The following is a 1,153,433-nucleotide window of genomic DNA, read 5'->3' on the forward strand; positions in this document are numbered from 1 at the left end:
GTTGGACACACAACTATTACATTAAAAAATGACTTGCCAGTGACCAAAGTAGGATAAAAAAGAATGCCATCACAATATCGCTCTGTCATGACCATCACTGTGAAGCAGAATTCACCAAGCATTAGATTGTTGCCACCCACTAATGCCATGGCTATCAGGGTGAATCAGGATTCAGACAATACACAGCTATGAAGCGGTCAGGGTTACGAGTGAACATCATCAGGTTTTCACAAGCCAATACATTCGTTTATCATTCCAGGAAGAAAATTACTGGTAAGAAACACCAAATGTACAAAATTGGAATGCCACTGTCTTCAACACTTGTGATTACATGCAGTTATCTACATGTGGTGTTTTACAGATAAGTTTGATGCTGAAATCTGCTTGTGACCATTCCCTGCGAGACCTCAAAGGAGAATTGTTGAAAGAAAATGAGGGTTTCTTTATCTCTTCCCACCCACAAGATGGCGCAATAACATTTTTATCACTGAAAATTCTCATCAAATTGGGAACTGAATTTCTTTCTGCTTTAGCTAAAACTGATTCAGACATTTAAACCGATAAGAACATTTTTATAAGATCCTTATATAACCCCAATGGAAACAGCAATCACTGGAGACATTATTAACCTAAGAGTGCATTTTTGCCCAATCTTCCATAGGCAGACTGGGCTATATGCAGACAGCTACTATCCATCTTCAGCATATGGGGTTGATGGTGACACAATCATTGAGACCTTTTTCAGCACAGGACTGAATGAAAGGTGACTTGCCGGGGATGGGGGAAGAAAACTAATCACACATGCATGAACCATTTATTTCACAATGGTGGAAAAAATGCAGTGCTATGTTTTGCAATGCTTCTGCACCTATTCAAATACATTTGTTGTTTTAGAGGCAAGCAAACACATGATATGTCATTTAGAAGGAATCACCTCAGCGAGAAAGATCAGATTATCTAACATCATATTCATCTTTCCACTGAGGAGCATACATGGGATTATACCATTTTATCCTCACAACAGCCCTGTGATGTAGGCTAGTTTACAAGCTTGATTGGGGTTTGAATTAAGGTTAATACATGGTACCAAAGAATCTTAGGATTCTCTGAAAGGAGCTCACCGAGCCTCTCCACTGTGGCTACACACACTGATGTACATATGTCCAAAGTACATGGGAAGGAGTTCTATGCACATGCCAACATATCCAAGCAGGGGCACTGATTGGACCAGGATCCTTCCTCATATGGAGAAGCTCTTTGTATTTATATTGATTGGCATGCAGAACTCCTTCTCATGTACTTTAAACAAGCAGACATCAGGAGATCATGGCTCAGGGGTGTGTGTGATGACAACTAGCTTCCTATACTTTCTCTCAATGTGTGGAGTAGGTTTGTAGGCTTCAGGGTTCCTCAAAATTCAGGTAAAATTCTGAAAACATCAAAAGAGGGGGGTTAATGCAGATCTCAGAGGGAGGGAATTAAAAAAAATGGGGCCACTATTGAAAAGTCACTGTCCCTAGTAGCTGCCAATCTGATCCTGGAGCTCACATATTGTATCAATTGACAGTCTTCAAAGGCTGTTACAGTAGTCCAGTCTGGATGCAATCTGCCAATGTATGCCTGAGGCATACCTGGTGTATTGCCCATAGCTGTGAAAAATATGGATACGCTGCCCTGAAAAACAGCTTGCCTGAAAAACACTGCCACAAGTGAGTGATATGTGCACTCTAGGAGATATTGTCACTTCACAAGTTCTGCTTGAACCATGTATGCATACTATAACACTCCCCATAACCCTCTGCAGTGTGCAGGGATCACATGGCAGACAGCTGGGGGGGGGTCCTTGACTGTGAAGTTAACATGGGAAGGTTACTTGAAAACAGAGAACTGGAAAACCACTGCAGTAAAAGCTTATATAGGAACATATAAGAAGAACCTTGCTGGATCAAAGCAAAGGGGCATCCTTGGCTTGCAGTAGCCAGTCAGATGCCTCTGGGAAGCCAGCCAGCAGGCCCTGAATTCAACAGCACTCTCCCCACTCGTGTTTCCCAGCAACTGCTATTCAGGGTCTGGCGCTAAAGTTAGTACATACATGTTTCGCAATGAAAAGGAAAGAGGTTGTGAAGCCTACTAAAATCCTCATGAACATTCTTCAGCGTTTTAGCGTGAATTTGTCCTAATAAACAAACTTTTTGTACGTAGCTTTTACTAATGCACACATTTTTGCAAGCAATTTCTCCTAATGTAATGCATTTGCCTGTTTTTTCACTGTGTTCATTGTTATGCACACTTTCCTCTGAAATATGGATTTTTGTAAGCATTGTTTGGTTGGAGAACTACAGATGCAAACTGAGTTGAATTTCTTCCTCATCTCCATCCCTAATGCAGAGGGAGGGGGGTTATATTCAAAGGAGAAAGCCAAGATTCATTTGTTTGGGTTCTGTTGAAGGCTCAGAAACCATATGAAGTTTAGAATCCTAGAGTTGTCGAGCATCTTTATCCAGTGGTTCCCAACCTTTGTGGTATGGTGACCCACAAGTCCGAGTTTACTTGGTATGGTGGTGACCATCAATTTATTGTCACATGAATTTGGGGCTGCTAGAATATGAATTTGGTTCCCAAATGTAAGACTCAAGCCTTTCCAGTGTTCAGTTATTAGTGTCAACACAGCATTATAATTTGCCAACAAAATAATATGCTGTAAGAAGTATTCATCATGCCAGTTGAGGATTGCCAGCCATAATTATTTGGGGTTTACTGATACAGCCTGTGACCCACTTGCACACACTTTGAGGTCCACTTGCAGGTCACAACCCACAGGTTGGGAAACACTGATATAATCCACATCAATGCAAGTAATCCAGAGCTAGAGAATCCCCAACAGATTATTGTCCAGACTGTGTTGGAAGAACACCAGCAATCCCCCCTCTAGATAACCAGTTCCATTGTCAAGCTATTGTTCCCATCAAAGTTCCTCCTGATGGTGAGCTGAAATCCACCCTCCTATAACTTAAGCCCATTCGATCTAGTTTAAGAACAATTAATTAGGTCAACAGTTTTCAATGGGGAGAATTCTCATTGGAAAAAAAGGTGGTGGTGGCGGTGAAACCACAAGGTTCTTGAAACACATTTCATTCCAGCCCTGGCATATTTTGGGACAAAATCCTTCCTCGGGGACACTAGACATATACAAATAACATGCCTAGGTAACGTGACAGTAAAGTCAAGAGTGTAATATCTTTTCATGACCATACCAACTCAGACCATTGGTCCATCTGTAGTACATACTGCCTGGCAATGTCTGTCTAAAGCTTTCCCAGTTGCACTAGGTGATGCCAGGGACTGAGCCTGGAGGGCCTTATTTGGACACCACGCCTGAGTTTCCTCACTTTGGCTATAGAAGCAAAGGCATCCAGAGGAGGATCTCCAACCAAGATCTCAGCTGCTGAAGAGGAAGTTCATAACAGAGGGATATAAGGATGAGAGTGACAGAAGTTAAAGGCAGTGGAGGTTAGTCTGTTAAGACAAACAGGGCACTGGCCCACCAACCAGTCAGTCCTCAACCAAACCCCACCTGCCTGTCTTCTTAATTACAACCAGACCCGGGGGGTGGGGATGGCCCTGGCTGTCACCTTCTTCCATCTTGGTCTCAAGTTTGACCTTGTAGAACTCATAAGGGATGATGAGGGGGACAAAACTAGAATTAGTTGGCTCTGCCTGTCATTGCCTCTGATTCCATCTGCTGTTTGAACTCCCTGCATTCCACACTACCAGTGTCAGTGGGCACCAGCTACCATTGCTTCCAGGTGCAGGATTTTAAGGGTTAACCACATAACATCTCTGAGGTGCTAGAGGTTCTGTGTAATGATTAATTCCATACCATTGCTTGCTAGTCAATATGTTTTTTTCATTTTGCTGCTACCCTGGTCCATATTCTGCTAATCCCAATGATGTCTACATGTGATAAACTGTCAAATGAATACATTTGCTAAAGTGCATGGTTATTTATGGAGCTTGGTTCAAAACTTAGCTGAGACAGCAAACTCATGTTACTGGAGGTTAATTCATTCTTAGGCTACAAGAGGTGAGAGACCAGTCAATTATCTCAGCATGACATGAAGACTTTATGTTTCCATTGATTCACAATCCGTAATATTTATATACGGATATTTATTTTATTTATTTTGAATATTGCCTAAACTTTCTGATGGGGGAAAAAGGCATTCTTTCTCAAACAGTGAGATGTACTCTCTCTCTCTCTCTCTCTCTCTCTCTCTCTCTCTCTCTCATGTGTGTGTGTGTGTGTGTGTGTGTGTGTGTGTGTGTGTGTGTGAGAGAGAGAGAGAGAGAGAGAGAGAGATCTTCCCTTTACCTAGTATCAAATGAGCCATCAATTTCCCCTCTCTGATTCTAATTAGCTAAGCTCTTCAGAGGCTTATGGAAAAACAGATGTTTGCTTGTTGATTGTCTTAATTATTTGTTTGACATATAGATTTTAAAAAAACATTGTTAACCTGATGGCATGAAAATATGCCCTCTACAAAAATATGCTTGGGCTTTGCCTTCCTTTCCATGTTAAGTAATGTTAGCATACTTACTAATATATTGTTGTAACTGATGCATGGCATTTTAAAAGCTTAGCAATGTGGAAAATCAACTTAGCAATATGGAAAACCAGCCCATCCTTAGATGTGACTGGCACGCTGGCAAAATCAGTGAGGCAAAATCGGCTCTCACACATGGACGTGATTTTCAAGACTGAGCAACCTGACACTCAGTTCTGTTCCATGCAAGCAGCAGGAATGGACAAGAATTGAAAAAAGGGTCACCTTCATCAGATTTCCCAATAGATAATCCTATAATATCTCAGGACATTTCAGTTCTACAAATCAGTTCACTGGGTAAAAAGCAATGCATAATTTATTCCCCTGATGTTTCACAAACTGCAAAGGAATTGTCCAGTAGTACCAACTCATCCTCAGTTGCTTCCCCCACCCCATAGCTGTACTACTGATAATTGTTGCTGCTGCTGCTGCTGCTGTTGTTGTTTGTTATTGTTGTTAATTAATTAATTAAATTTATATCCCCCATTACTCCCAGAAGGAGCCCTGGGCAGCAAACAAATGACAAAACACTAAAAACATCTATAAAACATAAAAACAAAACATCTTAAACAAAAAACATCTTTGTTTTACACATCTTTTTTAATGAATGAATTAACCCTACCCAAGCATTGGTAAAAAATAGATTGCAGATTCACCAGCAATTCTAAAAGAAGCAACAACATATGCCAGAGGTGAAAAACCTCAGGCCTGGCTGAAAGCCAAATGCATCCCTCCAGGCTGCTTTATCTGCCTGAGGAACTCTCCCCAGGCTACACCCCTCCCTGGCCCTGCTTCACACCCTCCTTGGCTGCTTTTTCCCTGGCTGGAATATGTCCTTCCTCTGAGAATGCTTCTAGCTTGCCTAGGTGGAGGACAGAGAGGGGTGTGTGAATGAATGTGCAAAACTAGCCTGCTGTACCAAGGTAAAATTTGCATTCATTGTTCCACCCACTTTTGCCTCTGGCCTTGTTCGGCATTGGTATGTGGCCCCCACAAGGTCACCCAAAAGGGAATGTGGCCCACAAACTGGCCTATGTCAACACATAACACTCCAAAGTAGAGGGGGCTGCACCCTTGGGAGAGAGATTGACTATTAAACCATTATGGAAATGGTAGCCCTGTGAGCAGAATAGGGGTCTCCTAACAACCCTCAGCACCTTTCACAACCCAGTCCTCAGGATGGTTTAGAGGGAGCCATGAGTGTTTAATGTGGTGTAATACTGCTTTAAATATACAGTGCAGCTAGGGACTTACTTTTCTTCTTCTCCACCCCTTCTTGTTTCACCTGTTTTTGCTTCCCTTTTGAGCTCAGTGGACTTGCAGGCCTCTGTCTTCATCTCTGTAGCCCCAATTTCAAGCCCATGATCTCCTGGGACCTCCCTATGATGCCTTCAGTTGGCACTATGGCCTGCAGCTGTTCTCTGTTGGCCTAGCAATGGCAGGACAGAGGGGAGATGATGGCGCCCCTGCTAGCAAGTAAACACAAATACTAGTTGCCATGATCAGCTTTAGCAAGGGCATTCCTTGTATTCTGCAATTCTCCTAGACTTGTTTTTTGGGCAAGCTCAGTTGTAGAGCACCTGCCTTGTATGTAGAAGGTTCCAAGTTCAATCCCCAACATCTCCGAGTAGGGCTGGGAGGCTAAGGAGGTGGTGTTTTTGTTTAGCAGTTGCCTGTTTTGGTATACTGTTACGATGCTCTTTTTGTCTTATTGGTGTCACAAAATAAAGCAAACATGCAGCAGCAACAGGAAGAAAAGACCTTTTTGGTTTGCAATTTCTTTTTCCTCCTCTGTACTCTTCTTTCTTCTTCCACTGAAAGTGTCTATAAAATTTTTAAAGGAAAGTAGGTTGCTAAAACGTACTTAATTTGCCATGATAGATTGAGTCCATGCTTCAGTGACTGTAATTGAATCTGTGACCTATTTCTTTAGTAAAGTAGAAAGAGTCTCTTGGGTTTTTGTCGCTACCATCTTTTAATGAAATTCAAAAAAGAAAGAGAGAGAGACTGTCAAAATGTCTACACTTTTCCCACTCATTGTTAATGTTATTGCTTTACAATTTGTTACTTTTTTAATTAATCTTAATAAATGTGTACACAGTGTACCTTAGCAGTTGGAGATGCCTATATATCAATTCAACGCTGACATGCTGTAATGGAAAATTAACAGGACCGAAAGGGCATGAAAAGTGGAGAATATCTCGACATGAATTGGTTCTACTCAAAGCATGCTTTATATCACCAATTTACAGGGGCCAGAATATTAACACCCACCACCACCACCACTGCCCTAGTTAAAGTTAGGGATTTGTCAGCATTTAAACCATAGCACCCATGACTATTTGGCCAAAGCTTTGTAACTTAGAAAGGCGGGGGTGAGGGGGACAGTATCCAGATTTTCAGTATTTTAAAAAATATTTTTATTACGTTTGCAATTTCATTAAAAAGAAAGACAGAAAGAAAACCCTGCCAGTTCACATTAACAGAACATTTAAACATCTTTACTTCCATTTTAGTTTAGACTTATAGAGTAATATATTTTATTTATTTATTATTTTATTTATACCCCTCCCTTCCTTCTAGCAGGAGCCCAAATGTCCATATGTATCCAGACTAGGGATAGAAAGATCTGCCAGATTCGATTCTCTCCATTTCTTATTTTCTTTCAGTCAAATTCAGGTCTCTGCATTTTCTGCAGCAATCTGCAATATTATTTAAAAAAAAATCCTCATGAAAATTCTCTAGCATTTTAGTGCAAATTTCTCCTTATAAACATATGTCTTTACCCAGTTCTGACTAATGTACACATTTCTACAAGCCATTTCTGATCATATAAGGCATTTTGCATGTTATTTTAATTCATATATTCATTTTCTATACACTTTTTCCACTAATATATGCATGTTTCTTAATGTTGCTTGGTTGGTGAACTGCATGGCAAAATTCAAATTAGGGCAAATTTTGAAGGATGGCTGTCTTTCAATTCACATATTTTTTTCAGAAAGTGCAACTTTGATAGATTTGATTTGAAGTGTGAACTGAATCAAAATTCTCACCCATTCTTAATCCTGACAATGCTGGTGTTTATAGAAGGTACTCTCAAATGTAGCAAGGGTGTTTAAGTCATCAAATCATTTCATGCAAGTTGGCAGATATTTGTCCTTCCAGGCTCAAGGTATAAGTCACTTGTTGACCATTAGTGCATATAAAGTCCATTCTTGTTTTCTTTTTTAAAAAATAGCAACATGATCATTATAACCTAAAATAATTTTCTGTAAAAATTGTAACACTGGATTGCACAAAATGATTATCCCCTTTCACATGCATGCACCAACAGTCTCCAGTGTTCATCCAACACTGGAGTAAATGAATGCCCATACATTTCAACTCCAGCCAACTTAGATAATGACACTATAGTTTCAGATGACTGTATGGTTTTTTTTAGTTTATGTTGTCGTTAGCTGCATTGAGAGTCTCAGCCCTCCTCAAGCATTACAATTAAGCATTCCAAAAACACATGATGGGCAGTTCCACATCCCCTCATCAATGTTCCCATTCCCTTCCAACTTGCAATGATGGAAAATCCATTGCATTTGCAGTGTTTGCAATTCTGTATGATTGTTCTTTATTACAATTATTTATATCCAATTCTTTCAGGATATAAATCCTAACAAGATGGCTTACAAGTAATATTCAATTACATATTTTAAAAATACAATAAAATATTAACATATTGAAAACACATCAGGATCCTTCCCAAATAGCAGTTGATTCTAGATCATCCAGTGGCACTGGAGGAGATAGTCCAGCTGCAGCAGGCCTGAAGTGGTCTTCTCCTGCCTCCTTTTCTCTCCCCTGGAACCTTCCCACAAAGCAGTTGATGGTAGATCATTCTGTGTGTGCGGTATTTTTTTTTTACCAAAGATTGGCAAATCTCTATCACCAATAGTTAACCGAGTTAAATTTCAGATTATTTCTCGGCATCCACTCCTGTATTGACATCAGACACTGTTTCAGGACTCCCACTGCCTCCACTGGGATATTCTGGCACTCCTAAATCTCAGTCCCAGTGATGAAGCATTAAACTTGGATGAAGATGGAGATGAGGTGGAAGAAGATCAACTCAATGAGTTCTATGAAGCATTCATTACAGAGATACCAGGATATGGTCTGAAGACAGATGAGACCACTCCACTTTGCTAAAGCCAAGCAGATCTGGGTCTGGTATAGGGATGGAATCCTCTCCTTTTTTACATTCCATTTTTAAGTGTTCCCTCCTGGTGGTCATTAATGATCTGATTTCTTTTTCTTCTGATACCTTTTCATATCTCTTTTTTTCTTTGCTTTACAGAGTTATCAATATTATAATCGCTATTTATTCACAAGACTCTACTGATATTAATCTTTATTCTGAACTCTGTAGTTATTGCCTGTTTACATTCCTTTTCAAGTGCTTTGCAGAGCAGATTAAGGCAGATAATCAAATCAATGTCTTCCCCCTGCTGCTGCTAACAATCAGTACCTCATTCCCCCTGCTGCTTTCTGTCTGTCAGTTACAATTAACACTTCATTGACATCAGTGAAAGGGAATACACATCTGAAGAGCTTACATAGAAAGTAGATCAATAAAAGTATCACTTGCACTAGTGATCATTATAAAGCAATTAAAAAAAAAAGAATTGGAAAAAAAGAAGAATGAACCGGAAACCAGGCACAGAGAGTTGCTACTTAAAATTCTCTCCGCAAAGATAGAGAGTATCAGAAATAATAATTAATCCAATGGCAAATCCGATTATTGCAGAAATGCAGCCCATTGCTAGTTGGAAAGTACCTAATGGGACACTGCCTGGGAACAACATGAACTCCTCTTTGGGTTCCATATTGGAAGAAAGTTGAGATATAAATGTAAGAAAATAAATAAATAAACAATCCATTCAAACTTCTTTGTGACAAAATTGGGAAATTCTGTGATATAAGATGACAGCAGGAGCAGCAACAACAACAACAACTCTCGTTTAAGACCAAAGTTCAGGCTCAAACTCATATTGGCTCAAGCTCTGCAAATCTGTGAAATTGTAAGCTAAGGTTGATGCCTTAATAGGCATGTTCCATGATCAGCAATGATGTTCACAAATTGACAGATTCACTCATTCGTATTGTGAGCTTGTGGGGAATCTAAGTAAAGTTGTGGCAAACTGAGTACACTGGGAAGATATCTCTAACACATCAATAAATCTATGCACCAATTATCTTTCTGAACTGGTTGTTTATGGACACAACTGAAACTGGCTATTTTTCTATTCCCTCAGCTGGAAACTTTGTTTGCATGTTGCTTTCTGATAATGTATTTTAATTGTATTTTGTCACCCATGCTTGTGAGCGGGAGCAATGTTATTGTTGTTGATGATGATGATTTTTATTAAATTTATATCCCACCCTTCCTCCCAAAGGAACCCAGTGTGGCAAACAACACACAATAAAATGATAAAAGCATCTTTAAAACATCTTAAAAACAATTCACAGATGCAGGCTGGGATAAAGATCCCTGCTTAAAAGGTTTGTTGGAAGAAGAAGGACTTCAGTAGACATCAAAAACACAACAGAGAGTGCCTATCTAATTTTTTGTTGTTGCGGTATTCCAAAGGGTAGGTGCCACTACACTAAATGCACAATTCCTATATTAATAGAGGGATTCTCTCCTAAACTCTCAAATCTAAGATGGTGTTACACTCAGCATAATATGAGTTTGGCAAATTTTCTCAGTTAAGTATATTCAGTGCATGAACTGGCTAGATTGATGGGCTATAATGGCTCAAAAGTGCCCATTATATCCTATTAGGGTACCCACATAAAAAGATTCCCTCAGCTCACTTTGCTATGCTTCAATGCCATTATGTTTTTAAATGACCCCCATCCCCAAACCTGTAGTTTAATAACTCCCTCACTGCTCATGTTTAATGGGATCTAATGTATTGTTATCAACCTGACCTTGTCAGTGGTCATTCCTAACACTGGAAATGAGAGTTTTGTTTGTTTTGTTTAGAAAAGGTCAGAGTAAAACAGCATAGGTCATCACCAACATTTACACATTTTAGTTAAAATTTTGGGAGTTTGTAATCTTATAAGGAATGGTTTCTTCCCTGCATTCATATTCTCAGACAAATGTGGGCAAAGGAGACAGAAATTAGATGCTTCATTACATGATGAGCAGATGCAATCATATAATTTGATGCTCATATTATCTTAATTTTTACCGGCAATCACAGTGACAATTTTGCACCAGAGATCAAATAAGGGTATGAAAAGATTACAAGTGGCTTTACCAAATGTGCTCTGGAAAGATCATGGAGAAAGTTCAACGCTAACACTTCTTGTCTCACAGGACGGCACCCTTACCCTGATACTGGATCTTGCAGTTTTTGATCTTGTTCAGGATCCAAAGAACCTTGTGAACCTATCTGAAATTTCACTTGATGAGGAAACATAGCTAGGGCCTGCCCTACCATTAGACAAAGTGAGATAGTCGCCTCAGATGACAGATGCTGGCAATGAGGAGCTGCAGTGAGGTGTTGGAGGTCAAAGGTGGCATCCCACATGGCCTGCCCTGGACTTCTTAAGCTAGTTGTCTGCCCTCATGTGGTGGAGGACAGTGTCTCACTCCTAGTTTTAGGGCTCCTGCTGGGAGAAAGGGTAGGAGTTAAAATTTAGAGTTAAAATAACCTTTACTGCTAGGCAAATTGACTTCCATGGATGGGATGAAGGAAGGGTGGTGGCATCTTATCCTTTGCCTCAGGCAGCAAAATGTCTCAGGCCCATGTGCAGTATATAGTTGGAGCAGAATTCTTGGTACTGTAAGCTTGCTGAGAGGTTTTAGGATACCCCTATTCCCCTCACAGAGCAACAGTTCCCAAAGTGGTTTAACAATCAATCCCTCTTCCCAGGGATTTCCCCTTTTTCCCTTTTTGTTGCTGTTGCTGATGTTCTTGTTGCCTAAAAGGCTGCTCACTGCTCAATCAGCAGCTACTTTAAAAACTGAACAAACCTACATCTTCCTGAGAATACAAATCCAGAGAATTTTGTATTATGTCAGGGACACAGTATCTATGTATCCAAACAGTTTTGGCTGCATGGCAATATAACAAAGCCAACTCAGAGGAAAGGGAATGTTCCCATCCTCACTCTGAATGGGCTAAACATCCCTCACATGCACACACTTTTGCAGAACATCTCTGAAATTCACCAAATGCGGTAATTTTCATAGCTGCCAAGGTTTGTCCTCAGGCAAAGCATCTGAGGAAATACAAGAACAGTCAAAAGAGTGTTGACAAGACTAATGACAATTTTAGGGGTGGGGAAGGGTTCAGCTTGATACTCTACACTAGCAAGTATTAATCTCCATTCCAGGAAACATCCAACTGAGACTGCAATTATTTCCTTCTATTTTGCATGAGCAATGCATACACATTCACACACACACACTGGAATCAGTAACTCTGAGCTTTCCAAGGGTAAGAAGGAAGGTCATTTTGACATGGGAGAATTCCCATTTGAAACCCCATTCAGAATGCAATATTCTCAAAGAGCAGACAAGTAAAGAATGGAGTTGAGGGGAATAATGTCACATTACATAATGATGCCTAAGCTCCACATGTAAAGAACACAGAAATGAAGTGCAGGAACGTGATTAGAATTCATTAGCTTCTCTGGCTTAAATATTTCCCCCCCTTTCATGAGTTTGCTAGTCAAGCTATACTCCAAATAAACGAGGACTTCAATGAAAGAGTGAAATATTCTCTATTGCAATGGTGAAGGGACCATTTGGCAGATGGTCAAAAGTCTAGGCAAAGACTCATAAAGCACCATGAGATGAATAGGGAGGGGGGAAAGGCCTTAAAGCATTGAAATGGAACAACACAGGTTGGGAAAGGACACTTACAATAGTTAATCTATTGAAGATTTTCATCACAGGCTACTTGTGACGGCTCTGAGAGATCCAATTCGCTCTGCATCATAATTTATGCAATCAATGCACAAAATGGTGCTAACTGTTTGTATTCAGAATTAGAAGCATGTTGCACCCACTCCTTGCACAGTTTTGTACTGATGCAAGTGGCTTGCAGAAGGTGGAAGACTTTTGACCAGTGGAGAGGAGATGCTTAGTGATGGCGAACACATAGATTTATAAATCCTCAAAGCCAGACTTTCCCAAATTGTTTAAATGGTAAAGAAATACACAACTTCTTTCCCCTAGCCTTAGAATCACAGAATCATAGAACAGTAGAGTTGGAAGGGTCCTATAAGGCGATAAAGTCCAACCCCCTGCTCAATGAAGGAATCCAAATTAAAGCATACTCAACAGGTGGCTGCTGCCTCTTGCATGCCTCCAGTATTGGAAAGCCGATCACCTCCCTAGGTCATTGGTTCCATAGTTGTACTGCTCTAACAGTTAGGAAGTTTTTCCTAATGTTCAGTCAAAATCTGGCTTCCTGTAACTTGAGCCCATCATTCCATGTCCTGCACTCTGGGATATCGAGAAGAGACCCTGGCCCTCCTCTGTGCTACAGCCTTTCAGTACTTGAAGAGTGCTATCATATCTCCCCTAAGTCTTCTCCTTTCAAAACTAAACATGTCCAGGTCTTTCAGCCTCTCCTGATAGGGCTTTGTTTCCTGTCTCCTAATCATCTTTGTTGCCCTCCTCTGAATCCTTTCCAGTTTGCCTGCATCCTTCTTAAAGTGAGGTGTCGAGAACTGGATACAGTACTTAAGATGAGGTCTAGCTAGTACCAAATAGAGGGGAACTAGTACTTCACATGATTTGGAAACTATACTTCTGTTAATGCAACCTAAAACAGCATTTGTCTTTTTTGCAGTCACATTGCACTCTTGGCTCGAATTCAGTTTGTGATCAACAACAATTCCAAGATCCTTCTCACATGACATATTGCTGAGACAAGGGTATTCCATCTTATAATTGTGCATTTGGTTTCTTCTTCCTAAGTGTAGAACTTTGCACTTATCCCTGTTAAATTCATTCTGTTGTTTTCAGCCCATTCCTCTAGCCTATCAAAATCACTTTGAATATTGTTTCTGTCCTCCAGGGTATTAGCTATCTCTCCCAATTTTGTATCATCTGCAAATTTGATAAGCATTCCCTGGACCTTCTCATCCAAGCCATTAATAAAAATGTAGAAGAGCACTGGGACCAGGACCGAGCCCTGTGTCACGCCGCTCATTACCTCCCCCCAGTTTGAGAAGAAACCATGATAAGCACTCTTTGAGTACTGTAGCCAACTGTGAATCCACCTGATAGTTGTTCCAGCCAGCACACATTGAACTAGCTTGCTAATCAGAATATCATGGGGCACTTTGTCAAAAGCTTTGCTGAAATCGAGATATATTATGTTCACAGCATTTCCACAGTCTATCGGGGAGGTTACCCAATCAAAAAATGAGATTAGTCTGGCAGGATTTGTTCTTGACAAATCCATGTGGCTTTTAGTCATCACTGCACGGTTTTCAAGCTGCTAACAGATTAACCACTTTATAATCTGCTCCAGAATTTTCCCAGGGATTGATGTCAGGCTAACTGGTCTGTAGTTCCCAGGTTCCTCCTTTTCGCCCTTTTTGAAAATAGGGACAACATTAGCCCTCCTCTAGTTATCCGGTACTTCATCCATCCTCCATGATTTCACAAAGATAATAGACCATGGTTCCAAGAGTTCTTCAGTCAATGCCTTCAGTAATCTAGGATGCAGTTCATCAAGTCCTGCAGATTTGAACTTGTTCAAAGTGATTAGGTATTCCTTGACCATTTGTCTATCAATCTCAAGCTGCAATCCTACCACTTCATGTTTCCCAGGAAGTTCATATAGCCTCCTTTAGAAGACTGAGCCAAAGTAGGAATTGAGCACTTCTGCCTTTTCTTTGCCATCTGTTATAATTTTGCCATCCTCATTCAGTAGCTGTACCATCATTTCATTTCTTTGACTTTTACTATGGATGTACCTGAAGAAAGCTTTTTTATTGCTTTTAGCATCCCTTGCCAACCTTAGCTCATTCCCGTCTTTAGCCTTCCTGATGCTATCCCTGCAATTCTGTGCTACCTGTCCATACTTTTCCTTTGTGGCCTGACTTTCCTTCCACTTTCTGTATGTGTCCTTTTTTATATATATATGCCATCTCTAAGCTTTTTGGCTTCTTCTGCTGTTTTAATTTGGATTCCTGCATTGAGCAGGGGGTTGGACTCAATGGCCTTATAGGCCCCTTGCTATGATTTCCCCCCTATGATTCTATGATTCCCCCTTTTTTCCTTGTTGGAATTGTTTGCCATTGTGCCTTTAGTATTTCCTTTTTTAGAAACTCCCACCCATCTTGGACTCCTTTTCTCATTAGGATTGCTTGCCATTGAAACGTACTGATCATTGTTCTGAGTTTATTAAAATCGGCTTTCCTGAAGTCCAGGGTACTCGTATGGCTACTCTAAGCTTTTGCTTTCCTTAAAATCAAGAACTCAAGTATAACATTGTCACTTTCCCCCAGAGTTCCTGTAATTGCCACATCATCCACCAACTCATCTCTGTTGGTTAGAATCAAGGCAAGGATAGCTGATCCTCTAGTTCCTTCCACCACCTTCTGTAGGAGAATGTTATCTCCAACACAAGTCAAAAATTCTTGGAAGGGTCATGTTTAGCAGAATTTGCCTCCCAACATATACCTGGGTAATTGAAGTCCCCCAGTACTACTACATCATGCCTTCTTGAAACATTGGCAGTTTGCTTTTGATTGCCTTTGATTGAGTGGTTGATAGTAGACTCCAACCCCCATGTTCTTTTTATTCCTTGCTCCAATAATTTTAATCCAGATATTCTCAGTGGGGCTACCAAACTCATCCTGTATTTCTGTGCAGGGATATGTATTTTTAACATATAGCATGACTCTGCCTCCCATTCTATTCCTTCTGTTCTTTTTGAACAAGTAATATCCTTCAATTGCTGTATTCCAGTAATGGGAGTCATCCCACCAAATTTCAGTTATACCTATCATGTCATATTTACTCTCCTGTATTAAGAGTTCAAGTTCATCCTGTTTGTTTCCCGTACTCTGGGCATTAATATACAGGCATCGAAGACCATGTGATTTACAGTTTGGCTTCACTCCTACATTTTTATGAAAACGATTTATTAGGCCTCATTAGAGCCATTCTCTCGTTCCTGTGCATAAGCCGTCATCATTAAGTCGGACAGATGGGCGACTAACAAATAAAATTTTATTATTATTATTATTATTATCAATCGTTACCTCCAAGTTACCTTTTTTAAAGATGTATATTTTTGATACCTTTGATACCTGAGGTGTATATTTTTAGGACCCATCCTATTTTTATATATATTTGTGATTGTAAGCTTTAAATTGTTTTTAAAGATGTATTGTAAACTGTTGTAACCTCCCCCCCCCGGGACCTCAGGATGAAGGATGGGAAGGATAAATTACAATTACAAAAAACAGCAGCAATAGCAATAGCAGCAGCAATCCCTGACAACCAGCTGTACTGGCTGGAGATGACAGAAGCTGGAGTCCAACAACTTCTGAAGGGCCACAGATTTCCCACCCCTGGGCTACATGTTCTGTTTTGGTCATAGAACCACTACATGGAAGGTTCAGGCTATGAAATCTGACTTTGTGGCTGTTTAAACCAAGTGCAGTTTCATTGGAATCCTTTGTGCTTGCAAAACTGCTTTCTTCTTTGAATTGCTGATGGGAGCACATGGTTGACAACATGTGACAGCACACTTAAAACATCTGCACTGGCTGCCCATCCACTACTGAGCCAGGTTCAAGGTCCTCGTATTAATTTACAAAGCCCTGAACAGCTTAGGTCCAGGGTATCTCATTGACCACCTGAACCCTTATATCCCAGCTCAATCACTGAGATCATCTGCAGGAGCTGCTCTGGTTGTCCCCTGAGTTGGCAAGGGTCATTTAACACTGACACACGAAATCAAGCCTTCAGTGTCAACAGTCCAGTTCTCTGGAATGCTCTGCCAAGAGAGATTCAGCAGGCACCTTCTGCTTTAACTTTTAAATGCCTGCTGAAAACCTTTCTGTTCCGCCAGGCTTATGCAGGCAATTAAGAAGCTGCCTTTTGCAACAGTTGACCTTTATTTTTATTGTATTTTTAATGTTTTTATTCTCTGGTTGTTGTTTTTGATATGTTGTAACCAGCTTTGATGTTTTTAACAAAACAGTGATATACAAATATTTTTTATAAATAAAATAAATAAATAAGTGAATGGGGACACCTCCCATGCACTGAAACATCAAATGTGCACAAAGAGAAGGGTTTAACAAAGAGGGCCCATAGCACAGTGGCAGAGTGCATGATCTGCATGCCAAGAGTTCTAGATTCAATCCACAGTTTCTCCAGTTATGGCTGAGAAACAGCCCTGTCTGAAACCCTAGAAAGCCTCTACCAGCCAATTCTGAGTTAGAAGATGCCACTTAGTATAATACAGCTTCATACGAAATGCCTGGGTGAAAGTAGCTGATTTCAATCTGCTTTACATCTCCAGGAATAATATTTATGTAGGGTCAGTGGATCTGGGAGCACTGGTAGTGCTAACAGATCTAGGAGGAATCCACCAGGAACCTTTACTTTTCTGGCTCTACTGAAATTTATAGCCATGGTAATTCCCATTCATTTCAACAGCATTTGCACAGAAGTCATATTACTCTCTGCCTATAGTGGCAATGGAACATTCCCCCCCCCTTGCATTTCATCAAGTACTTAATAAGTGGCCAATTTATATCAAGGGTTTATATTATGAAGTCCTACATAGACCTGATGTGCAAAGTTGGAATGTTTAAGAGCCAGGATCTCTTTGGGACTCTGTCAAATTGAGAAGACAATCAGATTATACCTGATGTGACTTCTTTCACAGTTAGCTTTAATACCAGTGCTTTTGTCTCCAGCAAAACTCAATAATGTGTTTTGCAAGAGCCACGAATATGGAGAGAAGCAGCTAAGTGAATTAAACAGGAAAGCAAGTTGCCTTCTCTTTTCAGGGTGGATTTGGGATGGACCACTCATAGGTGGAGATTTGCATGTTTGAAACAGCCCCTGTAGATCATTCAGCCTGGAGATTTCCAATCAGGTGTCTACTGTGAGCCAATACTAATGAGAACTACTGAAGAGGGGACAGGAAAGTTTTATCAGTGATGGCACAGTCACACATTAAAGCCATCATCTCTTGAAGTTGTAGCTGTCAAGAACATGCATGTGTGAGCCAGCCAAAATTCCAAAATGCAAAATCAAAGCTTTAAAAGTTTGTTTGCATGTGCCATTTCCCACCTGTAAGTTTGAACTCTAGGAGTATGATCGCAGCTTCTGGTTAGTTTGTCTCACATCCAGGAGTGTAGTTATCCAGAGTCATAGGGAGTCATAGATCCCTTACTCTTTTGGGAGCAGGGTCCCAGCCAGGTCTCTATGTGTGAGCCAATCAGTGTGAAAGGAGAGTGTGTTAGCCACTGAGAAAAGTCCTTGTACTTTCATACTGATTGGAGCCAATCAGAGTGAAAGAAGGTGAGATAGCCACTGAGAAGACTCTTCTCGCTAGCTAACACACAGCCTGTGTTTCACGCTGATTGGCTCCTAGGGATATCTACTGTAGTGGATTGCGGACTAGGAGACGACACAGAGTGCAAGGAAGATGACAGAATGTGGGAAATGAGCATGGTTGTGAGGGTGGTGTGACTATCATGAAAGGAGCCTGCACTTCTGAATTTGCCAGTACACTACTGCTCACACCTCATCCCTGTTTACACCCCTGCCCTCACAAATGATCCAAAATGTCCTTCCAAATAGTACATCCTATCAACGGGTTGATTTCCCCCACACACATTTCTTCCTTGCAATTCAGAGCCCAGAGCAGTTCACAGTGCAGTTAACATCATTTATTTATTTATTTATTAGATTTCTATACTGCCCGACTAGCATAGCTCTCTGGGCGGTGTATAACAGAAAATACAAATACATCTCATAAAATCCCATATTAAATACAACAAAAACATGTAAAAAGAAGAAACAATCTAAAATCAATTACACAAATTTTAAAATTTAAATTAAAATGCCATAGAAAATGGCCATCATCATCACAAAATGCTTCTGAGCATCATCAAAAACCTAAAATCAGAAATGGCTAAAACTGTAGCCTAGCGTTGAACAATTGTGGGTCTGTGGGCACTTCATTCCCAAAGGTCTGGTGAAAAAAGAAGTCCTTAACTGGCACCTAAAGGCCAACAATGAAGGGGGCAACTGTATCTCTCCAGGGAGGTTGTTCCATAATCCACTGAGAAGACCCTGTATCATGTAAATGCCCCACGAACCACACCCAGTGGCACTACCACAAGCATGGCATGGAACAGAAAGCATTGAGACTCAGGCCTGGTTTCGCCCCAGCAAGAAACCTTACAAGCCATGAGGGAGATATCACCATGCAGAAACAAGCTAGCTACTTTGTGTGTAAGCAAAGAAAAGTGGGGTTACACATTCTATAATAAAAGTGGGAGGAAAGAAAGGTAGGCCAGTAGAACACCAGGGTATTCTTTAGAGCAGAAACTGGGGACGTTTGGCCCTCCAGAAGTTGTTGAACTGCAGCTCCCATTATCCCTGGCCACTGGCCATGCTGGTGGGGACTGATAACAGATGGAGGCCAAGAAGACCTGGGGAGCCACAGGTCCCCCAACTCTGCTTTACAGAATAGCTGGGGGCCCATCAATCAATAAAAAGAAAGAGAGAAGAACAGTGAAAAAAGCAGATAAGAAAAAATATCAACTCATTTGCAATGTGGTGTTGGAGGAGAGCTTGATGGATACCATGGACCGTGAAAAAGACAAATAATTGGGTGTTAGAACAAATTAAAACAGAACCATCACCAGAAGCTAAAATGATGAAACTGCGGTTATCATATTTTGGACACATAATGAGAAGACATGATTGACTAGAGAAGACAATAATGCTGGGAAAAACAGAAGTGAGTAGAAAAAGAAGAAGGCCAAACAAGAGATGGATTGATTCCATAAAGGAAGCCATAGCCTGAACTTACAAGATCTGAACAGGGTGGTTCATAACGGATGCTATTGGAGGTCACTGATTCATAGGGTCGCCATAAATCGTAATCGACTTGAAGGCACATAACAATAACTACTTCCTCCCAAAGGCAGCCCAAGGTGGCAAATGTATGTAATGCATAATGCTACCGTGCTCTGGTAACTTCCAGATTGGATTATTGCAATGCATTCTACATGGGGCTGCCCTTGAAGACGACTCAGAAACTTCACCTGGTCCAAAATGCAGCAGCCAGATTACTGGCTATGTTTTCCTTTAGATCTCATATAACCCCTGTTTTAAAGCAGCTGCATTGGTTGCCAGTTCAAGGTGCTCACATTAGTGTTTAAAGCCCTAAATGACTTAGAGCCCAAATATCTGAAAGACCACCTCCTCCCCTACAGACCCTCTCAGGAGTTGAGATGAACAGAGGGGGCCCTTTTGATATTTCCACTGCCCTCAGAAGCTTGGGGTGGTGGCGGCCCAGGAGATGGCATGCTCTGTGGTGGCCCCTAATTTGTAGAAATCCCACCTAGTTGTGTCTGGTAACTTCACTGTACAGTTGCAGATGAATGTTGAAGACACACCTCTTTACCCTGGCGTTTGACACCTGAGAATATATATTTTAGGACCCACCCTATTTTGTGATTCTGGTTGTTTAAAATTATTTTTAATGCTGTATTTAGAATGGTTGCAACCTGCCCTGGGACCTTTGGGTGAACAGCAGGTAATAGATGATAATAAATTATAATTATATAACATGCAATGCAAATATGTACAATAGAAATACATACAATATAAAATGTAAAGGCTTTACATTAAGGGAAATGTGCCCAATTTACAGATACTATGTATGTTGATAAGCTTTGCAAACTCACACACAAAAAGGCCCCATCTGAAGGTGAGAATCCATACTTCCATAGTTAAAGGTTATAGGCTGTTTCATTTGACTTTGATAACAGATGATGAATGCAGCATATTCCTCATTAAAGAAAGCTTTCCATGGAAATAATCTATATCTGGGGCTGAGCATGCAGTAATGAGTGTATAGATTCATGCAGAAAGCTTGCAGTACAGCCCTTGGCACTTCTTTTTGATCACAAAATGACTATGTGCCTGCCCCTAGCTGGGTTATGTTGGAGATTGTGCTACCGACCAGGAAATGAACGTCATTCCATTCACACTTACATTTGGCTGCACAAAAAAGGTTGCATTTACTTAACAGCATGGCAAATAAAACATCTCAAAATGCCACCCTGCTTGCCACATAGGGTGGCCATGTGCTCTACTTTACAGAGGACGGTCCTCTATTTTGAAGGGCTATCACAACAGACAGCCCTCTGTTTGAAGGTGCCCTCTATTTGAGGACTGTCCTGTCTGGTTTACAGATAAGGAACCATAAAATGGGAGAGCAGGAGCCTTGATGTTGCCCATCAACAGTTAGTGAAACCTGGTCATCAGAATGAGCAGGCACTATGGATGGAATAATCTCTCCATTTTGGTTCTTTCAGTTTCTCATTTTTCCAATCTTAAATTCAGTCCTCCACATTTCTGCAGCAATTTGATCTTTTTTTTAAAGAAAATCCTCATGAAAATTCTCCAGTATTTTAGTGCAAATTTCTCCTAATAAACACATTTTTGTAGACAGTTTTGACTAATACAAACATTTTTGCAAGCAATTTCTCCTAATATAATGTATCTTGTGTAATATTTTCATGAACAGATTCATTTTTATGCTCACTTCCCCCCAAACACATGCATTTTTGTAAACATTAGTTGGAGAAATGCATCGTAAAATTTGGATGAGTGCAAATTTCAAAAGGATGGCTGTGTTTTGGCTCTCATATTGTTTCAGAAAGTTCAAATTTAAGAGATTCAGCTTAAAATGGGAACTGAATCAGATTTCTCCCACATCCATAGCAGGCACAAAAGTCACCCGGTGTCTTCCTCACTAAGGAGGAATGTATTGAATTTCTATTTAAAATAAAGTAATTATTTCTAAATCTGCATCTATACATATACATTGCCACACACAAACTGGCATCTTCTTTTGTCCTGTTTTTTTTGTTGTGTAAATCCTCTTTTTTGGCAATGCATAACCATCCACTAGAACAACAGTGGATTTGGTTTTCAGCAAGCAGCCTCAAAAGAAAGACATAGATTTAACAGGATTCCAAAAAGCATGTTTCCAGCAGCAACCAGCAAGATAAAATTGGTCAATTAGTATTGACTTTGCACAAGTGGTGTTGATTTTGCACAAGGAGTTTATTTCCTTCCTGCATTATATTAGAGAACATTGCTTGCAAAAATGCACATATCAGGTAAAATAGTATGCAAAAATGTGGATATTAGGAGAAATGAGAAGCAAAATGCTGATGAATTTAAGGACATAAGAGCCCTGCAGAATCAACCTGTGATTCCCAGCAACTGCTATTCAGGTACCTTATTGCCAGGGCCGGTACCTCCTTTCTGTTCCATCTACCTCTCTCCTGTCTTCTTCTGCTGCAACAGGGCTGCCAACAACCAATATGGTGGTGGAGGCTTCTCTAAGGGGTTGATGCCCCCACCACCATCTTGGTTGATGGCACGCATGCATGGTACGCTGCGTGCACGCACATGCCTGCCATTAGCCCCTTAAAGATACCTCCACCACCCTCTTAGTTGATGGCAGCTCTGTGCACACAGTGTGCACAGCAGCAGAAGACAGGAGAGAGGTAGGTGGAGGGAGCAAATGGGTAGGTGGCCTGGAAGCTCCAGCTCTGCGATCCACGGCAGGGACCCTGCCACGGATCATGGAAGGGGAGCGCTACTCTCCTGTTCTCTGGGCCACAGGGGCCCTCGGACAGGGCCACAAGGGCCCAACCAAATTTGCCTCTCTTACAGCCATCCAAGTTGGTCACCATCACTGCCTCTTGTGCGAGCAAATTCCATAGTTTAACTATGTGCTGTGTGAAGAAGGACTTTCTTTTGTCTGCCCTGAATTGTCCAACATTCTGCTTCATCGGATGTCCCTGAATTCTAGTGTTATGAGAGAGAAAAACGTTTCTCAACCCACTTTCTCCACATTATACAATCCTCTCCCTCTCCTTCTCCTATAGCCTAACACATGGGTTCTTAACCTGTGGTCCATGGATTCCTAAGGGGCCCGACAACAAAAGAAATTTCCAATGCAATAAAATAAATTGTATTTATTTATTTATGGGGATCCATAACTCTCATCAGATTCTCAAAGGGGTCTGCGACCCAAAAAGTGTTAACAACCACTGGCCTAACGGAATAACTACGTACTGATGTTATGACACTAAATTCCTGGTTTGAAAGAATATTGTTCTGTGATGGTCTGTGTATAGTCTGTGTACGTGTGTGAGCATTTGTGCATTTAAATGTGAAACATACCTTAAACGTGTATGCGATGAGGAGACGGGGGGGGGATCCATCTAGCTGGTGCAGTTGAGCTGAAATCCAGAAGCAACAGAGCTAAAGCAACGCACCACCAGACAGGTTCCTAGGGATGTGAATTCATTTTTTAAATTAATCGCCCCCCTTTATGTCATTTGTTTTAGTTATAAAAACAAATGGGAATTCAAACTAATAATGAATGGAAAATCCATTCTTTCTTGTTTGTTTTATGAATTTGATTAGTTTCTCATTTGTTCCTATTGAGATGGGGAGGGAGAATGAAACGTATTAGATCATGGCTGGGCAGACTTCAGGCTTGAGGGGTGTACTTGTTTTTACAAAAAACCTTGAGATCTACCAACAACAGCCGGGTACAAATGACATGCACTCAGAGTTAACTTGTTTTGAGTACTAGAATTGAGCTCACAGTTCTTCCACACACAAAAATCCACTCTTGGTTACTCACCATTACTTAGCAGTATAATGGGAGGAGCCTGCTGCTGCTGCTGCTGTTGCCATTGTTAGAAGTGTGGGATTCAGAAATCCTGGCCAAGCTACTTCAAATTACAATGAGATCTACTGATAGATTTCAATCTATTTTATGCAAAGGATGGGATTTGCCCCCTGCCACCAATCTACTTCGCCCCGCTAACCCCCGGGATTACAGAGAAGGAAGAGGCAGGAGAGAAGGAGCCTTCCCTGGGTGGAAGGACAGGGTGATGGCCACATAAAAAGCCTTCCACAACAGGGTCATACCATGGAGGAGGGAGAAGAACAGGAAGAGGTGGTGTCATGAAAAATGAAATGTACTGCCTTCACGTCGATCCCGACTTATGGGCGACCCTATGAATAGGGTTTTCATGGTAAGCAGTATTCAGCGGAGGTTTACCATTGCCTCCCTTTGAGGCTGAGAGGCAGTGACTGGCCTAAGGTCACCCAGTGAGCTTCATGGCTGTGTGGGGATTCAAACCCTGGTCTCCCAGGTAGTAGTCCAACATCTTAACCACTACACCACACTGGCTCTCACAGGAGGTGTCATACTGCAGGGTAATCAAAAGACTGCAGGCTGCAGTGGATGAATATCTGCTTAATTCTGACCTCCCGCAGTCAGAATTAAGCAGATTTTTCATCCACCCTTGCCTGAAGCCTGTCACTTGCCCTGTGGTATGACACCTTCTCTTCCTGTTCCTCCTCTGCGGTCTGGCCCTGATTTGTAGCTCAAACTCTACAGATCACAAAAATATTAGTAAATAAAATACACTGTTCTGATTTATTACTTACTAGCAACCTCATATCTGTCATTGCTCAGGAATGCTAACATACAAAAAAAATCAATCCAGTTTTGAAAGATACTTGATTAAAAATGCTATTTAATTTTATCTAAACATGGACAAAAGCCTGGTTCTTCATCTCAGGAACCATCATGCAAAATTTGTTTAAACTCAATGCAGTTTTGAAAGGTTCAATCTGCCATCTTGATTCCAAATAGCATCCACACATAAATGAAAATCTGGTCCTCAGGAACCATCATTGCAAAATTAGGCTACCACATTTCAAGAGGTGTCCAAATGTACAGAAAGCAGGCAAGCAAACAAATGAAGGTTCCAAAATATATTGTAGATTGGTATTTTACGGAATGTTTTATAGATGACTCCTCTGTTTATGTTTATGCATTTCTGAGTATTTTGGTTCTAATATTGAATTTAGATTTTACTTCTGTCTTAATATCGTAATGTGTTTTATATAAACTGCTTAGGGGGATTTCATATTAAGCAGTAAATAAATATAACTAATGAATAAATAAATAAGAAAGAATATAGAGTGACATTGATACATTGATAGACCCTTCCTCCTAAATATCTGAAATTTGTCAGGCCTTATTCTTTAGAGGGGTAGTAGAAACCTTGAAATAATATACCGAAAGCATGTAAACCACAAATGCTACAAGCAGAAGAAGCTGGAAACAGTGGGAGAAGCTTTTAGGATATGCACCTTTTCAAATTGCTTCTAAAACAGGGATTCTTTCCCAGTTTGCCTGATATTTGGCAAGTCTAATGCCTAAAAGAGTTGTAGATAGTTGGGAAAGTTTATGTCATTTGTATGGAAAACACCAAAGTTATACGCAGCGGAAGACTGATTGGGTTTCCCATTGAAATAAACAGGAAACAAAACTAAATGGAAACAAAACAAACAGATGAATTATGGAAAGAAAATGAAAAGCAAATTAATGAATAATGAAACTAACGAAACTAATAATAATAACAACAATAATAAATGGAGTAGCCATTTTCCCCCTTACAGACCCCTACAAGATTTCATCATGCCTGACAGCCCTCATTTTGACAAACTAAATATTGTGTGGGAGATCTGTGACAAGATGTCACTGGGGAAAAAAAATAGAAGTCATGGGAGAAGACTGAATTTAATCACACTCACTGTTCTAGGGGAGGAGGGAACTGACCCTCCCCCTACCATTTTGCCAATTCAAGTCATGTTCTTCCCCCCTCCCAGTAAAACAAAGCTTCCACAAGTATATTGCCAGATATTAAAATACTCCACAGATCACCAGTGGATGAGACAGCAACAAGTACTTCTGTGTTGCAGGCAGAGGCAGGCTGAACGGTAAAAGTCAGAAGATGAAAGTTAGGGTAAAATCACATTATACTCCATTGCTTCCAGCTGGGGGGGTGGTGTTTCCTTCATCATCATCACCTATACGTATTCTGCTTAAACAGCTACCCAATGGCTTCTTTCTAAGCTTGTGTATTTATTTTTCTTTCTTGTTGCTTTAATAAAAAAGAGAGTTTTTTATTCCAACAATGCCAGATAATTAAACACTTTTTAAAGGTTGCATATAATCCAGCTTGTGCCGATGGCATTTCTACACCCTTTTTCTTATTTAAAACCCAAAGCCAAGGTTCATGAATATTAAAAAAAAAACGTTAAAATGCCAAGATGTAGATTCTGTCCACACAATTTTCTTTCAAATCAGCCGCATATATTAGTTTTATAATATATATGTATATCAACGCAAATTTTGATGAAAAAGGGCTGTTTCTTTTATGCCCAATCAGATCCTATTGAAATTAAATGACTTCTAGTTACACATTGATGTGATAAAATATATTCCAAAAATGTACAGAATATTCAACAAATGTTTATATTAAAGCTAGCGGTGTTCAGGTGAAAGTGTGATCAGTGAAGCGAAGCCCCCGCAAGTACATTGCGGAATATTAAAACCTTCCACAGATCACAGGAAGACGAGATGGCAACAAGTACTTCTGTGCTGAAGGCAGAAGTGGGATGAAAGGTAGAGCTCAGATGAAAGGCATCAACAAAAGGAATGCACCCACAGGATGCAAATGAATGAATGAATTCAGTGTATTGTTTTGCCAGAGGGCCGTAACAAGCAAAGTACTATTGACATGGAAATCAGACTTGAAATATGCACCGAGGAGTCAGAAGGGCTTTACAGGACAGGAATCCCAGCTTGTTTAACATCAGCAGATCCCACTGGTTGTGGTACACACTGGTTTGCGCATTCAAAATTCCAAGCTGGCCATCTGTGATGGTGTTACATACAGAAGTGCTTTGATAGTTAACAAGACTTGGAGAATTCCTTGCTGGGAGAGGTAGCAGGCTGATAGAATGGGAAGCAGGAAGTAACATGAGAAAGAACTTCCTGGACTTAGATAGAAACCCCTTACAGAAGTCCAGCTTCTTTGTACTTTGAATGAGTATGCACAGGGCAGAGGGGGAGAACTGAGGGTCAAATGCAGCCCTCCAGACCTCTCTGTCTAGCCCTCAGAACTCTCCCCAGGCCATACCCCTCTTCCCAGACTACACCCATCGCTGCCCCTGCTTCACACACAAATGTTTTGCCTGGCTGGACTGTGGCCTTGACCTCTGATGATGCCTCTTGCTTGTCTGGACAGAAGATAGAGAGGGATGTGTGAGTATGTGTAGAAAGTAGCCTACTGTATAAAGGTACAAAATTTACATTCGTTACTCCTCCCACTTTTGCCTTTGCACTAGCATACGGCCCCCAGAAGGTTGCCAAAAAGGGAATGTGGCCCTTAGGCTGAAAAGGCTCCTGGGATTGTAGCACTGTAGGGACGGACTCCACCCTGACCAATTAAGCACATCTATTGTTACAATGTCTGTAGAGAAAGCCTGCATGCAAGACATTTTTTAAGCAAAGGTTGTGTGTCCAAATGGATACCCAGTCCTGGCTTTTGGACACCCAGTGGACCCAAATGGACACCTACAATTTAATCAATGAACCAAGGACATATATTCAGATTCAAAGCAACTGAAACTCTGACTAGAGGTATGAAAGTTTAGTGAAATTGAATAGAAAGAATAGAACATAGGGGCACCTTACACAATGATTCTTAAGGTTCTTTCAAACCACCAGGCTTTCTAAAATGCTTCTCAACAAAATCCCTCTCCCTGCACACTGTGTTGTCTGCATCTTTGTTCTTTTTCTTTCTTTCTTTCTTTCTTTCTTTCTTTCTTTCTTTCTTTCTTTCTTTCTTTCTTTCTTTCTTTCTTTCTTTCTTTGAAGAATTCTGCTCCAGCAGGACATGGATTATAAGCAGCAGTTTTTAAATTTTAATTTGCTTTTTAATTCATGTATTTACTTTTGGGTGGTCAGACTATTAAGAATTTTGCTAGACCAGTAATTTGTGTGCTAGTAACTTGCATATGCATGGTTGTATCCACTCCCTGCTTTTTTCTTTTCTTTTCTTTTTCATTTTGTTAGTTTGAACCACTTTCACCTCCGTCCAAATGTCAGGGCTTATACATAGTAGAGAGGCTTCCATGTACAAGCCATTTGAATGAAAAAAAAATGGGCTTACCCAGTAACAATTCCTTAAAAAGTGTCCTGCCTGTACAAATGCCCAGTGGGAACAAACCTACCTTATGGAGAAACTTTCCCTCTGCTGCCTCATCTGTAAAGGTAACCCTGCCCAAAAAAAATAAAATATGACACACACCCTCTGCAAATCACCAAATATACCCTCCATCATGGATTCATGGTCCCCCTCAAAGTGGGGGAAATATATTCAGACAGGCACAAGTATCTGTAACTGTAACCTCATCTGTAGAGGTGCCACATCTGCATGGATAACATTGACACACAGACACATTCTTTTGTTCAGCCTTCAAAGACTTTTGCTACTTTGGAGACTGTTTTTGCCTCAGCCCCTGAAAGTGACAAAACAAAATATTTGGGCTGAATACTTCAGTCCCACACCAGCTGATGGCAGCCGGCTCTGCACAAACAGCTGTACACACAAGGACTCAGTTCAAATATTCAGTTAATACCTGAAGCATGTTAATTGAAGATGCAGGTGAAATGCTTGAATGGGACTCTTGCTGGAGCCTAATCTTTGCCTGTTTTACCTAACAAAAAGACTTGAACAAAAGCTAAATCATAGTGCCATTATTCCCCTTCAAGGCTGAGAGCATAACAGGGCCCAGGCATGATTCACATATGATGTGACTCCTTCACTCATCATCACATCCTTCGATGGCCAATAGCAGATGAACACTGAAAAGTACTGATTTTGTGATGTTTTATTTATTGAAGTGTTATTTTTGTACCCCATCCTCCTTCCAATAGAACATAGAAGAAAATGGCACATAAATATCTACAGCTAAAAACATCAAAAGCCACCAAATCCTGTCTCAGATCAGCAGCAGTCGACTATATAAGAACTAATTACACTCAATGTGATCCAAAGGCTCCAGTAATACAAACATTTTCAATATACATGTAAAGATTTCTACAGTAGAGGCCAAATGAATATCCCTGTAGAAATGTATGATGTGCCTCTGAAGAGAATGCCCTGTCCAGAGAAGGTATGGGGAATGAATTTGGTTCAGTTTGCATGTAAAGTTGAATTTGATAATTTGTGGTTTCCAAAACAAAACGAGAACCAAAACACAGCTATCTTTAGAAATTCACACATCTGAATTTTGCAAAGCAACTCTCCAACCAAGCAATGTTTATAAAAATGCATATATTACAGGAAAATGTGCATTAAAATACACACCTTAGTGAAAATAACATAGAAAATGCTTTATATTGTGAGAAATTCCTTGCAAAGATATGCACATTCGTTAAAGCTGCATGCAAAAATATGTTTATTAGGGAAATCCACACTAAAAAGCTGAAGGATTTTCATGAGGATTTTTTTAAACACACACACACACTCACACACAAATTGCTGCAGAAATGTCAAGAAATGATTTAACATGGGAAAATTAGAAACTGAGAAATGCAAAATTGACAGCTCCTTCTATTCCTGGGTCACTGTCCTACTGATTTCTTCCAAGTCCTCTCTCTCTCTGTATATGTGTGTGTGTGTGTTAGGAATGTTAGTGAACAATATTTTTCTTTCCAAAATCTATCACTGAACCATATTTTCCCCCAATATTTTTGTTCTAATGCTCCGGCTAGTCCTGCCTCCATCTTCTTCTTGATGTCTACTTCCATCTGAATCTCTAAAATCTAATGACATATAAATGTGTCTTACATGCTACCAATTAATTTGAGTTCAGCAAGTTATGCAGGATTTATTCTGGCTGTCAGTAGTTAATATAAGAGCATAAGAAGAGGCCTGCTGGATCAGGCCAGTGGCCATGTGATCCAGCATCCTGTTCTCACAGTGGCCAACCAGTTGCCCATGGGAAGCCTGCAAGCAGGACCTGAGATCAAAGAGCACTCTCCCTTCCTGTGGTTTCCAGCAACTAGTATTCAGAAGCATACTGTCTCCGTCTATGGAGGCAGAGCATAGTCATCATGGCTAGTAGTCATTGATAGTCTTTTCCCCCATGAATTTATCTAATCCTCTTTTAAATCAATCCAAGTTGGTGGTTGTCACTGCCTCTTGTGGGAGTAAGTTCCATAGTTTAACTATGCACTGTGTGAAGTACTTTCTTTTGTCTGTCCTGAATCTTTCAATATTCAATTTCTCTCTGTGCACTTTCTCCATGCCATGCATAATTTTATGCACTTCTATTGTGTCATCTCTTACTCACCTTTTCTCTAAAAAACTCCAAATTCTGCAACCTTTCCCCATAGGGGAGTCGCTCCATCCCCTTGATTATTCTGCTTTTCCAGAGTCTCATCATTTTTCAGTCCAGCTATGTGAGAACCTTTAGCTGGATATACCAATGTCTGAAATTAGCACAGAGTTCATGCAAAACAGGTGCTCTACTACTGAGTTCTGGCAATTTCCTAAGTCTGGCGGGAGGGAGGACCTCTGCCTGTGGGACACACAAGGCTGGTTTCGCCAGGCTATGCCCACATATATGGTGTTGGTGGTGGGGACCAATTTCAGCCACCACTGAGCCGCTGATTGGTGGTTGGAGTCATCCCTTCTTGCCTCCCGATATTATTAATGCCTGTTTGGCCTCGTATTAATTTCTGAGCACAAGTGCTGGTGATAACCTTTAAGGCAGTGGAGGCTGGCCCATTAGGGTAAATGGGGCGCTGCCCCACTAGCCTCAGCCTGTCCTTAGCTGTTCTCCCCCTGCCTGCCTCCTTACTTACATCTAGTCCAGGGGTGGTGGCACTGCCTATCAGCTTCCTGCTCCATAGTCTCAGAGTTGCCCTTATAAAACTCAGCAGGGAGGAGGGTGGGGACAAAACTAGAATTGGCTGGCTCTGCCTCTTATTGGCTCTGGCCAATCCCAATGGGCATTAGTCACCACGGCTTAAAGTTCTATACAGCCTGAAGGCCTCTGAACCTTCGAGAGCACCTCCTCTCACATGTACTCCACTCTGTGACCTCAGATCTGCAGCAAAGCTGGTTGGAGGTAAACCTCTGCCACATCCTAACTCCTTCTACCACAGTGAATGGGGATTTAGGATCGCTCTGCCCATACGGTAAATCTGCTTAGGCTAAATTTTATTCTATGTCATTGAAGGTTTTTTATGCTGCATCATGTTTTATTGTGATGATGGCTGGATTTTTAATGTTTTATCTTCGTATTATCAGCCGCCCATGTGATTTTTTTTTCTTGTTATGGGATAGCCTATAAATGTCTTGGGATAAAATGACATTATGAATCACATTTTGTATCTTGCTTTCAGGGAAACATTTATAGTATCATCCCTATTCCTTATCACAACCTTGTGAAATGATATTTGATAGGGATGCTTGAGGGTTTCATTCAGTCCTCATTTTTAAGCGAACTAACCTGATTTACACTTCCCAGGGTAATATGTGGTTCAGAATTCAGTTATCCTTCAGATTTTGCACTTCTCTGAATTTTGCAATACAGTTCTCCACTCAGAAAATGTACCAAGTGTCATGTAAAAATGATAAGGATAAAATGCATTCAAAAATATGAAATTCAAGATAAAATGTCTACAAAAATAAGTAGTTCATGAAAAAATATTAATGCATTTTTAAAAAAAAATGTGGATTGAAGTGGAAAGAGTGCAGAATGCAATTATGAATAAACACATCTGAAACTGACACAGACGAGAGTTCTGACCCTAACATTAGACTAAACAATAGCTATTCACTTAGCCTTTTTTTTCATTCCTGGTCTAAGCTGAACACTGTTCATTGGAACATCCTGGGTCCCTGATCACATGAGCTGTGATCTATCCACTTGTGAACCATAGTTGCCATCCTTCTTTTTTAATCCCCTCCATTTTGTCCTCACAACCACCTTGCAAAATTGAGTTGTAATGAGAGGTAGCAATTCTCCACAGTGAGATGCACAAATGAGTGTGAATTTGAACCCGAGTCTCCCCATCAGTCTGTCATTGCTTACACAATACTGGCTTTCTGTTGCATATAGAATTTCAATGAAGTATTATCATTTCATTCTCCATGACACAATTCACATCAAGAAGTCTTTTCGCTGAATTCAAGATCAACAAATCTCAAATTAGCAAATCTCTTTTTCAGTTCCAGTTCATCTACAGTAAGGCATAACTACAATTCAAATGGCTTTTTCCATTTGCTCGCTCATCACCAGTTCCCACTACCAATGTGACTGGATATTTTCTACTAACATTGTGACTGGGTGTTTCCTAATTGATGCTTTCAGTTCTCCATAATTAACGGTGAGTTGAGTTCAAATATCACATATATTTATTTATTTATTTATTATCATTCTTTTTACCCTACCCTTTTTCCAAAACTGGAACTCACAGCAGCTTCCAGATAAAAGCACACATATAATTAAAAACATACAAAAGTCTAGATTAAAATCAAATTAAACAATTTACAGTATTAAAACCATTCATACATATAGTTAAAATAATTCAAACTCAGTTTATATGTCAATGACCTGAGAAAATATTCAAAGCTATCAGTATTTCTATTAAATAATCATATTCTGTGGTTCTTATTTTGGGTTTACATTTGCCTTAAAAATATTAGAATTTTAATATATTTTTTCTCCTCAAAAAGAAAAAATGAATAAGCCAGTCGAAAAGAAGCCTAATGGCTATTCATGCAACTATATAATTTCAGTCAGATTGTTTGGTGTACTGTAAATCAAATTAAGTACAAATATTAGTACTGGCAGTGCCTTCATAATTAGTTTTTAATTTTCATTGCATGAATATGTTATGAAGATATGTATTTATACACATGTGCGCTCTCTCTCTCTCTTTCTCTCTCTCTCTCTCTCTCCATGCACACACACACACACACAAACATATATTATGTAATATATAATAATGCAAGCCTATGGTGTGCATGCATGTGTGTAACCTGTATGCTTGTTCATGTGTGCATAAGATGTTCACATGTGCTCATTTGACCTTCAGAAGATTGGTCAGATACAAATATGGCTCCCAGGCTGAAAGAGGTTCCCTACCCTTGGCGTACATGTGGAGAGTATGCTGTTTTGCAGGCTCCCCAACAGTGTGTGAAGGAGGCGCGTTGCCCACTGCCACAATCAAGAAGCTGTAGCTGGTGCAAAATGTGATGGTGTGACACCACCAACATGTTACCCCACTGCTGAAATAATTGCTCTGGCTGCCCATTAGCTACTGGGCTAAGTTCAAGATGTTGATTTTGGTGTATAAAGCCCTATACAACTTGGGACCATGATATATGAATGATCATTTTACCCCTTATATATCCAGTCAATAACTGCACCCTGCAGGTGAGGGCCTCCTTGCAGATACCATCTTATCAGGAGGTCCATTCCACACAACATGAGAAATGGACCTTTAGTGTAGTGGCACCTACCCTCTGGAATTCCCTCCCCTTAAATATGGGGGGGGGAGTGGAAGCAAACAATAAATTTGAAAAGCTGTTCCACCTCTTCCCCTGGATGTAGCTAGCTGGCTTCACCATGGATTATTCCCTTCCCCACTTCCATAGGATTGTTCTGTTAGGCACATGAATGATATTGTTCAGATGTCCAGTCCATAACTTTTTAGGATGCCTAATGCTTTTAGCAGAGAATGGGTTAAAGAAATACCCCCCTTTAGTGGATTAAAGCTATATATATATGTGTATATGTATATATGTATGTATATGTATATGATCAGGTCTATTATCTAGATAGATGTATCTTTGTCAGCATCTGAAAGAATATCAATCCTGTGAGTTATAAGTGTTCAGAGGCTTTTTTTTTTTTTTTTACAAACATCATTCAGGCATTTTAAGACATATAACTACCATATAAGCAATGACCTTTAAGTATATCTTCTTTCCCATTATCTGCCTCCTGTGAAACAGAAGCCAGGTGGGCCTACAATCTTAGTAATATCTGCAAAGAAGCTATTTATTTTAGAATTATTTCTCCTGCGGTAATCCAAGCATAATTTTTATTAACAATAGCCAAAAAAATGAGATGATATGGTATTCAAAAGGCATAATAACAGGCTGTTCACCTCAGTTTCCTCTGACAAAGAATCTCATATACCATTTGTAATTTTTGCCAGAAAAAGAGAAGGGAGGGGGAGGATTTGAGAACATTTAATTCTTTATTAAACTTTTCCAATTAAATCCCTTATCGCCACTATCTCCTATGAGCAAAACTTTCATAGCAGCAGCAATGCCATTGAAGCCTCTGCAATCTTTAAAATAACTGTGGCAGTGTGATTAATTTACCCTTTATTTATATCTATATATCTAAGGGGCAAATGTCAGTGTCAGAATTATTATTTTCGGCAGATAATTTTATACAGGCTTTTCACTTCAGATGTCATCTCCATCATCCTTTATGAGCAGCTGCGATGTCTGAGTCAGGCTGTACTCAGTACTGCATTCCTTCCAGTGCAGTAAGGACCCATGAGAGAAACTAGAAGCTGCTGATGGAGAAGGGCCACCATCTGCAACCATAAGAGGCCCATGTGAAGAGCTATCTGGGTACCTGCTACTATGTGAATAGAAACATGGGTGGCTCGGAAGCCTCTATGGCCCCATCTGTATCACACCACTTTAAACAGTCCTGACTACCCCCAAAGCATCATCAATCATGTGCCATTTGCAGACTGTAAAAAACAACAGGGAATACCAACTGGTATTTGCTGGATTGATCTCCATTCCAGGTCCCGTCTGCACTCTACAGCTGCTTTCGCACGGCACTTTATCCCATTGTCCTGATGATTTCTTACCTGGTAATTTGTGCATTGTATTTCATCGTTCACATGACGTACAAGCTAGCTCTGGAATTCTAGTGGAATATAGTGCAAGTTTAGCACGAATTTTTGTGATAAATAATACCAGAAATAATCCGTTTGCAAGCTTGAGAACCTGGAAAATCACAGGATTTTTTTGCTAGCTGCAGCCGCTCATGTGACAGGCATCCCAGCATGCAGTGTGTTCCCGCCCTCTAGGTGCACTTTTCTTTTCTTTTTGCCTGATGAAAATCGTACCGGTATTCTGGCCTAGGTGCGGGAAGCAGCAGCATTTCCCACACACACCCCTGTGTCTACACACACACACAAAAGTCAGATGCTAAAGGGAGATAGGTTGCATGGTGATGGGATGAGATCTTAGACCTCCTACACAGTGGGGAACTACAGTGTGCTTGTGTACAATGGGTGAGGGATGAAAACAAGATGTTCATTGCAGCCATGTGAATGACAGCTGCATGACATGCCAGTATATTGGCTGAAAAAGCTAATGTTCCTTAACGCAATCGGCACTGCAGTGTGAAAGGAATTTTTGAAATCAGAAGCGCTACAATTTTAATCCATTAAACGAATGCAATAAGCCCCATGTCTGAAAGCAGCCTACATTTAAAGCACTCTTATAGCACTTTACACAGTCATGATTTTCCCCAAAGAATCCTGGGAAGGGTAGTTTGTAAAGGGTGCTGAGAGTTGTTAGGAGAATCCTTATTCTCCTCACAGAGCTACAATTCCCAGAGTTTCCTGGGAAGAGGGATTGATGGTTAAACTACTCTGGAAATTAAAGCTTTGTGGAGGGAACTGGGGTCTCCTAAGTACTCCAGGAACAACAGTTCCCAGGATTCTTTGAGGGAAGCCATGGCATGATACTGCTTAAAATGTAGAGTGCAGATGTGGCCAAGGTCAGGAAGCCTTTGTCCCAGTTTGGGGGCTGGATCGCCCCCCCCAAGCAAATCTCCCCCATTTTGGCAGGAGTGACAAAAGCAAAGCAAAGGGAACATAGCACTGGTTCCATCCTCCTGATGGGAATGAAAGCAGAATGATAAAAGCAGCCATATTTCAAAAGAACCTTTACAAAAGCTGTTATCTATATATGTGTTTTATCAATAACTTTATATATATAAAATAAATACTTATTTGGTTTACCAAAGGCCTGATCCTTGGCTGGGGGAATATACAGACCAGAAGGGAGGGCAAGGTAATTACCAAGGTGGCAGCTGATGAAGGCGGAAGCTGAAACGTTTTGTTAATATAATAAAAACCTCTGTTTGGTTAATCACAATTACGTTCATATATATATATATATATATATATATATATATATATATATATATATATATATATATATATATATATATATATATATAATTGTAGAAGGATTTTTTACAATCAAGCAATATATAAATGTTGTTAAATAAAAATAAAATAAATAGATGGATATCAGTAAATGATTACCTATAGATTTATCTATAGGTAATTGTAATACTTTAATCTCCTATGGGCTGCTTGCACCACTCTCACGGGGCCTGACTTCCTCTGCCTCTAGCAAATGTATGCCATATCTAGATTTTCTAACCATCTGTAAGTACGGAGGAACAGTTTTGTTGGCACATTTTAATATTTTTAACCTTCAAGATCCTAGATGACAGATTTGCTAAAGTTCCTTTTAAGGACAGGTGCTATCATTGCAATCATTAAGAGGTTGAAACAGTCAAGTGTTTTTCTACTACCAATTTTATCAGGGGGTCAGAGAATGCATAATGCATCCCCTTATGAGGTGCTTTCCTGGTCAGCTTTACTGAATAGGTGACAATAGATCTGAATGCTGTAATATCTCTTAGACCTGCTATGACTGTTAGTTCCTAACTTGTCACTAGGGATGTAAGGAGGCAGTGATTTCCCTCCTGCTCTGTGTGCATCTCAGTCAGTGCTGTTTCTGTTCTGCTACAGTTTGGCTTCTGCTAAAACCTATACTATTCTTCTCGTTATCTGCCATGACCAAAATTAATATAATTAATTATGTAATAACTTCAATAATTAATTTCAGTGTGTTTCAATGGAAGGGATTTTTTTTTAAAAAATGCAGAAAATAATGTAATTATTTATGTAACATCTGCAGACAAAAAACAACCCCGATAGCAAATACACACACACACACATATATATAATCTCCTTACACAGACACAAAGACTCACAATTAACAAAGATACTTGTTTCATGATAGGAAATGTAAGAATGCTGTTTACCATCCTATCTTTTCTTCTGGACAGGGCCAGCCCTACCATTAAGCAGGGAGACACAACTGCCTCAGGCAACAAATGCTAGGAAGTGGGGAGCAGAGCCAAGGTTTTGGCTAAGTGAGTTAAGTGTGCCAAACAGTCTACATTGGACACCCTAAACTAGCCTGCTGCCTTCAGCTGTGTATGAGGAGACTGCCAAAGTTCAAGTAAGACTCAACTGCCAATCCAGTCAGATTTGAGACATGGAATTTTGGGGTAGGGGGGACAAATTGTCCTTTGCCTTGGGTAGTAAAATGTCTTGGGCGGACCCTGCTTCTGTGCTGATCCAAATAGGACCTATGTGTGATGACTCTGATAAAATCTCTTGCTTGCCTGCATGGAGGACTGAGAGGAGTGTGGGAGTGGGTGTATTAGTTTAGCCTGCTGCAATGGGAGCCAGTTACTGGGATGTGGCAATGGCAAGGTCAGAATGATACAAACACTGGTGGAACCAATCCAGTGTTCCTGCTGGCTTATTTGAACCATGCTAACCTCACCATCATTGTGCCCCTCCCCCTCTCCATCTAGGTGCGCTGCAGTGACTCAGCCAGATGGAGTTGAGGTGAGTGGTGCAGCTCCATCACGCCAATCGCTGCTGTCTATACGCTAATGCTGGAAGTCTACAAGCCTGTACGTTCCTCTGCTTATAAACAAAAACTGATGTCTATTGCCCAAATAGAAAATAAAAAATGGGTGAAACCAATATCAGTTATTGCATTCTTGTTCTTGAATTCTTGTTATTGTTATTGAATTATTGTTCTTGTTCTTGAATACTGGTCACTGTTCAGCAATTCTTGAATTTTTGTTCTTGAATTCTTGTCATTATTATTGAATTCTTGACCTTGAATTCTTGTTCATGTTTTTGAATTCCTGTTCTTGAATTCTTGTTCTTGTTCTCAAATTCCTGTTCTTGAATTCTTGTTCTTGAATTTTTCTTCTTGACTTCTTGTTATTGTTCTTGAATGCTTGACCTTGAATTCTTGTTCATGTTCTTGAATTCCTGTTCTTGAATTCTTGTTCTTATTATTGTCCTTGATGATAAAATGCAGAAACTCCCAATATATAAAATGATTTGCTGGTAATTTCAGTCCAATGAGGTAGAGGAAAGAGAAAGATGCTCTACCAAGACTATTACAGTAAAACCATAGGCTTAAGCTCAGAGATGAAGTGCTCCCCCATCAAAGCCCAATGCTATCCATATGCTGAAGCCATCTAATAAGAGTGGCAAATACTGCGATCTATTAATATTCTTTGCTTATTCCACATATGGAACTATCATCAATAGGAACTTCATATCTGGGTCAAAGGCATTAGGCAGACTTAATTCTTTCCATGTTATACACTGATGCATTTGTTAAAATTATCTGTAACACAGAGAGAATTTGATAAGTGAAGCAGACCAGAGCCCAAACACAATGTGGTCTTTATGTTGCCTCTCTCATTATGGAGAAAGTTGGGGAAATGTAAAATTTCCCTTTGTTAAAGAGAAATAATGAGCATGAAGTGATACACTAACATTATCCAGATAGCAAAAAAGTGTATGTCTATCACAGTGACATTTGAAAGCAAAGAAAACAAGAAATGCTCCTTTTACAACATTTGACTATTAAAAATACATTTGCTATTTTTTAAAAAAAATAAAGCTTTCAAGAAACGTAATCTGGTTGACAGAGAACACACAACTAAGGTTCAAAATCTTGCTTCTGTACCTGAAGAATATGAGCAAATCCAAGAGTGTTCCTGAATAATTGTGGGAACGTAAACTTTTTGGGGGCGGACAGGGGAAGACTCAAGGATTATATTTCTCTTAAAGTAGTGTTCACTCCTTAAAGGAGTTTGTATTAGCAACCTTTGATGCACATGAGTTCCTGCATTACTCTCATTGAGGCCCTGGCTGCTTCCAGGGCCAGTGCCAGAGGGTGGCCAGGGCCTGACTTAGGACTTTAGTAGGGTTCCCTGTGACCCTGGTGGGAGGGTAGTGCTCCTGTTCCATTATCTGTGGTAGTGGTGGCTACAAAAATGCAGATATTCGGGGAAAGTGTGAATAAAAATGTAATATATTAATGGAAATAACATAGAAAAATGCATTATATTTGGGGAAATTGCTTGCAAAAATGTGTACGTTAGTCAAAACTGCATACAAAAAAATGTTTATTAGCATAAATGTACACTAAAACGCTGAAGAATTTTCATGAGGATTTTTTAAAAAAAGAATGCAAATAGCTGCAGAAAAAAGACTGGAAAAATGAGAAACAGAGAGAACAGAAATGGACAGATCTTTCCATCCTTGGTCACAAGAATAGGGTGGGTTCTAAAATATATATATATCTTGGGTGTCAAAGGCCAGGGTAAAGATGTAAAGGGGAGTGTGGAAGATGTAGTCCAGTCACATGCGGAAGGCACCATTTTGGTTAGCCTTGGCCTAACCCACTTCACAGGCCTACTGTGAGGATAAAACGGGGTTGAGGAAACATATATTGTGTTGAGCTTCTTGGAGGAAGGAGAAGATATAACTAAAAATGCTTGTATTAGTTTGAAATGCATCAATCTAGAAAGCTCCCTTCTATGGAAGAGGAGAATGCATAGAATGGATGAAGTGGAGAGTGAAAAGTTTTTTTCTTCTTCTCTCATAACGCAAAAACTGGGGGACATCCAATGAAGCTGAATGATTCAGGACAGACAAAAGAGAGGACTTCTTCACACAGAGCATAAACTATGGAATTTGCTCCCGTGAGAGGAATTGGTGGTCACCAACTTGGACGTCTTCCAAAGAGGATTAGATAAATTCATGGAGGATAAGTCTAGCAATGGCTACTAGCCATAATCTACCCCCACTGTCAGAGACAGTGTGCCTCTGAATGCTGACTGCCGGGAATCACAAGTGGGGAGGGTGCTGCTGCACTCAGGTCCTTCTTGCAGCCTTCCCGATAGAAGCATCTGGTCCGCCACTGTGAGAAGAGAAGGCTGGTCTAGAAAGGCCATTGGGCTTATCCAGCAGGGTTCTTCTTACATTCTTATGCTTGAATGTGGCCATAGTGGATACACATGTCTAGCAGGAGCTTGCACTGTGACCATGTCAGAATGCAGTCACTAAAGTTCCAGTTTGTTCCATTGGCGTGAATGGAATGCAACTGTGCTGTGGCCACATCTGGCACCAATCTGTGTGTTCTGTGGCATGGAGATCTGTTTGAGGACTGCTGACTGAAATCCAAATTATATCTTCCTATATTATATTTTGTAAGCGTCACGCTTACAAAAGGTGGAGCTTTGGCAATCCGGGGGAGGGCAGAAGAGCTTCAGTGACAGGTGGGGGCAGGGGAGCTCTGGTGACCCCTGGGGGGTGGAAAGCTCTGGTGACCCCTGGAGGGGCTGGGGGAACCCTGGAGACCCATGTGGTGGGCGGGGGGAGCTTCGGTGATGGTAGGGCAGTTGGCAAGCAAAACAAACGGGTGTGGCAGCCCCTAGTGTATATATATACATATAATCAAGTGTTAAACCATTTTTATTTCCCTCATCCTCAAAGAAGTATAAAATGGCATTTAAATATAATGTAATATAGTATAATATTTTTAGATAGTGTGTGTGTGTGTATGCACATATAATATTCAATATATTTGAATTTGCCATATCCTTCAGTACTGAGGGACCTTGAAATGACAAAATGTCAGCCTTTAACAAGTAACAACCTTTTTAATTTCAGCTTTTTTTTTTTTTTGGTAAATGGTTAGATGGGAATGATAAAGATATGGTGATGGGTTATCCATCACATGCAGCCTTCCACCCAGGGGTCATTGCACAGCCTTATAAACCCAGATATAAATCTTTCAAGGAAATACTTTCACAATTCTTTAGAGACATTTAAAGTTTGCTAGTGTTTATCCCAGAGTGGTTTTCCTGCTGTCAGCAGAAGCAAGGAGTGTTTATAATGCGGCTTGCATGAAGACACTTTTGTCACAGAGTTTATTTGGGCAAGATCCAAGGAGAATCACCTGGGGACTTTATTTTGTTGGCATTAGTTAGAGGACAAGGTGGAAGAATCAACAACTGGAGTTCACTAGCAACTGTCCAAAGAAGAAGAAGCATTTTGGAAATGGGGAAGCTCAAAATTAACAGCAAATGATGCATCCATCTTGCCAACCATGGGCATTTGTACTTTCTCCCTTTCCAAAGGATCACTCTAAGAAGTAGCCTTGAGGCTTGGAATTACAGTGCAGGAATGATCTATGCAGCAATGAAAATGTGATTATACAGGGAAATAAGGATGAAACCTCGAGAAGAGTATGTGAGGTTTGCACCAAACCTGCCCTCTGCTTTCAGAGGAAATAATCACATGACAAAAAGAAAGCATCAAGTGAAGTCACCTATGGTCTAGGAAAAGCAGAGGGAAAATTGAGATTGCACCACAAGCTACTCAACAGCAGAGAGAGTATCGTAATGCCAATGGCCCATAAGGACTGGCTGTGCAATGGAGCATAGTATTTCTATCAGAGGAGTTTAAAAGAATTGAGCATTGTCTTTATTAAGACAAAATGTGCGGTACCCGATGAGATACATGCTCAGAGAAGAAAGCAACGATTTCGTTTCTATCAGAGAAGTAAGGACCAAATCTTATGAGGGATATTTTTCCATCACCTCAAAAAGGATCCCTTATGGCTCGACATGGCAATAGCATGTTTGAACAAAGCTTGGTGCAGTATAACAAAATGTCTATCAAAAAAGCAGAGAAAAGTAAAATTGCATTAGGGAATACCCGTCAAGGGACCTGTTGTTACTTGCATGGCCAGACATAAGGGGAGGCAAAGCAGATCCTCTGCTCATGGAACATGCCAAGGGCTGATCCTGAAATATAGGTTGTCATTGTGCCTTCACGCGCATGCACACACACACGCACCCTTCCATCCTCTATCCAGGCAAGCAACAGGCATTAATCTCGGTGCAGGGGCACATTCCAGTGAACACTCAAGGAGGGTGTGGGGCAGGGAGGGAAAGGGGTGTGACCTGGGGAGGGGGCCATATCCTGTGTAAAGTCTTGAGGGCCAGCCAGAGAGGCCTGGGAGGCACTTTTGGCCCCTGGGTCTGAGATCCCCAACCTTGCTCTAGGTGGTCAATTTCATTGTTGAACTTCTCTTACCATCCAGATATTTCTCCTAATATGGCCCTGAAATCTACCCTCCTGTAAATGAAGCCAATTCAATCTACACCTGCCTTCTGGGGCAACTGAGAGCAAGCCTTGGGCATCTTCTGTGTGACACCCTTTAGTTAACAGAAGAGGGCTTTCATGCCCTCACAAAGTCTTCTGTTCTTCAAGTACAACCTGCCCATCTTCTTTTCCCATAGGACTTGTTTCTTTGATTTTTCCTGTCCTGCTGATCATCTGTGTTGCCCTCCTCTGAACTAGGGTGGCCAGGTGTCCTACTAATCCCTACGAATGTGAAGGGATGTCAGAGGACAATCCACTATTTGAAGAATGATTCCTCACATCAAAAACTCCCTGTCCACATCAAAAACTCCCTGTCCTTTTGGAGGAAAGACAGGGATATAAATTTAATAATGAAATAAATATAAATGTAAAATATGCACTGTTCCATAGTGGAGGTGAGGAGTAGGAAAGAATCCCAATGAATCCTTATCCCAGCCTGCGTCTGTACTGGAATTGTTTTTTTAAGATGTTTTTAAAATTGTGTTGTTGTTTTTACAATGTTTTTAGTGCTTTATCACTTGTTTGCCACTCCATGCTCCTTCTGGGAGGAAGGATGGGATAATATATTTCATAAATAAATCAATGAAATCATGCATAAGAACATGCTCAGGAGCCGACTGTGGCTTTCCATATCTCTCTATTTGCCCCTTGTGACCCTCTCAGGATATGATACCTCCTCACAAGCCACATCCCTCATCAGCCCGGTGGGAGAGAAAGTGGATTCAGTTCACGAAGTTATGTAATTTGCACTTCCCAAAACCATTCATAGCTTAAGGGTTCTCCTAGAACCATCTCTGTCACTTGAGGCTCAGGTTGCCTTGGTGGCATGGAGTGCCTTCTACCACCTTCGGTTGGTGGCCCAGCTATGCCCCTATCTGGACAGGGATAACCTGGCTTCAGTTCTCCATGCTCTGGTAACCTCCAAGTTAGATTACTGCAATGCATTCTATGTGGGGCTGCCTTTGAAGATGGTCCAGAAACTGCAGCTTGTGCAAAATGCAGTGGCCAGATTGGTAACAGGGACCAGACGGTTCAAACATATAAAACCAATTCTGGCCTGCTTGCATTGGCTGCCTGTATGTTTCCGAGCTTGATTCAAGGTGCTGGTTTTAACCTATAAAGCCTTACACCATACCTGACGGAACGCCTCTCCCAACAAGAACCCACCCGTACACTCCGCTCAACATCAAAGGCCCTCCTCCGGGTGCCTACTCTGAGGGAAGCTGGGAGGCTGGCAACAAGGGAGAGGGCCTTCTCAGTGGTGGCCCCCAAATTATGGAATGATCTCCCTGATGAGGTGCACCTGGCACCAACAATGTTATCTTTTCGGCACCAGGTCAAGACTTCCCTTTTCTCCCAGGCATTTTAGCATGTGTTTTTAATTTTTTTAAAAAATGTGTTTTTAAATTGTTTTTTGTGTTTTAAAATTTGTATATTTGTTTTTAATGTTTTTAACTGCTGTAAATGGCCCAGAGAGCTTTGGCTATGGGGCGGTATATAAATAAAAATGCAAACCAAAACATACAGCCATCCTTCAAAATTTGCATGTCTCTGAATTTTGTAATGCAGTGTTCCGGCCATATTGTGTATGGAAAAAAAATGAATAGAATGCACAGACATGGATATATTCGTGAGAATAACATGCAAAATGCATTATATTAGGGAAAACTGGTTTGCAACAATATGTATATTAGGGAGAACATTGAAAAATGTGTGTATTAGGAAAAATACATACGAAAAGGCTGTCAAATTTTCAAGAGGATTTTTTTAAAAAAATTACAAACTGATACAGAAATGCAGAGAACTGAACTTAACAATTGGAAAAATGAGAAACTGGAAGAAACTGAAATGGACATATTCACACATTCCTAGTCCTGCCCTGGGCCCTCCTCAATGATTTCCCCTGGTTAGAATGTATTCTTGAAATATGACAAGTCATCTTGCTTGCCTGTATGGTGAATGGTGTGTGCGTGTGTGTGTGTGTCTGTCTATACTTCTGGCTTTTGTATGGCTAGAAAGTAGCCTACTGTACAAAGGTAAGAGTCACATCCATTGCTCCACCCACTTTTGCTTCTGGTCCCACCCACCAATGGCATATAGTTGCCAAAAGGTTGCCCATAAAGGAATGCAGCTCTTGGGCTGAAAAGGGTCCTTTGCCTCTGCTGTACAGATTTCACTGGAATCTAAGGGAAGAATGTATGGATGCAACTTGCCTTTGCAACATTTGTAGACCCTTCAAATCCTAGAAAGCCTTGCATTTGAGAAAATTATCTTGAAAATAGATTGCTGTGCCTTCTTAGGTGCCCTCTTGGAGATATCAGGCATTCCTCAGGAGTAAGTAGTATTTGACAGTTAAATATATGACTTGCAGAATCTTTCGACTATGAAACCAAGGCCCTTACTTTATCAAAAACACAGCTATTGACTAGGGAGAAAAGGCCCCTAAGATACGAAATCTGCAGACCATGAAGGGAAATTGAATGATTTTCTAATGGAGTATATCTGATCGCTGCTGGCTTTCAGGTCCTCTCTTTAAAGTCTGCTCACTGGGGCATATATGACCACTCCGTCACAGACAGATTTGCTACTTCTTAGCTTTCAAGATGGCCATCCCTGCAAGTCCATAACAAAATTGATAGGACTTTAGTGGGTATACCTTCCTTTGCAATTCATGATGAACCTGAATTGGATTCAATTTCATGCCAGATTTGGCACTGTCAATGGAACACCAACTCAAAAATGTTTTCTTTTAAACATGCCCTGGTAATAATGTTGCCATTTGTAGCAAATATTCCAATGGTCCACAATGCAGATCAAGAGTACATATGTTTGATCTTAATGGCCAAGGGCCAGGATCCCAAAAGCCCTTTGTGAGAGTGGAAAGCATGGATTGGATTATTCATTCCCTGCCTCTACATTGCATTGTATGCCATGATGAAGATTTTGCTAACTCTTCAGAGTAGACTCTCGGGGAGTGGAACAAGAGACTGCAATGCAAAGAAGATTCAAAAACCATGATACATGCATGGAAAATCATATACAGCATTTTAGATGTTGGCCAAACTACTTGTGTTTGTTACATTTACAGTACATCCCATCTTTTCTCCCAAGAGCTCAGAGCGGCATACATTATCCTCTCCTCCTCATTTTATCCCCTGTGAGATAGTTCAGGGTGAGGCAATTTAGGCTGTGAGTTGGTAGCTGGCCCAAGTAGCTAGTATTAGCTACTGAGAAGAGTCTTCTCCATGGCTGGCTCACCTTCTTTCATTCTGATGGGCTCCAATCAGCAGGAAAGGACAAGGAAGCATGTCAGACTCTTCTCAGTGGCCAACATATCCACTTTCATGATGATTAGCTCATAGAATCCTGGAGCCATAGGTACCCTGCTGGGATCCTGCCTAAGACCCCCTGAGACCCTGGATGACTACACCCCTTCAAGGATTGCCATTGGGTGCTACATGTTGACTCCTACTATGCCATAACACCAAATATTATTTGCTGCTTCAGTTTCTTACACTAAAGCTAGGGATGTACTAGAATTCTACCCAATTCAGATTTGGTACCAACATGTCCATTAATTTGCTTATCCACTGTCATTGTGGGTTGGATTTTTATGTAATGATTTTCTGCAGCTATTTTCAGAAATGGATTTTAAAAAAAAATCTGCATCTAAAATATTGATATTAATATCAATGTTTTATTGATATTTCCTTTAATTGATTGATATTTCCTTTAAAAAATGTTGATATCAGTATTATTTTTCCCCGAAGGAAAAACCCTGCATCAGTAAAAGCAGCAGCTTGTGGACAAACTTAAATTGATACCAGCCTGTTAGGTTGACGGAAGCACTGGCCAACAGATCCCATCCGTAACTGGAGCTGTCTGTTACAGACGCTATATGCTCCAGAAGTCACTTTGATGATGGATAGAAAGCCAAGACCCCAACTTCAATTCTCTCAAGATAATTTTCTGGAAAATCTTAGTTATATTCAAGCATTCACCTGAAGACACAATGTTCAAATTAGGGACAGTGGCAATGGTCCACAAACAAGCTCCAGAACATCCCTGTGCATGCCGGCTCCAACTGCTCAGTTCCTGACCACCCTGTATCAGACGGGCAAGGTCTTACTCGTGTTTGCTTGAAGACAAGTAGAACCCTGCATGCAGGGATGAGTTCTCCACTTTTCTGTAGCAATTTGTGATTTCTTTTTTAAAAGATCCTCATGAAAATTTGTCAGCATTTTCATGCAAATTTCTCCTAATAAGCACATATTTATGCAGTTTTGACTAACATATACATTTTTGCAGGATTTTCCCCTAATATGTTTCTGTATGCTATTTTCACTAATGTGTTCATTTTAAGCACATTTACTCATATGTATTTTTATAAACATTGGGTGGTTGAAGTACTGTACTACAAAATTCAGATAACTGTGCTTTTGTTCACATACTGGTTTGAGAAGTGTGAATTAGGTAGTTTCTCTTTCAAATGTAAACAAAATCAGTTTTCCCCCATCCCTTGAGCTAAGTCATCCCCACAAGTATTTGATTCCTGAGAATGTCAAAAAGGCCCTGTGGTGTTGTGGCATGCCCTTTCCCCCATCAAACTTCTCATCTTTTGTAGGATTGACCCGTTAATCATAACTATACTCTCAAGCTGATTGCCCATCTCTTTTTACAAGGGCTAAGTGTCTGTCTCATCTCATTACAATTTTGGAAATTTCTAAAATTAGCATTTTTTTTTGTTTTTTTAAATGAAAATTCACTCTTCTTCGACAGAGATGCTCGATTTCTACAGATTAACCAAGTTAACATCCAAGCTTTTACTAGATATCAGAAAACTGTACAGCTGAAATAAAAATCAATAGTGAACCATACTGATTGCAAACATACCCTGAAAATAAAATGGTTTTCCACAGCAGATGTAATTTTTTTTTAAAAAAATCCCAGATATTCAACACATTCACTATTGATTATTTCAGCAACAGTTTCTGAAGGGCTAATGGAGACAACCTGTGCCAGTTCCAGTACACAAACTGATTATGTTGTCCTAGCAACAGCTAAATAAAAAAGGGGGAGGATCTCAGCAAGCCAAAGCTTTGGAAATACAGGAACTTGCTGAAAGAGATGAACTAAATGAAAGCCTTTTAAAAAAATGAACTCGATTCCATTCTCCTCCCCTTTCCAATTAGGTCAGTACTGGGTTGGGCTGCAGACTATGGGGTGGACAAGTTAATGAAAATAATGGATCACACAATTTGTCTGATATGACCAACAACATTTTGAGTGTGTGCTGTCATTGCTGCTATTAACTAATGTTTATAGTTAATGTCCATCAATTCCACAGTGTTTAATAGAACATGGCATTCCCCCCAGCAATCCTGTTAAGCTGTTCCCTCACCCCTCTACTTGCCTCCCAAGAATTGCTCCACAACTGTTGGGGCTAATCTAAGTGAGCAGCAGAAACCCAGGGCTCATCTACACAGTGGCTTACTGTGTGTTTGGTGCTACTCACATCTCCTTTAAATTTGCACGGTTCACATGACATTACTGGCAAACAGAAGCTGTCACACAGTTTCCCCCCTGTAAATCCATACTAACCCAACCCTCTGATAATACAAAAAGGGAAGAAAAAAATGTCTTCACTCTGTTTCTCTGGTGCTTGCAGATGCTTTGCTCTGATGCTTGTAGATAGGTGTGTCAATCGTTCCCCTCTTCACACCCACTATCTCCTTTTCCCTTCTGTCACTTTGTTTCCTGTAGGCTGACAAGCAACTTCCAGTTGCTCTCCTCCACTCTGCTGGCCTTTTTTATGTTGCTGCAAGCGGTGCTTTTACTTTCCTTTTCCCCTAACTTGTGCGCAAAAGCGTAACATTGCTCAAACAAAGATTTGTATTTCAGTTGTATCCTACCAACCATAGGCATGGAAAACACAGACATTTTCACTTCTGGGATTTTTTTAAATAACCTACTGCAGCTGGTAAAGCAGACTGATCATGCCCGGTCACCTAGCAACCAGAGGGAGTGGAAATGTATAATTAGAGGGTGGGGCCACAAGGAAACAGTGAGACTAATTCTTCCCAGAGGAATGCCTACTTGTGTGAATGGGAAAAAGCTATTAGAAGCTACTTTGAGCAGAAACTACAGATGGTGCAACTCTATTATGAAGATAAATGCAGACTATTTCTTACAAAGAAATGCTCCCATGCAGATGAGCCCCCAGTCTCAGGTCCTACTGTGACAGAATGTCAGGTTTGCCTACCACAAACAGTGTGGCTATGTGTTTGTCCTACCTTATAGACAACAGTCTTCTATTTGAAGGACCCTCTAGTCCAAGTCCAGTTTTAAAATAAAGATCCCTAAGAAGGGAGACCTGCAGGGGCCTTGAAACTGCCCATCATCACCTGAATAGCAGGCTGAGCAAGGACACAGGTCACCTGGTCACTGTTGTCCCCACTATGGTGAGGTGCATGGTATGGCTATTTAAATTACAGTCAATTTGCCTATATTTGCATCTAAATCTATACATTAGCATATGAAAAACAATGCAAATATGTGCCCACTTTTGTCTCTCTTTTTTGACAATACATTTTCCTCTTTTTGTGTTATTATTAGCAATGTGCAAGTGATTACCCTACCTATAAAGCACTTGCAGAGATTCCGAGTTTGATTCAGAAACATCCATACATGAAAGGGTATTGTACAAAAGCAGTTCTACACCAGACACTTTGATGTGGATCTGTATTCAAGCTGGCTTTACAATGTGACGGGAGGGGGGCAAACTGAACACTATTGCACCCATTTTCATAATGAAATATATTCTGCATGTGCAAAGGAACCTGTAGTTTCTTTTTGCCAGTTAGCATGGAATTCCTTTATTATCCACATGCACAAGGATCCTGTATGTACAGTTATTCATTTAGGGTTGTATTCAACCAACGTTTACTAAGAGTAGGGTCATTGAAATGAATGGACTTGACTTAGGTCCATTCATTTCAATGGCTCTAATATGAGCATGATTAACATTGGATAAAACCCAAAGAAACCCAGAGAGGATTTTCCTGTTTTCTCTGTAAATCTTCATTATATGCATGCCTATGTATTTTTCATTATTCCTTTGTGAGTTTCCACTTCAGTTCAAGTCTAGATTAACCACTATGCCCAGTACTCTACAGAGTAAGGCCTTGGCTGTAGTGTCATTCCAGCATGCTGCCTTACACTGCGCCTTGACATTTTCTACATTTTGCTTGATGGCCCTTATCAGTTTTAGGATGGAAATACTCACCCTACTGGAAAGAAACAACCAGGAAGGAGGATTGTGGGATGTTTGCATATGAATGGTACACTGTAGCTGATTTTTGTTTCATAAAAATTGTGAGTAGCAAAGGAGCAGTGATTCTGATCAGGACCATGGGGGGGGGCAAATGGTTAAAGCCCCCTTACTCCCTTGCCATGGCCCCAATCCAGCTGAAGGGGAGACTCTCCCAGTATCAACCATCTTGGGCCTTACAATTGGCAGGGGAGGCCCTGTTGCTGGTGCCACTGCTGGGTGCTGCCCATTTGGCACTGACTCATAACAGGGCCTTCTCAGTGGTGGTTCCCCATTTGTGGAAGGCCCTTCCTGGTGAGGTGCATCTGTCTCCCTTATTGTGAACTTTCTGAAGGAATTTAAAAACATTTTGATGGCTGAAGGATCCTGCTCCTGGCAACCTTGAAATTGCTACAGAGGTATGTGATTTTATATGTTCTTAATTGTTTTGACATGTTTTAAATATATGTTTATTTTATCTTTAATTGTATTGCTTTACCACTTTAGAGTTTGCTGCCCAGAGCTCCTTTGGGAGGAAGGGTGGGGTAGAAATAAATAAATGAAAATGAAATATTTGTTGAACAAAGATCAGCTATGCAAGACCAAGGATGATGTCAAACACTGCAACGAGTTTGATCCTTAATCAAATGCTACCATGTCTTTTCCACTTACCAGGCTGAACCTTCTGCCTCATGAAGAGTTTACTAGCCCCACTGGAGCCTGCCTTTGTTAACTATGCGTCTCTCTCCCTGCCCTTTACTTCCTAAATGATGCCTCATTTTTACAAGGTGGTCTTTGAGAAGCAAGTTTGCTGAGAAGCCTGCGCTACAGTGACATACTAGTTAATACTAAATGAACACAGAATGTTATCAGCATCAATGTGACATTCAGTTCGCTTTCAGATATGAATTCATTATGAGCAATGAAATTACATGGAATATCAGTATATCAACACCTAGGAGCCTGTCAGATTGATGGCCTTTGGAGACCTGCACTTGCCTGCTGTGATACTGAATAGCAATGATTGGTAGGCAAGGTGTTATATCGTGTGTGTGTGTGTGTGTATATATATATATGAGAAAGAGAGAGAGAGAGAGAGCTTTATTACCAATGCAAATTCTTTCCACCTTCTAGTCTTGCATTATTCAGCAAGGAAAAAATATTAAATTAAAATGGATTTATTTAAACACACACACAAAGTCATGGGCTAGATGCACTAAATTAGCAACTCTGGCACAACTTTTCTCTCCCCCCCATTTCCTTTTTGCCTTTTCCAACCACCCCCTCAAAAGACACCATTAAAATCAAGGCCTTGACTTGTGTATTCTTTCCACAGAATGGGTCAGGGTATGAATGGGTCAGGGTCAGAAGCCATTTTGCCAGAAAAACAAATCATGACTGACAAAATAAAATTTGTTAATACAATGGTTTGAGGCAGTTGACAGAATTTTTTTGTCAACAGATTAGATTAAGGGATTCATTTTTTTAAAAAAAGAAATTTGCAGATGGGATGGCTTTGATGTTTATGATGAAAAGTATTTTGTTGACAGAATGGATCAGAGTCAAGAGAGGGGGCAAATGCATTTTCTCAGCACAGGGGGTTTATCTCATTGACAAAATGCGTTTCATCCCCAGATGTTTTGGCTGAGCTGTCAAGTATTCTCCAGGCTTGACTTTAGCCAATCGCATTGTCATCAGCTCGAAAGCGCTCTTTCGTTAGTAGCTCTGAAGCAGCAGCTGAAGGCATTACAAGGGTGCAGTGATTGGTTCCCTCTGAATTGTTAGCTATGATAATGTTGTTAGTTTAATGCTCGTTAAGTGGCAATGGACCCAAACATGCCTCTGGAAGAAAGATTGATCCTCCTTCCCTGCTTTTCTCATTTTTAATCTTTTGCTACAAGTCTGGATTAAACAGTGTATGTGTAGGACAGCATGCATTACCAGCTGAGACTGTGTAAAGGACAAGATAGATCTGCCTGTGCATATAGCACAGTCAAATCACTCCATAAATAAAGGAAACAGGCATGAGCCTTCCTTTTCCTCTCCTCTCTCTTAAAGCCAATATGGTGTATTGGTTATGACTGGGGGGCAAGCAAATCCAGCTCATATAAAGGTTCCCACCCATGGGCTATAGGAACAGATTAGGATTCAGGAAACTGTTGGACCATTCACTTTTTACCTGTTTAGCCTACCTCACAGGGTTGTTGTGAGGGTTAAAATAAGTGGAGAGTACTCTGAATGCTACCTTGAGCTCCTTGGAAGAAAAGAAATATAGTATAATAAGTTAGTACACTGGACTCCTGTCGGGAGGAAGGGCGGGATGTGCTTTAAATGCATGGTGTGTCTGTGATCAGACAAAAACTGAAATGGACTTATTTGTCCATCCCAACCCAAGTGCCTCTGCAGGTACATCCGTATGCCCCCTTCTCAGATGTCCCACTGAGCACACCGCCATCAAGCAGCAGGATCAAGAGCTGCAATTCCATTTCATCCCTGCACTTCTTTACTCTTACAGCAAGTGAAAGTGAATAAGTGAAAGGATCCAAGCGTAGAAGAACCTTAACTAATATGGAGTCATTTGGTGGCGTAATACACATCACTTTTTTTCTTTTTTTTTAAAAAAAGGAACACTTTTCATCAGGGTACTAGGAGTGCTCTTGCATTTCAGCCCAAATGTTTAGTACAGTTTATTATGTTATGTTTTCTAAATAAAACTGTCAGCTTTATTGCTGCTTTCATTAAAGTGTTTCATTGTATTCACAGTGACTTCAGGGTAAAAAGAAAGATGACCGTGTACTGCGGATGGTCAACAAAACTTCTCCTTGTATAATACCTACATAAATCTGTTTATCTGAAATACTAACCTTGCACCATAATCTCAGTTCTTATTAACCTCTGGTGCTGCTCCAAGAAGATTCTGTTACTGTCAGAAAGTCATGACCTTTCCCTTACATGCTTGCTTATCATTTCCTTTGTACACATATTTCTTCTTACCTTCTTTGATCAGTCACATGGGTGGAGTTACTTCACACTGAAGAATCTATGTTGCATGCAGAGATCAAGAACAACAACAAAATATTATTTGCTCAGTCAAGCACAAAATCCATCTAGCTGAGTATTCTGTGTTCAGCTGTGGCCATCCAGATGCCTTCAGAACAGGCGCAAACAACCTTTTTAATATATACAGGACTGCTGACCCATAGAAAAGAAACAATCAGGGGCTGGAGCCAATGGTGGGCAGATTCGGAACTAAATGTGGCACTGTCTCAATTAGGGTTGCCTGGTTCAGGGTCTGAGACTTATCCTGTACCTTTAGGAGAAGAGAAAGTCAGCCAAGTGCAAGTGTTCTTGCAAGCCTGTAATGGGAAAAACCACAAGGTGGAATTCTCCCTTCCCCCTGCACAACTTTTAAAGATACAGAAGACCTCTTGGTTGACAGGCTCAGCCTCCAAAACCATGCACAACTGTATAGACCTCCATCACCACCACCACCACCACCATGCACACAGACACACACACAGAGAGACAACAGTGGTGGCTGGTGCCCATTGGGACTGGTAAGGTGGAAGGCAGGGAGCCTAAACAGTAAGTAGTTCCCGAGCCAACTAATTCTAATTTTGTCCCCCTCCGTGATGAGTTCTACAACGACAACACTGAGATTGAATAGGAGGAAACTGACAAGCAGGGCCATCCTTTGGACTGGTTGTTAAGTAAAAAGGCAGGCAAGTGGGGGCTAGCTGGGGGCAGACTGAGGCTGGTGGGGCAGTGCCTTCTTTGCCTGCGTGGACTACCCTCCACTGCATACACCCAATTGAGTAGCCTTTCCCCTCAAAGCTTAAAAGTCCCGAACTAGAGCTGTGTGCATGGCTTCTCGAAATTCTCCACCCTATTTATGTGTGTGTGTGTGGGGGGATTTTGCTACATTTCTCTAGGGAGAGGAGAAATTTCTCAACAGTTCCTCATGGGTAGGGTTCACCATTAGCAGCAGCTGTACTTTCTTTCCTTAGTTTCACTCCCCTGCATGGATGCAAGTGACAGCCGCCACAACTGTACCACCAGGCTGCCCACCACTTTGCATCTTCCACAGTGCCCCAGACTTAGGACCCTTTGGAGGAATTGTGGGAAGAAAATGACAGCTATCACCCTCACCCCCACCCACCCCCAAAATGGTGGAGGAATTTCAGAGAAAATTCTTCAAAGCGCTCTACCTTTTTTCTAGTCGGTAGGTAAAATGTACTTTCTAAAAATCCCGGTCTGCATCTGTTTTGGATTTGAAACTGTTTTTTATATACAAAATTGTTTATTAAATTTATATCCCACCCTTCCTCCCAGTAAGAGCCCAGGGTGGCAAACAAAAACACTAAACATACTTAAAAACAGACTTTAAAATATATTAAAACAAAACATCTTAACATGTTGAAATAAAACATCTTTAAAAACATCTTAAAAAGCAATTCCAGCACAGACGCAGACTGAGAGAAGGTCTGTACTTAAAAGGCTTGTTGAAAGAGGAAGATCTTCAGTAGATGTTGAAAAGATAACCAAGATGGTGCCTGTCTAATATTTAAGGGGAGGAAATTCCAAAGTGTTGGTACCACTACGCTAAAGGTCCATTTCCTATATTGTGCGGAATGGACCTCCTGACAAGATGGTGTCTGCAGGAAGCCCTCACCTGCAGAGTGCAGTGATCAGCTGGGTATATAAGGGATAAGACAGTCTTTCAGGTATCCTGGTCCCAAGCTGCATAGGGCTTTGTACAGCACCCACCACTGGGAAGATGCCCTCAGAAGATTCCCTGGAAGGGAATGTAGCCCTCCGGCTGGAAAATCTTCTCCACTCATACCCTAACTGCAGGCTTCACTCACTTGTTCTGTACTCTTGTGCTGCCTCTTGCCTCTCCCTCTGCCACCATCCCAAAGCAGAATCAGGCCCCTGTCCAGCTCCGGGCTCACCTTTTCCTGCTGGATAGTTCCTCATCCAGCTCATTACCTCCTGCCACTTCCCAGACTCCCTGCTCAATAATTTCACCAGCAGGCCAGAAGGTTATGGCCTTTCCCTCTGTCTGTCCACTGGGGTTAAATTTGGCATCCATGGCCAATCGCTGTGCTCGACCTAACCTTCTTTTCACAGCCTGAAACAGCAGCACCATGTTTTTAAAAGGCTTTGCTCCAAGAGACTCCCCTGAACAATGCTGTCAATACACAACGAAAACTGTTGATAATAAAGTTGGTGCACCTGCAATGTTTTAATTGGTCTGGGAGTCTTGCCATCATAACGGGAATAGTCTGGCTAGAAAAAACAGAAGTCTTCAAGCTGTGAAGTATCTCATTTTCTGATGGAAAATGTGATGCCAGACAAACCCAAGACTTCACTAATCAGAATGGGTTTGCTTACACACAGGTGAGAGCAGCACTAACTTTTCTGCACTAACTGCAGCTTCCAAACCAGAAGCAAAGGCAGTCTCATGTGGAGGTGGACTGCAATAATCCAGCCATTAAATTACCAATTAGTGAACAATAGTAGGCAGGCTATCTCTGTCCAGGAATGGCTGTACTAGCTGGAAAGCCAGCCAAAGCTGGTGAAAGACATTCTTTACCATGGATACCACATAGACTTCCTTGGGCCTATATGGTGCCTTTGGTGCATCTATCAAGAGCAACTTGCTAAATAAAAAGGCTAGTGCTCATCATTGTCCTCATTCAAAGGAAACACAAGCTAGCTGCTGTGTGTCCTAACAAACTCGCGCACATTACAGGTTATCATTTAAACCACAGGCTATTGTGCCTCTGTTTAATATTCCTTCTCCAGGCTATGTAATTGACTTAATCATTCAACAGGTTGCCATGTGGTTGTTTCTGTTTGGAAGGCCTGTGACAGCTGTTTGAAACCAATTGCTTTATTTGGAACACTTATCGGAAACTGCAAAAAATGTTATTTTCACTTCAGGAGATGAAAATTACAGATATTCACAATGTCCCTATTATTTGAAACACATCTGTATGCATTTTTTTCAATGTCAAGACAAGAAAGCTAAATAATTTCCATCTTGCCTTTCTTTGATCTACCATAGGGGTGAGTAAGCTGTGCCTCTCCAAATATTGTTGGACTCTGACTCCCATCATCCCCAGCTAATATGGCCTTGTAGTCCAGCAATGTCTGGAGAGGTATGGGTTCCCTATCCACACTATATCTATTTTCTACTCCTACGAATAGCAAATGAGGAGGAAAGGTTGACAAATACCAATGATTGTCATGCATAGTAGCTTTAACTCAACAGGAACATAGGAAGTTGCCTTATACCAAGTCAGACCATGGGTCCATTTAGCTCAGTATTGTCTACACTGTCTGGCAGGAGCTCTCCAACGTTTCAGACAGGGTTCTTTCCCAGCCCTGCCTGGAGATGCCAGGGACTGAACCTGCAATCTTTTGCATGCAAAACAGATGTACTACCACTGAGCTATAGCTGTTTCCCTAATCGATGGGCCTAAGTGTTCAAATCCTACCTAGAGATGTTGAGGTCTGAACCTGAAACCTTGTGCATGCAAATCATTTCCTCCACCACTGAATTATAGCTCCTCCCCACTTTGACCCTGCAACAGGAAGTTGTTAAAGAGCAAGAGCCTGTAAGCCATCATTGGCCACAACAATTAAGGATCACCAATTATAAGAAAAATAAATAGAAACATACAATTTGTTTTTCAGTCTCCCTCACACCCAGCCTTTCATCACTCATAACACCCATTACAATATATTTCACATATTAAATACACATACCTTATTTCTACATTTCTTGGGTTGATAAGCAGGAATCCTGTTTTTTAATTTTGCAGTGGGATCATTTCCTTTTACTTCTTAACATCACAGCACAGAGTTAAGCCTCATCTGTTAGTTGCTGACAGTAGGAATTGCTTTGTTATGTATTTCCATGCTTTTAAATTGTTCTGTACTTTCACCCACCATTCCATTATACTGCATTTCTCTTCCCCATTTTCTCCTTTGCTCTTCCCATGGCCAAGCAGGAAATTCCTTTTATAATAGCCAGGCCCAGCATCAGAAGTCAGTATAACTAGGCATCTGCAAAGACTCCTTTCCTGGCAGGGGTCCCACCCGCTCTTCCTCCTTGCAGCCGCTGCATGATCATTAATCCATGCTCTCCCACTGGTGATGCTATTCAGTTTGCCACACTTCCACATCAATTTGTGACTTAAAAAAAATCCTCCCCCAAATTTGTCGGCATTTTAGTGCATACTGTAGTTCTCCTAATATACACATTTTTCCTTGCTGGATAAACTGATCAGCCACCCAGTTTAGTTTATTTGGGTTTTGTATGCAAGTTTTCCTAATGTACACTTTTTTTTTTGCACACTATTTCCCCTAGTATGCATATTTTTGCATGCTGTTTTCAGGATGACATGAATTTCCCCCTGATTTTCCACTTATTTTCACATTATTTGATTGGAGAACTCCATTGCAAAATGTGGAGAAGTGTGAATTTTTAAAAGATAGATGTGTTTCAGCTCCCATATTGTTTCAGGAAGTGTGGTGTAGACAGGTTCATATGAGAATGGGAATGAAACACATTTCTCCCTGATTCCTAAAGGGGCCACTGTCTGTTGACGGCCCTCTCTGAGTATGAATGGAGGGACCAGAATGAGAAGATGGAGCAGCATCCATGACTTGCCTTGTACTCTCCCTCTGTGTGATTGTGCAGACTGAGCTCCCAGAAGGAAAGGACAAACCAATGGGCAGCAGTGACTAGAGATCTACAAAACGAACAGACTGCTACCAAAGTGAGCAAAGTTCCTAGTCAACATCTGCAAAAGGGATCCCCATCAACATCTCCTCCCCCCCATTTATGGGGCAATGGCGGCAGCCATCTTTTTTCTTATACAGTTAATTGTTGTTGGGTGCATCATCTCCTCCCATCGCAACCCCAGTGGCATTTGTGGTTCCACTTTCGGTGTGCAGCAGAAGTCCTTAAGGATGGAACGATCTGTCATTTTCGATTCTCTCAGATTCTCATTTTTCCAATCTTAAATTCAGTTTTCCACATTCCTGCAGCAGTCGGCATTTTTTTTTTAAATCCTCATGAATATTCTCCAGCATTTTAGTGTAAATTTCTCCTAACACATTTTTGTAGGCAGTTTTGACTTGTGTACGCATTTTTGCAAGCCAATTTCTTGTCACGCAATGCATTTCTGTATGTTATTTTCACTCATATATTCATTTTCATAGAATCATAGTAGAGTTGGAAGGGGCTTATAAGGCTATTGTGTCCAACCCCCTGCTCAACGCAGGAATCCAACTTAAATCATTTTTATGCACACCTTCCCCTAACATGTGCATTTCTGTAAACATTGGTTGGTGAACTGCATGGCAAAATTCAAAATATTGCAAATTTTGAAGGATGGATGCACTTCAGGTTCTCATAGTGCTTCAGAAGGTGCACATTTGAGAAATTTGGCTTGAAATGCAAACTGAATTTAATTTCTCACCTATCTTCAGCAGTGACAATGGCAAGGAGGAGAAGGTCCCAGAGAGAAAAGGAGCCCCTCTGAGCACATTAGAGAAATATAGGAATTTGCCTTATGCCAAGTCAGACCATCTAACATAGTATTCTCTATACTAAACCTCCAGATGTTACTCAGCTTCCACTCCCATCAGACCCAGCTAGCATGGCCAATAGCCAGGGATGATGGGAATTGTACCAATGGTATCTCATTCCAGACTTGAATGTGATTTTCTTTCATCACAAGAATCTTTTGTGAACCATTTTCATCACAAGAATCTTTTGTGAACCATTTTGAGAGGCTCTCAGGGCTATAAAGTACAATCTGCGTATTCTAAACAAATAAAATTTGTCCTTGGACCAAGCAGAAATGTTCTGGGATCATAGGAAGCTGCCTTATATAGAGTTAGACCATGGGTCCATCTAGCTCAGTACTGCCTGCACTGACTGGCAGAGGCTCTCCGGGGTTTCAGGCAGGGGTCTCTTCCAGCCCTACCTGGAGATGCTGATGATTGAACTTGGGACCTTCTGCATGCCAAGCAGATGCTCTACCACTGAGCTACAGCCCTTCCCCTAATTTTACTCCTTTCCCTGAAGACCCTGAGAAGGTCCTTTCCCTGAAGACCCTGAGAAGGAACCTGAGAAGCTCTGATGCTTCCAGCTAAACCATGAGACCAGGCAACCCTCCAGACTGCAGGCAGACGATGCCGATTTGAATGCCCCCTTTAAAAAGCAAACACACAGCTCCCTGCAATTAGGGGGCAGGGCACATCACAGGAAGAGGGTCCAATCAAGACTTTTCTCCAGTTGTGCCGGTTTTCTATTTGCAAGGATTTTCTAACATTAAGGGAGCACTTGTAAAATGATCAGAGCTTGGAAGATTACCTTTTAAAAGGAATAAAGTACAATTACTGTGGGGAAAAATGGAAATGGACTGCCTTCAAGTCAACCCCGACTTATGGCGACCCTATGAATAGGGTTTTCATGGTGAGTGGTATTCAGAGGTGGTTTACCATTGCCTTCCTCTGAGGCTGAGAGGCAGTGACTGGCCTAAGGTCACCCAGTGAGCTTCATGGCTGTGTGGGGATTTGAACCCTGGTCTCCCAGGTCATGGTCCAGCACCTTAATCACTGCACTTAAACTTATGCATATCAATGCAGGATAGTTATTAGTTGTGTTGATCCAGGTGTTGATACACCACATATATACATATATATACATATATCTATGCAAGCATCCTTACACACACACACACACACACACACACACACACACAGAGAGAGAGAGAGAGAGAGAGAGAGAGAGAGAGAGAGAGAGAGAGAGAGAGCAGGACATAGCACAATACCCCATATATTAGGACCATCTGGCAAAGTGTAGCATAATGGTTAGCATGTTGGACTTTGAATGAGTAGGCATGGGTTTACATCCCTGATTAGCCACGAAGTTCACTGGATGGCCTTGAACCAGTCACCGTCTGAGGTTAGTAGCTCACTGTGGTCTGTGGGAGAGTTTCTCGTTCAAGACTCAAAGATATCCGACACCTGCTCATTAGTAACTCAGAGCAGGGCTTTTAGTGGGGCTGCCCCTGTTCTGTGGAACAGCATTCCTGTTGAGATACAACCAGTGCCCACTATCTGCATTTTCCAGAAACAAATGACAAGAATTTTGTCCCAACAAGCCTTGCCAGCTGGCTGTATAGGCCTCTGTCACGGGTGTCTACTTGGTATTGCTTTTTATCTATTGCTACTTTCTACATTGCTGTTTTTTGCTGTTTTATTGCATTTTGTACATTGCTTTGAGATGTGTGTGAAAGGCAATCAGTCAATCAATCATATTTTATAGGGCTATTATGAGGATCAAGTATACCACCCTGAGTTCAATGGAGGAAGAACAGTCCATCAGTTATCCTGGTGCTCCAGCAGATGATGTCATCTCTCCTGCTTTGGAAAAAACAACAACCCAGAGCTGCCTTCCCCCATGTTCTCCCTCCACTACACCAGTGCTCCTCAATCGTGGCTCCCCAGATGTTGTTGGACAACCACTCTCACCATACCTGGCCATTGGCTGAGCTGTCTGAGGATGATGGGAGTTGTAATCCAGAAACCTCTGGGACATGGTTGAAGAGCATTGTTCTTGGTACATTCCATTATACCCACTCCCTGAGATTGCACCACTTCATTTGCCTGCATGGGTAGGCCATGTCTCAATTAAAAAGTGAGAAAAAGTGGGGTTCACAATGTACTGTACGAACAGGCTTTTTCATAAGGTCAATGGAGAGCCCCTGGAGCAAGAAAGCCTGGCATTCAAATCCAAGGATTTGGGAGTGGAAAAACACCGGCTCCTCTTGAGCAATCTGACTTTGTAATTGCTATTTCAGTTAGAAATCATTAAACAAGGAAAATAGCCATGCCATTGCAGAGAGATAAATATCTCTCTCAATAGAATACACAAACACATATAATGATGTACACCACCTTATCAGTCATTTGCCCTTCAGGAAGGTCAAACATACCCCAAACATCTACAATCTACTCTGCAATGATCTTACAGAAATTATCATTTGCAGTCGCAAACGTAGTCACATTATTTCTGACAAGTGTCAGTTTCCCCCCTGCAATATTACATTTTCTAATATTCAGTTTTCTGGCACTCTTCCCCCCCCCTTTTCCTCATGCCTATCTGTGTAGATTAGAAAGGTTCTTAACTGTTATCTGTAATAGATTTTGCCGGTAGCAAAATTCATGCAGGCATAATAGAGGAACAAAGTGTACTCCGATGAAATTGCAACCATAATTTCCAGCTGCCTGACATTTATTGCATATTGCTATTAGAATTCAAGTGCCTATTTGTTTTGTACTTTGCTTTTATTCTTGCATCACAAATGTATAATGGAAAAAAGATATTTTAAACGCCAAGTTAACTATCACTGATCAACATGAGGCGCCAAGCATAATCAATATTACTTAAACACACTCCTAGGCAATTAATTTTTAAAGGAATCAAATTGTTGCACCTCATCAAAATTTATAACAATACAATAAAGGATGCTACATTCTTTATTGTTTAATTAAAAGCAACATTTAGCAGTCGCACAGCTAAGTGCCAGCGCATTAGGACACAACATTTCCTGTTTATCAGCATGAGATATACAAACAGGACTTGCAGAACATTTTATATTACACGAGTTAATTAGACTTTATTAAATTTCATATGCTTATCAAATTATTGAGCATGATAACTTCAGAACCCCAGAGAAATATTCCTGTAATGCATCCAACTGTAAATGAGGCATCCTTAATGGATTCGGCATTTTCATTGAGCGCAAAATAAGTTTTCTGGAAAAGTCGTCTTGTGAAATAAATGGAAGAACCACACACTGTTGAGGAAGGGGGAGCCTAAGGATGCAGATAATTTAGAAAGCAGGGTGCCAAAAGTGAATAAAATAAATCAATACAGTACTTACTTGGAGAGGTGAAGTTGATCCGTCAAAACATTGGGGGTTCAAGTGTGTTGGAGAATTCTAATGGAAATGAGAGTTCTAATGGAAACAGAAACAGAAGTGGAAATTGCAACTCTTCACTTATTCATCCGATGTCTGGGGCCCCATCTGCACTATACATTTAAAGCAATATCATACCACTTTAAACAGCCATGGCTTCCCCCAAGGAATCCTGGTAACTGTAGTTTGTGAAGGGTTCTGAAACTTGTTAGGAGTCCCCTCATCCCCTCACAGAGCTATAACTCCCAGAATGCTTTAACAATCAATCCCTCTTCCCAGGGAACTGCATTTGTGCAGAGAGATTGGTTCATATTGGAGACTGTCTGCATGGTGATAGGAGGGAGAGAGCTATGTCAGCACCTCCCATGGCTAAACGCATGAAGCAAGACTAACCGAGACACTTGGGGCTGGCTGCCAAAGTGAAAATTCAAGGTTCTGGTTTGGGGGTACAAAGCCCTATGCAGCTTGGGATCAGGATACCTGAAAGACCGTCTTACCCCTTATATACCCAGCTGATCACTGTGGTCTGCAGGTGAGGACCTCCTGCAGGCACCATCTTATTAGGAGGTCCATTCTGCACAATATAGGAAGTGGACCTTTAAGTGTTGTGGCACTGATGCTTTGGAATTCCCTCCCCTTAAATATTAGATAGGCACCATCTCTTGAATTTAAAGATATGTATTTTAGAGTGTTTTTAGTGCTTAATTAAGTGTTTTTAGTGCTTAATTGCTTGTTTGCCAGCCTGAGCTCCTTCTGGGAGGAAGGGTGGGATATAAATTTAATAATAAATAAGTAAATAAATAAATAAATAAGTCTGAAAACAAGAGTCCAACTCAGGGGTAGAGAACCTCAGGCCTGGGGACTGAATCTGGCCCTCCAGGTCTCGCTGTCTGGCCCTCAAAACTCCTCCAGGCCACACCTGTTCCCTAATCCTGCTCCATACTCAAGTGCTTTTGCCTGGGTAAAGCCTCTTGTTGCCTGGGTGGAAGACAGAAGGATGTGTGCATGAGTACCTGTGTGTGTGTGTACAGAAACCTCTAAGATTTGTATGGCTGAAACATAGCAAAGAGTGACATCTGTTGCTCCACCCATTTTCTGTCTCTGGCCACACCCATCACTGTTATGCAACCCCCTCCCCCCAAAAAATTCACCCATGAGGAAATGCTGCCCTCTGGCTGAAAAAAGTTCCCCATTCCTGAGTTAACTACAGGTTAGCAAACACTGAAAGAATGGTGTTACATCAGCCCTAGGAATGGGCGAGAAATTTGATTCAGTTCACATTTCAAGACAAATCTATCAAATCGCACTTTCCAAAACGATATGAAAACTAAAACACAGCCATCCTTCAAAGTTTGCACTTACTTGAATTTTGCAATGCAGTTCGCTAGCCTAACTACTTTTACAAATAATGCATATCTTAGGGGAAATGAAAATAGCATACAAAAATGCATTATATGATAAAAAATGCTTGCAAAAATGTATACATTAGTCAAAACTGCCTACAAAAATGTGTTTATTCACCCTTAAATGCCGGAGAATTTTCATGAGGATTTTTTAAAAAAAAAAAAATCTCAGATTACTGCAGAAGGGTAGAGAACTGGATTAAGGTTGGGACAATGCGATGCAGAGAACTGAAATGGTCAAATCTTTCCATCCCTAATCAGCCCTTGGGGAAGCGGGAACCAATGAAGCAGATCTGGGCAACTCTTTCCTTCTTTTAAGACATGGTGTAAAACAGCCTGTCTGAACCCAGGCAATGATCAGGGATGTATAGCCCAAACATCTGCAGGACACCAAGCAGGGGAAGGCTAGTGTCAAAAAGATCCTCCTTTCTCCTGAGTCTACAGAGGAAGGGTCTTACCTCACTTTACTTCAAAGAGACCATAGAGCAGTAATACAGCATATGCATTGTATACAGAAGGTCCCAGGTGATTAAAAGATTCATGTAACACAGGGATGGGGAACCTTAGCCCCTCCAGATGTTGCTGAACTACAACTTCCATCAGCCCCAGCCAGCATGGCCAATGGCCTGGGATGATGGGAGCTGGAGTTCATCAGCATATGGTTCCCCGCATTTGATGTAGCAGGTGGTGAGAAAGGCCTCTGTCTGACGGTCCTGGGGCTGTTGCAGGCTGCAGAATAAGCCTCTGTTGCTGCTTCCACAAATCCCAGAATGAATAGATCCTGTCCTTCTCCTGACTTGTCTGCATGTACCCTAGAATATGGCATGGAAAGAGCAGTGGGGACCATTTAAAAATGGGTAATAGGCCAAGACAAAAATTGTGGTTCCCTGTACATACTTCACCACTTGATGGTGCAGTTAGCAAGTAACAGATACACATTTGTGAATGTTTTTTCAGTTATAGCAGAGAACAAGAAAGATCTGTGATGTCTTGTGAGCTGCTGGATTGTGGCCTGCTATGTTTTACGGATGCAACTGATTTGTACTTGTTCTCCAGGGGAGTATATCTAAGCTGAAAAGTAAATCCATTCTTCCATTATAAAGTGTTTAATATGTTAACCACACAAAATATGGAATGAGTGCATTATGAAAATGTGTAATTTATGTAATGCAATAATACACAATAAGTGCAACTGTTCAAATCTTAATTAAAAGACATTACATTTGATCTATATTATCTTGGATATGAAGAGAGTTGAGTTTATACACATGCAATCTTATCAGAAGAAACACATCTTGCAAGAACCCGCATTCAAATTTAATAACATTGTTACCCTCCCTTTTACTGTTGGATATAATTTACTCCCCTGCCCTGCTCCTTCCAACTGAAATGATGTGTGAAAGCAAAGGACTTTTATAGTTTGCCTTACAACTATCTGAACGGAGCATTCATGGCAAAAAGTTGAGTTCATTTTGATTGGGTTAGTCAAATCAAGCAAGGATTCAATAGTTCAAGGTAAAGTGGCCATCACAAAAATCAACACCTGGTCAGCTCCATGATAAATGCTTCAGAAACAGTCATGTGGCAAACACTGGCTGCAGGTTGGCTGTAAGGAGTTGACCTCCTTGGCATACATGAAGCCAGTGACTTTACGACCTGAGCAATGGACACAATAGCCCATAACTGTCAATTGAGATAAAATGGCCATCTTGTCATCACTGTCTTAAGCTCAAGTGTGGACCCTCTGTTTGAGTTTACCTCCGATGTTCGTGATCCTCCTAGTCTGTAACGTCAGGTGATACTGAAGGGTCAATTGGTTCCTGCTCCTAAGCAGACATTTAAAGGTGAACCTACCTAATTTGCACTTTCCAGAAGAATATGCAAATCACATCACAGCCATCCTTGAAATCACTCTTTTCTAAATTTTGCAGTGCAGTTTCCAGCCAAGTAATGTGCACAAAAATGCATATATTCATGAAACTAACATAGAGAAAAGCATTATATTATGAAAAAATGTTTTGCAGAAATGAGCATTTTAAGCAAAATGGACATGCAAAAATATTAGGAGAAATTCACACTAAAATGCTGATGAATTTTCATGAGGAACTTTTTTAAAAAGCGAAAAAATTGCACACTGATGTGGAAATGTGAAGAACTGAACTTGGGAGTGGAAAAATGAGAAACCGGGAAAAAACAAAATGGATAGATTTGCCCATCCCTACTCCTAAGTCCTGCTGACTTTCCTTAGTCTATGGAAAGGTGCTCAGTTCTTCCTCTACACCTGCAGACTTCTTGCTTCTAAGCTACCCTGTCTTTAAAACAAGCCTTGTTTGACAGCAAACTGGTTTCTGCGTGGCATCGAGCCTCTTGGGTCACAAGTTGTGCAGGGTGCCTTTAAGAGGAGCTAGTGGCCTTCCCCAGCTCAGTGCCCCTCAAATGTTTTAGACTAGAATTCCCATCAGCCCCACTCGCCGTGCAAATATTCAATACCAATATATTTGGAGGGTAGCAGGTTGCAGCAGGCAAAGCCACACAAATTTCCCCTGCCGTGTCATTTTCAAACATTTCTTTCTTTCTTTCTTTCTTTCTTTCTTTCTTTCTTTCTTTCTTTCTTTCTTTCTTTCTTTCTTTCTTTCTTTCTTTCTTTCTTTCTTTCTTTCAGAATACATAGTTACAGCAGAAATTGCTGAAAATGGTATTGGTTAGTACATTGCCTGTTATTGATTTTTTGTCTTGCTATCTCTGGGATTTATTTATGACTGCTTAAAGAAAACAATTCAAAGATGCTTAGAAGTAAATAAAATCAAAAGTTACCCCCCCCCCCAAAAATGGACCATTGAACATAAACATAGATTCAGAAGAACATTCAGAACCTGGGAAGGCAACCAAAATGTGAGGGTAATCAATGCAAAGGGAAGGGAGTAAAATGGTACTCCTGTGTATATGTCAATTATCCCCACATTTGGGGGCATTTGGGGCTATGCACACCCCTAGTCTTTTTCTCTTTAAGCTTTTTATACACATAGAAAGACCTCATCAGTTCTTTTTACGATTTGTGCAATGGCCTTGCTTTTTTCACGGAGAAACAAAATGTTCATAGAGAATAGACTTCATTAAATGTGGAAAATAGTTTCTCATATTTATTTTAGTGCTTGTTCAAATAAGTACACATCCAAAGTACAGGATAAACTGAAGACATTATTTTTTAAAAACACAAAACATCCATACTATTGCAAAGAGGATAAGAGGCACTAAACGTGTGGATTCTTAAAATACCTGAATTATTTCCAAACCAGTGGGGCATCTCTCAGCTCAATGCCTGCATTGTATAACAATAGACTCAGAAGCATGTGCTCAGTCATTGCACCTATCAGAGTTAGGAGTGGAGTCAGAGGGCAGAGAGAATGCTATATCAGCTCTCCACAACTGGAACTTCCTTCCCCTACAAGGGCTTTTTAAAATATCCAGATTGCAGTTAATCAACTGTTTGACAGTGGAGCAGATGGCTTTAGAAGGTGATGAACTCTCCTTTGTTCAAGGTTTCTAAGAAGAGGCTGGATGGCCACCTATCACGCTCTAGGAGTGGGTTTCTTCTACAAGCAGGGGATTAGACTAAATCAATGCTCTTTAACCTTGGGTCCCCAGATATAGTCGGACTACAACTCCCATCATCCCTGACTAGAGCCGGAAGGATCTGTCCATTTTGGTTCTCTTGGATTCTCATTTTTCCCCCAATCTTACATTCCGTTCTCCCACATTTGCAACAACTTGTGGATTTTTTTTATCCTTTTGAATGTTCATCAGCATTTTAGTGTGAATTTCTCCTAATAAACATGAATGAAACACTTTTTGCAGTGTTCCCTAATATAATGCATTTTTTTCAATGTCATTTTCACTAACCATTCTATGCACAATTTCTCCTAAAATATGCATTTTGTAAACATTGTTTGGTTGGAGAAATGCATCGCAAAATTTGGATAAGGGTACATTTCAAAGGATAGCTGTATTTTGGTTCACATATTGTTTTGTAAAGTGTGAATTTGATAGATTTAGCTTTAAATGCAAACTAAATTAAATTTCTCTGCCATTCCTGCCCCTGGCTACTGGCTACATTGGCTGGGGACATTGGGAGTTATAGTCCAACAACATCTGGGGACACATGGTTGAAGAACTGGACTTTGCATCTCTTCCAACTCTACAATTCTGTGATCTTGGCATTCAGGTCTATGTCAGGAGCCGTTCTTAATTCAAAATAATGCATCTTAGCCTCTCTTTCAGCTGAACTCCTTCAAGTCTCAAACTGAATACACATTAACCCACAAATAAACTATTTCTTCACACAGCATATATGTATGCAAGGTGGAGTTGCTGTTGATGTAGGAAGCAAAGTCATGTGCACAGCCAGTATAATTTTCTCTATAATGCTGCTATCCAACAACCAATTAGTGCAAAAGTCAAGATAGTTTCAATAGGTTTTACTTTTTAAAAAATTGCTCCTAATTAAAAAGAAGTTGATTCCCTCCACCTCATCCTTCTTCCAGTGACTGATGATGCACAGTTTTAAAATCAAGATATCTTTTTGGGAGGAAGCCTCAATTTGAAACAAAAAGATATGTTCCACTCTCACTTTTATATAAAGTTCATCGTAATCGTGCTGCTCAAGACTTCCCCTAATTAAATCTCACTGGAGGTTATTTCCAGTAACACACCTGGCCTGTTCTTTGTTGCTGGTGTTCATTAAAATGTGGTGTTTTCTGCTGCCTGATGGAATGAAAGGATATTCATCAGCTAAATTGTCATTAAGCATTATATCAGTATTTGTTGCATCTAGATTTCCCGAAAACCTCCAACAAAGGATGTTGAAAAGCTATTGAAGCCTAGTGGTTAATGAATTCTCTACACAGGGAGGAGAAGACAAGGTAGTGATCCTGTGGAGGTAGAACAGACTATACCAGTTCAGACTGCAGGAAGAGAGGATCATATTTCTCAAGGCTTTCCTATGTAAATACCTCCTGGCAAGTAGAACATTTGTAATAGGGCTTTTTTGCCTAATGCACTGCTTGTTTTACTTGAAAGGAGGCTTTAAAAAAACAGGGAAAAGCATGAAAAATAACATCCTCCAACTGTGGCTTGAAGTGGTACATTGCACTCAGCCACTTTATACTGCTGCATGTAACCTGGGTCTGCAGATGCCGCAGAACGAGGAAGGAAGTAGGTGGCAGAATGGAATGTACCACTTCAGACCACAGGAGGGGGACAGCACTTTTGAATGGTCCTCTCTGTAAAGAAACATGAATCTCTCACCTAAGGTCTGAAGTGTCACAATTCATTCTCCCATTTAAAGCTTCTACCACCTCATTTTGCTGCTCATGTGAAACAGGCCTTTGAGGCCAAGTGCTGAACCAGAAAATCCCTGTTTCAAACCTGTCTTTGGCCATGACCCTCACTAGCTGGTGCTAGAAAAGTCGCATTCTGTCAGTCTTCATTCTGTCCCATCTGCATTATGGGGATAATGACTGACTCTTCAGGCTGGTATACAGATTACTGAGATAATGTAACTGAAATGCTTGGAATAACCAAGAAATAATATATTGTTATGGGATTGCAGGATGAGATAGATTATTTCTTTGTGTCCAAGCCTGTTATGTTGTATCTGAAATGGGATATGGAAGCAAGAAACCTGCTCTACTGGTCAGGCTAGTTTCTTTTGTTAAACTAGCCTGTGGGATAATGGACTTATTGATGGCCAATCTACATCTCCAAAGGAACTATTTTCAGGGGAGAGGCCCTCCTACCCCCATCATCTGGTGGGAAGCCCTCCTTCTTGGAGCCAAGGAGAGGCTTGTTTGTTGTTTAGGCTAGGAGAAGAAGCTGGGAACTGGAGAGAGACAGAGAGGCTTGCTTGCTGTCTGGACCCCCAAAAGCTATGGGCAATGGGGAGCAAGATCTAATGGACTGCTAATGCTGTGAACCCCTCCATCTTAAGCTCAGGTTGGAATGTGTGTAAATGAAAACCATGTATCCTATAAGACATCACAGTCTCCTCTGACCTTCTCTCCAAGGAAACCAAACTCTGTGTAAGCACAGGAACCCCTGGAAGTCTTGCATCGCTCAGAGATTGGGGTGGCTCGCAACAATATAATTGCTAAGTATGTTCATTATTAATGAAAATCTCTATCTGTTAAGTAGCAATTTCCTCAGAATCCCGTTCCGTGCCCGGTACCTGCCGGGCAAAGGGGCGTGTTTGCGGCTGCTGCCGAAGCCAGGCCGCCATCAAGGGTGTGTCCGTGCGCACGTGGCGCGCCAGCGCGCCGTCGTGACGCACAGTAAGGAGGCGGGGCAGCTGAAGGCCATTTAAGGCCACTCCACCAGCCTCCCGCCCTCCTTTGAATTTTGGCGGCGGAGGCCTTGTGGCGGCGGCTGCTGCACGCCGCGGGGAGCCTTCCGGCCGCGGCGGGCCCTTTGGTGCGCCGGCCTAGCGGGGGCAGCGGCGGCAGCGGGACGCGAGGGGCCTTCGGGCCGCGGCGAGGCTCGGGAGGCCTTCCGGCCACGGCGAGGCCTTTGATGGGCCGGCCTCGCGGCTGCGACGAGACACATGGGGACTTCCAGCGGCGGCGAGGCACGGGAGGACTTTCAGCCGCGGTGAGGCCTCTGATGGGCCGGCCTTGCGGCTGCGACGAGACGCGTGAGGACTTTCAGCCGCAGCGGGGCACGGGTGGCTTTCCAGTTACAGTTTCAGTTTCAGTTACCCCTGAGGAAGAATCTTTAATTCAGAACATGTCAGGCCTAAACAAACTGCACTGCTATGGGGCCACCTTTGATGCTCTTCTGCTCTCTCCTGTTTCTTTCCTTCAAACTATCACCTTCTGATTCCATCATTTATCATAGAAATAATGTTTGGGATTAAGGGAAACACAACAACCTACTTCTAGTTAAATAGTACCCTAGACTTTCTATCATAAACCTGGAATATGTGGAGTAGGGGGAGAGACAATGTTTAAAATTTAATTCTATGCTGATAGTAAAAGAGAGATTGAAAAGGCCAAATATGTCTTGCAACCCAGGGCATGTGTGTCTGTGTTTTAAGTATGCAGAGAGAAATGTTTACTTTAGCTGAAGGTGAATCACAGTCAGCATTTTTATGGATTAAATATAATTTGAAAAGAACAGTAGGGGAAAAGGTTATTTTAAGGATTTTCTATTTAAACTAAACAAAATATTTATGCAGGCAGGCTTCTGTGCAGAACATAGAGGCAAGTATTCATGGAGAGCTCCTGTCTGTTTCTCTAAGCATAGTAATGCAGCAGGTAAAGGGATGATGCATAGACGAAGAGCTGTCTCTCTACTCTTCTATGTATTTAGGTCCAGTTCCACACTTTATGTGGCAATTGACATTGCCGCTTGCTCACTACATGTCTCTCACAATGCTGTAATGGGTGGCAAACCTCCAGTTAGGGCCAGGAGATACTTCTATTGGGGTCCCCTTCCCATTACAGAAAGCAAAATAGGAATAGACTCCTTTTCTTGATACTGAAGTGTATTTTTAGTTTAAACTAAATGTTACTTTTCAGTTACCAATTACCTAGAGAGGTAGTGGGCTATCTGACACTGGGGGCATTCCAGGGGCAGCTGGAGAGGGGATGCTTTTATTAAGGGATGTACTGAGAAGGCCATCCCACTTCCTCACTGTTTTGCAAACCAGGAAAGTTCAGAGAAGGGGTTAGTCAATTAGGGAGAACTTGAGATGAGAGGGCCCCCCAAAAAATTGCCTGCACTCCCACACCCTCCTGCTGCCTGTGGCCGCCACTTCTTTTGCAGAATAACCTAGGAAGATGCTCTGTCATAACGTAGCGGCCATTTGGATTGGAGCAATGCAATGTAATTACAAAGAGCAGAGGCTTTTTGATGAGGGTGGGGGGCAGCTGGAGACAGAAAGGAGGCTGCAGGAGCCAGTAGGGACCCCCAGTTAGTGCTGCAACCTCACCTCCAAAACTACTTCAACTCCAAATGCAAAGGGAACTCATCCCCCCCTTTTTTCACTGTCAAGCTTCTCCCCCCCCCAAATACGTTCTTCAAAACCCAGGTAAAAATATATGAACCTTTCCATCAGTTAAGTCCCATAAACCTCTGTCCTAAGACCCATTTAATCTGTGGTATTCTGAGTAAACACACATAGGATTCTGCTGTATGTGTGCAATCACATGCACCCTTCCGGGGAAGAAGTAACGATACACTCGGGGATTTTCTCATAAGTAAGTATGCATAGAATTGGTCCAATTCATATTTCTCTGAGTAAATTATTTAAACATAATGGAATTAATCACGTGCAGGCTGCACATTTGCTTGCATCTTCTCTTTAGCTAGTTTACAAACTGGTCTGTAGATAAGGTGCCCACCTTTTTTACAGGCCTCTAGTCCTGTGCTTTTAAGAGTCATTTGATCTGCAGACATTAGAAGATGACATTGCTTAACTCCATGCCATCTAATAACTGCTGAATACGAACCTGCTATTAAAGGCACAACAACAAGCCAGAAGGATATGTGGGGCCAGGGCCCCCCAAAGGAGTGGGAAGCAGCCCCCAGCAGAGGCTGCTTGAGAAAAGTGTCCCTTCCCAGCTACGCTCGAGGGCTATGGACCTTGCTTGCAGACTGCCCAGTTATGGGGAGACTCATTTTATGATGTGGTTTTTCTTTATTATGCGGTTTTCCGGATCCTATGGACGCACTGGTCCAGGGGACAATTGATGAAGACATACAGTTGGGCAGGGTTATTGGCCCCTTCCCATCATCCCCTACCTCTGCTCTCTCAGTGCCCCCCCGTATAGTGCCCAAAGTGGCAGTGGGCAAAGTCTACCTGATTCACCATCCGTCATACAAGTGGGGTCAGTCAGTGATGGCTTCATACCAGATAGTCTATGCACAGTGCACTACACTTCATTCAATATAGTGCGCACCTGTGGCAGAGATGCCTTATGGGCAAGTGTGGCAGCTAATCTGCCTGCGTTGCCAGCTGTTACACATGGTGGATTTTGAGCTGCTGAGTTTTGCTTTTTAGGTCAACTATGCAGCAGAGCATTACCTATGGGCTGCTGTATTCTTGCATGGAGCACTTCAGCCCCTTCTTGGAAGGGACAGCCAGGAGACGAGAGGCCCCAGAAGCGGTGGGGCACTATTTTCATGATGTCCAGTTCTCGGGTAGGGCAGACTTTGGGTGCATGTTAGCGCTTGATGGCACAGTTTATAGCGTAGCTATGAACTGGGGAGTTCTTTTGGCAGCTGGGGAAGTGGAGGATCCTGCCCCAGTGTTCACCTTCCAGGGTATTAAAATCGACTTTTGGACCCAGGGCTGCAGGCTGCCTGGGAAAAGCTTGAATTGTTGCAGATCAAGATCCTGAAGTTTTCAGGGGCTGGGAAAGTGTTTGCTTTCTGCCCTTCAGGTATTGGGGGCCTTCTGCGGTGGGGTTTATAGTGCCATAACAGGGATTTCACAGCCTTACCACAGGTTCAGGGTTTTGGCTGCCTTATGCGCCAACCTGCGGTGTGGCCCCCTCCGTTCCTGCAGTGCGTCAATGGTGTTTCAGTTAGAGGAAGGACCGACTCTGCTAGTCCCATACCGCATACTGGGAGATGGGGGAGGGGAGTCAGAGATGGTCAGGGCAGGAGGGGATTCCTGGGAGTTGGGGGATGGCAGGGGCTATGCAAAGTGTGGCCTATTCCTAGGAATCACGTCCTGGAATTCATCACAGATGGTAGGAGTAAAGCTTGTCTGCCAGTGTGTCGCAAGGTAGGCTTGCAGGGGGCCTTTAGGACCATTCACATGTCTTGGGATATGTCATGTGCTGGCCAGCTGGCCCATGCACACCCCCATACCCCTTATCCTCACCCTCCATGTTCACCTGACCCGCCAGGGATTGTTGATCAGGGAGGTGCCCTGTGACCATCATGCTTCAAAGCTCAGCGGTTACATGTAGCACCCCTCACACTTAATTTTGGAGCCTTCCGGATGGGGGGTGGGGGTGTTTGGGGCCAGGTCAGACTTCCCTTCGAGCCATCCTGGGGTCCAAGGTTTGTTTCCAGGCAGACCAGGGGTACAAGAGTCATTCCACATTATTTTACCCTCCCCTGGACTGGACACTTCCCCATGACGGCGACATAGTGTTTTTGGCCGGAAGCTATAGGCCTGGTTGCCTGATATTCAGGGGGAGCGATCTTCCCTCATAAAGTTTCGGTCTAGTGTCGCGATGCCTGGGAGCGGACCCATGGGGGTTTGAGGGCCATGCCCCTCCGGAATTGGGGTTGCCTACCTGGCAGTGGAATTGCCTACCTGGGACGGTCTATTTGGTTTTGTATATGCAGGTGCAGGCCGTTAGGAGGTGGAAGTAGGGGGCGCATGGAATACATTCACCCCAGGGGCGAGTCTGAAGGTCTGGGACCCAACTGTTCACGATTGTTTCTGTTTTTGGCAGGTTGCTGGACGGGGATGGAGCAGACGCGCAGTCTACTCTGCAGCCATGGCATGAGCTCATAGGCTGGCCTTGGGGCCGCAAACGCACATTGGTTCACAGCTGGGCCTCTGATGGTGGGCCATGGTTTGGTGACTGGGTCGACAGAGTATGCGCTGGAATGGTCTCCTACCCATGTCGTTCCAGCAGGTTCTGGGCAGAAGGTTACTGAAGGGCAAGACATGTGAGAACATGCAGTTGAGGCCACAATAGCCTCTGGTCGTCTGCTATGGTCAGACAGGAAGGGCAAGGCCCTCAGTGGCAGGCATGTGAGGACATGCAGCTGAGGCCTTGGTAGCCTCGGGTCGTCTGCTGTGGTCAGACATGGAGGGCAAGGCCCTCAGTGGCAGGCATGTGAGGACATGCAGTCGAGGCCTCGGTAGCCTTGGGTTGTCTGCTGTGGTCAGACATGGAGGGCAAGGCCCTCAGTGGCAGGCATGTGAGGACATGCAGTTGAGGCCACGGTAGCCTTGGGTCGTCTGCTGTGGTCAGACATGGAGGGCAAGGCCCTCAGTGGCAGGCATGTGAGGACATGCAGTCGAGGCCTCGGTAGCCTTGGGTTGTCTGCTGTGGTCGGACATGGAGGGCAAGGCACTCAGTGGCAGACATGCTTGGACATGCAGTTCGGGAGGCAACGATGCCATCCTCCTGATGGACCTGCAGAGGGGTCTGCATGAGATTCTTATCGGGTGTGGGGTAAAGGGAGACTAAGCAGAGGCTTGTCCCCCTTTTGTGGCAAAGAAGTGCGGGAAAAAGTTTAAAGGGAAAGGGCAGCTAGGTGACACCTTTAGGCACCTTTGGGGGCGATTGGCGGTCCGGGGGCCTGCAGCTCAGGGCTATACGGCCCGGGGGGCAGAACACGGGCCGCCTTTGGGGCCAACGTGCCTCATCCGCTCGGAGTTTCACGGCTCCGGGTGGCGGTGATGCGGGTTGGACCCCCTACACATCTTCTGGGTGTGGCCTGAGCTGGGGGTCTGGCACAGGGCAGCCCCGGGCTCAGGCAAGGTTTGGTCGCCCTATGGCTGCAAGCAGGCTTTGCCTGGATCATCAGAATGCTCCCGCACTTGATTTCCCCTCTGCAGGTTCATTATTCCAATTGATTCCGTTTAATAAAGTGGCCCATGATTTAACCCAATGAATGGTGTTTGTGTTTTATTTCGGCAATAGGCCGCAAAGGGTAGCTCAGAGCTCTGGCCATGGTGCTTTTGCTAGCTTTGTACTTGAAGGTTGTGAGGTCAAATCTAATAGGTGAAAGGTGAGCTGAGCTCTTGGGGAAAGGGATATAGCTCAGGGGTCAAGCACAGATTTTGCATGCAGGAAGAATTCTCACTAACTGCATTTGTATTTTTATTAGCAGTTGTGCTATATGGAAGAATTCTTCAGGTGACACGATTTTGAGCACAAGCAGTTTTTAATTCAGTTTTGCAGTATCTGGATTCAGTAGTATACTAGTGGTGTACTGTGCCTTTCAGACAACAGGATCATATGACCTGAAGAGCTACTGCTGCTGCTGTTGTTGTTGTTGTTACTGTTACTATATAATAATAATAATAATATGTGTGTGTGTATGCCTAATGGGATGGGAACTGTTGACCAGTTTGAAAGCATTCTGTTGACCTAACAAACATGATCAATTCAAGTTCATTCCCTGTCCACTAGCAACTGCTTTTACCGATCAATTTTTCCCCTCTCAAAAATATATTGATATTAATAGCAGTATTTTTAAAGGAAATATTGATAAAATTGTCATTCTTAATATTGATATTTTAAAGGCGGATCTTAAAAAAACCCCTCAGTTTTCAAAAATAGTCGCAGAAAATCACTCCATAAAAATCTGATCTGCAACCATAGAGAATAAGCAAATTAATTTAAAATTTGGTACCAAATCTGAATTGGATGGAATTCTTGCACATTCCTAGTGTATATATAACAATGAAACTGGAAAAAACCCTACAATGCAATATAATCCAAAATTACAGTACAAATTGTAGCAACTTGCTGGCTGCAGTGGAGCCATTGCACTAGCTAGCAGGCAGGTGGGTGGCTGTTGCTTATCTGGAGGCAGAGGAGCAAGGCACCTTTGCAGAAAAAAAGTTACGGCCATTTTGGTTTCGCAGTGTAAGTGAATGGGAGTACAAGGTTTAGATTTCTGGATCTAGGCCTGGATTGGGTCTGGATTGATCCAAACTGAATTGGGGCCAGATCCAGATAACTAGATTGGATTGGGGGTGGGCTTGCACAACCCTAGCTTGTACAAGCTGGCTGTACATCCAGGCATTACACAGGAACACAGGAAGCTGCCTTATACCGTCATAGCTCCATCTAGCTTGATACTGTCTACACCACCTGACAGCGGCTTTCCAGGGACATTCCCAGCCCTATCTGGAGATGCCAGGAATTGAACCTGGGACTCCTGCATGCAAGACAGATGCTCCATCACTGAGCTACAGCCCTTCCCCATTCTCTTCTCTCAGACACATGACTTTTCATTCATCACACAGTTAAATGGTAATAAATATGATCTAGCTAAAAATACCCCATTATTGTTGCTCCTGATATCCTCTGTTCCCAGCCATGAAATACTGAAGTAACTAAAAATTAGTGCAAGCAGCTGTTTTTTTCTCTTGCCTGGCTGTGGTATCACCCATGGGGATATTCCGTCATACAGAATGGGCTGAATTGTCTCTATGTCTCTATAATTGGAGGCTCAAAAGCAAAATGATTTTTCACAGTTCTTTTTTTTTTACAGTCTTTCTACACTTACCTGTAGCCATCAAGGAAGGGCATACATTAAATCCTATTATGCTCTTGCTAGCATTTGCTGATAGAAACAAGCCAGAAGGACCATGCTTCATGAGCAAATAATGTAGGAATTGATGGGCAATCATTATGGACTGGAAAGATTCTAGTATTTCTTCGAGCATCGTTGCAAGGGTGAGCCTTTAGCCACAGCCATCACAGACCAGGAAAGCAAGCACAAGAAAAAATCAATAGCAACATTATGTTTGGAAGATGGGAAGGAACCAAGATGAGAAAGAATTACATGAGGATGTTTTAAAAAACATATAATGCTTAATATTTGAGAATGTCAAAGTGGTGTACAGTGAATAATAAGCAACATTAAACAATGCAATAAAATAAACACAATCTTCACAGTGACCAAGAAGCAAATGCAACAGCCACTATCAATAGTCAAGAAATGCCTAGGCAGACAGGACAGTCTTTAGCATACTTTTCCTCACCTGCTTTTCATGCAGAGGCTTCCAGGTTCAGTCTCTGGCATCTCCGGGTAGGGCTGGGAGTGTCCCTTGTCCAAAACTCTAGAAAGTCACTGCCAGTCAGTGTAGACAATACTGAGTTAGATGGACCACTGGTCTGATTCCATATAAGGAAGTGTCTTATGTTTCTATATGTCAAAACAAGAAAGGACTACACTGAAGGGCCTACTTCAATTGGCTGCAAGATGAGTTTCAGGAACGTAGGCAGCTACCTCATATGGAGTCAGATCTTCGGTCCATCTAGCTCTGTACTGTCTACACTGACTGGCAGTGGCTTTCCTGGGTTTCAGGCAGGATTCTCCAAGCCTTACCTAGTGATGCCATTGGGGATTGAACCTGGTACCTTCTGCATGCAAGGCAGATGCTCTATGGGTGAGCTATCCCCCCTCCCCAGGAAAGTGCAACATTCCCAGGAGCAACCAACCAGCTACTTTGGCGGTGACTGGGGATGCATAGTAGGGATGGAAGAGAATTTTGTTTGGACCACATCTAATTTGGCTGGACTAATACATGGGTAGGATTGGGCTTATCTTTTGGATTTTGCACTTTTCCAGATTTTGCAACACATTTCTGACTAACACCATACCAAAATGTATAAAAACATAAATAAATGCATATTTGAGGATACAATATTTTGGGGGGAAAGTGGCCTCAAGATAAAATACAAAGAGAGAAATATTTATTTTGTTATCAAATATATACTTACTTAACTATGTCTTTAAATGCTTATTTTTGTTATAAAATGTGTATTGAAATTTGAAATTAAGTATTTTTTTTAAAAAAAACAGATTAATGAAGAAGCAGAATAGAATGCAGTTGTGAATGAGCACATGTGAAATTGGCATAGAGGAGAAATAGACTGATCCATGGATCCCTAACACACACATAACAAGGCTTTGACAAAAATTAAAATGGAAGAAAAGCCGTTCTTGTAGGGGAAGGGCTGGAGCTCCATGGTAGAGCATCTGCCTTGCATGCAGAAGGTCCCAGTTTCAGTCCCCAGCATCTCCATGTAGGACGGGGAGATTCTCGTCTGAAACTCTGGAGAGCCTCTGCCAGTCAGTTCAGCACTACGGACAGCTCCTTGAAAGTTTGGACTAAAACCCAATGCAGACTCCAATTTCTCACTGACAGGGAGCCATCAGCAACCACTGCGTGCTGCCCCTTGTCTGCCTTGCCTACCTTCAATCTCTCACTCTCTCTTTTCAAATTCTTTCTCAGATTCAACTCTTTCATGAAGCCCCCGGCTTAGAATTCTCTGTGGAATTCCCTCCCCTTAAATATTAGACAGGCGTCATCTCTGTTATCTTTTTGGTGCCTATTGAAGACCTTCCTCTTTCAACAAGCCTTTTAAGTAGAGACCTTATCCCAGTCTGTGTCTGTGTCAGAATTGCTTTTTAATATGTTTTTAAATCTTTTTTTAACATGTCTTGAAAGCTTTTAAAAATGTTTTTTCAAGATGTTTTGTTTTAATGTATTTTAAAGGCTGCTTTCACACTGCACTTTATTCCATTATTCTGATGATTTCTTACCTGGTAATTTGTGCATTACATTTGATCTTTCATATGACGCACAAGCTAGCTCCAGAATTCTAGTGGAATGTAGTGGAAGTTTAGCGCTAATTTCCATGATAAATGATACCAGAAATAATCTGCTAGCAAGGCTGGGAACCCGGAAGATTGCAGGAGTTTATTCCTAGCTGCAGCTGCTCATGTGACAGGCATCCCAGCATGCAGTGTGTTCCCGCCGTTTAGTGGTGCAGGTTTTTTGTGGGGTTTTTGCCTGATGAACGTTGTACTGGTATTCTGCATCGGTGCAGATAGCAGCAGCATTTCCCTCACATACCTCTGTCTTGATACAACTAAAACAATTTAAAAAGTCAGATCCTAAAGGGAGAGGGCTTTCATGGCGATGGGACGAGATGTCCGACACAGTGAGGAACAGTGTGCATGGGTGAGGGACGAAAACAAGCCGTGTGAAAGACAGTTGCGCAAAATGCCGGTATATCAGCTGAAAAAGCTGCTGTTCCTTAATGCAACAGGCACTGCACTGTGGAAGGGATTTTAGAAATTGGGACAGAAGTGCTACCTTTTTAATCCATTAAACTAACACAATCAGCCCCATGTGTGAAAGCAGCCGGAGTCTGTGTTTATGATGTTTTAAAGTGTTTTTAGTGCTTTTGTTTGCTGCCCTGGGCTCCTGCTGGCAGGAAGAGTGGGATATAAATCAAATAATAAATAAATAAATAAAAATAGAGCATGTGTAGTACAACTGTCGCCATCATCATTGCTGATCTTATCCATGGTCAGAGACAACATGCTTCTGAATATCACTTGATGGAAACCACAGGAGGGGAAAGTGTTGTTGCTCTCAGGTCCTGCTTGCAGGCATCCCAGAGGCATCTGTTTGGCCACTGTGAGAACAGGATGCTAGATAGGACCTTGGTCTGATCCAGCAAGCTCTTCTTATGTTTTGATTAAATTTACATCTTGCTCTTTCTCCCAGAAGAAGCCCAGAGCCCAGAAGAAAATCAGAAGCAATAAAACAATAAAAACATATTTAAAAAACAAAACATCTTGAAACAATCCCAATACAGATGTAGACAGGAATAAAGGTCTCTGCTTAAAAGTCTTGTTGAAAGAGGACGGTCTTCAGTAGGAGCCGAAAAGACAACAGAGACATTGGCTGTCTAATATTTGTTGTTGTTATGTGCCTTCAAGTCGATCACGACTTATGGCGACCCTATGAATCAGCAACCTCCAATAGCATCTCTCATGAACCACCCTGTTCGGATCTTGTAAGTTCAGGTCTGTGGCTTCCTTTATGGAATCAATCCATCTCTTGTTTGGTCTTCCTCTTTTTCTACTCCCTTCTGTTTTCCCCAGCATTATTGTCTTTTCTAGTGAATCAGGTCTTCTCATTATGTGTCCAAAGTATGATAACCTCAGTTTCATCATTTTATACTTAATATTTAATGGGAGGGCATTCCAAAAGATAAGTGCTACCACAATAAAGCTCCAATGCCTATATTGTGCAGAACGGACCTCCTGATAAGATGTCTGCAGGGTTTTGTGGTGTGTTTGTATTTTTGTGGGGTGTTGAATCTTATGTGTTTTTGTGTTGTAAACCTTATGTAGCCAGAATGATACCGTTCATGAACATCAGGTTCGAAGGAACCCCAAGGCTTGAAGAAATACAAAGCAAAATGGGAGGGCCCTCCAAACAGTCCAATGAGGAGTGAGGGTGCTCAGTTATCAATGAAATGCTGACTGCCCTTTTTTGGGGGTGGAGGTTGAGATGGGAAATCAGGTGGAGGGGAAATGGAATGGAGCAACCTGGAAAAGGGCATACATGGCTGACTGCCCCCTGAACAGGAGCATATTCCACATTACAACTCTCTGTGGCAGGAACCACTTGTGAAGGCTCTCTTTGAAATTATTATTATTTATTTATTATTATTTTATTTCATTTTTAAACTGCCCATAGCGAGTAGCTCTCTGGGCGGTGAACAAAACAAGATTAAAATACAATATTACAATAAAATTACAATAAAATCAGCAACAAGTTAAACGAAAATGTGATTGTTCCAGCCAGCAAGAGATGAACATACATGTGTGAACCAGACTATGAATCAGTGACGACTTTTTAAAGCCATGTAAACAAGTTACCATCAAAGCAGCTCACTAAGGAGGGGTTGTTTTGCCCACTGGAAAGGCAGCATGACAAATAATATATGCAATTTGCAACTTAATTGAGAAAGACAACATGAGGGCAATTTGACATTGGTGTGCCTATTTCTACAGCAATTAAACACATGGCTAAGCAGCTACTAGAGTTCTTTATATGCTTAATTTAAGGCTTAAAAGGCAGAAGACACCTTGTGACATTCAGGGAAGTGCTTCCATACAACAAGAAGCAGAGCAAAAGGATTTTAAGAAACAGAGTTTCTTAACCGAGGATTTGCCTGTAAGGTCTAACAGAAAAACAGGTGTGTCCTAAACTGAGACTTTGACATACTAGAATCCAATCTCTCTTACAGGTCGATCATACAGGCACAGTGAGGGCCACCAACTTGGATGGCTCAAAAAGTGGTTTAAACAATTTGTTGGAGAATCAGTGGCTACTAACCTCGAGGCACTGTCGGCTGGTGGCTCAATGTCAGTGGAGCACCTTGTATAGCTCATTGAGAGTTCATACTAAAACCCAGGGTGGATTCCACTGCCACAACTGCCCTGAAGGCAGTGTTCCACCTCCACTGTCAGAGGCAGTATGCTTCTGAATGGCAGTTGCTGGAAACCCCAGGAGGAGAGAGTGCTATTGCACTCAGGACCTTCTTGGAGGCTTTCTATAGATATCTGGGTTGGCCACTGTGAGAACAAAATGCTGGACTAGATAGGCGTTTGGCCTGATCCTTCAGGCTCTCCTTATGTTCTTATGTCTACAGCAGAGCTTGGAAAAGTTACTTCTTTGAACTACAACTCCCATCAGCCCAATCCAGTGGTCATGCTGGCTGGGGCTGATGGGAGTTGTAGTTTTAAAAAGTAACTTTTCCAAGCTCTGGTCTACACATAGTTGCTGCCTCACCAGCACCAGAAGCTGAAGATATTTTGCCATCTGTACAGTTGAACCACGTAAGGGGGAAGGCCCATAGCTCAGTAGTATGGCATCTGCGTTGAAAGCAGAAGGTCCCAGGTTCAATATTTGGGATCTCCAGGTAGGCTGGGAGAGACCCCTGCCTGAAACCCTTGCTGCCAGCCTGTGTCTACATTACTGGGCTAGATGGACCAACGGTTTCACTAAGTGTAAAATATCTTCCTATGTTCCTATCCAAGAAACAGCTTGAGGAAAATGTTGGTTGGTGTCTCAAGGAAAGTTAAGAAAATTCCCATAGCTTCTCGGGTGTCTTTCGCTTCGCTGTTCAGTGGCAAGCAAATTTCACCGACAGCAAAAATCAGTCTGAGTGTGGAGGGTTCCTTTCAGGTAAAACAACTCTGGGAATTTCAGGAGGAGGCAAAAGAGCTTCGATAAAATTTAATGCCATTTCTCAAGGCAGGAGATGGTTGCCCATATTGTCCTTTGGTTTGTTGCCTGGGCTGCTAGCCTGTGACTGGAGACCATAACGGGGGAACATTGGCAGGAGTCAGGTTCATGTCATGGCCTGTGATCGGCTTCCTCTTCTTCAGGGGATAAGATCGAGGACTCCCAGTCAGAAGGGGAATTGCATGCAGGGCCAAATCTAGAAGCTAGTCCACAAGAGGAGTCCATGGTACTGCTGCCCCTCTGGCTCAAGGATGTCACACTGCTGTCCTCTGACTCAGAGGATTCCATCACAGAAGCCACAGTACAACCAGAGTCTCCCCTGCTCCACTGGAGTAAAGACTGCTGAAGGGACACCTTTCAGCAAAGGCAGAGCTTACAACTTCTGCTCCGATATAAGGCTCACTTCAAGCCTGACTGTTGCTGAGGCAACACCAGAGCTCTGCTCAGCCCTGCACAAGGCCTGGCTTTAGATGAGGTCAGTGTGCTTATCATAACAGATGAGGCCCTCCCCTTTGAACTCTCAGAGGAGCTGTTTATGCCCATGTCTGCTGTGGTTCTGTTAGCGAGAAGAGCAGAAGTGAGCACCAGCATAAGAACACTGAGGGTTGAGGGAGAACTGCAAAAACATTGCACCCCAAAGGTCTCTCTATTGCCACTCTGAGCTAAAGCCAGAGAACTTTAGCAGATATAGTGTGTGTGCAGGGGAGTGAGGGATGACCTCACTATTGGGATGTGGTGTTGTGAGACTAGCTGTTATCATGTTTATGTTACATGTTTAGATTTTTTTTAACGTTGCTCTCTCCAAAAGCCATATAATGTCCAAATACCATTTTTAAGTACCCAGTTACTACAATACCAGTGCAATTCTCCACATTTTGTGATGTGGTTCTCCAACCACAGCATGTGTACAAAAATGCATACATGAGGGGAAAGTCAGCTGACAATGACTTTCAGAGCCATGGGGGCCAACACGGACAAAACCATGTCCCTCGTATCTGCCAGCTTCACTGGAATTTGTGATGGGCAAATGAGGGCCTCCATTGTGGATCTTAACATGCAAGCAAGCAGGCCCCTTGCATTCCTTAACCACATCTAGTATCCAGAGACCTTGATCATATCCACTGACAAAACAACCCTCAACAAATCCCCCTTTAAAGCCCTCTTAAAACAGTACTGCAAGTCCTCTAACAAAACACTGAAGTAGGAGCTTTTCATGAGGTGCTTACAAGCCTTGCTGAACCAAGACCCAGACTAGCTTCTGAATCTTCAGGGTGGGTGCTCACTGCGTGAATTCTCAACTAGATGCCAAGCATAGCTGGGTAGGGAGTGGGAAGAGGCACTTTCTTCATAGATGCATCTTTTCACAGTTCTAACATCTCTAGCTTTCAAGATAAACCTTTCGACTTTGCTTTGACATTAATTTCTGATAAATGCCGCAGGTTTACCTTGGCATTTAACAAAACAGCAGGAGACCATTACTCTGTGACAATGTTGTATTCCACTGATACTATCTCTTAATTGAAGATAATTTCTCGTCATCTGAAAAAGGGTTGGCAGCATTCCCCCATTTAAAGAAGACAACACACACACACATACACAACCAGTGGTGTATCCACAGTTGTAAGCTTTAATAAGATAGGGAATAAAATACCCAGAGCAGATGTAAATCAAATCTTTTCCATCAAGTTGCCAAAAACAAGACCATTGTTGCAGACATCGCAGTGTGAACCCCAGCTTTTAATTATTTATACAAACTACTTTCATTATAGGATGCTCAGCAGGATGGACGGGATTGCAGATGACATCAAAATAGACAGGGAAGAAGAAGGGTGGGAATGGAACAAAGCAAATCAGAGGAGCCAATGCAGTCATAGAAGGAAAGACAGAAATCATGTTGATTACTTTTGTAGGAAAGGGGGGGAAAGGGTGGGAGAGGGACATCCAATAATGGTAAGGCATCACTGAAAAAGGAAGAGGGGGGGAGAGAGAGAAGAAGAAGAAGAAGAAGAAGAAGAAGAAGAAGAAGAAGAAGAAGAAGAAGAAGAAGAAGAAGAAGAAGAAGAAGAAGAAGAAGAAGAAGAAGAAGAAGAAGAAGAAGAAGAAGAAGAAGAAGAAGAAGAAGAAGAAAGACTGACAATGCAGTTTTACCAACTGGTTGTAAAAGTGCGATTTAAAGACAGACAGACAGAGAGATAGGCAGGCAGACAGACATATACAAGACAAAGAGGTTAGATCCACAGCACACATTGAAAACACATTTTGTATCTCTTTAACCATCATGGCTTCCCCCACAGAATCCTGGGAACTGTAGTCTCCCCCTTACATAGCTAAATTCCTTCTGCTGGGAGGAAGGGCGGGATACAAATTTAATAATAATAATAATAATAATAATAATAATAATAATAATAATAATAATAATAATAATAATAATAATAATAATAATAATAATAAATTCCCAGCACCCTTAACACACTGCAGTTCCCAGGATACTTTGGGGGGAGTGATGTGCTTTAAATGTATGGTGTGGGTGTGACCAGAGAGAGAGAAAGAGAGAGAGAGAGAGAGAGAGAGAGACCGGTTCACTTAGAGCAGGGATGGGGAAACTGTGGCCCTCCAAATGTCATTGGACTCCATCTCCCATCAGCCCCATCCAGCATAGCCAATGGTCATTGATGCTGTGTGTTGTAGTCCTGGGCTCCTATTGGGAGGAAGGGAGGGATATAATTTTATTTAATAAATAGTCTAGCAACACCTGGAGGGCCACAGGCTCCCCATTTCTGATTTCGAAGAAATGGCAAATGCAAGGGCATATCTACACCACTGGCAATCTGATTTCACGGGCAATCCACTTCATCTAACTGAAAATTCTTATCCCATTCAATAAACTCCATTTCCCAAGTTTCTTTGAGGGACACCATGAGAGTGAAACCAATATAGGTTTGTAAAGTAGATGCACCCCAGGCTTCCCAGGTCTTAACCAAGTGAATGTGTCCATTCTAATACTGGTGCCTAATGGTTAAGATCTTCATCCGATGCCATGTTCTAAGTGCCTCCATCTTCAGTGGTGAAGTTATGGCTGCTTTTACAGTGGTTACCCTGAGTTTTGGAACTCTCCAAATTTGGGGGAAAGGCATGGCTTAGTGTTAGAGCACATGCTTTGCATGCCAAAGGTCCCAGCGTTGATCCCTGGCATCCATAGGTAGGGCATGTATGAAACTCTGGAAAGCCACTGCCAGTCAGTGTGGGCAACACTAAGCTAGACAGACCAATGGTCTGACTCAGCCCAAGGCAGCTTCCTATGTTCTTGCTTTCCAATATGATTCAACAGGTGCCTATTTGAGAAAAGTGTTTTGCTTGCTGGAACTTTTAGAGACCTTTGATTGGATTCTGCTATTCTGATGCCCCCTGGTCTTCTTTGCTCTGCTTTGTAATCTTACTGAAGCACTGGCTTATCAATATAAGCAATAACATTACTATTAAATTGGCAATTTTACCGATTTTTGTTTCTTATAATGTTTTCAATTACAGTTTTGTAAGCTGTTGTGGGGTTCACACTCACACATACCCCCTTCCATCCTCCATCCGGGCAAGTGAGAGGTATTATCACAGTTCAAAGACACTTGACAGCCCGGCAAAAACACTCAAGGTGGGTGTGAAGCACAGCTGGTGTGAACGCATGGCTTGGGAAAGTTATGAGGGCCAGACAGAGTGGCTTGGAGGGCCACAGCTGGCCACTGGGCCTGGTTAGGGTTGGGGGAGAAATTCAATTCATTTAAAGCTGAATCTATCAAGTTTGCACTTTCCAAAACAATATGAGAATAAAAATACACCATCCTTTGAAAGTTGCACTCATTCAAATTTTGCAATGCAGTCCCCCAACCAAATAGTGTTTTAAAAATGCATATATTAGGTGGGAATGTGCATTAAAATGTATATATTAGTGGAAATAAAGCATATTATTGTTAGGTCCAAACCCAACACGCAAGCCGCCCTGTCTACCCCAACTCGCTTATTACACCCGGGAAGAGTGCGGAGCTGAGTGCAAATGAACCCACTATCAGAGATCAAGTAACACGAGACAAAACCTTTGCAAAGGGGACCCAATACTTACAAGCCAAAGCAGGTCAGCATGGGAACCTCGTTTATTGGTGTTCAAGGGTTTATATAGGTTTACTCCGAAGTTTACAATATCGGGTTCACGTCATAAAATACAAAAGAAACAATTGCTAACTGTCATGGCTTTGGGGCATGTGTAAGGAGGTAAAAGGGGTACAGGGGGAAGGACAAAGTGGAAACATCAAGACTATCTCTTAGACTCTATGTCTGCATATTTCGCATGTCCTTGAGATAAGCACTATGCAGGAGCAGACAAAAGCAACTATTGAGGGGAGGCCCAGCTGCAACCGGGCGCCCCCTAAACCAAACATAGACATGGTATTATTCTGCTTACATATCAAAAGGAGTATTACAAGTCAAGGATATGAGGGGCATCGGAATAGCGTTTGACATTTCTATGCAAGGCACTTTAGTAGCAATAAGCAAGGCCATAAGCATAAATGTGATACAGTAATGCATAGTAGGGAAGTTTCCAGCTTAAACCGGCTTTTATTATGCGAGCCACTGGAATGTAGGTAAGGGTCAGGTCACCAGGAAATAAACCGACATTTATATCAAAAGTCAAAGAAAGGCCACTTTGGTTCTATTTCCCATAAAGCCCAAGCTGGTTCAGATATGACAAGTGAACTATAGTTTTACAAGCACTGGGGATTTCAATTTATCCCTAACATTATATTAGAAGAAATTGCTTGCAAAAATGTGTTCATTAGTCTAAACTGCAGACAAAACCATGTCTTATTAGGAGAAATCCTCACTAAACTGCTAAATAATTTTCATGAGGGTTTTTAAAAATAAGAAACTGCAAGTTACTGCAGAAATGTGGAGAACTAAAGTTAAGATTGGCAAAACAAGGAACTGAGAACCAAAACTGACCCATCCTTTCATCCCTGCCTTGCCTTCAAGCGGGGGTCTTCCTAATCTTGCTACCAGAAAAACCAGGGATTGAACCTGGGACCATCTGCATGCAAAGCATGTTCTCCATCACCGAGCTATGACCCTTGCTCTTCTTTTGTAAAAGTGGCACAAAGGTTTGTATCTGGCCTATCCAGGACTTCCTCAAAGCCAGACGCAAGTCCTGAATAAACAATGTAAAACCATGTTGCTACAAACTGCAAACATCTGAGCGACAACAAAGCTGCTGTTTCTGATCCTCCTTTCAAGGAAATCAAATGTCGATGCTTAAGCACATTGTGCTAGCACATTACAGAGCATCACCTGTCTCTTGTTTATCTCTAGATTAGCAGGAAAATGCCACTGCCAACCTAGAAGTGAATAGAACACAGACTTCGCACCTGCCACTTAAAAAAACAACAACAACTCTATAGGAGACTCTCTTGTTGATTTTGTAAGCGCCCAGGGGTGCAGTTAAATAACTGCATTGATGCAAACAATACCGGCGATGATTAAGAAGGCTTTTCACATGAAGATTCACTGGGGGGGGGAGGAGGGGAAGAAAAGAAGAGGGGGAAATGTTTTGCAGATGTCCTTACTAAGACTGCATCACTAAGAGCCACTCCAAATGCTTTGCTGGACCAAAACACCTTTATTCTTCCCCCACCCCCACCCACATGCGTTTGGCAAGAGGCCAGATTCACTCTTGGGTTGAAAAGAATTCTATAGCTGGAGGCTAAAGTAGAAAACTGCCATGATTTAAAAGAGAATTGGCTACAGTGGGGGATGATAATACACCATATCGTTAAAATGCAACTGGCATCTTGTGCTCCCTACAGCTCTTTCTCTCAAAAAAAGTGCTTACTCTTCAACTATTTACAGAGAAAAGATGCAGGAACAACTCAAAATCAAAAGACAGATGAGGCAAGGGGGGAGGAGAAAGAAATGGTTTAAAAATCAAGGCACTGCTGTCGTGGGGCTTCTCAATGGCATGTCATCCACAGTCAGGATCCAAGCAAGGCGTATGGAAATATCCACAACTCTAACCCCCGTCCTCATTTATCTCAATTAAAACATATACCAAATGAATTAATAATGAAGGTCAACCGACTCCAAAACCTCATTGAGACACGCAGATTAAACACACATTGAAACGTCTGTGGCCCGATAACGCTCCCATTTTCCATATCGTCAGCTATTTTTGACACTCAAAATGTTGCAGATTTAAAAACTTCCCAAGGTTTTCGATCACGGTCTTTCCGCAGAAGGGCACGCTTCAGAAGGAAGAATTAATGTAACTTAAAATTAAGTTTAAATAAGACATATTCGTTGCTGTTATTTTACTAACTCCACACATCATTCCCCTCCACATGAAGAGGGCATGGAGTGTTCGTTCCACGCATGTCAGGTTAGAGAGCAAAGGTGGTAAGTGATACGAATGTCAATGGATGGTTGTGTTTTGGTTTGCACATTGTTTTGTAAAGTGTGTACAGTGTGACCTGAATTGAATTTCTCCCCCATCCCTACTCGAGTCCCAGGAGAGCTATTGCCAGCCAGAGGAACCATTACTGGTGTGGATGGACAAACAGTATGAGCAGAACTGAGGGCCTCCAAGGCAGATCTCAACGTTCCAGCAGATTGGTATGGGGACAGAAATTCCTTACGGTATTCAGGTCCAACAGTGTTTAGGGTACTGATGGGGAACCTGTGGTCCTCTATATGTCACTGGGCTCCAGCCAGCATGGCCAATGTCCAGAGTGATAGGAATTGCAGTTCAGTGATATCTGGAGAACATCATGTTGCCTACCCCTGCTGTATACATTCAACCATACAGTGTCCTGCCATGGCGAAACAATATTTCATTCATTTAAACAATATTTCCATACCACGTAAGAATAGTTCTCAGAACAGTTCACAATAATCAAATTGGATTTATAGGTGGATGGCATTGCCCTCACAATGGCTGACCCTGTAAAGTATATCTTAGCATTGGGGAAGACACTTAATGAATAGCTTTAACCTGTCGGCATGAGAAATGTTTAGAATAGGGCTTCCCAAACTGTGATCCATGGACCACCAGTGGCCTATAAGCTTCATCCAGGTGGTTCACAGCATCTCACCATTTTTTGGTATTGGTATTTAGGATTTTTAATTGTATTTTTTACTGTTTCCTTTATTTCTCGTATTGTATTTTATTATATTACAGTTCAAATTCTGGAATGCAAATAAAATGCAAATAAAAAACAGAATGCACAAAAAAGCAAATAAAAACACAATCAAATCATATAGCATCTAGTACAGTGCATCAAAATTGCCACAACAGGCAGCGTAATCAGGAAGTGGTCAGCCTAGAGCATCAGCAATTTACAAGTGGCCTGATTGGGGGGGACAGTTAGGGAACTACTGAGGTAGGACAAGGAGGGGGAACTTGTGTCCCTCCAGATGCTGTTGGACTACAACTCCTATCATCCCTCACCATTGATCATGCTGGCAGGGGCTGATGGGAGTTGAACAACATATGGAGGGCCATAGGTTCTCTGATGTAACAGCAGTCAACCAGATTTTTATTGCTTGTAGCCAGTGGCCATTACATTGATGCAGAGACTCGCTTTCAAAGCAAAACAAACATAACTTCTTCAATTTTGTGTCTGTGCATAGAGGGATGGGTGCCTGATAAATCTTGCTGGATTGTATCATACACATCTCCACATAATATGTCTGAAACCACTTTTATCAGTAATAAAACAATCTTCATTTTACACCGACAGCTTAACTATGAACATATTGGATAGTATAACAGCACAGTTCCAAATCTGACATTGCAGATTGGAGATATAAAATGACTCACTTAGCTGTTGCTGCTGTTTTTTAAAAAAAAATGTCTAAAAACTCTAGGAAGTGAATTGGAAGGGAGATGCTCTATGCCATGGTAAGACATTGTCATTCAGAAATAGGAGCTGATCCCCATCATGCATATATCTTTCCTTAGAAGCAGAGTAAATAGAGAGAAAACTTAGCACTAGAACTTGTTTTGTCATAAGTTAGGCCCCATCTGCACTACATACTTCCAAGACTTCCCTGGGAAGAGGGGTTGATTGTTAAACCATTCTGGGAATTGTAGTGCTGTGAAGGGAACAGGATTCTCCTAACAATTCTCAGTACCCTTAACAAACTACAGTTCCCAGGATTCTTTGGGGGAGACCATGGCTGTTTAAAGTGGTATCATAGTGCTTTAAATGGCTAGTGCAAAGAGGCCCTTAACAAGGACAAAAACACCGATCCCAATCCAATTGTAGTCATGCTCTTTAACATTATTGTCATGAATCATAATGAAAATTGAATTTCTTATCCATCCTTTACCATCCAGAGTGGGTTGCTGCAGTAATATAAAAATACAGTATTAAAATCAGTTCAAAGTATTTATAGTCATAACAACAGAGTTTATTTATTGATAGATTGACTGATTTATATCCTGCCCTTCCTCCCAGAAGGAGCCCAGGGCAGCATAATAGATAATAAATATCTTCGGTGTCAAAGGCCGAGGTAAAGAGGCATGCCTTCAGCGTATGGTAGAAGTGATGCAGTGGTGCTAGTTGCACCTCTTTGGGGGAGGAAGTGCAACCGGATGGCTACCAGGACTTCCCATAGGGCCACACCCACACTTCCCAAACTTCACATCCATCACTGGCTTGGCTTTGCACCTCCTGTAGTATGATTTGTCCTGGCTGGAATGTGTCTTTGTACTCTTGCTTGCCTGGATGGAGGAGAGCGGATAGGTGTGTGAGAGTGTGCATGGAAACTAGCTGGACAGTGAAAAAAATGGACAAGAGAAAAATTAACTCATTTGAAATGCGGTGTTGGAGGAGAGCTTTGCACATACCATGGACTGCGAAAAAGACAAATAATTGGGTGTTAGAACAACTTAAACCAGAACTGTCACTAGAAGCTGAAATGATGAAAGTGAGGTTATCATACTTTGGACACATCATGAGAAGACATGATTCACTAGAAAAGACCATAACGCTGGGGGAAAACAGAAGAGAGTAGAAAAAGAGGAAGGCCAAACAAGGGATGGATTGATTCTATAAAGGGAGCCACAGCCTGAACTTACAAGGTCTGAACAGGGTGGTTCATAACAGATGCTATTGGAGGTCACTGATTCATAGGGTCGCCATAAGTCGCCATAGGGTCGCCTCTCCCACCTGAAATACGAGAGCCTCCGTCATAATTGGCATTCTCCTGGCTCTCGAAGAAATACCTTTAGACAAGTATTTCCTTGATCTTCTACATCTGAACTTCCCATTTTTATTTTTGATTGTTGTACTGTTTCCATGGGCTTCTTTTATTCTATTTTAATTTAAATTATTTATTGTAATGTTTTGATGGAATTATTTCATTGTGTATCTCTCTCTCTCTCTGTGTGTGTGTGTGTGTGTGTGTGTGTGTGATGGCTGAGAAATTTTCAGTTTGCATTTCAAGCTGAATCTATCAAATTTGCTCCTTCCATAACAATAGAACCAAAACACAGCCATTCTTTGAAATTCACACTTATTTGAATTTTGTAATGCAGTTTGCCAACTACCCAATGTTTACAAAAATGCATATCTTAAGAGGAAGCGTGCATAAAAAAAGAATAGAAATGAACAAAGAATGCTTTATATGACATGACATTTCTTGCAAAAATGTGTGCATTAGTCTAAACTGCAGACAAAAATGTCTTTATTAGGAGAAATTCACACAAAAATGCTGCAGCAAATTGCTGCAGAAATGTGGAGAACTGAATTTAAGATGGGGAAAATGAGAAATAATAATGCCAACATAGGGTGGTATTCAATGCTGGTCCTACTCACAGTAGATCCACTGGACTTAATAAATATGACTGAGGTTTATTAATTTCAATGGGTCAACTCAGAGCAGGACCTAGTTGACTACAACTCATTGGCTTCTAAGCTTATTAGATTAGAGCTGCCCAATATACCAGCTTTGCACACTTTGGCAACTATATATCCAAGAGAAAGTCAACACTGCTTTACATTATGCTTCCAAAGCATTTGAATGGCAAAATACTGAAGTGTTTGTCATGCCTTTCCACTTGTTACTTCTCTTCCAATTCACCTTTATTTTCAAAAACAGAAAAACAATAACAAAGGTGGCTGGGGAGAGGGAGGGAAGTAATGCTCTCTAACTCCTTGGTTTGAAAGATATTCTTTTCCCCGGCATTACAGGCAATCATCTGTGAAGGAAAAATGCAGCTACTTACAAAGACATTGAGGAGCACATTTTCTTCTCCCTGGGCAAGTTAAAATTCATCAGTCACAACCTAGAAGGCTCCTTATTCACGAGACAAACATGGTTCAGTAGACAAATAGGGCTTGTCATTTCTGCGGGAGTCCAGTCTGTATCCTTTGGAAATGCCATTTTCATCACCTTCGGTATGGGTTGCTTCCGTATCTTCACCACCTAAAGATATTTAATATATACAAAATGAACAGACTGCTACAGAAGTGAGCAAAATTCCCGGTCAACGTCTGCAAAGAGATATCCCGATCAATACATGCTCCCCCTCCCTTCATGGGCCAAAAGTGACAGCCATTTTCTTTCCTATACAGTTTGTGGTTGTTGGGCATGTCATTTCCTCCCATCATGACCCCAGTGGCATTTATGGTCCCACTTTCAGTGTGCAGCAGCAGTTGTTAGGGATGTCTGTTTTGTTTCTCTCCATTTGCCATTTTCCCAATCTTAAATTCAGCTCTTCACATTCCTGCAGCAATTTGTGATTTTTTTTAAAAAAAATCCTCGTGAAAATTCTTCACCATTTCAGTGTGAATTTCTCCTAATAAACCCATTTTTGCATGCAGTTTTGACTAATATACACATTTTTGCAAGCAATGTCTCATAATGCATTTTGTATGTTATTTTCATTCATATATCCATGTTTATGTGCCGTTTCCCTTAATATATGCATTTTTAAAAAACATTGCTTGATTAGTGAACTGCATTGCAAAATTTGGGTAAGTGTGAATTTCAAAGGATGGCTGTGTTTTGGTTATCATATTGTTTAGAAGAGTGCAAATTTGATAGATTCAGCTTTAAATGTGAACCAGATCAAATTTCTACCCCATCCCTAGCACCCATGCTTGCTAGATGCATGCTCCAAGCAGCTATTTGCTGTTTTTAAAAATGTGGGTGTGTGTATGTGTGTTATGTGCCTTCAAGTCAATCACGATTTATGGCGACCCTATGAATCAGCGATATCCAATAGCATCTGTTGTAAACCACCCTGTTCAGATCTTGTAAGTTCAGGTCTGTGACTTCCTTTATGGAATGGGGGGAGGGGTTTAAAAAGCAGCTCTCTTAGACCAACTCTCCAAATGTCTTGAGCAGATATTGCCTCCTAATATGGCTTAATACCAAAATAAACTTCTAAGCTTTGTAAATCAGAGCTGGCCAATATAATGTTGTGCCTTTTGGCCTTGAGAGAGAAACGTTTTTCTCCTTCTCTCATAACACTAGAACTCATGGACTTGCAATGAAACTGAATGTTGGAAGGGTTAAGGCAGACAAAAGAAAGTACTACTTCATATGGTACATAGTAAATAACATGGATTTGCTCTCACAGAAATTAGGGATAGCCACTAACTTGGATGGCTTTAAAAGAGGGTTAGATACATTCATGAATGTTAAGGCTATCAGTGACTAATAACCCTGATGGCTATAAGCTTCTGAAAACCAGTTGCTGGAAACCATAGGAGAAGAAAGTGCTCTTGCATTCAGGTCCTGCTTTTGGGCTTTCCATAGGCATCTGGCTGGCCACTGTGAGAACAGGATGCAGGACTAGATATGCCACTGGCCTGATCCAGTAGGGCTCTTGTTATGTTCTCATGGCAATCATTTGTGTTCAAGCATTCAAAAGAAAGCCAACACTGATTTACATTGTGCTTCCAAACCATTTGCATGGCAAAAATATTGACAGTGCAGTGCAGATCCTTCAAGTGAGTTTCATTTGTCAAGGGAGGTGCAGATCAGGTGAGTTCACCTAGAAATTTGGACCCAACAAATCCCCCATCCATCCCTAGCTGTTTATATGGTCTGTGTTGCTTATGCTGATTTATAGTAGTTAATTGTATGCCATCTGTGTTTTGTAGCCCACTGTGGGCTGATGAGAAGGTCAGGCTATGACTAGGGATATGCTAGAATTCTGCCCAATTCAGTTTTGGTACCAAATTCTCCATTAATTAACTTTATTGTTGCAGATCAGATTTTTATGTAGCAATTTTCCACTGCTATTTTAAAAACCTTTTTTTAAAAAAGCCTCAAAAACATCGATATTACAAACAACACATAATATTGATATTTCCTTTCAAAATTATTGATATTTCCTTTCAAAATTATTGATATTTCCTTTCAAAGTATCAATATCAATTTTTTTTGTAAAAGAAAAAATAGATTGGTAAAAGCACTGGCTAGCAGACAAAGAATGAATTCAAATTTATACTGACCTGCTAGGTTATTTATTAATTAATTATTTATTTTTATCCCGCCCTTCCTCCCAGTAGGAGCCCAGGGCGGCAAACAAAAGCACTAAAAACACTCTAAAATACCGTAAAAACTGACTTGAAAATATATTAAAACAAAACATCCTTTAAAACATATTAAAAAGCAATTCCAACACAGAAGCAGACTGGAATAAGGTCTCTACTTAAAGGTTTGTTGAAAGAAGAAGGTCTTCAGTAGGTGCCGAAAAGATAACAGAGATAGCAGGATGCTTCCATTGAATGCTTTTGACAGAATGCTTTTGAAGCGGCACCAGCCAACGGATCCCATCTCTAGGTATAAATATGCCTAATAAATAAGTAATTTATTAATGCATTATTGAGGATCTCCCCACTGCACTAAGCCTTCAGGCCAAAACAAAGGGCCAAGGAGATGAGATGCTATATCAAGGGGCCATACAGAGGCAATGGGCAATTGTTCCTTCCTGGCAGTCAACCTGGGAGGAAGAGAGGAAGATGCCATCAGTGCTCCGGCATGACATGCTTCTTAACCTGGAGTGGAGACTATTGTCCATGGAAGTAAAGGCCTATTTTAGGAGACAGAGGTGGTAGAAGAAATGGGTGTGGCTTAGAGCACTGACTATCAGAGTCACAAGGAGTGAGAGGACAAAGAAGAATAATCTTCTGGGCTTCTAACAGAGGGACATAGGAAGCTTCCTTCCTATGTCAGATCGCTGATCCATCTAATTCAGTATTGTATACACTGACTGGCAATGGCTCTTAACATTTCTCAGCACCCTTAACAAACTACAGTTCCTAAGATTGTTTGGGGGGATTCATGACTCTCTAAAGTGGTATAATATTGCTTTAAATGTATAGTGCAGATGGGATGTTAGGAAATTATGTGACTAAGAACCTGGATTTTGCCAGGCCAGCTAAAATTAGAGTGGCCATGTGTCCTACTTGAGAGACAACCATCCTCTCTTTGAAGGGTATCCAGCCCAAGTCCAGTTTAAATATAAAGAACTCTAAGAAGGGAGACCTCAGGGGATTTGATGTTGCCCATCATCAGTTAGTACCTGGACAGCAGAGTGAGCAGGCACTTGGGCACTTGGGCACAGTCTTCCCCAGTAGGATGGGATGTACTGTGTGTTTATTTCTACATTTGCATCTATACATAATAAAAAGAGTATTTAAATTTATGCAGATCAGTGTGCTCTTGCATCCTCTTTTTTATAATTGATGCATTTCCTCTTTTTTGGTAATGTTTAACAGGCCATCCTAGTAAAAATGGGCTCTGACATCTTTTTCCCTTCATTGTTGTAAGGAGAGAGTTCTGGAGATTTGTGTGTGTGTGTGTGTGTGTGTGTGTGTGTAATGCGGAATAGTTAATATAAGTCTTAGGAAGATTGACACGACACTTATCTAAATGAATACTGAGATTCCAAGATAAGAGTTGCTCTCCAGTTGATAGGAACTTCAGAAGCTCAGAGTAAAAAAAAAACCGACTTCATAAAAAAACCCAAATGCACACCTCACCTTTGCCAATAGATATTCTGTAAGGTAGTTTATAGTTCTGTGACAAGGGCATATCATTCAGACTTTTCCATTTCAGCGGTGGGGGGAGGAATACACACTAACTGATAAGCTAAGATGATTAATGTTCCAGAGGCTGCACAATATAAGTAAAAAATACCCTAGAGTTTTGGAACAGTAAAAAAAAAAAAAACTTTTTTGACTTCAGTGGAAACTCTTAACTTTTCCAAAGCTTCATTGTACTTATTTCCAATGCTATTAATCTCTGGGTTATTGAGATGCTCATCCTGCATGTTGCAGATGTCCAGACCTTCAGGACATTAAAAAAAACCCTTATTAAATAAAGCTTGCTTTATGCCCAAATTAAATATTAGCTAAACTGCATGATCGTCCTGAATTGTACACATGAAATAAGTTATTCCATCTCATAAAGGTAATGCTGAACCAAAAAAAAAAAAATTGTGAGAAGATGGAACGCTCTTTAAAAACATCCATAAACATTTGTGCCTTATAAAGCAGATGCTATGGACTTAATGAGGCAAAGTCCTATATGAGAAGCAATAAAAATATTATAAGTTGTGCATTTTATGTAAGCTGTTATTTTTGTAAATACTGGATAAAGGAGATAAAAAAATAGAATGATTAAAAATCATAAACAAGTCAGGAGATTTTAAAAGCATACACAAAAAGGTGGCTTTGAAGATCCCCATTCCAATCGATGTAGCACTAAGCATGGAATATGGGATGCTTTCCAAGTTTCTCTTCCCTGTTCCAAATATATGTGTAGCTGTATTTTGGGAAGTGCAGAAATGCAAAGAATGTCCCTGATGTGCCTTATGGAGAAGAGCGCAAATAAGAGGTGCGTTTGGAGGGCATGAATTTTCTCCAGGAAACAGGTGTGTTATTGCTAACTAGGGATGAGTGAGAAATTCTATTCAGTCCACATTTCAAGCTGAATCTATCAAATTCACACTTTCCAAAGCAATAGGAGAACCAAAACACAGTCATCCTTCAAAATTTGCACTTATTAAAATTTTGCAATGCAGTTCGCCAAACAATGTTTACAGAAATGCTTATGTTAGAGGTAAGTGCGCATAAAAAGGAATACATGAATGAAAGTAACACACAAAAATGCATTATATGATGAGAAATGGCTTGCAAAAGTGGGCATATGAGTGAAAGCTGCCTGCAAAATGTGTTTATTAGGAGAAATTCACACTAAAATGCTGGAGAATTTTCATGAGAATTTAGAAAAAAAAACACCTGAATTTAAGATTCAAAAAATGAGAAACAGAGAACCAAAACTGACAGATCTTTCCATCCCTATTGCTAACATATTGCTAACATATTGTATATGTTTAGGCATATAATGTATAAATAAATACAAGAATAATAATAGCAACAACATCCTGAAATGGTACAGTCCAGGAAAAGCTGTACCACTTTATTCTGATGATGTCTATAAACTAGCTGCCCATATACATCTCCGCATTCATTGGCTAACGCATCTGCTGCATTTCCCGTGGCCAGAAAAACACAAAGGCAGTTTCACACAATTTTATGTTTAATGTTGTGCAAACACTAGCTAGAAAATTACACAGAACTGGCATAACCGGGCACACCTGTTTCTGCGGGGCAAGCCTTGCAATGACTATTTTTCCAAGCCAATTCAGATCAAAAAGCAAAGGGTTTTATTGGTTTCCCCAGTTCTTTCCTAAGATGACAGCCAAGAACATTCTAAGGAAATAAAGGCAAGGCTAGAACGGAAGATAAAACGGTATTAACTACCTCCACACTGATAACATTCACTCCTTCCCCAACAATCTTCCTTTATATAATTTGTGGCAAGATGGAGGGAATCCAAAAACAGGAGCTGCTGGATTGGAATTCATTAGCAAATTTGAAAAGGTGTCATTTGGTTTCAACAAACCCTGGGAATGTGTAGCTGATGACAGAAAGCAGTTCTTCTTAAGGGCTTGCATCTAACTCAGTTATCCTCTGAGTAGACCCACTGGAATGCATGGAGCAAAGTTAGTCATGTCCATTCATTTCAGCTGTTTACTTGGAGCATGACTAATGCTGGATGTTTAGAACCCTAGGTGTGTAAAATGGAAATGGACTGCCTTCAAGGACTTACGGCAACCCTATGAATAGGGTTTTCATGCTCTTCTTAGGTTCTACATTTACATTTTTAAAAAAACAGATCTGCACTGATTTCTTTCAAAGTAAAAAAAGAATGAAAATGGAAATGGACTGCCTTCAAGTCGATCCCGCCTTATGGCGACCCTATGAACAGGGTTTTCATGGTAAGCAGTATTCAGAGGTGGTTTTACCATTGCCCTTCCTCTGAGGCTGACAGGCAGTGACTGGCCCAAGGTCACCCAGTGAGCTTCATGGCTGTGTGGGGATTCAAACCCTGGTCTCCCAGGTCATAGTCCAACACTCTAACCACTATGCCACACTGGCTCTCTAGGTGTTTAGAAATGGTACAAAAATGATGCATCATGGAGTGCTTCCCATTCTGGATTCTAACTATTGCATTTCCCTTTTGCCGCCCCGGTTTTCAAGCCCCCCCCCAATAGTCAGCCAGCATTCAATGACCATGAGCATGCTCAGTTCTAATTGGGATGTTTTGTGAGATTTTCCTCCATTCCCCCACTCCCCAAAGATATTTTGTACTCCTAAAAACTTTAGGGTTTCCCCAAGTATGCTGACATCCACATCTTGTCTTGGCGACATTAGGGATCCACAAGTTTGCTATTAACACATAGCAGGGATGGGGAACCAATGACCCTCCAGATGTTGCTGGACTACAACTCTCATCACAGGAACATAAGAAGCTCTCTTATGATGAGTCAGGCCATTGATCTATCTGGCCCAAGATGGCTGACTTACAATGGATCTCCAGGATTTCAGACAGGAGTCTTCCCAATCCCACCTGCAGATTGAACCAAGGACCTTCCGCATCCAGAACAGATGCTCCACCACTGAGCTACAGCCCTTTCACACAGGACCCCCAAGAAACACCAGAAGCTGCCTTATACGGAGACAGAATGTTTCTGACCATTGGCCATGCTGGCCAAGGATGATGGGAGTTGCAGTATAGCAACTTCTGGAAGGCCACAGGTTCCCTATCCCTAGTATATAGGATTACATTTATCCTATTCAAGGAATTCAGAGCAGACATCCATGTCTATATTCCTTTTATCCTCCTTCACAAGAGCCCTGTGTGGTAGGCTAGGTTGAGAAAGACCACAAGTCACTTGATGACTGGGGATTTGAACCCGACCTTCACCATTGCCCAATTTTATTTTATTTTAAAATAGGCCACCTTTCTGCCTCTTTCAAGATGGCTTACAAAATGCGTACAGCATTGGCTTACAACATCAGCATTACAAAGCATAGAAACAAGATACAAAACTACTACAGACCACCACTACCCATTAGTAAGTCAGCAATATAAAACATCATTTCACAGGACCAACAGTTAAAAAAAAAAACACCAAAATCATCCCAGCCAAGAAAAATATTGCTTATATTGAGACCCAGTGCCTGCAGGAGAAAGAAACCATCGCCCAAGGGAAGGAGAGGCTGCTGCTCTTGCTGCTGCTGTGCTGCTGCTGCTGCTGCTGCCGTGGGACCACCACCTCCACCACCCTTCCCAGAGAGACTTCTGCCTGGCAGGACCAGGCCCCAGGTACCCAGCCAGCCAGGACTGATTCTTACCACCTGTCCCTCTTTGGAGGGATACATAAGCTGGCTGGCTGAGGTGGCCTGGGAGATCCAGTGCCTGCAGGAAGAAGAAACCATCGCCCAAGGGAAGGAGAGGCTGCTGCTCTTGCTGCTCTTGCTGCTCTTGCTGCTCTTGCTGCTCTTGCTGCTCTTGCTGCTCTTGCTGCTCTTGCTGCTCTTGCTGCTCTTGCTGCTCTTGCTGCTCTTGCTGCTCTTGCTGCTCTTGCTGCTCTTGCTGCTCTTGCTGCTCTTGCTGCTCTTGCTGCTCTTGCTGCTCTTGCTGCTCTTGCTGCTCTTGCTGCTCTTGCTGCTCTTGCTGCTCTTGCTGCTCTTGCTGCTCTTGCTGCTCTTGCTGCTCTTGCTGCTCTTGCTGCTCTTGCTGCTCTTGCTGCTCTTGCTGCTCTTGCTGCTCTTGCTGCTCTTGCTGCTCTTGCTGCTGCTCTTGCTGCTCTTGCTGCTGCTCTTGCTGCTGCTCTTGCTGCTGCTCTTGCTGCTGCAGCTGCTGCTTTCTTTTCTTTTTCTTTTTCTTTTTTGTTGGTGTGTTGATGCAATTTGAGATGAATGGGTGCCTGATTATATGAATGTATGTCTGAGTGAGTGTGTATGTTTATATGCTGTATATATGGCTGTATATATGGCTGTTTTTATACGTTTAATTGTTGTATATTTTAGTTGTATTATGTGCTTCGGAGAGAGTTTTATCCATCAGGCGAGGAGACTTGAGGGGGCCCCAATTACCGTAGTGATGGGCAAAGGAAGGTATGGTGCTGTGAGAAGGACGTGCCAGGTAAGGGGAACGCGGTCCAGACATGTTGTGGCTGTGCCTTGTTTCGGTCCTTCCCACACCTGCAAGGTCGTTGGTAGTCCTATCAGCCAACTCTCAGATCTCCAGTTGCTGTTATTAAATGCCAGATTGGTATATAATAAAACCTCCCTCGTCCACGATTTGATTGTGGATGAGGCAGCCGATCTGGCATGTATAACCGAGACCTGGGTGGGTGAGCAGGGAGGAGTTGGTCTCTCTCAGCTCTGCCCACCGGGGTACTTGGTTCAGCATCATGGTAGATCTGAGGGTCAGGGAGGTGGGGTTGCTGTCGTCTATAAGAGTTCCATCTCACTCACCAAGCACCATGTTCATTCAGTTACTGGCCTGGAGTGTTTGCACCTTGTGTTGGGCCAGAGGGACAGGCTGGGAATCCTTTTGGTGTACCACCCACCTTGCTGCCCAATGGCTTCCCTAACTGAGCTGGCGGAAGTGGTCTCGGATATATTGTTGAGGTCCCCCAGACTAATAGTACTGGGGGATTTCAACATTCAGGCCGAGACCACTTTGTCTGGCGCGGCTCAGGACTTCATGGCTTCCATGACAGCCATGGGGCTATCTCAATATGTTAGTGGTCCAACACATGTATCGGGGCACACTCTAGACCTTGTTTTTGCTACTGAGCATGGGGAAAGTGATCTGGATGCGGGGAGTTTTACAACACTCCCTTTGTCATGGACAGACCACTGCTTGCTGAAGTTTAGACTTTCAGTAACCTCTTCCCTCTGCAAGGGTGGGAGACCTATTAAAATGGTCCGCCCCCAGAGACTAATGGATCCTGAAGGTTTTCAAAGGGCTCTGGGGGATTTTCCGGCTGATAGGACTGGCGCTCCTGCTGAAGCCCTGGTCGCTCTGTGGAATACGGAGATGACCCGGGCTGTAAACACGATCGCTCCTGCACGCCCTCTCCTGTGTAGAGCTCATACAGCTCCATGGTATACTCCGGAGCTGAGAGCGATGAAGCAAGATAGGAGGCGGCTTGAGCGGAAATGGAGATGAACTCCCGACGGATACAATTATGCGCTGGTTAGTGCTTCTCCTAAGCTCTATGTAGGAGCAGTGAAGGCAGCTAAAAAACATAATTTTGCTGCCACTATTAAATCATCTCTTTGCCGCCCAGCGGAGCTCTTTCGAGTTGTCCGGGGGCTTCTCCATTCAAACCCTCCGGACACGGTGGAATCATCGGAGGCCCGCTGTAATCAGTTTGCCGATCACTTCCAGAATAAGATCTCATGTATCCACCAGGACCTAGACTCTCAAGTTATAGCAGTAGATCCTAGTGAGATGTCCGGAGCACAGTCTTGTCCTGTTTTGTTGGATGAGCTTCAGTTGATTCAACTCGAGGACGTGGACAAGGTGCTTGGACAGGTACGTGCAACCACTTCGGTACTGGATCCTTGCCCCTCCTGGCTGATAAAAACTAGCAGGAATGGAACCGGTAGCTGGGCCAAGGAAGTGATAAATGCCTCTTTACGAGAGGGAGTGGTCCCGGGCTGTCTGAAAGAGGCAGTGGTGAGACCACTCCTGAAAAAGCCTTCCTTGGACCCAGACAATTTTAACAGCTACAGGCCAGTGGCGAATGTTCCATTCCTGGGCAAGGTCTTGGAATGGGTGGTTGCTGGCCAGCTCCAGGCGCTATTGGATGAAACTGATTATCTAGATCCATTTCAATCGGGTTTTAGGCCCGGTTTTGGCACTGAGACAGCCTTGGTCGCCCTGTACGATGACGTATGTCGGGAAAGAGACAGAGGGAGTGTAACTCTGTTGATTCTCCTTGATCTCTCAGCGGCTTTTGATACCATCGACCATGGTATCCTTCTGGAGAGGCTCGCGGAGTTGGGAGTTGGAGGTACTGCTTGGCAGTGGTTCCGCTCCTACTTGGCGGGTCGTCTCCAGAAGGTAGTGCTTGGGGAACATTGCTCGACACCGCGGGCTCTCCAATATGGGGTCCCGCAGGGGTCAGTTTTGTCCCCCCTGCTTTTTAATATCTACATGAAGCCGTTGGGAGAGGTCATCAGGAGTTTTGGAGTGCGTTGTCATCAGTATGCTGATGACACACAGCTCTACTTCTCCTTTTCATCTTCTTCAGGTGAGGCTGTCGATTTGCTGAGCCATTGCCTGGCCGCGACAATGGACTGGATGAGAGTTAACAAACTGAAGCTCAATCCAGACAAGACTGAGATGCTGTTGGTGGACGGGTTCTCTGATCGGATGGTGGATATATACCCTGTCCTGGACAGGGTTACACTCCCCCTAAAGGACCGGGTTCGTAGTCTGGGAGTCTTTTTAGACTCTTCCCTCTCACTTGAGGCTCAAGTAGCCTCGGTGGTTAGGAATGCGTTTTACCAACTTCGGTTGGTAGCCCAGCTACGTCCCTATTTGAGTAAAGAGGACCTTACATCAGTGGTACATGCTCTGGTAACCTCACGTTTGGATTACTGTAATGCGCTTTACGTAGGGCTACCTTTGAAGACAGTTCGGAAGCTACAACTAGTGCAAAATGCGGCGGCCAGATTGCTGACAAGGACCAAGCGGTCCGAGCATATAACACCTGTTCTGGCCAGCTTGCACTGGTTGCCAATATATTTCCGGGCTAGATTCAAAGTGTTGGTATTAACCTATAAAGCCTTATACGGTGCGGGACCACGATACCTTGCGGAACGCCTCTTCCGATATGAACCGGCCCGTGCACTACGTTCTGCTACGAAGGCCCTCCTCCGGGTTCCAACTCACAGGGAGGCCCGGAGGGTGATGACAAGATCTAGGGCCTTCTCAGTGGTGGCCCCCGAACTATGGAACAGGTCAAAACCTTCCTATTCTCTGAAGCATTTTAAGTTACACTGATTTACTTTTTAAAATGTTTATTGTATTGGATTGATGATTGTATTTTAGTATTATTTTGTTATTCATTGTATTTTTATGCTATTTTATGTTCACCGCCCAGAGAGCTATTGCTAGTCGGGCGGTATATAAATTTAATAAATAATAATAATAATAATATATGGACCACCTGGAACAGGTAGGTCTTCAAGGCCTTCTAGAATGACCCAAGTGTAGTCACCTTCCAGAGGTCAACTGGTAAAAAGTCCCAGGTCAACAAGGACGACACTGAAAACACTCTAACCACTACACCACACTGCCAGCTTGAATTATTCCTACCATTTGAACCTGCTTTTTAATCACTGATATTCAAAGCAGGTCATATATGGTAGACTGTGTATACACAGTCACAAATCCCAATAAAAAACAGTGGTCATCCAGTTGGATTTCTCTGCCCAGCAGCACTGCATCTTCATGTTTCCCCGAGCTTTGCTAAAAAGCACAAAGTGAGGCAGAAACAACCAATTGTTCTACCTAAGTTCCACCTGACCTTCTGTGCATAACTTTATCAGGATGTTTGCAAATCTCAGTTGGAGTGTCGTGTTTTATTAAAATACACATATATCTCAATGGCGGTATCTGCAATGCAAGCCTAGCTTTCTATTATCTGGCAATCTTGGAGATTTTTGGGGGGGGGCAGTTTTATAGCCTATTTTAGGCCAGTTTTACAGCCTGTTGCTTCTTCTTCTATAAGTGTACAGAAATGTGAGTATGTGTTGATCAGCTACAGAAGCTGTGTGTGTGGATGGTGTTCTATTTTAATCCACTATTTAGCAGTGATTACTATTTAAACATCCAACTTCATCCATATTTAAGTATTCCATGGCCAAACAGAAGGAGAGGAAGACTGATCAGTTTAAAGCACAGATGGGCAAACTCTGGCCCTCCAAATGCTGTTGGACTCCAACTCCCATCAGCCCACGTTAGCATGGTCATTAGTCAGAGATGATGGGAGTTTGAGTCCAATGACATCTGTGGGCTCCACGTTGGCTATCCCTGAGTTATGCCATAGCTATGGTTCCCTTCTTCAGGATTGCACTCATACCAGATCCAGGCTTCATCCCAAATGGTTTGTCTTCCTACTAGGGATGCAGGAATCTGTCAATTTTGGTTTTTCTCATTCTTCCAATCTTAGATTCAGTTCTCCATATTGCTGCAGCATACACATGGGGTCAAGCACATGAAAAGGGGGGCGGAGAGATGGTTCTAAATTACTCAAGCACATGGGACAATCAACACATTACAGATGAAGACAAGAAAACTCCCGCACCAATTTAACCAAGGGAATTCCCTCCCTTTATGTCAGCAAAAGGGAAACTGTGGTCCATCAGATGTTGTTGGACTCCCATCATTCCCAACCACTGGCTGTGCTGGCTGGAGTCCAACAATGTCTGCAGTAGGGCTGGTGGAGAAATGCGTAAGTTTGCATTTAAACCCAGCTTTATCAAATTTGCACTTTCTGAAACAATATGAGAACCGAAACACATATCCAAATTTTGTGATGCAGTTCTCCCAACAAATAATGTTTGTAAAAAAAAATGCATATATTAGGGGCAAATGTACATAAAAAGGAATATATTTGTAAAAACAACATACAAAAATGCATTATATTAGGAAAAATTGCTTGCAACATGTGTACATTAGTCAAAACTACATACAAAAATGTGTTTTGTAGGAGAAATTCACACTAAAATGCTGAAGAATTTTCATGAGGATTTTTTTGTTTCAAAAAATGCAAATCACTGCAGAAATGTAGAGAACCACATTTAAAATTGGAAAAAGAAGAAATTGAGAGAACAGAAATTGACAGATCCATCCATCCCTAATCTGAAGATCTACAGGCTCTCCATCCCTGCTGCATGACGTCTCAATACATCTACCTTGCTAGACTGAGATCTAGAAAGAAAGCTCTAGATGGTCCAATAAAATGACTCAGTATAAGGCAGCTTCCTATGTCTGTACATCCTCTGCCTGCATGAGAGGCCACCTGCGTTCTCTCATGAAGAAAGATGACAACTGAATGCAATAAATAAACAGAGAGGAAATAGACAGGGGTCAGGAGACAAGAAAAATAATTGTTTGCATGGAGGTCCATGGAAACACAGATGGGGACAAAAAGAGGATGCAAGCGACAAACCATCCATGCAGGGTGAGAATGAAGGTAGAAGGGCAGATGAAAGATTGGGACATGCCAGTTCCAAGGCTGATTAGCACTGAATGGAATGTGGAAGGAAGCTTCAGAATGAAAGTCCATGGGGCTGGTGCCTTGGCGAAAGGGATGAAGACACAGGCCCCATCTTCACTCTACAATTTAAGCAGCATCATACACTTTCAAAAGTCATGGCTTTCCCCAAAGAATCCTAGGAGCTGCAGCTTGTTAAGAGTACTGAGAATCATTACGAGACACATTCCCCTCACAGAGCTACAATTCTCAGAGTGGTTTAAAATTTAATCCCTCTTCCCAGGGAACTCTGGGAATTGCAGCTCTGTGAGGGAAACAGGGGGTCTCCTAATGACTGTCAGCACCCTCTACAAACTGCAGTTCCCAGGATGCTTTGGGGGGAAGCCATGACCGTTGAAACTGGTATGATACTGCTCTATCCAGACACATAACTGCTGGTGTATTTTAATCATTTTAGTCTGTTGCTATTTTAAGTGTTTTAAAATGTTTTAATCACTTGTTTTTAACTGTTTTAGCAACAATTTTAATGTTTTCTGTAAACTGCTTCAAAGTATTTTTACAATCAAGCGGCATATAAATTTTGTTAAATTAAATTAAATAAATAAAGGCATAGTGCAAATCAAATGCCCTCCCACACACACAGACACACATTTGCAACTAGTAAGAACTATATTAAAATCCCTTGGTGTACTGAAGATGCCGCACTAGCCAATGCCAGCTGGAATGTTGAAAATGAACAACACATCTTCCCCCCAAGGGAGAATTATACTCATGGAATGCTTTATGGCAAGTTTCAAGTGCGGCAAGGGGAAAAAATAAACCAAACCATGTTGTATAGCAAAACAAAATTAAGAAGTTCCCTGGAGTAATTAAGGAGCAACAGCAAACAGTAACCAAGTTAACAAAGCAAAGTAAAACAAAATTCCATTAATTGCATACTGAGGTGTCCAAAAGCTGCCTGCTACTTTTAGGAAGATGAAACAAGAAATTGCACAAAACAGCAACATCTTGCTACAAAAGCCAAGCATGAAAAAAAAAAAGCTCTTTCAGATTTCCATTGCAGATAGGGGTAGGTAGGAGAATAAGAAACAGAGCAAGATTCAAAATACTGGTCCTAAATATGTTCAAGATAAAATCACAAGAAAACTATATTTTGAGAGATGTTGTTGTGGTCACTTTAGTTGCTGCCACACTAACAGTTTAGACTGGAATTGCCAGCCTTTGTTCATTTGATTTCTACAGAAAAAAAACAGACACATTGTTGCCAGGCCCAGCCTCCAAGAGGTCTTCTGTATCTTTAAAAGTTGTGCAGGGGGAAGGGAGAATTTCACTTTGCAGTTTTTCCCATTACAGTGTTGCAAGAAAACCTGCACTTGGCTGAATTTCCTCTTCTCTTAAAGATACAGGATCAGGATCAGGCCCTGAGCCTGGCAACCCGACCCTCCGTATCCTCCATCTAGGTAAACAAGAGGCCTTGTGGGAGCTCAAGGACACACCCCAGCCAGGCCAAGACACTCAAGGAGGGTGCAAACAGTGACCAGAGGAAGACCAGCGGTGCAAACAGAAGTTTAAAGGCCAACATCAAGTCCCTGGTCCTGAGATTCCCCATCCCTGCGATAAAGCCAAGTTGCAGCCTGCAGGGCCCTCCAGAGGTTGGCCAATGGTCATGGATGATGTGGTCCAATGGCATCTGGAGGGCTGCAGGTCCCTCCCCCACTACAAAGCATTCTCTTTCACTGGCAAAAGAGGTTCCAAACTATTGCTTTTTTTACAGATTTGAGAAAAAACAAAACAGAAAACATCCAGTTCTTTTCTTGAGAGGCACACGTGAAATCTGCTTGCTCGATTCCGCTCCCGTTATAAAGACATATTTAACTAAAGATAAATTTAGCATCTGTTTTGGGAGCCTGGTCAAAAGCAAGGGGGAGAAACCAACTGCACCCTCCTTCTCTACCCCCATTACCATGGAAATCCCCCTTTTAAGCCTCATTACCATTTATATCATTTGTGATTTTGCATCACTGAAATGGAGAAATCCAACCATGGAGGGGAGGGAGAGACTCAAGGAATCTTCTCACGCATTGGAAGGGGGGAGGGAGGAGTCCCCACCTACCAGTAGCAGCTGGGATGAAAATGGCTAAAAGCAATAAAAATCCATTTTACCATTTAGTACAGTTTGTCAGACTTGAGAAATGGGAGTGAATTCCAAAGCCATCGGCAATCTGGCAGCAATCTGTGGTTATGCAGCTGATAGGGTGTGTGCTTCTCCCCCTCCCCCACATCTTCCTTCTTTATTTACAACCCTTTTGATAAGCCTTCAGCAAGTTACATAGGTTTGTCCTAGTTGTATCTTGTTTGACTGGATTAGAATACTCGATGACAGTTTGGATAAGTTTGAGGCAGATGGTTCTTGACATTTTTCCTGCCATCAGTTACAAACCAGAGCAAGGAAACTCTTTCATCCTTTGTGTATCGTTCACTTAGAAACCACTATAGTCGATCGTTAAACTTTCATTTTTCACAGGGCTGATTAAGGCATACTACAAGGCAGATGTTATTCAGCACTGGTTTCCCCCCCCTTCCTCTTCTTTTTTGCTTAACAATTTACATTTAGCACCAAAAGCTGGCTTTGTACTTCTTCCAGTGGATCAATTCACTTTTCTAAAGCACCAAGGTCAGCCTCTGAGCACCGCAACTCTGTCGAGCAACTAAATGTTTCATAAAGTTTGCTTTGTGCTTTCTTTGTTCTTGATAACAGGGACCTGTCCACCCTGTTTACAAGCTTGCAACTGCCAAAAGGAATACAAGCAGTTCTTGTTACTCTCCCATCACAATTAGATGAGAGATACTGTTGTTTAAGATTCAGCAATTTTTAACCAAAAAAGGGGGGAGAATGAATAGAACAGAAGAGGGGGGGAATTACAGTTTGGGCATACTGCACAGGAGGAGAAAGATGTTGTTTTCCATATCAACCTTCTGAACAGGCAAATAATTACAATCCCCATAAGCAGTTGGCCTTATTTATGAGAGATAATGCACTAGTACTGAATGCATAAAAATGTATGTTTTCTCTCTTCTAAGACCTGTAGCTGCAGAAGACTATATTTGTTGTTATCTAAATTGCACATTCCTCAAAAGAAACTGTGATGTAAACAATGTATGCACAAAAGCACAGCTGAGACATGGCAAAACTTGGTAAGAAATATATTTTAAAAAGCGGAATGGACCTTCCGTTTTGTTGTGCTTTTAAAAACTGCGCTGCTGTTTTCATGCAAATATCTAGAAAACGTTCTGCTTGGAAGGCACTTCTGCAGTTAAACGCCCATGTTCTCCATTTGTTTGTGCTCCAGCATCGCTCCTTCTAGTAGCAATCACAGTTGGAGAGTGCCGACGCCAGAACGGGGCCACTGAAAAACAAGAGGGAGGTATCGGCATGTTCAAGGGGAACCCTGAGGTTTACTGAAATACAACCCCCTCTTTAAAGAAAAAGAGAAAGAAAGGAAGCCAAGGGAGCTCCTCTCTCCAAACGCCAACTGAAGACTGGTAGGCTAAGTAGCCTGAAATGTTTTGTGCCCATTGGAAAAGAAAAATGGGGAAATGGTGAGCAGCATCTAATGCACTTGTTCCATTAGTGCAAGGATTTATGCTACAGCAATGGAACTTCCCCCTCCTCTGCCTCCCCCCATACCCAATGTTCTCCCCTAAACTGCTCCAGAGGGTTGGGGAAAACCCAGAACAGATGTAGGAGGTGTGGGTGTCCTGGCCAACCCCGCTGGATCCAGACCCAGACTCACTGGTGTGTTGCTCTCTGTTATGTTTAATGTTCCCCAAGACAGGGAACACTGCATGCGTGGTGTTTCCTGTTGTACAGGGGTGTCCTGGTCAACCCCTCTGGATACAGACTCAGACTCACTGGTGCGTTTTTCTCCATTATGTTGAATGCAGAATGTCAGCTGAAATTTCATAAATTTCATAATTTCATAAATCAGCTTGCAGGTTACACAGGATTCTGTGTCCCCACACAGCACTGCAAAGCATGACTACTCAAGCTAAGACGTTGCAGCAACTAAACATGCCCCCTCCAGACCCCTTAAGAAGGTTTACAGCGGCTCTTTCTATTTGTGTGAGGAAGGCGTCTCAGAGTTGAATTGTGCTAACAAGCTGGCGCTCCTATGAACTGGGTGATGAGTGGGTATGAACTGCACGCTTTTGTGGATCAGCCAGTGTGTCCTTGGTGACAGGGGTGGAGGCAGGTCAGGCAGGTCTTCTTCAGACACTGCCTCTGGTCCAGCCTCCAGTTCCCCCTCTCCTATTGGAGACAGCAGCAATGATGGGGGAAGGTGAAGGGGAGGAACAGAGTTGGCTCACTATCAGACAGAATTGGTTCTTCAAGAGTAACTTGGAGTGAGGGGGAGGTGCTGTCACTGTCTGAAGAGCCAAAGCCTACTCCTATTTCAGCTTCTTGTCGTTGCAACCCACTGGGTCCCTCTCCTGGGTCCCAGTTCTCCTCTTCCCCTTCTAGATCACTCCAGGAATGCTCTGCAGGACCCATGTCATTGGGAGTGGAAGGATAGGGGGATCTTTCAGTTGCAAAAGCGTGAATCCTTGCACTAATGGAATGAGTGACTTAGCACTACATTGGATTCAAGCCAGAATAGGGAAGGGGAAATGGAATGGAACCTTCGGCTTTTTAAACTTTATAGCAGGGGCTGCCAATGTGGTGTCCATGGGCACTTGTGTGCCCAACAGTACGTCCTATGGTGCCAATGAAAGGCGTCTGTAGATATCCTCTCAAAAAATCACAATGCATGAGAGATACTTTCCTGTTCCAGCTTAGCATCTGTTTACACTGGCTCAGCCTATATTCACCACTTAAAGCATGCCCATATTTTATTCCCAGAGTTCCCTGAGAAGAAGAATTGCTTTAGATGAGAGAGGGTGCACCTGTGTTAAAGCACTCTGGGAACTGTAGCTCTTTGGGGGGGGTAATAGAGATATCCTAACAACTCTCAGCACCCTTAACAAACTACAGTTCCCAGGATTCTTTGGAGGAAGCCATAACTGTTCAAAGTGGTATAAGAGTGTTTGAAATGTATGGTGCGGATGTGGCCTATATCATTTAATCCAGCTCTGTAGCACATATCTCCTCTAAGAAACAGCACTGGTGGCTGGTGCCCATTGGGACTGGTGGGGCGGAAGTCAGGGAACCCAACAATAGGTGGACCCAGAGCCCATGACAGGCAGAGCCAACAGATTCTAGTTTTTCCACATCCTCCTCCCTCCTGAGTTCTATAAGGGGCAACTCTGAGACTAAGCAGGAGGAAGGTGACAGCCAATCCCACCTGCTAGACTTGTAAGAAATGAAATAGGCAGGTAGAGGCTGGCTGAGGGCAGACTGAGCCTGGTGGGGTCCTAATGAACCAGCCTCCACTGAGAAAGACGAATCCTATGACAGACTTCCTGAACCTGAAAAGGGTTGATCTTTCATCAACAGCCAAGCACTACGTAGTATTGCCCTCATGCATTCCTATGCTGCTTCTTTCCCATGATGGCCACGTACCAATTATTCCCTTTATTCTTTCATCCATTACCCATAACTATATAGCAGTGGCTATTTAGATCCCACCACTGATGTGCATGGCACTTGAGAACAGGGTCTTCAGATGAAGGACCACATTCCTTTCTTGGCAGCCTTCTGGAGGCCACATGCCAGGAATAGGTGGAGCCAGAGGCAAAAGTGGGCAGAGGACCACATGTCAGCTTTACCTTTGTACAGTAGGGTCGCTTCTACATGCGCACTCACCTACCCAGGCAACCCAGGAGGTTTTATGAGAATACCAGAACATGCAAGGAGGGTATGAAATAGAAGTGGTGAGGGGCATGACCAGGGCAGAGGGGCTGCGGCCAGGGTTGCAGTGACAGGGGGAGGGTAAATGAGGGTATTGCCCTCTGTTTTGCCAGAGGCAAGAAAGTTTGGGATTTCAAAGGCCATGAAACACACATGTGGAGAAAATTCAGTGCTTTATTGAAGCAACGCTAGTGTTTCTAGGCAGGCAGGCAATAAACAGATAAAGCAGCTAATGAACACAGATTATCTCACATTCTCATTTCTGTAGTTGGAAGCCCCAGGTGACAACAACAGAGAGATCCCAGCTGGCCAATTGTTACACAGCACCTCACCAAACTCGGGTCTGTGTGGAGACTCTTTGAACAGGAGTTAGGGACCTTTATTTATACCCAAAAGCACTCCTGGACCTGGGTGCAGGTTTGCATCTGTGACTTTAACAAGATATACCTGTGGGGATGTGTGTGGTTTTTTTAATTTGGGTCTCACGCTTCTGCCTTTGTTTGTCCATTCTGTTGGTCAGTGTCCTTGCTTTGTAGCAGCCTGATTCATTGCAGCTGCCTCTGAAGGCCAGGTTCCCAGCACTTAGCAGTGTGTGTGAAAATATCCTCCTTAATGATCTGTTGGCATCCACTATCTATTTTTGCCAATTAAGAGCCTCTCTTACCTCATCTGTGTTGGATTTTGGTGGATCAGGGGTCTGGTGGGAATTTTTTTTCTTGTTGGCCACACTGATATCCCCCTCCTCTGTCGTACTCAGCCACCCTGTGTAGGTGGGGGTGCTATTAGTGCATTGAGTGTGTGTGTGCCTAGGCTTTTGGCCTAGACTGTGCAGCAGCCTAGCCTAGTCCAGGGCAGGACCTGAGAAAAAGCAGAGAGGTGAGTGAGCTGGCTCTCCAAGGCCCACGAAGCCTAATGAAACCGCACTAACTTAGCCCAGGCAATGGGGAGCTGGAAAATTGTGTGTGTGTACATGTCTGGGGGGGCATTTCTTTCTTAGTTTGTTAAAAAGGTTGAAAAAGATATCCTTTCAAGCTGGTTCCATTTCAGAGTGGTTTTGAAGGGTATAATGTGCCTAGAGCCTTAGTTGCAACAGTTTAAACCTCCACCTAACTGTGCAAATTCACCTTATATAACTTTTCTCATGCGAGCCTATTTCCTACCAAAATAGGGTGATTCACATTTGCTGGTAGAGCCATAAGAAGCAGTGTTAGCTGGCTGGCCCAGGGCTTTCTGTAGAACAGAGATTGTGTGCTTGTACAGTTAATTCAAGCACCTGTAGTTCAGAGAGACGTATAGTTCCTATGTGACATGCTGTCAAGCATCTCCTTATGAAAAGTGATGTTCATTGGTATTAATTTAATTTTTAATGTGAAACTTATTTTAATTGCTTTCCTGGCATGGCAAAGAAGACCAGGGTAGTTAGTTCTGGACAGTAGCTGCCTCAGCAGAACTGAACTCACAGTTCACACGCTTACTAAAATATTACACCTGTACAAGGAAGCCTTTCCAAACATGCACACTTTATATGCAGCAGGACTCACCTTTGGTGCATCTACATCCGTGTGTGAAAATTCATTCTCAGCTTTGACACATGCGCTGACACCATAAAGGTGTCCAGTGCTTCATCAGAGAAAAGCAAACTTAGTAATCTCGGCTTTTGAAAGTAACATATTTGAAGGAATTTCAACGATACAGTTCCTCTGCAAATTTGCAGAGAAATCAGGGCGCATTAGACTTTATTAACAGTATAGATCGTTATGGTCGGATGACTTGAACGATATACATTTACTTCCTAGTCACTGTTTTTTAGTTTACATAACTATTTTGCATGAGGAAAATATTGTATTTAAATTGATTAGCTTTTTTGTACACCTCATGTCATAGTTCCTAATTAAAATGCATAAATTGGGGTTTATTTTTGTCATTACCTATGAAAACATTTCCCCCAGAAAAAGTTTTTCTCTCTTTTATAGTCACCAGTGCCCCAACCCTTCTGCTCCCCCCATTTTTTGTCTCTGTCCCCCCATGAAAATTGTCTCGCTATACTCCTTGCTGTGGCTGAAGAGGGAGTGTGGCCTGGGGATAGTCCTAATGGCAAGATAGAGAAATGTGGAAGGTCTCATTTGGGCCCCAGACCTGAAGTTCCCCAGACCTGCTTTAGAGGAGGGATGGGGAAACTGTGTCAACTCCAGCCTCCATGGCCAATGCTCAATGATGATGGCAGTCATGGTCTATCTGGAGAGCCATATGTTTTCCATTCTTGCTTCAGAACATCAGCAAAGAGTGCCCCAAATGGGGAAAAGACCATCATCAAGAATTAATCAAAACATTATTACTGTCCAGACATATAGATCTTTTGTTTTCCAATGCAATGTTGGAAACGTATGAATGTTTTATTTCTCCCCCTTCCCCCAAAAGAAACCCCATGAGTCATGGAGTATAGGTGGAAGGCATCAAAAGGAGAAAGTGGTGTTATTTTAATTACTCCCACAGTAACTTGCACTGTAGAGCACATGAGATAATTGTCAACAAACTGCTACAAGTAAGCTAATACAGAGAACTAGGGTCAAGATAAAATTTTAAAAGATGAATAACAAGTATCCTGTGCAGCTGTTTGAGGAGATTTTAAACAAGGACAGGGAGAGAGAGAAAAAGCATGCCTTCATGAATTATTGGTATTCATAGAATCAGTGAATATTCAGACAGGGGGGCTTAAGTTTGTATCAGCTGCATCAGTATGAGTGGACTGTAAGGCAACATCCACACCATACAGTTAAAGTAAGGATGGAATTGGTTGGTGCTACTTTGAAAGCATTCCATTGACCTAACAGGCTGGCATCGATTCGAGTTCATTCTTTGTCTGCTGGCAGCTGCTTGTACCGAACAGTTTTTTCGCTTGCAAAAATATTGACATTACTATCATTTTTTTAAAAAAAAAAAGCCGTGAAAAGTCACTACATAAAAATGATAGAAAATAAGCGAATTAATGGAAAATTCACCATTTGAACTGGGCAGAATTCTAGCCCAGGGCCAGTTCTAAAGGGTGGCCAGGTTGGGCAAAGGCCCGAGGGCCCTGGAGCTACAGGAGCCCCTGAGGGACCCCTAGCTCCCCTTCCATGATCCGTGCCCCCCCACGCCCCCTGTCAGCTGGCTTTTTAGCATTGCCCTTAATGAAGATGGTGGCTGCAGCTTCCCTAAGGTACTGAAGCCACTGCTGCCATCTTAGTTGATGGCAGAGATGTGCGCGCGTAGCACACGTGTGCCATCAACAAAGATGTCGGTAGAGGCTTCATTCCCCTTAGGGAAACCGTGGCCACCATCTTCATTAAGGGCAATGGTAAAGACTAGACAGGTAGGGGGGCCATGGGGGAGCCACGGGCAAGCTGATGCCCAAGGGCCCCTGCATGCCTGGAGCCGGCCCTGTTCTAACCTATCCCTAATTACTCTTATTCCACTTTAAGAGTCCAAGCTTCCTTCCCACCCTCAAGTAAACTAAAGCTTCTCCCCACTTCCCAATAAAGCAAATATTGCACATTTCATTTAATCTACAATATTGAAAGGAGCTGCCAACCCTAGTGTATGTGACTTCAAGCTCCTAAATCTATTGCTTTCTCTGTAAGGTATTAGATATGTTTAGGGGGAAACAGATGCATCTGGGCAGGGTTTCTTTAAAATCTGAAAAGCCCTATCCTGATTTCTTTTTCCCCCAGGATTCTGATAAAAGCAGCTACAAAAATGAATATGCTGCACCACATTCTGTAAGTAAAACTGGATTCTGCAACCTGAATATATCTTGTGTCACTACTCCAAATGTGCATACTTTATTTCACCATTTTTGCTCTTCTGCTTACTTATGAGGAAGAGAAATATGCTAGCCAGAGCATAAACGTCTTGAAATCTGAATCCACAACCCTACAGATTTCTGAGAGATCAGCATGCATTGTCCACACAAACTCCAGCACATCTTCAGACAGATAAGGACTAGAAAGGTTTTTTAAAATAATAATAATAAAATTAAAGCTGAAGACAGAGGTTTTGTGGGGTATTTTATTTTTATTTGGGGGGCAAAACATTCTTATCTCCCTCTTGTCACGCTAGTTTATCAATTGAAAAGAAAAGTGTTGGCTAAAAACAAACAAAGCGTTTCATACGATCTTTTAAAAACTGTTATGGAAATTTACTGGCATGAGGACAAAATGTCCTTGCCTTTGGCGATGGCCTAAAGTCTGTTATTATTGTTACTTTGTTTGTTTGGGGCAAATAGCAGTAAAGACTTTTTCACTGATTGTTTTGTAGGGCATACACTATTGTCTCTTACTTGCAGAACCGTGTTTGCAAACAGCACTTAAGTTTTATGTGAATACCTGATACTTCCAGTAAGTTATATGGATGTCAACAGTGTGTGATTCCTTTTCTTCTCCATTCCCAACAACCCAAATCCAATTGAGATCTTTTAAAACAGGGTTGGGAAAACTGTAGCCTTCCAGATGTTGCTGGACTACAACTCCCACCATCCCTGACCATTGGCCCTGCTGCCTGAGGCTAATGCGAATTGAAGTCCAACAACATCTGGAGGACCACAGAGTCCAACCCCTGCTTTAGAGCTTCGTAGCGGCATTTGGTGGCTCCATGTCAGTGGGGCAGTGAAATCCAGTTCAAGTTTTAGTTTGAACTTTCAAGGAGGTGTGCTGCAGCTACTTTGGGCACTAAGGATCCCTTTGGGAGGAAGGGCAGGATATAAATTAAATTAAATAAATAGGTGCCCCGCCAGAAATTGACCAGGGATCTCGGCCATCAATTTTTTTTCTTTGCTGTGGGCCAACACCAACAAATAGGTGTTACCTGTGGCAAATGGGGATGAAACAGCTAAAAGCAAAAATGCACAACACAGACTCGGATGACTTTTTTGTACAATGGCGGTTTTGTTTGTTTGTTTGTTCAATATAGTTCCAAGGGTCCACTGGCAACACTTGGACAATTATGGGTTGATCTGTTAAGATGAATATAGTTAAGAACTTGAGAACATCAGAAGAGCCCTGCTGGATGAGGCCCATGGCCCATCTAGTCCAGCATTCTGTTCTCACAGTGGCCAACCAGATGCCTGTGGGAAGCGCACAAGCAGGACCTGAACAGAAGAGTACTCTCCCCTCCTGAAGTTTCCAGCCACTGGTATTCAGAAGCATACCGCATCCAACTGTGGAGTTTACCCTATGTCATATTTTGTGAAAATTCAAATAAATATGGAATTCATATTTACCTTCATTTAGGCAATGAAAATACTAGAAACTCAAGGATAGGAGAGGTGGGACAAATCAGGGGAAGGGTTTATTAATTTTAAAAAATTTTATGTACACGATTTAAAGGAAATCCAATAAAATGCTGCTGCTGCTGCTGCTGCTGCTGCTGCTGCTGCTGCTGCTGCTGCTGCTGCTGCTGCTACTGCTACTACTACTACTAATAATAATAATAATATAGTCCTCTAAATTCCTGGGACATTTTCATGTGCAACACAAAAGCCAAAAGAGAGTTGGCTTGACTGAGGCCTCTGACGTGAGTTTGTGACAGAGGTAAGATCTGAATGAGTGTCTTCCCAGTTGACACTTGTAGCACCTCTGCTATATGAGCTCTCACCACAAGGAACATCTATTATTTGGCTGTTTAAAAAAAAAACCCAAACACATACAACCCCTCCCCAGCATTCCTGCATAACCCAGAAGTGACTCATCTCGGCCTTAAATTGCATCCCACTTGACTCGCACACCCTTGTAATTTACACGACTGTTTTGACTTGAGCTGCTTGCACCCAAATAGACTGTTTGCGATGCACACTATCCATTATGCAGAGGCAGAGGTCAAACACAGAGCAATTCTATACCTCTGAACAGAAGCATTGTTCTTGGCAGTGACAGGGAAAGGGGGGGGTAAGCACAGCACCACATCCAAATTGCTGAAAGCTTTCTCATGGCAGAAGAAAAAGCTGTCAGATTAACAGCTGAATACAGAACGGTGGACCATCATATATCCCTCTCATTCAAGTAACATAAAACCCTGGAAAGGCGGTGGAGGGCAGGGAGGAGAAAGAGAAAGAGGTGAAGTTGGAACTGTGTCCAATTTTTTAAAAGCTGTAAAAGGCCTTGTCAATGTGGAACAAAGGAAACTAGCCATTTATATTGCTCCGGCAGTGCCACTTAAATAAAATTAAAAGGAAAGCTCCCTTTCTATATATGTATATGTATATATATATACACACACACACCTTTGAAAGCTTTCACAATAATCAGATTAAAGTGTTTTATCAATCTGTCTACAGATGATCCATCGATAGATAGAGATGTATTTGCAAATGATTGCAAATATCAGTCATCCATTTTCTGATCAGGGCAGCTAATTTGTAATGATCTTTTTTATTTGATCAAAGAAATAAAAATATGGTGTTGCATCGAATGGTGGAATTGCCTTGAGATAAGTGCTTCTGCTTACTCAACCTGGCTTTCATGGATCTCCTCTACCTTGGGGGACAAGGTCGTAGCTCCGTTCTTTGCATGCAGAAGGTCCCAGGTTCAATTTCCAGGTATAACTAGGAAAGCCCTCTGAAGAGCTGCTGCCAGACAGTGTAGACAATACTGAACTAGATGCATCAGTGGTCTCACTCAGTAATATAAGCTTTCTGTGTTCTTCCTATGTACTGCAGACTTCTGCACCATACTGTTCCAGAGGTTTCCCAATTCTTGGGAAAAGCTTTTCAGGGGCGCGTAAGTACCTGTGGCTAGGGATGGTTAAATAGATGTAGGGAGTCACCTTCCACAAAATAGTTGTCCTGATAGAGAGCAGCTCTCCAGGCTCTTTACCATCACCTACTGCTGGAGATAGAACACAGGACTTTCTGAATGCAGATCAAATGATCTACCACTGAGCTTGAGTCCCTCACCTTTGGGCTGTGAAAAGCGGGCTGAAACCTCAAGAGGTATAGTGTACTTCTGTGCACAGTAACAGAATTGTTAAGAGACATCTTCCTAATCTCTCCACATAGGCAAATTGTATAGAATGATTTACCAGGGACCCACACCTGAAAAATCAAGGTGATTGGAGAGGGGTTTTTGCCACTTATGACAACCAAAATGAAAAGTTTTCTTTTCAGGAATTGGAAGTGTTGAATACCATATATCTAATACAGAAGCAACACTTTTTTTTTAATTGCACCAGGTGATGCCATATTTGATGGTTGCCAGGAAGGAAGCAGATGGAGCCAATAAAAAGGCAGAACTGAAGTTTATTCCCATCATAATATGGCAATAAAAACACCATAACAGAATGAATTCACATTTGCAGGGGAAGCAGAGATTCAGCCTTAGAAGTCCTTGCCAAAGTTCTTCTGCCTTGAGCTTCTTGTTGTCTAACAGTTCACATCTCAACAACTCCCAAAACTTGTATTTTTTTAAAAAATTGTTACATTTAGACAAAGGTGGAGAGCTTCAGGCCCAGAGGCCAAATGAGGTCCTCCAGGCCTCTCTATGTGGCCCTCAGGTTTCTCCCTAGCCATGCTTTCTCCCCAGGCCTCTCCTCTCACTGGCCCTCCTCTGCACCACCTTGAGTTCTTCCCACTGCTGGAATATGTCCTTGAACTGTGCTAACATCCCTTGCTCGCTTTGATGGGAATGGAAAAGTGGGTGTGGGCGTACAGAAATGTCTGGCTTTTGTGTGGCTGAGTTATATCCTATTGTGCAAAGGCAAGAGTCACATCCATTGTTCTGAACACTTTTGCCTTTGGACCTGCCCACCAATGGTGTGTAGAGCCTGGAAGCTTCCTCTTGAAAAAGATGGTCCTCAGGCTATATATATATATATATATTCCCCACTCCTAAACTATCAAATTCATGAATATAAACAGCATTTTAGTAATGGATTGAAGAATAATGTTCTGATTCAGCTGTGAAGTCTGTTATGCCAGGATCTCTTGAACCCAGTACAGTATTAGTATCTAGGCTTCATGTGAGTGTGAGTTTAAGGATTGTGGCAATAGACCCCAGTCACATGACAGCCATTGGACCCCTATAGGTTCACATGTGCTTCCTTTCCCCCCAATCTCATTTGCAGCAGTCCCAGAAATATGAACTGAGATAAACATTTATCTTTTGCTTGATTTATTAGGAATACATTGTAAAACCTATTGATCCAATTATCAGTTCTCTAATAGGTCCAATTACCCTTTTTTACGCATGCACCCCACTTTCATTCATTTGCATGAGATCAACTGAATGTGCCAGTTGCCGTAATTTCCCCCATTTCCCTCTTTCTGGCTTGAATATTTTATCCTCAGCACCTGCAAAATGAGATCTCTTCTGTTTCCTCTGAGCTGCCAAACTCTTCCGTATCAAAAGCGCAGATATTATTCTTGACTGTATTACCCCCTCCCCTTCCACCTGCCAGTTTCATTAACACTACCACACCTGGGCAGGATAAAGAGTTGAATGAGATGGTGCATTCTATCTTCTATGGCTTTTCCTCTCCTGCTGTGGTGCTTTATCTCTCTGCCAGGTGAAGAATCTACACATGCTCCCAAGTCTGTAGAAAACTCATCACCTTTTGCTTATGTAAGAAAGAAAGGAGATGGAAGAAATCATCTCCACTATAGACAAGCCCTTTCAATGCATGAAGAGGTGCAGGATGAATCCCTTCCCCCCCTTTAGTAATCCAATGCAATGAAATCCACAGGCGTCTTACCCTTGCAAATGAAATAGTTTTTACAACACCTTGATTAGAGTATGCTAGGGCTACTGGGAGCCAGATGCAGTGGCTTCAGGGCATTAGTTGGCCATTTCTGCTTTAAGACGCTGAAGTCCTTGGATAGTAGTAGTTTCAGTAGTTCCATCTACACCAGTACAGCAGTATATTCTTTGGACAATACAGCAATATGCTTGTTTACTAAAAGAGACCCTGGAACATAGGCTGCAATGCTAACTGCCAAGGGTCAGAAGACTCTGCTGATAACTGAAAGAGCCATTTCTGGGGGTCCACATCTTCACCGGCAGCCAATCTCCGAGTTCAATTGTAGCTTTTTCTACTGCCATTAGCCATGGTTAAGCAATGACAAAGAAATCCCACCACCACCAGCAGCAGGAAATGATTGCAAGGGGCTTGCTGGGTTTGACCCTGTGCATGCTAGCACATTTCCAGTTCTATTACAACTTTGTTTGGATATTAACTCTCAACCACTTTGGGAGCCAATCTTTGCCAAAAACCAGGGTATGCAAATGTAACAAAAAAGATATTTAAATAAAAGAGAAGCAACTGACCTATCAGAGGAAAACCAAATGAACAAGCCAAGAGGTTCACATTATTGTTTAATCACCGACATAGATGGCTTGAAAAGGATGTGTGTTGATGGTCACCAGCTTAGTTGGTTTTAAAGGGGAATTAGACAAATCCATGGAGACTATCAATGGGTACTAATCATTTGAATAAATTGAAGTGAAATAGTCACAATGGCTATAAACTATCTCCAGGATCAGGATCAGCATGGCCTTTGAACACCAGTCATTGGGGAACAACAGGGGAAGAGGCCAATGCTGTAAGTCCTTCTTGTGGGCTTTCCATGGCATCTGGTTTATGGGAACAGAATGCTGAACTAGATGTGCCTTTGTTCTGATCCATCAGAGCTTATGTTCTTATAAACGAATTATCAAGCACTAGAGTGATCCCAATCTTTTGCTCACATGGTGAGCTTCTGAAGAAAAAATAATTTGACAGAAATCTAGGAGAATATCAGTAGTAAATAGATGAGGAAAACTTGCCTTTCAAGCAAAAATGAGTCAGCGGGAATGTACCTCCCAGGCACTGATGCGAATGACTCAGCACTTCTAGCTGTCAGAAAAGGAAAAGGTCAGAAACAAATGTGTATGCCTCCTACAACATTCAACACTTTTAGTCACGATGGAGGCATTTGTCCACCCTTGGAATGATGCTTTACAGCTCCCTGGTAAATCTGCCTCTTCCATGGCATTTGGAAAGGAACACAAACATATATGACAAGAGTGTTTACTCTGTTTTTGTCTATCATTTTGGTATGGATATGGAGATCAAGAAAGCAAAGGCATGATACCAGTAACTTATGGGACATCAGAGGAGTGTTCTGATCCCTCCCATGCAGTCAATAAATGTATGAAGAGGGAGCAGGATTTGGCTGCTGGAACGGCCCCCTCAGCGGTGATGCACCTGCCAGTCATGTCCCTGGCAACTGTGCATTCAATCTGAAAGGACGCCTACATGCTTACTGATGTATGTGCATAGACCTCCTACACATTTAGTGGCTACTCTAATTAGTCAGGGTCCCCTCTCATACTGAGCACAACTAAGTACAGGCCCACTTTCACCAGAATGCTGAATGCATGGCTGCCAGGGGTGTGGGTGGGGGGCATGGTCAAAGGGGATATGTGGCTAGGATGATCCCCCTCTCCACATCTTCCCTGAGCAGCACTGTTTCTATAAACAGTTCTACAGTTGCAGCTCTTTCATTTATGTTCTGATGAGAGTCAAGCAACTTCCCACCCTCTGTCACATCTACACATTTACACTCATGTCCAATTTAAAGAATAACACAGTAACACACCAGTGCTCCAGAAAAATCATGTTGTTCAAGCAAGGCTCAGCTGAAACAGAAAGTCCTTTTGCACTCCTTCCTATTCTGAGGATCCCATGAACAAGACAAAAAGAAGATCAGGCTCTGGTGTTCACCGATGCAAGATTTAGAGGATGCAATGGCCAGCCTGAGTGACTGGAATCAGTCCAGGGCCCGACGGTACTTTGTTACCACTTGCAGTTCAGTGGTTCACCACATGGAGGCAGCTGCACACAGATCCAGAAGATCTTGTCACAAGTAGAGGCCTATGAACTGTTATTGTTGCCAAAAAGAAGATCGAATATGGTAATTTATCTGTATGGATTCAAAGCTAGAATATACTTAAACAGAAATGCAATGCATCTTGCCATAGTGGGGAAGACTGTGACTCCCACGTGGCCTGTGTGCCTGTTCAATCTGCTGTCCAGGTGCTCACTGTTGATGGACAAGGCCCCTGTAGTTTTCCCTTCACAAAAGTCTTTATCTTTCATCCAGACTTGGACCAGATAGTCCTTCAAATAGGAGGTGCTTCCAAACAGAAGAATGTTCCCATTGGACTGCCTTCAAGTCGATCCCAACTTATGGTGACCCTATGAATAGGGTTTTCATGGTAAGCGGTATTCAGAGGGGGTTTACCATTGCCTCCCTTTGAGGCTAGTCCTCCCCACCTGGCTAGGACCTGCTCAGCTTGCCACAGCTGCACAAGCCAGCCCCTTCCTTGTCTGCAACTGCCAGCTGGGGGGCAACTGGGCTCCTTGGGACTATGCAGCTTGCCCACGGCTGGGCAAGTGGCATGGCACATAACCCCTGAGCCACTCACTGTGGGGGTGATCTTTAGCTGGCCCTTGACACCCAGGAGACACAAGCAGGGATTTGAACTCAGACTGTGGACTTCCAGCCAGGCTCTCCTCCTTACTCTGCTATAAAGTAAGCCTGTAAAATATATTGTACATATGTGTAGGTCATATTGTTAGAGGTATGTTGTGCACATTAAACCAGAACTTTCCCTCATAGCACTCAAGTTAGAATCAAAATAGTTTTTACAGAAATGAAACCCACCTCCTAGCCCAGTTTGAAGTCTTCTGTTGAGAAGAGGTCCTGATGAGAATATAAAGTAAAAGGGAGTTGGTCAGAACATAACAGTAAGCAAAAAAAGCAACCTCCAAACACAGCACTATAAAGGAACCATCTACGAAAGAAGTATTAAGGATTTTCTCTCCATTGTTCTTCTGAGCCCAATCCCCGAGCCAGAAACTTGGACCCAGCCTAGTTCACAGAATAAAAACAAGCAAGAGGTATTTTCATTTCTTTTAGAACTGCCTAATTTATTTTGAAGAGTAGGAATACTGTGCAGCAGAATTTGGGATGAATGTTAATTCTTCAAGATAGGATTTTCATCAAAGTATATAGTTAGGATTTGGTTAGGGATGTATATACACCAGCCACAATGGCACCTGGCTGATATGTAACACTTGTGAAGTTCTGCTCATGATTGAAGAGACAAATTAATCCCTGAGCAGAACATTGCTGTGGGAAAATGATCTAACTTGTGTCAAAGTCAAAGTCAAAGACTTGTGGCAAAAAACAGTTTGATGTGTTGAGGGCTATTTTTTGGAGGAGAAGCAATCTGCCTCCCAGGGGATTGTGGGGAAAATAAATATCTTTTGGCTGTTCTGGTATTTTATTTATTTATTTAAAAACGTGTATCTCACTTTTCACCATCTAGCTTTCAAAGCAGCCTTATAACTATCAAATATGCAACATATAAAACTTAAAACCTAGATTCAACCCCAAACTGTTAAAACCTCAGACATTTACACACACACAAATCAGAAAATTTAAAACTTCAGAGGAGCATTCATGATGCAAAGAAACTCAGCAGGGATGGTGCTTGTCTGACTTTAGCAGGAGGAAGTTCCACAGTGTTGAGCCCATAACACTAAAAGCATGACTTCCTGTTGACAAGAATCATGCTTCAGATCCATGAGGAGGGGACTTCTAATAGTGCTCCCCCAGGTAATCTCAGTGATTGACTTGGGACATACAAAATAAGGCAGTCACTAAGGCATTTTGGACTTAAGTCCAGCTAGATTCCCCTGTCAGCTAAAGGTTTTGGGCCTCAGCTGTGTTGCTTCCAAAAATAAACAGTTTGAGTTTTCTTCACCTGAAGCTGGTGACTGAAGATTGCCAGAGAACATTAGTAGGCCGAATGTCTCCAAAAATCTTGTCAGCATGCCACTGAAAAGCTATGTATTGTATCCAACTTAGTTCTACTCATGTCCATTACTTTCAATGGGTCTACTCTGAACAGGACTACGTGGGATACAACCTTATGTTTTTGCCCTGTGTATGTCTAAGAACATTCAACCCTGGGGCTACTTTGGCTGCAGAACCAAGACGGGCCTAATCAGTGCTGGCTGAGGTGTGTGTGTGTTCATGGGAGGGGGCTCCCTCAAGGAGCTCCCCCTCAATGATTATACCCCTCATTGCCATTATTGGTAGCTACTGCTGCTCCTCCACTTCATCGTTGTGACAACCTGCTTGATTGCTTGCCAGACAGAACCAATGAGCTGTCACCAGGTAGTGACAGCTACCACTCCTTTTCACAACCGTTGTTGTTTGCTTACTCATCCCCTCTGCACCTGAGGAAGACACAGGTGAATAAAGCAGTTTGCAATACTGAGGAGGAGGAGCAAGTCCAAAGGACTCTTTTCAGTGGGGCCCCCTACTGCGGTATGGGCCCTTGGAAGATGCCCAACCATTCCTACCCTTGACACCAATCTTGACAGCTACCATACTGCAGCTGCAATTCCAAAACAGGACATCAGATACTAAGCAAAGCACTGGGAAAGGCTATAAAGAATATGTGGCCTTTTAAGGTACTTGGATTCCAAGCCAAGTTCAGTTCCATTCAGTTTATTCCATGATTTGTCAACCAGGCTTTTTGCATGTACATCAAAAGAAAAACAAAGAATAAATTAAAAAACAATAATTAAAAAGAACAAACTCAATCAGTGAAATAAACATACTAAAAGACTCCAAAGTTATTTAACGTAATGGATTAATTAAGATGGCTCTAGGTATGAATACTCTCACCTGGGGGAATAAAAACTTTCCTGCTCTCTAAGACTCATTTAGTGTATTTAGCAGCCCAATATGTCACATAAATATCTGTGATTTTTAAGCCAATTCGGGCTGTATAGGGGAAAGAGGAGGAAGAAACTCCTAGGAGAAATATTTATTTCAGGCCTGGTGCATTTTGAAATAATCGGTCTTCAGGGGTATGTTTTGTAAGGCAAAATGCATAAACCATAGGGGCGTGCATCAGCCGTGTGTGTGGGACAAATAACAAGGTGAATTGGGGTGATTTGGGGCCTTTTTGACAGCTTCCTGTTGCTTTGTCATTCTGTTCCTGTACTTTTATGTACCATACAGCTCTGTGTGTATGTGTGTAAGTTAAAAGATTTATTAAAGTTTTTAAGAAATCCTCTGCTTTAACAAACAACAACAGCCAGAACTCATCAGAACTCAACAGGCAGTATTCTAGACAGCTTCATCTTGAAAGTTATATCACAGGGGTGTGCCTGTAAATTTCATCCACTTTGGCCAAAAGGGGGAAAAGATTTTTACGATTCCCCATTATAGTGAATGTTTGGATTTGTATAGAGTGGCTTGGAATTTAAAAAAAAAAAACAGCATACATACATATACAGGGTAGATCATGGAGCTTGTGCATACTCCAGGAACTCCTATTGTAACAAACCCTGATTCCCAACCTTCAGTGCTAATTGCGTTCCTGAATCACGTTAATCCCTCTTCTCAATCTCCCTCATTCACAAGTCTTCCTGAGTTAAATCTGATACCATCTCTAAACCAGGCACACACAATATGGCAGTTTTCCCAGTGCACGATGCCACATAGTGCATGACCTCAGCAAGCAGGAACAGCAAGCTAGAGTAGCATAAAATGGTAGTATGGAATAGGAGAGATACAATATAGGTTACAAGAAGGTAAAGAGTCACATAGATTTTAGAACAGAAAGGGGTAGGAAAGAGAGCATGTGCAGGCAAGTTTCTGTGCATATATGAGTATGCATGTGTAAACTTGGTCTCCTAATCAGGAACAATAGCCCTGCACAGAGAAGGAGGGGACAAAGACTTCATGAACAAGAGCAAACAACACAGTTATTAGATACCAAAGGATTAATATGAATTCTAGCCAAGCTGTGCTCTACTTGCACAAACCAAGTTGTCTAAAGATCACCATGGAAAATGGGATGGTAATGAATGTCTGCCCAATCTGCAGATTCCATCCGTCTTTGCCCCACCAATGCAGTCTATTTCTCTGTGACTTTTCTGTACTTTTCTGTGGAGTACTTCAACTATGCTTTTAAAGATGTTTTAAAATATTTTTAAAGATGTATTAGTTTAAAATGTTTTTCAGATGTTTTGTTTGTGTAAAGTATTTTTAGTGTTTTGCCCTTTGTTTGCCACTCTGGACTCCTTCTGGGAGGAAAGGCGGGATAGAAGATTGATTAATTAATTAATTAATATTTTTCCTCTCAGCTACACTATAGAAGACATTGCATAAGTCTTCCAAAGGTCACTATAGCTAATTGCCTGCCATGGTCCCATGTGGCTACCTTGAAATGGAATCCCAGCGTATTGAGTTTGAACCCTGATTAGTTATCCCCACAGTGGTTGCTTCTAGCATTGTGTTAGAGTACAGAAATGAAGAAAGAGAGAGAGAGATTTTTGAAGATGATACATGCAAAATGTTAGAAGGCAGCAGAAAAATATTATTTTGGGGGAAATTAAATACTCTTGCCTAGTTTTCTTTGGCTAATTACCATCCCTTCTTAGATGTTTAAGTAACTGCTCATTTAGATCAGTGAATGATTGCTCTGAGATTAGGGCATGGGGTAAATCTTTCTGCTGGGAATAATCTAGTTATGCTACTGTTTATTTGAAGCAGTGATAAACATAGAGATTCTGCCTTCGTATGTGCCAAGCAGAAAAGGACGAAAAGAATAATTAACAAAGTCTCACACTTTTGCCAATAAATTATTAACTTCAGCTGCAAATTCATTGCTTTCATTAATGACAAGACTTCAGGAAGAAAAAATAATCACATTCCATTTAAATAAGTCACACTGAACACCCTTCTTGTCTCTTTAAAGCTGTTTAATATTATTGCCATTTCATCCACTGGGAATGGCATTTTGCGTCCCATTATTTATCATTTACAGGAATTAATTATGCTTCTAATTAAGAGCATGCAAACAAATTATTGCTCAAAGAGTTATTTATTCAGTTGCAAGACATAAGCTTTTACACTGTGTACAGATGTACATAAAATGAGCCTTTTGTAATTTTTTTGGGGGGGGCATTTCCCTCCTCACTTTGTGCTTGCTATTCATTTATTTCCCCTGGATTCTAAGGTTCATTAAAATGTGGTTCCAAAATACATCTCAAACAGTTGGGAATTATTCATCTGGCAGTTATTCAATTATTTAATTAAAAATGCAATATAAACAACTTTATATGCGCTTTAAACTAGGATATGGTACAGAGAAAGCAAAATGTAACAAAAACCAAAATTAAACTTTAATTTGAATTAATTCACCAACTCACTCCATCCATGCGGGCAATCAGTGAATTTAACATCTGCAAATTGTGCCAAAATACAAAAAATGATCTTTAAAAAACCCAGAAAGTCTATATTGCAAACATCCTAAATGCAACCTTCTTCATATCATGATGGGCAGTATCCTTTCACTGAAGTCATCCAAGTTTTGGTTTTCCACACTATATCACAGACAACTTGACTTGTTCTTGGACAGTGAGTTCATGCTGTGCTTGCAAACAGCCATGGCCATACTGGTATCCTTGACATAGGCCAGCCTTTGGACCTCTGGATGTTGCTAAACTACAACTCCTATCATCTCTGGCCACTGGCCTTGCTTGCTGGGGCTGGTGGGAGTTGTAGTTCAGCAACATCTGGAGTAGGGTTGCCAGGTCTCTGGTTTTCACCTGGACACTCCAGATTTTGGGGGTTCTCTCTGAGTCTCCAGGTAAGTCACCCCAAATCCAGACTCTCAGATTTCATTTTTTTTAAAAAAGTCGGTTTCTAGGTGGTCTGGTTCAAGAGATATACACCAAAATGTCAGCCGCTGCCCCCAGCTCGGAGTTGGCTGCTCTAACCCCACCCTTTCAGGTATGTAGCCAATAGGTGAAGTCAGGGTTGTGATTACCAAGGGATTTGTTGACCTCCAGGCACTAGCTAGAACCCATTGCAAGTTCAGAAAACTGTTGCCTTTTTCTGTCTGAACTGAGTATAGCTTTCATCAGTAGCAAAAAAATCTCTTTCTCTATGTGTAGGATCTTGGTAGGCAATTGTTTACTGTAAACAATTTCAGTTATGATTATATTAAAAGTGTACATGCAGGTTTTTAAAAATTACTTGCAAAAATAGCATATTATACATTTTATCTTTCAAATAATTTTGAATAGAAATTTAAAAGAAGTGTACATGCACCTTATGATTACAATGTATTATACTTTTCTAATTATGAGCAGTCAAATAAATTTAAATCTTCTTGAGCAGTTGAAGAGGGCAATTTATTTGTCTACTTCATAGACTGCATTGAAAACCTTCTGAATTCTATACTCACTTTCTGGGAGTAAATCTGCAATGTTAATCCCACATACTGGGAGTAAACCCCATTGAATTCAATAAGACTTACTTTTGAGTAGACATGGTTAGGATTGTGCTCTGAATCAATGGGACTTTTAAGTGAACATAGCAAAGGATTGTGTCTGTGTTGTAAATCTTTCTCTCCCCTTCCATTCCTATTTTTAAAACAATTAGGCAGGGCTTATCTAGGTGTCACTGATTTTATTTTGTAGGAAACTGATACTGATTTTATGATTGTGAACTTAAATAAGCTGAGCCAGTTGCTCAACATTTAAATTCAAGGGAGAGGGATAAAATATATAGCACACGAGATGCTTGAACAGCCAAAGAAATGGCTGGTTAGTTCAAATTAGGAACAGGAAGCTGCCTTGTACAGAGACTGCATATACACACCATATTATTATAGAATAAATGGAGACTGAATACTTGTTTTTTTCTCTGTCTAGTCCACACACCATCTAGATCTACTGCATAATTCTTTACCCCTGAAAAGGGCTTCCTGACAAATGGGTTTCATTCTGAAAATAAAAGCTCGGGCAGATTGGCTCTGTATTACCCTGTGGTATGTCCATTTGAAAACAGATATAGGCAGTCCTGGCAATGTGTGTGCATGGAAATGGAAATGGATTGCCTTCAAGTCAATCTTGACTTATGGAGACCCTATGAATAGGGTTTTCATGGTAAGCAGTATTCAGAGAGGGTTTACCATTGCCTTCCTCTGAGGCTAGTCCTTCCCAGCTGGCTAGGGCCTGCTCAGCTTGCCACAGCTGCACAAGCCAGCCCCTTCCTTGTCCGCAACTACCAGCTTGGGGGGGGCAACAGCTGCACAGGTGTCAGGGCACGTAACCCCTGAGCCACTCACTGTGCAAGTGATCTTTAGCTGGCCCTTTATACCCAGGAGACACAAGTGGGGATTTGAACTCACAGACTCTGGACTCCCAGCCAGGCTCTCCTCCCCACTGTGCAAGGAGGGGCTGTATTTTCATCTGTCCAATTATTCTGTGGGTGGGCATATACCAAGATCACAATCACCACTCCCTTCCTCATTCACCTGGGGTATGTGCAGAGAGTAAAGGTGTCGATTCATACCCACCTTAGTGGATGGCAGGATCTAGAATCAAACTAGAATCAAACATGTAAGCAGCATGTTGAGGGTGAACATGAACAATTCTGGGTTGAGAAAAACTACATTTTTGTGCTACACTGGTTAGTGTGCACACAGTCTTGCTGTGAATTCAGTAATTCAGATTTGCATTGATTATTGAGATGGGGAAAGTTGTTTTACAGTGAGTCAGATTGCTGGTCCATCTGTCTCACATGTTATGTTCTAGCCCAATGCTAGAACTCACAGAGAAAGAGGGAAGGGAAGGCTGGTCAAAGGTTGCTAGACCACAGATAGCTAAAAGTGAGCAACCTGCTCCACCAAAGGTTGGAAACAGACTGAGGCCTTTTGTCCCTGTCTTCAGACTACCTCCTCCAGGCTCCACTCCCTTGAAAGAACTTCAGAGTCTTAAAGGGCCAACCCTATGGCCTGAAGAAGAGCACATCTCATCAAGCCACATTATCCATCCTGACTAATAAGGGTGGCTCTCTAGCATTTCAGGCAGGGAACATTTCCAGCCCTACTTGAAAATGCCAGGGATTGAACATGGGACCTTCAGCATGCAAAGCAGATACTCTACCACTGAGCTACAACCCTTCACCAAAAGAACATAGGAAGCTACTGAGATGCAGAATATTGGTGCATCTGACTCAGTATTTTCTACATTGACTGGCAGTGGTTCTCCAGGGTTTCAGGAAATGCCAGGGAATGAATCTGGGACTTCCTGCATGCAAAGTAGATGCTCTGTCCTGGCTCCCAAGCAGACTCAGGACTTGGAGACTGGGTTTTTCTGCACCAAGCTTTATTCCATTAGCTACCAGGCCAAGTTCAATGTTCTGGTTTTGGCGTAGAAATCCTATGCAGCTTGGGACCAGGATACCCGAAAGATCATCTTATCCCTTATATACCTAGTCAAACACTACACTCTGCAGCTGGAGGCTTCCTGTAGATACGATCTTATTAGGAAGTCTGTTCCACACAACATAGGAAGCAGACCTTTAATGTTGTGGCACTGACACTTTGGAAATTCCTCCCCTTAAATACTAGACAGGAGCCATCTCTGTTATCTTTTTGCTGCCTGGAGGCCATTGGACTCTGGCCACATTCACACCATACATAACAAGGATCTAGCATCTCAATCCAGGCGTACTAGACATTGGAAGCAATAGCAGACAAGTTGTCACAACAGCAAATACAAGCAGTGCTACTTCTCATTTCTTTAATCAGTGCTGACAATGCGCTCCCCCCAATCTTAGTAACTCCTTCTCCACTCTCCCAAACTTGCCAGGGATTGTCCTTGGGGGCCATAACATGCTCTACCACTGAGCTAGGGCCCTTCCCCAAATTGAAATTCTGTAGATTCTAGTGTTTAAAATAAGAACAAATCTGATATTTTAAACTGCTATTAGAAAACAAGCACAAAAGTGAATTCATCTCCCCTTCTCTAATAAAATAGATGAACTCTAGTTCATAGGCATACAGTAGAACCATAAAGAATGTGTGTGGGGGGGTTATATTGGCTCCATTCTGATTCCATAATTATCATGATCTGCTCTTATGATCCATCACTGCTAGAACAGCAGGAAAAACAGGAATAAATCATAGTTATTTATATTCTAGCAAATCATGAGAGAAAATATCACAAGGAGTTATAATTCACATCCACATCAGGCAATAATTACACATGCATTGCATTACATTTTTAGCATAGGTATAACAGGAGGGTAGTAATTCATTATCCAATGAGAGGAATCAAAACAAATGCTTGCAAATCTTTCTGCTCCCTGAATATTGACAATGCCATTTCAGTTCCTAGAATGAGCATGCCATGTAAAACTATCTGTATATTAACCTAATACATTTTGATACAACTTTGGCATAAAAGTCTCTTAGGAAAAGGCTTTTAAATTCATGAGCCTGTTAAAAATGCATCTGGCATGCTTGAAGAACATGCATTTATTCAGGTTCCTCTACTTTACTTTGGGTAATTTCAGCTTTAGTTTGATGGTGACATAGCATGGATGGGTTTTCTTCATTTTCAGAGACAATGAATCCAAGGGTTTATGTGATATAATGAGTAGCAGAAGGAGACTTGGGAGGGGAAGAGCTGGGTTCAAACTCCACTCAGCTGTGAAGACCACTGGAGCTCTCTCTCATAGGAATGGGAAAGAAATTTGTTTCAATTCTCATTTAAGGGTGAACTTTCCCAATTGACAATTTCCCAAACAATACGAGAACCAAAACACAGACATCCTTCAAAAATTCACACTTTTCTGAATTTTGCAGTACAGTTTGCCAGCCAAACAATATGTACAAAAATGTATGTATTAGGGTAAAATGTGCATAGCAATGCATGCCTTTGTGAAAAAACACATACAAAATGCATTATATTAGGAAAAAAACCTCTGCAAATTGTGTATATTAGGCAAACTGCACAGAAAAAATGGATACTAGGAGATATTTACACTATAAAATTCTGGTCAATTTTCAAGGGGACTTTTATTTTTTTAAAAAATCACAAACTGTTGAGGAAATGTGGAGAGCTGAGCTGAAGTTTGGAAAAAATGAGAAACAGATTTTCCGAAATTGACAGATTTGCCTATCTGTAACCTCTTGGATGAATTTCTCTTGCATGGCAGTACATTTGAATAAGCTGTATAAACATTGTGCTGAACTATCTGGAGGAAGATCAGGATTAAAGTGGAATAACTAAATATAGGAATAAGACAATAATATCTTTTTTTTTAAAAAAAGAAAGTTAGTGGGATCCATAAATGTGCACACTATCCTTGTGGTTGATATCCCACCCTTATATTCTGCAAAATTAATCTGGAACAGCTTTGCAGAACCTGATGCTGTCTAAATGTTTGGACTCCCAACTCCCATCAACACCAGCCAGCATGGGCAAAGATAAGGAATGATGAGAGTTGCAGTCCAGCAACATCAGGAGGTCACCATGTTGGGGAAGGTAGATCTGGAAGAACCACCAACATCTTGGTCATTTACAGTGAAAATAGTACCTTAGAATCTGCAACTCATTCATAAATTTATTCACAGAATTAACAAGGCACTCATTGAAAGGGCTAGTATGTGAAACGTATTCTGTGAAGTGATCCTAAATTTGTTCCCCAGATAAAGTTCCCTAGTTCAGTCTGGCTGGTGAGATGAAGTCAGTTTACTTCAGGCATGTGAAGGAAAGTCCAAGGTGGCTTGGGAAATTTCTCCACACTACATTAGGTCTCACCTCAGAAGTCCCAATGTGGTGATAGCACTGCCATGCTGCACCAGAAACCTTGGCCCACAGGAATGTTGTTCTAGTTCCAATGTTGTTCCTTTGAGAACTAGCTCAGAAACTGCCATTGTCAGATTCTGGATCTGTTCCAGAAATATTTCCTCCCCAATTGGAGCACAGGGTTGTGGCCCAGCTTTCAGTTTGCGTAGATGACCTTTTCCCCATCTATGTTCATATCCTAAGTGACCAATGCAAAAATAAATAAGATTTGCAATTTATTCTTGAGGGACTGGGATCTTATTTTTTTTTCTTTTTAAGAGTATCATCCTTTACTTGAATAAATTCCCATCAATCTTTGATCTGGCCCTGAATGTAGGCTTTGAGAAGCAACATCTTCCTTGCCCCCCTCTCCCTCCCCACTCTTTCATCTGATAAATAGCTCATTTTGCAACCAAGATCATATAATTTAGCATGTTGACAGGTGCATAAGCTACAGATGAGCTTTATATAAATATTAAACAGCCTTTCTAAGCTGAAAGCTCTGAAATGAAACAGTTTTCTGACTCTCTTAATAGCTATACTCAAAAGAGAAGGTTGCTAGTGAAGAAAAGAGGGAGATTTCTCTAGTGGCAGAAGCTCAGGGCAATTTGGTTAGATTGTATTTGGTCTACATGACTATCAGCTTTAGGTGCTATCAAACTACATCGAAGATGATGGGACTGTCACTGGTAGTGTTGTTTTCTTCTTTGTCCCTTCTGTTTTCCCTTCCTCTTTAACAACTCTTTCACTATCCTGAAGGAAAACATTTCTTGAAAATCTGCAAGGGTATCATAGAATGTGATCAAGGTTGATTGAATATCTAAGCAGGTTCAAGAAAAGGAGAAAACACAGTAAGACAAATGAAGACATTTCCTTCTTCCTTAGCTTTTCATTTTGTGCTGCTAACATTTGTCTTCTGAGGGTTTTTTTTATATCAATTCTTACCTCCCACCCCAAATTTCTCCTGGGTACCCACAACAGTTTTTACTAGATGAACTTTGTTCCTTAGAAGCACTTGGTTTGAATGCAACACTAAACCATAATTTAGCATTATGAGAATGAGCCTACTTCTTCCCAGGCTCATACACGCTCCCTCTCCCATCCTCTAGCGCAGCCACAAGGAGACATTTGCAAGGTTGCACTTCTGGTTTTGATCAGCCACAGCTTGCCATGTTGTATAATCCTGGACAATCTGTGGCTAATCTTAACAATGGTTACTAGAAACAAGCCAACTTTAAGCCATCATTTATAAAGCGGGCTTGTTTTCACTAACCACCATTAAGATTAATCGCAAATCAGGGTTTGGACAACACACTAAACTGTGGCTAATGTATAACAGAAGCAGCAGCTTCTAATCTCCTCCCAGCAGCCATGCCGGACAAAGGTACCTTCCAGATGACCTGGCATTCATTCTGATTTGTTTGCATAAAGTTTGCCAGGAGGTCAGATAACAGCAGCTATTTATGGAGTATTCATTCTGATTTGTTTGCAGGGAGGTTGTATGATATTGCATCTGAGAATTGTTATCTCACACTATCAGTGCATTTCTCTGCCACTTTCCCTATTGCAAAAAGTCCAGTGGGTGGAGGGAGTGGGTTTGTTGTGCAAGAGCACCTAATCGACATGAATTGCACACCCTGAATTTGGTGGTATTGAATCCCACCTGAAAATAATGGCAGTCTGGAAGTGCCCAAGGAAAAAGGATCATGTGAGCCTGGGGGATGCGAGGCTCATTCTCATAATGCTAAACCATGGTTTATCATTACATCAGTCAATGAATATAGCTGCAATCCTATGTAACCTTACTCAGGAGAAGCAGAGTGTAAAAATGCCTAGGACACGGCTGTAAAAAAAACCCACATCTTTTGTGTGCATTTCTTCATGGACACTGAATTTAGGCAGATTGCACAACTCAGAAAATCTTGCTGCAATTGCCACAAAAAATGCCACTGCACAACTCCAAAGAGTATCCTTTAAGTGCGGTGCGGCCGCATTTGGAATACTGTGTACAGTTCTGGTCGCCTCATCTCAAAAAGGATATTCTAGAGTTGGAAAAGGTTCAGAAGAGGGCAACCAGAATGATCAAGGGGATGGAGCGACTCCCTTACGAGGAAAGGTTGCAGCATTTGGGGCTTTTTAGCTTAGAGAAAAGGCGGGTCAGAGGAGACATGATAGAAGTGTATAAAATTATGCATGGCATTGAGAAAGTGGATAGAGAAAAGTTCTTCTCCCTCTCTCATAATACTAGAACTCGTGGACATTCAAAGAAGCTGAATGTTGGAAGATTCAGGACAGACAAAAGGAAGTACTTCTTTACTCAGCGCATAGTTAAACTATGGAATTTGCTCCCACAAGATGCTGGCCACCAGCTTGGACGGCTTTAAAAGAAGATTAGACAAATTCATGGAGGACAGGGCTATCAATGGCTACTAGCCATGATGGCTGTGCTCTGCCACCCTAGTCAGAGGCAGCATACTTCTGAAAACCAGTTGTCGGAAGCCTCAGGAGGGGAGAGTGTTCTTGCACTCGGGTCCTGCTTGTGGGCTTCCCCCAGGCACCTGGTTGGCCACTGTGAGAACAGGATGCTGGACTAGATGGGCCACTGGCCTGATCCAGCAGGCTCTTCTTATGTTCTTATGTTCTTATCCTTGTTGTTTTGCCTGGAAGCGCAATGGATTTTTAGAGAATGCTGCCCCTGTAGTCTTTTAGTTTAACTTCTTTTTAGTAGAGATGCTCTATTTATCTTGGGAGATAAGCACAGTATGAACATTGACCTTTGGAGAGGATTTTCTTTATATGTGATCATGTATTTGAGGGAGGGAAGGTTGGAATTATCTTTTTTGCTATTCCCAGGAATAACATAATAGCAGTTGTTTCCGTGTTATGAATATTGACACTAATGAAACAATCTTCCACATGCTGTTGGGCACTCGTTAACACTTTAAAAATCATTTTAAAGTCAAAATCTAACAATGATTTAATTCTAATGATATGCTACTTATCAAAATATCAATAGAAAGTAAAATTCAAAGCTCTTCTTAGAACACCAAGAACAGGACCCATTTTAGGACTGGCTTTGATGGCTATGGATATGATGTATTATGCCTTGTCCCATGAGATCAGACACAGGACAGTTTTACACAGTGCATATTTTCTTTTGCTATGATGCTCCCTGCTGAAGGGAAAACGCATCTTCTATTTTAAGTAAAAATGTACGAAAATCAAAATAAAGATCCATCCAGTTCAGTTCCGTGTTTTCCACACTGGTCAAACAGATGCTCCCAAGAAGCTCACAAGCAGAGCAGGGGGGGCATAATAGCATAAGAAGAGCCCTGCTGGGTCGGACCAAAGGCCCCTCTAGCCCAACATTCTGTTTTCACAGTGACCAACCAGATACCTGTGGGAAGCCCCCAAGCAGGACCTGAGCACTCTCCCCACCTGATCTGGCATTCAGAGGCCTCTGATACTGGGGGTAGCCATCATGGCTGGTAGCCATTAATAGCCTTATATTCCGCAAATTTGTCTGATCCCCTTTTACAACAGTCCAAGTTGGTGACTGTTGGTACATCTTGTGGTAGTGAATTCCAGACTGTTCTGTGTGAAGAAGTGTTCTAGTATTATGAGACAGGGAGAAACTTATTTCTATCCACTTGCTCTACTCCGTGCATGATTTTATGCACCTCTGTCACGTCCCTCTCTTACACATTCCTGCTGTTGCTCCACAGCACCTGATATTTCAAAAATAAATGTCACTGCCTTAACCGTATTCTGTCTAGCTGTGCCCTGTGTACTCTGACAGCCATCTCTCTGAGATCTCGGCTAGGAGTCTTTCTCAGTCTTGCTAGCTGGACCCCAATAAGAGTATTGGGGAGTGAATTCAGGACCTTCTGGTTGCAAACCATGTGTTCAGCCACTGATCTATAGGGTTGTATCCAATGCTAGTTCTGTTCAGAAATGAATAGGCATGACTTCCTTGGGCCAATCAATGGCCATACTACCCTGAACATGCCTGATCTTGTCTGATCTCGGAAGCTAAGCAGGGTCACGCCTGGTTTGTACTTGGATGAGAGACCGCCTGGGAACACAAGGAAGGCAATGGTAAACCACCTCTGAATACCTCTTACCATGAAAACCCTGTGGTTAAGGTGTTGGACTACGACCTGGGAGACTAGGGTTCAAATCCCCACACAGCCATGAAGCTCACTGGGTGACCTTGGGCCAGTCACTGCCTCTCAGCCTCAGGGGAAGGCAATGGTAAACCCCCTCTGAATACCGCTTACCATGAAAATCCTATTCATAGGGTTGCCATAAGTCGGGATCGACTTGAAGGCAGTTCATTTCATGTTCATATATATATATAAGATTTATAGGGTCGTCATAAGTCATAATTGACTTGAAGGCATATAACAACTTGGGCCAATTAATTTTAATGGGTCTACTCTGAGTAAACTTTAGACAGGGGGCATATCTATGTGTGCAGTATGTAGGCAACTATAGCCATTTTCAGTAACAGCCCTGGTTACTGTTCCAGAAACAGAGAGTATTTTCAAGACCCCTTGTTCATTTTGACTTGCATGATAAATGACACAGGTTCCCCTTTCACTCATGTGCTTATTATCTGCATGCAGGAAAATCTGTCAATTCAGTTCTAAAAAAAAATCCTCATGAAAATTCTCCAGCATTTTAGTGCATATTTCTCCTAATAAACACATTTTATAGATAGTTTTAACTAAATAAACAGATTTTGTTCAAAATGAACAGATTTTGAAAGCAATTTCTCATCGTATAATTCGTTTTTGTATGTTATTTTTGATCATATATCCCTTTTATATATCCTTTCCCAAAATATATGCATTTTTGTAAAATTCAAATAAGTGGGAATTTCAAAGGTTGATTAAGTTTCAGTTCTCTTATTGGAAAGTGCAAATTTGATAGATTCAGCTTGAAATGCAAACTGAATCAATTTTTCCCCATCCCTCATGCAGAGATACTTTAAAAAGCAGGACACTGGCCACATTCACATTCAGCTTAGATCCGGGGTATCTTAGGGACTGCCTATACCCTTATATGCCCACTTGATCACTGAGATCATCTGCAGGAGCAGCCTTGGCGAGGCTCATTTAACATCAACACGAAAGTGAGCCCTCAGTGTCATTGGCTCGGTTCTCTGGAATGCTCTGCTAACAGAGATTCAGCAGGCACCTTCTGCTTTAACTTTTAAATGCCTGCTGAAAACCTTTCTGTTCTGCCAGGCTTATGCAGGCAGTTAAGAAGATGTCCTTTCACAATAGTTGACCTTTGTTTTTATTGTATTTTGAATGTTTTTATTGTATGGTGGTTGTTTGTTTTGTTTTGAACTTCTTGTAAACCACTTTCATGTGTTTAACGAAATAGCAGTATACAAATATATTTATAAATAATCAACAGCTATGGCTTCCCCCAAAGAATCCTGGGAAGTGCAGTTTGAGAAGGGTGCTGAGAGTTGTTAGGAGACCCCTATTCCCCTCACAGAGCTGCAATTTCCATAGTGGTTTAGCAAAGATGGCTCTTCCAAGAAAAAACTGGGAGTTGGAGCTATGTGAGGAGAATCTCTTGTTTTGTAAATTTGGAATTCATTGATGAACCATAGGGATGTTTGGTGGGGACGGGATGTAGCTCAGAAATACAGTACATCCTTTGCATGTAACTGGCCCCAGAGTCAATCCTCAGCAACGTTGGGTAGGGCTGGGAAGGATCCCTATCTGGAGCTCTTGACAGGCCCTTTAAGTCAACGTAGACAACATTGAACTACATGGACCAATAATCTAACTTGTTATGGCTTCTTATGGTTGCAAGACTCTGGGTGGTATATAACAATATACTGGGTGGCAAATAAGAATAATAGATAATCTCAGGGGGACTGTTGCCTGTTGATGTATTTATTCAACACCATTAGTACCATATTATCTCCAGCTGCTGCTGTTTATTTCCTACTCTGTATAATATTGATATGTTTTGTCGTTTTATTGTTTTAATATTTTATAGTGCTGGTCATTGACCGTAATAATAAATGATTGGTTGGTTGGTTGGTTGGTTGGTTGGTTGGTTGGTTGGTTGGTTGGTTGGTTGGTTGGTTGGTTGGTTGGTTGGTTGGTTGGTTGGTTGGTTGGTTGGTTGATTGACTCCGGGTGGTATCCAACTAACTTTAACTCAGAAGTAAACCTGTTCAAATTAATCAACCTAAGGGAGTCAAGTCCATTAACTTCATATGGGTCTGCTCTGAGTAGAACTAGCTTTGGATACAACTCTCTGGAAATATTTGTAGGGTTTGCTTCTTAATGAACCCCCTCTCCCCCCATGAAAGCACTAGTAAAGTAACATAAATCTCCAAAACTAAAGATCAGACTTCAGGCCCTTCTGAATTTCACAGTCAGGTTTATCATGTGTGATTTTCATTCTGTTTCGTTCATCTCTGTTATAACATAAAATTTCATCAACTGTAAATGTCAAAACTTCTCTTTGTTATTTGCTAATGTCATAAAAAAGCCCAGATCGTTTGCTTTGTTAAAGGGCTTAGTGAGCTCTGACTATTCTTTATTTGTATTTTACTACCAGAAATGTATTTTTTTTAAAAAGGTAAAATGATAATAATACTATAAAAAAAACTGCAATGGGATTTAAACAACAGAAAGAAGTTTGCCATTATCATAAATGTGTGTGAAGTGCTTTGTGAATAATAAAATGGATCATGGATTCAGGATAATTCAAACTGAAATGTTATGTGTGGCATCAGAATCAGATTACATTACTGTAGTTCATTTGAAATGGTTTAAAGGCCGTCGGATGTATGAGTAAAGAATCTGTATTATAACTTAGAATAAATAGACTGCACCATTTGTTCATAATGTCAGTGCTAAACAAATCTATTATTACATTTCTTCATGTAGCATTATATTACTGCTACTATTAAAGAAGCTTCTGTGTGAAGATAAATTATGGCTTTAATTATAAACATTACCTGGGTATATATATTACTTGAGACTGAAACAATGTTTAAGTAACCTTAGGTTATTTTTTATGCCTGGACATTTTAATTAACTATGTTTAATTTGTAATGCTTCATATTGAAATATGTGTTCTGTGCATACAGGACAACTAGGGGCATTGCAATGGGGTGTTTGGAGTTGAGCTGGGCAAACCTGGATTCAGATGCTCACTCAGCTATGAAGCTTATATTTTAATGGGGAGGAGAGCTTGGCTGGAAGTCCAGAGTCTGTGAGTTCAAATCCCCGCTCGTGTCTCCTGGGTGTCAAGGGCCAGCTAAAGATCACTCCCACAGTGAGTGGCTCAGGGGTTAAGTGCCCCACCACCTGTGCAGCCGTGGGCAAACTGCACAGTCCCAAGGAGCCCAGTTGCCCCCCAGCTGGCAGTTGCGGACAAGGAAGGGGCTGGCTTGTGCAGCTGTGGCAAGCTGAGCAGGCCCTACCAGCTGGGGAGGACTAGCCTGAGAGGAAGGTAATGGTAAACCCCCTCTGAATACTGCTTACCATGAAAACCCTATTCATAGGGTCACCATAAGTTGGGATCGACTTGAAGGCAGTCCAATGGGAACATTCTTCTGTTTGGAAGCACCTCCTATTTGAAGGACTTGAAAGCAGTCCATTTCCATGTTTCCAGGTGGACAAAAGGAACTGCTTCTTTACACAAAAGCTATGTACACACAACATTTTATTGCTGAATCAGTGGAGACTACGTTCTGGAGTTTTTTTCTACCTAGTCGACATACAGTCTAGACCAGCCTTTCCCAACCAGTGTGCCTCCAGATGTTGTTGGACCACAACTCCCATCTTCCTGACCATTGGCAATGCTGGCTGAGGCTGGTGGGAGTTGTGGTCCAACATCTGGAGGCACACTGGTTGGGAAAGGCTGGTCTAGACCTACTGAAAAGCGCTTCTTGACAAACTGGTTTCATTCCAAAAATAAAAGCTCATTGCAGATTGATTCTGCCATTACCCCCAGTGTGTCCATTTGAAAAGAGGTGTAGGAGGTCCTGTTAATGGGAAGGATGCATCCACACTTGGCCAATGACATTTTGGGTCGGTGTATAAAAAAATCGCAAGGGGAGGATTTGCAAAGTAACCACACCTACCCATCTGGATTACAGAATCTACAGTGAATTTAGGCTGAAAGCAGCATGTTGTGGATGAGCACGAATGATTCCATATTGAGAAAAGCTACAGTTTTATGCTACATAACAGGCGTGTACATAGCCTAAAAAGTTTACTGCCATTACAGGTGGAAATGACTTCAAAAGAGGATTTGATGTTGCTAATCCTGATGTTTATATGCTACCTCCAGGATTGGAGTCAGTATACCTTATATCAAGTCAAACCATTGGTACAAGGATTGAAAAAGAGCTGTTTAAGCAAAATCCTGCCATCTGGTACTAAATTTTCTGTGATAGCAGAAATATCCAGAAATACATGCACTTCACTGGCTGAGGTATTACCGTAGTAATAGTCATAGCTGTTGCCAGAGCAGTAGCGGTAGCCTTAAAAGTCGCTGTGCTATATTAGTAGTAGTAGCAGTCGCTGCTCCTTACCTCAGAAAGATTATTTCCAACATGTTATCCCTGATGATAAAATGAACACTACAAGAACAGGGTAAGGTAAGAAAACATGTGCATTTATTTGACTCCACCTGGGAAAAGAAGCAAAATAAGAAGGTAACAGGTTCGTGTGGGTTTTTTTCCTTAAATGGCTCTTTTTCCAACCTTCTAGGTTTACCCATACATGAGAAAAGCAATCAAAACATGCAGAAATTAGACCTGCCAGTGCCAACTTAATGGAGTTTTACTTTGTCTACACCAGAAAGGCTGATAAAGCAGAAACAAAAAATCAGCCACGCATAACGTTTGTGGGGATACAACAAGAGGAAAGGGAGGGGGAAAGCGATTCCCAGGCCAAAGATGTGCACAAAAAACACCACTCACAGGAAGGTGAGGAAGCTCCCAAGGGCTGTGTCTGAAGACCAAGCTCATGGATGGTTCCTGAGCCACTTCTCAGTTAGGCAACCTTCCTTTATATTGGGGGGCAGAGAACCTTTATGCCTGAGGGGCCACATTCCCTCCTAGGCAACCTTCCAAGGACCATGAGCCTGTGGTGGGCGGAGCCAGAGACAAAGGTGGGTGAAGCACGAAGTATAAACATTCCCTTTCTCCAGTAGGCTCATTTCTACAGTCATTCATGCAGCTCTCTCCATCCAGACAAGCGAGAGGCATGATCAGAGTTTAAGGACACGTTCCAGCCAGGCAAATTCAGGGGTGTGTGAAGTAAAGGTAGTGAGGGAGAGTTCCAAGGGCCAGATAGAGAAGCCCCAGGCCTGAGGTCCCTAGGCCTGAATTTGGCCCCAGGCCTGAGGTCCCCTACCTCTGCTTTATATATGTTGTGTATGTGACATCAAACATAAGTCAGGCGGGCAAGGCTTGGCCAAAATAGCCTGGGAGGTCAAATGGGGAAGCCTGCAGGGCTGATGAGGCCTGCGAGGTGGAGATGCCCCACCTGTGATCTATGTAATAGAGAATATTAAACAATGCATGCATCCGTGACTTGTTTTGAATGTCCTATAAGCAGTGGTGGCTGGTGGCTCCATGCCAGTGGGGCAGTGGAATCCCCTCTGGGTTTTAGTCCATTGAAGCACCAAAACCTGGAGCAGATTCCACTACCCATTGACATTAGGCCACCAGCTGCCACTGACTAAGACTTCTTTAAAAAAAAAACTGGATCAGAGTAATGGAAACATTTGGCATTGTTAACAAGAGATTAAGGACTCTTTTACAATGCCTCTCTTTGTAAGAAGGTGTGCCCAGTTAGCAGATGTTATGGTTGATTTCTAATGGAGTAAGGCATTTAGGAGTGGCAGGGGGCTTAAAAAGTGAAGAGACACATGAAGGGAAAACCTCACTTAACTTTCACAAGGCATGCGCCACACCTGATTCTCTGGGCATTGCGTATATAATCCTAGTGACACACCACATTAATCAAGTCAGCTACAGTACCTTAGCTATCATTTAATTGACTGTGGTTGATGTCTTGCATATTTAATAATTAGATGATTGAAAAATTAATGATTTTAGTCACTAAGTTAAGAAAGACAAATATTAACAATGGTTACACCGTCAACTCAAATTAAATGAGATTAGTTTAATTGCTTGGATATTTTTTTAAGCTGCCAAGCTCTCAATTTGAAACAATTCTGTCTTTCATTTGCAATCTAAGAAATCTAAGCTTTCCTAAAGGTAAACCAATTATGCCCACCCCTCTGTTGCTAGCTTTCCCCCTTACGTCCTGAGCAACCATAGTCAGTATTTACTCAAAAGGTTGCAATTCATTTCTTCTTGACATTTCATAAAGCTTTTAAAATTCCACTCCCCCCTTGTTTCTTTTGGTAGCTTTAAATCAGTTTATCTTTCCCACAGTGCAAAGGTCATGATCTCACAGGGAACTTTGACCCCTCCCTCCTGCACAGATTTGACACAAAGACTTACTTACATGGCTTGAATGACTGTTAAGCCTAAAGGTAGCTGACAGTTACAGAGGATATGAAGCCAGTCAAATTAATTTGTACATAAGGGAGAAAAATGAGAGTAAAAGAAAGAAAAACAGAGAAGAATACAAACAGAGGTGCCTTGCAGCAGCAGCAGCAGCATCGTCGTCATCATCATCATCATCATCATTTCAATGCCTTTTTACTTCCAGGTTGAATTAGTCTCCTGATGCTGACTGGAGATATTATATCCAGGCATTGGAGACCAGGTCTGAGCCAGGAATCTGAGCCAGATCTGATGTTACAACAGGCTTGATGAGGGTCGAGGTCCCCTGGATTGGCTCCTAGGAGATCCACAGCTTTTTAGTGCATAGGGAGATACAGGAGTTCTGTAGCAGCATTAGACTCTATCTGGAGCTCTGTTCAACCACAGAATGGCTAGACATCCAATCCATAGCACATTTGGGATGATGGATCTGTCAGTTTCAGTTTCTCATTTTTCCAGTCTTCAGTTCATTCTCCACATTTCTGCATCAGTTTGCAATTTCTTTATTTTTAAAAAAGAAAAGTTCTGCATGAAAATTGGTTAGCATTGTACTGCAAATTTCTCCTAATATATATTTATATGTAATTTTACCAGATGTATTCATTTTTGCAAGCAACTTCTCCTAATATAGTTCATTTTATACTTCATTTTCACTAATATATGCATTTTTATGCACACTTTCCCCTCATTTTTCTACACATTATTTGGTTGGAGAACCGCATCACAATATTTGGGGAAGTGCAAATTTCAAAAGATAGCTGTGTTTCAGTTCACATACGTTTTCGGAAAGTGAGAATAAAATAGGTTCATATTAAAATGAGAATCAAACTGAATTTCTCTCCCATCCCTAAATCTGTGCATGTAAGACAGTTTGGCATCCATGCAAAAACAGAGAAACAAAGAAACAAACACCAGCACAAACACTAAACTTCTTGAAAGGCTGAATACAGATCAAATAATGATGTAGTTAAACAAGCTTCAAGACATTACAGAGACAGAGTTCATTACATGCAGAATTAGACACTCTTGGGAAGTATTTTTAAAATGATGGGATCTAATTAGTCTATTGTTTAATGAAGTAAATTGAAGGAGATGGATCATATAACCAGCCTGATTCACTGCATTGTCTAATGATTCAAAGTAAAGGGGGGGGGCTCTGTAATTTGACAGATTTGGTTTTTGATGCAGAGATCATAGTTCCACTGGTGCAGACAATTATCCCAAACCCACCTTCTATAGAATCCTACTCAACTTATTTTTTATTGGGGGGGAAATAAGTTGTCGCAGCTGGATGCAAAAACTCTTGTGTAGCCTAACTAAGGGAGAGGGGCTAGGATGGAGATCTCACCTTTATTGATTGATTGACTAATTAATTGATTACAGCATTTATATTCTATCCTTGTCATGTAAATACACTATTCAGGGTAACTTACAGTATATAAAAGTATAAAAGTATATACAGTATATTCAATTTCATAGAAGCAGTGAAAAACAGTTACAAAAGAGAAAGGGTCAACAGTTCTTGTATCGCCTTGTATTCAAGTTCCATGGACATAGATGGCGTAATGATAGGGTTATCCCCCTCATTGATTACTTTTAGACATTAGCTAACTGTACATCTCTTTGCACTGAAAGGTGGTGGGAGAATGTCAGTTTAGGTACATCTCAATGTCCACTCCCAAATTGGTGGTGTGATTGTTGCCATGTTTTTAAATATTTGGGTGGTGGCGGTTGTTTGTATCTCATCCTGTGAACAAATGGGATTATGGGTTTTTTAGAAATATAATAAATATAAATAAACAGATGATTGAAGAGAAGGAGGAGGAAAAGGGTGGACGATCCTGTGATCAGGTGAAAGTGAATTCAAATTGAGTGTAAGCACTGTGTCAACATTGCCTGAATATTTCATCAGGCATCCACAACAAAGACTTCAAAGCTGTCAAATACCATTGCTCAACACAGATCTTTATTATTATTATTAATTTGATTTATATCTCATTTCTCTCCTATGATGAATCTCAAGGTGGGGCACATACAGCTCCCAAACAGTCTCCCATCCAGATAGGAACCAGGCCCAGACCTGCTTAGCTTTATGCAAGGTTGCTATGTCATGGTCTTCAAGACCACATTGCTACTACAGTACAGCAGCCTTTCCTTACATGGTGTCCCCCAGATGTTTTGGACCAAAACTCCCATCAGACCCAGCTGCAATGGCATGATGAGAGTTGGGATCCAAAATGCCTAGGGGGCACAAGGGGAAGGTTGCAGTACAGCAACAAATCTGCCTGTGCCAGGTCAGACCATTGGTTCATCAAGCCCCATAGTGACTATTCTCTCTGGCAGTGGCTCTCAGAGTCTCAGGTGAAGCCTTTTGCCATCACTTGCTATCTGATTCTTTAAAGTTGAAATGCCAGAGACTGAACCTGTGTGCTATATGCAAAGTATGCGCTCTGCCTCTGGTCCCTCCCCAAACACCATCAAGAATTAAATACCATTGCATGTCAGCTATCACGTTCATTTAAACACTGAAAATCAAATATGTCAAGAATGAATGTCAGTTATTTGGTGAATATTCAACAATGCTGAGTATTTGCAAAATATTCAACACTGGGTGACAAGGCTTCTGAGGATTTTTTTTGGAGGAGCGAGGGGGAATCAAATTCATGCCAGATTTACTTCTGATGTCTATAGTGCACAGATATAAATGTTGGATATTCCCTTCCCAACACAGGTAAAAAATTTCTCAGCACCAGGATATATTATGGCAGATCTTCCCTCTATTTTCCTAAGGAAAGAATTGAATCTTTAAAGCAAATACGAGGAAAGATCTTCAATGGACAACTGTAAAGTTATGGTGTAATGCTGTCTCACAGATCACTATTATTTTACCTTGTATTTCAGGCAATGAAGCAAAATGGAGTGCTGATTTTATGAAAAAATTTCCATCCCCTAAAATCATATCCTTTTTGCCCTAGGAGGTGAACAAAAGGTTGCAAAAATGTTCAGGGTGTGGTCAGTAGGAGAAACCATGACCCCACAGTAGTCAAGTGCTATCACAGTTCCTATGTTGTGCCATCACTGAGGGCAAACCTAACCTTTATATTGCTCTCACTCTGAATGGGGGAGGAAGAGGGGGGTAGAAGGAAGATGTAGCCCCATTGCTGTCTTGCTGTGCTATGCAGGTGGACAATGAAACCATCGGCACAGTGTAGGAAGACAGGGAGTGTTGATCCAGTTTCCTCAGCAACAGGCAAAGTGTTTTGTCATCCACCTTCCCTTCAGAATGAGGGTAATGAGAGGGATTTGTTGGCCCTTAATGCCCAGCACGTAATCAAAACTGATTGGCTACATGGTATCATGATGTCATCATGCTGGCTGGCTGATCCCTGATTGGTTGGGATCACATCACCAGTCAGAAAAAGAAATATGCTTTTTTCTAGAATTACACTGAAGTGAGGGGCAGAGAGAGGCTTAGTAAAATACATTTGGAGGGAGGTAGAAAGTATTTTTGGCCCCCAAAGGTCTCTCTCTTTTTTCACACCAAACAATATTCAGCCCTCAAAATGCAGCACATCATCACTTTATTTCTTCAACAAAAATGGATAACATGTATTTCAGGAAAACATTTTGTCATTTATTATGTCATAAGCAAAAAAGAGTAAAATAAACTGTTTATTATCACGCATAAAATGCTTTTGATCAGCCAACTGAAAAACTAATTTCATTTTCTCATTACACTGCCTCAGGCATCCTTTAACGTCAATTTTTATTACAGACAAAGCTGGGGAAATTAAAATGATCAGCTACAGTGGAGGGAAAAACATTCATTTCAGAATTTCCAAAAAGTAAGAATAACAAGCAGCAAAGCCATCAGTCTTTGTAATTACAATTAATTTTGTAGCAATGGAAGGCTAGATCTTATGGGCTATGAAATGTTACACTTTTTTTACAAGCAGGAACTCTCTGGCATGTTGGTAAATGGAGTTGCACCTGGGCGGCATAAAACCAGCAAATGTTAGTGTCAGCACACACACACCCCACACACATTCAGTTCCACGCTCGTAAGAAGCAACTGTAGAATCTCTATTTTCCCCATAAGAATGCATAGAAAGAGAAAAATCTCTAGGGGAAAAACAGGGTCAGCATGGTTGGGCTCATACTGAAGGCCCATGTCCCACCAGGGGGCCTGCTTCTGATGGCTTGCAAGCATCTCCCCTATTATATGCATCACATGTGAATTTCGATGGAAAGCTGTATTTCAGTTTGTTCTTTATTTCAGGTATTGCAAATCAGATAGGTTTGCATTAAAATGCAAAACAAAGCAGATTCCCCATCCCCCAACTGGGACTTGTAAGAAACATACCCTATTTTTAAAGTATTTACTTTTTATTTAACAAAATGTATATACCTCTTACTTGACAGAGCCTCTGCGTGGAAGGCTTCTGCTGCTCCTGGATGCAGTCATAGTCACAGGTTCCATCTTGAACTGGGAGTTTCTGGTGTTGCTGTGGCTTCCGTGACTCTTTCCGGAGCTGGTACCTCTACCCATGGTATCCCCCATCAAATAGGGACAGTCCCTGGTAAATAGCAATAGTCGGGATGTAGATTGCGATCCATTTTATAACATTAAGAAGTTGCTATTTCTACAGTGGAGGCTGGTCCATTTGGGCGGATGGGGTACTGCCCCACCACCTTCAGCCAGCCCCCACGTGCTAGTCTCCTTACTTGCTAGAGGCTAACACTGCCGGTCAACTTCTTGCTCCTTAAGTCTCCGTATTGCCCTTGTGGAACTCAGCAGGGTGGAGGATGGGGAGATAATTGGCTCTGCCTCTCATTGGCTCTCGCACCATCTGCTGGGTGGGATCCTTCCCTTCTGCCCTACCAGTCCCAGTGAGCACCAGCCAGCGCTTCCTTTCCATCAGTGTGGCCATTTCCAGAGCACTACCACTCACATACTTCTTTGGCAATTTGATTTCAGTCCCCTTGTTCCCCTTATTTCCCACCGAGCTATACTCTAAAGGGGAACCCTAGTCGCTGTTATCTATCCATGTGTGCATTTTAAAGCAAAGCTGCCATTGGCTTTGATGGGTCTTAAGTATGTAAAATGATAGCAAAGTATGAACTATCATTCCGTTCTGTGGAAAAGGCTCTGGGGAGATGTACGAACAAATGAATGCAGTTTAATTGGCCAACAGATTGAATTGGCATCTTGACACAGAGGAATTTTTTTAAACAAAAATACCTGTGTGTAGAAGAGCATGACTGCTCTTTTGAAACTGCAGGTTCCTAACTGCCTGCCTATAATTTCACCCCATCAGCTATGTAATTCCAAGAAATCAGAACACTTGTTAAAATTCATTTTCACATTATGCTACATTTTCTTAGTAGATGGTAATATTTAGCATCCCATCTAGAGGAGGCTGACTCTGAGAGCCATGGGTTAGCCTTTGCGCATTTCAATGAGCCTCTGAGATTAGTTACTGGTACCTGACATACGGAAAATTTAACTCGGGCAAAGGTAGAAAGTCAGGCTCATAATATTAACAGGACATGCTGACCCAGATATTCCATATTTCAGACCAATCACAAAGGATGATGATGCAGATTCTCCCTATTCCCACCTGCCCTGAGGAAGCTGAAGCTGCAACAAAAAATTACAGTGTATTCTCACTTCCTTCCAGGTGTGCTCCTGTTCAGAGTTCCTTCTAGTCAGGCCAACCATGACCACTTCTAGGGTATTCTATTCCTCAGCACTTTTCCTCCCCTGCCCCACCTGGGGTGGAGAGGGGGAAGGCGTTGAATATTTATTTATTAAATACATTTCTATCCTGTCTCTTCCTCCAAGCAGCTCTAGGCAACATGCATGGTTCTTCGCTTCTCATTTATCTGCACAACAACTCTGTAAGGTAGATTAGACTGAGAGAGAGTAACTGGGACAAGGTCACCCAATCAGATTTATGGCTGAGTTAGATTTGACTCTCCCCAACTGTAACCAGACACACTAACCACTATACTGGTTCACACAGTGCATAGTTAAACTATGGAATTTATTCCTAAAAGAGACAGTGATGGGCACCAACTTGGATGGCTTTAAAAGAGGATTAGACAAAGTCATGGAGGAGAAGGCAATCAATGGCTACTAAGGCTGATGGCAATATTCTACCCCCACTGTTGGAAGCAGGATGCTTCTGAATGCCAGTTGCTAGAAAACCCAAGAGGGGAGAGTGTGCACTCAGGCCCTGCTTGTGGACCTCCCACAGGCATCTGGTTCGCCACTGTGAGAACACAATGCTGGACTAGATGGGCCATGGCCCTCATCCAGAAGGACTCATGTCATCTTCTTATGCCACTGTTTGCTGAATGGGGGCGTAATATGTCCTTTTCATAATATTGATTAAGCATTCATCATTATACATTATATTGTATTTTATTTTGTTTGTTCACCGCCCTGAGAGCTATTTCGCTAAGGGCGGTATATAAATTGAAATAATAAATAAATAAATAAATAAATTCAGCCTGGCACATCTGTTAAAGCATGACTAATTCTTAATTATTATTTTATTTGAGATGATGCATTACCACCAGTTCCTATGCAAATCTTTCATCTCTGGCAGATATCTTTCATCATGATAAGATTTCTTCTTTTGCTTTTTTAAACCACGAGCATCAGTGAATCTAAATCTATAACTATATCTAATCTATCGATCAAGTTTCCTTATCAGAGTATGAATCATATTACATAAAGGATTAGATATCAGTGGTGAATACACTAATAATAATAATAATAATAATAACAATAACAATAATAATAATAATAATAATAATAATAATATCAGCCCAGCTTTCTTATGCAGAACCATGTTACATTTGCATTTTGAATGGCATTTCAAATAGAACAGAGTGAAGTTAAAGCATATGGCAAACATTTCCCTTAACCAAAAGCAATATTCTCAAATACATCCCATCTCATTTTCATGCATATTCTCTAGGGATGGGCAAACCTTATATCACAGAGATAATTAATGCAAGCTTCCAACCATTCTGTCCCCTTGTAAAGGTGACAGCAATAGGTTACAGGGCAATAGAGTGAAATTAGATTTTAGCTGAACATATGTCTTGACCTTTTCCGTAAAGCCAATCTATTTACTTCATAATGCAGTTCATCTTGTACAAACCAATGTAACCAGAGACGGTGTAAAGGTTAAGACATCTGCGAATCTGAAACCGCCCTGTTCCTATTGCTAACATTGTTTCCTTTCTTTATGATGGAAAAACACAGAGGTTTTGAACATTAACAATGTGGAAAATAACATCTCAGGGATGAAGTCAGCCCTAGCTAGGAGAAAGCCATGAGTGGACTGGCACCGTGAAGATGTTTGAGAGTTCACCCCAAATCACTGGGATTATTTGCATGTCCAGTGGGAAAAGGCACTTGAAAAAGTTGTGGCCACAGTCCAGCTTTATGAGTGCTAATGTAGATGGCTCATGCATGTAACCAAGTGAGACAGCACTGTCTACTCACAAATCCAGGGTCAGATATTCAAGAGAATAAACCTGGAAGTCTGGTGAGGAACCTTGGGCAAGGACGGGCATCATCAGGCATCTGTTCAGGCCCAGGCAGTGACAGAGGCCCCACCCATGACTCTCCCATGGAGCATATCTCCAGCATCTACCCCTTAAAAATAAATCAGATAGCAGGGCTTCCTAAGAAACTGGAATGGAGACTTGCTGCCCATCAGAGTAGATCATACTGGTCTAGACAGACCAAAGAATAAGGGAGACTCATCTGATCCTTTCTTCTTTTCCATTTCTAAATTCATTTTCATTCGCCTTTGTGTTCCATTATGAGCTGGAATACAGCAGAATTGATGAACCATAAAAATAGCAATTGAGGTCAAAATGGTAGGATTTTTCTTTTAACGTGCACTCAGCCCAATGAAATTAATATCTTATGGGAATTATTATTTTCCATAATAGGGTAAGCAGTCTTGTGCAAGGAAGAAAAGAAAAGAAAGAGAGCAAGACCTCATTCTTGGTAAACCATCCGCTGCAAAAGCATTTTCAGCAAACCCCCACTCCACCCCAGATGCATGTATGTGACCACAATACTTCAATTATCTGCTTTGGTGGGGCTGTAGCTCAGTGGCAGAGTGTTTACTTTGTACATAGCAGCCCCCAGGTTAAGCCCCCTGGCATCTCCAGGTAGGGCTGGGAAACTCTAGAGAACTGCTACCAGTCAGAACCTGTGGCTGTCCAGATGTTGTTGAGACTCCAGCATCCATCAGTGAGCATGGCCAGTGGTCAGGGATGAAGGAAGCCGAAGTCCACATCTGGAGGGCCACAGATTCTCCACCCCTACTGAGCTAGGTGGATTGATGGTCTGGCTCAGTATAAAGCTGCTTCCTGTGCTTGCTCACCATGACCAATGGAAGGATAAAGAGCCAAATGCCAATACCCAGGTTCAGTTGTGGAAAGAAATAAAATATCAAAATAAGACAGAATGCTCCTTTTAGAATAACCTTTTTGTAAAGTTTGGATGGGAAGATGATTCTGTACCACACTCAAGTCACATGTCATTAATCAGAAATGACAGTCTTTATTCATGTATATTTGACTGAAGCTGCATAATTTTAGACTCTGCTGGGCCTGGATAAATGACCCTAAGTATGGTGCTTTTTCAAAATTGACAATGATTGATGATGGAGCAGGAAATTATGAACACAGAAACAGCCGATCAAAGTAAACATGAAAAATAGACAAGCCTTTTTAGTGTTGAAAAAGATTGCTCATTTTCACTTTTCAAATCTCTTTGCATCTCATTTTTTATCTCTGTCATTCTGCTCATCGTGTTTTAATTTCATTTCCCCCCCCCAAAAAAATGCCGCTGTATTGGTTACATTCTGCCTCGAGTACCCTCATCATAAACTTCAAGATTGCTGAACGCTCCATTCACATAAATGGAACTGATTTCATATTTGCCGGGGGGGGGGAGGGAAGATATCTCTTGAGTTTAGGTGAGGAAGGGGAAGTGCTCAAGCAAGAAACGATTATGTTGCATATATAAACAGTAATTCTCAAAGTTTCTGGAGCAGTGCATTTACCTACTAGGATAGTACAAGCGTTGTGCCAAAATACAAAATACATCACCCCACTTAATGGCCTTATTCATATTTAGAGATGAGGGAGAAATTCAGTTTGTGTTTAAAGGCAATCCTACCTAATTTGCACTTTCTGAAACAATATGTGAACTTGAACACAGCCGACCTACAAAATTCACACTTCTCTGAATTTTGCAATGTAGTTCTCCAGCCAAGTAATGTGTACAAATATGCACACAGTAGGGTAAGGTGCGCATACAAAATGCATATATCTGTGAAAACAGCATGCAACAATGCATTATATTAGCGAACATTGGTTTGCAAACGCATGCATTAGACAAAATTGCATACATGAAATGTGTATAGAAGAAGAACTTTGCACTAAAATGAGGATGAATTTTCATGAGAATTTTTTAAAAAATTGCCAACTGATGTGGAAATGTGGAGACCTGAATTTAAGATGGGAAAAATGTGAAGCTGGGAGAAATTGAACTTGACTTTTTAACTCATTCCTAATGGTAAGAGGTCAAAATTGTGATTGGTGGATATTTGGAGATATTGCTATTTTATATTGTTTTGGTTAATTTATTGTATTCATTGTACTTTTATTGTATGTTGCTATGACTGTGTTTCAGTTCATGTATTAATTTGGAAAGAGTGAATTAGGTAAGTTCGCCTTTCAGGGCAAACATTTTTTCCCCACCCCTACATGTAGCTTCCCCGTATTCCATCTCTCACTTGGAAGCCATGTTGACCCTCATCCCACCCTCCACAAATGCTCCTATAGCTCACCTAAAATGAAACCCATCAACTCCACAACTAATCACCCACAGGAAGTGCCTTCACTGTCATAACACCCTGAAGGGGATGACCCAAAGAAACAACCCTCCCTTTGGTTTCACCCCTTTGGAGCTGGCCTGCTAGCAGCAGCCTACTACCAATAATGGTCTCCAAATATATAGGATTCGCTCCCTGACAGGTGTGGCAGCTACAGATATGGGAAAGTGGTGGCTCTTCCTGGGCTAGTCTTGCTGTCCAAACCTTCTGGCTCCTCTAACAGTCTGCTGTTCTCCAGGCACACTAGAAAATGGCTGGGGAGGCTAAGTGATTGTGCTGCCTTCTGGAACGTTGCTGACATGTGGCCTAATCTGCATACCTAGCTGCTGATCTGAGCACTGATGCGGGAGGTGCAGAACACAAAGGTTTCCTCCAAATTATGAAGCAAACAAAATCCTCCCCCATCCCTAATTAGAAGTTTCAGAAACAGCAAAAAAGATGTATCTCTGAAGCCTCTGTTGCTCAGGTAGGACATGGGGTAGCTCCCACACACTAAGTTAAGGTTGCTTGTATGAGTAATCACCTCTGAGCCTCATAGGAGACCGTAAAACCAAGCCCTTAAATGTTCTACATTTAAACCACCTAGTTGACTAGCGGATAAATAAGGCTTTCAAAGACTAAGAATTACTATTGATTTTTTGACAAACCATTGTGAGCTTACTGTAATGGATGACCTAGGGCAGGAAAATGGAGCCATTACTGGGAGAGAATGAGGGGAAATATGCCTTAAGTCGCCCTTTCTGCCTTTCTACCCTAGTGCCAGGGGGAAAAGTCACCCACCCAAATTTTAACCGACAGGTTTGTTCAAAGCAAAATAAGTTAAGTAACTGTGAGGTTAATGGGAAAAATGCAGGTTGCATCTTTGGAATAAATAAAGGAATTTTCATCTCCATCCTTGCCCCCTCCTCCCAGCTCCTGCTAAAAGGAGCCAAATATGATGAATGGGTTCCCTTATCCCCTTCAGGGGGGGAACCAGTTATTATTATTATTATTATTATTATTATTATTATTATTATTATTATTTGATTTATATCCCACCCTTCCTCCCAGCAGGAGCCCAGGGTGGCAAACAAAAGCACCAAAACCACTAAAACATCATAAAAACAAACTTTAAAACACATTTTAAAAAGTTACTTTAAAAAGCTTTCAAAACATCTAAGATTAAAAACATTTTAAAAAGAAGGTTTAAGAACATATTTAAAAGCAGTTACAACACAGATTGGGCTAGGTCTCAACTCAAAAAGCTTGTTGAAAGAAGAGAGTCTTCAATAGATGTCAAAAAGATAACAGAGATAGCGCCTGTCTAATATTAATTAAGTAATCCTGATGCAGTGAGTCATGCAGATCACATATGCAAACAGTGCTCCCTTTAGGTATGAACATTGGCAGAGAAGGAAGAATCCAATGGCTAGTTGGCTGTTGCAAGTATCTGGAATGTCACACTGATCTGTCAGAATTAGGGATGGAAGGATCTGTCAGTTTCACTTATCTCCGTTCTTCATTTTTCCAATCATCCATTCGGTTCTCTACATTTCTGAAGCAATCTGTGATTATTTCTTTTTTCAAAAAAAAATCCTCATGAAAAGTCATCAGCATATTAGTGTGACTTTCTCATAATTTTTGAATGTTTTTCTATGCAGGTTTGAACAAAGTACACATTTTTTGCAAGCAATTTCACCTAATAGTATGCATGTTTGTTATTTTCACTAATATATTCATTTTATGCACACTTTCCCTGCTAATATATGCATGTCTGTAAACATTGTTTGGAGAACCACGTCACAAAATTTAGATATGTGCAAATTTCAAAGAATGACTGTGTTTTGGTTCACATATTGTTTGGGAAATGCAATTTTGATAGATTCATCTTTCTATGAAAACTGAATCAAACCTCTCCCCCATCCCTAGTCAGAATGATCTAGAATTAGCAGGGCTTTGTCTTTTGGGTAGGGAATGCTGGAAAGCCTCAGTTTGCACTCATGAAGTCTGGATGGACTGGACAGACATTGCTGCAAATGTAAGGCTACATGAACCCCCCACCTCCATTTTGCAGCCCCATCTGCCCTGAAATTAAGGAGGTACAGTTTGGTGACTTTCAGGGGGTGGATCAAAATTTACCAGAGGTCTTCAGCACTCCACTGAAAGCTACATTTTGACCTTTTGTGGAGATACCATTCCAGTTATGCTGAAAATAGCTGTTTTACTCCAATTTCGGGTTGATTGCCTCTGTTAATGAATGAAGCCTTTTCATGTAATTAAATTAACCAAAAATGCTTGGTTTGTAATCAGCAGCATCTGGTTTTCAACAAATATCCATTTTTGAACCCAGTGTCATCCCTAGGTCATGGAAAACACAAGGCTCCCAGTCCTATCAATGCCCTTCTGTTCAAGGGTAACTTTGAGAGATCATCCACCTGCTTGCTTGTTGAGATAAAGATAACTGTATTGTTTATCTAACCTTTGCCCCTCTAATTATCCTTCAGGCAGACCTAGCAAAAAAATCACACTGCCTGTCTTTGGGGTATGTTTGTACCCCAATGAGATTTCCAATGGAAGGATGGGGTAACTTTGACCCCAGAGATCTTTCTTTTTCCAAGTATGCTTGACAATACCAAAATACCTTGAGCTAGTCCCACCTTATGCAGATTCTGGGCTGAACCTTTCCCCATGCATATTGAGTGAATAACACAATTTGCCCCAGGGCTTTCTGCTGGGGTATATTTGGACCCCGCTGGCTTTTTTGTGTCCAGTAGGAAAACAGTAAATGGTAACTGGCTAAAATTTGGGGACACTGTATGGGTGACAGTTTGTGGCAAGGGGCAACCCTGTAGGTCTATTCATGTGTAAATTACACAATTAATAGTGCACCTGGGGTCCAAATGTACTGCAGAAGTCTGCATGAATGACAGAACCTGGTTTAAAGAAGGGCTTTGCCTGAGAATCCACTGCTAAAATCTAAAGCAGGGATTCTTCACTCCTTGGAGTCCCTGAGTGATCTAGAGTGGGGGTGGAGAATCTCAGGCCTGACGTGTGACTGTGGCCCTCCAGGTCTCTCTATCTGGCCCTCAGGGCTTTCCTCAGGCTACACCTTTTGCCAGCTCTGCACTGCACCCTTGACAAGTGCTTTTATCTGGATGGAATGTGTCCTTTTGATGTATTCATTCAAATGTTGAATATGCACCTCTTTACCCAGGCCTTTGACACCTGAGACATATATCATTAGGACCCACCCTATTTTGTGATTTTAGGATATTTTTAATTGTTTTTAATGCTATATTTTAAAATTGTTGTAACCACACAATTCTGAGACCTTTGGGTGAAGGGCAGGTAACTGATGATGATGATGATGATGATAATGATGATGACGATGATGATGACAATGATGATGATAACAACAGCAACAATAATACTGATACCAGCTTAAATTGGCTTTGGTAGCTCAATGCATAGTTTTCAGGACTGATAGCACATGGCTCCACTAGGCTGCCCCACTTACCAACCTAGCAGCCACATTCTACACTAGCTACAGCCTCCAGATCATCTTCAAAGGCAGCCCCACAGTACATTACAATAGTCCAAGCAGGAAGTCGCTACAGCATGGACAACTGAGGTCAAGATATCCTGGTCCAGGAACAGCTGTAGCTGGTGAACCAACCTAAACGGAACATAAGCATTCCTAGCCACAGAAGTCACTTGAGACTCCAGTGACAAATCCAGGAGTACTCCCATACTACAAAACCTATCCTTCAACCTCTCCCAGGACAGGTGGTACACCTAATTCCTGAACACAGGAACCACCCACCAGACTTCCATCTTAGCAGGATTCCAGCCCTTCACAACTTCTAGATATCAGTCCAACAACTTCACAGACTCTCCTGATTCAGATGGAATGGAGAGAGCTGTGTGTCATTAGCGTACTGATGGCACCATACTCCGAAATCCCCAGATGACAGATCCCAATGGTTTCATATAGATGGTAAATAGCATAGCAGATAGAATGGACCTTTGCAGGACCCGACAATTCCAAAATCATGAAGCTGAGCAACAATCTCATAGTACTACTTTCTGGTGATGACACCCAGGTAAGAGAATAACCATTGTAATGCAGTGCCTCCAACTTCCATTACTCTGAGTTGCTCCAGAAGGACACAATGTTCAATAGTGTCAACCAAGAGAACCAACAGGATCATACTCCCCCTGTCTCTCTCCCAACAGAGGTCATAAATAAAAGCAACAAGGCTGTTTCAGTGCCAAAACTGAGCCTGAAGCCAGATTGAAATGTATCTAGAACCTTGGTGTCCAACACAGTCGCCACTCGCCACATGTGGTGAAATGGTTATTGACTTGTGGTGAATTAGTGTTTTACTTCTACGACCTATTTTTTTAATAAAATTTTAAATAAAATTATTTTATACATGTACCAGTTCAAAAACATGTCCACCCTCCACCCTTAACAATTATGTCCTTGGGACCTATACACTTTTCTTACTCTGAAAAGTACATAAATGTTTTTCAATTTATGCAAGATCCATTTCACTTTGACATCTACAATTTTCAACTGTCTCAAGATCTTATGAGGCTTCTTTCTTTGGAGAGGCACCTTTTTGAGACTGTTGTGATTTTACTTCAAAACACTCAACACTTGAAAGATTATTCAGTTGATATGATGTGGACTCATATTTTAAATCAAAATGAGTTCACAGTTCTAAATACAGTTATTGCAAAACTCTTTTCAATTTTTGAAACATGGCTCTATGAACCAACTTTTACTGTGGTACAAATGGTGAAATCCAAATATTAGTGGCAGTTATTGGACAAAAATTTGCAGGCGGAGTTGCGATTCTCACTGATTTTATGCCAGATTTCTCACTAATTCTATCAATAAATAATTCAAAACATTATTGCATATTTTTCTACCCTTAAAACACTGATTTTTTTTGGTCATGTGGCAAAAATGTTAACTAATTTGCCACAATTTTGGCAAATATGAAATAGCTGTTGGACACTGATGGTCTAGATAATCTGATTGATAGCTGCATTCCGATCGGCATGTAAGTAGAACTGGTGGATCGCGTTGGATTACTCTAAACCTGATTGCTCTTTGGTCCTGACTCCCGCTGTGTTCAAGACTACTGCATCCCCCACACTTGACACCTGCCTTTGATACCACCAGCCTTCAAAATAGTAGAGTGGGGGAGGACTTCATATCTCCTTGCTTCACTTTAGAATGTGTCAATTGAGATTACTTCATATGGGAACCTAAACTGACCTGACACAGTGTAATTCAAGGTAACTTGATACAGAATAGCATTATATGATACAACATGTCAGCCATTCAAACACTTCCTTCTGTGAATGAAGCAAATGCTATCCAATTCAGCATGGAATAGATAACTTGTACCTTCTTCTGGCCAGGCTCCCTTTCATTCATACTGTCACATACACCCCTGTCTCTGAGCAGTGAGAGACTTCAGAGGTGCCAGCACATACCTTGGTTTTTGTTTCTTTGGAATGAAGGTCACTGGAAACTGTGATGCCTTTAAGATGTGCAGAACATTGGAACATCAGAAGCTGCCTTATACAAGTCAGACCATTGTTCCATCTAATTCAGTATTGTCTGCACTGACTGGCAGTAACTTTCCAAGGTTTCAGGCAGAAGTCTCTCCCAGCCTTATTGGGAGATTACAGGGATTGAATCTGGGACCTTCTGCATGCAAGACAAATTCTCTACCACTGAGCTACTGCCCTTTCCCTTAGAGTTTTATTTGCACATATATATACAAGCTGAGCATATGATGTAGGGGCTCATGGCATTGACCCTCCATCAGATCTTGCTCTGGCTTTAGGATTCCAAGGGAGTTTAGCACAGAAGGTGCCCTCTAGACGTTTTGGATTGCAACAGAAAGAGCAGCAGCTCTTAAGGGTGTCAGGCTGGAACCTTTTCCAGCCCTACCTTGGAGATGCCAGAGATTGAACCCAGGACCTTCTGCATGCAGAGCAGATGCACTACCAGTGAGCTATAGCCCTTCCCCATATGCATGGGTGAATCATTCTTTGAAAGCCCAGCACATGCACCTTTGATACAGCTGGGTTGGGTGGGACAAGGCAAAGCCAGGGAGGGAGGGAGGGAGGGAGGGAGGGAGGGAGGGAGGGAGGGAGGGAGGCGAAGGCTCTCTGTGTACAAGAAAAACAGATCTACTGATTGCTTATCCCAGTGAGCAAGTCTGAGCGGAAGCCATTAGATAGGCCAGGTGGTGTCTACTGTACCTCCCACTCCTCCCCCCAGCTTATTGGCTCAAGAAGGCTTCCTTGGCTGGTGTGGTGCAGCTTGGCTGCAGTTCACTCCTTTGGCCAGAGCTTAGTGAAGGTGGACTGTCTGAATTCACACCTGACACCCCTCAATTACCAGTACAAGACCTTCTGTGGTCTCATGTCTGAAGAACATTACAGCCACTTGCTCCCCATCCCATTATATTTATGTATGGTAAACAGGAGCCCTAGAAAAATACCCACCTCAAATTAAGCATGACCACACTAGCCTTTGACATGCAACTAAGCCAGCCTACCTCAATGTGGTGCCTTCTAGGAGTTTTGAACTGCAACTCTGTCAGCCCCAGCCAGCACAGCTGTAGCGGTAGTCCAAAGAATCTGAAGGGCCTCAAGTTGGGGAAGGCTGATCTAAGTTGTTAAAAAAGAAGAAGCTGAATCTTCATGTTCAACGCACCCTATTTAAGGGTACTTTACAACAGTACTTTAAAGTAATGAGGTTAATTTTAATTAATGCAACATTCCAGAAGATTTTCTGCAGAAGCACTTAGCTTGCAAAGGAATATCAAATGAATTGATCTTGATTCATTTCATTATAATAAACACCAAATGAATAGTAATCAGGGTGTTATCAACTTTATAGAGCAAGCTTGCCCAGTTTGCAACCTATCAAACAGAACACAGCCCACCGGCCACGTATAATAGCCACCAAGTCTTCAGTAAACTGCTATGCTTCCTTGCTTGTTTGCTGGAGAACACTCACTGGAAACCTAAATACTTGTACATGTCTGCATTTCCAAACCTGATTCATTTGTTCATTCTTTCATTACATTTTTACTCTGCTTTTCAATCAAGATTATCTCCCAAAGAAGCTTTCAGTTAAAATTCACAGAAAGGTACATTTTAGGGATACATGGAGGTGTCTTAATTATCATTGGCAGTTGATGACATGGTTCAGATTTCAATCTCTTCCCACTATTCAAGGGAGGAGAAAAATGGAGCTGCAGGTGGACAAGTGGATGGGCTAATGGCCAATCCAGAGCTCCCACCAATGTAATGGCACAGCTCTGACTTTGCGGCCACCCCAGCCTGGCCCCGGCCAGGTAAGCAGAAGTGATGCTGGTGTTTGAAGGACAGGTCCACCTGACCACACATGCTGCTACTGGTCTTCTGGCTCTTGCTCATTATTTAATGAATTAATTATAATAATGTCATCCCTATTGCACAACACAGCTGCGCTGGTTTCCAGTTAATATCCATGTACAATTCAAGGCATTTGTTATTACCTTCAAAGCTCTAAATGGCTTGGACTCAGAATACCTGGAGGACCTTCTCTGTAGCCATGCCTAAATTATGGAACTGAAGTCCATTTGACCTCTTCTGTCCTATCTGTCCACAACCTAGCCAAGACATTTCTGTTCTGATAGCAATTTGACCTGCCACTAAAACCTAACTGCTTATTCTTTTTTTTTTCTGTTGACCTAACAGGCTGGAATCGATTCGAGTTTGTTCTTTGCCTGCTAGCCACTGCTTTTACCGATCCATTTTTTCCCTCGCAACACTGATATTAATATCAGTATTGTTACAGGAAATAGCGATAAATGAAATGAAATATTGACCACATTATTGGTTTTAATATTGATATTTTAGAGGCGGATTTTTTTTTTAAACCATTTTCAAAAATAGCAGTAAATATCAGATCCACCACAATAGAGAATAAAGGAATTAATGGAAAATTTGGTACCAAATCCAAATTGGGTGGAATTCTAGCACATCCCTATATGTGAGTAAACACAACCTGCCATGATAGCCTGATGAGTCCTGAGGACCAGTTAGGGAGGTCTGGGGAGGCACATTCAACCTCAGGCCTGAGGTTCGTGACCACTGCTGGATGCTATTCCTCTTCACTACCCCAGGGTTGCAAAGGACTTGTGTCTAGCCCACATTGAGTATTTTCCCACCGCTCTCCATAGATTAATGGAGAAATTAGCAACATCTATACTCTCAGAGACCATTTAATTTTAATTAAAGGACATTTTAATAAAAGGGACAGGCTACCATTATTTTTTCCAGAGCTTTGTATCACAGCCAAATCCGAGAGCAAACACAATAAAATCGGCCGTGTGGTTGTTTACAACACACACACCCATTGTTAATAAGCGAGCTTCAAGTGTAACTGCAACTCTAACTCTATAAAATGTTTAATATAACAGCTGAAGCCCTCCAATTATACAATGGGAATTGTGCGTAATGATAAAAAAGGCCTTTTTAATGACACCGTGCAAGTCTCGGCTGCTGTATGCTATATAAACAACACCATCTGTGGAAAACAGAAGACATTCAGCTACTGTATGATGACAGATACTCTAAACTGGAATACACACACATTTACCCCTGTTTAAGACCTACATGGTAGTAACTATGATGATGTGAATCATTTACTCAGGTCAATTGATATTCCAACTTTATTGCTTGACTGAATGCAGGTCTAGTTTGGAGTCTTACTTATTGATAGAAAGCTGGAGGCCCTCATCCATAAATTCTCCAATGCCTTCATTTTTCCTCCACATCAAGCCTTCTTAATTTGCTCCTGTATATTCCATTCCACACCTTCCAAATGTGTTAACTGTGATTAAGCCCACGAGAAGTTGACAAAGGAGCACCGGCCCTTGTACTTACTTGCCATGAATGTCAGAGAGGCATTTCCAGAACCAGTTGCTACTCTTAAATTCTGTAGAAGTGCCATACCCTCTATGGAGGTCCCCTTGCTCAGTTTGAAGTCTAAAACAGTGAAAAAGAAAAGCAATAAAAAGGGGTGTGCGGGGAAAAGAGGAGAGAACTTGGAGCTCAAATGCTTTTTAGGGTCAGGCACTAAAACCTCTTTTGACAGCTATACAACTTGCGCTTGTTCTCCTCGAGAGAGTTGGAACTCAAGGGAGAAAGGAACAACGTGTGCATTTTGCTTTACTGTTAGAGAAGCACATTGCTCCACAGCAAAACAAAACAAAACCCCTCAGATAACACAGACACACAAATATCAACTGATTTTCAATGAAAACTTTACAAACGCCCGTGTATAAATACGTTTCCCCCCCTCCTCAATTTTGCATGAATTTGACTTCACAGCTAAGCCTGCGGCAAAAGGTTAATCAAACAGGAGCGCTGGTGTTACTTCTCAGTTATTGATTAGCAAATGCCAAATCACATTATCATTTGACTTGATGTGTTTCAGTCATGAATATTTCCTCAGATGTTATGTTCTCCCCTCAATTCCATTTCTTTACTTAGATCTTAATCTCGTGTCATTTACCAAGGGTTTGGTAACAATAATTTGAATACAAAATGTACACTATAAAATAAGAAACTCTACTAAAAATGTTATAAAAAGAAAGCTTTCTTAGCAACCAGGGGTGTAGTCGTCCAGGGTCTTGGGGAGGTCTTAGACTCTTTCCTTTTTTGGGAGCAGGGGCCCTATGTCTCCAGCATCCTGTGAGCCAATCAGCATGAAAGGGGAGTGTGTTAGCCACTGAGAAGAGTCTTCTAACATACTTCCTTGACCTTTCCTGCAGATTGGAACTAATATGAGTGAAAGAAGGTGAGTCAGACACTGAGAAGACTCTTCTCAGCAGCTAATACTCTCCTTTTTCATGCTTATTGGCTCCTAGGGATGTCTGTTGTAGGAAAAGGCATTAACAAAGATCTCATTCCCAACTCAGCAGCAAAAAAGGGGCAGGGGCATGACTGTGACTAACATGAAGGCACCCTGCACTTCTGAATTTGCCACCACACTATTGTTAGCAACTGAGGTCACATCTGCACTATACATTTTAAGCAGTATCATACCACTTTGAACAGTCATGGCTTCCCCCAAAGAATCCTGGAAACTGTAGTTTGTGAAGGGTGTTGAACATTGTTAGATCCTTGTTACCCTCACAAAGCTACAGTGCTGAGAGTTCCCTGGGAAGAGGGACTGACTGTTAAATCACTCTGAGAATTATAGCTCTGTAAGGGGAGTATGACACTTTTTTAACTGTGTAGTGTAGATGGAGCCTGAAAGGGAACCTAAATAAAAAGTCTACCTGTGTTTCCAGAACATTCCTAGACTTTCATGCCTGATGCTGATTTGCCATGGTGATGTCTTGCTTGAGGTCATCTAGACTCATTTCTAAGTGCCCTTTCCAACTGAAGATCTGGGCATGGCCATGAGAGAGAAGAAAGAGGCTTTTTCAGTGATGGCTCACCTGTTCTGGAATGATCTCCCTAGGAAAACCTACCTGACACCCATATTGCTGTTTTTTCAGTGCCAGATTAAGACACTGGTGATAATACTGTTCTCCCAGGCCTTTTAAGATCTAGTGTTGAGTCCCCGTGGTGTGGTTGGTTGTTTTAGTATATATACTCCTGGCAACCTCAAAATTATTAGCTAGTAGAGAATGTGTTTGTTTTACATGTTTTCATATGTTAATTTTTGAAAACAATGTTTTTAGCTCTTTAATTGTGTTTAATTGGAAAGCTGCGGCTATGAGGCGGTATATAAATACAATAAATAAATAAATAAATTATAATTATGATTGATGTTTTTGCTGCCCTGGGATCCCTTGGGATGACGAATAAGATTTTAATAATAATAATAATAATAATAATAATATGGTTTGTTTTAGTGCTGTGCTGTGTGATATTTGTATTGCTCTAGTTTTGTATGTTTGTATTTTTATGTGGGTCATATCCAAAGCTTGTTCTGATTTTATTGCAGCATTATTTTTATCTTTGCATTTTTTATTTTGTGCAATGCCTAGATAATTTATTTTGTGAGACACCTCATAAATATAATACTGAAATAAAAGGTTTCCAAAACGGGGAGAATCAGTCATGCTGTGTTTCTTTGTTCCAGATGTTTTAGGTGCAACCGGAACCCTGCATCACACCTAGTTCAGCAGCCCAATCCTTTCCTCCAGATACATTTCAGCTCGAGTGTGTATATTGACATTGCTGGGTTTGCTGTTGAGTTTGTTCCTGTTCTGAGCAAAGGAAGCCGCCTCATACTGAGTCAGACCATTGGTCCATCTAGCTGAGCATTGTCTACACTGACTGGCAGCGGCAGTCCAGGATTTCTGAGGCTACCTGGAGATGTCGGCAAATGAACCTGGGACCTTCTGTATGCAAAACAGATGCTCTACCACTGAGCTATGGCCCATGTGTGTGTGGTGAATTATTGTTTTTAGTTTGTTTATTTTTAAAAACAATCCCTTTATGAAACTGAGGTTATCATACTTTGGACACATCATAAGAAGACATCATTCACTAGAAAAGACAGTAAATGTAAATGTACTGCCTTCAAGTCGATTCCGACTTATGGCGATCCTATGACTAGGGTTTTCATGAGGCTGAGAGGCAGTGACTGGCCCAAGGTCACCCAGTGAGCTCCATGGCTATGTGGGGATTCGAATCCTGGTCTCCCAGGTCATAGTCCAACACCTTAACCACAGTAATGCTGGGGAAAACAGAAGGGAGTAGAAAAAGAGGAAGGCCAAACAAGAGATGGACTGAATCCATAAAGGAAGCCACAGACCTGAACTTACAAGATCTGAACAGGGTGGTTCATGACAGGTGCTCTTGGAGGCCACTGATTCAGAGGGTTGCCAGAAGTCGTAATCGACTTGAAGGCACATAACAACAACAACATTTTTTAAAAATTGCATTCTCTTTATTGCTTTTTTGCACACTGCTTTGATGGTCCTTGGTGGTAGAGGGGAGAAAGATGAATAATAATAATAATAATGATAATGATGATGATGATGATGATGGATGTAAAATGTGTTAAGAGACAGACTAAAATGGCATTTGCTTAAACTAACATTCTCTCATGTTGCTCCTGTCTCCTTAGTTAATTAATGGACAGTGTTACAGATTCACATGTCCCTGTGACAGGGGCGAAAATCCCTATAGCGTACCAGATGAGTACAGTGATAGATTACATGTGCATGGTGTGTCATATCCAATTAATTCAAATTGACTGTGCACTGCATTATGTTGTTAGTGCATGGAAGATCAATAAATATGGAGAAAATCCAACAAGGCTCCCTTCATTCCCCCTCTGATTTGAGTTGGTCTGAGACAGATCATACTTCTGTGATCTGCACTGCTGCTGTTGAAGGGGGCAGGTGGTGCATAGACACCATTCAAACTTGGCCTATTCAATCCAAGCTCCTCTGACTTGCCATTCATGCATCGCAAAACACCATCTGGTCCTCTTTTGCCTCCAGCAATCACAGCTGACCAAAAAACGATAATAACAGCTGTTGCAAAACAAAAGACAAACAAAGACGGGAGGGAAAAGGTTAGAATGAAGTCCAGGGCTGCAAAATACTCCATGAAGTGAAAAATGGGAAAGGGTGCTATTCATACATGTAAAAACAACAACACTATTGTGTGGAATCTCCCTGGTTAAACTTGAAATATTTAATCCATCTGTCTCAAAAAGGAGGGGAGCAGAGGACCCTTTCAGGCCACAATGGTCAGGTGATAATATATCATGAAAACTCTGCCCCATAAAGGTATTTAAAGCTTTTGTTCATAGTTGGAAACTAATGACCCTATTTCAGCTAAAAATTAAAACTCCTTATGTTCTTTCATCATATGTCAGCCTAGGTTAATGCGGAAGCAGAATGTAGTTAACTGGGGTGATAAACTGGGGTGATAAAGTGGAGAAATCTTGGGAAAAGGAGGAGGGAGAGAAGTACTTAGTAATGATTGGAGGGGAAACATGATTTAACAGGTGTTGGGGGAGAGAGAAAGAGAGAGAATTCACTTACCACACTATACCGTTCAAATGCAAGTTGTAGCTTAGTACACTTTAAGGCTATGTTACAATCTTTCTGTGGAGTTATAAACACCAGACTACAGCAAAATACACAGTTCAGAGTGAAACTTGTACACAGGACTGCATCTCCAATTAATTGGGATGTTTCTGATCTTGAGCAGGCAAAGAGGTAAAAGGTACAATCCTGCAGCCAGGCAAAGGCCTGTCGGTGGAATAACACCTACACCATCAGAAGGACCCCGGTTCACCCATGAAAAGTTCCAGCAATGCACAGATCTTGCCAGCAGTGTCATTCTGGGGTTGGGGGTGTTGGGGTGGCCATGGAGTCACAGGATCCTAAGCCCCTTTGTTTCCCTGGCACACTTTCAAAAAGGGTCCAACACTAGACCAGCCCTGGCAGTCTCCCCACATATGCACAAATCAAATGATAAATAAATAAATATGCACACAATTGGATTGCTCTGTTAATGAAATGTAAAAAATATCTACCTATATTTTTGTAAGTGGCATTCACAGGTAGCATGATGCTTATAGGGAGGCAGGCAAGGAAAAACCACGAGGCCTAGAGTGGTGTGTGGGCCAGAGTGGTGGCGGGCCCATGCAGCGAGGCCCAGTGGGGCAGCAGGCCTGAGCAGTGAGGCCTGGTGGGGGGCAAGGCCTGGAGGGACAGTGGGCATGCATGGCAAGGCTTGGAGCTTGGCCTCGCCAGGTGGATAGGAGGCCGGCCAGGGGAGACGAGTTCTGGTGCCCCCTGGGGTGGTGGTGGGGAGAAGGGGAAGGGGAGTTTTGGGATCCCCAGGTTGGGGGTGGGAAAATGGGAGGGGAGTTCTGGCAACACCTGAAGGGAAGAGGGGATTGCTGTGGTAAACCATGGGGGAGAGGGAGGCTTTGGTGACCCTGGGGAAGGGGGTTTGGCAAAAATAGGCAGAGTTGGTCAGTGAAGTAAGCAGTGGTGGAGCCCCTTGTTGGTATATGTTATATGTGCATGCATGCAGTGTTTGTATGTATGAGCTAAGTGAAGATATATGCAAGCTAAGATATCCAAGAAACCCTAAGATATTTGAAGAAAGAAGAGAGGGGAGATGGTTGATTGATTTAAAATATATAGATCCCCTTTGGTATTTACTTCTTTAAGTCCTATTCATGTTTACTTGGACATAACTCTCACTGTGTTCAGTGAGCCTAATTCCCACCTAAATGTGGTTAGGACTTCAGACTAAGTTCAGCTGCTTTAGTGATATTTCCCCTCCAGAACTGACCATCAACAGATCTTCAGATCTTCATTATGTGTCATAAAATCCAAGATTTATGAAATCCTGTAATGAGTAGACTTGCACCTGCTTCTTCCTCCAAACTATAGAAAACAGACTTCCTTTGGCATTAACCCTTATCACTTGTGACATGGTCCCAGAGATGCATCCTGGCTTTTCAGGAACCCAATTACAGGCCATATACACAATTACTGTCACTTATGAACACATAAGTGTCTTTGTTGAACACATTGATTAAGAGATTTACGAAGCTACAAAAAAGGTCTCAGATTGCTACATTAAGTTACTTGGAACTGACACATGGGTTAAAAAAATATTGGGCACAATCCCATAGGAGGTTCTTTCATGCAAACCCCATTAAAATGAATGGGAGCTGCACAACAGGAATAGCTATGGGTGGTGGACAGCACGATGAAAATGTCGACCCAGTGTGCGGCAGCTGTGAAAAAGGCAAATTCCATGCTAGCAATAATTAGGAAAGGTATTGAAAATAAAACAGCCGATATCATAATGCCGTTGTATAAATCTATGGTGCGGCCGCATTTGGAATACTGTGTACAGTTCTGGTCGCCTCATCTCAAAAAGGATATTCTAGAGTTGGAAAAGGTTCAGAAGAGGACAACCAGAATGATCAAGGGGATGGAGCGACTCCCTTATGAGGAAAGGTTGCAGCATTTGGGGCTTTTTAGTTTAGAGAAAAGGCGGGTCAGAGGAGACATGATAGAAGTGTATAAAATTATGCATGGCATTGAGAAAGTGGATAGAGAAAAGTTCTTCTCCCTCTCTCATAATACTAGAACTCGTGGACATTCAAAGAAGCTGAATGTTGGAAGATTCAGGACAGACAAAAGGAAGTACTTCTTTACTCAGCGCATAGTTAAACTATGGAATTTGCTCCCACAAGATGCAGTAATGGCCACCAGCTTGGACGGCTTTAAAAGAAGATTAGACAAATTCATGGAGGACAGGGCTATCAATGGCTACTAGCCATGATGGCTGTGCTCTGCCACCCTAGTCAGAGGCAGCATACTTCTGAAAACCAGTTGCCGGAAGCCTCAGGAGGGGAGAGTGTTCTTGCACTCGGGTCCTGCTTGTGGGCTTCCCCCAGGCCCCTGGTTGGCCACTGTGAGAACAGGATGCTGGACTAGATGGGCCACTGGCCTGATCCAGCAGGCTCTTCTTATGTTCTTATGGTGTTCAATGCTAGTCTTACTCAGAGTAGGCCCATTGAAATTAATGGACATGACTAACTTAGGTATGTTAATTTCAATAGGTTTACTCTGAGTAGGTTTTAGTTGAATACAACTCTGTGCTTCTATGCCACTCTTGTTCATTTCAGAGACATGCTTAACTTAATTGTTTTTGTTGTTCAGATTACATATTACCCTCCTCCAAATTTATTAGATAGCACTGTAAGATGAGGTCTATTGAAGTATTAGGTATAGTTGCATCCCAAGAATGTGGGGAGGGGGTGATCTGCTAGCCCTGTCCCAAAATATCTCTGTCCCTGTCATCCAGTGTCTGACCTTTGCCCATTTAGCATGAAGTTCTGAAGAGGGATTCTAAGCATGGTCACTGGCTGCCAATTAGCAAAGCTCAAGGTGCTGGTTTGGATATATAAATCCCAATACAGCTTGGGGCCAGAATTCCTGAAAAATCATCTCACCCCTTATATACCCAGTCGATCACTGCTCTGTACAGGTGGTGTCCTTCTGCAGATGCCATCTTATCAGGAGGTCCGTTCTGCACAACATAGCAAATGGAGCTTTAGTGTGGTGGCACCTACTCTTTGGAATTCCCTCCAGTCACCATCTCTGTTACCTTTTTGGTGCCTACTAAAGACCTTCCTCTTCCAACAAGCCTTTTAAGAAGAGATCTTCATCCCAGTCTGCATCTGTATTGGAATTGTTTTTAAGATGTTTTAAATATGTTTTTATTGTTTTATCATTTGTTGTTTGCTGCCCTGGGCCCCTTTTGGGAGGAAGGGCAGGACATAATTTTTAATTTAATCATCATCATCATCATCTGAGGATCCCGCTTGTTATCGGGAACCATGACCACTCAGGTTTCCTGACTGTGGCGAGGATTCTAAGAGTACTCTGCAGAACACTCATCAAATCTCCCTTCAGACATCCATGTTCTAAGTGTGGAAGTCAGGAATGGAGGGGACAGGGATACTGTGGTTGGAGGGTGGTGTACACGGTCCTTCTCCTCCTCCACATGCTCTTTGATTGTGAGCAGACCTAACACCTGAATAGGGCTGCTATTATGATCACTGACCCTTGTGAACCAATATTGATTCACAATTCAAAGACCTTCTTATTTTTAATTTTAATCCCCTTATGACACAGTACCAGTATATCTGAAGGACCACTTCCTTCCACATGAACCTGCCTGGATCGTGAGATCATCTTCAGAAACGTCTTTTTCTCTCATCACAAGGTGAGGTCAGGTGGATGATGACTGAAGCTAGGACCAATTCAATGGTGATGCCATATCTACTGAATTCTCTCTTCAGAGAGACTAGTGCTGAATTTGTTGGGTGAAGACCTATTTTAGTTTCCCAGGTCTTTTAGATGTACAGATAATTGTCTTTTACTAACTTGGGGCTTTAAATTTTTAAAAAAGATATATGTCACTGTTAATGTTCTGTTGTTTTGCTTTTTGACTGGCAGGAATGATTGTCTTGAATTATTGGTTTTAATAGTAATCTGCTCTGGAAACTCTTTCAGATTAAAAAGAGGGATACAAGTACCTGTAAATGAATAAATATTATAAAATATCATTGTTTTCCCTGTGCCCAAAAATCCAAGTGTGTATAAATTAAGCAGGCACTCTTGCTGTGTACATAGTAATAATTTTGAAAATGTGTTCAGACATAATGCTAAACCGTGGTTTAGTGATACAAGAATGAGCCTAGCTTTCCCCAGGCTTACTTGCAGTGTGCACCAATAAAGAGATTGGAAGCTTTATCTTCCATTTTAGAGTAGCCACAGTTTAGCATGCTGTCCAAACTCTAAACTGTGGTTCTTAACTATGGTTAGTGGAACCATAATTAAGATTAACCACAGTTAAACCATAATTAAGATTAACCACAGTTTGTCTGAGTTACAATATGCTAAACTGAAGTTAATCAAACACAGAAGCAAAACCTGAATTCTTCCTCACAGCCATGCCAGAAGAAGAAGGGGTGAGCATAGAAGATCCAAGCTTGCAGTGACTTGATCTTGTAATGTTAAACTATGGTTTATTACTACATTTAAATCACTCTTATGTGTTGGTTCCAGAACAAGTTAGTTGAACTTAGGTCCCATTGAAATCAGTGGGACAAATTAAGCATAATTTAAGTCTCATTGGTTTCAACAGGAACAAAATGCAACTGACTTAGGTTTCAATTATATATAGACTTACCTGGGAGTAAACCCTGTTGAAATCAGTGAGACTTTCATTTGAGTAGACATGCATAGGAGTGTGCTGTTTAGTCTGGCTTCAGCCCTACATAACTTTGAGTGGCAAATTCTTAATTACAAAATGCACACAGTACATATTTCCTTGGCTGTGGGCATCATCCATTAAGGAGGGGTAATTCAGTTCACATTTAAAGGCGAACTTACCTAATTTGTACTTTCCAAAACAATACACAAACTGAACCACAGCCATTCTTCGAAATGTGCACTTCTCTGTTTTTGTTTTTGTACTGAAGTTCTCCAGCCAAGTAATGTGTACAAAAATACATATATTGGGGCAAAGCATGCATATAAATGCATATATTGGTGAAAATAATATCCAAAAATGCATTATGTTAGGGAAAATGGCTCTCCGCTGTTGAGTATTCTAAGCAGAATTGCATGCAAAAATCTGGATGTTTGGAGAAATTCACACTGAAATGCTGATGAATTTTCATGAGGATCTTTTTTTAAAAAAGTCACAAACAAATGTGGAAATGTGAAGAACTGAATTTAAGACTGCAAAAATGAGAAATGGAGAGAAACTGAAACTGACATATTCAACCATCCCTTTTATCCGCCAAATATTTCTTCAAGCTCCATGGAAGAGAACAGTTTTGAATGGAAAACTGGGTGGATTTGTTACTCACTTTATTCTGGTTTCTGTATCTCCTGAATAGTGGCCATGGACACCACTTCCGTTCAGCCGCATTCTTTTTCAGATTAGGATTCTGCTCAGGCTCCTCGCTTGCTGTTTTTAATTTTCATTTTATCATAAGCAGTTTAAGATTGTTGCCAGTGGTAATTTGCAATTTTTATCAAGACCTCTTCATTATAGCTTCTGACAGGACAGATGCTGTAATTAATCATGCAAGACAACTGGGGATAGTGGTCAGACTACTCTCAGAGTGCAGGAGGGGGAGGGAGGGAGGGAAAAATGAGACTACAACAGAATCCTTGAGATCCTTTCCAACATGAATGTATAATGCCCGCTGGTGTGTTGGCAGCTAAGGAGCAGACCCTGAAGCAGTAGTGGGAAATGTTTGCTCTCGCTCTACCATGTGTTCAGTGGTGATATTTATTTGATTTGATTTATTATTTGATTTATATCCCACCCTTCCGCCCAGCAGGAGCCCAGGGCGGCAAACAGAAATGCTAAAAACACTTTAAAACATAATAAAAAGACCTTAAAATACATTAAAACAAAACAATGTTAAAACATGTTTAAAAAGCTTTAAAAACATCCATTGATATGTTAAAAGAAGTAAGCACGCTGCAACAACATCAGGCTAAGGCTATCAGTGGCTACTAGCCATGAAGGCTACGGTGTTCTTCCTCCACTCTTGGAGGCAGGATGCCTCTGAATGCCAGTTGCTGGGAATCGCGATTGGGGAGGGTGCTCTTGCACTCAGCTCCTGGTTGTGGACTTCCCATAGGCATCTGGTTGGCCACTGTGAGAGGAGGAGGCCTTTGGCCTGATCTAGCAGGGCTCTTCTTGTGTTGAATAAGAACCTAAGAAGAGCCCTGCTGGATCAGGCCAGTGGCCCATCTAGTCCAGCATCCTGTTCTCACAGTGGCCAACCAGATACCTGTGGGAAGTCCACAAGCAGGACCTGAGCGCAAGAGCACTCTCCCCTCCTGCAGTTTCCAGCGACTGCTATTCAGAAACACACTGCCTCCAACAGTGGAGGAACAGCATAGCCATCATGGCTAGTAGACAACAATAGTCTTATCCTCCATTTGTCTTATCCTCTTTTAAAGCCATCCAAATCACCATCGTCATCAGAATGAGATTAAGACTGCAGCTGGGAGGAGCTGTTGGTGGTGGTACCACAGAGTTTTGGAACCGCATTCCCAACACCAGCTAGATGCTCTAGCTGTGGATTTCCTGCTGTGAGCAGGGGGTTGGACTCGATGGCCTACAAGGCCCCTTCCAACTCTATGATTCTATGATTCTATGATCATCCTTATAGCTTCCCTGGATTGGGGTTGGGTCGGGACAGGTGGCAGCGTTGTCAGGGCTGCATGGAGACACCAGCAAAACCAATCTGGTGCTCCCAGCAGTGAGTCCGCACAACCCTGGACTCACTGCTACTCTGCCCAGCCATGTGCTGGTGCTGAGGGGTGGCTCTGAGATTCTGCCCCACTACATCAACTGCTATTGTTTGGGAGTAAGCCCTCTTGAACTCCATGAAATATGGAGCTAGTGGGATGCTGTGTGTTGGACTAGGATTGGGGAAATCCAGCAGTGGTGGCTGGTGCCCATTGGGACTGCTGGGCGTCAGGCTGAGCCCAACATTGGGTGGAGCCAGAGCCAATGAAAAGCAAAGACACCCTCTGACTGGTGTTAAGAGTAAGGAGGCAAGCAGGTGATGGCTGGCTTAGAGCAGACTGAGATTGGCGGGGCAGCATCCTACTCACCCTCATGAACCAGCCTCTACTGAAATCCAGGTCCCTATCCCAACTTTGCCATGGAAATGACCGGGGTGACTTTGGATCCATCATCATCTCTCCGCCCAACTCATGTCACAAGGTTGATGGAAGGATAGACTGCAAATAAACTGGTGGATGAGTGAATGAGCATGGTCTGGGTGGAGTTATTATCTGACAGACCACTGCAAGTTTCCAGAATAGCTGGAACCTGGAACCTGATGCATGGCACACAAAAGGAATTACTTCTTCAAACAGCTCACAATTAACTTATGGGATGTGATGCTGTGAGATGTGGGGAAAGCTGATAGCTTCAGTGCTTTTCAAAGAATTAGGCAATTTCATGGAGCAAAAGTCTGTTAGGTTGCCGTTCCATGCACATTTACCTGGGACTAAATGCAATTGAACTAAATGGGACTTACTTTGGAGCAGACACATATAGGATCACAGTATAAACAGCTACCAGCAGGAACATAGGAAGTTGCCTTACACTGAGTCAGACCATTGGTTTCTCTAGCTCATTATTTGTCCACATCAGGTGTAGGGAACCTTTGGCCTTCCAGATGTTGTTGAACTACAATTCCCATCACTCCTGGCCATTGGCCAACAGCAACACGGTTGTCCGTTTGCAGGTCCTTCCCAAATCTATAGCCACTTTGCATTTTCCCTTTGACAGCTAAATATTTGTTGGTTCTAGTAGGTGTAAATCTGGCTCCAAAATCACACACACACCCTGGAACCAGTAAGAAAGGTCACAAACTCAAAATTGTTACTGAAATTAATTCAATGGTTTATTGAAGCATGATGGTAATTAAAAGGGCTAGTCACAATGGATATATACCACTGAATACCAGGATAGCGCTGAATAACAGTTCAGGAACAGGGGATGATTACTGGCTTCATGCCTGCTTATGGATTTCCCTGAGGCATCTGGTTGGCCACTGTGGTGAAAACAAGGCTGGACTAGATGAATGTTTGAATTAAGCCAGCAAGGGGCTTATTTTTTTATTTTTAAAAATAATAATACGCACCTAAGGTTGTAATCCTCAACCCCATTTAACTTTATTCTATTTATTTATTGAACAAAATGTATATACCACTTGACCTCAAACTGGTTTATATCCAGTTAACATTGTATCTACCATTATGACCCCGTAAAGCTGGGGTGGGGCTTGTTTTCAAGTAGGCATGTATAGGATTATGCTAAGTTTCAGTTCGTCTGACTTAATGGATGCTGCATCCCTATAAAAAATACCCCTTTTGCCATGCATTCAAAACCAGGCCAAGAAATTCATATACTGGACCAATTTTACCATTTATGAAATTGTAATTATCAAGCAATCCAATGGTGAGAATTTGTTAGCTTGAGTCACTATGGGGCAAGTCATCCCAGATGACTTATGTATTTATTTTATTTATGAAATAGCATTTGCAAACTGCTTTATATCTTTCAAATCTCTTACCGGCTTTACCCACCCTGCTTCGGGCAAATGCTACAATATATGTGCCATGTTGGAGGTTATGAGAGGCTAGCAGTTTAAATGTACAAACTTCCTTTAACATTTAAAAAGTGTATGTAGCTTGTTGGTTGATAGCGAAGATCAGTTCCATCCAGACTTCACAACCGTGTATGGTTTGATGGAGTCACAGTGGAGGCTGGTGCATTAAGGCAAATAGGGGCACTGTCCCACCAACCTCAGCCTCTCTCAGCCAGCCCCCACCTACCTGCTGTCTTACAATTTATCAGGGGGTGGCTCTGCCTGTCGTTGTCTCTGGCTCCACCTACTGTTGGCGTCCTCTGCCTGTGGTGTAGCGGTTAAGGCAGCGTTTCCCAACTAGTGGGCCACCAGATGTTGTTGGACCACAATTCCCATCTTTCCTGACCATTGACAATGCTGGCTGAGGCTGATGGGAGTTGTGGTCCAACAACATCTGGTGGCCCACTAGCTGGGAAAGGCTGGGTTAAGGTGTTGGACTATGACCTGGGAGACCAAGGTTCGAATCCCCACATAGCCATGAAGCTCACTGGGTGACCCTGGGCCAGTCACTGCCTCTCAGCCTCATGAAAACCCTATTCATAGGGTTGCTATAAGTCGGAATCGACTTGAAGGCAGTACATTTCCACCCCACCAGTCCCAATGAGAACCAGGTACCACTGGATTCACCATCTTCATGGGAACACTCAGCCATGTTGCGACAGGAAACATGGTGTCTGGGAGGATTCTACCCTCAACGGCTTTACAGCTGGCTGGGCAGCCAGGCAGAAGCCACATATATAAGAAAGCGGGCCAGAGATTATACCTTAGAGCAGGAAAGAGAGGACAAAGCTGCTGCCATCATGTACCATTATTTAACAGCTTCAGCTTAAGAAGTTCAGGGGAAAAGGTGACACAAACCTGAGCCCTATGCAAAACCAAGAGACAGACAGGGAGGATCATGAATTTGCTACACACTTCTAGAGTCTTTCAGAAGAGTGGTGTCAAGGTATCAAGAACCCATCAGTATGCCATTTCACTTGCAACATTAACACTAAAGGGCAAATCAACTGCAGATCCCTTTCTTGGAGAAGCATCTCCAGTTCAAAACTTCCAGAGATATTCAAAGCTCCCACCATCATAGTATTACTGAATTCAACCACAAGGAGCTCCGTTTTTGTTTGTTTGGCTATTCCTCACTTTTTGCAAGGATAGTAACATTTATTTGTTGCTTCTTATACTGCAGTGTCTCGAAGCGACAGACGTAATAGCAGAAACAAGAAGGAATGGTGTAGGGTGTGGTGTAGGTGGTGTCTGTTGGTCAGCTTTCTAGGGTGCTTTTGGAAACATAAATAATGACGAAGAAGGCTTCTAAATTAAGTATTTTCTTTAAAAGTAAATATTCTGGCTGAATATTCCTTGACTTCCATTTCTAAGTACTCCTGGAAAGATTTCTGACCTTCTGGTGACCTACAGAAAATGTGAATACTGCACCCCTTTTTTCTGGAGCACATTCTAAACTCAGCAACAGCATCCTGGATGTATAACTGATCAGTTGACAAAGAAATCCCCTTTCTTTTACTCTCACACAGATACTGCAGTCTCACCCCCTCTGGAATCTCCGTATGTGCTAGTGCTCCAGTTCATGATTTGTGGTGGCTGCTCACTCAGTCATGCTCCTTCACTCCCAATATATTCTCATTGTTATTGACCCTTCACTTTCCTGGTTGTTCAGGCCCTTCCATGAAGCAGCAGTTCAGAGTTGGGACATTCTTATGTGCTGTAGGTGGCAAAACAGCTTAATAGAGACAACCTTTCCCCCAACCTGTTGCATTCAAGATATGGCTGGTCTATAACTCCCATCATCCCTGACCATTGGTCACGCTGGCTGGGGCTGATGGAAATTGGAAGGACAACAAATTAGGAAAGTGGTTTGCTGACAAACCAGCAGTGGTAAATGTCAGGATGGTGAAGGCAGGGCAGTGTTGAGCATCTGGCAAGCATTACTGCCACGGACTGAGAGGGAGAGGGGGCACGGTACAGAAAGCACAGCACAGTGCAGGCATGATGGCAGAGCCAATCCAGCACTCCTGCTGCTGCACCGCCACCACACTGTGCTGCCCGCATCTTGTCCCTCCCCCTCTTGGTCTGTGGCAGTGATGCATGCCATTTGGAAACCAGCTGTGCAAAGCTGTCCTGGCTTTGCCACCCCACTACTGCATAGATCAGAAGCCAGTTTTGCATAGCATAAACAGCTTCTGCCACATACAACTTTAGGCAGTGTTTCCTCCCACCCCCCACCGCAAGGTTGACAGCAGTAAAGCTTACACTGCAACAGTGGTACCTTTGAGCTCAGAAAAGGATCCTTGCTTTCACAAGGTATCAAGCTTGTTCTTGTCTTAAACTTGCCTGGCTTAAGCTGAACTTGCCATAGCGAGACCAGCCCTGGATGCCAGTGTAAAAGTCTGGGCCATGCAGCAGCTGCAAATCCCAGATCCCGAAGCAAGTTGGGATGAGCTGGTGTGATCCAGGGCAGGCAAAAGGGAAGGGCAGTTGGGCAACCAAATGTTTAATCAGGGCTTTAAACCCAAAATTGAAGGAGATAAGATGACACAGGCAGAGACTCTTCCCTGTCCTCCCCCACACCCGACTGTATGGGGTTTAAAAACCCGATTAAACTTATGGCTATGAAAGGCCCCCAATATGGTTCAGGGCCCAAATTGGACCAGTTCATTGCTAGTTGGATTGGGCCTGGTCCGAAGTGATGAATAGGGCTGTGGATTGGGGCATACACAGCCCTAGTAAATGTCATGGTAAGAGGTGGTGTTGTGGCATAGATAAGCAGGCATCTTGTTCAAGGTGTTTAGGATTGGCTGATTACAGCTTTGCAAAGCACCTGTGTAGGTGATTGGGTTGTTTTGCTTTTTTTTTTTACTGAAATGTGTTTATTCTATAGCAAGATAAAAGCATTTGTTTTATAGATAAGAAAAATACAAACAACTTAATTGCCGCTATCATAACTCATAAAAAGTATAAAACAGCATAAAAACACAGTAAGCAATGTTGCAGTTAAATCATTCATGTTACCAGTGTTTACATTAAAGCCTCATTTATGAAAACTTTACAACACATGATATGAAAAACTTACAACTTTTTAAAGAAAATATTTACACTGATTATTCAGATGTAGCAATCCTTTTAAATAGTCTACTGGTATTACAGCATAGATATTTTTTAAAAAACTCACATTTTCTCCTTCTTAACTTTTTTTTTGTAATAACAGTTTTATTTAAGTGCATTTGCTTTTTTTAAAAATACAGTGTATTAAATCTGAAAATTATCACCCAAACACAGAATAGAATATTCACATTTTTTAAAACTGTAATGAAAAGGGTAGTAATATACTTTATAACAAAGCATTGCAATGTTTAGAGAAATTATAGCTGTGATGACAAGATGGGCTCTGACATTTAAGAACTTTTTGCTTGCATTTTTTTCTTTCAGAATACATTTTAAAAAGAAAAAAGGAGCTTTGGCAAAAGTCTATGATTTTTACATTAATCTTTATACATATATATATATGACAGAGAAAAACACCGTCAACTACTCATGTCACACGAGTGTGATTGCATGAAATCCAATCAACATTTTACAGGTAGTTACAAATGTGCTGTAAGGTCTTCATGAGTTCAAATGAAGAAAAATCCCAACCAACTGATTTGAAGTGCATTAACTAATCAATTTTTATCTGAAGCTGTGAAAAGGCCTTTTTTTTTGTCTTAATGCCCAGGCATATCCAAGACTGATTCACATATAGTGGGTAAAGCTCAAAATAAATTAAAAAAAAAGAGCACAGCATTTAATAATAATAATAAAAAGGTTGGAAAAAAAGAGAAAAACAAATATTTTTATAGTCAGCTAAAAGAGTATACACAGCTACATTGTAGTTCTTTATTGCCTATCTAATAGACAGCTTAGAGACTCACTTTAACTGTTATGCATCCCTGCATAACTACCATCAGCAATGTACAGTTTCCAGCCATATACGGTTCACCTTTGCTTGATTCAAAGCAGCTTGTCAACATGCGTTTTCAGAAAATGCTGGCCTGTGATAATAGCTGAGTCTGTGTCTGGGTTTGTATTTGGGACTGGTGCTGTTGGGTGGCTGGCGGCGGGCTTCCGATGCTGGGGATCGGAGAGGTTATCTGCGAGGCCACCGGGGAATGTTGCTGTGGGGAAGGCTGCGACTGGTGCTGCTGCATGTGCTGCCGCTGCTGCATCTGCTGGAGCTGCATGTGCTGGAGCTGCTGCTGCATTTGCTGCTGGTTCAGCTGCTGCTGCAGGTGCTGCTGCTGCTGCAGGTGCTGCTGCATGTGGTGCTGGAAATGCTGCTGCTGCATTTGCTGTTGGATCTGTTGGTGCATGTGCTGCTGGTGGAGCTGCTGTTGCTGCATCTGCTGCTGCTGGAGCTGTTGCAGCTGCTGCAGCTGGTGCTGCTGGCTCTGCAAGGAAGGGCTGACTTGGGAGGACGCCGACGCTGACGCGCCCACCATGTTGCTCCCCATGGAGTTTATCAGCGAGGTGGAAATGTTTGTGGGCAGGTTGGGTGCAACAGTGACCGAGGCAACAATCTGATTCATGGGCAGCCTCATAGCTAAAGGCTTGGGGGCGATTGCCCTGGGGAGGGATTGCTGAAGAGTCTGGGGCGAAGTGGCCACGGCTGCGTGTTGGGAAAGAGGTGTGTTCAGGAGAAGGGAGGACGACAGATTTGTAGACGCCAGTGTCTGCTGGACGGAACGGATTGTTTGGGCTTCAGCCGACTCAGCGGCAGCCTGTGTTTAAGAAAGAGAGGGTCATAATGGTTGATACAAGGGGTTCTTTTATTTTTATTAATATTTACATTAATCACGTTTTCATTTCTCTTTCATCTGAGGAACTTGCAGTAGCATTCATCAAGTTTTCCCCATTTTAAGAACATTAGAAGAGTTGTGCTGCGTCAGACTAAAAGCACTTCTACTCCAGTGTTAAGTTCTTACACTGGCCAGCCAAATGCCGATGGGAAGCCAATAAGCAGAACACGAGTGCAACAGCACTCTCCCCGGTCATGGTCCCCAGCAACTAGGATTCAGGGGCACATTGTCTCTGATGCTAGAGGTAATACATAGCCTTCATGACTAGCAGCTACTGATACCCTTATCCTCCACGGATCTGTATAACCTCCTTTTAAAGCCCTCCACGTTGGCGGCCATCGCTATATATTTGAGAATTGGGCTGAAGGCAGTTTAGGCCAGCACCCTGCTGAAGCTAAACAGGGTCAGGTCTGGTCAGTGCCTGGATGGGAGACTGTCTGGGAACCATATGTAAGCCACCTTGAGTTTCTATCATGAAAAGAAAGGTGGGGCATAAATGTAATAAATAAATAAATAATACCATGAACCTTCATTTTCACTGGATGACCCCAGTATTTGTTATTATGACAGAAGAAAAAAGTTTCTATCTCCTTCATGCATAATTTTATAAACCTCTAATGTGCCCCCACCCCCATCCCTGTAACCATTACAAGAGCCTTCTCAAGACATTCAGGAGGGCTGAATGTTTTTAAGGCAGCAAGGAGAAACCTCTTGGCTACAATTCCATTTCCCTGAAAGCATTAATTGGTTGAGTGGAAGAGGCCTGAAATATCTGAACAAGGCTTAGTTCAGTGATTCCCAAACTTTTTTCCTTACAGAACACTTGAAAATCGCTGAGAGTCTTGGTGGACCACTTCATGAATGTTGGGCCTGCTTTCGTAATTGTAATTCCATAGAATTGAAATTGAAATACATTGTAACAGATAGAAGCAGCAATAAAAATACAATTAGGAATCAAAATGAACATTCAGTGCAATGCATATGCCAGCTCCCATCTTCAACCACAAATTCACAGACACACTTCAGACCACCTCAATGAAACTCGCAGGCCACTGGTGGTTGATGGACAACAGTTTAGGAGCCCCTAGCAGGGGATAGCTGATCAGGGATTTGAAACCCACATTTCCCCAAAGAAGAGACTAAGACAATCCACTACATCACACTGAGTCTCCCTGCATCAGGTTCTGATTCCTGCAGATACAAATGATGCCTGTAAAATAATAAATTCCCAATGGTCTCTTACTGCTCTGTTTATTATAAGAGCTTTTATGAGAGCTTTATCCAATAAATAATGCAGTATACACAGTACATTGATATTACATTGTCTCATAACACCTTCTATAATGCTACAATGCTTTATGCAAAGCCTATTTTTTGTTTTTTGCAAATGGATGGTAGTTTATAGTTTATAGAGTACCCCTGGGCATACAGTTCTTCACTGTCCCAAGATATGGTCTCAAAACACAGGAAGCCATCACCTTGCTGAAAATAAGCAGTCTGGGTCTGGTCAGTGCCTGGATGGTGACTGCCTGGGAGTTATAACAGCCTCGTCTCCACATACACAGACAGACACATTTACAGTTAGGAAAATGATGAGTCCTGCTGGATCAGACCAATGGCCCATCTAGTCCAGCACCCTGTTCTTACAGTGACAGATGCTTATGGGAAGCTCCCAACCAGGATGTGAGTGCAACTGCACTCTTATAATCCCCACCAACTGGTAGTCAAAGTCATGCTGCCTTCAAAGATCTTATAGCAGGCTATCTACTCTGACAAGCAGCAGTTCTTCAGTGTCTATAGTAAAAGCTTTTCTCATCACCTGCTACCTGATCTTTTTTTATCTGGAGCTACTAGAGATTGAATCAGGAACCTTTGGGATGCAAAGAAGGAGCTCTACCACTAAATTAAGACCCTTTTCCCTGAAACTTTTCTTCTTTCCACTGTCAGGGGTGGGAGTGCCATAGAGCAGCAAGGCTCTGTTAGCTGTCCTAGTTATGCAGAGAGTAAGGGTGCCTGATCCTTTTAAGTGGAGATGCTACTGCAAGAGCCTTTTCAGGACATTTGGAGGGAGAAGGCTGAATGTTTTTTTAAGGCAGCAAGAAGGACCGTATTGCCACAATCCCATTTCCCTGCAAACATTAATTGGTTGAGTAGAAGACTTCTCAAATATCTGAAGGAGGATTCGCCAATCAGGGATTTGAAGCTCACATTTCCCCAAGTAAGGCCCAAGACAATCCACTACCCACACTGAGTCTCCCTGCACCAGGTTCTGATTTCTGCAGATACAAATAAATCCTGCAAAAGGAATAAGCCCCAGATCTTCTGCATGCAAAGCCAGTGCTCTGCCACTAAGCTGTGGTCCCTCCCCAAAGACAGGGCTTTTAGAACTCTGATTTACTTTTAATAAGGTGACAAGAACCCACACTGAAAGCACTGCTCTTTCATGTGTAACTGAAGTCAGCATCAAGCTTACCTTGGAAACCAAACTGGCTCTGTAGGCAGCGAGTGCCTTAAGGTATTCTTTCTTGGCAGCTTCTGTTTTCCTTTTATATACCTATTAGAAGACATTGCAATTAACATCACCTTCACTGTATAAACTTCACACCATAAAGTAGCTCTTGCCTGAAGCGGGACGTTAGGGTTTCATAAAAAGAAGAAAGTCAAAAGGGACAATGCCAACTTGGACTCCGGAAAAAAAAAGACTCCCAATGTTATGCAACTCCCACCCCTCCTTTCTTTTAAAATGCTGAGACTAACCTGCTATTGTGAACATTTTCAGCATGAAACAGGAGGGAGTTGGTGCTGACTTTTTTAAAAAAAAGAAACGTCCTCTAAACTCATCCTCCTCCCTGTAACACTTACCACTTTCATTCCTGTTTGCATTCGCATCACCCATCAGGTGCTTCTTCAGTTCCATTTATTTTTTAAAAAATATATTTGCTTCCTTGAAACATATTAGCCAATTAGATCTGACTTTATGATGATGTTGCAGGGGATCAATTAAACCAATAAAGAGTAAGGGAACTGACCTTGCTCTGAATGAGCTTTGTTTGTTACGTGCTTTACAAATTAAGCAAATCAAATTTGTGAGATAGGGATGAGGCTGAAGCAGTAGTCAGTAGGACCAGCAACACAACTGCCAGAGAGAATGGGATTGATACTGATGCCTATGTGGTACTGGGAAGAGGCTGGTGGTGGTTGTTTTTCTTAAAAAAAAAAACCTTGGGTAGGGGGACAGAGTCCTGTTGAGGAGTGTGACTGCTGGGAGGGTTGTAGACACCTCCTCCTTTAGCTCCTCAAAACATGAGTTACAAGGAAGTAGATTTGTTTGTGAAATGTTCCCTCGTTTACCCCCACCTCACCCCGAGATATATTTAAGAATGTAAGAAGATCCTTTATACCACATTAGACCACTGGTCCATCTAGCTCACTGACTGGCAGTGGGTCAACAGGCTTTTAGACAGGAGTCTTTCACAGCTCTAACTAGAGATATCCAGGATCTGACCTAGGATCTTATGCACTTGCAGGCTTGCACTCCACCTCTGAGCTATGGCCTTCTCACTGAGGTAATATACTTGTTACTGATTGCTCTGCCATTCAGTGAGTGAGAACAGGGGATGCCTCTTTTAAGGTGGTGCCTGGCAACTGCATTTTGAGTAAGGACTTCTATTCAAAGCAATATTTTGTTGTACAGTAGTCTACTGCCTAATCAACTGAGAACCATTTCGGTCTATTGAAAGTGTTTTAAATTAACTGATCAATAGACATGGAAGGATCTGTCAATTTCAGTTCTCCCAGTTTCTCATGTTCCCAGTCTTACGCTCAGTTCCCCACATTTCTGCAGCAACTTTTTTCTTTAAAAAACTCTTCATGAGAATTATTCTGGGTTTTAGTGAAAATTTATCCTAAGAAATACATTTTTGCATGCAGTTTTGACTAATGTATACATTTGCGCAAGCTATTTCTCCTAATATAACGCATTTGTATGGTATTTTCACTAATATATTGATTTTTAATAGACACGTCCCCCCTATATATGCACTGTTTGGCTGGATAAAACTCATTACAACATCTGGGTAAGTGCGAATTTTGAAGGCTTGCTGTGTTTTAGTTCTCATATCATTTTGAAAAGTGCAAATCTAATAGATTTGGCTTTAAAAATGAACCGAATCAAATTTCTTCCCCATATCTACTAATCAGTTGATTAAAATATCACAACCCTACTGATCAGTTGATTAAAATAGCATAACCCTACTGATAGCTGATTAATGTATTCCAGCTCTACTATCACTGCAATCTGAGAATGAGGGGCTGATTTGAAGCCAGATCCTCAGATGGAATGAAAGGCAGCGTAGCTGTGCTCCTGTCCATGCTGCATTTCTAATTAATGAAATCAGAAGGATCAGCCCACTGGTGTTTAATTGCAGGGACTGCAATCTTTGGCACCGTTCCATGCATCACCCCCTTTCTCCCCCAAACTCCCCAAAGGCCCGTGGTTACCTGTTTTTGCTCTTCTCCTAGGCTATCCCACATAGATGCTACAATTTTTGAAACCTCTCCAAATGTAGCATTGGGGTTCTGCCCTTTAATTGCAGCTTGTGTGTCCCTGAAGAACAGGGCATATGCCGACACGGGCTTCTGTGGTTCATTGGGGTCTTTCTTTTTCTTCTTCTTCGGAGTCTTGGGCTTCTTGCCAGAATCTGGGGCAGCTCTCTTTTCTCCTGCAGTCTAATAAAGAGCAACAACAACAAAAATTTGTGTCTTGTTTCCACTGTGAGATATTAACTTATAAAAATAAACTGTATATACACACAGCTATTTATGCTCAGCATACTCTTTTTTTTGGAAGCAAAGAGAAGACACCATAGAGGAAGAAAAATGCTGTGGTCAGAAACTGAGTAGAAGGCATTTTGAACAACAACAACAACAATAACGAAATCATAAGACACAGAATATATTTCCAGTCATGAGGGCTAAAAACTTTCATTAAAAACTTGATTTATTTTTAAAGACATCCTTTAGAGCATGGGTTCTCAACAAGGGGGGAATTTTAGGGTTCCAGGGGGGGAATTGGGACCACTGTTCAGCAAAGTGTGATGTCCTGTAGATTATGTACAATCTGTAAAATTGTAGTTTGTTTTTAATTTAATCTGCGACATTCAATAAAGTTTATTGAATGTCACAGATTAAAATTGATTCTTGAACATGCAGCATTATTTTCATTTGCAAAATTAAATTATTATTTAAAGACCAGAAAGTGCTCCAAGAAATTCTGTTATAATATAAACTAAGAAATTTTTCTCTCACGAGAAACACCACCGTCACTCGCGAAACGTCAACACGCTATGAGAGACTATCTTGGGAAGGGGGGAATTATATTCTGAACAATGGTGAAAGGGGGGAATGGAGCAAAAAAGGTTGAGAACCACTGATTTAGAGGGATCACATTATCTGTGTTAGATGTGTGACTATGTGAAAGAGCTTGTACAGAATTTGAAATGTACAAGATAAAACAAGCTTGTGTATGCACATTATTATACAAAGTATTTGAGGCCATTATGTAAGGCTTATTTCTGACAAAGAGAACATAGTCCACTCCCATTTAAATGTGCAAAACCACATCCCAAGCTTGCAGTCCTCAAGCCACTTATTTAGAATGGCCTCGAAGAAGAAACATAGGGCACTGCTCTCCATTTTCAACAAAATTATTTGTGTTTGTTTGCTTCAACAGTGAAGGCCTATCAAGCGAACTTCACATTTGTTCATAAGCCACCTATTAGTCCTGCACACTGAACCTATTTCCTTCATTAGGTCTTCAACCTGTGTTGTCCTATAGCAAGGGTATCCAGCTTTAAAGATTTCCATAGTTCCATATGGAAGTCAATGGCATATGAGTTACAGAAATAAGATACTCATTGTGAAAGGAGGAGGAAACAATTCATCACTCTTCTTTCAGCCTTTTTCTAAAGGCTGCTTACTATGGCTTTGTTCCTTTCTTCCGGGTCACAGAACAATTAACAGAGTCATTCTTCAATCACTACTGAGCTTCAGTGAATCCCTCTGCAGCTGCCCTCCACAGCCTGTAGGCAGAGTTCTGGTAGAAATGGCATCTGATGGATCCATGCGATTAATTTCAGGCCTTCCACATGCTCAACTCCCATGGTCTTCATCAGGAATTCTGCATATATAACCCGCACAACCAATCTCTTTATTTAGCTTTCCATAACCTGCTCTATCCCCCAGGCTCAAGGCTAATAACTGTAAAGTATAAAAACAAATAAATGCACGTGTGCTATGTTAGATATAGATATTCCAGCCATCAGGCATCTGCGATTTGTTCACATCCTCAAAATAGATGGGCATTGTTCAGAGTGATAATCTCAGTTGGCTGTCTTTTCTTTGCATGCCTATTTAATCCCAGATGAAAATGAATTCGAGGGTTCACTCAAGACTTTCCTAAAGAGGTAAAGATCACTTTTTATAACATGGAAAGAATAGAATAGGTTCCTACACCTGCTTATAGATGGTGGGGGCAACTTCAACAGAGGCTTTAAAGGGTACCTACCTGGCACCCTCCCCCTCCCCCTCCCCCTCCCCTCCCCCCTTCTCCTCCTCTGAATCAAATTGGATCCTTCCCTCCCCAGCCCTGGGAGAAAGCAAGAGATCTCTTTAATGCGAAGCAAACACAGGCCTGTCAGTTTCACCCAAGCAAAGGCACAGGCTTATCCCATAGTAAAGCAAAGACACAGACTGGTCAGTTTCACCTTAAAGCAAAGGCACAGGGTTATCAGTTTATTGATAGCCAAGCCGATCAGTTTCACCTTTAAAAAAACCCTTCCTTAAAAGGACCTTCATTCCTGGAGGATTTGTTAACTGAGGTATTACTGTGTATATATACAGTAATTTATATATATATTAATTTGCAAGCAGGTGTGGCTGTCAGAATTTCTGCATCTACAAAAGTGAAAGTTCTCATAAAAAACCCTTATACTAGCCATTTCCTTTTTTAAAAAAGATGCTGAATAGCAGCAATGCATCTGTATGGTAATCAAATATCACAGAACTAGATAAAGATGTTCCTCTCATCCTTACAGAAGGTCCTCTTAAGAAACAAAACCTGACCTTTGCAGTCCTATTGCATGCAGGAAGCATCTTCTTCTAGTGCATGTCAAAACTTACCCTGTTTGAGTCCTCTGCATCTTCCTCATTTATAGAACTGGATGGAGAAGGGGTTGCAGATTTGCTTGCAGGAGGGGATGGGGAAGTGTGTGGCAAGTTGGCACCACCCAGATTCAACCCCAGTTGAGCACTTAGCTGGGATTGGTTAATAGTGGTCAGCTGGTTAGGAGATATAATTCCTGACCGAGCAGCATCTGTCATGTGGACAATGGATCTCATAATCAAAGAGTGATCTTGGCGATACTGAGGCACATCTGTGTGACTATGATCCTAAAAAAAACAAAAAACAAAGGGGGGGATATACTGTTAAAATACTAGAATCACCAAGTCAGCTAATATTGCAACTAGATGCACAAGGAACTACTTTTGTTCCTACACCCTACTGCAACTTAGCTTGTAACTAAACCTAAGCATGCACAACTGAAACCACCGAATATTGTTTTCCTGTTTACTCCTGCATCCCAGTTCACTCCCCATCATCTTATCATCTCTTGGCTCAAATTCTAGATTGTAGGCTCCTCAGGGCAGGGAGCTGTCCCATTGTATTCTGTAAAGCACCATGCACACTATTGGTGCAATATATATTATAAATAACAATCAAGACTAGTGTCAAAAGTCAGCATGGTTGGGCATGTAGGGGTTCCACTGACACAAGCCCTCTGGAGCTGCTCTCCGTCTTCATCACTGCAACCTGCTTGGTTGCAATGGCTGTTCTGTTCTGGCCCAGGAAACAGGAAGGGTGAGAAAGGAATCAATGCCACTGGCTGCTTGCTCATTAGTTCTCTGGCTAGCAAGCAAACAAGTGGAAGCTGAGCAGTGGTGGCTGGCGACAATAGCAATGCGGAGGCCGACTCACAAAGAGTCTAGCTCTGCAGAACTGGCAGTGAGAATCATAATAAATACCATAGACCAACTACCCTGTATGACAGATCCAGCAGAGAGGAAAAAAACAGTATCACAGCCTTCTCTAAAAGTGGCAATAAATGTTACATATGACTACTAGCAAGTATCCTATTTTCAGTCCCTGAAGTTAAAAATCCTGATACTTCGGTGGAGCTCTCTGGGTCAAAGAGAAGGTAGCCCAGAGTTCCCTTCAGCCCCAGCCAGCATGATGGGAGTTGTAGTTCAAAAAAGTAACTTTTCCAAGCTCTGGGATCAGGCTAGTGGCCCAGCATCCTGTTCTCACAGTGGCCAACCAGATGCCCATGGGAAGCCCTCAAACAGGACCTGAGTGCAAGAACTCTCTTCTCGCCTTCTAGTTTCAGCAACTGGTGTTCACAAGCATACCATCTCCATCTATGGAGGCAGAGCACAGCCATCATGGCTAGTAGGCATTGATAGCCTTTACATAAGCAAACAAAACCAAATGTCCATCTTGTTCAGTATCTTTTTCACAGTGGCCAACAAGATGCTTATGGGAGGTCTGCAGTACAGGCACAGCTTGAAGGCAATATTCAGTTCTGTCTCCAGACTTTGTAAGGCCCTTGGGCAAGGTGCCCTCAGTAGAGCCTCCTTTCTGTGGGTCCCCCCCTCCTTTCCAAAGCACTGCTGCCCACTTGCTTGCCCTTTTCCTCTGGGCCCAATCCAGAGGCAACCAGGCAGAGGGAGCCTACAAGGCAGGTGGACGGCATCGCTGCACCTCCTGTCATTTTTTTGCATGCTTGCAGATGCCATGTGAACACAGACAGCAACTGTTCTGAAGCAAGTGCTGATCTCAGGTCATGCGAAGCCTTGAGCAAGGCAAGGCACTGGCTGAATGTTTCAACAAGGATTTCCAAAATGTTTCTGCTTTTGGTGTTTGCTCTGGATTCTTTAAATGGTTTTTTTTGTACTGTTTTAAAAACTATTTTTAGTAGGATTTTTTTTTTTGTAAATCACGTTGAGACTAATGTTGGAAAGCAATTTATTATTATTATAAATGTAACAAAATGTATATACCACTTGATTGTAATAAAACCTCAAAATTATCAACAAACAGTTAAAAACAAGTAATTAAAACTTTTAAACGACAATTAAAGTTAACCCATCCTCCTCCTGGTTGAGTTCTACAAGGGCAAAGCTGTGACTAAGGAGGAGGAAGCTGACAGCCAGTGCCACCCCCTGGCCTGGTTGTAAGTGAGAAGAAATGCAAGTGGGGCAGGTAGCAGAGGGCAGACTGAGGTTGGAAGGGCAGTGCCCCATTTGGCCTAATGGTCCTTCACTGCCTCTAGGTGTTTCTGGCCTCCAAATCCCATCATTCCCAGCCATCACCTCTGCTGGCTCAGGCTGATAGGAGTTGGAGTCCAATGTCAACTGGGGGACCACAAGTTTTCCATCACTCTATTGCAAAAATGGGTGGGGATTTTTGTTACTAACTTTTATAGGTGCTTGTACATCTGCAGCAATGCATTTCGCCTGTGATACGATCAAAATCCTTGCTAGCCCAAAACCAAGGGCCACAGAAAAGAGATATATACAGATAAAAATGGAGACATATATAATACAGTGGGGAAAAAATGGTGGTTTATAATAATCACACAACTAAATTAATATTGTGGCACAGAAAAAAGCACGTAAGGCTTAATTTTGTCTTGAAAATTGTTATTACATAAATTAATAAACAGAGAAAAATTTTCAATAAATCCGTTAGCTTGTTTTCTTGAATAATGTCTAGAAAAATAAGTCAACTTAATTAACAATGCTTTAACCAATCTGTGATTGTGGGATTTTGTATAGATTTCCACCTCTCTCCTATGCAGGTTTTGCAGCAACTGTTTGTATTTCTCCTTCCAAACATCCAAAAATAAATTTATTTTGGTCCAGTGGGGTATTTTATCCTGTCACTTTTTGGATGTGATCTAAAACTATAACATGTTTAAGTTATATTCAAGTATTTCTTTTACTACATTTATTCCACTAAGTGCTCAGAGTCATTTACACGGAGTTCGCCCTCCCTGTTTTTAATCCTCACAACAACCCTGTGAGGCAAAATAAGCAATATATAAGGATTTGCACTAGGCCACCCAATGAACATCATAGGTAAGGATGGAACTAGATTTTTTTTGATACATGTGCCCTCTCATCCTCTGTGCTTTTCAACCAATAGGACAAAATGTATAAGATTATAGGATACAGCTTTATACCAAATCGGACCATTGGTCCATTCTAAGGCCTCATATACATTATACATTAAAAGCAGTATTATACCACATTGAACAATCATGGCTAACCCCCAAAGAATCTTGGGAAATGGCATTTGTGAAGGGTGCTGAGAGTTGTTAGGGGACACCCTATTACCCCCCAGAGCTACAATTCCCAGTGTCCCTGGAAAGGACTGATTGTTAAACCACTCTGTGTGAATAAAATGTGAATGAGATAACAGCAATTTCTTTGATTCCAACCTCATCAACTTTTTTGAACCAGCATGGGTTAGCTTTGAATGAACTAACCTTGTTTTCAGGGTCTGAGTTTGCAAGTTTCACTCTAAATGTCTGGGCAAATCTAATTAATTAATTCAAATTTATTGCTTAACACCGTAAGTAATCACAATATATAGAACAATAAAACAGAGGTGATTTGTATAATACAATGAAAGTGATGAGAAATAAAACAAAATTAAGCATAAATCAATTAAAAAACAGCTTAATTAAAGCTTAATTAAAACCTGGTAGGCAACTCTACAAATGGCATAAATTACCAAGTGCAGCTCAGCAAGTTATTAACCTAGGTTTACATTTTTCTCATAAGTTGCTATTTTTATTTTGTAGGTAACTATTGGCCATAATGAAACATATAGAAATAAAACTTAAGCTTCTTTACTAGTATATTTTAAATTTGTCTTGTAAAATTTGGCTTGTGCCTTGGCTGCTACCATTAAAAAAGTGCCTACTCTTCTCAGTAGAGAGCCAGTGTGGTGTAGTGGTTAAGGTGCTGGACTATGACCTGGGATACCAGGGTTTGAATCCCCACACAGCCATGAAGCTGACTGGGTGACCCTGGGCCAGCCACTGCCTCTCAGCCTCAGAGGAAGGCAATGGTAAGCCACCTCTGAATGCCTCTTACCATGAAAAACCTATTCATAGGGTCGCCATAAGTCGGGATCGACTTGAAGGCAGTACATTTACATTTACTCTTCTCAGTAATGCCCTTGTTAAAAAGCAGGAAATCTATCTTTTGGCACAATCTAAGAACAGAACACTACTCTGCTCAATTGGACTACCACAAACAAGCAACTATAAAGACACGTGAATCTAAAGCCAACAACAAAATGCCTCTTTGAACTCAATGCATGCATCTCCACATGTTTTCAGTGTTCTGAGAATGTTTCAGCTTCTACAGAAGGAACCAGCAATTGCTTTCCCTTGACCCTTTCAAGCGCACCTCTGAGTGGGGCAAACCAATATTTGGCTCTGAATAAAATTGCCTACAAGGTTCTCACCTCTTGAAATGTCAGCATGATATTTTGGGAATGGCTCACTATGTGCGCATATTTAAGGGTCAATGCCTTTTTCTTTGCCTTTTGTTTTTTAAAGTTCTACAATACTGAAGATTGAAATTACTGCATAATACATAGGTGGCAGAAATGAGGAACTAGAGCCACTAGCAGTTTTGGGGGGGTCTTTTTGGCACCAGGTGAAGACCTTTCTGTTCACCCAGGACGTTTAAATAAATTAGGTAACCTGGAGTTTCTGATTTTTAAATCGTAAATCAAAGAAATGTCAAAATCAAATCAAACAGGCTACTTTTTAGAACCAGAGCAATTTAGCTAGAGAATATGCACCACTGTTCAGAAAATCCCTGCAATGAAACTAATGCAAAACATCTTAGGAGATACACATCTTTTGGATTTAGCCTGTGTAGTCAAGACAGGCAAGTTGGGAGTCACCACAGGGTTTGCCATATCAGTGTAAGGGCTTCTGGAGAGAACTCTTGAGGAGGACATCAGCATTGTTTCTACCCTAGAGAAATGCTAAAATTCCATTATCTTCTGAAGACTGATTAGTACCAAACAGTATACGGTATTTAAGAGGCAGATAAATATGTAGAGGTTGCTACAATAGATACATGGTTTTAAGATGTATGGATCAGTTTGGCTATTTACAGAAAACAGATGTCACATATGTGTCTTTCATAGGGTGCTGTATGTCTAATTAAAGTCTTCCTGGACCATCAGTTTTGTGTGTTTAAATTACACCAAGTTTTGTGGCTCATTGTGCTCAGATGAATAATGCATATGACATTATCTGTAGCTTTTTCAGAACACTCCAATCCAGCAACTAAAATTCACTTAACAATAGCAAAAAGCTGAGAAAGCTGCAAATATTTGGTGGCATTCAGCAGCAGTCCTGCTCAGAGCAGACCAGTTAAAGTTAATGGTCATGACTAAGTTACAGTAGGTTCATTAATTTCAATGGATCTACTCTGAAGAGGACTTAGTTGAATACCGACTAATACTTCTTGCTTTTGTTTATCTGGGTGGTGAGTGAAGTGTCAGAGCTGACAGTGACACCAAGTGGGAATTCAGACCTCAAATCTTCTCAGCACTAAGGCACAGTGAAAGCAGTAGATGTTCAGCAAAGTCCTTAGAACAAAAAAAGAGTTGGCCTTTGACTGACCAATCAAATAATGTTTAATGGGACAAGTATTTTAAAAGCATTAATCTTATGAGAACAAAGGTACTGTAGTCACTAACAGGTTTGATATGTATCATGTTTTAAAAGTTCCTATTGTAAAACAATGATACTGACGTAAAACAAAAAGTATTTATATTATTACATTTTTATTCTGCCCTTCCCTGAAGCATCTTAGGGTGATATGCATAACTCTCATCCATTTTACTTACTCAACAACCCTATACAATAGGTTAGGCTGAGAGTGTATGACAGGTTCACCATTGTCAAATGACCTTCACAGCTAAGTGAGGATTTAAATCAGTCTCTCCCTGGTCCTAACCTCCAGATCTTGTTGGACTACACTTCCCATCATTATTGATCATTGGCCATGCTGCCTCCGGATGATGGGAGTTGCTATCTGACAATGTCTGGAGAGACCCAGATTCCCTCTCTCCCCACTAGGCAGCGGTCTTTGCTATGGATAACTGCTAATGTTCCTGTTTGGTGATGCCTTCAGTAATAGCAGGTTGCCAGTTGGAGTGCTACTAGCTTTGCTCCTGACCACTGCTGGCCTAGGGTGTCAAGCTGCCCATATTCCTGTTCTTACTAACAAATGGCACCATAATAAAATATTTTAAAAGGGAAGCTGCCATCTACACAGATGACACGTGGAATTCTTGGAATACGTGACCACAGTCCAACAATGTGAGTCCCTCCTTTCCTGGTCCATTTCCACCCAGCCTGGGAGGCGGGACCTTGACTGTCTTCACCTTAAACGACAGCTTCTGTTGCTCAGGATCCCTAAAGACCATCAGGGTGGGGTATTGTTTAGGAGTTGTTTTTGGGATCAAGATTTATATTTACATTTAAAGCTCTATTATGCTACTTTAAGCAGTCTTCTTCTTCTTGTTGTTGTTAATTATCTGTCCTCCATGCAGAGGTCCCAGGGCAGGTTACCACAATTTTAAAACACATAATTAAAATAGTTAAAAACAGCATAACAATATCACAGAAAATAGGGAGGGACCTAAAAATATACATCTCAGGTGTCAAAAGCCACAGTAAAGAGAATGTCTTCAGCGCTCATTCAAAGTTGTACAATGAAGTTGCCAGAGTTCTACAACTTAGGGGCTACCTCTCCTGGGCCACCCCCCCTAAACTTCTGAGGGTAGCAGAACTACCAAAAGGGTCCTCTCTGCTGATTTCAACACGCAAGAGTGTCTGTAGAGAAGGAGGCAGTCTTTCCCCAGAGTTCCCTGGGAAGAGGGACTGACTCTGGGAAGAGGGACTGACTCTGGGAAGAGGGACTGACTCTGGGAAGAGGGACTACTCTGAGAACTGGAACTCTGTGAGAAGAATAGGGGTTCTCCTAACAACTGTCAGCACCCTTAAAAAACTGCAGTTCCCAGGATTCCTTGGGGAAAGCCATGAGTATTTAAAGTGGTATAATACTGCTTTAAATGTATACTGTGGATGTGGCCACAGAAACACATTCTTGTTTCTGAAGGATACAGAGCCTGCCCATGCGACTCTTGAGCCGATGGTAGAAACCAGGTGTGGCTCTTTGAAAATTTGGTGAGTGAATCAAGGGGAATTATCAGAAGATGAATAGAGCAAATTCCTTATAAGCTTCAGATTAAACAATAGCAGTGTTGGTTTTAACCTTTAAAACCCTGTACGGTTTCGGCCCAGCTTACCTGAAAGAGCGCCTCCACTGCCACCAATTATGCCGCCCAACTAGATCAGCCACACAAGGCCTTCTCTCAATCCAACCAACCAAAACAGCTAGGTTGGTGGGTACTAGGGAGAGGGCCTTTTCTGTGGTGGCCCCCACTCTCTGGAACTCCCTCCCATGTGATCTTCGACATGCCCCTTCCCTAGATGGTTATTGGGTAAATCACCATGACTCTATCATTTATCGTATGTTGTTAATATAATTGCTTTTATATGTATTGATGACTGTCCAGTATTTTACCTATTGTTATTTATGTGATTACATCTGTTATTATTGTATTTTATCTCTTTTAATGTACGTCGCCTAGAGTGGCTAATTGCCAGATAGGCGACAAACAAATTAATTATTATTATTATTATTATTATTATTATTATAAATATAACTGATCAGTGTCTGATGATAAAATGCCACACTGAGTTGATAAGTGTCTCCTGAGGTGAGACTGCCATTCTTATAAATGATAAAATTATTGCATTCCATAATTAGTTGGGTTTCCCCCTCTTAATGATGACAATAAACATGTTCTTAACAACAACAAAGGCTGCTTTGAATAAAGAGTTCCAGATACTAAACACATTAATGAACCATGAAATAACTGTTTTATTTGCAATATAGTAAACAACATAGCTATAACATTGTAATCACAACCCCTCCCTTTCCCCCTACTCATATCAAGATCACGAAGTGGCTATTAAAAATAAATTGTTGGCGTTTCCTTGTAAATAAAATTAAATGCATGAAGTGCACAGTTTGTAAAGGAAAAAAAACCTGAACCCAAGCGTCTTTGCCAGTTTTGAAATAACTTATTGGAAATATTTTAATTCATCGCTTTACTGAAAGGTTAAAGTTTGGATGACAATAACTGTCTAGATTTAAAGTGTTATTTTAAACAAAATTCAAAACCATTGCTTCAACAGATTGAATGGGACTTGCTTCAAGGTAAGCATGTACAGTGATGAGGGGAGGAAATTTTTCCAATGCATTATTTTACTGTTCATTAGTAACAATGAATGGATGCCAACTGCAAATAAGCTTAGCAGTTTCAAAGGTTTTAGTGCTGCTTACAAATATAAGAAAATAAACATGCTAAGTAGAATAAGCTCTAGGGCATCAGAAAATTTTCCAATGTAAACTGAACATTTCCCCATACAAATTACCCTTTGTAATTAATATGAGCATTTTTTTTGGAGGGGGGGGAATCCAATCCATGTTTTCCTGAAAAACCCACATTACTGATTATGTATAAAATTTCAGCTGCTGAAATCCTACACATACCTGGGAATAAGCCTCACTGAACTTAGTGGGACGTATATCTGAGTAGGCATGGAGTGCACTGTTAAGTGACTGATAACAAGCTATCTTTTAAGCTTATATACTATATTTTATTAGCAACACAAGTCCCATGACATTGTGATAAATATGGTGACCAGGATCCAGGGAATCATGGAACTGTGAGTCCAAGGGAGCTTCAGACTTTTTTTTTAATCAGTTCCCCAATGAACATGGCAAACTTCTTTTAAAACCGAAGAGAGTTTCAAAAGGAGTTTAAGGGTTGTATCCAATGTTAGTTCTACTCAGAACAGACTCATGGAAATTAATGGATATGACTAATGTAGGCCCATTAATTTCACTGGGTCTACTTGAGCAGAACTAACACTTGGATACAACCCTTAGTTAAGAAAAAAGATATTTAAGAAGCTTTATGCATTCATCAGTGATTCTAGGGAGGTTTACCACTTCTTAAAACAATAAAAATTAGTAAGCAGTAAGATTAAAGCAGGAGACAACAGAATTCAGAATTTAACATACCAGCAAGAGCTAGGAGAAGAAATTGCCTGGTGCATAAAACATAACAATGTAGGCACTAGGCAAGCTTTCCTAGGGATAGAGTCCCATAACCAACAGTGTGCCACAGGTGAAAAAGTCATCTGCTTGGTCACCACCCACCTGATCTCTAATCAAGGAGAGCATCAACAGATGACTGGAGTGCACAGGCAGGTTGATACAGGACCAGGCTCTTATTGATAGGATGTAGGACAGAGTTGTTCAAAGTAGGGGGTGAGGAGTCAAAAAAATCCATTGGGCTAGTGCACAATCCCAGCCATATATTTTAAAAAGGGAAGGAGGGATTAAATATAATCTAAACAAGAATTTGCACACAAAGCAAAGTTCTGCTATATTTTTAATGCAAAAAAGATAATATTTTCATATAGGAGTAACTTTGCACACACGGAACAAAAATGATGCATTTACAGTTAATTCTATTTTTGTAAAACCCAAAGGATTTTTTTTCTTTTTAGAAAAATTAAAAGACAGAGAAAAATAAATGCAGGCTGAAAAGAGGCAATTATTTTACCGTCTGTTTCTTAGATATCAGAAAGGGAATTTCAAAATTCATCAAAGCTAACCTTCTGTTATGTACAACAGGCTAAGCTGAAAAGAATGTTAACAAGTTCAATTTTCATTCAATCAGCACCACTGCTCTCTGAAATGTTTCATTGCAGGAAAGAAATAAAAAATAATCTATATGGTAATTATTAGGATGAATCTCCCAGTAACTTTCAGCAACATGAAAGGTCAGTTCTATTCAAGATATTTTATCAGTCCCTTGCACATACTCCTGTCCTGTCATTTTAAATCTGAACAGCATTTTATTTTCCCATTTACAGCTACCTGCAGAATTAAGTACTTAAGCCAAATAAGGAGGGAAAAAAAGGAGAAAATGTTGAATGCTGGCAAAGGCTATAATAGCATAGAGATAAATCGTTCAGCTGCTCTCTCTCAAGCCTCTAGGGCTACAGATTTTTCTTCTCCTGATGCACTGTGGGTATTCAAAACTTGTTCAACATGATTTCATTTCATTTCAGGCAGTGCCTGAGAAAACTAAATTACAGAATCAATCATACAGAAGGTCAGAGTGAGACTTCATTACAAGTATTGCATGCTTGCATGAATATCTTTCATTTATGACTGACCCAATATGTCACAATAGCTGTCTAGTAAAAATAATCCACTTTCTGAAATTGATGTACTACTGATGTCAGTGCTACTCAGCAGGCTGGGTAGATTATAGAGAGATGTTTAAGGGGAGGGGGGAAAGAGAGAAAAAAAATAAAAAGAAGGAACCCTATAGAGCCCTGCAGCAGCTCTACAGAATTGCCACCCTTTGTAGATAAAATAATTTCTAAGGTGATCATCTAAACAATCAATTGTGCTCTAGTCTGTAATGACTTTTGATAGCATATAGCAATTGATTTCCATCTATTTATGTGTAGATGTATATACTTTCCCCCACATCGTGTTAAGTCCCAGGTGTTTTCTGAAGTCAAAGTAGAAGTCGTTCAATTTTTTCCTCCAGTAATTCATTTATGAATGTTGATTTTTTTGTATTAGCATATTATTAAAATGCAAATGCTAATCATACTACATTTCTTTTATCTCTCTTTTTTGTTTTACTTCCTCATTTCTGGGGGGGCAGGGGAAATCCTAATGTAATAGCACACATTTAAACTAAGATAAACGTCCCTTTGTATCCTGTCAATAATAATGAAGCTAATTATCAAAATGACAAATTGTCACTTTTTCTATAAACAAAAGCGGTAACAGGCTGGGTAGGAAATCCAAGCAAATCCAATCAAGAATTACTTTAAAAAAAAAAAAATAAACTAGTAGGAAGAATCCATCAAGAGTCTTTTTTAAAAAATAACTGTTGGGCTACATACACTGTAGTAATAAAATAGCTTGCTTGCACTTAAAATGGATTGCAGGATATAGCAAACCTAAGACAGAAATGGAATGTAAAGTATTATTTATTATTCCAGTGATCTTCCTGCAGCAAATCTAAGAGAAGCCTGCAAAAATACTGTTATATAGCTAGCCACCTCAGCACCCTGAGGGAAACATAGGAGAACCTTGACATAACCTATTTCTACCTGTGCCTCTGGCGATTTTGCATTCAAGTTTATAGGTGAACATGTCAGGTAGTGCTCAGAACAAAGCCAGAGACACATTGTATTAATCATAGCTCTGCCCAAGTACATTTCATTTCTTCTGTTTGTGCTTGAAAATTTCATGACATTTCTTCAAGGTGAAATTCTACTGGACATTTCAACAGGGTCGATCTATAAATCCAATTAAAATAGCTATCATTTGCAGCAAAGCTGTCTATAACATAGTAATGTTTCCAAAAGTGTCTGGGATTTCATTTGGTGTTTTAGGAGGGAAAAAATGTTATGTTATTCTAACGGTTTCAGTTTGGACAAAGTACTGCTTGCCTCTTTAAACATCTAGACCCCTGTCTATCATTACCAATTAACAACTTGTCAACAAAAATGCAATAAAATATGACAAGCTGAATGCTGTTTCGTACAGGCATTGTTCGAGAGTGTAGATGAATATCATAATTATTTTATGACTCCATATTTAGTTTTTCAGATACAGTAAGCCCAACTGACCATGAAATGAAACTTCATAGTTAAAATGCCTCTTTTATGTGTTTTTATTACTGTAATCATTTTTTTATGGCTCTAAAGGAAATAATCCACAAAATATACAATTTAAAGATGAATTCTATTATTAATAAATATTTATCCGTTTAATAAAGTGCTCATTTTCAGTAAATAAGACATTTATCACCCTGTTTTTGGAACTCAGATTGGATATTTAGAGTGCAACAATCTGAAAGAGACAACAGAACTAAATGGAAGAGAATTTAGGAAAGTTTTTCAGGTCAGCAGCCACTCACTATTATCCCTCAGCTTTTGCTACTTCCAAGATATTTAGGGATGCATCCAATTCTAGTCCTACTCAGAGCAGACCCATTGAAATTAATGTTCACAAGTAGCTAAATTCCATTAATTTCAGTGGGTCTACTCTGAGTAAAGCTTACTTGGAATCAACCCTCATACTTCACATTTTCTTTGCTTCCAGCTAATCTGGGGGCACAAAGAGATATTGAACACTAAGCATTACAAATCCTCCCCACAGAAAAAGCTAAGAGAATAAGAAATTAAAAGTTAGGATGTACCTTGCAGTAATGCTACCATATCTATTAAGATGTGAAGCAGGTGTCATCTTTGCAAATAAAAATGGCAGCATACAGCCAAATACACTGTGCCTTGCAAATGGATGGAATGTGGATCGAGCTGCATTGCTAACACACTGACCTGGTTTATACATAACACTAAGTCAAACCGTGCCTTAATGTGGAATGTACAGGTTCCCAGAGATGAGATCATGGCCACCAAGTTCCTCCCCTGGTCCTTTTCCTCCTGCACTAGCCCAAGGTTAAACCACTGTTTGGCTTAGAATGTCATCTGAACCTGGGATCATGGTTTGTGTTTCTCCGGATTCATGATTTGCCATTAGCTCATGACTCTGAATCTGAAGGCTGCAATTTCTGCCCTTTCCCCCCAATGCTGGAATATTCCAAGTATAAGGAAGTACAATGAAATAAATCAGGGATGGGGAACTTGTGACCCTCCAGGAGTTTTTACACTGCCAACTCCTATCATCCCTGACTGTTGGCCAAGTTCACTGGGACTGATGAGAGTCAGAGTCCAAAAATATCTGGAGGGCCATAGGATCTTCCCATCCCTGAAATAATGTGAATGTACATTAAGGTGCTTACTGAAAAATTCTAAAAATATACTACCATTAGACACTAGTAACCTGGTTGTGTGTCACGTCAACAGACATCCATAGACTGATTTTACAAGACACTAGAACATCAAATAAGGGTGCAGTATTGGGTGCAATGAGCACTGTGTGTTATTTTATTTATTTATTTATTTATTGAACTTGTATACCGCCCCATAGCCGAAGCTCTCTGGGCGGTTTACAGCAATCAAAAACATTAAAACAAATATACAATTCAAAACACATATTTCAAAAACAATTTAAAACACAATTTTATTTAAAACAATATAAAAACAATTTAAAACACATGCTAAAATGCCTGGGATAAGAGGAAAGTCTTGACCTGGTGCCGAAAAGATAACAGTGTCAGCAAAATCATTTCATAATTTGGGGGCCACCACTGAGAAGGCCCTCTCCCTTGTTGCCACCCTCCGAGCTTCCCCTGGAGTAGGCACCTGGAGGAGGGTCTTTGATCTTGAACGTAGTGTATGGGTGGGTTCGTATTGGGAGAGGCATTCCATCAGTTATTGTGGTCCCAAGCCATGCAAGGCTTTATAGGTCAAAACCAGCACCTTGAATCGAGCTCGGAAACATACAGGCAGCCAATGCAAGCAGGCCAGAATTGGTTTTATATGTTCGGACCGTCTGGTCCCTGTTACCAATCTGGCCGCTGCATTTTGCACAAGCTGCATTTTCCGAACTGTCTTCAAAGGCAGCCCCATGTAGAGTGCATTGCAGTAATCTAATTTGGAGGTTACCAGAGCATGGACAACTGAAGCCAGGTTATCCCTGTCCAGATAGGGACGTAGTTGGTAGAAGGCACTCCGTGCCACTGAGACTACCTGAGCCTCAAGTGACAGAGATGGTCAAGATACAAACCTGCTCCTTCAGGGGGAGTGCAACCCCATCCAGAACTGGTTGGACATGCACCATCTGGTCAGAAGAACCACCCACTAGCAGCCTCTCAGTCTTGTCTGGATTGAGCCTCAGTTTATTAGCCCTCATCCAGTCCATTGTCGCAGCCAGGCACCGGTTCAGCACACTGTTAACAGTTGGTAGTAATTTTCATTGGTTATTCAGTTGGTTATTGAAGGGGAGGGAGCATAGAAGTTTGACTCAGTTCACAATGCTGCATTTCTATGCCACAGTAAGATAATTAGGCTGTCAAAAAGCAGAAAGACAAAAATCCTACCATGTGCAACCCATTGCTTTGGATGACACCATCTTGTTCCACAAGGTTTCGAGATATTGTAATGGAAGGAAGATCCAAGCTCTGTGGTGGAAACTGGGGTGTGAACTCATTCCCTTGCGCAGCCAACTGATCGCTTAGACCTTGAAATGGCAACAGTATATCTGCCATCCCTAAGTTGGTGGGATCCAGTTCAGGTGGTGGCGTGATTGGTGGGATCTCGAACTCTTCATCTCCAAGACTTGGAGTGTGGAATGTTTGCTAAATGAAGGAAAGAAAGGGGGGGAAGAAACAACAGCAACTTTACAACCTAGAAGATTTGGCTCATGAGCAAACATATTTATTTAATTTTATTTTGGAAATCACAAGGGTATCAAGTTTCACATATGCCCAGCTTTTATGGATCCTTCAAATTAAAGATTTACATCTCATTATCATATGGCTTTAATGGTGTATCAGTATTAACTGTTTTTTTTAATACACACTTAATTAGCAACATCTGTCTTTGTTGGTGGTGTGAACATCAGCTACATTAGGTTGTGGTTTGGGATGGTTTTTGTTTTTGGCTGTATAACAAATTGCCATTTTATTGATATGTTACTAAAATAGCAGAACCAGCCTATGCATTATTCTGACGCTTCAATAAAATACTGGCAATTTTGGTAGTACACACACAACATTAACCTGGCAGTGAGTACTTCAAAAATTTTTAACAGCCCACAAATGTGAACTATTAGGATCCTGTTTCTAAGTTCCATCCGCAAGAGGAATGTGATAGACCCTTTTGATATGAAGGTGGTTCTTAAAGACCCAGGCATTTATACAGAATAAAATGACATTTTGTTTTGTTTGCAGCAAAGAGTATGTCAGTGAAAGACAGGTTTGTCCTGAAAAGCTCACATGGCTTGTCCCGTGAACATTTTATTTCTAGTTATCTTCTAGGTATCAGCATGTACTTTCAAAGTACTTTTAAAAAAAAATTAAGGCCAGTTGATACTGAAATGCTGCTTTTATCTGGCGTGCACACTCACACACGTTTTGCTATCATTTTCCTGCTAAACAATGAACATTCACTGAAGATCAGGGGTTCTTCTGAACATCCCTTTCATTTTCATTCATATTCCTGACTTTCTCCTAGATGCATCCTCCTTGCCAATGATGGGCCAGTTATCAGTGCCTTCCAGCATCCTACCTCCCCTTTGCCTAGTCAGTTAGGGTTCATAGATAGGACTGTGCTCTCTCTCGACAGTTGTGATTATTCTGGACAAGCAATGAGTCAAACCATTTGGCCAAGCAATATTTGCTTGTTTCACGGACTGAAGACTAGATTAACTGGTATGTCTGTATGAAATTCTAAGGCTTTGGTGAAGGGTTTTTGCTTTACCAGAATCAATCAATCAATCAATCAATCAATCAATCAATCAATAAGCCTCACCACCACTTTAGCCACTGGCTTGACTGCTCTAAACAGCCTGGGATCATATACCTGGGATCATTAGCCTCCTTGTATTTATAGCTAATGTGAACCTGAATATTCTTAGGATATTTATCCACTCTTTTTGTGGGGGACAGCTGTAGCAAACTAAAGAATCATGGTGCATTCTTAGTTCCTCTCTTGGGAAGATGTCACTGCAGAGAGACTGGTGAATCAATGGTGCATGGGGCCCTTTTACTCCAAGACGTATTCAATGGCAGAAATACCCAAAACAGTAGCTGATTTTTTTAAGGTACCCTTTGGGCCAGGGGTGGGGGATCCGTGAGCCTCCAGATGTTGCTGGACTACAACTCCCACCACCCCTGGCAGCCATTAGCCATGCTGGTTGGGGCTGATGGTAATTGGACTCCAACAACATCTAGAGGCCCACCCTTGCTTTAGCTCCTCTCATGGCACTAGTAGTTTGGGAACTGCTAAGCTGGCCACATTTTCATAAACAATTACCAGTTGCTCAGGGTCAACAGCAGGAGAAGGTTATCACCTTTATGTGCTGCTTGTGGGCTTCCCAGAAATGCCTGGTTGGCCACTGTGGGAAGCGGAATGCTGGAGTACCTTTGCTCTGATTCATACAGGCTCCCTTCCTATGTCCTCCTTAATTAACTTATGGAAATTAAGTCTTTGAAAACACAGGAAGAATAACCCAATCCAAAGACCACACTGTCACGTTCACGTGCTGTGAGAGGCATCAGAGCAGCCATGGTTAGTGAGGCAGTTTGCAAGGGGAAGCCAGCAGCAGCTGCTACATGACAACGGAGAGCAGAAAGCAATTCCTGCTATTACTTTTCAGTGCTGGGAGGTATAAGCAGCGGTAGAGGAGGAGGGTGCCCCAGCCAACACTACAGAAATGCATGTTTGCTGAGTGGATCGTTGTCTCTACTGGCATCAGCAACCTGTGTTCCTACTGATACAACTGTTCAGTGGAGCCATTCAGTTTCATAGAGTGGGCTGCGACACTGTGCCCTCCATTACTGCTGAAAGGTAAGGGTAGGAATTCTGCCCTCCCCATAGTCCCAGAGTGGCTGGTGGTGGTTCACGGGAAGTGCTATAGCTCAGTGGTAGAGCACCTGCTTTGCATGCAGAAGGTCCCAGGTTCAATCCCTGGCATCTCCAGGTAGGTTTTGGAAAGACTCCTGTAGGAAATCCTGGAGACCTGCTGCCAGTGTAGACAATACTGATCTAGATGGCCTAATGTTCTGATTTGGTATAATTCAGTAGAGGCCTATGCTCCTATGCCTATGAACCACCTTACTGGCTGCCGCTTCTGTTCCACTGTCCTACCCTGTAAACCCTGGAAAGCAAGGGTATGCTGCTGGGAAAATACGGAGAAAATCCTGAACATAAGAAAGGTTTTTTGGATTGCAGCCAGTGTGTTGTTTGTTGAGGCATGTAGGGATGGACAAATCTGTTGATTCCAGGATCTCCCAGTTCCTCATTTTTACAATCTGAAGTTCAGTTCTTGACATTTCTGTGTCAATTTTGTTTATATATAAAAATAAAGTCCTTATTAACATCAATCAGCATTTTAGTGTGATTTACTTCTAAGGTACACTTTTGCAAAGCAATTTTCCTTAATATAATGCATTTTTGTCTGTTATTTTCAGACAAAATAAGACTGGAGAACCACGTAGCAAACTTCAGAGAAATGTGAATTTTGAAGGATAGTCGTGTTTTGGTTTACATATTTCTTTGGAAAGTGTGAATTAGATACTTCTTCTCTACTCCTACAGGCATGCAATACTACTCTGAGATTTGTTTGCTTATATTAGCTCAACATTCTACTGCAAAAGTGGAGGGGTGGCGTACAGGGGGAAGTGGAGGAGGGAATCTTCCTTTATGTATTATTTACATTGTCTGAAAAAAATGACTTAATGCCAGTTAATTTAAAAATGGTATGTTCCATGGAATATTTCATTAAGTGCTGGAAATTGTCATCCTTCAAACTGTTAATGATGATATAAATTAATAACCGCTTGAGAGGAAATGGAAACTGAAACACACACGAAAAAAGAGGGGGGCTTTACTTGCATGTAAAACCTGTCAGCTGTCATTATTGGTCTCACACCAGAAATGATGAGGTAACAGACAGTCTGCAGAAGTAACACCGAGAGAGTCTTAAGAGACTCCAGCAGTCTCTTCTCAATGCACAGTGAGCACATGCACACGTGTACAGATATTGCAACTCAATTCCAGTTCCGAAAGCTTTGTCCTACTTTAGAGGTGCATTTATTGATGCTTTATAGAAAGAGGGGGCATTTTCATACTGGGGAGATTTGAAGTTCACTAGCACAAAAGGATGGATTGGCTATGGAAGGCGGATGGCTAATGAAGATAACCCTGTGGCTACATTTGCAGTTACGTTTGGCACTAATGTGGTCTAGTAACAGATGCAATGGTAATTTGCAACTCATTTGCTACCCCATTACTGCTTAATGAAATCTAACATATCACATTAACAATATGGATAAACACTCATTCCTGATATGTGGCATTTGGCTGTTTTCATTACCACAGTAATTAACACTTGAAATATTATTTCAATAAATATTTAAGGTGCTTCAGGAAACCTGGGTCACTGCCATCATGACACAGAAGCAAGTTAACAGAAAGGTGACATGTCAATTTCTTATCTTTGGTGGTCTTCTAATGCTAATTCTACAATAACTACTGCATGGCATTATACTAAAAGTAGAAGAATGGATTTTCAGATTTGAGATGTCCACACTCAAAATACTGATGTTCACTTAAAAGTAAGAGCTGTGTAATTGAATTTACTTATAGGACAGTAATTGCAAAGTTATATTCACACTACAGTGCAAATATTAGCATTCAATCTTATTCTGCTCCTTCAGTGTAATTAAACCAGTAGTACAAGCTTTAACCATGATATGGAAGAGGCAGTAGGATTAATTTTGAGAAGTGAATGTTCCATGTAAAAAAGAAAGGAATCCATAATGCTTCCAGACACATACAACAGAACTGTACAATATTTTTCATGCTAGTAATGTCTTCTTACAAGCATGTGGGGGTGACGGGGTGAAGTATCGTGTATGCCAATGTGGGTTGGTGAGGTTTTTTTGTAGTTAAAAAAAGAGAATTCAAAACATCAAACTGTATTTCATGTCATGAATGCTGAAAGTAATGTATGGATAAGTGGATACAATGAATGCAATCTAAATGGGGGAAAGCCTCGTGGTGAAGTAGTCTTATTCCAAATCACAGGGACTATTCACATTGTAAGAAGTGCCTGAATGGTGTGTAATTTGATGGTGGAGAAAGGTACCATTATGTCCAGAACTGTATAATGTTTTTAAGGGGTTATGTTACCAATCACAATTTTAAAAGCTATTAACTTTTCATACATTTCTCTCTTAGATTTCCTTTTTTGGGTGGGGGGGACTCTACCAACCCTCAACAAAAACTGTGTGTGTGGTTAAATACCATCTGCACTGAAATGTTCAAAACATTTGTTCCTTTTGATAAAAATGCAAATCTGGAGAGCTGTTGTATCAACATATAACAGCCAATGTCTGACACAGTGAATTATCACAGCTGGAATTAAATTGTCTTTGAACAGCTGCTGGCAGTAGAGCTTTCATCAATGTTTGATTCAAATGGAGGAATGAAATTCTACAGAATGAAACATCATGTTGTCATTACAGATGGGGGTTTGTGTTCATTATCACAACTAACACTGGAGCCGGTGCCAAGCAATCTTCCCTTATCTAAGCAGTCTTGTTGGAAAGAGAAAAAAAGGGAGAGAAACAGAAAGAGAGACAGAAGGCAGCCATTGTTTTAAAAGCCTGCTCATCAAAATGCTACATGGTATATATAGCCAGTTACGGCAACATTTTACCCCCAATATTTTTTCTCCCCTATATTTTGCCCCCTACTACACCTGGGAAGGGACACATGCATTGGGGAGAGGAAGAGAAGAGAGCTGGCTTTGATACAAAACAGTGAATACTGTCCACAGACACTTTTTGGTTTCTGCTGCCTACTACTCATTGCAACCTACATTCTCTACAATCTGCAAATCTCTATGTTAATGTAAAGGAGAAAAGGAGAACCAGGCACATCCATGGGGGAATGCCTCCATATGCTATTGTCCTCAACTGCAAAGAACATTTGTTTTGGCCCAAAAGCAGTGCAGCCTGGAACTGATGTCACTACCACGGCACTGATGTTCTTTAACTGGCTGCCGTGAGGGTGAGTGGGAGAGAAGGACTATAAAAACAACAGCAAGAACACAGTGGTTGGCACACCCTTCTCCTTACTACTCCCCCCCCCAAAATCCTTCCTAGCTAGAGGCCAAATTCATCACCTCTGTGATCTAGTCAGGCCCCATCAATTCAGATCTACTGCTTCTTCTTAAGCCTGCTGCTGAATGCTCTCAGCTGAATGTCTCTTTCCTATTTTCCCCAGGAAACAAATGATATCACCAACTGTGCTGCTTTTCCTTTGTTTTCCTAATAGTGTTAAGAACCCAAATTAAAAATAAAATGTTTGTATCCATGACCATAATTAGCACATTGGCTTCTAATGACTGCTACTCCGTTTGCTTTAAAGATGTACACCTACTGTGCCTTTCATTTGTTTCCTTCTGGTTACATTTTTTTTTTGTTCTTCTGTATATAAAAAAACCAGATTTGTTGCTATTGACATGCTATGTAAGCAACAGTCTTACGGACAAGTAAATTGACTGGTAATGGAGAGCTGTCAGGTTATTTTCTCTCTCATTAACGTCTTTATTTTGTGCTCCATAAAACACATACAAAAATCAGCACTTCGCCCGTCATCCACTGCAAGTCTGTAAAAATTATCAAAGCAAACAACAAGATTTGAGTGTAGATAGGATAAAGGGGGAGAGAGAAATCCAACACCTACCTCATTTGCAGCAAGAAATGCATTGTTTGCTTCAGCCATGTTCATGTAGTTATTATTGTTGCCAAACTGAAAGAAAAATAGAGGCACCTACATTTTAACACACACCACAATAAAATCAGTACGTTCTGAATGCATAGAATACTTTCAACACACAAATTATGTCTTAAAGCCTTTATAATAACCTTGGTAGTGGTGAGATGACCTCCCCCTCCAAAAATAGAAGTTACATTAACAAATTAAATACTGTTGTAGCTGGGTAAGTTATATACAGGGCCGGCTCCAGGAATGCCGAGGCCATTGGGCATCAGCTTGCCCTGGCCCCCGGTGTGTGTGTGCGCACATGCGTGCATGCGCACATCACGCACGCGCCCCCATGCCCCCACCTGCCTTTCTGCTGTCTTTTACCATTGCCCTTAATGAAGATGGCAGCCGTGTTTTTCCTAATGGGATGACGCCTCCGCTGCCATCTTTGTTGATGGCACACGTGCGTGTGGTACACGCGCGCATCTCTGCTATCAACTAAGATGGCGGCAGGGGCTTCAGTACCTTAGGGAAACCGCGGCTGCCATTTTCGTTAAGGGCAATGGTAAAAGACAGCAGAAAGGTAGGTGGGGGTAGGTGGGGGCCCGTGGATCGTGGAAGGGGAGCAGAGGGGCAGCTGAGGGGCCCCCTGTAGCTCCAGGGGCCATTGGGACAGTGCCCAACCTGGCCGCCCTTTAGAACCGGCCCTGGTTATATAATTGCATTGCCATTTCCCTGACACTTCTTGTCAGTGGCCACTGGTGGCTCCATTTCAGTGGGGCAAGTGGAATCCATTCTGGGTTTCAGTCCAAATCTCCAAGGAGCTGGTCAAGATGCTGATGAAGAACTGTCTTGCTAGATCAGATCAAAGGTCATCTTGTCCGGCACTTTGTTAATAACAGAGTCCAGCCAGATAACAATGATGGTGATGGATATATTTATATCCCACTATTCTATAGTCACACCCAGCGTGGTGTACAAAAATAAAACTAAATATCTATACTCAATTTAAACAGCACACAACAATGCAACAATAATGTAAGTTAAAAGAAACAACAGCTTAGAAACAGAGGCAATAGTATGGTCAGTCAATCAACCTTGCCAAAACAAATAGGTTTTTAACTTCTGTCTAAAAGAACTTAGAGGAAGCCAAATGCAACTCAGAAATACATTCCAGAGTCACAATGTCACTTCTGAAAAAGTCCTGTTTCTTGTTCTCACACATCAAATCCCACAAAACAGTACAGAGGGCCTCTGAAGCTGATTTCCAGACTTGGACAGGTTTTCATGGGGTTAAGGTAGTAATTGTGATTGACAGACCTATCTTCTACCCTTTCTGTCTCTTTCAAGAAGTTATATGTTTGGTGATGGGGTAGTGGAAGAGATCTTTATAGTGTTTCATCAGCTGGGGTGAGATAGTTTGGCATAGTGGTCAGAGTGCCTGAAACTGGGTCTTCCCCAACCACAGCAAACAATGCCTAAGCCATACTGGCTTATCACACCCTTTGTGGAAGATTTACCAGTTAAGCAACAGCAGCATAGTAACATAATGACATTTAATCTACCTCATAGGGTTGTTCTGATAAAACAGATGGGGAGAAAACTATGTATGCTACCCTGAGCTCCTTCAAGGAAGGATGGAATAAAAATGCATGAAATAAACAGGCTCCTCATCACAGTTCCTCATCACAACGGAACTGCTGCACCATTTGGCACTGTGTCCCACATTTGTGTACATCACTTGATGTCTCATCACCATGCAATTGTTCAACAGGCATGGATCCACTGAAAGGCACTATTTGGGTCAATACACAAATCCTGCCTCCAATGATGTATTCGCACATGGAAGCCACTTCTTGATTCTATAAACATCACATGACAAAAATGCATTAGCGAAAACAGGACAGATTGGTACTTTTTGAAGACTGGTGAACAACTGCCCAGGATTATCACTTCCCTTTCTGTGAAGGGATCTCATCTCTCTGTGAAGGAGCAACAGTCTCTATACTCTAGAAGACCTCTTCTTAAACTCCTGCCCTCTCCATCATGACAAATATAATCACTGCAAATAATGAAAAGTTTTCCTTCCAAAGCTCATAGGACTGAAGATAGGAGAGGCAAAACACACTCAGCCTCATTCAATAAATGTTTTGTGTGGGGAAGCTCAAGTTCCCAATTAGGAGCCAAATTGCAAGGTATAAAATCCTGGACTTTTGGGTGTATCCTTCCATATGTTCCAATGAAATATTGGCATTTCGCAAGCTTAGATTTCCAGGACCAGAACTTGCTAGTACATGACTCTCTTGCCAGATAAAACAATAACCCAGGAAGTTTCAAGCAAAGTCAAATAAACTATAATTCCAATTTCAAATCTGTATTTAAGAAGACTGATGAACTTTACTTGGCATTAATTGACAACTGAGGCTAAAAAAGATATGGGAGTTTAATATTAACATTTTAGCAATCATTAAAATGACTTGTTGACATAACTAGGTTAGGAACATAGAAAGTTGCCTTATACCAACACAGATCACTGGTCTGTCTTGCTCAGTATTGTTTACAAAGTCAGGCAGTGGCTCTCCAGACTTTTAGACAGAGGTCTTCCATGGCCCTACCTGGGGATGCTGGGGACTGAACCTGGTAGTGGTGGCTAGTGGCTGCACTTGGAGCTCCTTGAAAGTTTGGACTAAAACCCAGAGCGGATTCTACTGCCCCACTGACATGGAGACACCTGCCACCTCTGGAACCTGGGGCTTTTTTACATGCAAAGCATGTACTCTACCCCTGAGCTGCAGCCCATGCTCTTAACTGTTAAGTGATGAAAAGGCTATATCAGCATTTCTTCCTTTGTCTTGGCTGTGCAACTCAAATACACACTTTGCTTTGGTGAATCTTGTTTAACACATTTTGCCAAAGCCATGTTGAGATTTTTTAAAACAACAACAATTTTTCACCACTACAACAAAACTTTACAAAGGAATTCACAAGCAACTGAGTACTCTTTCATAGACTCTTAGTTGTGAAAATGAAGATGATTTACATGACCATAAATTTCGTGGAGGCATCAGGAAACTGCTATTCCTGCTGGCTCCCTGTCAATGTGCTGCTGCTGCCACCACCACATACTGGAGGATACTGTATGCCATGGTAGGAAACCTTTTTCAGCCCAAGGGCCACATTCCTTTCTGAGCAACCTTTCAAGGGCCACATGGTAGTGATGGATGGAGCAACAAATGCAAATATAACCTTTGTGAAAAATTGGAAATGGACTGCCTTCAAGTCGATCCCGACTTCTGGCAACCCTATGAATAGGGTTTTCATGGTAAGCGGTATTCAGAGGGGGTTTACCATTGCCTCCCTCTGAGGCAGTGACTGGCCCAAGGTCACACAGTGAGCTTCATGGCTGTGTGGGGATTCAAACCCTGCTCTCCCAGGTCGTAGTCCAGCACCCTAACCACTACACCACACTGGCTCTCTATAACCTTTGTAGAGTCAGCTAATTTCTACACACAAACATCCCTCTCTATTCTCCATCCAGAAAAGTAAGAGGCAGTATCAGAGTTCAATGACACATTGCATCTATGCAAAAACACTTGGGGTATAAAGCAGGGCCAGTGAGGGGTGTGGCATGCCATGGGGAAAAGGTGTGTGACCCGGGGAGAATTCTAAGGGCCCAATAGAAAGGCCTGGGGGGCCACATTTGTCCCCTGGACCTGAGGTTCCTCACCTCTGCTGTGTGCAATCCACTGCTTCATCTTGCACATGACCGCAGGGCCACTGGAGCAGTCTACACATCACAAGACCAATGACTATGTGAATTGCTCTTGATATTGTATATAGTGCCTGTCAAATCACTTAAGGAGGCATCTTAACTCTCCTGTTTCAGTGTTTTTCTAAGACGCACATAAGGATAGTGAGGACAAAGCTGTAGGGTGGTGCACACGTCTGTGCATAACAAAAGGCAGAAGAACCACAAACCTTTTTAGTATCACAGACTGCTTTCCCCACAGAGAATGCTCTATCTTGGGGGGGAAAACCAAACCATCCAACATTTGGAAAGCCTTTAAAATTGGATTTGTTGTGCTCAAATTTGTCTGTATATCCACAGGGAAATGTTATCATCAGACTTGTCTTGCAGTGGGAACAATGATTGTGTGAATCCACCCAAAACTCCTTCTGCCTCAGTGTCAAAGGGACAAAACACTGAACTAGTCAGTTCTCTCTCTCTCTCTCTCTCTCTCTCTCTCTCTCTCTCACACACACACACACACCATACGCTGCTCACAGTGATTCTCCTATGGTTGCAGCAACCCAAATTTATCACAGGGGTATCATTCACAAGAAGTTCAAAGTATGAGATTGGTATTTTGTGGTTTTATTTTAATTTTTTTAACAAAAAAAAGTTAATTGTACTTTTTTAAAGTATGACATTTTTGTAACCTGCCCTGGAATCATTTGATGAAGGTGGGTTTTAAGTACAAATAATAACTCAGCATAAACAAATAAATATGAAGCCCCTCCCCCTATCTACTTATCTAATGATCAATCCCATGATGGAGGTAGGGGGCTATTTGCATCTCCATTAGGACACTGGGCACAGCCCACCCCAGTCTATGCCTACTTTAATTTCTTACATTGGTGGAGCCTTGGGGGAGGGGAGGTAGAAGAATGTACCCAGGGGCAGATTAGTCCCCCAGATTGGGGGCTAGTTATTCCTGGTCTAGGGAGACAAGGACCTGGCAGCACTGAAGAGACAGATGTGTAACCATGCCACCCACCTTTATACTCCCACTGAGGAGCATCACAACCCCTGGTTTCCTGCGTCATCTGTTGACCACCCATGCACACCCTTGTGTACATCAAGATGAGTGAATACACTCACCAAAAAAATAGCATATTTCTCTACTTTTCCTATCCTGACCAGAGACCTCTTCAAGGAACAGGAGATTAAAATATTTGATACAGGATATTTGCCTTTGAGGGATCCAAGATAGAAAAGACCTGAAAGACTGCCTGTATAGACCTCAGATCACCAGGGGAAATCCTACTCATGGCACCAAACCCTACAGAGCATCATAGGATGGAGACCCAAAACAGGACTTTTCTGCAAATTCCCCCACTCCCCATACTGTGGAATGCCCTTCCCTCTGCTATATGTGAAGCAGCAACTATGAGTTGCTTCAGATGTCATATAAAGACTTCCCCTTTTTTTGCCCAGGCTTTCCCTGACTCATAAGATCACATTTTGCATTTGAATCCCCCGAATTCCTGTTTTATCTGTTTATATGATTTTATGTTGCTGTTGTATTGATTTTAGGCTATATATTTTAAAAAAGAGTTGTACATCGATCAGAGAGTATTAAAATATTCACCTGTTTATAAATGCTTTGAAAGAAAGAAATGGAGATTTTTGCACTCAAGTTATGTTAATCCTTATAACAAAAATAATTTAACCTAGGGATGGGCAACTTCTTCTTTTTTGCCTGAGGGTCACATGGGCAACCTTTGCAGGGTCACATGCCGGTGGTGGTGGTGGTAGCGGGACCAGGGGCAAAACACAGGTAGAACATTGTATGTAACTCTTTGTTTTTGCTTAGTAGGCTTTATTTCAGTCACACAAAAACCAGAGGTTACTATAAACGTGCATGTAACGCCATCTTCTATCCAGGCAAGCAAGAGGGATAAGACAGTTCAAGGACACATTCCAGACAGTTCAAGGACACATTCCAGCCAGGCAAAAGCACTCAAGAAGGGGGCAAGGCAGGGCAGAAAGGTGTAGCCTGGTGAGAGGGATGTGGCCTACGGAGAGTCCTGGGACAGATAGAGAGGGATGCATTTGGCCTCTGGGCCTGAGGGTTCCTCATCCCTGAGCTAACCAATGGCATTCAGCAGTGCATCAAATTATTCTTATTAGATGTACAGCAATTACTCCTATTACTCCTAAAAACAAATACTACTAGTGATTTTTAATTATCCCGGTCCTATTTTCGTGGTACACATGCAGACTCTGTCTACAAGCAAATGAAGCCTACCATAGCAAGTAACACCATTTGGTTCATGTAGACCATCAAAGTAGTCTGCTCTAACTGACTCTCTAAGATACTGGGTAGAGGTCTTTCCCCAAACTGCTAACTGATGTTGCTGGAGATTAAACCTTAGATCTTCCTCTACACAAAGTATGTACTCTACCACTGAGCTATGGCACACACACCCCACTCCTATTTTACAGATAAGAGGAAGAAACTGAATCTACTAGTGTACAAACAAAGAAGGGTGATGAGAGTTGTTAGGAGACCCCTATTCCCAACACAGAGCTAGAGTTCCCAGATCTTGGAAGAGACATCAATTGTCAACTGGAAATTTTAGCTCTGTGAGGGGAATAGGGGCCTCCTAACAACTCTCAGCACCCTTAACAAACAAAAATGGTTCTTTGGGGGAAGCCATGACTGTTTAAAGTGGAATAATAGCAGAATAAATGCATGGTGTGAATGTGGTTTTAGAGTTTCTGACTCCTTACTGCAAGCTACTTTGAGATTTCATATATGTTAAATGGTCTGTAAGTTGACTAAATAAACTAGGGAAAACTAAAACCAGCATTTGTTGCAAATGTCCAGTGTGTTTTGGGTTACATCTACAAAGACTTATATTTAACAAATAAATCTCATAAAAGGTATCAAATGTCACTGATATGTTTCACTTTTCAAAGCATCCATTCCACACATTCACAGTAATTTATTCAATCCCTCAAATCAAGATTTCATGGTGACTTTTTGCACAGTCTTATTACTCATTACTCATTCAGAAGCTGCAAAACTGACACGATAGACTTTTTCGTGTCACTGAACCGAGAACACAGTAGGATTTACATGAGAAACACTAATGGTTCTTAGAAGAGCTGTTCACTGAAACACTGGCTTTAAAAAAAACACTAAAAATGAATGAAATAAAAGATAGCTGAATTGGAAAAACCATGACCACAGCCTGTGTGCATGCTGAAATTTCACAGAAGTGCAGGAAAAAAAGGCAGAATGTAGCACTGGCAACAGAATACAGCTTCCCAAGAGCTGCTATATTTTTATTACTATCACAATCCCTTCAAAAAACATCCAAGTGCACTGCAGAACTATGCAATAGCACAAGCAGGTCAAACCACATGCTTTAGGGAATGGTTGGAACCCTGTGGCCTTCCAGATATTGTTGGATTCCAACTTCCAACAGCCTCAGCCAGCATGCCCAATGGTCAAGGATCGTGGGGGCTGTACTGGAGGGCAACAGGTTCTCCACACCTGCTTTAGGGGAAGATAACTGCACCAAGGATATGAACAGCAAGAGTGTGCCTCCAATATCCAGAGAGCTGGATGATGCAGAGGGCCACAAGAAATTAGACCAAGGGCCGCATGTAGCCGTCAAGTTGTAGATTTCCCACCCCAGATCTAATAAATCAGATTAAAATAAGAACTGGGTAAGAAATCATTCTCTGAACTGTTAGCACATGAATGTAATTACTGTAGAATCTACAGCTAATCAACTCTGAATTGTATCCATTAATTAGTCTTGGCCCTGGAGAAATGGGGGAGGGGGGAATCAGTAATAATGTTAACACTGAAAAGCACTGGTGCCCTGCCGAAATGTGGGTCTCTCAGCATGTGAAGCCTAGCAGGTAGCTCCAGTGGTCCAAGTAATTTTAAATGCTCTTGCCTGAAGTAGAGAGCAGGAATGACAAAGTGCTTATTGCTTATCTGTTGTATTTATACAAAGCTTATTATTAATGGCTTTTAAAGGTGTATCAGCTGGGAACAGCTATAAACCGTGCTAAGTAGAACAAAGGGTTCCATATTTTTCTCCTAGTAAAATATTTAATTTGTGGAAGACAGATGAAAAAAGCTTAGCACGAAATTGTTCTCATGCTGCAATCCACTATTTGCTGCTCTTGTTTGTACAACTCCCGTTTCATTTCTGCAGATTTCACATGGGGGAAGAACCCAATGGATTACAATTGTATTTTTGTCCACATATTTTGCCATCATTTAGCCAGACCACAGAACAAGTATTTGAGAACAGATAGGACAGAAAACCAAGAATGCATTCCCCTCCCACACCCTGACCTACATTGTTTAACTAATATATATCCTGTTAGATGAGCTAAACTAATACCCAATTGTTCAGAGCTTGGAAAAGTTACTTTTTTGAGCTGCAACTCCCATCAGCCCCAGCTAGCATGGCCAGTGGATTGGGCTGATGGGAGTTGTAGTTCAAAAAAGTAACTTTTCCAAGCTCTGCAATTGTTCATCGGGGCATTACTTTAAACAGATGAAACCTAACAATCCCTACAGTGATCTTCTGCTCCAAGACTTCAAAGCATTCAAAATCAGTAAATTATTTCAAGCTTATTAATAAGGTGACCAAATACAGGTTGCAGCCAAATAAAAACACAAACATTAATTGTACATGAGCCTAAAAACCTATCATAACAATAAAACATAAACAATATATTTATAACAATAAAACATAAACAGCAAACAAAATCTTAAATCTCAAGACTGGCCACTTGTCTACTTTGAATTTAGCTGTATTAAACAGTACACACCTGTCCATACTGGACAGTAGATGTTTGATCCTGGGGTCCTTCTGGGAGGAAGCGTGGGATATAAATGTAATAAATAAATAAATCTATACCACTAAGGGTAGGAACCACAACTAAAAGTTTCTCTAAGCATTTTTGCCTGGACGTGTCATACAATTTACAATATAATATATACTGTATGGCATCCTCTACCTGTGGGCTGACTCCCAAGGGTCAGTTTTGAAAGGGCAGTTGGTCTGTTTTGGAAGGTGATGATACCAGTGTCACAGTCAGTGCCCAAAGTGGGAGAAAAAAGGATGTAATAATAATAATAATAATAAACTTTATTTCTACCCCGCCCTTTTTCCAATAGGACTCAGAGCGGCTTACAACTAAAAACAACACCATTAAAACATACAGAGTATATTATTAAAAAAGAATTAAACTATGAGAAAAATTAAAACCATAAAATATAGGTTAAAACCAGCGGACAATTTAAAATAATAAAATCATATAATCTAATCACCAAACCTATGACACTTAATCCTGGTCTATCCCAAATGCCTGTTGAAATAAAACAGTCTTTACTTGTTGCCGGAAAGACGGCAAGGAGGGAGCTGATCGCACCTCACTCAGAAGGGAGTTCCACAGCCTAGGGGCGGCCACCGAAAAGGCCCTATGTAGGATGGCTTTGAAGGAAGTGTGGGGATGGGAGGAAGTGTGATTCTTAGGGCAGATTCCATTTTGTCTCTCTGAAAAGAAGCATGATGGTTATAGATCTGACCAAAACAAAGTGGGATGGCATCACCCCATACCGAGCACTGGTTACAGTGAGCAACTGATGTCAGGTTCCATAAACCAAACTGCTAATTTCAATCCATCACAAAGCTGTGAAGTTCTTTAGTATCAGGTGAACCACAGCATTTCCTCAACTCCCCCCATCCAACCCTGTCAAGCACTTCCAACATTTAGACTCTGCTGAGCCTTTGGGAGAGGAGATGCAAGATGTGAACTCAGCCATCATTCATTAAATACATTGTCAGTGGCTGTGCCAGCCATGTTTTCACAGCTGGGTTTGTAATCAACATCTTCCATAGGGGTGGGGAACCTTTTTCAGCCACTGTCTCCTGGTCAACCTTCTGAGGCCCACATGTTGGTGGTGGTATGGCAAGAGACAAAAGAAGGACTAGGAACAAATGCAAATTTCTACACACACACATTTCTATCTTTCATCCATACAAATAAGACACATTATCAGAGTTCAAGGACATAATCCAACCAGGGAAAAATACTTGGCATGTGAAGAAACACTAGTGAGAGGTGTGATCTGGAGAAAGGGGTGTGTGGCCTAGGGAGATTTCCAAGGGCCAGACAGAGAGGTCTGGAAGGCCACATTTGGCCCCAGGCCCTGAAATTTCCCACCCCTTGTCTACAGTGTTCCTCAATAGGTCCCTATTCTTTGTGCACACAAAGAAGTGTAATTACCATCTCTTACTGCCATCGCCAGAGGGTTTTACTTTTGGAGAGCTTTTTAAAAATATATATATATTTATTTATTTATTTATTTATTATTTGATTTATATCCCACCCTTCCTCCCAGCAGGAGCCCAGGGCAGCATTTTTTTTAATAATTAAAAATATTTTTTATTTTTTAAAGACATTTATATACTGCTTAATTATTCGCATTTCTAAGCAGCTGGCATCTGGGCTCCTTCTGGGAGGAAGGGCGGGATATAAATGTAATAAATAAATCGACAAATCTGCAAGGGAGATCTGGAGAGAGTTGATTTAAGTGGGAGCGCTAGCCTCAACATTTACAATCATCCCGTTATTGTTATTTTTCTTTGATCTGCCTTCATGAAGACCTTTTTCAGCCAATTCTCAGGTTAGTTATGCTTGGGCAGAGATGTGAAGGGCCAGAAAAACCCCCGAAAGAATTGGAGGGGGGGCTTTTTTTCCCGATTTTGTTTGGAAACATTGAAAAAAATGAAGAAAAATGGATTATGGAATGTTTTATTTTAGCATGATGAATAAAACGTTTCATTGAATCTTGGTCCCCCCCTTTTTTCCTCAGTTCTTTTTATGGGAATGGATGCTATATGTCTGCTTGACAATGTGGAGGACTGGCAGAGACATAAATAATTTTCTTTGCTATTAATGTTGATGGTTTCTTCTGGGGTTTTTTAAATTGTTTTTTGCCTGCTCCTCATAAACTGGTAAAACGAAAGAGTTTCCTTAACAGTTCAGGTGTTCTTATTTATTTTATTTATTTGTTAAACTTATATACCGCCCGACTAGCAAGCAGCTCTCTGGGCGGTGAACATAAAAACCATCTAAAATGAAATTACAACAGGATCTTGTAGATCCATTTGTTACAAAAAAAGTAAAAATTTTAAAAAGTAAATTCAATTTGTAATAATTGTTTGAATAAAATGTACTTTTAATATACCAAATGTGATAATTTTATGCCAAACCAACTTGTACATAATTAATTTGATGTTTCTGAAGTAACACAGTGAGTTTCAATCTTTAAAAAGTGCTAATATTGCATTTTTCCAAAAACTTCCATTTTTTTCTGGAAAAAAACAGAAAAAACTTTTTTCCTATGGGTTCAAAATTTCTGGAAATTTTACATCTTTATGCTTGGGTAGAAGTAGCCTGACATTCTGTTTTCTATCAGCAATGTAAACCAATGGCAAACTTCCAGTGATTTCTTTCCATAGAACTCAATGCCTCATATTTCCTTCTTTCTGTTACAGAGGATCCTTAGAGATGCTCCAATCCTGCAGCTTCTTTCTGATGTGAGTAGTCTAATGCACACATGGATTCCCTACACATCCAGCCTTCCTCGCACGCTCCAACAGAGGAGAATGTTCTACCCAGTCCTGCTTTCATAAATGTGCACAGCTGCTCTCTCCCACTGAAGTAAGAGAGCAACTCCATCTGTGTGAGTCAGAGTTCACACAGAGCTCTGTACCAGAGTTAAAAGAATCTCACTCAGTGCTGTATGTAACATACACATTCCTTGCTATTCATTATATTAGGTGTCAGCCCCACTGTATTGAAACAACGGGCTCATTACTGAAATATAACTTCCTTTGAAAAGGACAACAGACGGCAGGGGGTTATTTGTTAATCTATGTGGACCAGACAGCTCTAACTGTATAATCATGACTGAGAGGTGCAACATAACAGCTTGGGAAAGCGGAGAGAGAGAGAGGCACTGCATTAGCCATAACTATTCACATTGCATCTGATTAAAAGTATCCAAATTGGTATTTCAAGGATTAAGGCTGCAGGCTCCCACACTGGTTTCAGCAAGACTCCAAGAATGATTGAGCACTTTGCAAATAACTGTACATTATTAAATGGACAAAAAACAACAATGAAGGGTTATATATAGCACATTATCATTAAAACACAACCCTGGGCTCCTTTTGGGAGGAAGGGCAGGATATAAATTTAATAAACAAATAAATACATGTTTATATTATCTTTATTTTGTTGTTAAGTTACATATGCGGAATCATTTGTTGTATGTTGTACTATGCTGTGACCCATTCCACAACTTTAGAGGGAAGGGGAGGATATAAATTCAGAAAACAAATAAAATGGAGCCCTAATATGAAACATTTTATATATTTTGTGCAACCATTATTCACCGCTTTCTTTGTGCCTTTCCCCCTTTCTGTTCTTACAGCTCTTAGAAGGTAAAGCTATGGATAAGAACTAGTTGTTTTTTTATTAATATTGTTATAAGCATTGGGATGTTGATCTGGATGATGTCTATTGGTCCCCTCCAAGCCTGTGATTCTGTAGCTGTAAGGATAGGATTTGTAGTGGAACTGGTCAAACTAGTCCCTTTGTTAAGGTAATGGCCCTAGCAGGGCCTGTGAAGCACCCTATCTGCATGACTAAAGAGTTGGCCATGTTGCCATAGGAACCACTGGTTGGTGATGCTCTTTCAGGAAAGGGTAGGCCTCACTGCTCAACTGGTTGGAGGTCATTTTGTAGGTAGGCGAACAATAGCCCAGGAGCTAGCCTTTGCTAGGCTGGTCTGAAGCTGGAAAGACATAGACACATGACTTGCTCTCTGTGCTGAATCCCAAGCTATGGCTTTGGGAAACCTCATTGAAAACCTAATGGAATGGGGAAGCAGGATCTGTCAAGAGGGTTAATGCTGTGAAGCCTTCCATCTTATGCTTGTTGTATATATGTGTAAATGAAACCATGTAGTCTAAATACACCACAGTCTCCAGTAGCCTTCATTCCAAGGAAACCAAAACCTGGGTACGCACTGTAATCCCTGCAGTCTCTCACTGCTTGGAGATCAGCATATGTGCAACATTATTATATTCCTGCTTTATCAATTGTGTAAAATTGCAACCAGGATCAACTGCAGAATTTTTGGGATGGGGAAAGTTAGTTATTCTTTTTAAAATTCTATCTATATTTCATATTACCCCTTTCAAGTGTGTGTGTATATATGTGTGTGTGTGTATGTATGTATGTATATGAGAGATAATATATTTAAGAGAAAGTCATGTTCATAATATACTTCAGTCTCCATTCTGTGAAATTCAGTTCATAAGAGGTTGCACTATCCTTATGGGTAAAGAAAACATAATGATCCCAAAAGATGTAATTAAAGACCAGAACTAAATTGCTTTACAGGTTTAACTATGGTATCTTAGTAATTTCACAAGATAACATCTTTTCTGCATTTGTGTGGGTTTCATTATGTTGCTGGATGACTGATAAGGAAATGAATAAAGAATGCGTATTTTGGGGGGGGTCGTTAACTCACCATGTTCATAGCTTCTCTGACTGAATGAAATGCCAGATTAAATTAATGGATATGGCTAAGTCTAGTTTGCTGGTGGGGAGCCTCATGGAAAGTGGGGCAGCCTTGACAATAAACTGTAATTAAAAGATGAGAAGCTGAATGCTGCTTAAACAAGAATATCCCAAAGAATGACAAAGCACACTAACATTTTCCTCAACACCCCGAAAAAGCCAAGACTGAGTGAAAACAAAGGTCTTGGCCTTGTGCCTAAAGATGGATAGAGATGGCACCAGGAGTGTCTTGCTGGGGAGAGCATTCCACAGGCGGGGGCCACCACTGAAAAGGTCCTTTGTTGTGTTGCCACAAGAACCTTATTGCAGTAGGTTCAGATGGAAATGTATTAGTGTTGCATTATACTTCAGGAAAGGCAACTTCCACTTTTCTTCACAATACAGTGGCCCAGTTCTCATGAAATGCTAAACGAGTGTGCGGGTGCTCACAGCAAAAATCACAGCCACTTCACTTCTCATGCAGTCCTGCTGTTACCATGCTACTTGAACCCAAGCCATGGTTTGATTCCATGTTGCATCCAAACCAAGAATTGTGGCTAGTCTCCCCTAGGCAAAAGCCATGAGCAGCAAGCCAAAAATAAACCTTGGCTAAAGGTCATGGTTTGTCAGCAGCAAGACAAACTGCAAACCCAGATTCGAACATTACGCTAAGCCAAACTGTGGCTTACCTCCAAATAGCACACCAGCAGCAGGACCAAGAGCGGAGCACAGCAGCTGCAATATTTTCCTTTGAGTACCTACACGCTCATTCACATTTAGTCATGGTATGTGCAAACCAGGTCAGTATTTCACCAAAGGTTAAAGCTAGTACATCTGAGCAGCCAACCTCTTAAGTATGTGTAGTGGAGGCTAGTCCATTAGGGAAAATGGGGCACTGCCCCACCAACCTCAGTTTGCTATCAGCCAGCCTTCACCTGTCTACCTTCTTATTTACATTCAGTCCAGGGGAGCTTCCTCCTCATTAGTTTCAGTGTAGACCTTGTAGAATTCAACAGGAATGATGGTGACAAAACTAGAATTAGTTGGCTCCATCTGTCATTGGCTCTGGCTCCACCTACTTGCTGGGCTCCCTGCCTTCCACCTTACCAGCCCAAGTGGGCATCAGCATATGCCAGAGATGTTTATTACAGATGAACTTTTTCTTGTATAAGCAGCTATGCTAAGAGTTTCGGGATATGGGGAAAAAATACTTCAGGTACCTCTGGTCATAAACCAAGAGTGTCTTGAGCAAATGCAATGTCTAGCATTCTAAGGTTAAGTCATTCTCAGCAGGCTGCATAAGGAGGGGAAATGATGAGTAATCAGTTGCATGCAGACAAAGTGCTTGTCTTGATCTTTAAAGACCTAAATCAGTGGTGGGAAACCTTTTAGGGCCACATTTCCTCAAGAGTAATGAGTTGGGGGCAAGCTGCCTTGTGAAGACTGTCCTGAAATACAGAATAAAGGTATTTTAAATACAATAAATCGGGATGGAGATACTGCAGCCGTCCAGATGTTGCTGGAGTCCAACTTTCATCATCTTCAGCCGGCATGGCCAATGGTCAGGCCTGATGGGAGATTGAGTCCAACAACAACTGGACAGCTGCAGGTTCTCCATCCCTGAAATAACCGAAACAGATGTGTCATTCAGCTCATGGATGGGATCTCCAGTTTCACAGTACTTCTCAAAGATGCTATCATAAAAGTTGAATCTGACATAATGGCAGTACCTAGGTACTATATATTATTTACATGCCTAATATTTGAGGGGGCTCTTGTCACAGTACCCTCTGGTGGACTCTATCCTACACAAGGGTCTTATTATGAGGCCTGTTGTGTTTACCTTGTGATGGTGATGATGGACAGCAGCCGTGGTGCTCTGATGAGCACTGACATTTGAATTTTCCACAATATCCTGGGAGCACTGTTACATCTGGAGTGCTCTGGTGTATTGTGGGAAATTAAAATAGGAGTCTCTGAGCTATCCAATGCTCATAGGAGCAATGGAAAAAGGAAGACCAGAGCAGATGTTAGTGGTAGGCCAGCATACCTAGTAGCTACCTAAGGATGCTGGGTGCTGACTCTAGCCCTGCCTACTCTCTCTGCTCAATATTGTTAAAAAATATCAAGTTTAGACTGTAGTGTTTTAGAAATACAGGACAACGTCCTTTAATATGAACATTTACAGGTTCACCAATTGTCTTCGAAGCGTTCCTCCAATAAATGCATTAACTTCAAATTAGCTTTTGGAATATAACATGCACACACTTATGAAAAACATGCTAGATAAACAGATAGGAAGGCACTGAATCTAGCTTCTAAACATAATGACAGCATTTTATTCTAGGAATCCTAAGGAATGGTTTCATACCACTGTATCTGAGATTACTGTAATATTTTCTCATATGAATTTCAAGAAGTATATTATTATACTGCAATTGGACTATAAGTAGCTTTTCTTAGACTCATATCAAATTTCACTCACTTAAGTAAAAATTGTGAATTCTGATCTGAAACATTATTTGGCTCAACTGCATAGTCTCAAATTATACTGAGTGATAAATGTAAAAAATAATAATATAGAAAGGGTGAAGCAGATGTAGGTATTTTATTTTAATCACAGCGAAAGATTAGTCAAGACATTGTAAGGCTAAACACAGCAGATGAATGTACTTACATGTCTTACTTCTTCCGTACCTCTCCTCTGGAAGAGGATAGAATCTGAAGGGGCCTTTTAGAATATAACTGATATATAATGAACATTAAGGAAAACCTGATTTTTTATGTTCTGCCTTGGTCGCCAAGGCCTTTTGATGGGGCACTTCTGGTGGTTCCACATGCCCCTGAAGTTTGGTTGGCTTTTACCAGAGGCCAAGTCCTGTGCAACTCCTCACCCTTACTCTTTTTTAAACATCTTCAAAAAACTATTATTCAGACAAGACTTTCAAACCTGAGATGCTTTGCCAGCCAGCTTTTACTGATGTGTTTGACATTTTTAAATTGTTTTAACTGTGGTTTAAAGGTTGCATACTGCCTTGTGATATTTTATATGAAAGTGCAGCTTATAAATACAGTAATATCTCAGGTAACAAATCCTCCAGCAAAGAAGCTCCTTTTAATAAAGTCTTTTTTGGAGGTGGGGGAATGCACACACTCTGACATAGTCAGAATGTGGCTGTTTGTCCACTGGACTGCGGCTGCTACAGGCAGCTTTCTCACTAGTGGCTGGAATGGTGCTCCTTGACATATGGCACAAGCGCCTCCACAATAAACAGTGCTTTGGGTGCCCTGCAAGCACTGTTTACTGCAGATGTGTCTGCTCAAGTGTAGGGGAGGATGGCAGACAGAGAGAGACCAAGCACAGGGTGGTGGCTGCCCCTTGCCTACCTGCCTGCCTGCTCAAGTGTGCAGAGAGAACTCTGCTCAAAGCTTTAGACTACTATGGCAAGATGCTTCACGATAAAAGAAAAAAAGGCAAGCAGGCATCCCTGGATGCATTTTGGAATTAGCCTTCAAGTGGTCTGCATGCAAGGCTAACCTGACCTGATTGTTTCATTTCCAACATGTGCATTGTTAGTTTTGAATAAAAAGTTTGCTGAAATATGTTGAATTGCTTTGTGTGTGTGTGGTGTAGGAACCTATCCTTATTCTTTCCATGTTATATCTAACTCTGGTATCAAAGTTTCTGTTAAGGAAGTAATGTCCAGGAATGCGTGTACTTCGTTAATTGAGGTATTACTGTGTTTAAATAAAAAAAAAATGTCACAATGAAGAGCATTCCCTGAAGCTAACCAGGCGTAACGAATGAAGGTAGCTTGTTTGGTGAGGTGGTCTTCAAGAATGAGGAGGGAGAGATGGAAAATATGATGACACAGGAAAACAAGAGGAGGTGATGGCAGAGCCTTTAGGAATAAGAACACACCATATCTGGTATACCCCACTAAGGGCAAGAGAGAAGTTGGTTTCTGTGCCATTCAGTATTCAGGATCCTTGGGCAGAACACCATGATTTCATGAACTCGTTCAATGGAATATAAAAAGCAAAAGTAGCAATGTTGGTCTATAAGAAAAACAACTCATCTGAAATTTACCTTTCGGCAATATTGTTGTTTGGACCAACCAAAATGACACAAAAGTGTGGCAAGCTTATGTAAAAAGTGGTCTGATGGGTTGAGGGGGAAAGATATCAGCACATAGTTAAACTATGGAATTTGCTGCCACAAGATGTAGCGACGGCTGCTAACCCGGCTAGTTTTAAAACAGGGTTAGACAAGTTCATGGAGGACACAACAATCAATGCTAGCCATGATGGCTATGTTTTTTATGTACACTGCATAGAAAAGGAAATACCAGTTGCTGGGAATCACAAGTGGGGAGAGTGCTATTGCACTCCGACCTTCTTTGCAGGTTTCCGACAGCCCTTGTGAAATCAGGATGCTGGACTAGATGAACCTTTGGCCTGATTCAGCAGAGCTATTCTTAGGTTCTTAGAACAACAACAACAAAAAAACACTACTAAGCTGGTTGCCGTAGCCATGAAGTCAGCTTGTAGGCTCAGTTCCAATATGGAGATTTCAGGATGAATAACTCCTTCCCACATGATACAACGGAATACAGCTTTGAAGTTGGGTTTGAGTTGCCGGTAGAAAGTTTGGAACTGGAATACGAAATATTGGTTTAAAAAAAGCTTATTTCCAAGCAGTGGTATAGGAAGAACATTTCCTTTTGGAATATACCTTGATATACAAATGGATTCCACATTAACCTTTTTTAAAAAAAATAATAATCCTAGATTCCAAATTTAATTGTATAAGCTTACATGTAATGTGAAAGTGGCCTTCTCTAAATATCAGAATGTCTTTGAGGCCCCTCACAAAGCTATTTGGATAGAACAAGGTTGAAGCATATTTTTAAGTGGCAAAATTATTATTATGAAAAATGTGCAAGCAGCCTGTAAAAGGATTCAGGTCAGAGAACCAAAAGAAAAGACAAAAGAGCATAATACAATTTGCATTAATACAAAAGCATTAAAACACACTGATATTGACTGCCAGGTTCTATGGGCTCACAGCATCTTTTCTCTTTCCATCATAGTACTACAGTTGCCACGTATCAGAGGACAGAGGAATGTCACTAGAGAGCCTTTGAAGGTGCCCACTGTTTGAAGGGCTGTCCAATCCCAATCTGGTTTAAAGATTAAGTACCATAACAAGAGCAGAGGTTTTGACAATTAACAATTAGCACCTGGACTGCAGACTAACCAGCCATATGGGTCACCTGGTTACAGTGGGATGGACTGTATTTCTATTTGAATTATAGTAATTATGATAAGTTTGCTTTCTATATATGCATGCAAAAAAAATTGCAAATCTATACCCTCTGTTGTGGCAATGCATAAGTACCACCCTACATCAAACCAATAAAAGGCTTCAAGACATTCCGCTATGTTTCAGGTTTTGATCTGGAAACCTCACATTGGTGAAGTCATAAGCATAACTTCCTTCTCCGACAAAGTTGGGTTGCTGCTTTGCAAACCATTGCTAGCTTCCTTTTGGACAAACAAAGGTGGTTGCGGTAGCTGATGACAGCACTGGAATTCTTTTCACATGTGGTAACTGAAATTACGTGAGTGCACCCCAAGTTCTTCTGTACGACTAACACAGAAAGCAGAACAGTCATCTCTATGATGGATAGAGGCATTCTGGAAAGGGATAGAAAAGGCCCCAATTCTGCCCCAAATAGGCAGGTAAGTGGGTGAACATACTTCCAAACCACTATGACATGTGAAATTGCAAGTCAAGTGCAACAAGGTTGACTGTAGGATGTAACCAGCTTCCTTGATACTAAGCTTTGGGCAAGCATCAGGAAATGTGATTTGCTAAATTTGTGGTCACAGCATAACACTCGTAAGTAAGCAAACATTTGTGTGAAGATATTTCAGAGAGGTCCAGAAGCTTCAGCCATCACCAGAATTGCAAAGACGAAAAGCAAAGGGTTGAGAAAACAGGCAAAATTGTATGTAATGCTCACAATAGCAATGCCGACTGTCCATAAAAACTGCTTTTCTAAGTATGACTACCATCATGAACTTCTGTAGAATTTACAAAACATTATCTCTCAACATTAAGTAGTTTATTACAAAGGCAGTTCTAGTTGCTGCATGTGGAATGGGGATAAAGGAAGAAGAATGAAGGTCTTTCATAAAAGGATAATTAAGAGAGACTACAAAGTGAACGTAAGAAAACAATTCAAACAAATTCTTCAGAAACTTCAGTCAAACACCAACATTCAGTGGTTGAGTGCACGTTTTGCATGCAAAAAGTATGACATTTGATCCCTAGCCTCTTCAGGTAAGGTTGGAAAGGAATTCTGTCTGAAACCCAGGGACAGCCACTGCCAGCCAGTGTGAACAGTACTGAGCCAGATGGACCAACGTAAGCCAGCTTCCTATGTTCTAAAAGGACAAAGAAAATACAATTTGCAAGCCTAGTGCCAAATGCTTGTAAGAAGAATGACTAAATAGGCCCCTTACTATATGACCAAGGCAACTAAAATTATTCAGATGCTCATGGTGTTACATTCCAGTCTGTAGCTCTAATAGCTCATACTAGCTACAAGGGGAAAGAGAGATGACATCAATTATCCAGTCACCATGTGTTTAGCAGAAGGCAAGCATTGGCTCCACATGTGTATGGTCGCGGTTAGGAACCTGGTCATAAGAGATGAATATATATAGAGAGAGCCCTTCTCACTTTATACTGAATGCATGAAAGGCGAGGCAGCAAATGTGTGGAAGTCAGAGGCAGGGCTATAGTAGATGTGACCCTGTTCTCTGAGATCCAACTGGCAGGGTATAATTCAACAGCTGGCCTTGTCCCTCATAATAGCGAAGTCACTAGCAAGTGACATGCTTGCATAGAAGCACATACAGGATGAACAAAATAAAGTTGTTCCTCGCACAGTGCAAAGTTAAAACTATGGAATTTGCTCCCACAAGATGCAGTGATGGCCACCAACCTGGATGGCTTCATAAAAGATTAGACAAATTCATAGAGGATAAGGCTATCGATGGCTACTAGCTACAGCAATGACTATATTCTGCCTCCACTGTAGGAGGCAATGTGCCTCTGAATACCACTTGCTGGGAACTGCAGATGGGGATAAGGCTGTTGCACTCAAGTACTGCTGTCAAGTTTCCCACGGGCATCCGGTTGGCTACTCTGAGAACAGGATGCTGTGCTAGATGGACCTTTGGCCTGATCCAGCAGGAATCTTATATGTTCTTTCACCTTTTCTTGCTTGTCTTGAGGGAAGGACCAGATGCTTGCTGTAATTGTGTAATTCTCATCCAGCAAATCAGAAAAGCTAGTATATGTTGTTCTCTGGTCTGCAAAGCCACACATCTCAACCCCCCCCAAAAAAACCCCTGAATTAACTGGTTGTTTTACGTGGGGTGCTGGGTTGTGAAATGTATTACTTATTGGCCATCACAGCCAACTGGATGACTAAAATACAACAGGAAAACTAGAAGGACAGCTTCTATGTTCCTACATTCCAACTTTTTATGTTTGTTCTAGATGATGACTTTCAGTATTTATTAACTACTAAACTGTCTTACCAAGAATCTTATTTTACCCCACATGTATCTCCTCACTAATGTGAGGTTTGAGGGAAGGTGGGCTCTCTACAGCCATGAACCTTGGAAACCCAAGTCATAGCAATAACATTAAGAGACATTTCTCTACACCATTCCCCTTCTTCTTAGTGTCCCACTGTGAGCACTTTCCTTCTGAGCCTAGCTTGTAACAACAAAAACAGTAATTCAGATATTCTGCAACGGACTTATTTCTGTCAAGTTCTCTGCAATGGTATTTTACAGTAACATTTGGTACTCCAGAGCTATGAGCAGAGCTGACCTTCTAGTAAATCAGTACAGTAGTGTTTGAAGGCTAATTTTGTATACTAAAAAAAAGAGCTAGATATAAATATTAAACATAATGAGGTTCAGGTTACAGGAAGGAGGGGGATTATGATGTAGTTAGTGCCTCTTCGGTACAGTATTCAAACTAACTTCCCTCCAGTAGCATCAGCAGAAGTGGGGAAGGAATCTTGAAACTAAACAAGAACTCCTTTAGACATATTGTTGTGGGTGCCACTGCCTGTAAGGCTGTGCTTACACTGGAATGGGTAGCGTATGGTACATTACATTTACTTGGATTAATATTGGAACAATCAAGGAAAGAGCTGGTGAATGAAACGGGGGGGAGGTCTAAGGCCTTAGCTGGGGTGTCGTACATCTCCAGTGTCCTATGAGCCAATCTGCATGAAAGGGGAGTATGTTAGCCACTGAGAAGGATCTTCTAAGATGCTTCCTTCTCCTTTTCTGCTGATTGGAGCCAAACAGAGTAAAAGGAGGTCAGTCAGCCACTGAGAAGACTCTACTTAGTAGTTAATACACTCCCCCTTTCACGCTGATTGCCTCCTAGGGATGTTGTGGGAGAAGGTGCATGCAGGAAGGAGTGTGGAAAGGATGATGAGTAAGCAACTGAATCAGGAGGTGTGGCGTGACTATCATAAAGAGACCCTAATTTCTGAATTTGCCACTACAATACTGCATCTCAGACAGCTCTTTCCAAATACTGCAGTATTTAATAGGTTTTTTTTAAAAAAAAATCCCCATTACACATCTTTCAGAGACTAGCGCCAATTCCATCAAGAAAAATCTAGAAATTGTACCCAGTGAAGTTTATCTTGTTTGTGCAATGACTTCCACTTATATGTAATGAAACTCCTGCTCCCTCTGCTTCCCAAATATCTGTTCTGGAGCAGATTTGTGAGGGGTGACGGAGAAGAAAGGAAAAATCCACTGTGCAAGCAGAAGTCCTTGCATGAACAGGACAACTTCACTGGATACAACACCTACTAGGCAAGGGTACATCAAGTCCAAAGCTTTCCTCCCAAACATCTCAGCAAAGTTCTCTGGGTTCCTCCAGAGTCTCCATCCTTCAGACTGCAAAAAGGCTGAAGGAGTGTTGATGGAGATGGAACAATGACCAAATGGGCCAGATCTCAGCACATTAGTTCATTTGCCTTCCTATAGTGGGCCCTATTCATTTATTATATATTTTTCAAAAAATTATATTCTGCTTTGTCTTCCACAAGGGAGTTGTTCAAATGAGCTTACAAAAAAAACAAGCTTCAATAATCTAATCATTACACTCATTAAAACACAAATTAACAAATTAAACATGGAAGCAAAAAGCTAAAACGGAGAGAGAGCCATACCAATGCATTAAGCAGCAACAGTATCAAGAGCTTCTTTTAAAAGGAAAGTTTTCAATTGGCTGGTGGAACACACATAAAGATAGCCTAAACTCTTGGGGGAGGACTTTCCACATATGCGAACCATCACAGAAAAGTCCTCTTGTGTTATCAACCTTGCTTCAGCAGGAAATTACACTCACAAGCAAGACACAAACAGCCCCTCTTTAAAAAAACAAAAGATTTCCATGAAAGGAGATGGTCCTTTAAGTAGCATAATCCCAAACCAAGTGGAATGTAGAGTGTAGTATCAGGGTTCACATTCCCACCTCAGTCATGAAGCTCACTGGGTGACCTTGGGCCAGTCACTGTCTCTCAGCCTAATCTATAAAAAAAGGATAAAATTTATTTATTTATAAAAATGTTTATATACCACCTTCTTGCAAAACATCAGGGCAACATAAAAACATTTTTTTTTTAAATGGGGAGGGAAAGAGAAGAACCATGTTCAGCACTTTGAGCTTCCTGGAGGAAAGATGGGATCTAAATGTAATTTTCTTTTATTTTTTTAAATCAAGCACATTGAATTTTATTTTTTAATGGACTGGGGGGGGAGGGGATCACATGATCGCACTACCTTGCCCCTGTCAAGATTTTAGCAGCAGCATTCTGCCCCAACTGAAGTTTCCAAGCAGCTTTTAAGTGCAACCCTACAAAGACTTTGTTACAATAGCCCAATCAAGAACTAATGTATGTAGACAGCGCAGCAATTGTAAGTACTCAGATTGTCTTGACCCATTCCAGTTTGGGTTCAGGCCTGGTTATGGGACTGAATTGGCCTTGGTCGTCCTGATGGATGACCTTTATCGGGAGAAGGACAGGGGGAGTGCGACCCTATTACTCTTGATCTCTCAGTGGCTTTTGATACCATTGACCATGGTATCCTTCTGGGCCGACTTGGTGAGATGGGTATTGGAGGTACTGTTTTACAGTTGTTCTGATCCTATCTCCAAGATCTTTTTCAGAGAATATCATTGGGTGATTGTCTTTTGGGCCCCTGGCATTTGTGCCATGGGATGCCACAGGGTACCATCTTGTCCCCCATGCTGTTTAACATCTATATGAAGCTCTTGGGAGCGGTCATCAGGAGATTTGGGGTGAGGTGTCAGCAGCATGCTGACAATATGCAGCTCTATTTCTCTGAATCTCTAACATCTGAATAGGGAGGGGCTGTGGAAGCCCTGGATCGCTGCCTGGATTCAGCGGTGGGCTGGATGAGGGCCAATAAACTGAGTCGGAATCCTACCAAGACAGAGGCACTGTGGGTTTGTGGTTCCTGAGTTCAGATAATTGGACAGTTGCCTGCTTTGGATGGGGTTGTACTCCCTCTGAAAGAGCAGGTCCGTAGTCTGGGGGTGCTCCTGGATCCATCTTTGTTGCTAGAGGCCCAGGTGACCACAGTGGCTAGGAGTGCCTTTTACCAGCTTTGGCTGGTAAGACAGCTGCAGCCATTTCTGGACCAGGATAGCCTGACCACTGTTATCCATGCATTGGTAACCTCTAGGTTCAATTACTGTAGTGTGTTCTATGTTGGGCTGCTCTTGAGGTTGGTCCGGAAGTTGCAGCTGGTGCAAAATGTGGTGGTGAGACTGCTCACTGGGGCAGGGTATTGCCAATATGTCACTCCGGTGCTGAAAGAATTGCACTGGCTGCCCATTTGCTACTGCGCTAGGTTCAAGGTTCTAGTCTTGGTGCACAGAGCCCTATAGAGCTTGGGACCAGGATACCTGAAAGATCGTCTTATCTCTTATATACCCAGTCAATCACTGTGCTCTGCAGGTGAGGGCCTCCTGCAGATACCATCTTATCAGAAGGTCCATTCTGCACAACACAGGAAACGGACCTTTAGTGTGGCAACACCTACCCTATGTAATTCCCTCCCCTTAAATATTAGACAGGTGCCTTCTGTATTATCTTTTCGGTACCTATTGAAGACCTTCCTCTTTCAACAAGCCTTTTAACTTGAGACCTATCCCAATCTGCGTCTGTGTTGGAATTGCTTTTTAATAGGTTTTTAAACCTCCTTTTTAAAAAACAATATGTTTTTAACCTTTTTTTAAGATGTCTTGAAAGCTTTTTAAAAAATGCTTTTAAAGATATTTTGTTTAAATGTATTTTAAAGTCTGTTTTTATGATGTTTTAAAGTGTTTTTAGTGCTTTTGTTTGCCGCCCTGGGCTCCTGCTGGAAGGAAGGGTGGGACAGAAATCAAATAATAAATAAATAAATAAATAGAACCATGCCCAGGTCTGACCATACCAGAAACAGGCACAACTAGTGCACTAGACAGAGATGACACCTGAGTTTCTAATAAAAAGGTTTGCTCTACGAGTACTTCCAAGTTATGAACCTGATCTTTGAAGAGAGCATAAACTAGCCAGAACAGGTTAACACCTTGCCTCTGGGCCAATAGGCCTCTTCACCAATAATACCTGTGTCTCATCTGGATTTAGTTAGTTTATCTTCATTCAGCCCATCACTGACTCCAGATACTTTTAGAACTTTCATGGCCTCCTCAGGATATGACAGCAGGGAAATATAGAGCAGAATATCATTAGTGTACTGATGGAAGCCTATTCCTCATCTGCTGATTGCCTCTCAGTGGTAAATGCTGAATAGCACAAGGGACAAAATCAAACCATGTGGAACTTCCTATGCCAAAGGCTAAAGTTTCAATGTAAGTCCCGCAGCACCACCTTCTGAGACAAACCCACAACAAAAGACCAGGCCAAAGCAAATCAATTATCTCTCCCCCAGTCTGGTGTCTGTGTGTTTGTGTGTGTCAAAAATTTACAAAAATGTTCAGCAGAACTAACAAGGACATCTCCTTGTTTAGTTCCCAGTAAAGATCTCTAAGATAATCAAGGCCATTCCATCCCCTAAATCCAAACTGAAATGGGTCTGGATAATCAGTTACTTCCAGGAATTCTTGGAGTTGAGTGGCAAGGACGCATAAATTTTGTCAACAGCAGTATCTCCTTTTTTGTTGTTGTTGCTTAGGGTCTGTTTTTAGGAGAACAACACAACAGACAGGAGAAGAAAAGACAGAATGGATATATACAATAAAAAATAAAGCTGGTGTCTTAGAACCGATATGGGTCTTAGAACCAATACGGCTTTAGAGGAATAATATCCAAACTATTTTCTATTTTAGCTTCAGAGTCTGGTCAGTCTTATCTGAAAGCAGAGTTGATGAAAGAGACAGTGGGCCAGTAGAAAATGAATGGAGAGATGTGGAGAGCTGAAGAAAGAAGAACAGAGGGGCACCTGACACATTGTCACTGGGGTAGGTGTGTCCGGAAGACAAGACAACAAAATTTCACACAAAGTAGAAACACTGAGCTAATTCTTTTTCTAAAAGCTCATAGCAATAGAATTGGTGTGGTGGTTAGAATGCTGGACTGGGACATGGGAGACGAGGGTTCAAATCCCTAGCCAGCCATGAAGCTCACTCGGTAACTATGGGCCAGTCACTGTCTCTCAGCCTAACCATGTTTGTATGTCACCCTGAGCTCCTTGGACGGAAGGTGGAATAGAAATGTAATAATAAAATAAATAAATATTATGGTTTCCAGACTGAGTGCGTTTTGAGGGCCTGTGACAGTCTTTCACACAATCTGTAACATCCTTGCTTGCTTACTAGCTAGCATGCGCATGCACACACACACACACTGCCAGACAGATCTTATTATGGAGTACTTCAAGTGATCCTGTCAGAAGCAGGATTAGCTTGTAACAAGCAGAATTATGTATGTAAGAGTTTAAGTTTTTAAGAAAAGCATCTGGCTTATATCAAGTTGACACTTCCAGATAAGATACGGCAGCATAACAGGTTATACTTACAATAATAATTTTTGATTGGCATACCGTTTCTCCTAACTACTGTTTGGCTTCATTCCAGAGGAGGGTGCAGTGCACTATAAACTGTTATGAAAGACGTCTTTGTATTGTTCAATATTTACATAGTGTGTGCTTTATTTTGTAAATGTGAGAGCCATCAGACATGGGAAGCCTTATAAGCTGTTCAACTCTGAAAGATTTGTGCCACTATCCCCAGCTAAAAAATAAAATAAAAATGTTTTAATAGAGGCAGGTGGCAATTTTGTTCAGAAATGTTCACACTGTGACTAAATAAGCTCTTGGGGTTGAGAGAGAGAGAGTGATTGCTTTTGTGCACCTGCTCAAACAGATTTCTATCTCAGCTAGATTTGCATATTTCTGAATATTCTCTTTCAGACCCCAGCATTTTTGTGAGCAAAATCAATTTTCTGTGGGACAAAAAGTGAGATTTGGTCTAATGATTTTAAGCTTTTAAATAAACATGAACTGCACCAGCATGAAGAGGTTCCCCCTCCTTTCAAGAAAAGCCCCTCGTTGTTTGAAAATAAAAGATCTCCTTGCTTCCATGGATATCAATTGTCAGTGACACATTTTTAACATGCAAAGGAGAAAAGAGGAAACAATGAACAAGGCAAAGGCAACACAACCAAAAAAAGGGGGGGAAATACGAGAGTCCTAATTATATAGCCACAAACACAGATGGATACTAAATTTAATTATAGAGAAACATGATGTGCCAAACTCAATATTTATAGACACAAAGTATGAGAAACAACCAAGTATAATATCTAGCACAGTCACCACCATCTTTCTAGTCTTTCATGCAGCAACAGCAAAAGGTGTTTCTGGGGAAAAATAACTCTTCCTGCACCCAAGTAACTTCAGGGGGAAAAAAAACACATTTTCAGTAAAACCTTTAATACCGAAGCCAATAAAAGGTTCTTTTTTCCTCCTCAACCCTTTTTCCAGGCTCTGCTAATAAGTTACTGTTTGCACAACTGTAAGTACATTACCATCCAGTTGTTCAATCTATACAAATTTAAGAAACATGCATTGCCAAGGAATGACTCATCTATCAGTCTATTATATGCTACAGGACTGACTGTATTAAACAAATCACTCTCCCTACTGTTGAGGAATACAAGCTATATACAGAGCAGAGGTTATTGTCTAATTTAAATCTTGGCTTGCTTCCCAGTGCTGTACAAGAGTCCAAATTGTGGAAACATTGCTCTCTGCTACTGCCAGAAAGCCTGTAGAAAATGGTATTGGGTACTTTCCAGAAATATGTCTGCAAAATGCCAATCAACAAGTCACCAAAGATTAACAGTATGACTGTACCAAATTAATTTAAATTTTAGAAACATATGGCTAGAATGTTTGCATTGAACTTTAAAAAGCACATGCTTAAAACAAAGAGAGAGAGAGAAATAATGAATATGCTGTCTTAGGTGGATGATATAAAGTGGAAAAACATTAAGTCCATTGCTGAATTTTCCTCCAAAATCTGGGGTGGTGGTGGTATTGGCTGGCAAATTGTTAACTTGATGTATACACTTGAGCCAGTAACCGCCATTTTGGAAAGATGTAAGAACAGAATGCCCTTATCTTAAAAAAAGGGGGGTGGAATCAACTCAGCCATTATTAGTTTGGTTTCTTTCCACCAAATAACATGAACATTCTTAATCTGCATAATTGGGATATGAGGAAAAAAAAGAAAAGAAAAAATTATTTATGCTTGAATGGACAAATCCCAAATTGAGTGTGCATTTTAAACAAGCAAGCTCTTTTTTATTCCCCTCCTAATCTCTGAGTTTTGACGTGCTTTTCTGAAATATTATTAAATGAATGTTCTCTCACTGTCTTTTCTGCATAGATGATATATGGGAGAGGTTCATTGAAAGTATTCAGAGATAAAAATTTACACACTACCAGTAATATATGTTATACTACCTTGATGCTGCCTGCTCATTATTTTCACAAGAATCTAATATATATATATATATAATATATATATATATATGATCATGTCATGAAACATTTTTTTAAAAAGTCAATGACAAGCTTAGCAATATTGTGCATTAGTATGTGTCCTATTTCAACCGAAAAAAGGAGTCTGCTTCGAGTTTCTCTCCAGTGCTTTTGTATTATTACCTAGCTAATGGAAATACATCAAACAAATGTTCTACAAGAGCCATATATATTAAAGTTGACCTATCCATCTAGGAAAAAAGAGAACAATGCTGTTCACTTTTAGTCCAAATATGACACTGATAAATGGAGCCTTGGGGCTCCATCATACGGTTTTGCCAACCTGGACTATACGGCCAACGTGTGACTCTTATACGGGCAATTTTCTTCATTCATCTTCATTAGGCAGTCACTTCTCCCACTTCTGAACATCCTTGTCAAACTTTTTATATATTTTTATTTTTAGAAAAGTTGTGGGATCTTTTAAAATGAGCTCCAACAATCTCAGTTTCCTATTGGGAGATGATGCTTTAAAACTACAGGTAAAATTATGTTACTCTTTTGTGTGTTTGTGCGTGTTTTTTTTTTAAAAAAACCTTCTGTTTGGAATTTATTGTGACATTTTGCCATTTTATTGCATATATTTTAAATCTATATTGTAAGCTGTTTTATGGGCTTTTGAAACTCAAAAGCATATAAATCATAAAAGAATAAAAGATCTTGTATTTCTGCAGAAGAGTCATTATTAACTACATTATTCTCTACATTACCAAAACAAACAAACAAACAAAGCCCAGCAGTAATATATATTATATGGCACCAAAAACAGAGACATTTCTGGGGCCTATAGCAGAATTTTTAAAAAATGGTGGTAAAAAAATTGTTTTCTATTATTTATGTAGTACCATATTATGCTTAAGAACATAAGAAGAGTCTGCTGGATCAGGCCAATGGCCCACCTTGCCCACCATTGTGTTTTCACAGTGGTCAACCAGAGCACTCTTCCCTCCTACAGTTCCCAGCAATTGCCATTCAGAAACATATTGCCTCCAACAGTGGACATAACTGTGACAGTTTACACAGTTTAAGGGGCAGGTCCCTGACCCAAGAAACTTAGAAACTAAAATTTGAGACAGCAGATAAAAGGCAAAGAAAGGAAACAGGAAGAGCATGCAGTTGTTGTAGTTAAGGTATTGAACCTATTTGCCATATATTGGTTGTTACCAACTACATTAGAGTAGAGCCACTGAAATTAATTTTCCTAAGTTAGTCATGTCCATTAATTCCAATGGTTTTTCTTTAAGTATGACTAATACTGGATACAACCCAGTATTTTTAAATAAACTAATGCTGCAGTTTTAGCCCCATTAAATTCAATAGAACGTACTTTGGAGTAGGCATTATAGAATTCTCCTGAGTGAAAATTTGCTGCCCTTTTATGGTACCTCAAATCTATTGTACCTCCTGAGGGTGGCCCTCTCACTGTCCTTAGTGGTGGAGCTGCCCCTGCTCAGGACTAATGTTCAGACTAACACAGACTGCAGACAATATTCATAAGCCATTCATCCCTTTTGGCCCTGAAAAGGCATACAAATTAGTACGTACATGGCAAAACGAAAATGCCTTCTATTTTCCTTATTCAATCACTGTTTCTAGTGAGCTGGAACCAGCAGGTTTAGAATTCTTAATCGAATACAATGAGAGTTTCATTACATTAGGAGATTTATGTTATGTCCCCATTATTTCTCTTTTTCAATGCCCCAGTAATAATGGTGGATGATTTGATTATTCTGTATTAACTAAAATGAATACCAATTCAATATAAAATAGCTATTACATTTGAGGAGGAGGGGAGGCTGGGAACTACTAAAGGTTATTCATAGTGACCCCCAAGTACTAAGCTATTTATTTTATTTAATATATTTATATGCCACTTAATACTATGATCTAAATGGTTTACAAAGTAATGAATGTAACAAACATATATATTCAATGATATTGAAAAAAATTGACAATATAAACAATAAAAGCCCTCCATCTTGCCCATATCAAATATACAACACAGAGCCTACTAACAAATACACATCACACACAAATTCTGTCTTAAATCTACACAAATCATATAATACCCGCTACTCAACCATCATCTCTCATATTATTATTGTTTGTTGTTGTTATCATCAATCATCATCATCATCATCTGCCCTTTACCAGTAGGTCCCAGGACAGGTCACTACAATATAAAATACATTATTAAAAACAGATTAACACACTCTACTCCCATACCTCCTACACATCCAACAATACACACAAACAGACCATCCACCCAATCCAATATCTTCCTCTCAATCACCAAACACTCTTTCGACACTCCTAAAAATGTACTGCAAACACTTCACTGTCATAACTTTATAATTACCAACAGGAAACGTGGAGGGAAAGTCACTTAAAAACCAGACCAACTCTGATGCCAAAGATTTTTTTTTTTTTTTAAGAATAGATGCAGGGCCAGCACCACACCGTGGGCCCACCTCCCTCCTGTGTGTGCGCATGCATATACACATGCACTTAAACATGCCCAGTCATACCACCTCTCACATCAGCATGCATGCCTGCCATCACCCAAGATGGCGGCAAGGGCATGTTGATGCTCCTGCCGCCATCTTAGGTGATGGAAGGCATGGACGCTCACACATGAGGTGATGTAACCAGGAATATTTAAGCATACACCAGCTGCACATACATGCAGAAGTAATGTCAGCTGGGAGAGTGAAGTTCCTGCGCCACTGCCCGGTTGTGGCCTATATCCCAATGTTGACAGGGATCACAGAGTGGGAGCCTGACTTGGCAGCCTGCTGGTGCCAAGCCTAAGGATATGTTAACCTCCTGGTCAAGAGTGTCCTCTGAGCAGTTCACACCAAGTACAAGCAACATATAATACATAAAGATATTAAAACGTTAATTACAACATTACAAAATCAATGTGGCTTCCTACCTAAAAACTCTTGATAATCACATATGGACATCAAGTAGCTAAAACCCCAATCTTTAATTACATTTAACCTCACTGGGTGCATATACACACAAACATACCATCCACCCAATCACTCCAATATCTTCGTATCAATCACCAAACTATACACACAAACATATACACACAAATATTCATTATTTATCTTTCAAAATGTATAGTCCTGATAACGTACTGATTAAAAAATTAGATCAGTTTCTCTCTCAGAATCCGGTCCTATAACCACGATTCAAACACAGTACAATTAAAACAAAAAAGCAAAAATGTTGATCTTGGGTTGACTCATATATGACCCTCCCAATGAGAGGACATGTGCATTTGAGTCCCACTTTCCTAGTTGTGAAACTTTGTGGAAGGGAATAAATTCCCTTCCACCAGTCTCTGGTACGTGGTCACTAACGTGGCACCGGGAGTGCACATATGCTGACAAAGGCCTTCCCGGGCACCCACAGGCTCTCTTTGCCAACTTCCACTGAAATTAGTCTTGAACAAAACATTCAATCACAGCCAATCCAGTGTGTGGTTGTGGTGATGGTGGTGTGTGTACTGTCCACAACAGTTTCTCTGGTCTGCAAATGTGCCCATGGGCCCAAAATTGTTAGTGACCTCTAAGCTAGAGTAGACAGGATTGAAGAAGCTCAGGTGGCCTGCCTTACTCCTTTCCTCCAAGAAGTAAAAGTAAAGGTAAAGGTGTCCCCGCACTTATAGTGCGAGTCGTTTCCAATTCTTAGGGTGACATCTTGCGACATTTACTAGGCAGACCATATATATGGGGTGGGATTGCCAGTTCCTTCCCCGGCCTTTCTTTACCCCCCAGCATATGCCGGGTACTCATTTTACCGACCGTGGATGGATGGAAGGCTGAGTAGACCTCGACCCCTTTTACCGGAGATTCGACTTCCTCCTTTCATTGGAATCGAAGCTTCGGCTGCATTACTGCCACTTACCACTCTGCGCCACGTAGGACCTCCAAGAAGAGACTGATGCAAAACACAGACACAGCAGAGACTAGTCCATTGAGGCAAATAGAGTAATGCCTTACTAACTCATTATTTCCTAAGTCAGTCCCCACCTGCCTGCCTTCTTGCTTACAACCAGTTCAGGGGGTGGCACTGCCTGTCAGCTTCTTCCTCCTTAGTCTCATGCCATTATAGAACTCAGCAGGGAGGAGAACATTGGGGACAAAACTAGAATGAGTTGGCTTTGTCTTTGTCTATTATTGTCTTGCTGCCTTCCAGCCCACCAGTCCCAATGGGCACCAGCCACCACTGCACAGGCCCAAACACATCCTAGTTGGGGGACAGCACCACATTGCAACAACAAAGGAATTACAATTTTCACCCACAATAGCACTGTCAACAATTAAAGACTCCCCTCTAACTTTTGTTTTTGGACCAGTTGCCAGGAAAGCAAAGAACAAAGCTCTACACCTCAGGTGTAGTCAATGTGGACTCCAGTTCCCATCAGCCCCAGCCAGCATGGTTGATGGGAGTTGTAGTCCAAATAGGAGATGAAGACTAGGTTTATAGGCTAGTAACTGCTCATCATCAGAGTTCATACTCAAAACAACCCCTAGTATCCACTCTAGTGTTCGTAGGGACCTTGCTCGTATAGACCATTTGTCTGGTGACAGCAAGGTTTTAAACGGGGAGGGCAGGCAAGCAAAGGAATGCACTCTGTTGTGGCTGGATCTCCCTCCCCATCGTGGCACAAGACTCACATTGGCTGGGATGGCATCGCACCCATCATTCAATTTTAAATGAAAATACACAAGGTGGGTTGCAACACATATTTTTTAAAGCACACACAACTTGTCATCAATTGTTTTGGACAGGGCCGGCTCCAGGCATGCGGGCCCTTGGGCATCAGCTTGCCCTGGCCCCCTGGTGGGTGGGTGTGCACGCGTGTGCATATGTGCATATGTGCATGCACACAGCACCCCCACGCACCCCCCACGGCCCCCCCTACCTGGCCGCCCTTTAGAATCAGCCCTGGTTTTGGAGCAAGGTGCTATCAATATGCTGATGATACCCAGCTCTATTTCTCCATTACTTTTGAATCAGGAGAGGCTGTACAAGCCTTGGACTGGTGCCTGGATGCAGTGGGTTACTGGCTGAGGGTCAATAAACTGAGCTTTTATCCTGGAAAGGCAGCAGCCTTGTGGATGAGTGGTTCCCGTGTCCAGGTGATATGTCAATTATCTTTCCTGGATGGAATTGCACTCCCTCTGAAGGAGCAAGTAAGTAGTTTGGGGGTACTTCTTGAACTATCTTTGTCACTAGAGGCTCAAGTTAGTTCTGTGGTCAGGAGTGCTTTCTGCCAGCTTCAGCTGGTACGCCAACTGTGAGCGTTTCTGGACCATGATAGCCTGACCACAGAGGTCCATGCACTGGTAACCTCAAGATTACTATAACACACTTTATGTGGGGCTGGCCTCTGTGTTTCCCACTCTTGCCCTAAATGATATCATAGGCACTAAGCCATATAACTGGTGCGTACTCCCTATGGATAACTGAATTTTATGAAGGTGAACTGTTGATTCCAGCAAATGCCAACATTATCAGAAATGTTGCGAAGGCCAACTGTCCACTGAGATAAGCTTAATTCTCCCCCCAATTGTTTTCAGAACATCAATTCTTTCTGCTAGCTTCAGCTAGGACACCAACTGCGACCGCTCCCTGGACCGTGATAGCCTGACCACAGCGGTCCGTGCATTGGTAACCTCAAGGCTTGATTACTGTAACACACTGTATGTGGGGCTGCCCTTATATCTGGTCCAGAAGCTGCAACAACAGGAACAGATTACTGTCAATATGTCACCCTGCTGCTGAAAGAACTGCATTGATTGCCAATTTACTACCAGGCCAGGTTCAAAATACCTTAAGGACTGCCTGACTCCCTATATTCTGTCTCCATCACTGAGATCTTCATATGGGGCAAACTTAGTGGTTCCTCATGCCCCTGAGGTTCGGTTGGCCTCTACCAGGGACTGAGCCTTTGGTGTGGCAGGCCCTACCCTGTGGAACTCCCTGTCAATTGAAGTTCAGCAAGAACTGTCCTTTCTTTCAGGCATGTCCAGAAAACTGAACTTTGTAAACAGGCCTTTTAATATGAATTTTCTTTTCCAACCAATGCAGTATTTATAGATGCTTTTATTATTGTTTTTAATGATACTTTCATGTAATGCCTCCTTGATATACTTTTATGAAAAGTGAGGCTTATAAAAAATAATAAATAAATACACATGATCATTTGTATTCCTGCCTGATCACCTGCAGCTTCAGAGGAGTCACTATTAGAGGTTCTCCATCACTTAGACACACAGCTTGTATCCATCAGAAACCAGGCATTCGGTATTGTGGGCATGATTCTAAGGAAGTCCCTCCCAGCTGAGATTAGACTTAAACTTTATATGCCTTGCAGATTCTTTTTAAGCAGTCATTTTAAGGGCATTTTCTGTTTTTTATGATTAATTTTAAGTGATTTTATCCATGGTATGCTTTTTATCATTTTTATGTACACTGCTTAGAAGAGGGGTGGGGAAGCTTTTTCAGAATAAGGGTTGCATTTCCTTCTGGGCAACCTTCTGAGGGTCATGTGTCAGTGGAGGAGAAAGCCAAAGGCAAAAGTAGGCAGGCCAACCAGTGCTTTTTACCAGCAGCACTTATTTTTCTTGCTCCTTTTTTGTGCTGACACCCACGGCCCTATTATCAAGATATGAGTACTGGCATTTCATTTCAACATTGATGTAAATTTTGACTTTCTACAGTAGGTTTCCGCACACTCACAGACCCCTCTCTACCCTCAATATGGACAATCAAGGGCATTATCAGAATTCAAGGACACATTCCACCCAAGCAAAAACACTCAGGGTATGAAGCAAGGCCTGCAAGGGGTGTGGCCTGAGGAGAGTTCTGGGGGCCAGATAGAGAGAACTGGAGGGCCACATTTGGCCCCCAGGCTTGAGGTTCCCCACTCCTGGCTTAGAAACCCCAGTAATTAAGTAATATTTAAATACTTTCAATAAATAAATAAATGAGCATCAAAGACAGGAGAATAGCTGTTTTAAAAAACCACATCAAGTATAATTTCATTCTCTAATGGATTCATCATACATTTTCAGAAAAAAGAAATTATTCAGCAGGTGCTGGAAGGTCAGTAGGGGAGCAAGGCAAGCCTCCTTAGGTAGGCAGTTCCAGAGTCTAGACTGACAATCCTATTTCCCAAGTGACTGCAAATTAAAAATGACTATCTTGGAACTGAATTTATTTTTCAAGAGAGAACCAAGGCCAGAAGCTAACAGAAGCCTAGTATTTTGCTTCTCTCCCCACCCTTGAGAAGTACCTGTAAGTTTTTCTAGTTCCACAATTAAACATTTTATGTGCATTAGCATTTTCTCTATGCAAAAAACAACAACAAAATCCCAAAGCCATATTGGTGGAAAGAAAGAGAACCACCACACAGTTTGTCACAGTAACAAAGATTATTATGTTAATGTTTCCACTTGCCTATTACATTATGCATACTACGAATCCCTTCAAACTAAAATATAAAAACCAATCACCATCCTTTTCTTTTAAACATCCAAGGCTCAGTCGTGAATTCCTGGGATGACACTGCTGTAAGTTCCAATATTCAACTTTGTTGAATATTGGAAGACTCGGGATAAGTAAAACCAGGTCCACAGTGCACAGATTAACTATGACATTTGCTCCCACAAAAGGTAGCAATGGCCACCAAACTGGATGGCTTTAAAAGAGGATTAGACAAATTCCCAGAGGAGACTAGCCATTGTGGCTAGCAGCCATTGATATGTAACTACCTCCACTGTCAGAGGTGCCTCTGAATACCAGTTGCTGGGAACTGCAGGCGGGGAGAACAGTGTTGCACTTAGGTTCTGCTTGCAGGCTTCTCATAAGTATTGCCATGAGTCCCATGCAACAGTCTTGGGGCAAAGCAGACCAACAGGAGGAGATGGACTGGGACTTGGGGGAGGGCCCTAGTGACTTGCATTCAGAGACGGTTGTCAAAGACTTCAGTGCCGCTGACAGCGACAACTCCGCCACCATAGTTCCAATTACAACTGATGAGGCACTGCCTGATCAGGAAGCTGCCTCTTCTGCTTTCCTTCACCCCCCTTTCCTCAGTTACCCCACTGTCACCACCACACACCCCTCCTCCTGAGGAAGAGGACCTTGCTGAAGTGCCTCTGCCACTCTCGGCTCAGACACATAGGTTACTGTGCTGGCAGGCTCAAAGGGTTCCCATTGTCCCACTGAGGAGGAATGCTTGTGTGCACACATGCTCCCAACCTTGACACCTTTCCCATGCAAGTAGGAGGAGCCTGCCCACACTTACTTAAGGGTTGTAAGGAGGCGTGTCTAACTACTGTGACAACGTCTTAGCACTGTGTAGTCATGCCTAGTTATGCCCTGTAGAGATGCTGAATCCTGTGTAACCTGTAAGCTGAATCATGAAGCATTCAGAACTGAAATTTTTCATAAAACCTATTAAAGAAAAGCATACCTTCGCAGTCATGTCTGACTTCAATAGCTTGGGCAGGACAGGTATCTGGTTGGCCAATGTAAAAACAGAGTGCTGAGCAAGATGCGTCCTTGGCCTGATCTAGAAAGGCTCTTATCTTCTTACATGGCTGGATTCTACTGGGCTCCAATAACTTCTTTAAAAATTAACCATAGGGGTTGGATGAATTATGTGATTCTCTCCATGACATGCTTTATAGATTACAGCAAAACCTTTGATTGTGTAGATCATGAAAAAACTATGGAATGCTTTAAAAGAAATGGGGGTACCACAGAATCTGATTGTCCTGATGCGCAGCCTATACTCTGGACAAGAGGCTACTGTAAGGACAGAATATGGAGAAACCGATTGGTTCCCCATCGGAAAGGGTGTGAGACAGGGGTGTATTTTATCCCTCTATTTCAGCCTTTCCCAACCAGTGTGCCTCCAGATGTTGTTGGACCACAACTCCCATCAGCCTCAGCCAGCATTGCCAATGGTCAGGAAAGATGGGAGTTGTTGTCTAACAACATCTGGAGGCACACTGGTTGCTCTATTTGTTTAATCTATATGCAGAACATATCATACGGAAAGTGGGATTGGACCAAGATGAAGGAGGTGTAAAAACTGGAGGGAGAAATATCAATAATTTAAGATATGCAGACAATACCATACTACTAGCAGAAACCAGTAATGATTTGAAACAAATGCTGTTGAAAGGTAAAGAGGAAAGCACAAAAGCAGGACTACATATGAATGTCAAGAAGATTAAAGTAATGACAACAGAAGATTTATGTAACTTTAAAGTTAACAATGAGGACATTGAACTTGTCAAGGATTATTAATACCTCGGCACAGTCATTAACCAAAATGGAGCCAATAGTCAAGAAATTAGAAGAAGACTAGGTCTGGGGAGGGCAGCTATGAGAAAACTAAAAAAGGTCCTCAAATTCAAAGATGTATCACTGAACACTGAAGTCAGTATCATTCAGACCATGGTATTCATGATCTCTATGTGTGGGTGTAAAAGTTGGACAGTGAAAAAAGTGGGTAAGAGAAAAATCAATTCATTTGAAAAATCAACTCAGCTGAAATGTGGTGTTGGAGGAGAGCTTTGTGCATACAAAAAAGACAAATAATTGGGTGTTAGAACAAATTGAACCAGAACTATCACTAGAAGCTAAAATGATGAAACTGAGGTTATCATACTTTGAACACATAATGAGAAGACATGATTCACTAGAAAAGACAATAATGCTGGGGAATACAGAAGGGAGTAGAAAAAGAGGAAGACCAAACAAGAGATGGATTGAAAGGAAGCCACAGACCTGAACTTACAAGATCTGAACAGGGTAGTGTACAACAGATGCTATTGGAGGCTGCTGATTCATAGAGTCACCATAAGTCGTAATCAACTTGAAGACACATAACAACAAACTCCATGACAGTGTCACAAGCCCCCGACAGTACAGTGTTATATTGTTATTTGCATTAATTGTTTTTTGCAAAAGTGTCTCAAAGCGACATACAGAAAGAAACATTAAGAACAAGTATAAACCCAAGAGTAATAAACAATTTAAATGCTCAGCTATATGTATAAAAGGGCAGATCCAACTCAGCCCACCCCACTATAAAAAGATGAGCAGAAAAAAGAGACCACAAAAATACTTCACCCTCCAAATTAAGATCTAAAAGCCTTGGTGTTTTCGCCTGGCACCTAAAAAACAGATAGTTTTGGCCCCAAGCTAGCACATGACGGACATGGCTCTTTTCCTCAACTTGCTGGTCTCAGTCCTCTCCACAGATCTCACTGGGATCCTTTAATCTAGGGTTGCCAACCATCTTAAAAAATAACACACAAATATCCTTATTCTTTATTGCATAACAGGTCCTTACTTGCCCATTGGCTGAACAATTCAAATATTGGACAGCAATACATAGCTATGTTTACATTCAAGCAGGCAGGTGCATTTGAAACAAAATACAAAAGTCTTATAGATACACACATACACATGTCATTCTTGAAGAAGTATGTGTAAATATTTTGCATCCATGATTCTTGAAGACACTTTCAATTAAATTATTCCATGCCTGCGTAATTTGGTGTTGAAGCTTTTGAATGCCAGCATTTCTGGAAAGTACGCAGGTTCAAATTTTTTAATCTCTAGAGGAAGGTATCTCTTCACAATGCCACTCCTTCTGTCCTTGTTGTTCACATTAGAATAAGAATGGTTCAGTGAAGAAACCATCCTCAATTAATCATGATGGTTGTGATGGGTACAAAAGGAGAAACTAATCCTCTGATAATAATCTTAGACGAAGGATTGTTTGTTGTCTTGTGCCTCTGTCTATTTTCATTGGCAGCACCATACCTTTAGAACTTAATTGAATGCAAATATTCACGTGATTCAGTCTCTTCCTCTTTTAAAGAAATACCATGTAGCATATTAGATTTCTTATGCCTTCACCAATTAGTTGAGATACTTTATTTTAGTATCTCCATTTAGAATCTCCATTGGCTACAATCAGATATCACATGATTTGGATGACTGGAAAGGAGTCTTATTCTCAAGCACTTCCTGGCTTGATCAAACTATAGCTTGGCATTACATCAAAACCTGTAAACTTTGGTCTGTGTGAGCCCTCCAGAATTTCAAAACAGAATGAACTTTGCAATTCTAGTTTGGAGGACTTACTCACTTCAGATGTAAACATGAAGACTGGATTTGATCAAACAAGAAAGTCATATATTCATGAGCAGCAGAGGCCACGCCCAGTTTGGAAGTGCAGAAACATGACATCTGAATGCAGCCATAATCTTCCCTTAACTCCTTATTATTTACTTAAAAATGTAAGAAAAGCCCAGGTGGATCAGGTCAAAGGCCCATCTAGTCCAGCATCCTGTTCTTACTGTCCTGGCCAACCAGATGCCTACAGGAAGCCTGCAAAGAGGGATCCTAGTGCAACAGTGCTCTCTCCACTGGAACTTTCCAGCAAGTGATAAACAGAGGCAAACTACCTCCAACAGTAAGGAACATAGCCTTATCCTCCATGAATTTTTCTAAACCTGTTTTAAAGCCATCCAAGTGGATGGCCATCAATGCATCTTGTGATGCATTAAAAGTACTTTCCATGGTCCATCCTAAATCTTCCAATATTCAGCTTCATTGGCTGGCCCTTGGCACTAGAATTATGAGAAAAGAAGAAAAATCTTCTCTCTATCCTCTTTCTCTACACAGTGCATGACCATATACACCACTGTCATGTCCTCCTTTAGGAAAGGTGCTCTAGCTCCTTGAACATTTTAGTTGCTCTTTTCTGAATTATTTTCAAGCTCGTCAATATCCTTTCTGAGGTGAAGAACCAAAACGTCACACAGTATTCCAAGTGTGGTTGCAGCATGGATTTCTGTAATAGTATTATATTAGCAGGTTTTTTCCCAATCCCATTCCTAATTATCCCTCACATGGAATTTACCCTTTTCACTGCTACCATACACTGGGTTGACATAATCATCAAGCTATCTACTACAATCCTAAAGTCTTGTTCATGGTCAGTCACAATCAGTTCAGATTCCGTTACCATATCTGTCGAATTAGGGTTTTTGCCCCATTGTGCATCACTTGCATATGCTTGCTTACACTGAATCACATATGCCGTTTTACTGCACATTCATCCAGTTTTGAGATATCCTTTTAGAGCTCCTCATAGTTCCTTTTTATTTTAACCACCCTGAACAATTTGGTATCATTAGCAAGGACCTGTTCTCTTATCCTATGACTTCTAAGATTACTTAGGAGTTTTTGGTGAGCAACGTTATCAAAAGCTTTTTGAAAGTCTAAGCATACAATGTCAACTGGATCCCCTCTATCTATATGTTTGTTGACACTCTCAAAGTGCTCTAAAATATTAGTGAGATGGGACTTACCCTTGTGGAAGCCATGCTGGTTTTGCTTCAGCAAGACTTGTTCTTCTGTATGCTTGGTAATCCTGTATTTAATAATGCTTTTCATCAGTTTCCCCAGAACAGATGCTAATCTCGTGTGTCTATTTAGATTGTAAGAATGCAAGCAGGGTTTTGTTGCTTTTAATTTTACATCACATATAGGACATCATCTTGTTTTCTTGTTGATGGGGAGGGGCTGTAGTTCAGTGAAAGAGCATCTGCTTGGCAGGCAGAACATCCTAGATACAATCCCTGACATCTCTAGGTAGTCTGGGAAAGCCCCCTCTCTGAAATCCTGGAAAGCCACTGCCAATCAGTGAGCTAAATAGACCAATGGTCTTAGTAAAAGGCAGCTATCTTCCTATGTTCATACATGCAACTCCCGTAAACTTCTTTTCCCATCCTTAATTTTGTTTACTTTATTTACAGTGTCCTTCCAAAAGCAGTTTATTCACAGATACTCTATCACTTATAATGTAGTATTGTTTATCTCAGAACTCTGAGGCAAGGTTATCACAGCAGGTTAATGGATTTATGTTGGGAGAAGCCATGATTAGAATAGGGTTACCTGCAGTGACCTGTAGTCCACATTATACAGTGGAAAACATAACAGCCTGATTGTTATCAGCCATCAGAATGAATAGTAGGAGCTTTATTTACTCAGCACACTCAATTCAGATGTGTTTGCTGTACTGCATTCATGTTTCACATGTGAAAGCTCTGGATAAAATGCTCACTCAAAATTCAAAATGTCAAGACTGTGGGTTTTTTTTAAGTAGTATCAATTTCCTTAAACAAACAATGTTTCTATTGTTGGGAAATAACAGAAAAGTAAATGGATGTTGCAGAAGTTCCAGAAACATTTGCTTGTGAAGGTTATTTATATGAGATTCATGGGTGCTCTCAATATTACATGTATTTACAGTAGGGCCCCGCTTCCCGGTGCTTTGCTTCCCGGCGTTCTGCTAATGCGGCGGCTTTGATTACCCATTTTTAAAGCCGATTTTGCCCTTTTGTGGCATTTTGCGGCATTTTCACGCAACACGCCCCATTATATTCAAGGGGTTCTGCTTTATGGCAGGGGTCCGGAACAGAACCTGCCATATAAGCGGGGCCCACCTATATATTATTTTTCACCTTATACAAGCCAAATCTACATTATGTCGCATACATTAGTTCAGCTTGGCACTGCTTTATAAAAAAAGTTAAGCAACACGGTTGTCACACTATTAAAAAAATCTAACACAATCCTATGCATATCTATTTGCTCAAAGGTCAGCCGCACTGAATTCAGTGGGACTTACTCCCAAGCAGAGCTTGGAAAAGTTACTTTTTTTGAACTACATCTCCCATCAGCCCCAGCCAGCACCATGCTAGCTGGGGCTGATGGGAGTTGTAGTTCAAAAAAGTAACTTTTCCAAGCTCTGCTCCCAAGTAAGTGCAATTATAGGATTGCAGCTCTAACCATATGACTTTTAGTCCATATTTACTTTATTGAATTCACTAATAGACAAAAACTTTGCAGTTTAAGAATGTACCTATAGCCAACAGATATTTCTATCAAAATTTAAAAAGCAGGAAAATTGGGCAGCTATAGTGAATGCACCAGGGGAGCAGGAGACCTGACCTCCTCTCAGAGATATTGTACTGCCCTACAAATTTGTCAAAATGCAAACACAGTCTGGGTTGGTCTTTCACAGTCCAATCCACTTCCTGTGTAGCTTGGAAGAATTTGGTAGCATGTGCCTCTAAGCATATGGTGAGTGGTGAGAGTGGTGAGTTTCTCTGCTTTTTAATCCAGGAGGGATCCTGTGCAAGTTTGCTGAGAATAGATGCTTATTGAGTTCAGTGGGATTTAATCACCTGCAATCATACTTAGGATATGTGAAACTGACCACAGGGGATGGGATGGGGAGGGGGGATGGGAGCAGGCAGAGGGGAAAGAGGAGGGCAGGTTTGATCATTTGCATGTTTATTGAGTTCAATGGGATTTATTCCTGTGTAATCATGCTTAGGATAGGTAAAACTGACCAGAGAGAGGGAGGGAATGGGCAGGGGAGGAGGAAGAAGGAAGAGAAGAGGGGAGGAGGAAGGGAGAGGAGAGAGGAAGGAGAAGAAAGGCAGGTCTGATCATATGCATGCTTATTGAGTTCAGTGGGATTTACTCCTATGCAATTATGGTTAGGATAGGTAAAACTGACCATGGGGGAGGAGGACGGGTAGGGGAGATGAGAGGGAAGGAGAAAGCAAGGGGAGAGGGGAGCAGAAGGAGGGGGAGGGGGAAGGAGGGAATTGGAGGGAAGGGGCTAGGGAAGGGAGATAGTATTTATTCCCATGCAATCATGCTTAAGATAGGTAAAACTGACAATGGGGAGGAGGGGAAGAGGAAGGAGGAGACTGAAAGGGGAGGGGGAGGGAAGGGGCAAGAGGAAGGGGATAAGAGGGAGGAGAAGGGTGGGTGGGTTTGATAATTTGAGTTCAGTGGGATTTATTTCTGTGCAATCATGTTTAGGAAAGGTGAAACTGACCTGGGGGAGGAGGAGGGGGAGGAGAGGAGATTGGGATTGTGGGCACTGGGCAGAGGGGAAGCCCCTTTCCTTTCCAAAAGGAAAATATTGTGAACAGTATCATTGCTTTTCAGCATTTCTCCCACCTTTTTATTCTACAGCAGGCACATGTAGCCTCCCACCCAAATTTAAACCAAAGCTGTCCCTGGCCACAGCCACACCAGGCCTTTATTTCACTTTGGACAGGCATGGCTTCTCCCAAAGAATCCTGGGAAGTGTAGTTAATGAAGGCTGCTGAGAGTTGCTAGGAGACGCCCTATTCCTCTCACAGAGCTTCAGAGTGGCTGACTGTTAAACCAGTCTGGCCACTGTAGCTCTGTCAGGGAAATAGGAGTCTCCTCTCATCACCCTTCACAAACTACACTTCCCAGGATTCTCTGGGGGAAGCCATGACTGTCTAAAGTGAAATCAAACTCTGGTGTGGGTGTGGCCCCGATTAGCCAAGCCCAGCAGCTGGGAGGCTGGCTTTTAGAACACTGACAGTTGGTTCTTACTGAACATGCCTGACATTATCATTGAGTTCAAGGTGAAATTTCTTAAATTAATTAAAAATCAGCTTTAAATCAGTTTAAACTGTAGAAGATAAAGGTCAGAGTATGGGGCAAGGTCAGTAAAAGAATTACACATACTCAGTGAACATGGCTGATTTTTAATTAATTTCAACAAATTATGAGAACTCTGACAGAAAAAAGTCCAAAAGGTGTCTGGGGTTTTTTTCTTCTCTTTTTAGGCTTTGAACTCTCGATTCTCTCTGACTGTTTTGTATATTGCCATGAAAATTGAGAGGGTTGTTAAGGAAGTGTTTCTGAGTTCAGGAATATAACTTTTGTAAGGGTTTGTTTTGAAATGAGCTTATGGGAAGCATCAGACTGGCATGGGGGTATTTTCAATTTAACGTTGCGGAATGTGAAAAATCCACCCTGGCTATAGTATACAGCCACTCTCATGGCTGTAGAATAAACTTGCATTAATTTGTGTATAGGAGAAACAACAGTTTTGAATCAAGAAGCATATCTTATTGTTAATGAATATGGAAGTTGTTGCCAGTTCGTTTCCAGGACCAATTCAATGTGCTCATGCTAGAGTTTGAAGCCTTAAATGACTTAGACCCCAAATATCTGAGAGACAGCCTCCTTCCCTAACACCTGGTCTCTGGTGTTAAGATCAGCAGAGGGAGCCCTCTTGGTAGTTTCACTGCCCTCACAAGATGGTGGCCTGGGAGAGGGCATTCTCGTGGTGGTTCCTAGGTTGTGTAATTCTCTCCCCAAAGAGGTGTGGCTGACAACTTCATTATATCAGTTATGCCATATGCTGAAGAGGCACCTCTTTATCTTGTCCTTTGACATCTAAGATGTGTGTTTTCAGAACCCACTCCATTCCAGCAACTAATTTGTTTTAACTGTTTTTAATATTAAATTTTAAATTGGTGCAACCTGTCTTAAAATATTAATATTAATATCAAAAATAACAATATTAATTATATTTTGTTAATTGCTTTATACAAAAAGTCCCAAAACGACTTAATAGGATAACATACCAATTAGCTACTGGGCCCCATTCAAGGTCTTGTTAACATATAAAGGGCTGAACAACTTAGGACCAGGTCGCCTGCCCCTGTATGGACCTGTAAGATCACTTCAGTCATCTGAGGAAATCTTACTCATGGCACCACAGCCTGCAGAATACCATAAGGCTGTAACCCCAAAACAGGCATTTTCAGCTGTGACCCCTGTACTGTGGAATGCTCTTCCCTATGCCATCCGTGAAGCAGCAACATCTGTTGTTTCAGACTCCTTGTAAAGACTTATCTGTTTGCCAAAGCTTTTCCTGACCTATAAGATTAGATCCTGATTTATATGTATATGAATCCACTGAATTTCTGTTTCATTTGCTTTTGTACCGTTTTGTTGATTTTAGGCTGTATTTTTGTTTATTTTTATACTGTACAATGTGTACACCACTGGAGATTTTTAAAAATATGTGGTCTAAAAATGCTTTTAAACAAAAATAAATAAAAATACAAACAGATAAAATCAATTAAAAAACAGATTTTTTTTTTAAAAAGTGCAATACAAAATTCCTAAAATGCTCATCCAATAACACAGTAAGAAGAGCAAGTCCTACCCTGCCCCACTAAAAGCTGAACACCACAGCAGAGGCCAGCTTAACTACCAAAGGTTTAATTTAACAAAGGTCTGGATAAATAAGAATGTGTTACCTGGCACCTAAAAACTGACAATGATCGTGCTAGACGTTTCCCTGGTAGAGAACATTCGACAAATGTGGGGCCACCAATGAAAAAGCCTGCTCTTGTGTGGCCGCCCTCCGCACCTCCCTTGGATGAGGCTCACAGAAGGGCCTCTGATGAAGACAGCAGGGCCTGGGCTGGTTCATGTGGAGAGAGGCTAAGCTGTGCCATTACTCTTTTGGAAAAGGCACTCCTTCTTTGTTAGAGGCCTCTTTTAAGATAGTGCCTGCAGTCTTGATAATAGCTGTAGTAGCTGCAGTTTTTATAGGCATCTCAATTAAAAATATATTACATCTACTGCACAGTTAATCAGGGTAATCTTTTTTATTGATTAAAGATTTTGAAATTGATTTTCCTAACTGATCAAACATTGAAACCCTGTGGGGGGGAACTGTTTTCTTTCAATGGTAATTTTTGAACTTAATTTAAAAAATCTAAACATTTCCTCATTCTCAGTTTGAGGTGTCAATTATAAGCTACTTCCCAAGTTACTTTTTATAAGAGATTAAGTTAGCATACACCTGCCATAAAATTTTCAGACCACCGTGTCTGGCCTGCTTCCAAAAGTCAGCACATGTAATTTCGTCCTGACTTCTGGGGTACATTTTAATCCCAGGAAAACTTTTCATTGTGTAGTTTACACATAAGTAGACCTACAGGGATGTCCAATTTTAACTCAAATTTCAGCCAGTTACCACTTACTATCTTCCTTCTGGAAACAAAAGAACACTGGGGATCAAAAATACCCCAGCAAAAAGCCCTGGGGGCAAATTTCTGCCTTTTTTATTTTACACATGAGTAGACCTGTAGGGAGAGCCAGTGGGGTGTAGTGGTTAAGGGTTGGACTATGACCTGGGAGACCAGGGTTCGAATCCCCACATAGCCATGAAGCTCACTGGGTGACCTTGGGCCACTCACTGTCTCTCAGCCTCATGAAAACCCTATTCATAGGGTTGCTATAAGTCGGAATCGACTTGAAGGCAGTACATTTTTAGACCTATAGGATTGTCCTTCTAGAACATTGTCACAAACTGTCACCCATACAACATCCCCAAATTTTAGCCATCGTATGCTGGGGTCCAAAAATACCCCAGAAATTTTGTTGTTTACTCAATATGCATGGAAAAGGAGCCATCGTATGCTGCTCAGAAAAATCCTACCACCTCTGAATAAGTGTGTGTGGGAGGCGGTTGCTCAAGGTCTTTGGTATTGTCAAGCACACTTGCGCTGACAACACAAACAAAAAATGGTCCCTGGGGAACAAAGTTACCCCATCTCACTGGGGTACAAATAAAGTCAATGTAATTTGGGGGGGAAGGCAGTCTGGATGAAGATTTTAAAGCTCTAGAGGCCCAGAAAACACACACTTTCTCACCAAAAGGTAATCTAGTTATCATTTCTGTTTTAGAACATAATCCACAAGTAGATGACCACCTTCTATGGGGTGTGAAATTGTTTTCAGCCAGAAAGCTGCATTCTCTTCTGGGCAACCTTCCAGGAGTTGCAAGACACTGGTGAGCAGGGCCAGGCCAGAGGCAAAAGTCAGTGAAGCAACAAATGTAAATTTTACTTTTATACAGGAGGCTAGCTTCTACACAGACACAACACCACACACACCTGTCTTCCATCCAGGGAAGCAAAGATCATTATCGGACCAAGGAGACATCCCAGCCCGACAAAAACACTCAAGGAGGGTGCAAAGCAGAGTTGATGAGGAGTGTAACAAATTCCTTTTACTGTATTATCACTTGTTGATGTTAACAGTCACTTTCATAACCTTCTGGCATAAAGTCATGTTGGGCCCAATGTTCTGAGTGCAGGAGGCATGGTCTGTTTTTAATAATGTAAGTTATACTGTTACATGACCCATCCTGGGACTTACTGGTGAAGGGCAGATACTATTTATTAAATTTCTTAATAATGATGATGATGTGTGTCTCTCCCATGCCAATAATAGCCAATGTTGATAGAACTATTTAAGGAACTTGGTGGGGGGGGGAGGATGGATGTACCCTCACAATATGGTTTGGGTCACACCAAATGCTTGACACTGTCATGCGCCTAAGCCAAGCACTGGGCCAGATATGATTCTATCCATAGAGGATACTCCCCTAAAGGTTGTAGGGTATGATTTGTGGTGGCTCGGTGTTTATTCTTTGGTGCATACCTGCGATTTGCTATTCATATCTATATACATCGCCCATTCTTTGTATGGCGGTGCTGTATTTGACAGGGTCTTTCACCCATAATAAGCACTGGGTCAAATGCAATTCTATTTTGCCTCATAAAAAAAACTGAGAAGAGGCCTCATCCACCACAGGAGGCCTTTGAAGACCCCACAGGAGGTTGGTCTTCTGTGGCTGTGGTTGACACTATCTGCCCTGTAATAACACCAGCCTGATAATGGGTTGCTGTTTATACATACATGCATACATATATGCATAAATCTGGACATTACAACTCTTAGCATGTCCTTTCTTATTCTACTCTGGTTGTTGTCTCAAAAAATAATGTTTAGTGTGTATGTATCTTTCCATCTTTGTTGCAGTAAACCTGTTGAGTCTGCATTCCCAACTGAAACTCAGCTTGCATTGGTAAAACAGCATTTGCTAATATTTTCCCATACTCTTCCCTCCCTCTCCTGACCACCCATCTAACTTTAAACTGTAAGCTCCTCAGGATAGAGACCTGTGTTTTGCTTAGGTTACTCTTTACATCACAATGTACATTGATTGAACCATATAAATATAGTTCAAGAGGTTTGCATGCTGTTCCCCAGCCTCTGCTACAATATATGTAGATACATTTGTTTATGTGAATGTCACACACAGCTATTATCACCATCATTGGTTTGTGTTTCCTGCTCATTCCTTATCTGCACAGCTTCACTACAAAAAAGAACAACAAGCAAATAGGAATCTACTCCCCATCCCCAACACAGAGAGGCAACACACAAACAGAAACTATTTAAACGAAAAAGAAATAGCTTAACATTTCCTTAGAAAATAAAAATAATTAAAAATACTGCATTTGGAGAGCATAATATAATTAGGCTTCCATTTCAAGTATTTCAAGACACAGTTAACCTTGGACAACTGTGCAGAAACCTTTTAATTAGCATGTTATCTTTGGTGCAATTAATACCTTGTCACTCATATGTTATCTTCAAATTAAAAAAGTTTTACTATCTAAGCCGCATTAATTAACCAACCAGCTCTAAAAGAGCATCAAGAGAAATCAAGAGGAATACAGTTCCTGGCATTTTTTAATTTATTTATTGTACAGGGTGGGCCGACTTCAGGCCTGTGGAATCTACTTTTTTTTAAAAAAGAACTAGGGCTTCAGGATCCACAAACCAGGCTAGTACAAAAGACATGCACTTAGAATTAAGGATTTCTGAGTATCAGAAATGAATGGAACTCATAAATCCCTCCACATGTGCCCCTCCCAAAAAAACTGGTTACACCTTCCCCACAGCTTTCTTCATCTCAGCATTTAATTTAGAAGAGAAGAGTCATTTTGTTGCTGCTGTTGTTAATAACTGGGTGTTCTACCTCCATGGTCAGAGACAATATGCCCCTCAATAGCAGTTGCTGGGAATCACAAGAGGGAACAGTGCTGTTGTGCTCAGGTATTGCTTGCTGGATAGGTATCTGGTCGGCCACTGTGAAAAACAAAATGCTGTACTAGGTGGGCCATTGGCCTAATCTTCTCATGTTCTTAGAGATCCTTGCCAATCAGCTGCAAATCACCCAGATACCTTAATTTAAATTCTCTTCAGTTCTCTGAAGTTATTAACCCTATTTTACATAACGATATTATAGACAGAAACCAGTAGCTTCCCCTAAAAAATCACACAGAAAGTTCAGGCTGAGCTGAGAACTGAAGCAGGGAGTTGCACTGTAATATAGGGGTTTTCTTTGGAAGGGAGAAAATAGCTCTCCAGTAGAATGATTTGTAGTAAAATACAAACCAAACCAAATTTCTCCTCCCATCCCTAACTGGAAAAAAATATCCATGCTTCAGACTCTAGAGACTCACTGCCAGTGAGATGACACAATCCTGGGGCAGATGTCGTCAAGGACAACAACAATATTTAATCAAAAATTGGCATCAACTTCAGACCAGAAGATAAAATTTAATATTTCAGCACAGCAGGTAGCAATATAACAAGAGTATTCCACAGGTGGAGAGCCACAACTGAAAAGGTCCTGTCCCTTGTCATCACCCTCTGGATTTCTTTTACAGGGGGGGCTGGAGAAGGGCCTTACACGAAGATATAAGGTTCAAGCAACAGCAATGGATCCAGGAGAACCCCCAAGCTACGAACCCACTCCTTCAGAGGGAGTATGACCGTATCTAGAGCAGGGCTACTTTCACACCGCACTTTATTCCATTATCCTGATGGTCTCCTACTTGGTAATCAACACATTATATTCGATCTTTCATATGCCATACAAGCTAGTTCTGGAATATAGTGCAAGTCTGGCACAAATTTTAGTGATCAATAATACCAGAAATAACTTGTTTGCAAGCTTGGGAACCTGGAAATTCATGGGAGCTTTTCACTAGCTGCAGCCATTCAAGTGACAGGCATCCCAGCATGCAGGATGTTCCCGCCCTTTAGGTGGATGGGGGGGGGGGTTGCCTGACAAAAATTGTACCAGTATTCCAGCATAGGTGGGGGTAGCAGCAGCATTTCCCACACACACTCCTATATTTATACAACTCAAAAAAAAGTCAGATGCTAATCGGAGAAGGATTGCATGGCAACAGGATGAGATCTTAGACCTCCTACCCAGTGAGGAACTACAGTGTGCATGTGTATAATGGTGAGGGACGCAAACAAGGCACTGTTCATTGCAGCCATGTGAAAGACAGTTGCACAAAATGCTTGTACATTGGCTGAAAAAGCTACTGTTCCTTAATGGAACACGTACTGCAGTGTGAAAGGAATTTTAGATATCGGGACAGAAGCGCTACCATTTTAATCTGTTAAACTAACACAATAAGCCCCATGTCTGAAAGCAGCCCAGGCCGCACCCCACTTAACCGGTCAGAGGAACCACCCACCAATAGCATCTCAGTCTTGGCTTGATTAAGCTTTAGTTTATTGGTTCTCATCCAGTCTATTATTGCAAGCAAGCACTGATTCAGCACATCCACTGCCTCACCTGCAGAAGATGAAAAAGAGAAACAGAGCTGCATGTCATCAGCATACTGATGACAACACACGCCAAAACTCCGTATGTCACCATTCAACAGTTTTATGTAAATGTTAAACAACATGGGGGACAGAGCTAACTCTGTATGTCACCATTCAGCAGTTTAGTGTAAATGTTAAACAACACGGGGAACAGAGCCAACCCCTGTGAAACCCAATATGGGAAAACACACAGACCTGAGTAGTGCTCCCCAAGAACCATCTTCTGGAGCCATCCATCCAATTAGGAATGGAACCACTGCAATGTAGTGCCCCCAACACCCAACGAGACTGTCACCCCAAAAGGATACCATGGTTGATGGTATCGAAAGCCGCTGAAAGATTGATGAGGATCAACACAGTCACACTCCTCCTGTCTCTCTCCTCTTACAAGTCATTGTACAGGGTGACCAAGGCCATTTCCATACCAAATCCAGGCCTGAATCCCAATTGAAATGGATCTGGTAAATCTGTCTCCACCAAGAGTATCTGGATCTGGTTGGCAACCATCCTCTCAAGAACCTAGCCAAGAAAGGGGTCATTTGCCACTAATCTAAAATTATTAGGATCTTCTGGTCCAGGGAAGGTTTCTTCAGGAGTGGTCTTACTACCATCTTCTTCAGGCAGCATGAGACCACTCCTTCTTGGAGAGAAGCATTAAATACCTCCCTGATCCATTCAGCTGTCCCCTCCCTGCCAGATTTTATCAGCCATGAAGGGCAAGGGTCCAAGACGTAAGTGGTTGCAAGGACCTGACCAAGTATCTTGTTCATTTCCTCAGGTTACAGTTACAGAAACTCATACAACGACGTTGGACACACACCAGACACCTCACCTGGATTATTAGCATCAACTATCGAGTCCAAATCCCGATGGATAAGAGCAATTTTTTCCTCAAGATGTTTAACAAATGCATCACAGTGAGCTTTAGATGGCTCTACCACCTCCCTAGGGCCAATATGAATTGAGCCCTAAGCCACTCTAAAGAGTTGTGCTGGACGGCAAGCCAAGGACACAATGGAGGCAGAGAAATAAGTTTTCTTCACCACCTTCACTGTAACTGAGTAAGCTCAAACATGAGTACATACCATACTATTGATCGATTGCATTTGCTGAGAGTTTGTCTCCACCTGCACTCAAGCTGTCTCCTTATGACTCCCTAAACTATGGCTCTTCCTTATCAATTGATTAGTTTATCAGCTGGTGTGATGTTTGCATCACATGGCACAACATCCTTCACAAGCAGGTAAAGATTACGTTTGTTTAGCCTGCACTTGGGAGTTTTTCCAAATATCTGCACCAAAATATTTGTCTGTAGGAAATTGCAGAAATACTGGCTTCTCATTCACTATCTCAAACCACTTTGAAAGGATTACAATGTAAAAGAATATTTATTAATATACATTAAAGTATCCTCCAGTGTACAATGTAGATATAGAGAACAGACAATGTAATTTGCTTCACCTATTCAAACAATGGGATATAGGGGAAAATATTTCAGCATGCAGTCATCACCATATTTTTAGGAGACTAAGCCTAAATAATGAATTGCACTTCATTCTTGGTACAGTTCTTCAAGTGGAGAAAAATATATATACATACCACTATTTTACTCTATTCAGTTGTTTTTAAAAAGTAATTTTTGATACAATCTCCTCTTATTAACTACAAATTTCTGATTAGTAATCAGAGACTTTTTAATTTGATAGGTACGAATGTCAGCCAGGTGACAACATCACAAAGCAACTGAGACATATCAGTTTCTCTCAACTTCAAGCTTTGCTATTTGATCAATATAAAAGTATGAATAATATTGTGCATTCAGCTGTCCTGATCCAATTCAATAGATATTGAGGAAGAAACAATTGCTCAGTGGTAGAACATCTTTGCATACAGAAGGCTTCAGATTCAAACCCTGGCATCTCCAGGTAGGGATGGGAATGTCCCCAAGTCCAAAATCCTGGAGCAAATGTGACCACTCCGTGCGGACAATATTGAGCAAGTCTGTCACAGTATAAGGCAGCTTCTTCGGTTAGGGATCCTTGCAAAGCACCCTTCTCAGGGAGGAAAGGGAAGGGATTAGCTATGAAGATATATGACTGTTTTAAAATGCTTTATTTTTATTTTTATTGTATTATTTTTATAGTTTTCTCATTTCCTGCCTTGGGCTCCTTTGGAAGTAAGAGCAGAATAGAAATTTGACAAACAAAAATAAATAAATGTCCCAAACTAGGAAACTGATTTCCAGGCTTGGAAAAAGGCAGGTTCTAAAAATCAAGTTTTAAGATATTTGCTCATTCCAAATCTTGTTACCATAGTTTCCCAATTCAGATGTAACAGGAAACTATAGTTAACTGAAGACTTCAAGGGTTAATTGTAGTGTGCCAAAAAGGCAGGAGAAAAGGGGCTGTGTGCATGGGCACAACATTAATTCATATCATGGCTTATTAAGCCAGTATATGATTGTCCAAACCAGGCCATTGTCTTCCTCTATTGCTAGTAGGATGTAAGAAGACATTGTTTTCTGTTCTGCCCTGTTTTCATCGCATGCAACACAGGCTCCATGCTACTGAAGTTTGTCTTCCACCAAAAACCACATTATTCATCTCACTGTCTGCAGTGAAAAAATTATGTATGTAATTAATTACATAAGTTATATTGTCATTACTCTATTCCACCCCATTCGTTTCAGCGCAAAGGAAATGCAATGCAAATGGGGAAAAATAATCAGTTGTGTATTATTTGCAGACTGAAAGCAACAGCAGCAGTAGGGATGGGCAAGAATTTTGATTCAGTCTGCATTTCCATCAGAATTTATCAAATTTGCACTTTACAAAATATAACTGAAACACAGCCATCCTTGGAAATTCATATTTATTCAGTGATGCAGTTCACCAATCAATGTTTACAAAAATGCATATATTAGAGCATCTATTAGTGTGTATAAAAATGAACATATGAGTGAAAATAATAATGAGAAATGTGTGTTAGGAGAAATCTGCACTAAAATGTTGGAGAATTGTCATGAGGATTTAAAAATTGATGCAGAAATGAAGAGAACTGAATTTAAGATTGGAAACATGAGAAACTGAGAGAACTGAAAATGACCAATCTTTCCATCCCTAAACAACAGCAAATACTGATCATATTCGCTGGACTGATTTCTGTTCTGGACATGGGAAGAATAAGTGAACATCGGCAATTTCCACTCCTGGTTTCAGCAGAATTCTCCAACATCCCTAACTGTAGGATCCAGCTTTCTCCCTGTCTATGTTGGGGCAGCAACTGCCATTAAAGCTTTGCACTGAAAAAACATTGAAAGGGGATGAGGTTAACTGCTGTGTCTTTAATTAGCAAGCAGAACAGGACTGGAACAGGTTCTGTGGCCATTTACTGGACAGGGATGAGTTTCGGTGTGGGATAAGCACACTAATATTGCTTAAAAGTATCCACCTGTTGTAGCAGACATGGGCCACAAGCCAAAGAATCCATTTACCTTACATTCAAAGCGAACCTTCAATGCGGCCTGAAAAAGTGGTTAGTCTCAATTCACACTCTTACACATCACCAGCACTATTTCTGTACTAAGCTAAGTATTTTTAGAATAAAGAAGCAAACATCATATTTTTAAACTGTGAATACATTTTAAACATTCGCAGGTGTAAAAGGATGAAATTCATGATGGATGCAATATTCCTGTTCAGCATTAAGTAACTGAAGTTGACATCTTTACTTGATCTCTCATGTATTTACTTGATTCTCGATAATTACTACTATTTGGGCAAAAAACATTTTTTTAGAAAACAGACCAATTGCATTCAGTATGTATTTTATTTTTTTATTTCTTTATTAAAGTTATATCCCGCCCTTCCTCCCAGTAGGAGCCCTGCCAGACCTGAATAAATTTGATTCTTTTTAGATTTAATAAGGATCAGAATATATCAAAGCATAAATACCCAAGGGAGAAATAGATATTTTGCATAGTTATTAAGTGCCCATTCAGAGTTATGCAGTGTGATTGTATGTACACATGCCTGGGAATAAGTCCCATTGAACTCAATGGGCCTTATGTCAGAGTAGACATGAATAGCATCACCCCATGGTAAAATCCAGGATATCAGGTCCAAATTAAATAGCGGGGGGGGGGGGAGAGAGAGAGAGACCACTACATGTTAAATAACCACTGAAATTAGTACTTGATAAATATTGTTCATCATACTGATGCTTTAAAGAGGGAACATGGCAATGGTTAAAAGGTAAATGTTGCATTGGGGTAGCAAGAACAAAGGCAAGGCTAGAGCAGGCCTTTAAAAATCACTGTCCTTTAACAATATGTTAACCCAATCTATGAGCCACTGTAACATGCAAACTATAGGAGCTCTAAAGGCCCCAAAAGCAGTAACACTGAACCACAGCGCCCCCTGGCACAACATCTGTATGTCAGGTCCTTAACTGTAATCCTATACACACTTACTAAGGAGTAAGTCTCTTTCAACTCCATATGTTTTACTTAAAAGACGACATACATAAGATAGCTCTATTTAACACTCTGTTTAACAGACATAACCATTTCATTTTAATCTGATGAAGATCCACTGCTCTAGCTTGATCAGTATTTGCCCTGATCAAGCCTTACTTTGACCTGTCAGAAAGGATGTCAGAGAATCCCGACAAAAACAGAAAAGTAAATGGAAATTGCTTCAGTTTGTTTGTTCATCTGTAGCCAGGAATGGAAATCAGTCAAGCAAATAAATCAGTATTCTTTCACATTGTTGCTGCTGTTGTTTTTAAGTCCACAAATGATACACAATTAATGATGGGTGTTACACTGTTTCAACATTCCCTTTACAATGAAATGAATGTTAAATTACTAAATAGTTACATAAGTAACATAGCTTACATTAAACAGCAGGCTGCAAGATGAACAATGTAGTATTTGGCAGAAACCGAACTGCTGCGGAAAGGAAACAGCGCTGATAGTGACAAATACAGGTCAGAAAGGAAATCGCTGTCTTCTTACATCTTACAATTAGTCATGAATTTATTTATTTTATTTAAGTATTTTGTTTTTCCACAAGTGGGGATTGGCCAAGATAGAGCAAAGCAGAAAGGAGTAATGCTAGAAAGACAAAATTGTCCAGTGTGCAAGTTCAGTGCCCCTGCAGGTCTCCCATCTTAGGACTCTTTCTCTTTAAACCACACTTGAACCTGAAAGTACTTCAAACAGAGGACTGTCCTGTAACAAACCATTCAAATAAAGGGCTGTCCAACATAAAGTAGGACACATGGCCACTGAAATCACTGGTAAACCAGAGCCTTGTGATTCTGGGTCTAACCACTATTTCTCAAACATGTACATGTGTCATGTTAAAATGAAACAGGAAGTAAAGAGCCTAGGGCTGTAGCCAACTAAACTGCTCAGAGCAGACCCATTGAAATTAATGGACATATTTTACTCAACATCCATTGATTTCGATGGGCCTCTGAATGTGAGCAGCATTGGATACAAGCTATACACTCTTTTTAATTTTCATCTCAAGGATTATAGCCACATTTCTTCACATAAACAATATATTTTTCTTTGAGACGTTTGGTTTACTTCCTTCATTTTTCAGAATAATATAAAAACATCCGTAAGAATATATGGATATAAAGACATCCATGTGACAAGCCCTGCCAGATCAGGCCAAGCGCCCATCTAGTGCAGTATTCTGTCCTCAGAGTAGCCAACCAGATGCCTATAGGAAGCCCACATGCAGGACCTGTGTGCAACAGTACTGTCCCCACTTGAGATTCCTAGAGGCTGGCATTGAGCAGTATACTGTGTCTAGGAGTAGAAGTAAAACATAGCCATTGATAGCCTTATCTATAAACATGGAAGCTTACAACAAATTAGTAACACTTTTCATGCATTAAGAAGTGCCTTAAAAATGAATGTGCTCTAAATATAAGCCACCCTCTGAAATCATAACAGCAATGCCTGCAGTAACAACAAAGGTCTTTCTCATCACTTTAGCCATGAAGGTTATAGGGGGCCACTTTTTATTATAATATTTTATATATATTATATAATATATAAAAATATTGTTTTTGTATTATAATCTAAAAACACCTCTTCTGACATCAAACGTAAATATTACACACTAGTCATCATCATGGAATCCATTTGTGAAAATGTTTCATTATTATTTTAGTATTAACAACCTGATGTTAAAATGCATTGGAAGACTTAACTTAATTTGCTTGCTTTTCTGGGTTTGTCTGGCAACTCTAATATTAATTTCAACACAGCACTATGTGTTTCAGAAGAGAACACTCAGCTATATTACTTTTTTCTCACTTCATGAAATTTTCAGTATGGGAGGAGTGGGGGGGGAGTCCTTAGATCCCTATTTTGTAAACCAGACTGCCATTTATATTCAAGCCTGTGTTTTAATATACCATCAATATTTAACTACTTCATGAAATGAAGCGTGACTTTTATAGTGAAAATGTCAGTCTTCACAGTTCATTAAATTCATTTAAAGCATAGATGTCTGATTCCACCCCTACCGGAGAAATAAAAAACGAAACATAAATGTTTGAATTTAGTGTTTATTTTTTTCAATCTCAAAATTAACATTCAATATTTTACTGAGGATTTTGCAAATTTAAACTATTGTGTTTTCTCCCCCATTATCCCTAAGCTCAAAAGACGTCAGTGATATATGTAACTGTTTATCACAGTTGGATGTGACCAGTAGGAAGCTGCAAAGGATATTAAGATGTCGTATGCTATTATGAATCTGTAGAATTCTACATGTAGCATTAAAATTGCATTATTTGCAACTGTGGCATCTGGAGAAATAAACCATGGATGAGTTGAAACATGATAACTCCCATATTCCAACAGTGTTTATGAGTAGCATACTTCTTTTTCATTTAAAAAATAAAAGAAATGGTTAAGGATCTTTTGGCAACGAGGAGTTACAGTTTCTAACTTCAGAGAAGATGGTTATGAGATTCTAATGCTAGCATATTGCTCAGATGTGGCAACTGTGATTCCTACCCTTGGGATTTATAGATGCAAGGCAGAAAGCTAGCTACTTTCTTATCATTGCATGTGTTTCATTACCAAACCTTGTGGTACAACATGTGTCAGAGGCAGAGGTTCATTCTATAATGGCTTGTGCTATATTGCCATGTGAAGCATACTTCCCATTAAAGTTAGACAGGCTCCTACATATTTCATTAGATGCTAAAACCTTTCTCCCACCTCTAATTTTTGTGTGTGCAATCTTTCCCAGAGAGATGAGTTGATTTGCAAGATTTCTTTTTTAAGAATTGTTAAACAGATTTATTTATATTTGCTTGTTTTATTTTTATTGTATTATTGTTGTGTTTCCCTATTTTGTAATATATTGTGCCACCCTGGGCTCCTGCCAGGAGGAAGGGCAGGATATAAATAAAGTAATAAATAAATAAATAAAGCGTGGCTTATAAATATTCTCAGTAAAGAAAATAAGAGCCTTCTGTTGAATTTATTTTAAAAAGTGCTGACAAGCTTGCTCCCATGGAGTAGTCATGTGCCCTACTTTAAAGAGGGCAGCTATTTGAAGGGTTCTCCAGTCCAAGTTAAAACCTGGTTCACATATAACACTAAGCCGTGGTGTATTAACTTGTGGCTTATTAATCTGTGGCTTAGCAGAGATGGGGAGTCTATGGCCCTCCAGATGTTACTGAACTACAACTCCCATCATCCCTAAGCACTGAACATGCTTGCTGGAGCTGATGGGAGTTGTAGTTCAGCAGCATCTGGAGGGCCAAAGTTAACCCACACCTGATGGCTTAGCATTATGTGTGAATCCTGTCCGGCACCATAGCTATGGCTTATTTACTGCTAGCAAACCATGATCCGAAGCCATGGTTTGCTATTGACTTCTCTTCTTTCATTGAGGCATTTCCTCTTTGATGATGTGGAAATGGTCATCCTAACTGGAATTCAGTCCAGCAGTCACTTAATTCTACAGTTAATAGACAAACAACAACAGCAACAACAGACCACAGTTGAAAGCATTACAGATTCAGCTACTGTTGCTCTACACAAGTATAGATGTACATACTTTTTTTTAATTTAGGGAAAAGGCAAGAAACAAATGACTTGATAAAAGTGTATAAAAGTATGTATGGCACGGAGAAAGTGGATAGAGAAATATTTTTCTCCCTCTCTGATAACACTAGAACTCGTAGACATCCAATGAATCTGAATGTTGGAAGATTCAGGACAGACCTATGCTCTCTGTGAAGAAGTAAACTATAAAATTCACTCCCACAAGAGGCAGCAATAGCCATCAACTTGGATGGTTTTAAAAGAGGATTAGACAAATTCAGTGGAGGATAATGCTGTCAGTGGCTACTAACCATGATGGCTATGATTTGCCTCCACAGTTGGAGGCAGTATGCTTCTGAATACCAGTTGATAGAAAGCACAGGAGAGGAAAGTGCTCTTGCATGTTCTTCTTGCAAGCTTCCCATGAGCATTTGGTTGCCCACTGTTAGAACAGAATGCAAGGCTAGATGAGCCACTGGCCCAATCCAGCAGGACTCTTCATATGTTCTTATATGCAGTGTATGTATAGAATATAGAATAAAAGTATAAATACACATGCACACAAATTTAAAAATAGTTACTATTAATTTCAGTAAAAATACAATACATCTCAGGATTGGGAAGAATATGACCACATGAACTGTGTGCCCGCTTAGTCACCTTGGTCAATGGGTAACTACAAGACTCCTGCAAATCTCCCTCTCAATGGTCATTGTTCGTTAAACCAGATATGGCCCAGACAACCCTTCAAACAGAGCAAGGGTGAGGCAAGACCAAGGGGTCACATGTGGGGCCAGAAGCAAAAAGGTGATGGAGCAATGGATATGACTAACATCTATACAGAAGGCCACATTCCAACCATGCAAAGCACATCCACGCACTCCAATCCATCCTCCACCAAGGCAAGCAAGAGGCATCATTACAGTTCAAGGACATATTCCACCAGGGCAAAAGCACTCAAGGAGGACACAGAGCAGGGCTGATGAAGGGTGTGGCCTGGGGAGAGTCCCAGGGGTCAGCAGAGAGGCCTGGAGGGCCATATTTGGTCGCCAGGCCCAAAGTTTCCCACCCCTGAAATGAGGATGCTTACAGAACAAAGCACTTTATTTGAAAAGCAGGACACATAGCCAGTCTAATGCTATGCTGCAGTCACAATTACATCATGGGATATGCACTGACCAATTACTTAAATTCCCTACAATAATTTGACAACAGACCTATCTCTCACATGCAGTAAATGAGATGGTAGCTGTACCACTTCATTCTGTAATTGGGGGCTCAATTTATTGCTCCTCAATACAAATAATTCCCAACACACAGAAAGCAAATATGGGAATGAGCTATAGCTCAGTGGCAGAGCATCTGCTATGCATGCAGAAGGCACCTCCAGGTAGGGCTGGGAACGTCCCCTGCCTGACATAATGTTTTCTTGGAGAAGCATTCAAGCACCTGCAGACTAAGGTTATATAATTCAAGAAGCAGGTTTACATCCTCAGCTGCTTGTTGCAAGTATTAGGCAGTAATGGATTGCATTAGTGATGAGGGGCTGACCTCTCAACAGCTGAATCACTGCTGCTTACCAAGAGGGAGGGGGAGTACTGACCTCCCCATTGCCTCTCTCTCGCCCTCCCTATAAGCAGCAGTGACTTAGCTGTCTGGAGGTCAGGTGAGTACCACTGCCCCACCATACCATCCACTACTGGTAGAAGGTTGTTACCATTTATCACATTGGAATGTAGGAACTCTTTGCAGTTTTCACTCCTGACATTGTTTTTGGACATATATTTGAGTGAAAACTGACATTTTTGGACATATACTTGAGTGAAAACTGCAAAGAGATGCTACATCAATCACACTCTGAAACAAACCTTCAGTTACCACATTACATCATACTGGGGCACAAGGTAGGAAACTCTGCCAATGCTAACTTAAAAATTTGAAGTAGCGTTCCTATATATATATATACATCCAGAAAAGCCATAGCCCCAAATGAAGTAGAACCTTTGTGCCAAAGTAGAAATTTCCCATATCCAAATATTCCTAAAGTGTGCTCACAAGGACACTTGGCTGTAGGTAATCCTCCTGGAGGTTTCAGGAGTCATTTGTTGTTAGTTGCTGGAAGATTCTACAGTAATTCACTGATACTTTCTTCAGAATGCCAAAAAGTTGGGTGGCCAGATTTTTTAAAAAAAACAGGTCAGGGCTTCTGCACCTTTAAAAATTGTGTGGAAAAGGGAATTTCAACAGGTGTAGCTTATTATGCAAGTTAAACCTGGAGAATGTTCTTGTCCTCTTTTGCATCTGGCCACCGTATCTGAAAGACAGTGCAGACAATTCTGGATCACAGTGTGATGAAGTTTATCCCCTCCCCCAAGTTTGCATCTAGATTTGCAAGCAAGGATAATTGACTTTATGTTAACTTCATCAGTAAAGTATTTTTTGCACAGCCATTTCAGTGGGGATTAAAGCACTGCTGTTGATCATGTTTCTCCTTGTACTGGGGATCCTGACATAGAAAAAGGAGCTCTATCTAGCTATTTCTGCCTAGAGAATAAAAGCAATTACACTCTACCCCACAACTGTCTGTACAGCTGAAGTTCAAGCATTCCAAGGGAAATATCAGTGAAATGTTGCTGCTGAAACTAATATATAAAGGTTTAATCAGCTAATTGACCATGCAGTCCTAAACATGGCTTCTCAAAAGCAAGTCTCATAAGTGGATGGATGGGAGAGAACAGGCTGAGGCTAAATCCCGACAAGACCGAGGTATTGCTCGTGGGTGATAAGAGAAGGCTGGGAAACTTAGACTTGGTGCTTAATGGGGTGAAATTACCCCTGAAGGACCAGGTCCGCAGCCTGGGGGTCATTCTTGACTCCCAGTTGTCCATGGAGGCTCAGGTTTCAGCAGTGAGCCGGGCAGCTTGGTACCAATTACATCTGGTACAGAGGCTGCGACCCTACCTTCCTGTTCATCTGCTCCCACGAGTGATACATGCCCTGGTCTCCTCTCGTTTAAACTACTGTAACGCGCTCTACGTGGGGTTACCCTTGAAAACGGTCCGGAAATTGCAGCTGGTACAGAACGCGGCGGCTCGCTTGATAACGCAGAGCCGTCGCCGGGATCATATTACTCCAGTGTTGATAGATCTACACTGGTTACCAGTTGTTTACCGGGCCCAATTCAAGGTGTTGGTATTGACCTTTAAAACCCTATACGGTTTCAGCCCAGTTTATCTGAAGGAACGCCTCCAGTATCACCAATTATGCCGCCAAACAAGATCGGCCTCACAAGACCTTCTCTCGGTCCCACCGGTGAAAACAGCTAGGCTGGTGCGAACCAGAGAGAGGGCATTTTTGATTGTGGCCCCTGCCCTCTGGAACTTGCTTCCTTTTGACCTTCGACATGACTCCTCCCTGATGGCTTTTCGCCGAGCCTTAAAAACCTGGCTATTCAGGCAGGCCTCTGGGATTTCTGGGGCGGATTAGTTTTTATGGTATATTATAATAATAATAATAATAAATTTTATTTGTTAGTCACCTATCTGTCCGAATTGACGGACACTCTAGGCGACTTACACAATATAAAATAAAATACAATATACAATAAAATGCAATATACAATATAAAAACACAATCATCAATTACTCTAACATCAACCATCAATAATATATCAAAAAGCTAATCTACCCCAAAATTCTTGTAGGCCTGCCTGAATAGCCAGGTCTTTAAAGCTTGGCGGAAACCCATCAGGGAGGAGGCATGACAAGATCATAAGGGAGAGAGTTCCAGAGGGTGGGGGCCACAACCGAGAACGCCCTCTCCCTGGTCCACACCAGCCTAGCTGTTTTGACTGGCGGGACCGAGAGGAGGTCCTGTGTGGCTGATCTTGTGAGGCGGCCTACTTGGTGATACTGGAGACGGTCCTTCAGATAAACTGGGCCAAAACTGTATAGGGTTTTAAAGGTCAAAACCAACACCTTGAATTGGGCTCGGTAAACCACTGGTAGCCAGTGTAGGTCTATTAACACTGGGGTGATATGATCCCGGCGACGGCTATGCTTAATTAAGCGTGCCGCCGCATTTTGTACCAGCTGCAGTTTCCGAACCGTTTTCAAGGGTAACCCCACACAGAGCGCATTACAGTAGTCCAGACGAGAGGAGACCAGGGCATGTATCACCTGTGGGAGCAGATGTACAGGAAGGTAGGGTCACAGCCTCTGTATCAGATGTAATTGATACCAAGCCGCCCGGCTCACTGCCAAAACCTGAGCCTCAATGGACAGCTGGGAGTCGAGAATGACCCCCAGGCTGCGGACCTGGTCCTTCAGGGGTAATTTCACCCCATTAAGTACCAAGTCGATGTCTCCCAGCCTTCTTTTGTCACCCACTAGCAACACCTCAGTCTTATCTGGGTTCAGTTTCAGCCTGTTCTCGCCCATCCATCCACTCACGGACTCCAGGCACTTGGACATGGTCTGCACAGCCAACTCTGGTGAGGATTTAAAGGAGAGATAAAGCTGAGTGTCATCTGCATACTGATGGCACTGCAGCCCAAAACTCCTGATGATGGCTCCCAGCGGCTTCACATAGATGTTAAAAAGCATGGGGGAGAGGATAGAACCCTGTGGCACTCCACAATTAAGAGGCCAAGGGTCCGAAACCTCATCCTCCAATGCCACCCGTTGGTATCTGCCTGAGAGATAGGAATGGAACCACCGTAAAACAGTGCCTCCCACTCCCAATCCCTCTAGGCGGTTTAACAAGATACCGTGGTCAACGGTATCGAAAGCCGCTGAGAGGTCCAGGAGGACGAGGAAGGTATATTCTCCCCTATCCAACGCCCTCCTCATATCATCCACCAGAGCGACCAAGGCTGTTTCAGTTCCATGTCCAGTCCTGAACTGAATTGAAAGATGGTTTTAAATGAATTGATGTTGATGTTGTGAATTGTTGATTGTATATTGTTTTATTGTTTTATATTGTATTTTGTATTGTTGTACGTCGCCCAGAGTGTCCGTTAATTCGGACAGATGGGCGACTAACAAATAAAATTTTATTATTATTATTATTATTATTATTATTAATTCAATGATACTTACTCCCAGGTAAATGGGTACAGGACTGCAACCTAAATGGATTAAAGCTCATATAATAGCTGGCTAACATTTCTCTTAAATCACTTGACAGCCCTTTTTTCAATGGGTTGTATACAAGTAAGTTATGCTCTGATGAGACACATTCAATTAATAGACATGACAAACTTAAGTTCAGTTTCTCTGACCAGTCCAACACCTTGCATAAACAAGCCGAGGTAAGTAAAAGTTGAGGAACAGTAACATAAAGCACAATCATCTTTTCTTTTAGAAAAACCAACCAGCCAGGCACAAAGCATGCTCCAATCTGCTATACTATACAGATTTTTCTCATCTATTATATAGTGAAAAACAAATTGTCTAAGATGTGTCAGGTTTCAATCTAAATCTAGGAAATGAAGCACAGTGCTTGATGACAGTAATTAATTAATTAAAACATATCCAACCAGGTAGGGTTTCCTGCAAGAAAGCTAAAGCAGATGGGTTATACAATTACCACAACCAATCCAAATAAATTTTCATTTTTCCTAAATAAGCAAAAACTTCCACTAGAAACACATACATCAAAATACGCTTATTAGTAAATTGCACTCATAAGATAGTTAAGTTCCACTGAACTTAGCAGGACTATCTTCTTCATAGACACACTCTGATATCACTGCAGTTATATCATTTAAATAATTTGTTTCAGACTGAAAATAGTTTAAATTGAGAACACATATAGCTACAGAAAAAAGACAGGCTCTATTTCAGAACTGCCCTGAACAATAGTTACTACTTATAGCATCTCCAATACACCGCTTGAGTCAGCACCCACAATCTTGCAAGGAAAAAAAAAGGGGGAGGGATGCTGATCCTAAATATTTGCCCTAACTTGGCAACAGGATGGTTATAATCACCCTTACCATGCTGGTATAAGCTTACGTTTTCTGTGCCATAACTACCAATATGTACATTATGTACAAGTGCAGCAAGACTTGGGACTGAGTTATTACTCATACCAGCTTCTATTAAGACTGTAGTTCAATGTACACTTACCCAGGAGTAAGTCCCGCTGAACGCTTTGGGACTTTAGAGTAACCATACATAGAAGTGAACATCAGATCTATGCAATTCAATGCAAATATTATTGGCTAAAATTATTTCCAAATTATGGGTTTAGGTACCAGCCCAGACACAGTTAATTGGGACTAAGTAAAGCATGCATCACTGGTCAAATCCACAACTTACATTTAAAGAACATGGTTCCATCCAAAGAATCCTGGGAACTGTAGTTTACTCCTCACAGGGCTACAGTTCCCAGCCCCCTTAACAAATGACATCTCTCAGGATTCTGTGGATGAAGCTGTGTTTTAAATGTGATTTAAAAGTATGCTGTGCATGCAATTCCTGTCTTCTAAGGTGCCATCTGCTGGAGATGCAAGTTATCTCATGTGGATGGTATTCATTCAGATAACAGTGGACATAAATATTTCATAAACTTTTTGAAATTACTGGATATCACAGCCTTCATGACCCTAAGAATATATTGGTAAGTGCATCCCTAAATTCAAACTTCTCTGCCTACTAACAATGGAGCAGTAAATAGAGGCAGGTGGGCAGGGAGAGATTTTCAATCAGACTTATGGGCAGGCAGGTCAACATGGAAAGAGTTCCCCAATGACAGAAACATTAAAAACCAGTGGTGAACTGTAAAGGTTTTTGATTGGCTTTCCTTCTTATTCTCAATCAGCCAGATAAGAATGAGTCTTAATATAATAAATCAGTAAACATCCCTTACTGAAAAGGCTCCGTTAGGACAGGGATTCCCAAACTGTGGTCTGTGGACTACCAGTGATCCATGAGCTTCATTCAGGTGGTCCGGAGTATGTCAATACAAATGCAATTAAAAATCATACAGCATCTAGCACAGCATATTAAAATCGCTACAACAGCCATAAAAATCATTTAATAGTCTGCCAAGACTCCCAGCAATTTTCAAGCAGTCCATGGAGAAAAACAAAAAATCTGGGGACCACTGCACTAGGAAAAGTGTATCACTGATGAGGACCAAGCTTTCAGTCTCATGCTTAGGGATACTGTCAACATTGGTTTCTCTCTGTTTCTCATTTTTCCAATCTTCAGTTCTGTTCACATTTCCACATACGTTTGTGATTTTTGTAAAAAAAAAAAAAAAAAAGGTCCTCATTAGCGTTTAATGAATTTCTCCTAATATGCACATTTTTATATGCACTCACCATTGCAAAGCAATTTCCCCTAATTAAATGCATCTTAATAAATGCATTTTTAGGCACACTATGCCCTAGTGTGTGCATTTTTGTACGTATTACTTGACTGGAGAAATAAACTCAGAGAAGTGTGAATTTTGGATGGCTGTGTTTCAGTTCATATATTGCACTGGATCGAATTTCTACTTCATCCCAACTCATGCTCTTTTCCCAACAAAGTCAACCCATGCTATTCTGTCTTCGTGCTATACTGATCCACAACACTTTCTACAGTAGCATGGAAACTCCCAGGTTAGAAATCACCCCAGGGTGCCTGCACAGAAGCCTTTCCATTTAGCTACACCTCCAGAAGTTAACAACATGAACAAATAGTGGTGGTAGAGAAGCTGGCAGGAAATTGTCAACTGCTTCTCATTCCCCTCTCCCCACATGGCATCAGTTCCCTATAAAATGTGCAGGCTCCCAAAATACAAGCCAACCATTTTTATAAGTCATACACAGTAGCAAACAGTGAGGTGGGGCAGAGGCACTTACCAGACCTCCCAGTAGGTGAGTTGCTGCTACTTAGCAGGATGGGTGAGGCAGCAGGGAAGGAGGTAGAGGTGCAAATGCACCAGCAGGAGCACCTGATTGGCTGCGCTGATGCATGTGCACAACACCAACCTCATTGCTTCCCCTCCCAGCAAGCAGCAGTGACTCACTTGCTGGGAGGTCAGAATCATGGGTTAGGTGTTGAGCCCCCACCACACCACACCATCTGCTACTGATCAAATGGGTTTGACTTCCATGGCTTCTTCCCTTAAAACGAGGGCCACAGGGTGCCCATTCCTGCTTTCTCATGTCTCCTATCACTCAGCCCTGCCAACCCGCCAACCATTAGCCATCCATGGTGGCTCACCAGGGGCTTTATTTACTTTCTGCAATATGTTACCTGACTGGTACTGCAAAGACAGGGGATGAGAAGAGAATACTGAACACACAATTTATTTAAGAAAAGGGCATGCCTAAGGCCACTTAAGCTACAGTCCTTATCAGGTCTACTCAGAACTAAGTCCCACTGAATTCAATGGTTTTTATTCCCAGATAAGTGAGATTTGGATTGCAGCCTTTGTAAGGTCACATAGCAAAGGTAAGATCAGATCCAGATCCAGACACAGCATCATTGTTGTGCCTGTATAAGTTGTGCCTGTACCTTGTTCCGGTCCTCCTCACACCTGCAGGACTGTTGGTTGTCTTATCAGCCAGCTCTCGGATCTCCAAGTGCTGCTCCTAAACGCCAGGTCGGTACATAATAAGATCTCCCTCGTCCATGATCTAATTGTCGATGAGGGTGCCGACCTGGCATGTATAACCGAGACCTGGGTGGGTGATCAGGGAGGAGTCACTCTTTCCCAGCTTTGCCCACCTGGGTATACGGTTCAGCACTTTGGTAGATCCGAGGGTTGGGGAGGTGGGGTGGCTGTGGCCTATAGGAGTTCTCTCTCGCTCATCAGGCACCCTGTCCAGGTGACGACTGGTTTGGAATGCCTCCACCTTGTGCTGGGTCAAGGAGACAGACTGGGAATTTTGTTGGTGTACCGTCCACCCTGCTGCCCAACGGCTTCCCTAACTGAGCTGACAGAGGTAGTCTCGGAGGTATTGTTGAGGTCTCCCAGACTATTGGTACTGGGAGACTTCAACATTCATGCTGAGGCTGCTTTATCTGGGGCAGCTGAGGACTTCATGGCCTCCATGGCAACCATGGGGCTGTCTCAATTTGTTACGGCCCAACGCATGTGTCGGGGCATACTCTTGATTTGATCTTTGCCACTGGACATGGAGATGGTGATCTGGAGGTGGGGAGTTTTTTATCGACCCCATTGTCATGGACAGATCACCGCTTGCTGAAGTTTAGGCTTACAGCTACCCTTTCCCTCCGCAAGGGTGGAGGACCTATTAAGTTGGTCCGACCTCGGAGACTAATGGATCCTCAGGGTTTCCAAAGGGCTCTGGGGGATTTTCCGGCTGATAAGACTGGCGCTCCTGTCGAAGCCCTGGTCGAACTGTGGAACTCGGAAATGACCCGGGCCGTGGACACAATCACTCCTGCGCGTCCTATCCCATGCAGAGCTCATGCAGCCCCGTGGTATACCCCGGAGCTGAGAGCGATGAAGCAAGAGAGGAGAAGGCTTGAGTGCAGATGGAGGCATACTCCTGACGGATGCAATTACGCCTTGGTAAGTGCCTCTACTAAGTTGTATACAGAAGCGGTGAGGGCAGCGAAAAAGCGATACTTCGCTGCCACTATTAAAACATCTCTCAACCGTCCAGCGGAGCTCTTTAAAATTGTCTGAGGGCTTTTACACTCTAGTCCTCAGGACATTATAGAACCGTCGGAAACCCGCTGTAACGAGTTCGCTGGGCACTTCCAAGATAAAATCTCATGCATCCGCCGGGACTTAGACTCCAGTATTATGGCAGCTGAACCTAATGAGATATCCGGAGCACGGTCTTGTCTTCATTTATTGGATGAGTTTCAGTTGGTACAGCTCGAGGACGTTGACAAGGTGCTTGGACTAGTGCGTGCAACCACTTCTGTACTGGATCCTTGCCCCTCTTGGCTAGTGAAAGCTGGCAGGGTTGGAACAGCCGGCTGGGCCAGGGAAGTGATAAATGCCTCCTTGAGAGAGGGAGTGGTCCCTAGTCGCTTAAAAGAGTCGGTAGTGAGACCACTCCTGAAGAAACCTTCCCTGGACCCAGATAATTTGAACAACTATAGACCGGTAGCGAATGTCCCATTCCTGGGCAAGGTCTTAGAACGGGTGGTTGCCAGCCAGCTCCAGGTGCTCTTGGATGAAACTGATTATCTAGATCCATTTCAATCCAGTTTTAGGCCCGGTTTTGGCACAGAAACAGCCTTGGTCACCCTGTATGATGACCTATGTCGAGAGAGGGACAGAGGGAGTGTTACTCTGTTGATTCTCCTTGATCTCAGCTGCTTTTGATACCATCGACCATGGTATCCTTCTGGGGAGACTCACGGAGTTGGGAGTTGGTGGTACTGCCTGGCAGTGGCTCCGCTCCTACTTGGTGGACCGTCTACAGAAGGTAGGGCTTGGGGAACATTGTTCAATACCCTGGACTCTCCATTGTGGAGTCCCGCAGGGATCGGTTCTATCCCCTATGCTTTTTAACATCTACATGAAGCCGCTGGGTGCGGTCATCAGGAGCTTTGGAGTGCGTTGTCACCAGTATGCTGATGACACGCAACTCTATTTCTCCTTCTCATCTTCTTCAGGTGAGGCTGTTGATGTGCTGAACCATTGCCTGGCCGCGATAATGGACTGGATGAGAGCTAATAAACTGAGACTCAATCCTGACAAGACTGAGACGCTGTTGGTGAGTGCCTTCTCTGCCCAGATGGTGGATGTTCAACCTGTTCTAGATGGGGTTACACTCCCCCTGAAGGAACAGGTTCATAGCTTGGGGGTTCTTTTCGATCCATTCCTGTCTCTCGAGGCTCAGGTGGCCTCGGTGGCACGGAATGCGTTCTATCACCTTCGGTTGGTAGCCCAGCTACGTTCCTATCTGAAAGCGACGACCTCGCTTCAGTTGTGCATGCTCTGGTAACCTCTAGATTGGATTACTGCAATGCGCTCTATGTGGGGCTGCCTTTGAAGACAGTTCGGAAACTACAGCTAGTGCAAAACGCAGCAGCTAGACTGTTGACAAGGACCAGGCGGTCCGCACATATAACACCTGTTCTAGCTCGTTTGCACTGGCTACCTATTTGTTTCCGGGCTAAATTCAAAGTGCTAGTTTTGACTTATAAAGCCTTACACGGCGCGGGACCACAATACCTAGCGGAACGCCTCTCCCGATATGAACCTACCCGGTCACTACGTTCAACATCAAAGGCCCTCCTCCGAGTTCCAACCCAAAGAGAAGCTCGGAGGGTCGTTACAAGATCTAGGGCCTTTTCAGTGGCTGCCCCTGAATTATGGAACAGTCTCTCCGATGAGGTGCGCCTGGCGCCTACACTTCTATCCTTTCGGCACCAGGTTAAAACCTTTTTATTCTCCCAGGCATTTTAATCTATTATTTTAATCTATTTTTAGCTCTTATCGTATACCAGGTTGTTTAATTGTTTAATATGTATGTTTTTACTGTTTGTTGTGATTCTATAGTATTTTATTCCCTGTTGTGCACCGCCCTGAGAGCCTTTTGGCTGTGGGCAGTATAGAAATCGAATAAAATAAATAAATAAAATAAATCATTGGGCAACCATGGGTCCTGATACTTGTCCCAGATTGGGCCAATCCACCACACACCTGTTGCCCCAGCTTATCTTCGATCTAGTGGAGGCCACAGGAACATAGGAGGCAGACTTATACTGAATCAAACCACTGGTCCATCTAGCTCATTATTGTTTACACTGTCTGGCAGGGACTCTCCACCATTTCAGACTAGAATCGCTCCCAGGCCTATAATGGAGATTCTCGGTATTGAACCCAGGATCTTTTACATGCAAAGCAGATTCTCTACACCACTAAGCTATGGCAATCCCTCTAAATTTCCCTCTACATATGCTGGTGTACCGCATCCAGGCCTTCACAATGATATACTGAGACTACAGAACAATGAAGAAGAAAAGCCAGTACAGTAGTAATTACCCATGACTATACAAATAAGCTCAAGATATTTGTTGGGTAAATATCTTCCATGAGCAAAACCAGCCAAGCTATTATTTCGAAACAGGCGTTTCAGTGCCAAAGTCTATAGAAAGAAGGATTCCAGAAGACCAGAGTCAAATAAAAGTAACAATCTGTTGCACTGTACTCCAAGCAGGTATAACTTCAAAGCAGTGCCTGATTAAAATTTCCCTTAAGGAAAACACATTGACCTTGGCAACAGGTAATTGCCACGTGCAGTCTGGAAAGTGCAGTCCCAGGAATTCTATACAATGAGGTGTGTGCATGTATAAATTGGATCCAAAACATTAATCTTGTGGAATCATCTGCAGTACATGTATAGGGCATAGGGAACTTCTCAATAACAGCATTGCAGATAATGAATTCCCCGCATGCAGCAGTGAGATAACCAAATGGTCCGTTTTCATGACCAAACAAGACTTGTAATATGTGGGTTGCATCCAATGTAGCTCTAAATTAAAGCCACATAGCACCAAACTTGTTCTGTTGGCAAAATGCTTTGCACCAGTGGAACATTGTTGCACAAGAGAATACGTAAGAAGGCTGCTGGTTACTATGATGCACAATCCATTACACAATCTGTTGCATAGCGAGTTACCACTAGCACAACAGTCACAATGGATTCATCTGTTGTGCAACATTAAAACTCACTTGATCTCGTGCTGGTGGACAGAGAACATTGGATATATAGCCTTATTGAGTCAGGAAATCCATGCAGACTTGGAGGTTGGCAGCACTTTATCAGGCACCCAGAATCAGTCATCTAACCACATACCATACCAAAAGGCTTTCATCAATGGGGATATAGCAGTATGAATCCAACATCAGCAAAACTCACCTCAAAAGAACATGACAGCAATGTTTCACCACTGTACCCTTTAGGGTACCAGTGGCACAGATATTATTTAATGATGTACAACTGAGACCTGCAACAAAAAGTTGCAGCATGGAGTGCTGTTGATCATGATTCCAGCCACTTCATTCCATTCCCCTGTTCTCAGTTTTCAATGTTTTCCCCTCTACACTCAGTCAGTTTTCATGGGGCTGTTTTGGGTTTTTTTTAATTAAAAAAATGTTTTTTGTTGTTGTTCCCACCAAGGTTCCTCCAAGCCAGCTGACACCTCCATCTTGTGCGAGGGTGATGTCATCTTGGCTGCAGAAGAACCAGCACAATGCCTAAAACATCAGAAACAGAGGGAATAATATGAAGTAAAGTTGCCAATTTCCTGGAAAAAATATGGAAAAGCCCTTTTGCACCAGGTCTTCCTGGAAAACAAAGTCTCAATAAAAGATAAAGTGATTAACAAAACAGATATTAAATTCTTATAATAAAATGTTTCAGCTTCTGCTTTCTTCAGCTGTTCTGTGAATATGATTGTTTCACATCAGAGCAGCTGAAGAATGCAGAAGCCAAAATGTTTTATTATAAGACTTTCATATCTGTTTTGTCACTGTAATAAATATATGGTTTTAGTGACTAAGATCCAGAGCAAACCTCTCTGAAGGGCTCTTTGATGCTTTAAAAATCCTCTCGCGGGTGTGTGTGTGTGTATGTGTGTGTGTGTATGTGTGTGTGTGTGTGTGTGTGTGTGTGTGTGTGTGTGAGAGAGAGAGAGAGAGAGAGAGAGAGAGAGAGATCTCACTTTTACACAGATATGTTTTCACTCTGGCTAAATAAAAGAAAGCTTTAACCTGGTTCTAACCTTGCATGCTAGGCTACCATAAACAAAAATCTGTATGTAACAAAAGTTAACAAAAAAAAATCTTAAAGCGCTGGCTGCTCATCCAAACAGTGTAATAACTACAAAAATAAAATATCTATTCTGCATTTCACATATTCTGGCAAAATATATATTTCCCTGGATAGAGAATATCTTTGTGAAGGAATATTGTGCAAAGCAAACCTCAGAACTCAAGAGAATCTAAAACTCTTTGGTTATACTTCTCAAGTTCTCTTTAAAGTATTTCTGTTTCAGGAACTTGCCAAACCAATATCTGATTTTAAAGAACCACTTTTGATGTGGTGAAATCACACAAGTGACAATTCCCTACAATTTTGGCATGACAAAGCATTTCAGGACTCCAGTCCTAGCCTAAACAGCATGCAACGGTATTAAAATCATCAAGAGAACCCCCGAATAACAGTTGGCTGAGTACAAATAGTGGAGGGCTGCTGCTTGTAAACTTCCTTAATCCATTTGGATGGCCACTGTTGAAAACCCTAGCTCAGTGGAGGAGAACCTGTTCTGCATGCAGAAGGTCCCATATTCAGTTCCTTCCACCATCTCCAAAGGAGTCCAGGGAAAGCTCCTGTCTCACACATCAGAGAGCTTTTGCCAGTTACTGCAGACAGTACTAAACTAGATGAACCAATGGTTTGGTTCAGTGTAAGGTAGTTTCCTAACAAGACAGATCCCTTAGTCAACTCTTGCAAGGCCCTGCTTGTGTTCACTATCGTCAAAATCTACCATCTGAAAACAGCCTTTAAAGAACTCTGTATTTTCATCCTTGCTATATTCCCTAATGCCTGGAGCTCCTTCTCAAATCTAGGAATGGGATTCGTTGGCCGGTCCCAGTTCTAAAGCATTCAGTCAACCTAACAGGCTGGAATCATTTTGAGTTTGCTCTTTGTCCACAAGCCACTGCTTTTGTTGAAGTGGTTTTTTTTCCCCTCTTGGAACAAATACTGATATTACTATCAGTATTTTTAAAGAAAAGTATCAATTAAAGGAAAGATCAAACAAGTAAAGGAACATGGTAAAGTAAATATTGATAATTTATATATACATTATTGATATTAATATTGATATTTAGGTGCAGATTTAAAAAATGTTTCCAAACATAGCTGCGTAAAATCACTATGTAAAAATCCAATCCGCAACTATAGCAAATAAGCGAATTAATGGAAAATTCAGTACCAAATCTGAATTGGCTGGAATTCTAGCACATCCCTACTCAAAACACCATGATGCCACCTCACTATTATGCTTCTAACACCAGTTCAAAACCACCTCCATCCTCCCCCAAAATGAGGATTAAATCCTTAATTCCCATTAGCAGTTAAAACAAAGTCAAATGATATTTATCTGGATTTCCTTGCATGCAGCACTTGCTGCTCTTGCCACATATTCATCCTTTGTTATCTTAAGAACATAAGAAGAGCTTGTCAGATCAGGCCAAGGGCCCATCTAGTCCAACATTCTGTTCTCACAATGGCTAATCAAATTTATCACCATCATCATCAAAGATTTGTTAGTCGCTTGCTACTTAAAGATTTCCAAGCGACTTAGAACACTGTTAAAAACAAAAAACAATACATCATTACATGAAGGAAAAAAACAGCAACACCCACCCTCATACAGCCACAGAAAGTTCTGGCAGCATACAAACAACGAACAGTATCATCCTGGTCTTATCAAAAGCCTGGGGAAAAAATGTAAGTCTTTACCTGGTACCAAAAAGATGTCAGTGAAAGCACCAGGTAGACCTCACTGGGGAGCGCATTTCACAAATGGGGAGACACAACTGAAAAGGCCCTCTCCCTTGTCACTACCCTTTGAGCCTCCCACAGAAGGGGGACTTGAAGAAGGGCCTCAGAAGAAGATCTAAGGATCCAGATAGGTGCATCTTGGGAAAGGAATCCCCAAAGATATTGGAAAGCCTATGGGAAGCCCACAAGTAGGACCTGAGTACAATAGTTTCCAGCAACTGGGATTCAGAAGCATACTGCCCCTGAAAGTGGAAGTACTATCTTCCTATTTCTACCCCCAACTGACTTGTAAGCTCTTCAAACCACAAACCTGTATTTTACTGTTATTTCTCTTTAAAGTACAGTCTACACCAGGGATGAAGGACCTGGTACCTTCTAGCTGTAGTTTGACTCCAGCTCCCATTAGCCCCAGCCAGCATGGCTAACAGTCAGGGATGATGGAAGTTGCAGTCCAACAACACCTGGAAGGCCACAGGTTCCCCATCCCTGGTCTACAAAGATGGCATGATATAATAAAACCATGATGACTTCAACTGGGGTTTCCAACTACAGTTTTCTGAATTTTGAAAAAGATAAATGTAACTATGGTGGCCATTTACGTATCACCAGAAAAAGGGAAATGCATCACCCCCCTCAAGAAAGAACATATGCATACCATATGCATACTATATGTTAAATTATATGCACAGATGCAAATATATAAATAATGGGTGGTATCCGATGCCAGTGTTCCACTCACACAACAGAACTTCCCCCTTTGTCTCCTTCCCACAGCAGCACCCCTCTGCTCCAGAGGGTTGGTGATTTGGGATGCATGGTGGGAGAGGAGGAAGGGGAAGTCCCAAGGTGTGAGTGGAGTTCCACTCCTGCAACACTGGATACAACCCAATTAGAATAATTTAAATAGAAATACATCTCACCATGGTGAGGAAGATCAGGTGACCTGTGTGCCTACTCAGTTCACTTTCCAGGCACTCACTGTTGATATGCAGTTTCAAGGTCTCTGTTCTTGCTTCTGATGGTTATCTTTAAATCAGACATTGACCAGACAGCCATTCAATTACAGAGGACTGGTCAACCGTAAACGTCCTGGAGTCAGGAATTCACACTGACAGAAGATTACTTCATTGGGGTTTTTAGCATGACAATTCATTAATTTGCCACATTTAGCATGGATAAAGCTGCCTTGGGCTCCTTCTGGGAGGAAGGGCAGAATATAAATTTAATAAATAAAATAATAAAGCAGAGATAAAGCATATGATACAGTATATGATAAGCAAACAAAATGATTATTTTAAGGAGTATTTGCACACACACACACACACACACACACATATACCACAAACACCTAATATTTCAGACACAGGTATGCTTGAAACTGAATTATGGATTTTAGATGCTCATCTTGTCAGCCATTTTTAAAAGCAAAAAGAGCTCACCCCCTTAAAACATTCTTGTTCTCATAGCCCCCTTTAACTGAACAGGGTATTTGCCAAAGACATTATTTCAGGTTCCAGCTGCAAACTAGAGAAAGCTTCTAATTACATGCAACAATGCAAGAGAAAAATAGTAATTCTTGTATCATGGTAGAAAAAAAAAGTAACCACAAAGGATCTCATAAGAATCCATCTATGAAACTAGAATTGTGTTCATGTTGCATGGATGCTTTTGTTAAGCCATGTACAACATTTTGAAAAGGAGTACTGTATTGTCCGAAGTACTTAAGACCTTAATGAAATTCACATTAGCTAAAAAAAAACCTTGTCTGTTGGAGACTACCTTTATTAATAAACACACCATTACCACATATATAGCTCTATGAATAAACTTCATTAAGGGGATTTTAAAGTAATTTCAAATGAAGCTATTTATTTCAGCAAAGTGATTACTATACAATTGAGTAATTTAGAAACAGCTTAGTCTTGAAACACTTACAATTTTCAAAACAAACAGAACTGCCAGTCCCTTGAACCAGTTGTGGTTTTTTTGTTTTGGTTTGTTTTTGTTTGGTACGCTACTGAACACAAGGAAAAAAGAGATATATAAAACAAGCCTTGTGCATCATTGTACAGGGTGCTTAATTCACTGCACAGTTAGTATGCTTTGTTTTATTTACTGAACTAAATCCAGAATCTAGCAGAATTCCTCTCATGTGAACATCTATTATTCACAGATAACTCTGTTCACTACTAGGTTTACACTCCCCAGCCAGCATATTTCATAAAATTCTGTTATATGCACCTCTCTGTTTTACATGAGGTGTATATTTACAGTGCTGGTGTGAACAAAGGAGATCCAAGTTCAAATTCCCACTTGATCTTGGGCCAGCCACCATTTGTTGGTCTCCCTAGAAAAAGGTTGAGACTAAGCTCTATTCTTCCATCTATGGTATCTTTATGAGAGGGACAGAGAATTTGGTGTTCTTATGATTAAAGCAGAAAATGTCATTGCTGAAAATGTCATGTAAGCTAGACAGTTGCTTGCATAGAGTGACCTGGAGACAATTACTGGTTGGGTAGGTATATTTGATAACTAATGGTATGGAAAACGGATTTTTTTTAAAAAAAAAATATGCATTTGCTTCAGCACATACGAGTGATTTTCCCAACCAATGGGAGGGGGATAAGGGGATTCTCGGGGGTGAGTTTTTGCTATTGGTATAAATACTTAAATGAGTATATTCATGTCAAAAGTTCAAATACTTTTTGCTACAAAGAAAAAACTGGCTGTTTGACTTGTTTTGATAACATTATGGGAATTATTATGAGCTACAATTTAATCTTTAATTTATCTGAGCATGGGCATCTGAATTTTAGTTGCTGCCAATCTTAAATACCTATTGACCACCCTTCCCAACCATCTTGCCTGGTGTAGCACTGAATGTAATACTGCCACTTTAAGATCAATTGATGAAAAGCCTACAGTAACATAATAAGTTCACAATTCATTAAACTTAAGTTCTTTGTGCGGTTCAGGGTTAGCATTGGGGGAAAGCAGGACTATTGTGCCTTTAACAGTTGGCACACACAACAGGATAAGATTTTCCTAGTATCGCAATATAATTATGGGGAAAGCTTCACCTATTGACATTCTGTCTGTCAGACATCTTAATACTTGTGTGTACCCAGATTTATTTGGGGGGCCCTCAACCTCTCCTACAAAAAAGGAGATACAAGCAGCCCGTAGCTATGGTTTGAAGGCACATGAGGACATTATATTGCTGAAGCTAAGCAGGTCTGGGTCTGGTCAGTAACTGAATGGGAGACCACCCCAAAACCATTTGTATGCCGCTTTGGGTTCTATAATGAAAGAAAGGTGGGGTATAAAAGTAGTAAATAAATAAATATGGCACAAAGTATATCTGAATATTATGCAAATCTGTGCCTTTTTTTTTACAAGTGGAGCAGAGGGCTCTATCTATACATAGTGATCTCGGCCCAGAAAATGCTGTTTGAAGCTCTCTCTGGATGGAACTTTCATGTCACCTTACATACCACCAAATGCAGTAATGTTTAATTAAGGACATACATACATGAAACTAGGAATCACTGTGTAGCGATTTAGAGTGATGTGGATTCTCTGTATTTGTGACTCAAGGACGGAGAATTTTAAACAGGTTTCTAATTTTCAGTCACACCACCCCCTATGAAGGAGTAGCCAACATGATGCCCTCTAGATGCTGCTGGACTACAGTTCCCATCATCTCTGGCCATTGGCCATACTGGCTGCTGCTGATGGGAGTTGGAGTCCAAAAAAATATCTGGAGAGCACCAGACTGGCCACCCCTATCATATGGCATACAAAAGTAGCCTTGGTTATTAACAGCACCTCTTCATAAACATGCCCATTAGGGAGGACACCATATCTCAGTGCTGCTGTACATGTTTTGCATGCAAACGATCCTGGGATAAAATCACAGCTCTTGCAGTTAAAAGGCTCAGATATCGGATACTAGAAAATACCTCAGCCTGCAATCCTGGACAGCCACCGCTAATCAAAAGTAGACAATATTGGTCTATATGGAGCTATGGCCCATCTTAGTATAAAGCAGCTTCCATGTCTTTATTTATGAAAGCATTTATATACCACCATATAAAACTTCAGAGTGGTGTACGCCAACAATAAAATATAAAACACCATGAAAAACAGGAGAAAATATTTGTTAAAGTGATTGGCTAATAAAGAATTCAATAGAACCTCATCCTAATATGGGGGTGGTGGGCAAAGGATGCACCCGCAATATAGGGGTTCCCCTCAGCATTAAAAAAAAAAAGGCTTCCAGAGATGCCTTACAGGAAAATGCAAGGATGCCTGCAGAATCTCTGCTGGAAGAGTGTTCCACAGCATGAGAGTGGCAACATTCAACACCCAACTTCTCATTGAGGCCAGTTAGGCCTCTGACATGGGTGACAACTAACAGCACTCCTCTGGGTGATCTCAGTGACTGAACCGGGATATAAGGACTCACAAGGCCTTTAAGGTACCCTGGACCCAAGCTGTTCCTTAGTCAAACGGGCGAACTAACCATTTTAGCTAGATAACCAAAGATGAATGAAGAGGTCCCCACTGATACTCCATCCGAATTGTATTCAAGAAACTCAGCACAGTTTCCTCCTCACTTATGGACAATGCTGAATTTTGTTTTGCTTTACTTGACTATTTGTGGAAACCTGATCTCTTACCATGAACCCCCCACCTGAACCAGAACCCTCTTTCTACTGGAGGGCAGAATAGTTCTAGAGCACCTTCTTTGTTCATAATGGGCTATGGTGAGGTCCAACAGTGCCTCAGGTAAGCTGAGAATGGTCTTGAATTTGAAAGGATTCTGAGGCAAACCAACAGAATGTCTTTGGTGTAGAATTTCTTTGGATTAGCATCAATGGGAAAAGTCTATATTGCTTCAGATTTTGAAAACTGCTTTGGAAGGGGGTGCACCTGAAAAGTGATATATAAATGATGAAAATGAAATTAAATTAAAAAGGTTAACAAAGACACACAACATGTGAGGAAAAAGAAAAACTGTTCAAGTAATTTGACCCTCAAGAGATTTGCTAGATTCTTGGGAAATATATTTAAAAGACTGGCAGTCTTTATAATCCTATACATGTCTACTCAGTGATATATGATATCCCATTGAGGTAAGTGTTTGCAGGATTGGAGCTTAGAAGTTTCATTTATTTTAAGAAGTTTCTAACCCTCCTATAAGTTTGTAGACTTCTAGTTACCGAAAAGATAATGAAAAATGTGGTTGAACTGTGTGCCCCTAGCAATATTTCCTACTCTGTAGTCTGATCCATTTTTTGCAAATAGGTGATTCTTTCCAGTAATTGCCATGTTAAATAAATGACTCTGTTAATTGGTTAAGCTGTAGGCCTTAACATCAAAAGATACAAACAGCACATAACAGATTGTCAACTATATCAAAGTAACAGAAGCGGACTCAATTATATACACAAGATCATTCTGACAGCAACATAAGATTTTAATAACAATTATCCATAATCCTAACAACTGCAGCAAGCAGTATAACCATATGAGTAATTGTCAAATCCCTACTGCTTTTGAGTAGCAAGTAATAAGGAATTATGTTAAAAAGAAAGGCAAATGGTACTGTTTCAGATAAAGACGGAAGAGTAACAGAAGAGGCAACCTCTTTCATCAAGCCATCCTTAGGTACAAACATTCCCCAACGGGTAGGCAACACTTGTATGGTTTGTAAACATTCCAGAAAGCTGAACAATATGGCAGAAATGTTTAAATGTATCCAAACTGGTATAGGAATAACCGTGGAGGCAGCAGCAATCATTCTGGCAAAAGTGGCTGTATGTCCATATATAACACACACTGGCTGCATTCAGACATAGCATTTATTGTGTTAGTTTTACTGTTTATAAAGGTAGCACTTCAGTCCAGATTTCTAACATTTCTTTCATGCTGCAGTCCCAGTTGCATTATGGATCTATGGCTTTATGACTCATACACTGCCATGTTGTGCTAAATTTCATTCATACCAGTGGGCACGGTGACACACAACAATGAACATCATTGGATATGTTGCCACTCCCAAACCCTTTCTGCACATGCACACTTCTGTTTCCCCCTGAAAACGTCAGAAAAGAACTGTTTGCTGGTACTTTGCTAAAAAATTTCAAGACTTTACTCCTGTGATTTTCTGAGTTAATGGGGTTGCAAATGGATTTTTTTCTAGAAGGTACCCTACTTGTGGTTGTGGGACTCACTTGTGGGCTACCCACTTGTGGTTGTGGCACTCTGAGTAGGTTCCAGCATTAGGCAGAGTGAGCCATCTGCATCAGGCGGCAGATATCGGTGAGCATGAAATGGCAGCAAGGTGTTGGCAGAAACAGCTTGCCTACCATATGGCCTGTCCTGCAACTCTAAGCTAACCTCCTGCCTTAAGGTGAGGTGGAAGATATTTCATTGGATGGGGGTGTAAGATTCAAATGCCTACCTGGTAGGCTTCTGCATATGGAATTGGGGAATGGGAATGCCATCTTGTTCTTTGCCTCAAGCAGCAAGATGTCTTGGGCCAGCCTTGAAGATATTAATGTTTGGGCAGGTTGATATGGGAGAAGGTGGTCTATCCAGTATTTGAATCCCAAGGCCTCAAGGAGCTTTATAAGGTCAGAGTTTTCTCAACAGCGACACTAAGAACTGCCTACTGCATGATGAGGTTTATCCCATCCTTCAGTGCTGTCATTTCAAAACTATGCAACAAATAATAATAATAATAATTACTACTACTACTAGGTCAGTATCTTTCTCTAAGGTTTAATTTAATTTATTTATTTATTTAAAATGGCTCTGCTGTTCATTCTTTTATCCCACCGCCCCTTGTTGGATTTGTTTTTATATCCTGCTTTTATACTACATCAACAATAATAGTTATTATTAATGTTAATAATATATTGTGTTATTTCTTTCCAGCCCTTCACTAACACTAAAGTAAGTTACAACACTAAAATCAGTTACAACAATATTTATTTTAATTGATAATGTTTTTTAAAATAGATCAAAGACCATCTTATGGGTTTTTGAACCCCAAGGTGAGACTTTTAAATAACAAGTTACAGCTAGCAGAGACAGAAATGGTAATTTAGAGTCACCAGATGGGAACAGCAAAAGGGAGAAACTGAGCTATTAGTTAGGCATTTATTAATGCTTGCTGCTGCTGCTGGGGAGCCTAAAGATACAAGAGGAACACAGAGGTGTGGAACCTGAGCATATAAAGCAGAAAACTATAGACTGTAGAGAACTGGAAGGAGGCTGTGTACCTCAATGACAGACAAGTGATTCATAACAGTCCTACTAACCCTTTCCCTCTTTGCAACCATTACTCTGTTCCCACAATGCTTCCTGGTAGTTACCAGCTGTCCAGCTACAAGGTTTCTTAATAATGCAAATGGTGCATTGTTAATGCACTGATTATTTGCAGTATGAAAGAAATATGGTAGATTTAGCTGGGGAGCTTATCATTAGCTGCAGGGATGAAGGAATGGCAACAATGGCATTCCAAGCAAAGCCATTGAATAGCATCCTTGGTGCGTACAGGAAAGAAACAATGCTGCAACACATACCTCCAATAAAGTGAGGGCAGACTGCCATGGGCAATCCATTAGCAAGCAGGGTAGCATTTCGCAGGACCTCTTATGATATGTGAATTCCCCTATGAAGGTCAAGCTATTGTTTTGTTTTAAAGGGTGATAGCCAAGCAATGCTAGTTTGTATTGGCAAACTCTTTGTACTACTTTTCTTCATTATTGTTGCTGATGGTATTTGCTTAAAGAAAAGTGCAGGGAAATCATTTTCAACAGCAGGATGTATTGGTTTCTGCTACATTAATTGCTTTCTTAAAAAGGCTTCTCTGTATTTATTCAATACAGAGGAAGTTGCTTAACTTGATAAAAGGAAGAAGAAAAAACATTGTACACAGCACAATTTACTTACCATCACACCATTATGCAGCACAAGGGTTACTGAAAACTCCGAATTGCTGTCATCGGCATATATTTTTTATCCTTTTCATTATTTTAAAGAATAACCTTCACAACTAGGAAACCAAAAACAAACACTGAAATGCTACCATTGGCATGTAGTTTCCTTTTTCATTTCATTTCATTTCTTTAGAAGAAGAAGAAGAACCACCCTCACAGTTGGAAAGCCTTGGATAAGGATAAGGATAAACCTGACTGCTTTGCACTTTCTTTGTTTTTTGTTGTTTCAATCAAACTATTTCCTCATCCACACTTGTAGGTGTTCCCTTTTTTTGTACACAAATTCCCCCCACCTTCCTCCCATCCCAGCACAGGGAGTGTTGCTGACTGGCTCAGATCAGAAAAAGCAGAAAGGTGAGGGAGCCAATGGGAACCAACAGAAACAGGAGGAATGGAAGAAGGTAGAGTTAGAACTCCCCACACTGAGGCAACATAACCACGGGTCCCTCCTTAGATCACTTTTTCTCTCCTGTGTGCAGTATAGCTGGTATGAGAATCTGTGGATTAAGGGAAGGGACAATGTGGGAAGGCAATGATTAGACACAAATGTCACAACGAAGAGGGAGAATTAATGGAGACACAAGGGCTTACATTGCAGATTAAATGGAAGTATGGATGAGCCCAAAATCAGCCATCCACCTGCAAACATGACACTGGCAACAAGTCAAGAGAAGAAGCCCCTCTGGCCAAATCCAGAAGCTACACACACTCGCATTGTACACGCTGTAGGCAGAACTGTCTGCCTGGAGGAGCTGGAAGATTATGAGCAGCTCTGGAAGAAGAAAAAAAGAGCAGGCCATGCCTGAAAAAGCTGCTCAAAGCAACACGTATACAAAGAAGAGGAAAAGCTGATACATGAGCAACAGGAGCAGAGCCGGGGGGGGATTTTTAATGGGTTTCTGTTTCTAGCAAGTGTGGGTGTTGCTCTCTTTCTGAACAGGTAAGTAAGTAGTACAGAACAGAGGAGTAAATTGCGCTGGCTGCCAGTCTGCTACCAGGCCAAGTTCAAGGTGCTGGTACTAACATATAAGGCTCTACACAGCTCAAGCCAGGTTGCTTGAGAGACCACCTCACCTCTTATATACCCAATAAGTCACTGCAGTTTGTGGGAGAACTTCTCTTTCAAGTTCCAAAGATATCAGAAGGCTGCTCCACAGCATTCAGAGCAGGGCTTCCAGTGTGGCTGCTGCCCCTGTTCTGTAGAACAGCATTCCAGCTGAGATGCGACAGACACCCACTATCCCCACCTTCCAGAAACAATTGAACACACACACACACACACACACACACACACACACACACACACACACACAGGCCTTCCTCCTAGAAAGAGCCCAGGGCTCCAACAAGCTTTCTCAGCTGAATAAATAGGACTCTGCCATGGGTATCTACTACGTATTGTTTTTAAAATACATCTGCTGTTAATTTTTGTGCTGTTTTTAATTGGTTTTTAGCTGTTCTATTATATTGTGTGTGTTGCCTTGACACATATGTGGAAGGTGATTAAAACAGCACCAACAACAAATAAGTGCTTGTCCTTCTTACAAAAAAAGCTACTACAGAGCATGGGAGAACACACGCTTTGTCTCAAAATTGCCCAGATACAGTAAAGAACGCTCGCCTTCCAAAGAACAGCAAATAGGCACCTGAAGAGGTGAGTGCAGCAGTAAGAGAAAAACATACTACTCTATATTTTCAAAACACACATAAGATAGTGGCATGTGAATTGAGGCAGCTTAACAGATTGCTTAGAACTTTGGTGGCTGCTAAATATTTTCAGTAAAAGTCATGTAATTGACTCAATAACTCAGGGAGGGGGTGAAGGGTTGTTTACTTAAAAAGCTACTGAACTAAAGCCAAATGCCCAAAATTACTTCTCCATCAGCAGAACCATAAAAGGGCTCAAGATAGAAGCAGAATGTCGAACAGCTGGTATATTTCAATGCAGTGCAATTTATTTTATTTTTGCAACATTTTCATGTGGTAATTCTACTTCCCCCCTTCCAAAAAAAATGGTATTTGAAGTTAGAGGCCAAAATATTCCTTGCACAAGCTCGCCATCTCATTCTGCATATTAAAGCTAAGCTTGAATTGCACAGAAGGATTAGAAATTGAATTGCATCATAGGCCAACCCATGGTTTACAGTACACACACCAAAGAGAAAAGCATTTCCAGAGAGAACATTCCCCTCATCTTAACCTAGCGTGCACAGTGACTCTATGTTCTTACTGTATGTTTAAGCAAGGGATGAGAAACCTTGGGTTTCCAATATGCTGCATGAATTCAATTCCCATCAGCCCCAGTCAGCATGGCCAGTGATCAGGCATGATGGGCCTTGCCACCCAACATCATCTAGGGTCATAGGTCTCCATCCCTGGTCTAAGCAAATCCTAACATTATGTCTGGGGTGGGGATTACAAGCCACTGGGAAGCCACATTTTGCAACAACCCCATGATGGGTGTTAACAGGTAGATCAATCCACAATTTACAGTTCAGTGGCAAGTTTTTGTCTGCCACCTGCAGGGTTATACATACAACCATTTTTGACAAGGAAGCTATTTGGTGAAGATATCAACAATTATTTTTCTTCTCCCTATTACCACAGCTGTGAAACATCAGATGCGTAAGGAGCAAGCATCAACTATCAACCCATGTCCTCTAGAATTATCTAAGGTTAGTGAATTTGTAGTAACATAAGAACATCTGAATGTTGCTCATGACATGAAAGTAATGCCTACATTGGTTAGCCAATGTTGCTCATAGGTCTTAACATCTCCAAGTTCTACCAAATCCTACTTTGGAATCAGCTGCCTAGCACAAGGCTAATCTTTCTCTGCAGGACTAGAAAAATAAACCAATGTCATTCAGAAGGGGCCATGACATTTGTGCTTGGCAAGTTCTGCTATGATATCAGAGAAGAGACACTGTTGCTTCCTCATGACATTCACAACCATGGACCACTGTTTATTCATTCATTCAATTTGTATCCCTTCCTCCCAGAAGGATCCCAGAGTGGCAAACAACAAAACACTAAAAACATCTATAAAACATTTTAAAATGCAAATCCAACACAGACACAGACTGGGATAAGGTCTCTACTTAAAAGGCTTGTTGAAACAGGAAGGTCTTCAATAGAATAATATTTAAGGGGAGGGAATTCCAAAGGGTAGGTGTCACAACACTAAAGACCCAATTCCTATATTGTGCGGAACAGACCTCCTGACGAGAGCGCAGTGATCGACTACGTATACAAGAGGTACAACAATCTTTCAGATATCCTGGTCCCAAGCTGTATAGGGCTTTATACACCACAATATCAGCATGATATAGAAAGCACTGAAAGGACAACTGCAAACCACTAGCTTATCACATAGAATAAGAGAAACTAAGGTTTGAGCCTGTAACCTGGAAACATGACTACTTACACAGCATGGGAAAACTTGGGTTCAATTCTCTCCTCAGCCATGAAGCTTCCTAGTTGACCTTGGGCTAAGCATAGTCTCTCTCTGTCTAATCTACCTAACAAGGTTGTCTTGATGATAAAATCGTTGGGGACGGGCATGCACTTCACCCGAAACACCTTGGCAGAAGGGCACAATAGAAACATAATGAATAATTAAAAAACAAAATCTGAGACTGGTTCCAGAGAGAAACATCTTATGTCTCTACTTGCTTAGAAACTTTAAAACCAGAAACACATTGTGGACAATCATCAGGGAGAGAGGACATTGAGGTGCCTTGGTCCTTGAAACAACTTCAGAAGCAACTTAAGAAAATAATCCATGAAATTCCAAACCAAATCCTGCACTCTGGGAAGGGCTGTAGCTCGGTGGTAGAAGGTCCCAGGTTCAATCCTATGCATGTAGAAGGTCCCAGGTTCAGTTCCCTTAATCTTCAGGAACGGCTGGGAGAGATTTCCTGTATGAAACCCTGAAGAGCCATTGCCAGTCAATGTAGACAATATAGAGCAAGATGGACCAATGGTCTGGCAGCTTCTTAGGTTCCACTCAAGAGTCATTCAGGTCAAGGCATAGGTCTCGCATGGAAGAAAAGAGGTATAGTCACAGCTCTGATTAAGTTAAGAGTCTTTATCCGGCACAGTACCTAATGGACAAGTGAGGGGTCTTCTTCAGTTACTTCTAATTCTCCTTTCTCTATAGAAGAACCTTCTCCTTTAATCGCAGTGTCAGGGCCAGCCCTCAAGTAGGAGTCTGGGAATTGTGTATTATTACACACTGCAGGAAATGTTGTTTGGCTCCCTCTAGTGTATGCAAAAGATGATTGCACAGCTGTAGAGAAATGTCATCTGGAACTGACCTGTTTATTGAGCATCCATCCTGATTTGCAGGGAGATTAGTTGACATAGTCTATTTCATGAGCATACACTCTGATTTGTTTGCAGAGAGGCTGGATGATGGTGTGCCAAGTGTTACCCGATACTTTCAAATGCATTTCCCCATCACTTCCCTTATCATAGAAAGTCGGATCTTTTGGGAAACACAAGAGCTCCAAACCAGTTTTAATGGTGCAACCTGGATTTGCCAGTATGTGATTGAATCCCGCCCCAAAACAGTGACTGTTTGGAAGCACCCAGGTTCTACTCTCTTTGTATAGCTTCCTCAAGAAGTGTAGCCACCTTCTCTGAAGACTTTAGGGAGAGATCTGGAACAATGCTTTGGTCCCTTTATTGCCCAGGGTGTGGCTGGAAGATCCTCCCTTGGGTTCTCCTCAATCCTTTTCCTGTAAGGCTTTCTAGTGCCAGGGCAGCCCTGTTCCTGTTTCCTGGTGGGAAAAGGATTGGCATTCAGGTCCAGTCCTTCCTGGAAGCTGAAGATCCCTGACATGAACCATGTGGGGAGCTCCTCCACTTTCCCCAAGGTTATACAAGGCTGTGGATTCTACTCTCAATTAGGTATAAGTGGCTGCAGCTGAGATTTCCCACACCACCTATGGCTGTCCTGTGTGCAGAGCCTCTCACCAGCATTCCAGCATAGCTTCCCCCAAAACCAGCTGAGATATGGCCTCATCAGCTCCTGGTTAGGTCAAACACAGGCACCTTAAAGGGGCAAGCAGTTTATTTATTTTTATTTATTATTTGATTTATATCCCACCCTTCCTCCCACCTGGAGCCCAGGCAGCAGTTCTGAATCAACTTGGAATGCAGCAATCCTTAGCAGAACCTGGCACACACAAATGCATATTTAGCACTCTTTAGAAAGCCTCGCATGACTTCTGCATGCGTACATGGTAATCAATGCAACATCTTTATTGTCTCTGAATCTTTGCTGTGCAACGGTTCACTCATGTGGACTCATTGTGATTATGCTGTCCTCCAGTTTCTCTTCCATATCTGCTTTACGAAAACAGTTCAATCATCATTGTTGTCTGTCTTTTACTCTCTTGGGATATAAATCAGGCAGCTGCTTTTCCACCTGAGTCTAATCTTGTAAGGAGATTCCTTTGTAAGGGGCAATGATCCACTTCCCATGACCCCACTGCTTTTTGCCATCATGCCCCTGATCATTTCAGGGGTGCCACATCCCCAAAAGCCTACATGTCTTTGCTTCATATTCTGAGGTATGTACCCCTGCTCTAAACAGTAAAATAGACAAAATTAAAACATAGCATGCAACAATTCAATAAAACCAATCCAGCAATAGTACAACCATAAAATCCAACATAGACAGACATGTGAAACCCCTTCTTGACCTCAGACAGATTAAGTGCTGATGATTATGAAATATTCAAAACAGTGATAACTCCTGTGAAACTGATTAGTATAGGGTCTTAGCCAGTAGAAATATGTATTTGCTACTGACTGTTGACATGATGCTTATCAACTATTTACTATGAGAGTTAGATGAATCCTTCCAGAAGGCCCTCACTTACACTTGGCCAGCGAGAAAGACTCTTTAGTATACACTGATTTGTCCAGTGCAACTCTCTCAATAAATTAGCTGTATTAGTCCAGCAGAACAAGCTGGGTTCACTGGTGATTAATTACAGATTAGTGTTGCAATGTCTTGACAACACTCCCTATGGAAGCACACTTGGAAATGGAGTGCAAAAATCAGGGGAGAGGGATATAATCTTCAGGCACATGGAGCCTTATAGTTCCCCCACTAGCTATAGACACTAGTTAAAATAGCCATTCCATAATAAAGAACTTTCACTGATGTGCAAGGGATTTGTGTCAGTGATTGGTACTAACTGCTCCTCCTGCCCTGTCCCAATCTAATTTGGGAAGAAGAGCTACTGCTTTAAGGTTTCCCTGTGCAAGGTTTTAGGACAGAAGTTAGAGATCTCTTGCTCCATCCCTCTTTTGATGCCAGTGTCGGGGTAATAACTCAGTTTACAAATTCTCATATTCAGAAGCAAAACACACACGGTTGCATTCTCACCTGTGGAACAGATAGTTAGTTTCAAGTTGAAGGGGGCCTAGATGGTAAGTTTTTTTTTCTCAAAGGGACCCCCAAGTTCAAAAAGGTGGAGAAACACTGCACTAGCTACCAATGAACCAGTTGAGGTTGAGCCATCAGGGAGTCCTCAACCAGCTTTCACCTGCCTGCCTTTTTACTCACAACCATCAAGGGGGCAGGGAACTATGCCTGTCAGCTTCATATTCCTTACTCTCAGTGTTGTACTTGCAGAATTCAGCAGGGAGGAAGATGGGGGGCAAAACTAAAATTCATTGGCTCTGCCTGCCATTGGCTCAGGCTCTACCTATGATTGGCCTGTCTGCCTTCTGTCCCACCAGTCCCAGTGGGCACCAGGCATTTGAACCTGGAAATAGTGAGCTGCAATGGATACTTATCAGAACATGCGTAAGACCAGGCACCAGGCCAGAAAGCCAACTCATATCAGCTTCACAAGAGCAAAAAAAACAAAATGGCAACAGTGCACAAAGAAAGTACAGCTGCTAACAAGCAATCTGAGAAAAGTATTTTCTTCATATAGGACATCAAGTTAGTCTTTTAAAAAAAGAGATATTTCATCAGGGTAAGGGACAACTGATTGGTCGATAAAGACTTTTCTATGCAAGCATATTTGAAGAAGTTAACAAGAAGTCCAAGTTTAAAGCAACAGAAACAAAAGCAAGCATACCACCATGACAAAAAATATGTATAACTATCTCAAACAGAATAAAATGAACCCAACATGTTCTCAAAAATGTAACATAACAGCACCTCCTAAGTGTCAACATCAGATCAGCACAAGCCATGCAGATCAGCCCTAAATCTTTTGTAAATATGACTTGCTGGTTGCATCGGCACACGTTCTGCATTTGGTCCAATACTGTGCATTGATCTAATATTTTGTGGTTTCACTATCTTATCCCATAGAACCTGACAAAACACTATACTACTGAATTACACCTAGCCAGTTGAGGATGCGAGTGCAAAAGCCACAAAGCTTGCCACTGTAGCATAATAACTGTTACACAGTGCAACAGCCGCTGAAGTGGTGTAAAGTTTATATTTATACACATCTGAAATAGATGTTTGTCCTGGGCAGTGTGTGATTTGATAGCTAATTCCTCTATTATAGCGAAACCTTTAGAGGTTTATACAGTAACAATCACACACAGAGGCATTCTTCTCAGTATTTTCATGTAGCTTACTGTTGATTTAACAAAGTCAACTACCTGCAGACATGCTCCTCCTGCTCAGAGACATTAGCAATCCCTGGTAACCAACACCTAGTTACCAAGTGCACAGCAGTTTGCATTGGTCCCACGTGGCTTGTTTGCATCGTTAAGTATTTGTGGCATTTTTCCCTGGGGTAAATTAGCTTAGCCCAGAATACTTGCCACCTCACTTCATGTTAGGCTATACAGGGAGCTTGTGTGCGTCGTTACTTATTTTAACAGCAGACTTGCTCATCAGGAAAAGGAGAAGAAAAAACAGGTACTGAACAAAGCAAAAATAGCCATTCATTCTGTAGACCAGCTTTCTTCAACCCAGTGCCTCCCAGAAGTTTTGGACTTTAACTCCCATCATCCCCAGTCAGCACGGCCATGCTGGCTGAGGCTGATAGGAATGGCAGTCGAAAATATCTGAAGAGCACCAAGTTGGAGAAGGCTGCCAAGATCTTTTTAGCAAAGAAACAAAAGGGAATGACTAAAATTTTCTATCTTCAGGGGAAATGTTTTCAACATTAGCTTGTCTGCTGAGGACCTCCTGAATAATGCAAAGGATTCTGGGAAGTGTTCTAGAATGCACTCTCAGTTCACATAGACCAGTTGATTTGTACAACTCAGGAGCACAGTGCAGTACTCCCTTGCAATCTGCATATTGTAGGGAAGCCTCTGTAGGGACATAGGAATCAGACGATTTGATCCATCAAATCCACTGCTATCAGCAGCACTCCATGGTCTCAGATAGGGATCTTTCCCAGCCCAACTAGAAGATGCCAGGAATTGAGCCTGGGGCCTTCTGCATCCAAAGGATATGTTCTACCACTCAGCCATGGCTATTCCTCCAGAAAGCATAGGAAGTTGCCTTATACCAGGTCAGACCACTTGTCCATCTAGTCCAGTGTTGTCTGCTCTGATTGACTGTGGCTTTCTAGTATCTTAGGGAGAGGTCTTTCCCATTACCTTCTCAGATTCCAAGAAAAAAAATTAACCTGTTGCTTAAAAACCTAGCATAACTGATAGCAAACTAATAGGTCTATAGTTTCCTGGATCATTAGCTTGACCCTTTTAAAAAATGGTATTATTATTGCTCTCTTCTAGCTAGAAGAGATCATGCCAGAACTATTTATCGTAGTAAAAAAAAGGCAGCCGACAATGGTGCCAACCAGTGCTGGTTTACTTTAATAACCCTGTTGGCGTTAACCCATGACAGGGCTTTTTCAGTGGTGGCTCCCCACTTCTGGAACACCCTCGTCAGTAAGGTGTGCCTGTCTCCATTGCTACTGACTTTCAGGAGGAAACTGAAAACATTCCTGTTTACCCAGGCATTGGATAGCTGAAGGGGACTGTTCCTGGCAACTTACCTGCTACCTGGTCCTTTTAACTGCAAATACCAGGAATTTAAAAGTGGGGATGTTCTGTATGCAAACCATGTGGTCTACTACTGAGCTATGTCCCCTTGTCTTCAAGTATTGATGGGTAACTAACGTCTTAAGAATGCTTTTCCACCATTACTGATTATCTCACTAAAGAACTTCTGATAAGCATCCAGGGAAGCCCCAAGTACCCCAGAAAAGAGTTTGAAAAACACCAACTTGAAGCTATCTTTCCAAGGGTTCTAGAAAACTGTACACATAATTCATTTTACTAGATAAATAAGAAATAGCTTATTAATACAAGCCTGCTGAAAAGTTTTTTTAAAAAAAAAATCTGTCTATCTCACACTCTCCAAAGTAGCCCCAGATGGCAACACTGGGTTGTAGTCAACAAAGTCCTACTCAGAGTAGACCAATGGAAATTAACCCAAGTTAGTCACATCCATTAGCTTCAATGGATTTAATCTGAGTAGCACTAGCATTGACCACCCACTGTAAAGTTCATCCTTTGACCCCCAACAAACCCACATAGTTTCCATTTGCCACACCACTTCTGTAGTACCAAAAGCTTCAAGAGATTACAAACTAAATTAGTCTACATTAAAAGAGAGTACACACCATTGTAAGATATTGTGGCTCAATTGTGAAAAATTAATGCATATTGTTTCTAGTGAAACGCACCCAAGTGCTTTTCAGTCTTGCTGTGTTTTTTCCCCTTCCACTGCCAAAAGGGTTTATGAAAAGTGCACCCGACATTCAGCTCAATCCTAGTTGTTGATGTGGAAAGTATCAAACTGCACCACTGTAATGGCAAGAGACTATAGACCAGATTGTAATGCAACCCCCTCCCCAAGAGTCAATACTGCACAAACAGCAACTGTTGCTCTCCATCTTAAACAGGACCAAGGTTCGGGCAAGCTGCACTGACAGGAAGAAATTCAGTTTTTCTTCCTGGTTATCATACATATGAAGGTAAAGGGTCACCACAGTGTAGCTACATAGCCAAGCCTTACACTGCAAGATACACAAGCACCCGTTGGCCATCTGCTCCTTCTTTTATCTGTATCATCTATTTACCCAACTGTAGTGTTTGCACTGAACACTTTAGATAACCACAGCTGCAAAACTCATTTGCTGTGCCTTGTCTTGTGAAACATCATCTGTATTATCCCCTCCAAAAAAATCAGTCTATTTATGAAAGCAATGTGCCACAGCATGCAGTAATTTAACTTATGTCACATACAATCTTTTCCAGATTGGCCCAGATGTGTATGTGTGTGGTAACAAAGACACATCAGGACCCAAAAAAAGACAGCAATGTATTCACAGGATTGCTGATCACGCGAACAGGGTATCAGTACATTTTCTGCACTTGATCATTCCTATTATCACTTAATTGATTATCTGTTGTGGGGTGGGAGAGATGCATTTAGAACCCCAGCCACCTGCTTTTCTCCCTACCTCATTCATTCATTTTACAGATTTATATGCCACGGCAGCTTGTCATATAACACATGCCATAATAATATCTCACAGATGAAAACACTCTGAAATGCTCAACTGAGTGGGGTGGGGCAGGGTGGAATAGCTATGGGGTGGGGCACATGCTTTGCATGCAGAAAGTCAGTCTGTGGCATCTCTGCTTAGAACAGGAGTGGTGAATTTGGGACCCTCCAGATGCTGCTAGACTCCAATTCACATCAGTCCCAGGCAGCATGACTAAAAATCGGGGATTGTGGGAGCTGTAGTCTAGCAACATCTGCATGGCCACAAGTTTGACACTCCTGAGTTAAAAAGATCAAGCAGCAGGTGATGTGAAGAAACCTCTGCCTGAGATCCAGGACAGCCATTGCCAGTCAGAGTGAACAATACTGGCCCAATGTAAGGCAGGTTTTTATGTTTCCCTTCTGCTGTATCCTTTTCCATAACAGGAAGAAGAGAAAAATGTATCTTGCAAATCTGTATTACTGGGTTGGGGCCAGAGTATTTATTTGTATATAAACCAGATTAAGCACCAGTCCTAATGGCATGTAAGAATGAACTTCTCAACCTCACCAGCTTCACACTATCATCAAAGAGCACTGCATTCACTAGTTACAATATCATAAATACTAAACACTATTCAGAAATGTAGCAGTTGTTGCTCAAAAGCACAAGGCTAGAAGAAAGATACTTGAACCCCAGTAGCCCACAAGCAATCTAAACACCGCTAGCTTTGTAACTACAGATGCACACAATGATTCAATGTACAATTACATAGCCACAGGATGTTTGCGCTAAAGAAAACCTATTAAAGTCAGATTATTTTGAAGTGACTAAGGATTCTCACCTATAAGCAATAGTCGAGACCCACAAATGATGCATTTTATGTTATTGGCCATTGCATTCAACCATATATAGAATATCTTCCTGCTAGCATGCCAGTCAAGACTGTTGGCCTGATCTTAAGCTATGCAATACACACCGTGTTATTGCATTAGACACAGATTCAACAACAAAAAATATGCAAAGTACTAACATTGCCACAACAGTGTTTAGTACAGTAAGTACACAGCCTGATCTTGAGACTATCAGCATGTAGTGATGTATGTAAAAACACCCCAATGCAAAACAATTTTAGATGACAAAGCAGGCAGGAGGAGCCTGGATGAGATCAGCAAAAAAAGCAAGTGTCATCTGAACAAGTCTTCAAGTAGCCATCTGTGGTTTAGAACTACACAAATGAGAATGAGATTTGCAACTACAGTCTTCAAACTGATTACTCTAGAGCAGGCCTATAGGTCAGTAAGCTTACTCTGAAAAGTGCCATAGGCTTAACATCCTGATCGTAAACACATTTCAGTCAATGGTCCTTATTTCCAAGTGAGTTTAGGATCACAGCCCAACTCATGTCCATCCTCTACCATAAGTGCAAGCCGGCACTTTTGAAAAGATGTAGAAAAGGTGAAACAGAGTTAATAGCTCCCTAGAAGCTTTTTTTTTTAAGGTGACTGTGTTCTAGGAAATGGTATCCAACAGCAGTCTCAAACTTTCCTTCCTCACCATGACAAAGATACTTTAGAAAATTATTTAAAATGTGCTACAACTGATCGGCCTCCACAAACTTCTAATTTTGGAGCTAGTCACACTTTGTAGAGGCAAGCACATAGCAAAGAAAAATTTACACAGTCTCTTTTCATTATCACCAAAGATAAATACCCACACCCAAATGTGCATGGTATACAGACACCACACAGATGCCCATGACAGTACAAAGTGCAGTAAGCCTTTAGCCACCCTCTAAATAATCATGACTTTATACATTTGGCTGCCCTAAGAAGTGACAGTGCACAGTTATCTCTAAAGTATTTTTAAAAAAACAACTTTAAAATCAAAGGGTGATGCTTTGGCCCAATTTGCATGAAGAATCCCTACTCTTTTTTTCCTTCTTCTTACTATCAACACAGCAGCATGCCTATATGCTCAGCGGTGTACTTCCAAAGAGCAGGTGCAGGCATGCATTCTCCAGGAGCAGTTCAACATAACCTGGTGAAAACACACTGGAATGCTTTCGACAGAATAGGACAAGGCAAACATCAGATCAGCTTTTATCAAACATGACCACTATGCCGGACCAAGCACATTCATAATTAGAGCCTTCTTAAAAGAAAAGTTTGCTTAGGTGGCATCCTTCCTCAAAGCAATAGTCCCAATTAGAAACTTCTGATAACCTCAGATGTTGTTCTGAGAATCCCACTTCTTGGAGTTTTGCTTTTTCTCAAAAGTTATCCAGGTAATTATCACCTTCAGCATTCAGTTAACCATTAGCAGTGCATCCTTTATTTCTCAATAGGCAGTATCTTACAAGAGGCCCCAGAGCTTGGGCAAATGCAGGGGGGGGGAGAAGAGAGAGAGCTGTGAAAGGGATCTTTATATACATGTATGATGGCCCCGTGCTAATAACTCAGTGTGCTGTTGACACAGGCTAATGCAAACAGTGAAGTCCCTTTCAGAACAGCATGAGTCATGGTGTCCCTCTTACAGTTTGCATTTCCCTGTTCGTTCCTGGCTGTTGGTGGAAACAGACCAAACTATGGTTGAAACAGAGAGAAAGAGAGAGAGAGAGAGAGAGAGAGAGAGAGAGAGTGTGTGAAATCCATTTAGCTGCAGGGAGTGCCCTTCTCTCCTGGCTGCTGCTACATCTACTCAGTCATCTATACCTGCCACAAGAAAAATGTAAATAAGGCAGAGTTAAGCAGCACTACAACTTCTCCAGCAGACAAAATAAAAGTCAAATGAAAAGGTTTGCTTGCTGCTTGCTTTGGGATGTTAGCAGTAGGAATCATACATCTACCTAACTAGTCACCACTCAGAATGACCTTTGGCCCCTGGATGCTAAACATGTTTACTTGGATGTGAATCCCATGGATTTCAATAAAACTCCACATAAGCATGTTTTGTCAGAACCAACGCCTTAGTTAATGTTGTGGAATGTGAAGAAAAGAGTGGGACCATTATGAGTTGAGGGAGGGGAGGAGGAGTATGCAATGATCCATAATCTCTGGTAAACATTACACTTTATTATAATCTAAACAGCAAGCCTAAAAAAATAAAGAAGTCCAACATCTTTAAAAAAATAACCACCACTACCACAGTAACAAACTAAAGAGAGAGGGAGAGATCAGCAGCACCTGGCTCCTGGCTGCAATTCCCAAAGTACTTCTTAGAGGCTCAGCAAAACTGTCCATTGTTCCAGGGATTCCAAGAACAGCAGAAAACGGCATCTTTTCTAAAAGAAAAAAACTGCACAAGCCTTTTTTTTTTGGCCTGGATACACCATGCACACACTTTCCCTTCCTCAGCAATTCCCCCACGACCAATGAGAGTAGCTATTCTGCAATCCCTACATTTTGTGTGTGCATGTGTGTGTGTTTACAGGGAGAAACTCTGCCTTATTTCAAAAGAACTGCGAGGAAATCATACCGGATGATCCCTTCAAAATTGAAAGGGGGGAAGAGGGAACAACAGCAATAACAAAAAGACGCCAGAGGTGGGTTTTGTGCATGCTATGGAAAGGAGAGGGGGTGTTGGTGAACAGAATACTTGGGGAAAGTTTTGATTTTTTTCAGAAAAGAAATTGCTGCCCCATTATAACAGCAGGGAAATAAAAGTTTTCTGTTTCAATGCCCTTTCCCTTTATCCCCCCCCCCAATAACTACCACAAACTAGAGCACCACCAGGCACAAAACAAAACTATGAGAAACTAGAACCACACTAGAAACAAAGACATAAAGGATGGGGAAGGGAGGAATTAAAGAAGCAGTCACCTTATTGTAGTTGTAGTAACCCAAACACTGGGCAAAGTCCAGATTGGAAGGGTCTCCGGGAAGAGAGCTTCCAGACGCAGCTGGATAAAATCTTACATCCATGTTGAAGGGATTTGGGGGCTGCTGGGGGGGGGAGAGGAGAGAAAAGGGGGGAATGGAAGAAGAGTTAAAGGGAGGAAGTCTGTGTGGTCCCCAAAAGGGGTGAAGCTCTGAGGGGCTTTCAATAGATCCACCTTCCAAAAAAAAGGGCCCCGCTTTGGAAGGAAGAGCGTTGATCAAGTTGTTGGGAATCTGCGCGGAGTGGGAAGAGGCGACGCTTCCTGAAGAACGAGGCGGGAGGGAAGAGGAGGAGGAGGGGGGGGAACCAAACACAAACAAGGGATGGGATGATAGAGACGGGGAGGGGACAGAGCGGCAGGTGAGCCGAAGGTGGGGAGGGAGAGACAGGTGAGGGCAGCTGAGGGGGGCAGGAAGGGGGAGTCTCTCTGGCGCCCACTTGGAGACGTAGGAGGGGGGCTGGAGTGTGCGCGGGGGGGGTGAAAGCTGTCCGTCCGTCCGTCCGTCCTCTCTCGCTCTCTTTCCCCACCCCTTCCAACGGCAAGCCCCCGGGTTTTGCCTCTCTCTCTCTCTGCCTCTGGGACCAGCTGCACCACACAAAGAAGCCACGCGCCCGGCTCCGAGGAGAGAAAGAAGCAGCAGCGGTAGCGCCCTCTCGCTTTGCCTCTCCTTCCCTCCCCCCTGTTCCCGCTTGCCTCAGGAGAGAACGGCGACGGGGCGCGCGCGCAGGCGCGCTCCGAAGCAGCCGGCCGAGGGTCTCCCCTCTCCTCTCGCGGAAGAGACTCTCGAGCGCGCGGAGAGAGAAAGGAGAAGCAAAACAGCGGCAAACTCTCTCGGCTTACGCCAGGAGAAAGAAGCAAGACCCGAGGAGGAACTCGGCGAGGGACGGAGGGAGGGACGGACGGAGGGAGGGAGGGAGGGTCGCCCTCCCCCCCACCTACCCTCCCCCCCCACCTACCCTCCCTAAAGTACTGGGGGGAGGCTCCAAAGCGGGGCAACGACATCTGTTCCGGGCACCCCCGTTCTGTCCACACACAGCGCTCCCAGGAACTAGGACGACGAGGGGGGGACTTGGGGGTGGGACCGGCGACTTCTTTTTCGTCGCCGCTTCACTTTCTGCGCCCCCCCCGGGTCTCTTTTTCCTTCTTTCTATCGCGCTTTTTTCAGCACCGTATGCCGGGGAGGGCTACCTCCTCGCGCGAAAAAAGGGAGCAGAGCGTACACACACGCGCTCTCCTTCGCCGGCCCGAAGGTTGAGAGCGCGAGGGAACGTTCCGCACACGTGCAAGAAGGAGGAAAGACGGACGGATGGGGGGAGAACGTGCCTCGAACGTGTGAATTGGGGCTGTATGTCTTACGCACCCCAGGCAAAGTTTTCGTGTCGGCTCCCAACAGCGGCGCCTGGCCCAGCTCAGCTTGCCGATCCTCAAGGGGGAGGGTAGATGAAGAGATGTTATGCACACGCACGTCTGAACAAGCCTTGTGTGGACAGAGAGGGAGGGTGAAGGCTGGTTCACGGGTAGGCACCTAGTGCCACTTGGATGAGGGAAACCTTTGTGCCCACTTGCACCTGTGAACGAACTTGGGCTAGATGTAAGATCCTAAAAGGTGCTTTTATGGTGCCCAGTGTTGCCTCTGACCTAAGGCAGCTGTTAGTCATCCTCACATGTTGAGCAAACATGTTGATATATGAATGTGTGAAGGTGGAGCAGGGTTGGGTGCATCCAGTCTCCACAGGTTCATTATATAAGTGTGCACCTGAAGGGCTTTCTCCAAGCAATTGGATCAGGAACCCTTTCAGACATCATAGCAATGTGTCTCTTTCAGGGCTCTTTGGAACAATGTAAGAAATGCCTGGAGTTGGAGCATGCACAACCCTGCTCCCCACATTTATATAGGAATAGGCTAATGATGAGCAAACAAGTAATGTGCAAATTTTATGAATCAGCCCCGCATGCCCAGGGGAAAGTAATGGCAGGTTTGACTCATACATGCAGGAACATCACTTGTGTTCACTTGATTAATGTGAACATGAAAAATGAATGGAAGTGGACTGCCATCAAGTCAATTTCAACTTATAGCGACCCTATGAATAAGGTTTTCATGGTAGGGGGTATTCAGAGGGGTTTACCATTGCCTTCCTCTGAGGCTGAGAGGCAGTGACTGGCTCAAAGTCACCCAGCGAGCTTCATGGCTGTGTGGGGATTCGAATCCTAGTCTCCCAGGTTGTAGTCCAACACCTTAACCACTACATCACACTGGCTCTGTACTCCACCTAAAAGCAGTGTGGTTTGGATGCACGCAGATCTCCACTGATGCTGCAGGCAGATGAGCGTGCATGTGTGCAAGCACAAAGCATTATCAAGGAGAGTGCAAAGCGGGTTGGTTGAAGGTGTGACTGGGTAGGAGGTGTTACCTGGGGTGAATCTCAAGGGCCAGGTAGGAGAGCTGCATTTGCCTGAGGTTCTGTATCTCTGGCTTATACAGAAAACAGTTTGGCATAGCATGAATCTTGCATGTAGGAACAGAGAATGATGCCTTATACTGAGATAGACTATTGATCCAGCTCAGTGTTGGCCACAATGACAAGCAGCAGCTCTCCAGGTTTTATACTGTTCCAAAACCTTGGAGATGCTCGGGAATGAATATAGGAACGTAGACGCAGCCTTTAACCGAGTTAGGTCATTGGTCCATCTAGCTCATTATTGTCTACACTGACTGGCAGCAGCTGTCTAGAGGTTCAGCCTTTCCTAGTCTTCCCTGGAGGTGCCAGGGTTTGAACCTGGTACAGCTGAGCTATGATTCCTCCCCATATATTTCCTTGTGTAATCAGTTGAAAATGAATCATCACTCCTCAGATTTAAATTCACTATAAGAAAACAAGGTTGGCAAAGCCACATTTAGTGCAGCTGTTTTCTGGAAGCACCTTGGTGCAGTTTCATTTTTAAAGGACTTTAAAAAATTACATCCAAGTCCATGCTTCCACTCACGTAGCATCACACAGGAGTTTAATAATAAGACTCACCCACCCCAATGGGTAGCTATAAAACAATGGAGGCAATGAGGGCACATAATCATAGACCAGACAAATATTTGATCTTTCAAATACTTCAAGTACTCTTCTTTTCCTAGTAGATAACAACAGAATTTTCAGAGAGGAAAAGAAGTTAGGAAAAGAAAACCTAATGAGAAATGATATTCAATAACATCTTATGGAAGATACATCACTCTCATTAGTAAAAAACATAATAGCATACTGCTGCTAGACTCTACCTTCTGGTTTGTTTGTTTGTTTTTCAGAAAGTGGGATTTCCATGTTCTAGATCACAGTTCTCCATAACTCTCGAACATATAAAACTGATTCTGGCCCACTTGCATTGGCTGCCTGTATGTTTCTGAGCTCAATTCAAGGTGCTGGTTTTAACCTATAAAGCCTTATATGGCTTAGGACCACAATACCTGATGGAATGCCTCTCCTGACATGAACCCACTACGCTCAACATCAAAGGCCCTCCTCTGGGTGCCTTCTCCAAGGGAAGCTGGGAGGATGGCAACAACGGAGAGGACCTTCTCAGTGGTGGCTACCAAATTATGGAATGATCTCCCTGATGAGTTGTGCCTGGCGCCAACACTGTTATCTTTTCAGCACCAGGTCAAGACTTTCCTCTTCTACGCATTTTAGCATGTGCTTTTAAATTGCTTTTTAAAAATATGTTTTTAAATTTGTATGTTTGTTTTTAATGTTTTTAATTGTTGTAAACTGCCCAGAGAGCTTCAGCTATGGGGCAGTATACAAATGCAATAAATAAATAACAGTGCAGTCATAAGAACATCTGAGTTCAGTGGTGGTTACTCCCAATTTAAGTCTGTATAAAATTGCTTCACAACACTGGCCTAGTCACTGAACAGAAAGAACATTTGTCCTAGCACCAGTTGTGCTGAGGCCAGACAGCATTGGGTACTATGCTGTCAGTGGTATTGATGCTGCAGTAGCCATTCATCCTTGGGCATAGCGCTTCTGCATTGATGGTGCGTGGGGTGCTGTTTCCCAATCCTAAGGTGAGAGCTAAGGGGCTGGGAAAGGGTAGCAGAAGCAGAGGCAACCACTTTCCTCTTTAATGGGTGGGAGGGGTACAGGGTGGAGACATGGGCTGATTTAAAAGGGTGAGAAAAAAGAAGAGTGGGCATTGGTGTGATGTCCTGCAGGAGTGAGGAACCATTGGCTCACCATATGTTGCTGGACTACAACTCCATAATACCCGACCTTTGGCATGCTTGCTGGAGTTGATGGGAGCTGGTCCATGAACATCTGGAGGCTACAGGTTCCCTCCCTCTGTGATTGAGGAAGGTTGGTCTTTAACTAAGATCTATGTTTACATGGAGTCAATAAGACAGAAAGATTGCACGTGGGGAAGAGATGAGTTCCTGGGAAGGAAGGTCAATACTGGATCATTTCTGCAGAGGATTTTTGTTTCTCTGTTCTTTGAAAAAATGTAAAAGTCTTACACACAGCTTTGTTTTCACATTATAAGTGGCCCTAAAATGTTTCAATCGGGTAAGTCAAAATTCCAAATAAATCACTAATCAGCCTGGGAAATTCCTAGGCAAAACTATCTGGTCTAAACTGTACTTCTATTTTTCTGAACATCTGACCAGATAAAATCTTTTCTTTGTTCTCCAAGCTATTCAGACAAATACAGTTGTTTTAGTGTGTAATGCATGTAATGAATTGCATGAACGTACAATCATACATTGTAAGTGTAGAAAAAGGTAACTGATATGGCTCAGCAGAAAATGGAAAACTTCCATTGATAGTAAAAGTGCTCCCCCCCTTTTTTTCATGGAAGACAGCTGAGAAAAAAAAAGAACAAACTTCTGTACTCATTCAGAGTGAGGGCAGTGCTGATCTGAAAAGTCCTCATTCTAAATTGGCTTTGTGGCATTACTGTGTGGCCTAAGCTACTCTGCTACACAGCATAATACTATCGTCACACTCACTGCATGATTTCCATAATTGGCTGAATGATTATTGCAGAAAAGTTTAGTTTGATTTTTTTTTAATGCACCAAAGCAGCAGTTGATTAAGAATTAACTAGGTTTGGTAAACATTTCAGCACCCAGCAAGTAGTAGTTTCACTCCCAAAACAAAAACTAGCAAATGTTCTCTGGAGACCTAGTTCTGCAATGTAGTTAGCATCCTATGATTAGAACTAAATGTTTTTGGTGAGAGCCAGTGCTGTGTAGTGGTTAGAGTGTTTGACTACAACCTGGGAAACCAGGGCTCAAATCCCCACACAGCCATGAAGCTCACTGGGTGACCTTGGGCCAGTCACTGCCTCTCAGCCTCAGAGGAAGGCAATGGTAAACCACCTCTGAATACCGCTTACCATGAAAACCCTATTCATAGGGTTGCCATAAGTCGGAATCGACTTGAAGGCAGTCCATTTCCATTTCTCAAATATTTTGGCAGATGCCATTTGATGCAAAAACAAAGTAACATGTCCCAGTAACATCTTATAAAAGAAAATACAAGGAATGACATCATCACAGCCCACTGTAAAATGGCAGCCAATTTAGTGGTGCAGCAATGGAGAAATTCAAAGTGTGATGATCTCACATGCCCCTTTTGCATTGCTAGATCTTGCAGAGGACAGGAGGAGGAGGAGGAGGGAAGATGGATATGGAGAGGGATGGAAGAGAAATTCAATTTTGTTTGTATTTTAATAAGAAACTACCTAATTTGCACTTACTGAACCAACATGTGAACTGAAACATAAATATCCTTCAAAATTCACACTTCTTTGAATTTTGTGATGAAGTTCTCCAGTCAATCAATGTGAATAAAAATGTAGTATATTAGGGGAAATTGCTTGCAAAAATGTGTATACTAGTCAAAACTGAATACAAAAATGTATATAACAGAAGAAATTTGCACTTGTTGGTGAACGTTCATGAGAATTTTTTTTAAAAAAAAAACCATGCAAATTGCTCTGGAAACACAAAGCACCAAATTTAAGATTTGGAGAATGAGAAATGAAGAGAACCAAGCTTGACAGATTTGTTCATGTCTAGATGTGAGTTTCATCAGAATTCACGCCTCTGCCATAATGTTTCATTTCGACCTGTGAATTCCAGCATTTTCCCCTTTTCTCTTTTTTAAGAAAGCTGTTTTCTAATACTTATTGCTGCAGAGATATATTGTTGCCTTACTTCCAAGAAACCCCACTTAGGAATTGGCTGCAAAATAATACCAAAAACAAAGGAGATATTGACTGTGTTCGCTCATGGTTTTTCCCCCTCAGCTTTTAAGATGTGCAATGCTCAGCTTGATGAAACACCAGCAAAACGTTCAGCAATGAAAAAAGCCTAATTCTTTCCTCTCCCCATTTACATGGATGCATGTTTGCCTTGGATGTGAAGTCCCTTAGCTTCCTAGCAGGTGCATATCTTGCTTAGAGTTAAATCTCAAACTCATCATGCTGCTTAACTAGAGTGGCGTACGGCTTCTTTTCTGGAACCGTTTCGAGTTTTCCCTCCCCTCCTTCCCAGTATTTCAGCCACCTGTTTAGCGAGCTCATACTCCAAAGGAGATCTATGCAATTAGAAACAAGGAAATGAAAATAAATGACCTTGTTTGTTATTTATAACAAAGGGACTCTGCAAAATTAATCCAGCAAAGCTTGACCTTATGACCTGAAAGAAAGAGGGGGGGGAGCCAACCCATTCCTTTGTGGCAACCTCACAATACTCCCACCACAAAGCATTGTTGAGGGGTCTGCCTCTGTGTGTTGGATATTGAAGGAGTATATTCAAAATATTAGATATTTGATTAGAGAATTTGCATGAAAAAGCATGTCCAGGCAAAGTCAAGTGAGCTGCAATGGAGGTGATTTTGAAGCCTAGGAAGTAAAGGTAACCCTTATCCATGCATACAGTTCAGTTTAGTAATATCTGAGAGAAACCATAGACAAGTCTAGAAGAAGATCCCAAATAAACCAAATTCTACTACATTTTTAAAAAATAAACTCTAATTGGCAGGATCCTAATCATGGATCTTCTGGATCCCATCAGGTTCAGCACATAATTCAGGGTTGTATCCAATGTTAGTCCTACGCAGAGTAGACCTATTAAAATTAATGGATATGCCTAACTTGGACGTGGAAGTGGACTGCCTTCAAGTCGATTCCTACTTATGGCAACCCTTTGAATAGGGTTTTCATGGTAAGCGGTATTCAGAGGTGGTTTACCATTGCCTTCCTCTGAGGCTGAGAGGCAGTGACTGGCCCAAGGTCACCCAATGAGCTTCATGGCTGTGTGGGGATTCGAACCCTGGTCGCCTAGGTTGTAGTCCAGCACCTTAACCACTACTCCACACTGGCTCTCACAACTAACCTGGGTTCATTAATTTTAATGGTTCTACTCTGTGTAGAACTTAGCTGGATCCAACGCTTAGATTTAATATACTTACTGTTATGCATTTGAATGTGTATATTATTGGGCTGTATATTTTTGTATATATGAAAGTGCAGGTGGGTCATGCCACCACTCACTCTCCTACTATCTGATCAGTTTCATCCAGCTGCCCACCTTGCTTCCCTTTCCCCCACCCCCCGCCTTGGGCCCGGCGAGGCTGGGTCATGCTGCCACTCACTCTCCCGTTTTCCACTTAGTTTTGTCCAGCCACCCACCTTCTTTCCCTTTCCCCAGGCCAACCTTTTCCAACCAGTGTGCCTCCAGATGCTGTTGGACCACAACTCCCATCAGCCTCAGCCAGCATTGCCAATGGTCAGGAAAGATGGGAAATTTGGTCCAACAGCATCTGGAGGCACACTGGTTGGGAAAGGCTGCCCCAGGCCTTAAGCCCATTGTGACTAAGCCACACTGTAGTTTGCAGCGCCACTTGTCTGTGGCTAAGAGAACTGCAGCATGACATTTCACAAAAATATCTAGTTAGACAACAATCTTATTAAAAATAGGCAGGAGATAATCTAATTCATAATGATACATGTGACTTTTGTTTCCCATTATGTCCACAATAATATGTTTGAATATTCTGGTTCCCAAACACCCCACTCAACTGGAACCCCTAAGTTTTGCCTGTTCTGTTGTGTTGCAGCTACTTTCATGGAGTTGCGCCATATTTCCTCCTCTTTTTCTATATATTACTCAGGTCCCCTTTGGGTCATGATCCTTTGTTCTTTATTGCAGAGTAGCTCAACCAGCCTTGTAACATTTATCTTCCCAATTCCCTTTGGTGTTCTCTCCATCCCCGAGACGTGCCCTCTTAATTTCCTTTTTTCTAAAGAATACAGACCTGGTTTCTGTAACCTTTGTAAATAATCAAGATCTTTCTGCCCCAGCCACCGCTAGCTTGACTTCTCATTGTACCTCTCCTGTTTGTACTAGATCTTCTCTATAATAAGGTAACCAAAACCTCATGACAGTCTTGAATGAACCAACAGAGTAATATCATGTTGTGCCGACACCTTCGTATTTGGTGCTTCTGTGCTCAGAAATGTTTGGCTTTATCTCATTAAGAGCAACACTAATAGTTTTACTGTGTATCCTCAGCTACCCGCAGCCTCTCTCTGCCTCTTGTTTTAACCACGATTGGTTGTATAGCTTTGGAAGGAACTGTTTTATTTTACTTGGATTTTGCTCTAAGCAGGACTTGCCCGCTGTTGTGCAATTTTCTCCCTGATTAATATTTACTGTACTTTGCCATTGCTGGAGTCAAGATTACAGGCCTACAGTGTTTTAAATACACCTCCTGTCTATTCCTAAATAGAGGTTATTGTCAATCCATCTGTATGGTTACTCTTTGCAGAGGGGTTAAGCATATCTATCATAACGGAATCCACATTGGATGCTAAAAACCTATTAATGCCAGAGATTAAGCAGGACAACTACAGTCTCCTAGATGTACCAGTTGACATTCATCACCAGGGTATGGAAAAGAATACCTAGATTCCCTCGCCCCCATTTTACACTTGCAGCAAGGCTGGTGCAGAACACATTTGTTTTATACACTTGAAGTGGGGCCCACTGTGATACAGATATGATGGGGAATACTGAAGCAAACAGGTGTCTGCGAAAGGAACATAGGAGTCAGACCATTGGCCCACCTAGCTCAGTATTGTCTGCACTGACTGGCAGCAGCTCTCCAGGGCTTCACACAGAAGTCTTTACAAGCCCTACATGGAAATACCAGGGATTGAACTTGGGATCTCCTGCATGCAAGGCAGATGCTTTCCCACTGAGCTACACAGTCTATGGCCACTGCTCTGCCATTGAGCTACACAGTCTATGTGGTGCTCACAACTGCCTTGAATTTGCTTGCTGGCAGGAAACACCTCACATTTTCCCAGCTAGCATCAGGATCATTTGGGTCCAAGGGCAGCCACACATTAACACAAACCTAGAATATACATTCACAGGCTGAGGAGCCAGGATGGATTCAGCAGTTGGACACAACCAGGTGGCACTTTATTGCCACTGATGTAGAGCAGGAAATTTCCCAGTGCTGAGTTATACAGCAACAAAAATGGCTGTATTTTTCCAGGTGGGAAAAAAATCCATTTCATAAGTTCAGTAGTACAATTAATGGATTTCCATTGCAAATACATTTGGCAAACTTGGCAGTTTTAAATTTTTTAGCTTTGTTTACTAAATGCAAATAAAATAAGCAGGGTGCATAAGCAATATAAGTACAAGTAGGTTGCTGGTAACTTTGCTGAGCGATAGATAGTGCAATCTGTTGTACAACGAATTTTGCTAGCACAACTGTTGTGTTGGATTCCTCTGTTGCACTGTAATGTTGTTACATTAATAAAAAGTCACCTGTCCGCTACTGCAAGAATGTTGGATACAGCCCCTGGGCTTCTTCACATGATAGGATCTTCCTTCTTTTACTACTTCTATTTCTTCTTAACTTCAAAGTGGCTGTAGTTGGAGGGAGGGGAGGCTGAATTTGATGGGACCAGTGTCCATTGGGAGAAGGTGTGCTAAATCCTAACTTCCTGGCTTTTGACAAATTGCTATTAGCCATGGAGAAGAAAAGAAAGGGCATGCTGAAGTTTAATTAAAAAAATAAGTCAAGTTATCTTCCTTACCATGTTTGTTTCATCTAGGGATGGCAAATTTTTCAATTTCCATTTCCCTCATTTTGTCATTTTTCCCAATTTTAAAATCACCTCACCAGTTTATTTTTAAAATTTATTTTTAAAATAAAAGTCCTTGTGAAAATTCGACAGCATGTTAGTGTGAATTGCTCCTTTTTGCAAGCAATTTCCCCTAATATGACACACTTTTGTATGCTATTTTCACTAACATAGGCGTCTGTATGCACACTTTACCCTAGGATATGTAGGTTTGCAAACGTTACGTGGCAGGAGGACAACATTGCAAAATTCAGGTAAGTTGAACAATGGCTGTGTTTTGCTTCTCACATCATTTCAGGAATTATGAATCAGGTAGGCTTACCTTTAAATATGAACTGAATCGATTTCCTCCCCAACCCCCATCCCGAGTCCTTATCAGTAGGAAGTCAGGGATTAGTCCACCCCAGTGTGAAGGGATAGGCCCTTATATATTAATCTGACTAGCCCAAGAGTAGGAAACGTAGTTAGTGTGAGGGTCACATTCCCTTCTTGCTGCCCATGGTTGGTGTGTCCAGAAGCAAACGTGAGTGGAACAGCAGGCCAGACTCTTCCTTTTTACAGTCAGCTACTTTCTAACCATACAAAAGTCACAGGCTTCTACACAGCTACCTATCCCACAAATGCTGGTACAAAATGGATTGAGATGATGTTGTTGTTTAGTATTAGTACGCTGCCAAAACTTCCTATGGCTTTATGGGGGTGTTGTTGCTTTATTGTTTTGCTTTATGGTATGATACATTTATGTTTATTTTTAACATTGTGTAAGTCACTTGGAGACCTTCAGGTAACAAGCAACTAACAACAACAACAACAACAATAATAATTTGGTATAGGACTGCCATGCAGTGGCTGCTGGTAATATTATTGCTGACATGTGATTGCATTGAAATGTTTATTAAATTTGCCATTAGCTGATATGGTTTGATTGAGTCATTGCTTTATAATGATTTTCAATGCTGCAATGTTAATTATACAGCCACAAGAGTGGCTGTATACTATAGCCAGCATGGATTTTTCACATTCCATAATGGTAAATTGAAAATACTGCCCATGCCATTTTGCTGCTTGCCATAAGCTCATTTCAAAGCAAAACCTTACAAAACTTATAATCCTGAACTCAGAAATGCTTGCTTAACAACCCTCTAAATTTTCATGGTGATACACAAAACAGTCAGAGAGAACTGAGACTTCAAAGAGTAAAAAGAGAGAGAGAAAAACCCAGGTCCCTGTTGGACTTTTTTCTGTCAAGAGTTCTCATAAGTTGTTGAAATTAATTAAAAACCAGCCATGTTCACAGAGTACATGTAATCCTATTACTGACCTTGCCCCATACTCTGACCTTCATTTTCTGCAGTTTAAAAGTTAAAATAAAAATCCTGGCTCATTTTTAATTAATTTAAGAAATTTAACATTAAAGTCAATGATAAGCCTGGGCATGCTCAGTAAGAACCAACTATCAGTGTTCTAAAAGCCAGACTCACAGCTGCCTGGCTTGGCTTGGCTAACCAGGGGGCCACACTCAAGCCAGACCTTTATTTCACTTTAGACAGCTTTGGTTTAAATTTGGATGGGAGACTACATGTGCCTGCTGTAGAATAAAAAGGTGGAGGAAACACTGAAAAACAATGATACTGTTCACACTGTTTTCCTTTTGAAAAGGAAAGGGGCTTCCCCTCTGCCCAGTGCCCACCTACCCAATCTCCTCCCCTTCCTCCTCCTCCTTTCCTCCCTGACCCTCCCCCAGGCCAGTTTCACCTATCCTAAGCATGATTGCACAGGAGTAAATCCCACTGACCTCAACAAGCATGCAAATGATCAAACCTGACCCCCGAAAAACCAACCCAAATTGTGTTTACATTTTTACAAATTTGTAGGGCAGTACAATATCTCAGAGAGGTTAGGTCTCCTGCTCCCCTGGTGCATTCCCTATAGCTGCCCAATTTCCCTGCTTTTTAAAGTTTGATAGAAATATCTGTTGGCTATAGGTACGTTCTTAAACTGCAAGGTTTTTTTTGGCTATAATATTTTTATTTTTAACATTGTTGTAAGTCACGTGGAGACCTTCAGATAACAAGCAACTAATAAATCAAGCAATAATAATAATAATAATTCGGTATAGTACTACCATGCAGTGGCTGCTGGCAATATTATTGTTGACATGCAATTGCATTGAAATGTTTATTAAATTTGCCATTGACTGATAACAGTTTGATTGAGTCATTGCTTTATGATGATATTAAATGCTGCAGTGTTAATAGAATCAAACTGAGTTGTTTGTTGGATTGTTGTGATGTTTTGAAACAGTTTGGTATGTGATGGTTATTGCAGTGGTGTTGTCCCATTGTTATTGCAACGATGTTGTTCTGGTGCGAGCCGCTTTACAGCCAGGCAAAAGCACCCAAGGAGAACATGGAGCAAAACTATGGCCATACTGTCCTGGAAGCTATGCAGGGTCAGTCCTGGTTAAGTACTTGGATGGGAGACTGCCTGGAAATACTGGATGCTGCAGGCTTTTCCTCCTTTATCCAGGGAGATGGTGGGCTCTCCATCATTGGAAGCATTCAAGAGGAAACTGGATAGCCACCTGTCTGGTGTGCTTTAACTTGGATTCCTGTATTGAGCAGGGGGTGGACTTATAGGCCCCTTCCAACTCTACTATTCTATGATTCTGAGACAGTGAAGTGTGTGGCCTGAAAGAATACAGAGGACCACATAAAGAGGCTTGGAGGACCACATTATTCCCCCGTGACTGAGGTTCCCCACTTCTAACCTAGCTTTTTCTGACTAGCAGCACCTCCCTATGGTCTCAGAAGAGGCCTTTTCTATCTGTCCTGTTCTCACTGGCCTCCTGAAGGAGGTAAGAGGCTCTGCAGCAGAAAGACAAGTGAGGGCAGCACCAGGGCAGTATCCAGGGCCAGTCTGAAGTCAGAGTCCAGAGTCTACATGAAAGCCAAGGGGGTCAGGCAAGAATCAGGGTCCGAGCAGTCCAGGGTCAGAAGCTGAGCAGTCTGTGAGCAATGTGGGTAAGGGGCAAGGCAAGAGACAGGTCCAGGGTCCACAGGCAATCGGGAGCAACACTTCTCCCTTGGGCTCTGGGGCCATTCAGCCTTGATGTCAGAGGCTGAACTTGCCCCGGGTGCAGACTGCCTATCCTGGGCCTCATCATAGGGTCCTGGCCCCTCACCCTCAGTTGAAGCCTTCTGGTGTTCCTCCAATGAGGACTCCTCTAGTTGGCACCTGGCACCATCTCTGCTACCAAATTATTTTGATTAGAGAATTGCATGCATAACATGTGCTCTGCCATTGAGCTACAACCTCTCATTTCATGTGCTAAGAACCAAATCTGGTGGTTCCTTATGTTTGGTTGGGGGGGGAAGGGGAACAAGGAGGCATGACATGTGACTCAAGTGTACCAAAGCCCATACAGAATACTCTTCATACCTTAAAGAGGTTGCAGTATACAATCAATCCTCATTTTCAGCCAGAGCGAAAACACTTCACTCTGTAAGTGCATGAAGGCAAACAGTGGGATGACACAGACCCCTATGCAAGCAAGGCCACTTGTTCCTTGCTAAAGGAGAACCACCAGCTGAAATGTTTGCTCAGTTCATAATCAGTTGCCATTTGCATGGCTTTAACACTCCTCTGCTTCTCCTGGGCCGCATCCAGAGAGTTACTCTCAGACATGAATGCAGGGAGAAAGCAGGGATGGGAGGCACTTTCCAGAAGGCGTTTCAGTGGTCAGAGCCAGCCCTACCATTATGCAGAGTGAGGCCAGCCCTAACTTTAGTGGCAGATGCTGAGAGGCAGCAGTGCCAGCTCCCAACCAGCCATTCTTCCTGGGGTCCCTGACCTTTCCCCTCTCTTCAAGATCAGAGCAATATGTGTCACAGAGCCTCCCATCCACCCCTGTATCTAGCCTGCTGCTCCCAAGAACAGAGGAAGATGCTGTCCCATTGCCAGTGTTGAAATAAGGTTCAACTACTAGTCCAGCTGGCTTTTGTACACAAAATGGGGGAAGGAGCCAAACTGGGCCAACCCTTCTCATCTTCAAAAGTTGACCATACTGGAAGTTATTTCAACATTAGCAATAGGATAGTGTCTTTCATTGCACCTGTGGACAGCAGAATTATTATTATTATTATTATTATTATTATTATTATTCCCCCTTCTTCTCAAAGGAGCCTAGAGTGGAAAATACATCTACAACTCAATTTAACAACAAAAAAATTCAAAAAAACAGTTCTTAACTGTAACTGCTTTTACAATTCTTATTAACATTCTTAGATAATGCTGGGCAAACTGTGTGGCACGCATAGCTCTGTCTTCCCTCACCTTACTGCAGCTCCACAGCCTCCAACATCTGCTGCATGAGGTGGCCACTCCACATTGTCTAACAGTAGAGCCAGCCCTGACCAGCGCCATTTGCATGCTGCACAAAATGTGCCTCCACAGTTTTAAGTGAGCCAGTCCATAGTAAGCAGAAGCTGTTTGCCAGGAGGGCTTGAGCTGCTGCACTAGCTTCCCAGTAGGCATGGGGGAGAAATTCAATTTGGTTCACATTTAAAGCTGAATTTATCAAATCCACACTTTCCAGAATAATATAAGAACCAAAACATGGCCATCCTTCACCATTTGCACTTTTCCGAATTTTGCAATACAATTCTCCAACCAAACAATGTTTAGAAAAATGCATTTATTAGGGGGGAAATAGGAATAAAAATTAGTATTTTAGTGAAAAGCAACATACAAAAATGCATTATATTATGAGAAATGGATTGCAAAAATGTGTATGTTAGTCAAAATTGCATATAAAATGTGTGTATTAGGAGAAATTAACACTAAAATTTATTTATTTATTTATTTATTAAAATATTTATAAGCCACGCTTTCCATGAAGGTACCTCAAGGCAGCTTACAATGCTGAAGAATTTTCATAAGGATTTTAAAAAAAGCAAATTGCTTCAGAACTGAAACTAAGGTTGGAAGAAGGTAAACTGACAGAATAGAAATTGACAGATCTTTCCATCCCTACTTCCCGGCAGATGGATCATTGTTGCTTCCTGGGAGGAAGCCGTGTGAGGTGGTGGCAAGTTTGGCACAGTGCAAACACACCTGCAGGAGTTCCAGATTGACTCCACCAGTGCATTTGTACTTCACCAACCTCAACACCACCTCACCCCTCTCCCTCCTGGTAAACAACAGCAACCCTTCTGCCAGAAAGCTAGCTTAGTGTCTCCTGCCCCACCTGAAGAGCAACTTCTGGCAGCAAGGCCTGCAGTTCCCAATGCTCAGGCTATGGAGTGGCCTCCCCAATGATATTCAGAATTGACACATTCACACCAGACATTTATTCCACTTCAAACTGTCATGGCTTCCCCCAAAGAATCATGGGAAATGTAGTTTGTGAAGGGTGCTGAGAATTGTTAGGAGACCCCTATTCTACTCACATAGCTACAGTTTGCCAGGGTGGTTTAACAGTTATTTCCTCGTCCCAGAAAACTCATGACAATTGTAGCTCTGTAAGTGGAACATGAGTCTCCTAACAACCCTCAGCAGCCTTCACAAACTACACTTTCCAGGATTCTTTGAGGGAAGACATGACTGTTTAAAGTGCAATAATGGTGGAATAAATGTCTGGTGTGAATATGGCCCTTGTTATAATTAAATTTATTACCTGCCCTTCACCAGTAGGTACCAATGCAGGTGGCAACAATATGAGGGTTTCCTTTCTATTTTGTACAGATTATTATTGTTGTTGTTTTGTCCTGTGTTGTCTTTGTGGTAAGCCACTAAAGCATCGGAATGAGGGGATCAAAACATTTTTAACCAATGTCCATGTGCTATCATGCCAATATGAGACAGATTTGGCTTAGGCGCACCTGTGTCATTCTGAGCCCTCATTCATTCCAACAGGAGATTCATTCATACTCTTGCACAAATGAACAGCCCAGATTAAGCACACGACATAATTTCCATTATGTTAATGTTGCTTTAAAATATATTGTGCAGAGTACCGCAACAATCAAATTATCAATTATAATGTCTACTCTGAGTAGAAAAGTGTTGCAAAACAGAGGGCTGATTATGGTTCCGGTACTTTCAATCTGCATACTCATTGTTTAGTACAGGGAAAACAAATTATCTTGTGTTGGCCTCAGTTCAAATTTAATTAAATGAGTGCAAAGCAATTATAATAAAGTACAATGGTGTAGTAATGAAAGGAAAATAACTCATTAACCTATTAATCTTTATTTATGTTCCTCTCAAATAAGTATGTAATTTCTTTATCACCGCATCCCATAAGAAATTGCAGGCTTTCCCTCCGCTTGTGGGATCTGACTGCGCTAAAGAACATCGCTCAACGCCACGGTTCCTATTTATATACATTTGCTTTTGTGCCTTGGGTTATTTTATGTCTCCTTCCTTACCCTCTCCCTTCAGCGAGCGTGTTTTCAACCTGTTTCCAACATATCTCTGTGATGTAGATGACAAGGCTGTTCACTCAGCAGCCCCCCTACACAAACACACGCACGCACACTTTCTTCTTCTTTTTCTCTCTCTGACACTTGTCAATTCTAAAAGGCAAATCGCACTCCCAACATTGGTATGCCTCAGTCATTGCGTAAATGGAGAAAGCACTCCCCAAACATCTGCTGTGTAAGATAGTGTTACATTAAGACATAGGATGAAAGCATATTATTTTTAAGAGGACTTGACACAGCTATCACTTTCTAATCTTTCTAAACTGAAGGGGGATGTCAACAAAACACCATCTTTTTCAAGTGGGCTGTTTAAAATTCTCGGAGCAAGTTCCTTGGAATTGCTTGATTTCTGTTTGGCAACCACAGGGGCGGGGGGATGAAAGTTTTAATTTTAGAGGGGCGCAAAGCACGGTAAATGGTGTTTTTACAGTATATTCCATTTGGCATTTAGCAGTGGGTGGTTTCATTTTTTCTTTTGCTGCTGTTTTCTGTTGGCATCTAGTGAATCAGTGACACTTTTGGACCAAAGTTGTGGGTGGCTATACTTGGGAATCAGGTGTAGGAGTAGATGGGGGGGGGAGAGGAGCGAGAGAACTGTCATCCTCCAAACCAAAGTCCCTGCGATCAGATGCTGAAGCAAGTACAGCTATTTGCACACTAGTTGTTTCTAAAGCAGCAAGATTGCTTTGTCTGGCTACAATTTAAAACATATTTGCCCATGGCTGGACATATCTCCCTTCCCCACTGCTGATTAGGACTTCCCAAAGCAAAGTGTTGGGCCAATCACTGTGTCTGCCTGAGCCCACAACAAAGTGTTTTCATTGGTCACACCTGGAGTGGCAAGGGGGTTGATGGCCAATCTGTTTTTAAGTCTATGAAGCTGACTTCAAGGTAAAACATGCTCAAGCTTCAACTTTCAAGGTTTTGGAGAAAAAGGGGGTACAGTTTGATGGCAAATTCAGAAATTCAGGGTTCTTTCATGACAGTCATGCCACACCCCCTCACAGCCATGACCCCCTTTCCCACTTTCTCTCATCTCCCTTGCTCTCCCTGTCATCTTGTGAGTCCAGCAGACATCCCTAGGAGACAGTCAGCATGGAAGGGAAGGCTGTATGTTAACTACTGAGAAGAGTCTTCTCAGTGACAGACTCAACCTTTCATTCTGATTGGCTCCAATCAGCACGGACAAGGACATTTCTCAGTGGCTAACATGCTCCCTTTTCATGCTGATTGGCTCATACATAGGGACCTGGCTGGAACTCTGCTCCCAAAAAAGTAATGGGCCTATGACCCCCATGACTCCAGATGACTACACCCCTGGATGTGTGTCCCCACATTCAGAAAATGGAGGTGAAGATGCACTGAAGCCAGCAAAACCACAAATGTGTCTCTGCCCAAAGAGACAGAACTAATCTCTGCACTTAAGAACAAAGCCTTGCTGCATCAGACCAAAGGCGGCAACCTTCCAGGGGCCACATGCAGAAGTGGGCGGAGCAACAAATGCACATTTTACCTTTGTACAGTAGGCTACACACACTCACCCCTCTCTATCCTTCACTCAAGCAAGCAAGAGGCATGATCAGAGTGCAAGAAGACATCTCAGCCTTCTTAAACTGCAGGGACAAGAACTGAAGACATTAGTCCAGGTGAGGCCTCATCAAAGCAGAATAGGGTAATGCCATTACTTCTCATGATCTGAACGCTACACCAAGTAAAACCTACATTGCCCCCAGTCCCCAGTAACTTATCTCCGTTTCCTTTTCTGCGTTAACAGTGATCAGGTATCAACACAAATAGCATGTGAGAGACTCAAAATCAGTTTGAGCCTTATATGTAGAAATGTAATAACTATGTAAATAGGTTTTTATGTACAGTAGAACACATCTCATATTTGGGGAACTGCAGTAATTAAACCTGGGTATTGAGCTCCGTGTAAGGATGAAACATAAGTTGGGAGCATCTCTCTACACACACACACACAATGTGCATGCGTGCACACACACATGCACACAATATGCAATTACCTTTCAGTTAAAACCAAAAGAAAGGCAAGATCTGTGCCTACCAGCAATATGATAAAATGGATGAACATATCTTGCAAAACAGATGAGACGTTTTTGCGTATACAATTCTGTCCTAAAATGCTTTGGGTTGTGTCTGACTAAGGCTGCGATCTTAATCCTACTTCCCTAGGAGTAAACCCCAATGAATTCAGTAGAGCTTACTTCTGAGTAGACAATGGTTAGGATTGTACTGTATGGTCACATCTGCACCATATATTTAAAGCACGTTGCTTTCCCCAAAGAATCCTGGGAACTGTAGCTGAGCCCTCACAGAGCTATAATTCCCAGCTATAATGGGGGAAGCAGAATTCCCTTCACATCTATCAGGGTGAAAACAATAGACATGGCTAATGGATCCCCATTGGTTTCAACAGGCCTGTTCCTAATTTGACTCAGCCAGATATGACCCTTTATTTTTAAATTCTAGGCCACTTTTATGCCTGTTGCCCTTCAAAGCAGTTTAGAGATTAAGAGTGCACTCTTATGTATGTGTACTCCGAAATCAGTCCTTTTATTTTCAGTGGCTCTTACTCCCAGGTAAGTGGGTATAGGACTGCAGCCTTAGTAACTTAAAATAAGTGCAAGGGAAAGAAATCATTATGCAAAACACTGCAACAGGATCCAGAGCCAAAACAGAACAGAAAAAAGAGCTAGTCAAGGCCAAATGCCCACTGAAATAAAATAATTTTCACAGCATGCCAGAAAGCCAAGAGTTTATATTTTGTTTATATTATAGTTTTTCTTTTACTGTGTGCATAAATTTCTATGCATGTTAAAGAGAGCTAGAGATGTCATATCTGATCATTTGCAAAAGTGATTCTATATGTTTTCTTTTTCAAGTAATAAAACAGATTCTTTGAAAGGCAGCCATCATCGCCGTTACTATCACCCCAACACAACCACACATACTTTCTCCAGAAGTGCAGATTGGTTGCTCATATGTTCGACAAAAAGTCTACCACTGCTTCTACACTTAGCAGTAAACTTCTGCCCCCGAGTAAGTTCAGTTCTGGTTTGACAATCTGTTGCTGAGAACAGTGTTAGCAGGAAATGTAACTGCAGTCCTTCCTCTTAGTGACCCTCAGCCCATCGCCTTTTTTGTATGTCTGTTGCCTCCTCTCTCTATTCCTTCACACTTGCTGTTCAGTTACTGCTGTTTCAGTATCTCACTGTCGGTGCAGGTCTAGCCCAACCAATTAGATCAGACCCTAGAAATGACAAGACTATAATGCCCTATGCCTGCCTGCCACTCAGAAGTGAGAGAAGCCACCAATCATAAAGTTTGTGGTGATTATTATCGTTGTGAAATATTCTGTCTGTGATGGGAGTCTTCCTTCTGTGAGCATATCAGTGAGCTTTTGAATACCATGTTCTTGCCATAAGGAATATTTTATTTCTGGTTGTCAGTAAGTTTTGACTCTTAGTGTGTTCAACACCTGACTCATTTTAAACATTTCAGTTAGAGAAAGAACAATGGCGGGGATCAATTACTTTCTGTGAGTCTAGAGTAGGGATGGAATGATTTGTCAGTTTCGGTTCATTTCGTTTCTCATTTTTCTAATCTTAAATTCGATTCTCCACATTTCTGCAGCTATTTATTATTATTATTTTCTAAAAATCCTCATGAAATTTCTTCAGGTTTCTAGTGTGCCTTTCTCCTAATAAATACATCTCTGTATGCAGTTTTGACTAATGTACACATTTTTGCAAGCAATTTATCCTAATGTAAGGCATTATTGTATGTTATTTTCTTCAGTATTTTCATGTTGTGCACACGTTCCCGTAATGTATGCATTTTTGTAAACATTGCTTGGTTGGAGAACAGCATTGCAAAATTCAGATGTGTAAATGTCAAAGGATGAGCGTGTTTCAGTTCTCATACTGTTTCAGAAAGTGCAAAATTTGATAGATGCGGCTTTAAATGAGAACTGAATTGAATTTCTCTCTCATTCCAAGGGTAGGGATGGGGGAAAGATTTGGTTCAATTCACATGGAAAGATAAACCTAACTAACTGAAATGCAACCAACCTTCAAGATTTATTATGTTTTTAAAGATGTTTTGTTTTAATATATTTTGAAGCCTGTTTTTTAAGATATTTTAGTGTTATTAGTGTTTTTGTTTGTCGCCCTGGGCTCCTAGTGGGAGGAAGGGCAGGATATAAATTTAGTAAAATAAAATAAATAAAATAAAATAAATAATAAGATTCACACTTCTACAAATGTTGCAATTCAGTTTTCCAGCCAAGGAATATGTACAAAATGGGCCCATGTGCAGTACGGGCTCCTACTGGGAGGACGGGCGGGATACAAATCAAATAAATAAATAAATAAATACAAATGCATATACTAGGGTAAAGCTTTCATAAAAATGTCTACGTTACTGAAGCTAACATGAAAAAAATGTGTTATATTAGGGAAATGTGCTGTGCAAAGAAAAATGTGTTCATTGCATTCAAACATGTCTATGTTAGGAGAAATTCTGATGAATTTTCATGAGGACTCAAATATAATAATCACAAACAGATGTGGAAATGTAGAAAACTGAACTTAAGAATGGAAACAATGAGAAAGGGAGACACTGAAAGTGGCAGATTTGCCCATCCCTACTCCTGAGAGAAGGGAGAAGAGAGAGAGATGGAACGAGAGAGCAGGAGAAAGAAAAGTCGGTTGCATTGCTGGAGGATAAGTCCCAAAAGCAGACTTAGAAAATGCCAAAGAACAGTTTGGATGACATTCGTTGTGTGAATCATAAAAACAGACTAAGCGCAGTGAACTTAATGGCACAAGCATTGCAACAAAGAGTATTTAGCTTTACGACATCCTACCCTGAGGTGGGCATGGGCAAGAAATTCAATTCAGTTTACATTTCAAGCTGGATTTATCAAATGCACACTTTCCAAAACAATGTGACAACTGAGGCACAGCCGTCCTTCAAACTTTGCTCTAATTTGAATTTTGCAATGCGGTTCTCCAACCAAGCAATCTTTACAAAAATGCGTATTTGGGGAAAGTGGGCATAAACCTGACTGCATGAGTGAATTCCCCTCGCAGAGCTACAGTTGCCAAAGTAGTTTAACAATCAATCCCTCTTCCCAGAGAACTCTGGGAATTGTAGTTCTATGAGGAAGAATAGGGGTCTTCTAACAACTCTTAGCACCCTTCACAAACAACACTTCCCAGGATTCTTTGGGAAAAGCCATGACTATTTAAAATGGAATAAAGGGATGGTATGCATGTAGTCTAGGTTGGGCAGTCAAGAACAGCTGATTGGACAGTTTGCTACCTTGTACAATTCACATTCCACTCTATCTGTGTGTCGGTTACATACACAGTTTCAAAGAGATGGTGCCACCATGAGGCATCTGCCTTCTTTCCTTTCCGTAAAGGGCTGGTGGGATTTGACAACTTCCCTTGCGTGAGCATGTGGTATTTCTAGGGCCAACATCTGCCCACATATCTCCATGGCAGCCTAAGGAAGCGAGCCAGCAGTCCCCATCACCACTTTGAAACATCATCATCTGTGAATTACATCACCTGACCTTGCTGTAGACCATCTCGGCATAATTGCCATAAGTGATACGTTGATTGCTGTCTGACACTTAAAATTTCCAGATGCTTCTGCTTTTGCTGTTGTCATTCATTGTATTTTATTTTTCTCATGGAGCTCTGGCAACACAAATGCAATGGGACAAAGTCAAATCAATCATCCAGTGACATATGTAATATATATCTGTCACACCCAGGCATCAGCAGAGCATGTAGGGAAGCTGGAGGAGGAGATAACATACCTGGAATCCACATGGCTCCCAAGAGAAGGGCCCTAGCTCAGCGGCAGAGCAACTGCCTTGCATGCAGAAGGTCCTTGGTTGCATCCCCAGCATCTTCAGGTAGGGCTGGGAATATCCCCTCTCTGGAACCCTGCAGAGCAGCTGCCGGTCAGTGTTGACAATACTAAGTGGACTACATGGAGAGAAATGGACTACATGGAAAGCTACATGGACTAGATGGACTACATGGAAAGCTCCATTGGTTTGGATGCAGCAAGCCCAAAATCCAATCCCCAGCATCTCCAGGCAGGGCTCTTCTGTTGGGATAATCTTCGTGTGTTTGTATGTTCATAAAAATGGGAAGGGCAAAACTAGCCCTCCCAACCTACTTTATTTTGTTGCTGAGTGGGATAGAGAATCTGCTGCCTTGCAGAAGTGCCTGCTTTTTGCCACCATTTATGCTCCACCTCAGCCTTTCCAAACCTTGGGTTCCCAGATGTTGCTGGCCAAAAATCCCATCATTCCTGACCATTGGCTATGCTGGCTGAGGCTGATGGGAGTTGTAGTCCAACAACATCTGGTTACCCAAGGCTGGGAAAGGCTGCTTTACCAAAAAACAACACACCTCCAGTGCACTCTCTTGTGCACGGGAACCCCAACCAGGTTAGCAATGCAACCAACACTTCTCATTGCTTAGGGACAAAGGAAACCCAGAACATATTGAATCACTGTGGCTTAGTGCCATATAGGAATAGGGGAGAAATTCTATTCCATTCACATTTAAAGGTGTACCAATCTAGTTCACACTTTCCGAAACAGCATGCGAAAAGAAACTCAGTCATCCTTTGAAATTCACACTTCTCCAAATTTTGCAATTTGGTTCTCTCATCAAGTCACGTGTACAAAAAATGCATATACCAGGGTAAAGTGTATAAAAATGCATATATTAGTGGAAATAATACACAAAACCCACATTATATTAGGGGATATTGCTTAGGAGATATTTGCACTAAAATGCTGATACCTTTTTAAAAAAAAATGCAAACTGATGTGGAAATGTGAAAAATTGAACTGAAGACTGGGAAAATGATAAACTCAGAGAAACCAAAACTGACAGATTTGCCAATCCCTAGTGCCATAGTCTATACAGAAAGCAGGATGATATGTAAATGACTCACTGTATATTTAAGAGTTGAAGCAGATAGAGAAGAATCTCTAATCTTAGAGAGGGAAGGTCTATGAAAATGAAAGACTATTAAGATCTCTTTTAATGTGCTTATCCGTTACAGGTCGTATAAGCCTTCCTTTGAATTACACGGTGACCAGTTCAGATAAATTAACTAGAACCATGCCAGTATTTATCTGAAGTGTTAACCATTAATTTGCAAAATTAGTTCTCAGAGGAGACCAGGGGGTTAAGATGATGGCCCCAGCAGAACACAGGCCAAGGATTTTGCATCCCTTGGAACTGAAAAAGCAAAATACATAACTAATTGCCATATAGACGACCACTGAATTAAGCAAATGCAGTAATTCTACAAAAATCTGGGTGAAATGTACTAAATTTGCAAATTAGTTTGTCAGTTGAGTCCCAGATGTTTCACACCCTGTGAGTATTTCTTAAGCAACAATAAGCAGATTTACATACTTAACCAATATGTTTATTTAAAGAAAAATTCCCAAATCCAAAACAACAAGCAGATTTCTTATTTGGCATTGGATCAAAAGATGCATAATCAGCAAAGGCAGCATCCAGGAGGGGGGAAAAGGGGGAGGGAACCTTTTCAACATGACATCTATTTATAATAGGGAGAGGAAATAGAGTTTTCTCTTATACTAATTACAGACACATCACATTCCATTTTTCCCCCAAAGATCCTCAACACAGTTTCGATCTAGCCTTTGCAGAACTGCTAACATAGTTTCTATATAAGCTAAAACAGCAGAAAATAAAAAGGAAGAGGAACACCATTCATCCGAGTAAAAAATGGCTGGACAGAGAATAGCCTGTAAATGATCAGCAAGCTCTGGCCATTGGGAATTTAGCCAGGAAGCCTATCAACTTCAAGTCAGGTGGTACTGGGAGAAGATAGGGAGCTCCTTTATACCACGGGACAAGGTCCGTAGCGCAGTGGCAGAGCATCTGCTTTGCATTGAAAAGATTGAAAGTTCAATCCCCAGTGTCTCCAGGTAAGGTGGGGAGAGACTCCTGCCTGAAACCCTGGAGAGCTGCTGCTAGTCAGAGTTGACAACACTGAGCTAGATGGACCAGTGGTCTGACACAATATATGGCAGCTCCCTATGCATCCAAGTCAGATAACTTGTCCATATGGCTCGGTATTTTCTGCACTGACTGAGAGTAGCTCTTCAGGGTTTCAGGCAGGAAACTCTATCTGGAAATGCTGCGAATTGAGCCTAGAACCATTGCCATGCAAAGCACATGCTCTGCCACAGAGCTATGGCCCTTTATAATCTCCTAGAGAAGGCTTCCCCCCTCTAGGATGCACACCTTAATGTGGTGAGGGGGTTTGACAGTGTTGAAGAAGCTGACAGCAATGCCGTCAGGAGTCTAGACCAAGAGGCTGGACTCCTAGCAGGGGCACCCAAGGCAGGATGGTCAAAGCTGAGACACCAGACTAAGATGCATCCAAACTCAGAGGAAGACAATGGTAAACCACCTCTGAATACCCCTTACCACGAAAACCCTATGACCAGAGTATCCAAAATGCAACACGACCGATGCTATTGGAGGTCACTGATTCATAGGGTCACCACAAGTCGTAATCGACTTGAAGGCACATAACAACATAGAAGTTTTCAGGTCCAAGTTGATCTCAAAATGCACATACCAGGGTAAAGTGTGCATAAAAATGTGTATATTCATGAAAACAATATACACAAATGCATTATGCTAGGGGATACTGCTTTTTGCAAAAATGTGTATATCAGGCAAAATTGCAAACAAAGGTGTACTTTAGGAGTTGAGCTGGGTTTGCTATGCTATGATGTTTTCTTCTCTAGCGTTGCTGAATAAGGACACATAATTAACAATACCAAGTAGTAGGGTGTGTGAGAGAGAAATAACCAGAAGAGTCCTGTATAGAGTTAAAGTAAGCAACAGAAGGCAAATCAACAAACCAAGGACCTCGTTTGTGTGGATGCTCTTTCCAGTGCCTGATTGGCATGCAGCTCTTTGCGATGATTGACGTGCTGAAGTGCCAGCTGTTCATTTGGTTTGCTGTTTGGCTCCCTGTTAATCATGGGCTTGGGGGGGAGACATTTACACATTCTTGTCTTCGTATTATTGTCTTTTTTGGTACTACTGACAGTATCAAAGAGACTCTACTGCACTCTACAGAATATCATAGGGTGGTGACTCGATAATGAGCATTTTCTGCTGTTGTCCAGTACTGTGGAATGCCTTTCCCTCTGCCATATGTGAAACAGTAACCATCAGTTGCTTCAGCCATATTGTAAAGACATATATCTTTTTGTCTTGACCCATAAGTGTGGATCCTGTTTTGCATCTTTGAATCCTCTGATTTTCAGGTTTATTTGCTTTTATATGTTTTTACATTGCTGTTTTGTTGGTTTTAGGATGTGTTTTTGTTCTTGTTTTAATGATATATTGTTTGTTTTAGACCAGGGCTTCCCAAATTGTGGTCCATGGATCACAAGTAGTTCATGAGCTTCATTTGGGTGGTCCATATCATGTCTGTGGGTATGTGGTTGAAAATGGGAGATGGCATGTCATAAGAACATAAGAACATAAGAACATAAGAAGAGCCTGCTGGATCAGGCCAGTGGCCCATCTAGTCCAGCATCCTGTTCTCACAGTGGCCAACCAGGTGCCTGGGGGAAGCCTGCAAGCAGGACCCGAGTGCAAGAACACTCTCCCCTCCTGAGGCTTCCGGCAACTGGTTTTCAGACCAGTCCATCACATTAAGTATTCATATTTATTTTAAATGAATTTTCATTGCTTTTTTTATTTCTTATATTGTATTTTATTGTATTACAATTTGAATTCTAAGGAATTCAAATTGTAATGCCGTAAAATGCAATGTCTGGCCATTGGTCAATCAGCTGTTCTGGACAAGGTTGACTCCCTCTGAAGGAGCAGGTCCACAGCCTGGTTGTACTCCTTGATCCATCTTTGTTGTTACAAGCCCAAGCAACATCTGTGGTTAGGAGTGCATTCTACCAGCTCTGACTGATACGCCATCCATGACTGTTCCTTGACTGTGATAGCCTGACCACAGTGGTTTCTGCATTGGTAACCTCAAGACTTGATGACTGTAATGTGCTTTATGTGGGACTACCTTTGTATCTGACCCAGAAGCTTCAGCTAAGGCAGAACACAGTGGCCAGACTACTCACAGGAGCAGCCTACTAGCAACATGCTATTCCATTGCTGAGAGAGCAGTTCTGGTTGCTGATTTACTACTGGGCCAGGTTGAAGATTCTTGTGTTAATTCACAAAACGTGGGTCCAAAGCACTTTAAGGACCACCTGTTTCTTTATGCTCCACTTTGATCACTGAGATCCTCTGATCGGGCACTTTCTGGTAGTTCCTTATGCCCCTGAGATTTGGTCGGCCTTCACTAGGGACCGAGCCTTTAGTGCAGCAGGCACTGGCATTGGCAAGGTATTGCCGGCAAGTTGGCCACTCTTAGACTATCAAGATGCATACCACCGTCTCTGCGCTACACAACCAGTCAAACATGTAATGCTATGAAAATGACTCACTTCTACACTCTGATAGCCTAGGATGTATTCAGAGAGGGAACATAGCTGTTCTCTCCAATCATTTATAAAATTAGCACAATGGAATGAATCATATTTATAAAGTCTCATATACTGAAATACATTTTCTTGGAAGTAAGCTCAACTAATTTTACTTGAACATTCTATGAAGTAAGTGCAGTTAGGAGTGAGGCCTCAGTCTTCTCTGGGTTCAGTTGTGCCATAAAACTTGCTTCCTCTCAACCACTGCCTAACCTACCTCACAGGGTTGTGTTGCCCATCAAAAGGGATTGGAGTGGAGAATCACATTACAGCACCTTGGAGGAAAACTGAGGTATAAATACAATGAACAAATTATTTATTTGTTAAGTAAATGTTGGATCATTTCGCTAGCATGATGTTTTCTCTTGACATTATAATGAGAATGAAAGATAAGGATAAAACCCATTTTCAAACTCTATCCCTCAAAAGGTGATACCTAATGCTTAGGTGCGATTCAGGCAAGTGGTTGGTTTTGTATATTTTGCTTAGAAAAGCAATCTCAGTCTTGGCAATTCCAAACATGGCCATTCCCCCAAACCCAAAAATCTTTTGTGATCTACAGCCATGATTGACAGAAGCAGGAAAAATGCAATACATATTAATGCAAGATGATTTAGGGAATATAATCTGTGACAATTTACCATCATACAAAGCAGTTCATTTGCATGAGTTCTGGTAAGATTAATCTTATTTATGCAGCGTTAGACCCATGTTATAAACAGAGCCTGTATGAAATGGATTCAGTTTTTCACTTAGAAAAAAGCAACCCTCTTAGTGTCAAATGAATAATAAAGGCAACTGCAGGGTGTTTGGAGGATCCCAGCCATAGCTCTGATCCAGTGTGACTCCAGTCCTATTCAAGGGAGCTTCACTTCAGCTGAAGGGAAACCTCTGCACATACCTCTCTTGTGCACACATAAAGTCAGATTAAGGATGGGTGAAGGTATTCCCGATCTCTGTGTATGGATGTGAAAGTTGGACAGTGAAAAAAGTGGATAAGAGAAAAATCAACTCCTTTGAAATGTGGTGTTGGAGGAGAGCTTTGTGCATACCATGGACTGCGAAAAAGACAAATAATTGGGTGTTAGAACAAATTAAACCAGAACTATTACTAGAAGCTAAAATGATGAAACTGAGGTTATCATACTTTGGACACATCATGAGAAGACATGATTCACTAGAAAAGACCGTGATGCTGGGAAAAACAGAAGGGAGTAGAAAAAGAGGAAGACCAAACAAGAGATGGATGGATTCCATAAAGGAAGCCACAGACCTGAATTTACAAGATTTGAATAGGATGGATCATGACAGATGCTATTGGAGGTCGCTGATTCATAGGGTTGCCACAAGTCGTAATCGACTTCAAGGCAGATAACAACAACAATGCACAGTTCATCCTTGTATATGCATTTTTGTACAAATTACTTGGCTGAAGAACTGCACTGCAAAATACAGATATACATGAATTTCAGGGATGGCTGCATTTCTGTTCATATATTGTTTCAGAAAGTGTGAATTTTGTCGATTTATCTTTAAATGTGAACTGAATTGAATCTCTCTCCCATCCCTAATCTGGACCCTCCATTAAAGTGATGAAGCCTTTGAATGCGAGATTGGGAGTATATCACTCTGTGCCAATCCATGCCCTCATCCCATCAGTGACTTGGCAATTGAAGTCCGATTCAAGTATTACCAGTGGGAAGAGGCAACATTGTTACAGTGGGGTTGTATGCCCACAGGTTTAGCAAACGTGTCTCTGCAATTGCACCACTCTCATGAAGAATGAATTTTTGCAGAGGTGATCTTTTTGTATCCATGGAGGCTCTCCACATTGTGGAACACCGGGATCTTCCACAGGTTCACTCTCACAGAGCTACAGTTCACAGAGTTCTTTTCTGCAAAGGTCAATGGATGCAATCAGTTCCAGTGAGGAAAATTACTTCTCTCTGGAATGCCATCTTGTGAGCAGGCATGGCGCCATATTAACAGATGGCTTATGGGTAGAAAGCCAACATCTAATGGGCTGCTAGTGTCAATGATGTGTGTTTTATTTGTATTTAAATCTCTATCAGTCACACCATTTTCAAAGTGACTTACAAGAGAAATAATATGACATCATAGAAGTTACCAATATTACTGAGTCAAATGCAATCGATTTTCAAAAGCAGAATACAATAAACTCAACAAAAACTTGATGAATCAACTGGCATGTTTCCAAGTCAGAAACATAAAAATATTCCGTGGTTTCCCCCCTTTTAATGCTGGTTCATTCTGTGCCTCATATACCAGCTTTCCCCAACCTGGTGGCTTCCAATTGTTTTGGACTACAACTCCCATCAGCCCCAGCCAGCAGAAGGCCAAAGGTTCCCCACACTTGACTTACATTATCGGCATATGGGCAGGTCTGGTGCCAGTGGGCAGGCACGGTGGTCATGGGCCCAAGGACCCCTGCTTCTCAAAGGAGCCTTAACTAAATCTATAGTCTGGGACTGGGATGGTGGAGGTCCACAATCCGTGCCAATGTAGGGTCACAGGGTGTGATTTGTGGCCTGGGGTAAGGGGTTGATGTCCCCAAGATGGTTGTGGGGGTGTCAACCCTTTGTCCCAGGCCACAAATCATGCCCCATCACCTGATGCTGGTGTGGATCACAAAGTGGGAGCTCCACCCTCCCAGACACCCCCCAATGCAGCCGGTGCAGGCTTAAATAGGCCCAACCACCCCACCTCCCGCATTGTCACATCTATTTAATCACATGCCAGCTGTGGGCGGGGTTGCTGATGCCCAAAGGCCCAGTCATGTCTGGCCCCAGTCCTACATTTAGGCACCTGCTAAAAATGCCTCTGTTCACCCAGGCTTTTCTAGAGGGGTGATCCAGCTATGTGTTAAGCTGATCTGATTTGTGATGTATTTTGTACCTGTTTTATAAATGTAATTTTAATGTTGATTTTATGCTATGCACCGCTGTGATAATACTCTTAATGTTGGCAGTTGGCAGTACAGACATTTGTTTGCAAATAAACAAACAAACTTACTATCTTGGTTCAATTAGGCAGGGATTGTGGAGGGTTGTATTTTCATATACGGTATGAGGCTTGCATAATTTAAGTGGAATTTACTCTGACAGCTAGATGTGAAATGTTTTATCAGCAAGGATATAGCATGTCCAACAGCAACAACACACACCTAAAATTGGCAGATATTGGTTGCTTACAATACCATCGAACAAGATGCCAAGTCCCTGACATGATAAATATTTTATAACTGATGTTAATCATTTGTATTTGGCAGTTCCTTGTGTGTCCTCCTTTAAATCTGACTGAGCCATGTTGGCAATCCCCGTTAAACCAAGCAATGTCACTTTGTATTTCCAGTATCGAGGACACCTCCAAGCAGCTGGGTTGAATATGAAACAACTTCCCTTGTGGGAATCTGGTGACTGCTGGCACACACACACACAGGATGGGTGAATCTGTCCATTTCTCATTTTTTCCCCAGTCTTAAGTTCAGTTCTCCACATTGCCACAACAGTTTGTGATTTTTTTAAAAAAAGTCCTTATGAAAAGTCATTAGCATTTTAATGCTACTTTTTCCTAATCCAAACATTTTTGCATGCAATTTTGCCTACTATATACATTGTAGCAAGACCATTTTCCCTAGTATAATAATATTTTGAATTTTATGTCCACTAATGTTACGCATTTTCACACACAGTTTACCCCTAACATTTTTGTACACCTTTCTTGGCTTGAGAACCGCATTACAAGATTCGGAGAACTGCGAATTTTGAATGATGGCTTTGCTTCAGTTTTTGTATTGTTTCAGAAAGTGCTAATTAATTAAGTTTGTCTTTAAATGTAAACTGAATCATATTTTCCCCATCTCTACACACCACTTTCCTGAACAAACTCTGAGACATCACTCATCTCACAAAGCAATAATTTCGTTATTTTTAAAGCTCACAACATCTGACTTCTTTTCTTTTCTTTCTTTTGTTGAAAGAACACAACCACAGCACAGTCTCCACAACTGTAGATCTCAGCACTACTCTTCCTGTTTTGAAATGATGTACTTTCAAAGGGTATTGCCATGCCTCTCCATTGTGACACACCTTCTTTACAATTAGTGAAATTGCACTAGATGCAAAAATGTTTTTGCACAAATTAAAACATAGCTTCAAAAATTAAACATGCTGGTAATATGCCAACTGCCTTCAGTTTCTTGAACGTTCTATTCCTCTGCAGAAGAGACTTCCATTTTTCTGTCCCATTTTGCTGGCACTTGAGAATTTCTTAGAATTTCTTTAGAATTGCAGTCAGTGTGGGATGTTGAGTTTACTCGTTGTGTTGTCAGTATGTGCTTTTCTTTCTAGTAAGCATTGCTCCAGCACTCTTCAGTCTCCCTGCCTGCCCACACTTCCTGATCTGAATTAGGAGTTAGCTCATCGTGTCTTCCCCTGGTCTTTAAAATAGCACAGGCGCTCAGAAATGCTCCACAGTACAACGCACTATAATGATTTTCCAGAAGAAAAGAAAGGACACCCACAGACACCCCTCCATCAGCTCAAAAGTAAGGTAAGCATAACAAAAAAAAACCCTACACCTCACTAGGGGTGCAATGACCAGTCAGTTTCGGTTCTCTGTTTCTCATTTGTCCAATCTTAAATTCAGTTTTCCACATTGGGCAGCTATGAGAGAACTAGAAAAGGTCCTCAAATGCAAAGATATATTACTGAACACTAAAGTCAAGATCATTCAGACCATGGTATTCCTGATCCCTATGTATGGATGTGAAAGTTGGACAGTGAAAAAAGTGGATAAGAGAAAAATCAACTCCTTTGAAATGTGGTGTTGGAGGAGAGCTTTGTGCATACCATGGACTGCAAAAAAGACAAATAATTGGGTGTTAGAACAAATGAAACCAGAACTATCACTAGAAGCTAAAAGGATGAAACTGAGGTTATCATACTTTGGACACATAATGAGAAGACATGATTCACTAGAGAAGACAATGATGCTGAGAAAAACTCCCTTCTGAGTAGAAAAAGAGGAAGACCAAACAAGAGATGGATTAATTCCATAAAGGAAGCCACAGACCTGAACTTACAAGATCCGAACAGGGTGGTTCACGACAGATGCTGTTGGAAGTCACTGATTCATGAAAATGGAAATGGACTGCCTTCAAGTTGATCTCGACTTATGGTGACCCTATGAATATGATTTTCATGGTAAGTGGTATTCAGAGGGGGTTTACCATTGCCGTCCTCTGAGGCTAGTCCTCCCCAGGTGGCTAGGGCCTGCTCAGCTTGCCACAGCTGCACAAGCCAGCCCCTTCCTTGTCCGCAACTGCTAGCTGGGGGGCAACTGGGCTCCTTGGGACTATGCAGCTTGCCCACGGCTGCACAGGTGGTGGGGCATGTAACCCCTGAGCCACTCCCTGTGGGGGTGATCTTTAGCTGGCCCTTGACGCCCAGGAGACATGAGCGGGGATTTGAACTCACAGTCTCTGGGCTCCCTGCCATGCTTTCCTCCCCACTGTACTATACCAGCTGCTTCACTGATTCATAGGGTCGCCATAAGTCATAATCGACTTGACATAACATAACAACAACAAGAATTCTGCAGCAATTTGCAATTTTTTTAAAAAAAAGTCCACATGACAATTCTTCAGCATTTTAGTGCAAATTTCTACTAAAAACACATTTTTGATGAATGCACACTTTTTTATAATTTAATTTCATTGAATTTTATAAAACAAAATGAATAACATCTGGAACACCTAAACATAGGAGCCAGAGTGAACAATAAACACGAATGGAGTACATTGTAGAGCGTGTTGCATAGTTAAGAACGTCTGGTAGTTTCAATTTGTAGCAGAGATAATATAAACTGAGGAGTGAGAAACAGAATGAGCAGTTTATGAGGGTTATGAACATAACCTGCCCACCAAGACAGTTGTGTTGCTGGTGGGCATAGAACAGAAGAATGATTATTCGCATAACGCAGAAAGGGAAACTAGACCCCACCAAAGTTGTCTTTCTTCGATAGACCTCGAATCCACACACTTTGTGCAAGCAATTTGTCCTAAATTAGGCATTTTTGTATATTATTTTCACCAGTGTATTCATTTTGTGCACACTTTCCCCTAATATATGTGGACATTGCTTGGTTGGCAAACCGCATCACAAAATTTGGATAAGTACGAATTTCAAAGGATGGCTGTGTTTCAATTCTCATATGGTTTTGGAAAGTGCAAATTTGATAAATTTTCACTTTAAATGCAAACTGGATCGAAATTCTCCCCCATCCCTGCAGCCCACCCACGAGAATGTCACTGAAATATTCTCCCCCCTTTGGTCATGTTCAGATACAATTTATTTTCTCATTAATTAACAGGAAATGATTGCCAAAAAAAAAAGCAAAAGAAAACCCACAGGAGAATATTTGGTACAAGCTGAAATGGCATGCCCAGTTCATTATCCTTGCCGCCCCCAGTTATATGCCCACTAGTGTTGGGCAGAACTAAGTGGAATGTACACAAATAAAAAAATTGTGTACCCAACTGTGGAAAATCAGGTGCAATTCTGTGTGTAACGTAGAGCGGAAGACCAACTACTAGGTAGTGCTAAAAGTTTCTGGTCTAGAGGGTCCTCTGCCGCACCAGGACCATTAAGTACAGGCAGATATTCCAGACTGCAACTTGGAAATCAGAAATTATCAAGACATATAATCCATATTTCTATTTTTGAAGGTGTACAGGCATAATGTGTGCAAGGTCAGCAGGCAGGCATGTCTGTGGTGGATATGAAAGTCTTCTGAATGTGCTGAGAAACCTTGTCATGACTGGGAATCCTGTGTTATCACGAGGCAGCATCTAAGCAAGTTTAACTGAATGCACAGAACTGAAAGCCTTCTTCAGACTTTCACGCTCAATGCGGGAAGAGAGGGGGTGTAGCAGCATTGCCCAGTGCATGCAGGGATATTGCAGGGGGGGCAGTATGCACATACCCACAAATCCTACATATTTATGCCTGCACACATGAAGAGGGGCATTGAATGGACACCATGAATGAATTATGGACTTTCCATAGTTCCACACACACACACACAACCTTGAATGGAAGGTCCCTTACTCCAGGCATGGGGAACAATTTTCAGCCTGAGGAATACATTCACTTGTGGTCAACCTTCTGGGGGCCACATGCCTGGGGTGGACAAGGCGGGCAGAGTAATGATTGTGAATTTTATCTTTCTACAGTAGTCTGGTTTCTACACACATATCCCTCTCTAATGTCCATCCACACAAGAAGAGTTCAAGGGCCCATTTCAGCCAGACAAAAGAGAGAAAAAATTCAAGGAGGCTTCAAAGCAAGGCTGGTGAGGGGTGTGGCCTGGGAGAGTGTGTGGCCTGGGTAGGGTCCCAAGGGTCAGTTAGAGTAGTGGGCCCCATCCAGCCCCTGAGCCTACGGTTCCCCATTGCTGCCTTACTCTGTCTTGCACATCAGCACGTTGAGACATAAGTGACCATCCAGTGCTCATGAACATAATCTCCTCTGATCTCCCCACCGATTGCTTTCCAACCCCCTTTTTGCTTTGTAAGAGTTGTAACAAGCAACACAAACACAGAGAAAGGACTCTATTCCCAGTTAAAGATCTGAGAGAGAGAATTTGCCATGTACCTTTTTTTTTTTACTTCATGCTGGAGCAGTTTGCTGCTTTCTTTAATACTCAGGGAAGAGTAGGTGGTAATCAATAGTGATATCTGCTTGAATCTCAGTACCTTGATGAAAGTGCTTTTGAAACACAGCACAGAGTCTGGTTCTGCTATTATTTAGTGCCAGGAGTTATTGCCTTTTCACCAGGCACCACATCTAATTTATATACCCAATTGTTAGCTGGAATCTATTGAAGTTTATTAGTACCATTTCGGAATACAGTAGTATCTAGTAGGTCCTTCTTTTGTTAAAATTGACCAGCTGGTTTGGCTCTATTAGGCAGCAAACCTGAAATGAAATGGCATCTGTGGCTCTGCCCTGCTTTTAAAATAACCCAGTAAAAGTAGATGCAGCTGTTCTATACTGTGTGGTAGCCACTGCTCAAACTTCTCTTGCTATCCATATGTTTTTCTCTAGCATGGGAGTACATAGCTTCAGACTATGGTGGCTGGTGCCCATTGGGACTGGTAGGGCTGAGGACAGGTAGCCCAGCAATAGATGTAGACAGAGCCAATGAGAGGTGGAGCCAACTACTTCTAGATTTCTCTCCATCCTCCTCCCTGCTGAGTTCTGCCATGGCAAAACTAAAGAGGAAGCTGCTAGTCAGTGCCACCTCTTGGACTAGTTGTAAGTAAAAAGGTAGGTGGAGATTGGCTGGTAGACTGAGGTTGGTGGGGCAGTGTCCCATTTGGCCTAATACACTTGCCTCTACTGGCCTTCAAGCATTCCCATTAGAATTGCCAAGAGTTGAGTTGCCAAGCAGTAGGAAGACAGCACACTGGTAGAGTTCATACATGGCATTCAGAGAGCCAGTGTGGTGTAGTGGTTCTAGAGTGTTGGACTGGGCCTTGGGAGACCAGGGTTTTAAACTCCTCTTAGCCATGAAGTTCACTGGGTGATCTTGGGCCAGCCATTGTCTCTCAGCCTCACATACCTCACAGGGTTGTTGTGAAGATAAGACTGAGAGAAGGGCCATGTTTACATGCCACTATGGCAAATATTCCCACTTTTATCCTAGCTAGACCCAGAGACAATGGAGGATTCAGAGCTAACATTCATATTAATAATTCCCCTCAACCAAATGGGGCACAATTAACTCTGATACACAGGAAATAGTCATCTCTTTGCCTATTCATGATGGACCCACCATCATGGCATCTGAAAGAAACCAGAACACCTTTGGTGCTACACTAAAACATCTTCAGCCATAAAACCATCAACATGAAGCTTATCTCCAAGACATACAATCTCAGAGTGACTACCATCAATTAGGAACAATTAAATCACACTGATAATAAGGCCATTAATTACCTATATCATAAATTGTTAAGTAGATCCACTTAGTGAGACAATTGTTTGTATAAACATCAAAAAACATTCCTAAATCGACTATTTCTTAGTATGTTCAGATGCATACCAGATATCTTCCCACTTCTAAAAGATTTAACATGTTATTCTGAGCTGAAATTTATTGTATTTCTTTCATGTATTCAGATATAGTGAGGAATGTACCATCTTATTATATTTCAGAATAGCGAACTTTTCTATGGCAACTGTGATAAGCAGCAATTAAGGTAGGAATGTTTTGTAAATATGTGATCTTCAAAGGAAAATTTAGTATAAACATTCCTGCATTTTAATATCAAATCAGTCTGCTCCTAGGAGAGGGTCACTAATGCTTGCATCCCCAGATAGCCTTGTCAGATCCAGGTAACTAAGCAAGGTACCAGCTCTGCATCAATCATGTTGCATAATGTGTTATATCTATGCTATATATCAGGATTTCAGATCTGTTATGCTTTAAGATATGGAATGCCTGAACTTGCTTTTATTTTGATTCTAAGCTGGTTAACCTTTATTATTTCTTATGGAATATTTAAATAGTTTTATAAGTACAGGAAACTTGTTTAACTGATCTTATCTGTCTGAACACTTGTTCCTGAATCCTAGATTTCCTGTGTGCTAATACAAGGAAGGGGGGCTAAGTCTCTCCCTTTGACGTGGCATCTGTTTTCAGGGAAAGATAAGGTACAATTTAACTGCCCAGATACACAGACAACACACTCAGGCTTTTACCCTGAACAGAGCAAATCTGTCACACCACCTTGAGCTGCTTGAAGGAAAAGTGGCATATAAATGTAATTATGATAAATAAATAAATGCAGGAGGTCCTTGGTGATGCCAAAACCTGTCCTCCAATTTCTTGAACAATTTCTTCCCCTGCAAAAAAGGGCTTCTATTTTTCTCACTCTCTCTCTCTAGGGGCTTTTGAATATTTGCCAAAGTTTGGTGTGAGCTTTCTCTATCATTGCAAGGTGGCCATGGGTGCTGTGGCCATTCAGTATTTCTCCAGCACATTGCAGTCTCCCCAGGTGCCTGAACTTCCTGATCTGAAAAAGCTCCCTAGGAGAAGTTACCTTGTAACATCTTCTCTTGAGTTTTAATTGGAGGCTGGGAAGCCAGGGAGGCTGAATACTATGTGCCTGAGATAGGTGTGCTTGGTGATTTTGTTTTTAAGGAAATTCTTCTTTGTACTGGTTAGGGGGAAAAATCTTTCCACAATGATTTCTTTAAAAGATGTCATTGGGAAAAAAACACTGTCAGGTGTAGAGGAGGCAGCATCCCTGCCTTCCTGTGCTTACAGGACAGCCCAGCTGAGGGCATCATGGAATTCTCAGGAAAGGTGAGCAGCCAAGAAAGCTGCACAGTGCAGGCCACTGGAGAGTAAATTTATAGAATAAAAAGCACTCAGCACTACACCTTGGCCACCTCAAAAGTAAGGTAAGCACAACAAAACTCTGCACCCAGCCCATGAGAATTTCACTGATTTTTCTCTCTTTCCTTTGATCATCTTTTAATTCAATTTAGCTTCTCATGCATTGATGGAGAATAGTTGGAAAAAACAGCCATTAGTCCTGGCTTCAATGCCCAACATCTTGCATTAGAGCAGGGGTGGGTAACCTTTAATCCATCCAGGGCTGCATGCTTTCATGGGAGGAGCCAAGGATAGCACAACTGCAAGAAACAGTGTCCTGGATTAATGAATTTGGAACAACCACCCTGCTCCAATTTTCACCATGGCTACATCTGATTAGAATTCAAATCTTAAAGAGTTTTGCCTAACATATGCGTCTTTGCAAAGCATTTTTTCTTAATGTAATACATTTGTTTGTTACTTTCATTATTATATGCATTTTATATGCACACTTTGCCCTAGGGTATGCATTTTGCACACATCACTTAGCTGCAGAGCTGCATTGCAAAATTTGGCACAGTGTGAATTTCCAAGATGTCTAGATTTCCTTTCGTGTATGGTTTGAGCAAGTGTGAATTAGGTATGTTTGCCTTTAAATACAAATAGAATTGAATTTCTATGCCATTCCTAGCTTTGGAACTTGAGAATGAGCCATAGTGCTCTCTCTGAGCACAAATAGGGGTCTAGCCTGCTCCCATGTGAACTACGGACGAACTTCAGTTGGCTTCTAGGATTTTTATACATTATCAGGTACAAGAATCACCACACATTTTCTTATTTTGCTCCAGATTCAAATTAGTGATCAAGGCGTTAGGGATTTTTAATCTTTGCACTGGATACTAGGGATTATACCTACAATGTTAATCTGACTCAGAATAGACCCATTGAGATTAATAGACATAGCTAACTTAGGTTCATTAATTTCATTGGGTCTCCTCTGAGTAGGACTTAATTGAACACAACCCTTCATTCCATTTTCAGTTCAAGAAATTACAAAAACATTCTAAGAAAACACAAGGAATATTGTATGATATCACTCACTGAAGATGCCTGTAGTGAAGTTTATATTGTGTGTGTATGTAGAAAGATAAATGAAGAACCAACAAGATAGCTGAATTAGATTGATTGGGGATTTTTCCCCTAATCAAAATTCTCCCCATGAAGAATCATTCCTTCTGACTGCTAACTCAGGTGGCGAGTGACAACAGAAATGAAACCAAAACAGGGCCATTGAGCAACAAGAGTGAAAACTCAGCAAGACTGGAGGAATCCTGAAGTTTATAGAAGTACACAAAATCTCTTTGAAACCTCTAAGTGGGCAATCCCCCCCCCAAAAAAGTAGTCCAATTAGGATTGAAGATGCTCAGGACTTTGAGGCCCCGCTAGTAAAGAAAAATAGAATGAGAAGGTGAATAGAATAACCTGCTGAAGTTCTTTAAACCTAATACCAGGGATGGGGAAATCCTATGGTCCTCCAGATAGACTCCAACACCCATCAGCCCCAGCCAGAATAGCCAGTGATCAGAGATGATGGAACAGAAGATCAACAATAACTGGAAGGCCACAGGTTCCACATTCCTGGTTTATAGTAATCTGGAAGAGGACATGGCTTGTTAGAATCCTGATCAGGAACACTCATTTTAGGTGGCAAGGAAAGACTGCAAAATTTTGTTGCAAGCTCAACTTGCAAAACTCTTGTTGATATTGAAGTGTTACTAAATTGATTATTAAAAAAAAATCAAAAATGATTTTCCCCCATGAAAGATATTCCCCTTATAATATAAGAACTGAGACTGTTACACAAACCTTTTAACACTGTCAAGATGAGCTGTGATTTACCACCTCTACTACAGTAGCTAAATTGACTCTGCGGTCTGATTCATATCCTCTTAGTTACATTGTGACCCATGCTATACCAATGGGGGTGGGATAACACTTTTCAAAAGTCAAAGTAAGCATTAAAATTATTTGCAAACTCAATTGTTTACAACTTGAGTTTTGTCAAGATTTTGGCAACAGATTTAAAAAAACACAATTTACATCCTTCAGAAGATCCAAGGTATTCCAGACACAAGAACCAATCAATGTAAAATTATTCTATCACTGTGGTGTTCAAAAAGAACATTGGCTATGCTTGTGACTTGATGCTGGATGTTCTTCAGCTGGTTATATAAGATTAACCTTTGAAAACAGGGGCAGGCAGTTCCTGTATTCCCCAGACGCTAGTCCAGGGCCTGAAACAATCTCAGCCCTTCACAAATACTTTGTTGGACTTGCTCTCTTATTTTTTAGTGTGACCCACTTTTCTGGTTGTTTCTGGTTATTTTTCCATAAGACAACACAAACCGTTGGCATCTACCTAAACCTTGTTATATATACACATATAATGCAATGAAAATATAGTGCAGCACCATATTAACAAACTTATCTCCCATCATCCCTGGCTGCTGACCATGCTTGTTGGACAGTGGTGGCTGGTGACTCCATATCAGTGGGGCAGTGGAATCCACTCGGGGTTTAGTCTGAACTTTCAGCCAGCTGTACAAGGTGCTGAACCTATTTTGGGACTAGAATTTATCACCTTGGACAGCTCCTTGAAAGGTCAGAATAGGTTTTGGCACCTTGGACAGCTGCTTGAAAGTATGAACAAAACTACAGGGCAGATTCCACTGCCCCACTGACTTGGAACCACCAGCCACCACTGTTGCTGAGGCTGATGGGAATTGTAGTTCAGCAACATCTGGAGGACCCAAGGTTCCCCATGCCTGCCCCACTGAATAAATATATTTCAAATATATATATATCTCAAGACAGTTTTGAAAGCAACAAACAGAACTTCATCCAAGCTTACTTAACTTGTGCAAAGAAAGCCCCTCTGAACATTCCATCCTCGAAGCTCTATAACTGCCACCTTGGTAATAGTGTTTGGATGTTAGCAGCTGATGAGGCCAAAGCCGAAATATAAATAAATATATGTATATAGGTTTATATATATATAAAGATCATATGTATACATATACTCAAACTTTGTATCTAATACTCATCAGAAGAAAATATCTTTATTTTTAAAAAATCTTGTTGCATTATTCCCAATACCCAGAGGATTTAGCACAAAACAAATGAATGTGTGTGTGTGCATATATATATTTTTAAACAAATTCTGTGTCTCATTAGATGGTTTTGAGTTTCAAAATCCATTTCAAGTGTTGTAAAGAGTGCAGCATTGTAGATGAATGCACTGAATACATTTCCACAGAACTTGATGTGTTTCATAAAAGGTCCATTTCAAAAGTGTGCTGTATTATAGGTGAACAGTTGCAGTAAATAATCTTGTTACAGAAACCTAAGCAATTTTTACAAGGCGTATTTCTGGCTGACTGAACAATTTATTCTCCAGATGTCACATTGTATTTTTCCAATATAAGATGAAACAGTGGTTTGTTTGTTTGCTTTTAAGAAAGGGGGAAAGGCAAAGGCGACCCATTTTGTTTAGAGAAACGGGAACAAAAGGTGCTTCCTTAAAGAAGATAATGCATTTGTAAAACTAGGGACCCACCCAATGCCAGTGCATTATAAATTTTAATTCTAAACAGTGAAGGGACAATGACTACTTTTCCTGAAAGAAATTGACAATGTTTCTTACTTTATAACTTTGAAAAACATCATCTATGACTGCTTGTGCATATATCCATGCACCCCTTATTGCAGGGAGCATCTTGCATTCAGCAGTATCCAGGCTTTCCTCCATATGATTAATATGCTGAAGGACATTTACATCCTGCATACATGGAGGGTTGGACTTGATGGCCTTATAGGCCCCTTCCAACTCTACTATTCCATGACATTTGGCTCATAAGCTCTAATAACAAGCACAAATATGGTCCATACTAGCAGCCTGTATTCATTGTGAGGATATTGGTTGTGTGCCTACTAAAAAGGGAAAATATGGAGCCAGTAATGCTCATTCCAGAACACAGAAGAGGGCAGTTCATCCATGGTTATTTTTATTAATTTAAATATGACCACCCACAGTGCTCTATTATAGGTATTGACCAGTGACAGGGCCTACTTGATGATGGCTTGCTGTTTGTGGAATGCCCTCCCTGGTGAGATACGTCTCAAGGACCACCTCTCCTCATATGAACAAGCCCTGCAGTCTCTACAAGAGACCCTGCTCTGTGTGTCCCACCCAGGGGAGATGTGGAAGGTGGCCACACAAGAACAAGCCTTTTCAGTAGTGCCCCCCCCACTTGCAGAATGCTCTACCCAGAGACACATGCCTGGCACCATCGTTGTTGGGTTTTAGGGAACAGGCTAAGACCTTTTTGTTTTCTCAGGCATTTGGTAATGAAGCCTCATATGGTGCTGCTCAGATAAGAGTGGGGTGGATACGACTTGTCCTTATTAATATGTTGCTGGATGGGCATTTTATGAATTTTGCATTGTTTGTGTTTAAATGTTTCTGGTTTTAAATTGCTTGTATGCAGTGTATTTTATTTTTGTCAAGTCACTTTGAGACACTTTCTTTGTATAAAACAACTGATAAATGGAATACAAATTTTATACATGCATTTTGTACACATCTTAGCCAAGAACTATATTATAAAACTGAGAGACGTTAATCCAAAGAGGCAGTGTGGTGTAATAGTTAGAGTGTTGCACTGGGATCTGGGACACCAGGGTTCAAATCCCCTCTCAGCCATGAAGCCCACTGAGTGACCTTGGGCCAGTCACTACCTCTCTGCCTAACCTACCTCACAGGGTTGTTGTGAGGATAAAATCAGGACTAGGAGAACCATATTTGTATGCCACCTTCAGCTCCTTGGAAGAAAGATGGGATGTAAATGTAACAATAATGTGAATGGGATATAAATGTAATGACCCTGTTATTCTTACTTGATCTCTTGGCGGCTTTTGATACCATTGACCATGGTATCCTTCTGGGCCGACTTGGTGAGATGGGTGTTTGAGGTACTGTTTTACAGTGTTCCAATCCTATCTCCAGGGTTGTTCTCAGAGAATAGCATTGGGGCCCCTGGCAGTTGTGATGCCGCAGGGTACCATCTTGTCCCCTATGCTGTTTAACATTTTTATGAAGCCCTTGGGAGCGGTCATCAGGAGATTTGGGGTGAAATGTCATCAGTGCGCTGATGATACCCGGCTCTGCTTCTCTGCAACATCTGAATCAGGAGAGGCCATGCAAGACTGGTGCCAGGACTTGGTGGTGGGCTGGATGAGGGCCAATAAACTGAGTCCGAATCCTACAAAGACAAAAGCACTGTGGGTTGGTGGTTCCCGAGTTTGGATAATTGGTGAATTGCTGGCTTTGGATGGAGTTGTACTCCCTCTGAAAGAGCAGGTTCATAGTCTGGGGGTGCTCCTGGATACATCTTTGTCACTAGAGGCCCAGGTAACCTCATTGGCTAGAGTGCCTTTTACCTGTTTCAGCTAATAAGACAGCTGTGGCTATTTCTGGACCAGGATAGCCTGACCACTGTTGTGCATGCACTGGTAATCTCCAGGCTGGATTACTGTAATGCACTGCATATGGGCTGCTCTTGGGGTTGGTCCAGAAGCTGCAGCTGGTGCAAAATGCGGTGGCACAACTGCTCACTGAGGCAGGGTATTGCCAACATGTCACCCCACTGCTGAAAAAATTGCACAGGCTGCCCATTAGCTACTGGGCCAAGTTCAAAGTTCTGGCTTTTGTGTACAAAGTCCTATACAGTTTGGGACCAGGATACCTGTCTTACCCGTTATATACCCATTCAATCACTGCACTTTGCAGGTGAGGGCCTCCTGCAGATACTATCTTATCAGGAGGATGGTTCTGCACAACATAGGAAGCAGACTTTTAGTGTAATGGCACCTACGCTTTGGAATTCCCTCCCCTTAAATATTAGACAGGCACCATCTCTATTATCTTTTTGGTGCCTACTAATGATTTTACTCTTTCAGCAAGCCTTTTAAGTCTTGTTTTAATATGTTTTTAAAGATGTTTTTAAAGTCTGTTTTTAAGATGTTTTAGAGTATTGGGTTTTTTTTTGCCACTCTGGGCTTCTACTGGGAGGAAGCGTGGGATATAAATTTAATAAAATTAAAATAAAATAAAAGTGCAAAATTGTCACAAATTGTCATCCATATAACATCCTCAAATTCCAGCCAGTTACCACTTACTGTTTTCCTTCTTGAAAGAAAAAACCAGCTAGGGCATATCATGTCCCAAAATGCCTTGGGGTGTATTTACTACCCCAGCCAATGTTAGCGGATTGGGGTGGTAAAACTACCTCATTGTTTTTTCATAGAAAAATTATCAGGGACAGGTCAACAAAGAGCACTGGAGTCAAATGCACAGAAACATTCTGCCTCCTCTGAATAATTGTTTTCTGGCTCTGGGTGTTTGGGTATTGTCAAGCACACTTCTTCTGACACCATAGAGACAGATGTTATCTGGGGTCAAGATTAGGGTTGCCAGGTTCAGGCCTGGCCTCCAAGAGGTCTTCTGTATCTTTAAAAGTTGTGCAGGGGTAAAGGAGAATTCCATCTTGTGGTTTTTCCCATTATAGTGTTGCAAGAACACCTGCACATGACTGACTTTCTCTTCTCCTGAAGAGACAGGATCAGTCTAGTCAAGATATAAGCCCATTATACATTGGAAATCTCATTTGGGTAGAAAATACACCCCCAAAACCATCAGTGTTATTTTTTTCCTCAACACTGAATGAAGGTTAAGGCTCTGTCTAGTTTCCCTTTTTGTCTTTAAAAGGACATTATAGATTGTTGTTGTTTAAGGCTCTGCCACATTGGAACTGAAGAGCCAAAAGAGCTCATTGGACTTGCGCCTTGTCCATTGCTTGAATTATTAGCGGAAAGATGGGGGGGAGTGTAAATGAAATCCACAAGCCCTGCTGCCAACGCCGCCCCCCCAATGTATGCCACATTATGTTCCAAAGCCTAGTAGCTAAAGAGAACATCACATAAGGATCAGGGGTCTACTTCCTCCCTCCCATGTTAATTCAAGCCCTGCATCTGCTAGGGAGGACCCTTATGCACCACCCCTCAACCCCTCCCTCCAAAAGGACATCAGAGGACACAACTTTGCATATGCTAATTTAGAAGTATAGATGCAAAGTTAGAAATACTTGCTATAATTTAAATAGAAAGACAATGTATCTGACCGTGGTGGGGAAGACCATGTCATGTGTGCCTGCTCTGTCTGCTGTCCAGATGCTAACCGGTGATGAGCAAGGTGCCTGCAGGGTTTCCCCTCTCATAGTTCTTTATCTTTAAATCACATGCGGACCAGGAACTCCTTCAAACTGATGATTTTTTGAAATAAAGAACTGTCCTCTGCAAGGTAGAACACATGGTCACCTATGGCCAGTCTTGGAGGTGCAGATCTGAGGGATGTTCAATTGAAGATTCCAGCTTTGAACTACCATCCATCTCTCTCCAAAGGAGGAAACTATAGGGAAGCCACTCAAGCGTAACAGGCTGGAGAATTTTGGGTGGTACTCTAGCCCTCAAAAGTCTTCCGAGGCAGGTTTAGTCTGAGCATCTGGGTCAGGTGTGGGGAACCTTTGGCCCTCCAGATGTTGCTGAGCTATAACTTCCGTCAGCCCTAGCAAGCATGGCCAAGAATGATGGAAGTTGTAGTTCAGCTACATCTGGAGGGCCAAAGGTTTCCCAAACTTAATCCAGGAGAATCTATGCTTTCTGGCAACAGATCACACTCATCTTCAGCCTAACAGAAGCTTGGCCTGACATCTCATGCCAGAAATATGCCGAGAGCACAACAGGTATGAGAGGCAACCCTTATTCAAAACAGGATCAACTGCTAAAATATATTGCTGAAAATTGCTAAAAACATGGTCAATTGCTCATTCTCACACAGTGCAATCCTGTGCATGTTTACTCAGAAGCAAGTCCCTCTGAAATTACTCCCAGGTTAAGTGTACACTGGATTGCAACCTTGTTGTGCCGATGAATATTAGCCACAGTATTTGTGTCATTTCCTTATCTTCGGGTGGGGGGAACAGGTGATATATATGGGACTTTATCATAGGAGCAAGTAGAGTGGATTCATTCATTACAGGCCATCTCTATTCTGTCCTGTTTCTTCCTCCTCTGGCTACTTAGTCAATGCCATTAATCAAAATCCTATAGCAGAAAATGCATGCATAAGTCCAACACATTTATTGCCATGGCAACACTTCAGTCTCTTGTTCATATGTCAAGCTACATCAGTGGAGATAAATTCTTTTGTTTTCACTCTGGCAGCCCTCTCTGTTTCAGTTTAAATCCCTAGCAAAATATAGTTTGGGCTTCCTAGTCTTAAAATAACACACACAGAGACCCCCATCACATACGCCCCACCAATGCATCTTTTTCCCAAAAGTGCCAGCCAAAGAGTTGTATGATTACAAATGGCTATTTAAGGTTATTAGCAATTAAGGTATCATGATGGCCTAGTCCTCATGATATTGTTTTAATCCAGCAGATGGCTTGGGAATTTAATTCCTTGTGAAAAGAAGAGTTTATGGAGGTGAATATAAATCATTTTGATACCAGAGCATGGTATTCTTGAATTATTTCAGAGAGAAAGCTTCTAAGACATGAGTGAAGTTGATCTAATTCATTTTCTAGCTATGATGTAGATTGTGTATAATCCCCTCCTCATAATATTGAAGTTAATGTACAGATTTTCTAAACCCAAATGGAAGCTGGTTTATGCTTCATTGTGATCATGAAGGAAAGCCCAACCAAATTTCAGCAGCATGAAATCTTTGTGCCCAGCTCCCTATGGCTTGGAATTAGAAATCTGAGGAACTGAGGCAAAAACAAAGCTGTGGGCAGGGTATGGGGTGTTGTGGGGCAGTAGCGGACAGGGTGGTGCTGCTCACTTGGACGTGGCTGGTTGCATCGTTGCTGCTTACGGGGAGGTAGAGGGGGAGGGGCAAGGTGGGTGCAAATGGACCAGGGAAGCAAATAGGGCTCCTGCTTGTACATCTGCCCTGCACCAAGCTCCCTGCTGCCTTGCTCCTCCCCTTCTGACTCCTGATAAGCAACAGTGAAATGACCAACTGGTGGTCAGTTGAACAGCAGCACTCAACCATGTCATCCACTACTGCTATGAGGGCTTAACCCCCTCCCCAGGAATATTTTGCATTTGTTCCAGGTTTGGGGAGTGGCACCATATTCATTTTACAAGTTTATAAACCACTTCACAGTAGGATTGCCAGGTCTCCAGTTTTTGCCCAGAGACTCTGGTTTTGGGGCTCCTCTCTGGGCCTCTGGGTAAGTCATCTTAATCTCCAGACTCATAGCTTTCATTTTTTAAAAAAAATAAATTTTTAGGTGGTCTGGTTCAACAGATATACACAAAAATTTCAGCCCTCCCCCAACTTCTGTTAGAAGCCAGCTTCTCTAATCCATGCCCTTTCAGGTTTGTAGCCAATAAGTGAAGTCAGGGTTGTGATTGACAAGAGATTTGCTGACCTCCAGGCAATAGTTAGAACCTATTGCAAATCTTGAAAACAGTTTCCTTTTCCTGTTTGTCTGCACAAGTTCAGTGAGTGTAATATGTTAAACTTTCCTAATTATAAGGAGTCAAGCTTAAATTTTACTGGGCTGTTGAAGAGGGCAGTTTATTTGTCTCATTCAAAGCCTGTTTTGAAAACATTCCCAACATGGAATTATAATCCATCACCCGAAGTTTTAATCCATTACCCATTTTTCTGGGAGTAAAGCTGCAATGCTAATCCCACAGACCTGGGAGTAAACCCCATTGAATTCAGTAGGACTTACTTTTGAGTAGACATGGTTAGTATTGTGCTGTAAATCAATAGGACATTTGAGTGAGCATAGCAAAGGATTGTGTTGTAAATCTTTCTCTCCCCCTCCAATCCTTTTTTTAGAAAAGCAATTAGGCAGGACTTACTTAGAATTGTTATTAGAATTAGAATTTATTACCTGCCCTTCACCCAAAGGTTAATGCTTTTATTTGGCAGGAAACTAATACTGATTTTTTTTATTAAAAAAATGGGTTTTTTTGTAGTTTGGTCTACCTTCACAGGCAGTAGCTTAGGAACAATAATTGAAGACATACTTCCCAGTATGTGAATTCTCTTTTTCCACTATTGGGCAACCAACAAGATGTATCATCAGTGGGTTTAGCTGAGCACATGGAACCACTGCTGTTGTTTCCATGGATGTAACAGAGTGAGGTCAGAAGTAAATGAAATGCAAATAGAAAAGAAAAAGAAAAGACAGTGATGATTCCCTAAATGCAATACCATACCAATCACAATAAGATTCCTATAAGTAAGGCAGAAAACTCAGCATCTTACAACCAGTCAGGATTCCTAACCAAAAACCAAAACTAAAAAATCCTGGCAGCCAAGGTCACAGAAATCCCCATGCAGCACAACCTGACTTATGGGCTGGAGTTAATGTAGTAGAATGCTGTGGCACAATAGCTGACATGAGTGAGACTCTGTCAGCACATAATACCTCTGCTCTGAAATCTTCACTGGTTGCTGATTTGCTACCTGGCCAAGTTTAAGGTGTGTTTTCCATGTTACGGGTACCACATAGTACTTGTTCTGCTCTTGTAAAAAATCAGCCCTTTAGTGTCACTTTGGAACTCCATTGATATTAGGCAGCAGTCTTCATTGTACTCTTTTCAGCATCTGCTAAAAACATTTCTGTTTAGGCAAGACTACCCAGGCATGTAGAAGCTAGTGTGTATTTTATCTGTTTTTAACTCATTGTTGGTATTATTATTTTAATGTTCTTATATACTTGTCTTTAACTGTTTTTGCCAATAATTTTATTGTTTTAATTCCTGCTGTAAACTGCTTTGAGATTTTTTACAACAAAGTGGTATATAAATGTTGTAAATAAAATACATAAATACATTTCAGAGTCACTGTGACCCTTGGGTCTCTTTCCACTTTTAGGAAGAAAGGAATCTGCCTTATGCCAACTCAGGCCATCTGGTACCATCTAGCTCAGTACTGATGACATAGACTAGCATTGGCTCTCCAGGATTCCAGGCAATAGTCTTTTCCAGAAATTGAATTTTGGACCTTTGTATGCAAAGCATGTGCCCTACCATTGAGCTACAATACTTCCCCTGTTTAAAAAAGTATCTTTTACTATTGTTCTTTTCAATTCACTAATGAATGAACATCATACCTAGGGCAGATCCACACCATTCATTTAAAGCACATTCAACACAGAGTTGAAGCACATGAATCACAACACAGAATCATGGGAACTGTAGTTTGTTAAGGGTGGTGGGAACTAGAACTGTGAGGGGGAAACTACACTTTCCAGGATACTTTAGGGGAAGTCATGGGCTTTAAATGAGAGTTGGATGTGCTTTAAAGGTATTGTGTGGATCTAATTAATAAATTTTGCTTGCATGTAAATCATTTTAATTAATTTTTTTTAAATGGAAATGAGCTATAAAGTTTAGTGGGTGACCATGAGCTACTCATCATCTCTCAGCCTAATTTGCTTCTCAGGATGAAAACAACAGAGGAGAACCATGACCACCCCAAGGAATGAGGACACACTTAAAATGTAGAGGAAATAATGATATACAACAACAGTGTGAAATCAGATACTTATCAGGACATAGTATAAAGAAATATTTATTTAAGCATGACTGTCAAAGATTTTTATTATTTACACAACCTGTAAAGATATTTCTAGTGCAATCCTATGTTTGTTCACTCAGAAGCAAGTCCCAATGTATTCAATGGGGTTTACTCAAACAGGGAAGCATGCACAGGACTGCAACCTCAAGTGATAAGGAACTTCAGTCACCCCACCCAAAATTCAGAATCATGTCACTTTAAGCTGTTTTGCAACTGTTAGACTTGTTTTACCCACCAGTACACTACGCTCAACACCTAAGGCCCTCCTGCAGGTGCCTACTCGAAGCTGGGAGGATGGCAACAAGGGAGAGGGCCTTCTCAGTGGTGGCCCCAAAATTATGGAATGATCTCCCTGATGAGGTGCGCCTGGCAGCAACAGTGTATCTTTTTGGTGCCAGGTCAAGACTTTCCTCTTCTCCCAGGCATTTTAGCATGTGTTTTAAATAGTTTTTTTTTAATTTTAAATTGTTTTTAAATTTTGTGTTTTAAAATTTGTATATTTGTTTTTAATGTTTTTAATTGCTGTAAACAGCCCAGAGAGCTTTGGCTATGGGGCAGTATATAAATGTAATAAATAAATAAATAAATTGTGAGCGGCCTTGGTTTCCAGTCAGCAACACTACCTCACAGGGTTGTTGGAAAGACTCTATACAGACACACACACACACACACACACACACACACACACAGGAGATGTAAAAATTCATAGACCCCATATAACAGTTTATTGTCAAAACCAGTTGGTCATTGCAGAACATTTTTTTAAAAATCAGTATTAGTTTCCTGCATAATGAAACCAGTGATACCTATGTAAGCCCTGCCTAATTGCTTTAAAAATAGGATTGGAGGGAGAGAGAAAGATTTACAACACAAACACAATCTTTTGCTATGTTCTCTCAAAAGTCCCACTAATTTACAGCACAATCCTAACCATGTTTACTCAAAAGTAAGTCATGTTGAATTCAATGGGGTTTACTCCAGGTGTGTGGGATTAGCATTGCAGCTTTACTCCCAGAAAACCGAGTATTGGATTAAAGCTTCATATTGGGAAGGTTTTCAAAACAATGACCTCTTCAACAGCCCAGGAAAATTTAAACTTGTTTGACCAGCACACAAGAGAGAAAAAGACCAAAAGCGATGTACATACTCAATGTATGAGATTTTCAGATGAGCAGGAAAAAAACCAACAGTTTTTGGCTTTGCAATGGAGTCTAGCTACTGCCTGGAGATCAACAAATCCCTTGTCAATTGCCACCCTGTGTTCACTTATTGACTACAAACCTGAAAGGACAGGTTTAGAGCAGCCAACTACGAGCTCATTTTACAAAAGTTGTGGAGGGTGGCAGCTGATGTTTTGGTGTATACCTCGTGAACCAGGCCACCTAGAAACTTTTTTTTAATGAAAGCTGTGAGTCCAGAGATTAAGGTGACCCACCCAGAGCCCAGGAGAAGACCCCAAAATCCAGAGTCTCTGGGTGAAAACTGGATACCTGACAATCCTAACTCAGAAGTAAGTCCTTTTGAGTTCTATAGGGCTTACTCCCTTAGTAGGTGTGTTTAGAATTGCAGACTTCAGGAACATCCATCTTTACTCCTGAGTGCTGCCATCTAACATATCCACAACACTAGGCTCCCTTCTTCCTACAATGGACTTCTGGTGACTGGCCTGGCCTAAGAGCACTCAAACACTTCTTGCCAGGAGCAAGTAGACTAGATTAAATGTTCCCTACCCAGGCTCCTTAAACAGGAGAGAAGGAATGATCCCATCACTTCAGCTGGACTGGGAACACACTCATTTAACTAAATTAATTCAGTTGATGAGGCCTGATGACATGAACAAGGTGCTTGCAATGATGCAGCCAGCAATGTGTCCTCTCGACTCTTGCCTTTCTTGGCTTATTAAAGCATGCCGAGGGGGGTTGACCGAGTAGATCCAGGGTGTGGTCAACACATCTTTGTTGGACGGAGTGGTTCCAGCCACCCTGAAAGAGGCTGTGATCTGACCATTCCTGAAAAAGCCCGCCCTGGACCCATTGGTTTGCAACAACTACTGCCCGGTTGCAAATACCCCCTTTTTAGGGAAGATGGTCGACAGGGTTGTGGCACAGCAATTGCAAGTACTCTTAGATGAAACAGATTATCTTGACCCATAATAATCTTTTGCACTTCACTTATCCTGTTGCAAATTTTGCAATACAGTTCTCTGCTGAAAAGATGTACCAAAATGCATTGAATATGCATTTTAGGGTAAAATGTAAAAAAAAGTTTAAAAAATTAAATACTATTTTTGGGGTTGTTTTTTTTTTAAGAAAAACACATTGCAATTGATGTGGAAAGGGAGGGAACATGGATAAATAAACATCTCTTAACCTGGTAGCTAAAAAAATTATGATGGTTCCAGCAGAGCTTGGAAAAGTTACTTTTTTGAACTACAGCTCCCATCAGCCCAATCCAGTGGCTGGGGCTGATGGGAGTAGTAGTTCAAAAAAGTAACTTTTCCAAGCTCTGGGTTCCAGGCCTGTTTCCCTGGGGAGAGCATTCTACAAAGGCACTCCTGATCTCAGGCCCTCTGTTCTAAAGATCCATACCCTCCTGAACATGGTTTTTACATTTGGGGAGCAGTAAGGTGGTCCCTGGGGGATGAGGGTGGAGCTGATTCCATGAAGGCATATTAATATACCACTGGACATGAAATTGACATGTCAGAATAAGGGGTGCCCAGAAAGATATGGTTACCCCCTCTTCCAGTTCACTGTTCAATACTTCATATGATAAATCAGAATTAATCATGGATTAATGCTTTGTTTAAAATAATGTGTTTGATGTAAATTAAAATGTAGAAGATCCATGAGTCAGGCAGAGGAAAAAGATGGTTAAATCTTCCCTTTGTTCCCTTAACTGCTTTAGGCTTCAACCCTCAAAGTCATTTACTCTGGAATGGTCTCACTGACTTCAGTTAGTCTAATAACCCTCAGCTAATTTTGATCTGCTACTAATGTATTGTGTTTTATGTAATATTTTTGTAATTAGATTTTTAAAAAATCCAGACCCAAATCCATAAATAAGTAAAGTGTGCCAAAAATCAAATCATTGTTAAAAGATTGGCTGTTGGACAGAAATATACCCAGGCTGAGGGTGGGTGGAGTGTCGAAGAGTAGGATCTAGGTTGGTCAATTCAGTCATTCTATCTAGGCTAATTGCAGTCATATAGAACATAGTAATTAACCAAAATGGAGACAATAGTCAAGAAATCAGAAGAAGGCTAGGACTGGGGAGGGCAGCTATGAGAGAACTAGAAAAGGTCCTCAAACACAAAGATGTATCACTGAACACTAAAGTCAGGATCATTCAGACCATGGTATTCCCAATCTCTATGTATGGATGTGAAAGTTGGACTGTCTGTTTTGGAATAGCTTTTTACAATGTCTTAAAAGTTTTTTTTTAAAATGTATAATGTACATTCTTGGTCTTGATTTGGGCCTGGCTTGAATGAAAAAGATGGATGTGAACCAGGTATGTATCCCTGCAAGCATTATGTTTAACCTTGGCCATCCATGGAAACAGTAGCCAGAACACAATTCTGGGTACATGTAACACTGCCTGTGGAAAACCTCATTCATAGATCAAATTCCTGATGTGATGGTCTCTCAGGAAGATTTTGGATATATATTATTTATTTATTCTTACATTTATATCCCATTTATTCTTTCAAAAATCTCGACGGGGTGTTCATGGTTCTCTCCCTCCTCATTTTATCTATTTACCATGACCCCAAGATCTCATTCCTGGTCAGTTATGGCCAGGAAACATAAGAAGACTATGCTGGATCAGGCCAGTGACTATCTAGTCCAGCGGTCTGTTCTCATAGTGTCCAACCAGGTTCACATCTCATGAGTGTATATGTGAAATTAAGATGCCCTCCCCAAAAAATGTGCATCACTTTAGAAATGTTTACAGTGAATGCACTTGCCATTTTATTTCCTATTCACTTAGTTATATTCTTTTGAAACCCAGTGAGCTTTATGTCTGAGTGAGGATTTGAACCCTGGGTCCTAGTCCAACGTTCTAACCTCCACACCACACTGACTCTTTTAGGGCTGTTAACTTCTTTTTACTTGCACTTTTAACACCTTTTTTGCAAACTTTAGCAAAACTGGGCTGGCCAACAGTGCCTTTAACAGCAGCTTTGCATGCAAGAATAAGTGGGTGAAGCTTTTCATAGCAAGGAGATAAGCCTTATCTCCAAGCTATGAAAAGCTTCACACATTTATTCCTGCATACTAAGCTGCTGTTAAAAGGCACAGAAACAGGCAAGGCTGAATTTGTTTCAGGTTAGATGGCAACCTGGCATATCTGATGGAGAAATATTTTAAGAGTGTGTGTACACATATACATAAATATATACATATACATACAGAGAGAGACAGAGGGTGTGCACACATGTGCAATGCTAAGAATGTTTTCACATACTTCTAAACATTTTAAAGCAATGTACAGAGAAATAATATTTTAGAACGAAAGCTACCATGCTGGAGACCCCAGATTTAGGATGTTGTTCAGGAACTTGTTTATGCAACCACAGTTTGCAAGACCAGTTTCCGTGTTAAAGTCAAATAATGTTACGGTGGAAAGCTCCAAGCATTTGTAGTGCCAATGTTTACTTAATTACCTTTATTATGAATATAATGTCTTGAAAGCTATAATCCTCAAAGTACTTACTATGCAAGAGACCTACTGAGTTAAACTGAGCTATTTGGCCTATTCTATGCAGGGATTGAAACCTTAGCCAAGCAAGTTGTGATAGATTTATTATATTGGAGTTCATTAAAAGTGTTCCGCTGCCATGTAAAAACTTTACAGTTATTAAACATCTTTGACAATACATAGTATCCAACATCATTAGAAGGTATTCCTGACAGCCCATCATTTTTAATGGCACTCTTACAAACAAGCATCATAATGGCTCAGTTTAATGTTCAGCAAAACTGGACACCAATAATGTGCAGACATGTATTCAAGATTTGCAAGCATTCCAGAACAGAGGTATTACCACAAAATTAATACATGAATAATTATTTGGATATCAAATGAAACCCATTCTAAACTGCTTATCATGGTGAACAGGCTATAGAAGGTGGAAAAAAATTAAAAGCTGTAAGACAGAAACAGGAATAATGTCAACAGTTTTTAAGTACAAGATATAGTGGAGCTAATATATGATCCAAATTGGAGAGGAAAGATTATGAAGATTATGCCTAGGGCTAATTAAAGTGATTATGCTTGCTTGTAATTGCAGCAAAGTGATAGGTGTTGTGCATGTCTCACACATATGGTGGTGCAAGTATCTAAACACTGCTTGCACTTTCACTGTGCTGCTTGTCATTTTTCCCCTCTCTGAGTAAGTATGAGATCGATAGTTTTGCTTTTTTCATGAAGTGTTCTTACATGCAGCAGGGAAAATGGCCAAAGAGGAAGAGTAAGGCCGAGATTTCATATTGTTCCTCTTCTGCATTTAATAAATATATATATATACCTGGCCTCTCTCATGTTTGCACACTTATGTGAATGTACAGCATCTGATTTCTTTATAGCTGATTATAGCAGAACTGGGTAGAAGGTAGATCTGGATCTATTGTGATTTGCTGTAGATCAGCAAAGATCCTGATTCCAGGGAAGGGGAAGAAATTCAATTCAGTTTATATTTAAAGGTGAACTTTTTCATAATTCCTGAAATAATCCGTGAACCAAAACACAATCATAATTCAGACTTCACACTCCTCTGAATTTTGCAATGTTACCTCTCTGAGTGACTTGCAACAGATCAGCAAGGATTCCTGATTCTAGGGACAGGGGATAAATTCAATTCAGTTTGCATTTAAAGGTGAACTTACTGAATTCACACTTCCTGAAACAATACACAAATTGAAACACACACACATTTCTCTGAATTTTGCAATTCAGTTCTCCAGCCAAGTAAAATTCACATATTAATTAATATAACATACCGAAGTGCAATATGTTAGGAAACATTGCTTTGCAAAAATGTTTATACTGATCAAAACTGAATATAAAACTGTGTGTATTAGGAGAAATTCACTCTAAAATGCTGATGAATTTTCTTGAGGACTTTTTGTCTTTAATTGCAAACTGATATGGAAATGCGGGGAACTGAACTTAAGACTGAAAAAATAAGAAACAGAAATAAACCGAAAGTGACAGATTTGCTCATCCCTACCTTATTTCCATTTTTTTCACATTAGCAACCAGAAAAGCCTCTGCCCTCTAAATCAGGCTACTGAGATGAAGAGACTTTGTGAGGAAGGGGGGAATGGGAGTAAAGTTATTTGTGTGATGGGACTGTGAGTTCCATTCTGGTACTGAAATCAAATTCCTGGCTGAGCATGTACTTCAAGGGATCCTGTTTCTTTAATTCTGAGAGTATGTTGCCTTGCCCCATGCCCCAACACAATTCTGCCTCTGGCTCAAGTTGGTCTCAGGGTTCGCATTTGAAAAATCAACAAAGCTTGTTGAAAGCTTGAAGGCTGCCCACTCCTAGATTATACTTCACTTGAAGACAGGATGAATGAGCTGACTTCTGGAAAATGTCAGGCTTGACATGACATGTGGTATCATTTCCATGGATGGAACATGCCCCCTCTCATTTCTTCATTTAAAATCTCACTCTTCAGTCCACAAAAAGAACAGCTGAGGCAGTGCCCTATGTTTCTAGATTGGGTCATTTGACTGGGTCATTGAACATTTAGCCCAACATTGTCTACTGTGATGGCTCTCCATGATTTCAGGTGGAGGTCTTTCCATCCACTGTTACCTAATCTTTCCTAATTGAAAATGCCATAGATTTGGATCTGGTACTTTCTGCATGCAAGGCACATGCTCTTTCAGTAAACTACGGTCTCTCTGAGAAGTGATGACTTGACCAGTGGAAAATATCATTTCATGCACATGCATGTGTGACCAGTAAGTAAGTAAGGCAGAAAAGGAGTGGAGTTTGCTCAGGGCTCATCCATGGAGTAGACTTTCTCAGGATTCTTTCTTTGCCTAGGTGGGTTAGAAGACCCTGCTAGAAGGCTGAAGTCTTGTACAAAGCTAGATTGCATTGAAGCCCATTGGTGCTAGGAACGGAATCCTGAGAGTTCCTGACTCATTAATGGCCCCAAACAGATGACTCCTATTCTGCAGAATGAAAATGTAGTCATTTCCTTTTGCTTCTGTTTCTGGAGGAATCTCCTGCTCTCCACGCCATGCCTCAAGTGTTGTTGGCTTATGAAGATCATTGGGGAATGATCACTGAGAACTTATAGCTTTGTGGCAGAGTATCTGGCTTGCAGGTAGAAGTTCCCAAGTTCAATTCCTGACATCCAGATGGGGATAGAAAAGACTCCTGTTTGAAATCCTGGAGAGCTGCTGCCAGTCAATGTAGACAATACTGAGTTAGATGGACCAATGGTTTGACTCAACATCAGGCAGCTTCCTATGGTCTCAAGTCACAGAAGGTACAAATTTCCTCAGAAATGTGTTTGTGTTCAGCTGTTGAATGCAGCTCCTTTGGGGGACCAGGCTTCTCCACTGAAGTCTCTTGCTATGTGATGAGTTTCACAATGGTCTCAGAAGCAACAAAAATGTGAATCTCTTCTATAAATAATAAATTTTTATTGCGGTCATAGACCCGAACAAGTTATAAACAATTTGAATATATAAGTAAATACATTTAGCAGTTGTGAGATTATTAATGATACAAAACAAAATGAATCAAATTTTAAGCTTGTAACTAAAATCCTTCGTCTCACATTTGGTCATGAGATTAAAATAGATAAAGAAATCAGCATTGCATATTATTACATTGCATGTTACAAACCTGGTTTTTACGTATGGATTGTGCTACATAAAAGAATTTGGCAACTAATTCTGTTAAAACTTTGTCTTTATCAGACAGGAGAAAGTAAACAATCCATTCTGAATCTCTTCTATTTACTGAGTGTAAATATCATACTAAAAGTGCCATCCTACACACATTACTCAGAATTAAGCCCCATCGGGTTAAATGGTGTTTCCTTTTAAATATGTGAGTGCAGGATTGCAGCCTTGATAGCTTATATTTTCACAGATATAAAGTTTCAGATAGTACAGGTATAACATAACACAATCATTATTTGCTAAACTTTGAAGAGTCTGTTACACACCCCTTCTAAACTAAATTCAAGCAGACAATAAGAGATGCCAAAAAGGAATTTAAGCAGCACATTGCTGAAACCATAAAGACCACCACCAACAAAAATATATTTAAACACATTATTAGCAGGAGAGTGAATAGGGAAGTGTTTGAACCCTTGGGAGTCAGCTGTGTGTTAAAGGAGGAAAAGGAGGTTGTGGAGAAGCTGAATGAATTATTTGTATGTCTTCACAGTGGAATATATAGGGCAGATTCCTATGCTGGAAATAACTTTCACAGGAAAGGAGTCTGAGGCAAATAGTTCTAGGCCTTATGGACAAAATAAAATCACAGGTTCTGGATGGGATTCACATGAGAGTTCTTAAATAACTCAAATGCGAAATGGCTGATCTTCTAACAAAAATATGTAATTTGTCCTTAAGATCAGCCTCCACAGCTGAGGAGTGGAGAGTGGCCAATGTAACAACAATTTTAAAAAAGAGATGGGGGGGGTTCCTGAAAATTACAGGTAGCTTAACATCTCTTCTCAAAAAACTGTTGGAAAGCATTATTAAAGGAGAGTTATCAAACATAAGGAAGAACAAGTCTTGCTGAAGCAGAACCAACATGGCTTCTGCATGGGTAAGTCCTGTCTCAGTAAAATTTTAGAGTTCTTTGAAAGTGTCAACAAGCATCTGACATTTAGACTTCCAAAAATACCTTGGTAAAGTCCCTGACCAAAGACTCCTACGTAAGCATAGCAGTCTTGGGATAAGAGCACAGATCAGTAACTGGTTAAGGAACAGGAACAGACAATATGAATAACTATATGAATAACAATATGAATCACTCCAATGGGTGATGTAGAAAGTGGAGTTCCCCGAGGATCTACACCATGAAGAAAGTGGAAAAGAGAAGTTTTTATCCTTTAAAAAAATACTAGAACCTAGGGCCATCCAATGAAGCTGAATGCTTGAAGATTCAGGACTGAGAAAAAGAAGGACTTCACACAGCACTCCCATAAGATGTAATGATGGCTACCAACTTGAATGGATTTAAAAGAAGATTAGAAAATCCACATGGAGGATAAGGCTATCAGTGGCTACCAGCCCTGATGGTTCTGCCTCCACTGTCAGAAGCAGTATGTGTATGAATACCAGTTGTTGGGAATCACAAGTGGGGACAGCATTATTGTGCTCAGGTCCTGCTTGCAGACTTTCCATAGGCACCTGGTTGGCCACTGTGAGAACATGATTCTGGACTAGACGGGTCATTGGCCTTATTCAGCAGGGCTGTTATTACACTCTTAAAGAAAGGAGTTGGCAGGGCAGAACAACAATAAATGTATCCCATCGTGCAGATAACTGGCTTGTTGCTATAGCAAGCACATTTTTGTGATCTATAACATTAAGTGTTAGCCAATTCAATATTAACAACAGAATATATTTGCATGCTTTGTATGTTTTAGTATGACCTTATCTTATGCAATCACAAAGTAATTAACGTATTTAAGTGTAAATACAGGCCCAATTGTATGCCTAGTCTTTTGAATTCCTTTGACTTCCCTTAAAGTCAAGTACAACACAGAACATGTCTGGGTGTTTTAAATCCATTAACCTTTTTTTTCCGCTGTGTCATTTCCGTGCATTCTGAGAAATAAACAGAAAGATTAGGATATTGTTACAATTGCCTGAAGTCATGCTTTCAATTATTTCTTGGCCTATGCCCTGATTCAGGAGCTTATTCACTGGTCGTCTGCAGCTACCTATCCCAGCCTCAATAGGAGAGTCACAGAAAGGAGGGAATGTTAGAACACATTGATAACACATTAATAATAAATAAATTAGCAAGGAAAACAGCTCCTGTGAATGGAAAGGCCTTAAAAAGGAGGGAAGTATGCATCCTTTGACATCTACGAGTCAAACAGCAGTAGCGGGATGGACTTTCCTGTTCCAGGCTGGCTGAAGGTTAAAACCACACAGTGAATGAGCCTGATAGGTATAGATTCAACAAATGATTCATTTTATGATAATCTATTGCACTTTTATCTTCTCTGCTAACATTTGTTTAATTTGCAAGGTTTTCTCTTTCTCTTTATAACTTACAAATAAGAGTGGAGAAATGACCTCCCTTTTGTTCTGGTGGTAGAAGAAGGAGGATTTAATGTACTGTGATACACACACATCCCTTAGTAAAATTCTAATTAATAACTCTTTCAAGAACAGGCAGAGAACAGAATCAATTTCTAGTTGTTGTTGTTTTAAAGATGGAGAAGTTATTAGTTCAGTAACTATGAAACGGAAAGAGATGAAAGGGTGCTGGTTTTTATATTAAAAATGAGCACATCTGCTCAGTTACATAATGATAATAAACGACTCTCAGTATCCATGGCAATGGGAAGTAATAGATGCAGCAAAAGATATTTTTGTAAAGCTAAACAACAACAACAAAAAAGGAGAATCCCTACATCAGAATTCTCTTGTATAGGTTTTGTTGGGGACCAGGGAGTTTTCAGGATGGGGTGAGGCATTGTGCGCTTTTTGTTACACACAATATAAACGTTTATAGAGTGACTGCATTCTCTCTCTTTGTCAGGCATGTTGAATAAAACATGCAGAGATCCTGCATATGCAGATGCTATTTCACTTTGCTGAGAGTATTCTTTGGCATAAAGTGCATTGTTGCTCAAAATTGAGCCTGCTGAAGCTTGGGGAAAATGTTATGTTAACAAGAGCCTTGATTTTAAAATTTATTTATGGCCCAATCCTGGGAGGCACAATTGTTGTACTGCCAGTTTAGCATTGTAATCAGTGGCACTGGAAATCAATCCAGGAGCCAGGCAAAGCCAGATGCATGCATGCTTCTTTGCCAGTTCCCAGCACCTAGGGGTACATCTGTGGGTAATTTCAGAGTCCCTAGAGTCTATTGATTTCTGCAGCCCATCAAATGTTTGGGTCCAAATGAAAATAATTTGTCTGAAGGTGTCCAATACACAATGGGCTCAATGAGAGCTGATGTAGTATAGCAGCTAAGAGTGAGCCTGGAAGTCTCCAGTTAAATCTCATCTTGAATACAAACTCACTAAATGCCCTGCTCAAGGCTGGGACTCTATAGCGATACTGAGAAGACTTTCCAACAAGCTAGTTCCATGAGTTCAGGACCATGATCACCTCAGGGTATCAAAAGGTGGATGCAAGGCACTGAGAAGAGAAGAGAAGGTAAAGATGTTCCTCAAGCAAAAGCCTGGAGCCACTGAGGGCTTTGCAGGAGTTGAGGACCCTGGACAGCTCAGGGTATCAGAAGCAGGATGCAGGGTACTCAGAACAGCAGCTAAGGACATTGCTCCAGCAAAGGCCTGGACTTTGATATCCCTGCAGCCAAGATGTTATCTTGTGCTGCTCCTCTGAAGGTGCTGAGGCCTATTTCTCAGTTATTGATACCAATGGGGTGAAATAGTTTCCTGCTGTCTGTGGCTGTTGAGTGTTTATTATTTTTTATTTATTGAATTTATATCCCACCCATCCTTCCAGCATCTGGCTAACATGTATGTTACCATTCCTGCAGCTAGTTAAAATTTGGATTTTTAAGGAATCATTCTATGCTAGCTGAGGGTCAGCTGAGCTGGTGTTCCTTTTTCTGTTAGAATTTTATTGACACTTCTGAAGCTGTGCTCGTAATATAAAATGGTCTGATTTGATTGGCTGGATTTCAAATTGTGTCCCCCTGCCTTTTAAATTGTTTTATCAGTTGTTTTATTTGTGTTGTACACCACTTCAAGAGCTAATCTATTGGGAAAGAGTGCGGAATATAAATCTTGAAATAAAAATATGAGCAAACAAACCTGCCTGCTTTAGAGATGGTGTTTGTGACTGGACTCAGTTCAGCTGCAAACCCGTTGGTTTAAATGCCACCTGTGCGTGTGTCCTCAACAGGTGGCCTTAGGCCGGGGTAGTCAATGTGGTGCATCTGTTGTTGGATTCTATCTTCCATCAGCCCCAGCCAATATAGTCAATTGTCAGGGGTGATGAGAGTTATAGTCCAACAACACCTTGAATACACCGGCTCCAGGATGGTCAATTCATGTTTCATCTATGGGGGAAGGGATCAAAGCTCAATGGCAGAGCAACGCTTTCATGCAGAAGGTACCAAGTTTCATTCTTAGCATCTCCATTTAGAAGGAGTTCAGGTAGCATGTGATGGAACAAACCTCTGTCTGAGACACTGGAGAGTCTCTGATCAGTGGCCTCTCATCAGCCCATGGACTCTTGGCAAAGTGTTACCATGCAAGAATCCCACCTGAACCCTATTAGTGCAAGAAATTCTTATGATGCCAGTGATCAGTTTTCTGGCTCTGCCATTTCCTGTTTAGACTGAATGGTGGAGTGAGAACGTAGGGCTGCGCAGTGCGCATCTCATTCACTGCAGGACCCAGTTTGGTGATCTTGATTGGGCTACAATTCAGGCTTGATTGCTCCATGCCTGACCCAATCCATGCCCTGAATTGAATTGGCTTTGCACAGCTATAGGATCAGGCAGTGAGGAGAAGGGGAAGGAGACAGGTGACATGCTCTGCTTGCATCTCTTTCTCTCCCAGACTTCTCACTGCCCAACGTCATGTTTAATTAGGGCTCCTTTAAAACCCCGATTAAACGTGCAGTCAGGCAGCAATGCAGGCGGAGGGAAAGACCGAGAGAGTCTTGCCTGCATTGTCTGCTTCTCTCCTCCCCCTGCTGCCCAGTTGCATCTTTAGTATCTCCCCTCCCTCTTGACATCTCCAGATTGCTCCAGGTGAACCCAACCCAATCCGGAGCAATCTAGGACTGCTTTGACCTGTTCCAGAAAAATACTATATCTGCATAATTCGGTTCAGGGTACAAGATTTGTCCAGACTGGATGCACAGCATGACAAACCGACACTACCAGAAATGTACACGTCTTTTGTTTGCTTTTGATACTGCGCTGCTGATGGCACTGAATATTATGCCTAATTTTTACGATTCACATTTATACCACCAAATGGATCCTTAGACCATTACTTCATGCATGGGCACAGCTTGTATTTAAAACTCTGATACCACCTGACCTTCTGCTTAAGAGTCTGAACTGGGGTGGGTTTTTTAGGGGGAGGGGGAGTAATGTCACATGAGAGTATATATATCCTTTACATTCTTTGAATGTTTTAATTATATATGGTACATCTTTATTCATAGACACATTTTAATTTTACCTTTGAAGGGATGCTAATTAACAGCAAATCCAGCTTGACATGATTAAAGGGTTCCCCCCCACACCTAATTCCAATTCTGCAATTACATTTTAATTTGTTTGGACCCAGATATATCTTTTTTTGCTCTTCTTTCACTAACTTCATTTTCTAGATGTGGGAGTTTCTCTTCACGACCAGTGTCTACTTATTGATACATTACTGAGGCACTAATGCCTCAGTTAATAAAGTAGATGTGTTCCTGGACTTTACTTCTTTAACAGAAACTTTGGTACCAGAGGTAGGAATAACATGGAAAGAATAGGGATAGGTTCCTACACCTGCCCATAGATAGTGGGAACAGGTCCAACAGGGACTTTAAAGGGTACTTACCCGCACCCACCCCTCCCCCTCCTTCTCCTTCCCTGAATTATATTGGATTCTTCCCTCCTCAGCCCTGGGAGAAAACAAGAGATCTCTTTAATGCAAACTCACAATTTCACCCTAGCAAAGCAAAGGCACAGGCTGGTCAGTTTCACCTGAAAGCAAAGGCATAGGCTTTAAATTTTATCCATAGGGAAGCAAAGCTCGTCAGTTTCACCTTTAAAAAAGCCTTCCTTAAAAGGAGCTTTATTCTTGGAGGATTCCTTAACTGAGGCATTGTATTAATGAGAAGGGAGTATAGGTAGTTTTCTACTTTGTTTAGGGTTGCCAGGTTCAGGGCCTGAGACTGATCCTGTATCTATAGGAGAAGAGAAAGTCAGCCAAGTGCAGGTGTTCTTGCAACTCTGTAATGGGAAAAACCACAAAGTGGAATTCTCCCTTCCCCCTGCATAACTTTTAAAGATACAGAAGACCTCTTGGAGGAGGGGCCTGGCAACCAAGAGGTCTCTGTATCTTTAAAAGTTGTGCAGGGGGAAGGGAGAATTCCACTTTGTGGTTTTTCCCATTACAGGGTTGCAAGAACACCTGCACTTGGCTGACTTTTTCTTCTCCTATAGATACAGAATCAGTCTCAGGCCCTGAACCTGGCAACCCTAACTTTCTTTCTGGTATCTGTTGCAATAGGGGAATTCTAACAGACTGACTGATCAATCCTAACCATGTTTACTCAGACACAAGTCCTATTAAATTAAGTGAAGCTTACTCCCAGGTAGAGATGGGCAAGATTTTCAATTCAGTTCACATTTCAAGTTGAGTCTATGAAATTCACATTTTCTGATATGAGAACCAAAACACAGCCATCCTTTGAAATTCACAATAATTTGAATTTTGCAATGCAGTTCACCAACCAATCAATGTTTACAAAAATGTATATGTTAGGGGAAATGTGTGTTTATGAAAATGAATACGCAAGTGAAATCAGCATACAAAAATGCATTATATATCAAAAAATTGCTTGCAAAAATGTGTACATTCATCAAAACTGTCTACAAAAATGTGTTTATTAGGAGAAATTCGCACTAAATTGCTGGAGAATTTTCATGGGGATTTTTTTAAAAAAATCCACCAATTGCTGCAGAAATGTGGAGAACTGAATTTAAGAGTGCTGTGTGTGCATTTCTGTCATCAACCAAGATGGTGATGGGGGCTTTCCTAAGGGGCTGATGACTCCCCCACCATCTTGATTGATGGCAGGCATGTGTGTGCACATCATTCACAGGAACAGGAGAGGTAGATGAGATGCGCAGGTGGGCTTATTAGCCCCACAGTCTGAGAAATGGTCCCTGACCTTGATATATATCTTTCCTTGACAATCATGGCCTTTCTTTCTGACTGGACAATGATTGGGTTGGAAATATTCGGGAGACAAACTCCACCCCCATGGCTTCAATCCACATATGTTTATTTATAAAAAATGTAAATGTACTGCCTTCAAGTCGATTCCGACTTATGGTGACCCTATGAAGAGGGTTTTCATGAGGTTGAGAGGCAGTGACTGGCCCAAGGTCACCCAGTGAGCTTCATGGCTATGTGGGGATTCGACCCCTGGTCTCCCAGGTCGTAGTCCAACACCTTAACCATTACACCACACTTATGCTAGCAATTTTGTGATGGGTAGGGATGGAAGGATCAGACCATTTCAGTTCTCTCAGTTTCTCCTTTTTGCAATCTTAAATTCAGTTCTCCATCTTTCTGCAGCAACAGAGAAAAAAAATCCTCCTTAAAAATTCTTCAGCATTTTAGAGTGAATTTCCCCTCATAAACACATTTTTGTCTGCTGTTTTGAGTAATGTACATACAGTAGGGCCCTGCTTACCGGCGCTTCGCTTAGTGGTGTTCTGCTAATGCGGCGGCTTTCATTCCCCATTTTAAAGCCGCTTTTGCAGCATTTTCACGCCATTTTCGCGCGACGTGCCCCATTATACTCTATGGGGTTTTGCTTTATGGCGGGGGTCCGGAACGGAACCTGCCGTATAAGCGGGGCCCGCCTGTATTTTTGCAAGCGATTTTTCCTAATAGAATGGATCTTTACATGTTACTTGCACAAATACATTCATTTTTATGAACACTTTTCCCTAATATATTCATTTTGTAAACATTGGTTGGTTGGAGAACTGCATTGCAAAATTTGAATGAGTGTGAATTTGGAAGAATGGCTGTGTTTCGGTTCTCATGTTGCTTCGTAAAGTGCAAATTCAGTTTTAAATGCAAACAGAATTGAATTTCTTCTCCATCCCTAATGACGTGGAACCAGTTTTCAGCCATTGAACTAACATCATGCCAGGATTAACTACATCATTAATGAAGCACCTACTTCTACCCTCACAGGAAATAATACACACATTCAAACCACTGGCCATATTGTTTTTTGACGGGAAATGAGCTTAGCGTGGCTCCTTCTCTCTCTGTCTTTCTGATGCAGGATTTTTGCCAAGGATATCACATTTGCTCCGGCTGCCTTACTACAACTCTGTCATTAGCAGCCCTTCACTTAGAATTCCAGGCAGGAAATAGCACACCTCACCCTTGGAGAGACTCATAAATAGCTAAGTACCTTCTATCAACAGGGGATAAAAGGGGGAAAAATAGCCAATAAAAATACATAATGAACAACTACAGAACAAACAGAGCCGTAGAACTCAAATAGTGCCAAGTTATTGCCTGGACTATTACATGGATTTTACAGTAATATCATCTGATTTTCAAGCTTCATGGCAATTATTGCAAGAGGGTCTTACACTCTCTTTCACAGTACATCATGCCTTCAACATAAACTATATTATGAAATCCAGGTTAGGAAGCAGCAGCAACAATAAGAAAAAAATGGTTTGTAGTCATAAGCCATCACCTGATTCAATAGTACATCTGGCCTTTTGGTCAAAAATCCATGAGATTCACCAGATAATCTCTTCCCGTCTACAATCCTATGTTCATGTGCTTGGGAGCAAGTCTCACTGAACACAGTGGGACTTCATTTTGAGTAACTAAGCACAGTATTGAGAACATCAGAAGAGGCCTGCTGGATCAGGTCAACGGGCCACCTAGTCCAGCATCCTGTTCTCACAGTGGGCAACCAGGTGCGTATAGGAAGCCTACAAGCAGGGTGTGAGCACAAGAGCATTCTCCCTACTTGTGATTCCCACTAACTGGCATTCAGAGGCATACCACCTCCGACAGTGTAGGCAGAACATAGCCATCATGGCTAGTAGCTGTTTTTATCCTTTCTCTGACCCTTGTAAAGCCATCTGCGTTGGTGGCAATCACTATATCTTGTGGGAGCAAGTTCCCATACCTTAGCTAGGTGCAGTGTGAAGAAGCATTTTCCTTTGTTTGTCCTGAATCTTCCAATATTCAGCTTCACTAGATGGCCCCAAGTGTTAGGATTATGAAAGAAAAAAATGTCTCCCTATCCTCTTTCCCCATGCTATGCATAATTTTATACCCTCAATCATGTCCCCAAATGTTGTAACCTTTCCTCACAGGAGAATTGCTCCAGCCCCTTGATCATCCTAGGCTGCATGGCACATTGCAAGGTGTAGCTTTTGGGGTTACATTTCCATGCACTAAAAGTAGGATTTGCTCCACTTCTGCTGGATGCATGTCATCCTTGTCCCAGTTTGGGTGAAATTGCTTTTGGCTTGCTCTCCTAACATCTGAAACGGCACTGCCATTTCTCCAGTGCTTTCAGGACATAATTAGATAAATTCATAGATTAAGCTGCTCCTGGCAGGATTTTGCTCTTCTGTGAATAGGAAACCAATTCCGCAGCACATTGAAATACAACGCTAGTTGCAATACCAAGCTGGCAGGGGGGCTTTGCTGCCAATTGTGGTGTGCCATATGGACCCACTTAAGCCTTTCCCTCTTTTGGCAGGCGAAGAGGAGGCAGCCTTTGTGGTAAGCTTTGAGGTCAGGTTGGAAACCAAACAGCCCAGGTGCAAAAACGTCAAAACAGGGACATCTGGATCCAGGGCTGGATTTTTGTCAGGGTCTGGATTTGGACAGGAGAACTGGCTCCTAACAACAAGGCTGCCATTTGCTGCTGAAGAACAAGCACAAGAGCTTTGTTACTTCAGTTCTAATTTGTTCCTTTGTCGTGTATATGGATAAAGGTGCCACTGACTATCCAGGTCAGTTATTGTCCCTAAGAGCAAAAACAGGGGGAGGGAAGATGAAAAACGTCTTTATTGGAAGTGAAGAATTTGTAAGAAAAAAAGTCAAAATCCATGATCGGACAAACCAAAGTGTCACAAAAGCTTTCTTTCTTTCTTTCTTTCTTTCTTTCTTTCTTTCTTTCTTTCTTTCTTTCTTTCTTTCTTTCTTTCTTTTCGTTCGTTTGTTTGTTTGTTTGTTTGTTCGTTCGTTCGTTCTTTCGTTCGTTCGTTCTCTTTCTTTCTACATTACAATTCATTAAGATCCAACTGAAACAAATTAAATTAAAAAATAGGAAAAGAAAACACTTCCCCATTTTTCTCTCTCTCCCTTTGAGAAGAGAGAAAAAAGTAGTAGTAGTAGGAGGAGGAGGAGGAGGAGGAGGAGGGAAAACGAAGACACCAAAAAAAAAGAACTAAACTAAATTGGAACTAACTAAACTAGAACTAAATTAATTTCCACACTATAAATTACAATCAGGAGCAGATAAAACATAACTCCATGTATATAATCTGAAGATTTTTATTGTTTTATTCATTTTGAACATTAAAGGTGTGCTAAATTTACCTTACCAATTTGTTCCATGCATTCAGGGAATCGGACTTTACAATTAACTGACCTCATTTCTTCCCCCCCCCTTTCTCTATTAGCAGGTTACCACAAAGTTCTACCCATCTTTGCCACATTTCTACATAGACCGAGGGTACTGGGTACCTGTGTGTATCATCATTTGTATAAGAAATGAAAGTCCTGCCATATTGCTAAGAATCGATCTTGTGTAGCTTGTCCCCTAGATGCCCTCAGCTTGTGAGATATTTTCTCCAGCAGGGCTGTTTGCCAGACCTTCTTATACCAGGTATCTAAACTTTGAATCCCTTCCAGTGCTTCACTATCCCTGCCCTTGCAGCTGTCAATAAATGTGTGACCAGCTCTTTATTTTTTATCAGCACTGACAAACAGATGCAAAAGAGCCAAACAAGAAGGAGGAGAAATGTTTTGTTTAATTATTAATGAGATTTCTGAAAGAAAGAAAAAACTTCTCCCCAAAGGCTTTTGCTTTTATACATTCCCACCACGTGTGGTTCTGGGTGCCAATCCTCCAGAACTCATAATCTGGCTGGATGTTATGCAAAGTGGGGAGGGGGGATGAGAAAGAAAAACAAAAAGTTCTCTTGATGCTAATAGAGCTCCATCTTCACTCTGACTCAAGATGGAGACTGCAGACTTGGTTGGCTTAGCTTCTGCTAGGTACTGTGGGTTTCAGGTTACACCTAGGATTCTGGGACAAAGAAGCAATGACTGGCCCTTTCCCTATTTTAGGGAACATAAAGTCCACTAGTTACCCAGATCTGTCTCCATCCTTAAGCAAAGCACCCAGGTTCCTCTAGGCAGAGAACAGAAGTATAGAGAATCGTGTTAATCATAGTGAAGCAGAAGATTCATTTGAGGTGATATTCTAGGCTGCTGGTTTTTTTAAAAAAAAAAAACAATTGAAAGCAAACTGTTAAATACATTTTTTAAAACAAATTTACAAAAATATGTTTATATTGCCTTTTGACCCTGACAAGGACCCCCCAGGTGGTTTACAAGAAAAGAAAATACCACAAAACCAGTTTTAAACAATAACAAAATTAAAACAGAACAGCCTTCCCAACCAGATGTTTTGGACTGCAATGCCACCATCCCTGGCCATTAGCCATGCTGGCTGAGGCTGATGGGAACTATAGTCCCAAACCTGACTGAATAAGGCTGCAATAGAATGTTGAAAAACAAGAAGACAGGATTTAAACACTTTTATCACGAATTAAAAAACATTAAAGACCATGCAGAATAAAAATACCTTTGCTCCCCACCCAATAAAGGGCTAGTCTAACCTCCTGAGGGAGGTAATCCCATAATCAGGGCCCTTTCCAACGTTCTCACCAGCTGAACCTCTTTAGGTGGTGGTGGATATACAGGAAGGCCTTAGAACAGGAGTGGGAAACATTTCCCCTGTCCAGATGTTGCTGAAATGTGACTCACATCATTCCTGATCATTGGCCATGCTTGCTGGGGTTGATGGGAGTTGTAGTTCAGCAACATCTGAAGGGCCACAGGTTCCCTACACTTGTCTTAAAAGATAATCTTAATCTACAGGAAGGTTCATGTGAGAAGAAGCCATCTCTCAGATATATCACAATGCCTCCTAAAACAGCTTTCATCAACCTGGTGCCCTCCAGATGTTTTGGGCTACTGTGCTGATGGAGCTTGTAGTCCAACACATTTGGAGCACGCCAGGTTGGCAAAGGCTGCCCTAGAAGCTTGGGTGACATGACATGATTCCACAGCTCAGTTTTGGAGCACATACTTTGCATGCAAAAGGTCCCACGTTCAGTCCCTGCCATCTCCAGTTAAAGATTGCCAGGCAAATGTTCTGCACAGCCCTATTACCATGGAGAGCTGCATTCAGTCAGGGTTGAAGAAACTGGATCAGGGTAGCCAAGATGGTGCCCTCAGATGTTTTGAACTACAACTGCCATCATCCCTGACCATTGACCATGCTGGCTGGAGCTGATGGGAGTTGTAGTCAAAAACAACTGGAAGACACCATCTTGGCTATATCTGGGGTGTTTTATTTATTATTTTATTTACTTTATGTATTATTATTATTATTTATTTATTTATCTTCCACCTTTCTTCCATCATGTAACCCAAGGCATCTGCCAACTGAGTCACCTCATTCTGCCTAATGGTAGAGCCAGGTAGATAATTCATCAATAAGTAGGACTCTGAAACTCACACGATACCCTCCAAATCTCCTTACACAGTTACAGTTTTGATTACATCCATCGACACAGGATAGTAAGTAATTGAGCTCTTTGATACTGTAAGCCATAGAAGCTCAAAAGCATAGACACGAGATGTCATGTTTTCATGCCACACATCAGATATAATGCTAATGTTTCCAATGTATCTTTTGGGGACATCAGACACATTCATATTTATGGAGTGTACACAGAGAAGTAACGGTTCAAATTAATAAATTATAAGCCTAATATTTTTTCCTTCGAATAAATCATCAGATATCTCATTATAAATGGGATCGTTGCATAGAACTTTAATGCGGCAATAAATAACTTCCAAACATGATACTGCTATGATTCTATCTCCCCTCCCCCATAAATTTTATTTTCGTTTTTATTGTTTAGAATTGCAGAAATGGGTTGAACATGCTGGAAGTGCCTTATGAATTTCCAGATCAATTAATGTTTAAGTCTGAGATGTCTACAGATCTTCCAGCCAAATCAACATTCATTAAGAAACTATAACAATGTACTCTGTATTAATTAAAAACAAGGAAGAGTTTGGTTTATATGCTGGCATGTTACTGGTCTGCACAGAAAATTCTTATCACCATGGTTTATATATTTATATCCACACTAGTCAGTGGTAACTAGTGTTCATTGGTAGGGAGGAAGGCAGGGAGACCAACAGTAGGTGGAGCCATAGCTAATGACAGGCAGAGCCAACTTAATTCTAATTATGTCCCCATCCTCCTTTATGCTGAGTTCTTATCTCATTTTTTCACCAAGTAACCTCCAGGGTAGACTATGGGAATGCTGTGAACATAACATACCTCGACTTCAGCAAAGCTTTTGACAAAGTGCCCCATGATATTCTGATTACCAAGCTAGCTGAATGTGGGCTGGATGGAGCAACTGTCAGCTGGATCCACAGTTGACTACAGAATCGTATTTGAGTGCTTATCGATGGTTCCTTCTCAAAATGGGGGGAGGTAACGAGTGGGGTACTGCAGGGCTCAGTCCTGGGCCCAGTGCTCTTTAACATTTTTGTTAATGACTTGGATGAGGTGGTGCAGGAAATGTTTATCAAATTTGCAGATGATACAAAATTGGGAGGGACAGTTAATACCATGGAAGACAGAAACAAAATTCAAAGTGATATTGATAGGCTGGAGCAGGAATTCAACAGAGATAAGTGCAAAGCTTTACACCTAGGAAAAGAAACCAAAAGCATAGTTATAAGATGAGGGATATCTGGCTCAGCAATACTACATGCAAGAAGGACCTTGGAATTGTTGTTGATCACCAGCTGAATATGAGCCAATAGTGCGATGTGGCTGCAAAAAAGGCAAATGCTATTTTAGGTTGCATTAATCTAATTAACCTAACTAGGCAGTATAGGTTCCAAATTACACAAAGTACTAGTTCCCCACTATTTGGCCCTGGTTAGGTCTCATCTTGAGTACTGCATCCAGTTCTGGACACCTTGCTTTAAGAAGGATGCAGACAAACTGGAAGAGGTTCAAAGGAGGGCAACAAGGATGATCAGGGGACTGGAAACAAAACCCTATGAGGAGAGACTGAAAGAAGTGGACATGTGGGTCGGTGGGCACTAGGCAGAGGGAAAGCCCCTTTCCAAAATAAAAACATTGTTTACAATATCATCATTTGGGGGGGTTTCTCCCACCTTTTTATTCTACAACAGACCACGATACTTGTCGGAATGCCTCTCCCGATACGAACCGGCCCATACTCTATGTTCTACTACGAAGGCCCTCCTCCGGGTTCCGACTCATAGGGAAGCCCGGAGGGTGGTGACAAGATCTAGGGCCTTCTCAGTGGTGGCCCCCGAACTGTGGAATAGTCTCCCCGAGGAGGTGCGCTTGGCGCCAACATTGTTATCCTTTCGGCGCCAAGTTAAAACCTTCCTCTTTTCCGAGGCATACTAATTTAAGTTAACTTAATTTTAAAATTTGCTGTGATTGATTTTAGATTATTTTATTTTATATGTTTTTGTTGTATTATACTATGTGATTTTATTGTATTTCTTGTGTTCACCGCCCAGAGAGCTATTGCTAGTCGGGCGGTATAAAAGTCTAATAAATAATAATAATAAATAAAATAATAGTCTCCTACCAAAATTTAAACCAAAGCTGTCCCTGGCAACATTCATACCAGACATTTATTCCACTTTAAACAGTCATTGCTTCCCCAAAGAATCCTGGGAAGTGCAGTTTGTGAAGGGTGCTGACTAGGGTTGCCAGGCTCAGGGCCTGAGAATTATTCTGTATCTTTAAGAAAAGAGAAAATTCAATGGTTTTTCCCATTACAGTGTTGCAAGAAAACCTGCACTTGGCTGAATTTTCTCTTCTCTTAAAGATACATAATCATTCTCATGCTCTGAACCTGGCAACCCTAGTGCTGACTATTGTTAGGAGGTGCCCTATTCCCTTCACAGAGCTACAATCACCAGAATTATCTGGCCACTGGAGCTCTGTGTGGCCCCCTGATTAGCCAAGCCTAACTGTGAGTCTGGCTTTTAGAACACTGACAGTTGGTTCTTACTGAGCATGCCTGTGCTTATCATTTACTCTAATGTTAATTTTCTTAAATTAATTAAAAAGCAGCTATGCATCTTTTAAACATTTAAACTGCAGAAGATGAAGGTCAGAGTATGGGGCAAGGTCAGTAATACGATTGCATGTACTCTGTGAACATAGCTAATTTTTAATTAATTTCAACAAACTATGAGACTGCTGACAGAAAGAAGTCCAACAGGGGTCTGGATTTTTTTACTGGTGCTTCAGACTTTGAACCCTAGATTCTCTCTGAGTGTATTGTGCAGACCTTGGAAAAGTTACTATTTTGAACTACAACTCCCATCAGCCCCAGCCAGCATGGCCACTGGATTGAGCTGATGGGAGTTGTAGTTCAAAAAAGTAACTTTTCCAAGCTCTGGTACTGTGTATGTATTTATAAATATATTCATCCTATAACGTGTATTATGCAGATTTTGGTACATTTTTGAGCAGAAAATTCCATTGCAAAAGCCAGCAATGGAAATGACATTCTGATCCACACACTAGTTTAGGAGATGTGGGTAAAGTCAGTTCATATCAGAATCCACAGAGTTCCCAGGATTATCTCTTACGGTTCTTTTCCCCATTCCCCTTCTAGAGTAGCTAATCTATACTCTGTACATGCCTATGAAATTTACATATGATTTTAGCAAATCTCCAAGCCCATTCTGCTATTGAATTGCTCAAGATGTGATTTAGTGAACTGGCTGCGGGGGTATGGGGGATGTTATATGTCAAAAGCATAGTTAAGCAGATAAATCCAGACAACAGCATTTCGAACCCAATAACAGATGAGTTAACTCTGCATTGTCTAATTCTCTCTCTTGGTCAATGAAGTCTAGAAGTCAGTTTGTTTAAACTGTTGCTTTAAAAAGCACACACCCATCAAACGTCCCAAGAAAGGAATAATGATATGTAAAACAATGCCAAATTGGGAAGGGTCCGTAACTCAGCAGTGGGGCACATATGTTGGATGCAAAAGGTCCCAGGTTCAATCCCTGGCATTTCCAGTTAAGAAAGGTTCAGGTACTAGCACTGCCCCCCCATGTTGCCCAGAAAGGAATGTGGCCCTTGGGCTGGAAAAGGTTCCCTACCCTTAGAGGATGAACACATATATCACATATATCTTATAAGTCCTGTGTAAGTGAAGACAGAGAAGCCTTTTCTAACGACGACTGCTATCTACATTTTTAAATTAGTATTGATTATGACAGCAGTAGGCAGAAGTTAGAGAGCTACTAGCAGAGCTGTTTGAGTACTCCTGGATCCAACATTGTCCTTGGAAGCTCAGGTAGCCTTCAGGCATGGAGTGCCTACTTCCATTTCTGGCTGGTTCACCAGCTATGGCCCCTTTTGGAAAGAGATGACTTGGCCTCGGTACTCCGTGCTCTAGTAACTTCCAGATTGAATTATTGCAATACACTCTACATAGGGCTGCCCTTGAAGGTGTCTCAGAAACTTCAACTGGTCCAAAATGCAGTGGCCAGACCAGAATACTGGCTGGGATTCCATTTAGAACTCATTATAATCCCTGTTATAAAACAACTGCATTGGTTGCCAGTTCATTTCTGGGCCCAATTCAAGGTGCTCACATTAGTCAGCTTTAAATGACTTAGGCCCCTAATATCTGAAAAAAATACTTCCTTTTCTACAGAGCCACTCAAGTGTAAAGATCAGCAGAGGGGACCCTCTCGGTAGTTCTGAACAGGGACAGGTGGTAAAGGGCATTCTCTATGGCAGATCCTAGGTTGTGTCTGGAACCTTCATTGTATAGTTTCCATTGTATGCTGAAGATGTACGTCTTTCCCCTGGCCATTGACCATTCAGATATTTTTCAGGATCCACCCTATTTCTGTGATTGAAGTTTGTTTTAAACTGCTTTTCATATTGATTTTAAGGTACCTTAAGGTAAAGGGTGGGTAAGAAAATTTATCATTAGTAGTAGCAGCAGCAGCAGCAGCAACGTTTTTTTCCGAAAGTGCGTGGCCTGATTACACAGGACTGGCCTATATAGTCAACTTCAAAAGGTTTACAATCAATTAATATGACCGATCAATTGACAGAAGGTCATAACTGCAGTCCAAAGCTCACATTGCCTCTGTATTTTGTATTGCCTCCATGGTTATTCATCGGAAAATCTTGAAAAAGTAACCATTCGTGGAATAAAGGCTGCATATTATTAGATTATTTAAATGGCAGTAAGAAAGGTGCACATGACTAATTTGGTGTGGATCGTTCTCATATTATTATTCTCTGCATGCATTTCTTCTGCTGAAATGTATGCATAGAACATTCTGGACAATTAAGTGACACGTAATGGAATTTTGTTTTCCTTTTTGGTTGATTGTTCCCTTTGTTACTCCCAAACAGTGACTCTGGGTTTTTGTTTTTGTATTTTGAATAAGTAAACCAAAGATGGCTTAAATGAAGGGAATTCTGTGTGTTTACCCAAGGTAAGTCTGTAAGCAGCAATAACAAATGGAGACGGACATTGTTTGGGATTAAATTAAAGCCATTTGCCTCATGCGTACTCATTTCCTTTTTTTATTGCTCAATTCCCTTATGAAGCCATCTGATCATTTTGTCGACATCCCCCCATTGCTTTTGCCTTAACAGTCTTGCCTGGTAGGCCATTCCACACGTTTGCAATTCTCGGCATGGATAAAGGAAAAGGCTGCCTGACATCTGTTCTGAATTTGTTTCTCTTTAATTTCCATTTATGCTTCCTTATCCTAACATCTGTGTCATTCCGAAAACGGTAACTCAGGCTGACGCTCTCTGTGCCATTTAAGATTTTATATTCCCCAGCTAACAGCACTTCTTAACCATGTAGTGTTTGTTTAGCACTTACTTGGGAGTTGGCTTAGAAACATTTCTGAGCTGTAATTCATTCACTCCATGATATGCATTTATTATCATCAATTCCCACCCGCCCACCCTCTTTTCAGTGTATAAAATGTCGTACAGCTCTAATTCCGTTTACAACAATTCTGTGATGTTATTCTCTGAAGCTGAGAAATGGTGACTTGGTCAAGACCACTCTGGAATAGCAATTTGCCCCAAGCAGATTTGCAAAGGGGAGGCCTCAACAGTGCAGGAACCAAATAGTTCATGGAGGTCCAACATGTTTTGCATGAAGATCCTCCTTGGGGGAATGTGCTTGCACCACCTTACTAGTCAGTACATGCAGGAGGCCGGCTTGCCTGGTCACAGGGTAGGTGGAGGGGGGGCACAAAAGGGACAGCAAGGCAGTGCTTAAAGGAGGGAGGGCAGTCTGATGTCCCCCTGGGAGAGGTGATTTGCTTTGTCCCTGGTGGCCCTCCAGAAGCTGATGGACAGAAGTTGATGGGCTCCTACTGGGAGGCAGAGCGGGAGATAAATTAATTAATTAATTAAATAAATAAATAAAATACAGCTCCCATTGTCTCTGATCATTAGCTACGCTGGCTGGGGCTGAAGCGAGAGTCACAGGCTTTCCATTCCTGATCTGCGCTGACTAGAAGCAGCTCTCCAGGATTTCAGAAAGGGGATATTACCATCTCTACCTGGATATACTGGGTACTGAACCTGGGACCTTCTGCATGCAAATCCAATGCCCTACCACTGAGCTACAGACCTTCTGTAATATCCTGGTCCTTCAGATGTCCAGGTCCCATGTTTCTTAGGAAACATAATATAATATATAATGTTCACTTTGTAAACATGTCTCAAATGATGTCTCTAAACCAATTGTGCAAAAGCATTGTGGATTTAGAATGGCTAACACCATTCGGGCGGTGGAGTGGGAGGAGAAAACGATGAACTTCAACATTTGCATGATTGAATGTTTTAAAGAACAAATAGCTGGTGTGGGGAGGCCTGAGCCCAACTGGGATGGAGGACCTTTGTTGCAGTTCTTTTTGGAATGGGGGGCCCACACCTGCTTTTCACAATGGGAAGAAGATCCGCCAGTGTGTATATGTTATGCCAGTGATGTATCTCAAGTTGTGCTGGCACAACGTGCTTCCGGCACTTCCTATAGCCCCTCAGCCAGCAGATCTTGAGTATAGGATTGCACCCTACACTTCTTGTACAATAGGTAGGTAGGGTTTCTTGGATGTATCATCCTGTAGTCTATTCAGATGTGGTAACTTTTTTTCCACCCCTTGCTGCTGTAACTTGGCAACCAGATTCATTCTGTTAACTCAATGTAACAATCTCTCAAAGCTGAACCATCTGTGTGGAATTAATAGGCTACCCAGAGAAACAGATGAGAATGGCCTGCCATAATTAACATGTAGGTAAAGTATATTTAACAGATTATTATAATTAATATGTCAGTTACTGATTTCATGCTAAATAGAATTGTGAACACAAGATATTAAGATTAGTTACTCTCTGTCCCTCCCTCCCTCCCTCCCTCCCTCTTTCCTGTGTGCATATGGTGAAATAGCAAGGGGGGGAATGAGAGTTCAGCATCAATAAAATTGACCTTAACATTAAGAATATCAGATCGTTAAAAAAGGCAGGGGAGAAACAATATAAACTGTGGCAGCAGTTGAAAATTACAGGTTCCATCCATTTGGAATTAACACCATGATTTCCTACAAGTGACATCCGACCAAATACGTTTCATTGATATACAGCGATGCAAAATGTAGTTTGTAAGATGAGTCAGAAGGGGTGGGAGATTCCTCCCCACCCCACCCCACCCATACCTACCCCCGCACCTTCCCCAGCACTATCAGCTTGGTTATTTTGTCAGGAACATATCAAGTGCAAGCAAGATTGGAAAACCAACAAAGGGAAAGATGGGTATCATCAGAATTCACGGTGTGCAGCCCGCACAATGCATCTTCATGTGGAATGGATATAGTTTTTTATGTTGGCAGCTGTTTCATAAGCCACAGAATAACAACAGTTTAGTTTATATAGAGCAGGGATAGAAAAACATCTCTCACTGTTCTTTAAAGTGACTTCCATGACAAATTTGCCTAGCAAGATTATTAAGTTCCATTTCTTCACATGCCTCTGGGAAAAGGTAAGATTCATCTTTGTTTGAGGGTCTCCTGGGCATTTTCAGCTGAACTGAAGCTAACTGCACCAGTCGGGAGATCTCTTGGATACAATTCCAAGTTGATGGCATTTTAGCATGATATATTTGTGTGCTTCCTTTTGCTGGTTATCCAACATATAAATCTAGAGGCAAGAAGAATATTAAATGCTAGTGGAGCAGGTTCTTTGCCGTGAAACTACATACAGTAGCATAAGACCATTTTTTCTAAATTTATCCCTTCTAGAAATTCTCATTCTGCAATGCATACCATGCATTTTTTTAAAAAATGTCTGTTGGGGCCTGTTTGCAGGGCCTTACAGAGACCTGGTAGTGGGGATGGAGGAGAGAGATTTGATTGAGTCTGCATTTAAAGCCAAATCTATCAAATTCACACGTTCCAGAAGAATATGAGAAGTAAAACACAGCCATCCTTCAAAATTTGCACTTATCTAAATTTTGTGATGTAGTTCTCCAATCAGTGTTTACCAAAATGCATATATTATGGGGAAATGAATATATTAATGAAAATAACATACAAGAGTACATTGTATTAGAAGAAATTGCTTGCAAAAATGTGTGGATTAGTCAAAACTGTATACAAAAATGTGTTTATTCATAGAAATTAGCACTAAAATACTGAAGAATTTTCATGAGGATTAGGGCGGGAAACCCTGCACTTTGCTGCAAAAACCTGGAGAACTGAATTTAAAATTTGAAAAAGCAAGAAACTTAGAGGACCAAAATTAACAGATTGTTCCATCCCTACCTGTGGAGGGGGGCTTCCTTCCTCAGGACACTTCCCTCAATTTTCTACTTTCAGGGGGATTTTTTTCCACCTTTGCAAGAAAAAGCAAAAACATTTGGGGCTTCTTAGTTTAGAAAATAAGCAGCTAAGAGAAACATCATGGAGGTTTATAAAATGATGCATGGTGTGTGGAAAAGAGATAGGGAGAAGGCTTTTGTCCTACTTCCTTTTTAAAAACTCTAGATCCTGGGGGTCATCTAATGAAACTCAGTGGTGGGAGATTCAGGATAGACCAAATGAAGTCCTCTTTCATGAGGTGCATAATTAGTCTCTGGAATTCACTGCCACAAGATATGGTGGTGGCCTCTAGCTTCGAGGGCTTTGAAGGAGGATTAGTCAAACTAATTGGTTGGAATGGATGTATCTGTCCATTCAGGTTTCTTAATGTGAGAAGCACGAACCAGGGATAGTTAGAAATTGTCAAGAAAGAAATGGAATGGATCAACATTACAATACTTGGTGAGGGTGAATTAAAATGCATGAGAATGGGACATTTTCAATCAGGCAACTACAAAATATTTTATGCAGAAAATGAGAAACTAAGCAGAAACAGGGTTGCTTTAATAATGAGAAGTGATGTAACAAAAGCAATTAGGAGCTATAATGCAAGGTCTGAGCAAGTTATATCAATGAGATTAAACAGGAAACCTATTAACATAACCATCATCCAAGTCTATGCTCCAATGGCAAATACAGAAGAATAAGTATTGGAGAGATTTTATGCAGATGTACAAGAAGAAATTGATCACACACCAAAACAAGATTTTCTGATACTCATGGGGGACTGGAATGCAAAAGTAGCGAACAGAGAAGAACTAAGAATTGTGGAGAAATAGGGCTTAGGAGATAGATATGAAGCAGGAGAAAGACATCGAATTGCTTGCAAACACATTTTTTGAGCAACCAAAAAGATGACTGTACACGTGTACATCACCAGAAGGTCAATATAGGAATCAAATTGATTATATAATTGGTAGCAGAAGATGAAGTTCCATACTTTCTGAGAAAACAAGGCCAGGAGCAGACTGCTGTACAGATCATGAACTAGTAATAACAAAAAGAGTTAAGCTAAAGAAGAACAACAAAGCAATCATAATGCCAAAATGCAATTTAAATAACATCTTAGAAGAATATAAAGATCAAATAAGAAACAGATTTGAGGCTTTAAACATAGTTGACAGAGAACCAGAAGAACTATGGATTGAAGTTAGAGACATTATCAGGGAAGAATGCAAAAAGACAATACCTCTAGTTAAAAAGAGAGAAAGACCTCAATGGATGATGGAAGAAACTCTTAAAATGGTTAGAGAGAAGGAAAGCAAAAGCAAAATGGAGACAGAAACACAGTTAAAACCATAAATGCAACGATACAGCAATTAGTATTTAGGGACAAAGAGAACTATTACAATAGTTATTGTATAGAAATAGAAGAGGACAACAAAAAGGATAGAAACAAGAGCCCTACTCCAAAAGATTAGAGAAATTAAAGGGAAATTTAAACCAAGAGTAGGGAAGCTGAATAATCAACAGGGGAACACACTGAATGACTGAGATGAAATAAAAAGAAGATGGAAGCAATACACTGAAGAACTCTATAAAAGAGATGCAAGGGTGACAGATTCATTCACGGAAAAACCGTATGATGAAGAACCAGAAATTTTAGAATGTGAGATGAAAGCTGCTGTTAAAATACTTGGAAGAAATAAATCACCAGGAACAGATGGCATACCAATAGAATTGCTACAAGCTACTGAGACTGAATCTATCCAATTTTTGAAAAATATTTGTAACAAATATGGAAAACTAAACAATGGCCCACATCCCAATTCCAAAGAAAGGGGATCCCAGGGAACGCAGCAATTATTGAACTATTGCTTTATTAACCCATACAGGTAAAGTAATGCTCACGATTTTACAACAAAGGGTCTTACCATATATGGAGCGAGAAATGCCATACATCCAAGCTGGATTTAGAGAGGGAAGAAAATATAAAAATACGTTGGATAATGGAATGGACCAAGGAATTTCAGAAGGAAATCACCCTGTTCTTTATAGATTACAGCAAAGCCTTTGATTGTGTAGATCATGAAAAAATATGGAATGCTTTAAAAGAAATGGGGGTGCCACAGAATCTCTGGACAAGAGGCTACTGTAAGGTAAACCACCCAGAGAGCTTCACCTATGGGGCGGTATATAAATAAATAAATAAATAAATAAATAAATAAATAAATAAATAAATAAATAAATAAATAAATAAATAAATAAATAAGGACAGAATATGAAGAAACCGATTGGTTCCCCATCGGAAAGGGTGTGAGACAGGGATGTATTTTATCACCCTATTTGTTTAATCTATATGCAGAACATATCATACGGAAAGTGGGATTGGACCAAGATGAAGGAGGTTTGAAAATTGGAGGGAGAAATATCAGTAATTTAAGATATGCAGACCATACAACACTACTAGCAGAAACCAGTAATGATTTGAAATGAATGCTGAAGAAAGTTTAAGAGGAAAGCATAAAAGCAAGACTACAGCTGAACGTCAAGAAGACTAAAGTAATGACAACAGAAGATTTGTGTAACTTTAAAGATGACAACAAGGACATTGAACTTGTCAAGGATTATCAATACCTTGGCACAGTCATAAACTAAAATGGAGAGACTTCCGGGAAGGGTGACTTAGCCTGTGCCTGCTTTTGAGACGGGCTCCTGCCTCAAAAGAAGCTTATTCAGATATATCAGTCAGTTTTTTCTTTTTTTTTTGACTGATTAAACTTCTCCCGGGTAGGGAGAAACGAAGAGATTAACCTCAAAGCCTATTTTTGTTGGGACGACCAGATCTCATTAATTTATGGGACGAGGTCCAGCCGACGAAAGTGGGACGGATTTTTAACAGCAAGCTCTATCTGATAAAGCGAACGTTCACCTTATCTTCTAAGAGAGAACGCACTAACAGGCAAGCACCCTTCTTTCTATATTTTTCTTTTACTTGACTTAAATTGTTGCTGTTTAAAAGAGATTTGCCAGATTGATCAGTTTTTGACATCTCACTGGGGAGCCATAACTTCTCTCTGCTACGCACTAATTAATAGCTTATCTCTGTTTTTGTTGCAAAAAGCTGTCCTGGATTTGCATTCTAAAGATATACACAGAAGAGGGATTTCTATTCCAGATTTTTATTTTGAAAAATATTATACTGTTTTGAGACTACTCTCTTTTTGGTCTATTTTATTTTGACGAATCTGTTTCTTGACGATTGCCATTAATTGTTTCGATCCTGGGAACTGCATTTTGTTTACTTAACTATTGGAGAGATAAGGCTGTCTGCTCTGTTTATACTGTGATGTCACCAAGTTTGGAGTATTAACCCAATTGTTGCTGAAATAAGAAGTGGTTTTCCTATATTTTTCTTTTAAAATGGCAATTAAGAAAGTGGCTGAAAATCTGGAAATAACTATGTTTCAGAAAATAATGGATGAGATTGAGATAATGAAAATTGAATTGAGTAAAATGAAGCAGGAGATTAAAGATATAAGGGTCCCTGTGAGAGAGGTGACCCTGGAAGGGGTCCCTGTGAGAGAGGAGACCCCGGAGATTGGAACAGGGGTCCCTGTGAGAGAGGTGACCCTGGAGACTGGAATAGGGGTCCCTGTGAGAGAGGAGATCCCGGAGATTGGAACCAACGTGGAACAGGAACAAGATTTGGAGTCTATGGACTTTAGAAATAAAATCTATTGTTTGGAACTCAATGTTATCTCTGAAGAAATGAATGAAGATTCTAGAGATAAAGTTATCAATGGCATGGATAATCTTCTGGACTGGAATGATGTGATGGAGCCCAATATAGAGAAAATCTATGGAATTAACTGCAGCCATGTGACAATGGAAAAACTTTTAAGAGATGACCCAGTGTATTTTGAAAAAAAGAACAGAGATATGATTTTACAGCAGTATTTCAGCAACCTATTCAGAATGGATGGCAAGAAAATATTTGGGATAGAGGTAATCCCCATCAGACTCTTACTATATGACTATGGCTTTGACAGCAAGATTATTATGGAATACTGATAATGGAAGATTGGATATTGAAATTACTGGACTTAACAAGACTACTGAAGATGGAAGATGGAAAATGGAACTAATAGAGATAATAGAACAATGGCTACTGAAATTATTGAACCTAACAGATTCTGATGTGATGGATTAATTGAAATGTTTATTTTGACTATGGTTATGACAATAAGATTATCATAATTAGTAATGAGATGGATTAATCGATATGCTTATCTGGAAAAAAAAATTGATAGATATATTTCTTAAAGAATTGAAACCTCTCTTTGACTTTTTGTGGAAAGAATAAAGTAATGTTTATGAGATTTGATGATTAAGTAAGATAACTACTGGAGGAAAGTGATTTTATAATATGACTTAAGAGACAGGATTGTTATATATTATAGACTTATAACTGATTTGATCTTTGACAAATGGGAAGTCAATATTTTACTCTTTATTTTTTATTTTTGTTTTTTTTTTTTCTTTTTTTCTTTTTGTTTAACTATTTTTGATTTTGTTTTTTGTCTTTGAATGTTTTATGATTTTGTCTTGTATGTTTTATGAAAATCTGAATAAAAATTATTGAAAAATAAACTAAAATGGAGAGAATAGTCAAGAAATCCAAAGAAGGCTAGGACTGGGAAGGGCAGCAGTGAGAGAACTAGAAAAGGTCCTCACATGCAAAGATGTATCACTGAACACTAAAGTCAGGATCATTCAGACCATGGTATTCCCAATTTCTATGTATGGATGTGAAAGCTGGACAGTGAAAAAAGGGGATACGAGAAAAATCAACTCATTTGAAATGTGGTGTTGGAGGAGAGCTTTGTGCATACCATGGACTGCGAAAAAGACAAATAATTGGATGTTAGAACAAATTAAACCAGAACTATCACTAGAAGCTAAAATAATGAAACTGAGGTTGTCATACTTTGAACACATCATGAGAAGACGATTCACTAGAAAAGACAATAATGCTGGGAAAAACAGAAGGGAGTAGAAAAAGAGGGCCAAACCAGAGATGGACTGAATCCATAAAGGAAGCCACAGACCTGACTTACAAGATCTGACAGATGCTATTGGAGATTACTGGCTCATAGGGTTGCCATAAGTCGTAATCGACTTGAAGGCACATAACAACAACAAAATATTGAATACCACTCATGGTCTACACATCATGTTAGTTGACTTTCAAGTGACATCTGGTTGGCCACTATGGGAAAAGGACAAAGTGGACCCTTGACATAATCCAAAAGTGCTCTTCTTATTTTCAGTGCTGGTTTCAGGGAAGTTGTGGATGGCAGGGGCTTGAGCAAGAAGCCTTGCATACACACCATAAATTTAAAGCACAAATAAGGTGCATGTCTTCTGCCAAAGAATCATGGGAACTGTAGTTTGTTAAGGGTGCCAAGAACTGTAGGTTTGTGAGAAGTGAACTATACTTCTCAGGATTCTTTGGGGGAAGTCATGTGCTTTAAATGTATGGTATGTACTCAGCCTTAGCCTCTTCTCTTGTGTCCTCCAATCTGAGTTATTAAATGTAGCCCCATTGTTTGACATGGAGCTTGGCACATGGAAATGGTGCTCAACAAATAATATAATTCATTTTGCTGTAAGGTTTTGTGGTCTAAAAACACAAAGAGGTGTAAAAGAGCTAGCAGCCATTTCCCAGCTCTGATAAATAAACCCGTCAGCATAGGTGCTGATATTTAAGCCCTTCTGTTTACGCGCATGCAGTTGGGTGGTGTTGTCGTTTGTCCTCTAGACATTCCAAGCAAGGATTAACAAAAAAGGAAAGGAAAGAAGTTCTCTTTTTCAGTACTCTCATGAGTTCCAATAAGCTCTGTGAAGTCATAGCTCCATCTTTGCTGATTTCATCTCAAGCATGGGAAGCGTATTTACAAGCATACAGTCTCTTGAATGTCTTAAGACCAAGGAATTGTCTACCTGCTGTGCTTACCCACAGGGGGATGCCACACTACTAGAGGGATAATCATTTCACCCGACCCTCTAGCACAGTCATGCTAGAAAGTTAAACGCAATTGTTATCTGCTCTGATTACTCTGTGTTATAAAAACGTTTGGGTAGTTTAAGGCGTCTAGATATATAATACCAGTTCCTGATTTTGGTCCTCGTCAGCGAGGTGGGAAACCTATATCTAGGCAGTACGACACCAGACTGTAGGATGGGCTTAGATGATTGAATGCTCATCTGTTTGGGGGGGGGGAATCTCTGCACATAGAAAATGAGAAAATCAGGGGACCGTTATCCCTTTATTTGTATGCTGCCTTTGCACACACACACACACACACACACACACAGATCATGCTCAAAGCGGCTTACAACAAGGAGAACAGCAATACATCACAAAAAATCAACAACTGCAATAACGCTTTCAAAATAACAGCAATAATAAAACAGTGACACAATAGCTAATTGTAGCAACCTACAGAAAACAATGTGTCAGTCCAATAAACGTAACATTACACCTCCTGGCAGTAGTAAAACAAGGGCGTTTTTAACAGTTTCACTTCTGTCCTAGATGTTTTAGCCAGTGTTTCAAAGTCTGTGGTCTCATCTGCACTAGACATTGAAAGCACTATCATGCCAATTTAAACAGTTGTGGCTTCCCCCAAAGAATTCTGGGAACTGTAGCTAGTTAAAGGTGCTAAGAGTTGTTAAGGGACCTTTATTTCCCTCACAGAGCTACTGTTTCCAGAGTGATTTTGCGGTCAATCCTTCTTCCCAGGGACCTCTGGGAATGGTAGCTCTGTGAGGGGAACAGGGGCCTCCTTACCTCTTTCAGCACCCTTAACAGTTCCCAGGGTTTGCGGGGAGCCATGACTGCTTAAAGTGGAATGATACTGCTTTAAATGTATAGTGCAGATGGGGCCCTAGTGTGAGGTGTAAGGCAGCAAATGTAAAACCTCTTCTGAATGCAGATGGGCACCTATTGATTCAACTCTCAGTATTTTTTTTCTGTCTTCATTTATGGAAAATCCAAAGGAAAAAAACAGAACAGGGACATAATTCTAGTCTGAGAAAAACATCCAGTTATCTGAAGAGCTCTGCAATCCATGGGAAAGATAACAGCCTTTTCCCCTCAGCATCTCAATATGCTATTATTAGAGACAACTGATGAAGAAAACAAACAGTGGAGATAACAATTAGACATTCAATAATGGCACGTGAAACAGCAGAGACAAGACGCAAACTGCCTTGCCATTATCAAGTTCGTCTGCTAAGCATATGGAACATCCACAGTTGTTATTTTAATCATTCCTGGATTCCCATTTTCTATTAAAACCTCAGTAACAGGACAAACTTTTGCTGAAAGAAGAAGGTGCTCAGGATTACCACCATCACATATATCCATTAAAGGACAAACAGAGCTTGGGAAAGTTACTTTTTTGAACTACAACTCCCATCAGCCCAATCCAGTGGCCAGGTGGCTGGGGATGATGGGAGTTGTAGTTCAAAAAAGTAACTTTTCCAAGCTCTGGAAAGGCACACCTCATATAGAATTGCTGCTCGGATCCCTGGGAATGAGAGCCAATTCAGAGTTGGAGGGGTTAAAGTCATGACAAGATGACTTTGGGGCTTTGTAAGGCACCAGGGGAATCAAACCAAGCACTCAGTCAGTAGGATGGCTATGCAGGCTACTTTACAAAAGACAGTCCTCTGTTTGAAGGACCCTTCAGTCCAGGTCCAATTTGAAGATAAAGAACCCTAAGAGGGGAGACTTGCAGGGGCCTTGAAGTTGCCCCAAAGCACTTAGCACCTGGACAGCAGACTGAGCGGGCACACAGGTCACAGTCATCCCCACTATGGTGAAATATATTTCAGTTTCCCAACAGGAGAGAAACTGCAGCAAAGCGGTTAGAGTGTTGGACCAGGACCTGGGAAACCAGGGTTCAAATCCCTACTCAGCCATGAAGCTCACTGTGTGGCCATGAGCCAGTCACTGCTTCCCAGCCTAACCTACCTCACAGGGTTGTTGTGAGGACAAAATGGAGAGCTGGAGAAACATTGAGCTCCTTGGAGGAAAGGTGGGATATAAATGCAATAATAAATAAATGCATTAAAATTATAGTAATTATTTCTCAGTTTGCAACCATGCATCTCAATTAGCATAAGCAAATTTAGATCTGTATCCTCATTTGCCCTCGTTTGTGTATGTGTATGTGTGATGTGAGCATGGTCATTCTACCAGGCAGCAACACCCAGACATCTTACTCCTTGCATCACCTTCCAGGCTGAAGATGTTACTGGTCTAATCTTTCCTTTGCTGTAGAACCAGCCTTATAATGCCCACAGTGGTTAGCTCTGCTCACTGGCCCTGATGGACCACATGGCCCAAGGAACCAGAGCTGGGGAAAGTTACTTTTTTGAACTACAACTCCCATCAGCCCCAGCCAGCATGGCCACTGGATTGGGCTGATGGGAATTGTAGTTCAAAAAAGTAACTTTTCCAAGCTCTGCAAAGAACCATTAGGGGCTTGACTAGCTCTATATAAATGTTGCTTCCGGTTTGGTTCCTCAGTCTGTGTAGCTCATCCCAGTGAGTAGCCACACAGGCTTCACCAGGGCCTGGCAAATGTTTATATCCATGTGGCTAAATATTTCTTCTGAATACATGCCCATTTGGTTGGGATTTGTGATCTTCCCTATTCTACAGATGCATCAAGATATTATGTTTTGCCCAAATTGTAAATCTTTGACCTTTCCATGTGAGGGTTCATTCAGAAGACATATTACCCTTCTTCGGGTATCCAGCTTCACCATGCAAGGGCAAAAAATGTGTACGGGACCAGGGGCATGCACTCCAGTCCCACTCTCAACTAGGGATGGGGGAGAAATTTGATTCAGTCCATAATTAAAGGTGAATTGACCCAATTTGCACTTTCTGAAACAAAATAGCTATGTGCAACTTCTCTGCAGTTTGCAATGCAGTTCTCCAGCAAAGGGATGGGTCCAAAAATTGTGTAACGTGGGCATAAAATGCATATATTGGTAAAAATAATATACAAAAATGTGTTATATCAAGGAAAAATGCTTACAACAATGTGTATATTAGTCAAGTCTATATAGAAAAATATACTTAACAGGAAAAACGCACACTAAAATGCTGATGGATATTTATGAGAATTTGTTCTTTTTTAAAAAAAAATTGCTGTGGAAATGTGGAGAACTGAATTTAAGATTGGAATAGTGAAAATTTCAGAGGACTGAAATTGACTAACTTTTCTGTGTGCTGTGGCCCCATCCCCTCCACTATTCACCTTCACATAAAGGTCTGAAAGGAGCTTGTGAGCACATCCGGCCCAGCATACTTCCAAACTTCCTTGCAATCAGAAACCTCTTCAGACATTTGCATAAATGTCAGAAGTGGCTGGATGGCACCAGTATGCATGAGGATGTTGTGATGGGACCAGTGTGCATGTTTATGCCACATACACACACTTTTTGTCATTGCATGGTCATGCTGAACACCTGAAAAGAGATATTCCCTGCTCCCCCTCCAAAACAACAGGATAAAACTCACAATGAGATGATTTTTCATATCTGAAGGTGAGAATCAGCTCTGAGATATACAAAGCTCTTAAGGTACAACAGTTTCAATGATTTGCCTCTAGGAGTCGGTCCGATAAAACAAGAGTTTGCCCTACTTAATTTGTACCTCGTTCCTTAGGCTACCAGATGCAATTTATCATGCATTCACTTCATATTCAGTTGAAAAGGTGTAAGAGTAAAGATCTCTATAATTGAGCTATACATTTTGCCATAAATAGGACACCTATTCAAAGTCTCTCTTTTGTGTGGCTTAAATCTGAAGAAAACAAAGCAAAAAAAAAAGAACATAGTCAGACAAAAGGAATAATGTGTCAATGCTTTTGTACTGTAAGGGCAGTACCCCAGAATCCCCATCAAGTTCTGTGCTGCGTAGGCAGTAATAAGCACTATTGGGTTTCTTAGTTTTCAGTCACTGCTGTGACTCTCAATGTACCGAAAGTTGCAAAGAAAAAACAGTGAAAATTACAGGAGGAGGGGAGGGGAAATCCTTTATTTTCTTGCATTTGAAGAAGTGTCAGAATGGTTTCCGACAGAAGAAGGAAGCAATTTCAATTGAAGGAATAATGGGAAGTATATTGGATGACATGGGAGGTGGAAAGCCACAATACACTTTAATTAAATTAAAGAACAATCCCCAGCAGTTCTGAATAGGTTGGTTTGTAATTTTTTTTTTTAATACTAAGGACAGGCAAGTTGACTTGCAGCTTTTGAAGATAAAAATATAACCAGCAGATCACATATTGATCTCAAACTCAAAAGCTGATGTTCTACTGAACGTTTCCTATTCTCTCTGACAATGAACTTTCAATGACACTTTGTAGTAGAAACTAAAAGGGAGCAGAGTGTATAGAACAGAATCTTCGATCAGAGGAATTACTCATTTCAGTTATGCAAGATGAATGATGCCATAATGATGAAGAAACTGGTGAAAAACACCCGATATAGTAAGTACCAATGTCAAATAATTACAAAAAACCCCAGCAATACAGAACTGAAGCGCAAGTTGGGCCACAGCTCAGTGGCAAAGCATCTGCTTTGCATACAGAAAGTCCTAGATTCAATCCCAGACATTTTCAGGTCTGGCTAGGAATATCCCCAGCATGAAGCCTTGGAGAGCCACTGCCAGTCAGTGTAGACAATATTGCACCAGATGGGCCAATGGTCTGACTTGGTACCAGCCAGTTTCCTGTGTTTCAAAGCCAAAGAGCACCATCCTCATCTAATAAAGAGACTGTAAGGTGATGGGGGGAGGGGGGCAGATCTTGAACGGTGGTAGTGATGAGCTCTGATAGCAGAGTCTAGGTGCCTTCCTCTCTTCAACACCATGGCAGCTTGCGTAGACAGGGAGTAAATATCCTGGTCTCTGCAACATTGCAGCAGCAGTAGTGCAGATGGCTAGAAGGTGGTACAGCAAAATGTCAATCCTGAGAGGGATCAGGAGACACAAGCAGACAGCGGGATTCCATATAGGCCTACGAAACTGCTGACTCTGCTGCTGGCTCCTCAGAAATCACTTGGCACAGACTGAGCTCTGGACTATCCTGTTGCCTCCAGCACCTCACCTCTGAAAGGGGCAAACTCGTAAAAAAAAATTGAGGTGAAGCAATGACATCTTTTTGAATTGTGTTTCCTATCCTCGTCATTCATGTGCAGTCAGTTTTCCCAGGACTTCTGCATCGGTATCAGAAGGCATTGTTTTCTGTTCCACCCTGTATTTGTTGCAAGCAGCACTGTTTCCATTCAGCTGCAGTTTGTCTTCCACCAAAAACTACATTATTCACTTCGCTGTCTGCTGTGGCAAAATTATGTCACTTATGTAATTTATGTAATTGATTACTTTGTCATTATGTTATTCCACCCTTCATTTCAATGTAAACACAATGTAAATGGGGGGAGTAATTAATTACATAATGTTTGCAAACTGAAAGCAACAACAAAAGTGATTATATTGGTTGGATTGATTTCCGCTCTGGATATGGGATGAATAAGCAAACACTGGCAGTTTCCTCTCCCTTTTCCATTTTCGTCAGAATTTTCTGATATCACTAACATGCAACTTGGCCTTCCCTCTAAAGAAAACACATGACCCCCTCTAAATGGACACTTCATGACGTGGGCTGTCTTTTAGTAGGAGTTGACTATAATTGCATTTACTTTATTGTTCAGACATTTATGATTATTTCTCTCCTGAGCTCTTTGACTGATGTGTTCCTCAGAGTTTAGGTTACTTTTCAAAGCAGCCAACTGTTGGGACTCGATAGTTAAATAATGTGAAATTGCGGCAATGCCAGAAAAATAGGAGTAGAGTTTTACAAAAGCAAGTTCCTTCTCTGAACATAATAACAGTACATTTCTGGAGTCCTGTAGTGCAATATCCATTAGATTTATTATGTTGCAATTCCCAGTCCAACTAGTTCTGCCTGAGGGTGAGTATATTACATTTCATCACAGTTTCATTTTCTCCCACAGATGAGAAATGGGAATGCTATTGCAGTTATGTAGCATGCATGTGTTAAATCTGATCTCTAATAAAATCAAACACATCACAACTCACAGCACTTTAGCACAGCGTCGGCAAAATGAAACACCATCTGTCATCACAGAGAGATTGCCTTATTATAACACAAAAGCCAGACTGCTTGGTGTGAACCTTGTGATTTAATAAATGGGTAAATGGAAACTGATAATTACAATCTTATTTATTTTAAGTTATTAGTTAAAGCTGGAAAAAAAGTGCAGTATAATTTAATCAATTACAGGCCAGAGTGTTAATGTTATAAAGCAAATATTTAGAAGTCGAGTCTAAATTTAAAAGAGATCCAAAATGAGAGAGAGAGAGAGAGAGAGAGAGATGGCGAAGTGTATGCATACAAAGGCCTGCCAAAATCATAGATAAAGATCGTTGCTAGGGATAGACAAACTCACTGCCAGTACCGATTAGGCCATTTTAGCATCCAGTAAATAACAGTTGAAGTATGCATTGTTTAAAAAATAGCCACTGGTGTCAATCTAGAAGGGATTACGACAAAACAATTGTGTCATGATTTTTACAGGATTGGTGTTTTGATCATCCATTGTGTAGCAGGAAAATGCAAGCTGCTTTCTAGTAACAACCTGGACTTATTTTTTTAGAGTTTCTGCAATGATGGTTTTAATCTGTGCCAAAATGAAATTCAAATTGGCCTATCTGCTGTCCGCTAAAATGAACAGTCTGGTGCTAGAAGTGGACTCTGAGCAGTCTTAATGGATTGGATGCAATCCCTACAAAACACCATTTGTTTCAGTGGAGTTTATGGAAGGTTAGGCCACATCCAGCAGGCTCTTCTTATGTTCTTATGTTCTTATCCATACCATACATTGAAATTACTACCACTTTAACAGGCAGAGCTTCTCTCAAAGCATCCTGGGAACTATAGTTTGTTAAAGGTGCTGAGAGTTGTTAGAAGACCCCCTATTCCTCTCACAGTTACAATTCCCAGATCAATTTAACAATCAGTCCCTCTTTCCAGGGACTCTGGGAATTGTAGCTGCACGAGGGGGAATAGGGATCTCCTAACAAAGACCCTTAACAAACTACAGTTCCCAGGATGCTTTGGGGGAAACCATCTTAAAGTGGTATAATAGTGCTTTAAATGTAAGCTGTGGGTGTGATCTCAATTAGGGCGGGGCCGGCACCAGGGATGACTGGGCCCTTGAGTGCCAGCCTGCCCCAGGACTGCGGTGGCATAAAGCCAAACACCTCCAGCCACTACAGGCAGTGAAGGGCTTAAATAAACCTGTCCACTCCACCTACTTGTCATGTCAGTGTGTCCGCACACATGCCCACCATCACCCAAGTTGGCAGCAGAGGGATCAACCCCTTAGGGACACCCCCGCTGCCATCTTGGATGATGGCAGATCTGCATGCACAGTGTGCAGGGCATTCATGCTGACACTCTAATGCAACAGGTAGGTGGGGTGGGCAGGCTTATTTAAGCCCCATGCTGCCTGTAGCAGGGGTGAGGGTCCATGGGAGCTCTGGCTTTGCTATCCACTGCAGTGTCGGGTCGCTGGTTACTGTAAGCCGACACTGCCAAGTGAGAGCACCACTATCCCACCCTATGGAGGGGCCCCTTAGGGGCCCTCAGCCAGGGCCCAATCTGGCTGCCCACTGGCACCAGCCCTGAGTTAGGGATTCCTATCCCACACAAGTCCCATTGAAATTGTTTTGTAATTCACACCAATTCTGGGTGAAAGGATCATAGTTCAAAGGTAGAGCATGAGTTTTGTATACCGAAGGTCCCATGTTCAATCCCAGGTATTGTCAGTTAAAGGGAGCAGGGTAGCACCTGATGCATTTGAGTTCCTGGGGAGCCACTTCCATTCAGAACAGACCATCCGTGGCAAAATGTGTAAATAGTCTGACCTGGCTGCTTCCTGTGTTCCAATGACTGCTCTCTTGAGATGTATCCACTCCATTATGTGATTATGTTTGAGGGTACATGATGGGGGTTCTTGGTGTCAGCAAGTCACATTTTCAGCTCCTCTGTGCATTTGTGACAATGAGATGCAAGATATGAATGAATGAGAAATATACACATGTAGAGCCAGGAGCTATCCCACCTCCACAATTGTTAGGACTACTGGAAAGAATTCATCCATGAGATCATGAGGCCCCTGCATGAAAAGCCCAAATTGCGCTAATCTTTTATCCACGCACACAATTGCACTGAATAATTTGGCAGTATGCACTGACCATAGGGTCTCATCTGTTTCTTTGCACTTTGCAGCAGATTGGCATTGATCCTCATCATACTGCCGTGTTTGCACAATTATGTGTTTCCATAGTTTTATGTTCCTAATGATGCTAATCGCACCGGTTCAAATTGTCTTTATGTGGCTAAGAAGACACCTGTCTTAGGATAACCGGGATCGCTCACCTTCTACCCCTTGACTTCCTTTGTTCTTCAGTTTTCTCTCGACAGCAGGTATGGGCAGACTTGAAGCTTCCCACATCTACTTTCTTTTTGATTTTATTATTAGAACCCAAGAGTCAGGTGCATAAGACGTATAGTTAGAATTAAGGAACAGGATGCCTTTGAACATATTCTGATCGTAGGAACTCTTTTTTTAGTATAGAACTGAACTGAGCTTGCAGTCAATAACAGCAACAGCCAGTAATAGCAACAACAAAAAGTCATTTTGTGGTTACTATTAGTAAACAGTGGGAGTCAGTACCCTTTGTTATCTGATCTGCTAGTAGATCCTGATCTACTTTCCGCCCTCTCCTGTTCTACCCCACCAAGTTCAACATCATTAACCTCTTGCTTTTTCTGAGCATGCGGCAGGGCTGAGAACCAGTGTGGTGTAGTGTTTAGAGTGTTGGACTGGGACCTAGGAGGCCAGGGTTCAAATCCCCACTCGACCATGAAGCTCACTGGGTGACCTTGGGCCAGTCACTGTCTCTCAGCCTAGCCTACTTCACAGGGTTGTTGTGAGGATAAAATTGGGAGGGGGAGAGCCATGTTTCTATGCCATCTTGAGCTCCTTGGTGGAATATAAATGTCATAAAAATAATAAAAAATAATAATAAACTGTCTATTGCCATTCCAAGACATTACCCAGAAGCAGGACTGTTATGGGGGTGGCCCCTAAATTAAAGACCTTTCTGCCATCTCTGCTGGGATTGGGTAGGGGGATTGTAAACTGTCCCCTCCCCCCTTTTTGCAGGCTTTTGGCTTATCTTGGCTTATTATCTTTTAGTACTATACTGCTTATTTATTTATGTGTGTGAAATTTTTATACAATTTATGTCAAAAAGACCTCAAAGTGACTACCATATGACTAAAATGTCAACAAACCAAACCAAAATACATTTAAAGCATCCATAACAACCAAAATACAGTTGCATCCATTTAACGACAATAACTAAAAAAAGATCCAGGGAGGAAAAAATCAACATTCAGAAAATCACTAAATGGCAAAATCCCGTTAGTATTGGAGCTTTTCATATTTGTATTTATGATTCTGTTTTTATAGTGATTTAATGTTTTCATGAGCTTTGGAAAAGGGGTATATCAATATCTAAAATAGAAATATAAAAATACATACTTGGGGTTGTATTCAACTAAGTCCTGTTCAGAGTAGACCCATTGAAGCTAGTCATGTCCAATGGGTGTACTCTGAAGCCTCTTCTGCAGTATAAATTTAAAGCATTATCATATCACTTTAAACAGTCATTGCTTCCCCCAAGGCATCCTGGGAACTGTAGTCTGTTAAGGATTCTGTGATGTGTTTGGAGATCCCTACTGCTGTCACAGAGGTACAGTTTCCACATTTCTCTGGGAAGAGGGACTGACTGTTAATCCACTCTGAGAACTGTAGCTCTGTGAGGAGAACGGGCTCTCTTAACAACTCTCAGCACTCTTAACAAATTACTGTATAGTTCTGCGTCTGTGTTGGAATTGATTTTTAATATGTTTTTAACCTTTTTTAAAACATCTTGAAAGCTTTTTTAAAATGTTTTTAAAGATGTTTTGTTTTAATGTATTTTAAAGTCTGTTTTTATGATGTTTTAAAAGTGTTTTTGGTGCTTTTTTTTTGCCACCCTGGGCTCCTGCTGGGAGGAAGGGCGGGATATAAATCAAATAATAAATAATAATAATAAATATTTCCCAGGATTCTTTGGGGGAAGTCATGGCTGTTTCAAGTGGCATGATACTGCTTTAAATGAATAGTGCAGAAGGGTCCTGAGTTGAATACCACCTCTAGTGGTGATGTCAGCTACTGCAAAAAGCTACTTGAGTTGTCTTCATCACATGCCATTAATATTAACTAGTGGATTTCAAAAATCATTAAGACTTTAGCTGACATTTCAATAAAGACATAAAGACATATGCAGATAACGATGGCAGAATTCTATCAAGGAGCAGTCACCACGTTGCTTTTGACAGCTAACTATCAAATAATTGCCCATATGACCATACATACCAAGGACACTCAGACACTGGACGATTATGCTGGGAGATTCTTCCCTGTCTTTTCACATGGATTTTAAAGGATTAAGGAAGATGACCAATCCTTATTTTGCTTTTACCCCTCTAGCTGAAATTAGATTTTGAGCATAAACATTAACATTGTGTTATGTGTGTTGATCACATCAGATCAGGAAATTACAGTTAAAAGGGGGGGCTAGTGGCACAGAGTGGTAAGCTGCGGTAACACAGCCGAAGCTCTGCTCACGGCCGGAGTTCGATTCCAATGGAAGGAGGAAGTCGAATCTCCGGTAAAAGGGGTCGAGGTCCACTCAGCCTTCCATCCATCCGTGGTCAGTAAAATGAGTACCCGGCATATGCTGGGGGGTAAAGAAAGGCCGGGGAAGGAACTGGCAATCCCACCCCATATATACGGTCTGCCTAGTAAACGTCGCAAGACGTCACCCTAAGAGTCGGAAACAACTCGCACTATAAGTGCGGGGACACCTTTACCTTTACCTTTAGTGAGAATACCAAGGAAGTCTATACAAAGGAAAGCTGGTATGCATGTCCTTATGAAAGTACTTATATAGGAAAATCCTTAGAGGAAGAACTATTTCCAAGGAAGCTCATGAGGGTCGGTTGCTAGGAAGTTGCATGTGTTTGGGTTTTCAAAATGAGATTTGTAAGTATCATGCATCGTATATTGTGCTTTCATGGGGTTGAGGTTGGGGAGAAGAACAAGGCATGAACTGGATATAAACCAGGGCACAACTTTTATTGGCTACATCAGGGGTGGGGAACTTCAGGCCCAGGGCCAAATCCAGACCTCTCCACCTGACCCTTGGGAATCTCTCCAGGTCATGCCTCCTTCCTAGCCACACCCCCTCTCCCTAGGCCACACCCCTCACTTGGCCTGTTCCGTACCCTCCCTGAGTGTTTTTGCCTGGTTGGAATGTGTCCTGAACTCTAGTGATGTCTCTTGCTTGTCTAGATGGAGGATGCAGAGGGGTGTTTAAGGTTTCTAGAAACTAGGCTACTGTACAAGGTCATGTTTACATTTGTTGTCCTTCTCGGACCCTGCAATTGGCAGACAAGGCCTTGTTGATGGTGCTACCACCGGGGGGGGGGGGCTTGGTTGGTGCTGACCTGTGACGGGACCTTTTCAGTGACGGTTCCCCATTTGTGGAATGCCCTCATCCCAGTGAGGTGTGTCTGTCTCCATTACTATTGATTTTCAGGAGGATTTTGAAAACATTCCTGTTTATCCAGGCATTTGATGGCTGAAGGGAACTGTTCCTGGCAACCTAAAGATCACTGATGAAAGATGTTTTTAATGGTGACTGTGTTTTAGAATGTTTTTAACTGTAACTGTGTTTTAGAATGTTTTTAACTGTTTTAGAATGCTTTTCTATTTCTTGTTATTCAGTTGGTTTTGTTGGTATATTTGCCACCCTGAGGTCCTTTGGGAGGAAGGATGGGATATAAATTCAGTCAATAATAATAAATGTTTCTCCACCACCACCACAGCTGGATCTGTAAGTGGTCATTTATGGGGGGGGGATCCAGTATTTAAAAATTATAATCTTAACTTTTACTTATTAATGAGAGTAGTGTGTCTCATGTTCTCTAATGACATATCTCAAATTCTCTAATAAATCTTTTTCTTGAGATGATATGTTTAGCATGAATTTATTAAGGTTTTCTTGAAAGATAATGGAAAGATAGAGTTTAAAGGGAACATTACATTCCTAAGGATGGGGACATAGCCACAATGGCTGCATTGGGACATACTGCTAAATGAGTTTTCCCTATCCTGGTGCCCTCCAGATGATGTTTGACTCCAGTTGCCATCAGCCCCAGCCAGCCTGACCAAATAGTCAGGCATTATGGGAGTTGTAGTCCAAAACATCTGGAGGACACCATGTTGGGGAAGATGGTACTAAGCTATAGTTTAGTGCTATAAAAATTGTCATGGGTGAGCCTCAGTCGTCTGCAGTGCAGCTGCAAAGACACGATCAAACACTTTCATGCCCATTTTCAATAAAAGACAGTTACTTATCATAGAATCATAGAATAGTAGAGTTGGAAGGGGCCTATAAGGCCATCAAGTCCAACCCCCTGCGCAATGCAGGAATCCAAATCAAAGCATTCCCAACAGATGGCTGTCCAGCTGCCTTTTGAATGCCTCCAGTGTCGGAGATCCCACTACCTCTCTAGGTAATTGATTCCATTGTCGTATGGCTCTAACAGTTAAGAAGTTTTTCCTGATGTCCAGTAGAATCTTGTTCCATTGTAACTGAGAACTGTGGCAAATGTTAGCCATGGTTTAGGGGTAGTCAATATGGTACATTCCAGATGTTGTTGAATTACATCTCCTATCATCCCTGGCTATTGGCCATGCAGGATTGGTCTGATGGGGGCTAATGTCCTACAATGACTAGAGGGAACCTGAGACAGTCCAAATGTTGCTGGACTTAAAGTCCCATCCCCTCAGCCAGCATGACCAATTGTCAAGGCTGATGGGAGTTGTAGACCTAGAACATATGGAGGGCCATGGGTTCCCTGTCCACAATTAATCTTAACTGACAACAACATTTCTGGGTTCAGGCATGACAAATAGTCATGGTTAGTTTTAAATGGAAGAGAAAGCTTATGGCTGCCTCCTAGTGGCCACTGCAGAGAAGAGATAGAAGGGGGACCACATGAGCCCGGAGGCTCGTGTGTGTAATGCTAAACCATTGTTTAGCTAACATTACATGTAAGCCCAGCTGCACTCTTTCAGCCTCCTTTCAATTTTCAACATTAAATAAAGGAGGGACCATTTCACAAGAGAAATTCAAAAACTATTTGACTTTAACAGCTCATCTTAAAGAGGCAAATCATTATGTAAATGTGCAACAGTGGATTGACTTTATATGTAACCCTTATTCAATTTGCATAATAAAAAGCAGGAGTCAAAGGTCTTTTAAAAGGGAAAAAAAATACAGCCAACATATTTCTGCTGAATGCAGAGTTGAAAAAGGCAAATTAAGATAGCTATTATGCCATAAGGAATTATTTGGATCTCCAAATAGTTTGGGAAATTAGATTTTTACAATATTTATTCAAGGCAAGAAGTTATGCCTTTCCCCGCCCTGCACCTTCTTAACACTGAGAGTATCTGATGGACCTTTTCCCACCCTGTGACAGCTGCTCAAATTATATTTAAGAGATGACAGAGAATGCGCTAGCTTCCAAAGAAAGGAAATGATTTGACAGGATCCACTCTAACTTTCAACTGAGTTTGAGAGCTATAAAAAGAATAATTAATCAGCTGTGATATAATTTGTACAACTACCCATAAAAGAACACTAGGTATCTTCAAATTACAGTAATATGAGGGAAACCATTATCTCTCCATGAAATGTTATTACCATTTTTCTAGTAGTCTCTGTATTCCTAAACCACCTGTCTATTATATTGTAATTTATCCTTCCCCAGAACTACCTGCAAAGGCTATAAAACATTCCTCTCTAGAGCAGATTGCTAAACTAATGGCTCGATCCTGTCACCAGCTCTGCCGACAAAATCAGAGTGTAAGATCAACTGTAAGGACAATGAGGTTGCCTCAGTGTCACATATTCATATCAGTGGGGCTAGTGAAGCAAATTGTCCCCCTGGAATGTATCCTAAAGCTGCAATCCTAAGCATGGTTATTTGGAAGTACGTGAATTCAACAGGGTCTTGCTTTTGCATAGGCATGATAAGGATCAAACTATTACACACCTGATCATTTTTGGGGTGGGGGAGGACCCCTGTAGAGGAAGACCAATCGGGAAGCTAGACCAGAACTCTTTTTTTATGTTAATACTTTTTAATGTATTTTAAGTACAACAAAACAAAACAAACAGTGGGGTAGAAAAACAAGAAATTAAGAATATCTTAACATTGTATTGAAAATCGGCAAAAATATATAGAAGAATGCAAGTTTTTCTGCACTTAGACACAAAGAAAAAGAGTATAGTACAAAAAAGAATTATTCACTTTTACAACATCCGTAGATTGCAGAAAATCTTGGGAACCCTTTTACCCTATTGCCATCTGCCTCATTAGTGTAAGAAATAAAATGCCACCATTCTGCGACAAATGAGTCCTTTTGTTTCCTGCCTTATGCAACATTTATCTTTTGTGTATGTTTTTCTATCAATGCTAACTGCCAGATTTTGTTGTACCATAAGAGCATGGAGATGCCCCTCAAGTCCTTCCAAAATCGAGCAACAAGAGATCAGGTTGCCACCAAGAGAACGTTCCGGTCTTTCTCGGACAAGAACAAAGCAGCAACAGGAAACTCCTGACACCTCCCAACTACTACCAACACAACTAGTAAACAATACCATGACACTATCCACAGAGGCACATCAGGACAGCATTCTTTGCTGCCTCTATTGCATCGGCAGAGTGCTGTCCCAGGAGGTTGTTCCAAGTGGTCCGAAGCCTGGTCGGTCCAGTAGCGCAGGAACCTATGGAACAATCAAAAGCCTCCTGTGACACATTTGTTAAACACTTTGCCGATAAAATTGAGCACCTAAAGGACAAGATTCCGTACGTTGTGGTTACAAGTAGGGGTCCAGAGGCGGCCAGTTGCAATCCGGTCTGCTGGGATCGGTTTCAGCCTCTTCTCTCTGATGAAGTGGACAAGGTGCTCTCTACTGTAAAACCAACCACTTGCTTACTTGATCCTTGCCCTTCATGGCTCGTTATGAGCTGTAAAGAGAGACTGGGCAATGGGATCAAGGCAATGGTAAATGCATCCTTGGAGGAGGGTGTAATGCCATTGCCCCTCAAGGAGGCAGTGATAAGACCTATTCTGAAAAAGCCCTCCTTGGATCCCCAAGATTTAAACAACTTTCACCCAGTCTCCAATTTACCGTTCTCGGGCAAGGTAATTGAGCATGTGGTGGCAAAGCAGCTACAGACACACTTGGAGGAAGCAGATTATTTAGATCCTTTCCAGTCGGGCTTCAGGACTGGACACGGAACTGAAACAGCCTTGGTCGCTCTGGTGGATGATATGAGGAGGGCGTTGGATAGGGGAGAACATACCTTCCTCGTCCTCCTGGACCTCTCAGCGGCTTTCGATACCGTCGACCACGGTATCCTGTTGAGTCGCCTGGAGGGACTGGAAATAGGAGGCACTGTTTTACAGTGGTTCCATTCCTATCTCTCCGGTAGATATCAACAGGTAGTGTTGGGGGATGAGGTTTCAGACCCTTGGCCCCTCAACTGTGGTGTGCCACAGGGTTCTATCCTCCCTCCCATGCTATTTAACATTTATATGAAACCGCTGGGAGCCATCATCAGGAGTTTTGGGCTGCAGTGTCACCAATATGCGGATGACACGCAGCTCTATCTCTCATTTAAATCTTCACCAGAGTTGGCTGTGGATACCTTGTCCAAGTGCCTGGAGTCCGTAAGTGGATGGATGGGAGAGAACAGGCTGAAGCTGAACCCCGATAAGACTGAGGTATTACTAGTGGGGAACAAGGGAAGGTTGGGTGATTTTGACCTGATACTTAATGGGGTGAGTTTGCCCCTGAAGGACCAGGTCCGCAGTCTCGGGGTCATCTTGGACTCCCCGCTGTCTATGGAGGCTCAGGTTTCTGCAGTGAGCCGGGCAGCTTGGTACCAACTTCATCTAGTACAGAGGCTGCGACCCTATCTTCCCATACATCTGCTCCCACGAGTGATACATGCCCTGATCTCCTCTTGATTAGACTACTGTAATGCGCTCTACGTGGGGTTACCCTTGAAGACGGTCCGGAAACTCCCGCTGGTACAAAACGCGGCGGCACGCTTAATAAAGCAGACCCGCCGCCGCGATCATATCACCCCAGTGTTGATTGAATTACACTGGTTGCCAGTTGTATACCGGGCCCAATTCAAGGTGTTGGTTTTAACCTTTAAAACTCTATACGGTTCCAGCCCAGTTTATCTGAAGGAGCGCCTCCAGTATCACCAAATATGCCGCCAAACAAGATCAGCCTCACAGGACCTTCTCTCGGTCCCACCGACTAAGACAGCTAGGTTGGTGCGGACCAGGATCTGTAGACATTCCAAAGAAAAGAAAGGATATGCAAATGAGTTTAATTTACATACTTTAGGTTACACAGAAAGCCTTTTCTTGGCAAAGAATCTGATTTTTGTATATAAAAAAGTACAGAAACTACATTCCCAGTACTGCACTCTTATCTGCTAGGTGTATGACTTGTTTTATCAAAACACAATACTGATATGAGCAACGAGACACATCTCTCATATTCAAACAGTTATTCTGAAGGAGAAATTATTATCTTAAAAAAAAAAAGCTAGTAAGTGTTCGCCAGCACTGAACATTGACTCAAAGCGTGAGAAGCAATAACTGGTGTATAAGAAAGCGTTGTTGTTATGTGCCTTCAAGTCGATTACGACTTATGGCGATCCTATGAATCAGTGACCGGTAATAGCATCTGTCATGAACCACCCTATTCAGATCTTGTCAAGTTCAGGTCTGTGGCTTGCTTTATGGAATCAGTCCATCTCTTGTTTGGTCTTCCTCTTTTTCCACTCCCTTCTGTTTTTCCCAACATAATAAGAAAGTTTAGGGAAGGTTTTGATCTCTTGGATGAGTGGCTCCATTAGTTTAGGGGGAAGGGCCAAAGCTCAGTGGCAGAGCATTTGCTTTGCATGCTGAGGGGCCCAGGCTCAATTCCCAGCAACTCCAGGTAGGGCTGGGAGGGTTCCCTGTCTGAAGCCCTGGAGAGCCACTGCCAGTCAGTGTAGACAGTACTGAGCCAGATGGACCAGTGGTCTGAGTCAGTAAAAAGCAGATTCCTATGCTCTTACTCAAATGTTGTTGGAACCTATTACATTTTACACACACAGACGCACAGACATTGTATATAAATATATAATGTTTTCTTGTATGTCCTAAAAGAGTCACAATAGCTGCTTGCTTGTCTCTGCATGCTCTGATGCAGCACAACAGCAACACGCTGCATATATCTGTAAAGGAGATAAAGGGGGAAACAAGCGTGCTCCAGGTGTAACAGAAAAGAATAGACTCCACCAAGGACTGAAATTGCACAAGGTGTTTCACAGGTATTTCATAAAAATGCATGTCTTGAGGATTTCTCCCCTTCAGGATTATTATCCTTGTGGACCAGAGAGCCCTGATTCAAGTCTCACCTGAGTGACAATGCATTTGTTCCCTCCCAAATGTCCTAGAATGTTGCAGCATCTGGGGCATTCTGGGGGGGGAAAGCATGATCCTAATAAGCAAAATATTTAAATAAGTGAATAAATGAAAGTTCTTTACGGCTTGATTTGTTGATGGGCTGTTTGGTGATGATAGTCCAAGACTAGGGTTAAAATGTGGCTTCTGCAGGTTGCTTTAGATGGTGAATGAAATTACTGAAGCGTTTCCCCCCCCCTCCTTTTCCTTACAAGAGATAATCGAGTGCATCACTACAAGATGTTGTGCAGGGTGAACTCCAGGGCAATAAATGCCTCTATGTGCTGAAAAATATAGGAGGTTCAGTACACAGAAAGGAATAACATAGTGTCACTGTACATTTTAAAGGATCTGTTTATTAGAGAATCCAGTTCTGTTGCAACTCCTTGGAGAGTCTAAAAATGAAAACAGCAGGGCCTAGAGCACAGCTTTATGCAGTAACTGTGTGTAACAGGAGGTGCCTCTCAAGCATGTCTATTCTTTCTTTTAAAATATATATTAGAAGGTTTCTACACACACACACCCATAGATACAAGCTCATACACACAGGGCTCCTCAGGATGACCTGTTTATTGAGCATTCATCCTGATTTGCTTCCACCAAGCTTATACTGATATTGGACCATGTCCTGTCTTTTTGGAGCATTCACCCTGAGCTGTTTGTGGGGTGTTTATATGTCTTCCTATTAATCATTCATTTATTCCACACATCCCTGTCATTTTCCTAACTGCAAAAAGTTGCTTTTGGGGGTGGGGGGTTAAGTGGACTTGTTGCACTCAGGCACCAGAGCACATTAATTCATTTTAATTGTGCAAACCTACATGTGCGCTTGAATTTTCTTCTGCAAAATAGTTATGGTCTGCACACACATACACACACACTCTTACACCAATATTTCCAATATTTATTTATTTCCAATATTTATAGACTGCATTATCACCATAGATGGTCGCAAAGCGGTTTATAGAACAAGCAATAAAGCAGTTTCGGTAAAATGTTAAAATAATGTGTTTTAAAACAACAAAAGCCACAGGTATGAACATAAGTTCCACAAACAAGGTGGTACAAGCCCTTAACCTACCTCTCAGGATTTTGTGAGCGCAAAATGGGGAAGGGTGGGAAGAGAATTAGGTGTGGCACCTTCAGCTCTTTCGAGGAAAGGTGACATATAAATTAATAATAAAGAAATAATATCTAGCTGTGACAGGGGTACCTCCTCTCGTCCTTCAAATACTTCATCATGAATCTCTTTCTTTCTCTCTAAAGATGTTGGCATAACTATTTACAGCACAATCTTATCCATGTCTACTCAGCAGTAAGTCCTATTGAATTCGTTTAGGCTTATTCCCAAGTGCACGCCTCCCCAATCTCCGAGCGATGAGATTTCAGGGGTCCCTGCGCTCATCCAGGGTTTGGTTTCCTTTGGGAAGAAGGGCAGCGGAGACTATGGTGTCTTTATGAAATATGGTTTGTTTATTTACACACATTCCAACCTGAGCTTAGGATGGAGAGGTTCAAGGCATCAGCAGTCCAATATCCAGCTTTTCCATCAGTGTTACAGGAGGCATCCTAAAGCCATCGTGCAGAGAGATAGCCTCTGTGCCTGCCTCCAGTTCCCAGCCTTTCTCCAGACCACTCTAAAACACTCAAAGCACAAACCTCTGCTAGCCGCCAGGAGGGGGGGAAGGCTCTCCTGCAGAGTTTAAATGACAAAGTATTTAAAGTAACACTTGCTTAATAATTTGCTTTTAATAATGTTATTTGTTATCTAATTTTGAGAATTGTTATTTAATTTTGAGAACTGTATTATTTTATTGATGTATTATGTTCTATTGATGTATTGTTATGTTCGTTTTCTTTTGTAAGCTGCCTTGAGGGCCTTTTGGCCATAAGGCGGGGTATAAAATTAATAAATAAATAAACAAATAATAAATAAAAGGATCTTCCTGGCCCATTCAGTTGCTGAGCACTTGAAAGACCCATTAGCAAACTGGCCACTCTATTAGCTTAACAAAAGAAACCCATCTAGCCAGCAGAGCCAGCCCCACCCCCAAGGCACAGGATTGCAAATCAGAGGCTGGAAGGGGATCCACAGGAATCATTCGTTCCAACCTGCAAACTCACAGCAATACCAAAACAGTAAAAATAAAAAAAGAATACAGTACAATACTACGATTTGAAATTGCTCAAACCACTTAGAATCGCCCTTCAAACCTTCCCTCTCAGTGCGGAAAGGTCTGGAGTGGATCCAGCAAGTGCAGGTACATTGGAGGTGGGATCAGCTCCCTCTCCACTTCTGACCCACAAGCATTTCCTCTCGGTACCTGGAAGTGGCACCTGGAAGTGGCTCAGCTGCATCAAGAAGTTCTTTTATGCCCCTTCCCGCCCAGGAGGATCCAACAGCCAGCATGGGTGACCAGAGTTAGTCCAGGCCCTGGAGGTACTTCACTGAGAAGAAGTTTCCCACTTGCAGCCCAGTGCTTCACCACACAGCAAAGCTGTGCACAGATCCAGAAGCCCTGACAAGCCTCTACTGCAGGGGTGAGGGGGTCTGTAGCTCTCCAGATGTCACTGGACTCCAACTCCCATCATCCCTGACTTATTGGCCTTGCTGGCTGGGGCTGGAGTCGAACAACATCTCAACAGTCATAGAACCCGCAAACCTGCTTTATTATATATATCAGAACTGGGATTCATAAAAGCAGAGCACTCCTTTAGGCACCCCACCTTCCTATCTGCCGCTGGAATTTGCTCTGTGACCTTCAGCTGATACAGTCTATTTTCCACCCTCATACACAAATCATTTTTTTTTATTTTTTTGCAAAGCAGAGTGTTCTCTCCCCCCACACTCCCAATTGCATCAGAAACCCATTAAAACAAACCAGCAAGCAAGGGAAATGTTTCCAAAGACAGAAAGCTGGTGGAGAGCCAGAGAGTTCTTCTAGTTATCTCCACATACATTTTATTTTACACAGCCTGAGCTACATCATACAAATTTGATATAGCTTGTCTCCCTTTAAAAAAGAAAAAAAGGGGGGAAATATAGCTTCATTCAGGCTCTGAATATCTTTCCCCCTAGACAGCATAAGAAGCCATGCCTTTCTGCTGTCAGCAGGCACCCTGCCATACTGAAATATACTTAAGATGGCAGCTGCAGAAAACTGGAATAACCACCAGCCCTAAAGCACCATTTATATTTCTTTTCCCCAAAAAGGTGGTTATTCTCCAGAGAGAGCTTTTGATGGAAAACAAGCAGTGGGGTTTTCATATGTTAATAAACTCCTATCATAAACATCTTCCTCTCCTTCCACAAAAAACAAACATGCTGTAGATCATGCAGAACAGAGTTTAGTTGAGCAAACCTGGGCATAAGCCCCATTGATTTCAAACGTAAGCCCCATTGAGTTCAATGGGGTTCGTTCCCAGGTGAGCACATATAAAATTCTAGTATCTTTTCGGCGCCTTTTGAAGACTTTCCTCATTCAACAAGCCTTTTAAATTGAGGCCTATCCCAGTCTGCTTCTGTGTTAGAATTGCTTTTAATATGTTTTCTTTAATAATATGTTTTTAACCCTTTTTTTTTTAAAAAAAGATGTTTTTAAAGCTTTAAAAAATGTTTTTAATGTATTTTAAGGTCTTTTTATGATGTTTTAAAGTGTTTTTAGCGTTTCTGTTTACCCCCCTGAGCTCTTGCTGGGAGGAAGGGTGGGATATAAATCAAATAATAAATAAATAAATAATAAATAAATAAAATTGCACCCTGAGGCTGCATTCCTATGCACACTTCCGTGGAGTAAGCCTCATTGATCTCAATGGGGCTAATGTCTGAGTAAACGTGCATTGGATTATGCTGGAAGGCAGGGATGGGGAACCGTTTTCAGCCCAAGGGCCGCATTCCCTTCTGGGCAACCTTCCAAGGGCCACCTGCCAGTAGTGGGCGGAGCTAGAGGCAAAGTGGGCAGAGCAACAACAAATGCAAATCTGACCTTGGGACGATAGGCTAGTTCCTACACACATGCCTACAGATTTCTGTGTCCTCCATTCAGGAAAGCAAGAGGCACAATCAGAATTTAAGGACACATTTCAGGGCAAGCAAACACACTCCAGGGGGATGCAAATCAGGGCTGGTGAGAGGCATGGCCTGGGGAGAGCGTATGTGGAGTGGGGAGAATCCTGAGAGCCACAAGGAGGGCCACATTTGATCCCCAGGTCTGAGGGTCCCCATCCCTGCTGTAAGAAATAGTCGTTCTCAAGCACATTGCATGAGAAAACTGGTTTGTCTGTTTTTTAAAATATTCATATAAATATTTTTGAAATGTATTAACAAAAGTATCACAAAATGCAAGAATAAATAAATAAATAAATATGATGCCATAATGGTAACTGTGCACTCAGTCAAGTTGGCTCACAGAGGAATCCTGTTGGTGAGTCACGCGAGAATCCATGATGGAGAAGCTGAAATATCCAAAGACCTGCCAGACCTGCAATAACAGGGCAGATGGGAGAGGGGACTGGTGTTCCCCCCTTTTCTTGGTTTCCCTTTCTAAGTGCTTTTGGGGGATTTATGATTTCCCCTCATGCAGTGGAGACTGGTGGCTCCAATGTCAGTGGGCCAGTGAATCTACTCCAGGTTTTAGTCTGAACTTTCAAGGAACACCTGTCTTGGCGCGTCTGCACTGGCTTCCTATTTGCTTCTGGGCGAGATTCAAGGTGCTGGTTCTTACCTATAAAGCCTTACACGGCGTGGGACCTCAATACCTTGTGGAACGCCTCTCTCGATACGAACCTACCCATTCACTTCGTTCAGAATCTAAGGCCCTCCTCCGGGTACCAACCCATCGGGAAGCCCGGAGGGTGGTTACTAGATCTAGGGCCTTTTCTGTGGTGGCCCCTGAGTTGTGGAACAGCCTCCCCGAAGAGGTACGCCTGGCGCCTACACTTTTATCTTTTCGGCGCCAGGTAAAGACCTTTATATGCTCCCAGGCATTTTAATTTTCTTAACCATTTTAATCTTTTAATCCGTATTTTTAATTTTTGTCGTATTGTGTTTTTGTAGAGTTTTTTGTTGTTTGTATATGTTTTTATGATTTTTATTATTATATTGTATTTTATCTTGTTTGTTCACCACCCTGAGAGCTATTCTGCTAAGGGCGGTATATAAATTGAAATAATAAATAATAATAATAATAATAATCTGCCCAAGATGCTGAACCTGAGGCTAAAACCTGGAGTGAATTCACTGCCCCGCTAATATCGGAGCCACAAGTTTCCACTGCCCTCATGGTTTCCAAAAGGTGACCCCGTTGCTCATATATATTCTCTCTCCCCCATTTGGGGGGCTTGATGGTGGTGTGGGGAAGCTTTGGACCCTTTGCATCCAAGCCCCTCCCCTGATCCACCCCAGCAGGTAGGGATGGGGGACAAATTTGATTCAATTCACATTGAAAGGCAAACTTACCTAATGGCATTTTCTAAAACAATACACAAGCGAAAACAGAGCCATCCGTTGAAATTCGCCCTTCTCCGAATTTGGCAATCCAGTTCTCCAGCCAAGTAACTTGCACAAAAATGCATATACTAGGCTAAGGTGTGCATGAAATGCATATATTTGTGAAAATAACATACAAAGATGCATGATATTAAGGGAAATGTGCAAAAAAATTGTGTATTGGCAAAATTGCATACAAAATGTGTATATTAGGAGAAATTCACACTGAAAAGCTGATGGATTCTCTGGAGGACTTAAAAATAATCTCAAACTGCTGTGGAAATGTGGAGAACTGAACTTATGAGTGGAAAAGTGAGAAACTGCAACCAAAATGGACAGAATCCTCCATGCTACTCCCTTTTTGCCTCTAATGACAACAGAGCTCTGATGTCAGCAAGGGCCACAGAGGTTTCTGTGGTGGCTTGGAGGGTCCTGAGGGGTTTAGCTCTCCTCCTCTGAGGCCAGATCTCTCTCTCTCTCCGGTTATGGAGAAGGAGATCACAAACATCCTACAGCCCTTGGGATGCCTCTCCCAGGAAGCATAGGAATGTGTCCTAAAATGCAATTAGAAAAATTCAAGGAAAAATTAGATATCATTTCCCAGCAGAAAACTGAGCTCACAGCAACTGACAATACCCAACAATTCAATCAAGTCAGTCAAAGATTCAGTTAAATCAAAGATCAGCATAACAACACAGCCACAAAAACCACATTTCAGTACCAAAATATGTCATTTCTAAGCAGAATGATCGTATCATTCTAATCCACTGTTAGATATGACAAGCTCTAACACAGATGATAGTATCTATCAGATTCTGTATCAAAGAGCCACTAACAGTAAGAGCCTCAATACCCTCCTAAAATGAAAATATACCCAGGCAAATAATAAATACAAGCCACAGATAAATAGCAAGTGGATATTACTTCAAAAGAGAGCCAATAAAATGCCGTGCGCACACAGCCTTCCAACACCAACAAAAGCACAGGGGAAGGGGAGCCTCTGAAATCATGGGCGATATTTCACAGGGGGGAAGGTCCACAGCTTGGGGCAGAGCACCAGCATGTGTGCATAAGGTCCCGGGTCCATCCCTTGACATCTGCACACAGGGCTGGGATATTGTGCAAGATTGACCAAAGGTCTGCTTTGCTACAACACAGATTCCTATGTTCTATAGTGGCTAAGCCCTGTACAGAGCAACACAGAAAGCTCCCTTATGCCATTGGACCATCTAGCTCAGTATTATCTATAGCAACTGGCAGGATTTCCAACAGGGGACATTCCCAGTCCTATGTGGAAATGCTGTAGATTGCGCCTAGGACCTCCTGTGTGCAAAACAGAGGCTCTACCACTGAGCTACAACCCTTCCCCTTTGCAACATGCAGGGCAGGACTGGCAGAAAAGGTGATGTTTGGGTTCCCTGAAGATTTGTTGTTATATGCCCTCAAGTCGATTCAGACTTATGGCAGCCCTATGAATCCTTTTTGGTGGTGGTTGTATTCATAGGGTTTTCATGGTAAGAGGTATTCAGAGGAGGTTTACCATTGCCTCCCTCTGAGGCTAGTCCTCCCCAGCTGGCTAGGGCCTGCTCAGCTTGCCACAACTGCACAAGCCATCCCCTTCCTTGTCCGCAACTGCCAGCTGGGGGGCAACTGGGCTCCTTGGGACTATGCAGCTTGCCCACGGCTGCACAGGTGGCAAGGCACATAACCCCTGAGCCACTCACTGTGGGGGTGATCTTTAGCTGGCCCTTGACACCCAGGAGACATGAGCAGGGATTTGAACTCACAGTCTCTGGCCTCCCAGCCAGGCTCTCCTCCCCAATGTGCTATACTAGGCAGTATGAAAAACAGTGCTCCAGACAAAGACAGACAGACACTATGAGCCACTGAAAATGTGATGCTGTCAGTCCCTTAGCTGTGTATAAGCAACCTGGAGCGGGCCGGGGACCACAAATGTACCACTCCTGCCAGCTCCTCTCCTGTTTAATATAGATTCATCCACTGGCCTTAACTACGGTTCAGAGCTATGCAAGTACAACCCTTACCCATGGCAATGGAAACCAGTGGCTCCGATGTCAGCGGGGCAGTGAATCCACTCTGGGTTTTCTCCCAAACTTTCAAGGAGCTGCATAAGGTGGTGAAGCTATTTTGGGAATCAGTTTCAGCACCCTGGATAGCTCCTGGAAAGTTCAGACCAAAGTGCAGAGCGGATTCACTGCCCCACAGACATCAGAGCCACCAGTCTCCACTCATCCATAGCTATTGCTAACCAAAGTTTGTTTTCAATTAGGAATTTAAACCAGATTCAGTTCCTGCTTCATAATGGACATATATCTAGGCTCAACATCAAGAGAAATCTATGGCTGGCATGTCCACCCTGATCCCATCCATTATTTTCTTGGAAATTAAACGAGTGTTTTCTTTTAGGTGGACTGAATACCCATGCTGCCCATCATGCTCCATGTTTCGAAGGGACCTTCGGCAAGGACCTCTCCATGAGTCCCACTTCCTCAGTCCACCTTCCCTCTGCCATTATTACCAGATGCTCCTCTGATCATTGCTGCCATCTGCTTGCTTGCAGGCTGTGGCATTTTATCTATCCATGTGAAGATTATTTGTGAATGATTTGTAAAGGTGCGTCTGGTGCCAACACTGTTATCTTTTCGGTGCCAGGTCAAGACTTTCCTCTTCTCCCAGGCATTTTTTAACAGCATTTGAATAGCATGTGTTTTAACTTGCCTATCGGTTTTTATGGGTTTTAATTTCATATGGTTTAAATTTGTGTACTTGCTTTTAATGTTTTTAATTGTTGTAAACCGCCCAGAAAGCTTTGGCTATGAGGCGGCATATAAATGCAATAAATAATGCCGGGGTGTAGATCATCAGCAGATGCCTGACAAAGTTGGCACGTGATACCAGCCTTGTTCCAAGTACGTCTGCTCAAATTCTACAAGGTCCTATCCTATAGAGCAGACAGACAATATTGTTAGCCATAGGAATCTACCTTATACCAACTCAGACAATTGGTCCATCTAGCTCAGTATTGCCTACACTGACTGGCAGCAGCTCTCCAGGGCATCACGCAGGAGTCTCTCTTAGTCCTACCTAGAGATGCCAAGGAATAAACCTGGAGCCTTTCGCATGCAAAGCAGGTGCTCTAGCACTGAGTGATGTTTGCACATGATCAGGAGCAATGTTAGCCTGGGTCACAGCTGGCACATGATCAGGAGTAATGTTAGCCAAAGAATGTTAGCATTCTTTGACATCAAAAAGATTGGGAGAGCTTTGTATATGCACTGGAACCCTTCTCCACGTTCTGGGGTACCTAAGAAAACACAGTAGTAATCAGTGGGATCGCTGTGTCACAGTAGCTGACCCTGAACCGCACAGAGCAATTAGTGGGTTTGGATTGCTTCCAGCATTAAAGAGTACGTAAGAGTGGCTACTTTCATTCCATAATTGGAAACAAAATAAACTCTTAGCTTCAATGCAGCAGCGTAACCTAAGGTGAATATTACTCAAAGGGGGAGGCAGGTGATGGCATTTAGGAAAACAAATGCGTTAAGCTACAGAATTATCTGGGCTGCTGGAGTGAGGTAGCTGGAATAAAACTGCATTTCAGGTGAGCCAATTCTGAAAGAATGCAAGTGGCATTGGGTGAAATCTAATCAAACAAAGTACTGAAGGAAAGGGGCATTAAGGAGAATGGAAAGTGCTCAGCAAGAGATTAATGTATGCCAAAAAAAACAACCACTGCCATCCCTTCTAGTAATAAATACACTAAGGAGGATCAAAATAAGCATGCATAATGGTCTTGGCTACTTTAGGTTCATTAATTTCAATGGGTTTACTCTGAGTAAAAGCTGGTGGAACACAATCCAATATCTGTCCAACCTCTCTCTCTCTCTGCATAAATAAGAAAACACGGGATCTAATAAAAGAAAGCAGCATATGTGTATTATATACAGTAAAATACAGTAACATTTCTCTCACACACCGCAAAAGAGAGAGAGAGAGAAAGAGAGAGAGAGAGAGAGAGAGAGAGAGAGAGAGAGAACAAAAGTGAGTGTTAAATATATAAGGAAAGGAGAGCTGAAGAGTGAAAAGCTGATTGCAGACGTGGTTAAGATAAAGAATAGGACATTTTTCCAATTACAGTCCATGAAAAACAAGAGGTCAGTGAAGGAGACAGCCAGGCCTCTGCGGGATAACAAGGATAATTTATTGACTGAAGAAATACACTTTGCTGGAAAATATTAAATGAATACTTTAAATCAATGTTCACAGAGGAATATGGGAGGCATTCGCCATAAACTGTCATCAGCTCCTATATGATGGACATAGGAGCCCTGTCCTTAAGGGAGGGGAGATGATACCAGCAAACCTGATCGCGGAACTCTGGATATATTCAAAGCCATTTAGAATTCTCGGGAAATTCTGCACGCCACTTCTGAGACCAGAGGGCCAGGTCGTGGTGGGATGGGGAAGACAAATATAATCTTAAGAGATAATAATAATAATAATAATAATAATAATAATAATAATAAATGTATATCCCATGCTTTCTCCCAAAGGAGCCCAGAGTGGCAAACATATCAACAAAACAATGTAACAACAACAAAGAAAGCCTTCTAAAAACAGTTTAAAACATTCTGAACCACAAGTACAGTTAAAAACATTGTGAAACACAATTACAGTTTATAACATTCTAAAACACAATTACAGTTAAAAACACTGAATTTCTTCGAAACATTAGATTTTATCAGATTCCTTACCCACCTTCACTATAAGGTCCTAGGACAGATTGCAACAAGATAAAAATCCAAGATTAAAAGCAGTTAACATAATTTTCAATTCAGAAGAATAGGGCAAGTGCTAAAAATATAACTCTCAGGTGTAACTCTCAGGTGTAAAGGTCAGGGTAAACAGGTGTTTTTTCAGCATGTGACACAAGCTATACAATAAAGGGTGCGAGGCATGCCCCAATGGAACAGGGAATTCCACAGAGACTTTGGGGAAAAGGTTGTTGATAGTTCTATAAGCATGGCTACGAGCTGATGTTTTTTAATCATTTGAGTCAAATGCAAGGGACCAGTACTATCAATATCATCTCAGATTGTGGTGATTGCAAGATTTCTTGCGGATAGTCCTGACAGCCAGACAGAGAGAGTTGGGAGTGCTGTATTTGGCTGCCAGACATGAGGTTTTGCACCCCTGGTCTATTTCAACACCTGGTATCTGCTCTGAGATGTGCTGATGGTCACTGGGTTAGGTTTTTTTCTTTAATGAACCAGTGGTTTATTGATTATAGAAGCCTTCCCCAACCTGGTGCCCTCCAGATGTTTTGGAGTACAACTCCGATCAGCCCCATCCAGCACAGTGAAGGATAAGGGACGATGGGAGTTGTAGTCTAGAACATCTGGAGGCTGTTCACATGGACTAGAGAAAATCCTTTGAAAATATTCAGGCTCAATTCACTTGACTGCATTATCACAACATGATCATTGTTAAGACAGCCTTCTCCAACCTGGGATGATGGAACATGTAATCCAATAACATCTGAAGGGCACCAGGTTGGAGAAGGCTGCTCTAGCATAACCCCTCTTAAAGAACACTCTCCCCCAGAGAGGGTTACCTGGTGCCGTCTTCTTGATGTCTTTGGCATCAGGTGAAAACCTCTCCCCACTGCCAGCTCTGATTTTTAAATCACAAACTTTTGAATCCACTGAGTTTTAGTTCAGGTGTATACTTTTGGTGACCTTGCTTATTTCTCTGTGATAGTGTCCTTGATGCTGTTGACATTTTTATGGTGAGATTTGTTCACTCTTCATAGTGTTCTGTGATTAATATTGTATTTTAATGTTTTATTGTTTGTAAGCTGCTCAGAGAACATTGTTTTTGGGTGGCATATATACTGCTATGAATGAATGTATGAATGACACAAAGGGAATGAAGAAAGGTCTGACAATAGCATTGTTGATGTGACATACAACTGAGATGATGGGGCAGAAATGCAAATATCCAGCAAGTCCAGCTCTCTGTCTTTACACAGTGACTAACCAAACATTTCTTTTTTTTTACAATAATTTTTATTCAAATTTTCATAAAACATAGAAAACAAAATCATAAAACATTCAAAGACAAAAAACAAAACAAAACAAAAATGATTAAACAAAAAAAATAAAATGTTGACTTCCCATTTGTCACATATCAAATCAGTTATAGGTCTACAATATATAACAATCCTGTCTCTTAAATCATATTATAAAATCACTTTCCTCCAGTAGTTATCTTAATTAATCATCAAATCTCATAAACATTACTTTATTCTTTCCACAAAAAGTCAAAGAGAGGTTTCAATTCTTTAAGAAATATATCTATCAATTTTTCTCCAAATAAACATGTCAATTAATCCATCTCGTTAATAATTATAATAATCTTATTGTCATAACCATAGTCCAAATAAACATTTCGATTAATCCATCTCATCAGAATCTGTTAGGTCCAATAATTTCAATAGCCATTATTCCATTATCCCTATTAGTTCCATCTTCCATCTTCAATAGTCCTGTTAAGTCCAGTAATTTCAGTGTCCAATCTTCCATTATCAGTATTCCATAATAATCTTGCTGTTGTAACCATAGTCATATAATAAGAGTCTGATGGGAATTTCCTCTATCCCAAATATTTTCTTGCCATCCATTCTGAATAAGTTGCTGAAATACTGTTGTAAAGTCATATCTGTGTTCTTCTTTTTTACAAAATGCACTGGCTCATCTCTTAAGAGTTTTTCCATTGTCACATGGCTGCAGTTAATTCCATAGATTTTCTCTATATCAAGCTCCATCACATCATTCCAGTCCAGAAGATTATCCAAGCCATTGATAACTTTATCTCTAATATCTTCATTAATTTCTTCAGAGATAACGTTAAATTCCAAACAGTAGATTTTATTTCTAAAATCCATAAACTCCAGATCTTTTTCCAATTCCACATTTGTTCCAATCTCCAGGGCTTGTATCTTCCCTTTATTTTTTCTTTTCTCATCTCTGATCTCATTCTCCTCTCTCACAGGATCCCCTATTTCTTTAAGCTCCTGCGTCATTTTACTCAGTTCAATTTTCAGCTCCTTACTACCCTGTCGCAGGGTTTGTTTCGTTATCTCAATCTCATCCATTATTTTCTGAAACATAGTTACTTCCAGATTCTCAGCCACTTTCTTGATTGCCATTTTTAAAACCACGAAAACAAAGCAAAATAAAAATAAAGAAGAACCACTTCTTATTTCAGCAACAATTGGGTTAATATTCCAGGCTTGATGACATCACAGTATAAACAGAGCAACCTGCCTTATCTCTCTATGTTCAAGAATGCAAAACAAATTTAGTTGCCAGCATCAAAACAGTTAGTGGCGTCGTGAAGAAGCAGATTCGTCAAAATAAAATAGACCAAAAAGAGAATAGTCCCAGACAATATAATATTCCTCGGAATAGAAATCAGGAATAGAAATCCCTCTTCTGTTTATTATCTTTAGAATGCACTTCCAGGACAGCTTTTTGCGACAGAAACAGAGATAAGCTGTTAATTTCGTGAATAACAGAAAAGAGTTATATCTCACCCAGAAGTTGTCCAAAGCCGATCAATCTGACAAATCTCCTTTTGCTGTAACAATTTAAACCAAGTAAAAAAAAATAATAGAAAGAAGGGTGCTTGCCTGGACTAACCAAACATTTCTGAGTATTCCATGAAAAAGGCAGGAGGGCAATAGCTCTCCACTGTGTCTTGCCTTTGAGTATTTGGTGTTCAGAGAAGTATACAGTCTATGAGAAAATGGATGTTCTATTTAGCAGGGCTGGAGAATCTGTGGTCCTCCAGATGTTGCTGGACTACAGCTCCCTGCCTATTGACCATGCTGGTTGGGAGCTGATGGGAGTTGTAGTCCAGCAATGAGGGTCACAGGTTTCCCAGCTCTGGGCTATGAGATAATAAATCAAAAGACTAAGTAGGAGAAAAAAGGGAAAAGTTTGAGTAAGAAAAAAATTACTCGAATCTACCAATGCCTTCCACAACCTGGATGCTTAAAAAAAAAGGAGTTTGCTTATCCTTGCTTATCCAGATGTTTGCCTATACTTAAGTGAACCTAATGCACTAAGCAGAACACTGGAATACTCATCAACATTATACGAAAACCACAGCAACGCTTTTCTGTCATTTGCACCAGAAAACAGATAGCGTGATAACAGCATGCCTGCTATTCTAAAATGTATGAATAAAGATGTGTTTTCAAAAATAGAGGGGTTGCTGTTAAAAACTTTACCATTTGAAGACAATGAAGTAAAGGTCACTTATTTGTTGAGTGGGTTCTGCATATGTCCCTTTCATTTCCTATAAAGTGATAGATACCAAACCTCTTCCAAGACAAGATCACCATCATCCTAATGGCAACACTCTTCCATTCAATAGTGACAGACACAGTTTTAATAAAGCTCTGATTCTCTTAGCTCTGTGCTCTGAAAATCTCCCAGATTTCCAGAATTCCATTGCCTGCTATTCAATTCGTATGACTATGTCACCCCAATGCTTGCCATGCCAACTTGAGTTGCTGAGTGTGGCTAGCCAGGAAGGAACTGGGGGGAGGGGAGGGTTTCTTTCATTTGGGTGTCGAATTAATCTGGACTGCTCTGTGTGTGACCTCCATCTTCCACTTCTCACCTTCCCTGGTCCATTCCTAAGTATCATAACCTTCACACCATGGTTGGGGACAGGCCTAGAATTCAAATGGGTCATCTTATCATGACTCATCATCACTCACATGGCACCCTCCTCTTCCAGAACAGAGTAGATCCTAATGAGACCTTGCTGTAGTGAAGGAGATGCTGTTGATGTTCCTGTCACAATGTTTGATTCCCCAAGCCAGATGTAGTCCCTAAATCAGAGATGGGGAGCCTGTAGACCTCCAGATGTTGTTGGATTCCAACTCCCATCAGGCCCAGAAAGCATGGCTGATGGTGGGAGCTGGAGTCCAGCAGCATCTAGAGGGCTACAGGTTTCCATCCCTGATTTTAGCTTCTAACCCCATGCACTAATGCTCATGCTGGGGGCTAGGCAGTCAGATCATGTGACACCATTACTGTACCAGCTGCACTGGTTGCCAATGCATTTCTGAACCCAGTTTAAAGTACTGTTTTTAACCTTTAAAGTCTTAAATGGTATGGGTCTGAGTTGTTTGAAGGACCACTTTCACCCGTACCAACTTTCCTGAAGCTCTTCTCATTTGACCACCAACATTCACAATTTCAATGAGGTAGCTTTCTTTATGATGTTCCCACTACAAGTTGTCCTCTGTGATGCTCCTACACTTTAGGTCTTCCAAAAGGCCTTGAAGTGGTTATAAAGTTTATAAAGTGTGTAAGAGGGAGGGGCAGGGGGGAGGGAGGTAATGGGGAAGGTGAAGCATTTGTGTGTGTGTATGTATGTGTGTTGAATAGAGATGGGGTGAAATTCTATTCATGGTTCACATGGAAAGGCAAACTTACTTAATTTGCACTTTCCAAAACAAGATGCAAACCAAAACAGACATCCTTTGAAATTTGCACTTATCCTGGTTTTGCAATGCAGTTCTCCAGGCAAGCAATGTGTAGAAAAATGCATATATTGGGGAAAAGGATGCATATAAATGCATATATTAGTGAAAATAACATACCAAATGCATAACATTAGGGGAGATTGCTATGCAAAAATGTGTATATTAGGCAAAATTGCATAAAGATGAGTATATTTGGAGAAACTGGCACTACAATACTGATTAATTTTCATGAGGACTTTTTAAAAAAATCACAAACTGATGTGGAAATGTGAGGCACTGAACGAAATCGCAAACTGGTGTAGAAAAATAAGAAACAGAGAGAAGCTGGAATGGACAGATTTGCCCATCCCCAGTACTAAACTTGGGGAGAGTGTTGTTGCGTTCAGGTCCTGCTTGTGGGTTTCCCATGGGCAACTGGTTGGTCACCATGACAACACGATGCTGGACAAGATGGTCTTGATCTTGTGTGTGTGTGTGTGTGCCAATAAGTGTGTGAGAGAGAAAAGGTGGCAAAGGGAGGTCTTGTATCTCTCTGTGTGTGCAAGAGTGTGTGTGTTCAGTTAGTGTGTATCCAGATCCAGCCTTATAAGTCAACACGATTGGTCATCTGCTGAGGCCCCACACTCCACCAGAGGGCCTCACTGATCTGCTCCTTCTTTTCACCGTTGCAGCCTGCTTGCTTGTTCATAGACAACGGTGGTGGTGAGAAGGAGAAATGCTGGATTCCGCTGCTGCCTTGCTCATTGGCTGTCTGGCAAGCAAACAGGTGGAAGCAGCCATGAGAAAGAGGAGAAGCAGTAGATGGTGAGCATGGCAATGAGGAGGTAGACTTGCTGGGGAAGAAAGGACCATGAACGGTGTTTTGTTCAAGGTCTCTCCAGAAACTAGGGTCAGCATTGTGTGTATCAATCAGTGTGTGTGTGTGTGTGTGTGTGTGTGTGTTTGTGTTTGTGTGTGTGTGTGTGTGTGTGTGTGCGTGTGTTGAATAGGGATGGAAGGATCTGACCATTTCGGTTGTCTCTTTTTCTGATTTTTTCCAGTCTTAAATTCAGTTCTCCACACTTCTGTAGCAATGTGCAAATGAACAACATAAAATCCTCATGAAAATTCCTCCACATTTTAGTGCAAATTCCTCCAAATAAATACGTTTTTTGTCTGTAGTTTTGACTAAGGTACACATTTTTTGCAAGCAATTTCTCCTAATATGTATGTTATTTTTACTCATATATTCATTTTTATGCATACTTCCCCCATTCCCCCAATATTCACATTTTTGTAAACATTATTTGGGGAACGGCACTGCAAAATTCGGAGAAGTGTGAATTTCAAAGGATGCCTGTGTTTTGGTTCTTATACTGTTTTGGAAAGTGCAAATTTGATAGATTCGGCTTTCAGTGAGAATTGAATCAAATTTCTTCCCCTCCCCCAGTGTTGAATGAGTGTATTGATGGCCTCTGCCGCCACCACTGCTGGACATGCCCACCACTGGCCATACCCACTGGCAAGCAGGTCCTGAATGCCCATCATCACCACCACCACTGCCATATGTGGTCTGCAGGAACAAAAAGTTTGTCCACCCCTGATTAAATGAAAGTAGCATTTTTCCCCCATAAATGTCAACTGCTTGAATAGAACAGTGGAACTAAAGTTTCAAAGCAGGATTACAAAGAGAATCAATCCATTTTCTGCCGCGGAGGAGGAGGGACAGAAATGCATAGCCATTATTGACTTTTTGGTCCCATTTCCAGAGATAATCCTTTTTATCAGAATTTACTAGTCACCTAGTTATGACTAAGCTGAAGACAATTTCAGCTCTCTTCAACATCTCTGATAAGCCAGTGACTCAATATGCCAACATTTGAGAGTGATAAATTTCAAAGGCTTCAAAGCAGTTCCTCTGCTATATTATACATGTCATAACAATCCCACACTCCCCAGAAGACAGTCGTCATGGAATACATCATACCACTTGACAAGCAAACCTCAAAGTCACTCAAAGGCCCACTCTTATCTCATCTAACATGCCAAAGTGATTTCTATCACAACGAATGGAGCCAGCCCAGAACAATTCGGTTCAAAGGGAAATGGAGACAAAACTACTTCTAATAAAGGAGAAGATTATACAACTCCAGGGAGATGAAGAAAATGGGCTAGAAATGCAGATCATTTTTCCTTTGGTAAAAATTCTCCCTTCAAATCTTTTAGGATCCATACCTTATTTTATTTGTAAACACCTGGTGTGGTAGAAAGTAGGAATGGAGAAATTAAAATATGGATGGTTTCCAGTGTTTTATGTTGTACGCCATTTGTTACATTTCAAAAATTCTAATGAAAAGTGCTCATGACAGTGTGATGAAACACTGAATCGTCGGCCAGAACAGGAACTGAAGAGAACACTTGGCTTAGCCCCTACATTTATTTCCTAAAAGTTCTGTGACTATAAGCAGCAATAGCCAACCTGGTGCCTTTCAGATGTTGTTGGGACTCCAACTCCCATCAGCCTCACAGCCACTATGGCCACTGGTCATGGATGACGTAAGTTGTAGTCTAGCAACACCTGGAGGACCATAGATTTCTCCTGTATTGAAAGCTCCCCAGGGCAGGGTGTCTTCAGGGAAAACAGCCTCTGACTATGCCAGAGAGGGTACTGAGCCCTCAGTGTCCCCATTTGTGCTAAGGACCATTACATGATTGTGCTTCCACTCATCTTCTGAGAAAGTATCATCAGGGCTCATAGAATCATAGAACAGAAGAGTTGGAACGAGCCTATAAGGCCACTGAGTGCAGGAATCTAAGTTAAAGTATACCCAACAGGTAGCTGTCCAGCTGCCTCTTGAATGCATCCATTTTGGGAGATCCCACCACCTCTCTAGATAATTGATTCCATTGTCGTATCACCCTAATAGTTAGGAAGTTTTTCCTCATGTTCAGACAAAATCTGGCTTCCTATAACTTGAGCCCATTATTCCGTGTCCTGCACTATGGGATGATTGAGAAGAGATCCTGGCCCTCTTCTGTGTGACAACTTTTTAAGTTCTTATAGAATGTTATCTCATCTCCCTTCAGTTTTCTCTTCTCAAGGCTAAATGTGTCCAGTTCTTTCAGTCTCTCCTCACAGTGCTTAGTTTCCAGTCCCCTGATCATCCTTGTTGCCTGTTCCAGTTTATCTACATCCTTCTTAAACTGTGGTGTCCAAAACTGGACATGGTATTCAAGATGAGGCCTAACCATTGCCAAATTTGGAAACCAGGGCCGAATGGAGGGAAACTGGTACTTCATACAATTTGGAAACTATACTTCTGTTAATGAAGCCTAAAATAGCATTTGCCTTTTTTGCAGCCACATCACACTGTTGGCTCATATTCAACTTGTGATCAACAACAATTCCAAGATCCTTCTCACATGTAATATTGCTAAGACAAGTATCCCCCATTTTATAACTGTGTATTTGGTTTCTTTTCCCAGGTGTAGAACTTTGCACTTATCCCTGATAAATTTCATTCTGTTGTTTTCAGCCCAATGCTCTGGTCTATCAAGTTCACTTTGAATTTTGTTTCTGTCTTCCACGGCATTAGCTATCCCTCCCAATTTTGCCTCATCTGCAAATCTGAAAAGAATTCCCTGCACCTCCTCATCCAAGTCATTAATGAAAATGTTGAACAGCACTGGACCTAGGACTCAGTCCTGTGGTACCCCACTCATTACCTCCCCCTGTCTGAGAAGGAACCATTGATAAGCACTCTTTGGGTTTGATTTTGTAGCCAATTATGAATCCACGTATTCCATCCAGTCCACATTTAGCTAGCTTGCTAATCAGAGTATCATGTGGCACTTTGTCAAAAGCTTTGCTGAAGTCAAGATATATTATGTCCACAGCATTCCCACAGTCTACGAGGGATGTTACCCAATCAAAAAATGAGATAAGATTAGTCTGGGAGGATTTGTTCTTGACAAATCCATGTTGGCTGCTAGTAATCACTGCATATTTCCCCTGTCTCTCTGTGTGTTTGAAGATATTTCCCTCTCTTAGCAACAGCACATAAATATAACCAAACTGAGCTGCATACCTTTAAGCACTGAAAATCCTCTTTAAAAGGGGTTGGTATATTGTGCTTCTAAATAATAAATAGAAAGACTGAGCATATGTTATTTATGTGTTTCTGTTAAAGCACCATGATGCATAGAATATTATGTAACTATAATGAGGGTATTTATATTTTCAACAAAGAAAGCAAAACTCCAAGCAGACAGCGCTTTCACTGCTGATACTATTTTGGAACAGAGAAGAAAACTGTAATGTTGAAGACATAGATATAGCTAGATTGCTATGTAAATGCACAAACACATAGATCATTCTGCCACCAGCCACACCTCCTGTTTGACAAAATATTACTTTTTTAAAAAAGTGAATAAGCAGCACCTAGCAACCACATGAACAACTATCTGCCAGCCAGAGAGAGATCCATTTTCTAGTGATTCACCCTGTACATTTATGCATTTTGATGAGGAAAGGACAGAAAATCAGAATCTGAACCTTTTTTTTAAAAGAAAGAAGTGACTTCTGAAGGATGAACTGGGTGTGGCATGCTGTTAAATCATCAAGGCCAACAAGGCACGGGAACACCAAAGTATACAGCAATGTTTTAGAGAAGGAAAGGATAGACAGATCTCTAATGAGGAAATCAGAGCATGGAGAGAAAGAGATACTCTGATTTTTTATATTTTTTGGCCTAATGAATAAATTATCCAGGCCCCATTTATGCACCTGCTGCTGCTTTAGAGGGAAAAAAATGGCTTGCCCCTTCCCACACCAAGTGAGCAGTAAACATTGCACAATGGCTCGAATGTCGCTGGAGTCCCGCCAGCAAAAATTACCACTCTTCAACCAAGATAAACATCATATTACTTCATTACCCTTTTAAAACATATGCAAATTAAATCCATTATTCTTTCTTACTGCAGAAATGAAGTTCGTTTGGCTGGGATTCATCAACTCCCTTTTGTTACAGCCAGCCATGAATGGATGAACCGCGTGTCCACGGTGCTCACTTCCCATCTTTGAATCAAACATTAATACCATTTGACAGTAATAAATAACATTTATCACAATGGGGATCTAATAATGATTTTTTCCCCCCACTAAGCTGGCTCATCAGCTGACAACTGCATAAATGAGATTAACATAACAGCTGCCTCTGACAAATGTATCTAAATCATTTTAATGCCAGCAAGCGCTTTTGATCTTCCTATCACTTCATTGCCAAAACTAAATCCATTTCTCCCAGATTTATGTTGTTTATTACACACACACACACACACACACACACACACACACACACACACACACACACATATTAGGAAATTATGTACTGTTCATGTTCCTGCAATTAAAAGAATTAGGAACAGGAATGGGACATCACCACTGTAATGTAAATACACATTGTCATTTTATGGAGTATTATTTTGCTGTTTCTCCCTTCCCTGAATTGTTGCAGAATAAAAGCTCAGTTGAAGAACTGCTGTGTAATGTATCTCCTCTTCCACCCTCTGAGTTTAAGAGAAATTTGAATGCAAATTACAACATTAACTATACTTTGCTGTCATTGTTCAAATAGGTATACCCGATTTGTGGAAATCTAAACTGATTCCCAGCAAGTATTTTGCATATAAAGAAGCACATATTAAAAACACCAAATCATTGTGTGGGGTAGTATGAATACAAGTTTGACATAATAAGCAGGGAAGCTGCTTTTAGACTGGTAACATTTTGATTTTCTTAAGCAATTCAGTAACTACTAAAATAAAATGGTATTTACAAAGCCATAAGCAGTGGACATCTTCAGTTCCACCACTGTCCACCAGATGGCGTATAGGAGATGGAGTCAAACTTTGTTTATCCAGATAATTGGGGGGCACTCAAAACATCAGAAGGATCAGAAGTCGGGGGTGGAGGAAGTGGAGTTCAATACTTATCTAAGATTAAATGGAAATGGGGCTACTTGAACGATGTGCAATACTCTGATTTAAACATTTGTGCCTTGAACGTCACCATTATTTGTTTGTTTGTTTAGCCAGATTAATATACCGCTGAATCAACAAAAAAGAGGTTGACATAAAACAATATAAAGCATTCATTAAAAATACCCCAAAAATTGACATTTTAAAAACAAATAGATCTAAAATTTATCAAAATAAAATCAGCTATATTAAAGCAAATATACATAATGAAATGACATGGTAAAACTGTGTGTCATCTGAACATATGAAGAGCCTTCTGAATCAGGCCAGTGGCCCATCTAGACCAGCATCCTGTTCTTACAGTGGCCAACCAATTGCCCATTATGGGAAACCCACAAGCAGGACCTGAGCGCAAGAGCACTCTCTCCTCCTGCAGTTTCCAGCAGCTGGCATATAGAGGCATATCGCCTCCAACAGTGGATGTAGAACATAGCCATCATGGTTAGTAGCCATTGATACCCTTTTCCTCCATGAATTTGCCTAATCCTCTTTTAAAGCCATCCAAGTTGGTGGACACCTTGGATACGAATGGAATAAATCAGGCTCGTGCAATTAGATAATTCATTATAGGGATGGAAAGATCTGTCAATTTTGCTTCTGTCAGTTTCTCATTTTTCCCATCTTAAATTCAGTTCTCCACATTTCTGCAGCATGTTGTGATTTTTTTTTTAAATCCTCATGAAAATTCTCCAGCATTTTAGTGTTAATTAGAGGTGGGCCAGGATCTCTTCTCGATCGTCCCAGAGTGCAGGACATGGAATAATGGGCTCAAGTTGCAGGAAGCCAGATTTCGACTGAACATCAGGAAAAACTTCCTAACTGTTAGAGCCGTACGACAATGGAACCAATTACCTAGAGAGGTAGTGGGCTCTCTGACACTGGAGATATTCAAGAGGCAGCTGGACAGCCATCTGTCGGGAATGCTTTGATTTGGATTCTTGCATTGAGCAGGTGGTTGACTTGATGGCCTTATAGGTCCCTTCCAACTCTACTATTCTATGATTCTATCATTCTATGAATTTCTCCTTTAAAAAATACATTTTTGTAATCAGTTTTGACTCATGTACATTTTTCTAAGCAATTTCTCACAATTTCATGCAATGCATTTTTGCATGTTACATTCACTCATACATTCATTTTTATGCACACTTCCCCTAATATATGCATTTTCGTAAACATTGTTTGGTTGGCAAACTGCATCACAACATTCAAATAAATGCAAATTTTGAAAGATGGCTGTGTTTTGGTTCCCATATTGTTTTGGAAAGTGCAGATTTGATAGATTCGGCTTGGAATGCGAACTGAATTGAATCCCCCCCTATTCCTATCATAAATGTTACCAGTTTGCTTTTTCACACAAACAAATTGCACCTCACAGGACAGCTCGACCAAAGGATCCATTAGGAATTGTTCTTGGCAAGCAAGTGGGCAGTATGGCTTTCTGGATCGTTGCCACAATCAGTGATAACATTGAGGCAGAAGAGAGGAGAACTAAGGGCCAAACTAGATGCATGGATGTTTCTTAACCATATTTTTTAAATCATCTTTGCACTTTGTATACTTTTGCAAGGAAATGTAGGAAACATACACACGTTAGTTCCTCCTGCTACAAGACACCAGGATCTTCTTGAATGAAAGATATTACTGCAAGGACATATGAAAAACTGTCTTATAATGAAATCAGACCATTAGTGTATCTAGCCCAGTATTGACTATACTGACTGACAGCTGTTGCCCAAGGTTCCAGACAAAGGTCTTTCCCAGCCCTACCCAGAGATGCCAGGGGTTTAACCCAGGACCTTTTGTATACGAAGTATGAGTTATGCCGTTGAACTGGTTTTACATGGATGAATGGGCGACGCAGAAAGATGATGTCATCTCTGTCTTTTTTTTCCCCCTGCCTCTAACAATGAATTTTCGAGCTTACAATCCCTCCTTGTGCTTGCTTTTTTCTTGGCTGCCTTTTTCCAGCTGCCATATTCATCTACACAAATTTTGTTAGTATAAGCTTCTTTCAGGCTCCCAGAAAGGGGGAAATCAAAACTACCCACTCCAGTTGTTTTGCATGTGTGCCTGTGTGAGGAGAACACAGTGACCTTTTGTCCAAGGCTTTTGTTTGGGAAAGCAAGTCATTTTTCATGGACGAGACAGAGGTACCTGCATTGAGTTCTTCTCCTTATCATTCCCTCTAGTTAACATTGTTACCTTTCATTATTTAATTCTGAAGTACAAACAAGGGCGATTAGTTTCCTCTATGTATAATTATAGGCAGAGGATTTGAAGAGCAGAAATACTGGAATAGCACTCTGGCAAAAGTGCCTCTCTGAGATTTCTGCAAAAGAAACTTCCTTGGAGAGACACAAGGCACAAGAACAATTTGTAATAAATAAAGCCATTATGGCATATTGTATGGTTTTGTTTTTGGCCTTCTTTCGGGTCTGTTGACCATAATAAATTGATGATGATAAATAAAGTCAGACTAGATTAGCAATAAAAAATCATCTAAAGATGGTACGACATTCATTAAGGTGGAAAATGTTTTTTAAATGTACAGGTGGTAATATATTTAACTATTCAATATGGACTGTTTTATTATGTGTGCTGAATTTCAGATAAGTTCTATTTATAACTTCTGAAGGAAATTCACCCTGCACATTGAAGATGAGGGCTTTTTTTCTACATTCAGTGGCTATATATTAACCTTCAGTTTCAGAGAGAGCAACTGTAGTCAGTGGCAACTGGTGGCTCTGTGGAAGAGGGGCCGTGGAATCTGCTCCAGGTTTTAGTCTGAACTTTTCAAGGAGCTGTCCAAGGTGCTTAAACCTATTCCCAAAATAGGTTCGGCACTTTGAACAGATCCTTGACTGTTTGGATTAAAACTCAGAGCAGATCCCACTATCCCACTGACGTGGAGCCACCAGCCGCCACTGGCTGTTGTTCTGGGGCAGAGCAACTGCTTGGCATGCAGTAGGCCCCAGGTCAATCCCGCAATCTCCAGACCCAGGTGGGAATGACCCCTGTCTGAAACCCACTGTCAGTCAATGTAGACAATACTAAACTAGATGGACCAGTAGTCTGACTTGGTAGAAGACAGCTTTCTATGTTCCCACATGCCTAGGTGAAGAATGGGGGGGGGGATCAAGGCCACATCTACTGCCTCTCCTCCTTACCTCTGTGTGCTCATCTGCAGGTAGAGCATACTTGAGTACATGCAGGTACTCCCCGAGCTTGTCCACATGCCTGACTTTACAGTTCCTGTTTGAAGGGCTGTGTGGTCTAAGTCCTGTTTAAAGATAAAGATCCATAAGAAGGGAGACCTGCAGGGGTCTTGAAGTTGCCCAAGCACCGGGACAGCAGACTCAGGTCAACAGGCACAGCTGACCAGTTTGGTATATATTGCAGCGGAGTGCAGAAATAAATAGTCTGGGAAGGCTGTTGGCTGAAAGAATAAAGAAACTGATGTTTATTACTATTGGGAAATAAAGTCATTCTAATTGCAGACATACACCTGGCCATTGCAGAGCCATGAGGCTCAAATGCACAGACACTATCTCTGACTAACTTGGAAGGAAGGAAGAAAAGCCCCAGAAAAAACAAACAAGTAATTACTAAAGAAGGACAGTGAGGGAAGAATAGGTTGCCTTTCTGTCTGTTGCCTCCCACTGGTTCAGGTTATTTGTTAGAAGTGTGGTGCTTTACACTCAACAACCTGGATATAGCCTTCCCCACAATGCCGCCCTGGGCTCCTTCTGGGAGGAAGGCTGGGATATAAATTTAATAAATAAATAACTAAATAAATAATGGTGAAAATGTATTTCCATTTAAATTATAGCAATCCTTTCCAAATTTGTGCCTATACATATGCATTCACTTATGCAAAGTTTATGCAAATCAGTATCCCCTTTTCTTTTTTATGATGTATTTCCTCTCTCTTGGTAATATACTACACCATCCTACTACTTCTGTAAACATGGGAACTCTAGCAAAAGGAGACTCTCCTGTTCCAAACTTCAGATGAAGACTTGAAGAGAAGGAGTAAGGAGTAGGTACACTGACTGTGGGAAACAGCCTAGGAGAATTCAGAATTAGAGTTGAGGATTCCAAGGGTCAAGACATGATCTGAGATATATTTATGACTATGGAGCTGCAGGCCTTAGAACCCTCTTCAACTTCAACAAGCAGAAAAAGATACCCAGCATCAGCCCCTTTGATAGGCGTGCAGTACAAGTCCCCTGATTGGCTGGAATAAATACCAAATACCAGGAATAAATACCAAGAGCCTGGGCATTCTCTCCTTGTCTGGTCAACTGAAGAGAACTTGTTGCTGCTCCCATGGTCAGGGATTGCAGTCCTAAACAGATCAGTTTTCAAGTACTTGTGGTTTGAAAGACAAAAAGTGACTATCCGGAATTCCAGTGCTAGGACGCAGCCAAAGTGGAGGACAAAGACAGGCTTTTCAATGGGAAATGTTGGGTTTAGAATACATATGGAGCAGTGTAATAGAAAGCAGAATCTAAAGGTAGCAGGAGGAGAGGTGGGTGAAGGAATTTCTTGGCCAGCAACAGTAGCCACACTGTAATCACATGATAACAGCATTTGCCTCCCTGCCTGTGGCTTTCCCCCGTGGTCCCACATTATCCATCTTAGATTGTAAACTCCTTGTGGCAGGGAACTGTTCAGTGGAGGCTGGTCCATTAGGGCAAATGGGGCACTGCTTCACTAAATTCAGGCTGCCCTCAGCCAGCTTTCCTACTTATGGCACTGGCTATCAGTTTCCTCATCCTCTTCCTTAGTCTCAGGTTGCCCCTTGTAGAACTCAGCAGGGACGAGGATGGGGGCAAATCTAGAATGAGTTGGCTCTGCCTGTCATTGGCTCTGGCTCCACCTACTGTTGACCTCCCTGCCTTCCACCCTACCAGTCCCAATGGGCGCCAGCCACTACTGGGACAGTTCATTTTGCATGTCTCTCTTTAAAGGTATCCTGCACACTGCTGGTGCTGTATAAATGAACAGATCATTTAGAGCATTCCACATGCCTATGTTGTCATGGATGCCATTAATGTGCACAGAACCTCACCATGTAAATTGTGTAACCTCTACACTGGCATCCAGAAAGTTCCCACATTGAGGGCTGGTTCACACAAACATTTTTCATCACTTAGTGACCACAGCATGGACATGTGAATAAGCCATAGCAGCTCCAGCACCACAGACCACACTTTCATATCTCATCAAGTCAACCCAAAGCTTTCCTACAGAATCAGCTGATGGATTCAGCCACAAGTCATATAGCGTAATAAAAGGGAAGTACACAAGTTACATTCAGCAAGTGTGCAGTCTGAGTGTACAAAACAATAGAGTTGGCCACTCATGCAGTCATTCACATGTAATGATCAATTAGATTAGATTTAGATTTAATATTTGTACCCTGCTTTTCTATTACAGAAATACTCAAAGCAGCTTACAGTGAAGAACAAAAATACAATATAAAATAATATAAAGTACTGAATACAATGGAAAATATAAGTACAATATAAGATATTAAATTACACATTGAATACAATAACAAAAATACAATATTAATAATACAATAATATGAAAATATGAACAATTATATTCCAGATGTTGTTCATCTTGCTGTCTTTAGCAGAACAGAGGATCCAAGATTCCATTCCAGATCCCCCACAAGACCTCCCCAAAATGCTGTCATCCACCCAAAGGCAACCATCCATGGGTGTATAGACTGTGTACCTGTGTACATAAGATGTCTGGTGTTTGATTATCTGCGCTGGCTGGATAGGAACATAGGAAGCTGCCTTAGTCTAGGTTAAAGCCATTGGTCCATCTAGCTCAGTCATGTCTACACTGGCCAGCAGTGGCACTCCGGGTTTCAGTCAGGGAACTCTCTCAAGCTACCTGGAAAAGCCAGGGACTGACTTTCTGCATGCAAAACAGATACCCTACTTCTGAGCTATGGCTCAATGCAACTTGGATTGCCATCTGATCAGAAAATGGACCTAGTTCCCCATCCAAGTAAGGAATATAGAAAAGTGCCTTATTCCAAACCAAACTATGTAAGCTCAGAGTTTCTATTCCAGCCTTTCCCAATGTGGTGCCCTCCAGATGTTGTTGGACTACAACTCCCATAATTTACTATGCTCATTGGGGATTATGGGAGCTGTAGTCCAAAATCACAGGAGGACACCAATTTGGGGGAAGGCTGGTCTGCTCTCCAGCGTTTCAGAGAGAAGCCATTCCCCTCATCTGCTACCTGATTCTCTTAACTGGAGATCCCAGAGATTCGATCTAGGAGGTTCTGCCTACAAACTATGCATTGGGTCTTATATTAGTCATACTTCTATTAGTCTTATATTAGTTATCCTTTCAAGGGATGGAAAGTTCTGTCAATTTCAGTTCTCTCCATTTCTCATTTTTCCAGTCTTAAATTCAGCTCTCCACATTTCTGCAGCAATTTACGATTAAAAAAAAGTTTCCAGCTCTTTGGTGCAAATTTCTCCTAACAAACACATTTTTGTAGGCAGTTTTGACTAATGTGCACGTATCTGCAAGCAATTTCTCATCATATCAAGCATTTTCACTCATATATTCATTTTAGGCACACTTATCCCCTAGCATATGCATTTTTGTAAACATTAGTTGGCAAACTGCATTGCAAAATTCAAATATGTGTGATTTTCGAAGGATGGTTGTGTTTCAGTTCTCATATTGTTTCAGAAAGTGCAAATATTATATTTGCCTTGAAATGCAAGCTGAACTGAAATTATTGCCCATCCCTAACCCATTGAAATTAATGAACAGGACTCTGATCTATTAATTTTAATGGTTTACTCTGAGTATGCCTTCATTGGGTGCAGCCCAATGTACTTTATTGCCAAGCTATGCTCTCTCCCCTGAGAATTTACAGAGGTCTCCACAGTTTCAAGATCCTTGACTTCAGCTTGGCTTAAACAAGCAACCCCAACCAGGAGATGCAGCCGTGCACACACTGCCACCAGGGCATATTTCAAAATTAGGAAACTGTTTCATACCTAGTCAGATTATCTGTCCATCTAACCCAGCCTTTCCCAACCAGTGTGCCTCCAGATGTTGTTGGACCACAACTCCCATCTTCCTGACCATTGGGAACGCTGACTGAGGATGATAGGAGTTGTGGTCCAACAACATCTGGAGGCACACTGGTTGGGAAAGGCTGATCTAACCCAATATTGTCTAAACTGAATGGTAATGGCTTTCCAAGTCCTTTCCACCACCTGCTACCTAAGATCATTTGAACTGGAGATGCCAAGGATGAAAGATTGTCTTACCCCTTATATACCCAGTCAATCACTGCTTTTTGCAGATATCATCTTATCAGAAGGTCTGTTCTGCACAACACAGAAAGTGGAATTCCCTCCCCTTAAATATTAGACAGGCACCATCTCTGTTTTCTTTTTGGTGGATACTGAAGACCTTCCTTTTTCCACAAGCCTTTTAAGTAGAGACCTTATCCCAATCTCTCTCTGTGTTGCAATTGCTTTTTAAGATTCTTTAAAGTTGTTTTTAAACATGTTTTTAAGATGTTTTGTTTTCATATGTTTTTAAATATGTTTTGTTTTAATATGTTTTAAAGTCTTTTGTTTTTAAGATGATTTAGAGTACTTTTAGTATTCTTGTTTCCCACCCTGGGCTCCTTCTGGGAGGAAGATTGGGATATAAATGTAATAAATAAATAGATAAGGACCCTGAGACCTTCTGCATGCAAAGCATGTGCTCCAATAGAGGGCAGCAGGATGGGGTGGTGGTGCTTACCTGACCCTACTGCTTCCTGGCAGTAGAGTCACTGCTGCCTACAGGGAGAGAGAGAGGGAGGGGCAAGGTGGTGAGGAGATTGGTGCTGTGCAAACACACCAGCAATGTTAATACGGTGCACTGACCTCCCTGCCGCCTTCCTTCTCCCACTCTCCCTCCTGGTAAGTAGCAGCGACTCCGCTGCCAGGAATTCAGGTAAGTGCCCCCAACCTAACCCACCACACACTATGATGTGCTCTACCACTGAGCTATGGTAGACTTTTTTTTTGTTTCAAATTTGGCAACCCTTCTTCATGTTGCATACGGAGTGAAAGACATGCATGCCCTCACCCTCATGCTCTTTTTTTGAACAATGCTTCTCTAGCATCTGGGCATTTCCACATAATGTATACATTAATGAACCAAGCAAGCAAACTGTGCATTTACACACCCTAAGTTCTCCCTGTTGCCTTCAATTTCCACCTTTTCTGTTCTTTACTTTTTTTTTTTTAATGGAGCGGCCTGGGGAGGGTGTTGGATTCTGCTCACAACAGCATTCTGAGTCTGAATCTGAACAACAGTATTCAAGTTCTCGTTGCTCTATCACATTTCACAAAGCTGTGACGAAAGCAAGGACCTTGCTTAATGTGCATTAATTTAATAACTAGTCTTGGTGGCAGGTTGTGCTGGCATGCTGGCTCAGCGTCAGAATTTCAAGTGCCAGACTGAAAAGAAACCTGCATTCTTAAGTGTTCTGTTTAAATGGGCGACTATAATGAGGACACAAACAACAAAAGAAAACATTGGGAAAATGGAGCATTAGTACTTCAGGCTTTTAATAAATCTAAAGGGCTGACAATTTGAAAGTGGTTTCTGCTGACTCAAAAGCTGCTGCATCATACTAACACACACACAGTGGCAATGCCAGCCTCTAAAGTCATGAACTCATCTGGACAGTTCTGCACAGGCTATGGAAGTTAAAGCCCAGTAAATTCTTTTACAACACTGGAAAAAGTAAAAACAGTCCAATGATCCACAGCGTATACAAGATCTGTCTTCACCTGCATGAACTAGCTACATGTCTTAGATCAGGGGTGGGCAGAAAGCGGATTTGGATCAACTGGTGGATCTGGTAGATCCATCAGTTTCCCATTTTTCCAATCTGAAGTTCAGCTCTACACACTTCTGCAGCAGTTTGCAAATTAAATTTTTTTAAGTTCTCATGAAAATTAATCAGCATTTCTGTGCCAATTTCTCCTGATACACATTTTTGAATGCAATGTTGACCAATATACATATTTTTGCAAAGAGGTTTTCCTCAATATTATGCATTTCTTGAATGTAATTTCCCTTGATATGTGCATTTTTATGCATACTTTGACCTAGTATATGCATTTTTGTACACATCACTGGCCTGGAGAACTGCACTGCAGAATTCAGAGAAGTGCAAATTTCAAAGGATGGCTGTGCTTCAGTTTGTGCATTGCTTTGGAAAGTGAGAACTGCATAGGTTCATGTTTAAATGCAAACTGAATTGAATTTCTCTCCCATTCCTATCTCCTGGTGATTTGAAGTAGACTGGCAATTTGAAAACAAATTCCTGGGCTGCGCATGTGCTCAGAGCTGACAATCATTTCCATACATATAGTGTGCAATACACCCTGGGCCACCTTTTTGCATCTAAAACTACTAGATAATCCCATGCTTTTAGTAATAATAATAATAAAAAGATCTGGCTAGCCTGAGTTCTGTCCACCTTTTATAGATTACAGCAGGAGTGAGGAACTTTTGCCCTCCAGAGATTGCTGAACTACAACTCCCATCAGCCCCAGCAAGCATGACCAACGTCCAGAGATGGTGGGAGTTGGATTAAAAAACATCTAATTAAGTCCTTACCAAGCTATACAGCCAGTTTATAGCAACATCTATGCCAAGGATGGGAGTCAATGGCCCTCCAGAAAACCTGTGCCTGCTGGCTCAAACCTTTGTCCCTTTTCCCGCCCCTCTTGCCTCTACCAACCTTTTGATTGTACTTCATTTTGCCTTTTTGTTGTTGTGCCTGTATTTATTGGATAGAGCAGGGATAGTCAACATGATGCCCTCCAGATGTCACCACTCCCACCTTCCATGAAGGTTGGTTGGAGGTGATGGGAGCTGGGAGTCCAACAACTTCTGGAGGGCACCACATTGGCATAGATAGCAACTAAAGCAAAGCATCATCATCATGTTCAATTAGTCCTTGTGTCAGGATAAAAAGAGTTCAAAGGAAATGCCTCTACAGATCCACCTGTTAATGCAAAGCCATCCTTGTTCCTGTGATGCAGAACACCTTGCTCAGTCCTACAAACATGAATCAGTTGTTCAGACCTCCAGTGGGAAACAACCAGATTTGCTCACCTCGGTGGCTGTTCAAAAATGGCACCTTTATTTCAGAGCTTGGCTGTGTCTACAACCTGCCAGACATTGCTACAGCCTGCTTTTGCTGAGGCTTTTGGGAATGAAACAGATAGTGTCGGTGGTAAGCAAGCCTGTTTTATGGTCTTAGCTTATAGGCAGTGAATCAGGGATGGCTGAAAACGTTTTGCTGCCTGGGGCTTCCCTCTCCCAGCATCAGCCTCCTCACTCTGCCTAATGGCAGAGCCGGTTCCTGGAGTGGATTCAAATTTAGACAACAACAACAACAGATCAAGACAACAACAGATCAAGCCCAGTCTTGGAATTGTTGAATACAATTTACATTACTACGGGGTAATAACAAAGATTTTAAAATATATGCACATTTTGAAATGCTACAAGGTTTGTTTGTTTTTAAGGGACATGACTCAGTCCAGTCCAGATTATGTCTACAGCTTTGTTTAAAGTTATTTGGTTAAATCTACATTTGAAGATGCCCTTTCCTCATAGGTTAGACAGAGTCCAATAGATGGGGTTGATTTGAAGTAATCCAGCATAAATTGGGATCAGGGAATACTGTTTGCGTTCCAGCCAGTCAGGGCCAGCTCTACCATTAAGCAGAGTGAGACCACAACCATCTCAGGCAACTGATTTTGGCTGTCACAAAAGGGCAGCAAATTTGTTTGCAAATGTCCCAGTTATTTACCATGCTGTTGTGGTATTTTATATGAGATAAAAATTACACATATCCCTTTTTCCCACGCTGTAATAATAAGGGCACAATCCGACTCACCTGTCCACCAGGCTAGGCTGAGTTGGGTGCTGCAGAGCCCTGACTGCACAGGCAGGCTTCCAGCTACACCGGGCTCTGCCGGCAGGAGGCGTCCGCCATGCCTGGGCCACAGCTCTGCCAGAAGCCTGCTGGCGCTGCCAGAGGTCTGCCAGGGACTGCCAGCCTGGTAGATGCAGAGCCGATGGAAGCCAGCGGAAACCACGAAAATGGAGTGTTTCGGGGGCATGGTGGGGGACAGAGCTGTGGGGGGGAATTACGTGAGATCCTCCTCACATTTGGAGCCCTCCCCCGGGTCCTGATCCTCCCAGAAACTCCACCAGCCAAAGGCAGTAAAATAATTTGCATACTCCCTGGGAGGCCTGTTTGTGGGAGCCGGCACTTCCCGGGCAGCCCGTGTGCATGGCTCCCAATGGAGCCAGCATTCAGCCAGGCCCACAGCCCCTGAGTGGGAGGAGGATCCCATGACGCTTTCTGCCGGCTCCTCCTCCGCCAGTCCCCCTTCCACCGGCTGCCTGCTATTTGGATTGCTCTGCCCAGATACTTGCGTGGCCTTGGGTACTATGCAACTTGACAGGGGTGGGGGAAGGGGTACCATTAGATGGCAAAATGCCTTGGGCCAGCCCTGCAGACAGAAGGGAAGGATCAAGATCTTTGGAAACTGACAGAACTCTCACCCCTGAGTAGGGATGGAAAGATCTGTCCATTTTGGTTCTGTTGGGTTCTCACTTTTCCACTCTTAAATTCAGTTCTCCACATTTCTGCTGCAATTCGCTTTTTCTAAAAAAAAAAAAATCCTCATGAAAATTCTTTTCATGAATTTCAGTATTTTACTGTGAATTTCTCCTAAGAAACACATTTTTGCAAGCCTTTTCTTGTCATATAATGCATTTTTGCATGTTATTTTCACTCATGTATTCCTTTTTAGGCACGCTTTCCCCAAATATACTGATATCTTGATTTTATTGTGAGCCGCCCTGAGTGCCCTATTGCAGGGTAGAAGGGTGGGATGGAAATATTTTAATAACAACAACAATAACAACAACAACAATAATAATAATATATGCAACACTAGTTGCTTGGCAAACTGCATTGCAATGTTCAAATAAGTGCAAATTTCAAAGAATGGCTGGGTTTCTGTTGTCATACTGTTTCGGAAACTGCAAATTTGATCAATTAGGCTTGAAATGCGAACTGAATTGAAATTCTCACCCATCTCTACCCCTGAGAGAGCAAGGGTAACCCAATGTGGTGCCCTCCAGATAGTGCTGAACTCCATCTCCCATTGGTCTAAGCCAGCATGTGTTGACCATTGAACCGCACTGTCACTGAGTTTGTTTTCCATCAAGTCTGCAAAACTGTAACTAGGGGGAGTTATGTCTTAGCCCAGTCTGGGAACGGGCTGTCAAGGCCGTTGCTATGGTAACCATCTGATAGACTGGGAAAGTTCTAACAGAGTCTGTAAGTTGTGTCTTCTGAATATTGCCTCTGAACTGTGAGGCTGGTCTTCTGTGTATTGCCTCTGAACTGAGAGGTTGTCTTCTGTGTTTACCCCCAGAGGGGGGGGGTGACTGAAGAAACTCTACATGTATTTACTCTTAAGCCTTTGGCCGTAATGTCTTAATAAAGACTCTTAACATGCTCTAATGCTCTGAAGAAGTTTCTTGCTCAACTTAACTCCAACGTAATGTATGCTGTTTCACGCAACAACGCACACACGTCAACAGGGGTTATGGGCCCAGATCCACAGCGCATTACACGGGAGTAAGTTGCTGGTCTGAACGGCAGACGGAGTTCCAGAGGGCAGCTTGATTGATTGAACCAGACGGAGGTGAGCAACATGGCTGTAAACCTGTCTGGGGGAGGCTTGCCGATGAAACAGCTTAATGAAAAGAATTATGGCAGCTGGAAGGATGATTGGTCCATCTAACTCAATCCTATCTATACCAGTCATTTCCTAAAGTGGCATCCTCCAGATGTTTTGGATTACAACTGCCATCAGGCCCATCCAGCATGGCCAATGGCTGAGGTGATGGGAGCTATAGTCCAAAACTCTGGAGGGCACCAGGTTGAGGGGGACTGGTCTACATTGACCGGCAGGCAGCAGCTCTCCAAGGTTTTTAGTCAGGAGGCCTTTCCACCCCTAGCTGGAGATACCAGGGATTGAACCTGGGACTTTCTGCATGAAAAACATTTGCTCTGCCACTGAATTATGCCCCCTCCCAAAGTGAAACAAATTTGTGTTCCAACCAATCACACTATACACAGTACATTTCTCCATGTGATCCTAAACCCAGCAGTTGAGATTGCTCAGAGAAGCTGCTTTTGACTTTATGAATAGACCTTACAGTGTTTGCAGATCTGCTTCTCTGCCATAGGAAATGCATAATTTTTGGAGGGGTGAGAGATGCCTTTCATTCAATCTGCTTGATGCAAACTTATCTAATAGTATTGAAATAAAGCCCATAGCATTGGATATACTATACTATTCCAGAAAGGATATCACAACACAGGGATACTATATCACCCACCCTTTTGTGCTTATGATGTGCTTCACACATGCACATAATATTTCCAGCTAGGGAAACCTTTGGCAATACAGATATGGTCAAGATTTCCTCTCTTTTCTTTTTCTTTTCTTTTTACACTTCATATTCCATCTAGGATTTGGGATCAGGGTTCTCCTTTTATTTTTTTCCCCCTTCTTTCTTTTTTACAAGCACAGCAGTGAGATTTTCATTGTGCTGTCATTGGCTTTTGTCTTATATTTATCGCCAGGTCTTCAATTTCATCTCTAATTTAGAGAGCTGGTACTTTTCAAAAAGGCACAATGGCTGCCTGCTCAGTGGACTGTCTCCTGTCAGCTCTAGATTGTCTCCTGCCTTCCATTCATCACCGCTTCAATTTATCCTTTGTACAGTGTTGCCAAAACCCAAAGGTGAACAATAGGGGGAAAACGTGAGAGAACCTATTTGGACTTAACTCTTTACCGTGCAAAAGCAAGCAATGGCCAACTTGCTGTGTGCAGAGGGAATTAACCTTATAAGCCGAGATCAAAAGATCTCTTGGCCTGTTTAGCTTGGGAAAGAAAAAGAGAGAAAGCTGAAAAGCAGATAGGATGTCACTCTACAAACCTATTAGAAGGAGTAAAACAGAAGGGAAAGCTTCTGTATTTGGATTAAGGAATGCGAAAGAACCAGCAACTACAAATTGGACGGTAATATATTCAGATTCCATCTGCACTGTACTTTTAAAGCAGTATTATACCACTTTACCAGTCATGGCTTCCCCCAAAGAATCCTGGGCACTGTAGTTCTCTGGGAAGAGGGATTTATTTCTTAAACCACTCTGGGAATTGTAGCTCTGGGAGGGGAATTGGGGGTCTCCTAACAACTCTCAGCACCCTTAACAACCTTCCATTCCCAGGATTCTTTGGGAGATGACATGACTGCTTAAAGTGGTACAATACTCCTTTAAATGTGTAGTGCATATGGGCCCTTACATCAGAACCAAGATGTTAATAATTAGGGCCAGTCTACATACTTACTTGCATCATGGGGGCAGGCGGAGATTTGCACACACTTGGGGTTGAATCTATTTTTTTCAGGAAGTACAAACTGAAGATGGTGCCCAGTACCTTAAATAGTTCCTTGAAAGTTCAGACTAAAACCTACAACGGATTCACTGCCCCACTGACATTGGAGCCAAAAGTCTCCACTGCAGATTGGCCTCCCTGGGGAGAGCATTTAATATATGCTGTCTCATTGCCACGCTCTGGACTTCCCCCAGAGAGGACATGCAGAGAAGGGTATCAAGCATAAAGGAAAGGTGGTCCTTTAGGTATTTATACCTTTAGGTGTCTGTCCTCCATCATCTCATCACCACCATCACCCCAGGTTCTGCTGCCTGAGATAACTGCCTCACTCTGCCTAATGGTAGAGTTTACGGCATTTATGCAGGAGATTTCCCAGCCACCAACATATACGTGGGACATTCTAAACTGAAGATTTTTTGTTTTACATTAGCATCACATAACTGCACTATACAAGCTAAGTTCCCATATATCTCTTTGGCTGCAAGATATTTCTGTGTGGGCTCAAAAGGCCATAACCACCACACCTGTTGCACAATCTGACAATATTGGTTGCTGTTATTGCAACTCTACAACATCAGGAATGGGCTTTGATTGAGAATTGTGGGTAAATAGTTCAGTGCAGATTTGGAATACCAACTGGCCCTTTGTAGGCATTCAAAATATATGTCAGATCCCTTTTTCGAAAAGCATTTCTGCAACAGTCCCACAGATAAATGGATATCAATTACCTTTAACACCAGCTTACAGCTTTAATTGTAAAGTCATGTGAAAGGGGGAGGGGGAAAGAGGTGACTTACAAAGGGATTTTAATGACACACAAAAAATGGTTTTGCGATTGATCATTATCTGTATCATATTCCAGCATGAGATCATACATAATATCAGCATGACAGAAGATCCTCATAATAGCAACATGAGGCCATTGCTCAGGGTTTTTAGAAGGCAAAAAAAATTTTTTTTTTTTGGAGGGACAAAGGACCACAATTAAAGGTATCTTTTGAAATGGAGGAATAAAAGCTCAGAAAGTGGTATATTTGAGGGCTCCTTGAATGTGTTTTAAACTTTTATATCATTTCTGAAGTGCCCAATTTTAATGAGACAAACCACAGATGAAAAGTGGATGGAAATAACTCTGAATGAACAATCAGGGGAGTACTTGAAAAATCAGGAGCGCTTGAGAGGATTCATGAAAAGGCATTTAACTCAGCACAGTGCCACAAAAGGTTCAAAACAGGCTTATCACACTGTAATTTGATTGTTGAAATAGCAATATTTTGCAGGGGCGGGCATAACTTCGGCAAGTTTCTGATGATCTAGTGCATTGCTATTGGGTTACACCTTCCTTTGGGTCAAAATCTCCTCAGATCCATTGAAATTTCAGAGACCTGACCATCCAGTGACAATGAATGACCTCCATCAAGATATTGTGTCATTCCTGATCATCTGTAGGACTTTGGTACAAGTCCGGTTCCAGAAAGGTTCAAGGACCTATGGAGCTGTCTGCCAGTCTAAATGTCCCTTCCTCCAACTCCTATGAGAGCTGTTATATCTAGCACAGAAGCCCTGCCCCTCACAACAAGGCATCAGGAAATGGCTCAGTCTCCTTTCAGAAACCCAGACTCATCCAGACTGTGCATTTAAAGCAGTATCATACCACATTAAACAACCATGGCTTTCCCCAAAGAATCATGGGACTTGTAGTTTGTTAAGGGAGCTAAGAGTTGTTAGGAGAACCCTATTCCCCTCACAAAACTGCAATTCCTGGAATTTCCTTGGAAGACGGATTGATTGTTAAATCAGTCTGAGAATTGTAGCTTATTGAAGAGAATAGGGGTCTCCAAATAATCACTTAGGGTCCCAGATATTCCTTGTATCTCCCTCCTGGACAAATTATGGCAATTCATGGACTACATATTGTGGGGTATCACCCACAATGTTTGAAACTCATGTTCATTTATTGGATAATTCCAACCTCCTGATCCAAGTTTGCCGGGTGGTTTAAAGGGATGTATTCACACTTTTTTAAAAGGACTTTTAAAGGGAGAAGTGGGGAAATGCTTGCTTTTTTGGATTATTTTTTTTCCTTCTCCTCGTTTGCTTGCCTGCTACTGCTTGGCTTCCATATTCCATACATTGTATGGCAAGCCTTAAGGTCTAACCAGGCCTGGACTTTTGTATCTGATTGGTAACTATGCATTTTATCTTCATAATAAACTAGGAAACTGGATTGGGCTGATGGGAGTTGTAGTTCAAAAAAGTAACTTTTCCAAGCTCTGATTATATATATCTGAAGATAAAAAAGTAAATTAATTTATGATTTTATGTTTTGTTATCAATGATTATTACAAAATGCTCTCAGTAGTACTTATCTCAATTGTCTTCCTAATGTTTCAGTTTCAGTTACAGAATAGGCAGTGGACAATCCTGACCTAGAAAGACGAATGGTCTGACATGATGCAAAGCGGCTTCCTATATAACTGCCAGCTGTTGTTTTGAAAGAACTGGCATTAAAATACAAACTCTTGTCAAACACTCTGTTATCCACTATACCAGTAATGCCTCTCCATTATGCTCCTTCTGTGTCCCAATGAAAAACACCGCTTGGTGTGTTGAACCCCATGATATCTAGGCCTTTGGTATATTGGCTGAGCATGTAGTTCAGAAGTGGGGAGCATGTTTCAGCTCAAGGGCTGCGTTTCCTTGTGGGCAGCCTTCCAGGAGGCCACATAGCAGCGGTGGCCAGGACCAGATGCAAAGGTGGGTGGGGCAGTGGATGTGACTCTTCTCTTTGTACAGTAGGTTGCATCCCAGCCATGCAAAAAGCAGAGGGTTTTTTTCCAGGTGAGCAAGAGGCATTGTCACAGTTCAAGGACACATTGCAGCCAGGCCAAAGCACTCAAGGAGGGTGTGTTCTATAGGAAGGGGTGTGGCCTTGGGAAAGTCTGCTGGCCCCCCAAGAGTGAGTCCTGGAGGGCTGCATTTGCGCCCTGAGGCCTGAGATTCTCCATTGCCTGATATAGTACATGCTCCCACCTCCCAATAACAACAAAACAACTGAATAAAGGATGTCCAAGAACAACAGTACTTTTAAATAAAATATTCCAAAAAACAGACAACACAATGCCCACAATTCATCAGGTAAGAGATTAGGTTTAGAGGCTCCCAGAGCTCAAACTAATCCACTAATGGATATCTTTTCCCCCATCCAAAAGCTCTCCAAGGATTTTTATTAAGCACTTATGATATCTCTATGCGTTAGCCCATGTAGCCAGAGAGTTTCCTATTTGTTATACAGGAGGAGGCTCCAGAGAGTAAATTAATCCATTCAAGGTCAAGTGTGTTTTATGTTCAGTAAATTGACTTGAGCTTAATTCTGATGCCAGCCACATGTCTAACTTAAGCTTGCTACTAAAAGCCGGCAGCAAGAAGCACGTGTCTGGACAACCTTAACTCCACTTTCAAAGAATCTTAGAACCAGGTGGATGTGAACATTTTGAAATATTGCACCACATTTATGACTTGTTGGAAGGAGTGGCTGGTGCCCATTGGGACTGGTAGGGCGGAAGGCAGGGAGACCAACAGTACATGGAGCCAGAGCCAATGACAGGCAGAGCAACCACCTGACTGGTGTTAAGTAAGGAGGCAAGCAGGTGGGGGCTGGCTTAGAGCAGGCTGAGGTTGGTGGGGCAATGCCCCGTTTGTCTTAATGGAGCACTGCATGTTAGGGAAGTATGATGTTCTTCATCTTCCCACTGAGATACTAACAGCTTTCTCCAACAATCTGCAGGTAAAAAAAAATTAGGATAAACTAGAGTTTTCTCTGAAATATGAGTCTCATAAGTAAGCCAGAAATTAGGCTGCAACATCTGGCTGACTAATTGGTTTCATTGATTCAAAACATTTTGAGGAATTTTAAAGGGGTCCTGAATGAGCAGTTCCTCACAGGGACCTACTGAGATTCTGAGCACAATAGAGGGGAAACTTCACAAAAAAATAAAGATATGTCAAGAATAGAGGGGACTTTTCCTTCCTTGGGACCGAAAAAAATTAAAAAGAACTTCCTACGTAAAAATATTGTATTGGTGATTCAAACTAAACTTTTGGATTTAAGGGACTGGTGATAATTATGCAATTAGTAATTGGAAGTCAGGAAAGGAAAGGAAGGAGGAAGGTAGGAAAGGAGTAGATGGTGTTCCGTAATAAAGTTCTTAATTAAAACAATCACTGTTAAATTTGTAAGGGGTATATATTTGTTATATTTGTAATTTGTATCAAAAAGTGAAGAAGCCACTTGTTCATCTCTTCCTTGTGGGAAGGGGTTCTGCCGCATCCAGGGGTGTAGTCATTTAGGGTCTCAGGGGGTCTTAGACCCTTTACTTTTTTGGGAGAAGGGTCTCAGCAGGATCCCTATGTCTCCAGCATCCTACAAGCCAATCAATGTGAAAACTGGGCTTTCGACTGTTTTATTTATGCTTTCTCTCTTGACAAGCAAGAGTTTTCTCTCTGTGCGTGTGTTTTGCTGTTTTGCATTGCTCATCATTTCTCATGATTATTGATTGCATTTTTAATATTGTTTTGTTGGTAAGCCTCCCAGGGAATATTTATTTATTGATGGGCCACTCTATAAATGTAATAAATAGCTAAATGGTCAAGGTAAAAAATTAAAGAGCAGGACATATTTGACTGCAGCTTCATTACACAGGGATGGACAAAGTCTGGTGTTTTTGGTTTCTCTCAGTTTCCCATGATTCCATTATTCTCATAGTTTGATTCACCACTTTTCCACATCAGTTTAGGATTTTGCTTTTGTCTCAGGAAGTCCTCACAAAAATTCATCAGCATTTTAGTGTGCATTTCTTCTAATACACACATTTTTCAAGCAATTTCCCCAGAATACAATGCATTTGATGTGTTATTATTTTCATTAATATAGGCTCTTTCCTCTGTTATACACATTTTGGGTTGGAGAACTGCATTGCAAAATTCTGAGGAGTCCCAGTTTTGGATAGCTGTATTTTGGTTTGCATATTGTTTCGGGAACTGCATATTAGATAGGTTCTTATTAAAATGCAAACTAAACCAAATGTCCCCGCACCCCCAGAAATTGCAAGAGACCAGGGGAATTGCTGAATCAGTGTATTGTTAGCAGGATTGCAGCTTTTAATCAATCTAGTGATTTTTTTAAAAAAGAAATACTTTTAATCAATTGAAAAAGTGTCCAAGATCCATTGAATGGCATATATTTTTTTAAAAAGAATAATAGTCAAAAATTGATAAATATAAGCCTAAACGTCATCCCTTCTATGTTCCCCAATTTTTATGCAGCTGAGCCTATGCCTTATAGAAATCATTGCTCTAAAACTGGGCTTGAAATATTGTTCACTTAAGCAGTCTCTCCTTCCAGGTCCATGAAAATATGCCATTCACATATATTTATTCTTTCCATAGACCCTTCGAGCTTAAGTATAAAAGTAACCACGGTTCCCCAGTGCATCCCTTTCTACCAATGCCACAGTTGAGAGTGATACATCATCCATGTGCTAACATGCTGATGATGTGTTACACTAATACATCCTTACATTGGCAATGCTCTAATGATCTGTCTGGGCATTAAATCAGCACCCGGCTGTCAGTTTGATGATGTGATACTTCAAGATACAGCCGTGATCAAAATAAACTATCAGGAGACTCAACAATGAGAGAATTATATTTTTAGATTTCAAGAATTCATTGGGTTTATTACAAAAAAATTTCTGTTTCAAATACAGGAGTGCTGAAATGAGGATTATTATTTTTTTGTACAAGTAAGTGACTGGCTTCATGATTTACCATTTATTCCAAGCTGCTGAAATCTCTTCTACATTTATCCTACAGCCTAAGCTCCTAGTAGTATATATGCCATTAATATTACAACATCTTCACAGTAATCAAATTGATGAGATTGTAATATGGCAATATTAGCATCACATCCATTAATAAAATATCCAATAGACTAGAAACAATGTACTAAAGACTCAACATTCAGAATGGTCCAGGGAAAGAGAGAAAGAGAGAGAAGGAATCACTTAAAAGGGGAGATCGCTAGTAATGGAGCAATTGCCCCAGTCAGTCTCAGAATAAGACTCAGGAACTAAAGAGCTTGGTCTAATCCGAGCCTAATTCTGAGACAAATTGGACCCTGTTGTGTCTTAGCAATAATATTGGCAATGCAACAGGGTCCAGTTCCCTCCTAAATTGTCCATGCATTTGTAACCTCCAGATTAGATTACTGCAATGCACTCCATGTGGGGCTACCCTGAAGGTTGTTCTGGAGGCTGCAGCTGATGCAGAATATGGCAACTAGGTTGCTTGTGGAGGCAATCTTCTACCAGCATATGAATTTGCCCTGGCTGCCCATCTGCTACCGTGCCACGTTCAAGGGTTTGGTACTAGCATATAAGGCCCTGTACTGCTCAGAACCAGATTACTTGAGAGACCACCTCAACCCTTATATACCCAGGAGGTCACTGCGGTCTGCAGGAGAGGCTTCTCCAAGTTTCAAAGATCACAGAAGCCTGCTCCACAGTAACACAGAGCAAGGCTTTTAATGTGGCTGCCCCTGTTCTGTAGAAGAGCATTCCTGATGTGACAGGAGCCTGCTATCTGCACTTTCCAGAAACAATTGAAGACATTTTTGTTCCACCCAGTTCTAGCTGGATAAATTGATCTCTGCCATGCATATCTGCTTGGTATTGTTTTTTTTTATCTGTTGCTATTTTCTGTGTTGTTTTAAACTATTTTTAGCTGTTTTATTGCATGTTTATTGAGACATGTGTGGAAGGCAATAGATGAATAAATAAATAAATCCCTCCAGTGAGCCCCCAAATTTTCTCCTGCACATGCCTATGTAATGGTCTCCCACACACTCGCCTATCGTTACCTGCTGGGACTGCAAGAATGGCGGGTTTCAAGCCATTTCAAGCCGTTTTGGGAGGTGGTGAGTTACCATAGAAGACAAGTGCAAGGCTATCTACACCTTGTTCCTCTCTCCCACTCCTCCCATGGTCAGGTTCCTTGTTGTTCATCTGCTGTGCCCACTGGCCTGTGTGTGCTGTTGTTTAACGTCGGATTGGTACATAATAAGACCACACTCATCTATGATTTGATCATGGGTAGGGTGCCAGTTTGGTGTGCATTACCGAGATCTGGGTGGGTGAGCTGGGAGGAGTTGATCTGACCCAGCTTTGCCCACCTGGATACTCTGTGCAACACCAGCACATGTTTTAGGAACGGGGGAAGGGATTGCTGTGGTTTCCATAACTTCCATTTCTGTCACCAGGAAACCACTCTGTCTTGGAGCTGGCTGTGAGGGCCTGCACCTGGTGTCAGGCCAAGGAGACAGGAAACTAGGATTGCTGCTGGTGTCCCATCCACCCTGTCTCTGTCTGAGCTAGCGGAGGTTGTCTCAGCTGTGGTGTTGAAGGAACCCAGAACAATAGTCCTGGGTGTTTTCAATGTCAATGCTGAAGCTGACTCTAATGTTCTGGCTCAGGACTTCATGACCTCCAAGATTACCATGGGGCTGTCTCAAATTGTCACTGGCCCAATGCATAGGGCAGGGCACACCCTCAACTTGGTTTTTGATCCAGATGGAAGAAAGGGTGGTCTGGAGTTGGAGGGGTGGATGTCACCCCCTTGTCTTGGTCAGACCACTTCCTGGTGAAGTATAGACTTACGGCTCCAATCCTGCCCTGCAGGGATGGCGAACAGATTAAGATGGTCCACCCCCGGAGACTAATGGAATCCACAGGATTCCTGAATGCCTGGGGGGAGTTCCCAGTAGATCTAGAGCAGGTGACCCTGTTGAAGCCCTTGGAACAACATGGTGCATCAGACTCTTGACACGGTTGCTCCTGAGCGCCCTCTCTGGCACTGTGGAGCCCAGTTTGCACCATGGTACACTAGGGAGCTAAGGGCAATGAAACAAGCTGCACGACAGCTAGAGCGCAAGTGGCAGAAGACATGCTGTGAGGCTGATTAGGCATGAGTAAAACATCATAACCGTACCTACTGTGTGGTGGAGACGGCAGTGAAAAAGGCCCACTTCTCTGCCCCCATCGCATCCTCAAGTAGCCATCCAGTGGAGCTTTTTGTATTGTCAGGGGTTTGTTGACATCAGCTCCAGGAAACTGAGTTTTATACCCTTCAGAAGCTGTGAATTGTTTGCAAGGCACTTTGAGGGTAAAGTTCCTCACCTCCATATCAATCTTGATGCCCTATCCATATCTAGTGTAGTCCCCAGTGAGGTGCCCAGTGCAAAGTTTGCTACAAATTCTTGGGATTGGTTTTAGTTGATGTGGCCTGATGACATGGACAATGTGCTTGCAACAATGCAACCAGCAATGTGTCCTCTCAACCTTTGCCCTTCTTGGCTTATTAAAGCTTGCTGAAGAGGTTTGACCAAGTGGATCCATGGTCTGGTCAATGCGTCGTTGTGGGATGGGGTGGTTCCAGCTGCCCTGAAAAAGGTGGTGATCCGACCACTCCTGTAAAAGCCCACCCTGGATCCATTGGTTTGTGACAACTACCACCCAGTCACGAATACCCCCTTTTTAGGAAAGGTGATTACGAGGGTTGTGGCACAGCAATTGCAAGTACTCTTGGATGAAACAGATTATCTTGATTCATTCCAATCCGGTGACAGGCCTGTTTATGGGACTGAATCAGCCTTGGTCACCCTGATGGATGACCTTTATCAGGAGAAGGACAGGGGGAGTGCAACCCTGTTATCCTTACTTGATCTCTTAGAGGCTTTGGATACTATTAACCATGGTATCCTTCTGAGCCAACTTGATGAGATGGGTATCGAAGGCACCATTTTATAGTGGTTCTAATTCTATTTCTAGGATCATTTTCAGACAATATCATTGGGTGATTGTCTTTCAGCTCCCTAGCAGTTGTGCTCTGGGGTGCCACAGGGTACCATCTTGTCCCTGATGCTGTTTAACATCTATATGAAGCACTTGGGAGCGGTTATCAGGAGATTTGCGATGAAGTGTCAGCAGTATGCTGATGATACCCAGCTCTGTTTCTCTGTAACATCTGAAATTATTTTAAAATAAGGAACTTTCACCTCATTATAGAGGATTGTACAAAATTAAGTACCCTATTTTCTTCATAGCCAAGGTATGATATGCTTTTGAGGGAAGGGACGTGGCTTCTTGATAGAGTATCAGCTTTGCACTCAGAAGGTCCCAGGTTCAATCCCCAGTATCTCCAGGTAGGAGCAGAGCTTGGAAAAGTTACTTTTTTTGAACTACAACTCTCATCAGTCCCAGCCAGCATGTCCACTGGATTGGGCTGATGGAAGTTGTAGTTCAAAAAAGTACCTTTTCCAAGCTCTGGGTAAGAATTGAAGGAGACCCCTTTCTGAAATCCAGGAGAGACACTGCCAACCCGTAACTGTAAAAGTTGGATGTTGTAACCCCAGGTTGTAACACAAGTTACACAGCAACTCAAACCTTACACAAAAATATTAGCCATACATCTGATAGGGTTAGAATATTAATACATCATTAGTGTAGACAATACTGATTTAGATGGCCCAATTTAGATGGCTTCCTATCTTCCAAGCTGTTTTATTCTACTTTGATTTGGTGGTGGTGCCATCCTTAAGCTGCCCTGAGATTTTGCTGGAAAGGCCATGTAGATAATTCAGTAATACAAATACTATAAACAAACAAACAAACTGGGCCTGAGAAAAGTGGCCCTTGGCACAGCCAGTATTGAAAGAGAAAATGGAATACGCAGAAAGACAATTCAGTGGTATCTCTCAGAGTTTCTGTGTGGCCTATTTTAAACAACAAAGGCACAAGTGTTAAGAAAATATTGGGGGAAAGAAGTGCTCATTTTCATCAGACAATTCTGTTTGATGCCAGGCACATCAATCTGGAAGAAAGAGTCAGCAGTCCAGCCGTTCCACAGGTGAACTTTGACAAACTATTATTGAAACCTATAGCATCAGACCAATTCCTCCTCTATGATTCTTTATCTATAAGAAAAAGTAAAGAGTGAGATTAATAATAGCATCATTGGAAGCATCCAACAGGTTTTAAAACCTGATTTATTGAAGGTGGGGCAAGAAAGGGGAAAGAAGAGTCTTTGGATATGGAACAAATAGAAGATTGACTTGGGTTATATAAATATAATTGCCAATTGCTTTTTAAACATTCTATGAAATCCCAAAGAAAGTGTGTGTTTGTTTCATGTCAAGCCCTTTTGTGGAAAGGCTGACCTTTTTTCCCCATTCCTTGAATTTAGCTTTTGAAAGATGCTTTCACATTCAGGACAAAAAGTAATTTTACTTTCCCTGATACCAGCTTATTCAGAGCAAAATAAAACAAAAACAAAACCTCATGCAGGCCCAGTGCCAGTGGATGGCCAGGTGGAACATTAGCTGAGGGCCTCAGGAGCTCAGAAGGGCCCATCACTAGCCTAGCCCAGCCCAGCTTCGTAACCACTAATCACCCTTCCCCCCAAGCCCCCAGATGGCCAGGTTAGCAGTGGGGAATGGTGCTTTTGAACGGAAGTCAAGCTTGACTCCCATTTACAGTGGCTGCCGGCCATCTTAATTTACCCAAAATGCAATGGCCTGGCCTATGAAAATGATTTCATAGCTCTACAGGCTGGGGCACTGTATTTTGCATAAATTAAGGTGCTAGGAGCTTGGATCCCATTTAAAAATGGCACTGCCACCTGCCCACTGTTAATATGCCACCTGGGGGCGTGAAAGCTGTGGGTGGTGTTGCTGCCACCACAATGACAGCAGTGACAGAAGAAAAAATGCTGCATGGCCGCATTTGGGTGGTGGTGTGCACCAAAATCTGGTGCTGCCCCTGACCTTATGAGTTATTGACTACTAGCACAAGACTTTATTGGGGTGTATGAGTAGTAATTGGAAAGAGGAAATGCTTTGCCAAAACAAACAAACAAACAGGACACCGGTTTGCATAAAATTGACATGTGCCAGTTTAGATGTATAGATGCAAATTCAGAAATAATTATTATAATTTAAATTGGAATGCAATGCATCTCATTTATTTATTTATTTATTAAATTTATATCCCGCCTTATGGCCAAAAGGCCCTCAAGGCGGCTTACAAAAACACGAATATAACACATCATAAAGCATAAATACAATAATGCAATTCTCAAAATTAAATAACAAATAACATTATTAAAAGAAAAGAAAAAACATTTAAATGTGTCACAATAAGAGAACCAAACACTTTATAAAAAGGCCTAGATAAAAATCTTCAATTTCCCAGCAAATAAGTAGCATTTTTATTTTTAACATATAAATATACACAGTATATAAGTAGCCAAACAATAATAATAAACAACAAACTAATGAGAACATCTCAATAAATATACAATTAAACAATCCCCACACACTTAACAGTGTTTAACAAAAATATGCTATAGTCCAAATAACAGCAAAAATGAATCTCCAAAATTAAATCTTGACCTCATGGCAGGGAAGACTGACTAGGTGACCTGGGTGCCTGTTTACTCTAGAGTGCTAACTATTGATGGACAATTTCAAGGCTCCTGTGCTCCCTTCTTCAAGTTCTTCATCTTTCAAAGAGACTTGGACCAGGCAGCCCTTCAAGAACAGAAGACTCCTTCAAATAGAGAACTGCCTCCTGAAAAATAGGACAGGTGGCCACTCTCATCATGGGGCATGCTAAACTGTCATGAGAGATAAACACATGAAAGGCCCTTTGCTATGATGGGCAATGCTGCAATGTCTCTTCATGAGATGGGTTTGAGGTTGTTGCTAATCCAGAGGTGCAGCAAAATTACCTGTGTTTGGAGGCAGCAGGCCTAAAAGAGTCATCTGCCAGCTGCCACTGGGACCAGGAAGGGATTCTCTAAGCAGAGCTCCCAGCAGTTGATCTCAAGCACCTTACCTCCTTTGTCACCAGACCTCCTTCTTCCCCTCTTCAGGTCTGCCAGTCTGAGTTCTGTGCTTCGCGGGCTCCACTTAGGCTGCTATACCAGCTGGCCTAAGCATTCCATCAAACAAACGCGGCTAGATAGTCTTCTTCAGATCTTCCTTGTTCAACATGGGGAGTGGAAAGGTCCTGTGCTCGCATGGGGAGGGGGGAATGTGCCTCCTACCTTTGTTCATATGTCCTGTTCAAGCCAAAGAGGTGCAACAATGGAACCAGCAGCGGATGGTGTGGTGGGATGGAGACACTTACCTGACCTCCCAGCAGGTGAGTTGCTGCTGCTTACGAGGAGGTAGAGGAGTGAGGCAGCAGGGAGGTTGATGCAATGTAAACACACCGTCGGGAGCACCGGATTGGCTCTGCTGGCTCATTTACACTGCGCCCATCTCACCATCACCCTTCCTGTTCCCAGTAAGCATCAGCGACTCACCTGCTGGGGAGCCAAGTAAGTGCCTCCACCCCACCATATCATCCGCTACTGAGTGGAACCTGCAATCATCTGTCCCTTTCTCTCTTTTGTTCCTTACTATTTATTGGAGGTTCCTTCATTGTCTCACTGGGAAGTTCAAGGAGAGAGATGTTGCGTTTAATGGTGACTGTTGAAAATAACCTTTTTTTCCTTGCAGCTGCAGCCTTTGTCAATACATATAGCAAAGAAGGCAAACGACCCTCATTGTGATGCAGATCTCCCGGCTTTCATAATGCATCTGCACCAACCCAACCATTTCCCATAGTCTTCAGTGTATTCCTTCTATTATTCATAGAACACAATGTAAATGAAGCTATAAATTTTGCCACATGCTACATGTGGAAAGGAAATAATGGAAACGGTGAATTATGAATGAATCATGGGTTACTGTAATTCCTGAAGGGTTCTGATGGAAATGATTACAGCCGTGGAAAGACACGGCCATGCAACGTACATATTGATCTTTCACAATGATTCCAAGAATGCTATAATTAATAAACACAATTTATGCATTTACTTTTCAGGCAGGTGCCGATGATTAGAAGTGTCATAGACAAGCATGTGCCAAAGCAACCCAGGAGCAGACAAGTACCATTGCTTTGTGGATTACTAAGATGGAAAGAGACATACAGGCCCTGGAAAAATGTGTTTCCAACCCCCTTACAAATGCTCTTCCAAATTTAAATAAGCCACAGGCAAATGGCATGAGATAGTCTGTAACAATGATCTCAGTATGGAAGAAACTAATTTGACCTTTATTTATTTGTTTATTTTATTTAACAAAATGTATATACTGCTTGATTGTGAAAAACCTCTAAGCAGTTTACAAAAAAAACACATTAAAGTTATCTATAAAACCAGTTACAAACAAATAACTGAAAACATTTCTGGAAATGATTAAAAACAACAGTAGACTCCAAAGACATTAAAGCTTCTATGTGTCTGGATAAGCTTGCCTGAATGGAAATGTTTTAAGCATGTACCTAAAAAGAGTACAGCAAAAGTGCCTGCCTGATGTCAATAGGCAGGGAGTTCCAAAGTGCAGGTGCTACCACTCTAAGCCATCCTGGCTTCCATACATAGGTGACATCCAATCATGAGAGGTTTCTTTTTATTATTATTTTAAAGCAGGGGTGGGGAACCTCAGGCCCATGAGCCAAATATGCCCCCTGGGCATATTTGGCCCTCAGGGCTCTTTCCTGGCAACACCCCTCACCAGCAATGCTTTTCACCCTCTTTCAGTGTATTTGCCTGTCTCTAATATGTCCTTAGATGCCAATTATGCTTTTTTGCTTACCTAGATAGTGAAGGAAATGTGTGTAAAAACTAGCCTAGTGTACAAAAGAAAAATCTACATTCACTGTTCCACCCATTTTGCTTTGACTCCGCCCACCACTGGCATGTGACCTTCGGAAGGGAATGTGACGCTCAGACTGAAAAGGAGTTGGAACCCCTGGGACAGATAGACAGATAAACAGATAGATAATTAAAAACATTTTATATCTGCCTTTCCTTGTAAAAAGCCAAGAACAGTATTGCAAAATAAAAAACATACATTTAACCATTAAAAATAGCAATTACCCAAAAGAAAAAAAGCCACATTAAAATGGTATAAACAGTATTTATTTGATAATGTTATTGTATGCTATCAGATTCCAATGAATAGAGCTACCAGTGTGATATGTCCCAAGGCAACATCAGGTTAAACGCTTATTATTTAGTTAGTTAGTTATTTGTCAAATTTATATCCTGCCCTTCCGCTCAGAAGACTTGGCAAGAGTGTTGGTAGCCCCAAAGTTCTGGCCATTCATCTCCACTGTAGCTAAAGACCTTGGTGATGGTCAGAAGAGATTATTATCTGGGTTCTGTCCCCCTCATAGGGCATGGTGTGCATGTGTGGATATGCATGTAGAACATAAGAACTTAAGACACATTATCTTACATTCTTTTCCATGTATATGCATGGATGTGCATGTGTTCACATACTTGTGCGCATGTGTGTGTGTAAGGAAACAAAAAGACTGCTATTTACATGAGACTGGGGAAGACACAGAGAGCTGAGCTTGGACTCTGTAAGCATCTTAGGGCATTGGCTGTCTCCCTGGAGATCTGGTGTGGGAGGAAGGAATTGTGGCAGGCTGTTGGGCTGTTTAAGCTGTGCCTCCACTTGTGTGCAGTCTGTATATTTGTAAATAAACACAGCTATTGCAAAATGCCAATAAGCCCCCCCCCAGTGACTGCCTTCCAAAGGAAAGATGGGTAAGTGCTGCACACCCGCAACATGTCATTGCCTGGAGTAGTGGTGTGGGCATAAACATCAATAATAAAATGCACATTTGAAAGTTAAGGAAGGGGCATTGTATGCGGAATGGCTGCTTTATACAACCAAATGCCCTGTTCAAAAATGCATGTTCACAACTGCTACAGCATAGATCAACAAAATATGAGCCCCAAAGCACAAACAGCATTGCCACAGTGGAGAACTATTTCATTTTATCCTTTGCTCAAAGTTCACTTACAAGGTGTACCAGGTGAGGCCCTATCACTCTATTGCTACCACTGGTGCAGTGTATTCTTTTGTTTTACATTTTCCTGCCATTTCTCTGGAGAAATCCATTTTGTAAACATATTGGCAGTGATTTATAGTCACATTTAGCCACTGGTTAGTGTATTTTTATTATTTGTTTGTTTGTTAGAAGTAGAAGCCCAAGAACATTTTCACAGGAACATCCACAAAGTAAATGGTTTTGAAGTTATGGTTGTCTTTTTTTTAATCACATACAAAAATACAATGCTCCCTGCTTGCTTGTATATAATAATCATACCATAGTTCAAAAAAAACCCACAACAGAACAAACATGCCATTCTTCACCAAAATCTTCCTTCTTCAAAATGGTTTCAGCATGTTGCCTCACAGACTTGCCTCACAACCACTGTAGAACTGTGGGAAATTAAAATGGTGCCTTCTTCAACCACCCACCACTGCTTGGAGTACTGCTGCCATGATGTAAGCCTGCTATGGCCCACCAACTCAAGAGGTGACCCCTTAGTGGGCATTGTGCCCAGGGCCCCCTCAAACCTGGATTCAATGCCTCCAGGAAGCCCAGGAGTAGGGCTTAAAGGCTACAGCCTTCTCTCACTGTTGCTGGTATCCAATGGCATCCAGCCTATGAACCTGAAGGTTACATTTCATGGCCAATATCCAGTGATTTATTCTCCATGCATATGCCTAATCCCCCTTTGAATCCCCTTAAGTTGACGGGCATCATCACATTTTGCACTTGGATGTCACAAACTTATTGACTAAGGATGTGCACAAGCCTCCTGAACAATTCCCTCTAGTCTTATGGGGTAGGGGGTCATATCCTCAAAGCTCTTTAAACTTCAACTAGAACCTGTAGATCTACTTGTAGCAACTTAGACTGATGTCTTATATTATCTTGGTGGTATGGAGACTCCTTCCTATTTTGCTTGGTAGCATGAAAAACCCTGGACTGCGTGGGACAGGGGCATGGAGACATTTTTAGCCTGAGGGCCCCATTCTATTCTGGACAAATCCAGGGGGCACATGCTAGTAGTGGGCAGAGCCAGAGGCCAAACTGGGCAGAGCAATGAATGCAAATCTCATTTTTGTACAGTAAATGTCTTCCTACCCATGGTCATGCACTCGTCTCTGTCCTCCAGCAGAAAAGCAAGGAGCATGATGATGATGGTGATGATGATGATCATGATGATGATCATGATGATTTATTACATTTGTATATCACCCCATAGCCAAAGCTCTCTGGGCGGTTTACAACAATTAAAAACAAATATACAAATTTAAGAACACTTTTTTAAAAAAAACAATTTAATAAAACAATTTATTAGAGTTGGACACATCCCAGGCAGACAAAAATATTTTGGGTGTGAGGCAAGGCCAGTTAGGGGTGTGGCCTGGGGAGAGGGTGTGTGGCCTGGAGGGAGTTCTGAGGGCCGGATAGAAAGCCCAGGAGGACCCCTGAGGCCTGGGGTTCCCAACCTGCGATATAAGACAAGCCAGTATTTCAGCTCCTCCTCACACCAAGATTAACCCAAGTGCCTGAGCTTTGATGCTGGCTTATGAAGGAGCTCTACCTCCATGGTTCAAAGCTCCAGATGTTATTCCGGTGCTGGTATAATTTATCCCAATTTGCTTCCAGTTATAATCATGAAGGTGGTTTGACCAAGAGGTGGCTCACTCATTGTACACCAGGTCTGCTTACCCCTCCGATTTCCCCAAACGCAGGACACTCACATATTAGGGAAGGGCCACAGTTCAGTGGCAGAGCATCTGCTTTGCATGCAGAAGGCCCCACATCCAATCCCTGTCATCTCCGGGCACAGCTGGGAGCGACTCCCTGCCTGAAACTCTGGAGAGCTTCTGTCAGTCAGTGTAGACAATGCTGAGCTAGATGGACTGTTGGTCTAATCAATGTAAGGCAGCTTCCTTTGTTCCTCTGTTCCTACTTTTTTCCAGTGGAAGGGAAATCCTTCAATTTGGTTTTTAAATGGAAAAGGAGTGAATTTATGCCCTGCTGGTCAGAGCCTGGTGGGGCACTGGAAGAGGCAGATCACCCACCTTGGGTACCCCCACCCCACCCTCAGCCTTAGTAACCCCCAAAGTTAATGCAGCAGCGGATTGGTGATAGCAAACATGAAGTCCTCCAGATATTGCTTAATGTGTTTTTATTTTCCTTTTTGTACGTTGCTTTGAGTCCTATTTTTGGGGAAAAAGCGACTAATAAATGCTAATGCTAATGCTAATGCTAATGCTAATAATAATAATAATAATAATAATAAATAAATAAATAAATAAATTGCTGGCAGTGGAGGATGGCTACTGGGGCACTGCCCCACTAACTTGCCTACCTCCTTACTTAAGTCCAGAGGGTGTCAGCTTCCTCTTCCTTCGTCTCAGTATCGCCCTTGCAGAACACAGTAGAGAAGAAGAATCAAAGCTAGAATGAGTTGGCTCTGCCTCTCATGGGCTGTGGCTCCACCTACTGTTGGGCTCTCTGCCTTCTGCCCCAACAGTCCCAATGGACACCAGCCGCCGCTGGTTGCTGGACTACAGCTCCCATCATGCCTTACCATTAGCCATCCTGGCTGGGGCTGATGCAAGTTGCAGTCCAACAACATACGGAGGGCACCACATTGGTTACATCCAGAGGCCTCTGTCATCTCCATAACTTGAACTAGATGCAGAAGGTGCCTAAAGAATAAGACCCTGTGTCCTATTTCCCTCCCCCTCCCTCCCCCCCAATAATTCACTTTCTATTCCATTAAACTGAAGGGGGGGTCGAAAGAGGCTGGAGATTGTGTTAATGAGCAATGCAGAGTGTCAGATGAAAGGGTAGCAGGGTTGAAAAAGAAAAGGGATAAAAGACCCACGTCTCCTGGGTTTTAACTTCTAGCCTGAGAAGTGATTTTTTTTTTGTCTCCCAAGAGGAATGAGAGAGAGAATTAAAATGTCGTCTTCATGTGCAAGTTGTGTTTCACTCTGCTTATATTTCATCTGTATCCAAAATAACTTGTTGACATCCAGAACCGTAACTCTGAAACAGACTTTCCTCCCACCAATTGGACCTCATTCTGTGGCGTGTTTACTGCTGCCGTCTTCCTAGGACACTCAAAAGACAGCTCTGAAGAGTGGAGGGATAACTGCTTCTGCCTTCTTAGATTAGTAATCCCCACACCGTGTGCCAGAGGAGAAGTTCTGCCAGCATGCCACAGGAAATAAATCAATTATATAATGTCATCAATACTGGGCCATGGGCAGGGGTCTGGAGAGAGTCAGAACACGAGGGTAATCAAAACCTGAGGACAATGAAGAGACCAGATTAGACCACTTCAGGAGTCAAGGGCAGAGAGCAATCAGGACTGGAGAACAAGCCAAGACCAAGAAGCATAAGAACATGAGAAGAGCCTTGCTGGATCAGACCAAAGGCTCATTTAGTCCAGCACTGTGGTCTCACAGTGGCCAACCAGACAACTAGGAGAAGCTTGCAAACAAGGCCTGAGTGCAAGTCTAGAACTGCAAGGCACCGTACAGCTTAGGTGCACCTTGTTGCTCAAGAAACTGGAAAAGGAAGTCCATATATACTCCTACTTCTCCCGGAGCAGTCAATGGCCAGCCTTGGTGGGTGGATCCAGGCCAGATTTGGAAGGTTGTTCCCAGAGAGGCTGCCATTTTGTAACTCAGCACATGAGGCAGCAGTCAACAGCTATTGACAAATGAAAGTATGAAATGCTCTCACAAAACATGCTAATTAAAGAAATCCAGTGGTGCATCTATATTTTTGAACAGACCATAGCAGGGAGGAGGGAGGCTTGGTTGGGTGAGCCACCAACAGAGGCACTGGATTCATCCTCCAATACCAAGCCTGAACCTGACTGCCAGCAGCACCTGGAATCCGAATCCCCTGAACTTGAACCCAGGAATCATCATCCCTTGACCTGGACTCCCCAGAAAGAACATTGCCCTTCCCACCAGGGAACTTCATGCTCCCCAGCCTCTGCTTGTCAACTTAGGCAATGCACCAGGTGTGAGTGGATGGAGAAGCCATGGAGAGCTTGCCTCCAGCTCTGAGATCTGTTCCTTTCAGAATGGAGCCTTAGAGTTATGGTCAAGAGTTGTAGTCATGATAAATGTGATGTATTCATACATGCAGGTCTTCAGTCAATGTACATCCATGTGTGAGTCACCCCTTTGATTCAATGGAAACTCATGGGAGATACTGTTTGCAAATTTTCAGACAGAACTACAGAGGGCAAATGGAACTGCTGCCTTTTGCAGTGTAAGCCTGTCCTCTATCGCACTCAAACAGTTAACAAGAGATCAACTTGAGTTTACTAATATTAATCCTATACTTTGTGAAGTAGGCATGCTTTGAACTGTCCAGTGCATTAAGCATGGCAGACTTCCAAATAAGCTTTCCGAGCTTATGAGCTCTTGTACCATTTACATATGCAACATTATTCAAGCTACATTAAGAACTGCTTAGCCGAAGAAGGTGAAATTTCCAAATCCTTGTTTTTCTTTCACTCCCTGTCTCCATGGAATGTTAAGTTCATTTTTTTAAAAAAAATAAAATATGTTTGGATTGATTAAAACCCAGTTAAAGCAATCCATTGCAATGCTCCTTAATTCTCTAAATTGAAACCAAGTACAAAATATGCATCACTTTACCTAAATAGAAATGCAAGACTATCTCTCTGAGGAGTAGATAAGATGCTCAGTAACAGTGATGCTCTATAATAGTGGCAGAGAACCTTTTCCAACCTAAGGGCCACATTCCCTTGTGGGTGACCTTCCCGGGCCCAAATGCCAGTGATGAGCAGGGTCAGAGTAAAGGTTGTAGCTCAGTGGTAGAGCATCTGTTTTGTATGCGGAAGAACCCAGGTTCAATCCCTGGCATCTCCAGGTAGGGCTGGGAGAGACTTCCCCTCTGAAACCCTGGAGAGCTGCTGCCAGTCAGTGTAGACATTACTGAGCTAGATGGACCAACTGATCTGATTCAGTAAAATGCAGCTTCCTGGGCAAAACTGGGAAAGGCGATAGATGTGACCTTGACCTTTTAGGCCATAAAACTGTGCCTGCATACCTTTTTAGCCATGCATACCTTTTTATGCATGGCCTTCTAGCCATGCAAAAGTCAGAGGTTTGCACACACACACACACACACACACACACACACACATCTCCATCCTCCATCCAGGCACACAACGTTCAAGAGGGAGTATCACACTCCGAAGACACATTCCAGCCAGGCACAAGCATTTGAGGAGGGTATGGCATGGGCTAGACCTGGGATGAATTCCAAGCAGGAATGGACAAATCTGTCGGTTTTGGTTTTTCTCTATTTCTTTTTTTTTTTTTTCATGCTAAAGTTCAGTTCTCCACATTTCCAGAATTTTTCTTTTTTAAAAACATCCTCATGGAAATTCTTTAGCAATTTAGTGTGAATTTCTCCTAACACATTTTTATGCAGTTTTTACTAAGCCACACATTTTTGCAAGCAGTTTCTCCTAATATAATGCATTTTTGTATATTACTTTCACTAATACATTCATGTTTATGCTTACTTTGCAAGTATGTGTATTTGCATATATGCATTTACGTAAACATCGTTTGGTTGGATAACTGCATCACAAAATTTGGATATGTTCAAATTTTGAAGGATGGCTGTATTTTGATTCTCATATTGTCTAGGACAGTGCAAATCGGATAGATTTGGCTTTAAATGCAAACTGAATAGAATGTATCCCCCATCCCTAATCCCCTGTAAATTTGTATATGATTTAAACTTTACTTCCCCAGTAAGGATACTTAGGATTGCAGCCTTGCAGCCCAATTCTATGCATGTTTTCTTCAGAGGACCACTGAAACCAATGGCATTTCCTCTCATAGGAACCTGACTCATATCAGGTCAAACTGGGAAGTTCCTTGGGAAGAGAGAATGGTTGTTTAAACCACTCTGGAAATTGTAGATCTGAATAGGGGGTTTCTGTTTAATAAATAGGAGTGTCCAGGATACTTTGGGAGAAGCCTTGACTGTTAAAGTGGTATCATAGCGCTTTAAATGTATGTGCAGGTGGGACCTTACTCTGAATAAGTGGGCATAGGATTGCAGCCTCCATGAAGAACAGAATTGAAACAGGCCTTCAAGTGAATTGAAACAGACACCTCTGGCAGCCCTAAAGTATTATAGGGAAGTTTTATTGTATTAGTAATTTTTTTCCTCTCTGTCATTTTGTATTAGTGTCATATTAGCCTAATGCAGGACTAACATGATACTGAAATGTTAGCATATTACAGATTACTCAATGTGCCAAGTTTGTACCTGATCATATTATTCTGCAGTATATATTTGTGAGCAAAAGCTCGCAACTAGAAGGGAAACTGATGAATGCTGTTTCATAGATAGTCTATAAAGCTTCATAAACAGGCATTAACCTCATCTGCCAACATGTAGCTTGCTAATTGTAAAGAAGTTTTGAGGGCACAAAAGTACGGATTTTCTTAGAACAAACAAGGGTAGCATACAGAGCAAGTCTGTGCACAAACAACTGCAGCTTTTATTATTGCCTTGAGGATTCCCCATTCAGAAACAACGTGCTAGCATTCTGTTCAGTATTTCATTTCTGCAGTAAGAAGAACCAGAATTGAAAACCGCACTCAGGAACCACTCCTCCCAAATGCCAATATGGTTTACACTGACTGGCAGCCCCTCTCCAGAGTTTCAGGAAGGGGTCTCTCCACACCCTGCCTGGAGATTCCAGAGACTGGACCTGGGACCTTCTGGATTTGGACAAGAGAATGTTAATGGGCCTGAAATAGATGGGACAGGTCTGGCTCAATACACTTTGTTTGGTAAAATATGGGCAATATATTGCCATGGAAACTAAAATTATTAGCCAAGGGCAGGCAATATGTTGCCATAGGAGCTAAGATGGCCCAAGAAGGCTAGGTGATGGTTGGAGATGACTAGGGCAAATTTCCTCTCTCTAGCCAGGAAGAGGAGGCAAAGTGTCTGTAAGGGGGGGGGGGGAAGCCTGCAGACAGAGATGAAGAAAGGTACAGACATGTTTATAGAAAGCCACAGAGAGCTGTATATTTTGGACGCTGTAACCTAGGATTTTGTTCTGCTGGTTGGATTGTGGTTGGAGTGTTGGAGCTGTGTGATTCCACCTATCCTTAACCTGAACATTTGTAAATAAATGCAAATATTACAAAATGCCAAAAAGCTTCCAATGACCCCCTTACAAAGGAAACCAAACCTGGGTAGGCCCTGCGTCTCTGGAATCTCTCACTGCTGGGAGAATTGCTACAAGCATAACAATATGTTGTTCTTATAGATACAGTTTTATCTTGTTTTATTGCAACTTTTAAGCTGTGTTGAGTATCACTGATTTTTTAAAAAGCAGAATAAAAATGCTTCGATATATTGGGAGCAAATGGCTCCTTTTTCACTAAAGTTAGCAATGGTTTTCAGTTTGTTTCTGATAACAATTTGGAGTGCTGGTAATGTTACCTGCAGAAAGCCCTAAACAGCTCATGGCCAGGAAACCTGAAGGACCATCTTCTCCAAAATGTAATACCCTCCACTGCCCTAGGCAAGCCATGGCAAATTGTAGAACACCTTGAAGCTGCATGGCCTTGCAATAGCCACCAATACTGCTGCAGTTGAGTACATGGCTTGCAACCACAGTATCTCAAGAGTCACATCCTCCCTTGGATCTGCTCAAGAATTACGTTCCATCTCTGAGGCTCTTCTCCAGATCTTCCTTCTACTGGATCTATGGCAAAAGGAGTCTATGCAACTGAAGCTATTGTATAGCTGAAGCTACTATTAAATGTGAGCATGTAACCAAGAAAGAATTCATACAAACACAATAACTCTGTATTGAGTGCACTCAAAACAAAAGCCTCTTGAAAATATATCCTCTGGAACGCTTTGTCGCAGTTCCATATTCTCTGGGCTTTTAAAATGTTGAACCAAATAAAAAGATCTGTAGCCTTACTGCTGAATTGCCTTGGTCACATTCCACCAATGCCCAACATCCCTGTAATCACCCCGTGATGGAAGCTGAGATGGCCGCTAACTCCAGACCTGTGCACAGCATGAGCAGTAAGATGACAATATGATGGACAAAGCTTTACAGAAGTTGGAGAAAATATTTAAAACTTTTTTTATCATTGTGGAAATCAAATGCAATACATATTTGATCAAGCTGCCACCTGCTGGTCAGCTCTAGTATTTTAAGAGGAAGTTGGTTGCGGGTGGGAGTAGAGAAAAACAAAGCAGTAGACGCAGCTAAACAGCTAGGCAGATTTGTGCAAAACCTTCCCAGGGGAACTTGTGCAAGGCAAAACGAAATGTGAAACTTGATCAGTATGGATCATGTTGATATCTGATGGAATTCAAATACCTGATACAGTGATGGCTACAGTCTTAGGTAACTTTAAAAAGGGACTAGACAGATTCCTGGAAGGCAAGGAACTTACCAATGGCCATTAGTGGCAGTGTGTAGGGAAGTGCTAAAATTCTGCCCCATTTGAATTCAGTACCAAAATGTCCATTAATTTGCTTAATTTCTATAACTGTGGACTGGATTTTTATATAGCGATTTTCCATGGCTATTTTTGAAAATGGATTTTTATTTTTAAAAATCTGCCTATAAAATATTGATATCAAGAATGATAATATTATCGATATTTCCTTTCAAAATATCGGTATTAATATAAAAAAATTGCAAGGGAAAAAACATATTGGTAGAAGCAGTGGCTAGCAGACAAACTCAATTCGATACTGGCCTGTTAGGTCAATGGAATGCTTTTGAATTGGCATTGGCCAACAGTTCCCATCCCTAGGTTCTCCTAATCATCTGTGAGAACAGGGTGCTGGACTAGATGGGCCATTGGCCCAATCCAGCAGGCTCTTCTTATGTTGCTATGTTATGCCCACGAGAGTCAGGCAAAACGTTCACTCTGTATTAGTTTGCTACGGCTAAAGTAAAACAAAATGAAGTAGAAAATGAGGTGATGAGCAGATTTTTGAAATAGAGCAATAATATATCTGCTGTGCCTAGACTGGAAGGTGTTCTAGGTATGAGACCCAAGGATGTTGCAATTTCTCACTGCCCATGTGAGTCCCATATGTACACCCTATTGTTATACTGTGCCTGAAATGGAGAATAAAGGAGTGAGCTCACCTGGCGTATGGATAAATGTGGATTTTTTAGAGGGGGAAACAATAATATTTTGCAGTGCCTGGATTACAGTGACAAATAGTGTTGTAACAATGAAATCCTGACCTGTAGCAATCTCTGACTTCCTGCAAGGCTGTCGTAAGCACAACATACATCACTTTTGTCCCTCCAGAAGCGGAGAATGAGATTATGTACATTGCCATTCTTTATGGGTACTGGATCTTCATTATTTCCAGCAAAGATATTGTCAACCTGCTATCAGATATTGTCTACCTGCACATACTAGAGACAGAATCTGCAGTGCCACCTGTATAACATGGGTGCTGTGCCCTGAGCTATAGTCCTTCCACCCCTCATCATTGCTGACCAAATCACTTCAAGAGATTGATGTGCTGGAGAGTTCCATGTGCAGATCCTCCCATGTTTCCACTGAAATCTGAGTGTTTTTCAGCAATTGTCTGAAAAGATTGTTAGTGTTGCCCCTACACAGACCTTTCGTATCTTGTTCAGTTTTTCGATCCACTACATCTTCAGAAGTGGCTGCCTCAAATAGATTCCCTTTTAACCTCAGAATCTATATCCTTGTCTATAAAGCAAATAGGAGGTAAACCGCTCAATGCTCAGATTAAACAGAGCCTGGCCTTTTCTTCTTTAAAAAAGTCTCTATTAAGATCCTCTTTGCCACTCCCCTCAGGCTTGTTTTCCTACTCACCTCCAGGCAAATGTGCAATAACAATAAGCACAAGTTATCTGATAGGTTTACATGAACATTTTTTGGGCTATGCTTCTGGGGTCCCTGGGAGGGCATCGCAGGGGCCTTAGGAAGGATCAGAGTTACCTTTCCAACATTGAAGAAAGGCATCTGAACTTGAAGTCTCCCTCTCCAATGGATGATTCCTCCTAGGGTTGCCAGGTTCAGGGCCTGAGACTGATCTTATATCTTTAGGAGAAGAGAAAGTCAGCCAAGTGCAGGTGTTCTTGCAACCCTGTAATGGGAAAAACCACAAGGTGGAATTCTTCCTTCCCCCTGTACAACTTTTAAAGATACAGAAGACCTGAGCCTGGCAACCCTATCCAACACCCTTGTACAACCAACATTGAAATGGCCAAAAAAGGAATGTTCTAGGAGTGTTCTGGGAAGCTGCTGGGATCCAAAGGATTCCCAAATCATGCCCCTGAACCAGGGGGAAATGTAAGCATGTTTCTGAGCTTCCCCATTTTCTCCCATTGGAAACTATGGGTTGGAAAATGTGTTTAAAAGTACAGTAAATAAATACATATGCCCAGAAATGGAACAGAACCATGTTGTTACACACACATACACCTTCGGATTGCAGCCTTAAATTAATAAACAATGTTAGTAAAATAAAATTTTAATTGGGTTTTTTTTTCCTTTGGCAAAGCAAATGACCAAGGAAGGAAGTTTCAAAGCCAGTTATTCCATCGTAGCAGAGCTTGGAAAAGTTACTTTTTTTGAACTACAACTCCCATCAGCCCCAGCCAGCATGGCCACTGGATTGGGCTGATGGGAGTTGTAGTTCAAAAAAGTAACTTTTCCAAGCTCTGCATAGTAGCTTACAACAATAATAGAAACAATTTAAAATCATACTGTCCACAGAATTGAGAATAAAATATTGAGCAGTAACTCAGTAAAAGCAGCTAAGTAGCACAGAGGAAGATGGAACTGGAAAAAAAATAGCCTTGTAAAATAGGCTGTTCCCCAACGGCCTGTTGGTAGGGTAGCCATCTTTCCTACTTTACAGCCCTCTGTTGTAATAAGGCAGAGTGCAATCCTCTGTTTGAAGGAGTTCTATATGTGAAGAGCTGTTTGGTCTAAATCCACTTTAAAGAGAAACAATCCTAAAAAGAGAGAGCGGGGGACCATCAATAGCACCTGGACAGCAGACAATGAGTTGTATTGTATTTCTATTAAAATCATAGTAATTGTATCTCAATTAGTATCTGTACATAGACATTAGCCTATGCAAACTTTATGCAAATCAGTATCATCTTTTGACCACTTTTTCTGGTGATGCACATTCCCTCTTTTGTGGTGATGCGTAAATTGCCAGAAACAGGAAACAAACGTTTAATGTGTTTCCTCACATTTCTGAAAGGGCCCGCCTTGAAGATGTCCAGAGTTCCACAGGAAAGAAAGCCCTGCTACCAGTAGCTGCCAACATAATTGTTGATAAAGTAGGTATACGTTTCCTCACAAACCTAATAAAATCATGTTTGTCACTTGGAGTGTTATAGGGAGCAGTCCATTTTTACTGAAACATTTAGTTGAAGCATGTAAGAGGACTGAGTCTACCAGTATCTTTCAAGGCTGTCTTCCTAGGTGTAGGCATCAATGAAACCTTAGAGCTAATAGAAAATGTGGAATGGACTTCAAAACATTACAGAAGGCATCTAGTGCAGGCCTCCATCCAAAATCTTAATATTTGAGAAAGTTCTTCTGGGGGAGGGTATTCTTAGGAACATTGGAGGCTACCTTATACTGAATCAGACTATTGATCCATCTAGCCCAATAATGTCTGCACTGGCTGGCAGCAGCTCTCCAGGGTTTCAGGCACAAGTCTCTCCCAGTCCTACCTGGACATGCCAAGGACTGAAACTTGGAACGTCTGTATGCAAAGCAGATGTTCTACCCCTGAGTTATGGCCCTTTGAGGTTGGTTTAATCCTTGTGGACCAAAACAGCATTTCATTTGCTGCCTGTTAAAAGTTCTCTTCTGAACTTCTTGTGTTAAGAGAAGTTTTATTCTTCTTGTGTTAGCAAACAGGATGGGGTTTGTCTCCTACTTTTTTGTGAGCACTGTGTGTCCCGCACACCCCCACCTCCTGCGCAGTGTCTAAAAACTGCACATTCAGGATTCTCTTAAGAATTACAGCACAATCATCTTCTGACAGATGCTCATGAAACCTACAGCCATTTTAATCTGTGAGCAAGGGCCCATTAAATTTGTGGCAAACTGCAGGGAAGGAAAAGGAAAGCACAAATGGAAGCTTTATATAAAAAAATGCCAACTCAATAGAATCAGTGCACAAAACCTCAACCATGCATACCGAGGTCATATATCACAGGACAGAGTTAAGTGGCATTATAGTTTTGCAGCCATATCACTTTAAGAAGCACTGGTGTAATTCTTTAAAAGTAAGTCATCTGTGATGGCAGAGGAAATCATCCTGGTCCCAGTCAACTTCTGCTCGACAGTGTTCTCTCTGATAACTTTAGGGAAAGTACGAGGGCAATACAATGGGCTGATGAGGCTGGTTTTTATGCTGTCAATTGTCTTCCTTTAAAACCTTTAAGTGCTGTACATTCAGATTTCCAAAACTGGCTCTAGTCTGCCTTGGGCACCTTTTCCAACCAGATGTCCTCCAGATGTTTTGGACTACAATTCCCATTATCCTTGAGCAGTGGCTGTGCTGGCTGGAGCTGATGGGAGCTGGAGTCCAAAACCTCTGAAAGTCACCAAGTTGGAGTAGGCTGACCTAGGAGGAATATGTACCCCTCCATAACTTGAAACCAGCTCATCTAGGTAGTGTCAGGATCAAAGAAGATCTCAAGGTTTAATTTGATGCTTCTGGGCTTTAGTTTTCTTTTCAGGATCTTCGTAAGGCTCCTTTCTCCAACCTGATACCCTTCAGAGTTTTATTTATTTATTTTTGCAGGGCTACGACTCCTATCATCCCTGACCATTAGCCATGCTGACTGGGGCTGGTGGGAGTCCAACAACACCTGAAGGACAGCAGGAATTTCAAGTATGCTGTTCATCAGCACACTTGTTTAGAATGTCAAACTACAATCTACACTGATTGCTGTTAGTATTAAATGGTCATGAATGCCCAGCAATTAAGAACTTCTGAAGTCAGACAAGGGATTACTGGAGAGAAGGCAATTTCTATGGTTGTCCACAAATTATGAGATGGTTTTCCCAGACATATTTGCCTGATGCCAGCATGGTTATCCTTGAGGCAATGATATGTGAGGTCCCTTTAATGGCTTCCTTTCTGCCGTTATCACAGGTCGATAATGTGATTATTACCTACTCTAAGAGTAGCCAACATCGTGCTCTCCTGATGTTGCTGGACTATAACTCCCATCATCCCTGACCATTGAACTAGCTGGCTGGGGCTACTGGAAGTTGGAGTCCAACAACAACTGGAGGGCACCATGTTGGAGAAGGCTGGTATGACAAGATAGGCTGAGTGGCTAGAAGCAAGAGAGCAGGATATTTTCTAGTTGTTTTGTGTTCTTTTTTTGCTAATCGATCTACCTCACATCCATCAGGCAGAGCCAGGCTCTTCCCATTGTCCTAACAGATGTTAAGAAGATAAGAGGAGACCTGCTGGATCAGGCCAAAGGCCCATCTAGTCCAGCACTCTCACAGTGGCCATCCAGATGCCCGTGAGCAGCCTGCAAGCTGGAGCTGAATGCAACAGTGCTCTCCCCCTTGTGATTCTCAGCAACTGTTATCCAAGGCATACTGCCACTGACAGTGGAAGGAGAACATTGTTGTCTACTGACATGTGCTACTAAGCACCACCCCTAACCCACAAAGCTCCACCCCTAGCTCCAAGTCTCAAGGTCAATGAGCAATTTTTGCAACTGGTCTACCCAGTCACATGGCAAGAGCTCATATGACAATAGCAGGATTATTCCCCACTCCAGGGTTGTTGACGTTGGAGGTTTTGTTTGTTTTTGCAGTACAGTGTGCAGGTGGCTTGCTGTACCAAGATCCTTGTATATTGCAATACACCCACATTGGAGCACAGAATGTTGGGCAGCGTTGATAAAGTTTCTAAGGCAAAAGGGATACCAGTTGTGTCAATATTCCCCAAGGTGCTGTAACACATATTCATCTTGTCATATCACTGAATAAATAGATGGGGAGGCAAAGCAACATGAGAAGCATCGAGTAGGTAAGGTGATACATGGCATTTCTTGTACTTCAATTACCTTCTTTGTATAATGTCAGGAGGTAAAAGCTAACAAACCATAACTTTTCCTGACATTTCCTCCCTCTGGTGACCAGTGATGGATTTGCCTTGAAAAGCATTCATCATTTTGCAGCATTGGAAAGCCTTTTTTAAAAAAGAAAAAAGAAGAAGAGGAAGAGGAAGAAAAGAGGTTTAAAGTCTGACATCTTGCCGTGTGTATGCAAAGATGTCAAACATGCCTTTAAAAGCCATTCATATATGTAAAGCAAGGATACTTAATGTGGGCACCATCTCCACTATACATTTAAAGCACTCTTATACCACTTCAAACAGTCCTAGCTTCCCCCCAAAATCCTGGGAACTGTAGGCTGTGAAGGCTGCTGAGAGTTGTTAGGAGACCCCTGGCCCCCTCACAGAGCTACAATTCCCAGAGTTCCCTGGGAAGAGGGATTGATTGTTAAACCATTATAGCTCTGTGAGGACAATAAGGGTCTCCTAATAACTCCCTCAGCCCCCTTAACAAATTACAGTTCCCATAATTTTGAGGGGAAGCTATGACTGTTTAAAGTGATGTGATACTGCTTTAAACGTATAATGCAGATGGTGCCATGGTGTCCTCCAAACATGGTTGGACTACAAATCTCATCATCTCTGTCTGTTTGCCATGCTGGTTGTGGGGTTGATGGGAGCTGGAACTGCAACAGCTTCTGGAGGGCACCAGGTTGTCTAGCCCTGATTATATGCTGCTCTTCAGGAGGACCTCACAAAGTGGTTTATATGAAATTAATAAAATAATCATTGTGAATAAAAATTGTACAATAAAGCAGAAAAAGGCAAACAACTGCTTGTCTTGAAAAGCCTGTTTTATTTGTTCATTTGTTTGGTTGTTACATTTATATCCCACCCTTCACCCGAAAGGACTCCAGGGACGCAAACACACAAGTGATAAAACAATTAAAACATACAAAAAATATAAAACCCCTGTAATAAGTTCCAATACAGATGCAGGCTAGGAAAGTTCTTTACTTAAATGGTCTTCAGTAGGCACCGAAAAGACAACAGAGACAGCAACTGTCTAATATTTAATAGATGGGAATTCCAAAGGGTAGGTGCCATCACACTAAAGGCCCCATTCCTATATTGTGCAGAATGGACCTCCTGATATGATGATATCTGCAGGAAGCCCTCTCCTGCAGTGCACAGTGATTGACTGGGTATGTAAGGGGTGAGATATCTTTCAGGTATTGTCCTGGCTCCCAACCAGAGAAGCAGACTCAGGACTTTGAGACTCAGGTTTGTACAAAGCTTTATTGTAGAAGCCAGTACATGAATGCAATATCAGACATTCTAGGCATGAATTAGGATGCAGAACAAGACATGTGGAAGTAACAGTGAAAAGTTGTCACAACAAGGATTCCCACCACCACCACACTGACACTTATAAAAGCAATGGGGTGGGCACACTATTTGCACTGGCTAACTCTAGCATTTTCTAGCTTTTGCAACAAGGCGGGAGGTCCTTCTGGGGAGAGACACTGGCTCCTTTAGCTCAAGCCTCCTTTTCTCTATTATCCTTGAGCTTGGAGAAACTGTTATCTTTGGTTCTGACATACTACTTTCACCATGCTCTCTCTGGAAAAGTCTAGGCTGTTCATTAGGGTTTATCTGTTCAACGGCTAGGTCTGGGCTGGGTGGCAGTGGAGATTCCTTTCTCTCTGTTATAAACAAAGGGGAGTTACTGTCACCAATTAATTCACTAGACATGGAGCTGCTAGAGGTTTCTGGAAGCATTTGTCCCATGTTTTTTGCAGCTCTCTCCACAACACCTGTAACCCTTTCATTTTCCCAGTCCTGCCAAAAGTTCTCCATGGGGCCCATTGTGGGTATCCTGGTCCCAAACTATATTGGGCATTATACACCAGAACCAGCAGCTTGAAAAAAAATTTAAAAATTGTTTGTGCTGATTTATATGTACAGATGCAAACTCAGGAAGAATTAATATAATTTAAGAAGAAATACAGTTCACCTCACTTTTGCTTAGGGAAGACTATGACCAAATGCCCTGCATGTATGATTATTCTGCAGTCCTGGTGCTCACCAGCACCTTGATCTTAGCCTGACAGTCAGTGCAATTCTCTTCCCATCATCCTGAGCCACTTTAGCTAATGCTCAAGGATGATGGGAGTTGTAGTTCAACAACATCTGGGGGCCCAAGGTTGAAGTACACTGCCCTAACCTGGCCTGCTACCCCGGGCCAGCCCCAGGCATGCTGGGGCCCTTGGGCATCAGCTTGCCCTGGGCCCTGGTGTGTGCACATGTGTGTGTGTGGGGGTCACGCCCCATCTACCTGTCTCCGCTCCCCTTCCCCCCACGCCCCCACCTACCTGTCTCTGCTTCCCCTTCCCCTGGAACTACAGGGGCCCCTAAGGGGCCCCTCCCCTCCCCTTCCACGATCTGTGGCAACAGCTGTGGATCGCAGGGCAGGAGCTTCCGCCTGCCCACCATTCCCTCATCCCACCTACCTGTCTCCTGTCTTTTAGCATTGCTATTAACAAAGATGGCGGACATGGTTTCCCTAAGGGAATGAAGCCTCCTCTGCCATCTTGGTTGATGGCATGCATGCGTGCTACATGCGTGCATCTCTGCCATCAACCAAGATGGCGGCAGGGGCTTCAGCACCTTAGGGAAACCTCAGCCGCCATCTTCATTAAGGGCAATGCTAAAAGGCAGGAGACAGGTAGGTGGGGCGGAAGGGGAGCAGAGGGGCCCCTCAGGGGCTACTGTAGCTCCAGGGGCCCTCGGGCCAGTGACCCACCTGGCCGCCCTTTAGAACCACCCCTGCTCTACCCTCATGTAGAATAGAGAATGTTGCCCCATCACCAGTGTTGAAAGAAGCCAGTCTGGTTGGCTTCTATATGTTGGAACTGGGGAGTGTGGCATCTTGTCCTTCACCTCAGGCAGTAAAGCATCTTTAGCTGGCCCTGAGATTAATCTGTGGCAAGCAGAGGTAGTTTTTATTTCTTTCACTTCCAGTGATTCCAGCCTAAGTTTCAACATAATCTACAACTTAGTTATTGTGGGCCAGCTTTCCCCGATCTGGTGCTCTCCAGATGTTTGGGATTCCAGTTCCTATAAGCTCTGACCATTGGCCATGCTGGCTGGGCCTGATGGGCATTGTAGTCTGGAGGGCACCAGGTTAGGGAAGGAAGTTATAAGCTATCATATGCATTCTGAGACACAGGGCAATATATTCTGTGTCTTCAAGAGCTAATTTGTAAGGGTGTTAGAGAAAGAGTGTCTACTGGAAAGTAACTTCCTTGGCTATCTGACAGATCTACAAAGGGACTCCACAGAGAGTTAGCAGTTACATAGAAAGTTTATTGAGGTGTCATTTCAGTGAGGTGTCATCTCACTTATGAAATGTCCATTAGAGGTGTCCCAAAGGTTTCTGGTTTTCTTATTAAGGATGGGGGAGAAATTCATTTCAGATTGCATTTCAACATGAACTTCCTTAATTCACATGTTCTCAAACAATATGCAAACCAAAACTCAGCCATCTTTGGAAATTCACACTTCTCCAAATTTTGCACTGCAATTCTCCAGTCCAGTGATGTGTACAAAAATACATATACTGGCGGACATGTCCATAAAAATCCATATAACATACAAAAAAGGCACAATATAAAGGAAAACTGCCTTGCAAAACTGAGTATATTAGGCAAAACTGCATACAAAAATGGCTATAGCATGAGAAAATTGCACTTAAATGCTGATTCATTTTCATGAGGATTTTTTTAAAAAAACACAAATGGACATCGAAATATGGAGAACTGAACGTAAGAAGCCAAAATGGACAGATTTGTCTATCCCTTCTTATGTTTAATGTCACATGTATAGTTTGGCATTAAGTCTCTCCCCTCCCCCCCCATGATGCTGTAAATTGCATTTGAATATGAGATCAGTGATGGTGGCAATGCAAAAAAGAAATGAAGAACCCTTCCACTGAGGGTATTTCTATGTGGCTAGTGCCATGTCTTAACTGGTTTGTGCCGCATTTACACATGCAGAATTAGCAAGCCACTGCAGTATATTCCTGTACCACGGATCTCTGGCACACAAAAGCTTCAGATAATAATTGAATGCAGCCCCAGAAGGCAGCTACACAGAATCATGATCAAGCCCTTCCATATATAAGTTGCTTGTTTTATACACAAAAACGTATGTGTATACGTTTAAATCAGGACTTGGTTTAAATCAGGACTTGGTTTGAAGAGCAATTTGCCCAGCGGAAATGGAAGCCTTAGGCATGACATTTAACTGAAGTTAGCAAACAACTGTGCACTCCCATACATATATGCTCAGAAGTGAGTTCCACTGACCTAAATGGGGCTTCCTTCCAGGTACAGGGTTGCTGCCTTAGTAAGTCTGACTGTTGTTGGCTAGATGGGAGCTTTGTTGCTGTCCAAGGTGCTGTATAAAGATGGGGTGGTTGATGATTCTTGTGGAAGGAAGCCAAAAGATAGTTTAGTGGTAGAATGCCAGAGGGCCCAGTCCCTGGTATCTCTGCTACAAAAGTAGAAGGGTTGGGGGGGACTCTGTCTGCTTGAAAACTTGGACAGCTGCTGCCCATCAGCATAGGCCAAGGATGGGGAACCTGGTGCAGACCTCCAGATGCTGTTAGTCTCCCATTCTCCCCAGCCAGCATGGCCAAAGATAATGAATTATGGGAGCTTTAGTCCAACAACACCTGGAAGCCACAGGTTCCTCATTCCTGACATAGACAATACTAGACTAGTATTGAACTCAATATAAAACATCTTCATAGGTTGATGTTACAGCCCAGCTGCAGCCATGTTTAAATTGAGCTAGAAGGGCATTTCAACAATACATGACAGTTAGCTGCCCAAAGTAAACCTTTTTAAAGCAAGCAAATTTGGTGTTTCCAAAATGGAATTCACTGGCAGTAGAACCTTTTCAGTAGTGGCACCTCCATTTTAGAGCAGCCTTCCAGGGAGTCTCACCTGGCACCATTTTTAGGGTTTTTTGGCACCAGGTGATGCACTTTCAGTTCACCCATGCCTTTTAAATAACTTATGTAGCCTGAGCCTCTCCATTTTTAGATCTGTCAGTTATATTCAACTAAGTCCTACTTAGAGTAAGGAAACCAAGTTGGTCATATCCATTAACTTCAATGGGTGTACTCTGAATGAAACTAGGATTGAATACCACCCTGTGGGATGAGGTGAGTTTTTATTGGGTTTATGTAACTGTTGATTTTAGGTCTTATTTTATATTTAAATTTTATTTGTTTACTTATTTATTGCAAGGTGCCCAGAGAATTTATCTTATGAGGTGGTATACAAATGCTGTAAGTAAGGGTATTCCTACTCAGACCTATTGAAGTTAATGAACATGACCAACTAAGGTTCATTAATTTCAATGGTTCTACTCGGAGTAGGATTTAGTTCAATACAATGTAAGCAAGCAAGGCTGCAATCCAATACACACTGACCTGGGAGTAAATCCCATTGAACCCAATGGAGCTTACTTCTGAGTAGACATGTATTGGATTGCAGCCCAAGTAAATAAAGCTTTGTATCCAGCCTAAATCGTACAAAGCATTTTAATTAATAAAAAAGATTAGGTTTATATGAAGCTGGGTGAAGGGGGGTGGAATACAAGTCCCAAGCTTGTCTATACAAAGAGCAGAAAAGTTGGCAATTTCAAGAAGCATTGTGCTTTTTTATTATCCTTATCACTATGCCCCCTCCCAACTAGATTTAAAATTCATACCCTTTCAGACAGAAAAATCTCCATCATTATGAAACAGGACAGCCAGGGGAAAATTACTTATGTCTACAGACTGCAATGTACTTCCACAGAATCTGATATTGAAGAAACATTTTTATTTTTACCTCTGCCACCTCTTTTAATGTCCCCAGCGAGGACTCTGTCTACCAGAGCTATCAGTTACATAAAAATACTTACTTACAAAATTGTTTAAGACACTTCTCAGAGGCAGAAGTGCTGGAAGAATAACATTTTCGAATTTTACAAGCTGCAAAGAAGAAGACTGGAACTATAGATTCTGGCAACTGTGTGGTGAATCTAGATATTATATATCAGCAAACATTTGTTCCCAGACATGTGTGAATTAGCTTCTCTTCTTCATGCTTTCCCCTTTGCGCCCCTATGCCCAACTCTTATAAAATGTATCTGGACAATTCATTCTCTCTTTCTTTCTAAAAATCAGTCACTTGTTGCTCTTCACACACCCAAGGCAGCATGTATGCATGTGAACATAACATAAGAACATAAGAACAGCCTGCTGGATCAGGCCAGCGGCCCTTCTAGTCCAGCATGCTGTTCTCACAGTGGCCAACCAGGTGCCTGAGGGAAGCCCGCAAGCAGGACCCGAGTGCAAGAACACTCTCCCCTCCTGAGGCTTCCGGCAACTGGTTTTCAGAAGCATGCTGCCTCTGTGTGTGTGTGTATGCATTGTTCTGAATAAAGTCAGGACTAATGTTAAATAGAATTATTTTTATTTTTGATGTTTTTACTGTGATATTGCTTTGAGACATTTTATAGGAAGCGATTCATAAATGGGAGGGAATAAACACCATTATGTTAAAAATGTGTATGTTGGAAGAATATATATAACTGATGCATAGGTGAGGTACACTGAAGTTAATATTAGAAAAATGAGGAACTGACAGAAACCAAGACTGTCCATCTTGGATAGGCCATCATGGTATGTTTCAGCATGGATCCTTGAGATGACTGAAAGCTGAAATGCTGAAGATGGATTTGGACAAGTTGTCTTGTCCCAACAAAATGAATAAGCCTCCTCATCTCCGATGATAGATTTTTGAAAACTGCAACATGCGATAAAAAGTCAGAATGTTTGGTGCCAACATTTCCTGTGTGATTTTTGACATCTTGGGGCAGAAAACACTCTTCTCAAGCTGCAGGAAACAATTCCAATTTCTCACCGTGACCCACACAGCCAGGCTCGGTTAAGACGTACACATTTTCTACAAGATTTGCTTGAGCCTGGAGATAAATAGGGGCCACTGGTGCAATAAGCTCTCTTTCACTTCTTTTGCTTTCATAGGAAAAGCGAGAAGCCAATTATTTTTGAATGTTTGGAACCTGGCAAAATGTGTTTGAGGAATTTAGCAATGCACTACCATCACAACATTGGCCCTGTCATTTCTTCCCACATAAAAGCCAGCCATGACATTCCGAGAAATACAGTCTCTCTCTCTCTCTCTCTCTCTCATTTGGCTGTTTTTTAAGGGCAGTTTCTATAGTAATGCTTGCTGCTGCTGCTGCTGTTAAAAAAAAAGAACTTGCCATGCTGTAAGCATAACCAATCACAAAAGGTTTAGTTCCCATGACAGTGAGAGAGGCAGACCTCTTCTCTATCTTTCTTGGATTTAATTAAGCCTGCTGGAGTGGAAAATGCCAATAGAAAATGGGGCCAAATTCTCCCTCTCCCACTCTCTCATCTTTGCAATAAAAGTTACCCTGGATTTATACCAAACAAACTGAAGCCCATAAAAAAAGAGGAGATTTGGGGGCTCAGCATGATAGGAGAGCAGCTCCAGGGCAGTGTTATTTATTTCTGAAAAGTAATATCCCAACCTTAAGCTTGGTTGTGTTCCTAGGAGCAGTGGTGGCTGGTGCCCTTTGGGACTGGTGGGGCAGAAAGCAGGGTGCCCAACAGTAGGTGGAGCCAGAGCCAATGAGAGGCAGAGCCAACTCATTCTACTTTTGTCCCCATCCTGAGACTAAGGAGGAGGAGGAAGCTGACAGGCAGGCCAAACCCTGGACTGATTGGAGGTAAGAGGGCAGGCAAGTGGAGACTGCCTGTGGGCACATAAGAGGTTGGAGTGCCTCATTTGCTCTATTGGGCTAGCCTCCGTTGCCAGGCTAAGAAGTCTTATAGTGTTGTTGTTGTTTTTTTTAAAATAAAAATATCAGGGATCACAATATAAAAGTAAATTAAGCCACATACTACTAAGGGGAGTGATTTCCACTAAAAGCAGGTGATAGGCCTGGGTCTTTTAAAAGGCCTTTTCTTGGTGTTGAATGGATAAAATACTTAGCAATATTCTTACGAGGTGCGCCAGGCGCCATCACTGTTATCTTTTCGGCGCCAGGTCAAGACTTTCCTCTTCTCCCAGGCATTTTAGCATGTGTTTTAAAATTGTTTTAAATTTTTTAAATTGTGTTTTAAATTGTCTTTAACAGATGTGTTTTAAATTTGTATATTTGTTTTTAATGTTTTTAGTTACTGTAAACTGCTCAGAGAGCTTCGGCTATGGGGCGGTATACAAATACAATAGATAGATAGATAGATAGATAGATAGATAGATAGATAGATAGATAGATAGATAGATAGATAGATAGATAGATAGATAGATAGATAGATAGATAGATAGATAGATAGGCCCACTTCTCTGGGAAGAATAGGGCACTAACATTGACAAGGCCCAGCCTCCAGTCACCACCCTCGTCACCTCAAAAAGATGTGGACACCCAGAGCAGGTCCTCTGGTCACTTTAATACAAGGGCATGTTCATGTGGGAGTAGATAAATCTATCAGATAGTCTGTTCTGGAACTGCATATAGGGTAGCCGTGTGTCCAACTTTACAAAGGATGGTCATCTATTTGAAGGGTTCTCTGGTCCAAGTCCAGTTGAAAGATAAAAAATAATCAGATGGGAGAGCAGCAGGGTCCTTGAAACTGCCCATCACCCATCAGAACTGAGCAGGTAAGCACACAGGTCGCTTGTTACTGCCTTCCCCACTACCGTGAAATTTATTGAATTTCTATTTAAATTATAATAATTATTTCTTAATTATAAATTAGCATATGCAAACATTATGGAATTCTATTTCCTCTTTATTCTCTTCTTTGTTTAATCATTTACACTTTCCTCCTCCTCCTCCTCCTCTTCTTCTTCATTTTTGGCAAAGTTTAAGTGGTCGCCTTAACAGCACAGGTGGCACATCATGTAAAGCAGCTGTGGGGAGCCTTTGGCCCACCAGATGTTGCTGAACCACATCTCCCATCAGCCCCAGCAAGCATGGCCAATGACCAAGAATTATGGGAGTTATAGTTCAGCAACATCTGGAGGGCCAAAGGTTCCCCACACATTGTATAAAGAAAGCAGGGTTGAGCTGAAATTTCTCAGTAAGCAATATTGTTGGATCATTTTCTGCAGGAAGGTTCTGCCCAAGCCTTTGGAGAATCCTAGGTCCCCCAGGAGAATATTTGGTGGAATGACCCACCAAATGTCTCCACTCATATCTAAGGTAGAACATTCTGAGTGCAACTGTGGATCCATCCCATTGTATGTTCTGTTGTTGAAAGCAGCAATAAATTGTATCCAAACCTAGTCATACTCCAAGCAGACCTGTTGAAATTTATGGACGTGATTAATGTAAATCCATTCATTTCATGGGTCTCCTCTGATTGATACTTAGTTGGATGCAACTCAATGGATTTGGCCTTTACTCTTTGGTCACACCCACACAGAGCTTGGAAAAGTTACTTTTTTGAACTACAACTCCCATCAGCCCCAGCCAGCATTGGCACTGGATTGGGCTGATGGGAGTTGTAGTTCAAAAAAGTAACTTTTCCAAGCTCTGCACCCACACCATACATTTAAGCACATTAAAAGCACATGGCTTTTCCCAAAGAATCCTGGGAACTGTAGGTTGGCAAAGTATAATTCCCAGGATTCTTTGGGGGAAGCCATGTGCTTTAAAAGTATAGTGTTGATGTGCCCCTTCTCATTTTTCTTCTTATCCCATGGCTTTCTTCATCTACCAATATGAACTAAGAGTAGAGTCTCAATTAATATTAAGTGAGCCAAAATTTCTCAGAAGAGAGTTTTCTGGGAATCCCACCTCCCCAGAATCTTCATTGAAATCACCTCCCCCAAGTCACCACCCACAAAGAACATGGAGAATTTGGGAGAGAGGGAGAGGCCATTCTTTGCTCAGCTCTAAAAGAAAGTGATGTTATAAGATGTTCGCATTGTTCACCCTGCCTTGAGCATTCTAATAGCAAGCATTACTCATGACAAAAATGCTGTAACTTCACTTTCTGATTGTCCTCTCTCTCTCTCTCCCTCTGTGTGTGTGTGTGTGTGTATGTGTAGATGAAGGCAAATTACATTGTGATAAGATTAAACACTTGGCAAAATGAGCATGTACTGTAATAATTTAACCAAGTCATGCTGGCTTTGTTAGCGAATGTGAAATAGAGGAAACATCTCGCTGGGTGATCCTCCCCAGGCATGCTTGCTATAATAATGCCACAGTTAATGCTGTGTAAACACCATGGGGGAAAGCTTCACAACAAAATCTTAAAAAAGGTAAAGGTAAAGGTGTCCCTGCACTTGTAGTGCGAGTTGTTTCCGACTCTTAGGGTGACATCTTGTGACTTTTACTAGGCAGACCGTATATATAGGGTGGGATTGCCAGTTCCTTCCCCAGCCTTTCTTTACCCCCCAGCATATGCCAGGCACTCATTTTACCGACCACGAATGAATGGAAGGCTGAGTGGACCTCGACCCCTTTTACCGGAGATTCGACTTCCTCCTTCCGTTGGAATCGAACTCCGGCCATGAGCAGAGCTTTCGGCTGCATTACTGCTGCTTACCACTCTGCGCCACGGAGGGTCTTACTTACAAAATCTTACTTTCAGGGTATTCAGGACTATTTCTGTGACTATTGTTAATTGAAAATGTGTTGTTATCACTTCTTGTTCTGAAACCCTGGGGCACCTTTGTGGTGGGATGCAGAAAGGATCTCTGATCTACTCAGTGAACCCCTACATGCACCCACTCACCACTTACTAACCTTTTTTGCCACTGCCTTTGTTGTGGGTCTCCTAACAACTCTCAGCACCCTTAACAAACTACAATTCCCAGGATTCTTTGGAGGAAGCCTTGGCTGTTCAAGTGGTATCATAATGCTTTAACTGTGTCATGCCTAGGCTTTTGACTGGACAAGCTTTCAAATAGAGGGGTGTCTTCTAACAGTCCTCTAAACAGAGGACTATCCATCTGCAAAGTAAGACACATGGACGCCTAGCTGGGTTACCTGGGAACTGTATAAACCAACCTACCCACTTACCAACGCACATGCCATTCTATAGCCCAAAGATTTTGTTCTTTCAACTTTTGGGGTTGTATCCAGAGCTAATCCTACTCAGAGTAACCCCATTGAATATAATCGATATGACTAACTTAGTTTCTTTAATTAACGTAGGGCCTAAGTTGTACCCCTTCCTCATGTATGATGTGTAACAGCAGCAGGGCCCACTCATGATAAACAAATACTGAGGTGTTATACTTTGTTGTTATATACCTTCAAGTAGATTATGACTTATGGCAACTCTATGAATCTTCTTTGGATATATTCATAGGGTTTTCATGGTAAGAGGTATTCAGAGGTGGTTTACCATTGCCCTCCTCTAAGCCTACCACACCCAGTATTCCCAGGCGGTCTCCCATCCAAGTACTAACCAGGCCTGACCCTGCTTATCTTCTGAGACCAGACAAGATCGGGTGTGTTCAGAGTAGTATAGCAGTAAGCGGTGTTCTACTAGGATGATATAAAACAAACAGAAAAAGAGACAAGTTAATATGTACAATGTAATTAATTGGTAATGATAACTTTTTTTCTATGGATAACAGTAACACATTTTAATCAACAGCTTCAACCTGTATGTTTCAGTTGTAAATTCATAAAATTAGGATAAAGATGTAATAATAGAGATTATAAATTAAGAAGGTGGTAATTTGAGGACTTGCCCACAGGTCACATGATCCAGTCCGCTCCAAAGGCCTAGAAGTTGTTGCACAAGTTGATATTTCAGATTCTGAGATTCAAGTTGTTTCAAGCCATTCCTCATTTCTCTAGTCCTAGAGTCTCCAGCATGGTGTCTGCTGGCATAGTGGTACCCTTGAAGTCTTCACTTGGTGCCCACAAAGCCTCTGCTCCTCTCCCCCCCCCCCAGCATTGCCGTTTTGGTCATGAGGTGGTGAGAGTGATTAACTTTTTCTCCCTGGAAAATTACATAAAACTAAAGGAGAAAGGTGGAAGAGACTCTCTTTCCTACTTCATCTTTCAGCTCTATGTACTTTTCAAGTCTCAGATTAATTCTACAGGAAGTAGTTAGAGGAGGAGGAGGCGCCCACAGTGCTCGTTCAAAAATCCAAATGTGCCCACAGGCCTAAAAAGGTTGGCACCCCCTTCACGAGTCTGCCTTTGCACCCAGACTCATTACAAGATGCACCTTCAGTTACATGTACTTAAGACTAAGTGCATGTAACTTGCAGCAGCCCTGGGAAGACTCCATCTCCTATCTCCAGTGGGCTTTGCTCACCAGTGAGCAGCATATTGATAAGTAAACCCCAGTAGCTGATTGGAGAAGGGGTTTTACTACTGCTGTTGCAAGAGCCTTAGGGAAAAACTGCTGTTCCAGCAGCCACTGGGCTAATCAGCACATTTGGGGAGAAGCAGAGAATGCCTCCTACGAAAACTCTTCTTCAGCCAAATTCAGGACTGATTTTTGTGCCGTTACAAAATTATTTTAAATGCTGTTTTTATTTCAGCTGTGTTTTTACATCTGCCATATTTTGGCTTGTAAACAACTAACGTCTTCTCAGAGTAGACCTGTTGATGTAACTAACTTAGGCTGCAATCCAACACACACTTACCTGGGATTAAGTACCACTGAACCCAATAGAGCTTACTTTGAGTAGACATGTATTGGATTGTAGCCTTAGTCATGTCTAGTATATTTTGTTTTTAAGGTTTTTTTAAGATGTTTTGCTTTAAAGATGTTTTAAAGATGTTTTTAGTATTTTATCATTTGTTTGCCTCCCTGGGCTCCTTCTGGGAGTTATGGTGGGATATAAAATTATAAATTTATAAATATTTTAAATAAATAATATTCATTTCAATGGGTGTACTCAGAGTAGAATTAGCATTGGGATACAACCCTTTATATCTAATTCTGTTTCACTCTTGTCTTTTAAAATCTTTTGTAAGCCACTTTGAAAGAAGCACTGGAAATCTTGGGGAAATAAAATGAAATAAAATACAAGCAGGGATGTAGCAGGGACAGCGGTTTGCCAGGGATCAAGACCAGAACAATAGGAGCTTTGCCTTACAAACAGAAACAGATGAGTGCATGGTACAGTCCTGTCAGTGAGTACATGGTACAGTCCAATCAATGAGTGTATGGTGCAGTCTGATCAATGTACTCTACATGCAGGGGTGTAGTTATCCAGGGTCTCGGGGGGTAGACCCCTTACTTTTGGGGGAGCAGGGTCCCAGCAGGGTCCCTATGTCTCCAGCATCCTACAAGACAATCAGCATGAAAGGGGAGTGTGTGAGCCACTAAGAAGAGTCCTCTAACATGCTTCCTTGTATTTTCTTGCTGATTGAAGCCCATCAGAGTGAAAAGAAGTGAGAAGACTCTTCTCAGCAGCTAACACTGTCCCCTTTCACGCTTATTGGCTCCTAGGGATATCCCGTTTTTGGGGAGAAGACATTAACAAGGATCTCATTCTCAACCCAGCAGGAAAAAATGGGGGAGATATGGCTGTGACTAACATGAAGGGACCCTGCACTTCTGAATTTGCCACTACACTACTGTATACATGGCACTTGACCCTTCCCTACAAAGAGACTGTTAACAATCTAACATCTAGCACAGGAATAGGAAACCCGTGGCCCTCCATATATTGATGGGCTATAATTTCTAACATCTCTAACCATTGGCCATGTTGACTGAGGCTAGGGATGGAGGAGAAATTCAATTAAGACAAATTTGACAAATTCACATTTTCCAAAACAATATGGCGACCCTATGAATAGGGTTTTCATGAAGCTGAGAGGGAGTGACTGGCCCAAGGTCACCCAGTGAGCTTCATGGCTATGTGGGGATTTGAACCCTGGTCTCCCAGGTTGTAGTCCAATATTTAGAGCTACTGTCCTAATTCTAGGAGAGCCAGTGTGGTGTAGTGGTTAACATCTGAAGGGCTGCAAGCTCTCAATCCCTAATCTAGCTTGTCTTTAAATGTAAATGTACTGCCTTCAAGTTGATTCCTACTTACGGCAACCCTATGAATAGGGTTTTCATGGTAAGCAGTATTCAGAGGGGGTTTACCATTGCCTTCCTCTGAGGCTAAGAGGCAGTGACTGGCCCAAGGTCACCCAGTGAGCTTCATGGCTGTGTGGGGATTCAGACTCTGGTCTCCCAGGTCATAGTCCAACACCTTAACCACTACTCCACACTAGTCTCAGTTAAATACCTCCGGGTTGGGAATTTGCTCTTTTCTTACTCTTTCAAAAAAAAAAAAAAAGCAGCCCTCTGTAATTTCTACTTTTCTGCCTTTTGAATGCTTGTAGTATAAAAAGGCTCCAGCCAGGAATGTTAAAAGTTCACTTTCTCCTTTCGTTATGGCTGACAGTTCTCTTGAAATGCTATTTTAAGTGTCTGGCTATGGTTTAAATTACGTTTTTAAAAAGTGCTTTTTTAAAAAAAGAAAAGGTACATGCATTTGCTTTTTGTTCTGAAATGGAAAATGAGTCTGGAACATCACTTACCGGGAAACATGTCTGTTGTGTTGAAATACCATAATATTATCATGGGAGGTTTTATATCATTCTAGTTTACTTCATAAAAGTTAGTGAGGGGTGAGTGATTTTGGCTCAAATGAGGCTGAAGTTCCAGACCAACCTTAGCAGTATATCTGGAGAGTATTTTTCTCTATACATTATTGCCTCAGTTCAGCACATATTCCTTCATTAGTGTGCGCATTTGTTTTAGTGGGGACCTGAATGCATGCAATGTAGCACAAGATTGTGCTTATCCTGAAAGGCTGGGAATAAATCCTTTAATAAATGAATAAATAAATCCAAATGTGGTTCTGGTTATTTTGGGGGGGGTGCCTTTTACCACTGTTATGTGGTAAGATTTTTTAATGTGGTAGGTTGGAAAAAAGAGATAATTAAAATGTGATTTGATAGCCATCTTCAAATATTTAAAGGGCTGCCACATAGACAATAGGGCAAATTGGCTTTGTGTTGTACCAGAGGGTAGGATCCGAACCAGTGGGTGCAGATTACAAGAAAACTAGGGATAGAAGGATCTGTCAGTTTCCATTTCTTATTTTTCCAATCTTAAATTCAGTTCACATTTCTGCAGCAATTTGCAATTTTAAAAAATCACATGAAAATTCTTTAGCATGTTTCTAAAGTGCTGATTTCTCCTAATAAGGGAGAGGGCCTTCTCAGTGGTGGCCCCCAAATATGGAATGATCTTCCTGATGAGGTGCGCTTGGCGCCAACGCTGTTATCTTTTTGGTGCCAGGTCAAGACTTTCCTCTTCTCCCAGGCATTTTAGCATGTGTTCTATATTGTTTTAAATTTTTAAATTGTGTTTTAAATTGTTTTTTAAAAGATGTATCTTAAATTGTATTCGTTTTTAGTTATTGTAAACCGCCCAGAGAGCTTCGGCTATGGGGCAGTATACAAGTTTAATAAATAAATAAATAAATAAACTTTTTTTCTGGCAGTTTTAACTAATGTACACATTTTTGCACACAAATTCTCCTAATATAATGCATGTTGTGGTATTTTCACCAATATATTCTTTTTTATGCACATTGCCTTCTAATATAATGCATTTTTGTAAACACTGGAGAACTGCATCACAAAATTCGAATAAGTGTGGATTTCAAAGGATGGCTCTGTTTTGATTCTCATTTTGGTTTGGCAAGTGCAAATTTGACTGATTCTGTTTAAAATGTGAACTCAATTGAATTTCTCCCCCCATCCTCAAAAAAACCCAATGAAGACTAAACTTTAGGAAGCACTTCCTGATGGCATGAGCTGTTTGATGGTGGAACAGACTCTAAAACAATCTTCCAATTAGATCAGATTGAAAGTTTCACCCAGGGTCCCTTTCCAATGACTTCTGCAGCCTTGTTTTGTACCCAGGGTAGCAAGAAAAAAAACCCCAGAGGTCTCCAGTTTGAGAGCAGACTTACTTATGAGAGAGTTGAAGAGAGCATCAAAGAAGCTTTAAGGCCCATAGGATACACATTCTTCCATTGGTGGCTGGTGCACATTGGGACTTGCGGGGGCGGAAGGCAAGGAGCCCAACAGTCGGTGCAGCCAGAGCCAATGAGGGATAGAGACAACTAATTCTAGTTTTATCACCTTCCTTCTCCTCCCTGATGAGTTCCACAAGGGCAACCTTGAGACTGCGGAGGAGGAAGCTGCCAGCCAGTGCTGCCAGTTCCTGGACTGGTTGTAAGTAAGAAGGCAGGCAGGTGGGGGCTGGCAGAGGGTAGACTGAGGTAGGTGGGGCAGCGCCCCACTTGCCCTAATGGACCAACCTCCCCTGCATTCTTCTCTTTTTTAATCACTACAGAAACCTGCAGAACTCTTTTGAGACAACTGTGAAACAGGGATGCATACCACAGGCAACAACACCTCTGCCATTCTTCTGAAAGATTCCATTTCCAAAGAAGCAGCTGACATATTCAGAAGCACTGCTGATGATCATTTTTGGGTTGAATTCATGAAGAGTAGACATTGAAACTCTCCCGGATCTCGAACCAGGAACCTGAAGCCACAACACTGGGCTAGTGAGCTAGTGAGACTGTTTCTGGCTGGGTGTGCTAGAGAGGCCACAGCTCTGTGATGTGTATTCTTTACGTGCAGAAGAAATGAGATTCAATCCACAGCATCTCCAGTTTAAAATCTTCAGGTAGCAGATTATGGGGCCCTGGAGAACAGCTGCCCATCAGAATAGACAATATTGGGTAGGGTGGCCATGGCCAAAGCAGAGGATATGAAACACTTCAAAAGGAAGGTACACGTGTGCATGAAAATTTGCATGTCCAATATATAGAGATGTAAGTTTAGAAATAATTACATTTATTTAAATAGAAATACAAAGCAGTTCACCATAGCAGGGAAGGCTGTGACCGGGTCTCCTTTGTGCCTGCTCAGCCTCTTCTTCAGCTGCTGTTGATGGGCAGCTTCAAGGGCACTCTTCAGGTCTCCCTTCTTAGAATCATAGAATCATAGAATAGTTGGAAGGGGCCTACAAGGCCATCTTAAGTTTCTTCATCTTTTTAACTAGACTTTAACTGGAGGATAGACTTTCAAACAGAGAACTGTCCTCTGGCAGCCTTTCAATATAGACAGGGGTGTGGTCGTCCAGGGTCTGGGACCCCTTACGTTTTTCAGAGAAGGGTCCCAAGGTCTCCAACATCCTATGAGCCACTCAGCATAAAAGGGAGTGTGTTAGCCATGGAGAAGAGTCTTCTAACATGCTTCCTTGTCCTTTCCAGCTGATTGGATCCAATCAGAATGAAAGGAGGTGAGTCAGCCCCTGAGAAGTCTCTTCTCAGTAGCTAACACGTTCCCCTTTCATACTGATTGGCTCCTAGGGATGCCTGTTGTTGTGGCAGAAGGTCTAAAAAGGATCTCATTCTTAACCCAGCAGCAAAAAAGGGGCCCATGGCTGTGACTAACATGAAGGGACCCTGAAGGCACTTCTGAATTTGCTACTGCACTACTGAATACAGAAGACTTCCTCTGTGAAGTAGGATGCAAGGGGTTAGTGGAAGCTTGTCTTTTAAGGTGCATGGGGCACTGCCCCACCAACCTCAACCAGCTCCCACCTGTCTGCCTTCTTACTTACATCCAGTCTGGAGGTACCACGGATGGTCAGCTTCCTTCACATTAGTCTCAATGTTGTCATTGTCAGCAGAGAGGAAGGTGGGGACAAAAGTAGAGTTAATTATCTCTGTCTGTTCTTGGCTCTGGCTCTGCCCATTGTCAGCCTTTCTCCCTACTAGTCCCAGTCTGCACCAGCCACCACCACAAGGGGCAGTATTCAATGCCAGCCCTACTCAGAGTAGACCCATTGAAACTCACAGACATGACTAACTTAGGTTCATTCATTTCAGTAGGACGTCATTGAATACAACCCATGGCCACCCTAGTATGAAAAGGAGTTGAGATGCTCCCAAAGCATTCAAAAGAAGCACTAGATGGACTCCAGAAAGCCTTAAGAAGAGATATACCACCACCCACCCACCCTGCCAAACATTTAAAAAGAAATTAAGCACATTTGTTTATGTCTTACGTTACTGAGCATTAAATGGACTCCCATTTGAATCAGGGAGAACAGTAGCTGTACAGAAACAGTTCCTCCAAAACTCTCAAATAGAAACTATGTTTGTGCACACACAAACTTTGCATAATCCAAGATCCTGCATTCATTGACAGGAGGAATAACTTCTTCCTTGTACTTCGTAGCATTTTAATAGCTTTTGGGGGTGCTCTTCTTGTATCTTCCCTCCCCCCCACACACACACTTCTATAATCATTTTTGGGCACATTTTCTTCCAATTATTACAACAAAAGCACCTTTCATGCTCTAGAAAATGATGCTATTTGCTTCTGGGAGCTAGCAGCTTTCTGTCAAAAAAAAAAACTAGCAGTGATGCTAAACATTGCCCGTGATTGTTATGGAAATCCATTTCTCTGTATGCTGTTGTCATGGCAGCTGAAGATCAAGACGATGCATGTCACATACAGTAATTTATACTGATTTGAAAGAATGTTTGGGGGAAAACATTTAAATGCACTACCAATTTTGTTTCAAAACCTCATCCTGATGTAACATATTGTTGTTGTTGTTGTTAAATAAAGTAAGATGCTTTGTCTGGTTTGATCTAAGTTCACTCTATTATTTATGCTCACTGAATTGCTTTAACAGCCAATGTGCTAGCAATTTTATTACTTGGACATTTGGAATCAGCTTGTAGGAATTGTTTTTGTTCTTTTAAAGTTGGTTCCAATTTAATTTTAGCTGTGTTCCCGTCCACATCAAAGGGCGACACCATGTCACATGCTTGTCTTCCAAGTAGTACAGATTACAGGATGCAAAATTACTGTACTGAATCGCCTATGATTCATAACAGGGTGGAGCAGTTCAGATTAGAGTTTCTCCATCAAGACACAAGGAACCCGTCTTCAACTTCTGAATGGAATAAAGGCATTCTGTCAGCAATTTCTGTTTGCATAACCACCAGTGTCAGCAAAGCAAATGCTTCATTTCAAAATATTTCCAGGGAGTCTTGACTACTAATAGGCTTGGTGGTATATGTGTGTTTTGTTATTCTCATTGTAGCAGCATTTTATCCATCTGTATACTAGTTGTTGCTAGAGCAATGAATGTTGTTCCTGGTAGCACTGCAGAAATTCCAAAATTAGGATCCTATCACATGCTCAGCTTTGTGCCTTCATAAAGGCACTGCAGAAGATCGTTTAAAAATGCAGAATGTTGACTGTTTTCTGCTTCGGTTTTTTACTTGAGGGGTGGAGCAGTTTTTAACTAGGGCATTGGGCTTTTTCCCCATGAACCACTTGAAAATTGCTGAGGGTTTTGGTGGACCGCGTAATAATTTTTCTGCCTCCTGTAGCAATTGCAATATGCTGTGCTAGATGCTGTATTGCTTTTAATTGTATTTTAATTGCTTCTTTTCTTTCTTATATGTTGTGTTTGATTTTATTCCGATTTGAGTTCCATGGTATTCAAATTGTAATACAATAAAATACAGTACAAGGAATGAAAGAAGCAATTACAATACCATTAAAATCAACATATTTAATGTGATAAGGCATATCCATCTCCCGTCTTCAACTACAAATCCATAGACAAGCCATGGACCACCTAAATGAAGCTCACAGACTACTGGTGGTCGATGGGCCACAGTTTGGGAACCAGCCAATTAGGGCATTTAACTAGGGTGGCAATGTTAAGCCAATACATCACTCAGACGAATCAATGATCTAAACAAGTTTTTGATTCACTGAAAAGGTGTCCCTATTCAAATGTTGGAGTGATTGGGCCCTGGGAACATGAAAGCTTCCAGCCCAGTTTATCAGATCAAGTTGCCCGCTAGGATCTCTTCCCGCTGCACTGTGGTCCATGGGCTCCTTGTGGGGGACAGAACAGGACACATATCCAATTTTTAATACAAAGTGCAGATGGCAAGAGCCATCTTAAGAGAGACATCCCCTCTAATGGGTTAATATTGCTTTTAAGATGATGCTTGATTTGATTCATGTGCATATCAACTAAAAGTGTGCATCAACTAAAACTAAAAACAAAGGGCTGCATTGAGAGTCCTACTCAGAGTAGACCCATTGAAGTTAATGAGAATGACCAACTTAGGTTCATGAATTTTAGTGGGTCTACTCTGAATAGAATTTAGTTGGATACAACCCAAAGTATGCTTTTTCCTTCAGAATTATGGATTGCATTCAACTAAGCCCTCCTCAGAGTATACCCATTGAAATAAATGAACCTTAGCTGGTCATGTCCATTAAGTTCACTGGGTCTGCTCCGGGTAGGACTGGCATTGAAGACCACCTTATTTATTTTCATGTGCAAACTTATTGTCAGTCAATTAATTGACTTTAAGGCTGCAGTTCTATAGTCTACAAAGCTATGATCCAGGTAGGGAGTAAGACCTGTTCGGCTCAATGGGCTAATGTCCAAGTTGATATGTATAGGATTGCACTGTAAAACCCATATGATTACTTTATTTATTAGTTCAGTTAACAAAGATTGCAGCCCATATTTTTGTGTTTCATCCCTGTTCACCCCCCCCAAAACCCACAAGTTTGTTCCAGTTATTTGATGACATCATGAAGATAGGGGCCATCTTGGTATTTCCGCCACCCTCAGAAGTTAAGGGGGTGCAGGAGAAGGCATTATCTGTGACAGCCCCTAAGCTGTGGAGCTCCCTCTCCAGGGAGGTGTGTCTGGCAACTTTATTGTACAACTTTTGGCAAATGCTGAAGACACAGCTCTTTACCTTGGCCTTCGACATCGGACATGTATATTTTTAGGACCCACCCTATTTCCTGTGTTGTTGCTTAAGTTGTTTTTAACTGTTTTTAATTATGTGTTTTATGTCATAACCAGCTCTGGGACTTTTGGGTGAAGGGCGGGGAATAATAATAATAATAATAATAATAATAATAATAATAATAATAATATGGGTCCTGAACATCTTAAATACACACAGACAGCTGATTCACAAGGTCATGTTCTTTACTTGATTATTTGTCTTTTCATGATTCTCAGCTAAGTGTGTGAACTATCTCCATTGATGTGTATTGTTTTGGGCTTGAGAACAGGTAATAGGAAATTTCCATTTATGGCAAGTGCTCTACAGTGGCTCACTCACATGCACAAATCATCCACTGGATGCCACAGACGAGTGAAATGTCCAGGCTGCAAATTCAGAACACCATCTACCTCTCTGGCAGTGGAGACCGGTGGCTCTGATGTCAGGAGGGCAGTGAATCCGCTCTGGGTTTTAGTGCAAACTTTCAAGGAGCCGCATAAGGTGCTGAACCTATTTTTGGAATCAGTTTCACCATCTTGAAAAGCTCCAGTCTTGACTGCTTGCTCTCTGGGCTGGGCATAAGAAGGCAGAATAGCTGGGTTATTTCAACACACCAACATCACCTCCTGGTAGAGGATGTGGCATTTAAGGCTCAAAACAGGAATATAGGAGGTGACCCCAGAGCTCTCCATATTCATATATAAGACAGAGAGAAACCCAATACACATTGATAGGAGAGATAGATAATGCTTCAAGTATGAGATCAGGACCTGAAATGATTTATGGTGCCACTCTTCTGTATAACCATAAATCATTTCAGGTCCTGATCTCACACTTGAAGCATTATCTATCTCTCCTATCAATGTGTATTGCGTTTCTCTCTGTCTTATATATGAATATGGGGAGCTCTGGGGCCACCCCCTGTGTTCCTGTTTTGAGCCTTGAAAAAAGGAAAAATGGACTGCCTTCAAGTCAATTGTGACTTATGGCGACCCTATGAATAGGGATTTCATGGTAAGCGGTATTCAGAGGAGGGTTACCATTGCCTCCCTCTGAGGCTAGTCCTCCCCAGCTGGCTAGGGCCTGCTCAGCTTGCCACAACTGCACAAGCCAGCCCCTTCCTTGTCCACAACTGCCAGCTGTGGGACAACTGGGCTCCTTGAGACTATGTAGCTTGCCCACGGCTGCACAGGTGGCAGGGCATGTAACCCCTGAGCCCTCACTGTGGGGTGTTCTTTAGTTGGCCTTTGACACCAGAAGACATGAGCGGGGATTTGAACTCACAGACTCTGGACTCCCAGCCAGGCTCTCCTCCTCCCTGTGCGATACCAGCTGTGTGCCACTGAGAGGCTCAGGGGTGATGTGCCCTGCCACCTGTGCAGCCGTGGGCAAGCTGCAGAGTCCCAAGGAGCCCAGTTGCCCCCCAGCTGGCAGTTGCTGACAAGGAAGGGGCTGGCTTGTGCAGCTGTGGCAAGCTGAGCAGGCCCTAGCCAGCTGGGGAGGACTAGCCTCAGAGGAAGCCAAAGGTAAACCCCCTCTGAATATCGCTTACCATGAAAATAGGGTAGCCATAAGTCGTGATCGACTTGGAGGCAGTCCATTTCCGTAAGAGGGGCACAAGAACACCAAAATTAGCCATCAGCATTACTTAAAACTGTAGCTTCTGCAATAGAGGCTTGTCCTGAACTTGCCTTAGAACCGCATATCCCAAAGAGGAGAATTAAAATGGAGAGGTTACTGTAACCTCAAACAATAATTGTATGTTAATAGCATTCTAATGAGGAGATCATAAATGAACATTAAAATCCTTTTGGCATTTTCTAATTCGGGCTGTAATGGCTTCCAGATGATAATTCAATGGATACCACTCAGCCCACCATTTAGCTGAAATTGTTTTGGCATTGTGATATTGTACCCTAAATGCACAGTAATTGGATCATATTATATTCTCCATAATCCTGTGCTTTAAGTCTTCTGCTATTATAATTTCATGTAGAAGTGACATCTTCATGTGGTTTCCTTGGGAAGAAAAGGCACTGAGCCTAGACAATGTCCACAGAAAATGTCCATAGAATCACACTAGGGGCAGGGGAGAAACTCAGCTTGGTTTGTGAACCTACCAAATTCACACATTTTCCCCCAAAAGACATACACAAACAAAAACACAGCTATCCTTCAGAATTCACCCTTCCCTGAATTCTGCAATGCAGTTCTCCAATCAAAAAACGTGTATATCAGGGGGGAAGTGTGCATAAAAATGCATATATTGGTGAAATTAACATACACACATACATTATATTAAGGAAAATTGCTTGCAAAAATGAACATAAGGAGAATTGCACACTAAAATGCTGGCAAATTTTCATGAGGAGATTTTAAAAAACATGAATTGATGTGGAATTGTGGAAAACTGAACTTTAGATTGGAAAAATGAGAAACCAAGAGAAACTGAAACTGACAGATTTGTCCATCTCTACCGCCCCTCCCCACCACACACACACAGAATTAAAACCCTGGAACTATAATGTCAACCTATGTCTCTATCTCTAGCATGGGGAAGTGGGTTGGATCTTCCCTTGCCTTTAGCCAGAGGGGATACCCACAAGAGCCACAGAATCCTTCCTCCCTCAGTTACTCAGTTTCCAAAAGAAGTTTGCTGGGTGGGGGAGGGAGAGCTGCTATACTAGTTTCCTGTCAGGTGGGGTCACTGTTGATTACTGGGAGGGGAAGGAGAGGCACAGGGGAGGTTGACAGTGAAAATGCACTGGCAAGAGCACCAGTTTGGCTCCACCAAGTGGAAACGAGAATAATCATGTGTTTTGCACCTTTCAAAGATAGCAAAATTGATTCTCCAAGTCTTGATTAAATAACTGCATGCATTTATTAAATTATTGAATAAGATTCACTAGGGTTCATTCTTTGTTCTGATGTGACTTTTTCCCCATTCCTCCCAATTAACACAAGCATTAAGATTAATCTTGTATGATAAGTCAAAGGGAAGATCAAAGGGAAGATTCGCAGCACCTGCTTTGATATAAGACCAGACAGTTGCTGAAACTGATCCACTTAACAGATGTGATACCAATTCACTTATGTCAATATTATAACAGGTACAGCCCAATGTAGCATCTTAAGAGGATTGTTTTAGAAAGAAATGAGTTTTGCGGAAAACCCTGGTCTGGTCACCAAATATTAACACTTTCTAACCTCGCAGAATCTTTACATTGGATGGATGACTGGGCACCATTTCATATGTTTCCCTAACCCTTGGCAACACATGCCAAAGTAGGCTTTTCCAATGTAAATAACTTTGTTTAATTTAATTTAATCCAGTAGCCAAACCTGGGAAATATGAGGAACAAGCTGCCTCATGCCATGTCATGCTACTGGTTGATCTCATTCAGTCAGTGGAGATTGGTCCATTAGGGCAAGTGGGGTGCTGCCCCTCTAATCTCAGTCTGCCCTGAGCCTATCCACACCTCCTTGCCTTCCTACTTACAGCCAGCTCTTGTAGAACTGAGCAGGGAGGAGGATGGGGACAAAACTAGACATGGCGCTGCCTGTGATTGGCTCGGACGGCACCTACTGTTGGTCTTCCACCCTACCAGTCACAATAGGCACCAGCCACCACAGCAGTCAGTAATGTCTACAATGTGCAGTGGGCTCTCCAGGTTGCAGATAAGAGTCTTCCCCAGACCTGGAGATGGCAGGAACTGAGCCTGGGAATGTCTGTTTACTTATTTACATGCAAAGCATGTGCTCTCCCATTCAGCTACAGCCCTTATCCCAACAGTTGAATCTGTTTGCCAGGCAATGCTACACTTCACATATAGGAGATATCACCTGAAATCTGTTGTGATGAAACTCAGATTAGATCTGACCTTTGTGCAGGTTCCTTAAATTAAATAAGCCTCTTCAGCAGAATACATGCTCTGGCAGACTTTGTCCATATGCATATTTGAGATAAATGTTATTATTGCTCTGAGATTGCCTATTATCCACATATCCAAGCTGTACATCCCTTTCAACCCTTATCTGCTAAAATGAATTATTACCCTTGATTCCTCTTGTTTGAATAGGTAGCCACCTGTTGTCCACGGAATAATTCAAGGGAAAAATGGAAAAGTAAGCTGCTTTTCCCCTTCAAAACATCAGACCTCTCAATTCAAGAAGTTATGGGAAATAATGTGTTGGGGGGGTGCTGGCCATTTCATGCTTTTTGATGGTTACTGCCAGATCTTCAGATGACTGAGTAGATGAGGATTAACACCGTGTTAGGAGGGTGACCGAATGGAGTCTCTCCTTATCTTTTAAACAGTGGAAACTGGTGGCTCCAATGTCAAAGGGGCAGTGAATTAACTCTGACTTTTAGTCTGAACTTTCAAGGAGCTGTCCAAGGTGCTGAACCTATTTGGGGTATAGATTTCAGCACCTTGGACAGCTCCTGGAAAGTTCAGACTAAAACCTGGAGCAGATTCACATCAGAGTCACCAGTATCTGGCTCTTTTAAATAGCAAATGTTAAGGTCTTACAGGAACAGGAAGTATAAAGCTTTACAAAGTCACCCTACAGCAGCTACTGTCCCCACACAGAAAGCCTGCAGTGCTGCCCATGTGCTGGCATGGCTGTTGGTGTCACAGGATCATAACATCCAAAGCTATTTTGATAAGCTCTGAGACCCAGCATCATATATAGCAGGGGTTGCCAAACTGTGCTTGAACTTGGAACCTTCTACATGGAAACAAGATGCTCTGCCACTGAGCTATGGTCCTTCCCCGCCTAACAGTCAGGGATTATTATTGTTATTTTCATGTGTTTGTTGCTTGATACAAAAAGGTCTTAAAGCAACTTAACAAGATTAAATGCAAACAGACAAAATCAATTAAAAGTCAAAGGGAGTGCCAGGGCAAACAACCAAAACAAAAATGTCCTAAAGTGTTCATACAACAATAGAATAAAAAGGCCACGCTAGCTGGGGCTGATGAGAGTTGTAATCTGGAGGGCATCAGGTTGGTGAAGGCTGTTTTAGAGTATAATGCAAAAGACAGTTGCTGTGGTTGGCTTATAAGTTTTTGTTGTGGTTTATTTTACTTACTTTTGTTGTATTCTGGAAGATTGTCTGTGCATTTCTTCTCTCTGATCCAAATAAGAATATTAGACAAATTGCAGCTAAACTCCTGTTGAGAGCAATGAAGACACAAATGTAGCCACATTTCCCAGCGTGTCAATATAGAGTTAGTCGATCTGGTATCTCATTTATGTATGGGAACAGATGTATACGTCTGGACTGGTCTTTGACCATAATAAAATCAATCAGTCAATCAGATGTACAACTCTTATCTTTGACTAGTTTAATGAACTGATTGAATTGAATAACGTTCAGAAATTGTCAAACACATTTCCTAAAATTTCACATATTTCCTAGTATCAGATTTTTTTTTAAAAAAAAGATATTTTCACTCCATGTTTTTGCTACAGAGCCTGAATTGTTCACAAGGAGTCATGTGGTGCAGCAGCTAGACTATCAGGCTTAGATATGTGAAGTTGAGGTCCCCAACTCTCCTCTCAAGTTTCAAGTTCACCATGAACCTTTGGGCAAGTTGCTCTTGTATGCAGAAGAAGTACATTCCTGGCAGGTTGGTTGCTTGCTGTTGTTTACCGGGAGAGAGAGGGGAGGTGATGCTGTGGGGAGGTCATCGAGATGCATATGACACCATCTTGCCCCTCCCCCTCTCCCTCCCTGGAAGCAACAGTGATCCTCCTGCTGAAAAGCTAGCATGGCAGCTCTGAGCCATGCCACAAGCTGCTTCTATGCCTTGGCTTAGCCTACCTCACAGGATTGTTTTTTCTTTAATGAATATTTTATACTATTATGTAAACCTAATTAACTCAGCAGTAAGATTAATTTCATACTACAGGTCAACGGGAAGTTCAAAGTGAAGATTCACAGCACTTGTATTTACATGAGCCCATACAGTTGTTAAATCGTATATAAATATAAATCTTGCTAGATAAAAATAAAAATGAATACCTGATCCGTGACCCTGGTAGGAAGGGGTTCAAATGTCATAAATAAGGAGCAATACTTGCAATTCTGAACACAACTTCAAATATTTTTTGGATGACTGTGTGAAACTGCAACAATGATCTGATCCAGGGAGGGGGAAGGTAGCTGTGTGAATATTATCCTAAGACAAACTCATACGGCAGCTACATTATAAGTCGGGAGGGGGAAATCCCTCATTCAAAATGTTAACATTCAAAAGAAAAAAAGACCATTGACAGGCATGATATTTTTTCACTACAATTGTCATGAAGCCTAATAAATCATTATGCAGAGTGTTATACATCCACTTGTATTCCTGAAGCTAGCCGATCTGAAGCACTGCTAAATTAAGCAGCTCCAATTCATCTCTGCTCTTTAGAGTACCAAATAAAGGGCAGCCTCAAAAGGGAGGGGCAAAGAGGCCAGACAGAGGCAGATGATAAATTGTTGTTGAATAAAGCTCTTCCTTCCGTAATCCAAAGTTCCCAAGCTCTTTTGAAGGTCTGTGTGGTTTTTCTCAACAAGCCCGAGACCCGATTCAGGAAAAAGCTGGTCACTAGCAGGCACTATATACTGGGAGGAAGAGAAAAGATCCTTGATTGAGCCTGAAAGTTGCTTCATGTGTTCAGATTACTTTTTGCATTCATATAGATGAACAAATAGTTCATCCTGGGACCTTTTGCGTGTGAAGCATGTTCTCTACCACTGAGTTGCACATCTTGCGGCATCTATACATGCAGCTCAGTGGTACAGTTCATGCTTTGCATGCAAAGATCCCAGGATGGACCAGGTCAGACTGTTTATCTATCCCAGTATTTTCTACTCTGGCCCTCATGGGGAAGGGGCATAACTCAGTGAGTAGAGCACTTGCTTTGCATTCAGAAGGGTCAATCCCTGGTATCTCTAGGTAGGGCTGGGAGACACTTTTGTGTGAAACCCTGGACAGCCACAGCCAGTCAGCATACATAATAATACTAAACTAGATGGATTAACGGTCTGATTCACTGTAAGGCACATTTCTGTGTCCTTAAGATTCAGCCCCTGGCATCAAGAGTGTTGTTCACAGTGGAGGCTGGTCTCTAGGGGTAAGTGGAGCAGTGCCCCACCAACCTCAGTCTGCCCTCAGCTAATCCCCATCTGCCCACGTAAACGTTCAGCTTCTTATAGCTCGGTGGTGGAGCATCTGTCTTGCCTGCAGAAGGTTCCAGGTTCAATCCCTTGTGTCTCCAGGTAGGGCTGGGGAAAGCTCCTGCCTGAATTCCTGGAGAACTGTTGTCAGTCTGAGTAGACAATATTGAGCTAGATGGACTGGTGGCCTGAATCAGTATAAGGGAGCTTCCTTTTTTTCCTATGTACTGGGCTAACTAGGTATAAGGCAGCTTCATGTGACTCTATGTTCATTGAATTTGATATGTGTGTAACATTGTAAGAACACACAAAAAAAGCCCTACTGGATCAGGCAGAGAATGCATCTGGTCAAGAATTCTGCTTCAGAATTGCCTTCAGGAAGCTCAAAGCAGGACCATTGCATTCAAGTCTTTGAGGTCCATGTCTCGGGCACCCAAGGACCATACTTCAGTGTTAAAGCATCTGACTTGCTTGCAGAAGGTTCCAGGTTCAATCCCTGGGGTTGTAGTCCTACTTAGAGTAGGCCCACTTAAATTTTGTTGTTGTTATGTGCCCCCAAGTCTATTATGACTTATGGCAGCCCCATGAATCAGCAACCTCCAAGAGCATCTGTCGTGAACCACCCTGTTCAGATCTTGTAAGTTCAGGTGTGTGGCTTCCTTTATGGAATCAATCCATCGCTTCTTTGGCCTTCCTCTTTTTCTACTCGCTGCTGTTTTTCCCAGCATTATTGTCTTTTCTACTGAATCATGTCTTCTCATGATGTGTCCAAAGTATGACAACCTCGGTTGCATCATTTTAGCTTCTAGTGACAGTTCTAGTTTAATTTGTTCTAACACCCAATTATTTGTCTTTTTCGCAGTCCATGGTATGTGCAACGCTCTCCTCCAACACCACATTTCAAATGAGTTGATTTTTCTCTTATCCACTTTTTTCACTGTCCAGCTTTCACATCCATGCATAGAGATCGGGAATACCATGGTCTGAATGATCCTGACTTTGTTGTTCAGTAATACATTTTTGCATTTGAGGGCCTTTTCTAGTTCTCTCATAGCTGCCCTCCCCAGTCCTAGCCTTCTTCTGATTTCTTGACTATTGTCTCCAGTTTGGTTAATGACTGTGCCAAGGTATTGATAATCCTTGACAAGTTCAATGTCCTCATTGTCAACTTTAAAGTCACATAAATCTTCTGTTGTCATTACTTTAGTCTTCTTGATGTGCAGCTGTAGCCCTGCTTTTCCACTGAAATTAATGAACCTAAATTAGTAATATCTAGGATGTGAGGGCGATCTGGCTGTGACATCTGTCACCCCATTGATCGTCAGGGTTGATTCGGCTGATCTGGCTGGCTAGGCAGGTGTCCCCTTCTTCCTTCACCGCTCCATGTGCGTCCCTCCCGAAGCTCCGTGCTCGGTGGAAGAGGACGACCATCCCAGATAGTAATATCTATTAATTTCCATGAATCTATTCTGAGTAGGACTAGCATTAAATAACACCCCATGTGTCTCCACATAGGACTGGGACAGGTTCCTGCCTGAAACACTGGAAAGCTGCTGCCAGTCAGAGTAGACAATACTGGGTTAGATTATTAAGGCAGTTTCCAATATTCTTGGGTTTTGAGGTGGCCCTGGTTGAAGAAAATTCAAGTGGGCCTTCTCTTCCATCATAAAAAGGCCCAGGCCTTTGTGTTATGGGTGAATTCTTTATGATTGCTCAGTAGATAATGCAAGGAATCCCAAAATCAATCTGGATTTGACATGACCATTTAAAATCAACAGCAGCAGCACTGGTAAGGATTGTTTATATAGTTGAGTCTTATTGTCTCTGGAGGTGGTCCCTAAGAAGAAGAAAATACCTAATGAGTTTACACCAACTCTTGGGGTGTGGAGAAAGAGAGAGAGAGAGAGTGAAGAATGTGCTAATTATTATTTTGGCCCATTGCAATAGGTTAACGTCTTGAGCCTCACTAGATTAGATAAATGAAATTGTTAGAGATGGTGGGGAAAAATCTTGCCAATGACTGAAGTACAAATTGAATGAGTTCTTTATTTACTGCCTCCCACCTCAAACAGTATCAAGCACACATCACTGTAAACTAGATTCCTTAGTACACACATGTGAACAAGCTACAGTCATAGGAGGCTCCAGGCTTCCAGTACTTCTGAACAAAAGGTTGTATTAACACTGGTCTGTTTGAGGAATCCCAGATCCCTCCTAAACCTTGCAGAAGTAACCTGAAATGCTAAAGGTTACTTCTTGTGTGTGTGTTGTGGGCTACACCGCTAGGGATGGGGGAGAATTTTGATTCAATTCGCATTTCAAGCAAAATTTATCAAATTTGCAATTTCCGAAACAATATGAGAACTGAAACACAACCATTCTTTGAAATTTGCATTTATTAGAATATTGGGATGCAGTTCACCAACTGAACAGCATTTACCAAAATGCATATATTAGGGGAAAGTGCGCATAAAAATGAATACATGAGTGAAAATAACATGCAAAAAGGCATGAAATGATGAGAAATCATTACAAAAATGTGTACCTTTGTCAAAACTGCCTACAAAAATGTGTTTATTTGGAGAAATTCGCACTAAAATGGAGGAGAATTTTCATGAGGATTTTTTTTTAAAAAAAATCGCAGATCGCTGTAGAAATGTAGAGAACTGAATTTAACATTGGAAAAATGAGAAACTGAGAGAACCAAAACAGACAGATCTTTCTATCCCTATCCACCACACATCCTTTTTATTGCACATCCATGATGTTTTGTGCTCATGATGCTATCGGGGAAGTCGCATGTGATTCCACTTTCAATACTTCTTGTGACTGCCAAAGTTTTGGGGCAGCCACATTGCTTCATTTCCAGTCGGTGCATGCCCTATAACATCCTGCTGAAATCCCGTAACTTTTCATGCCACAAATCTTCTGGTTTATTTCTGTTCCACTTTCATTGTGCTATATAGCTTCTCTTGGCAGCAAAAATGTGGAAGCATTAGGGAAGCATCACATAATAAACTAAAGGAGAATAAATCCACCACTAATGCACTATTTGTTGTGTCGGGAACATGTTGCAGAATACAACCACAATAAGACACCAGTCTGGAGGGTCCCTGTGTTTTTACATACATGGATTCACAGAAGTGAAGAGGTTAGAAATTCTTATTTACTTATTGGGACAAATTAATGGTCTGTCCAGAGTCTTGCTGTGCAACTTGTATACTACTATCCCACACCTCTTTGAATTAGTCTGTCTGTTCACTTTCTCCTCCTGAATCATGACCAGGAAATGCTATTGTCAGAAACCCTGGAGGAAAAGCAATAAGAAATTTCAATAGAGACTTATTCATTTAGTAGAGTTTCCCCCTCCCCAAAACACACATCCATGTTCCTACCACCTAGGAACTGTACAGGGGAATAGCTCTGCTTTCTCAGAGCATTATCAGCCATTACTGAAATCCCCATCCTCATCTCAGACCTATTTGCATGCTTAGCAATCAACACACTTCATGCCAAATGACGGGTTTGAAAACAAAGGACCACAGGATGAGTGTGGGCTTAACAGAGGTACACATCATAACCAGCAAAGTCATTTCCTAGAAACACTACTGAGTGACAGCACTGGGCTTGGTGAAGCAGCAACAGAGCCAAAGTTTCCAGTGAAAAGAGCAAGGGAGGAACAGAAGCGAAGGGAAAGGAAAGTGAAGTTGAGAAGCCAGCTGGGCAAGATAAGTTGTGGCTTGTTCTTATCCGTCTACTAAGCTCCACAACTTGATGGACATTCCAAGAGATGTTTCTAATAGCTTCACAACATTCACAATCCCGTTTGTGAAACACCTACTTGGACTGTTTGCTTCAGGGCTTCTGACCATGGATGGAGGTGTTATACATCCGTGGTGCAGAGTGGTAAGTGGCGGTAACGCAGCTAAAGCTCTGCTCACGGCTGGAGTTCGATTCCAACGGAAGGAGGAAGTCGAATCTCCAGTAAAAGGGGGTCGAGGTCCACTCAGCCTTCCATCCATCCGTGGTCGGTAAAATGAGTACCTGGCATATGCTGGGGGTAAAGAAAGGCCAGGGAAGGAACTGGCAATCCCACCCCATATATACGGTCTGCCTAGTAAACGTCACAAGACATCACCCTAAGAGTCGGAAATGACTCACACTATAAGTGCGGGGACACCTTTACCTTTTTTAGTATAGAGGACAACAGCTGGTATATCACAGAGGGGAGGAAAGCCTGTCTGGGAGTCCAGAGTCTGTGAGTTCAAATCCCTGCTCGTGTCTCCTGGGTGTAAAGGGGCAGCTAAAGATCATCCCCACAGTGAGTGGCTCAGGGGTTGCGTGCCCTGCCACCTGTGCAGCCATGGGCAAGCTGCATAGTCCCAAGGAGCCCAGTTGCCCCCAGCTGACAGTTGCGGACAAGGAAGGGGCTGGCTTGTGCAGCTGTGGCAAGCTGAGCAGGCCCTAGCCAGCTGGAGAGGACTAGCCTCAGAGGAAGGCAATGGTAAACCCCCTCTGAATACTGCTTACCATGAAAACCCTATTCATAGGGTAGCCATAAGTCGGGATCGACTTGAAGGCAGTCCATTTCCATTTTTCAGCAAAGAGGACTGTAACACTTCAGAACGATTTTTTTTAGATTTCTACTAATAGATTTTTTGTTTTTGGAAGAACATTCAAAAATGCTACCCATTTACTTGCAATCTGACCAGCTGCAAGCGGCAAAAAACGCCAATTTTGTGTTGTGTATGTTGTTACTTTTATCTTTCACCACGTTAACCATACAATTCCCCCTCCACCCCCCCAGCCCGGTTGACCTCATTTAGCAAGGTGGAAGTCAAATTTTCCTGGTCTATTAAGACTTCAATAAAACCACCCATTCATAGTGAACCAAAATTGTACTCACATTTAGACCAGAATATTAATTGACTGATAATGAGAAGATAAAGCTGCTTCTCTCTGCAGGTGTACCAATCAATTGAAGCAAAAATGAGGAATGTCAGGGAAGGGGGAATGAAATCTTTCCTCTTATTGCATGTGAAATTAAAAAGTGATTTATATTTTCTAATGAAGTGTTTTTTCATTGATCTCCTTCTGAAAATGTATGGTTTCATTTGCACTCTTTTAAATTACAACAGTTTCAGTTTGTAAGATTTTCCAGTATAATTTTTTTGGCCTTCAATTGATTATTAGCTCTAATGTGGCTTTGGAAGATATAAAAAAACATAGAAAAATCTTTACTTTTAATAAGCTTTAAAATACATGATCAGCAGAATGATTCATCTAATATGCAATCTGATCAGACAGCTCTTTTGAAAAAAAAGTCTCTATTGACTCTATAGACTTCTTCAGTGGCACACAATGTTTTACTTTGTTATGGCTCTTCCTCAAGAAAATTAATTACTTTCCTGAATGCAAAGAAATACTCAAAGTTTCTTTAGCCTTTTGAATTAGTAAAAAAAAGATGAACTGTAGATATTGCTAAGACTAATTAATGCTTGGTTTAAGGCTATGATTATATCAGTTTTATACTAGCCTATCTGTCATGGTTTAGGAACATAGGAAGTTTCTTATATAGAGTCAGACTGATGGTCCATCTAGCTCAGTATTGTCTATACTGACTGGCAGCAGCTCTCCAGGCAGCGGTCTTTCCAAGGCTTACCTGGAGATGCCAAAGATTGAAGACTGGGCCTTCCACATGCAAAGCAGACGCTCTACCACTCCAGCTTCCCCTTAAGAATCCTGAAAACTACAGTTCCCATCTTCCCTGACTTTTGGCCATGCTGGCTATGGCTAATGGGAGTTGGAGTTCAACAACATCTGGAAGGCTGCTGTTTCCCTATTCCTGCCCTAGACCTTCTTGTGGAAATACGGTGAAAAACCAGTATAAGTCTGTAGTATAGACACTTAAAAATATAAGGCACTGATACTTAAACTGCAGTTAATGTTCATCACATGTCATTTTGCAGCTAATGCTTTCTTTTATCTCACCTAAAACAGCCACCCAGACTTGGACCAGACTTGGACCAGATGGCCCTTCAAATAGAGGATGCTTTCAAACAGAGGACTATCCTGTGTAAAGCAGGGCACATGGCCAGCCTACATCTGATCCATATAATGTGTAGTCTGAGCTTGAGAGGGTATAAAACTGTGACATTTTAAGCCTCCAACAGATGGGTCCCTTATAATTAGGACTGGGGAAGAAAACCTGGTTTTGTTTGTATTTTTAATGAGAAGCTACCTAATTTGCACTTCTCAAATCAACACGTCATCCAAAACACAATTATCCGTCAAAATCTTCAATTCTCTGAATTTTGCTGTGCAGTTTTCCAGTCAATCTGCACAAAAATGCATTTATTAGGCAAAAGTGTACCTAAACATGCATACAATTGTGAAAACAATATACAGAAATGTAATATATATCAGGGGAAATTGATTCCAAAAATGTTTATTTTGGTCAAAGCTGCATACAAAAAAAGGGTACACTGGGAGAAATTCACACAAAAATGCTGATTAATTTGCATGAGGATTTGAAAGAATTACAAATTGCTGCAGAAATGTAGAGAACTGAATTTAAGACTGGAGACACCAAAACTGACAGATTGGTCCATCCCTACTTATAACCAGGGTTCCCAAGGGACTATTTTCCCATAAATAGTCATTCCTATTTGAACTTACAAGATGCCACAAGAAATATATTTTCAGATTCCAGATATTCCAGTCACTGCTGGTTTGTTTTTTTAATGACATGAGTTTTGCCTGCTGCAGATCTCAGTTTGATGTGTTTAATTAGAGAAAAAAGATCTATAGTATAGATGAACTCTGCAAATTGTCTAAACAAATCTTTGAAGAGGACTTCAGTGTGCTGCTCTTTGCAAAACTGCTGTCACTTCTCCAGAGCTTGGAAAATTCACTTTTTTGAACTACAACTCCCATCAGCCCCAGCCAGCATGGCACTGGCTGGGGCTGATGGGAGTTGTAGTTCAAAAAAGTAACTTTTCCAAGCTCTGCACTTCTCCATCCAGCTCTGGCTGCAAGTCCAGGGTTTCGTGGTGCATAGTATGGGCCTATTTTGACACCCACAATTTAAAAAAGTAAAGATTACAATTTTAGATCACCTAAATTAAAATATTGCATAGCAGCAAGGCATATTCCTCTAATATATTTATTTCTTGTTCAGCCTACATCATGGATTGATGTAACATTCTGGTTTGGGCCAGAATTATTGCATGGGTCTACATAGTGGTGGCTGATGGCTCTCTGTCAGTAAGGCAGTAGAATCCACTTCAGGTTTTAATCCAAACATTCAAGGAGCTATCCTCTGTACTCTCTGTGATCCAGAGTTTCTAGTCCAAGCCATGGACTTCAGACCGAACCACACTGCAACTTTACTGAATGGAATCTTAGGGCAGACTTACCTCTTTCACAAAACAGTCGGATCAAGTCTACCAATGAATGAAGCAAGCCGTGCATATCATCATGACACCAGAACACTGAGCAAATTGAACTAGGCCAAGGGTAGCCAATGTAGTACCCTCGAGATGCTGTGGACTACAACTCCCATCATCCCTGACCATTAGCCAAGCTGGTTAGGATTGGTAGAAGCTGGAGTCCAATAACATCTGTTGGCTGTCCCTAAACTAGACATTGCAGAGGGATGGTAGGGGTAAGAAAGTTGTTTGTATTGAATCACATCACCAAGTCCAGTATTAACTCCAGAGGTGGAGAATCTATGGACTTCCAGTTCTTGTTGGACTACAGTTCCCATCACCCCTGACCATTGGCCATGCTGGCTTGGGCTGATGCAAGTTGAGTCCAACAACATCTGGAGGGGCATAGGTTCCCCACCACTGGTTTACTCCAACTGGAAGCTGGAAGCAGGAGCCTTGTCCAGTCTTTCTGTCTGATAGCCTTTTATTATTATTATTAAAAAAATTATTAATTTTTTATGGGAATATATATAGATAAAGTATAGTTTAAATATTAACATAGTTCATAGACCATATATACAAAGATTGATACATTATATATGTGTTTGTTTTCAGTCTATCGCTATCCACTTACAATACAAATACAATACAAATTACTTAACATTGGTTATTTGATTATGATTAATTTACAGGCTGACAAATCTCGAATCAAGATATTATTTTTATTACAACCATAAGCTGTTAAAGGCAGTTGGAACCTGTGTTGGTGCTGATGTTTTGTTTGTATATGTAACAAAACACGACCATTCTGTAGCAAAATTATCTTTTTTCTTTTGTCCTCTTACTACTCTCAGACGTTGAGTGAGTTTCTCTGTAAGCACTATTTCCCATACTATACTGTACCATTTCCTAATATTTAATCCTTTTGCCTCCTTCCAGCATTTGGCTATCAGCATACGTGCTGCTATTAGGAGATACTCAATTTGCTTTTTGTCTAGTATAGTTTGATTTTGACCATCAAATTTATTAAGTAATGCCAATTCCAGTGTTTTTATTACTTTCGTTCCCATTATATTGGATATTTCGTCAAAGACCTCTATCCAGAATCTTTGAATACGTTCACATTCTGATAGCCTTTTAATGGAGGGACCAGGAATGTTTTGCATGCAACACGCAGTGTACATTCTGACACAGTGTGCTTATACAGAGAAAGAGAGGAAAAAATACTACTTTATACATTAATTTATTATGTTTGAAACTTGTTAAAGCTTCTTTTTCTTATGCCCAAAATATACCTCTATCTTTGAAGGTTACTGACTTTGGTAGAGATCTCTAACTGTGCTTTAAAAATACTTATGAATAAGTCATCAGCATTTTTTCTTCCTCTGTGGTATAAATCTATTTCATACGAGGAATTTTTAGCTTCTTAATGATATAGTCTAGCCATACCATATTATTGCACATTTAGAAGTAATTAGTTTTCCAACTGCAGTAGAGGAGAGTAATGCATTTAAATTAAAATTGATTTTTTTTTAAACGTACTCAATGTTTCTAATGATGGGGAGGGCATTGAGCTTTCTTTTACAAGCTAAAAGGAAAAAGTGTACTTTTTCATAATAAGTTTTGTGAGCCATACTTTTTCTGATTGACTGGAAGGCAGGAACAAGTAGATTAATAAACCTGTTTGCACACTTGTACTACAATTTCAATTAAGTAGCCTATCCCTTGACTGTGATTAGGGATGGCAAGTATGTCAATTTCAGTCTTAAATTCACTTCTCCACATTTCTGCGTATGATTTTGTTAAAAAAAGAAAAAGTTCTCATGGAAATCTGTCAGCATTTTTATGTGAATTTCTCCTACAGTACACATCTTATATGCAGTTTTGCCTAATATAAACCTTTTTGCAAGGCAGTTTTCACTAATATATGCATTTATATGCACATTCTAGTATATGCATTTTTGTACATATTCAGAGCAGAACTGCATTGCATATTTGGATTAGTGCAAATTTCAAAGGAAAGCTGTGTTTCGGTTCGCATATTGTTTTGGAAAGCAAGAATTAAGTACATTAGATGAGAATGAGGTGAATTTCTGCTCCATCCCCTAGCTGTGATTGTAGCTAGATCTAAGCAATGCTTAGCATTCAGGCTGAGCAATCCTGGCCTTATTTACACCAGGTCCGGCTATAAGCTGTACTATAATGGTGAAATGGTCACCAAATCCTATAAATTATATATTTTACCTCAGATGAGCAGTAAAACATATATTGGCAAGCATGGCCAATGGCCAGGGATTATGTTAGTGGTAGCGCAGCACAATCTGAAGGGCCAAAGGTTCCCCCCACCTGATATACATGTTTAAACATATGGATCAGCTGCTGTCATGTGTAGCCTGGCCAAGTTTCATTGCTGCATGTAAATGTCAGGCTTTCATGCAATACAGTACATTTTCCATAAGGGAAAGGTGTATATTAGTTATAAAATACAAGTCTGTTATGTTTTTCAGTCTCCAAATGGATGATGGATTTCTTTAAAAACTAGGAAAGGCTATCACTGTGATCTAGCCATTTGTTACAGGTTCAACAGTTGCAAATAAGCATAACAGAGGTGTATAAAATAAGTATGTGGGATTCTCATAGCTGCAAGAGCTACCCTATTTATTTCAATGGAAGTGCAATTGTTAACACTGAAATATGCTACCTCCACTGAAGTAAATGGATAGTCTCCACGTGAACACAGAGCTCTGGATTGGTATGCTGACTTCATGAACTACTACTACTGAGCATTAGATTCCTTTCTGTTTAAACCATTGTCAACATCTCTTTGATGTGTTGAAGCATTAGTAAGACATTATCTGGGCTCAGCTACTGAAACTGTTGCATTGTTAATGAAATTGGTTTTTATTTAAGCTCCTTTAATTCACTGCATCTTGCATTTTTGCCTCAAGGAGGGGGAAAGCTGTGCTTTTTTAAAAGCTGGAAACCTTGTGTTCCATCAGTACAGACAAATTTTGATTCTCTCTCTCTCTCTGTGTTATATTTAAAACCTAGAGGTGCACTATGTAGTTGACAAATTGGTTAGATTCATTGATTAAAAGCATTGTGTTGAACTAATTAGATGGTAGGTCAAGGATGAAGAACCTGTGACCCTCCAGATGTTGTTAGACCTCAGCTCCTAATAGCCGCAGCCAGCTTGGCCAATGCTGAGCAATGATATGAGAAGTAGTCCAACAATGTCTGGAGGACCACTGTGGTAGGTGATGAGGAAAGCCTTTTATCTGCTAGAGAACCTGGAGAACTGTAGACAGTCCTGGACTAGAACAGATGTGGGGAACCTTTGGACCTCGAGATGTTGCTGAACACCTATCATCCCTGACCATTGGCCATGCTTGCTGGGGCTGATGGGAGTTTTAGTCCAGCAACATCTGGAGGGCCAAAGGTTCCCTACTCCTGGACCAGATGGACAAATAGTGTCATGTAGTATAACGCAAAACCCTAATCAGGGGTTGGTTGGTTGGTTGGTTGCGAGATTACTCATTTCTTTTCCTTCAGTATAAGGGTTTTGTTTAAGCTCAATGTGCCTTCAGAGCCCCAAACCCCTCTGTCGTTCACTGAGGGGTTTTGGTGAGCGTACACACGCTATTTTATTCTTGAATCAATGGAGACTGAATTCTTGTTTTTCCTACCTAGACCACCCAAAATCTAAACCTACTGGATTTTTTTTTGCCCCTGAAAAGAGCTTCTTAACAAATTATTTTTATTCTGAAAATAAAACCTCACTGCAGATTGTTTTTGCATTGCCCCCCAGTGTGTCCATTTAAAAACAAGTGTAGGTAGTTCCAGCAAAGTGGGTGGGGGGTATCTGGACTGCCTTCAAGTTGATCCCAACTTATGGCTGCCCTATAAATTGGGTTTTCATGGTAAGTGGTATTCAGAGGGGGTTTCCCATTGCCTCCCTCTGAGGCTAGTCCTCCCCAGCTGGCTAGGGCCTGCTCAGCTTGCCACAGCTGCACAAGCCAGCCCCTTCCTTGTCTGCAACTGCCAGCTGGGGGGCAACTGGGCTCCTTGGGACTATGCAGCTTGCCCACGGCTACACAGGTGGCAGGGCACGTAACTCCTGAGCCACTCCCTGTGGGGGTGATCTTTAGCTGCCCCTTTACACCCAGGAGACACGAGCAGGGATTTGAACTCACAGACTCTGGACTCCCAGCCAGGCATATACCAATATCGCAAGAGGAAGGTTTTCAAACACATATCAAGCAACCACACCCATCCATCTGGATGGCAGAATCTACAATCGATCTAGATTGAAAGCAGCATCTTGAGATCAAGCATGAATGATTCCATACTGAGAAAAACTATTTAATGCAAGGCCCCCATCCACCAGGGTGTTCTCTTGCACTGGTCTTATGGAAATGAATGGGAGCCAGGCAAGCCTCATTATTTAAATAAGGTGTGCACTGTAAAACATCTGGGGTGGGGTGGTTGTACCCTTACAGTGTACTGTAATCCAATGTTTTCCAGCTTGATGCCCTTTAAATGGTTTAGGCTACAACCCCCTTCATTCCTGACTATTGGCCAAGCTGACTAAGACTGATGGGAGTTGTAGTTCAAAATATCTGGAGAGCGCCAGGTCGGGGAAGATTGCCTTGAGATTTTAGAATCTTATTGTGTTCATATTGTTTTTCTGTTTTAAATGTGCGTTTTCTGATCTCCTTGGGAAGGAAGAGAGGTACAGTAATGGTTTTAAACAAAATAAAATAAAATAAAAAGGTCTTGAGCAATGAATTTTAAATCCCATTTGTTTTAACGGAAGAGATTTAAGGCTCCAAACCTACAGAAACTAACTCGGAATAAGTCTTGAAGTCAGCGGGGCTTACTTCTCAGTAGACCACGTATAAGATGTTACTATTAAGTAGACTTTTGGAGTTTGGTATATGTTGCAGCAGTGTACAGAAATAGACTGGTAAGACTGTTGGTTGAAAGAATAAAGAAACTGAATGTTTATTACTACTGGGAAATAAAGTCATTCTGACGACAGGCATGCATGTGGCCATTGTAGAGCCATGAGATTCACACTCCCAGGCACAATCTCTTATGGCAAACAAAGGAAGAGAAGAGGGGAAATACAGTCTGAGGAAAAACTAACAAGTTCAAAGAAGGAATCAGCAAGGGAAGAATAGGTTGCCTTTCTGTCTATCGCCCCCTACTGGTTCAAGTTACTTGTTACCTGAGGTGCTTTACTCTTCCCCACATAGGCTCCACTCTCTTCCATTGAAATCAGAAGGACATAACAATGCTTGGATCATGCCCAGATTAAAAAAAACCAAAACCTTAGTGCAATCACTTCAAATGTGTTTACTCAGAAGTAAGTTCCATTGTGTGCAATAGGGCTTGGTCCCTCAAAAAGTTTAGGATTACTGCCCTGATTTTGTTTGAAATGAAATGATACACATGTTGGGTTATATTGAGAAATTGATTAGCTAGTACAACTGGGGGGGGGAGGCAATGACGCCAGACTGGGATTTTTACATTTATCTTTCAGCAAATTTTAAGAGAGCAATTGGGGGGGGGGAGAGACAGATACCAATTGAGGAGGCATGATAATGGAGACAAACTGTCCTGCTCTAATGCATCAGTACATAGAGCTCTCTCCCATTTAAGGGCTCTTAATTTCTTTTACATCACTGCCATCTAGTGTCTCTTTTTTCAAAATGGCTGAGGACCATATTTTTTAGCAGAAGGTACATTGTTTTGCTCCAGTGGGTTAGAACATTGCCAGTGGACTCTTACGTCTTCAATAGCTTCGTATTCAACAGATATTCCATGATGGGTTGGGGAGATAAAGAGTGTTCAGATGGTTAGCTGTCGGCCCATTAACAACATGTTTACTTGGCAGATTAACTAATTATGTTTCTTTGTTTGTTTGTTTAAAAAAGCAGATTATTGAGATGTGGTACATAGACTTCGCTTTGCAATCCAAATGCGCTTTAGATTGATTGGTTTCACTCACTAATCACATGCCCTCCCCCAGATGTAAGTCAAAGAAGGGTCCTTGGCAGGGCCGGTGCCAGGCATGCCAGGGCCCTTGGACACCAGCTTGCCCTGGACCTGGCCCGTGCATGCCCCACCCACCTGTCTCTCCTGTCTTTTGCTGCTGTGCACACTGGGCTGCCATTAACGAAGATGGCAGACAAGGTTTCCCTAAGGGCTGAAGCCTCCGCCGCCATCTTGGTTGATGGCACACATGTGTGCTACGTGCGTGCTCCCTGCCATCAACCAAGATGGTGGCAGGGGCAGCAGCACCTATGGGAAACCTCGGCTGCAATCTTGGTTAATGGCAGCCTGTGCAGCCGCAAAAGACAGGAGAGACAGGTAGGTGGAGCCAATGAACAGATGGGCGGCTGGGAAGCTCCCTCCCTGCAATCTGCGGCAGTACTCTGCCATGGTTCATGGAAGGGAAGCACTGCTCCTCCCCCGCCCTACTGAGGGGCCCCAGGGGCCCTCAGCCAGGGCCCGACCTGGCCACCCTTTAGCGCAGGCCCTGGTTCTTGGTTTTGCATGAAACCTTTCCTCCTTTCTGAGGCTGCATTCACATCATTCATTTAAAGCACATGCTCTCCCCCAAGAAATCATTTGGTAGCATTCAATGCTAGTCCTATTCAGAGTAGACCCATTGAAGTTAACAGACATGACTAACTTAGGGTCATTAATTTCAATGGGTCTACTCTGAGGAGGACTTAATAGAAGACAACCTTTGGGAACTATAGTGCTGTGAGGGGGAAACTACAGCTCCCTGGATTCTTTGGGGGAATCCATATGCTTTGAGTGAGCTTTAAATGTATGGTGTGCACAAAGTCTGAAGCTGGAGCTCAGCATTGTGCTGGGCTAATGTGGGTTCCCAACCCCACATTTGTATGGAGACAGACATCTGCAGAGGAGATCCCTGTTCCATTGTGGGAAAGGTTGTTCCCTTCATGTTCGGCTTGTGAGCTTCCTAGAAGCCTCTGGCTAGCCATTGTAAGAAGCAAGATCCTGGCCTAGATGGGCCCGTAGTCTTGGTCCAGCAGGGCTGTTCTTATATTTGCTTTTGCTGTGCCTCATTTCAACAGACTGCAAACGGCCTGGCCGAATCCTTTGGAAGAATTGCAACCGACACCATCCAAGGATGTGCAATTAATGAGCACACGACACACACAGCACATCCCTGTGCACCAGAAATATCATACTGTTTGTGAGTTGAACCCTAAGATTCCATTTTGTGTATGCTGTCATGCAAAGAGTTAACAATGAACATAAGAACATAAATCATTCGTCATCATTGGCGATCACTCGTGGCCAAGTAAGATTGTCTTTCAAGATAACGTCTTTAACAGTGGGTCTGTAAGTGACTGTGGAGGCCAATTCTGGATCCACACAGCCTCCCACATTCTCTTGTCACAGTGGCCAACCAGATGCCTATGGGAAGCCTGCAACTAGTAGGTCCTGAGCAAAAGAGCTCTGTCCCCTCCTGTAACCAGCAACTGGCATTCCAAAACATGCTTCCTCCAACTATGGAGGGAGAGCAAGGCCAGCATGGCTAGTAGCCATTGATATGTAGAAAAAAGGAGGAGTGCGAACCCTGAATGCCAAAGGAGGGTGTATCAATATGTTTATTGTATATTTTCTTAGAAGAAGTAGCTTATAATATAAAATGCCCAACGCGTTTCAGCCCATCAAGGGCTTTCATCAGGGGATGATAGTTGCTAAAAGCTCTATATACAGGTGCTAAATTACTATACTGGAGCAATCAAGTAAATTCTCTAATCATTGCTCCAGTATAGTAATTTTGCACCTGTATATAGAGCTTTTAGCAACTATCATCCCCTGATGAAAGCCCTTGATGGGCTGAAATGCGTTGGGCATTTTATATTATAAGCTACTTCTTCTAAGAAAATATACAATAAACATATTGATACTCCCTCCTTTGGCATTCAGGGTTCGCACCCCTCCTTTTTTCTACACGTCATTGTATGCCTTCCACCTTCCTTTCTAGTAGCCATTGATTAGCCTTCTCCTCCATGAATCTATCTAATCCTCTTTTAAAGCCACCCAAGTTGGTGGCCATCTCTGCCTCCTGTGGGAGTGAATTCCATAGTTCAGCTATGCATTGTGCCTTTCTGTATATAATGTCTTCCTATGGTTCCTGCATATATATAGTTCTTATTGTTCCTACATGAGTAATTATTCAATGTTTTACTTAAAACACACACACACACACGGTGGATGCAAAGCAAACCTAACATTGGAGGCAGGTTGAAACTTGCCCAGCTGGCACAAATAGGGACTAGACAAAGGAGTCCACATTAAGAACCTGAAAGGCCTACGTGGATTCCCACACATTTTAATTAACCAAACAGCTTACCCTCTGCCAGGTACATTGTCCAAAAGAAATTCTGGTGGAGTGGATACACCACAGATTTTGAGCCAAATTGCACATGATGAACTCAGTCACATTTCTTGGTCTGCATACACACCATACATTTAAAACACATGGGTTCCCCCAAAGACTCCTGAGAACTGTAGTTTGTTAAGGGTGCTGGGAATTGTAGCTCTGTGTGTGTATGTGTGTGTGTGTGGGGGGGTAAATTACAGTTCCCAGGATTCTGTGGGGGATTCTTTGGCAGGGGCTGATGGGAGTTGTAGTTCAACAGTGTCTGGGGACCCAAAGGTTGGGGAGGGCTGCTTTAGAGAAAAGGCAAGTTAAGAGGGACATAATAGGGCTGTGTAAAGTTATGCATGGTGGGAAGAAAGTGGTTAGACATAAGTTTCATAACTAGGGTTGCCATCATAGCTGGTAGCCATGGCTAGCCTTCTCCTCCATAAATTTGTCTAATCTTTTAAAGTCATCCACGTTGGAGGCCATCACTGCCTGGCAACCAAGAGGTCTTCTGTGTGTTTAAAAGGTGTGCGGGGGGGGGGAGAATTCCACCTTGTGGTTTTTCCCATTACAGGGTTGCAAGAGCACCTGCACTTGGCTGACTTTCTCTTCTCCTAAAGATACAGGATCAGTCTCAGGGATTGAACCTGGCAACCCTACATAACACTAGAACTCAGACACATCCAATGAAGCTGAATGTTGGAAGATTCAGAACAGACAAAGGAAAGGACTTCTTCACGCAGGACGCAGTGATGGCCTCCAACGTGGATGGCTTTAAAAGATTGGACAAATTTATGGAGGAGAAGGCTAGCCATGGCTACTATGACGGCTATGCTCTACTTCCACTGTCAGAGGCAGTAAGCCTCTGGATAGAAGTTGCTGGTAACCACTGGGAGAGTGCTCTTGCCCTCTGGCCCTGCTTGCGGGCTTCCCATAGGCAACTGCTTGGCCACTGTGAGAACAGGACGCTGGGCCAGATGGCCCATTGGCCTGATCCAGCAGGCTGTTCTTATGTTCTTATGTGTCCTCTCCTCTTGAGCAACTGAAAACAAGTTTGCCCTGTCAACAATGTCACAGCCCTTCAAATATTTGAAGATGGCTATCATGTTGCCCCTTAACTGTCTCTTCTCCAGCCTAAACATATCAATCTCCTTCAATTTTTCTTCACAGGATTTGGTGTCAGTTTCCCAGAATGCCTGCCATGGTATTATTGCTAGGGACAGGAGCTAGTTCTGGGGTATATTCTAGGGCACAACTCTGTTTGCACAGGCACTTAGGCAGGCCCTTGATCCAAAATGCCACTTTGTGTGAAATGAGCATATTCTCTCAATAAAGTCTGTGGCTAAGGTCTCCTCCCGGCAATCTACTTATTGAAAATCATCCTGATTTGCTTGCACAAAGCTTACGTGAAGGTTTAGATTACTGAGCATTCATTCTGATTTGTTTGCAGGGAGGGTATACAACAATGAGCATTCATCCTGAATTCACCCTTTCTTGCTTATGCAGTACTTACATCTCTTCCTATTCCTAACCGCAAAAAAAAAAACTGTTTCTTTTTTACAGTGGATTTGTTGTGCTAAGGTGACAATAAGCATTTTATTCCACTTTGATTTACTCAAACCTAAATTTCCCTCCCACAAAATACTAACCATCTGGAGGCCCTCTAAGACATTGCAGAGAAAGCTAATGCTCTGTGATCTTTATCTACTACTACAGCAGTTCTTGCTGAGGAGCTTCTGAAAAGCCCCAGGGTTTCCCAGAGCACAGTTTGAAACCCACAGGTCTAAACCTAGATAAGTAGATTCCTATGCAGGCATTTGGTACCTTTGGGTACAGAATGCATGAAGGGTCTATCGACAACATGCAAGCTAACCTTATTCCCTGGATGCTGGCACATGCACAGGCCATGCATTGATTGGCACCAGTCTGAAGGGGAGCCTATGCATCTAGGGTTCCCTCCATGGGGTCAGGGACCTTGGAAGATGCCGCATCAGCAGTTGTGTAGTGGCAAATTCAGAAATGCAGGGTGCCTTGATGACAGTCCCAGCTACCCCACCCTCTTTGGGGTTGTTGTTGTTTTTTGCTGCTGGGTTGAGAATATGATCCTCGTTAATGTCTTCTCCCACAATAGACTTTCCTAGGAGCCAATCAGCATGAAAGGGGAGACTGTGAGCTACTCAGAAGAATCCTCTCAGTGGCTGACTTGCCTCCTCTCACTCTGATTGGCTCCAATCAGCTGGAAGGGGCAAGGAAATGTGTTAGAAGACTCTTCTCAGGGGCTAACACCCAACTCTGTCATGCTGATTGGCTCATAGGATGCTGGAGACTCAGGGACCCTCCTGGGACCCTGCTCCCCAAAAAAGTAAAAGGTCTAAGACCCCCTGAGACCCTGGATGGCTACACCCCTGCCTGTCAGACTCACACCGATCACATGTTGACCAAAGGACATGGCTAAGAGGTATATTGGAATCTAGGGAACAGGGCTACCCCATGCATTCTCAACAGCCCCTTCATGCATTTGGTACCTATGGGTTACAGATGGGCAAATGTCTTCATTTCAAATTCTCTCAGTTTCTCATTTTTCCATTCTTAAGTTCAGTGCTCCACATTTCTACATCAGTTTGCAATTGTGTTTTTTAAAGTCCTCATGGAGATTCATCAGCATTTTATAATGAATTTCTCCTCCTATACACATTTTTGTATGCAATTTTGCCCAATAAACACATTTTTTGCAAAGCAGTTTCCCCTAATATATTGCATTTTGTATGTTATGTTTTGTATGTAAATCTGGAGAAGTGCACATTTTGCTGTGTTTGGTTCACATATCTTTTCTGAAAGTGTGAATGAGGTAGGTTCGTCTTTAAGTGCAAACTGAATGGAATTTCTCCACCTTCCCTACCTATGGTACTGAATGCCTGAATAGGGCTGGCATCATATGCAGTTGTTTTTGAATGAGAAAATGTTACAGGACATGGTACTGAGAAAGCTTTATTAATGAGAGAAAGGTATAAATATTTTTGATCACATCTTGTAACTTGGATCTCATCAAACATTTAGATTCAAGATGTTGAGCAATCAAGCCCAACCCATGGCTGTTAATTTGGGCATAGCATCAGAATTTCATCCACTGTATCCAAACATGATGTAAAAGATTAGTTGAGTTTTCATTAGCATTGACGCTTCACTAACAACTTAACTGGACCATGACACTGCACTGCAAAAAGAAATCCAATCAGACTTTCCAAGAGCACAGGCTAATTTCTTTCAACATATTAACCACATGACTACATACATGTCTTCTGCAAAGTAAGCCCCACTGAGCCCTACACTTACTCCCAAGTAAGTTAGGACTACAGCCTTCATGACCATTTAACCTTCAGCAGTAGCATGAACCTAAATATAGTAAAGAATTGATATCAGAATAATGCCTGCCTTTGATCAAAGAAGGTGGTTTATATTTTATTTGCTCTCCTTTGAAGTCAATTATTTTGTTTCAAACCTGGCAGACAATGTCCAAAGAGAGTGCTTTGGAGGTATGCAGTACCTTTCCCTTCCTCTGAGCAATTCCGCTAGTTTTATTAAAGCTTCTTTGGTTTCTGTTGACGTTCCTTAGATCTTTCGCCCAAAGATGAACTTCAATTTTTTTAAAAAAAATTATTTTCTGTGAAATCCTGTGGCAAATGGAACCACCCTGAAACTATGACTGGGTTTAAATTCACTTGGATGTCCTCAGATCTTGTGGCCAAGGAGGAACCTTGAAATTCGCTTAGAGTTTCACTTTGGACCAAAATTCAGTCATAACTCCGATGAGCTTGGCAGCAAAACCAGTTGGTCCATAGAGGTAGTGACAATGCCTTTGGATTTCAGCATGGAAGAATCCAGCAATGTATCCAGGTGGAATATGAAATCGCTGCTTCCAGAAAGATCCCTTGTGCAGTCTTTAAAGAACGTGGAATTCATGAAACAGCCTCTCCTTTCTTCCCACAGCTCTGATTTGGCAAGAAATGAAGAAGAACCTTTTTGCCATCTCACAGGCAAAGGAGGCCAAATAAATAAGTTCCAGTCATTGGGGGAGCCATTTTTGGAGGAGATATCTCCTTTGCTTCAGTTTTCACAAGTACCATCTTTGGCAGAGGAGTTCTGGATGGAATCTGCCTTTGTTTCAGAGTCGACAGCCTGGTTATTTTCTTCTTCCTGTGCCTGTTCTCCAGGCTTTTCAGTTACCTCACCTACTGTCGTGCTCTTGCTGGTGGTGCAGCCCATCCTGATCGTCAGCAACAAAAATTGGTCAAACCCAATGTTGTCTCCTTCAGACTTCTGAAACCCAGAAAGGAGACAATCTGAGGGCCATGGGCATCTGAGTAGTTTCCCTACTTGTTCAGAGCTAAATAGCCCTCTCAGCTGGGAACTGCAGAGCTGAAGGATGTTTGGGTTCCTTTGACAACCTATAGATGCTGCCACTCAAATCCTCCTTCATAAAGGCCAATAGATTATTCTCCTGCCTCTCCCACAAAGCAGGTTTGCAAGCTATGAAAAGATGATGACTTTCTGACGGCACAGTGTTCTAGCCCACTGATTCACAAAGGTTGCACCTGAAAGAATTCTGTTTAATTTTAACTATGAAAAAGCCCTGAAGCCTAGCTACCAACAAACATTTCTGGTTATGGTAAAGAAGCCCTTGTTGCCATGGCAACACATTGTGTGGCCTGGTAAATATTTGCTGTATTTTATCCTGATACAATCTGTGGCGTGGCACAAATATTTCTGTCATAAAAGCTCATGTATAATAGTCTGGCAGGGGTTCACAATTCAGCAGGATCAGTCCCCTGCATGTAGCAAAGAATATGCCACTGTTGCAGCTGATATTACTTTACTTCACTTTTTGTCTTGCTCTTCCTTCATGGAGCTCAGAGTTGCATATAAGATTCCTTCTCTTTCATTTTATCTTCAAACAACCCTGTGAGGTAGGTTAGGCTGTGAGGCCGAGACTGGCCCAAGGTCATTCCATGAGTGGGCCTCACAGCTGAATCGGGATTCGGGCCTGGACTTCTCCAACCCTAGTCCAACACTCTAACCACTACTAGCCAGTAGTATAGCGGCAAATTCATAAGTGCAGGGTCTCTTTCTGATAGTCACCCCATGACTCCTTTTCCACTTTCCCTCATGCCCCTTGCTCTCTATGTCATCTCCAAGTCCACATTCCACTTCAACAGACATCCCTAGGAACAATCAGTATGAAAGGGGAGGCTGTGTTAGCTACTGAGAAGAGTCTTCTCAGTGCCTGACTCACCTCCTTTCACTCTGATTGGCTCCAGTGAGCACAAAAGGACAAAGCCTCTTCTCAGTGGCTAACATGCTTCCCTTTCATGATGATTGACTTGCACATATGAACCTGGCTGGGACCCGGCTCCCAAAAAAGGAAGGGGTATACAAACCTCAATGACTCTGGATGACTACACCCCTGACCAGACTCTACACCTTCTTACACAATGATAATGACTTGTCCACCTCTTTCTGCTCCTTCCCTCCCCCAAAAATGGAATTGACTTCCTTTCATGGGATTGTACTCAACTAGCTTATTCAGGGGCAGACTATTAAAATTAATGGCCCAAGGTTTGTGTATTTATTTGTTTTTTTATTGCATTTATATCCCACCTTTTCTCCAGGAGTGCAAGTGGCATACATGCTTCTCCTTCTCCTCATTTAATCCCCATAGCAACCCTGTGAGGGAGATTAGACTAAGATGCAATGGCTGGCCCAATGTCACCCAGTGAGCTTCATGGATGAGTGGCAATTTGAACCCCGGTCTCCCAGTCCAACATTCTAACCACTACTCTATGTTCACCGCCCAGAGAGCTATTGCTAGTTGGGCGGTATATAAGTTTAACAAATAAATAATTTAACAAATAAATACTCCACTGGCTCTCTCTTTATACATTTTTTAAACCCACCCTTCACCATAAGGTCCCCAGGCAGGTTATAGCAATAGAAAACACAATTATGAAAACAATTATGAAACATTACAATGATAAAATACAAAAAACTCTTCCAGACTGAAACACAATAATAGAAATATGTCAGTCACAGCCATTAATTTCAGTGGTTAGTATTCAGCTAAATCCTACTCAGTGCAGACCCACTGAAATTAATGGACCTAAGTTAGTCGTCTATCAACTTCAACGGGTCTACTCTATGTATGGATGTGAATGCTGGACAGCGGATAAGAGAAAAATCAACTCATTTGAAATGTGGTGTTGGAAGAGAGCTTTGTGCATACCATGGACCACAGAAAAGACAAATAATTGGGTGTTAGAACAAATTAAACCAGAACTATCACTAGAAGCTAAAATGATGAAACTGAGGTTATCATACTTTGGACACATAATGAGAAGACATGATTCACTAGAAAAGACAATAATGCTGGGAAAAGCAGAAGGGAGTAGAAGAAGAGGAAGGCCAAACAAGAGATGGATTGATTCCATAAAGGAAGCCACAGACCGGAACTTACAAGATCTGAACAGGGTGGTTTATAACAGATGCTATTGGAGGTTGCTGATTCATAAAGTCATCATAAGTTGTCATCGACTTGAAGGCATATAACAACAAACTCTGAGCAGGACTAGTATTTGATACAACCAATCATCTATATGGGTTGTTTGCCTTTCTTCAATACACAGAACATTTACTGTGCACAGAGTTTGCCCATGTTTTCTCATAAGAAAGAAATGCCTATGAATAATAGCAGATATTACTATTATACTGTTATTAGTGTATGCTGTATATCATTTGGAAGCACACTGGTCCTCCTGTATATACAAACACAAATTACTCTGTTACGAATATGGAGCTAATTCTCTTTTGTAAGCCACCTTAGATGGGCTTTGACCTGAAAGGTGGCATACAACTACTTGAAATCAGTCAATCAATACACTATATTTATCTAGCACCGTCCATTTACAAGTCACTTGCAACAGCTGGTATAGCACAGTGGGGAGGAGAGCCTGGCTGGGAGTCCAGAGTCTGTGAGTTCAAATCCCCGCTCGTGTCTCCTGGGTGTAAAGGGACAGCTAAATCACCCCCACAGTGAGAGGCTCATGGGTTACATGCCCTGCCAACTGTGCAGCCGTGGGCAAGCTGCAGAGTCCCAAGGAGCCCAGTTGCCCCCCAGCTGACAGTTATAGACAAGGAAGGGGCTGGCTTGTGCAGCTGTGGCAAGCTGAACAGGCCTAGCCAGCTGGGGAGGACTAGCCTCAGAGGGAGGCAATGGGAAACCCCCTCTGAATACCGCCTACCATGAAATCCTATTCATTGGGTAGCCATAAGTCGGGATCGACTTGAAGGCAGTCCATTTCCATTTTTTACAAAAAGCAGGTTGTAAAGCAGAGAAGAAAAGGTTAAAATGTCTTCCTCCTCTCTGCAACAGTCTCCCAGATTGCACCCTGAATCAGTTATTTAAGGGACGGTGTCAGGTTGCGACAACTACATTTCATTAGGGTAGCCACTTACCCAACACCCAGAAAGAAAAAGGCACACATTTGCATAGCATTTGTATTTGCTGAAATATATCTCACCTGAGCAGGGAAGGCTGTGATCAGGTGGCCTGTGTGTGACTGTTCAGTCTGCTGTCCAGGTGCTGCTAACTGCGGATAGGCAACTTCAAGGCCCCTGCTGGCCTCCCTTCTGATAGCTCTTTATCCTTAAACAGGTTGGCACCATCTGAGCTATACGTTTAAGGCAGTATCATACCACTTTGAAGAATCATGGCTTCCCCCAAAGAATCCTGGGGACTGTAGTTCAGGGACTTGTAGCTCTGTGCGGGGAAATAGGGGTCTCTTAGAAATTCTCAGCACCCTTAACAAACTACAGTTCCCAGGATTCTTTGGGGGAAGCCATGACTGATTCACTAATAGGCAAAAAACCTTGTAGTTTAAGAACGTACCTATAGCCAACAGATATTTCTATCAAACTTTAAAAAGCAGGGAAATTGGGCAGCTATAGTGAATGCACCAGGGAGTAAGAGAACTAACCTACTCTCTGAGATATTGTACTGCCCTACAAATTTGTAAAAATGCAAACACAATTTGGGTTGGTCTTTCACAGTCCAATTCACTACCTGTGTAGCTTGGAGGGGGAGGGGACGGAGGGGATTGGAAGGGAATGCAGGAGGGGAGGGGAAGGGAGGGGTGATGGAAGGGGGAGGGAAGGGACAAGAGGGAGGGGATAGGAGGGAGGAGGAGGGGAGGGCAAGTTTAAACATTTGAATGTTTTTTTACTTCAGTGGGATTTACTCTTGTGCAATCATGCTTAGGATAGGTGAAACTGACCTGGGGGAGGGGTGGGGAGGATAAGGTGGGCAGGAAGGGGATGGGGAGAGAGGAAGGGGGAGGGGAGGTGATTGGGTGAGTGGGCACTGGGCAGAGGGGAAGCCCCTTTCCTTTCCAAAAGGAAAAGTGTGAACAGTATCATTCTTTTTCAGGGTTTCCCCCACCATTTTATTCTACAGCAGGCACATGTAGCCTCCCACCCAAATTTAAACCAAAACTGTCCCTGGCCACATCCACACCAGACCTTTATTTCACTTTAGACAGCCATGGCTTCTGTCAAAGAATCCTGGGAAGTGTAGTTAGTGAAGGGTGCTGAGAGTTGCTAGGTGATGCCCTGTTCCCCTCACAGAGCTTCAGTCAGGGCAGCTGCCTGTTAGGCCACTCTGGCCACTGGAGCTCTTTCAGGGGAATAGGAGTCTCCTCTCAGCACCCTTCACAAACTACACTTCCCAGGATTCCTTGAGGGAAGCCATGACTGTCCCAAGTGAAATCCAAGTGGTGTGGGTGTGGCCCCCTGATTAGGCAAGCCCAGCAGCTGGGAGTCTGGCTTTTAGAACACTGACAGTTGGTACTTACTGAGCATGCCTGACATTATCATTGACTCCAATGCTAAATTTCTTAAATTAATTAAAAATCAGCCAGGCATTTTTTTTTAACTTTCAAACTGCAGAAGATGAAGGTCAGAGTATGGGGCAAGGTCAGTAATAGGATTACAGGTGCTCTGTGAACATGGCTAATTTTTAATTAATTTCAACAGATTATGAGAACTCTGACAGAAAAAAGTCCAAAAGGGGTCTGGTTTTTCTCTCTCTCTTTTTATATTTTGAACTCTCAATTCTCTCTGAGTGTTTTGTGTATCACCATGAAAATTTAGAAGGTTGTTAAGCATGAGTTTCTGAGTTCAGGACTTTAAGTTTTGTAAGGTTTTGTTTTGAAATGAGCTTATGGGAAGGATCAGAATGGCATGGGGGTATTTTAAATTTAGCATTGTGGGATGTGAAAAAATCCATGCTGACTATAGTATAATAAAATGGAAACATGGTGCTTTAAATGTATAATGCAGATTGGGCCTTTGACTGGACAACCTTTATGATAAAGGAGTGTCGTCTCACAGTCCTCCAAACAGAGGACTGTCCCTCTGCAAGGCAGGACACATGGGCAACCTAGCAGGTTTACCTGGGTATTGTATAAACTGGTTCTCATGTTCTAACCCCACAGCTACCAATGTGTACAATGATCTCACACAACATGGCATTCAACCATCTTACCAACCCACATGCCGTTCTATAGCTGAAAGACTTAGTTCTTTCAACTTTTGGGGTTGTCGCCAATGTTATACTCTGAGTAGACCCATTGAAAGTAATGGATATGACTGACTTAGGTTCATTAATTAAATTTAGATCTTCTGATGGGGCACTTCTACTGGTTCCCCCACACCCCTGAGGTTCAGTTATCCTTCACTAGGGATCAGGCCTCTGTGGTGTGGCAGGCCCTGCCCTGTGGAACTCCCTGCCAGCAGTGGTTCAGCAGAAATCATCCCTCCTTTCTTTCAGACATCTTTTGGAAGCTATATCATTTAGACCACTGTACTTCAACCTTGGGTCCCCAGATTTTTTCTGGATTACAACTCCCATCTCCCTTGGCCATTGGCTAAGCTGGCTGAGGTTGATGGGAATTGTAGTCCGACAACATCTGGAGACCAAAGGTTGAAGAAAAGTGGTTTAGACAGGCCTTTGCAATAGGAAGTGTCTCCTTTTTAATCATTCTGTATTTATTGATGTGTTATGGATGCTTTTTTGCTGATTTAATTTTTCTGTGTTGTATACTGCCTTGATATATATTTTTAATGAAAGCATGGATTATAAATAAATAAAAATAATTTCATTGAGTCTATAGTTGGGTTGTATTCAGCTGAGTCCTGCTCAGTGTAGACCCACTGAAATGAATGTACCTAAGTTAGCCATGTCTATTAATTTCAATGGGTCTTCCCTGAGGCTGCATTCAGACATGCCGTTTATTGCGTTGTGGGTTTTTTTGTTTTAATGCTAGTGCTTCTGTCCTGATTTCTAATGTTCCTTTCACAAAGCATTACCTGTTGTGTTATGCAGCTGTGGTTTCCCCCCCATCAATATACCACCATGTCACAGTAAATTCCATTCACTCCAGTGAGTGCAGTATGACACAACAGTTTCACTCCCTCCAGCCTTTACGTGCACATGTGTTTCTGTATGCTGGAATACCACCCCAAATTTTGTTATGTGAGTGATTGATCCCAAAGAAAGCTATGGGTAAAATAAAAACACCAGACTCCCACGATTTTCCAGGTTAATGGGGCTGCAAATGATTTTTTTTTCTGGAAGCAATTAACATGGAAATGAGTGCTAAACTTCCACCTGATTCCACTAAATTTCCAGAAGTGCCTTTTATGTTGCGTGAAAGATCACACAAAACGTGAAAATTAACAAGTAATGAATTGTCAGGAAAACAGAATAAAGTGCTGCCTGAATGCAGCCTATGTAGGACTAGACTGACCATCACCCTCTGAGTATAATTTAGCTGGATACAGCCCTTTTAAATTTCTTTGGCCTCTTCCCCCCCCCATTCCACTCTCCCTCTCTCTCTCTACTGCTCTTGCTATATAGTATTTATGTTTATACCTGAGAAACAGCCTTTTGTGTACTGATGTGTTGCAAACATTTCACATAGCAACAGCCGGTTCAGGCTGGCTCCAGCCAACCCCCGTTTCCATAGCAACGCAACTCGTCGTCCCCCCCGCCATCCTGAGTTTCCAGTTCTCAAAAGAGATACATAATAGCCTGAAAAATGAGAATATAGATTACGTGATCAACTTTTTCTTTTTAGAAAAAAAAGAGAAGGAAGTTACCTCTCCACTCCTGTTTGAATACAGATAATAAGACAAATTAGATCCCTGTCATCTTTGCTGTGGCTATTTGAATGATACTTAGTGTCTATGCTTTATAAACAACAAAGGAAACAAGAATAGGAATGTATGGATCTGACAGTTTCAGTTTCTCTAATTTTTCCAATTTTAGGTTCAGCTCTTCATGTTATCGCATTGGTTTGCCATGATGATAATGATAGTTGATCCTCGTGAAAATTCATTATCATTTTAGTGCGTATTTCTCCTAATATACATACCTGAAAGATTGTCTTACCCCTTATATACCCAGTTGATCACTGCGCTCTGCAGGTGAGGGCCTCCTGCAGATACCATCTTATCAGGAGGGCTGTTCTGAACAACATAGGAAGTGGACCGTTAGTGTGGTGGCACCTACTCTTTGGAATTCCCTCCCTTTAAATATTAGACAGGCACCTTTTGTGTTATCTTTTCAGCACCTACTGAAGATGTTCCTCTTTCAATAAGCCTTTTAAGTAGAGACCTTATCCCAGTCTGCGTCTGTGCTGGAGTTGTTTTGAAAGCTTTTTTTAAAAAAAGACGTTTTTAAAGATGTTTCGTTTTAATATGCTTTTAAAGATGTTTCATTTAAATATATTTTAAAGTCTGTTTTTAAAATGTTTTGCATGTTTTTAGTCTTTTTTTGTTTGCTGCCCTGGGCTCCCACTGGGAGGAAAGGCATGATATAAATGTAATAAATAATTATTTTGCAAATGAAATTTCCGTAATATAATTCATTTCTGTATTTATTTATTTATTTACTCAAATATGCATACTTTACCCTAGTATATGCATGTTTGTGCCCATTTCCTCACAAGAGAATGGCACTGCAAAATTCAGAGAAGTGCAAATTTCAAAAGGAAGGCCATGTTCCTGTTTGTGTATTGTTTTGAACAGTGTGAATTTTGTAAGCTCACCTTTAAATGCAAAATGAATAGAATTTCTTCCCCATCCCTAAACAAGAAAGGCAATGGTATTGGTGGCATCCAAGAAAGATCTTAGCTGATTAGCAGGTTTGCAGGGGAGAAGTCAGCACTTTAGATAAACACAGGCCAAAATGCAGGACCTTGAACTGAGCCCAGAAATGAGGTGGTAGATGGTAGAGTTCTTATAAGACTGGCATATCATGTCCACAACACACAACAAAGGTGGTTTGGAGGGCCTTGGAGCACCCCTATTCCCCCCTCCCCAACCAATTTGGTCCATTTTTAAAAATTGCTTTATTTTACTTCCAATATGGAACCTGGAACAGGTTCAGAGCAAAGCAACAAGGATGATCAGCGGACTGGAAACAAAGTCCTATGAGGAGAAACTGAAAGAACTAGGCATGTTTAGCCTTGAGAAGAGGAGACTGAGGGAAGATAGGATAGCACTCTTCAAGTACTTGAAAGGTTGTCACACAGAGGAGGGCCAGGATCTCTTCTCGATTAAAAGAAACCAGATTTCGGCTGAACATCAGGAAAAACTTCGTAACTGTTAGAGCAGTACAATAATGGAACCAATTACCTGGGGAGGTGGTGGGCACTCCAACACTGGAGACATTCAAGAGGAAGCTGGATAGCTACCTATCGGGTGTGCTTTGACCTGGATTCCTGCATTGAGCAGGGGGTTGGACTCGATGGCATTATAGGCCCCTTCCAACTACTATTCTATGAGTCTATGATTCTATATTTGTAGATCACTTTTCACCACAGATGGCCACAAAGCAGTTTAGACCACAAACAGGAAAACAATCCATCAATCAAAATAATATGGGTGTTGAAAATAAACAAAAGCCACAAGTAAAAACCAGAAGTCCAAGAAACAGGCATAGGACTTCTTAATAAGGAAACATAGGAAACTGGTTTATACTCAATCAGTCCATTGGTCCATCTAGTTCAGTACAGTCTCCAGTGACTGGCAGCAGCTCTCCAGGATTTCAGCTCTACCTGGAGATGCCAGGGGTTGAAACTGGGACCTTCTGCATGCAAGGCAGATGCTCTGCCATTGAGCTACAGCCCTTCCCGCAAAATCCTACCACCCTCTAAAAAACATTTTTTTACCATGTTACAGAAAAGATATCAGCTTGGGGATGATTCTTTACTGGAAAACCAACAAGAGGTGAAAGGTTTGAGAATGCCCTCTCAACCCATACACCCATTTTGCTCAAGTCTCTGTTACTGTCTGAATTGCCTCAAGCTGTTTCTCTCTCTACCTCTTGAACCACCTGAGGGAGGGCATTCCAAAGCATGGGTGTCACCACCAAGAAAGGCTGCTTGTGTGTTCCCACCAAGTGACAGTCTACTGGTTGTGGAATGACTAGCAAGGTTGCCTAGGAAGATCTTAAGGCCCAACTTGGTCTGTACTGGGAAGGCTGTTACGGTTTAGTGTTACAAGGAGAAGCTATAGTGCTCCTTGCTGCTGCGCCCTCTACCTTCTCATCCATCAGGGCAGCTGCAAGGAAGAGATCAGAAGCTTCCACTTCCATTTTAGATTTACCACAATTCAGCATGACATTGTAACCCTAAACTGTGCTTAATGCTAACAACAGTATGATGCAATACGTCACCTTCTTAAACTATAGCAAACTACAGTTAACAACTGTACAATGTAACAACTGTTTGTTGGTTTTGGACAACAAAACAAGCTGTAGTTTATCTTACGTAAATGAAAGTTAAGGCTTCTCATCTCCTCATGGTTGCACCAGAAGAAGAGGGGAGTGCTTTCGGTTCACTGAATCTCATCCTTATAACTACGGTTTAGCATTACATCTTACTCAGTGTAATTCTACCCTTACTATGTCACTCCGGATTCAACTTCTGGCACACCACTACTGTGGATTTGTTTTTATTTCTGAGCATTTGCCAATGTGTGCTGAGAGATGGATCCTACATGTGATGTCTGGCAATGAATGGTTGCTGGCATGCACAGGATTTACTGGTCCTGTTCACATCAAGAGACCCATGAAGAGGAATGTAAAAGGGCTCTGTGCCATCTACCTAATGGCCAGTTAATTGGCATGCAAGCGTTGACATAGTGTGAATGAGCCATAACAGATCAAACAGCACCACTAGAATTTTATTTTCAGATCAACTTGAACCTACAGCTTTTAAGTTAGATAGTTCATCTATTCAGCTGTGGGACATCAATTGATGACATTGTGTGATGAAATATCAGTAGATGGAGTGTGAATCAACCCTAAAATGTTTGCTGGTGTTTGTGTGTGAATGTCAATGACCACATTCACACCATGTATTTAAAATGCAGAATGGTTTAACGATCAATCCCTCTTCCCAGGGGACTCTGAGAATTGTAGCTCTGTGAGGAAAATAGGGGGTCTCCTAACAATTCTCAGCATCCTTAACAAAACAGATTTCTCAGGATTCTTTGGGGGAAGCTATGACTGTTTAAACTGGAATAATAGTGCTTTAAATGTATGGTGTGCATGTGGTTAATGTGCAGATCTGCAGCATGAGTTTATGCAACTGTTGATATTTCAGTAAAGTCATCTTCTTCTGTTCATAATGGGTTGTATCTGATGTTAGTCATATTCAGAGCAAACTCACTGAAATGAATGGACCTAAGTCGCTCATATCCTTTAATTTCAATGGGTCTTCTCTGAATATGATTGACATTAGATACAATCCATGAAGCTTTTTTGAATGTTTAGTTTGACTGATGGGTTTTACCTGACTTCTTAAGAAAAGCTCTTCTGTGGTTATCTTCTTCTCTTTTGTTGAATTATGTTTTGTTGATGTTATGTTATTTTTGTAATTTTGTAAACCGCTTTGGAAGGTTGTATACCTGAAAAGCACCATATAAATGCTTGAAATAAATGTTTGCTTGTTGCAGATTGTATGGCAATACCACCTTCACTCTTAGGGATATGCAGCTCTCATTTTATGCCATATCACCTTCATTGTACCTTTCAAAGACAGAATATTAAAATCTCCAGACAAACACTGCATCACATTATTAATTATCTACACTATCTCACACAGGTCAGGTGGTTTCCCTTTTCAGTCCATGTATTTAAAGCAATTTTTGACAAGTTTTATTCACCTTCCAGATAATCCCCTTTTCTCATATATTTTGGGCTTCTTAATTAGTTTTTTTTTTCATTTTTCAAGCTCTGAATCTTCTTAATCCTTATTTCTTTTCCTTGTGTTTTATGATGTTTCACTGTACATATACCTTCTTTTCGTAATAGCTTTCATGGTTTCTTTAACTACTCACCTGCTTTGGTGTGTTGCTCTCCTTCCTGATACTTTTTGCATAATATGAATTTCACAGGAAATTCTGTACCAGCAGAGCCCATAACCTGATTTAATGAAGTATTATTTCATGACATTGACCAATAGAAAGTGCTTTGGGAGGTAATGCAAGGACTCCCTCTGGTGGTCATCAATGACATGGCTCAGGGAAACTCATAATTCTTTCCTTGCTGATTTGCTGATTTATGTAAATATCCTAAATAATTATTTGTCTGGTTATTTGAGTGTGGATGCAAAATTTTTTCAGTGTCAGCAGATGTGGTTACAGTTTTTCTGGCCCATCTGCATTATATGTTTAAAGCAGTATCATGCCACTTTAAACAGTCATCTTCCCCCAAAGAATCCTGGGAGCTGTAGTTCTGTTGTGCTAAAGGCTCAAATTATTCTCTGCTGATTAAACCCTCCTCTTTTGATTAGCAGTCTGATAAGTAAATTAATTTAATCTAATGATGAAAAGATGGGGGAGGAATTTGGTTGAGCCTACATTTAAAAGTGAACTTACATAATTCACACTTTCTTAAACATTATGCAAAGTAAAACACAGCCATCCTTCAAAATTCACTCTTCTCTGAATTTTGCAGTGCAGTTCTCCAGCCAAGTAATGTGCACAAAATGTATATAGTGTGCATATAAATGAATATATTAGTGAGAATAACAACAATGCATTATATTAGGGGAAATTGCTTTGCAAAAATGTGTATATTAGGCACAAATGCATACAAATGTGTATATTAGGAGAAATTGGCATTACGATACATTTTCACGAAGAAAAAAATCACACACTGATGAGGAAATGGGAAGAACTGAACGTAAGTTTGGAAAATGATAAACTGAAACTAAAATTGACATATTTGCCCATCCCTAATTGAAGATATTTATATTTATTTATTTAATATATTCCACCTAGAAGGAGCCCAGGACAGCAAACAAAAACACTAAAAGCACTTTAAAGAATCCGAAAAACAAGAGATTTTAAAACATAATAAAACAAAACATCTTTAAAAATATTAAAACAAAAACACCTTGTAAAAAACTTGAAAAGCATCTTGAAAAGCAGCTCCAACATAGACACAGACTGGGATAAGGTCTCTACTTAACAGGCTTGTTGAAAGAGTAAGGTCTTCAGTAGCACTGAAAAGACAGCAGAGATGGCACCTGTTTAGTATTTAAGGGGAGCAAATTCCAAAGGGTAGGTGCCACACCCTAAAGGTGATGAGAGAGAGAAAGATTCATTCATTCATTCATGTTTTCTATACCATCTTCAGGAACACACAGTGAGCATGTCCAATTGCTTTATATTTCAGTAGGTATTTATTCACTCTGCTGTAAATTATCCTGTTGACCAATTGCTACACGATTCCATTACAAAAAAAATACACTCTGCACCTATGCCCTGAATCCATTAAATTAGGATTGGGCTTCAATTCAGCTTTTTTTTTCAGATTTAGATTATCACCATGTGCATGTGTTGTATTGATGAATCAGAACATGTGGCTCTCAAATGCCAATCCTAGCAGCCCCAGCCAGGATGGCCAATAATCAGGGTTGATGGGAGATGTAGTCCAGCAACATCTAGAGGGCCACAGGTTCTCCATCTCAGCTGTACAGCAAGAAGTGTATATTTGCTCACCCATTTGCTATGCACAGCCCCCTGCATTTCTGACTCACTCAAACAGCAGTATTTAACACCTAGGAAAGTGCTATACTTCCAGCACATAGTGTGTTCTTTGCTTTTGTAATTACTTTGTGGGTTCCTGCTCTGCAGGTATCACAGGCACCTATTAGGGTACTGCTAGTGACTTAGGCTGTAATCCAATACACACTTACCTGGGACAAAGTCCTATTAAACCCAATAGAGCTTACTTCTTAGTAGGCATGTATTGGATTGCACTGTTTGGCTGTAGTCCAGTATATACATGCCTATTGAACTCAGTGGGATTTATTTCTGAATCAATATATACAGGTTTGCACTGAGAGTCATTTATTACTTTTATAATTGGCCTGGAACTATGGGTGGTGTACATAGTATTGTAGGATTGCGGGGTTGGTCTGCATGATCTGTGAGTCCCCTCCCTGCCTATAATCCTGTGTCTGTGGAGAGATACAGTTTCTATCAGAAAGACCTTCTAAACTTGTTAAACCAGTTCCTTTCTTTGTTAAGCTAATAGGCTGGCCAAGTTTGCCAACTGCTCCATTAACATCTGTAAGGATTTGGCCAAGAAGTGATGTGTTGCCATGGGAACAAATGGACAGGGATACTCCTTGAGGAGAGAGATCCCCACCCCCTGCCTAAAGAAGTTGTTTTTCTGTATGTGTATGTACTGTTGGGTGAAGCTGGAAAATGGAAGGAGACAGAGAAGATTGCTCTGCTGTCAGTGCTGAATCTCATGAGATTGCTGGGAAGACTCCCCTACAAGTCTAATGGGGAAGCAAGATCTGGTGGACTGTTAACGCTGAGTCCTTCTCCATCTTACACTCAAGTTGTATATAAGTGTAAATAAACCATATATCATAAAGACACCACAGTCTCTGCTGACCTTCTTTCCAAGGAAACCAAACCATGGGTGAGCAGAGGAACCTTGGAAGTCTCTTTCGGCTTGGAGATTGGGGCACATGCAACAACAGGATTCCCACTCTCTTTCTCATAACACTAGGACGCAGGGTCATCTGATGCAGCTGAATGGTAGGAGATTCAGAACAGGCAAAAGGAAAGACTTCTTCATATACCAGCTCATTAAACTATAGCCGTGACTGCCAGAAGATGCTTTGGTGGTCTTATAAGGGGATTAGACAAATGCAAGGAGGACAAGGCTACCAATGGCTACTAGTCCTGATGGCTATGTGCAACCTCCAGGATCAGAGACAGCATGACCCTGAATACCGGTTGAGTGCTACTGCGCTCATGTCCTTCTTGGGGGGCGGGAAGGACCTTCCCATAGGCATCTGAGTCACCACTATGGGAAACAGGACAAAATAGGTCTTTGGTCTGATCCATCAGGGCTCTTCCTATAATCTTATGTTGGCCACACTCAGACATGTTTCACTCTAGCAAGGTTGCTGCATCACCTGCCTTCAGACCAGGGCAGAGAATCTGCTAGTCTTGATATGTTGTTGGAGTCCAACTCCTATCAACCGCAGCCAACATGACCAATGGTCAGGGATTATGAAGAGGTGTGGTCCTACAATAACTGGAGGGCCACAGGTTCCACAGCCCTGCTTAAGACCATGCATTGGGACTTTCAAAGTGCACCGCTTCAATCCCTGACAGCACATAAATAATAATAATAATAATAATTTAATTTATGTGTCGCCTATCTGGCCAATGGCCACTCTAGGCGACGTACAAATCAGTTGCAGTAAATGCAGCACAATAAAATACACATAAAATACAATATAACAAGGAAACTATAAATAGGAATGATAACAGTTCAGAGTAATAGGCAGTTAGTCCTGAAAATTAACCCTCCCCGGAAGTCCCAAAGGCCTGTCTGAAAAGCCAGGTCTTCAAGGCTTTGCGGAATACATTCAGGGAAGGGGCATGGCGAAGATCATACGGGAGGGAGCTCCAGAGAGTGGGGGCCGCCACCGAGAATGCCCTCTCTCTAGTCCCCACCAACCTAGCTGTTTTATCCTTTGTTTCAGGGTGTTTTGCTATTCTTTTGGTTATATTGATTCTTCTTTTAATTCTTCGCAGGCTACGCACTCTTATGATAAGACTCCATTATGGAAGCATGGACTAGCCATGTTTCTCTCTCTCCCACCCCCACTCCTATAAGAAAAATTGGAAATGAAATAGCTTGCATATGCCACTGCAGAAACGGTATCCCTCCATCTGTTACCCAGGATGGCATATTGTGCTGTTGCCACTGAAAAGTCACTCCCAGGAGCACCACACGCAAACTTATGGTGGCCTCTTATGGTGTTTGCTAATAAGGAAGGTTGCACCAGAAGACCTCTGGCCTTTCAACTTCATTTTTGGACTGACTCAGTTTGGTGATGCTAAGCAGGCCTAGTTTAATTGCCTTTGATGCTGAGTGGCAGTGTTTGTATCTCCTGCTCCATAGATTTTCATCTCCTTGGCTAGTTGTGCTCCAGTTTGTGTATTGCATGTGTTTGTATTAGAATATATTGACGGAGAGAGATTTTCTGTTATGGTTCCTGGGATAAGGACCAGGTTTTTTGTCTCTGTCTGGATGCAATTGCACACCATTTTGAATCAAGATGACGGACCGAACCTTTCAAAACTGCATTGCTTTTATTGTTTGTTTTACTTATCTGGCTCAGGCTTTTCCCCCCTCTTGTCTCTGGGACTCTTGTGTGTACGTTTGTTGGGACTATTTTTTGTTGTTTTGTCTTTTTTTTTTTTTACCTCAGACGTTTTTCACTTGGTGTAATTCCCACCCACTCTTTAACCCTTTGAGTGTTGTCTGCCATATTTTCCCCACAGTGGTTTTGTGTATATACAGTCAAAGGGGGGGGGATCCTTTTTTCATCTCCACTGTAGAGAAAAGTTCTCCTTCACCACCTGTTTCTTCTTTGTCACTGTACCTTTCACAACCGGATCTAGAGAACCCTTCCCTCAGTGGTGTTTTCATCTTCCTTTTTTTGGAATTCCCAAGCAACATCACACACACTCAAACACACACACACAGAGAACATTTTTTGGTGATAGTACTCGCTGGTGTGAAGTACCAGCACCTCATTTTTTGCTGCTGATGCCAGCCGTTTTGTGCTGGCACCCATGGTATTTTTATCCAGATATGAGTATTGGCGCTGCATTTTTTACCAAAAAAATGTTGCTGCATTCTAGGTTTCTACATGGAAAGGTGGGCGATGTGGAGTCAGTCTAAGGCAGCCTTTCCCAACCAGTGTGCCTCCAGATGTTGTTGGACCACAACTCCCATCAGCCTCAGCCAGCATTGCCAATGGTCAGGAAAGATGGGAATTGTGGTCCAACAACATCTGGAGGCACACTGGTTGGGAAAGGCTGGTCTAAGGCCTGAAGTTATTTCTACCTGCGGTTCAGTGGTTCACTCTGTGGGGGAGATGCGTGCAGATCCTGATGTTCCTCACATCCTGTTTCCGGAACAACTTTTAAAGTTGTCATAGCCAGTTGCTGATATATTCAATGTGTTGCTGTTGTTGTTGATGGTGATGATGATAACAACTGACTTTGCTTCAGCTTTACTGACCTCAGGGAAGTTGAAAGCACAGCGGTGACTGTTCTGTTGCCTGCAGAGAACTGGATACTCCTCTGCCCATTTTATGACCTGAGAACTGCGAGGAGGGGAGTTCACCGACACCTTGCTCCTCTTCATCGTCTCTGATCCTGGGTGCTCAGAGTTATACACAAGCCTATCTTCCCATGTCCCATGAGCACAAGGCCGACTCCAAACCCCACTGTAGGGATGTTGGTGAATGCCAGCAACATTGGTCAGGAATGGGAATCAGTCAAGCAAATATTATTGGTATTCATTCACATTGCTGTTGGGTTTCTTAAGTCCACAGATGATACATACGTAAGGACTTTTTTTTACATTGTTTTGCGATTTCATTTACATTGAACTGAATGTAAGTTAAAGAAATAACCGTGTTATTAATGTAAGTTATGAAACTTACACTGAAGAGCAGACAGCAAGATGAATAATATATTATTTAGTGGAAACTGAACTGCAACAGAATGTAAACCGCACTGATTGTGACAAATACAGGTCGGAACAGAAATCACTGCCTTTTTACATCCCTACTCCACTTTGGCCCTTACTGCCAGGGGGTGATGTTCCCTGTGCATGGTTGTAAAGCAGAGATGGAGAACCTGTGAACCTCCAAATTTTGTTGGATTCAAACTCCCATGAACCCTAGGCCAATGGTTAAGAACTGTCGTGCAAAATATCTGGAAGGGACTAGGTTGGGTTGCTATAGAGACATTACATAGAGCTAGTACTGAAGCAGTGGTTTTCCTGCATCACCAGAGGTGACCTTTGAGTTTCTTTCCAACTCTATCATTCTATGATTGAAATCAGTGGGACTTACTTCTGAGTAAGTACACATAGGGTTGTGCTGTTAGTATGCCAATGTCTTACTTTCTTTCCCTTTTGTTTTCACAACAACTCTGCGAGGTAAGGCAATACATACAATACAGAGTGAAATTAACAAGCGGCCTTACTAGGTGTTGAATCCAGGTCTCCCAAGGTCCAAGACATTGCTTTGCTTGCTTGTCTGCATAAGTAGTTGTTGAGTTCTAAGCAGTAGTGTAGTGGCAAATTCAGAAGTGTGTGTTAGTCACAGCCATGCTCCCTTGCCATTTTTTTTTGCTGCGGGGTTGAAAAAGAGATCCTTGTTAATGCCTAGGAACCAATAAGCATGAAAGAGGAGAATGGTAGCCCTAAGAAGACTCTTCTCAGAGTTTGACTCACCTCCTTTCACTCTGGCTGGCTCCAATTAGCAAAAAAGGACAAGGAAGCATATTAGAAGACTCTTCTCAATGGCTAACACACTCCCCTTTCATGCTAATTGGCTTGTAGGATGCTGGAGACATAGGGACCCTGCATGGACCCTGCTCCCCAAAACATAAAGGGTGTAAGACCACCTAAAAAACCCCACAACTACACGCCTGGTTCTAACATAAAGATCCAGAGTTTTCAAAAAGAGAGAAGGCTGGTTCTAGAATAATTCATTCCCAGATCTTTTTGTGCTAGTATCCATCTTGCACTATGGATTGTTTTTGCAGCTAACAGCTACTTCTCCCCTTGAAATGTCTTACTGTATGTGTTACGCAAACATATCCAGGTGCGCATGTATGAATAATAGTAACAGACCTCTAACAGTGCTATCAATGGTCAGATCTACACTTCCAGGCTTTCTAACACTAAGGAAAATTCCATCATTATCCAGGCCAGAGATTCCCAAACTGTGGTCCATCGACCCAGTAGTCCGTGAGCTTCATCCAGGTGGTTTGTAGCATACCTGTAAAAATACAATTAAAAATTCACACAGCAGCTAGCTTAAGGCATTAGAGAAAGCATTAAATGGTCCACCAAGACCGCAGTGTTCAAGTGGTCCATGGGGGGAACGTTGGAGGCTGCTGATCCAGTCGACATATTGTGCAAAGAAAGAGAGAAAAAGCAGACATTCAGGAAAGAATGTCAAGTAGGCTTTTAAAATATATACTCATACCACAAGGGGGCGTCAAGTCCTCAGAGCTGAGAGCTTGTGCAGTACACTGGACTTGGTTTCATTTTGAGTCATTAGACGTAACTAGGGAACGGAAAGATGTCGATTTTGCTGCTCATTTTTCCAGTCTTAAATTCCGTTCTCCACATTTCTGCGGCAGTTTGCATTTTCCCCAAAAAATCCTTCATGAAAATTCTAAAACATTTTAGTGCAAATGTCTCCTAATGAACACATTTTTGTAAGCAGTTTTTTTTAGGTTTTGCTCATTTTTGTGAGCGATTTCTCTTCATATAATTCATTTTTGTATGTTATTGGAACCTTGATCCAACACTGTCACTGGAGGTTCAGTTGGTCTCAGTGGCTAGGAGTGCCTTTTTCCATCTCCGGCTGTTTTGCCAGTTTCCGCCCCTTTTGGACAGAGAAGATTTGGCCACAGTGCTCCATGCTCTGGGTAACTTCCAGACTGGATTATTGCAATGTGCTCTACTTGGGGCTGCCCTTGAAGATGATTCTTAAACGTCAGCTGATCCAAAATGCAGCAGCCAAATTATTGGCTGGGATTCCCTCTAAAACTCATATATCCCCTGTTTTAAAACAGCTGCATTGGTTGCCAGTTTGTTTCCGGGCCCAGTTCAAGGTGCTCATGTTAGTGTTTAAAGCCCTAAATGACTTAGATCCCAAATATCTGAAAGACCACCTCCTTCCCTACAGACCTACAGACACACAGAGGAGGGCCAGAATCTCTTCTCGATCATCCTTGAGTGCAGGACATGGAATAATGGACTCAAGTTACAGGAAGCCAGATTTCAACTGGACAGGAAAAACTTCCTTATTGTTAGAGCGGTACTACAATGAAACCAATTTCCTAGGGAGGTGGTGGGCTCTCCAGCACTGGAGGCATTCAAGAGGCAGCTGGACAGCCACCTGTCGGGTATGCTTTAATTTGGATTCCTGCATTGAGCAGGGGATTGGACTCAATGGCCTTATTAGCTTCTTCCAACTCTATGACACTCTTGAGTGTTGAGATCAGCAGAGGGGCCCTTTTGGTAGTTTCGCCACCCTCAGAAGTACGGGGGTGGCTTGGGAGAGAGCATTCTCGGTGGCAGCCCCTAGGCTGTGGTACTCTTTCCCCATTGAGGTGCATCTGGCAACCTCATTGTACAACTTTCAGTGAATGCTGAAGATGTACGGTCCAGTGCCGGATTTAGACTTGGTGAGGCCCTAAGCTATATAAAGCTTGGAGGCCCTTCATTAAAAAAATACACCATATATATATATATATATATATATATATATATATATATATATTCAGTACACATAAAATTTTAAAAGCCCCCCCCAACAAATTCTGAAATTTTTTGAGGCCCCTGCGGATTGTGAGGCCCTAAGCTGTAGCTTGTTTAGCTTATGCCTAAATCCGGCACTGGATGTACCTCTTTACCCTGGCCTTCGACACCTGAGAAAGATATTTTTAGGACTCACCCTATTTTCTGTGATGTTTAGGTCGTTTTTAACTGTTTTAAATTGTATGTTTATATATTTAAATTTGTTGTAATCCACCCTTCACTCAAAGGTCCCAAAGGTCCCATTAATTAATTAATTAATTGATGATGGTGATGATAATTTCATTCACATTCATTTTTATGCATGCATTCCCCTAACATATGCATTTTTGTAAATATTGTTTGGTTGGTGAACTACTTGGCAAAATTCGAATAGTGCGAATTTTGAAGCATGGCTTGTTTTGGTTCTGATATTGTTTCAGAAAGTGTGAATGTGATAGGTTCACCTTGAAATGCAACCATCCCTATGTGTGACACGATCACAGATACTGTATGGAACACTATGGAACTGTACTATAGCCTTGTTCAAGCAGAAAACAGAGTAGCAAATCCCATCTTCTACATTTGATAAAGTAAACCAGGTGTAGGGAATGTTTGGCCAGATGTTGCTGAACTGCAACTCCCATCATCCCTGGCCATTGGCCATCCTTGTCAGAGCTGATGGGAGCTATAGTTCAGCAACATCTGGAGGACCAAAGGTTCCCTACATCTGTAGTAAACAGAAACAGGAGATGGTTTTGACTTAAGGCGGCCTGAATGCCTTGGATGCTACATAGCTGTCAATCAGTTATTGGTGCAGGAACTGGAGAAATCAATACTAGCAGTAGTTGCTGCTGTCGGTTGGCTTGATGTTCCCAAGTTGTATGTGTGCATGTGTTTTAAGCGTGCGCATAAAACATAAATTGTGAATGAAATTTTTATTTATTAGATTTCTATCCTGCCCTTCCTCCCAGTAGGAGCCCAAGGCGGCAACCACAAGTGCTAAAAACACTCTGAAAAAATGATCCCCTCAAAAAAGGGATCCCCTCAAAACCACCATCAAATTATAGGTCTCTATCTGAACACAGAAGTGTTGTGCTTTCTTGTTTTGAAGAGTTGTAGCTCAGTGGTTTTGCATACAGAAGACAATACTGTCTAATATTATACAATACTAAAAGGGCCAACTGTCTGACTCAGCACAAGGCAGCTTCCTGTGTTTCTTCCTACACATAAATAAAATAAAAATAATGAAGATCCATGAGGATCTGTGCTTTGGATCAAGGTCTTTGCGGCACTAGCACCAGATTTGTGATTTTTACTGTGCAGTCTACCACTCAACGGAATGTGGTGGCTCCGTTGTTTATGGGGCAATGAATCCACTCCGAATTTTAATCTGAACTTTCAAGGAGCTATCCAAGGTGCTGGAACTATTTTGGGAGGTTTCAGCATTTTGGACAGCTCCTTCTAAAGTTTGGACTAAAACCCAGAGCAGATTCACTGCCCCACTGACATCGGAGCCAGCAGTCTCCCCTCTGCCACTATAAGCTTTAAGTTGATGATTTGGGGTGGGGGGAAGCATATAAAATCATGCAAGTTGAAGAGGATCCATTTAATTCTTCTAGATGCACCTTTTATCCAAAGTGACCTATTGGAAAAATGAAATGTGTGCATGCTTTCTCTTTGTCTGTCTGTCAGGAGTGGGGTGTGAGACTGAGCCAGGGGAAAGAGGAGAGAAGCATCCTGAAAGGGTGGTGCATATGGTACTTTCTCAAAATTTCAGATGTGCCCATGGGTCCAGAAATGTTGGCAACCCCTGGCTTGGGTCATACTCCATTCTTCAATAAACTCAGTATACTCTTGGAAAGTGTGCAAAAATACAAGGATGGAGGTCAGAACCATGCTCAGGCTCTGCTTTGGGATGTACCTATTCCTCTTTCCTCTTAAGTTCAGTTCTCCATCTTTCCATATCGCTTTCCACAACACACACACACACACACACACATAATGCTCATGAAAATTCATCAGCACTTTAGTGCAATTTTCTCATAATGTTCACTTTTTTGTGTGCAGTTTTGCCTAATGCATTTTTGTACGACTTGCTTATGTCTTTTTGGATTGAAAGCCTGAGGGCAGGGGCTGAAGAGTGGGATGGCAAAATCTCTGAATAAATAATTAAAAAATCCTCTGTGTGGGAGACATTGCAGTTTTCACAATTTTCATGTATTTCAGCAGGGAGATTCTGTTGGTAGAGAAGTGAAGGCTCAGGAAAAAACTGGAAAAATAAAAAAGCAAGTTGTTTTTTTGCTGAAACCTGTTTTTTAAAGAATGCGGGGAAGTGGGGGTAAGTCCCTCCCCCGAATTTTTCCATTTTTTCCCCTTGGACCTTCACATCTCTAGCTATGTGTGGCTCTGGGTATTTGAATGCTCTTCAGATCCTGGGGTGCTGGAGGAGATGGATGGCATCATACTTTGAGATATATGAGCTCCTCATTCCTGGTTAGACACCCCCTTATTTACCAACATGGGGTGACTTGTCCATGCAGCTCCACCTGCTGCAGTGGAATTGAGGCGGGTGCTTGTGCCAGGAGTCCCAAAGCAGGTTACTTGGATGGCCTCTGAGACCAAAACAGCTATTTGCCCATTCTTTGTCTGCTGTTCATAGATTGTGCAAAGCGGTCCTTTTATACAAATTGCCCTTTCACTAAGGTCCCTGTCACCAAAGTCCTCGTGTGTGTCCAGGGTTTATAGGCATGGAGTAAAAAGGATGTAGCCCCGAGTTGTGTGTGCTGTATGTGACCTGTTTTCTCTTGCTAGCTTTTATACCCATTGTTGTGCACCATGATTGGCCACAGAGTCAGAATCCTATGTTCTGATGTGGCCAGTGGAAGGAGTTCAATTCAGTTCATATTTAAAGATGAACCTACCAAATCCACACTTGCAGAAACTGACTGGAAAAATTAGAAACTTAGAGAACTGAAACTGACAGATTTGTCCACCCCTAGGCAGTCATATGGGGCTTTCCATCAACCACAACGGGACTATTTTTTACTCAGTCATGTCTTTTTTATTGATAAAAAACAATGCTGGCATTGGCGACAGGTCCAGCCTCCAAGCAACTATAGGAATCCACTCTGCAGAATTTCCATGATTCCTCCTCTACACGCCCAGCTCCACTCAGTTTTGCCATTTGCATTGGTGTTGCTGATCTCCTCGCACAGGAATTATGCTGGCACAACAGGATCACTATGCTGCCGTGAATCAACTATACTGTTATAATGTTTTGTTCTGCTGGCACAAAGGTATTTGAGATCCTATCCCTGTCCAGTTGGCATAACCTGAGGATATCCTGTAACCTGGAAACCATCAACGAACAAAATTATAGCCACAAATGTCACATTTCATACAGAACTCTATCATTTCTTTGCTGAATCATTTGCTCGCTAGTTTCAAGGATAAGGAACAGCCCTTATTTTTTTCCCCTCATCAGTAATAACATTTGGGTTTTCCTTTTGGGAAAATTCCCAGTTAAGTTTTGCCTCCTGGAAAAATTGTAGCATGTGGACTCCATTTTTAACATATGGCCTCCAAACCTCTCACTATCATAAGCTGTGCTGCATTGGAAAAATACATATTTTTCCTACCACTCCACCCCAGGTTTTATTTGTGCTAAGTAAACTCTTGTTCTGTAGCAAGTTGCACCACCCAACTTGAAGCTCTCCAAAAGCCCCCTTCTTGCCTTCCAACAATTCACTGAGAGAGAAAAAGTGACATACAGTTTTAAGTAGGATTTCTATTCGGGGGGAGCTCCCCTGCCAGCATCATATTCATCAGTTCTTGTTGAAGCAGCATCTTTCTACAGCATTACAACCAAAGCAGCTTTTTAGCTGCAAGCAACATGAATTAATCTCTGCAAACAATACCGAAACATCAGCAGAATGAACCAGGAATTAGCAGCAAAAATGTATAACTAAAACATCCTACAGCTCTTTTAGGCATCAGAGTGTTATACAATCTTTCTCTCATTTATCTATGCAGCGATACTGTGAATTGATTCATTAATACTGCTATCCTATGCATATTTACGTGGCATTAAATCCCCTCAAACTTTGTCAGACTTATTTCTTGTTAAGTATAGATAGGATTGTAAATCTGCCTTCTCTAAGTGGCCAGGGAAAAGAGATCACATTCTGTCATCTCATCTCTAACAGGCAGACCAGGCTGGCAAAAGGGTGTGGAAAAATGTACTGTAATTTTGCTGATTTAAACATGCCTCGCCCTTTACAAAATGCATGGTCTAAAGATAAACATCACATGGAGCTTAGAAATGGGGAAAGATCAAAGGATAAGGGAACTGTTAGGTAGCCAAGGAGGCAGAAAAATCCTGAATAGGTACGGGAGAGAAATTCAATTCCGTTCACATTTAAAGGCGAATCTACCAGATTTGTACTTTCTGAAACAATATGAGAACGGAAACACAGCCATCTTTTAAAATTCACACTTATCTGAATTTTGTGATGCAGCTCTCCAAACAATGATTATAAAAATGAATATACTATTGGAAAGTGTGCATAAAATTTAATGTATTGACAAAAATAACATACAAAATAATTATATTAGGGAAAATTGCTTGTATATGTGTACTTTAGTCAAAATCACTTTGTTGTTGTTAATATGCCTTCAAGTCGATTACGTCTTATGGTAACCCTATGACTCTTTTTCAGATATATTCATAGGGTTTTCATGGTAAGAAGTATTCAGAGGTGGTTTCCTCTAAGCCTACGGCACCTAGTATTTCCAGGCAGTCTCCCAACCAAATACTAACCAGGCCTGATTAACTTCCGAGATCAGATGAGATCGGACGTGTTCAGGGTAGTATGGCATAGGCCAAAACCACTTTAAATGTGCTTATTTGAAGAAATTCACATAAAAATTCTGAACTTTCATGAAAACCTTTTTTTTTTTTGTAAATTGCTGCAGAAATGTGGAGAATTGAATTTATGATGGGGGAAAATGAGAAACTGAGAGAACCAAAACTGACAGATCCCAGTCCAGTGTGAGAGAAATCATATAAGGGCTGTGTGCCAACATGAAAGGTAGTTTCACAGGTTGGTTTGAAATAAGCAATTATTTGGCTGGAAGCCTCTAGTTACATGTACTGCCATTTTATTTTTTTTAAAAAGCAAACCTCAATGTTCTGGACCACCCAAGTTAGCCTTTGCACTATAAATGATGTGTAGCTAGAATTATTGAGGCTGGACATATTGCAATGTAGATCGAAATGCATAGTAACACCCCCACCTTGCAGTGCAGAAGGCGGCCATATTGGGTATTTGAGCTTCACCTCTGAGCATGAATCATGTCTGTCCATATGCATCCACATCCAGCCTCCCTTGTTCCTGATCCAGTGAGAGAATGTACACATGGAAGGTGTTTCTGCATAGAGCCATCTGCTTTGCCCGATGAGGGCATCCAGTCTTACAAGAAATAACTAACAGAATTTTTTGTGTTAACTAAACCATTTATTTGTCATTCTGGCAGCACAATTATCTGGAAAAAAGCTCTAATTAAGCTAATTGGGCTTTACTTCCAAATAAATTAGTTTAGGATTGGGAGGTGCCAATTCTTGCTGCCAAGCTTGTTATGTATCTGCAGTGCAATCCTAGTCATGTTTGCTGTAAGTCACATTGAGCTCAATGGGGCTTACTTTCAAGTAAGCACACATAAGAGTGAAGCCATGCTGGGTGAAGTAAATCTAATTAAATTCAATGGGATTACACAGTCTGTTTTAGTGCAGCCATAAAGTGCAATCCTATGCATGTCCACTTGGAGGTTCACTAGGACTTACTCCCAAATGTATGCAATGTCACCTGAATGATCTGCCCATCTTTATGTGTTTGTAAGGTATATAGACATGTGCACATTAAATGTCAGACGGCTCATAGGTTACACATTAAAATTCATTCATTCAAATACAAATGAGCTGATTGTAAACATTTTTATTCCAAGTCAAGTTCAATTGGGTTGATTTCCTGGTATGTAAGCATGCAGCTGCAGTAGTACAGCAATCTTAAACATATTTATTAGGAAGTAAGTCCCATTGTTTAGTGTGGCTTCAGAGTACACGTTTATGTCAGACTTAAAGGGTGTATCCCCACTACAAACTTAAATTGGTTTAATGGTCACACCAGAATCTTGGGACCTATTCTAGGCTAGAGATCTTTAACAGAATTCTGAGCATCTCACCAAAGTAAAATTCCCATGTTAGGATAGGACAGGTGAATGGGTATAAAACTGATATGACAAGTCTGTAGAGTAGATAGAGGCTAAACATTTAGGATATTCTGAAAGCCCCATTCATTTGCAGGGTTTTTGTTTATTGTTTGAGGCAGTAATGGAGAGCCTGTGGCCCTCCAGATGGCATTAAGAACATATGGAGACCCTGTTGGATCAGGCCAGTGGCCCATCTAGTCCAGCATCCTGTTCTCACAGTGGCCAACCAGACGCTTATGGGAAACCCAAATGCAGGACCTCAGAGCAACAGCACTCTCCCCTTCCCCTAGTGTCCAGCAATTGGTATTCAGAAGCATACTGTCTCCAACTGTGGAGACAAAGCATAGTCATCATGGCTTTTAGTGGCCTTTGATACCATTGTCCTCCATGAACTTGTCTAATCCTCTTTTAAAGCCATCCAAGCTGGTGGTCATCAGTGCCTCTTGTGGGAGTGAAAATCATAACTGAACTATGCACTGTGTGAAGAAATGCTCTTTCCTCTGCCCTGAATCTTCCAACATTCAGCTTCATTGTATGTCCATGAGTTCCAGTGTGATGAGAGAGGGAGATAAACTTCTCTCTATCCACTCTCTCCATGCCATGCATAATTTTATAAACTTCAAACTTTTATCATGTCATCTCTTACTCACCGTTTCTCTAGACTTAAAAACTTGTGAGTTTCTCGAAATTGTCTAATCCCCTTTTGTAAGAATGTATCTTTTTCCAAGGGAAGGAAGAACAAGGACAGTACAATGAAGGGAAAGAAAGATATGACTTAAGTCTCTACAGTAGGGCCCCACTCATACGGCGGGTTACATTCCGGACCCCCATTGAAAAGCGAAAACCTCTGAAAAGCAGAACTCATTGAATAGAATGGCGCCCGATGCCCAAAAACCACTGTAAAAGCAGAACAAGCGCCATATGAGTGGGGCTTTAGTCTAATTGCGTCTAATTGAGACTGCCGCATTAGCAAAGCACCGTAAAGCAAAGCACTGTAAAGTGGAGCCCTACTGTATTCATATAGACTGCCTTCAAGTCGATCCTGACTTTTGGCTACCCTTTGAATAGGGTTTTCATGGTAAGCAGTATTCAGAGAGGATTTACCATTGCCTTCCTCTGAGGCTGAGAGGCAGTGACTGGCCCAGGGTCACCCAGTGAGCTTCATGGCTGTGTGGGGATTCAAACCCTGGTCTCCCAGGTCGTAGTCCAACACCTTAACCACTACACCACACTGGCTCTCTATTCATATTCATAGCAGAATTGTAATTCAGGCCAGAGCTAGTGTGTTTATAACATTATTATTTAAATTTATATCCCACCCTTCCTCCAAAAGGAATTTAGGGTGGCAAACACACGAATGAAAAAACAATTAAAGTCCCATACAGGTGAAGACTCTACTTAAAGATCTCTAATTAGCAATGTGCATTTTTCTAGCTTTGGTTGGGGCTTCAGATGGGAAGGCTTATATGGGAGGTATGGCTAAATTGTACTGATGGTGGAAGGGAAGGGCCAAAGAAAGAGCAGGCTTTAGTTGCCTGTGGCTCCCTCTTGCAGACACTTGGCAGCCCTGCTGCTCTCTTTCTCCCTCCTGCCTGACAAAAGCTACACACACACCAGAAACAGCATTCCTCCTTTTTCTCATGCTGACATCGACTACAGTTCCTGCTGCCTTATTAGCTATGGTGGATGCTCTTCCTCTCACAGGATGCAATTCCAGCTGTGGCAGCTGAGCAGGAGGAAAGAGATCACCTTCTCGGCTGTCTCTTGAAAAAGGGAAATATATTTGCTCTGCTGCATGTGCATCTGGTTTGAGGGGAGATAGCTGTAACCTTTCCATCTCCCTGTTATGTAATTTCCCTCACTTTTAAAAATAATCCAAAAGTATGCCTTTAATGTTAGCAATCTTATTTCACAGCTTTGCATACTTATCTAAAACATCCAAGTCTCTTCTTGCTTTATGAATAAAAAAGCAGATGTATGGTGCCTCTTACCCAACTAAAGGCCCTCAGTTTCAAAGGTCAAAGCAGGGATGGATAACCCTGTAGCCTTCCAGATGTTTTTAGACCCGTCGTCCCTTACCATTGGCCATTATGGAGAGGGCTGATGGATGTTGCAGTCCAACTGACCTCTCCAAACTGAGTGAATCGGCAGTAAAATGGAAAATGCAATTCAATGTAAACAAGTGTAAAGTTAGGCATACTGGAGCAAAAAATCTTAGTTTCACATATACACTCATGGGATCTGAGTTGGTAGCGATTGATGAGGAACGAGACCTTGGGCTCATAGTGAATAACTCAATGATGTCGACCCAGTGTGTGGCAGTTGTGAAAAAGGCAACATAATGCTGTTATACAAATCTATGGCTCAGGCGCATTTGGAATACTGTGTACAGTTCTGGTCACCCCACCTCAAAAAGATTACAGAGCTGGAATAGATTCAGAAAAGGGCAACTAAAATGATCAAGGGGGTGGAGCAACTCCTCTATGAGGAATGGTTGCAGCATTTGAGTCAGAGGTTACATGACAGAAGTGTATAAAATTATGCATGGCGTAGAGAAAGTGGACAGAGAAAAGTTTTCCTCCCTCTCTCATAACACTAGCACTTGTGGACACGCAATAAAGCTAAATGTTGGACGATCTGTCAACATTTCCATGATAGCTGTGCTCCACCTCCAGTCTGAGGCAGCATGCTTCCGAACACCAGATGTTGCAAACCGCAGGAGGGGAGACGGCTTTTACACTCAGGCTCTTGCAGGCTTCTCATGGGCAACTGCTTGGCCACTGTGAGAACAGGGTGCTGGACTAGATGGGCCACTGTCCTGATCCAGCAGGCTCATGTTCTTATGTTGAATTCACGTTGGCCCAGTTGCCAAATTTTCAACCTATCCTACCTCACAAGGCTGTTGTGACGATAACAGATACATGTGTTTGTGGGAGAACCATGCATGCCATTTTGACCTCCTTAGTGGACACTAAATAAATAAATACGCTTCCCCCTCAGTCCCTTTATCCACGCCCTTCCCCACCCAGCCTATTTAAAAATAATTATTAAAAATGAAACCAGCATACTGTTAAAAAGAAAACGAATCGCCTCAGCCCTGCCCACTCAAAACAGGTGCGTGTGTGGTGGTGGCGGGCAAAGCCTTCTTTTCAACTCAAGCCCCCCTCTCCTGCCACCAACCGCAGGCTGACTCCGCCGCTCACCCTCCCCTCTGGCCAATCAGCGAGTGGGTGACAAACATGCAAATATAACCTCCCCTCCCCCGTAACCACCACCTACACGGTTCAACCGCCAAGCGGACGCACAAACCCTCCTTCTTCCTCTCTCTCCCGTCTACAATTCCCCCCTCGCACGTATCTCTTCTAAAATAAGTCCCGTCCCCGGGTTGGCAGGGGTCGCACAGGCGGCGGTTAACGCCGCGGCCGCGCGGCCTCCTCCCTCGTCCCTCTGCCCCTGTCACTCCCTCAGCAAGCCAAAGCGCGCGCGTGCCCGCCCCTCTGTGTGTGTGTGTGTGTGTTGTGTGTGGCGGGGTAACTCCGCCAATAGGCTATTCGCAGGCTGCCGCGACGACGACGACGTCGGCGAAAGAGGGGAGCAGGGGAGGGGAGTCTCGGCAGGGTGAGGAAGGAGAGGGCGGGGGCAGGCAGCGAATCACGCTGCGTCGCGCCCCGCCCCCCTCTTCCCCTCAGCCGCCGCCGCCGCGCTACCTCCTGCCTCAGGCAGGGCCTTTGCCAGGCAGCCAGCCAGCCTCCTTCCTGCCTCCTCCTCAGCCAACGCCACCCGGTAAGCGCTCCCTTCTCTCGCCCTCCCTCAGGCAGGGAAGGAGAAAGCCCGGGTGGGCGGGAAAATTTAGACGGGGGGTGGGGGGGCAGAAGTGTGTGGGGGGGGAAGGAGAAGGGGGGGATTCCCTGAGGAAGAGGGGAGTGGCCGCCTCGTCCTCCTCCGCCTGCTGCTGCTTCTCCTCTCTTTCTCTTCCGCCCTCCCTGCTGGTGCCACCCTTGCGGGGAGGAGGCTGCTGACCCTCCCAGGCCGCCGGGCTGAGGAACTGTCAAGGCGAGCGTAGGGCATCGCCTCAGACGCCACCTCTTCCCTCCTCCTCACACACACACGCGCGCGCGCAAAAGAGAGAGGGAGGCTAGCCTGGAGGGGTTGGTGAGTACGTGAGAAGCCGAGGCCCCTGACCTGCCCCGCCTTTACTAGTCTCTCTCTCTCTCTTCTCTCCCGACACCCCCCCCAATGATCTACATGGACTAAGGCGGCCAGCCTGAGCCCTCCCGCTCTGCTGCTCCCTTCATGTTCACACGAGGGCGGGGAAGAAGGCGCAGCTTGGGCCTTGCTGCTGCTGCTGCTGTCGCCGCTCTGTGTCACACCTTCTCTGGCTGCCTTTTCCTCTCTCTCGCACCACCCCTTTTCCTTTTCTCTTTCCCCCTCCCCGTGTCCTTACCGTGCCCCTCACCCACCCTTGCCTTCAAGGCTTTCTCCCATCACCAATTTTGGTCAAAACCAAATAGAAAATGGGGTCCCTATTTTATGCCCCCCACTCTTTTTGTCTGGCCTCTTTCCTTGCCTGAAGTGGGGGGGATTAATGAGCAATGATTGCCACCTCCTTCTGCCACATGCATTCTCTCTGCTCTCCATTCTTCTTTTAAGGTATTTCCCACTACATCTTCTCACCCACCCCCGCACACATGGCAGATAAGGCTGTCAATGGTGATGACAATTTATTTATTTCTAAAAGTATTTCTGTACCGCCATATTAAAAAATATCTGGGGGTGTTGTTATGTTATTTAATATTGCTCTAACAACAAGTACAGGGCGAAAGGGACAAACAAGCTAAGCGGAAGGCATGTCAAGCAAATCCTCATCTCGACTGTCTTCCATCTGGAAACCTATGTCTTCACTGTGGGAGGCTGTGTGGATCTAGGATTGGCCTCCACAGTCACTTACGGACCCTCTGTTAAAGACTTTATCTTGGAAGACAATCTTGCTTGGTCACAAGTGATCACCAATGAATGACTATATAGGCTATATATTACCCACATACTACTTCATCATAGCAGTATTCCTCTGAATATTGGCTGCTGGGGATCAGGAGCTGGAAAATGCTATTGCTGTCACATCCTACTTGTGGGTTTATCAAAGGCATCTGGTTGGACACTGCCTTTGGACTGATCCAGCAAGGCATTTGTTTGTATGGGGTGTATAGGGGAGTAATGAGCACTGACTGCCAACCCATATGTATGCATATATACATACAAGCTCTTCCATTCTGCTTGAATATGGTTTCCTCTCTTCCCCCGTCCCTGTCCCCTCAAATAAGGGAAGTAAAGGAGATCCATCTGGGGTGCAGAGGTTGGTCTAAACAGTGGACATGTGCTTTACATCAGATTTGGTGAGAAGGTGTTTTTCTTTTTCAGTGTGGGTGTGTCATGGAACTTCCAGGTTCAGAGGCAAAAGGCCAGTGCATAGCAGCTGCTGGGAGGGGGAGAAGATTGTGGCTTTCTTGCCTTGTTTGTGAGAGGCATCTGATTCGCCACTGTAGGAAACAGGTGCTGGACTAGATAGATGTCTGATTGGATCCACTATGACTGCTTTTATGTTTCCACAGGGATGGGTTTGGAATGGTGGGAAGGTCATTAGAGTGGTTTGGGGCAGCTCCTTTAACATCATCTCATTTTCCACCAGGTTTTGGAATAAGATGTGCTGCTTTTCTGGTGGTCGTGGGTGTAGTTGGCTGCCTGCTGTGTCGGCTGGCAAACCTAGTGTTCAGGTTGGCTCATCTGTTGATCTCATATCTCCACACCTGAAACTCACATATGCATTTTACATGCTCTCACATGCTGCTTAGTCCTGTACTGCATTGCTCCTTAGTCCTGTTACTTGTAAACTGGCAACTCTTCTCCATAAAATGTACTTACTATCTTCAGCTTGTCAAGAACTGGGACCCACCTGGAACCCCAATCGGTAACACGGAATCCACTTTCAAGAGCCCATGCAGTCAGGAGGTGGCGCCCACTGGTAAAGGGGCAGAGCTCATGCACTGGGGTTGGAGCCATGCACCCCAGGGGCATAATGGAATGTTAAGGAAAATGCTGTGTTTAAGGTGTGCTTTTCAATGTGCTTGTGAGTCCCCTGTCACCAAGCAATCAGAAGAACTGCTCCCAGCAGACTCACTTTACACCTTGGGCTCTCTGGCCTGCTCACTTGCCTTCTTCCTTGTCCTCCCAGTGCTATTGTGTCTTGTGTACAAAGGAGGTGACAAGCCACTGGAACCTCTTCCTAGCCCTGGAGGGTTGTGCAGCAGTTGCCACTTCCATTCTTCTGTCTGGTAGGACCTTCTGGGCATGTGCATTGTGCTGCACTCAGGCCCGCAACAAAGGCTTGCACTGGGTGAAGCAACAGCAAAGCTGGGTAGAACACAGTAAAGATTCAGCTGCCAACATACCTGTAAAGCTCCATTTTAGCTTAAAGGTGGCCACTGCATCTCGTGGCTCTTTTTCTTCTGAGTACTCTGCTGTATCCACTACATACTGTCTCTCCAGGTCAAGAAATGGAGGAGAAACAGCTTTCCAGCAATGTGTGTTCTTGTTCAAAAAGGAGAAGGCTGCTTCTCACAAAACAAAATGGCAGTGGCACCTCTGCCATGACCCTCAGGTCCTGACCCACCTGTTGAAGACCAGGGCATTAGAATATTCAGATTCAGGAAAACACTGCTATAATGGACAGGTGGCAAAAATGGAAAAGGTTACTTACTGGTTTGCTAGAAAATTGGGATAAATGCATGTTGATTTCAGTTGCGGGAGTAGGGAACTGAAGTGTAGAAATTTTGTGCTGGATTGCAGTATAGGAGGTAGGGTTGGGAGTAATTCCCAGGGAGGAGGGGAATGATAACAGAAAGTTAGAAGAAATGTCTCAGAATGAAAGTAGCAGATATTTGGAATCTGCAGACTTCATGCTCATTTTGACTTTGAGAATTGTACTAAATGGTAGATGCGGTGCAAGAAGATGTGTTCATGATAACTTTAATATTAAATTCTATATTCTTTCAAAGTGCTTTACCTTTTTTCCCTTCAAAATGGCCATGGTCTGGTAAGACTGAACTATTAATAAGATTGAACTTTTACAGATGGGAAAAGCTAGTGCTATCTCTCATCTCAGCTGAGATTTGAATCCAGGCCTAGTTGCAGTGCTCTAACTCCAGTGGATCATCATCACAGATAAAAAGTCAAAGGAGTATGTGGGAGGAAAGGGTAAAAGCAGATTGCAAACTGCAGAATGACAAAAGAAGCAGAGATAATCAAGTTGCTTTCATAATAGGTAGTATATATGACAGTAGGAAAAGAAAGACTGAAACTGAGGCAGGAGTTTGATTGTTAGGGGAATGTTGGCGGAGGCTTTTGGTTAAGTAAGCAGACTGATGCAATATGATAATGGTCTCATATTTTATTATTATTATTGTTCTTTATTTGATTTATATCCCAGCCCAGGGTGGCCAACAAAAGCACGAAAAACACTTTAAAGCATCATAAAAACAGATTGTAAAATAAATTAATACAAAACAGCTTTTAAAGCATTATTTAAAAAGCTTTCAAGACATCTTTAAAAAGTTTAAACCTTTTGTTTTTTTAAAAAAATTAAAAACCTATTAAAAAGCAATTCCAACACAGACGCAGACTGGGATAAGGTCTCAACTTAAAAGGCTTGTTGAAAGAGGATGGGCTTCAGTAGGCACCGAAAAGATAACAGAGATGGCGCCTGTCTAATATTTAAGGGGAGAGAACTCCACAGGGTAGGTGCCGCCACACTTAAGGTCTGTTTCCTATGTTGTGTGGAACGGACCTCCTGATAAGATGGTATCTGCAGGAGGTCCTCACCTGCAGAGCACAGTGATTGACTGGGTATATAAGGGATAAGATGATCTTTCTGGTATCCTGGTCCCAAGTTGTACAGGGCTTTGTAAACCAAGACTAGAACCTTGAACTTGGCCTGGTAGCAAATGGGCAGCCATATGTAGATTAAATATAGGGATGTATTTGTCCTCATACAGAAGATCATGTGGATGGAGGTGATTTAATTGCAGAATGTAGAGATTCCAGGCAGTCATCCTCACATGTTAGATACCGTAAAATTTTCAAGGTCTAGAATGTGGTTTTTCCATTAGTAATGGTAAACGTAGTGAAAATAGTTGGCTTGTATTTATTGCCCAAGGTCTGAAAAGTCTGGAAGTTGGTTGTCCTTGGAAAAGGTGGGTTGATATTGAAGAGGTCACCGTGCTTTAGATCTCTAGTATATATTTATTTGAAGCTGACACCAGGTGCTTTCTATCCTCATATGTCATGACCAGAAGTATGAATATGGTAGCCTGGGCACTGAGTAGGTCAAAAGTTATTGGAGAAGTTTTCTAGAAGTTCAAAATTCAGGGCAGTCATATATCTCACTTTCCCAAGAGCCTTCTCAAATTGCCGCTTCATAGCTCCACCTGTTGCCTCATGTGTCTTTTCCTCATCTTGTTAGTTTATATGGTTTACAGGCAGTTGCTAAGCATGGATATTACTGACAGTATTTTGTGTATTTCCTTGAAATGGTAGATTAAACTTTTGCATATGATTATGGTACCAGAAAAAATATCTGTGCCAGATATATCCATATCAGCCTCTTCTCCAAAAATCAGACTGGAACATTCCTTCTGGTCAGCATGTAGCTGCTTCCAATGTTATCCACATGGACGCTGACATTCTTTTTCAATTTAAATATGTGGAAAATATTGCAATTATCGTTCTCATGATGTGAACAGTGAATGAAAACTCACATTGGTGAAAACTCTCTTTAGAAATTCAGTTTGTGATTATTGGCTTGTCATTTGTATTGGTATCTCATTTATGCAAGAACGTTTTGATAAGCAGTTAACAGTAACAGCATAGATAGGAAAACTAGCCGTTTTTGAAATAAATATTGTCTTCAGTAGTTTACCGCAATATAAAGTTTTATTGTCATTAAGGGATAATACAAACTTCCCTACCCTGTAAGGGGAGTGTTCCTGTTTGGTGTGCCAATGAGCCTGGAAAAGAAGCCTTGTAATCTTAGGGGTGGATTATTGTCTTCCATTCAAACTTGAGATATGAAGGCCCGGGGGGTGGGTGGAAAAATTGGGGGGGGGGAGGGAATAATTTTTTCTGGGTGGTTTCTTGGATTTCCTACCTCTAAGTCAAACCTCAGCCTATTTATTTGTTTGTTTGTTTGTTTATTTATTTATTTATTTTTGCTATATGGTTGGGTTAGGGTTCTGTTTTCCTTTCCTCCCCTCCCTGAGTCAGGGGCTCGAGCAAGTGAATTTATTTTCCTGTCCTGTAATTTCTCTCCACCCCATCTTTAATTGACACCCCTATACTTAAGTGTCTCACCTGCAGTCTATCATAGATTTAATAGACACTCACACATTTTGCTTGACCCTCTTCTCATCCCCCTGGACAGAAGTAAGAATTGCTAGTAGAAAACAATGAATGAAATTCCTGACTATGGGCAGCATTATGTGTCTGCCTTTTCCCAACAAATAAATTGTTATAGAAGACAGGAGTTCCTATCTTTGTCATTCAATGTGGACCTGGAAGTTCCATCTCCAGACAATGGGGTGACTTATTCTATCATTTGTAATCTATGTAGGTCAAACTGTTGTCACTATGTCTGGAAGCTCATAGGTTCTCGCTGGTCAGGTTCAGTATGTTGGTGATTTAAAACAGTATTTTAATTTTTATTTACAAATTCACATTCTTTTCCATAGGCAGGAAGTTTATCACAAACCCACTACCTTTATTTTTGAGTGGTCTTGTTTGCTTCCAAACTGATAGCACTCAGCACCTAAGTTCACTATTAGAGGGAATTATGTATTTACAGAATTCAGCATATTCCAGGACCTGCTATCTCTGTATAGTAAAATTGGTTCAGCATTCTGTTGCTTTTGTGAAACTGGCCTGGTTTGTATGTTGTACCAAGTCAAACCACTGCTGAGTATGAATGCACAGGCTCCCGAGGAGTAGATTGCGGCTGCTTCACTTCTCCCTGATTGTTTTGCTGCTGTGCTGTGCTGAGCTAAGCCATGGTGTGGCTTAGTCTGTTGCCCCAATTTGGGTTCATAGTTTGGCTGTCTCCAGACTAACCCTGAGCTGTAACCAAGGATTGTTCAAAGGTGCATATATGTAGTTTAGCTCCCATTACTGTCGAGAGTCCTTGCTGTTTCTAAAACTCTCATCAAGTTGCTTAATATATAAGATTTAGTGTGGCTTAATTGGGAAGAGAACAACTGTTGCTTGAGCCACTAGCAGATATTGTGGAAGTCTTTAAATCTGACATTCATCTATTTGTTTTTCTTGAAGAGAGGCAAATCAATAATTGAAAAATGAAAGAAAAAACTTGATAGAGGGAGTACTGTATTTCTACTATGTAACTATGTTCAGCTTCAAGCCTTAGTGAATATGCTCTTTGAAGTAAGGGTTCTTAATAATAAAAGTATGCTCATGTTTTGTGAAATAACAAGCACACTTCACATGCTACTATAAATACACAAATTTTCAATGACTTTGTTTGTTTTGAAATACTTCTATTTCACATAGATGTATTTGTAAAGGGTCTTAGGAAACCATTTCTGTCTCTTAGACCTTGGATCTGTTTGTATGGAAGTCATCTTCCTCTCTTGGGAGTTGGATTGTTTTCTGTTTTCCTCTTCAAAAAAGGTTTATTTCTCAAGTGACAGGAGTTTGAATACAAAGATTCTGAGTGATTTTTTAAAAAAGGTTTATAAACCGATTTAGTTTTTTGATCAAAGTTTTTAGTGAGTGTATAGTTTCCATTTTTCCCCTCAGATTGAAATCTCTCCTAACTTGAAAAGATACTCAATAGACAGAAATAATTTGAACTTTTAGAAGACTTTCCCTAACATTCCTCTTGTGTCTTAGAATATTAGTCTGCAGCTTATTTAGCTTTTCATATAATTAATTTTGCATTTTGGGATATTGTTTCTTTTGAAGAACCTGTATAGGCTTACAGTATAAAATAAAACTGTACAAATTATTTTTATTTTTATTACATTTGTATTCCACCTTTCTTCCAAGGAGCTTAATGTGGCACATATGGTTCTCCTCCCTCTTCATTTTATTCTCACAACAACCCTGTGAGGTAGGTTAGGCTGAGAGACTGTGACTGCCCCAAGATCACCCAACAAGTTCCATGGCCGAGTGGGGATTTGAACCCTAGTTTTCCAGGTCCTAGTCCAAACAATCTCACTACTAAACCACACTGGCTTTCATAAGCAACATGTTAAATGAATGCACCTCCTATTCAACTTGGAAGCATTTACATTTGGGTGTGTGATGCATGCATGATGATTTTATAGCCAGTATGTTATTAGCATGGTGCATATGAAATGTACTGTTCATTGAAGGTGTATGTTTTGAAAGAAATAGAAACTGAAGATTTTCAGATAAACCCCAACACACAAATTGGGAGGAAATGTACATAGGACGTAGATCAAGCATACAAAACTCAAATGGGTTGGTGGGCTAAACTGTCCATCCAGTGGATGCAAAGGGCGAACCATAATTTTTCTTCAAGTAAATCTTCATGAATGGTACATTTTAGTCCCTTATTAATATTTTGTCCTATTTAAAATGAATGTTTATAAGTTGCAGCTTTCTTCATAACTCAGGAAAAGTTGACTAGGAAAAACTAGACTCTCTTACTGTTTATCTGACTTAACTCCTGTGCAGGATTGAAGGTGGGGAGGATAGGAAAAATGTTTCTTCACTATACCAGCTTCCGGTGAAGAGGGCTTGATTTGGCCTGTTGTCATGTGATGACAGCAGGGCCAGCTTTGGATTCAGCAGATGTTGCAGTGGCCCAGGTCTTCCACCAGCTTCCCATTTGGGTGGGTACACTGGGGCACTCCTCTCCAGCAGAGCTGGGGAGGGGCATCTTTGCCTCATCCAAGCTCCCTTCAGCGTGGTGAATTAGGTGTTTGGATTGCTCTGTAAGCACCAAAAGTAATCATTAGAAAACAAAAGTTCATATGAAGACTTCTAGCTACAGCTTGGGAAAAGAAAGTTGGCTCTTCACATTCTAAAGCACCATATCTAGACAAATTTGCAAGCTTTTCCTGTTTTATTCTGGAAATATTAGGAGCAGTATTTCATACAGTAGCAAATAAGGTAACAATATTTCTTAAATAAGGTAACAAGGATGATGTTATTGAAACCCATGTTGTCTTAGTTTCTCAAACGCTAATATATGTAATCTAAGAAGAGACTGTCTGGTTCAGATCACTGGTCAATTTGTTTCTAGTTATAGCTATTTCATTTTATGCTTTAGGACAGTAGTTTCCAAACTTTTTTCCCACAGACCACTTGAAAATTACTGAAGGTCCTGGCAGACCACTTAATGATTTTTCTGCCTGTTGTAGCAATTGTAATGTAGTGCTAGATGCTGTATGATTTTTAATTGTGTTTTTACAGACACTTCGTGGACCACCTGAATGAAGCTTGCGGACCGCTGGTGGTCCACGGATCACAGTGTGGGAACTCCTTCTTTAGATTAAGTTTCTAACAGTGCAAGGAACACGTTGAATATTTCTATCTCAGCTGACAGGCTAATGTTGGGAGACTTATTGAAGTTCCTATTATCGGTTAATTTTTTATCTTTTAAAACACCTTAAATACAATATTGTCAAGTGAGTTGGCAGTGTGAGTTCTATAGGTCTGTTATTTCCACTTTGGGGGAAAATAAAAGTAGTTTTGTGTTTAGAAAGAATATTGATTTACAAAGCTGCCTTTATGAGTCAGACCTGTGGTCCGCCCATCCAGTGCTGTCTGCTGACTATGGACACATTGTATTTTATGTAAAAAGTATTCATATTCTTCTTCTCCCCCCTCCTGCAACTTATTAGCATAGATAAATTAAAGGAATATATAATAGTTCTCAGAACTATTACTGTTATATTTCTCCCATTTTTATGGGAAACATTTCTCCTCAAAAAATTGGTTAAAACAAAATCACCATCATAAAAATGTTACCAATGAAATTGCTAAACTTAAAACTGCAGTAAAACAATAAAAAGCAGTCTCTGCTGTTCATTAAAAGCCTGAACAAATAAAAAGCAGTATTTGCCTAGTGCATAGAACTCATTAAGAAAGGGATGAGTTGAGCAAAGCAGAGGAAAGCAAGCCAGGGCCAGGGCAGAAAAGGCTATTTTGTCTGTCACTCGCTACCCACCTGGTACCCAAACTTTTTACAAATGGGCAGGCACATGTGGGAATAGGGTGTCTGCTAGATGTTTTACTTGTGCTGATTGGTACTTCAGAAATTCTTTCAACTACTTCAGAAATTCTTTCAACTATCAGAATTGTGTGTGTGTGTGTGTGTGTGTGTGTACATATATGCATGCTTAGACTCATCCACCTTTATTCAATAAATGTCTCCTTACATCCAAGAAGGTTGCATAATAATTCTTCGTAATGGAAACTAACAGCCAGTTACATTTTCTGTCAAATGTGGAATAGATCCTGGAGAAATTTTGTCTAAAATGCTCATATAGAAGCATGCATTTATGTGTTCTCTTGTGTTTTTTTGAGGGTGGGGTGGGAGTATGGTTTCCAAATTTCCTAATCATTTTATAATTTCCTGTTTTTTAAGAAGTGTTTGTTCAAACGAACTTTGTTATTTTATAATCTCTAAGTATGGTCAAATCTCAATTAATGATACTTGCTTAGTTAAGAACAATTTATTGCTCTTCTCAGATACATAAATTGACTTCTAAAAAATGGATAAGCCTGAGGAAAATAATAGGTTCTAAATGAAGAGCTAGGACCTAAAGGGCAGCATAATGAAGGCCATATTAAAATATTTCCAGACAAGTATGTCTCATAGTGTAAACAGCAGTGAAAATTGTACTGATACTATGTTCTTGTGAGGTTGTTTTTATATATATATTAAAATGTAAGAAGTGTATATGTACATACATTAATGTATAATATTAAATATGCATGCATACATACATATTTATCTTGTTAGCATGTTGTGTATTTTGCATACCACCCTCAGGCATACATTTAAAATGCTACAAGGTTATTAGCACCCTTGTTAGCTTTTTTTGTCTTAGAGGCTGGTCATATAGTGGCTCTGTCTTAGTTGGGGTTTCCCGCTTTTTTCTCTCCCAGTTCTGCTGTACTGACAGTATTGCTACAAGAAAATATTTTTGATTGGTTACAATGTGACAGAGTGCAACACACATAAGGGAACTAGCTTTTGCACCAAATGGTATGGTGATTGTTCTGAAGCTAGAATGTATTTATCAAACATCTGTTGCCTTAGAATAATTGATCAAGAGTGTTTTAATTGCTGAGGTGATTACAGATAATCTGTATTTTAACTTTGGTAATGTAAAATAATGTATGCCATGTCTAGATGATGATTATGATGATTTGCAAAATGACAGGGAGTAGGTTTAAACTGCTATATACTGTCTGTCTATTCTTGAGTCTTCTAGATCTTCAGTTGACTCACCTTAAGCAGTTAACCAAATAGTGTCTCGTAGGAGCAAAACCTAGCAGATTTTTATATCTGTTCACCTTTGACAGAACATAAAGATACTTTATCCTTGACATACACCAATGCTTATGAACATAAGGTTGTTTTATGAATCTTGCAGCTGAAATGATAGGTCTTACTTATGACTGGAAAAGGTCCTGAGACAGTATTCCTTTGTAAACTACTGAAAATAATTTGAATGGGATAGAAAGCCTTGCCTAGAATTTAATTAGTTGCTACTGTATAGGTCCCTGCTGCAAAAGGCCAGGCTGGACCCCTAAGTGTTTTAAAATCAGTTGCCATCATATCTATGGAACATAGAGCTTAAAAGAAAGGTTAGATTCTGAGAAGTACAAACATCAGTTTTAGTTTTGCAGTGGGGCTTTCCAGCTCCCTCTTCTCCACTGTAGCCACCAGCAACCCTGAAAAGTCTCCCTTGGGGATTGGAAGACTTCTGCTCTCTCTGCGGCCTTTTACACAAATTCTTTACCACCACCACCTCAAAAAATCCATTTATTCCAAGGATGGGGAACTTGTAATCCTATATATATTGTTGGACCCCAGATCCGTTGGACTCCATTGGGCTGATGGGAGTTGGAGTTCACCAATATTTGGAGGGCCAGAGGCTCCCCTTCCCTACTTTATAGCATCAACTATGGTATATAATTATGTCTATTTATTATTTGATTTATATCCCGCCCTTCCTGTCAGCAGGAGCCCTTAGGGCAATGTTGCCCAAGGTTATTGCTAGTCATGGTTATGTTTAACCAGAATGTGCAAACTTCAATCCTTGTTTAAAACTCTCATGTGAGAAGGTGCACAAAACCAAAGGGCACTCTCAATCTCATAAACTTACCTGTTTTGTCTTGTTTTAAATTTAAATCTACACTGGGCTTTGCTGCTTCAAGTATAGATTTTGCAGGAGGCAATATTTGCCTTGTTTAATTAAAATTCATTTTAAATATTTTTAAGGGTTATTTGTGGTTTGTGGTGACAGCACATGTGCTCTTATCTATCTATCTGTCTGTCTGTCTGTCTAAGAGTTGTCAGTTATAGTTTGTATTCGCATTTGTGGAATATCTAGTTTGGGCATCCAATTTTTATACTTTTACACTGTGACGTATTTCAGATAGCACATATTTCAGATAGCATTCCTGTTCAAATGTAAGGTATTTGAAATAACTTAAAACCAAAATTGTGCAGCAAGCAATTATTTTGAGAATTAATGGTTTGTCTTCATTACTATAATTTGTCTTTCAGATCCCTAATGCTAATGAGTTATCTTTTGGGGACCAAGTATTTCCCAGGATTATGTAAAACCTTTGCAACAGAAATGTGCTACGTATTAATGGGTAAGGATGTGTTTTGATTGGTTTTGTCTGTTCACCAAATGAAATACCAAATACTAATTTATCTGACCACTAAGCATTTTAAACAACTGCTGTCCAATTATATTGTGGTTCTGCTATGTTAAATTGTCATTTAAATTTGGGTGGATTCAAATTGCCTAATTTTCTGCCATGTTATTGACTTACAACACGGCATATAGGTTCCCCTGGGGTCTAGATAATGTGTGCCTGACCTCTTCAGTCTTCCCCAGGGAAGTCCATGTTTTTAGCTTTGCTAGACTAAGAACTGACGTATGATCCCCTTTAGTGCAGTTTAGTTCATCAGGGATCCCAGCATGGAGTAAACTATGGAACTTGCTTTTTATCTTGCATTCTTTGCATTGATAGATGTGGATGTTATCTCAGATTGCTCATTTTCAGAAATGTTCAGATTTGTCAGTGCAATGGATGTCAAAGTTATACTCTTTGTGAATCAATTAATACTAATATAATTACCAAAATATAAACAGGATTTTAAAAATTGCAGAATTATACTTTGTGAATATTAATGTCTTTTGGGAAGCAATTATTATCACTGTTGGACATTAAAAGGGTGTACATGATTAACTGATAATCCTCAGAATAGTATGCTTTATGCTATCTTCTTAAATACTGTGTTCAGGGTTCTAAGAGTCCTGTGCACATGCTCAGACCATTCCAGTCTCTCATTCTCACACACAACTTTGCAGATTTTCCCTTCTGAATATAACTTTTCACACTGTGTTAGGGGTCCCCAAGTATCCAGAAAAGGGGTACAAAGTCTACAGTGGGAAGAAGTAGCCCCTGAACTCCATTGAAGCAGCAGAAATTCTTCCTGCAGCTTTTTGGAGTTTCAGTTGGAATAAATGCCATTGATTTAAATAAAACCTGATTTCCTTAAATTTGCTCTGTGTTACTTGTAAATAAGGAAAGATATTCAGGATTATAGCGTGTTCTTTTCTAGGCTGAAATGTTAAGCAGTTCAATTATCTGGGACGGAACTCCATGGTATTGGAGCAGATGACACTGATTTATCTTCTAGTAATTTGAATTTTGTGGATAATTTGTTGGCGATCATTTATTATTTTAAGTGGAGTTTCCAGTCTGGACCTTGTATAAATCCTTGTAATGTAGGAACTTTAATGATAAACACTGATAGCATTTATCTATACTTCTTATAACAATTTCATTGTTTTACCTTTCTGCAAACACTAGTAATTTCAGATAAGAAGTCCATAGTGATATGCATGCTCAATTTGCAGGTAGAGAAAAAAATGTAAACAGTCCTGTCATATGGAAATGAAATGCAAAACACACATATGGGGGGTGTTCATTGATTTTGTTCTGTCTGCAAATGGACTATTGGCTCTGCAGTGGAACTTCCCTTTCCTTTCCTCTCCCTGTGGGATCCCTAAATCTGTTCTGGGGGTTGCCTCAACCCTCCAGAACAGATTTGAGAAGGTGGGGGGGATTTTCTTTGGGCAAACCGAAATCCTTGTGCAAATAGAACAACTATATTGGATATTGCAGACTGTGGCAATTAACCTTATATTATGCAAATAAGCACAGTGACATGCACAACAGCAATACAGTAGGGCCCTGCTTGCTGGTGCCCTGCTTTTTGGCGTTCCGCTAATATAGCAGTGCCAGTGGGGCGATCAGCTGCAGAGCGGGGAGCTCCAGCCACCGCTGCTACAGCTGATTGCTGTCATCTGGAGCGCGGGGAGCTCGCACGCTACAGCTGAGTAGAGCCCTACTTTCCGGCGGTTTTCACTTGTCGGCGGGGGCCTGGAATGGAACCTGCCGTATGAGTGCGGCCGTACTGTAGTTTCCAGTGGCTAGATTTTTCTAGATTATCTTGCAGTTGCTAATTTGGTTTAAATTGTTTCTTTTTTTTTAACAGATGGCTAACTGAATGCCTTAAATGACTGGACTGAAGCAGAGGAATATTAGAGTTATAGAACTGATGCATTGATATAGTTTGTGGTGGGCATAGGTGGAAACTACCTTTGATAGCTAAATTAATCGGTGTCAATTTTTGTGTTGCTGCAACAGAAGTTCTGTTGCAGAAATGCAGATAATGTGTAGGATGTATTGTGACTACTTGCGGTGGAAGAGTGAACAATTCTGTTAAATGCGGCTATACATACTTGAAATGCAAGTAGATGAACCTGATAAGTTTTCAAGATTTTTCTATAAATTTGCCTGAAACTTCCACATCTTGATAAGGATTAAACTATTTAAAAAAATCCTGCAGTCATATTATGTTCTTATGACTTTGTTTTGATCTTAAGAACCCCGCAGGATCAGACCAAAGGCCCACCTAATCCAGTATCCTGTTCTTACAGTAGCCAACCAGATACCTGAGGGAAGCCTGCAAGAACAGCACTCTCCCCTTGTGATTCCCATCAACTACTTCAGACAGTGGAGGTAGTACATAGCCATCATGGCTGGTAGCTGCTGATCACCTTCTTCTCCATGAATTTCTCTAATCCCCTGCTAATGTTAATCCAAGTCATAATTTCATTGACAAGCCAAAAATAGTAAAAGGCAAACATTGATCTGCGCTATCTTAATGTTTCACATTAGAAATAAATTAGTTTTACAGATATCTGTTATAGCCCTTCTGACAAAATTAACAACTTTTGTATCTAGGAGGAGGTCAATAAAATAACAGTTGTTTGAAAGAATATATTTAAAAAAGCTCTAAAAACCTTAAAATATATTTTTTAAATAACATGAGTTTCTTGAGTTAGGATTGTCACATTTACTCATCTGATGGGAGAAAACAAGCTACATATATAATAATACCATAAAGTACAACATACCAAGGAAGAAATCAGCAAATTGATATTGGCTGAGTTCAGACATCATGCTAAACTGTAGTGTAGCATGATCTGAATGATCCTAGGCAAGCCCCCTCCTCTCTCTTCCCCTCCCATGTGGTTGCAGTGAGATATCCGGAAGCTTTAACTTCTGCTTTTGCTTAACCACTACTTCCATCTGAACCAAGAAATTGGGTTAACATTAATTATGACGGCTTAGAAGAAAAGTCAGTTTGAAACCATTTTTATAAAGCTGACTTGTTTCAACAAACTGTAGTTAAGTTAACCACAGGTTAGGGTTCTTATGTAATGCTAAACTGTGGTTAATTCAAATCAGAAGAGAAAGCTTCCAATCTCCTTGCAGCTACCGTGGAGGAGAAAGGCGTTGGTGGAGGTTGGTAGGAGGAACATGCGACCCTTAGGCTCCTTTCCATCATGATAAATCATATAATGATAAACTTCACATTATAAATTGCTGCAATTTACAGCCCATAACAGTTAGAGCAGTCCTTTTAAAATTAAAGTGTTCATTCTAGTTATATGGTTATATGGTTGTAGATTGCAGAAATTTTTTAAAATTTTCCACTGGGAGCCCTTTATATGTTCCTTATGGTTGCATAGCACTACATCTTTCAGAACCCTGGGCCCCTGCTGGGAAGAAGGGTGGGTTATAAATCAAATGATAAATAACCATGGTGAATAAAAATTTATATTTTCAAAAGCCAGCTTTTAAAAAATTGAAGGATATATTAGAAGATAATAAAACATCATCTTCAACCACCATGGTTGTTTGTCAAACACTGAATTAAAGCCTGTTTTTCAATGTAAAAGAATGAACTAGGGGCAAAATAATGTTATGAAACCAAGCATCATTAATTGTATGTATTATTGTGCATACTATGAATAGTTATACTGTTTCAACCAGATACTTACTTCATTGCCATGGAGAAACAGATATTCCCAGTAACTACCAAGCCTTGCTACTGGAAAGTTCTGGGCACTTAATTGAAAATGAAGTGATCCTGCTTAATGTCCTTACATGTGTGTATATAGAGAGCTGAACAGAACCTCTTCAGAACTGCTCCCAAGGGCAGATATAATTTCTGTGCAAAAGGCATGATCTGAGATTTTGGCTTGTGTTCCTATGTAGGAGACAGGTTATATGTATAATACAAACATAGGTGGTATTATAGCAGTTAATTAGTGTGCATATTCAGAAATATATCAATTGGAAATAAGATTTTAAATCAGTCCACCTGCAACAACATTTATATATTTAAATGTCATGTGACAAGTGACAAAAAACGTGATTTGGGAGGTGGTGGTAATCTAAAACACAGCCTCATACATTAACATTTAAAGTAACTGTTTGATTGCTTTTTTCCCTCTTGCCTAGGGTATTTTAAACACTTCAAGACATTATTTCTTCAAAAGTACTAATGGATGTGGACATGGCTTAGATAAAGCATTGACCACTGCAAATTCTCTGTTGTTGCGTGCTGCCAAAAGGCTAGCTGACTCCATTTGGAGTAGTGTCTCAAAGTAGCACAGATATATCAAGATGACAGATCCTATGATGGACTTTTTTGATGATGCCAACCTCTTTAGTGATACCTTAGAAGGTTTGTCAGATGATGCCTTTGTACAAACTGGACCAGTTTCACTTGTTGATGAATTGAACTTGGGTGCAGAGTTTGAGCCTTTACACATCGACTCATTAAACCATGTGCAGGAAACGCAAACTCAACAAAAGATAAATGAATTTGAACAGCTAAATCAGTATGATTCATTGAAACTTCAAGTAAACCAGTCCTTCAGCAGTACAGCTGAAAATGTTTTATCACCACATTCTGAATTTAATTGCTCACCCATTCATCCCCAAAGCCAAACCAATGGGATGTTTCCTGATGTTGCAGATGGAAGCCCAATGTGGGGGCACCAAACTTCTAGCAGTGTTTCTAATCAGAATGGGTCCCCTTTTCACCAAGGTCATTCACAGTCTATGCAGCAAAATAAAAGCTTTGTAGCACACCACGATTTTGCCTTATTTCAGGCCAGTGAACAGCACCATCAGTGTGCCTCATTGCAGTCGCAGCAAAACAGGAATGGCATTAACACAGGGGAGGACACTCAAAGTCAGTCGGAAAACTTCATGGAGGTTAATGCATCTGTTCCTCATCGAACCAGTGTTTCTCATGCACCTCAAGCTGCTAATCTTTCTAACTCACAACAGCCTATCTCTGTTCAGTCATTTTCTCAGACTGCAAGTGACTCACCCCACTTTTGTGGGAATCAAGAAGGCAATTTTGATGGACACTCTCCTGCTATAACTCCGTGCTCTGTTGTTAATACACAGTTTTCACCTCCTTATTCCTACTCTAGTAATCACGTCTCTCCTTCTGGTCTTCTACAGTCTTCTACAGCTCTTTCTGATAGTCAACAAACTCATTCGCTATCTGATTTTCCTGGGAGTGATGCCTTTGCACCTCAGATAGGGACCAAGCAAGAAAATACAGATAACCTCCTTAACTCAAATACATCTTTAAATTCAAATAATTTCCATGTATTGAATTCAGCACATCCTCAGGGCAACTTCAGTAGTTCAAAATTGTCTACAGTGAACATAAATTTTTCTGCCCCTGCTAGCTCTGGTCCACAGCTGAGCCATTTTAGTGATCCAATAGAAGGCAATGGTTTTTCGTCTTTGGATGAGAACTTGCTTCATCAAGTTGAATCTCAAGCTGGATCATTTACAGGACTTGATCCAGAAACTCTTCTTCAGGAAGATCTCCTTCCCCAGTTCGATGAATCCACATTTGTTCCAGACAGCTCAAGTAACGAGTTAGAACATCATCTAGAACACCATGTTACCCCACAAGTGAGACAGCCCTCCCATCTTGCTCGGTCTCAGTCACAAAATTCCAATCATCTGTGGTATTCCCCTAGTTCTAATCAACATCTGCAAGAACGAAAACGTACAAATGCTCAAGGGCAGGTAGGTAACACTTTTCTAGGAGGACTATATTTTACTATAGCTCATACAGTTAATTTTTTAGTTTGCTATTAGTCAAACGTAATTAGTAGCTCAACCAATATTAGAAGGCAAAAGCATTCTCCGTTAGTGAGAAGAATCCCTATACTGAAGCATGTGGGTTTAAATATAAGATTGTGTGAAAAAGGTTTGGGGGAATTTTGATAACTTTTTAGCTATTTGAGATGGAAGCCTAAATAGCATTATAAGTCTTGGCTCTAAATGTCTTTTGCACACTTCATATTTATTTATTTATTTAATTTGTATCCCACCCTTCCTCCCAGCAGTGGCCTCTATCTCAGAAAATACAGTATTTTGCCATATCACGCAAAAATTGAACACACATTTTCAGTTTGTTTCTGTGTGTCTTGGCAGATGTAGTTTGTGCTTTCAGTACTGCTAACCATTGAGCTTTGTGTATAAACTGGAAGAAAAAATTAACTCAAGTGCTGAGTTAAGCTTTATAATGCTGTTTGCTTAATGCAATAAAGTTATAAACACCTCTACTGGCTTTTTAACAACTTGCACACTTTCCTCTAGCTATGAGCATTGATATCATGAAGAGTTTTATTTAGAATTATTAATCTTTAAATTAATGAACTGAACTGAATCAAAATACATGACAAAAATTTATAAACAAATTAACAGAAATCAATAATATATAATCTTGGTGGAAATGCTGGCCTCTTGTTTTCCATTTCTCTCAGTGGCTTTGGGATTTTAATACTTTATGCAGAGAACCTAATATTTACTTTCAAACATTTTGGAGTAAATTATGATGTAATTTATCGCAAAGAGCAAGAAACATCCCTTTGATTTTAAACCGGTTATTAATAGCAATGGCTATTTGAACATAGACTTTCTAAAACTGAATGCCTTTTTTGCATTTTGGTATGACTAGATCCTAGATTTTCTGTTTGCACCATCAGTATTTTCTTGATATAGATTTTTTGTTGAGCTGTAGAATACTTTTTCTAGGAGTGTTAAGTAGAGTATGCACCTCAGAGGATGTGCATCTTTTTTTCCTGAAAGGGCAGGTGTTGCTTAACAGCAGTTAACTGCATAACAGTTAGATGGCAGAGGTACTTGGTGCTGTCAAATCATGGAGTCTTTAAGGTCACAGTGATTAACATGACAGTGTCTAGGGAATAAAAATGATCTTGTTTCTCATGAGCCCTAAATACTAGATCACTTAACATCTGAAAATCTGCACAATGGGTGGCAAGAAAATGCATCATAAGATTTGAAGTGATACATCAAACACTAGTTACCCATGCTGACCATCCAAATCTTACATTTAAGCCAGGGGTGGCTAAGCCAAGGGCCATTTGTTTTTACTATTGCTATTTACAAATGTATAAACATCTTCACAGCCTGAAACCATTGACGTGGTGTACGACTATGAAAATGAGATAAAATAGAAGCTCTAAAAACAATGAAGCCATTTCTACAAACTCTAAAAACAACAAAATCATTTCTAGAGACGAATAATTAAAATTCCATAACAGATTCAGTCACACTGAAGGAAGTCCTTAATCAAAAATATATCCAGTAGCTACCTAAATAAAAAGTTGAGATGCCTGTCTAATTTCAGCTGGTAATTGAATCCTAGCAAGATGGAGGTGCTGTGGGCTGGTGGTTCCCAAGTTTGGATTGCTTGCTTTGGATGGGGTGGTACTCCCTTTTAAAGAGCAGGTTCATAGTCTGGAGGTGCTCCTGGATCCATCTTTGCTGTTAGAGGCCCAGGTAACCTCAGTAGCTAGGAGTGCCTTTACCAGCTTTGGCTGGTAAAACAGCTGCAGCCGTTTCTGGACCAGGATAGCCTGACCATTGTTGTCCATGCACTGGTAACCTCCAGGCTGGATTACTGTAATATGCTCTATGTGGGGCTGCCCTTGAGGTTGGTCTGGAAGCTGCAGCTGGTGCAAAATGCGGCAGCACAATTGCTCACTGGAGCAGGATGTCGCCAACATGTCACCCCTCTGCTAAAAGAATTGCACTTGCTGCTCATTAGCTACCGAGCTACGTTCAAGGTTCTGGTTTTTGTGTACAAAACCTATACAGCTTGGGACCAGAATACCTTAAAGATCATTTTACCCCTTATATACCCTAGTTGATCGCTATGCTCTGCAGGTGAGGGCCTTCTGCAGATACCATCTTATCAGGAGGTCCGTTCCGTACAACATAGGAAACAGACCTTTAATGTAGTGGCACGTACCCTTTGAAATTCCCTCCCCTTAAATATTAGACAGATGCCATCTCTGTTATCTTTTTGGCGCCTACTGAAGACCTTCCTCTTTCAACAAGCTTTTTAAGTAGAGACCTTATTTCCAAGCAAATATGCCAGCCTATGTGTTTAGGATTGGAGCATCATCCTATCTGCTTTGATGAATGGACCTATGACACTGCATGCCTAAAAATGTGAACCTACAAGTTAGAATAATCTGTTTGATTTATTGTTGTCATCGTTGTTAATTACCTGCCCTTCACCCAAAGGTCCCGGGGCAGCTTACAACAGTTTTAAAATATAGCATTTAAAAGCACAGTGAAAAACAACCTAAAATCACAAAATAGGATGGATCCTAAAAATATACATCTCAGGTGTCAAAGGACAGGGTAGAGAGGTGTATCTTCAGCATTCACCTAAAACTGTATAGTGAAGTTGCTGGAAACATCTTGATGGGGAGAGAGTTGCACAACTTAGGGACCGCCACAGGGAATGCCTTCTCCTGAACCATCCTCCAAGCTTCTGAGGGTGGTGGATTACCAAAAGGAACTCCTCTGCTGATTTCAACACCTGACAGGGTCTGTAAGGAAGGAGGTGGTCTTTCAGATATTTTGGACCTAGGTCATTTAGGGCTTTAAATGCTAACGTGAGTACCTTAAATTGGGCCCAGAACAGAGAATCTGTAATATGTTAAGTACGCTTAAACTACTAGTTTCTATGAAATACTTTGGCAACTATGATTTTTATAATTATTTTTTGTAATAATTGCACTGATTCAGTGATTTATGGTGGAACTTTATGTAAAATTTTCCACTATTTTATTTTTTTCTTGGAAAAAAAGTTTCCCAAAATACCTAATACATATAATTTAAGGGTAGTTTTTTTTTAGTGTTTTTTTAAAATTAATTTGTGATGGATTATATTCAACTAAGTCATAATCTTGAGTAGACCTACTGAAATCAATCAATATGACTAACTTAAATCCTTTGAGTTGTATCCAGAAGTTTTGCTCAGCTGATGGTAAGACTCTTACCAATGGAATGGATGAGGAAACAATTTTTAGAGATTCCCCCTCTGCTCTGCATCTTCTGGTCTTTCCTTAACAGGCTCTGAAGGGTCTTCCTGCCCTCTGGAGTAGATTTTTTTTGGGGGGGGGATTGCTGTGAGGAAGGAAAGTTGCTGAAAATAGCTACCCTTCCTATTTGACTACGGAAATCTTTCAGCTGAGCAACACGGTTGGATTTGATTACAGTTGGTCTCTTCAGTGTATGACTTGGTCAGATATGAGCCTATAGTTTTATTTTATTGATTGATTTGTTTGCTGTCCAAAGAACTCCTGTTATTTGGCAGCTGTATAAATTCAGTTAATTAAAAATACATATTAATTAGTAATATAATGAATGGATAAAATACCAGTCAAATTGGACAGTTTAAAGGTTGTAATTAACTTTTTTCAGTTGATTATTTCCAGGAAGTATGTATGTCATGCAGAGTTCCTTAGACATTTTAAAGTTAGTATGTTAACTACCATTAGCTACCAGGCCAAGTGCAAGGTTTTAATTTTGATGTATAAAGCCCTATACAGCTTGGGACCAGGATACCTGAAAGACCATCTTATCCCTTATATATCCAGTCGATCACTGTGCTCTGCAGGTGAGGGCCTTCTGCAGATACCATCTTATCAGGAGGTCCGTTCCGCATAACATAGGAAATGGACCTTTGGTATGGTGGCACCTACCCTTTGGAATTCTCTCCCTTTAAATATTAGACAGGCGCCATTTCTGTTATCTTTTCGGCGCCCACTGAAGACCTTCCTCGTTCAACAAGCCTTTTAAGTAGAGACCTTATCCCAGTCTGTGTCTGTGTTGGAGTTGCTTTTTAAGATGTTTTGAAAGCTTTTTTTAAAATGTTTTTAAAGATGTTTCGCTTTAATATGTTTTTAAAGTAATTTTGTTGTAATATATTTTAAAGTCTGTTTTTTATTATATTTAGGGTATTTTTAGTGCTTTTGTGTGCCACTCTGGGCTCCTACTGGGAGGAAGGGTGAAATATAAATCAAATAAATAAATAAATAAATGATTCCAGAAGGCTAGAGCTACAACACTGAAAGCCTGGTTACTAGTACAAATTAAGTGTACCTCTTGGTCATGCAGTGCCCCATCTGAGCAACAGATTTGCCAAGTAGGGATATATGGGGTGAGGCAGTTCCTTGGGTAACCTGGCCCCAAGCTGTTGATCTCCAGAAGATTTTATGTGATCCCCAGAGAAAACCCCAAGCTCTGTCAGTGACCAATTTTCGCTTTATTTTTTTACTGTTTTTGCACTTGCCAGATGGTCCTGTGGTGTGCACTCTGTTCACTGGCTGTTTTTGTCCCCAAACTGCATCCCAAAACTGCTTGTTCCTGCCGATATCTTGCACTTGGGTGAACTTCCTGCTGATGTCGGATGTATTGCTTCTTGCTGATGTACTACAAAGAGAGATAATCTGTCATGATCATTCAAGAGTGCAGCTGAAGCACTTGCTCTTTCAGGACAATCATGCACAATTGTCTCTCTTTAGAAGGCATCAGTGGGAGCAGAGTGGAGCCAGCATCTTGGGGCAACATTGAGATCTGTGATTAGGCAGGGCTGAACGGAGTCAGCTGAGCAATACTGTATTTTTCTTTTTCAGGGCAGTGCTGGTGTAGGAGATCCTCCTACAGCAGCACTGTCCTGGGGAGGAAAAATGCGGCTGAGTGAGTCTGTGCCTGTTGCTGATTGTCTGCTGAGTCTTTACTCTGCTAAGTGCTTGTGTGCATGTGTGCATGCTACTTGTCTCCTGCCCCCCCCGAGTGTGTGAATGTTTTGTGTGGATGGGTGCATGTGTGTAATGTGTGGCAGTTTAGACCTTCAAGTCATCCTTCAGGCCAAAAAAAAGTTTGCTAACTTGATCTAAACCCATGATCAGAGGTGTTTTAGCTGCTTAAGTCCTCAGACTTTACTTGCCCACCTGTTCATTCATATCTATGTTAGTTATGTGGTAACTTCCAAACACTTCCCTGGAGGCAATTCTTAATTCTCAGTGGTGACCAGATCGGTAGTTACATTAGAAGTTTTGAGATGCAGAGCTTGCTCTTTCTAGAGGTGTAACCGGTTAACATGGGAGGGAGGGGGAAGCAATGTTTTGCCAGTAATCTGGTCATCCTGGAATATAAACCCACAAAAATTATTAACCTGCAACCCCACCCTCCAGTTATTCTGTCTGCTGGAGGCTAGCAGAATGAGTAATAGAGAGCTCTGCTAGGTGCAGAGCAGGGAGTTTCTCTTCTCTGGTAGCCCCCTTGGTATCTATGCTTGGTGCAGAAGGGAGATGGGGCATTTCATTGCATGGAATTCTGTATACTCACCTGTATGCAATTTTTGTCACCTATGGCTACTGAATCTAAAGCTGGTGAAGACTGAGCAAGCTTTAACGTGTATGTAGATTGCCACTGTATGAGAGACATACAGATGTGATAACATTGCCATGGCTTGAAATATTATTGTCTTGGTGCTTCTAGAGGCTGGTTTCCAATATGTTGTAAAGCTCTGGTGAGACATTAAACAAGATAGGTTTCCCAATTGTGGATGCATCTGTAGATGCTACAAAATGACGTGGATATGCAAATGAGACCTTATGAGAAGGTTGATGGGTGCTACAACGTTTAATAGGTGTCTGTTAAAAGTCAGAAATTGCTAACAATATTTTGAAAGTTATAGTTACACGTGCAAATTTCAAAAAAGCCTACAGTTTTTAGTAAGCTGCACCTAAAATGTCAACACCTCATTTTTCTCATTAATATCAGTGCGGAGAGAGAGATAACATTTGCTAAATATGTAAAGAAATCAGTGACATTTAGTTTGTCCCCTTTTATTATTCTGAATAATAAAATTACTCCATGGCATCATGTACTGCCTTCCATTTTTTATTTATTGCTTAAGTCCTTATTGCTTAAGTTTCGGCCTGAACAAATTAAATTCTACATCCTAAATAATAAGGCATACTTAAAGCAAGCAAATGCCAATTCCTCCTATTAATGCTCTTAACAAACTCTTGGTACATGGGACACAGACACATTTCTAAGCTGTATATCATTCAGTCAGCTATTACACTGTGAGTATATTGTACATATGTAGAGATCCATTTTTATTAATATAATGCTTCTAAAGTCAAAAGATAGACCCTGGTGGTGGTTTGTTGTCTCTCTTGTCAATTCTTTGTTAGCAAGAGCCCTCTGTGTCCTGAATTTGCATGGAATGGCAGCCAGCAGTGAAATATGATCCTAGCTATTACTTGGTGTACTGTACTGCAGAGACTGCCTAGCACTCTGCCAGGAAACTAAGTAACAGAAAGCAGAGTTGTTAACAGTAGTTTTCATGCTATTGGCCTCCTGTGTGCTTACTTAAAGTACAAACAGGAAGTGAATTCCAAGGAAGTGTGTGTGTGTGTGTGGGGGGAATAGGGAATTCATGGATCACTCCAGTATATAAGGAGCATGTGGGTGGGATCAAAGCCAAATTAAACAGTATGTTTAATTTCTCTGGAATTAGGAGTTATTAAACACTGTACTCAAATCTTTTGCAAAGTTTGATTTACAATAACTCACTTAAAGAATGATATTATGAGACAGACATAAAAGAAATTACAATACCTAGTCAGCAAGCCAATTTGGGCATCGTGATAAACCATGGCTTACCCAGTAAGCCTTGCTGTGATGGAAGCAAGCCACAATGAGCCTCAGGCTCAGTCCTCTCTCTTCCTCCAGTGAAGCCATGAAGAGGAGTTTGGGAAGTTTCACTTCCATTTTTAATTAACTGCAGGTTAGTGGGCCCTAAACTGTGGTTAATCCTAACTGTGGTTTATTTGAACAAACCAGATTCATAGTCCATGGTTTGAAGTTGGCTTGTTAGAAAGATTAGCATAGCTTGTCAGGTTGGGACAAAATGATAAGCTACAGTTAATAAAAAATGGATGTGAATGCTTCTAGTCTCCCCATGACCATGTCACAGGAAGAGAAGGGGGGGGAACACACAGGTTCAAGGTGCACTGCAGCTGATTTCACTAAAAACCAAACAAACCACAATTTACTGAATCGGCTCACAATAACCTGTCTCATGTTTAGCAAAGTCGAATTGATTCTTGACAGCTCTGCCTGTTAATATTCCTGCAATTGTTTAATTATAAATATATTGCAAATTTATTAAGTAAGTTGTGAAATAATAGAAAATCTCTTTTTTTTTAAAGAGGGTGGGATAATCAATATATTTGTTGTTAGATTTTTCTATTTTTTACAATATATAAGTGTTAATTGCAAAATTAATGTCTTCCCAAAAATTTAATGTACAATGGCATGTGTGAATTTATTTGAATGGTTGTGTGACTGTGTCAATTTAGATCATAGTAAATGGTCTTGTTAAGGACATCATAAGCTGTGCAGGTAATAAATTACCCTAATAGAATTATTGAAATCCCATGACATTTTGTTTCTGAGGCCCTTGAGTGAAAATGCTTTTTAATTTGAATAATTCTATTGGATTCATAAACTGCACAGCTTTTATTTGTTTTGCAGTAGTTCATTCCTTTGCATTAGGTTGTGGTATCCTCCCTTTGTAACACTGTTGTTCATCGTTTTTCCTTCATCACCCTTGTGACTTTATATTTCATCTTTGTGGCTTCGCTAATGTAGGATTCTGTGCATTATTTTTTTATGAGAAAAAATACTGCTAAGGTGATCAAGCCCCCCTCCCTAGCCCCAGTAAATTAGTGATTGCTAAAGACACCATGTAGTGAGGAAATCCATCCAATGCTATAAGCACATGCCCTGGTACAGCTGTTATGGAATGAGTGCATGAATGTGACAGCTTTGATGCACACCAGGAGTTCTTCATGATCAGAGGCTTTCCTATTCACTTCAGTATTCCAGTAATGTTCTGTCCTCATAATCTTTTTGTGGAGAGCATTCTCTAGCTAATGTTCATTGGGAATTCCTTGCTTACATGAGGTTTCTATTGCTATTGGAGTTTTGCATAGATTTGGATAGAAACTACAGATTGATCTTCTCCTTGTATTGTTTATACCATATTAAAATATAGCTCAATGATTGAAATGTATACTTTTTTCGCATATAACCTGCGTCTGCTTTGATGTCTATGGGGGGAAAAACGGTTCTACTGACAGGGCTGTGGAGTCGGATTCGTGGAGTCGGAGTCGGGAGCAATTTTGGGTGAAGTCGGAGTCTGTAGAAATGTACTGACTCTGGCTCCTTCATAAATGGCAAGTGTATATTAACTAGTAATAACAAATTTACTGTAGTAAAATGGTAGCACAAGGCATTTCATCACCACCACGTGAATCCAGAGCTTGGAAAAGTTACTTTTTTGAACTACAACTCCCATCAGCCCCAGGGATTGGGCTTGTGGGAGTTGTAGTTCAAAAAAGTAACTTTTCCAAACTCTGGATTCATGTGGTGGTGATGAAATGCCTTGTGCTACCATTTTACTACAGTAAATTTGTTATTACTAGTAAATATCCATTTGCCATTTATGAAGGAGTTGGAGTCGGACAGTAGAAAAATAGAGGAGGAGTTGGAGTCGAAGGTCTGGCGTACCGACTCCACAGCCCTGTCTACTGATCTCCATAGAATTAATGTACAATTTAGTAGGCTGGGAACTTGGTGGGCTGACTCCAGTACACCATGTGCTGATTTTGTTGTTAAGTTTTCTAATAATTGTGAAAGTGTTCTGGTAACTGTTTTTTTTTTAAATATATTTTTGATGGCTTTCAGTCCTTTATATAGTAGGCAGGCCCAGCACCAGCCGAGGTTGGGCACTAGCCGAGGGCCCCTGCGGCTGAGAGGGTGGAACTCTGGTTCCACGATCCCCACCAGGATCAGGTCATGGGCTGTGACTGGATGGTAGAGCAGATTGTGGAGCAGGAGCTCTATTCTCCCCACCAACATCACTCCTGCATGTATGCGCAGCCAGTGGGTGCTTAAATATGCCCGGTTGCTTCACCTCGCACATTAGCAGTCATGCCTGTCATCATCCAAGATGGTGGCAGGGGCATCAACATGCCGCCGCCACCACCATCTTGGGTAATGGCAGGCATGCATACTGACATGTGAGGTGAAGCAACTGGCTGTATTCAAGTGCTGTGTGTGCGCACACACTCATACGGGGGAGGCAGGGGCCCACAGCAGGCTGGTGTGGGCCCTGGAAATAGGTAAAGAATAAGATTTAGCACCTCTTAAAGCAGGGATGGGGAACGGCAAGCCTGGGACCCAAATGTGGTCCTCCATACTTCTGTTTTTGGCCCCCAGGACTCTTCCCAGGCAACACCACTCATTGGCCCTTCCTCACGCCCTGCTCAAGTTCTTTTGTTTGGCTAGAATTTGTCCTTGAACTGTGATTATGCCTCTTGCTTGCCAGGATGGAGAAAGATTTACAGTATGTGCAGAAACCCCTGGCTTTTGCATAGCTGTAATGTATCCTGTACAAAGGTAAGTGCTGGATCTCTTGATCCTCCCACTTTTACCTCTGGCCTAACCCACCACTGACATTGGCCCCCAGAAAGTCCCCCAAAGGGAATTTATTTATTTGTTTTAAAAGTGACCTCAGGCTGAAAAAGGTTCTTCACCCTTCTCTTAAAGGGAACAGAGTTGAATGAAGTTTAAGAGAAATTGTAAATGGAAATAGAAATTCACTTCATTAATCATTATTTAACTGGTCACATGGCAGGAAAATTTGAGATTACCTTCGATTAATTGTAAATATCCTATACATCTTTAAATTAGGGTGTCTTCCAACAATTAGCAATCAGATAATAAAAATAATGCATTTGACAATAATAAAACTACAGTTAAGCAGTCAGAATCTAGTAACATTCAATTAAAAACTTGCATATACAAAAATGGTTTAACTTCTTATTGAAAGCAAGCAGTGACAATCACCTGTAATCTGTTCCAAGGAATCAGATCCAATCCATTAAAGTATCCTGCTTGTTGCTCTCAGTTGGTGAGACGTTAGATCAGGAGCTCTCTTCCATGAAGCAGATGGGCTCATATGGGAGAGGACCTTGTGAAGAAAACCGAATTTCAGCCGAGTTTTTTATTGTGCCAAGCAGGTAGTAGTTAGGCAGTGGCATTACCTAAGTCTGATCATCTGGCATCCCATCCAAGTTGAAAGATGTGTAGCTGTATTTGTGCACATTCTTACATTATACTAGTAATTACAAAAGCATTGATAATGATTGCAAATCTTTATTCTTGGGACAAGTGTATAGCCTTCTGATTAGGTAAATATGATAAAATGTGTTCTTGGCTGCAGGGTCCATTTATAGCCAAGGACACACTTTAGATCCACAAGTACCTGATTGACTAGGGAGAATGCCATTCATGATGAGAGAAAGAAAGAGGGTTCTGAAATAGCACCACCAACTCTTTGTTCTGGATTTGGGTTTTTTCCTTTTCTACAGCCACCAGATTTTGGTCCAGAATTCAGGTCATCATTTGTAGATGTGGTAATAAAAAACTGATCTGGATATCAGCATATGTCACATATATTAGCTAGTCTTGGGTTCACAATATTTTTGTTTGTATTAATTTAGAATGCTATTTTATTTATAAAATTATGTATATACTGCCCTGTCACAAATTGGGGTGGTGTACAGCGACATAAAAACATATAAAAGCAATACAAACAAAAATGACTGGCTATTAAAAAAAACATTTTGAACAGCTGCATAGGCCTTTCGGCACAAAAAAGTTTCAAGAGACACCTGAAAATGAAAAATGAGGTTGCCATCTGAATCTGTTCTGGAAGAATATTCCAGTGACCAGTGACACTAAATGGCTGACAATGTTACAGTGAGGCCTCTGTAACATTGAGGGATAACTAACAGCATTCTTCTGGATGATTTCAGTGATGAGGCTAAGATAAGGACACAAGTGGTCCCTAATGTATCCTGGACCCAAGCTGTTTAGGGCTTTCTATCCCACTATATAGTCCCAAGAGACCTCAAAACTGTTTAAAATTGCATAACGCAATTTTGTTCAAAAAGATTTGCACTTATCAGAAATTACTATGCAAGGTTATTGTGGCAGTATTTTTTGCCCTCATTCTTGGTCTTCCCTGGTGTCTTAGGTGCTTACTGTGGAATTTTAAGGGTAGTGGGCTTGAGCAGCTGAATCTTGCTTGGCCCACAATGAAATAAAGTGCTCCTGTTGAGGACCTCTGAAACAAGGGGAATGGTGCTAAGTAGTTGGAACTCTGATCTCAGTCTTGAAGTATCCACATCAAGGATCCATGTTATCTACCATCCCACTTCCGTCAGTGTCCATCCTGATGTCTCTAGGAAATACAGAAGCAGGATATGAGACAACAGTCATCTTCCATGTTAATTATGTATTTCTTATTTATTGCATTTCAGTCCCGCTTTATAATTTTAAAGAAATGCTGAGGATGTCTAGTGACAATAATGAAAGCAGAACAATGGGGGTGCAGAATGAAACCATGAAAATAGCAAATCAAACAATAGGAGGCCAATAAAATAATAAATATGCTTGGTTCTAGTTTTTTGTAGACTGCTTTGAGTTTGCTTTTGTAACAGAAAGGCAGGATATAAATGTCCAAATAAATAAATCAAATTCAAGCGGCAGATAGATCACAGGTTTGCTTGAACAGTATTACTTTGGAAGAAGGAAATTTAATTTAGTTAATATTTTATATTCTCTGCTTTCCAGTTAAAGCTCTTCTCTCTGAAGCAGTTTATAGTCCTAAAATAGCATATTAAAACATCAAAAATTGCATTACATTAAAACTATAATTTGCAATAACACATGAAAAATACAATAGAACACTGATAAAAATATAACACCATTAAGCTCTCATTGTTTAATATAGATAGGAAATAGTAAGACAGATAGATGAAGCCACATGAAAGTATCTTTAATTCCTGTTAAATCTCATTGGATGACCCACAAGATGTTTTAACCTTCTGTATCGAAAGTCATTGATAGATCTAGAAGCATCTGCTGGGAGATGTCCTGTTGACCTCTAAATAAAGATCATCAACCTGGGATACTGAAGCAATCTGTGTCTCTTGACCAAGCTAGAAACTGCAGTGGAATAAATTTTTGGAAACTTGCATCTGCCAGAAATGCCTGAAATTGCGTTGCACCCCTTCTGAATTGGAGGTGAAAGCCAATCAGGCTTGTATCCAGAAATGTTATTGTTGGGTGGTAGGTAGGGTGCTAAGAATCATTGCAAATCAATGGAGGAGGGGGGAGAGAGTTAAGAATAATTGCAGAACAACCAAAGCCTAAATATAGGAGCCGAGGTTACATTTATTTTATGACATTGAATATTTACAAAACAATACCCCACTGCTTGTCATTTATCCCAGTGCCTGAAGGACACAAGTGGGTGCAAATACACCTTTTAGTGAGCAGTTGGGCTTAACACTGCATGCTTTACTCTGTAGCTCTACAAGTAAAAGGGATGAAGAGTTCCTTTAAAAAAAATAAATAAGGGAGTAGATGAGCTAAAATAGCTCTGAGGGGGCCATGCCTTCTGTGGCCCTGGAATCAACTGAAAGTGATCCACCAGTTTGAGACACCAGTCCAGATACAATCTCAGTGGTAGAATCCAAATCCAAATGAATATTAGTATCTTATACTATATTGCAAATTTGCTTGTCTGCGGATGTTTGACCTGTGCGTGGGGTTAGGCATTTTCCAATCCATTTATTGATGGACCATTTTCACTGGACATGTGGGAAAATCTTCTGCTATACACACTTAAGTCACCTCCCCTGCTGTCTTAGCTTCTTCTATCTCCCAATAAATTAAGGCAGGCAGTCTTGCTATGACATACAGGGAAGACACATGGTGCTGTTGTGTTTATGCTCAAGGTCAGTCTTTGTTCCAGAGGTGAGCTAGTCCAACTACACAGAAGTTTATTAAATCCCTCAGAATTTTGGAAAATGTTTAGTTCTATAGGTCTCCAGTGATAGACTTATCTAATTAACGTCTAACTAGGGGGCCACAAATTCTGTTTGGCCTTACTATCCAATCATTTTCTGCTAGTCAGTTGTGAAGTATAATCCTGCTATATGATGTATATTCTCAAAACATACAATTTTCATTAGATTGAATGAAGCTGTGTTAATAACTTGGACTTCATCAGGGTTAATTTTTTAAACTTTTACTTTCAATCTCTGATCCATTTCATAGACTCTGACCATTTGTCTCCTTTATAATACCAGAGGTTGGTCTCCTTCCCATGAAAATATATTATAGAATTGTTATTAATATAAGCCAGATGCTCTTGGAGGTCGCTGATTCATAGGGTCGCCATAAGTTGCAGTCGACTTGGAGGCACATAACAACAACAATTAATATAAGCAACATTACATTTGGTACAGACTTCAAAAATGTGTGAATAGTAAGGTGCTTATCATAATCATCTGTCTTGTCCAAAAGCATTACAAATGTGAAGAAAGACAGAGTAATAGTGTGGATTAAATAGTGTATGGCAAGCATGGTTAGTTCAAAATAGCTTCTATACAAAACCTCTGTCCTGTCCTGTTAAGATATCAAGTGTTTACTTTAGAAAAAATGAGATACTCCTCTCTAGGTTTTGTCACAGTAAATACCTAGGGATAGTATCTTATGAAGCACAGTCCTTGTGCTTCAAATATTTTTTTTCTGTGAACCTACAGTAGCATAAAGCTGTAGCAGAAATGCTTTGAAATGAATGTCAGATATTGGTAAGTTACTTGAGTATTGTGTGGAATGCATAGAAGAGTTATTTCAACTACTGTAAGAGCTGGAAAAGTAAGAGTTAATCACTGTACCACATGTAGGGAAGAGCAGTCTATTGAGGGTTAAATTGCAGAGTCTAATGGAATAATAACTGGTAGCACCATCTGCTGGCCTACTTCCGCAGAAGGAGTCAGTATTTTTAACGACATCTCTAATATTCATGCTGATGCATTTTGATGCTTTGTGCATTCATTTCTTTCTGTGTTTTGTTGGAATCTGGCTATCTGCTTACAACTATTGTTGACATTTTGCCGTTTCATGGAGGTTGACAGTTTTTCGTGCGATAGGTAAACAGGGACTGTTGCTTGTCAAGGAAGGAATATGTTGATAAATCACAGTGTGTATTTGTGGAAGGTTGTGTCTATCTTGGCTTTCAGGTTGCTAAACAGGCCATTTAGCAATCTTCTTTCAATGCTTTTCTCTTGAGCACTACCTCGGGTGGTGAAAAATCAGAGGACAAGCCTTTGTCTAATGCCAAAAATGTCTTCAGTGAAGAGGCCAAGAGGAAGGGTAAGTGAAAGCTTGAATGAGTGGGAGGAGGAGGGGTTCTTTGGGCTAAAAGGCTAATGGGATTGAATAACCTTCCTTATTACTGGCTGCTGCTGCGGGAGCCGTGCTGCATCGCCATCTTGAGCTTGTTGCTGTTTTCTCGAGTCTTGGTGATTTGTTGTAGCCTGCAGGCCTTGAGGTGGCATTTTACTTAGCTATCATAAACCCTGCGTTCTTCTTGGTGTTGCAGCACTGCTGTTAAGCTTTGATGAGGCATGTATAGAAAAATGTATCCAGTGAAGCGAACTGGATTTGACCTGAAAATGTGCTTGGAAATTCCTGGCTTTCCCCCATGCTGTAGTCAGAGGCACATTTATGGGTGAGAACATAACAGAATTGTTATCTGCTTTTGGTCTGTTTTGATAGGAAATTCTAGCCATTCCTTACATTGTTTTTTAAAAACTGTCTGTGAGATCTTCGATAGGCTGTTACCATTATTTATGCTAGAAACAGGAATTTCAGTCTGCGTACACTTAGAAACAACAAGCAAACAAAGGAGCTGTTTAACTGTTTCCTGTGATCAATTATACATGAAATTCTAAACAAAGCATTTTTTGTAACTAATTGACTGAGATTGTTTGAGTATAATATTCCTAGGTTTGCTTTGAAATCCAATTCACCTTAAATATATTGCGTCTGGCTGTAAAACAATGTACAGATTATGTTATGACGTCAATGTAAGTTTTTATAATTTGCTTTTGCTTCATCAGAATATGGTTTCTGTATTTTTAGCTAGACATTCAAGGTTGGTTATGCAGAGTAAATCTACATTTTGTTAAGGTATAAATGTTGCCTTTAAACAGGAGTTGTTTAAAACTATTTGGCTTATGCTGAATTTTTTAATCTGCGTGCCATAAAGAGAACATTGCATTTCAAAATACAAGTGAAAAGATCACAAGAATAATTGATAACTATATAATAAAAACTTGAAATTATGCTTATATGTCTTTATGCACACTGATGAAGGGTGAGTAGAATATAAATTAATTTTCAACTAAAATAAAATAGCACAGAAAATATAGGAGTGAATAAGAGGGCAAAAAGTAAAATGGAGAATGTGGATAAATGCAGTTGGAACAGGAATGGCATTATGGCCCACCCACTTCAGTTCCTGAAGACTGGAAACTGGACCCTCCTCAGGCACAGCTGCTAATCTAGTGGGGCATGTATAGATCCCCCTTTTCGACAAAGCTATGAAAATCTTATGGGCAGAAAATTTTCATGCTAGACAAAAGTTTTTAGAATTTAGAACTTACAATTTTTTAAGATTTAATTTATAACTTTAATCCACACCATGTTTACATCTCCTTTTAAAGTACAGCTGCCAGTTATATTAAAGCCAGCAAAAACAACTTAGAATATTTTTTTACTTTAACATTTTTTATTGCACAGGCAAGAACTCTGACCTAATACGTGGTAATTTTACTCTAACTAAAAGCTATGATAGATATCATCTCATTTTTTCTAAATATTGGCTGTCATGAAGAATGCAGAGGAAAAAATGAGATGGCTTTTATCCCTCAGTAATGGTGTGGCTATAACAGATGGTGTTTTTATACTGACTTGTGTATGAATTTGTGATGAAATTTAAATGTTTTGTTTTTATTGTATTTGCATGTAGATATCCAACTTTGTTCTGTGTGATTAAGGCTGCAATGCAGTACACACTTACCTGGGAGAAAGTCCCATTGAACCCAATGGAGCTTACTTCTGAGTAGACCTGTATTGCTTTGCAGCCCAAGTCTGCAGTCTGCAACCTGTATATCCCAATAGAATACAGTAAGCCTCACAGAACACAGTTGGATTTTACGTATAGGATTATGCTGCATCGCTGCAATTAAGAGTTGGGAATAAACCCCATTGAATACACTGGGACTTCCTTCTGAGTAAATACATATAGGCTTGCATTGCAAATCTTCAGAATAAGACAATGCATTTTTCTTAGATGAATAACGTATATATATGTATATATATATATATTTTTTCTTGCAGCCTCCTTCCAGCAAGAAAACAGATAGTTCTGGGACATATGCTAAATTGCAGAATACCCAGGTGAAATCTATGTCTGAGAAAAAACAGAAAAAAAAAGTGGAATCTGAAAGTAAGCAGGAGAAAGCTAATCGCATAATATCAGAAGCAATAGCAAAAGCAAAAGAGAGAGGAGAGAGAAACATTCCACGAGTAATGAGTCCAGAAAACTTCCCAAGCGTTTCAGCAGAAGGAAGAGAGGAAAAGAAGGGCAGGAAAGTTAAATCGAAACCAAAAGACAAAGAAAGCAAAAAACCCAAAACTGGATCTTCATCCAAAACTAAAGAGAGAGCAAAAATTGGGTAAGTAGGCTAGTATTCTGTTTTCTGGAAGTTTGAACACCTTGACCAAAGCTTATGTGGGAGCAACTCCCATTTATTTCAGCAGGACTTGCATCCAATAAAACATGCATAAATTTGCAGCCTGGGGGCATTTGGAAGAGTTGAGATATCATAGCGAGGAATGTTTTAAAGAGTCGAGGAAGTAATTAGATAAATTCTAAGAACATCTTGTTTTTAGAGCCCAGTTTTTCCTGGGTCATTGTATATCAGTGCTTGGATGCAAGATGTCTGAGGGTCACTTAAGTTATTGCAGAAAGTGTTGGAACCCCTAATGTAGGAGACATATCTGGTGCTGATTTTTAGTCCAGATCTAGTCGTCATCCTTACTATGAGAGAGTATACAGCTTTTGACGTATACATTCTTAAATGAAGTATGCATAAAACAAGATCCCAGGGCCTGTGATATTTTTCACCCCCTACAACTGGGACTGCGGTTAGCTGGTTGTTGAGCACTTCTTTTAGGAAGGAGGATACACTGCAACATTTTCTTGCAGGTTGCACTTGTTTTTTATATATAATAACCTAGACTTTATCAAAACCAGTTAGAGGCTGGCTGGCATTGTGTATAATATGAAGGATGTCTCTGTACATGTTCCATACAGCCAGGAGCTTTTGTTGCTATATTAGGTTCATTTGTTAGAATTATAATACAATAATATAGTGTATTGACTTATAGCTTTCTCCTATTTAATATTTGTGCTCTGGCATAATTTTGTAAGCATTTTGTCCGTGTGTTATAACCACTTGCTACGTTTCTTAACAGTTTTCACAGTAGTATTGCCTCTTGTTACAACATCTGGCTTCTAGACTCCTAATATACACCAAATATGTATTATCCTTTGTAGTCCCTTTTCCATTGCTGTTATGCATATATCTGTGTGTGTCTCCATATAGATATATATTGGTTGTTCTGGGTTTACCTACACAGCTTGGAGTGACTGTTGATGCAAAGCTTTATAATTATCAGATGGGTTGATACTTGCCTTCTCCCTGGGACCTGCAGGGTTCCATTTCATCAGTGCTTGTGCTCAAAAGGGAAATGAGGATGCTACATAGTTTCATTCTCTGATCAAGCTTCCATGTTAGGGTGCTTATGTATTTTTTACATTGACTGAAATGTCAGATTGCAGAAGTGGACAGAAATGCTCTCCCCCTGGTTTGAATTCTGCGGACCTTTCCTTTACATTGAGACATAGCTATAACCAAATAGATTTAAACTTGGGGTCTTTTTAAACTGTAGTGTTGATAATATGTATATTTGAAAAAATGAAAATTGAACATTTTTTTAAAATGGTGTAAATTTATTGTATACTTTGTTGCATAGTTCTACACAGGCCAGTCTTGGGCATAAGAATACCATCTCTAACAAAAAGATTGAGTGTGTATTTAAGTGTGTCGTATTCAATTAAATCATACTCAGAGTAGACCTGCTGGAATAATCGGACTTGACTTATTCATGATTTCAGTGGACCTGCTCTAAGTATGACTTGAACCCATCATGTCTTCATCAGAATTGTACATTAGAAACTAATACATTGTCAGAAAACAGTGAAAATCTAGACATTTTTCTGGGTTGTAGAATGTCCAAAATACAGTCCTGCCATATTGATTCCTTTGCCTGGAAAAGCCTTCATCTCTGTCTTTATAAAACACATTCATCTTATTTAAGTAGTAGTTTGTTTATATAGTGCCCTCTATGTACATGGTACTTTACAAAGAACAGGCTTGACAGGTCAAAACCCCAAGGGGATTACAGTCTAAAAATAGATACAAGGGAAATGGAAGTGGGGTAAACAGGAAAGTACTTAACTATTTCAGTTATGCTTAGTCTAGCCTAGAGGAGGCTAGGCTTAGTTAGGCTTAGTCTAGCTCAGGGCAGCACACACCAAAGTAGTAAATCAGTACAATTAAAACTAAAATACAGTGATATTGAAAACATTTAAAAACAATTAGGAAGATCTAAAAAACAGGTAAAATCGCATTTGAATTCAGCAGCAGCCTGAACATTTGCAGAGTTAGATAACCCTAAGCCTATTGAAATCAGTGGCTTATAAGCATGTGTTCTTGGGGCTGTAATTTGATCCTAAAAGAGAAAATATACCTGAATTTTAATAATAGACTTATTTATATAGCACTTCATTGTTCAAAGTAGTTCACATGTATTATCTCAAGAGCAATCCTGACAACAACACAGTAATGTACATCAGTATTGAACCATATTCAAGATGGCACAGTGTGTTCTAGGGCTTCACTAAGACCACCTAGTGATGTCCATGGCTGCAGTGAGATTTCAGTGGCTATTGAGCTCATACTTTGTAGTTGTTGCCCCTACATAGCACACTTGATAGTTTGAAAAACTGCTTCTGATTTAAAGCCTTAATTTGTTTACAATTACCCTAGAAAAAGGTTTTCCATTGTATAGTTAAAATCAACAGTAACTGTGCACAGAGATGTTAGAACCAGTGGCTTCTCACGTGCAACATCCTGTGCTCTTTTGTTCTTCAAGTGGCCTCATGCAATGTGTAACATTGGCTTTTGACTATATGATCTTCAGGTACATTTCAGCATTATGAGTCATTAACTTGGCAAGATGAATCATGTGCAAAGTGATGGCTTGCCAGAATGGTCTGGCTGCAGCAGCTGTAGTGTGATGACCAAGGGACAGGCTTTTTTAATAGGAAAAAAGGAAAAACATAGAGGATGAAGAGATATCTGTTGTCCATTGTATATTTTCAAGTGGGGGTTGGTTTGCTGAATTTCTGTTTGTTTTCTCAGTGGACATGAATTCAGTCAGAGGTGAATAGTAGAAATACAATATGGTTTTAATAGGCCATGCTGCAGATTAAATATTGGTTCTATACACCCATGTTTAATTTGTTTGCAAAATTGTGGTAGTAGTATCTTACTGCTCTTTCATGACATTTTCAAAGGGTCTTCCTCCCATGAAGATTTCTTCAGTGCCATGCTACATGTGATAAGTCTCTCTCTTCATCTGACAGCATAGTAGACCAATATATTCTTTTGCATAAGACTCTCCCACTCCATCATATATGTCTTGAAATAAGCCAAAATTAATTTGATTGACTTGGTACTTCTGAAATATCTAGGAACTAAATTTTGTTGGATATAAAACTACCTTAATTGGTGAGTTTTGGTGGAAGCCCTAATTTTACAGTAGTAAATTGATGACATTTGCAGACAATTTTCTTGAAGGCTTTCATGGACACGTTCATTGGGGAACTAATTAGGTTTTCCATGGCTTTTGCCTAGAGCTGTCTTCTATCTGAGCTGATTCCATAGGATGTCCAACTTACTGATGTAATATTTTTGTTTAATCTGAGGTAAAGCATTAAGTTAGTCAGATTTTCCTCAGTAACCTAGGGTTGCTATTTTGGGCTAAAGGGACTGTTCTCTAAAAAAACAAAACTACTATGCATTTCCTTGATTGAATAATGCTATTGCAGTAGTAAGGTTCATTACTAGACTTATGTCATAAAAAAAATTACAATGAGCTTCCTAGCGTGCCATTTATTTTTTTAAATTATTTGACAATTAAAAGTGATCATTCTTAACACCCAGATGTGACTCCATCGAACGTAGAAAGCTAATGAAAAATAACATTTCAGTTGTGTTGTTCTGGTGATATAAATAAGATCAGAGTGCTCTCATTAAGAACCTGAAGGTTTTAAGGGATCCAGAGATTTTTTCCTATTTCTATAATTGCCTCTAGCCAAGTAGACATTGTATTCATGTTTCATCTATAAAAAAGATTTAGCACTGTTAACTTGTAAATTTCATAAGCTCAGTAAATAGCTACCTAATTGTAATGGGTGTCATCCAGTGTAAGGCTACTCAGAGTAGGTCCACTGATTTCAATGTGTACCCTGAGTGTGACTTAATCAGATACCACTGTTTCACATAGTGGTACATCACTTATTTAAACCTGGCTTATTTAGTAATTTTTTTCTTTTAAATAAGATACAATTGAAAATTGGTTGAGTCAGTCCCCTATTGCTATTTTTAATTATTTTCCAGTGGCCAGTCATGTTTGTTGTTTCTGATGTGTAATAATTGCAGCCTTTGGGGGGGGGGGCTGCAAAGCAGCAGACATTTCTATACTAAAGCAATTCTGTCACTGCTACATAGTATGTAATTATCAAATTTACATTATGTAAAGCATGCATCTAAGGACATCTCTTTATCTGAATTTGGGGTTGATTGTAATCACATTGTGATTATTTTGAGAATCCATTGAAAAGCAGCACTTGTCAAATTTTAAATATGGAAAATTATATGTATTTGCAGCCCTCTGATTAAACCAGATTAAATGATATTAATATTGTTCCTTTTTCTGTAACCCTTTAAATATAAACTCAGAAATAATTAGCACTGTTGCATTAGGACTATAATTTCCCCTACAAGTCTGTAGTCATTATCAGTTGCTACTAATGAAATGGTTTCTGTACTTCTTGATGTTTCAGAATTTCAAACTGTCAACATGATTTTTTGTTTAGTGTGGTTACTCTGAATTATGTGTAAAAATACTTGTGAATTATGCAATGTGTAAATTTTATATCAGTAACTTTTTTGTTGTGTTAAATAACAAGCATTTCCAGGCAATATATAGATATTCTTCTACAGTTGTCCATTCTTCCACTAAAGTAAACTGTATTTCTGGGGAGAAAAATTGAACACTTCCCTCATAGTGCAGCACCTCAGCAGGACTAGGGGAATATTTACAAAGATTGAGTCTCGACAGTCTGTCTTTGTTCTTAAAAACAAAAAAAACTTTAATAGCCTAATCTCTGTGCACAGGTTTAACTTTGCCTTTTGTTTCAAAACAGCAAGCTTATTATTACTTTGGGTAAAAAGCAAAAGAGAAAAAATGAGTCTTCAGATGAAATGTCTGATGCTAAGCAGACAACTCAGCAGCCATTCAAAGATGAGACATCTCAGGTATTCAAAAAGTATTTTTATTTCAAAAAATTTGCTTAAAATATTAGAAACATACACAAACAGAGTTTGGTCAAAACACTATTTCAATATATGCAATTCCATTTTAGAAGAGAAGATCAAATCGACAAATTAAAAGGAAGAAGTATGCAGAAGAAGGTGAAGGAAAACAATCTGAAGAAGAAACCAAAGTTTCTGTAAAAATAAAAAAGAATTGTGCCCCATTGCCTGCTGAACAGCCTTTACAGTTATTTGTAGTAAGTGGCACTCAGTATTTGTGGAGTTTACCTCTTACAATTCTGTATTTAGTTTCAAAGGTTAAGGTTATGTGGTTGCCTTTATCTAAACAATAACTACAAGTGTAATTTTAATTAAATTTATGCACTGTGGTGGTATAACTGAGGCAGTTTTATCTCCTGTGCAGTGCTACACAGCCAATCTATGACTTGGAAGACTAATCAGGCCCCATCATATTATAACTAAGGACCAGGAATGTGGACTGGTGAGGGCTGCAGTCCATCAATTTATGTTCCTTGTAATCCTTACTGATTCCCTCTAGAACAGGGATTATCAGACTACTTCATTCAGGTGGTCTGTGGAGTATCTGTGGCAGAAGATGGGAGACAGCACATCTGCCACATTAAATATTCATGCTGATTTTTGTTTTCTTTCTTATTTTGTATTTTCTTGTATTGCAGTTTGAAGTCTATGGCATTTAGATTGTACAATAAAATAAACCATATAAGAAACAAAAGCAGCAATAAAAATACAATTTAAAAGATATAGCATCTAGCACAGCACATAACAATTGCTACAGCAGGCAGGAAAATCATGAAATGCTTTGCCAAGACCCTCAGTTATTTTCAAGTGGTCCATGGGTGAAAAAGGTTTGGGAACCCCTGCTCTACGGTAACTTTCCTCAGTGTAGTGATTCCTTGTATAGGTGAGAACTGCTATGGATGCACCCATAAGAAAGTCAGTGGAATTGGTACTACATTTGTCTTCCCAGAACAATGCACATGTAAAGCTGCCCACTTTTTGTGGAATGCTTACCCCAAAGTGCACATGGGGCTCTGCATCAAGGAGCTTATATGTTAAGCTTTTAGTAAATCTGAATATATATGGTTGTTATATAGAATATTATAGTCCTATCTTCTGTTCCAAGTGATAAGAATTAACAGATCCATAGCAATATCTTTAGTGGGCAAGGGCAGAGATTAAATATCTTGGAATTTTACTCCTTTGATTTTTCACCCCTTTTTCATTTATCAGATAATCATTTTCCACGAAGGTCTGAACTCCAGAACTACTTTTATATGGCATTGAGCTTGGTTTTTCTTGTGTTTTTTTTATTTTATTTTTTGCACCTGAATAGGAGAATCCAAGTGAAGAAGATGCAGCAATTGTAGATAAAATTTTATCTTCCAGAATCAGAAAGAAAGAAGTGAGTAAACATGGGGATGTGGAGTTTTGGCTCATATTTTATTTTTATTTTTTGTGTGTGTGAACACACACACACATGTATAAATGAATCCTAAACAGAATACCATGTACTTTTCCAGATTCCTGGGGGAGTGGCAATGGAAGCAGAAGAATTTTTTGTTAAATACAAAAACTAGTAAGTATCGTAGTTATGTTGCATGAGTTAAATTGTAAAAGCTCTCCTTGTTGGATACTTTATCAAGCTTGACCACAACTGTAAAGGCTGTGTGGAAGAGATCTGCATATATGGTTTGGTTTTTATCTGCATCTTCCATAGTAGTAGCATGGCTTCTTTACAAAGCAGACTGGTACCTTTTAATACAGCATAGCTCTGGTTCTGGATCTCCTGTGATGTATAGACATGCCCTAATCCATAAAGCTATTGGGGGCTATTGTCCGGGGGCTATTACATTCTGTCCGGGGGCTATTACATTCTGGCCCCAGGGACATGGTAGAACCATCTGAGGCCCGCTGTAATGAATTTGCTAGGCACTTCCAGGATAAAATCTTTAGCATCCGCCACGACTTAGACTCCAGTGTTATAGCAGGTGAATCAAGTGAGGTATCCAGAGCACAGCCTTGTCCCGATTTCTTGGATGAGTTTCAGTTGGTGCAGCTTGAGGACGTTGACAAGGTGCTTGGACAGGTCCGTGCAACCACTTCTGTGCTGGATCCTTGCCCTTCTTGGCTAATAAAAGCTAGCAGGGATGGAACAGCCGGCTGGGCCAGGGAAGTGATTAATGCCTCTCTGCGAGAGGGGGTGGTCCTTGGCTGCCTGAAAGAGGCAGTAGTGAGACCACTCCTGAAGAGACCCTCCCTGGACCCAGAAAATCTTAATAACTATAGGCCGGTAGCGAATGTTCCATTCCTGGGCAAGGTCCTGGAACGAGTGGTTGCAGTCCAGCTCCAGACACTCTTGGATGAGACCGATTATGTGGATCCATTTCAGTCAGGTTTCAGGCCTGATTTTGGCACGGAAACAGCCTTGGTCGCCCTGTATGATGACCTTTGTCGGGAAAGAGACAGGGGGAGCGTGACTGTGTTGATTCTCCTTGATCTCTCAGCGGCTTTCAATACCATCGACCATGGTATCCTTCTGGGGAGACTAGCTGAGTTGGGAGTGGGAGGTACTGCATTGCGGTGGTTCCACTCCTACTTGGTAGGTCTCCTCCAGAAGGTGGTGCTTGGGGAACATTGCTTGGCACCCTGGACTCTCCATTATGGGGTCAGTTCTGTCCCCCATGCTGTTCAACATCTACATGAAACTGTTGGATGTGGTCATCCGGAGCTTTGGAATGTGTTGCCATCAGTATGCTGATGACACGCAGCTCTGTTTCTCCGTTTCAGCTTCAGGTGAGGCTGTCAGTGTGCTGAACCTGGCTGCGACAATGGACTGGATGAGGGCTAATAAACTGAGGCTCAATCCAGACTAGACTGAGATGCTGCTAGTGAGTGGTTCTTCTGACCAGATGGTGGATGTCCAACCTGTTCTGGATGGGGTTGCACTCCCCCTGAAGGAGCAGGTTTGTAGCTTGGGGGTTCTCCTAGAACCATCTCTGTCACTTGAGGCTCAGGCAGCCTCGATGGCACGGAGTGCCTTCTACCAACTTCGGTTGGTGGCCCAACTACGTCCCTATCTGGACAGGGATAACCTGGCTTCAGTTGTCCATGCTCTGGTAACCTCCAAATTAGATTACTGCAATGCACTCTACGTGGGGCTGCCTTTGAAGACGGTTCGGAAACTGCAGCTTGTGCAAAATGCAGCGGCCAGATTGGTAACAGGGACCAGACGGTTCAAACATATAAAACCGATTCTGGCCCGCTTGTATTGGCTGCCTGTATGTTTCCGAGCTCGATTCATGGTGCTGGTTTTGACCTATAAAGCCTGGCATGGCTTGGGACCACAATACCTGATGGAACGCCTCTCCCAATACGAACCCACCCATACACTACGTTCAAGATCAAAGGCCCTCCTCCGGGTGCCTACTCCAAGGGAAGCTCGGAGGGTGGCAACAAGGGAGAGGGCCTTCTCAGTGGTGGCCCCCAAATTATGGAATGATTTCTGATGAGGTGCACCTGGTGCCAACACTTATCTTTTCAGCACCAGGTCAAGACTTTCCTCTTCTCCCAGGCATTTTAGCATGTGTTTTAAATTGTTTTTATATTGTTTTAAATTTAAATTTGTGTTTTAAATTGTTTTTAAAATATGTGTTTTAAATTGTATATTTGTTTTAATGTTTTTGATTGCTGTAAACCTCCCAGAGAGCTTCGGCTATGAGGCGGTATACAAGTGCAATAAATAAATAAATAAAGAGTGATTACTATGTAAAGCCAGATAACTGAGCTCCTGCTTGTGAATCAGGGCAATCTGTGTGTTTTTTCTGCTGGATATGGTTCTGAAATGAGGGGATACTCTTACATTGACATTGTGGTTTCATTCTAAAGTCCAGGATCGGGGAAAATAATATTTGGAACATAATGTGCAAAAAAACCCCCTGACCTTCAGTTCTCTTTGAAGAATTTATCTAATATTGCCAAGACAATGTGATAAATGAAATATAGGAACATATGCTTGCAACAATGTGCTAACACAATATTTTATAATTCTAGCTCTTACCTCCATTGTGAATGGGCCACAGAACAACAGCTTTTAAAGGATAAAAGAATCCAGCAGAAAATCAAACGTTTCAAGCTGAGGCAAGCACAGAGAGCCCATTTTTTTGCAGATGTAAGTATGTGTAAACAAAACAAAACTGAAGTTAATGAAATAGATGATTATGAGAAGCATACATGTATTTTGCTGTTTAGTATTTTGTTGCACTGATATGTGTGTTTTTTCTCATTTTAATTTTAGCCATTAAATGGTATTGGTGGATTTTTATATTAAAAATAGTGAAAAATCAGTATATTCTTGGGTAATTTTGTAATGTAATACTGACTGTTAACTTTTCTGATCTCTCTAGCTTGATATTACCAGCAATCCTTAATCCACCATTAATATATTTCAGTGCAATTTATAGTTTTCTAGAATTGAACTTTACTGTGGTGTTAGCTAGATCAATTAATTAATTATAAAATATACTTAATTCCAGATGGAAGAAGAACTTTTTAATCCAGATTATATTGAAATAGATCGGGTATTAGAAGTGTCCTTTTGTGAAGATAAGGACACTGGAGAGGTATGGATTTGACCAAAACAACTCATATATAAGTGAAGCCATACATTTCACAATCTCTATCATGATCAACGAAGCATTTATAGAGTAGTGTATGCACACACAGATATATGCATGGGTTGTGTGTCATATATATCTGTCTGTGTTCCTATTGTCAGTTTCTTTGAACCTTGGCAATAGAGTAGAATAAAAAATGCAAATTAGTAAATAAATTATTTAATACAGGGATGGGGAACCTTTGGCATGGCACAGGTTGCAATGGAGCCAGCGAGGCCATTTTCCCCAAATCACCCCTATGTGTCCCACACCTGACATCATATGTGACATCATGTGTGGGCAAGGCAGAGATACGGCTAGATCTCTACTGGTGGGAAACTTGATTGTGCAACCGATTCCTGCAGAAGGCAGGGTGGAAGTTACCACCATCAAGCCTGGACTGGCTACATGCCCAAGTTTCCTATAGGAAACTCAGTCAAACAGCTGAGCCCTAGAAAAAGCAGCTTTGCCAGTCCTATGCTCAAGGCTTGGGAAGAACTGGGCACAGAGCTTCCAAAGTGCTTTGTGCAACACAATGCCCGACAGCCAGCTAGCTACTGCATTTGGGAAGTGCTGTGCAAAGCGGTGTGCAAGCCGTGTGCTTGGCACTTGCCAAGCACCAAGCACAGGGCTGGCAAAGCCCCTTGCGCTGTGGTTCCCAAGCACTCTACAACCGTATGGCTGTCAGACATTTGGGAAGCATTGCGCAGCGGATTTAAACAAGTGGGCAGGAGAACCCAGGTGTCAATAATTTGTCACAATATTGTGAGTTGATTGGCAGGTGGGTTATCCTGCCCACCTGCCAAAGTTGGCCTGTGGGGGTGGGGATGGACAAGGATCAGGCCTGCTGGGCCAAAAAGGTTCCCCATCCCTGCTTTAATGCCTATTCAAGAATAGGGAATGGAAGGCATATAGGCAAAACTAACTTAGGAAGGAGACAGCAATGAGAAAACAAAACACACACAAAAAGAAAGGAAAACAGGAATTCCAAGGTCAATCAAAATGAACTGCAGATATTTTTTAATAGTCAAACAGGAACTATTTTTTTAAAGATTAACACATTTCAGGTCTAAACAACCCTTTCTCAAGGTGACTTGTAATAAATAAAGCATGGCTAAATTATTAAAACACAGAGACACTGCTAAGTTACTTTAAACATACAATTATAAAAACTACTTTAATATCCAAATGCTACAAAATGCTGACCAATTAAACACAATACAAGACTTAAAAGAAACAACCAAATTATAACAAGTAATGTGCAACCCCAAAATTATTTACCTTAGAAAAAATATTATTTTAAAATCCCTTTGCAGTCTGAAGGCAAAGCAACCAAAAGCTTTTAACGTCATGAAATAATTCAGTGGAAGATGAAGTGCTTCCAAATAACCTGGTTACCTGGTCCAGGTGGCTTCACTCTGATTATAATTACAGCGAACAATGGCAAAACTGACCGAAATAAACAAGGGGGTTAGCTGCAGGTGAATGTGAAAGAAATCAAATATGTGGAATTTCCAATAGAAAGAGATAGAGAATCTTAAAAGACAGAACTAGGAGAATGAAGTTAAGAATAGTGCTATAAAAATCAATCAAGTAGTCATAACGAAAGTCTTTAAATAGCACAATATTTTATTTCAAACTGGGACACAAGAACAACTGGCCTTATTAGTCTTAACCATCATGAATATAGTTAATTCCATCCATCTATTCTACAGATCTTCAGAATTACATGTTTCCCCTTCCCAGATTGTGCCATGCCATTGTAACTATTTTGGACACCCTCTGCTCTGCACTCCGCTCCCTGCCCCTCCAGTTGTCATTTTGATTAATCCTGTACTAAAGGCATAGTTTTTTTCATATGAAGTGAGGGAGAGTCCCACACAATATTTCTCCTGCATGCAGGAGGAGTATCTTAGTCTCCTCATGGTCTCCAATGGCATAATTTCAGGCAGTTGTAGCTTTTGGAAATGTAGAAACTCTTAACTGAAGTGATGAAGCATATATTTTTCTTCAGTATATTTCTTTAGCGGGCTCCTTAGTGAGGAAGGCCAGGATATAAATTCAATAAATAAATAAAATAATAAAAAAACAATACAATTAAGTTTGACAAGTCATTTTCCCCACCACAGCCTGTTACTTACTACTTAGTAAAATGGTGCTCATTGCCATATGAAGACAGCACATGGGAGCTGAAAGAAGATGTAGACCAAGGAAAAATAGAAGAGTTCGAACAGCTGCAAGCTTTAAGGCCTGATTCAAGGCGGTTGGTAAGAATAAATGGAGATGATTTATTGTTAGAAAGGATTTTTGCTGCCCTCCCAGTTGCATGTCTTGTTTGAGTCAACCCACTCTCAACTTTTTCAGTCAGTGCAATATACAGGACAGTGTACCTGACCTCTGAAAGAAAGTGTGTGCAACTTAACCATTGTTGCAGAATAAATTGGAGGTTCTTCATGAATAGCTGGATCTAAAATAAGTTTATTTGGAAGCATGTTCCTGTGAGTTCAGTGACACTGAATTGTTAGCAAAAATGCTTAGGATTGCAAGCATAATGTTTAGAATTGTTAAAAATTCATTTAGTCTAGTGCCTCTGTTCTAATGTAAGGTTCTCCAAGCAGCATAAATTATCTTGACAGCAGAGTGCCATAAGCAAAGAACAAAAGCAAAAGTTTGTTTACATGATGAAAGAGTAAACTCATCCAGGATTGATGTAAAATAGTAAACAAAAGAGAACCTGGACAACAACTATATCATTGTTTGTTTACTTTATGTATTTGTATAGTGTTCTCTGGGGTGGTTAATGTTATGACTTTGGGACCTTGTCTTCCTCTCCATATTGTTAGTTTCTTTGAGGTGAAAACATTACCACAGGTGCAGGAAACCTTTGGCCCCGCAGATGTTGCTGAACTACAACTTCCATCATCCCTGGCCACTGGCCATGCTGGCTGAGGCTAATGGGAGTTGTTGTTCAGCAAAGCTGGAGGTTCCCCACCCCTGCATTACTACAATCCATGTATTTGGGTAGAGATTGCATGACCCAAGAACATATAGGTCATGTTTGTATGTAATGTTAAGCCAAACTGTGGCTTGCTGCAAATGTGTTGGCTTTCAGGAAAGGGATTTCAGCCACTTTGCTGTCCCTTGTCCTTTTAGCTCAGTGTGGGATGGTAGCTAAATCAACTGGTGCGTTGTTCAAACCCAGAATCACGGTTAAGCATGCTCTCTTCCTTAACTACAATCTGTAGTCAACATTTGTTCTGTGGCTTACTGTGACATGTTAACCATGCCACAGTGGCTTTATTTGCATGTAACTTTAAACCAGGGTTTTAATTTAACCCTATGGTCTAAATGTGAGTGTGCAGTATCCTGGTGCACACTATCAAAATTATTATTATTATTTATTTATTGAATTTATTAGTCGCCCATCTGGCTGGCTGTCCAGCCACTCTGGGCGACGTACGAAATAGGCATACAATACCTAGACATTAAAAATCTAAAAACAATGAAGATAAAATCTAGCCAACCCCAAAAGCCTGCCTGAAGAGCCAGGTCTTCAAGGCCTGGTGGAAACTCATCATGGAAGGAGCATGGCGGAGATCATTTGGGAGGGAGTTCCACAGGTGCTTTGCTCATCCCCTACTCCTGATGCTGCTGGGAAATGAGCTGCAGTCTGATTTAGCATTGCATCAAAACCTGAGCTTCTGGTTTGTTTTCCACAAGGTAACTACGAATGGTATAAGGTTTGTTTTTCGCTAAGTCAGATTAGCTTGTTTCCTAGCAGTACAGAAATGTCAGGAGTGGTGAAGAGAAACTATCCACAATTTTAGTGTGTTCACAGTTAAACCATACTTCAGTTAACTGTGGTTTAAAGTGACATGTGAGCTAGACTGGTATATAATAGTAGCTAGATATCACTTTGCAGGGGCAAAGAATATAAGTGCCGATGGTAGAGAAGGTTTGTGGTTTTGTATCATTCATCTCCTGAATACATTTTATAAAGTGTAATTGAGAAGTCTTATTCAGTGGAAGTGTGTATGTGTGTCATGCAGCAATGCTTATTTTTTTTTATATGAAAACAAACTACAGATTTAAATGCATATACCAATTCTGCTAACATCCCCCCACCCCATAAAAACCCTCCAGTTTCTTTTTTTTTTCAAATGAAGAGAGAGGCAAGAATGTCATTTATGTTATGTTTTATTCGTAAGGATCGACCTCCTCCTAACTTATGGAAGAAGATAGAGCTGTCCAGGGAATATAAAAATGGTAACCAACTCAGGGAATACCAGTTAGAAGGGCTCAACTGGCTACTCTTCAACTGGTACAATAGGTATGTATTCTGAATAGATCAAATGAATTTTGATGCTACTATTGCTCCAGTGGAGGCATATTTAAATAGAAACAATGAAACGGGGAAATGTGTTTCTTTGAAATATATGTAAATGGACAGTCTACTTTTACTCCCTTTTGGCATGTGTTACTTTTTTAATGATGATTTTCCAAAAACAGATCTGCATATAACGCATAATGGTAAAGGATTATTAGCATATTGTTTTTAAGTGAAGACAAGCCTTTCCTGTTGGAAGCACAATAAAAATAATAGGCATTAAGAGGGATAACTCAATATTTAATCTGTTACTATGCAGAAGTATAGTACCTATAGGTGGTATACAAAATCCAAGGAATCGGGTACCAGATCCTCTCTCATTCCATGCCCTGGGAAACAATGCAGTGGGGAGGGATCTTGTGTTCTTTTATGCAGTTTTTTTCGAGCATTAAGTTATTGCCATATACAAAACTGAGAATCTTCAAAATCTTTCTTATGCTTAATGATATAAAGTCATTCTGAATGTGTTCTTCTAGCTCTACTAATCAGTGCTCTTGTGTTTTCAGACAAAACTGCATTTTAGCAGATGAAATGGGTCTTGGCAAAACCATCCAATCAATAACATTTCTCTATGAAATCCTCCTGACTGGTATAAGAGGGCCTTTCCTGATCATAGCTCCACTTTCTACTATAGCCAACTGGGAAAGAGAGTTTCGCACATGGACTGATCTTAATGTTGTAGTATATCATGGGAGTATGGTTAGCAGACAGATGATACAGCAATATGAGATGTATTTCAGAGATTCACAGGTAACTTTCTATATTAGGTTATAACTAGTAAACCATTATAAACAGGGCAAATTGATTTGTCCACATAATGCTATTAGTTCTTTTTTGATTTACGTGGTGCTTATCTAATTGAGAATCAGTTTTAGACACTCAGCTCAATGCACTAAAAATTATCAGTGATATATGGAGGCTTCTGCATATCCTGTCATAGCAAAATGTGCAGATAGAAATTTGGCAACCTGAGACTATGGTGATTGCCCATAGGTAGAGATGTGGCCTTTCATTCCCTCTTTGAATGTTTGGTTCCCTCTGACTTTTTTGTTATATATTGTTCCAGTATATGCAGCTTTGGCATGTGATTTTGTTAAAAAGGTTTCATTTAGGTTTAGACGCACAGACTGCCCACACATTCTAAGGACTATCTCAGTTATTCTGGCATAAAGTTCACCTGCAGGTGCAATGAAAATGGAAAGGTTATGTCACAAATTGTCTTATGTTCATTCACTCTTCCAAGGGCCGCATCGTTAGAGGTACATACAAGTTCCAGGCTATCATCACCACTTTTGAGATGATTCTTGGTGGTTGTCCAGAACTGAATGCAATTGAATGGCGCTGTGTTATTATTGATGAAGCACACAGGTTGAAGAATAAAAATTGCAAACTTCTAGAGGGACTCAAACTCATGAATCTTGTGAGTGTCTACTTTTATTTTCTTGAAATGAGGTGTGATTCATTTTAATGAGTGTGTGTATGTGCATGCTCGGATATATAATATGTGAGTGTGTGTGAGAGACAGTTAGAATGTTAACTGGAAATACATCTCTACAGGTTAGATCCTTGACTTGAGTGGATTGTGTTACCCATGTGCAGTTTGCAGTTGCTCCCCTTCTCCCTCAATTTGTAGGGCTTATGTGGGCCAGGTTGTTCAAGATGTTATGCAGTTTCCTGACCCTCAAAAGATCTATAAATATTTTGTGGCTTGCAAATCAGGGAGGAATGTTGTGATCCTACTTGCATAATGTCAGTGTTGTTTTACTATTCTGCTTCCATATGACTCTAATAATTAGAGTCTAATGAGGCCTTGCATGAAATCATTTGTTTGCACATATAGCCTAGCTTCTCCTGCACTATAAACCCCTCAAGCTTTCTGCCTTGTATATAGCATGTCATTCATTTCATTACTTGAATTTTTAATACATGCCTTGTAATAATTATCTACTAGAAGTATTTAAACTGGCCAACTATTAAGATTATGTTTTGGGAACATCTAATTGTAAGTGATAGATTAACTGTGTTAATGTTGCACTATGATATACTTTCTTTTTTAAAAAATATAACTTTTATTGCTGAAAAAGATAAATGCAAATTACTTAACAAATCAAATCACAAAAACATACCATATTTTTACAATATCATGTAATATTTTTTTAAAAAATAGAATATGAAATCATGCAAAATGTGTATCTTCCATAGGAGCACAAAGTGCTGTTGACGGGCACACCTCTGCAAAACACAGTAGAAGAACTTTTCAGTCTTCTTCACTTCCTTGAACCTTTACGTTTCCCAGCAGAATCTACGTTCATGCAAGAATTTGGAGACCTTAAAACAGAGGAGCAGGTATTCAAAACTTTTGATTATGTTCCAGAATTCCACATTCACACACAGGCCTTGTTTGCATGTCACAATAAGTCATAGTTTGTTTTAAACCAAAGGTTTAATCATGAATATGCCCTGCCTTTGCCGTGCAGGCTGTCCCCCTCCTAACAGCTCAAACAAGCTATAATATGGTTTCTTGTGTAATATGAATCTGGACATGGTTTGTTCCACGGTCTGGGTTTGGTTGGCATGACAAACCATACGATGGCTTGTTTGAGTCATGGGGGTAGGGGAGGAGAAACAGGGACCCACAGGGCAGTGAGGAGGCACATTCACAATTAAATCATGGTTTAAGAAACACTATGGCTTATTGTGATGGCCGAACCACGCCACATTCAAAAATTAGAATTTGAAGGGTTATTGGTCTTGGAGTGAGAATCAGCCAAACCATAACAATAAATCATTTTATACTCCCTCTAAATCTTTATCATAATTTGAAATAAAGGCAAGTAAATTGAGTGGCTGGTTTTTCCTGTTTTGTTTTTTATTCAGTAGTCAGCAGTAGTAATGCTACAATTCATTGTGGTTGCAAGAAAACAATGCAAAAATAATACAGAAAAATCTGAATCTATGTGTTATGCATAGATTGTGCAGAATCTAAGATCTTAGCTAATTAATGGAGGATAAATATGTTGGCTGGGATCCAAAGTGCTACTTATGTGTGCAAAAGAATTTGGGCAAGTCTAGAGGGATATTTTTTACTGTAATACTTTGGATAGCAAACCACCAACACATCACAAAAGTTTTTGAAATTTCCCATTGTTTCAAAAAATGGTTTCCCAAGAATCTTATGGAAATACTGATCAAGAACTGCAAGATCAAAGACTTCTTCAACATACAGAGTTAGTCACATTAATAATTTGTTCTTGCTTGTTACCTGTGATAAAACTGTGTCACCTACAGGTCTCAATCATGCAAATGTAATATTTAGAAAACAATGTTCTCCTCTTCAAATGCTGCTTCCTGGATTTTTGAAAATGATAAAACACCTGTTCTAGGAGAGGTCCAGCTATGAATTTGTCAAGTGCAGTGACACGTTTGTCAGAAAATGTTAAAACGAAATTAAGCTGCTCTTTTAGCTGTGAGCCACACTGCCCCTTAAATGGCACCTTCCATGACTAAGCTGGCTCAAGATTAAGCATACAGAGCAATCCTAAAGGCTGGCTGAGCAGCCATTGGAAGCTGTGTACAGTTAGTGCTGCTCTTTGGGCGGAGAATGGAGAATGGTAGAGCCTTGTATGGGAGCATGCTGGAGACAGATTGTGTGAAGCCTTGGTTCCATAAGATCCAAAGCCCCCTTATTCTCAACAACCAATGGGCCCCTGAAAAGTTAAAAAACAAACCTATGCCACCCCTGGACCTGGTGTAGTGTTTTTTCCCTTCCTAACTTTACAGTAGCTTGCTGACTGTAGCAGTTTATATAGGGTTTCAGCTAGTTTTTATTTTATTATAGGTGCAAAAGCTGCAAGCTATTCTGAAACCAATGATGCTGAGAAGACTGAAAGAAGATGTAGAGAAGAAGCTGGCACCAAAGGAAGAAACTATTATTGAAGTGGAATTAACAAATATCCAGAAGAAATATTATCGAGCTATTTTAGAAAAGAATTTTGCATTTTTGTCAAAAGGAGCAGGCCAAGCCAATGTACCCAATTTAGTTAACACAATGATGGAACTCAGGAAATGCTGCAATCATCCATATCTTATCAAAGGTAAATGTAAAAACATCAACTTTTATTTTCGTTAGGCATTTTTCATGTATTGCAAAACACCACTGACCTTTGTGGAGTTACAGTTAGGATAATTAGGATGAATGTCATAAGGGTGACTACAATGAAGAGAACTATAGCAGTTCAGTCCTTAATCTGTTACATATTTCAAAGAGGGCTTTCTTTGTATATTTTAAAATTGTGTATGAATGTTTTTGAATTGAGTCAGAACTGGTATTGCACATGCTATTATTTTGACTGTGAAAACTAATAGCAAAAATGACAAGTGTTACTGTGCAAAGTGTAAATGGATGGAGGTTGAAAGTGGATGACAATGATCATAAGTGCACCATTATGAAATTTGTAGAGTACGCACTCAGTATTGCAATTGGGGTCAGAGTTGTATGAAACATGACTATATTTTTAAAAGAGAGAAGCAAAATGTACATGTTCTATTTGACAGGTGCTGAGGAAAAAATCTTAGGAGAGTTTAGGGAGACCTATAATCCAGCTGCTCCTGATTTCCACCTGCAAGCAATGATCCAGTCTGCTGGGAAGCTTGTCCTCATTGATAAACTTCTTCCAAAAATGAAAGCAGGGGGGCATAAGGTGCTTATCTTCTCTCAGATGGTTCGCTGCCTTGATATCCTTGAAGATTATCTGATACATAAAAGGTATGATACTATATATATTGCAAATAGTTATATTAATGGCATATTAAACAGTTCTCAGTGGATGTGGTTCATTCATCTGTGAGTCATCAAGTACTGAGAAATCAAGTGATATCTGCCTTTTAATTACCAGTCTTATACTTCATCACACTACAGTTTGTAGCCTGGTCCTATTCAGCTGGAGCGGGAAACCTTTTTTTCCTGTCAAAGGCCAAATGGGTCTTAAGTCTTTTGGCCATATGCCAAGGGTGTGTAGAGAAAGAGATAGTGGGCAGGTCTTCTGTCTTTCTCTCTTTTTCTGACACTCCCTCTCTTCCAGTGAGCTGCCAGGAGAGGGACAGATGGTTCTTGCACAAAGACTGAATTGATTGCTTACAGAGTGTTTTTTTCCTTTGGCTGCTCCCTGCCCCCCACATGAAATTAGGCCAAAGACCATATGTAGCCCTTGGGTTGTAGGTTGCCCATCCCTGCTACATCTCAGGGGAACAGCAGAGCAAAGCTGTAAGCTCAAATTTTAGGTAACGCATAAGAATAAAAGAGAGCCCTACTGGATCAGTTCATTTTTTGTACTCACTCAGAACAGTTTCCTTCCTATCTTCAATAACCTCTTAGCTCTTGTTGTTATTACTATTCCTTATCTTCATCAATAATTTCATTCCTCAACTTTCTCTGTTAATTTTTCTAAGAAAGGAGACAACCCTTTATTCTTTAGCATCTTAATTGTTTTTCCTTTTACGGCTTCAAAGTTATGCCTGCCAAATGCCTGCAGGCTACTTAATTGTCTGTTCTGTAGTTTTGTGGCTGGTTAGTGGTGAAGAAAAATTACAGCACTTCTAACTAGTGAGCGAATACAAAAGAAACATGCTGGCCTGGTTACAAATTCGCACACTCTTCATTTATACGTTACAAGATTTATTCATCGCTTATCAAAGAAATTTATTTTCTTAATTATATATACTTGTATGGAACAAGGTGTTGTTATATTCCAAAGACTGGAAGAAACTGGACTTTTTAGTACACCCATCTTTTGCATGCTTGGACAGTGTTCAGTGGTGTTTACTCCCAGGTAAGTGTGCATAGAAGTGCAATCTGTATGAGGGATTCAACAACAACAACAACAATCTTTATTTACAGTCGACTGACCACAAATACAAAAACATGGTATTAAATATTAAAGATAAAAATGCTTGAAATCAGAAACTAAAGCAGACAAAAAAACAATCCAATTGAGTTAGTTGCCATTTACAATCTTACAAGGTCTGATTAAAATGGCCAGGTTCAGAAATTTTCCCACCTGCACGGTAATTGCCTTGTCAGAACCCTCAAGCAGAGCGATCAGAAGAGACTCAAGAGGGTGGCCAAGGAAGGACTGCATAATTGGGTTTATTATGTATGAGGGATTAGGAATTGTTTTAATGAAATACATGGTTGGTATTATAACTTAAAGAAATATTTTTTTTCCTATAAAAGAATCTTGTTATGAAGCCGAAGTACTACTTGGTCTGTCAGAGACCAGCTGTTTGCGCACACCTGGTTGTAAAATTACCTCTGTGTGTGTGTGTGTGTGTGTATTGTTTGTTTGGCAAATGTGACAATTACCCAAGCCTGTTAATCTCTGAAAAAGCAAAGCCAGGTTACGTTTTGGATGCCTGCATGTTTCATTTGGAAGAGTTTTTGTTTTGTCTGTTGCCATTTGATACAACAATATCAAATCATCAAAAAGTCCAATAAAGTTAATCTGAAATGCTTTAGGGCAGTGGTTACCAAACCTTTTTCTCTGTGGACCAGTTGAAAATTGCTGAAAATCTTGGTGGACCACTTAATGATTTTTCTGTCGGTTGTAGCAATTGTAATTCTATAGATTTCACATTGTAGTACAATAAAATACAGTGTAAAAAAATAAAGAAGCAATAAAAATGCAGTTAAAAATCAAGATGAATGTTTAATGTGATGGATGTGCCATCTCCTGTCTTCAACCACAAATCCACAGACATGCTGCTGATCACCTGAATGAAGCTCATAGACTTCATTCAGTCCACAGACTACAGTTTTGGAACCCCTGGTTTACGGGGATGGAGTGTCAACACACTTCTGCCATCAGAGCATCTGATGAGTGTTGGAGAGCATTGATATGTAGTACTTGTTCATCTGAATATGGATTAAAAACATTTTAGCACAGTTTCAAGATAATGTATGAATGTAATAGAAAATCTGACAATTTTATATCATCGGTTTTTAATGTAGGTTCATTTGAGTGTGTGTGTACTGCCTTCACGTCGATTCCGACTTATGGTGACCCTATGAATAGGGTTTTCATGAGGCTGAGAGGCAGTGACTTGCCCAAGGTCACCCAGTGAGCTTCATGACTATGTGGGGATTCGAACCCTGGTCTCCCGGGTCATAGTCTAACACAGTAATATTCAGAGGTATATGGTTACATTTGGATTCTGTTTTGCAATTGCAGGCCTTTCTTTAATGGCTTTTTTTTTTTTGCACTTCAAAGGTACCTGTATGAACGAATTGATGGAAGAGTAAGAGGAAACTTGCGTCAGGCTGCCATTGATCGATTTAGCAAGCCAGACTCTGATCGGTTTGTTTTCCTTCTTTGTACCAGAGCTGGTGGATTGGGCATTAATTTAACTGCAGCTGATACGTGCATAATTTTTGACTCTGACTGGAATCCTCAGAATGATTTGCAGGTAAAATTCTTTGAGCAACTAAGCTTTCGGCCTTAAGGCTAAATACCTATGAGATACCTATAGATGAGCCTACTTAATCTAACCCACAGTGAGAGAGCAGATGTGAACAAGCAGGATGGCATGAAGGTGCTTGCAAGCTAGATAGGTCATATGAGGAGAGACATTCTTAAATCTACGGTGGGTTCATTCTATTTGGGGCTTTATGGATGTACAACAGTTAAAATAGATATTTGATTATCCATCCAACAGGATGTACAAATTTTGGCAGTCTTTGGTAGTTGCCAAGACCCATGTCCCTTCCTCAAGGATGGAGGTCTTCTCCCTGACCCCACATTGCGCCTCTGAAATGCAAATGGGAAATAAGGGAAAGTCTTCCTCCCTCTCAGGTCCATACTTTTCATTGGGGAAAAGTGTGGAGGATTTAGTGAAATGTGAAAACAAGCTCCTGCCCCCCTGTAGCTTGAAGCTAGGCACAAGGAGTCAAAGGCATATCAGTAGGAATTATCCCACCCTCTGTAGCTCCAGGCTTGGGAGAAATGCTCAGACTTGTCAAGCATGCCAAAAGCTATCTGAGCACTTGCCATAGCAAGCAAAATTGTGGACACCTCCAGTAAAATGTGGACAAATATTCTACAGTACACATAGTTACAGGCTATTTGGATTGACCTTTATTTTTTCGTGTAAGCTTAACATATTCCAAATGTTTTCATTTACAGCTTTACTTTGGTTGTATCTTGTTTTACTAATTCTATTTAAATAATTTTAGAGTAAATCTGTGATTACATTATATTTCTACTTGACAATGTAACCAGTGGTTTCATGTTCCTTTTTGATAGGCTCAAGCTCGTTGCCATAGGATTGGTCAGAACAAAGCAGTGAAGGTCTACAGACTGATAACTCGGAACTCTTATGAAAGAGAGATGTTTGACAGAGCAAGTCTGAAGCTTGGCCTCGATAAGGCAGTCTTACAGAGCATGAGTGGAAGAGAGAGTAGTGTTGGTGGTGTATGTACCCTTTTCCTCCCATCCTCACCCCAAAATAGGAATTTGAAACAGGAAAAAATATATTTTTTAATGCAGCCACATGATTATTCCAGAAAAAAGTGGAACATTTAAAAGCTTAGTCAGAACAAGATCTTAAAGCTTTGCACCATTTTCTTGCTCTCTGCTTTTCCATTACACCTATAAAATCCTGCTCCTTTTTTAACCATTTTATTTGAGCAGGAAGATTGACCATGTTGGAGAGATAATACTGTTTGATACTTTAAATCCTGTTGGTGGGTGGATGACCTTAAGGAGTGTAGACAAACTATAATGTGGGGACCCTTGAGATTTTACAAGTGTAAATAGGCATCTGTGTTTCTTTGTTATACATATATGCTGAAATGGCGGTATTAATTCTGTGTTAATATGGCGGCATTAATTCCATTTACGCATACAACAAATTCTATATTAAAATGATAATATGGAATAATATAATATTTTGGAATGTTTCCACTGAATGTCTAAAAATATATATATTTGCACCACATATTGCATATTGTTGCCAGAAGCAGACCCTTAGTATAGTGGCACCTACCCTTTGGAATTCCCTCCCCTTAAATATTAGATAGGCGGCATCTCTGTTATCTTTTGGGCGCCTACTGAAGACCTTCCTCTTTCAACTAGTTTTTTCAGTAGAGACCTTACCCAAGTCTGCATCTGTGTTGAAACTGCTTTTCAGTATGTTTTAAAAGTTTTTTTAAAAGGTGTATTTGTTTTAATATTTTTAAAGATGTTTTGTTTTATTATGTTTTAAAATCTCTTGTTTTTAGGATGCTTTAGAGTGTTTTAGTGTTTTTGTTTGCCGCCCTGGGCTCCTACTAGGAGGAAGGGCGGGATATAAATAAATAAATAAATAATAATATTAGACGTTCTTGTCAAAGCATATAATTAAAACGAAGTACTTAATTACTGTATGCGTATTCTTTTTGTTAAGCATCAGAATCTTATTTACACAGATCCAACAACTTTCTAAAAAAGAAATTGAGGATTTGCTTCGAAGAGGTGCATACGGTGCTATTATGGATGAAGAAGATGAGGGTTCTAAATTCTGTGAAGAAGATATTGATCAAATCTTACAACGTCGCACAAAAACTATCACAATTGAATCTGAAGGGAGGGGCTCCACATTTGCTAAGGTAGTTACAAACTATTTTCTGTGCATATAGAACAAGGCATCTTTTTCACAGAACACTGAGGAAGTTCTAAGCATTCAGAACAGTCCTGTAAGATTGTGACTGACTTAACTGTTAGGCTAAACTATCTAATTGGTAGGATTGACATGAATGTGGCTGAAGTTTTTCTCCATTTCTTTGTGGTATTAGGACCTGGTTTGTCATACCTTAAATAGAACAAATGCACTGGTGACACTTCATGTTGTGTTGTTACAGGCTAGTTTTATTGCATCTGGAAATAGGACAGATATTTCATTAGATGATCCTAACTTCTGGCAGAAGTGGGCCAAAAAAGCAGAAATAGACATTGATTCCATCAGTGGTAGAGTAAGTATTTTATTTTTTGTTTACAAGCTTGAAATCTTTTTAAAAGTTAAGATGTGAGGCTTATTTTTGTGGCTTTGATGATCAAATTCCCTCATTAGAAAACTAAGTAAATTTCTTTGGATGGCAATGTCCTAACTAAAAACATTTCCTTATATAAAATGGTGTCTATATCGATCTCTGTTTAGTATTTTGTTTCCTCAAGGATCTAATGTATTTTGTTTCTATCTAAACTTGCATTCTACTGGTCTTTTGAAGTATCTGGAACTAGATTGTGTCTGATGTGGGTTAAATAGACCACAAAGTTGATCTAATGAAGCTTCATAATAATAAGGTTACAAAGAGTGTAATTTATTTAAAATATCTACTTTTGTAGTCTGGAGCAGAGATTCACATATTGTGTCATGAGCTTTAAGTGTACTTTTCATAACTTGAAGGAAAAAAATATTGGAGAACTGCACTAATATGTCCTGTCTACCTGAAGGTTGCTGGTTGTTGCCTTATCAGTTCATAGCTTTGGAGGTGGGAGGTGACAAGAATATTCTCTCACTCAATTAGAAACTATAGACTGTTCCTGTGATCAAGGATCAGGAATGCCATATCATCCTATGTTCTGCTTGATTATTTGTAGTATTCTCAGTAAGCTACTGAGCCAATCCAAGGCGCTTGAGTTGACATATAAAGCACTACACAATTTAGGGCCTTGATACCTGATGTACCTGCCACGATATTAAGAGCTGGTAGGGACACCCTCTTGACAGCACCACATTTCCCAGGAATTTGTTATGTGGCAGCCTGGGAGAGGGTGTTTTTGATACAGACACCCTCTGTAGAACTCCTCAGATAAAGTTGGGCCAAGTCTTCCAATTTTCAGCACCAACTGAAGACCTACTTATTCACTCATTCTGTTAGTTGAATCTCCCATGCTGCATTCTGTAAATGGTTGTTCAACTGTGTATACACGGTTTTACTTTTTTAATTGTTGGATAGATTGATTTTGTGATCTGTGTGTTAATAATCCGGTTTGGGATTATTTGGGATACAAATTTTATAAATAAATGCAATGTCAAATGAAGATGTTTTGATGGCCTTCGTCACTTTTTATTTTGAAAATATTTACTTCCAGTGGCTCACAACATTGTTACATTTTACAGAACAGCTTGGTTATTGACACTCCCAGAATTAGGAAGCAAACAAGGCCTTTCAGTGCCACAAAGGATGAACTAGCAGAGCTCTCTGACATTGAAAGCGAAGGGGATGATAAGCCGAAACTTCGGAGGCCCTGTGACCGCTCTAATGGATATGGAAGAACAGAATGCTTTAGGGTGGAAAAAAACTTGCTAGTCTACGGGTAAAATTGTTTTCTGTTACTTTGGTGTAAAGTTAGAAAACATACCTTTTTCTGTATGGATGGTGTCCCACTTTACACTTGCTAATGTACCTGCCTCCAGCAGTGTAGTAGTGATGCTGTAGTACAGTTACAATGTAATATTTTGTGGTGATGGAGCATGATGATCAAAGCACATACTTTGTGTTTCAGTACATCTTAGGATCAGGCCGTATGTCGATATCGTCTAATATATATATTCGTCTGTGTGTTTACACATATATATTATATATTATGTTATAAGAATTATAGTAGCAGAGTGGTGCAAAACATGCCATAATGTATAGTAGAGTTATTATTTATTTATTATTTATTTAGACCATTTATATACTGCTTATATTTAAATAAAACTCTTAACAAGTACAAGTCAAAACATCTTAAAACAGCAACTACAAAAAACAATCAATAAAATACAATTAACTGACCAAAACATCCTCTTTAGTATCAACATAATATAAGCATTGCATATAAAATTAAGTACAAGAAATACAAGAAAAAATCATAATATACATAATAGACTAAACAGAATAAGTTTCAAGGGAAAAAAACAAAACAAGCTTATTTTTTAAACATAATAGATTAAACAAATCAGCTTATTTATTAATCGCAGTATAATAAAAAGCAAAACAATTAAAACAGCCGGCCCTATTTATAACAGAATTTTGTCTAACTACAGTTGAAAAAAATTTGTTTAGTTTACTGAAACACACTCTTACAAGATCAGCACATTCATATTTTAACATATCAACATTCTAAACCAACACACTCACTCTTACCTCAAATCACACTCTACAAGTACTCGCATAATTCAACCTCACATCCTAAAAAGAGCATACTCACATGTACATACCATGACAATCACTCAAGTCTACGTACAGGCAAATAATGCACACACATGTTCTAAGTACAACATTCGTACCAAACACTCCCCCTTGTCTCTTACTTATGGGGGCAAAAACTATGCCCACCAGGCTCTCACCCTGGGGGTATAGAAACCACTTTTTCCAACATAGGAGGCGATGACACTTTCATTCAAGTCTCAAATATTCACCCTAAAGAAGGGCAGGCGTTCAATCACAACAGCTTGTTGGTGTGCCTTCTGTCTTCAGTACTTGCTGATTTTTCTTGGTGGGCAATGGATTCCAGACCCCAAGACTACTCCAAGTGTGATGCTAAGTGCGCACTTAGTGTTGCACTTTGCACGATGCTGAAGCGCTGCCTGGTAGCCCCTCCCCTTTACATATGTGGAGCAGAAGAAGATAATACGGCAAAGTTGTGGGCAAATGGCAACAGCTGCAGCAGCACACAGAGTCCTTCCAAACACACATACACAATAATTATAACAGCAAAATCAACATCTGCTTGTGGACATATTTAAACAAAGAAAAACTTGTGAGATACCAAACCAACACACTGGACAGATTTCCTTACAAATAGTGGTTTTCCCTATTAGTTTACAGGGTGATGAGGGAGAAAAACCTGACAGCACAAAAGGAAACCCTCCTGTCTCTTGGTTGCAAGGACTCTAGCTTTTACTGTTAATTGCTTTTGGGCATCCTGATGATGGGAAAAAGTAAAAGTAGAACATACATTTTATAAAAGAATAAAACATGGAAAATGTTAATATTTATTGACCAGTGTATTAGTTAGTAATCTTAAAGGTTATGCCATTTTTATTTAAAATGTTGATCAGTATTAAACTTTAAACAGGTGGGGTCGTTGGAGAGAGATTTTGTCGCATGGGCGGTTCAAGAGGCAACTGAATGAACAGGATGTGGAGATAATTTGCCGAGCCCTTCTAGCATATTGCCTTGTACATTACAGAGGAGATGAAAAAATAAAAAGTTTTATATGGGATCTTATCACACCAACTGAAGATGGACAAACTCGAGAGCTACAGAATCATTTAGGTAAGGATCTATGTGTACTATTTGTTAGCTAAAGTTGACTTAAGTTTGTGGTGAAACAAAAGACTCAAAAGATACCAAAGCAAGATATGCCTCATGAAATACAACGGGGGAAGATCCAAACACATAAACTTTCCTTCTCATTTCCTGTTTTGTGGGGTTTGAATGCACTAATGTCTGGGCAGGGTTAAACAGTCCCCTCTGCTCCATCTGAAGCCACAGTTGCTTACCTTGGGGAAAGTTGAGAATAACTTCCCCAAGTTATTTTCTATATCATGATATAGCTCTTCCCTTTCTGCAGTGAATATTTGAATATTCTGTACTTCAGAATGTACTCCTTGGAATGTTAAGGGAAAATAGTATTCTCTGCTTTCCTTAAATATAGGCAGTGCACTTGGAAACAGAACTGAGTCTGGGAACTTGTGCTTATAAGTTAATGCTTCTACATTTTTTAACAAGCAAGTGCTATCCTACCATGCAGTTTCAACACTTCATATTCTCATGTTGCGTAGGTTTGTCTGCCCCTGTTCCCAGGGGCCGAAAAGGAAAGAAAGTTAAGACTCAGGCCAGCACTTTTGATATTCATAAAGCAGAATGGCTTCGAAAGTATAATCCAGAGCATTTATTGCAAGATGATGGCTATAAAAAGCACATAAAACACCACTGTAACAAGTAAGTAGCAGTATAAACATCTTCAGTTTTTCTAAGGTTATTAAAAAAATTGAGTGTGATTGCAAAATGTCTCCTTGAAGTACAAATAAAATCTCCTTACTAAATGCCAATAGGCTTTATTAGTGTTAACCCACCTAAGATTTAATGGATTACAAACCCAGCATAATTGTAGTACCAATGTTGTAAACTAGCCCATATTTGTACAATGGATACACCCTGTGCAGATGCCAAAAGTGGGAGGGGAAGAGGAGAATATGGGAAGAGAGAACATGTACCTTTTGGTAGCAATCTCCTAGCAAAAAATGTGTGTGTGATTTATGTGGGGTGGGGAGTCAGAATAGTACCCTCCTCTGGCTTCTTCCAAATTCCAGAAATGGTGGGACCTGACATATACATGAACATTGCTCTCATCCTGACAGAAAATGTTAGAAGCCAAGAGTAGCATGCAGGTGCAAGCCCTTAGTCAACTGAGGCTGAGCATTAGGCTCAAAGAGTAAAAGGAACTAGGTATGGAGAGAGTGTGGTGAACTACTTTAAAGTTCCCTCACCATTTAAATATTAAAGGATTGTGGAGTGAGGGAATTGGCCTCTGAGGACATTCAGAAGAAAATTGGAGCTAATATATTACTTGATCATCTACAGCTATGGTACATCATCACCAATTGTGTTTATATTCTAAAATGAGTATATGTCATAATGTGTTCGTAGGAGGAGAGTAAAACCTGAATAAAGGACTACTCCAAACCGTTGGATGCCCTTTTTTACTTAGCAGCTTGCTGTTAGCTCCGCAGAAACAAGTAATATAGCTCAAGAGCCGAAAAACCACATTGTTAGTCTTGGGTGCATCAAAAGGCTTTGAGTTTGTGTCTTTCTAACATCAGCTTTCTTCCCCTTCTCACCCCTATGTCATGTGGCAAGTTTGTAAAGCAAAGATGAATTTTTTTTCAAAGCAGTGTGTAATTTTGTGTGACGAATAGCTGTTTTGTTTTGTTTTGTTTTGCTTTAACTAATTAAGTACATGCAAGCCCTGGGTATGCTAAGGGTTTGCATATGCCTACTGCTTCACTTACATTTTATGTTATTTTGCTATTGTAAGATTTGTATCCAGTTTCTCCATTTTATAATGAAATGATCAAGGGAGCTAGCATAATTAAACAAAAAACAGATAATGCTATCACAATTTTTAAAAAAAAACAAGAAAAGAGCAGCATTTATGAAGGGAGCAAAGAAGAATCAGGCAATGCAGGCAGAAGGCTTGCCAAAGTGCAAAAAACAAAATGAAAAACTCTTCAAAAGCCAGTGGAGAGCAAGAGTGGACCATAGGTCAGTGGCCATAGCTCAGTGGCAGAGCATCTGCTTTGTATGCTGAACGTCCAGCATTCAATCCCTGGCATCTCCAGGTAGAGCTAGGAGAGACTTCCTGCTTGAAACCCTGGAATACCACTGCCAGTCAGTGTAGACAGAACTAAGCCAGATGGACGAATAATCTGATGGAGTATAAGACAGCTTCCTATATTCTCCCCATGACTGTTCAGATTTTCTTGGTTAGGCAATTCCACATCCTAGGCCCACAAAATAAAAGGCCCTTTCTGTCATTCCACCACCTGTACTTCTGATGATGGTAGGACATGAAGAAGAGCCTTTTGGGATTCAAATATGCCAGCAGTACTGAAAATGACTTCCATGTGGCCAGGGTTCCTTATGCCTATGAAAACCTCAGGAATAGTTCTCCAAATGGCATTCTGGATTGGGTAATAAATACCAATGTTTGTAGTGCATCTCCATTTAAGGCATTTTAGATTATTTCACAGCTTATGTGAAGCCCTAGACCAGCCTTTCCCAACTAGTGGGCCACCAGATGTTGTTGGAACACAACTCCCATCAGCCTCAGCCAGCGTTGCCAATGGTCAGGAAAGATGGGAATTGTGGTCCAACAACATCTGGTGGCCCACTAGTTGGGAAAGGCTGCCCTAGACACATTGAAGTGGTTTTCAGGAACAGCTGCACCACTGAATTAACTTGGAATCCAATCAGAGTTATGTATCCTATATGCCCATTGATATTGATAGCACTCTAGGCACATAATTTTTTATAAGATAGAACTAACAGGAATTTACATTAGATTTTGTCTTAAATGCGTTGATAATAACTTGTGTTTATAATGCTGAGCGTGTTTCCTACATATGTTAAAACAGTAGCTCTGACCTTGACTGAAGTATTGTCTTCTGTATGTTTACGTGTAGGGTCTTACTTCGAGTTAGAATGTTGTATTACTTGAAGCAAGAAGTTATTGGTAATGAGTGCTCAAAGGTTTTTGATGGAGTTGATGCCAGGTACACTGTTCTGAGGATCTTTCCTCTTTTCCCTTTGACTATTCGATAAAATTACACTTAAGGATTTTTTAACTAAGTGGAGCTTTAAAGCATTTAAGCTATGAGTAATTTCCTATTCAGTTGGGGGGGTATTAAAAAAAGATGTGTATCCTCTAATGAGTAGACTTAACACTGGCTTTCTGGGTAAATATTTCAGTGAAATTGATATTTGGATCCCTGAGCCAGATCATTCTGAAGTACCAGCGGAGTGGTGGGATACAGAAGCAGATAAATCCCTCTTAATCGGAGTTTTTAAACATGGTAAGTGATAAGGATACAACTTGTTTCTTTTTCACATTAAGGTTGGTTGACTTTTGAGGCAATATTAATAGTATATTTGCTTCCCAGGTTATGAAAAGTACAACACAATTAGAGCAGATGCATCTCTCTGCTTCTTGGAAAGAGTGGGAAAACCTGATGACAAGGCAGTTGCTGCTGAACAGAGAGCAAATGACTATATTGATGGGTATGATTGTTTTAAAACTACTATTTCAAGTGACTCGCCCTCCATCAGTGTGCATGCAAACAAGATAAAGGGTGGGGAGCAGCCACAGCTGAACCCTTTTAGTGGCTGCTTCAAATGCAATAAAAATTCCTAAAAGGAAAGCTACTTCTATGTCCCATTGAATTGAATATGAGAGAGGTAAATTGCCCTTCACATTAAATACAGCAAAATAACAGGATATTAGCCACACCTCCATATGAATTAAACGGAAGTTGAGTGTCAAATTTTTCTAAAGAATGATTAGCTAAAAAGTCTCTACAAATGGAAAAGCAATCTGATCGCCATAATATATTGCTTGTGAGGTTACGATCACATAAATTAGGGTGGGGAACCTGTGACTCTACAAATCCCATCAAGCCCAGCCAGTATGATCACTGGTCAGGGATAATGGGAGGTTCCCCCCCCCGGAGAATGTTCTAATTCATTTTAGTGTATAAATATCAATACATTATAAAACAGTACATAACACATGACAAATAAATTAGAGCACTGATCATAATGTAATACTGTAAGAAGTCAATTTTTTGGTTTTTGAGGAGGTGTAGTCCTGCAACATCTGGAGGGCAGCAGGTCCCCCACCTCTGACTTGAATGGACTTGCATTTTGTTGATGATGATATCAATTTAGCCAGATCTATACAGCAGAACTTTTAAAAAAGAGTATCCAAGTGGTTAGAACCAGAATGCATATTCTTTGTATTGTGTTCCATATTTGGAATGCCTCGCTGTGCCTCGGCAGCTGGCCTCCGACTTGAAACCGGAATAAATTCTATTGAATGTTCTGCTTGGCTGCAAGCTTTTAGATTCTGGACCAAAGTAGCCTATGCTAGCCCATCTCTAGGCTATTTTCCATATGAGGCCGGCCATCACTGCGGGTATTAGCTCCACCTATCGTGCGAAGGCAAGAATGTTTTTGAAGTCAAGACTAGGGGCGTCAGGCCCCTCCCACTCCCCAGTTCATTCTTGCCTTCGTATGAACAAGTTTGATATTCTGATAGCGTAGCTTTAGCTAAGTCTCTGTATTTTGTGTTACTGTATTTGTCTGACAGGTGTGGAGGTTTGTTTGTCTGTGTATCCCACGTTCCTTCCTTCCCTCTGTCTCGTGTTTAACACTGTCTTCATCGTTCTTCCTGGGGAATTCCCTTGGGGGGGACTCTCCCTTACACGGATCAATTTCTTTTTCCCCAGGTTTTTTAGCCTCCCGGCTCCGAAAGGACCGCGGCTGCGGTTTTTTCCTGTTTTAGGGCGGGAGCTTGCATCGCAGCTCTCTGCTTTTTCCCTTGTCCGGGCCAATTTCTTTTGTACGGCGGCAGTTTCCTGCCCGTCTCTCAGGAGCCTGCTTGCGGCTCTCTTTGCCTTAGCCCCTGATCGGCTGGCTTGCCGCCTGCCTCGCACGGCAGCGGTTTTTTCCTCGCGGCCCCTTTCGGCCAGGAGACTTCGGCTACGGCTCTCCCCCCCCCCCGGACTGCTCGACCTCCCTGACTCGCTCCGCGTCTTTAAAACCTCGCTGCGACGGTCCTTGCAGTCAGCGGCTGTAGTTTTTTTCTCTATTACTCCTCAGCTGCTACGGTCCTTCTCCGGCCGTTCTGCTTCCCTGACGGAGTCTCGCTTGCCTGATTTTTACAGCCGCGATTCCTCCTCAGGGTCCGCCATTGCTCCTTCTATATAACCGCCATTTTGATTGCATTGTTTTCCCGCTTTTTTCACGGGCACCATTTTGTCTGTCCCCTTTCTTTCCTGCTCTTTTTGTTCAACCAGTACTAATAATAAAAGTGAGTCTAGCCCTGTATGTGTGCCGCAGATACAAATCCACAGGTCTACACGCGCTAGTCTCCACAACTACTGCTCCTGCTTCTCTCAATTATCAGCCAATGCTGCACATTTGCGACTGCATCATCAAGGCTGAGGCTGTGCAATAGACTTTTTTGAATTATACATTCATCCGTCCGTGCACTAAGACTGTTCATATCCGTGCACACGTTATTTCAACTGTACATTCTGCCCCCTCTGTGGCCGTGTACCAGGGCGGTCTACACTGTACATTCTGCCCCCTCTGTGGCCGTGTACCAAGTCTGAATTCTAGTCTGCATTACATCGACGCGTACATTCTGCCCCCTCTGTGGCCGTGTACTTAGCCATCTGCCAGTACGTTCTACCCCCTCTGTGGTCGTGTACTGAGCCTGTTCGGGTCTCTGCATTCTTCCCCCTCCGTGGCCGTGTACTGCACCCATAGTGAATATAAGATGGCGGAACAGCCAGAGATGTCTCAGACAGCCAAGCCACAACCATCTAAGGCAACTAAGACTAAGCATGCCAAAGCACTAGCTAAGACTAAACATCTTTCCAGCCACAGCAAAAGCAAGCGTCCTCGCTATGCTTCTGTTCTGACCCCCACCAGACCAGTCCAGGAACAGCTAACGGATATATTTCATTCCCCCGCCGCTTCCTCTGACGAGGAGGAATTCGCTGGTTTTCCTGCACAGCCAACACTCAGCCAGCCTCCTCCCATATTGCCGCCCAGGGCTTATCCACCGTCACAGTCCACTGAGCCACCTACTCAGGCACAATCATCTGCTTCAACGGGGCTGCAGCTGTCTCATGAGTTTCTTTCACAACTTCAGGGCATGCTGTCATTTTTCACTCAAACGCAGTCACCACCACAAGTTCCCGCCATACCTCAACACAGTATGGACCAATATGTATGTAATGAGACAAATCCTTCTTGCTCCCCAAATCCTTTTGATGTGGCTAGAGGCAGATGTATTGATGATGTTTCGTATGGGGAGGAGTCACCCTTTGCTGAACATGCTGAAGGAGACGAATGGAGTGATTATTTGGAACATGAGGAGGATACATCATATCGCCTTTTTAATGCCTCAGATTATCAGCCTCTTGCTTGCAGGGTAGTTAACACCTTGGTCTCCAAGCTGCGCCCCCAGCAGCTACCGCTCCAGCTATTAAAGGGGCCAGGGTTCTCAAATCCCCTGCACCAACTGAGCATTACATCCCGGTGCCGGATCCCATCGCTAAACTGGCCACCGAAGAATGGTCTCATCCATTCCAAACTCGCTGCTTCAAGAACCTGGCTGACAAACTTTACTCTCTAGCTCCTGACTTTGCCACCAAGCTGGCCGTTCCCGGCATAGACGAGCCGATCGCTAGCCTAGTTTCGCGATCTCTTTTGCCGAGGGAAGGAGAATCCCAACTAAAGGATGCTACTGAGCGAAGATTAGACTTCGCTCTCCGCAAGAATCATGAGGCCACTGCTTTCTCCATGCGAGCCTCCGCATCAGCTTCCATCTTCTCCAGGGCAGCAATGATGTGGCTGGATGATCTTCTAGAGGACCCTAACCCTGATCCTGTTTCTCTCAGAAGGTCACTGATAAAGTTGCGCAAGACAGCGGCGTTTGTAGCTGATGCCACCTTGGACGCCACTCAACTGGGAGCACGGGCCATGACGGCTCAGATAGTCACTCGATGGACCCTTTGGCTTCGCCACTGGCAAGCTGACTCTTTGGCCAGAGTGAATCTCTCCAGGGCTCCTTACTCCGGATCTTTGCTCTTCGGCGAGGAAGCTCTAAAGGCAGTGCTGGTTGATCCCAAAGACGCTCACAAACCTGTTTTGGCCACTGTCAAGAACGTTGATCACAGGCCTTTCAGGCGCTTTCCCTCCTTCCGCACTAACCAGCCCTTTAGAGGAACGCGGCCAGGAGGACGAGGCCGCGACTTCCGATCCTATGACTCCAGTCCCTTCAGGGGAACCTGGAACCGACGTTTCCAGGGCAGAGGTCAGTACCAAGGGCGCAGAGGCACCTCATCGTCCTCATATAGGGGAGGGTCTCGCCAGCACAAACAGTACTAATGCACTACCGGTTGGGGGCAGACTGCTTATGTTTGGAGACCAGTGGCTGCGTCTGACTAAGGTCGCCTGGATCAGGGACCTTTTTTGTTATGGTTATGCAATAGAGTTTTGGGCGACCCCACCAGACAAATTCCACCTATCCCCTTGTCCCAGGGTGCCGGCCAGGCACAGCATCATGCAGACAGCTATACATCACCTCTTGGACATAGCGGTGATAGAGCCAGTTCCTACAACAGAGAGGTCGGAAGGGGTGTACTCCCTCCTATTTGCTGTGCCCAAATGAGATTTGTCATGGAGGGCGGTATTGGACCTCAAGTTCGTCAACCGTTTTGTAACATACCGCAGGTTCAAAATGGAATCCCTCCACTCCATTACTGAAAGCCTGCAAGAAGGAGACTTCCTGGCTTCTATCGACCTAAAGGAGGCGTATCTCCATGTGCCCATTTGCATAGCCCACAGAAAGTTCCTTCGGTCTGCTTTTGGCCCCCAGCACTTTCAATATAGAGCAATGCCATTCGGCCTCTCCTCTGCTCCGAGAGTATTTACCAAAGTGCTCCTCACCTTTAGTGGCTTACCTCTGGATTCAAGGGGTCCATCTCTACCCATATCTGGACGATCTTTTAATACGGGCAAGCTCTGAGGAGCTGGCTCATCGTCATTTAACGCTCACCCTCAATGTTTTGCAGACCTACGGCTGGCTTGTCAACTTCAACAAAAGCCATCTTCAACCGACCCAATGCCTACTACATCTAGGGGCGATGTTGGACACCCTGCAGGCGATGGTGTTTCTGTCTCCAGATCACATAACTGCCATCACAAACATCGCGAGGTCCTTGATGCAACAAACAACCGCAGACGTCATGCTTCTAGCCAGGGCGCTCGGAATGTTCATCTCTACCATCTATATTGTGCCATGGGCTCGAGCCCACTCTCGCCACCTTCAGTGGGCTTTGTTCCCCTTTCAACAGGACATTGCCAACTCCAATCATCGCACAGTTCCCTTGAGCCCCGCACTGCGCCTTTCATTCCGCTGGTGGACGAGGGTCCAACATCTTTCCAAGGGCACTCAGTTCAGAGAACCTTGCAGGACTGTTGTCACCACGGATGCCAGTCTCATTGGCTGGGGAGCACACTGCAACTCCCAGTACGTTCAGGGGGTTTGGTCCACAGCAGAGCAGACTCAGAGCATCAATTGGCTGGAGCTAAAGGCGGTCCACTTAGCTCTACTTCATTTTCAGTCTCTGTTCCCTTTGGACCATGTCCTCATCCGAACGGACAACACGTGTGTAAAATCACATTTGAACAGACAGGGGGGCACCTGGTCCCGTCCTGTGCAGGACCTAGCTTCCCTCATCTTCGTCTGGGCAGAACAACATCTACAATCCCTGAAAGCAGAGCATCTCAGAGGGATCTGGAATGTGACAGCAGACTGGCTCAGCAGACAACAGGTCTTTCCGGGAGAATGGAAACTTCATCCGACCATTTTCCACCGTCTCCAGCGTCGGTTCGGCATCTTCTCAATCGACCTGTTTGCTTCCAGTCACAATTACCAGCTTCCCAGGTACTTTGCCCGATACCTGGACACATCAGCGGAAGCAGTGGATGCTCTGTCAATACCATGGCCAGATGGTCTTTTGTACGCCTTCCCCCCAATACCACTGTTAGCCAAAACCTTGCGGAAGGCATGGATCGAGAGGGCACAGTTGGTTCTGATAGCACCATATTGGCCACGCCGACCGTGGTTCTCGGATCTTCTTGCAATGTCGGTGATGGATCCTTGGATACTTCCAGTCAGGCCAGATCTTCTATCCCAGGGTCCAGTATGGCATCAGGACCCCACTTGGCTCAATCTAACAGCGTGGCTTTTGAACAGGGACATTTGAGGTTGGCTGGCCTCTCTGACGCTGTTATTGATATTATTTTAGCCTCAAGACGGCCATCTACCACCCGTATTTATCAACATACTTGGGTGGCTTTCTCCAAGTGGTGCCAGTCTCACCACTGCGATCCATCCCAGGCCACTATGCATCAGGTGCTGCAATATCTTCATAGCGGCTTTATGATGGGACTCAGACCCAACACTCTACGTCGACATGCGTCCACTCTGTCGTCCATTCTTTCAGTGTCCTCCACTGGTGCCCCTATTTCCTCACATCCGTTCATTAAACGCTTCCTCAGAGGCACTGCTTTACGCTCACCGGCGGTAGTCCACTGTTTTCCCTCATGGAGTCTGTCCAAGGTCCTACAAGCTTTACAACGCCCTCTGTTTGAACCCCTTAGGACTGTGCCTTTACGTCTACTGTCCTTCAAGGTCTTGTTCCTGATTGCCATCACTTCTGCCAGACGAGTTTCGGAACTGGGCGCATTGTCTTCTGCCCGCCATCTCTGTGTCTTTCACAAGGACTCTGTTGTGCTGAAAACTGATCCTTCCTTCCGTCCCAAGGTCAATTCAGTTTTCCATTGCAATCAGGACATTGTACTCCCTTTGTTTTGCCTGAACCCCACTCATCCTCTAGAGAAGGCTTGGCATTCGTTGGATGTTCGGAGGGCTCTCAAGACCTACCTGTCTAGGACCCAGGAGATTCGACGAACGGAGTCTATGTTTGTATCCTTTCATCCAAGGTCTATGGGGCATAAAGTAGCCAATTCTACCTTATCCCGCTGGTTAAGGGCATGTATTACCTTAGCATATGAGTCCCTTAAGCTGCCAGTTCCTGCTAGTATAACAGCTCATTCTACTAGGTCAGCTGCCACTTCGGCTGCTTTTGCTACTAATGCTCCTGTTGCTGATATTTGCAGGGCTGCTGTTTGGTCTACCCCTCACTCGTTTATAAGGCATTATAAAATAGATCGTTATGCCTCTGCCGATGCCTCTTTTGGCAGACGAGTGTTGCAACAGGTTCTTAATGAAGATTAGCATGTGGGTGGTCCCTCCCTCTTATGGGTTGCTTTGGTACATCCTGCAGTGATGGCCGGCCTCATATGGAAAATGGACCATTGGTCTCACCTGAAGGGTGATTTTCATATGAGGACGGCCATCACGACCCTCCCAGTTGGAGGATATATAGATATTTTACTAAGATGTTATATATTACTGTTACGCTTTTGTATTTAAATTTACTAGTGAAGTCAAGACTGCTAGTTCTGTTATATCGCTATGTTGGAGTCACGTTATGATGAATGTTACTATTGTGTTATTTTTCTGCTGGCGGGCCTGTTGGCCCTGTTCTCATATTTTTAGATTTTTCTCCATAGCCTCGCTGCGAATGAACTGGAGAGTGGGAGGGGCCTGACGCCCCTAGTCTTGACTTCAAAAACATTCTTGCCTTCGCACGATAGGTGGAGCTAATACCTACAGTGATGGCCGTCCTCATATGAAAATCACCCTTCAGGTGAGACCAATGGTCCATTTACATCTAATTTGGAAAGACTCCTACTCCACCTTATGGTCCAAAAATTTCAATGAGAAAGTAAAGCTACTTGGCTTATCACTGGACCTAATTTTCTCTGTGGATCTTGAATCAGCTAACTTTACTATTGGCCAGTGCATCAAAGATATGGCTCTCCAACATTCAATCGCCAGTGCTCGCAAAACTTGTTCCCCTCTCCACTTTGGTCTCAGCTCTCCTTTTCCTAACCGTGCAGCCTACCTTGAAAACCTGACCATTCCGGGTTTCCGTCATCTGTTTGCCAGGGCCAGATTTAATTGTCTCCCCTTGGCGTTATTAGAGGGCCGCTTTCAAGGAATTGTATATGAAAAGCGATTTTGTATCTGCAAAAAGGGGGTGGTCGAAACAATTGCACATGTTCTCCTCTCCTGTGATATATATAAAGACGCTCGTGCCAGATTTATTTCTCCAAGTATAGAAGCTTTTCATCTCATGTCTGACACTGATAAACATATCACTGAATCAGTTGCTCAGTTTTTAATCGTAGCCCAGAGTTTACGTAAAAAGGTAATTTTATCTTAGACCGACTATATTAGGACAATGTTTTATAATTGCTGATCCCGTATTGTCTTGTCTTAGTTACCTTAACTTTTTTTGAATAATCAATTGTATATTGGGTCAATGACCTCATAATAAAATTTGATTTGATTTGAAGCACTTTTTTCCCCACAAAGTGATTTATAAGTTCCCAGTAGGTAAACAATTGTATGAAAAACCACGCACTTTACCAGCCTGTGCTGAATGTGTATTTTTCAGGGATGTAGAAGACCCAGAATATAAACCAGCCCCAGCAATGTTTAAAGATGACATGGAGGTACTATGTTTTCACTTTATCATTCTTTTTTTTCTTTACAATTATACCAAACTATACAGATTTGATGGGGCTGCCGTACTTGCCCTTGATTCTAAATATTTACCTTTGTTAACACAGTGATTTTTGGAATTAGTTTCTTGGCAATCCTCCTTTTGATTTAACTATTTAGTTTTTATTTTCTATAGAGAGACTATGAGCCTCTTTATTTAAAAAGGGTGTTGCAATAACTTGTATTGAGATGAATTACTAATGTTTTTAGACAGCACAGTCATCTGCAAGATGTGTGGCTTATGCTATGTGTGAATCATGCCTCTGTTCATTCTGGATTTTTTAAAAATTTCTTTCTTAGGATGATATATCATCACCAGGAGATCTTATAATAGCAGATGGAGGTAAAAACTTAAACACTTGAACTTAACAGTGAATACTCTTTATTATATTACATTAGAGCAAGCTTGCATGGTCCAGAATACAGCAAATCAATATTGGATATTGTTTTTCTCATTTTTCTTAATTATAGACGGTCAGATGATTGAAGGAGACAAGCTTTATTGGCCAACTCAGTCTGCCTTAACAACACGTTTGCGCCGCCTAATAACAGCGTATCAACGTACTAGTAAGAACAGGCAAATGCAACAAATACAACCTGCATTTGCGGTCCAGGCTTCTGTGATGCATAATCCATATGAAGAAGCTGCTTTAAATCCAAAAATGGCTGCCAAAATTGAAAGACAACAAAGGTCTGTTCGTGCTATAAATACCAAATTTAAAGAATTGATCACAAAAACATGTTTTAACTTTTTTCTAGTCAATCATGGCTTTACTGCTTGGGGGAAGTTAATTAATTGTGATTATTTTTCTTCTTGGTTTTCAATCTAGATGGACAAGAAGAGAAGAAGCCGATTTCTACAGAGTGGTTTCCACTTTTGGTGTAGTATTTGATCCTGACAGAGGCCAATTTGACTGGACAAAGTTTAGAGCCATGGCTAGGCTACATAAGAAAACAGATGAGAGTTTAGAGAAGTACTTGTATGCATTTATGGCCATGTGCAGGAGAGTCTGTCGCCTGCCTTCAAAAGATGGTGGGTTACTTGCTTTTTTTCTGCTTTAGGAAAAATAAAAATAGATTTATAGGCAACAAAGGCTAAAACAACTGTTTGATTGTAAAATGCCAAAGTAAATGGCAGGAGCGACAATATGTACACAAAAGTATTCCGTCACATGTGACAACTACAGTCTTCCCATACACAGGATGCTACTGTATCTGGTTATGTTGATTAGATAGAAATCCATCAGACTACATTATTTTAATGCATTTTTATATTAGGTAGTCATAATGTTTAGCACTTAATTTCCTCAAACACCAGTTGCTGCTTCCTAGAAACTTTAAAAATGAGAGATAGGAAAAATGTTAAAAGGAAGAACAAAGTGTCACATACCTCCCCTGAAATTATAAATTAGCTTAGAAATTCCTGTGCTTTTATTATTAATGCATTGATATAAAACATCAAGTAGAAAAGTAGTGTATAATAAATATTAATAGTACATAATAAATTGTGCTTGATATTAACCCATGTATAATATATGATATAATCAGTTTAAACAATTTACATCAGAAAAATAGGGTGTGTATGTATGTGTAAAGCGGTACATCTTCAGCAAACAACGAAAGCTATACAATGAAGGCACCAGACACATTTCTGTGGGGAGGGAATTCCATAGCTTGGGGGCTGTCACAGAATGCCTTCTTCTGGACAGCCACCCCTGAACTTCTGAGGGAAGGGGTACTATCAACAGGGCCCACTCTGCTGATCTTAATACCTGAAAAGGGTTTGTACGAAAGGAGGCAGTTTTTCAGATATTTGGCCTAAGTTGTTTAAGGATTTAAACACTAATGTGAGTACCTTGAATTGAGCCCGGAGCAACTGGCAACTGGTGCAGTTGTTTTAGAACAGCAGTTATGCAAGTTCTACATGGAATCCCAGTCAATAATTTGGCTGTTGCATTTTGGACCAGTTGGGAGTTTCTGAGTCACTTTCAAGGACAGCCCCACATTGCAATAATCTAATCTGGAACTTACCAGAACAGGGAGTACAATAATCAAGGCATCTCTATCCAAAAGGGGTTGTAGCTGGCAAACTAAATGACATGTTAAACTTTAATATTACATTTGACCTTACAACCTCCTATTCAATACCTTAATTCATCAAGAGAGGAAGAAAAGAGGGGAAAAGGTGATGTCTTTTTAAAAAGGTTTTATTATAATTGTTCTGGGAGTTGCTGATTTTTGTGTGTGTTTCATGTGTAGAACTTGTGGATCCCAATATTTTCATCCAGCCAATTACAGAAGAGCGTGCATCTCGGACCTTGTATCGCATTGAACTTCTCAGGAAGGTACGAGAACAAGCTGTCCGTCATCCACAGATTTTTGAGCGATTAAAACTTTGTCAGCCTAATCCAGATTTGCCAGTCTGGTGGGAATGTGGGACTCATGACTGGGATTTACTGATTGGAGCTGCAAAACATGGGGTTAGCAGAACAGACTACCACATTCTTCGTGATCCTGAACTTTCTTTTATGTCAGCCCAGAGGAACTACAGTCAGAATAAAGTAGCACTTTCAAGAACTCCTACCCCACTTTTGCATCAGTATCAGATGGCACTGTCTTCGGCATCTCCTCTTGCACCTCAGGCAAGATTGCTCGATATTAAAGGGAGCACACTTGAGGATACAAAAGTTAAGAACGAAAACCATAAAGAAGATCCCCATTCTTCTGGAGAGGAGTCCATATCTACCGAGGATTTGCAAACGGGAGTAAAGACTGAACCTTTGAGCCCAAAGAATGGCACCCCATCTCATGCCACAGATCACAAACCTACTATGAAGACAGACAATGACAGGCGTATGGTTGCAGCAAGGACAGAGCCCCTAACTACAAATGCTGCTTCCAAAAAACAGAGACCTGGCAAGAGAGGATCGGAATCCAGCTCTGATTCAGACTCCGATTCAGATAGATCAACCTGTTCTTCCAGATCATCTTCGTCTTCATCCTCCTCTTCTTCTTCTTGCTCACATTCCAGATCAGGATCCAGTTCTTCATCCTCTTCATCTTGTTCTTCAGCATCATCATCTTCTTCTTCTTCCTCTTCATCCTCCTCGTCATCTTCATCCTCTTCATCAGAAGAGAGCGACAGCGATGAAGAAGAGTCTCAGAAGAGGCGTAAGTTCTGTTTCCATCATTTTAACACTAAAAAGGCTAATTTGTTTTTACACTTGTGCTGGCTGAAGGTTAAGATAAGTCACTTCCCCATTAATATTGGGCTAAAAGGAATCGTTTGAGTCATAAGAAGTGGTGGGGTGTGGAAGTGCTACAAACACAAATAGGGGCCAGAAAAATACTGATCTTGCTCTGTGAAAAGTGAAAGTGTGGATAGCTTAATTGTAAAAGCTGATGAAAGGTAGAGCATATTTAGCTTTTTCTCCATATTTGATTTCATATTTGTGGATTCAAATATTAGGATGTTGCTTAACTATTAAGATTAGATTTTTTGTAAGTGCATAATGATACTTTGATATGTTAGAATTTTTTCTGGTGCATAAAATTAATTCTTTGTAGGGTAGGTTTTTTTAAGGGAAAAAGGAAGAGGACTTTGCTTGGTATAAGCTCAGTAACAGTGGCTTATCCTTTTCTGAAGATGATATATAGACTCTGGGCTTGAGGATTAAATTATTTAACTGGACTTTTAAAGAGTTTTGGCACATGCACACTTCTCAGCTCTTATCAGTGTAGCTTGTCCTTATATTTTGTAAACAAAGTTGACATCATGAATAGCTGTAGTTGCATTTGCCATATTCTGGAGTGATGAATGGAACCTTTTGCTAGCATTTAGCTGACGTTATGTTGACACTGAAAAAATGTGAGACATACACATTCTTCAGAGACTATAATCCTATTCAGATCTTATTTCCTCTTATGGTTATCTCCAGGTAAAGGCCAGATTTAGAAATTCAGGCAGGGCGCTTGTAACCATAGCTGCATGCTTTGTGGCCTAAAATGAAGCAGTACATCATTGCCAGAATCCATTTCATCTGGTCACTTGGGTTTGTGCTCCCAATCTGGTCATTTGGGTTTGCGCTTTCCATTGCACCTAGACACTCTGCTGCGTACTTGGTTTAAAAGTTCTCAGCGGTTAGGACAATTGCTCACCAACTTTATCTATTTGCAATGTTTTCTGTCTAAGTAATCATACCATGATAATCTCAGCTCTTGATTATTTCAGTGCAGTTGCACTTGAGGTCTATTTCAGAATATTTTTATGACAGCTGCAGCAGTCCAGTCTCCCTAGAGCAGGGATATGATGGTTTCTAAAGGACAACTTGTATACCAGTGCTCCTGTGTCTCATGTGTAATTGACCCATCATGACCTTTGATTCACGCTGTGCTGTTTGTGTGCAATCCAGAGCATGACAGCAGCAGGCAGTGGTGATGCTAAAAAGTTTTTGAGATGGTTAAGTAACTTCTATTAGAAGACATGCTCCAGACCAAGATCTAAAATGTTTGGGTGATCTAAAAAAACATATATTTTACTATTATAGATGTTTGCCTGCTTGTATTCAAAGCTCCTGAATAAAATCTGTTTTCCCTCCTTGTTGACATCCAGAAGGTCTGGCTCATTTTTTTGTCCATACAAAACAACCTGAACTTCTTTTGAATACAAGCTGTTGAGTGATATCAAATGTTAATCATACTCAAAGTAAACCTATTGAAATAAGTCACTTAAGTCCATTGACTTCAGTGGGTCTCTCCTGAGTGTGACTAACATTTGATAACATCGTTTGTACATCAGATCACTATGTTGCAGAAATAGGGTATCCAGTACTGCAGGTTTGATGTTCTAATTTCCTAAAATGATTTCCTTCAGCAGAAGGAACACCTCACTTGAAAGCATACGATGAAGAGAGTGTAGCTTCCCTAAGCACTGTGCAGGATGAGACCCAGGACAGTTTCCAAATGAATAATGGAACACCAAATTCTAACTGTATCTTACAAGGTGGATATATGTTGGCTGCTTCCTACTGGCCAAAGGTAAGTTAGTAATACTGTATGCACCTAGCTTTAGATAAGTTTCCCTTCAAAAATATTGAATTTGCTAATTCATTTTCTTCATACTTATAAATCTGAGTAGTGTGTAAGTTTGTGCTTCATTTGCTTACCATCATAGCTGGGAAGAAGAGTTAGTAACTTCAGGTTGATGATGCTGACATCTGTTGTCCTGGTGATAGCTGCAGAAAATTCTTTCCTCATTCAGCGTCAGTTGCCTATGGTACTTTCCACTGGCACTACTGCATTCCTTCTACAATTGGCAGCATTAATACCACCACTTTGCAATATTCTATATGATAAAGTGTGGTTTACAAATATTTAAATAAATAAAAATACTGTGTTCCTGCCTCTTGGACATTTATATATGCGATAAAGGAATAGGCATTCCACCTCAGTCACATGCTGGCAACACCCTGCTCTTTGCCCAAACAAGAGATCCAATTGATTGCCACCAGGGTGGGAGGAGATACAAGAATATCCTTATTGCAACACTGAAGAAAGTAAAACAGAAAAATCCTTCAGACTATTAGCCCATTCAGACCTTTTTTCTTCCAGGTATTGCTCCCAGTATTTATGTTCCCTGGAAGTAAAGAAAACTATTTGTTGTGCACAGGGGTGAGGCTTCCTCCGCATAATACATCAGCCCAACCCACTGGTTATGATGCCAGCCTGAGTAGAAGTAAAACATGGTGTATGCATCAGTGGAGATTACAGAAGGAAGTAGCATTATCCCTCTTTATGCAAGGCAAAGACCAACCATAATGCCAAATTGTTGGGTTTTGTCAACTAAGTCCTACTCAGAGAAGAACCATTGAAATTAATGGACCTAAGTTAGTCATGTCTGTTAACTTCAATGAATCTACTCTGAGTAGGACTAGCATTGAATACCACCTGTTATGTCCAAGGCCACAGGACAATAATTAAGTGGTAGACCAAAAGTCTCTTGATTAGCCTGCTGCCTTTTTTCCCCTTTGTATTGCTTACTGTGAATTTTTTGCAAGTTGTTTAACTATTGAGGCAGGAAAGTGAGGTATTCAGTGTATTATGTTCCATCTAGGATCGGGTTATGATTAACCGACTGGATAGTGTTTGTCAAACAATCTTGAAAGGTAAATGGCCTTCGGCAAGGAGAAGTTACGACAGCAATACTGTGGCTTCCTTTTATACCACCAAGCTTCTAGACAGCCCAGGTGCCGCTGCAGACTACAGTGAGCCCAGTGTACTAACACCTCTAAGTGCAGATGTTAAAGAAGAAAATGATCAGTCACCACAGATGTCAAAGGTGAAGAAGCATGTACGGGAAAAGGAGTTTACAGTGAAAATCAATGACGTATGTTTATTTTTATTGCCCTAGGACCTGATTACGATTGCGGTGTGCAGCATGCTTTATCTACAAGTGGCTGCCTGCTCTCAATTCCTTCACACACATATTTGTTGGTATTTTTGAGAAATTTCTATAGGGCATTTCTCCTCCTTTTTAAACTTCAGGATTCATCAACAAATAATATAATATTTCCTTGGACTTTTGAAACCTTGCTGGTGAGATGCTTTCTCATATAGCCTCTCTTCTGCCATTTTCGGTGCTGTAGGTACTTTCCAGAGTATGTAGCACTTCTGCACTCAAAATTAGTTTTTAGTCTCTGAAAACAGAAATTTCCAAATACCTATGATTTTGGTGAGCAATCAGAATAATTATTCCTCCCCATTTCTAGAACTTTTTAGTTTTTTATGCTGAAGGTCAGTAGTGATACATACTAATGAGTACAAAACCTTTCTAATAATTAACTTGGTTTCTTGATATCTACATATATATTTTTAAATACATATAAAAGTATTCAAATGCAGTCATTACTGTAACTGGCTAAATGCAGCCAGTTAACATGTGGGTGAGAGAGGACCAATTATTCTGGAAACAAATTGCATATGAAAATTCTAAACTATGAAATTACATTTCTTCTTCCCAAAGAAATGTACTAACCTCCATGTTTGTTTAACAGGATGGTGGCTTGAAATTAATTTTTCAGAAGCAGGGGCTTTGTCAGAAAAGGCCATTTGAAAGTGAAGATGGTACATTAGGACAGCAGCAATACCTTGCCAGGCTACATGAACTCCAGAATGCTTCAGAGACAAGCCTTGCCAATTTCCCAAAGTCTTTGCCAGAGTTGGGTAAGCACTGTAGGCTTTGGTAGCCAGCATTTAGTGCCAAAAGACTTGCTACAAAAATATTAATAATTTTTGGATTGTCATTCTAGTTTGTCTAGTTGTTATCTGTGACCTCTTTTCACTGAAGCGATAAGCTTGTGTCTGGGCTTTGCCACTTCATAGTGCAGGTGGGGGCTCACACACAAAAGCATTCCCTAGACATATTAAACTAATGTGTCAGGGAGAGAAGACCAGACTAGAACCCTGAACCCAAGGAATGTTTTTATATGAAAGAGTGTTCAAGCAAGCAAGCCCCCCATTTGCAATCTGAAGTGGTGCAGCCCAGATACATAAGAAAATTGTATTGTAATCTTCAGTTGTTTTGTTAAGTGCTTCTGTTCAGGATTGTACCTGCTCTGTTTTAATTCCTCCCATCTCCCCCCCCGTTTTGGCAGCATTCCATGCCCACAGAGTTTGTTCAATCCTGATTAGGCTGCTTTTGGAGTGTGGGGTGGACATATTGCCACCCAGTCCCCAGCTACGTTAAAGTCCTGTATTTCTCCACTGATTTTATGGGCAGTTTTCATTTGTCTCTGTGTACATTTAAAAATTGCTTCTCAGTGGGAACCAGGAAATAACCTGTCTAGACAATTAAAAGTTTCTGTACCCTTATTATATATGTGTGTGGCTTCCTCTGTCCTCTTCTTCCAGGATACTCCATTCCATCCCCCCTCTCTCCTGGGTTTCAAGGTTTTTTCCTCTCAACAGGCAGTCTGCATTCTGTGGTCATTGAGCATATGCTCATAAGAACATAAGAAGAGCCCTGCTGGATAACACCAAAGGCACATCTAGTCTAGTATCCTGTTCTCAAAATGGCCAACCAGATACCTATGGGAAACCTGCAAGCCTGACATGAGCGCAACAACATATCCTACTTGTGCTCCCCGGCAGCTGATATTCAGAGGCATATCACCTCCAATACTGGAGGTAGTATACAGCCATAATGGCTAATAGTCATTGATAGCCTTATCCTCCATGAATTTGTCTAACCCCCTTTTAAGACCAAGTTAGTGGCCATTTTTACATCTTGTGATTGCGAATTCCATAGTTTAGCTAAGTGCTGCATGAACACATACTTTCTTTTGTCTATCCTGAATCCTTCAACACTCAGTTTCATTGGATGGCCTCAGATTTCTAGTATTATGAGAAGAAATAAAAGCTTATGTATCCACTTTTTCCACACCATGCATAATTTTCTACACTCTATCATACTCCTCTTATACTCCAATTTTTCTTTACTTTTGTAGCTCCTTGAAACCCTTTCTATTCTTACCACCCTGAACAATTAAGTGCTGTCAGTAAACTTCGCTACCTCAATGCTCACCTCTAACTCTAGCTATTTTTGAGTAAGTTAAAAAGCACAGGTCCCAAAACTGATCCTTAGGGGACTCCACTGTCTACATCCCTCCACTGGGAGAACTCTCCATTTATTCATGTTCTCTGCTTCCAGTTCTTTAACCAGTTACAGAATCATAAGATGATCTGTCCTCATATTCCATGAGGTTTCAGGTTTCTCAGGAGTCTTTGGTGAGGGACTTTATTATAAGCTTTCTGAAAGTCTAAGTACACGTTGTCTGCTGGATCATCCCTATCTGTATGCTTATTGACACTTGCAACTCTGAGAGGTTGGTTAGAAAGGACTTGCCCTTGCCATGCTATTTTTGTATGTGTTTGGTAATTTCATCTTTAATGCTTTCCATTAGCTTTCCTGGAACAGACAGAAAGCCAACTGACTTGCTCTTACCCCATTGGTATTTTTTAAAATTGGCCATTTTCCAGTTGTCAGGTATGGAGGCTGATCTTAGGGGACAAGTTATATATTTTTATTAGAAGATCAGCAATTTCACATTTGAATTCAATTGATGCCATCTGGACATGATTTGTTTGTTTTTAATTTGTCAATAAGGCCTAGATCAGTGGTGAGGAAACTTTTTCATCCTGAAGACCGTATTTGTTCATGGTCAAGCTTCCAAGGGCCACATGCCAGTGATGGGCAGGGCCAAAGGCAAAAGTGATCGAAACAACAGATGTGACTCTTTCCATTGTACAGTTGGCTACATTCCAGCCAAGAAAAGTTCAGAGGTTTCTACACGCACATCTCTACATCCTCCCTTTGGGCAAGCAGGAGGCATTATTGCAGTTCAAGAAAACATTCCAGCCAGGCAAAAGCATTCAAGGAGGGTGTGAAACAAGACCAGTAAGGAGTGGGCCTGGGGAGGGTTCCCAGGGGCCATACAGAGAAGCCTGGAGGGCTATGTTTACCCCTCCCTCCAGCCTGAGGTGTTCTGCCTAGAACTTTGCCTCCTTTCCTTCAACTTATTTCCTGAGAACGTTAGTTCAAGAATAGGGATTTGCCCTACATCTTCCATGCTAAAGATGAACATAATTAACTCAGCATCTCTTCAGTCTCCTTTTCCTCTCTTAGCACACCTTCCTTGGACTTCCAAAAGTCCAACCACCTCCCTAGTCAGCTTCTTACTTCTACTGTATTTAAATAATTTTTGTATTGTTTTTGTTAGTGTTTCAAGACTATGCCGAGTCATGGTTGGACTGTTTTTGGGGATTCCTTCACTTAGGGCTTTTCCTAAAGATACTTCTGCAAACCTTAGGATTACCAGGGCTTGGCTGACACCTTCCTATTTTGTGTGTGTGTGTGTTTGCACATGCTTACTGCCATCTTGACTGCATCAGAGCAAGCATGCAAAGACTTGAGAGTGGTATTCATATATAGATTCAATCATGTGCAAACTATCAATAGTTTTTAAGAACTGATTTGCTCACTATTTCAATCATAGTCTTGATGTGCAAATCTCCAGGGTGTAGGGAAACAACATGCCAAAGAGAGACAGGAGCAAGCAGATGGGGCAATGAAAAGGAATCTTCTATCACTACTACTGATACTTGCACAGATGAAAGCATACATAAAATATTTGGCTAATGTTCAACTAGAACATAACTGAAATAAGTAAAAATGTAATAGCTTGACAAGACTGAGTAGCAAGTATTTTTAAGGGATCCCTGTAGCATAAAGCAGTGGTGATAACAGTAAGCTGAGGAAACGGTGAGGGGCGGGGGGGGTGGCCTTGTCATGATACACTAGGCTGCAATCCATATGTCTGTGGACTTGTTCCCCTGGTAGCAAGTTGTAGTCCTTGAGAGAAGATAATATAGTCTCTTGAAATTGTGTACATGGGCATTAAAACTGATATGTATACCAAATTTGGGTTCTGCTAGAACATCTTTCTAGAAATTTGATTTACCTTCAGTTATTTGTTTTTTCTTTGTGGCTGCTTTTTTGGTTGATCATATATTGCTAATTTTATGAAACATTTAATTAGGAACTTCCAGCCAGTCAACAGCTAATGCAAATGGAATAATAGTTGATGACCAACCTGTAGTGAAAAAGAGGAGAGGAAGGAGAAAGAATATGGAAGGAGTTGATATCCTGTTTATAAACAGAAACAAAGCACCTAACCACGTAAGCATATGTGAATTTATATTTTAAGTAGACATGCTGTTCTGATGTAAATGTGTTTGTAATTTTGATGGCTTTGTTTCTTAAGACTGACCCAACAGGACCCTGCCTACTAGTATTAGTTTTGGCGTTGATCCTACAACAGACATTGACATTCCCATCCAATACCAATACTAGCATCATATTTAATCAGGTTCATACAGTTTTGCAAGACAAATCTTTTTTAGCAGGGTTTACATCTGAGTATGTAATAGTGATATATGCTTTCCCTTAAACATCTTCCTCTAGGTTTTTCTCATAAAAGTTTGTATTTCTGCAGGTTTGCCATGGCATTAATATTCCTCAGGTTGCTCCAGGAATAAACACAGCACTTCCATTTGCACAATCCCAAGGGGTGTGTGATGCAGAAAGTCCAGTTCCAGTTATTAACCTGAAAGATGGAACAAGACTTGCAGGTGATGATGCCCCCAAAAGAAAAGATTTAGAGAAATGGTTTAATGAGCATCCTGGTTACGTTGAAGATTTAGGAGCTTTTATTCCTGTGAGTATTTTGCTTCAATAGGCATCTTTCACTGTATGATTGCAATTGTGAACACACACACATATTGTGAGCACACATAAATGATCATTTTAGCATGGTTTGAGGCCATTTAAAATGTTATGGGGTTTAATATAAAATGTATGGAGCAGCATTTTTCAGAAATAATATCCTTAGTAAGTAGTCCTTAAGCATAAATGTGTCATTCATAAGCAGCCTGAATAGCAATTAAGGGCTAATTATTATTTTTTCATTCCACTATAACAGAAAATGCAGCTTCATGAAGGGAGACCTAAACAAAAAAGGCACCGTTGTCGCAATCCTAATAAGCTGGATATTAATAGCCTTACTGGGGAAGAACGTGTTCAACTGATCAATAGAAGGAATGCTAGAAAGGTAATTGTTTCACATTTGTCATTCAGAGAGTTCCAGCTTGATGCCCTACCTATAACGAAAACCAGTTGATAACGTATTAGTTAAGCTATGGATGTTAGCTGAGTGTTAGATCCATGAAATGAGCAGAGAATTGTTTAATCCATTTTTAATCCTTACATTTTAGGTAGGAGGTGCTTTTGCTCCACCACTGAAAGATTTGTGCAGATTCCTGAAAGAGAATTCTGAATATGGAGTAGCTCCAGAATGGGCAGATGTTGTAAAACAGTCTGTGAGTACTGGTGGTGTGTGGAGAGGAGTATCATAATTTGTAGAAGTTCTACTTATTAAAGAAGGCAGATTAGCCTTAAAACAATGTGATTCCTGTTTTAGGTAGTTTGGAAACAACTAGGAAGATTTTGTGTCTTGAGACTGCTGTTGCTTATTTGTCTTGTTACATGCTATGAACATTTGAAAGCACTATATAAGTTACATTCAAAAGCTATAAAAGGGAGCTTTTTCAAATGACTTGACTTGAATTATTTTTCTGTCTCCTTCATTTTTTTCTATATCAATTCTAGTATATTATCAGCAGATTGCTGTGTCAATTTTAAATATTTACATACTCTTTATCTATAGCATACTTTTAAGGTGCAGAAATAGGTAGTTGCATTGATTTATGAAATTATTAACCCAGATTTCATTTCCCCCCTTTAGGGATTTCTTCCTGAAAGCATGTTTGACCGTATTCTCACAGGGCCGGTTGTACGAGAGGAAGTAAGCAGGAGAGGGAGAAGGCCTAAAAGCGAGATTGCCAAGGCAGCTGCCGCTGCAGCAACGACAGCAAACATATCGGTCAACCCTTTATTGGCCAATGGGTTGCTCCCAGGAGTGGATCTGTCTACTCTTCAGGCCTTACAGCAAAACCTGCAAAATTTTCAGTCACTACAAGTGACAGCAGGTTTAATGGGAATGCCTGCTGGCTTGAACACTGCAGGAGAGGCAAAAAATATGGCTGCTGTGTTTCCCATGCTGCTTTCAGGAATGGCTGGCTTACCAAATTTGTTAGGAATGGGGGGACTCCTGACAAAGTCTACAGAATCTATTTCCGAGGAAAAAAAGGGGAATGACTTGAGAGAGCCTGATGGAAAAAAAGAAAGGACAGAGAGCCAAAATGCACATAATGGTGGAGAAAACTCTGTGTCGGGTTCTCCTTCCACATCTGCTGCTGCAGCTGCCAGCCCCCTAGCTCTTAACCCCTTACTGTTGTCCAATATACTTTATCCAGGGATGCTTCTCACTCCAGGCCTTAATCTCCATATCCCAGCTTTGTCCCAGTCCAATATTTTTGATGTACAGAACAATGAAAACAATGGCACAGGCTTAGCTAAGCCTACAGAAGAAAAGGAGGAAAATTCTAGAGTTCCAGATCAAGAAGACAAAAGGGAAACAGAGCCTAGCTCTCGTAATGAAAACAGCACAGATGAGGGTTCAGAGAAAGCCGATGCTTCCTCTGGGTCAGACAGTACATCGTCATCATCTGAGGATTCAGATTCCAGTGATGAAGACTGACCCCAGACTCTGCACTTAAATTATAAACTGATTTTGAATTTATTCTTTAATTATTTTGTTGTAAATAACCCAGTGTTGAGTGAGTGCATCAATAATTTAATGACCGAACATTTCAGTATTTGTTTAGAGGTGCAAACTGCTTTCAAAGACGTTTTGCATGTAATATTTCTTGAAGTTCATAAGTTTCTGAACTTGTATGTACTATCAAATACACAATTGTGTAAAAAGAATTACAGCAAAAGGCATTATAATTTTGTTTTGGGGGGTTAATTTTAAAAAAATGCTTAGTAAGAGCTGTATATTTAATATATTTCTAGTGAACACAAAATTCTTTATGCTCATGATTGATTTAATTTGAATATAGTTTTACAGCCTCCTTGACACCTATAATTTACAGATCAAAACTCAGCAATAATTTGGGCAGCTAATGAATGTCATGAAAGCTGTAGAATCTACATCACCATCCATTGCTTTAATTACATGAAAATGCTCTAGTGTTGTGATGCACTGCTGATGTTTCCAATTCAGGTACAACTCTGTTTTAAAATAAAAGTTTCCCATTCAGCCAATTAAATTGGCTACTTGTTACCTCAGCTAAGTTAGTTTAGGAAGTTTACATTGGTTTCTCTACTTGTTTTCATATTCTGCTTTGCTTTTTAAAGGCATCCTGTGTATGTTAATTTGGCAAGGGAAATTATCATTACCAGTTGCACTCTTGTAATAATAGTCACAGAAATCCCTTTCTTTCTTCAACACCATGGGTACTTTTTAATGTTAAAATCTTGCTCCTTCTACAGCCTTCATGTTGTTGAGGAGCTGTATCCACAAGCTGAAACAAGTCAAAGTGCCACTTTCAACACTGCATACTTCATGTATAAGGATAAGGAATTAGATCCTCGTGAAAATGGCTTGTTTGCTTTGTTTGTCAAGATTTCTCTTTTGTGTTTGTTTGTCATGTAACCTCCTGTAGTTACCAGTTAATAATGGTAAGGGGAAATGTAGACATGTTAAAAAAACACTCATATTTCTCTACAGGTTTAAATTTGACTACATAGAAAACTGTTACCCAAAATCAAGATTTAGGGTATTGTCAGTGACTTAGAATAATGCTGAGTTGCCCAGTAACTTAACTTAAAAAGCACTTTCAACAATGATTGAGAAATGTGTTCCATGAAACCATGATAATGACAGTGCTTAAAAAGCACCTGTTTGAATACAAATCCTTAGAACTTTACTACATAAAATCAATCTTTACATTTGATGTATGATACGATTCCTTGTTCTGCTGAAGCTGCTATTACTCTGACATGGTAGAATCACAAATTCACACCACATGGTGGAACTGACTGAGATTAGGTGTGAATTTATGTTAATTTCACTTGTGTTCCAAGAATAAGCAAGTTATGGGAATGGATAAAGAGTACTGACAATATAGTCAAAATGATAAATCTTTTCAAAAGGAAATAATTTAGCAAAATCTGTATTTTGATATGGTTCTATTGCTTGTACAGTAAACAAGACTGTGTGGTTTTTTACCAAGATCTTTACCAATAAAAATAAAGTTTGTACATGCAAAATAATTAACCCCTTGACTAGAAAGCAGTATTACATGTAATTACAGTTACAAAAAATTAATTTGGATTGTGCTGGTTTATTGTATTTTCCCTCCCGATAGTATGACTTGTTTGGCCCTTTAGTGTTTTAGCAATAGTCAAAACATGCCACAAGCGAAGGGGTAGTAATTCTTCATCATGAAAGGATGTATTACATATTTAATATTTTGCCCTTTGTAATATAGCACTTTTGTTTATCTTGTATGTATCCATGATATAGCCAAAGTTTTCCAAACAGTTGTTGACTTAGTCAATAGAGTATTTCAACAATATCATCACTTTGCACCATACCCCTACATACCTCCCCCAAAAGAAATCCTAAGCATAATTTTTAATAAATTTATGAAATAAAGTATTTTCCTAATTATGGTCAAGTGAATTTTACTTACCATTCTAGTGATCTTCTTTCTCTGTAATAAGGCAATTTTACAGCTTCAGTGTGTGACTGAAAGATTTGAATATGAAGTTTTTTTAAAAAAAATCAGTTGAAAGATGAGAAATATGTAGCTCTGTCAGCTAAACAATATGCAAGTGTGACTGCATAACGTCAAGGGTTGTAAGGAGCCTTTATCAGAATTACATTAATACTGAAATTTCAGTACAAAAGATATCCAATATGGTGAAGAAGTGTATGTTGGTAGTGACTAAAAAGAACTTTAGCTCTTATTGCCTTGTATTTCTATCCCTTGTTTCAGGCTTCATGATCCTTCTTAGTCTTGTTTTTCTTTTGGACATTTTGCAATATTTGCCGGTTGTGTTCTGTGTAGTCTGAATTTGCTTTCTTGTAGTTGAAAAGCGTCTTAAAGTCATTTGTAATTTATTGAATTACTTTCTATGATGTTCTATAGAGCAAATGGAAGTTTAATTATTTTTTATTAAACATATTCTTTGACAACCCATGATGTTGGCCTCAGTACATTAAAAATGCCTTTTAGTTGTTACTTAATGTAATTAAGCTTGAGAATAAGGTTGAGAAATGTATCTGGGCTGTTTTTCTATTTCTCCCTTAATCACTCCTGCACACCACATTACCTTTTTCCATTCTGGGCCTGTGCCTGTGCACTTGAGCATGGGTACTTAAAAAAAATAATATCCAGGAACTGCACAAGTGTAAACATAGCTGGTCTTATTTTTATATTTCACGAGGGACAAAATGAAGGCTGTGCCTTGCCAGAGGCAATATCCATTTCATTTTTTAAAAGTTATATTTTCCTGAACCAACCATGTAGCAATCTGGAAATAGGTTTCTTTCCTTTGGGATTGTGTGTTGCATGAGACAACTAGGTTGTGTTCCTCCGAAGAGCAAATGGCAGTAGTGGTTTGGTGCTAGCAACCAGCTACAAAAACACAGGACAAGCAGAGCACGGGGGGGGGGGGGAAGCGCACCAGCAGCGACTTGCATATGTATATTGGGTTATTGATTAACAGATTTTCTGTGGGAAGAGAAAAGCTGGATTAAATGTAAAAAAAAAAGTATGGGCTGGCATTTTCATGACATCTAAAAAAAAATGGACAGAAGCAGCACCGACTCCATAATAAATGCGTTTAGAAATTGAATTAGGCTGCAGCAAGCGATGCTGATCTTAAAGGAACTTGCCTTTCTAAAGATAGACAGATGTGCGTTTATTAATTCCTTTCTGCCCTTAAATTGCATTAGAAACTAGGTAATCATTGCTACAGGTCATGGATTAAGGATGCCATACACCGTCTATGGTTTTTTAAGTTCGGTACAAAAAGTACAAAAGACCTACGCTTGTACATAAGTAGGGAGACAAAAAGGACGGGTAGAAAAGAGGAAAATGGCATGGTATACATTTCCCACTTCGCCCCTTCCCTCCTCGCTGCTGGAGCTTTATGGGAATTGTAGTACACAAGAACGTACTAACAATACCACCCCCGTCGCATTTTGACATTTAAAGTCTTGCGCAGAAGCGGTCCGCTGATTGGGTACGGGTTAGGGAGCTCTTATCCAATGAGCAGCGCTACCAGGGGCGGGGCCGAGAAAGAGACGATATGTTTAGATTCGAACGCTGGGGCTGTGGGAGGAGCCCAGCTCGTCCCGTCGGTGCCGCCCTCTCCCTTCAAACGCACGAAAACAATCCGCGGCGCAGGCGCGGTCGGTCCCTTAGCGCGAGCCGCGGCTCTCGAGTTTGCCGGCGCTGCGTGCCGCCCCCACGCGCCCCTCCCCCCTCCCCTCAGTGGCGATGCTGAGCGGCGACGAAGAAGAAGAGGAGAGGGCAGCGGCAACCGACGCCGCAGGGGGGGGCGCTTCTTCGCTAAGCCCAGTTGCTTCACCCCTAGCAGCGGCGACGACGAGGGCAGCGGCGGCTGAGGAGGCGGGGAACGCTGTAACCGACGCCCCCGCCCAGGAAGAAGCCGGCGACGATGAGGAGAAAAAAGGCGGCGATCATAATGAGGAGGAGGAGGAGGAAGCGGCCGCTGAGGCGGAGCGGTACACCCGGCAGCGCTACGAGGATCTGTGCAGCAGCCTCAACATGGACGAGCGCGCCCGAGCCGAGGCGTGGCTGAGCTACCAGAGTATGAGGAGGAATTACACCCTGGAGGTAGGGGAGGAGCTTTAGCTGATGGGGCGTGGGCGTGGCTGCTGACAGAGGGGGCGGGTCGATAATGTATATTTACATCCTGCGGGGAGGGGCTTGTGGCAGAGGGGGCGGGGTGATAAGGTGCGCCCCCCCCCTTGTGAGAACTTGCCACTTGGAACGAAAACACTATAGGAATGATAAATGAAATCTGCCTTAAAGTAAGCAGAAATTTGACTTTAAAGTTATTACTTGCAAAACCACTTTATAAATTTGATTCTTCTTGTCTGAAAAAGAAGGCTGCTGACACTGCCTTAGCTAGTGAAGGTTGTCTGTGTGGCAAAACTGAAGAAAAGGAGGCTGAAATAAGAGGTGAACAAGTTAGGTATTCAAGAGGACTTCTATCTTGTGCTTGTATGCAACAAACGTTGAAACAATTTTTTTGCATTTTGAAATATTTTGATTATGTAAAGCATGCTTATCCTGTTCTTTAGCCAAAAAAATATCCTCAGAGTGGTTAACAAATATCAGTGAAAAGATAGTCTCTGCTCTTAGGCAGAGCAATCCAGCTTGGGAAGCCAGTGTAAGTGGTGCCAGCACAAGAGAGAAGTTCTGTCGCATCCAGTTGCCATTCAGAAGACTCTGGGTTGGCTGCGCACAGGGTCCAGAAAGTGAAAGCCAGCTCTCCCAAATACTCCTACCGAGGAGTTGGCCCTCTCAATTGACTTCCATTGCAATTATTTTCTTAGACCGACCTTTTCCCCATCTAATTTGCCTGGAATGGGACCTGCAGGAGCACTCTGAACATGAGTTGGATATGGCCTAAGTTCTCTCACCTTGGCCTCTCCCCCAACATGCCCCTTTTCTGAGCCTTACACCAGCTCCACTTGGGCTTGTGTTGGGTGAGCTGGTTGGGTTCCAGCTGAGTTGGGTGAGGGACTTATGCCAGTGTAGCCTGGTTGAGCCAGGACCCAGCCAGCTCAGCCGGAGATCTGCTGCATCCAACTACCCTCAGCTCAGCATAAATGTGAATTGGATTGCTCCCTAAAAGGCCCAACACAGAAGGGAAAGGAACTGAAAAGGAGGAGTAGAAAAGCAGACTCGGGTGTTATTTCTTGATTACAGAATTATTGTAATCACAAGCTAGAATGGAAAGATGACTAGCTAGAATGGAAATTTCAAGGAAAGAAGGAACCATGTATTTCTTGTCTTTTGGCAGAGCTGATGGAAATGCCCTGCATGCAGGTTCATTGCTCTCCTTCTCCTGATGAAATGGCTGCCCTTGCAAATATGGCCTTACATTTGCTTTCCTCTCTGACTCTGTTAAATATTTTCTGAGTCCAGTTATCTCAGCAATTTCATTCCAACAAATTCTGCTTTTCTTATGTGGTTTGTTACTTTACATCCTCTGCTTTACAAGTGCTTACCAATATGTAAGCTGAGTTTCAAAGGAACCACATGGCAAATTGTATTTGAAACTGAAGGAACTTCCAAAAGTCCTCTAAGGAATCCATATTAAGATGCAACAAATAAGTATAAATAATAAATAAAAGTTGTTTGTTATACAACATTGATGTTTGCTGCTCAGTTGAACATGCCATCATGTAGCTCTGAGGATTTTCCTTCCAGTCCCCAACCATACATCCTATCTATAGCATAGGGGTGGCTAATCTGTGACTTTTCAGATGATGTTGGACTCCAAATCTCATCAGCATGGGGTGATGGGAATTGTAGTCTGGCCATATCTGGAGGACCACAGGTTACACATACTTGCTGTAGTAGAAGAAAGTCTGTTTTAGACATACAAATTAGAGAGGAGTCAACTTCTTTTTTTTAATATAACAGGGAAGTGATCTACATTGGCTAGCATGTTCCTTATATGTGGCTTGCAGAAAGGCTGTCCCAACAGTGAGCAGAGGAACTGTTGAAGGAAACTATGTATCTTTAATAAGAATATTACGCTGCTCAGGACAAAGGTAACATCTTAGAATTGATACTAATGTGTGAGCTATAGCAACCAGTGACACCATTATCATGACTTAGGTGTGATCATAGTTAGCTTGATGGGATTTAGGGATAATCTGTTAATTAGAATGTTGCAAGTGACTTTAATAGAGTTGGCTTGACAAAAACTCCTCTTGCAGTTCTGACCCTTTGTAACAACAACATATTTGTTTTTATTTTCTGTCATACATATTTGTTTAACTTCTATTTAGATGCGGTGTATCAACCAATAATACACAGATGTATCAGCTTCCTTAAATGGTGGCGTTAATAGGTTTTGTAATGAAAAATTACTCACTTCCATTAGCACTGCTTTTCTGAAGTTCTGTTTTCTGTACCAATTCAGGTTTAACTCTGTAAATTAAATTAAAATGGAGGGTTTTTTCCAATGATAGTCATACTCAGAAAAGACCCCTTGAAATTAATGCACATGACTAACATAGATCCATTAATTTTCACTGGGTTTACTATAGGACTAGGATAGCATGCACATATTTACTTACACACACACTCACTTATGGCTGATAAATCATATTTAGATTAATAATAGGTAGAAAGAGAAAATCATGGGGACACAAAGTTATGGTGTCACAATCATGAGACTGGCATAGAAATCAGAGGTGAAAGCAGATAGAACTCACAAAATAAGCAGAAGTGACTCTTGACATAGAAGAGATTATACTTGGGCTAGATTTTTAAATAGAAAGTTGATGAGAACACAAGTCTTTAGTAGCAAATGTGCTTAAACAGGTTTCAACAGAAATATGCTCCAGGAACTCAAGGGTTTTTGGCAAAACCATTTGACAAGGGAAAAAAGACAAACCTAGTGTGGGGGGGGGGCATGGAGTACTGTGTTGGGAGACCAAATTTGCTTAACTTGTCTGGAACATGCAGAGCAAAGAACTCAGTGACATATTATCACTAAGGAGAAGACAAAAATCTAGGGAGCCAATCAGAAAGGGATACTCCAGTTTGAAAGAAGATTGCAAAAAGGTCTGACTGAATGAGAAAAAGAGAGAGTAGCAAAGTGAAGGAGGAAAAACTGGACCCAGCTTGAGACCTGATGCTTAAGGCAATCCAAGGTCACCTATGCTTGCAAGTTAAGAAACCATTATACATAAGAACCACTATCTTTGTTTGCCTTGTTTTTTCTTCTATGTGTGTTTATTGTAGTAGTGTAAAATGATGTGGACTTTGATTTATCACTCCTTGGTTCATATGGTGGGAGGCTCCAATGAACTAGAGGTACATACTGTTGGGGCCATAATATAAAATATCCCATAAAAACTATTGAGTCAGATGAAATAAGGTGGCAATATATTATTTTGTCTAAGAACTCTTTTTATATTAAATTCCTCTAAAGTAGTCTTAAGATGTTAAATAGCTTGCCATAGGACTGTGAAAGAAAGCATTACAATTTATATGACTACAGCATTATTAGAGAGAGGAGTACAGTAGAGTTGGAAGTTGAAACACCACATGTTTTATAGGGGTAACATGGCATGATTTTTTTTCTTCCTGGGTAGGGGGAAAAAACATTCATAGGAATAGACAGCAGTAACACACTGGCAGTCACAGCTACCTGAAATATAATATGGAAAAGGGGCTGTATTTTGTTTTTCTTAGTTTATTATGTAATACAGTTTAGAAAAATTAAGATTTCTTGCACATTTTCAACTGTTGTCATGCAAAGTTACATAAATCACATTTTCAGAAAGATGTTTTAGAATGTATTGAGGTTGACATTTCTTAAAACTAAATTTCTCATCATCTAAATGTCTTCAGTTTGATAGAATTTTTTAACAAGATGAAGAAATGGGAAGATATGGCAAATCTACCCTCCCAGTTCAGAGAACGTACCACAAGATTAGAAAGAAACTTTACAGTTTCTGCTGTAATTTTTAAGAAGTATGAACCCATTTTTCAGGATATTTTCAAGTACCCTCAAGATGACCAACCACGCCAGCAGAGAGGAAGAAAGCAAAGGTATGGGTTCCTTACATTAATTAAGATTTTAACATATTGGTTAGTGGTAGTTCTGTTATTTTTTTAAAAAACTGACATTCATATTCTCACCACAATTACTTGGATGTATGTGGCATATTGGTTTCACTGTAACCCAAGTAAATGTGTTTAGTAGCTTGTGTTAGCTAACTGCTTAGGAAATGGTCTCCCTCCCTTGCTCTGCTCACCTGTACTAGTTCACCTGTCCCCCTTCTTGTCCCTCACCACCAGTTGCCTCCTGCATCCAGGTGTCTGTCTATGCTTTCAACTGATGGCCAGAATTAGATGGTCCTGCATAGTCTTCATATCATTGCCTTATTTAACAAAACAAAGAACTGTGAAAGTTGCATGTCCAGCACAGTCTCCCTCCTAGCCTAAGGACAACTATGTGTGCAGTGCAGCTTCTACAATAGAGCCCTGAGAATGTCTGACTTTCCTATAGGGGGAATGGTATATTTTTGAGATACTTCATTGTATAAATGAAAATATAATACATTTGTTTCTTTTTATGGCATCATTACTAAAAAAAGGAGACAGCCTTGCACAGTCTCTGAAGTTTTTCAGTTTTGCTGGGTGCTGTTTGTTTATGCAAAAGGTAAGAATTTAATTTAATTTTTTGTTTCATAGCCTTCATTATCATACCCTTCATTATAATACCTTCTAAAATGTGTGAGGACAACAGTGCACCATAGTTATTGCCCTGAAGCTGCAGAATATTTCCTTTTTAACTTCCTCCTTTTTCATTTGGATTTTGGCTTTTTAGTCTTTTTTTTCCTTTTCAAACATTTGTTCAGTTGGTGAGGGATGCTTTTTATGGTGTTTTAGTATGATTTTCATAGTGTTTTGTTTATCTAAGCTTGAGCTTTAGAAAGGCAACATGATGATGTTGTTAAAATAGCTAGTTTATTATTATTAACCTAGCAAGACTCTCCCACGATTACATTTTAGATTCACACTTTTTCTTTCTTTGCCTTGGGAAATATACAGTAGAGCTCATCTTCTATGGCAGTCATGGTTGTAATGGACTTTAAATTGCACAGCATCCCACAGCTTTTTTTAGTATTTTTTTTTTAAAAAACAATGCCTTTGGACACTTAGTTAGATGTGTTCATTTTCTAGATTTGTAATACAGTAATACCTCAGTTAAGGAATCCAGGAAAAATGCTCCTTTTAAGGATGGCTTTTTTAAAGGTGAAACTGATGAGATTTGCTTTGCTGTGGATAAACTTTGGAGCCTTTGCTTTCAAGTGAAACAGATAAGCCTGTGTCTTTGCTTTGCATTAAAGAGATCTCTTGCTTTTTCGCAGGGCTGGGTAGGAAAGGATCCAATATGATTCGGAGGGGAGGGGAGGGGAGGCACCTTTTAAAGCCCCTGTTGAAGCTGCAACACCATCTGTGAGCAGGTGTAGGAACCTATCCCTATTCTTTACATGTTATTCTTGCCTCTGGTACCAAAATTTCTGTTAAAGTAGAGATGTTGAGGAACATGCTTAACTTTGTTAAATGAGGTATTACTGTATTTAATAATACTCGTTGTACATTTAAGAGGAAGCTAATTGTTCCATCCATGCATGATTTACTCATAAGTAAGCCTCACTGTGTTCAGTGGAACATACTCCCAATATGTTTGCATAGGTTTTTATTCTTGTTGCCTAATCCTGGGCATTATTTAACTCAGAAGTAAGTTTAACTTCTTTAGTGAGTGTGCATAGTTTTGTACACTAACAACACAGTCCTATGCATGTTTACTCAGAAGAAAGCCTCACTGAGTTCAGTGGAGCTTATTTCCAGGAAGTAAAGCATAGGATTGCAATCTTTAATACAGTACTGATGTTTGCATATCTGAATATCATATGAAACCTGTCCCTTTTAAATTCTGATGGCAAATTGTGTTCACCTTCTTATTCTTTTTAACATTCTTGAAATTAATGGTGGTTGTTAAATGACAGACTACTAGATTTATCTGGAGATATGAAGTGGCTCTATAATTTATAGAAGAGGGTTAGGTTTACACCAATTATAGACTGTTGTCCTGACAATTCTTACCCTCCATATGGCTGAATTCATCTATAATACATCTACAAAAAGTTCATTATCTAAATTAAGTATTTATTTTAGCGTAAAACATCGTGCCTTATTTTATGTTCTGCTTGTTTGTAATGATAACTTGGATAATTACTCAGTCGACCTTTTTGACAATGTACCTAATCTGTTGTTACAGTATAGGAAAATAATGTGAATGTCACAGCTTGTTGAGGCATAATGCATTTCCTAGAAGATTTAATCAAAACAGCTCTATTTCCTGTTCAAAAGCCATTATCAATTTACTTTCAGAGGAAAAAAAAAACTATATAGAGTTATGTTCTTCCCATGTTTCCTACCAGTAGAGTAGGGGTGGGCAGAAGGTAGATTGGGATCTACTGGTAGATCTCTCGGTGATTCGAACTAGATTGGCAAGGATTTCTGACTCCCAGTTGTTAACAGTGACATGTTGTGAACTAAATTCTGGCACTCAAATTTCTAGGCTCAGTTCTTTTACTCTGTGCCTTTTGTACCAGATGCTGGTTAAGGGATCTTGGAATTCAAAGACAAAGTAGATCTTGCAAGCCTGAAGTCTGCCCACCTCTGCAAATAGAGTAGAGAATAATTGCTCAGACAATATTTCTAAAATAGGAGGTGGATGAAAGCAAATTAACTGGGATTATAAGAGTTAGTGTCAGAGTCTGAAGCTAAATTTGTTTTTTTCTATCAACTTCTCTTTCTCAATTGTTTTCCTCTTTTTTATGTGTTAAAAAAAATCCCATTTGATGAACACTGTTAATAAGCTGCTCTTTTTTTAGCTGATCCTCCTGTCAAAGAAAAGCTTGGGAATGAATTGCTTCTTTTTGTTTACTAGAATGGCAGGCCCTCCCATGAAATACCCAAGGCTTTAAAAGGAGATATGTGGCTTTTGAATCATGAAGCTCAGAGACTCACATGCGCAGGCTTCATTTGCTTTTGACAGTTAGAAGTGGGACCTTGTTTGCTCTGTTTTTGAGGGTTTCTACTGCATTTATCATGGCAACCACATTTCAAGGACAAGTTTGGGCTTGCCTGTATGACCAGCTTTGCTTAAAGATAAGCACTTGCAACTTCCTTTCTCTGCACAGAAAGTCCTACAGATTTATTGTTTCTACTTCTGGTGCAGATGAATTAGCTTGCTGCCTAATTCATATGGTAAGACAAGCACTAAGATACTGTAAACTAGCACAATATTAGCAATAAGGTTGCTGATTATTATTCTGTTTTACACATTTTAAATAATGCAGCTTTATCTGTAGCTTGTGTATGGTGGGAATGTTCCTTATTTGAGGCTGTAACTAAATACCTGCAATGATCTTACTTTTTTTACTATTCATTCTTTAAAAGAAAAATAATAAGTTCCTATAAAAATTAGAGTAACAAGATGGAAATACCTGTTAATTTTTCTTGACACTTTTGCTTTGGAATATGGCATAAAAAGTGCTCTGTAACAGTTTATAGTATTGCCATTTATCTGTAATTTATATATCAGTGGTTGTAAATCTGATGTCAGTAGATATCAGATCCATCAGTTTTTCTCCTTACCTGCTCCAGTACTATGTATGAATATAAATGAACCCTGTTTATATCAGCCTTTCCCCAGCTAGTGCTGTTCAGATCCTGTTGGAGTACAACTCGCATTATCCCCAGCTACTGCTCATGCTGGCTGGGGCTGATAAGAATCAAAGACATCAGGAGTGCTCCAGGTTGGGGAAGTTAGTTTATGCTATCAGAAATTTGCTCAGGATTGCACCTATCTTGTTAATGTTCACAAAGCTTTTAAGTCAAAATTTCTTTATATTATGTTGAATGGTAGCTTGGTACAAATTGATTTCTAAACAGTGAGAACTTACATACAGTAAATTTAGAAAGGACTACTATTTTTACATTGTTTGGAACTTCTAAAAAGGAGAGTATAATATTTCATTTATATGTTTATCCATTGGGAGCAGAAAATTTTCCACTGCTTTATTTTTCTGTGGGGAAAAATCTGTTGGTAACAATGGATTGGATTTTATTTTAAGATACACCAGCAAGGGAATCTAAGGTAACATTGGTAGCTGGTCAGTCTTATAAACTGCAGTCTCTTGCATTTTTCCCAGAATTCTGAAGTCTACTTAAACATATAATCCAAACCATCTTTATAATCTCACAGGCAATTTCCCTATGATCAGTGATGACTTAGTGAATTCCTACCATCTATTGTTATGTGTCCTTGATCTAGTCTATGGAAATTCTCTGCAGTGTCCAAATCGTAAGGAGCTTCTGAATCTTAATTTTAAAGGTACACTTAATTTTTTTAATATATAATTCTGCTCATGGTATGCCACAAATTAATGTTTTAACTTGCCTTTTTATTAATTTTGGCTTTGGGTGTAGTGAAAAAAATGTCACTTTGAAAGATTAGGGGTAACATATCAGACAGAACTCTAAAAAGGGTTAAATATTATGAGGGTTGCTTATGCTTTTGCTTTATCTGCACATTTTAATTGTTTGACTTTGCCATGAAAAACTATATCGGGCCAAAAGAACAAACTGTCCATACCCAAGTTTAACTAAGAAAAAACAAAGCTTTGGATTGGATTGATGAAAAGTGAAAGGAGAGAATATAGCTTATGTTATAGTCTCCAAGAAATAAAAATCCCTGCATAAAACAGAAAATTGATTCACACATACAGGGCTGCCTGAAGACTTTCATAGTAAAGATTTTAAGGTGGTGTCTGAGCCTCCCTGCATCATTGAAAAACTTTGCTCCTTACATGATGGTTTGGTATTGGAAGCCAAGGGCATAAAAGAGCATTTCTGGAAGCCCTATGTGAGGAAACTTTTTGAGAAAAAGGTATGCATCTAGTTTAAAAACATTATGTTTCATAAATAATTTCTCAATGATCTGTTGCTTGCACTTAGCATCAGTTATCTTTTCTTGTAGATTCTAAAGGGAAAGGAAGAAAATCTGATGGGCTTTCTAGATCCTGGAAACTTTGGAGAAAGCTTGTGAGTTTTGTAGAACAATAGCATCGGTAATTCCAGAGCTTGCTGCATACAGAGGGTCCATTAGTCTGCTCTCTGTCCGTCATTCAGGCTGGCTGTTAAAACTTAGCTCTGTCACTGGTAATGGTATGAGGTTCACATCTACAAATCACCATACTGTATTCTCCAAATTGATAAATATGTACTGCCATTTCCATGGACAGTTATATGCACAATATGGATATAAAATTGCAACAGTAAATCAGTTTTTAATTTTTGTTTTTAATATTGTAAGAGTGGAGGTAGTGTGCTGCTGCCCTTAGGAGGCACTTTTCACATCTAATTTCTAAAATAACGGCATGTAACAGATTCAAGCCATTGCCCACATTTAGATTATTATGTCTTGATTTAATAAATGGGGAGATGGCCAAGCATGTAGCTGCTGAACCCTGGTTTATCCTGGCCTTAACCACATTTAATGAAAGATTTCCTGATTTAATAGCTTGCTTACTATTTTGAGGAAGTATGTGTTAGCTTATGAGAGCCAGTGTGGCATAGTGGTTAGAGTGTTGGACTATGACCTGGGAGACCAGGGTTCAAATCCCCACACAGCCATGAAGCTCACTGGGTGACCTTGGGCCAGGAACTGCCTCTCAGCCTCAGAGGGAGACAATGGTAAAACCACCTCTGAATACTGCTTACCATGAAAACCCTATTCATAGGGTCGCCATAAATTGGGATCAACTTGAAGGCAGTCCATTTCCATTTCATGTGTTAGCTTAGTGGTAACTGTAAAATATCTTATAGAAGGAATAAGCTATATCTGTCTTAACACTTTGGAGGGATTCTAACCTTATGTGACTTTTCTCATGATAGAGAAGGCAAAAGACATAGGAAGACATTTTTCACTGCAGTAGAGGTTTCAATTGCTTTGTGGCTGTGGCTTATAGACACTTCCTACTGCTCTGTCATATATTTTGAGTGTTCAGCGCTTCTCTTTTTTCCCTTCTGTGCTGTAGCAAAGCCATCAACAAGGCCTATGAGGAGTACATATTATCAGTTGGAAATCTAGATGAGCGGATATTTCTTGGAGAAGATGCAGATGAAGAAATAGGAACCCTGCGAAGATGCTTAAATACAACCTCAGGCATGGAAACAGCTGAAAGGGTTCAAGTGAAATATAATCTGCAGGAGCATTTTGAACGAGTGAGTATAACATGGTCTCTTATGCATTCTGTTGGATGGATTGTTGTGTGTCTCCAGATGTTGCTGAACTCCTATCAGCCCTAGCGAGTGTGGTCAATGGCCAGGGATGATGGGAGTTGTAGTTCAGCAACTTCTGACGGGCCAAAGGTTCCTCATACCTGCCTTACAGCAATTATAGTAGCATGTTGCCTATGGTAAGAGAATGGAATTTCATGTCTGGTCTTGTATTTGTGTTTCCCCGGAGTATTTCCAGTCCCTATTCAAAGTAATGGTGTTGAGCTTTAAGGCTGTAAATGGCTTGAGCCAAAACTCTTTATTGGACTGCCTGCATCCATGCTATCCTGCCCTTACTTTAATATCTGCTTTGGAAGCTTTTCTGGTGTGCTCACCCCTTATCTCAGCAAGGTGGGTGGCCACAACAGAGAGGTCCTTCTTTATGGTGGCCCCACAGCTGTAGAACACCCTCACATTAGACCAACGCCAAATCTCTATGCTGCAGGATTTTCGGAAGGCCCTGAAGACGTTTTATCTTTTTCAACTGTCCTTCCAGGCATGATGCTTTTTAGCTCACAGTCTAACTCCATTATTATTTGTGACATATCCTTTCTGGTTCTGTATTTTGTATGTGTAGTGTTGCTTTGTGACATTATAAAGTTTTAAATTGTGTAGTGTTTTTATCTTTTGTTTTGCTTGTAAGCCACTTTGGATGGGCATTGGATGTCCAGAAAAGCAACCTTAAAATATTTTAACTAAATAAAAATGAAAATATAATTTATTTTTATGTAATAGATTATAGCTATGTTAGGTCCTAAAATATTTTCATGTTGTTGTTGATTAGGCAAAATCCTTTAGAATATCAACGCCTCTTACTGGCCGAAAGTATATAAAGGAGAGTGACCCTTGTGTGAGTCCCGTTTCAATAGCCACATACAGCTTGACCAGACTTCATACAATGCTGACAGGCCTGAAAAATGCCCCTAGTGAAAATCTGGAGCAAATTCTCAGGTCAGTAGAATTATGGGTTTGAAAATAGTTTTGATAAAAGGGTCCATTTGCTGTAACATGCCTGGAATGTTACAGACTAGAAATCCAAATATAGAAACTAAGACTTTTTAGATCATTTGAAAGAATATGATGTGATTTCACTTCCAGATAGATGGTGTTGTGATTACATCCGTGTGAATGGCGTTGGGATTTTTTGTCCTTCTGCCAGCATACCCATCTAGAGGTGATGGTACAGCTAGTCAAGAGCTTAGTTTTATATTCTTCCTCCTATGTGCCAAAAATTGAACTGCCTGTTTGTGGATTATTAATGTTGACATTGGTATTGAAATTTAGAGTTCCCAGCTGACTCCAATTTTGTTCAGTGCCTGCTTAGCCACTGTAGCCTGTAACAAGGAGGCTAAGACAACTTGCCTTAAAGCAATACTTTACAAAACAACTAGCCCAATTTTGCTATTACTTCCTAAATCCTTATAGGAGATTTTAACACTGAGATATGCAATTGAAAAGAATATGATTGGGAGGCATATGGCTTGCACTTTACAGCCCAAGTAGTCCCACTGATTTCATTCATGGAGGGATACAATTCTTGGAGTAACTCTCTTTTTAAGATTACATACTGGTCTTGGATAAAAGAATAGCACCTGTTTTTATAACTGGCATTTAATGGTATTGGTTTATCATGGCAACTCGGTTTAGGTGGGGAACAATGCAACACAACAATATGAAGTAAGCTTGCAAAACAAAACATGCACGTTTCATACTCGGTCTTCAAAAATATTTCAATGAACAATTCTTGAATAAAAACTATTACTGCCTGACATTATAAGGAACCATATCATCCTTTTCTTCTTAATTTGCAAATCGGAAATTATTCATCTGTTCTTGTCAGGGCTTGCTCTAGGGATCCCTCTTTGTCAATTGCCAACAGAGTGAAGGAAATGTATGAAATTTATTGTCAAAGAAAACAGTCTCAAGGAGACCCTGGTAGCTTCTCCAAAGGTAAGGCCACACTGTGCTCATGTATTAAACAACTTTCATTGTGTTTTGGTGGTCCCTGTATGAAGGGCGATGGGTGTTTGAAATCCACCTTGCCTTTGCAAATGTGGTGTTCTATATGAACATTGATTTCACTGAAAATAGTCAATGTAGTCTAGTTCATGACTATGTTTGTAAATTCTATTTGTTTCAAGGGATTTAATGCTATTTTTAATGGCAGTTGATGAAACCTAGCCCAAAGTCTGGCTCTTGAATTTCTTTTCTTAATATGGATAGCCAATTTTTAAAAAATATATTGCAGATATTGTTGGAAAACATTTTCGTCTTGCTGAGATCCTTTACTATAAGGTATTAGAGTCTGTCATTGAGCAAGAAAAGAGAAGACTAGGAGATGCTGATTTATCTGTAAGTAAGTTCAGTGGAATAGTTTGTAGAACTGTTTGTCTTTTATTTGAAATTAAATTAACTGATGCAAAACAGAATACTTAAGGTGGAACCAAAGGCTAGTCCTACTCAGAGTGGACCCATTGAAGTTAATAGACATGACTAACTTGGATTCATTAATTTGAATGGGTCTACTCTGAGTAGATCTTAGTGGGATACAACCCATAGTTGTAGTATGAACTGTGATCATTAAGATATAAGATGACACTTATCAAGCTGACACAGTACATTCAACCTGCAGTTTAGTTGCTTTTCTGCAGGGTTTTTAAGATTGTCTAACATGGTAGCTCATGCAGACATAGTGTCAAACTTTAATGAAGATTCTGTTCCTTTGTGATCAAAGCAATTTTCCCTGTTCTATACAATAGCACAATCCTCCTCCTAAAATGCTACATAAACTACAGTTTCCATGAGTAAATAAGACAGCCATTTTTAAAGCGTGATGCAATCCTGACACACAAATATAAATTGCACTGTGCTAATATTTTCTCTTTTTTATACTAGGCAATCCTGGAGCATGATGTGTTTCACAGGTCTCTCATGGCTTGCTGCCTTGAGATAATTATTTACTCTTACAAAGCAACTGACAGTTTCCCATTCGTCACAGATATATTTGATGTTCCTGCCTTTCACTTTTATAAGGTGAATTCTTTTTTAACATTTTCTCTAACGTGGAAAAGTAAGCAAGAATAATTTTAAATTTACTAACAAATTAATGTATTTTTATTTTTAAAACACTATTGAATTTTACAGCAACTTTCAAAACATACAATGTATGCTAGCTCAAACTTGGAATATTTATTACAGGTGATAGAGATTCTGATTAGAGCAGAAGATGGCCTTTGCAGAGAAGTGGTGAAGCATCTCAATCATATTGAAGAGCAAATTCTAGAGAATCTGGCATGGAAAGTGGAATCTCCATTGTGGGAGAAAATCAGAGCAAATGAAAATAAAGTTCCCACCTGTGAGGAGGTAAAATATGAGGTTTATCTTTCTCGTGTATATTGTTTTAGCCCTTAACTATTTATTCTGGATAGGTACCTCTTAGATTTTAATAGAAATCTTTTGATAAACACTGAATTAATATTTGCAAAAATAAATTACTTATAACTAACTTTCCATTATATTCAAACTTAGGGTTAACCAGGGTTTTCCAAAACTATTGTTCAAATTACAGTTTGTAAAGGCTGGGTTAGCATCAGCCATAATTTGTGCTAGATTAAAACCATGGTTTGCGGCAATTTTAGTAAGAACTAACTCCTATGTTTTTAGGTAATGCCATCTCAGTATTTTGAAAGGTCAAATGGGAACAGTGTGGCAGGTTCCCCATTAACTCCAAGGAGACTAAATGAGGTTCGTGCCGAAACTGGAGCATTGGGAAAAGGTAAGATTTTGCAAATATTACAGGTGGTGTGTAGACAAGAAATGACAAACTCAATATTGTATAGAAAACATGGTGTAGAAAAAGAAGTAGTCTTTCAAATACATCCCAGCCCAGTGAGAGAGAAATCTCCCAAACAAGTTTAAAAAAGCTCTCTCTGCCCCCCATGGGCAGGGTGCCTAGCATTTATCTCAAAGTTACAAACAAACATCATTGAGTATGTAAAAGATATGAAAAAAGCAAACAAAGCTATGGGTGGTGCATTAGTGGGGTATCTTTGCATGGGGCAAAAACATACCAGGCCTAGGTGTGTTTTTTGGTTACTTCAGAATCTTTCCCAACTGGCCGACCACAAACGGTTCTATTCTATTCCTAGTACTTAGCTACTTTCAGAAGTGGCCAGTGTCTGCACAGCTGTCTTCTCAGAAATAACTTTTCCATCAGGCCAAGGAGGTATGTGAGAGCAAAATGGATGCCAAAGACAAGATGGATTCCAGTTGTTCAATTTTTCCTCCATGCCACCAACTTGGTGCCTTTAAAAGAGGATTAGACAAATTAATGGACAGTAATGGTATCAGTGGCTATTAGCCATGATGGCTATGCTCTGCTTCCACGGTTGGAGGCGGTATGCTTGTGAATACCAGGTGCTAGAAACCACAGGAGGGGAGCACAGGAGGGGAGATTGATCTTGCACTCAGGTCCTGCTTGTGGGCTTCCCATGGGCATCTGGTTGGCCACTGTGAGAACAGGATGCTGGACTATATGGGCCACTGGTGTGATCCAGCAGGCTTTTCGTATGTGCTTATTACTTAATACCCCCCTGTGGTAGGTGGCATTTGTCATGTTGAGATGACCACCAGCTGTCACCTTCTGTCCATGTATTCAGAAGAAATATTCTCTTCTTGAGAATGACACAGTAGGACTTCCGGGAAGTGGTGCTGGCTGGTGGTTGTCTCTGAGGGAGCTCTGCCTCAGAGGAAGCTTTTTTCAGGTTAAAAGCCAGCCAAGAGGAATCTTGGACTGGCTTAAATGTTCTCCAAGGTATAGGAGAACCGATCAGATCTTCCACAAGACTTCGTTGAGCTGTCGGCGGCTGGAATTGATCAGGAAATTCCTGAGATAAGAAGGCAAGCCGATCGGCTGAAGACGGAGTCAGGAATTCCACGCAAGCTGAACTGGAATAAAGCGAAGCGTTTTTTCTTCTCTCAAAAAAAAACGTTCTTAACCAGCGAGCCCACTTCTGCCTAAACCTTATCATTCGGCTTAAATTACTGCAATAAAAGGGATTTGTTTATGAATCAGCAATTGAGAAACCTGGGTGAGTCATACTTTTTCTCTTTTAAATATAATTAAGGAAGAAAGAAAATATAAACAACTTATATACTTTTTTTACGACAAAAAGCTGGCTTGAATTTGGACTTTTAAAGTTTAAAAACGGATGAGAGGTAATTATTATATTTTGGACTATTTTTCTCTTTGGACTATTTCTTGTTGGATGAATCCGCTGCTCGTATATGCTACTAATTGTTTAGTCTTGGCAACCAGAATTGTTTTGCATTCTTGGAAGCAGATAAGGACTGTGTTGTGCTGGCTGGATTTCAATAATAGGCCTGGAATATTAACTCTTCTTTTTGGTGGAGGGAAAAAAAGAAAAGAAATAGACTGCCCTTAGGTTCTGAAACAGTGATTAATATTAGAAATTAAAGGCCTCTTTTTGAAAATGACAACTAAAAAAACAACCAAGGCCCAGGGGCGAAGAGGTTCTATTGATACACAGGAAGAGGATATACCCCCAGAAATGTTTCAAAAAATAATGGAAGGGATTAATGCTATAAAACAGGAAATGAAACAGGAAATGAAAACTGAATTGACAGATATAAAAGACTATATTAAAACACAAGTGGATGAGATTAAAGGGACAATTGGGCAAATAAAGGAAGATGCAAAAAATACTAAAGAAAAGGTACAAACCTTGGAGAATAGAACAGATATACTAAATCTGGAACTAGAAAAAAATTTGGACTATTTAGCTGTGACTGAAATGAGAAATAAAGAGCATTGTTTGAGATTCCGTGCAATCCCTGAGGAAACAGGTGAAGACATTAGAGATAAAATTGTTAATGCTTTAGTAAAATTTCTGGACTTGAATGAAGATAGGATGGAATTTGAAATAGACAAAGTTTATAGAATTAACTCCAGATATGCAACAATGAAAAAAATTCCAAGAGATGTGCTTGTTCATTTCGTAAAGAAGACGACCAGAGATATGGTTTTACAGCAACACTTTAAATATACCTTTAAAATTGATGGTAAGGAAATACTGGTGATGAAGGAAATTCCTATTAGACTTTTACGTAAGAGAAAAGAATATGCTTTCCTTACAGAAAAACTTAAGCAATGCAAAATTCAATTTAGGTGGGACGTTCCAGAAGGAGTGATTTTTACATTCAGACAACAGAAATACAGACTGAATACTGTTCAAAAAGCAAGGGACTTCTTGAGAAAAGCTTCAAAAGATATGGAAGAAGATAAACTCAAAGATATGGATATAGTTCCTGGGAAACAAAGTCAACAAGGATATGCAGAGGAGGGGAAGGAAGATGATGGCTCAAAAGGAGCATCAGGCAAATTTTAAAATACACGCTTAATGATGGATTACAAATACCTAACTTGGAATATAAATGGAGCCAACACGGCGCAGAAGAGAAAGAAAGTGTTTCATTATTTGAAAAAATTAAAATTGGATATAATTTGTTTACAAGAAACTCATATTCAGAAGAAAGATTCCAAATATTTGATTTGTAAAAATTTGGGTGAAGAATTTATTTCAGCTGGACCAAAAAAAAAAAATGGAGTTGTTCTCTATATTAACCCACAATTGCTTCCTAAATTGGTATTATTGGACGATAGTGGTAGATTTGTGGGGGTTGAAATTACTTTACAAGGTACAAACATTTTGATAGTGGGTATTTATGCCCCCAATGAAGATAAAACAAGGTTTTATACAGGACTTATGGAAAAATTGTCAGAGTTTTCATATGAGCATTGGTGTGTCATGGGTGACTGGAATGGGGTAATCTCACCAAAAATTGATAGGCTTTCTGAAAAAAATATCAAAGAGACACAAGGTAAATTACCGAAGATTTGTTTTGAACTCATGGAACATTTAGAATTGGTGGATACCTGGAGATATATAAATGATAATGCAAAGGAATTTACTTATTTTTCAGAAAGACATAAAACATTTTCGAGGATTGATATGATTTGGATGTCAAAAATTTTAGCGAAGGATATTTTTAAAATGGATATATTACCAAAAACTTTTTCGGACCACAATCCTGTGATATTAACTTTAAAAAAAAAAAATCTTGGATTTAGATGGAGACTAAATGAATCTTTATTACAGAATGATAAAGTAGTACAAGAATGTAAGAAGAAATTAAAGGAGTTCTTTGAATATAATTTATATAAAGGAACAAGTGAAAATATTGTTTGGGATACTAGTAAGGCATTTATGAGGGGATACTTTATTAAATGTAATTCTGAATTAAAAAAAAAGAAACAACAGAAAATGCAATTAATTTTGGAAGAAATAAAACAAAAAGAGGAAGAATTGAAAAAGAATCCAGCTAAAGTTTCTATTGTAAATCAAATTAAAATGTTACAGAAGCAAGTATCAATGTTGACAGTTAGAGAAATTGAAAGGAAATTAAATTTTGCTAAACAAAGGACTTTTGAATTTGCAAATAAACCTGGGAAATGGTTAGCATATAAATTAAGAAAAGAACGTCAAAAAAATATTATTTTAAAGATACAAGAAGGAGATGAGACGCTGACAGATAATGTAAAAATCAAAAAGATTTTTCATCAATATTACTCAACATTGTATAAGTGTCAAGAAATTCCATCTGAAAAAATAGAAGAGTATTTATCTAAACAGAATTTGCCGAAAATTACAGATTTTCAGAGACAAGTTATTAATGGCCCTATTACGTCAAGAGAGATATCTGAAGCTATAAATAAAATTAAATTAGGAAAGGCGCCAGGACCAGATGGGCTATCTGCAATGTATTATAAATGTTTGGAGGAAGAACTCTTGCTACCCTTACAGTCTACAATGAATTCTATTTTGCAAGAGGGAAAGATACCGGATAGTTGGAAAAATGCTAATATAACATTAATACCTAAAGAGGACCAAGATTTAACTAAAACAAAAAATTATCGGCCAATATCTCTACTGAATAATGACTATAAAATTTTTACAATGATTTTGGCTGAAAGATTGAAAATAATATTGCAACAATTTATTCAGGAAGATCAATCAGGGTTTTTACCTAAAAGACAATTACGTGACAACGTCAGGAATGTTTTGAATGTGTTGGAATATTTAGAACAACGAAATGATAAACAAGCAGCTCTGATTTTTTTAGATGCTGAAAAAGCATTTGATAATTTGAATTGGAAATTTATGTTCCAGGTTTTGGAGCAAATGGATTTTGGAGACAACTTTATAAAATGGATCAGATCGATTTATACATCACAGAAGGCCCAGATAATTGTTAATGGAGACTTAACGGATTCATGTGAAATACAAAAGGGTACAAGACAGGGATGTCCATTATCTCCCCTTCTATTTATTCTGGTTTTAGAAGTGCTGCTTAGAGATATAAGGCAAGATAAAAGGATTTCGGGATTAAAAATAAAAAAAGAAGAATATAAATTGAGAGCATTTGCTGATGATTTGATAATTGTACTAGAAAACCCTTTGGAAGGAATTCATATATTGATGGACAAATTAAAAGAATTTGGACCGTTAGCAGGATTTAAGATCAACAATCAAAAAACAAAGATGTTGGTGAAAAATTTAACTTTAAGGGAACAGAAAGAGTTAATGGACAAGACAGATTTTACAATAGAAAAAAAGTTGAAATATCTAGGCATCATCATGACAAATAAAAACTCAAAGCTGTTTCATAATAATTACGAAAAATTATGGACAGAGATTAAGAAAGACTTGCTAAGATGGGATAAACTACAACTGTCATTAATGGGTAGAATATCTGTGATAAAAATGAATGTATTACCGAGAATGATGTTTTTGTTTCAAACAATACCTGTAATATCCTCTGATTTACCTTTTAAACAATGGCAAAAAGATATTTCTAAATTTGTATGGCAAGGAAAAAAACCAAGAGTTAAATTTAAATTACTTCAAGACGCTAAAGAAAGAGGAGGACTGGGATTACCAAATTTGAGACTTTATTTTGCTGCCTGCTGTTTAGTCTGGATAAAGGAATGGATCTTATTGAGGAATAAAAGACTATTGGATTTGGAGGGCCACAATCTGAAGTGGGGATGGCATGGATATCTATGGTATGACAAAGTAAAAGTAAACGTAGACTTTAACAATCATTTTATAAGACGTTCTCTGTTGAAAATATGGAATAGATACAAACCAAGGTTTTATTCGAAAATACCATTATGTGTCTCAAGTCAAGAAGCGTTTTATAGAAGAGAAATGTCTGGAAAAGAGAAATGGTTAACTTATCAAGAACTATTAGAAAATGTACATGGAGAATACACAATGAAAGAGAGAGAACAATTGATAAAGGAAGGATATAGTTTTCATTGGTTTGCCTATTTACAATTGTTAGAAAGATATAAAATGGACAAGAAAATGTATGGGTTTGAAATAAGTAAATCTGATTTTGAAATAGGTTTGTATACAAATGATGAAAACATAATTGCAAAAATGTATAAACTTTTATTGAAAATGGATATGGAGGAAGAACAAGTAAAAGAGTGCATGGTAAAGTGGGCAAAAAATTTTGGTCATAACATACAAATGGATCAATGGGAAAATATGTGGAAAAAAGGCTTGAAATTTACATTATGTTATAATCTTAAAGAAAATTTTTATAAAATGATGTACCGTTGGTACATGACTCCAGAAAAGCTGTCAAAAATGTATAGTAATGTCTCTAATGTTTGTTGGAAATGTAAACAACAAGAAGGATCTTTTTATCATATGTGGTGGTCATGTAAAAAGGCGAAATTATTCTGGGCACAGATAGGTAGGAAGATGCAAAAAATTTTAAAGATAAATATTCAGTCAAAACCAGAATTTTTTTTACTGGGTTTTATGGATAAACAAATAGAAAAGAAATATGGAAGAATATTATTATATATGATTACGGCAGCAAGATTATTATATGCACAAAAGTGGAAAATGGAATCAATACCAACAATGGAAGAATGGCTACTGAAATTAATGGACTTAGTAGAAATGGATAAATTGACGTGTTTACTTAGAGAAAAATCGACAGATACATTCCTTAAGGATTGGAAGCCTCTCTTAGACTTTTTGTTGAAAGATCAAAATAAAATGATGATACTGGGATTTGATGATTAATTAAGACAGCTTATGGAGAAAAGGGATTCTGTATGTACATATTAAGGGACAGGTTTGATGTATATTATATACTTATAGCTGATCTGTGACAAATCGGAAGTCAACCATTTTATTTTTATTTTTTGTTGTAGTATTGTTATGTTTTTTCTTACTTTGTTTTGTTTGTTTTTTGGAAAAATTTGAATAAAAACTATATTAAAAAAAAAAAAAGAGAATGACACAGTAAAATAAATGGAAATGAGTCTTTGGTTTGGCCTTTCAGTGGGATTAAGCTTTTAACAAGAAGCAATTGCTGTATATGTGTAATTATATATCTCCCCCCCTTTCCTTTTATATCTGCAGTCCTATCATCTTCTCCAACGACACTTTATGAGAGATACAACTCTCCAACAAGCAATCCTACCAGAAGAAGGCTGTTTGTTGATAACGACAACCCCACTGAAGCTACTCAGACACCTGTGAGGGTCTCCCAACAGCCTGTGATCAGTACAATGTCTGTTCAGAATGTGTCCACAGAAACAATACCTGTTACTCCAGTGCCTGGGCAGACTTTAGTAACTGTAGCAACTGCAACTGTAACTGCAAATAACGGGCAGACTGTTACAATACCAGTACAAGGTAAGGAGGGTGTTTGATTATGAATGCATGGTCTTTGTAAGATATCAGAAATAACCACTGAGTTGGCTCCTCGGGACCATTAGAGGGGTGAGGATTGTAGCAATGTGGGCCAAGAGGAAAATAGGAAACAAACTGTGAAGCAGAGCAGAACAAAGTTGGAACAAGTCTATGGGTATCTTGATCTGCAGCAGTTGACATACTGCTGTCAGATCCAGCCACAGAAGCAGTGGCTTCATCACAAAAATATTTTGATATATTTCCTTTGTCTTCTCTGAAGTGTTGGCTGTAACGCCAAGGGGTAAGAATAGATGAGAAAGTAAAATTTAGATTTTCCAGCCTGCAAGCTACTTGCAATCCTAGAGTTAAATTGGCCTTTTTTCTTGTTATGTTGAATATGTCCATATCCATATATTTCTTTGAGTAATAGACAGCTTTTGTTCCAAATGTATTTGAGTTTTACAAAGCACTTCTGGATTTTTCTCCCCACTATCCCTCTGCAGCTTTTATTTACTTTTTTCCTTTTCCATATACAGGCATTGCCAATGAAAATGGAGGAATAACGTTCATTCCAGTTCAAGTCAACGTAAGTGGGCAGGCCCAGCCCCTGTCCAGTGCCATCCAGCCTCTCAGTGCACAGACCCTTGCTGGGACTCTGAGTACTCAACAAATGACTGGCATAGCCCTTCAGTTACAAGGCCAGTTGCAACAGATTGCCCTTCCCGGAGAGCGACAAAAGCAGCAACTCAGCACTAGCAGTGCTAAATCCAGGAAGGCCGGCTCACTCTCACTCTTCTTTAGGAAGGTACATCCAGCATAGAAAGTCACATAATGCCACAACATGCAGGCTTGTCTGGAAACACTAACAAGCTTGCTTTCTTAAAGAGTATAGTTAGATAGGGAGATCTGAAGGATTCATACTCAAACCATTTTTTATGGACTGCCCTGCCCACCTTAAAATCAGAGTCAACATTGTTCCAGCTGATTTTATGATAGCATTGAGAACTAAAGTGCGGCCCAGATATTTGAACTTTAATCCCCAATCATCAGTCAACAAATGTGTTCAGACATAATTAGGCTGAACTTTGTGTAAGATTCTACATTTCATGATGGTGGTTTAGAAGGAAGAGGCTGTGGTACCTCTTCACATTTATACACGGTGCTGTCCCACAACTTCATGTCTTTTTGAATCTACGAAGTGCATCCTAGGTTGTCACCCATCCAGATCTTCTCTCAGAAGGGTATATCTCTTCCTCCCCTCTCATCCCTTTGTGTCCCCTAGCTTTGCTGCACTCATTCTAAAAGAGGAATTTGTTCTTGCTTGCTCTTTCAGCTCCATAGAGACCTATCTAGTCACCTTTTTGAGAAATAATGGATAGTTGAAGTGGAATGTTGTTAATAAAATCAGGTATACATAATTCTAAGAAAGACAGCTGACATGGTTTAGGCTGGTAACCGTAGTAGAGTATTGTTTTTATAATTGAGGTATTTGTATTTTTTATATCAATCAAGTGGTTATTACAGCCTATTGACCAATAAAGAAAAGTACAAAATATAAAATACAAAGTTACAGACTCAGTAGGACCAGTTATTAACACTATCAACAATCGCAGCAGGTCAGAGATAAATGACATCATTTAGATATTTTGCCACTTGTTCAGTAATAGATTTATTAGTCTTCTCAAGGAAGGTACTCAAAGCATCTCCTATAATCAACCAAGGAACTTCCTCATAAGAATTATGCATTCTCTTAACAGCACTTATCCTTGATGGGAATCACTGAAGGGTAAAACGTTAAAACAGAAAAACAAAACTGCTCTTCTATACTTAGGTATAGTAAGAATTTTTTTGCATACATTTGTTAGAGGCATACCAAGACAGGACCAGTGATCATTGTGTGAGCTGATATGAAATGCAGAATTTTAAAAACACCTAGTGTAGGCTAATTCTGACAGTGTCTCCTCCCTCTACTAGGTATTTCACTTAGCAAGTGTCCGTCTGCGGGATCTTTGTCTTAAACTGGATATTTCAGATGAGCTAAGGAATAAAATCTGGACATGCTTTGAGTTTTCCTTGGTACAATGCTCTGAGCTCATGATGGACCGGCATTTAGACCAGCTCTTAATGTGCGCTATTTATGTAATAGCAAAGGTAAAGCTTCACAAAAAGTATTGGGGGGATGGGACTAAATAACTTGAACAAGAGATCTAGTAACTTAGGTAATTTGTTGTTTTTTAGGTTACAAAAGAGGACACATCATTTCAGAATATCATGCGCTGCTATCGGACCCAGCCACAAGCTAAGAGCCACGTAAGCAATTTTCGATTGAAAATAACATTTAAACCACACCCAGTAGGATTATTTATGAGGCATTATTTATTATTATTTTCCATCTTAGATGTTTCAGTTTCAATATTTTGCTAATTATATGTGAAATAAACATGTGAAATCAGACCACGGTCAATTTCAGGCATCGGAAAACTTTCTAGTTCAATTTGTTATTCTAGAAAGCCCACATCACTGTGTATAGTGCGTGCAGACATGGAACATTATGACTCAGTAGGAATGCCCCTTTGGAATGAAAAGCCTAGATCATAATTGCAACAGTTCATGTAGCTGAGCATGTATTGAATTTTCCATAAAAGAAATTAATACATTTACATGTGGGAAGGGCCATAACTTAGTGGCGGAGCATCTGCCTTGCATGCAGAAGGTCCCCAGTTCAATCCCCAGCATCTCAAGGTAGAGCTGGAAGAGGATCCTGCCTGAAACCCGGGAGAGTTGCTGCCACTCAGTGTAGACAATACTGAGTTAGATGGACCAATGGTCTGACACAGTATAAGGCAGCTTCCTGGGTTCCTACATTCAAAGCCTTTGTTCATACTAGACAAGGGAGTAGTCTTCTGTAATTCATCTCCTTAATCTGCCACAACTTTTGCTTTTTGAAGGTGTATCGTAGTGTCTTGATTAAAGGCAGAAGACGAAGATACTCAGGCAACAGTGACATCAACAACCAACAGAATTCCCCAACTGAGAGACATAAAGATAGAAGTAAGTGGCTGTAATAGTTCTAAAACTTTGATAAGTGCCTCTTTAGAATTAAAGTAAAACAAGCATATTAATGAATATGCAATATTCATTTTTAAAAAATGATGTCTCCACAATCCTTTATTTTAATCTCTTAAAAAAGCTTACTCCTGCATAACATGAACTTGAATCCTGGCAATACAGAGGCACTATGGGCGAGTGGTTCCCATCTCCAAGAAATTGGTCAGCTGCCTGTCCTGGATGGGGTTGCACTCCCTCTGAAGAAGGAGGTACGCAGTCTGGGGATGCTTCTGGACCCAGCTCTGTCACTGGAGGCCCAGGAGTCTCAATGGCTAGAATTGCCTTTTATAAGCTGCACCTGGTAAGACAACTACGAGCATTCCTGGGCTAGGAGAACTTGGCGACTTCAAGACTGGATTACTGCAATGCATACTATGTGGGCCTTCCCTTGCACTTGACCCAAAAACTGCAGTTAGCGGAGAATGCTGCAGCCAGATAGCTGACAAGAATGAGACCCTGTCAGTATACACTTCTGCTCAGAGATCTGCACTGGTTGCCAGTTTGTTACTACACCAAGTTCAAGATGTTAGTATGGATATATAAAGCCCTTCACAGTTTGGGACCAGTTTACTTGTGGAACTGCCTTACCCGATATGTGCCCACTCAAGAACTTCGATCTGTGGAACAGGCACTGTTACATAATACTCATTTAACACTTGTAAGAAATGGTTCTTTTAGTGTGGCAGTAACTTCTCTTTGGAACTCCCAAGCCTGTTGCCATCAGACAGGTGCCTTTGTTGTATTCTTTTCAGCATTTGCTTAAAACGTTTTGTTTAGGCAAGCCTATCCAGACACATGGATGCTGATGTGTTTAAATCTTTTTAGTTTGTTGTTTTTAATAGTTTCAAAAATGTTTTAATTGTTTTTAACTGTTTTATTGATAATTTTCATATATTTTGTAAACTGCTTAGAGGTTTTACAAGAGGTATTATAAATTTTGTTAAATAATATAACTGGCCTCTTCTTTAAAGAAAAATCTCCACCAATTCATGGAAGAAAGGAACAGAAATGTGGAGGCACACACTGCCGCTCGGGTGGGGGGATTTTTCAGCTGGAGGGCTGCATTCCTTTCTGAACAACCTTATGGGGACCACTTGCCATTTGGCCACAGAGGTTCACCAGCCCTGCTCTATCCAAAGGCATCCTGAAAATGCCTGCAGTTGTAGGCCCACTTACTTGGGAGTAAGCCCCATTGAACACAGTAGGGTTTACTTCCATGAGCATGTATAGGATTTGCACTACATGTGAAAGAGGGATCAGAATACTCAAGAATGTCACATGCTTCCTGTAAACTTCCTTCAACTGCATGTTAAGACACTTGTTGAGCAGAGATGCACTTGAATTCAAAGAATATTTTTAGTTCATAGTTTCAATAGTTCTCTATGCCATGTTTTCCAACAAAAACAATATGAAAAAGTGGCTGGGCTGTGGATTTCCTACATCTGCTCTAAAGGGTTATTGATAGGGACTTGTTAAAGATTATCCAAGGGCAATTGGAAAATATAGAATAGTTGTTGTTGTGATATGTATGCTTTGTTTAGTAGGTTGTTTCTATTTAGCAATCCTATCCAGTGAACTTTGTTAAAAACTTTCATTGTGTCTTCACAGCAAGCAGAGACTCTAGTCCAGTGATGAGATCTAGTAGCACCCTCCCAGTACCCCAACCCAGTAGTGCCCCCCCTACTCCAACACGCTTGACTGGAGCCAACAGTGAAATTGAGGAAGAAGAGCGTGGGGACCTGATTCAGTTTTATAACAATGTCTACAGTGACCGAATTAAAGACTTTGCCCTGAAATACTCTTCAACCAATGGAGTAAGTAGCCTTTCCTTCTTCTCAGGAATGACTAAGTGGCTTCTAATTGCCTCATTAAAATAAATATGCTTTAAAAACAGTAATCTTAGTTGTGAAGGATCCATTTTTTTGTTGCTGCATGTTTACCCAAAAGTTGAGGGGAGAAAATACTATATTGTGTTAAAAGGCCTTATTCCATCTCTAGAAATGGTATTGCTAGTAAAGCCTACTCTGCATGTAGACATTGTTATGCTAAGGCTGAATCTCAGTAGTAATAGTAGTTCGGTAATTAATAGTATTTGTTGTTTTTGAGAAAAAACACCACCACATTATTTGCGGGGAAGGGCTGCAAAACTCATTGATACAGTTGTTGCAAGCTGCCTTGGTTTCCAACCCTACGTCACAGGGTTGCTGGAAAGATTCCATGTACACACACACTGGAGATGTAAAAATACATACACTCTATATAATAGTTTATTGTCAAAACCAGTTGGTCATTGCAGAACTTTAAAAAAAAAATCATTAGTTTCCTACCAAATAAAAGCATTGACCTTTGGGTGAAGGATGGGTAATAAATTCTAGTTCTAATAATAATTCTAAGTAAGCCCTGCCTAGTTGCTTTTTAAAAAAAGGATTGGAGGGGAGAGAAAGATTTGCAACACATTCCTTTGCGATGTTCACTCAAAAGTTCCACTGATTTACAGCACAATCCTCACCATGCCTATTCAAAAATTAAGCCCTACTGAATTCAATTGGGTTTATTCCCAGGTATGTGGGATTAGCATTGCAGCTTTAGTCCCAGAAAAGTGGGTAATGGATTAAAATTTCATATTGGGAAGGTTTTCAAAACAGGCTATGAATTAGACAAATAAACTGCCCTCTTCAACAGCCCAGTAAAATTTAAACTTGTTTGACTTGTTACAATTAGGCAAGCGTAACATATTATACACTCACTCAACTTCTGATGTGGAGTCAAACAGGAAAAGGAAACTGTTTTCAAGATTTGCAATGGTTTCTAGCTCATTTCTGGAGGTTAGCAAATCACAACCCTGACTTCACTTACTGGCTAAAAACCTGAAAGGGTGGGGATTAGAGCGGCCAGCTTCTAACAGAAGTTGCAGGGGGGAGACCGATGTTTTAGTGTATACCTCTTGAACCAGACCACCTAGAAACTTAATTTTTTTAAAATGAAAGCTAAGAGCCCGTAGATTAAGGTGACTCACCCAGAGAGGATACCCCAAAATCGGAGTCTCCGGGCAAAAACCAGACACCTGGCAACCCTATGATAAGTACATGTCCTTTAATTCTTGCTTATGTCTTGAAATAAATATAGTTAAGTCACAGCAAGAGCCTTGAATCTATTCCAAAACAGATGTTATACCTAGTCCTACTGTATGTATTCAGACTTATTGCTGTAAAAACAAAAATAAACCCTTTGAGTCATTTATTCGTGTGGATCACCATGAAATGACTTAAATGCAGGACATCCTGTTTTGTGTGCTTTGTTAATTACAGATTACTTTTACTATCTTTCTGTGGTAGGCTGAAGCTCCTCCGCTGTCTCCATATCCTTTTTTAAGAAGTGGCTCTCCACGCAGAATACAGCTGTCTCAGAATCACTCAGTTTACATTTCCCCTCACAAGAATGAGTCTGCACTTTCTCCACGTGAGAAAATATTCTACTACTTCAGCAGCAGTCCATCAAAGGTAAATACGGGCTTATGGTTAATCTCTGAAATCTGCTGTTAGCCAACAAGTGTTAAGGTTATCAGAATCAATTGTTAAGTACATTTAGCAAAATGGGTATAGCCGTAATTATAATATTTTCTTAGATTGCTGTCACACTGTAATCACATGGCAGCAGCCTAAGTGCTGCAGTCATGGCAGTAGGCTGGTGAGCAGGGGAAGCAGCCTGGGTGAGCTGCAGAGAAACGGAGGTGAGGTTAGGTGAGTGCTGGAGGAGCATGAGTGGGCCAGTGGTGGCCTCTGCACACCAACGCCTGGAGGCAGTAGGTGGATGGGCAAGAGGGTGAGGGGTGCCTAGGGTTCCTGTTCCTGGGATTGGCATGCAAAGTGCACAGGGGTGGAAGCTCCTAGTATATAGAGAAGCTAAATGAATTCTTTGCATCTGTCTTCACAGTGGAAGATATAGGGCATATCCCTGAACCTGAACTAACATTTGCAGGAAGGGATTCTGAGGAACTGAGACAAATAGTGGTAACGAGAGAGGAAGTTCTAAGCTTAATGGACAATATAAAAACTGACAAATCACCGGGCCCGGATGGCATCCACCCGAGAGTTCTCAAAGAACTCAAATGTGAAATTGCTGATCTGCTAACTAAAATATGTAACTTGTCCCTTTTGTCCTCCTCCGTGCCTGAGGACTGGAAAGTGGCAAATGTAACGCCAATCTTCAAAAAGGGATCCAGAGGGGATCCTGGAAATTACAGGCCAGTTAGCTTAACTTCTGTCCCTGGAAAACTGGTAGAAAGTATTATTAAAGCTAGATTAACTAAGCACATAGAAGAACAAGCCTTGCTGAAGCAGAGCCAGCATGGCTTCTGCAAGGGAAATCCCTGTCTCAGTAACTTATTAGAATTCTTTGAGAGTGTCAACAAGCATATAGATAGAGATGATCCAGTGGACATAGTGTACTTAGACTTTCAAAAAGCGTTTGACAAGGTACCTCACCAAAGGCTTCTGAGGAAGCTTAGCAGTCATGGAATAAGAGAAGAGGTCCTCTTGTGGATAAGAAATTGGTTAAGAAGCAGAAAGCAGAGAGTAGGAATCAACGGACAGTTCTCCCAATGGAGGGCTGTAGAAAGTGGAGTCCCTCAAGGATCGGTATTGGGACCTGTACTTTTCAACTTGTTCATTAATGACCTAGAATTAGGAGTGAGCAGTGAAGTGGCCAAGTTTGCTGATGACACTAAATTGTTCAGGGTTGTTAAAACAAAAAGGGATTGCGAACAGCTCCAAAAAGACCTCTCCAAACTGAGTGAATGGGCAGAAAAATGGCAAATGCAATTCAATATAAACAAGTGTAAAATTATGCATATTGGAGCAAAAAATCTGAATTTCACATATACGCTCATGGGGTCTGAACTGGCGGTGACCAACCAGGAGAGAGACCTCGGGATTGTAGTGGACAGCACGATGAAAATGTCGACCCAGTGTGCGGCAGCTGTGAAAAAGGCAAATTCCATGCTAGCGATAATGAGGAAAGGTATTGAAAATAAAACAGCCGATATCATCATGCCGTTGTATAAATCTATGGTGCGGCCGCATTTGGAATACTGTGTACAGTTCTGGTCGCCTCATCTCAAAAAGGATATTATAGAGTTGGAAAAGGTTCAGAAGAGGGCAACCAGAATGATCAAGGGGATGGAGCGACTCCCTTACGAGGAAAGGTTGCAGCATTTGGGGCTTTTTAGTTTAGAGAAAAGGCGGGTCAGAGGAGACATGATAGAAGTGTATAAAATTATGCATGGCATTGAGAAAGTGGATAGAGAAAAGTTCTCCTCCCTCTCTCATAATACTAGAACTTGTGGACATTCAAAGAAGCTGAATGTTGGAAGATTCAGGACAGACAAAAGGAAGTACTTCTTTACTCAGCGCATAGTTAAACTATGGAATTTGCTCCCACAAGATGCAGTAATGGCCACCAGCTTGGACGGCTTTAAAAGAAGATTAGACAAATTCATGGAGGACAGGGCTATCAATGGCTACTAGCCGTGATGGCTGTGCTCTGCCACCCTAGTCAGAGGCAGCATGCTTCTGAAAACCAGTTGCCGGAAGCCTCAGGAGGGGAGAGTGTTCTTGCACTCGGGTCCTGCTTGCGGGCTTCCCCCAGGCACCTGGTTGGCCACTGTGAGAACAGGATGCTGGACTAGATGGGCCACTGGCCTGATCCAGCAGGCTCTTCTTATGTTCTTATATATTGCTCTTTGTAGCATCGTACCTTGTTGATATGGCTTGTGGGCTTTTTATTTTGTGTGTGCAACATACAAAGCAATTTCAGAATATCAAGTGTCTGCTCTTTGTTTAATTATCCAGTAAACTTGCCGAGCTCAGGGGAGGAGGTTTAATAATTCAGTAATTTGTAATTTAGTTTGCATGAGATTTGTGATTCTCTCATGTTTAACATTTAAATGAAAGATAAATACTTGTTTATAGGGCATATTACTGGAGCTTCAGAAGTAGGACTGGGGGACCTGTGGCTGTCCAGATGTTGTTGGACTCCAACATCCATCATCCCTGAGCGTTGGGATGCTCACTGGTGCTGATGGGAGTTAGGAGCCAGTAGTAACTGGAAGGGCACAAGTTCCTCATCCCTAGGTTAGAAGATTTTAAAAGAAATGTCCTTAGCTGTCATTAGGGAAGCCTACTGAAAAACGCTAAGCTCCTTCCTTATGCATTTTCCTTACCTGTGAGTAAACCCTATCAAACTCAGTGGGATTGCCATAGGATCAAGCTGTGACATACGGTTTTTTTTTATTCCTGTTGTAAAATAAATTTAGTTTCAAAACAGGATATCCTTTCCCAAGCTACCTTGATACAGGCTTTTGTTGGAATAGGGACCATCAGCAGACAGGCCCAATAACTGAAGGGCATCCCTATTCTAATTCAAATTCAACACAACATTGAGTGTATATGTACAGATTGCATGCGGCATGCCATGCGAGGCAAGAAACTTGCAGGACCAATATACCTGGTATGGCTTATAAGCAACCACTTTCAAAATTAGTCAGCTGTGAGTGCATACAGTAGTTGTGTAATCCAGATCTTAGAACAGAAAACTTTACAAATATTTGTTGTGTATGAGGTGGGGAAGGTTGTGGGGAGAGATGATTTGACTTAAATGTTGTATGTTTCAGAGGCTTCAAGAGATCAACAGTATGATTAGAACAGGGGAGACGTCAACAAAAAAGAGGGGAATTGTCCTGGAGGAAGGGGCTGAATCACCAGCCAAGCGCATCTGCTCAGAAAATCACACAGCCCTCCTGAGGAGACTACAAGATGTGGCAAATGACAGAGGTTCTCATTGACCTCAAATAGATTAACCTGTTTTGTTTGTTGTTCTCTGCCAGCTGGTACGGGGCCAGTAGTGACAGAGCCTGCAGTCTTTGTATCTTTGAGGCACTTTCCATGGAGAAATGAAGTATTTGAGCCCTTACCAAGGATGCACTGCTTTTGGTACCAGATGAACTGAGGCTCTTGAAGAGGCTCCCCTCTACCTTGCAGCAGAGGGATGCAATGGTATAATCCTACTTAGCTGGGAAGAAGTGGAGACTGTTTCTTGATGCTTGAACAGAAAAGGTCACACCCCTGCCACTTTGGTCATTCTGAGGGAGTGGCAATTGCTACAGTTTTGACTGCAGCATTTTTAACTTATTGGCAGAAATGACTGATAAATATTAAGTCCAGTAGGAACCCATCTGACAACTATTCTTCCTACTAAATTAGTTCAGAGAGCATTTTAGTTTTTATGCTATTTGGTATGCCTATCAGTGTAATGTTTGGAATTTGTGGTATTGAAGAAAAGAGAGGTCAGATAGTGATGATGGGATCTTGGCTACCTAACTCCAGGAAACTGAGTGCTGACAATGGTTAAGACTACACTGGAGCTGGAATAGAAGTGGTATTGCAGGCAATTTTTAGGAAAAAAATAAGGTTACTCTTTCCTAGTTGTCTTTTCAGGTGCCCTTCAAATAATTAAGGTAACGTGAGGCACTCATATGTATATACACACACAACCATTTGGTTTTTTAGCTGTGCAATGTTTTAAGTGAATTCTTATCCAGAGTAGCTCTTAAATACAGCTCTAAAGCATTGTTTTGTAATGCATATTAGAGTTGTGGCTACTTCACAATGGCACTTTTTAAACATTTAAATAGCCAAACCATAATATACAAGTTGTGCCTAAATTGTATTTATTTTGAAATGAAATTAGAGTGGTAATGTTCAGCTTGTATACATATATTTTCTAGGATGTGATTACTAGCCTTCCTGCTTGATTAGCTGTAGTTAGTGTGTCTACAACAGCAGCTCTTCAAATTAAGTTATGCTTGTGTAGATTTGGCTTACAGTTATTTTGGCAACAATGCCGAAATCCAAGTACACTGCAGTGCTTAACCTATGCTAGACTATTTTACAATTTAGCACTTTTAGGAAGAAAATACACGGTGACATGTACTTGCCAGCAGTCAGTTTGAACAAGACACAACAGCTGAAATCTGTCAGAGTAAAACAAGCACATAGTGAAAAATGGAGCACAGCAGGTCATCAGATGTAGCGAGATTACTTCTGATACTGCCAGTGTTGTTGAATGGAGGCCATATTATGTATTAGCAGCAGTGTACATGTTTGCAGCAAATTTGCTACTGTTTTAACTCTTTCTAAGATAAAATCTAAACTTTTACAGCCTTCAGCAAATTTATGGAGTTTTACTTCTGCTTTATTACATGATCAGCTAACAGCTATGCACGTATGGGTAGTTCATGAAATTTCCACCAGCATATAGCTTAGGATATGGATTTCTTGTGTGAATATGGAGAATCACAGGACCTCCTTTCTCTGTGTAACATAAGCAGCAGAGCAAGGCCAGGCTCCAGCAACCTGCAGGGATGAAGAACCTAGTGCTATCCCAGTTTTGGACTACAACTCCCATCATTCCTGTCTACTGGCCATCAGGTTGGTGGAAGTTGGACAACAGCTGGAGGACATTGCTTTTCCAGCCCTAACCTATAGGAACTGGAAGCTACAGTAGATCTGTCTTAAATTGGAGCCATTGCAACTATGTTACAATAAACATGCTTTACAAAAGCACATTTATATCCTACCTTCTTCCTTGCAAGGAGTTCACGGTGTTTTTGCCTCACAACCACCCTGTGAAATAAAGTGGGTTGACAGTACCTGAGTGGAATTTTGTAGCTAGGTTGTCTTCATCCAACCCACTAGCCCACACTGGCTCTTTGCTCTGTACTTTCTATTGTGATTAATGGCAGCATTTATCTAATGTCTTGCCCATCCTTTGTTAAATTCATTAACTAGAAATCATTGCTGCCCAAGATCCTTTTAGTTAAAAATTCCAGGCATAACAATATAAGGACCTTCTGCCGGTGAGTGCCTTTCCCTTCCTTATTTAAAAGCTGCTGTGAACTATTGCACAAACAATGCAGAAGGAAAATGCACTGGGAGTCTACAAGTTAGTTTCATCACAGCCCAGCCATTAAGAAAACCACATAACAGCAAGATGGAATCCACACAGGAATAATTCAACATGGCACTCCCACTCAGCTGCAGCTGCTTGTACCAAAGACAAATGAGAGATTGTAAGATGAAAGAAGTTGTAGAGAGTATTTGAAAACATCTTTGCACATCCAGGCTGGAATCTTAAAACACGTATGACTTCACAAATGATACGTCTACAATTCACATTTACTTTTTCTTGGACTGTTCATACAAGTAGACTTGTGCCAACTATGCCCTTTTGGGAGACTTGCTCTGCTACCTGAAAAAGACTTTATATTTTTCTTTAAGTAGATTGAGGTGATGTATCACTAGGAAAGGGCAGCCTCACCCCTGTAGGACTAGACAGGTATGAACCTCTGCAACACAGCACATTCTGGTAGCCTTGGACAACCATAACAGCTAGACTGGAATTTTAAAGAAGGCTTCATACTTAGTTCTCAAGTTCATGAACAGAAATGTTTCCAAGGGACAAGAGTGACAAAAGACATTTTACTATGATTGGTCTTTTATTTTAAGATGCCACTATTAACACATTAGTCATGTCAGTCTCTAGTGCAATCATGGAGGCAACCCAGCTCTCCTTAAAGATTTTATTAAACCAAGAACTGTGCACTATTACGAGCTTTGATTTTTCTTCTAGTGGTAAAAAGCCCCAATGTCCTACGTTCCTGACGAATGTGCAGTTGAAGGCTGCCTCTAACATTACTTTGACACATCTTAAGGCCACTGGTTTAAGATGCATGCAATCATCATGAAGAAAGGGGTTATACACATATATTCTTGCCAGTCCTTTGAGATTTGCCAGTTGTGCGCCAGTTTAACTCTTCTGCTATATGATGCTTACAGGCAATTATTTCGTAGATCCAAAGATTGTGAAGCAAGTTATATTAGAAGCAGCCTGTTGTGACAAAAATCTATTGAAGGAAAGAAAATTAGATACACATCATACATGCCAATCTCAGCCTTGCTGCCCCTAAAAGGGCCAGCAGGAATCCAACTATTTACAAATTCCATATCCTAATATATTTACAATAGAAACTGATGCATTTAAAAGTTTTAAATATAGTATTTTACTCTGCTATATTAGTTTACATAAGCACAGATTACCTCTGGAAAGAGTTTTTCACACCTGCTCTTTATGTTAAAAAAACCTAGCCCTAGAAGGATTTAAAAAAAAAAAAAACTTTTAAAAGTAACCAATAAAGAACCTCGGATTATTTTAGGATCCTGAGGTATTTTATTACCCATCTGGGTGGACTTTGCTAACTGGAGTCCAGCCTCATTAAGAGCAGCTTCCATCCTGCAGTTAAAACAACACATATGTAAAACACCAAGAGTCCGAGCAATCCCATTGAGCAGGTTTACTTGAGTCATTGCTAGTGTTTAACTCTTTACTAATCCAAGTCAAGTAGGAAAACCACTGCTTTGCTGTTTGGCTCTCCCTTTACATTCCCTCTTCCTGCAGAAAGTGTTGAGTGCTTCGTCTTTCACAGGAACTAAGTGGGTAGAGTCTTTTCCTCTTTGCTGAAAGGCTGAACCGAGCCAGGCTTCACCCATGACAGGCCAGACACCTGCATGCTTTTGCACTGTTGATCCTCTGCCTTCTAGGAAGAAGAAAAACACAGAATTAAGATCATTTGCTAAGATGAAATAGAGTGCATACTCTCAATTCAACTTTAACATGTTTGTTTTGCAAGTACTTCTTCACATCGTTCTTATACAAAACACAGTTGAAAAGAATGCCCCCGCCAAAAAAACAGCACTCTACATGAACAACTGCTTCCTCATCCAACATGTTACCAATCCAAAACAAAAGAACTTGAGGGCTGTTGAGTGTTTAACATCCCTAGTTGAGTGCTAAAGTGGAAATACAGGAAGAAAAAAGGCAGGTATGATGCAGCAAGAAGCTCTCTCTAGTGAGATCATGCTTCAGGTTGTATTGTCTGACCCTTCGATCTTCCATTTTCCAGTACACAAAACAGGGACCACGTGATCACTATGTAGGGATGTGTAGGTGCATGTACAATGAGCATTTCCAGCTCAACAACAGCACTGCACAGGCAGGCATAAGAGCTGTCAACAGCAAGACTGATTAACTGGTCAAGGAGGGCCTGTTCTCACAACAACACATGCAGCATGGAGGGAAGGGAATCCACACACATTCAGTTACAGGTCTGCACAAAGTCATGTGCATAAAACTGAACTATGCACTTTTCCAGAATTCCTCATCATGCAGAGTGCACCTTATGCATACCAGCTCCATGCAGGCATACAACTGAATGCACATAGAATCTTTACTCCAGCACATTGACTCAGCCTGTACAGTCATGGGGATAAGCCGAGCCTGACTTATTAGGTGGGTTCAGGAACTCCCTTGCCACAAAGCAACAGGCACACCAAACTCTTTAGAAAGAGGAACCCCTCCTTCCTAGGCAAGACATGCCTCTTGGAGGGACTGTTAGCAAGGTCATGTGATGAAAGACATTAATTGGGAATAATCTCAACAAGGCCTTGACTTATAAAAGGAGCAACAGCCAGCAAAGTTGCCATCACCAGCTTTTCCATCTGCTGCTGCAGTACAGCTGGGACTGAGCCCCTCCTCTCAGACACCATTAGAATCAAGTGTCCTGTGAGCAGGAGTAGCAGCAGCAGCAGCAAACTCCATTAAGGCAGCCATTTCCCCCACCCTCTGCCTTTTTAATGGCCTGTTACTCTCATTGGCTTAATATAACCTGCTTTGGGAGTCCTGTTGGCTGAAGAGCAAGAAAAAATGTTTACCAATAGAGTTAAAATGCTTGGCAACAAATTGCCTGCCATTTAATGTAACCAAAAAAAAAATCCACATTCACCTCAAACACTGCTGGAAAGAGGGCAGTCTGGGTTCTTACCTGAACGTGGTTTGATTATAATATGTTCATCCACCAGTCTGAATGAATAAGTGAGTAGGGTCCAGCCTTTGAGGATGGAAGCAGCTCTGCTGAGGGCTTTGAGAAATAAGACCCTCCCAGCCCCAGAGAGAACTCCAGAACTCTAAAGACATACATGTAACCCTAGCAATGATAAACAAGAATGTTAATAACTCTAGACTGGTGGATGAGCCTATTTAAGGTAATGGGGCAGGGGGGTGGTATGGAGAGAAACTAGAGCTGCTCAATCCTTCAGCATTAGTCCAGATATGCTTTTGAATTCTAGCCATTAGAAGGCCTCTAGGCGCAGAAGGTAGCTTAAAAACCTCAGCACCTGGCACTCTTAGTCCAAGAGTAGTTTGATGTGCCAACCTTAGTTTTCAGACCAAGAGTGAAAATGTTATTTTAAGGAAGAGATTAAAAAAAGCTTGTTAATCTGTGCCTCCTTCAATCATATTAGCATTACAGGCTTAAGAAACAGCTAGCCCACTTCTACATTAGCCTATATGAAGATGAGCCAGCCCAGAGCCGATGTCAGAATTTGTGAGGCTCTTGGGCAAGATACTCCAGGGGCTCCCTCCTCACCACCACTGTTGCCACTTGCCTCTCCCACCACCCCCTGCAGAAAGAGAGAAGGGAAGGCTTGTGGAGGTTACTGCACTCTCTTCCAGCTGCTGGCTCACACAGAGAGAGCATAAGGAGCACCAGTAGGGCTGGGAGACTCAAGGAACTGGCAGTGGGGCCCTTTGTGGGGCACGGCCCTTGGCAGTTTCCTGACAATGCCAGCCGCCGACACCGAGACAATCCACTCTGCACAAAGTCTTCTGAACAAAGAAGATAGGTGGGAGAATGCAGTTCCTCATGGAGAAAAACCCAAGCATCCCTAAAACATTGTCATCCCGCATCCTGGCAGCTAAAGACAAGCACAATCACCACTTGCCTCCAAAGTGCAGGATGTACTCTCTAGGTCCAGCATAACTAGATTTACAAGAATAGTTTAAATTTGCAGAACTCATACTGCCAAAGTATATGCAAGCTGAGGTTTATAGACACACCTCCTTGGTGTGCAACTTTTATCAGTTAGAGCCCCAAAGCATTGATTCCTCAAATTTGAAAAGAAGTTAAACACATTTCACTGGGGATGAAACAGTGGCAAAGGTAGAAGGAAGTCCCCACCCCTGTTTTTGTGCTTTAGTCACCATGTTTGAAAACATTTACTAGATACTTTGTAAATCTATGTACATCAAGAGTGTTCTTTATACTGTGGGAAAGTTTTAAGCAGTGCTTGGTAATCCTAAACACAGGAGAGTGGAGGATAAAAATCCTGATGGGACTGCACCTTTTGAGCTTTGGACAGTGCAAGTGACTGCCCAACATTTTACATCTGATAAAATTAAGATGCTATGCTTATTATAAATTACATAAAACTTGAGTAACTCTGCTAAAGCAAAAAGAGACAGACATCAGTGGTGGAAGTTATTCAGGAGTGGTTACTCTTCATCTTTGTTTCAGAGGCAAGACTCTATGCAGATAATTGTGCATGGTCCCCCTGAGTTCCAGTCCTGCCTGCTTCAGAGCAAGAGAGCTCCCCACCCCCAAATTATTTTATTTTTTTCAAATCCAACTCCTCCAAGCAAGCTCGATCCCTCTTACGTACCTTCTGGGTCAACATTTTCTCTCTAGCGTCATCATGTATAGCTGGATTCCAAGGTGAAAAACTGTAAAGCACAAGCAGAATGTAAGTCCATGAAGCTGTGATTCTCCAAGTCTGAAAGAAAATGTCACCATAGCAAGGTAGAAGCTTGATTTAAGAGGCATACAATGAACTCTGCAAGAGGTACACATGAGAATGAAAATGACCAGTTTACTAAGTATATCTACAGGACACAACAAATACCTCTTCTTAGGTAGAACTGATTAAAACATTTTGAACAATATAAGTGTAGCAAAATAACTGTTCTCTTTGCAGTAAGCTTCCCCAGACGGACGTCCTCCAGACATTTGGGACTACAATTCCTGTAATTCCTCATGGTTGACCTTGCTGGCTGGGGCTGATGTGAGTGGTAGTACAACACATCTAAGAGGGCACCAGGTTGGGGAACACAACTCCATAGATAATGTCTGTAAATTTAGCTTGGCTGCAAAATTCTTAAAATATATTCAATTTATGCTATAAGAGGTTAATTCAACTGAAAGTTGGGCTTCTGCAACATTGAAGTCAGCCTGGCTCAAAGTCCAAGGGAAGTTGATGGAGCGCAGAGGCTAAGTCGCAAGTGAGCACAGTACAAAAGACTGTAGAATGCATTTGCTGCTTACGTATTGTGGAAGTGAAGGTGGACACCTTAAGATGTCCACGTTTTTTGATGCGTGAATGAATTTGCAAGTGCCTTAAAACCTTCTGTTTCAGAGGACTTTTGATCCTAGAGTTGAAAAACTATGCACTGTTAAGAGAAGCCTTCTGTGCCATATTACAACTGTTTTACAGCTACATACCTAATTGCATAGGGATCCTCTATGTTTGGTGGATCAAATAAGCGGCTGCTGCATAATTTCACACTGTCAACTACCTTACTCTTGAAAAGTTGAATATCCTTTTCATATCTACGAGAGGGAGACAAAAAATGCACCTTAGTATTCCAACAGATGGAATTAGAACAGTCTATCATGCATGATCACTAGAAAAGACAACAATACTGGGAAGAACAGCAGAGAGTAGAATAATAATAATAATAATAAAATTTTATTTTTGAGTCGCCTATCTGGCCGAATTAACGGCCACTCTAGGCGACGTACAGAATAAGATAAAATACAACATATAAAATACAACACAGGTCATAAACCTCAGACTATAATTAATCAAAACCATCCACAACTGTATCACAACTAAACTAGTCCAGCCCAGGAATCTTGTAGGCCTGCCTGAATAGCCAGGTTTTTAAGGCTCGGCAAAAACTTGGCAGGGAGGGGGCATGGCGAAGGTCATAGGGCAGGGAATTCCAAAGGGTAGGAGCCACGATTGAAAATGCCCTCTCTCTGGTCCGCACCAGCCTAGCTGTTTTAACTGGTGGGACCGAGAGAAGGACTTGTGAGGCTGATCTCGTCAGGCGGCATATTTGGTGATGCTGGAGGCGCTCCTTCAGATAAACTGGGCCAAAACCGTTTAGGGCTTTAAAGGTTAACACCAACACCTTGAATTGGGCCCGGTAAACAACTGGTAACCAGTGTAGATCTTCTAACACCGGAGTGATGTGATCCCGGCAACAGCAGTTCGAACAGTTAAATCAAACGTGCCGCTGCATTCTGTACCAGCTGTAATTTCCTGACCGTTTTCAAGGGTAACCCAACGTAGAGCGCATTACAGTAGTCTAAGCGAGAGGAGACCAGCACATGTACCACCCGTGGGAGGAGATGGACAGGAAGGTAGGGTCGCAGCCTCTGTATAAGATGTAATTGATACCAAGCTGCCCGGCTCACTGCCAAGACCTGAGCCTCCATGGACAGCTGGGAGTCAAGAATGACTCCGAGGCTGCGGACCTGGTCCTTCAGGGGTAATCTTACCCCATTAAACACCAGGTCTATATCTCCTAGCCTTCTCTTGTCTCCCACGAGCAGCACCTCAGTCTTGTCAGGGTTCAGCTTCAGCCTATTACCTCCCATCCATTCACTTACGGACTTCAGGCACTTGGAAATGGTATCCACAGCCAACTCTGGTAAGGACTTAAACAAGAGATAGAGCTGAGTGTCATCCGCATATTGGTGACACTGCAACCCAAATCTCCTGATGATGGCTCCCAGCGGCTTTACATAGATGTTAAATAGCATGGGGGAGAGGATAGATCCCTGTGGCACACCACAATTGAGAGGCCAAGGGTCTGAAACCTCATCTCCCAATGCTACCCGTTGATGCCTGTCTGAGAGATAGGAACGGAACCACTGTAGAACAGTGCCCCCTATTCCCATTCCCTCCAGGCGATCTAAAAGGATACCGTGGTCGACGGTATCGAAAGCCGCTGAGAGATCCAGGAGGACAAGGAATGCATGTTCTCCTCTATCCAACACCCTCCTCAAATCATCTACCAGAGCGACCAAGGCTGTTTCAGTTCCATGTCCAGTCCTGAAGCCCGATTGGAATGGATCTAAATAATCTGCTTCATCCAAGTGTGTCTGTAACTGTTTGGCCCCCACTCGCTCAATCACCTTGCCCAAGAATGGAAGATTAGAGACTGGGCGAAAGTTGTTCAACTCTTGGGGATCCAAGGAGGCCTTTTTTAGAATGGGCTTTATTACCGCCTCCTTGAGGACTGATGGCATTGTACCTTCTTCCAAGGAAGCATTCACCACTACCTTGATCCCTTCGCTCAGTCTCTCTTTACAGCCCATAATGAGCCATGTAGGGCAAGGATCAAACAGACAGGTGGTCGGCCTCAGAGTAGAGAGCACCTTGTCCACTTCCTCAGAGGGAAGAGGCTGAAACCGATCCCACCAGACTGGAATGCAATTGGCCGACTCTGGCTCACTACCTGTATCCACGGCATACGGAATCGTGCTCTTCAGACGCTCAATTTTATCAGCAAAGTGTTTAGCAAATGTGTCACAGGAGGCTTTAGAATGTTCCATGGGTTCCTGCGCAACTGGACCAACCAGGCTTCGGACCACTTGGAATAACCTCCTGGGACAACACTCCGCGGACGCAATAGAGGCAGCAAAGAAATCCCTCTTTGTTGCCTTTGTTGCCACTTGGTAGGCAGCTATTGCTGCTCTAACCAGTGTCCGATCGTCTTCGGAGCGAGATTTCCGCCACCGGCGCTCTAGTCGTCTCACCTCCTGCCTCAGACCCCGCAACCGTGGTATATACCAGGGTGCAATCTGAGTTCTATTCAGGGGGAGAGGACGTTTCGGAGCCACCCGGTCTATTGCCCCAGTGATCTCCCTATTCCACTCCATCACCAGGGTTTTGACCGGGCGACCTTCAGACAGCTCCAATTCTCCCAGCGCATTCAGGAATCCCTTAGGCTCCATCAGGCGTCTGGGACGGACCATCCTAATAGGTCCCTGTCCCCTGCGGAGGGTGTGTGGCATTGAGAGGTCTACATTTACCAGATAGTGATCTGACCATGACACGGGGTTCGAAAAAATAGTCCCCATTTTCAGAGCACTTCCCCCTCCTCACAAGACAAACACAAGGTCAAGAGCATGACCGGCTACATGGGTGGGCTCAATATTACTAAGGTGCAGTTTCCAGGAAGTCATGGTTTCCATGAAATCCCGAGGAGCTCCTGTGAGGGCTGCCTCGGCATGCAGGTTAAAATCCCCCAATACCAATAGGTTGGGGGAAAGGACCCGCACCCCAGAGACAATCTCGAGCACCTCGGCCAGGGAGTCTGCTGTGCAGCGGGGTGGGCGGTACACAAGCAGAATCCCTAAACTGCCCTTTGGGCCCAACCTCCAGTACATGCAATCAACAAACTTGGTCTCGTGGAGAGGGGGTCTGGCAAAGATCAAGGACTCCCGATAGATAACTGCCACTCCCCCTCCCCGCCTACCAACCCTTGGCTGCTGTGCGTACTGGAAACCAGCTGGACACATGGCCTCAAGCACAGGGGCTGAGGCCTCATCCAGCCAGGTCTCCATAATACACATCAGGTCTGCGTTCTCATCCATGATCATGTCATGGATGAGTGTTGTTTTCTGTACCACAGACCTGGCATTACACACAGCAGTCGAAGGTTGGGTGGAGCCGTACATCCCCCAGCTGGGGAGGAAGGCCAAACAAGAGATGGATTGATTCCATAAAGAAAGCCACAGACCTGAACTTACAAGATCTGAGCAGGGTGGTTCATGACAGATGCGCTTGGAGGTCACTGATTCAGAGGGTCACCATAAGTCGTAATCAACTTGAAGGCACATAACAAATCATGCATGAAAAGTTCCCCTTACTCACAGAAGAAAATTTTGTCTCATTTTTATAGGCTTAAATATCTGGAGCTGGCCTGGCCACAAAGCCAAGTATAAGAATGCATAAGGACCCAGACAAAATACCCTATCCATCCAACTTCTGTAATCAAGCTGATATGCGAGTCTGACATTCCAGGGGTGAGCTTTCTCCAACCTGGTGCCCCTCCAGATGTTCTAGACTGTGACACCCATTAACTCCAGATGTTTTGTGGTCCAAAACATCTGCATGGCCCCAAATTCGGGAAGGCTGCCATAGCCAATGAGAAATGGAGAAAGGCCACACACTCATAACTTCTCAGCTATCAACCATTGAGATAGCACAAGGCTCTTTGCCAAAATATATGAAACAAAATAAGAAGAGCCTGCTGGATGAGACCAGTGGTCCATTTTGTCCAGCATCCTCGGGTCCTGCTTGCGGGCTTCCCCCAGGCACCTGGTTGGCCACTGTGAGAACAGGATGCTGGACTAGATGGGCCACTGGCCTGATCCAGCAGGCTCTTCTTATGTTCTTATGACTATGGTGGCAGAGCATAGCCATTATGGCTAGTAGCCATTGATAGCCTTATCCTCAACGAATTCGCCTAATCCTATTTTAAAGCCATTCAAGTTGGTGGACATCACCGCCTCTTGTGGGAGCAAATCCCACAGTTTAACTATGCGCTGCATGAAGAAGTACTTCCTTTTGTCTGTCCTGGATCTTCTAACATTCAGCTTCATTGAATGTCCACAAGTTCTAGTATTATGAGAGGGAGAAAAACTTTTCTCTATCCACTTTTTCCATGCCATGCATAATTTTACACAGTTCTATTATGCTGCCTCTGACTCGCCTTTTCTCTAAACCAAAAAGCTCCAAATGTTGCAGCCTTTCCTCATAGGGGGGTCACTACATTCCTTTGATCATTCTGGTTGCCCTTTTCTGAACCTTTTCCAACTCTAGAATATCCTTTTTGAGGTGAGGGGACCAGAACTGTACACAGTATTCCAAATGCGGCTGCACCATAGATTTATACAATGGCATTAAGATATCAGTTTTATTTTCAATATCTCTCCTAATTATCCCTAGCATGGAATTTGCCTTTTTCATAGCTGCTGCACATGGTGTTTGTTACATCCCAGGAGCAGTTTGTTACACCCCAGGAGAAAGAGGGTAGATTGCATGTGCCTGCACCATATTAAAACTCTGGTTTCCTATCCACATTGACCCCTCATATGTATATGGGTCCACATGTCAGAAGCGAATTCAAGGCATACGCAATTAAAAAGCAATTCTGAAACCAAAATGTAGGAAAAATCCATTAAATTTGGCATGATCCAAGGTATGCGTGGGGCTGGGGAAGTGTGTTACCAAGATACAGTTCAAGAGAGTTCAGCTTAAGGACCTCTACTTCTATAAGGTCCCAGTAGTTACTCACAGTACAGCAGCTTCAGGATTCAAAGGACTGGCCGTGTCAATCTTGTAGAAGACCCTGCGAGCGTACATCAGTATTTGCCATATGTGATTATGGTTTCGCCTTTAGGAGAAGCACAAGAGACACACAAGGGCACCTTTAGTGGTCCATCCATGCAGAACTTCTCTGTTCAATATTTACGTTCTAAGCCATCACACTGACCTCCACTTGGCAAATGCTCTTTTCACATCGAGTTCACCTGAGACGGGATCTACTAGAGGGTGGAAGATGGGCAGATCGAAAACCAAGCGCTGAGAGGAAGAAAGGAGACTTTAAAACCTAGCTAATAATCAACCTTCCAGATTAGCCCCACAAGAGCTGTTGAGCCATCTACCTACTACACGTGAAGAACTAACCTTCTGAATGACATATGCTTCCCTTCTTTGTCAAAGGAGGAATTCTTAGGTGTCACAGCCAACTGGCTAGTTATAAACCTAGAGTGACATTCTATAACATTGGCCTGCTAAGCACCCTTCATGCTGTAGATGATTTATTTCCTTATTTATTCTTATGTGCTGCCTTCCAGGGTAAAGCCTTCCCAAGACAACTTAGAAAGGATATTTTAGCTTCATATACATAATAGGGGCTTCCAGGTGGAGCTGTATCCAGACACAACACAACTAATTTCTGCATTGGTATGCTTCTGATTATTAGTTGCTGGAAACAGGAAGAGCAGAGAGTGCTGTTGCGCTCAGGTCCTGCTTGTGAACTTCCCATAGGCATCTAGCCCCCCAGTGTTGGAACACGATTCAGCAGTGCGAGTGGAGGCGGGGATTGTACTTTTGGAGAATGCAAGTCTTCAATAGTCATCTTTCTCCACAATGGAGATAGAAACTAAAGGGGATTTGAATCTCTTGCATTAGAACACATTTTATATCTATTCCTGTTATAATTTTTATGCTGAAACATATGGATTACAAATGTTTAGTCACTGAAGAGGATTTTAAAACATATCTGGCCGATTCATCTAAGGAGCACTTTTAACTGGCATTCGCAATGGACTTAAATGCATTGCTAGTAGATACTAGGGAGGTTCTGTGTGGGAGCCAAGGAACGAGGAGAAGAACCAGGCTTCTTTTTATGCTGAGTGGCTCAGAACCTAAATTACAGAAGGAAGCAGAGAGCAACTCAGAAACAGACTGGAGTATTAAAAATACACCGACACATATAAAAGGCCAATCTTGGGGCCTGTGCTCACTCCAAGTGGATATCATATTAAATATTTAAATACTTTTTAAATTTAATAATTATTGATTTAATTTCCCTTTAAAGGTTAAATTAGCCTCTTACAGTTAGAGGCTTAATGCCCACGGTGGCTTGCCAAAAGCTGCTTTGTCCATTGCCATAAAAATGTCCAAGCCTGGCTGAATCTCTTGCCTTTTGAGATCTGCCAGAGCCAACAGAAGAAACTGAAGTGGTAAACAAGAACATTCTGCTACTTGTTCCAAGGAGTCTGATTTTAGGAACAGATCTCCAAAAGCAAGAAAAACAGAGCTGTGCACAGATGATGTAGCCAGATCATTTCACTCACAGAGAACAAAGCTAAGACAGATGTTTCTACAGATAACTAAATCTTACATGTGAACCTGAAACAATTTCACTTGGTAACAGCAGCTAGAACTGGCTACTGGCAGAGAAGCAAGAAATTATCTCTACCAACAATAAAAGGGAGCTTTGGAGTTGGCATCGTATAAATTGCTAAGAGAATAAGCTCTGATACAGAAAGTCACTGGTTCAAATCTTATCTGCCACAGATTCACTAGGTGGCCTTATGCAAGGCACTATATGTATTTCAGGATATATATATATATATATATATATTAAGTGTCACACTTCAGTTTGCTTGGCAAAAGACAGGTGGCACTGCGAATTGCAGCGTAAGGCAGGATGGCAGCAACGGTGGCAGCAGCCTGGGGGACCTGGCTTGACCCTTCGGGCTGCTCAGGCAACCAGTACAATCTTCGGGCAACGCATGGCCTGGGCCCCAATTTCCAGTGGGCAGGTGTCGACAGTCACAGAAGGAGGGAGGGGGGAGGGAGTGCCTAGTGTGGGTAGCCGCTGCTCTTGGCTTCTAAGGCAGGAACGGATGGGTGGGAAGGAGGGAGGCTTTCACTTGCACACCTGAGGAGGAGCCATCGCCACTGTCTGATGCTATGCAAGTCGTGTGAGTGTCGCAAGTCAAGGGTGTGGGCACTCACTTGTGTTGTGCCAGGCAGAGGAAGCAGCAACTGCACCTCTTCCATCTCCTGCTCCTCCTCAGGAGGTTCTCATGACTTTCAGAAAAGAATCTTTCCCAGCCTTTCCTGGATATGCTGGGGATTGAGCCTGAGCCCTCCTGAATACAAAGCACCCGAAAAAGAAAAGGCAATGCCACCCACCCACTTTGCCTCACTCACTGGAGTCATGCAGAGGCAGCAGAAGCAGCAGCGCCGCCGCCTCTGTCTCCTCAGGTGAGCAAGCAAAGGCCTCCCACCTTTCCTGCCTCAGAGGCCTGCCATCCACCTGCAAGTGCTCACTGCAGCCCAACAACCATGGCAAAAGCAGCAGGGAAGGGGGTAGGGCATGGAGGCAAGGTCAAAGAGAGAGGTGCAGGGGAAACTAGGATCAGGAGGGTTGGGGGTAGTAGTAGGAGGAGGGGGAGAGAAAGACAATGGGTGTATGGGGCAGGAGGGTCTGGTGACAGAGAAAGAAAAATAGTATGGGGCAGGAGAGATTGGGATCAGGGAAAATGGAGGGATAGGGGGAAGGAGAGGTGTGAGAGAGAAGGCAGGAGGGGCTGTGAGCGAGTAAGAGAGGAACAAAAATGGGGGCATGGGGCAGGAGGTTGTGAAAGGAAAAGGGAGGGAGGGAGAGGAAGAGGAAGAACAAGGATATGGGGTGTGAAGGTATGGAGACAAAGGGAGAGGGTAGGGAGGAAATGAGGGGTATGGGGGTGAGAGGGGGAAGAGGGGTACAAGATGAATGGAGAACAATGGTAGGGAAAGGGCTGCATAAGGGGTGGTGGTGGTGGCCGCTACATGGCAACATCTGGGGGCCCTGGGGGATACCTGAGGTTTCCATTCCTGGGGTTAGGTGATAGGGTTGGCACGCAAAGTGCACAGGGGCACAGCCCCTTTCATTGTTTTAACCTATTTTAATAATGTATTTTTAAATTGCTATAACCCATCATAGGTCCTCACGATAAAGGGAGAAAAAATAATCTCAACAACAACATCTCAGCCCCATCACCAGCAACATGGAGATATACTAACCTACCTTACAACATGTATGTTAAGGGATATAAATACTCCTACATATTTTACAAGTGCTTTATGAAAGCAAAGTAATTATTATTTAAGTCAAATTGCTAATTCCCTCTCTACAATCTAGATTGCTCAGCAAAGTCCTACCCTGGAACAGAAACATTGCATGGCCTTCAAACATTCAAATAAGTCCACAAATCTTGGATGTTTCAGCCCATTGCTACTTACTGGGCAGTCACCATCTGGGTAGTTGTCAGGGATGTAGACTGTAAATTTAAACACGCCATCCTGGTACAACCCATGCCTGATGAATATTACTCCAAACCACACTACAAAAAATAAAGATGAGCAGATGTAAAATAAATTGTTTTGACACAGGAAGACAAATTGAGAAATTTCATACTTACTTAATGCTGACTGGTAAGAAGGTTGCACATAGACACCTGGCAGCTTCTGCTTCACAACTAAGGTACTGTAAGAAAACACAACCCACCTAGTCAGGTTTAAAGTAACACAAAAAATATCTACATAAAGGCTCTCAACAGCAGCACACAATGAGTTTATGTGTTCTTTTTACTTTAACAGCAAAGCAAGTCTCTCCCTCACCACTAAAAGGTTCAGATGCCGCTCAGCCTATTGGCATCAGGAAGGCCACTGGCTTTAAAAGTCCCTCCCTCCCTCCTTCACACACACACACACCACACACACTTTTAACAGGTATCAAGTCAGGAGGCAGCAATGAGAACTATAAGCAAGTGTAAGTTTCTCTCCCAAGTCTGTCTGGGAGGGAGCCCCATATATGCCACACTGAATCCCACAATGGAATAAAGGTAGGCTATAAGTGCAGTAAACAAAGCGTATCCCATATGGCAAATGACTCTCTCCCCCTTCCTATCAAAGACATATGCACAGAAGAAGCTTCCTAGTGGACAAAGCTTTTGATTTAAAGATGAAGCATTTGGGGAGGGCTGAGATCTATTGGGCAATTTAACTCCTGTCACTGCTGGTTTCATCTGTAAATGAAGTCTGTCTGTTTTGCAGTTTTAATCTTATTATTTTTTCATTTAGATTGTGTACATTTCCACCCTGGGACTTTCTGATGGAGAACAGATTATAAATTCTTCATAATTATTTGCATGAAGCTATAGAAGAGCAACAGATAAATAAAAAAGAAGCTTATTTGCTTATGCAGCAGGCAAAGTTAAAACACGTGTTTGGGGGATGACTTGATTATTTTTCACTATTTGGAACACATTATGTAACATGATCAGATTGCAGCCCTGAGCAGGGACACCCAAGGCTTTGTTTCCGCTGAAGGACAACTGTAAGAACAAGACAGAATTGTGCTCCCAACATGACAGCATTAATGAATGGAATTTTACCCAGCCATCCTATGACAGCACAGCGATGGCCACGGGTGGCGTTTTGCAAAGTGCGCCTCAAATAAGCTTTCATAAACAAGCTTTTGATTAGCTAAAGCAGACAAGTCTATTTAACTGAGCAAAGCTCACCAACAGGACAATAATGAGCCCCATCACCAGCTGTGCCCTCAGCAAAGCCTATATCACAGAAAACAATTTAAACTTTGCAAGCTCATAATATGCATTTTCTGCTCAGAGTTAAATTTCTACAGCCACATAAAGGAAGCATTCTTAGTTACAAAGTTTGTTTGCTTCCCTTGTACAGGTAGATTAGTTCAACTGTAATCACTACCCTAGTGATTTTGGAACCATGCCAAACAGAGAGCCACGAGGAACTGCAGAACTTATCAAAGGACTCCACAAATTCAGCTTTAAGTCAGCAAGGCAGAAAACAGCAAAACCTGCACATTAGATTAAGGCTAGTTTAAGCCCAGTTTACAAGAAATGCCTTTAACAAGAACAAAATCTGCTTAGATACTACCACAGCATGATAACAGGAGTTCACGCACGGTAGCAGAGAAAACCACAGATTCACCCTAAAGTTATATTCAGATAGTGCTATTCAGCTAGCATGTATTTCAACCAGCTGCTATTCACTCAATGTCTTTTTTTTAATGATTTGCTAATGACCTGCTATTTATGTGCAGCTGGACCACAGAAACAGACACCTTGGTGACCTAATGCCTATCTGGGTGTTCCTTGCACACAGCAATATATTGTTCCCCGCAAAGAGGTCTCTGCAGTGGATGTCAGGGCCCCTACCGTCAGGAGAAAGTTTTGCCCCTCTGTCAACTGTGCCCTACATTGTAGTCTGTTGACTTAGTCCCACAGAACTGAATGAGAGCCACCGAGACCTAAGCCAGATCCTATGTGCATGGCCTCACCCCTTTCATTTGCCTAGTCCCATCCCAGATTCAATTTCTTGGGCATGCTGCAGTGTGAAAAAAAAGCTATACTTAATTATTTTCTTTAAAAAGTCTTGCTCTAATAAAGACAACAGGAAAAATTGTTCCCACAAGCCTTGAAGATTGGAAAGGTACTTCTTGCCTATTACTATGAAAGCAAGCACGATCAGTACTTTGTTTCAGACATCAGCTTAAAAGACTCTTCAGTTTACACAGGCCTTTTCTGATGTGTAGCTCAATCACTGGTCATTGAGTATCACGGTCCAGATGTTGACTAAGTATTTTTATTCTGCTTTATGGATGTGTTACTTTCACCACCTAGATCAGGTGTGGGGAACCTGTGGCCCTCCAGATATTGCTGAACTACAACTCCCATCAGCCCCAGCAAGCACAGCCAATAGCCAGAGACGATGGGAGCTGTAGCTCAAGGCCAAAGGTTCCCCATGCCTGACATAGATACTTTGTTGTGTGGTATGCAGGTCTATCAATAAGTAAATAAACAAGATATATTAATATTAATAGATGTTCCATCTCGTTTCTTGTAATGTTTGAGAGAGCATTTGAAAAGAAGCTGGTGTAATTCCAGCTGCTCCAAGAACCAACAAGGGCCAAAACTCAGGAGACTATTCCAATGAAAAAATAAGCGTCAATAAGAAAGAACTCTATAAGGTGAATTTCTGGACTGAAAATGCACACGTACAATTCTGCCAGGAGGGAGTACTCTAAGTAGAAAGGCCCATAGGAGGCGTGTGTTCCGTTTGTAGACTGGGCTGAAAGGGCAGGAGAAGCAGGCTTCGTCATTGGCACAGCATTTTTAGGAATAGAAGGCAGCTGCTTTTTTTGAGTGGTGCGTGGAGGACTGTTCTTCAGCTCACCAGCCAAAGCCTTTTCTTCTGTTTCAGGTCTCTGTTAGAAAATGCAGAACATGAGGGGAAAAAATTCCTGTTGTATCCAACAGTTAACACTCCAGTTCATATTCAGTGCTACTCCAGTTTAGGTACCAAGCTGCCAGTCCAAACTGTTAATATATATCCAGTTGCTTCACTGAATTTGGCAATTATACAGAACTGGCTATGGTCAACTACTGGCATTAAGTTAAGTCAGACACCCAAGTCTGCTTTTAAGACAGCCAACATATTTGCCTTACCAGATGGTCTGTTTACACTACTATCCAAAAACCTATAAAGTAAACCCCCTTTCGAAGAACATGTCAGCTGGAAGGTCCCTCTGAGAAGGACTGTTATTATAGCATCAGCATCGTTGGATCCATTAGAAAGCAAATCTGAACGCAAGAAAGCTCGGCTTAATGCTTCAGTAGAACTACGATAATTCTACTGAAGCATTAAGCTGAGCTTTCTTGCATTCAGATTTGCTTTCTAATGGATCCAACCGTGCTGATTTTTAATCCACATCAAGTTTTTGATTAGCATATATTCTTTAAGGCTCCTCTGGGTATTCCTCAGCACATATTAAAACCAACATGGCAAGGGAATGGGGAAGGGTTACCATACGGGACACATTATATTAGTTAGAATGGTCTGTGCTGCTATCAGTCATATTCTACCTTGCGTGTAGAACTTGTCGACATGCTCCAGAAAGGGTTCATAACGTGTATTCCAAGTAGAGGATGGTAAATATGCTAGGCCTCCCAACTGTCCAGCTTTCTGGGGTTACCTTCTGCCCTAGAAGCATAAAAAGTGAAGTTACCAATTCAGCGTCTTGTTAGTCATATCGCGATTCCACGTTAATAGGAAGAGACATGCCACCACTTCAGACAACCTAAATTGCTTGTCAGTAGTCTCGGTGTGGCCTCCTAGTTCTCTTCAAAGACATCAGCATACTCTCATGGCCACTGAACAGGTTGTTTTAATTGTGCCCTCTCACGAGAGCTAAACCAGGGGACTAGCTTGGCACCTGTCTTTGCGAAGTTTGCTAGAATATTTTGTTCAAAATAGGTGGCACTTAGCCAGTTAGTTTGTTTCCACAGATACCACCAATTGTATAATTGTCCTTCCCAAGCTATCCAAATAAAACATGTACAACCAGGTGCTTTTAGCTGCTTGTCTTGAGTCAAACCTCCAGCAAAGCTCTTTCACAGAGGATTTGTGTTTCCCTTTACCATTCGATAGGTTTAATTCCCCCCCCCATATGTGCTTATGCACTTTCAGCATTCAAATCTACAACATTTTGCTCAGAGTAATGCAGGGGTTGAGCACTTGCAGGGGAAGCTCAGAGGCCACAGAAATGGGAGATGCCTTTCCCTGCAAATTATTTCTCATTTAGCAGCATAGCAGGGAGGAGGGAGAGGAATTATGTGCAACTGCAGCAACACTGGCAGGAGATTATCAGCAGGTGGAGAATTTATTTATTTATTTATTTTATTCAGTTTATATCCCGCCCGACTAGCAAACAGCTCTCTGGGCGGCAAACATAGAAACATATACAATAATAAAATTACAAGATCAATATAACAAATATAAAAGTACATCATCTAAAATACCAATTACAACATTTACATAAATAACTTAGATTAAAATGCCTCAGAGAAGAGAAAGAGAAGAGAGTTAAAGACGCCCCACTCTGGCTGCTGATTCTCTCTTGAAAATGCCCAGCATACACATTATGGGGTGGACTCAGGAACCTTGTGTTTCAATTGCAACACATAGTTGCACCCTCAGCAAAACAGCTTCTAGTACTTTCTTTGCTATAGACAAAGTAATAACATATTTCCACTGGGTGGCATTCAGTGCTACTCAGAGTAGACCCACTGAAGTTAACAGACATGACTAATTTAGGTTCATTAATTTCAATGGCTCTACTCTGAGCATGACTTTGTTGAATAAAACCATTGTCTTGGGAATAACGCATGTGCTGTTACATGAATCTTCTCACTTAATTTGAGTTTATCAAAGTAATCTATTGTAATATGTCTAAATAGCAACTCAGGCTTCAAAGGAACTATATAAGATGTTTCACCTTAGTGTAAATCTACTTCCTGTTCCATCTAATACACCCATGGTTCCTTGACGTACTGTATTTTACGATAAATTCGTTGCACTCATTTGAAAGTAAAAGAGTGTAGATGTTGCTATCCTTCTGCTACCCTGCATAGTTACTGTAGCATAAAGAAAATGAGATTTCAACAGCTGAATATAGTGCATCCTGCCATGGCTGCATGCCGTTCTTCCAGTAATCTTTAGCGCCTTTAATTCACAAGTATACCTGGAAGATAAACCTATTACAACAGCACTTAGAGATAAAATTTCCTGTGTCACAGAGCTCACAGAGCAATTGAAGTCTCCGATACAGTGAGTCAACATTGCTGGAATTGAGAATCCTTCATGTCATTTGTGCAAGCTGGGTCACTGTAGTTATTCCTGTTGATACACACACCAAACTGAACTAAAGTTTGATGCTGACCATCCATTCATATCATGCTTTCAAGATGATCAGGCCTTAGTAGGGAATGGCCCGTAGGTCAGTGGGAGAGCGTCTGCCTCGCATGCAAAAGGTTCCCAGTTCAATCCCTGGCATCTCCAGGTAGGACTGAGGGATATACTTGCCTAAAACCCTGGAGATCCATTGGCAGTCAGTGTAGCCAATGGTCTGACTCAGGATAAGGCAAATTCCTACGTAGGGCTGCACAAATCAAGGCTGCACATGGTTGGCCACAACCCTCCAAGGAAGTCGTTATATCCTCAGGTTGTACAAGATGAAACATGTAAATTTACACTCTACATATCAAACATAGGCATTTCATTTTCACCTGAAGAAAATAAACTGTTACTATCAGATATCACCTCTACCCATCAGTCACTGATATTTCATATTTGTTTGCTATTCTGTTTTTGTGAGGGTGGGGCTGGGGCAAGGCAGAGTGAAAAGAGGAATCCCCACAGGGGAACATTCCACACTGAGAAGACAAAGTTGTCTAGATTCCTGCGTTGCCATACTTAACCCCACAGACTGTTAAGAGTGCTGTAAGGCCTGGTTGAAATACCAATGTAAAGAACACTATACTTACCCGAATACATTGTGCCAATATCATTATTTACTTGTAAATTAACATGGCTCAGTGGTTGGATATGCACCTTATAGCACAGTGGGGAGGAGAGCCTGGCTGGGAGTCCAGAGTCTGCGAGTTCAAATCCCCGCTTGTGTCTCCTGGGTGTCAATGGCAAATTAAAGATCACCCCAACAGTGAGTGGCTCAGGGGTTACGTGCCCTGCCACCTGTGCAGCCATGGGCAAGCTGCATAGTCCTAAGGAGCCCAGTTGCCCCCCAGCTGGCAGTTGTGGACAAGGAAGGGGCTGGCTTGTGCAGCTGTGGCAAGCTGAGCAGGCCCTAGCCAGCTGGGGAGGACTAGCCTCAGACGGAGGCAATGGTAAACCCCATCTGAATACCCTTTGTCATGAAAACCCTATTCATAGGGTTGCCATAAGTCAGGATCAACTTGAAGGCAGTCCATTTCCATTTTTGATGCAAATGACACTACAAAACATACCCTAACAACGCTATCTGGGGCCGATGGGAATTGGGAGTCCAGCAACATCTGAAGAACCACGGATCCCTACCAGGATTATGGGAATTACCTGGATGGAGTGATGTGAATGTTAAGAAAGCCAGTGGCTGAAATGTAATCTACCGCACAGAAGTAAAACTCACATCTGTTGCTTCGCCCACTTTAGCCTCTCGCCATGCTCACCACCAGCATTGGACCCAGAAAAGGTTGCCCATTAGAGAACGTCTCCCTCGGATGGAAAAAAGGTTCCCCACCATCAATTTGTGTCAATCACCCCTGACTGACAGCACTCAGAAATTATTCAGGATTAGAGGCTACAGAAGAAGCCTTGCAGCAAAGCAGAAACAGAAGTTTTTTTTAAAATGTGTGAATGCCACACAGTGTATTCAAAAGGTTTCCTTCCAAGCCATTCCCAGTTACCACAGGTTAGCAAACTGTATAACTATCTTCACATTTCTACACAAAGAGCTCAGGGAAATGACTTCGACTCAAAGCTGGCAATTGTCTGCTAGACTTATGAAAAAGGAATGTCTATAACCTGACTATAAAAACATCCAATGCTTTTTCTTTAGCCTGGAATAAAAGCATTCAATACTTCCAAGGGAATCTTAACAATCCCTAGACGTACACACTGCCCTCAAGTTACAGTCTCATCTTCCACATGCAAGAAAAAGAATTCAGTGATATAATCCACAGTGAAGAATTCAAAGTGAGCATGCTCAGGGAGGCTGTTGGGCTCTTGAACTCCATCACTTAACCGCCGCTCTTATTTCAAGAGCTCTCTCATTTCTATTGCAATCCTTAACACACTCTTGCATGTTCTTAAGTCTGGAATGACTTTGAGGAAACTTACAAGAAACTAGTTAGGTTCAAGACTGCAGCAGGGTTAGAGTCAGAGCTTGAGAAAACATTTATCCCCATTACTATCTGCCAAGCATTTTGCAAAACAATCTTTTAGCCTGTTTTAAAATATTTAAGTAGGATTTACATCACTTGACAACTACTATTGCTTCAAGCAGAAAAAATTATTTTATTATCCACTGGAAGGTTAACAGTAAAAAGGTAAAGGTGTCCCCGCACTTATAGTGCGAGTCGTTTCCGACTCTTAGGGTGACGTCTTGCGACGTTTACTAGGCAGACTGTATATATGGGGTGGGATTGCCAGTTCCTTCCCCGGCCTTTCTTTACCCTCCAGCATATGCTGGGTAGTCATTTTACCGACCACGGGTGGATGGAAGGCTGAGTGGACCTCGACCCCTTTTACCGGAGATTCGACGTCCTCCTTCCGTTGGAATCGAACTCCGGCCATAAGCAGAGCTTTGGCTGCGTTACCGCCGCTTACCACTCTGTGCCACAGAGGATCTAGGTTAACAGTACCAAGTGGATATTCCAGCTGTATCTTCCTCTTCAGATCTATTATCCAATTTGTTATAGATCTGCGCCCCATTCACCTGTACTTCAAGTGGCTACCCACATGATATGTAATCTGCAGCAAAAGAAATGTCATGTGTGCTTCCCATGGCTCCAACTTGATGCTTTAGCACTAACTGAAGTATGTGAAACAGTCCCTGAGAAAAGGTCTGTGGTCACCCAAAGGTGTGTATATTAACCTGCTCCATTGCATGTACCACATTAACTGCTCACATCTTTTGGCCAAACAGCCAGCCAAATGACAAAAAATATGTAAGACCACTATGTTTCACAGGAGGGAAGGGTGTCTAACAATCACACCTAGCAAGCACTCAAATTTGAACATAATGCAGTCAGAATATTCTGTTGTACAGCACTATGCAGTCTGTTCATTTCAGAGGGACTTGTTATTTATTATTACTTGTTTATTTATATCCCGCCCTTCCTCTCAGTAGGAGCCCAGGGTGGCAGGAGCCCAGGCTTGCGCAGGTTTTCCAGTAGATCTGAATGATTGTAACAGCCGACACTCAGCAACCCATGTTCCCTCCCCCACCCTGCTTTGCCCTGAATTCATTATATGCTTTTTTTTATAACTTTTAGCAAGGTTTATTCACAACCCCCTTCATGGCTTCCCTTCCCTTGTAGTTTATATATATTCTTTGCAAGACATCTTCAAGGGACATGAGCTCACCTAAGAAGCATGCAACACAAAAATAGGCAAGTTGAGAAATAGCAACAGGTTAGACCCGTCTGCCAGCTCCACTAAAATGTTGGCACACCTTTTTCCCCAAGTGCCTCTTAATGATTTCCTATAGCAATATTTCTTCTGTGCCAGACTCTAGACACCTTTATTCATCCATCTTCAAATGATTTGGTTAATAGATGCAAGGACAAGAATTAAGTCAAATGTTGCATAGAGAAGCAGAATCGGGTCAGATGAAGTTGTGTTGCTTTGATATGTAGTTCAACCATTTCACAGGCAGATAAAACCCCAGAGAGAGGTGGGGGAGGGAGAGGGTGAAGTCCAAACCAGGAATTAAAAAAGAAAAACCATATGTAAAGAACAATTTTGTTAAAGGCATCAAAGCTGCAGGTACAGAACTACGATTTGGAAGCAAGCATATTCTCCATATAGTAAGGATTGAAGGCTTCATATCTTCTACTGGTAGATAAGTCTCCATTCCCTATTCATAGCTCCAACCTAAAAAACCACACACATCTTCAAAGGCAGGCTCATGCGAAGAACCTCTTGAGATCCTCATGGCAGAATTAACACCAATTACCAACATTCTCAATGGCTTTATTCACTCACTGATTTTGTGACTAAGAAAATAGGAGCCCTCCTGGAGGGCCTATCTAGTCCGCCACCCTTTTTCCCCTACAGTGACCAACTGTAGATGCCCATGTGAAGCCCACACAGAACAATAGCCTTCTCTCACCATTATTTCCCAGCAACAGGTATTCAGTCTTGAAAGTGCATCCTTGGTCAGGAAGAGAACATCACACCCCTCCAAAAAGTGTTTATAATGAACTATCACAATACCTTTCGAACAACAGCATCCACAGAGAATAGGGTGGTAGTGGCAACAAAGCAGCACAGAATACAAAACCCAAATCTATCTTCACTCGCCGGAGATGAGGTCCTCCAGCACATGCCACATAAATCCAATGAGACCTTTTCCTGAGAACCCTACACAGCCCTTGCTACCTGTTCTTCAACAGTTTAACTGTCTTTGGTTACACACTAAACCCTACACATATGTCTTACTTACTGAAAGGAAGAAGGCTCCTCCAGCAGCTTCCCATCTCCAGAAGGAGGGACTCCTGTAGCCAGCCCCCTTGTACTCACAAGTCACTCACCCTCACCCCATTTAACTTCTCAGAACACACAACACCTTTTGAACCAGAACTCCTCTTTCACCTATTCTCCCACACCTTCCTCCCCCAAATACTTGATACCCATTCCTTTGGTTCCCAGAGAAACCTACTATCGTGTCAAGGGCTCCTTACCAACTTCTGATCCAATTTCACAAGAAAAGCACCATTCGGATACATCTCACTTCCAAGGATTAGTCTCTCCTCCTCTTCCCGTTTCCTTCCTTTGCTCTGAATTTGCCACCTTTATGTTCGTTTTGTACTCTCTCATGCCGGTAAGAGTTTCCTGGCAAGAGGGGCACTTAGAAACCTTCACCAGTTGAACTTCTGCTTGTCAAACTGCTGGATTAAAGGTTCAGGAACAAGAATAGTAAACAGCTGCCCTTTTATTGTTTCCAAAGTCATGACAATAAAAACATATAGAGATAGATACTGTGACCATGTTCACTGCAATCCTGAAATCAATCAAATCAAGCCAAACATTACTGTTGAGAAGATAAAAGAGATGGGGGGGGGGAGAAGAGGGAAAGATTGCAACTATCTTAAAATTAAAAATAATTTTTCTCCCAATAAGAAATATCAGTTTGTTTCATCTTGCACTTTATTATACCATTTTTTAAAGTTCGGCTTGCTCCTGTGAACCAGGATCTTGATAAACAAATGCTTCACCTGCTGAACTTTCTTCCATCATTTTCATTTTAATCACCCTACCAGGGTAAAAAAAAAAAAAGCTTCACCTTCTGAGCCACTTTGTCAAAACGCCAACATCTTGACAAAGCAAAGTCCAGCCAAGTCTGCCTTTTTAAAATGGTAACCCTGAACTAGGCCTGAACCTTTAAACCAGCAAGCCATCAGCAGGTGAATGTTTTTCCTTAAAGAGGACAAAAAAGATAAAACAGATCTGACAAGCCAAAGTCCAGCTGGTGAAGCTTTCCTTCATTCTCTCTTTTTGTATTTTAACTGCTTTGCCAGGAGAGAAAAGCACCTTGACCTGCTGAACTGCTTCTTGTCAAGCAGCTGGCTCAGAGGCTCAGTTGGGATAAGGGCAGTTTAGAACTGCCTCTTTTAAAAGGTGCCTTAGCACCTGTGTCATTGAGCTAGCAGTTCAGCAGGTGACACTCTCGCACACACACCCTTTTAAAATCCCCATGCTTGCAAGGTAGGTTTGAGGGGGGAAGGAGTGGTATGGGAGAAAGCTCGACCTGCTGAACTTCAGCCTGTCAAGCGACTGCTACCTCAAAGGTGAAGGAGCCAAGCCGGGTGAACTGAAAAGGACACCGTCAACCTCCCTCCTCCTCTCGTCCAAGGCAAGAGCCCCAGGTGAGCCCCCTCATACTATCCGCCTGAGCCCCGGAACCTCTTGGGCATCCTCCGCCTCTTCCCTCGTTCCCCTCACCGACAGAGCAGCGCCCACTCCATCCCCCTGCCCGTGCTTCCCACCCCTTCGCTCAGCAGACCTTCAGCTTCGAAGGCGGAGACCTCCGGCACCCGCCACCGCCCTCCAGCGCAGGCCGGGCTGTCAGTTCCAACAAACGCGTTCCTGAGGGGCGGGGGGAAGAGAAATGTAGCCCTTCTCAGCCACCGTCGCAAAGGCCGGGCTACTGCCGCGCATGCGCGTTCCTTGCCTCGCGCCCGCCCTTCCGCCGCCGTCTTTAAGGATTGGCGCGCATGACGACGAGTATCGCTGCAAGAGCGCGCCCGAGGAAATCCCTTTCCCTTCGCCACAGCTCACCCTGATCGGCTTTTCCCCCCGCCGAAGCAACAGCAGCCGCTCCTCTTTCCTAATTACCCCCATCTAGGTAAGCACCCCTCCTTTCATCTGTGAATATCCGGCAGAGACTGAACGCCCCCATTGGTCTGCCAGTGGGCCAATCACAGGACAAGTCCCTCCCCCTGGCAAACCTTTTGTGACTTCCATAGTAACCTCTCGACGCCCTCTTGTAAGGCAAAAAGAGAAAAGCGTGAAGCCGCCTCGGCCTGTTGTTAAGGGGCGGGGCCCGACGACTCTCGGCGCGTGGATCCGGATTGGACAGTGGTCATACCCACTGCAGCAGGCTGGAGAAGCTGTGATCGACGTGCTAGTATTGGCGGGCGAGGTAGCCAATCGCTGAACGTTACTTGGCGGACGTGCGAAAGCTACCTTGAGAGGAGAAAGACGCTCATTAGTGATGTAGGAGCGGGAGGGAATAGTGAGCAGCTGTAAGGCGGGGTCTGAGTTGCAAAAAGGTTTGGTTCTGTGAGGATCTTTCACCCTGCTCATCATCCTAAGTACAGAATCAAAGGGATAATTATTAATTAAATATTTACAAGTTGTTATTAATAAATATTAATAGTTAACACTATTGCTGATTGTTAATCATAATTAATTATATTTCTTGCGGTGTTTTATTGGTTTTAATTAAATAATTAACAGTATTATATTGCCAATGTATTCTGTTGCTTTAAACTTACTGCAAGCCATCCTGCAAGTGGTGATGAAGGCTGGTATAAAAATCTTGGAAATAAACCAATAAACGTGAATTGAGTGTTCGTCATTTGAAAATTAAATTTGCTGGACCCACATGAATGTGAAGTAACAGCTGGGATAGTGGTGAGCTACTGTTCTCTGAAGTTAACCTTTCACTGACAGCTTCCCGAGAAACGAACTGAGGAAATTCCCTGTTTTTCTCCCTGTTCTGAACTCAACAATATCCTCTAAAAGTTGCCACAGATTCCACAACCTTTTCTCCCCTTCCTTGGCTTTTTCTCCACTTAAAATTGGGTTTTACTTGCTGGTTTAAAACATGTGTCAGAAAATTTCATTTTACAGCTCTTTATTTTTATTTGTAAACTGTATTTGTATGGGTGTTCAATAATATCCTCAGGTGGCTCAAAAAATGTAAAATAATAAAATCTGATAAAAGCAAAAAAAGAACCATGTACACAATCAAGCTTGGCATCATAAAATGGAGATTAGTTGTTAGTTTTATCCTGGTGAATAACAAGGATGGTAAGGGGTCAACCACACTGGGTGACCTCGGGCCAGTCATTGCCTCTCAGAGGAAGGCTATGGTAAACCACCTCTAAATACTGCTTACCATGAAAACCCTATTCATAGGATCGCCCAAAGTTGGAATCGACTTGAAGGTAGTCCACTTCCATTTTACAGTATATTATCAGCACGTGTCCCCCTTTAGGATACACACCTTAATGTGGTGAGGGGGTTTGAGAGTGTCAAAGAAGCTAAGAGCAATGCTGTCAGGAGTCTAAACCAAGAGGCTAAACTCCTAGGAGGGACACCCAAGGCGGAATGGTCAAAGCTGAGACACCAAACTAAGACGCTTCCAAACTCAGAGGAAGGCAAATAATTGGGTGTTAGAACAAATTAGACCAGAACTATCATTAGAAGCTAAAATGATAAAACTGAGGTTATACTTTGGACACATCATGAGAAGACATGATTCACTAGAAAAGAGCATAATGCTGGGAAAAACAAGGGAGCTACTAGCTGTGATGGCTGTGCTCTGCCACCCTAGTCAGAGGCAGCATGCTTCTGAAAACCAGTTGCTGGAAGCCTTAGGAGGGGAGAGTGTTCTTGCACTCGGGTCCTGCTTGCGGGCTTCCCCCAGGCACCTGGTTGGCCACTGTGAGAACAGGATGCTGGACTAGATGGGCCACTGGCCTGATCCAGCAGGCTCTTCTTATGTTCTTATGTTCTTATGAGATGGATTGATTCTATAAACGAAGCCACAAACCTGAACTTACAAGATCTGAACAGGGTGGTCCATAACAGATGCTATTGGAGGTCGCTGATTCATAGGGTCGCCATAAGTTGTAATCAGCTTGAAGGCACATTACAACAACAACCAGCACTTGTATCAGGATCCAGGTTCCCAAGAAAGTAGAAATAATTAAGCGTGAAGAAATGCCTCCTTCACCCTCTTGCACCTAGCAAAAATAAATAAATGCATATTCTTTTAAAGACAAAGAAAACAGCAAGCACAGCAGATCATGGTTCATCTCAAAGTGACTTTAAACAGTTGCATTTAGCAAATTGGTATGTCCTCCTTTTAGTGGAATTTGCATAGATCCTTCTCATCAAGATGAAAAGCAGATTAAAGATAAAATCAAAGGGGATTGGCAGTCTTAGGGCAGAGTTAAAATTATATACATTTGGTTTTGCTGTCATGCCTGGCACAAAGGCTTAAGTGAAGTTTTTTGATGTCACTCCTCAGAACTGTAATGTCTGCAGTTTGACACATTACATGGAATTGCCCCATAGTGTCCATGCCACTTCTGGCTTCCTGATGAGCTGCCTTCTTTGAGTCAACCCACTGGTCCATCTAACTCAGTACTGACTACATTGACAGGCAGTAGCCCTCCAGGATTTCAGACAGGGATCTCTTCCAGACCTATGTGGGGATTGAACCTGGAACTTTCTGCATGCAAAACAAATGCTCTGTCCCTGAGTTACAGTGCTTTCTATGTGGTTTGACACATTTGCTTTGGCAAGATACCCCCCCAACAAAAGATACTAAGTGTGTGCACTTTTCATTGGCCTGCAGCATTTTTGGGGGGGAAGATGTTCTAAATACATTTTGTACTTCTGCAAATCTTAACCACCGTCCCCCAGCATGGTAATAATACCTCCTTCTTGGGCATGGGTAGTACTGGTTTGGTACATAAAGATTGGCACCCACCCATCAAACATTGCTAATACATTGCTAATACTCCCTTGGTACCCTATTTACAGTCATCAGCTGGGATTAAAATCTGTGCCCATAAACGTACCTTCTTAAAGAAAAAAGTTAATGTTACATAAAATAGTTTGTTTCTATTGCTGTCTAGCCATAATAGATATACAGGGCTCCTTCTGGGAGGAAGGACGGAATATACATTTAATAATTAATTAATTAATAGCTGATCTGTAAAATCAATGGCACCTCAGTTCAGTCAGGGTCCATAGAACCATTACCTTTTGACCACTTTGTGGCTGCCCTAATCACAGGTGCTAAAGGGTGGTGGGAAGCCTGTCACATGCTTTCCAGTCTGCCTAAAATGCCCTTGGATCATGTGTCCTGATTTGCCAAGAAATGCCAAAGGTATTTTCAAATCTGTTGATTTGACTCTAGGAAATAAAAGGCGCCACTAGGTGGTGTTCTGCGGCCGTGCTGTTGGCACATTGTAAAGCCTACATTTTCAGTCGCAGCCGTTTCTGACATGTAGAAAAGACTCAGTTGAAATGTCAAGAACAGCATTACTGGATCAGGCCAAATGTCTGTCCAGCCCAATATCCTGCCTCCCACAGTGGCCAGCCTGATGCTCCTGAGATCCTCATCATCAGGGGCACAAAGTTTTGGGGTCACATTTATTCTGAGTTGGATACAAGCCAAGTACTACTTATACTGTTTGGAAAGGTGCTTACTAGCACAGAGAGAGAATCCTGGAAGCATTTTGGACAACTTCCAGGAACATGGCTATTTTAGCAGCTTCGTAGAATAAAGGATGCGGGCCTGGGGAGATGGATTCAAAGCTGCCACCCCTCCCCCCATCTGGCCACAAAGGTTGATGGAGAATTCTTACATTCAAACAATAAATAAAAATATATTCTTTGGGAATTATAAGGCTATCATATTTCTAATAGCGTAGCAGTCATCTAAAAATCCTTTCCTTGGTGTACTCTCTCTCCTGCCTGCTAAAGCTCAAATGCATAAAATGCTTGGCACAGGTTGAACTCCGAAAAGATAAGATAAGGTAGAACACTGTGCTGAACATCTTGGTATCTCCAAAATGTAGAAAGAATTGCAATAGGTAAAATGCTTAGCTAAAATGCTTAGCTTAATAGCGGGAGTACTCAGCTCATAATGAAAATGTACTGGTATGTGAAGTTCTGAACTTTGCCAAATTGACTAAAACATAATGCAATGCCAATGCAATGCCTATGCAATGCCTGTGTAATATTGTAATGCCTATGTAATACTGATGTGTAAACTCATGATTCGTTAATGCTAATTTCTTTGTCCTGAAGTGTATAAAAACTCCAGGCAAGCAGTACCGTGCTGCAGGTCTCCACTCACTCAGAGGGAGACTGACCAAGCATACGCTTGTCATCTAGTAAAGGCCTGCCTTTTTGCTGCAAGCCTGTGTCTTCAATTTCCTCAAGGACCCCCAGTCCAACAAACTACAAAATTCCCCGTCAAGGTCACTGTGGAACTGTGAAACTAGTGTTCTGGTCTGATGGTGGATCCCACAGAAAAAGCAGCGAGGCTGCTTGAAGGTTGCTGGACCATGGATAGCTCCAGAGGAGCTCCCAGAGGAACCTCCCAGAGCACGAGGGCCTATAGGCCAGAGCCTGGACCCCACAGGCACCTTCCCCTGAGAAGCCAGATGCCTCCCACCACACATCACCAGTCCAGCGATGCAGGGAGCACACCAGAAGAGCAGCTATGGAACAGAGGATGAATGCCCCTCTTCAGGCCAGAGAATTGGCCCTTTAATACTGCAAAGGTCTCTACTAGGGGTACAGCCTGGAAGAGATAGCCAGAAAACAGAGGCTTAAAAGGCTTCAGTCTGCTCTCAACTGCCTCCAGAGAATAAGTGTTTTCTGGCCCTGGGTGTTTGGGTATTGTCAAGCACACTTCTTCTGACACCTCAGGCACAAATGTGATCTGCGCTCAAGATATAAACCCACCATACATTGGAAATCTAATTTGGGTAGAAAATCCCACTCTGATTAGAGTAAAATGGAGGATTGTAGACAAAGGGCACAATCCAACTCACATTTATACCGGGCTGAGGTGAGCGGGGTAGGCCGGACCTCTGGCTGAGCTGGCTTGGTCCCAACTCAGCTGGCGTCAGTCCCTCATCCTGGCTCAGCCGCAGCTGGAGATCTGCCGGGGAAGCTCAGCCCGGAATAAGGGGAGCTTGGTGGAAGGTCTGCAAAAAGAGCATTCTGGGGCTATGTCATAGGAGGGGCTGAGGGAGGATGACTTATGCTATGTAGGTCCTGTTTGGTATGCCAGTACCCCAGGACACTATCTATCGTCCCCCTGATCAAAATGCTCAGGGAGACCTTGAGATGAGATATGAAATTGAGGAAGCATCCAAACTAGGAAATGTGGTAGTAATGGGTGACTTCAACTACCTGGACATAGACTGGCTGCATATGTGTTCCAGTCATGACAAAGAAGCAAAGTTTCTAGATATTCTAAATGACTATTCCCTAGACCAGTTGGTCATGGAACCGACCAGAGGGACGGCAACCCTGGACTTAATCCTCAGTGGGGACCGGGACCTGGTGCAAGATGTAAGTGTTGTTGAACCGATTGGGAGCAGTGACCACAGTGCTATTAAATTAAACATACATGTAACTGGCCAATTGCCAAGAAAATCCAACACGGTCACATTTGACTTCAAAAGAGGAAACTTCACAAAAATGAGGGGATTGGTAAAAAGAAAGCTGAAAAACAAAGTCCAGAGGGTCACATCACTCGAAAATGCTTGGAAGTTGTTTAAAAACACTATATTAGAAGCTCAACTGGAGTGCATACCGCAGATCAGAAAAGGTACCGCCAGGGCCAAGAAGATGCCAACATGGTTAACGAGCAAAGTCAAGGAAGCTCTTAGAGGCAAAAAGTCTTCCTTCAAAAAATGGAAGTCTTGTCCAAATGAAGAAAATAAAAAAGAACACAAACTCTGGCAAAAGAAATGCAAGAAGACAATAAGGGATGCTAAAAAAGAATTTGAGGAGCACATTGCTAAGAACATAAAAACCAACAACAAAAAATTCTATAAATACATTCAAAGCAGGAGACCATCTAGGGAGACGATTGGACCCTTGGATGATAAGGGAGTCAAAGGTGTACTAAAGAACAATAAGGAGATTGCAGAGAAGGTAAATGAATTCTTTGCATCTGCCTTCACAGTGGAAGATATAGGGCAGATCCCTGAACCTGAACTAACATTTGCAGGAAGGGATTCTGAGGAACTGAGACAAATAGTGGTAACGAGAGAGGAAGTTTCTAAGCTTAATGGACAATATAAAAACTGACAAATCACCGGGCCCGGATGGCATCCACCCAAGAGTTCTCAAAGAACTCAAATGTGAAATTGCTGATCTGCTAACTAAAATATGTAACTTGTCCCTCGGGTCCTCCTCCGTGCCTGAGGACTGGAAAGTGGCAAATGTAACGCCAATCTTCAAAAAGGGATCCAGAGGGGATCCCGGAAATTACAGGCCAGTTAGCTTAACTTCTGTCCCTGGAAAACTGGTAGAAAGTATTATTAAAGCTAGATTAACTAAGCACAAGAAGAACAAGCCTTGCTGAAGCAGAGCCAGCATGGCTTCTGCAAGGGAAAGTCCTGTCTCAGTAACCTATTAGAATTCTTTGAGAGTGTCAACAAGCATATAGATAGAGGTGATCCAGTGGACATAGTGTACTTAGACTTTCAAAAAGCGTTTGACAAGGTACCTCACCAAAGGCTTCTGAGGAAGCTTAGCAGTCATGGAATAAGAGGAGAGGTCCTCGTGTGGATAAGAAATTGGTTAAGAAGCAGAAAGCAGAGAGTAGGAATCAACGGACAGTTCTCCCAATGGAGGGCTGTAGAAAGTGGAGTCCCTCAAGGATCGGTATTGGGACCTGTACTTTTCAACTTGTTCATTAATGACCTAGAATTAGGAGTGAGCAGTGAAGTGGCCAAGTTTGCTGATGACACTAAATTGTTCAGGGTTGTTAAAACAAAAAGGGATTGCGAAGAGCTCCAAAAAGACCTCTCCAAACTGAGTGAATGGGCAGAAAAATGGCAAATGCAATTCAATATAAACAAGTGTAAAATTATGCATATTGGAGCAAAAAATCTTAATTTCACATATACGCTCATGGGGTCTGAACTGGCGGTGACCGACCAGGAGAGAGACCTCGGGGTTGTAGTGGACAGCACGATGAAAATGTCGACCCAGTGTGCGGCAGCTGTGAAAAAGGCAAATTCCATGCTAGCGATAATTAGGAAAGGTATTGAAAATAAAACAGCCGATATCATCATGCCGTTGTATAAATCTATGGTGCGGCCGCATTTGGAATACTGTGTACAGTTCTGGTCGCCTCATCTCAAAAAGGATATTCTAGAGTTGGAAAAGGTTCAGAAGAGGGCAACCAGAATGATCAAGGGGATGGAGCGACTCCCTTACGAGGAAAGGTTGCAGCATTTGGGGCTTTTTAGTTCAGAGAAAAGGCGGGTCAGAGGAGACATGATAGAAGTGTATAAAATTATGCATGGCCTTGAGAAAGTGGATAGAGAAAAGTTCTTCTCCCTCTCTCATAATACTAGAACTCGTGGACATTCAAAGAAGCTGAATGTTGGAAGATTCAGGACAGACAAAAGGAAGTACTTCTTTACTCAGCGCATAGTTAAACTATGGAATTTGCTCCCACAAGATGCAGTAATGGCCACCAGCTTGGACGGCTTTAAAAGAAGATTAGACAAATTCATGGAGGACAGGGCTATCAATGGCTACTAGCCGTGATGGCTGTGCTCTGCCACCCTAGTCAGAGGCAGCATGCTTCTGAAAACCAGTTGCCGGAAGCCTCAGGAGGGGAGAGTGTTCTTGCACTCGGGTCCTGCTTGCGGGCTTCCCCCAGGCCCCTGGTTGGCCACTGTGAGAACAGGATGCTGGACTAGATGGGCCACTGGCCTGATCCAGCAGGCTCTTCTTATGTTCTTATGATGCTGTGCTCTGCCACCCTAGTCAGAGGCAGTATGTTCCTGAAAACCAGTTGCCGGAGGCCTCAGGAGGGGAGAGTGTTCTTGCACTCGGGTCCTGCTTGCGGGCTTCCCCCAGGCAGTGGCTGGATTTAGGCATAAGCTAAACAAGCTACAGCTTAGGGCCTCACAATCCGCAGGGGCCTCAAAAAATTTCAGAATTTTGGGGGGGACTTTTAAAATTTTATGTGTACTGATTATATATATATATATATATATATATATATATATGGTGTAATTTTTTAACAAAGGGCCTCCAAACTTTATATAGCTTAGGGCCTCACCAAGTCTAAATCCGGCACTGCCCCCAGGCACCTGGTTGGCCACTGTGAGAACAGGATGCTGGACTAGTTGGGCCACTGGCCTGATCCAGCAGGCTCTTCTTATGGTCTTATGTTCTTATGACAAGGGGTGGTGGAAGGAAACATGTATTTTGTTTCTTTCCGCCACACCCTGTCGATGCAGTCAGCTTCCTCCCCTCCAAGGGGCTCCAATGGGCAGCTGGGTGTGGTGGCCCACCTTCTACCAGCTCTGCCTCCACTGCCTTTCTCTCCCGCCGGCCTCCACCAAGTTGGATTGCTCTGTAATTGGCTCAACTTGTAGCATTCATACACACATACACTTGCGGGATTACAGTATGAGCAGCTAAAAGCTTGGCAAATCAGAGAAAACAGCTCTTGTAATCAACCTTTGATCAACCGCTTCGATAATATAATTACAGACTTTTATTTATAGCTGTGATTGTACTGTGTGATGGGGCGTAGCCAGTCTGAAAAGCAATTTGAAACTGTGTTCCAAGTGAAAATTAATTTGTTTGCCTGGAAATGAATTGCTGACATAATTTTAGAGATGATCAGACGCTATACTACTTTTGAAATCTTCTCTTTAAAGTTTGTGTTGACTTGCATGAGGAGCCAGATTTTTACACAAAAGTCACAAGCCCTCTTTCATCACCTTATTAGCTCTCCAGTGTAGTGACATATTAAACAGGCTTAGAAGTAGTTGATAATTTGAAGGGGGGAAAGTGCATTTAAAAAATCACGTCCAACAGATCAAAGCACCGAATATTGAGGAATAAACACAATGGACTCAGGATAAATAGCACAGAGGCAGATGTTTATCAATGGAGTAGACACTAAAAGGAAATGTCTAGGCCAATGTATTCACTTCCAAATCAATGTAGGGCCCGTCCAGACTTCTTCTTCTTCGCACATGTGTTCTGCATCATGTCATTGATGCAATAATTGTGCATTAGTGGTGGATTTATACTGGGCCATCCACATCATTGTACTTCATTAGTTCCTACAATGATTCCCCAGTGCTGCCTGGAGGGGCACTTCCTCACTGGCTGGGGATGAGGGGAGTTGTAAGTCCTACAACACCTGAAGGACCACAGGTTCCCTATCCCTGCTGTAGCTCATGGCTCCTCCAAGCCCAATTCTGTATCATGTGTGTGCATCTTCTAAAAATGGGTAGTCAACATGGTGTCCTTCAGAGGATGCTAGACTCAAACTCCCATCAGCCCCAGCCAGGATGACCTGTGGTTAGGGATGATGGGAGATGTAGTCCAACAACATCTGGACAGCACTTCATTGGCTATTCCAATACATATCTCCTCAACAATTAATTTTACATGGGTGGATTTATGCCATTTTAATTGCTTAGTTAATGTATTAAAACTCATATGCTTTATTGGCCAAGATATCTTTGCACACACACACCAAGGTCTGGTCTGAACTTTTTATAGAGCCTTTAATATTCATTTTCCCTTTGGCAGACATCCTATTGCTAATCAGAATGGGCAAAAAAGGTTATATTGCCTAAGGCAGGCAGTGTTATGCAGAAGTACTGCATAAAGATTTGATGAACAAGCAGAAGGATTTCCTTCAAGGAAACAAAATTGGTACAACACAACGGGCAATGATGCTAAGCTCTTGCGAAGGCCTCCTCCCAGGTGGATTGCACATGGATAAGAAACATAATTTCTGGGGAGATGAACTTGGGCATTCCATTTCACCCAGTTTGATACACTCAGACCTTTCCAGCCCACTTTGCTGTTACAATGGCATATAGGTGGTTTGAGAACACTGCTTGATGTAGAAGCCCATGCTGGAATGGACAAAAAGATTAAATCACCTTCTTGGACCCTTTATTTTGAATTCATAGGCTATACTCTCCCTTTAGCTATCATTCACTTACAAAAAATGGACACAAATGGGGACATTATCATGGCAGCCCCCTTGAAATGCACCACAAGGCCTACTGTCTTGTAGAATCCCTTGGAGTCCTTTGAATGCTCTGGATTCTAAGTTCAAACAAGGCTCCAGGAATGAAAATTTAGCAACCTTCTGATGCAATAATATATAGTTTTTCAGGAGTGAATCACAGTGACCAGCCAGCGTGTAGATAACAAAGATTTCATGTGTGCAGAACAATAATAACAGATGCAAGAAGCTTTGATTTCCCAGAAAACTAGGATTCTGGCTCAGCATCTTTTCAGCCCCGTTAACTTTTGAACGGGTTCTTTTCATAATTCTGGATCTCCAAAAGTAGGTTTTTTAAATGGCAGTTAAAAATTGCATGTGGTGCTTCCCAATGCAATTGAGCTTGACAACCTTGCCATCAAAACTAAAAATAAATGACTTCACATCCAAATAATAAGTAATAACAATGTTAGCCTGCATAGGAATCGCAGGAGCAGATTCAAATACAATATTAATTTTAGGGATATGAGTGACTAGGGAGAGAGAGAGGGAAGCAGCCACCCCTTCATATAGTCAGATTCTCATCTTATCCCCCAGGCAACTGGCTGCCTTTCACCTCTGTGGTGCAGCAATTATGTGGCATAATGACTGCACTGCAAATAAGCAGGGAGATTTTATTAAACCAAATGAGCAAATCATCTGCGTCTTATTGCGGTTTGATTGACAGTGACAAGTGTCGAGTAGACACGGATGTGAATATGATAAAGAAGCTCGCCAGAAAGCTCTTGATAATGTTACTCTTGATAAAGTTGCTTCAGCAAACCTTGCTGAGTAAATAAAAGGGAAAGAAATAGGATGCATATTAATTCACATCATTTGCCACACGATGCAGGATGGGAGGGAAGGGGGGTGGATCTCGCGGAAGGTTCGGCACTTTGGCATTTCATCTGGATTCCAAAATTGCATTCATGAGTCACACAGACTTTACAATAATATATTAATATTAAAAGTAAAGGTCATTCCACATAACAGTTAAGCTGCCTGAGCCTCAACCGCTCCATCAGTAACGGGCTCGTGGAGGAAAGTGGAGACGAAAACAAGAGAGAATGATATGAATAAGGAATGGGGGTGATGGGAGTGTGACTTGGAAGAAACCGGGGCTGGCTCCACCATTAGGCAGAGTGAGGTGGCTGCCTCAGGTGCCAGATGTTGGGGTGCAGCTAGTTGTAGGACAGCTTGCCCCATGCCCCCTAACATCTCAAGAAAACACTGTCCCATCACCAAGGTCAAAATAAGGTTCAACTGCCAATCCAATCAGCTTCTATACATGAAATTGGGGTAGCTTCTCGGCCTTTGCTTCAAGCAGCAAAATATCTTAGGCCAGCCCTGGAAGGGACATACCATGACGCTGAAGTGCCAAATCTAAGCACCCAGTTGGAGGATGCATTTCTGTGTCCTCAATGGGTGATCTCAGATTGATTGAGGTTGGCTTTTTTCCCATTCTAAGGCCAACCATACTATTAATGCAGTTAACAAGCAAGCAAATAAATAATACACTTTAATCACTTTTAATCACTTGTCACACTTTTAGAATTACATCTTCCAACTGAGTGTTTTAGATACCTCTACCCCCAGCATGCACTGATATCAGCAGATGTTAGGAAACAAGTGGAGTCAGTTTGTTAGGCTTTCAGAGTAGATCCAAACAAATTTGATATGCACTGAACTCCTTCACATAAACTAGTTTTACTGGGCTGTCTGCCAATGAATGGGGATTGTAAGCAACAAATAAAATTAATGGTGGAAATACTCAGTTGAATCAATCCTGAAACTGCCTACACTTTCTGGACCAGCAACGGGGATCAACGTATAGGAGCCTTCATGTTGCTGCATGATCCTTTGCTGACTTCCTGTGCCGACTCTTCTGAAAACATTGCCTTGTTCTGAGTAATGCTGTTGCCCTTTCGTATGACAGATATAAGGACTAAATGCCCGTTGGTTTGCTTTTAAATATAGGTTCACCTCTAAATGTGAACTGAATTAAATTTCTTCCCCCACCATACCCACCAGCAAGGCTCTGGTTCTTTATTTCCTCTACCATCAGAATTGTGTTTCTGCCAAATGAATTACAGCCTGAGTTCTGTTCCTTATGGGCATCATCTAGGATGCAATACAAGCTGTCATCACTTAGTGAACAGTAGGGATAGAAAGATCTGATGATATTGTTTGTCTCAGTTTCTAATTTTTCCAATCTTGAATTCAGCCCTCCACATTTCTGCAGCAATTTGTGTTTGTTTTTTTAAATTCCTTATGAAAATTCGCCAGCATTGTAGTGTGAATTTCATCATTTCATGCAGGAAAGCATCTTGCAAACTCACACCGGCAGAGATCCTGTGGGGCAGTGTCAGCTCTCAGGCAGGAAGGAGAGCTGTGGCTGCCTCTTCTTCCTGCCTGGTGCCTTCCTCCTGACAGCCCTAGTTTGCTTTGGGTCATCCAGTCCAACGCATAGCGATCTGTGGCTGTCAGAACCCAACTGGGCTGAGGCCTGAATATTTATGAATGGGCCCAATTTGGCTCGGGCCTTGACCAAATCCAGACCATAGCTCTTGTTCAGAGCTTGGAAAAGTTACTTTTTTGAACTACAACTCCCATCAGCCCAATCCAGTGGCCATGCTGGCTGGGGCTGATGGGAGTTATAGTTGAAAAACGTAACTTTTCCAAGCTCTGCTCTTGTTGCTACTTCTTGTTTTAGTGTGGGGAAGCTTTTTATGTATCGTTTTGTATAATGGAGGGTTAGGGTTATTGATGTTTTATATGAGATGTGATTGTATTTTGGGGTTGTCTTCAACTAAGCCCTACTGAGAGTAGACCCACTGAAATTAATGAACCTAAGTGGACCATGTCCATTAGCTTTAATGGAGTGTCACTGAACACCACCCTATACATTTAAAATTGTATTTGTTTTTCAGTGACATAACCCATCTAGAGGTTCTGGTATAAGTGACACATACATTTAATACATGGTAATTATTTATTTATTTATTTATTTAGTTTAATTTATATACCGCCCTAAGCCCGAAAGCTCTCTGGGCGGTGTACAAAAAGATAAAAACAAGCACAATATATAAATACAATAAATACAATAAATAATAAAAAACAAACAAACAAACAATAACGAACCAAACAACATCCAAAATACGGAAATGCTGTTTAAAATACACATTAAAATGCCTGGGAGTATAAAAAGGTTTTCACCTGGCGCCGAAAAGATAGTAGCGTTGGCGCCAGGCGCACCTCATCAAACAGACTGTTCCACAGTTCGGGGGCCACTACTGAAAAGGCCCTGGTTCTAGTCATCACCCTCCAAGCCTCTCGATGGGATGGTACTCGGAGGAGGGCCTGTAGTGTACGGGTAGGTTCATATTGGGAGAGGCGTTCCACCAGGTATTGCGGTCCCATGCCGTGTAGGGCTTTATAGGTCAAAACCAGCACTTTGAATCTAGCCCGGAAACAAATAGGAAGCCAGTGCAGATGGGCCAGAACAGGTGTTATATGAGCGGACCTTCTGGTCCACGTCAACAATCTGGCCACTGCATTCTGGACTAGCTGTAGTTTCCGAACAGTCTTCAAGGGCAGCCCCACGTAGAGCGCGTTGCAGTAGTCCAATCTAGAAGTTACCAGAGCATGAACAACTGAAGCGAGGTCATCACTGTCTAGATAGGGACGTAGCTGGGCTACCAATCGAAGATGGTAAAAAGCATTCCGTGCCACCGAGGCCACCTGGGCCTCAAGAGACAGGGAAGGATTGAAAAGAACTCCCAAGCTACGAACCTGTTCCTTCAAGGGGAGTGTAACCCCATCAAGAACAAGATGAACATCCACCATCTGAGCAGAAAAGGCACTCACCAACAGTGTCTCAGTCTTGTCTGGATTGAGCTTCAGTCTGTTAGCTCCCATCCAGTCCATTATCGCGGTCAGGCAACGGTTTAGCACGTTAACAGCCTCACCTGAGGAGGATGAAAAGGAGAAATAGAGCTGCGTGTCATCAGCGTACTGATGACAACGCAGCCCAAAACTCCTGATGACCGCACCCAGCGGCTTCATGTAGATGTTGAAAAGCATGGGGGACAGTACCGATCCCTGCGGGACTCCACAATGGAGAGTCCAGGGTATCGAGCAATGTTCCCCAAGCACTACCTTCTGGTGGCGACCCACCAAGTAGGAGCGGAGCCACTGCCAAGCAGTACCTCCAACTCCCAACTCCGTGAGTCTTCCCAGAAGGATACCATGGTCGATGGTATCAAAAGCAGCTGAGAGATCAAGGAGAATCTACAGAGTCACACTCCCCCTGTCCCTCTCCCGACAAAGGTCATCGTACAGGGCGACCAAGGCTGTTTCGGTGCCAAAACCGGGCCTAAAACCGGATTGAAATGGAACAAGATAATCAGTGTCATCCAAGAGCCCCTGGAGCTGGCCGGCAACCACCCGTTCCAGTACCTTGCCCAAGAACGGAACATTTGCCACAGGTCTATAGTTGTTCAGGTTATCTGGGTCCAAAGAGGATTTCTTCAGGAGTGGTCTCACTATCGCCTCTTTTAGGCAGTCAGGGACCACTCCCTCTCTCAAAGAGGCGTTTATTATCTCCTTGGCCCAGCCGGCGGTTCCGGTCCTGCCAGCTTTCACCAGCCAAGAGGGGCAAGGGTCTAGAACAGATGTGGTTGCCCGCACCAGTCCAAGGATCTTGTCAACATCCTCAAGCTGTACAGACTGAAACTCATCCAATAAATAAGGACAAGACCGCGTTCTGGATGCTTCGTTGGAACTCACTGTCATAATAATAACAATCCTCCTCCTCCTCCTCCAAAACCAATAGCATGAGGACATGGAGTTAGGTCCTTTCCTGGGTAGTAAAGGACCAGTTATGGGCACTACCTAAAACACAGGACACACAGATTTACACAAAAAAGATAACAAATGCATATAGCACTAGTGTGGGGGCAAAACTTACCAAACTGCAAAATAAGGATGAGTTGTTATTATATTTCACTACGCTATAGTCAGGATAAACACCTAAATTAATAATGCCCATTAATTTTAATGGTCTGCTCTGAGTAAGACTAACACTGGATACAACCTATATTACTATCGTCATCAGTAGTAATCAGCAGGGAGCTATAGAGTGAACTGATATACCCACAGTCAGTTGCAAGTCATAGGGTTTTGCTTTTTTAAGTTACTCAAGGAGTGGTATTCCAAGAGCCCAGGATGTGGGTGGGGGTGAGTAGAGAGGCAGCAGGGGTCACACTTAAATCATGTTGGAGCCCCCATTCTCTTTCTGCTTCTGTTTCTATAGGTGAGGAGAGAAAAGAGCCTGGTTTCAAAAGCTGTCTGCCACTGAATGCATGAAACTAGGAAGCCCCTGCAGGAGAGGGTGCTTCTTATCATGCCCTGCGCATGGTCTTCCTGAAGGCGTCTGGTTGGTCCCTGTGAGTAAGAGGAGGCTAGTCTGGATGGGCCATTGAATTGATAAAGCAGGGCTCTTCATGATTGCAGGACTGAGCTTAGCGCCTGGACTCATAGAGTAGTTGATAGGGCCCAGCACTTTCACAGGGCTCACAGCTGGCAGTTGCCCTCAGCCCCCTTTAATTGTTTTCCAACATTGTGCTCCAAGCAGCATGGATCTAGCTACTATTTAAATTTCCCATTATGCCTCAATGCAGTGGTGCTGCATTGGTGCTGCATTGGGCCCCACCTAGGGATAGAAAGATCTCTCCATTTCAGTTCTCTCAGTTCCTCATTTTTCCAATCAGTTCTCCACATTTCTGCAGCAATTTGTGATTTTGTTGTTTGAAAAAAAAAATCCTCTTGAAAATTCTCCAGCATTTTAGTGTGAATTTCACCTAATAAACACATTTTGTAGGCAATTTTGACTCATGTTCACATTTTGCAAGCAATTTTATCACCATACAATGCGTTTTTGCAGGTCATTTTCACTCAAAGCAGCAGTGCTCCAAATAATCTGTGCATGTTTCAGAGCAGGCCTTACCATTAGGCAGAGTGAGGTGGTTGCCGAAATGCAGCTGATTTCAAGTGACATGAAAGGGAAGTCAGTGTTTAGTAGGGGTGGGGGAGAAGTTCCATTTAGTTGGCATTTAAAGGCAAATTGATTTAATTTGCACTTTCAGAAACACTCTGGGTACCCAAATGCCGCTGCCCTTCTAAATTTGCATGTCTCCAAATTTTGCAATGAAGTTCTCTGTTCAAGTAATGTGCACATAAATGCACATACTAGGGTAACGTGTGCATAAAAATGCACATTTTAGTGAAAATAACATACAAACAGGCATAATACAGTTATGTATTATGCAGCCACAAGAGTGGCTGTATACGATAGCCAGTGTGGATTTTTCGCATTCCGCAATGTTAAATTGAAAATACCCCCCATGCCATTCCGATGCTTCCCATAAGCTTATTTCAAAACACAACCTTACAAAATTTATAGTCCTGAACTCAGAAATGCTTGCTTAATAATCCTCTAAATTTTCATGGTGATACACAAAACAGTCAGAGAGAACTGAGAGTTCAAAGTGTAAAAAGAAAGAGAGAGAAACCAGACCCCTTGTGGACTTTTTTCTGTTAGAGTTCTCATAATCTGTTGAAAATAATTAAAAATCAGACATGTTCACAGAGTACCTGTAATCCCATTACTGACCTTATCCCATACTCTGACCTTCATCTTCTGCGGTTTCAAAGTTTAAAAATGTGTGGCTGATTTTTAATTAATTTAAGAAATTTAGCATTGAACTCAATGATAATGTCGGGCATGCTCAATAAGAATGAACTTTCAGTGTTCTAAAAGCCAGACTCGCAGCTGCTGGGCTTGCCTAATCAGGGGGCCACACCCACACCAGACCTTTATTTCACTTGAGACAGTCATGGCTTCCCCCAAAGAATCCTGGGAAGTGTAGTTTGTGAAGGGGACTGAGAGGAGACTCCTATCCCCTGATAGAGCTCCAGTGGCAACAATGGTTTAACAGTCAGCCGCTTTGATTGAAGCTCTACAAGGGGAACAGGGTGTCTCCTAGCAACTCTCAGCACCCTTCACTAACTACACTTCCCAGGATTCTTTGGGAGGTGGGGAAAACTCTGAAAAAGAATGATACTGTTCACAAAGTTTTCATGTTGGAAAGGAAAGGGGCTTCCCCTCTGCCTAGTGCCCACCCATCCAATCTCCTCCCCTCCCTGATTGCAGGTGTTGCCACCACTCACCATATGCTCAGAGGCACATGTTATCCAATTCTTCCAAGCTACACAGCAAGTGGATTGGACTGTGAAAGACCAACCCAAATAGTGTTTGCATTTTGACAAATGTGCAGGGCAGTACAATACCTCAGAGAGGAGTTCAGGTCTCCTGCTCTCCTGGTGCATTCACTATAGCTGCCCAATTTCCCTGCTTTTAAAGTTTGATAGAAATATCTGTTGGCTATAGGTACATTCTTAAACCGCAAGGTTTTTTGCCTATTAGTGAATTTATTTTTTATTGAATTTATATCGCACCCTTCCTCACAAAGGAGCCCAGAGTAGTAAAACATGCAAAAGCAGTTTAACAACAATATAAAGAAAAGCATTCTGAAAAACACAATTAGAGTTAAAAGCTTGCTTTCATCCAGTGATCCCAGAGGTGCCAGGAACTGTCCCCTTCAGTCATCAAATGCCTGGGTAAACAGGAATGTTTTCAGATTCCTCCTGAAAGCACTTCTCACTGGGTGCTATGGGAAATTGCTTTGCAAAATCGTATATATTAAGCAAAATGTAGTAGGAGAGATATGCACTAAAATGCGAATAAATTTCCACAAGAACTTTTAAAAACAAACACAAACTGATACAAAAATGTAGAGACTTGGACTTAAGATTGGAAAAGTGAGAAAGTGAGAGAGCCTGAAATTGATATATTTACCAACCCTAACAGTGGTGGTGGTTCTCCTCATCCTCATCACCAGTGACTGTGTGTGGAAAAGGAGCTTGTGGGATTTTCTGCCGCGTGCCAAAATAACTTGACTGGTCTTGGGTACTCTGCATCTTGACTCCGAGCATCTTGACTTAGATGGATTGGGGGCAGCCAACATTTCCTGCCCCACCTCAAAGTGTCTTGGGTCAGCTTTGGTACGTTTGGACATTCATTCCTGTCCCCTCCCATCTGTCTGTTTTGCCTATTTTGCCTCTGAAGTTAGGCATTATGTTGCTCATTCTCTCTTCTTGTAATTTCCCAATCATTTACCTCTTCAGTAATAATGCTAAGCTGAATTGCCTTTAAAAAAAAAAAAAAGCTTTAGGCTTTAGTCAAGAAATATTTTTTCCTCTCCAAGCCACCACCCCCCGTGCCAAGAATGGCTGATTCTAGCCCTTTAGAAAAATCAGCTTACTTATGAGATATTAGCAGCATTATTGCCTCCTTTAATATTCGTGACGGTCTCCGGGAAATGTATCACAACTTGGCATTTATTAGTGCTAGGCACCAGTAAGGGGCATGTTATTTGATTTGAATAACAGCTTGGAGCTACAGTTTGAGTCGAGAAATATATTAGTCAGAAACAATCTCATTTAATAACACTGAAAGTAATAAAAGGGGGGGAAAGTATCCAACTTATTCAAAATTGAATTTATGAATATTGCTTAGCAGGATTAATGATCAAAAAACCCAAACCTGTTTGTCATGTTATTACCGTATTTTTCCATTTAAATGCAAAACCAGGAAGTCAATGAGCTCCTTGGATTGCGTATTGTATTGAAGGAACCCATTATGGACACACATAAGCTTGGAAACTGGTGATAAACTTTAATTACAAGGTCAGGTAATCAAATTATAATCAAACCACCTTGCATAAAATCTGTGTTTGAAATTAATCAGATACAATTCTACAATTCTCTACTATTGTACTTCCAAAATGTAGGGAGATTTTAAAGTCATCTTAAGTATTTTTGTTTTCTACAAAGCTTAATTTGAGCTAGAAAGTTTTGCATCTGTACTAATTTCTACATATCATCTAGTGTTTTTTTTCATGATCATAGGATGTTTTAAAAATGCCAGCATTTCAGATTCAACAAAAATAATTTTATTTAATGAGCATATATTGTTTAGTAAGAAAGCAAAGTGAATGCCTGAACAACATATTCATCATGCAATTATCCTGGCAGCAGAGCTGAATAAACATGTGATCCTAAGCTAGTTTACAACTGATAAATCCCATGAAGAACAAAATCTTATTATGTTGTAATTGTGTTGTATTATGTAAATTTTACATTATGTAAACCACAATGGAAACATGGTTGAAAGGCAGTATAAACATTCTAAAAGATAATTAAGAATAAGAGTAAAGCTCCTAATAAACAACTCTCTCCAAGCAGTGCTTTTTGCCCTGATGTACTAGCTTTTTATTAGGAGGGAACAATTTATATAACACAGGGGTGTCTAACTCCCATTTCGAGGGCCTGAACTGCCCCCTCAAGCAATTTTTTCTAGCCCCCCACCAACATCCAACCAATTTTGGTGGTGGTGACAAAAAAAAAGCAAAAAATTAAAGTAGATGCAACACTAGGGAGGGCTAAGCCCAGTGTCCATGGGCAGATGCAAAAGTCCTGTTACTTGGCCATCACTTCAATTATTTGGTGAGTGGACAAAGAGTTATAATCTTTAGCGGCTTTGCATGGATTAGCTGAGGGGTGTCTAGTGTATGTGCGTGTGAGAGTGTGGAGTGGTCAAACCTATTTTGGTAGGGATGGATTCTGGAACTGAAGTTCGATTCAGTTCACATTTCAAGACAAATCTATCCAATTCATACTTTCTGAAACAATAAAAGAACCAAAGCACAGTCATCCCTCAAAATTCACACTTATTCAAATTTTGTACTGCAGTTCGCCAAACAATGTTTACAAAAATGCATACATTAAGGGAAAGTTTGCATTAAAATGAATATATCAGTGAAACTAAGATACAAAAATGCATTTTATGACAAGAAATTGCATGCAAAAATGTGTAGATTAGTCAAAATTGCCTACTAAAATGTGTTTATTAGAAGAAATTTGCACTAAAATGCTGGAGAATTTTCATAAGGATTTTAAAAAGTCAGAAATTGCTGCAGAAATGTGGAAAACTGAATTTAAGACTGGAAAAATGAGAACCTAAGAGAACTGAAAAGATCCTCCGTGGCGCAGAGTAGTAAGCGGCGGTAATGCAGCCAAAGCTCAGCTCACAGCCAGAGTTCGATTGCAACGGAAGGAGGAAGTCGAATCTCCAGTAAAAGGGGTTGGAGTCCACTCAGCCTTCCATCCATCCGTGGTCGGTAAAATGAGTACCCGGCATATGCTGGGGGGTAAAGAAAGGCCGGGGAAAGAACTGGCAATCCCGCCCCATATATATGGTCTGCCTAGTAAACATTGCAAGACGTCACCCTAAGAGTCAGAAACGACTCGCACTACAAGTGCGGGGACACCTTTACCTTTTAAAGAGAACTGAAACTGATAGATCTTTCCATCCCTACCCACCCATATTGATATGCATCTCTCAGAGGGTTGGCCAAGGGTGAATACGCCAAAAAAAGACAAGCAACCATTGATGTAATTGATCATTTTAAACAGTATTCCCCTGGAACAGAACATCCGGAACTGGTAGTCCATACTTTGGACTTGGCAGTAATGGAGAAATTAACATGCCACCTTAAGCCACTAAGAAACTCAAAGGCAACAGATTCATTTTCAACAATGTGGCGTGACTTTATTTCTTTTGTTAATCAGGAAGACGGTGAGACATAAGTCCCAGCCAGGTATACACAGATATGGGACTACAACAAAAGGTTCATTCAAATTTGTAACAGCTGCCCAGAGTTGAGAGATGCTGGTTTTATGGATAGTTCCCAAAATTATCTAATTGTCAGAAAAACATAAAAATATAATAGAGAAATCCTTCTCTTTACCTGCACATGGGATCCAGTGTTATCATGCATTGATATGTATGGATACACTATTTAGATGTGTTTCTGCTGCATATGTTATTTTGGAAAATTATTTGTTTCTCATAATAAAAGTTATATATTTTTTTTAAAAAAAGCAAACAAGCAGTATTCCCCAATGTGCAATATGAATTTGGTACAGTCCATTGAACCACTTGTGAAGACCAGGCTTTATTCCTGAGCACACAGATTGAGGATCAGGGTGTAAGACATATTGAATTTATGCTGAATATTTGGGATAATTAAGATATGCAGATGATATCAAACTGCTAGCAGAAATCAGTAATGATTTGAAACAAATGCTGATGAAAGTTAAAGAGGAAAGCGCAAAAGCAGGACTACAGTTGAACGTCAAGAAGACTAAAGTAATGACAACAGAAGATTTACGTAAGTTTAAAGCTGACAATGAGGTCATTGAACTTGTCAAGGGTTATCGATACCGTGGCACAGTCATTAACCAAAATGGAGACAATCGTCAGGAAATCAGAAGAAGGCTAGGACTGGGGAGGGTAGCTATGAGAGAACTAGAAAAGGTCCTCAAATGCAAAGATGTATCACTGAACACTAAAGTCAGGATCATTCAGACCATGGTATTCCCGATCTCTATGTATGGATGTGAAAGTTGGACAGTGAAAAAAGCGGATAAGAGAAAAATCAACTCATTTGAAATGTGGTGTTGGAGGGACTTCCGGGAAGGGTGACTTAGCCTGTGCCTGCTTTTGAGACGGGCTCCTGCCTCAAAAGAAGCTTATTCAGATATATCAGTCAGTTTTTTCTTTTTTTTTTGACTGATTAAACTTCTCCCGGGTAGGGAGAAACGAAGAGATTAACCTCAAAGCCTATTTTTGTTGGGACGACCAGATCTCATTAATTTATGGGACGAGGTCCAGCCGACGAAGGTGGGACGGATTTTTAACAGCAAGCTCTATCTGATAAAGCGAACGTTCACCTTATCTTCTAAGAGAGAACGCACTAACAGGCAAGCACCCTTCTTTCTATATTTTTCTTTTACTTGACTTAAATTGTTGCTGTTTAAAAGAGATTTGCCAGATTGATCAGTTTTTGACATCTCACTGGGGAGCCATAACTTCTCTCTGCTACGCACTAATTAATAGCTTATCTCTGTTTTTGTTGCAAAAAGCTGTCCTGGATTTGCATTCTAAAGATATACACAGAAGAGGGATTTCTATTCCAGATTTTTATTTTGAAAAATATTATACTGTTTTGAGACTACTCTCTTTTTGGTCTATTTTATTTTGACGAATCTGTTTCTTGACGATTGCCATTAATTGTTTCGATCCTGGGAACTGCATTTTGTTTACTTAACTATTGGAGAGATAAGGCTGTCTGCTCTGTTTATACTGTGATGTCACCAAGTTTGGAGTATTAACCCAATTGTTGCTGAAATAAGAAGTGGTTTTCCTATATTTTTCTTTTAAAATGGCAATTAAGAAAGTGGCTGAAAATCTGGAAATAACTATGTTTCAGAAAATAATGGATGAGATTGAGATAATGAAAATTGAATTGAGTAAAATGAAGCAGGAGATTAAAGATATAAGGGTCCCTGTGAGAGAGGTGACCCTGGAAGGGGTCCCTGTGAGAGAGGAGACCCCAGAGATTGGAACAGGGGTCCCTGTGAGAGAGGTGACCCTGGAGACTGGAATAGGGGTCCCTGTGAGAGAGGAGATCCCGGAGATTGGAACCAACGTGGAACAGGAACAAGATTTGGAGTCTATGGACTTTAGAAATAAAATCTATTGTTTGGAACTCAATGTTATCTCTGAAGAAATGAATGAAGATTCTAGAGATAAAGTTATCAATGGCATGGATAATCTTCTGGACTGGAATGATGTGATGGAGCCCAATATAGAGAAAATCTATGGAATTAACTGCAGCCATGTGACAATGGAAAAACTTTTAAGAGATGACCCAGTGTATTTTGAAAAAAAGAACAGAGATATGATTTTACAGCAGTATTTCAGCAACCTATTCAGAATGGATGGCAAGAAAATATTTGGGATAGAGGTAATCCCCATCAGACTCTTACTATATGACTATGGCTTTGACAGCAAGATTATTATGGAATACTGATAATGGAAGATTGGATATTGAAATTACTGGACTTAACAAGACTACTGAAGATGGAAGATGGAAAATGGAACTAATAGAGATAATAGAACAATGGCTACTGAAATTATTGAACCTAACAGATTCTGATGTGATGGATTAATTGAAATGTTTATTTTGACTATGGTTATGACAATAAGATTATCATAATTAGTAATGAGATGGATTAATCGATATGCTTATCTGGAAAAAAAAATTGATAGATATATTTCTTAAAGAATTGAAACCTCTCTTTGACTTTTTGTGGAAAGAATAAAGTAATGTTTATGAGATTTGATGATTAAGTAAGATAACTACTGGAGGAAAGTGATTTTATAATATGACTTAAGAGACAGGATTGTTATATATTATAGACTTATAACTGATTTGATCTTTGACAAATGGGAAGTCAATATTTTACTCTTTATTTTTTATTTTTGTTTTTTTTTTTTCTTTTTTTCTTTTTGTTTAACTATTTTTGATTTTGTTTTTTGTCTTTGAATGTTTTATGATTTTGTCTTGTATGTTTTATGAAAATCTGAATAAAAATTATTGAAAAAAAAAAAAAAAAAAAAAGAAATGTGGTGTTGGAGGAGAGCGTTGCACATGCCATGGACTTCAAAAAAGACAAATAATTGGGTGTTAGAACAAATTAAACCAGAACTATCACTGGAAGTTAAAATGATGAAACTGAGGTTATCATACTTTGGACACATCATGAGAAGACATGATTCACTAGAAAAGACAATAATGCTGGGAAACAGAGAAGGAAGTAAAAAAAGAGGAAGGCCAAACAAGAGATGGATTGATTCCATAAAGGAAGCCACAGACCTGAACTTATAAGATCTGAACAGGGTGGTTTACAACAGATGCTACTGGAAAAGGTCATTGATTCATAGGGTCACCATAAGTCATAATTTATTTATTTATTTTATTTATTTTATTTCATTTATAAACCGCCCATAGCCAGTGGCTCCCTGGGCGGTGTACAACATACAATAATACAATAAGTCAACAAAAATCACTAGATATAAAATACAAATGCATAATAACACTAAATAATATTTAAGATAAAGATAAAGCATTAGAGCATTTAAAATACATAAAAGTATATTAAAATGTATTAAAATGCCTGGGAGAATAGGAAGGTTTTAGCCTGGCGCCGAAAGGATAATCGACTTGAAGGCACATCACACACACATTTGGGATATGCTTCACCCCACAGATATGTTAATACTGTTGGCAGAGTGCTACAATATAGCTGTTCAAAGGTCAACATTCCACAGAGAAACGTAAGGCCACTTATGTCTATAACACATTTGTGGTCACATCCACTTTTAATGCACTGTTATACCACTTTAACAGTCATGGCTTCCCCCAAAGAAGCCTGGGAATTGTAGTTTGAGAAGGGTGCTGGCCTCACAGAGCTGCAGTTCTGAGCACCTGTTACAGGATTCTCCATGATACACAACTAGGATTGGATGTATCTGTCCATTTTTATTCTCTCAATTTCTCATTTTTCCCAGTTTTAAATTAAGTCCTCCACATTTCTGCAGCAATCTGATAACTTAAAAAAAAATCTTGTGAAAGTTCATCAGTATTTTAGTGCAAATTTATCCTAATAAACACATTTTTGTATACAATTTGGCTACTATACACATTTTTGCAAAGCAATTTCCCCTAATATAATGTTTTCATGTTTTTCCCCACAGTGTGAATTTGGTAGTTTCACCTTTAAATGTGAACTTAATCAAATTTCTACTCTATCCCTATGCACAACCCACCTATTGTCTCTGTATGCTTCATTGGTTTACTCTGAAATAGTCTGTCCTGTCCTGACTATAGGGTTAGATCCAGAAATCATTGTGAAAGGTTAGTTATGACTTAAATCCCATTGATTTCAATGGGCACTATACAACTAACTTACAGGAAATGTTTTAACATCTCTCCAAAAGAGGAAAGCAAGATGCTGAGTCCTACACGTAGTCAGTGTAGGAAGTTCAATTCAGTTCAATGGGACTTATTCCCAGTCGTAAATAAATATGTATAGGATTGCAGCCCAAACACACAGAGGGCAGTATTGCAATTGATACTTACAAGAAAGAGCCTATGGACTTAATCAGCTTGGGAGATGTGTGTGTGTGTGTATGTGTGTGTCTGTGCGTACCTACAATTTATTGTATCTAGGCTGTAGATGGAGCCATACCACAATCTTTATGGTGGTGATGTTCTTTGTGACAGAATTTTTTGAAGAAGACAGTGTGCATTCAAGAACACCTACCTGGGCATAAATTTATCTACAAATTTGCTAATTTTTTCTCTCTCCCCACTTTTTTCTTAGCAGACTCAATTAAAATACATATCTGCTCATACATGTCTACTCAGCAATAAGTTCCATTGATTTCAATGGGGCTTACTGCTGGATGGGGATGGAGGGATTTGCCCATTTCAGTTCCCTCAGTTTCTCATTTTTCCAATTTTAAATTTAGTTCTCCAGGTTCTGCAGCAATTTGATAACTTAAAAAAATTCTTATAAAAATTCTTCAGCATTTTAGTGCAAAATTCTTCTACTAAATACATTTTTGTCTGCAGGTTGGACTAACGTACACATTTTGCGAGCACTTTCTTTCAATATAATACATTTTTGTATGCTATTTTCACAAATATATTCATTTTTATACACGTTTCTCCCTGATATATGCATTTTGGCAAACATTGTTTGGTTGGAGAGCTGCATTGCAAAACTCGCATTAGTGCAATTTTTGAAGGATGCCTGTCTTTCAGTTCTCATATTACAGTACCTCAGTTAAAGAATCCTCCAGGAAAGAAGCTCCTTTTAAGGGAGGCTTTCTAAAAGGTGAAACTGACTAGTTTTCAAGCCTTTGTTTTTGCTGTAAGGTGAAACTGACCAGCCTGTGTCTTTGCTTTGCTATCAATAAACTGACCAGCCTGTGTCTTTGCTTTGCTAGGGTGAAACTGACAATCCTGTGTGTTTGCTTTGCATTAAAGAGATCTCTTTCTTTCTCCCAGGGCTGGAGATGCTATACAGTTAAAAGGAGGGGAGGGGAAAGGAGGGGGAGGGTGCCAAGTAGGCCCCCTTTAAAGTCCCTGTTGAAGCTGCCCCCCACCATCTATGAGTGGGGGTAGGAAGCAATCCCTATTTTTTCCATGTTATTCCTACCTCTGGAACCAAAGTTTCTGTTAAAGAAGTAACATCTAGGAACGCATCTGCATCATCAACTGAGGTATTATTGTATCTGGAAAGCATGAATTTGATTAATTCGGCTTTAAATGTGAACTGAGTCAAATCCCCCCCAATCCCTACTGCCAGGTAAGTGAGTATAAGACTGCAGCCTCAGCTAACTGTCCAGATTGGAAACAAAGGAGAAAAGCAAACGTTATAAACTTTTATTCTATCTGGCAACAATCTCCTTATCAAATTGGGTGCTTTTCTTTCTCTGCAACAATTTCTGCTCAAGATCATGTCCTGGGCTGACAGTCCAGTGAGCAGATGTTGATATATTCATTTAGAATATTAAATCCCAATGAGACCATGTCTCCTGTCCTAGTTATTCTTTCTATAAATATTGCACTACTTTACATAAAGGAAAAGCACCGAGATAGGGCTGGCCCACAACATTTTTTTTTTTTGCTTGAGGCAAAGGACAAGATGGTGTGCACGTACACATGTGCACACACAGACACATTTCCAGTGTCAGAAGCCAACAAGACTAGCAAATGAATCTCACTTTAATACTTGCAACTGCCTAGTTCAGGGCTAGGCAACGTTGTGCCTTCCAGCTGTTGTTGGACTGCAACTCCCATCAGCCCCAAGCAGATTGGCCAGTGGCCAAGGATGATGGGAGTTGTAGTTCAATAACATCTGGGGAGCACCATGTTGGGCAGTCCTTGGCTAGTTTACACCCTGGGGACTCAGGAGGAACACCCAGAGGTCTGCTGGCACTAACCCCAGCATTTGTCATCTGAGGCAGTCACTTCACTCTGCCTAACAATAGGGTTGGCCCTCCGCCGCCATGTTCGTTTCTCCATTTATATGGATGAAAATGTGTGAAATTTCATAGGAGGGGTATCAGAGATCTCCAGCCCTTCCCACTTTTCTTAAGTTTCTGCTCACACTTTGCTTCAAGGGCGGGAAGATTTTAGCAGCCCAAGGGCCACCTTCCCTTCTGGGCAACCTCCCAGGGGCCGCATGCCAGTGGTGGGCAGGGCCAAAGGAAAAACAGGAAGAGCAACTATGCAAATTCTATCTTTTACTGGAGGCTAGTTTCAACACACACACTTCTCTGAGTTCAAGGACGCATTCCAGCCAGGCCAAAACAGTTGGGGGGCGAAACAGGGCCAGTGAGGCAACGTAGCCTGGAGAAAGTTCTGAGGGCCAGACAGAGAGGCCTGGAGGGCCACGTTTGGCCCCAGGCCCGAGATTCCTCACTTCTGGAGTAGGCTAGATGGACAAATCATCTCACCACATATAAGGCAGTTTCCTTTGTCCCTAACTGAACACAATCCACATAACGACTGTGTAACAAGCCCGCAGCAAGGACTGAAAGGGCCCGTAACTCAAGCAACTGAGCCATGGCTGCCATGTGTCCTACTTTACTAAGCCCAGTCCTCTGTTTCAAGGAGTCCTCTATTTGAAGGGCGGTCTGAATCATCTGAAGCAGAGCTTGGAAAAGTTACTTTTTAAAACTATAACTCCCATCAGTCCCAGCCAGCATGGCCACTGGATTGGGCTGATGGGAGTTCTAGTTCAAAAAAGTAACTTTTCTAAGCTCTGATCTGAAGGGACAGCAGGAGCCTGGAAGCTGCCCATCGACAGTTAACACATGGACAGCAGCCCTGCTATGCTGAGGTTTATTATACATCTTCCTATATCTACATTTTTCTTAGGCTGCTGTTCCGTAGCGTGATGTCAGCCATCCATGGCGGCAGACAAGCTAAAGACAGCAGGAGGAGCGGGGTCATGGGGAGGGTGCAAGGTGGCAGGGGCTATGCTGCAGGACCACAGCAGGCGCCAAGCATGGCAAGGGAGCAACTGAGGTGGCAGCAGCTGGACGAGCCATACAGGAACACTCAGCACAGGACAGGGCCTACGTGGCTCACCTTGGCTGGCCTCTTCCTTCCTGTTCTGCTCCTCCTTGCGGGAGAAGATCTCAATGGGGGAAAGAGACTTGGAGACCGGGGGGGGAGGCTTGGCCAGGTCTAAGGGGAGAGGAGTTTGACAAGGCCTTGGGGAGTGGGGGTGGGTGGGCATTCCCATCTAAATTATGGTAATTTGTTCTCATTTTGCACCTATGCATATAAATTAGCTCATGGAAGATTTATAGAAATCAGTGTTCTCTTTATTCCTCTACTCTGACATTTTGTAAATAACCTCCCTAAAGTGAGCCCAGACAAATACTACACTTCAAAGTATTTGTATAACACATACAAAGCAGATGAAGGAATTATGCATCTGGAATGCATATTGGAAAGGTTTGCTGATTTTACAGATGCGGAACACTAAGGCTCAGATTTGTCTCAAGGGCAATCAGTCAACCCACGGTGGAGAGTTCAAAATCCATTCAGAGTGGATCTCTCAAGAAAATGAGCCACACGCAGTTCAGATAAATAACACATATGCATTGTACCAGCCTTCCCCAACCTGGTGCCCTCCAGATGTTTAGGGCTACGCTTTCTGTAATACCTGACCATTGGCCCTGGTGTCTGGGGCTGCTGGGAGCCATAGTTCAAAACATGTCGAGGGTATCAGATTGGGGAAAGCTGAATTATATGATCATAGGATGCAGTATCACTTTATTTCACCGTGACAAATCAAAAACGCCCAGACTTATCACTGACTGAGAGTGTACACTCAGATTAGCTTACTTCTCTTTTATACTTTTCCCTTCCTGTTTATTCTCTCTCTCTCTCTCTCTCTCTCTCTCTCTCTCTCTCTCTCACACACACACACACACACACACACACACACACACACACACACACACACACACACACACACACACAATACAATACATTAGGGGAGACTGCTTGCCAAAATGTGTATATTAGCCAAAACTGAATGCAAAATTGTGTTTATTAATTAGGAGAAATTTGCTAAAATGCTGAAGAATTTTCACAAGGACTTTAAAAAATTGCAAACTGCTGTGGAAATGTGGAAAATTGAATTTAAGATTGGAAAGATGAGAAGTGAAAGTGACAGATTCTTCCATCCATACCTGTGAATAAGCCCCATTGATCTCAATAGGCCTTACTTTTGTGTAGACATGCATAGGATTCTATTGTGAGGCTGCAATCTTATATCCATTTACCTAAGGGTAAGTGCCACTGAACTCAGTGGGACTTCTGGCTAGACATGCATAGGATTGCACTGTCATCCTCTCTATTTTCAGAGTCACTAATATGTCCTTAAACAAGATTAGCAGTGCTGTATTGCTATAACTCTCTTGTGTGGTGTAGTGGTTAAGGTGTTGGACTACGACCTGGGAGACCAGGGTTCGAATCTCCACAGAGCCATGAAGCTCACTGGGTGACCTTGGGCCAGTCGCTGCCTCTCAGCCTCATGAAAACCCTCTTCATTGGGTCGCCATAAGTCAGAATCGACTTGAAGGCAGTACATGTGCATAATGTGTTGTATAAAATCTCCTGAGGATCTGATTGGAAAACATTTGTCAGGCAACCCACATGAAGTAGAGCTTAACAGGGGCCAATTTAGCAGTTGTGTAAGAGAGTGTAGCCTTGCACTTTCCCCCCTTAATGCTGGCCAGAGCTTTGCAAACAGCCTGGCCTGGGTCCTGCATCTTGCTCAGCCAATGCAAGCCTTGATGTGGCTTTGGATGGAGATACACATGCCTTGATCCCCATACCACACACATAGCCATGTCTTTAACTCATTCTTGACCCCAAGCCCATATGCTCTGATTGTGGCATACAAAGTCAAGGGAATGAAAGCACAGCTTGCTTTGCAGGGAGATGATGTAATGGTGTATAACTGGAATTCTCTCTGTAGGCCTTATGCCACCCCTATACAACTCTCATCTGCTTTGGATGTCTTGCAGCTGAGCAATAAAGCTAAGAGCCATTCCCTCAAATCAGAGTTAGGCAATGGCTCCTTTTTTAAAAAAATAAATAAATAAGCTGTTCTTATTCATTCATTAAAATACTGCTGCATGCTCCCAGATTTGTCTAAAGGGAGACATTTCAGAGGCAGCACTTTCCGGGTTTGGGGTTGTGTCCAACTAAATTCTACTCATGATCCCAGGCTATGGTCTGAAGGCACACAAGTCCAGCTCTCTGCTGAAGCTAAGCAGGGTCAGGTCTGGTCAGTGCCTGGATGGGAGACCACCTGGGAACGATATGTAAGCCGCCTGGGGTTTCATGAAAAGAAAGGCGGGGTATAAATGTAATAAACAAATAAACACTCCGAATTGACCCATTGAAATGAATGAACCAAAGTTGGCAATGTCCATTACTTTCAATAGGCCTACTCTGAGTAGGACTAACATTTGCTCTAACCCTTGATTTCCTTGCAATGAGACTGTGCTGGAGATTTAGGGCTGTAAAATCTTTGCTTTATTTACAAATGCGCAAGTGGAGGATAAGGGGAGGCAGACTTCAGGTTGTGCTTCAAGGCAGCAGGAGGTTTGTGCAATCCCAAATCAGTTGTTGTTCTTGTTCCCTACTTTAGAGCCCTGTCGTGCTCTCAAAGCGGCTTACAAAAGAGTATCGCAGTAAAAAGTCAGGTCTGGTTTCAGGAGCAGACTTCACTCTATGGGCGGTGTGAAGAAGTGACATCCCCTTTTTCTTTTTTTTCCTACCATGAATCTTTCCACTATTCAGCTTCATTAGACGGCCCCTGGTTCTAGCATTATGAGAGAGGGAGGACAGGAGATGCCTCTTACGCTTTCCTGCTGGCTCTCAGTTTTCCAGTCTTAAGCTCAGTTCTCCACATTTGTCCTCAGGAAACTTTGTCAGCGTTTTATGAGAATTCCTCCTAAAATATACATCTTTTTATGCAATTCGCTGTAATATACACATTTTTGCAAAGCAATTTCCCTAACGTAATGCACTCTTGTATGCTATTTTCACTAATATACAAATTTTCAGGAATGCCTTACTCTAGCATGAGGGGCAGTCATCCAGGGTCTCAGGGAAGGGTCTTAAGACCCCTTACTTTTTTGGGAGGAGGATCCCAGCAGGGTCCCTATGCCGACCGTCCTATGAGCCAATCAGCATGAAAGGGGAGTGTATTAGCCACTGAGAAGAGTCTTCTAACTTGCTTCCTTGTCCTTTTCTGCTGACAGGAGCCAATCAGAGTGAAAGGAGGTGAGTCAGCCACTGAGAAGACTCAAGCAGCAGGTAGATAAGCCTGTAGGTACTTGAATTTAGTAATTCAAGCAATAGCTCTGACAGTAAAAAAGGATAGTCAAACGGTGACAGTGCTACATTATAATCTTAGAAGGCTGTACAATCTTTGAAGGGGGCATGGCCGTGACTACTATGAAGGGTCCCTGCACTTCTAATTTGCCACTACACTAACGCTCTAGTATGTGCATTTTTCTACACATTACTTGGCTGGGGAATAGCATTGCAAAATTTGGAGAAGTGTGAATGTGAACAATTGCTGTGTTTCAGTTTGTGTCTTGTTTCAGAAAGTGCGGATTTGGTAGGCAACTGAATTGAATTTCCCCTTCATCCCTTTGGAGGACTCGTGCCCCCCCTACTGTTGTTTTAGGACCACTCCCCTGGATAGACAGAGGGGAGCAGAGAGGAAAGGCAAAAGCAGGAAGACACACCAGGACAAACAGTTGAGTGTGCATGATTCATTCCCTTCACGATTCCTGCCTTTGCTTCTTTTGCCTCCTAGATCCTATCAGCACCTTCCATATAAAGCTCCCTTATACCACTTTAAAGAGTCATGGCTTCCCCCAAAGAATCCTGGGAGTTGTAGTTTGTGAAGGGTGCTGAGAGCTGCTAGGAGACTCCTCTTTCCTTCACAGAGCTACAGTTCCCAGAGTTCCCTGGGAAGAGGGATTGATTGTTAAACCATTATAGCTCTGTGAGGACAATAAGGGTCTCCTAATAACTCCCTCAGCCCCCTTAACAAATTACAGTTCCCATAATTTTGAGGGGAAGCTATGACTGTTTAAAGTGATGTGATACTGCTTTAAACGTATAATGCAGATGGTGCCATGGTGTCCTCCAAACATGGTTGGACTACAAATCTCATCATCTCTGTCTGTTTGCCATGCTGGTTGTGGGGTTGATGGGAGCTGGAACCGCAACAGCTTCTGGAGGGCACCAGGTTGTCTAGCCCTGATTATATGCTGCTCTTCAGGAGGACCTCACAAAGTGGTTTATATGAAATTAATAAAATAATCATTGTGAATAAAAATTGTACAATAAAGCAGAAAAAGGCAAACAACTGCTTGTCTTGAAAAGCCTGTTTTATTTGTTCATTTGTTTGGTTGTTACATTTATATCCCACCCTTCATCCGAAAGGACTCCAGGGACGCAAACACACAAGTGATAAAACAATTAAAACATACAAAAAATATAAAACCCCTGTAATAAGTTCCAATACAGATGCAGGCTAGGAAAGTTCTTTACTTAAATGGTCTTCAGTAGGCACCGAAAAGACAACAGAGACAGCAACTGTCTAATATTTAATAGATGGGAATTCCAAAGGGTAGGTGCCATCACACTAAAGGCCCCATTCCTATATTGTGCAGAATGGACCTCCTGATATGATGATATCTGCAGGAAGCCCTCTCCTGCAGTGCACAGTGATTGACTGGGTATGTAAGGGGTGAGATATCTTTCAGGTATTGTCCTGGCTCCCAACCAGAGAAGCAGACTCAGGACTTTGAGACTCAGGTTTGTACAAAGCTTTATTGTAGAAGCCAGTACATGAATGCAATATCAGACATTCTAGGCATGAATTAGGATGCAGAACAAGACATGTGGAAGTAACAGTGAAAAGTTGTCACAACAAGGATTCCCACCACCACCACACTGACACTTATAAAAGCAATGGGGTGGGCACACTATTTGCACTGGCTAACTCTAGCATTTTCTAGCTTTTGCAACAAGGCGGGAGGTCCTTCTGGGGAGAGACACTGGCTCCTTTAGCTCAAGCCTCCTTTTCTCTATTATCCTTGAGCTTGGAGAAACTGTTATCTTTGGTTCTGACATACTACTTTCACCATGCTCTCTCTGGAAAAGTCTAGGCTGTTCATTAGGGTTTATCTGTTCAACGGCTAGGTCTGGGCTGGGTGGCAGTGGAGATTCCTTTCTCTCTGTTATAAACAAAGGGGAGTTACTGTCACCAATTAATTCACTAGACATGGAGCTGCTAGAGGTTTCTGGAAGCATTTGTCCCATGTTTTTTGCAGCTCTCTCCACAACACCTGTAACCCTTTCATTTTCCCAGTCCTGCCAAAAGTTCTCCATGGGGCCCATTGTGGGTATCCTGGTCCCAAACTATATTGGGCATTATACACCAGAACCAGCAGCTTGAAAAATTTTTTAAAAATTGTTTGTGCTGATTTATATGTACAGATGCAAACTCAGGAAGAATTAATATAATTTAAGAAGAAATACAGTTCACCTCACTTTTGCTTAGGGAAGACTATGACCAAATGCCCTGCATGTATGATTATTCTGCAGTCCTGCTGCTCACCAGCACCTTGATCTTAGCCTGACAGTCAGTGCAATTCTCTTCCCATCATCCTGAGCCACTTTAGCTAATGCTCAAGGATGATGGGAGTTGTAGTTCAACAACATCTGCGGGCCCAAGGTTGAAGTACACTGCCCTAACCTGGCCTGCTACCCCGGGCCAGCCCCAGGCATGCTGGGGCCCTTGGGCATCAGCTTGCCCTGGGCCCTGGTGTGTGCACATGTGTGTGTGGGGGTCACACCCCCATCTACCTGTCTCCGCTCCCCTTCCCCCCACGCCCCCACCTACCTGTCTCCATTTCCCCTTCCCCTGGAACTACAGGGGCCCCTAAATATAAAAATATTGACTTCCGATTTGTCATAGTTCAGCTATAAATCTATAATATATAACAAACCTATCTCTTAATAGATTATAAAATCACCTTCCTCCAGCGGTTATCTTAATTGGTTTCAAATCTCATTAACATCATATCATTTTAATCTTCCACAAAAAGTCAAAGAGAAGTTTCCAATCCTTGAGATATATATCAATCAATTTTTTTCCTAAATAAACATGTCAATTAATCCAACTCATCAAGTCTACTAAGTCCAGTAATTTCAAATTGCTCTTCTGTCTTTATCCGTATTAGGTCCATCTTCCATCTTCCATCACCACGCATCCAAAAATCTTGCTGTCATAGTCATATAATAAAAGTCTGATAGGAATTTCCTCCATCACAGATATTTTCTTGCCATGAATTCCGAACATATCACTGAAGTATTGCTGCAAAGCCGCATCTCTGTTCCTCTTTTCCACATGATACACTAGTACATCTCTTGAAGATTTTTCCATTGACACAAAACAGGGATTAATTCTGTTAACTTTCTCCATTTCAAATTCCATCAAATCCTTCCAGTCCAGGAATTTTTTTGAACCGATAATATCTTTATCTCCAATCTCTTCAATTCCTTCAGGGACAGCGCTGAATTCCAAACTATAATATTTGTCTCCAGGATCCGTCAGAGCCAGGAAATCCAAATCTTTTTTCATGTCCATATTTAATCCAATCTCCAAAGTTTGAACCTTGCCTTTAATTTCTCTTTCATCTTTTTTTGGTTTTCCAGATCTATCTTTATTCTCCTTTCTCATAGAATCCTGAATTTCTTTCAGCTCCTGTCTCATTTCGTGAAATTCAATTTTCCACGCTTGTCTATTATTTCTCAGTTCTTGTTTTATTGACTTAATCTCATTCATTATTTTCTGAAACATGTCTAAAGATAAAGTCCCTTCTTGTACATCCATAATCTTCTTAATTGTCATTCTTAAAGCCAAAGGAACAAAACTCCTTCAATTTTCAATGTCCCAAGCAAAGAGCAGTTTATTTCTTTATCCAGTTACAAAGGAGTTAATCTTTCCAACCAACTGACGTCACACGCTAGACAGTCCTTATCTCTTATATGCCCAGAAGTGCAAAAACAGCTTTAGTTCACAGCGTCCAAATAACTAGTAGCAGAGAGAATGAGCAGATTTGTCAAAAAAAAAGTAGATCAGGAAAAATAGTCCCATGCATATATTACACAAAGGTCTTATAAATCAAAAAGATTTTTCTTATCTCTTCCAATCAGAAATCCCTCATCCGTTGTAATCTTTAAAATGCTATTTTCCATATCAGCTTTTTGCAATAAAAGAAAGATAGGCTATTTTTGTTTTCTTCCCCCTTAGTTCCGTGAGTAAAGAAGGAAAGTCGTAACTCCCCTAGGTTATCTTAATTGCTGTTACTTTGACAAATCTCTTTAGCTGTATAGATAAGAAAATGATAAGCATAGACAGGAGGATGTTTGCCTGCTAGTCCGTTGTTCTTTAAAGAAAAAAAATGGGTCAATTATTCAGCTGAGCTAGCATAGAGATCCTCGCTCCATCTGAGCAGCTGGAAGCCTTTCTTTCGCAGACAATTCTGACGAATTCCAGACTCCCACAGTCACGACAAAGCTATGTGGAAAATCTCACGTTTCTTCCTTATCCGGAAGAAATTATCCCCAGTCAGAAAAGACCCTTCTGACTGAATTTATAGCTGAAAAAGTTTCATCTAAGACGGGAGCCCGTCTCAGAGCTACACAGGCGGAGGGATCCTCCTGGGAAAGTCCGATCCTTCCTTGTCACTTGAGGCTCAAGTAGCCTCGGTGGCTCGGAATGCGTTCTACCATCTTCGATTGGTAGCCCAACTACGCCCCTATCTGTGCGGTGATGACCTCGCCTCAGTTGTTCATGCTCTAGTGACCTCTAGACTGGATTACTGTAATGCACTCTACGTGGGGCTGCCCTTGAAGACGGTTCGGAAGCTGCAGCTAGTGCAAAACGCAGCAGCCAGACTGTTGACGAGGACTAATCGGTCCTCACATATTACACCTGTTCTGGCCCACTTGCACTGGTTGCCGATTTGTTTCCGGGCCAGATTCAAGGTGCTGGTATTGACCTATAAAGCTTTACACGGTGTGGGCCCGCAATACCTGATGGAACGCCTCTCCCGCTATGAACCTACCCGTGCACTTCGTTCGACATCTAAGGCCCTCGTCCGAGTACCGACTCATCGAGAAGCTCGGAGGGTAATGACAAGATCCAGGGCCTTTTCGGTGGTGGCCCCCGAATTGTGGAACAGTCTCCCCGAGGAGGTACGCCTGGCGCCTATGTTGTTATCCTTTCGGCGCCAGGCTAAAACCTTCCTATTCTCCCAGGCATTTTAATGCATTTTATATATTTTAATGTTTTAATGTTTTAGTTATCTCAATACTGTTTAGTGTTATTATGTATCTGTATTTTATATCTAGTGATTTTTGTTGATTTATTGTATTATTGTATGTTGTACACCGCCCAGGGAGCCATTGGCTATGGGCGGTTTATAAATGAAATAAAATAAATAAATAAAATTTGTTTGTTGGCTGCCTTTTTATGCTGCTTTCCAGACCATTCTTGGCTCCCAAAGTGGATCACATCTATTCAAAAAAAAGAAAGATTTCATTTAAAAAAAGAAAACCTGCTATCAGTCTTGCAAACTAAAATGAAATTAAAAACGAGAGGCACACAATGGCAGGGAAGCGAAAGGAAGAAAAGGGAGAGGAGGAGGATCGACGAAGTGGTGAACGAGAAACATTTCTATCCAGTTTGGGCCAGGTTGATCTCCCCTTGTGCTGCTGTTCTTGCTTACCTGATACTGACTGAAGCAGCTGTATTTCCACTTCTGCTAATATAGGTCAGTTCTGTCCACATTTGAGAGAGAAAAGAGAAGAAACAGTGCCTAGGTTCCAAAGGACTGTGGACCCTTCCGACCTACAAAGTTTCTCAGAAGCAAGACATTCCCAAGACATTTATTGAACATCATTGTAAACAGCCCAGAGAGCTTCGGCTATGGGGCGGTATACAAATGTAATAAGAAATAAAATAAAGAAATAAAATAAACATAAGAAATGCCCAGCTGGATCAGCCATGCAGGACAATTCTGTACATGCTTACTCACAAGTAAGTTCCACTTTGTTTAGTGGGACTTATTCCTTAGTAAGCATGCAATGGGTGCAAGCCACAGGTCCATCTGGTTGAGCGTCTTGCTCCCCACAGTTGCTTCTGGGACCATCACGCTTCAGCAACTGCAATTCAGTGGCCAGGTTTATCAGTCATGCGAAGCCCTGGTTTGTGAAAGCCATGGTTTGTTTAACAAACTGTAGTTAAACCGTGAAAACGTGGTTTATTTACTCTTCTGCCACTTTTGGCCACTTGCCCAATATCCCCAGCACCTTTACGGCACCCTAGTATGGCATTGCCTCAGCTTCCTTTCTGTGTCGAATGATAGGGTTGGCATTTCTTGGACAAATGATAGGGTTGGCACTGGAAAGTGCCTCCTCAATGGCAGCACCCTGGCTTTGGAATACACTCCTGAAGGAAGTAAGACTGGTGCTTACATTGTGCTCTTTGCAGTACTGGGTTAAGGCATCTTACTTTGCCAGGTTTTTAAAATCTGTTGTATTGTTTTAGCTGGCTGAATAGTTTCTGGTTTATTACGCCATATTTCCTTGTGTTGTTTCAATTTTATTGTTTGTTCAAGTGTACAGATATTGGTATTTCTATGTACACTACCCTGGAATCCAGATAACAACAACCAATAACAATAACAATAACAATAGATTTGTATCCTGCCCTTCCTTCCACTAGGAGCCCAGGGACGCAAACAAAAGCACTAGAAACACTTTAAAACATCATAAAAAAAAAAAAAAAGCAATTCCAACACAGACGCAGACTGGGATAAGGTCTCTACTTAAAGTATGTGCCTGAAGCTTCAGTTTAAGACATCCCAAAACCAAACAAATAATTGGCAATGTGCTTCTTTTAATAACACCCCCCCCAAATTGCTGTCTGAGCCAGGGTGCTTCATCTTGCTCTTATTGTGTGTGTGTGTCCATCCAGATTTATATCCCGCCTGGTTGCCAAAGCCTCAAAGAAGGCTAACAATGGGAAATATAAAACAAAGACAATAGTATTAAACAGCTCCCTCTGCTCTTCCCTCTGCACCCCCATCTAAACCCCCAGAAAAAGCTGCTTGAGAGCATCAAGAGTTCTCCCAGTCAGAAATGACTAGGAGTTTGGGAATCCAGAAAGGCCTGTCGTCCATGTGGAAGCAGTCGGGCGCATTCACAGGATATGTTGGAACATGGCCATCGTCTTCTTCTGAAAGGCCTCTGCTGCACAGATGGGAACCTGTGGCCTTCCAGATGTTGTTGGACTACCACTTCCATCAACCCTAACTATTGGTCATGCTGGCTGGGGCTGATGGGGAGTTGGAGTCCAACAGCCTCTGAAGAGCCACAGGTACCCTATCCCTAGTCTATTGGCATCACTTCCTACTGCAATTAGGATCCAATTCTCAAAGCTAAAAATGTAATTTAGGCCACACCACACTAGACATTTAAACAGCGTTAGACTGCTTTAAACAGACATGACTTCCCCCAAATAATCCTGTTTGTTAGTTTGCTTGTTTGTTAAGGGTGCTGAGAGTTGTTAGGAGACTTTATTCACCTCACAGAGTTACATTTGCTAGAATAGTTTATCAATCAGTCCACCTTCCCAGAGAAGCCATGACTCTTTAAAGTGGTATGATAAAGTTTTACATGTACAATATAGATAGGGTCTTAGAACCGGGGCACAGCAGGATGTTGCTTCAGCAAGCGTGAGCTGGTGTCTGAATGGGGAGCCAACCATTTTGAAGTGCTGGTCCCAGTGGAGGGCAAGGTGGTGGTGGTGCCATTTGGCCTACACTTCCTGCAAGAAAATGTCTTGAGCTGGCAGTGTATGAGTCCCAGTGCAGTCAAAACGCCAGGGACAATTAAAGCCCTTTTCTCTAGGCTGAATTCAATTATATTCCTTGCCCCTGTCCCCAGAATTTCACCATACATCCACCAGATGAAAAGGGACTCCCTGCAATGAACGTCTTGTTGCACCATAGACAGCAGAGGGCAGCTTTCACCTACAATTCATATTTTATGCCTCCTCAGATTGGATACGATGATAAAGTATGAAACAGATTGCCACACAAGGTTTGTAGGACTCCTTTTGTGACTTGTGATGCAGAATTAAAGCATGTGGACAGGACAGGTTAAACTCTGGATCTATTGGGAGATATTTATGCCTGTGCTTCACTCCCCCATTGAAATCTATGATTATGATTATGATCTCACTTGTCACCTAAAAGATCTCCAAATGACTTACATTTAAAATACAGATATCAATGCATTCTACCACAGAGCAGGGGTTCCCAAATTATGGTCTGTGGACCACCAGTGGTCCATGAGCTTATTACAGGTGGTCTGTGGCATATCTGTATTAAATATTCATATTGATTGTTAGTTGCTTTTCATTGCTTTTTTTGTTGATTATCTTGTATCGTACTGTATTCAGTTTGAATTCTATGGAATGCAAACAGAAATGCGATAAAATGCAACGTAAGAAACAAAAAAGCAATAAAATACAGTTAAAAATCACACAGCATCTAGCACAACATATTACAATAGACAACTGGCAGAAAAATCTTTTAGTGGTCTGCCATGACCATCAGCAATTTTCAAGGGCTCCATGGAGGGAAAAAAGTTTTGGAACCACTGTCATAGAGGAAGAAAAACATCATATGAAATGGGATGTAAAGATCTTTCCCTTTTGGTGGATCACACCCCAAGTTCTTTCCAGATGGTCATAAGCAGAACCTGCTGGATGAGGCCAGTGGCCAACCAGATGCCCCAATGGGAAGCCAGCAAGCAGGACCTGAGCACAAGAGTACTTTCCCTCCTGCAGTTTCCAGCGACTGGGTTCCAGGCGCATCCTGCCTCTGACTGTGGAGACAGAGCATAGCCAGCATGGCAAGTAGCCTTTGATACTGTTATCCTCCATGAATTTGACTAATCCTCTTTTAAAGCCCTCCAAGTTGGTAGCCATTGCAGCCTCCTCTGGGAGCGAGTTCAATAGCTTAACTATGTGCTGTTATGTTCCTTTGTTGTGGAGGCAGTGCGCAGAGAAGAAAGTCCTTATGATGATCCCAAGACATAAGAAAGCCTATCTGTTCCATTTATTGATTTTTAAAAATTGCATTTATATCCCATCTTTCTTCCAAGGAGCTCCAGATGGCACACATAGTTCTCCCTCTTCCCATACGATTTTCCTCACAACAACCCTGTGAGGTAGGTTAGGCGGCAACTGGTCCAAGATGACCCAGTGAGCTTTGTGGCTGAGTGCACCCTAGTCTCCCAGGTCCAAGTCCAGTACTCTAACCACTGAACCACACTGGCTTGTTCACATATCAGTACTCTGAAAATGTTTGGGGATGCCTGAAAACCACAAACAGGGTTTTTTTGGGGGGGGCTGGCAAGGTGCTCTTCAGTGTGTCATCCCTTCCTCTCCACCTGGCAGTGTGGTGCCAAGGAGATGGGGAAGATTCCTTCCACAGGGGGCTAATCTTGCTGCCACCCAAAGATAAGAAGCTGCCTTTATATTGAGTCAGATCATCTAGTCCATCTAGCTCAGTGCTGCCTACACTGACCGGCAGCAGCCCTCCAGGCCTTTAGGCAGGAGTCCTTCCCAGCTCTTCCAGGAGATGCCAGGAGATGAACCTGGGACCTTCTGCATGCAAAGCAGATGCTCTGCCTCTGAGCCTACAGTTCTCCCCCAAATTCAGGGCTGCATGGAGTCTGTTGACTTACTGATTTATGGCAAAACAGGCTAATTCAATACATGTTTTTTGGGGGGTGGTGGGAATTATTTCCCAAAAGTGCAGAACCTTCTGGATGCTATTAAAGGCTTATAATGTAGACAATAACCATAAGGAAGACTAAATCTACTGGGGCTAAATCCAAATCCCACTGAAGAAGTGTTGGGAAATTTTCAGCAGAGCTTCTGTTCTCCCAGGCTCTGGTGGGAGCCGTCTTGGAAAGAAGCAACTCACCTCCTATCCTCCTGGATAATGAACGGCCCAAACCTCTGGATGGGGAGAACAAAATGCAAATCCCCAGGATGTGTACTGCCTTCAAGTCAATTCCAACTTATGGTGACTGGGTCTTCATGAGGCTGAGAGGCAGTGACTGGCCCAAGGTCACCCAGTGAGCTTCATGGCTATGTGGGGATTCGAACCCTGTCCAACACCTTAACCACTACACTACACTGGCTGTGTCCCAGGATGTATTTCTTGGGGAAGAGGCTAGCCTGAGACACTTTGCTGCCTGAAGTGAAGGACGAGAGGATGCCCCCTCACTCCATGTATGGAATGTAACTGGATGAGCAGCTGGTTCAGTTGAGGATATTGTCCTATTACATCAAAACCGATGATGGGACAATATCCTCAACTGAACCAGGGGGAACCAGACTAGCTTAGGAGACTCTGGAGGAATCCCGCCCATCCTTGCATCTGCCACTGGAGGCAGCTGTGTCACTCTGCTTAATGGTAGGGCTGGCCCTGCTTGTGTACAATGGGAAGAGTAAATGTTGCAGTTAGACATTCTCCCTGTTCAGAAGCCTAGCCGCTCAGTTTCTTTCTGGGCTTCCCAGTCTCTCCATGCCCACCAAGGAACACCACTAATTAATCAGCATTCTGTGGCTGCTGAGCACACATTGGTCACAGAATCCTGGAAACTGTCAGTTGTTAAAGGTGCCGGGAACTTTGACTTTGTGAGGTCAGCACCCTTAAAACCGGCAGTTTCTCCGCGACTGTTAAAGTGGTATAATAGTGCTTTAACTGTGTAGTATGGATGCTGCCCGAGTCGACACTGGGCTGTTTTTTTAGGGGGGGAGGGGTGGTTCTTAGAGGGGCTTGAGGTGGCTTGCTCACTCACTCTGTCTATCACCAAGTGATGCCAGGCTCTGCCTTCCTGCTCCAAGAGATTTCGCCCTTCCAGTACCAGATTTCACCCCTCAAAGCTCATGGCCGTGTGGCTGGCAACCATATGCTTAAACCCAAGGTATTTGAAGTGTGTTTGGGGAGACTACAGAGCTCACTAGTCAGTTCTTCCAATACGCGTTAACACCGTTGGGAAGACGACTTCAGCGATGTCAAGTAGGTCTGAGAATGCAATGTTTTATGGACATGCTGGAGTTAAGAGTCTTCAGCTTCCTATAACTGGGATGTACAATTAACCCCAGCTTTCTTCATGCAGTGGCAGAACCAGAAAAAACACACACGCGCACACACACATATGATGGTGGTAGTGGTGGGTACAGGATGGGCAAAATGCATGGTTTGAGGTCAGGGGAGCTTTCTCCCATGTATTAGATTTCCAAAAGAAATAGCACTAATATTTCATTTAATTTTTCCATCCTAAACGTATTGTCATAAGTGTGCATTTGTGCAAACAAGGGGTTGTATCCAACTTAGTTAATGGGCCATCCATTTCAGTGGGTGTACTTTGAGGAGGATTACTGTTGGATACAACCTAAACTATTTGTCTGGGGGACATTTGCCCCCTCACACCCTTCTCTGGTGCCACTTTACCTCCATAGGACCCATTTTTCTTTTTCTACATAGATACATGTCTTTACACTTTCCCTCTTCATTCTCTGCTTTTTCTTTCTCTTGTTCCAGCCCTGTCCATCTTTTGTTTTACTCTGTCATCATAGAAGACGAAGACAATGATGATGAGGACAGAGGCTGTTCTTCTGGGGCAAACCTCTGAGATTGGCCCACAACCTAGCTTTTGGGCCCCAGACCAACCTCTGGAAACCTCAGGAGGGGAGAGTCTTCTTGTGCTCAGGTCCTGCATGTGGGCTTCGCACAGGCTTCTGGTTGGCCACTGTGAGAACAGGATGCCGGACTAGATGGGCCATGGGCATCATCCAACAGGGCTCTTCTTACATTCTTGTGTTCAATGTTCTACAGTAGGGGTTCCTAAACTGTGGTCCATGGACCACCAGTGGTCTGAGAGCTGTGTCTAGTTGGTCTGTGGCTGGTCTGCATTAAATTTTCAAATTGATTTTTAATTATACTTTTCTTGCTTTATTCCTTATATCGTCTTTTATTATATCTGACAGAGAGTGTGACTGAGAGAGTGTGGCTAGTCTTGCAAAGTAGCCCAATGTCTATAATACACATTTTGCCAAAGTGAGGGGGGAGGTAGTTTGAGACAAACTTGAAATGTATTGCAAATTGTATTGTTTTTATTGATTTATTGATGTATTACTGATGTTCTATTGATGTATTATTGATGTTTTATTGGTGCATCTTTATATTGGTGCTCTTTGTAAGCCGCCTTGAGGGCCTTTTGGCCGAAAGGTGGGGTAGAAATATTAAAATCAAAATCAAATCAAATCAAATCACAATTACTATTGAATGCAATCAGACACAACCTAAGAAATAAGAGAAGCAACAAAAATACAATTAAATATCATACATTTGGCACAGCACAGTGCAATTGCTACAACATTCAGTGGTCCACCAAGATCGTCAGCAATTTTCAAGTGCTCCGTAGGGGAAAAACGTTTGGGAATCACTGTTCCAGAGCAGTTGATAGCTTTGGGGCAGATATGGTCTCTAAATATTTTTTTGTTCCCCTTGTCCCCTGGTAGCCCTACTGAATTTTAACCAAAGTGTGGTAAAACATTGGTCCATATTCCCACACTTGATAGTATCACATTCAGTTGAAAGAGTCCATGAGTATAAACCCCTCACAAAACAAAATGCCATTATCTGAATGGAACATATATGTCTACCACAAGAACAAGATCTATGTCTATTTACAGTGTCTGGTTAGGATTAAAATACACGCTCTCTCTTAGTTACAAAAATATCTACATGGTATGGTTTTGCTTAATCTATGCCTAGTGTAAGCTAATAAATCCGCCTCTGTTTAATTAGACAAACACTTGTGGGCAGTTTGAAAGAACAAATACCATCTCATTTGGGGGCATAATCACAACCAAACCCACTCGAAATAGCTTCCCAATGATGCTGATTCTGATGTGCTCATACAAACATTTGTAAAACAAAGAAACAAATCTAACTATTGCAAACCTGTTTTTTACTTACTGTCTGTATCCATTTCTGACTCTTTAAGAGTATCTCTTAGACTACAGTACTGTGCATCCATATGTTGTAATAAGTCCTATTGAGTCCAGTGTGATGTGCCTCCAACTATACATGCAAATGCAGGATTATTAAGACATTGCTTTGAGCTATTCAGTGGTATTCTTAGATTTCCTTAGGAAAATGGATTATTTGTAATCAATCACATACTGCATTTCTCTCAATCACAGTAGCCAATGACCTGCAGGAACAGTTGTGTTATTACGTAGATAAATGATTACTCTGCCTGTTATTGATTGGCCATGAGTATTCAGAATTCAGAGGCTTCCTTTTGTTGGCTTCAGAATGACAATTCGCTCAACAGTGAAGTCTCCCTTTCAGAGACAGAAAGACTATTTTCTTTTTGCGACATAAGGAAATAATTCTACATTCTATCACTGTGCCAGTTTGACTGAATACATTAAGGGGAAAAAACCCTGTATTCTACTAAATCCGCAGAAATCCTGGGCAGATTGTTATTCAAACATGTGTAAGTGATGTTTTTGTATTTGAAACCACGGATGTTGGACTACTAACAATATTGCCATCCTGTACAAGAAGAGTTAGATGCATTTGTAGAACAGTTCTTAGCTCTCAGCAGTAGTGCAGTGGCAAATTCAGAAGTGCAGGGTCCCTTTATGATAGCCACACAAAACCCTCTCACATCCCCTTTCCACTTTCTCTTGCTCTCCATCTTGTCTCTCAATCCACACTCCACCTACAACAGACACCTCTAGGAGCCAATTGGAATGAAAGGGGAAGCTGTGTTAGCTAATAAGAAGAGTCTCCTCAGTGGCTGACTTCCTTTCACTCTGCTTGGCTCCACTCGGCACAAAAGGTCAAGGACTCTTCTCTGTGGCTACCATGTTATGATAATAGGCTTGTACATAGGGACCTGGCAGGGAATCTGCTTCCAAATGGTAAGGGATCTACAACTTTCCATGACCCTGGGCGGTTACACCCCTGGCTCTCAGACATGCGAGACATGTGAAGAAACGGCTATGCAGATCATCTGCACTACAACCACATTCGGATGATTATAGTTCAGTTTATTAGGCTGAGATACCCACAAGCCTTTGACTGCACATGTAGTCTTTTCACCTTGCTCTTTGTGTGAGCCCCAAGTAAACTAGGGAAGTGACCCTAGCTTGCAGCAGTGGTGGCTCATGAGGGGAGGTGGAGACAGTGGGGCCTTTCCGGTGGTGCATGCACATGCACACACACACACACCCCGATTTATTCAGAAATAAGTCCAAGTATTTATTGGGACTGTCAGGCAATTGGGTATAGAGTTGCAGCCTAAATAAAAAAAATAACCCAGTCTCCTGCTACAGATGCCACAATATACTATACAGTTACATGAGTGCAGTGATTAGTGATGCTTGAGAAATCCTGCCTTTGTGAATGCCTATACAGACTCATCTGATCTACAACTCCTGGACAAATGTGCACATCAGAGCTCCACATGTCACACTTCTCCAAATTGTGTGATGCAATTCTCAGTACAAAACAAAACACACACCCCACATTCAAATGCATTTTGAGAAAACGTACTTAGAAACAAGTATTTTTAATTTGGGATTTGACTTCCCTAATTCACACTTCCCAAACTCATGCACAAGCACCTGTCCTTCAGAATTCACACTATGCTCTGAAATGGAAATGGACTGGCTTTCAAATTTGTTTGTGACAGATTAGCAAAGAGACAGTCAGGGACATTTATCATTCCTGCTCTGAAAAAAGTCCCGGAGTTGTGCTCTCTTGCATTCTCCTTCCACCTCACCAGTGGACTACAATGGGGTAACGGACCTCTTGAAATTCAGTGGCTCTGGACAGAGGCTCCTAACTTAAAGAAAACATAAGGCTTGAAAAACACACGCATGCACACTGACAAATTCTAGCAACCTATCTTTTGGCAAGGGAATAACCTCCTCTTGTGTAGACAAATTCTGTTTATTCAGGCAAGCTTTATTATCATTATTATTATTAAACCTGATCGTTAAATACAGCAAACCCCCTAAAAATCAGCACTGTTCAAGTTTAAATTGCAAAGTGTAGCTCTAGCTAAGCTTTAATAGCCATCACATAATTTAATTCTATTAATCCGGTTTCCACAGGCTCCTTTATTATGCGGACAGAAGGAAAGCAAACCATCGTAAATTGGAAGATGCAGCATTGCCAAAACATCTGAAGAAAAATAATCTAAATAAACCACATTTGCAAACCATAATAGGTACTGGTGTCTCTCTCTCTCTGTTTACATGACAGTGGCTTGGAACTATTATTTATAACAAAGATTAAGGTTTGGTGGTGTAGTGGTTAAGGTGTTGGACTACGACCTGGGAGACCAGGGTTCGAATCCCCACATAGCCATGAAGCTCACTGGGTGACCTTGGGCCAGTCACTGCCTCTCAGCTTCATGAAAATCCTATTCATAGGGTCGCCATAAGTCGGAATCGACTTGAAGGCAGTACATTTACATTTTTTAAGGTTTGGTAATTAACACAAATGTTTCTCATATCCCTACAGCAAGCAGGCTTCTGTCCATAGCTCCCTTTTCTGGACATAGTATTTAGGGAAGGGTTGTAGCTCAGTGGTAGAGCACATGCTTTGCATGCAGAAGATCCCAACCAAGCATCTTCAAAGTAGGGCTAATAAAGATCCCCATGTCTGAAACTCTGGAGTAAACCCTGCTGTCATTAGGTGTAAACACAGAACATGGAAATCCTGTGAAGAAATACTGAACTTAGATTAGGGGTGATAAATCTGTGGCCCTCCAGATATTGCTGGACTCCAACACTCATCAGCCCCAACCAGCATGTCCATTGGTTAGGGATGATGGGCATTGTAGTCCAACAACACCTGGAGGGCACCAGGTTGGAGAAGGTTAGCGTAGACAATGATGAACTAGATGGGCCATTGGTCTAACTCAGTATAAGGCAGGTCACTGGTCCATTTAGTCCAGCACTGTTTACTTTCAAGCCTTCAATCATCTTTAGATTGAATGCACTTAGGGATCCGCTTACTATACATTTTTATGGTGATAGTGCTGCTGTGGCAACACACCTTAGACCAGGTTACAAGCCAGTAGTAAACTCCAACGCACCTGCTGAAGACCAATAGTGGTCTACACTAGGAATGCTGAACCAGCCTGCTCCTTTCAGGTAAATCACACGCAAACACTTCTCCAGCTGCACTAGATTGGCTGCTGTACTGCAGTTGATCTCTGCTACCGAATATTGAACAAGATGAACATTACCGACTTTCCAATTTTACTATATAGTAGAGCCTAAAAGGATGATTTAAGAAGACCACAGCAAACGCTCCTGTTAATCACTGCGTGGATCGTGCTGTTTTATAGCATAGGCTGCACTCCTAACCCCACTTACTTGGCAATAAGCCCCACTGAATTCAATGAGACTTGCTTCTGAGTAGACGTTAGGATTTCAGCCTTAGTTACCAGGTGGCACTGGAGGTAGAAGCTTTCCCATTTCTGTTCTGTTAGTGTTTGAGACGCTAAAGCACTTTGTCTAGCTTCCAAACTGGTTTGTGTCCTTTAAGCCTTCCATGATACTCAACAGTTACACTATAGAGAGCTCACCAAATTGTTGGGGAGGGGGTAAGGCTCCAAGTTCACTTCTTTTTAAGGAAGTGATTTTGTTTTGGGTTGCAAAATATTAGGTGAATAATGCAAACCTCCTGCTTCAATACCACAACTCCAATTCTGAAAAGCCACTTTATTAATCTTGGTGTCGAGTCTAGCTGTTTTAAATTACTGTAAAGTATAATAACAAGCCTTAATGACAATACAGTTGTGGGGAGCCAAAGAACACTAGGAAATGTGGGCCAAGAACGATGAGCTAAGAACCAGCGCAAGTGAGAACACAAACATGTGCTTGTTTACCAGGAATGGAAGGGGCTTTGGAATGTCGTTGTCTGCGGTTTCTAGAACGTTCCACAGGAATAAATTCTTGTGAGAACTGGCAGAGATTGTTCCTTGGAGACTGTCTTCTCCAAAGTTAGGGAATGAGGGAATTTCTGTGGTCAATATATATATATATATTTTCTGCTGGCTTCTTGATGTATATCAACAAATTAATATTGTATGGCCTGCCATTTCAAAGCCTCCTCAAGGCGAAGAGGCGTATCTGAAGCCATTAGAGCACAGATGGTTCAAACTATATGCAGATATTCCTAGTTGTGCTTTTTCGTTTGCATTTTGTCTGGCTTCTTTTTTTTTTTTGAGCTGTTGAACTGTAATGAATTGTCTCATAATCTATTCCATCTTCTTGCCATTAGCAGGCTCTGAATGTTCACAAATAGGAGCAAAGAACTCATTTTCCAGGGCTTTAATCACACAAAGAGGGAATGCCTAATTCTGTAAATGAAATGGTCTGTGATCACTGAAGCAGAGATTTAATATATCACAGCAAATTAGGTAGACTTTAATAAATTACTTATCTTTCTGAATACTTTACATATGCTTACGAAATAAATATAGCCTGTTTTTGCAAATGGCAGAGAGCCTCTCTACCTATAAAATCCCATTTAAAGAAATCAAAAGATATTCAAAAATAAAACATAAGTGAATCTCATCTAGAAACTTATCTTTTTTGCAGTGCTGATCAACAGCTCAATTAAAAAAATCAATTAAATCCTTCATCAGCATTGGTTTGAAAGCTGGAAAATTGAGTTTCCAGGCTGTTTTCAATCATTGTTTATCAGGATACAACCATTAGTTATTCAGGTTTTATATAGGTTTTAAATATGGGGTAGAGTACGGAGAATCAAAGGCCCCGCTTGAAGTGTAAGATAATCTGATTGATTCTTTTGTAGTTTCATCTTGCACTTTGATAGCTATTAGTTGAAATATGTAAATCTGTTTTTTTTCCTGCAGATGAAAAACAAAACAGAACCTAACTGGGGTGTGTCATGCAATACCATCCCTTCAAAACTTGATAATCACAAACAACTGATTATAATAGCAGTAGGTCAAAAGTTGTATGTTTCTTTTTATAAAAGCTTGCAGTAATTTAATAAGTCTTGGGACCAGTCTCGTTCTTTATATTTAATTGATAGAAACGGCATGCATCAGAGAAAACGCATACTGAGATTTAATGTGCATAAAATGGATATTAGCATTTTAAAGAGGCAGATTAACACATTAATCCAAGTAATTTTCATATATTGCTTCTAATAAAACCTTCACAGTATAAAATTCTTAATGAGGCTAATCGCAGGCATTCCATTTAGTGGTGTGATTAGGGATAACATAAAAGTATTTTTAATCAGTTTTCCAGGGCTTAAGGTTTTTTTATTATTATTATTAAAAATTAAAAATTTGACTTGCATTTTTATTACTGTTTTATGTTAAGGCAAAAATAATGTTGAAAATGCAAATAAAGCACATCATTCAATCATGTAGGTATTAATTATTTACAAGCTGGTGTCCATTGTGGGGAAGGGCCTGTAGCCTTAAGGGAGGAGAAGAATGTATAAAAAGAAAAATCCAAACAGACGGGAAAAATATACAAACTTTACAACTGCAAATTGTGCGTCCTTTACATATAAATTATGCATTAAATATACAGTAGCGTCTCTCTCTGTCTTCCTAGATCCCGCCTGTGTTGGTTATGCTGGGAGAAAGCACATCTGTAGACACAGCCACTCATTTTCAGACCTCCTCATAGACTGAACGCAGAGCACGGAGGGCTTCTACCGTGACTCTGAGCTTTCCAATTACTGTTCCATCCTCTGGCGAATCTAAAACTAGACAAGAAACACAGAGGAAAAGTAACATCAATAGCAAGTTCACACAGATCCTCGCCCCCTACACATTTGAGTACCTTCAGCTTCAGTGGCTGAAACACAAAAGGCTCTTCATACGCAGACAAAAAGAAAGCGGGGAAAGTTGAAACAGAACTTCTGGCTGCTTCTGAGTGTCAGGAAGGTGCACCTGAGAACTGCAATCAGGTTGTTCTTTTGAGACCACGCACTGACCCTACAACCTCAGATGTGGAGCATGTATTTAGCACAAACGGAATCAGAGAGCGTTGTGCAAAGGCCTGTTGAATGCCACTATGGTAAGACATAGCACCACTGCCATTTTAACAGAGCCGCTTACAAAGACCACAATAAATCACAAAAAGAACAGCCTAGCTGTGACTGAAGATTACCAGTTTGAGAACAAATGCTCCTAAGTTGTAAGGAGATGCTGGGTTTTGTCTTGCTTTATGAACTGCACTACATTCTCTCCCCAGAAAGATTCAGGACAGACAAAAGAAAGCATTTCTTCACACTGCATGTAGTTCAGCTACGGAATTCACTCCCACAAGAGACAGTGATGGCCACCAACTTGGATGGCTTTGAAGAGGGTTAGACAAATTCATGGAGGATAAGGCTATGGCTGCTGTACCATGATGGCTAGGCTCTGCCAGCATAGTTGGAGGCATAATGCTTCCAAATACCAGTTGCTGGAAGCTGCAGGAGGAGAGAACGCTCTTGTGCTCAGGTCCAGCTTGCAGGCTTCCAATGGGTAACTAGTTGGCCACTGATGAACTAGATGGGCTATTAGCATGATCCAGCAGGCTCTTATTATGTTCTCCCAAACATTTTCAGCTGCTGATGCACTTTTTAAAAGTACATTTCAAGTACAAGTGCTCTGAGAACTGCCATAATTCACAATCTACTTTCACAAAAATATCCATCCATCCAGGCCAGCCCTATCATTAGGCAGAGTGAAGTGGCTGCTTCAGCCAGCAAATACAGACATAATTGTGTGTGCCATGTGGCCTCCACTCAGGTATGGTAGGGAATGCTCCTCATCACTTGTGTTATGTACATGGAATGTGGGGTGGGGGGGGAGAGCTAGTTTTTTGTATAAGGACTGCCTGTACAAAATTTCCATAGCCCAAGGAGGGGGGGGGAGAGAGCCCCAAACTGGAAATAATTTGGAAACTGAGAGCTGTGAGAAAGTAGAACTGAAAAAATAAACATACGCCCTGAACTCACTGTTTATATCTTGGTCAACGATGTCCCGCCCTTTCTGAAATATCTCAGTTAGACTGACATATGCAAAGCCAATATCTTCACACTCAAGATCTTGTTCATCTTGTGGAGGGTCGCTTACTACTGTAAACCGTATGCTGAAAAGGGGAAAGGAAAAAAGAAAAAAAAGAAAAGAGAAATCTCATAGCCAAACTGCACATTATGTTATTCACACTTTTTAAAAGAGCACACAGCTAGGCTTAGTTACAGAAAATATGACACAGATTACTAGTATCCCAGTCCTCATTTTAAATTTATTTACATTTTTATATATATACATGTACACAATTCTCCCTCTATATCTATATTCTTTTTTCTTTTAAAAGCAAACACCAAAAACTTTTGTCAACAAGACAACATTCTGTGATCCTATTGAACAGAGCGTTCAAACACATATGTACAATATATGAGACTGTCTGCTAGCTGTCCACATTCCTCATGGCGGATTGTGTATAAAGTGTCTAAGTTGCTGCGCTAAGAGGCACTGCACGTTCTGACAATAAAGCTATTCACTTAAGTACAAAGAATTGGAATGGACTGTTTTCTGGAACACACGGCTTGCTTATGGAGAATAAAAACAAACTCCATTTGGGGTAAATTTAAAAGTACATTATCCTTTAACGAGCAGGCAACCCACTTCCTGCTACTTTGCCCTGCTACATCAGCCTGTGTTTGTTTACTTGAAAACACGGAATGGCACAAGCCATGGAACCACGTGTAATTCATTAACGTTCCCTGGCACCTTTGCCAGTGCCACAACTGGGAGGTCTAGCCAGACTTCAGTGTGTTGGCTTTGTAGACTCTCAAGTATGTTGCATATGTCAAGAAATAACATCTATGAAAACATCAACATCAATGAGAATGAATTCCACTGTCAACACTGTAGATGCTGTGTTAGGAAATATTTTCACTTCTAAAAGATCAAAATGCAAATGCAAATGAAAGGAAGCACCTTTCTACTTAAGACAGGACTAAAGTTAAAATCCGCTATTATTTAAGGAAATGTTAGTGGGTTTAAAATGGTGATATATTATTGATTGCATTACATTCCAGTGTGCGTAAGGAGGTTTGCCAAGAGTGTGTTGTGTTTTCATTGGGATCTCACCCCCCCCCACTTCATTCCTTTCCCCTTCATTTTGCCATTCTGAGTGTTAGATTCAAAGAAACTCTTCCTGACCTCACATATGTGGCTTAAGACCATATTTTTAAATCGATACAATTAATTAATTAAAGCTTTAGGATGCAATCCTACACTTTGGGAGTAAGTTTCACTGAACTCAATGGGGCTTACTTCACAATAAACATGTATACAGTCACATTCTGAGTGTTGATTAGTCTGTGGGCAGAGCCTTTAAAATCGGGGTGGGTGGGTGGTGAAGCTACAGAGTCCGAAGTTGCTGGACTACAACTCCCATCGTCCCTGACCTTTGACTATGCTGGCTGGGGCTGAAGGGAGCTGGAGTCCAGCAGCATATGGAAGGCCACAGGTTAGACACCCTGGATTTAAATCAAAGAGTTTGAAAGGTAAAATACATTTGTTTATTTGGGGGTGGGTTGTTTGGTTCTGGTCCATGCTGCCATCTATTTAACACACAAAACTTTGCACCTATGTGGCACATTTCAAGAGGTCCAACCCCTTTCACAATGGTTCTCTCAGTAGTCCTTCGAAACAAAAAAACAGGCCAGTATTACAACAGTCTCTCTTGCCCCTACTGCTGAGAGACTGGGAACGGAGGGTGTTTGGAGAACTAGCAAGGGTTCAGCTTGCAAGCTATACAACTTTAGTCTTCCTTTTAGTTATCACTGGTTTATCCTACTGTCACTACAGCTAGACCATGTGCAGCCAATTTAGACTGATGTTTTTATGCTAAGTCCTTTGGTTTCCTAAACTTTAAAGTTTAGTTCCTGTTTCAAATGAAAAAGAAGAAGAACTTCTGATACTATTATTTAAGGCATTGTGATAGGAAACATGTGCCAAGGGAGCAATACAGCCAAAATGTGCAGAGTCTGTGCATTCGAGGGCTAAACGCTGCATCTCTCTTCCTTATGGCCTGCTTCTAAAAGAGGGAACTACAGTGAGGAGGCTTTACTGATGAGTCTGACCAGACAGCAAGGCCTGATTCATACATTATGGCAGTGGGATGGTAACTTCTGAAAAATGCTTCCATGTGCTGTTGCAGATGCTCTGACATATGCTGATGGCTTTTTGTGTGGATCTATTCGATCACGTGGCGAAGTTGCCATATCAATGCCCCACAGGAGGTCAAAGAATTATAGAATAGTAGAGTTGGAAGGAGCCTACAAAGCCATCAAGTTCAACCTCCTGCTGTGATGTGCAGGATTAGCATGCAACTGATCCGTGTGGAAAGTAGATTGCATTGGTCATGGCATTATGATACCACAGTTGGGCATGAAGTGTCTACCTCCCAATGCTCCTTTCTTCTGTAATTCACACAGATTGCTAGGAGGATGTAGGGACTTCAAAATGGAGGACTAAGTGTAATGAAACAATGTTCACTGCTGGTTTGTCAGGAAAGAGAGCATGGCACAGATTTATATGATTTGGGAAGGATTCTGCTTATGAGATCTCATCTGAAGTACAGTATTATAAACACAAGAGCCTATAAGGATGCCTTATAGTGAGTCAGACTACTCATCCAGCCAACCTAGTAATGTCTATTCTGACTGGCAGTGGTATGCCAGGGTCTTGCTTAGCCCAGCTTCTTAAGATCAATTCAACTGGGGGTGTTGTGAGACTTTCTGCCTGCAAAGCATGCGTTCTGCCACTGAGCTATAATTTAAAAAGGACGCTGGTAAGGATCTTAGGATAATTAATAGAGTGATAAAGAATCTCTAGAAGACAAATCTTATCAAGAAAGATGCATCTGGCTCCTTCGTAATCCTAGTGGGGGGAAAATAAGTTTAAGGGTGATGGAATATGCAAAATAATTCCACATATTAAAGAAGATGTCACCAGTAAGACGGGAAACGTATTTTCAGAGGGGTTGAGACATTTCCTCTCTTATTGGTGACATTATATATATATGAAAATATTTTAAAAAATGAAATTATACCGTGCCCTCCAAAACGTACCCCACAGCAGTCCATGGGCATGAGTAGGGCATGCCCACAATTATGTGCATTGGAATCCCATTAACATAAACGAGACTTGAGCACAACTAACTCTAATGGGTTGTGATGTGTGATGAGAAACTGAACAATGGAATTTGCTTCTTGAGGAAGCTGTGGACTCTCTTCGGAGACAAGGGAAGTGGAGAATCAATTCAGAATGCTAGGAAAAGCTTATCGCTCTTGCTTTCATGCATGGGCTTGACTTGATGGGACCCTTACTATCCTCATCCAGCAAACGTCAACTACTTTTAGATAATGAAGATTTCAGTGGGAAAAGATCCCATCTTCTACCCTTGAAATCAGAGGGACTTAACCTTGAACTATGATTCTATGGCGGCAATGTGCTGATGTGCATGGAATTTCAGGGCTGGAGCAAAAGATTTTGCTTAGTCACTGGAGTCGAATTAGTCCTACAATGCAACAATTGGGCCACGGAATATGGCACTATTGGGAAATCTGTAACTTTACTTGGGGTTTTGCTAGGATCGTAATGTTATCCATCTTATTAATGTATGTGGTAAATCTGGAATTCCTTTCGTTGTTTGCTGAAATGAAGAAAGAAATCTTTCTGAACTTCAAAGTGCTTTAGATATGATACATGCCTGCTCTTAAGGGATCACTTTATGGTGCTTCCTGTCGGATTCCTTTAAAAAATTGTGCATGGCCAACGTATGAAGCTCAGTTTTAAATTAAAATGGGGAATACAAAGACTACCACCTTATTGCCAAGTACTACCCCTCATGTCTGCACTGCTTATCTCTTTTTATATGGATAACTTAAATGTGTGAAAGGCAGACTGGCAGCCCTCAACTTCCACCTGAACCAACAGCTCATGGTATGGATCAATTAGTCCTCTAGATGAATAATGGCTGACCCCACAAAAGAAAAACAGAATAGATGGTGCTTGTTGTTCTTTTCTGAGTGTGAAAATTATAAAGTAAATTATAAGTAAGATCCAGGTGCTACTAGGTGAAGTCATGTACCCTTGACACAGACATGGGATGTTAACAATTAAATGGGAAAAGTGGGAAAGGTGTACATCCAAACTCCCTTAAGCATGTAGATTAGGTGTGGGGAACCTCTGGACCCCCAGATGTTGCTGAACTACAACTCCCATCAATGCCAGCAAGCATGGCCAATGGGCCAGGGGTGACGGGAGTTGTAGTTCAGCAACATCTGAGAAGGCCAAAGGTTCCCTGCAACTGATGTACATGGTTTGCATATATTGCACAGAAATATGAAATGGTTGGACTGATGCCTTCTTTGGAACAATGTAATCTTAGTGAAATGATAGGAAAAACTTCCAAGTAATAAATTCTTTTTATTCATTATTTCGTCTCTTCAGATGCAGTTATATATTAACTTGCATAGTAATGACAGTAAGTGAAAGGGTTCTGACCCTCAAAGGTTTGCTCCAAAATTTACCTTCCAGGACTTGGCTCTGACCCTCGAAGCACAGCCTTGAGGAAATCTCGTTTCGCTTCGTTGTTTGCCTGGTCCACATGGATCACTGTGAAGCCAAACAGGAAATGGCAACGGATGTAATTAGTTGCAACAAACAAAATTATTTTTCTGGTTAAGTATTTCCAAAGTAACTTCCTTTTGTTTTAAGTAATCAAAAATATTAGCCCAATTTTACCGAGGAATGCCATTATGAGGTGAAGAATTCCTACTAATTCTGCATATTTAAAATTTTTGTTTTAATAAAGGGGCTCATCTGACAAGGCAGATACCCAACCACTATGCAATTTCAGAGGAAGAAATCCCCCTGATTGTATCACTATATGGGAACACACTTGCACTCTATCAGTATTAATATTCCTCAAGCAAGGTCCAGCTGGCGTCCATGACTAACAATTCCTGTTTGTGACTCTGATGACTGTCAAGTGGCATGATCTGATTTTTCTTTCTTTCAATCTGAAAAACTGTGAAGGACCACACAGTAGCTCAGTAGTGGAACATATGGTTTTAATTCACAAGCTCCCAGGTTCATTCGCTGGCATCCCCACTTAAAGGATCCCTGGGATTGGGGCTGGGAAAGAGTCCTTAACCTAGTTTTCCCAACTTTGGGTTCCCAAATGTTGTTGGGAGTACAACTCTCATCATCCTTGACCATTGGTCCATGCTGGCCGGGGATGTAGTCCAACAACATCTAGAGACCCAAGACTGGGAAAGGCTGCCTTAACCCAAGGTCTTAAGAGAGCCAATCTCTGTCATAGACAACACTGGGCTAAATAGACCAATGGTCTTCCTCCATATAAAGTTGTTTGCTTTTGTTGGAAGACACTTTGAGTCCCATTTTGGGGGAAAAGCGACTAATAATAATGATGATGATAATAATAATAATAATATAAATCAGAATCATATGCATCATAGTGAGGGCACTTTGCTTATTCTCTCTCTCTCTCTAAAGCAAATGATTATGGGATAGTTCTTAACCCATTGTTCTGAGGGGCAGAATGAAAAACCAGAAGCAACTAAGCTGCAATTTTTTATAAATGAGAAATGTTTACTGAAACATTCTTGATCCAAGGCAGTGGGTGTAAATCACTGGCACCTCCGCTCGGGAACGCTCTACCCTGCTCATTAATCAGTTTCCCTCCTTGCTGACTTTTTAGAAAGAACCTGAAGATGTTGCTGTTCATATCTGCTTCAAATACGCTGCTGCCATTTCTGTCCTATGCTGCTGTTTCATCTGCTCTTTTTAAAGCTTCTCAAAGATTTGTCAGCCATCTCATGAATTCTTGCAATTAAGAAGCAGGGTATAAATATTTTAAACAATGCAAACAAATGAACCAGCATATGAAGAACATAAGAAGAGCCATTCTGGATCAGACAAATGGTTCCTATCCAGTGAGGTCCGCCCACTTGCTTTGCTGATATCTTTCCCCAGCGGCTTTTGATGGACTCAGCTGATCTTGTTCTACTCTTGGTGTGCCGCCAAATCTTCCTGTGGCTGTTATGGGAGGGGGGTTGTTTGTGTATGCCTGTATGTGTATATGAATTGTAGGTGTTTGTATGAAAATGTCAATGTCTTAAATGAATTTATAATAGCATAATGGATTTATATTTTAAATGGAAGTTGCTTTTAGGTAAGAAGTGCCTAAGTCGTCATCGTTGTCATCATCATAGCACCAACCCAGGATCCGGGTGCCCAGAATAGCTGGATGCTCCAATGAGAAGCCCACAAACCAGGCATGGAAAACATCATCCCTCTCTCGCTGTTGCTCCCAAGCAAATGGCACAGAGAGAGGCACGTTGCCCCTGTACTACAGGAAATCACATTGAGCTTCAACGTTAGGTACAACTTCCTAATGGTAAATGCAGCTCTGCATTGGAACAAGAGGCACAGGAAAGCAGTGTAATTTGGTGTGTTGGTTTTTTTTGGGCATAGGGGGTCACCTCAACAAATGGAGAGACAAAACACTTAAAAGGTTTCTGCTGGATATTCATGTGATGGGCTCTACCTCACTGAATGGGGATGGGTTAAAAAAGGATCCATGCAGAAGATTCCACTGCTCCAATCCAGAACTACGTATGCATGCTGAAACATATATGGAGCTACTGTGTGCCCCAGCTTCTTTCTTAGCTTCAACTGACATAAATTTCGCTGCTGTGTATGCATGGAAAGGCACTCTCGCCTGGACCATCCCAAGCACAGAAAGCTGGACACAAGACCTCCTGCAACTAGCAGTCCATGAGGAAATTCTGCTCTATAAGCCACATAATTTACAGGAAATGGGGGTGCCACAGCATCTGATTGTCCTGATGCACAACCTATACTGTGGACAAGAGATTACTGTAAGGACAGAATATGGAGAAACCGACTGGTTCCCCATCGGAAAGGGTGTGAGACAGGGGTGTATTTTATCACCCTATTTATTCAATCTATACACAGAACATATCATACGGAAAGCGGGATTGGACCAAGATGAAGGAGGTGTGAAAACTGGAGGGAGAAATATCAATAATTTAAGATATGCAGACGATACCATACTACTAGCAGGAACCAGTAATGATTTGAAACGAATGCTGATAAAAGTTAAATAGGAAAGCATAAAAGCAGGACTACAGTTGAACGTCAGAAAGATTAAAGTAATGACAATGGAAGATTTATATAACTTTAAAGTTGACAATGAGGACATTGAACTAGTCAAGGATTATTAATACCCTGGCACAGTCATTATCCAAAATGGAGACAATAGTCAAGAAATCAGAAGAAGGCTAGGACTGGGGAGGGCAGCTGTGAGAGAACTAGAAAAGGTCCTCAAATGCAAAGATGTATCACTGAACACGGAAGTCAGGATCATTCAGACCATGGTATTCATGATCTCTATGTATGGGTGTGAAAGTTGGACAGTGAAAAAGGCGGATAAGAGAAAAATCAGCTCATTTGAAATGTGGTGTTGGAGGAGAGCTTTGCGCATATCATGGACTGCGAAAAAGACAAATATTTGGGTGTTAGAACATATTAAATAAAAACTGTCACTAGAAGCCAAAATGATGAAACTGAGGTTATCATACTTCAGACACATTATGAGAAGACATGATTCAGTAGAAAAGACAATAATCCTGGGGAAAAACAGAAGGAGTAGAAAAAGAGGAAGGCCAAACAAGGGATGGATTGATTCCATAAAGGAAGCCTGAACTTACAAGATCTGAACAGAGTGGTTCATGACAGATGCTTTTGGAGGTCACTGATTCATAGGGTCGACATAAGTCATAATCGACACGAAGGTACATGACAACAACAAAACCACACAAAAAGTCAAACTTCAAAGAGATTTGGAGTGCATTTTTGGAACTCTTCACCGCATAAGAACTACAACTAGAAGAAGTGGGAGGCACAATGCAATGCAGGGGCAGACATGGCTCCAAATCAGTGGCTGTGAATCTGGAGCCCAGCAGAACCCTGCCACTCATTTATCTTAACCCTTATCTGAGCATATGAACCCGAACACTGCAGAGCATGCCAAACAACTGAGCATCAGAAACAAAAATGCATGCAAAGAAAAAGAAAGGGACATGAGGGCAAAGGGAGGTGTACAAATACACCAGAAATACAAAAAGTGCAAGAGAGCTCCACTAGCAATGCTGTATAAAATGGGAATACTGGGCCAATTAATCCAGAGTTGGCCCTGATTGCCAACACAGTCTCCAGTTCATATTTTATTTAAATGGATCCTGTAAAAAGTGTGCGGAAAACCCAGTTTTTAAAATGCTCACTTCTTAAAACTTCAACAGTGTGAACAGAACACATGTGAAAGGTCAAACTATGGTACATTAAAGAAGAGTACACTAATTTTAACACACACACATATGATTTGGGGGGAAGAGAACAGGGTGGAGGAAGAGCCACCTGTCCTTTTCTGTGCTTCCTAAGGGAAAAAAAAATCAACAATGAAAGCCGGAATTGAAGTCAGAAGAGTCATGTGATCCAATTGTCATATCGCTGGCAGCTTTATGCGCACACTGTCAGAAGAGATACAAGCAGCATCTAAGAATGCCACACAGTTGTCATTTCCTGTTAATGGCCCTGGCAGTCATGACTGTAAAAAGCCAGTGGCTTTTATTGCCTCGCAATGGAGGGGATTTACAGTGGTTTCTTTCACCCGGTGAAAGCCAGTGATAGCGATAATGTATGGCAGAACGCTTGTCCTTTCTGTCAGCCTCAGTAATTTAATCCTCCTCTCCTGCCACAACAGGCAGCAAGAAAGACTTCTAGACCAGCAGAGTGGGAAAGATACACCCTGACATTTATCTCTCTGTATCTCTTATAAAATAATAATACCCCCCCCCAATTCAGGTTACATTGTCGACACCATTTTGAAGCACCTTTCAACATCACAGGCACACGCATGAAGTTGCAAATTAAAGCATTAAGGCCCTATCTGCACTATAAATTTAAAGCATTATTATACTACTTTAAACAGTCATGGCTTCACTCAAAGAATCCTGTAGAACTGTAGCTTGTTAAGGGTGCTGAGAGTTGTTAGGAGACCCCTCTTCCCCTCACAGCGCAACAATTCCCAGAGTGGTTTAAACAATCCATCCCTCTTCCCAGTGGGTCTCTGATGGGAATGCAGGTCTCCTAACAGCTCTCAGCACCCTTAACAAACTACAGTTCTCAGGATTCTTTAGGGGAAGCCATGACTGTTCAAAATGATCTCAAACTCATTTAAAGGGATAGTGAGCATTTATCATTACTACGGGGGTGCGGAAGAAATTGATAAAAATAGAGTGGCTGCAGATCATCAGCTATTGGTAAAACTGGGCAGACTGAGAGACAAATGAGAAATTCCCCAGTTCAAACCTTGCCTCTGCTACAGTAGTGTACTGGCAAATTCAGAAGTGCAGGGTCCCTTCATGATAGTCACACCAGGCCCCCACAGAGCCACACCCCTTCTTAGACTTTTCCTAATCTCCCTTGCTCTCCATGTCACCTCTGAGTCCACACTCCACTACAACAGATGTCTCTAAGATCCATTCAGCATGGAAGGGAAGGCTGCATGTTAGTTACTGGGAAGAGTCTACTCAGTGGCTGACTCACCTCCCTCTGGCTAGCTCTAGTCAGCATGGAAGGACAAGGACTCTTCTCAGCGGCTAACACACTTCCCTTTCATGCCGATTGGTTTGTGCATAGGGACCTGGCTGGGACCTTGCTCCCCAAAAAGGGGTGTATGACCTCCCCGTGACCCTGGACAACTACCCCCCTGCTCTCTGCTCTGCTATGAAACCATTAAGTGGCCTTAGGAAAACTACTCTCTCTTGGACTCAGTCCTATGGGGGATGATAGCACTGACTTACCTTACAGGGCTGTTGTTAAGGTTTACAGATTTGGTAATGCACAAGCTTTCTAAATGCTCGAAATTGTTATGCAAATTGCTGCCACTACCCAGGCTTTTAATGGTTTTTAAGTGATTGATTAGTCTAAATTTTGCTGCTGTTTTTAATCTGCTGAAGTTCTTTTGGTGTTATACCAATGTTTGTTCTTCTGACATATTGTTAGTTGTTCTTTTTTATGTTGTAAGCTTCCTTAAGAACTATGGTTTGTATGCTGGATATTAATATTTTAAATAGGGAAATTATTTGTGCCAGCTCCCAAGCTCTCATCCAAATTCCCTTAATGCTGCTACCCACTAACTTGGAATATGGATAGTCTTGAGGAATCACACTGCACCGCTTAACACATGTCAGATGAAGAAAATCAATTTCTTCCCCCCAAGCCGCACACTAAATCTTATATGCTGTGCTTCTGAACTTTTCTGTGAAGTTTCACAGGCTCTCACTTATTTGGAAAGCAAAACACAACAACTCTCATTTTCATTTCACTGTATGTGCTTTTTCTTTTTAAAATACTTCACTAATTTAAAGCTTCCTGAAACACTTATGGGTTTTTTTGGGGGGGGGGCATGGACAGGGATCTGCTCTAAGACCTGAAAGGGTTTACTATTTAAACAAGAAAATAAACTGATTAAATGTAGGAAGGAGGAACTGTGGCTTGTACTGATGCAAGGAAATTAGCAGAAGAGGAAATTAACAGGAATACAAGGAAATTAACAGGAATATACAAACACACACAGTGTCTAATAAAGTGAGAGACAAAATGCAGCTAGATAAAAATCACAATAAAAACACACCAGGAAATAGCAAATAAATACCCCAAAATACAACACCATGCGTTAAAACAAGATCTTTAACACAGGCAGCAGTAAACGTTAAATGCTGACTGGAACAAAAAATGTCTGCAGTAGTCATCTAAAAAAATAGGTCCCAAGCGTTTTCTCCACTGTCTGGGAGCGTCATAGTCTCTGTGTGCTTGTTCTGAAAATGTTCCAACACATGTGCAGGGATAGAGGAATCTGTTTTAAATTGGTTTATACAAGGAATCTGGCAGTTCTCACCTGGCTGACCTTTGTCCACACCAGACCATCTCTTGCAACAACTGCCCGCTTATGTCTGAGCTTCTCATGCACTGTTAGTTGTTCTTTGCCATGGCTGGCGTTAGTACCCAGCAAGCCCAAGCAGCTGCTTGGGGCCATATAGATATTGAAGGACCCGCTTAGCAAAGGTCCCGCTGCCGGTGGCAATAAGCCTCCAAACACCAGTTGCTGGGAATCACAATTGGGGAACGTGGTGTTGCGCTTAGGTCCTACTTATGATCTTCCCATTGGGGCACCTGTTTGGCCACTGTGAGAACAAGATGTTGGACTAGATGGGCCACTGGCCTGAGCCACCAAGGCTCTTCTTACGTTTGGATGAGCCAAGCTACAAGTGCAAGATGATCGCGGCTAACCTGCCCACTGCCCTCTCAGTATTTAGGTAATCAGCAGAGGGGCATGGGAAACAAGGATCATGTAAGTGAATAGGCGGACTCTTCCTTGCCAAGGCCCTCCATCAAACTCCTGGATTGTCCCTGTGATAAAGTGAGCCCACTTATACCAGGTCTCTCAGCTCCAAGTCTAATTTCTTACAATCACACTGTCCAAATTATTTATTATTTATTCATTTATTTATTAAATTTATATACCGCCCGACTAGCAATAGCTCTCTGGGCGGTGAACATAAAACAAATGCAGATGATTGTATCTCAGCTTAAATAAATCAAGATACGAACGAGCCTTTCACCCACGTATGTAACCCCCTTTGTGACACCAACCAACCAATCAACCAGCCAGCCAGCCTTAAATTAAAATAGTTTTTAATTTCTTCCAAACTGGGAAACTATGGCTGCCAGCTTCAGAACAAGCCAGGATATTAAAACTATGGTTTGAAGTTGGTTTAATACCATGGCTTGTTCTGAAGCTAGTAACCATGGTTTCTCTGTTTGGATAAAAGGGGAAAACTATGGTTAGAGATTTCGCAAAGGGGTTGCACATGAAGGAAAAAGGCTTGTTCATATGTTGGCTTCTTAAGCTGGAACAAAATCTTCTGCGTACAGCCACTGTCTTTCAGATATTACTCTATACACCATGATAATGTACCTGGGCAATCCACCAGTATTTAGATTTCATGAGCTTTGAAGGGATGCTGAAAAACAGTGTGAAGGCGTGCTTCATTGTACTGGTGTCCTTATTTGTGAATCCTTCAGGATTTTGCTATGACCATGAGGACTAGAAATATACTTCTCCCAAAACTTCAGTACTAACATACATCTCAAAATAGAACAGTTTGCCAAAATCTTTCCACTGGGCCTATGTTTCTGTCCCTCGTTCTGAATCAAGTCCTCACTGGGGGGGGGGATGCTTTAAAATAATTTTCTGTGTTGTGTACATCAAAAGTTCCTTTCCTCTATGATCCTACTCTGAATCCAAAGAGTATCCAGACATTAATTCTCTTCTTTCCTTCACTTGAATCACCTCAGGTATCTACAATTTGTCCAAATAATCAACTACTCATTCCTCAGAGCCAAAGGCTTCTGATCTATATAAGTCTCATAAAAAACTTCAGAAGATTTCATTAATCTTTCCCCTTTCTATTGTCAATTCCCAAGCAGGTTTATATACAGCCAAGATAACATTCTTTAGGTCCGTGATCATTAATCTTATTTCCAGGCCCCTTTTCCTGCCTCCTCAGCACTCTAGTGGCAATATTCTCTCAGCCCTATGAAATATAAATGCTATTTCCTTGTTATCAGTGTCTATCAACTGAACTTAATCTTTGTTATTTCAATTATGGTGGCCTTGTCTGGGGAAAAAAAATCATTTTGTCAAGGTGAAATTAAGAGTCGACCCCAACAGTGTAACTATCTATTCTGAGTTGGAGAAAGTATGAGGCCTGCTTGCTTGCATCTACAATATTGCCCCTTTAAAGTTAAGAATCATCACTAGGATTCAGTTTGAAAACATGAGCATGACACTTGCCCGCTTACTATTGCTTTCCCATCCTCACAGATCAAGTTATTTTAAAAAACCTCCTCACACTGAAGCCCTATTCTAGGGGTAGCCAACCTGGTGCCCTCCAGATTTGTTGGACAACAACTCATAACACCCTAAGAAGAGCCTTCAGGATCAGGCCGGTGGCCCACCTAGTCCAGCATCCTGTTCTCACAGTGGCCAACCAGATGCCCATGGGAAGCCCGCAAGCAGGACCTGAGCACAATACCACTCTCCCCTCCTGCAATTTCCAGCAAGTGGTTTTCAGAAGCATAATGTCTCCGACTGTGGAGGCAGAACTAGTAGCCTTTGATACCATTATCCTCTACAAATTTGTCTAATCCTCCTTTAAAGCCATCACTGCCTCCTCTGGGAGCGAGTTCCATAGCTTAACTATGTGCTGTGTGAAGAACTACTTCCTTTTATCTGTACTGAATCTTCCATCATTTGGCTTCATTGGATGTGCACAATTTCTAGTGTTGTCAGGGAGAGAGAAAACCTTTCTTCTATCCATTCTCTCCTTGCCATGCATAATTTGTGTTTTTAAATTGTTCTGTGTGTTTTAAAATTTGTATATTTGTTTTTGATGTTTTTAATTGCTGTAAACCACCCAGAGAGCTTCGGCTATGGGGTGATATATAAATGTAATAAATAAATACATAAATAAATAAAAATCATGTCACCTCTTGTCTCTAAACTAAAAATCCTCAAATGTTGCAACCTTTCCACACAGGGGAGCCACTCCATTCCTTTGGTCATTTTAGTTGCCCTTTTTTGAACATTTCCCAACTAACTCTTCAATATCCTTTTTGAGGTGAGGTGACCAGCACTGTACACAGTATTCCAAATGCGGTCGCACCATAGATTTATACAATGGCATTATGGTACTAGATTTATTTTCAATACCTTTCCTCATGATCCCTAGCAGAGAATTTGCCTTTTTCACAGTTGACGCACCAGGGGTCAACATCTTCATTGAGCTATCTACTATGACCACATGGCCTCACTCCTAGTCAGTCACTGCCAGTTCAGACCCCATGAGCATATATGTGAACTCTCTTCAACCCCAACCAGAGTGGCCAATGATGGTCAGGGGTGATGGAAGTTGTAGTTCAACAACAGTTGGAAGGTCCTACTCATCGGTTTTGAACTCCCACAGTCCTTCTGAATATGGTTAATCCCAATACATACAGAAGAGTTTCAGACTGTGCCTGGAGGTCCCACACTGATCTACTCTATGTACACAAGGCCTACGTACATACAAGCTATCTAAGCAATCTGGAACCCTGCAAAAGGTGTGGATTGTGTGGAGGTAGCCTAAGAATGTCAGATGCAGGTTTTATGGTCCCATAAAGCAAGATGCCCCCAGTGCCCCCCCACACTAAGCCCAATCTCCACTGTTGCCCAGTGGGAGAGGCAAAGCAAGTGAGCAGACAGTGGCGGTGGCAGCTGCTGCTACTTCCTTCCGCCTCTATTGCTACTCACTCAACTGGTCTCTAGCCAGAAGGAAAAAATGGGTGAGTAATTGGGCCCTGAGGAAGAGAAGCAGCAGGGTGAGGAAGTCAGCAGTGGGTGCCCTGTAAGGGCGTGGGCCTTGGCAAGTGCCCAATTATGCCGATTTCCAGCTGGCCCAGGGGTCAAAGCATACACAACTTGTCACGAGGGATCTACCTGTACAGAGTGTACCAACATATGGAGGTCAGTGACAGGTGCTGATTTTACCCTTAATCAGGACTTCTTTTTAGTAAATGGCCAACCCATTCAACCCCAGGGATCTTATCCTGCAACCAATGCAGCCAACATGGTGCCCTACAGATGCTATGGACTACAGCTCCCATCATCCCTGACCATAGGCCATGCTGGCTGGGGCTAATGGGAGCTGGGCTTCTATGGAATTGTGAGGAATGCTTGGAGGAACATAGCAGGGAACAGGGTGAGATAGTCATATGCTAGTAGTTAATTTGAGCTTGGGACTATAGAGATTATAACCTCCTGGATATAGGACTGGTTTGGGGGCAGATCCCAGAGCTGGATCAGGATATTTTTTTGGGGAGGGGGGTTGGACTTGGGACTCAGGAGCTCTATCACCTGCGACCATGAAGAATTCAATGTTATTTTTCTTCTCCTTTGTGTGAATTCATTGCATCTATATTTATCTTGTCCCAGCCCCAGACATGTCCAATCAGAAAGTGAACTTAAGGAAACCACTAGTCTTCTTATACATAATGCGTTCCCCACCCTGATGCCTTCCAGATATTTTAGACTACAGCTCTCATCAGTGCCAGATAGCGCAGCGGGCAAGCAACATACCGACTGACTGGATATGGGACTGGCAGATTTACATCACTTTCAGTGGAATGTTTAACTATGAGGAGAATAGATGTTGGCATTATCTATAATCCCAATAGTTGAGGTTTTTCAATCTTTTCCTGAATTCACTTACCGTAGATCATCTTAACATCTTTATGTGGGTAGATCAGTCCATGTAAAAACAAAACAAAGCCCAAAACACCTTAAAGGCTGCTTAATCACCAAGAAGGCAACGGAATCACAGCCTGTCTTAGAGTCTCCCCTTAATTAATGTATTTTCCCCCTTAGAAGCCTTCAAATCTTTAAAAAAATTATTGCTGCTTATGTGGCAGTCTTTTCGTAGTCTCCAAATTAAAAGACAATCTGGCTTCATTATAGTATAACAATAAAATTTCATTTATTAATTTTAAGACTCCCTTGCTTCTACCTATAGATTAAAAAAAAGCGCACAGGCTTCAAGAACTGAGAGCACTAAATCATTACAATAAGTGTTGCTTATTATGCTGGAATTCCAAAAGGTCTCTTTGTCTCAGCTAAGATGTAAAGCAGTTTATTCTTTTTTTAAAGTCAATCACAGTGCTAAGATATAAATATAATGAGAATTCAATAAAAAAGGTATTATTTACCAAGAAATAATGATTTCTCAAATTCCATCTGGATTTATCGTGATTTTTCCCATACAAAATCCAGGGGACTGCTGGTTTCCCCTCTAAGCTCAAAGTACACTTCCTTCCCCAATCATATAAATCTCAGTTTTATTAAAGACAATATTCAATTAACCCCAAATATTCTACATACCCAAATCTAATTAGGCATGAATAAGAAATGGAGTAAAAGCTATAGTAAACACACACACACATTCTGACTTCATTACTATTAGATTATTGGCTCTCTCACTGACATTATCAAACAGCAAATTCATTAGGACACTTCCTTGATATGCTGTTCCCTTACCAGGAAAGCTGGCAGAAAGGAGAAATTAGATGGCCAGTTATTGAAGTAATGCTCTATGAAGGACAAAGCAGCCACTTTGGAAATGAGTGGCGAGTTAAAACTTTGTGGCAAATACAGCAAAACGTATTTTTCAAGAGAGATTATGTATTCCTAGCTATATATGCAACTGAAATCCCAGGTTGCCACGCAGTTAGGATTCATCTTAAAAACAAGATGGCACCACCAGACAATTTAAAGCAGGGTTGGGGAACCTTTGGCTCTTCAGATGGTTGCTGGACTACAATTCTCATCATCCCCAACCACTGGCCATCCTGAGAGGGGCTGATGGGAGCTGGAGTCCAGCAACATCTGGAGGGCCACAGACTCCCCGTCACTGGTTTTAAAACCCTGGCTTACAAAGACACAAATGGACTCTGCAAATTCCAGCTGGCTAAATAATCACAGTTTTTGGATAATCCAGACTCACATCTTCATGTTCTGCACAGTCTTTATTGATGGTGGGTGGAAGGTGGGGACAAAACTAGAACTGTCTCTGCCTGTCATTAGCTCTGGCTCCACCTACTGTTGACCTCCTGCGTTATGCCCTTCCAGTCCCGATAGATATCAGCCACCACTGCCTGGTAATATCAGTTCTCTATATTGCTGCTGCCACTGCTTTCTAAAGGTGCAATTTTATGGTTAGATGGTAATGGAATAGTTTCAGCTTGTGTGTGTCCTTTGTGTGTCCAGTTGATGGATCTTGGCCTTCTAGTAAAATAAAAACGTAGATCCTTGAACTCTACCTTTCCTTTCACATAATTTGTGTGGCTTAATAGTGCTCACATAATCTTTGCCTAGTATTTCTTTTTCTATCCCTGTTCCCATTTCTAATGCGCAATCCCAACCCCAGGCATGTGATGCAGGGGTGGAATTTGCTGTTCTGTGCTAGAGACTGGGTATCAAATAGAAGCTGACTGGTACCTCCAGTAGAGGCAACCCAGACCATTCAAAACCAGGCAGTGTTCCCGCATCTGGAACAAATATACTTGGAACAGAGTAGGACTGTGAAGAAGGCATCTCACTTTAAAACCTGAATGTGCATGCTGGCTTTGCCATGGGAGTAACAAGATTTTCTTGTTTTTAAAAAATAGTATGTTACAAAAAAAACCCTGTTTGGTATCAGTTCATATAAGATGTTTGAATTGCTAGAATTAAAATGAGGGCAGTTTCTTTGCTGGAATAAAAGTTTAATAAAGCTGTTTGAATTGACTATGCAGTAAATTTAGAAGCCTAGAATTAAAAAAAAATGAAGTCACAAAAAGCCTTTTTATAATGCCTGAAAAATGAATGCCATTATAATAAACAAAGTTGGCTGATAACACAATTTCGCTCCTAACTTCAGCCTTCTGACACAGAAAAAATACAGACTAGATAGAGTGCAGTCAAATAAATAGCAAAGCTTCTGACACAAACAGCTGGATGAGTTCCTGACTGGCTACATTGCTTGGAACAGATGTGTACCAAAGATACATGCAGGTTTTCACTATAAACTTTCTTATGGGGAACACTGGATTTCAAATATTCTGGTGGATTAACAAATCCATGGCTGTTTTCTGTATTTTACTGCACGACAATGTGCCATCAAAATGTATTACTGCCTGGCGTAAGGAATAACACTCATCTGTTTATATGCAACACTTTAGTGTTATGCATAAAAATGATTTGGAGGTACAATCTGCAAAGCACTGATCCCTGCCAAGCACCACTGAACTAAAACAGGGGTTAGCAAAGGATGTTCCTCCATTTCTTTGCCTTGTTGATGTTATTTTTCAAACCCTGGGTGATATTTAATCACAAGTAAGTTGGATGTAATTCTAGTGAATATGGTGGAAGGTCATCTATTCGCTGATGGACCAGTTTCTCCTTATTTCTTCTTATCCTGCAATTAAGTGTTGGGAACTATGAGCCAGGTTTTTATCAAATTGTAAAGACATAAAGAAATTACTATTAATGAGGTTTTTTGTTTCTTTGTCTAGCTTCCGATTTGATCATTTTTTCGCCATCTTATTTTCAAACCTCTCCCTGGAACAATGATGAGAAATGTCCCCTTTTAAACAAGTGGAATGAAAATTGGGATTCTTGCTCTCGCAATACACTTCTACGTGCTCCATTATAAGTATCTTGGAAGGGAGCATGTAGACCAGGGGTGGCTAACTGTAGATCAGCCTTTCCCAACCTTTGGGTCTCCAGATGTTGTTGGACTACAACTCCCATCAGCCCCAGCCAGCATGGCCAATGGTCAGGAATGATGGGAATTGTAGTCCAGCAACATCTAGGGACCCAAAGGTTGGGAAAAGCTGCTCTAGATGCTGCTGAACTACAACCAACCATTCCTGGCCATTCCAGCAGGGGCTGAAGGGAGCTGTAGTCCAGGTACATCAAGAGCACCATGTCAGCCACACTTGATGTAGACCATGGGTTATGTTTTGCGTATCCTTGTTTTAATCAACTAAATATAAAGGTGCCAGAGATCTTGAATGGGAGAGCCTGTGACACCATGACAGCATGCAAGGTAAGGAAACTGCTGGTCCCATCTTAGCCACACAATAGTTGGGTACGTTACTACAGCTTCCAGCCCAGCCCGGTGACACAGAGGAATACAATATAATCCCGTTCTGGTTGTATAAAAACTGCTAATTCTGAATTGGCTCCTCAGTCTGAGAAACATTTCACTTGTCTACAGACAAAGCTGACAACCCCACTAATCCTCTAGCTCAGTGGTTACCAATTCCCCCCCCTCCACAGACCACTTCAAAATTGATGAGGGTGTTGGTGGACAACTTAATGATTTTTCTGCCTGTTGTAGCAACTGTAATGTGCTGCATGATCTTTAATTGTATTTGTGTGGCTAATTTTATTTCTGATGTTGCATTTTATTGCATTACAATTTGAATTCCACAGTATTCAAACTGTAAGTTTAATACAAATTATAATAGACATGCCACGGACCACCTGAATAAAGCTTGTGGACCACCAGTAGTCCATGACCACAGTTTGGGAACCTTTGCTCTAGCTTGACCACCTGAGAAATTGGCAGCATACCTCACAGGCATCAGTCCTGACACCAAGTTAACTTTGCCATTTAGGCTATGAGCTTCCTGAAGGCAACTGTTTGGCTGCTGTGGGGAACAGGATGCTAAGGTAAGATGGAACCTTGCTCTATCCATCAGGGCTTTTCTCATGTATTTTGGAGCACTATTTACAAAATGCCTATGAGATTATTTTCAACTGGAATCACTTTCAAAGAAGATATTTAACTGGTGACTTAGAAATGTTAACACAATACATATCTGATGAACACATACCATGGCTATAATTGTAGTAGACCCACTGCCCACTTTTGGGTTTAGGAAGCGATACTGGGGTTTCTTCTGCTGGGAAACTGGAGAACTTGCACTCTACAAACAGCCGTTGTATTGTGTTATCCATGGAAATCTGGGATTCTGTGAGACTGAGGGATACGATTTCAATCCGGATTTTTTCAGCAGACTACACCAAAAATTAAAAAAGAAAGAAAAAAAAGCACATGCATATACTTCTTGTAATGCCAAAGTGTCACAACATGCAAATCGCACCAGATGTTTTGGATGATAAAACATGACTGATAGTTTATGTCAGAGCTACAATGAGGTCCTGATGCTCTGCGATTTGTAGTTAACACTGTCACTGCAACAGGCTGGAGATTTATACTGTATGCTGACAAAACCTCTTCGCTAGTCCTGCTGCTGGAGACGCCGAGGATTAAACCTGAAACCTTAAAAGTGCAAGGCATGCAGCTATGGCCCCACATCAGTGATATAAGTGTGAAAATTGTTGCTTTACATCTCAAAGACAGTTTTCTGAGCCACGTGTACTGTTCTCAACAATTGAGTGTTGCTTAATCTTAAGTGGGAACTGCAGTTAGTTTTAACTATGATTTATCTGGACACACCAGTATCAGAAACTATAGCATGGTCTTGTCTTGTTCGGATAAACCAGAGTTTAAAAAAAAAAAAACCCACCCCCAAACATTTTATCCTGTGTCAAACAAAATGATGAATCTGTGGTTAGTGACAAATGGTAGCTTCTTAAGTTGCTGATGTGCTGAACTATGAGAGGGGAGGGAAGGAGCAGATGAGCCCAAGACCTGCTCATGCAGCACTAAACTATGGTTTAGTGTTACATCCAAATGTGGCCAAAAGTCAGGTTTGCATATACTGCTAAACCACGGTTTAGCAGGATATGAACAAGCCTCAAAGTCTCAATGAAGCCTTGGGCTTAAGTGCGTCCCCTCCCACATAACTAGGAAAAGAAATAAACCATGGTTCTATTTCAGTTTCCTCAATTACTGCCATATCCTTATCTCCAGATCACAAATTGTGGTTTAAAATAACTCTAGTCAGTTGCAAAACAAGCCAACTTCAAACAATGGATTATGAAGCAGGCTTTTTTTAAAAAAAAACTAGTTTATCTTGAACTACAACTCCTGGTTCATACATAACAAGTCAGAAACTGGGGAAACCAAAACTGAATACTGATGAATTTCTCCTCCTGGGTGTGTGGGTGGAAAAGAAGGGGATGACTGAGGCCAAGTTTTGCTCAGGCTCACAAAGGCTAGTGCAAATGCTAAACCATGGTTCAATGTTTAATGCAAGCCATCTCAATGTGTCAAAGATCTGCCACAAGGCGACCTTTCCTTTACCATTTCCATGGGATGTTACTGCACCCATACATCCATAAAGTCTGCTGGGAAGATCTGCAGTTTTAAGCAATCAATCAAAATGTGTTTGGGAACTGCAGTCAATTATGTCTCTTTGGTGTGCCCATCACATGCTTCAAACATTTGGAGACGTGGATCTCCTTCACAATAACAGGTTTTCTTGCTGCAAATACCAATGTATCCTCAGTGGTTGTAACTAATGTTAGTCCTACTGAGAGTAGGCTAGCTGAAATTGATGGACATGACTAATTTAGGACCATTAATTCAGTGGCTCTACTCTGAGTAGGACTTAACTGGATTCAACCACAGGCTGTCAATTTTACCATAAGGGTATGAGTTTACAAGACTGCTTCACCATGCAAAGATGCCAGGGAAAAGTCACTTCATGGTGATTTCAAAAGTGCACAAGTAAAGTGAATTGTATCTACGGTCACATTCACACCTTACATTTAATGCATATTTAACGCACATGGCTTCCCCCAAACAATCATGGGAATTGTAGCTTTGTGAGGGATAAATTACAGACCCCAGAATTCTTTGGAGGAAGCAATGTGTTTTAAATGTATGGTGTGGATGTGACCTATGACTATACAAGTGTGTTTAAGGTTTAAAATGCACTGTACCCTTATTTGGGCAAGGTTTTCATGTCAAATACTAACAGGGTAGTACACAAACATTTTCCTGAAGAAGTCAGTGGTTTCAAAGAACACACAACCACTGTGATTACAAAATTAGACTACACAGAAGAACATTCAATGGATGAAATTCTGCTCTTCAAAGAGCAAACCTTGCAGATCTCAGCTGTCAAGTTCTTCTTAACTTTTCTCTTTATAGCTCCTCTCTACATCAAAGACTATTTCTCCTGTGTGTGGAATTTGAAGGCTTCTGGTAGTAAATTCAAATCACTAACTTTGCAGTAATAATTACAGAATGAGAACAACAAGAGTGACCAGCTTTCTAGAGGGCTGGCATTCAAATTGCAAATCAATGTAATATTAAAGTTCAACATGGCAATTGTTGATGTGTTTTCAAAATATATTCTATAATTAATCATTTGAATAGTTTTGAATATCCCTCTGTAAAAAAACAAGTATATGTCCTTAATAAAGAACAATATTCATTCCTGTCAACCTCTTTCAATATTTTATGAAATAACTTCACCCCCACCTTTTTCAAAAGACATTTTCTTTTATTATGTATCCTAAGACACTTTAACTAAAAACCCAAATCTGAATATTTCAATAAGGTTGTTTTATTATTCAGTAGATTCATGGAAATTTTACTAGGATGACAGAGAAAATTCCACACCATTCTGTCTCCGCTAATACAGGTACACGGCTTCAGCTGGCAATATTACTAGGATTAGCATAGTATGATGAAATATTTAAAGGAATTTTTTTCTAAAAACCTAATAAATCAAATGACTGCCAAATGTCATTAAAGTGATGGTCTTTGACTTGAATATGCTTTTCATATTCAAATTTGAAAAGAAAGAGATGAAAGCCTGGAAAGGTTACTCAGTTTCAACTAATAACCTCAAGCGCTCTACATTCACATGCATAAAAAATGAAATTGCCTCTATTGTCTAATTTTACTTCAGAAACAACTCCTTTCACTTTCCATTGTACAGATATATTAGAAGTATTTTTAAGTGATATTCGGAGTCATTCCCCTCCAACTATTTAACTGGGTTGTCAAAACCAGCTCAAGCCACGTCGGTCATTTACAAATGATGTCCAAATGTAGGAGATATATATATATATATATATATATCTATATATATAGAGAGAGAGATATATAAGACAGTTTAGAAAGCAACAAACAGAACTTCACTCAAGCTTGCTCTGGATCCTTATAAGGATTCCGTTAATCACCTAATACATATATATAAACGTAATTGTGATTAACCAAACAGAGGTTTTTATTATATTAACAAAACGTTTCAGCTTCCGCCTTCATCAGCTGCCAACACACACACACACACACACACACACACACACATTTAAGTAGAACCTTTAATAATGTTTGATGGAGAAAAATCAATACACTTGTTTTATGTTCAACAAAGAAGGGTATGGCAACATAAGAATGGGTGAGGCATATAAATAAGCAGGTTTCATAGGGATGGATGGCATGGCCCACTAAAAGGATCTGTACGAGAACATGAGAAGAACCTGCTGGATCAGGCCAATGGCGCATCTAGGCCAGCGGCGCATCTAGGCCAGCACCTTGTTCTCAGAGGGCCAACAAAATGCCTATGGAAGCCTGCAAGCTGGACCTCAGCACAAGAGCACTCTTGATCGTGCGGTTTACAGCAGCTGGTATTCAGATGCATATTGCCTCTGACAGTGTATAAACTCTGACCATGATCCAAAGAGCTCTTTTTGGGGCCACATACTGAAGGATGGATCTTTAAGGAAGGGGTGGACAACCTGTGGCCCTCCATATGCTGCTAGACTTTCAACTCTCATCAGCCCCACCCAGCATGGCCAATGGTTATGGATGATGGGAGTTGTAGTTCAACGATTTCTGGAGGACCACTCTGATTTAAGGGGCGTATGGAGGCGAGGGCTCCTGTTGGAAGGAAGAGAACATATCTTAGTGGCAGAGCACAGGCTTTTCATGCAACAGGTCTTAGGTTCAGTCCCTAGCAGTTCCAAGTAAGGTCGGGAAAGAAAATGTGCCTGAAACCCTGGAGAGGTGCTGCTAGCAAGTGTCTCTAGGTCTGAACTAGATGGACTATTGATCTGACTTGGTATCAGAATCACTGCTGTCTGCACACAAGACAGCAAACAGACCTCTGGGTGGTCCTAGAAGTTAGTATTTTCATTTCCAGAATTTAGACTAGTTCAAAAACAATGCTAAATCAAATTAGTTGAACATGTTGAGAAAGTCCCATGGGGACAGTCAAGATCGTGCACTCTCCTTCCCCTCTCTGGCTCATGAAGGAAGGAGATATCGCAACCTTTGCTGCACCACCAATGATGCATGGCTCCTCTTGGCCCTGTCCCTGCCACCTACCCATCAGAGTCGATGCCTGAGGCAGGGAAGCCTTCACAGTGAGACCTCTGTGCATGTAGCTTTCCTTGGGCCTTGGAACACTGAGTGATCCGGAGAAGGCTATGCACATACACAGGAGGTCTACACACAGTCTTCCCCACAGATATCCATGCTAATATGTGGATGGTAACAGGAAGCTGCGTGCCATCGGGGGTGGGACCAGAGTTGCATCCCCTTTCTACATGCTTTATTTCTTCATGTGAGTAACACACAAAAGGGGGTATAGTTTCCCTTTATATCTGAACTTGGGAAGCTGTGGTTTATTTTAGCTGGATCTGAAAACATGGTTTCATCCTGCTTTGTTTGTCTTAACCACAATTAGAATAAACCACGAGTTTTGATATAATGACAAACTTCAGTTTATTCACAACCAGAAGTGCAAGCATTCAATCTCCTCTCATCACACTCAGAGGAGAGGGGAATTCATGGTCCCAAGGACTGCCATGGCTCATTCTCAAAATGCTAAACTGCAGCTCAGCATTAACATCTGAATGCAGTCTTTTTCAGCTAAATAGTTTTCAAAGAGACATACAATACAATAAAAATACCAATTTATCATAATTATAGGTAAATTAAAGTGAAAGGGTTTCAACTTTATACATTTATCTACAAACCACGAAATCATTCTCTCTTGCTGATCCTGAGCATATTTTTCAATAAACGCTTTAAATTAATTTTCCCCTTTAGCTTATGATCTGACAACCTCCTATAGCAATTGGAAAAAAAAATCCTCAAAATGAAAAGTCATTTTTTTGGTCCTCTTTTCTTTTTCAGGACCTTCAATTTCATTTTAACTTGGTGCCGTCTTCGTTTTTACAACATACTGTAGTCTATAGAAACACAAGCACCTGGAAAAGCTGGCTTCTGCTCTTTAAAGAATGCTGGATGTCCAAATTAATTAGGAACCCCAAGATCTTAATTTAAGGAAAGTGATTATGACAGTTTTCACTAAACTGCTATTAGTGCAAGAAAAGCACACAAAGACTATCTATAATGAAGGAGAAAAGATGTAAACACACCTAGAGGAAAACGAGACCACCACAGAATAAATTGGTTTTGCTAAGATTTGCCTTGTGGGCACATTTGAAGATAACTTGAGAGCTGACAGCAGAAAAAATTTATTGTGATAATTGAAAGCTATATTATTACTCAAAATGATCAAGTGCAGAGGTGGAGATGAGAGCAAGCAATTGTTAATTTTATTTTATTCCTTGTTTAGCCTTTGCCAAAGCAAATGCAAATTTCCAGTTCTGATGTCTATTTCGAGGGCCTGTAACAAGGCTTTTAATCAATGTATTATACATCAAATTGATAATGTTAACTTCTGATTATTCAAATGTATGAAATATTCATAAAGAACTGTCCAAAGTTTTACATTTCTCTGATTTCTCCCTCCCCCTCCCATTAATTATCATGCCTGGAAGCTTTCTTAGCCAAAGCACCAGTCATCATCTTGACTCAACCTGACAAGCTAGCAAGGCCCAATTACGTTGGCACTCTGTGGCACTTTGATGTAGTGGAAACGAAAAGAGATAGGGGCAAATTGTATAGCACATTATGTTAATGACATGATTTAATCCAGCCACTAAACTTTATGTAGCCTGTTAAAAAAGATGCTAACACTAATTATGCCACTTTGGAAAGGAAAAAGAAGGGGACAAGCATTTCCTACCGACAAAGCGAAGCTCATAAATGTAAATGCAATGAAACAAAATGAAGTAATCTATGATTAATTATACATAACAGACAAGGGAAAGAGGGAGAAACAGCCAGTCATATAGCTAAATCCTGGGGAAATTTTTTATATATATTTATATATATTCTATATGTGTGTGTGTGTATATATATATACACATATATACACACACACACACACACACACACACACAGAACAGCTGCAGGAGTATTTATCTCACTGATAAAAATAAGGTTCAGCTATATTTTTCTCCTACAACCAACTAGGCATTTCTGGAGTAATGACTTTCTTGTATTTAGAAATTCTGATCCTAGCTGTAACTAATACTACAAGCACTTAGCCAACTGGCTACAAAAGAAGTGATTTCAAGGGAGGGACCACAGCTCAGTGGGACAGCACGTTTAAGTCCTGACATTTCTGCTTTAAAAGACACACACAAAAAGTCTCAGATAGCAGGCCAGGGACCTTTGAGACCTGCTGCTAGTTGAAGTAGGTAGCACTGAGATGAATGGACCAGCAATCAGATTAACTATAAGACAGTTAATATATCCTTTAAACCACAGTTGGGTAATTTGTGGCCCTTCAGATGTTGTTGGACTCCAATTCCCAGCAGCCCCAGCCAGCATCCCATCAGGGATGATGGGAGCTGTAGTCCAGCAACATCCAGAGGGGCATGGGATCCCCAGCCCCTGCTTTATACATTCTAGGCATCAGGATAATAATTGCATCCTGAGTATCAGAGTTCCCGCTTGTAGAAAGAACTGCTGGATTGGGACTGTTAGGTAGAAGGAAGTCCCCTCATCCCTTTTAAGAGTCTTCTACATACAGCTCAAGATAATCTGCTCCTAAATTCAACATAGATTAAACATGCCTAAGTCCTACTGATGTCAAAAGGAGAGTTGAAGCACATTTGTAAAGTTGATTTATTGAAATCAGTGAAATTTGGAAGTGGCTGAATTATCCCCATTAATCTGAAGCAAATCTCATGAGTTCAAGGGGGATTTAACTTTCATCTAATAGTCCTAGTCCATCAGATGCCTAAATGTACAAGAGCTCCGGTGCATGTAAGGACTTTTCCATTCACAGCAATGTGAACTGCACAGAAAAAAAAAAGTTTGCCTTAAAAAGGGTGACACGTCATGCCCAAAGAATTACCGCTAGTTAAATAGATGTGGCAGTAATACTGTGTGATGACATCCTTGAATCCCAGTTTGCCCCCAACAATGAAGTGAGCAGGGCAGCCACTGCTCCTGAATAAGTTATGCAGAACTGGACTATGTCCAGTTCATTCTAAGATCTTTCTCCTCCTCCTGGCCCTGTGGCTAATTTCCTTTTGGGCAGATTAGTGGAGAAAGACGGAAATAAAAAGATCCACACACTAACCAGTTTGAGGCTGCAAGATATTTTAAGTCCTCCTAAATCATTCTGGTTATAATAGAGTGCAACAATACTAGAGATTTGTAGACCCAGCTGTATTCTTGCAGGGCTCATTGGCAATGAGTAATTTTCCTATTTGGCTCACATTGTTACAGCTTAAAAGAATTTGATGGCACGGAGTATGCAGTTAATCATAATACAGTTCCACCTATTAAAATAATTTCTCTCTCTCTCTCTCTGGTTTAGATAGGTGGCAGCATTTCAAAATCCCTGTGAGGAATGATGAATAGACAAGAAGCCAATCAAGCACAAAACATTGTTTAATGTGGCTGGTTACATACTAAGATGCTGCACATGCGTTACTGGCTTAGCTAGTGCCTGAACACTATAATAAGGCTGATATCAATCATTGTAGGCACAATCCAGTATGGTAAAAATTCAAGGGCATATTTTGAAAGAAGACATTAATAGCATAGAACAAGTTAACTCTCTCTCACATACATATGTGATTTTACACCCACACACCCTCTTCAACTGAACAGAATCTGCTTCCAAAGTCAGCATAACCACCACTGCATACACACCCACTCCACAAATGGGAATTCTGTTCTCAAACAGGATTCACAAATGACTAATTAGAAGTTGCACATTCTTCTTCTTTGTATTTTAAGTGCAATATCACCAAGAAGGACCGGGGGGGGTATGGGTCACTTTTTGATAAAGTATTTGAGAAGGTCCAGATGGAAGAATTTAATTCCTCACCCACCGCCACACACAAATACTGACTAACCTGCTTAAGACTTGTGGACACTGAACTTGGGACAATACAGTCATCACTGTCTGTCACGGATTCAGCAGCATCAGTCATCCGTCTATCATCTTGGTCTGTTGAAGAAACAACCAGAATAGAAGAAAACAAGTCAAAAACACCCAGTATTAGGCCCAGTTGAGCTTGACAAAAGAAAACTATTTAAACGTGGTACAAGAGTGCAGGAAAATAGTTTAACGTAATGGTGTACGATTTCTCTTCCTTGCAGACACAATGTGACACTGGCCAATCAATGATCATTAAATGGTCTGCAGAATCATCCAATTCCTCTTCAGGCCTCGTTTCACTTTGATTTGGCACTTGGAGAGATGCAGTGTTACCAATTCATTCACAGTAAGAGCTTTTTTTTTTTAAACTTAGTACAGACTCCTAGCCTACAATGGACTATGGACATTAACTTTGCTTTAGACTCTGTATGAATTCAGATGGTTTTGGTTCAGGGGACAGCCCATGCTGCCTCACAAAAGCTGGATGCTTCCGCCCACGCTGCTTCCCATCAGTTCCCAAGGTTAATAGAGATCAACATATACTCCCATATGGTGTGCATGGCAGTAACTTCTTCTCTAACAAGCCACGACTTGCACATATGTATAATCTGCTGGGGACAGTTTCTATCAAGTGTTTGGGTCTCCTTTGCCAAAGGAATAACAATTTATTACTTAGCCACCAAAGGCATTAACAATGGCGACAACTCTAGGGACGTATTCACAGTGGGGCAATTGTAACCCTGTAAATAGCTTACTGGATGATTATACAAATGAGGGTTCACCATCCTGTACCCAGGAACACCAACGTAATTTATTGCACAAAACCACTACTCCAAAGTTGTGGAAATGGTTGGCAACAATGCATTTCATAGCAATTACGGTGACAATGCATTCCTGCAGACTAGTCATTCTATAATATCACCCTGAGCAATATCACCCTGTGAAGAAGCGTATTAGGTGATCATGACTAATGCAGCTATTTCTGGCAATGTTGGAATACAGAGATGCGGGGCTAGTACACACTGATGTATTTATCACTTGATTTCGTTCCACTAGATTACAGTAAAATTTCCAGTGGAAATCAGAAGTTGTGAATCAACTCCATCAAACCATTGTGTCTACGGTGACATCAAAGTGCTATTTATGGTGTTATACCCACAAGTGATTCCTCCCCAATCCGTGCTATTGCAGGTTATCAAGTGGTGGACATGAATGGGTGAACCAGCCAATGCTGCCTTTCTATGGTCACTGGGTTAACTGATCACCCACTGCATCGATTGTACTATAATAGCATATGAACGCCGCTCTCTAGAGCACTGGGTTCTGGCCTGAATATGACCCTGGAGTGCAACTCACCTTAGTGACAATTTATGCTTCTGGTGGTTACAATGAAGTTATTTTTATAAAACACATTGAGTTTCAGTTTTCTTTTAAAAAAAGTATATTATTATTATTATTAATTAATAATAATTCAGAAACCACTATTCTTCCTTTGAATAGGATCTGGGCCTGTAATAGAAGGCCTCTCCGTTCACTTCCTGTACAGTGAACATATAATTAAAAAAAAAGACTGTGACCTGGGATTTTTGCATTCTTTGCATTAAGCTGCCTCTAACTCCTTTCATCCGAAGATGTGTGATAAGTTATACGCCAGTCTCTCATTGTCTGAGACTCGCTGTCTTTCTCTCTTTGACATTATGGGTGGCTGCTACCTGCAGACAAAAGGGGCACACACACTTTAAAATATTCTTCAGAACAGTGCTCTTCTGAAGGAGGAATCTCTCTTCTGAAGAGAAAATATAAAGACATTTTGAAATAGAAGCCAGTTTCCTTTAACATTTTATCGAACTAGGTTGAAAACTCCCCCCCTCTCTTTGTAATAACTGACAAAGCTGTAAGTTATTTTTTTTAGTCATGCAGTTTTTCCCGATGCTAGTCCTACTCACAGTAGACCCACTGAAGGTAATGGACATTAATAAATTGGGTTCATTGATTTGAATGGGTCTACTCTGAGCAGGACAAAGCTAGAGACAACACTAACACACCATCTACCCCAACACGGCTATAGATGTGAGAGAAACCAAAACAATGGCCTCTGATGAAGTTACTTCTGCAGTCAGCTTAGGATGAGGAAAAAATCATTCAATTTGCATTTTAATGGAGAACTGCCAAGTCCACATTTCCTGAACCAACAAGCAGATTGAAACTCAGCTACCATTTCAAATGCACAGTTCCCGGTATTTTGGGGTGTACACCGGAGTTGTATGTTACACAGGGGTTAGGTTCTAAAATTGCATATAGTCAAAATTACCCTTGAAAATCCCTTAAATCGCCCATAAAGTACAGTATGAAAAATACTAGAATCACACTCAGTGCGGCAAGATGCTCACACTATGAGAGGCATGCGCGAACTGAGACCGACTGAGGGAAGAGCAGATTCACTTCTCCCATCTCATGCGCACTCCGGGACATACGCTCATTGAGTGGAATGGCAGGCGGAATTGCCTGCAGTATTTGATTTCTTTTGGCCAAGCGCATATAGTTGAATTTGTGTAAATTAAATGTGCATATGATGCAACTCCACTGTAGTACCAAAAACTGAAAATATGTAATCCTGGGAAAGTGGACAAAAAAATGCAAGAATTAGTGAAAACCACACACACACACTGTCAGGCCCAGGATTTGACTCAGGAACCAGACCAACGGCTGTAGTTAATTCGTGTTTTATTAGGGTAATGTCCAAACAAAGACTGCGTTTTCTCATGAAGCAATACAGGGATACAGGTCCTGCGGCATTGGGAGAAAGTTGACAGAGCAAGGGACTTCCTCCCGCCTGTTCTTTAAGAAGGGGCCAAACGGGCGCGCAATCTTTCGCTCCTCCTTAACTGCCCCTCAGGTACTGCCCACCTTCCCCCCTTCTCTCCTGTCTTTTCAGCTGTCTGCGTGTGCGTGGTGAGGGGGGAAGCATCACCCCCTCCTCTTCTGAAGTTTCCGATTCCAGGATGGGGGATAGGGGAGGGGCTGATGGTAAACTGCCTCCCCGCTTTTCGGCTGTGAGCAGCCCTCCCTCTTCCCCTCTTGCTCTGAGCCTGAAAGAGGGGGAGGCGTGAGAATGTCCAGGGAGGGCTCAGGCTCCCCGTTGCTAAGCGACCTTATCACTGGCATTTCCTCTGTTTCGTCTTCACTCCAAAGGGGGGAAGTTCCTCCCCCTTCCCTCTGCCATCCATCCGAATACTCTTCTCCCAACTCTCCGGGATCCAGCTCCCCGGGATTGGGACCCCAGCTCTGCCTTCCGACACCATCCCCCCTCCCAGGCTGTGCCCCCCTCCCCTTGTCTGGCTTGGGACGGTGGGGAAAACGTTGATGGAAAAGTTTTACCAATTCTGGAGCATGCACATCAGCTGCATCTTCCCATGATCTGTCAGCCACCCCATAGCCTTTCCAGTGAATCAAGTACTGCAGCTTGTGGCGTCTGATCCTGGAATCTAAGATCTCCTCAACTTCAAACTCAAGCTGCTCATTTACCAGGAGTGGAGCTCCGGGAGGTTCCTCCGGCCGTAACTCACTGGGAGGGGCGGCTTTCGTTAAGAGGGATCGATGGAACACAGGATGTATTTTAAACGTGTCAGGCAGCTTCAGTCGGTACGCCACGGGATTGATTTGAGTTTCTATTTCGAAAGGACCCACCCTCTTGTCTTGTAATTTTCTACATTTGCCCGGCATCTGGAGGAAGCGGGTGGACAGCCATACCTGGTCTCCCGGTTGAAGGGGGGGGCCCTCCTTCCTGTGCAGGTCAGCAACTCGCTTGTACTCCATTTTGGCTTCGTTTAACTGCTGTTTCAGTGTCTGTTGCGCCGCTTGCAATTCCTTAAGGAAGTTCTCAGCTGCCGGTACCAGCATTCCTTCTGAGCTGCTTGGAAAGACTTTAGGATGGAATCCATAATTAGCGAAGAACGGGGTTTGTTGAGTGCTGGAGTGCAGAGAATTGTTGTAGGCGAACTCTGCAAAATGCAAATATGATACCCAGTCAGTCTGTTGATAGGACACATAACTTCGTAAATATCTTTCCAAAACGGCGTTCAAGCGTTCCGTCTGCCCATCTGTCTGGGGGTGATGGGCGGAGGAGAGTTTTAATTCCGTCTGCAACTGTTTCCACATTGCTCTCCAAAATTTGGCTGTGAACTGAGTTCCTCGGTCTGAGACTACGCTGTTTGGCAATCCATGCAGCCGGTAGACTTCTTTTATGAATAACTTGGCCGTTTCTTTAGCCTCTAAGGCCCCTGCACAAGGAAGAAAGTGTGCCATTTTGGTAAGTAGATCCACCACTACTAAGATGGCTGTCATTCCTTGGGACTTGGGTAGATCAGTTATAAAATCCATGGAGAGGTTCTTCCAGGGTTCGTGTGGGACAGGCAATGGTTGTAACAGTCCTGCTGGTGTCCCTGTTTGTGTTTTTGTCCGCAGACAGACAGAGCAGGACTTTACATAACTCTCAATATCCCAACGCATTTTAGGCCACCAGAAGTCCTTGGCCACGTTCTGAATGGTCTTGTAAATCCCAAAGTGTCCCGCTGTGATGGAATCATGACACTGGCGTAGGATTCTGAGCCTTAATTCCCCTTCTGGCACATATCTGGCGGTTTTGAACCATAACAGTCCATTTCTCCAGTGAAAGGTTACTTCTGAGTCTTGACCTTGTCCCGTCTCCTGCTGATATTTTAGCATGTCTGCATCTTCTTGTTGTGCCTTTTTGAGTTCCTCTTCCCATGAAGGCTGGCATACTCCCAACGTTAATTTCTCTGGCGGGATTACGTACTGAGGCTGGTCCTCGGATTCACTTTCTTTGTATTGTGGCTGTCTGGATAAGGCATCCGCTCTCTGGTTTTTGGCTTGGGCATGGTAAGTAATCTGGAAGTTAAACCTAGTGAAGAACTGGGACCATCTTATCTGTCTCTGGTTCAGCTTTCTGGCGGTTTGGAGGCTTTCAAGATTCTTGTGGTCGGAGCACACTTCAATTCGATGAGAGGTCCCCTCTAGGTATTGTCTCCAGTTTTCAAAAGAGTCCTTGATGGCCACCAGCTCCTTCTCCCAAACTGTGTAGTTCTTCTCTGCAGGCTTTAACTTCCGAGAGAAGTACGCACAGGGGTGCAGCTCCTTCCCTTCTTGGTCTAATTGTAGCAGGACCCCCCCGATGGCAAAATCTGAAGCATCTGCTTCCACTACGAAAGGGCGGTTCGGATCAGCAAAGCGCAGAATGGGCTCAGTAGCAAACCTTCTCTTCAGCTCCTCAAAGGCCTCGGTGGCGTTCTCTGTCCATTGAAACTTCTTCTTCCCCCTTAAACAGTCAGTCAGAGGAGCTGTTAATTTGGAAAACCCTGGAATGAACTTTCTGTAATAATTGGCAAACCCCAAAAACCGTTGTACATCCTTTTTGGTGACAGATTGGCCCCAGTCCAATATGCAGCTTACTTTCCCTGGGTCCATCTCCACGCCTTCCGCTGAGATTCGATATCCAAGGAAGTCTAGAGACTTGAGGTCAAATCCACATTTCTCTAATTTAGCATACAGGTGATTTTCTCTCAGTCTCTTCAACACCGTCTTCACATGCTGGTCGTGGTCTTCCTGGTTCTTTGAGAACACCAGGATATCATCTAAGTAACAGATTACATATGTGTCCAACAAGTCTCTAAACACGTCGTTCATGAATTTTTGAAAAATTCCTGGCCTTCCACAAAGCCCGAACGGCAGGACCAGGTATTCATACTGTCCGTAAGCAGTCAAGAATCCTGTTTTCCATTCATCTCCCTCCTTCATTCTGATCAGATTGTACGCTCCTCTCAAATCCAACTTCGTGAAGATTTTTGCAGAGCGCAGTCGGTCCAGCAACTCTGAGATCAGGGGCAGCGGGTAGCTGTTGGGGATGGTGATCTGGTTCAGTGCGCGATAGTCGTTACAGGGTCTGAGTTCCCCCCCTTCTTTTTCACAAACAATAGTGGCGCTCCAGCAGGGGATTGTGAGGGGCGTATGAATCCTCGCCTCAGGTTTTTATCCAGGAATTCCTTCAGGGCCTCCCTCTCATTCTCTGTGAGAGAGTAGATTCTCCCTGATGGGATGCTGGCTCCTGGCACTAGGTCAATCGCACAGTCGTAAGGGCGGTGGGGGGGTAAAGTCTCTGCCTCTTTTTCATCAAACACATCTTTGAATTCTTCATACTTTGGCGGCAGGGTCACTTGCTCGATCTCTTGCACTGCCCCCGCTAGGGTGTTCTTGATTCCTTCAGGTTGACAGTTCTCCTGGCAATACTGTGAGGTGAACCACACCACCGCCTCCTTCCAACTTATTTTGGGTTCATGCTTTGCTAGCCAGGGCATTCCCAGAATCACCTCAAAGTTCGAGAGATCTGACACGTATAGCGAAATGAACTCTTCTTGCCCAGGGATTTGAAGTTTCACTTCCTCCGTGGCTTGTGTCACCCCTCCTGACTTCAGGGGTCTCCCATCGATAGTCTCCACAGCTAGGGGAGCGTCCAGTTTCCACCGGGAAATTCCATGATGCTTGACTAACTTTGCATCAATAAAATTTGTGGAGGCTCCACTGTCAATTAAGGCAGTGGAATTAAACACCACTCCTCTGGAAGTTGTAATCCGAATAGGCAAGACCAACACCCCCTTTGTGGGAGGTTGGATCGTTGGGGGGCCTTTATACAACGCTGCCACCAGTCCACCGGCCTGCACGTGGACTGGGTGTTCTAGTTTCCCGACGGCTCGGCTTTCCCCCCTTTCAGTCCAAAGTTTCTGGCCACATGGCCCGGCTTTGAACAATAAAAGCATAAACGTTCCCGGCGTCGTCTTTCCTTTTCTTCTTCCGACAGTCTTGGCCTAGCCCCTCCCTGTCCCTCAGTTGCATTACCTGCCATCCCTGCAGTGGGAAGGGTCTTGTTGCGGGATGCCGAGGCTGAGTATCTCGGGACCTCCTGCTTCCTTTCCAGGCGCCTTCCTTCCATCCGGTGATCTATCTGTAGGCATAGCCGGATGAGCCCTGGTAGGTCAGTGGGGGGGGAGGTCCTGGCCAACTCATCCAGGATTTCAGCATTTAATCCACTCCGGTACATAAACATCAGGGCGGCGTCATTGTAACCAGTTTCCTGGGACAGAATTTTAAAAGCGTTAGTGTACTCGGAAACAGTCCCTTTAGCTTGCTTCAGAGCGCCTAGTTGCCGCGCTACTGTTTCAGCCCTTTGCGGGTCTTGAAACATCTCAGTCATCTCCTGTATAAATCCTCTGTACCTTCCTAAGACAGTATCCTTTCTCACGAGATACGGAGTCACCCATTTTGCAGCTTCTCCCTCCAGGAGGCTAATCACGAAAGCTACTTTAGCCCCATCGTCTGGAAATTCCATGTGCCTGACATCCAGATATAACTCACATTGAACCACGAAGGTTGCCAACTGATCACTTTGTCCCGCGTATTTTGGGGGCAATCCAATGGGAACCTTTACTACGGCAGCTGGAGGGGCTGTTCGCATCTGGTCTATCGTGGCCTTCAAGGTTTGATTATCCGTCTTCAGCGCCTTGACTGCTGCTAGCAGGGCTTGAACATCCGTCTGCAAATCAGCTACCTTAGTCCTCAAGAGTTCCACTTCTTCCGTCTCAGAAGTGGGGTTCGTCCCCCCCGCTGCTCCCTTTGACATCTTGTCCCAGTCAAGTGAAGAGAGCGTTGAGGGTGATTTAGGTGGCTCTGTCAAGCTGTCAGGCCCAGGATGTGACTCAGGAACCAGACCAACGGCTGTAGTTAATTCGTGTTTTATTAGGGTAATGTCCAAACAAAGACTGCGTTTTCTCATGAAGCAATACAGGGATACAGGTCCTGCGGCATTGGGAGAAAGTTGACAGAGCAAGGGACTTCCTCCCGCCTGTTCTTTAAGAAGGGGCCAAACGGGCGCGCAATCTTTCGCTCCTCCTTAACTGCCCCTCAGGTACTGCCCACCTTCCCCCCCTTCTCTCCTGTCTTTTCAGCTGTCTGCGTGTGCGCGGTGAGGGGGGAAGCATCACCCCCTCCTCTTCTGAAGTTTCCGATTCCAGGATGGGGGATAGGGGAGGGGCTGATGGTAAACTGCCTCCCCGCTTTTCGGCTGTGAGCAGCCCTCCCTCTTCCCCCTCTTGCTCTGAGCCTGAAAGAGGGGGAGGCGTGAGAATGTCCAGGGAGGGCTCAGGCTCCCCGTTGCTAAGCGACCTTATCACTGGCAGTTCCTCTGTTTCGTCTTCGCTCCAAAGGGGGGAAGTTCCTCCCCCTTCCCTCTGCCATCCATCCGAATACTCTTCTCCCAACTCTCCAGGATCCAGCTCCCCGGGATTGGGACCCCAGCTCTGCCTTCCGACACACACACACACACACACATAGATTTGGGCAAATTGCTTAAAAACATGTATATTAGGCAAAACTGCACAGAACTGGGTATATTAGGAGAATTGTGCAGAAAAATGCACATGGCTTGTCATGCAGACTTTTTAAAGAAGTTGCAAAGTGAAGTAGAAATGGGTGATCTGAACTTAATACTGGAAAGAATATGAGAAACAGAAATTGACAGATGTGTCTGTCTCTACTGTCAGCAACATATGTTTAGCAGGGAACAAAGTAGAGGTACATTGTGTAAGCAGAAAATTACCTTCTGGTTCCAATTCCTCAGTAATTTCAGTTTCATCCCCTGAAGTAGCTGAGCTCTGGTCGGCAAACTGACCTTCAGAGAGCTGAGAGAGATCCTCATGTTCCTGTTGAAACTTGCCTACAAGTTTTCCTGCTGGGCTGTCTGCTTGCGTTTCTGGTATGACCTCAAGTAAAATGAGGATGGTAGAAACATTCATGCAAGGTACTTATAAAGCATTTTTAAAGCTATTGTAAGCATTTAATTTTATACAAATTGTGTTTTTAACCTTAAAGGGTTGTATCTTACCAAGTCCTACTCAGAGTAGACCCACTGAACTTAATAGGCCTGAATGAGCCACGACCATTAATTTCAATGGGTCTACTCTGAGTAGGACTAGTGTTGGATACAACCTGTTGCCTGTTACTTTAAGATATGATTTCCAACCTGCCTAATTTGACAGCTGAGGTTTACGCATCTCCTATAAAAGTGTTCTGAAATCTAAGGGGAAGTCCCACTTGCTTGCTGAATAGTTGATATATACAAAAGCAACCTAGTGTTAGCAGCAGGTTAGGTGTATAGGAATTTCCCACCGTTCGCTCTCATGTTAGGAATGTTTTGTGCTGTGAATGCAACTTCTAACTTGGACAGTGGCCCACAGCGGAAGCGCTATGGAGGCTGAGTCCATGAACTCTAATCTATTTTGGCACTGCACTCTTGGTTCTTTAATATATAACATGACATGTCTTGTAAACCTGTATAAAGCCATTCACTAAAGCATTCAATTTGCAATGCCTAGCTTTTTCCTCTTCCCTGTAGAATTTTTGCCACTCATTTCAGAGCTGCTTGAGAAATGAACAAACCAGGGGGAGGGAGTGGGGGAATTTCTTTCTCTCCCGTAACGAAGAACAACTGGCCTAATCTCTTAACCTTCCTTGTATATGGTTGGTCTGCTATCAAAATGGAGAGGACAGAGTTACTATAGCTGCAGCATCCTCACCCATCCCAGGCTAGTAGAACTGCTGAGATCCCGCAATCACTCTAGACGCAAAGGTTTAGAATATTTAACCAAGCCACTAGAACATTGCTATTAAACACTGTAGACAAGGCATGTGCCATTTGGAAAGTCATCCAACATACATTCCCTGTACCCAGATACAAAATAATGGCTTCCGACAACCCCATCAGCTACTCACAAGGTATAACTTAGAGGTGGGGGACCTGTGGTCCTCCAGACATTTTGGACTACAACTGCCATCGTCCTTGACCATTGGCCAGACTGGCTGGGCTGATGGGAGTTCAGTCCAACAGCATCTGACAGGCCTACAGGCTCCCAATCCCTGGTATAGTTCTCTAAGACTAAATTCAAATTCCAAACTGAATGCATTGATTGCACCATCAATATGCTTTCAGCTCCACATAAAATTAGAAATAAAAACTTAAAACTACTGAAGTTTAAATCGCTTTGTACCTGCGGAATGTTTGAAACAACAGGCCTTTCACCTGCAGTTTTCTGCTCAGTCTCTTGATCTTCTTTTTCAGGAATGGGACTCTAGGTTATTAGGAATAAAATACAGAAAAGAATACACTCAAACGTCAGTCTGTAATGTCGCTTGGTTTAAGGTGTTTTGCTGTGCTGGAGCTATGATCTGAAGAGCAACTAGGGTCTTCATGCTCCATGCATGCTAAGGAAACCTGATACCCCACATGGTGATACGCATCTTCCTGCTGAATGTGACAAAATTCCCTATTATTAAGGTACTTGGCAAAAGAGTTTGGGAGGGTAATTTGCTTCTCTGGGACCCCCTTTTGCCAATCCTCAATTTTGGGGGGGATGGGGCCTTAAGATCATGTAGTCACTTGGTAGAAAAGGGAGAGCTATTTGAAGAGCCCACTTTATGTTGCTTGAAGAAATGCGCTTTGTACACAACAATTAAAGAAGTCCAGACTCACTGGATTTGGCAGTGTGGCCACATCTACAAATGACACTTTCTTCTCTGCTGCAGCCGGGCGATGTCTTGGCTTAGGCTGCGGCCTCTAAGGAACCAAGAGATTTGAGTCAAAAACTAGCGACATCACAAAAGTTAGTAATAACCCAGTTTGTAAGGTAATTTTGTTGACTCAGAATGGTCAGTTCATATACAAGGTGACAACTGTCTACCTCCCTTCCCCTTGAATTTCTTCTCCAACTCAGAATAGTAAAAGAGCCTGGAAGGTGTAACTCTAAATACTTTCTAGTCCAATCTATTGAACTGGGAAGCACTGTAAACTTCATTCCTCGCACTCGGGAACCAACCCCATAGTACCTCCGTCTTGCAAGGATACAAACTCAAGTTTATTGGCCCTCATCCAGCCCACCAGAGTCCAGGCACCGGTTTCCAGAGTCATTTTCAGAGAATAGCACTGGGTCTTTTGGCCCCCTGGCAGTTGTGATGTGGGGTGCTGCAGGGTACCATCTTGTCCCCAGTGCTGCTTAACATCTATATGAAGCCATTGGAAATGATCATCAGGAGATTTGGGGCAAGGTATAGGAAGTACGCTGATGATAACCAACTGTATTCCTCTGTAATATCTGAATGGGCTCAGGCACATCCGCTGCCCCTGAGATGTCAACTACACACCCCAGACTGCCTGAAGAATCTACTGGAAGGCTTCACCGCTGCAATAGTTCCTCAACAGGGAAAAGGGGAAGTGGAAGGATTGTGGCTCAGGGGCAGAGCATTGGCTTTGCATGCAGAAGGTCCCATGTTTAATCTCCAGCATCTCCAGCTAGGACTTGGCTAGATGGGCTACAGCTTCTGATATTTCTATGCTGGGCAACTCATGTGGGGACTGTGAGAGTCCCAAACTTTTTCATGCTCCCAATGATATCACAACACAGTGTGATGGGGGTCTTCAACTAGAAAAGTCCAAACTTAAAAAAAAGAGAGAAAAGAATTCATACCCAACCAGAACTGAGCCTAGAACAGATCAACTGAGAACAGCTTATTCTGCATTAGGTCAGGGAGAAGCTTTGCCCATCAAAATGTTTCAGTATCATATAGTTATAAAGATAATTTATTTCTGCACATTTGTCTGGGTTTCTTTATTTTTTAAAAAAAGAGACATTGGGATCTAGTAACTGAAAATTGCGGTGGGTGGCTAAGAGTTGGATCACCTTTTCATTTTGTTTGAGCACACACACGCATGCAAGAAATCCTTAAATGATATACCATTGCTGCCGATGAGAAAGGAACCAGGACTGGACCTTCTCCTTGCCCTTTCACTGGTCTCTCATTCTGGATGTAATCTGCTAGGTCCGCTGCAGCAATCACACCAGCTGGTTGGAGGTAGGCAAACTTCCACTTTAGTTCAATACTAACTGTACCAGTGGAGTGGCCTTCATAATCTGTTAGCTCAAAGGTACCTGAAATTAAGTACAAGAGCAAACCTATGTGTTGGTCTTCTTAATAGTCTGTATGTTGGCTAGACACCATCTTGCTAATGCTAAGCAGGTCTAGGTCTGGGCAGTGCCTGGGAGCCATGTGTACACTACCTTGGGGTCCATGATGAAATAAAGGAGGGGTATAAATGCATAAACTATATTAGACAAAGTGAATGCACTCTAATAGAACGAAACAAGCAGTAATTTCACAGCAAGGCCACTTGAAGTCTAATTAGCTACCACAGCAGCCAGGGCCGGTTCTAAAGGGCGGCCAGGTTGGGCACTGGCCCGAGGGCCTCGGAGCTACAGGAGCCCCTGAGGGGCCATCCGCCCCTCCGTGCGCGCTCCCACAGCCCCCCCCACCCGTCTAGTCTTTACCATTGCCCTTAATGAAGATGGCGGCCACAGCTTCCCTAAGGTATTGAAGCCACTGCCGCCATCTTAGTTGATGGCAGAGATGTGCGTGCATAGCACGCATGTGTGCCATCAACAAAGATGGCGGCGGAGGCTTCATTCCCCTTAGGGAAACTGCAGCCGCCATCTTCATTAAGGGCAATGGTAAAGACTAGACGGGTAGGGGGGCTGTGGGGGGCGCATGCACGCACACACATCCACCCACTGGGGGGCCAGGGCAAGCTGATGCCCAAGGGCCCCCACATGCCTGGAGCTGGCCCTGACAGCAGCTGTGTGGTACACTGGCACATCAGCTAGCATGGAAGAGGGTAATCAGCTTTTCTCATAATCCACAAAGGCCGTAGCTCAGTGGTAAAGCATTTGCCTTGTCGGAAGAAGGTCCCAAGGTCAATCTCCGGCACCTCCAGGCAGGCCAGGGAGAGACTCCTGCCGGAAAAGCACCCTGGAGAGCCACTGCCAGCCGGTGTAGACAGTGCTGAGCCAGATGGGCCAGCGGCCTGACTTCATATGAAGCAGCTTCTTATGTTCCTACATGCGTACCTGTAAGTAAGCCTCGTATTTTTTCCTGATGGAGCTTACTTCCAAGTTAAGTGGGCTTAAGAAAGCGGCCTTAGGGCACAACACATTTAGAAGCTCTGTTGTACAAGCCACATGAGAACGGATGGGACCTGTTCACTATTCTTGAACAACTGCTGTTCGTTTCAGTGGAGGCTGGGGAGAGAGAACGGCTGAGTGAACCGTGGTGGAAGTTATTTAACGGATTCAAAAATGACAGAACTTCTATAATGTGGATGCGATGTCAAGTAATGCGGGCTAGCGAAAAAGCAATGGATGAGTTAAGCTTGGTATTTCAACTAAATATACCATTTGAATTTTTTTGGGGGGAGGCGTTAGTGAAAGGGGCAAGTTCTTACCTGAGATGTATCTGTCATGAGCTAATGAGATTAAAGGCACATTTGCTTTTCCTATATAAATCCCGTCTTCTGTTTCGCTGTCATCAAAAACATACAAACTCAAGGATTCAGATTTTAGGTAGCGGTCGAGGTCCGCATTCATTGGCACTGGGAAGCACATGTGATCAGCAAACTGTGGGTGGTTGCTGCTGGGAATGATGGGGGTATCGTGGTCCGCAAAGTCAAACAACTTGTAGACAACATAAGGATTTGGCTGGACGTTAGTCTTTCGGCACCGTAGATTGTTACAACATTTTATGGTAATGTGGAGTTCATTTAAGTTTCCATCAGCTGAAGCATTGACTTGGACAGGACTGAGCCCTGCCTGTTTTAACAGGAAAGAGAAAGAAAAAGGCTAATTAGGCTAAGACAAACTCAGACATACCAGCAAGTTGAAATTCACACAAAGATTGAACTGACATGCCAGCTCTGATGAACTGGACTAGGACTGTGGAGAGGCATGTTCAAATCCCTAATTAGCTCTGAAGCTTGTGGGTTGATCCTGGGCTGGCTAATATACCTCAGGTGGTTGTTGTGAGGTTTAAAGGGGAACATACCCCTCCCCCCATGTTAAAAGTCACATACACTGCTTGGAGCTCCTTGGAAGGAGGGAAGAATAAAAATGTAAGTCACTAATAGGCAAAAAACCTTGCAGTTTAAGAATGTACATATAGCCCACAGATATTTCTATCAAACTTTAAAAAACAGGGAAATTGGGCAGCTATAGTGAATGCACCAGGGGAGCAGGAGACCTGACCTCCTCTCTGAGATATTGTACTGCCCTACAAATTTGTCAAAATGTAAACACAATTTGGGTTGGTCTTTCACAGTCCAATCCACTTGCTGTGTAGCATAAGAACATAAGAAGAGCCTGCTGGATCAGGCCAGTGGCCCATCTAGTCCAGCATCCTGTTCTCACAGTGGCCAACCAGGTGCCTGGAAGAACTCTCATGGCTGTATAATAAATGAACAAACTCACTCTAGCTGGTGTATTCTAAGGAATCTAAAACATGACTTCTACTCCAGCGCCTTCATTTTCTGATGGGCAGAGCAATGGGTTTCTCCACGTCACTTTCTTAAGCCAAGAGCAGGAGCAGCAAAGGGAAGGCAGAATTTTTCTAGCTAAACTGCTGGGAATGATGCCATGAAAGCTGGGTTTCCAGGAGAATCTAGCCCCGCAATCTCAAGAAGCTGGTAATCCCTGTTTTAAACTAAGGAGGCCCACAAACAGAATCTTGCGTTTGTTTCTTGCTGGTTCAGAAGTCCTTTCCTCCTTATCTCCGTTATCTCCTCTGGGGAAACTGGTGACCCGCCATAAACACTGGTATACTCTGTTGTAAGAGCATAAGAAGAGCCTTCCTGGATCAGGCCAAGGACCCATCTTAACCAGCACTCTGCACCCATAGCAGACAAGCAGATGCCCACGGGAAGCCTGCAAGCGGGACATGAGCACAACAGCACTTTCCACACTTGTAATTCCCAGCAACTGGTATTCAGGAAATACTCCCTTGGACAGTGGAGGTGGAACAGAGCCATTGTGGCTAGTAGCTGTTGATAGCCTTACCCTCCATAAACACTGTTATACTCTGTTGTCTCCCCAAGACTCCCTTCCTCACAGTCTCCTCATAGGATCCATGCTTGGAGGTTGTTAACACAGCTACATCCTATGTTACTGAATCCTTCTATAATTAACGTACACATGGATTTTTGGCCAAGATGATAAATCTCTTTGACTTGTGGTATCATCCGGGACATGTTAGAACAGATCTATGAGTTCACATCTAGGCAAAGGATTTAAGGCAAAACCAGAAATTCCACAAGAGCTGACCCTCGTGGAACAAAAAAATATAAAAGCAAAATGCTATATGAAGTGAAACAGAACTAAGGAAACAATAAAGTTAATAAAAGCAAATCTAAATTCTTCAGCTTACCTGGTCCTTTAGATTCGTGGCTATGTATCCAAGGGCTTTTGCCCGCTCCTTATACAGCCTGATTGCCTGGTCCATAGGAACTCTTAACTTGACCCAGTATTCCACAGTACCATAGTTTCGGATGCCTTGTCCAACTCCTAAACATCAAATATATGATGCATCACACACAATTAGAGGGTCAAGTGTTTTAGCTTTCAGACATGTAAAAATCACCAACCATTACAGCAGTCAAAACCCAGATTCCAGACGTCTCTTTTTCAACTCCTATTTCGTCAACAAATGCAAATACTTCGTTTTATGGATAGAACAACTAAGAGACCCCAGAACAATTTACACAATATTAGGTAATAAAACATTCCATTAAAGCAGAGAAAATCTCACCCTCCACAGTAAAATCTGTCAGTAACACTGAACTTTGGAAAACTTAAATGAACTGTTAAGTAACCTTTGCAGGAGATCTGACAGGGTACTAATTTATTGAACAAGATGTTTAGCAAAAGTGAAAGAGGTTGCTGGGACACTAGAGCTCTGTACATACTGTCTCAAAAAGATCACAATTTTGGCACAAAAAAGATTAAAAATGGATGTTATTGATTTGAACTGTACTATCAAGAGAGTTGTCTGTTTATGCTCCAGATTTCATTTAAACCCTGATGCTGTTGTGATCTACAGCTCTTGGATCGCTCCTTGTATTTTTGCTCCAGTGATGGAAGCTAGCCCTACCTCCTGCTTAATCATGCTTTAGAGCAGGGATGCAACATATATGGCCCTCCAGATGTTGCTGGACTAAGCTCCCATCACCCTCAACTATCGGGCATACTGGCTAGGGCTGATGGGAGATGGAATCCAACATCTGGAGGGCCACAGGTTCTCCATCTCTGTTTTAGGGGTTGGTAGTATTATCCCTGCAAAAGTTCTTAGTGTAATAACTAACAGGAGCACAGTGTTTTATGCTCAACAGAGAGGTGCATCAGTGCACATGCGAGAGTCTTATCTGTTGTGGTGCTAAAGGTTATGGAAAGCTAGGGAGCCTCTTCCTTGATGGTCCTTAGACATGAAGAGAAAACTGGTCCTCCCCCCCCCTCCGGGGTTCTATAAGTGATTTCTTACTTTCCTGATCAAAGTAATTATTTGTAAAGAGCTGCAGTTAAGTCTATGAGCTAAAGCCTGTACAGTTCCCTTTAAATAAATATACCAGCAACAGATTGAGCTGGTTTCAGAATGCAAACTAATTCTGATTTACAGGTAATGGGATTCATGCTTTCAATCAGCTAATATTTTTAATGCTTTTTATGTTATAGTGTGGCTGTGGTTGGGGGATAAAAATCCATCACAAACCATCAATAGCCAATAAATACGTAGGCTGTAATGGGAATTTGACATTTTCATGGGTTTTATTGAAACAAAACTTTAGCCTGCACCTTGAATGTTCTGACAATAAATTGACAAATCCATAATTAACAGAAACATCTGTTTATCTTCTTTGATGTCTTTTTGCATTTTGTGGTGACCTCAAATCTACTGATCTGCATGACAAGTGCTTCCTGATCTACTAACAAAAGCATTTATTGTTAAGGCCCTAGGGTATGGTTTGAAGGCACATAAGGCCACTACCTTGCTGAAGCTAAGCAGGTCTAGGTCCGGTTAGTGCCTGGACTAGTGACTGCCCAGGAACCACATCACCTTTGATTCCACAACAGAAAAAAAACAGAACATAAATGTAAGAAAATAAAAATAAATTTAGCTATCCCGTTCAGGCTACTGATAATGTACAGTGTACATTAATGGTGCCCTGAATCAGAATTTTCTGTTATCTTCAGAACTCACAGTGCCTCATCTTGTGTACCCAAGGAAGTCAGCACATAGTGATTGCTGTATAATGTGTGAAAAGACACTAATTCATTAAGTATTTTCATGGAAGTTCACAGAACTTAAATGTAACTACACAAGACTGCAATAACTGAGTCTCCCCTTTCTAATGTGAAGAAACACTCAAATCACAGAACCAAAGTCTGGATGGATTTCACAGAATCATAGAATAGTAGAGTTGGAAGGGGCCTACAAGGCCACTGAGTCCAACCCCCTGCTCAATGCAGGAATCCAACTTAACGCATACCCAACAGGTGGCTGTCCAGCTGCCTCTTGAATGCCTCCAGTATTGGAGAGCCCATCACCTCCCTAGGGAATTGGTTCCATTTTCATATCGCTCTAACAGTTAGGAAGATTTTCCTGGTGTTCAGTCGAAATCTGGCTTCCTGTAACTTGAGCCCATTATTCCATGTCGTGCACTCTGGGATGATCAAGAAGAGATCCTGGCCCTCTTCTGTGTGGCAACCTTTCAAGTACTTGAAGAGTGCTATCATTTTTTCCCTTAGTCTTCTCTTCTCAAGGCTAAACATGCCCAGTTCTTTCAGTCTCTCCTCACAGGGCTTTGTTTCCAGTCCCCTGATCATCCTTGTTGCCCTTCTCCGAATCCATGCCAATCTGTCTGTAACCCTCTTAAAGTGCAGTGTCCAGAACTGGATGCAGTACTCAAGATGAGACCTAACCAGTGCCAAATAGAGGGGAACTAATACTGTATGTGATTTGGAAGCTATACTTCTGTTAATGCAGCCTAAAAAAGCATTTGGCTTTTTTTGCAGCCACATCACACTGTTGGCTCATATTCAGCTTGTGATCAGCAACGATTTAGACCAGGGATAGGCAACCGGTGGCCTTTCAGATGTTGTTGGACTTCTAGTTCACCCATCAGCTCTAGCCAGCATAACCAATAGTCAAGGAATAATGGGAGTTGGAGCCTAGCCACATCTGGAGGGCCACAGATTTCCCATCCCTGATTTAGACAATCATATGCCCTGTCACATGCTACTTTCTAAATGTGCATATTCCTTTTTAATGCAGCATACCTGGAATAGTGATCAAATACACAACTGCAGCCAGTGCAAGTTGGTCCATTAGGGTGAAAATGGCAGTGCCCCACCAACCTCAGCCTGCTCTCAGCCAGCCCCCACCTGCCTGACTTTTTACTTACAACCAGGTCAGGGTGTGGCATTGCATGTCAAGTTCCTTCTCCTTCATCTCAGTGTTGCCCTTGTAGAACTCAGCAGGGAGGAGGATAGGGACATAACTAGAATACGCTCTGTCACTGGCTGTACCTCCACCTACTTCCTGCGTACCTGTCTTCTGTCTCACCAATTCCAAAGGGCACCAGTCACTATTAAACAGAGCTCAATATTGCAACATACATAATGAAGACCCACCAATTAACATGGCAGAACCGTAGATCCTGCCATTCTTCTCCAATATTTCATGGAATCTCAGCTGGCAGGCTGCTGCTGTCTTGAAGTCCAAGCCATAGGCATGATGGATCTCAAGAGTGGCGGAGTTTTTCTGCACATACTGCAAAAAGAAATCATCCACACGTACGAGATACTGAGAAGTAAAACTGTAGGCTGGGCTAAGGCCCTGAACGACTGGGGTTGTCTGTAGTTCAAAATCATAGAATGCATAGGTGCAGAACGTTGCTGGCTCCTGATCGCCGAAAGACTTTGCAGCTTCTGCAGAAAATATTACTTTGCTGATGTGAATTTCAAACAAGTTTTCTCCTCGTTCTAAGTGAGCAGTTTCATCAAACTCATCAACTGGATCGTCCGGCATGATTTCTGTTTTGAATTTGTACTGTTTGGTACCATAAGCAATATCCTTCAGCTGGGCTGGAATGCAAAACAATAAGAAGTGGATGTCACTCAGTTTATTGGAATTCATTTCCTCTCTGTGTCTTCTGATGATTCCAGTTGTTATCTCCCCTGTGATATATGAAGGTGAATACATAGTATACAGCAGAGGTTCCCAATCCCCCCCCCAATGGACCACTTAAAAATTAGTCTTGTTGGACCACTTAATAGTTTTTCCACCTGTTGTAGCAATTGTAATGCATTGCTGGTAGGTGTTGAATGATTTTTAATTGTATTTCTATTGCTTCCTTTACTTCTTATTTATTGCATTTTATTGAATTCAAATTATAAAACAATAAAAATATAAGAAATTAAAAAATACAATTAAAAATCAATATGAATATTTAACGTGATGGATGTGCTCTCTTGTCCTCAGCCACAAATCCATAGATATGTCACCGACCACTGAATGAATCTCACAAACTACTGCTAGTTTGCAGATCAGAATTTGGAAATCCCTGGTATAGAGCACATTATAACCAGAATCATCAGTAATATTACAACAGTTAACATGCCTCCTGCTCCATAAATCTGTAGGCACAAGTATTTTTTTTTAAATCAGATATTCAGCTGGTCTGCAGGTGAATGTGAAACACTGAAGAGAACAGCAGTAGACTTTTATGCTTTTAATCCCATAAATCGCCCTATGGACGTGAGTGAGCAATTCTCTCTCAATGTCAGTCCCTCTGTAAGTACAATGAGAAAAATACAGCCTAATAGTGCCATTTGTGATGACTGAGGAAAAGAGGGCTCTGCTATCTACACAATCATTATTCTGTTCTTATACAACTCATGGGGGACAGCTAGGATTAAGTCTATATATACAAGACTTAGCTAGCAGTGAAATCTATTTTCCTACATCCTGTACAACTGGGGTCCCCAATGCGGTGCCCATGTGTGCCACAGTGCCCACAAAGACCTAGTATGGCACTTGCACAAGGAAGACACAACATTCCTTCCAAAATCTGCCTTTGTGAGGATTTTCTTTCTTCTCTGTGGCCAGTTCCTCCTAGCTGTGGCCAGACTTCTATCAGGGTGAACATGCTCCTTTGTTCACATCTGACTGGAGGCCAGCATTGGATGATGCCCTGCCTTCTGTCTGGACGCCGCCCAGAGGACAGGAGCTGTACAAGAATAGGAACACAGGAATATGCCTAATACCAGGTCAGACTACTCAGCCCACATCATCTGCCATGACTTACTAGTCTTCAGTCTTCGGAGTCTCAGGAAAGTGTTCTTTTACATCACTTGCTATCTGGAGATGCCATGGACTGGAGTGCTGGTCTCACCTGAAAGGCGGTTTTACTGGAGAAGGTGATTTTACTGGATGACAGTCCATCAAGTGGCAGAGATATGTAATTCCCCACCTGCATCAATATTTGGATTTACGCTGGGCTTTCTTCCCTGAGTTCTTGTGAATCTGTTGGTAGGCACTGAGAGGACAGAACTAGGGTAGGCTGGTGGGTCTTGAACCTGCAAGGATGTCTAAAGTTCACTAGAGATAGATCCTACTAGGGCTTCTTTCATTTGTGAGTAGACCTCCGGTGTCAACTAAAAAACTGTCAAGGATGGAGGGGCTGCTGCTATGGCTGGGGCGCCAAACAGGGAGAGAAGCCTGGGCTGGCTGAACAGGGAGAGAGGACCCATCGGACTCCAAAACAGAAGGTTGTGCAGCAAAGACCCCAAATTCCTCACTTGAAGATGCACGCAGGAAATCAAACAACTCTGCCACTTGATGGACTGTCATCCAAGGAAAATGGACCTGGTTCATCCCATAGAATGTAACTTTCGATACCAATGGAAGCCCTACTGATTTCAGTGGAGCTAACTAATGAATAAGTGGAAGCCGATCTCAGATCTCCACTTTTCCACCTTCCAAATCTATCGACTAGGTATAAATCAAAAATCAACCTCTAAAACAGTTCCTGCTATTAAAGCCAGAGTTCTGACCAGCGTACCTTCCAGTTTTCGGATACGTGCAGCCCTAACGTCAAGAAGATGGACGTATTGTTCTAGTTTTAACTCATAATCTTGCCGCAAAGCCTCCATCTTCTGCGTCACAGATTCTACTTCTGCCTAGTGATGTAAAGAAGAGGGTGAAACAAACACTCTTTGGGTAGAATGCATCCCTTATTTGTGTACAGTTTGTATGGAAAGTGCTTATGTAATGCGATGGGATGAGACTGAGGTGTTGTTCAGATGATATTTTCTTTGGCGTTAATTCCGGGGTGGGTGGGGGAAAGAGACTGACAGTAGGCCTCAGGCTTCTGCACTTCTCCCAATTCCGTTCACTGCAGGAAAATGTGAATGCAGAGACCCAGAACTGAAGATTTCACTGACTCACTACAGTGGGCCATGTTCTACTTTATTGTGTCTTTTATCGTGAACCTCGATTCTCTCTCATTACCCTGATTTTACAAAAAATTCCTGGCAGAGATGATGCATGATGGAGTATCTTCTGTCTGATCGGCATCCTCCGGTCACAGTTAAAGTGGCCAGTTTTTGTGCAGCGGCCATTATATGCCAGAGGCAATGATAAATCAAAAGCACATAGGCTTTATAACTGGCTTTTTATCAGAATTTGTTTAGTTTTGTGGATGTCTGAATTTTAATTATACTCTATTGTTTTAACTCTGTGATTTATATGCTGGTCTTTGACCATAATAAATTTACTACTAAGTCCTCCAATACAGGAACAAAGGCACATAGCCTTGTCAGAGCTTGGAAAAGTTCCTTTTTTGAACTACGACTCCCATCAGCCCAATCCAGTGGCCATGCTGGCTGGGGCTGATGGGAGTTGTAGTTCAAAAAAACGTAACTTTTCCAAGCTCTGAGCCTTGTACTGAGTAAGATCGCTGGTCCATCTAGTTCAGTTTTGTCCTCACTGACTGGCAGTGGCTCTCCAGGGTTTCAGGCAGGAGTCTCTCCCAGCTCTGCCTGGAGATGCCAGGGATTGCACTTGAGACCTTCTGCAAGCAAGGCAGATGCTCTACCACTGAGCAACAGCCTTTCTCATTGCACCATGAAGCAGAGTGAACAACCAAACCAGGAAATTCTGTGTTCAGAGTCTACCTGACTCGGGGTGATAGAGTCTGCTTAATTAGGGGAAGAGCCGTAGCTACTGAGCTAGAAAACACCGTGGATCCTCTGTTCCTAATGAGGGAGTGCCATGGGTGGAGAGTATGAGAGCAAAGACCCATGCCTGATATTTTTATCCTGGTATAAGACATAGTGAAAATATAATCTGAACAAAGCCCAGAAAGGGAAAACATTTATTTTATGGTTGTTTGTTCCATAAATCCTTAATCCCATGTTATTTCTTCTCTTCATTTTTTTTTTAAATCCTTCTGCTTGGCTTCAGAGGATTATAGTGCAAAATCTCAGATTCATTAATCTTAATATATCAGATTCTAAAAAAATAAAAATAAAAATAATGACATAGATAGCAGCAGCCAACTGCACAGTGTGAGAATTAAATACCTGATAGTCTTTGTTAATTTTATGCTGTACAATTAACATATTGCGTGTCTTTTCAAGTTCTTGAACAGTTTCTGCATGGGTTGCTTGGAGCTCACGCATTGAACGTTCCAAGTCCTTATGGATGTCATCTTCCACTTTCTCCAAGAATCTGAGGTCTCCGCTTGTTTGCTGCCTACGAACCTGAGCCGCGAAAGTTGACAGCTTTATAATAAGTTAGCTTTTTGTTTTTTAAAGAAAAGTTTCATTTTAATCGAAACAGATGGACCTCTCACTTTCAGGTGTTAAAATAAATCCATGCTTGGAGACCCATCTTGTAAATTTATCAGTGCTCACTGGGAAGAAATGAAAGTAACTCAGAACCACTTAATAATTTACTTTCCAGCCTGATCCTAAGTATCTTTGTTCAGAAGTAAGATGCAATGAGATCATTGGGATTAATTTCAACAAGAGCTGGTACTGTAAGTCACACTGTAATGGAAGTTACTCCCAAGTAAGTGGCAGAGTACTGCAGCCTGAGCTACAAAGCAGGAAGTCCCTGGTTCAAATGTCACCTTTGCCACAAACTCATTCAGTAACTTAGGCAACTCACTCTTCCTCAGCCTCAACCCTCCCATTTTCAACATGTATATAGTAATACTGACCTAGCATACAGGGTTGTTATAAGGATCACAATGAGATAATGAACACTGCATCGTGTGTGAAATATCCCTTAAGTACCAGTAGCCAGTCTCAACAGAAGTAACAGGCGATTTTTAGCCTATTACACTCTCACTACTGATGTTAAAATTAGCCTAGCAAAGCTAGAAATATTAAAAGAAGAGCAGGCCAAGGGCCCATCTAATCCAGCATCTTGTTCTCACAGTGGTCAACAAGATGCCTATGGGAAGCCTGCAGCCATGAAAGATTTCCCAGAGATGGCATCAGTGAAAGGTGCAATCCTAAGCACTTTGATAAAAGAGTAAGCACTACTGAATAAACTAGGATATACTTCCGAATAACCATGCATAGTGTTTTGTTGTTAAGCATATCAAAATAAAATCTTACTCTCTGGACTCGTACTACTGGATGAGATTTGGAAAGAAGCTATTTCTTCCATACATAACAACAACAAAAAAGCAAGGCTTTGACCATTCCACAAATCTAGCAGAAATGTTATGTTTTGAATGGGGAATTATTCTATACAGCTCTAATTTCTCACCTCTCCATTTCCCTCTCCATCATAGGAGCCATTCTCCTATGGTACTCTTTTCCATACAGTGGGTAGAGATGACATAATAATGTGGTATTATCACCCTTGTTAGATATGACTACTGAACTTTGCATGCACTTAAGGTTTTACACAGAATTGTCACACACACAGAACCTTTTGTGTTTCATGGCTATTTGGACCCAATGTAAACATTTTTTCTCTGTATTCTGTGTGTGCATATGTGTTATGCTGCATACATATACAAGATATATTATACATATACAGACACAATTATATACAAACATTTTTCTTCTTTTGGCAGGGGTGGGAGAACGAGAGAGAGCAGGTGGATGGTAAAATTGTGGTCCTCACAGATGGAGAGTAGAACAAGGAACAGGGACAAACAGTACTCTCCAAGAAAAAAAAAGTGACATTGATATGGGATGGAGTGAGAAGGAAGAGGGCCCCAAATGAACATTCAGCCTTCGGGCTCTGAGTCTTATAAAAGGTCTGCTCCAACTGTTTACTATTATCTGTGCAAATGCATGATTGATCTGTAATTGTTCAAAAAAAACCCCAACAACTAAAAATGCTACAGGCAGGGGAAAAAATATTAAAAATCATTTAAGGCAAGGAACCAAACATTTTTTTCATTATTTTCTCCTCCACATTGCTGCAATTCTGTTGCAAACAGCTGAACTACAAAGTAGGTGCAAGAGGAAAAATGCATTTCCTCTTATAGTGCTTTTATAAATAAGCAAGTAGCAGGTTTTCAGGTACAGGGAAAATGCTTATGTTTCCAGAATGTAACATTTTGGTTTTACATCTGCTTTTATATCCCTTCAGAATTATTTTGATATCCTTCAGAATCTGTAAACAAAAAGTTGTTTTCATCAGACCTGTAGTGGGACAAGGACATACCAATTGTTTTCACTCTAAAAAAAAAAAAAAAAAAGGAGAAGAGAAGTTTAAAGCAAATCTATGCAGGCTTAAGGTTAATCTACTTTTGATGTTGCAGTGAAATATGTACATAACCTTTAAAAAGTTCTACTCTGCCATCTTTTTTGTCTGCGTCTACTGCTTTTCTGAAATTGAACAGTGACATATCAAATTTATACAAACAAGAAGCATTAGCTAGCAAAAGCAGCACAAGAACAGACTTTCCTGAAAAGCCAGGCGTTGAGAGTATTGGAGAGCTGGCGGGGGGTGGTGGTGGAAGGCATATGACAGTTTCTGCAAGTTACCTTGATAAGCATGAGGGCCTCGCTGAGTTCGGCCACATCAACGTCGCTCTCCTGAAACAGAGACAGTCAAAAGGATGGTGTTGTTCAATGGGAATGAATAATGGAGTGAGACACTGAGAATACACAGTGCATTCGAGCTAAAACATGACATTTTGCTGGGTATCATGAATAAATAAACTCTCTCATGTCTCTGCATTCTTTTGCTTTGGTTCTTAGGAAAGGAGCATTTGCATGATACATAAAATATAGAAAAGCTTTCCCTTTCCCCATCATTTTCTAAAGAAGTTCACCTTGCTGAAAAACGTCATGCGATTCTTCAATTCATCCAGCTGTTGCTTCTGCTCCAGATAGTGCAACCGCAGCTGATGGTTCTCCTGTGCCAGCTTTTCATTTTGGTCTTCAAAAGAAATATATATGTACATATACACATTCTATTTTAATCTAGCTCAGCCCTAAAAACTATCATCATAGTCTTCCAATCTACTTTAATTGCAGCATATATATTTATTAAAGACATTCAAAAAACAAAATGCATTTCCACTTCTTTTCTATCTATCAAATGGGATTCAGAGAGCCAACAGGAAAGTTCTACCCATGCAAGGAGCATGCATGCAGGGCCTTTTGAGGTCTCATTGACACATCCACACTCTAGCCCTCCCCTGCCCATAGCCCGTCAAGAATAAAGAGATTCTACAGAGCAGCTTCTCATTGCAACATGAACACCTGCACTGGATCTCAAAATCCCTGCTGAAAGCATACAAGTGTGTTTAGGCATGCCCATGGGATTCTAGTTTGCCCACAAGCTACAGCTTGACTGCTAAAACTTTCCCTCCTGTCCATGCAGCAAAGTCTACTTGATGTATGGCCCAACTTCCTGGCTCTGGAAGGGCTAGGGGGCTGGAGCGAGAAATCCATCAACACTGTGACTTGCAGGGCTCATGCACTTATTTTATCCTCATAACCACCTGTGAATTTGGCAACATGGGATTTACCCTTATGGCACTGGTGTGTATTTGCACACTTTTACTGCAGAAGCAAAAAACCAGATCTCCCTTTCTTACATGTTTTACTCAACGTGACGAGGTGCAAAAAAGAGGTGGTAAAATGAACTGTACCATTTCAGGCTGCAGGTAGGGGAAATCCTGTGCTTGAATGCTCCCTTGCAGATATAAGTCCCTGGAAGAAGAAAACTAGAAAAGCAAGGAAGAGGAGGACAAACCTCTCTCCCTGATGTGCTAGTATTTATTTGCAAAGACAGGGCATTTCTACCCCTTTTCTTTTTTAAAAAGACAGAAAACTGGCACCCATCACCACCACTACTTGCATCCTGAAGTGATACTATTTACCACCTTAGCCCAGGTGCAACAGAATGAAGCAGTAGAATGGATCAAACCATTTAAAATGGCAGACAAGGAAGGATCATTAGCAGAAAATGAGAAGACCAGGGGGCTAGACCACTCTTCACGTTATGCTTTTTTTTGGGGGGGGGGTTTCTTGTAGAAAGTGGTTTGCCTTTGTTATATGAGCGACCATTCAACAATATATTTTCCTACCTACAACCTGAACTGGTTATAATGGATTCTACCATCTCACTCTGTTGCATGTGTGAAGACCAGTCCTTGATACATGTCCTTTGGCCATTCAAGAACAAAACAAAGGATTGCATCTAATTAAACCATACTCCGAATAGAGCCATCAAAATCAATGGTCTTAAGTTACTCATGTTCATTAATTTCAATGAGTCTACTCTGAGTATGACTTAGTTGGATACAACGCAAAGTTTGTACATCATCATCATCACTAGTCCTCCTCCTCGTCCTCCTCACCATTCACCGGGAGATACCAGGTAGGGTCAGAATAATATAAAATACATGAAAACAGTTCAAAACAAATTATGGTCTTAAAATATATATATCTCAGGCGCCAAAGACCAAGGTAAAAAGATGCGTCTTCAGCATACAACGAAAGCTATACAGTGATGTGTCCAGATGCTCCACTGTGGGAAGGGAATCCCACAACTTAAGGGCTGCCAGAGGATGCCCTCTCCTGGTCTGCCACCCCGCAAATTTCTGAAGGCAATGGAACTACCATGAGCGCCCCTTCTGCCAGTTGCAACACCTGAGAAAGTCAGTAGGGAAGGAGGTGGTCTTTCAGTTATTTGGGGCCTAAGTCGTACAGGGCTTTAAACACAAGCATGAGCACCTTGAATTGGGCCTGGAAACGAACTGGCACCCAATGTAGCTGTTTTAAAACAGGGGTTACATGAGATCTAAATGGAACCCCAGCTGTTGTCTGCTGCATTTTGGACTAGTTGATGTTTCCAAGCCATCTTTGTGGGCAGCCCCACGTAGAGCGCATTGCAATAATCCAGCCTAGACGTTACCAGAACATGGAGCACTGTGGCCAAATCATCTGTCTAAAAGGGGCTGAAGCTGGTGAACCAGCTGCAGCTGGAAAAACGCACTCCTAGCCACTGAGGCCACCTGAGCCTCCAGGTTGGATCAAGGAGCATCCCAAGATTGCAGACCTGATCCTTCCAGGGGACTGCAACCCTGGCCAGGACAGGCTGGCTCTCCACCTCTCAGACCTGAGAACTCAGGACACATAACATCTCTGTCTTCATATAAGGACTACTAGAATGTACCCATAGAAGGATGCTCTGATTTTATCACATCAAATTAAAGGATATCATTTTTCTCCAGAGCCCAAATAATATTACATTACCTTAAAGAAGAGGTAGGACCAGTGGATTAATCTACAATTGATTTTATTTATTGACTGCAGCAACAATATGTATGTCCGAGTCCTGGAAAAGCTACACATGTCCCACACATTTATGATTGACTATAGACAATCTTGGAGACAGCACTAAGGACCAAACTGACTTGTTTTATAAGCAGTTATAACGTTACACAGACTTTTGGAATTACAAAGTTCATGTCAATGGGCAATTATATATCCCCCTCCCCAAAAACCCTCCTATGAATTACTTTTACGTCTCAACTGGTTTGTTAAGGTTTTTTATGTATAGTTTATTAGGGTTTTCACATTACTACAATAAATCAGTACACTCCTTATTCCCTTCCCATCTCCTCTACCATCTTTTGCCTCACGCACTTTTCTTTTTCTTTACATATTCATTTCTGATGTTCAGGAGTTTAACATGTTATGCTGCGTTCAGGTTCATATGCTCAAAAATACCTCTACAAGTATATCTTATTTTCTTAACTTGCACTAAGTCATATTTGCTATTTTAAAATATTATTCTTAATAATAATAAAAGGCATGTAAATAAAGAGGCAGAGGTATTATAAGGGAATGCAAAGAAGTCTTCCAGAGATAGGCCATGTGTTTTCAAATGCATTTTAGTTAGGACAATGCTCACGCATTGCATTGATGTGTAACTAAGGACAAGGAATAAAACAACAGCATATTCTGATTTCACCTAAGCATTATTTCTGTTCTGCCTTCCCAGAATGACAATCAATATAAATAATGCCCGAGTCTTTATTGATAGGTCAAGTTTGGGTAACTAGGTTCATAAGTTTATGAGTCGGGGAAGGGATAGGTGTTGACTGAGAGATAAATGCTTTATTGATCTGTTTCTCGATCTTTTATGCATCGTATCTTATAGATTGGAGAGTTTTCTCCGCTGACATTTAGTCTGTAGTTCTACAGTTACCTTTCTATACTCTGGTTGTTTGATTTTGCTTATTTTGGCCCATTGTTCTTTCCTTCTATTAATTGCACTTCTTGTCATGCTTCTTTAATAGAACTTCATAAAAACATTTTTAAAATAAAAACAAAAATGCCCCTCTTTTTACTATATTTTTTATGCATTCTTTTTCTAGAATGGATACAGAGAAACAATTATAGGTTTATAAATACACAGTCAATCTGCAACCATTAGCTTAAACCATTTCCTTTAGAGTCATCAAGAGGTAAATTGAGTGTTGTTCAAACCAGAACAGACCAATTGAAATTAATGAACAATCATGTTCATTAATTTCAATGGGCCTACTTTGAACAGGGCTACCAATGAATACAACTCTGAATACATGCATCCTTTAGCCAAGAGGAGAAAATAAATTTCCATTCACTTAATCTTTTAAGATCTTTTCTATTCAACCCTTAGAATATTATTTATCAGTTTTGCTACCTGACACCCATCCCCAATCCAGCCAGCATTTTTTTTCCGAAATAGCCAGACAGAGAGGGGAAGCTTGGCATTCCAAGTATACATATATTTCAGAGATATATCTTCTAGATTTCTTATATCACCATTATCTAGACCAGATAGATATAATTATTTGAAATTAGGGGTGACTTGGGCTGTAATCTATGATCTAATTTAAGGGGAGGATAATAATACAGTACTTTGAAGACCCCCCATCACAAAGTATTATGCAAGCTTGTGAGTTGAGTCTGAGTTGAGTCTGAGTTGAGTTTCAGGGCTGAACATTAGGCAAGCAAGCAAAGAAACAAACAAAGGCACTACGGGGATGGAGAAAAAGGTATTTGTGAACATGATAGGACTCTTAGTTTGCAGATCAGGGCTGTGGAGTCGGAGCCGTGGAGTCGGAAGCAATTTTGGGTGGAGTCGGAGAAGACTCCGGCTTCAAAATAAAAACTTATATTATAACAATATATGGTAAACAGGGCTGTGGAGCCGGAGTTGTGGAGCCGGAAGCAATTTTGGGTAGAGTCGGACAGGAGAAAAATAGAGGAGTCGGAGTCAAAGGTTTGGTGTACCAACTCCACAGCCCTGGTGCAGACTGTAGTAACAACCTTAAGATGGTAATATTCTGCTTTGTTCTGTCTCTGTGGAACTCTGCTTATGGAACACCACAGCTACTTGTGCTTTTGGTCTAACTTAAACAAGATTCTGCACTGTGCATATGAAGCATTTGCTTGCTCATATAAAAAGAACAGGGATTTAAGAAAACAAAGATTAAGGTAATCTACTTGTAAAACAAACAGCTGCCAAAAGCCGTTTGTGCTAACACCATCATCTGTCATCAATATGCACAGGGTACTGACCTACACATTCATGTTGGAAAAGAAAAGGGGAAAAAATAATTGGAAAGAAAGAGGCTCTTAAGCCTGCAATTAATTTAAACATTAAACTGCTTTTAAATGTTCTAACCCAAAGGATCACAAAACCTGAAACTAATCTGCACATTGAACAGGGAGCAGGGGGGTGCAGGAAGGGGAAGCAAGCAAGAAACCAAAACAGTTCTGTGCGTTATCTAAACAAACACATGGGCATTTTCAAAGGGCGGTCTACCAATGGAAAAGTGAAGGCCCAGATGAGAGACAGCAGAAACAAGCAGGATTTGCAAAAGCTGCGTCTGTGGAGAAACTACCTGCCTCCGAGACCCACTCTTTTATCAACACCCTACCCAGCATCTTTGTCCATGGTCCATATGCTGTTCCCGTGATGCTTCTGTTTTGTGCACAGAAGACAGAATGTTGGGATTTCTGGTTTGGATATTTTTGTTTGCTTGTTCAAGTCGCTAGTCCTTTAATTGCTGGGACAAACAGGGAGAAAAATGGCACTTCTGTGGCCGAAAGACTCAGAAATCACTTTCCATCAAAGCGACCCTCAAATCCAACGGGTTGCATCTGATGTTAGTCCTACTCAGAGCAGACCAACTGACTTTATCGGGCATTACTTCAATGGGTCTACTCTGAGCTGGATACAACCCATTATATTTTAAAGCAAGAAGCTTAACAACCAATCCCTCTTCTCAGGGAACTGTAGCTATGTGAGTAGAATAGGGGGTCTCCTAACAACTCTCAGCATCCTTAAACTACAGTTCCCAGGATTCTTTGGGGGAAGCCATGACTGTGTCAAATGGGATAACACTGCTTCAAATGTACAGTACAGAGGGGGTCCTAGGGTTCAATCCAATGTAGCCCTAAGTAATGTGTTCTGTTAATGCAAGGACTTGCGCGACAGAACACCCTCCCGCCACGCACCCCCTAAATCTGTTTTGGATGATCCCCCAACCCTCTGGAGCAGATTTGGGGGGGGGGGGCGGAGAGGAAGGGGAAAATGTTCTGTCATGCAAGTGTAAATCCTTGTGCTAATGGAACAAGTGCATTGTTAGTGCCTGGGCCAAGGCAGCTTCTGATGTTCCCTGGGGCTCTGCCCTTATTCAGTCAAAATAAGAAAAACTCGCCTGCACACCTCGCAACTTCCTTTACAGAAATATACCTCGTTCTGCTTTCATTCTGTCCAGGATGTCGTTCTTATCTGCTAAATCAGACTTTAAAGCAGCCTCAAGCTGAGCAATCTGCAGCTTCAGCTGCTGCTCCTTTAACTTCCATTGCTGGTCATGGGTCACGCCAAAGGCACTGTGGAATTGAAAAGAGGGGGGGGGAATATTAAACACCAACATATGGCATGCAAAGACCTCTTAGAAATCAGCTTCAACAGAAAATAATAAAGAAGGGAGGCAAGGGGGGTGGGGAGAAAGAGCACTTTTAGTGGCAAAGATCACTGTCATCATGTCTTAGGAATTAAGCAAACATATGCTGGTCTGCTGCTGTTGAAACCGAGGCGCCTTTCTCAGGCTGTGGTTATGGAACATGAAAGGGTTTGTGGGATGAGCAATGGGGCTGGCCTCAATTTAGAGCTCCAGAGCCAGGAGAACTGGCAACGCACGGATGTTTGTGGGGACTCGGAAAGGAATTTGGAGGCCTGTTCCAGAGGAATGCGCTACTCGAAACCTCAGCGACAGACTCCTAACACGACCATCCTTTCCACATACAAACCTCTTCGTGTACAGCCCTACGATGACCCACCTGGTCCATTTTAAAGAACTAGGGAGGGACGCCCAGAGGTAGCAGCCTGTCCAAAGAAATGCTGGCTGCAAAAGAACGGCAGTTCACAGAATGGAAAAAGGACCCTCTGAAATGTATTAAAAATCTTTGCACTCTTAAGCTGACTTTATTGCCTTAGACCAAAAGCTTGCTTTGTTAACAGGAGAAAGAAACCAGGAACAGAAGATGGCGTTTAAAAAAGAAGAAAAATGGCTCAGAAAGCTTTTATCAAATCTTCACCAAATGATTCACAGCTCAAAGCCCAGCATGAACGGAGTGTGCTACTACTTAACGTTCTTGCATTACAAAATGAGGAGCTCGTAAAGCTCAAGTTCCAGCAAACATAGCAGCCAAAGTTCAACGTTAAGGGAGTTCTGCAGTTTTGGAGGCATCTTGAAATTTCATCAATGGTTTGGAAACATCTCGCAGGTCCAAGAGGGGCATTACGGTAGGGTTTGACTGCCTCGTGCAAAAGTCCAGAGGGGTTATTAGCTCGGCTTTGTCATAGATGCCTTCCAAATAATCCTTGTTCAAATTATTCCCCAGATTTTGGAGTTCAAAATTAGCAGGTTACTAAATGGAACTGATGAATTAGTAACCTTCCACTGGTCATTTTTTTATTATTTCTGCATGTTCTACAGAGCACTGAGCATGCTCAATTTGGCACAACTTTTTGGCCCTTCACTGCACTTGCCTCTCCCCCCACTCCCCCCTGCTTGCCCCATTCATTACCAATGTTATATGCGGACACTGATATAAAATCATCTTGGATGCATTGGTGAAAGACTGCAAAAAGCAACACTGATGGGACTGTATGGACAATTATATCAAGATTCTCTGGGTGTGCATTTTTACTAACTTGCAAGCGTGCTGATCTAGAAATGTTCCTAGTTAAATTACGATGGGGGGGAGAGAGAGAAATTCATTCTTACAAAACCTTTTAATAGACTGTGTGTCTATTAAACCGATTTTCTCCACCAGATCTCAAGGTGCTATAGTTTTACATACTCTTTCTTTCTTTCTTTCTTTCTTTCTTTCTTTCTTTCTTTCTTTCTTTCTTTCTTTCTTTCTTAGAAAAGATCAGTTCATATAATAACTTTCTTTTCTTAATCTCCTGCCTCATACATTCAGTTGGGGCAGCAATGAAATGGTATGCATGAGCTCTTCCTCTTTATCATACAGAAAGCCTTCAGTGCAATTCAGTTCTTTTTGTCCATTTTGTAATCTTAACATTGATAAGGCTTTTAATCGAGTTTTGTTACCACTTTTTTGGATGCTGCCTTAACTGCAATCCTACATCTGTCTACTCAGAAGTAAGCCTACTAAGTTCAGTGGCGGCCTATATATTTCTGGGCCCAATTCAAAGTGCTGGTTTTCATCCACAAAACTCTTTGCAGCTCAGGACCACAACATCTTTCGGAGCTCCTCTCCAGATATGAACCCACCCAGGCCCTTTGGTTGTCATCTGAGGCCCTTCTCTGGCTGACCCCTCTGAGAGAAACTCAGATGGTGGAAAGAAGGGAAGGGCCTTTTTGGTTGCGGCTCACTGCTTGTGAGTCCTGCTTGGTGCCTTCACTGACATCCTTCAGACACCAGGTTAAAGCTTAACTCTTCTTCCAGCCATTTGGCAAATTATAATATGTTGATTGACTCCCAGTTGGATGAAACGTTCTTGATGAGGAACTTTTTGTTCTTTTTCTGCTGGTTCTTGTTTATGGCTTATTAGAATAGTTTTAAGCCTTTTTGACGTTAATCTTTTTGTAAGTTGCTTAGAGAATTTTTGTAGGAAGTGACAAATAAGCCAAAACAAAGAAATAAATAACGGGATGTACTCCCTGGGCAATGTTTACAGCAGGGCTGGGGGAACATGCAGCCTTCCAGATATTGTTGGACTCCACTAGTCCCAGTCAGCATGGACAATGGGTCAGGGATGATGGGGACTGCAGTCCAGCAACATCTGGAGGGCCACAGGGCTCCCACCTCGAGCGTATAGAATTGTAGTTTAAATGAAGAAGTCAGGCAGCTAGAATGGACATGGCATCCTGGGCTGCAGTAGCATGCACGACACTTCTTCCTTCCCCCAACTTTGGATTTGACATAAGTAGTAGTAGAACAACAACAACTGCACTCTCCTTTGTACAAAACCCACTCCTAACAACTGGAGGTTTCTTTTCCCACCCGCTCCGAGATCAGGTGTTTTCTCATTAAGCCCCTGCAAATCGACTGTAATTGCTTCAATTTTCTGTTCAGCACCAGAAAATGAATTCAATGCCCTGTCTCATTTCATGTTCAGTAGGTTTAGCCTCCTAATTTTTTATTTATGTGATATTAAGCACTGCTGACAGAATTTGCACAGACTATTACCTCAGAGCGTCTTTACATAAATATCAAGTGTAGCTGCAGAGCTGGCCTAAGGCGCTTTGGCACCTGAAAAAGTCAATGTGACACCCTGTTTGAGTCTCGATTGGGGTCCTTTTTTTAAAAAAAGGAAATTGAGACATTGAGGCCTAAGCTGGAAACAAGAAAAAAAGTACCCAATGTCCCACTGCAATCTACTGCTTTGTATCATGTCTGTTCAGCCAGCATAAAGGGGAGGTTTTGTTCAAAATGAGTTGATACCAGGAAGTACCGCCAAAACCTGCTGCAAAAATGCAAGGCCTGGCTCGCTTTTGTTACAAGGCTTCAAAGCAACACCAAACATTACAGCTCTCTCATCTCCTTTGCTATAAACCCCTGCAGATTAAACTCTGGCCAGGATTGAAAGAATTGCAAAAAATGAATCCACTGAGCCCAAGGGTTTTTAAAGATTTTTTTGCCCACCACACCATATAGGGCAAACTGCTTTTGAAACAGAGAAGTTACAAAAGCAGCTTGTGAATTGGAAGGGGGCCAGCAATTAAAAGGGAAGGTGAGAGAGTAGAAAAGATCCACCTGGCACAAGTCCCTCTAGTGACTGTCTCCAATACTGGGATCTGCATGCTGTTTTATTAATCACTTTGAGGGGCCGTTATTATAGTATGCTAATAGATAGACAGACAGACAGATGATTATGTTCAGGTAAGTTTTACTCAGACTAGACCCAATGAAATTAATGGAACTAAGTTAGTCAAGCCCATCAGTTTCAATGGGTCTACTGTGAGTAAGAATAACAATAGATACAATCCACATACTTTAGCCTAACTCAACAACCTGCTTACATCCGTGGAATTTCTGATGTAGCAGACCTTCATACTCTTATCACAAATGGCATCAGAACATCAGTAACAGTGGACAAGATCTGTGCACAAGAATTCATTCTTCCACAACAGATCTGGCTTTTCTCTTCCCATGCCCCCCCCATATTCTTTATTTCTGCTCTTTGGGAAGGGGTGGGGAGCAGGTCCATTGAAATGAATATTAGTCTAAGTTAGTTATGTCCACTAATTTCAATGGGTCTACTCTGAGTAAAAAACAGCTGAATACAACCCTATGAGATTTATTTCTGTTTCTGGGACACACCAAGGCCAGGGCACTTGAACTACTTATAAATGTTTCAGACCAATGTTCTAGGGCAAAATGGTGGCCAGAACAACTGGTCATTGCTTGCATGAACCAAAGAATGCTCATCAGAATCCTCTGTAACATGCATGAGTTCAATGGCAGAAAAGGCCATGTGGAAGGAGCACCCTGAATGTAAACATTGTGAAAACCACTGTCTAGGACGTTAGCAACCTGCAATGCACTCTACCCCTCTTCCACAATTTCCAATCCACAAATCTATTTGTGCTCCCAATCCGCATCCCCTTACCTCTTTTTAAAAAAAACACTGCTTAATATAATAAAAAACTCTAAGCCCTTGACGTAAAAATATGACAAAAGTCAATAAAACATCTTACACTAGATAAAAAACGGGGCAACAAGACAATGTACTACAGCATACAAAACAAAAAATTAAAAATGTAAGAATCAGAGTCCAGGAGCTCAAATAAACATATGCTTTAACGAGGTGCTACAGTATCATTACTGTTTCTGCCTCACAAATTACCTGAGGGAGGGCATTCCAGAGGGTGGATGCCAATAAAACTCATTTCTGCAGCATCACCAAGTGACAATCTGCTCCGAAGAGCTTAAAGTTCCGTTTGATCTCCACCAGGGGAGGCCAGGTATCCTGGTCCCAAGTTGTTTAGGGCTTTACATGTCTACAACTCAACCCTGAACCTGACTCAGTAGCTAATAGCTTATAGGCAGCCAGGGCAGATCTTTCAACCCCGGTGCAATATATGCAAAACAGGGTATTTCATTAAGCACCCTAGCAGCTGCATTTGGCACTAGCTGAACCAGGTGCAAGGGTAGCCCACATATAGCACATTACAGCAAAACAATTTAATCATGAGGTTCCCAATGTATTGACCACTGTAATAAAGCCATCTGTGTCCAGGAATTTGGCACATCAACCAAAGTTTGCAATGTGCACTCTGAACCAATGAGATCACCTGGGCCTGTAATGACAGCTATGGATCTAGAAGCATTCCCAAACTATCCATAAGCTTATTCAGAGGGAGTGCCGCTCCATCCAGAGCTGGTACACAAAGCAATTCCTGGACTTGGAGCCACCCATGCATACGGTCTCTCGCTTGTAAGGATACAGATGCATTTTATTAGCCCTAATTCAGCTCATGACCACATCAAGGCAATGGTTTAGGGTAGACATGGCCTCTCCCAATTCAGAGGTTAGAGAGAAATAAAGCTGGGTATCGATCAGGAAGCTAGTAATACCTTGCCCCAAAACGCCTAGTGACCACTCCCAGTGGCTTCATATAGATATTAAATAGCACTGGGGACAAAATTCATGCCCTGGGCCACCCTGCAGATTAACTGCCAGGCTCCAAGGCATAATCACTCAATACTCCTCTTTGGAAACTCTTGTAAGTAGGAGTGAAGCCATCATAAAACAGTGTCCCAACTCTCAATTCAAGTTCAGGTGAATACCATGGTCAGCAGTATCAGAAATTGCTGAGAGATCCAGGATATTCAACAGAGTTGCAGTTCCCTCTTCTTCTGCTGAAGAAGGTCATCATCAGGCTGACCAAGGCCAAACTGGGCTTGAACCCAGACTGAAATGGGACAAGATAATCAGTTTTATCCAAAAAAAGTCTGCAGCTGAAATTCCACCATTCAAAGACTGGTTATTTTATCCAATATATAAATCAAGAAAGGGAATGTTAAAAGAGTTCTGTTATCAGTTATAATTTACCTGTTATATAATTTATCATAGTTTTCTTTTAAAAGGTCCCTCTCTTTTTCCAAATCATTAATTCTGTCTTGCAGCTGGAATGAAGAAGAGTGTTACAAGTGATGCAATGAAAAAGCAACAATTACCAACACATTTAAGATTCCTGGCTAGTTGCATGGCAGTTTGTGTTTTCTGGCAGTTGGTGATTGCTCTGATGTCACAGAAGAGCAAGGCAGATTGAGACGGTGCACCAATTGAGAGGCTTCGCAAAAGGTTTTCACCAACAAAGGAGAATTTCTATTTTTGTAAGACTTTCTCTTTTTGAGTAACATAAACACAAGGTTAGTGTGTTTGGTTGACTCACATTGTTCCCATAAAAGTTACCATTTCATCTGTTCTACAGACAGAAACTGCTCATTAGGTGGGGTGAAACCACTATGCTAACTTCCTATCAGATGGGTTGCCAAGAGGACAACCTTACCAAGAGGAGGAAGGGTGAGGCAGAGGGAAGGTTGTTACAGTGCAAACACAATGCTGGAGCCAATCTGGTGCTCTTACTGGTGCATTCGCCCCCCACTGCCATCCCCAGTGATCCAGCTGTTGAAAGTTAATGTATTGCCCACCCACAGCACACCTGGCAAGCTGCTTTTGACTGTAGGTGAATTAGATGAGTGTTTGCCATATTTTATACAAAAACTTTAGCAATCACCATGTGTTAGGATGAATGAAGTATTTTGAAGTGGCCCACTGCATGACGGACTACAACATAAACAAACTATGGGTGGTTGAAAGGATATTTGACCAATTCAGACTATCCAGATCCATATGAATCCTACTGTCAGGTAACAACAATAGAAACAGCGGTGGGAATAATCTACATAGCACGGAAAATATGTGGCAGAATGAGCCAAAAAGACTATCAGAGGGTAAGTGCTATATTTCCACCAGCTGTGTATCTGCCAGATTCCTGCTAATCACAAGCCAAATAAGACCAGAATGTTTAAATTATTGGGAGCTCTCCCACTCCTTGGTCTGTGATACTAAACAAATTTCTCTAGCCCACTTCAGAGTATTGTAAAAAGACTGAGCCCTTCCTAAACATTCCCCCTTCAAAAGAGTCTTACCTCTTCTAACTGGCGTTTTGAAAAATTTGCTGCCTGTAATTCTCTCTCGAGGTGGAGGCACTTGAAACGTTCTTCTTTAAACTTCAAATTGAGTTCGTCTCCCTTTGCCATGAGCGCATCATGGCTTGCTTTAAGATTTTTTTGGTTCTATCATGGAGGGAGAAGAGAGAATACAAATGGAGTTGGGATTCAGTAAGTAACATTAGGTTGTGGTCACTATTCTTGGATACAGGATATGGAGTCAAAAGTATCGTCCCCCCCAACATTTAAAGTGTAATCTCAATCTAGTTAACAGGAGATACTCTTTCCATGGCTTTGATACAATGTCATTAGCTAAATAGGGCAAGTATGAGGGTGGAGGGTGTCCTTCCACTCCACTTTTGAATGTTAACCACTCCTAGTTCAGCTGTGATGAGCAGGACCAAGACAGACATCTGTTTAGCAATTAAAGCATTTCACTGTGGTTACTGTGGTTTGGACATGCTGACCCAAAATGCTACAGTAGCAAGCAAAAATGAACCCAACCACAAATATGTCCATGTAGGTCTTGTCATTTTGCTGCTAACCCACCAGTTGGTGTTTCATTTGCGCTCTTAATTCCTTCCAAGGAACTGCGCAAAGATTTAATTAAAAGAAATCTTGAGTCTCTTTAAAATTAGATTCCACTCTACTGTGCAACATCTGAAATATTTTAGCTGTGCTCAATGTTTCAAAAATGTGCACCTCTGTTTTGTTTTGCTTTAGAAACTGTTGCTCACATCACAATTTGCAAGGCTTTGATGACACCTCAGTCATTTGAAAATAACTTCATAAGTCCCATCCAAATGAATGGGGCTGTTGTGCTGCTTCAAGTCTGTCTGCTGTTTCATATTACCATAATGATAAGCAGCAGACAAAAATACAAGCCTGCAGTTGATGGGCTCTGGAGAAATGATTCAAATCTTCCATGCTGCTATTACAGTATTGCTGGTAAAGAGGCTGGAGTCAGTTATAACAAATGAAAAGATACAGAGATCCGGCTATGCTGAGCAGTGTATATGCCATATATTTCAATTATAAAGCTTGAAAAACTTTTATTTACCTTTTGTATTAATTGTGATGCAAAAAGGAACTCAGCCAACATATTTGCGCAAGCCGCACATTATATGTCAAAGAGCCGCATGTGGCTTGCGAGCCGCAGTTTGGCCACCCCTGGTATATGGATATGTGCACAAAAAATTGCATGCAAATAGGGGCTATATCATGTGTTGAGAGCATAGGTGATCCACGGAAGCATCTAAAGCCCTGCACCAGGATTTGTGGATCAATATTAGAAATGTAGTACAGCATGGTTTCTGGACAGAAAGTCCCAGTTTCAATCCTTGGCTTTAGCAGTTAGGAGGACGGTGAAGGAAGTCTGCCTAAAATGCTGCAAAGGGCAAAAGGACCAAATGAGCACCAAGAACTTCTTAGTATCTTAACACTGTGAATGAACTTGGGAAGTGCTCTGGAATTCTGCACTAAATACAACTAAAAATCTATCTGAAGAGCATTACGTATATTCTTAACTAAACTTCATTTATAGCACAATCCTAAACATGTCTATTCAGAAGCAAGTTCCACTGAGTTCAAGAGAACTTATCGGCTGGTAAGTGTATATAGGACTGAAGTCCTAATTCATAGATCTGTATTGTACTTTTGTGAAGAAAGGAAGGAATCATCTCCCTAAATGCTTATTTGGACATAACCGCACCTGGAGTTCAATGAGATCTACTTCCTAGTGCATATGTTTACAATTCTAAGCTAAAGTGTTTGCATACCTCCTGAAGTTGAAGAAATTTTTCTTCCATTGCTGCAAACTCATTGCTTTTCTCCACCAACTGTTTGTGGAGCTTGATCATTTCAACATTGTCTCGAATGCTTAATCTACAAAATGGCATATGTAAAAAAAGAAATTGTGAGGTTTAAAGTATAGCAACAGTCTAGTCTGTCAATTTTGCCTTGGAAAACATAAAACACTTGAAAATGTTGTAATAGCCAACTTGATTTGTTCCCTTAAAATTAACATTATAGGTTGTTAAATAAAGTCAGGTTTTTAAAGTTTTTTAAAGTGTAGTGGTTAAGGTATCGGACTACGACCTGGGAGACCAGGGTTTGAATCCCCACATAGTCATGAAGCTCACTGGGTGACCTTGGGCCAGTCACTGCCTCTCAGCCTCATGAAAACCCTATTCATAGGGTCGCTATAAGTCGGAATTGACTTGAAGGCAGTACAACCAACATTTTACTAGAAGAAGGGATTTGAACATTACTTGTTATTTGGATGCACTAGTTTCTTCTATCAAACTCTGGTGGATTATGTGGTGAAAGGAGCAATCTTATAAGAGGCAGATAGCAAAAACAAATTATCTTGATACAGTCTTCCAAAACGTTGTTGTCGAAGAATTATTATTTAATGGAGTTTCCTCCAGAAACTTCAACCTTTTCCAAGTATTTCCAAGTCAAGTGACTTAGCATTTTACACAGATAATTCCCCGAGATTGCCATTCAGATTAGCTGCATATGTATTTAACACTGACCATCTTGACCGAAATTCTATATGGCCAAGATTCTGTTATATATTTCCCCTGCTGAGATTAAACTGAAAATTCACTATTTAATCTTGTTAAAAGTCATCACACATCTACATACAGATATGCTTTCAAAAACGAATCCCTTGAACGGTGCAGGGTGACCTCATTATTATTGTTTTTGCATGTATTTTAACCAAAAAATGTTTTAAAGGAAACTCCTGAATTGATTTTAACTGCTAATGCCAAATAAAACATGATAAACATCAGAACAGAATCTCACATCTTGAAATACATTGTTTCTCTTCTAATATTTATCTGTTATAGACAGATTGGAAGAATTGTCCCATTGCCATGCTGGAAACAGAAATTAGACTACAAAGCTTACCCATCTGTAAACCAGCTGAGGACTTGAAATTCTCTTTCTCTCTCTCTTTTTAAATTCTTTCAAAACTCCATTGTGTTTTGGCATCACCTAGTCAATTGTCCTTATGGAGAAGATTAAAAAGCTCACAAACCAGGAGTCTTTCCCAAGAAACTGGTTTATCGCACTCTTCATATAAATAATTGTAGCAAGTAGAGATAGCATTTTTGCCTGATGCTAAACACCAAAAACTCTAATGCCATTTCATTTTTTATTAATCTTGTTTCTCACATCAAACAAATAGCAGGGATGGCAAAGTAGTTTTACAGGAGTTTCTCTCCCCCTTATTTTTAAATAGAAGGAATAGACAAGAATGTCATTTAGGATATGTGCTGATATAAGCCCAATGTGTCCTGACAATCAACATTAAACTAGTACTAGGGCTGTGTTCAGACCATAATTTCCTGATACAAGAACAATGTAGAACTAGCTTTGGACTCACATACATTCTCCTCTCTTCTCCTTCTGCGTGCCAGCTGGAGGAAAGCTTCCTCTTTTGATTTTAAATTAACTATGGTTCCCTATGACAACCAAACCTGTGAGAACAAGTCAGAATCATACTACGGTTTCAGATTCTGGCTTGTTATCACTAACCATCGTTTAAACCAGGGTTCCCACCTTGTTGGGCCTTGGAAATCGGAGAAAGAGCACTAATTATCATTTCACAAAAGACAAAACAAGATTGTTCAGACCCACCCACGCACTCCAGAACAGGCAAAACACCCCCCAATCCCCCAAACAAAACAAAAAACCCAGGCAACCTCCAAACAATCAAAAAAATAAATAAAAGAAAAATCAAACAGAAGGGGGAAAAGAACACTACCCCCCAATTTTTATTAAAACAATTAAAAATAGGAAGGGGTAGAGAGCCTTTTATGGGAGCCAAAGTGGGTGTCTGGGGGAGTTGTGGTGCCCAAAGATGCCCAGTTGAGGAGCCCAACTTTAAACAAACCTAAGTTCCCTAAGTTTAGATGTCACAGGTAACTGTGCTTATTTTAAAACTAGAAGCAGAAGCTTTCAACCTCCTCCTTAAAGGTGCAAAAGAAGGTGGGGAGCGCGGAGAGCCAAGCAACTATGTTGGTAGTGGCTCTTTCTTGCAGCAGGAAGCCATGGATTTCGCTTACATGTGACGCCACATTCACACCATGCATTTATTCCACTATTATTCCACTTTAAACAGTCATGGCTTCCCCCAAAGAATCATGGGAAATGTAGTTTGTGAAGCCATGACTGTTTAAAGTGGAGAAGCAGAGGAATAAATGTATGGTGTGAATGTGGCCTGAATTTGGTCACTGTTTGATATATCAAAGTTTTGCAAGTGTTTGCCACCAGTACTAACCCTCCAAAATCAAAGAAATTGAAAGGTTTTGATTCTGACTGTATAATATTCCTCTCCATGTTTGCCTCTCCACGTTTTTGGACTAAAATCATCCTGATCCAGTTTTGCAGATTAAGTGACCGTAGGGATTGCAAAAATATACCATGCAAATAATAAAACTAAGGAATGATCACAAAATGTGACCAGGAAGGCTAAATAAAATGGTTTAAAACATACATTTTTTTCTTGCTGAGAAGAAAAACAACAATAACACTCCAGATGAGCCATGTTCTTTCAGCATTAAATCATTTGTTGCAATGAAAAAATATGTGGTGACCTGAACCATCCACATGCTACCCATGTTGCCCAGAGATCATGTCTTCTGCACAGCATGAACCTGGCAATATTTCATGCTGGGATGACCCAGGGCTGATTTTTGCAGTGTGTGGGGAAGATCGTACAGCAGTTTACCATGAGCTGCTGTAGCAGCAAATAAGCCTGTAAAATCCTGCTCCAGGCCTGCATTTCTAGTATTAGCAGGTCCTGTGTAGATGTTATGCCAGTGCAGTAACTTGTAAAGGCAAATGCCTTGACAATGACAATGTGCTGAGTGTCCCCCCCCCCCCATCCTCCCTCGGTTGGCAGCATTCACACCTCAGACCTCTCTCTCTCTCTCTCACACACACACACACACAGAGAAATGGTAACAAAATAAGCATTTCTGCCCATGTGCATTTGAACCTCCGAGTCATGATGAGAGCTCGTTCATTTGCCTGTAATTAATTAGGTTTGATTGGCACTGTTAGTTCTGCCATCAAGACAGGGCCCCCAGTATATGAACTAGCCAGTAACAAGCAAGGGAATGCCTGATGCTCCCCATGCAAATGCTTGCAAGAGCAGTACAATAAAACTGAGCAGGAGTAAACCAATACTTTATGGGCATGCGATCCAATAGCACGATAGCTTATGAGCTGGGAGCACTTCCATTCTGCTTTGGCATACCGTTGGCCTGTGGCTTGCTGCTCTTTCAGTTGCAGAATAGCTATTTCAAACTCCTCTTCCTTTTTCTGTATTTCACTTCTGAGCATTTTGACCGTATGCACCAATTCCTCATTGTGCGCCCGTTGAGATTCAACCACATTCTGCCTGCAACATTCAAAGCAGCATTCAGAGTGCTTTAAGTTTACAAAAAGTGGAAGGCTTTATGCTTACTAGATAGAAAATTAAAATGAAATATAGATTTAGTTAGGCTTACAGAAGTTTGTCAGTGGTTTATTTTTTTTTTGTAGTGCTACTGAAACCATCCAAAGTTGAGAAAACTAGATAAGGTGGGCAAAGAAGCTGTGGTATGATAGGTCAGTGATCATTACTATAACAATTCACAATGCTATCCCTTCTCCCCAAAGCTTTCTGGACTTACACCCAAAGTAAGTCAACAATGGCTTATTATCTGGCTTCTCCAAAACTGCTATGTTGTCACCCAGCGGCCACTACCTAATGAGAGTTCACTGGGGTGGTTAACCTGTGCCCCCCCCCAGATGTTATTGGACCAACTCTCATCAGCCCCAGCCAGTATGGCCAATGATCAGGGAAGATGGGAGCTGTAGTCCAACAACTTCTGGAGGGCCACATGTTAGCCACCTCAGCTCTAGAATATTTTAAATTAACTGCAATTAGTCACTTTCTCTGTCTACTGGCCAAATGAAACAGACATCCATTTGTCATGGCACTGACTATTTATTTCTTTATTATTTGATTTATATCCCACCATTCCTCCCAGCAGGAGCCCAGGGCATCAAACAAAAGCACTAAAAACACTTTAAAACATCATAAAACAGACTTTAAAATATATTAAAAAAACAACTTTAAAAACATTTTTTTAAAAAGCTTTGAAGACATCTTTAAAAAGGTTAAAAATGTTGTTTTTTTAAAAAAAGGTTTTGATTAAGTAGATTGATTAATATTTTGGGACATGATGCTAAATCACTACGCTTAAAAATACATCCATCCGAATCCATATTGTTATTTGAGTCAATGCACTAGCTCGCCAGTTTTCAACTTTCCTCCTTCAGGAATTCTTCCCAGGGCAACTTGTTTACTGAGGAACTGTCGCAGAGGATTCTAATCTAGGTGCCATGGACCTAATCTAGGTCATGCAGACTGCTGGGCCTCACAACTTCCAGAGGAACCAGAGAGTTCTCCAGAACACAATTTGAAGGACAGTCTGCATCCATAAACACACAAGTCTTGAGAAATCAGCTGCTGAGTACCTATACCCTTGTCCTTGATTACGGAAGATCAGGTTGGTGAGCTCTAGGGACAGGGCCTTTTCTATGGCGTCCTCACGCTTTTCAAATTCCTTTCCATGGGTACTCTGCTAAGTCCCTTCTCTTCCTGTTTTTAGACAGACCCTAAAGGCTTTTTAAAAAAATCTTAAGGTCTTCTCCAAGTGATTTATTTTGATTTAATATGTTTTCCAACTGATGTGTTCTGATGCTCTTGTTTATTGTGACATATTGTGGTTTTGATGTGGTATTTTGTCCTCCTTTGTAAGCTGTCTTGAGAGGTCCTTAAAATGTGGGATATAAGGATCCTAAACAAGCAAAACTGAAAAACATTTTGCTAGCTCATGTTTATTAAAAACATTTATGAACAAATGCTACTCTGTTGAATCCAAATGATTACAATTGATTGCTACAATAATCAATTGCATGTACAAAATATTTTCGTTTCACTTCATGGCCCCTCAAGAGGAGTCTCCATGCTGCTTTTCAAATAACATTGATTTCAGCTTGGTAAGACTGCACATGGAAGGGCTTCAGGGGAAAAAAGGACCTCCGTAGGAGCTTCTAAGAGAAAATTAGGATATTAAGGCTGAACAGATATATAATAAGCTGTATTGCTTCTGAATGTACATAAATTCACTATATGGCATAGTGTCACCCACACATTTTCTATGTAACTTATATGCTCATTATTGAGATTTCCATTAGACATGGTTATTTTGAACTAGACTTTCAAGTTGTACTGTAAAAACTTGTGTACATGTATTTGAAACAAATTGCACAACATTAGAAATAAAATACTATTAGTGCAATCCTATATACACACCCACTCAGACATAAACTCCATTGCCTGACAGTGCAATCCTATGCATGTCTACTTAGTAGAAAGCCCCACTGAGAGTAGTGAGTGTTAAGCTGCAAGCTGAACCATATATCTGGAAGTAAGCCCCACTGAATGTAATAGGACTTAGTTCTGTGTAGACATGGATAGGACTGCACTATTTACTTTCACATAAGGTTGTATAGGACTGCAACCTTAAGAGGTCTATCATGTATCACTGAGCAACATTTATATGAACAACCAAGGCATAATCTATTTGGATAACCATTTGCCTACACAAAAGCAATTCTATAGGATAATACTTAACCTTTTGCATAGGCAAATGATTATCCAAATAGATTTTGCTTGAATTTTTCATTTTATTATCTGCTTACTGCTGTTTTTTATAGGTCTATATTTATTCTGGATCTTTTAAGATCTTTTAAATATGTTTTTATATTTTAATTTGCATCTGTAACTTTATATGCTGTCTCAATCAACTGCTTCTGGAAAGACAGCTTATAAATACTGGAAATAAATGTGAGGAAACCAATTGTAGCATACCTTAGAGACTTCTTGTAAAAGTTACTCAGACAATGTATGCAAACACCTTTGAACAGTTGAAGGGTGTTACAGAAATGTAACTAATACATTATTCTGGTTATACAGCCCAATATGGAACTCAAGGTTCCTATCTGACTATCATATTAGGTAGTCAGAGATGGATGAAAAGAAAGTTCTTTGTATGCTGGGATTATATCAACCTTATGCACAGGTGAGGAAAAAGGAGAGAGGCAGAAGGTTATAGTGCATGTGACAACAGTAGGTTTCTGAGCAATTCAGAGAAAGCTGATCCAGAACCTTTCATAGGAGTTAGGGAGCATCAGATAACCCACTCCAGCCTACTGGGGCAAGAAACCTGGCTTGGTGAGTGTGGTTATTTTTCCTCCAGCTGGGCAATGGTGTGTAGATAAAATCCCCCTCTGGTCAGGGGTTCAAGACCTGCTGCAAGGTCAGGTCCTGGTAACTGTAGACTCAGCAGATGTGCAGCTGGGGGTGGGTGGTAAGGAATCATACTTAAAAACAACAACATTGTCCTAAACTACAAACCTGGGGGGAGGGAAGAATTGTTGAAAAAAATCAGGCCAGCAGATGGAGCTTCAATATGTCAGGTGACAGACTGGTGAAAGATAAGGAGACCAGTGTACTTAGCTGATCACACATGATACCCTTGTTTCCTAAAGCTTTCTTAACACAAACTTTTTTTTTAAAAAAAAAAATCGTTCCTAAAGCAATCACAAGTTTGTTCCACTGCTTTTTAGGAGGTAGTGTCTTGTTATCTATCTTTACTGCACTCTCCACCACACTAAAAGATTTTGTGAGCTGGCTACAGTTGGTACCTATTAACTTGACTAGGCTATATATGGCCTCATGAGTTCTTGTGACCAGATGCTTGCTTATCGAAGGTGACTGACACAGGTGCTCAAAGCCGAGATCAAACAGAGTTTATTGTTCTATAATGCTGTGAAATTGGGAGTGTGCGGCATTTTCTTTCTCTAAAAGGCCATTTAAAAATCACCCTGATTTGTAAGTTTCATGAGAGACTGTCCACGATACACTGCGACAGGATTCTTGTGGCCAAAAACATTAGCATGCATGAGTCCTCTTGTCCTCCTGCAATCCTCACGGGTGAATCAACCTCTGGCTTATCTAGATCCAATATCCACTCGATACAGAAAAAAAAACCTACTTCAATTTGAAGAAATCCAGTCTAGCGCTATGAGCAAAGGCTTGAAACTTGGAGATCGGGGTTCAAATCCCATTTCAGATATAAGGTCTGGTCTGTAGGTTGCATAGGTAGCAGAGGCGCAGAGCATTGTCTCTTCCTGCACAGTCTTGACCTTTCAATGAGATCAGCAGGACAGATTCTTTTGCATATCCTGCCACTAAGTATATTGAGGCTGTTGGGAATGTAGGAAAGGGCCTTTTCTGCTGTGGCACCAGGATATGGAACTCCTTGTCCTGGAGGATGTACTTGGCTTCCCTCTTCGGTGGTCTTCTGCTGGCAGCTGAGGACTTCCCCCCCCCCCAGCAAGATTAGCTGAACTGATTTTGGTTGGACTTCTTGGGTCTCTCCAGAATGTTTATTTTAAATATGCTAATTTTTGTTGTTGTTGCTGCTGCTGTTCATTTTTAATATGTGATGTTAACGCTCTGGCTATAGAATGAAAAGGCTGAATAAAAATCCAATAGTAAACAAAGATATAAAAAACCTTGGACTCGTCCTCTTATTTGGCCATGTAGAAGCATTAGGATGAACAGGGGCCTAAGTGCATGAATGCCTACAGATATTCGTGAGCAGTGCTTACTTGCACAGGAAATTTCAAGCATAAGGTCAAGTCCATATTAAAGATTTTATGAAAAACTGGGTGGAGAATATGAGCCAAAGCTTACACCCAGAGTTTGCAATGTGCACCCTAAGGCCCTCTTAACTGGGACACTGCCTCACTGATGCTATGCCAAGTTGGTGTCCCCAGCTTCCATCTCCTCTCTGTGATATGTAAACACTGATTTCTGTTCCAAAGGCCAACAGAGTAGACACATAAGCAGGTGTAAAATTAAGCAAATAATTTAAGCCATGCCTGTTCACACCAATATATAGTTCATGAAAAACCAAATTTCAGAACACAATACCCTGAGAACATTTTAAAGCAAGGATTGTGAAACTGTGTCCCTCTGGAAGTTGTTGGACTACAGCTTTCATCAGCCCTAATAACTGGCCAAACTGGCTGGGGCTGATGGGAGCTGGAATCTAACAACAGCGGGACAGCCACAGGTTCCCCACACAAGAAAAGCCCAGTCTCAATGAATGGGGCTTATGCATTCCACTTTTAATTTCTTCTAAACAGTAAACTAATTGATAACACTAGGCAAAGGAGAAATTAAGATGGAAAATAAAGGAATATAAAGAGTCATACAAGTTTCTTATATCTGCTCTCGCTTCTTCAAGTAAGTTCTGTCCATATTTTGGGGGCAACGCTTGCGGGGATTTCAAAGGTCGGATTTCAACATCCTGCAATCTCATTCCTAAAAGCAGAAGGGTGGGTGGGGTGATAAAATTAAAGGAAACACGTTTTTGGAAAGGTAAGCGACCAAAAGAAGACAAAAAACAGGCAAAAGCACAGTTATAGTTATTATAAATATAGCATTACCCCGCTATATTTATAATAGCCTTGTATTTAAGACAAGTGAAGCCAATGCGGTGGTGCCCTTCAGATGTTTCTGTACTACTACTCCCTATCATTCCTGACTATTGGCCATGCTAGCTGGGGCTGATGGGAACTTGAGTCCAACAACATCAGGAGGGCCACATATTCCCTACCTTTGCTTTATGGAGAAGGCCCAGAGCTCAGTGACAATAGCATCACTTCATATGAAGTTGCTTTATGTTGAGTCACACCATTATCCCATCTAGCCCCAAACTGTCCACTGAATGGCAATGGCTCTCCAGGGCATCACTCGGAAGTCTTTTTCCCGCCCTGCCACCCGATAACCTTTTTAATGGGAGATCCTAAAAATCTCACCTCCGTCCTTCTGCATGCAGAGCAGGCACTCTATAGCTGAGCTGTGGCTCCTCCTGCTTTTGAAGCTGAACTGAGCCGGGCCATTGGTCTGACCAGCAATGGCGACTCTCCAAGGCCTCAGGTACCGGCCTTCTCCTGACTGGCTCTCCTTTTTAAGTAAAGATCCCAAGGATTGGCCCCCAAGACCTTCTACGCAAAAAGCAATTCCTCTACCGTGGAGCATAATGGGCATACAGATGTTAACACTTATTTTTCCCCCTTTGAATAGATTTTTTATTTATTATCAAACAAACCTTATCTGGACAACAACCATGTGACAATAGATGCCATTCAGATTAACAGGTAAGTAACAACCATTACAGGTGATTCCTCCTTCCTGACCACCAAGAAAGCTTGAAGTTACAGAAGTCTGTTTCACTTTTTCTTTTACTGAATGTGACTAAGATTTAATCATTGTCTAGCCTAATTTATTTCTTAATTCAGGAGAGTCAAAAAGTATTTTAATCTGTCATTTCAGCTTATAAAACATATTTTAACTGTTGATTTTATTTATATTTTTATTTTTTTTAAAACTTACTTTTAACTGTGATTTTTATTAAGAATCTGAATGCATATTTTATATTCTTTGTAGTGTTTTGTTTACAATAGAGTGGTATTTTTTTTTAAAAAAATAAACTTATTAAAAATGGGAGCTTGGATCCAATGAATGCTGAGATTCATTCACAGCATACCCAATGGAGCCTTGGAGCTGTTCTCCCCTCCAATAGAAGCCCCCTCCCCCAATGTCAAACAAATCTCTTTCGAAGCCACAGAGTGTTTCAAAAACAGTATGCAATATGGTATGGAAGGGGCTGCCATTCAAAGGAGAAAAAGATAAAATAAAAATCCACTGAGTACACACAAGGCTTTGGAAGCAAGTAGCTTTTTGGATTCTGGCCAGTATGTGTACATTCTTGACATATAGCATACGTTAGTCATTACAATTAGAAGTAACCGGTGTTTCAGGGCCACAGTTTCAGTAGAGAACAGATTCTGAAGGGTTTGCAGCACAATAAGGTTGCTACATTTGACTTCAACCAAATTCTTGATGCTTGTGGAGGTTTTCATTTGCATTAAAGGAGCTGCATTGGCCTACCCAGTGCTTAACAGTGATGCTATGATGTTACATTTCCTCAATTTACATATACTTGGCATGCATTGGGCACAAACTTTGTTACTACTGCAAACAGAAAAAAGGTAATTAAATTAAAAAGATGAGAGATGGCAAACAGTTCACACCATGCTTCCCAAGAGGCCAGAATTCATGAGTGATAAAAATAGAAATTTTCCAAGTATATAGAAGCAGGGATATAACTACAGTGCTGGCTGTATCTGTGACTGTGTGCCATTAATAAATAAATATCAAAGCTCTGCAACCAAACATCCTTAAATATGATTATCAAAGTAAATTACCCAAATTAACCGTAGTAAGAAAAAAAAGATTCATTTTATTTTGCTTTCATAGTACAAATTGTCAAAGAATGTAACTGTTTCTTGCGTGAGCTGAGAGACAAGGAGGAATTTGAGGGCTATAGGACTAACTGCACATAGTGTGCTGAAGCTGACTCCACCTTACATTTGAGCATCTTGTGCTTAGACATTATTTGACTTGTGAAATTTCGCTCAATGTCTTCAAGCCTTTATTCTCAGGGATGGGGAATCTGTGGCCCTTCAGATGTTGTTGGATTCCAGTTCCCATCAGTCCCTCTGCAGACTGCAATCTTTAATAGACTAAAAAACACCCAAACTCTTTTGATCTATGAGAAGTTGCTCCAATTAATCGGGAAACAGATTTCAATATTACTGATACAAACTGCAGATGGCTAACGCCATTTTGAGTAGACATTCCTAATCTTTCTCACAGGGTAAAGAATGCCTCTTTTAAGATGTCTACTGTGAAAAACATGTGCACTGTCTAAAAATAAAGTGTACCTTTTGACTCAGAAGTATTGTTTTGGTTCATGTGTGAACGCATTCAAATTTACTCAACCGATTAATCAATTAAAATTTGTATGACTAATCGACTAATTCAATCAGGCAGGTGACCACACCTCTCTGTCATCTCCTCCCTGCCTCAATTGGGGGCACCTAGAAACTGGCTCACCTCCCCAATGCTGACCTCTGGGACAGATATTCATCTGTCCAATGGCCTGATCGGAACTGTAAAAGCTGTTTCTTGGGCACCTAGACAACAGGTAGAATGTTTAACTTATTCGAAAGGGCAGAGGTTTAAAACGGGCATCTTAAATCATGTACCTTTCCTTGCGCACTCTTGGACTCCAACACCCTCTGTCACTTTTTTGAGACCCGTGTTAATGCGCGCCTGGACGTAGCTGTAGGGCACGTGCCTGTTGCCTTGAAGCTGCAGCTGCTGCTTGGTTGAGATGAGCCTGTGGCGGGTGGCCTCGTTTTGTTTCTCCAGCTCCCGAACTTTCTCCTGCAGCTGCTCAATCACTTCCTCCATCTCCACGTCCTGGCCCAGACGCCTGGGGCTGCCACTGGCCTGCTCAGCTTTCTTCTTGTCGTTAACAAGCCGAATTAACTTGGTGGCCATTCTGCGGGGGAGGGGGGAGCAAGGAGAGAGAGAAAAAATATATAACATATATAAGATGGAAAGATGGGGGTGGGGATTAAGCATAAAAAGCATTCTGTTGAAAGGAACATAATCACTGCGGATACTTCAGTACAGAACCTGAATAATAAATTTCAGGTTTTCATATAACTATTACTGCCTGTGAATAACTCTTTGAAGATAATTGAAACCACTGGGTAGCAATCTGCTTTATAGCACTGACAAATAACAGTTTCCTAAGGCTTATCATTTAAAGTTTAGTAAAAGGGAGGGACACATATTTACTCCATATGCTGCTCAAATTTGGAACGCATGACCTTCCCAAGGAACTCTGCATGCTGTTAAGTATAGTTACAGATTGGGGATGCGGTGGGGCCACGTATAAAAGTTACAGTCCCATATGATATTAAGTTATCCAACGCATGCTTACAATATGTAACACATTCCACTGATGTAGTGCTTCCAGCCTGAGAGGAGGAGACCCTCCCCGCAACATCTCCGTTCTAAGAACAAGTAGGTGGGCAGGCTCAAAGGCACGCTCTTAATAGCTCATGTCGCCTTGCTACATCTCATGCTAGCAAATAATACCAGTGTGCTTAAGAGAGGTTTAACAGTTAGCCGTGGGATATGATTGGACGCAGGAGGCATGGTTTTCATCTAGCTTTAAAAGGATACAAATTTTGCTTTTGGCATCTCAAGAGTTGTACCTTTGATTTCTCTTAGTTTTGATAAACACGGGAAGCCAGAACAAAAGACAGAGAGGGCACTGGGAGGGGGTGGGGGAGTGATGTATCTAACAAGAACAGAAAACACTTCCAGCAATGAATTGGGTCGAGGGATTTTGGGGGGGGGGTTAGGGAAGGACTTGGCATATGAAGAAAGGAAAGGTGGCTTTGATGGAGGAGAGAAGTTCAAGACTTGACAAAATTGGTCACACATCTTCAAGAGCTCTATCTGCTTTATAGGGAGTTGTTTTTCAAAAAAGATCCAGACGGGAGACTGAAAATAGAGACACACTTCATTTGTTTAAAAGGGCTTCCTTTACTTTCATACACTATATTGACACTCTTTTTATTTAAAAGAACAAAAATATATGTGCCAGGGAAGGACATTAATAACTTTAAGAAGTCACAGAATAACTTGTCTGTAAGCTATGATCGAAAACAGCCTTGTAAATTAGCCCCCAAAAGTTACCAGCCTACAAATTTTTCTTACCACCTACTTTTTATTCTTAAAGGGGTGGGTGGAGGATAGATGGGAGTGCTCTGTTCCGCCTTGGCCAGTCTCTCTCAGGAGTAAAAAGCAGGCGAGTGAATCAGTGCTCCCTGCTTCCTCCACCAGCCTGCTTGCTTTCTGTCCCGAGTGCACAGGAAGATGTAGCCTCAATGGTGGTTGGTGCCCATTGGGACTGGTAGGGCAGAAGGCAGGGAGGCCAATAGTGGGCAGAGACAACTAATTCTACTTTTGCCCCCATTTCCTCCCTGCTGAGTTCTATATGGGCAAAACTGAGACTAAGGATGAGGAAGCAGATGGCCAGAACCACCTCTTAGACTGGTTGTAAGTAAGAAGGCAGGAGGAAGGATCAACACTGAGGCAGGTGGGGCAGTGCTCCATTGGCCATAACGGACCCCTCTCCCCGGTTAGCATCCTGCACATCCAGCACAGAACTGCAGTGGAGGGATGAACTGATCTGTGCTGCTATTGCCTGCCTGCTCAATTTCTGTGAAGGATAGGGCTTTGTCTCCTGCATGTCCAGCACAGCAGACTGGCAGCAAAGGCAGCAGTGCCCCATGTCTCTACCACAAACTCACCGTGTCTCTGTGCCAGGTGTGCTGAAGGTTTGCCAGCAGTGTTTAGCATGGAAACACAGCAGGCTTGCGGTGGAGGGAAGGACTGCCTCTCCTCTGTGGAGCCAGCCCTCTTGGTTCTTAAGCTGGATGCTCAGGAGTGACCTTGAGCTACTGCACATCCAGTAGAGAAACGCAGCAGGCTACTAGAAGGGAAACTGGGTGACCTGTCCTTCTTGTGGCAGCCCACTCAGTTGCCTGGAGAAAATTCCTAGTAGCCCAGGAGGCGAGGCAAGTGATTAAAAGCCAAGGCCACAGAAACACAGAAAAATCTGTCTACAACGAGAGTGAGCATCAAGGTCAGTTGTAGCCACGGAGAAGGCAAGTTAAAGGCCAGAGAAATTGCAGGCAGAGGGCTGTATCCCACATGAAATGGCTGCCATTCCATAGAAGGGAACCCTGGCTCTTCAGATGTTGTCAAAATGTGCTGCTACATTTTTGCTTTTGGAGCATTGTATAGTTGTACACCACATTGTATTGACTTCTTGGGGCAGGGGGAATGCAGTGCAGATTGGTCCAGTAGATCAAATGGGGCACAGCCCCACCAAACTCAGTCTGCCTCCACTTGCCTTCCTACTTACAACCAGTCTGGGGGTGGCCCTCCCTGTTAGCTCCCTCCTCCTTGGTCTCAGTGTTGCCCCTCATCAGGGAGGACGGGGACAAAACTGCCTGTCATCGGCCCCACCTACTGCCTTCCACCCCACCAGTCTGAATTGGCACCAGCCATCTGAAAATGGAAATGGACTGCCTGCAAGTCGATCCCAACTTATGGCGGCCCTATGAATAGGGTTTTCAAGGTAAGCAGTTTTCAGGGGTGGTTTACCATTGCCTTCCTCTGAAGCTGAGAGGCAGTGACTGGCCCAAGGTCACCCAGTGAGCTTCATGGCTGTGTGGGGATTCGAACCCTGGCCTCCCAGGTCATAGCCCAACACCTTAACCACTATGCCACACTGGCTCTCACTTTATACATCTAGTATTTGTTATTTTGTAAACTGCTTAGACATTTTCTTCGTATTAAGCAGCACATAAATATATTAAAGAATGAAAAATAATAATAAAAGAAACAGCTGAGGAGGTTCACATAAGCATCCCCACCCAAGCTTGCCATCATTTGCCATTCCACATAGGGCAGGTTCCCAAAACCTTTGCTTTGGAAGCAACGCTTTAGAAGAAATCAGGGAAATCTGACCTTTTAATTTTATCCTCTTGCTTATGTGCATGTTGCTTGAGCAAGATGTTCTCCTCGTGCAAGCGAAGGTATCGGTCTTCCAACTCCTCTCGGCTGATCCGCGAAACCCCTTGCCGGGCCTTTGCATTCTGGATGGCTGATGGCTCTGCAACAAGGAGGGCATCAAGGGACCCTTTTTTTCCTGAGGGCTATGAACATCTTATACCCTCTGGTACAGTTATTCTCTAGTCCAGGAATTGGGCAATTTCTCTGTACTGGTATTCCCTCTGAAGCAAGTCTGCCACTAGAGGCCCAGGCCAGGGTAACTTGGCCATGGTGATCCATGCTTTGGTAACCTCAAGAATGGATTATTGTAATGCACTCTGTGTGGGACTGTCTTTAAGGTTGGTCCAGAAACTGCAATGAGAGACCTGTTGACGATGCCACAGCCTTCCAAAGCCCATCTTGTGGCTATGCATCAATGGGCCTTTTCTGTAATAGCATCTATGCTATGAAACAGCCTTCCTTCAGAAATTAAGCAGACACCAAGGGTTGAATGCTTTCACGGTTAATAAAAAACTTATCTTTTTGTCCAGGTGCTCCCTAGACACTAATAGCAGTTCTTCAGTACCTTGAGTTTATATTGGTATTAATGTTGGTATTAATGGTCATTGAATATTTTATTGTAATGTTTTATTGTTGCAGTTTGGATTGCTGTGAATTCCTTTGGTATTTATTGAATGAAAAGTGGGATAAAATGATTTCACTCCATACTATATTTGCACTGGATTGTTGTCATGCTGTTTTCCGAGGTTCGAAAGGCAAGGACCGGGCAGTGACTGAAAGAAGGCAGTCAGAGATAAGCAAGAGAGTCAGCCTCCAGTCCTGGCTGTACCTCCACTTCACCTGCCTTGGCCTCCTGTTACTGACTGCCATTTATCCAGTGGGAGAAGGAAAGGCACTCTGCACAAGTTCAGAGGGGCCTCTTTTACATGCAGGGACCCATTCCCGATTTAGCCATTGGAGCAGAGCTGGTGGGAGGGTTGGTGAACGGAATAAGCAAGGGGTAAAAGGTAAAGGTGTCCCCGCACTTATAGTGCGAGTCGTTTCCGACTCTTAGGGTGTCATCTTGTGACGTTTACTAGGCAGACCGTATATATGGGGTGGGATTGCCAGTTCTTTCCCCGGTCTTTCTTTAACCCCCAGAGTATGCCGGGTACTCATTTTACCGACCACGGATGGATGGAACGCTGAGTGGACCTTGACCCCTTTTACCGGAGATTCGACTTCCTCCTTCTGTTGGAATCGAACTCCGGCCGTGAGCAGAGCTTCGGCTGTGTTACCGCCGCTTACCACTCTGTGCCACGGAGAGGGACAGAGATATAATTATTATTGTTAACTAGAATAAACAACAACAATAATGATAATAATAATACACTGTCAATGTATGTGATCCAGGCTCTATAGTCACTTTAACAATCTCAAGCCCTCCAGCTATTTTTGGGCTACCCCTATCAATCCCAGACAGGGGAACCTTGCTACGCTCTCCATGAATGTTCAGTTCAGATCCTCTACTTAGTAGTTCCTGTTTCTTTGACCCTTTAGGTAGATTTATCCATAGAGCCATTTTATAAAATGGGAGTTTAAAGGGAGCCAACTGATCAACATTTGTAAGAAGTTGTACAAACCTTGTAGCCCTGTGAGCCCTATATCTCTCACTGGCAGATCGTCTGAAGTTTCATCAGCTGCAGCAGACATGACGGAGCTGTGGAAGACAAAACACAGTGAAAGACTCACTCTGTAACACTGCACAATCAGAGTAATTTACATGAGGTTAAATTAGAGTGAAAAGCAATGACATATTCTTGTAGAACCCTTTTCACCCTATCTTCACCACACATAGATTACAACACTACAGGAATCACAAAGTTACATTTGAAGAGTTGCTTTACATATACTTATATTTACACATAGACACTCCAATAATGTATTTTTTTTAATGTAGATTTTAAAGGTCTTAATTCCAGACATGCACATCCATGCATTGTGCATTTGGCTTTGTAGGCAATTAACAGGGCTATGTGCGTGCAAGGGCTTGTAGTTTCAGTACATAAAATATTCCAAAGCTGATGGGTATACTAGTGTGAGCGCTATTGCGTTCATGTTCTGTGTGTGGGCTTTCCATGGGCATCTGGTCAGCCACTATGAGAAAAGAAGGCTGGAACAGATAGGCCTTTGGTCTGATCCAGCAGAGTTTTTTTTTACGTCGGAACCAGAAACACCATATTTTATTCTAGCTGTGAGTACTTAACAAACCAGGATCCTAGTTTGGATATACTAGGAAACTGGACAATATTGAAGGGATTCTATAAAGCCATTGGGAGTTACAGTCGTATGCAATTTTATTAGACTAAGAATGAAATTCTATAATTTACATGCCAGCATGTCTCATTGATTGAAGTGGGACTAATTCCTGAGAAAACATGTACAGGTTTGCACTAAACGTCATATAATTACTTAAGCCTACAATCCTGTGCACTTGTTTGGGAGTAAGCCCCACTGAACTCACATTGTACAATTTCTTCAATCAGGCAATAATCCTAATTTTATATGGTATAATGAAAGAAGTGCATCAGAATTCTCCTCCGGGTGTTGCTGGGGTCAGATGCAAGGCAGGCAGGTGGCAAACATGAAGAGGGCATTTTCAGCTTAAGCACCCTGTCTCTTCTATGGGAAGCCCGCCTAGCATCTATCTTGTTATTTTTTAAGCGCCAGGCAAACACTTTACACTGTATTCCTCTACTGTAATTAAAGGGTCACATCTCAGTAGCAGAGCATCTGCCTTGCATGCAGAAGGCCCCAGGTTCAATCCCTGGCATCTCCAGGTAAGGCTAGGAAAGTCCCCTGCCTGAAAACCTGGACAGCTGCTGCCAGTCAGTGTGGACAATACTAAGCAATATGGACCAATGGTATGACAGCTTCCTGTATTGCTGTTTTCTTCAAAGTGTTTGTTTTACACACACACAGATGTTTGTTTATTTAAAACATTTATATACCACTTGTGAGCCTATTTAGGGCTGTATACAGCTAACTGCATCACAGTACAAATACAATAATAAAACAAGAGGTACAAATCCTTAAACCAACTAAAATTGCATAAAGTTAAAAAGTCTAGATGAATAAGAACATTTTTGCCTGAATACAGAAAAAAAATGCAGTATAGGAACCAGGCAATTGTCTTTTGGGAGGGCAGTTAAGATGTTTAGGAAAACCCCAAACATTCACTTTTTTCTCTTTGATATTTGTTCTGCTAATGGTTTTGTTGTACTTATGAACTGTGTTTGTTGTGGGGGGAGGCCTGTTGTTTATTTTTACTGATTACATTTCAGCTAGTTGTTATAAAAGCTACTATTTAACCTTAAGAATAGGTGGCTGAGTTTGCTTGTTTCCTCTTCCCACCTCTTTTTTCCTGCATTGCTTTAAATGGTTATACATTTGGGAGGCTTTTTTTCCTGAAAAGTGGGGTAAAAATAAATAAATGTTGGTTTTCAATTATTTTATCATTGCTGGGTAGTGTTGCATTTTGATCATACGCCACCTTGGGAGGATCCCCCCCCCGAGAGGTGGCATAAACATATGTTAAATAATAATAACAAGTATAATTCTATAAAGTATGTGAGATATTCCCACCCTATTTTTGATGGTGTTTTATTTTATTAACTTACGGTATACCACCACGGAATCAACTGATGGTGGGGATAGGGGGTACTTTCAAACAAGAAAATAGAAAAAAAAGGAGTTTGCATGCACTTATTTATTTAGATTTGTTACACCACCCTTCCTCACAATAAAGTCCTAGGGTAGAAAAGGGGGGGAATAAAAGAAACACAAATGTGCCACCTATCTGTCAACCATCCTGTGCAAAAAAAAGGGGGGGAAAGACCAAATCCTAATCTAAATATGCATATATTTACATAAATTTCAGTTCTCTCTGCTGCCTCCTCAGAACCAACCTCTCAGAAAACTACCCATTTCCTTGACACAACCACCCCTCTCCCGGAGATCCCAATCCAGCAACTCACATCGGTCTTCTCCTCCTCCTCCCTTAGCAACCGCCTCAGTTGCCAACCCTCCAGAGCCACTTCCGCTATTAGTCCGGGGAGGGGGCGGAGAAGAGTAAAGGAGGCGAGCTTCCGCGCTGACATTAGCCCCGCCTCTCCGCAAAGCTGGGTGGGAATCGTAGTTCTACAGTGGAGAATTCCCGGGCTTGCCTCGCGGAATGCGAACTACCCCTGCCCTAGCTTCCGGGTTTCTCTTCTCTCGGAAGCTGCGCGATGCATGTTGGGAGTTGTGGTCCACCAAAGTCGCCTGCCTTTGTGGATAGCCTGCTAGGGGGCTGTTTGGTTTATTTTTTTCAGGAAGGAAAGAGGTTTTCCTTTTGCATATCAGCCATGTGCAGTAGCAGTAGCGGCAACAGCAGCAGCATGAAGAGGAGAGGAGCAGAGGAAAGAGAGAAGGATGCCAAGGTAAATCATCATGGCACCAAAGTCTAGCTTTGCACAGGTCGAAGTACTGACATTTTGAAAATAGCATGTCTCCTTTTCTCATGCCAGGAGCTATTTGTTTGTATAAACACATTTATATCCCACCTTTCCTCAAGGAGCTCAAGGTAGCGTGTATGGTTCTCCCCCTTTTCCATTTTATCCTCACAACAACCCTGCAAGGTAGGTTAAACTGTAGGATAGTGACTGGCCCAAGGTCACATCCTGTGAGTTTCTTTGCTGAGCTGGGATTGGAACCCTGGCCTCCCAGATCCTAGTTCAGCACTCTAACCACTGCATCACGCAAACTCTGAGTTACTCCTCACTGCATTATGAATAACTCAGTGTACAGTAATCTTCTGCATGGTTTATCTTGGAAATTTAAGAGCCGCTGGTTTGAATGCATGTTTGTTTTTCAATAAAATTGTTCTCAAGTAAGTGTGCAATGGGTTGCTACCATACAGAACAACTGATTTCAGTGGGGCTTATTCCCAGACAGTGTGCACAGGACTGCAACTTCATAGCTCAATCTTATATGTTTATTTTGAAATAAGCCCTACTGTTTTTTATATTATTTATTTATTTATTATACTTTTACCTCACCCTTCCTCCTAACTTAGCCCAGGGGAGCATACAACAAATACAAATGCAACAATTAAAACCCATTATAAAGAAAGTCATAATAAAATATTGCTAAAACAAATAAATACAGATGGCTTAGGTAAGTGTTCATAGGCTTGCAACCTTACCACTCAATCCTATTTCTTTGTTTGGTTGTTAAATTTATATTCTGCTCTTCCTCCAAGGCGCTTAGAGTGGTGTACATGGCTCTTTCCCTCTCCCCCGGCACACTTTTATTTTCACAATAACCCTGTGAGGTTGGTCAGGTTGTAGTCTTACAGTCCAGCTATAGTGATTTCAGTGGGGTTAGTCCCAGGTAAGTGTGTGCAGGATCAGAGCCTTACAGCTGGATATTGGTGGATTCTTAACTCCCCTGTCAGCATTGCCAATATTCAGGGATATCGGGAGTTGTGATCCAACAAGATCTGAAGAGCCACAGTTTCCCCACCCATATCTTAGTTACAACCAGGGCTGTGGAGTCGGAGTCGTGGAGTCGGAGTCGGGAGCAATTTTGGGTGGAGTCGGAGTCGGTAGAAATGTACCGACTCCAACTTACAAGTAAATGTTGATTGACAAGAAGCAATTTTGGGTGGAGTCGGAGTCGGACAGTAGAAAAATGTCGGAGTCGGAGTCGGAGTTGGAGTTGAAGGTTTGGTGTACCGACTCCACAGCCCTGGTTACAACCCATGTTTACTTTGAAGTACATGCCATTGTGTTACACCAGCTTTTATGCAGCGACTTGTGAAAACACATCCTGCTGACGATTCAGGCTATGCTAGTTTTTTATGTCCATGTGGAAATTATCTGTATATAGAACAGGGGTGGGCAACCTTTTTGCCTCTAAGGGCCACATATGTCAGTGACCCGATAGGTTGGTGGCCAGGGTCTGAGCCACTGATGGGCATCCCATTTCCCCGTTCATTTGCACAACACTTAGATCTCCCCTCCCACGTGCACTGAGATCATGCTGTGCTTCCCTGCTGCCCACCTGATTGGTGTGGGGAATAGTGTTCCCATCATTAGGCTCTTCGGCTGTTCCTAGTTCAGCTGTGGAGTGAGGAGGGGGCCACAGGGCTGGATGGGAAGTTGGCTGAGGGCATGGGTTTCCAATGGGCCGTCAGCTTCTGGTTTTCCTTCCTTGGTCTGCCTGAATAGGTAAGTTATTGAGGCTAGCACCTTTTGCCCAAAGGCAAAAAAGAAAAAAAAAGCCTGCTGGATCAGGCCAGTGGCCCATCTAGACCAGCATCCTGTTCTCACAGCAGCCCGCCAGATGCCTGTGGGAAAAATGCGAGCAGGGCCTGATCACAAGAGCACTCTCCCTTGCTGTGACTTCCAGCAACTGGTATTCGGAAGCATATTGCCTCCGCCTATGTAGGAAGAGCACAGTCATAGTGGCTAGTAGCCTTTGATACCCTTATCCTCCATGAATCTGTCTAATCATCTTTTAAAACCTTTCGTGTTGGCAGCCATCACTGGGGGTGAGTTCCATAGTTTAACTATGCACTGTGTGAAGAATTTCTTTTATCTGGCCTGAACCTTCCAGCATTCAGCTTCATGAGTTTTAGTGTTATGTGAGAGGGAGAAAAGCTTTTCTCTATCCACTCTCTCCGTGCCGTGCATAATTTTATAAGCTTTTGTCATGCCACCTGTTACTCACCTTTTCTCTAAAGTAAAAAGCCTCAAATGCTGCAACCTTTCCTCGTAGGGAGTCTCTCTGTCCCTTTGAGCATCTTGGTTGCCCTTATTTTGAATCTTTTCAAACTCTCCAATATTTCTTTTGAGGCGAGGTGACCGGAACAGTGTGCAGTATTCTAGCGCCATAAATTTGTATAACAGCATTATGATTTTGGCAGTCATCTCTGCTTGAGACTTTGAAGAATGGACACCATTCAAAACAGAATAATCTTCCCCTCCAGATGTTGTTGGGTTCCAACTCCCATCAGCCCCAGTCAACATGGCCAATTGTCAGGTATGATGGGAACTGTAGTCCAACACCAGGAGGGCACTGTGTTGAGGAAGGTTGGAGTAGACAGTCCCAAGGCAGAAGAACCAATGGTCCGACTCTATGTAACATGGTGGAATTGGTTCCTACAGGAGGCAGTGATGGCCACCAATCTGGATGGCTTTAAAAGAGGATTAGGAGGAGAAGGCTACTAATGGCTAGTAGCCACAATGGCTATGTTCTGCCTCCGCAGTTGAAGGCTGCATGCTTCTGAATAGCAGCTGTTGGAAAAGGCAGGAAGGAGAGTTCTGTTGTGCTGAGGTCCTGCTGGTGGGCTTCCCATAGGCATCTGGTTAGCTACTGTGAGAACAGGATGCTGGACTAGATGGGCCACTGGCCTGATCCAGCAGCTTCTTCTTATCCTCTTAAGGCAGCCTCACATGTCCATATGTAATTGCCCCAGTCTCATCCCATTCCTCCCTATATCTCTGAGCATAAATTTCTCCCGCGTTACAATTTTTTTTGTCAAATGAAGTAACTTGAAGAGATGCTCCTGTCAGTGAAAACTGTCTGGTGGGAAGGGCCCCGATGCCATGTTATTGGCCACAAATGCTGTTAATGAGAAGCTTATTGAGCAATGGCATGTATTTGATGTAATGCATTACGTATGCGTTGGAAACAGTGCGCAGATTCAGAGGGGGATGAAATGTAAGATGGAGAGCGTGGCAAATGTTCTCTGCTTTAAAATTCATCACACCGACTCTGGTTCAAATTGCCCCAGCTGTTAATGCTGGGACCATTACAGTAATGGCCTCTGCAAATGAAGGAGAACCAGCACACACATACTTTATTACCAGAGGGGTAATTTTCTCTTCATCTGTAATAGCAGCAGAGCCACATATTGATCAGCCCATCAAGATACTAATCCTCTGTAAAATTACTTGTTATAACTGAAAATGTGTTAATCCAAATCAGCCTGTGTCCTGACTTTCTACTTGCTATTGAATACAGGCCATTAGATGGTTTATTTTTCATGATTTAAAGCCTTTAAACATTGATAACAGTTGGATCTTCTTTTGCCAGAATGGACCCTTAATCTTTGCTCATAGCCCAAGGATGTCTTCTGGTTTTAAACAGAACATCACCCACTTAATTAAGGAGCAGTGTCTGTCCTGGCAGTCCTGAATTATGTTGGTGTTTTCGGTTGCGAGGATTTATTAAGAGGCTAAATATAAAACTGGACATAAAGCTGTGTGTTTATGTGTTTGTGTGCTGTAAATAAGGTCAGAATGCATCTTACATATGTTTAAACATCTGTAGATACAAGGGTTATCAGCAAGTTCTGAGGACATAAGGTACTTTAAAAAAAAATCACATTTTGTCAAGTTGCGGCTTGCAAGGAGAATGTTTCTTGGACCAATGAATAAAAATCTGTCTTAGAGATATTGTAAGAGCCCTGCTGGAACAGACACAAGGTCCATCTAGCTGAGCATCCTGTCTCTTAGATTAGCCAACCAGATGCCTCTGATAAGTCCCCAAGGAGATTGAGGACACATTCCAGCTAAAAGACCCATGGAGAGTTCAAAGCCAGGCTGGTGAGGTGTATTGCTTGGGAGGAGGTGTGTCCTGGGGAGACTCCTGAGACCAAAATAAAGAGGTCTGGAGGGTTGCATTTGGCCCCCGGCCTAAGGTTCCCCATCCCTGTCTTAAACGTAGTCCATATTACAGGAAACCCTATATTTTACCAGGGATTCCTCAGTGAGGAAGCTGGGAATGGCTCTCTTCCTGAAACCTTGAAGGGCCACTGCCAGTCAGTGTAGGCAATACTGAGCCAGATGGACCTAAGGGCTGATTCAGTATGAGGCAGCTCCTTCCGTTCTCGATGTCCAGTTAGGGCTGGCAAGCATACTCAGAAGCCAGCCAGCCCACCACTACTGATCTTCCTTTCGTGCACTGAATAGGGTTCCAGGGCACACTCTTGTTACATGCAAGACAACAATGAAGCCGATAGAGCTTTCTAGTGTTCCACTTGAACTGATTGTCCCTAGAGCATGTTCCAGAATCTTCTGCAGCGCACTGGGTTGTTGTTGTTGTTTTTTGGTGGACAAGCCAATCACATGGCTACAACATACTGCTAACTTTGGTTTTTATAGTTTTTAAAGTGAAACCGCAGTTTCTTACAACATCTACACCAATGCCATCTGCATGACTATTATAATTAATTATGTTTTTCTGGTGACTTGCCTAGTAGCTGCTTTACATTTTGTTTTTTTTAAAAAAATTGCAAAAGTTCTGAAGTGGACATTTATTTATTTAAAATATTTCTATCCCGCCCTTCTACCCTATAATAGGGCACTCAGGGCAGCTTACAAAAATAAAATCAAACATGTACATAATGTGCAATGGAAATGTACAATGTTTGCCGTTCTTCCAGTGGGGAAGGGCTGTAGCTCAGTGACAGAGCATCTGCTTTCCATTGCAGAGGTACCAGGTCCAATCCCCAACATTTCCAGGCTGGGAATGTCTCCTGTAGAGCAGCTGCCAGTCAGTGTAGACAAACTGGGCTAGATGGGCCAGTGGTCTGACTCAGTATAAAGCAGCTGCCTGTGCGTCATTGTGCTGCAGCTACACACGCCTCTGCTTAAAGAATTCATTCTTCTCTTCTTTCTGAATTTTGCTCGGTTTCATTGTCTCTCTCTCTCTTTTTATCCGCTCCTCATCCCACTGCTTTTATTTAAGGGGATAAAGTTACTTTAGTGCAACTGCTATTGTCACCTCTGCCCTCAGCTAATCAAATAGTTTAGCTGGAGGGAAGCATTTATCTCCCACTTCCATTATTATTATTTTCGTAGCTGTAAAGATAAAGATATATATAGATATATATATACATACACACACACACACACACACACACACACATAATGTCAGGAGAAGGCTGTAATGGTGAAACGAGGTATTGATCTGCTGTATTTGGCAATTTCTTTCCATCTCACCATCGATATCATGACAGCCTCTGACTGTACTGTGGTTGACCTCACAAATAGCTCTGTATGTTCTCATTGGATTCAAATGATATACTATGATGAAAACTAAATCAATGAATGATTATAAAGTTTGAGTATTATTTCATGACCCTGAGGCAACTGGTGCTTCATGCTGTGAATGCTTGAAACGATACCTCATGTGGTAAAGTAGATGCTGCTGTTTTGGGGAAGAGGCTGACCCAGTTCTCGCTGAGATGGGTAAACCTTCATGTGAGCAGGCCTTCCAACAGCAGTCTTCAACCTTTGTCAGAACTGGGACACGCTTTTAACCCAAATGTGCATTTGGGGATCAATTTCTTAAGTTTTTTGTGGTGGTGATGCTGCTGCTATGAGCCACCTTTGATCATGCCGTGACCAGATGATGAGTCCCAACCTACTGGCTGATTGGGATCCCAAACTGTGGTCCATGAGCTTCATTCAGGTGGTCCCCTGCATGCCCGTATTAAGTATGCATATTGATTTTTAATTGTATTTTTATTGCTTCTTCTATTTCTTCTATTATATTTTATTGTGGTTTAAACTCTTTGGAATGCAAATGGTAATACAATAAAATATGATACACGAAATAAAAGAAGCAATAGACATACAATAAAAAAAATCCTACAGCATCTAGCACAGTGCATTGCAGTTGCTACCCCAGCTAGAAAAATCATTAAGTGGTCTACCAATCAGCAAATTTTAAGTGGTCTGTGGGGAAAAAAGTTTGGAAACCACAGACTTAAAATTTATTTTACGAAATTTATATACTCCTTGACTGAAAAGACCTCCAAGCAGTTTACAAAACATTAAAATTATCAATAAAACATTTAAAATCAAGCAATTAAAATGTGTTTAAAACAATTTAATCAACTACCAAAAGATTAAAACAGATCAACATATACAGCATGTGTCTGGATAGGTTTGCCTAAACAAAAAAGTTTTAAGCGGGCCAAAAGGAATACAGGGAATGTGCCTGTCAATAGGAAGGGAGTTCCAAAGGATAAGTGCTGCCACACTAAAAGAACGATTTCTTACAAGTACAGAACAAGTATTATGTGGCACCTGTAACAGTGCCTGTTTCACAGATCAAAGTGCTCAAGTGGGCGCATGCAGGGTAAAGTGGTCTTGTAAGTAAATTGGTCCCAAGCTGTTAAGAGTACACTGCAGTAATCCAGTCTTGAAGTCACTAGTGCTGGAACTACTGTGGCTGATCTCCCCCGGTCCAGGAATGGTTACAGTTGTCTTACCAGGTATAGCTGATAAAAGGCACTTCTAGCCACTGAGCCTTAAGTGACAAAGCTGGATCCAGAAGCACCCCGAAGACTGCACAACTGCTCCTTCACGGGGAGTGCAACCCTGTTCAGGACAGCAAATTGATCAATTTCTCAGACATGGGAACCACTCATCTACAGTGCCTCCATCTTGCCATGATTCAAGCTCAGTTTATTTTCTTTCATTTGTCCCACCACTGTATGCAGGCCCCGATCCAAGATTATATGAAATGTTCCTTCATATAGTCCCCACACATAGAAAATCAACTGGGCATGGGGTTTCCTAGGCTAGTGACATGCCTAGCTCTGATATTGTAGCAGACATTGAGTCCTCGGAGGATGAACCAGGCGATCCACAGCTCGAGCACCTGAGGGAGCCTCATGGAACCAGTGATCGCCTGGAGACACCTGCTGAAGAACCTTCAGGAGGAGGTGGAGCCACCCCCAAGTCCTCGTGGATGCTGGTACCAAAAGGTCCATATTAAAGAGTGAGCACATAGTTTGGTTTATGGCCCAGAGTCATCAAGTGACTCATAAGTAAGGGGTAAAGATGTAGTAAAGAATTAACTATCCCTATCAAGGAGTCCAGCTCTCCTCCCAGGCAGCAGATATTTTCCTGGCAGCCCTTTATGACCTTCTGGAGGAAGCAAGAGTGTCTGCGATGGCCATCCACAGCCACACAATGCCACTTCTAGCCCACCTGTGTTTACATTCAGTCAGGCCAGACTTGGAGGCATGCAGAGACTGCTGCCAGTCACCACTAGCTCCTCATACCTGGTTATACCTTTCAGGGAAACTATGGCTCCATTTTGGCTACATAAGGATAATTTCTAATTTGCTATTAGTGTACAGAAAGGAAGGGTAGTCTGAAAATAGGTTCGCTATTGGCAGATAGAAGGGTGGGTCCTTGAAGAATCAGTTTGATATTAGTATATGGGAAGGGTGGGTACTTGGAAAATCAGTTTGATATTAGTATATGGGAAGGGTGGGTACTTGGAAAATCAGTTTGATACTAATATATAGAAAAACGGGGACTTGGAGAATGAGTTCACAATTTGCGTATAGGAAGGATGGGTCCTTGGAGGATCAGTATATAGGAAGGATGGATACTTGGGAAATGAGCTTGCTATTAGCATATAGGATAGTATGTAGTATCAAGAATGGAAGAATAGCATTGGCACAGGGGTAAAAAATCAGCACTTATCAAGTAGCCTTGTCAATGGTTGCCTTCCTACTACTCCCCTCCTTCTTCACCAGACATAATCAGGTAGATGTGCTGTTTATTTGAAAGCTCATAAAGGTCTAGCATTTTGCCTGTTTGCTAAAATTTAGTGACCAGCATACATTGGGCTGATACGAAGGACTGATGTTTACACTAATAAACAAGATTCTTTTCTCCCCTCCCTCAAGTATTTTATATGTTAATGCAGGCAAAGGTAGATGAGTTCACATCACTTAAATGTAAGCAGCAACCATGCAGATCTTTGCTCACAAATGGTTTTAAAATAAAGCAGGCATGTGTTATGCAAAACAATGGCATTTTGTGTTTGATCATCTGCTGGAAATCATCACTCTTTTGAAGCAGTGCTTTGGGAAAAAATGGTTAAGTATTGCTGCTGACCCAATTTCTAATTGGAATGATCAGCCTTTTCTTTTTTAAAAAAAGCACAATGCAAAACATTGTCTTAGTTGTATAATAAACAGGGCCATCTTCTAATCTTAATATGTACATTCACTCATAATAAATAGGGCTCCAACAATATACGTATAAACTAGGTTTATGTTTTCTGTTTTAACAGCTTCATGCTAAAAAGCTTTGCGCGAAGAAACAAACTAAATGCTGGATCTGGCCAGTGGCTCATCTAGTCCAGCGTTCCGATCTCACTGTGGCCAACCAGGTGCCTATGGGAAGTCCACAAGCAGAACCCAAGTGCAACAGCAGTCTCCCCTCCTGCAGTTCCTAGCAGCTGGTATTCAGAAGTATACTGCCTTCAACAGTGGAGAGAAACATAGCTATCATGACTAGTAGCCATTGATAGCATTATCCTTCATGAATATGTCTAATTCTCTTTTAAAGCCATCCAGGTTGGTGGCCATTGCTGCACCTGTATGATCAACCTGTAAGAGAGATTAGATTCTAGTTTGTCAAAGTCTCAGTTGAGGACAAACCTGTTTTTCTGTTAGACCCAACAGGCAAATTCTCAGCTTCCTAACAACGTTTCCTCTGTTTCTTGTTGTATGGGGACTTTAGGAATCAAGAAAGAGCTGTCAGCATAAGACATAAGGAGAATCTGCTAGACCAGGCCTGTGGCCCATCTAGTCCAGCATCATGTTCTCACAGTGGTCAGCCAGATGCCCATGGGACGCCGGCAAGCAGGACCTCAGTACAACAGCACTCTCCCCTTCTGTAGTTTCCAGCAACTAGTATTTAGAAGCATACTGCCTCCGACTGCAGGCAGAGCATAGCTATCATGGCTAGTAGCCATTGATAGCCTTATCCTCCAAGAATGACTGCTAATGTTTCTGTTTCTCAATATCTTCAATAATTGCAGGTCACCAGTGGGAGAAGTTTTGCTATGCCACTTTTCCAGCACTGCAGGACTGGGGGTGGGGTGTAATGTTGCTCTTACTCCTCCCCTTGCAAACAAATGGGACCGTAACAGAATTTAAAATGTATGCTATCATGCACAGTGGCACTCCTGGAATATTTGACTGGTTAGTTGATTGGAGTGCTTGAAAGAAATTCTTAACAATAGGCTTGTTTCATGGATGGATTATAGGATCAATGACGACATGACTCTTTATGTATTTTTGGACCCTGCTTCTAAACTTTGTTCTAAGGATACACGATAAGACATCTTAAGTAGGCTGCAATCCTCATTACCAGGGAGTAAGTCCCATTGAATTCAGTGGGGCTTACTTTTGAGTAGACATGCATAGGTTCTGAATAGACATGCATAGGTTAGCACTGTTCTAACAAGGAACAGCAACAGGGAAATCACTGAAATTCTTCGGCTTCCATTTACCTTCCGTTGGCCAGCGTTTGCCTGTGACGAAGTGCTGCTGGTCCTCATAATTGGAGCCGCTTGATGAAAATGCAGATTTTCCCCCCTAAGAAAAAACAACACAAAACACCCCTTTGTGTTTTCTAGAATATATCAAGGTGTTTTTTTTAAAAAAAAAAACTCATCTTCTATTCCTTTTCTTCAAACAAAAAAGACTTTCAAAACCAGCTGCCAGAAAACTCTGTTTAACCATATACTTTGCATGCTTTTGTAATCTGAAATAGGAAAGGGAGGGGAAAAAAAAACAACCCTGCACACCACCCCACTTGAGATAGACAGCTTGAATGGCATACTGTCAGTTGGGCTGTTCATGAATTGGCAGTGGTCTCATTTAGGACCTTTGGATATGTGTCTGCCTGGACAGAATGAGAGCACTTTGCATGTTCTTCCAAAGACAACCACTCCTTGCTGTTTCGCCGCAGGCAACAGAGCATGACAGTTGCCCTTCATTGCTGTCTTCTCTGAGCTCAACCTTTGACCTTCTGCTTAGTCGCCGCGCAACGGTTGGAGCAGGCTGAGATGTTCGCGAATTGACGGGCATCGGCCTGCAACGTGCTTGTCATTATTTGACTGTCAAGAGTAGCTTGCCATTGGACTCCATCAAGGTCTGAAACCTATGTGCAGCAGCCCATATTACTTAACTTCCAGGGCTGTCAAGGGGGTGACCAAATGTGCATAGAAAAATAGGCACATTGAATACATCTTCAGTCATATCATTGGAATATTCTTCTTTTTCTTCTTCATGCTTTCCTGGTGGATGTCCTTGCTAAATGTATTCAGATGACTTTCTTGGGGCCAAGAGGTTGAATCTGTTGCTAGGGCAGTACTGCATTTCTTTTTTTACTTTTAAACTCTGTGTGGGTGGGGGGCAGTGAATGGTTTTCTCTTGTGGTCTAAGTTTCAAATAGCACACAATTGAGATTTGAGTACCTCTGCCAGTTAAACTCTCAGCTTCACTTGTCTATCCTATCAGTTTTCCTGCCGTAAGTATAAGTAGCTAGATACTAGACCAGTGGTGCCTGAGGTTAGCTGTCAAAGTGGAATGTTCATTTTGAAGTGCTCTGTAATGTGATACTAGAAAAGAGAGAGAGGGAAGGGTCAAGCTTGTGTGATTCCGTGAAATTTTTTTAAAAAGGCAGAAGTAGTGTTTCCCTATCTCTGTGTATGGATGTGAAAGTTGGACAGTGAAAAAAGCGGATAAGAGAAAAATCAACTCATTTGAAATGTGGTGTTGGAGGAGAGCTCTGCGCATACCATGGACTGCAAAAAAGACAAATAATTGGGTGTTAGAACAAATTAAACCAGAACTATAATTAGAAGCTAAAATGATGAAACTGAGGTTATCATACTTTGGACACATAATGAGAAGACATGATTCACTAGAAAAGACAATAATGCTGGGGGAAAAATAGAAAAAGAGGAAGACCAAACAAGAGATGGATTGATTCCGTAAAGGAAGCCACAGACCTGAACTTACAAGATCTGAACAGGGTGGTTCATGACAGATGCTATTGGAGGTCACTGATTCATAGAGTCGCCATAAGTCATAATTGACTTGAAGGCACATAACCACAACAAATAATTTTGTCTGGAATTGGTATGGGGAGGAGAGAGAACATCCCCCACCCCAAAAGCACAAACTGCATTAGTCTAGTTCAGGGCTGGGGAACCTGTGCTGTTTTAACTGTTTTTAAGCTGTTTTTATTATATTATGTACATTGCCTTGAGAGATATGTGTGGAAGGCTATTAATGAATTACATAGAACAAATTAAACCAGAACTGTCACTAGAAGCTAAAATGATGAAACTGAGGTTATCATACTTTGGACACATCATGAGAAGACATGATTCACTAGAAAAGATAATAATGCTGGGAAAAACAGAAGGGAGTAGAAAAAGAGGAAGGCCAAACAAGAGATGGATTGATTCCACAAAGGAAGCCACAGACCTGAACTTACAAGATCTGAGCAGGGTGGTTCATGACAGAAGCTGTTGGAGGTCGCTGATTCATAGGGTCGCCATAAGTCGTGATTGACTTGAAGGCACATAACAACAACATCTTTCTTGATTCTCTTTTCTTCCCCTTCTCTTTTTAGGTCTCCCAGTTTCAGAAGCTGAATGGGTTGTACTCAATTAATTCTAAACTCGTATAGGCAGCCTTTGAAAAGAAACCCAAGAGCAATTGATAGTGCTTAGCAAGGACTGAAAGTTCAAAATACAGGAATCACTATTTATGTTATTTTATTTATTATTTAAATAATTTATACACTGCCTTTCAGCTTTTAAAGCAAATATACTCACCCAATCACCCAAAGCAACGTACATCTATGAAAGCACACAGAGAGTTGTTAAAACATAACTGGGGTTTAAAAAAACACTCAAGAGTCAGAGAGGAATTGTAAACAGGTGAAATGCTTGGTGACATAAATGCATTTTAGCAGCTTGCCTAAAGGCTCGGCGATGGGGGGATTTTCAAAGGAGTTTTACAGTCTGGGTGCTGTAGCTGAAAAGGCTCTGTCTCACATGCCAGCCAACCCATGCTTCTTAAATATGGGATTCAGAGCAATGCCTCAGTGACAAACACAGGATGGCAGACAAGAGGGAGGGGTTTCTTCAAGTCTTCTTGTCCGAAACCATTTATTTAAATTATTTTTTTTTAAAAAAACACCTGCTGATGACAGTTATTGGCTTTCTTCTACTTCACACCAGTAAGAATGCCTTCTACTGTGACACATAACATGCTCCATGTAAAGCCAAGAAGGTGTGTAAATGTAATCACCTGCATATATATTCAGATTTAAACAGTTAACAATAGCCTATTGATTAAGGTTTATTTGCTCTCATTGAGCAATGAGCTGGGCTAGATAACCGCCAAGTTGGACTAGGTAGCCACTTTCCAACCCTGCAAGTCTAACTGGTGTCAGCCCTTTTTTATTTCTCTTATGGAAGATGGTGGTCAGGTGGGGAGGAGCACAATGGGAAATTAGAGTGTATTTTTAGATATATTTTATAATTGTTATATATTTCTTATTTTGTATTTGATTTATTCTGTTGTCATGTTATGTTTATTGTTAGAGATTTATTGTTCAGTTATGTTTATTTAAAATGTGAATTATTGCTTTTCTTTTCTTTTTTATTAGCAATTGTACCAAATGTGAATTGTATATTGATTTTTATGTTGTAAACTGCCCAGAGAGCTTCAGCTATGGGGCGGTATACAAGTGTAGTAGTAGTAATAATAATAATCCTTCCTCCAAGTGATCACGGCTGTGTACGTGTTTAATACCCACCCACCCCCAAACAATACTGTGAGGTAGGTTAGGATGAGAAAGAGAGAGCAACTGGCCCAGGGTCAAACAATTCCCATCATGGCTAAACTTGGGTTTAAACCTGGGTCCCTCCCCAAGTTCAAGTCCACCACTCTCACCACTGCCCCATACAGCATGGTATGAGGTACCTGTGACCCTCTAGATCAGCCTTTCCCAACCAGCGTGCCTCCAGATGTTGTTGGACTACAACTCCCATCAGCCTCAGCCAGCATTGCCAATGGCAAGATGGGAGTTGTGGTCCAACAACATCTGGAGGCACACTGGTTGGGAAAGGCTGCTCTAGATGTTGGATTCCAACTCTAATCCACACCACCCACCATGGCCAGTGGTCCACCATTTTAATGCCCTCAGGCTATGAAGTGGTTTATAAATCTGTAAAATTAATCAGTGATGGTAGTTGTAGTCCATCAATGCCTGAAAGGCCACAAATTCCCCAGCCCTGTCACACAGGTTCTCAGTTGCTGGGACTTGCAGTGTAACAACTGGGCAAAACAGTTTGGCAAGTATGGTTATAAAAGACACTAGGCAATCTGCCACTTAGACTATATTCACATTCATGAAAGTAGAAAGGGAGCCACCTTCCAGTCTTCAAAACATAACAGACCTGCTGGATCAGGCCAATGGTCCACCTAGTCCAGTATGCTGTTCTAACAGTGGCCGAACAGATGGCTATGGGAAACCCAGAAGCAAGACCTAAGTGCAAGAGCACTCTTCCTAACTGTGGTTTCAGCAACCGGTATTCAGATGCATACTGCCTCTGACTATAGAGGCAGAGCATAGCTGTCCTCTTTCTCCATGCCATGCATAATTTTATAATCTGTCATATCACATCTTACTTGCTCTCTAAACTAAAAAGCCTCTTCAGCCTTTCTTCATAGGGGAGTTGCTCCATCTCCTTGATCATCTTGGTGTTCTGTTTTGAACCTTTTCCAACTCTATAATATCCTTTTTGAGGCGAGGAAACTAGAACTTTACACAGTACTCCAACTGTGGCCGCACCATAGATCCATGTAATGACATTATGATATTGGTAGTTTCATTTTCAATTTCATTTCTAGTGATCCCTAGCATGGAATTTGTCTATTTCTCAGCTGTCGCACACTGGGTTGACATTTTCATCGAGCTATCCACTACGACCCCAAGATCTTGTTTGTGGTCAGTCACTGGTCAATTGGTGGTGACCCTTGCATGACACGGGGTACAAGGTTAATGGCTATGAACAAGTTGGGGTACGATCAAGCTGGGTACACCAAGGAAAATTCTTACTGAGAAGTTCCTTCTAGACATTGCTGGCGAAACATTACTCTGTTCAATATTGGGTTTGCCACTCAGTACAAATTACAAACTGGAGTGTCTATTGGATGGAACATGCTTATGTTAGTCCTGTAAAAACATTTGCCACTCATCTGAAAGTTGTAAACTTGTTTATACCACTTACTCAACAGAAGATCTCCACGTGGTTTACAGAGAGCCTGAATTTATGGTCTAATGTAGAATTGGACTAGAGGCCTAGATTTAGTCATTTACCTTGTTCACATTTATTTTCATTTCATTTATGAATGATTTCCCATAAAACATTCTAAAGTGATTTAACAATGGAAAATCAACAATAAAAGCATAAACAAAACCATTTTCAAAATCAAATGCAGATACAAACTGACATAACATAGTTACTGATTACTGCTATTATACAGAATCGAACTATAGAGTTATCTCTCGTTTTCAGTAGCTGAGGCAAAAATAATCACCATGGCTGCCCAGGTTCATCAGAGGGACCTCCTGGTCCCCAGAGACAAGAATTAATGTTCTTTTATCTTTTTTACATATATATTAAAATTTTTGTATTATGTATTTTTTTTCATGTACGTTTCTTTGAGACATTTTTGTAGTAAGCAACACATAAATGCAATAAATAATAAAGAAGAATGAGCAGAATACAAGTCTTCAGTTGGTCTCAGAAGAAGGTCATAGTCTGAGGGCATGTGATGCAGCCATCTTGCTGAAGCTGGGCACGTTTAGGCTTGGTCAGTGCTTGGATGGGAGACCCGTAGGGAACACTATGTATGTGTAAGTAAGCTGGAACATAATTGTAGAAAGTTAAAATACACAAATAAAATACATTTTGCTAATAATATTGGAGGATATCCATTGGTGGTACACCCTCAGGTACTGAAATGGCTATTCCCCCCCCCTCTCTGTGTGAGTGTTTTTAACCAAACAGTATAACAATGCAATTTGAATTACGCTATCGATTGTTAGTAGCACCTGCTGTCACCCTCCGGGTTACGACATGTCTCAAGTAAGGACACTCCAGAGATGCTTGTCCCTTCATCAGCCATCTCCCAGTCTTCCATTTGCTTCCCTCTTCAGGAAGTAATCATCAGCATTCGCCCCTTTATGAGAGGTCAAAGACACATAATACTATGTTGTGCCTCTAGCGCTGAACCAAAGGTGATATCTTAGGGGAAGCGATGTGCTGTCAACTGCACTGTCATCGCACTACAACTGTTGGCCTGTTAAGAAGGTTAAGACCTTTGTAGTGCTGATTTCTGAGGGCACAAATCTTTCCTTCTCCTAATGCCTGTATTAGGTAGAACAGAGACTAAGGCACCTAAAGGGTTTTTTTTTCCCAAGCAGCAGAGGTGTCAACATGTACTGAAATGAGATAATTGTTCTCTTTCGTAGATAGAAAATGCCTGGACTACTGTGACAGAGTAGCTCAAAGCAGCTGAAATTATTACTCTTTAAAAAAAAATCTGTGCGTGTTTTGTATCTGTGTGTGTGTGTGTGTATATATATATATATATATATATATATATATATATATATATATATATATATATATATATATATATATATATATCCCTCTAAATACTTTATTTTTTGTGGGGGAGGGCATGTTTGGATCACTGTTGGGCTATCAAAGCAGCCCTTCTCTTTTGCTTCCAAATAAGAGTCCAAGCGCCTTTCTTTAAATCTCGAGAGTGCACTTTGCATAGCCTGCTAAGGTTTAACTCGTTTGTATTTAATTTGTTGTAATTAGGTAATTTTATTTTATAGTTACACCAGGGTGAAAGAGGAGCTCTGGGATTATGCCAGTGTTTTGTTCTGCGTTTGCTCTGCCCCCGATGATGTTGGTGAGCAAATCCTTTGCAACACCTGCTCAATGTTTGAGGACTAAAATTCTTGAAGTGGCAGTACTACATTTTGGGACAGGTTATCTTTAGGCCTGTAAAGAACCTTCTTTTTTTTTAACAATGTTAATATTTTGTTATTTAAATTCCTGTGCACTGTATTCTTTTTTTGATGTGTATTTTGTATTTGTTTTTTTTGTTTTTTTGTGAGCCGCCTTGAGGGCCTTTTGGCCAAAAGGTGGCATAGAAATAGAATAAATAAATAATAAATAGTCATGACGGCTGTATGCAACCTCTGTTGATCAGAGGCCACCTGTTTCTAAATAGCAGTTGCTGGAGAGGGCTATTTCCCACAAGGCCTGTTTGTTGGCTTCTCTTATGCATCTGGTTGGCTGCTGGGGGGGGGGATAAGTTGCTGGACTAGGTAGGGCATTGATCTGATCCATCAGAGACTCTAGAAACATCAGGAGTTGCCTCATACTGACTCAGCTTGGCAAGGAGTTCTGAGCTCCAGGTGTTTTAACAGCAGCAGTAGCGACAAAAGGACTTTCTCACCAAAAATCAAGCTACCAAAATGAAAAAGGTAGCCGGAAGTGAACTTCTGATTAAAGGCCTGCGAGCTCAGTTCACTTCTGGTAATGAAAAGACTTTCCCAGGTTCAGAATGTGCTCAGAGGCGCCCTGTATGACTTTTGCAGCTGGCTCTGATTGGCAGATATTAAGAGTTCTGGTTTGTTTGTTTTTTTAAATGTAGATCTGACAAGGCGGAAGGCCCTACTCAGAGTTCCGATTTCTGTGCCAGCATGGATTTTCAGAAAGTACGCAGGCCTGGGCCATTGCCTCCATCCATTTGGAAACATTGCTGGATCACTACAAAGAAAGAGCCCTGCTTGATCACATCAGTGGTCCATCCAGAGCACCATCCTGTTTCTCACAGTGGCCAACCAGATGCATTCAGGAAGAACACATGTGCAGAATGACCTCTCTTGCAGGTGCTTCCCAGTTTCAGACATTCATTGGCACATGGCTTCTGAAACTGGGCCCTTTTCTCTCCACTGCTATGGAAGCAGAAACAGAAAGAGAATGGGGGCTGCAGCAGGATTTGAGCTTACTCTTCCCTACAGATATTGTGGGCTCATGGAACATCACTGCACAATTTATTAGTTTCAGTGGGTCTACTCTGAGTGCAACATAGCTAGATGATGATGATGATGGTGATGATGATGATGATTAGTTTATTTATACCCCGCTTTTTGGCCAAAGGCCCTCAAGGCGGCTTACAAAAAACACAAATATAAAATACAGTATAAAAATGCATCAATAAAACAATACCAAATACAAAATACAATTTGTAAAAGTTAAATAACAATACGCATAGTAGCTCTTAATGGTGGCTTGATCCGTGGTACAATAACTGTATTTTCTGTGTTAAATTCCAGTCTCTTCAAAGCCAGCTGAATTGCATTTGCAACCAGGTCTATAATTTTATATGTTTGTTGTAGATACAACCCCAAGGTCCCCAAGTAGTGTTGATTAAAGGTTGTGCACAATTGTCTGGGAATAATCTCCACGGCTGGTTTTGACTTATAAAGTTTTGACACATAAAGTTCTTTATGGCTCAAGGTGTCGTTATCTTCTTGAATGGCTCTCCTGATATGATCTCCAGATCTTCATCTGAGGCCCTCGTCCCAGTCTGTCCTCTGAGGAAGCTTCAGAGGGTGGTGATAAGGGAGAAGGCCTTTTAAATTGTGGCTCCCCATCTGTGGAATGCCCTTTCCACTGACGTCCACATGAGGCCTTTATTGATACTGTTTTTGGCACCAGGTAAATATTTACCTTTCCCCCCAAGCCTTTGATGCACTGAGCTAATTTTATTTTATTGTTGGTGTGCTGCCAAAGCTTCCTGTGACTGTTATGGTGTGTGTGTTTTGCATTATTGTTATTATTGTTATTATTATTATTACATTTATACCCTGCGTTTCTTTTCATGATAGAAACCCAAGGTGGCTTACATATGGTTCCCAGGCAGTCTCCCATCCAGGCACTGACCAGACCTGACCCTCCTTAGCTTCAGCAGGGTGCTGGCCTCGTGTGCCTTCAGACCATAGCCTGGGACCTATATATGTAAGTGTTGTATGAAAATGTTAATATTTTATATGATATTTTGTGTGGCATAATATATTTATGTTTATGTTCTTATATGTAAGTCTCTTGGAGACCTTTTAGGTAATAAGTGACTAATAAGTATAGTAATTAATAATAAAATAATGATAATGTGCCTGCAGATAGACCGTGTGGCACTTCAGGCGTTTAAAGGGGGGAAACGTATGCACCTCTTAAAATAAAATAAGATAAAATTGGAATGTCATTTCAGTTTCTGTTTTGAGAAGGCATCACCTCCTCTTTCCACTGCTTTGGGTCACACGATGTTTGGAAATGTTAACAAGAAACCTTTGGGAACGTCTGCTGACAGCTGGTGTGGCTTTCTGCCACAGGGCTTGCACACTGTATATATCACATCTGTAGCTACCTACAATGGAAAGGGGCAGGACAGAGGACACATTTCTAGTTGTAACTTGCAGCAAATATAGTTTAGTTGATATGGTGCAGCTCCTTAATGTTACAATGCAACTATCTCAAGTGATTTCCTTTGTAATTGCATTATATTGAATTTGTAAATGTAGCATATTATCAAGGTTTTTTTGTTGGTTGGTTGGGCTTTGTCCTCCCACCAAATGAAGTGAACAAAATATATAGGTTGGAATTTAGTAGTCTGGAATTTAACAGGGGAGCTAATGCATATTGGTGGTGAAAAATGGTAGATTAGCTTTTCTTAAATATATAAAGAGTATGATTACAAAGTAGATATATTGTTACAGTTGTCGCCTGGGCTCTTTATTATCACTCAATATGCCTCTTGCAATTTTCTCATTTGCAACTGTTGTTGAGTAATAGATGGAATTACTTCATCCCCCATTTGCTTTGCTTCAGAGGCTACGAAAACACTAATGTTAATATTATCATACACTTCATATGCGAGTTTATAATACGGCGAATGGTAACATTTTATGTAATGTTTAAATTTCCATGGAATGGGATAAATAGAACTGGCGCTCCGCTCATAATGAATTCACTTTCGCAAGCAGCTAGAGAATGGAAAAGAAGTCTGTTCCAGACCAAGGAAGCATACTGTCCCCATAGTGGTGTTGCTGTATATGAATAAATGGAACTCATCCAAAATCGCATAGTCAAACAGGCCATCTCTCCCCGGCTCCCCTTTTCAGCTGTGAAACAAAGAAGTCTGAGCATCCATTTTATGAACTTAATAAAATGGGCATTGTAATAACCATAAGCGACTACAGAGATGTTATTAGGTAGTTCATGTGTTTCTGAAAGTTGAAATATACATAAACATTAGATCTGCTAAACATGTTGGAATAATTGCTAGCGAATTTTCACATTTTACTTCCACTGTGGTACAAAATAAAGGATTTTTTTAAAATAGAAGGAAATACCCCAATCCAGAATTGGGTATGCACCGTGTTGTGTACGCAAAGGCCTTTTCAAGCATTATTTGGCTCTGCAGATTCTACCTAGGGTGAGATCAGGAATGGCCTTTGGCCTTGCTTGCCTCCCGCTGCCTCTACTTGTCAGCTTGCCAGAAGCATTGTGCAAAATAGGATGCTAAAATAGGGGCCCAGGATATGGTCTGAAGGCAAATGAAGCTGCCACTTTGCTGAAGCTAAGCAGGTCTGGGACTGGTCCAGTGTCTGGATGGGAGACTGCTTGGGAACCACATGTTCGCTGCCTTGGGGTCCATGACAGAAATGCTTGAAAATAAACAATGTAAACTATAACGCGAAAGTAGACGAACCTTTGGTCTGTTCTAGCAGAGCTCTGTCCTCTTTGCTCTTTTTATCATTAAAGTGCACGGGGGGGGGGATATCCCAGATTGTGAAAGATGGGTAAGGAAAGTGTGAAAGTCTTGTGTTTCCATACAAGGGACCATGCCCATTCATTTCAATGGAAATAGGCCCTAGCCTATATTGCCATTATGTTGTATTTCATTGTATCACTATTTGCATGCCAATAAAAACCATACAGCACCTAACTCAGCACGTTTCAGTTGCTACAACAGGCAGAAAAATCATCAAGTGGTCTGCCAAGACCATCAGCAATTTTTAAGTGGTCTGGGTGAGGGGGAGTTGGGGAACCACTGTAGTAGCTGAATGAAAGTGGTTGTGTTTTTCTATGCAACTCTACCCTGAGATGTGACTCAATGGGGAAAAAATAAACAGAAAAATGTTGTTTGATGCCATTTTGGTGTGGGTTTATCTTCTACCTCTGTCTCAGGTATTGCCTTCAGACACTTTTGTATACAAAGGATGCAGCAGCAGTATGTAAGTGGTGAAGTGAGCAAATACGATGCAGCTGATGGTGGGCTTTTTGCTTCTTTTTGGTGCCTTTTAGCACTTCTTATGTTTAGTCTTCTGGCTGTCCCCCTTTCCTCCTCCCTAATTTCTGCTTACAGTAGCAAAACTGCCTCTAATGCAAGATAACAAAATACTGTCAGGCTGCGATTGTTTTATATGGACAGCGTTAGACAGGAGCAGAAAGATCTGGCGTGCTAATAGGCAAACTCACATGAGCGACCTAGTCCATTGACAGATTTTCCCTTTGTTCTCTCACTCGACCCACTTTCTGCCAGTGATTTGTGACATATTTTGCAAGAGATCAAATAAGCCCCTGACACCTGATTGCAATGTAGTGCTTGTTTACAGTTGCAAGGTCTCTCTCTCTCTCTCTCTCTCTCTCTCTCTCTCTCTCTCTCTCTCTCTCTCTCTCTCTCTCTCTCTCTCTCTCTCAAGAAAAAAAAGACCCTCAGACTAGATGGAAGGTTTTAACTTGAAGTAATTAAATTTGCATTTGGACTGTGACAGGCATTTCCTTACATATACATCCATCTGAGCAACTTTACCATAATGGGCCTCCAGGGCACCAAAAGAAAGGCAAGGTGCTGGTAGATGATTACCTTTCCACTATTGTTAGCTGCTTATTTGAGTACTGTCAGATCCCTCTGTCACTGTGCGCTTCCTATGAACTTTCAAGGCATGCGGCTGGCTAGTCTCCTAGGCAGAAGGGTGGGCAATTCTCCTGTGCGTCTGGGAAAACTAGTCATACCCTTTGCGTTGAAATAGTTTAGTCTTAACTTGCATTTGCATGCTTAAGGCATGGAGGCAGCATTGTAGCTGAAGGGGAAGCTTGTATGTCGAATGGGGAACATCAGGACCAGGGGCTGAATGTGGCCCTCCAGGACACCCCATCTGGCCCTTGAGACTCTCCTTATGAGATGCATCTCACCAGCCTCCTTGCGTGTTTTTGCCTGTGATGATGCCTCTTGCTTGCCAGAATGGAGAGCTGGATGTGTGTAAAAACATCTGACTTCTTTGGGTGAGAGTCAGAGCTGCATCTCTTGCTCCACCCAGTTCACCCAGTTTGTCTCTGGTCTCGCACACCATCATGGGCATGTAGCTCCCAGAAGGTTGTCCTTGAGGGAAGGCAGTCCTCAGAATGATAAAGGATCTCAACCCCTGCTGTTGCAGTCACGGTCCAGCAGTGGCCACATTCACATGCAATACGAAGTCATAAAGCAGGGGTGGTTAACCCCCAACCTGGGTGCCCGACACTGCCCTCAAACATTTTTTCCTGCCCCCGCAAGACTCCATGAAATTTGGTAGCAGTGGCAAAAAAGGAAAATAAAAACAATAGGCATGACTGTGGGGTGGTGGAGAGGTTTAAGGGTTAATAAGGCTGATAAGGCTGGCGCTCCTGTCGAAACCCTGGTCAAACTGTGGAATACTGAAATGACCCGGGCAGTTGACATGATCGCTCCTGAGCACCCTCTCCTGGGTAGAGCTCATACAGCTGGATGGTATACTCCAGAGCTGAGAGCGATGAAACAGTACAGGAGACGGCTTGAGTGCAGATGGAGACGAACTCCTGATGACTGGACTTTTGCACTGGTAAGTGCCTACTCCAAGTTATACTTAGGGGCGGTGCGGGCAGCAAAGAAACAATATTTTGCTGCCACCATATAATCTTCTATCTGCCGACCGGCGGAGCTTTTCAAAATTGTCCGAGGGCTGTTACATTCTGGCCCTATGGACATAATAGATCCATCTGAAGCCCGTTGTAATGACTTCGCTAGGCACTTCCAGGAAAAAATCTCATGCATCCGTCAGGACCTGGACTCCAATGTTATTGCAGTGGAATTGAGTGAGTTGTTCGGAGCACAGTCTGGTCATGATTTGTTGGATGAGTTTCAATTGGTGCAGCTTGAGGACGTGGACAAGGTGCTTGGACAGGTGCGTGCCACTACTTCTATATTGGATCCTTGCCCCTCTTGGCTGATAAAAGCCAGCAAAGCTGGAACTGCCGGCTGAGCTAGGGAAGTGATTAATGCATCATTGCGCGAGGGAGTGGTCCCTGGCTGCCTGAAGGAGGCGGTGGTGAGACCACTTCTGAAAAAATCTTCCCTGGACCCTGAAAATCTTAATAATTACAGGCCGGTAGCAAACGTTCCATTCTTAGGCAAGGTCCTAGAAAGACTGGTTGCGGACCAGCTCCAGACGCTCTTGGATGAGACCGATTATCTAGATCCATTTCAATCGGGCTTCAGGCCCGGTTTTGGCACGGAGACGGCCTTGGTTGCCCTGTATGATGACCTTTGTCGGGAGAAAGACAGGGGGAGTGTAACTCTGTTGATTCTCCTTGATCTCTCAGCAGCTTTTGATAGCATCGACCATGGTATCCTTCTGGGGAGACTCGCTGATCTGGGAGTTGGAGGTACTGCTTGGCAGTGGTTCTGCTCCTACTTGGCAGGTTGTCTCCAGAAGGTAGTGCTTGGTGAGTTTTGCTCGGCACCCTGGGCCCTCCAATATGGAGTCCCACAGGGGTCAGTATTATCCCCCATGCTTTTTAACATCTATATGAAGCCGCTGGGTGCGGTCATCAGGAGTTTTGGAGTGTGTTGCCACCAGTATGCTGATGACACGCAGCTCTACTTCTCCTGCTCATCTTTTTCAGGTGAGGCTATCAAGGTGCTGAACTGATGCCTGGCTGCGATAATGGACTGGATGAGAGTGAACAAATTGAGGCTCAATCCAGACAAGACTGAGATGCTGTTAGTAGGTGGTTCTCCTGACCAGATGGTGGATGTTCAACCTGTTCTGGATGGGGTTGCACTCCCTCTGAAGGAGCAGGTCCGTAGTTTGGGAGTTCTTTTAGAACCATCCTTGTCATTAGAGGCACAGGTAGCCTCGGTGACACGGAGTGCTTTCTATCAACTTCGGTTGGTGGCCCAACTGCGCCCCTATCTGGACAGGGCCAACCTTGCTTCAGTTGTCCATGCACTGGTAACCTCTAGATTAGACTACTGCAATGCACTCTACGTGGGGCTGCCTTTGAAGACGGTTCGGAAGCTGCAGCTCGTGCAAAATGCAGCGGCCAGAATGTTGACAGGGACTCGGAGGTCCAATCATATAACACCGATTCTGGCCCGCTTGCACTGGCTGCCTATATGCTTCCAGGCTCGATTCAAGGTGCTGGTTTTAACCTATAAAGCCTTACATGGCCTGGGACCACAATATCTGTTGGAATGCATCTCCCGATACGAACCTACCCATACACTGCGATCAACATCTAAGGCCCTCCTCCGGGTGCCGACTCAGAGAGAAGCCCGGAAGGTAACAACGAGAAAAAGGGCCTTCTCAGTGGTGGCCCCCGAACTATGGAATTAGCTCCCTAAAGAGGTACGCCTGGTGCCAACGTTACTATCCTTTCGGCGTCAGGTAAAAACCTTCCTCTTCTGCCAGGCATTTTAACATTTTAATTTTAACATTTTAACATCTTAACAGTTTAACAGTTTAATATTTTAATATTTAATATACAACATTTTAACATCTTAATATATTAACCAGTTTAATACTTTTTTAACAGTTTATATTTTAGTATGAAGTTTTGTATTTGTTGATGTGTTTAATTATATTTTGGTTTTTTGGTATTTCATCAAGGCTCCAGCTGACAAAGCGTCAAGGCGAGTTAAGCGTCAAGGTCCCAGCTGACAAAGCGTCAAGGCGAGTTAAGCGTCAAGGCCCCAGCTGACAAAGCATCAAGGCGAGTTAAGCGTCAAGGCCCCAGCTGACAAAGCGTCAAGGCGAGTTAAGCTTCAAGGCCCCAGCTGACAAAGCGTCAAGGCGAGTTAAGCAGCAGAGCGAGTTCGGCAGCAGGGCGAGGAGACCACAGCCCCCCACTCTGCCCGTCTGTTCCCTGACCTCAACTAAACCGCAGTCTCCAACCCATTGACGTAATAAACCTTAAACAAAACTATGCAGGTAAGAAGCCAGCAGGGGTGTGGGGGCTTTCCAGTGTTTTGCACCGCCTGCAGCATGTACGACTATCTGCCTGTTGGACAGAAGTCGTGGGTATGCTCTCGGTGCAATGAGCTCCTGGCTCTCCGGGAACGACTTCATTTCCTTGAGGCCAAGGTGGCGGACCTGGAAAAGCTGAGAGAGGCAGAGAGGTGTGTGGAGGAGGCCTTCAGGGACATTATAGCTGTGTCCCACTCCAACAATGATAGCTCTCCTGCTATCATGGACAACGATGGTCTCGGGGAAGGAGAGCATCCAGCTGAGGAAGAGGGAAACGATCCCTTAGAAGGGACCCATTCCTTGGGGGATGAGCAGCTATCCTCTCGTGCCGAGGATATATCTCCAGGGGGTGGAGGGATCCTTGTAGTGGGTGATGTGCTGGGAAGGAGTCAGTGGTCGTGGTGCACGTTGGCACCAACGACATGGGGAAATGCAGCCGTGAGGTCCTGGAAGCAAAATTTAGGTTGCTAGGTAGGATGCTGAAAGCCAGGACCTCCAAGGTGGCTTTCTCTGAAATGCTACCGGTTCCACGCGCAGGACCAGCCAGACAGGCCCAGCTTCGCAGTCTCAATGCGTGGATGAGACGATGGTGTCGGGTGGAAGGGTTTGGATTTGTTAGGCACTGGGGAACATTTTGGGACAAGCCAGGCCTGTACAAAAGGGACGGGCTCCACTTGAACCAGAATGGAACCAGACTGCTGGCACTTAAAATTAAAAAGGTGGCAGAGCAGCTTTTAAACTGACTGAGGGGGGAAACCCGACAGGAGCTGAGAAAGGTCCGGTTCAGAATAAACCTCCCCCCTGGGATAAAAACCAAAGAAATGATGAAATTTTAAAAGGGGTAGGCCTAGAAGTAGGCATTGTGAGAGCAGGGGCACAGGATATAAATTCAGAAGAGCAAAATTACCACAGGCCTAACCACAAGTGCCAAAGACACTTGAAGAGAGACACTGCTTACAAGTGCCTGTACGCTAATGCTAGGAGCCTGCGAACCAAGATGGGAGAACTGGAGTGCTTGGTCTTAGAGGAGAGCATTGATATAGTGAGCATAACGGAGACCTGGTGGAATGGAGAAAACCAGTGGGATACGGTTATCCCTGGATATAAACTATATCGGAAGGACAGGGAAGGACGTATTGGTGGCGGAGTCGCTCTATACGTGAAAGAAGGCATTGAATCCAGCAAGCTCGAAACCCCAAAAGAGGCAGACTCCTCCACAGAATCGTTGTGGGTGGTGATACCATGCCCCAGGTGGGACTTAATACTGGGAACGATCTATCGCCCCCCTGATCAAAATGCTCAGGGAGACCTTGAGATGAGATATGAAATTGAGGAAGCATCCAAACTAGGAAATGTGGTAGTAATGGGTGACTTCAACTACCCGGACATAGACTGGCTGCATATGTGTTCCAGTCATGACAAAGAAGCAAAGTTTCTAGATATTTTAAATGACTATTCCCTAGACCAGTTGGTCATGGAGCCGACCAGAGGGACGGCAACCCTGGACTTAATCCTCAGTGGGGACCGGGACCTGGTGCAAGATGTAAGTGTTGTTGAACCGATTGGGAGCAGTGACCACAGTGCTATTAAATTAAATATACATGTAACTGGCCAATTGCCAAGAAAATCCAACACGGTCACATTTGACTTCAAAAGAGGAAACTTCACAAAAATGAGGGGATTGGTAAAAAGAAAGCTGAAAAACAAAGTCCAGAGGGTCACATCACTCGAAAATGCTTGGAAGTTGTTTAAAAACACTATATTAGAAGCTCAACTGGAGTGCATACCGCAGATCAGAAAAGGGACCGCCAGGGCCAAGAAGATGCCAGCATGGTTAACGAGCAAAGTCAAGGAAGCTCTTAGAGGCAAAAAGTCTTCCTTCAAAAAATGGAAGTCTTGTCCGAATGAAGAAAATAAAAAAGAACACAAACTCTGGCAAAAGAAATGCAAGAAGACAATAAGGGATGCTAAAAAAGAATTTGAGGAGCACATTGCTAAGAACATAAAAACCAACAACAAAAAATTCTATAAATACATTCAAAGCAGGAGACCATCTAGGGAGACAATTGGATCCTTGGATGATAAGGGAGTCAAAGGTGTACTAAAGAACGATAAGGAGATTGCAGAGAAGCTAAATGAATTCTTTGCATCTGTCTTCACAGTGGAAGATATAGGGCAGATCCCTGAACCTGAACTAACATTTGCAGGAAGGGATTCTGAGGAACTGAGACAAATAGTGGTAACGAGAGAGGAAGTTCTAAGCTTAATGGACAATATAAAAACTGACAAATCACCGGGCCCGGATGGCATCCACCCGAGAGTTCTCAAAGAACTCAAATGTGAAATTGCTGATCTGCTAACTAAAATATGTAACTTGTCCCTCGGGTCCTCCTCCGTGCCTGAGGACTGGAAAGTGGCAAATGTAACGCCAATCTTCAAAAAGGGATCCAGAGGGGATCCCGGAAATTACAGGCCAGTTAGCTTAACTTCTGTCCCTGGAAAACTGGTAGAAAGTATTATTAAAGCTAGATTAACTAAGCACATAGAAGAACAAGCCTTGCTGAAGCAGAGCCAGCATGGCTTCTGCAAGGGAAATCCCTGTCTCAGTAACTTATTAGAATTCTTTGAGAGTGTCAACAAGCATATAGATAGAGATGATCCAGTGGACATAGTGTACTTAGACTTTCAAAAAGCGTTTGACAAGGTACCTCACCAAAGGCTTCTGAGGAAGCTTAGCAGTCATGGAATAAGAGGAGAGGTCCTCTTGTGGATAAGGAATTGGTTAAGAAGCAGAAAGCAGAGAGTAGGAATAAACGGACAGTTCTCCCAATGGAGGGCTGTAGAAAGTGGAGTCCCTCAAGGATCGGTATTGGGACCTGTACTTTTCAACTTGTTCATTAATGACCTAGAATTAGGAGTGAGCAGTGAAGTGGCCAAGTTTGCTGATGACACTAAATTGTTCAGGGTTGTTAAAACAAAAAGGGATTGCGAAGAGCTCCAAAAAGATCTCTCCAAACTGAGTGAATGGGCAGAAAAATGGCAAATGCAATTCAATATAAACAAGTGTAAAATTATGCATATTGGAGCAAAAAATCTTAATTTCACATATACGCTCATGGGGTCAACTGGCGGTGACCGACCAGGAGAGAGACCTCGGGGTTGTAGTGGACAGCACGATGAAAATGTCGACCCAGTGTGCGGCAGCTGTGAAAAAGGCAAATTCCATGCTAGCGATAATTAGGAAAGGTATTGAAAATAAAACAGCCGATATCATCATGCCGTTGTATAAATCTATGGTGCGGCCGCATTTGGAATACTGTGTACAGTTCTGGTCGCCTCATCTCAAAAAGGATATTCTAGAGTTGGAAAAGGTTCAGAAGAGGGCAACCAGAATGATCAAGGGGATGGAGCGACTCCCTTACGAGGAAAGGTTGCAGCATTTGGGGCTTTTTAGTTTAGAGAAAAGGCGGGTCAGAGGAGACATGATAGAAGTATATAAAATTATGCATGGCATTGAGAAAGTGGATAGAGAAAAGTTCTTCTCCCTCTCTCATAATACTAGAACTCGTGGACATTCAAAGAAGCTGAATGTTGGAAGATTCAGGACAGACAAAAGGAAGTACTTCTTTACTCAGCGCATAGTTAAACTATGGAATTTGCTCCCACAAGATGCAGTAATGGCCACCAGCTTGGACGGCTTTAAAAGAAGATTAGACAAATTCATGGAGGACAGGGCTATCAATGGCTACTAGCCGTGATGGCTGTGCTGTGCCACCCTAGTCAGAGGAAGCATGCTTCTGAAAACCAGTTGCCGGAAGCCTCAGGAGGGGAGAGTGTTCTTGCACTCGGGTCCTGCTTGCGGGCTTCCCCCAGGCCCCTGGTTGGCCACTGTGAGAACAGGATGCTGGACTAGATGGGCCACTGGCCTGATCCAGCAGGCTCTTCTTATGTTCTTATGTTCATTTCATTTTTAGTTGTTTAATAATGTTTTAAATTGTATTGGATGTTTATATGCTGTGAACCGCCCAGAGAGCTTCGGCTATGGGGCGGTATAAAAATCTAATTAAGAAATAATAAATAATATAATAATTTAAACCTCTCTGTCCAGTCCAGCATCCTGATAGGGATGCAAATTGCTCTGTCTCCAGTCATCAGAGAAATGATCTGATGAACAGAGAGGAGGTATTAACCCCTCCTCCTTGACTGATCTGCAAGGATCCCCTGAGGAGGCAGGCTGTGTGTGTATGCATGCAAGGGTGTGGGGTGGCCTCACACACCCTTTGCATGTGGCCTGCAGAGGATTGGCCAAGTGTGTATGCAGCCTTTTGGCCCAAAAAAGGTTAGCCACCTCTGCCACAGTGTGTGGTTAATAACCCGTGCTTTGCTTCTCCCTTTGTGCAGGCAGGTAAGCAAGCCACAAAGGGTTTAGCTTAGCATGATGTCTGAACCTTGGATTGTGGCTTGTTTCACCTCAACCAGCCACAATCACCAAGTCAAAAGCAAACTGTGATTTAAGGCTGGCAAGCAATTGTGGTTTGTTAGGAATCTTGCAACAAACCATGATCTTGGGTGAAATCCTTCATGGTTTGTTTATGTGCTTGTGTGAAGGAGGGAGCAAAGCAGGAGCACTCAGGCTGTGTGCACTAGCATGACTTACTAAACCACTTAGTGATTACCGACAAATTGTGCTGGTTAAAGATCAGCGTTAAGGCTGACTCAGTCTTCCTAAGTCTAGGAAATTGGGAGCTAACAGAGTGTGCCTCACGATCAGCAACAATCTTGTGCAATGTCACAAATTGTCCTTGCTGACAACTTACCCTGCATGCACCCATGCCTTTCTATGTTTTTTTCAGGCCCAAATCCAGATGGGGAGGATTAAGTGCCTGGGGCCAACAAAGATGCCTCACATTGCTTTTGTCCTTCGTTGCCTTATAAAGCACCTGAGTTTTACGGAGATTTGTGATAGGTCTATATAAAAATTTCGGTTAAAAACGGCCATTGTGTCAGTTTTCATAGGAACATAGGAAGCTGCCTTATAGCGAGTCAGACCATGGGTCCATCTAGCTCAGTATTGCCTACACTGACTGGCAGCAGCTTTCCAAGGTTTTCATTCAGAAGTCTCCCCCAGCCCTACCTGGAGATGCCAAGGGCTGAATGTGGGACTTTCTGCATGCAAGCAGATACTCTGCCACTGAGCTCTGACCCTTCCTCTTTTCCTCTCAGCACTTGTTACCTGGGGCAATTTTTATCTCAGCAGTTTGGAATTTGGCATATTTGTAGACCTCATCAGGTAGATGATGAATGCCACATTCCAAGTTGTTAGCTCAACAGGCGCCACTTTTATAAGCTAGAAAAGTTTGAGGTTTACAATGAGAGAACTTTATTTATTTTTTTGCTAGTCACCTTAACTAAAACGGCTCTCTCGTGAGCCTTTATTTATGGCTTAGTGTTGAATGCAAATACAACCCGTTTGTTCCAACTTGGGGTAGAGGCTCAGCAAATCGGATGAGACAGCACAAAAAAGTCACCAAGAATCTGGTATGCTGGCTTTTAAGGGATCAGAATGCAGCCTGGCAGAATGGAGGAAGCTGCCTGAAGCAAAGCACCAAATCAGTTCCATGTGTCCAAGAGGGATGTGGACAAAAACTCATTGAAACAGAATGGCAGAGACAGAGAAGGACTTGGTTGTTGTTGTTTTTGTTATTATATTTGAACTTGTATACTGCTTTTGTCACAAGTGGTCTCTAAGCAGTTCACATACAGATAAGTCACATCATTACAAAATACAAATCAAACCACAATGAAGATAATTAAACATCAACAGACATTAATAATAAAATATAAAAACAAAATACATCAGTATCAATAATAAAACTACGAATCAGTACTCCAGAACAATCTAGCCAAAACCATAAAGAGCTAGAAAAAGTGGTACCTTTCCATCCAACAGTAAACTCCCAACAACGGCATAACCATCGACTGAGAGTTGGCTGAGAGTTGTCGGATGAGAGTCCTTTTGCTCTCGCCATTCAGCTCATGTCAAAGGCTTGCTCCCTTGTCTGGCACAAGCTTACATTCTATACAATATTTTGCCGCCACTATTCAATCTTCTATCTGCCGGCCGGCGGAGCTTTTTAAGATTGTCCGAGGGCTGTTACATTCTGGCCCTACGGACATGATAGATCCATCTGAAGCCCGTTGTAATGAATTTGCTAGGCACTTCCAGGACAAAATTTCTCGCATCCGTCAGGACTTGGACTCCAGTGTTATAGCAGTGGATTTAAATGAGGTATCCGGAGCACAGTCTGGTCATGCTTTGTTGGATGGGTTTCAATTGGTGCAGCTCGAGGACGTTGACAAGATGCTTGGACAGGTGCGTGCAACCACTTCTACATTGGATCCTTGCCCCTCTTGGCTGATAAAAGCTAGCAGGGTTGGAACTGCCGGCTGGGCCATGGAAGTGATTAATGCCTCATTGCGAGAGGAAGTGGTCCATGGCTGCCTGAAGGAGGCGGTGGTGAGACCACTTCTGAAAAAATCTTCCTTGGACCCAGAAACTCTTAACAATTACAGGCCGGTAACGAATGTTCCATTCTTGGGCAAGGTCCTAGAAAGAGTGGTTGCGGATCAGCTCCAGGCACTCTTGGATGAGACCGATTATCTAGATCCATTTCAATTGGGCTTCAGGCCCGGTTTTGGCATGGAGACAGCCTTGGTTGCCCTGTATGATGACCTTTGTCGGGAGAAAGACGGGGAGTGTAACTCTGTTGATTCTCCTTGATCTCTCGGCGGCTTTTGATACCATCGACCATGGTATCCTTCTGGGGAGACTCGCTGATCTGGGAGTTGGAGGTACTGCTTGGCAGTGGTTCTGCTCCTATTTGGCGGGTTGTCTCCAGAAGGTAGTGCTTGGGGAGTTTTGCTCGGCACCCTGGGCCTTCCAATATGGAGTCCCACAGGGGTCAGTATTATCCCCCATGCTTTTTAACATCTATATGAAGCCGCTGGGTGCCGTCATCAGGAGTTTTGGAGTGCGTTGCCACCAGTATGCTGATGACATGCAGCTCTATTTCTGCTGTTCATCTTTTTCAGGTGAGGCTGTCAAGGTGCTGAACCGATGCCTGGCAGCGGTAATGGACTGGATGAGAGCGAATAAATTGAAGCTCAATCCAGATAAGACTGAGATGCTGTTGGTGGGTGGTTCTCCTGACCAGATGGGAGAACCTGTCCTGGATGGGGTTGCACTCCCCCTGAAGGAGCAGGTTCGTAGTTTGGGAGTTCTTTTAGAACCATCCCTGTCACTGGAGGCACAGGTAGCCTCGGTGGCACGGAGTGCTTTCTATCAACTTCGGTTGGTGGCCCAGCTACGCCCCTATCTGGACAGGGAAAACCTTGCTTCAGTTGTCCATGCACTGGTAACCTCAAAATTGGACTACTGCAATGCTCTCTACATGGGGCTGCCTTTGAAGACGGTTCGGAAGCTGCAGCTCGTGCAAAACGCGGCGGCCAGATTGTTAACAGGAACTCGGAGATGTGAACATATAACACCGATTCTGGCCCGCTTGCACTGGCTGCCTATACGCTTCCGGGCTCTATTCAAAGTGCTGGTTTTGACTTATAAAGCCTTACACGGCTTGGGACCACAATACCTGATGGAGCGCCTCTCCCGATATGAACCTACCCATACACTACGTTCAACATCAAAGTCTCTCCTTCGGGGACCCACCCAGAGAGAAGCCCGGAAGGTGACAACAAGGAAACGGGTTTTCTCTGTGGTGGCCCCCGAATTATGGAATTCTCTCCCTGATGAGGTACGCCTGGCGCCAACATTGTTATCCTTTCGGCGCCAGGTAAAAACCTTCTTGTTCTCCCAGGCATTTTAACATTTTAATATCTACTTTTAACACCTACATCTATCACTCACAATCTTAATTTTAGTAATTTTAACATTAACATCTTAAACAGCTTCATATTTTAACTGATTTAATACGTTTTTATGCTTAACATTTTAGGATTGTGTCTGTCGTTGTCCATGTGTTTAACTATGTTTAGTTATTTTGTTATATTGTTTCAATGTGTTTGATATATGTTTTTAATTGTATACTGGATGTTTTTATGCTGTAAACCGCCCAGAGAGCTTCGGCTATTGGGCGGTATAGAAATATAATAAATAAATAAATAAATAAAATAAATATACCTGGGAGGCACCCCCCCATCTTCAAGCAAGGAGCCCAGCATCACCTCCTTCCATCCATGATCCTTTCTGATGACCCTTTGATTTCAACAGGCCTTTGCAGCTCTTTAATTTTAATTTTTGATTAGCACACCTTGATGATTATCTGTATTTTTTTAAATGGTTTTATGCTTTGATACTGTACACCGCCCTGATATTTTATGATATGGCGGAATAGAAATACTTTTATAAATAAATAAATGCTTAAATTTAATTTGAACTGTTTTGATATGAATTGATATTTCCAACATATATATGTGATCCAGAAGGTGAATAGGTCGGGGGGGAAACAGGAAATTAAGCAAATGTAGGTACTGTTGCCACTGCAGGAGATAGTTCTGGGAGGGAGGGAGTTTAATGGCTGTTGGTGCTGCCAGGCCAATGAAAGGTACTTTGCTGTCTCAACTATTCCTCTTGGTGGATTCAGTTCTGGGAGAGGAGGAGGCAGCTGGTCCAAGCCAGGCTGATTAAGAGGGCCTCACTTCTCTTTCTCCTGCAGCCAGGTAAAACTGAAGCATGTGACTATTCAATATGGGGGTGGGAGAGGCAAAATCATATGATCCATGCCTAAGACCTTTAGTGTGTCTGAAGTAGTTCTTTGTATATTGGCCATGATGTTTGTGTGCACATGTTCAGAATTATTTGTACTTGGGTGTATTTCAGCATGCTACAGAATCACTGCGCTATTACATTTTAGGGGAGCTTATAGTCTCATATTCCCGTTTGACACTTCTTCTTTTCCTTTTCTGGGAAATGAAGCATCACATTCAACAGTGTCCAGGAAAGATCATTTAAAACAGTTAAATGGGAAACAAACATTGTATGCATCTTTCCTGACCTGTCGCTATTGCCTGCCTTGTGTACAACATAGGTTAGGAGAAGTAATTATATTCGGCCCACTGACTACGCGCAAGATTAATAGCTTCTGAAAGAACTATAATGATGGGCTGACCCAACCGGCTCTTGCATTATTCCTTGTTTATACTCCTCTCATCTCTCTCACCTTTGGGCTACAACAAAATGTAATTTATGTTTAGTATTGCTATATAGGAGATGAAGGGTCAGTGTTTAATGAGGGGCAGCCATGATTGGTATGCAGGAGTAGGAAATCTTTCATTGGTGGAAGACAGTCAATAAAGTGCTACCATGAAAGATGTATTGGTCGAAAAACAGAGAAGACAGTGTGTTAGTCAACAACAAATCCAAGTTCTTCATTAGTGACATATACTGTCCACTGTAAAAAAAGGAACACTCCAATTACTAGGTAATCCAATTCTTGATGGAAACAGGAATGGCTTGAGTGGTCCAGTCTTGTAAATTTTAATGGTTCTCTTAGTTAGCAAAATTCATAAGGAGTGTGTGTTTGGTGATCTCTTTCCATTTCTGTTTTTTGAAGGTCAGGAATGTATGACTCTTTCGTGTCGAAGTCTGGTGAGTGAAGGGAAGGAAGAGAGCCAGCGTGATGTCGTGGTTAGGGTGTTGAACTAGGACTATGGAGACCAGGGTTCAGATCCTGGTGGCGCAAGAGCCCTTCCCCTTTTGGCAGGGAAGGGCCATAACTCAGTGGTGGGGCATCTGGCATGCACAGAGAGAGTCCCAAGTTCAATCCCCGGCACATCCAGGTAGGGCTGAGAGAGACTGCTGCCTGAAACCCTGGAGAGCCACTGTCAGCCAGTGTAGACAGCGCTGAGCTAGATGGACCAATGGTCATGTGAGTCAGTACGAGGCAGCTTCTTGGGTTCCTTTGTAAGTGGTTCTCTTCCTCCCCACAAAAGTATGGTCCTTTCCTATCATCATCATCATTTGAAAAACATAAAAGGCAGCGTGTGAGTCAACAACAAATCCAAGTTCTTCTTGGATCCACTCCAGTTACACTCCAATTACCTGGAAATCTAATTCCTGATGGAAACCGGAACAGCTTGAGTAGCTGTCTTGCAAAGTTTAAAGATCCCCCTGGTTGTCGGAACTCATAGGTTAGGCTGAGGTGGCTGGTCCAAGGTTAACAGAGTGAGCTTCATGGCTGAGTGGGGGTTTGAACCTGGGTCTTAGTATCAATCCTGGAGGAAGGTCAGGATATAAATATTACTAAATTCCCTTTTAAAGCCATCCAAGCTAGTTGCCATTGCTGCATCTTGTGGCTGCAACTCCTGTAAAAGTTATTCAGTTGCTTCACAGCATTAAGTTTAACCATACTGGTGTAGTGGTTAATGTGTTGGACTATGACCTGGGAGACTAGGGTTCAAATCCCCACACAGCCATGAAGCCCACTGGGTAACCTTGGGCCAGTCACTGCCTCTCAGCCTAAGAGCGAGGCAATGGTAAACCCCCTCTGAATACCACTTACCATGAAAACCCTATTCATAGGGTCACCATAAGTCGGGATCGACTTGAAAGCAGTCCATTTCCATTTTTATGTGAAAGTAGTTTCTGGAAGAGCAAAAATGTGTGTACAAGGAAAAAGAGTTAGAACCTACTGGATTTCCTCACTGTTTTGAGAGAGTGCAGCAGACTTACATGTTCAGAGACAATATGATTCCAAATAGTTGCTGGAGAACAAAAGCAGGAGAGATTTATTGCCTCCAAGCAGTGATGACTGGTGGCTCCATGTCAGTGGGGTAATAGAATCTGCTCTGAGTTTTAGTCTAAACTTTCAAGAAGCTGACCAAAGTGCTGACCCAATTCTGGGAATAGGCTTCAGCACCTTGGACAACTCCTTGAAAGTCCAGACTAAAACCTAGAGCGGATTCCACTGCCTTGCTGACATTGAGCCACCAGCCACAATTGCCTTCAAGCCCAGCTTGTGGGTTTCTTGTAAGCATCTTGCTGGACACTGTGGGAAATGGTACTGATCCAGAAGGGCCTGATCCAGAAAGGATCTTATTTTCCTAAGACATAGCCTTAGATTTAGAGACTGAGTTTCTAGCAGACACTGGGGTAGGAAATAAACATGACGACCAGCTCATGTGGAAATCAGGCTGTAAAAGAAACTTATATTATTGTTCAGTCAATGCCAGCATATTAGAAAGTATTCCATAAAAGGCCCACCCTAATTGAATTAAGGTTACCATTAAAGGCAGCACTTCAGCCATTGCTCCACCGCAATATCTAACAAGCTTTCCCCCCCTCTATTTAGAATAGCAAATCAATGTGCAATCAGTGGTAACCACTGTAGCTGTAATTTAAAACGATGTATTTATTGTGAGTTCAGGCTTTGTAGGCAATTTGCATCTGATGAAGTAGGCTTTTGTCTATAAAACCTCAGGCCGTATAGTTGCCATAGGACTTTTAATGTTTTGCAAAGAAATCAGAACAATCCCAAATGCGTTGATTATACGTATTTCATTGACTGTTACACTGCATTTTTTTCTACTGACTTCCCAAACCACTCTTTTTCTCAATCCAGGTCATCTTAGTATTATTCTATTTACTGTTTTACACAGTGGCTTTTGTATTTTATACCAGACTTTCAATCTGTTGATTATTTATCTCAAAAATATTTTTAACCTACCCTTTACTGCCAAGCGATACCAGGGCAGAGTACCATAATATAAACTACAGTCATTTTTTTAAAAAAAGAAGGGTGAAAAGGAGCAGCTTAAAAACCACAGCAAATTCAGTAACAGCAATAACAACCCTAGCATCCAGCCAAGTCAGTTAGCCTCCTATGAAGGCCTTCAGGAATAAGCATCCACGTCAATCGTATACTAAAAGAAAGTACATAATAGGGATGGAAAGGTCTGTCAGTTGCAATTCTCTCAGTTCCTGATGTTTCCAATCTTAAATTTTGTTCTTCATGTTTCTGCAGCAATTTGTTGCTTTTTTTTAAAAAAAAATCCTCATGAGCATTTTCCAGCATTTTAGTGCAAATTTCTCCTACTAAACACACTGTTCTGGGCAGTTTTAACAAATGTGCACATTTTTGCAAGCAATGTTTTGGTCATATAATGCATTTTGTATGTTTTCACTCATATATTCATTCATTTCCCCTAACATATGCCTTTTTGTAAGCACTGGCTGGCGAACTGCATTGCAACAGTTGAATAAATATGAATTTCAAAGAATGATTCTTACATTGTTTTGGAAAGTGTGAATTTGATAGATTCAGCTTGAAATGCGTACTGAATCAAATTCCTCACCCATCCTTATTACATAATGACCAGGTAGAATCATTGTCACAGGGAACAGTTCTGTGCTATGCATAGAGATGCTAAATGACAATTGTTTCTGAGAACACTTCAGGACACTGAGGACATGTCACTATTTTCAGGTGAGATTCACTCACATACTGGCAAATTCAGGTTGTGAAACTACAGTTGATTGGGAGGTCTTATGCAACAAATGGCAAAATGCATTGTAAAGTGTGGGAGAACATTTATTTGATGCAATATTTACAATCTCCCCATGAAGAAATCAGAAAGTGTGCTTATTCAATAGCCAATGTTGTCTAACTCATGTGCAAACGAATCAGGATGAATGCTCAATAAACAGGTTGCTTGGAGGCACCGTGAAACTGCTTTAACAATATGAATAGCCATTGGTTCTGGATTTTTTCTTCTCCTTTAGGAGGAGAAAATCCACTTCAAAGGTTAATCTCTAGGCATGGAAAGTTATAGGTGATTTCTCACTTTGTATTTGGGCAAGCCTACTACTCAGTCATTTTTTTAGTTATTGCATCCTGGGCTTTCAAGAATGGCACCTCGCTAATTCTCTTTGGGTTCATGTAAGGCACAATGCTTATGTGTTCAACTGGAGTGATAGCAGTCAGGTTCTGGAGTCTTTCCTTCTGTGCCACCAACATTTTGTTTCCATGACAAGCTTGGCAGGCTATGCCATGTGCTTCAAGGGTGCCATCTGAGCTGATGTATCACCCTGTCTGAACATTGTGTCAGCTGACCCCAGGAGCCAATCCCTGTCAACCAAGCCCTATAAAGCCCCAGCATCTGAGCGTGCCACTCAGTCTGAGTAACCTTGAGCTCCTTGGAGGAAAGGTGGAATATAAATGCAATAAATAAATAAAGTTGTCTGTAGCAAGAGGAGTTTGTCTAGCTCCTCCTCCCTATCCTTGCTTGGTGCTCTGGAATTCTTCCTGCCTGGTTTTAACTATGCAATTTCCTCTGTCCTCTCTGATCTTCACTTGCTACCTCGGTAGCTGACCCCATCCTGCTCTGAATCATGCAACTGCTTCTCCACAACAGCTTTCCACCTCTCTTCTCCCCCCATCCCTGGATCGTGTCTGCCCGGAGTCTGACCCTTGTCGAGTCCTGACAGTTCCCCCTTCACAGTTCATGGGTGTGAGTGGGTGGTACTCAATGGTAGCCCAACTCAGAGTAGACTCATTGAAGTTTATAGACATGACTAAGTTCATTTTATTCATTTCAGTGGGTCTCCTCTGAACCGGACTTAGTTGACTTAGTTTGACTGAACATCAGGGAAAACTTCCTAACTGTTAGAGCGGTACGACAATGGAACCAATTACCTAGGAAGGTGGTGGGCTGTTCAACACTGGAGGCATTCAAGAGACAGCTGGATAGCCACCTGTCAGGTATGCTTTAATTCCGATTCCTGCATTGAGCAGGGGGTTGGACTTGATGGCCTTATAGGCCCCTTCCAACTCTACAATTCTATGAATGCAGCCCTATGTTTACTTTGAATTCAGATATGTATACCCAGAAACCAAAGGTGAGAATTGCCCCTCATTCTGGATCTGAAAGAAACTGATCCACTAATCTCTGTTTTGTTGTAGACCTAGAAAATATACCAGTATAGCATTGCCAAATGGCTACTGGAGGCATAATCCTCCAGGAATATCTCCTGAACAAGCCTAGTTTGAGCAAATGTGGGTTGTGCAAGAGTGTGCTTGTGGAAATCCCATCTTCTGAAACGTGCGTGAGAATGGCCCTTAGTGAATTATGCCCATATTTATTACATAATAAATACCATGTTGCTGTGTTAAACAAAATACAGTTCTGGTGAACTTTTTGCTGCCTGCTTGGAATTTCTCTAGCATCATGGTAGTTGGAATTGCCCCTAGATCCTCAGCAAAGCAAACTGCCCAGGCATTGTACAATTGAGTTCAATGCGGTCACCAGACTTGCTAAAGACGTGCACATCAATGGCATGGACTCCTCTTTTGTGGACAACACACCATAGTATCTCTTGAGAGCAATGTCATTATTATCATTATTTTAATCAGAAATACATATTTAATAGTTTCCCCATTGTCTATAGTACAAATAGGGGAGTCTGTCAGTTTCAGTTCTCTCAGTTAATTTTTCCCCAATCTTTAATTTAGTTCACCACATTTCTGTAGTCATTTGCATATTTTTTTAAAAAAAAATCCTCAGGAAAATTCATTAGCATTTATAGTGTGAATTTCCCCTAATAAACACATATTTGTATGCAGTTTTGACTAACATACACATTTTTGCAAGCAATTTCTCCTAATATAATTCTCTTCTGGAAGTTATTTTCACTAATAATATTCATTTTTATGCACACTCCCCCCATATGTGTATTTTTGTAATGATTGTTTGGTTGGCAAACTGCATCACAAAATTTGGATAAGTACGACTCTTGAAGGCTGTCTATGTTTTAGTTCTCGTATTGTTTTTGAAAGTGTGCATCTGTGAGACTTGGTTTTATATGCCAACTGAATCAAATTTCTCACCCATCCCTAGTCTAGAGTTACGTGTTTCAAGGAGCGAGGCAGGCCCTTGCGACAACATTTGATAAATAATGGACTTTGAAGAACTTTTAAGAATCTAAGGCTCTGTGTGACTGAGCAGGAGACATGAAAATGCTCTTTATCCTCCAGTGTATCTAAGAGACAGAAATAGATGCTTGGGGGCAGAGCTTGGAAAAGTTACTTTTTTGAACTACAACTCCCATCAGCCCAATCCAGTGGCCATGCTGGCTGGGGCTGATGGGAGTTGTAGTTCAAAAAAGTAACTTTTCCAAGCTAGACAATACTAGCCCTGAGTGAAAGATGGTATTAACATTAAATATTTACACGTGTAGGGAGCATCCTGACAGGAGAAGAGAGACTGTGTGCTTATTGTCAAGTTGAATAGAGCCAACTGCACAGTTGGCTGCTTCTGTAAGGTTTTCTTTCTTGGATAACCAGGGAACTTCATTTGCAAGAATGAGGAAATGGCTCTTAAAAGGAATCCTTTGGTGTTGGGAATGCTTGAAGATTGAGGATAAGTTAATAATCACATCGAAGTTATTTGGTGTAAAATCGCGAGGAGGAGTCATTGGCTATCCATAGGGGTTTGGATTCCAAAGGAACCTTCAGCTATAGCCTATTTGTTCCCTGCATGGGGAAATTAATAGTGGTCGTTTTCAGCAAATGTATGCACAGCAGTCTTCGGCTGGAAAGAGCGTGTGAGATGGAGAAATAATTTTAGGAGATTTCTTTGTTTTCCCCATACCTTTGATAGTGAGAGGAAATGAATTTAGGTTTTAATTATTTGTTGAATTGTATTTTTTGAATTGTTATTTTTTAAAAAATATTTTATTTATTTATTTATTTATAGAATTTATTAGTCGCCCATCTGGCTGGCTATCCAGCCACTCTGGGCGACGTACAACATAGGCATATAATACCTAGACTTTGAACATCTAAAAACAATGAAGATAACATCTAGCCCACCCCAAAAGCCTGCCTGAAGAGCCAGGTCTTCAAGGCCCGGCAGAAACTCATCATAGAAGAGGCATGGCGGAGATCATTTGGGAGGGAGTTCCACAGGGTGGGGTCCACAATTGAAAAAGCTCTCTCTCTCATGATTTTAAAACATATATATATGTTTTAAAATCCCTTAATGAGACTCCCATAAGAGAGCACGGTTGTAAGCTTCTTGAGGCACAAATCATTCTCTTGCTTGCTTTTGCTGTCTTTCAAATATTTTCCAGATAGGATGTGCAAGGAGTCCATGTTGTTGCAAAGTTGAGATCATACTGTCCCCTTAAACATCACCTGGCCCTCCTGCTACTTTTGCCATGGAGATGTGCAGCCCTTGGGAATTTCATGTCCCCAAGGATGTATCACGAAGCAGAATTTGCGGTTTGAGTTGCCATCATATAACCATAGGCTTTGGATGTAACACTAAACTATGTTTTAGTGTTTTGGGGATGAGCTGCAGTGAGTTTTGGCCTTGGATGTTCCCCCTCTCCTTTCCTCCTCTGACAAGGCCATGAAAAAGAGATTGGAAGCTTCCATTTTGGATTAACCCCAGTTTAGAGATTATATCCAAACCTTAAACTGTCATTCAATCATAACTATGGTTTGTTGAAACAAGCCAACTTTTAAAACTATGATTTGAAGTTGTCTTGTTTCAATAAGCCATAGTTGACATTATTAACATCTTATTGGGGTTCAGAGGGCATGCAAAAGAATGGTCTGATGTGGAAGGTATCAATCTCCTCACAGTTGTGCTGGAATGAGGATGTGGAGGGAGCAGCACACGTGCTTGATACTTATCTAGGCTCATTCTTTTAATGCAAAACTATGCTTTAGTGTTCAATCTGAGGCCACATTCATGCCCTACATTTATTCCACCCTTATACCACTTTAAACATTCATGGTTTCCCCCATAGACTCCTGGGAAGGGTAGTTTGTGAAGGGTGCTGAGAATTGTTAGGAAACCCCCTATTCCTCTCACAGAGCGCCTATTCACAGAGTGGTTTAGCAGTCAGTCCCTCTTCCCAGGGAACCTATGGGAACTGCAGCTCTGTGCGGGGAAGAGAGGTCTTCTAATAACTCAAAGCACCCTTAACAAACTACAGATCCTAGGATTCTTTGGGGGAAGCCATGACTGATTAAATTGGAGTAATAGCGGAATAAATGTCTGGTGTGGATGTGGCCTGAACCACCCCACTGAGCCTCCTTGCCAATGGCAAGTGTGAGCGGGATTGGTGAAACACACTGCTGATGGCCTTGATTTTAATGGAAGGTTCTGCTTCTTCATATGACCAGAGGGATGTGAAAACTATAACAGAGATCTTTCTGCATGGTGAAAGCAGAATGAATACCTTTCTGACTACCTCAGGGCTCTGAACACTGCAAGTGTCACGGGCCTGAGTTGTGATAGCAGTGCAATATCCTGGATATTTTGCCATCCTGGTACATTACCACTCTATCATAATGTTGCAGTGTGTTTTGCAGCAGATTCTTCCCTCCTCCACAGCCTGTTCCTATGCATTTTCAAGCTAATAATTCTGTCACAGGTCAATATTGCTCAAAATGCCTTCTTTTCCCAATATAGGTCATTCTTTGTTAATTGAAACTTTGGTGGAAATAAACGTATTGGAAGTGTGGTATAATGACCCACCTTTATCACAGAATCTGAAGAACGTAAATTGTGGCAGAAGCTTATTGTATAAGCATGCCACGCAATTATGATTTATAGAAAAATAAATTCCCAAGAAACAGGATAGGTAAATGAGATTTATTTATTTATTTAAGGCATGGAGTTTGTTTTACTGCGATAAACCTGTTCAGATGTAATGATCTGTCATGTTGAGCAATTAAAAGCAAGTTATTAATACTGAAACAGAGCGACATGAAACAGTTTTTCTTTCTTAATGCATTTTTGTTGCCATTGACATCAAAAGAGGGGGAAAACATAGCTATTTAATATATAGTGTGCTGTTTCAGAGCTGGCTGACTATTTCCCCCCCCTTTTCTTTTCTAATAACAAGGCTTCCATCTGCCAAAGATTGTTTTGGTGGAATTGGAGAGGAATTGATGTTTTGATGTAGAATTGAGATTGTAGAGAATGTTTGAGCTTCCTGACATTAATTGCAATCCATACTGTCATTATGCTTCAGACGTCCTGTGATTTATCTAAATATTAGTCTCATTCCAACTCTTTCATCCATTATGCATTATAGACAGGAGTTCACAAGAGCTGAAATGCCCTGCTCCTTCTCTCCTTTTCACCTGATCCATAACTTGTAGTCTTTGCGTCTATCCAGTGCTGGACTATCATGTAGGCTTTGCAGTCCATGGAGGATGGCTGTGGATATGCCAGGTGAGGCTGATTGCAAGGCCATATGTTCTGCAAGGATAAACATAATAGTAATTTGAATCATGGGTGGGCCTCTGTTGGTCATGCAATTTTGCAGTTTAGGGATGCTCCTGGGCCCATCTCTTCACAGCAACATTGTGGCAGAGAATACAAGTGAACTTTTACTACCCTCTTTTAGGGTGGCAGCTGCAGTTTGGGCTTTGTGGCTGTCACTCACATCTTCATAGAATCTGTTTGCCAGGGTGGGCTATTGGGCACATACAGAGAAGCTCAGTTATTCCCCACAGTTTTAGAACCGTCCCTGGAAAACATTCCAAACTCCTAGCCTGAGCATATTCCAGAAACCCATTTTTATTTGTTCTGGCTTCTGGCAACTGGGGATTATGCTGCTGCTGACAGCTGTGGTAAATTAATAGTTGCAGGACGTTTAATTCCCCTCCCCATCCCACCTTCCAAATACACACCAGTGCCTGCCAGATTAGGGAATGGATCCACCACACACATTAATAAGATTGGTCCCCAAGGGAAATTACGATCCCTGCATGATTCTTTCTACCACCAATAAGGAGGGGAAGTCCGTCCATCCGTCCATCCAACTGACCTACCTACCTACCAGTGGAATAGGGATGGGGTGGGAAACATACACAGAGCTTGGAAAAGTTACTTTTTTGAACTACAGCTCCCATCAGCCCCAGCCAGCATGGCCACTGGATTGGGCTGATGGGAGTTGTAGTTAAAAAAAGTAACTTTTCCAAGCTCTGCCTACTAGAGACGGACATGAACAATCTGAACCTTGGAAGGAGGCCAATGTAGAAAGTGACCTATCCTAACAATTGGTCATAGGAAATAAGAAACACACTGGACAAAGTAGTCATTGCTAAATTTCTATGGTTCTCTCTTATGTACCGCAAGTCCTTGGGTTTTATTTTGTTTTGGATTTGTTAGCTAACTTTGGTTAAAACAAACTACAGTTCCCTGTCTTCAGCTGTATCAAAGAACTGTAGCACAGCATTGTGAGGCACATTATCTTAGAGCCCTAAAACTGTTCTTTGGTGTTATCCAGGTTTTCTTATTCTCATCTTGCTTTTCTTGGCATGGCAGAGGTAAGATCACTGTTAATACTCCTGCTGTGTTCTCTGCTCTCATAGGGAAAAAGGCAAACGTAACATTGCATTCTCTCTCTCCCCACTTTACCTCTGGAATGGTGGGGATGCTTCACTGCTCCCCAGTGGCTTATGTACCCTGACTAAATTATCCATTCAACTTCCATGGGTCGAGAGGATGAAATTTATGTGTATATCACTAGGTGGCACTGTAATGTTGCTGTACCAAGTAGATTCTCCAGTCTTTCCTTGCCACAGCTTCAGTTGCTTTGGTTTCTAGGTGTCAAGGAAATTGTTTTATTGTTAAAGGGCATAGTGTAATATATTCATCTCCATCCAAGGCAGCCATTTAATGCCCTGAAACATGGCCCTCTCACAGCTCTGGCCTGTTAACTATGCTTATTTGGTGTAATAATTAGCAGAATTTCTCACTAACAGGGGCACTTACCAACGCCTCACATTTTTCCTCTGTGTTTTTGTACGTGACGGATTGTGCATTCTGTGAATAAAGTTAAGCGGGTCAAAACCTCAGCCCTGTACGACACCGCTATTTTCCGCACAATTGTTTTTGAGTGGGTGTACATTAACTTCTTCCTGGATCCTGGTGGCATTTAATGCAAACAAGTTTCTTTTTTTGAGTTTTTTGAGCAATAGGTTGGCAAAGGTTTACAAACACATTGCTGTTAATTTTTCAACTTTGGGAAGGGCAGAAAATAAATGGATAGCTATGGGAGAATGGAACAGCTGGTGTAGCACAGTGGGGAGGAGAGCCTGGCTGGGAGTCCAGAGTTTGTGTTCTAATCCCCGCTCATGTCTCCTGGGCGTCAAGGGCCAGCTAAAGATCACCCCCACAGTGAGTGGCTCAGAGGTTACGTGCCCTGCCACCTGTGCAGCCATGGGCAAGCTGCATAGACCCAAGGAGCCCAGTTGCCCCCCAGCTGGCAGTTGTGGACAAGGAAGGGGCTGGCTTGTGCAGCTGGGGCAAGCTGAGCAGGCCCTAGCCAGCTGGGGAGGACTAGCCTCAGAGGGAGGCAATGGTAAAACCCCTCTGAATACCGCTTACCATGAAATCCCTATTCATAGGGTCACCATAAGTCAGGATCGACTTGAATGGAGTCCATTTCCATTTTTCATGGGAGAATGGATTCTGTTGGCACTTGAAATACAACCTGTTGTGCTATAGTGTTTTCGTTTGTTTGTTTGTTTTGTGTCTTCTCACCTTCTGGTTATTTGGGATCAAAATTTCCACATGCCTTGCCATGATAGTATTTCTGCTTTTAGCTACTGTGATGGGCTGCAGGGCTCGCTGGTCCTTTTCCAGCACCTTGCCCTTTAAGCAGGCCCCAACCCACACTACCAAGCATCAAGGAGGCAATGGCTGCAGAGGAGACCATATGTGGATACTGCCTGGAGGCTCCACCTAGAAGGAGCTGGTTGGGGCCCTCTTACTTATCTGCCTGAGGGAAGGAGTACAGCTGCGGGGTCTCAGTCAGAATGAGGGGTGAGGACTCTTGGAGGATATAAAATGCCTCAAAGTGGGGAAAGGGGGGCTGTGGAAGTACAGAGGAGAGGCTAGAGTAGCTAGGTGTCTTAGGGAGGGTCCTCCACCAAAAGGAGACTTGGCCCTTGCTCCTGTGCCAGGGGCCATCTCCCTAAGCCCCAATGGGTGGGGCCAAAAGCATTTCAGGTTTGCCCAGCCCCCTTCCTCCATGGGAAGACCCTGGAGTCCTGGATGAGCTTGCCAAGGTCAGCAGCACAGAAGCCTGACACCCCTAGAAAGAAGCCTACAGAAGGACTATACTTCCTGGTGAAAAGCAACCTGGGACATGGTGGAGGCTGACCTGCGAAGCAACAGATCTTTTTTTTTTTTACAATAATTTTTATTCAGATTTTCATAAAACATACAAAACAAAACCATAAAACATTCAAAGACAAAAAACAAAATCAAAAATAGTTAGACAAAAAAAAATAAAAAATAAAATATTGACTTCCCATTTGTCACAGATCAAATCAGTTATAGGTCTACAATGTATAACAATCCTGTCTCTTAAATCATATTATAAAATCACTTTCCTCCAGCAGTTATCTTACTTAATCATCAAATCTCATAAACATTACTTTATTCTTTCCACAAAAAGTCAAAGAGAGGTTTCAATTCTTTAAGAAATATATCTATCAATTTTTCTCCAGAAAAGCATGTCGATTAATCCATCTCATTAATAATTATAATAATCTTATTGTCATAACCATAGTCAAAATAAACATTTCGATTAATCTATCTCATCAGAATCTGTTAGGTTCAATAATTTCAATAGCCATTATTCTATTATCCCTATTAGTTCCATCTTCCATCTTCCATCTTCAATAGTCTTGTTAAGTCCAGTAATTTCAGTGTCCAATCTTCCATTATCAGTATTCCATATTAATCTTGCTGTCATAACCATAGAAATATTAACTTCCCATTTGTCACAGATCAAATCAGTTATAGGTCTACAATGTATAACAATCCTGTCTCTTAAATCATATTATAAAATCACTTTCCTCCAGTAGTTATCTTACTTAATCATCAAATCTCATAAACATTACTTTATTCTTTCCACAAAAAGTCAAAGAGAGGTTTCAATTCTTTAAGAAATATATCTATCAATTTTTCTCCAGATAAGCATGTCGATTAATCCATCTCATTAATAATTATAATAATCTTATTGTCATAACCATAGTCAAAATAAACATTTCGATTAATCCATCTCATCAGAATCTGTTAGGTTCAATAATTTCAATAGCCATTATTCTATTATCCCTATTAGTTCCATCTTCCATCTTCCATCTTCAATAGTCTTGTTAACTCCAGTAATTTCAGTGTCCAATCATCCATTATCAGTATTCCGTAATAATCTTGCTGTCATAACCATAGTCATATAGTAAGAGTCTAATGGGAATTTCCTCTATCCCAAATATTTTCTTGCCATCCATTCTGAATAGGTTGCTGGAATACTGCAGTAAAATCATATCTCTGTTCTTTTTTACAAAATGTACTGGCTCATCTCTTGAAAGTTTTTCCCTTGTCACATGGCTGCAATTAATTCCATAGGTTTTCTCTATATTAGGCTCCATCACATCATTCCAGTCCAGAAGATTGTCCATGCCATTGATAACTTTATCTCTAATATCTTCATTAATTTCTTCAGAGATAACATTGAATTCCAAACAGTAGATTTTATTTCTAAAATCCATAAATTCCAAATCTTTTTCCTGTTCCACGTTTGTTCCAGGCTCCAGGGTCTCCTCTCTCACAGGGACCCCTATTTCTTTAAACTCCTGGATCATTTTGCACAATTCAATTTTCAGCTCCTTACAACCCTGTCGCAGGGTTCGTTTCGTTATCTCAATCTCATCCATTATTTTCTGAAACCTAGTTACTTCCAGATTCTCAGCCACTTTCTTGATTGCCATTTTAAAAGAAAAATATAAGAGAACCACTTCTTATTTCAGCAACAATTGGGTTAATACTCCAAACTTGATGACATCACAGTATAAACAGAGCAGCCAGCCTTATCTCACTATGCTTAGGAAAACAAAATGTAGTTCCCAGGATCGAAACAATTAATGGCGTCGTCAGGAAACAGATTCGTCAAAATAAAATAAACCAAAAAGAGAGTAGTCTCAGACAATATAATATTCTTCAGAATAGAAATCAGGAATAGAAATCTCTCTTCTGTGTATATCTTTAGAATGCAAATCCAGGACAGCTTTTTGCAACAAAAACAGAGATAAGCTGTTAATTAGTGCATAGCAGAGAAGAGTTATAGCTCACCGAAAAGATGTCCAAAGCCGATCAATCTGGCAAATCTCCTTTTACTGCAACAGTTTAAGTCAAGTAAAAAAATATAGAAAGAAGGGTGCTTGCCTGTTAGTCCGTTCTCTCTCTAAAGAAAAGATGAACGTGTCGCTTTATCAGATAGAGCTTGTTGAAAAATCCGTCCTTCTTTGTCGGCTGGACCTCGTCTCATAAATCAATGAAATCTAGTCCTCCCAACAAAAATAGGCTTTGAGGTTAATCTCTTCGTTTCTCCCTGCCCGGGAGAAGTTTCATCAGTCAAAAAAAAAAAAGTTTTGACTGATTTATATCTGAATAAGCTTCTTTTGCGGCGGGAGCCCGTCCCAAAAGCAGGCACAGGCTAAGTCACCCTTCCCGGAAGTCCCGAAGCAACAGATCTGAAATAAAGCCATCCTTGAAGCAAGACCGATCGTGAGTCCATGGCTTCTTTGACTCCGTAGTCAGTTGTGGAACCCTGGGAGATATGGAACACCCCTCTTTGGATGGGCCCTTTTGCAACAGGCAAAAAAGCAACCAATTAACCCAATCATCAGTACGATTGTCCTTTCCTTGGCATTTTAGAGTTAGCAGGGCTCAAAGCTGCCTGCATTTTAATGTCTTTGAATCACGGACCATACAGTGGAAAGGGACTTCAAAGGTAATCGAGTCCAACCCCCTGCCATTTTGTGAAACCCATTCCTATAGCATCCTTGATGGGAGGCTATTGAGGCTCTGCTTAAAAAGTCTTTGCCATTGTATTACCTAAAGCATGGGTAGCTCACCTTTTCTTTTGGTCCAATGGCCACATCCACCGTTGGGCAACTGTCCGGGGGTGGGGCTGTATGCCAATCATGGATGTGGTTATCCCACAATCTTACATGCATACTCCTCACACATGTACATACAGGACAAATACATGTCTAGGACACACCTCCTCAGCTGATCTGTAAATAGGGTGTTAACTCCCTGCCTCAGCTGATAGAGATGCAAATCCCTCCCTACTTACCCAATGATTAATCTGATGAGCAGGTGATTTGCATTCCCCCCATCAAAGTGCTGGGCAGGGCAGAGAGGTTTAAATTCCACTGTGTCTACTTTATTATTTGTTGCCACTACTTTGTGATACCACCATTGGTGGGGTGTGTGTGTGAGAAAAAATTGCTTTGGGGGCAAGACATGCCTGCTTTAATGCAGTGGGTAGGTTTGGAACACAATGGAAGGTAGACCATTGTTCCATATAACCCAGTATTGTCTACACTGACTCGCAGCAGCTCTGCAGGGTTTAGACAGAGCTCTTTTACGGCCCCACCTAGCAATGATTTTTTTTTGCGGGGGGGGGAGGTTGAACATGGGGCATTTTGCATGCAAATCTAGTGTTGTGCATGTGAGGTGAAGTTAAAATTGTTTTCCACTAGTTGATGTTGGATGCCTCCTACTTGGTTAAATTTGGCCTCTGAAATAATATTTACCAGATGCAGAAAGAAAAGTAGCACTTTCGGTCTTGCTGTTGCATCAAAACACCTTCCACCTTGGGTCTGCCTTCAGAGATCAAGAATTGTTTAAATTAAAGAGTCACCCTTTCTTAACTTGCAGTAAATAATTAAATCTGCAGTGATGACTTTTTCCCTTCTCCGAAGCGATTGACTTGAAATGGATCTGTTCATTTTGCCCTATTTTGGGCATGCCAGAAAAGGGATGGACTCCCACCCTGTAGTCATAATGCCCCCCTTTTAGGCCCCCCTCCCTTCCATTCCTTTCCAGTTTTCTGTGGGTGCGTCCTGTGATTCTTGGGACCTAAGTACTTTACCATGTGAGCCGCCCAAATGCTGCAGTCATGTTCAGAGACCCTCCTCTGAGTCCCCACCTTCTGAAATTAGGTAGGTTGTTACTGGAGAGAGAGCATGCCCAGTAAGTAGAATGCCCTCCCCAGGAAGAGAGATATTTCTCCACCCCTAGTTCTCTCATCTTCTAGTTCTCTCATAGCTGCCCTCCCCAGTCCTAGCCTTCTTCTGATTTCTTGTTGTCTACATTTTGATTAATGACTGTGCCAAGGTATTGATAATCCTTGACAAGTTCAATGTCCTCATTGTCAACTTTGAAGTTACATAAATCTTCTGTTGTCATTACTTTAGTCTTCTTGACATTCAGCTATAGTCCTGCTTTTGTGCTTTCCTCTTTAACCTTCATCAGCATTTGTATCAAATCATTACTGGTTTCTGCTAGTAGTATGGTTTGTTATTGTTATGTGCCTTCAAGTCAATTACAACTTATGGTGACCCTTTGAATTGGCGACCTCCAACAGCATCTGTCATGAACCACCTGTTCAGATCTTAGTAGTATGGTATCGTCTGCATATCTTAAATGGAACATAGGAAGCTGCTGTATACTGACCTGGACCCTTGGGCCATCTAGAGTAGTACTATCTACACTGACTGACAGCAGCTCTCCAGAATTCTCTCCCAGCCCTACCTGGAGATGCCAGGCATTGCACCTGTGACCTTCTGCAACCAACAGTATTTACAGGCCTTAAAGTCCATTTGCCAATGAATCTACCACTGTTTGCATGTAAAAGCTATATGTTCCGACCAGAAGTGGGAGGGTGAGGTAGAGTGGTGATTATCGGCAATGATGGATTGGCCTGCAGAGGGTATGTAGGGCTTCAAGCATCTCACATGAAAGTGGTGACCTTCTAATTCAAGGGAATTAACCTCTGTGCCAAGTTCATTTTATTTTTTTTGTAAGAAAATATCAATTTGTTGACCATCACCTATTATTATACAAATTAAACAAATCTGGGTAGGGGTAATGAGGAAATTTCTGGAAACAATATTCAGCCACTCACTAAGCTTCCAAAGCCACCATAGACATTGCCTACATACTTTTAAGCGTATTTTGGCCATAAGGATTAGCAACTTAAAAATATGTTGAGATTTCCAGCAACGTGAATTCTGCATCATGTTCCACTTTCTGTGAGTGGATTGTGTGCTACCCATGGAATCTTGACATACATCGTTTTGGGCTTAATCAGTGCAATAAAGAGTTTTGTGCACAATTTATCTACTCTGAGCCGTTGGGGCAGGCTAAGAAACAAAAAGATAAGGTCTGCTCTCAGAAATGAAACAAAATATATGAAAATGGAAGCATTTTGATTTTTCAGGGTGATATCTTCGTATTCTGTCCTCTTAATCCATTACCGTGATCAATGGGCCAAAGAAAGCAATAAAGTCTAAGTTATTTTGTGACAACACAGGTATTCTTCAAGTGAATTACTGTTGATGAAGAAGAGTGATTCCTTTGTTTTGGGGAATGTGTCTCAGTTTGGCCTCTGCAGCACATGCTTTGTGGCTGTCTTGCCATTGCATAATAGATCAATGCCCCATTGTCGTCTTGCTTTCTTCAGCACTTCACTGCTGCTGTTTTTGGAGTATTTGACCAAAGGAACTTGCAGCAGTACTGAAGGAGAAAATCCCACCCTCCATTCATTTTGTATATCAGAAAGTAGATGCCAAGCATTAAAAATGTGTCTTTATGTGACTCTGTCATGTTCATTAAAACCTCCCCGGTACAAATACCATGTTTGAGGGCTTGAAATGTGTGTTTTCTGTATTAAAATATTCGTATCCTATTTTTTTTTTGCATGGGAGGATTCTTCAAGGTGGCTAATAATACTTAGAAAGCCAAATACACATTAAAGCAATTAAACATGAAGCACAAAAAAGTCCATCAAGAACCAATTAACCAATTAAAGCAGTAGTAAACAAAAACCATAAACAAACCCGACTCCAGTAAAGCAGCCACGGAAATGCATCCTTCATAGCTGTCAAATGTTCTCTAGAACAACACAAGCCACATTCCCCTCCCACAGCTGCTATTCCCAGAGCTCCCTGGGAAGAGGGATTGAATGTTAACCCACTCTGGGAGGGGAAAAGGGGTCTCTGGACAACTCTCAGCACCCTTAACAAATGACAGTTCTTTGGGAGAAGCCATGACTGTTAACATGACGGTTTAAATGTGTAGTGTAGATGTGGCCACAGACTTGATCTGGTTTTGAAAATATAACGAAGATGGCAAATCAAAATTCTTCCAAGATGGACTTCCAGAGCATGGATGCCACTACTGAGAAAGATGTATTGTGGGTAACTCCCCCCCCACCTTACTTGAAACAGTGGGGTACACAAAGGAGTATCCCCACTTAAGATCTGTAGGGAAGCTTCATATGGGAGAAGGCAATCCTTTAGTCAGTGGCTCTTGTGGGTCTTGTTAGGCTCTAAATAATAATTGAAAATGTTCTACAAATCATGAGGGGAGGAGATCGAAAACTTCCACTGTCTGCTTTAAATAAACTGTAGTTTCCCTAGTTTGGATGTAACCAGGGGAAGGAGCACAGCACAAGCCTCAAAGCTCACTGCAGTGTGTTTTCATAATGGGGAAACCACTAGGTTTTCCATTAGGTCTGAACGAGGCCTTTATGTATCCTATACACTTGCTGAAAGTAAATAGAGACTAAAGTCTCCTTGACAGGACAAAAAGGAACTTATAAAGGGAGGGATATATAATAAATGACTCATCTTCCTCTTTTTGTTAAACTGTGAAGCTATCCAGATTTGTGATATCTCTGTTTAACCTCATGGTGGAAGCATAAACTGGGGAGATTACACATTTTTTTCCACAGTGAAAAATATCAAGAGGCAGCCATTTTGTAACCACCTGTGAAGATTCTGTGTAATGGGCATGACAACTGTAGTATGTGAAATTTAATGCTCTGGCTACTTATTGATCTTTCCTTTAGCTGACGGTGTGGGCACAAGCATAAGCACTTAGCACCTGGCCTTAGTGCTAATGTACTGTCTTTAGAGTGGTCATCAAGGACAACTTTGCAAAACTGCACTATGTGACAATTAGGAGGCTTTTTAAATGCATAAAGAATTTACAGGGCTTCATCTCTTTCCTTTTTATGGTATCAGTGTAGTCTTTAGGAATGTTTTAAGTTTCATTTTTTTTAAAAAAAAACCTTTGCTATTTAAAATTATTTAATGGTCATTTTGATTTTGAGAACATCCCCCCCCGCCACATTCTCTATACTATGTAATGTGTTATTGATAAATAGCAGTTCAGGCTTAACTCCAAAAAAGTCTTTCCAGGGGCACACACAGAACAGAAAAGCCATATCATAAGAATGTGGATGGCTGCTTTATACTAGTTGGACTATTTGTCCATCCAGCCTTTGCCTACCTGGCACAGTCCAGATGTTTTGGACTTCAACCCCCATCACAGTTGTCAGGATTGAACCTGGGACCTTTGCCTTGCAAAATATGTGCTCTGCCACAGAGCTATGATCTTCCTCAATTTGAAATGTCTGATGATTCCCACTTGGTGGATTGGTTAGGACAGAGTGGGGGGGACATTTGGCCCTCCAGATGTTGGTGAACTACAACTCCCATGAGCCCCAGCAAGCATGGCTAGTGGCCAGGGTTGATGGGAGTTGTAGTTCAGCAACATCAGGAGGACCAAAGGTTCCCCACACCTGGGCTAGGATGATCTTCTGTCATGCACAGAGGCTTTGCTTGGTAAGTGAGTGAGGCTGGGACTGACCGTCCTGCCTTTGAGCCACCTACATACAGGTGCAACAGTAGTACAGAACCTACATGTGTAAAATTTCATGTGTGTAGACTCAAATGTTGTGGTTAGCGGGGATATGCATGGGATATTGGTCACACATACAAATGTTGTGCCCAGTGGAGGCTGGTGACTAGGCAGTGAGTCCACTCCAGGTTTTAGTCCAAAATTTCAAGGAGCTGTCCAAAGTGCTTAGCATCCCCACTGACATTGGAACCACCAGCTTCCACTGATTGCACCCACATGTGGATGAGCACAGGGATGGACAAGTGCAATCTTGTTCCTCCACTACAAAGAGCTTTTCGTGGGGAAGAAGATAATCCAAACTGGCTGAGTAATAGTATGTGGCCATTTTCTCATTGCTTCACTGCGAATAGTTTTCAGATTACAAGTGGGGGAAATTAAGGTGACAAGGGGCTGTGACCCCCACCCCAAACACCACATATCCCTGCCTATCCCCCTTCCTTGGCTTCCCATCTATAAACTGGGAAAAAGATCACCACATCCAGGGCTGCCTCCAAATTGAGGAAATCTTAGGCAAAATGTACTCTACTAGCTCCCCCCACCCCCCAGTCATTGGGCCCTAGCAAATTTTTCTTGACAGTGGTGGCAGTGCTCCAAACAATGGCAGGAGGCTATGTCTAGCCACCTGTGAAGCTTCCTGCCTTTCTGCTGGTCCCATTGTCTTCAGAGCTTGAGCATGTCTCCTATATTCAGAGTCACCTAGTAAGCCCATCCCTCCTTTCAAGGTTAGGGCTGTTCTCATCAGCAAGCACATTCTCTTGTGTTTGTTTATACTCTGGACACTTATCTGCCACTAGGGCACACTGATCCAGAGTTGGAAACTTCCTCCTTCTCTTGTCTGTTTCCTCCTTGTCAATGCTTGCCATCCCCTTTAATCAAGCTGTAAGCTCTTAATTCATCACAGGTGATGCTCTTTTCCATTATTCCTGCTTCAATTAGTATCTTCAAACTCTGGTTACTTTCACTTGTTTTTGCCTCTTGACTACTGGGCTTTCTCCTTGTTTCTCTTCTATTTTATGCTTGCTTACACTGCACACTTTCTTTCTGTCCTCCCCCCCCCCGATGTGTCTTGCATGGCCTGACTAGCACTCAGCATGCTCTCCTCACCACATCACTTCCAGTCTGACCAACTCATCTTCTGGTCAGACCATCAGCACCTCGGTGTGTCCAAGAGGAAGCCTTCCTGCCCCTTCCTCACATCACCATTTTACATTTTCTCATAATGCCCCCAAATAGGGCTCCACCTGCACTATACGTTGCAAGCAGTATCATGCAACTTTCAACAGTCATTACTTCCCCCAAAGAATCCTGGGAATTGTAGTTTGTTACGGGTGCTGAAAGTTGTTCGGAGAGCCATAGTCTCCTTACAGAGCTACAATTCCCAGAGTGGTTTAACAATCAATCTCTCTTCCCACAGAACTTAACAAACTACAGTTCCCAGGATTCTGTGGAAGAAGCCATGATAGTTTAAAGAGATGGGGTGTAGGTCTGGGGCATTGTGGGAAATTAAAAGAGTGGCTACATCCAGCCACTTGGTACTGCTGGGCAAACACAACACAACACACACAAAACCCTAAAATAAAACAGGGCAGTCATCAGCAGGCCCTGTCATCTGCACTAGGACGTCAGGTACTGATGCTGGTCCTGGCTGGATCAAGGCATACATCTGGTATGTAAATTACTTGGTAATAATACTGTGGTGGAGGCTATAGGTCCTTATTCATCTTTCAATAGTTTTGGTTTCCTTTTGTTTCTTACTCTCATTCCCCATCCCACCCCCACCCTGCTGCCTCCTTGCAGGGGCTTCTTGTTTCCATTTCAGAGGAAGACAAATTCAAATAACATCAGTCAGATTGGAAGCAGGCTCCTGTTTTCAATCATCTCTACCTCTGAACTCTGACTGTCAGCGGAGGCGCTGTTTAAAATAGTCTTACATTAGTGTAAGGACTCATCACACTTTTTTTTGTTGCCAAAAGTCAACTTTCTTTGAGCATTAATCTTTTAGCCTGGCTTGATCTCTGTAATAATTTCAATATGTCAGAATTCACGTGACAAAAGGCTATCGGCACATGGTATTTTCTCCACCCCAGCTCTAAGCTCTGTTGCATAAGAGTGAGATTTTTCCTTCTCTTCCCAAAGGATGAATGTTCTTTTCCATGTGCCAAATGCACCAGTGTGCCAACTAGAAACTGCAGACTTTCTGGATGATTTATGATAGTAGCTGAAGTTGTTTGGTGTACACCTTCTTTCATTTCTGGATTAAAGATAAGTGTGTGCATTCAGGGAAGGGAAAACGAAATTTACAATGGACAGAATGAAGTGCCAAATTTCTTCAAGTTATAGGATTATAATATTTGGTATAGTGGATGTGTAAGTCATCAAGGAACCTTAAAACAGAACAGAAATCATTATGAGCTGCTCTCAGTCACTACTGAACTAGATGAACTATACATTTAAAGCAGTATTATGCAACTTTAAACAGTCATGGCTTGTAGTTTGAGGATGCTGAGAGTTGTTCGGAGTCCCCTATTCCCCTCATAGAGCTACAGTTCCCAGAGTTCACTGGGAAGAAAAATTGATTGTTAAACCACTCTACTACTTGGCTCTGTGAATCAATGGCACCAGAAAAAAAAAATGAAACCGGAAAAAAATCTAAGGGGGGTGGGCAAAGAAGGGCAAAATATATTTCCTGGTGGTTAAAATATACTACTGGCTCTGAGGAGTATAGGAGTCTCCAAACACTGTCAACACCCTTCAAAACTATAACTCCTAGGATTCCTTGGGTGAATCCAGGACTGTTTTAAGTGGTATAATGCTGCTTTACATTTATAGTGCAGGTGGGGCCTTTATTTAGCTGCTGCTTGTGATGCGGGGAGGGGACTTGTTGCTTACTTTGAAATTATTTTTGTTTATTTCCCCCCCCCCGGTTTTGTTGTTATATATTTTAAAGCTTACATTGGCCATCTTAAAAGCAGAGGTTAGAAATATTTTAAATTAATTAGTTTCACAAGAGGTCTGCATTCAGGATGGCAGGAGAGGCCCAACCTAGCAAGGCCTGTTGGCATGGTTATCAGTCCTTCCACATACTCCCCTTGCCTTTGGGATGGCACTTTTAAGTGGGTGGGTGTGTGTGTGTGTGTGAGAGAGAGAGTGAGAGAGAGAGAGAGAGAGAGTATAAACTGCCTTACTTTTCTTGAAGGTGGGCGGATTTGACTAGGGCCACCAGATTCTGATCCTGAAAAAGATGATGCCATCAAGGTGATCATGCTCATGCCAGTAGTTAATTTTATAAGGTATTCTTGGGCAGAGCAAGAGGTCATGTGCCCACCAAAGAGAGGCCATGTTTGAATGATTTATCATTTGTTAGCTTCCTATTATAATTACTTTGAGGGCTTAATCAAACGTGACAAATCTAACACTTGGCTAGGCAAGGAGATTGGCTATTCCATTTCATTAATGGCTACTGTTACGTGTCTGGTTGTGTGTGTATGTGTTTAAAATAACATTCTCATTTGGTTTTTTAAAAAAATGGCAATTAGGGGACCTTTAACATTATAGAGGCAAGGTTCTGTGAAAGGATACTGCTAATAAAGACATTTTTCATGTGTAGCAGTGCTGTTTCTTATGCATAAATTAACTGTTGACATAGTCACGTAGGGCAAGCAAATTGTGAGTATGCATGATTAGACGTTCTCTTTCTCTCTGTGTATCTTGGTTGAAGCACAAAAGTGGGCCAGTTGATTTATGATGTGAGGAGTTGAAATGTGGTAAGCAAAACCACGCTATCCCTTTAGAAAGGAAGCATGTTATGTAGCTGGTAGCTGGTTGCTCTATTATAAATACTGATGCATGAGCTTTAGTAGCAAAATGGCTGTCAAATTGAATGTCTTTTTTGTATTAACTGTGCTATATTTTGCTCATCTCTGCCCCCCCTTCATTCTCTTGCTTCAATAGGCGGCATCACAGCCTTTGCTCCTTTCCTCAGTATTCAATCTGTTGGTTGCTAGGCATGCAACTAGATCTGAAGTGAGAGTTGGGATTGGTGTAATAGCTGCTGATATCACAAAGGCCCTGATATATTGCTAAAGCAGTGAAATTCCTGTATGCACTATGAGAAGCATAGAGGTGCTTGGGAAGTTTCCCCCCCCCCCAAAGTGATAAGATTGTGGGTTCCCCAAATAGCTTTACTTTCAGTTTCTTCTTCTTGGGTTTTTGACAGCACCTGCCCTATCCAGGCCTGCAGTGGAACAACTGCAACAAAATGTTGCCATGTATAATCACTCATTAATAGGAATGCTGCTGTTCAGGATTCCAGCCATCCTTCAATTTACTAAAAGGGTCTGAAGCAGGGCATTCCTTTTTCTCCCATCCACTTCCCAGGTTTTTTTTTAACTGACACACTCATTTCCCCCCTCACCCTTCCTTGGGCTGTTTCTTTGTACAGTAGGCTACTATCTACACACACTATAACTTCCATCCAGACAATGAGAGTCATTATCCAAGTTCAAGGACATATTTAGCCAGGCAAAAAAAATAATGGGGAGGGACGGAGGGCAAAGCAGGCCAAGGGGTGTGGCATGGGCAGAGTTCTGAGGGCCAGGTAAGCCAGGAAGGCCACTTTTGATCCCCCAGCCTGAGATTGCTCACTCATGGAGCAGTCAGTGCTGGACTGCAGGGGACAATGGCCTGACTTGTTATAAAGTAGTTCCTTCAGATATATATGTGAGAGAATGAACTCCAGAGAGGGCAAAAAAAAATGCAACAACTCCAAATTGGAAGATGTTACCTTTTTTTTGAAGAAGAAGTTTAAACTAAAAGCAGGTTAGCAGCTAGTCTGGTATTTATAGAGCATTGTAACAGGAGTCAATCGGTGATGTATTTAGCCTGCAAGCTTCGGTGAATCTAAATATGCAGAATAGTTATTCTACTATTAGCATGATTGATGTTCCATCAGACAAGCCAGTGCAAGTATATTTTCAATAGTTACTGAACAGAGTGGGTAAACTGGGAGGACCCAGAGTACACATTCTGCAATAACATCAAACACTAACTGACAAAATTACACATGAAGTTCATTACCGTAATAGGTAGCTGTGCCAAGAAGCCATCACGGCAGAATGTGAGCTTGTTAACTTTTGGGAACTCTCTGGTGTGAAGATAAATAAAATGTGAGTGCAACGTCTCCTTCTAAAAATATTTGCTTAATATTCAGAGGAATCTAGAGGCACTTCACCTTATAATCAACCGTGGAGACTGTGATTTGGTAACAGTATACCTGCAGGATTGGATTGTGCAGATTGGAGAGAGGCAGGGAAGGGTGCTTAATGATATAGGGTTGTGGGGATGCTTCATTTAAGCTTTAATCTAGAAAATACATTCAAGGTATAGATGCTCTTGAAAACTGTTTTAGGTCACTACCATGGAATGAAGTACGTCTCCTTCATTTTGTGTCCTGGAACACATTTCTTCAGTGCTACTTGGCAAGTGATGCAGATTTTATTGTGTCCTGATTAGTTAAGAGACATCTGACCTCATGCAAGAGGTGGGGGTTAGGTTATGGGACTGCATGATGTGGTTAGAGAGAGGGTTGTGGAGTCTGTGCCCCTCCAGATGTTGTTGGACTCTTCCTATCAGCCCCAGCCAGCATGGCCAATGGTCAGGAATGATGAGTGTTGGTCAGAGAGACCTCAATGTCAGAGACAATCTCTCTGACCAAGGCAGATAGTTCCCTCCAGATGATTTGGACTACAGCTCCCATGAGCCCCTGTCAGTGTACCCAGCAGTCAGGGATGATGGGATTTGTAGTCCAAGACATCTGGAGGGTGCCAGATTGGGGAAGGCTGGTCTAATGGGAGAGAAATCTCTGTGGGAAGAAGCTTTGTGTTTCCTAGCTGCTGTCTCTATGCCCAGTTTTTTCTTCTCAGACCAGTCTTCGCCAAGATACTGCCTCCAAACAACTGTGTTGGTTGGGGCTGATGGGAGCTGTTGTTCAAAACATCCAAAGGGTGCCAGGATCTAAGAAGACTGCCTTAGTACTGGAGAGCTGATACCAGTAAGAGCAGACAACACTGGCTAGATAGGCAAATGGTCTGATCTAGTCTAAGGCAGGTTGCTATGCATGTTAACAGAGAACAAAAGAAAAGCCCTGCCGAATCAGTTCTGGGCCAGCATTCTGTTCCCACACTAGCTAGCCAGGTGCCTCTGGGTGTTCTGCTTCAGGCAGTAGTCTGTGCTGGAAAAATAAGTCTAGCTCAAGTGAGGAACAGCTGGGCCCTATCCAGTTCCAGGGGAATGAAATACTGATCCAGTTCATATCCAGGGCCCAGTGAGCAAAGTTGGAAAAAGTTGCGGTTGAATTCCTGAAACGCAGATCAGCAAACATGAGTATAGAAACATAGGAAGCTACCTTATACAGAGTCAGACCCAGTGGTCCATCTAGCTACACTGACTGGCAGGGGCTCTCCATTTGTTAGGCAAGAAGTCTCTCCCAGCTCTAGCTGTAGACGCTGGGACTGAAGATGGGGCCTTTTGCATGTAAAGCAGATGCTGTGCCACTGAAGGTCTCAGGGTTCAATCCGTGGCATCTCCAGTTGGACCTGGGAAGACTCCTATCTGAAACTCCAGAGACTGGCTGCCATATGCTGAGCTCCTGCTTCACATAATGTGGAGGTATATGAACCAATGGTCTGTGACAGTACAAGGCAGCTTCCTCCTGGCTTTTTATATCCCTGAGAATTAACTGCCACTGCCACCTTCCCCAAGAAGGATTCTGTGCAACTGAAAATATTTATTTGTATTATGTATCCTTAGAAACGTGTGTGCCGATTCTGAGATAGGCCAAGTCATTGCTTCCAAGTCTTGCAGCAGCCTTTTCGGTTTTCTATTATGGCCTTGTTTACACAGGTGAAGAGAGTGTTCATCCATTTCAAATGCTGGCAAACAGATTCTGGTGTATTTCATGTCTGTGTTGTGTAGTCTTGACAATTAGGAGGGATCTGGGAGGAAAAGGAATGAAGCATTCAGATGCCAGAAGTGTTTCTAGTCTATGAGTACAATGCAAGCACATTTTTAGATACTTACCACGTAGGAGTTTTTTTCTGGGGAAGCCTGAAATTGCTCTTTCACCTGGGACATAATGTCTGTTGGCTGTACTTCAGCATGTGATGATTAATGCATGTTTTCATCCACTGCTTGCATCTACATCAGGCATGGGGAACCTGTGGCCCTCCAGATGTTGCTGGGCTATAATTCCCATCATCCCTCACCAGTGGCTGTGCTGGCTGGGGTTGATGGGAGTCCAGCAACATCTGGAAGGCCACAACTTCCCCCTCCCTGATTTACATAGTGGCGTGAGCCTCTTATTTTAAGCACCCAGGCAAAGGAATCTTTCCCTCCTTCCAGTCCTGAGTGCTGTCTGTTGCTCTCCCTAGGACACCACTTGAGAACATAAGAAGAAACTCATTGTTAAGGGGCATGGGCTGAACTTCCCAAGGGAGGGGAAGGGCAATAGTGATGGTTATGGAGCATCTACTTTGCATGCAGAAGGCCCCAGGTTCAATCCCTGACATCTCCAAGTAGGGCTGGGAAAAGATCCCCACCTGAGATCCTACATTGACATTGCTTGTCATTGTAGGGCAGTGGAGAAGTGGTGGCCTTCCAGATGTTGTTGGAGTCTCATCTCCCATCAGCCCCATCTAGCATGGCCTTTGATGATGGGAGTTGCAGTCTAGCAACATCTGGAGGGCCACAGGTTCCCCATCCCTGCATTTAGCCCATGAATTTCCCCATAGCTCCTTTTGAAGTCATCTAATCCAGGGTCTATCACTGCATCTTGTGGGAGCGAATTGCAGAAAGTAACTATGCATTGTGTGAACAAGTACTTTTCCTTGCAGCCACCATTATGGGCTTTATTCTCAGAGAACATCTCATAGAGTTAGAAAGAATGAAGAGAATATCTAGTCAAATGCACATGTGCGCACACACACACCCCAGCTTATGTTCCTTGCCTTCCCAGATGCCACAGCCTCACTGGTTCTGTAGCATCATTGGAGGATGGTCCATTAGAGTGAATGGGACATTGTCCCACTGACCTCAGCTTGCCCTCTGCATTCTTACTTACCCCCATTCTAAGGGGCGGTGCTCCCTGCCAGCTTCCTCCTCCTCAGTTTCACTATTGCCATTATAGAACCCTGCATAGAGGAGGATAGGGGCAAAACTAGAATCAGTCGGATCTGCCTGTCATTGTCCCTGGCTTCCGCCCTCCCAGTCCTAATGGGCACCTGCCACCACTGGTAACTCCTTGTCTCCCCAGTCCTTGTGCCCCCATAAGATGCATTTTAAACCCATTCTTAGCCCATTGCTCATGTGCCCCCCAATGCCTGCACTGCCGCAGCCTTTTTTATGCCTCTCTCAGGAAAAAAAGTTGCCCCTTCTATAAGCTCTTGAGGTTGCTGTAAACACAGCTTATACATACACAGGCACCAGCTCAGCCAGTTGGCAAAGCTGACTTCCCTCTCTTTCCTTCCTCACCCTGCATGCCTTACCTCTTCTTTCCCTTTTATTCCCATCCCCCCATTTTTCATTTTGTTTTGGAGGAATTTGCAAGTAACTTGATGTATTTGACACGTGTGTGACAGCTCCTGGTATATGAGAAGAGCTGTGTGTTATACCACCCAGCTGTGTGTGTATTTGTCTGCACATCAAGCAGGAGAGCATCCGCTTAGTCAGATCTGACAATCAAATGTGAGTTGATACTACCTCCACTCCAGAGTGCATTTTAATGCTACGTGCTTTTGCCAAGAGCTTAACATTTGACAAAGAAAGTGTCAGTGTATATATATTGCTACTCCATGCGTTTGAAATATTTTCTCTAGCAGCTCAGCTTCCTTTTATTGTAAAAACATGAAAATAAACCTTTAAAAAAACAAGAAGTTTTGGTAAACTCTGTTCTAAGCTTAGCAAAGCCAGACTAATAATTTCAGTGTGTTTAATGCCATAAATAATGTTAATATATCTACGTTTTCGGCACACATGCATGTACATGTAGATATATTTGCAAGTGTGTGTGTGTTTTCCAAGCTGCACTACTTTTTAAAAATAAAAGCTAAACATGTACACACATGTTTCCAAGTATACATATTTTGAAGCTGCAATACTTTAAAAAAAATAAAAGCTACAGAAATAGAGACGTATGTGTGTGTATGTTTGTGTGTACACACACAGAGAGAGAAAGAGTTTTATATATAAAGTATTGCTGCTCGGAAATCTCAAAATGCACTAATGTGTTGCCTGCCACCTTAATCTAAAGTTACATTCCGCTTGGTTTCACCATCAACTCCATGTCAGTTTCATAATGTGTCCCCAAAGCAGACTATAAACTCAGCCAGATCAAGCTACATGTCTATTTTATAAATTTTAATGCTGTGGTTGTCAGTCCACTTAGAATCAGTGAGCTGAAGTTAAGGAAGCGTTGGATGGATTTGTCAGTGCTACCAAGTTGTGGTTCTAAAAAGACTAACTGATCTGTTGACTGTGCTGGCCTGAGCTGGTTTTGAAAAATGGGGAGGATGAGGGGGACTTGCTCTTTTTGGAACTCTGACTGACCTCAGACGCTCCACCACTGTTGTCCACAATTTGAACCACAGTGGAATTAAACCGGATAAAAACGGTGCAGATACTAGTTGGCTTCTAATTTCATCTTATTCTAAAGCGTATTCTGAATGCACAACAACGACGTATTAAGGACCAATCTACACTACAAATTTAGAGTGCAATCCTGTGCAGATTTACCTGTGAGTAAGCCCCACTGAACACAGTAGTGTCTTCTTCCCAGTACACATGCATAGGTTGGTACCGTCAATAGTCATGTCCCTTGCTTAAGGATCCCTGAAAACTGTGCCATCCTGTTAAAAGGGCTGCAGAGACCTAAGAAAATATTCAGAACCCTTGCAAAACTACAATCCCCAGGTTCTTCTGGAAAAGCCATGACAGATAAACTGGTATAAAAATATACATGTTTGTACTATAGAAAGATCTTAGAATGCATCTTCTTTTTAAAGACTGGAGGCTATATTTGTTTTTCTATTGCAGATGTTTTAATTGAGGCAGGCTTTTGTTGTTGTTGTTTTAGTTTGCTGGCAGAAGAGCACAGGTTTGAAAACTAACTACATCTTTTTGGCTTTAGCAAATTTCATTTTGACAGACTTGCAAAGGAGCCAAAGATGCTCAACTGCGAACTGGCAAAGATGCAAACATTGCCAGCTGAGCTCCTGCCAATTACAGTTGCTAACAGTGTTGCTCGTAAGCTGCAGTCAACAAATGATAAACCAAACAAACTTAATGATATATTTATTTTCAATAAAACTGACTATATCAACACACACAAAAATCAATAAATCAGCCTCCAACTATTGGCTTTAATGCTGGAATGTCCCATTCATAGCAGAAATGATGAAAGGTCTGATTTGTATCTACAGTAGGGCCCCGCTTTACGGCACTTCGATAATGCAGTGGTCTCAATTAGATGCAATTAGACTAAAGCCCCACTCATACGGCGCTTGTTCCGCTTTTACGGCGGTTTTTGGGCGTCGTACACCATTCTATTCAATGAGTTCCGCTTTTCAGCGTTTTTTGCTTTTCAGCAGGGGTCTGGAACATAACCCGCCATATGAGTGGGGCCCTACTGTATTTCACCTTCAGTTTGGTTATGCACAGTACTATAGTTGTCAACTGAAGAGGTGATTTTTTCCCAAGTGTTTCATATTTATTTATTTGCTAGTAACAATATGTTTCCTCACTTGTCCCTAATGGCTAGACTAGGGGTTCCCAAACTGCAGTCCACCTGTCAGCTTCATTTGGGTTGTCCATGGTATGTCTGCATTAAATATTCATCTCTGCTTTCAATTGTATTCTTATTGCTTCTTTTCTTATATTACATTTTATTTCATTGCAGTTTGAATTCTACGGCATGTAAATTGTAATACAGTAAAATACAATATAAGAATTGAAAGATGCAATAAAAATGCAGTTGAACTACAACACCCAGCAACTCCAGCAAGCATGGCTAATGGCCAGGAATAATGGGAGTTGTAGTTCAGCAACATCTGGAGGGCCAAAGGTTCCCCACACCCAAGTTAGGATTATCTTCTTTCATTACTTGGATGGGAGTATATAGCGGCTAAACATTAGTTCTAATAGTTCTAATAGTCGGCCTATGATGTGTGTGCATGTCAATATCAAGTGTTTATTTTTGCATCTTTAGAAACAGAAGCTCCTTGATGAACTTGGAGAGAGCTGGCTTCCCTATTTGACGCCCAAGGATGATGGCTTCCATCAACTGGTAATACTATAAAAGATGAATGCTCCATATATTAGGAAACATCTCCGTATAGCTTGTTTATTTTCTTGCTTTTTAATTTTTTATTCTTGAATTTCTCCGTTTATTGCTTAGAAGGACAAGAGAAAATTACTGAGGAAATAACTGGAATGTTGGTTTTTCAGACTTGTGTTCCAGATAACTCTGGGGCTTACTGGGGCTTCCACCAAGAGAACGAGGAGATTAGTAATGGCAGATGACGCTATCTTCTTTCAAATGGTATAATTATAGGGGAGTGTAGGTTGACTTCTAAGGTGCACACATTCAATTCCTGGAGAGTGATGTTAGGCCCAAAACATTTGACCCATGTCATTTACAAAGTCCAGGCTACTACTCTTCTCCCTGTTCAAGTTTTCTATTTTTAGGGTATCTGTGTAATACACATGCACACAGGCAGACACTGCAATAGTGGAACAGGGTTTTTTGTTGTTGTTTCCCTCTGATCTTTGTTCTGATAAAGTTATTTTTTTAACTTTTATTTGCTGCTGTTTTTGTTTTTCATATTTTATTTGTTGTTCTATGAAACCCATCCTGCCTTTTTTTCTTCCTGCAACTTTGGTATTTTCTGTCCAAATGGCATGAAACATGCAGACATTCTATTCCTCCCCCAGGGCATCAGATCTTCCATGTTTCAAACAGTTTGAACAAAGCATCACAATTTTAGAGGCAATTTAAAAGCGGTTGGGAGACTTCCCATAAGCTTCCCATTGTTTTCAATAGAAAATATATCTATTCTTCTCCTGCTTTAAATTTTGGTGTTTTCAGTCCAAATGGTATGGAATGTTCAGACCTTCTGCTATCCTCCAGTGCGTCAGACCTGCCAAATTTCAGATCAAGTGGACAGATGTATCTATGTAAATTCACCCACATTTTTCTTCCAAGTTTGGTGTTGTCTGTGGGTGCTTTTGTCTCATTCTAAAAATGAATGAAAAAAATGAACACCTTTCACCGTGAGCAGTCACTCATATGTTTTTCCTTACCTCCATTCTGAAATGGTACAGTCCAAAAGGAAGAGCTTTTACTGTGCAGTTGGCTTGTTGTGTTGACTTGGCCTTACTTGCTGACCTCTGCAAGTATTGTGGTCAGTATGTCATGTTTGCTTCTGTTATCTGCTTGGGATGCCCTGTGGCCTGGATTATGGGGGTTAATAGCTGTGTGTGTGTTGGGGAGAGGGGTGGTGGTGGAGGAACATATTTCAGAACAGGGTGGTTTGAAGCTTGATAACCCTTTGGCCTTCCCAGCCATACAGTTCTGAGACTCTTATGTAGGAAAAGAAAATCCCGCCTGAAAATGATGCACACAAGTATAATCCAGGCTGGTATAGAGAAGGATTGTTATTAAAGAAACAGAAGACTATGCTAAGTCTCTCTTTGACAATACTCTGTTCAAATGAGAAACACATGGGAAGACTTGGGTGAGTTCAGTCAAACTAAGTTGGAACATATTGAGTGAGATGAAAGACATAAAAAGGAATCTCTTACTTAGCTTGAACAGCTACAGCAGGAGTTCCTACATTATAGCCATGTCAACTTTCTTGTATTGACATGTGGCCGAAAGATGCATACAAAGTAGCATCTTTTTTTTTAAAAAAAATCCCTCTCTCTGCCTCCCCCCCAAACACACACACTGATACAGGAAGGAAAGAAAGTTTCCGTACCGTCTTTGTATTTCTTTGTTAAAATTAGATTAAAACGCTTACATCCCTCCGAGTTAAAGCACTAAACTTTCACATGACAGCCATTATATATCTCACAAGGAAAAGGCTGTAGCTCAGTGGTAGAGCACCTGCTTTGCATGCAAAAGAACCTGGTTTTTATCCCTGGCATCTCCAGGTTGGGCTGGAAAAGACCCCTCTGAAACCAAGAGAGCTGTTTTCAGTTAGTGTAGATCAGCTTTCTCCAAGCTGTTGCCCTTCGGATGTCTTGGACTAAAACTCCCAACATCCCATTCAGGACAGATAAAAAGACAGTGTGACTTCTTCACACAGTGCATAATGAAATTATGGAATTTGCTCACACAAGAGGGAGTGATGGCTGCCAACTTGGATGGCTTTAAAAGAAGAAATAGCAAATGGATGGTGGATGAAGTGATCCACAATGGCTGTGCTCTGGCTCCGTGCTTCTGAATACCAGTTGCTGGAAAAGGCAGGAGAGGAGAGTGCTCTTGCAGACAGGTCCTGCTTGTGGGCTTCCCATAGGCATCTGGTTGGTCACTGTGAGAGCTCAGGATGCTCAACTAGATGAGCCACTGGCCTGATCCAGCAGACTATTTTTATGTTCATTCCTAATCAATGTCCACGCTGGCTGGGGCTGATTGGACACCTGGAGGGCAGCAACTGGTGGAAGGCTGGTGTAGGCAATGCCACACTAGATGGACCAATGATCTGACTCAGTAAAAGGCAGCTTCCTACATTCCATTTATTTGTTGTTATCCATTAAAATTATTTGTAGGCTGAAGACATAACAATTTTTTTAAAAAATAACAATAAAACAGTCAACAATAAACATATAATAGACACATAAAAACACAGGTGACAGAGAGCAAAAACAGTTGAACTGCTAAGATGGGTGAAAAGCCAAAGGAAATTAAAAAAAAGTCTTCATCTGGAGCTGAAATAACGAAGTAGGTGCCAGGCTTGTCTTTCTGGGGATAGTATTCCACATATGAGGGGCCACCACTGAAAGAGCTCTGTGTCCAATAGTAACACAATGTAGCGCACTCGGCAGATACACCTGGAGAAGATCGGAAGGTCCAGGTAGGTTCAAACTGAGAGAGGTGGTCCTTCAGATACTCTAGTCTTAAGCTCTTAAGGGTCTTAAAGGACAAAACCAGCACCTTGATTTCAGCCCAGAAATGGACTAGGAGCCAGTGAAGATGGCAACTGGTATGATCTGTTCATATCACCTAGTCCCAGTTAGTTCAGAGTATGGCTACAGGTCTGCTGTCTGAAGTTTATGGATCATTATCAAAGGCAGTCCCACATACAAATATTGCAATAGTCCAAACAGGCATAAACAACTGAAACAAGTCTGCTGGGATTTGGTAGAGCACTGCGTTTGGCGTCTTTGGACTTGGATGGGCATGGGATGCACAATGAATCACCCACAGTCCATATGCAGAGGGCTTTTTGAGTTGTGCTAGTCCCTTGCCTTTCAGTACTGCAGAACAAAGATGTGTGTGTGTGTTGTGGGAATACTATGAATTATGTGGCCTGTATAACCCTGTGTATTATTGTTTCTGTGAGTCTTTCCCATGCCAAGTTTTTCTGCTAATAAGGTAGCCTTATCTCCAGTTTAGCATTATAGAAGTAACCCAGAAAACAACTATAGCTCAACTTTAGGGCATATGTTATAGCATTCAGAAGGTCTCAGTTTCCAGTCTCTGGAGTTAAAAAAGGTTCGGGTACCACAGTGCTTCCCCACTTTCAGTCTAATGCTGTTGGTCTGCAACCAACATCATCCTTAGCTGGCATAGCCAATGGTCAGAGATGATTAGAGTTGTAGTCAACCAACATATGGGGAACCATGAATGGGGAAGACTGGTATAGAAGGGGGTGCAAAAGAGTTCTGTCTGAAACTCTGGAGAGCCACTGCCAGCTTGCGTAGACAGACAAATACTCTGATCTGATATGAAGCTGTGTTCCTAACTGTAAGTTGTTCTCAGAGAGAGGGCAATAATAATAATTGTTAGTTGCATACTACATGAAATGTCTTGAAGCAACTAAAATAATATGAATAATATGGGAATAGAACTAGATTGCAGGAGTTTTGTCTGAGCAAAAGAAATGACAGAGGTTGGCTAGTTTTCTTAAAGACTAGCTGCATTCATATGTTTCACTAAGTCATAGTTTAGTACGACAAGAACAAACCAGGAAGGTTTACTGTGAGCCTTGGACTTGCACACTCCCCTCTCCTCCTCTTGCATGGCCTTAACCACATTGTGTTGTCCACACTGACAAATTGTGATTAATATTAATCTATGGCATGTTTTTAAAAAGCCAGTTTGAAACCAGATTTCAGGAAGGTGGTGCCAACAAGTCCATGGCTCGCTGCACCTTGTTCCGACTCATTCACGTTGCACTAAAATATACTCTAGCGCAATAAGCAAATATGGCCAATGAATATGAATACAGCACTAATTAAGGACACACCAATACATTGTGTGTGTGTGTGTATGCAGAATGCATTGGTGTGTCCTAAATTAGTATATATCCAATTAAACCTTTTCAAAGCCTAGCAAGGTGATTTAGTGATTTGGGGGTCTTTGAACATAAGAACATAAGAACATAAGAAGAGCCTGCTGGATCAGGCCAGTGGCCCATCTAGTCCAGCATCCTGTTCTCACAGTGGCCTACCAGGTGCCTGGGGGAAGCCCGCAAGCAGGACCCGAGTGCAAGAACACTCTCCCCTCCCGAGGCTTCCAGCAACTGGTTTTCAGAAGCATGCTGCCTCTGACTAGGGTGGCACAGCACAGCCATCATGGCTAGTAGCCATTGATAGCCCTGTCCTCCATGAATTTGTCTAATCTTCTTTTAAAGCCATCCAAGCTGGTGGCCATTACTGCATCTTGTGGGAGCAAATTCCATAGTTTAACTATGCGCTGAGTAAAGAAGTACTTCCTTTTGTCTGTCCTGAATCTTCCAACATTCAGCTTCTTTGAATGTCCACGAGTTCTAGTATTATGAGAGAGGGAGAAGAACTTTTCTCTATCCACTTTCTCAATGCCATGCATAATTTTATACACTTCTATCATGTCTCCTCTGACCCGCCTTTTCTCTAAACTAAAAAGCCCCAAATGCTGCAACCTTTCCTCGTAAGGGAGTCGCTCCATCCCCTTGATCATTCTGGTTGCCCTCTTCTGAACCTTTTCCAACTCTATAATATTCTTTCTGAGATGAGGCGACCAGAACTGTACACAGTATTCCAAATGCGGCCGCACCATAGATTTATACAACGGCATTATGATATCGGCTGTTTAATTTTCAATACCTTTCCTAATTATCGCTAGCATGGAATTTGCCTTTTTCACAGCTGCCGCACACTGGGTCGACATTTTCATCGTGCTGTCCACCACAACCCCGAGGTCTCTCTCCTGGTCGGTCACCGCCAGTTCAGACCCCATGAGCGTATATGTGAAATTAAGATTTTTTGCTCCAATATGCATAATTTTACACTTGTTTATATTGAATTGCATTTGCCATTTTTCCGCCCATTCACTCAGTTTGGAGAGATCTTTTTGGAGCTCTTCGCAATCCCTTTTTGTTTTAACAACCCTGAACAATTTAGTGTCGTCAGCAAACTTGGCCACTTCACTGCTCACTCCTAATTCTAGGTCATTAATGAACAAGTTGAAAAGTACAGGTCATGCGTGTTTGAAGGGGAATATGCACTTGGAAATATATTTGATCTATTTTGCCCTCCTTTATAATTTTGATTGTAGTAGAAAGCTAATCCTAAAAATAAGGGGATGAAAAGGTGAACACCCTGCTACATAAAGCTGTCTTAATTGTTGTTGTTGTTGTTGTTGTTGTTAAATAGCCAGAAAATCATAACCCCTATACTTATGTCTCCTTTGAGTGAAACGTTACTATCTTATAATGTAAAAGTGAAGTGCAAACTTGTTTATCCAGAGGTTGCCCTGCTGGTTTGCGGTTTTGCTGTTGTCACTTGAGCGAGGAGGTCTCTTTGGCTCCTTCAAGCACAGGCTATATATGATTTGTAGATTGCTGAAAATATGCAGCAGGGCCTCAAGTTGCTATGAATGTGTTAAATTTTGTCCTGGGATAATGGACATGTTAAAAAATTAAGCATGAAATGTTTTGTATGCTTTTTGGAAGCGTCCAGTCATGTGACTGCTTTTATCTGCATGATGAGTGAGGTGACCTTTAATATTAGCTGTCAGAGATACAGCACCAACTACATGCTTTTTCTGTTCCTTCAATCAGTAAAAGTGTCCAGTATGAGCTCCATGTTTTTTTTTTCCTTCCCGTTTTTTCTTTTCCCCTTTCTTGGTCTTCTGATCTCTTAATGCTTTCCTTATGTAGGACATAGCCGGATGACTGGCTGGAGAATTAAAGAAGACCGACCGGTATTCTCAGATGATGTGTTGGAAATGTGTTTCCATTTCCTGGATTTTTTTTCTTCTTCTCCTCCTCCTGAGATACCAATGTGTGAGTTTTTTTTTTTTTTAAGCACAATATTTTTAGGGTACTTTTAAAGTGCAGAAACCCCACAGACATGATTTAAGATATATTGATAAAATACTTTCAAAGCATGTAATCTTTAGTTCACAAGCCAAAAGGTAATGTGCCTCTCATTAGATTGGCATTAAAATGTGGAACACATTAGTTCCCAGTTTTAAGAGGAGAGTGAAATATGATGGCCTTTGAACAAACATGTCATGTTTTCCCCTCAGAAGTGTCGTTGCAGACTTTCCTTTATATTTACAGAATCTTCTTGACATTCCTCCTGTTCTTTGGAGACAGATTCACACAACTGCTCGCTCTTGATGATGATCATCTGAGGTCTTAGATCTCTTACTTTTTGGGAGCAGGGTCCCTGTGTCTCCAGTGTCCTATGAGCCAGTCAGCATGAAAGGGGAGTATGTTAGCCACTGAGAAGAGTCTTCTGACTTGCTTCCTTGTCCTTTCCTACTGATTGGAGTCAGAGTGAAAGGAGGTGAGTCAGCCACTGAGAAGACTCTTTTCAGTAGCTAACAAAATCTCCTCTTTCATGCTGCTTGGCTCCTAGAGACATCTGTTATTGTGGGGGAAGGCATTAACGAGGATCTCATTCTCAATCCAGCAGCAAAAGGAAAAAAGGGGGGAGGAGTTGTGGCTGTGACTATCCTGCACTTCTGAATTTGCCACTACATTCCTCGTGATGACCTTACAGACTTGGGGTAGGTGGGATGGGTCTGACCCATGCTGGGATTGCTGGCCGTCAGGAATTTGGCCTGCTCCCAGTGCAGGTCTCTAGAGCTCCACCATGTGTTCCAGTAGTCTCCAACCTTTGCAAACATGGGACCCACATTGTGGCTCAACAAAGGGACCCACATTTAATGTAACAGCATAATGAGAGGACTGATGGGTTAGACCAGGGGTGGGAAGCTGGCCCATGATTAGCATCTGGTGTGGAGCTGGGCCCCGAGTCAGAGCTGGAGTAGGAGCCTAGCCAGTGTGGTGTAGTGGTTAGAGTGTTGGCCATGAAGTTTGGCCATGAAGCTCACTGTGGATGCCCTTGGGACCAGTCATGTCTCTCAGCCTAACCTACCTCACAGGGTTGTTGTGAGGATAAAATTGGGAGCGGCGAGGATCATGTTTGTATGCCACCTTGTTCTCCTTGGAGGAAAGGTGGGATATGCATGCAATTGATAAATAAGATCTGGAGCAAAGGAGCTGGAGGTTAATGAGCATAAAAGGACGCTATTATACCAGCAAAGGTCCAGAGAAGACTAAAACTGCAATCCAATACACACTTACTTGGGAGTGAGTCCCACTGAACCCAGTGGAGCTTACTTCTGTGTAGACATGTACTGGATTGCAGCCCAAGAGACTTAATAGCATGGGTGAGGAGCCTACGGTCCTGGGGCCAAATGTGGCCCTAAAGGCCTCTCTATGTGGCCCTCAGGACTTTTTCCAGGCGACACCCTCTCTTCAGACACACCCCTTATCGGTTCTACTTCATAACCTCCTTGGGTGCTTTTGCTTGGCCGGAATGCATCCTTGAACTCTGAGAAGGCCTGGATGGAAGATAGAGAGGGGAGTATAAGACACTAACCTACTGTAGAAAGGTAATATTTACATCAGTTGGGCATCCCACTTTTGCCCGTTTTCCCCTCCCCCACTGGAACATTAGCCAGAAGGGAACAAGGCCCTCAAGTCTAAAATAGTTCCCCACTCCTGGCTTGTAGAGTCACTGCCAGTTGCTCTTCTGCCTGATCATTTGCTGAGTGATTGCTTGAAGTTGGGTTTTCTCCCTCCTTCTGGGTAGACCTTTGAGTGTCTAGTTGTCTGGGTAGGTCTTTTAATGACTCTGAGCTTCCCGTCAGGTCTGCTTCTGCCTTTGCTTCGGTGGCTGGGGATCAAGGCAGGGCTCAGGATGGAGTTGACAATGTATTTTAGGTCCCAGGTGAAGCATCCCTGAGATGGATCTCCTCAGGATGCCTTTGGATGGTTCCTCCATCCAATTGGTGCATGGGGCTTCGAGCTTCATCCTCCACGGAGGTCTCTCCAGGGTCTGAGTTGGACAGGATCCTGACAAAACCAGTGGCTCTGCAGATGTTAATGGACTACAGCTCTCATCATCCCTTACCATTGGCCGTGCTGGCTGAGGCGAATGGGTGTCCTTGCTCCCAATGAGAGAAGCAGAGCTAGGACTCAGAAATGGGATTTTTCTGTATAAAGCTTTATTCCAGCAATCAGAACAGGGATCTAGCATCTCATGCTAGGCCTAAACCAGGATTCAAACAGGAACAGGTATACTAGGCATTTCAAGCAACCGCAGACGTGTTGTCACAACAGCAAATACAAGCAGCGCTACCTCTATACAGAAATAGGGAGGGCACTTGACACAATTAATTCAGGACTCTTCTCAGCATGAGCTGCAAGGCGGGGGCTACTATGTGGGAGGGATCATGCCAATCTCTGCCTCTGTTGAATTACTTTTGTTTTCCACTGCTGGCGACATTCCAAAGGGTTCGTTAGGGCTTATGTCTTCAACGGTTGTGTCTGGCCTTGCTGCCTGCAGAAAGTTCCCAGCAGCTGGCTTTAAGGCTTCTGGAGACACCTCCTCTGTAACCCCCTCATTTCCATCATCAGTGCTGGCAACGTGCTTCCCAATGTCTGTACCCCACTTTCCTTTCTTCCAACCTTGCCAGTGGTTCTCCTTGAGCCCATGACTAGTGGGAGCCAACAACTTATGGACAGCTCTCCATTCCTGAATTAGAGCAAAGCTTCATCTGGTCCACCATCCTGCTTCCCACAGAGCCAACCAGATGCCTCTTGGAAGCCTGCAAACTAGACACAAACATTGTAAAGGGTACATCTCAACAGGGCGAGATTGTGTGCTTCTTATCAGGAGGTAGGTTTAGATCAGCCTTTCCCAACCTTTCCCAGTCCAGATGCTTTGGACTACATCTTCCATCCATTCCAGCCAACATAGCCAATGGTCAGGGATAATGGAAGTTGTAGTCCAAAGCTTCTGTAGGACAGCAGGCTGGAGAAGGCTGGCTTTTAAAGGATTAGCTTTTAGCTGAGAAGTCCTAAGGTGTTCCCACCACCTTTTCCTTTATTTTTAAAAAACTTTTTTCTAAGATAACAAAAAAAGGGGGGGGGGAGGCGTTGGCAATAGGAGGGAGCAAAAGTGAGGGAGAAGAGAGAGAGGAATATATACTGAAGGCAGAGCCAAGGTATCTAAACTGGGAGAGCATTAGGCCAAGAGTCTAATGGCCTCTGGTTCAGTACAGCTTTGACAACGCTGCCTGGCCTTGTGTGGTGCACATAGGCCTTAGTCGAAGTCATAAGCAGTAAGGGTATCACTGGCTATTAGCCATGCTGACTATGTGGCCCACTATGTTGAGAGACAGCACAACAATGTATACCAACTTCTGGCAGAAACAGCAGGGAAGGACTAGTTCCTGTTGTGAGATATATACTTTGTAGCTGAGAATCTGCTGTATTCATCAATGTTTGGTAACCTTTTCATCCTGAACAGTCAGAATGTTTTGAGAGCATTCTGTAATATTCCATTAAATCAGCTAATGGCTGGGGCGGGTGGAATGAGGGTGGTATTCTTGAGTGTGATGGGCGAAAAATAGCATTTAGCCTCTTGCATTTTAAAAGCAAAAATCACTTTATTTGCTGTATTTATATATGAATTTATTCAATTATTTGGTGGATAGCCCATAACTAACACCTCGAGGATGCATCTGTTCTGTATTTATACATCCATGATTTTTCTTTTCAGTGGAAGACAAAATATACAAAACTTGTCCTCAGAACTGCTGAGAAGATTCCCAAAGAAGTTCATGAAGAAGTTCAGGAAGCTTTTTTGACTTTGCAAAAGCATGCTTGTTTTTTCCAAGACCTTGTAATGATCAAAGGGAAAGATTTTGTTACCCCAGTATCTTGGATATTAATTGGAAACCCAGGTTGTACTTACAAATATTTGAACACGAGGTTATTTACAGTCCCCTGGCCCATGGAAGGTTATGAAATAAATTATTCCCATCCTGAAATATCCAAGGCTTGTAAGGCATTAATCAGACTTAATGACTACTTGCATAGAGAAACCATCCAGGCTTTGCAAGAGCAGAATTTGGCCAAAACAAAAGAAATGGAAGATTCCCCTGTCACTGACAGGCATCGCGATTATGCTACTTCCATTACAGAAATGAGGTCCTCTCCACAAGATCAAAGCCCATCTCATGTCCCAAAGAATGACTGTACCAGTCTGAAAGAGAGAACATCTTACAACCTGTCGTTATTAAATTATATGGATCCACAACAAATGCCGTTCTTGAAACAAGAGCCTTATTTTGGAATGGGGAAAATGGCTGTGAGCTGGCATCATGATGAAAATCTAGTTGAAAGGTCAACAGTGGCTGTCTACAGTTATAGCTGTGAAGGTGAGTAACGCAAATAATAAACTGGGTCTTGCTCTAAGTGCAGTTTTAGACCTCAAAGTTGTATCTCCATCTACCTGTCGGCGCACAAAAAGGCATCCGTACCTGCCTATCTTTAAGCCTAAGTTTGCCACATGTTAGCAGGTTTACCGTATCATATGCAAAACTGTGTGTCCGCCCCCTTACCTTGTAAACACTTATTTGTCCCTCTCAATCTTTTTGGTTATGAGAGGGAGGGGGAGAATGAAAGGCGAGTGAGCTAAGCTGTTTGCTACAGCTGCTCTTATCTGGAGCACTTTAAGTGTACTGAAAAGTTGCTATAATTAACCAGCTGATCAGGAGCCAAGAAAACAAGACCTGTTAAAGCTCTGCTCTCCAGGTTCCCACAGATACCCATTTCCAGGGCTGTATTAGTATTTAAAACAGAAAAAAAACCCTGTCGTTTGACAGTTTCTCTCTCTCTCTCTCTCTCTCTCTCTCTCTCTCTCTCTCTCTCTCTCTCTCGTAGGGTGATTTGTCAAATATCAACTTCTTCCAGATCTGTACTGGTTTCCCTACCATCCTTTATTTATACACAATATGTACAAAATTTCCCCCCTGTTTACACAACAGTGCATAGATTATTGTCCAGGCATGCTGAACTGTTATGGTCCTGTCAGATGCCGCACCTTCCAACGCGGCAGCCTTGTTGATGGGGAAAGTGGCGCAGAATATCTGTTCTGATTGTTTGTTTTTTAAGCTTAGAAACTCTGGGAAATCAGGGTTCTAAAATGTGCAGGAAGCCTAGATGAGTCGAGTGGGTTCCCTGCTTCACACAGGCTCCCTCCAACTTGTGGAGGGCACCAAGAATTATGATGGCTACTTTCTGCCTCCATAGTCAGAGGTGGTATGCTTTTGAATAGCACTTGCTGGAAACCACAGGAGGGGAGAGTGCTCTTGCACTCAGGTCCTGCTTGTGGGCTTACCATAGTGGGCACCCGATTGGCCACTGTGAGAACAGGGTGCAGGACTAGATGGGCCACTGGCCTGATCCAGCAGGCTCTTGTTATATCCTTATCATGAAAGGGGTAGAGCTAGCTGTTGATGGTGCCGGTTCTTGCGTGACACAGCATACGTTACTTTGGAGTTAAGTTGAGCAAGAAACTTCTCAGATGCATTAGATCAAGTTAAGAGTCTTTATTAAGGCATTAGGGCCAACAGGCTTAAGAGTAAATACATGTAGAGTTTCTTCAGTCACCCCCCCTTCTGGTACATCTCTCTCCAAAGGTAAACACAGAAGACAACCTCTCAGTTCAGAGGCAATATACAGAAGACACAACTTACAGACTCTGTTAGAACTTTCCCAGTTGCTATCTGGGTCAACACTAGCATGCTTCTCACTGCAGCCTGCCCCCAGGAGGGGAAATCTTTAAAACAGGCCTCACCTGATCACCTGTTGCCTGCATCAGTGGTGCTTATGAAGGGAAGAGCAAGGTTGGTGCAGTGCAAGGACTGGATATTTATGTCTGGGGGCACCCTAACAATTAATTTCTGTATTCAGATGTTACACCAAAACTATGGTTTACTTTTTGCTTGTGTAAGCTCTTAAACCATGGCTTGTAATGGGATGCCAAACCAGGATATCAGACCAGACTTTGAAGCTACAGTACTTTGTGCTAGCTGTGGTTTATATTATGTCTTAATTCACAAATAGCCAGTGACCATATCAACAACAATAATTTATTTCAGTCATTGACCAGATACATAGAATACAAAAAATAAAAACCAATAAAATGCAATACAATTTAGAAATAGTACATCCAATCAAGATTTTACAAGCATTTGACCTGTACCTTCCTACAAGAAATAGAAGCCGCAATATATTTGGCGACTTTATATGTAACTTGTGGAGAGTAATCTCCCAATAAATAATCAGCATAAAAGGATTCTGGTCTACCTGGGAAGGAAATTAAAATAGGGGAAATTAGCTGTTGCCTTAGATCACGATAAAAAGGGCATCTCAATAGAACATGCACATTGGTTTCAGTTTCACCTTCGCCACAAGGGCAAATTCTATCACTGTATGGGACTTTATTAAACTTGCCCTCTAAAAGGACAGAGGGGAGAGTATTCGTCCTCACCAGAGTAAAAGCCCTTCGATACTTAGGGAGTGTCAAATCCGTTAGATAGGGCATGGGAGAAAAACATCTAGGATTGTACCTATGTTTTCTTACAAGCATCAAATGGTGTTGGAAATCTATGTCTTTGATGCGTTGCCGGATGACCACTCGGGCTGTGTCAAGGCCCATTTTTAGAATTATCGGGACAGAGAAGCCCAAATTAGCTATTTTATCTAAAATCTGCTTTTCCCATATTGAATTAAAATCATCGACTAAAATAAAAGGGGAAAGACCTTTTGGCTCAAAAATCAGTTTTAACCACGCATTTATTTTAAGGGCCCAAATGCGTGATTCAACAGATTGCAATCCCGTTTCTAGTCTCAAAATAAAACTAGGTATACAGGTAGAAGCAGCTAAAACAGCTCTCATAAAAGTGTTTTGAATAGATTCCAGAGCCGAAAATTTCTCAGAGATGAAAATTTGAGAACCATATAGCAATTGGGGAATAATTTTCGCCATAAATATTTTAACAACTGATGGGAAGGATTGGCCACCTCTCTGATAGAAAAAGGTCATTAATGCCTTCATAGATCTTTTTGCATTTAAAGCGGCTACACCAGTCTGCAGCCGAAAGGATCCCGAGGCTTGAAAAGTTATGCCTAGATATTTATAATTATTTACCTGCTCAACTGCCTGGCCATTAATACGCCAGAGATGTTTTGTTTTCTTTTTGGAGAAGACTATAACTTTCGTTTTTGCATGATTTATGGTTAAAAATTCTGAAGAACAGAAAGATGTTAATGCGGCTAGTAAACGCTTTAAGCCGATGGGAGTCCTAGACATTAAAGCTATGTCGTCCGCATATAATAATAGAAAGCGCGGAGTTCCAGCTAACCTTGGAGGGTGCAACACAATAGGAGCTAGCTTGGATACAACATCGTTAATGTAAATATCAAATAACAGGGGCGCTAAAGGGCAACCCTGTTTTACACCTTTAAAGGTGTAAATAGGGTTTGAAAGATGTCCCTTGTTGGAACATCTAACTTGGAGTGATGTATTTTCATATAGGCCCCTTATTAATGCTAGAAGACGTTTATCAGTACCTAGATTGTTTAATTTCTCCCAAAGTCTTATTCTGGATACGGAATCAAACGCCATTTTTAGATCAATGAACGCAACATATAGGGCGTTACCTTTTCTGGTGGTGTATTTAGTTATAAGATGGTGCAGTACAAGAGCATGATCCGTTGTGGAGCGACCACTGCGGAAACCAGCTTGCTCTTGTGCTAAGATGTCATTTTGATCTATCCAGGTTATAAGCTTCTTGTAAAGATGTGCAGCATAGAGCTTGCTGATTATGTTAAGCAGGCTAATAGGCCTATAGTTGGCCGGGTCAGAAAATGAGCCTTTTTTATGAATAGGAATAATAATAGCTGATTTCCAATCATTAGGGATCTGCAACGAAGCATCAATGTATGTAAAAAGGGTTGCAAGAATAGGAGCCCACCAAGCTGCGTTGGATTTATATATTTCGGTGGGAATATTATCAGGCCCAGGTGCTTTGTTTGATTTTAACGCAGCTAGAAGCTCAAGTATTTCTTCAGTTGAAACTGGAGGCCAGTTCGGAATTTCATCTACCGGACCGAAAGGTATGGTGTTTAAACCATGTCCTGTCTGATATAGTTCCCCAAAGAATTTTTCCCAAACCGTTGATGAAATGCAACAGTCGGGTTTAGCATAAGGCTTTGGCCAATGATGTGCTATAAGGTGCCAGAAAGTAGAAGGATTTTTCAGTTTAGAGGCCTGTAGCAGATGCTGCCAAATGACTCTTTGTTCTAAACTCTTTTTCCTTCTTATTAGTTGTTTATATTGTTCTTTCGCTATACAATATTCCTGTAAGGAATCTGGAGATCTGTTTGCTTTATAAACCTGGTGAATAGCAATAAGTTGTCTTTTGGATGCGACACATTTATGGTCGAACCAGGATCTAGATTTATAGACTTGACTAGTTGGTTGTTGTTTGGAGTTGGTTAAAAGGACCGTTTGGAGCATAAGAATTAGTTGGTGGAAATGACAAACAAGAACATCTGTCTGAGAGGATAGCACAATTTGTTCCTTGATAGTTTGAAATTCAGGAGACTTCCGGGAAGGGTGACTTAGCCTGTGCCTGCTTTTGAGACGGGCTCCTGCCTCAAAAGAAGCTTATTCAGATATATCAGTCAGATTTTTTTTTTTTTTGACTGATTAAACTTCTCCCGGGTAGGGAGAAACGAAGAGATTAACCTCAAAGCCTATTTTTGTTGGGACGACCAGATCTCATTAATTTATGGGACGAGGTCCAGCCGACGAAGGTGGGACGGATTTTCAACAACAAGCTCTATCTGATAAAGCGAACGTTCATCTTATCTTCTAAGAGAGAACGCACTAACAGGCAAGCACCCTTCTTTCTATATTTTTCTTTTACTTGACTTAAATTGTTGCTGTTTAAAAGAGATTTGCCAGATTGATCGGTTTTTGACATCTCACTGGGGAGCCATAACTTCTCTCTGTTACTCACTAATTAATAGCTTATCTCTGTTTTTGTTGCAAAAAGCTGTCCTGGATTTGCATTCTAAAGATATACACAGAAGAGGGATTTCTATTCCGGATTTTTATTTTGAAGAATATTATATTGTCTGAGACTACTCTCTTTTTGGTCTATTTTATTTTGACGAATCTGTTTCCTGACGACCGCCATTAATTGTTTCGATCCTGGGAACTGCATTTTGTTTACTTAAGCATGGAGAGATAAGGCTGTCTGCTCTGTTTATACTGTGATGTCACCAAGTTTGGAGTATTAACCCAATTGTTGCTGAAATAAGAAGTGGTTTTCCTATATTTTTCTTTTAAAATGGCAATTAAGAAAGTGGCTGAGAATCTGGAAATAACTATGTTTCAGAAAATAATGGATGAGATTGAGATAACGAAACAAAACCTGCGACAGGGTTGTAAGGAGCTGAAAATTGAATTGAGTAAAATGAAGCAGGAGATTAAAGATATAGGGGTCCCTGTGAGAGAGGTGACCCTGGAAGGGGTCCCTGTGAGAGAGGAGACCCCGGAGATTGGAACAAACGTGGAACAGGAAAAAGATTTGGAGTCTATGGACTTTAGAAACAAAATCTATTGTTTGGAGACACAGGAGATTAAAGACATAGGGGTCCTTGTGAGAGAGGAGACCCTGGAGACTGGAACAGGGGTCCCTGTGAGAGAGGAGACCCTGGAGACTGGAACAGGGGTCCCTGTGAGAGAGGAGATCCCAGAGATTGGAACAAACGTGGAACAGGAACAAGATTTGGAGTCTATGGACTTTAGAAATAAAATCTATTGTTTGGAACTCAATGTTATCTCTGAAGAAATTAATGAAGATTCTAGAGATAAAGTTATCAATGGCATGGATAATCTTCTGGACTGGAATGATGTGATGGAGCCCAATATAGAGAAAATTTATGGAATTAACTGCAGCCATGTGACAATGGAAAAACTTTCAAGAGATGACCCAGTGTATTTTGAAAAAAAGAACAGAGATATGATTTTACAGCAGTATTTCAGCAACCTATTCAGAATGGATGGCAAGAAAATATTTGGGATAGAGGTAATTCCCATCAGACTCTTACTATATGACTATGGCTTTGACAGCAAGATTATTATGGAATACTGATAATGGAAGATTGGATACTGAAATTACTGGACTTAACAAGACTACTGAAGATGGAAGATGGAAAATGGAACTAATAGGGATAATAGAACAATGGCTACTGAAATTACTGAACCTAACAGATTCTGATGTGATGGATTAATTGAAATGTTTATTTTGACTATGGTTATGACAATAAGATTATCATAATTAGTAATGAGATGGATTAATTGATATGCTTATCTGGAAAAAAAAAATTGATAGATATATTTCTTAAAGAATTGAAACCTCTCTTTGACTTTTTGTGGAAAGAATAAAGTAATGTTTATGAGATTTGATGATTAAGTAAGATAACTACTGGAGGAAAGTGATTTTATAATATGACTTAAGAGACAGGATTGTTATATATTATAGACTTATAACTGATTTGATCTTTGACAAATGGGAAGTCAATATTTTACTCTTTATTTTTTATTTTTCTTTTTTTTTTCTTTTTTTTTTTTTTTGTTTAACTATTTTTGATTTTGTTTTTTGTCTTTGAATGTTTTATGATTTCGTCTTGTATGTTTTATGAAAATCTGAATAAAAATTATTGAAAAAAAAAGATAGTTTGAAATTCAGATGAATTTAATCTGACTGATATATCTTTTTCCAATTTAGGAGCCCATTTAATCCTACCTGGTCGTGTCATCTTATCTTTTACTGCGGGAATTTGTTGCCTCAAGTGTAAGGAACAGTCGTCGGAGGAAAATACAATAGTTATTAAAGAGTGGTCGCTATCTAATCGATTTATTACTTTACAATTTGCCACCCGATGGAATAATTCTAAGGAGACAAATACTAGGTCGATCATGGACGCTCCCCTGGGGGATAGGAAGGTGAATTCACCATCCAAATCACCCTCAGTATGCCCATTTAGGAGTATTAGGTTTAGCTTTACTGCTAGCTGGGTTAAAAGGAGCCCTGCATAATTCATACCTTTATCTTGAGATTGCCTAGGAGGGATATTGGGCAAAAGATCTAAAGGACAAATCTCCATTTGATATTTATTGTATATAGTTTCATCCGACGGGCCTACTCTCGCATTAAAGTCGCCTGCTAAGAGTATCAGCGAGTCAGGGTAAGTAAATGATAAATTAACTAAATAGGACTCAAGTGATTCTATTTTCTTTATGGCACTGTTTTTGTCACGACTGGGGGGTATATAGACATTAACCAACAATAATGAAAAATAGGCAAATTTTAAAATTGTAGCAACTGCCAACTCGGGCAGCGATACCATATTAATGGTTGCTGCCTTAATTGTAGTTGTTATTAGTGTACAAATGCCTCCTTTAGGACGACCACCCCTATTACTAGGGGTAGCATCCATATGGTGTGTTAAATAACCGTCTAGGATTATATCCCCTTCCGTCCAAGTTTCCTGTAAGAAGATGATGTCAAATTGAGATAAGGAACTCATAACATTAGGGTCAGTAGCCTTAGTTTTCCAACCCGCCACATTCCAGGAAGTAAACTTCAATTGGGCGGAATTAGATACAGATCCTTGTCAGGTGGGCATAGAATAATGACCATTAATGTCAACATTTCTTGCAAGTCGAGATAAAGGATCGAGGTTCAGAGTATCAACCTCCATTTTGTATTAGTCGATTGTCAGGACATTAGATATGTTCCAAGGTTCAACATTAGTTGACCTGTCCAGTATTGGTTCGTTAATTTCCAAAGTCTTTGTTTTTTCTTTTAGGTCAGTCAATAGGTTTTCCAATCTATTAGTGATTTCCAATTGAGCCCCCTTCGATAAGTGTGTAAAAGTCTCTAGAAGATGGCATTCTTCTGGTATGAAGTCATTGACCACATAATTGGTGTCAGTCTCTAGACACTGAATGGTATGATGATCAAGGAAATTTGTGGTAGATATTTTTGACTCATTAACAGGTGATAATACAACCTCCTGGCGGATGGTATCTCGGAGAGTTGCTTGATCCTGTCTTTTTAAAGTTGGAGTGTTCGTTGTTTTATTTTGAGATGGAATAAGGCTCAAAGGGGGAGCAGTGTTCTCAAAAACTCTTGAAATCAGTAGATCATAGTTTAAGAACAATTGTCTATTTTTATACAAATTTCTTACGAGGTTTTTATTATGAAACGTAACTATGGCTCTCGCCTTTGTATAGTTGTAAAATAGATATTGAACCCGGGGAACATCCTCTATCTTGAATAGATCGGGCTTAATGTTTTCCATTAGATGCCAAAAATGGGATCTTCATTCTTGTTGAGTTAGATAACCTTTGGATTTCGGAAAATTTATTATTGCTATTTTAGCCGGATTAAGAATCAGTTTCCAGGCTTTATAACTTTGATTGACTTGGAATGTGCTTTTTTCTAGCATTGCTTCTTCATGTTGAGTTATAATTTCTGGACAAGTCTGACTCATTTTTTCCTTGTTACTAGAAATCTGGTCCATCTCAGGCATTTGAACAGCAGACATCAGACTAATGGAATTAGCCTCCTTGATTTTTCTATTCTTGTTCTTCCTTTTCTTCTTCAATTTTTTATTTTTGAGATTTGAAGGGTCTGCTAAATTAAACAGCCTTTTGAAATTCATGTGACTTTTGTGTCGGGTTTTTGACGATTTTAGGTTTTTAGGTTTCTTAACTTGATTGGTGATAGGAGATCTCTTCTTCTTCCTCCTTCTCCCCACTAAGTGGCAGAAATCTTTGCGTTTTGTCTGGGTTGCTTGAGTTATTGTCTTGGGTGTTGTTTTTTCTTCATTTATGTTAAAATCTTTTTAAATAAAATATTGCATTAGTGTTGTGATAAGAGAGTTTGATTCCGCAACAAATCTTGAGATCAAGGATAACGATTGAGTTACCGCTTGGCTCCAAGTTTCATTAAGAGGAGTTAATTTTTTATTAATAGAGATCTTCTCGTCAGCATCGCCTTGTTGCATAATGAGGGCTGTTGAGGGCAATAAATCCGATTCGACCATAGGTCTGGGAAATTGAGATAATGTACTGGACATCAGCTGAGACCGACTCTCATTCATAGGTACTGAGCAGAAACTGGGTACCTCGTGGACTTTTGGCTCTTTTGGTTGCACAGAGGGTGGCAAAAAGCTGTAACTAGATACCTCATAAGAATATGAGGACTCAAGTGGCGGCATTGAGCTAGCTGTAGTTATTGCTGTATTATTAAGCTCAAGCCTGGATTGCAATGAATTTTGTTCTTCCTCCGCCTCTTCCAGTTCTTGAGCTAAATTTAATAGCCCAGTGTCATCGTTATTTAGGTGCCAGAGAGAAAAATTAGTTAAAGTCCAATTATTAATTGTATTCTCACATTGTGTTATATCATTGCTCTCCTCCTTAGGAATATTTTTAACAATGCTTGGACTACTTGCCCTTGGGTGGTAGTATTGCGTTATTTTTGCTTGCTTCCTTCTGGCAGGTAATATCCACTCTTCATTATTCAGCATAATGCCTAAGTCTTTGGATTTTTGTCTTGTTAGGACCATGATAGCAGTTAAGTGATTTTCAACACTAAAAGTAGCTTTGTTTGCCCCACCCTAAAAGCAGCAAAGCTAACAGATTCTTAGAATTAAATTCTTAGAGTTCTCACTAGTTCACAGTCCTCCAAAGAATAAGCTTCATTAGTCTCTTCAATAAGCTTCATTAGACACTTGGCTCGACTCCCGGAAGAATCCAACTACTAGGAATCAGATAAGCAACATAGCGTTTGAAGAGCAGACGCCGGAGTTTACAATTCCAATTCCATTTCCAGTAAGGGTAGGAGAGTTTAAAATGCTTCGTTTAAGATAAGATAAGTTCTATTTGCACTTATTTGAATTCTAAAAAGTTCTAAGGAGAATACAAAATTTTTGTTTTAGGATGGAGGAGAGATTATCTCGACCTTAGTAGCTCGCGGCCATCTTCCAGTGACCATATCTCTGCCTCAAGAGTCTGCTGCACCATTGAGACTGGGGTGAACATATGGATGAGCAAATGCAAAATGAAAGCAGACAAGCGGCTCTGAACTATGGTTGCCTGTCATACATATGGGACCTTAAACCGTGTTGTGGGTTCTTAACTATGGACAGCATAAACCATGGTTTGGTACAATGCCTGAATTAAACCAATGTCTCTTCTTGGCTCCACATGCTATTTTGGAGTCCCTCTTTGTATAACCTCAGAGAATATTTGGCCAGGCCAAAGCTTCTGTGGACCAAGCCATTTCTTGAGACTGCACCCTGCCATTTGCATATGCCACCTTTTCCACTGTGTGACAATTTTATTAAATCTATATCCATTTCTGAAACAATAATCACTCTTCTACATATTTGTTACTTGCTTTTATTAAATGGAGCTGTGTGAAGGAACATAAATTCTCACAACATTTAGATTTTAATCAGAAGTTGCTTGGGCGGGGTTGTTTTATGGCTGTACCGAATGATTCACAGGCAGATGGAACTGATCAGCTGTAGAATGAAGAAGCTACTGAAAAGTGAGCATCCATTTTGACAGCTGAAGCAAACATTTTGGGCATCTTTGTTGGTAACAGCATTGCACAACAATTCCTTGTGGCTGGAAGGGACCATAGTTCAGTGGCAGAACATATGCTTTGCATGCGGAAGATTTCAGGTTAATACCAGGTACCTTAAAAAAAATATCAGGAGCTGGTTAAGGTGTTGGACTACGACCTGGGAGACCAGGGTTCAAATCTCCACACAGCCATGAAGCTCACTGGGTGACCCTGGGCCAGTCACTACCTCTCAGCCTCAGAGGAAGGCAATGGTAAACCCTCTCTGAATACCGCTTACCATGAAAACCCTATTCAAAGGGTCGCCATAAGTCAGAATCGAATTGAAGGCAGTCCATTTCATTTTTCAGCTGGTGATAGCAAAGGCCTCTGCCTGAGACCCCATAGAGCCACCACCTGTCAGAATAGACAATATTTTATAGATCATGGATGTGGAATCTGTGGCCCTTCAGATGTTCATAGACTCCAACTCCCATCATTCCTGACTATTGGCCGTGCTGGGAGTTGGAGTCCAACAACATCTGAAGGGCCACAGATTTCCCCATCCCGGCCAAAGAAAGACAGCCTCTATATAGTAAGGCAGCTTCCTGTATTTCCATCTTCCTTCTTCATACTAGGTGTTGGCTGCTGTGTGTGTTCACCCCTATAATGTCCCACGCCTTTTAGTTCCCTCTTGTGTGAGGTTCCGCCCTGGCAGGAGGGCCAAAAGAGAAGTCCTTGTGAATGAGCTGTCATGGCAAATATTGCAAGGAGCTGCTGTGGTGTGAACCTCACTTCTAGATCATTACTGAAATAATGAGGGGGGAAAAACTGATATGAAAGGCAACAAATACTGTGGGCAGAGACGTGCCTTCTCAGTAAATGTGGAAGAGAAAGTAGAGAGTATGAAGTTTCATTTCTAAAAAAGACCACTTCAAAAGTGAATGGTTAATATATTGTCCTGATGATCGCAGAAGCTTGAACTTCAATGCCTATGTAAATTGTGATCCTTTATGAAACTTGTAACTGGAGACTCTGCTTTGCTGAACAATTTCTGCATGCAAACCTTTAAAAAGGTGACTTTAGCTAAATCGGGGCTCTGTTTTTCAAGGTGCTGAGGTCTTCCTGAGAAATACTGATATCTCTCGGGTTTGTCTGGCCTTTACTGGGAGTGCCAGAAGCTCAGGATCTCCCTAGCAGGGGAGTGCACCTGGCAGAATATGTGCTTGGTGTAGTGTTATATGATAGCATTACCTTTACAAAAGTGTCTTTGTTTCCCAATTTACTCTGAACAGTTTGATCAATAGCTGCCTTGTGTTTCTGTGCTTGGCAGAATGTGGTGGTAACCCATTCATTTCGCAGATCCAAGGAAACTTTTCAGAACTGTTGCTACTTGCAAATAGGTTGATTAAGCAGAGGTGATTAGTGCTATAGAATAGAATGTCATAATGATCCTTGTATCAATAAACACAGAGTCTTTTCTCTCGGACCATTATGGCAATAGTGTCAATGGTTAGAAGAAGCATTCCTTAGATGCAATGCTGAAAATGCCAAGTTGAGCCATATGAAGTGGGTATTTCCAGGATTATATTCTTTTTGGTCTGAAGTTGTTGTCCATATCAACTTTGTATTGGCGTAATCTTTGAAATTTGTGGATGTTCATGTACTTTTAAATCATAACCTTGTTGTATGGGGGCTAATGGCAGGACAAGAATGGGTTTTATGTGCCCTTACGGTGGCTAAGAAACTTGAACTTTGAGCCTGGAAGAATAAATACCCACTGTCTATTATGCAATGGTATGAAGACTTTAACACCCTTGCTACATTTAAATGTACTCTATAAATATCAGCTTCACCTGGATACCTATTCAGAGATTTGGATGCCATGTCTTGATCAATATGTATAAACTAAGATGGATGTATTAATGGTTAATGCCTTTCTTTCTTTCTTTCTTTCTTTCTTTCTTTCTTTCTTTCTTTCTTTCTTTCTTTCTTTCTTTCTTTCTTTCTTTCTTTCTTTCTTTCTTTCTTTCTTTCTTTCTTTCTTTCTCCCTAATAAACTTGCAATAAAAAGAACAACAAGAAGAGGCATTCCCTGTATGCAACTTTCTTTTTCTAAAGTGTGATAATTTCAAGAAGGCTCTGCCACAGTGCTAATTGTAGAAAAATGAAAGTAAATATCTTTGATTTTGCTTCTCTTGCATCCTTCCACTCTATGTGCCCCCCTGAACTGCTAGGTATGGTGATGCTATGGATGGCTGTATTGAGGGGCCAACACACTGGGGAATGACCTGGGAAGTAGGTGGAATTATCTGTAGCACAGGATGGGGATTTTGAGATGTCAGAGGTGGGACTAATTTTGAACCAAAAGCAATGGTGGGCCTTCCAGTACAGTCAAGGCAGAGCCAATATAGCATAGTATTTATGCTTAGTTTCAGAGCCTGTATATAGACTACCACAGTGATGGGAAACCCTGGGGAGCTCCAGATGTTGCTGGACTACAACTTGCATCATCCCTGGCCATTGGCCATGCTTGCCAGGGCTGGTGAGAGTTGGAATCCAGCATCCTCTGAAGGGCCATGTGTTCTGATCCCTGGACTAGCACAAAGAGTTAAGAAATGAGCCAGTAAGGAAATGTATCCATTGGCTGAGAGTAGTGAAAGAAATAATGTAGGTCTGTGGGCGCATTTATACCCAACTGGACAGAGGCCTCTGGGATGGCCAGAGAGTGAACCCTGAAACTCTGGCACCACTTCGGACCCATCTCCCTTGCCGCAACTTGCTATTGTCAACCATATAACAAATGTATCGTATATTGTACAAAGTTTGTACAGAGATTATTTACATAGCACCTTTCTGTCAATGCGTTCAAGGTGGTTCATAGTTTGGAATGATGGGTTACAATTTAATAGATATGGTGGAAAAGGGGGAAAGGACTGAGAGGGAAGATGGAGAAAAGCAAATTGAGGTTGCCATGTCTGCTGAATGAGGGAATTGTGGAAGTGGAGGAGCCAAGTGGCAGTTAGTTCCAGCCAGGCTGATGGAGTGGGCCTTGCTGCCTCACCTCTTTGATGCAGTCAGTTGGAATGGCTGCCTGTAGAGACAGTTTTGAGAGGGGAAAAGTCAAATGGCAATTGGTTCCATCCAGGCCAATGAAGGGGCCTCGCTGCCTCACCTCTTTTCTATAATACTTGTTCTCAAGAGGATCTTAGGAGGATGCCAGAGCCATTCATCCACTGAAGGAATGCTGCCACAATAGGTATACTCCAACCCTGATGCAATTGGATTCTTAGAGCAAGGTCCCTGTGCCTGTACCTTTTGTGGGTCACCTTGATCCTTAACACTGGGGGTGCTTGCTACCGAAAATGTGCCACACCATTATTATTATTTCTTTCCACAACAGCTGCTCCAGCTTCCTATTTGCTTTTAGGTATACACTAAAACTAAATTGACATTGATCTATGTAGTTCCTTATAACTTGAGTCTTAGCAGTTGGAGGCTGACTCTTATTTCATATACTCTCATGACAGGTGGAATTCACTAGTCTACTTAAGCTAATAGCTTTTAAAGTTGTAAATCTTTTGAGAGCTGGGACTGAGAGCCGTGAATGTAATATTTGCCTGTCACCACTAGTCTTGACTTTCTGAGCCTGTTGCACTCAAACATTGTTCTGTAGGGGGCAGCAGTAGCTTTAGTCTGGAGAAAGCATAACTATAGCATGTTGAATCACTGTGCACACTGGAGAATAGCTGCAGCACTGGGGCACTGGGGAAGCCTTGCCCTGGGAGTGAGTACTTGAGGAACTGGTTGCTTGCTTTCTCCCCTGGGTTGCTCTTTCTCAAGACGGCTGAGGTCCCTGGTAAGTGCTGCAAGGACTGAGACCCCGTGCCTGACCCTGAATCCAGAGAGAGGCTACAGGCAATCTTGTAGCCTCTTGCATAAGCTCTTGCATGCGCTTTGCTTTTGCTCCAGATGGAGGAAGGAGTGGTCTGGAGATAGTGTGGTGGTGGATGTCACCCCATTGTCATGGTCAGACCACTTCCTGGTGATGTTTAGATTTACAGTATCCCAATCCTCCCCTGTAGGGATGGTGAACAGATTAAGATGTCCACCCCTAGAGACTAATGGAATCCACTGGATTTCTGAATGCCCGGGAGAAGTTCCCCGGTAGATAGAGTAGATGACCCTGTTGAAGCCCTTGTCATGCTGTGGAGCAGCAAGGCACCTCAGGCTCTTAATACTCCAGTGAAGTGTCCAGTACAATGGCTGCTGCAACTTCTTGGGATCGGTTTCAGTTGATGCAGCCTGATGACATGGACAAGGTGCTTGCGACAATGCGGCCAGCAACGTGTCCTCTCAACCCTTGCCTGTTTTATTAAAGCTTGCTGAGGGGATTTGAGTGGATCCAGGGTATGGTCAACATGTTGTTGTGGGAAGGAGTGGTTCTAGCCACCCTGAAAGAGGCAGTGATCTAACCTATCCTGAAAAAGCCTACCCTGGACCCATTGCTTTGCGACAACTACTGTCCGGTCACAAATACCCCCTTTTAGGGAAGGTGATTGAGAGGGTTGTGGTGCAGCAATTGCAAGTACTCTTGGATGAAACAGATTATCTTGACCCATCCCAGACTGGGTTCAGGCCTGGTCTATGGGATTGAATTGGCCTTGGTTGCCCTGATAGATGACTTTTATCAGGAGAAGAACAGAAGGAGTGTGACCCTGTTACTTGATCTCTCAGCAGCTTTTGATACCATTGACCATGGTATCCTTCTGTGCCAATGTGATGAAATGGGCATTGGAGGCACTGTTTTACAGTGGTTTGGATCCTATCACCAGGGTTGTTTTCAGAGAATAGCAGTGGGCAATTGTCTTTTGCCCCTCTTGCAGTTGTGCTGTGGAGTGTTGCAGGGTACCATCTTGTTCCCCATGCTGTTTAACATCTACATAAAGCTCTTTGGAGCGGTCATTAGGAGATTTGGGGCAAGGTGTCAGCAGTACACTGATGATACCCAGCTCTATTTCTCTGTAACATCTGAATTGGGAGAGGCCATGCAAGCCCTGGATGGGCGCCTGTACTCGGTGGAGGGCTGGATGAGGGCCAACAAATTGAGTCTGAATCCTAGCAAGACAGAGGTGCTGTGGGTTGGTGGTTCCTGAGGTTGGATAATTGGTCAGCTGCCTGCTTTGGATGAGGTCATACTCTCTCTGAAAGAGCAGGTTCATAGTCTGGGGGTGCTCCTGGATCCATCTTTATTGCTAGAGGCTCAGGTGATCTCAGTGGGTAGGAGTGCCTTTTACCAGGTTTGGCTGGTAAGACAGTTGCAGCCGTTTCTGGACTGGGATAGCCTGCTCACTGTTGTCCATGCACTGGTAACCTCCAGGCTGCATTACTGTAATGCGCTCTATGTGGGGCTGCCCTTGAGGTTGGTCCAGAAACTGAAACTGAAACTGGTGCAAAATTTGGTAGCACAACTGTGCACTGGACCAGGGTATCAGCAACATTTCACCATGCTGCTGAAAGAATTGCATTGGCTGCTTATTAGCTACCGAGCTAATTTTAAGATTGTGGTTTTAGTGTACAAAGCCCTATAAAGCCTGGGACCAGGATACCTGAAATATCATTTTACCCTTTTTATACCCAGTCAATCACTGTGCTCTGCAGGTGAGGAGGTCCTCCTTGCAAATACCATCTTATAAGGAGGTCCATTCAGCACAACATAGGAAGTGGACTTTTAGTCCCCTTTGGAATTCCCTCCTCTTAAATATTAGACAGGCGCCGTCTCTGTTATCTTTTCGGTGCCTACTGAAGACCTTCCTCTTTCAACAAGCCTTTTAAATAAAGACCTTATCCCAGTCTGTGTCTGTTAGAATTGTTATGTTTTTAAACGTTTTTAAACAAGAGGTTTTTAAAGATGTTTTGTTTTAATATATTTTAAAGTCTGTTTTTAAGATGTTTTAGGTTGTTTTTGGTGTTTTTGTTTGCTGCCCTGGGCTTTTACTGGGAGGAAAGGCGAGATATAAATAAAATAAATAAATAATAAATAAATAATTTCTTACTGACTAGGAAGATGAAGGCAGCGATTTGGTTTTGAATAAATTAGAGAAATTCTGTCTGTTATCACAGCTTTCCTCACAACAGTCATTTTTACTTCTAGGCTTAGTGTGTGCCTTTTATTTCCTTCTCATCTTACTTGGTCTCATTGCCATCTTGGACCCTATGCTGAGCAGGTGAGGCCTTGTTGGTGGTGGTGCCACCAAGGGCTGCCCGGTAGGTGTTGGCCTGTGACAGGGCCTTTTCAGTGGCAGTCCCCTCATTATTGACTTTCAGGAGGAATTTGAAAACATTCCTGTTTACCCAGGCATTTGATGGCTGCGAGACATTGGCCCCATCTGCACTATGCATTTAAAGCACTATTGTACTGCTTTAAGCAGTCATGGCTTCCCCCCCCCGAAGTTTGTTGAGGGTGCGGAGAGTTGCTAGGAGACCCCTAAACCCCTCAAAGAGCCACAGTTTAATGGTTTAATGGTCAATCCCTCTTCCCAAGGAACTCTGGGAATTGGAGCTTTGTGAGGGGAACAGGGGTCTCCTAACACCTCTGAGCAACCTTAACAAAATACAGTTCCCAGGATTCTTTGGGGGAAGTCATGACCATCTAAAGCGGTATAATACTTGTAGTGCAGGTGGGGCCACTGTTTCTGGTAACCTTGTGATTACTGTTTTTAGATTTTTTTTTAGGATTTTTTTTAAAAATGTTTTATTATTGATGTGTCTGCTGCCCTGGGCTCCTTCCAGAGAAAGGATGGGGATATAAATGGAAATAATATTTAAATAAGATATTAGTAGTAGTAGTAGTACATACTAGAGATGCAAAGGCCCAGAAAAAGTGGGGAAAATGGGGAAAACTGAATCCCCCAGCCCCATTTTTTCCTGGTTTTCTTTTTTGTCCTTTACATCTCTAGTAGATACTGGGGCTTATCCCCTGAATTTGGTTCGCAGTGACTCATGAAAATGGATGAAGACTAACAGGTATGAAGAAATACCATAACATCTCTCTCTCTCTATCTATCTATCTCTATCTCTCTCTGTGTGTGTGTGTCTGTTTTCTCTCTTCCAGTTCTTTCTCTTCTCTGTAAGTTGGATAAGCTGTTCCAATGTGGGAGAAGGAGTTTTCCTTTCTGTGGAATCTTTCACCCGTATTGTTCTTGGCTTGGTGCCTCTTAAGCTTTGCTTGAGTGTGTAAATCTTAGAGTAATAAACAACTGGATCTGTTAGTTGACAAGTTAATGTTTAACAGGCTAACAAACCAGTGATTGACTGCAATGGTGACCGATTGCGAAAGGCCTATTACTTTTGACTTTCATAATGTACAATTTGTGTTGGTTCACCTGCTCCCCAGCACAGCATACTTTATTATTTCATTAAATTAAAAATATATATCTTGGCTAAGCTGAGCAACTGCCACTTAATTTCCACCACAGCTGTGATTGGGCAAGAAGTACTGACAGCTTCTTCATTGCTAATGACTTTATAAACCAATTGGAATGTTCCCACAGATTGATAATTGACCAGTAATCCCCTCTATTTGCTGCTTAATAGATGCAAGGTCAGTTAACAGTAATTTGTACAGCCTGCAAGGAACTGTGTTTGGTGATTTTCCTAGTGCTAGTAATGTGTTTAAAGATGTCACCCAGGGGTGGGAGGAAGCACACCAAAACCAGAAGGTTATCCTTGCAAGTAGTGCAGGCACAACCATATGTGCAAACTAGGCAACAATTCCAGGGACATCTGCCACAGCTATGGAAAATTTCAGAAAAGGAACCATTGCTGATACTTCTGGGGGAAGACACAGGGGCCAGTAGGGCCCCTCCAGGCAGGTGTATTCTGCAACATGGTTTTTTTGTGTGTGTGTATATATTTATTTGGATTTTATGTATATACATAAACATAAAATAAGATGCAAACATATCAAAATATATCCAGTACATGACAAATTAAAAATGATAATAACAGCTAAACCCTACAGGCCAGCTACTGTAAAGACCTTCATCAATTTATCGGGTATTACTTCTTTTCCTTTTATTTTATCATAGGAACACTTCCAGTCCAAATGAGGGCACTCAAATCCAGTAAGATCCCAGTCCAAACCTGCCCAGTCCTACCTGTCAGAGATTGAACCTGGGTCCTTCTGCATCCAAAGCAGATGCTTGCTTGCTTGCTTAAATAAATAATTAGTATGGCCCTTCTCCTAACAAGCCATGAATACTAGCCAACCTGCACCTATGGTTTGCATTTGGCTTGCTGACTGTGGTTCGGTAGAGAACAACAAACTGTGATCCTTGGTTTGGACATAGCACAAAATAGGACTTTTTTTTTGTTTATTCTGGTTTGTTTATCCAGTTTCTGCAGGGCAGGAGCAAAACGAAGTGCTTGGGCAGACTGCCCTGACACACTGGCCATTCTTGATAAACTGTGATAAGATAGAACATCTGATGGACTTCGATATCTTTCGCAACATGTCATTGACACTACCATAGTGCATTAGTGGTGGGTGTATACTGGATTGGTCACATCATTCCACTGAATTTGTTATTCTATGATGCTCCCCAAATGTTGCTGTATTATTGCCATCTGGAAGGGCGCTCTTGTGCTACAGTGTACCATCCCCTCACCCCATCATTTGCTATATGAAAAGTTAAAGGTTTTTAGCAGGAAGCTGCAGGTCATGCAGCAACTAGAAACGTAACAGTATGTCTGCCCCAAAACTTACGTTGAAAATGAGCAAGGTGGTTTGAATTCTACAAAGAAAACCCCCCCAAAAGCTTAACCTCTTTGAAATCCATAATAAAAGCTTTCTGTGTAGATAAGATCTCTGCAGATTTATTATTTATTTATTAATTAAATTTATATCCCGCCCTTTCTCCCAGAAAGAGCCCAGGGCGGCAAACGAAACACTAAAAACACTCTAAAACATCTTAAAAACAGATTTTAAAATATATTAAAAGAAAACATCTTTAAAGGAAACATCTCTAAAAACATCTTTTTTTGAAAAAAGCTTTAAAAACATCTTAAAAAGCAATTATAGCACAGATGCAGACTGAGAATAGGTCTCTCAGACCTCAGATAAAGTCTCTCAGATCCCTTAGAAATACCTCCTGTCAAGGCAGAAGACCTAGATGTAGGCCAGTGTCTTCATCTAAACAAGAGGAATTGCCTTAGCTAATGTAAGCTGAAGTGACTCAGTGCACCACTCGTTATTTTTAACGTCTCCCAATGGATAGGTTTTGCTGGCTGATCTGAAGAGCACGGCGGATGTTGTGCAGCCCGCTTTTCATAGGAACGTTAAGAAGTCAGACCATTGCTCCAAGTAGCTCTCTATTTACAATGGTAGTGACTTTCCAGGGATTGAGACAGGGAACTTTCCCAGCCCTGTCTGGAGATGCTGCGGATGGAGCGTGGGACTTCTTGCATGCAAAGCATCGCCTCTACCACCGAGTTACGGCCAAAGTTTTTTAGCACTGTGGAGGAACCAACATTTTGAAAGCAAGTAGCAGCTTGCTTTCTGTTGTTTCCAAAATAGCACAGTGGGAGTAATCAGTTTCAATTGCTGACGATAATTACAAGGCACGTTAGTTGAGAGCAGTGGGAAGAACAGTGTGAGAGCTATATTTGAACTCCGCACTTAAGAAATAACAGGGAAGAAAATGACCAAACTGCAGAGAGAGAGTTGTTTAACGAGTGCATTCCAAAGGTGCTGGATTTATGAGGGCACCCCTGGAAGCATTGATTGAAATCGCTGTCTCTGATTATAGTTCCATGTTTTATCGAGACCATATTATGAACAGGGCATCTGCCAGGGCAAATGGGGAATGCAGGTTAATGGGCAAAGTTAACTCTCAAAAGATTACATTGAAAGTGATGGGGAAAGCATCTCTTATCTGCAGCTATCAAAAAGCATCCCCAGTTCTAATATTAACTTAGAGTTCATCTGAAAAGGAGACAAAAATATTGAAGGCCCCTGAAAGCAAGTTAGCATTGATTCTGGTGGTGGTGTTGCTTTTTAAGCTGGTTAGCTAGCATTGAGTATTTCATAGGTGTCGTCTTCTGTAGAAAAGTACATAACCATCGAGAATCCTGCTTCCCTGGAAAAAAAACAACTCTGGGAATCAGGCCTGCATGCACACTTTTTTCATTTTTTAAAAAAGTGTATTTGTGTAACTTTTTTTTAAAAAAATGCTCAAAATCATTTTCATATTTTACAACTGACTTGTAAAGCCCCAGTCTAAATAAACGCCACAGCAGCCTCACGTGGTGGATGGCTTGCATATTGAGAAGCCAGGAGGTCAGCATTTGGCCACAGGTTGGTGTGTGGAATTATTTATTTATTTATTATTTATTTATATCCCCCCCTTCTTCCCAGCAGAAGCCCAGGGCGGCAATAATGAAAGTTATAAATCTGTCTTCCCCCACCCAAGCTTTTTTGTGGAAGATAGGGGTGAAAATTGATAAGGTTAAAAAGTGCAACCCCCCCTTCCTCTGACACCTGTTTGCATGGGTGACAAAATTAACACACATGCCCATGTATAATATTCTACAGAGTTTACGATGAGACATGTGGCTGTTGGTTTTTGATGATGTCTTAGGGACATACAAAGCTGCCTTATACCGAGTCAGAGCATTAGTCCACCTAGCTCAGTATTGTCTACACTGACTGGCAGTGGCCCTACAGGATGGCAGACAGAGATATTTTTTTGGTCCTACCTGGAGTCGCTGGGAACTGAACTTGACACCTTCTGCTTGAAAAGCATGTATTCAACCACTAAGTGAGGCCTTTTCCCCATTTGGCTGTGCAGGGATCATTTGCTCATTAAAGCCCCTTTCCAATCCAACAATAACAAAAATGGTTGTTGCTTTATTACAGAACTCTTTCCTGATTCGGCCATGTTTATTGATCTATTAAATCTGCAAGTAGTAAAAGCAATCAATGATGCACCTGTGTGTTATAGCAGGGACCATCTTAGACAAGGCATTCCCTCCTCATAATACTAAACTATGGCTTAGTGCAGGGATAGGGAACCTCTAGATCTCCAGATGTTGTTGGATTCCAACTGCCATCATCCCCAGACTGCATGGCCAATGCTCAGGGATGATGGGAGCTGTAGTCCAACAACATCTGGAGGGCCACAGGCTCCTTAGTTTAGTGTTATGTCCAAACCTGCTAATAGAATATAGGATTGTAAAATCCTGTTGGAATCTTACAAGTAAAATTGTTACTCACCTATCTACCATTCAGATCTCTTGTGAATGAACATAAAAGGTTCTTAACGTTGATGCAAAGTAGATTTTTTCCTTTAACAAAAAAGAGGTTGCTTCCAGGTCCGTTAACTTCTTTGCTTTACTTTTACTTTTCAGAACCCGCTGTTGATATCCTTCAGAAGAAGGCTCTGGATGGTAGAGACCCAGCTGTCTGGCATGTTGGCTTGAAAGTCGCTTGGGACGTAAAGAACCCAGGATTGGCTGTACCCCTTTACCAAGGAGACAGCTACTTTATGCTAGGTGAAATATTCAAAAGCAAAAAATTGTGGCCATGTTAATTTCATTCTCTTTCTCATCCAATCTTGTAATATGCAGAAAAACAAGGACAGTCATGGCCATTTTTTTTTAAAGGAAAGGAAAACTTATTCAACAAGCATCCCCCCCCATAGGAATAGAAAGTTTCTGTTCTCTCCGTTTCTCATGTTTTCCACATTTCTGCAGCAATTTGTGATTTTTTAAAAAATCCCCAGGAAAATTCTCCCCCATTTTAGTACAAATTTCTCCTAAGTAATACATTTTTGTAGGCAGTTTTGACTAATGTATACATTTTTGCAAGCAATTTATAATCATATAATGCATTTTTGTATGTTATTTTCACTCATATATTCATTTTTAGGCACACTTTATTTATTAATTAAATTTGTTAGTCGCTTTTCTACACTCTACTTTTTGTGCACTCAAAGTGGCATGCAGTTAATAAAAATTAAAAAGCGAAAGATAAAAAAAATCTAAAAAATTGAAAACAAAAGAGTACATAGGCGGTGGAGCAACCCTTCTTAGGAAGTCTACACAGCAGATGCCCTCCAAAAGCCTTCCAAAGTTAAGAACCAAGTGCCTGGGAGAAATGTTTTTGCCTGGTGCCTAAAGATAGATAATGATGGCACCAGGTGTACCTCCTTGGGGAGAGTGTTCCACAAATGGGGGGCCGCCACTGAGAAGGCCATTTTCACTTTCCCTAACATAAGCATTTTTGTAAATATCAGTTGGTGAACTGCATTGCAAAATTCAAATAAATGCGAATTTTGAACGATGGCTGTGGATTGGTTCTCATAGCATTTTGGAAAGTATGTATTTGATACATTTGGCCTGAAATGAGGATTGAATCAAATTTCTTACCCATCCCTGCCCTTAAACCATATGCTTCCTCTCTCTCCCACATCACTCTAGAGCAGAGGTGGGGGAGCCGCTGGCATGCAGGGCTTCACCTCTCGGCCCTGCTCCATTCCATGCAGCCCCATTCACCATTGGCAATCCACCAGAAGATTTCCCATGAAGGAATGTGCTTTCAGGCTGTAAAAGGTTCCCCACCTGTTATTCATGTGCTCTGTAAAACTATGTTTTTGTGGTGGATAAATGACATAAGCAGGGCCTTTACCCACACAAAGTTCCCTGGTTTTTCTTTGTTTATTTTTTCCATTTTAATCACACTCATTCACATTTTTATCCTGCTCAATGTGGCTTACTAACAAACTAAAAATTAAAATTTCAAGAAAAACAGTAACCTATGCAAGAAGGAACACCAGCAGGAAACACTCAAAACACCATCAGGCAGCAGCTTTAAAATCAGCGGAAAACCTGGGCAAATTAAAAATTCTAGCTTGGCACCTAAAACTAACCAGGCATCAATCAAGCAGCCCTGATCCCACAAATCAAAGTGTCACCACTGAAAAGGCCCTTTTCCTGGTCATCGGATTCCTAATCTCTGACAGTGGGTTTACCCTAGAAAGAGCTGCTAATGCAGATGTTTTTCAGAGGGGTAGCTGTGTTAGTCTGTTGTAGCAAAAGCAACCATGACAATTTTGTGTCATGTTAAAGAAAAAGCTAGTTTTATTATGGTATGGAATTGATGCAAGATGCATCTGATGAAGCATGTGTAAGTCCTCAAAAGCCTGTGCTGAATTAAGTTTGTTATTCTCAAAGGTGGCAGAAGGCTCTCTGTTAGTGATGATGGTGACTGCCTGTGCAAGTTCAGGCAGTTTATTGAAAGCGGGGCCAGGAAGCCTGTGGCCCTTTAGATGTTGATGGACTGCAATCAGTGATGGCTGGTGGCTCCATGTCAGTGGGGCAGTAGAATCAGCTCTGGGTTTTAATCCAAATGTTTGGACACAAACCTGAAGCGGATTCCACTGCCCCACTGACATGGAGTCATCAGACACCACTAACTACAGTCACCATCATCCCTAGCCATTGGCCATTTTGGCTGGGGCTGATGGGAGTTGGAGTCCAACAACATCTGGTGGGCCACAGGTTTTCCACTCCCAATGTATAGTTTCGGCATGCAACAGGGAACTGTGTGTTAGTACAGTTTTTCACACCACAGCATGAGCGTCCAAGACTTCCTCCTGAATAGCACCCAGTTTGCCTTTCATATGCTAACCCAGAGGTAAGAGAAGTGCATGGCGACAATAGTGGATGGAGCAATGAGATGCTGGCAGTCTGTGGGACTGTGGGGGACTGGGGCTGTCCAGCCATATTCAAGCCCTTTTCAGGCATTAATTATCCACGTGATTGCAATCGTGTGAGCGGAAGAGTGATGTTGGGCTCAGTGGTCCTCTTTCCACTGTTGCAACTTTGCTGGCTCTATTGGACTGGGAGGTCTGAAGCAGGGAGCCTGCTGTACACATGTAAGCTTCCTGCTTTAATGCATGGATGGGGTCACCAAGGAAGCAGGGCTGGGGCCAGCAAGTGGCAGCTCTGCTCTTCCCCACATATACAGGAATACCCCGCTATATGGACCTTCACTTTAAGGACACTTGTGAGTACAGACATACTTACAGTAGCACCATTCCCCTGTTTACGTACGCTTGCTTCGCAAGAACGGACACTTCACCTTTGGTTGTGGCCTGTTCTTTCGGTGTGTGGGGGTGGTGGAAAGAGATGCGATCGCGCAACCACGAATCAGCTGGGAGGCACGGTCGCAATCAGCTGAGAGGCACAGCGGCGCAGCAGCAGAGGCTTTAGCACGGGGCTTTGAGGGTCCACGTGAAGGAGAGGTGGCACAGTGGCGGCGCAAGCGAAAAAAGGTAGTGCTTCACTTTAAGTACATTTTCAGTTTACGTACTCGCTCTGGACCCATTGCTTACATTAATGCGGGGTATTCCTGTAATTGCTGAATACAGCTACAGTTAGAGGTGGGAGACCTGTGACCCTCCAAATGATTTTGGACTCCGGCTTCCATAAGTGTCACCAAGATTGGCCAATGCTCAGGGATGATGGCATTGTAATCTAGTGCTTCATCATTTGTTTGTCACCTGGGCTCCTTCTGCAAGGAAGGGCGGGATATACATTTAATAAGCAAACAAACAAACAAACAAACAAAGGACAATCTTTAAATGGAAGTAAATAAATGCATATTTTTTGTCCCATAAGGTTTGATGGGTGGACAGACAGCCTGGTCATCTCTTACCTTCAAAGCCCCAACAGTGCAAGCCTATGGCCCTCCAAGTATTGTTTGGTCTCCAACTCAGCCCCAGCCAGCATGGCCAATGGTCAGGGATGATGGGAGTTGTAGTCCAACAACTTCTGGAGGGCCATAGGCTCCCCATCCCTGCTGTAGAGTGTGGTGCTAGGACACAACCAACAAACTGGTGTGGTGGTATAGGACTTACAACCACAGAGACCCAGGTTCCAATCCCCACTTTGCCATGATGCTTTCTGTCTGGCCCTATGTCGATCATATCTTTCAGCCTATCTCATCTCATGGGTTCGTTGTAAGGCTGTAAGTGAAGAAAACATGTATGGTCCTTTGGAGCTCCTTGGAACAAAGGCAGATTGTAAATCTAAATAATAAAAAGTCTCCTAGGGTAGCTTACAGACAATCAATTAATACAAGACAGTCCCTGCCCTCAGGCTTACAACCTAAAAGACACGACACACAAGGGAAAAGTGGCAGGGAGGGAAAAGGAAGAAAATAAACTCCAATTCTTAAATAGTAGTTCTTGTAATGACCAGCTGGCATAGAAATGATTCAGGGATAGCTGGTTGTTCAACAAAGCTGATGGACTGAGCTATGCTTCCCATCTCTCCCACTGAGGTGGTCTGATGGGTGATGATGATGGTCTATCTTGTATTTGGGGAAGGGCCATAGGTCAGTGACGGAACATCTGTTTTGCATGCCAAAGGCCCCAGGTTCAATCCCTAGCATCTCCAGATAGGGCTGGGAATGTCCCCTGTCTGAAATCCTGAAATGAAAATATCATAATTAATTAATAAACTTGGGAAAGACATTCATGATCACTGCACCCATTCACACAAGCATCCAGAAACCTCTTATTGCAACTAATGTGCTGATAATGATACATTGATATTTGCCAGTAAACTTGCCAAGGAGAGTGTTACTCCAGATATTCATGGTGAATTCATACTGAGGAATCTTGTTCTCGCAGTGGCCAGCCAGACACCTATGGGAAGCTCACAAGCAGGACCTCAACTCCAGCAAGCCTTTCTTTCTTTCTTTCTTTCTTTCTTTCTTTCTTTCTTTCTTTCTTTCTTTCTTTCTTTCTTTCTTTCTTTCCTTCCTTCCTTCCTTCCTTCCTTCCTTCCTTCCTTCCTTCCTTCCTTCCTTCCTTCCTTCCTTCCTTCCTTCCTTTCTTTCTTTCTTTCTTTCTTTCTTTCTTTCTTTTCTTTCTTTCTTTCTTTCTTTCTTTCTTTCTTTCTTTCTTTCTTTCTTTCTTGCAGAAATAGAGCTTTTCAATAGGCAATAGGGAGTATCTTTCACAGCACAGTCTCTGCCTAAATGAAATTTGAGGGCAAAGGGAATATTTCCATGTCATCCCTCAGAAACAGAAATGGCATTAATTGGTCTAATTCATGATCTCAGGATATGCCCACTTCAGTGCTACAGCTTCTGCTAATTCTGAAAGCAGTATTATTCCCTCAAATATTTCTGCATTGTACATGCCATAAATGATGTATTATGACAAGCTGAATGGGGAACCAGAAAAAAACCCCCATCTTTCAAAGGACTGGGAAGAGTGAGTGCATTTTTAGTATTTTATTGCTTTCTTTTTTTCCAAAGAATTCCTGAGTGCTGCTGCTGGCAAATATAATAAGACTCTTTGTTGCGCTGAGAGGGGGAAGGTGTTGAAGTTGAAATTTTAAAGGTTAGTTCAACACCTGCTTAAACTCTTTCTTCACCCCCCCCCCACTTTTCAGGTGAATATTAAACCATACCTGGCTCTGTGCAGTTTGCATGGAGAATTGATTGTCACCTTTTCCCATAATATCAAAAATAAACTTTGAAGGGTTATCTGGAATAGGTGTTCTCTTTTCCCATACAGAAGCTTTTTCTGATAAGTGAAATCTGATCTTCATGCCCTTTGAGCAAGAGAAACACTTTAGCTCAATTTAGTGTGTGTGTGTGTGGGAATGTACTTGCTTGCAGAGGGAATTTGGGCTGAACTTTGCCATCTCCAGGACTTCATCAAAGGGATGTCTGATACAAAACGTATTTGAGGAGGGTGTGTGCAATAAATCCACAGCACGTGGAGGCGACTAGGTATGGCCCCATCTGCTGTGCCCCTATAGCATGCTTAACTGAGGTTGTCATGGTCTTTGCATTAAATTGAAGTCTCCCACGCCCCTAATCTCTAAGAGGTAGACACAAGCAGATTTTTCAAGCAGATTTACAATTGTCACTAATTTTCCCTACCGTGACTTCAAAACACATTGAAGCAAGAGACACTTTGGGCTCGTTCAAAGCTGGAAGACTTACTTCACCACAGCTGTTTCCTATTGATCAAATGTTGCTGGAAGATTAGGGGGTTCAAACAGAGCAGTGTGAGGATGCATTCAGCGGCCTTTTTTGGAAGGGGAGCAGGGAGGCGTTGGTGTGGGCAGAGGACTGGGCAAATTATATAATTCAGGGAGCATCAAAAAATTTATTTTCATTAACCAGAAGTTGGGAGCATACACTCATATGGATGGGCTGTGGTTGGAGAATCACAGCATTTAATGGGAGAAAAAAACACAGCACAAAACCCCTTCTGTATGAACCTGGAGAGTCATTCATATTTCTTTCCAATTAATTTGCCTGTGAAATTTGACGACTGCATTTGATCTACACTTTATATGTCTCTGTTTGCTAAGGCCATGAACTCCTTAAAGTTATTTGTTGTTGCTAAACTTTAATCATATGAGTTTAGTAAATCTGGTACGTTTTGTTGAATTGTCTGCTAATTAATTATGTGAGGTTCTCACCCCTCCCCTCAAATCCCCTTTTATGTATACTTTTTTCTGATAGTTACAGAATAATTCTTTATTGAGTCACACTTTATAGTGGCTAGGATTTTTCTTTTAATGCACAAACACCCAACACCTAAGAGGAAGATGAAAGCAAGCTCCATCTAGACCAGCATCCCGCTTTAACAGTGGATGCCCAGTGGGATGCCTTTGGGAAGCTTGTAAACAGGGCATGAAGGTGGTAGCCCTCCCCTGCTGTTCACCTCCCCAAGCAACTGGTACTCAGAGGTATGCTATCTGTGAACATGGAGGTTTGATTTAGGTATCATAAAAGCATATGGGGAACATGTACAGTCTGTGAAGGGGAGCTATGCATCCCTAGACCCTCAAGATGGACACATGGTAGACATAGCTAAGTATGCATACAGAGATGTTGCACATAGCTGTGCTGCCCTGGGCTCCTGCTGGGAGGAAGGGCGGTATATAAATCAATAAAAATATATCAGTCCTCCCAAACCAGGCACGCTTCAAATGTTATGGACTCCAACTCCAGCCTAAGCCAGCATGGCTGATAGTTGGAGATGATGGGAGTTGTAGTTTAGTAGCAACATCTGGAGGCCTTAGCTCTTACAGTACTTTGATTTCCTCTTAATTTCAGTAGGGGTTCAGCTCCAGCTATGTCATCATTTACCCACATTCACAGTTGACTCTAATTTTTATTATCCATCTCCAGATGATCTAAATATGACTCACCAGCATTGTGTCTTGGCTGGCCTGCAGCCAAGATTCAGTTCTACTCACAGGGTGGCAGAGGTGAGTAATGGAGGTTTTTTTAAAAAAATAGTTTTTTCAAGAGCATTAATTGTATCATTATCTGATTGTGGCTGCCCTTCTCATAGGGCTAAGCTATGTGTTACTTTAAATGAGTAACTTACGTTGCATGCATTTATTTTAAAACAACTTTCAGTAGCAGCCACAGGGCAAGGGGGGCATTCAGGATTGGTACTATAGGACAGGTGGAGGGTTTTTTAAAACCCTTTCCTCCTATACTGATGTCCTTTTTGATGCCAATAGGAATTTCCATTCTGACATGAAGAGCAGTCAGAGGAGCAATTTTAGTCTGGACTGCAGTGTGGTTGGAAATTGTTAAAAAAAAGTCCCCTCCCCAGGCTGTGATCACAGTCCTAATTCCCTGCCCCACAGCAGCCATTCAAACTTAAAAAAACACACACCACATAACACCAAATTATTGGTGTTCCTAGGGGCAATGTTGCCTTCCCATCTCTTTCAGCTTTCTGATGGTACTATTTACTTACTTACTTACTTACCTACTTATATACAGCTTAGTATTTCAAAAAACCTCTGAGTGGTTTGCATCATTAAAAATATTGCATCATTAAAACAAAACTTAAAACCAGTAAAACCTCAATATAAAAACACATAAAAGCGAATGAAACAGAAATTCAGAAGATTCAAACATGTAACACATGATCTAATCTTATGGGTCAGGGAAAGCCTGGGGTGGGGAAAAAGATAAGTCTTCACAAGGTGTCTGAAGCCATTGATGGTTGCTGCTTCACATATGGCAGAGTGAAGGGCATTGCAGGGGCGTTCAGCAGAAAATGCCCACCCTATAGAGTGTGGTGCCATGAGTGTTCTAAGTGGTGATGCAGATCTGTACAGGGAGATATCGCCTTTCATAATGAACCACGTTTGAGTTTGGCGGGGAAGGTAGGTGAGATTGCTGTGGAGTATAGACTGTTGAGGTGGAAGAGGGACTTTGGAAACAGTATGGACTTGAGAGTTGCGTAGTGGTGGGAACTGTATCACTTGGAAGAGAGTGGGAGATAGAAGGGATTAGGTGAGTGGGAATGGCTTAAGTAGATTATTAGTTCTCATCTCATTCATCCCAGGCTGTGAATTTGTTTTCATTGTTCCCTCAGATAAACACTGTCAGGGTAACAGTCAGCAAACCCCACCCCTCATGCTTATAGGGTGTGAATCTACATAATGCTGTTAGCACAATAAGACTGTGATGGTACCTCTTCTGACCAGGCTGATGAAACAGTACAGAAGAAGTAAAATGCAGACTTGCATGTGGACATCTTAAAACATTATTATGGAACCCATGCAAGCTGGGGGCCCAACTGCACCATACAGTTATTCCACTTTAAAAAGTCATGGCTTCCCACCAAGGAATCCTGGGAACTGTAGTTTGTTAAGGGTGTTGACAGTTGTTAGGAGAACCCTATTCCCCTCACAGAGATACAATTCCCAGAGTTCCCTGGAGAGAGAGAGATTGACTGATAAACTACTCTGACGGTTTAAAAGTGGTATAAGAATGCTTTGAATGTATAGTGCAGATGCGGCCTAAGACTGTGATGGTATCTCTTATGCTCAGGTTGATGAAGCTGTACAGGAGAAATAAGATGCAGACTTACATGCAGACATCTTAAAACCTTAGTACAGACCTCAAGCTAAGACTCTTAAAATAAACAATCTAATATACACATAATAGTGTAATAGTATTAGATACTATTATCATAGTAATATGCCCCTATTAGCCTAGGGTTCTGAACGCCACTTAAAAGACTGGTTGTTTGTCCTTTGCAGTAAAGAATGAACTCCCTGACCCAGCCCCCTACCACTCTGTTATTCTGATATTAAAATGCACATTTACTTCCAGGCACACACACAAAAAGAAGCAACAGCTTCCTCTTTAGAAGCTCCTGCTTTGTTTTTATAAACCTCTGTGACCTCACATGATATAGTATGGAAATTTTCAATACAAAGAATCATAACACCAAGGGGTCCTTTCTCAAGGTTGTTCTTGGGGATTTAGCTGCACTTATAAATATTTAACTGAAAAGAATCCCGATATAGACACATCATTGTGTGATCCCCCCCCCGTTCTGCCCCCTCCCAAAGAAAGGCTGTTTTATCTTTTGTTTGTTCTGACAGTTCAGAAGGAAGTTTTGTGTGTGTGGGGGGGAAGAAGATGGTCCAATGTATACATGTGTATTCCCTTCATCTTGAAATACATTTTGCAGCACAAAATTTTTCATTTGCTAGTTTCATACATTCCCCACATTTGAGTGATGCACTCCAGGCACTGTATTAGATAAAGAGCTGCCCCTCCCAACTACCTCAAAGTGTTGAGTTTGGTAGGCATGTTCATACCTGGGGTTTTCCTCCCCCTACTTTGCTCATTAATTAAGAACATAGGAAGAGCCCTGCTGGATCAGAACAAAGTTCCATCTATCCTGTTTTCCCACAGTGGCCACCCAGACACCTCCGGAAAGCTCACAAGCAGCACACGAATGCAACGGATCTGGCCTACCATCAGTGACCCCCACCCAGCAGTTGGAAGTTCCATACAGGAAGTTCCTTGTGGCTCAAAACCATGAATAGATCCATGCTCCTTAAATTTGCTTACCCCCCCTTTAAATTAGTTTCATTTGTAGTCCATTGTCACAAATTTCCCAACATTTTTAGATGAGTTCATCCTATTCTGTCCCCCAAAAAGCACGCGATCAAGGTATTTGGTCCATGTTAGAGTAATGTAGTTGTCTTGTCAACACACATAGTCGCTTTTGAGCCCGTAGCTCAGTGGTGATGCATTTGTTTTGCATGCAGAAGGTCCCAGGTTCAATCCCTGGCATCTCCAGGTGGGGCTGGGGGAGACCCTTGTCTGGAATCCTGGAGAGTCACTGCCAGTCAGTGTAGACAGTATATAGTTAGATGGACCAATGGTCTGACTCAGTATAAGACAGCTTTCTATGTTTCTTACCCGGTAGGGTTTGAAACTCTGTGGTCTGGCTCTGTTTAAAAAAAAAAGCTTCTTCAATTTCTCTCTATGGTGTAACTAACAAACTATGGGGTAAGTTAGTCTGAGAGAGAGAAACTGAGAAACTTTTTTTTTTTTTACTGAGCCAGACCACTGGTCTATGTGCGTTTGTTTGCTTGTTATTTCATTTATATCCCATCCTTCCTTCCAAAAGGAGCCCAGGGTGCCAAACAGCAAGTGATAAAACAATAAAACAGCCTAAAAACATTTTAAAAGCAAAATATCTTAAAAACAGAGCCAGTGTGGTGTAGTGGTTAAGGTGCTGGACTATGACCTGGGAGACCAGGGTTTGAATCCCCACACAGCCATGAAGCTCACTGGGTGACCTTGGACCAGTCACTGCCTCTCAGCCTCAGAGGGAGGCAATGGTAAACCCCCTCTGAATACCGCTTACCATGAAAACCCTGTTCATAGGGTCACCATGAATCGGGATTGAAGGCAGTCCATTTCCTTTTCACCTTAAAAACAATTCCAATACAGTGGGATAAAGATCTCTGCTTTAAAGGCTTGTTAGGAACACAGGAAGGAGCCTTATACTGAATCAGACCAGTGGTCCACCTAGCTCAGTTTTGACTACACTGACCAGCAGCAGCTCTCCAGGGTTTCAGGCGGGAGTCTCTCCCAGCCCTACCTGGAGATGCCGGGGATTGAACCCGAGACCTTCTGCATGCAAGGCATACACTCTGCCACTGAGCTGTGACCCAAGAGGGAAGGTCTGAAGGAGACTTCTAAGCATCCTGTGCTGAATCCGCTTAGGAGCTTCCTCATAGTCAGGAGCCTTTTGTTATTGGGGTTCCCAATCTCAAGGAGGCTTTTAAGCTCGTTCAGCTAAATGAAATTAAAAGCCCCCTTCAGACCTGAACATGGGGCATTCAGGGTTGGAGCATCTGCACCCAGCACATATATCCTCCTCCCCAGTTTGGAGACCTCACATTTTCTTTCTGAATGCCTGAAGGGCAATAAAATTAGATCAGCCTTTTTCAACCTTTTGATCCCCAGATGTTGCTGGAATATACCTCCCATCAGCCCCAGCCAGCTTGCCATGGGGCTGCAGTCCAACAATATCTGTGGACCCAAAGGTTGGAAAAGGCTGAACTAGATAACAGAGATGCGAAAGCGTTCAAAGTGCTTTGCATACATCATCCTGTTGTGATCCTTATGACAGCATTATTAGGTAAGTGAGTATCATTATCCCCAGACTGGAGGTAGGGTTCTGAGGCTGACGAGTAGGTGGGATTAGCTGCTATGCTAGATTATTGTTAAACAAACTGCCCCCTTTCAGCCATAATCATTGAGGCAACCTGACTCTCTATTAGTAATTATCTATGCTAGCCTATCTGTCTGTGATGCCAGCACGGTGTTGTGACAACATTGGTTTGCTCTCATGTTTCAAGCTGCTTAAAGATGTTGCTATGTGTTGTTTTGATCTTAAGCTTTTTCTTTGTTGTTGCAACACTTCTTAGAACTGGGCTATCAGCATGGATTATTTACCTTAAATTTCAGTTGCAGCATTTTTTTTCTTGTTGCAGGGCTATACTATTTCATGGTACAGGTGGGGGGAGTCAAAATGGGGGTGGGGAGAGATGTGCACAAAATTTGCATGCCGATGAAAGAGGTCTAGAATAACCTTTTCCCTGACAGCTTTGTGTCTGCAAGGGGGTATGTTGGAACCCACATCGACAGCCGGAAGTAGTAGATCCCAGTGTCAAATGCATCACATAAGTCTTATGCTCATTTATTTAGCTGCTATTCTGGTTTTAGTGGGCCATGCATCCATACAGAACGTCTTCTTCTTCTTCTGCTCCTGCTGCTGCTGCTGCTGCTACTACTACTACTAGTGGTAGTAGTAGTATCAATTGAATGCTCATGGGTACATGCCTATAGTTTGATTAGTGTAAATCTTAGGCTCCATCTGCATTATACCTTTAAAGCAGTATTATACTACTTTAAACAGTCATGCCTTCCCCTAAAGAATTCTGGGAGCTGTAGCCTCTTAAGGGTGCTCAGAGTTGTTAGGAGACCCCCTGTTCCCTCACACAGCTACAATTCTCAGAGTTACCTGGGAAAAGGGACTGATTGTTACATCACTCTTGGAACGGTAGTTCTGTGCAGGGAACAGAGGTCTCCTAACAGCTCTCAGCACCTTTAACAGTCTCCACTTCCCAGGATTCTTTGAGGGAAGCCCTTACTTTTTACAGAGGTATGGGATTGCTTTAAAGGTATAGTGCAGATGGGCTGTCATGACTGGGGTTGGCTTTGGGATGTTTGTTGTGTGCGTTTGACTTTGTTTTAAACTCAGTTTTCTTCCTGTATTTATGAATTCCTACAGTGCTCACAAGGGACCCTGCCTTATATTTTGGGCCAGTGCAATATAGCGCTTCAGAACTTGTGCGCTGATACTGATTTAAGATCTCTGACTTTGAAATCTCTGGATGTCGGTGATATAAAGCGAGTAGAAGAAATCCACAATGAGGTGAGAAGAAGGTTTGCATTGCACAAAAAGCTTCATGGAGATTATGGAACTTGCATTTTGTATATGTACTTCAGATAACAGAGGGACTAAATATGAGGCATCTGTGGTGCAGTAGCAGAGCACATGCTTTGCGTGCAGGAGGTTCCATACTTCACCTGGAACCACCAGGACTAGGAGTGAAAACCTTTGGCTTTGTGTGTCGCTGCCCCAAATGGTGAGATAGTAGAGCTGCAGCTTGGAACACATTTCTTGCATAAACTATTTTCAGGCAGTGGATTGGCCTCTTCTAACCAGGCTGGCTATGGGGCTGTCCTTAAAGAAGAACTCTAAAAGTCTTCCCAATTGGGTTACAATCTTGGACTCAACTCCTGGCTCCCCTCAGACACCAGATGACCACTCCCAACCCCTGCCTCCCACTCCACTCTTTGTGATGCCCCCCCATTCCAATTTGTACATGCTATTATGAAATGAGAGTTTGGATCTCTTCTGAACACGAGCAGCGAGTTGCTCGTTCATGAGCTTTTGATCTTCCCGCCCTGCCCTTTCCCTGAGATTAGGTGTTTAGTCAGCAAGCTGGTTAATTCCATACAATAGCAGGCCCTCCCCCTCCTCCCTTTCTTCCAACAAGCCTCTCCTCTCTGCCACACATGTGGGCAACTTATCTGTGGTTTACATTGCTGCAGAGACACATTTCTTTGCTGTAAACGGGAAGCCCAGACATCTGCGGTGCTAATGCAGGTCTTTGATTCTTCCTTTAAAAAAAAGAAAAGAAAAAGGAAAGAAAGAAAAAAGGACCACATGCCTTTTGTATATTAATTATAGGGTAACGTTTGGTAGGTTCATGGCCTAATACAACTGGTATGTTCTTAATCTGTGAGGCATATGTTGGAAGAAAATCTCAGTTTTACATCCAAAGTCCTAGAGACAACTCAGCAGTACCACAAAACTTTCTTTGGTGTGGGAATTTTTTTTTGCTGATGACGATGAAGGAGACTGTGATTGGAATATTGCTATCAGTGGGTCTCTTTCCATCTCTTTGGTTACAGGCAGACATCCTTGGAAACAGAAATGGGTGCAGGAGTCTGTTTGATTTATACATAACATTTATAGGGTGCCCTATAACCAACGTTCTTTGGGCATTTTGCAAGGAGTCAAGCAAACAAGATTATGGCTGAAATGACCCCAGTACACCACCTTTATAAAAATTGCAAATTGCTTTAAAGTAGAAAGTGGAGGGGAAAGTAACTTTCTAGAAACAAATCAATTTAGAACTGAAGGCAGAGGAATGAAACAGAGCTAAGAAGGCTATAGGGCTGGTTTTTTTAAAAAAAGGTCTTCTCCTGACACCAAAACTATATTTAAAATATCTGTCAAGGAGCCCATTGCCAAAGTGCCATTACTATAAAGGCCCTTTCTCTCAAGCTACAGAGTGAGCTTTGCTTTCACAAATTTTGCTCTTGTAATGATGCAGCTATAGCCTCTAGATTTTTTCCTGTAGACAGATTCATGGAGAGTAAAGCTATGCTCTATCTGCACTACTGGAGGGGGTATGCCTCAGTTGCTGGGAATCACAAGTGCAGAGAGCACAGTTGCCTTCAAGTCCTGCTGGCAAGCTTTCCATGGGCATCTGGTTGCCCACTGTGAGGACAGGATTCTGGACTAGATCCTGGACAGGATGCTGGACCAGGACTGTTAGGATCTTAAAGGTGTGCCCCTCCCTTCCCATGTACAGTAGGGCCCTGCTTATACGGCAGGTTAGGGATCAGGCCCCCGCCGTAAAGCAGAAATCTCCGTAAAGCGGAACCCATTGACTATAATGGGTCGCGTTGCACAAAAATGACGTGAAAATGCTGTAAAAGCGCAAAATCGGCTTTAAAACGGGGAATTTCCCCTAATTGAAAGCTGCCGCATCAGCGGAACACGGAACGCCGTAAAGCGAGGCAGCTACTGTATTTCAGATAGGCTGAATTTAGTATGAGTTTCGTGTCATCAGCAATTTAGTATCATCAGCAAATATGGCCACCTTACTGCTCACCTGTAACTCTAGATCATTTATGAACAAGTTCAAAAGCAGAGGTCCCAGTACTGATCCTTGGGGGACTCCACTTCCTATATCCCACGACTGGGAGAACTGCACATTTATACCTATGCTCTCCTTCCTGCTACTTAATCAGTTCCTGGTTGTGAGAGGACCTCTCCTCTTATTCTATTATATTGACTGCTAAGTTTACTCAGGAGTCTTTGGTGAGGCCACATAAACCTCGGCCTTCATCAGGGGCAAACTTAGAATCTGTCAACAAAGTCGTCTACTAGTCGAAATGTACAAATATTATTTATTTATTATACTTATTATTATTAATATAGCAAATATACTGTGATATTACACAATGAAGAGATTCAGGTGACCTGACGAAGGCCGAGGTTTATGTGGCCAAAATGCATTGGGCACACGCTTTTTTACTTTTTCAAATAAAATCATTGGAACCTTTTTATCTGCATTTTCTCCCTACGGCATCCTGGGTCCCCCCCCCCTTTGTCCGTTCCCTGCTTTTGTGGATGCCCACCACCCTTGCCACCAGATGCAAAGGCCAGCCAATCTGAGCAATACATGGCCAAGATCTAAGGAGGAGGGGATGTAGTTTTATGCTTGCTGCCAGGGCCAGCTATTCAGCACTGTACAAATGTGTATTTTTGCTTGAAAGCAGAACAGATTTTCCCCTTATTTTGATCTATTGCAGGAGTGGGGAACCTTTGCTGCCATCAGCAGATGTTGCAGGATGCCAACTCCCATAATCCCTGACCATTTGCCATGAAAGTTTGGGCTGATACATGTTCTAGTCCAACAACATCTAGAGGGCCACAGGTTTCCTATTCCTGTTCTTTGTGGAGAAGGTGATGCATGTGCATAAACTGCAGTGAATGCTCTTCATAGGGGGCTCGCTGCTAAAAATCATGACCGTCAATACGTAAAATCCCCTCTAAATATTTTTCTCTGCAGGGTCCTGGATGAGTGCTGCTAGTTTGCAAGGTGGCAGCAATCTGTGTGTGGAGGGGGAAGGTTCTCTGAATCATGAGCACTCTCTTAGCGGTAGAAATTGGACCAGTAAAAAAGGCGATTGATGCCCTTCTTAGTTTTAAATCGCTGTATCCAGCATGGCAACGACCCCACTCCATATCTTTCCCTTGACAGTCTGAAACATTGGCCTGGCCATCTGCAAATTGCATCTGGCCCTGCTTGCGATCCTGATACTTGTCAGGCCTTTGACTTGAACCTAGTAATGTATTCTGATGTGAGCTTGACTGGATTGCATGGGGGCACAGAACCGTTAGATGGAGAGCATAATAAAAACTTCATAGATTAACAAATGTGTCTCTTGCTCCTGTTTTAAAATTAAGAAACTGAGCCTGAAATACGTGGCTGAAGTTAACGTATATTGGCAAAGAATGTGATAACCTTATTCAAGTAACTACTCTGGGGCAATTCCACTGCGGTACAGCCATCTTTGCGATGATGATGATGATGACAATGATGATGGCAACAGAAAATACCGTTGTTACAGAAGGAGTTAAATTGCCCCTTCAAGCAATCAGGTGATTGGTCACTAGTAATTTACCCTGAAATATATGATCTGACACTGCTGAATGAATGCTGATCTGCTGATCTGGCCAGCACTTGAGATTTATTCAGCTTCTGGGATGTGTCTAGAATGGTGCACTGAGATAATTGGGAGGAGGGGAGAAACCACTCGTTGGCAGATAGCATTAAACAGGGAAAAGAAAATAAGTTTGCCAAGCAGTTAGGCAGGTCTACAGGAATGCAAAATCTCCATAGTAAAAAATCCAAGTGGAACCCTTTTCTCGTTATTGTTAATTACAGTTCTATATCGGGTTTTTCCTCTGTGGGAGCTCAAGATGGTGAGCATGGTTTCTCCCTCCCTCCATTTTTATCTTTAAAACATACCTGTGAGGTTGGTAGCCAGATGCTTTTGGATTCCAGCTCCCATCAGCCCCAGTCAGCATGGCCAACGGTCAAGGATGATGGGAGTTGGAGTCCAACAGCATCCGGAGGGCACTGCATTGGCTACCTCTGCTCTGGCTATTACACCACACTGTAGCTCTTTTTCAAAGTATGTGCTTTGGTGTTTCGAACAATATGATTCCAGAATGCTGGCTCAACACTTATCAGGGCAGCTAGGGTGCCTGGCTGGGAAAGAGAGCTCAGTGTCAGGTGTTTTGGTGATGGTCTTGCTCTCTCTCTCTCTCATCCCTTACCCTGGAATGCTCCTCTTTTCTACCAGCAGCACCAGCTGCCAGTGGTGACCAATGGAAAAGGTGCTGCAGAGTGCATCAAACATTTCTTGCTACAAAAAGAATTTGAACTGGTTGCAGGGGAAGGGCTGTAACTCAGTGGCAGAGAATTTGCTTTGCATGCAGCAAGTCACAGGTTCTGTCCCTGAGGTGGGGCTGCCTATAAACCCTGCAGAGCTGCTGCCAGTCAGTGTAGACACTACAGAGCTAGATGGACTGATGGTCTGAGTCAGTATAAGGCAGTCTCCTGTGTTCCTATGGTTACCTGAGTTTAATACAGACTGCAAAGGTGTTGTGTTGGTAGAACTGTTAGGTCGCCTCTTAGAAAAGTGTTGATGTACACAGCAAAGGCAAGGTTAATGTGTATGTTTAGCGCATTGCACTGAAATGGCAGCGCAGTTGGTGGCCAGCTGGCACTGAAGAGAGGAAATATAGATCACCTACCTAGGTGGCATTTCATAAACCAAGTGCCTTTAAATAATTGACCGAGGACCCCCTGTCTGGCTCACCAAATGTCAGCCAGCGTCCGTTGGCCTTTTCCTCTGCGCCTTATTGACTGTAATTCTCAAAGTGTGCCTTTAATAATAGCTTAAAGGGCGAGCGGAGAGGGGCTGATGTGATGCCGGGGTAAATCAGTGCTGCAAACAGAGGGAGATCAAGACAAAAAAATGTGCAGCATTATGTTGTGCTGCTTTTACAATGCACTCTGGGGTGGTGCCATTCAACTCACTGCTGTGGCCTGCTTTGGCTTTGGTATGAATGAGTTCCCACTGAAAGGACAACACTGGCACAAACAAAGAAACAAGCCATTAAAAAAAGAAGGAAAGAAACTTGCCTTCGTTCAAAATCTGGGTGCAAATATGGGAATGTTCTATATCACACATTGGCAGGTAAGGCCTGCAAGCGGCATTCGCTTTGCTGCGATTCTGTCTTCTCCCTGCTCTTGTCCTTGGCGTATGTTGGAAGCTCTGTGATGCCGCTTTTGCTGTAGCAATTCACCCATTATGGGTCTGCTGTTCCAGACGAAAAAGGAGACAAGACCGTTCTCTAGGGAATGCCTTGTCAGGACTGATATTGATTTGAAGCTTTATGAGGTTTGCCCATCTCTTCTTGTTGTTTTCTTTTAAAGAAAAAAGCTCAATACATGTCCTCTGTCCCACCCCATAGGTGGCCATTATTGACCAATAGGTGAACTTGATGTATGTTGCACTGAGTTTTCCTAAAGAACAAAGGGACAGCATTAAAATAATGAACCTCTCTCTCTCCCTCTCCCTCTCTCTCTCTCTCCCTCTCTCTGTGTGTGTGTGTGTGTGTGTGTGTGTGTGAGAGAGAGAGAGGTTCGTCTGCTCTTTTGATTTTTTTCTGCTGTCCTACTGAAAGTAACTCAGGTCATATCCACACTGCACATTTAAAGCACATGACCCCTCCAAAAAAGCACATGGTTTCCCCCTCCCCCCCCAAAAAATCTTGGTAACTAGTTCAGTTAAGGTGCTGGAAATTATAGCTCTATAAATAACAATTCCCAGGACTCTTTGCAGGAAAACATGTGCTTTAAAAGCATGGTGTGGATCTGACCTCATAGAAAGTGAGACATCTGTTTAATGCCCAAACTTCCATGAAGAAAGCACATCATTGGCCCTTTTGGGGTTTTTTTAGTTCCAGAAAATGTGCAAGTGGGGCCATGCCAAGGAGCCCCTCCCCCTAGCATCGGCCCTTACAGAGTGAACGTTTGGAGAAAGGGCGCAAACCTTTCTGTGCATGGGCGGCAAAGCAGTCTGGAACTCTAGCTCAGAATGGCACCACTTGCATGTTCTCCAGAATGGTAAGTGATAATCACGAAGAGACCATCAGAGTCAACCCCTTCACCCCTGAACAGGTTGTCAGTCCAATGGGCTAGAGGTGAGTAGGGTGGGCGTGGGTGATGTTCCAGAAGGTGCAAAGGAACCAAAGACAGAGGAAGCCATTCTGCATCAGATAATTAGTCCATCTAGCTCTGTTTCATCTACACCCCTGTTCTTCAACCTTGTGTCCCCTGATGTTGTCAGACTACAACTCCCATCAGCCCCAGCCATCTTAGCCAATGGCCAAGGAGTATGGAAGTTGTAGTCCAACATCATCAGGGGGCCCAAGATCGAAGGACAGTGGTCTACATTTCCAGCCCTATCTGGAGATGTTGGCGACAGAAGCTTCTGCAGGCAAAACATGGGTGAGGGGGAACCATGGAACATAGGAAGCTGTGTTATTCTGAGATAGATCATTGGTCCATCGGGCTCAGTATTGTCTGCACTGACTGGCAGTGGCTCTCCAGGTTTTCAGGGAGGAGTCATTCCCAGCCCTACCTGGAGATGCTGATGCTGATGCTGATGATTATTATGATTTATACCCTGCCCTTTTTCCAAACTGGAACTCAAGGCGGCTTCCAGATAAAAATAAGTACATATCATTAAGAACCTATAAAAATATAAAACATATAAACATAAAATCAGCATTAAAACAGGATTAAACTATTAAGATGTTAAAACCAATTAGATATACACTTAAAATACTGCAACCCAGTTTAGGAGCATACAAGTAAAACAATAACATACAACATCCTCTTCAGTCACTACCCTTAAAACCTTCAGTTCCAAAGGCCTGCTGGAAGAAAAAAGTCTTTAGCTGTCAGTGGAAGGACTGCACAGAGGAGGCCATTCTTGCCTCCCTAGGGAGGGAGTTCCAGAGCCTAGGGGCAGCCACCGAAAAGGCCCTATCTCGTGTCTCCACCAGTCGCACTTGTGAAGGTGTTGGGATCGTGAGAAGGGTCTCTCCTGAAGATCTCAGGGCCCGGGCAGGTTCATATAGGGAGATACAGTCTGACAAATTGACAAAGTTCCTGGTTCAATCCAGAGATGGCCTGGATTGAACCAGGAACTGCAACCAAAGCAGATGCTCGTCTTCTGACCCAGCCTTTCCCAACCAGTGTGCCTCCAAATGTTGTTGGACCACAACTCCCATCTTCCTGACCACTGGCAATGCTGGCTGAGGCTGATGGGAGTTGTGGTCCAACAACATCTGGAGGCACACTGGTTGGGAAAGGCTGTTCTGACCTATGGCAAGAGGTCAAGTCCCTCCCAAGGCAGCAACAGAAGATTTAAAGGGCCATGGGCAGCCAGTGGGACGGGGAGAGTGACATTCCAAATGGTAACAGTACAGAGAAAAGGAACTTAGCCAGGCATGGTCTTCTCTGGTGATACAAGTTGATCAGAGCTCTACAGCTAGAACCTGATAGGGCCCAGTAGATTGGCTCTTGGGATCAGCTGACTGAGTCTGGCATTCCAGAGGTAGTTTTATTTATTTAGAACACTTACATCCCGCTTTATAGCCCCACTAGACCCTTGTATGTATAGGTGATACTGGAAGGATAACTAAACTTTAGCTGAACTCCTGTTAAGAAAGGACATATGTTATTAAGCCTGTATGCTAAGAGAAGTTAAACTATTTGTGTAACCTTTCTTTCAAAACATCTAAGATGTACCTCTGTTAACTGGTGTCCACTAATCCTGCCAATATGTTTTACCAACAGGGCTCTCTTTAATTTTTTTTTAACTCTATAGTCTTTTTTGTTTAAACAGCTTCTATTGAAAGCAGTTACACACATCAAACGGACGTTTAGCGACTGTCAACTAAAATCACTTTCAGACTTTTGTATCTGTTCTGTTTAGCCTGAGGGAGGAGGAAGCGATGGAGGATTTGGAGGGGGGAGCGGTGGCAGCAAATAAGAGAATTTTCTCAGGTGAGAACTTAATCGCTGGGGTTTTTTTGGGGGGGGGTCAGTGTTGCTTCATCCACAGGTTTCGCTTTGTTTGGCCCATCACAGTTTCAATAAGGGTAAACAGAACAAAATTCTTTGTGGTTGCAGGTGAAGACTGAAAGGGGATTCAATCCTGTGTATAAAACACAAACTACCATAACAAAGATAAACATGCAGTTCCAATTGACCAGAACTGCAGATCACTTGATATTTTTTTTAAAAGAGGAAAAGAGAGGGAAGAAAAGAGTGAGAACAGCCTATCACAAAAGGAAAAAAAACCCCATGCTTGAAGATTAACCAGTGAGCTCTCTGAAGTTGCATTGTTGCTTCTTAGCTACAGTAGTGGCAACACAAGATGCTGAATAATTTTTTGAGAAGGTTTTGTGTTGGCCCTTCATGGCATTGTGACAGAAACAAATGTCAGCGGAGTCAACTGAAGGGAACCCATCGAAAGACCATGGTTTTGATTTGGGCTGCATTCAGACAGCACTTTATCCCATCTTCCTGACGTTTCCTTACCTGTTAATTTTTGTGTTTAATGTGATCTTTTACATGATATTAAATCCACTTCTGGTAATCTAGTGGAATCTACCAGGGGTTTTGCACTCATTTCTGTGTTGTTTCCAGGGGGAAAAATCTATTTGCAACTCTGGAAACTTGGAATGTCTTGGGAGTTTTGTTCTGTATGTTTGCTACAGTTTTCATGGATGCCACCCCTACTGCTCACGTAACAAAATTTTGGACATACCATGTGGTGAATCATGGGGAAACAAAAGCACACATGCACAGAAAGTGTGGGGGAGTGGCGCCATGCCCGATGAAGTTCCCAGTGATGCTGTATATATTTTTCTCTCTCTCTTTTGCAGACTAGATTGATTTGAGATTTCAGCCTGTTTCGTGATATTTTGTGGTGTTATTTATTGCTACAGTTGTGGTTTTTTATTATTATTAAGTTCTGAATTGTTTTTATTATATTGCTTTGTTCTTGCTATGGAAACTGCTTTGAGGTCATCTGGTTATGAAAAGCGCCATACAAATATACTAAATAAATAATAAATAAATAAGTTTGTTGTTATGTCACACCATGCCCACTAACGTGAATAACATTTAGTGTGACGTGGTACATCGATCTAAAAGCCACAATTCCAGAACACAACAAATGCTGCAAATGTGTAAAAGGACACTGGGACAGAACCAGTAAAACCGACTCAATAAACCTGATGTCTGAATATGGCCTTTGTTCATTTTGCAGCACAGCACCAACTGGATGAAGGCAGGTTAATAGATGAAGTGCTGGAACTACATGATCAGCAAACTCATCTGATGAACCTGTTGCTAGGTTGTACACCCATAGATACATTTTGGTCTGATCCAAGATAGCAAGACTTCGACATTTTTATATGCAAGCCATATAAGTCCCAGACTGTGGTCTGAAGGCACATGAGGCCAGCACCCTGCTGAAGCTAAGCAGGGTCAGGTCTGGTCAGTGCCTGGATGGGAGACCTCCTGGGAACCATATGTAAGCCACCTTGGGTTTCTATCATGAAAAGAATGGTGGGGTATAAATGTAATAAATAAATAATAGGATGGCTGGTGTGATGGCTCTGTTAGTGGACTGTACAATTTCAGACTGCAAGTAGGTGATCTCACGTGTGAATGTTAACCCATGTTAAATCACCCCTGCAAATACAAAGCTTACTAGAACCTTTTTGTTGGCATACTACTTTTGTATGTGCAGGTAGATTATTGGTTTAAAAAAATATGGGGGAAGAGCTCAAACAAGATTTCCCCCCAACTGCAGTGTGAAGTAGTATAGCCCAATTACAGATGCATGACATAGGCCTGATTGTATGGCTTCTCTCCAAGAACATAAAAACTAGCTATACTGGATGAAGCCCAAAGTTCATGTTCAATATTTCGATCTCTGAAAGCCAAACAGGGTAAGCCCAGGAGAGGGGACAAGATAATAGTTATACTCTTTTGCAGCAAGTCTGGATCTGGTTAATGCTCGGATGGGAGATCCCCTGGGAACCACATACATGCCATCTTTGGTTCCACACTGGAAGAAGGACCATAGCTCAGTGGTAGAGCATCAACTTTGTACACAGAAGGTCCCCAGTTCAATCCTCAGCATCTCCAGTTAGGGTTGGGAGAGAACCCTGTCTGAAAACTTGGAGAGGTGCTACCACTCTGTGTAGACATTATTGAGCTAGATGGCCCAGTTGCCTGACTCTGTACAAGACAGATTCCTATCTTTCTAAGAAAAGTGGGTTTATAAATGTACAAAAATTAGTCAAATAAGACTAAGCTGTAAATGGTCTATCCTCTGTTAATTCACCTATTCCTTAACAATAAGCCCTCCATTCCATAGTTTGATTACACATTCAACCTTTAGCTCATGCTGAACTTGCTGTTGCATGCAGCATTTTGTGAGAGAGTGAATAATCCCTCCCTGCATTCATTTTAAAGATGGGAGATTTAAGGCTGGGAAGTGGCAGTTTGCTACAGGGTAGCCAGTTGCTAAGACAGGACAAACCCATCTGTTCCAAGTCTTACAACCACAGGATAGAATTTACTTGCTTCTATACAATAGATTCTGCTTTTCTAATTTATCAATATAAATTGAAAATTTCTACCATTCCTTTAGGGAAAAAAAAATCCTTGTTATGTTTTGTAGGTTGAGTTTGAGTGGCTCCGGCAATTTTGGTTCCAGGGCAAACGCTACAGGAAGTGCACTGATTGGTGGGACAAGCCAATGGCTATGCTGGAAGAATTTTGGAGGAAGATGGAGCTCATGGTATGTATCAGTCTTTGGCATAGCACCCCCTGACCATTTTCTACACCTAGATTTCTTGCAACTTTCCAGTTTTCATTATTCAGTGTCTAATTGGGTTTTAAATATATATTTTAGCAAGACTATCCATCTGGTTAGATGGTGGAGTGAAGGTGCCATAAAACGTTCAACTCCATTTAGAAAACCTTCAGGACTCAGTTGATTAAGTTTATTTGGGAAAGGGAACTAGTTGCCCCTGGGCTAATCCTGAACCCCAGGGATATTATTTATCCCTTTAATTACCAACCCACAAACAAAAGAGCTGTAGCTACTTAACAAAGTATCAATTCTGTTTTCTATTTGCTTTCCCCATCTTTATAACCCAACTTTCTCCGGAAGCCTTTAAGCACAACCACCGGTCTCCATTTCCTGCTGTAACCCTAAGTACTTCTCATCGGAATAATACAAATTATTTTTCTATTTAATTTAAAACAAAACAAAACATTCAAACGCTGCCTTTTATGAATGATTTCAAAGCCTCAGCTGCAAAGACTCCCGCAGAATACCCTCTAGAAAGTCCTGTCCCCAGATCCCAACTTCAAACTGGGTTGAATCGTGGGTTCAGTTCAAGGATGGGGATTCACTTGTGGGTGTGGCAGAGTGGTATGGGGGTAGAGCAGACCTATGTTTACACTGGAAATCTATGCCAGGACAGGACCTGGCTTAGGTAATTCCCTCCCATTTACTCTAAATTAATACTGTAAACAGACAAAAGATTTTTGTTAATTGTTGTTGTTTGATGCATCCATTCATGCTTTTTATGAATCTACTCCCACTGGATTCCTGCATTGAGCAGGGGATTGGACTCAGTGGCTTTATAGGCCCCTTCCAACTTTATGATTCTGTGATGTATTCAGGCTTTTGAGGGTCTCTCCATAATTCTGATTTGAGCTCCTCCTGTGCAACTTAATAAGTGATTAGCTAGCTAATTAAAGTCCATTTGTGAGCCCAAAGACCCTGCTCGCAGTGGAGACTGCACTCTGTGTCCCTCTGCTTGGCCCTTGCCTCCTGTCAGTAGACCCCCACTGAGAGGTTCCACCCTCCTGCTTCAACATCATCTGCCTAATGGTTGCAGGGAGATTCCACGTGAGAAGCTGCAAGGGGGAGGAGGAGGAAAAACACTTGCCTTCAGCCCAGGTGGTTGGCCTTTGAGGTCTTGGGTGGAGAGTTGGGAGCTTGGGAGGGAGAAGCTGGGCAGGGGGACTTAAGGTTTCAGTCTACCTCCAGCTTTTGCCCAAGAAAATGGTGCACTTGGAGCTATCTAAGGTGCTGACATCCCATCTGCCTTGCCTTATGGGTTCCTCTTGTGGAGGACAGATTGGAGCAGGGGGACCTCACTGAGAGGTGGCAGAGTGCTGGGCTCATGACCTTGACCACGCCATTAAGTCACTCTGCTCTTCAGCAAAGGGTTGGAGCCTGAGAGGGGTATTCTGGCCATAGAGGGATAAAAGGGCACCATTGAGCTCCAGACCATGTTGGAGAAAATTGTCTGTGTGGTGCTACCTGGGATCCTGAGATTTCAGCCCAGCCCAACATGCCGCTTGCCTATCTATGCCACCCCCATGAGTCTTTCATATCTACCCGTAGAAGGAAAGGACACCCTTTTCCAAACGGCCTTTGCAATGGTAAAGTCATTCTGCCAAATCTCTCTGTGTGATTGGGTTATGGGTTATGCCACACAATGCCCTGCTGTTTGTACATGATTGAATCTTCTGGGTTTTGCCTCTTTCTGCCATCAGAAGGCATGGCCAGAGGGTCGATGATTCTTCCCCGTACTCATTCTAAAAGCGACCAATACTCTTTGCACTGGTTCAGATGTAACATACTAAACTGTAGTTTAGCATTAGTAGTTTAGCATTACAAGAAAGAGCTAAACTGTAGTTTAGCATTACAAGAAAGAGCCTACCCCCCTGAACTTCCATGCTCTGTAGTCCCCACCTTCCCTTCCTCTGGTGCAGCTGAGACAAGTTCAGAAGCTCTTGCTTCTATTTTTGATTAACTACAGTTTGCTATGTCCAGTTTGCCAGGACAAATCCTGGCGGCGGCGGCAGCTGCTGCTGCTCCTCCTCCTCCTGCTGCTGCTACTACTGTTATTATTAAATTTCATTTGATATTTTACCCTTCCTCCCAAATGAGCCCAGGGGAGCAAACACATTAATGATAAAACATTCCAAAAATAGTTTAAAACATTCTAACAACAATTAAAAACATCTCAGGGTTGCCAGGAACAGTGTCTTTCAACCATCAAATGCCTGAGTAACCAGGAATGTTTTTAAATTTCTCCTTAAAGCCAGTAATGAGAGAGACAGATACATCTCACTACGGAGGGCTTAACTAACTATGATCAGTGGAAACAATCCAGTTTCAAACCATAGCTTGAAATGTAGCTGGCTTGTTTTCACTAACCAATAGTTAAGATTAGCCACAGCCTAGAGCTTGCACATCATGCTAAACTGTGGTCAATCTAAAATCACGTCAGAATCTTCTGTTCTCCCCCTTATGGCCATGCTGAAGGAGAGGGAGAGTGGAGACTGCACAACTGCACAAGCCTGGGGGGCTCATTTTCATAATAGTAAGCCATAGTTTACTGTTACATCCGAACAAAGTCTGTGGGTATAATAGCAATGTGTATCTAGTTTGGATTTAGGGAGGCGGTAGTGCTGCAGATGTAAGAAGCATGGGCAACACTGATCTAAGTGGTTTGCCTTTTCGCTCTCACCCACCCGCTGTTGGTTTCTTTGTTTTTGTTTTGGCATGGTTGTCATAGTCTTCTCCCCCAGTTAACTGCCTTGCTTAGCAAGTCAAAAATCAAGATGGTTGAGTTGCTACTTTATCTCCTCTGTGTGTTGAGGACATGGAACCCCCCCCTGCAAAGTCAGAGAATTCTCAAGGGCTGAGTTGTCTGCAATTGGTGTGACGTTTCCATGTGTCTCTAATTAGAAACACAGCGCTGTCAAGTGTATCTCCTTTCAACGGAGCTTGGGACGATATTTATCAGCAAGCTTGCAGGGCTTTTTTTGGAGGCCAAGACAGAAGCTGCTTCTAATTTAAATCTTTAAAGAATGTCTTTAATGTTTATGACTCCTAACACATTAATCACAATTAATTTGAGCGATTGAGAGAGACAGAAGAGAATGTTAATAGGTAATGTCTGTTGTTTTTGTTGGGACTCTAAGTAAATGTGGGTGCTTATTATAGTTGGGATTCAAATTTATTCCCCCCCCCAAAAAAATCTGTTGCATTTCATACCTGCCTTAAGTCCCAAACTCTTTTTAAAAAACACAAAAAACCATTGGGCAGCAGGGGGCACTGTTGAGCTACAGTGTTCAGTTAAGCTTCCAACAACTGACTTGGGGGAAAAAAATGCTTCTGCTTGTGTGTATAAGTATCAAAATTTACCCTAGCTTCTTCAAGTTAACCATAATCTCTAAGATTCCGTAATACAGGAAATCAGTTGTGGGCTAACAAATTCAACAGCAATTTAACATTAAAAAGTGCAGTGTGTTGGGACAGATCTGGTTTCTATAGCATAAAGCTAATTTGAAACAACAAAAACAAACCCTCCTGGATGTTTCACACAAAGATAATTTATTTGTTTAAATTATACAGATTAAACAAATTTCATTTTTTTATGTAACACGTAATTTGTGGAAAATGAATATTGTAGCATTCTGTACAAACACACATTTATGTTTTCCTCCTGTGTGTGTGTGTGTGTATATATATATATATATATATATATATTCAAACACTGCATTTATGTTAACACTAATTTCCTGAGTGTTCTAACCAAAGCATATTTCAAAAGCGTTTACCTCACTTGTCTCCACAGCTTGTGGACATCTTCACTTTTTTTTTATTGGCACATTACTGTATTCACACACACACACACACACACACACACACACCAATATTTGTTCTCAGTATTTCTTCCCCTAAGGATAGTTTTTGCTCACAGCTCGCTCTTGTGATGTAAATGTTAAACCTTTCATTTGAATGACATTCTGATAAAAACACAGTCTCTCTCTCTCTCTCTCTCTCTCTCTCTCCCTACCCCCCCTTATTACTTCATGAATTTATGGACGGTGAAAGCCAAAACAGTTTAAAGTTCGGGTGTCCTCCCTTTCATTTCTTTTCTGTCCCCTCAATCACCCACCCATTTAAATATATGAAAGCAAATCAAATTTTGTGTGTGTGTGTATAATTTTACTTGCCCAAGATTAGCCAGTTATCATGCTCAACATCAAGATAAAGTTCTCGGTGAATTCAAAGGCAGAGTTACCATTTGAAAGGGGTTGTAGAAGCTTTGCTTTCTGGGTAGAGTCTGTTCTGAAAGGCTGAAATCTCATGTGATACCGGGGAGCTCTTGCAGAAGCTGCTCTGAGATTCAGCAGGCAGACAATTTGTCTCCCAGGGTCTAGTATCATGCAAAACCTCACAAAACTGACATTTATTTTACCTATAAAAATGTTTTAACGTTTGCATTGAAGATGAGAGAATGAGGAAAGATGTAAAGAAAAAAATGAGAGAGAACAAAGCAAGAAGAATCTCAACCATTTCCTTCCCCGTAATGCAAGATAAAATGATACTAAAATAATGTATTTTGTTTGTGGTGTAAACTTGTTTTGTTTTAAAATATTATCAATGGATGGCACATTGCCAATTTTTTTTTAAAAAAAACATTCATTTCTGTATGTATTTTTAATTCAAATCATGCCGTATTGTATGATGCTTCCCCTCCTTTTGACAGACCATTTAACAATAGAGTTGTGTATTTAGAATGCAGTGGCCTTGATGACCTTTATTCACTTTTGTGCATAAAGAATTATTATTAAAATGTGCCGGTGCACTTGCCGTATCAAAATCTCAACCATTTTTCCTTATGCTAGGTAGACTAAGGTCCCAATTAATCTCAACCACAAATACAAATTTAGGCCTCGGAATGGGATCCTTTGGCTAGAGCCAGTTTGAAGGCATTCTGTCGACCTAGCAGGCCGGTATTGATTTGAGTTTCTTCTTTGTCCACTATCTGCTTCTTTTACTGATCTGTCGTCCCCCCCCCCAAAAAATACTGATATTAATATTAATATTTTAAAAGGAAATATCAATGTTTAAAGGAAATATTGATATTTGAATTGAGATATTGATGAAATTATTCTTAATATCAGTAAAGGCTTTTCTTTTTTTAAATCCATTTTTGAAAATAGCATCAGAAAATCACTGCATAAGAATCTGATCCGCAACAAGAGAGAATTGGATGGAATTCTAGCACCTCCCTGCTTAGGCCCTTGTTCATCTATTAATACAACAATTTGGTTTCATGCTCTCTTGAGACTGAAGTGACATGGGCTGCACTGGGCTCCTTTGAGATGAAAAGTGGGGTATACATTTAATAAATAATGAATAAAATAAAATAAAAGGCAGACAGACATTAATTACCACTTGAAACCTTTATCCTGATTCAGTCAAAGGTTTGCAGCCATTTTTTTTTTTAGAGTTTTCATCATGATAGCTCCACAAGCGTTCCTGATGTAAACTGACAGAATGCTCTTGTCCCAGCTCGTGTGGAGGAATGTTTAGTGATGTGATGGGGGGCAGTGAATAACCCCACTTTTTACCTGCCCCATTGCTGCAATTTAAGAACATAAGAACATAAGAAGAGCCTGCTGGATCAGGCCAGTGGCCCATCTAGTCCAGCATCCTGTTCTCACAGTGGCCAACCAGGTGCCTGGGGGAAGCCTGCAAGCAGGACCCGAGTGCAAGAACACTCTCCCCTCCTGAGGCTTCCGGCAACTGGTTTTCAGAAGCATGCTGCCTCTGACTAGGGTGGCACAGCACAGCCATCACGGCTAGTAGCCATTGATAGCCCTGTCCTCCATGAATTTGTCTAATCTTCTTTTAAAGCCGTCCAAGCTGGTGGCCATTACTGCATCTTGTGGGAGCAAATTCCATAGTTTAACTATGCACTGAGTAAAGAAGTACTTCCTTTTGTCTGTCCTGAATCTTCCAACATTCAGCTTCTTTGAATGTCCACGAGTTCTAGTATTATGAGAGAGGGAGAAGAACTTTTCTCTATCCACTTTCTCAATGCCATGCATAATTTTATACACTTCTATCATGTCTCCTCTGACCCGCCTTTTCTCTTTTTCTGCCACTGGCCTGCCTTTCTGCTCTCCAGTGAAACTGACAAGGCACAGAAAAGTCTTGTCAATATCACTGCGGCAGTATAAGGCTCATTTGAAACAAACAAATGTAAGTCCATGCAAATACTCTTTTGAAGGAGAGGGGGGAAATAATGAAAGGGAGTTCTAGAGAAAAAGAAATATGAGAAAGGAGTGAGTGCGCCACTGGTTGTGAGGGACCAACCTCTGGTACAGTCAGCTTGATTTTGTTGCTGACTACTGTGGGTGGGTGAGATTTAATGAGACATGGTATTGGAGAGGAGCAGGCCTGTTTGATGGGAATAAAGGCAAGATAAAGTGGAATGAACTAGGCTGATCCCTTAATTTAAGTGGACCTGAAGCACTCAGGTGGCATAGACACCATACATTTAAAGCACATGATTTTCCCCAAATAATCCTGGAAACAGTTATTTGTGAGTATGTCAACACCACAATCCCTAAACACATTCAGGCCACATTCACACCATACATTTATTCCACTATTATTCCACTTTAAACAGCCATAGCTTCCCTCAAATACTCCTGGGAAGGTTAGGTTGTGAAAGGTGCTGAAAGTTGTTAGGGGACTCCTCCCCACAGAGCTCATGCTCACAGAGTGGTTTAACAGTCAGTCTCTCTTCCTCTGGAAACTCTGGGAATGGTAGCTCTGTGAGGGGAATAGGGGTCTCCTAATAACTCTCAGCACCCTTTACAAACGACAGTTCCTAGGATTCTTTGGGGGAAGCCATATCTGATTAAAGTGGAATAAATGTATGGTGTGAATATGGCCTTACTTAAAGTACGGTTGACTTCCATGTAACTTACTGTCAAATAAATGTGATTAGAATTATACTAAAAATCTATAATGACCAAACTCCTAGGAAGTACACATTTTTTTGAAGGGGGGATAACTTTATTTGCTTATTTCAAATTTTGAAGAGTACATATTTAAATTACTAAATGTAAAGCTAAGAACATAAGAAGAGCCTGTTGGATCAGGCCAGTGGCCCATTTAGTCCAGCATCCTGTTCTCACAGTGGCCAATCAGGTGCCTGGGGGAAGCCTGCAAGCAGAACCTGAGTGCAAGAACACTCTCCCCTCCTGAGGCTTCCAGCAACCCGGAACAGCTAAATTCTGTGCGTAGAGGTAGGCAGTAATCTTTTAAAAAAATAGACCTTAATTGAAAAGTTAAACTCGGGACACAGCATATATTTTCCCCTCTCCTACCTGGCACACTTACACAAAAATGAGCCCAATTGATTTCAGCGGAGTTTACTCCCTAATAAATATGTTTATAGCTGAAGCGGCAGTGTTGCCAATCTCCATAAACATGGAAGAAAATTCAGCATTCTCCAGCTGCTGAACGACTATTACTTTTTAATAAAATAGTTGTCTTTCGCATTTCCCTCATATAGATACATTTACAGTTCTGAGCGAATGCAAAGCTAAGCTTCCAAAACAAAATGTGTGCTCAAAGCACAAAGGGCTGTGTTTATGATTCTCTTTGAAGTGTTTTTTTTTTTTTCCAATAGGATAAGGAAATTTTTTAGAAACTGTCTGATAGTGTTCAGGGTAAATACTTAAACCCCTTTAGAGAATTTCACACAGAGATACTGTGCGGTAAAAAAAAAGGATACTTATGTTTCCTAAAGCTGCTACAGCCTACAGCTTTGTACTTAAAGACAGAGGTGTTGAATAGAATTCTACCGAGGATACATCCAGTGACAATATCTGCAGGAACATCAGAGGAAACCAGTGGATAGCACTTGCTTTCTTTCTTTTTTAACCCTTCCGTGAATGAGTGCAGATCCATGAGAGCGTAGAGTGCTGTTTCTTTTTTCAGGCTGGAATTGATGGGGAAGACACCCCCTCCTTACCTGAAAGAGAATCATTGTACAATCCCCATACCGTTGTAGGGTGACTACAGACTACCAAGGAATAGTAATTTACCAATGGCGTGTATGCAATCACTCAATAAACTGGCTGCCTGGATTCTCCTGCTGAGTTGCACAAGTCATTTTTGGCACACTTCTGTACCTCATCAGAAACCAGTGTAAGGAGGAGAGCGGGGAAAATTCTTCTTTCCACTTGCAGGGGAATATAGACAACCAGCTTACCAATGTGTGGTTGCATGCCCTTTTTGATAAGTTGCTGCTTGGTAGATGCTTGTCTGGATTGCCTGATATTCTAGGCCAGATGTAACCACTGTGGGTGCCCTACAGACTCCAAATGTTTTGGACTTCCATCTTCCATCAACCCCAGCCAGTGTGGCCCTATGTTCAAGGATGATAGGAGTTGTAGTCGAACATCTGGAGGGCACCACATTGACTATCCTTGTTCTAGAACCAACAAAATGTGCTTGAAGGAGCAAAGCTTGGAAACATTCATGGGTATCGACCATGCTAGCTAAATGGAACCTCCAGGTTCAGAGGCAGTGTTCCTCTGAATATCAGACACTGGAGAACAGACAAAGGGGAGGGGCTATTGCCTTCATAGGAACATGGGATGCTGCCTTCTACTGAGTCAGACCATTGGTCCATCTAGCTTAGTATTGTCTACACTGAGTGGCAGTGGCTCTCCAGAGTTTCAAGCAGGAGTCTGTTCCAGCCCTCCCTGGAGATGCCAGGGATTGAACATGGGACCTTCTGCATGGAAGGCAGAAGCTCTACCACTGAGCTGTGGCCCTGCATGCCCTATAGTGGGCTTCCTAGAAGTACCTGGTTGGCCAGCTGGAAACAGGAGGCTGGAACAGATGGAATCAGACCTATTCCAGCAGAGCTCTTTTTATGTTCTTATGATTGTGTGCTGCAGATCAGGAACTGTATGTACCTGTGACTGTGCCATAAACTGTGGAACATGCAGAGCTTGGAAGAGTTACTTTTTTGAACTACAACTCCCATCAGCCCCAGCCAGCATGGCCACTGGATTGGGCTGATGGGAGTTGTAGTTCAAAAAAGTAACTCTTCCAAGCTCTGGAGGCAACCACTGCAGAATCTGGCAGTTCCTGTAAAGTCATTGGGACACCTGAGAACAAGTCAGTAGACCTCAGGATTATGGGTGAAGCTGTAGGCATGATTATCTGTCTCAGGACCCCATTATCTTTCAGAGCGCCTCTTCTGTTATAAACCTACCCAGACCCTTTGGTCTTCATCCGAGGCCTTCCTCTGGGTGATCCTTCTGAGGGAGGCTTGGAGGGTGGCAACAAGGGAGAGGGCCTTTACAGTTGTGGCTCTGCAGAATGCTCTTCCCAATGAGGTCTGTTTGGAGCCATCATTTTCTGCTTTTGGTGCCCAGTAAAAACATATATCTTCTCTCAGGCATTAGATGAATTGTGGTGATTTGCTGGATAATATGTTTAGCTGGTGAAGGCATTTCCCCTCCCCCCCCCGTTGTTGGTTTACTTGGTCTGTTCTTTGGATTTTTGTAAGGTTTTTGTTGTAATGTATTGTTTTTCATTTAATGTTAAACTTTGTCTTTAAAGCTTTGTAAATCCTTTAGAGACTTTGTATAGAGCAAGAAACTAATAAATGGAATTATTATTGTTAATTATTATAATTAGATGTCAAGATACCTTTTCAAAAAGGCTGTCTACTTAAATATACACACACTGATAAAGACACTTTTTTCAGTCAGACGTTGAGAATGCAACTTTTTAGGGATACTTTTATGCTTTTTGAAAATATGTTATTTTCATGTTGTTGGCTTGTTTTAAATTTTATTTTTCTCTTGATTTAAAGAACTTTGGATCTTTGGCAAAAACAGTAGACAGGAGCTGCTATTGTGTTGTTCAACCTGAAAATCAGTTGGATGCACCCACCACTAACTCTCAGTGTCAATGTACTGCCTTCAAGTCAATTCCGACTTTTGGTGACCCTATGAAGAGGGTTTTCATGAGGCTGAGAGGCAGTGACTGGCCCAAGGTCACCCAGTGAGCTTCATGGCTATGTGGGGATTCGAACCCTGGTCTCCCAGGTCGTAGTCCAGCACCTTAACCACTACACCACACTGGCTCTCTGATAGCATCTAATTAAGCAGGTTTACTTAATTACCTTTTCTCACTAGTCATGTTTCCTAAAGTCTTGTTACCTGGGCCACAGGTTATTTTCTGGTTTAAAATTAGGGCTGAGCTGAAAAGCCATTCTGCATTTCCACCATCCCATATGCAAGCAGTGAGAAATGCAAGCTAAACATTCTTGATCGAAAACTTTGGATCTATCCCTAAATTGGAGGAAGAATTCACTCTTTTAACAGTGGGGAAGATGCATATGCATATGCTTTCACGGTCATGTCACAGAACAATAGGCCGCCATTCTCTTCCTTGCCACTGTAAATAGTTCTGTTAAAATCCCCCCTCCCCGACATTTCTCGTCTGCCCACTTTTGCTCTGTCGTGAACAAAACCTTCCTTAAGTCTTTGGTGATGCTTCTGAGATTTCTGTATCTGGGAATTCCACTGTGTCTTTAAACTCCCTAAGAAATGATGCCTCTGTCCTAGGAACAGAGGAAGCTGTCATACCATGGGTCCATCCAACTCAGTACTGCTTACACTGACTGGCAGCGGGTTCCAGGGTTTCAGGCAGGGTTCTTTCCTAGCCCTACGTCGAGATTCCAGGGATTGAACCTGGGATTTTCTGCATGCAAAACAGATGCTCTACCACTGAGCTACATTCCTCCTTCTAAAGGGTCCAAGTGTGCAAAGATAAACAGTTCTGTATGGACCTTTCAACTGTGAGGGGCATTGAAAAATGGAAAAATGGACTGCCTTCAAGTCGATCCCGACTTATGGCTACCCTATGAATAGGGTGTTCATGGTAAGCAGTATTCAGAGGGGGTTTACCATTGCCTTCCTCTGAGGCTAGTCCTCCCCAGCTGGCTAGGGCCTGCTCAGCTTGCCACAGCTGCACAAGCCAGCCCCTTCCTTGTCCACAACTGCCAGCTGGGAGGCAACTGGGCTCCTTGGGACTCTGCAGCTTGCCCATGGCTGCCCAGGTGGCAGGGCACATCACCCCTGAGCCACTCACTGTGGGGGTGATCTTTAGGTGGCCCTTGACACCCAGGAGACACGAGCAGGGATTTGAACTCACAGACTCTGGACTCCCAGCCAGGCTCTCCTCCCCACTGTGCTATACCAGCTTGAGTGATGGATATATCTAAAATGGTGGGTTATGTTTTCAATAGATATTTGGCCATAATAGTGTGCAATCTGAGAATTGCTGATCTATGGATATTTCCCCTCAGCCACCTTTGAGCCTCACCTGTGTCCCACCCGCTCAGCTTCTCTCTGGATTCATCAAAGGTTAGGCATTTTTGGAGATTTTTCTCTTTGCCCATTGTTGGACACAATCCAAAGATCAATGCACCAAGCAGTGTGTGTCTTTATACTATTTATCCTGCTATATACTTCCTTCCTGCTGTCCTTCCTTCGGCAGGCAAAGATTTTCCTGTTCTGACAGGCTTTTGGGAACTGACTGCAAGGGCTATTAAATAGGGCACTGTTTTTACTGATTTGTATCTTGTGGTTTTTTTTTAATGTTTTCATTGGTTTTAATGTTATAGTGTAATTACATTTTAATTAACATTTTAATCTGTATGTTTTGTTTATGTTTTTAATTGTATTTGTTTTAATTTTGTAAGCCTCCTTGAGTCCCAGTTCTGGGGAAAAGGTGGGATATAAATGAATAAAACTACTACTACTACTACTACTACTACTACTACTACTACTACTACTACTACTTTCCCCTTTATCCATCCACCACTACTACCAAATACAGAGTAGTTCAAAATTAAGTTTGTTTGTGATAGGGAAGGTTGCTGGAGTGATAATATCAGTAGACACATTCACATTATGAATATGAACAATCCCAGTTACATACATTAGTGATTATTTGCAGTGCAGCCCTGTTGGATTTTTAAAATTTAGCCAGCTTGGGAGAGTCTTCTGCCAATATTAACTCTGAACTTGCCTTCAGTTTCAGTGATTTTAAACAAGCCTGACCACTGGTAGCAATGTGAAAATGCAATCAGTTTTTATCCACTGTTAGCCTTCTGTTATTTACCTAACTTTTCTAAAAAGATCCTGCAACTTTAATAGAGTTTAGAAATTAATTTTACCTTGGGTCATATGCACGGGAGGGGTGGGGAACCCATTGCCTAATAGAAGAGGACAGAGAACCCATATAATTGGATTAAATAATCTAACCAAATAAAATTAAAATAAATTAATGGACTAAATATACATAATTAAAAATAAACACACTGATTACCTTTCACCTATTGTAAGAACATAAGGAGAGCTCTAATGGGTCAGGTGAAGGCACCTTTTAGTCCAGCATCCTGTTCTCACAATGGCCAACCAGATACCTATGGGAAGCCTGCAATTGCAAGGAATATTTGGCCCTGGAATAATTCTTAAATGCACTTTTGCCATGCTTTGTGTCTCCTGGCACTTAGAAACTGGTGGAGGAAAGGAGAAAGAAGATGCAGGCATCTTGATATTTTGCTCTGCTTGTCGAAATACCAGCCGAGAGAGAGTTCATTTGCCTTCCTTTCACCAGGCAAGATGCAGTCAAGGAAATGGTTAAGACAAAAGCAGGTCCAACCCTTGCCATCTCAGCTCTGCTTCTTCCAGCAATTATTGTTAAGAGATTTCTCTCTCCGATATTAACGTTGGAGCCTGCGTGTCTGGAAGCAGCTTGGGCAGTTGGGTTAAAATCGAACGGGCAGTAACAGGATCATCCATGTCAGCCAAAATCAAGAAGCTTTTCTTCTTTCGCCGTTTTTAACATTGCTGAAATGTTTCTCTTATACCTTTTGCATATGCAAAGTCAAAAAGGAAAAGAAAAGCATCATTTTATTTTTTGGTCTTTTTAAATAATAATAATAATAATAATAATAATACTTTAAAAGCTCTGAAAGGCAAGCCCAAATGGTTATCTTTGCTTCTGCCGGTGCAAGGGTGCTGCTCTGTGTCTCATAAAGATTTCTGGCACTGTGAGAGAACCTGGTCAATTTCAGATTCTTTCTTGGGACCTGTCTGAAGTGTTGACAAGCGGCTCGCCTGAATATTAATACACTCTCCATCATCAAAAGCTGTTGCATACCCAAAGGATGAGAAATATTTTAATCAGCTTTCAGCTTGTCTAGCAAGAGTCAGTTTATTCCACTGGGATTATACATTCGTGCACTCATTTCTTCTTCTTCTTGTTTGTCTCCTCGCTCTCTGTCTCTTTTTCTCTATACTACTTTAAAAATTGGAGCTAAGGAAACATCCCCCCCCCCCCGTTTCCTTGGGCTGTGATTCAATTACAGCGTTTTAAACAAGAAAATCTTGAAGAATTGAATTTGTTTTTTTAAAAAAAACAAACCTGGGGGTATCCACCCCCTTTATTTTCCTTTTCTTTTCTTCAAGATGTACCAAAGAAAGAGGCTAAGGCTTGAATCCAATGCGCACGTGCATGGGGATAAGTCCCACTGAACCCAATGGAGCTTACTTCTGAGTAGACTTCTTAGGCAGGAGAGGCAAACTTCAGGTCTGTGGGCTGACTATGGCCCTCTAAGCGTTTTGATCTGGCCCTTGACACTCCCCAGGCCATACCCGTCAATGACCCAGCCTCGCACCCTCCTTCAGTGTTTTGGCCTGGCTGGCATGTGTCTTTGAAAACGGATAATGCCTCTGGCTTGCCTGGATTTTTTAAAAATTAATTTTATATTATTATTTTTTATTTTATTTATTTATTAGATTTATATCCCACCATTCCAGAAGGAGGATACAGGACCGGGGGGGGGGGGCTGTACTGTGTGTGTGTCTGTGTTGAAACCTCTGACTTTTGTGTGGCTGAATTATAGGTTACTGTAAGAAAGATAAGAGTCACATCTATTGCTCTGACTACACTGGCATGTGGCCCTGGAATCTTGCCCACAAGGGAATGTGCTTGGTCTGAAGAAGGTTCCTCATCCCTGAGTTAAGGCATTGGCCATTGCTCGTGAGGCCAAAGCTTTGCTCTGAACACCTCCAGTTCTGGAGGTGGCTGTTCTGGATATACGTGCATATCGTACCTTAAACCAGAAATTACTGTTTTATTTATTTATTTAAACCATTTATATACCACTTAATCATTTGCATTCCTAAGCGTTGCACATGAAAACGAACCATACATAAAACACACAATAAAATCATCATGAAACCAATAGATTTTAATCAGCAAACCCTTCCCTATTTCAGTGTTGAGGACTGCTTCACACTTTTGTAAATGTTGATTTAAGAGTTAAAATGTAATGTGTGGATGTGACACTACAGGTATTTGAAAACACATGTCTCATATACTCTTCAGAGAACTGGGGTTGTCTGCAGCTCTCTGTGGAGTGCACACATAGGGATGTGAAGGCCGGGGGAGGGGACTGGAAAAGTTAGAAAAAAACTGTCTGTCCTCCCTCCCCTGAATTTTTCCATTTTTCCCCCCTGGGCCTTCACGTCTCCATGCATGTATGGTAGTTAACCCAGGTTTGTAGCTGTGCTGTGTGTGACACTGCCTATGAGCTGACGTGATCTACATCTCCTGGACTAATTGTAGGATGCAATTGCAAATTGAAACATAATTAACCACCAGCTTTTGCACTTCCTAAATGTTCCAGTGTTGTTTACTGCTCAATAAAATATATAAACTTTTTTTTAAAAAAAAGTTTTAAAATACACAATTTTTGTGCGTGTGCAGATTTTTGAAAACAGTACAGGCTAATGGGGAAATGTGATGGAACTTAATGGGTGAACATATGCAGAAGCAACACAGACTGGAAAGAAACTGATTTCCAATCCATTTTGCTCACCCTTAGGTGGGCTGCACATGCATGCGCACACATACACACACACACATTGCAAGTCTGTTGTTTCATAGGAACATAGGAAGATGCCTTATGCTGAGCCACACCATAGCTCAGTATTGTCTAGATAGACCAGCAGTGACTCTCTACGGTTTGAAGCAGCAGTCTGTCCCAGCCTTACTTGGAGATGCCAGGGATTGAACTTGGGACCTTCTGGATGCAAGGCAGATGCTCTACCACTAAGTTATGGCCGTTCCCTTGTGTATGTGTCTTAGGAAGTTCAGAGGAGTCCATGACACCCTCTTTTGCTTTGACTTCACTGCTTGTGAGCATGGAGCTGGCTTCTGAGACTTTATCAGCTCACAATGCCTCAGGTTTGGATCATGCCAACTGCCTTGCCACAAACCGTGAAGATCTACAAATGTAGATCTCTGGGGCCCAGGTCTGAGGGCTAACGAAGTCTAGCCTCCAACCCTGGAGATGGGTTCATTAGAGCCCCTATACAGATCCCAGTTGCATGCACAGAAACATAACCAAGGTCAACATGAGAATTAGTTTTCATTAAACCTGTGGCATCTGACTCACATTTGTTCTTTGGTTGGATCCACCTGGGCAGCATTGATTGTTGCAGCATCTCATTGTGGCATAGCAGCTAGAGTGTCTGGTCTATGACTGGGGAGACCCAGATTCAAATCCCTGAATAGTTACAAAGCTCTCTGGAGAACCCCCCCCCCCATTTAACAGGGTTGTTGTGAGGATAAAAGGAGGGGGGATCAGGTAGGCCCTTCAGAGGAAGACATAAAAATGCAATACAGAAATAACATATTCACCCAATTTCCCCCTCCCCCCATTACACCAAATAAATTATTGATTGGGATCCTTTGCAGTTGTTAAGAACTGCTGACCACTGCCCCATGTGGCAAGCTGCATCATTGCAGTAAAGTCTTACGAGCTGCTAACTGCTGCCCCCTGTGGTGAGTTGTGCCACTGTAACCTTTCACTGGGTGGGAAGTTGTATAAGTGGGCTTCCTGTCTCAGGGGAGCTTTGCTTGAGTGACAAGGTCTACCTGAGCTCTGGTGTCTCTTGTGTTCCTAGTCTGGTTCCCGTTCTGGTTCATGACTTGTTCTGTAGTCCTGCCTTCTGGTTTGCCCTCTGCTCCTGCTCCTTGGTCTGGACTTCAGTTCCTGGCTCACTCCAGATGGCCCAGCCCTTGCAGCCGCTGAGGGCAGGGTGAAGGCATTGATGGGGGCAAGGGGAGGCAGTCTGTTTTCAATAAGAGCACCTCTCCTTATTGATCAGACAAATGAGCACGTTTTTATAGAGAGGGGTCGAGGTGTGTCACATGGCCCACTCTGGCCAGTGGGTACAAGGTGGCTGGTGGGGCTCACCTTAATGTAGCTCCTTCCTTCAGCCAGAGCTAGATGGTGGTCCACAGGCCACTGACATTCTTCAGGGCATCCATCCAAGGACATAGACACATGTTAGATCCCATAGTACATAGTTGTACAAACAACTCTTTCTCTCTCTTTTTTTTAAAAAAAAGGATTCACAGAAACAAGAATGCTTTTCAGTTTAACGGTGATAAACAGTCACAGTTATTCCTCAGATTTGAATGGAGCAGTGAGGACAGGGAGAAGGAGAAGAGTAAGATTATTTATGTTTAAATTTTCCTATAACCTCCCCCCCCCCCGAATTACTTAGAGTTTTGATTTTGCTACGAGTCCTCAGAGGACACTGCTGGGTGTGTGTGTGGAGTACTGTTAAGTGAAGATGTTTTCTGAAAAGCCAATAATTATTTCCTTGCTGCAGCACACAAGCAAACATTAAATAGATAAGCTGCACCTTATTTGTGGCTGTACGGCTTCAGGATTACTCACTGGAACTGTGTGTAGGGGAGGGAGGGAGGAGGGATGAAGTGCACAGAAGAGACTTGTCTGATGCTGCGCTTGAGTTGGGATTGGGAATTGAAATGGATTCCTTGCCTTGTATGTCTCATGTCCAGACATAGTGCTCAGCCGAGATGCTTCAATTGTGGACGGCTGAAAGTGGTCCCTTGCACCTGTAGGCAAGGCTCTCCGGGGGCAGATGCCACAATTCTGTTCCAATGTTTTGCATTTGTTCAATCCAATCTTCCTTGGGTTTTCTCTGCTGTTGACACAGTAATGGGTGGATATCAGAAAATTAAAAGTGACTAGCATGTTAAAACCAGTATGAGCCATCCCAGAGAACGGCTGAGCTAAGAAGTGTATTTATTTGCTCATATTTCTAGCTTGCCCCATTCCTGACATTGTTATCCTGGCTCTCTCTGCTAAGTCGAAATGTGTGCATGAGGACAGGTTTGTAACGAAGGTTGGAGTGGGCCTCTGAATACCAGGGGGACCCTTGAAATATGCAGGAAGAAGTTTGCTGTTTTTAAAATTATTTTTAAGAACATAACATAAAAACAGCCCTGCTGGATTTTTGGAACTATTGATACCCAGCAGGTGTCTTTGCTGTATTCTTTTCAGTGCCTGCTTAATTTTTGTTGTTGTTTTGGCAAGCCTATCCAGACACATAGATGCTGATGTGTTTTTACCTTTTTAGTGTATTGCTGTTTTAATTATTTTTAACTGTTTTTATTGATAATGTTATTTTTTTGTAAATCACTTAGAGGTATTCTATAATCAAGTGGTATATACATTTTGTAAAATAACAACAACAATAATAAATAAATCATCTCTTTTTGGTCTTCCTCTTTTTCTATTCCCTTCTGTTTTTCCTAGCATTGTTGTCTTTTCTAGCGAATCATGTCTTCTCATTATGTGTCCAAAGTATAACCTCAGTTTCCTCATTTTAGCTTCTAGTGAAAGTTCTGGTTTAATTTGTTCTAACACCCAATTATTTGTCTTTTTCGCAGTCCATGGTATCCACAAAGCTCTCCCCCAACACCACATTTCAAAGGAGTTGATTTTTCTCTTATCCACCTTTTTCACTGTCCAACTTTCACAGCCGTGCATAGAGATCGAGAATACCATGGTCTGAATGATCCTGACTTTAGTGTTCAGTGATACATCTTTGCATATGAGGACCTTTTCTAGTTCTCTCATAGCTGCCCTCCCCAGTCCTAGCCTTCTTCTGATTTCTTGACTGTTGTCTCCATTTTGGTTAATGACTGTGCCGAGGTATTGATAAGGTATTGATAACAGATTTAAATGTAATCTAGATATAGCTGGATAATTTCCTCAACTGTCTTTCAATGAAAGGTTCATAGATATCGAATATTTCTGAATAAAGCATAAGCTTGGAACAGAAGTTAAAGCTAGAGAAAATGTGCATGAATTTAAATATTAAACCATCCTTCCTCATGTCATGTAAGGTTCAGTCCTTTCAAACTGTTACCGTATGTTAAAAGAGTTTCTCTTGCCTTTCAGTTCCCACTGTTTGTGGCATTAAGCTGTGCTGGAGTCCTGCTTTATATGAAGTTTTACAATTCCTAATGACATTATATTATTTATGATGCAAAGTGTGTTAATCCAAGGGCAATTAACACCCAATTTGGCTTAACAGCACGGTGATGGTGGTGGTGAGAGATCGATCTTTCTTTCTTTTTGTTTGGGTGTTCAGTGTGTGTTCCCCTTTTGACTACATTTACTTTTGTGGTTTTTCAGGCTCACTGGTTTTCTTTTTGATTTGTAAATTGCTCTATCTAAGATCTATCTGATCGGCACTGGTTGTAGCCAAATTAGGTAGGGAAGGGAGAACTGAAATGACTCGCTCTCCCCCCCCCCCCGCGGCAATTTTATTTATATATTTATCATTGTATCAAACAAACAAAAAAGCATTAACGGAGAATCTGAATAAGTTCTGACTGGCTTTCAGACATGGTTTATTGATTGTCACCTCATTTGATTAGGCTCTTTGAGGCCATAGGGAGCGCCACTTTGCTATCGTAGAGTGCATAGGAAGCTGCCTTAGAAGAGTCAAACCATGGCTCCACATAGCTCAGCATTGGCTAGATTGACTGGCAGCAGACCTGTCTCAAGCACGGGGTGTGTGTGTGTCTTTTCCTAGCCCTACCAGAGGATGCCAGGGATTGAACATGGGAGGAGTTGCTGTTATTTCTATTTACAGACTGCTTACTATCTGAAAGGTCTCAGAGTTGTTTACAATAGAATGCACAAGGTACAAGAAAAAACATATCAAACTGATTTACATAACAAAACGTGTGAATGATATCCATATACATGAAAAATGGGAATGGATTGCCTTCAAGTCGATCCCGATTTATGGCGACCCTATGAATAGGGTTTTCATGGTAAGCGGTATTCAGAGGAGGTTTGCCATTGCCTTCCTCTGAGGCTAAGAGGCAGTGACTGGCCCAGGGTCTCCCAGTGAGCTTCATGGCTGTGTGGGGATTTGAACCCTGGTCTCCCAGGTCATAGTCCAACACTCTAACCACTACGCTACACTGGCTCTGTATCCATATACATAAGCACAATTTAAAAAGTCAGAGCATTACAAGGCAGTATGATCTAAAATGACAACCAACATTACACGTTATCGTACAACCACTCACCATACATTCCATTCAGCCGCTACCATCATTCACTCACTTAAACATATAACCCATTGCCCATATATCAACCACCTGCACCCAGCAATGTTGCAACCCACATACAAAGAATCATTATCAAGAATACACATATCAGATACACTCCCCATCTCTGAAGCACTAAAGAGCTCATGCCCCACACCCACCAAATACTCCTCCCATCTCTCACATGAGAGGGGCCCAGTTCTGCACCAGAAAAGGCTCTCACCCTGGAGGGGTATAAAACTACTTCTATCCACTCATTCCCAACTACATAGTCATAATGCACATGGTACTACACAACCTCAGCCTCGGTTGCACTTGTGCCCTGCTGTTCCTACAAGGAAGTTTGGAAGTTCAGCCAGACCTTTCTTCCATCTGTCTAGCTCAGCAATGTCTATGTTGACTGACTATGATTCTCCAGTTCCCTCGCCACAGCCCTATCTAGAGATGTTGGGAATTGAACCTGGCACCTTTTGTATGCAAAGCATGTGCTCTAATCATTGAGCTGTGGCTGTTCCACATCGAGGGATCGGCATGTCAACATTGCTGCAGGGACAATAGTCATGCTGGAGGGAAGGATTTTAATTCAGTACCCAGTTCTTCCTACTTGACTGCAACACTCCTTAATTATTGCCGCTGTGGGTCTGTAGGAAACAGGACACTGATCTAGATGATCTAGAATGATCCAGTCCCCAAGTTCTTCTCCATCTCAGCTCAAAATCTGATCCTGGGAAGAACGGCCAGCTCCCTTCTGCCCATCACCACCCTCTCCCATCTCCAAAAGTCATCCCCACCCCCAAACTCACACCCCTTCTCTTATGCCACTGACTTGGGAGCAGCAACCATGGTGAGTGCCGAGAGGGATGGTTACTCCTCTCCTCATCCACCCTTTGCTGCTCTTCTTAAGCTGCTGCCAATTTAAGGGAAGGAAAGAGAATAAGGAGCGTCTTTTGAGAGTAGTTGGACTTGCACAAGGCCAGTAGTTCTCTCAACTGTTTGAATCGACTCAATTGTCTCAATTTCCCCACCCCGGGAGTAGGAGACAAACCACAGGGAACTTCAGGAAACTCACCCCTTTCTCAATAGATTTTGTGACCTCTTTCTGTGCTTGTGCATCCCTTTTTGTGTGTCTCTCCCCCCCCCAAATGTTCCAAATTTTTGTCATTTGTCTCTGTAAAGCAGCGAAGGGAAAGCCATACAGTTAGCAGGCTTGAGAGAAAGTGTGAAGACATTTCAGGCAATTAGCCCTGCTTCAGAGGACAAAAAGCAGAAATGCCTACTGCCCCCACACGCGGGTTTGTTTTTACCTAGCTGTGCTTAAGGCGTATCCTTGCATATGGCCCTGTGGCTTTCAGCATGATTTTCTGTTTAAGGTTATTTTACTGCTGTCTGCCAGTCAACCGTTGGCTTGTGGTTAGTTGTAGTTCTCTTGTACAAATATGAGACTTTCTTTTGTTGTTGTTTCCCTCCACTCCTTCTTTTGCTCCTAACGTTCTGTCAGATTTCATTAGCTTCGCTCATCTATATGAAGGGGTAATCTGTGTGTCTATTGTTTACACACACACACACACACAGAGAGAGAGAGAGAGAGAGAGAGAGAGAGAGAGAGAGAGCCTAGAGGAGAGGAAAGAAGAGTGACTTTCCCCAAACCAAAGAAAATAAAAACACAATAGATCAAGCATGGAGAACCTTTGTCCCTCCAGATGTTGCTGAATGACAACTCCCATCATTCCTGGCCATTGGCCATGCTTGCTGGGGCAGATGGGAGTCGTGGTTCAGCGACATCTGAAGGACCAAAGGTTCCCCACACCTGCAATTGATTATTTAGGCTCCAGTCCTAACCATGGCTACTCAGAAGTAAGTCCTGTTGAATTCAATGGGCTCTCCCCCAGGAAAGTGGGGTTAGGATTGCAGCTTTAGTCAGCTGTATTTGGGATATTGGATGTGTGTCTATGGCAATGGTAGCTGGTCTCTGTGTTACAGAGATGGGAGTTATTCCTTATCTTGCCACTACTTTGATTTTTAGCATTTATGTCGAACAGGGGTGGGGAACCTTTTTTATTGCCTTGTGGTCAACCTTTTGGGGTCCACAAACCAGTGTTCAGTGGGTCCCGATGCAAAAGTGTGCAGAGCAGTGGAGGTTTACACACACAGAGAGAGAGAGAGAGAGACAGAGACAGAGAGAGAGAGAGAGCATCCTCCTCCTAGGCAAGCAAGAGGCATGGTCACAGTTCAAGGATGCATTCCATCCAGGCAAAAGCACTCATGGAGGGTGTGGCCTGTGGGACGAGGTTTTGGCACAGAGGAAAAACAGAGCAAGGTGAGGGAAGTGGAAACGGGTAAACAGGGAAGCAGTGTGCTACAGGCAGTTGTTTCAGCTGTGCCTGCCCAGTAGGCAGCCTTCGCCAACTTGGTGCCCTCCAGATGTTTAGGACTACAACTGTGCTGGCTGAGGCTGATGGGAGTCATAGTCCAAAACATCTGGAGGGCACCAGGTTGGCGAAGGCTGCAGTAGGGCATAGAAACTAGAGGGCTGTGCTAAAGGTGTCACTGTACAGGCGGGTTTTGAGGTGAGATTGGAAGAGAAAAAGAGGTTGCTTCGTGCAGGTGCTTAGGGCAACAGCACCAAGAATGGCCCCACGTTCATAGAAAACTGCTTTATGATCATTCTCATAGTGATTATAATTAGAATTAGAATCATAATTATAATCATTATAATTAGAAATAATCGCTAAGGGAATGATTGTAGAGCAGTTTTCTGCTGTGATATTGCTATAATTCCTTTATTTTTTAAGAAACACCTTCATCCTCTTTTTGCAGCAAATAAATTCTCATTTTTTGAAGAAAACAGAGATATAACACTGGAAAGTTCAAGACAGTCATTCCCTAATATGGCTGTCCTGAACTTTCCACCATTGCATCCCATTAAAGAGGACTATTGTCATTGTATGCCAGATTCCCACCCCCCTTCAAATCTTTGTTCATGGGGAGAAAAATGAACTTCTGAGGGTGATATTGCTGGTATCGCTGAGTATAAAGAAATCCTGCTCTTTGAGTAAGTTGTCAGTCTGACACAATAAACGTCAGGAGATTGAAGTCAACTAATATATTCTTAATCTCAAATGGGGTGGGGGGAATGAAACGCGAGACGATTCACACTGGGATGCTGTAAATCGTACAAAATACATACTCTTTCTGTTTCAGCATACATCAAAGCGAGGTGGCTCTGGAGATTAGAATATGTTTTTAATCTTAGTTTGATGAGCAAAACTTTCACTGTAATATTTATTATGAGTGGCTTCACTTGCATTGCCTCTGTCCTTTGTTCTGTTTATACATGGCTTCCTTTCTTCCTGCAAAGAAAGAAAGAAAGAAAGGAGTTGGAAGTATCACTTTTCACGAAGCCAAGTGATAGCGCCGTGGTTTGTGCGTTTTAAGACCGGTTGTAAGCCCACGTGGCAGATACAAACTTTCCTTTTATTGTGCTCAGTCCCCAAGGAAAACGTGGATTTCCGATAGCTTCCCATGAATGCTTTTCATTTGTGTAGGAGCAAATGTAGATTCAGCTGACTGTGGATCAAACGGGCAGGGGAATGGTGGGCTTGAGAAATGCAGCCAATATTTTGTTGTTTACTTCGAAAGTTTGCTTTGGTTCATATGATTTTCCTCCAGGGCTGTGCCACAGGAGAGAATGAAAGAAGCAATTAATGTTTTGTCACGTGTCTCATGGTCTTTTTTCTGTTTGCCTTGCTGTCCTCGATCCCTTGGAGATATTGGGATGGGAGTTCAGAAGACCCCTCCCCAGGCACTGAAAGAATGTGCAAGGTCATGGAGCCACTTGGGCTAGCATTGCCCCCTTCCCCACTCCATCATCCATGCTCGTCAGAAGGGTCTCTAAGTGCTTACTGATCCACATGTATAGAGTGCCTCTGTGTGGATCTGGGAGCCCATAATCAGGCCTAAATCCAAAGTGGAATAGGGTCAAGATAATCAGTTTCATCCAACAGTACTTGCAACTATTATGCTGCACACCTCTCAATCACTTTTCCCCAAAAGGAGGTATTTGTGACCAGGAGGTAGTTGTCACAAACCAATGATTCCAGGGTGGGCTTTTTCAGGAGTGGTTGGATCAGGACGTCCACTCCCCCAGGAGAACACAAGAGCCCTGCTGGATCAGGCCAATGGGCCATCTAGTCCAGCATCCTGTTCTCACAGTGGATAACCAGAAACCATCAGCAGGACCTGAGCACAAAAGCACTCTCCCCTCCTGTAGTTTCTAGCAACTGGTATTCAGAAGCATGCTGCCTCCGACTGTGGAGGCAGAGCATAGCCATCAAGGCTAGGAGCCTTTACTACTCATACCCTCCATGAATTTGTCTAATCCTCTTTTAAATCTCTCCAAGTTGGTGACCATCACTGCCTCCTCTGGGAGCGAGTTCCATAGCTTAACTATGCGTAGTGTGAAGAATTGCTTCTTTTATCTGTCCTGAACCTCCCAACATTCAGCTTCATTGGAAGTCCATGAGTTGTAGTGTTATGAGACAGGAAGAAAAACTTTTCTCTGTCTGCTCTCTCCATTCCATGCATGATTTTATGAACTTCTATCATGTCATCTCTTACTCTCCTTTTCTCTAAACTGAAAAGCCTCAAGTGCTGCAACCTTTGCTCATAGGGGAGCCCCTCCATCCTCCTGATCATCTTGGTGGCCCCTTTTTTAACCTTTTCCAACTCTACAATATCCTTTTTGAGTTGAGGTGACCAGAACTATACACAATATTCCAAATGCTGTCACACCATAGATTTGTATAATGGCATTATGATATCCACAGTTATATCCTCAGTACCTTTTCTAATGATCCCTAGCATGGAATTTGCCTTTTTTGCAGCTGCTGCACACTGGGTCGATATCTTCATTGAGCTGTCCACTATGACCCCAAGATCTCGTTCCTGGTCAGTCACTGCCAGTTCAGATTCCATGAGTGTATATGTGAAATTAAGATTGTTTGCCCCAATTAGTATCACTTTACACTTGCTCACATTAAATTTACTATTGACAAGGATGAATTAAAATGTATTTGCCTTCCACAAGGATGCATTAACCACAACCAGGATTCACCCAGTCATACTCCTTCTGCTAGAAGGGCAAGGGTTGAGGGAATAGGTTATTGACTGCATCATTATAAGCACCTTGTCCACGTCATCAGGCCACATCAACTGCAACTGATTCCATGATGTTGTGGGAGAGGTTGCACCACATACCTCACTGGAGACTGCAGGGAATGTTTTTGTGGTATCAAGGTTGCTATGAAATTGAGCAACATTAACCTTGAGGTATCTTGCAAATAAGTCATGCTGGGCTTCTGAAGAGTCTAAATTCCATTGCCTGGAGTTTTGTGTTTCAAAGCATGTATTTAGATAGATCCTGGTTTATGATTATAAGAAATGAAAATCATTTTAATTGGCTTTTTTCCCTTTTTCCTTGGCAATATTAATAAGAGAAAAATGGAACACAGGTAAGCATTGAACAGGACCTTAAATAATACATACTGTTTTCTGAATTGAAATTTGAGGCACACTTCAATTATATATCCCATAAGGCTACTGATAGTGTTTGGAAGGAGGCAAACCCAGAACAGGGACTCAAACAGGGATGCAATAGGCAGTCTCTGGGAAGACCTTGTGATCCACTCACCATTGGCCTGCTGGCTGGGGCTGATGGGAGTTGGAGTCCAACAACATCTGGAGGGCTACAGTTCCCAGGCTTGCCTTACTGGAGCCTGGCTTTGTGCTCTGCTCTGCCTGCCTTGGTCTGCTTTGATGGAACGAGAATGCTTGCATTGAATCCTCTGCTTGGGCCAAAAACCCATGTTGCTCACGCCATTGCCTGGAACAGAACTTTCTCCATATCGGGGATGATTAAATGCTGCAATGACACCTGACACAGAGATGGGAAAGAATGATCCAACTCCAGCAGGCACTGGCTGGCCAGATCCAAAGCCAGAGCCTTGAATCATGCAGAAATGTAATGAGCACCCTGCTCTGTAATTTGGAGCTTTAGGTCACAGCCTTTAAGTGTGATCTCTGTGTGTGAGAGTGTATGATGCTTTGTGAATTGCTTATCTAGTTTCACTGTGTGTGGTGGTCTAGTTAGTTAAGTGACATCACCAGGGCTATTCTGCAGCAGCAGCAGCAGCAACAACAAAGTCTTCAAGTTTGTGTTGGAGTGCTTTTTGTTTAAGTCTCATGTTTGCTCAAAACAGTTGCTCTAAAGCCTGGAGTACATCTTGTAAGAATGTGTGCCCTTCTTACTTAGTTGAGTCCTCTACCTGAGCAATGCAACTTTTCTGCAAGCCCTAGTTTGTTTCTTTTTTCTTTTTCCCCAAACAGAGTGGCTCATGTTTAGCAATAACTCCGCAGAATCCACAAAGAGGTGCAAATATGGTGATACCTTGTAACATGGCAAAGCATATTTTTCATCAGAAACTACCAGGCATAAATAGGACAATCTGCTTCTGCCTCCCTCCTTCATTTGTTTAGGTTTTTCTTAATAAACACCTTAAACGCTTGAGTTGTCAGAGTAAAACACGCCACATCTTTAGAGATCAGATGGGGCTGAAACTTGAACAGCTGTCCAACAAACATCCTGGATTGTTTTTAATTGTCTTCCCTTTCTCCAACAGCAGTAATTCTTGTTTATATTGTCAAGAGGCCTTTCCCCTGAGCACAAGTGCACCATCCTCTGAGGTCACATGCTTAACCTCTTGGCATTGCCACAGTATAAATGGCCTCCTTTTGTTTTCATTAATGCGTATCCAAAGTAGTATACAGGCAGGATGCAAAACAAGAGCATTGACAAGGCTTAAATAGCTGATTGTTTTAAAAAATGGACGAGAGAGCATATTTTTGTCTCCTCGCAGTGGGTTGATGCTGGCAATATCACCCTCAGAAGTTCGTTCTTCTCCCTGTGAACAAAGATTTGAAAGAGGGAGGGAATCTGGCATACAATGACAATAGTCCTCTTTAATGGGATGCAATGGTGGAAAGTTCAGGACAGCCATATTAGAGAACGACTGTCTTGAACTTTCCAGTGTTGTATCTCTGTTTTCTTCAAAAAACGAGAATTTATTTGCTGCAAAAAGAGGATGAAGGTGTTTTTTTAAAAAAAAGAAATAAAGGAATTATAGCAAGATCATAGCAGAAAACTGCTCTACAATCATTCCCTTAGTGATTATAATCCTAATTGTAAGGATGGTCACTCCTCTGTTCTATAGGCTCTCTCCTCATGCATTCCTTGCACTGCTGGACTGGTGAAGTGCGGTGCAAAGCATCTGATTCCTCAGGGGAAGGCACCCTTGCAAGTCTGGGCTTCGGCCCCACTCTTCCAGGAGGTTCCTCTGGGGGCTCCTGTCCACCAGCTTCAGTCACAGCAGCCCTGATCTCCAGCAGAAGGATCAGAGCCCTGAACTTGATCTGGCGTCTCTGTAGCCTCACAACTCTATGTATGGGTTGCTGCCAGTTTCAGGAGTTATGAAACCAGCCTGGTTGGGCCACAGTGTTAGGGTAGATCCACACCATACATTTAATGCAGATCCATTACACATTTAAATCACATGGCTTCCCCCAAAGAGTCCTGGGAAATGTGGTTTCCCCTTCACATAGCTACAAATTCCCAGCAACGTTAACAAACTGAACCTTTTGGCCTTCACTTAGCCACTGTCCCTAGACACTCTTCCTCTGAATCCTGAGGTTGTGGGATCAACTGACACAGGGCAGTTCTGTACGTTTCCAAGTCATTTTAAAAAAAGCAACTTTTTTTTTACCCTAAGTTTTTTTTTAAGTTTTGCATTTTAAAAAAAAATATTATTATTTAAGAGCGTAAATATTAATGTAGGGTTTGGGGCTTCTGTTTTAGAAGAGCCAAACTCCTTGATGTGTTTCAACTGTGTTTCCTAAAAGACATACCAGCTCATTCTCAGCAAGCTCAGCTGAGGAATATGCCTTCGGTATTTATATGAAAGCTTCATTTTGCAATTGTTCCTCAGTGTAAATGGAACATATAAATATACCGAGGAAGGCAAAGGAAGCTATTATCTCTGGAAGATGAGCCAATAATATATGCTTATCAAAGCAGAACACTGCTCTAAAAAACTGCAAGTTATACTTCAGTAAAGATTCATGCCAGAAGTGAGAGCTGTTTATGATGGTGGCTCCCACTTTCCAAATTGCATTAATCAGGGTAAAAACAAAAGCATCTCTCTCCTCTCTGTTGTTCATATTCGTTTACCTAATTGCAGTTGAAGAAGAATCCAGGTATAGATCGCTGAAATGGAAGCTTAATTTCCTAAGTCCTATTTATGCATCCAAAATGGAAATAGTAAACATGTAGAGTGAGGGACCAAGATTGTGATAAGTGCCTCCCCCCCAATGCCCAAACTTCACAAGTCCATCAGTAAGAACTACACAGAGCATACAAACATGCACTTTGTGTGTGCATTGATGCAGGCCAGGGGCCCTTCCCTGAAATGGTGACCCTGCAAAATGTCATGAGTCTGTCATTCTAATCTTGGTGTTTAGCTGGTTTCCAGTTGCTTTCTTGCTTACTTTATTGGCTCTGCTCTACCATAGACTTTTGTAGAGAGCAAAAGTAATATAGACGTATACATTTTTAAAAAAAAGATTTTGTAAAGCTCTCCTAAGTAAATATTTTGGATAATGAAAAGTGCCAGCAATAATGTTTCAGCTAACGTATGTCAAACTCTGCTAGAAGAGCTTTGTGGAGGGGATTAAACTTTTTAGCACTGTCATTTTAACAGGCTTCAAAGGGAAGCTGTATTCTTTCTCTATTGGCATTTAACTGCCTGAAAAAATGTAAGCAACAAATTAAAAAAAAAAAAAACTCGAGGCTTTTGTTCTGGAATTTGACATGTATATTGAGTAGGCACCTCTTCTACTTACCTGACTTTCTTATGCATTTGGGTTTATAAGCTACTGTGGATGATTATAAGCAAATATATAAAACTTTCCTCTCTAATCCTTGGCACTATATGTGTGCTCCAACAATAAAGGTCTTGATTGGCTGCCACACTGTGGGGGATGTCCTCAAGGGCTAGGGTCTCAGTCTCAGGAGGTATAAGCCTCTTACCAAAGTTGAAGGCGCAGCAGCACAGTCCAAAAATGCCAAGGTCAAACACTCAGACTCAGTCTAGGTCCAAACGTGATCCAGATGCAAGGTCATGCAACAATCTAAGGTCAATTTCTAAAAGATAATCTCACCCCTTTATGCCCCATCTGTCACTGCACTTGTCATGGGCCCCATGGAAGACTCCCAGTGGAGTGATCAGGAGGAGGAGGAAGAAGAATGGGATCCTGGAGAGGAGCCCAGTGGACTACAGTGGGAGGGGACTGAAACAGGAGAAGGCTGCAGCAGTTTGCACAGTGACAGCTCCCTTCCGCTTAGTTCCAGTTACAATGGGAGAAGCACTGCCTGACAATGATCCAGCTCTTGTCCCACCTCTCAGCCCTGCCTTGTCGCCTGAGCCGTCACTCGCGCTTCCTCCCGAGGAGGAGGATTTGGAGGCTCAACCAGAGGCGGTGTCAGAAGAGGATCTGGATGAAGTGCCGCCGCCACTGCCACCAAAGATGCACCGGTGCTCACAAATAGCACCGACAATCATTTTGACCTGTTTGTAGGAGTGCTCGCTTGCTCACGGAGTCCCATTCAGAGAACTGTTTCTCACACAACTAGAAAGCCTACTTAAAGGGTCTCAAGGGGCATATCTAATTGCTGTGACGTCTTAGCCTGAGTAGTCATGCTTAATACTGCTTGTGTAGAGACGCAGAGTGCTGTATAATCTGTTAGCTGATCTATGAAATGACCTAAGATTCCACCTTAAACACAAAACATGTAAGTGAGTCTGAGTCTAAATCCAGTGGGTTTGGCCAGGATAGTGCTTCTCTCTGTTTGGCACCTGCTGAAGACCTTCATCTTCCAACATGCCTTTTAAGTGGATATATTTCCCAGTGTGGGCCTCTTTGGGAGGAAAGGTGGGATATGCATTTAATAACAATAATGATATCGTCATCATAACACAACAAGGACCTAGAATCAGGAGCAAGGAGCCAGAGACCTGTGTGGTTTCCAGCAACCAAAAGGATTCAGAGGAAGACCTTGCATAATCTGGCCTGTTAGACGCCACCCTAAGCACAGCTGCTGATACATAAAGGTGTTTCAGGGATTGATTTCTCACAAGGCACATGACAACTCTGGGTCACTATTTGGCTTGGATGTGGACCTTTTGGCACCAGCATTCTCAAGGACTGAAGGGTGGCTCCACCACCTCCTCTGACATCTCCAGCGGTCTGAACTGTCAGTGACCGACCAAGAACAAGACCTTGGGGTCACGGTGGATAGCTCCATGAAAATGTCAAGCCAGTGTGTGGCAGCAGTGAAATTCCATGCTAGGGATCCTTAGGAAAGGTTTTGAAAATAAAACTGCCAATATTATAATGCCATTATACAAATCTGTGGTGCAGCCACATTTGGAATACGCAGAGCTTGGAAAAGTTACTTTTTTGAACTACAACTCCCATCAGCCCCAGCCAGCGCCATGCTGGCTGGGGCTGATGGGAGTTGTAGTTCAAAAAAGTAACTTTTCCAAGCTCTACGGTGTACAGTTCTGGTTGCCTCACCTGAAAAAGGATATTAAAGAGCTGCAAAAGGTTAAAAAAAGGGTAACCAAAATTATCAAGGGGACAGAGCAACCCTCCTATGAGGAAAGGTTGCAGGATCTGCAGCTTTTTAATCTAGTTTAGAAAAAAGGTGAGAAGAGGCAACATGATAGAAGTGTATAAAACTATGCATGGTATGGAGAAAGTGGCTAGAGAGATGTTTTTCTCCCTCATACACTAGAACTTGTGGACATCCAATGAAACAATGTTGGAAAATTCAGGACAGACAAGAAGAAAGTACTGCTTCACGCAGCACAGAGTTAAAATATGGAATATGCTCCCATAAGAGACAGTGATGACCAGCAACTTGGATGGCTTTAAAAGAGCACAAAGGCAGGACTACAGCTGAACTTCAAAAAGACTGAAGTAATGACAACAGAAGATTTATGTAACTTCAAAGTTGACAACGAGGACATTGAACTTGTCAAGGATTATCAATACTTTGGCACAGTCATTAACCAAAATGGAGACAATAGTCAAGAAATCAGAAGAAGGCTAGGACTGGGGAGGGCAGCTGTGAGAGAACTAGAAAAGGTCCTCAAATGCAAAGATGTATCACTGAACACTAAAGTCAGGATCATTCAGACCATGGTATTCCCGATCTCTATGTATGGATGTGAAAGTTGGACAGTGAAAAAAGCGGATAAGAGAAAAATCAACTCATTTGAAATGTGGTGCTGGAGGAGAGCTTTGCGCATACCATGGACCGTGAAAAAGACAAAGATTGGGTGTTAGAACAAATTAAACCAGAACTATCACTAGAAGCTAAAATGATGCAACTGAGGTTATCATACTTTGGACACATCATGAGAAGACATGATTCACTAGAAAAGACAATAACGCTGGGAAAAACAGAAGAGAGTAGAAAAAGAGGAAGACCGAACAACAGATGGATTGATTCCATAAAGGAAGCCACAGACCTGAACTTACATGATCTGATTCATAGGGTCGCCATAAGTTGTAATTGACTTGAAGGCACATAACAACGACAAAGTCTATCTATGGCTACTAGCCATAAGAGCTATGTTCTGCCTCCATAATCGGAGGTGGTATGCCTATGAAGACCAGTTGCTGGAAACCGCAAGAGGGAAGAATGCTTCTGTGTTCAGGTCCTGCCTGCAGGCTTCCTTTGGGCATCTGGTTGTCCACTGTGAGAACAGAATGGTGGACTAGATGGGCCACTGGCCTCATCCTGCAGGCTCTTCTTATGTTCTTATGTTAAGGGTTCTTCAACATGTCTCCTACCGGAGGACCCCTCAAGGAGATGTTCAGCACCATCTCCACGAGATGCTCTTCTAGGCCCTCTAGGATGAGTGTCTGGTTTGTCCTCATTGTCAAATTCATCTCATTGGGTCCCCCTCCCTCCCAAAAAACAACTGATGACCGGGGTCTGTTTGACCCCAATGTTATATTAATGAAGTGCTTTACCCCCCTAAGTGTAGCAGAATAATTATATCCCCCCGCATAATTCCAGAGAAGAATGCCCTTAAAATAAATAGATTTGTCTTGGTGCTCTAACAAAGCCTAACAATTTGACCCCTTGTCTGATGGGAAGCTAATGTGTGTTTTGTATTTTTCATTAAGATTCATTGCCCCCCACATACATACTTTCTATTTTTGTTTGTTTTATAGGTTCTTTAAAAGTAGCTGATGTTTTTACCTGTCGTCATGATTTCTATGACTCCGGGGGAGAAAGCTCTTAATAATAATCTCTTGCCTCTCAGCTCCCTTGAGTCTGTCTGCATTGTACAGGCTGCATATTGCAACTGTTAAGAGTAGAATGTACTGAGCTTTAAACAAGTCTGTTAGGCTCACCGCAGCCCCCCAAAAATAAATAAATAAAAATGGGAAATTGCAGAAAAGAATGAAAAAGGCTGGGGTAGGGGGAAGCAACAATTTTGTAAACCCTGCAGAGGTCAGAAAAAGGCTCTTGGTAAATATGCAGAGGCTAGAAATCAAATCCCATTTCCTATCATAAGAAACCAGTTGTTTTTAGCAGCAGTGGTTAATGTACTGTATGTGAAAGATTTAAGACTCGCTGGAAAAGCTTTGCTCCTGTTTTATTGGGCTGCTATTGAAAAGCCAACAGCATAACTTCAACTAGGTGCTTTGAGATTTCTTAATGGGCTGTCAAGGGCAAGACACCAGGTCTGTGCTATACTAGCTCTTTCCTGTACATTAAAACAACAGGGGCCAAAATGATCATATACAGAAGTATGAATTACTTGATGCGTTCTCTGTTCCATATGGTCGGCTGTGTCTTCGGCAATTAATCATGTTACAGAATCATTTGAGTGCTCTCCGAAGCATTGAAATCAACATTTTAGTTATACCTGTGCGAGGCTAAGGGTGGGGAGGTAAAGGGGTTGCAGGCGTAAAAATCACAGGATGAGAAGTTGCTGGCGCCAATGCTTGAGCAGCTGGCTTTTATAAACAATTTCTTTTCTCCTCTTGCCTTCCTCATCAATTCCTTGCCCTTCCCCCTTGGCTTTCTTCCATAAACACATGGGCATTTTTCAGCATTGTCCCCTCCCCCCCGAAAACCCTTCAGAAGATGTTGAGTGAAACTTTGATATGAAGCATGACATGCTGTAAACAAATCAGGCTAGTATTTGAGCGTAATGTGTCCAAATAGCTGGGTGATAACTTAAAACATGCCAGCCACATTCACTGCAGCGTTGTCAATGAGACCCCTAAATATGCCATGTAAAAGGGGGGACATGTCATTGATACTGATGAGATATACAAGCTACTATTGACATACACCAGTCAAGTCCTAGCTAACAGTTACGCCATCGAGATCTCAAGTCAATTTATACTTTTAGTTGTGTCCAACTCAGCCGGATAATTAGTAGGGGCTAGATCTCATTGCTTGCAAACACAAGTCCTATTTCCACCCTCTCCCCTGCTCCTCTTTGCTATTGATTATTGGCTGTTAGTCTGCTTTCCTTGAAGTGGAAAGAGCTTAACAAGGGCTCAGAGGTTTATCCTGCTAATCTCTTTGGAAAGTCTAACGAGAACATTAGATCTCCTGGTGAAAACTTCATTTGTTGACAAAATAAAGTGGGACTGTGAAAACGGAACAGTCCTGTGTGCCAATATGGTTCTGGCAACGGGGAAGTATTTGTTTTCTAGAACTCTGACTGATGTGGAGTATGTGGAATTGCGGCCCGGCCCTGCAGGAAGGGGAGTGGCCTTGACGTGAGCCGAGAGCTTCTTCTGGGCCCTAAGTTAACTGATGAGAATAACTATCCCAAGAACGCTGCTTGTGACTTCCCAACAGCAAACTATGTTTTGTTATCTCTCTCTTGGGCCTGTTCAGGATGTGCTTTCACCAGCATGGGGAGCAGAGGAGAGAGAGCTTCAACAGATCCTAAACATTAGTGCCCTCCAAAAATTCTCTGCTGAGAGACTGATGAGATAAGGCAGACCTGCAAGCTTTGTTTGTTTATTCTGCTGGCTTTGTGTGCCAAGCATGGCTTGAGGTAAAAGAGAACCAACAGATGAGTCCAGTTATCAAATCTGAAGGTTTCACTCAGCACTGGGTAAAACAAAGTTTCTGTAGACAATTATCTGTCATTAGAGATCATTACATGGATGGAGAACCTAGGGTCAACCTTTCTTTGATAGCACACATAACATTCAAAAGTAAACCTTCCCATCTTTTAGGGACAGGAGTCATACCAGTAAAGTTATTGATGGATTATTTTTTTTTAATCAGTGTTGATTTGAGGAAATGGTTTTCTCAGTCGATAACATCTTTGACCACCTTTCTTGAACTTTTACCCTCTCACTGTCAGGGCACATCTTTTCACCTTCTAACCTTTACTTAACTCAGGTTCTTAAAATGGGGTGAACACCGGAAACCCTTTAATGCACCATATTTATTTGCTTAGGCTGCCGTCCTGCCCATTGGAATCAGTGGAGTGCAACTGGCAAAGTTATTTTTTTGTTTTCTTTGTTGGCTATATTAGATGTTCTTTGTTATTCTTTATAGAAATTGATTATCAGGGTACATTTAAGAGTGGGAATTATAATAACAATAGCAATCATAATAACATTTTAGTTTTATTGCTTTCTTTGGGAATGGACAAACTTCCCCACAACTTTGCTCTGTTTTTTTTTTCTGAGTTCCCCCTTATCAAACTGGGGGTAATTCAGAAAAGTTCCCTGAATCAAACTGAGTGCTTAGATTTCCCCACCCCCTGAGACAAGAGGGTCAGCTGGATGCAAGGTATGCAGAACCTGACTGCTTCAAGTGGGAACTTGTTCTGATGACTTCCAGAGCAGAATTTAGCCCTATATAATTGTTCAAGCCCTGAAGGCTGCCTCAGGCTCTATCCCCTCTCTTTAAAAGGCCACACTCTGGCTTTGAGTCTCCTTTAGTGAGCTGTATTCTCTTAGTGGACCTCCTGGTCTCTTAAGCAATCGAGGATAGGTAAACATGGGCTCTTGGGCATTTGGCAAGCTGGTTTCTCAGTGTTTCATCAGCACCTTGGATGGCCTGAGGTACTTGTTCCAGAATTGCCCTTGGGTGGGTTGGTGAGGTGTGTCTGTCTCTTCTTGACATTCCCCAACGGGGCTTCAGATTCCTTGTTGTTTTATTAGCTGTCTGACCTCACATCTTGCTGGTACACATTTGAATCACGACCAGAGGGCAATATACCAGAGGGTAGAGCAGCCTTTTCCAACCAGTGTGCCTCCAGATGTTGTTGGACCACAATTCCCATCTTTCCTGACCATTGGCAATGCTGGCTGAGGCTGATGGGAGTTGTGGTCCAACAACATCTGGAGGCACACTGGTTGGGAAAGGCTGGGGTAGAGGACCCTCCTAATCCATGTCTGAGTTGCTGGTTGAGACCCTGACACTCAAATCTCAATGCTCAGTCATGGCTCAATGCAAGCAGAAAATCCCAAATTCAATCCCTGAAATCTTTAGGTAGGGCTGGGAAAGACCACTGTCTGAATTTCTGGAGAGCCCCCAGCTGTCATCGTAAACAGTACTGAGCTAAATGAACAAATAGTCTGACTGAATGTAAGTCAGTATCCTATGTTCCTATCTGTATTAACTGTGCAAGCAAATACATGTGTTTAGACTTGGAACACCACTGCAACACTTTCTTGTCATATCTGATTGAAGAGAGAACAGGTGACCCCTCTATGCACCTTCTGCGTGCATTCAGTTGCCTTGGGAAAGGGTCATAGGTCAGGAGCAGGGCATCTGCTATGTATACAGAAGGTCCCAGGTTCTGGCATCTTATAGAATCATAGAATAGTAGGGTTGGAAGGGGCCATCGAGTCCAACCCCCTGCTCAATGCAGACCACTGTTCTTCAACCTTGGGTCCCCAGGTGTTCTTGGACTACAACTCCCATCATCCCCAATCTATCTTAGCCGCTGGCCAAGGGATCATGGGAGTTGTGGTCCAACAACAACTGGGGACCCAAAGAAGAAGAACACTGGTGTAGATAATACTGAGTTAAATTAACCAATGAACTGATTTGGTGTAAGGCAGGTTCCTTTGTTCCTATGACTATCTAAGGCTGCACTCCACTGCACACTCTCTTAGGAGTACGCTTCACTGAAACAGCCTTGGTCGCCCTGTATGATGACCTCTGTCGGGAGAGGGACAGGGGGAGTGTGACTCTGTTGATTCTCCTTGATCTCTCAGCTGCTTTTGATACCATCGACCATGGTATCCTTCTGGGAAGACTCACGGAGTTGGGAGTTGGGGGTACTGCTTGGCAGTGGCTCCGCTCCTACTTGGTGGGTCGTCACTAGAAGGTAGTGCTTGGGGAACATTGCTCGACACCCTGGACTCTCCATTGTGGAGTCCTGCAGGGATCGGTACTGTCCCCCATGCTTTTTAACATCTACATGCAGCCGCTGGGTGCGGTCATCAGGAGTTTGGGGGTGCGTTGTCATCAGTATGCTGATGACACGCAACTCTATTTCTCCTTTTCACCCTCTTCAGGTGAGGCTGTTAACGTGCTAAACCGTTGCCTGGCCGCGATAATGGACTGGATGGGGGCTAACAAACTGAAGCTCAATCCTGACAAGACCGAGATGCTGTTGGTGAGTGCCTTCACTGCCCAGATGGAGGATGTTCATCCTGTTCTTGATGGGGTTACACTCCCCTTGAAGGAACAGGTTTGTAGCTTGGGAGTTCTTTTCGATCCTTCCTTGTCTCTCGAGACCCAGGTGGCCTCGGTGGCACGGAATGCTTTCTACCATCTTCGACTGGTAGCCTAGCTACGTCCCTATCTGGACAGTGACGACCTCGCCTCAGTTGTTCACGCTCTGGTAACTTCTAGGCTGGACTACTGCAATGTGCTCTACGTTGGGCTGCCCTTGAAGATAGTTCGGAAACTACAGCTAGTCCAGAATGCAGCGGCCAGATTACTGACGCGGACCAGAAGGTCCGCTCATATAACACCTGTTCTGGCTCGTCTGCACTGGCTTCCTATTTGTTTCCGGGCTAAATTCAAAGTGCTGGTTTTGACCTATAAAGCCCTACACGGCATGGGACCGCAATACCTGGTGGAACGCCTCTCCCAATATGAACCTACCCGTACACTGCGCTCAACATCTAAGGCCCTCCTCCGGGTGCCATCCCATCAAGAAGCCCGGAGGGTTGTGACTAGAACTAGGGCCTTTTCGGTAGTGGCCCCCGAACTGTGGAATAGTCTCCCCGATGAGGTATGCCTGGCGCCGACGCTGCTATCCTTTCGGCGCCAGGTGAAAACCTTTTTATACTCCCAGGCATTTTAAAGTGTATTTTAAATTGTATTTTATAGTGTATTTTATCAGTATTTTCATTATTGTTGTATTTTGACGTTGTTGGTTCTTTGTTATTGTTTGTTTTGATCTTTGATTTTGTTATACTTATTGTATTTATATATTGTGCTTGTTTTATCTCATGTACACCGCCCAGAGAGCCTTTTTGGCTTAGGGCGGTATATAAATAAAATAAATAAATAAATAAATAAATAAATTCAGTGGGACTTCTGAATTGAATAAAATCATAGGATAGGGCTGTAAGAGTGGTTTAAATGACACACTCTCATTGAGTATTAGATAGCTGCATATTTGACTGAAAGGGATATGCCTATAAGAACATAAGAACATAAGAAGAGCCTGCTGGATCAGGCCAGTGGCCCATCTAGTCCAGCATCCTGTTCTCACAGTGGCCAACCAGGTGTATATACTTTCAACATCCAGTGTTTTCTCAATGCCAAAATTATTTTATTGAATGAATTGTTTTATTGGCCGGGGAAGGGAAAGAATAAGAAGTAGCAAAAAATAAGAAGTAGAAAATGTCTGTACAAAGCTGCATTATAGATAGCCGCAGTTTGTATCAGAAACTATTCAAGAAAACCCAAAGCATCCCTTTCATAATCATTAGAGTGGTGAGGGAAGCAAGTCGTGTGCATGCTTTCTAATAATAATTCACCCACACAAGGAAAAAGAAAAGCAATTCTGTCTGGCGAAAATGTGAAAATTAGACCTAGAATGCTCAGTCTGTTGTATTACTTAGGGCAACGATGCTTTAAGGGTTTACCTTACATTCCATGTACTTTGATTAAAAACCAGATAGATGGTGGCCATTTTTGACCATCATTTACTGTATTGATTTGGAAGCTGGGGAACCGAAATAATAATAAAAAAGAGGGGGCCATTGATTTACTGTCTCTATTTGCTTATGGGCTTTTTAATTAATTCTATGCTTTGTTTCCTATATTTGGATTGTCAAGTTTGCGACATTTTTTCCCCTCCTGTTCCATCCCACCCCCCTCTCTACCGCTCACCAAGACAAGTTTACTGCTCTGCAAAGTCAGAAAAGGAGAGCAGGTAGAGGAACAAAGAAGCGGAAGAATTGGCGGCCTCTTGCCCCTTCTTGTGCAGCGTCAGGAGCTACGCCAGGAATGGCTTGCAAGGTGAGAATGTGATGGCAAAGGAAAGCATAATGGGGCCATCTTTAAGTATGCACACATTTATATGTACACAAACATTGCATGTGGACAGAGGTGTAGCTGTCTGGGGTTGCGGGGGGCACAGACCCCTTTCTTTTTGGAGGAGCAGGATCCCAGCCAGGTCCCTATGTATGAGCTAATCATCATGAAAGGGCAGTGTGTTAGCCACTGAGAAGACTCCTTGTCCTTTTGCTCTGATTGGATCCAATAAGAGTGAAAGGAGGTGAGCTGGCCACTGAGAAGACCCTTCTCAGTAGCTAATATGCAGCTTCCCTTTTCATGCTGAGTGGCTCCTAGAGATGTCTGTTGTAGTGGAATGTGGACTCATACAACATGGAGAGCAAGGGACATGAGGGAAAGTGGAAAAGGGGGGCGTGGCTGTGAGGGTGCATGGTGTGACTATCATGGAGAGACTGCACTTCTGAATTTGCCACTATATTACAGCATGTCGCATAAGGTTTCTTGTTAAAACAAGGTGATTGCAACCAGCATCATCACACTGCTGTTTCAGTTACATATCTGTAGGTATTAAAGCTGCCAAATAATGATATGATCTGGGCTCGTTCACACTTTGGCCTGTCCCACATCACATGATGGAATGCTCTTTGGTCGCTAGAAAGGGTGGATGGAAGAATTTCTAGCATGCAGAAATATACAAGCAAAGGCAAGGCTAGAACTCTTCTCCTTGATGTCTAGCTTTCTAAGTTCAGGGATGTTGTATATTCAGTTATGGGTCAGCCCTCCTTGCTCCACTTTGAAGAGCTACAGTCACTTTTCACACACCCGTGGGGCTCCACGAGCTAGAGGGAGCCCCAGCTGACCAAGCGTCAAGGCGAGTTAAGCAGCAGAGCGAGTTCGGCAGCAGGGCGAAGAGGCCAGGGCCCCACACTCTGCCCATCTGTTCCCTGACCTCAACTAAACTGCAGTCTCCAACCCATTGACGTAATAAACCTTAAACAAAACTATGCAGGTAAGAAGCCAGCAGGGGTGTGGGGGCTTTCCAGTGTTTTGCACCGCCTGCAGCATGTACGACTATCTGCCTGTTGGACAGAAGTCGTGGGTATGCTCTCGGTGCAATGAGCTCCTGGCTCTCCGGGAACGACTTCATTTCCTTGAGGCCAAGGTGGCGGACCTGGAAAAGCTGAGAGAGGCAGAGAGGTGTGTGGAGGAGGCCTTCAGGGACGTTATAGCTGTGTCCCACTCCAACGATGATAGCTCTCCTGCTATCATGGAGAACGATGGTCTCGGGGAAGGAGAGCATCCAGCTGAGGAAGAGGGAAACGATCCCTTAGAAGGGACCCATTCCTTGGGGGATGAGCAGCTATCCTCTCGTGCCGAGGATATATCTCCAGGGGGTGGAGGGATCCTTGTAGTGGGTGATTCGATCATTAGGAACATAGACAGTGGGGTGTGTGATGGGCGTGTAGACCGCAAGGTGTTTTGCCTGCCTGGTGCGAAGGTTGCGGATATCGCCCGTCGTTTAGATCGTTTAGATAGTTTGGTAGACAGTGCTGGGAAGGAGTCAGTGGTCGTGGTGCATGTTGGCACCAACGACATGGGGAAATGCAGCCGTGAGGTCCTGGAAGCAAAATTTAGGTTGCTAGGTAGGATGTTGAAAGCCAGGACCTCCAAGGTGGCTTTCTCTGAAATGCTACCAGTTCCACGCGCAGGACCAGCCAGACAGGCCCAGCTTCGCAGTCTCAATGCGTGGATGAGACGATGGTGTCGGGTGGAAGGGTTTGGATTTGTTAGGCACTGGGGAACATTTTGGGACAAGCCGGGCCTGTACAAAAGGGACGGGCTCCACTTGAACCAGAATGGAACCAGACTGTTGGCACTTAAAATTAAAAAGGTGGCAGAGCAGCTTTTAAACTGACTGAGGGGGAAAACCCGACAGGAGCTGAGAAAGGTCCGGTTCGGAATAAACCTCCCCCCTGGCATAAAAACCAAAGAAATGATGAAATTTTAAAAGGGGTAGGCCTAGAAGTAGGCATTGTGAGAGCAGGGGCACAGGATATAAATTCAGAAGAGCAAAATTACCACAGGCCTAACCACAAGTGCCAAAGACACTTGAAGAGAGACACTGCTTACAAGTGCCTGTACGCTAATGCTAGGAGCCTGCGAACCAAGATGGGAGAACTGGAGTGCTTGGTCTTAGAGGAGAGCATTGATATAGTGAGCATAACGGAGACCTGGTGGAATGGAGAAAACCAGTGGGATACGGTTATCCCTGGATATAAACTATATCGGAAGGACAGGGAAGGACGTATTGGTGGCGGAGTCGCTCTATACGTGAAAGAAGGCATTGAATCCAGCAAGCTCGAAACCCCAAAAGAGGCAGACGCCTCCACAGAATCGTTGTGGGTGGTGATACCATGCCCCAGGAGGGACTTAATACTGAGAACGATCTATCGTCCCCCTGATCAAAATGCTCAGGGAGACCTTGAGATGAGATATGAAATTGAGGAAGCATCCAAACTAGGAAATGTGGTAGTAATGGGTGACTTCAACTACCCGGACATAGACTGGCTGCATATGTGTTCCAGTCATGACAAAGAAGCAAAGTTTCTAGATATTCTAAATGACTATTCCCTAGACCAGTTGGCCATGGAACCGACCAGAGGGACGGCAACCCTGGACTTAATCCTCAGTGGGGACTGGGACCTGGTGCAAGATGTAAGTGTTGTTGAACCGATTGGGAGCAGTGACCACAGTGCTATTAAATTAAACATACATGTAACTGGCCAATTGCCAAGAAAATCCAACACGGTCACATTTGACTTCAAAAGAGGAAACTTCACAAAAATGAGGGGATTGGTAAAAAGAAAGCTGATAAACAAAGTCCAGAGGGTCACATCACTCGAAAATGCTTGGAAGTTGTTTAAAAACACTATATTAGAAGCTCAACTGGAGTGCATACCGCAGATCAGAAAAGGTACTGCCAGGGCCAAGAAGATGCCAGCATGGTTAACGAGCAAAGTCAAGGAAGCTCTTAGAGGCAAAAAGTCTTCCTTCAAAAAATGGAAGTCTTGTCCGAATGAAGAAAATAAAAAAGAACACAAACTCTGGCAAAAGAAATGCAAGAAGACAATAAGGGATGCTAAAAAAGAATTTGAGGAGCACATTGCTAAGAACATAAAAACCAACAACAAAAAATTCTATAAATACATTCAAAGCAGGAGACCATCTAGGGAGACAATTGGACCCTTGGATGATAAGGGAGTCAAAGGTGTCCTAAAGAACGATAAGGAGATTGCAGAGAAGCTAAATGAATTCTTTGCATCTGTCTTCACAGTGGAAGATATAGGGCAGATCCCTGAACCTGAACTAACATTTGCAGGAAGGGATTCTGAGGAACTGAGACAAATAGTGGTAACGAGAGAGGAAGTTCTAAGCTTAATGGACAATATAAAAACTGACAAATCACCGGGCCCGGATGGCATCCACCCGAGAGTTCTCAAAGAACTCAAAGGTGAAATTGCTGATCTGCTAACTAAAATATGTAACTTGTCCCTCGGGTCCTCCTCCGTGCCTGAGGACTGGAAAGTGGCAAATGTAACACCAATCTTCAAAAAGGGATCCAGAGGGGATCCCGGAAATTACAGGCCAGTTAGCTTAACTTCTGTCCCTGGAAAACTGGTAGAAAGTATTATTAAAGCTAGATTAACTAAGCACATAGAAGAACAAGCCTTGCTGAAGCAGAGCCAGCATGGCTTCTGCAAGGGAAAGTCCTGTCTCAGTAACCTATTAGAATTCTTTGAGAGTGTCAACAAGCATATAGATAGAGGTGATCCAGTGGACATAGTGTACTTAGACTTTCAAAAAGCGTTTGACAAGGTACCTCACCAAAGGCTTCTGAGGAAGCTTAGCAGTCATGGAATAAGAGGAGAGGTCCTCTTGTGGATAAGAAATTGGTTAAGAAGCAGAAAGCAGAGAGTAGGAATCAACGGACAGTTCTCCCAATGGAGGGCTGTAGAAAGTGGAGTCCCTCAAGGATCGGTATTGGGACCTGTACTTTTCAACTTGTTCATTAATGACCTAGAATTAGGAGTGAGCAGTGAAGTGGCCAAGTTTGCTGATGACACTAAATTGTTCAGGGTTGTTAAAACAAAAAGGGATTGCGAAGAGCTCCAAAACGACCTCTCCAAACTGAGTGAATGGGCAGAAAAATGGCAAATGCAATTCAATATAAACAAGTGTAAAATTATGCATATTGGAGCAAAAAATCTGAATTTCACATATACGCTCATGGGGTCTGAACTGGCGGTGACTGACCAGGAGAGAGACCTCGGGGTTGTAGTGGACAGCACGATGAAAATGTCGACCCAGTGTGCGGCAGCTGTGAAAAAGGCAAATTCCATGCTAGCGATAATTAGGAAAGGTATTGAAAATAAAACAGCCGATATCATCATGCCGTTGTATAAATCTATGGTGCGGCCGCATTTGGAATACTGTGTACAGTTCTGGTCGCCTCATCTCAAAAAGGATATTCTAGAGTTGGAAAAGGTTCAGAAGAGGGCAACCAGAATGATCAAGGGGATGGAGCGACTCCCTTACGAGGAAAGGTTGCAGCATTTGGGGCTTTTTAGTTTAGAGAAAAGGCGGGTCAGAGGAGACATGATAGAAGTGTATAAAATTATGCATGGCATTGAGAAAGTGGATAGAGAAAAGTTCTTCTCCCTCTCTCATAATACTAGAACTCGTGGACATTCAAAGAAGCTGAATGTTGGAAGATTCAGGACAGACAAAAGGAAGTACTTCTTTACTCAGCGCATAGTTAAACTATGGAATTTGCTCCCACAAGATGCAGTAATGGCCACCAGCTTGGACGGCTTTAAAAGAAGATTAGACAAATTCATGGAGGACAGGGCTATCAATGGCTACTAGCCATGATGGCTGTGCTCTGCCACCCTAGTCAGAGGCAGCATGCTTCTGAAAACCAGTTGCCGGAAGCCTCAGGAGGGGAGAGTGTTCTTGCACTCGGGTCCTGCTTGTGGGCTTCCCCCAGGCCCCTGGTTGGCCACTGTGAGAACAGGATGCTGGACTAGATGGGCCACTGGCCTGATCCAGCAGGCTCTTCTTATGTTCTTATGTTCTTAACTCGGCATGTTTCTGACTTGACTGTAGCTTCATAGCAATTCATGTTGTGGCGGTAAGAAAGGGGGCTAATGGTACCCTGCAGGGATGTTGTCAGCCAGGACTTTAGTTTAGATTGCCTGATGCATTTAAAATTATGTTTTCTTAAATGTTAATATGTTTTTCAGTTTTATAAAAAGAAAGGCCAAATATTTGGCAGTCATCCCTCTTCCTTTGCATCTGCAAAATTAATGGTTGTCTGCAGAACATATTTGTGTATACTTTCTCTGAGTGTGAAAAAAAACTGGAGTTTTAACAGTTTTGGACAACCATATATGGCTGGGAGGCTATGACATACACAGAGTTGAGCACAATATGTGGGAAATGACATATAAAAATATACTGATAATATGACTATACATCCGTAAGTCTCTGTTGTTGTTGTTGTTGACCATTGAACTGTACTGTCACTGAGTTTATTTTTCCATCAAGTCTGCAAGTCTGGAAATCTGTAGCTAGAAGGAGTTATGTCTTTGCCCAGTCTGGGAACGGACAGCCAAGGCCGTTGCCATGGTAGCATCAAGATAGACTGGGAGAGTTCTAGCAGCTATCTGTGTTGAGCTGAGTCTTCTGTGTCATGTCTTTGAACTGAGAACTTCTCTCCTAGGAGGGGGAGCAACTCTACATGTAATCTTAAAGCCTTAAGCCATAATGTCTTGTAGTAAAGACTCTTAACCTGATCTAATGCCTCTGTGATGTTTCTTGCTCAACTTAACTCCAATATAACGTATGCTGTTTCACGCAACAACGCACACACATCAACAGGGTTATGGGCCCAGATCCACAGCGCGTTACTCAGGAGTAAGTGGCTGGTCTGAACGGCAGACGGAGTTCCAGAGGACAGTTTGATCGATTGTACCAGACAGAGGTGAGCAACATGGCTGTAAACCTGTCTGGGGGAGGCTTGCCAATGGAAAGATTGACGGAAAAGAATTATGCCAGCTGGAAGCCCAGGATGCGGGCTTTGCTGATAAAAGAGGATTTATGGGACATTATAGATGGACCCCCTCCGGCGGTACTGACCGCGGCCTGGATGCGTAGAGATCAGAAGGCGCAAGCTTTTATACTTCTGGCTCTATCAGACTCTCAACTGTTACATGTGAGAGATGTTACAAACGCCAAACAGATGTGGGACGTGTTGGAGGCCCTACATGTGCAACAGACTGCGGGATCTAAATTGTGTTTGGCAAGGAAGCTGTACCAGATGCGCTTCACGGGTGAGTGCGAAATGAGTGAGCATCTCATGGAATTCAGGCGCCTATTTGCTGAGTTGCAGGATCGAGGCATGGAACACTCTGACCTTCAGAAGACCTATCTGATCCTGGCTTCACTCGATGGGACTTGGAATAATATGGTCATGGCTTTCGAAGCCATGCCTGACGGAGGTCTGAACGTTGCGTTTATTGAGGAAAAACTGTCCCAGGAATGGCAGCGGAGACAAGAGGCGAAAAGTGCTGAGGAAAAGCAAAGAGCCAAGCTGAAAGAAGAAAGCAGCTACAGACAGGAAAACAAGCGGGAGCAGCAGCGGCTGAAATCTTGTTATGCCTGTGGGGCTCGTGGGCATCTTCAAAGAGACTGTGCAGTCAAGCGTAACTCCAGGGAAGGAGGCTTGAAGCAGGGAAGTGTGAACTTTGTTTGTAAACAGAAGCCACAAACTTTAGGACCTGTTAACTGGCTTCTTGACAGTGGTGCAAGCCATATATTAATCAAAGACAGGAGTTTGTTTTACACGTCTACAGATGAGCAGGACTTTGTTTTACTTGCGGATGGATCACAGAAGAATGTGGAAGCCCGAGGACTGGTGAGATTTGATAAGCTTGGAATACTGTCAGATTGTTTGTTTGTACCATATCTGCATCATAACATATTGTCTGTGAGAAAACTGGTGAGTTGTGATTTTTCAGTCTTGTTTCACAAAGACCAATGTTTTGTAATGAGGGGAGATCAAGTGTGTTTGCAGGGAAGCCTTAATGATTCACAGTTTGTAATAAAGAGCAGTCAAGCAGGGTGTGCTGTGTTAAATGTTGAGCCACAGGTACATCAGGGCTGCATCCATGAATGGCATCAAAGGCTGGGGCATGCAAATTTTGACACGATTAAGAAAACCCCAATGCATAGTGAAAACATGAAGTTGAAGGCCTGTGGACAGTTAATGGATTGTGATTCTTGTCATAAAGCTAAAATGACTATTGCACCAATTAACCGGGAGGCTGAAAGAACCACAACAGCTCCCTACCAGCTAGTTCATGTTGATTTATCAGGGCCAATAAACTCTTCACGAGGAGGTGCGAGATTTTTTATGGTAGTGGTCGATGATTTTACGAGATACACTCATGTTTATTTGCTTAAGCAGAAAAGTGAAGCAGAGCAGAAGCTGAAGCTGTTCATTAAGAGAATCGAAACTCAACATGGCGTCACTGTGAAAGCGATACACTCAGACCAGGGAGGGGAATTCACGAGCAAAGCATTGGGTGACTTCCTCGAGAGTAAGGGAATAAACCAGAATTTCACTGCTCCTTACAGCCCGTTTTCCAACGGAACTGCAGAGAGAAAAAACAGGGTGCTTCAGGAAGCAATGAGAGCCATGCTAATGGATTGCAATTTAGGGAACTCCTTCTGGGGAGAAGCAATTCTTTATGCGAATTACATTCACAACAAGGTATTACACAGTGCACTTGGAATGTCTCCTTATGAGAAAATCACTGGCAGAAAGACGAAAATACAACACATTCAAAAATTCGTTGCACGTTGCTGGGTCCACATTTCACAGGGAAAAAGGAGAGGCAAACTTGCACCCAGAGCACTTCAAGGGTTTGTTTTGGGATTTCAGAATGCATATTTCAGAATTTGGTTGCCAGAAACACAGCAATTAGTTCTGAGCAGAAGCATCAAAGTCTCAGAAAAGCCTTGGGATCAAAGGGAAACAGTCTTTCTTACAGGGTCGGATGACACACAAGCACAAACATTTAAGCCAAATCTAGACATAAAGGTGGAGCGCACACATATTCCACTCAGAGATGCGTTAAATGAGCTCATTTGTGGGAAACAAAGATCAAAGAAACGCAAGGTTGTGGAAATGGAAGATCCTGGGCACGCTGTGCCAAGCACAAGCACAAATGGGGGGGCAGAGAGAGCAGAAGCCCTAGTGCCTTTAAGACGTTCTACAAGATCAAACATAGGGAAACCGCCTGCAGGATTCACAGTGGGGGTGGTGACCAGTCCTGGAATGCACAAACAGGTTGAAATGGATCCTGAAACGTTATATCTGACTTGTGTTCAGCCAAAGTTTGATTGAATAAAGTGTTAGCTAAATGTACAGAGATGTTCTGAACTGTACTGAAATGTAAACTGTATTGCAAGATGTATTGTAGAAATGTATTATTGTTATTGTTGTCATGAATTACAGACATGATGGGAAAAGGGGGGAATTGTTGACCATTGAACTGTACTGTCACTGAGTTTATTTTTCCATCAAGTCTGCAAGTCTGGAAATCTGTAGCTAGAAGGAGTTATGTCTTTGCCCAGTCTGGGAACGGACAGCCAAGGCCGTTGCCATGGTAGCATCAAGATAGACTGGGAGAGTTCTAGCAGCTATCTGTGTTGAGCTGAGTCTTCTGTGTCATGTCTTTGAACTGAGAACTTCTCTCCTAGGAGGGGGAGCAACTCTACATGTAATCTTAAAGCCTTAAGCCATAATGTCTTGTAGTAAAGACTCTTAACCTGATCTAATGCCTCTGTGATGTTTCTTGCTCAACTTAACTCCAATGTAACGTATGCTGTTTCACGCAACAACGCACACACATCAACAGTTGTTGTTATGCTGAACTTCAGATGACTAGGAACATACCCTGTAGAATATAGAATCATAAAATTGTAGAGTTGGAAGGGCCTATAAGGCTATTGAATCTAATCCCCCGCTAAGTGCAGGAATCCAACTTAAAGCATACACTAGAGGTGGCTGTCCAGATACCTCTTGCCTCCAGTGTTGGAGAACCCACCACCTCTCTAGGTCATTGGTTCCATTGTTGTACATCAGTTTTTCCTGACGTTCACTTGAAATCTGGCTTCCTGTAACTTGAGCCCATTATTCCGTGCCCTATACTCTGGGACGACCGAGAAGATATCCTGGCTGTCCTCTGTGTGGCAACCTTTCAAGTACTTGAAGAGTGCTATCATATCTCCCCTCAGTCTTGCCAAGGCTAAACAGGGCCAGTTATTTCAGTCTCTCCCTATAGGGCTTTGTTTCCAGTCCCCTGATCATCTGGGGGACATTGGCTTAAAGGGAGAACCACGTACACCACCTTCAGCTCCTTGAAGGAAAGGAGGGATATAAATGTAATAAATAAAATAAATAAATATAGCCAAATTCGACATATCTTGAATGCTGCAGGTGTTATAGTTTGCAAGTCCGTTCATGATCTTTATCAGTTTTTGTGGTCATACATTTTCCCTTCTGTGCAATGTAACATGCTTTGTACTGGCCCTCTTTACTGTTATGGTTCGCAAGGAGATATTCTTGTCTTAGCCCTGACTGTTCCACACTTATTTATTTATTTATTTATTACACTCACTTATTAAAAGTATTAATATCCTGCCTTTCAGGATCTAAATCCTCCCAAGGTGTCTTACACTACTTGTTCTACATTATCTTTATTTGTTCAATTTATTAGTCACTTGCTATGTAAAACAAAAAAGTCCCTAAGCGACTACAAAGCTTTAAAAACATAAGGCATCCCATAAAATCAAAAAAGGAAGAAAGATTTTTTTTTAATTTATTACAATAAAAATCTTAGAAGAATCCATAGAACAGACCTGGTAAAAGAGGAGCAAAAATCTTTAGCAGCACAATGTATCATCCAACAAATCACTGTAATCTGTCAAATGTCTGGGATGTTACTGATGTTGCCAGGCTGACCTCACTGGGAAGAGCATTCCACAAACTGGGAGCCACAGCTGAAAACGCCGTCTCCCTCGTCACTGCCCTCTAAACCTCCCTTGGAGAGGGGTGCTTGGAGGACAGCCTTAGATCTAAGAGTGGATAGGCTCATAATAAGAAAAACCCTCTGAAAGGTATTGGGGTCTTGAGCCATATAGGGCTTTATATATCAAAAACAGCACTTTGAATTGAAGCTGCCAAGTCTGGTGTTTCAGATCAGTGGCAAATGTTCCCTTTGTGGGGACATCCTCCTAGATGTTGGTTTCTGCAAACTGTTAATTGGATTCCTCTCAGGAAGCCTCTTTCTGCACGCTGGCTGTACCCATCAGATTTGGGGCTGTAGATATTCAGCCCTCGCGATTCCAGAGGCTCTGTGCCCGGTAGCAAATATCTCCCAAACGTCCTCTATTTAGACTGTGGGTTAGAAATGTAAATAATAAATACAGAAAAGTCACGAAAGCATAACAAATATAACTCAATGAGTGGAACAATTTAGCAGAGCAAATAATCACCAAGAGGAGCAGAATGGGGGGGGTGATAAGGGGGAGGGGGCACATGGACTCCCTCTTGGAAAGAATCTAGTTACACCATTTTCTGGCTTTTTCTTTACGGCTAGCAATTTACTCAGAAGCCGGAGCCAACAGACATGATTTAGCTCCTAGAACAAAAAAAAAATGTTAAGTACTTTGCAGGCATCGGGGTAGGATGGGGAAGGGGAGGAATGAGGTGGGGAGGGGGAGAGTTAGCAGCAGACAAAACGCAGGCCTCATTAAAACTAAACACCTGAAAGAAAATTTCAAGAGCATGGTGTCTTGAAAGCCTTAGAAAAGACGGTGCCTCCAGAGTATTAAATAACTGTAATCGTTTCCCCCCTCTGCTGACTCTATTTGACATTTCCCATCACGGTGACCTATCTTAAAGAGCCCCATCCATATGATCCACCCAAACAGACTGTTGCCATCTCCACACACTTTTTACCTCTTCAAAGGCTCAGAGAGATGTCTGGAGCAAAGCGCTGGCGATAGTAGCCATGGAGCGGGCCCACGGTGGTGAAAGTTATAAAACATCAGCCGTAGCTCTGGCAGAGCAGCCCTGCGTTTCAGAGATCAGCCTATTGTGTACTTTGGAATTACACAAGAAAAATGTGCTTCCACAGGAAATAATTAGCGCTTGTCAAAGGCCAGGCAATAGGTTATAGTATTTTACTTTCAGCAGGCCATCAGGGGATCAGCTAGATTAGATAATAGATTTCTCCCCTCTCCCTTCTTTCCCCCTTTCTCTGGAAGTTAAATACAGATGACTCTAATTACCTTAGGTTGTGCATTAGAGAAGACATATTATGAACAATGCAACTTTGAGAAATGTAGGTCAAGTAGATCAGAGAGAAAGCAGCCAGAGGTGGGGGAAAAAAAATAAGACTGGAAGTGTGTATATTTAAGGGGTTTATACAGGTCCTGCGGTTTTGGCTGCGTGCTTTAGTGCAAAACTCGACATTTGAGATGTGTGCCCTGATAAATCAGATCCCTTTTGCTCTCCAGAGTTTTCATCCTACCCTATTCTGACACCACAGCAATGGTTGTAGAGCAGGGATGGCCAACGTGGGGCCCTCCAGATGTTGATGGGCTACAGCTCCCAGCAGCCTCAGCCAGCATGACCAGTTGTAGGCCAGGAACAGATGAAGGACACTAGGTTAGCCACCCTTGCTGTAGAGGCTGGGTGCCACCAGGTGGTAGTCCCTGCTGGATGGTCTTTGAAGCCTGAGTTGGGCCTCTTGCAGTTCAGGTGTAAGCTGAACCTCAGACAGGTCTGGCTCTGCCTTCACTGGGGAAAGCCTCCTGTAATTAAAGGGTGAGGAAGACTTGACCCCAGTGGCGGAGGGGGATTGTGGCTGTGTTGCAGCTTCTGGGCTGGATTCCTCAGATGATGAAGTTGAGGGTAGCACAACCTCCTGGGGCCACAGAGGGGGTGGTGACATGATGGTGTTCCACATGTGCTGCGCTGGGTGCTGATGACAACTTGCACCCTCACTCCACCTTCTCTTCAGAGTATTTATATATTTATTTAAATTTATATCCCACAGCTTCTTCCATAGGAGCCCAGGGTGACAAACATATCAATAATAAAATGATACAGTTAAAACAGTTAAAAACAGCCTTTTAAAAACAGTTAAAAACTCCTAAAACCAATCACCTACTATCAAACTAATAATTTCAGGGCTTCCAGGGACAGGATTTTCTGCCATCAAATCCCTGGGTAAACAGTAATGTTTTTAAATTTCTCCCAAAAGTGAGTAGTGAGGGAGACTGACAGACCTCACTAGGGAGGGCATTCCACAAACAGGACGACCACTAAGAAGGCTCTGTTACTGCTAACCAGGCAGTACCCAGTGGTGGTGAAACCAAGGGGATCTCCCCTGCTAACATAGTACCTAGATCCATCCTCTAAATTTGTGGAGTCCACCCCAAGGGTGTGACATACTGAATGTATGTGACACGTACTATGGAGGATGTCATGATTTCATGGAAAGGTATGAAACAACAGCCACATGTGATAGCAGTTGTTGAATTCAACTTTGTGAGAATTGCAGCTTCTGTTCTAGAATAGTGAAGTTTCTAGCCCTTAGGGATGTGAAGATGGGCTTGAAAATTCAGCAGTGCAGGCTGAAATCTCAGTAGCCAGCGAGGACGCTGGTAAGATATTTGGTACTTGTGTTTTAGTATCTTTGCTCTTTTCACAAATAGCAAAACCAGAAGAACTGTTTCAGTTCCGTAGGACTTCCTATATAGAGAAGCTTGCCATTCCTTATTCCTGTATACCTTTCAGAGACAATCTTAATGGGGGTCGCCAACCAGCCTGTGACCACCATAGTATTTGTGAAGACCTTCAGTGGTGCCCCCAGCAGAAAGTCCAGAATCTGAGCTTTCGTTAAAAAAAAAGTAAGACTCTAGCCCTCCTAGAAAAAAAGTTATGAAGCAAAGGGTGCAAGTACTCTTCTAAGTGATCTATGCTGTTAGGCAATGAGTAAAGTTAGAACTGTGATTGTTAACTGAGTTGTTTGAAAAGCAGGCAATAGGAATCCCTGGGGTCCTAAAGAGTTGCTGTTTTACTCTCCCTTTTAGTTCACTACTTCTGCCTTTTTTTCCCCTCGTCCTTGGAATCTGCATAGTTTGTCCTTTCTTTCCCCCTAGCAACCCAGATGCATCTTTTCTGTGCTGGGTTCGCCTGAGATCAGGTAGTGCGGTTATTTTCTGCAAATACTACTACACAATAAGTGTGGGTGAATATTAAAGAATCTTCTCCCCAAAAGGCAAATGGGAAAACTTTGCAACGAGGCTTAGGCCTGTCTCCTGCTTTGCAGGAGCTTAAAACCGGGGACCTTATTAAGAATCCATTATATAGTTAATGTATAATACAATGGTATACATGTATACTCAAAAAAGACATCTTTGTGTTTAATGGGGCTTATGTCTGGGTAAGTGGGCATAGGATGGCAGCCCAAGCTTTGGTTTAGGGTTGTCATGGGGGGAAGGGTTGTTGTCCGTTTTACATCTGTATGGCAAGCAAAAATTCAACAGGTCAAGCCTTTTCTAGTATGGAAATACAATTATGGGGAGATCTTCACCATGACTACTCTCTAATTCTGTGTTATGCCACACCCTCTTGACAGCCATTTTCTGTTATACCATGCCCCATGATAGCCATTTTGTGAATGGTGCCCACAGCACTCTCTCAAAATTTGAAATGTGATCTCTGGTCCAAATCCATGCTCTGATCCATGGCTTGAAAGTGGCTTGTTTAGAAACTTTGCAAAGTTTGTTGTACACCAGTATTCCTCGTCCATACAACACAACAAACCAACTTTTTAAATCTAATCTCTGCAGAAGACATCATCCTGGGCAGACAGGAGAAGTAAAAGAGGAGAGGGTAGCACAACGATCTTCTCATATTTGTTGCGGCTCATCCATGTAAGCCATGGCTCAGCATAACATACAAATACAGCCAGTGGCCTGATTTGCACATAACACTATGCTATGGTTTATTTAACAATGGTTTATTAAACCATGACTAAATGTTTTAATAAACTATGGTTTGTTATTCTGTGGCTTAGTGTTATGTGCAAACCCTTTCTAGTGGCTTAACTATGATTTATTTACTGCCAACAAACCATTGTTGTTGGCTTATGAACTTTAGTTTGTTTTAACTGTGGCTTGGTGTTATGTGTGAACCCTGCATCTTTGCTTCACCATGGTTTGTTTAGCCACCCCACTACAGGTACTCACCGAATTCCAAAGGCATGAGACAAGAGCAGCTGGAAAACAAACCATGGTTTGTTTGTTTGTCTGTGGTACAACCCATGGTTAATGTATTGCTTGTTAAATCATGGCTTAGCAAATTTTATATGTTAAAATGTTAAGCTCATCATCACTTGTAGAATTGAACACAATCTAATATTGGTTTGCTAATTGGGTGATTTTTAAAAATAGGATACTTAGAGATGGCTTGGCTTTCTGGTAGCTTGGTGGCATCCCCTTGCCTTTTCCTTATCATTGGGACTCTCCAAGTGCAGGAGAATTGAAATGGTTGGACTTCCCAGCTACGTAGGATAGTGGAAACCCGGTACATCACAGGGCTGACAAATTTATAATCTGTGGAGACAGAGTGTTAGCTCCATCATCTGACAGCTGAACCACAAAGTGGCATTAGTATCAGCTGTCATCGTGCCTGTTAAAAACAATGGTGCCTGCCAGAGGGTAGCGTGGGAGGAAAAAGCGCGCCTGTTGCTCGATTCCTGTCCTTTTTCAACTACTGAATTGATGTTGGAACTGGGAATAAGGAGTGGCTGCTTGGGGAAGAAGAAACCTCCTAGATTTATTTTTAATCTGTTTGTTGAGTATTCTGATTCCCACGCCATTCAGCTATGCTTTTCTTCTGCCCCTTTCCCAGAACATCCTTTGGTGTCTCATAACCAGCTATCTCCATAAAACCTGTTCACACGCTTGGCACCGTGTCGAAACTTTGTATAAAAATAGATATTTAGAACTTAAACGATCCCAGAGATGGAATTGCTTTTTGCCTTTCCAAGAAATGATCCCATTATCTTGGTGGAGTTCAGAGCAGGTGCTGCTGTTACTGCTATTGTTGGGTTTTGTAATAAGTGCAACTTTAAAGTGGGATGAAGTTTATATGGGCTCAGAGCAACTCAAGCTAGTAAATCAGAGCTATGCAACATTGGAACATTGTCTGTGCCTCATGCAATCCCTGGACTTGTGTTTCCTTTTTCCTTTTATGAGTGGGTAGAGAAACATTTTTCTCCCTCTCTCATAGCACGTAGACATCCAATGAAGCTGAATGTTGGAAGTTTCAGGACAGACAAAAGAAAAGACTTCTTCACACAGTGCATAGGCCAGCCTTTCTCAACCGATGTGCCTCCAGATGTTGTTGGACCACAACTCCCATCAGCCTCAGCCATTGGCAATGCTGGCTGAGGCTGATGGGAGTTGTGGTCCAACAACATCTGGTGGCACACCGGTTGGGAAAGGCTGGCATAGGCAGACTGTAGAACTTGCTCCCACCAGAGGCAGTGGTTGGCCACCAACTTGGATAGCTTTAACAGAGGTTTAGACAAATTTGTGGAGGATGAGGCTATCAATGGCTATTAGACACAGTGACTATGTTCTGCCTACACAGTTAGAGGCAGTATACCTCTGAGAAACTGCAAGAGGGGACAGTGCTCATGTTGGTTGGCCACTGTGAGAACAGGATGCTGGACTAGACAGGCCACTGGCCTGATGCAGCAGGGCTCTTACATTCTTATATTCTACATACATTCTTATATTAGCCCTCTTGAGATGTTAAAGCTCCTGTGTTACTTAACACAGGAGTGGGGACATGCCAAGGAGCCCTTTCCCAGCATCTGTGAAAACACAGCCTGCAAAAGCTTTCATGCAAGGTCTTTTTGCTACAGACAGCCGAGCTGTTCATGTTGATGCAATGAGAGAAAAAAAAGCTATCCTTCCCTTCTGTTGCCCATGCATCAACTTACATGCATCACTTACATGCTTTTTGATAATCAAATGCCAAGTTGATTATAGTTAGATGGCACTGTGTTGAATAAGGGGTTGTCAGACTTGGTGTTATCTTATATTAGGCCAGCCTTTGTTGGCAAGGGAGTTGCTACCCTTTTGAGCCACACTACTCTCTGTCAAGATAACTCCAATACTTGGATACTGAAATGAATCCAATAAATGATATCAACTGACCAGCTTGGCATCCCTCATAAATCGAGAGGATAAGCCACTTATGAAGCATTTGGAAGCTGTGGGAGTCAGAGATAGGCTTTGTTCCTTTGAACACATGCAAGGTGCTCATAACTCTTATTTGTTCCCACCATTTTACATGCAATGTGCCATTTTCATTTGTCTTTCGGCTTGAATCTTTGTCGATTTGTTGGCTAGTATGATATTGGGAATGTTTCTTTTATATGGTTCTCATTGTTCAACTCCAGTTCTCATCAGCCCTAGTCAGCATGGCCAATTGTCAGGGATAGTGGGAGGCGTAGCTCACCCATGCGGTACAGGAATACCCCGCAATAACATACGCAATGGGACTGGAGCGTGTATGTAAAGTGAAAATGTACTTAAAGTGAAGCAATTATCTATGCATGTACTGCACTGCAATCACCACTAGATGGCAGCGGCGTCATGACATTAAGTGTCCGTAATTGCGAAGCGCACGTATGTTAAGCGGGGTATGGTGGCGTATGGAGCATGTCTGTTATCGTGAGAGTCCGTTAAACGAAGGTATGTAAATCGGGGTATTCTTGTAATGAGTATATTTATTTATTTATTTATTATTTATTTATTTATTTTGTATCCCGCCCTTCCTCCCAGCAGGAGCCCAGGGCGGCAAACAAAGCACCAAAACACCTTAAAACATCATAAAAACAGATCTTAAAATACATTAAAACAAAAAGCATTAAAAACATTTTAAAAAACAACCTTAAAAAGGGTTAAAAACATTATTAAAAATATATTAAACAATTCTGACACAGATGCAGACTGGGATAGATCTCAACTTAAAAGGCTTGTTGAAAGAGTTCAGAAAAGAAAGAAAGCTTTATATAAAAGGTAGGGGGTTTCTTTAGGGCATAATTGGCTAACAGATATTTGCGGGTTGGTGGGCTAGGGGCCATGTGTGGACTCTGAATCTTAGTGTGTGATCCCTATCCTGCCCTTCCTAAGGGTGCTTCTGATTTTTTTTTAAAGCAATTACAATAAAAATTAAGATGTTTTCCAGCTGATAGTAAAGTGCTCTGTTCAGAATTTCACACAGATAATTCCCTGTGGGGTGTTTGTGTGTGTGCGTGTGTGCACACCGCGTACAATATATATACACACATACACACACATGTACAATTTTTGCTCTCAAAAACTGAAGCAGTGACCGAGAAATCTCTGGTGCAGGCTAGGTTGTCAAAGTATACTGGCATGGAGCAACGTCTGTTTCTGTTAACATGTTACTTTTAAAGCAATGAACTTGGTGACCCCTGAAAAAAAATATTTACAGCATCAGATGGGAACTGTAGGAGGGAGGGTGGGAGGAGGTGGAGACACAAGGTGACATTGGAAGGTGATCCTTTTTATAACCCCTTGCAATTTCTGGAGAGCCATGATTACATAGAGGGGGGACCTTTTCAAAAAAATGCCCCTTAAAATCCTGGTGGTACCCAGCCTCCTAATATTGTTCCAGTTCTTCTCATTTTATTTTATATTATTATTGCTTTGGAAATGCTAGAAACTACTTAGACCGTTGGTGAAGGCTAAAAGAGCACATGCCAGAGGAAAGTTTTTTTTAGAAAAATTAAAGTTAGTCACACTCCTCCCCCCCCCCCAAAAAAACCCCACAACCTTGATGACAGCTAGCAAACTGAGAAGTAATGAATGGAAATGGACTGCCTTCAAGTCGATTCTGACTTATGGCGACCCTACGAATAGAGTTTTTATGGTAAGCGGTATTCAGAGGGGGTTTACCATTGCCTTCCTCTGAGGCTGAGAGGCAGTGACTGGCCCAGTGAGCTTCATGGCTGTGTGGGGATTCGAACCTGGTCTCCCAGGTCATAGTCCAACACCTTAATGGAGTTATTGATGAACTTTATTTATTTATTTAGAGCACTTCTACCTCCCAAATGGTTTCCAGCGTGGCTTACGTGCAATCAGTTAAATCAAGACAGTCCCTGCCTGCAGGCTTACAATCCAAAAGACATGACACAAAAGAAAAAAATGGACAGGGTTGGAGAGAAAGAGAAGGTACAGATGATATGGGTGGAAGAAGAAACATAGATGGAGATAAATAGCCCGAGTGCTATTGTACTTCCCTTCCTCCCACACCTACCCTGGTCAGTACTCACACTGGCGTGGTACCATTCAATTATTTTCGATAGGACCTGAAACCATCCCTACTCTTTTCAGTGGATGTAATGGCACTTCCTGTTTTCTCTACTTCCTTCTAAACCATCCTACGTTTCTTCCCTCCTTACTTATTTTTTGCTGATGTATCCAGTAAGACTTATATACCGCTTTTTTTTTAAAAAAAGAAGTCAATCCACTTAAGCATTGCCCCTAGTGATGTTGGTACAAGGGTGCCTCCAAATCATCACCACCACCTCTTAATTTGCTTTTTACTTAATTAAATATATAATTAACAAAATATGTGTAAATTCTAAGATAGGCCAGTGACACCCCAATGAAGATCAGCTTGTACCTTTTTGCTTTAAAAGATCAAGCTTCTGCATACTACAAAATCATCCCATATAAGCTGATTTCTATTGCTGTACTGTACTTTTGTTGCTGGTAGTTGTTCCATATAGGAGACTTACCCAAGAGGTTTGCAGCTGATGTTGTCTCAGAAATGCTGCTGAATCCAGTGAGATTTATTCTCAACTAATGTTGTATGAGACTCCATCATTACCTGTTCATCTTTATCACCTTGTCCTCTGTCCAGGAAAAAAAAAAGGAGAAACCCCAATGAAATTTATGTAACAACAAGCAATGTATTTCCCCCCAAAAAAGTTGTCTTTCCTCTCTGTTCACACAAAAATCTTGCAATACTTTTCAGAAGATCATTAGTCCCTCTTGCCAAACTTTTTTTTTTTGCTAGATTGCTAATGCCTAACATTTGCAGACTGTCACTGAAGACTATTCTGTAGATCAAGCGTAGCCAGCCTGGTGCCCTCCAGATGTTGATGAACACCAACTGCCATCAGCCTCAGCCAACATGCTTAATGGCCAAGGATGATGGGAGCTGAAGTCCAACATCTGAAGGGCACCACGTTGGCTACTGCTGCTGTAAACAGTCTACATTTCTTGGCAAAAACAAATATGATTATTTTTATTTGGCACATTGATCAAATGAATAAGCAGGCCTATAGCTTAGTAAGAGCCATGGGTTCTGTCCAACTAAGTTCTACTGTATTTGGAGTAGACCCACTGAAATTAATGGATATGATTAACTTAGGTTCATTAATTTTAATGGGTCTGTTCTGATGTTTCAGAATGGCCTCCTCCAAGTTTAGCTAGCTATTCCATTTGTAATTCGCACTTTCTCAATGATGCTGCCCAACATTTGCCTGAGCCCAGATATTCTTGGCATCAATTACAGTAGGACTGCAATCCTTGGCACACTCACATTTGGAGTAAGTCCAACTGAACGCATTGGGACTTACTTCCGAGTAAACACACACAACGTAGCACTGCTGGGTGTGTCTTCTTTAGGTCAATTAGTACTTATCATTGCCAATTCGAAATAGTACTTCCTGTGTAACCTGTATTGTGAAAGCATAAGACATTTACAAAAGATGGAGCTAAAACAGCCACTCTCTGTAATGAGCATACCCATTACTGTTGGGAGCTGTCCTGAAATCCCAGGATAGATGAGAGCTTCATGTACATTCTATGTGCATGCAGGGAGCCCTTTAAACTTAAACTGGTCTTGAAGGGGAGATATTATCTCACACCAAGGAAACATGATTGTGTAGTGAAGACCTCCTTTCATAACGTAAATAAGTATTCATGGCTATTGAATATTCACTAGTTGGATGTTTTGTCTTGGTATCTTTTCTGCACTTTGTTCTTCAACTTATAATAAGCTTGGCCTGTAGATATTTTTAGTTACAGGGCTGATAGATTCATGGATAACATTTCCACAAAGCTTATGAGTTATGTAGGCGTCTGCTCGATGTTAAGGAGAGAAAAGTGTACTTTTGACACCCCCAAATTTGTCTTTAGCTGCCGTGTTAGCCCTTTAATCAGAATGATTTTTTACCATCCTGGTCAAGGTTGATTTGAAGAAACGCCCTGGAGAGGAAAGGTTAGCAATTTGTCCGCCCCATAATGGATTAATCGCTAGCTGTACAGTGTGTTTATCTTAAGAAGACAATTTGCCACACATGAAGAGTAGTAATTTTATTTTATACTAGGGGTGTCCCCGGTGTATCTTAGTCATTTCCTTTGCCATGTATTTTCCAGGTTATAGATAAAGTCTAAATTCAGCTGTCAGCTTGGGGAAGTGGCTGAAGATGGAGGCAGTTTATTAACTGCTTATCTTGCCTGTAGGTGACACTGTTCCATCATTTATCAAATTGTTTTCCAATATCTTGTCCAGGGACAAATATAGAGAGAAACCATAAGCTTCTGATCACTGGTTAGAGAATGGATAATTAGTTTGATGGTTTTCCAGTTGTTGTTTTTTTAAAATAAAAAGTTGGTTCTGATCTTCAATCCCGCGGCATCAGTATTTCTGTTTGTTTTTCTCCTTTGATAAACAAGATGCTATGATGATCACTCTTTAGTCTTTCTCAAGGCAACAGTTATACAACAGAGTGGGAAAGTGGGATTATACCTGTGGCAAATCTTTAACTCACAGCCAGGCTGGGTTGCTACATTGAAAGAAGTTGAAATGCTGCTGTACGCCCAGGTTTTCCCTTTGATCTGTTGCAGCTAAAATGTTGCATCCTATGATGTGCAGCCCTAGACAATGCCCTCTCTTTAAACTCAAGTACCAGCCCGTGGGCCACGGTAGGTCAGAGTTTCAGAACCTTGGAGAGTTCTGCTAAGATGAGGCCTGGATCTGCAGTGAGGCCTTTTATCCCTACTGGGCCAGATTTCCATCCCAAGCTCTTCAAGGGACAGTCCTGTGCCTGGAAGTCTGGCACTCTATACTTCTTCATTACTTCTCTCTAGGCTTGTTGCTGGCAATGGCAGGTAGGCAGACAATAAAAATACTTTGGGTCCCTGGTGCAGAGAGGGCTCGGCGGAGAGATGATGTCTTTGGAGGTCCTGATTTGGGGTTAAAGGAACCCCCAGCCACCAGGATCTGGCTCAGACACAAGTGTCATGTCGGGGCTTGGTTTGGTATTCAGGACCTCTGGATGGACCAGCCGCTCTGGAGGTAATCTGGCTGTTCCCTCCTCAGCTGGGTTAAAATGTGAGCCAAAGTTGTTGCTCAGGATACAGGGGAGGTGTCACCTAGCAGCAAGGGAAGCTTCTGAGGAGAACGGTTCCACCTTAGCATAAAAAGGACAATGAAAGATTTGGTGAGGTTTTGCCATTCATCAGTGGTATGCTTGGCGCCAGACGTTTAGATGCTGCCGTGTTCCATGCATATGCCATAAGGCATATATACCAGCCCAGGTGCAGCTATGGACCTGCCAAGCATACCTGCCTCCTCCTCCTCCCCAGGACATACATCCACTCCCCATCAGAAATTTGTACATTGGGGGTTGCAGTTAACCCCTGGAAAGCATTGGTTTTGTTCAAGCGACGTGCACGGTAATGATATTGTTAGCTTTCCCTTAATTTCCAGTTTCACTATCAATTATGCCATGTGTTTCACCCAGTTGGTGCTACCCTCCCAGTGTTAATTATAACCTACAAGACTGTTACAGTTAATTTTATGGCAAGCATATTGTCTCTTCAATGCTCTGGAGCGGCTCATAAATTATCTTGAAGGTAAAATGCAACTTGGGGAACTAGTTATGAAAATTCCATCCATCTCGCTTAGGAGGTGCAGCTGCTACTGTCAGCTGCCTTGCTGTTGCATTGTGAAGGAATTATGGCGGGTCAGGTTTAAGAGGCAAGGCCCGGGCTGTCACCGAGGAGGAAGCCTGTCCTGGCCCTGTCAGACAAGTACCTTCTGCCAATCCCTTGTGGTTTTGCTTTTCAAGCAGTAAAAGGCAGGCTGGTGCAGGTGGATGGTCCCCAAGCTGTCTCTATTCATTACTTTACAGAAACTTGTTTTAGGTAGGCAGGTACAGAGACCTTCCCCCTCCCCTCTTCACTGTTGTCATGATGGTTAGAGGCATCATCTGCAAAGCACAAGGAGAGAGAGAGAGAGGGAGGGAGGGAGAGAGAGAGAGAGAGAGAGAGAGATGAACTTGATACTGTCTGATGGCAATGGTTAAGTATTGAAGTTAGAGTGGGGGTGGAGGGTGGGGGAGTTTGAAGACATGAATGATTAGCCCCGTAAACACAAACACAGATGCGCGCTCACATGCTGGAGCAACTCACTGGTCTGTAAAATCATTGTTGGTTTAATTGTAGGGAGGGAGGGGTTTGGAGGGGGAGGGGGACATCTGTTCACTTTTATTTTCATATGCACACTGACAGGGTGAGTTTTCATTGCAAAAATAGTTTGCAGGGGAAAGTTTCAATAAAGTTAGCATGGGTTTAAAATGGTGAATTAACTGGGAAAAGTGAAGTCCTTTTATTCCCTTGGTTGCATCTCAGGGGGAAAAAAGCCTTTTGTCACTTACAAGGTGTGAAAGATGACTTTTCCCCCCTCTTCATTTTCTCAACGTTTATATTAGAGTTAAAGGTAAATAAATATGAATCTAGCTGTGTGACCTGAAAATCTGACCAACAATACATCTACGAACCAACAATATGCAGTTATAATATCCAATTCATTAAAACATTACATCTATATCTATATTTTGGGAAGCTGTTTGTTTTCTGTGCTCCTACGATGCCGTAACCAAAATTTTGCATGATGGTTCTTGAGATTAAGAAGCAGGTTTTCATCTGTTTTTGGACAAAACGATTGGATGCCATTATGAATAAAGATGGCAGACTGAATGTTTTAAAACTGCACTGATATTTTGGTTTCTTAGAATTCCCAAGCAATGATAAGTATGAGGCTGCTAGTTATTCATAAGCCATTTGGGGTATCCTTAAAAGCCCCTCCCAAAAGTGGCTTATTAGAGTATACTCAGCAAAATATGTAACATGGCTCTTCCATCCTTAACTAATCACAGCGTACTCTTAACAGGATTTGTCTCCGGAGTATCTCCATTTATCTATATCAGTGAATGCTTATTGATCTATATTTAAGGAAAGAAAATGAGCCATACTTCTATGTTGAGGAAAAAAAGTTGTGTGAATTGTTAAGATGTAAAGTTTCCCTAGAGATTAGATTGTGTGTGGCCCCCGCCAATAAATCCTACTCCAAAAAGCATGGCAATATATTTTTTTTCCAACAGGAAAAGATAAACGGCTTCAAAGTTAAATGAAGGGCATTTGCGTAAAATGATACCTTATACTCGTTCAACATTAGGGTTGGTGCAACAAAATGTATGATAAAGTTCTGTGAAATTTGACATCTTGTATACACCTATCCCAGTGCTAGTTGATCAAAAACAAACAAAACCACCCAGCTTCGACAGCTCTATCCTACACGTATCTGCTCAATGTAATCCAGCTCTAAGTATGTCTATTCAGATTGAAACCCTATTGATTTTAATGGAGCTTATCCAAGTAAGTGGATATAGAATTGCAGTCGCCAATCTCATTTCTCTATCATTTCTTCTCCCCCACCCGTAGTAACATGTGGATATGTTTTGCTGTGTTAGGCTGCAGACAGAGGGCCAGTGGAAACTGCGGAGGTACCACTGCCTTCATTAAGCCTCTTGCTGGCTTTTTCTCTTCTGTCTCAAAAATGTGCCTAATGATAACTTTACATGTATTAAATTTTTTTCCCCATAACTGATAGTGCAGTGCGCAATCTTTGATGCCTATTTCATGCTCCATCCAGGTTGTGTCCCAAGCAGGTATCTTCATTACTTCTTCCCTCAGTCATCCTCCTGTAATGCCGTCTGCTATTTGGGGAGGGGAATACTAAAATTCGCTGCTCAGTGTTAAAACTTGACTGATTGGAGTCTGCTGGCATCTGTGAACTGTGAAATATTTTCAATGAAATATATATACAAGTATGTGTAAAAAAGAAAGAAAGAAAGAATGCAGTGGAAGGAAATAATAGACCAAAGAGGGAATGGTTCCAAAAGCCCTGTTGTATTCTGTTGCATCAACAATCCAGGAAGAAAACTGCATTTTCAAGGCAGGGTCAGTATCAGGTCAAAAATACATTTGGGAAATTGCCTTTATAGAAAGAAACCTTGGCCCTGAGAGAACTCCCATTAATTTAACTGCTATCTAGGTTTTATTTTATAGGATCTTATTTATGGATTTGCAGATTGCAAAACAGAGATCTGTCTGGACATTTGTTTATCCCCCCTCCGCTCCCAGTCAGGAAGAAAGGCACTTTAACATTGTAGAGATGCAAAATATAAATATATCTTCTAATGCTGAATATAGGTATGCAGCTAAAAATATTTATCATGTAGGTCCCCCTGTTACACTCCTCTATTATTCAAAGCAATTGTAGATCCAGATCATTATATAGCCATATAAGGAACATAAATTTATTGTGAATTCTGATTTGAGCTCCTACATCTAGCTCAAGGTAAGTTTGATGAACAGGTTCATTTCTAAAAGAAATAGATCAAACAGCCACCCCAATCCTGCTAAAGTTAATCATGAGATTTGGAGCAATCCTATGTAGCATTACTCAAAAATAAGTTCCACTGAATTCAATGGGACTTTCTCCCAGGTAAGTTTGCCTAGGATTGTAGGCTAAGCCTGAATTAGTTGGATTGAGGTGGCATTGTTTTATTGAAGTTGCTGGTTGACTTAAGGGATTTGTTTGTCTGTCTGTCGTAAAAAAGAAATGTGGAATATACAATTTTAAATTAACAACAGATGACATAACAACTGAAAGCACCAGGACTTAAATTAGTCATGATTTCAGTTATGTAGTCATAAGTCAACTCACTCTATCTGGATTAAAATCATTGCTGCTGCTGCCACCGCAATGATTTTAATCCAGATACAATTACCATTACATAATTACAATTAAAAATAGATAAACATTTATTTATTACATTTATGCCCCACCTTTTCTCCAAGGAGCTCAAAGTGGTGTACAAACATTCTCCCCCTCCTGATTTTATCCTCACAACAACCCTGTGAGGTAGGTTAGGCTGAGAGTCAGTGACTGGCCCCAAGGTCATCCAGGGAGCGTCATGGCTAAATGGGGATTTGAATCCTAGTCTCCCAGATGAAAAAAATGCAAAACAGTTCAGTGTGCACATTGACAAACTAACAATGAAAATATATTTCTCAAAGAGTCATGGTCCTTAAACTGTCAGATTCCAATAACACATAAATGATTCCCACTCTCTCCCACTCCCCAAAAATAACCCATACAAAAGCCATACATTTCAGTGTGGTCAATAAACACTTACCTTTGTAACCATTCTTTGTCAGAAATACTGTATAACTGTGAATTTATTATTATTATTATTAGCTATTGGAGATCGCTGATTCATAGGGTCGGCATAAGTCATAATCAACGTGAAGGCACATAACAACAACAACAACAAATTGTTGTTGTTGCTGCTGCTGCTATTATTACCCATCCTTCACCAGAAGGTCCTCAGGTGGGTCACAAGAATATGTTAGCTGTAATTAATAACTCATCTTCATGGACCAAGGCTTATCCAGGTATCTGATAATGTGAAAGTGCTGCCTCATTTTAATCTTCACTTCCATTTGAAAGCTGCAGGCATCTAACCTGAAGTTTCCGCTGGTTTCCCATCTACACATGGGTCAGATCCATGCATGCTGCCTCATTGAGTGCATCCAGACCTTTCATTGGGCCCTGGTATGCATGGTTCTATTTGAATGGAGAAATAAAGTATACTCAAAAATAACTGTGAAGATCTTATACGCATCTGTTTTCCAATCAGAACTTCCCAGAGCATGTACACAAAATAATGTTCATGCGTAGGTAATCTTCACTTAACAACTAGGGACAGATGGATCAGCCTATTTCAGTGTTGTATCAGTTTCACATGTATTTAATCAGGAATCTTTTCAGTCCACATTTCTGCAGAGACTTTTTTTAAAAAGACTCATATTTAAATCATATTTAAATTGTATGAGTTTTTGTACACATGCCCCCCATAAAATGTACAGTACACACTTTTAAAACTAAAACTGCATTACAAAATTTGGAGATTGTTTACTGCTTGTTTGTTAACTGTTCCGATCCATGTACAAGTCTAGGAACTGCAAATTAAGTTGATTTGTTTAGTATTGTTTTGGGATTGTATCCAACTAAGTTTTTTTCAGAGTGGGACCACTGACATTAATGGACCTGTGCTGGTCCATTAATTTTAATGGGTCTACTGTGAGCATGACTAGCATTGCATATTATTATTATTATTATTATTATTATTATTATTATTATTACTCCTACCATCACAATCCTCACCACCACCATAAGGTCCCAGGGAGGGTTACAACAATATAAAAATACAAGATTAACATCGGTTAAAACAATTTACAATTTGTGAGTTTTAACTGCAGACTGGACAAAATTGTCTTATAATACAGATCCACATTTTCACTATGCCTGTTTAGGGTAATGCTAAGTGTTAAAGGTCCTTAGTGACCTTTTGTACAGCTGAAGAAAGAAGATGTCCTGCATCCTTTCTGGGTCGGGTATGGCTATATTTTGAACCCGCTTGCATTATAAGGGTATCAATGATTTCTGTGGTTCATTGGAGTGTTGGGGTTGGTATTATTTCACATCAGAGTTGTACGGAAATCTATTGCCATTTGTGTACACAGAAAAAAAGATTTCCATGCTTTGTAAGAAACTAAACACACACTCACAGATGGCTCTGCTCAGGTGTGATTTTAATTATGAAACAGAGCAAAGCCCAACACGGTGGGCAGTCTTCTTAATAAATGTCCTCAAGCTTTTGTCTCCATGTGTCAAAAAGCCTTTTTATTGAGTGATTAAAATATTCTTTTTTCCCTTTATTAGTTTTCCTCCCCCTCCTCCAAAAAAAGGAGATGCTTTGAGGGGATAAAGTGGATTGCAAAGACAGCTATGGATAATTTAGTGTTTTCTGGGTGGAGGGAAAATAAATTTTTAGAGGAGTGTGTGTGTGTGTTTGAAAATCTGACCACCATATGCAAACACAACAAATCTGAACAATCATGGCAATTAGGAATACAGCATGTATATACAAAGTATATAAAATGGCATTTTTTTCATTTTCATGTGCCTTTTTTAAAAAATGTGCCATTAGCAATCAAAAGGAGGCACACAGTACAGTAAATATGGAAAAAGTAAACCTACCGAGTTATATCCTACTACGTTATATACAGAGTAGACCTACTGAAATAATGGACTTTAGTCATGTCCATTTATTTTAGTGAGTCTAATATGTGTATGACTTAGTCTGCAATCCAATACACACTTACCTAGGAGTAAGCCCCACTGAACCCAATAGAGCTTATTTTTGAGTAGACATGTATTGGATTGCAGCTTTAGTCAGATACAACTCACCCTCTTTAACAGACTGGCTGTTCAGAGTTTGGAAGATGGTATTTATGATTAAACTGTCAAAACATTGTCCAAGAGAAAGAGTGAATACCGATAACTCATTATAGAGAAAAGGAATATCTTTGCAATGCTTTGAAATAATAAAATACAAGACACTGTTTTACCTTATGCTCTTCTCAGAGACTATTATATTAGATAAAAGACACTCAGCATAAATTATTGAAGATTACAGTTGGTTTGTTTAAAGAAACAAATGCCATACAAATAAAAATAATTGTATCAAAGGGCAGTCACTGTAATTAGGTTATTCTCTACTGAATTAATGCTTAAAAAATGCATTGCAAGGTATGTATTGTAGGCTGTCCTGGAGATCTGTTTCAAAGGGTGGGTATAAATCCCTGCATAAGAAATAAATAAAAGCAGACAGAGAGGAGGTGGAGGCAGCAGAATTTAAAACTGTAGAAGCAAAACAGTGCTTGTTTTAAAACCTAGGACATTTTGTAGTGTTCTCCTGAATAAGACAACAATGTTCTGGCCTTATTGTTAAAAATTAGTAATATATTACAATAATGTTATCCTCTCTCTCCCTTAGTGCGGAATTGTGAAGGCCTCATGTTAGGACCTCAGTGTCCTGACATAGTTAATTATCCACAGATAATGGTTTTTTTCCAGCAGTAGCTTCGATGAGCTCGCCAGCTTCACTATAGAGGGCTTATTAAGTGTGCGAAGACTCAGGTGCCACACACCTATGTGCTGCCCCTGCCGAAGCAAAGCAGCTGTGCTTTCCTTTGCTGTATTATACATCACATGGAGTGTCTCGTTTATTACAGCAAAAGCTAATGATGCAAGTGGAAACTTTTTTATGTTGTCCTCCGCCCTTGCGCCATAATGTGGCAATGCATTTGCTGTAGGTATGTTCACTGAGCTTCCATAAGTAATTTATCTCTCTTAACACCAAATGTATCTTTTTTATCTAAAATGCTCCGGCTCCGGGGTTCATTATTTTAATCACTGCTCATTTAAATCATTCTTTCCTAAAAAAAGAAAAAGAAAAATGCTTTTTATGACCATGATAAAATAATAGTCCTGTTGAAAAGAGAAATCTGGGCAGTTTTCCAGTCTGGTTTTCGAATGTTCCCAAGTCATTGTTGTGTTTAGCCCTTGTATATTCTTATGGCCCTGTTTATAGCCAGCCCTAGACCAAATGGCGTCAAGGTGATGCACATCTTTGGCACATCCCTTCCATTTGTTCAGCTATTGAATACTTTACATTATTATTGTTGTTGTTATTATTATTGCACATACCGCGATTTTGATGGGATAATTTGTGTGCATGATTTATCACTGTCATGTACGATGATACAGTTTGTACTTCTGAGGCTGATCACAATGGCACACACGTAAACACCATTTGCTGAATGGCGACTTATCATCCTGTTATGAGTGCTGACCTCAGCAGAGGCAAGGGAAGGTACAGATACCTTAGACCAGAGGTGGGGACCTTTTCCCAGCCTGAGGGCCACATTCCCTTCTGGGAACCACATACCAGTGATGGGTGGGCCAAAGGCAAAGTACAAATAACCTTTGTACAGTAGGCTATTTTCCTCATACTCACACATCCATCCAGGCAATCAAGAAGCATCATCGGAGTTCAAGGACACATTCACACCTGGCAAAAACACTCATGGAGGGTGCAAAGAATGGCCATTGAGGGCTGTGGCCTGGAAAGAAGGGATCTGGATAGGGAAGGAGTGGGGAGAGTCCTGAGGGCCAAATAGAGAGGCCTGGAGGGCCGCATTGGGCCCCTGCTCCTGAGGTTCTCCATCCTTGCCCTAGACAGTTCCATATAGGGCTTAGCTGGAGACTTCAGGAGAGCAGGACTTAGATGTTGCTTCAGCAGCAGTCAGACTGGACCTTCAGTGGGAGTTGCAGCTGTGTTAGTAGCAAACTCCACCTTTGTGGGGAGGAGCCTCATCACTTAAAGGGACCCAGCCTGTTCTAGCAGTCGATGCTGGTGGAGCAGAGGAGTCCATGGCTGCATTGGCACTTCTGAGTTGGGGTCCTCTCAAAAAATAACAATGTGATATCCTATGGCCGGAGGGGTACTGGCACCATGGACTCTTCTGGCAGAAATGCTTCTGGGACTGTCCCTGAGAGCAATTCCTTCTCCAACTATGAATGTCCAGGCTGAACCCGAAGAAGGAGATTCTGACCCCAGGGTCACAACACTGATGTTGTGAATTTTCCTGTGAATAAATATTTACCTGAGGATGATGGATGACATTCCTTATTGGGGATGACACCTTCTATTGGAAGGAACAGGCAGGGTCCACTAAAGCCTTTTGCCTCCTCACCAGGAGGAGGAGTTATCCCTCTTATCAGACCGACCCTGCCTGCAGTTGGTGATGGTTGGGTCCTCATGTTCTGTCTCTCAGCCTTACAAATTGAGATGAACTATCCATGCTCTTTTTATTTCAACTGCTTGAAACAGAACTGTAATAAATAGAACTGTCATAAATGTTTACAATTGGTTTGAAACATGGATCATATCTAACATGAGCGTAATTCTATTTGGCGGCATGAGCGGGAAGAACTATGGGGGCTTCTTTGTAAACAGCAGTCCCAGGTCAAATTCCCTTCTGCTCCATTGCAACATCTTTTGCAACTTCTCTGACATCACCCTCTGCATTGTGTCACCCTCCACTCCACCCCATTGCCTGCCATTGGCAGGCGGGGAAACTCAAATATAATGAGTATTTGGAACACAAAGTAAATGGTAAGGCATGTTTGGTAGTGGGGAATTCAACACAGGACTGTGTGTTCATTGGCAGCCCCTTGTTCCTTATAATTTAGAGTTTGGCCTTGAGAGAGAGTGCCATGATGCCTAATTTTAAACTTTTTCCAAGTTTCCCACTATTTTAAAACTACAGCTATTGGATTTGTTAGCAAGCTGTAATTGATCTTGATCCTTATTTTGTTTTTAAATCTCCAATATAATCAAAACAAGGAGCATTTCACCCGTGAAAGCAAATGCTTTTCGATCCTTTGTTGTCAGATCCACACAATTTTCTCTCCAGCAGGATTAGATGAAACAGAAAACCGATATACCGAGACCCTGGAATTGCAGGCTTGTAATTTAGAAATATCCATTTTATCCCATGTAATTTCTTTGCTAAGATTCCTTAGTCTGAATCTGATACAGGTAGGAGCCAAGACAAACACTAACCATTTATAGTCATTCAGACCAGTTTGGATTTCACTATAATGCAAAGCAAAGAGATATCTTGGCTCAGTTTCAGGTGAGCAACGGGGGCAGAAAATGCATTTCAAATTTAGCATCAAATGTTGCCACATGTTGCTTTAACAATTGCAGGCATTTCTATAATGCAAGATGTAATGTAAGCACTCTGGCATTTCCATTCCTTGAAAGTCTGGGCCCATCATTAAGGGATTCCCAGTGAGCACTTAATTTAAGCAAATAAAAGAGACAGCTTTGAGGAAATATTGCAACTGATTAAGAAAATGAGTTATCCTTAACTCTGAGAACAGCCACAACTGTGGACAAATTTGAAGCAAGTAGCAGGGAGCTTAGGCAGGCTGTTAGGGTGAAACATCTTGGCCCTTAATAATGATACATAAATCCACCAAATGGAAACCAGACGTGTATCTCCATGGACATAGTGTGACGGGAACTGTGAAGGTAAGACCCGTAGGCAAAGATGGTGAGAAGCTTGGAAACCAAGGCAACATCCAAACGTACCTCGATAATTTATTTATTTATTAAATTTATTAGTCGCCCATTTGGATGGTTATCCAGCCACTCTGGGCGACATACAACATAAAAACATACAAATTACATTAAAACATTAAAAAAACCTCAAACAATAATCCACATTTTCCATATTCGCTTTGTCATTGGAGAATCCCCACCCCAGCTGTTTGTTCGCAGTTTTCAATATCAACAAATGTGCTGTTTTCGCGCGCTGACATGAAATCCCATTAATTCCAGTTTTTCAGAATGCTCCACCTGTAACTCCACCCATATAGGCCAATTGGTCCTCAAAAAATGACATGTGCTAGCCCCCCCCACCCCCATTGCCTCAAGCAGAATAAATCTGCATTTCAAAGTACATGCACTTTTGGAGACTGGGTGGAAGAGCGCAATATTTTGAATTTATGCTGTACACACGCACGCACACTACTTTTCCTAACCAAACTCCTTCCTGGGTGGGCAGCTGACATCTCAAGCAACATGTGCACAAAACACTTTTCTCTCTCCCCTTTTCATGTATGCTTTCTCCCTCCCCCTCCCTGCTCCCGGGGTGCATATTTCTGGGAGATCAAGTTATTCTTTCATTTGGGGGCATTTTTTTTTTTAAGGAAGGGAAGGAGAAATCCCAAGTAGCGGTGGGGGCGGCAGATCTGTGCACCCGCCTGCGTTTGGCAGCTCCTCCCACTTCCTTGAAGTCACATGATTGTTGTTTTTGTTATGTGCCTTCAAGTCGATTTCGACTTATGGCGACCCTATGAATCAGCGACCTCCAAGAGCATCTGTCGTGAACCACCCTGTTCAGATCTTGTAAGTTCAGGTCTGTAGCTTCCTTTATAGATTCAGTCCATCTCTTGTTTGGCCTTCCTCTTTTTCTACTCCCTGTTGTTTTTCCCAGAATTATTGTCTTTTCTAGTGATTCATGTCTTCTCATGATGTGTCCAAAGTATGATAACCTCAGTTTCATCATTTTAGCTTCTAATGACAGTTCTGGTTTAATTTGTTCTAACATCCAATTGTTTGTCTTTTTCACAGTCCATGGTATGCACAAAGCTCTCCTCCAACACCACATTTCAAAGGAGTGGATTTTTCACTTATCCGCCTTTTTCACTGTCCAACTTTCACATCCATACATAGAGATCTGGAATACCATGGTTGGAATGATCCTGACTTTAGTGTTCAGTGATACATCTTTGCCTTTGAGGACCTTTTCTAGTTCTCTCACAGCTGCCCTCCCCAGTCCTAGCCTTCTTCTGATTTCTTGACTATTGTCTCCATTTTGGTTAATGATGAAGTCACATGAACCATCCAATAATTCCTCACCTTAGTGGGGGGAATACATGCCGGGGAATTGTTTGGTGACACAATGAGAGGTGCTCTCCCACAGGGCTTGCCCTTTCCCCCCTTTCCTGTGTTTTTGGGGGTGGTGGTGGACAGGAGCCCCACCGTTGCGGGAGGGTGGGACAGAGTTCCACTGAGTGCGCTGCCGAGTAAAACTTCCAAAGCTCACAGAGATCTGGCCTGCTGAATAGAAGTCAGCATAGGGCTGCTCTCCAAGCCTTTGCACTGCCAAATTCCAGCAGAACCCCTCACAATCAGTCCATACGAGCTCTGTTGCTTTCCCTACACGCATGCACATATTGGTTGGGAAGGAGAGAATGGGCTCGGAATATGACACTGGACTGCCCCTGGACCGCCTGTCAAGGTAAACTCTGCGACATTGCTTCCGAGCTCCATGAGGCAATGCGATTGATTTCCGCTTTAGGAAGTCATATCAGCTTTTCCCAGGAATTGCTAATGCAGATTTGTGAGAGCAAAAGTCCGCAACAGCTTGCAACGTCGTATGGACCGCGGCAAATTAATCACTACACAAAGCAATTACATTCCGGATTATGCAGTTATTTGGACGAGCCCCAAGTCCTGTGAGGACAGGCAACAGAAAGTCCTTCACATGGCACACAGTTAAACTGGAATCTGCTCCCACAAGAGGCAGCCACCAACGTGGATGGCTTTAAAAGAGGATTAGACATATTCATGAAGGATATGGCTGCCAGCGGCTACTAGCCACAACAGCTATGGTCTTGCCTCCACTGTCGGAGGCAGTAAGCTTCTGAGTACCAGTTGCTGGGAATCACAAGTGGGGAAAGTGTTTTGTAGCATTCACGTTCTGCTTGTGGGCTTCCCGTGAGCACAGAACAAAGCTGTTCTGTTAGGCTGTTCTTATGCTGGAGGCACCGTGCCTCTGAATTCCAGTGGCTGGAAACCACCAGAGGGGAGAATGCTCTTGCACTTAGGTCCTGCTTTTGGGCACCCTATAGGCATCTGTTTGGTCACTGAGAAAAGGATGCTGGACTAGATGTCCATTAGCCAGATCCAGGAGGCTCTTCTTCTGTTCTTACTAAGGGTTGCCGGAGCTGGGTATGTTTAACCTGGAGAACAGATTATTAGGAGACAATGTGATAGACATCTTCAAACAACGATCTTGTTTTCTGTTTCTCCAGAGTGTAGGAACCAAACCAGTGGGTTCAAATCACAGGGAAAAAGGATTGAGAATAAGCATTAGGAAGAACTTTCTGATAGAGAGAGCTCCTTGATAGTGGAAAAGTTGGCCTTGGAAAGTGGCATACTCCCTTTTGTATGAGGTTTCTTAAGGAGAGGCCGGAAGACCACCAGCAGCAATGTTTGTAGTAGTGGATTTCCTGCATTGGCAGGGGGTAGACTAGCTGACCTTTGGCACACCTTCCATTTCTATGGTTAACAATTTAAGTGTTCTTTTATTTGTTTGATCATATGCCCTAAATATAGAGCTCAAAGAAATCTTAAGATGACAAAGTTACAGTTAAAGATTATAAAGATATTCATTGGCTTACATGGTACAGCCCACTTCTGGGACTGTACCACTGCAGTCTTCACATTGGGAGTAGCTTCTTGAAAGTGAGGCCACATCCACACCATAAATTTAAACCACTATGATATCATATTATCAGTCATGGCTTCCTCCAGACAATCCTGGGAACTGTAGTTTGGTGAAGGGTGCTGAGAGTTGTTAGGAGACCCGTGTTCCCCTCACAGAGTTACAATTCCCAGAGTGGTTTAACAGTCAATCCCTCTTTTCAGCACCCTTCAGAAACTGAAGTTCCCAGGATTCTCGAGGGGAAGCCATGATAGTTTAAAGAAATACAAGAGTGCTTTAAATGTATGGTGCAGATGTGGCCCAAGATTCTTCAGACCCATTTACCTAGAGCCATGTGGTTTCTGCTTCCTCCGTGGTTTCTCCCACATTGTTGTGTGGCTGAGTAAAGCTTTTCCTCACTTCTACAGCATGTCCGCATAATGTGAGGATCTTTCCTCCCAAGTGGACAGCACTTTTTAAAGTCATGCATCTCAGTATTAGAGCAATTGCATGAATATTAAGCTTGAAAATAAGCCCCTATGCTTATATTAAGAAGGAGTCGGCTGAAATGTCTCCTGCATGTGGCTACCTCTCAGAGGTTCTTCACATCCCACACCGGGGGATGGATCACCTTAAGCTGACCTTTGCACATCTGGGGCCATGTCCTAGCAAGCGTTGTCTTGCATCCCCCGGCTTCAGCTGGGCTGTTGATTCTGACAGACGTGTAAACAGATGCAAGCGTTGTTGTTAATGACAGGTGATTATAAGTGGCGTGGGTGCCAAAGTAATTAAACCGCTCTTTGACAGGAACATTTGGCGATGTGGTATTTCAGCATTAGAAAAATTGTTACAACACATTTTTTCCCCTGCTAGGCTGTAAGGCCTGAATACCATTAATTATGATCCTTGGGCTATGGTTGTACATGTTAAGATTTATCTACCTTTGATATGGAGGCACTTTATGGAGGCAGAGCTAAGAATGAAAATATAGGTAGATGCCATATACGAAGACAGACTATTTATGTCCATCAAGCTGCACTATTGTCTACTCCAGATAGGGATGGAAAGATCTGCCAGTTTCAGTTCTCTCACTTGCTCATTTTTCCAGTCTTAAATTTCACATTTTTGCAGTAGTGTGCATTTAAAAAAAATATTCTCATGAAAATTCCTCAGCATTTAAGTATGAATTCCTCCTAATAAACACATATTTTATGCAGTTTTGACTCAGGTACACATTTTTGCAAGCAATTTCTCCTAATTTAATGCATTTTTATAAGCATTGGTTGGCTGGAGAATTGCATTGCAAAATTCAGATAAGTGTGAATTTTGAAGGATAGCTGTATTTCAGTTCTCATATTGTTTTGGAAAGTGAAAAGTTGAAAGCTTTGGTATGAAATATGAACTGAATTGAATTTCTCCCACATTCCTAACTCCAGGGAACAGGAGCATTTTTTTAGCCCAAGAGCTACATTCCCTCATGGGCAACCTTTTAGGGACCATATGACAGTGGTGGCCGTGGCCAAGGGCCAAAGTGGGTATCCCACAGGATGTACTTCTTACACCTTTGTACAGTACTCTACATTCCAACCACATACAAGCCAGAGGTTTCTACCATGCACATTGAAATACATCTCTCTATCTAGCCCCCCCCTGCCTGGGGACACATTCTTGAGACTGGCACAGAGATGGGCTGGTAAAGGGTGTGGTCTGGGGTGACTCCCAAGGGCCATAAGGAGAAGTCTGAAGGACATGTGGTTCCTGGGCCTGAGGTTTCCCATCCCTTAGATCCTTTAAACTGGAGATGTTGGGGACTGAAAGTGGAACCTTCTGCATACAGATCATTTGCTCTACCACTGAGCTAGGGTCCTAGGCCCAAACTAGCCATTGCGCTACATTTGTCATTGAAAACCACATCAATTAAAAAGTCAATAGGTACATGGGGGGGGGGACCATGGCCCAATACAGCCTCAATTAAAATCATCTCCTGCCAGGGGCTTTGCTACAGGGTACCCCAGATCTCCTGCCCCTTTGCTTACAGGACAGCTAGGTGCACTGCAAAGCGCTGTGCTGTTGAGGCTCCAGCAAGTCCAAAGGCATTTATGCATATAAATTAGTGTCTGCAAATTTTTGTCATGGACCTGTACCCTGAGTCCTTTAAGGACTTAGCGACAGCCCTTTCTTCCTCCCCCAAGGAGGTCTCAATTTGTCAGGAGCACTTTAAGGGAGGAAAGAGTTGAACAATGCCCTGATTTTCTATGTGTTTGTGTGTGTGTGTGTGATATAATATTTTCCAGCTGACACGGTTAGCAGTGATGCATTTAGTCTCCTATGTCATTTGGCCCTGAAAAAGGCTCTCAGTAGATTTCCTTCACCAGAGATTGGTTTGAAGGGGTATGGGTGTTTAAACTCTTCGTAACAAAGCTTTAAGTTACTTTAAATGGTTGTTTATCTTTAATTTAGTTAGATGTCCAAATCATCAATTAAAAAGTGAGAATGGAAGTCTAAATAAATACAAAATAGGTTCTTTTCAGTAAGATATAAAAAAACCTAGAGTGAGTTTTCTACTGGTGCTTTTAGAGCTTCCCCATTGGTCATTGTTGTTTGTTTGTTTTTAACACTGCCATTCATGAGGTTCCAAATATTTTGGTGGTTAGTCACAGCGCCAGCAATTTTTTTTTTAAAAAAAGTGAAACGTTGCTGATCTTGAAAAGAGCTTTCATTGTCTTCTGCCTCTGGTGCCAGGGGAATCTTTCAAACCGTGCCACAGTGCTCTCTTCAGCGTAACATGCCATGAAACATTTCTCAGTAATGACCGACACTGAATATGAGTCGACAGGACCTTTGACTGGGTAGAATGGGTTCAATTACCAGAGATGTGGGGTTACCTGAGGTTTTTTATTATTATTATTATTATAAGAAGGGCCAATTGCACTTGATTCTGACCTCTCAACTCACAAGTTATGCGGCAGTGAATACAAATGGGCTGATTCAGTGCTGCCCTGTTCTTTGTGGTGGTGGTTTTTAAAGTGGTGAATATGTTTGGTTCCCAATATATAAATATGTTTCCAAGTGCAGCATATTCTTAAAAGAAAATATCATCACAAACCCACGGTCACTGATGCCCTCGTCGTTTTTACTTCTTCACAGCACAAAGCCTAGCCCGAGAGCTATCATTCTATCTTGGAAAAAAATCTAGGGCATAGTGTCCCGAAATCAATACAAGATAAGTGATTGGTCTCTTAACCTCCCTTTTCTTCTTCTAGGAACAGTCACATTGCTGCTGTTCACCTGTAGCCAACCTGACGCCAGAGTAAATGAAAGGATCTGCCATCAAAGTATCCTCTCTCCCTCTGTCTCTCTCTCTCTTCCCCTTACTTGGGACCGAGCGAAGTTTTACACTTGTTCCTAGTCTGCTGCCTACAGCTCCCAGATAGAATCATAGCAAACTGCCTAATTAAATTGTCGCTGTCTGCCTTCGCTCGAGTGCCTTTACAAAGTCATTTAACGAACTGACATTCCAAACTATTAAAGCTGGTTGCAGAGTGTCTCCATTGCGATGGATAAAAATGAATGAAAATTTGTTAGCGTGCACAACTTTAATCCTGGATGTTGAACCAGTGCTGCAGCACCTGGACCCATCTCTTTCAACCACCCACTCACCCACCCACTCCCCAGGGAAACATTCCCATGTTTGTTATTTCCTGTAATAAATTGGAGAAAATTACAACAGGTATTACATCCTCCGGTTTGATTTATGAGTGCCCGCTGAATGCAGCATTCATCTCCTGCTTCTTTGGAGAACGTACTTCTGTGCACGATTAGATCTGTGATGAAAGACTTTTTTTCACTAATCCAAATATACGGTAAGAGCATGATGAATTTCTTTCATGTAAGAGAACTAGAGTTCCTTCTACTACATCTAAACCAGGGGTGAGGATGCTGTGCTCTTCCAGATGTTATCCTCCCAGCTTCTATCAATGGTCAGGAATAATGGAAGTTGTAGTCCAACAGCATCTGGAAGGCCGTATGTTGCTCACCCTTGTTGTAAACCTTACTTACAGTGCAATCCTAGACATGTCTACTCAGAAGTAAGCCCCATTGAAATTCAGTGAAGCATCCTCCCAGCTAAGTGGATGTAGGATTGCATCCTTAGTTATCAAGAGCAACTTTGATCTTTTCGGCATATACCAATATAGATATTAATTCAAATGTAATAGATGTTTAAGTACTATGTGCTATCAGTGGCCTTTTCTTTGCCTCTCAGCTCTTCTTAACTGATGTGATTTTGATTGGGAACATGTGACATAACTGGAGAGCCGCTATTATTTGTGTTTTTATTTAATTTTCATTGCTCTACCCTTTGATCAGAGGAAGCCACATCTTTGTTCCAAAAACTAGAAGAACTAAAGGGATTGTATTGCAAATATTGGGATGGAAAGATTTAAAAAAATGTTATATTGGAGTCAAGTAAAATAACAGAAAACATTCTCCCAATGAAAGAATCTGTTCAAGATGCTGAAACGAAGGCTTTCAATAAAACAACAGTAAATAAATGAATACATTTTCAGTGGAAGAGACAGGATTATAATGTGAGTAACAGAACTGCTTAGACGTCATGGGAGCAAGAATGGAAATACAATGGCTCTGCATTGACAGAGGCTGGTGCACATTGGGACTTGTAGGCCAACAGTAGGTGGAGCCAGAGCCAATGAGGCGTGGAGCTACCTAATTTTTGTTTTGTCCCCATCGTCTTCCCTATTGAGTTCTACAAAGGCAACACTGAGATTAAGGAGAAGGAGGCTGACAGGCCGTGCCAACTCCTTGACTGGATGTAAGTAAAAGGGTAGTAGGTGGGGGCTGGCTGAGGCCAGATTGAAGTTGGTGGGGCAGTGCCCCATTCATCCTTATGGACCAACTATTCTGGCTGTACCTGCAGTTTCCCAGACTTTAATTAATTATAGTCTACTAGATAATGCTGGAAAGGGGGATTTTTCCCCCCATTTCAGACACCACAATTACCTAGTGCCCTATTTTTAGAGAACTAAAGCAGCCTTGCTCATGATTGTCGGAGGTGTTGATCAGATAAGGAGCTTTGGTTCACTTTTCAGAGTCTCTCCGTCATTCAGTTTAGTGGAATTACTCTCTCTTGGTCTCATCTCTACTTTTTTAAAATATAAAAATTTAGGCGAAGATCCAAAGGGCTAAGCATTGTCGAAGGGCCTGGGTAAACCCCTGTGTCCTACCATCAGCTGCTTCTCAAAAGTCTCCTCAGGGCCATAGCACAGTAGTAGAGCATCTGCTGTGGCCTTCTGGATGTTGTTAGACTATAACTCCCATCATCCCTGATTATTGGCCATGCTGGCTTGGGTTGATGGGAATTGGAGTCTTGCACATCTACAGGGCCACAGTTTTCTCCATCCTTGCATTACTGGAGGGATGGGGAGTGAAGAACCTTTTCTGGCTGATAGGCCAGATTTTTATCTCTCTACCCCTGCAAACCACCCACCTATCAATCACCTGATGTCATAGTGACATCAGGTGTTGCTGGGCTTTGAAGGCCCTATTGTTGGGGCTGCAAAGTTCAGTGCTGGGCTGTTTGGGAAAAGGCTTTCAAACAGCCCTGTGATGCTGTTTCAACCTCCAGTTTTCAGAGGTTCAAAGAACAGTGCTGGGAGGGGGAAGTTGTTTCCATTGAATGGAAACCACTTCCCCCAACTTGAGCAAGGTGCACTTCCACTGCCCATCAGCTGATAGGCAGGTAGGAGCATGTCTTGCTCCAGCAAAGGAATAACCAGGAGCTCATTTTAAGCTGTTGTATGGCATTGGGTGAGCTTCCTCAAAATGGCCTGGCAAGCCAAATGGGGAGGCCTAGTGGGCCAAGTTTGGCCTGTGGGCCGGAGATTGTCCACCTCTGCTTTATTGCAGTAGCATCTACTGCTTCTCCTTTCCTCAGTTAACTAGACTGTGTGAAAGAAATGCCTCTCTCTCTCTCTCTCTCTCTCTCTCTGTTGCTTTTCTCTTGGACCTTCTACCAGTCTGTTCTAGGCTTTCCCAGACAAAGTGCCGTTTATCAGACTCGAACCACATGTAATAATGTGAAGAGGATATGGAGTTACATTGCATCATGTACAGTAGATGTGTCACAGATCAGATGGTGTTTGTGTTTGCATAACTGTGGGTAGCAGCTTTCAGATTCTAGAAACCGATGATGGAACCTTAAGATCTTCTCCTTGCAGAATAACCACAGGCAGGGAATGCTGTCCTCCCTCCTCCTCCATTCATTCCTCCTTACATTTCCCCACTTCCTTGCTAGGCGCGTAAAAGGCAGGCAGCAACTCCACCAAGGGTGCTACATCTGATGTCCAGCCCAAGAGGAAACATTTCCTTGCCAACACAAGGAATAATAGCCTGCCAAAATCCATGGGGGAAATAGTTCATTTTCCTGTGTGTTGGCTCCAACAATAACACATCCAAACTATATACAGAATTAGCTTCCCGTATTTGATCCTGCCATCTTGAAGTCCAAGAAACCTGGAGTTTTCTAGAAAAGGCAAACGGTAAAACAACTGACATTTTAAAATCACTACCAGCACGACAAAAAAAGAAAAGAAAGGAAAAATTGTTGATGAACTGATCTCACTTTATGCTATTGTCATTGTGTGTGTTGAAGGCTGTCATAGTGTTCCTGGTGGAGTTTGATCCCCATCTTTGCTTGCCAGCAGTAATTTACAATGCGTTATTTATTATTTGTATATTTGGTTGGTTAATTTGTCAATAGACTGTTCTGTTCTAAAGGTGATTTGCCTTAAAACAGCCAAAAATTAGTTTTCGAAATGGTACAAAAACCAACTAAAGATTAGTTTAAAATCATGAATTATTATTATTATGACCAATACTCAGTAGTGTAGTCGCAAATTCAGAAGTGCAGCGTCCCTTCTTGACAGTCACAGCCAAGTCCCCTCCCATTTTTTTCCCCCTTTGCTGCAGGGTTGAGAATGAGATCCTTGTTAATGCCTTCTCCCACAACAACAGATGTCCCTGGGAGCCAAGAAGCGTGAAAGGGGAGAGTGTTGGATCCTGAGAAGAATCTTCTCAGTGGCAGACTCATCTCCTTTCACTCTGATTGGCTCCAATCAGCAGGAAAGGACAAGGAAGCAAGTTAGAAGACTCTTCCCAGTGGCTAGCACACTCCCCTTTCATGCTGATTGGCTCACGGGATGCTGGAGATATAGGGACTCTGCTGGGACCCTGCTCCCAAAAAAGTATGAGATCCCAGACAACTATATCTCTGACAACAACCATCATCATCATAATCAATAATAGTAGACTTTCATCTTGATTTTTCTGCTTAAAGTGGTTTGCATATTTAGTTCCCAACAACCCTGAGAGGTGGGTTAGAGGCAGTGACTAGAAGTTAGGAACTGCCAGAGTTAGAATCGGAAAGCTTTGGTTCAAGGTATGGTTGCTCCTGGTGGTGAGCCATCAGAACTGCAGCTTGGGATATCCTGGCTCAGAACTGACCCTGTCTATTCAGGCTGGCCGGTGGGCCCTCCTGGAGAGGAAGGCCTCCTGGGTGAGATGAAACAGCAGTCTTCCTAGCTCTGCTGTGTTCCCTGGCTCAGCGTCTGACTCACCTCTGACATGTAGGCCCAGCATGAAGAGTCAGCATAATTGGGCATCTGTTGAGGGTCCCCTTCTCCTCTTTACCATTGCAACCTGCTTGTGTGTTCGCTCACCTTTCACTCTGGCCCAGACAACAATGGTGGTAGAGAGGTGTAGGAGCAGACACCACTGCCTGTTTGCTGATTGGCTGTCTGCCTGGCAAGCAATCAGGGGGGAACGGTGACAGAGAGGTGGAAGAGCACCAGCTGGTGACTCACTCGGGGAGGAGGGACCATGCAGAGTAGTTTGCCCAAAGGCCTCTCTGAAGCTGAAGCGGCACTGCTGGCAGCTGCCCACAGCTCAGCCTTGAGCTGTGTTCACCTCAGTTCTGGGCTTATACCTCCTAAGCTTTGTTGCAGAATGGAGATTTGAATCCAGTTCTCCATGGCTTAAGTAAGAATTAGGGACAGAAGGATCTGTCACTTTCGGTTTTCTCAGTATCTAATTTTTCCAGTCTTAAATTTGGTTCTTCGCATTTCTGCAGGAATTTGCGGATTTTTTTTAAAAAAACAACCCATATAAAATCTTCACCATTTTAGTGCAAATTTCTCCACATTTTGTATGCTGTTTTGACTAATGTACACATTTTTTGCAATCAGTTTCTCCTCATGTAACGCATTTTGTATGATATTTTCACTCATACATTCATTTTTATGCTCACATTCCCTTAACATGTGCATTTTTGCAAACATTGCTTGGTTGGAGAACTGCATTGAAAAATCCGGATGAGTGCAAATTTCAAAGGATGGCTGTGTTTTGACTCTCATATTGCCTCAGAAAGTATGAATTTAATAAATTTGCCTTTAAATGCGAACTAAATCACATTTTTTCATTCATCCCTACGCTGGGAGCACACTAGTCGCCAGAGCAAAGCATTTCCATTAGCCACACCTGGAGGGGAAACAGGTTCATCTGCCAATCAATTGCGAAATCTTTTTGAAGCTGATTTTTTTTTTAAAAAATACACTCAAGATGCTCCTACCATGTTTTACAGTAAAAAGGGGTGGGGTTTGTCTAGCATTGTGTGCCCCCTTTTTCAGAAAAGAGAGGTGGAGACGCACTGGAACCGGCAGAACAGTGAGAGTGTTTTTACCCCTAGTAAGAATCAGGTGAGAATAGAGTACAAGCTCTACTCCCTTTGCCTCATTGTCATTGCCTGGGCCTGCTGCCTTTTATACATGCAAAGACAAATGTCTGCAGTGGGTAGCCAGATGTACTCACAGAGGACTCCCCACATGATTTAGAACCCTGATTGTGCAGATGTTTGCCCTCCCAGCACATGGAGGATGGCAGGGCCATGACAAGGATGTGGCCAACGGCAGGTAGAAAAGCTAGCCAGCATGTCTTCACTCCTTCCCTCATTGCTTGAGGAGGAGAATGCCTGGATAGGGCTGGATGTTCTCTTAGGGTTGCCAATAGGGAAAAAAACAGGATTGTCAACCTTTTTTTAGGCCTGTGCACATATCAAGATTTTTCAGCGAGTGTTGTGGGTGCCACAATGTCTGCTTATTTTTCTCCCCCAGATATCTCTCTCTCTTACGCGCACGCTCGCACACACACACAGACACACACACATCCCGAGAGACAGATACAACACATGTACACCCAGACTTTGCATTTCTAAGGGATCTGGGTGAAAGCTGGAATTAATCTAAACCTTGAAAAGCTCATAGAGCCCAAAAAAGAAATGGGGAAGAGTGTCGCTCTTTCAACTTCCTCTTCTAGTGCTATGTATTTTTTGAGGAGGAGAAAGGTAACCACCTTTACCACCTCATGGCCAAGGGGGCAGTGTGTGTGTGGGGCTCCAGAGGCTTTGTGGGCTCCAGAGGAAGACCTCAAACACTAGTGACCCTTGGCATCAGGGCCGGTTCAAAAGGGCGGCCAGGTTGGGCACTGGCCCGATGGCCTCTGGAGCTACAGGGGGCCCCTCAGCCACCCCTCCGCTCCCCTTCCATGATCCGTGGCTCCCCCACGTCCCTCCACGTCTCCCCACTTACCTGTTGTCTTTTACCATTGACCTTAACAAATAATAATAATAATAATAATAAATTTAATTTATGTGTCGCCTATCTGGCCAGTGGCCACTCTAGGCGACGTACATACAATAAATATAGCAAAATACAATACAAAAAATACAGTGTAATAGTATAGATTATAAAACAAACAATACATAATGGGAGGCATGTAAACAAAAAATATTAAGCCTCCCCAGAAATCCCAAAAGCCTGTTGAAAGAGCCAGGTCTTTAAGGCCTTGCGGAACATATTCAGGGAAGAGATGTGCCGAAGATCTTGTGGGAGGGAGTTCCAGAGGGTGGGGGCCGCCACTGAAAAGGCCCTCTCTCTAGTACCCGCCAATCTAGCTGCTTTGGTTAACAAAGATGGTGGCCGCGGTTTCCCTAAGGTACTGAAGCCCCTGCCGCCATCTTAGTTGATGGCAGAGATGCGCGCGCATAGCACGCATGTGTGCCATCAACAAAGATGGTGGCAGAGGCTTCATCCCCTTAGGGAAACCGCGGCTGCCATCTTGGTTAATGGCAATATTAAAAGACAGCAGACAGGTAGGTGGGGGTGGGGTGGGCTGCGCACGTGCGAGAGAGCACAAATGCGAATGCGCATGCACGCACACGCCAGGGCCCAGGGCAAGCTGATGCCCAAGGGCCCTGGCATTCCTGGAGCTGGCCCTGCTTGGCATAACATGAGAAATGAATCCACTGCAGTTTCTGAGAACTTCAGCTCTTCCTTGTTGACAGTTTGCTGGCTTTGTGGAATCTCTACAGGGCCACTGGTCCTGTGAATTTAATAACAATCTATCTCTTTGACTTTCAAAACTATATTTTTATTTTTATTTATTTAAAAAAAGATGTTTCATTTCACAAATCCACAAATAGCCAGAGATCTTAACAAATCACCATCTTTCAAATAGGCTTACTAGAAGTGTATGTGTATAGGGGGGAAATATATTGTCTTATGTTTTAAATACATTTAGGAGCATAACCATTTGTGAGGTTAATATTAAACTTAGACCTGAATACTTTTTGAAAGAATAACGTGTTGTTCTAATCTTTCATTAGATTATTCTTTTCAGATCCCCCCTCCCCTTAAAAAAGAAGAAAAAGCTAAAACCTTGAAGCGCATGCATAAAGGAAGCTTCTTTATAAACCAGCCAAGGAAACGTATGATACCATTTGCCGTTGCAGAATGTGGCCTGCTGTTCTCCTGTAATTATAATGGCCTAAACAGTGTGGGGTTGGTTAGCCTTCCTTAACTATCATTAATCTACAGAGTCTTTGTAACAGCAGCCCATCTTGAAGAACAGCAGTCCTTGGCGCAAGAAGCCTGCATAGCAAGCGAGGGATTGCTTTCTTGACTTGCATTCTGTCAGTCCTGGAGGATTCTGGGAAGAAAGCTTTCTCCCCTCTGCCCCACTACCCCTCCCCTCTCCCTCTCACATCCTTTTGATAGCTGCCTGCCCTCTCCCTTCCTCCCTGGCGCGTTCCTTTTCTTTCTCCTTGTTGTGGAAAGTTTATTTCTGTGTGACTGGGAGCCTGTTTAGCTGACCATATTGCCAGCAAAGGTATGTCGTTTGTTGCGCGATTCTGGCAAGGCTGGGCAGTCAGCTGGGATGTAATTAAGACTCAGAGAACAGGCTGTCTTCACCACAGGAAGGGCACGTTAGATGTTGCAGGGATTTGGGGCTGTCAGTTTGGCCAAAGCTGAAGACAGAGAGCTAGGGACAAGCACTATCTTCCCTTTCATTTATAATCCCTTTATGTACAGTGTGTGCACTTGGCAAAGTTTACATCTAACCTATTGGCTCTCGTCGGTGGGCCAAGGAGGCCAGATTAGCATATGTTACATGTATATTTTAGTAATATTTTAAAAGCGAGCACATATTTCCAAAGTGAATTATGCATGTATGACAGAAGCAGAGTTGTGTTGCACTGGGTGCCGAATCCCACATCTTTTTGTCAGGACTATGGGTTTTACATTAAAAGGGCAGAGAGACTAAACGAAGTAAAACAGTTTTAATTTTTAACAGTTTTGGTCCAGCCCAAGGAACTGCTTTCTGACAGTTTTAACTGACATTTGAATAATTGGATTAATTTAGAAAAAGTGCAAATCACGTATTGGTGGGTGTGCATGCGCCTTCCTGTATTAGATACGCAATTCGGGGTGGGGGGTGGACAGTTTAATTATATAGAGTTAGCATTGCATTCAAAACAGGGTGCCATGGCTTGGAAACTAGGCTAGAGCGGAGATGGAGGGAGGACGTGTGTCTGTGTGTTTAAAATGCCAACCCATAAGAACACAGGGAGCTACCTTATGCTGAGTCAGACTGTTGGTCCATCTAGCTCAGTACTGTATACACTGAATGGCAGCAGCTTTCCAGCAGGGGTTCCACCCACGCCCTACCTGGAGGAGCCCAGGATTGAACCGGGGAACTTCTGCATGTAAAGACGCTGCTCTACTACTGAGCAGATAATGCTAGCAAGCCACTGTGAGTCTGAGCCTATCACACTTGGATCCTCATCTTCCACCTCAGCCATGGGCCCATTGGGTAGCCCTGCGCTCTGGTTTCCTGCTAGGAGGAAGGGCAGTATATAAATCTAATGAATAAATAATAAATAAAAATAAATATTATTTCAGCCTCATCTGCAAAACGACGAACTATTATAGAATTCCACGAAGTTGCGAGCATGAGTCTGAACGAGAAGGGTTGCAAAACATCTTTTACATTTATTTTATCTATATCTAGTTTTTTTTAAAAAAACGTTAGAATGAGTGGCCCCATCTGCACTATACATTTAAAGCAGTATGATCCCACTTTAAACAGTCATGGCTTCTTCCAAAGGTTCCTAGGAACTGTAGTTGGTTAGGGTGCTGAGAGTTGTTAGTAGACCCCTATTTCCCTCACAGAGATACGATTTCCAGAGTTCCCTGGTACCGGGACTGATTGTGAAAGCACTCTGGAAATTGTAGCTCTGTGAAGAAAAGAAGGGTCTCCTAACAATCCCCAGCACTTTACACAAATTACAATTCCCAGGATTCTTTGGTAGAAGTCACAGTGTTTTTTTTTTAAGTAATATGATACTTCATTAAATATATAGTGCAGATGGGACCTCTCTTTTCAGTGCAATGCTTATGGAATATGTAGCCTTTCATTGTGATTCTAGATAACGCAAGAAAACCAATCTTGAGATTCATGTATGTCAAATGCACATATGGCTCTCATGTGCTCAAGGATTGCCCAGCTCATTTGACTGGATGCTGTATATCTGTACTCATGTACTTTCCATCAAAATATGTTAACAATTCTTAATGGGCAGGTGCATGCACACACCTATGTATCCACCAATATGCACCATCAATGTATTCCTCTAGCTTCCCCATTTTTCTGCATTAGGTCAGGTTCTTCCTCCACTGGCAGATATCATCCTGGCATGCCAAAAGATTCAAGCTTGAATGAATTGGTGCTCGTCGTTCGCGTCTTGAAGAGCTGAAAAACATTGCTGAAACGGACTATGATCTGTCCTGCTCAGGCTTCCTTATATCCAGATGTACACCCCTTTGGGGATTCTCAAAGCCTTTTAAAACTATAAGCTTCCCTCTCCCCCACTTAGGGCAGTCACAGCAAATCCCAGCAGTGATGTTACCATCTGTCCTTTTATAATAAAAGACTTTTCTGTCTTATATACCTGATGTTATTTTTGTTCCTAGGGATAAATTTGGCAAATTAAAACAAAAGCCTTTGTGCTTTGTCTTGGACTGAAGACTCTTTCCAGTCTCAACTGTGTATCTGTTTAGATCTAGATCTGGCTGGCTTCTTTGCAGAACATTTTAAATATATATACATAAATGTCATTGGAGAAATAATTCTGATTCTTTGAATGGATTTGATGGACCTGGGAATGTTTGTGGATCGTGGCTTCATGTTCCATAATATATATATATATATATATATATATATATATATATATATATATATATATATATATATATATATACAAGTCGGCAATTTTGACAAAAAAAAGTGGAGCAACCAGTTTCAAAGCATTTTAACATCAAGGGTCACAGCCTGTTGGACTTTTCCATTGCAGCGACAGAGATGCCATCAGATCCAGCAGCATTGACTAAAAGGGATATATATTATATCTTTGTTGGGAGAGCAGGGACCCTGATGCTGATCATAGAACTCAGGCAGGCTCATACAGGTGCAAACAATCCTTTCAGGTAATGTGGTCCCAAACCATTTAGGCTTTAGAAAGCCAAGATCAGCACTGTACATAGGGCCAGAAAACAAATAGGCAGTCAGTGTAAATGGTTTAGAATGAGTGCTCGGCTCCTAGGAGCATCCTTGCAAGTTCATTCTGTTCCAATTGTAATTTCCAAAGGCAGCCCCACATAGCGTACATTACAGCAACCTAGCAAGGAAAGAACCAGAGCACGTGTCACTGAAGTAAGGTCAGTCTTTTCCAAGTAGGGTTACACAGCTAGCGAAAGGCATTTCTGTCCACTGACATTACCTGCACTGCATTGTGATAGTGCTGAATCCAGGAAAACCTCCGAGTTGCATACTTGACTCTTCTAGGAGAGTGTAACCACCTCCAGAACCAGTTGTTCACCTCCATCCAGTTGAGCGGAATCAACAATCCACAGGACTACTACCTTATCAGGATTAAATTTCATCTTGTTTGCCCTCCTCCACCCCAAAATGCCTCCAGATGCATGTCTAGAGCCTCCACCATCTCTCTGGCCTCATTGGGGAGATGGTTCTTAGTAGTCGTAATCATGATAGCTATAGAAGTCACTACGGGGTGGGGTAGCAATATAAATAGTATTTTCCCCACCTTTTTATTGATCAGTGTTGCCTCACCCAGCCCACAGTGGCAATGGGGGCCTGGTATACTGTGCACCAGCCATGGGTAACACGGTTATCTAAGATCTCAAGGTGATGTGCATCAAGACGTATGATCAAATACAAAACACTGTAAAAATAATACAAAATAAATTGCATGATTTTAGTGTCCAAAGGAAGAAGCCACTTCAGCTCACTTGGGCAAGCGGAATCCATTTCTTTGCAGAAATGAACCTGCTCTTGCCTTTGAAGTGAATGGGGAGAATCAAGATGGGTGACTTCATTCATTCTAAGCCTAAACATGTTTGTTGCTGTTGTTTTATTTATAGTTTATTAGGGTTTTAGTATTATTACAATAAAATAATACAGCTCCTTGTTCCCTCCCCCCATCCCCTTCCCATCTCCCTTCGCCCTCATGCCCTTTTCTTTCTCTTTACATTCACTTTCATTTCTGATGGTCAGTTGTTTAACATGTTATGCAGTGTTCCGGTTCATATGTTCAAATAAGGGTTACAGTAGATGAGTGACAATTTTCTGCTGGGGTCCCAGATTTGGAGAGGTGGCTATCCCTGAATTGCTTTGTGCCTCCCACTTCTTCTAGTTGTGGGTTTTACTCGGTGAAGAGTTCCAAAAATGCACTCTGAATCTCTTGGATGTTTGATGTTTTGTGTAGTTTAGAAAGCAGAGTTTCTTCATGGGCTGCTAGTTGCAGAAGGTCTTGTATCCGGTTTTCTGTGCTTGGTGTTGTCCAAGCTTTCCAATGTTGAAGGACAATTCATTCTGCTGTTAGTGTGGCTCAGTGAAACCGTCCTTGTCCTTTTGATAGTCCCCACCTGGTAGGGATGTAACCGATTACTGTGTTGGTGTCCCTAGCCTGCACTTTTGAAAAAAGAGGGGTTGTTCATATGAATGAAGTCACTTTGTCCATATGAACACATTCCCTAATTGTGTAAAAATAGCCGAGCGAGGTGAGGGATAAAATATAATCATAGGGTAGCAGTCATAGGGTGTGCCGACATGCAATTTTCAAAAGACGACGTCTACCTGACACTTCTGAGCGCTCTGGGTTTGTCACTGACATTTTGCGTTCAGGAGACATGTATTGAAGGGTGATAAATGGTTTATTTTAAATGTCACTCTGTGGCTTTTTGGAGTTACAAGTTCAAAGTCTTAATATACTGTCTTTGGTTAGTGTAGATGCCCGTCTAACCCGGCATGATGAAATAAGCCTCCTCAAGCTGCATGCACTTATGGCAAGGCCTGCCTTTCTTAAAAATCACTCGGGCCGGTGTTTCTATCACCCAGTAAATAGAGCAGAATGTAGAATCTGGTCTGGATACTTACAAAAAATCTTCTCCCAGATTTTGTCCCCTCTGCAGTAGCTATTTGTGCCAGCCTTGAAGTGGCATGTTATTTTAATGCTCCCGTCTTGTCAGTATTGATTAAAAAGCATGAGGTTTTGTTTCAGTTTAATAGGGGAGGACACATCTTTAAATTTAGGTCATTAACACTTGCAAAAGCTTTAATTGTTAAATGTAACAATGTTATGCAGGTAGAGATCCAATGGTTTCAATTAATTTCTATTCCAAGTGTCCAGACGCCCACTTTTTTATTATTATTATTTTGGCCAAGGCTCTTTTCATAAAACTTTCCATGTTCCCAGAAGGAATTATGTTTGCCACCCATGCTTTGTTTTATATCTGCTCCCCCAGCCCACTTCACGCTATTTCTTCCGCGTCAGATTGCCAACGTATGATTGGAAAAGTCATCCTTTTAAAATGAAACCGCGAGATCCGGCAGAGAGGGACCATAGCTTAATAGCAGAGCACATGCTTTGCATGCAGAAGGTGCCACATTCAGTCTGCAGAGTCTCTAGTTTAAAAGATCAGAGAAGAGGCCGTGGGAAACTGCCAGCCAGAATGAGACAGGACTGGGAGTCTGACCTGGCATACAACAGCTTCCTTATGTTCCAGCTTCAGACATCATAGGACTCAAAGCTGAAGCCCTATGGATCAGAGGTGAGGAGCCTTTTTCAGCCCAAGGGCCACATCCCCTTCTGAGCAACCTTTGGAGGGCCATGTGCTAGTGGTGGGTGGGGCCAGAGGCAAAAGTGGGTGGAGCAATGAATGTAACTTTTACCTTTGTATAGTAGGCTCGCTTACACGCACACACATATACACACACACTCGTATCCATCACCCAACAAACAAGATGGATTATCAAAGTTCAAGGAAACATTTCAGCCAGGCAAAATTATTTCCTGTATTATCTGTTTTTAATATGCTTTCCTATCGCTGTTGCATTGATTTCAGGCTGAATTTTTAATGGTAAAAAAAGCACTTTGTAAATGCTCTTAAATAAATAAATAAAAATTGGGGTGCAAGGCAGAACCAGTGAGAGGTGTGGCTAGAGCAGAGGGAGGTTGCTCTGGGCAGAATCGCAAGGGCCAAATCGAGAGGTTTGGAGGGTCATGTTCAGCCCCTGGACCTAATATTTCCCTCTCCTATGGCGAATCATAGCCCCTGTACCACTGAGACTGCAGGGTCAGTTGATCACCCTGGGCAAAGCATCACTCCCCACGTATACGTGGAGCATTTCCCTTCAAAAGAAGAGACCAGGAAGCTCCTGCACACCTGGAGCACTGTTTTTTTTGGGGGGGGGAATCAACAAGTGGGGCATTCTTAAGAATGGCTTCATATATATACATATATATGTATATGTAGCTGCAACCATGTAAATGGCTTGGACAGTTTTGTTTCCCCACCAGCACTCTGCTTGAAGCCACTGGTATCATGCCTCAATCACTACTAAACAAAGTTGCTATCTCTGGGGCTAGGAGTGCCTTTTACCAGCTTTCATCAGTGACAGCCATTCCTGCACAGGAATAGCCTGACCTCTGTAGTCCATGGGTTGGTAACCCTGAGGCTGGATTATATATATATATATATATTGCACTCAGGTATATAATGTGTAAGAGGTAGGTATTAGCAGGGTTAGAGGACTCACAAGGTTTACATATTTCTTTTTTTGCGGGGGCGGTTGGGGCAGCCTGGTGGAGGAGAGAACCCCAAAACAGCCCATAGAGGATTGAGCATGCTCAGTGGGTACATATGTTGGAGGTGGGAATGAAACTAGAGTGGGTGGGATAGAATGGAGAATCTGGAATCCTGGACAGGAGTGCTCTGCACTGATGCTTTTTGTTGCAGGTAGCACTTATCAAAAGAGTTTGGGCTGCATGCATATGCTAGCCAATGGGTGCGTTTTAATGTTACACAACAGAGGAATTCCAATGCTAGCAGAAACTCATTGCACAACAGATTGCGCAACCTATGGTGCAACAAAGTTACCAGCCATCTGCTTATGCATTCTCTTGTGCAACAGCATTCCACCTGTGCAAATTTCACCAGTGGAACAAGTATACCATTCAGTGACTTTAACTTAGTGTTACATTGAATACAACTCTTTTGTTTTTAATTTTAATACTATTGCCATTTCATAAACCAGAGGATGTGTGATGCTGAATATTTTATAGCACAAACCAATATTTCAGGACAAAGACTTGCGATTTCCACTCATTTTTTTTTAGCAGATTGAGTAGCTGAGAGAGAAAGGTAGAAACAGGTCTCCTTTTTCACCCCTATAAGGTGGTTGTTCCCTGGTGCCCCTTTAGGTACAACCATAGTAACCAAAGCATATTTTGGGGAGAAGTTTCCCTGAAGCTCAGTGATCAGGCTGAACAGAGAGATGGGCATTTTCAAAATGGAAAATGCAACTGCAGTGTTCAGTCAGGATTCTTCTGGCAGGATCTTACTGCTTAGAATTCTCTGCACGCATGACCCTGGATGTTATTGCTAGAGGAAATCAGCCAGCGGTACAGTCCAGGCTTAACGGAAGCTCAGTTGTTTACCCTGAGGCAGTTTTGTAGCCTTCAGGATCTCCAAGCCTATTGTGGGTAACGAGTGCCCACTTCTTTCTCCAGGATCCTATGGCTGAGGAAATCAAAACCTGATTTCATGGAGATGGATAGCTTGTGGCCCTGGTTGTCACACAGAAGGTTGGAACAGTCCAGGCTTAAAAGCAGGACTTAATTTGAGCTAAGGCTTACGTTCAGAATCTGTTACAGAGCTTGACTGTGGAGCGTGTGCTATTGAAATAGTAAATACAATAGTAAATACAATGTGCATTCACTAAAATGCAAGTACAGAGGTGCAAATAAAAATCTCTGTTGAAGTTCTCTCAGTACCAACATCCTGCCCTCTCCTCCTGATCTGCATCTGAAGAATGTTGTGCAACTTAAGTCATATCTGCACCTTGCATTTAAAGTGCTATGATACCACTTTAACCTATGATATCACTTTCAGAGCCAAAGAATCCCAGGAACTGTAGTTTGTTAACATGTTGAAAATTATTCAGAGGCCCTTATTCCCTTCACAGAGCTGCTATTCCCAGAGTGGTTCAACAATCAGTCCCTCTTCCCAAGGAATTTTACGTGGTTTTCAAGGCTCAGGTTAATTCTGTTGGATCTGGCTTTTACCCAGGTTCCTTGGAAAAGTTGAGTTTTCATCCCTCTTGGGTGGGGTGATCCAGGAGTAAGCTGAGAGAAATGATCAGAGGGGGTGATGCCTATGGCACTTATTCAAAAATCATGTGCCTACAGGCCTAAAAATGTGGTGACTGCTGGAGAGATTTGAATCCCATTTCCTCACCTGTGTTCACTACACACACTGACTTTAAATGGACCATAAGGTTTCCATGTGGACAGTGGTGAAAAGGCTCTTTGCTCTGAAGATACCGACTTGTAATAAAACAGTAATATTTTAAATAGGAACCATCTTTTTTTTTCTTTTTAAACAAATATGTGTTGTTGTTTTTTCTGATTGCAGTCTCCAGTTTCTTTAGGGCTTCTATTAATGTGAAAAATAAGAATATTTACTGCTGAGGGACTGAGATCCGCACATAGATATTTTATGAAGGGAATAAATATTTTAAGATGCAAACACTGGAATGTGTTGGCACTTCAAAACAGGGTCAGAGGATTTGTTCGTCTTTCAGAAGTGTCGGTGTTTTAATGTGTATCACTACAAACAGGGAGCCTTTCATGATAAAGGAACACCTCTGTTGCTTTCGCCAATTTGGAGCAAGACACACATGCACACTCACACAGAGCTCCTTTTTTGTTTCACAACATTTCTGGTTCTATAAATAGTGATGCAGGAAGTTTCTTCGTACTGAAGATGGAAGTTTTTAGAAAGCCAATTATTCTGTCTGGAAAGACCACCGGAACAGCATCTCCCAGACAAGTTAACTTGTGTTCCTTTTAATAAAGATGATTTTGCCAAGATGAGAAAAGACAAGGCAGTGCCTTCGGTCAATACATGGAAGCTCATTGATGTCTCACTGGTCTTGATGTTTCAGTGTTGGCTGTTTGGCCACCAATGCTCAGGATGAAGAAGAATGTTGCAAACTGTGGTTTGGGGAGTGAACTCCCCCAATTGCTAAATTCACAGTCATTACCAAACTGAACGAAACAGAATTCTGCCTAAACTCACAGGATTGTATCCAGTGTTAATCCTACTCAGAGCAGACCCATTGAAATGGATGGACACGACTCATTTAGGTGCATTAATTTTAGTGGGTTTGCTCTGAATAGAACTTAGTTGGATAAAACCCTAAGACTGGAAATTATGAGTTGAGAGATGAGATGAGTTGAGAAGCTGCCCACTTGGTAGTTCCACTGCCCTCAGAATCTTGGGGGTGGTGGCGGCCCAGGAGAGGGCCTTCTCTGTGACAGCCCCTAAGTTGTGGAACTCCCTTTCCACAGAGTTGCATCTGGCATCTTCACTGTAGAGGCTTTAGTAAATGCTGAAGATGTATCTCTTTACCCTGGCCTTTGACATCTGAGATGTGTTTTTTAGGACCCAGCCTATTTTTTGTGATGTGATTTTGGGTTGTTCTTAACTGTTTTTAATGATGTATTTTAAATTTGCTGTGACCCGTCCTCGGACCTTTGGGTGAAGGGTGGGCAACAACAACAACACAACCCATAATGGCTCACTGTCCGCTTTCTTGTCTGCTAGTTTTCCTGCCAGTCCTTCCTCACATTTTCATAAACATACAGTACTACATTTCAAGGGGTGGGGGCAGAAGAAGATGCAAAATAGCAGCCAAGGCTAATGCTGAAGCATGCATCCAAGTGTGCATGACCAGCACTTGGTGTGGAGACAGGAACCAGAATCAGAGATTGAGCTGATCCAGGAGGTCCTTGAGATTAAGGAGCTGAAATGGGAGCTATTTGCCCAGCAAAGGTCCATAGAAGACTTATGTAGTCAGTACCAGCTGCTCTACTACTTGGTCCTCTGCTGTGTCATTGCTTGTAGCTAGGTTTTCTCCAGCCTCCTTGGTAGACCTGTACTCCTGACCTTTTGTGAGTGAGACACCTGGAAGTCAAATGGGCACTCCTCTGGTGACTCTGGGCTTTCCATCTTGTCCACTACCACCTTTTCCCCCCATTTGACAGAATTGGATGAAATTTTCAGGCATGCTCCAGAATGGATAAAACCTACCAATTACGAGCAGATAGATACAGAGGCTTTTGTGCTGGACACAAAAGCTGATTTTGGGATGGAAGAACTAAAAGGAATTCACTCTCTGGGTAATTTTTTTTTCTGTGACCACACGCTAGATCTGTTACTCACAAAGAAACTCCCCTCTCACCTCCTGATCGTGGTGTTTCCCTTAAACTACAAACATAAGTTTGCAAAGCTCCCCCTCCTCCCACACCCTGATATTTTCCTTATATAGTAAGCTTAGACGCTTGCTTTTAGTTCATGCTTGTCTGAAGCATTTTTTTAAAGTCTGGGTCACTGAGGCACTGCAAAGCACTTCAGAGGACCTTGCTTCAACCTGTAAAGCCTCATACAGATCCTGCTTCAGGCAAATCCAAATCCCTCCAATGTACCCTGTCTCATATCGGGACTCATTCATATGAACACCACTAATGGATATCTTTTGAGTGTTCTGTATATTTTCCAAAAGCCCTGGATTAAAGACAGGGTGCTGTGCCTATCAAATTTCAACAGGATTGCCATGGAAGCATAAAATCTGGTATCTGACATTACGATCAGAACTACAGCTGAAGCAAAGCAACTAATCTTATTTTATGTTTATTTCCATCAAGAAGTGGCCCCCATTTTCCACTCTCAGCAGTTTCTGTTTTCATGTTGAATGTTTTCACGTTGTTTCAGTGCCATCTCCCCAGTTATTTTTTCCCTTTTTTTCACCGCCCCCACTGTCTTCAGCTTCATGTTCCCACACTACTCTGTTTAATTCTATTACCTATGGTGATCCTTTTGATGTCATTATGCTACATCTGATGTATTTGACATTGCATACACTATTCATAGACAAATTCACATTTGAGGGAAGGGCTGTAGTTCAGTGGTAGAGCATCTGCCTTGCATGCAGAAGGTCCCAGGTTTGGTCCCTGGATTCTGCAGGAAGGATTGGGAGAGACTGTTGTCTGAAACCCTGGCGAACTGCTGCCTCTCATTATAAATAATACTGAACTAGATGGACCAATGGTCTGATTCAGTATTTCTATATTCCACATAGGTTGCTATTGTCACATCAAAAGAGGCCACTATACCACAATGTATAATTAATGTGTGAGATTCCTTGCCAGAAGATGTGATGATGACCACTAGCTAACTTTAAAACATAAGAAGAGACTGCTGGATCAGGCCAATGGACCATCTAGTCCAGCATCCTGTTCTCACAGTGGCCAACCAGATGCCCATGGGAAGCCTGCAAGCAGGACCTGAGGGCAAGAGCACTCTCCCCTCCTGCATTTTCCAGTAACTGATATTCAAAAGCATGCCACCTGCAACTATTGAGGCAGAGCATAGCCATAATGGCTAGTAGCCTTATCCTCCATGAATTTGTGTAACCCTCTTTTGAAGCCATTCAAGTTGGTGGCCATCACTGCCTCTTGTGGGAGTGAATTCCATAGTTTAGCCATGTGCTGTGTGAAGAAGGACTTTCTGTTGTCTGTCCTGTTTCTTCCAACATTCAGCTTCATTGGATGTCCATGAGTTCTAGCGTTATGAAACAGGGAGAAAAACCTTTCTGTATCCAATTTCTCAGTGCCATGCATAATTTTACACACTTCTATCATGTCACCTCTTATTCACCTTTTCTCTAAACTAAAAAGCCCCAAATGCTGCAGTCTTTTCTCTTAGGGGAGTTGCTCCATCTCCCTGGGCCATTTTGGTTGTCTTTTATATATTTAATGGCTTTTTCTTTTTAATAAGACAGCCAGTGTGGCAAAATGGTTAAAGTGTTGATCTATGGGAGACCAGGGTTCAAATCCCCAATTGGCCATGCAGCTTCACTGGGTGACCTTGGGCCAGTCACCATCTCTCAGCCTAACCTACCTCACAGGGTTGTTGTGAGGATATAATGAAGAAAGGGAGGAACATGTACCTCCTTGGGGGAAATGTAATAATTAAGTAATAAGACTTTCCTCTTTCAACAAGCCTTTTAATTTGAGACCTATCCCAGTCTGCATCTATGTTGGAATTGCTTTTTAATATGTTTTTTTAAAAAACCTTTTTTTCCTAAACAATATTTTTTAACCCTTTTTATTTAAGATGTTTTTAAAGCTTTTTAAAAAATGTTTTTAAAATTGTTTTGTTTTAATGTATTTTAAGGTCTGTTTTTATGATGTTTTAAAGTGTTTTTAGTGCTTTTGTTTGCCACCCTGGGCTCTTGCTGGGAGGAAGGGCGGGATATAAATCAAATAATAATAATAATAATAATAATTATTATTATTATTATTATTATTATTATTATTATTATTATTATTATTATTATTGTCCCATGCTTCTTCCAGATAGGAGCCCAGGATGGCAGACCTATCTTAGGTGTACTTTCTGATTCAGGTGTGTAAACCAAAACACAGCTGTTCTTTGACATCTGCACTTCTTCAATTTTTGTCAGGCAGCTCTCCAACCTAAAAAGAGTGTGCAAAAATGCATATATTAAAGGGGAAAGTGAGTATAAAGGTGCATGTGTTAACAAAAATAGCATACAAGTAGCAAACAATTAGGGAAAGTTGTAAGAAAATACAATATTGCATTCAGACATATGTGTATTTGGAAAAATGTGCACTAAAATGCTGACAAATTTTTGTGAGGGCTTTTCAAAAAATCAGTTCACAAACTGATGTAGCAATGAGAGGAACTCAACTTAAGATTGTGAAAATGAGAACGTTCAAGAAACTAAAATCAAGAGATTTGTTGATCCCTTGTTCGCTCCCCCCCGGCTAAAAGGGCTATTTTTATTTTTAATTTTATTTTGCGGCAGAGAGAGAGAGAGAGAGAGAGCTTTGTTGTGGTAGCAACAGTCAAACAGATGACCTCCTATAACCTGAGCCAGGAGAATATGCTTAGAATTTGCTAGTGGAACATGAAAAGAAATGAAACAGTCAGGCTGTAGCTGCTGTCCGATTTGTAACATTACTCAAACTGTAATCATGTTGATTGTATTGCATTAGCATTCTAATTTCCAATTTGGGGTTTTGCTACATAATCTCCAGTAGAGTACATCTAATCTTCATGCAACTCAAAGTCTTTATATAAACTCAACGGATTTACCTCCATGTGTCTCTGCTAAACTGAGCTGTGTCTTCTGGCTGAGCTGGAGAGACATTAAATTTCTAAGTAAATCAATACAGCATTGTTATGTCACTGTATCTTTTTCAAAGACCAGCTCAAATTTTGTCTGCTGCCTCTTTGATCCATCCCATTTAGTTCTAAGTACACTTGTTATTATAGTCACTGTTGTTTGTATGTTATTTTAGCTTTTTCTTTAAAAAAAAACTGAAGTAGCTATTTAGCAATTTAAATGAAAATGTAATTAGGTTACATCTGTTTTACATGCACGTAATACCACACAGATGTAAAACTTCTATTAAAGCCATATTTTCTTTCAGGCAAACTCCCCCTTTCACCTTCTTCCTCCCCGCCCCAAATTTTAGCAATCATGAAGCAAATATTTATTCTCTTTTTAAAAGAAGAAGAAGAAGAAGTAATATATACACATGAATATAACTTCTTTGAACCTGAAGGAAACAAAGCAATGCATTTCTAGAAGAGAGTAGAAATGGCAGAATAAATGATATGCTCATTCTTTTATGTATGAGTTTAGCTTCAAATAGAAGATGCAGTTTTTGAGTAATTAAGGTTCATGAATATTTTCCTTTTTTCTTCCGGGGGATGGTTTCTCTCTGTGTGGAAGCTCTGTCAATCTCTATTTGTATATGTTAATTCATTTAAATAGCATGTGAATTTAAAAGGCAAAGAAGCAAGCAAGCAAATAGAAAATTCAATACTCAGTAGGTGGACTATTTGTCTTAGAGTTGGAGGGTCCTGGATTCACTGGGCTGAAGTTGGCTGGTTGAAAAGTTGAATTTAATAAAGGGGTGGCAGTGGTGGTGATGAAAATGCTCAATGCATTGTCGGGATTGTTGTGTTGTCTCTGGCTCCAGCTCTAGTTATGCCTTCCACAGTGCCGGAGCTTTGAAAATGTTTGAAGCTATGAAATAGGAAATGGGGAGCTACCCTAGACCAAGACAAACTATTGGATGATCTGTCCCAATATTGTCTATTCCACAGGTAACCCACCTGGTGCCCTCCAGATGTTGTGGACTACAACTCCCATCAGCCCCAGCCAGCATGGCCAGGGATGGTGGGAGGTGTAGTCCAATAACATCTGGATGGTGCCATTTAAATAGTCTATTTAAACCAGCAGCATCTTTTCAGGGGGTCTTTCCACACTGCTAACTGATATCCTTGTAATGGAAGAAGCCAGGGCTTGAACTTGGAGTCTTCTGGGTCCTGAGCAAGTGCTTGGCCTCTGAGCCACAGTCCCTATGAGAAGCCAGGGACCTCAAGTGAACTTTGGCGTTTTCCATGGCCTCTGGCTTTCACTTTAGGCAGAGTTAGGTAACTATGGCTTTCAGAAACCATCTTGTCATGCCATGCCTGAAGTGTCATGTTACTAAATTGCACACCAATGCTGAATTACAGTATGTGTGTGTTTTCCGTGCATCTATGTTATGGTGTTAGTAGTACGAGTGAATCTCTCGGATGATCCTGAATTGTGTACATGCATGTGCTTGTGTGAATGTGTGTCACTGCAGTTGCTCATCCAGTTGGCACTTGTTCTATTTAACATGTGGGAACTTCACGTTTATTTTATTCAATTGTTATTAAACGTGTATCCCACCCTTCCTCCCAAAGGAGGGCAGGGCTCCTATTGTGCCCACCCCTCACCCAAATGCTCTCTTGATATATGCCTCCAACACTGAATAATGCAAGTGTCTAAGCATTGGCCCTCTTAACACACATTGTTGGCTGAGTATGCCTCTGCATGTCAGTGGCTTAGAAAACATGTCAGGTTAACAGATGGACTGCTGGATTAGATAGGCCTTTGACAGGGCCATTCTGATCTCCTTTGAATTTATCAATAGGTACATAAAGCGCCAGGAAAATCAGAACACAAGGGAAAGGACTATAGCTAAGTGGTAGATCACATACTTTACATGCATAGGTCCCAGGCATCTCCAGTGAACTGGGTGGACAAATAATCTGACCTGGTGTAAGGCTGCTTGCTCTGTTCCACTGGGAAGCAGCTTACTCCAACTGCTGGAGATGTTTGTTCTTGCTGTGTCTCGTAGAACAGCTGCTTTCATTGTACAGGTCCTCAGTTAAATTCCTGGCATCTCCAATAAACTAGATCAGGTGTGGGGAACTTTTCTCTCCTGCCCCCAGAGGTTGCTGAACTAGAACTCCCATCATCCCTAGTCATTGGCCATGCTTGCTGGGACTGATGGGAGGTGTAGGTCAGCAACATCTGGAGGGCCAAAGGTTCCCCGCTCCTGCACTAGAAAGCTAAGCCAACATCTGTTGATCTCTGGGTTTAGGAATTAAAGAACTTGAATGCAGCAGCATGCATAGCAACTGATGCTGGGCACCTAGTTTGCTGAAAACCAACCATGCATGCATAGAATGTCATATTTTCCTCTTTTATATTCAAGCCAAGCTTTTGAGGGGAAACCACATTCGATTTGTAATATGGCCAAACATTATGAGCTGGGCAAACTAGCACACTAGCCTTCTCCAACCTGATACCCTCCAGACATTGCTCAACTACAACTCCCAACCAGAGCTTGGAAAAGTTACTTTTTTGAACTACAACTCCCATCAGCCCAATCCAGTGGCCATGCTGGCTGGGGCTGATGCGAGTTGTAGTTCAAAAAAGTAACTTTTCCAAGCTCTGCTCCCAACAGCCCTAGCCATGCAGGATGATGAGAGTTGTGGTCCAAAACCTCCAGAGAGCACCAGGTTGCAGAAGGCTATGGAACACCAAGCCAAACAGTTTACAAATCTGGGCAACATCCCTGGTTGCTTCATATGTTCAGTGCTGAGCCCTGGCATTGGCAACAGGTTTGAGGGCTAAGTCCCCATCAGCCCTGGCTCAGATGAGGCCCAGACTAAACTATTCACTTTGTTTTTAAAATATATATGTATGCAGCTTACCACGTGTCTCCTCTTACGCTGGGAGTTTAAATAAAGCTGTTAGACATGTCTGCAAATAAAAGATAGTGTCTTCAAAACAAAGCCAGCCTCAGTGACACAAATAATAACAATTACGGAAAGGGCTTCTTCCTCCTTTTCCCCTCCCCCTGCTTTTCCCCAGCATATAACATCTTTGCCTATATGTGTGTTATGACAGCTCTAGTTGTTGGCAAGGTAAATGTTGTGACTCCCAAAGTCAGAGAGAGGGCATGTGCAACTTGGATGCGGCAACAGTTCACGTCTCATCAACCGAACAGGCTTGATTTATTGCTCTACAAGAGGGTGAGGTGGACCCTAAATACTGCTCTGCCGCTCTTGCGGCTTTGTTCCCCTTGTCTGTTAAATATGCAAGTACAATCAGCTTTAACGCAGCACTTTGCCTAGGAACAAGCCCCGGGCACCATCCACATACTCTTAACATATGAAAATTGAGCTGCTTTGAACTTGTATGTTTTTGATAACTGCTTGGTATGCTTCCTGGAGGGTCACCTGTGGGCCTTTCCCCCCCTTCCTTCTTTCCAAGTCCTAATCCCTTTGATTAAGTGCCAGGACAGATAGCTCTCAATGAATTATTTGTCATCAGTCTTCCTTCTTTCAGAGTTGAAAGAGAGACTGCCTGGGTGTTCAATAGGTAAATCCTCTCGATTTTAGCTTGAGCGATTCAGATGGAGAAATTGTTTGATTCCAACTTAAGGTTCACATGGGCTACCAAATGTTGGCATGCTGTCGGTTGCTGGAAGCTGTAGGATTTGTTTTTGGGGGGGGAGCAAAAAAAATAGCAAGTTTTGTTTTGTTTAGTTTAGCAAGTAGGATTAGAAGAAGGAAAATTTTGAGAAGCAGGAGTTGAAAACATAACCTGGGATTGCAGCAGAAGCGGACAGCCCAGCCTTTGCATTAGGCATGCACCACCGTAGTGAGTGTTCTTTGGGGAGGGTCCATAATGCAGTGGCAAAGCATCTCCAGAAGGATATCAGGTAGCAAGTGATGGGAAAGGCTTCTGTACGAGACCCTGGAGCGCTGCTGCTAGTCAGGGTAGTCAATAATGAGTTTAGACCAGCCTTCCCAAACCTGGTTTGTTTGGGGCTACAATTCCCATCAGCCACAGCCACTGATGCAAAATAGAAACATTAGAAGCTGCCTCATGTGAAGTCAGACTATTAGTCCATCTAGTTTAGTATTGTTGACACTTCACTGGCAGTGGCTCTCCAGAGTTTCAAGCAGGAGACGTTTTCAGCCATACCTGGAGATGCCAGGGATCAAACCTGGGACCTTTTGCGGCATGCCAAGCATGTGCTCTGCCACTGAGCTACAGCCAAGGATTATGGGAATTGTAGTCCAACAACATTTGGAAAGGACCAGGTAGGGGAAGGCTGGGTGAGGTAGACCAATGATCTCACTTAGTATAAAGCAGCTTTCTATGTGCCCACAGACTGGATGTATCAGTTAGTACAACTCACCCTATGAATCAGATCATAATGTAGTGCAGGGTTGGGAATCTGTGGCTCTTCAGATGATGCTGGACTTCATCTCCCATCATCCCTCACCACTGACCAGGCTGGCTAGAGCTGATGGGTGATGGAGTCCAACAACATCTGGAGAGCCAGAACTCTCCATCCCTAATGTAGTCACAGAGAGAGAGAGAGAGAGAGAGAGAGAGAGAGAGAGAGAGAGAGAGAGAGAGAGAGAGAGAGAGAGAGAGAGAGAGAGGTGCAACCCAACAGATGTGGGTCCCATTGCCAGTGTGTCGTAGTGGTCAAAGTGCAGGGCTGTGGTGTAGGACTCAATAGGTTCAAATCCCCACTCAGTCATGAAATTCACTGCATGACCCTGAACTAAGTCGCTACGTTCATCCACAGAACAGGACGATTAGGCCTAATGTAACATTTAACTTCCATAAAAGAATGGGCATGGAAACAATTTCATTGAAATGAAGAATCCACATGACTAGAAGTTTGGAACCAAGGATCTAGACTTCAGTTTGCAAATTTTGATATTCCATTCCCACGTTTCACCCTGTTTTGTTTTGTTTTGTTTCCCTGGAGCAAAAATGTTGACATCAGCTACAAATATTACCATATCCCTGTTAACTTAAAACACTTTTATTTGAAGAGTAACCTTCCCCTTGGCTATTGTCTTCCATGCCAAACCTTAGGTCTACTTTGGAAGTCCGCTAACCACCTATCACCTAGGTGTTGACCCCCTTTAGCCTTCAAGGTTGACCAAGATCTTGGCATTACGACTGCATTAATTGATTATTTTAATAAGACAGCCCAGTAAATCTTCAGATAGCTAGAATAATGGATGATCTGAAGGCTCCTCCCCTTCATCCTCCACTCTATGTGACATGGAAATCACAGTAGCATGGGTTGAATTAAATCCGTAGAAATAAGGATTGGAGACCTCCTTGTTAATACCTCATTAACAAGGGTCTCCATTAAGTTATTATTATTATTATTGCCCCGAAACAGATTCTCACCTCTGAACCCCAATCAGCTAAGGATATTTAATGAAAGTGTAATAAATTGTAAGAAGTAGCAGATACAGGAATGGAAGCTATTAAAGAAGACTGGATGAAAGGTAGAAGCATTTGAATTACTGCCATGTCGAAAATTTCTCCTTTGTGTGTTGTTGTTAGCATTCTCCATCAATTTATGAGAACATTATGAAAGGAGACACAAAATTTTTGTGAAATTCTCATAGGTGGTATGACATGCGGGGTGTTTGTTGCCCTTATCTTACTTTCAAGGTGGTCAAGGATTATTTGAGAATGTTCTTTCTTTCATTCTACAAGTCATCTCTCCAGTGGTCTGAATTTTGCAGTCTTCCTAGGTCCCTGAAAACTCCATGACATCCTAATCTGGGCTTTGCCTTAAGCATGGGAACGTGTGGAGGCTGCCTACTGTATACTCGACTACTGTTTGTTTGTTTTTGGTGAAGTTGTTTTTTCCCCAAAGAAATCAGTTTTTTTTAAATTATTTTTTCATGAATTGACTTCCCTTAAAAACAAAATCAGTGACATCACCAATTTTAGGCACTAAATTGTACAGATTGGTGAATATGCCAATTTCTGTTTCTCTCTCATTTTCTTATTTTTCCAATCTTAAGTTTGTTTTTTTTCATTTCTACATCAGTTTTTTTAAGGAGGAGAATAAGGGATCAGTGCAGATGCTGGAGCACTGATGTAATTTCCCAGCACCTTGCAAAAGGGGAAGGAGGATTAAGAGGGTGAATAAAGCTGGGTCTCAAAGGCCCTAGCAGACCTCTCCCAAAGTTAAATTTAAATACTAAAATTTTAATTGAATAGATGGTTATTTCCTGTGCCACCATATGGACTTGGATCTCTGCAAACATATGGGCTGGAAATTATCTCACTAAACAAATGTGTAAAGAATAGGAGAGGCCTGAGAGACACAGTGGATTCTATCCTGGAAGACAAGGTCCAAAATGTGAGGCATCTTTGCAGTTACTCTAGCATCCTCACAGAGATGTGCAGGGCATATATGGGCAGTTCCCCAGAGCCCGTATCTGGAAGTGTTGTGCATGCCTTTGTATGTGTCATTACCTGGAGGTAGAACAAATTCTTCCACATATGCTAGACAGAAGCCACTGCTACAGTGTTGAGGGGAGGTGCAGCGTTTCCATAGATAGCAGGAAATGAATCTGCCTGTACATAATTGCCCAAAATTGGCTCAAAAGAAGAAGATGGAGAACAAATGTTCATCATCAGCCTGCAAAGGTTATAATCGGAGGCAATTCTTTGATATAGCAGGTAACCAACCTGCTGAGCACCTTGGACAGCTGCTTGGAAGTTTAACTAAAACATGGAGCGGATTCACTGCCCCACTGACATCAGAGCCACCATCCTCCACTTTCATGAGGCTATGTGTGAATGAATATGTGTGTGTGCCAACATTTGTGTAACTAGCCCCACAAGCCACCAGCTCAGATCCCACCCACTGCCAGCCCTGGCCATGTCCACTACCATGAGGCCTATGGGCTGCTCACCCACCACCACATGTGGCTTTCATGGGCAGAAAGGTTGCCCACCCCTCACTAGACGTGGAGAAATTTGAATCAGTTCTCGCTTAACACTGAATCTACCACATTCACACTTTCCAAAACGATATGAGAACCGAAACACAGCCAACCTTTGAGATTTGCACTTATTATATAATTATTATCATATAGTAAAATAACATACCAAAATGCATTATATTAGGAGAAATTGCTTGCAAAAATGTGCTCATCAGTCAAAACTGCATACAAAATGTATTTATTCAGAGGAATTTGCACTAAAATGCGGGGGGAAATTCATGAGACGTTTTTTCTTTTTAAAAATGCTAATTGCTGCAAGACTGAATTTAAGATTGGACAAATGGGCAACAGAAATAGCCAAAGATGACAGATCCTTCCATCTCTACCCCTGACATTGTCAACCAGATTGACACACCCGAGAAAGAATAATGCTTTTTGCTCTCATTCTGAATCTGCCCAAACACAGAACCTGAGTGCAACAGCACTCTCCCCTCATGAAATTTGCAGCAACTGGCATTCAGGACAGATATGTGAGCTGGACATTTCTGTAGTGATGGATATATGCACCTCCACAATCTTGCCCCAGATCCCAACAGTTGAAAGATATGACCACCAGCCCAGTTTTCTGGACCAGGAAGACCTTACTTCCCATAATATCAAAGAACTACCTTTTGTACCCTTTGCAGGCTGGCAATGAACATTTGTTCTCCATCTTCTTCTTTTGAGCCAATTTCGGGCAATTATATACAGGCAGATTCATGTTCTGCTATCTAAAATAGCTGCCTCAGAGGAGACTTGCTTCTAGAGCTTTTTGCTATGTTCTTATGAGAGTTTGCCTCTAAAGGGACTTAAAAAAAAGCCAGCTAATGTTAAAAGAGTCATATTCCCTGCATTTGTCATATATCCCAGATATCTCTTTCTTCCCAATCAAATTAAGTTGGTTGTGTGCATCTGTTTCTCATCATAGAGATGCTTAAGCTGCACAAATGTGATATTGTCATGAAGCTAACAGTTCTTACAGGAGCAATAGCTTTAGCAGGCTTACAAGCTAATTTGCTTGAATAAATGTTGCAAAATTGTGGTTTGGTCGCTGGAGTCACATTCAGGGCCAGTCCCAAAGGGTGGCCAGGTCAGGCCCTGGCCGAGGGGCCTTGGAGCCACAGAGGCCCCTGAGGGGCCTCTCAATAGGGTGGGGGAGGAGTAGCACTCCTTTTTCGCAATCCGCAGTAGAGCAGCTGCCACGGATCACAGGGAGAGAGCTTCTTCCGCCCTCCCGTTCACTGACTCCACCTATCCATCTCTCCTGTCTTTTGCGGCTGTGCAGGCAGGACTGCCATTAACCAAGATGGCAGCTGAGGTTTCCCTAAGGGGCTGAAGCTATCTTGGTTGATGGCAGCAATGTGCGTGCATAGCAGCCTGCACAGCCGCAAAAGACAGGAGAGACAGAGAACGGATGAGCAGAAGAAGCTCCCACCCTGTGAGAGACAGGTAGTTGTGTGCTCACGCATGTTTTTCACACCTCCGTTTTTTCATGACCTGGCCTATACTTCCACTAAAATGTTACGCTATCATTTTAAACAGTTCCCTTGCCCACAAAGCAGTCTGGGAACTGCAGTCCTGTCAAAAGGCTAACACCCCATTCATCCCCCTTTGTGCATAGGGCTAACATGTGGAGACAGAGTGGCATGTTGAATGCAGATATCTGCAAAGGGGCATGTACACTTGAGTGCCCAGAAATGTGTTTCTGTGCAACCAACACATTAATATCAGGGGTGCTGGTAGTGTGATATTGTGAGCGGGGCCAAACTGTTCATGGAGGCTGATTTGTTAATGGGGCTTTCGTAATTCTAATAAAGGATTTTCAGCATCCTCACCAAACTTGTGATAGTTCAATAGGGTGTTTGTTTGTTTGTTTTATCATTACATTTTTATCCCACCTTCCCTCCAAGGAGCTCAAGGTGGCATGCATCCTTCTTCTCCCTCTCCATTTTATCCTCACAACAACCTTGTGGGGTAGGTTAGGCTGAGAGACTGTGACTGGCCCAAGGTCACCTAGCAAGCTTCAGGGCTGAGTGGGGATTTGAACTCTGGTCTCCCAGGTCCAAGTCCAGCACTCTAACCACTACACCACACAGGCTTAAACAGGAGCAATGTAGCTGTAGTCCAGGTGTTGTGTAGACAGATCTCAGTGGCGGCTGGTGCTCATTGGGACTGGTAAGACAGAAGGCAGGAAGACATTTGCCCTAATGGGCCAGCCTCCACTGACTGGCCTTGAATGTTCAATTGCCTGCTTTGGATGGGGTCGTACTTCCTCTGAAAGAGCAGGTTGTCTGGGGGTGCTCCTGGATCCATCTTCGTCACTAGAGGCCCAGGTGACCTCCATGGCTAGGAGTGCCTTTTACCAGCTTCAGGTGGTCAGACAGCTGTGGCCGCTTCTGGTCCAGGATAGCCTGATCACTGCAGTCCATGCCCTGGTTACCTCCACACTGGATTGCTGTAATGCACCGTGTGTCGGGCTGCCTTTGAGGCTGAGCTGGTGAAAAATGTGGCAGTGCAACTGCTCACTGAGGCAGGATATCACCAACATGTTATCCTGCTATTGAAAGAACGGCACTGGTTGCCCATTGGCTACCAGGCCAAGTTCAAGGTGATGGTTTTGGTGTACAAAGCTCTACACAGCTTGGGACTAGGATACCTGAAAGATCGTCTTACCCTTATATACCCAGTGGATCACTGCACTCTGCAGATACCATCTTATCAGGAGGTCTGGTCTGCACAACATAGGAAGTGGACCTTTAGTGTTGTGGCATTGACACTTTGGAATTTCCTCCCCTTAAATAGTACACAGGCACCATCTCTATTATCTTTTTGGTGCCTACTGAAGACTTTCCTAATTCAACAAGCCTTTAATGTAGAGACCTTATCCCAGTCTGTGTTGGAATAGCTTTTTGAGATGCTTTTAAAGTTTTTTTAAAATATATTTTTAAGATGTTTTATTTTTAAGCTGTTTTTGAGGTGTTTTGTTTAAAGATGTTTTTAGAGTTTTGTACCGTGTTTGCCTTCCTTCTGGGAGGAAGGGCGGGATAGAAATTTTATAAACAAGCCAACAAATAATACAGCATTTCTATCATGGTCCTGTGATTCTACAGTGTGTGCATCTCTTGAAGGTCAATTATGAAGAGCTGCTGCCGTGAAGAGTTTGTATGGGGAGATGGGAAGGCAGGACTACCCGAAAGTATAAACAGGGTTAGTGGCAGCAAAGAATGAACTATACAATTTTCTTAGTGGAAAGATTGGTGGGAACTCCAGATGTTGTTGGATTTCAGCAAGCCCTGCCACCAGCAGGTGGACAGGTTATATACACAGACACACACACATATGATCTTTTTAATCATTATTTTTGAAAGCAACAAACAGAACCCCACTCAATATATTATTCTGTACTGATTTATAATAGCAAAAACAAAAAAGGGTTTGCTTTCACACACAGCGCCCTAACTACAAAGCAATACTACAGCACACATTTATATATGGTTGATTTATTCCACCACCAGCTACGAGGTAAATCTCTTGATAGGTGTGTCTGCTGTATTTAATAGACTTCTAATTAAAATTTTGTTGTATAAGTCTTTTTTCCATTGCTGTGGTGCTTAAGACTAGTAAGAATAATGGCATATAATGACATAAATGAGATAAATGCATGTAATCACATCATTAGATTGTGTCTGTGAATGTGTGTGTGTTTCCCTTGCTGTAAAAGGGCTTGCAAAAATGTATACATTGCAAAACATAAAAAGGCTTATATGTGTACTTTGGCAAAATGAGCCTAGTAAACATAGAAAGTGCCAACTTTTTTGTGACTGTACACATGGATGTGGAGTACTGCCTCCTCTTTTTTTTTGGTGCTACCCATGGCAGCCATATTGTACTGGCACCCATGACGCTTCCACCAAGATATGAGTGCCCACATCTCATTTTTTACCAAAAAAGTGCTGGAAGCTGCCTCACACCTAATCAGACCATTGGTTCATCTTGTTCAGTGTATTGCCAACACTGACTGACAGCAGTTCTCGAGGGGACATTCCCCTACCTGGAGGTACTGGGAATTGAACCTGGGGCCTTCTGTATGCAAAACAGATGCTCTGCGAATGAGCTCCTGCTCTTTCCTTAAACTTGTCCATGGGCTGCACCCATTCATACTGCTGGTGGGGGCTATCATGACTGAATGTTCCTCATTTCAACAAACAAGTTCCCTCTATGTAGATATCTAGCATGTCAGTGAGAAAGTTTCTGCCCCCAGCTTACTCCTAGGCCAGATTTCTGTACACAGGGACTTTTTTTCCCACATAAATAATGGGATTGATAAAAAATGAATCTTTTTTTTTCTTCACTAAATCATGGGAGCCCCCCCCCACACACACACCTCATGGCCTGCCATGGATAGGTTCAGGGCTGGCTACAGGTTACAAGTGTGCATCCATTTGCATGTGTTGGAGTATGCATGGAATCCTTACCCAGATAAGTTTGTCATGACTTCCCCCAAAGAATCTTGGGAATTGTTTGGCTCTATCCATACCAGGTACACACAGGGCAACATGGACAGCGTCAGTGAGCAACTTGCTCCAAGAAAGGTGGCCTTTTGAGTCTCTTTCCCCACTCCCTCCCTTTGGCCTGAAGACTGTGATTCTTAAAATACCAACCCCCTGGTGTGAAGACAAGCACTTTTTCACCTTTCTGTGGCTTCCTCCTTGATACTCTCCCTCTGCCATTGCACAGGCCTAGTGGGGCTGTAGCTCAGGGGTAGAACATCTGCTTTGCACGCAGAAGGTCCCAGGTTCAATCCTCAGCATCTTCAGGTAGATCTGGGAGAGGATCCTGCCTGAAATCCTGGAGAGCTGCCTCAATACTGAGGGAGATAGTCTGACTCTGTATAAGGCCGCTTCCTATGTTTCTAGTGTGGGAAGCACTTGATTCCTCTGAGTCAGGCTCAGGGGACAGCGGCCCTGAGGGTCCTCCTGAGTCAGGTTCTGCAGGCTTTGGACCCCCAGTCTCAGGTTCCGTGGACTCTGAACGACAGGAATGAGAAGTTTGGTCCAATTCCCCAGCTGGTGGTGCAGCAGCCCTGGCCTCCACCAGTTCCCCCTCCTCCTCCAGCTGTGAACATAAGCCCAAAGCCATGACAGGAATTGCCATTCAGTGAGCGTGTGAGAATTCTGACTCCTCTTCCCCTTCACAGGACGACAGTTTCCAAGTTTCCCTAAGGATGGGGCATGCCAATTAATCCAGATTGTCTGGGGTGTAGATAGGACACATGAACACGCAGGAAAGGTCAAAACTATGAAGCTTTGCAAGAACATTTCAAGGAGACATCCTTCTTTTCTCCCTCATTGCCTCAACAGTATCCCAGATGCCTGCAAAAAAAAAATTATACAAATGGGTTGGGGGAACATTTCCCTACCTCAAGCTAAATTCCAATGTATTTCCATTTCAGGTTAGTAAAATGTCCCAAAACAAAGCTATGTGCCAGAAGAAAGGTAAATCAAGTTGCTTCCCTGGATCAGTTTTTGTTTGAAAAAAGCTTCTGACATTTAAATAAAAATAAAAAGCCCACTATGTTAACATAGCTTGGGACAAAAAAAGAATTCAAGTTGTAACAATGAATAGATTTTATTTATTTATGTGGTCATTTTGTTTTGCTTTTTAAAAAGAAAACTCTGTCTGCACTCACATCCCTGGATCAAATTTTGTTGCCCCCCCCCAAAAAAAACCTGTTACATTTGTTGGGACAAAAAAACCCCATGGTTTTATTGGTTCCCACTCCTCAAGGCTTGCTTATTTATTTATTTAAAGCATTTTTAAAAAAATGACTCCTAGACTGGTTCCTTGGTAAGACAAGCTTACAGTCTAAAAGACATGACACAAAAGGAAAAGCGATTGGGAGGGAGGAAGAAAGACAAAACTTAGACACTACGTCTTAGTTACTTTTGTGTATTTCTTGTATAGAGAAAGAAAATGGTAAATGTTGGTAAGTGGCAGAAATTTTAAGATATTGTCTACAACTATGTAGGCAACATCTTAGAAGAAATACATTGTAGGTCTACTTCTGTGTAAATAAATTCTGCAATAAAAAGTGCACTGGGGAGGTAATTCCATTCCAGTGTATTGGTGAGAGCTGACTCGGAAAGGTTTTTCAAATGCCATTGTCTTTGAAATGCCGTTTTTCAAAGTATTTCAAGTATCGGCAGAACTTCTGGGGATATAAGGAAATCTACGAATCAGGGAAAGATGTTGGTATGCGAGATTTGAAGATACGCCAGCTGGTCTCCATCTTCAGCTGGTTCCTGGCGGGCCAGGAAGAAATTAGTCTCACAGCACAGTTGAAAGAACACCTGGGTTTTTACCTGGGGCGCCAATTCACTCGCAAACAAATTTATCTTTGTTTCCTTCCCAAACACACCTAGGAATTAAGTAATGACCTGTTTTTGTAAAAGGGGAAGAAAAAACCCAGCCCAAACCTCAAAATGGTGTGACTCAAAGCTGTAAATTACTCACTATTGTCCCTTAAGTCATTTTATAGAAATCTTTACTGAGTCCTTTTTAAAAAAAAAAAAAATCAAGCTGCCAAAGACGTGTCGTTTGATCATGAACACATTGTAAGATATGAGTGACATAGCAGTGATTTGCTTTCATTATTGACTTTGATAAAGGGGGGGGGCTTTGGACAACTAGCCGGCAACTAGCCTTGGATAGGAGGAGAGAGAATTTCTCCGGGATAAAGGGCAAAGTTTCGCTCCTTTCCTGATCTTCTTCACAGGCTTAGTCGGGCTTGTCTTTGGGTAAGGAAAGAGATATGGTCTGAAGGCATATGAGGTCACCACCTTGCTGAAGCTAAGCAGGCCTGAGTCTGGTCAGTGCCTGAATGAGTGACAGCCTGGAAACCACATGTTCGCTTCCTTGGTAAAAAAAAAAATGGTTGGGAGATAAATGAAAGAAAATAAATATCTAAATGAACTAGAAGTGGGACGTTTCTCCTGCTGACACTCTGCTGCAGTGACAGAGGTCTGGCAAGTGCTTCATGATCCCCCACTTCCCCTTTTTAGACTGAGGCCATATATTTAAAGCAGTATCATAAAGCTGTCATGGCTTCCCCCAAGGAATCCTGGGAACTGTAGTTTATTAAGGGTGCTGAGAGTTGTTAGGAGACTCCTATTGCCCTCACAGAGCTACAGTTCTCAGGCTGGTTTTCACAATCAGTCCCTCTTCCCAGCAAACCCTGGATATAAATTGATTGATTGAATGAATAATAGTATATGCATTTTTGTACATAGTACTTGGCTGCAGAACAGCATCGCAAAATTGGGTGAATTTCAAAGAATGGCTGTGCTTTGGTTCATGTATTGTTTTGGAAAGAGTGAATTAGGTTCATCTTTAAATGCAAACTGAATCAACTGAATCCCCCCATCCCTATTCAGTGTTGTGTACTACTGAAACCAAAGTACCTAAGGGAATGCCTCCCTGTTGTTGATCAACCCCTGTGTTACAGTCATCAGGAGAAGTCCTGCTCAATATCCAGTGCACGGCAGAGGCTGGGAGGGTGGTGACACAGGACAGGGCTTTCTCAGTGGCTGCCCCTCAACTCTGGAATTTCCTCCCAAATAATATTCGCTCTGACCCCACTGTATGTATTTCAAAGAAATGCTGATGTCAGTCCTCTGTTGGAAGGACTGCCTGGCCCAGATCCAGTTTAAAGATAGAGAATCATAAGAAAGAGACCCACAGGTGCCTTGAATGTCCTCATCAATAGTTAGCAGACAGAGCAGGTACCCAGGTCTCAGATCACGGTCTCCCCCACTATGGTGGGATGTACTGTATTGTATTTCTAGTTAAATTATAGTAGTTATTTCTAAATGTGCATTTGGGGAAGGGCCATGCCTGCTTCGCATGCAAAGGGTCTCAGGTTCAGTCCCCGGCATCTGCAGACAGGACTGGGAGAGACTCCTGTCTGAAACCCTCAAGAATCAGAGCTTGGAAAAATTACTTTTTTGAACGACTACTCCCATCAGCCCCAGCCAGCATGGCCACTGGATTGGGCTGATGGGAGTTGTTGTTCAAAAAAGTAACTTTTCCAAGCTCTGTCAAGAATATGCCAGGCAGTATAGACTATTGGTCTTGGTGGATCCGGGACTAGGGATGGATGAACCTGTCAATTTTCAGTTCTCTCCATTTCTAATTTTTTCCAATCTTACATCCAGTATGCCACATTTTGGCAGCAATTTGCAAACTTTTTTTTTTTAATCCTTATGAAAATTCTACAGCATTTTAGTGCAAATTTCTCATAGAAAACACATTTTAGGCAGTTTTGACAATTTTAGGCAGTTTTGACACCCATTTTGCAAAGCAATTTCCCCATATGTAATGCATTTTTGTATGTTATTTTCATCAATTTTTGCATTTATATGCATGCTTCACCCCAATATATGCATTTTTTTGTACATTGCTTGGCTGGAGATCTGCATTGTAAAATTCAGAAAATGCGAATTTTGAAGGATGGCTGTGTTTTGGTTTATGTGTTGTTTCAGAAAGTACAAAATGCAAACTGTATCGAATATCCCCCCCCCCCAATCCCTAGTCGGGACCTACTATCGTGTCATGATGTTGTCTAAGGTGTGTTGCAACAGCAGCACTACCGTCATATACACAGATAGTAAAAAAAGAAAAGAAATGGGTCCTTAAGATGTCTGTTTGGGTTAAAGGTGGGTCCTGGGTCTGAAAAAGTTGAAGACTGCTGGTGTAGACAATATAAGGCAACTTCTTATGCTCCTATCCATACATGCAAAATTGCATATGCACATCTGTGTGCTCTTTTGGGGTGATGCATTTCCCCTTTTAATAATGTAAAAGGAGCAACACTACTTTATTACTTTATTATTACTTCCGTCTGAAATTGCTTTGATTGGAGAAGTCAGTGAGTGAATTCAGGACTTTCTGCGTGTAAAGTATGTGTTCTACCGCTAAACTGTGACTCTACTTACACTAGATTCTGCCTGAATGCAGTACCTTGTATATGATAAAGGACTTATCCATCTCTTCTTTGGCCTTCCTCTTTTCCTACTCCTTTCTGTTTATTGTCTTTTCTAGTGAATCACATCTTCTCATTAAGTATGATAACCTCAGTTTCATCATTTTAGCTTCTAGTGATAGTTCTGGTTTAATTTGTTCTAACACCCTATTTGTCTTTTTTGCAGTTCATAGTATGCGCAAAGCTCTCCTCCAGCACCACATTTCAAAGAATGTACAATGATGTACAACAGCCTTTCCCAACCTCTAGGTCCCCAGATGTTGCTGGACTATAGTTCCTATAAGTCCTGGCCGTTGGCCATGCTGGCTGGAGCTGTTGAGAGTTGTAGTCCAGCGACATCTGAGACTCAAAGGTTGGGAAAGGCTGATGTACATGATGGCTATGCTTTGCCTTCATAGTCAGAGGCAGTATGCTTCTGAATATCAGTTGCTGGAAACCACGGGAGGGGAGAGTCTCTCTTGTGCTTGGGTCCTGCTTGCGGGCTTCCCTCGGGCATCTGGTTGGCCAATATGAGAACAGGATGCTGGACTAGATGGGCCATTGGCCTGATCCAGCAGGCTGTTCTTATGTTTTTATGTGCTTTGCTTTCTTACAATGAGACATTACTTTTCTCCCAATTAGTGTCAATCCTGTTACTGATTGTGGCCACCCAGGGTTAAGAAAATTATAGGCAGTACATACATCAGTGTCTTTTCTCAAATACAGCTAATACAGATTTTGAGCAGATGATAGATTAAGAGTTTTATTAATACTGAGTTTATTAATATTAGTTTGTATTCTAGAAGTATATATAATCAGGAATTATTACCAATTGTTCCTTTTTATATATTTGAAGATCTCTCTCTCTCTCTCCCCCCCCCTTTGTGTTGTAAATTAGCATTATGGTTCCATGTTCTGGTTTCCTCTGAAAGGATGGAAATTTTCTCTGCTCAGACTTTCAAGGTAACCCCAACAGATTTACCTACTCAGGTAGCATTCGGCTAACGTCTACTCAGTCAGATATTCATGATACAGTGTTCCATTTTGGGACCATACCTCATTTGCATGTTGCCTGCATGCCGAAGACATATATTTTATCCTTCAATCAGGTCATATCGGCACATGAAAGACACTTCCTATAAATTCTTTACTACAGCTTGTGATTCAGGAAATATTTTATGGAAGACATATTTTAGGTTGTCCATCCTTTGATTTCCCTCAGAAACTAATAAATAATCAACAAAACATGATTAAAGACATTGCTTGTGAACTCATATCCAGAAAGGGAGGCTAGCTGGTAGAAAAATCTTTCTGATCCATATTCATTTATTCTCAGAAACAGAATTCTAACTTACTTAAAAAAAAAAAAAGCTCATGAAGGGTTTGGCTAAGTTTTGACATCAGATTCTCATCCTCAAAATATCTGTTGAAATAAGGAGGGGAGAGGGTTTGAATCTTGAAATTACAGAAGGATGAAATGGAGCTTAGTAAGCCAGAGAAGCAAATTACTTATCTGTAATTGGAATTTCTTAAAATACCCCCCTCCCAGCCCTTTGAAATAATATTCAACCAGTTTTCAATCAAATGGCCATAAGAGCTTGGCTTTAACCTTTTTCTTGAGGAAATTGCAGGCTGAGGCTCTGGATCAGGATTTTTTATGAATAGGTTTAGAGACCTTATATATTGTGTTTTCGGTATAAACAGGGACCACTTTTAAAATCAACTTTGTTTTGCTAGGAGCAGGTCTTTGAATGTCAAAGGAATGGTCTACATCTGTTGCTGCATCACTCGATAATTTGTATCTGAACAAGAACATAAGTTGCCTTATAATGTGTCAGACCATTTGTCCATCTAGCGCAATATAGTCTACTCTGATTGGCAGTGGCTCTTCAGGGTTTCAGATATTCCCTGAGATGACAAGGACTGAAACTGGAACCTTCTTCATGTAAAGCATGTGAGCTATGACCTTTCCCTTGTTCTGTCTCCACTAAAAAGCATTGTGTCATAAGTTATGATTATGTTTATGTGAAAACAATATGAAAATCTGATCTGTGGTGCCTATGAACTGTCCACACATATATTATTTATTCAATTTATTTATTCAATTTATATCCCACCCTTCCTTCCAAAGGAGCCCAGGGCAGCAAATGCAAATCACAAAACGCTGCAGTTGTGATATGATGACCATGCAAGTGTGCCTCAACCAATAAGTGTCAGAGATGTTGGCCTAAAATATTTATTACTTCCATTAGTAAAGTGTGGGTGGATCTTTGCTCGTGTACATTACATATACCCTCCATGCAGAAAGAGGGTATAAAAATTTAGAGATGTGTTTGTCCATGTGCCTCAGAGACACATTTTGCCACTGAAAATCTAGAAAAGCAGTACTAGCTAGCGGTCCAGTCTAGGAACAAACTGAAGCTCAATCCAGACAAGACTGAGATGCTGTTGGTGGACGGGTTCTCTGATTGGATGGTGGATATATACCCTGTCCTGGACGGGGTTACACTCCCCCTAAAGGACCGGGTTCGTAGTCTGGGAGTCTTTTTAGACTCTTCCCTCTCACTTGAGGCTCAAGTAGCCTCGGTGGTTAGGAATGCGTTTTACCAACTTCGGTTGGTAGCCCAGCTACGTCCCTATTTGAGTAAAGAGGACCTTACATCAGTGGTACATGCTCTGGTAACCTCACGTTTGGATTACTGTAATGCGCTTTACGTAGGGCTACCTTTGAAGACAGTTCGGAAGCTACAACTAGTGCAAAATGCGGCGGCCAGATTGCTGACAAGGACCAAGCGGTCCGAGCATATAACACCTGTTCTGGCCAGCTTGCACTGGTTGCCAATATGTTTCCGGGCTAGATTCAAAGTGTTGGTATTAACCTATAAAGCCTTATACGGTGCGGGACCACGATACCTTGCGGAACGCCTCTTCCGATATGAACCGGCCCGTGCACTACGTTCTGCTACGAAGGCCCTCCTCCGGGTTCCAACTCACAGGGAGGCCCGGAGGGTGATGACAAGATCTAGGGCCTTCTCAGTGGTGGCCCCCGAACTATGGAACAGTCTCCCTGAGGAAGTACGCCTGGCGCCGACTCTGCTTTCCTTCCGGCGCCAGGTCAAAACCTTCCTATTCTCTGAAGCATTTTAAGTTACATTGATCTAATTTTAATAATGTTTATTGTATTGTTGATTGTATTTTAATATTATTTTGTTATTCATTGTATTTTTATACTATTTTATGTTCACCGCCCAGAGAGCTATCACTAGTCGGGCGGTATATAAATTTAATAAATAATAAATATAAAATAAAATAATAATAATAACATCTTGCTTTCACAAAAATGATCATAAGGGTTTCAGAAGTGTCGGGATGTGTCAACATTGTGCATAAATGCTTGCCATAAAATCATCCCATAAAACAAGCCGTAAATAATGTCATCAATGCCAAAATGCAACAACTGAATAACAAGACAACAACTGCGTTTCCATTAAAAACAGTTCCGTGGGAAAGCCTTCACTCAAAAGCAACAACCTCCTCCCTCCCTCCCTCCCTCCCTCTACAAAACCCCTCCAAGCATTCCTGTTTGGAACTCAGGACTGTCCCCAGGCCATGCCCGTCTCCAGGCCACACCTTACTTGCATTGTGTCATGCCCTCCTTGAGTGCTTTGTCTTGGTTGAAATGTGTCTTTGAACAGTGATAATGTCACGTGTGGCCTATTATACAGAGGTAAGAGTAACAACCATTACTCCGTCCACTTTTGCCTCTGCCCTGCCTATCTCTGGCATACGGCCCCCGGGAGGCTGCCCACAACAGAGTGTGGCCCTTGGGCTGAAAAAGTGTTCTCCACCCCTGCTCTAGTTCCAGACCACTGAGCAATGGCTGAGAAGGACCTGTTTCTGGCTGTTTTAAGACCAGGTTTAACTCTGACACGGGTGTTTTAAAGCAACTTCCGTTCATGTTTTACCTGGATCACTGGCACGATTGCATTAGCGTATCAGTGAATGGTACTCCCAGGCCCAGATCCCTGGTGCACCAATGCTGCACGAGTTGCTCCTGGTTTAAATGTGGTGCTGCTTGTGTGGCAACACAGTAACATTGTTTTGACATGCCCGGTTTAAACTGGGCTCTAATCTTCGTTCCCTTCTGGATTGTAATAATAATCCAGAAATCGCTAATCATAGATATCATCTCAAGCAGAGTTCTTCGTACGGATCGTTAGAAGCAACATGTCCTCTGTAAAAGGCTTGATTTGTTCTGTGCATATTTTTGATAACATCTGCACCTTTATTTGATATCACACCATGGGCAGAGAAACTTGAGGATGATGTTCATTAAGCACTACGGCTGCTTTCCACATGGGGCTTGTTAATAAACAAAGCAATTGAAATGCCCCTGCTTTGGATTTGCTACAATGGCAGAAGGAACTGACTCACACTGCCTTTTTGCGAAAAACGAGGGATAAAATGCTCTTTGAACACTCAAGATTTTTTTTTTAAAAAAAAGTGAGTGCAGAAAGGTTGCATTTATATTTGGCTCCCTCGCCCTGCATCTTGACCTTCTAATTACTTTATTTGAAACAGCACTGAGGGTATAATAAAAACTGGAGGTTGTCTCTCGTTTGCTTTATTCATAAATTAAAGCTGTTAGCTTGGTGAGGTGAAAGTCGAGGCAGGGTGTTCATTACTACACAACTGACGGCTTGTCAATAGCACTGCTTTTTAGTTTGTTCTAGTCAGCACTTGTGTTCATTTTGTTGGGCCTTTGGGAAATAAGTACAACAAGATTATACATTTGGAAATACCACAAGAGTTCATGGGGAAAGAAGGGAGGGGAAAGGCGGTTGGAGACAGAGGGGGGAGAGAGAGAGAGAAAAAGGAAAGCAAATGATAAATTATACACTAGGTAGAAAGTGACATTCTATCTTGTGCTATTAACAACCAGAGATAATTGCAGTGAACTGTAATTGCAAGTTTTGCAAGTTACAGTACACACTGTCCGACATCAATCTTAATAGGGAACAAAGCAATTTGTATTAAAACTTAATTCGCTTGGTAACTTTCTGCTGTATACAAGGGAGCTAACAGATGTAGCTTTTCAGGAAGTTCAAAGGCACCGGGAACATGGAGAGACATGCTAATGTAGCAAGCCTTGGAGAAATATTGCATTACGACTTGTAATGAAAACAAATGCCTGCCATTATATCCTAGTTTGTGTTTATTTAATAAAATATATACAGCGTGTACGTCAAGGAATTTAGTGTTCCTGAATAGGAATGGCATGATGGCCTCTTTTGATTCACGGATCAGGCAGGGCAAGTCCATAATGCCTACTGTGTAAAAATGAGATTTTCCACTTATTGCTTCTATATTACATGTTTAATGTAATGGATTTGGCTTTTTTGATGGAAAGGATTGTGAAAATGGGGTGGATGATTCTTTGATTGGAACCCCCCGCATTTAAAATTGCATTTTGAAATAATATGATGAAGGTTGGGAGGGAGGGAGGATGCTTTCTTTTGTGTGAGTCACACATCATTGCTGCCTACCGGAGTTGTGGCTGAAATGAGATGTGCAAAAATTGCAGGCAGATTAGTGATTTCCAGAACTATGCAGGCAAAAGACCTTTCCCCCCCAAAGGCTGACCCATTCTGTTTTCATGGCCATTTCTTCAATGTTGGAGTGTGGTTGTGGCACTGAATCCTTGTCACTCACAATCCACGCTGGGGCAGTGGTAAACGTAATTTTTTGCTGGAGCTTCTCTGGAATGTTCCCATAGCCATGTCCAGAGCTTGGAAAAGTTACTTTTTTGAACTACAACTCCCATCAGCCCAATCCAGTGGCCATGCTTGGCTGGGATTGATGGGAGTTGTAGCTCAAAAAAGTAACTTTTCCAAGCTCTGCCCATGTCCCTAAAAACAGTCCATAGCCATTCCCCCATAGAAAGTCCAAAATACGTAGGCATTCAGGTTGATAGTGAGGTTTCCTAAGAGCAAGATCGTCTAAGACGGTGGTTCCCAAACCTTTTCCCCCACAGATCACTTGATCTTGGCAGATCACTTAATGATTTTTCTGTCTGTTGTAGCTCTTGCATTGTGCTGTGCTAGATGCTGTATGATTTTTTTTATTGTATTTGTACTGCTTCTTTTATTTCTTAGACATAGCAATGTTTGTATTCCACAGAATTCAGTACAATGCAATATAAGAAATAAAAGGCACAATGAAAAACCAATATGAATATTTAAGGCAACAGATGTACTGCCTTCAACCGCAAATCCACAGACATGCCGTGGACCCCCTGAATTAAGCTCATGGACCACTGGTGGTCCACAGACCACCGTTTGGGAACCCCTGATCTAATAGCCATAGAAGAGGGAGATGGCAAAGGGTGGTGCAGGGGCTGGCTGAGCAGGCTTGGATTTACATCGCTGATCAGCCATGGAGTTCACAAGGTAAGTTTTGGCCAGTCCCTGCCTTAGTCCAGCCAGTGTGGTGTAATGGTTAGAGTGCTGGACTATGGCCTGAGGGACCAGGTTTTGAATCCCTACTCAGCCATGAAGCTCACTGGGTGATCTTGGGGCCAGTCACTGTCTCTCAGCTTAACCTACTTCACAGGGTTGTTGTGAGGATAAAAAGTAGAGGGGAGAACCATGTCCATTGCCATGAGCTCCTTGGAGGACAAACAAGGTCCAGATGGTTCTCCAAACCTCCCAGTTAGATGATCATAGAACCATAGAATAATAGAGTAGGAAGGGTCCTATAAGGCCATCAAGTCTAACCCCCTGCTCAATGCAGGAATCCAAACCAAAGCATTCGCGACAGATGACTGTCCAGCTGATGATGTCTTTGCTCCTGCTGTGAAAAAGTACCAGACCTCCTTCCAGTACACTGTTGCCCCACCTTCCAGTCATAACATAGGGAGCTGCCGTATACTGAGTCAGACTATTATTGGCCCATCCAGCCCAGTAATGTTGGCAATGACTGGTGCAGGCTCTCCAGGGTTTCCAGGCAAGGGGCATATCCCAGCCCTACCTGCAGATGCCAGGGATTGAACCTGGGACCTTCTCCATACAAGCTTGATGCTCGCCCACCACCTTACCCTTTTCTCAGTTAGGGGAGAAATCATGCAAATGAGACTCCTACCTGACTGGGTATCACCGTGAACACTCAGTTCACATGTTCTTTCAGTGGTGGCTGGGAGGGTCACCAATAGGCTCCTGTACTGCACAACGTTCACTAGGAATATATGGACTGGGGAGAGATGAGCAAGACTTTTGGGGAGAAAGAGACAGGCTTGCAATACTGACAACATCCCTGGCAGGATATGGGTGTGCATTAGAATTTACCGGTCAAAATATTGCCTGCAGTCTCCTCCTGAGTCTAGGTGAATCAGCCTATTTGTGGTCCATGTAACTTGATGTGTATTCACCCATAAAGCTATTTCATTCTATTTCCCCATTAATTTGTGTAAAAAAAAAAACCCTGCGTGAGCCATTTGCCTTTAAATATATATCTGAGTACATATTTTTAAAATGCATTTTCTCTCAAAATGCATGTTTTTAAGCATACTTGGATTTTTTTTTTATCCAAGCACTCAATACATTTGGTAAGTATGAAAGCCAGTGGATAAGTGAGCTCAAATCTGCACATTAGTCCAGGAGGGCAGATCAGTCCAAATCAGAATTCACATATTGTGCTGTCAAGTTTCTCACCTCTTTCAAGTGGCCCCAGATACTTTTGTTATATGCATGCTTACAATTTCATTGCCTCTTGGGTTTGTAGTCTTTAAAGGAAGTTTGCAAATGGATAGGAAAGCCATGTCACCCCACAATGCATTATACCAAAATGAGTGTTTCCACCGTAAGAGTTGCACCAGTTTAAAAAAATGGAAATGGACTGCCTTCAAGTCGGTCCTGACTTATGGTTACCCTATGAATAGGGATTTCATGGTAAGTGGTATTCAGAGGGGGTTTACCGTTGCCTCTCTCTGAGGCTAGTCCTCCCCAGCTGGCTAGGGCCTGCTCAGCTTGCCCCAGCTGCACAAGCCAGCCCCTTCCTTGTCCGCAACTGCCAGCTGGGGGGCAACTGGGCTCCTTAGGACTATGCAGCTTGCCCACGGCACAGGTGGCAGGGCACATAACCCTTGAGCCACTCACTGTGGGGGTGATCTTTAGCTGGCCCTTGACACCCAGGAGACACGAGCGGGGATTTGAACTCACAGACTCTGGACTCCCAGCCAGGCTCTTCTCCCCACTGTGCTACATCAGCCATCCTGCACCACTTTAAATGGAACCTAATTAAACAAGTCCAAGGTTCCGAGGAGTGAAAAATGGTTATGCTGATTGGATCCTCAGAGACAGGCCAGACCATGCTTCAGTTATTTATTAGCAACAAATTACTGACCATGATGTTGTTTCAGAGGGCCTGCATCAAAACAGGAATGCCAGGCTTTATCAAAGAGCTCAAAGGGATAGTCAAATCATTTCAGAGAAAAAACATGAAGGTGATTGGATAGGATGAAGAGCATTTTGGCTTATGAAATCAAGTTCCATCCTTCGTTCTCTTTTTGAGCTTGCCCAAATATTTGCAAAGTGAAAAATAGAAAGGAAATAAGCCCCCCCCTTTTTTTTCTGGAGCTCTTTCTGCAGTGCAACAGGAGAATCAATACAAATCTTTGCAGTAATCACGTATTGATTTTGGTAGAATATAACTCCTTTTAAAACATTTTTATCCCCGGGAGTGGAAGCGCTGGAGGCTATCGGAGAAGGAAGTAGGTTCCCTTGACCCCATGTGTGGTTCATGTTTGATTAAGAGAATCTAAGTTTGGAAATAAAAGACAAAGAGAAAAATGGACCAGGAGGGATCAAAAAATTAAGAATCATGGAAAGATGAATAAAGTATAGGCAGAAACATGATTCCACTATATTAGGGGTGTTGTTTCTGTAAAATGCTTAGCTTTATAAATGCCTTCTCATCACTAGTGACTTGAACTACGTGAATCCTCTTTTAGGCGACACTGAGGGCTTTTTCTGATGTGATATTCGGTGTCCACAGATAGATCTGAATAATGTTTCTGGGGGATGAGTTTATGGAGAGTATCCTAGCAGCCTTTGTACTCAACACAGCACCTGCCTGCAGTGAGGAACTAGGTTCCATGCAATCCCTACCATGCCATGGATTGGTACTTCACGTATTCAAAGAGGTATTCAATGCTGAGAACTCCCCAAAGGTGGGTTGGAACTTCCAGGGCTGTGGAGGTTTGGTATCCTCACAACTTATCTGTAGCTTTTGTGTCTTCTCTAGAGGGCTTTAAATAATCTTGTTTATGGGGTCATTTTGCTGGAAATGTTGCCTGAGGTTTCATGATGGACTACAAAGGGAGGACACCATGGAGAGAGGTGAAGCAGAACAGCACACCTTCCTTTGCTAATCAGTTTTCTCTGGGCCTCTGTGCTCATTGGTTGGAACACCAATTGGTCATGTGCATGGAAGTGAGACTGTTGGCTTATCATTCTTAGTATTGTTAACAGAGAGTGGCAGCAATGCTGCAGAGTTTCAGGGAGATGTCTTTCTCAGATGTACTTGGAGGCAGATTGAACCTGGAGATGCCAAGGATTGAGCCTGGGACCTTTTGCTTATAAAGCTTCGACTAGTAAGCCAGCTGTGGCCGTTTCTGGACCGGGATAGCCTGACCACTGTTGTCCATGCGCTGGTCACCTCCAGGCTGGATTACTGTAATGTGCTCTATGTGTGCAGGCCATTTCAAACATCTTCTGGAATGCCTCTCCTGATATGAACCTACCAGGATCCTTGGATTTTCTTCTGAGGCCCTTCTCCGGGTCCCCCGCTCTGAAAGAGGCTAGGAGAGTGGTGGCAAGGAGAGGGCCTTTTCAGTTGTGGCTCCCCTTTTGAGGAATGTGCTCCCCAGCGACGCCCACCTGGTGCCTTCATTGACATCTTGTCAGTGCCAGGAAATGTCTTACCTTTCCCCCAGGGATTTGATAGACTGAGACGATGTCCTTTTGTATTAGGGTGCTGCCAAAACTTCCTGTGGCTGTTATGGGTTATTGCTGATGGGTTGTTGCTTATGTATATATGAATGGTAGGCATTTTGTATGAATTATTTTATAGTGTATTTATGTTTATGTTTTTAAATGTGTTGTAAGTAGCTTGGACATCTTTGGGTAACAAGCGGCTATCAAGTCTAATTTGTTGTTGTTGTTTCCAAAGTTGGGTTATCACCTGCCTAAACCCTGATGGTGGGGGCACCAGTAGAAAAGACTCTACTGATAATTTTAACACATGGGCAGCTTCATGTGGGAACAGATATCTGGGTTCCCACCCTTATCTGGGTTCTTAACTGTAAAAACCTTTATGAACAATCATATTATACAATTCTGTAACAATAAGTACACATGCATATATTCCTTCTCTTTAGATAGGGCCTCATAAGGTCTGTTGTATTGTTCTATGGTCCTATTCTTAATGTTTTAAATTGTTTTAGTATCTTAAGTGTATGTTTCATGATTTTAATGTTACGAATAGTTTAATTCTATTTTAATTGTGTATTTTTGTATGTTTTTTACCTATGTGCAGTTTTTATTTGTAAGCCACCCTGAATTCCAGTTTGGAAAAAGGCCGGGGTAAAAATAAAGACTCATTCATTCATTCATTCTCTTAATTCCCCCCCACACACACACACACTGATGTATTATTGACGGCAGACTGAACTTGCACTTGTAGACTAACCCACCATTGCAGCATCTTGTCTTGATACTTTAAATGTTGCTTAACAAGAAAAATATGTCAATAGACAATTTCATTGTATGCTTTAAACTTCAGCAAACTGCTCCAAGCGGTACTGTAAATTACCCCCAAAGAATGTAGAGGTGGGCAAAAGAGATAACACTTTTAGTCACATCGGACATGCCTGGCTTTGTAATTAGTTACATTTTACAATATATTAAATTTTTCTCCTTTCTGTCCCAGTGACCCCCCCACTCCCAATCCACCCCACCCCTTCCAGCTCTGAGCAAGACTTACCTACCTAGCCCATAAATCAAGTCACAGTTTTGTCTACAGGATAGGTCTATCTCTGCTACTGAAAGGAAGATTGCTAAGTGAACTCCTTGTTCAAAAATGTGGTGATGACGCATTGCAGGGTGGGAGGAACTTTTAATCAGGGCACTGATCCTCCCAGACTGCTCTGTGTACTTAGGAGGAAGGGGGTTGGGTGGACAAGAGAAGAATTAATTAGTATGTGCTCAGAGGCCCATTGCTATAATCCTGAAAAGTGCTCAGTGGTTGGTTGGACCACACTTCAGCGATCAGAACCAGGTAGTAATGCCAAGTGATCACTCTGCCCCAAGCGGCTGTCAGCTAATGATAGATGGGACAAATCTGATTGCTTTATCAGAACATTCATCTCCAATCTTGATTAGTAAACCTATTGAATTATGATTAATTCACAAGAGTGCTGTCAACAGATAAAGCACTTTATCTGACAGTGTGTACTAGTTGCTTGTGACCTGAAGCAAGGAAGCCCTGAAGTTGTTAGCCGAGTAAACAGTATCAAATGCAACACACCGCTAAGGAGAGCTGTGCTACATGCACCTTTTTGATTTAATTTGAAGGCTAAATGGCAAGAGTCTGGCCTCACACATAGGGAGAAGGAGAGAAATGAAGATGAAGATGCAGAATGGGAAATAAAGAATATCTGTGTTGAAATATTCTGTGTTCAGATTGATATTGGAGCTGCCTTATACAGAGTCAGGTCACTGGACTCTCTACCTCAGGGGCGGGGAACCTTTGGCCCTCCAAATGTTTCTGAACTACAACTCTCATAATCCCTGGCCATTGGCCATACTTGCTGGGGCTGATGGGAATTGTAGTTCAGCAATATCTGGAGGGACAGAGGTTCCCCAGCTCTGCTTAAACTCGTCACTGACTACTTGGACAACCATTGGCTCTCTCCAGCAGTGGTGGCTGGTGCCCACTGAGATTGGTAGGGCAGAAGGCAGGAAGACCAACAGTAGGTGGAGCCAGAGCCAATGACAGGCAGAGCCAACCTAATTCTGACCATGCCCCTGTCCTCCATGCCCAGTTCTACAAGGACAACCCCAAGACTAAATAATGTTCTTGACTCGTTCTGGTCAAATAAAGTTGCTGGACAGCAGTTTTAGAAGTAAAATATAAAAAGTTTATTAAAAAGGCACTCACAAGAGACAACTAGCAATGTGGGTGCGGTCGACAACCCATCTGCCTTTGTCCCCAGGCATATATACCCTTCAGTAAGCACCTTACAGGAAGCTTTACAATAGGAACTCCAAATAAGGCAATACTGCACTACTTCACATTCTGATTGGCCATCTTGCAGCTTACCACAGTTCAGCAGACATGGCCCACATCCGGTCTTTCCCAGATCATTCCCTGAGTCAGACTTCCGGTCATGTCTTGATCATGCCCTGATCATTCCCTGAGTGCGTGATCAGTTTACTCTACTGGGACGGCGGATGTAGGGCATCCGTTGTAACATTGAGGTGCTAAGTCATAATAGTAGATAGCCTTCGAGTCATAATAGGAGATAGCCCTCAAGGAGGTGCTATGCTGTTAAAGGAATTAACCCTTAACATTATGAAGGAGGAAGCTGGCAGGCATTGCCACCCCTTGGACTGATTTGAGAATGCAGACAGGTGGGGACTAACTGAGGGCAAACTGAGGTTGTTGGGGCAGTGCCCTGGTAGCTCTAATGAGCCAGCCTCCACTGCTCTCTGGTCGTGGGAAAGAGGCCATGCTTAGGTCAGCAGCAAAAGTTCCTTTTAACTAGTGTTGTTAGGGGCTGAATCGGAGACCTTCAGCATACAATGTTTGTGCCTTTCCATTAAGAAGAGATAGTCAGATGAGTCCATATCACTTTCAGGAGTGATTATCCATAATTCCATCCTGGCCCGTTGCCTTAGTACTCTGCAGATTTTTTTTTTTACCAAAAAAAACCCTGCACACAAATGGCCTTATAACTATGTAGGGTTGTCTCCAATGTTAGTCAACTCATTCCCATTAATTTCAGTGGGTTTACTCTGAGTAAATATTTGCCGGTGACAATAAATAATTTTCTCAAAACTATACATTTCTCCATCTATGTATTTTTTAAAAACCTAGATACTTTTTGTTTTCAGCTAAGAACTTTTGTTGGAACATTCTGGGAAGTGCAAAAGCTGGTGGGCAACTGTGTTCTGCTCCCTACATTTCCCCAGAAAGTGCAGATCATGTCAGGTAGCATCCCTACCACTAAGCATCCCTACTACTTAGCTACATCATTTGATCTCCCAGATATCTGATCTCTGCAGAGATAAGTGCTTCACCCTAATTCGCTGTGAATAAAAATCACATTTTTAAAAAACATACTGCTCCCTATTTTCAACCAGTTGCTGCCATTCCACAGAATGTATGGGAATTAAAACTGGCAGGTTTGTTGTATAAGTACGAAACAGTCCCTGTTCCACAGAAGCTTGCCTTACAGTTCTTATTGCCTGCATCCCGCAAGTCAATTTATTACGTGTCCCATATTTTACAGCCTATCCCCGTCTCCACCCACCCACATCTTAGCTCTCCCAGATGTATTCCTGAATGCTGGAAGGTCAAAAGACATGTGACAAAGGTCTCTGGCATGAAAGCACATCAAGACGAAAGTTTTTGGGGCGTTTGAAATGAGCAAATAAAATCCAAGATGTTTATTTCCTAACTGCTAAATGCAATTTTTATATACTATGTGGTTTTATTCCAGCATACACTTATGCATCTATAACCAAATTTACCTGCCTCTGAATGTTAATAAATGATAAATTGCATATGGAAAGTTGGGATATGACTGAGTTGGTCAGATTTTCCATTTTAAACCCTGGACCTAAATTAGTTTGTGAATCTAGATTTGTGTGTATCTGTGTGTTTTTTTTTATATATATGAAATGGAAATGGACTGTCTTCAAGTCAATCCTGACTTATGGCTACCCTATGAATAGTGTTTTCATGGTAAGCGGTATTCAGAGGGGGTTTCCCATTGCCTCCCTCTTAGGCTAGTCCCCTTCCTTGTCTGCAACTGCCAGCTGGGAGGCAACTGGGCTCCTTGGGACTTTGCAGCTTTCCCATGGCTGCACAGGTGGCAGGGCATGTAACCCCTGAGCCTCTCACTGTGGGGGTGATCTTTAGCTGGCCCTTGACGCCCAGGAGACACAAGCGGGGATTTGAACTCACAGACTCTGGACTCCCAGCCAGGCTGTCCTCCCCAGTGTGCTATACCAGCTGTCTATCTATCTATCTATCTATCTATCTATCTATCTATCTATCTATCTATCTATCTATCTATCTATCTATCTATCTATCTATCTATCTATCTATCTATCTATCTATCTATCTATCTATCTATCTATCTATCTATCTATAGATGTAGATGTAGATGTAGATGTAGATGTAGATAAAGGAAGAACCAAAGGATTTTCCCTGAGTGTTATGCCCTTCATGTTAGGTACACAGTCCTTGACCGGAGAACTGCGTTGCAACATTTAGAGATGTGCAAATTTTGAAGGATGGCTGTGTTTCAGTGTGTGTATTGTTTTGGAAAGTGCAAATCAGGTAGGCTCACCTTTAAATGGAACTGAATCGAATTTATCCTCCAACTCTACTTCCAAGTAGACATGTAGAGGATTGTGCTATGAGTCTTTTTCTGCTTCCCTGACTCGCTGCCTGAAAGTCACATCGCAAGGTATATATTCACCACTGCAGAACTATCCCTTTCCAGTTTGCGGGGGGTGGGAGGGGGCTGAGATTGGCCTAGTTTTTTTGCAGTTCTGCTGCTGGAAGAGGTGACTCTCCCATGAACTGGGGGTGCTGCTGAGCCTGGGATTTCAATAAATATATATAGCCATTATTAGTCACAAAATATTGCATAGACCATATCCTCCTCCTGGAAAATCTTGTTTGTGTTATCATCCAATCTCTTTTAAAATGAAAGCATTTGGCTTGGCCCTCTCTTTTCTTTCTTTCTTTTTTCTTTTAAACCTTTCCACCCAAACCTTTCCCCCTTCAAAATATGAAAAGACTACTTGCTTGTTTGACTCCTTGTTATGATTTATTGCTGTATTTTAAGTGTCTTTTCAGACTCACTAAGGTGGGGTAGACGTGAAATCAGGGTATTATGAAGAACTGAACAAACCAGAACAGCTAATGCACTAATTCAATGTTATTTCCAGAGCTCATGCATTAGCACCGCTCGGTTAACCTTGCAACGAGTATATTATTTTAATTGACACACAATTACTATTTTGGTTTTTTGTTTTGGATATGCCGGAGGGAAACGACATACATTGTTATGACAATGCACAATAATATGAGTAATCAGATATTTCCCAATTAACTCTTTCAAAATAAAAAAAAGAATAGGTATATGGGTAAGTTTATTAATATGCAAAAAAAAAGTTCATGATTTGAATTTGACGTACATGTTTTTGCTTAGAGATATACCCAGCTTCCAATATCAGGACTGGAAGCACAAGTCCTGTAACCAGTGCCATTAAGTTGTTCTTGCACCTGCATTTCTGCCATAGAATTTCTGCTTGTTGCAAATGATGCTAGAGTGTTCTCCAGGACTTTGTTGCTGGGGAAGTGGAGTTGCTTATGCAGAACCACTAGGCAAAGTGAGGTGACATAACAGGCTGGCGGCCAGCAGTGGCAGCCCCCTGGCTGTTCCGCCTGAGCCCCCCAGCCATTTCCCTCTGTTGTAGGGCAGAGCTGTGTGTGCTGCATGGACTGTTGTGCCCCCCTCCCCAAAACTAGCCTGCTGTTTCAGGTGCAGCGGGGAGGATTCTTTTCCTTGACAACCGTTGAAGTAAGATTTGTCTGCTAGTCTAATCTGCTTCTGCCCATGGAATGGTGAAGGGTGCCATCTTTGGCTGGCCCTGTGAGTAAGTGGCAGGTATCCATCATGAACTGGGCACTTTTCAGTTGTGGCCACAATGCTGTGGAACGTCTTCTCTATAAAGATGTGTCACTGTACTGCATCAAGTCAAGACCTGTCTTTTCCAGGAGCCATTTGGCTAGTTGTTTTATTATTGGGTTTTTTTAATTCTTGTTTCTGATTACTGGCTTGTGAAAAGTGATTATTGCTATTTAGACATGAGCAAAAGGTCTTTTTCTGCCATTGGAGGTTTTACTGAGTCACCCTTGAGAACTCCAGGGACCCCTAGGATAACATTTGCAAACCACCATTTAGAGAAACTTCTTGCTCCACCAAATCTCACCCGTGTTGCAACCATTACCTCTGTTTCCAGTGTTCAGGCTATGAGTGCCATTACCTGAGCAGCCAAAACTGCAGCTTTCACAAACAAGAGGGGTATATCACCATGTAGAGATATTTTTTTTTAAGAAATATTAAATGGTATATAAATGCTTTTAAACAAAAATAAAATGAGCCGGCCTGGAGGATCCCAAGGTAGTACAAGGAAACTTTAGAGGGAGAGAAAGCCTAAGGGAGTTTGCCTCCTCCCACAGCAGATCAATGAGGACTGAGCATTCAGGTAAGAAATAGTGGCTGACAGTGGAGGCGGGCATTGAACATTGGGAGGTGATAGGATGGAATAGAAGGTAGGATGAAATGGAATGAACATTGGGAGAAGGTAGGATGGAAAGGAATCCTGTACAAAAGGACTCCACACTGCAACATTTTGTTGCAGGTTCCACTTGTACAATGGGATGGACAAATCTGGCTGCATTCACATACGGGGTTTATTGCATTAGTTTGACGGATTATAATGGTAGTGCTACTGTGCCAATTTCTAACATTCCTTTCACACTGCAATTCCTGTTGCCTTGTAGAATTGTGGCTTTCTGACTGATATACGACCATGTTTCACTAAACATCATTTTCACTAATATATATGCCTTTTTATGCACACTTCCCCAATATACACATTTTTACACATTTTTTTTAATTAGAGAATGCATCATAAAATTTGGAGAAGTATAGATGTTGAAAGAGAGCTGTGTTTTGGGAAGTGCTAATTCAAGAGGTTCACTTTTAAAATGCAGACCAAAATCCAATTTTTCCTCATCTCTACCTGTGAGCAGCAGAGATTAGTGGCTCCATGTCAGTGGGGCGGTGGACTCTGCTCCGGGATTTAGCCCAAACTTTCGAGGAGCTGTCCAAGGTGCTGAAACTCACAAGGGAATAAGGACAGGCTTCCTTTTGTAACCATGTTTGGTGTCCTGACCCAAAGTCTGCTTTGGCTCTTAGGATAAGTCATAGGGGGCAAAAAGGTTCTCTCTAAGGAACTTGAGGGAGAGTTCTGAAGAGATTCTGAGGGGGGTTGTTTGTAGAGATTCACAGAGGAAAGAGAGACTGAGGAAGCTACAGAGTCAGAGAGAGTAGAAACAACCAGCTTGTTTCTTGTTGGAAGATTTGGGACAGTCCAAAGAAAATACGTCTTCACACAGTGCATTGTCAAACTATAGAATTCACTCTTGCAAGAGATCATGATGGCCACCCACTTGAATGGCTTTAAAGGAGGTTTAGACAAATTGATGGCTGTGTGTGTGTTAAGACTATTAATGGCTAGTAGTCCCAATGGCTATGTTCTTCCATTGTAGAAGGCAGTCTGTCTCTAAATACCAGTTGCTGAGAGATCAAAGGTGGGTAGAACACTGTTGCACTCAGGTCCTGCTTGTGGACTTCCCAGTTTGGCCACTGTGAGGGTGGGATGCTGAACTAGATTGGCCATTGGCCTGACCCACCAGGCCTCTTCTGATATTTTTATGCTCTAAGCCAGAGAACTTGGTGGAGCATCCTTCTGCCTTCACATGGTTGTCATCTAGTAGGAGCTACACATCCATGGGAGTGATAGAGACTGCAGCCTACAGCTGTATCCTGTCCCAGGACTGTATAGTTAGAGACAGATCTAAGAAACTCCTCATTCTCTTATGGAATCACTCAGTCATTTGACTCCATTGCTTTCTCTTGTTGGGTACAAATTTTCCTTAAATTGTGTATCCATTTGAGATTTTCCTCTTGCTTCTTCTCCTCTTTCCCCCTTTATGTTAAATGTTGGGGGGGGCTGTAGCTCTGTGGAAGGGCACATGCTTTGCATGCAGAAGATTCCAAGTTCAATTCTTGGTAGGGATGGAAAGTTCTGTCAATTTCAATTCTCTCACTTTCTCATTTTTCCCAATTTTAAATTCAGTTCTCCACATTTCTGCAGCAATTTGTGATTTTCTTCATGAAAATTCTCCACCATTTGAGTGTGAATTTCTCCTAGTAAATACAATTTTTAAAGTAGTTTTGACTAATGTACACGTTTTTGCAAGCATGTTCTCATCCTGTGATGCATTTTTGCAGGTTATTTTCACTCATATATTAATTTTATGCACACTTTCCCCTAGCGTATGCATTTTTGTAAACATTACTTGGCTGGGAGACTGCATTTCATAATTCAATTAAGTGCAAATTTTGAAGGATGGCTGTGTTTCAGTTCACATATTGTTCCGGAATGTGCAGATTTGATAGATTTGGCTTGAAATGTAAACTGAATCAAGTTTCTTGCCCGTTCCTAATCCCTGGTGACTCCAGATACAGTTGGGAAAGACTTCTGCCAGAAACCTTGGAGAACTGCTGCCAGTCAGTATCAACAGTAATGAGTTACATGGGCCAATGGGGAACTTCCTAAATCCGACTTCTTTTTAAAAATATATTCTGTCCAATTGCCCACTAGTTCGCCACCACCTTTCAACCAATGTGTATGGCTGGGGAAGGGGGTTGAGCTGGACACACCACTCCCTTTTTGGGGACTCCAGCGTTCTCCCCCTTCATCTATTCCACCAAAGTTTGAGCCCAGGTCCTCTAGTTCCTCTGCAACAAGGGGAACTTTATAAAAAAGGAAGGGGTTACAGTTAGGGGTAGGCTAAAAAACAAAGTTGACACCGAGGACATTGAACTTGCCAAGGATTGTCAATACCTCATCACAGTCATTAACCAAAATGGAGACAATAGTCAAGAAATCAGAAGAAGGCTAGGACTGGGGAGGGCAGCTCTGAGAGAACTAGAAAAGGTCCTCAAATGCAAAGATGTATCACTGGACACTAAAGTCAGGATCATTCAGACCATGGTATTCCCGATCTCTATATATGGATGTGAAAGCTGGACACTGACAAAAGTGGATAAGAGAAAAATCAAGTCATTTGAAATATGGTGTTGGAGGAGAGCTTTGTGCATCCCATGGACCATGAAAAAGACAAATAATTGGGTGTTAAGAACAAATTAAACCAGAACTGTCATTAGAAGCTAAAATGATGAAACTGAGGTTATCATACTTTGGACACATCGTGAGAAGACATGATTCACTAGAAAAGACAATAATGTTGGGAAAAACAACAGGGAGTAGAAAAAGAGGAAGGCCAAACAAGAGATGGACTGAATCCATAAAGGAAGCTACAGACCTGAACTTACAAGATCTGAACAGGGTGGTTCATGACAGATGCTCTTGGAGGTCTCTGATTCATAGGGTCGCCATAAGTCATAATCGACTTGAAGGCACATAAAAACAACAACAACAAAACCCTGGAAAACTAATAACCTCCACTTGTATATATCTTAACATCTTAATAATAATAATAATAATAATAATAATAATAATTGTTTTGTTCAAGAAGGGCATGTGCCCTTACATGTGAAGGGCAATATGACAGGATATTTCTCATCTCAGCCTCTTCCCAACTCGATGATAAAAAGTGGGCTAATTGGTAGGCTGCTTGAACCATAACACATTTGTCCATCAGTACAAACGAAGCTTTAACAGAGGCTGCATTGTTGTCACTCTTTGGCTTGTTGGACCTGAAATTTACATCGCAAGGTATAAGTTCTCCAGTGCAGAAACGATAATTGGAAAAGAGAACTCTGGCAGATAACGCTGCCCCCCACCCGGGCCTGGAGTACACATAGAGAATGGGAAGACTAAGGTGTTCTGTAGCACGAAAGAATATGATACATCACTTTTGATCAAAGCAATCATCAAAGCAGGGTGGGTTCAGTAGCTACCGCCTAGCTTTGTTAAAGACTCCCACTGCCAACTTGTCATTGCGCCACAGAAGAAAAAGGGACAAGGTAACCAGATACAAAGGCCATTTTCCCAGACACATTCAGGCTGCCTGAGTTTCCTGGACATTCTTCATACCATAGGTTAATGTATGAACCTGCAATATGTTTTTATGACTATGGACTGCTTACAGGCTGGCTTCCTCTCTCTCTCTCTCTCTCTCTCTCTCTCTCTCTCTCTCTCTCTCTCTGTTTGTTTGTTCCTCTTTGTCCTGGGACAGATCAGTGCAGCTTTCTATTTAGTAGGTTCAGGGTGGACAAAAGGCAATGCTTCTTCATGTATCATGTATCATGTATTAATTTCTTGAATTTGCTACCCAAGATTTGTTGATAGTTGTTAACTTTGCTTCCTTGAACAGTTGTAGTCCTAACCTTAGATACAGCAGCTCATCCTGGCTCAGCCAGAGATACGCCAGTGTAACTCACTCATCCCGGCTTGGTCATGTGACCTGGAAACCTAGCTGAAGTTATAGCTGTGTAAGTCAAACTCTATTTTACACACTTGGTTTTCTCTCTGCCAGGCTTGGGCCAGCTCAGCCGGCAGTAGCCTGACTGAACAGGATCTGGATCTGGTGTCCTTTAAAATGGCTTAACTTAAGCCAGCGTAAATTACACCAGCTTCGATGACTCAGGATTGCTCCCTAAATTATGGAAGTTTAGTCTAATCACTGGCAACTAGTCATGATGGCTGTATGGGATCTTCAGGATTTGAGGAAGGGGCTCAGGAAAGGAAGCTGAGGAGCCAGTGGTCTCCTGTTGGTCATACTCTACCTCCTAGAGGCTTCTGGGTAGTCATGGTGGGAAAGAGAATGCTAGATTAGATGGACTTTTGGTCTGATCTAGCAGGGCTCTTCTCAAGGGGAAGAGCTGTAGCTCAGTAGTAAAACATCTGTCTTGCATGCAGAAGGTCCCAGATCCAATCCCCGGCATCTCTAGATAAGGCTGGGTAGGGATCTGTCAATTTCCGTTCTCTCTGTTTCAAATTTTTCCAGTCTTAAATTGTGTTTGTTACATTTCTGCAACCATTTGTGACTTTTTTTCTCATGAAAATTCTCCAGCATTTTAGTGTGAATTTCTCCTAATCAACACATTTTTGTAGGCAGTTTTGACTAATGTACCCATTTTTGCAAGCCGTTTCTCATCATATAATGCATTTCTGTATGTCATTTATTTCCACTCATACATTCATTTTTATGCCCATTTCCCCCTAACATTTGCAGTTTTGTAAACGTTGGTTGGCGAACAGCATTGAAAAAGTCAAATATTGTGGATTTTAATGAAAGGCTGTGCTTCGGTTCTCATATTGTTTCAGGGAAAGTGCAAATTTGATATTTGCGGCTTGAAATGTGAACTGGGTCTAATTTCTCACCCACCCCTACAGTTGGGAGAGAACCCAGTTTGAAATCCTGGAGAGTTGCTGCAGTCAGTGTGGACAGTACTGAGCTAGATGGGCCACCGGTTAGACTCAGTATAAGGCAGCTTTTAACTTAAAAAACAAACAACCTCTTAGTAAATGTTCAACATGTGTGTTTTAACTCACACTCCCAACAATAACCAATGATCATGCATTATGATATATTTTGTACTTGTTTTATGAATGTAATATTTTATTGTTGATTGTATGCTGTTCATTGCCAGGTGATTTCTCTCCCCCCCCCCTTCAATACTGGCAGTATAGACATTTTGTAATAATTAAATAAATGGGATGTGTTTTCCAACTGGAGGCAAGGATAGCTCTTTTACAGGATCCCACTTCTTCCACAGGACAGCTATTTACATTTTATTCATTTGTTATATTTCTACCTCACCTTCCTTCTACAGAGCTCAAGATAGTGTGGACGGTTTCCACACACACCACCATTTTGCCGTCACAACATCCCTACATGCTAGGCTAATCTGAGAGGTAGTGTCAAGATCACCTTACGCGCTTCATGGCTGAGTGGGAATTTCAACTTGGGCTTTTCCAGTCTCAGTGCAACACTTGAACCCACCAAACCCACTAAATCACATTGGCTTTCAGCCAGTAGAGCCCCCAATAAGGTCAGAGGCAGCATATGAGATTTCTCAGTTTGTAGATCCTGCTTCTTCCAGGTTTAGGGGGCTCTCTGAGCCTTCACTTCCTGCGCTCCCTTCTCAAATGCTAGAGCCAGGCCTGCTCAGCTTGCCAAGGGGAAAAAAAAGTCACAGAAACAGAGATCTTGAAATCGAAGCTGGGTTCTTTTATTGTAGCTCAGTTAGTTTCTACTAAGGAAATTAGCAATTGAAAATAGCTAGGATGCATGGGTGCATTTGACACTTCTGTTTCTCCGGTGGATAAAAAGGAGCACTTGGACAGAAATTGTTTTCAGGAAAAAGAAAGGGAAAACATATGTTAGTTATTGTATTTTGGTGACTGCTTCGTTAATAACTCTGACATGTCACTCCAATTCTGGTAGGTCGGATAGATTAAACATGAGCCTCTCATTATTCAAGGTGGTTAAATATTTTGGCTTGCTTTACCATCCTAATATTTATTCCTTGCACAGTCAGGCTACCAAAATTGACATCTTCTTTTTAAATTGTTTGGCAGCAGTATGTTTTTTTCCTCCAGAATTGCCACTGATGCGAAGTATTACTGGCTGGCATCACTTCCTCCCCCCTTTTAATTATTCTTGACACCGTAGAGAAACATCTAATATAAATCTGTAATGCCTGCTGATGACAGACTTCATGGTTGGAAGACCATGTAATCTTTCCGCAATTAATTAAAGTGCATAGAGTTGTTGATTTCTGCATGTGCGTGTGTGTTTATCTAGCATCCAGATGCTGCTGACTGGCTCAAATAATACTGCTGTCAACTGTAAAAAATTAAGATCCAGACCCTAAGAAAGATATTTTGATAGAGAAACCAGATGCCTGGTGATTTTCCTTTTTGGGGTATCGTTTTGTTGGAAGCTACCATTGTTCAACAGCTGTAGCTCTGCATACTTAATTGCTCATGTAATTTAGCAAATCTGTCGGTGAGATTGCCCCCCACCCCGACAAGTGCTAGTCACTTTGGTAGATCTTTTATGCAAAAAATAAAAAGGTAGAATTATGCTAATTGGCATAAACAAGGCTACAAAATCCCCTCTAAATGGGTTACCAAAGGGGGAAGAGGTAGATTCTTAGAATGTGACATCCCAGCAACTGGGTTACCAGCAGGGACGGTGGTTTCTTAGAACATGATGTCCTAGCTAGCATGTGTTTTTCTTTCGATATGGATTTGTGTGCTTGTTTACAAAGGGGTTCTGGTCTTGCACTGGAAGTACTTAGACTAGCTGTCAGGTTGATATTAGCACCTGGAACTGATCAGCAGCAAACTTTAATGCTCATTTTCAAACTGTAAAGGCAATGAAATCTAAAGTGGTAAGTAAGGATAGCATTGCAACCCCAACTTGGCTGACAATATGTCAGTAGCGATGTCCTGATTAATTAGTTTGCTGCTTCAACTCAAATTCACTGTGCTTCTGCTCATACGTGGGCGTGAGTGACCTGTCTTCTGCTAAGGACATTGCCATGGGGCTATAGTTTATGGAAGGTGCGGAGAGCTGTTAGGAGACCCCTCTTCCCCTCACAGAGTAAGCATTCCTAGAATTCCCTGGGAAGAGGGATTGATTGTTAAGCCACTCTGGAAATTGTAGCTATGTGAGATGAATAAGGGTCTCCTAACAACTCTCAGCAGCCTTCACAAACAACAGTGCCCTGGATTCTTTGGGGGAAGCCATGACTGTTTAAAGTGGCCCAGGCTCCAAGAGGTCTTCTGTATCTTTAAAAGTTGTGCAGGGGGAAGGGAGAATTCCACCTTGTGGTTTTTCCCATTGCAGTCTTGCAAGAACACCTGCACTTGGCTGACTTTCTCTTTTCCTAAAGATACAGGATCGTTCTCAGACCCTGAACCTGGCAACCCTATTTGAGAGTGAGGAGCAGTGTTCAATATGGGAAAATTGCATTGTGGGGGAATCAGAGGAAATCGGTCAACCCCTTCCCTCTCTCAAAGAGAGGGAGACAGAGAGAGGTTTTTTGGATCTAAGCCTAACTAAATAGAGGAACCCCCCACAGTCGTTACTTCTTCCCTTGTGGAACCCTGGGAATTCTCTAATAACTCTCCACACCCTTGTGAAAATACAATTCCCAGAAATCTTGAGAAGAAGCCATGAGTATTCAACTGATACAGAATTGATCGGTAACACCCTGAGAGTCATTTCAAATATTCTGGCCAAAGCTTAAGCTAGACCCATCATACATGTCGGTCAGCAACAGGAGCCCATTGGAAGATCCGGATTTAATCCCCAGTATCTACAGATAGGGGAGAAATTTGATTCAGTTCACATTTAAAGGGGAACCTGTCTAATTTGCACTTTCTGAAACAATACATGGACTAAGACACAGCCATTCTTCAGAATTCTCACTTCTCCATATTTTGCAGTGCAGTTCTCCAGCCTAATCATGTGTGCCAGAGTGCATATACTGGGGGGAAAGTGTGCATAGCAATGCATATATCAGTGCAAATAGCATACAAAAATGCATTGCTTTCAGGAAAATTGCTTTGAAGAAATGTATAGCTTCGGCAAAATTGTTTACAAAAATGTGCATATTAGGAGAAATTTGCACTACAGCGCTGAATTTTCATGAGAGCTTTTTTTTAAAAAAAATGTGGAAATGTGGAGAACAGAACTTAAGAGTGGGGGGGGGGAAATGGGTCAGATTTGCCCATCCATACCAGTATCTTGTTAAAGGGTCTTGAAAAGTAGAGTCTGGGAGGAATTCTTCGTAGGACCTTGGAGACTGTTTGAGTTAGATAGCTCTTTCATCTGCGTTGTGCAAAACAACTCCTCAGAGAGTCTGTTATCTTTTGTTTGTTTCCTGCCTTTCCACTTACCAACACAGTGCTCAACATGGCTAACATCATTAAGAATACAATGAAACAAACCATTAAATTTTATTTATGTATTTATTTTATTTATATTATTTATACCCCGCCCTTCCTTCCAGCTGGAGCCCAGGGCGGCAAACAGAAACACTAAAACCACTTTAAAACATCATAAAAAGACCTTAAAATACATTAAAACAGAACAACGAAAACATTATAAAAAAACATTTTTAAAAAACTTTAAATTAAAATGTTTATAAGACCTCCCCACTCCCAAAAAGCAGCAGCACAATTGGGTTAAAGTACCAAAATGAATGGAAAGTCCTTCTGAAGAAAATTGTTTTCATCTGGCTGTGGAAGCTAAAGAGAGAGAGGGCCACATGAACTTCCCACAGTAGAGAGTTCTGCACCTGGGGGGGGCAGCTACAGAAAGGGCCCTGCCATCTGATCCAGCTACCCTAATGTCCACACATATTGGGATGCAGGGAAGGGCCTCTCCATCAGATCTTAGGATACGGGCAAGATGATATGGGAGGAGGCAGCCCTTTAGGTACCCTGGAATGCTAGGACTTTGTAGGTAATGGCATGCACTTTGAATTGTGGCCTGAAGTGCATTGGTAAGCAGCGCACTGATGTTCTAAAATTATTTTTTTTAAAAAATAAAATGTGTGTAATGTGCTCACACAGCCATGTCCCCATGAGCATCCTAATTGCTGCACCATGGACCAACTGATATTTCTGAACAGCCTTCAGAGTCAGTCCTATATCTGAACATATTACAATACTCCAGTTGTGAGCCAACCAAGGGATGTATTGTGGTGGAGGCTACCTCTGACATCCCCAGGAAATAATTTACCAAACTAGGGCTCCTTCAGAGAACTTATTGATTGAACATTCAGCCTAACTCATTTGCACAAAGCTTGCACAGAGGTTAGATGATACCCTGTCTTTATTGAGCATTTGTTCTGGTTTGTTTGTGGGGAGGTTATACAGCAATGAGCATTCGTCTTGCATTCATCTTGATTTGCTTGCAGTATGTTTATATGCTACCCTGTTAATCATCCATGCATACTACACTTTTCAATGCATTTCCCTGTCACTTTCCTAGCAACAAAAGGTCTGTTTCTTTTGTATATGCTGTGTTTAGGCAACAAAGCTCTTTAGTTCACATTCATTGCGCAAACCTATTTACCGGTATGTGCTTGAATCCCTCTTTCAAAACACCAGCAGTCTGGAGGCACCCCTAGACTGCTTTTCTGTACATTAGCTCTGATTTTTGTTCAGCAAGCATTCAGGGAAGCTTTAATGATTGCAAATACAGATTGCTTTAAGATTCCTATTGCACCTGATCAGTAGTTTATGATGCACTCTAGTTTGTTCGTTTGTTTTTTGCATTTGATTACTGTGCAGTTTTTGAATCATTGAAAGCATTTGACTTTTGACATCCCAAAGGCGTGGGTTACCTTGCAGTAAGCATGTGTTTTGATGTGCTTTATTGCTAAATTACAAAGAACATGCAATATTTCATTTTGTTCAATATAAATCATTTTTTATTTACTTAAAAGGAGGCATGCTGTCTTATTTATATGCACTTGGCTTGGAAACAAAGGGATTTCCGTCTTTATTAAACAGGTGTTTTATGGTAGCAGAGAGAAAATGTTAGTCTTTTAAATAGGCATTTATATATGTGGGATCCATGTCTCCATTCAATTATATATTTTCAAATAATAAAAAGGTTTATGTGGATGAGTCATATCATGAAAATGTATAGGGGGTTGTGCATGTTTCTGAAAGCAGTAAGAAAAATGTCCTTTTTAAGAGGGGGAGGGGGAAGTGGAAGTGGAGTTTTATTTATTTATGTTTTTTTCATTTCTCATGATACAAGGATGCACAGAAATGGGAGGAGACAGATATGTATGGCTTTTTGACAGTTAGCTGTTCTTCATTGACACCTTCAATTGATACAGACACCAGCAACTCTAAATCTCATGAACTTTCGCCCCCCTCTATAGTTTGGTTATTTGTTATAATTATCAAGTTCATTTTAGTCTCTAATAGATGTGATTAAGTATATTTACCACTATGTAATGGGGTTTCTGCCTGGTTGCATTCCGGTTAATATGGCATCCCTCCGAGTACCTTCTGACAGCTGCTCAGAATCCCAGGTTGGTGCAGTCACTAGAGACTTCTGTGAATCGCTAACATTAGGAGAATTAACTCTCTTAGACTAACCAGAAAACCCAGGATGAAATTTGATTATGAATAGATCTTGAATTAACTTTGAGCAGCTCAAAAGACTTGTGGTTTCTTTGAATGAGGGAGATTTTTAACGGGAGGGAAATTCAAGGATGGATCTTCTGTTCCAGTCAAGACTGGATTAAAAATCATTAGTCTATGCATGCTGTACAGCAGGGGTGGGAAGATGTGGTAGGACTCCAGCTCCCCCCCCCAGTCCCAGTAAATGTGTCCAGTGGTCAGGGATGATGGGAGCTGTTGTCCCAGGAATATCTGCAGGGCTTCTACCCCTGCTGTAGAGCAGCCGTGGCTAACCTGTATCCTTCCAAATGTTGCCAAACCACAGTTCCCATCATGCCTGGTCATTGGCTGTGCTGACTAGAACTGATGAGAGCTGTAATTGGCAACATTCGACTGCTGCAACTTTGTACAGTAGGGTACATTCCAGCCACACAGAAGTCAGAGGTTTCTACTAGGGATGGGCGAGAATTTCAATTCACTTCGTATTTCAAGCCGAATCTATCAAATTTGCACTTCCTGAAACAAAATGAGAACTGAAACACAGCCGTCCTTCCAAATTTGCACTTATCTATGTTTTGTGATGGAGTTTGCCAACCAAACAATCTTTACCAATATGCATATATGAGGGGAAAGGGTACATAAAAATATTGTATTTGAGATAATAGCTTACAAAAAAACATTGTATTGTGAGAAATTGCTTGCAAAAATGTGTACCTCAGTCAAAACTGCATACAAAAATATGTTTATTAGAAGAAATTTACACTGAAATGCTGGAGAAATTTCATGAGGATTTTTTTTTACCAAAATGGCAAATTGCTGTAGAAATATGGATAACTGAAGTTAAGACTGGAAAAATGGGAAACAGAGAAAACTGAAAAGGACAGATCGTTCCATCCCTAGTTTCTACAAAGTCTCCCTCTCCCTCTCCCTCCCTCCCCCTCCCCCCTCCCCCTCCCCCTCCCTCCCTCTCTCCCTCTCTCCCTCTCTCTCTTTCTCTCTCCCCCTCCCCCTCCCCCTCCCCCTCTCGGTCTCTGGGAGGCCAGGCATGTAAAATGAAGCCTGAAAGAAGTTGATCAAGATATATATTCAACTTTGCAAAGGGAGCTCTTATCTCTAGTAGCCAGCAATGTGCTGGGTGTTTCCAAAGTGCAAAGGATCATTACTCCTCGCCAATGCTGCTTTGCAATTAGCGGTGAAGCTCCAAGATAAGGTGGGGGATATATAAGGAATTAAACACAGATAATGTAAATGCTAACAAAGAAACTTAATCCCCTTGACTTTGTTTTTCCGCTTGTTTATTTCCGATTGAAATCTTGACATTTAAAACGAAAGGGGACGGAATCAAGTTGGATTTCAATAAAGCTTTACTTCTAGTTTTGTTATTGTTGCTTTACAAAAACCAGAAATGAGTGAGCGTATGCCTTTATACACCATACACATGCCTCTACCATCCCATGCTCCTGTTTTTTCATTGAATTCTATACATTTAGTGGAGATGCTAAAATAAACTGAATTTGTCATCGAAGTGTCCTTTGTCCATGAGGAAGTTGTTGATTCATAGTTGGAGGAAGGTCAAATTGATAAACAACACCTAACTGTCTAGATAATGACTTGATCAAACTAATTCTTATAGACAGACATGTACAATGAATTACTCCTGTCCTGGATGGGATGGGTTTTGACCTTTCTGCCCCAGGTATTATTGCTGATCATTATCGCCAAATGGTTAGGACCAAGCTTTCCATCCCATTATTTTAGTTTATATTATTTATTTATTTATTGCATGGGCTGGATTTAAGCAAATGACTTTTTTTAACCAATATCCATCCACCATGTAAGTGGGGAAAGGAGTCAGAGGGGGTGTTTTTGGTTTGCCTTACAGATATTTCTTTTTATCCCCTGCCCAGATTATTTTTAAGAAACCACGTAAAAGCATCATACTCCCATAGAAACACCTTAAAATGGATTGCTACTGTTTGATTTCTGCAGCTATTTTGAAGGAAGACATATGCATTTTGAGGGGGAAGCGTCCTCTTCTCCCCCCACCGAATGGGAAAAAGATAATGGTTGCAGTGTTTGCTTTTACAAAGTGCTTCCTAAGAATCCTAGAAATGAGGATGCATAAAAGATGGCTCTGTTTTGTATATAGCATATTGCTTGTCCTTTAGATCTATGTCTTTTGCTTATGGAATCAACCCAAGTCAAGGAGATAAACTAATATTTTGTATAAGCTGAGCCAGACAATACACATGATAAAGATGTTTCATCTTCTTATGCATGCAGAAAAATATGAAAAATTGTAGTTTACACATATTTTCTCCCTCCCAGAGTAAAATTGGGCCCCTCAATTGCCCTGGGCCAATGTGGGTGGTGTTAATGCAGCCCGATTTACCTAGCAGCTGAGTGAAAAATGATCAGAATATTAGCCTGATCTAGGTCACATTAAGGAGCCATTGCATTTTCTGACAATTTTAGGCAATCTCGATATGAAAACAGAGCAATTGTCAGCTCATATCAGGTTATGATCGACAATTACAGTTGCATAATTCACCTCATCGTCTCGTTTCAGACCCTTTATTTTTCCTCTTGGTGACGTTTCTGAAGTGCCTGATGAAAATGTCATATATCATCCCGTCTTTTAAAACTCGTAAGGGGGTAATCCTCTCTGCCTTGCTGAGCCTATATTCATCACTGGATTTTTAAAATATATATATATATATAATTTTATTTTTACTCAGAGAGAGAAAGAGAGGTCATGACACTCATAATTTCCTTTTTGATATTGTCCTCACTTGATATGACAAGGGGCCGTAAAAGCTCTATTGTCTGCCATGGTTAAGAGCCATTCTGGAGGGGCTGATCATGAGCAATAATACTGCATTACTGGGGGGGGGGATTCGGCAGTAGTTGGCCGTTTCGAAGATAATTAGATTTGATGTCAACATTTCTTTATCACCTGCATCCTTTTGTGCATCTGCGTGTCAAGTTGTTATTTCCGGATTTATTAGCACCCTCAGAGCTACTATCTATCTGTCAGCTTGCACGATGTCTGTGTTGACAGTTGTAAAGTTAATTACTATTGCTAATGAGCAGCGGGCTTTTGGTGGACATGGTATTTTGGGCATTTAAAAGGATAATTAGATTCTTGTTTCCCTCACCACCATCACTGGTTATAGCCGGAGAAAGTAAATCTCTAAAAAACTAAGAAGAGGATGAGCAAAACAATAAGGCCAACTGATCTTAAATATAAGGCCCACTTCCATGATTTTACCATTATCTTATCTTTTATTCAAACACTCCAATAATTTTTATCTTTAACATGGCCTTCCTCCAATTTATTTGGTTACATCCATCTTCCCAACCCAGAGAATGAAGATTCCCTTTCCTCTCTAGCTCTTGCAAGCCAGCAAACCATGCAGGCATAGACTCTTTTCTGAAGGTGTTGCTTAATATGCAAAGTGCTAATGTAGCCTAATTTTTGCCCCAGGAGAAGCTGGATTTCGTGATCTGTATAAATCAAATGCCTTAGACAAAGTTGCAGCAGCCAGGACCCGAAATATCCAGCGGTGGCTGCTGTCCGTTGGGACAGATGGGGCGGAAAGCAGGGAGGCCAACCGTCGGTGGAGCCAAAACCAATCACAGGCAGAGCCAACTCATTCTAGGTTTGTCTCCATCCTCCTCCCTGCTGCTTTTTACAAAAACAAAACTGAGACTAAGGAGAATGAAGCTGACAGCCAGGGCCACCCCATGAACTGTTTGTTAATAAGAAGGCAGGTAGATGGAAGCTGGTGGAGGGCAAACTGAGCTTGATGGAGCATTTCTCCTATTTGCCCTAATGGGTCAGCCTCCACTGAAAATATCCCCTGGGTGGGTCTGCCAATTTCCCTTTCCTGATGCGTTACACAATTCCCTAACTTTCAAGGGTGCCTTTGTTGCCAGGGAGGGGGGGGAGCACAAAGAGGTGGAGTAGGAAGCTACCTCTCCCTTCAAAGCTCTCCTATCTATGTGACCCTTTGGATCCTTTTTTTAATGCATAAACTAGTTTCAAGTTGTGTGGTCACTTATATAGTAAGCCCCATTGAACTCAAGCATGCTTGTGGGTTGACATGCGTAGGGCTGGGCAGTTGTTCTACCTTTCCAAATCATGGGCAGGGGAAGACATGCAGGCCGCCAAGCTGTGACAACTACCCGTTCTGATCTGTTCATCCCCACTCCAGTTACCTTGCTCACCCTACAGGAGTAGAAACTTTACTTTCATTTAAATCAAGTTCTTTACCAACCTGAAACTACTCCCTTCAAAGAAGCACTGTCATTAGCTCCCCTACAGGCCAGATTCAAGATAATGATGATCCAGCCCGGCATTCCACATTTGTGGTTGGACTTTAGAGGGTCCCCCCTCCTGAATGTTCAGTCTCTTCCAGGAAAGATCATTGGCCATACCTAGTGTGCAGCTACATAATTTACCAGGGAAATTCCCCTTGCCGTGAAGGGTGGAGGGTGTTGTGACCCAGGACAGGGGGGAGGGCTTGCAGGAGGAGGACTCTGACTTTGAGGACTTGGGCGTGGGGTTGAGGGAGGGAGGAAAGATCTCAGTGCACCCAAATCCCAACTCCTCCCATGGAAGCGCAGGGAGAGCTGTCAGAGGTTGCTTCTGAGGACACACCCCTTTCTCCTGCACCCGAGGAGCCACCTGATCCACTTGCTGATTCCCAGCTGAGTGCTCAGAAGTTTCTCATGCCTACCCAGTCAGCTAGCCCCCCTCATTCGGAGGGAGAACTTGAGGTCTAGCCCCTTTCCCCCCGCTCTTGCACAATTCAGATGCAAAGAACAATGGCCGGGGGGGGGGTTAGGAGGAGTCGTCATTTGCATGCAAAAGTGAAACCTATTTAAGGGGGGGTGTTAACAAGGAGGGGGTGCTGAGTCAACGTCTGCAACCGGAGGCTTGCTTAGTCAGCGCTAGTCAGGGAAATAGTTCTTAGAAAACATAGTTAGGTGAATGAGTCGATCAGCTTTTGATACATCTGTAACTTTAATAAAAAGAGAAAACCTTACTGAATCTTGTGCACCTGCATTCCTCAGCTCTGGATGGGACAGAGGATGTTGGGAGAGCTTTTGTTTTGCAAGGATCCTTCTTCTGAGACCCTTCTCCAGGCTTTCCCTCTAAGACAGTGGTTCCCAACCTTTATGAGTATGGGACCCCCTTTGTAAGCTCAAAAAAATCTGTGACCCCCCCCCACTAATTGTAATTTTAGTCTCTAATTGAAAAAATGGTGCATGGCAAAATCACATCTCCAAATATCCCTTTCCATGAAAAGCTCCCTGCGGACAGGGAGCTGTTGCTTTCTTTTCTTAATGCAAAGGTCCAATCAAATTGGTATTCCCCTCCCACACACACAGTCTGAAGATGTACAGTCCTGTCTCCCAACACCAGTGGGTTACAGTGTTGGACTAAGATCCAGGTTCAAATCCCTACCCAGCCATGAAGCCCACCGGGTGACCTTGGACCAGACAGTCTCTCAGCCTGACCTATCATAGCGTTGGTGTAAGGATAAAATGGAAAGAGGGGAAACCATGTACACCACCTTGAGCAACTTGGAGGAAAGGTGGGATATAAATACAACAATACATAAATACATTTCAGCTGCAGTATGGGGACCCCAGCTGAACCTGCTGAGCTTTTTAAAAATCATCATCATCAAGAAGCAGCAGTGTGGTAGTGGTGGGGATGCTAGATTGTGAAGACAAAAGGGTGGATAGGTTGTGGAGGGAGGTTAGTGCTTTTAGGCCTTGGGATGATCATCAGAATTAATGATTTGGTTAGTGTGCACTTGGGGAATGAGAATGAAGCAGAAGACAGATCAGTGCACATGCACACACAAACACAGCTGCCCCTCCTGCAAGCACCTGCAGGTGTGCATGCATTTGGGCACATGGGAGGGGGGGAACCTTCAACTGCTGCAGCATCTTGGAGAGAGAGGTTTGGGGGGCAGAATGTAGGTGGAAGAAAGGGGGGGACTGGCACACGCACTTAGCCTCAGAGAAGGGGGCGAACAAGTCCTGAGCTTCCTCACCGCTCTTTGGTTCCATCTGGGCCGAAGGCGAGATCTGGACGGCCTCGCAAATAAGAATAATTTTTAAAAGGAGATGGCAGTGAATCAGGAGCCAAGAAAGGCAGGCTGGCTGGTTGCCAGGAAGGAAGGGAGAAAGCAGCCTTTCCTTGCAGCCTTGCTTCTTTTTGCTTCATGAAAAGCCCTCTCCTCTTGTTCTGAGTAAGGGCATCTTTAGCAGCGGCAGTGCGAGGAGACAGGAATAGGTGATAGCAATCCCCTCTTCTCCCTAGTAGCACCTCCCTCAGCCTCCTTTGGCATCTGCCATGTGTGGTATAGGGAGATGCCTGCCCTTGGCGCACCTTAGCAAAGTCCTCCCCTCTCATTTGGAGCAAAGGGGAGGTGCCATCTGCAGCAGCAATGGGAAGCAGACAACATCCAGGGAGTGAAGACTTTTAAAATAATAATAGTAATAATAAATAATTCATTTCTTTACTCTTCGCAGCCCCCTCTGGATTACTTCACGGCCCCCCTGGGGGGTCACAGCCCCCAGGTTGCTCTAAGGGAAGCTCAGAGTGTGGTGTCAAGGGAGAGGGCCTTTTCAGTTATGGCTCCCCATGTGTGGAATGCCCTCCCCAGGGTGGTCCACCTGGCACCTTCGCTGACATCTTTTTGGTAGCAGGTAAAGGCTTACCTTTCCCCCCAGGCTTTTGATAGCCTGGGTTGATGTTGTTTTGTACAGGTTGTAGAGCGGCCGTTAATTTGGCCAGATAGGCGACTCATAAATAAAATTTTATTATTATTATTATTGTTGTTGTTCTTAGTGTGCTGCCAATGCATCCTGCAGCTGTTATGGGGTTTGTTTTGTTCTGTTTTTATGGAATAATATGCTTGTTTATTATTTTAAATGTGTTGTAAGTCGCTTGGAACAAGAAACAAGCTGGTGGTTTCTACACCGACATTCAGCTTCATTGGGTGTGGGTGTCCATGAGTTCTAGTATTATGAGAGAGGGAGAAAAACTTTTCTCTATCCACTTTCTCCATGCCATGCATGATTTTATACACTTCTGTCGTGTCACCTCTTCCTCACCTGAGTAGGACCTAGCTGAATACAACCCATTGTGGAAACGCATACACCCTCCGCATGTTGTTCACTGCACAACACCATGTCATCCTCAAAGGAATACTGAAGCTAGTGTGCCAAGGAGGAGAGTTCTAACCCAGGCTTCTCCCTGATACACTAGCTTTCTATGTGCAATGAATCTTTTTTTTAAAATCATGTGATTTCCCCCCATCTGCAGAATTAAGTGGCACAGCCTAGACAGGCAGCAAACGAGAGTGTAACATCACACTGGGAGAGTGGATGAAATTTTGGAAACTGGCTTATATACATAGATTCCAAAATGTTTTCAAGAGTTAAGATATAGTCAAATGAAAGGTAACATTTATCCTCTTTTCCCCCCCAAGCACTCCCCCACCCTCACCCCCGAAGCACATACACTTTTGATATAACTAAAGGCTGTTCTTCTGCAATGCTGATTCCATGTACTTTTAGTTCCTCATTTACACACACACACCAATTTGACTAAGCATTTATCTGTCCTCGGCATAAATCACCTGCAAGAAAGAAAAAGAAAGAACGCACAGGGGGAGCAAGGAGAGGGTCTGGCTCAGAGATTTCGTCCCTGGCATGAAAATGATGAGAGAATCATTTTCGTCTTTTGTTGGAAACATTGAGATTTATTGAGTTTTGATGGGCCGCAACGCTAGCATGTCTGTCTGCTAAAGAGACTCCCACATTCACTCATTCTTTATTGCATTTTAGCGATTCTGAACGGGGAGCCTCTCTAGTCTCTGGAGAATCTCTTCCCAGCTTAGGTGGGGCACTGGAACGTCAGTGTTATTAGTTTATATTAGATAAGGAAAGAATGCATACAGAAGCATCTGGCGATTTTCTTCCTTTCTTTTTATTTCTGTTTAGCAGCAATGACAGAATGTCATATTGAAATGACTTCCACAGTCATTCCCCTGTTTGCTGCCACCCCCCCCCTTTTACTCCTGACCTGGGTTCGGCAGCCTTGTCCCTGGAGGGCACTTCCATTGTATCCTTATATTAATTCTGCTAACTTTCGGACTTCATTGCTGACAATAGACCCTTTGGCTTTCTTCGGCTATTACATTAAATTTCCTATCAAACCGTGTCAGCCTCTGAGGTCAGAGATTCCATGGAAAGCTTTAGATATTTTGCCTTTTTGACTTCGCGGGCAGGTGTTTTGCTAAATTGCTTCTAGGTTTATTTGATGTGGTTTCTCACCACCCCCACCCTGTCCCTTTAAAAGAAATAAACACACCAGCCCACTTTAGAAAGGAAGACAATGGGCGCTCACGAAAAGCCCATCCGACTGATAGCTGTGCTGCAAGCCAGAAAATGGGGAAGCTGCCTTATACTGAGACAGACCATTGGTCCGTCTAGCTCAGTATTGTCTGCACTGACTGGCAGCGGCTCTCCAAGCTTTCAGGCAGGGAGGCTCTGCCAGACCTCCCTGGAGATGCTGGGGATTGAACCCGGGACCTTCTGCATGCAAGGCAGATGTTCTGCCACTGAGCGGCAGGAAGCTACAGCCCTCCAGATGCTGTTGGACTCCAGCTCCCATCTGCCCCAGCCAGCATGACCAACAGTCAGAGAGGATGGGAGCTGTAGTTCAGCATCACGCGAAGGGCCACCGCTTCCCCAACCCTGCGCTATGTTATGGTCTGATACATAGGGTGAGTTGTGCTAACTGATACAACCAGGTGGCGGGCACACAGGAAGATGCTTTATACCAAGTGAGAACATTGGTCCATCTCACCCAGGCTTCCCCAACTGGTGTCCTCCAGATGTTGGACTATAACCCCCACCGTCCTCAGTGGCGGAGGTCCCAGGTTCAGTCTGTGGTGTCTCCATGTAGGGCTGGAAAATCCTCCTGTCTGAAACCCTGGACAGCCCCTGCCAGTCAGCGTCAGTACTAAGTTCCAGGGTTCCTATACTGGGCTAGTGTATAAATGGTGTCTGACATTAGAACAGTGCTTTGCATCAAGGATGGCCCTTCCATTAGGTGGAGTGAGGCAGCCGTTTCAAGACCCAAGATGCGGGAGGGGACGATGAGTGTTGGCATTGACATATTTGCCCCATCCTCCTGAGGCATCTCCATCCTCCTAAGCCTGTGCCCCAGCACTAGTGATTCTTTCATGTGGAGGGCATGTGTTGGCTGGTCTTCTCACCTACTCACCTTCTCCCAGAGTGTCACAGACAGCTCCACTGGTAAAGTCAGGGAGGTAGACAGCCCAAGCCGTGCATTCCAAGAGGCAACACAGTAGGGATGGCTGAGAATTTTGATTCAGTTCACATTTCAAGCAGAATTTATCAAATTTGCACGTTCCAAAACAATATGAGGACCAAAACACGGCCACCTGTCAAAATTTGCATTTATTAGAATTTTAGGATGAAGTTCACCAACTAAACAACACTTACAAAAACACATCTATTAGGGGAAAGTGTGCATAAAAATGAATACATGAGTGAAAATAGCATGCAGAAAGGCACGATATGATCAGAAATGGCTTGCCAAGATATGTACCTTTGTCAAAACTGCCTACACAAATGTTTCTCTGGAGAAATTCGCACTAAAATGCTGGGGAATTTTCATGAGGATTTAAAGAAAAAATCGCAGATTGCTGCAGAAATGTAGAGGACTGGATTTAAAATTAGGAAAGCGAGAAACTGAGAGAACTGAAATTGACAGATCTTTCCATCGCTACAACAGAGATACTGGGGTGAAGAACCTCAGGCCTGGAGTGCAAATCTGGCCCTTCAGGGCTCTCTACCTGGCCCTGGAGACTCTTCTCCAGACCTCACCCCTCACTGGCCTTGCTTCACGTACCCCTTGACTGTTTCTGCTTGGCTGGAATGTGTCCATCAACTCTGATGACGACTCGTTCTTGCCTGGATGAAGGATAGAGAAGGATGTGTTTCTAAAGAAACAAGCCAGCCGTACAAAGGTAAAATTGACATTTGTCACTCTGCTCACTTGTGCCTCCTGCTCTGCCCACCACTGACATGTGGCCCCTGGAAGGATGCCCAGAAGCAAATGCAGCCCTTGAGCTGAAACGGGTTTCTCCACCCCAATGAATTGCTCCACCACTGAGCCATTTGAGCAGAGAGGAAGGAGGACCTCAATGGCAGAGCAGCAGCAGGGTTTTAAGGACATAAGAAGAGCCTGCTGGATCAGGCCAGTGACCCATCTAGTCCACCATCCTGTTCTCACAGTGGCCAACCATATGCAGTGTTGAAAGAGAAAGCTCAGTGTCCTACTACATGGCCTGCCCTGCGCCCCCTAATCTAGCCTGCTCCACTCAGGTACAGTTGAAGACACCATCCCATCATCAGTGATGAAGCGAGGAACGAGGAGAGCACCACCTTGGCTCTGGCAGCAACATGCCCACTTTTCACCATTCACTTAGAGTAATGTAGATACAATTGGAGTGGGTGCATGCCCTGTTCAACATGTGCTGGAGAGGTTGTCCCTGGATATACACCCTCCAACCTTCATCTACCATGCCATCTCAAAACCACCGAAACTGCACCGAAATGGTAAATATAAGTGGAATTAAAGGTGGAGTGTGTGCTGAAAGGCTTGCATGTAAAATCCAATTTCTATCTTCTTCCATCTTCATCTCCATTCTTTAGTGCAGCACTATTTTCGTTTCTGAGTTTTGCTTTTGTTTAAGAACATAAAACATTAAGAAGAGCCCTGCTGGATCAGGCCAAAAGCCCATCTAGTCCAGCATCCTGTTCCCACAGTGGCCAACCAGATGCCACTGTTGGGAAGCCCGCAAGCAGGACCTGAGGGCAGTAGCACTCTCCCCTCCTGCAGTTTTTAGCAACTGGTGTTATATGCTTCCATTATGGGAAATGCTTTGGCCTAACGTAGACATAATGTTAGCTCCCTGAGAAATGTGATTTGGAAGTCAGGAGCCCAGCAATCCATGCATGCTCCTTATGCATGGGTCAATGAAACATCTGCACCAACTCTAGCCATGGTTAACACTAAACAGATTCTCCCTCTATCAAGTCCACAGCAAACCGTAACTAGGACGTAAACTGGCTAACCACTTAGGCTGCAATCCAATCCACACTGGCCTGGGAGTAAGCCCCATTGAACTCAATGGAGCTTACTTCTGAGTAGACATATACTGGCCTGCAGCCTTAATCAGTTAAAAAGGTAGAAGATTGATCATCTATTTTTGTTTCATGTAGGCAGGCCTACAGGTAGAATTCCATCTGTTAGCAAGACTTAGTTCACTAATGTCCTGACTTTCTTTGATATACCGATGCAAAAAGTCATAATGGTCTACAAGACGTTTTGAGTAAAACTTGTGATTCCAGTGCAGTAAAGGCATAAAAATGATAGCTTGAATGAGAGGTTCAAATAAAAGGAGACATTAACAACTCCACTCTTGCCATTGTCTGTCATGTCATGATAAGATCATTCTGAGTGTTGGTTCTTTGGTGTTTTCTTTTTAAAGAGAAAAGGCTACACTACATTGTTTCATAATATGACATGATAAATGGGAATTCCATCAAGGAACAACTAACATAACTGCAGATTTCTCTCTCTCTTTCCCCCACCCCGTTTGATTTAGCCCCATTCATTTCAAGAGCTCGAAACGGGAATTTTAATCTGAATTAGATATTTAGGGCCTGCTTGTAGGCAGCAATTAAGGGATAGGAGTGAAATAGGGAGATGGGAGGGGGAACCAGCCAGACTCTGCCTGCGCATTGCCTCTACCTACTTGCATCAATCCAGAGAAGGGAATCATTTGTGACACTCCGGGGACAGTTTTGTCACCCTGACAGTAATGCTGTTATGCTCCAAGTTGACACACTGGATGAATCCATAAAGACAGATAAGTAACTGTTAAAGTGGCTAGGGATCAACCTGACTGCTACCACTCACCTGCAAGTGACAAACTGATAGTCATGACGGATTGAAAATCCAGCGCTACACAGCAATGTGTCAGTCCGAAGCTAAAATACTGCATAGGCACACGAAGGCTGGAGCGCCAGGGCCCCAGGCGACCGCGGGAAAAAGGTTAACTTCAATGTACACCATTGCACTTTCTTCTCTGTTTTGTAGTTCTATATATTTATTTATGATGTGTGAATAGCTATATAGCTATAACTGTATCCCTGCCTTTAATATGCAAGGCAAATTCTGGCACTCGTTCTCTGTGTCAACAGTCTTCATAATAAAAGCCTGCTGGATCAGGCCAAAAGCCCAGCTAGTCCAGCATTCTGTTCTTTCAGTGGCCAACTAGATGACTATGGGAAGCCAGCTTTCCTTGTTAGGTGCATAGAGTCAGCCAATTCCCCCCCCCCACACTCACTGGTGGAGAGGATGTGAGGGCCAGGCCAGAGGAAGGGAATGGCACTGACCTTCCCTCTCACTCCTCTTCCATGCAGAGTGTGTTAACTTACGTAATGGGCTATGTAAAGGTCAAGTTAACAGAAAATTTAGTATGCACACTAGGAATTAAATCTGGAATATTTTTATTTCATAAGAAAAAAGGACGTTAAGGATACAGTGAACAAAGTAATACCAAAAGGTGTTATCTCCTCTTGAGGGTCCCTTCTTCTAATCTTGCTCCTGATGTTTGGATTTTCCTTCCTGATGGACAATCAAGGGGAAACTTTTTAACTGGTTGCTACATAAAGGACTAACTAAGTAATTGGAAATTAATTGTGGGAAACAGTTTGACTTATTTTAAATGGTTGCTGGGCTAATTTTTCTGACCAGAAACCCTGAAAAGGCCTCGTGCTGATCTCCACACATTGGGAAAATTAGGCCTCAGTGGCCAGCCAGTCAGATAGCTGTAGTGTGTACAGCAGTGTTTCTATTCCTCTAGGGATGTCTTCATCCTCTGCCATCAAGTACTCAAAAAAATAGTCACTACAATTGTGACTAGAGTGAGTGCTGTAAAAGAATAAAGAGTGACTTAGGGTAGATAATTCTTCAGATCACTTTAAGTTATCTCTTTATTTCACCCTTTAGCAATAAGTACCCAATCCTGCAGAATAATAATGATAACTGCAGAATAAGCAAGCTCTTACTTCTTCCTGCAGGCATGGCTGGGTAGAGAATACAACTGAGACTGAAAAGCAGAGCAAAGGAAAGTCCAATGGGTGGAGTCTAACTCTATCCCATAATACAAAGTTCTAGTATTTAACTCTTCAAGGGTCATGTTACTACACAGAATGTTTTGTTTCAGGGTCACTTAAGTAATTATAGGGTGGTTGTGATCAGTCAGGGAAGTCTTGAGTGTGCAGACTTTTGGGGGCTCTTCCAGATGAGACTTTTGTTGTGCACTTACCCGGCCTCATTCACTCAATTTTTCAGAGGGTCCTTTTCTTAAATTGCCCCTGTTCTTAAAACAAGCTGTCATTGTCTGTCATGTCACAAATTAAACACTCAGTTTTCCAAAAACTGTTGGCTAGTCCAGCATTCTGTTCTCTCCTCTTCTGCAGGTTCCAGCTACTGGTATTCAGAAGGATACTGCGTCTAGCCATGGAGGGTGAGCAGGGCCATCATGGATAGCAGTCACTGATAGCCTCAGCCTCCATCCATTTGCCCAATACTATTTTAAAGCCATCCATGTTGGTGATCATCTTGCAGGAGTGAATCCCTGCGTGAAGAAGTACTTAATTTTGCACACTTCTGTCATGCCACCTCTGGATCGCCTTGTCTCTAAATTAAAAAGCCCTGAATGCTGCGTCCTTTCTTCATGGTGGAATTGCTCTATCCCCTTGATCATTTCGGTTGCCCTTTTCTGAACGTTTCCCAACACTACAATAGGCTTTCTGAGGTGGCCCAAACAGTACACAGTATTCCTACTTGCCAATGCTCAACATGAGATTAAATTAGACCTTGAGCCAAATTAGTACAGGTAGGGAACTATTTATTGTCTAAGAATATAAGAAGATCCCTTTTTGAATCAGACCAAGGGTCCAGCACCCTGTTTCAAATAGCAGGTGGCCAGATGCCTCTAGAATGCTCCAGATCAAGGCATGACGGCAATAATTCTCTCTGTTATTTGCTTCCAGCATCTGCAACAATTGGAGGGGCTGTAGTTCAGTGGTAGACCACCCACTGTGCACGCACAAGGGCTCAGGTTCAGTCCCTTGCATCTCCATATAGAGCTGGGAAAGTCTCATGTCTGACGCTGTGGAGGGCCAATGCAAGTCAGTGTAGATTATCATTATTATTGTCACTATTTATTAATTCATGAATCACCTTCTACATATATGTCCCAAGGTGATGTACAGACACATCCTTAAAAACAGCTATACTGATTTCAAAACAGTACAAGAACAAACAGGATAAACACCCATGGCAGAAACCTTTTCATCTAGCTAGAGAAGCTGGTCAAAACAAAAATGTCTCCAAATGTTTCCAGAAACGACAAATAGTGCATGCCTGTCATATCTTGACAGAAATGCTGTTCTGCGAAACAGGGGCAGCCGCACTGAAAGCCCTGCTCAGAGTTAGGCTGCATTCAGACAGCAGTTTATTCCATGTTCCCGATGTTTCCTTACCTGATAGTTTTCACATTTTATTTGATCTTTCACACGAAAGTGATGTAGTGATGTTATTGTATTGAGTTGTATCGATCTGGTGTTTGTAGTTAACTGCTTTGAGAATTTTTAATGGAAAGTGGTTGACAAATGTTTCTAAATGCAATACAATAAACATAGACAGATGGGATGGGGGAGGGAGGATCAGGATTGCATCTAGAGTGTCCACTTTCACCCTCCATTCAATAGGTCAGAACACAACACATAGGTAAACAAATTGTATGCACTCAAGGGCTGCATACAGATGGCAGTTTATTCCATTTTCCTGATGTTTCCTTACCTGATAATTTTGGCATTTTATTTCATCTTTCACATAATGAAAAAGCCACTTCTGGAACTCTAGTGGAATCTAATGGAAATTTAGTACTCATTTCCATGTTGATTGGTTCCAGAAAAAAAATCCGTTTGCAGCCCCATTCACCCAGAAAAATGATGAAATTTGGTACAGTATACTGGTATACAGTTCTTTCCCACCGTTTTTCTGAGGGAATGATGAGGAAACAAAAGTGTGCATGTGTGGAAAGGGTGAGGGAGAAGCAACACGTCCAATGACATTTGTTGTTGTGTCACACCACACCCACTGGTGTGAATGAAATTTAGCGCTACATGGTGGTATAGCAGTGAAAAAGCCACAGGTCATAATGCAATAGGTAGTGTAGTGTGAAAGGAATTTTAGAAATCAGGACATAAGTGCTACCATTATAATCAGTAAAACTAATGCAATAAACCACATGTCTGAATGCAGCTTTAATGTGGAGTGGGCTTCTGACAGTTTAGCTACTAGGTAGTATGAAACTAGATGGACCAATCATCTAAGTTGCTATCAAGCCAGGTTCTTATGTTCCTCTTGAAAAACATAAGGGTCCATTTAGGCACCAGTCTAGTACAGCACTAGTTATAAGAGCTGGTAGAGGAAAATTTTCTCTCCATCATTCATAATTTTATAAACTTCCAACATGCTTCATCTTAGTCATATCACACACACACTAAAAATCCCCCACAAAAAGTCTTATTGTGATTTTTTTATTTTGAGACATTTTATGTAGACCAATAGAGGTCCCTATCTGCAAATCTAATGAAAACAGATGATAATTTGTTAACTAGAAAACTAGGAGAAATGTATAAGCATTACAACTACAGGTGCCAATACCTAACTGATGAACTCAGAAATGCTTTCGTATTTCCCCCTTTATTTATTTCAAATATGTTGTGGAAAGGTTATCAGGGATTTGGCAAATAAGAAAGACCATTTTAAAGAGAGAGAGCTGCCTTATGACAGGAATAGTAGAAATAATCAGGTGGCCTTAAAAGTAGATTAGGGATGTTCCATATCAATGGCTAAGGCTGCAATCCTATACATACTTAGCCAGGATGGAAGGGAGAAGTTTGATTCAGTTCACATTTAAAGCTGAATCTATCAAATTTGCACTTTCTGAAACAATATGAGAACCAAAACAGAGCCATCCTTGGAAACATGTGCATATCAAATCTGAGCCTTAACAAGTAGAGCTGAAAGAGGGCATGGAAGAGAGTGTCATTCTTCTAAATTCTTCAGTTCTATGTATTTTTTGAAGGGAGCAAAAAGTAACCACTTTCACTAACTAATGACCAAGGGGACAGTGGGGAAAGCCTCAGAGGTTTTGTGGGCACTTCAGAGGTGTCAGTACATCCATGGGTACCGTGTCTTTTAGCCTCACATACCTCACAGGATTGTTGTGAGGATAAAATGGGGAGGAAGGATATGTATATCACCTTGAGCTCCTTGGAGGACATGGAAATATAATGATGGATAAATTATAATAATGAATAAATAATGCATAAATGGTATCCCGTGGCAATTACGCAGCATTCTGGCCCCAGATTTGTGGAGCACAAGCCTTGCAAAATTCTGTAGCATCTCTAAGTTGGAAAGTGTCTACAGTGCAGCAAATGCTCCTGGAAGGTTCCATGGTGCTGAGTAAGAAATGGAAAGTTCTAGATGCCCCAACATTTAGTGGCTTTGGAATTGCTTCCCTTCTCCCTCCTTCTACATGCCTGTACTGTGGACCCTCCCCTTTTATCCTCAGAGATGCAATTCCTGTCAACATTTTCAAATTATAATACAGCTCAAGATATTCAAACAATGCCCTTGCATATTTTCCTTTCACTGCTTCAGAGGAGAAGGAGCCATTATGGACTTGTGAGACCTTCCCCTTGCTGCAAAAGTTGGGCTTCTTCTGGCCTTTGAATAGGGGTGGGGGGCACAGCTCACAGAATCCAGCCCCCGCATTGCCTCACAAACTAGGGATGGGGCAGAGCTTGGAAAAGTTACTTTTTTGAACTACAGCTCCCATCAGCCCAGTCCAGTGGCCATGGTGGCTGTGACTGATGAGAGTTGTAGTTCAAAAAAGTAACTTTTCCAAGCTCTGGGATGGGGGAGAAATTCATTTCCGGTTGCATTGAAAGGTGAATCTACCTATTTCACATTTGCCAAAACAATATGCAAACTGAAACACAGCCATCCTTTGAAATTATCACTTTCTGAATTTGTAATGCCGTTCCACGGCCAAGCAGTGTGTACAAAAATGCAGATACTGGGGTAGAATTGCATAAAAATGCATATATTTGTGAAAATAATATATAAAAATACATTAGGGGAAATTGCTTTGCAAAAAAAAGTGTATTAGTCAAAGCTGCTCTTAACATGTGTGTATAGGGAGAAATTTGCACAAAAATGCTGACAAATTTGCATGAGGATTTTTTTAAAAAAAATCCCAAACTGATGTAACAATGTGGAGAACCGAACTTCAGAATGGGAAAATGAGAAACTGAAAGAAAGTGAAATTGGCAGATTCGCCTGTTCATACTCACACTGGAGCATTGTCTGGCTCTTTCCTTTATTTGGAAGAGAGAACAATGTAACAAAGTTGCTATGTATGCACAAAGGTCAAACCTATCAGCACTGTGGAACAGAAATAGTATGCAAAGGTCAAACTCGTATTTCTTTTTCTCCTCCGTTAATTATGCCAGCCATATAAGCCCCTTGTCTCCAGACTGAAAAATCTATGGTAAGAATCCTCTCCTCCATAGCTACAAATATTTGTTTTGTGTTCTACCCAGGAGAAGCAGTACTTTTTAGTGGAGTTTTCCAAACTTCCACTCTATGTTTTCTCACTAATTCATTTCAAGCACACTGCATTTTATTGGCTTATCTCCTAATTCTTTTGATTAAAACACAAGCGAAAACCAACCAACTTGAACAGGTTGAATGCCACATCTGTGCCGAAGATAGCAGCACACTTATTTATGGCTGAAAGAAATGGAGCCCAAATTAAGCTTGCGATTGCCGTAGAGTGGATAAGCGCCCATTATGAATTATCCTTAATTATAGCGATTTCCTAAACTAATAAACCTGCTAAATCTTTATTGCAAAGGTTAGTTTACGCAGCGCATATAAAATCCGCATGTGCTACGCATCAGCCACCAGCTGTCAGACGGTGTGTTGCTATTGCTCTGAGTGTTCCCATAAATTTTATGTTGGTTATATTAAGACTCAGTCCATATCACTACCCACAGATGCCACTAGACATAAAAATTGCTCTCCAGCGAGCCTGAATGTCCCTGGAAGCTAGTTGTGGCTAATGTTCCATGTAGTATTTGTACGTGAAAGCAGCAGATTGAAGAGTTATTTACAGATGAATATTTCAATCCAAGTTAGCTCATAGTGGCCTACTTAGCCTGCTTTTTTTCTGGTTTATTTGTATGCTAAATAATTCACCAAAGCTCCTTGTTTACTTTCAATAGTACTTTTGGCGAAATGCAAACAAGGCAGCCAACTTCAGGTGTTCAAAAGGCTAATCTTCTCCTCTCTCCCGCTCCCGTAAATGCAGGTCACAGCAGCCAATGTAGAATCCCACTGATGGTGTCACATGCATTTTGATTATTATTTGTTCAAGTTCAGCAGTCCTTTTTTAGCACACCAAGCACATGTTATGATGTTTAGCCCATTTATCCTCACAATAATCCTCTCAGTTAGGAGAGGGCAGTAATTTCACAAACTCTGGCCTGGAGCACTTTATGTATTTATCATGTAAATGCAGGTGTGGGGAACCTTTGGCCCTCCAGATGCTGCTGAACTACAACTCCCATTGCCTCAGGCCATTGGCCCTGCTTGCTGATAGGGGTGTGATAGAATTCCACCCCATTCAGATCTGGTACTGAATGTTCCATTCATTTGCTTATTCTCAATAGCTGAGGATCGGATTTTAATGCAGTGAATTTCCACAGCTTTTTGTGAAAAACGATTAAAACAAAAATCCACCTCTCTAAACATTGATTGGAAGAATGATCATTTATCGATATTAACTTTAAAAATATTGATATTTCCTTTACATATATTGCTATTGTTTCCGAGCAAAAAAACAAACAAACCCAGATTGGCAAAAGCAGTGGATAACGTGGATAAAGAATGAACTCGAATTGCCTGTTAGGTGAACAGAATACTCTTGAACCAGCACCGCCCAATGGATCTCATCCCTACTTGCTGAGGCTGATGGGAGTTGTAGTTCAGCAACATCTGGAGGGCCAAAGGTTCCCCACCCCGATGTACACCAACAGTGAACTCAGTTGCCCAAGTGTAGATCCTCATGTAGTCAAAACAGTGTCACACACACACAGTAGGAGAGGCTCAACAGGAACCCTAAGTTTTGCAAAGTACAAATCATTTATTTTTTAAAAAAACTAAGGCGGGCCGAACACAGAGCATGCTCAATGGCAGAGAATGCTTATTAGGAAGGAGAAATGGAAAACTGAAGGGGGGGGTTGAATGGCACATTCTGGAAAAGGGCTTGGCTGGCTGGAATTCTGAATGGGATCACTCTGCAGTGCCACTCTCACTTGTTTTGTTGCACATGCCATGTGTTTATTTGGAATACATATAATTATATTATTATCATTATCATTTATATTTTATGTATTATTTATATTTATAAATAAATATTTTATTTATTTATATTATTATTTATTGCTTTATGTTATTGTTGTTGTTGTTACCATTTTTATTGTTATCTTTATTTTTATCCTGCTCAGCATCCTCCACTTGGCTTTTGCTCTGCCTCTGGGCAGTTGTGTCACTTGGGCCCCAGTGAGAGGGAGACAAGCGAATGGGCAGCTGTGACAGTGGAGAATAGGGGGTGGGCCTACTCAGGGAAAGGGAGCTCAGTGAGGGCCTCTTGATCAAGGGCCTCCCAAAACCTAGAGTCAGCACTACACCCAGGCAGTGGTGGCTGGTGGCTCCATGTCAATGGGGCAGTGGAATCCACCACAGAATTTAGTCTAAACTTTCAAGGAGTTGTCCAAGGTGCTGAAACCTCCTTGAAAGTTTGGACTAAAACCTAGAGCAGATTCCATTGCCCCTCTGGCATGAAACCACCAGCCACCACTGCTCCCAGCCTCACCTTTCGGGTGCCAATGATTGAACCTCAGACCTTCAGCATGCAAAACATGTGCTCTGCCACTGAACTTATGTTCTCTGCCCCAGATGTGCAATATGAGGCTGATAATCCTGGCTTTCTTTACAGGCTGATTGAGACAAATATATGTGGCATATTTTAAATGTGTCGTGAAAATGGATCGTCATAAGGGCTGTTGCCTGATTTTAAAAAATTAATTGATAATTAATTGATAATAAGGAGCTCAGCTGTTGTGTCTTAGGCAGAAGGAAGTAAGGGGGGTCAGGAAAGCTCTAAAAGGTGTCAGAGAGAGGGAGCCCTGTGGAGATACAGGGAGAAGGCTGGGCCTCCGCTGAAGTTGGGGAAATGGGTGCAGTTACAGCAAGGATACCAACAGCCAAGGCTTACCTAGTCCCCACCCTGGGGGCGCATAGGAGCCCTTGATTTAAGTTTGCCAGGGGCACTGAGGCAGAAAACTGCTGTCCATATTGGGAAAAAACCTGCCCTGGAACACTGAAGTGGCCCTAAGGAACAGTTTGCTAAAGGGCATGGAGCTGGAAGGAACTGAGGCCTTCACCAGAGAACGTGAAGTAACCTTTTTCTCATAAAACTAGATCTACAACTGAACTGATGTGAGTTGGTGTCTTTACCAGGTGAGCCCCATGGAAGATATGGAGCAGGGCCCCTATGATGTGCCCCTTCCCCAGGGGTGTGGGCCACTGTCTTTATACATGTGTGTGTGTGTTGCAACATTTGGAGCACATTTGAACCCCCTAGTTCAGGGATGGATAACGTATGGCTTGCCAGATGTTGTTGGACTCAGAGCTTCCATTTGCCCTAGCCAGCATTGCCAATGGTCGGGGAGGATGAGTGTTACAGGCCACATCTGCAGAGCTGTTGGCTCCTCATTGTCCTAGCAAATAATTCCTTTCCCGTCCTTTAATCGGTACGTTGTGCCAATGTGGCCACTTTTCATGAGTTCCATGGCTTCCTCTGTGTGTTAGATTTAAAAGGCTTGAGAGATCTCCTTCCAGTTCAAAGCCCAGGACTTCTTGTAAAGAGTTTGTCTTCAGTGCTAACTTTTTGTTTTATGACATTGATTTTCATCATTATTATTGCTCACCCAAAGAATTGCTCTATCGATATGTACTCAAATTCTTATTGTACAAAAACTGTAGACAACTCAGTTACAGCTATCGATGTATGTCTCTGGCTTGCTATCTCCGCTGTCAGCCTATTTCAACCAAATATTATTCAGATGCTGCTCATGTTTCTTGCTATTGATTTTGTATTGTGTTCATTACATACTCCCTTGCTTGTGTACCGAATCTGCCCAGAGCACTTGTTTTCAGCTGGTGGGTTGGGACCTACTAGGGTGCTGCATCCTAGCCTCAGAGGCCAATGGTAAAAAGGGGCACCAGTTCTTCATGGGTGTCTGGGTCAAGGGATACTGTCCCTTGGTATCCCGTTTTGGAATCTTCTGGCTCAGGTTCAGTATTGGGGCCTGGGTTTACCACACACCCACAATTTGCACAGTCTTTCCAAGGCAGTTGATTCAACCCCCTCTTGGTCAGAGTCCTGGCTGGTGCTCACATTCAGGGGCATTTTATTATTTATTTATTTTATTTATTAAATTTATATACCGCCCGACTAGCAATAGCTCTCTGGGCGGTGAACATAAAACAGCATAAAAATACAATGAATAACAAAACAATACTAAAATACAAGCAACAATCCAACACAGTAAACATTTTTAAAATTAAATCAGTGTAATGATAGCATGATAGCAGGTCACTTTTTACTCTTGGGGAAGGAGCCTGGCTCAGTGAGAAAGCATCTGCTTTGCATGCAGAAGGCCTCAGTTTCAATTCCCTGGCATCTCCAGGTAGGGCTAAGAATGCTTCTCTCCCCCCCCCCCGATCCAGAGAGCTACTGCCTGTCAGAGTAGACAGTACAGTACTGAGCTAGATGGACCCAATGGTCTAACTCGGTATAAGACAATGGCTAAAGTTCTTGTGCAATCTTTGTTGTTGTTATGTGCCTTCAAGTCAATTATGACTTATGGCAACCCTATGAATCAGCAACCTCCAATAGCATCTGTCATGAACCACCCTGTTCAGATCTTGTAAGTTCAGGTCTGTGGCTTCCTTGATGGAATCCATGCAACTCTTGTTTGGCCTTCCTCTTTTTCTACTCCCTTTTGTTTTTCCAAGCATGATTGTCTTTTCTAGTGAATCATGTCTTCTCATTATGTGTCCAAAGTATGATAACCTCAGTTTCATCATTTTAGCTTCTAGTGATAGTTCTGGTTTAATTTGTTCTAACACCCAATTATTTGTCTTTTTTTGTAGTCCATGTTATACACAAAGCTCTCCCCCAACAGCACGTTTCAAAGGAGTTTATTTTTCTCTTACCCACTTTTTTCACTGTCCAACTTTCACATCCATAAATAGAGATTGGGAATACCATGGTCTGAATGATCCCGACTTTAGTGTTCAGTGATACATCTTTGCATTTGAGGACCTTTTCTAGTTCTCTTAAACACACTCTAAAAGTCAGGCTTTTTCAATGCAAGAATGAAGCATGCTTCTGATTTGTAACTCAAGGAAGGGAGGGAAGAAAAGGTGTTCTTAGCTATCAAAAGTTGGGGGGAGGCTTATTTAATTGGACAGGCATCTAGCGCTTGGTGTGCTTGGAACTTGCTTCCCCAGTCAAGCCTGCAAGCATCTTACCCCAACTAATTCACCCAGCCGTCACTGCTTTGCACTGTCTCAGGCATGCCTAACAGTTACATGCTAGCAACGCTCTGGACAGAAGAGGGGGAAGGGAGAGATTACAAGACAACCCATCTGCTGGAGCCTTGAATGGAATCCCTGCCACTTCTCATTTATAAGGTAGAAGTACCCCTGCCTCTATGACAATAATGCAGGCCAGTTTACTCCAAAAGCAGAAAAGGAGCAAACTCAGACCGCTTCCTCCAGTCTTGACATTGTGTCAAAACCATCATTTTTCAAGCAATCTCATGGATGGAATAGTGAGCTAAGAGTCAATGCTAACAAGAAAGAAAAGGGAAGAAGGGGGCTCAGAAGCATCCACAAGTTTGGGGGAGCTAAGTGGGCTTCCCTACTGAATAGCTGAAGGAAGAAGGGAGAACGCAACTGTCTGTTATATTACCAAGGCGCTGTCAAGAAACCAGCTTCGTGTGTCTAGCAGGGTGATGAGGAAAAGCATGTAATAACTGAGATCATCTTGATTCCCTGCAATTGTTAATCTTCTGTGTACTGCAGAGGTGGCCCGGTCTTTTTGATGGATGTGCCAGGAGTTCTGTTCCAAATCTAAGTGTGTGCCTTTCCCATGCTGTAGGTATTGGCGTCCCTCTATACCTCTACCCTATTCTGTTGAGGAGGAAGAACAGCAAGCCATAGTACTAACGTTTGTAATTAAAAATGTGTAATATTAGTCAGGGTACACAAAAAATTTCCATTAGTAATGCATACTCAAAATGCTCATTTTATGCTCATAATCCAAGCCAGTGTGCATCTTGTCCTGGTGGTTGAACACTTGTGCAATTCTAGGCACCAGTGACCCTAGGAAATGCTATTTTCCCAGGGCCCCCAGATCCTTAGATATCCCAGGACCCCTTACTGAATATGACATCACAAGGAACATGACAGGGTCTGAATTTCAGAATTCAACCTTTCCCCCCATTACGAAATCCCATTAGAAATGCCACAAACTCATACTGCAAGTGGCACAAGTTGTGACAGAACTTCTGTAGGGACACCCAAGGTCCTGTGTTAAAACCAATGGGATTTTTTACCAGATCCCTGTATCAAAAACAGGTCTGGTTAACTGTTTAGCTAGATAGCACAGGGAGATCACTTTTAGAAGAAGTCAAAATCCTGCTAGGGCGCCCAGAACAAGTTGTTTGGTCTTCTGAAGACTGCACAGTCCCTTGTTGTAATTATGAGGTTAACATCTAGCTTTTTCCAGCTTCTCATGGAAAATGTACAGATAGGGTGTATTCATGTAATGGACTGTTTTGGACATTGATTTCTGAAGGTTTGTTAGATAAATGCTGACATCACAGATTGATGTCTCTTTAAAACAGTGTCTGGCGCACAACCATTGGAAGAATCAAAAATATTGACTTACCGTTTGCTTGGAGGATCCACTAGAGGCTTCCTTTGCATTAATAGGATCCATCAATTTAGGTGTTCCTTAATTATTCTAAATTTACATCTCACAGCCCAAAAGGGCCTGTTCAGCCAATTTGATCCTGTACCAGGTAATTGAGCAATCCACCCAAGAAAATAAATGACATAAGATGTGAACGTCATTTTTGTTGATCACAGTACTGTGATGTTGTCTTTTAACAGTTAACAGAGTTTAGAATATCTAGGCCCATTTACCCGCTTGGCACAGTGATGACATTGATTAGCTGGATAACTCAGGCTATCCCAAAAGCAATTGGGTTGTTCAGCGAAATGCATGCATGCAAAATAAAGTTGACTGGTTTTTTGCTTGTGTTTAACCCTTCACCCTGGTACCATCAATAGATTGAAGACGTCGTTTGTATCTGCAAGTGTTTCTTTAATTAAGACCTTTTAAAAATCTTTGCTATTGATTCATTCCATTATCCTATTGATTAACTGCACTGGATTGTGTACTTGGTCTTTAGTGGAAAGAAACAGACTCAGCCTCCTGTCATTATCAACAGATGTGAACTGTAAGCCATGCTCAGCGTCCATGCCTGCCAAAGAGTCTTGAGTTTTAATGACGTACCGGCTGCTGTTGCCTGTATTACATGAGAGGAGCCAGTTGTCTAGAGTTTGTGGGGTGGCCAAGCATGAATGTTCCCTTCCAGTTATTCACAGACCAGTTGCTTCCCAGGGAAGGTTGAGATGTTCTGCTTTGCACCTGTAAGTTAACATCTAGCAAGTCTCTATTTGGAGCAGCATATTATCATAGTTCACCCACAGATGTCATCTCTGTGCTGTCATCCAGATTTCTATATTGAAGAGTCAGTTGACTGTACTAAACATTTGATTGCTTGAGTTCTGCAAAACTGGGTTCTTAACATCAGAGCATATGAAGTGCCCAGCTGGATCAGGCCAAAGGTCCATCTAGTCCAGCATCCTGTTCTCATTGTGGCTCACCAGATGCCAATGGGAAGCCTGCAGGCAGGACCTGAGTGCATCAGGACTCTCCCCCATCTGTGATTCCCACCCATCTGTGATTCCCAGTAACTGGCTTTCAGAGGCATCCTACCTCCAACAGTGGAGGTAGAGCATAGACATCATGGCTGGTAGCCACTGATAGCCTTCTCCTCCCTGGATTTCTCTAATCCTCTTTTAAAGCCATCCAAGTTGGTGGCCATCCTTATATCTTGTTGGAAGCATATTCCATAGTTTAACTATGCACTGTGTGAAGAAGTACTGTCTTTTGTCTGTTCTATATCTTCTGACATTCAGATTCATTGGATGGCATCAAGTTCTAGTGTTATAAGAGAGGGGGGGAACTCCTCCTGCCCACCTTCTCTACACAATGCACCATATTATACACACCCCTGACTCACCTTTTCTCTAAACTAAGAAGCCCCAAATGCTGTAACCTTTCCTCTTAGGGAAATTGCTCCAACCCCTTAAGCATTTTGACTGCCCTTTTCTGAACATTTTCCAGCTCTACAATATTCTTTTTGAGGTGAGGCTGCCAGAACTATACAAGTATTCCAAGTGTGGTTGCACCACAGATGTGTGTAATGGCATGATTTTGGCAGTTTTATTTTCAGTCCCTTTCCTAATGATCCCTAGTGTGGCATTCACTTTTTCCACGGCTCTCACAACACACACTGGTTTAGCATCTTCATGGGTGTGTGTGACTGAGAATTAACACAGCAAGGTATGTGACAGAGACTCTGTCTGCTCAATCTTATGCTAGTAAGTAGACCCCACTGACTGTATTCCCTAGGAAATGCATGTAGGGGAGGGAAGGAAGCATCTGTCAATTTGATCTCTCAGTTACTCATTTTTCCAGTCTTAAATTCAGTTTGCCACATTTCTGCAGCAATTTACAATTTTTTTTAAAAAAATCCTCATGAAAATTCTCCAGCATTTTAATGTGGGTTTCTCCTAAATATGCAGTTTTTCACAAGCAATTTCTTCCAGAGCTTGGAAAAGTTACTTTTTTGAACTACAACTCCCATCAGCCCAGTCCAGTGGCCATGCTGGCTGGGGCTGATGGGAGTTGTAGTTCCAAAAAAGTAACTTTTCCAAGCTCTGATTTCTTCTAATGTAATGCATTTTTGTATATTTTCACTAATATATTCCTTTTTATGCACACACTCCCCTAATATATGTGTTTTTGCAAGCATTGCTTAATTGGAGAACTGCATTGCAACATCCAGAACAGTGTGAATTCTGAAGGGTGGCTGTGTTTCAATTTTCAGGTTATTTTGAAAACTGTGGATTTGATAAATTCGGCTTTAAATGCAAACTGAATCAAATTTCTGCCCCATCCCTCATGTAGGATTACAGCCTGTGCTGTTTGGGAATTCTTTGATCTTGGTAAAGACCTTTGCTTTTCTCTTATTTATTTATTTACTTGATATCTTACCTGAATGTTGGACTCTTGATGCAATTTTTGGCACAGCGAATGGGATTCATGGTTGTTGGTAACCCCTGAAATTATCTGTATACATGTAACGTACCTGCCTACAGCCATACTACCCTGAACAAGCCCAATCTTGTCTGATCTCGGAAGCTACGCAGGGTCAGGCCTGGTTAGTACTTGGATGGGAGATCACCTGGGAATATCGGGTGCTGCTGGCTTAGAGGAAGGCAATGGTAAACCCCCTCTGACTACCACTTACCATGAAAACACACAGGACATATTACATCAAACAGAACATCACCTGCAGGTCCTGCAGTACAATTTATGTCATCGAATGCAAAAGACCAGGATGTCGTATCCAATACATAGGAAAAACCACAACTGTCCTGCGCAAATGCTTCAGAAACCACAAATCGGCAGTCTTAACAAAAAAAGTGGAGCAACCAGTTGCAAAACATTTCAACATGGAGGGTCACATCCTGTTCGACTTTTCTATAACAGCTATAGAGATGGCAACAGATCCAGCAGCATTGACTAAAAGGGAGAACTTCTGCATATACTCTCTGGACACATTGGCACCACATGGCCTGAACCTGGAGGACAGTACCACCACTACTTAGCTTCTGCAAATGAAGCCCCTCTGAGCATTCCATCCTCAAAGCTCTATAACTGCCACCTTGGTAACAGCATTTATATGTTGGCAGCTGATGAAGGCGGAAGCTGAAATGTTATGGTATTACAATAAAAACCTCTGTTTTGTTAATCACAAGTGTGTGTGTATGAACATAATTTGTCCTAGTGCTTGTATAGTACATATATATATATGTAAGATTCATAGAGTCACCATAAGTCATAATTGACTTGAAGGCATATAACAACAACAAAACATACCTAAGGTTTGGGAAGAAAAGGAAGAGAAGGCACCAGTATGAAACACAAGGAGTTGTATGTATCTGAGCTGTGTCTTTATTGGCTTGATTAATTTCAGATGAAGACTCTTCTTCACTATGTTATGCATTCTCCGTTGCAGCTGGAGTCAACACCTACATGCTCCCTTATATCTCTAAGTGAAGAATTATCTAGCCATCTGTGTTTCCCTTTTGCTTACAGGAATTCATTCCTCTCTCTCCCTACATGTTTGTCAATCTGAAAATGACTTGAGGCATCACTCATAAATAACTCTGAGTGCTACCGTGATACTTGTCTGTTCAATTTGATTCCCAACATTCCCAATTCTAAACATACACAGAGGGTGAGATCCAATGTTAAGTCACACTCAGTAAACCCATTGAAATTGATGGAATTTACTGTAATTGTCCATTAATATTATTTGGTCTGCTATCAGTAAGGATTGGGGGGGTGGGATGGATTCCGTTCGTATTCAAAGGTAAACTTACCTAATTCACACTTTCTGAACTAATATGGGAACCAAAACATGGCCATTCTTCAAAATTTGCACTTTTCCAAATTTCTCCATCCATGCATAAAAATGCATATACTGAAGTAAAGTGTGCATAACAGGCATATTGTTAGTGAAAATAACACACAAAAATGCATTGTCCTAGGGAAAATTGCTTTGCAAAAAATGTCTTTATTCAGCAAGATTGCTTATAAAATGTGTATTAGGAGAACGATGAATTTTCATGCCAATTTTTTTAAAAAAATTGCAAACTGATGTGGAAATGTGGAGAACTGAATTTAAGATTGGAAAACTGAGATGAACTGAAACTGACAGGTTTTCCCGTCCTTATCTCTGAGGATGACAAAGTTGGATATTGCCCAACGATATAACAACAAAGTAATTAAATAACAAGGCATAGAAAAGCCAGAATGGTGTTAAGGTTAGAGCATCAGAGAAGCAGAGAGACTCTCTTGGCCGGACCCACCTCACAGGATTGTTGTGAGGATGAAATGGCAGGCGAGGGGAGAACCATGTACATCCCCTTGAGTTCCCATCTGTGCTATACATTTCAAGCAATATCATACCACTTTGAACAGGCATGGCTTCTCCCAAAAATCCTGGGTACTGTAGTTTGTTAAGGGCACTGAGAAGTATTAGAAGACCACCTCTATTCCCTTCACAGAGCTACAATTCTCAAGTGTGGTTGAACTCTCAGCTCCTCTTCCAAGGGAACTCTGGGAATTGTAGCTCTGTGAGGGGAATAAGGGAGTTTCCTAACAACTGTCAGCACCCTTAACATACTACAGTTCCCAGGATTCTTTGTGGGGGGGGGCAGCCATGACTGTAAAAGTGGTATGATAACTGCTTTGAATGTATAGTGCAGATGGGGCCTGTATCTATAAATCAGTTTGACTGGATTGGAATTTCAGCATTGCAGCTGAACACCCTAAAACTTTAGGGAGGTACTCAATTTACTCCTACTCAGAGTAGACCCATCAAAGTTAAGAAATATTGCTAAGTCTGCAATCCAATGCACACTTACCTGGGAGTAAGTCCCATTGAACCCATGTATTGGGTTTCAACCTAATTTAGGTTCATTCATTTCAGTGGTCTACTGTAAATAGAACCAGAACTATCACTAGAAGCTAAAATGATGAAACTGAGGTTATCATACTTTGGACGCATAATGAGAAGACATGATTCACTAGAAAAGACAGTAATGCTGGGAAAAACAGAAGGGAGTAGAAAAAGAGGAAGGCCAAACAAGAGATGGATTGATTCCATCAAGGAAGCCACAGACCTGAACTTACAAGATCTGAACAGGGTGGTTCATGACAGATGCTATTGGAGGTTGCTGATTCATAGGGTTGCCATAAGCCGTAATCGAAGGGATATAACAAACAAACAAACCCAAGTAGAACTTAGTGTTCTAAATACCAATGAAAAAGACTAACTATGGGTTGTATTCAAGTAGAACTTCGTTGAATACAGCCCATCGTTTTCATTGGTATTTAGCATGAAAACGTTACCAATTGGACTGTTGCAAGGAGAGCTTACTTCCAGCCTGTTTCGTTGAGTTCACTTCATGTTTCTGTTGTCGTGCATGTCTGTTCTAATCCCAAACCATCACCTGTCCCTTGGCAAGGAACTGGGCATTCCTGGGTCGCTTGTATTCTGTTAAAGCAGTTGAGATACTCCAAGAATCTCCAAAGGACAGACAAGTCCTTTTGCAGAGTGCTCCTTGGCGGATACGTCAGACTCAGACACTGCTTTACCTCCCGCTATAGTGTGGCAACTTGGAATGTTCCCACTACGTTTGTAGATGCACAAATGCCAGAATGAGATCATAAAGAGAAAAACACCTGGCTAGAGCTTAGAGCAGTAGCTCTAGAAAGCCTCCTGCTGCAGCATACAGAACAGTCATTTTGCATTCTGCAAGATAAGATTAGGCTGCCGTTTTTAAAAGCTTTTGTGCACACATTAAGAAGGGCTTTGATCAGCGGTTGATATGTGTGTGACTCTATTACAGCCTATGCGGCTTGCATAGGGCAGTCTCCTCTGACCCGCTCCCTCTGGTGTGTGTACAGGAGGCTCTGGAAAGGCTGGTTGTTCTCCTGGTATTCTTCAAAGTTGCTTTGGATCTTGGTATTGCCATGCTTTCCCTTCCTCCCTCCAAATAATCAGAATCGGTTTCAGAATTACAGGTGTGAGTAGAAAATTAGGTATTAGTGGCAAAAAAAATGGAAATGGACTGCCTTCAAGTCGATCCCGACTTATGGCGACCCTATGAATAGGGTTTTCATGGTAAGCGGCATTCAGAGGGGGTTTACTGTTGCCTTCCTCTGAGGCTAGTCCTCCCCAGCTGGCTAGGGCCTGCTCAGCTTGCCACAGCTGCACAAGCCAGCCCCTTCCTTGTCCGCAACTACCAGATGGGGGGCAACTGGGCTCCTTGGGACTATGCAGCTTGCCCACGGCTGCACAGATGTCAGGGCATGTAACCCCTGAGCCACTCCCTGTGGGGGTGATCTTTAGCTGGCCCTTGATACCCAGGAGACATGAGTGGGGATTGGAAGTCACAGACTCTGGACTCCTCCCTGCCAGGCTCTCCTCCCCTCTGTGCTATACCAGCTGCAGTATTAGTGGCAGGAAGGGAGAAAATGTCAGAGACCTATAAGGCTTTTTTGCACCAAAAAGTTGGTTGTGAGTTTGACACATTTGAACAGCTCCGGGCTGGATTGGATGATGCTTCTCCAGCGGAGAAGGGCTGTAGCTCCATGGTAGAGCATCTGCTTTGCATGCAGAAGGAGGTCCCAGCTTCAACTCCAGGTAGGGCTGGGAGAGATCTGAAATCCCAGACAGCCATTGCCAGTCAGTGTGGACAACACTGAGGTAGATGGACCAATGGTCGGACTCTGTATAAGGCAGTCTCCTGCGCTTCTAGTCCAGCCCATGTGGATGGGGGGGGACTGAGAGTGGACCTGCTCTACTTCTGTCACCCCGTCTGCATCTACACAGGGATGGAATGTCCCAATATGCCCCAAAGCAGGAAAGCATCACCAAAAAAGATGACATATATTGGTATGTATAGATGTTAATTTAGAAATAATTGCTATTAATCTAAATAGAAATACAATGCATCTTGCCATAGTGGGGGAAGAATATGGAAAGCAGCAAGCCTAGGGGGCTCTCATCAGTAAGCCCCCTGCTAAGGTACTGGCCCTTGGCAGAAGCCCGATGATGCCAGTGCTTGGTACTGGCTCTAGATGTACATATGCGCTCCATGAATGCAAACACACTATTGCTTAGAGCTGCAGACTCATTCCAGTCACTGGGGTCGGGAAGCTTTTTCAGCCTGAGGATCACGTTCCCTTCACAACAACTATCCAGGGGCCACATGCCAGTAGTGGGCAGAGCCAGAGCCAAAAGTGTGCGGAGCAATGAATGTACATTTTTTCATTTTTTTAAAGTTCATTTTTTGTTCAGTATGCTAGCTTCTACACACACTTTTTCAATTAAAAAATTGTAATAAAATGCTGGTAAGATACCTGGGGGACACTAACTTGTGCAAGATTGGTAGTGTCAGAATTTATTTTCCAACACCCCTTCTGTATCCTCCATCCAGGCGAGCCAGAATCATTGTCACGGTTCAAGATCACATTCCAGACAGGCAGGGGAAAAAACACCTCAATGAGGGTGTGAAACGAGGCCAGTGAAGGGAATGAGGATATGGGGATATGGGGAGAGTCCTGAGGGCCAGACAGAAAGGTTCCGAGGGCCATATGTGGGGCCCCAGGACAAAGTTCCCCGCCCCTGTGGTAGAGTTTGCACAGGGTTCTTTATTTTTATTTTCAGTTTTCTTTCTATTTCGTAACTCACATTCTGCAGGAGACTTACAGTGTGTTTTTTATGTAAAAGAATTACAATCTTTGTTAAATGCTTCTAGGAGCACTAGTTGCAGTTTGATTTCCCTGCTAATTATACTTAAGCAGACAACAGTTGCCCTGATGAACGTTAATATGGCATATTGGCATTCTTTCCTAGAGCAAATGAGAACTTTTTTTAAAAGTGTTATACTTTAAAAAAAACGCACAGAGATATATTGGAAAATAAATTCTGACACTGCCAATCTTGCAGAAGTTATTGTTCCCTAGGTATTACCAGCATTTTATTACAATTATTAAAAAAAAGACAACCACCCACCCAACTCAGATTTATATTGTTTTGATTATTGAGATTTGCCCACAGATCAACTGAGCAATTAAAAATCTCTAAATAACATTGCCTGAATTGTCAGACAAAGGATGACTTTCCCACTGGAACAAGGTTTATTTTTAAAGTGGATATTTCTATCTGAAATGTCTCCCACCAGCAAATGATTTCACTAATTGGAATAAACAGAAATATTCTTGCCAGTTTAACAATCCATGACATCCTAATGTGATAAGAATCTAAACATTTTTCCCCCTTTCAGGCAAGCTGAAATAATTTTAGAATAGCAGCCATTTTAATCGCTGTGGCAAATCAGCCAAAGAACCTGATGTCAATGAAAGACTAAGGTTCAAGCTGAAAGGTCAGTAAATTGATTCATGTGATACAGTCCATTCTGAACTGTATCGCTTCAGATTGCATGGGGGTGGGGCAGAGAGGGCTGCATGTTTGAATGAATATAAAACAAATATCCCTGCATGTAGAAAGCTAGCACATCAGAATGAAAGCTTCTAACTTAACTGTTCCCCAGATTTTTTACTTCTCCATGCAGCACATAGTTAACTATGGAATTCACTCCCACAAGAGGTAGTGATGGCCACCAACCTGGATGGCTTTAAAAGAAGATCACACAAATTCATGAAGGACAAAGCTATCATTGGCTGCTGGTCATGATGGCTATGCTCTGCCACCATAATCAGAGGCAGTATGATTCTGAATACCAGTTGCTGGAAACCACAGGAAGGGAGAGTGCACTTACACTTCCCATGGGCACCTGATTGGACAGTGTGAGAACAGGATGCTGGATAAGGTGGGCCACTGGCCTGATCCAGCAGGCTCTTTTTATGTTCAGAGTAATTTTCTACCTGCAAGACTATTCATACCTGTAGTCCAGGAAGAACAGAAGCATGTGGGTTTCTTCTTCTTCTAAGTATGTCAGGAGGCCAGAAAAAGTGAACTGGTATATTTATTGGAGCCACATTGGGACATTTGAACAATTGTTTTAAAAAATCAGAACGTTAACAAGATAAATAACCTGGGTATTATTTTAAATAATAATAACCCATTTCAGTCTGGGTTCAGGCCTGGTTATGGGACTGAATCAGCCTTGGTCGCCCTGATGGATGACCTTTATTGGGAGAAGGACAGGGGGAGTGTGACCCTGTTATTCTTACTTCATCTCTCAGTGGCTTTTGATACCATTGACCATGGTATCCTTCTGGGCTGACTTGGTGAGATGGGTATTGGAAGCACTGTTTTTCAGAAAATAGCATTTGGTGATTGTTTTTCACCCCTGGGCAGTTGTGCTGTGGGGTTCTGCAGGGTACCTACCATCTTGTCCCCCATGCTGTTTAACATCTATATGAAGCCCTTGGGAGCTGTTATCAGGAGACTGGGGCAAGGTGTCTGCAGTATTTCTCTGCAGCTCTATTTCTCTGTAACATCTGGATCAGGAGAGGCCATGCAAGCCCTGGACCGCTGCCTGGACTTGGTGGTGGGCTGGATGAGGGGAAATAAACTGAGTCTGAATCCTAGCAAGATGGAGGCACTGTAGGTTGGTGGTTTCGAGTTCAGATAATTGGTCAGTTGCCTGCTTTGGATGAGATAGTACTCCATCTGAAAGAGCAGATCTGTAGACTGGAGGTGCTCCTGGATCCATCTTTGTCACTAGAGGCCTAGGTTGCTCCACCTGCCTTTGCCTCAATCCCCACCCACCCTGCCCACCACGTGGCCTCCGGAAGGTCGCCCAGAGGGGAATGTGGGCTGGAAAATGGTTCCCTATCCCTGATCTGAGCAAGGCGGTATGGGAAAATTCGGTTTATTTGCATCCTCCAATTGTTACTGTATGTTTAACGAGGTTGTGACTCTTGAGAGCCAGTGTGGTGTAGTGTTTAGGGTGTTGGACTATGACCTGGGAGATCAGGGTTCAAATCCCCACAGAGCCATCAAGCTCACTGGGTGACCTTGGGCCAGTCACTGCCTCTCAACCTCAGAGAAAGGCAATAATAAAGCCCCTCTGAATACCACTTACCATGAAAACCCTATTCATAGGGTCCCCATAAGTCGGGATCGACTTGAAGGCAGTCCGTTTCCATTTCAACTCTTTCTTAGGCCACATTCACATCATGCATTTAAAGCACTGTGATACCACTTTAGATACTCGTGGATTCCCCCCAAGAATCCTGGGAACTGTAGTTTATTAAGGTGGTGGTTGTTTGTATGGTAATTTGTAAAGAATTCCCTGGGAAGAATAAGTGATTGTCAAACCATTCTGGGAATTGTGAGGGGAAAAGCGGTCTCCTAATACCTCTCAGCACCCTTAACAACCTACAGTTCACAGGATTCTTGGGGGGGAGTTCCATGAGTATTTAAAGCAGTATGATACCACTTTAAATGTATAGTGCAGATGTGGACTATCATGCTAACCTCACTGTTCTATTGCTTTTATAGTTAAAATAATATGGATACTATAGTGCCATCAAAGCAAAATGAAATGTTGGTGCATTCTAAGCTTTAAAGATAACATAATGAGATCAGAGGGTTTTTGTTTTTTTTAAATTGCCTCCAGAGAAACTATCTCACGCTTAATTAGTGAAAAGTAACTTTAAAATAACAGTGATGCTGCTCAGCACATAGGACACTGTAATGAATGGATAGAAAAGAATAAAAGTGGCTTCCAATAGCTCAAGAAAACTGCCGAGCAGTTTGTGAACAATGCCGCTTTCAAAATTGATGTCAAACTCTTCAGATGACCAAATATGTCCTTATCTGTAATAGAGTCTTTTACAAGCTTTGCCTGCCCTGTAATTTTCTGTTCAATTTAGATAGCAGATTTAATTAACTGTTGGTGAAACAACTGTTCTTTAATAAACCTGTAATAAAAATTGAATTTTATACCACATGAAACTTACCGTGACAAACTCTTATGCACTTTGAAATGCCAATTCTAGTAAGAAAGCCAGAATTTTCTTCCCCCGCCTCACGTCAGGAACTATGCCAGGTAAGAATACTAAAAAGAAGCACTGTGAGAAAACTCACCCAGTGCATTGATTTTGACCGTGTTACTCTGCCTTTCTTGAAGGGAATCGTGTCTGAACTGCTTCCATTTCATCTTCACAACAAGCCTGTGGAATAGATTAGGCTTGGAGAGGGTGACTAGGCCAAGGCTGTTGAGTGAGCTTCATGGATGAGTGCAGATTTGAACCCAGGCCTGTTGGCACGGGTTCAACATTCTTCCTCAGGAGTGAGGAAGCTTCTTTAGCCCAAGAGCCACATTGCCTTGAGAGCAACCTTCCAGAGGCTGCATGCCAGTGGTGAGTGAGACCAGAGGCAAAAGCGAGCCAACAATGAATGTGACTCTTACCTTTGACAATAGCCACACTGAAGTCAGAGGTTTCTAGACCCACACATGGCCCCATTTCTCCATCATCCATCCCTGCAAGCGAGTGGCATTAACATAGATCAAGGACACATTCTAGCCAGGCAAAGGACTCAAGGAGGGCTGGTAACAGCTGGAGCTTGAGAAGAGAGTGTTGCTTAGGGGAGAACCTTGAGGATCAGATACAGAACTCTGGAGGGCCACATTTGGTCCCTAGGCCAGAGGTCCCGACCTATACTTCAGCTGCTATGCTTCAGCCTTGTGCAGAAGTTCAGTGAATCTGGGGGGACGGGTAGGAATATGCCTGCTGTCCTCATTCCCAACCTCCATGCCTTCATTTATTCAGGGTCAACTGTGTGCGCAGAGTCTGTTAGTGTAACTGGAGTCCCTTCCTTTTGCATGGAAAGAGCTTGGTTGCATTCAGAGATGGGGTTCATTGTGTTAGTTTTATTGGTTATAATGCTAACGTTTCTGTTCCATTTTCTAACATTCCTCTCTTTATGACCTGTGGCTTTTTGACTGATATACCACCATGTCGTGCTAAATTTCATTCACACCAGTGAGCGTGGTGCAACACAACAAATGTCATTGCACATGCTGCTACTCCCCCACCCTTAACGCACATCCACACTTTTGTTCCCTCATCATTCTCCCAGGAAAATGGTGGGAAAGAACCATGTGCCAGTATACTGTCCCAAATTTCATCATTTTTCTGGGTGAATGGGGCTGCAAACGGATTTTTTCTGGAACCAATTAACAAGGAAATGAGCACTAAACTTCCACTAGATTCCAGAAGTGGTAAGGAAATATCAGGAAAATGGAGTAAACTGCTGTCTGAATGCAGCCCTTGAGTGCATACAATTTGTTCACCTATGGGCTGTGTTCTGACCCGTTGGGTGGAGGGTGTGAGGGGACACTCTAGGTACAGTCCTGACCCCCCATCCCATCTGTCTATTTTTATTGTATTGCATTTTAAAATATTTGTCAACCCCTTTCCATTAAAAATTCTCAGAGCAGTTAACTACAGACACCAGATCGATGCAACAACTCAATACAATAAAATCATCATCACTACAGCATTGAAGGCTATTAAAACCACCCTCAGTGGTTGGGAAATGCTTGCACAAAAAGATGCATTTTTAATAAGTGCCAAAAACGTATGATGGTGGTTGGCTCCTGTCCATGCAATCTGTGATGTCACATCGCCACACTGGGTTTCCCCGCCCCTACAAGCAGCAGCCAATGACACAGGCCAGGGGTCAGGAAGCTCAGAGTGATGATGTCACAATTCTCTGGGCGTTCTAATAATTATTAATCTCTTTGTATAGCACTCCCAAGCCTTCAACGCACTTTGCATGCATTATCTAGTTGTAACTTAGACCACAGGGGGTGGGGAACCTTTGACCCTCCCGATGTTGCTGAAGATCAACCCCAGCAATCATGGCCAGTGGCAAGGCATGATGGGAGTTGTAGTTCAGCAACATCTGAAGGTCCAATGGTTCCCCCCACCTTGCTTTACAACAACTCTATAAGGTAAATGACTATTATTGCCCTTTGGAGGGGGGGAGGTCTGAGGCTAAAAGAGGGTGGCACACCTAAAGCCACCTGGCGAGTTCATGGCAGAGGCGGTATTTGAACTCTGGGCCTTCTGATTCACAGCTCAATCCCTTAGCCACTATACTGCACCGGGTCTCATTATGGGGCAAAGTCTGGTTTCACCCACAGTGCCTGTCCTCAAGGAAATCCCCACTTCAGCAGAAGCCGCAGCTGAGCATTACTGCTTCAGAATGGGCTCCTTTGGGAAGAAGGGTGGGGTGGAAATGTAACAAATAAATATGTGGTTTAAGGACGATGTCAGTCGCACACAATGCCAGGCTTCCACCGCACAAGCACACTGCTGGCTAATCCAACCACGCTGCCTACTATGGGAAGAGACATCACTCAGTGGGCGAGCATCTGCCTTGTATGGAGAAGGTCCCAGGTTGAGTCCCCAGAATCTCCAGGTAAAACTGGGAATGTCCCTGTGTGTGTGTGTGTGTGTGTGTGTGTGTGTGTAGAGCTGTGAATCAATCAGCCCCATTTCGTCTGCCCTGTGATACTTTTCATCTTTTGTAGGATGTTTGCACATTTGAGGGAACATCTGTATTTGTCGTTGCTGCAGTTCTTTGGGGTTTTTCTAGCCAAGCACCAGTTTGAAACCTTTCCTTGCCAACCCATGTTTCCTGTGTAGTACATTTGATCTGAGTGATGTTTCCTCGTTGGAACAGGTTGCCCCCACACTCCTTTTGATGGAGAGATGCCCATAAGAACAACTCATCAAGACAACAGTCAGAACTGGTACATTGCATTTATGCTCATGATTTAGTGGGAATACTTTCTTCCCCCTTCCTCATGCTGCTGTTTTGTCTCACTAATGCATTCTGAAGTCTTTTCAGAATCTGCCAGGCCCCGTCCTTCTGTCTTTCAGAGTTATCTTCAACAGAAGCAATAAAAACCTGGGTTGCTTTTTACAGCGTTAAATTCAGCAAGTTGAAATTTGTCATGATGTTTATTCAAGAGGGCCAGGTGTATGTCACAGAGCGGGGAAGTTACTCTTCAGGTAGCTCAAATCTCTGCAAACAAACGGACTACATGAAGAAGCCATTTGTATTCCACTGAGTCCCATAATGCCGAGTGCATTGTTGAGATTTTACAGGAGCCCCATGGAAGCAGATGATGAGATGGCTTCCTCGGAGTGGCAATGGGATGACCTGAACCGCTGTGGGTTGTGTTTTTTTATGCCTCAGGGACTCTGGATTTAGCTCTAGATTTTTTTTTGTTACCTTTCCTCCTCCTCCTCCTCCTTCTCCCTGGGTCACAGTTTGGTCTGAAGGGGTACATTTGATTCAAGCAGGCAGCTGGAAATCAGTTAGGTGGAAAGGTTTGAGTTGCCTCTTGGGTCCACTGTGGAAGCAGCAGGTCAAAGGTAATGTATCGGCAAAGGTTCTGAATGCCCCATTATTATGTAGATTTCTGACGGCAGGGCCCCGATGCTTTTAGACAGAAGTATTGTCAATCGTATTGATCAGTTGATCTGATAATCCAGCAAGACTCCCTGGTGTGTTAAATGCCCTCCTTCCACGTGGCTCTAAGTGTGGAAGGAAGAGTCTGCGTCTGCAGGAAGAAGTCTCAGTGGAATCCCCAAAGTACCACTGCCTGCGATCCAATTGAGCCATGCATGCCAATTACGATTTGTCATTTTTGGCTGGCTACTGCGATAGCCCCCTTTTGTCTGCAGCTGTGTTGTGCCTTCTGCTTTTTCCACCTAGCTTGGCTTAGCATACTTTTATACTTATGCATGTATTGGGAGGAGTGCCATGAAAGGTGTTTGTGGCATGGGTTTTGAGAAGAAAAACGCTTCATTGCTAAATGTGTATCATAGCTTTCCGGGCCAGGGAGATAAGAGTGTCACAGAGGCTCCAAGGGCATTGGACTGTGGATGCATGCAGCCATAGTGGTGTAATTTTTCAAAGTACACTTCAGCACCTCTCATGGCACATTAGTTTCCCCCCAAAAAATAGTTTGGGAATCGCCATTCCAAGAAGTCCAGACCTGGAAAATATTTGACAGGGACTTCTTAGCAGTGTCACCCAGACTATGGAATATTCCACAGCCTAAAGAGGCCCAGTTGTATGCTTTTAGGCATCAGTTAAATGCCTTATTGTTCACTTATTCATTTCAGTAAGCACTCTCTGACACTCTAGCATTTGTTTGTAGATCTGCATGTTTTTTTAAAAGTTTTTTTTTTTGCTTGATTGGTGTTACTTTATGGTGGTTGCTAGCTGGCATGAGGATCCCTTTTTTCCGGGACAGAAAGGGCAGGGACATCAAAACGTTAATGAATATCTGCCAAGAATTGGTGGCACTCCATGGGTAGACAGTTGTTTCCTTCCCTCTGGAAATGCGCAATTAAGAGCCAGTTTAGCGGAGATGAAAAATGCATTGTGGAACTGCCACAGTATTATGAGAACCAAAATTATTTCTCCGAAAGGTATAGCTTTGGCTGCCATAATCCTAACGATAAACTCTGTTACACTAATAAGAGATGGGGGAAACTAATTGCGGTGAAGACAGGACAAATCTTTTTTAATCCCCGTTGTCATCTTGACTAAATCCAAACCTATTTGTATTAACCTTTGCTGACAAGAGTCACATGATGGACATAATTTCTTGTAATTTACCAGCAGTAGAGCTAACCTTTCTTCATCAAATATTCATAAAGGCGTGATTCCCAATGATTTTATGTCTCTTTAAATATTTACAGCTTGTTGTCTGCTTCCTTTCTTTTCCTTCTCTCCCCCCCCCCTTTCTTTCACTTTTTGCTGTAATTTGAACACAGCTGAAGTCAGATGAGATTATGGTTACGTTTCTTTTGCAGCTGAGATACCTACAGGCAAAGTGAGGGAGAGGGAGAGGGAGAATCCAGTGGCCTGTTCTAGGCTGGCGACTACCTTGCCCAGATTAGGTGCATTTCACTCAAGCACAGGAAAGTGTTTGGCCCTTATCTGTCTTTAGGGTGTTGATAGATTGTGAAGCTGCTGAACTGTAGATCACTGATGGAGCTGACACCATTTTCTTCTGGCTTGAATTGAGACTGCAAGTCAAGATAGGGCTGTAGCTCAGTGGCTTTGCATACCGAAGGGTCCCAGGTTCAATCTCCGTCTTCTCCAGGTAGGGCTGGGAAAGAACTCCTGTCTGAACTCCTAGGGAGCTGCTGCCAGTCGGTGTAGACAATACTGAGGTAGATGGACCAATGGTCTGACTCAGTATAAGGCAGCTTCCTATGTTTCTATGATCAACAAACTGAGCGGACATGGGTGTGGAGAAAAGGGCCAGAGAGGACTTTCTCCCATTTCGTAGAATCCTAAGGGATCTTGGAAGTCATCTAGTCCACCCCAGACAGTACTTAGTGCAGGAATCTTGCAACTAAAGCATCTCTGGCAGTTCGCTGTCCAACCTCTGCTTAAATACCTCAGGCAAAGGAGAGCCCGTCACCTACCAAAGCACCCTGCTTCACTCTCGAACAGCCTGTAGTAAAAGGGCCATAGTTCAGCGATAGAACCACTGCCAGTCAGTGTAGATAACAATGCGCTAGATGGACCTTTGCCCTAACTCACTATAAGGCAGTTTCCCTATTTTCCTAATGTTTATTCAAACAATCTGTTTGTAGTGGTCACCCATCGGTTCTAGTTTTGTCGTTTGGAGCAAAAGAGATTAAGTTTGCTCTGTTTTCTGCATGACAGCTCTGAAAGCAGCTGTCTTTCATGCAGGGGGGCTGAAAGCACCTTGGGCAACTTCTTGAAAAATAGAACTGAAACCTGGAGCAGATTCATTGCCCCACTGATATTGGAGCCACCAGTCTCCGTTGCATTCATGTATCCCCTTCATCCTCTTTTTGCCGGGCTAAACATAAGCAGCTCTTTCCTCCATTCCTCAAAGGACTTGGTATCCAGATTCCCTGACCCTAGTGGTCCACCTTTCATGGATTTCCTGCATCGGCCGGGGGTAGGACTACATGACCTTTGGAGAGCCAACTAACTATTATTCTTTCTATGAGTGACTCACACAAAGCGTAGAAAGGGAATTAGATAAATTCATGGGAAGGGGAGCTCTGTCATCAGAAACAATGGCTCTATGAAGCCTCCATACTTGCTGACTGGCCTTGGACCAGTCAGTCTCTTAGCCTAACCCACCTCACAGGGTTGTTGAGAGGATAATATTGAGAGGGTGGAGAACCATGTATGCCACCTTGAGCTCCTTGGATGAAAGGTGGCATATGAATATAATATTTTTTTAAAAAAAAGTTACTATGAGCGTGAATGTCTGGATTCAGTCCACCCTTTGATGCATCTGGTTGACCACTGAGGACGGGATGTTGGACTAGATGGCCCATTTCCCTGATCCAGCAAGCTCTTCTTAGCTTCCAACCCCATAACCATTATAAGAACCTTATAAAGGTTGAGTCATTATGATGATGCTCATATTGCAGCAGTGGCGCTGAGGCCAAGAAAACAGCATCATCCCTAAGGCTGCCAAGCATGTTCATGGAAGAGCAGTCATTTGAGCCAGCATTTTCCTGGTTCGCAGCATGGCCTCTTAGCCATTACGCTGTGCTAGCTCTGTTTAGCACTGAATACGTCATCTGAATTCCCTGCCAAACTGTTCGCTCGAATAAAAAGAAGTTGATGGGGAGGGGGGAGGGGAAGGAAGGTGCAAGTTTCAACTTAGCAGTCTGCCGAGAAACCTGACTTCCCATCAAGTCCAGTCACAAGGGCACGAGGTTATTGGAGCTAATCAAGTTCCTTGCGAGCTGTTACAGGGTAACCAGCGAGGCCCAGTGGTTTCCCAGGTGACCTTGGGGCTGTAATGCACCGTTCAGACTGCTTTCCCGTTAATAGCGTTTTGAACAGGCAGATGATGTCCTTTGATTTAGTGTGACCTTCTCAGTTTACACAATGCCAAGATGCCTTAAAGAGGCAACTGAGAACAGTGCATGGCAAAGCTTCTTTCTCCTGCAGAGCATCTTTTTTGGGGTTACCCTGAGAAATTATATATGTGTGCATGTGTGTGCATGCTGGGGTGCAATCTTAGCATTTGCATCTTTTGGGTGCATTTCAAATCATTGACACAATCTTCTACATATTATTCTTGATATGATGAGCGCAGGCCATCCGCATTTGTGAAAATTTTCACTGTTTATTTCTTTGACAAAATTTGCACACCACTTCATGGTTGAAACCTCTTAAGTGCTTTGCATAAAGCATAAAATAAGCATTGAAATCATCACTAGGAGTCAGAAGTTAAAAACAAGTTGACCTATATTAAACAATGAAAATATTAATAAAATCTGCAGTTAAAAATTTACTTTATATCTATACACCATCCCTAGCCCACCACCCCAACTGCCTGGAGCATGGCCAGTGGCAAGGGATAGAGGAAGGTGTATCCAAGTTTAGGAAAGGCTGGACTAGATGATCTTCTTGAAGAACAGAGCTCAGTCAGCCAGGCTCATAGTGGAAACTGAGGGCTGGTGGTGGAGAATGTCAGGCTCTAGAGCAGCCATTCCCAACCGGTGTGCCTCCAGGTGTTGTTGGACCACAACTCCCATCAGCCTCAGCCATTGGCAATGCTGGCTGAGGCTGATGGGAGTTGTGGTCCAACAACATCTGGAAGCACACTGGTTGGGAAAGGCTGCTCTAGAGCCTGATTTCTGGAATATATATTATCACAAATACATTTTTATGCACACTTTCCCCTAATATATGTATTTTTGTGAACTTCGTTTGGTTGGAGGACTCCATTGCAAAATTCGGAGACATGCGATGGATGACTGTGTTTCAGCCCTCGTCCTGTTTCTCAGAATGCGAATTTGATAGATTTGGCTTTAAATGAGAACTGAATCAAATCTCTCTCCCATCCCTATTTAGAGCCATTTTTTCCTTCCTATGCACTTGCAAGCATTTGTTCTGCAGTAACATGTGAGAGAATTCTTGGTACTGACACCCCATTTATGGAGTGTCCTTCCCTCTTCTTTTTGACTGGCACTGACCCTAATGAGTTTTCAACGCCAGTTAAAAATATATTTATTCGCCCAGGCCTTTGCGTAAATTGTTATTGATGGAGATGGAGAATGACCCTTGCTGTACTTGCTGATACATTGTTGTTTATGATATTGCTGTTGTTGTTTTAAAGTTATACTGATTTTTATACTCAGTGTGCTTTATGCATTATGTTTATTACATTGCACTGTGTCCTCGGATTTAATTTCATGAAGAGCGGGCTGAAGTGTCTCAAATAAATAAATCAAAGTTATGCAGATTTAATCAATCAATTGATTAATCAAGCATGAATAATGAACTAACTTGGGTGACAGCAGCTAATTATTTTTGTTGCTGCTGACATTCAAACAAAAACCCATATGACGTTGCCTTACTGATATTTGTTTCCATCTCTGGAAACTGTAACCTGTGCATCCACACCAAACCCTCAGGTACGCAAGTGCACAGCAGTTGATGAAAGCACAGAAGGGACTATTGAGCCTGCTCCTGATCTATCCAAGCCTCTTAGCACATAGTGAAGGCCCTTTCTAATTAGAAAAACACCTCCGTTCATGCGATTAGCTTTAAACCTCTGCTAAGGCAGCGTCAGCGTCCAAAGGAAGTTAAGTAGAAGCCTTTTGTGTTTTGCTGAATAGGCTGGTTGTACCAGGGCCCATTCTAGATAATGTTAAGTAGGATTTATGAATTATTGCATGTAAAGTCTCAAAAGCAGCTTTGTGCCAGAAGGAGGTTTCTGCCAAGGTACTCTTGGAGTGATGGAGATATGTTTTGTATAGATAAGCCACCCAATATAGATGATCGATCCTTGTGTAATTGAGGCCACAATGACTTTCTTCCTTACGAGGCTGGATCACTGAGAATGCATTACAGTGGAGCTCCAGTATCTATACTATCTTTGCTTCATTGTTTTCTGGGCACAATTCAAGGTGCAGATTTTGACGCATATTATCCTAAACCTTTTAGCTGGGCATGCCTAAAACACTACCTGCTCTTGCCCTACACCTTATTCCAACCCATGTAGGAAACGTCTAACAATGGTTACTAAAATAGTTATTAAATATTTGTCAGGTGGCCCATAGTTGAGGAGCCACTACTAAAAAGGCCCTTTCTCTTGAACTACAGAGTGAGCTTTATTTTCACAAATTTTGCTCCCATAATAATGCTGCTATAGCCTCTAGACTTGTGCTTATAGACAAATTCCCTGATGAGAAGACTATCAATGGCTATTAGCCATGATGGCTACATTCTTCCTCCACTGTTGGAGCCGGTAAGCCTCAAATACCAGTTGCTGAGAATCACAAGAGGGAAGAGTGCTATTGCACTCAGGTTCTGCCTGTGGGCTTCCTATTGGCTTCTGGTTGACCACTGTGAGAAAAGGATGCTGGCATAGATGGGCCACTGGCCTGATCCAGCAGGCTGTTCTTATGTTCCTGTGTTAACCCCTTATGCCTGCCTCATGAGTGACACAAATGGCACAGGTGTTGGGGGTGCTTGAATGCAATAGGAAGAGTCTCAAGGGGTGGTATTTAATGCTAGTCCTGCTCAGAGAAGTGAATAGACATGACTATGTTAGGTTGGATCTACTCTGAATAAGACCTAGGTGGATACAACCCAGTGTTGTGTTCTTTCATAGCTCTGTAACATAGAGGCACAATGATAGCAAGACACTGGTGGCTGACCATCTATTTGTGTGGTGTTGGCCATCACTTTTTTTTAGGTCAATGAACTGCACTCTCCTGGTTATACTATCTGTGTACCAAAACCTTCATGCACATTAGAGAACTGAGAGTTAGTATTTAGAATTAGATAATTTAAAGAATCTCTCAAGCAGATTCTCTGAGATTGCTCCGGAACTTTGAATGTCTTTCAGAAACACTCAGTAGCGTAGTGGCAAATTCAGAAGTGCAGGGTCCCTTCATGATAGTCACAGCTACCACCACCCTTTTTGCTGTGGCATTGAGAATGAGAGCCTTATTAATGCCTTCTCCCACAACAACAGACATCCCTAGGAGCCAATAAGCATGAAAGGGGAGAGTGTTAGCTATTGAAAAGAGTCTTCTCTGTAGCGGACTCACCTTCTTTCACTCTGATTGGTTCCAATCAGCAGGAAAGGACAAAGAAGCATGTTAGAAGACTCTTCCCAGTGGCTAATACACTCCCCTTTCGTGCTGATTGGCTTGTGGGATGCTGGAGACATAGGAATCCTGGGACCCTGCTCCTCAAAAAGTAAGGGGTCTAACACCCCCTGAGACCCCTGACCACTACACCTCTGGAAACACTGTAAGTTGCTGATAATTTGTTGGCCAAGTTAATCCAGTGAAATTGAAGATTTATTTGCTAGAGTTTATTTATGAATGTCTTTGGGTAGACCTGTAAGGTCAACACACAGCAATGTGTGAAAAGGAGAGTTGGAATCTTGCTGCACCATTATTATTATCATTATCATTATCAAATTTATTACCAGCCCTTCACCAAACGGTTCCAGGGTGGGTCACAACAATATAAAAAACAATATTAAAAACAGTTTAAAATGAATTACATTCACAACTAGAGAGGGTCCATATATGTGTGTGTGTGTGTGTGTGTGTATTTGTATATGTATAGTATGAAAGGACCAGGTGAAGCGGTCTGTGTTCAGCTTATGACAGAAGCTGCATAATGAGGGTGCCAGACGTACCTCTATGGAGAGGGAATACCACAACTTAGGGGCTGCTGCAGAGAAGGCCCTCTTCTGGGCCTCCCTGCCCCCTCCCGAACATCTGAGGGTGATGGAAGCACTAATCGTGAATTGTGTGACAACAGTGCCCTCACAGTTTGCATCTGCCAATGACCACACTGAAAACAAACAGACACAGACCGAACGGGCAGGTCATACATACACACATATGGATGTACACTCAGACATTCTACAAGTTGTGTATGAATATTTGGGAACCCAAGACTCTCTCCCAAACACTACTGCATATAAAACATGTTGTAACATGGTGTGAGCAATTCCATTTTTCAATTTAACTGGCTGTTCTTCTGAATGTCTTGACAGAACATTTGCTCTGGGAGGAGAGGAAACCCAAAATATAAACACTCATCCACAGTTCCATTCATAAGTGCTAACAAGGGATTGGCCTAAGCCACTTTGCTTATGCCTGGAGTTCTGCCTATTTTATTCTCATTAGGTTATGCCCTGTGCCAGTGATTCCATCCAACAAGGAATTTCAGAACCAGGCACACCATCAATTGAAAAGCAATTTTGTCATTTCAATCCAGGCAAGGGCAATTTTCAGAACAACACCCAAGTTTATTCTGAAGGTCATTTCAATCTTCCATAGATCTCGGGATATTATATTACACCTTCGTTCTCCCTTCCCTCCCCTCCCTGAATCCTCAGCATAAGAAAGAATGACATAAATTGGAGGTTTGAAGCTTCTGTCGACAGACATCAGACGAGCTCTGGTGTAAAGGAAGACGTCACCATTATTTGTTCTTCACTGTCCTAAAGTGAAATAGAACAAAGCTTCAAAAGCCTTTGTAGTGGAATGGCTCAGAGCCAGTGCTGTATAGAGGAACCCACAAAACTAGTGCCTGGAATTCCAACCAAATGGGTCCTCATGCTGTAACATGTAGATTTTTTGCACTATGTGTGGTAATTGTCTCCCACACCGACTCGTGGTGAATGACTTTCAGTCTTCTTTAGCCATTGCACAGTTCACTTTTTATTTTATTAAACAAAATTTTTGTACTACTTGATTGTAATAAAACCTCAAAGTGGTTTACAGTAAATAAATAAAACATTAAAATTATGAATAACAGGCATTTTAAAATGTTCAAAAAGTAATGAAGATCAACGGTAAGTTTTTAAAAAATCCAGATTAAATTAACACATGTAACTTGTACATGTGTGGATAGGCTTGCCTAAACAAAAATGTTTTAAGCAGGTGCAAGAAAGAGTACAGCGAAGACAGCTGATGTAAATAGGGAGGAAGTTCCAAAGTGTAGGTGCCACACCACTAAAAGTTCGATTTCTTACAACTGCAGAATGAGTAATTATGTGGCACCTGGAACAGTGCCAGTTCCGCAGATTGAAGCGGTAGAGTGGACATAAGGGGTAAAGTGATCCCGCAAGTAAACTTGTCCCAAGCTATGAACAGCATTATATACTAATAGCAACACCTTGAACTTGGCCTGGTAGCATATTGGCTACCAGAACAGATCTCTGAACACGGGTGTAATATGCTGACAGGGTCTCACTTCTGTCAGCAACTGTGCAGCAGCATTCTGCACTAACTGCAGCCTCCACATCAAGAGCAAGGGAACCCCTGCATGGAATGCATTGCAGTAATCCAACCTTGAAGCTGTCAGTGCCTGAACTACTTCATGTAAAACAGGGACCATCTCCCACTGCCAAATGTGCTGGTTTTCTGAAACCAATTTAATTTAATATATTTCAATCCCATTTTATCCAAATAGTTCAAGGCAGTTTGCATGTGAAAAAAAAAATACAATGAACATTTTAATAAATTGTTATACAAATGGCTTCCAACCCTTCGTGGGAGGGGGGATGCTCATGCAAGTGGTGGGTGCGAGCACTCTGCACTCTCTCACACACACTTTCTCATATTCTGTCTCATGCACAAAGGCCCATGCAGATCAGCTGAGAAGGCAGTTACCGTCCCCTCCACCCTCGTCAAATAATGAATCTGATAAGTAGGAAGGGGTGATTTGCATTCTCATCAGGGCACTGGGCTGGACAGAGAGGTATTAACATTTCATAACAGGCCCCCGAGTCAGGGCTCAGCCATGGGCTTATTTAGCTATGGGCCCTAGATAGCCACTGCCACTCAAAGTGGACATAGTGGACTAGATGAACATGGAAAAATAGGAAGCTGCCTTCAACTGAGTTCAGAGCATTGGTCCATCTAGCTCAGAATGGTCTGCATTGGCTGGTAGCAGCTCTCCAGGGTTTCAGGCAGGGCTCTCGCACAGCCCTACCCAGAGATGCCAGGGATTGATCCTGGGACCTTCTACTTTCAAGGCAGATGCTCTTCCAGAGCAGCCACTTTACATGCAAAAGGCCCCAAGTTTGATCCCTGGCACCTTCACGCAGGACTAAGATTCCTGTCTGAAATCCTGGAGAGTTGCTGCCAGTCAGTGTAGACAATACTGAGTTAGGTGGACCAGTGGTCTGAGCTGGTATAAGGCAGCTCCCTACTTTCCCATGCAAAGCTTGTGCTCTTCCACTGAGACAACCTCCCCACCCTATGCCTAGTGGACACGATTTCCTAAGCATCTATCTGCTTTCCGTTTCTTCATTTCATGGCCAAGCAGCAAGTGCCTCAGATCTCAGGTATGATCATGACTAACAGGGACTTTAATTTACAGTGTTTGCTGTATTGAAAATGCTGCATTTGGGGGATTTAAAATCCCCCTTGTCCTCTTGCTTTCCAGCATTTCACTCGTGCTGTGTGATTCTTATTTTTTATTTTTTTGAAGGCAAAGCAGTATCAACTCTTTTGTCATAGGAAACGAAAAGAGGGAAGGGTAAGCTCCTTAACTCTGCTGCTCTTTTGCTCTTGCCAATGTTGGAACATTCCCTGCATGCTTTTAAAAATGTCAGCTGCTTTCACCGCAACACAGGGATGTCAAGCTATGCTTAGGCATCAGTCCTGAAGCCACTGGTAGGCTGCAACATGTCATGAAGAGCCAACAGGATGGAAATCTGCATTTCCTCTGGGTTAGCCAAACTGCAACATGAACCAAGCACGAGGTGACGGACGGAGGAAAGGAAGTGACACAGCCCCATCAGATCAAATCAGAGATCCATCTCATCCCACATCCTGTTTCCCACAGTGGCCAACCAGATGCTCAAATGAGGTTACCACATGCTTGGGCTTATTTCTGGGACTAGGTCTGCAGGCTTGTCAAAGGCTGTTAAATGTGTTTATGGAAACATTAGGAGTGTTTGTGAAAGATTGTCCAGAAATCCTGTTCTCTGACCGGGGCTCTCAGTGTGTCTTATCTGCTCTCTGTGACATTTTCAGGTCTTACAAAATGGACTGAAAAAATCATAATCACTCTGACCATATCAAACCCTAGTCCTCTGTGCGTGACAGTTGTGCAGACAATGGACGCGCATCGGAGGAGGGAATGGGTTCAAGGTGGCAAAACCCTTTCTGATGTACATGCATTCTCTCAACAATTTTTTTGAACTCTACCTGTGTGCAAACTGCGTGTGTCCTTTGCGATCTTTGGATTTTTTTTTGTTTTTTTGCAGTCCCCAACTGTGCATACAGAACCCATGCAAGTCCAGTTTGCCAGTAGGGCTGTACATGCATATGATCGTGTGCATGCATATCATTTGGGTGGGCTGTGCCATCATGATCGCACTCCCACATACATACACTTGTTCACTGTATGTGCAATCATACATGCAGTTGTAAACCTTGGGTTTTTTTTTTGTCAGAAACAGTTCTTTGTGTAAAACAGCAATAGAGAACTGTGTTATTGCTATTACTACATTGTTATTTATCTTATCATTATTATAAAAAATTAAGATTGTTGCCTCCTCTCTCTCTATTATTATATCCAAAATTATATACATATTCTATCTCCTCTCTATCTGTTTCGCTGCTTTTTCTATTCCTCTCTTCTTCGCGTTGTTCTTTCTTATCTCACCTCTATATACTTATCAGATTACCAACTTAAGACAAAGGGGAAGAAATCTTAATAGCCTAAATAATTCCTGTTCAACCAAGAATCCAAATCTGCAAAAGAGAAACAAATTCCTTTTTGCAGGGCCCCCAAGTGTTCGTACAGAAGAACCTATGTGCGTACAGTTTGCTTGTTTGCAGGACTGTACAGGTGATCTAGGGAATCATCTGGAGAAGAAGACTTCTGGCAGTTCTGAATACACAGAGAAGGGAGGATTGTGATGTTCATGTATTAGTGTATATATGGTAAGTGCTGTTTGTAGGTGATACATGGTAAGTGGAATGAAAGAGGAGGGGGGAGTGAATGGGCAGTAGAATGCTGGATGATTGGCTGAGTGTTTAGAATGGCTGAGGGTATAAATGGAAGGATGACAGTTAAATCTGGGTGGACGGAGAACGTGAGTGGGTTGTTTTGGTGGGTTTTTTGAGAGGAGATTGGGTGGAGAGTTGGTGGATGTGAGGAGAGTGTGGAGTTTGGATTAATACCAAGACCAGTACCTCAGGGATAGATGAAACCATATGCTTAAGTGCCTTTATAAAGTAATCTTGTTATCTCTGTTATTTAATAAATATATTTGGTTTACCAAAGGCCTGATCCTTGGCTGGGGTTTCACAGACCAGAAGGGAGGGTAAGGTAAATACCAAGGCTGAAGGGAAACAGTACAAATGGTGGCAGCGGTGAAGGGGATAATATAACACCACAAGTATTCACAGCAAACCAGAATTATCTGCATTGATACAAAGGGAGTGGGACAGCGTAAGCACTCAGTCACAGAGGTAACCTGATAGAGAGACTCAGGCAGAGACTCTGGGAATGCTGGTTATAGGACGTGACTGGTGGTGCTGCCTAGCAGGGGGATCTGTTGAGATCTGTGCTAGAGCGGGGAGAGAAACCATAAAAAGGACAGTCTGGACTGGTGGAGTCCCTGGTGGTGCCTAGTGACAGGCAGTAACCACGAGCAGGTAGGAACCTGACAGGGAGAGCCAGGGAAGGGCGTCACAAGGATCACTGCTGATTAGTTGAGCACATTCTTTGCATGCAGAAGGTCCCAAGTTCAGGCTGTGGCATCTCACATTAAATGGTCAAATAGTAGATGATGGGGAAGACCCTTCTCTGCCTGAGAACCCGGAGAGCCATTGCCAGTCTGAGTAGACACTACTGGGCTATAAGGATGAGTGGTCTTACTCAGTATAAGGCAAGGGATGAGGAATCTGTGGACCTCCAGACATTGTTGGACTGCAACACTTCCCTGACCATTGGCCATGCTGGCTGAGGATGATGGGAGCTGGAGTCCAACAACATCTGGAGGACTGCAGGTTCCCAAGTCCTGATAATAAGGCAACTTCATCCATCCATCTCTAGCCTCCAAGGATCATCTCCTCTGCTGTGTTTTTATTTCCACTTCTCTTCCTTCTCCTTTGTTTTCCATTACAGCTTGTGAATCAAAGGAAGGTCTCTGGACCAATGTAAATACAGCTCTAGTAAAGTAACTTGGGCAAGTTCATGGCTCCCTCGCTGCTCTTGCGTCAGTGTTTTTGGCTGCTGCAGCAAAAATAGAAATCCTAACATTGTCCAGGCTATCTCCATGACCCAGAGGAAGAGAAATGTTGGTGATGATTAAAGACAACAACACAAAACCATGGCTCCTGCATGTTGGGCTTTCTCAGCCACTAATGCTGTGACCTTATCTGTATTTCTGGAGGTAGTGTCTGTGCTGATAGTACAAAGAGAATGGAAGTACTTATTTTTAGGATGCATAAAAACCAATACTCGGGACAATTTACTCTAGCCATAGCTTATACTCTGTGTAGAGTGCATATTTTATTTTCTGGACATTTTATTTTCCTGAGCAGTCTTCAGAGATGTTAACGCCAACCAATTGTGCATCCCCCAACCCAACCCAGTTTTTACAACTTGTGTTTATATTCACCATGCTTGATCCAAAAAATCACCATATGGTAATACCTTTATTAGAATCAACTGAACTTGACCCTAATACATTACAAAGTGATGACCAAGATTTTGAGTTCTCTAGAACTTTTCATCAGGATGGAATGGAAGGGAAAGGTTGGGCATTTGTTGCTCTAAAATCTTCAAATTGTAACAGTCTTAAGATGAGTCATGCAGACATCAGTGGATTAGCTTCTCTAGATGCCAGGCAGATTGCAGGATGCAAGGATGTACCCTGGCTACTGGGACAAAGAAGCAATATTGACTGTTCCCACACTCTTGAAAATACAACATCTAGTTATATTTTCTCCAGGCTTAATTAAAACACATGTCCCTTGCAAGACAGAAGTAAAGAAAAACATAGTTGTCTTTATATTAGCAAAGCTAAGTGAGATTAATTTTTTCCTGGTGCACTAGGTACACAATCAATAGAAACCAAACACAGTATAAAGGCTTTGTGCTGTACTATCTCTTGCTTCATGATGTTCCCATAACGGTTTTGGTGCTAAAATGCAAAGTTCACAAAACACAGGCCAGTTCTAAGGTGGTTATAGTCATAGTCAAGGTTGGCATCAGCAGCTGGTGTATTTGGGCAGCATTGTTCTGGGGTATTGTGAGAAATTAAAAGGATAGCCAATAGGTATTGCTTGGAGCTCAGCCAATACAGCCAGGTAAGTCTATCAGGGCCCAAAGAGAGCACTTTGCTGAAGGCCCCTCTAAATCCTGGAACCAGCCCTCAAATCAGTCAAGTAAGATTCCTTCTTCCCAATCCATTGTCATGCCCTTTTCCTCCACCAGTGTATCACTTTATGAATCTTTTTTATGTGCAATGTGACAACGCAGACTTCCTTCCTTCAATGGTATATGTACACTACAAATGTATATCAGTTTTCCCCAAAGAATTCTGGGAGAATGGTAGTCTGCTGAGAAGGCTAAGAATGTTAAAGATTGCCTAGCCTGCTTCATTGAGCTGCGGTTCCCAGAAGTTCTGGGTGAGAGGGAATATCTATAAACCCAGTTTGTCATTATAGATGTGTCCTAACTTTCTGTGCCTCTTATGGCATCGACAAAGGTTGGTCTGCCTTTGGACTTGCAACATTTGGGTAGAGCTGGTCTTCTTAATGAAGACCAAAACTGTATTGGTTCTGAATGCTATTTGCACTCAGTCTTAGGACAGAACACAAGATGAATCTTCCCATAGGTCACTGTGAGAACAGGATGCTGGACTTGATGGGCCACCGGACTGATCTAGCTTCAGGGCTCTTCGTATGGTCTTAAGTTGAGATCAAGGGGTTTTCTTTTTGAATCATGCAAAATAGGTGGTTAACCTGTGGCCTTCCAGCTGTTGCTGGACTCCAACTCCCATCAGCCCTAGCCAGCATGGCCAACGGTCAGGGGTGATGGGAACTGCACAAAAATCTGCAGAGCCACAGGCTAGGCACCCATGCTGCAAGAGCTATATGTCTTTGAAG

At 41.8% G+C, this 1,153,433-nt stretch overlaps 6 protein-coding genes, 1 non-coding gene and 2 pseudogenes across 32 annotated transcripts in view; 5 read left to right on the forward strand and 4 right to left on the reverse strand.

Annotated features, from left to right (window-relative positions):
• Nucleotides 1–178,225: 178,225 nt before the first annotated feature.
• Nucleotides 178,226–305,605, reverse strand: TOX3 (TOX high mobility group box family member 3). The gene is made up of 7 exons (XM_061593627.1): nt 304,761–305,605; nt 207,771–207,836; nt 201,395–201,652; nt 187,240–187,509; nt 184,561–184,788; nt 182,534–182,614; nt 178,226–179,982 (listed from the first exon to the last, which is right to left on the reverse strand). Exons 1-7 carry the CDS (start codon nt 304,860–304,862, stop codon nt 179,242–179,244), a joined length of 1,746 nt encoding a protein of 581 aa, XP_061449611.1. The 5' UTR covers nt 304,863–305,605; the 3' UTR covers nt 178,226–179,241.
• Nucleotides 304,378–700,384, reverse strand: AKTIP (AKT interacting protein). Of its 12 annotated transcripts, none has more exons than XM_061593632.1 (12): nt 700,143–700,248; nt 698,546–698,749; nt 692,168–692,285; nt 691,304–691,509; nt 688,685–688,749; nt 688,506–688,606; nt 685,198–685,286; nt 685,000–685,098; nt 680,126–680,233; nt 679,290–679,350; nt 677,615–677,776; nt 304,378–304,387 (listed from the first exon to the last, which is right to left on the reverse strand). In XM_061593632.1, the coding sequence occupies exons 3-11, from the start codon at nt 692,207–692,209 to the stop codon at nt 677,630–677,632; spliced, it is 918 nt and encodes a 305-aa protein (XP_061449616.1). In that variant the 5' UTR covers nt 692,210–692,285; nt 698,546–698,749; nt 700,143–700,248; the 3' UTR covers nt 304,378–304,387; nt 677,615–677,629. The 12 variants fall into 12 exon arrangements, with proteins under 12 accessions (XP_061449616.1, XP_061449617.1, XP_061449614.1 ...); XM_061593633.1 differs by having other exon boundaries at nt 698,546–698,752; nt 700,143–700,246; XM_061593630.1 differs by lacking the exon at nt 700,143–700,248 and adding an exon at nt 699,868–700,136.
• Nucleotides 462,713–462,781, forward strand: TRNAT-UGU (transfer RNA threonine (anticodon UGU)). Its single transcript has one exon. It is a non-coding gene; the product is annotated as a tRNA-Thr (tRNA).
• On the reverse strand, nt 483,514–483,632 carry LOC133369491 (5S ribosomal RNA; annotated as a pseudogene).
• Nucleotides 549,614–639,809, forward strand: CHD9 (chromodomain helicase DNA binding protein 9). 10 transcript variants are annotated; one of them, XM_061593615.1, is made up of 41 exons: nt 549,614–550,059; nt 551,963–552,047; nt 562,109–562,200; nt 566,437–568,035; nt 584,680–585,017; nt 589,901–590,012; nt 590,120–590,266; nt 591,385–591,453; nt 591,572–591,627; nt 594,102–594,219; nt 594,584–594,670; nt 596,833–596,970; nt 598,912–599,033; nt 599,597–599,840; nt 600,334–600,510; nt 601,293–601,436; nt 602,929–603,184; nt 603,645–603,855; nt 606,356–606,551; nt 607,388–607,555; nt 608,551–608,730; nt 608,983–609,093; nt 610,245–610,441; nt 612,188–612,387; nt 612,897–613,056; nt 615,300–615,389; nt 615,586–615,689; nt 615,777–615,894; nt 624,000–624,057; nt 624,407–624,449; nt 624,578–624,797; nt 624,937–625,139; nt 626,366–627,277; nt 628,980–629,143; nt 630,219–630,491; nt 631,159–631,327; nt 634,702–634,841; nt 635,158–635,379; nt 635,644–635,772; nt 635,936–636,040; nt 636,466–639,809. In XM_061593615.1, exons 4-41 carry the CDS (start codon nt 566,602–566,604, stop codon nt 637,318–637,320), a joined length of 8,670 nt encoding a protein of 2,889 aa, XP_061449599.1. In that variant the 5' UTR covers nt 549,614–550,059; nt 551,963–552,047; nt 562,109–562,200; nt 566,437–566,601; the 3' UTR covers nt 637,321–639,809. The 10 variants fall into 10 exon arrangements, with proteins under 10 accessions (XP_061449599.1, XP_061449598.1, XP_061449597.1 ...); XM_061593614.1 differs by lacking the exon at nt 551,963–552,047 and adding an exon at nt 564,564–564,645; XM_061593613.1 differs by lacking the exon at nt 551,963–552,047.
• Nucleotides 640,978–675,292, forward strand: RBL2 (RB transcriptional corepressor like 2). Of its 3 annotated transcripts, none has more exons than XM_061593625.1 (22): nt 640,978–641,497; nt 643,319–643,449; nt 645,263–645,463; nt 646,012–646,076; nt 649,698–649,826; nt 650,221–650,381; nt 650,472–650,536; nt 651,532–651,718; nt 652,557–652,723; nt 653,613–653,722; nt 654,021–654,124; nt 654,668–654,805; nt 654,971–655,135; nt 655,436–655,547; nt 662,299–662,574; nt 663,108–663,157; nt 664,546–664,722; nt 664,810–664,881; nt 665,520–665,622; nt 667,288–667,493; nt 669,015–669,179; nt 672,350–675,292. In XM_061593625.1, the coding sequence occupies exons 1-22, from the start codon at nt 641,138–641,140 to the stop codon at nt 672,518–672,520; spliced, it is 3,315 nt and encodes a 1,104-aa protein (XP_061449609.1). In that variant the 5' UTR covers nt 640,978–641,137; the 3' UTR covers nt 672,521–675,292. The 3 variants fall into 3 exon arrangements, with proteins under 3 accessions (XP_061449609.1, XP_061449608.1, XP_061449610.1); XM_061593624.1 differs by having other exon boundaries at nt 663,108–663,376; nt 672,350–675,291; XM_061593626.1 differs by lacking the exons at nt 640,978–641,497; nt 643,319–643,449; nt 645,263–645,463; nt 646,012–646,076 and adding an exon at nt 648,599–648,697 and having other exon boundaries at nt 663,108–663,376; nt 672,350–675,291.
• A 48,941-nt stretch (nt 700,385–749,325) lies between the features above and the next one.
• Nucleotides 749,326–838,714, reverse strand: RPGRIP1L (RPGRIP1 like). 4 transcript variants are annotated; one of them, XM_061593991.1, is made up of 26 exons: nt 838,586–838,714; nt 836,192–836,268; nt 834,525–834,669; nt 831,173–831,471; nt 828,272–828,380; nt 823,191–823,334; nt 819,697–819,802; nt 817,898–818,044; nt 816,795–816,868; nt 810,954–811,093; nt 805,024–805,130; nt 804,734–804,784; nt 802,301–802,480; nt 800,779–800,896; nt 798,347–798,799; nt 795,087–795,223; nt 793,117–793,480; nt 791,577–791,770; nt 790,318–790,401; nt 789,836–789,916; nt 788,461–788,551; nt 779,698–779,792; nt 771,381–771,564; nt 756,323–756,407; nt 751,730–751,863; nt 749,326–750,487 (listed from the first exon to the last, which is right to left on the reverse strand). In XM_061593991.1, exons 2-26 carry the CDS (start codon nt 836,259–836,261, stop codon nt 750,393–750,395), a joined length of 3,687 nt encoding a protein of 1,228 aa, XP_061449975.1. In that variant the 5' UTR covers nt 836,262–836,268; nt 838,586–838,714; the 3' UTR covers nt 749,326–750,392. The 4 variants fall into 4 exon arrangements, with proteins under 4 accessions (XP_061449975.1, XP_061449974.1, XP_061449978.1 ...); XM_061593990.1 differs by having other exon boundaries at nt 788,389–788,551; nt 838,586–838,713; XM_061593992.1 differs by lacking the exons at nt 749,326–750,487; nt 751,730–751,863; nt 756,323–756,407 and adding an exon at nt 769,816–769,954 and having other exon boundaries at nt 788,389–788,551; nt 838,586–838,713.
• Nucleotides 838,715–838,866: 152 nt separating this feature from the next.
• The window catches only part of FTO (FTO alpha-ketoglutarate dependent dioxygenase), a 326,926-nt gene continuing 12,359 nt past the window's right edge, over nt 838,867–1,153,433 (forward strand). Inside the window, exons 1-10 of the mRNA XM_061594303.1 lie at nt 838,867–839,029; nt 903,939–904,016; nt 914,018–914,678; nt 918,325–918,330; nt 929,654–929,676; nt 936,395–936,509; nt 943,183–943,262; nt 948,626–948,769; nt 959,545–959,664; nt 997,791–997,915. Coding sequence (XP_061450287.1) covers nt 838,955–839,029; nt 903,939–904,016; nt 914,018–914,678; nt 918,325–918,330; nt 929,654–929,676; nt 936,395–936,509; nt 943,183–943,262; nt 948,626–948,769; nt 959,545–959,664; nt 997,791–997,915 — 1,427 coding nt within the window. The 5' untranslated portion in view covers nt 838,867–838,954. The remainder of the gene's footprint in view (nt 839,030–903,938; nt 904,017–914,017; nt 914,679–918,324; nt 918,331–929,653; nt 929,677–936,394; nt 936,510–943,182; nt 943,263–948,625; nt 948,770–959,544; nt 959,665–997,790; nt 997,916–1,153,433) is intronic.
• LOC133369513 (5S ribosomal RNA) lies at nt 1,126,821–1,126,939 on the forward strand (annotated as a pseudogene).

Source organism: Rhineura floridana, chromosome 13 (assembly GCF_030035675.1).
Source record: "Rhineura floridana isolate rRhiFlo1 chromosome 13, rRhiFlo1.hap2, whole genome shotgun sequence".
NCBI lineage: Eukaryota > Metazoa > Chordata > Lepidosauria > Squamata > Rhineuridae > Rhineura > Rhineura floridana.

Bases quoted from the DNA above. Each gene is read 5' to 3' on its own strand.
- AKTIP (XM_061593637.1), bottom strand. From the start codon at position 692,209: ATGAACCCTTTCTGGAGCATGTCGACAAGTTCTACACGCAAG. The intron at 691,510-692,167 runs GTAGAATATGAC...ATTTTCTAACAG, and splicing joins CGACAAGTTCTACACGCAAG to AGACCTGAAACAGAAGAAAA. The intron at 685,099-685,197 runs GTCAGTGTGATG...CTTCTCCTAAAG, and splicing joins AGAGCATTTGCCAAGTGGAG to GCGAAACCATAATCACATAT.
- CHD9 (XM_061593615.1), top strand. From the start codon at position 566,602: ATGACAGATCCTATGATGGACTTTTTTGATGATGCCAACCTCTTTAGT. The intron at 603,185-603,644 runs GTAAATGTAAAA...TCTATTTGACAG, and splicing joins TCATCCATATCTTATCAAAG to GTGCTGAGGAAAAAATCTTA. The intron at 631,328-634,701 runs GTAAGCACTGTA...ACATTTAATTAG, and splicing joins AAAGTCTTTGCCAGAGTTGG to GAACTTCCAGCCAGTCAACA.
- RPGRIP1L (XM_061593990.1), bottom strand. From the start codon at position 836,261: ATGTCTGCTGCAGCTGATGAAACTTCAGACGATCTGCCAGTGAGAGAT. The intron at 823,335-828,271 runs GTATGACTCTTT...TGAATGTTGCAG, and splicing joins AGAGCAGATATAAGAAACTT to GCAGAATGTGGTTGAATCTC. The intron at 793,481-795,086 runs GTAAGCTGAAGA...CTGTTAAAACAG, and splicing joins CCACGAATCTAAAGGACCAG to GCAGGGCTCAGTCCTGTCCA.
- RBL2 (XM_061593624.1), top strand. From the start codon at position 641,138: ATGCTGAGCGGCGACGAAGAAGAAGAGGAGAGGGCAGCGGCAACCGAC. The intron at 641,498-643,318 runs GTAGGGGAGGAG...TTAATATAACAG, and splicing joins GGAGGAATTACACCCTGGAG to GGAAGTGATCTACATTGGCT. The intron at 667,494-669,014 runs GTAAGTAGCCTT...TTTCTGTGGTAG, and splicing joins AATACTCTTCAACCAATGGA to GCTGAAGCTCCTCCGCTGTC.
- TOX3 (XM_061593627.1), bottom strand. From the start codon at position 304,862: ATGGATGTAAGATTTTATCCAGCTGCGTCTGGAAGCTCTCTTCCCGGA. The intron at 201,653-207,770 runs GTAGGTGTTGGA...TCCTTCATTTAG, and splicing joins CATTTCTTGCTGCAAATGAG to CAAACATTCCACACTCCAAG. The intron at 184,789-187,239 runs GTAAGTTTTGAC...GCTCTTTATTAG, and splicing joins ATGCAGAGGACTCAAACAGG to ACTGCAGGAGAAAAGAGAGC.